The sequence below is a fragment of the Lynx canadensis genome, chromosome F1 (genome assembly GCF_007474595.2).
Source record: "Lynx canadensis isolate LIC74 chromosome F1, mLynCan4.pri.v2, whole genome shotgun sequence".
In the NCBI taxonomy this organism is placed as follows: Eukaryota; Metazoa; Chordata; class Mammalia; order Carnivora; family Felidae; genus Lynx; species Lynx canadensis.
This window is the reverse complement of record NC_044319.2, coordinates 35,665,399-36,723,425: the sequence shown is the minus strand read 5'-3', so window position 1 is coordinate 36,723,425 and position 1,058,027 is coordinate 35,665,399. Positions and strand designations below refer to the sequence as shown.

At 37.6% G+C, this 1,058,027-nt stretch overlaps 8 protein-coding genes, 1 long non-coding RNA gene and 1 pseudogene across 14 annotated transcripts; 7 read left to right on the top strand and 3 right to left on the bottom strand.

Annotated features, from left to right (window-relative positions):
• Positions 1 to 6,595: 6,595 nt before the first annotated feature.
• Positions 6,596 to 13,867, bottom strand: CF1H1orf53 (chromosome F1 C1orf53 homolog). 2 transcript variants are annotated; one of them, XM_030301762.1, is made up of 3 exons: positions 13,602 to 13,867; positions 10,587 to 10,688; positions 6,596 to 7,388 (listed from the first exon to the last, which is right to left on the bottom strand). In XM_030301762.1, the coding sequence occupies exons 1-3, from the start codon at positions 13,863 to 13,865 to the stop codon at positions 7,257 to 7,259; spliced, it is 498 nt and encodes a 165-aa protein (XP_030157622.1). In that variant the 5' UTR covers positions 13,866 to 13,867; the 3' UTR covers positions 6,596 to 7,256. The 2 variants fall into 2 exon arrangements, with proteins under 2 accessions (XP_030157622.1, XP_030157624.1); XM_030301764.1 differs by lacking the exon at positions 6,596 to 7,388 and adding an exon at positions 8,777 to 8,878.
• A 98,936-nt stretch (positions 13,868 to 112,803) lies between these two features.
• DENND1B (DENN domain containing 1B) lies at positions 112,804 to 380,425 on the top strand. Of its 2 annotated transcripts, XM_030301760.1 has the most exons (23): positions 112,804 to 112,994; positions 115,133 to 115,197; positions 192,054 to 192,097; positions 222,997 to 223,046; positions 225,019 to 225,138; positions 242,523 to 242,592; positions 251,911 to 251,991; positions 255,080 to 255,139; positions 256,396 to 256,449; positions 258,633 to 258,743; positions 276,680 to 276,780; positions 283,889 to 283,934; positions 288,675 to 288,776; positions 300,722 to 300,847; positions 313,639 to 313,740; positions 337,718 to 337,808; positions 344,912 to 344,952; positions 345,891 to 345,959; positions 350,688 to 350,744; positions 351,568 to 351,675; positions 375,903 to 375,976; positions 376,923 to 377,139; positions 378,180 to 380,425. In XM_030301760.1, the coding sequence occupies exons 1-23, from the start codon at positions 112,978 to 112,980 to the stop codon at positions 378,714 to 378,716; spliced, it is 2,343 nt and encodes a 780-aa protein (XP_030157620.1). In that variant the 5' UTR covers positions 112,804 to 112,977; the 3' UTR covers positions 378,717 to 380,425. The 2 variants fall into 2 exon arrangements, with proteins under 2 accessions (XP_030157620.1, XP_032447762.1); XM_032591871.1 differs by lacking the exon at positions 255,080 to 255,139 and having other exon boundaries at positions 112,805 to 112,994.
• Positions 380,426 to 395,524: 15,099 nt separating this feature from the next.
• CRB1 (crumbs cell polarity complex component 1) lies at positions 395,525 to 627,674 on the bottom strand. The gene is made up of 13 exons (XM_030302046.1): positions 627,462 to 627,674; positions 616,245 to 616,431; positions 539,900 to 540,481; positions 519,377 to 519,572; positions 515,898 to 516,037; positions 508,439 to 508,621; positions 449,108 to 450,064; positions 444,716 to 445,263; positions 443,125 to 443,290; positions 436,662 to 437,568; positions 433,931 to 434,059; positions 429,481 to 429,607; positions 395,525 to 395,740 (listed from the first exon to the last, which is right to left on the bottom strand). The coding sequence occupies exons 1-13, from the start codon at positions 627,672 to 627,674 to the stop codon at positions 395,525 to 395,527; spliced, it is 4,551 nt and encodes a 1,516-aa protein (XP_030157906.1).
• Positions 627,675 to 692,304: 64,630 nt separating this feature from the next.
• ZBTB41 (zinc finger and BTB domain containing 41) lies at positions 692,305 to 742,084 on the top strand. 2 transcript variants are annotated; one of them, XM_030302364.1, is made up of 11 exons: positions 692,305 to 692,386; positions 693,029 to 694,282; positions 702,521 to 702,728; positions 703,450 to 703,519; positions 705,584 to 705,731; positions 709,236 to 709,365; positions 713,537 to 713,632; positions 715,236 to 715,342; positions 717,023 to 717,128; positions 723,334 to 723,422; positions 735,786 to 742,084. In XM_030302364.1, exons 2-11 carry the CDS (start codon positions 693,160 to 693,162, stop codon positions 736,439 to 736,441), a joined length of 2,733 nt encoding a protein of 910 aa, XP_030158224.1. In that variant the 5' UTR covers positions 692,305 to 692,386; positions 693,029 to 693,159; the 3' UTR covers positions 736,442 to 742,084. The 2 variants fall into 2 exon arrangements, with proteins under 2 accessions (XP_030158224.1, XP_030158225.1); XM_030302365.1 differs by lacking the exon at positions 692,305 to 692,386 and adding an exon at positions 692,548 to 692,809.
• Positions 742,085 to 743,744: 1,660 nt separating this feature from the next.
• Positions 743,745 to 797,232, top strand: ASPM (assembly factor for spindle microtubules). The gene is given in 29 exon segments (XM_030302661.1): positions 743,745 to 745,041; positions 746,765 to 746,908; positions 747,085 to 748,567; positions 755,562 to 755,666; positions 756,313 to 756,459; positions 757,808 to 758,053; positions 758,328 to 758,395; positions 760,643 to 760,784; positions 761,372 to 761,502; positions 762,485 to 762,660; positions 765,142 to 765,287; positions 765,376 to 765,461; positions 765,888 to 766,109; positions 767,417 to 767,624; positions 767,722 to 767,864; positions 767,974 to 768,102; positions 773,593 to 773,784; positions 775,884 to 777,930; positions 777,933 to 780,637; positions 783,409 to 783,575; positions 784,851 to 784,947; positions 786,076 to 786,285; positions 787,276 to 787,425; positions 788,280 to 788,471; positions 788,932 to 789,124; positions 789,274 to 789,428; positions 790,913 to 791,089; positions 792,340 to 792,509; positions 797,073 to 797,232. Coding segments are annotated over 29 exon segments (10,428 nt in total). The 5' UTR covers positions 743,745 to 744,747; the 3' UTR covers positions 797,176 to 797,232.
• Positions 797,233 to 812,319: 15,087 nt separating this feature from the next.
• On the top strand, positions 812,320 to 850,151 carry F13B (coagulation factor XIII B chain). 2 transcript variants are annotated; one of them, XM_030303134.1, is made up of 12 exons: positions 812,320 to 812,596; positions 815,889 to 816,089; positions 817,396 to 817,581; positions 819,600 to 819,776; positions 820,251 to 820,427; positions 822,983 to 823,162; positions 823,251 to 823,436; positions 824,502 to 824,684; positions 833,006 to 833,206; positions 839,908 to 840,090; positions 846,021 to 846,234; positions 849,473 to 850,151. In XM_030303134.1, the coding sequence occupies exons 1-12, from the start codon at positions 812,533 to 812,535 to the stop codon at positions 849,504 to 849,506; spliced, it is 1,986 nt and encodes a 661-aa protein (XP_030158994.1). In that variant the 5' UTR covers positions 812,320 to 812,532; the 3' UTR covers positions 849,507 to 850,151. The 2 variants fall into 2 exon arrangements, with proteins under 2 accessions (XP_030158994.1, XP_030158995.1); XM_030303135.1 differs by lacking the exon at positions 824,502 to 824,684.
• Positions 850,152 to 867,601: 17,450 nt separating this feature from the next.
• On the bottom strand, positions 867,602 to 900,668 carry CFHR5 (complement factor H related 5). Its single transcript, XM_030303219.1, has 10 exons — positions 900,505 to 900,668; positions 896,940 to 897,131; positions 895,610 to 895,786; positions 886,537 to 886,713; positions 885,269 to 885,451; positions 884,947 to 885,126; positions 880,023 to 880,199; positions 872,225 to 872,407; positions 869,523 to 869,705; positions 867,602 to 868,200 (listed from the first exon to the last, which is right to left on the bottom strand). Exons 1-10 carry the CDS (start codon positions 900,560 to 900,562, stop codon positions 868,004 to 868,006), a joined length of 1,707 nt encoding a protein of 568 aa, XP_030159079.1. The 5' UTR covers positions 900,563 to 900,668; the 3' UTR covers positions 867,602 to 868,003.
• A 58,485-nt stretch (positions 900,669 to 959,153) lies between these two features.
• Positions 959,154 to 971,421, top strand: LOC115504837 (annotated as a pseudogene).
• A 63,681-nt stretch (positions 971,422 to 1,035,102) lies between these two features.
• DYRK3 (dual specificity tyrosine phosphorylation regulated kinase 3) lies at positions 1,035,103 to 1,045,207 on the top strand. 2 transcript variants are annotated; one of them, XM_030303478.1, is made up of 3 exons: positions 1,035,103 to 1,035,315; positions 1,037,359 to 1,037,470; positions 1,043,369 to 1,045,207. In XM_030303478.1, exons 1-3 carry the CDS (start codon positions 1,035,239 to 1,035,241, stop codon positions 1,044,941 to 1,044,943), a joined length of 1,764 nt encoding a protein of 587 aa, XP_030159338.1. In that variant the 5' UTR covers positions 1,035,103 to 1,035,238; the 3' UTR covers positions 1,044,944 to 1,045,207. The 2 variants fall into 2 exon arrangements, with proteins under 2 accessions (XP_030159338.1, XP_030159339.1); XM_030303479.1 differs by lacking the exon at positions 1,035,103 to 1,035,315 and adding an exon at positions 1,035,464 to 1,035,592.
• A 720-nt stretch (positions 1,045,208 to 1,045,927) lies between these two features.
• Positions 1,045,928 to 1,050,793, top strand: LOC115505723. The gene is made up of 3 exons (XR_003966099.1): positions 1,045,928 to 1,047,155; positions 1,047,752 to 1,047,777; positions 1,048,591 to 1,050,793. It is a non-coding gene; the product is annotated as an uncharacterized LOC115505723 (long non-coding RNA).
• Positions 1,050,794 to 1,058,027: the final 7,234 nt, after the last annotated feature.

Genomic DNA, 1,058,027 nt, shown 5'->3' with positions numbered 1-1,058,027 from the left:
AGGGATGGAAGAAATGAGAGAGAGAATGAAAATGAGAGGGAGAGGAAGGAAGGAAGGAAAGAAGGAAGGAAGGAAGGAAAAAAAGGCAGGCAGGCAGGCAGACAAGAATGGAGGGAGGAAGGGAGCTACTCTCTGCAGCAGTCTGACTTCCTGTCCCAAAGCTTCGCCTTCTGAAGCTGCTGGAGTCACCTCTTCCATGAAACCCAAGACTCTACTGCTTCCCCTTGCTCTTTTCTCAGGGTCAAAAATAATGTTATTCGCAGACTGGACGCTGTTACAGTCCTCCGGGTGCCAGAATACAGCTCATAAAACACAATTTCACACAAAAATGAAGCCAATCAAGTGAACTAAGCTGGAGACCTCCCCCCCCCCTACTTTGGCAGCCCTACTGGACAGCAGGGCTGCTATTTACTGTAAGTAATGTAATTAGCCCCTTTGGATGGAAATCAATGAGCTTTTCAAACCCACGTGCACAAATGAAGGGCCCCAAGGAGGGGCTGGGACCAGCAACCCTTTCAGAGACAGCAGGTCCTCTCACAAAGGGGCAGATTGCCTTCCCACAAGTCAACAGCTAAATGGACTCAGACCCCAAGGAGGAGGAGGAGAAGAAGAAAGAGGAGGGGTTTCTGAGAAGAAAGTCGGTTAGTTAACCCAAGGAAGCTCCAAGGAAAAAGTAAATTTGGGACCTCAATCCAGGGACTGACTTTGTCTAGTTTCTGGACTAAACTGCCGCTCTCACCATCACCCCCATCACCGCTTGCCCCCATCACCACCTACCAAATGGGGGTGTTTGGAATTTGGCTTGGCTGTTATTGGATTTTGGTCCGGGTCAACAAAAACAAAGAACCCAAGAATACCACCCTATTCTTGCAAGAGATGAAACTTTAGAGACTCTATGAAGGGAAAGTTTAACAAACAACTGCAAGAAAAAGCCAGAGCTCGGTGAAGTCTCCAAGGAAGCCAATCACAGAAATGATGTAAACCATCCACACATCCACCCATCCATCCACCCATCCATTCATTCTTCTTTTCCACAAGTATTTGTTAATCATCTATCAGGTACTGGCAGGGCAGACCCCCTTCTACAATAGTCTTTGGGGCTGGATCCCAGCTATGCCTGCTTTTTCTTATAAACTCAGGTTATAAGTTCCTACACCCGGTGGGAGTTGCTACTTCCCATAAAGAAGCCAACTGCCAGGAGTCTTCGTTCGCAGCCAATGTAGGAAGTTTTTAGAAAGCTAGGGGTGGGGCAGGGGGTGCTGCTGGAGTTTGGGAGGTCCTTTTTAATCCTGCAGAAATTACTCCCCACCCACCCAGCTCTGCCTCCTCTCACATTTCCTTGAAGAAGAAGCCCATGGTGGGGGGGGGGTGGGGAATGCTCCAAGAACTGGGTGTATCCTTTTTGTCTTGGAGCCCTTGAAAGATACCTAAGAGGGCCCCCCTTACTACCCCTTATTCACAAAAGACAGCAAGCACTTTAAGGAGAGCATCTTTGTAGCTCAGACTTCTTTCACCTACGGTGAGGAGGGACTGGAGCCAGTCTTCCCTCAGAATAGCCCGAGAGTGCTCCATAAAAGTCGGAGTGTTCCCTGGTTCATTTCCTGGGGCTCCGCCTATCTAAATGGGACAGGTGCAGTGGGCTCCCCCCACCTGGGGCCCATAATAGGATGTCAACTCTCCTCTCTGAACTCAAAGCTGTATTTGGAGCAGTGGGGCAGAACCCTGGCCAGGTGCAGCCCTCCTCACAATTGGGCACACGCAGTTCACTCTTTTCAGTGCTCCAGGATCCATCCATCTGGCTACTGTTGCAGCTTTCAGAAGAGCGGGCGGTTGGTCTCTAGCAGGGCAGAGGAGTAGGGACGAAGGGTTCAGGGTCCTGGAATCTCCATGAAAGTGGCAACTTAGTCCCAGACACCTGCCCAGAAAAACTCCTCAGAGAGCAAGAGACAGGAAATAAAGGAAATGCATTGCTCTGCCCTGGGAGCAACCAGAGAGGGAAAACCCCAGCAGACCCATCTCTTGATAAGATAGGCAACTCAAGTTCTCTTTCTATCTGAACCTTGGAGGCCAAGATCCTGTGCCCTGGGTTTGCCCTTAAAAAGGCAGAGGTCACCTTTCCTCCTGACCCAGTTGAACTGTTTGAGGAGCCCCCTTCGTCTGAAAGGTGCAGCTCTGGAAGCAGTGTCTGGCTTTTGGCACTGTTGAGAACGTCCCAGGGCCCGGGGAAATCAACATCGTCTGGGGTTAGGCACCGCTCACTCAGTGGTGTCACCCTGGCTGCGCTGGGCGGAGGGTCAGCGGATGTTCCCGAGCCACCGGGCCTTTTCTAGTCGGTGCGCATAGGGAATCTCTACGTTCAAACAGGTCCAGACGGGCGCTGCAGCACGGGAGCATCTCTGACTCAGTCCTGCTAGGAGGGCCTCCCTCCAGACAGATGGGAGTGGGCTGAGCGGAGCTGGGCCGGGGGGAGTCCTCCTGCGCCGAGGGGAGACCCAGGGCCGCGCCCCAGCTACGCGCCGTTAGAGCCCCACAGCCCTGCCCCTCTGCGCTCTCTGAACCACGCACCTCGTCGGCACCCTCAAAGCCACCTGCCCATCGTTCGCTCAGTTCAAATCTCCTTCCTCCGTGGCCCCTGGCTTCTTTTCCGGGGGGGGGGGGGTGGACGGATGCCACCTCCGAAATCTGAAGCCCTTTTACCTGACATTTGCCGCGCCGCTGGCCCTCAGCCGCCCGAGGAATAAAGGGAGATGTCCCGCACCACGGCCTCTGAGGTCGCGCGCCGGAACTGGTGCGCGGGTTTGCATTGAACAAAAAAATGTCCGGGAAGCCAGTTTCCAGTTAAGCTTTACACAGGTGAGCAGCGGTGTCAGCCCTGCCCCCCCCATCCCTTCCGGTGGGGAGACGCCCCCAGCAGCATCGGGGAGGGTCGAGGGCGCATCCCTCTCGCCGCCACGGATAACTCGCGGCTCAGCACCACCGTGACCTCCACGTCCCCCTCTCCATCCTCAAAAAAGTCAGACATTCAAAAAAAAAAAAAGGCAAAAGGAGGGAAACGCAGCTTTCAGGAATCTTGGCAGGAGACTGAACGAGACTACATTTTAGAGCCTTCTAAACGTGGTTTAATTTCTAACACACACACACACACACACACACACACACACCTCTTTCTTCCACCCAGTGAAGTCACACGCGTGTGCGCGCACACAACACACACACTCACCGATGTGTACAGCAGCCCAAGAGAAAGGGCAGAGGACACGAGAAGGAAACTGGTGTATAACTCACCTGCCTCTAGAGTGGTGCCGTTCAGCATTCTTAGAGCCAAAGGAGTTGATCACGCTGTAATGGTGGCTGCATTGGCAGAGAAAAGCCGCGCGTCAGCCGGGCGGTGCGGCCCGGGGCCCCGGGCGCAGTCTACCACCCCGCTGGGATGGTGCGTGGGAACCGCTCCTCCCGCCGCGACCTCGGGCGTCGGGCGGCTACGAGTGAAGCCCGGCCTGCCTCCGCTAGTGCTCGGGACGCTCCTGCGGCGCCCGGCCGTCCGGGCGCACACCCAGGCCGGAGAACTGCTCCTAGGAGACAACCCCCGTGGGGATCTTACCTTGAGGTCCAGACGTTTCCCCCCAAGAACCTGATCCTCGGCGAGGGAGGGCGGGAGGCTGCGGCCAGAGGTGCGGGCTGGTCCCCAGGTCTTGGCAGAGGGTTCCTCTGCTAATCCAAATAAATAACCCGTTGGTGGAAATCAAGCTCGCTCTCGCTGTCTGTCTGTCTCTCTCGGAATTGACCCGAATCCCTCACCTCTGACCCGCAGCTCCTTCCACCTGTCTTATATTTTCAGTTTATGCTTCCAAATCGGGAGGAGGAGGAAGGGGTGGGCAGAGGGCAAAGACGCGGGCTGGTGCGCGGAGACGCGCTCTGAGGCTGCGTTCAGCCCTTCCAGCCTCTCAATAATCAGGGGAGGTGTTAATGGAGGACTCGGCAGTAACTGAACCTCATAAAGCCCAGAGCATCTTGAGGCTTGGGCGCAGCGGGGGTGCTGGGGTCCCGCGGCGCGCCCTGGGCTCCCGGCCCCCCAGCAGGCCTTTGCCTTCCTGGAGCTCGTACCTAAAAGATGCTGCCGCCAGCTGGTGCCTGCATAGACCGTGAATGGGCGGTAGCTCCTGCGGGAAGCCGGGCTAAGCCATTGATTGCTCCCCCGCCGCATCCCCGCCTTCCCCTCCCGGTCCTTCTTCACTCTCGGCGCTCCCGGGCTGGGCGCCGGGGACCCAGCACTTTGAGGTGCACTCGGCGCACTACAGCGGCATTCCCAGTCGGGTCAGCGCGGGGGCTGGAGGTGTCTCTCCCACCGGCCCCGGCTAGGAGGTGCGGATGGCGATTAACCGGGAGAAAACCGACTCAAACCTTGGGGGATGAGCATTCTCGGGGTCACAGACAGACTCCCAGACCCGGGACGGGGCGGGGGCCAGGTTACCTGGTGTCAGGTTCCCGAGGGGGCTGCGTCGCCGCAGCGGCCCCGGGCGCAGTCGGGCCTCGGGGAAGCAGAGCAAGAACCGGGAAGCCGGGCCTCTGGCCAATTATTTACTCACTCCCCCACCCAGTGCGCTCCTCGCAGTCGGCGACGGGGGGGCGGGGGGCTGCTGGGAGGCTCCTGCGCGGGTGCGGGAAGGGCGTGCGAGCAGCGAGATTGGCGGCTCGGGGCTGCGGGGTCCGGGTGCCCGAGCGGCCCCCCCTCCCCGCCCCTCCCCGCCCCTCCCCGCGGTGCCACCCGCGCGGCTCCTGCGCGGTGCGTGGGCTGAGGGCGCCGAGGGCCGGGGCGCCCGCGCTCGCATCAGCCGCCTGAGAAACTAGTGTGGGATGGGGGCGCCTGAGGCTGTGCGGGGCGGGAGGGGGGACCACCTCTTCACCAGACCCGAAAGCTCCGCCACACGGCTTAGGGGTGCTAAGGGATCCAGCTGGAGGCACGAATCCAAGCCCGCTGGCTTTCCCTTTCCGTCCCAAATCCCGGAATGTGGCGCAGAGCACCCAGGACAGAGACCCTGGTTCCACTCGAACACTTGGCTTCGGGGGCCAGTCCCACCGGCGACTAGTTCCACTACTTTACCTTTAAGTTCCCCTCGCCCGCGACGTTTCCCTTCCCATCTTGGTCCCCTTGGCTCTCTCTCTCTCTCTCTCTCTCCTCCAGACCCCCACCCCCACCCCCCGCCTTATTTCGGTGCGTTTTCTCAGCCAGGGAGGAGACGAGCCTCTCAAGTTTAGCTTCTATGCTCCCGGCGAGGCCAGCGAATGGATGGATGGTTGGCAATACCGACCAGAAACGCTCAGGTGCTTTCATTCATTCCTGTTCAAAGCAGAGGATTTTTATCCTCTTTGGGGTCACGAACCGTTTTAGATATTTGGGGGGGGGCATTCATTCTACAAACACACACACCACTAGGTGCGCGCTCAGTGAAGCGCACACCGGAGCTCACGCTTTGGTACAAATCTTGAGTGGGAAGATGTGGGTCGTCATGAATCTCCCAATCCCTCGAGAGCCCATGTTTCCCAGGTTTACACTCTGTTTTACACCTTTAGTCTCAAAAAAGGAGGGTCGTGTGTCTGGAGATTTTGCGTCATGAACCCAATCTTGAAACCGTTTGTAGGGAGGAGGGTCAGTTCAGCGCTGGGGTGCCCACACACAGCAGGGCCCCCGGGGTCCCGGGTAGGCTGGGCGTCCAGGAACGACTTAACCCCTAAGTAAAGACAGCTGAGGGCTCCTCTCCAACCTTTTCTCAGAAACCAAGTTCTCCACAGAGGTGTGCAAGAGGGTGTTGACAATCCCCTCCCCACTACACGCACGCACGCGCACACACACTTAAACATCTCACTTTTTTTTTTTTTGAGGGCAGAGGAGAGTTTTGGCACCCGGAAGTACCTTTTAATTGTTGCAGGGTAGTGAAAAATAGCACCGACTTTTAAATCCTCCCCCGCGAGCAGACGTCCAGAAACTCAAGCCTTTGGTGGAAGATACAGAGGATGAAATAGCAGGTGTTGGTATGGAGTGGAGAGGGAGGTTCCTTCTGGGCTGGCCACAGATTGTGAGGTCTCTAAGTGCTCAGAGGAAGGCAGCATACTAAATGCCATTCGCCTGGTAGTGAGCCGGCTTCCCTAGCTTTGTCTGGAGATTAATTTAAACCCGGCTGCTTTCTGGCAGTGGAAAAGCGCATGCCGGAACAGACTTTGCAAATGCCTTGGATAAAGGGCATTGCGGTGGAACAAAGATCGGCCCAGGGCCCAGCAGCATCTATCTCCCCTTCTGGTGGACTCTTCTTTTCCAAACACACCAGGTGTGGGAACCCCAAGTTTCATTTGAAAAAAAAGGGGGGGGCATTCTCTTCCTTGCCCTGCAAAATCAAACGGGCTAGCCCATTTGAAGTATGCATTGCATACTGAAGAGAGCGAAGTATGCACTGCAATTCACCTGCAGTGAAAACTACCAGGACAGGGCCCTTCTCCTAGAGAAAGGAGGTCCCCCTGCTTCAGTGAATTTATGCCCATCCTCCACCAAGGTAAATCCCACAAGAAGATTCCCCAGTTCCCTGGGTTCCAGCGGGTCTTTCTATGTTGGAAACAATCTAGAAATTAATTCCCCTTGACTTATGGTGACTTATGATAGGAGTCTCCAGAAACCATGAAAGTGGAGCAGTGCCAGGGTTGACTTAAACTGGGAAGTTTCTATTTCTCAGCATCCACATGTGTTTGTATACACACACCCAATAAGAAACCTGAATTTTTACTTTACAATGTGTGAATACAATATAGCTTGGAGCTCTTGCAGTGAGGCCCATTTATGTGGCCATATTGTGTTTAATGTGGGAGCAGCGCCCGCCGCCACCCCTGACGTGTGGTTCACAAGCATCTCCTTAGAACCACAGCGGAGAACTTCAGACCTTGGCTACCCGGCCCCAGATGCTGGAGAGAGTAAGAGCGCCCCCCATCCCCAACGGCTACTCCTTCCTGGTTGCCCACAAGCTTGAAGTTCTGCCAGGAAGAGTCCCACATGACAATCATCCCTGAGGGACATCGGAGTCCTTTTTCTTGGGCCAGTTTCCTACGGTAGGAAGAACACGGGGAGGAGGAAAGAGCTGCCTCTAGGAAGGAGACATCCCATAAGTTATTTCCGTCTGTCAAGGGGCTTTCTCAAAACACTGCCTTACACGGTGCTTTTCAAAATGAACTTCCTTTCCTCTTTCTCTTGTTTCTTCAGAAAGATGACCTTTTCAGGCTCCATTTCTTTCTCTTCTCCCTCTGGGGACTGCTGAAGACAGCACCATCCAGCTCCCACCCAGAAGGTGGACTTGGTAATCTTCAAATCTAGTGGAAAACATTGAGCTATCCGGTTGCTTCTTGACCTGAGAACAGAAAGGAAATTGGCTCCCAGGAGTCCATAAACCTGTCCGGAAAGCCTGACTGCCTCCACAATCGTAATGCTTACCTCCTTCTCCTATTCCCCTCCTCAAAATGATTTCTAGAGAGGACAACACCAGGCCACAGAGACTGACTTTTTACATCCCAAGAGGCTGCCAACACCTCACAAGGCCCACAGGCAGGGTTACTTAGGGCACCACAGTGGGGGCAATAGCAAAACTGGGGCACTAAAATGCCAACGTTTTGGGAAAACAGCTTAATATGTGACGTAAAAATAACAGCATAAATCACAATCAAGGGGGGAAACCAGAACTTTACTGGGCTTCCTTTTCACTTATTTTACAGTTTGGAATGTCTTTTACTTTGACTCGAAGATGTGAGAAGGCACCAGAATCTCTTGGTTGCTCCAGATCTCTAAAACTCGTATTCAGGCCATAGGCAGAGCCTAAGAAAGACCCCTGAGATGCCCGAGAGCCTTTTGGATTCTGTTGGGAGAAGAGGCTGAGGGCCAGCTCTGGGCAGAACCAGTCTTCCGATGCTCAGCAGCCTCATTTTACTGAACAGCTTCCACTGGCAAGGAAAAGGCTTTCTGGGACCATTGTCCTCAGAGGGAAGCAGGGAAGAGAGTGTAGAAACAATAGTTCCTGCAAGCTCCTGACCCAGGTTGGGTCCTGATACCCCAAGCTGTCACTGCAGTGAATGGAATGGGCATAAAGCTAATACAATGTCCTAAGACAGATTTGCCTGGGAAGTGCCATGAGACATGGAGGAGGGAACTGTGGGGGGAGAGAAGAAAGAATGGTCTAATCAGAGGCATCTTAAGCAGCCCTGACCCTCAAGTCAGAATGATTTAGAGTTTTTATTGAGAGAACAGATGGAAGATGAGAGCATTTCCTGATGCAGAATGGCACTTCTTGGGCACTCATATGCTGCACAATATAGCATTATATCAATCTTCTTATAGCTCGAGATATAAATAAAATGAAGACGGTATTCAAACCCTTCTATTTGCCAGCAACCTCCCTTGGGTTGCTAACACTGAGGAGAAAACAGTAGGAGAACGGAGGCTATAAGAAAAATCGAGAGCTACTAAGGTGACCCGATTGCTACTATTTATTTAATGGAACAGTCATTATTTTCTTTCTTCAACATATGTGTCTGATAATGAAGCAAAAAGAAAGGAAAATAACTATCAATGTGCCACTTCAGAAACACACAAACATTTGCTAGCTTTTTCATTTTATTGATGTTCTTTTAATATATGTATTTATGATTAACTAGTGCTCAAAGACTAACAGCACAGATAGCAATTCCGGATTAGAGTTGTTTTTTTTTGTTTTGTTTTTTTGTTTTTTTTCTAAATACAGGCTCAATAAGATGGAGAACAGAGAAGAAATTGTTGTCAAACATAAAAATATGAATTGAATTTCTTCCTTTTCAATGGATCCTTAACATTGACTTGACCATATGGACACTGCAGAAGAAATAAAACAAACTATTATTGAATTATTTAACAAGCTTCTTGAAAAAGTGTAACACTTCTCATAGTGAAAAAAAGAGGCTGCTAATAATGTTATATAGATCATTTGATCTATTGGGTCCTGCCGACTAAGAGGAGAATAATGGCAACCTCTGGCAAATGGTCCTAATTAGGGTCCAAGAATCACTTCCTAAAGGCATCCTTCCAACTTTAAGAATTTTACTGTCAAAAACTCACTCTTAGAAAATTCTCAGGTCCTCAATTTATGAAAGGCTCTTATGCATTTAATTAGAAACAGCTAATGGCACAGGTAGAAACACACATAAATGGGAAGGCTTAATTTTTCATTACTGGCTATAGTTAATACATGCATTTAATGTTTATTCCTTCATTGTAAAGTTGGTTAAAGGAAATAATACCTCCTTACCCCAAAACATACAGTCAAAATGGTCTGTAAATAGAGGTTGTTATCTGTTTATAATCTTAATGCTATAACAATTTACCTTACTAATATGCTTTTTAAAATTTTTTAAAATTTTTTTAAATATTTATTTATTTTTGAGACACAGAGTGAGACAGAGTACAAGCAGGGGAGGGGCAGAGAAAGAAGGAGACACAGAATCTGAAGCAGGCTCCAGGCTCCAAGCAAGCGTTCAGTACAGAGCCTGATGTGGGGCTCAAACCTATGAACTGTGAGATCATGACCTGAGCCGAAGTCAGTCACTTAACCGACTGAGCCACCCAGGCGCCCCTTAAAATTTTTTAAAAATATTTCTTTGAAAGAGAGAGAGAGACAGAGACAGAGAGAGTGACAGTGGGGGAGGAGGCAGAGAGAAAGGGAGACACAGAATCCGAAGCAGACTCCAGGCTCTGAGCTGTCAGCACAGTGCCCCAAGCAGGGCTCGAACTCACAAACTGTGAGATCATGACCTGAGCAGAAGTTGGACGCTTAACTGACTGAGCCACCCAGGTGCCCCAATTACTAACATGCTTTTTAAAAGTTATGGTGACACACACAATCCCATTTATATTTTTGCTCAACATAGGGAAGGATTAGTTAGTTCACCTTAATCAGTGAGCACAGAGATATATTCACTGAAATATACGTCTTAGGAGATACACAGCACTAAGTTTGGGAGAGCTATCTTCATGGTTATGAAAATAGAGTAGAAAACAGCCACAGAAAGAATGGGAGAGGGAGAGAAGGAAATGAAGAAGAATAAAAGAAAGAAAGGGAAGGAGGGAAGGAAGAAAGGAAACCACCCTCATTGAAAGGAAACCCACTTCACAATGCTGATCAGATTTCTATTTATTCAGCTAATAATGAAGACAAAAATGTTGTCTGGGATCTAGTTTGTAATATTCTGGATTTCTTTTCCTGCCCTCCTTGCCCTTGCCTAGTGAATATGACTTATTTGAAACCTCATGAAAAGTTTCCTTGTAATAACGAACTCCCATGAATCTCAAATCACAGCATCTCAAGGAACTGATGCTCACAATGAAAAGTTACAAAATTCCATTAACTTTAAAGGTCCTATGTCGGTCCTAAGGATTTCGTTGTCCTTGGCTAAAGCTGCTTGTGAAAAGTGCCCTCCAGGTCTATTAGGCTTTTTTCACTTGACTTGTTTTTCAAATACTAGGTATTTACGAAGTTACAGAAGCACCGAAAACTGCTGGTGTAATGCGAGAATTTGCTACTCACGTGTCTGCAGGCAGACCCGCAGCATTTGCCTCTCTGCAAGTGGGCAAGCCGTGTAAGCACCAGATAGCCAGTGGCTGGATCCGTGTAGTTTAGCTGGCCAGCCTGAAGAATAATGCAATGAAACAATTCATTAATCTCAATATTCACCATATCTCCTCACCATAATTTCTACTCATAAAATACTGCAAGATTTTCTTTAAACAATATTAAACTTCTTCCCAGCAATTCTGGTGGCACTTGCAATTAAAGACTGAATGCATTCCAACATTACATACAATCCAACTTTATGTGACATAAGGAGAAAATATACAGTTTGAGAAAAATGAGAAGTTGATGGAAAAACAAGAACTCCTCTATACCCAATAACTATGTAGCCACTGCTCAGGTATTTTTCATTCAGTTTCTAGGTAACAAGTTTAATAACAGGTGATTTAGATGACTTTAAGAGCTTAAGAGGCTGAAAATGAACTTTCACTCAGAAGTTGCAGTTACAATTTTAGTACTTAAAATATGTGGATAATGATTTAAACTTACAGAAGAGGTGCTAATCAAAACCAACAGTCCTTACAGAAAAGTATTACCTTGCTATTATTGGACACTTTTCTTTACCTTCATGATGTGTTACTCCATTGCACATTTTATACTATTTTCTGTTTTGGGAGTGTTGTTAGTTCTGTTTTTAAGTGAAAAAGGTATTGTTTTAACATATTAACACGCACTGCTTTCACAAGGTTGATCAAAAGCAACTTTTACTACACCACTTCAGACGTCAAGGAAGCATACTCTACTGACATTCGAACTCAGTTTTTAAAAAGTGTCCCAAGTACATGGTATGAAGGCAAAGGACATAATGTGGCCTATCCTGTGAATCTGGGCCATGGAGGTGATATTATTTATCCTTGAGATTTTGTAGAGGAACCTTCTCTTGGGCTGTTTATAATAACCCATTTAACCACAAAGTAACACTGCATCATTCATGTATAGAACCTTTTCATTAAACTATGCATGACACCTGAATGTCTTCTAACATACTTTTGTATGTGCCACAAGTTACTTCTTCTGAGTGTCTTCCTTAATGACTAAATAGTTAATCTGGCTGAGAATTTAACCAACTGTGCTTCAAAGATAAGGCATAGAGCAAAAAGACATAGGGTTCAAGTCTAAGTCTACTCTAAGGCATTCCAGCAAAGCCAGACCAGGACCAAAGAAACCAGCAAGCAAGTCTCAAAGCCAGTCTACAGGGCCTCTCAAATCTCTTGGGACCACTGAGGCAGATTACACGAAACCAGGAGCAGTAAACTACTTTAGAACGATCAATTGTCAAGACCTCACTTCTTTATGAAACCTGGGTTTGAAGACTTGGAAGAAAAGCCAAAAAACGCCAGGAATTCTGTCAGCAGCCTTCTTTCCACTTCTCATAGTTTCTGGGAGTCTTCTGAGGGCAATCACCTAGCAACCCAGAAGCGTACCAGATTGCTCCTGCATTTGCGCCCACTCTCCTGATTTCCCTATTGATTGAGGAACTGTGAGCTTATTGGCTGCCCCCACAAACTTGATTTGTCCTCAGTAGATAAGCCTCAGGTAATGGTGGCAACAAGGATATGACAAGAATGCTGACAGTTTACAAGATGTTCCGTGATACAGATCAGCACAGGGAGAAAGAGACCCATCCGCCTTGAGGTGTGGGAAAAGGACCATGGTCGGGGGGGGGGGGGGGGGGGGGGGGTGGGGGGGTAGGGCTCTGATTTGTTGAAAAAGAAAAACAAACCTGTTATTGTATTTACTTCTGGTCTCCTTGACATTCATTTCACTTGTGCTCCTGACACTGATGAAACAAATGTGGATTTCCTAAGTGGGAAGAATTTTTCCTTTCCCAGGCTGACTGAACCTGTCTTTACATGCCACTGCTGTTTGCGCTAAAAAAGATGAAACTTTTGCTTATATTTACCATATTTATATGGTGATGTATGGCAACAAATTACATATGTTATTTTCAATACAGTATAAACAAGAACACTCAAAAGCTGTCATTTCCTGATGAATCTTTATGCAGAAGTTTCAACACCTGAATGAGCCAAACAGTGGATTCCCAGGGCCTACTGTCAGCAGGGGGAGAAAAGTCAATTTTAGAAAATCTCCAAGGTTTTCTTCTCTACTTCTTTGGTACAAGCAACACCAGATATTAAGGACTGGTCACACACAGTGTGTGTGACCTACTTAATAGGTTACTTTTACATCGCGTTTGTATCTTCATGATAGAGTGCATGTGCTCTCTCAAGATAATAAAAACATAAATATGTTCCCTTTACACTTATGTGGTCTGAGGTGTTAGAAACCGTGGGCGGAAATGGTAAATTGTGATATTGGTACTAATAAGGGATTGTCAAATCCCCAAACAGAGAAAAACATAGCTCAAGATTGTCTAGGAAGAATGTAAACACCTGATTATAGTTTCTCTTACAATTGTGCTGTTAGGGTGCAGAGAAAAGACGAAAGGAGAGCAAAAATTAAATTAAAAATAAGTTTGGTTCACTTATGCATTACTAATATCATTGGATAGCGAAGTGTTTAACTGATGATGCAGATAAACACACAACCTATTTTTTCCTCTGACTTCTCAGCTGCTCTACCTCTTGCATCAATTCCTAACAACCCGCCCCCAACACACACACGCGCGCGCGCACAGAAGCATGATGGGTTCCAAAATGCGACCAGAGTTTAGCTCGGACGCTGGTCAGAAAGGACCCACACTTAGCACAGATATACATTAACTCTGCTCGGAATAGCAAACTGCACAGTTTTCCAGCGAAAAGGTCGGAGCAGGAAGCGCGCGTACTCGTCAGACGCCAGAGGCTGGACTGCGCGGGCTTCCAGGAACCTCTCCCTCTGCTCGGGGCGCGCAGGCGCACCGATCCCGGGCTCCCGCTGGGCCTGGGTGCGGCGGGGCGGGGTGCGGCGGGGTGGGGTGGGGTGGGGTGGAGTGGGGTGGGGCGGGGCGGGCAGGAGGGGCCTCACCGCGCACGCGGCGGCGTGCAGGTCTGCAATCCGCCTCTCGGCCGCCGTTAACTCTTCACTCTCCCGACTGCTCGCCGCTCCCTCTAGTCCGCCTTGCGAGCAGCGCCCGGAGCGTCCGCGGTCTTCTTTAGAAGCGGAGCAGAGGGTTAAGCAGAGGTGCCGTCGGAACCCTCCCCGGACCCAGAGAAGTTTCGGAGGCAGAGCTGCTTGCGGTTGCGTCCTGAGCGCGGCGCGTGCCCACGCCGGGATCTGTCTGGCCGCCATGGCCGCCGTCGGCCCGGAAAGGCGGGGCGCCCCGCGCTGGGGCCCGGCGGGACGGCCACGCGGGTCCGGGCTACGCGCTGGGAGGCCGGCCTCGGGCTTCGGGCCTCGGACCTCGGACCTCGGACCCGCGCCGCGAGGACCCAGCTTTCGGCCTCCGCTGCTGGGTCCTGCTGCGGAAATAAAAATGGACTTTTTAGGCGGCCGATGAAGTTCCAGCACGATGCGGGGACGGGGAAGAATGGGCCATTTCTAATCTTGGGGCCTAAATTCTAAGCGGACATTTTTTTCTCATGTCACATTAAACTTGAGATCATTCAGCATAATCGCCACACCTGTTAAGATGCAAGAAAGGGATCAAAATACCCGAGGTTTGTTTATAACCAGCTAGGGTCTGTTCAGAAAAGGCTGGGCATTTACAGGTAACATGCACTATGAATAAAGCTGGCCTCGCCTAAAAAGACCAAAAGTGCAATCGCACACTGAATAAGAAAAGGCAATATTTTCATGTTGTTAAATACTTGCAAAATCCAGACAAAATCCTATCCTTTCTGAAACGTAAAAGTTATCGAGATACCCCCACAAAATTGAATTTTGAGAACATTAGCACAAGCCCAGGAGGCAATTTCAGGTGTTAGAATTAAATTAACACCGCTCCTACCCCTCTCGCTCCACCCCCCCACCCCCACCCCCTCAGCCTGCGTTTCTGCAAAGGAGGGTTGAAGAGTAGCCGTTTTGTAAGTGTTCTTCGGTTTTCAAGAATTGAGGGCAGGAATCCATCCCCGAGGGCAAGATTAGATCGTTGAGTTGCACAGAAGTTTGACCAAGCCACCATAGGCCATCACTACTTTTTTTTTTTTTTTTTTCTCGTATCTGCATTTACCATGTCTGGAATTTACTTAGTAGGTGCTGATTGAACCGACCCTATTGGCCCATTAAAAATTTCATAGCGAATTAGTATTTTTGGCAACTGTTTCCTTTGTGTTGGAATCATCAATTAGTTATTAGTTTAAAACCAGGAAGGCTAAAGAGGGACCTAAAGAAAAAACCAGTGCAAAGGTGGGACAAAACTTGAGAAGGGACTCCATCCACCACAAGTCAGGTGTGTTTGTGTGCTTTTTCCCTAACCAAATTCTGGAATAAGGAAATAAGTCTAGAAGTTCAGATTGATTGCGTTGTTTTTTTTAAATTGAGGATAAGGACCTATTAATAATTGGTCATGGCATTAATTCAAAGGGTGGGAACAACATTTTGCAGAGATGAAATAGTCTAGACCATGTTCAAATAGAAAATACATACTCTTACAACAGGGTTAAGTATTTTTACATGAAGCTTTTGTTCTGGTGGATGGGGGGGGCGGGAGATCTTTGTGTTAATAAAATAGTTCTGTATTCTGATCATGATGGTCACACAAGTCTACACGTGATAAGATATAGACCTCTATACACCTTCTTCCCATATAACATTCTTCGTTTTGGTATTGTACTATAAGTATGTAAGATGTAACCATTGGGGAAACCTGGGTAAAGGGAATCTATCTATCTTTGCAACTTCTTGTGAAACCGTAATTATTTCCAAATCTAAGAACAATAGTTTTTTTTTTTTAAAAAAGATGTAAAAATGGTTTCCAAATTACTTGTTAAGGTAGATCACTGAATTAGCCAGAAACTTTCTACATCTTCTCCATTCCCAGGTTTAAAAATCAGCCTTTTTGGTTAAGGCCCTTTGGGCGTTTAGGCTGAGAAAGCTGTTTTGTACTACTAACATGTTACTTGGGTGTGCATTCTTACAGATATTTATTTTTTAAATATAATAACAGCTAGAAATCTGTGTGATTAAGAGTTTAATAAAGTATATTATTACAAATAATTTCCAAACATTTGATAATTATCATTTAGACACTGAATAAATTATCTGCCTCCTTCAATTTTCATTTGATTTTCATACTTTAGGGGCGCCTGGGTGGCGCAGTTGGTTAAGCGTCCGACTTCAGCCAGGTCATGATCTCACGGTCCGTGGATTCGAGCCCTGCGTCGGGCTCTGGGCTGATGGCTCAGAGCCTGGAGCCTGTTTCCGATTCTGTGTCTCCCTCTCTCTCTGCCCCTCCCCCGTTCATGCTCTGTCTCTCTCTGTCCCAAAAATAAATAAAAAACGTTGAAAAAAAATTGATTTTCATACTTTAGAGTCAGTGTCATTTCACATCCAGTAAATTTCATTCATTGTGTCTCTTGTTTTAAAAAGCCTCCTCAGGGCTTGACCTTTACCTTATTCTAGCGTGTCTTCATTTCTTTTTCAATTCTCCACACTCACAGTGGACAAAACTGTATGAACGTGGGGGCACAGCGTCCTACCTTAGAATGGTAAAGTAAGTCCTCACTTTATTTGCAAAGCATTTACATCCAGATATGCTTTAGGAAGAGTTATTTTGTGTCACATCTCTGCATGTAACATGAGATTGGATATATTTTATACTTCTTCCCATCATTTGAGATGATTATGTTGATAATGAACATGATTGTTATTTTGGAGAGGAGGAGGAGAGGAGTTCAAAGAAATGCATTCCTCTAGGTTTCATCTATATTAATTTTTAAATAGATATGGTAGGCGTCTCTAGGTTTCAAGATACAGATCACACAACTTAATCTGGTTACAATAAAAGGAATTTGCTCATTTAACTATAAAGCATGACCTGATTCAGGGCTCAACAATATTATCAGGGCTCAGTCTTTCCATCTTCAGCTATGCCTCTTCACTGTTAATTCCCTTTTGAGTCAGGTTCTTTTCTCATTGGTGAAATATGGCTGCAAACGGCTCCCAGGGCTTCATCCTTTCTCACCCTTGTCCATTTAAAATGAGAATCTTGTTATGAAGCTTCTAGACAAGAAGAAGCCTTTTTGCCCCCCAAAGTCCTAACAGTATCTCTCTTCACCGTGTGTCCATTCCTGGACCAATCTTTACAAGTACATGTTATCCATCAGCCAACTAGGCCCCATCTCTGCAACCGCCTATGTGCAACCCCATCTAAACCCCTGGCTGCGAAGGGCCTGTATTGATGCTGGGGGCACAGTTAACAAGTGTCCACTATAGTCCACTATAGTGTGACTTGCAAAGGCAAAATAAATTCTACCAACCCACCCAGTTCTTTTAGGATTTCGTATTTAATTGTCATTTAAAACATTCTGTCACGTTTCCTCTGGTTCTCCTCTAGATGTCCTTCTTTTGATCTCCCACAATTATCTACCTCATTTTAGCTTTCTATATGATTCTTTTTTGCATTGTTTTCCCAACAGATCATAAACAAGACAGTAATGTGTCATGTTCATCTTTATTTCTCCACAGCCCATTTTACAGTACCATGACACTTAGTGAATAATAAATAATGAATTTTTGGATGGATAAATGAGTCAGTGGTTCTTCATTCTCAAATACATATTCCTAACTACTGGGCAAAATTTCCATATGAAATTTTAAAATTAACATTCTATACATTTGCAGATTTGGAAATATTTACATTATTGGTTGCAAATAAATACTTTTAAAAACTAGATGGTAAAGATACTAACTGAAATCTTATTAAATTGTATTTATTAAAGAAGATAGGGTCACTTTACTGACAAACAGCACACATGCATACATTATCAAATTATGTAAGCCCCTGAAATGCTGTCTCTAAATGATTTTAAATGCTATCTTTTAATAAACTGCCCTATTAGTATTTCATAAATTGCCCTATTAATAAATTGCCCTATATGTCCCTATTAGTGGACAAATTGGTGCTGGAGTCACAGAGCTACCCACAGATTTCTTGTCCATATACTGCCTGTTTTGCACAGTTCTTTTTGCACACTGATTTATGTATTTGATGTTTTTCAAACAGCTGAATGGTGTGTTATGACATGTCATGTTCCATGTATAGTGCATTTTCACTATCAATTCTTATGATTGAGAGCAAATGTTACATGCCCCTAAGGTTGCCTATAGGGAATCTTTGTTTCATTTAATGGGACATCCAATAGCACACTTTGTTTCACAGAGCTGGTCTTAGAAAATTCTTTGGGGAATTATAAACACTTTTGTTTGCAAGCCCAGCGAATCTCTGCTGACTCCACCACAGATGCTCCCCCACCAATGCTGCATGCCCAGAGCACTACTGCACTTGGCTCTTATGTTCCTATTTTGTTTTTGTTTTCTTCGATGAGCTGTAGAAGGGCTATACAATATGAAGTAATCTAGCCATTTACCTCTTCTTTCATCCTCTCTGTCATTCTTTAATGAATAGTAGTCTACCCCAATTGCCAACTTAGTGTCAAGGATAACTTGATGGTTAAATCCAGTGTATGTAGACAGTACTTACCTGACTAAAACTGCATGCTGCTTTCACAGCAGTCCATCATCTCCCCTTCTTCAGTAGTCTTCAGCCCTTCTCACTACGAAATACTTCCCTGAGGGGGGCACCTGGGTGGCTCAGTTGGTGGAGCATCTGACTCTTGGTTTTGGCTCAGGTCATCGTGATCTCACGATTCATGAGACTGAGCCCCATGCCAGGCTCCGTGTTGACAGCATGGAGCCTGCTTGGGATTCTCTCTCTCTCCCTCTCCCTGACCCTCCCCCACTCATTTCACACACTCTCTCTCAAAATAAATAAATAAACATTAAAAAAAAAAACACTTCCCTGAGTTTATCCATGCTTATGTTTTTAATCTATTACATATTTGCTAACAGTCCAATCTCTGCTTCAGAATCAATGCTTATGAGAGCGACACACCTATCTATCCATCCACCTGCTGGACACCAGCACTTAGAAGATACCCCAAACTCATCATATTCGAGATGAACTTAATCATCATTCCCTTTGAAATCATTCCTGTTTATTGTCTTTTTTTTCCCAAATGTTTATTTACTTTGAGAGGGAGGGAGAGAGAGAGAGAGAGAGAGAGCGAGCACATGAGTGGGGGAAGGGCAGAGAGAGAGAATCCCAAGCAGGCCCAGCGCTATCAATGCGGAGCCCAACATGGGGCTAGATCTCAGGAACCATGAGATCATGGTGTGAGCCAAAATCAAAAGTTGGATGCTTAACTGACTGAGCCACCCAGGCACCCCTGTTGTCTATTTTAAAGGCACAGCCATCCAACAATTCATCTAATTCAGAGATCTTGGAGTGATCCTTAACTCTTTCCACATCTTCCCATCCAATCACCCACAACCTACCAGTTTCAGGTTTGCTTATCTGCGTCTCAAACTGGTCCTCCTTTGCCTCAATCACTGTTCTAGTTCAGGTCATTATCATTTCTTTCCCCATGACTACAGCTAGAGCAGAATGGTTCATTGATGTAAATAATAAATAATGAGGGCATATTCTGTATCAGGGCCTTCTGCTGAATGCTGGAGACTTATTGTTCATATGTTGTGTGTGCTATTTATTCTGATAAAAAAAAATGACCCTTATCTTTTTGGAGTGGTGAAGTTACACCTGTCCTTAAAGCCTCAGCCCATATGTTGTCCCCTCCAGCAAACTTTCCCTGACCATTCACTTTTCTGTTACGCCAGCTCCTCTGCAGGCTGGGCTGGGCACACCACCTCAATGCTCCCAGTGTATCCAAACCCTACACTGTACTTTCTTGTCGTGTAGTTTTATGTTTATGAGGGCTTTTTAATTGGCAGATTGTGAGACCTTTAAGGGTAAAGACTGTCTTATCTTTGTAATTATCTAGTAGCACAAGTACATAGGAAAGGCTAAAAAAGAAATGCTTGTTGAAATGTGTGGATGAATGAACAATGGGAGCAAAACCCCACATCTGAGTCACACAGCAAAGAAATGATACAAATGCCTTCCCGCTCATATTCACGGTTAAGAATCAGTATTGGGTTTTATCAACATATCAGTTGTTCTCAGGATATTGTTCTGAGACACAATATACCAAGATCACAAGGTAACTATGATTTTATTTGGCAATCTACTTATTAAGTTCCCCCCAAACGGTCATTGAATTAATGGTAAGTGCAGTGTATGGGCTGCATTTCAAATGAAGTTAAGTTTATGTTGACAGTGAAGTCCAGCCTTGTTAACCCTGAACAATCATTCCAATTATAAACTACATGCACACAATTACTGTCACATAAAATATCAAGACTAATTACTTCTAGCCCTTTTGTTATGCAAGTATTAAAAATGAAACCTACTCTTAGGTATATTCAATATTAACAACGCAATCCCCACCAAGAATATTACTTTAAAAATCCAGCAAGAATTTAGTTCCATTTTTTACCTTATCACACACAAAAAATGGGTTAGTATCCTGCTTTTAAAATGATATGGGCAGCCACTGTTGTATAGGATTTCCCACATACCAACACAGTTGTAAAGAGATCTTGGTTAAGGCCATAAATACAACATACAAATCAGAGCATTGTTCTCTGCACTCTTGTTGCTGCCTGAGGGAGCAAAGCCTGTCCACTGTTCCATGACTGGAATGAAAGGCACACTGAGTTTCAGGTCAAATATCCATGACATTGACGTGTATGACTAGTCTACTGAGTATGATACATGTTAATATCTTCCCAGTGGTGGTGTGAGTGATATGCCTCAGTGATCAACACAGCACGCACGACCCCTTTAGTCTCTCTACAGGTGTAAAATTGATGCATCTCTGAAATCGTGTGGAATGTGAATCTTTCACGTGCAGTTAAACGGTAATATTGCTGTGTGAATTGTCATATTTGTATAGTTCTGTAAGGATGGCATCAACACCAGTTGCTCTATCTGATGATATTTTTTGATGGCACATTCCGGATGACATTGTTGTGAGCTAAACCTGTTTGTACCACATCATGGGACCAGTAATAAAACAAAAATCAAAGCATCACGGCTGACTGAGCACAGTGACAGTGCTCTGGCCATACTGTGATTTTTTTTGAAATGGTGGTACATTTGGAACACAATTGGGTAATTCATCTGCCAGTCTAAATTCCATGATAGTAGTAACATATATATTCTGCCTGCCATTTTATTCTGCTAAGAACAGAATAAAACCTACTCTTATGTCTAATTCTGTCCCATAATTCTGCGGATGAATAATCCTTGAATGGTAGCATGTGGAAATAGTGTTGTCTTTGAAGTCCTTGAGTTGAATCTTAATCTGTCTGCTTCCTAGTCCGGTGACATTGAGATTATTTGACTTCTCCAAGCCTGGGTTTCCTCCTCTGTAGAATGTGAAAATTATCTCAGAGCTGAATTACCATAAACACTAAATGAGATAGTGTATATAGAACATCTGACATGGTGTCAGGCTCACGAGTTCACTATTGCTACCATTGAACCAGGAAACTACTTCTGTGTTTTCAGTCTTTCTGTATGTTAGCTCCTAGGTGCTCAGTAGTTCCGTTGCTATTTTACTATCCATCCTTTATGGCATGAGATTTAGCTTCCTTGAACAATTAATTACTTTTTACTCATAAATGATAAAAACTTGCTAGATGTTTGCATAACTAAACAGTTTTCAATTACTTAAAAGAAAAATCTACACCACACTAAAAATCTTCTGTACAGAAAAGGAAACAACAAAATGAAAAGGCAATCTACTGAATGGGAGAAAATATTTGCAAACCATATATTGATAAGGCATTAGTATCCAAAATATGTAAAAAACTCATATGACTCCATAGTAAAAAACCCAAAGACCCCATTATGAAATGGCAAAGGACCTAAATAGACATTTTTACAAATAAGACATAAAAATGGCCAACGGGTATATGAAAAGGTGCTCAACATCGCTAATCATCACAGAAATCACAATGAGATATTACCTCACACCTTTCAGGATGAATATTACCCAAAAAAACAAAACAAAAAAAATAACAAGTGTTGGCGAGGGTGTGGAGGAAAGGGAAAACTTGTACACTGTTAGTGGGAATGTAAATTGACACAGCCATTATAGAAAACAGTACTGAGGTTCCTCAAGTTCAATTAAAAATGGAACTAACATATGATCCACCAATCCCACTTCTTGGTATATATCCAAAGGAAATGAAATCACTATCACGAAGATATGTCTGCGCTCCAATTTTCATTGCATGTTTATTTACCAAAGCCAAAATATGGAAATAACCATTATCAGTTATGTATGTGTTAGTCTGGTTGCCTCTTTTTAAAAACAACAGCATTACAGAGATATTGAGGTATAACTGGTATACAATAAACTACACATATTTAATGGGCACAGTTTAATAAGATATGCCCATTAAATCATCACAACAATCAAGATCATGAACATATTTATCATCTCATATTTTTCTTATGCCCTTTTGTAATCCCTTCCTCCCAACCCTCCTTTTACCATATACTTGAAGAGCATGTGTATTCTGCTGTTAGGTGAAATGGTCTATAAATATCAATTAGGCCAAGCTATTAGTCAAGTCTTCTATGTCCTTGATAATTTTCTACTTATTTATCAATTCTTAAGAGCATTTAAATATCTGACATTAAGCTTGGATTTGTCTATTCCTGCAATTTTGTCAGCTTTTGCTTTATGTGTCTTGAAGCTCTGTTATTAGATGCATAAATGTACAGGATTATTTCCTCTTGATGAATTGAGCCCATTATCATTATATTATGCCCTTCTTCATTTATGCTATTTTTCTTTGTTCTGAAATCTGTTTTGTCTGATACTAATATAACCATTCCAGCTTTCTTTTGATAAGTGTTGGTATGGTGCATCTTTTCTTATCCTTTTACTTTTAAGTTACTTTTTTTTAACTTAAAGTGTGTTTCTTATAGGCATTATATACTTGGGTCTTTTTTAAAATTCACAGTCCCTGCCTTTTAATTGATATTTAGACCAGTAGTGGGCCAATGGTGGCTCTCCAAAATATATGTCCATGTTCTAATCCCTGGAATCTCTAAATGTTACCTTTTTTGAGAGACAAAAAAAGGTATTTTTCAAATGTAATTAAGCCAAGGATTTTAAGATGAGGAGATCATCCTGGATTATCAGGGGTTTGGGGTTCAAGAAGAGTCTAAATCGAATGATAAATGTCTTTATAACAGACATTCAGAAGAAAAGACTACGTCAAGGTGGAGGCAGAGATTATGGTGATGCAGGGATTGACGTGATGCAGCCATAAACTCAGGAACAGTGGGACAGCCATGAGAGGACGGAAGAGGCAAGGACTGTATTTTCCCTTAGAGCCCCCAGAGGGAGTTCAGTCCTCCTGGATTTTGAACTTTTAGTCTTCCAAACTGAGAGAGAGCAAATTGTTGTTTTAAGCCTGATAAAATATTTTTGTGTCATTCAAGTTCCAATAGTCCCATTTCTCCCTTCAAAAGTTTTGCATATATATACACAATGTGATCTCTCAATCTTTGTGACGCCTTGTTTGTAAAATTGACCTCAATAATTCTCCTCATCCACATGTTCTTATTCCCTCACGTTGTGATTTTTGCATCTCCTCCCACTAAGGGGTGGGTTAATCTTTCCCACTTGAATTGGAACTTGGTTATACTACTGGCCAATGTGACTTTAGCAAATGTGACACAAGCAGCTGCTTGAAAAGCACTTGTGCACTGAAGCTCCCCCTCTTTTAGTTGGAAGCATGAGATCATGATGCAAACAAGCCCATGCTAGGCTTTTGCAGAGGTCTTGAGAAGAAAAATCGGAGCACCCTTGCTGACATCCAGCATCAATTGGCAGACATGTGAGTAAGGCCATCTTAGACAATCCAGCCCCAGGCAATCTGTCACATGAAGAGGGCCTCATGAGTGATTTCTAGAGAGGAGAGAAGGACTGCTCATCTGGACCTGCCCAAATTGCTGCCCACAGAGTCATGACCAATTTAAATGGCTCTTGGTTTCAGACACTAAGTATTGAGGTAATTTGTATTACATCAATGGTTAACTGCAACACTCTCTTAAACTCCTTGTTCTAGTCAAAGGAGGCTAATTGCAATAACAGACAGTACCAAGATCTAAGTGGATTTTACACAGTGAAAGTTTATTTCTTACATAAAACCCACTGAGGATGTTTCTGGTCAGTCAGCTCTCCTCATCAGCCCTCCTTCAAGTAGCGATCTAGGAATTATGTCTTCCTTAATCACTTGGTGTGCTATTATCTAACGTATCACCTCTCAGTTCACTGAAAGGACCATCTCAGCCTGGAAGTGACTTCATTCACTAGCCATATTGTCTTACCAAGATGTAAAGATGTAAAGTAGATAGGAAACGTATCCTGACTATGTATTTGCCATCTCTGATTTATCCACATAGCCCTTTGTTATTCATACTTTCTTAGGACATGAACAAGTATGTGTCCCTTCTTCCCACACGAACTGTAACCTTAAAAATAGAGTCCTATCTACTGGTTTCTCTTGCAGTACCCAATCTAAATCCTTGTATATGGTAGAGATGCCCTAGTAAAGATTTATAGTCTTATATAATTTTCAATGTACATTAAGAAACTCTATTTTATTTAATTCTCAGCAAAATTTAAGATAGTAAATATATAATTATCTCCATTTTTACAAATAACAGAGCTGATGATCAAGATTGTAAGTAATTTGTTCAAAGTTACTACCTAGGAAATGGCAGAGCTGGAACTGAAACCGAATAACCTGAACTCTAAGTCTTTATCATACTACCAGATACATTTATTTAAGTAAACTAAATCTTTGCCTTTTTCCCCTAATTTATCCTATATCCAATTCAGTCACTGAATTCTGTTCATTCTTCTCTCATAACATATTTCCTTTCTTTTGAATTCTTATTGCAATTTTACCTGGTTTAGGTCATTGTCACTGTATGCCTAAGTTACTGTAAAAGCCTCCTAAATTGTACCTACTGCCTCTAGTCTCCTCCTTCTCTAATTAATTCTTAATGCTGTTGTCAAAATAACAGTACTCAACACACCATTTCAATAGTCATTTTCTGGTTCAAAAAGCCTCAATGTCACAACTCTACATGTAGGAAAAAATATGGACTCATTAGCTAGGCATTTATGGTACTCCCATACTTTGACCCCTGAAATACCTTTCTAGTCTTATGTCTTGTTACACTGTAGGTCACTCTGTACTAGTCAGACTAATCTACCCAATCTCCCCTAAATTATCCATGTTGTAGGCATGTTATTTTGTCTCCACATCAGTTATTTCTTCCCTATGCCCCCAATTTTTTTTTCACTGTCCATTCCTCCCCCATGGGTCCCTGAGAATAATTCTGACTAGTCTAAGTCAATCTTGGAAATCCCATTCTTCCTGCAGTTATTGATTTACGCAAATTCCTGGCCAATGAGACATGGGGGAATTTCTGCAGAGAGGCTTCTGGGAATGGTTTTCTTACTCTTATAAGACAAAAAGCACTTTGGTTTCCAGGCATATGGCATGGAAGATATGCTTAAAAACACCCCTTACAAAAAGTTTAATTGCAAACATTTTTAAAATGTATTTTTGTATTTAAATGTACAATGTATTGTACATATGTATAATTGTACATATTGTACAATGTAACATGTATTTTGTATTTAAAATGTATTTTTGTATTTAAATACAGTTAAACCTGAAAAAGTAGGGGAAAAGTCCAGGCAGCAAAACCCCAAAACTGAACTTAACATTAAAGTGGTAATTCATCTCTAGCACTATTGTTGCCCTGGAGAACTTTGTTAGTCTGGGTAACTATGATGCTTGAGTGTTAGTGGATGAGTGAAGTCAGGAGATATGGCCTTGGCCTGCGCCAAATGAGTAGTTTCAGCCAAGATCCTGTTATACAGTTTAGGTATTCGAAAGCTATACTCTTAGTCAGGGCCAGGACTGAGGTGAAATCAGAAAGGCACTTAATTCACCCTATTCACAGCCCTGCCCTTAGTGAATGGGTAGACTGTAAAACAAATCTACCTCCCAGGAGTTAGAGTAGGAAGGGAACTTGTCTGTCTCTGCCTGGACTCCACTAAAAATTTGTAAAGAGAGGTTTGCCCACCCATGAGTTAGAGATGAAAAGTTTCACTTCCTACTGTATTAACCTGCTAGAGTTGCAATAACAAAATTCCCCAGACTAGATTGCTTAACCAGCAGAAATTTATTTTCTCACAGTCTGGAAGCTAGAAATCCAAGACTAAGATATCTTTAGGTGTGGTTTTTTCTGAGGCCTCTCTCCTTGGCTTGCAAATCACTGTTTTTTCCCTTTGTCTTCACATGGTCTTCCTTTGTGCATATGCATCCCTGGTGTCTCTTCCTTTTCTTACAAGGACACTAGTTCTATTGGATTAGGGCCTCACCATTACTACCTCACTTAAACCTAATACTTCTTTAAAGGCCCTAACTACAAATATAATCATATTGGGGGCTAGGATTCAACATATGAATTTGGGAGAAGTACACAATTCAGTTCATTATACCTACTTGGTCCATTAAAATCCAGGTCAAGATAAGAACAAGAATTTGTCCTGGGGTGCCTGGGTGGCTCAGTCAGTTAAGCAACAACTCTATTTTGGCTCAGCTCATAAACTCATAGTTCATGAGTTGGAGCCCCTATTTGGGCTCTGTGTTGACAGCATGGAGCCTGCTTGGGATTCTCTCTCTCCCTCTCTCTCTGCTTGCACTCACACATTCTCTCTCTCTCAAAATAAATAAATAAACTTAAAAAAAAAAAGAATTTGTCCTAAGTTAGTAGAACCCCTGGCTGCCTGATAAAGCAAAATGAGAGAATAAATTCTCTCTACAGAGATAAAACTTCAATCCTGGCCCCATAAGATTTCTACAGAGAAAGTCCTGCTGATAGGATTCCACAACACACAATTACAAAGGACATGAGGAATCAAGGTATCATGAACCAACAGCAAACATAAATAACAAATAGTATACTTTAACAACCAAAACCAATAATTAAATTATCAGTTATAGATTATGAAATAATGGTCTAAAATGTTTAGAGAAATAAACATTGGAATTGCAAACATGAGACGGAAACAACATAAAAGATTTTAAAAGCCAGATATATTGTAATGACAACGAATTGGAAATTCACAAATGAAAAACAGAATAATTAACGTTAAAAACTCAGTAGGGGGGAAGGTGCGAGATGGTAGCATAGGAGGATCCTAAACTCACGTCCTCCCATGGACACACCAAATCTACAACTACAGAGGCACCTGGCTGACTTGTTGGTAGAGCATACAACTTGTGATCATGGTGTTGTGAGTTCAAGCCCCACTTTAGGGGTAAAGATTACTTAAAAATAAAACCTTTAAAAATTAAAATAAAAACTTAACAAAAAAATCTACAGCTACATATTGATGATATCCCTCTGGGGGAAAAAATCTGAAAACAGAATGAACTGTTTTTCATAACAAAAGATAAAAGGACTACACTGACATGGGTAGTAGAGGCAGAGACATTGTCTCACACAAAATCACCCATGTGCACCAACACACAATTGAGAGACCTTATCAGACAGGTGCTCCTCCTGCAGGAGCAAGGGGTTGGTGCCCTACATTAGGTATCCTGGCCCCTGGGATCTGCACCAGAATGATGAGTTCCCAGAATGTCTGGCTTGGAGAACCAATGGTGCTGACATGGAGTGGGGGGGAGGGGGGGGCCAAAGTGCTGTAAAAAAACTGAGATTCTCTTCTGGGATAGCTTTAGTATAGTCTCACCAGCTCTCAGACCCAGAGGAAAAATAGCAATTTGAAAAGTACTATGTGAGGGAGATTCATTTGCTGATCGGGGGTATCAGTGGGAGGGGTGTGGTACAGTAGAGATGTTTCCCAGGAGACAGAGGAACTGGCAGATGCTATTGTACTTTCCCCATAATCTGCTAGCCCAGACAGACAAACTCGGGGGAAGCACCATCCCATTACCTTGCTGGGATGAGTGGGGAGTAGGGAGAAGTCTTGGTACCTGCTGAGACCACAGAGCACAAGAGATTGCAATGGTCTCCAGCTGCCTGGCTGTGTTGGAGAAGCATAAGCATTGTAAGCATTTTCCTGCTTCCTAGCTAAAATCTGTGAGTGTAGGTAGTTGAGACATTCTCCTGCCCCATGGCTGGGGCTGGTGAGCAGGAGTGGTAGCAACATTCTCCCTCTCACAGCCTAAAGCTGGTGTGCATGCTCTAGCAAGGCACTATCCCACTGACTTGCTAAAGCCAGTGGATGCAGGCAGTCAATCCATTTTCCCACTGCTTATCTGAATGCATTAAGTGTCCCCTGCTTCTTACACACTCCAGCTGCCTTGCTGAAGACAGTGGGCACATGTAATCCACATAGGGGATACCCCTTGATCACTTGGCCCCGGTGGCCAAAAGGGCTGGCATTCCAGAGCTTCATGGGGCTCCAAACACCAGAAAGAGCTTTTGGAGGCTGCCACTCCCAGGGCACAGCAAATACAGCAGACTGAAACACAACCCTAGTCTTTCTGTGGACAGAGCCTATTCACTTAGCCTGAAGCTTCAGCCTGAGGGACAGGCTTCAGTTTCCTACACATTAGGAGACTAATGAGGTGCTCCCAGGGAATGTAAGCAGGGAGACATTGTCCTTGTGTTCCCCCTTGACATTGCTACAGCTTGACAAGACTTCCCAGAAAGGAGCTTATACACTTGTCTGGAGCCCAAATTTTTGCAACTATCATCCAGGGGACACCTGCATATCTCCTGGTCTGGAGGCCAGCAGCAATTACAATTGCAGCTTGATAGTCCATATATATCTGCATACTTTAAAAGCTGTTGCCTGAGTGTCTGGCTTCTAATCAGCCTGAAGTTGAATGCTAAATGAGATCCCTGCATCACTTACAGGTCTTGGTACAACCTCAACAATGGGGACATATCAATAATAAATCAGGCAGTTTAAACAATCACAAGGATTCCAGAGACAACCAGAGCTAGGGCAAGGTTAAATCAGAAGGGTCATCACCTACACAATACCACTCTTTCAAGACAGAGAGATAGCTGGTTTGCGTAATACATAGAAACAAATACAGAGAAGCAAGCAAAATGAGGAAACAGAGAAAAATGTTCCAAATGAAAGAACAAGATAAAACTTTAGAAAAAAAACTTTGATGATATGGAGATAAGTAACCTATATGATAAAAAATTCAAAGTAGTGGTCATAAAGATGCTCACTGAACTAAAAAAAAAAAAAAGAATGGATGAATTCAGTGAAAAAAATTTAAAAAAGAGAAATAAAACATAAGAAAGTACCACACACAAGCAATAGAGCTAAAGAACACAATAACTGAACTAAAAAGTACACTAGAGGGGTTCAATAGCAGACTGGATGAAACAGAAGAATGGATCAATGAACTGGAAGATAAATCAATAAAACTCACCCAGACACAGCAGCAAAAAGAAAAAAGAATTAAAAATAATAAAGATAACTTAAGGGACCTCTAGGACAGTATCAAGCATTACATTTGCATTACAGGGCTCCAAGAAAAGAAAAGAGAGAGAGAAGCAGAAATTATTTGGAGAAATAATGTCTAAAACATATCCTAGTCTACCAAAGAAAACAGTTATTGAGGTTCAGGAATCCCGAAGACTTCCATATAAGATGAACCCAAAGAGAATCACACCAAGACACATAATAGTTAAACTGTCAAAAGTTAAAAAGTAAAGAGAGAATCTTAAAAGCAGTAGGAGAAAAACAAATCGTTACATGCAAGGGAAATACCATAAGGCTTTCAGCAGATTTCTCAGCAGAAACTTTATAACACAGAAGAAAGTGGCATGACATACTCAAAGTAATGAAAGGAAAAAAAAAAAACACCTTCCAATCAAGGATCCTGTAGCTGACAAGATTATCATTCAGTTTTAAAGCAGAGATAAAGAGTTTTCCAGACAAGCAAAGGCTAAAGAAGTTTATCACTACTACACTAACTTACAGTAAGAAATATTAGTGACTTCTTTAAGCAAAAATACCTGGCACTAATTAAAAACAAGAAAACATAAAAAGAAAATTTTCAACTGGAAAAGGTAAATATATAGTGAAGGTAGTGGATTAAGTTACTAAAAAGGTTGAAAGACAAAAGGAATACTATTACCTATAACTACAATAATTAGTTAAGGGATACATAACATTTTAAAAAAAGTGACATCAAAACATGAAACATTATGTGAGGAGTGAAAATATAGGTTTTTAGAATGTATCCAAATTTAAGTTGTTGTCAAATAAAAATAGACTATTATACACACAGGTTGAGATATGTGAACTTCATGGTAACCATGAGCAAAATTTTAAAGTAAGCACACAAGAAGAAAATGAGAAAGGAATCTAAACATAACACACACACACACACACACATCATCATCATCATCATCATCATCATCAACATCATCATCATCAAACCATAGGGGAAGAGAGAAAGAGAAGAAAAGGAACAGACAGAAACTATAAAAATAGCCAGAAAACTTTTAACAGAATGTCAACAACACATACCTATCAATAATTACTTAAAGTGCAAATGGACTGAATTCTTCAACCAAAAGACTGTGGCTGAATGAATAAAAAAAGAAAGACACATATATATACTGCCTATAAAAGACTCCCTTCAGAAGGACCCACACAGACTGAAAGTGAAGGGATGGAAACAGATATTCCATGCAGATGGAAACAAAAAGAAACCTGGTGTAGCTGTATTTATATCAGAGAAAAAAAATAAACTTTAAAACAAAGACTTATATTAGACAAAGAGGGGCACTACATAATGATAAAGGGGTCAATTCAGCAAGAAGATATAACATTTACTAATATATATGCACCCAACATAGGACGACAAAATACATAAAGCAAAAATTAGTAGACCCAAAGGAAGAAATTGATAGCAATAGATAACAGTAGGGAACTTTAACACCCCATATACATAACCCAGACAGAAAATCAATAAGGAAACATCAGCCTTTAATTACAAATTAGGCCAAATGGACTTAATAGATACATGTAGAACATTCCATACAAAAGTAGTAGAATACACATTCTTTTAAAAGGCACATGGAATATTCTCCAGGATAAATCACATGCTAGGTCACCAAAAAAAAAGTCTCAACAAATTTAAGAAGATTGAAATTATATCAGGCATCTTTTATAAATATAATGGTATGAAACTAGGAATCAATTACAAGAAAAAAACTGGAAAAACTACAAATACGTGATAAACAAAAATGCTACTGAACAACTATTGAGTCATAGAAAAAATCAAAGGGTAAATAAATAAACAAATATCTAGGGACACATGAAAACAGAAATACAACATACAAAAATCTATGGTATGCAGCAAAAGTGGCTCTAAGTGGGAAGTTCATCGCAATACAGGCCTATCTCAAAGAAACAAGAGAAATATCAAATAAACAATTTAACATTACCCCTAAAGGAACTAGAAAAAGAAGCCCAAAGTTACCAGAAGGAAGAAAATAATGAATATTAGAGCAGAAATAAATGAAACAGTGGAAAAGATCAATGAAACTAAGAGAAACAAACTGACAAGCCTTTAGCTGGACTCACAGGGGAAAAAAACCGGGGGTTCAAATTAAAAAAATCAGAAATCAAAGAGAAGCTACAACTGATACCACATAAATACAAAAGATCCTAAGAGACTACTATGAACAATCATACACCAACAAACTGAGCAAAAGAAATGGACAAATTCCTAGAAATTTACAATCTTCCAAGACTGAATTATGTACAAATAGAAAATCTGAAAAGATCTATTCCTGGTAAGAAGACTGAATCAGTATAAAAAATCTCCCAAAAAACAAAAGATGGATTCACAGGTGAATTCTGTTGAACATTCAAGGTAGATTTTATACTTATCCTTCTCAACTCTTCCAAAAAACCGGTAAGAGGGAAGGCTTCCCAACTTATTTTTACAAGGCCAGCACTATCCTGGTATCAAAACCAGACAAGGTCTCCACACAGGCAAATATCTGTGATGAACATGGAAACAAAAAAATCCTCAAAAATATTAGCAAACCAAATTCAGCATTATATTCAAAGTTTGATACACCATGTTCAAGTGGGATTTACTCCTGTGATACAAAGATGGTTCAACATCTGCCAATCAATCAACATGATAGACCACATTAGCAAAATGAAAGATAAAAATCATATTATCATCTCAATAAAGGTAGAAAAAGCATTTGACAAAATTCAACATCCATTTATGATAAAAAGTTTCAACAAAGTGGGTACAGAGGAAATGTACTTTAACATAATAAAAGCCCTATATGACAAACCCACAACTAATATTATATCCAACAGTGGAAAGCTGAAAGCTTTTCTTCCAAGATCAGGAACAATCGAGGATATCCAATATCCCCAGTTTTATTCAACATAGTATCGGAAGTTGTGGCCACAGTATTAGGCAAGAAAAAGAAATAAAAGGCATACAAATTGGAAAAGAAGAGGTAAAATGTCTTATATTCAGATGACATGATTTCTATATAAAGAAATCCCTGAAGATTCCACCAAAAAGTTGTTGCAACTGATAAATGAATTCAATAAAGTTGCAGGATGCAAAGTTAATATACAAAAATCTGTGAGTTTCTACACTAATAGCAAACTATCAGAAAGGGAAATCAAGAAAACAGTTCCATTTACAATTGCATGAAAAAGAATAAAATGCCTAGGAATAAGTTTTACTAAGGAGGTGAAATACAGGTACACTAAAAACTATAAGACACTGATGAAAGAAATTGAAGAAGTTACAAATAAATGGAAAAAATATTCCATGTTCATAGATTGGAAGAATTAATATTGTTAAAATATCCATACTAACCAAAGCAATTTCTAGATTCAATGCCATTCCTATCAAAATTCCAATGAAATTTTTCACAAAACTGAAATAAATTCTAAAATTTGGATAGAACCATAGAAGGCCTCCAATACCCAGACCAATCTTGAGAAAGAAGAACAAAGGCAGAAGTACCATGCTCCCTGATTTCAAACTATGCTATAAAGCTATAATAATCAAAACACTATGGTAGTGGCATATAAAACAGACATGTAGATCAATGGAACAGATTAGAGAGCTCAGAAATAAACCCACAAGTATATGGTCAACTAATCCATGACAAAATAGGCAAGAATAGACAATGAAGAAAGGACAGTCTCTTCAATAAATGGTGCTAGGAAAACTAGATAGCTATATGCAAAAGAATGACACTGGACCACTGTCTTACACCACATACAAATATTAACTCAAAATTGATTAAAGACCTGATTGTAATACCTGTAACCATAAAACTCCTAGAAGAAAACATACACAATAAACTCCTTGACATTGGAGGCAAGGAAAATAAAACAAAAATAAAACAAATGTGACTACATCAAACTAAAAAGCTGCTGCACAGTGAAGGAGATCACCAACAAACAGAAATGCAACATACTGAATAGGAGAAGATATTTGAAAATCATACATCTAATAAGGGGTTAATATCCAAAACATACAAAGTACTTTTACAACTCAGTAACAAAAAAAACCCAAAGGATCCGAACAGACATTTTTCCAGAGAAGGCATACAAATCCAACAGGTACGTGAAAATCTGCTTAACCTCACTAATCATCAGGGACATGCAAAAAACCACAATGAGATATCGCTTCATCCTTGCCAGAATGGCTATTATCAAGAAATAACGAGTATTAGTGAGTATGTAAAGAAAGGGAACCTTCTTACACTGTTAGTAGGAATGTAAATTGGTGCATCCACCATGGAAAACAGTTTAGAGGTTACCCAAAAAATTCAAAATAGAACTACAGCAATTCTGCTATTGGGTATCTATATAAAGAAAATGAAAACACTAATTCTAAAGGTTGGTACACCCCTATGTTCATAGCAACATTATAATTGCCAAGATATGGTAACAACTTAAGTGTCCATCAACAGATAAATGGATAATAAAGATATGATATACGATACTACTGAGTCATGAAAGAATAATAAAATCTTGCCATTTATGACAACATGTATAAACCTTGAGGGTATTATGTTAAGTGAAATAAGTCAGATAGAAAAAGACAAAAAACACATGATTTTACTTACATGTGGAATCTAAAAATTAACAAACAAAACAAAACAAAGCCCAGACTCTCAGATACAGAGAACAGATTGGTGATGGCCAGAGGGGTGAGACTGGAGGGGAGAGGTAGTGAGATGTGTGAGGGGAATTAAGAAGTACAAACTTCCAATTATAAAATAAATAAATCATGAGGATGTGATATACAGCATAGGGAATAATCAATAATATTGAATTAACTTTGTACAGTGACAAATGGTAACTAGATATACTGTGGTGACCATTATACCATGTACATAAATGGCAAATTACTATATCGTACATCTGAAACTAATATAATATTATATGTCAATTATAATTCAATTAAAAAAAGAAATAACGTAAGCAAAATTCCTTAAAAATATAAATACTGAGTGAATGAATTAAAGAGCCGATATAAGCACAACTGAGGTGAGACTTAGCTAACTAGATCGAGAATTGTCTAAATTGAAGTACAGAAAGACCAAGAGATAGGAGATTTGTAATAAGGGTAAAAAGACATAGAAGATAGAAGGAAGATAGAATTAGAACATCTAACATGTACCTCACTGGAGTTCCAGAAGTCGATAATAGAGACAATGAAAAAGATTCTATAACTGATTGAAGACACAATCTGATTCTCAGATTCAGAAAGTACAATGAATACCAAGAGAATAAGTGAAAAAGCACTAACGAATATCATGGTTAATGTGCAGAACACTAAAACAAAGAAAATATTTTTAAAATAGCCAAAGAGAAAAAGGCAAGAATGTCTACTCGGGAATTACAATTAGACTTGAAGTCAGCAACGACGCAAACCAGCAGCCAGTAGCATAACAGCTTTAAAATGCTATGATGAAATCCCTGTCAACCTAGAATTGTATATCAAAGCAAGCTACTCTGTGAGAATAAGGGGAAAACAAATATGTTTTCAAACAAATATTTAAAATATTTACCATCAGTAGAAACCTAGTAAAGGAATTCCTTGATAATGTACTGCAGAAAGAACAGACGTGAGAAGGTAAGATAAGCAATAAAAATGAGAAAATGTGAGAAAAGCGAAACAAAGACTGATTATTTGAAATTACACTAATGTCTTAGTAACAAGATTTAAACAACACTATTAAATAAAGCTAAACCAATGGTGAAAAGTAAGTTGTAAGCCAAGAGAGGAATAAACAGAATGAAGGAATACAATAATCTTGTATTGTTTGGGAGGAAGAAAAAACTACAGAATAAACCTTAGATCTAGTTAAATGTGCTTACTAAATTTCAAAGACAACCACAAAGAGTAAAAAATAGAGCACATAATTTTGAAAACAAAAAAAAAGTGGCATAAGGAAAAAAATCAAACCCAAATATGGCAGTAAGAGAGAGAAAAAGAAAAAAAGGGGGATGAGTAAGAATAAAATTATAAAAACAAACTCAACTATATCAGTCATCATAAATAATGAACTCACTTCCTTATTAAAAAATGAAAATTAATAGAAAGCATTTTAAAATATATATGCTGTTTAAAAGAAACACACCTACAATACGAGTACAAAAAAGTTGAAAAAGAAAAGGCGAAAAGGTATCTTGGCAAATTCTAACCAAGATAAAGCTGCCACAGTCACATTAATATCAGACAAAATAAACCCTAAGGAAAAAAATATATAATGCAAAGTCACACTACGTAATGATAAAAAGTTTCTAAGGTAATATGCACTTGGGATTATAAAATAACTTCCTAAAAGTGTTTACGTGTGACTGTAGAAATCTACAGCAAGCATCCTAAATGATGAAACTTTCAAAGAATTTCCTTTAGAACATGACATAAGACGAAGATAACTATTATCACTTCTGTTCAACAACGTGCTGAAAGCCTTCCTGAGCATGAAGACAAGATGGAAAAGTAAAAATTGTAAACCTTAGAAAGACAAAAATAAAACATTAAAAAATTGTCACAGAGAACCACAAAAAAGTTTAGTTATATTATTAGAACTAATAAGAGAATTTAACAGTGTTACTCTTTAAAAGGAGATCAGAATCAATGTTAAAAGATCAACTTGACCGTATGCATGTTACAAATCACTAGAAGATACAGTTTTAAGAGACAGACTTACAATGCATGAAAAAGATAAAGCTATTAACAAGAACTGTGCTAAGCCATACTGGAGAAAGTTTTAAAACATCATGGGAAGATATAAAAGATGACAAAGGCATTGAAGAAATACCAGGAATAGAGACTCCATATGATAGCAATATTGATACTTCAATTGATCCCTATAGTCAATGCATTTCCCATCATAAAAACCAACAGCGGTTTCCAATGAACATGAAAAGCAGATCTTAAGATGGAATCATTTTTTAAAAAGGAAGTATTTTTAGTGGAATTATTTTATATGGAAAAGAAACAGACTACACAGGAAATTTCAAAAAGGAATAACAAGAGATCGGAGAGCGACTGTCATATCATTTCCAGATCGTAAAAATAATGCAATTAGAACAGTGTGGAGTTGGAAAAGTGATTGACTATAGTCATTGGGAGAGAGCAGACATAACATAAGTGGATTTGCACATATAAAGAAATGATACAGTGCAGAGATAGCATGGAAGAGCAGTGGGGAATATGTGAAGGATTCAATAAATAGTCCTAGGACATTTAGGTAAGCACGGGATTTCTATCTCACACTATATGCAAAAGTCAATTTCTGATAAATAAAATCCTTCAAAGTAAAAAGCAAAACTTTACAGTTTTCTAAATTTTTTAAATGTTCATTTATTATTTTTTGAGAGACAGAGTGAGAGGGGGAGTGGCAGAGAGAGAGGGGGACACAGAATCTGAAGCAGGCTCCAGGCTCTGAGCTGTCAGCACAAAGCCCGACATGGGGCTCAAACCCACAAACTGGGAGATCATGACGACCCGACACTCAACCAACTGAGCCACCCAGGTGCCCCAAAACTTTACAGTTTTCTAAGGCAATATGAGGGATTACTTGATGAACTTTGAATTAGGATAATGTCTTTTTTCTTTTTTTAAAGCAAGCTCTATGGAATTTATCCAAAGGATACAGGAGTGCTGATTCATAGGGGCACATGTACCCCGATATTTATAACAGCACTTTCAACAATAGCCAAATTATGGAAAGAGCCTAAATGCCCATCAACTGATGAACGGATAAAGAAGATGTGGTTTATTTATACAATGGAATACTACTTGGCAATGAGAAAGAATGAAATCCTGCCATTTGCAGCAACGTGGATGGAACTGAAGGGTATTATGCTAAGTGAAACAAGTCAGTCAGAGAAAGACAGGTATCATATGTTTTCACTCATATGTGGAACTTGAGAAACTTCACAGAAGACCATGGGGAAAGGGAAGGGGAAAAAATAGTTACAAACAGAGAGGGAGGGAAGCAAACCATAAAAGACTCTTAAATACAGAGAACAATATGAGGGTTGATGGGGGAGGGGTGGAGAAGAGGGGGAAATGGGTCGTGGGCATCGAGGAGAGAGCACTTGTTGGGATGAGCCCTGGGTGTTGTATGTAAGCTCCGAATCCTGGGAATCTACCCTCAGACCAAGACCACACTGTATATATACACTGTATTTTAGCCAACTTGACAATAAATTATATTTAAAAAATAATAATAAACAAAATCATTGTCCATATGAAAAAAGAATAATTAATTAAGCTGTATGCTCAAAATGGAGCTTCAATTCATCAAGAATCATCAAGAGTGAGATCAAGAGTCACATGCTCTACAGACTGAGCCAGCCAGGTGTCGTCTAGGAATATTTTCTTAAACAATATATAAAAAGCACAAAATATAAAGAAATTGATGGATAAATTTGGCTACATTAAAACTAAACCTCTGTCCTTCAAAATCTACTACTGAAAGGAAAAAGACAAGTCAGACACTGGAAGAAAATACCTGTGATATGGACAACTGACGAAAGGTTATTGCTCAGAAAATATAATAAACTTGTACGAATCAATAAAAAACAACAGAAAATAATAAAAATTTCAAAACACATGAATAATTATTTCAAGAAGAGGAAGCAAATCGCTAAGGGAAAAAAATAAAAGACGTTCAACCTAAATTCCTCAGAAGAATCCAAATTAATACCACAATTTACAATTTGGTACTATTTTATAACGAAACAGATTGTAATAAAAATGTTTAAATATGACAACATGAAGTATGTCTAGGAACTGGAACAAAGGAAATAGTTATATTCTGTGGGTGGGACTGTAAGTTGATACAACTGCTTTCAAAAACAATTTAGCACTCTGATAAACTTGGAGATATGCATGTCTCACAGCCAATAATTTCACTTTTGGCAGCGTATCTGATATGTTTTTCTGTAGCCTTGCAAAAGAATGTTCCTAACGTCAGTTTGCAATAGCAAAAACCTGGAAACTATGCAAATATCTGTTGTCAAGAGAAAAAAAATATATCGATATGGTCTAGCAACGGGATACTGCACAGCAGTTAGAACAAATGAACTGCAGCTATACAAAGCAACAGGGAAGGTTCTCACAAATCTAACACTGATGAAAAACAGCTGAATATATAGACGTAAAGCTATTTTTTTAATGTTTTATTTATTTTTGAGACAGAGAGAGACAGCACAAGGGGGGAGGGGCAGAGAGAGAGCGAGACACAGAATCTGAAGCAGGCTCCAGGCCCTGAGCTCTGCCCCTAGAGGTAAAGCTATTTAAATAAAGTTTAAAAACATGCAACATCAACAATATATTATATGCAAACAGCAACAACATATATTTCAAAAACTATAAAGAAAAACATACATTTATGGTATGAGAATGTTCAGCTAAAATTCAGCATACCCCGGTGCACCTGGGTGGCTCAGTTGGTTAAGTGGCCGACTTCAGCTCAGGTCATGATCTCATGGTTCGTGAGTTCGAGCCTGGTGTCAGGCTCTGTGCTGACAGCTCAGAGCCTGGAGCCTGCTTTGGATTCTGTGTCTCCCTCTCTCTCTGCCCCTCCCCCACTCGTGCTCTGTGTCTCTTGAAAATAAATAAATGTTTAAAAAAAAATTCAGTATACCCCATTACTGGTGTTTAAAGAACTGGTAAGATGGGGCCCCTGGGTGGCTCAGTCGGTTATGCGTCTGACTTCGGCTCAGGTCATGATCTCTTGATTTGTGAGGTCGAGCCCCGACTGTGCTGAGGTCTGAGCCCAGAGCCTGCTTCAGATTCTGTGTCTCCCTCTCTCTGTGCCCCTCCGGTGCTCATGCTCTGTCTCTCTCTATCTCTCAAAAATAAATAAATGTTAAAAAATATTTTTTTAGATAACTGGTAAGATGCAACATGGAATGATTCTACAACTGTTCTTCATTTAAGCATTTCTAAAGCCAGTGTCTCTAATTTTTAGGGTTTTTATTTTATTTATTTATTTTAAAAAATTTTTTATGTATATTTGTTTTTGAAAGACAGAGACAGAGCACAAGCAGGGGTGGTGCAGAGAGAGAGGGGGACACAGAATCTGAAGCAGGCTTGAGGCTCTGAGCTGTCAGCACAGAGCCTGACGCGAGGCTTGAACTCACGAACCAAGAGATCATGACCTGAGCCAAAGTTGGTTGCTCAACCGACTGAGCCACCCAGGTGCCCCAAGATTTTTATATTTTAAAACTTCTCTGGCTTATTTTGACCAATTGTTCCAGTTTGCTGATTCTATTATGAAAATTAAGACAGAACCTAAGTTTATGACAACAGAGAACAAGATGGAATACCCTAACTGTCCAACAATTTCTGGATTACGGACATTTTGGCAGGTTTTAAAATGGTATATGTAGTCTGGCCCCATTTTTAAATAAAATAACACACACATGCGTATACACACATGAACATAAATACATAGAAAAAGATCTGAAGGGGTGCTTGGTGGCTCAGTGGGTTAAGCGTCCGACTTCGGCTCAGGTCATGATCCAACGGTCCATGGGTTCAAGCTCCATGTCGGGCTCTGTGCTGACAGCTTGGAGCCTGGAGCCTGCTTCAGATTCTGTGCCTCCCTCTCTCTCTGCCCCTCCCCTGCTCACGTTCTCTCTCTCTCTCAAAAAATAAATAAACATTAAAAAAAGAATGAAAAAGATCTGAAGGTATTAAGTTTTTTCAGGGTGGATGGATTATATGAATTCATTATGTTGTTCTTCTGATAAACTTTTCTGATAATGCCTTTGTAATAATAAAAATGGTCAAAGAAATTAGAAGAGAAGATCATTGCTGAGCATTAAGTTGTTCCAGCTAAATAAGTATGCATTGCTAGCCCATAGCATTTAGCCATTATATTCCATTACTTAACTATTGATGAAAGGATTTTTCCAACCAATCCTTCTTTGGATATGTGAATTTATTTTCCTTTTCAGTTAGGGATACTTTGGTGGAATAATTTGAAAAGCACTGCCTTCTGACGTGCTTCAGATAGTTACATATTAGTACACATATTGTTAAATCTCATTTTTAGCTATGTTCACCCGCACTTGCATAAGTAAAAGATCTGATCAGTTCACTGTCATTGATTTTTAAATTTTAACAGATGAAAACTCTTTTAAGTAATCTCATTAATTCTAGATTTTTTAAATTTCAAGCCTTCAATAAGATACACTTGACATATATGTCTTCAGAATATTTGGTCAGCAAATACTTAGCTCTCTCACTTAAACTGATGGTTAGAGATATACTCAAGTTCAGTTGCTTCAGATGCTTCGTATCTTCCTATCCAATCTCAATCTTGTTCCCCAAAGAAAAAGGGGATAATTAAGAGCAGTTCTTAGTTGGATAGACATTCATTAGTACTGTTTTTTACCTTTAAATTTTTCAAGTGCATCCTTTTTTTCCCCAAAATGTTTATTCATTTATTTTGAGAGAGAGAGAGAAAGAGTACATGCACGCAAGCAGGGGAAGGGCAGAGAGAGGGGGAGACAGAGAATCTCAAGCAGGCTCCCTGCTGTCAGCACAGAGCTGGATGTGGGGCTTGATCTCACGGTTCATGAGATCATGACCTGATCTGAAATCAAGAGTGGGGCGCTTAACAGACTTAGCCATCCGGGCACCCCTCAAGTGCATCTTTAAGTGAAGTGTTATTTTTGAGTCTCTGAAAACTCTTATGCATTAGATATAATAGATGTTAAATAATTCTCATTTGATAGATCAGAGAACTGAATTATTACAGAGAACCTAAATCAAAGTGGTAATTTTTGTTATCAATATATTCTATTATATTTCTATATATATCATATAAAAGAACTCTCCCTGATTAATTAATGTAGGGGCCATAAAAATCTGCTGTTCAACTCTCCAGGGAGCACGAGTGACTGACAGAGAGCTCCTGCCACTGCTCCTTCTTGATCCATATGGAAACCAAGGCAATGATTGAGCACCACAGGAATAGGTCCATTTTGGCAAGATGTAGAACTCTTATTGGTCCTGCCTAAACTCTTCTTAGAACTGCACTGTATGAAATTTTTCCTACCCAATCTTTTCCCCTTTCCTCTCTCCTTCCATAGGTATCAGACCTGCAGTGGTCTTAAAGCTGTCCCTGCTTTCTCCTGCTGTCTCTTCCAATAAATATCTTGCCCATCTAATCCTGTCATGGCATTTACTTCTCAGAAGATCCAAACTAAATAGTGGTACTAACAGTGATCTGAGAAAACATATGATAAGGTGGGGATGTGTGACTGACTTGCTCACTCACTACCACAGAGCAAAGAGGTAGGTAGGTGGGTGGTGCACAGGTAGTCCTTGGCACAAGATGGTAGCCTAATTGCTAAATATTTCACCAGTAGTGACCCAGGAAAACATCCCGGTGAAGGAGAATGCCCTTGCAGGTGTAATGATTCAGGTACTTGAAAGATATTGGGGGAAATGCTTACAGACAGCAGAATCGGTTGGTTACAACTAAACTGAATTGGTGCTCTGCAGAGGGAAAATGAGAAACTGAGAGCCATTAATAGTCAGTTAAAGAAGTGCAGACACAGGTGAGCAACAGATTGTAGGTCTACTGGGATCCATTTGTATGCTCAGCCTATACAGGTCTGGTATATTAATGTCATTACTCTGGCTGGGAAAATCTGGAACTTTGAAACATGGGGTGGAGATATCTAAATGGGTGTCCCTGGTATTCTCTGCAGAGTGACTTGAAGCCTCAGACTCTTTAGTAAGAGCTGGCAATTCTCTTGTGCTGAAAGATGCCTTAGAAGCTTCTCTTCTACAAGGCCTTCCTCACAGCTGCCTGTGCTTCCTTTCTTGGCTGGCAGGTTAATATCTAGAGTTAAATTTTAGCATAACCCAGCTAAGGACAGCCTGATAAGTGAGGAAATAGACTATCCATCAAGGAGGTATAAGAATTGTTAATAATACGTGCCTGGAGGAGACAGTGAGCATCTCTGGGATTGCATTTTCATGGCCAAAAAGTAAGACTAAATAAATAAGAACATTTGACTTGAAGGATCACTCTTGGAACTTAACATCCTCTCAATGATCCGAGGATGTGGCCAATTCATTGCTGCGGTGGTTTTTAGAAGCCTGGAAAAAAGTTAAGAGCAATGAATGAAGTAGAAATGCTCAATATGGCCTAGGAGAAGGAAGAAGGAATAAAAATGCTAAGGGAAGTGAATATGTTGGGAATGGACATATTTTGTGAGAAACTCTACAAGAAGAATATGTTCAATGGGATGACCCAGCAGAGATACTATTCACTGAGCCGACTGAGAATGCACTGGTGAGACAGTTTACCAAATAATCATTGATGTGTCTCCTCTATAAGCCAGGGAGATGGAAAGAATCATGGTACTGGGTTTGCCGAAACCCATGGACATGATGGAGCTTTGATGTAACAGAGAACAGGTGTGATGATATGTAAGTACCAGAAGCCAGAATTCAGAACTATCATAATGTCTGGCTAGGTTGGAGGAACAGCCAAGAGAATCTGAACTGCAGGAAGTTATGGAGATAGCATCCTGAGGAACAGGGAGCCAACAAAACTGCTTCTTAACATGTACAAACAACAAAAAATGGTAAGAGTGGAAAAACAATGCTCAGGATGGTCGCCCCAATAAAATGTCCAATCAATTGCTCAGCTCCTGGATCTGATGTAACTTTTGGATCCAGAACCCATTAATGAAGAGGTTGCCAGGTTCCTAGGAAGAAGAACCACGCAACACCATGACAAGTGCATAGTGTAATAAGTCCCTTGGTTCTTCCCTAATGGGACCATTTCCCTGAGTGAGAGTACACTGGATAGAGGTGAATATTTAGACATTTTGAGGGTCTATTGGATGCAGAGTCTGAGCTGACTTTAAAACTTGAATTGAAGCACTATAGTAGCTGTCACTGGAGAGAATAACTGGCTGATGGACCCAGCTGCTAAGCCCTACTATCACCATATTTATGCTGAGGCCATGCTTTCCCCGGGTTCTTCCAGCCAATGACTAGGCATGGCAGAAATACTAAGGCAGGACCATCCCTAGGAGATGCAGGACTCCCCTGACAGGCAACTTTTGCATTGAGGATCCCCAGACAGCCTTGTAATCTTTGCTTAGAACTGCAATGTTGATACTTCACCCAACCTTCCTGCCCTCTCTCCTTCACTTGGGGTCAGAACTACATCCTGATCTGTTGGTTCCTCCAGCCTGTTTTGGCTCCCTTTCCATTTGTTCTCACAAGTTCTTCCCCTAAATACATTTCTAGCTTACAGTGAGTCTGACCCACTGTGGACACAATGGATCTGTAGATCCATCCAGTAGTCATTTCCCCAAGCCCTGAATGTGTTATCAATACTGATCTACTTGGCAATCGGAGTAACCCCAACATAGAGACCTAAGCCTACGGGGTAAAAGCTATCACAGTGATGAAGACCAAGTGGAAAACTGTGCAATAACTCCCCATCCACCAAAATAGTTAACCAAAACCATTATTGATCCCAGAGTTCATTGTAGAGGTTAATGCCACCATTAAAGGCCTAACGAATGCAGGGGTGACTTTCCATGTCATGTCATGTCATGTCATGTCATGTCATGTCATGCCATATCAGCAGTCTGGCTCCTATAGAAATGGAAGAATAACTACAGAATACTGTAAACTTAACAGGCCTCAACTGTGCCACTACACCAGATGTGGTACCAAGGCTAGAATAGATTAATAAGTCACAGGTAAATGATATGTAGCACTTGAAGTAGTGCACGCACTCTTTCCTATTCTGATTAGAAAAAAGGAGGCTGTGCATCAAATCTGGTCAGCTCTCTGCTTTATAAATAAAGTTTTACTGGAAAACAGTCATGTTTACTCGTTTATCTATTGTTTGACATTGTAGCTGCAGAGTTGAGTAGTTATAGCAGAGGCCAAATGGCCTGCAAAGCCTAAAATATTTACTTTCTCTTTGTAGACAATTTTGCTGACCCCTGGAAAAGAAGACCAGACTCAATTTAAATTGACATGGGATGAACAATAATTATAATTTGCAGTTTTGCATCAAGGCTATTTAGCCCCTTCGCTTCCCATTATAATATAGTCCAAAGAGATTTAGACTCCCTGAACATCCTAGATATCATTCTAATCCATTACAGGGATTATTTCATGCTGATTGAACAAAATAAACAGGAGACAGTTGAGAAATCTGGAGGCCTTGGTAAGACACATATACTCCAAGAAGTGGGACACAAATCTTATGCAAATTCAGAGACTTGCCACTTCAGTGATGTTGCTAGAAGTCCAGTAATCAGGAAAATGTTGGGATACCCCCTCCTAAATAAATCAAATACAAATTGCCACGTTTTGCATCCCCTACCACAGAGCAGGGAGCACGATAGCTGATAGATCTCTTGGGTTTCTGGAGGCAATATATTCCACATCTAAGGACAGTTATCCAGGGATATGTTAGGTGACCTGGAAGACTACTTGATTTGAATGGGGCTCAGAGCATGAGTGTTCCCTAGCAGATCCAGGCTACAGTGCAAGCAGCAGTTCTACCACTTGGGCCAGCAAAACTTATGGTATTGCAGGTGTCAGTAGTGGGAAAAAGCCATGTCGTACTAATGACAAGCCCCGGGGGAGAATCACAACATAGGTGTCTGGGATTCTGGAACAAGGCAACATCTGCAGCAGAGCATGACATGCTTTCAAAAAATAGCTTCGTACATATTACTGGACTCTGATAGAGAAGTAATATTTGAACACAGGGCACTAAGTAGACTTGTCTACTAAGTAGACAAAATGATTTACCCAGTTAATGGAGTTGATATGATGGACACATAAATGACATGTTGGCAGAGTCCCTCAGGGAGGCTATACACATAGGCCTAACAGGATAGACTCCTACTTACAAGACTAATCTAGCTATTGCTGCTTCTGAATGTCCATTCAGAAGAGACCAGTATGGAGTTCCTGATGTGGCGCTACACCTCAAAGAGACCAACCAGCCACTTGGTGGCCAGTCAACTCCACTAGGACCTTTCCATGCTGGAAGGTTCAGTGGTTTATCTTCACAGGGACACACACACACACACACACACACACACACACACACACACACACCTATTCTAGGTAGGAGCTTGCCTTCCTTCCCTCAGAGCCTGGGCCAGGAGGCCCAGGGGTTTATAGAATGCCAGATCCATAGGCATGAAATCCCATACAATATAGCATCCAATCTAGGGATCCACTTCACAGTGAAGGAAGTATGGAAGTAGGACCATGACCAGAAGACCTACTAGAATGCACACTGCAAAGTGAACTGTGGGCCACCAGCTGTGGCCGATAGACCAACCAACTACAACAGTGGCAGGTATAATTTGTCCCCCCTACCCTCCCTTAACTGAGTTTGCCCTCAGGAAAAGAAGCCTCCAGAAATGCTAGAATAGCTAGCTGTTTCCTAAACTTGCCTGGAGTGGTAGATGTTTGAAGCACAAAGGTGAATTGTTGCAGTCATGGAAATATGCTCCTGGGATCTCCCGCTACAAGGAGCAAAACTTGACTGATGGCCCAAGTTGATGTTCCACTGGGTCCAACCCTGTGTTTTTGTAGATGCTACATTGTCCCACAAGCATCTCCTAACCAATGGCTAAGCACAATGAGGATACTAAAGCAGGTCCATTCCAGTGAGATAAGGAGCTCTTCCAACAGGTGACTTCAGGCAAGGACACTGCATCTGTCTGGCTGCACTTTTCCTGGAACTGAGCTGTATGTAGTCTGAGACTCTTCCCACCCATTCCCCCTTCTTTCTCTCTCCTTCCACTCAGGTCAAACCAGCATCTGCCCCTTCCCCCAATAAATCTCTTGCATGTCTAATCCTGTCTTGGCAGCTGCTTCTAGGAGCAACCTGAACTATTATGCTTGCATGCTTACAAAATACCTTAAAGTTTATGTTATCACAATGTAGATGCAGATGAAGACCTGAGTTTTAAACAGATTAGATGACTTGACTGGTATCAGTCAAGCCCCAATGTACCTCGGACCTCTTTCCAACATTCTTAGTTGACATTTAAAAGAGAGGCTGTGTCGTAATACGATGAAAATACTTCTTCCTTGGGTTGTTTCTGAAAAATGGGATTCTTCCACCCCGAATATGTCAGTAATTGGAAGTCTTTTGAAATGAGAACCATGGACTTGTTCCCTTCTGTGTCTTCCAGTTCCAAGAGCTTATGATTTTTCCCTGTAGATGAAGATTATTTATTTATTTATTTATTTATTTAATTTATTTAGCTATTTAGCTATTTGAAGAAATGGGTCTCAGTGCTACAGACTAAAACCCTAGAATGATCCAGAAAAAGGAAGGTTCCATTTGCAATACGTTTACATGATCTGGGGATCTGAAACTTGCCAAGCTTTCCTATCCTTTCTCTTCTTTGCTTCTTTTTGGCTACACAGATTAGTTTTCTTGCTCTTCTGACTCAAGAGGCCCTTATTTTCCAAAGTGGTTATACCAATTTATACTCCCTCTCTCAATTTATTAGAGTACAAGGGGGAAAATAACTCATGAAAATGTCTAAGGCAAATATGAACTTTGTGTGTGTGTGGGGGGTGTGTGAGGAAGACAAGAGAAGAGGGGTGAGTGAAGGAGACAGTGGTAGTAATAGTGATAAGAGAGCCAGGCAGGCAGGATGGAGATCCTGAAGGGCTTTGTAGATCTGGGTAAGAGGATTGGGGTTCAATACTGAGATGGGAAGGCATTGAGGGGTTTTATATAAGAACATAATCTTCTTCACATTTTAAAATGAATGGAAAGTAGAAACAATCCAATTCAAAAATGGGTATAAGAGGATGATTCTGGGAAGATGGTGGAGTAGGGAACACCAGAAATCTCTTCCCTACACAGACAAGAATTTGCATTGGCAGAATCTGTCTGATAGAACTATTTTGGAACTCTATAGTCTACTGAAGCTTGAAACTTCCAGAGGGGAGTCTTGAAGACTAAACTGCAGTTAATTTTGCTCCATTTCAGATCTTAGCACAGTAGCAGCTACCCATCTCCAGCTACCCATCTCCCACTCCTCAGCACTGTGGCAGGCAGCTGTGCATGTGTTTTGGGTGCTGACTGCAGGAGCCAGGGTGGGTGAAAGAACCTTGTCTTCCAAATATTGGGGATCTGTGCTCTGATTTCTGATGGCTGCTTCTGATCACAGAAAGGCAGGCAAAGAAGCAATGGTCATTGTTGCACCTTCCCCACTTGCTGTGAGCCCCTCCCACTTTGGCTGAAGTGGTTTCCAGGGCATTTAAAGGGCTGATGTCCTTCTCCCTTACCTCTTTCATTTTTATTTTTCTCCTTTTAGGAGCTAGACGTTGAAGACTATATTATTCAAAAGCAAATGTGTACACAGGGGAATTTAGAAAGGGAATTTAGAAAGTAACCATGCATGCCCAGGGGAAGGTGTAGTCTCACATACATCCTTGGCACGATAAAACCAAAACCAAAAATGAAAACAAAACCCAGTAAACACTGGGGAAGGAAGAGAATCTAATATCTAGTTACCATATTATGAGATTCAAATGTCCAGTTTCCAACAACAACAACAAAATCACAAGAGATACAAAGGAAATAAGAAAGCATGCCTCATTCAAGGAAAAACAAAATAAGCCAACAGAAGTTGTCCTTGAAAGACTTGATGGTAGATGTACTAGATGATGACTTTAAAATAACTTCCTTAAAGACGCTCAAAGAACTAAAGGAAAACATAGAGAAAGTTAAGACAAAGATGTATGAACAAACTAGAAATAGCAATAAAGACATAGAAAACCTACCAGGAAACAAAAAAAAATTTTGGAGCTGAAAAGTTCAATAATTGAAACGAAAAAGTCACTAGAGGGATTCAAAGATTTGAACAGGCAGAAAAAAAGAATTCTCAAACTTAAAGATGGGACAATGGAAATTATTGAATACGAAGAACAGAAAGAAAAAAAGATTGAAGAAAAATATCTTAGGGATATATGTGGGATACCATGAAACAGAACAACATATGCATTGTGGGAGTCTCAGATGGAGACAAAAGAATATTTAAAGAAATAATGGCAGAAAACTTTCCAGATGTGAAAAAAGGACTATAAATGTCTGAGAAACTCAGTGAAATCCTAGTAGGATGAATTCGAAGACGCCCATACTAAGACACATTATAACCAAACGTCAAAAGGGAAAGACAAAGAATTTTGAAAGCTGCAAGAGAGAAACAATTTATCACATACAAGGGGTCCTCGATAATTGTCAGAAGATTTGTCATCAGAAATTTTAGAGATCAGAAGGCCAATATACTCAAAGTACTGAAAGAACAAAATGTCAACCCCAAATCCTGTATCTGTAAAAACTATCCCTCAGAAGTGAGGGAGAAATTAAGACATTCCCAGATAAACCAAAGCTGAGGGTTGGCATTACCACTTGACTTGCCCTGCAAGATAGCAACTCGAAGCTATATGAAGAAATAAAGATTTCACGGAAGGTAAATACATGAGTAATTATAAAGTTAATATTATTGTAACAATGGTGTTTACCTCCACTTTTTGTTTACTACATGATTTAAGAGACTAATACATTTTTTAATAAAAAAATTTTTTTAAGTTTATTTATTTATTTTGAGAGAGAGAGACACAGAGAGAACGAGACGGGGAAGGGTAGAGAGGGAAGAAGAGAGAGAATCCCAAGCAGGGGCTTGAACCCATGGACTGTGTATTCATGATTTGAGTTGAAACCAAGAGCCAGATGCTGAACCGACTGAGCCACTCAGGCGCCCCCAAGACTAATACATTTAAAAAAAATTATTGGCCTAAAAGCTAATATTACTGTAACTTTGGTTTATAACTGCCATTTTGTTGCTTGTTTGTTCTTACATAATTTAAGAGACTTATGCATTATAAATTATTAGTTTATGTTTTGGGACACACAGTGTATGAAGATGTAATTTGTGACATCAACAACTGAAAGAGGTGAGGACAGAAGTGTTCAAGGAGCATAGTTTTTGTACATTATTGAAGTTGAGCTAATATAAATTCAAAGTGCTACAATGTTAAGATGTTAAATTTTGTCCTCAGGTAACCACAAAAAAATAGCTAAAGAATACACACAAAAGAAAATGATAAAGGAATTCAAACAGTTCACTATGATGAATTTAAATACAAAAGAAGAAAGGAAATGAGGGACAAAAAAGCTATAAGACATATGAAAACTAAGTAGGAAAATTACAGAGGTCTCTTCTTACCAGTAATTACTTTAAATGTAAATGAATTGGGGCGCCTGGGTGGCGCAGTCGGTTAAGCGTCCGACTTCAGCCAGGTCACGATCTCGCGGTCCGTGAGTTCGAGCCCCGCGTCAGGCTCTGGGCTGATGGCTCAGAGCCTGGAGCCTGTTTCCGATTCTGTGTCTCCCTCTCTCTCTCTGCCCCTCCCCCATTCATGCTCTGTCTCTCTCTGTCCCAAAAATAAATAAACGTTGGAAAAAAAAATTTTAAATGTAAATGAATTAATCTCCAATCAAAATACAGGATGGCAGGATGGATAAAAAAATGATCCAACTGTATATTGTCTATAAGAGACTCATTTTATTTTTTTAATATTTACTTATTTATTTTGAGAGAGAGAGAGAGAGAGAGAGAGAGAGTGCACATGCACATGCGAGCAGGGGAGGGGCACAGAAGGAGGAAGAGAGAGAATCCCAGGCAGGTTCCACACTGTCAATGCAGAGCCCGACACAGGGCTTGAGCCCATGAACCATGAGATCATTACCCTAGCCAAAATCAACAGTTGGATGCTTAACTGACTGAGCCACCCTAGCACCCCAAGAGACTCATTTTATTTTATTTTATTTTATTTTTTTTTATTAAATTTTTTTTTCAACGTTTTTTATTTATTTTTGGGACAGAGAGAGACAGAGCATGAACGGGGGAGGGGCAGAGAGAGAGGGAGACACAGAATCGGAAACAGGCTCCAGGCTCCGAGCCATCAGCCCAGAGCCTGACGCGGGGCTCGAACTCACGGACCGCGAGATCGTGACCTGGCTGAAGTCGGACGCTTAACCGACTGCGCCACCCAGGCGCCCCCAAGAGACTCATTTTAGATCCAAAGATACAAACAGGTTGAAAGTTAAAGTATGGAAAAGGATATATTATGAAAATAGTAACCAAAGGAGAACAAGGATGGCTGTAGTAATATCAGGCAAAACAGATTTTAATTCAAGAAAGCTTATAAGGGACAAAGAAGGACATTATCCGTTAATGATATATTAAGTATATAACAATAAAGTTTCAATACAGCAATAAGATATGGCAGTTATAAATATTTATGCACCTAATAACATTATAAAATATATGAAACCAAAATTGACAGAATTAAAGGAAGCAATAGAACTAATAATAGTTGGAGACCTAGTACTTCATGCTCAATAATGGGTAGAACAACTAGATGAAAGATAAGTCAGGAAATCGAGGACTTAACACCATAAACCACTAGATCTAACATGTACAAAACACTCTATACTCAACAATAATAGAACATACATTTTCTTATGTGTATATGGGGAATTTTCCGAGACTAGACTAAATATGTTAGGCCACAAATTAAGTTTCTCAACATATTAAAAGACAAATACCACATAAAGTCTCTTCTCTGGCCACAACGGGATGAAGTTAGAAATCAATACAGAGAGAAAACTGGAGAATTCACAAATTTGTGAAAAATTACCAACATAGGGCAAAATATGATCCCATAATTCCACTTCTGGGTATTTATTTGAAGGAAATGAAATCACTGTCTTGAAAAGATACCTGCATCCACATGTTCATTTCAACGCTATTTACAATAGTCAAGACATAAAAACAACCTTCAGTGTCCAGTGATGGATGAATGAATAAAAAAAATGTGTTGTGCATGTAGAATGCATTTGTGTGTGTATATATATATACATACATATATATATATATATATATATATATATATATATATATATAACAGAATATCATTATAAAAATGAAGGAAATCCTGCCATTTGTGACAACATGGGAGGACCTTGAGGGCACTATGCTAGAGGAATATGTCAGGCAGAGAAAGACAAATACTATATGACTTCACTCAAATGTGGAATCTAAAACAAACAGGCAAACACCAAATTCATAGCAACAGAAAATAGATTGATGGTTGCCTCAGGTGGGGGTTGGGGGATTGGTAAAATGGGTGAAGGTAGTCAAAAGGTACGAACTTACAGTCATAAGATAAATACGTGCTGGAATGCAGTACACAGCATGGTGTAATTAGTAACACTGTATTGTATGTTTAAAAAAAAGTTTTTTTAAGTTTATTTATTTACTTTGAAAGAGAGTGTGTGCATGTGTGTGTGTATGACATGAGCGGGAGAGGGACAGAGAGAGAGAGAGAGAGAGAGAGAGAGAGAGAGAATGAATCACAAGTAGGCTCTGCCCTGTCAGCGTAGAGCCTGAGGTGGACTTGATCTCACAAACCATGAGCTCATGACCTGAGCTGAAATCAAGAGGCGGATACTCAACCAACTGAGCCACTCAGGCACCCCTCCTGTATTATATATTTGAAAGTAGCTAAGACAGTTGATCTTCAAAGTTCTCATCACAAGAAACAATTTGTACCAATATCTGGTGATGGATGTTAACTAAACTTATTGTGGTAATCATTTTGCAAAAATACATATATCAAATCATTATGTTGTGTACATAGAACTAATACAATGTTAGATGTTAATTATATATCAATTAAAGAAATGTCCAAAGCTAGCCAATCCCCTGTATATATTCTAGAGGAATATTTGATAGAAAAAATCAAATAACTAGGTGCCCTAAGGATTATATATTTATCTATAGCATGGTGGTTCAAAAGTTTAAAATATGTTAACTAATTTTCATTAAAGTAAAATCCACATTTTATTATTATTATTTTAATTCCAGTATAGTCACCATACAATGTTATGTTAGTTTCAGGTGTATGATGTAGTGGTTCAACAATTCTATACATTATTCAGTGCTTGTCAAGATAAGTGTATTCTCAACCTCCTTCACCTATTTCACCCATCCCCCACTCCCCTCCCCTCTGGTAACCATCAGTTTGTTCTTAAAGTCCACAATTTTATTTTATTTTTTTACTTTTTAATTTTTTTTTAAAGTCCACAATTTTAAAAAGCCCATCCTCCTCACTTAAATTTCAAAAACTGAATATTAAGTCTCCAAAGTATTAATAACTGGGGGAATTATCTTCAATCATTCAATTAATAATTAATGATCTAGTTCAAAGCTAACCAACAACAGGGATATTCAGATTGATTTAATAATAATCTTAACAGTTCATCACTTTAAAAAATGTAGAAAATACTTATATAAGATTCCTTACAATTTGCAAATAAGAAATGGAATAAGCAAAAACCCCATAATCACCCAATGAAGCTACATTTTCTTTATTAAGTTTTATTTTTACTGTTTGGGTGGAGTGTTTAGTGTTGGGTTCTCCATTATTTCAATGCAAGATGACACTACAGAGGTTGGTATCTTGAGTTTAAAGAAGTGGTGATGAATGCAGTGGGAAATAATCAGGGAGACAATGTCGGGGAGTCATCAGCGATAAAGGTCCATGAGCTCTTGACATCACATGTGTGTGAATGAGTTAGCAAAACAGAAGAGCTATAATGCTAATATGGCCTGGATTTCAAGAAAACAACTAATTCTATTGCCCTTTTGAAAGTGCAAAGGATAGAGAAAAAATGAGAAAAGATAATCTTCTGATACAAGAGATTATAAATGGAAATTACAAAGTAATTTACAAAGAATCATAGGTTTTCTAATCAATAAAAGGAATATAATTGAAGACCTTATATTAATACAGCCTTGTTTAACCTTTGATTGACATACCAGATATTCATCATGGGCATATTTTACTTTTATGGTACCATCTGATTTTGTTTCTATTTGAATTTTCTTAGTTTTTAGTTAACATATTTTAAACTATTTCCTAGAAAGAATTACAGTTGGCTTGATGTGAGGTCAGTCAAATGCCATGGACACTACCATCTTCTCACTGCTGCCACTGGGTAAGTGCTGTGAGCTGATCTTAAGCTTCCATTAAATACACTCTGGTTTCTAGAACTAAAGATGAATAGAGAAAAGGACTTCATGGCTACTTTCAGTTATCTGTAGTATTTTCATATGCAAAAGATTTTAGGAGGATTCAAGGACATAAGAGGAGTAGAAGTAGGAGGTGTGAAACAAAAGTGCAAGAAGAAATCTTTAGGTCTGTAAAGGAAAAGGGTTGGCATTCACAGTTTTACAAGCCTGCCTCTGGGAGGCAGTAGGGTGCAGAGGTTGACTTCAAATCAACTACAATCGTTTCCTAGCTGTGTGATCTGTGCCTTGGTTTAGTCTGTGAAATAGGTATAATAGTAACGCCTCCCCATAGGGTTTTTGTAAGAATTAAATGAGATGCTTCCTGCCGGGCACTTTCAATTGTGTCCGGTACAGAGTAAGCGTTCAGTAAAAGTTAGCTTTCTTATTATGGAATAGGCTGTCTGCTTTTGTAGATTCCCTATCAGAGGAATTTAAGCGGAGATGGAATAATAAATTGGTAGGGGTCTTATAGATTAAGATTTAAGCATTGGGTAGCCCCTTCAACCCCTGAGATTTTCTGTTTCTATCATTTTGTTTCCAGTGAATACCAAGGTATCTTTCATATATGACAAAGGTAGGATTAACCTGTATGTCATGCTTTTTTCCCGGTAGTACAATTTGAATCGTACAATCTCCTGTAGGTAATCTATGACCACAGAGGAGGGCAAAGAACGTCATCACTTCAGTCTGGTCTACATGCTGACTTCATGGAGCAAACCAACTATAGATGCCAGAAACCTAAGCAAATCTACTGAATTCAATTCAGGGAAAACAGTAAGAAATGGCTCTTTGGATAATTTAGAATCTTGCTTATTTGATGGGAAAATTAAAAAGGGTCATGACATTTGTTGTTGATAAGACATAAATGGGAAAATGGACACAGTAATATATTGTTAGTTGCCACTAACAATAGAAACATAATCATCATTTTTCAAGGTCACATCAAACATTGTAGCATTGGTTGTGATGCCAAAAAAAAAAAAAAAAGAATACATTCTTATTGTCTATCAACAGGGCAATAACTAAATACAGTACATTTTTACTATGGAATATTATAGAATTATTTCTATATCTATTGACTTGAGATGTCCATGATATATTGTTAAGTGAGTAAAGTGAGTTCCAGCACAGTATGTACAGCATTATCTAATATTTGGAACAGCAAACAAACAAGTAAAAAACTTCCAAATGCCTTTTGAATGTTTTTGTATATAAGGGGAGAGGTAAGGATGGTCACATGCCAGACAGATGACATTGGTTACCTTGGGACTATGGCTAGGGGGAATCAGATGTTTTCTATATATGTTAATGCATTGTTACATAATACATATTGCTTTTGGAATAAAAAAAACTTTTTAAAAAGTGTTTTAATTAAAGAAGAACTTCAGGGCGCCTGGGTGGCTCAGTTGGTTAAGCATCTAACTCTTGATTTTGGCTCAGGTCATGATTTCACAGTTTTGTGAGTTCAAGCCCTACATCAGGTTCTGTGCTGATAGCGCAGAGCCTACTTGAGATTCTCCCTCTCTCTCTCTGACCCTTCCCTGCTCACAATCTTTCTGTCTTCCTCAAAAATAAATAATAAACAAAAAACTTAAAAAAATAAAAATAATTAAAAAAGAACTTAATAATTACAAAAATGTACCTACAATGCAAATTTCTGAGGAAAAATACTCCTACTCTCCCTTCCTATCCTTATTTTTTGTTCATTTTTTTTCTTCTTTCCCCTGACCCCCCACTTTCTTTCTCATCCCTTTTCATCCTCCACTTCTGCTCAAAAAACAAAGATATTTTTGTGGAAATGGAAATATATTATAAGTCAAGTGTTTTATCAGACTGGAAGCTTATATAAAGAGGCAGTTCATTTTTCCCCCTTTTCCTCTCAAGCACAAAGTATATATCACAAAACTTTTTAAGCAGAATAGACTCTCCCTTGCCCCCTTCCCCCTATAAATGGAGTTCTGCCATCTACAGTGAAATGGAATTTCCTGAGATTATGCTGTGTAGAGAGAACACAAAAACAACATGCCTAAAAATATACATATTTCAAAAATATATAAAAAGATGTATATCATAAACATATAATATATACAATGTGTAATAATATATATATGAAGTGAAGCTTGCAGGATTTCCTCTTACGGTAAGAAATAGTGGCCAGTGCTCTGAAAGAAAAGTCAAATCTTTTGACCCTGACTTTATGCGAACAAGGGCAAAAAAGAATAAAATACATGAATTAGTCAAAATAAAGGGACAAAATAAAGCTAAGATTTCAAGGTCTTTCAAGGTCTACAATGTCTGGACCCATATATTTTATGCCCACCTGAATAATAGGATGTCACTGGGTACGCCTAACACTGTGACCAGCAAGTCGAGTAACTCTCAGTTTATAACAATAATGGCAACATGTCACCTGATGTTCCAAAGCCGGACTTCCATTCTCCATCAGGGATAGATCAAATCAAGAGCAATTCCTCAAAGAAGATTGTTATTGCTAAAAATATGTGGTTTGCTCCAAGACCTTAGAAGCCAACCTTTGAATTTTTTCCCCTGTGTTTGACAAAAGTATCATAACTGATCATAGGCTCTGGAGTACAATAAAAGCTTCTAAATAGTAAGGACCCTTGCATTACATTTTTGTTAAGTTTTCATTTGCTCTGTGACCTATTAAAAGTATTAAGTCTTTTGGTAAATCTGCTAAATGGATGGGAACAGTATGCTTAAATGTGATATATGATCCTTCCAAAATCAAAAGATGTTTATTTAGCAGTGTGTCTCCTTCTTTATGGTAGACAGTGAAAAAGTATAGGAACTTCCTTTTCCCTTTGGAGAGGGTATATAGACATGCTCAGTTTCACTGGCTCCCCAGAAATTTTACTGAAGCAGCAAATCTCTGCATTTTACTGGAACTAATATCCTATCCCTTGGCATACATATATTTTATCAGGACATCTTGCACAACAGCCACTATATGCTCTCTAGACCCTATCAGCATGTTGTCATCAATGGAGGGGACCGTATGAACTCCTGTGGGATGATGAGACAATAAATATCTCTGTGGACTCAATGGTGGTCCAGAATGAGTAAGTTGTCACCACTGTGGAGGAAGACAGCAAAGTGTCCTGCTGTCCTGCCAGGTGAATGTAAACTACTTCTATGCTTTCTGATTGTCAGCACAGAGCAAAATATTTACCAGCTCAATAGCTTTGGCGTACCATGTGTCGGTGTTATCAATTTGTTCCAGGAAAAAGACACATCTCTAGCAGCTGCTATAATTGAAGGCACAAATGAATGAAAACAATGCTTTGTGTATTATATAAAACATCTCCATGTGATAGGAATTTTAGACAATTGGATACTTACATTTTTATTTCTTGACTAGTTTTTTTTTTTCTCTGATGCATGTGTTAATTAATTGGAAAGTTTTAAGAGTAAATCACATTTGATACAAATTAATAGCAATGGACTTTAACATACAGAAGATAAATACAATCTAGGGCACTTTTATGTCCTCTGGTTCATATTCCTGTGTGACCCTACAAGGTCATTATGAATGCCTTTTTTCGATACCCATTTTGATACGATAAACTTAATGTGTGTAAAGAAATGGGACAGCATATAAATTAAATGGTCGTTTTTTGCTTTTAGTCATTTTCTGATTTATTTTTTAAACATGAAATTGAAACATGAAATTAAAATGCTTTAGTTATATCAAGGAGATAACGAACTTTATCAATTTTAAGAAATTAGGATAGGGGCGGCTGGGTGGCTCAGTCGGTTGAGCGTCCGACTTCGGCTCAGGTCATGATTTCACGGTCCGTGAGGTCGAGCCCCGCGTCGGGCTCTGTGCTGACAGCTCAGAGCCTGGAGCCTGTTTCAGATTCTGTGTTTCCCTCTCTCTCTGACCCTCCCCCGTTCATGCTCTGTCTCTCTCTGTCTCAAAAATGAATAACACGTTAAAAAAATTAAAAAAAAAAGAAATTAGGATAGAGGTCATTTGTTTGTGTTGAATTATAAAAAAATCTGGTTGTTCTTTCTCTAGACATTTAACATAAAGCAATTCCATACAGATTTCTCCCCATGAAAGGTGAATGCAGTCATTTACTTGTGCAGTTTTTTTATGAAAATATACTTTAATCTGGTAACATTTTGTTATCTGATGTTATGAATGCTTCTAGTTTATTAAGAGGGCTTCTAACTAGACACAGTTGGATTATTAAATAATAATAATCATCTCACATTTTCTCTGTTTCCAGTTCCCTTGTTTTCAATTACAACCTCAGGTCATAAAAATGCAAATTTAATATACAAATTATATTCACTTAAAAATATATTCACAGCAGCTTTAGGTGAAAACACAACTGCCTTTCACATAATTCAAAAATGAAAATCATGACATTTTCCTAAAACGAATATCTATAATGTTTTTTTAGAAGAAGTATATATTCACAAATGAGTAACTCTTTGCCTGGAGATTCTGATATCTGTGAACAAAAAGGGTTCTGCATTGAAAATTTAGATGAATCACACTATAAAACTCGTGGCTTTAGTGCATCTTTGTACAGAAATGGTATTGAGCTATGCAAGGATTAAGCAATGGCTGAACAACATTATAAAATACCTAGAACACAAAACTCTTACAAAAATGCCAAATATGTAGGCTCTGAAGCATGTCAAAAATGTCAATCATGGCTATACTGATTTTTTTTATGGCTATACTAATTTAACAAATATTTGTTGAATGCCTACTAGGTGCTGAACTATGTTAGATGCTGGAGATTCAAGGATGAAAAAGTCAAACAGCTTACTTATCTACTTAGCAAACCATATAACAAACAGTTTGATGCCAACATGTGGCAATAGAGTGTTTAAATATTTATGGCCTTTAGAAAAGAGATAGACAGATTTGCATGAAGAAGTTGGAAAGGCTCCATAGAGGATGTGGATTTTGAGCATTAAGAGATATAAAAATACCGTAAATATACCACATGTTAGTATTCAGAAAGTTGTTTATTAGAGATGTACACATGAAGTGTATGCATTACCTATTGCTCTGTAACAAATTACATAAAAGTCAGTGGCTTAAAACAAAAATCATTTGTTATTATAGCTAATGTATCCATAAAGACTGGATGAATTTCCACAGAAAGGCAATTACTTTATTTTCTATTCCATGTGAAAGCCTTACACCAGGGGCGCCTGGGTGGCTCAGTCGGCTGAGTGTCCGACTTCAGCTCAGGTCATGATCTCACGGTCTGTGAGTTCGAGGCCCACATTGGGCTCTGTGCTGACAGCTCAGAGCCTGGAGCCTGCTTCGGATTCTGTGTCTCCCTCTCTCGCTGCCCCTTCCCCGCTTATGCTCTATGTCTCTCTCTCTGTCAAAAATAAATAAACATTAAAAAAAATTTTTTTTAAAAGAAAGCCTTACACCAGAGTTAGTTGTTTTTGTTTCTTTAGACAAGAGCTCAGCAAACTGGTCCACAAGACAAATTTGGTCAGCTGCCTGTTTTTGTAAATAAAGGTTTATTAGAACACTACCATGTCCATTTGGTTACTCATTGTCTACGGCTGCTTTTTTTTTTTTTTTAAATTTTTTTTTTCAACGTTTATTTATTTTTGGGACAGAGAGAGACAGAGCATGAACGGGCGAGGGGCAGAGAGAGAGGGAGACACAGAATCGGAAACAGGCTCCAGGCTCCGAGCCATCAGCCCAGAGCCTGACGCGGGGCTCGAACTCATGGACCGCGAGATCGTGACCTGGCTGAAGTCGGACGCTTAACAGGCTGCGCCACCCAGGCGCCCCTACGGCTGCTTTTATATGACAAGAGCAGAGACTATGATACAAAGCTGAAAACCCCTACTGGAGACTAGATGATGGGAATGTGGCTATAGTGCACTTGAAATGTAGTGCTGTTCCTGAGCAACTGCATTTTAAATTTTCTTTAATTTTAATTAATTTAAATTTAAGTAGCTACATGTACTTAGTGGCTACAATTGGGACACCCCATTTTAAGTTCCCTGAGGCCAGTGACAATTTTTGATTACCTTTTTTACCCCAATATGTCCTATCATTCTTAGAATACTGCTCTATACTTAGCAGACTCAATAAATGTCTCAACAAATATTTATTGAAGTAAATATGTCATGGCTGTTTTCCCTTATTTTAGGCAAACTTTAAGCAAGACAAAAGGCTCAAATATTTTTCCCAGGATAATTATTGTTGAGCTCCCCTCAAATGCACAAAAGCTTCTCTAAAAATCTCCAAATGTTCTAGTCTACTGGAATTTTTCTTTTTGAAAGAGCAGCTATTTTTGAGGGTCTAGTCCTCAGCATGAAGAATCCAACCAAAACTCTGGCCACTATCTTAGATGCTGGGGTAAGGCCCTTTGTCTCCAGGTCATTCCTTCTTGGAGGTGTTGGATGCAAATTGTTCTTTTTTTTAATATATCGAAGGGAAGGACAGCTTTACCAAACCAAACAAAGATTCTGTTATACTTTCCTCAAGGCAGGGGCCTTTTTACAGTACATTTGCATAACTAAATCACTCAAAGGACATAAGGGTAAAGTAGTTCAAGGCAACTTTTTTTTTTTTTTTTTTTGGCCTATATTATAGATGCTTTAAGGAGTGAAACTTAACTGCTTTTTATACTCAAGAAAAGGGATAGACTGATAGAAAGGAGTAAAAAAAGAAGGAAAGAAAGAAGAAAGGAAAGGAAAAAAGAAAAAAATTACAAATGCTTTGCTAGGCATGTTTATATATTTTTCCCACTTTGTGGATGTACTCAATTGGTTTACTCAAATTCTTAATTGATGGCCCTTGACTTCTAGCCCCAAACCCCATTTTCACGACTACAAATAACTACAATTCTACATATATCTTTGTGTACTTGATAGGGTTTTTCTGTAGGATACTGTTGAAAAGAAAATCACAGGTCCAAAATGGCATTACTTGGGCCAGTCCAAGTTACCAAACCAGGGCTTAATACCTAACCTAACTGCAGTTTCAATCTCCTCCAGAAATACGTCTCAACCTGTCAATCAGGAATTTTTCGATAAGCACCACTGAAGTAATCTGTTGTATGGGCCCTCTCCAACCTCCAAGGGAAGGTGAGGTAATCTGCCCAATAAGACTCCCCACCTCCTGTCCTTCCCCCTAACATACGTAAGGTGATCCTGCTTGCAACAATCCTTTCTTTTCTTCTGTTTACAACTTTCTTGCCCCACCCTCCTATAAAAAACCTACCATTTTGTACAACATCTCAGAGCACCCATCTACTTGTGAGATGGGATGCTGCCTGATTTTGTGAATCATTTAATAAAGCCAATCAGACTTCAAATTTACTTGGTTGAAATTTTTTGTTTTGTTTTTTGTTTTGTTTTGTTTTGAGAGAGAGAGAGAAAGAAAGAGTCCCAAGCAGGCTCCATGATGTCAGTGCAGAGCCCAACACATGGCTCTATCTCATGGTTTGTGAGATCATGACCTGAGCTGAAATCAAGAGTTGGATGCTTAACCAAGTGAGCCACTCAGGTGTCCCTGAATTTTGTTTTTTAACAATACATTAAGAGTATAAATATTTTATAATGTGATAGAGTGCCAAATTGCCTTCCTATTGCCACATGAAAAAAAATCTATATTTTGGTTTTCTCCTGGAAAATTGGAAGTCTGGCCATTCTGGGCCTATGTTCCAACCACAGTTCAATGAACTGCAATTGGACAAAAGCTTCAGGCTTTAGACTGGAGTCTCTGTGGTCCAGTTCATCACGGTCCCCATGTCCCCACTGCCTGTTTCTTTAATTTGAGATACCAACACAGCTTTTGACACTGTGTTGAGATACTAACACAGCAGTTTGAGACTGCTGCCTTAGCACATAGGTAGGAAGTAAAGAGTTTAAAATAAATAACTATATTCAGAATAAATAGAGAAAAAAAGGGGGGGATATTCTACTCCTTTCCTGCCTATACTGTAGTTTTAGAAGCTTGGAGAAATGTATAGAAGATTTTAAAAATACATCTTGATTTTGATTTTTTTTATGTTTATTTATTTTTGAGAGAGAGACAGAGTATGAGCAGGGGAGGGGCAGAAAGAGAGGGAGACACAGAATCCAAAGCAGGCTCTAGGCTCTGAGCTGTCAGCACAGAGCCTGATGCGGGGCTTAAGTCCATGAACTGCGAGATCATGACCCGAGCCAAAGTCAGATGCTTAACCGAGTTACCCAGAACCCTGAAAAATACATGTTGATTTTGAAAGCCAGACTATTAATCTGTAGTAGGTTACGGGGACTCTGATTTGGGCATTTTGAGATGATCTACTCTGCCACCAATTTACCACTGTGTAAATAGTGAAGTGAGGATCTCTTCTCTGATATGGTCTGAGGAATGGAGGGAGCAGAGCAGGACTGACTCATTTGCCTTATGAAGTAAAACACTTTAGTAATTAGTTCAAAGTTAGAGCTCTCCTTTTGTAAAAAAAAATGTTTTTGAGTACAGTTGACACACAGTGTTATTAGTTTCAGGTGCACAACATGGTGACTCAACATCTCTATACGTTACGCGATGCTCACCACGAGTATAGCTATCTGTCACCGTAAACACTATTGCAATACCGCTAACTATATTCCTGATGCTGTACCTTTTATCCCCTTGACTTATTCTTTCTCTAACTGGTCAGCTGGATCTCCCACCCACCTTCACCCATTCTGCCCATTTCCCACCTCCCTCCCCTCTGGCAACCTTCAGTTTGTTCTCTGTATTTACAGGTCTGATGCTGCTTTCTGTTCGTTTATTCATTTGCTTTGTTTTTTAGATTCCACATATGAGAGAAATACATGGTATTTGTCCTTCTGAGCCTATTAGTTCAAAGTTGGAGCTCTTCTTTAAAAACTGGAAAGCTAATTCAATTTATGTGGAAATGTATTTTGGCGATGATGCCAACAAATACATGTGAAAAAAGAAATGAGATAGTGTGGGAAATAGGAAGTATTTTTCCTCCCTACTTTGCCAGTGTGCTGGTACAAAATTGTCACATGTTAGTAGCTTGGACTACATCTTTACCAAAAGAACAATGTTAGACCATCTAGCAAAATACTTTTAACCCCTAAGTAGTTCATTGTGGTACTGCTTCTGATTCTTAAGAGCCTATCTGGCTTCAATTCTTCTCAACATGTTTAGGACTGAGAGAGCATGGGAATGGGAGGGGCTGGGAGAGTCCCATCGTGGGATCTCTCTAGCAGACAGATGGCAATATTTGCAGAAGGCTGAGAGGAGTGAAAACATTGAGGTGGGTCTGGAAAGGGGATGCAAGAAAGGGAGAGGTGTGGGATCAACACTGCAGTAGTCTGGGTAGGAGAACTGTAAGTTTTTTGTATGAGCAGTGGTCATGCTCTGCTCATATCTGTCTTTGAGAAAACAGGCAATTCAGATAAAGGGAGTGCTGTTAACTGTCAGCCTCCAGTTATGGAGTCTTCAGGATATACCTCAGGGGTTGGGTTGGGGCCATGCTCTTCCTGGGGAGCATCTAGTTAGTAGCTGAGCACTAAGTGGGTATAAGGCCTTTCCATGTCTACCCAACACAGGGCTCCTCTAGCAAGCAAATATTTTCTCCAAGCTCCCCATTAGGCTGGCCAAGACTGTTTTGAGGTTCTCCTTGCCAAATCTGCCTGCTGTTTTGAGGTTCTCCTTGCCAAATTTCCATTCCTTTCCCCCCAAACCATTCACAGGTATCAGATCAGCATCATATTCTGAAAGCTGTCCTTGCTCAATTCTGTGTCCTTCTCCTTTATTTTTCACTAGTATTATTCCCCAGTAAACTCCTTGCTTTCTTATCTCCATATCAGCATCTGCTTCCCGGAGGACCCAAGAGACATAGTAATTATCAGTTGTTTATAAAATCAGTATTGTTAAGAAAATCAGTATTGTTAAGATATATATATATATATATATATATATATATATATATATATAAGCATTCACTAAGTAAATCTGATGCAAATGCTATGAGGTGTAAGAGTGTAAATTAACTGTATGCAAATGCTATGAGAATTTCTTTCAGAATTAATCATATACTTCTAATCTACATAACATTGCTTAATTTCTTTTAATGGAAGAAAAAAATAAGCATGTATTTTCCAGCCTTTTTATTGTCATTTCAGAATAACCATTTACATAATGTTTTCTTCATATTATTTCTTAACAGAATACTCTATATGTTGATGATGATCTTAAATTGTGCAGGACATTTACATGCACCTGATCTTGCTTGAGATTGCAATATTTACTAAGATGAAGGTTGTATAGATTTTAGATTCATATTCTGCTATCCTTTAACATTCATAAACCCAACATCTCCATCCTTATCATTGGATTTGAATTCTTAGGGCACTTGTTTAAAATTTTTTCCCCTCTTGTTATTATGAATTTTCTAGTTATTATTGAAAATCTTAGCCATAGTCTATCACTGGCTCATTGATACACACGCACCTAAATAATTGATTTGATGAAACCACAATAAGATATCACCTCACATCTGTTAAAATGGCTTTAATCAAAAAGGTAACAAATATTGGTGAGGAGGTGGAGTAAAAGGAACTCTTGTTCACTGCTGGTGGGAATGTAAATTGGTGCAATCACTATGAAAAACAGTATGGAAATTCCTCAAAAAAATTAAAAACAGAACTACCATATGATCTAGCAATTCTACTTCTGGATATTTATCTGAAGAAAATGAAATCACTGTTTCAAAAAGATATCTGTACCCCCATATTCATTGCAGCGTTGTTTACAATAGCCAAGGCATGGAAACAACCTAACAACCTAAATGACATTGACTGATGGATAAGGAAAATGTATACATGAAATGGTGCATGGTATATCATGGAATATTGGGAATACATGGAATGGTATAATGGTATATAAGGGAATATTATTCAGACATAGACAGACCTTGAGGCATTATACTAAATGAAATGTCAAATACAAATACTGCACGATCTCACTTACATGTGGAGTCTAAAAACAAAACAAAACAAAAAACTTATATAGACAACAGGTTGGTGTTTGCCAGAGGTAGGGGTTGAGGGCAGGTGGGTAAAATGGATGAAGGTAGTCAAAAGGTACAAATTCCCAGTTATAAGATAATGTATGTAATATATACATTACATGGGGAGGTATAATGTACAGCATGGTGATTAGAGTTAAAATAGTGTATTATATATTTGAAAGTTGCTAAGAGAGTAGATCTCAGAAGTGTTCATCAGAAGATAAAAAAAATATAATTATTTGTGCTGATGGATGCTAGCTAAACTTATTGCAGTACTCATTTTGCAATATATACATGTATCAAACCCCTATGTTGTACACATAAAACTGGTACAGTATTATTGGTCAATTATATCTCAATAAAAATAATTTTTTAAGGGGCACCTGGGTGGCTCAGGGGGTTGAGCATCTGACTCTTGATTTTGGCTCAGGTCATGATCCCAGGTTTGTGGGATTGAACCCTGTTTCAGGCTCCATGCTGAGCGTGGAACCCAAGATTCTCTCTCCCTACCTCTGCCCCTCTCCCCCACTCACACGTTCTCTCTCTAAAATGAAAAATAAAAAAAATTAAAAAATAATAATAATAAAATAATTATCTTGGGGGAGACTGGGTGGCTCAGTTGGTTAAGCGTCCAACTCTTGATTTAGGCTCTGGTCATGATCTCACAATCATGAAATCAAGCCCCAGGATGGGCTCAGCGGGAGCGTGGAGGCTGTGAGGAGCACAGAGCCTGCTTGGGATTCTGTATCTCCCTCCTCCCCTCCCCTGCTCATGCTCGCTCTCTCTCTCTCTCTCTCTCTCTCTCTCAAAATAAATAAATAAACTTAAAAAAATACTGTTTTTTAAAAAGAATTATTTTGGGGTCTCTGGGGGTGGCTCAGTCGGTTAAGCGCCGACTTTCCCATTATCTCGCGTTTCGTGGGTTCGAGCCCCGCGTCGGGCTCTGTGCTGACAGTTCGGAACCTGGAGCCTGCTTTAGATTCAGTGTCTCCCTCTCTCTGCCCCTCCCCCACTTGACTCTGTCTATCTCTCTCTCAAAAATAAACAAACATTAAAAAAAATTAAAAAGAATTATTTTGGTGCAAAACAGTGTACATATAAAAGCAAGACTGAAAGCAAATCTCAGAAATACGTATTTTGTTTACTACATTTGTTTTCCACATTTATGTTCACTGCAATAGCCATATGCATATGTAAGTGAGGTATTAAGAAAACAAATGATTTATGTATTTATATTTAAAGAAGCTCTGGGTATAGCTTAGGTTCAGTGGGTACAGGAAGCAAATTATGGATCTAATGGGTCTATGATGCCTCTAAAGGACACATAGTATATCTTATTTTTTTTCTTTTTGCCCCAAGGCAACAAAATGTCAACAATCTAGCAAATGATTTATTAAATGATTTAAGATAATGCTCAATACACAATTTGATACAATCTTCCCTCTTAGGGTCCAAGTTATTCTTTCAATGTTTATTTATTTATGCTTTCATAATTTTTTAAAGTAGAGGTATGTAAAGCTTATGTTTTAAAAGGCATCCTTTACAGAAGTTGTAAATATATATATATGTATATATATTACATATATTATATGTACGTAATATATATTATATGTATTACATATATACATGTATGTGTATATATATATATACACTATATATATATATATATATATACACACACACACACACACACACAATGGAATCTTATTCAGCCATAAAAATTGAGGAAATCCTGCCATTTGCAACAACATAGATAAGCCTTGAAGGTATTATGCTAAGTGAAATAAACCAGACCGAAAAATACAAATACTGTATGATCTCACATGTGAAATCTAAAGACAAAACAAAAAATTCAAACTCATAAAGAAAGAGACCAGTTTGTGGTTACCAGAGGTGGTGGAAGGGGGGGAATTAAAGGGACGTGGTCTAAAGGTATAAACCTCCAGTTACCAGGTAAATAAATACTAAGATGCAATGTACAACATGATGACTATAGCCAACACTGCTGTATGACATACAGGAAAGTTAGGAGAGTAAATCCTAAGAGTTCTTATTACTAGAGACATTATTTTTTCTTTCTTCGCTTTCTCTTTTCATTGTATCTATATGAGGTGATGGATCCTACGTAAACTTATTGTGGTCATCACTTCACAATACACATAGGTGAAACAATCATGTTGTACATCTTACACTTACAGAGTGATGTGTGCTAGTGATACCTCAAGAAAATGGGGAAAAAAAGACACCCCCAAGTAGTTGAATACTTTCTCTCAGCAGGTTTTTTGGTCTCTAAAAAAAGTGTTGTGCCTTTGATTCCTCTCAGCATGTTTTACTTACTTGGTAAGTGGTGCGTGTTTAATACGTTAAACGCCAAATCATACTTTCTGTCATCTCTTTGCTCTTCCTGCACAATTTTATATTTGTGTGTGCATTTGTGCGTTTTAAACTATTTTGACTTCACTTCAAATGGAAACAGCTATAAACAATGTGCTAAAGAAGCATACTGTCTGCACAGAAATGTTTCTGTTAAAATCATTGATCACTTATGGATGTGGTCGTTGAACGAACCCAAACGTGTGTATTTGTTTCCTATGGAGGCTCAAACAAGGTGCCACAGACTGGATGGCTTAAAACCACAGAAACATATCTGTTCACAGTTCTGGAGGTTAGACGTACAAAACCCAGATGTCAGCCAGGTTGGTTCCTTTTGAAGGTTCTGAGGGAGAGTCTGATCCATGCTTATAGCCTGTTTTTGTGAAAACCTTGGCATTCCCTGGCTCATAGATGCATCACTCCAGTTTCAGCCTGTTGTCACAGGGCGTTTTCCTCTGTGTCCATCTCTGTGACTCTTCTCTTTTTATAAGGACGTTAGTCATATTGGACTTAGGATTCACCCCAATTCAGTTCAATGTCATTTAAAATTGATTACATAGGCAAAGATCCTATTTCCAAATAAGATCACATTCACAGGTATCCAGGGTGAGGACTTCTTTTTGGAAGATACGATTCAACCCCATAGCAATATGTAAAACTGCATTTTTGTTATTCCTTTAAGTTTATAGATGGATTTAGCAGGTATTTTCTCATTTGATTTCAAGTTTGTTACCTCCTTCACAATATATCTTCCTTCTCATGACTTGAAAGTAATTATTATGACTCATAATTGTTTCATGTTTAAGCCTGGAACCAGTAATACTTATTGTCAGCATATGAGATACCACTGCTTAACTCATTAAAACAATACAACATGAACTAGTTTAACTATCCCGAGCATTTACATCAAGATGTCAATCATCTGATACTCTGATCTAACCTTCCAAACTTCTCCAGTATCTGACTGAAATCTCTCAATATGGGAATCTGCAAATTATATCTTACCATTTTTCAATTTCCTTACTCTGAAATATCCCTAAGTTACAAAGGTTTTAGGTTAAATTTCATGTCCTACTATAAACACGGCTTTCTTATCAACACAGGAGGTTGGTATGTCTCAGCAGCACATTAAAGACGGGGCGTGTGGTGCAAAGAACACAGGCTTTGGACAAAATCCGATTGACCCCCCTGTTCTGCTGCTATGAACTTTCTAAGGTTGAACACGTCATTTACCCTCATCTGCAAAATGGTGTTAATCGTTTGGAGGATTAAATGACAATGGCTAAATGACGAGTGTTAATAGCTCCAGTAGCACTTATTATAGGCCAAGCATGTTCTAGGTGCTTTACAGATATTAACTTACGTAAGTTTTACACGACATACATATGAGGTAAGTACTATTATTACCCCCATTTTAAAGAAGGGAAACTGAGACACAAGAAGGTTTAGTAGCTTTCCCAAGGTCAAGTAGCTAGTAATGATACAGCTAGAATTTGAACACAAGCAATCTGTTTTTGAAGTCCACACTTTTTTTTTCTTAATTTTTTTTAACGATTATTCATTTTAGAAACACAGAGAGACAGAGCATGAATGGGGGAAGGTCAGAGAGGGAGGGAGACACAGAATCTGAAACAGGCTCCAGGCTCTGAGCTGTCAGCACAGAGCCCGATGCGGGGCTCGAACTCACGGACCGCGAGATCATGACCTGAGCCGAAGTCAGACGCTCAACGGACTGAGCCACCCAGGCGCCCCTTGAAGTCCACACTCTTAATAACACCATATTGCCTTTCTAGTAAGACATTTATTGGAGAGCCTGATCCAATGGTCTGTGCCTTTTGGCATTCATGTGGAAATGCATTCAGATATCTTTTTGTATCTGTGGATTGATGGAAATTCTGTTTTACTGGAAAACTAGAACTCAAAAGGCACTGAAGATTCTGAGGTCAGAAAAAAGATTTACATGTAGAAAATATATCAAGCATGTCTTTGAAAGAATGTGGGAACTATTCTCTCCCTCTGACAGTATTGTTTTATTTTTTAGTTAATTTAATTTTGAAGATGCCCAACTTCTCCCGTGTTTGTGAGTCGCCACCAGGAGACTACCTTTACAGGCTTTAACTTCATGAATGTGTGTATGTGTGTGTGTGCGCATACGTGTGCATGCACGTGTGAGCAGTGGGGAGAACATACAATTAGTATGGACAGTATTTATACCATTCTCAAGATTTTGAAACTGTTCGGCAACACTTAAGTAGCCTGATAACATTATAAACAAAACAGGTCATGAAAGTAGCCTCCTGACCTACATAAGAAAAAGGCATGTTGAACTCTAGAAATCAAACACTGTCTTTGATGAACTAATCTTGTAACTTCAACATTCACCAAGGAACAAAGTGTAAATAATTGGAAAGGAAATTTACCTAGATGTGACAGTCTAGACTCATACAGTGTGCAACAGTAGAACTCAGGCTTGTTTGCTTGAGTGGACATGAAGAGTTAATTTCTGGCTCATGGCACTAGATAGTGGTGGTCCACTATCTGAAGAGGGGCCGAGGGAATCTGGTAGGAGGGTAAATCAAAAGTGTCTGGCACGTAAGAGCAGCAGGCTCTGGGAAGCCCCAGTCTCACTGCTGATAACTTATCTCTCTCCTTCCATTGAAGCTGGATCGTGGTATTTAAAATACAGTCAGAGTATATTTTATGTTTGTGGTACTAAGGAGGTATTTATACGAACTCAAACCTTTTAAAAATTTAAACCATGTCATATTTTAAACCTACCAAAATATACAGAAAACAAAATGACACCCAGCTGAATGTTAAGCCACCCACTTAATAGGGTTTTTTTTTCGTTTGCTTCCGTTTTTTCCTTCCTTCTCCCCTTCTCTACTTATATAAAATTTCAAACACATAACAGCAATCTCGTTTGTTATACCTCTGCCCACTTCCTCCAGCTCCCCAGATTATTTAGAAGCACATCTTAGCCATCACATTATTTCATCCACACTTCTTCATAGCATTAATATCTAAAACATACAGATTATTTAGATATATTCACAATAGGATTGTCTCACCTAAATAATAGTAATTCCTTATTACCCTCGAGTATTCATTTAGTATTCAATTTTTTTGTTTTTTCCATACTTTTTAATAGTTTATATGTTCTAAACAGAGCCAAAGCAAGCCTATACACATTGCAATTGATGGATAGATCTCTTAACTCTCTTTTAGTCTGTAGATTCCTCACATCTCTATTTTCTTCCTTGCAATTCATTTGTTGAAGAGACATACACTCCAGATTTTGTTGATTTCAGACCACTGGCTTGACTTAATATTTTTCTTTGCCCCTCGTTTTTCCACAAATTGGAAATTGGGTGTAGAATTTTAAGCTGATATAAGTTCTCTTTTTTAGCAAGAATGTTTCATAGGTATATTGTGTATGCCTATCAGGGGCATATAATGTTGGAATGTCTCTCCTATGATTATTGCTCAGATTATCATTTTTCTCTTTAAAGAAATAGAGTGTTAGAGATACACTTAAAGTTCCACCCCACACTCCTTTCCTTCCCCAGATGTAACTACTATCCTAAACTTTGTGTGCTTCATTTTCATAAATATTTTTATGCCTTAATTATATAGGCATATTTTTATAAACTAGATTTATAATGTGTTTGTATGCTTTAAAGTTTTACATAATTAGTATCACACTGCATGAAGGTACTCGCAGCTTTTTTGGGGAATTGATCTATGTTGATACATGAGAATCTAATTCATTTTATTTAGTACTACATTTAGAATTGCATCATACTAGGGGCACTGGGGTGGCTCAGTTGGTTAAAGGTCTGGCTCTTGACTTTAACTCAGATCATGAGCTCACGGTTCATAAGTTTGAGCCCTGCATCAGCCTCTCTTCGGATCCTCTGTCCCCCTCTCTCTGCCCCTCCCCTGCTTGCACTCTCTCTCTCAAAAATAAATTTAAAATATTTTTTAAAAATTATAAAAAACATTGCATCATAGCAAATCCCAGTTTATTATCAATTTATCTACTTATGGACAGGTATGTCATTTTAATTTTTCCCTATCACAAACACAAGTGCAATACATATTCTTATACCTACATCATTGAGCATATATACTCAAATTTCTCCAGGGAAGGAACCCAAAAGGGAAATTTCTAGTTTGTATTGATAAAATGGAGCTGGTTTGTGCCAGCTCACGAGAGTCTGTTAGATTTCCAAAAGTTCTGTGAACTGGTTTTTAAACACAGACATTATTAAAAATTAAATGATATAAACTTACAATTAAGTACATTATATCAAAACCAAAAGCAATAAATCCGCCAAGTTCATCACTTACTAATTATTGTACCATAATTTACTACACTTTTAAACATACTGCAATGATCTATGCTCTTGAGGGTATTTATATCTATTTTATGTGTATGGAGGAAATACTACCTAATAGTGTGATACTGGTTAACTCTTTCCAACTCTGCTCTGAGTGGCACCACATTGGTAGCGTGAAATCAGCCATGGTGGGAGTAGTCCCACCATAGAAATTGGACATGACTACAAATCAGGGCTTGATTTATTATTTTGTTGACCGTCTACTTAAGAAAGGAGATGGAAAAAGTTAACAAGGCAGATTAATCTTCATACACTGTGTAGACACAGTCCTTATGTTGTGCATAGCCCAAAGAATGCGGAAACACTCTGAAATATTTAAAAAATTATCCAGTAACACATTCAATGTCACATTAAATGGTAACATTAAAATTCTTAGAGAAGTGATGGACTATTCAGTGAATGATTACAGCAATTTAGAGGCCCAACTCACACTGTACTTGAAAATAAATTCCTCATAAATCGAAGATCTCTTTTTTTTTTCAATATATGAAATTTATTGTCAAATTGGTCTCAAAACACAGCATCTTTCTTTTGAAAGAAAACATAAGAGAATCTCTTTGTGGCCAACAAGAAAAAGCACCACCCAGATCCATTTTCAAGAAAGGTCTCATTGACTAGCTACAAACATGTGGATAAGTGTCAGCCTTTGGCTGTCAGCTTTGTCTGCATCTACCTCAGCTTTCAGGCCAAATTCATACTGTTGTTGAGGCAGCTGCTAGCAAATGACTGAGCAAGGTGGTTATTCAAGGTTCAAGCCATTTCCACCCAATGAAGAACTGCTTGGATGGGCAATCTTAGCTCTGGGGCTCCCATTGGGCTGGTGAAGACTGTCCAATATGCAATGTGGTTTGACAGTCCCTTGCCCAATCCTGCTTTCTCTCTTTTTTCTTTTTTTCTTTTTTATGTGTTGCCCCTAATAAGACTTTCACATACTTGACTTCATCTTGGGGTCTGCTTCTTTTTAGGGAAGCCACCTGCAACACTCTTTATGACTTTGAATTAGAAAAGGATTTTTTCCTTTACTACCTGAAGTGTTCTACAATGTGAGTCCAACATATTTGTGTTTGGAATTACTGACTGTATTATGGTAAGGCTTGGATACAATTCCATGGAGTTTGGAATTCTTACACTGAATTCAGACTGGGTGCTGAAATGTTAAGAGTACTCTTTGTCTGGTGGGATTAAACAAACACTTATTGAGAAAAATACAAGTTGCCAGGCATTGTTATGAAACAGTAGAAGAGTCAAATACAAGTAAGGTTGTCCTTGTTCCCAAGGATCATAGAAACAAGAACAAGGCAGGAGACACTTTGTAGGGATGTTCTGGCCAATGAATCATATACTATCTTAATTTGTTCTGGTCAAATTAACATTGAGAAACTTTGGATGTTTCAGTTTCAGGTGGTAGCATCATTACATCTAGAAAACCACCCTAGATTTACTTAAAGGAAGAAATCATTCTTTTTTTGGTGACAGAGTCTTTCTTATCTTATATCAAAAGGGCACTAGGATGTAACTATTGTGTAAGTGGAAAAATTTCTTACACTACTTAGCTAGTTAGCTGGCACCACCAAATGTACATCAGCCATGTCTCCATCAGATGGGGGAAGCTTATAAATGTTGTAACTATAAACAGAAAGGCTGTACAAACATGCAAGGAGTGTTCTCCTTCTACCACATATGGTCCTGTTCTGAGATCTCCATCTTGATCTCTGATGGGTTGGCCCTTTCCTCCCAACAGTGGCCAGAAGATGAGCGCCATATGCTTAGAAATAGGAGTAGGAATGAACCCTGCAGCATCACTTGGCAATAAAATAACATACAATTTTTAAAAAGTTATTTAGACTGATATCGAGTGAAAAATGTGTAGGAATGATAAGGAAACAGTTGTGTTCTAAGACTTTGAAAGAAGCAGGCCAACAATCCCTTATGACAGAGAGAAATATGTGTCTGATGAGGCCAGTGGCACTAGACTAAACTGAGTGATAGTGATGATTTAGAATCTGGCATTGCAAAGTTTTTCGTTCTGTGTGTAAATTGTAACACCCCCACATCCACTGGACCTGAAATAGAAAAGATACTCTAACTCATCTCACTCAACCTTCAAAGCAAAGCTAATCAGAAGAGGAGCCGGGGGAGAGGAGAGAGGGTGAGTTTTATGTGTAACCTGTCAGGGAAGTAGTCTCTGAATTTAGTCTTTCCAAACAGAAGAGATTGCTTATTGTTTTCCTTGTAGACCTATCACACATTTGGCAATGTCCCAAAAACTCAATTTATTCTCTAGGGTCTTAGAACCAGAAAAAAAGACAAAGGAGAGATTTTTCTCATGGTCACTCAGAGGAAATGGAATGAAAACCTTGAGCAGCTGTAGTTAAAATGGAAAAGCCTTGAAGACCAAGAAAACTTCTATGCAAGTTCTGTGTTTGGGCTATTTTTAAAGTTAGAGTGAAGAGGCCTGAGAAAAGGCCATCATAAAAATATTTCATAGGCAATCTAGTTTAAGTGTAGCTGAATTTTGTTGAAATACTTATGGCTAGATATTTGAGGAAGATGGAGGAAAATAGGCAAAGTCATGAGTCACTAGTAGTCTTCTTTAGTGCTTATGGAAATTGAAATGATCTACTCTCACACACCCAGGCTTGAAGTCTAAGAATTCAGCCCCTGAAACCCCCAGCAAGCCAATGGGGCTGCCTTTATATACTTTTTCACCCTGTCTCTGCCTCGCAGACCAGGGAGCCTCCATGGGAGATGAGCTATTTTGTGATCCCTCACTCAGCAAAACTAGTATTTTTCATCTATTTAATACACGTTTTTCCCCACATCTTTATTTGAAAATCAAATATGTTGTATCTTGATAGCCCATTATTATGTAATTGGCAGTATTTCTTTATTTCTTGGTGGTAAATAAAATAATGGCATGTTTTATTTTTTTAATTTTGTTTAATATGAAATTTATTGTCAAATTGGTTTCCATACAACACCAGTGCTCATCCCAGCATGTGCCCTCCTCAATGCCCATCATCCAATTCCCCTTCCCTCCCACCAGCCAATCAACCCTCAGTTTATTCTCAGTTTTTAAGAGTCTCTTATGGTTTGCCTCCCTCCCTCTCTAACTTGTTTTTTCCCCTTCCCCTCCCCCATGGTCTTCTGTTAAGTTTCTCAGGATCCACATAAGAGTGAAAACATATGGTATCTGTCTTTCTCTGTATGGCTTATTTCACTTAGCGTAACATTCTCCAGTTCCATCCACATTGCTACAAAAGGCCATATTTCATTCTTTCTCATTGCCAAGTAGTATTCCATTGAATATATAAACCACATCTTCTTTATCCATTCATCAGTTGATGGACATTTAGGCTCTTTCCATAATTTGGCTATTGTTGAAAGTGCTGCTATAAACATTGGGGTACAAGTGCCCCTATGCATCAGCACTCCTGTATCCCTTGGGTAAATTCCTAGCAGTGCTATTGCTGGGTCATAGGGTAGATCTATTTTTAATTTTTTGAGGAAACTCCACACTGTTTTCCAGAGTGGCTGCACCAGTTTGCATTCCCACCAACAGTGCGAGAGGGTTCCCATTTCTCCACATCCTCGCCAGCATCTATAGTCTCCTGATTTGTTCATTTTAGCCACTCTGACTGGTGTCAGGTGATATCTCAAGTGTGGAAGTGTGGTTTTGATTTGTATTTCCCTGATGAGGAGTGACATTGAGCATCTTTTCATGTGAATGATGGCCTGTTTTAAAATACATTAAGTGAAATGTAATAACGGTAATATCAGCTCCATTTTTTAAAGCCTTTCTTTGTATTAGTCCCAGTGCTAAGTGAACTACAATTAGTATTTTATTTACTATAACCCTCACAAAAATGTAAGAGGATCAGTTTCATCTTATGTATTAAAAAACAGACTGGGAAATCTTACCTTGAAAGAAGGAAGACCGTCCAGAATGCAGGTCTATCTGAATCCAAACTCTATGCTCTTTCCACTATGCTACATTGCCTCTCAAGATAGCAACAGCTGCCTATTCTCGCCCAGCTCTATGAATAACAACAGCATAATGGGGGAGCTTGGTTGACACAGTTGGCTGAGCATCCGACTCTTGATTTTGGCTCAGGTCATGATCCCAGGGTCGTGGGATCGAGCCTTGTGTCAGGCTCCACACTGACAGTGTGGATCCTGCTTGGGATTCTCGCTCTGCTCCTTCCCCTTTTCTCTCTCTCAAAATGAATAAAATTTAAAAAATTTTTAAAAAATTAGTTATAAGCAAAATATTTAATTAAAAAAAAACACGCCAGCATAATGATACTAGCAGCAAACACTTATATGGCATTTATACACTGTGTGTGTGTATATATTCATTTAATACAACATAGCTATAAAGTAGGTACCATTTACCATTATTATCATCCTTATTTCATGGAATAGGAAACCGAACCACAGAGGCACTGCCCAAGGGCACACAACTAGTCTGTGGCAGAGCCAGTGTTGATCCAGGCAGTGTGTCTCCAGAGACTTAACTAACCCACCTTGCTCCCACACTAGGATTAGCAATCAACATTAGGGAGCTGTCCTCTCAGTGAGAGCTCACAGCTGAGTGTCCACAGGATTTGAACACAATTCATTCATCTGTTTTCATGGAGTACAGCCATTTACATTCTAGGTGCTTGTCTTTTTCCTTCAGGTCCTATATGCCTCGATAGAGAACAGGATTTTGTAAGTTGCAAAAGAAATGTATATTCCTTCAGGGGATTTTATTGAATTATCAGGGCTTAGCCACATGAACACATTGAAGTAAATTATAGGGCAAGAGAGAACGGAATGAACATATTTTATACTTAATATGAACTAAGTATTTTGCTTATGTGACACATATTATTCTCGTAACAATCTATTATTGTTCTCCTGTACAGATGAAGATGCTGAGTAAAGGTGAGACACGTGAGATAACGTGAACAAAGTCACATCAATAGTGACAGAACAGCAGGAACCTGGGTGGCTCAGTTGGTTAAGCTTCCAACTTTGGCTCAGGTCATGATCTCACAGTTCATGAGTTCAAGCCCTGTATTGTGCTCTCTGCTGTCAGCACAGAGCCCACTTTGGATCCTCTGCTTCCCTCCCTCCCTGCCCCTCCCCTGCTCACTCTCTCTGTCTCTCTCTCTCTCAAAAAAAAAAAAAAAAAAAAATTAGTGACAGAACAGGTCTGTCTGTAGCCAAAGGCAATACACAATTACTGGTCAAAATACAAGAAGTCCATAAAGAGAAGGACAGGAAGAGAGAAAAACATGATTTGGAACAAAATATGGGCCCTAGTGGTGGCATTTCCTTTGGTCTAGAGGGCAGAGAGGGCATTCTAGAAAGCTGTAGAAATTCCATGAGAAAAGCATGAGAGTAGGAGTAACCTGCCATGTTGAGGACAGTGGCTCTGAAAGGAGTGAAGATAATTTGCAAGAGAGGGAGGAAAGCTTAGCTAACATTTTACTTCATAATACTCAGCTTTAAAAGACCATATGGAAAGTCTGAACCTGATCAGGAGCCAATGGGAGGCCATTATAAGTCCCCAAGAAACGTCCAAAGGACAATATCATAATTAATTAAATGAAATGATTATTTAGTGAACATGAGAGAGCACATCCATTAAACTACAGCTGAGATTAATGGAAATTCTAAATTAAAATTAAAAATCTGGCAAATGATATAGAAAATTCAGCCAAGCTTTTACCACAAATCTGCTGCTATAAAAAAAAATAGCCCAAGATCTTCAAAATAATGCCCAGGCAATTGAAAAAGCCAGCGTGTGATTTATAATATGCCACTGATTTTGAAGAGCATTGGAAGGAGGTTTACTTAAACCTCATGAAGACAATGATTTAGAGCATGGAATGGAGCCACTAGTGTGGGCAGAAGTGAAAAAGGTTATTGCAAAAACAGCCTGTCTTCTCTTGTGTAGAAAAAAACCAGAAGTGGGGAGGATCTGCAGTCAATCAGCATGTCTAACGACAATATCACCCTAAAAAATGCAGGTCAACACCAGGCTTTTCAAAATTAAGGTGGATTTCACCTCCCCCCCTCCTCCTTCCTCCACCCCCTCAATACCCCGCATCACCATCTTTTGTAATCACTACAGGATACAATCAGCAATGAGCTGGAACTGAGATTTGGAACAGAGCTCTGTCAAATCAATACACCAGCTGGAGCAGAAAGTCCAAGAAACATAAATTTCTTGGAAAATGACCCTGTATTTTGGCAATTATAACTGTGAATGAGAAAACTTCAGAATCTCAACCCTGAACAAAGTAGCAGGATCTTTTCCTCCCAACTCCTCTACAGTATGTTTTACTCATGTGTTTATCCCTGAGTCACAATTGTAGGAAAGCTTTCATAACGTTTATTCCTGAATGACTTTGAAGGATTCTGTGCTATAAAACAACACCAGATTTTATTGTACACTGTCTATTGAAATTGCCTACTAAAAGTTTTTGTCTCACCATGACGATTTTTCTTTCAGAGAAAGAATACTGAAAACCTATTTCTGTGGAATGCTTTAAAAATGAGAAATACAATAAACTTAGAATCTACTAATGTTTACAGTTTAAACCTTTCCATTTTTAAGTATAGAATCAGTATGCTAAGTCAGCCTGACTTGGAAGCTCCTGTAATCAGAATCCCACAGAGTGGAAAAGAGAGACAAATGATAAGCAAAATTCTTTTGAAATTTTGCTGAGTTTTTCCTTTAGGCAGTATACAGTAGGGAACCTGAATAATTTCACCTTATTCTACAGTAAATAGATTATGCAAGTGCTAGGGTGTTTCTCCTGCAGAAATTAGTGTTCCTCAGTAAAACTCTAGAAACGATTTGACTGTGACCTGGAGTTTACGCAATCAGACAGAATCAAGGACCCATTTCACATTTTTTCAATGTAGGGATTTCATTTTTTGCCTCCGTGTATTCTCGCATTCTTTCATTTGAGCTCTGAAAAGAAATGGTGTATACAGGTCCAAACTTGAAAACAGAAACTCCTCTCGGAATTAGGACCTGACTTATTTAACAGTCTGGTCCTGGACAACCTTGACCTCTGAGCCTCAGGTGTTTGTTTTTTGTTAACTCACTTATTCAAGCTATATTTACTGTGTATCTGCTGTTGTGCTAGGCCCTGGGTTAGACACTGGGGTTACACAAATGAACACTGTATTCACAAACTCTGTCCTCATGAAGCTTACAGCTCATGGAAAGAAACAGATATTAAACAAGACAAAACAAAAATACACATTAATAATTAGTTGATTTTTACCACAAATCTGCTGTTGTTAAAAAAAAATAGCTCAAGATTTTCAAAATAATGCCCAGGCAATTGAAAAAGCCTGTTAAAAAAAAGAAAAACACAGGACCAGAATGGCATCACTTAGGTTAAAGCCCCAAATCTTACTTATACCAAGACTTACTACCTAACCTGACTGCAGCTGAGATAGGGAAACTGAAGGGCTCCATAAAAATCTGCTTTTTGCTCCTTTTCTTTTTTCCATTCTTGCTAGGACCTACACCCCCACCCCACTTTACACAGACCTCATAATGTAAATACTGTAAGTCCTTGTAGGACATGGAGTTAATGATTTCTTTAGAATAGAGGACATCTAAGAAGGACCAGGTGAGAAGGACTGGAGGAAGCAGAGCATATTCCAGAACACAGGAACTAGACACCAAGGACCCGGGGCTTCAAGGAATAGCGCTTGGGGGTCTTTGCCTTGGTTCTGACTGGTCCCTGGCTGCCTGAGAAGACACATACACCCGACTACCAACCTCAGTAAAAACCCCAGACCCCAAACATAGATGGGGGTCCTTTCTGAGTCTCTCTGAACTCTGTACCTGCACTCTCTCTAAACCTTCAATAAGCCTTGCTTTCATCTCCTCTGGCTCATGTTTGATTTCTATCCTGAGTGCATCCAGGGACCCTCTTGGCTGGTCCTACAGGATCCCCTTAGGGTCCCTGGACCTCGACTGCCTGCTGACATCCCAGTTTCAACCCCACAGAAATGTAAGCTTTAACCAGAAACATGGGAACTTCCTGGTCAGCACTAAGAAATTGACTGATAGACCCCTCCGTTCCCCTTAGGAGGGTGACCTTGCCTACAACAATGGATCCTTTGCTAATTATTTTCCACTCCTTTTGTACCTTTAAAAACCTTTCTTTTTCTGTAGCCCTTTGGATATCCCTTCTACTTGCTAGACAGGACGCTGTCTAATTCATGAATAAAGCCAAGTAGATCATTAAAACACACTCAGTTGAATTTTGGTTATTTAACAGATTTCCTAAGTGTTAAGAAAGTACAGTAAGTATAGATTGATACCTCATAACGGCGGTTCCTAGTCTTACTTTTGTGGATCCTAAATAATAAATTGTCACTGACACATAAAAAGCTCAATAAATGGTAGCTGAATCTGAAAACATGTGCCGTTTGGCTAATGTAGACACTGGGGGAAAAGCAGGATCAAAGTTATCTGATTCCTATTTTAGTTCTGTTGCCTATCAGAAAACTGATAGCAGGGGCTCCTGGGTGGCTCAGTCGGTTGAGCATTTGGACTTTTGGTTTCGTCTTAGGTCATGATCTCTCAGTTCATGAGTTCTAGCCCCACATCGGGCTCTGTGCTGATAGCGTGGAACCTGCTTGGGATTCTCTCTCTCTCTCTCTCTCTCTCTCTCTCTGCCTCTCCCCTGCTTGCACTATCTCTCTTTCTCAAAAAATAAACATTAAAAAAAAAAAAAAAGAAAAGAAAACTGATAGCAATCTTCTTACCGGGAGTCTGGCAGAGGGAAAAGAGAGAATTTCCTGCAACAAATGCCTTAACTTGAGGAGAGAGAAAACATTTTAAGGAGTCAAATCTAGTATGTCTAAAGAGACATACCTTAAAGGAGTCATTCATCTTTTTTCTTTTCCTTTTCTTTCTTCTTTTTTTTTTTTTTCATACTGCTTTGGTTTCTTTCTCAAAACTTAAATCCTTTAGGGGCGCCTGGGTGGCGCAGTCGGTTAAGCGTCCGACTTCAGCCAGGTCACGATCTCGCGGTCCATGAGTTCGAGCCCCGCGTCAGGCTCTGGGCTGATGGCTCAGAGCCTGGAGCCTGTTTCCGATTCTGTGTCTCCCTCTCTCTCTGCCCCTCCCCCATTCATGCTCTGTCTCTCTCTGTCCCAAAAATAAATAAACGTTGAAAAAAAAATTTTTTTAAAAAAAACTTAAATCCTTTAACAAGAGTTTTTGTTTGTTTGTTTGTTTGTTTTTAAGAAAAAAAGCTTAGAACATGAAACAACAGTTCAAGTGCCGGTGGGTAAGGGATTTAACTGAAATGAATCTAATTCAATTTTGTGCAATTCACCACATTTTGATGCAGAAAAAAATAAAAGGAATCTGCCTTGCTAACTGAGGGGAGGCTTGTTCTGACCCCATTCATCACATTCAAGGACTACTCTGCTCCAAGCCAAAATAAAAATGTAATATTACACATCCCAGAGGCAGCTTAGGAAGCTTTGCAATGGCTTACCTGCCCAACTCAATGTATGAGGAAAAATATTGTTTTGTGTGTGATGATTCTGTTTTGCATGTCATTACTTGAGATATTTAGGATATCTAGTGTTTCCTGTGGCCATCTTTAAGATCAAGAAACCAAAATGAAGGAGGAAGTTACTTCCTCGGGGAAATGGTATTAGTCATGAGTAAAGCCAGAAATACTGTTGTCTGACTCACTCTGGTTGGATTCAGCTTCAGGGGACAGTGGTACAATGAAGGAAACTGGTAAAATGAACAGAGGGGGGAAGGGAAGAAAAAAAGAAGATATAAAAGAGAGAGGGGAAAAATAGAAAGAGAAGTTAAAGAAAAAAAATTTTTTAATGTTTATTCAGTTTTGAGAGACAGAGACAGCGTGCAAGCAGGGGAGGGACAGAGGGAGAGGGAGACACAGAATCTGAAACAGGATCCAGGCTCCGAGCTGTCAGCACAGAGCTGGACGTGGGGCTTGAACCCATGATGGGAGCCAAAGTCGGCAGCGTTAATTAACTGACTAAGCCACCCAGGTGCCCCGAAAGAAAAGTTTTAAAAGGAGTGATTCTTCCATGTTAACTTAGAGTGGCTGACAATACCTCTGTAGAAATGTCAATGAAAAAAAGAAGTCCATGCAACGTCTTAGGTTACAGGTTTAAATTTGGTTCCTCTGTCATTTTGTTCTCTTAAAATTACACTATATTCTAATTGCTCATTTACTTTGTTGCTGTGGCTCAGCCTACAACTTTAGTTCAATTCAACTAATGTTAAGTTAGCCCCTATCATTCACAAAGATCTGCCCAAAGACATTCAAGAGGAAAATGTGAATAAGACATATTTTCAGCTTTTAAGTGGCTTACATACATGAAGTGATCAATTATCCCACTTTGTGGTTGTTGGGTTTTTTTTTTAATTTTTATTTTAGTATGTTTTGGACTTATGGAAAAATTAGAAAGATAGGACAAAGAGTTCCCAGGCACTTTATACCTAGTTTCCCCATCCCCATTATGAACATTTTAAATTAAGTGTGGTACATTTGTCACAATTGATGAACCACTATTGGTACGTTATTAACTTAAACGCATACTCTTCTCAAGCTTCCTAGACCTTTGCTGTTCTAGGATTCAGTCGGGGATACCACATTATATTCAGTATTCATCTCTCCTTGGGCCCTTCTTGTCTGCCACAGTTTCTCAGAGTTTCTTTGTATTTGACGACTTTGAGAGTTAAAAAGAGTGCAGGTCAGGGGCGCCTGGGTGGCTCAGCCTGTTAAGCATCTGACTTCAGCTCAGGTCATGATCTCATGGCTCATGAGTTCGAGCCCCAAGTGGGGCTCTGTGCTGACAGCTCAGAGCCTGGAGCCTGCTTTGGATTCTGTGTCTCCTTCTCTCTCTGCCCCTCCCTGCTCACTCATATGAAGATACTATCAATATGACTTACTACTATTGATACGGACTTTGATCACCTGGCTGAGGTAGTGTTTGTCAGGTTTCTCCACTATAGCTACTTTCCCCCTCCCCTTTCCATATTATTCTCTTTGGAAGGAAGTCACCACACACAAGCCACACTTAAGGAGCAGGGAGTTAAACTACACAAATTATTTGGAATTGAGTCTTTTTACAAATTATTTGGAATTGAGTACACACATTATTTGAAATTCTTTTTTTAAAAAAAATATTTTATTTTTCAGTAATTTCTACACCCAATGTGGGGCTCAAACTTAAAACCCTGAGATCAAGAGTCACATGCTCCACTGAATGAGCCAGCCAGGCACTCTTGAAATTCTATTGCAGGGAAATTTACCTATTCTTCCTCATTTATTTATTCAGTCATTTATTACATTGATTTGACTCATGAATATTTATTTTACTTTATTTTATTCTTCGGGTTGCAACTCAATACTACTTCATTTTGTTGCTTAAATTGCTCCAGCTATGGCCACTGGGAGCTCTTTCAGCTGGCTTTTGAATTCCTTTGACATAGCCCCATCCTGTGAGTGTGTGCGTGTGTGCGCGCGCGCGCGTGTGTGTGTGTGTGTGTGTGTGTGTGTTTTAAGGTATTTCTTTACTTTCTGATACTAATATGCTCCAGGCTTATCTTGTATATTTTCTGATCCACTTCTAGAATCTGCCATTTCTCCGAAGAGTCCTGGTTCCTTTGGTTGAAGAATGGTATGAGAAACTAAGATGTGAGCGTAGGTGTTCTTGTTACTACTAGGGAGTTGTTGCTTCTGGCCCTTCTCAGCTGGTAGAGCAAGGAAATACATGTGTGCATGTGAACCTGTGTATATACACAGTGACTATAAACATATCTATATGTAACCATCTGAATTTTAGGTTGAAGTTGAGTTCATGCTGTTATCTCCAACTCAACTCTGCTACCACATAGCTCATTCCAACCTTCATCTCTTCCTTATTTGTAAACTCCCACTTCAACAGTGAGGAACCTGGGTCCCGCGCACTTACTGAAGACTTCAATTGCAGTACACGTTTGTATAGTGGTTTCAGAGTTGTTAGCTTGTATCCCTGTGGGAAACAGCGTCATCAACTAGAATACAGCTAATACTTCCTCTTGACTTTAATCCTGCAGACTCTACTCATTCACAGCCCTTTTAGTGAAGTTGTTTTATACATTTATTTTGCAGTTAGTTTTTTTCAGTCACCTGTGCATTCCCTCCTGGTTCTCCTGAACGCCTAAATGTTGTTTTTTGTTGTTGTTGTTTTGTTTCTGTTTTTTAGAGAGAGAGAGGACAAGCTGGGGGGGGGGAGAGAAAAGAGAGAGAGAGAGAGAGAGAGAGAGAGAGAGAATCCCAAGCAAGCTCCATGCCCAGTACAGAGCCCAACATGGGGCTCAATCTCACGACCCTGGGATCATGACCTGAGCCAAAACCAAGAGTCAGATGCTCAACCAAGTCATCCAGGTGACTCTTTGAAAAAAACTTTAAATGCATTAAAGTTTGTTCTTTGTGCTGTAAAATTCTATCATTTTTGACAAATGCATAGAATCACGTATTCCACTACAGTATCATACATAATATTTTACCACCTAAAAAAAATCTCTTGGGTTTCACCTACTAAACTCCCTCCCACGACCCCCAACAACCACTGATCTATTTATTGTTGTGTCTTTTCCAGAATGTCATATAAATAGAATCAAACAGTATACAGCCTTTTCAGCTGGCTTCTTTCACTTAGACATATGCATTTAAGATTTAGGCCCATTATTTGGTGACTTGACAGAACTTGCCATCACTTCCTGGTTATCACTTGTGCGTTTACCGGGCGGGCTTACCCATGATGTTATAACTTTTATGAGGATAAAGACTCATCTTTCTTGTTCTTCATTTTATCACCAGTGCCCAGCACAGTGCCTAGTAAATAAAAAAGATCAATAGCTATTTGCTGAATAAGTAAATCCAATCAAGTCCTTTTAGATATTGTTGTGTAAAAGCTCTTTACTCTGTTCTATTGCACAAATATTAATATTATAATAGTTCTTTGTTTTGTTTTTTAAATATTTTTAAAAAGTTTATTTCATTTTGAGAGAGAGAGAGAGAAAGAGAGAGAGAGGATGTGCAGAAGCGGGGGAGAGGCAGAGAGAGAGAGGAGGACACAGAATCCAAAGCAGGCTCTGGGCTCTGAGTTATCAGCGCAGATCCTGGTGTGGGGCTTGAACCCATGAACCATGAGATCATGACCTGAGCCGAAGTCAGACACTTAACTTACTGAGCTGCCCAGGAGCCCCTATAATTGTTAATATCTGGATTAGAACAAGAGAATTTGCTGTCCAATTTTATTTGCTAATTACTAAAAAAATTTTAGAATTCCGACAAATTTCATTTTAACATAGTATTTCAGCTGTAACCTTATCTGTGACAAATATGAAACTGCAATAGATAACTGGTTTATTTCTCTTAGGATAATGTATATAAGTTGAACACATAAAATTAGCACTGAAAAGATCCCAAATACTAACTGTTGGCATTAATTTTTACAACCTGAGAGAGGTCTCTATTTTTACTTACTTATATTTTAACAAAAAAGAGAATATTACTTTTTAAATTATATAAACTCTTAAATCAAAATAGAAAGCACATACAGAATAACGCATACATCAAAATGGTAGAGCACAGTGGATTTTCCAGAGTGAACATATTCAGGTAATCTTCACCCAGATCAAGAAATAGGATGTTGCCAGAACCTCAAAAGTTCCTGTCATGTCCCCTTTTAGTCACTACCTCCTATTTAAGTTACTCACTCTTCTGACTAATTTTGTCTGTTTTTGAACTTTATATTACTGAGTCATACATTACATATGTTTTTTTTTAAATGTTTGGCTTCTTTTGTCCAACATTGTGCTTATGAGATTTATCCATTTTTTTTTGTAGATTTAGATTTTTTTCATTGCTAGATAATCTTCCTTGTATGAATACACCACTACTTATTCATTCAATTTTTGGTGGGAATTTAGGTATTTTCTAGTTTGGGGTTATTATGAATAACGCTATTATAAACATTTAAGTATATGGTTTTGGTGAACATAACATGAAATGTATTGACTATATACCTAAAGGCGGAATGGTTGGATCATAGAGTATGTGTAATATTATGATATGGCCGATCTTTAAAACTATGTCAGGATTTTACTGATTGTCCTAGAAAGCTAAAGTTGAATGTTTTTAAGTTCATAGTATTTAATAAAATCACAGCGTATTGTATTTCATTTGAGAATATGAATATAAATGTAGTGGGCAAAATCATGAGCCCCCTGCCCCATTCCCAAAGATTCAAATTCTAATCCCTGGGATCTGTTTAATACGTTACCTTACATAGCAGAAGGAATTTTGAAGATATGGTTAAGTTAAAGATCTTGCGATGGGGAGATTAGCCTGGATTATCCAGATGGAGCTAATATAATCACAAGGGTCTTTGAGAGAGGAAGTAGGAAGGTCTGAGTCAGGAAGGAGGTATGTTGGCAGGAAAGAAGAGATCAGAGACAGAGAGATTTAAATATGTTGCACTACTGGCTTTGAATGTGGAGGAAAAGGACCATGAGCCAAGGAATGCAGAGGACCTCTAGACAGGGAAAGAAAAGGGGACACATCCTCCACAGAAGAGTCATCAGCAAAGGAATGGGTTCTCCCTTTGAGCCTCCAGAAAGAACACAAACTTGTCAACAGTGATGTTAACTTAGATGACCCATTTCAGACTTCTGACCTGTAGAACTGTAATAGATTTGTTTTCCTTTAAGCCATTGAGTTTCTAATTTGTTACAGCAGCAGTAGGACTAATGTAATACTGAATGTGGTCTTTTATTTCTTTCTTTCAACAGATAAATGGATAAAGGCAAGATATGTGTATCTAGATAGATAGACAGACAGACAGACAGACAATATATTCTTCAGTCATGAATAGGAAGGAAATCTTGTCATATGCCATAACATGGATGAACCTTGAAGGCATTAAGCTAAGTGAGATAAGTCAGAGAAAGACAAATACTGTATGATCTCATATGTGAAATCTAAAAAATCCAAACTTATAGAAATAGAGTAAAAATGTTGGCAAAGAAGGACTGGGAATTGGTGGAAATGGGAGATGTTGGTCAAAGGGTGCAAACTTCCAGTTATAATATGAAAATGTTCTGGGGATGTAATGTATGGCATGGTGAGTGTATATAGTTCATAATGCTGTATCATGTACTTGAGAGTTGCTAAGAGTAGATCTTAAATGTTCTTCCTACAAAAAAAGAAATGTTAATTATGTAACATGATGAAGGTGTTAGCTAAGGCTATGGTGATAATCATTTTGCAATATATAAGAGTATCAAATCAACACACTGTACACCTTAATCTTATGCAATGTAAGATGGCAATTCTTTCTCAATAAAACTGGAAAAAAACAACAAGATACAAGCAAATGAGGGAAATAGTAATTAGAAGCAGAGCAATGCATAGTTTAGAAGCAGAGCAATGCTACATGTTGGGAGAAAGTCTTGGTAGAGGAGTCAGTCTGTGAGAGGGTGGTATTGCAGACAAAAGATGAAATCATAAAGGAAAGAATTCAAGTTATGGATCAAAAGTAAAATGAAGCCACATACTCAAGTGCCTCTGGGATATCGGAGACTTTGGCTAAGTGGTGTTGATAATAAATCTTTGGGTTCAGTATGCATACATCTTGCCTGGTCTGGTTATCTGTATTGTTTCTTGGAAGTAACCTTGGTCTGGAAAGTTATAGAAGCTCATTTTCTTGGAAACCTCAGCAACTTGGCTAAGGACTTCAGAAATAGTCTCAGCCTGGCTAGATTTGTTCTATCAGGCCAATGTGATTGCTGTAAGAATTGTAACAACCCAGCATGGGAATAGGAGGGGAGTCAATGCTCTTCACCATTCACTGCCCTCTCCTCCACAGGCTGGAGTGAGTTTAATCCTTAAGGTAAACAATTTCAAAAAAGATACCTCTTTGAACCCTAACTGACTGCTCTGGAAATACTCTCTCATTGTCCCCCTACCTCCTACTTCATGCTTCTGTTTTGTATGAATTAAAGCTAGGCTTACAAATGGAAAACAAATTGTGTGTGTACTATGATTCAGCTTCTTATGAATGAAATCATACAGAATATATTCTTTTGTGTCTGCCTTCTTTTGCTTAACGTTATATCTATAAGAGTGATCCATGTTGCATGTAACGATGATTTATTCTTTATATTGCTGAGTAGTACTCTGTTATATGAATATACCAAAACTGATTTATATACAGTCGTATTGATTGACATTTGGATTGTTACCAGGTTTTGGCTCTAATGGATAAAGTTGCTATGAACATTCTTGTACATGTCTTTTGGTGGACATGTAAACTAATTTTTCCTAGGTATATACCTAAAAGTGGAATTTCTATGTCATGGGGTTATTTTGCATGTTATACTTTAGTAGGTACTTCCAAAGAGTTTTCCAAAGTGGTTTTAGCAAGTTACATTCCCATTAACAATGTATGAGAGGTCTAGTTGTTCCAAATCCTTTCCAACACTTGGTATTATCAATCTTTTTATAATTTTAGCCTTATGATAGTTATATTGCAAAATCTTTGTGGTACTAGTTTTCATTTCCTTGAAAACTAATAGCATTGAACACCTTTTCATGTGCTTATTATCCGTTTGGATACCTTCTTTTAGTGAAGTGACTATTTAAGCCTTTTGTCCATTTTTTTTGGATTGTTTGCTTTTAAAAAATGATTAATGGGTGATTTTAAAACATTTTCAGTATGTTTCAATTCTCAGATACAGATATACATGTATATGTCAGATACTGATTATACAACTGTCAGATATTGATGGTACATATGTCAGATATAAATGTATATATCCCTTAGGTTGGCCTGTAAGGCAATGCACCAGAATGAGCTTGAAAGGACACACTATAATCATTTTGCTTCATTTCTACAGTGTGTATAAGTTTTCTTAACACAGAAAACATTTCTGCTTTGTTTAATAAAATTAACATCACTATCATAGCTCTTCAGAAGGTACCTTTCTTTCCACCTAATGGCACATCTTAAGGATAATATTAAGAATAGCACCCCCCCCAATTGCTTTCATTCAAATACAAGAAATGTCAAAATTATAGAACAAAAATGTCACCACTTCCACCACTCACTCTTTCATATATTTCAATTCATAATAACACAACATGGTCCCAAATACTGTCTTCACGTTAACAGAAATAAGTGGAGGAAAGGAAAACATACATCTAGAGCTGTATGAGGCCTTTGTCATAATGGAAAGTAAAACACTCTTTTAAGATTTTGGATAGATGAGGTGCAGCTCTTTTCTTTGAAAAGCGAGAGGCTCATTCTCAAGCTGAAAGCTTGAGAAATGGGTACAATTTCAGTGAAAATTGAAAACCTAGAATTGATGGTCTTATGATCATGGCTCCCTGTATACCCCTTGGAAAGCATTCACATTTGGAGACACATACCTCAGTTAGAGAAACTCTGTATTAAGACTTGTGTTAATCATTCACAATTGAAGCTGTTTAATAAGTTCTGTTACCAGAATTCTGAATTGCATTAGGGTGTGCTGGACGCCTTCTGTTGGCCCCTTCATATCTCTCATCACCTTTCATCACCCTACTCGCTACTCTGGACAGCTGGGCTTTCATGGATTAACTCAACAAGCACCTCTTCCTTCTGGCTTCCAGTGGGGTTTGGACAATGGGAATTCCTGACAGGAGACCAGAGAATGAGACAGGGTGTGGTTAACCTTGACTCTTCCTCTGTGAAATTGCCTTGAGCCTACCGCATTCCTCTTCTGAAGGTCATTACTCTTTTGAGTCTCTCTCCCAGTTTCCATAACCCTTTGTCTTCATTCTTTTGGCCTTAGAGATGGAAGAGTTCTGCTGCTGGGAGCATGGTTTCCTGCACCACGCTTTGTAGCTTCCCAACATTGCCACGCCTCTGCAGTTAGTCCTTTTGTAAATAAACCCTTCTTAAACTTTATCCTAATTTGGAAGTGCCATCTGCTTCCTGTTCAGACCTTAACTGATACTCAATTTAGAGATTACTGGCTTTGCCCGAGTTCCCTTGGGAGAATAGTTCCAACTATGTTTGGAGCCAAAGGAGCTCAAGTTGGATATGGATAGGATATTCTGAGGTCTGAGAGGTGCAGACGCACAGAGCCATTCTGTTGGTTTTTCTATTACGTTGTCCCCTGCTATACTAGAATGAAGCAAGCATAAGAATGATCTAAACCTGGAAGACTTGGCTATTTTGGAGGCCTTGCTGGGTGGGTAGGCAGCAAAGTACCTCTGAAGGTCACAGCAGACTGCAGTGATGATAGAGATCCCAGAGGAATCCATCAGCCTACAAAAAGCCTCCTAACAATAAAATGGACATTTACTGAAGATTAGGGAAAATAAGAGTTATAATAGCATAGGAAGGAAAAAACTTTAAAACTATTCCTTAGAAATAACTGCTTCCATGTTCAAGGGACCAAATATTCAAACACCATTTCCCATGTTCAAATACCAAGTTGATCAGCTTATCTAGAGTTTCCTTGAGGATGCTCAGAGTTCCTAACTTAAGTGTTTTATGTCCCTGTCCCCTGCCATTTTATTTATTTTAAATTCCTATAAAACCTCTACCTACCTTGTGAGAACCCCTAATCTTATACTTATCAGAGTTTATTATCCCAGGATCCAGAATCTTTTGTCTTGTAGTTAATATCCCTAAACCTGGGTATTCAGTTTTAGAATAACCTCAGCAGGCCAGTCCAAGGTAGGCCCTCCAAATCTCACCAAAAAGCCGGAGTGGAGAAGAGCACTCACAATAGTGTCTAGCCTTCACCTGAATGAGTATGGAAGGGTGCCCCCCAAAGGGAAACCATTAAAGCAAGGCAAATGTTAGCTCTGAAAGAGGATAGCCTCCTAAGGCTTTCTCCTTAAGGAGAAAGGGAATTACTTTCCAAACTGCCTCTTCCTTTGCAAAGCTATCTGTGTTAGTCTTCCGCATCATTGTGCAGAATGCTTTAAATAACTCATTTTCCTCCTTTCGCCAACTCTACCCTTTCCACATTGTTACCTCTAGTCCTAATAGTATTAAGAACCACAGTCTTTACAGAGTGAAAAACATCTCAATGTATACTTCCTTAGCCACACACACATACACGCACACACACAATCGAAGACCTTAAAAACTTTTCACTCCTGGCACCTGGGTGGCTCAGTCAGTTAAGCATCCAACTCTTGATTTCTGCTCAGGTCATGAGCTCACGGTTCATGGGACAGAGCCGTGAGTGGGGTTCTTCGCTGACAGTGCAGAGCCTGCCTGGGATTCTCTCTCTTCCTCTCTCTCTGCCCTCCCCCATGTTCTCTCTCTCTAAATATAAATAAACATTTTAAAAAAAGCTTTTCATTTCAGTGTCCTGTAGTACTTCTAGCCTTATAATGAAAAATAGCAGCACCTGCCCAGGACTCCCCACTCCCTGCTCCCATCCTTTTAAGCGCCTCTTTTTTTTTTAACTTGTATATTTACCTATATCTAAAAATTATGCTTATTTGGAAATTCTGGGTTTTTCTTTTCTGATATTGCTGACTGTAAATACTGTGATGAGCTGTTCCTTTAGGAAGGAAGCAGCTGTGATGGATACTGTTGGCACACAACCCTCAGCTGTCAGCTGTCTTCAGGGGTCCCTTCTGTGCCAACATGAGGGAAGCCCACATTGTGTGAGTCATATACACAGCATATAAATTTCCAGCCCCCTCAGGGTGCCTGGGGGGCTCAGTTGATTAAGTGTCCAACTCTTGGTTTTGCCCCGGGTCACGATCTCACGTTTTTGTGAGTTCAAGCCCTGCATCAGGCTCTGCGCGGGCAGCCAGGAGCCTGCTTAAGATTCTCTCTCTCCCTCTCTCTCTCTGCCCCTCCCTCACTCATACTCCCTCTCTCTGTTTCAAAATAAATAAAATAAAACTTAAAAAAAATGTTTAAGAAAAATCACCAGCCCCCTCATCCTGACTTGGGCCAAACAAACTTTGAAGAGCTATGTAGTGTCAGAGCTTCCAGGAGGGTTGGCTGAGGCCTTCCTTGAGACTCCATTATAGCCCAGCCTCTGCTCACTCTTCCTTCTTTTCCTTCCCTTTTGAAGAATGTTCCCTAGTAAACTTCCAGCTGTCGAGCCTCCTCCCTCTCAGAGGAGGCTTCTGGTGAATCGCCTGGGGTATTACCACAGTGACCGCCTGCTACAGGACATGAGGCCTTTTCTATCCTGGACAGCACTCCACTACCCTTTGCCTTGTCACAGTTTCCTTTCATTTCACTTTCTTTGTTGTTGCATTATCGTTTTTAGGTAAATTGAAACAGACATGCTAACAAACACTTGGCTTTTCTCCCCTAAAGAAACTCTGGTTGACCTGATTGATTTAATGAGTCTGTTTTGCAGAAGTTGACCAACTACTGATAAGATCAGCCAAGACTGGAGCAAACTGGAAATTGTTGCTGGTGTGAAGAAGGAACCAACAGTGAATGAGAGTAACCTCTGTAACAACACACACCCCTGGATCTGCCCCCCACTTGTCATGCTTATGCTGCCATTTGTAATGAACACCTGTCCCACGAAGACATGTGATTCTGGAATACGCATGCTAAGAAAGGAGGGCATCTCCCTTTTCCCTATACCCAAACAGCATTTTCCATCCAACCTGCATACCTGGTGACATCCTGGCCCCTTGTCCTTAAATACACCCAACCCCAATCCTCCAGGGAGGAGGCAGATTTGAGGCTCCCTCTCCTGTCTCCTCGTTTGGTTGCCTCTCTAACAAACCCTTTGTTTGCTGCATCCCAGATGTCTCAGTGGTTGGCTTTGCTGTGCATCTGGCATATGAACTTGGAATCAGTTACAAAGTCAGAATGTAGTATAATGGCAAGATAGGTATTATTCACAGCTGGGTCACATCCTTTATTCTGACTATATTTTATTTCATGGACTTTTTCTTTCTCTCTTGGCTCATATTTTTACTTCCTCAGTTTTTGTACCAATTATCTCCTCATTCCAATTTTAAAACAAATTCTCCTTGGAAGATGGTCACAAATATTAGCTATTCAATGAGTCTTATATTATTCTTAGAGACCTTGCTCTTGGAGGCCTCTATTCTGTTCTAATCTGGTTGTTCTCTATGCCTGATGAAGACTGTTGTCTTGGTACTTTTGTTCACCATCATTCTGCGAATCCCTTTCACTTATCTCCCGGTTGAATTCCTTGTTCCCTGGATCCCATTTCTTCCTCTTTCTTGGTTTACTGCCTCATTGCACTCAGGGCACATTCTCTAGTAGTTTTCTGGAAAGAGGTTTATGGCAGGTAAACTTTTAAGATCTTGCCTTTCTGAAATTGCAATTCTGAAATCTTTATTTTCTCCTCACACTTAGCCAATAGTTTCACTGAGAATAAAATTTTAGATTAGGAAGCATTTTCTCAGAATCATGAAGTCTTTGTCTTCTAACTTCCTCAGATGCTTGTGGGAGGATCCTGTCCTTTCTTTGTGATTTTTGTTTGCTGATTCCTGAAAGCTTTGACATCTTCACAGAAACCCTGGTGTTCTGAATCTTTATGACACTACGACATATGTCTCTTTGTAGTCAATGATCTGGGAGTGAGCCCTTTCAGTTTTGAACCTCATGGTCTTTAGTTCTAGGAAAATCTCTTTCACTATTCCTTTGATAATATCTTCTCCCCATTTTTTGGTTCTCTCTTTCAAGTGTTGGACCTCCTGGCTTGATAGTCTAGTTTTCTCTCTCTCTCTCTCTTTTTTTTTTTTTTTTGCTTTCTCTTTCCATTTGATTTTTTATGCTAATTAGGGAAAGTTTCTTAACTTTTTCTTCCAATCTTTCTGATGATTACCTTTCTACTTTATTTTTGCTAGTTTACTCCCAAAAGCAGGAGCTTTGTCCCTCCTCCTCCTCCTCCCTTCCTCCTCCTCCTCCTTCTTCATTGATATCTGCTTTTTACTTCAGAGACTCAATAACTTGTCTGATTATAGTAATTATAGGTTTTTTAAAAAGATTTCCCCCTCATTTCTTTCCTCCTTTCTTTTATTTATATTTTCTCTGCCTTTTATATTAGAAGTTTTTTCAGATGACAGTGACACTCTGCTATCAAATTATTATTTTCATTTTAAGTGTCAGACGCTGAAAAGCTGATTAGAAGCTCTGTGTGCTCCGATGGAGCTTGTCTTCTGGTGGACTTTACCATTAGGTCATTGTGTGGGGCTCAAAAGAGTCAGTATCTGCAGCTCTTTTCTCTATTAAGCCTGAAGTCTCTCCTTCTATTCTCTTCCCCACCTCATCAGCTATGCTGATGTACTTGAGGCTTAGAGCCCTTCCGGTTCAACTGCTATAGACAGTAAATGCATCTTCTGTTTGAGAAGGCGTATTTGCTTTGTTGCATGGGTAGGGGAGACCAGGGTTAAAATCCTACTTTTTAAAAGATTTTTAAATACATCTCTTCAGCCTCACCCACAACCCTGTTTCCCAAGATACTCATTGCCTCTGATCCCTTCATCTTTCCACAAATCTGTCAGGAGAGTTGATTTACATCTTTTGGACTTAGATGCTTAGATTTTAGCTTTCTCTAAACTGCTAAGTCAGTTCTCTTTTTTGTCTCCAAGATTTCTTCTTTTGTATGAGGGCATATATTTTTCTAGTTGTGTGTGTGTGTGTGTGTGTGTGTGTGTGTGTGTGTGTGAGAGAGAGAGAGAGAGAGAGAGAGAGAGAGAGAGATTTTTCTCTTTGTGAACATTGCTGTGGGGTTTTGGAAGGGAGTGGAAATATGTTTTTATTTTTTTTCTTGTATGATGAAGGCAATCTCCCGTATGTCTCCCCTTTTGTTCCATGTTTAAATGACAGTCTGAGGAGAGTGAGAAAGAGTCTTACTCTTTCAGCTACCTTCACAAGAACATTATAGAGTATCATTTCATTGAAAAGATATGAGCACAGAGTTAGTGACCAGCCTCGTGCATAGTATACAATGTTGCTAATTGTTACCTAAGAAGGCCCAGAGGTGAGAAAATATAAGATAGATTGGAGGACAGCATGGCATTTGACATTCTTTGGGTGATTCAAATTAAGTATGTGGGACATGAAGATACAGAAATAGGAAAGGCAAGTCTCACACTCACCAGTCTGAGGACTTGAAGAAACACAATATGAATGAGCATGTCAAGAAGACTTTTTACTTTTTATTTATTTTTTCCCTGAACATCAACCTTTATGCTGGGTGAAAAAGAAGATAAAGTTAAGTAAGACAATGTGTTGCTCCTACTTTGGTATACTTCAATGTAGAATTTAGGACTTACAACTTGTCTACTTCAAAAGGATAAGAGATGGTTTACTGTATCTATAAATACAGAATGGACAATGGGTTGAATATCTTCTGTCTGCCCTTCCAGATCACGTCTCCACCTGTCACTCTGCTATATGTCTCGGGAGGCTGACTTGAACAGGTTACATCAACTCAGCTCTTGTGTCATCTGCCTTTTGGTTGGATCCCACCAGAGGGAAGCTGCAACAGGAGATCTAGGGAAAGAAGGAGAATGAACTAAGGGTATTTCTTTCCCTGACACCTTCCTTGTATTATCTTTCTTCTCCAGCTTCCTCACCAGAGGTGACTACTCTAGTCAAGGCACCACCTCTATATGACTCTCTCCCTACTGTCTACTCTTTTCTCATCATGCAGCTGATAACCCCTCTTACTCTGTAATTTTGGTGGGAAGTGCTGCTATAAGTATACCTGAACTTCCAAATGATGCAAAATGTTGAACCTGAATACTTTTAAACAACTTGAGCTAAGTGCTCAACAGGGTGGTAAGGGGAGTGGGTTTCCCCCCTCCCCCACCCTCAGGCTTTTTGTTGCCTGAGGTACATGGGTACGTGACTGAAGGGTCTAAGTTGCCAATAAGTGAATTTGGCGAATGTATTTTAATGACTCTTCTTTTATACCCTCATACTTACCAACTAAACTAAATGGATATGCTTCTAGTTTGCTGGCTAAGTACTTACTATTTTGCAGAGTATTATAACTGATTGATGTGGCAGGACTAAAAGAAGAAAAACAGGTGTTTATTCTGAAAGATGTGTCATAGTCCAATAAGGAAGTCTTTCCACCTATTTCTGTATTCGCCACTTTCTTAGAGGCTTAGAGGGGAGGTTGAATCAACATTGATCCACACGAACTATGTTGTACAGCCTGAGATTTTCACATGATGACAGCAAAACAAATACATCTGTGAAGTGGTCTTTAGGCAAAGGCTTGGTGTAAATGTGATATTAGAACAGAGGGTCATGGAAAGGTAAGGTACAAGGTAGCTTGAAATAGATCAGAGTTAAGATTTTTATGGACTCATAAATTATTTAAATCAATTTCCAAAGTTAGCCTGTGCCTTAAATACTACTTCATGTTCTCTTTCATCTAGAAAGACTATTGAATATCATAGCTGTTTTTAAAAAATGTTTAACATTTATCAATTTTTGAGAAACAGAGCGTGAGTGGGGGAGGGACAGAGAGAGAGGGAGACATAGAATCGGAAGCAGGCTCCAGGCTCTTAGCTCCCAGCTTTCAGCACAGAGCACACTGCTGGGCTTGAACTCATGACCTGAGCTGAGGTCAGCTGCTTTACCAACTAAGTCACCCAGGTGCCCCATCATAGCTGGTTTTTAAAGAGCATTAATTTGTAAAAAATTTCCATGAAAATGTTTGATAATTATTAAATTCTAACAACAAACATCATTCAGGGGGAAAAAGAGTCTTAAAACTGGCAATTTTCAGGGGCTCCTGGCTGGCTCAGTCAGTAGAGTATGTGTGACTCTTAATCTCAGGGTTATGAGTTCAAGCCCCACGGTGGGCATGGGAGCCTATAACAAAGAAAAAACTGATAATTCATTCTAAAAACATTGAATTTAAGCACTGATAGAAATATTGCCTTTTTAGGGGTGATGGCTAAAAGAAACACTGAAAGGAATATACCAGGAGCCCGTTGTATTGTTTTGCAAGATTAACTTATATGCTAATAAGAGATTGTATTCATCTTGTTGATATGTGAATATAAAACTCCACGGACCAGTTACATAGAAGCTGTCCAAGGGTTTTGAATTCAGATACCAAGCACCATAGGTAACAGGTGTGTTGGAAATGTGTTAATCGACAGACCTGCTTGTGTAAAAGCATGGTGAGAGATCATGATTACTGTACCCTTCATGTGCTGCAAAGGGAATAACAGCTTAAATGCCCCTGCAAAGGGAGGGAAAGATCTTCTGTAGTAAAATGCTGGAGAAAGTAATCTTTTGGTCCACTAGTTAGCAAGAAAAGGATAGCTTTTTTCTTCCTAAAGAACAGAGTGCTATCTATATCTATCTATGTGGTTGGTCATAGTGGCCAAACTTCCGTTGAGGAATGTATCATTCACCTGAAGTCTTAAATGTCAGAGCTTAGCTAGTCTCTCCATAAACTCATGATTATCCATGAGAAACCGTAAGGGAGAAGACGCTGCAGGTTCAGAAGACCATGTGACGGGAGACTAAATTTCATTAACAACACCCTGAGAGGAGCCAGTCAGCCGAAGGGAACAGCAGGGGGAATCCCCACCTCTTAACACAGAAAATGCTCGTACCAGCTCTGCCTCTACTTTTGCCACACCTGCTGCACAATCATTCATCAGGCTGAAAGCTGTAGGTGTGACTGAGGGGCAGTACCAAGGATGATCCACAATTGTGAGGGGCTTCCAATTTGTTCACTGGTGTATGGAAATGCAGAAAACACGTTTTTCAAACTACATGCAATTGTTCTCAAAAACAGACGCTAAGTCTTGTCAATATTGTCTTTCAACGCCTACAAGCTAGAAAAAGAAGTACTCAAAATATTGTTGAATAGATGAATGAATAAAATAGTAACTAGGTTTAGTAAAATGTGAGGGAGAGGAGAAGCAGGAGAGTCTGGGAGGTACCGAGTCTTGTATTAGATAAGGTTAGATTAAATCTGATACCTCTGAGGGAAAATCTATTACTTGCTGAGGGGAGCGCCTCTTTTTTCCTTCCCTCCTTCATGTTATTAGAGTAATAAAAGTATCAAGCACTTATAATCAAAGTCATTTAAACCTTTTACAGAAAGGGGCACCTGGGTGGCTCAGGCAGTTAAGTGTCCGACTTCAGCTCAGGTCATGACTTCAAGGTTCCTGAGTTTGAGTCCCACATAGGCTCACTGCTGTCAGTGAAGAGCTTCAAATCCTCTGTCCCCCTCTCTCTGCCCCTCCCCGCATGTGCACACACACACACACACACACACACACTCTCTCTCAAAAATGAATGAACATTAAAAAAAAAGAATCAACTTTTTACAGAAGATTCTTATTCAGTTAATATTAATGTTAGATATAGTTTTTCATTTCCTCTTTTATCTTTTTTATTCTTTTAAGCATAATTTTATATATTGAACCAACTGTCTTTTTGTACTCAAAATCTTAGGGAAACAATAAAGTTTTAGAGATGGATGCATCCTGAAAGTAGTAAAATCCAAAGTCTTAAGACTTCCAGAATAACAATAATATGCTATACAATATGCTATATATTATAACAATAATATTCTTTTCTTCTTTACATGGTGGTAACTCCATCATTGCATTAATCAATCAGTAAATACTTATTAAATACCAAATGGCCCCCAAATAATGTGGGATATTACAGAGGGGATGCACACATACACACACACACAAACACACACAGCAGAAATGATAGTTTCTGCTTTAAAGTATTTACAATTGGAAGAACTTAAATTATGTATGTGTTTAAAGCAAAGAGCAGTCAAACATCAAACAGCTGGAAATTGTCTAAAAGTGCCTTGGAAACACAAAGGGGAAATGTTATTATGAACCAAAACCAGCAAAAGGAGTTTTTAGGAAGGAGGCAGGACCTGGACTAGACCTTGAGGGACAGTTAGCAGGGAGACAAAGTGTCTTCCAGATGGGATGGATACACTGGCATAAAAGCTGGAAGGAAAAGGAGGCTGACACTTCTTACACCCCACGTTAGAAGCCAAAGTAAGGTGTGACTCTCACAGCAAGTGACAGGCTGTAAGTACCAGGCTGATATTACGGGAGGAGAAATGTTGCTTTGGGACAGTGACAGATGGCACTATTGTTTGGGAATTAATTTGAGTCTCAATGTTTTGTGCCTGCAACAGGTGTGCTGTGGATACTTTTAAAGAAGCTAATGGGGAATAGCTGAGCTGCTGGGTGTTCTGTTTAAAACATGGTTATGAAATGTAGAGTGGTGATTAGTTGGTTTTTAATTTTCATTTGAGCATAATTGACACACAATGTTACATTGGTTTCAGGTGTACAACATAGTGATTCAACCTCTCTATACCATATGCTATGCTCACCACAAGTATAGCTACCATCTGTCACCATACATCACTATTACAATATCTTTGACTATGTTGTTTGTGCCTTTTATTCCTACAACTTATTCATTCTGTTGCTGGAAGCCTGTATCTCCCATTTCCCTTCACCCATTTTGCCTGTCCCTGCACAGTCCCCCTCCTCCGTCAACCATCAGTTTGTTCCCTGTATTTATAAGTCTGATACTGCTTTTTGTTTATTGATTTCCACATATGATATTTGTCTTTCTCAGCCTGCCATATTTCACTTAGCATCATACCCTCTGGTTCCATCCATGTTGTTGAAAACGGCAAGATCTCATCCTTTTTATGGCTGAGTAATACTCCATTGTGTGTGTATGTGTGTGTGTGTGTGTGTGTGTGTGTGTACACATCTTCTTTATTCATTCATCTGTTGAGGGACATTTGGGTTGCTTCCATATCTTCGCAATTATAAATGTTGCAATAAACATAGGGGTGCATATATCTTTTTGAATTAGTGTTTTCATTTTCTTTAGGTAAATATCCAGGAGTGGAATTACTGGATCATATAGTATTTCTATTTTTAACGTTGTGAAGAACCTCTATACTGTTTTTCATAGTGTTTTTACAATTTACATTCCCACTAACAGTGTATGAAGGCTCCTGTTTCTCCACATCCTCGCCAACACTTGTTATTTCTTGTCTTTTTGATTTTAGCTATTCTGACAGGTGTAGGGTAATATTTCATTGTGGTTTTGATTTGCATTTCCCTGATGATTAGTGATGGTGAGCATCTTTTCATGTGTCTGTGGGCCATCTGTAAGTCTTCTTTGGAAAAATGTCTATTCAAGTCCTCTGCCCATTACTTAATCAGATTTTTTTTTTTTAGTGTTGAGTTGTATAAGATTTTTATACATTTTGGATACTAACCCCTAATCAAGTGTATCATTTGTAACAATTTTCTCTCAATTAATAGGTTGCCTTTTTGTTTTGTTGATGTTTTCCTTTGCTGTGCAAAAGCTTCTTATTTTGTTGTAGTCTCCATAGTTTATTTTTGCTTTTATTTCTCTTGCCTCAGAAGACCTATCTAGAAAATGTTTTCTAGACTTAGAAAATGTTTCTATGTCTGGTGTTAGAGAAATTGCTGCCTGTGTTCTTTGCTAGAATTTTTATGGGTTCGGGTCTCACATTTAGGTCTCTTATCCATTTTGAGTTTATTTTTGAGTTATGGTGTTAGACAGTGGTCCAGTTTCATTCTTTTGCATGTAGCTCTCCAGTTTTCCCAGCAGCATTTATTGAAGAGACTGTCATTTCTCCATTGTAAATTCTTGCTTCCTTTGTTGTAGATTAATTGACCGTATAAGTATGGGTTTATTTCTGGACTTTCTATTCTGTTCTATTGATCTATGTGTCTATTTTTGTGGCCGTACCATGCTGTTTTGATTACTACAGCTTTGTGGTATATCGTTGCTTTTTGTATATATATCATAGGTTTTGGGTTTGTGGTTACCATGACAGGAGGTTCATATATAATACATATATATAGCAGTCTATGTTAATTTGACAGTCATTTAAGTTGAAACATATTCTTTTAAAAAAAATCTTTCTTTTTTGTATTCCCTCTCCCACATTTCATGAATATTCTGTCATATTTTACATCTTTTTAGTCATAATTTTCTTATGTCTAATTATGACTATTTCTATTCCACTTAAAGAAGTCCCATTAACATTTTTTGTAAGGTTGGTTTAGTGATGATAAACTGCTTTAACTTCTGATTGTCTGGGAAACTCTTTATCTCTCCTTTTAAAAAAAATTTTTTTTTAAATATTTATTTCTTTTTGAGAGAGATAGTGTGAGCAGGGGAGGGGCAGAGATAGAGAGGGACAGAGGATCCCAAGTGAGCTCTGTGCTGACAGCAGAGTCTGGTGAGAGGCTTGAACTCAGGAACCATGAGATCATGACCTCAGCCAAAGTCATCTATTCAACCAACTGAGCCACCCAGGTGCCCCTCCTTATCTCTCCTTTAAATCTGAATGATAATCTTGCTGGGTAGAGAATTCTTGGTTGTAGGGTTTTTCCTTTCAGAACTTTGAATATATCATACCACTGCCTTCTGGCCTGAAAAGTTTCTGCTGAAAAATGAGCTGACAGCCTTATAGGGTTTCCCTTATAGGTAACTTTTTGCTTCTCTCTTCCTGCTTTTAAAATTCTGTCTTTATCTTTAGCCTTTGACATTTTAATTATGCGTCATGGTGTAGACCTCCTTGGGTTTACCTTGTGTGAAACTCTATGCTTCCTGAACCTGGATGTATATTTTGTTCCCTAAGTTAGGAAAGTTTTCAGCTATCATTTTTTCACAAAAGTTGTCTGCCCCTTTCTGTCTTTCTTCCTCTCCCTCTCCTTGTTGTTTTCATCTTCCTCTTCTCCTCCTCTCCTCTTCTTCTTGCCCTATAACATCAAAGTTTGTTCACTTGATGTTGTCCAAGAGAGCCCTTAACCTATCCTCATTTAAAAAATTCTTTTCTTTTTGTTGTTCAGCTTGAGTGCTTTCCATTACCCTGTCTTCCAGATCACTGATCCATTCCTCTGCATTTGCTAATCTGTTGATTCCTTCTAGTGTATTTTTTATTTCAATTATTGTATCCTTCAATTCTGATTGGTTATTTTTTTCTACCTCTTTATCGAAGGTCTTACTGAGTTCTTCCACTTTTCTTTCTAGCCACGTGAGATTACGGTCATTACTTTAAATTCTTTCTCAGGCATATTGGTTATCTTCATTTCCTTTAGTTCTTTTTCTGAACTTTTGTCTTTTCTTTCTTTTGGAACATATTCCTTTGTCTCCCCATTTTGCTTGACTTTCTGTGTTTGTTTCTATGAATTATGTGGAACAACTACTTCTAAACTTGAAGACATGGTCTTGCATATGATCATCTCTTATGTAGACTATATATAACTGGTGACTTTTGCTGGCTGTTTGGAGTTGTGGCTGTGTGGGCTAGGAGTCCTATGGCTCTCTACATAGCAGGCATCCTGGCAGGACAGCTCATAGAGAGCTGGTTAGTTTTGAGGAATGTAAATAATTTGTTTCTTAATTTTTACTACCATCCGACTTGCTTATTTAGTCTAACTATGCTTCACCTAGTAACATCCTGTGCTTTAATGGCTGAAGATCTAGGAGACTTGGGTTTGAAGCCTACTTATATAACTTTGGGAGAGTTTTCTTTCTAAGTCTTATCTGTAAGAGAGGGAGAAACACTTGGCCTCCCTCAGTGATTGTGAGGATGAATTGAAAAATGTATTCAAATATGTAATAAATCTCTTGACACATATTTCCCTCTTTCCTTTTTTTCTTTCTCAGTTCTCAAATAATAGGCAACTATACTCAAGAAGACCACAAAACTTATCATATCATATAAAACTTGTGACAGTTTTTGGACTAAAAAGGAGCATTGCTGAAAATTATACTAGGGCACAGTAGTAAATTAAAACTGACCCTTACTATATTTCTTTATGAAAAGAGAAGAAAAAATAAATGGGAAAAAAAATTAAACCCCCATCAACCATTGAATAAAACACTTGTATCACAAGAGATGTTCTTGTATTTCTCTACAAGGATCTCGAAATCAAAATCAAAATCTTATTGCAATGTGCTTGGCAGTTCTCACTAAAAGTAGCAGTGAGCACAATATTAACTGTAAACTGCTACTCTTGCTCCCTCATGGCATCATATTCTTTCATATTCTTTCTTCTCAAACTTTCTGGCTGATACATTCTGGCTGGTCTGGGAAATCAGGGACACCAGTAATTGGGGCCTAGAAAGACCAGATTTATATATATTTAGATTCCAGCATGATTAAGTTTGGGAGAGAAAATTGAATTTATATCATGGCCTTTCCTGAGAGGGATTTCAAGGAGGCACTGCAGCATAATGTGGAGGTGAGGTGTGTGGGAATAGTTTAACTTGTTATTAGAGACTTTTTGACATTTCACCATTTTATTTTTATGCTTTGAATTCCCTCACTAAAAGGTGGGAACAGAGATATTGCCATTGCCATTGAAATATTGCTGCCTTCTTTCATAAGTGACTTGAGTCTTATGTAACGTGCCTTAATATTTGGTAGCAATTAATACTGTGTGTATAAACTTACCACTTAAACTTGATTCTATGCTTGCCAAGCAAACTAAATAGAGAATCTTAGTCTAAGAAGCTTCAGTCCTAATACATTAATTAGCACATGTGTGAGTCTAGGACATTATGAGTAAGTCAACGGAAACTGAGCTCTAATCTACTCTGGGTTTCTTGCAGGAATTGTTTGTAACCAGGTGCATCCATTACAGTGAGGGGACTTTTAACCATATGTTCACAGGACTTCAGGTTTGATTTCAGGACATGTTGGGGTGCTCTTAAAAGTCACTTCAGTGAATCTGTGGATCCTTTTCTGGCCTCATTAGGCTGCCAGGATCCTCCTTTGGGCCCCTGAATCAGTGTCACAGATTGTGAGGTAACCAGAGAGCATCTTAATACCTTCTTGGTGACAGCAAGCATCTGGCTCTCTTCTTTTCTTGGATGAATTTTTGCATGCTTTTTCTTACTACGTGTTTTAGACTTTTTGGTACATATTACCAAAATAATAGGACTCTATAAAAATGAGAGGAAAAACCCTTGCTTAGGGACTTCTGGGGCAATGCAGCATTAAAGCAAGCCCAGAGAAGACAATGCAGCTGATAACCTGAGTCAGAAAAGTTTAACCTATCACTGGGCTCCCAGCATGCCAGTAATCTCTATTTATAGGTGGGATGAAAACATACCCCCAGAAGTGGAGTGTCTTCCTGAATATTATGATGGTAATAGTGAAGGTTCACAGGATAGGAGTTTTTGGGCAAAGAAACGGAACCTCTCCAAAGAGTAGTAAGTACTAGTTTTTATAAATAGCTAGAGGATATGTATCAGGTACTCCAACTAAGTCAGTTTGGGAGCCAAGACCCAGTTTTCTGGAAATGTGGGAAAAGTATAAGCTTGAAGCAAAAGGAAAGCATCTTTGGAGGCCTTGTGCATTGAAAGGAAGAGGGCTAGATCTGGACAGGGCAATGGCAACTATACAGCAGAAGACAGCATCTCTCGGAGCCAGAGGAGGCACAATGGGTACACAAAAGATGATAAGATTTAAACACCGGTTCAAGGGCAAGTGATTGAACCCATCATAAGGTAATTGCTAATTCAGATCTACCCAGGCAGCTGTTTCTAGCATCCATTTCTTATAACGTGCAGCTTGATGATGTAGACAGTTTATGTTCATTGGTCTCTTTTTTTTTCTAGGCCCCCATTTGCATAGAAAATTCCTACCACATATTTTTTCCCTAATATGTAATTTTAATGTAATAGGTTAAAAATTCTAAGTCGAATGGAGATTAACTTCGCAAATATATGGCATAAGATAACAAGAATCATAAAATATCTATCTTTATGAATATTCATAGAGAATTATACTTTAGTTTGGCTTTTTCATCTTTGAGAACCAGAAAATCCGATTTCCAGACTGTCTTTCCCCAAAGATAGTTTGTCTATGGACTAATTATGTTAAAGTTTTTTTCAACTTTAGCTTTCATTATTTGTAAAATGAAGAACAATATTTTTCTAGTTTCTTTTAGTTTTATATAACAAACTGTTTTAGTTTGTTACATAAATGCTTTTATATATCCTACAACTTGTACAAAGGACTTTTCAAAAAAGATATGACTTCTAAAGCATTGGGTAAAGATATCAATGAGGGAGATGCCACATGATAATACGTTTGAATTGAAATATAAACCTAGTTTTATTTTGCAAGTGAGTGAGTGAGAGAGAGCGAGAGAGAAAAGAGATAGACATGTGCTTTATGAAGAAAATGGCTTTTAAAAATGGCTCAGTAGTATTTTGCAGGCCAACTTTATTTCCTGGTGCCTTTGGCAAACAGGGGAAAGTGCATTCTTCCACACAGGCGTTCTTGGAATAAAATGTCTCTAGGGAGTTCACTTCCTGCTTCATCATGCATCATACCTGTTTTACCTACTAATCTATACCTCACAGGACTATTGAGAGCCCTAGCTAATAAAAAGCGATCATAAACCACTTGGCAAAACCACAACAACTATAAAAGGATACATGCAAATGTGGTAAGGCTTGCCTTTCTGGTATGTACATGAAGTCCTTGCGCATGAAATAGTGCAGTGACTCAAATGTTAAGAAATTTTTTTCTCTTTCACAAACTGGAAGTAGTTTTGCCAGCTGGCTTGCTGGAGTGAATTGCTTTGAACTCAATAGTAGGCCACTTGATTGAAAACCTTCCTCCTGATTCTAATATTAGACCTCTCCTCATGAATTTGTGCATGTATTACTTAAGAATTCATACCTGCTTATTTAAAGGGGAAGAGCAACATGTTTGTGTTAGAAAAATGTACAGAAATAAATGGGTTGCATGGTAATCAATGGTCTCGTGTCATCACTGAATAGGAATTAGTAGCACTTACTTGGTAGTCTTCTAAAGCAACCACTGTGAGAACACATTGTAATTACCATGCACAGTGCACACACTAATGTTGTATGTTCCTGATCCACAATTCAACCTGGCAGGAAGTAAAGACCCAGGGAGTGGCCGTATAGTAGATAGAAAGAGTGGTCAGTCCATCCTGATGTGAGGATTCCACTCAGTCACAAACAGACTATCAGGCTGAGTCATGAGTCCAGATGCCGCCATCCCACTCCAGCCAAGTGCAGCTATCCTGACTGCCAGGAGAAGACTCCTGGAATTACACATAGTGAATGAAGAATGGCAGGTGAGACTGAGTCCTTGTTACAAAGGAAGCAAATCCCCAACAAACTAAGAAGACCTTTATCAGTTTCATTCTGCTCCTCCTTCTCTCTCAGAAAAGATTACAAGCAGAGGTCTTCTTCAGAAATACTTGCCTATGTCTTGGGTGTGACATCAGAGACAACAGCAGAGAGAAAAGATGACATCCATACTTTTGAAGCCCAGGAGACTTCTCAGTCCCTGTTTATTTTTATTTTGGCTTTGCTTGAAACAATAAAAAAGGGGAGGTGGTCAAATATTTTGAAGTTTTGAACCTCTGTTTATCACTCTAAGGATCTTCTGCTGTGGAACTGTATGATTTTACCTGGTATTTGAGTTCAATGCTGGCATGTAGTGTTTTTCTTTTTCCCCCTAGAAGTGACCAGATTTAAGTGCATGTAATATTTACTTTGTTATTTTCTTATATTTTATGAAAGTGGAACTTGGCATATAGGAATTTTTTTATTACAGGAATTTATTTTGATCATTTCTTTATTTATATCAGAATTAGAGTTGCTTATAGGGGTTATTAATTTTGTTGGACTATTAATGTCATATTGGATGCCCCTATATGTTTCCTTCCACGAAATTCTAATGTCGTGGCTCATTGGTGTGATTATGCATTCTCCTGAGAGTATTAAATGGGTGTGAGTGGAATAGCCATATGATAAAGATGTTTTTATTTATGTGGAGTGTCTGGTAGGTGGAGTTAGGAGATTCTTTCCCAGGCATTGCCACAGCGTTACACAAACATTGCTCTGTTTCTTGTAACCCAAATGAGGCTCCTCAAAGAGTCCATGAAAAAAATCTGTCTTCTCTGATCACAGTCTGGTGGTGATACTCTGCTTCAAATATTCCTTTTTCTTAACTCCAAAGACTGTTTTAAGTTTTCCAATGTCTGGCAGATGCCAAGATAAAGATAAGGATGAACTAGCAAGAGCTGGTCAGAGGTAAGAAAATTTGATTCTATAATTTTGGGCAAATCACCTGAAATATGGAGGGAAGAGAGTATCTTTGCTGTGTCATTTTTGAGAATTTTACTATCTTTTTCACTAATAGTTTAGCAGCAAAAGAAACAAATATCATTCCCCACTTGCATTTTGTAAATATTTGGATATGTTCAGATTTGGTAATAAAGATGTTAAGAATAATCTGAGCCTTTTTGTCTCCAAAACTGGAAAATAACATTTTTTTTCTTAGAGTTGGCTTTCAAATGAACACTGAACACTAACTTTACAGGCCATGAGTTGTGAAAGCAACAGGGGAAGCATACTTCCTGGAAATCCCAAATCTTCTCTTCTACTGTCTCTCTGTTTTAAAAGTAGTATATGTCATTTTGAAAGAGAACTTCACTTTCAGATTCAAATTCATGATGTTGCTAAGTATAAAAAGAGTAATATACTTGGAGAATGTTCTTCTTAACATTATCTCAGTTGATATAAAAAAGCAGTTTCTGCTAAAATATTTTCAAGATGATTTTCTAAGGACTTCAAGAAATTTGACTTTCTAAATACTTTATATAAAGGACTTGTATCCCATAATAAATGCAGATGGTGATACTATTAACAAATTTCACCTAAGACCAATAATAGGAGGCAACACAGAGTTAGAGTGTACGGAGTGTCTGACTTGGATACATGCTGATTATAACTCATGAGAGGATTGTGTCTAAAAGTTCATTTGTAAGTTAATTGTTTGGAACTCAAAACCTTGATATAAATTGGTAAAGCTCACAGTCTGCATAAGTCTAGTTAAGTTATACTGAAGTTGAAGTTCTTTAACAGTATTATATCAAAAATACCATTCTAGAGTTTACAACATTGTTTCTCTTTCCATACTCCAAAAGGTAAGGAGCTGTCAGAGTAGAATGCAATGATCAAATGCATTCAAGAATAGTCAAGGAAGTAAGGAATACTTGGTAGTGGTGGTGGGGGGTGCAGGTTGGTAATGTGTAAAAGTAGCCACCAGAGCCACTGTTCATCTTGAAGGTATTTGTTAAGCTAGATGAGCTTTGAGCACTTGTTATAGCCTCATGGAGCTTGAGTACCTTCCTAACGTGGGGAGTCCAATAGGATACCCCTCATAACCTGGCATTCCAAAGGAATTCAAGGGAAACTGATTGTCTCAAACACTGGAGCAGATGTGGAGGTAGGGTGGGGCAGAAATCCTCCTTAAAGATTCATAAATATAAGCCAGATCTCCCATGGTGGTCTGAAAAATTTCAAGTTGAGAATTTAGTATGAAAGGGTCCTGAATGGATAGTAACCCCCCAGATATATACCCAAAGATAAACAAATATTCTTTCCAGAGAACTCTTCTTTTCAGATCTCACTACATTTCCACATATAAAACTCCAAGGATCAGGTAGCATAAAAATAAATCATCACACATAGAAAAAACAAGACACCATAAGTATCGGCTAGAAGAAAATCAGATAGTAGAATCAGACTCACAAGTGCTTCAGCAATTGGAATTATCAGAAATAGAATCTAAAATATGTATGCTAAATATATTTTAAGAAATTAAGCAAAGGCTTAAAATATGAATGAAGAGAAAGCAGATTTAAAATAACCAAGCAGAACTTTAGAAATGAAAGTAAGATACACTAAAAACTAAAAAGCTTTAACAGAAGATGAGACAAAGCCAGAGAAAGAATTAATGAACAGTAGGATGTCTGCAAAATTATCCAGAACTTGGCTTAGAAAGATAAGAAAAAAGAAACTATGAAAGAAATGTTAAGAGATATAGAGAGCAAATGAGAATGTGTATACAGAGTCCCAGAAGGAAAGGGGAGAAAGAATGGAGTTCAGAATTTTCCATCACTGATGAAAGTCAGTTTTAAGGATCTTTTAAAGGTCCTTGTAGTATCTGGCAGAAGGTAGATGGATATAAACTCAGAATTTAATGAGTTAAAATTTACCTGTTAAAAATTAGGATAACCACTAAGTGAACAGGAATAGAGTACATAACTTCCAAACTAGAATCTAGGAAGAGAAGTAGAAGCATAAACAAAACCAAAAAACAATCAATAATCTCAAAGAAGGCAATGGTGAAAAAAATATATAGGTCAGAAAAATATAAATGGGGAGCACATTAGATGGCAAAAGTAAATTTCAATATATCAGCAATTATAAAGCATGGAATGGTTTAAATGCTTGGTCTAAGATTCAATCATTATTAGAGTAGACTAAAAGTCAAAATTAACATGAATTAGATAAATCTGAAACATAATGACTTAGAAAGTTTTAATATAATATGATGAAAAGAGTTATAATAATACTAGGCAAATACTAATCAGAAGAAAGCGATTTAGGGGTGTCTGGGTGGCTCAGTCAGGTAAGCATCTGACTCTTGTTTTCGGCTCAGGTTGTGATCTCATGGTTTGTAGGATCAAGCCCCGTGTCGGGTTCTGCACTGACAGCGTGGAATCTGCCTGGGATTCTCTCTCTCCATCTCTCTCTCTCTGCCCTTCCCCTGCTCATGCATGTATGTGCATGTACTCCCTCAATATAAAAACTAAAAAATAAATTTTTTTTAAAAAAGAAAGCCATTTAAATGCTAAGGCAAAAGCATTACTAAAATTAAAGAAGGTCACAACGTAATGGTAAATTTACCAGGCAAATAAAATAATTATAAACCGGTTTGCATATTATAACACCCTCCCCAACTATATAAAGCAAAAATTGACAGAATTATAAGCTGAGACAGACAAACCTACCAACATACTAGGAAATTTTAACTCATCTCTTCCATGAATGAATTATCGAGCAGATGCAAATATAGTAACAGAAGATACCAACAACACAATCATGGTAATAGAAGAGATCAATAATACGACCATAATACTTGATCGAGGCCTTTTGTTTGTTGGTTGGTTGGTGCTTTTTTGTTTTATTTTTTAGGAGCTGCAGCCTTCTAATTTAATTTTGAGAGAAACAAATAAGTTTGGGGAGATTGAAAATTCCCCAAAATGAAGTTCCAAATTTCTTTTGGTTAAGTTGATCCATTTAGTCTAGAAATGCATATGAGGAAGGATCATAGTTTTTAAACATAAAACCACCAGAGTCCTAGTAGTGGGGGGAACCGCTACTGTCAAAGCATTTTGATGACAGCGATCCCATTTCTTAGAGGTTTTTTTTCCTAGAGCTAAGAGAAAAATTCCTAAACAGCACAGTTTCAACAGGAACGTCCTGGTTCCAGAAGGAATCAGACCAAAGGCCAGAACAGTTCCACTACCAACAGTCTGGTTCTGAAAAGGAATTGGATTGAAGGCCAAAACGCTTCCAACAGGCACAGTTCCACTAGAAACAACCTGCTTCTAAGAAGGAGTCAGACCAAAGAACAGACAAGTACTCCCAGGAAGGACAGGCCTTCAAAACAGAACCCGAGTAAAGTCGGGAGAGCCGAAACACAAAGACAGTAGAGCTCTAAATGCAGGAAAAAAACTTACCCTCAAACTCCAGGGTTGGCAACTAAGCGGCGAACTCCATTGGCTCTGTAGCATCTGTTTGCTCACCCGCCTGAGAGTTGCTGGGGGTCTTCTCCGGATCCCACTTCTGATCACAAAGTAATATTCACCTTAAAAATAAAACTGTCAGATTTTTACCAGCAAAAATAAGTTTATTTGGGAATAACAGATATTGCAATTTGGGATAGGCAAGCTATGGCAAAACCATAGGCGAGATCTGATCAAGGAGGCACATTTTTGAAATACCTTGCCCAAGAACTGCTGAATATATACTTCTTATAAACACAGGCAAACAATTTAAAATAAGCTTAAAATATTAAAAAAGACTAATAGTTTATAGACTGTGTTCTCTGGCACCAATATAGACAATGTTCTTTGACAACTGTGGTCCTGAAAAACGTTAATATCAGTTGCTAAGTAGGAAATATTATCGCTGAAATATGATCTTGTGAAGATATATCACCTTGACTCTGTCATATCAGAAGTTCCATATGAAATGAGTATTACTAAAATTATACAACTGGCTTCAATAAACATATCACCAAAATAAGTGTATAAAACTTTTCCTTTTACTATAATTTTTAACAAATTGTGCAAATTGTGTCCATCTGTGTTTCTATGCTTTTACCTCAGTAATATCAGAATAGATAAATCGCCTCATCATGGTCAGCCTAAAAGCTGGTTTAAAAAGATTTGCTTTGTGTGTGCATATGCAGTGTCTTCCCTTCATAAATACTTAAGATAAATTGAAAAAAAATAGCAATTTTATATTATGCAGGGGTACGACTGTCACTTAAATCCCAATAAATGGATAGGGAAAACAATTGTATTAATATTTCCTTACCACTAATTAAAAACTCCTGATGTAGGCATTCCAGGTAGGGTTTGTTTGTTTGTTTGTTTGGGAAAAGAATGAATTATAATGAAAGAAGAAGTTTGAGAAATTTGGTAACATTTGGAGCATAAGTGGTTTTCAGCTTGCAGAATTTTTTTTCAAGGCTTTGGACTATGGTAACTTTTTTAGGTAGGAAAAAGCTTCATTTGGGAAAAAAATATGTGGTATAGATAGACTGTCTAATTTTGAAACTGAAATCCACAGAATAATTTCTTAAAAGATCACACAAATGTGTAATGCTTTTTAACTTGAATATCACGTTGTTTATGTGATATACAAGTAATAATTCCCATTTTACAAATGTAGGAACCGAGAAACTGAAGTGTCTCACCCCAAGTCAAGCTATGATGGTACCTCATGTTTAAATCTATTTTTTTTTGTTTCCCTTTTATGTCCTGACCTTATTTTTGACTATTAGGTCTGTGGCTATGAAATATATTTCACTTTGTTGACCAAGTAACACATATTTTGGCAAGAACATTTAAGATCTGAGTAACTGTGTTTAATGTTAGGTTTTGGCTTCCGAATTAATTCCCAAAACTCATTGTATGACTTTTATGTCTCATGACTCACACCCTATTCATACCACACTTGATTTCCTCTCATCATCTTACCTTTTGCATGAATAAAGTCTGAAACAACCCCCATTTGGTTGAAAAACACTGTGGCCACGTGTAAGGTGGTAACGTTAATGGAAGAAGCCTTCTCCAGAAGATCTGTGTGGGAGTCCAATCCTGTACACTCTTTTAAGTGTGCATAAGAAAACTTTTTCTAGATCTCTTCCCAGTTGATTCTAGATATAAGGCAGAAGAACACAGAGAGCCAGTACATGGTAGCAGTAAATATCAGCATCAAGTAGACCTGTTCTGAAATCCAGCTTTGCCATTGCCCACTGGATTAGCTTGGCCTGTTTATCAACCTGCAAAATGCTGATGCAAGTTACCTATCACACAGAGTTCTGGCAAGTACTGTGGCGATGCATATAACCTGCTTAACAGGTACTTCGGTGCCCTGTAAATCTTAGTTTTTTATGTATCAGCCCCTCTCACCCTCAGTTGGGCCCTCTCTGAGCTTCCTAGACTGCAGTTCTGTGAGGCCTGCCGCTTGGAGAATGTGTCCAAAGTCAATCCTTTGGTATGCTGCAGTCCTGTGGCATAAGAACGTCTGGCTTCCATATGTGCAGGCGAGTGGAGCACTACCATTTTGCTACTTGACAAGGCTATTTAGCAGGTGCACATGTCTGAACATTCCTGAATCAGGAGGGGGGCGGCTCTGGATTTCAGAGAGCAGTAACGGGACACAGCTGGAGTGAGGCAGGAGCCAGGAGCATCAACTCGAGCTCCGAATGTGCAGCCTGAAACGAAATGAAACGGCCTAAAACGACGAAGGTTCTAACAAACAATACCCATTAATTAGTGATCCAATTCCGTGTGCATGCGGTGTGGAAAATACTGCAAAATCGAGGTACTTTTTCGGTTACTTTGCTTTTGAGGTGGGCTGTAGCCCTGAAGCCTGGACTGGACCCAGAAAGGAAGTCGGCTGCTCCGGGGCTGAGGACACAGGGGACACCTTGCGTTTCTGGCTCGGTTACAGAGCGGTACGTGGGTCATCCGGGCAGACACTTGCGCTCCCCTCGACCCTCCGGCCCCTCGGGGCGCGGGGGGACCCCGCCCCGTGTCTTCCTCAGGCTCCGGCCCGCGGGCCGCGCGGCCCAGGTGAGGCCGCCCCCGCGCGCGCCCCTTCCCCCTCCCGGCGACTTCCTGGTTTGCAGAAGGTGCTGGAGCCGCTGCGGGCGGCCCCGGTCGCAGGAACTGTGAGGCCCCAGCCTCGGAGGCGGCGGGGGCGGCGGCCGGCGGAGACGGGGGCGGCGGCCGCGCCACCGCTGCCGCTGCTGCTGTCACAAAAAGGCTCCGGGGGGTGGGGTGGGAGGCGGGGAAGCGCCGGGGGCGCCGCCGACATGGGCCCGCCGCCGCCGCCGCCGCTGTGAGTTGCCTGCTTCCCCGCGGGGCGGCCGGCGTGGGCGGGGGCGGCGCGACCCTCCGAGCGCCGGGCAGGGGGCTTCCAGGCCGGCGCGGGGGCGGGACGGACAGCCCCACACCGACATGTAACCATGGACTGCAGGACCAAGTGAGTGGGGGTCGCGGGCGGGCGGGGGGCGCCCCGCGGCGGCCGGCCCCCCAGACGGCGACGTCGGCCCGGCCCCCGCGCGCGCGCGCGCGCGGCCGGCCGGCGGGACAGCGCTAGGCCGCAAAGCCTGCCCGGCCCCGCGCCCCCGGCCCGGCGGGGTCGGCGGGGTTCCTCCGTGAGCGGCCCGCAGCGCCGGGGCGACGCCCGCGTCTCTAGGTGCTGGAGGAGGCCTGGCGGCTCCTGCCGCCACCCGCTGTGGGTTTCTTGTTCCTCCCGGAGTGTGGCAGACGTGACTGTCGGTTGTCTGGTGTCCGGGAGGGCGTCAGCCTTGAGGTTAAGCGATTCATATTCAAACCATTTTCCTAAGGCGAAGATAACCGTTTCATTTTTAAGTGCAGTTGTCAGTTGATCTGAGAGGTTTTCCTCCGGTTTTTCTTATTCAGTTGGCCTCTAATATTTGTTTACGTAGGCACTAGGTGTATGCACGATACTTGCAAAATGGTATCCAATTAGATAGTATTTTTATGTGCATGCTAAAGTATACATCAGTGGATGTTTTTCATCTGGACACTGATTATGTAAAAAAGCAATTTGAGTAAGTGTGGTGATTTGTTTTGGGTCTTAGAGGTATGAGTTTTAGGTTTTTTGTTTTTCCTCCTAAAGTTACTTTGCAAAGATTTTCTTCCTTCTTTACTCCCTGTTCACACCCCTCCCCCCCCCAATTTAAAATAATGAGTACTGTTTATATTTGTATTAGTGTGGAAGGCTTGTAAAATTTCACAGTATAATTGAATCAATATTTACTTTTTTGCACCTAAGAGAGATTGTAAAAAATATTAAGAAAAGGGGAAAATTATGTGATTTAAAGTTATTTTCTTCAGTGTTTGATATGGGTGGGGGCAGCATAAGTGATTTAAAAGGTATACTTCATGACATTAATTGGATTATGAGGGAGGAGGTCACCTAAGTATTATTTCCATTGAAACAAGTTAATAGTGGGAGGGCTAGTTAATAGTGGGAGGGCTGAGGATATGTATATTTCCAAATTAATTTATATAGCTTGTCACTTCCTGTGATTTTAGATTCTTGTAATAAGTTTAGAAAAGTTCTTGTTTATTTAGAAGCCAAAACTGGCATCACTTTATTGAATGAAGTGCATATTAAAAACAGCCAATGTGCAAAGACACTAAGGTCTCCTTAGCAGGAATAGCAGATAGATTAACACTTCGGTCACGTGGACATTGTGGTCTCAGATTTTGCCTAATCTTTTATCTTCTAGCAGAAAGACATTAAAACAGAACTATGTTAGAAAATGTGTCTCACTAGATGTAAACTTGCTTTTTGAAATTAAACTAATGAATAGGTTGAGTGTATGAAAAGTTAGTAAAGAAGTGGATAACTTCAGAATGAAGCAACCTTTTGTTCCTTGGAAAATCTAATATTGAGGCAGATGTGTGATTTCTCCAAAGATAATCGACATAAAGCAAGGTTTTTGTTGTTAGCCTTGCAGTTTACGTATGGTTTGCTACTTTAAACATGGTTGGCAGTAATTACATCTCAAGAGGAGCATATGCAAAGTGTCACATTTAAGGAGCATTATTTAAGGAGCATTATTACTGTTCTGTGGTGGTCTAGAATGTGGCAGGTGGAACCAGGTATTCATCATTTGCATTTATATTGAAAGTCTTTTTAAAAAAGCCTGAGAACCTGCTGGCCAGCTTTGTTGGCAGGAAAAGGTAGAGATACTTAGGAGCGTACTGGCTTTCCAGTTTTGATTCAATGAGATAAAGTCAGTGCTTTACATTTATACAGCACTGAATACTTTATAAAGTACTTCCATATATATATTAGTTGATATATAATCCTCACAATTATTCTTCGAAGTGAACAAGGCACTTTATAGGTGAGAAAACAGGCTGAGGTTAAATGTTTGCTGCAGGTCTCAGAACTCCTAAGCCTCTAACATTACTGAATTGGGAAAAAACTTTGGTATTTTCTACATTGTGCTCATATAGCTTAATGGAACATATTGCAACAAGACCAAGATTAGTTTTTTGAGTTAAGAAAATATAAACTCTGCAGAGATGCTTAGTTATTTGTCATAGGAAATAAATACCACAAATTTCTTTTTCTTTTAGGGAAAATCCAGAGAGAACCTTTGACTTGGTATTGAAAGTGAAATGTCATGCCTCTGAAAATGAAGGTATGTGTGCTTTGTTAATTCTTAAAATAGTTGAGTCTATCAAAACAAGCGTTAGTGTGGTAGCCTACCAGAACATAATAGTATCAGGATAATGGTGGCACTAACTGTATGTTCTGAATGTAGCATCTCAAACTGCTGTTAATAAAATAGATGGCTAGGTCTTTGCCATGAGATTGTAGGAATCGTGAATGTTATCTGTACAGCTTAATTTTCAGGTGTACCTTAAGGCCATAGAACTCAGCTTTACCATTTGTTGGTAGAATGATGGTTAGTTTTGGCGGGAAGGCACGCTTGTCGTTTTCTTTCATTTGTCTTTTAAAAGTTAGCTCCTATTGTAAACATTAGTGGAAATTCTCCTACCAGAGCAATGGGAGCCACACCAGTTCCCTTCTAATGTTTCCAGAATGCAGAGTGCAGACTGAGTAGCCCCTTCTGTGGGATTTACCCCAGGAGCAAAGCACTTTCCGAGGGAGGTAAATAATAGTGTGACATTACTTGGAATGGTTTCAGCTGTCACTTCTAAATAATTTTGTCAGTTTTTTTCCCCAATTTGTCATATGTGATATGTGTGCATCAGGGGGAGGTGTGGTATAAAAGAGGAAGGGCTCTCTCTTCCTTTTTGACGTGCCCTTGTGTGATATGTTTTCATGGATATCTCCAGTGTGTGATTTCACGTACAGTGTACTTAGATTGTAGATAAATCATGATGATTAAGTGTGGGATCCTGTGGACTGCTTGCCCACTCTAAAGACTTGGTGGCAGGTCTGCTGACACTCTTAGCTCCAGAATCTGGCCAGCAATTATATGCTCTTAAGCAATTTGGAGCTGCACACCTTAAAATAGAGGAGCCCAACCCAGCTTGTGGTGAAATGGACCTGGCTAATTTTAGGTATGAAGTCACACATGTTCCTGACTCCACCAGCCCTGTCTGCTATACTTCTGGCCTGTTTGAACTATAGCTGTGATCAGGTTTGTCCCCAGGCGAGGAGTGAGCCTACATAGGTTGTAGGAAGCTTTTTCAAATTAAAAAGGTTATCTTTTGCTTTCCTACGTGTATTAAAGTTGATCTATTTACGTTCTTTCTGGGCACAGCTAAGTTCCCTTTGAAGACTGAAATGGATGCATTATTTTTTCAGCTCCAATTTAAATCTGTTCTTTAGTGTATTTATGGTATGAATAAGTCTTCAGAACACCTATACCGTAACATTAGCTAAGGTGGGTGATGCTCACCTGATGTGTTTGTAAAACAGGCTGAATTCCTTTGTAAAACATGAGTACTCTATAATTTTAGATGCATGCTAAAGTGATTTTGTTACAAGGATCAATCTGCCTTATATAACATCCGATCTGTATCATGTGCCGGAGACATTGTGACCTTTCCATAAGGACTTCTGAGTGTCTTCTCCTTCCTTCCTCCCTTTGCTCTTTGCCATTTTTAGGAACTAGTTATTCCAGTTTTTATCTTCTACTTCTGCCCTTCTTTTATTCCTTTCTTGCCTTTTTACTGTTGTTATTGTTTAAGTCACTACTCATTAGAAACCTCTTCATTTGTATTTTAATAGTTTCTGCAGCCCAGTGAAGTTGGGGATATAACAAATGGCTAAAATGAACACTTTAGCCTCTCTGTAGGTTGCGATTAATCCATTCTACCCATGTATGCCATTAAGATGACTCACGGGCAGCAAATTCTAAAGATTTTAAGAAAATTTTTTTAACACTTTAAAAACGTTATTTAAGTACTATTTAAAAACAGAGAGAGCATGAGTGGGGAGGGGGAGAGAGAGAGAGAGAGAGAGAAAGAGAGGAGACACAGAATCTGAAGCAGGCTCCAGGCTCTGAGCTGTCAGCACAGAGCCCTACACGGGGCTCCACCTCATGAACTGTGAGATCATGACCTGAGCTGAAGTCAGTATGCTTAACTGACTGAGCCACCCAGGCGCCCCTCTACAGATTTTTAATAAAGCTGAAGCCAACTATATTAAAGGTATAAGTAACTGTCTTTATTTTAATTGTGGCTTAAATAGTATGAATATGACGAATATTTTTGGTTCTAACAAGTTACACTTTTTGTGCTTTAAAAAGTAATGCTACTATATAACTAAAATTTTATGTCAGATTGATGTTTCTAAATGTTTTGATTAACTTTCTACTTTATTGATAAATAGTAAAGGGAAAATGCCCAGAAATTATTAGAGAGAGTTATTGGAATATTCCTATGTAACTGTCAATAAAATCTATTTATTTTAATGAATCTGATAGGTGCATCAGTTTGTTTAAAATAGGGTAGTTTTTGTTGTTGTTTTGTTTTTTTGCTAGTCTTCTGGTGAACATGGATGACATTCTTACACAGTAAAAAGCCTGAAAAACAAAATGTGTGAATTAGGATGTTTTGGGGCACAAATATAAAACCAATTTAAGCAATGAGTGAACTTGATAGTTCATTTAAGAGGAAGTCTGGAAGTAGGTCATCAACGATCCAGGTTCTTTCTCCATCTCAGCTCTGCCTCTCATAGTAACTGGTATCATTGGAAGATTTAAATTCCTCGTTGTAGGGTGGCTGTCGAGAGAAGTTGGAATCCTCCTTTCTCTTTTATGACCTTGGGGGGTGACAGACACTGGCTTTTCATGGCACTCTGTTTAGAGCCAGAACATTTCTTTCCCAGAAACTTCCAAAACATTGGATCCCATTGGCCTAAGTTGGCACGGGCCCAACCATTCGGAAAATAATCATTGGTGGGGGTAGTGGTAGAGGGATGAGTGGCAAGATTATCATGATTGATTATTACTAAACAACTGGCAAGGAGTAGATGTTGGGAAATCCATTAAATTGCTCTCTGCACTTCTCAGAATATTAGTTTATTTTTTGAAGATTATCTGTTGATCCAATAGAAAATACTATGCTCAGGGTAAACTTGTTTTATGCTAAGATTGGTAATATTACATATAGATAGTTGGCATGTTTCTCTTGTTCACTTTCTAATAGAGAGGTTTTAAATTCTCTCTTTTGTTTACTTCACAAATATCTTCAGAGACAAATTACTACTTAAGTTTTAGTTGGTTACTCGAAATGGTACTAGTTGTTGAAATATAACTTAATATAGCTAGTTCTGATAAAAGGGTGATCTTCATCTGATCTATTGCTATTTGGACTTGTTTCAAAGACATGACATTGATTTTTTGACAACAACACATTTAAAACACTGGGAAATAGTGTCATATGGAGGCCCCACCAATTAAAAAATTGTCACGAGAGTAGTTGGTGGTGTTTCTCTGTTGTGTCCCCTTGTGTTAGTAGAATTGGTTCTGATGGTATCTTGTGGACTGGTTGGCCCATATTTTCATGGATGTTTCCCTGGTGGGACAATTTCCCTAGTAACTTCTGTGGCAACTATCCAAGAGTGAAATGCCAAAATTTAGATCTTAATACTCTTCCTGGTAGATTTCCTAGGGAATTGCTATTGTCACCCCTCTCTTTGCTGTCTTTCATGTTTCCCAGCAGCCAGCAAAGTACAGCCAGCAGTGATGGCCTCTCCTTAATTCTAATAGCAGAATTTGTTGTTACCACACTGCCCCTGCATTCCCCAAAGTGGTTCAGGACTTCAGGGAACCGAAGAGTAACCCTTCCTCAATACAGAGTTGAAGATGCCTCCTCTTAGGGTTTTTCTTCCAGGCAATGGCCTTGGTACTCTAGCTTTCTCTTTTACATTTTGTTGAGAGCTCCACCTCCAGTGGTAGCAGCAACAGCAGCAGCAAGACTGCTAACACTTACATAGCACTCTGTGCTGGGCTCAATTCTGACTGTTCTGCGTGTGCTAACTGTTTAAATCTCATGAACATCCTATGGGAGGGAAATGCTTATCTTCATTTTGCACACGGGGAAACCGAGGCACAGAGAAGTGAAGAAACTTGCCCAAAGTAGTCTGGCTCCAGAGTGTGTATTTTAATCTGCTTTTTAATAGATTTAAGCTAACTTTAAAAATCTGCTCTATTGCCTCTCATTGGGTAGTAACCTCAAATCAGGTCGGGAGAGGCTTCATTGTTACCATTCAAGGAAATATTAGGGTATAATCTATATATGGTGCAGATATATATATATATATATTTGAAACAGGAATACAGTGTCCTCCCTGAAATTAATGAATCCAGGGTAATTCCACATAAAAAAAAATACCGAGCTCTTCCTTTGTGGTTATTGATGCTGGCTCAGGATATCCCCCTCCCCCAGAGATTTATGTCTCTGTGTTTAGTGAATCTTTTTTTTTTTTTTTAACGTTTAGTTTACTTTTGAGAAACAGAAAGAGACAGAGCATGAGTGGGGGAGGGGCAGAGAGCCAGGGAGATACAGAATCCTAAAGAGGCTCCAGGGTCTGAGCTATCAGCATAGAGCCAGACATAGAGCTCGAAACCACGAACTGTGAGATCATGGCCTGAGCCAAAGTGGGATGCTTAACCAGCTGAGCCACCCAGCCGCCCCAGTGAATCTTTGATGTAACAGCTGTAGCTATTTATTAGTAGTTTTCACACATTTCTTTAGCAAATCTTGTTTTCTTTATTCCTTTCTCCTTTGCTACAGTAATTTCTGTTAGGAACAAATCTCCCTTTGCTAACTGACTTTCTATTTATAGACCCATCCAACCCAGTATCAAGTTATCCACCTTTCTGATCTCTAGCTGTGTTAACAGCTTAACTGCCTCCTACTCTGTTCTTAAATGAGAACCTTAGGCCAGAGAATCCTAACTTACTAACCCCCATGCCCTGCACAAGAAAGGGTATTTCTAAGCTTGCTTTTGCATTTGATAAATTTTGTCTATAGGGATGCTGTTTCCACAGAATCCATAGCATTTTGCTTCTGCCTGTATTTTAGCACTTACTGTTCTTCAGATATGTCTGATATAGTAGTATATAGACATACAGTTGGGTCTGAGTGTCTGTTTGCTCTGCTTAAAATAAGTTGTTTAAGAACCGGGCCATCACTTACTAATTTGTATCCGTAGAGAAAAGCCTAGCGCAGTATCTGGCATGTTAAGTGAATATTTGCAGAATGAATAGAAGAAATTGGACCTAGCATGGTACCTGGCCATTGGTCAAATAGATGTGGATCAGATTAATTCACCGAGAGCTGCTTGTTGTAGAAGTGATCTTAAGTGTGTGCTGGTATGACAGAAGCAGGGACAATAGGAATATATGACCATGTATATCTTGGACCAGTGGGCTTATTTTGGCATACTCTGTGCTTAAGCTCTTTCCATTCAGGACCCACATCTGCTTGCTCTCTTCTCCCATCACAAGATTTACTGGGACAGTTGCTATATACGTGTGCTTTGGAGTCTACCTTAAAGCCCCTTTATTCCCCATCCCACCTACCAATGGGGATCCCCACACCTAGCATGGGGATCATTTAGAGTCATCGTGACTCGAAGTATCATTACCTTTACGTCGTAGATTGTTGAAGGAAAAGTGTTTTCTCATAGTTACTAACCAGGGACAAAATTTAATGTGGTTCTTTAGAACTACATCTTTGAGGTATGCCATTTTTTGTTTTATTATAGAAAATTTAAGAATAGCTGTACTTTTATACTTGGCTTTGGAGCGTTACGTGCTTCCTGGCATCGCCTCCTGCAAGTGTAAAAAGCACATCGGCTTTCTGCGTTCAGTATTTGTTGCTTGATACCTTGATGGGGTGCTGCAGAGTTTGATTTTAATGGTTTGATTGTGACATATCTCATTAGGTACTTTGATATGTTCACATATTCTTTAGTTTGGCTGCTTCAATCCAAGGTCACTTCTTGGTTTTTAATGTTGACTTCCCACTGTTCTCTGTGGGGGATGGTGGCCCTCTCCTTCACAGGGGTGTGCCGTGGGACTGTTGCTTGGGCACTGCTCTGTTGCCACAGCCCCACAGGTTTGTTCAGGGTTTTTTCCTTGGAACAGTCTTGTTTCCTTGACCTGATATGTTCCTCATATTCTCTTGATACTCTCTCATTTGGAGGGTTTTCTTATGCTCAAATAATATCCCCTTTTCTTTGCCACCAAATCTTTATGTTTGATTTGCAAGGTATTGCAAGGCAATAATTTACCTTTTAAAATATACATTTAGCAGTAGGCATTTTTGGGGTACTTTAAGCAGACAGCCAGAGTATTATTTTAAATAACAATGAAAATCAAAGGCATTGAGTGTGAAGTATGTTCTCAATCAGTTCCAAAAGAATGTTTCTTCCCTGGAAATACTTCTTAATATTTAACATTCAGAATTTTTTCCCCCATTTTAAAGCTCTCAGGGTTATGCTCAAGTAACATTAGAGAAACTAGGAGAGATTCTTTTTAAAGATATTTTTACTTGAGCCAGAAAGCATTAAAGATAGCTTTGAGAAACCGCTGAAACACTCTGGTGTTCCTATATTGTTAAGTTGAATGGTTTTCTTTTTGTATTTATTTTGGGTGTAGTTAGACTCTTAGTTTATATAAATCAAGGATAAGTTGATTTATTCCAGGTAGTGATTTAATTTTCTCTGTAGAAAAGGGTGTCTTGTTTCATGGTTCTGTGGTGGTTCAGTCATTTTTGCTTTGTGGGAATTTGCCACAGGTTCTTGTCAATTGATTTTGTTTTGTTTTGTTTTTTTAGAAGTATTTAGGAAGTTGGTGCTACTTGGGGTCTTAGGGCATATTGCAGAAGAGAACAGTGGAATAATAACACTGGAAGTTTCCTTATAGAGCACCTCATACCACCTAGTAGAGGAGAGTTGGCTTTGATGGTCCTTAAAATTCCCCTGCTGTCATCTTGCGGGTGCCATTGTCATCATGCTGTCCAGTGACTGCATAAAGATGCTCACTATGAGCATTAAACAGGCCTACTCCATGCCAAGCACACTAGTTTTAAAGCTACCCCTCTTCTCACTACTCTTCGAATAACAATTTCTTTAAGTAGCTGGTGTTACTTTATGTATTTATCTGATTAAAGTAATTCACAGTGAGGTGTGAACAACTGATAGCCCTCAAGGGAGCATTTTAATTTTAAAGAAAGCCTTATAAAGTCGAATTAATTAAAAAGATGCAGTTTGCTTATGGTGGAAAGATCTCTGAACTAAAGATCGAATGTACTTCTGTCGGTTTCTAGTTAGGTTTTACCGTCTCTTCCTCCATCTATGTTGACGCTCCATTTGTAATTTGTGATTAACAGCTTTGATAAGTGTGTAAGTAGATTTACGTCTTTGTTCAGTGAATTCCATTAAGATATTTTTTTGTTTATAAATTTTCAGGTAATAAAATAAAGCTGTATGTAGCATATGATTATAAAGCCTTATTTATTGATTTATTTTTTCTGATTAGGCTTCCATTTAAATGTTTCATAGAAATAGTAATAAAAATTACAATTTAGTGTTTATGTCAGTAAATGTGCTTAGAGCCTACATTTCTAGCTTATCTTCATGGTGACCATATGAGGTAGGGACTGTAAACCTTTTCATAAAGATGAGGAAATGGAAGGTGAGATAGCTTGCCAAGGTCACACAGTTCTAAGAGGTGGGGTTAGTATTTGAACCTGGTTTTTTTTTTTTTTATTCTAGAACTTGAGTCAACAATGATATTGCGCTGCCTTTCAAATACAATAGCCATCTTTTCAAAATAGCATTGAAATTTTCCTCAGCAATTTTGAAAAGCCACCCTTTTAGGAAATCCCCAACTAATTCTGGCTTGACCAGAGTTGTTGAGATATTAATTTTTAATAGACATCAAAAGATGACGATGAGAAGAAGAGCATAAACACCATATTACTATTAGACATTCAGCCCTCTTTTGTTCATTCATTGAATGTTTCTGAGCGTCCAGCACAGGTGAAGAGCAGTTAAAAAGATGACATTCGCGAAGTTTCAAATCCGTGATTGTAATAGTATAGGAAGGCCTGTTTGAGAGGTTGCACGGTGTAGAGGAGTGAGCCTGAAGAGGGCACCCATCTCAGCTCTGTGTGGGGTGTGTGGGGGGACAGTGGGATAGAGGAGACAGGGGTGAGTCAAGGATAGTCCTGAGGTGATGGAGGGAGAGACAGAATCTATCTTGTCAGCTCTCAGTTGGGTACCAGACTTTTTCTGAAGTTGGTTGTAGTTTTACTTCGTATGTGAAATCTGAAGTGCATAACTAAGAATAAGGAATATATTGCTTTTGGTATAAACATTTATATCTAATGAACATGACCAAGAAGCACTCTCTGTTAAGCGTAATCTGCCTTGGCAGGGGGTCGTCCAGGTTTAGTTTTGTTAACTCAGCCTAAAACAGGTCTGACCCAAGGCGTGCGTTCAGTGAATATTTGTTGAATTGTTGAAGCACTGTTTTCAAGGTACTGAAATGGCTTTTAAAGAAAAGGAATGGAAATTGTAAAAGGTATTGGGAATTTAATAATTATTGTTAAATTCATTTCTTCTCTAAAAGTATAACAACTTTGAACTGACGAAATGTGTAAAAGTGAAGCTTCAGGAGTCAAAGATATAAAAAGAAGTTGCTGAGTAATAATCCCTTTGATACCGGTCTTGTGTCAGTTATATTGTCTCGAACTTGATCTTTATCACCCTGCCTTATGCCAACCACTGGATTTTAGGTTTTTGAACATAAAGACCTCTTTGGATCTCTTGTGAATTTGCAGAAAAAGTGTCTCCTGTGTGGATGATATCCAATAATTGTGAAGTTATACTCCGCTGTTAACATGAAATTAGTAAATGGTGGTGCTGTATTTTCAACCTATTTTAGATTTCTTAAACCTTAAAAAAAACTTTAATGTAAAAGAACTTTGAAAGACTGTAGATTTTTACATCACAAGCCATATATGCTGTATTTAAAAGTTGGGGGTTTTTTTTGATAGAACTGTGTTGATAAACCACAAACTCTGTGACTTAGTAGCAGAACTGGTGAACATCAGATAGAGCCTTTTCCTCTTTCAGTTCCTTCTTATTTATCATTTGAATCTGAAAATAAAGTGTAGAGCTATCAGTTTAGTGCATCTGATGGTCTTCTGCAAATGTGTAAGTGTCCAGAAATTAGTCATTCCAAAAATAACATGTGTTGGTTTGGTAGCAGAAATGCACCAAGCATAAGGCTGTGTGTGGTATCCAAATTTATCATTCATTAAAATTAAGCTGTCCTTTAAAATTTTGTCAGCTGGGAGATTGTAAAATCTAGCCTTCTTACTAATTTGATCCGAGATTATTTGAAATCATTTAGGAATGTGTGTAGGAAACATTGGTTGAAGTGAAATCCAAATGAGTCCAGGTGTGTTTGAATACACTGGCACACGGTATGTCCTCAGGGTCTGTGCGGTCAAAGTACAGTTGCTATGAGATAAACTTGTGTGGAAGCCGTTCAGAAAGGATTCTGAAATGGTTTTTTTGTTTTGAGATTCCAGTGTATTTTGGATATGATGTTTTGGAAGAGGAAGTTGTACATGTGGGTTTTTTTTTTTTTTTTTTTGAAGAGGAAGTTGTTTAATATTTGGGGAATTTTTTTTCAAGGTCTTGGTCACTGTTACTCTTTTATACAAATTAAAATAGTATTTTCTGTTTAATACTTATAAGTGATTAATGAGGTTAATTATTTGATTTTCAGAGAATGATGTGTTACTTCTTTTTATTTTGTTTCTTATTACTACAGGGAATGTGAGAACTCAATTTTGAGATGGTAGTTTTGCTACAAAAAGTGTGATTTTCGTAATGAGTATCTACAGAATAATTATTGACGATAAGGGCATTATAGTTGCATCAAGATTATGTGTTGTGTTCACTGTGTATAGGTTTAAATGTGTTATTGAAGCAATAGTAAGCTGAGAATTTTTATGTACAAAAATAATAGTTTCCAAGTTCTTAGTGGTTACTATTGTGTTTGTGACAGTGTTTAGTCTAAAAAGTGGAAATATTAAAATTGAACACTAGTTGAAGCTCAGAATCGTAATTTGTAAATATTTACTTCATTTTTAGCTTAATAGTTGAAAACAAATGAATCTTCAATACTTTATATGTGTTATGGTCCTAAATTTGGCCTTTGAGGCTGATGTACCTATCCAAAATTTTTCTTTTTTTTTTTTATAACTGTTTATTCATTTTTGTGTGTGGGGGGGGGGGGGCAGAGAGAGAGAGAATCCCAACCAAGCTCTGCACTGCCAGTCCTAAATTCTTTATAAAGCTATTATGAAATCCATTTACTTATAGTTTACTTGATTTGGGAATTTATAAAACCTTTTGGCAATTTTTTTGACTCATTTCCCTCAGGTATTATCTAGGCAACAGTCTTTTTTTTTAATAGATAGATATGGAAAGAAGAGGGATGGCCCTCATATCAAATTTTCTACTTTAAAGCTTATATACTACTACTTTCTTACTTGTAAAATGGTGTTCAAAGTATTGAAAATGAAATTATTGAACACTTCTGAATTGCCTTCTAAATCGTTACAGTAAGACTAAATTCTATTTAGCATGATTTATAGTTTATATTTTTATGGTATGTTCATTCTTTGAAAATATATGATTTCTATTATGTTTAATATATATGGCAGATTTAACATACACAATTTATATTTACTTTAAAACATAATTTGGGGTGCGTGGGTGGCTCAGTCGGTTAAGCGTTCGACTTCAGCTCAGGTCATGATCTCACAGTCTGAGTTTAAGCCCCGCGTTGGGCTCTGTGCTGACAGCTCAGAGCCTGGAGCCTGCTTCGGATTCTGTGTCTCCCTCTCTCTCTCTGCCCCTCTGTTGCTCACGCTCTGTCTGTCTCTGTCTCAAAAATAAATAAAAACATTAAAAACACCCATACTTTTAAATATGACTAGAATTTACCTTTTTAGATATGGCTGAATTTCATTTTATCAGAACACAAAAAATATTTATATATTGTTAATAAGGGACTTGATAATACTTATTCTGAGTTAAAACTCTACATTTAAAAGCTAGGGGTGAAGAGAATAGATGATGGGTGGCTTTTGCTTGATTTATAGGTTGGAAGGGATGACTAAACAAGAGCTCAGTGCTCTTTAAGAGGTACCTTCCTCCCACACAGATATTTTTAACCCAGAAGGACAAGAGTGTTGCATCTTCTGCAACTAAGGGAATGACTGAAGACTCCATTTTCTACTTCTAGCATCTGTAATCAACAAATTGGCCAAATGGAGGCCTGCTATCTGTATGCAACACCTCATGCCATCTGCATGGAGGTGTTAAATTTTGGAATTTGTATTTTTTGCCTGTTTCACTTTTACTTTTTGGTGTGTTTGGTGTTTACTCTTCTTTCATTAGACGTTTAATGTTTTTATATTTTTGTAACTGTTTTAGCTTATTCTTTTACTTTTAACCACACTTTGCTTTTTTTCTTATTATTTTTACATTATTTCTTTTGTTTGGTTTTAAAAAATCTTTATTGTTTAAAAATGTTTAAGGAAATATTTCTTTGGAAAAAGTTATTATTCTGATATAGAGTGTCCTTTGAACTTTTTTTCATGTTCTTCCAAGATTTCATTTAAATTCAAGTTAGTTAACATACAGTGTAGTATTGGTTTCAGGAGTAGAATTTAGTAATTCATCATTTACATGCAAGACCCAGTGCTCATCACAACAAATGCCCTCCTTAATGCCCATCACCCATTTAGCCCATCCTCCCATCCACCTCCCCTGAACCTTTTTTGTTTTTCTAATGAAGAGGGAAGGCAAGCCAGAAGAGGAGGGTGAATACAGCATACCTCAGAGATAATGTGGGTTCTGGTTACACCACCATAAAAAAGCAACTATCAATAAAGTAAGTCAGATGAAATTTTTGGCTTCCCAGTGGATGCAAAAGTTATGTTTACCCTGGGCTGTATTCTGGTATGTGTGAAATAGCATTATGTCCAAAACACCAATGTATATGGCTTAAGTAAAAAATGTCAAAACTTGCTAACCACCATTTGAGGTTTCAGGAGTCATGCTCTTTTTGCTGGTGGACAGTCTTGCTTAGATGGCTGCTGACTGATCAGAGTGGTGGTTGCTGAAGGTTGGGGTGGCTGTGGCAATTTCTTAAAGTAAAGTGAGTGACAATTGCTGCACTGATTGACTCTTCCTTTCACCAGCAATTTCTCCGTAGCCTGTGATGCTGTTTGATAGCACTTTACCTACAGTAGAACTTCTTTCAAAATTGGAGCGAATCCTCTTGTCACTGCTTTATCAACTAAGTTACATAATGTCCTTTGTTGTCCTGATAACGTAATGTCCTAATATCCTAAATCCTCTGTTGTGATTTCAACAATCTTCACAGCATCTTTACCAGGAGTAGTTTCTACATCTCAAGAAGTCACTTTCTTTGTGATCCGTAACAAGCAGCTCCTTGCCCATTAAAGTTTGATCATGAGATCGCAGCAGTTCAGTCCTATCTTTAATTCCAGTTCTCTTGCTGTTTCCACCACATCTGCAGTTACTTCCTCCACTGAAGTCTTGACCTCCTCAGTGTCATCCATGAGAGTTAGAATCACCTTCTTCCAGACTCCGGCTAATGTTGATATTTTGATCTCTTTTCGTGAATCATGAATGTCCTTAATGGCAACTGGAATGGTGAATCTGTTCCAGAAGATTTCCACTTTGCCCAGGTCAGAGGAATCCCTGTATGTGACATCTATAAGCCTTGTGAAATATATTTCTTAAATAATAAAACTTGAAAGTCAAAATTACTTTTTTGATCCATGCGCTGCAGAATGGATGGTGTGTTTGCAGGCATGAAAACAACACTAATCTTGTTGTACATCTTTGTCAGAGCTCTTGGGTGGCCAGGTGCATTGTCAGAGAACAGTAGTATTTTGGAAGGAATCTTTTTTTTTTTTTTTTTTTTTTTTCCGGGCAGTGGGGCTCAACAGTGGCTTAAAGTATTCAGCAAGCTGTGTTATAAACAGATGTGCTGTCATCCAGGCTTTGTTGTTCCATTTCTAGAGCACAGGCAGAGTAGGTTTAGAATTGTTCCTAAGGGCCATAGGATTTTTGGAATGATGAATTCTGTTGGCTTCAACTTAAAGTCACCAGCTGTATTAGCCCCTAATAAGAGAGTCAGTCTGTCTTGTGAAGTTTTGAAGGTAGACATTGATGTCTCTTCTCCAGCTATTCAAGGTATCTTTTTTCAGTATATGGTGGTTTTGTCCACATAGAAAATCTGTTGTTTAATGTAGCCACCCTCATTAATTACCTTAGCTGGATCTTCTGGATCACTTGCTGCAGCTTCTATATCAGCACTGGCTGCTTCGCCTTGCACTCTTATGTTGTGGAGATGGCTTCTTTCCTTAAGCCTTATGAACCAGCCTCTGCTAGCTTCAGACTTTTCTTCTATAGCTTCTCACCTCTCTCAGCCTTCGTAGAATTAAAGCAAGTTAGGGCCTTGCTCTGGATTAGGCTTTTGCTTCTGGGAATGTTGTGGCTGGTTTGATCTAAAATTTTCTCTCTGTCAGCAATAAGGCTGTATTGCTTTGTCATTTGTGTGTTCACTGGAGTAGCATCTTTAATTTCCTTTAAGAACTTTTCTTTTGCAAAAAAAACAAAAAAACAAAAAACTTCTCTTTTGCATTCACTACTTGCTGTTTGTCTCGAGAGGCCTAGCTTTCAGCCTCTCTTGGCTTTAGACATGCCTCTTCACTCAGTTTAATCATTTCTAGCTGTTGATTTAAAGTGAGAGACGTGTGACCCTCCCTTTCATTAAAAAAACACTTAGAGGCCACTCTGGGGTTATTGATTGACCTGATTTCAATATTGTGTCTTAGGGAATTGGGAGGCCTAAGGATAAGGAGAGAAATGGGGGAACAGCTGGTTGGCAGATCAGTCAGAACATACTCAGCATTTCTCAGTTGAGTTTGCTGTCTTATATGGCTGAGGTTTGTGGAGCCCCAACATGACGACTATGGTAACATCAAAGATCACTGATCACAGATTGCCGTAAAAAAATATGACAGGAATGGAAAAGTTTGAAATACTATGAGAATTTCCAAAATGTGACACAAAGATATAAAGTTGTTGGAAAAAGGGCACAAATACACTTGTTTGGCACAGGGTTGCCACAGACCTTCACTTTGTAAAAACTCAGTATCTGTGAGTGCAGTAAAGCGAAGCACGATAAAACAAGGTATGCCTGTTATTACGAAAGGTAATTGTGGGGACTCTCAAAACAGACAAATGCTTACTGTTTGATTGAATGTGAATAGGTAACTCTCTCTTTCCAAGTGAACAGAAATAAATGGGTTTGATGACATGATTTTCTAAAAGCCTAAACTCTGGAATCACCTTATGGATAAAACAGTATCTACCTTCTAAACCTCCTGGTGGAATGGAAAGATACTGGACTAAGAGTTGAAACATGGCTTTCGGTCCTGGCTTTGCTGCTTATTACTTGTGTTAACTTGGTCGTTTAACTTCTATTAATTTTACTTTTCACAGTTGTAAAATTTTGCAATGCATAGCTCAAGAATTGTTATTAAAGTCAGATACAAAATGACACGAAATGTTTTATAAATTTTACCATAAAACACTATATAGATATAAACTTCTATTTGGTTTCTATATGGTGGTGGCGTTTAAAATAAACACCCAGTCACTTCAACAGAAATTAAGTGTTAGTAATGAAATTTCCTTCCGTTCTATTGTATGTGATCAGTCTGCAAGAAATGAATGCTAAAGGAAGGATACATAGTAACTTCCAAGTCCCCCATTCAGTGTTGCAGAAGTGCCAGAAACAAGGAGGATGGAAGAGGCCAATGCATTTTGGGCTGATAAGTTAAGTTAGTTTCACTTTGAAAAGGATGTGTAGCAGAGAATAAGAATTTGTAGCACTAAATCTGATGGTACTCAGTTAAAGGTTTGGTGGCATCTGGAGGGATTAAGCAGGATTTGCAAATTGCAATGGGACTTTTCTTTGCACTGATTTCTTCCAAATTGTTCACATGCAAAAACTTCAGCTGGGAAGTAGGAATTGCATATATGTGTGAAATTTTAAACTTTTAAGAGTTCATATTGACAAGCTAGAAGGTAATTAGAATGGAAATAAACTAAGGGTTCACATGTCTGGCAGGGTGTTGGTGAGATGAGATTAAGGGTAATGTTACATAAGTGAAGGGTTCTCAATGGAAATGTTACCAGTTGTGAAGCATGTTGCAATTGGTTATGAGTTCTGTATAAACTAATAGTAAGTATTGTAATGTGTGAATGATTAAACATTATAACAATTTAAGGCCATCTCGTAGTGACATCACTCTTACTCATTTGTATTCCTGTCTCTCTTAAGTGAGTGCTAAGGGAATAGTGTAGCTGTAGCTAGCACTAGAAATTGTATGCAGACCTTGGGCTATCTTTCACTGCTACAGAACAGAATAAGCCACTGATAGGATAAATAACTGATGATTAAAAGTTACTCCAGTGTTAATTACTTGAAAAATTTATTTAGGTTTTGACAAACTCTGGATTAAGTGCATTGTGAATATGAATGTTATCTTTTATATGACTGGTAATTGATAAAACTTGAGAACCACTGCACCATACTCTGAATTGCCATCAGTGGTTAACCTTGAAGCAAGATTCTGCTATATCATCGATGTAACCTTTTTTAGTAGATAATTTTATAGTTTATGAACTTCATGTTTTCTTTAAGTTTATTTGTTTTGAGAGAGAGAGAATATGTGCGCACCATGAGCAGAGGAGTGGCAGAAAGAGAGGGAGAGAGAGAGAGAATATTCTCAAGCAGGAGGCTGATGCAGGGTCCCATCTCACAAACCACAAGATCATGATCTGAGCCAAAATCAAGAGTCAGACGCTTAACTGACTGAGCCACCCAGGTACCCCTGAAGTTTACATTAAAAAAATTATTTAAGACCATCCTATGTATTCCTGAGTTCTCAGTGGCAGTGTTTCTCAACTTTGTTTGTGTCACAACACAGAGAAATTGACAGTGTATGGACATCTGGGCAAATGGACTTCATGCAATGATAAGTGGGTAACTGGCCTGGGGGCTCCTAGGCTTGAGGGGATTCTTATATTCTGACCCTTCTTAACTATTAAAGGGACACAGACTAGGTTGTTCTCTTTATGATTTCTTTGGTAAGAAGAAAATTGCTTTTTTATTCACTGTTTTTCTTCACTGCTGTTTGATGCTAACTAGGATGGCAGAACTCTAATGTTAGGCTGAATTTAGAAGAATTTGGTTGGAGTTCTAGCTTTATGTTTTTGTGTTTTTTTAATTTTTTAATGTTTGTTTATTTTTGAGGGGGGTGGAGGGGCAGAGAGAGAGGGAAACACAGAATCTGAAGCAGGCTCCAGGCTCTAAGCTGTCAGCACAGAGCCTGACGTAGGGCTCAAACTCATGAAACGCGAGATCATAACCTGAACCGAAGTTGGATGCTTAACTGACTGAGCCACCTAGGAGCCCCAATGTTTTGTTTTTTTAAAGTTTATTTATTTATTTTGAGGGAGGCAGAGATAGTGCTAGTGGGAGAGGGGCAGAGAGAGGGAGAGAGAGCTAGCTTTATGTTTTGAGTCTAACCTCTTTGAGCCTCAGTTTGTCTTTAAAATGAGAACATTAGCAACCTTTCTCTTTCTACCATAAAGCTGTGATAATCTATAGAGAGAATAAAATATATGCATATGCTTTTAAACAATGTTTATTATAATTTAAGCAAACTGTAAGTACCTCCCTTTCACAACTCACAGAGGAAGTAATTGGATGCTTTTGATACGTATGTAGTGTGTGTGTGTATGTATGCATATATATGTGTATATATGTGTGTATATATATATATATATATATATATATATAACCTGTAATGATATAAAGTTTGTCAGTGAGGGATTTTGACTCCAAAGCTAGGAGAATAAATTGCAGGATTTAATGCTTCTAATAATTGTGTATTAATGAGGGGTATATTACATTTATCTAAGTACTTCTTTGCATTTCAGGCTAATGCCTAGCCTGTTCTTTTCATAATTAGTTCTAATTGTGGATTCTGATAAATATTATGAAAAACTGTCATATTCTTCTATTCTAATGATTTTTTTAAATAAGAAAGATAATGAATAAGATTCAGTATTAGTAATTCACACTTACTGAAAGTCTAGATATTCATAACATTTTTTTCCTGAATAATAGTCACCACTACATTTCTAATGTCAGCATATTCTAATTGCTGGGAAAACACATAGGAATAAATAGCTTCTGGTGTTGCAGACTAAAACCACAAGAGTAGTGGATGAGTAAGTTAATTCTGTGCATCACAAATGACTAAGCAAAATATTATTCTCAATCATGTTAGACTCTATGATTAGGATCATTCTGGGCACATTTTTTTTAAGGTTTATGTAACTTCTTTCTTTTTACATTTTTTAGAAGTTTATTCATTTTGAGAGAGAGAGAGAGCATGAGCAGGGGAGACGCAGAGAGAGGGAGAGAGAGAATCCCAAGCAGGCTCCACACTGTCAGTGCAAAGCCCGATGTGAGGCTCGAGCTCACTAACAGTGAGATCATGACCTGAGCCAAAACCAAGAGTCAGACGTTAACTGACTGAGCCACTCAGGCACCCCCATTTTTTGGCACTTTTATTGAAGAACTAGGCTGATACCATGGATGAAAATGAGGTTTTCGGTTTTTACCATACGTCTGTAATGTCCTTTATGGAACCTTAACAGAGCCTCACACTGTTGCTAGAGTGGGGCTGGCCATTCTGATCCTGTGACCAGTGTATGTGGCAGTCTGTGCCTTGCCAAGGAGCTTTCAATCTGTTGTTAACTGCAGTTTTTCTCAAACTGGGGCCTCTGAAACACATTCTTACGTTTGAGAGACTCTGATCTCCAGAATAAGGTCTACATTTCGGTCTAACTCTTTAGGCCATCCATGGCCTGGGCTCACATGACCGTTTGAGACTTGATTTTATTGGTCCACGTCACTCATGCTCAAACAAATCTTACGTGATCTTATATTGTTTGCTTTATGTCTAGAGTGCCATTACCTTACATTTCTACGTGGTCTACCTGTACTGAGAGTTAAAGATCGGCTTACACATGAATCTGCCTTCATGATCATTATATCAGTCACCTCTAAATGCATGTCGGTGTATTAAACCTACTATAACCAGGTTATACATTTGTTATAATCCAAGTTCTTTAAAATTTGTGTTTGTCTTAATGGCAGTTATTTAAAACACCTTTCGGTAACAGTCTTTTAAATCAGAAAATAATAAACACAAATGATAAAATTTCTACTATCATTATGCAAAGGGGAATACAAAAAAAAGTAAGTCTGCCCCCATGTCAAATTCAAAGTCTCTTAGCACCCCTTCCTATAGAATACATCGTTAACCATTTCTTCTACATCTTTTTTGGAAAATGTCAGTGCATTTGCCAGCATATTTATATAAATGTTCCCTTGGATGCATTCCATGCAAACTGTTTTCTCTTTTGCTTTATTTAATTTAGTTTGCAGATTCTTCTAATTGAGCACACAGAGCCTTAGCTAACTGCAGTATCATATGTTCTCTTGGTGACTGTACTGTGGGCTGGTTTAGCTTTCTAATTTCTTTCCTGAGGTTTTCTGTATATTGCTTTTCCAACTTTAAGTTAATTTAGATATAAGTCATCTTGAAGCCTTTATTTTTACTTTTTCTCATTTGTTATTAATGCTTTCAGTTCTATAAAGTGGAAGTAGTTAGCTTGCTTTGAGAAATAGAAAATTTCACTTGCCTATCTGTTGTATAAAGGATATCTTTTCACCTTGGAATATGTACATATCGTAAAGACCTTTTTCCCCTAAAATTACAATTTGAAAATATTCTTTCATTGATGGGTTTAGTTTATTATAAAATTTGGAAAATCTGGTATTAAAATCCATTTGTATTGTCTACTGTATATGATTTTGGGCAAATAGCTTATCTTGTTTTATGTCTCTCTTTTCTCATCTGTAATATGGTTTAATAAAAATCCATTTCATATTATGGGAGAATGTATATGTGAAAAAATGACAAATTGTAAAATGCTATACAAATTTTATAAGAAATTAAAATCAATTTACAGCTATATAAGCTTTTTCTCAACCTCTAACTGAAACAAGTAAAAAATATTTGTCATCAAATTTTTTCTTTTTGTTTTCAAATTGTGTACAATTATTTATTTTTTACCTTCATGGCTAACATAGCTCTTAATGTTTCTCTTTTGTGATGTGTCTTAGAATTCAGTTGATAAGGTTGTTTGTACTATACTGTGTTTAACTTTTTAATAATGTCAGTTCCCTTTTGCATTTGGGAACATAACATTCTATTTTTATTGAGAGACCCATTATTAAATCCCTAAAGTAAGATTTTTAAAAAAGCTTATCTTTTGCCCTGAAGAGGCACAAGACCACCAATTCTGTTTAGGTTTCTCAGTATTGCTCTATTTGCTTTTAATGTCTCTTGTTTTCTCTGTCTGTTTCCTCCATTAATTTGCTTTTCTTTTGTTAGCTTTTCCACCTGGCCTTTGTATTATTTCCCAGTGCTCTTTTTCTTCCCGCTTTTTTGCTGCAGAGGCTATGTTGTAGTGATCCCCCCTTCCTTATCCCTTCTAGTCACCTTCACATTCTGTGTCATTTCTACATTCTCAGTCTGTCTTTAATAACCAGTTAGTTTCACAAATATTCGAAGTATTCTGCTCAAGCTTTAGTCTCTGTGGCACACATCTTTTGTTCCATGGCTTCTTTGTCCACCTGTCCATTTATCCATCCAAATGTATAGAAAGTCAGTCTTGATGCTTAAAGGAATGTAGAGTTGATACTAGTCCCAGCCATTAAGGAATTCATAATCTGGTAAGAGAAAGATATATTTAGGATTGATTAAATTTGTTAAATTTTGGGCTCTTTCCAAGCCCCATCTGTAACTGCTACTCTCAGTAAAACACTGAGTGCTTGAGAGTCCACTAATTATAGCCAGATTTAATAAAGTTTTACTTTGGTCTTTGGTTTTACTAAGCTTTTTTTCATTTTTATTATTGATTGATTGATTGATTGATTGGATTGACTGACTGATTGACTTCCTATTTTGGGAAAGCTTTCCAGGTCATTAAAACATTACTCCTCCTCCTCCTCCTCCTCCTCTTCCTTCTTCTTCTTCTTCTTCTTCTTCTTCTTCTTCTTCTTCTTCTTCTTCTTCTTCTGTTTAATAAATTAATGCATGGGTGAACTCAGTGTCAAGCTGATAGAGACAGCCATTATTTCCTGCTGGTTTCCTCTTCCTGTCAGCTTTGGCAGCATTTCAGTAGGAATCCAGCTTTGACCAGGTGGTGTACTGAATGACAACTTATTTCATGTTTAATGTATTATTACCAGTGAAGTAATGCCTGTAAGTAATTCCAGTTGCCTGGCCCAATCATGCCCAGAACAGGAGGGACTCCGCTCCATTTCTGTGTCGCATCAAGTTGTTCTTGGTGCTGATGCAGCTTAGATACAGGTGTGATCACTCAGCATCTCTTTTATTCCTGGGTTGTAATTCCGTTCTTCTATCCTTTGGCCTGTGTGTCCCAGTTCTTATAATTGAGTTTATGTTTGTGTTGGTACTACAGATCCTTCCTCAAATAAATGGTAAGTTTTTCAAAAGCAAGGAATAATCTCGCATATACCTTTGAATTTCATATGCCTAGCATAGTGCTCTGTGGTTAGTAGGCATTTAAATGAATGTATACTAACAAATGATGATAATGTTTGCTTATATTTTATAAAGTAGCAGTAAGATCCTTTGATGGCCGGGGCCAAGTAGTCATTAAAAGTGTAAAAGATATGTTTTTAGGGGCACCTGGGTGGCTCAGTCTGTTGAGTGTCCCACTTCGGCTCAGGTCATGATCTCGTGGTCTGTGAGTTTGAGCCCTGTGTCAGGCTCTGTGCTGACAGCTTGGAGCCTGGAGCCTGTGTCTCTCTCTCTCTGCCCCTCCCCAACTCACCGTCTGTCTCTCTCTCTGTCAAAAATAAATAAACATTAAAAAAATTTTTTTAAAAGAAGATAAGTTTTTAGGGAACTTATATTTCAAATACTTTAGGTATTAACGTGTGAATTATGATCAAAGTTTTTCTACATTTGGCCAAGTTATTATTTTTTACACTTATTATTATTTTTACTTACTATTTTTCTTTGAGGCAGTCTAGTCATTTTTCAAAAATGGAAATTCTTATTAGTTTAAGCTCATTTTATTTCTTCAGTATCTATGTATATTTATTTATATATTTTCCTTTTACTAATTTTCTTGCCATTTTTAAAGCTCTGATTTTTTTTTCTCTCTTTTGATTGTTTTGCTGCCCTGTACCATTATATGTATTTTTGTTTTACAATATACTACAGCTACCAATATTCATTATTTGTTAAGTATTTTAGAATACTTGAGTTATCTGTTTGACCCTCTTACCAATCCAGTGTCCAGTCATTGAGTGGATACTAATATTGTCATTGTACCTTTGAGGAAACCAAAGCACAGAAAAGTGAAGTGGTCAGGTTCAGATAATTGGTAGACTGGAACCAAGATTTCAACTCTAATACCCACTCTGTCCAGTACAGTTTGATTTTGTATCAGATAAGTAGAGTAAATTGAGGAACTTGCCCCAAATCACAGAATCAAGTGAATTGTTTCTTTAGGTAGAATGAACTTTGTCCTTGCTAGAATAAATTGGAAGTTACCAATACTACAGAGTAGCCAGATACTGTCAGTGTGTTGTGTCTATGTATGTTTGTGAGTATAAATAAATACCTTTATGTTTTAGGAAAAGAGATCCAGACCTGTTGTGAAAAGCTCAAGTAAAAGAAGAAAATCATATAAAGAGACTAAAAAACTTGAAATCTCATCACCCAGAGAATATCACGATCAATTTTGTGTTGAACAGCCTATTATATATCTCTGTATGAATACATGTGTGTTAATATTCAGTACATATTCCTAAACTGGCTCATCTGTCCATAATATCCTATAATCTGACCTTTACCAATTGACAGTTTTTCATGAACATCTTGTGTGTAAAAATAGCAGTCTACTTCATTGGATTTAATAGCTTACCTAGAATTCCACTGTATGGGCCTATTGTGCATACATCTCATTACACTTCTATTTTTATCTACTTTGGACAAATTCTTAGAGTGTCAATGTTGGACTTTTGATATGTATTGGCATATTGTCATACCAAAAGGTATGTATTCTAATCACTAACCACTTGTGGACCACAGTTTTCAGCAAAACCAGGTATTCTTTTTTTAAAACATACTAACAATATATTGTATTTAACTCCACACATCCCAAACGTCATTATTACAGTATGGAGTCACTATTAGAACATTATTAAAATAATTCACATTTTTTCCAAGTTAGTTAGTCTTTGAGTCTTATATGTATTTTTTTAAAAAATAGACTGCTTTTTAGAGCAGTTTTAGGTTCATAGCAAAATTGAGTGGAAACTACAGAGTTCCCATATCCCCCCTACTTCCGCTTTCAGCCTCCCTCACTGTCACATTACTCCCAGTGTGGTACATTAGAATTGATGAGCTTATATTGACATATCACTGCCATCCAGAGTCTATGGTTTACATTAGGGTTCTCTTCTAGGTTTGAAAATTCCATGGGTTTTGACAAATGTACAATGACATATATCTACTATTATAGTATTATAAAGAATGCTTTCAAAATCCTAAAAATCCTTCATGCTTGTTCATTCCGTCTTCCCTCCAACTGATCTTTTTATTGTTTCTACAGTTTTGCTTTTTCCAGAGATATCTCTTCTCCTAAATTTTCGAGAACGTTTTTGCTTATCATTCTTAAATTTATATTTCTTTTGATTGATTAGGAAAATTGGCCATTATTTCATGTTGGTATTATTATTTCTTTCAGGCAGTTCTTATTTTTGTCTTTTGTACATTTGATAAAGACTTTCATTTTATCCATATCAACCAATTATTAAAATCTTGACATTTTTCAATTTAACATTTACTTTTATTTATTTTTATTTTTATTTTTTTCAACATATGAAATTTATTGTCAAATTGGTTTCCATACAACACCCAGTGCTCATCCCAAAAGGTGCCCTCCTCAATACCCATCACCCACCCTCCCCTCCCTCCCACCCCCCATCAACCCTCAGTTTGTTCTCAGTTTTTAAGAGTCTCTTATGCTTTGGCTCTCTCCCACTCTAACCTCTTTTTTTTTTTTTTTTTTTCCTTCCGCTCCCCCATGGGTTCCTGTTAAGTTTCTCAGGATCCACATAAGAGTGAAACCATATGGTATCAGTCTTTCTCTGTATGGCTTATTTCACTTAGCATCACACTCTCCAGTTCCATCCACGTTGCTACAAAAGGCCATATTTCATTCTTTCTCATTGCCACATAGTATTCCATTGTGTATATAAACCACAGTTTCTTTATCCATTCATCAGTTGATGGACATTTAGGCTCTTTCCACAATTTGGCTATTGTTGAGAGTGCTGCTATAAACATTGGGGTACAAGTGCCCCTATACTTTTTAATTTGTTTATGCTGTTCTTCATTCATAACTTTAACATTTTTCCTAGTCAGATTAGTCTGTTTTTAATGGTTCTGTTTTGGGTATTTTTGCCAAAGATCTGAATCCAAGGAAGAAATTAGGAGGTAGTGTCTTAACATATTTCTGGTACAGGTCAGCTTTATTACAATTACATTCTTACTAGTATACAGAGAAAATCAAGTTAATTGAATTACACTGATACTATTCTCTTAAATGTTTGATAAGAATTTACTGGTGAAGTCACTTGGGCCTGGAATTTTCTTTTTTTTTTTTTCTTTTTTTTAATTTTTTTTAACCTTTATTTATTTTTGAGACAGAGAAAGACAGAGCATGAACGGGGGAGGGTCAGAGAAAGGGAGACACAGAATCTGAAACAGGCTCCAGGCTCCGAGCTGTCAGCACAGAGCCCGACGCGGGGCTCGAACTCACGGACCGTGAGATCATGACCTGAGCCGAAGTCAGCTGCTTAACCGACTGAGCCACCCAGGCGCCCTGGGCCTGGAATTTTCTATGTGGGAAAAATTTTAATTGTGAATTCAATTTCTTTAACAGGTAAATGGCTACTGAAGGTTTTTTGTTTTGTTTTGTTTTGTTTTTCTGGTGTTAGTCTTGGTAATTTTCATCTCTAAGGAATTTTCCTGTTCCATCTAATTGTAAAATAATTTGCACAAAACTGTTCATGATATTTTTCATCATCTTTTAAATTTCTATAAGATCTGTGGTAATAAGCCCCTGTTTCATCTAGTGTTGGTAATTTGTCTATTCTCTCTTGTTTTTCTGCATCATTCTAGTTAGGGGGTTACTAGTTTTATTGACATTTTCAAAGAACCAGTTTGAGATTTTGTTGGTTTCTCCATTATTTGTTCATTATCTTGTATCATTATACTGATTTCTGCTATTTGTTATTTTCTTCCTTCTGCTTATGTTGGATTTAATTTTTTCTAGCTTCTTAATGTGGAAAGTTAGAACACTGATTTTTACACCTTTCTTTTCTTCCTAATCATAGATGTATAAATTTACCTTTAAGCATTGTTTTAGTTGTGTCTCACAAATTTTGACATATCATGTTTTCATTATTAGGTAGTGGACAATATTTTCTAATTTTCTTCTGATGTCTTTCTTGGTCCACAGTTTATTTTATATTTTTGTTTTCTAAATTTTTTTTTTAAATTTATTTTTGAGACAGAGAGAGAGTGAGAGTGGGGGAGGGGCAGAGAGAGAGAGGGAGACACAGAATCCAAAGCAGGATCCAGGCTGTGAGCTGTCAGCACAGAGCCGAACGTGGGGCTTGAACCCATGAACCACGAGATCATGACCTGAGCCGAAGTCGGATGCTTAACCAACTGAGCCGCCCAGGTCCACAGTTTATTTAGAGATGTAGTGCTTAATTTCTATATATTTGAGATTCTTTCTGATACATTGTTATTGATTTTTTTAAAGTAGCACCTTTAATGATCATTGTTTTTGTTCTCAATTATACTGAGAATTCATTTAGAGCAGGGACTTTAAACTTCGTTTTGCCATTCCTCTCTGTGTTAGTTTTGAATGATTTTAAACTAAATCCCAGTCCCATCCTTGACTAACACTCCGAAACAACCTTGTTCACTTCTAATTCTGTGCCTCTCAAATACCTTATAATGCAGCTGTGTTGTAGCCAGTGGCCCTTGGACTTGGGACTCAGAAATTTTGACATCTAGACTGAATTCTGTAACTTCAGTCTGGACTCTTATAAAATGAGAAAAATCCTATCATTCTCTCAGGTTTGTGGTGAAGCCAAATGAGATACCAGTAAAAGAACGTATCACAATCCCTGGCACATTGTGAAGTAAAGGCCAGTTATGTTGAGTTCAAACAGCACTTGAACATGAAGTGTGAGCAGGGGATTCCTTCCTCTAGTACTAGTATTATTTGTGGTTACAATCAGTTTTAGACCCAACAGATGCTACCCAGCTCACTTCCCTTCTAGTGTTGCTTCCAGTTCTGAATGCAGTTACACAGCTGCTGCCTTGTTGAAGCCTAGATGCTGACTGAGCACTGTACTGCACCCAGCTCCTAAAAGTGCAAACTCTACCGATTTTTAATTTATTTTAATTTAGGTCAGAGAACATACTCTGTATGACTTTGGTATTTGAAAATACAAGGGTATTTAAAAAAATTTTTTTAAGTTTCTTGATTTATTTGGGGGGGGGGGGAGAGAGAACAGCAGGGAAGAGGCAGAGAGAGAGGGAGAGAGAGAATCCCAAGTAGGCTCACACTGTCAGTGCAGAGCCAGACGTGGGGCTCAATCTCCTGAACTTTGAGATCATGACCTGACCCGAAATCAAGAGTCGAACGCTTGAGATCTGACTGAGTCCAATCGAGCCACCCAGGTGCCCCATAGGTTTTTTTTTTTTTAATGGCCCATAATATGGTCTATATTTGGTGAATATTCACTGTGTGCTTGAACAGAGTATATATTCTGCACTTATTGGATTTATTGTATAAATGCCAGTTAGATAAAGTTGATTGATAATGCTTTTCACATCTTTCTTATCCTTATTGAATTTTTTGAGTCTATTTCTTTTAGTTCCTAGGAGAAGAATTTTAACATCTCCAACTATAATTATGGATTTGTTGATTTCCCCCTTTAGTTTGGCTAGTTTTAGCTTTATGTATTTTGAAGCTCTGTTGTGAGATGCATGCATGTTTTTGATTATGTCTTCTTTATTAACTAACCTAATGTATAGAATTTCTTTCTTCGTCTCTGGTAATGCCGTATAAGTTTACTTTGTCTAAGGCATAGAACTGCTGTAATTTTCCTATGATTAGTGTTTGCATGAAATTTTTTTTCATTCTTTTTTCTAAACTGTGTCTAATATATATATATATATATATATATATATATATATATATTTGGATATTCCTTTTCTATCCAGTCTGACAATTGCTGTCTTTCTTAGAGTGTTTAGTACCTTTACATTGAATGTAATTATTGGTATGTTTCAGTTTAAATCTGTCATCTTGCTATTTGTTTTCTAGTTATAAGGATTAAAATTTTTTTCTTTTTCTTTTCTATATTTTTCTGTATTAATGAGTTTCTAAAAAGTATTTTTATACCTTCCTCTTCTATTGGCTTTGTTTTTAGTGGCTCTACATTAGACATTCAATGATTGGTCTACCATAAATTGAAAGTATACCATGTAAGAACCTTCCAACAGTAAATTATATTTACTCCGTCCCATCTTTTGTGCTATTACTGTCATACATTTGATTTCTACATAGGTTATAATCCCCACAATAAATTGTTATTATTGTTGTTTAAACAATCAATTACTTTTTAAAGAAATTAGAAAATATAAAAAGTAGCCTTTTGTATTTACTTACATATTGATTATCTCTGGCACTCTTCCTTTGTATAGATCTGAATGTGTATCTCATATTTCTTTTAGTCTGAAAAACTTGTTTGAATAATCATCATTGGTCAGGTCTGCTAGTGAAATGTTTTCTGAGCTTTTGTTTATCTCAAAATGTCATTATTATTTTGAAGGATACTTTTTTTTGGAAATAGACTTCCAGTTTGATAATTTTTTTTCAGCATTTAAAAAATGTTGTTCTGGGGGCGCCTGGGTGGCGCAGTCGGTTAAGCGTCCGACTTCAGCCAGGTCACGATCTCGCGGTCCGTGAGTTCGAGCCCCGCGTCGGGCTCTGGGCTGATGGCTCAGAGCCTGGAGCCTGTTTCCGATTCTGTGTCTCCCTCTCTCTCTGCCCCTCCCCCGTTCATGCTCTGTCTCTCTCTGTCCCAAAAATAAAATAAAAACGTTGAAAAAAAAAAAATTAAAAAATGTTGTTCTGTTGTCTTCTGGCTTGCAAAGTTTTTGCTGTAATCTCAGCAGAATTTTTAATCATTATCCCTCTGTATGGTAATGCATTTTTTTCCCTCTAGCTTCTTTTGAGATTTTTTTCTTTTTCTTTTGGTTTTCAGAAAAATAATTATTATGTGCTTAGATTTAGTTTTCTTTACATTTACCCTCCTGGGGGCTTTGTTGAGCTCCTTGGATGTGTGTGTGTGTGTGTGTGTGTGTGTGTGTGTGTGCATGTGTATTCAGATTCAGAAATTATTGTCCATTATGTTTTTCAAACTTTTTCTGATCACCTTCCCCTCCACTCTTTTCCCCTTAGTATTACAATTTATGTATGTTAGATTGCTTCACTAATCACACAAACTTGCTTTTAGTTTCTCAGTGTATTCTCTCTCTGTGCTTAGTTTATATAAGTTTAATTATTCTGTAATAGCCAATCTGTTAAGCCCATATAGTGAAATTTTTGTTTCAAATAATATATTTTTTGGTTCTAGATTATCTATTTGGTTCTTTGTAGTAGTTTCTATTTTTCCACTGAGATTTTTCCTTCTGGTCACTCATTCTGTTTTTTCCTTTGAGTCCTTACGCCTATTTTTAATAACTTGTAATAATTTCTTTTTGCTGCTATATCAAATTAACCACAAACATAGTGGCTTGAAACCTCACAAATTTATTCTCTTACAGTTTCTGAAATTCAGAAGTCTGAAATGGGTCTCACTGAGCTACAATCAAGATCTCAGCAGGGCTGTTTCCTTCTGGAGGCCCTAGCAGATAATGTTTTCTTGCTTTTTTTGTAGAGGCTACCTGCATTCCTTGGTTCATGGCCCCCTTTCATCTTCAATGCTGGCAATGACCAGTGAGTCTTTCTCACATTTATCTCACTGAGGCTGACACTTAGGCTTCTCTCTTTCACATTTAAAAATCCTTGTGATTACCCTGATGAATATGGATGCAAAAATTCTCAATAAGATACTAGCAAATCGAATTCAACAGCATATAAAAAGAATTATTCACCATGATCAAGTGGGATTCATTCCTGGGATGCAGGGCTGGTTCAACATTCGCAAATCAATCAACGTGATACATCACATTAACAAAAAAAAAGAGAAGAACCATATGATCCTGTCAATCGATGCAGAAAAGGCCTTTGACAAAATCCAGCACCTTTTCTTAATAAAAACCCTTGAGAAAGTCGGCATAGAAGGAACATACTTAAAGATCATCAAAGCCATTTATGAAAAGCCCACAGCTAACATCATCCTCAACGGGGAAAAACTGAGAGCTTTTTCCCTGAGATCAGGAACACGACAGGGATGCCCACTCTCACCGCTGTTGTTCAACATAGTGCTGGAAGTTCTAGCATCAGCAATCAGACAACAAAAGGAAATCAAAGGCATCAAAATTGGCAAAGATGAAGTCAAGCTTTCGCTTTTTGCAGACGACATGATATTATACATGGAAAATCCGATAGACTCCACCAAAAGTCTGCTAGAACTGATACATGAATTCAGCAAAGTTGCAGGATACAAAATCAATGTCCAGAAATCAGTTGCATTCTTATACACTAACAATGAAGCAACAGAAAGACAAATAAAGAAACTGATCCCATTCACAATTGCACCAAGAAGCATAAAATACCTAGGAATAAATCTAACCAAAGATGTAAAGGATCTGTATGCTGAAAACTATAGAAAGCTTATGAAGGTAATTGAAGAAGATTTAAAGAAATGGAAAGATATTCCCTGCTCATGGATTGGAAAAATAAATATTGTCAAAATGTCAATACTACCCAAAGCTATCTACACATTCAATGCAATCCCAATCAAAATTGCACCAGCATTCTTCTCGAAACTAGAACAAGCAATCCTAAAATTCATATGGAACCACAAAAGGCCCCGAATAGCCAAAGGAATTTTGAAGAAGAAGACCAAAGCAGGAGGCATCACAATCCCAGACTTTAGCCTCTACTACAAAGCTGTCATCATCAAGACAGCATGGTATTGGCACAAAAACAGACACACAGACCAATGGAATAGAATAGAAACCCCAGAACTAGACCCACAAACGTATGGCCAACTCATCTTTGACAAAGCAGGAAAGAACATCCAATGGAAAAAAGACAGTCCCTTTAACAAATGGTGCTGGGAGAACTGGACAGCAACATGCAGAAGGTTGAAACTAGACCACTTTCTCACACCATTTACAAAAATAAACTCAAAATGGATAAAGGACCTAAATGTGAGACAGGAAACCATCAAAACCTTAGAGGAGAGAGCAGGAAAAGACCTCTCTGACCTCAGCCGTAGCAATCTCTTACTCGACACATCCCCAAAGGCAAGGGAATTAAAAGCAAAAGTGAATTACTGGGACCTTATGAAGATAAAAAGCTTCTGCACAGCGAAGGAAACAACCAACAAAACTAAAAGGCAACCAACGGAATGGGAAAAGATATTTGCAAATGACATATCGGACAAAGGGCTAGTATCTAAAATCTATAAAGAGCTCACCAAACTCCACACCCGAAAAACAAATAACCCAGTGAAGAAATGGGCAGAAAACATGAATAGACACTTCTCTAAAGAAGACATCCAGATGGCCAACAGGCACATGAAAAGATGTTCAGCATCGCTCCTTATCAGGGAAATACAAATCAAAACCACACTCAGGTATCACCTCACGCCAGTCAGAGTGGCCAAAATGAACAAATCAGGAGACTATAGATGCTGGAGAGGATGTGGAGAAACGGGAACCCTCTTGCACTGTTGGTGGGAATGCAAATTGGTGCAGCCGCTCTGGAAAGCAGTGTGGAGGTTCCTCAGAAAATTAAAAATAGACCTACCCTATGACCCAGCAATAGCACTGCTAGGAATTTATCCAAGGGATACAGGAGTACTGATGCATAGGGGCACTTGTACCCCAATGTTTATAGCAGCACTCTCAACAATAGCCAAATTGTGGAAAGAGCCTAAATGTCCATCAACTGATGAATGGATAAAGAAATTGTGGTTTATATACACAATGGAATACTACGTGGCAATGAGAAAGAATGAAATATGGCCTTTTGTAGCAACGTGGATGGAACTGGAGAGTGTAATGCTAAGTGAAATAAGCCATACAGAGAAAGACAGATACCATATGGTTTCACTCTTATGTGGATCCTGAGAAACTTAACAGGAACCCATGGGGGAGGGGAAGGGAAAAAAAAAAAAAAGAGGTTAGAGTGGGAGAGAGCCAAAGCATAAGAGACTGTTAAAAACTGAGAACAAACTGAGGGTTGATGGGGGGTGGGAGGGAGGGGAGGGTGGGTGATGGGTATTGAGGAGGGCACCTTTTGGGATGAGCACTGGGTGTTGTATGGAAACCAATTTGTCAATAAATTTCATATATATATAAAACAAAAACAAAAACAAAAACAAAATAAAAAAAATAAAAATCCTTGTGATTACACTGGAACAACCTGGATAATCCAGGATCCTCTCCCTATGTTAAGGTCCACTGATTAGCACACTGAATTCCATCTGCACCATTATTTCCCCTTTGCCATATTACCTAGCAGATTGACAAATTCTGGGGATTAGGACATGAATATCTCTGAAGAGTCATCTGCCTCCTGTATAACTCTTTTAAAATTATTATCTTCTAATTCTAATACCTGGTTCATTTTGGCATTTATTTCTACACACTACCTTCTCCCCACCTGATTATGGGCTACATTTTATTCAATCTGCGCATATCTCATAGCTTTTGATTATATGGTAAATATTGTGGATATCATATCATTGGCAGTTTGAAATTTATTACTTTTAGTAAATGTTTTTTGTTTATCTGGGCAGCTTTTTTTTAGTGGACCAGCTTGATCCTTTTAAGATTTGTTTTTAATCTTTGGGTGGTTTAGAATCTCTTACTTCCAAGGCATATGTTCAGAACTGTACAGGGTCTGAGATTTTACCACATTTAAGTAATAATTAGTTAGCTTATTACAGTTTCATGGATGCTGTCAGATGACATGAGTTTCCTGGAACAGAAAGAATTTTATTGTGCATGGCACATCCAGCAACATGAATGTCAGCTGACTTGCCTCAATTTTCCTTGCCCCTAAATTACATGGAGGTGGTGTGGATAGGCCTAGATGGATACCTGCAAATGCAGTTGGTCACATTATAGGAGAGGAACTCTGAGCTTAGGACATCCAAATAGTATGTAGTGTGCATCCAAATAGTATGCAATAGTAAGCATGTCTGCACTTTGCTCCTGGAGGGGGATCCTCTGTCTTCCAAGGCTGTAAATTAATGTGCACTTTGCTCTAGTTGGAGACAGCCTCTGTCTTCCAAGGCTTTTGCGTCAATCACTTTATTTCATGTTAATAGTTTAAAACTTTTAAATTAAAACAAATTCTTTTTTTTTTTTTTAACATTTATTCACTTTTTGAGAGACAGAGACAGAGTATGAGCAGGGGAGGGGCAGAGAGAGAAGGAGACACAGAATCCAAAGCAGGCTCCAGGCTCTGAGCTGTCGGCACAGAGGCCGGATGTGGGGCTCGAACTCACAAACCATGAGATCATGATCTGAGCCGGTCGGCTGCTTAACTGATTGAGCCACCCAGGTGCCCTCCCCCCATTTTTTTTAATGTTTATTTATTTTTGAAGGATAGAGAGACAGAGCATGAATGGGGGAGGGACAGAGAGAGAAGGAAACACAGAATCCAAAGCAGGCTGACAGCTCAGAGCCCGATGCAGGGCTTGAATCCATGAGCCATGAGATCATGACCTGAGGCGAAGTCGGCCACCTAACCAGTTGAGTCACTCAGGTGCCCCAGTAGTTTAAAACTTTTAATGATTATATGCCTTATTAATCAAACATCCTGGAAAAGAGTCTAGTACAAAACCTGTTCAATGCCTCTGCTCTCAAAAAGTTGAGGGACCCATAGCATTATCTCCCATAAGTGTGAGCTTTTTGGGGTAGTCTCAATTGAATTTCCTGGGTGTTCAGTGTGGTTTTATCTATGTGCTATGTCTCTCAGTATTACGTGACCTCCAGAATCTCCATTCTGCTATTCATGGCCAGGTTTTGTAGATTGTCCCTCTGGGCACATATAACCTAGTGCTTGGCAAGAGACTTAATATGACCCTCATGTATATTTCTGAAGCTTTTTGCATTTGGTATTCTATCCCCCAAATTCTACCGCATCCCCCAACTTTATTCTTTCTTCTCTGCTGAGCAAAACTGCTGTTCTTTGCTTGGGTGCTATAGTCTTGAAAATGCCTCCAGACAGAAGGACAGGGAGAAGTTCATGTAGTGTTCATTTCATACAGTTTTTTCCTTAGGGATCATAATCCTGTTTTGCCTGTTGCCCAACATCTAAAACCATTTGTTTCAAATATTTTTTTATAGTTTTATTTTATATCGTTTATGGTGGGCTTGCTAGTTTTTTCCTGTTACTGCCTCATGGCCAAAAGTGGAAGTCTCCATATCACTTTAACTGAAATATTCGTGTGTGTGTGTGTGTGTGTGTGTGTGTGTGTGTGTGTAATTATGGTATCCAGACTGGTAAGTCATGGATCTTCTTTTTTCTTTTTTTTATTCTTCAGACTGTTATATAAGTAGGTACTCAATGTGTCGTGTTCCACAAAACATATAGTAGAAATATGAGACTGAAGTACAAAGTTTATTCTGAAGCACAAAAATGCTGTCCCTTGATGTTGTTATGATAATGATGGGAATGAGGATGTTACATGACAGACTGGTTTATAGCTGTGTACCTCTGTGTAAGCATATGCCTAACGTTGGTAACATTAAACTTTTTATGAACTGTTGCTGAGTTTTTTGAAAGGAAAAGAAATCACTAGGGAAATTAGTAAAAATTAGACTGCTGTGTTTGTACTTCTTTTTACTGAGACTTGAAATAGTGCCATTGTATTATATTTAATATTTCTCTATATAATTTTAATTTTTTTTAAAGTTTATTTCTGAGAGAGGGAGAGAGACAGAGTGTGAGCAGGGGAGGGGCAGACAGAGAGGGAGACAAAGAATTCAAAGCAGGCTGACAGCACAGACCCTGACCTGGGGCTCGAACTCACAAACTGTGAGTTCATGACCTGAGCCCAAGTCAGACACTTAAACTGACTGAGCCACCCAGGTGCTTCTCTATGTAATATAAATTTATATAGTAATTTACAGGTCAAAAAGGAATTTTACACACATTACTTTAGTTACTTTTGAATTTCTCACCAACTGTCTATGTTAGGTTCAATAGCTGTCTGCATTTTACTGATGAGGAAGTGAAAGCTCATTGAAATGTTCATACTAAAGGTTCCAAAGCTGTGAAGTCACAGACCTGGCACTGAAAATTGGGTGTTTGAATAAAGCTTAGTGCTCTTTCTGCACACCATATCTGTGGGTCTCTAATTTCAATTTATTTCTTTATTTTGTGAGTGTGTGCAGTTTATGTGCATTTGATGTACTTTGATTTATTTCTACATGAGATCATGGAACTGAAAATTTAAATTCTTAATCTGGTGAGATTGTGTCAGCACTAAAGTGTAAACTTTTTCTGTGTGACGGCTAAGTATTCGAAACTACTCTAAGAGGTTTTTGTTAATAGTAAGCTCTTTAGTAAAGGCATAAGGAGTATTTTTTAGTGTGTGTATTATTTCAGTTCATAGTTATTTATTTTAAATTGCCAATTTGATAATTAGGTTTAAGCTTGTGTAAAAATTTGTCAAGGATTGTATACTGATACATTCTCATATTAGACTTGTTCTACTGTAGATATTAGTATTCTAACATTAGAATCTACTTTAAATCATGTTAACAGTGTAAAGCTTCTTTAGTGATTATTTACTTTATTAATACCTATAAATAAGGATGGCACCATTGTAATCAACTTATATACTTGGATAATATGTTCTTAGTTGTATTGCATTGGAAATGTTGACTATTTGGAATATATTCTTGAGTTACATTGGTTACTCTATCTCAGAGTATTTCAGAAGTACTACTACTTTAGTGAGAGGGCTTTTTGGCACGACATGTTATTTTCCACCAGCCAGTGAAATTTGTACTTGATTTGAGAAGAGGCTGGCTCTATCAACACATAGGATAATGATTTACTCGCCTTATTCTTTTTCTTTGTAGCCTTGAGAAATTCCAGGAAACAAAGTCTCTTTGTTAGAGGGAAAATACAGTCTTTATATGAAAAGCTTTGAATGCTTTTTTTTTTTTTTGATCAGAATACAGAAAGCTCTTTATCTTTTGATCCGTTGGATTTACTTATCAACATAGATATCAGCTTTGCTCTTCACTCCTTCCCTCAGTATTGTAGGGCAAATCTTTCGGGCAGGCTGAGGAGCTGGTTTCTTTGGAAATTGTAACAGCAAGTGGATGTGACAAATGTTTATCTGGTTTGCAAAAGTGGTTTAGAAGTGTAGTCTTTTCTTCAGCTCATCCTTCATACCATTGCTTTGCTTGACTTTGAATCTAAGGGAACTTATTTTTAGTTCTACTTGAACCAATGACAATACAACCTTGCATAAATCATTTCCACTTTCTTGGCTCAAATTCCTTTGGTTAAACAAAAGCTATAGACTATCCTAAAGCTCGTTGCAATTTAACCATTCTATTATTTTAAGTGTATTTGTAGTAATCTAGATTATCAACTCACCAAAGACAAGGATTTTATCTTACTTTTGGGAGTTTTCACAATATATAGCATGACACATCATTTATAGTAATAGAAATTTGTTCACAGCCTCAATTTCTAAACCTCAGCTTTTCAAGAATCAGTTTTCCCTTTGTGGTGTCCTGCTCATTGTTCTCTTTTCTCCATCCCTGACTTTTCAAATCATTCAAATAAAAATGAAAAACTTTCCAGGGATCTACCATAGCCCTATCTAATCTGGTTCAAATCCCCTCTTTTTATGTTTGTAACATCCTCTACCATTCATTGCTCTTGCTCCCTCAACTATAGCCAGACTGGCCTTTTCTGTACCAGGAACACATCAAAAATGCTCTTTAAGCCTTTGCACTTTTTGTTTACTCTGCCTCTACTGCCCTTCCCTAAGATACCTGCCTGACTACTTACTTTCTTCAACTTTTTGCTCATTCTCGGTGAGACCCGCCTTGGCCAACTTCATGAAAATTACACACTTTTTTCTCCGGCACTCATGATTAAGTTATGTGCCCAGCCCTGAATCAAACACAAATTCAGTTGAATGGAACTATCTACCACTACCTTAGCACTTTACACATTGTAATTTAGAAGTAAAAGTCTGATTTCCTAGAAATTGGTAGAAGCATTTGTAGACTCATTTATGTTCTAGTGGAATGGGAACTCCATTCCTGGAATTGGGAGTGATGTTAATTTCCTTGGGACCACATAGTTCTCCAATGGAGATCAGAATCTTTGGAAAAAATACAGAGTCTGATGAAGGGACTGTATATGTCCTCATATATCCACATATATATGATGGTTAAGGTATGCTCTTTCAGTTATGAAGTTGGATTAAATTTGAGATGCTGTTTACCTGATAATGCTATGTGTGTGTGTGTGTGTGTGTGTGTGTGTGTCCATGTATGTACATGTATACTTATATAAATATTCCTTGAGTTGTTCATATAAAATGAAATTCGATAGTACAGATTCCTTTGGGTAATTTAATGGAATTATTAACATTATCATAGCACATTACACATTCTCATTTTCAGATAAAAGTATGATATCTTAGAAATTAGTGGAAGCATTTTGGAGACTCAGTTATGTTCTGTTAGAATAAATTCATGTGCTTCTTCTTCATCTGTTTATCTTCTTTGGTGAAAGTTCTTTTCAGATCTTTTGCTTATGGAGTTTTTCTTTATATAACATGCACACACACACATACAGGATATGGCTACTTTGTTGGATTTGCAAGTTTTTTTTTCCCCAATTGTGTCTTGTCTTTTCTGTTTCTGAATTTAGTAGTTTCTTTTTACAGAGAAGGGTTCTTAGTTTGTTTTTTTCCCATTTATTTTTTGTAGTTTCAGGTTTTTATTTAAATTCCAGTTAGTTAACCTATAGTGTAATATTAGTTTCAGGAGTAGAATTCAGTGATTCATCTCTTACATATAACACCCAGGGCTCATCAAAGCAAGTATACTTCTTAATACCCACCACCCATTGAGTTCTTAGTTTTGATCAAGTTCAGTTTATCAGTTTTCATATTTATTTAGTTCAGTTTGTATCTAGCTTGCCTTTTGATTTCTTCTTTGACCCATCAGTTATTTAGAAAAGTATTATTTCAGTTCCAGATATTTGGGGGATTTTCTAGGGATCTTTCTATTATATTTGATAATATAACTCCAGAGATTATACAGTGTATGATTTGGATCCTTTAAAATCTATTGAGACTTGCCTTATGACCCAGAATATGGTCACTCCTCTTAAATATTATGAATGCATTTTTATGTCCTGCTTCTTTTGGGTGATCCTTTCTCCAGCCTCATGTAGTTTCCTTATATGTATCTACCGATCCACAGTCCGCTGAAGACTTGGGCAGGATAGAGAGGTTGGAGAGCGGGTGGCCTGCTGCAGATGTCTAGAGCTCTGTTCTGTGCAGTTTTCTCTTCTCCAGTACTCTTTTCTGTGCATTCTAGCTACCTTGGCCTCTCAATTTCCAAAATTCATCTCCTCACCTCAGGGAGATCACTAGGTTCTGACTGGGTTTTCTCTTCTTGTGCTGCATGCTGGAAACTGTCCCAGACAGTAAGCTGGGAGCAATTGCAAGGCTTACTTACTTGTTTTCTGTCTGTCAGGGATCACTGTCCTGCCCCGACTGATGTCTGAGAATTGTTTCATACTTTTTTTTTTCCAGATTCTCATTTATTAAAGATGGAGAGTCAATCCAGCCCTTGTTACTTTCTCTTGGCTAGAAGCAGATGTTGAGTTTATAGATTGTAAAAGTACTGTGTTAAATATTCCATAGCTTTGGTTAGAGGAAAAGACATGGTGACTTACATATGTGGGACAAATAATTTTTGGAAATATATTTAGCACAGTAGTTCTGAAGATCTTGTGCCCTGTCTCTGCCAAAAAAGGGATTCTGCATCAGCATTTCCCATTTCGTGTGCTTTGTGACTTCTCGCGCTAAATTCATCTATGAAAGAGAGCCTGGCCCAGATTAGGTCATGTGTTGGCTCATTCAGTTCTGGCCTGGGGTCAGATCTACCACGTATGGATGTGACTACTGGGTCCTCACTCTGGGTAAGGGTTGCTGCTGCCAGTAAAGAGGGAACTGTTGTGACCTGGGTTGTCACTCCCTTTGTAGATTCAATGTTGTTGTTTTCGGTTTTGAAAGGAAAAGTTTTATTATTAAGTCCAAATGAGAAAAACGCACCTTAAACTCAGAATTCAACATTGTTTCAAAAATAATTTGTCATGAAAGCTCCTTCTCCAATTGTAACTATATGAGACACTCCTCTTTTTCCTGTCACAAAACAGTGGGTACTCATGCTTGCTAATTCATACTAGATCAGAGAAAAGAGAAATGTAATAAACAGGCATCAGAGAAGTTAGTATAAGAGCAGTTGAAGGGCAATGTAGAGAAAATAAATTATAGGGAAATCATCAGATCCTGCTGGAAGAGAGTGGGCTGGATTAGGTAATTTTCAGGTAAGTGTCCATATATCATTTCTTTCCCTTCTAATGGTATTTCAGCAGAATACTGGGACTTTTGCCATTAGAGCTAAGTAATGCTTTATTTCTTCAAAGACTAGGTAATTGGAAAACTCAACTGTACCTAGACTAAAGGGAGATGTGTAACAGAAGGAAGCAAGACCTTTTTTTAAAGCTGAGTTTTAGATCCTTATTTTGAAATTTACTAATTTTTATATAATTGGAATCTTGAGGCTTTGCAACCTTTAGTAAACTAGATTCTTACTACCTCTATGAATGTCTTTGTTGTCTAGCTAAGGAAAGGTCTCCAAACCCATAAGGATCATGGCTGTACTCTCGTTGTAGTAACTAAGTAGAATATCCTGTAATACTTGATAGTAGGTAGAGGCAAACATATCTAACAGTAGAATGCAAACATCTCCATTTTGAGGAGATTCTGGAGTTCTGTCATGCTTCCCAGGTGGAATGTTGCTACATGGAAATCCACAAAAGTTTTAAAGTTTATTTATTTTGAGAGAGACAGAGACACTGTGAGTGAGGGAGGGGCAGAGAGAATCCCCATCAGACTCTGCACAGCCCATGCAGAGCCTTTCCTGGGGCTGAACTCACGAAACCACGAGACCATGACCCAAGCTGAAACTAAGAGTCAGATACTTAACTGACTGAGCCACCCAGGAGCCCCAAGTCCACAAATTTTTAAGAGCTGCTATTCCATGTTTGTCTGTATGTTTTTTGGAGCTACTGAATGGTTGATTGAGAAATCAGGTTCCTGGAGCACACTTTAGGTAATTTTTATGGGAAGAGGGAAGTAGGAGTGGAATCTCCAGTTTTCAAAAAAAAAAAAAAAAAAAAAAGCTTCCCAAGTTATTGTTATGTATCTGAAAGTATGAAGTAATTGTCATAAGGAGTAGGGCTACGGTGGTGCAGAGATCCAGCTACTTGAACATGGGGAAGTTGACTGAGTCTGAATCCCACTATTTTATGGGAGAGGTTGTGGATATATTCATATGCTGCCTGATAGATGTTTGCAGGAGAGTGGTAGTGTCTCTTATTAGGCCCCTATTGGAACAGCTGGAACATGGTTGGGTTGGGCAAGGGCTGGGAGTATGTAATAGTATCATACAACAAAAAAGACTAAGGATGATTTGGACTGATAATAGGCCTTTCAATGTGTAAGTAGACAGTCTTGGTTGGTTATCAAGAGAGGTGGCAACAGATTTTTTTTGATGTCTAGCATGAATGTTAGTATTGACAAATCTCATTTATGAAATAAATATCAAAGAGACAGTGAAAGGAATAGTGGCTTGGGTGTATACTGAATGGTTACAAAAAAGAGGAAGCTGTTTTCAGAATGAGTGGTACAACAAAAATATGGAAAACAGTCAGAAAAGTGTACAAAATCAGTAGAGTGTTGAAGCTAATGAATAGCCATCCCAGTGCGACAGGCATGGAGTCTGGGCTTTTGTAGAGAAGGCTTACACTATCAAATTTGTCATCAGTCATCTTAGGGATAATTTCTATGACATATATAGAATTTATCACTTCAGCTTAAAATACAAGAATTGGGCAAGCCATTTAATCTCCTTGAGTCTTAAAACGAGTGGATTAGATTACATAATACCTTTGGTTCCCTCTAACTCACAATATTCACTGTTTACATTCAATAAAAGTACTAATCTGTAGCTATGAACTCTAGAAGAGGGTTGTTTTACAGTTATTCCAATCTATATTTTCTAATCATATTTTTGGTAATTAATAAAAGTCTAAATACTCATTGTACATTGATAATGAGAATAAATACACTTCTTTTGTTAAACTTGTTGGTCATGACTTCTTGAAATTGTCAGGCTAATAATCATCCTCATAGGTTTCAAAAAACTCACATTTGTATGTCTCCTAAAATTTGGGAAATCAGTTTATATTGCTGTATGGGCTATTTAACAAAAATGATTTATTCCTTAGTTTTTTTATATGGTGTTTACACACCTGTCTCACATTAGTTGCTATCCATTAGTATTCTGCAGTTTCTTCCGTTTTTTAAATTATCAATGTAGTGTGTTATGGGAAATTTTGAAAAAAATAAAAAGATTATTTTTTCATACCATTAACATAAAAACATCTATTTTTGTGCATTCCCTTTCAGATTTCAATATGAGCTTACTTAATGAGGTTTTAATCATATATAATATAGTCTGAATAATTTTCAATATTGGTTGCTGTCATGGATGTGAATTATAAGATTATGTATATTTTAAAAACTGCAATCCTCTCCACAGCCATCGTAAATATTCATGAACTCACCCATAGCTTAACGTGCTTGAGAGAATTCTTCTTTTATTGCTATGATATGATAAAATATAAATTTGTCTGATGTACTTTATATTTACAGGTTTAAAAATATCCACAAATAGTTTTTATAAATATGGTCTGGTTCATGTACCATTGTACTTCCATTTTTAAGTTTTAATCAAATACATGCTTTGTGTTTTACTTTGTCCTTTCAATATTTAAAAGTTGCACAATAGATAAATATTATGAAATATGAAAAAATATGAGTTTCTTTCAACTTCTGCATTTTGATCAGTTCCTTCAGTGATAAATACAGTAGTAAAATTTCTAATGAGAACTAGTGAGCGTAAAAATAATAAAATAAAAACAATAAAAAGATAAAAAATAATCTATTGTAATATTTTGAATGTATCTTTTAGCTAGGCAGATTTTTAAATGCAAAAGATTAGACTGTCATAAATAAGCCTGTGTATTATTTTAAGAGAGCGTATAGAGGAAGGGGTTGTATGTTAGTAAATACATTTACTGACCCATGTGTGAATTAGTGACCAAGATTGTTAAGGCATTGAGTTCCAAAAGTTTTTCTCTTATCTTTATGTTAAACAATGGAAAGTTTTACCGTATGGTCAAATAACATCTTCATCAGGTTCTCAACAGGATACCTTAGTGAATTTTCAGCTGAGTGCCTGACAGGATTTTCTCTTCAGCTAGCTGGTTGGATGAGAGTCTAGATGCTGAGAGGCCAGGCTTTCGTGGGCCTCACAATATTGTTATTGTGCATGGGGAGTAGGAGCAGCTTCCTCTGATGTAGGGGCTCCGTGCCCACACCACGAAGACAAAGACATAGCTTTTGTTCTGGAGGAGAGGGGCTAATCCGACTGCTGCACACGGTGAAAAACCTTTTATGAGAGAGGGAAAAAAAACTTTCCTGGAAGGTGAAGGGTTAGCAGTTTAACCTCTGACCATAAAATAAAAAGCCAGTAAGGAGGAGAAAGTGTTGGGAGGGGGATAAGGTAGAAGAAAAAGAGAAGAAACAATCATCGAGGTCTGTATGTAGTGTTTATAAAAACAGGTTAAGCAGAGGTCTGTCAGAGATGGATGCTTGAGTTCTAGTAGTACGTGCCTGTTTCCAAATACATCTTTGATCTTATATTCCTAAACATAGGTGTTTAACTTTATTCGAAGTTTGAATCATGCAGACCACAGTATAAATCAGGAAGCAATAGAAGTGTAATATTTTTCTTTTGCTTTTCCTCCCTAAATCAAGAAGCTCCATTACAAACTTCTGCCCAATTCAGGATATTCATTTTCTTTCTATATGAGTGTTAAGAGCCTGTTCATTCTTTTTTCTTGTTTTCCCCTAGTTTCCTTATTTAATATGAGCGTCTATCTTTACAGACAATAGAGAAGGATAGTGCACATCTCTGGTAAATAGTAAGACTCCCTTTCATTTGAGCTGTGGCATTTTGGCACCTATTGTGCTAATACACAGGTCTTTGGGGGTCAGTGTTATTATACACCTCCAGGGAGGAGCTAGGTGCAATCCTGATGTAAAAAGAATCTGGAGACTTCTGTCTCCCAGTATTATCAATACGGGGAATTTAGTTATAATCCAATTAGAATTGATGGAAGTTAACTTGTTAATCATTGAGTCATCTGCCCTCTTAGATCAACCAGTCTGGCTATTTGCTTCCTCTTCTCTTATCAACCCAGTACCAGTCTTCAGTAATAATTAAGGTCTTAAGCATCTGGGCTCACTGCTTGGCTGTACTAACGTATGTAACTTAGTCTTGAAAGTAACCATGTGTAGGGGCGCCTGGGTGGCGCAGTCGGTTAAGCGTCCGACTTCAGCCAGGTCACGATCTCGCGGTCCGTGAGTTCGAGCCCCGCGTCGGGCTCTGGGCTGATGGCTCAGAGCCTGGAGCCTGTTTCCGATTCTGTGTCTCCCTCTCTCTCTGCCCCTCCCCCATTCATGCTCTGTCTCTCTCTGTCCCAAAAATAAATAAACGTTGAAAAAAAAAATTCAGGGGCCCCTGGGTGGCGCAGTCGGTTAAGCGTCCGACTTCAGCCAGGTCATGATCTCGCGGTCCGTGAGTTCGAGCCCCGCGTCGGGCTCTGGGCGGATGGCTCGGAGCCTGGAGCCTGTTTCCGATTCTGTGTCTCCCTCTCTCTCTGCCCCTCCCCCGTTCATGCTCTGTCTCTCTCTGTCCCAAAAATAAATAAACGTTGAAAAAAAAAAAAAAAAAGAAAGTAACCATGTGTAAATGTGGGTAAACAGCAGCTTAGATTCTGTTATGTGACACGTAATCTAAAGCTGAGTCTGTCATGGTGTCATCTTTTAACTAACTTAGTATGTCTTCTGTTATTTGGATTTTCTTTGGTAACAAAAGATACGTCTTCATAGAATTACCCAGTTTCACTTTTACCCTGACAGAAAAAGAGAAAAGAGCTAGGGTGAGAAAAAGGGGAGGGGAAGAGAGTGTGTGTTGGCTAGACAGTGATGATGAGGCAAGGGAGAAGAGAGAGGGATAGAAAGTAGAAGTTGAGAGTTGAGGGAAGGGGGATGGAGGTGAAACATAGAAAATGGATAAGTTAGGTAGGAATAGGTGTCAAACTATAGTACAGTGTTACGAGTTTTCAACTAATACACAGTCAAAGGTCATAAATATGGAAATTTGATAGGAATTACCCCTTAAGACTAAAGTATGGAAGGAGGTAGGTAATATTATAAAACAAGTAACCGGACTTGGAAAGGTCCTGAATGAGGAGAGGTAGATTTATATGAAAGGAAAGAAATAGCTAAAAATAACATGTGGTTTGGGCTAATGCATCATCTGCATTCTCCAAAGCTACATTTCTACATCCCATATGTCCATGTTTGTCCCTCTTGCCTTAAAATAATGAGTACTAATGATATGTGGTATTGATCTAAGGCCTCCATTGTGTTAAACACTGTTGAAAGCAGCGTGCCTATGTATGCATGCATGCATATAATCCCCACTTACTGTAACAGCATGCCACAAGGTGCGTACTATTATTGCCACTGCTTTCCAAGGAGACTGAGGCGCATTGTGTTAAGTATCTTGAGAAAGGTCACTCGTAACTAGTGAGTGGCAGTGCATGGCATGTCTGTGTGCAGTCTAACTCCAGAGCTTAAACACCTAGCCTCTTTTTTTTTTAATGTTTATTTATTTATTTTTGAGAGAGAGCATAAGCAGGGGAGGGGCAGAGAGAGAGAGAGAGAGAGAGAGAGAATCTGAAGCAGCTCCAGGCTCTGAGCTGTCAGTGTAGAGCCCAATGCAGGGATTGAACCCATGAGCCATGAGATCATGACCTGACCTGAAGTCAGATGCTTAACTGACTGAACCACCTGGGTGCCCCCAAACACCTAGGCTCTTAACTACTATGCTGTGCTTCTCTAAAAATTCACTGAAGGTATAATTATATACTACCTAAAGTTTTAATATTCGGACAACGGTCCCCCAACTCTTTTATTGTTTTACTTTCTTAGTACTTCTTGAACAATAACCTAAACAGAAATCAATTGCTTACTTTCTGAGAGGAGAACGTGGTCTTAAAGTACACAAATATAAGGATTTTTTTTATCTGTATCTCATGGATTTCAGGCTCATTTTTTTTTTCTTCTTGTCTTTTCTTCCTAATACAGTTTCTTATTTTTCTAAGTGTCATTCTGTTTGTTCTTCCAGTGACATACTTCTTCTCTTTCTGATTCCTCTATTAGTCTGTTTTCATCCATTGGCTGTCTGCTTTTGTCATTAGTTCTTCCAAGTTATGACATGAATACTCTCGAGAAGTTACCAGGATAAAGTAGCATCTGCTATTCTTCAAAACTCTGCAATGGCTCACATCCGTTGAGATTTCGACTGTCCTTTACGTTGCATTATGGAGTTGTCATGTGATAATCTCAACATTTGTGAGCTTTAGTGAGCTACTTTTTAGAGTGGTAGACTCTATTCTGAGACTGTGTTTTCTTTGATAGTATGCTATAAAATTCAGACATCCTGAAAATGTTGAAGTTTCTATAATGTATATTTATACCAATTATGATTAAACAACCTATATCTGGCTTGTTTAAAAAAAGAAAAAAAAGTGTGGTTCTTAAGTTCAAGGCAACTGGTTTGTTAATACTATCCATTTTCGTTTATTTTAAAAAGTTACCTTAGATTCATCAGAATTAGGGGATTCTGCTGCATTTAAGTGACACGCTTAATGAACTTAGCTAAACAAGAACATCTTGATCCTAAAAGCCACCAGAACAGATAACAAAATTTCCAAGAAATTGTTACTTTAAACATATGATCAACGTTCAAGAACTTTTTCCTTTTCTAATTTGTACTTCCTATAATAATACAGAGGTTAAAAAGTAATGGCTCCCTGACATACATTTGGCTCATATGGTATTTATGAAATGTTCAATTATTTATCCCAATTTAAAAATGAGGTAATTTTTCAGGCACCTGAGTGGCTCAGTCGTTTAAGTGTCTGACTTTGGCTCAGGTCATGATCTGACAGTTCATGAGTTCGAGCCCCGCATCAGGCTCTGTACTGACAGCTGAGAGCCTGGAGCCTCCTTTGGATTCTGTGTCTCCCTCTCTCTCTGCCCCTGCCCTGCTCTCTCTCTTTCTCTCTCTCTCTCAAAAATAATAAAATAATTTTAAAGATTAATTTTTCTTCATGAAAAATCTGACTTTTCTTGACAAAAATAAGAATATCTGTCAACCCTGAGTCTACATTCCACATGGCTGGAGCTAAATGACAGCTGCCTTCTAGAGAAGGAACATGGGGTCTGTCTTTTAGTACACACCCCTCCATTTTCTAAATCTCCTGTAGGCTCACTCCACTCATTTGCTTTACCTGCATATCTCTTGGAGGCATTTAACCTTGAAATACCGTTTTTCTCTCTGTAAAGAGGGAATATATTTGTGTAATGAATACATAACCGTACTTTGACTTTCTTCAGATTTTAAGGAAAATTTTAGATTTTTTTGGCTTTATGCTACATTGTTTGGCACAGATATTTGATTCATTCTATTATTACCTTTCGGTAGAATTAATCAGACTTACGTTGGATTTTGGCTCTCGTCAAAATAAGCAAATTCATGAAATTTACTCTAGGAATTGATATGAGAGCCAATAATCATATGTGCATTATATGTGTTCATTGAATGGAGAGAATGAAAAATTCAGTAAAAAGCTGAAAAAGCTACTTTTATACAGTACACATTAAGAATAGAACATATGATTTTTGCCTTCAGGAGCTTTATTTAAAGGAAGAGATGCCTGAGAACAAACAGGGTTGATGGGGAGTGGGAGGGAGGGGAGGGTGGATGATGGATATTGAGGAGGGCAGCTGTTGGGATGAGCACTGGGTGTTGTATGGAAACCAATTTGACAATAAATTTCATATTTAAAAAAAAATAAAAAAATAAAGGAAGAGACGCAAATAAGATAGTTAAGTAGTAGTATAAAGCCGTGTATTTCAGAATAACTGGTTCAAATGAGATGTGTTGCGTGGAAGATGGGATGTCTGTGTGGTTGCAGTGTTTTGGGAAGGCCTCAGAGCCTGGGTCCAGGCTAATACATAGAATTTGGAAAGATGGAGAAAAGAGAACATAGGATTTCAAGAAACGAATATAGTGTAAATGAGTAAATGTTTGGATTTGGAAATCAACTTTATATGAAAGACAGGAGGTCCAGAATGAGTAGAAAATTTGTACTTGAGTATGGTGCAAAATTCCCTAGGTTAGGTAGGATGTAATTGGATATGAAGTGCAGAATTTTGCTACACTGACTAGTCTTAATATATGGACTTATTTATTGTGTTAAAGTTGGGATATTTTACTTGGGGACTAAAATACATAGTGTAAAGACTTGAGTTTTAGTGTAAGCAGTGGGGAGTCACTGAACATTTTTCTGTGAAGAGAGACATAATAAAGCACTCTTTTAAGAAGATGAATTTAGTGGCCACATGTTGAGAAGGGCAGAGTGGCAGGAAGACTGATTAGGTGTTAAGAGTGGATATGGAAGAAGAGGATGGGTGAACGCTACATTTGAAAGCAAGAACTAACATGATAGGAAGTTGATTAGCTAAAGAGAATGAAGAAGGCACATTAGGCTGGTTCTGAGATTTTGAAAAAGCTTCAGTGCCTGGATTCTGTTAATAGAACAAGAGGGATAGCATGCAGTTTCAGGAGTTGGTGTAATTGAGTCATTGGAAAAATTGGGCATGAGATACAGAATTTTACTTTATTGATGCTTCTGAGCACCTATGTTTTATATATGGCATTATACAATATGTTCTAAGTCCAGTGTTTGACACAGTATTTGAAACTTGAAAAAGTCTGAAAGTTTTTAAGAAGTTTAGGGAAAAAAATAATTTCTTGACAGAAAACTTTGGGCAGTGATTCTCAGCCCCTGCCGTACATTAGAATCACCTGAGGAATTTTAAAAACTTGCAGACATCCAGGATAGTCTGGGATGTGGCCAAAGGGGTCATTTTTTTTGAGGGGGAGTTGATATCCCTTAGGTATTGAGCAGAAAGGATTAAGAATCACTCTATATTTATATAGAGGAAATAATTTGTGATGAATGGAAAATACAGTTTCAGTAACAAATTTTGAAGTTTTGTTTTCAATTATGAATGGGAATGATCAACTTTTCCCCCAACTTTTCAACAAGAGAGAAAAGATTTAAGTTCTCTTATGAGAGATTTAGTCGGATATTAGGAAGAACTTTCAAACATTAGGTTTATTAGACCCTTCAGGAGGGGAACTAGGAGATTTGGAGTAGTTCTTGTGTATGTGCAGAATATGTATAGATAGATACCTGTTTTAGTGAACGTAGAGGGGCCTGACATTCAGAGACAGGAGTCGGGGCCTCTTGAGACCACTCTAACCTACTCTATAATATGTGGTATTTTTCATCTGTCATAAATAGCTGCATCTTCTGTATACATTTATCTGTAATCTCACGTGACAATTACCCTTGTGAAATTGCTTGCTCCTATAGTCCATTTAGAAACCAACTCGGGGTGCCTGGGTGGCTCAGTTGGTTGGGTGACCGACTTCGGCTCCGGTCATGATCTTGCAGTTTGTGGGTTCGAGCCCCGCGTCGGGGTCTGTGCTGACGGCTCAGAGCCTGCAGCCTGCTTCGGATTCTACCTCTCTCTACCCCTCCCCTGCTCACGCTCTGTGTCTCTCTGTCTCTCAATAATAAATAAACATTAAAAAAAAAAAAAAGAAACCAACCCAATAGGCTCCCAAACTAGATTACTGTTTTCTATTCAAAATACATAACAAAATCTTTTTAATTGTATGTTTTAAGAAAAATGGGTGAAAATTACTCTAGGACTTAATTATTTGCAAGCAAGTTCTGGCTAATAGCTTTCTTCCCCTTCCAGGAAATGGCCCTTGTTGCCAGTGTCAGTGTTACATTTACCGATCATAATACTGACTTCAGAGGTTAATGATATATACCCATTATTAAGGAAATTCAAGAAACTTCTGGATACCATCAGAGAAGACTTTAGAAATAAAATACCATCATTCAGTTACAAACAGGAAGAAATGTCTATTCACATCTCTACTTTCATTTGTTCTTTTATGTATAGCAACATAGACCTAAAATTTATCTCTTGTAATTGACAACAGAAATGCGGTATCTAGGTTATGCCCATTTTGTTCATCATTATGGTTTTTGTTAACAATTTTGTTAATTTTTACTGTGGGCATTTTATTTTTATTAAAAAAAAATTTTAATGTTTATTCATTTTTGAGAGAGAGAGCACAAGCAGGGGTGGGGTGGAGAGAGAGGGGGAAACAGAATCTGAAACACGCTCCAGGCTTTGAGCTGTCAACACAGCCTGACGCGGGGCTCAAACTCACAGACCGCGAGATCATGACCTGAGCCGAAGTTGGACACTCAACCGTCTGAGCCACCCAGGCACCGTTTACTGTGGACATTTTAAAGGTGTTACCTGGAAGTTTTTAGATCCTTAGGCTTCTTTAGCTTCAGGGTACAGATGGCATCACATTAATATTTAGACTCAAATGTTGACTGCTTGATAACCCTTAACTAGAGTACCTTCTAGATCTCTGTCCCATTTTGAAGTATTCATTCTTTTTTAATATTTCTGTAGATCCCCCAGAATTGTGTCACAGGTATTGAGGAATTGCTTGCCTACCTCACATGCTATGCTTCATGCCTTTGCTCTTAATGCCTCACTGTAGTGATGCAGGAATTTCTCTAGACCTTCTTTTAGTGCTCCACCTGGGATGATGCACGTGACACTGATGGATGCTGACTGTCTCAGCCTGGCCTGCACATTTCATTATTGTTGCTTTTGGCCTCAGGACTGCCACTCATGATGATGCAGCCAGTCATAGCTCTTTAGACTTTAAATGTCACTTGATTCATCACAGTGTGGATTGCAGGTCTGCAAGGTGGTTAAGGAGGTGGCTCCTCATCATCTATGTTAAAGGAAATCTGCAAAACTAGAGCACATTCAGTTTTTACAAAATACTGTTTTTTCCTTCCCAGAATGCCCACATGACATCAAGGTCACTGAATCATGTCAGTTGGGATCTTTTGGGAGACTTTCCCTTTGACTCTTAGGCCCTATTACCAGGAATGGGAGGATCATTTTGTAAGTTTAATTTTATCTGCTTCCTTCCCTTCTATTTTCAAATTGTCCATGTATGTCTGAATCCAATCCCAATATTATGTATGATCTCTAAGTTCTTTTACCAGGAGGTAAATTTTATATTTTATCTGTGTTCTTGCAGTAGCCTTATAACTAGCTTCATTACTTTGTCATCTTTCAGTTTATACTCAGCACAGCAGCCAGGTGATCCTGATAAAATACATCAGGGCATTTTATTTCTGCAGTCAAAACTCTTGTGTGGTTGGTTCTCTTTCCTAGAATAAAAGCCAAGTTCCTTTTTATGACTTACAAAGGCCTTGTGTTCTGCCAGCTACCCCTGTCTTTCTGACCTCTTCTTGTGTACTTGTTTTTCTTTAGCACTGTGTTTCAGAGATTAAAAAAATTTTTTTTAACATGTATTCATTTTTGAGAGAGCAAGAAAGAGAGAGCGTGTGCGTGCGAGTGGGGGAGGAGCAGAGAGAGAGGGGGACACAGAATCTGAAGCAGGCTCCAGGCTCTGAGCTGTCAGCACAGAGCCCAGGGCAGGGCTTGAACCCGTGAACCGCAAGATCATGACCTGAGCCGAAGTTGGACACTTAACCCACTGAGCCACCTAGGTGACCCGAGATTTTCTTTTTCCTCCCTCTTTTTTTTTTTTTTTTTTTTTGTATGAAGAAATAACAGTTTTTTCTCAAGGCTTTATTAGTGTTTTTTTCAAGGCTGTATAGTATTTCATAGAATAATTATGATATAACCATTTCCATACTAATGAGCATATATGTTATTTCCAAGAATTTGTTAGTTGCACAAAGTGCTTCAGTAAATATTGTTGTATGTATAGATATGTCAGGGTACATGAAACATCATATCTTGCATTGTATATATATATTTTTTGAGAATAATCCTTTCTTCCCAATACTATAGTCTTTAGATGTTCCTTTAACAAGACTATTTTTGATAAATCTGTTTTGTATTTCTAAAAATATCTTTATTTTCACAATTCCTATGTATACAGTCCTTAGAAGACTACTTTTTCAAAAGTTTCAAATATATTATTCCACTGTCTTCTGGATTCCATTGCTGCTAATGAGAAGTCTGCTGTCAGTATAATTTTTGATAGATTGATTTTTGGAGTTATCTCTTTTTCTCTAGGATTCTTTTATAGATATTTATATCATTTTGTATTCTGTAACTTCATTATAATGCCTCTAGATGTTTCTTTCTTGAGATCTTAAGTTTGTTGCAGTTTCTAATTCTGAAGATTTATGTCTTTCACTGCTTTAGGAAAATTTAGTGATTATTTCTTCTGATACTGTGTCCATCCTTGCCTTGTTTTGTACACCTCTGTTTCTTAGGTCTGGTTTTTTAGAACTCTGAGTAGACTTATCATTCTAGTCTTCAATTTTCTGTATCTCTTTTATATTTCTCATTTTGGTCTCTCTGTGCCTCATTCTGTTTAATGTCTTTTGTGTTCGATTAAGTTCACTATATCTCTTCATTTGTATGTAATCTGTTTATTCTATCTATTGAGCTTTTATTTAAATAGATTACTTATTTTATTTCTTAAAGTTCTAGTTGTTTTCAAAATTTGCCTTTTTAAAAAAGTTTTTTATTTATTTTGAGAGATAGAGAGTAAGTGGGGAAGGGGCAGAGAGAGAGGGAGACAGAATCCCAAGCAGGCTCTACAGAGCCCCAGCAGAGCCCGATGTGGGGCTCAGACTCACAAACTGCGAGACCATGACCTGAGCTGAAATCAAGAGTCAGATGCTTAACCGACTGAGCCACCCAGCCACCCCAAAATTTGCATTTTTTTGAAAAAAAAAAAAAGATGTTTCATTGCTTGCTCATGTATTAAATATTTATTCTATAATCCTTTTAAACATTCTTATTATATATGCTGTTTCAGATAATTTTAATATCTTAAGTCTTTGAGGGAGACAGGGGACTTAATTCTGTTGTTTGCTCCTGATGCTTTATTGATTTTCTATAGTACTGAATTGCAAACTCATCTTTGGCAAGACCTGGGTTCACTTTCTCTTCTTGAGGGAAGATCTGCTTGCCTGCATATCTCTCTGGTATCATAGAATTCATTTTTAGGCTCTGGAGATACAAAGATAAACATGATAAGGAGTTATAGTAAACCCCATAGTGAATTTATTTGTTTGAGTCTTAAATTTCTTCTCTATTTAGTTTGATCCTACCTTGAAAGTTATTTTGTAAAAAAAGTAGATGACATGGTTTAACGTGGTTCTTTGATATTGTTTTGTAAATTTTATTTTTCATTTTCAAATTATTTTAAAAATGTTTTTAGTAGTTATTCTTAATATAGCTCACACTGATTTTCATTTTAGCAAGTTTTGAGTCATTTTTATAGCTAGTGTAGTCATTATCTTTGGCTTTTTTCCAAAGGATTCAAATTGTGTCTGTTATATCCATGAGTGCCAGGAATCGACTCTCTATCAAGCAAGAGAAGCTTTGACCCGGTTTGCACTTCCGTTTATAATTATTTTTTGGTGTAATATACAAATTATTTTAAATGTGATAAATACAGTGAAACTGCTTTATGAAGGTCAATTAATTTTACACTTCTGAGGTTTCATGTAAATGCTATATTTCTTAAAAATCTATTTTAGTTTGAAGAGTTAAATATGAGTACTGGAAACAGTCTCAAATGCTTGTCTGAGAGCTAACAAAATATGGTCTCTTGTCTGCTTTCCTCTTTAAGGGAATCATAATGAAAGCTATTGCTTTGGGATATGATTAACATCTCAGCTGTCTATAAGGTATTTGAGATTCTGTATGAAAGATTATCTTTCTATAATCAACCTATTAACTCTCCTCCTACCCCATGTTCTTATAAAAACTTTCGTGTTGGCTTTAAATGATCGGTATCTGAAAAACGTCAAAACATTGATTCTCAGTTTTAAGTTCCTTGTCATAGATTAATCAAGATTGAACATCTGTGGTACAGCATTTCTTTCCCTTTTTGTTGTTGATTTTTTTTTTTTTTTAACTCTCATGAAGGGCCCTTGGGACAGATGGCCCCTCACTGTTGATGGTTCGATTACTATGATCACCCACAGCTTCAGAGGAGTGCGAAGAAAAGAAATTGCTTTCTTTGTCAAGGTGTTTTCAATTCAATTCTCACCCATTAGCCCTGTTTGGTTAAGTTTGGAATTACTCTATCAGGTGATTGATGAGGGTTTTCATTTTATTATAATAGATCTTATTTAAAAGAAATGGAAGTAGCAAAATGATATATCTAACCTGCCATGGATTATATTTTCTTAAGGTCTTTAAAGCTCCATTTTCATTATTTTAGCTAGAATTTGCTTATGTATGAATAATTAGAGCTTCATTGTTTGCAGTTGTGATGCTAATTTTAGATCATTCTGGGAAGAAACATTTGGAAAGGCTGTAATTGTCAATTAAATGGCTTCTATGAGTTTCAAAAGCACCGAAATAATTTTACAGGAGGAATTGCTTGATTATCCAGATAATTCTTCAGAGTGATGATAAACACAGTGGGATCATTAGATTAGATGTATTTTTGCACCACTGCTTATATAAATTTTTAAGAGGGTGCACATACAAATTTCCTAAACTGGGTACTTTTAAATGTGTACATTATGTAAGGCCACGGAAAGAAGTGTGATCTATGCTATTTTTATAACTGGTTATAAAATAAAACATATTCAAATAATTTCACTTCCTTGGGTTTTTTATATATGTAAATCAAACTCAAATGATTTCAGTGAAGAATGATTTTAGTTCTAGAATGAGAGTGTATTGATTTGGATCTATTAGTAATGTCCTTTTCTAAGTTTCTTCACACACATTTCTAAGTATTGTTCAGAGGAAATCAGTAAGGTTTAGGACATTACTTTACAAAAAAAGTATTTAGTTTGCTGATAATATCTTCCTATAGATAGTAAGGAAATTTTCTTTCTTTTTAAAAAATTTTTAATGTTTATTTTTGAGAGAGAGCAAGCATGCATGAGAGGGGGAGGGGTAGAAAGAGAGGGAGATACAGAATCCAAAGCAGGCTCCAGGCTCTGAGCTGTTAGTACAGATCCCGACGTGGGGCTGGAACCCAAGAACCCACGAACCATGAGATCACAACCTGAGCTGAAGTCAGATGCTTAACCGACTGAGCCACCCAGGCGCCCCAGTAAGGACATTTTCTAAACTTGTGAATATGCCTTAAACTGATGTCCATTCAATGAACAATCAAATTAAAGATCAACAAAGTAGAAAAAAATCGGCTTATTTATAGTGTGCTTTTATATGCAGCAGCATATTTTAGAAAGGATGTCATATTAGAAACAAGGATATCTGGATTCTAGTCTTGGCTTCAATATACTAGCTTCAGACATGGGATACAATAGAACTTCCTGAGTATAGAGTGATAAAAAAGAATCATTAGGGTCCTCTCCCATTCAGAAAACTCTATCATTCTATTCATACACAATGAACCTTTTTTTTTTTTTTGGAAACTCCAAAAGGGGAGGAAAAAACAAAACAGAGACCTTAAATTAGTTTTTGCATTCACAGATACTGGCATTCATTCTTTCTGTTATTCAAGTTGGAACTAATTGCTTAAATTCTATGAAAGAAAGTATTGTAAGAAAGCACAACAAAAAGTATTTTCTCACAGATATCTTAGATAATAAGGTACAAAAAGACATATATCTTATTTAGATATGGACTACCAGTGTTTATGTGTATGGCATGTAGTGATAAAAGGAATAATGGACAATACATCTTCATGTGAATATAACCATAGCTCCCCATCATTGTTCCGTAAATCATATGGTTCCAATGTCATAAAGCACTTAACTTTGAAATGAAATGATTTTCATTGTTCTATAGAAGTAGAATTATAGGATTAGTAATTATCAGCACAGGAATGGTTTTTTAGACAAAATTGTTTTTTTAAGATTTAGTAACACTTTTCTTGCAAATATTACCTCTTGCTATAACTGTTATGGTTGATATTTCTTCCTAGCCCTCTGAAGATATACCTTTTGCCAAACAAAATATATATGTAATAAAGGAAATTCTGAATTATTCATTGCCGTATTTTAAAGAATATTTCCAGTCAAGAAATATTAAATTCTTTAAAAAAATTTTTTTAATGCATATTTATTTTTAGAGAGGTAGGGTACACTCATATGAGTGGGGGCAGGACAGAGAGAGAGGGAGAGAGGGAATCCCAAGCAGGCTCCATGCTGTCAGCACAGAGCCCAGTGTGGGGCTTGCTCTCATGAACCATGAGATCCTGACCTGAGCCAATATCAGGAGTCACTGATGTCAAAAGTCAAGAGTTGGATGCTTAACCAGCTGAGCCAACAGGCATCACTCCCTATATTCTTTAACATATGATACATAATGCTATACATGGTCTATGCTATTAGTTCTTTTTTTTTCAATATATGAAATTTATTGTCAAATTGGTTTCCATACAACACCCAGTGCTCATCCCAAAAGGTGCCCTCCTCAATACCCATCACCCACCCTCCCCTCCCTCCCACCCCCATCAACCCTCAGTTTGTTCTCAGTTTTTAAGAATCTCTTATGCTTTGGCTCTCTCCCACTCTAACCTCTTTTTTTTTTCCTTCCCCTCCCCCATGGGTTTCTGTTAAGTTTCTCAGGATCCACATAAGAGTGAAACCATATGGTATCTGTCTTTCTCTGTATGGCTTATTTCACTTAGCATCACACTCTCCAGTTCCATCCATGTTGCTACAAAGGGCCATATTTCATTCTTTCTCATTGCCACGTAGTACTCCATTGTGTATATAAACCACAATTTCTTTATCCATTCATCAGTTGATGGACATTTAGGCACTTTCCATAATTTGGCTATTGTTGAGAGTGCTGCTATAAACGTTGGGGTACAAGTGCCCCTATGCATCAGTACTCCTGTATACCCTGGGATTTCCTAGCAGTGCTATTGCTGGGTCATAGGGTAGATCTATTTTTAATTTTTTGAGGAACCTCCACACTGTTTTCCAGAGTGGCTGCACCAATTTTATGCTATTAGTTCTTAAGGTCAGTAGCATTGGTATCACTAGGGAACTTGTGAGAAATGCATTTTCTCAGACACAACTTTGACTATTGACTTAGAAGTTCTGGAAATGGGACCCAGAGAGCTATGTCTTAACAAGCTGTCTACACATTTTGTGTTGCATGCTAACGTTTGAGAACTACTGAAGTAGACCTTTAAGAAGTTGCTAAAATTCTGTTAATCATCTGTATGTTAACTTTAAAATAATTTGTAAAAATACCTTACTATGTATATTTTATTAAGATTAAATGTAGCCTGAATTTGACATTTTTCAGCAATGAATTGGTTTTTACATTTTTAAAAAAATATTTTTAACATTTATTTATTTTTGAGACAGCATGAATGGGGGAGGGTCAGAGAGAGAGGGAGACACAGAATCTGAAACAGGCTCCAGGCTCTGAGCTGTCAGCACAGAGCCCGATATGGGGCTTGAACTCATGGACCGCGAGATCGTGACCTGAACCAAAGTTGGACGCTTAACCGACTGAGCCACCCAGGCGCCCCTGTTTTTACTTTTACTATTGCTAGTAGTCTTAAAGTTTATAAAGTTATGCAATCTATGATTACTGGTTTTTTTTTTTTTTTTTTTTGTGGTCGATCAGTAGAGGTGATAAGATATCTAAGGAAGTGAGATCTTTACACTGGAGTGTGTACCAAGGAAAAATGGTAGGATATTGGTTTTCTGGATCTATGGCTTTACCAAGGTCATCCGTGGCCCTCAATGAGGCAATGAGTTGCTTTTTAAAATACTTTTATTATGGTCAGACTAGATATAACATTACAGTAATTGAATTTGCAAACTATTTTGGTAGAGGTAGTGAAAATTAAATTTTTAGGGGTGCGACATCAGCACAAGATGGCACAATCAGGGACCCCAGCCTCCATTCCCCAATAATGAGTAACAATTAGACAGCTGTCACAAAAGAAAAACAGTTCTCTGAGAGACCTGGAGTCCACTTAAGAAATTAGCAACACAGTGTAACAGAAAACTTGAGAATAGCTACACTGGAGACAGAAAAACAGCTTTATTATGCCTGCATCACCTCATTCCCAAGCTGACATTGCTCAGTGCCAAGAGGGAACTTTCCATCTAGAAAGAGTTTCCATTCCAAGGAGGGGATAGTGGGTGAATTTCCCCACTTTTGGGGCACCACATTAAGGTCCTGGTTCAGTTTTACTCCATGCAAAGACTAGCAAAGCTGGTATATATAGTGATGGCTAGGAATGAGAGAGAAAAGCATGCTATCAATAGTAGTCACACAGTGGGAATAACTGTGTTTCCCAGTTGACCTGCTCTGTGAATTTTATTGGTTTTCACCCCACAGATATTTGTGTTCACTGATGCCAGCTGCCTGAGTTCTTTCTGCTCCTCCCACCCACCTTTCCCCTGTTTTGAGCCTAGGAACTACACTGGCAGCAGGCCAGGCCTCTACAGCTATATGGATGCAAGACACCATCCTAGACACCTCCATGGGTGACCCCCACAACTGTGCAAACACTCAGGGTTAGGTTTTCCAGCTGTGTACTTGCATAGTACCAGTCTGACACCTATTACCAGTCTCCACTGCTATGTGCATGCCTGGGGGAGGACTGTGTGGCCACAGGAGAGCCAGGGCCCCACAGATGCTTGTAGGCCTGGATTATGCCACTGGCCTGCACCATTGTGCTCAACTGGAGCTAGCCCTTCCAGCTGTGCCCCCGGCTGGATCCCCATCGTTAGCCTCCACTGCCATGCACTCACGGTGAGACACATGAGCAGCCACTAGTAGTTCAAGATAATACATGCTGAGAGCACATCTCTAGCACTGGCTATTACTGCTGCTTGTTCTAGTCCCTAGCCAGTGGACCTGGAGGCACTGTTGAGGACCCTCACGGTCCTTGTAGCCTCAGTGGATGCCCTGCAGTATTTGCGAGGGATTGTGTGGTTGGAAATGCTGTGGACCTCAATGGCCTGAGCTGAATGGGCCACCACATAGCCCCAGACTTGATGCCACTACACATCTCTGCACTTGGTGCCTGACACCACTAGTTGTGGAGTCACAGCACACTCCATTATGCCCCAACTTGCAGGTGAAAGTCAAATGTGTAGACACCTATGTAAGGCTACAGAGATCATGAAGAATCAGTGAAATATGACTCCATCAAAGGAGTACAGTGAATCTTCAGTAACTAGCCCCAAAGAAATGGAAATCTGGGTATTTCTTGATAAAGAATTGATAATAATTGTTTTAATGATGCTTAAGTGCTATAAGAGAACACAGATAAACAATTTAAATATATCAGGAAAACAGTATAAGAACAAATGTGAAGTGCAACAAATATAGAAAACCTTAAAAAAAATTTAATGTTTATTTTTGAGAGAGAGAGCATGAGCAGGGGAGGGGCAGAGAGAGAGGGAGACACAAAATCTGAAGCAGGATCGAGGCTCTGAGCTGTCAGCACAGAGCCTGACGCAGGGCTCGAACTCACAAACTGTGAAATAATGACCTTAGCTGAAGTCCGATGCCTAACCGACTGAGCCACCCAGCCTCCCTGAAAACCTTAAAAAGAACCAAATAGAAATTTTGGAACTGAAGAATGTAGTGACTGAATCAAGGAACGCAATGGAGAGCTTCAGCTGCAAGCTAGACCAAGCAGAAGAAAGAATCCATGAGCTTGAAGACAATATGAAATTAACCACTCAGAGGAGCAAAAAAGAAAAAAGAAAAAGAATGAAAGCCTTATAAGACACAATTAAGACAAACAGTCTACATACAATTGGAGTTTCAGAAGGAGAAGAGAGGCAGAAATGAGTAGAAACTTTATTTAAAGAAATACCAGCTAAGAGCTTTTCAAACCTGAGGATAGATTTGGACATCCAGCTTATGAAGTTGATAAGTCATTCCCAAATTTCAATCAAAATGGTCTTCTCTAATAATACATTTTAGAATACAACTGTCCATAGTGAAAGATAAAGAGAGAATTTTATTTAAAAAAATTTTTTTGGGGCGCCTGGGTGGCGCAGTCGGTTGAGCGTCCGACTTCAGCCAGGTCACGATCTCGCGGTCCGGGAGTTCGAGCCCCGCGTCAGGCTCTGGGCTGATGGCTCAGAGCCTGGAGCCTGTTTCCGATTCTGTGTCTCCCTCTCTCTCTGCCCCTCCCCCGTTCATGCTCTGTCTCTCTCTGTCCCAAAAATAAATAAACGTTGAAAAAAAAAATTAAAAAAAAATTTTTTTTAACGTTTATTTATTTTTGGGACAGAGAGAGACAGAGCATGAATGCGGGAGGGTCAGAGAGAGAGAGGGAGACACAGAATCTGAAACAGGCTCCAGGATCTGCACTGTCAGCACAGAGCCTGACGTGGGGCTCGAACTCACGGACGTGAGATCATGACCTGGGCCAAAGTCGGACGCTTAACCGACTGAGCCACCCAGGCACCCCAAAGAGAGAATTTTAAGAAGCAGCAAGAGAAAAATATTTCTCATGAAGGGTAGGAGCAGATTTTTCAACAGAGACCTTGCAGGCCAGGAGAGAGTAGAATGGTCTATTCAGAATGCTGGAAGAAAAAGACTGCCAACCAACAATACTTTATCCAGCAAAGTTGTCCTTCAGAAGTGAAGGTTGGAATAAAGACTTTTTGAAAGAAATACAAGCTGAGGTAGTTCATCAACACTATAGCTGCCTTACAAAAAATGTTGAAAGAACTTATTCAAGTTGAAGTGAAAGGACATGAACCGTGAAAACATGAAAAAAAATGACCCACTGGTAAAGGCAATTATGTTGCCAACTTCAGAATGCTTTAATACTATAATAGGTGGTATGTTAACCAGTTTACTCCAGTATCAAGGTTGGAGGACAGGGGCACCTGGGTGGCTCTGTTGGTTAAATGTCCAACTTTGGCTCAGTCCATGAATGATCTCACGGTTCGTGAATTCAAGCCCTGCATTGGGCTCTCTGCTGTCAGCACAGAGCTCGTTCTGGATCCTCTGTCTCCCTCTCTCCACCCCTCCCCCACTCACATGCATGTACATACGCTCTCTCTTTAAAAAGTAACAGTTAAAAAAAAAAGGTTGAAGGACATAAGTATTACAAATAGCTATAGCTATGATAATTTGTTAATGGATGTGCAATATGAAAAAGATGTCAAGTATGACATCAAAAACATAAAATGTGTTTATGTCGGGAACTAAAGGGAGGAGTTTTTGAGTGTGATTGTAAAGTTTTCCAAGTAGGCCTCAGTGAGCAGAAAACAAAATCTATAGTAGATACAAGATAAAGAGAGGAAAGATACCACTATGGAAAGTCACAAAGACAGAAGAAAGGAAGAAAGGAACTACCAAACAGCCAGAAAATAATTAACAAGATGATAATAGTATATCCTTATCTATAAATAATTTCTTTAAATATAAGTGGACTAAATTGTTCAATCAAAGGCATACAGTGGCTGAGGAGTAAGAAAACAACACCCAGCTATATGCTTTAAGAGACTAACTTAAGGCTCAAAGAGAAGTGATGGAAAAAAGTGAGCAGAGATAACTATTTGCATTACACAAAATAGACTAAGTCAAAAGTTGTAACAAGAGACAAAGTCCTGATATGATGATAAAGGGGTCAGTTTGTGAAGATTGTACAATTGTAAATACATATGCATCCTACATCAGAATACCTAAAGATATCAAGGAAATACCAACAGATCTGAAGGGAGTAATAGATATCAGTGTGATAGTAGAGGACTTTAATACCCTGCTTTCAACAATGGATAAATCATCCAGGCAGAAAATCAATAAGGAAACATTGACTTGAACCATACTTTACATCAAATGGCTTTAGCAGACCTATACAGAATGCTCTGTCCAATAACAGGAGAACACACATTCTTCTCAAGAACACAGGGAAACTGTCTCTAGGTAGACTATATATTAGTTCACAAAATAAGTCTCAGTGAATTTATTTATTTATTTATTCAATATATGAAATTTATTGTCAAATTGGTTTCCATACAACACCCAGTACTCATCCCAAAAGGTACCCTCCTCCATACCCATCACCCACCCTCCCCTCCCTCCCACCCCCCATCAACCCTCAGTTTGTTCTCAGTTTTTAAGAGTTTCTTATGCTTTGGCTCTCTCCCACTCTAACCTCTTTTTTTTTTTCCTTCCCCTCCCCCATGGGTTTCTGTTAAGTTTCTCAGGATCCACATAAGAGTGAAAATGTATGGTATCTGTCTTTCTCTGTATGGCTTATTTCACTTAGCATCACACTCTCCAGTTCCATCCACGTTGCTACAAAGGGCCATATTTCATTCTTTCTCATTGCCACGTAGTACTCCATTGTGTATATAAACCACAATTTCTTTATCCATTCATCAGTTGATGGACATTTAGGCACTTTCCATAATTTGGCTGTTGTTGAGTGTGCTGCTATAAACGTTGGGGTACAAGTGCCCCTATGCATCAGTACTTCTGTATCTCTTGGGTAAAATCCTAGCAGTGTAACTGCTGGATCATAGGGTAGGTCTATTTTTAATTTTTTGAGGAACCTCCACACTGTTTTCCAGAGCAGCTGCACCAGTTTGCATTCCCACCAAAAGTGCAAGGGAGTTCCCGTTTTTCCACAACCTTGCCAGCATCTATAGTCTCCTGATTTGTTCATTTTGGCCACTCTGACTGGCTAAAATGAGGTGGTATCTGAGTGTGGTTTTGATGTGTATTTCCTTGATGAGGAGCGATATTGAGCATCTTTTCATGTGCCTGTTGGCTATCTGGATGTCTTCTTTAGAGAAGTGTCTATTCATGTTTTCTGCCCATTTCTTCACTGGATTATTTGTTTTTCGGGTGTGGAGTTTGGTGAGCTCTTTATAGATTTTGGATACTAGCCCTTTGTTCGATATTTCATTTGCAAATATCTTTTCCCATTCCGTTGGTTGCCTTTTAGTTTTGTTGTTTCCTTTGCTGTGCAAGTCTCAGTGAATTTAAAAGGATCGAATTATTTTTTTCCAACCATAATGGTATCAAACTAGAAATAAATAACAAGAGGAAAAGTGGAAAATTAAAAAAATATGTGGAAAGTATTAACATACTGCTGAGCCATTAATGCATTAAAGATTACATCAAAAGAGATGTAAAAATATACTAAAACAAAAATGGAAGCATAACATAACAAAACTCATGGCATGGAGTAAGAGCAGTACAAAGGGGAAGTTTATAGCAATAAATGCCTACATTAGAGAAAAAGAAATAAGCAACTTCACACCTCAAAGAACTAGAAAAATAACAAATGAAGCTAAAAATTGGCAGAAGGTAGGAGACAAAGATTAGAGCAGATATAAATGGAGAATAGAGAAGTAATAGAAAAGATCTTCAAAACTAAGAGTTGTATTTTTTTAATAACCTTTTTAAATATTTATTTTTGAGAGAGAGAGAGCAAGGGAGGGGCAGAGACAGAGAGGGAGACACAGAATCTGAAACAGGCTCTAGGCTCTGAGTTGTCAGCATAGAGCCTGATGCAGGGCTCTAACTCACAAACGCTGAGATCATGACTGAGCCACCCAGGCATCCCTAAGAATTGTTTTTTTTTTAAGTTAAATAAAATTCACAAAACTTTAGTTGGATTTACCAGGTAAAAAAGGAAGGACTCAAATAAATAAAATTATAAACGAAAAAGGAGATATTACAAGTGATACCATAGAAATACAAAGTATCTTAAAAATAAGACTGCCATGAACAACTGTAGGTCAACAGTTAGACGACCTAGAAAAATGGATACATTCAGCCATTCAAACACATGACCTACCATGTCTGAATCAGGAAGAAATAGAAAATCTGAACAGACCAATGATAAATAAGGAGATTTAATCATTAGTTAAAAACTTCCCATTAAAGAAAAGCCTAACGCCAAATGGCTTTGTGGGTGAATTTGCCAAACATTTAAGAAGAATAAATGCCAGTTATTATTCTCTTCCAAAAAATTGAAAAGGAGAGAACATTCCCAAACTCATTTTATAAGGCCAGTATTACACTGACACCAAAAGCAAGATAAGGATAATAAAAGAAAAGAAAATTATAGGCCAATATTCCTGATGAATATAGATGCAAAAACTTTCAATGAAATGGTAGCAAACCCAAATCAGTGGCACATTAAAAGGATCATTTACCGGGGACTTCCCCTCTACTTGCTAGATGGTGTGCTGCCTAATTTATGAATCACTTAATAAAGCCAGTTAGATCTTGAAACAAACAAACAAAAAGATAAAAAACCAGGAGCAAATGAGATTTATTTCTGGGATTCAAAGATGGTTCAACATGTGAAAATCCATAAATGTGATATACCACATTAATAGAAGGAAAGATAAAAGTCGTATCATCTCAACAGATCAGGAAAAGTGTTTGATAAGTTTGATCTTTCATGATTAAAACTCTCAACAAATTAGGGGCACCTGGGTGGCTCAGTCGGTTGAGCATCTGACTTTTGGTTTCGGCTCGGGTCATGATCTCACGGTATGTGGGTTTGAATCCCACATCGGGCTCCGTGCTGACAGTATGGGGCCTGCTTGGGATTCTCTCTCTCCCTCTTTCTCTGCCCCTCCCCCATTCACTCTCTCTGTCTCTCTCTCAAAAATAAACTTAAAAAATTTTTTAAAAATTAAAAAAGCAAACCTCTCAACAAATTAGATATAGAAAGAACATACCACAACATAATAAAGTATACTTGTGACAGCCCTACAGCTAACATTATACTTAGTGGTAAAAGGTGGAAACTTACCCTCTGAGATCACGAACAAGACAAGGAGGCCCACTCTTACCACTCTTACTTAACATAGTACTAGAAGTCTTAGCTAGAGCAGTTAGACAAGAAAAGAAATACAAGGCATCCAAATGGGAAAGAAAGAAGCAAATTTTTTGCTGATGACATGATCTTGATATAGGAAATCCTAAAGACTCCACCAAAAAATTTTTAGAACTCATAAACAAATTTAGAAACATTTCAGGATGCAGAATCAGCATACAAAAATGAGTTGCATTCCTCTACACTAACAGTGAACTATCTGAAAAAGAAATAACACAGTCCGTATATACGAGTATCAAAGACAGTAAAATACTTAGAAATGAGTGTAATCAAATGAAAGATAAAAACACTGAAAACTATAAGACACTGAAGAAAGAAATTGAAGACACAAATAAATGGAAAGATATTTCATGATCATAGATTGTAAGAATTAATATTGTTAACATTTTGTTCATATTAACCAAATCCATCTATAGAGTCATAGATGATTTTTATTTTGATATAAATACAATATCAGAATCCTGATGGAATTTTTTTCATAGAACTTGAAGAACAATCCTAAAATTTATAGGGAACCACAAAAGACCCCAAATATCAAAAAACCAAAGCCAAAAACAAAAAAAAAATATTGAGAAAGAACAAAACTAGAGGCATCACACTTCCAAATTTCAAATTGTGTTACAAACTATAATAATAAAAACAGTATGGTACTGGCATAAAAACAGACATGTGGACCAATGGAACAGAATACAGAGCCCTGAAATAAATCCACATGTACTTGGTCAACAAATACTTCACAAGGGAGCCAAGAGTACTCAGTGTGGAAAGGATAGTCTCTTTCAATAAATGGTGTTGGGAAAACTGGATATCCACATGCAAATGGATGAAGTTAGATCTCTGTTTTACATCAGTCACAAAAACTTGAATGGATTTTGAGGACTTAAACATGAGATCTGAACCCATTAATCTCCTAGAAGAGGGGTGCCTAAGTGGCTCAGTTCATTAAGCATCCAACTCTTGGTTTCAGCTCAAGTCATGAACTTAGTTTCATGAGGTTGAGCCCCACATTGGGCTCTGCACTGACAGTACAGAGACTGCTTGGGATTCTCTCTCTCTGTCTCTTTCTCTGCCCCTTCCCTGTTTGCATGTGCTCTTTCTCAAAATAAATAAACATTAAAAAAATAGATGATAAGTTCCTTGACATCAATCTTATCAATGATGTTTTGGATATGACACCAGAAGCACAAGCAACAAAAGCAGAAATCATTAAATGAGACTACCTCAAACTAAAAAGCTTCTGTATGTCAAAAGAAACAATCAAGAAAATGAAAAGGCAACCTACAGAATGGGAGAAAATTATTTGCAAACTATATATATATGTGTGTTTAGATTCCACATATGAGTGAGATCATACAGTTTTTGGCTTATATATCTGGTAAGGGGTTAATATCCAAAATATAAATGGAACACAGAACTCGTACAATAACAAACCCCAAATAATTTCATTTAAAAAATGGGCAGAGGAGGGGCACCTGGGTGGCTCAGTCGGTTGAGTGTCTGACTCTTGATTTCAGCTCAGGTCATGATCTCCCAGTTGTGGGATCAAGCCCTGCTTAAGATTCTCTCTCCTCTCTCTCTCTCTCTTCCTCTGCTTCTCTTCTCAGCTCATGTTCTCTCTCTCTCTCTCTCTCAAAAATTTATATATACACATACATACATACATACACACACACACACACACACACACACACCACTTCTGGGTATATATCTGAAGAAGATGAAATCACTATCTTGAAGAGATACTTGTACTCCCATGTTCATTGCAACATTATTCCCAACAGTCAAGATATGAAAACAACCTAAATGTCCATCAATGGATGGATGGTTAAAGAAAATGTGATGTATATGTGTGTGTATGTGTGAGGTGAAATATTATATATACCTGCATGTATATAATGAAATATATTCAGCCCTAAATAAAAAGAACATCTTGCCATTTGCAGCAACATAGATTGATCTTGAGGGTGTTATTCTAAGTGAAATAAGTCAGAGAAAGACATATACTCTATGATCTCACTCATATGGGACTCTAAAAACATGGAACTCAAAGAAAGAGAGAGTAGAATGGTGGTTGCCAGGAGCTGAGGGAGAGATGTTGGTCAAAGGGTACAAACTTACAATAACTTACAATAACATGAATAAGTTCCAGGGATCTAATGTATAGCATAAGGACTATAGTTAACAATACCATATTGTATTATTGAAAATTGCTCTGAGGGTAGAACTTTAATGTTCTCACTATAACAACAACAAAAACAATAAATTAGTAATTATTCAAGCATGTGTGTTATGTTAATTAGCCTTATAAAACATTTCACATAAGTGTTTATTGAATCAAATTGCACACCTTAATGTTATGTGTCAATTATCAATAAAGCTGGAGAAAGTAGTTTTCACTGTCTTTACCTAATTCCATGCCTTTCAGTCTTTTTTTTTTTTACATAATAGCATATGTAGAAAATGATACTTACATGATAAACTTGGGAGGGAAGGAGTAGGAGTTAGGGAGGAGAGGAGGGAAATTGATTTTATCTTTTTCAATACCTGCCTCTGATCAGAGACCGAAAGCATTTTTATTCATTAGTGTAAGACCAGAAGTTCAGCCACCTGATTTCATAATTACAAATGCCCCACATATTGATTTTACCTTATTTTTCAGTCCAATTTTCTTCAGATATATGTAGCAGATTTTTTTTTACTGAAAGTATACTGTTTTAAAATGCATTAGCGTGACTTGGTATAACATTTAGTAATAATGGACTTTACAGAAAAAAGAAAACCTCACTTCCCTTTTTATTGGCTTTAAATCAGCAATTCATATCTATAACTACTCTTCTGTTTAAATTTTCTTTCCATCACTCATGACTGACAGAAACCTCAACCCTGACTGAATCTACCAATTATCTCCTCTGCCTAAACTGTTGGATGATGATGGGGAAATAGCACATTGTTGCCATTAAACACTAGGTTGGATGCCTACCAAATTGAGTGCTCAACTATGCCTGAAACAGTTATTTCACACTTCCTCCTTAAACCGCCAACAACTTCTCTCTTAAGCAGAGAGCTTTGCTCCTACTTTACAGAAAATAATTGGCAATTTTTACACAAAACTTTTGCTTTTGCACCACAGATTCTAAAATCTTGTGTTCATATCTTCTCTTTTCTTATAATAATGGAAAACATTTCCAGCTTCCCTCCAAGACTCATCTCACTATCATGATCAGGATCCCGTTCTTCCTGCCTTCTCAGAGATATCATCTCTTTTCTTTTTGGCTCTCTGCTGGCTCATTAATTCCTATCATCATTTAAACATGTTCAAGTCTGCACCATTCTAAAAGAAAACAACGAGACAAATCTATCTAGCTTCATCTCGCCCTCTCTCCTCCTACTGTTACTTTCATCTTCCTTGTACAGTCTTTGTTAAATAAGTTGTCTCCATACACTGTCTTCCTTATTCATACTCACTGCATAATCTTCCTGAATCTGCCTTCTCCTTCCTATCCTTCCATTGAATCTCATTTTATTATGGCTTTATGCTTTACATATAGTTACCATTTTTTAGTTGTCACCTTGCTTACTGTTTTGCCACATTTGTTTGAGAATTTTTTAGATATAACTTCTTCCCTTGATTTTCATAACAGCACATGCTCTTGCTGTATTCTTTATTTATGTCTAGTTGCTACTTCTGATTTTGGTTTATGTCATCATCTGCTTTAATGGCTTTCCATGATACCCAGCATACATTGTAAACTCTGTAGTCTGGCCCTAACCTCTCCAGCTTCATCCCTTGACATTCTCTTCCTTCCACTCTGCATTCTAGATAGTTAACTTGTTTTTTGTTCCAGTTTCTAGAGTGCATTGTTCTTTCTCTTAACTTCCAAGACTTCCTGCATATTGTTTCTCCAGTCTGAAATGTTGTCCCCTGCCCACTTTAGAACCCAAATCATCCTTTACTTGCTTGACATTGATTTACATGTACTTTCCTTCCTAAGTAGCTTAGTGACTCTAAATTAGATTAGATTTCCATATGTTGTCCTGTAGTATCCTGTCCTTTTAGTATAATACTCATTAAATTTTATTGCATTATATATATTAGATGCTTTATTTTCTATAAGTTGTAGAGACCCGATTTTGTTTAGTTCACCATTATATCTTTATCAGTGGAAGAATAAAATTACATGTTTTCTTTAATGAGTCTTGCTCATTTACATTCAAGAGACATCACCATTTCTTCATTAAGAATTTTTTTTTCAATTATTAAGCCAGTGAATTTTCAAGTTCAGTCCAAATGTTTCTACAGGATACCTTCTTTAAAACAATAGTTTGGGGATTCTGGGAAGATGGCGGCGTAGGAGGACGCTGGGCTCACCGCGCGTCCTGTTGATCACTTAGATTCCACCTACACCTGCCTAAATAACCCAGAAAACCGCCAGAGGATTAGCAGAACGGAGTCACCGGACCCAAGTGCAGACGAGAGGCCCACGGAAGAGGGTAGGAAGGGTGGCGAGGCGGTGCGCGCTCCACGGACTGGCGGGAGGGAGCCGGGGCGGAAGGGCGGCTCGCCAGCCAAGCAGAGCCCCCGAGTCCGGCTTGCAAAAGCGGAGGGGCCTGACGGACTGTGTTCAGACAGCAAGCGCGACTTAGCGTCTGGGAGGTCATAAGTTAACAGCTCTGCTCGGAAAGCGGGAAGGCTGGAGGACAAAGGGAGGGTGAGCTGCGGAGCCCCCGGACGACAGAGCTCAGTTTGGCGGGGAACAAAGGCGCTCGCCAGCGCCATCTCCCCCGCCCATCCCCCAGCCAAAATCCCAAAGGGAACCGGTTCCGGCCAGGGAAATTGCTCGCTCCGCGCAAACACCCAACTCTGTGCTTCTGCGGAGCCAAACCTCCGGCAGCGGATCTGACTCCCTCCGGCTGCCACAAGGCCCCTCCTGAAGTGGATCACCTAAGGAGAAGCGAGCTAAGCCTGCCCCCCCTGCCGCCGTGCACCTTGCCTTCCCACCCCAGCTAATACGCCAGATCCCCAGCATCACAAGCCTGGCAGTGTGCAAGTAGCCCAGACGGGCCACACCACCCCACAGTGAATCCCGCCCCTAGGAGAGGGGAAGAGAAGGCACACACCAGTCTGACTGTGGCCCCAGCGGTGGGCTGGGGGCAGACATCAGGACTGACTGTGGCCCCGCCCACCAACTCCAGTTATACACCACAGCACAGGGGAAGTGCCCTGCAGGTCCTCACCACACCAGGGACTATCCAAAATGACCAAGCTGAAGAATTCCCCTCAGAAGAATCTCCAGGAAATAACAACAGCTAATGAGCTGATCAAAAAGGATTTAAATAATATAACAGAAAGTGAATTTAGAATAATAGTCATAAAATTAATCGCTGGGCTTGAAAACAGTATACAGGACAGCAGAGAATCTCTTGCTACAGAGATCAAGGGACTAAGGAACAGTCACGAGGAGCTGAAAAACGCTTTAAAGGAAATGCAAAACAAAATGCAAACCACCACGGCTCGGATGGAAGAGGCAGAGGAGAGAATAGGTGAACTAGAAGATAAAGTTATGGAAAAAGAGGAAGCTGAGAAAAAGAGAGATAAAAAAATCCAGGAGTATGAGGGGAAAATTAGAGAACTAAGTGATACACTAAAAAGAAATAATATACGCATAATTGGTATCCCAGAGGAGGAAGAGAGAGGGAAAGGTGCTGAAGGGGTACTTGAAGAAATCATAGCTGAGAACTTCCCTGAACTGGGGAAGGAAAAAGGCATTGAAATCCAAGAGGCACAGAGAACTCCCTTCAGACGTAACTTGAATCGATCTTCTGCACGACATATCATAGTGAAACTGGCAAAATACAAGGATAAAGAGAAAATTCTGAAAGCAGCAAGGGGTAAACGTGCCCTCACATATAAAGGGAGACCTATAAGACTCGTGACTGATCTCTCTTTTGAAACTTGGCAGGCCAGAAAGAATTGGCACGAGATTTTCAGGGTGCTAGACAGCAAAAATATGCAGCCGAGAATCCTTTATCCAGCAAGTCTGTCATTTAGAATAGAAGGAGAGATAAAGGTCTTCCCAAACAAACAAAAACTGAAGGAATTTGTCACCACTAAACCAGCCCTACAAGAGATCCTAAGGGGGACCCTGTGAGACAAAGTACCAGAGACATCACTACAAGCATAAAACATACAGACATCACAATGACTCTAAACCCGTATCTTTCTATAATAACACTGAATGTAAACGGATTAAATGCGCCAACCAAAAGACATAGGGTATCAGAATGGATAAAAAAACAAGACCCATCTATTTGCTGTCTACAAGAGACTCATTTTAGACCTGAGGACACCTTTAGATTCAGAGTGAGGGGATGGAGAACTATTTATCATGCTACTGGAAGCCAAAAGAAAGCTGGAGTAGCCATACTTATATCAGACAAACTAGACTTTAAATTAAAGGCTGTAACAAGAGATGAAGAAGGACATCATATAATAGTTACAGGGTCTATCCATCAGGAAGAGCTAACAATTATAAATGTCTATGCGCCGAATACCGGAGCCCCCAAATATATAAAACAATTACTCATAAACAGAAGCAACCTTATTGATAAGAATGTGGTAATTGCAGGGGACTTTAACACCCCACTTACAGAAAAGGATAGATCATCTAGACACACGGTCAGTAAAGAAACAAGGGCCCTGAATGAGACATTGGATCAGATGGACTTGATAGATATATTTAGAACTCTGCATCCCAAAGCAACAGAATATACTTTCTTCTCGAGTGCACATGGAACATTCTCCAAGATAGATCATATACTGGGTCACAAAACAGCCCTTCATAACTTTACAAGAATTGAAATTATACCATGCATACTTTCAGACCACAATGCTGTGAAGCTTGAAATCAACCACAGGAAAAAGTCTGGAAAGCCTCCAGAAGCATGGAGGTTAAAGAACACCCTACTAACGAATGAGTGGGTCAACCAGGCAATTAGAGAAGAAATCAAAAAATATATGGAAACAAACGAAAATGAAAATACAACAATCCAAACGCTTTGGGACGCAGCGAAGGCAGTCCTGAGAGGGAAATACATTGCAATCCAGGCCTATCTCAAGAAACAAGAAAAATCCCAAATACAAAATCTAACAGCACACCTAAAGGAAATAGAAGCAGAACAGCAAAGGCAGCCTAAACCCAGCAGAAGAAGAGAAATAATAAAGATCAGAGCAGAAATAAACAATATAGAATCTAAAAAAACTGTAGAGCAGATCAACGAAACCAAGAGTTGGTTTTTTGAAAAAATAAACAAAATTGACAAACCTCTAGCCAGGCTTCTCAAAAAGAAAAGGGAGATGACCCAAATAGATAAAATCATGAATGAAAATGGAATTATTACAACCAATCCCTCAGAGATACAAACAACTATCAGGGAATACTATGAAAAATTATACGCCAACAAATTGGACAACCTGGAAGAAATGGACAAATTCCTGAACACCCACACTCTTCCAAAACTCAATCAGGAGGAAATAGAAAGCTTGAACAGACCCATAACCAGCGAAGAAATTGAATCGGTTATCAAAAATCTCCCAACAAATAAGAGTCCAGGACCAGATGGCTTCCCAGGGGAGTTCTACCAGACGTTTAAAGCAGAGATAATACCTATCCTTCTCAAGCTATTCCAAGAAATAGAAAGGGAAGGAAAACTTCCAGACTCATTCTATGAAGCCAGTATTACTTTGATTCCTAAACCAGACAGAAACCCAGTAAAAAAAGAGAACTACAGGCCAATATCCCTGATGAATATGGATGCAAAAATTCTCAATAAGATACTAGCAAATCGAATTCAACAGCATATAAAAAGAATTATTCACCATGATCAAGTGGGATTCATTCCTGGGATGCAGGGCTGGTTCAACATTCGCAAATCAATCAACGTGATACATCACATTAACAAAAAAAAAGAGAAGAACCATATGATCCTGTCAATCGATGCAGAAAAGGCCTTTGACAAAATCCAGCACCCTTTCTTAATAAAAACCCTTGAGAAAGTCGGCATAGAAGGAACATACTTAAAGATCATAAAAGCCATATATGAAAAGCCCACAGCTAACATCATCCTCAACGGGGAAAAACTGAGAGCTTTTTCCCTGAGATCAGGAACACGACAGGGATGCCCACTCTCACCGCTGTTGTTTAACATAGTGCTGGAAGTTCTAGCATCAGCAATCAGACAACAAAAGGAAATCAAAGGCATCAAAATTGGCAAAGATGAAGTCAAGCTTTCGCTTTTTGCAGACGACATGATATTATACATGGAAAATCCGATAGACTCCACCAAAAGTCTGCTAGAACTGATACATGAATTCAGCAAAGTTGCAGGATACAAAATCAATGTCCAGAAATCAGTTGCATTCTTATACACTAACAATGAAGCAACAGAAAGACAAATAAAGAAAATGATCCCATTCACAATTGCACCAAGAAGCATAAAATACCTAGGAATAAATCTAACCAAAGATGTAAAGGATCTGTATGCTGAAAACTATAGAAAGCTTATGAAGGTAATTGAAGAAGACTTAAAGAAATGGAAAGACATTCCCTGCTCATGGATTGGAAAAATAAATATTGTCAAAATGTCAATACTACCCAAAGCTATCTACACATTCAATGCAATCCCAATCAAAATTGCACCAGCATTCTTCTCGAAATTAGAACAAGCAATCCTAAAATTCATATGGAACCACAAAAGGCCCCGAATAGCCAAAGGAATTTTGAAGAAGAAGACCAAAGCAGGAGGCATCACAATCCCAGACTTTAGCCTCTACTACAAAGCTGTAATCATCAAGACAGCATGGTATTGGCACAAAAACAGACACACAGACCAATGGAATAGAATAGAAACCCCAGAACTAGACCCACAAACGTATGGCCAACTCATCTTTGACAAAGCAGGAAAGAACATCCAATGGAAAAAAGACAGCCTCTTTAACAAATGGTGCTGGGAGAACTGGACAGCAACATGCAGAAGGTTGAAACTAGACCACTTTCTCACACCATTTACAAAAATAAACTCAAAATGGATAAAGGACCTAAATGTGAGACAGGAAACCATCAGAACCTTAGAGGAGAAAGCAGGAAAAGACCTCTCTGACCTCAGCCGTAGCAATCTCTTACTCGACACATCCCCAAAGGCAAGGGAATTAAAAGCAAAAGTGAATTACTGGGACCTTATGAAGATAAAAAGCTTCTGCACAGCAAAGGAAACAACCAACAAAACTAAAAGGCAACCAACGGAATGGGAAAAGATATTTGCAAATGACATATCGGACAAAGGGCTAGTATCTAAAATCTATAAAGAGCTCACCAAACTCCACACCCGAAAAACAAATAACCCAGTGAAGAAATGGGCAGAAAACATGAATAGACACTTCTCTAAAGAAGACATCCAGATGGCCAACAGGCACATGAAAAGATGTTCAGCGTCGCTCCTTATCAGGGAAATACAAATCAAAACCACACTCAGGTATCACCTCACGCCAGTCAGAGTGGCCAAAATGAACAAATCAGGAGACTATAGATGCTGGAGAGGATGTGGAGACATGGGAACCCTGTTGCACTGTTGGTGGCAATGCAAATTGGTGCAGCCGCTCTGGAAAGCAGTGTGGAGGTTCCTCAGAAAATTAAAAATAGACCTACCCTATGACCCAGCAATAGCACTGCTAGGAATTTATCCAAGGGATACAGGAGTACTGATGCATAGGGGCACTTGTACCCCAGTGTTCATAGCAGCACTCTCAACAATAGCCAAATTATGGAAAGAGCCTAAATGTCCATCAACTGATGAATGGATAAAGAAATTGTGGTATATATACACAATGGAATACTACGTGGCAATGAGAAAAAATGAAATATGGCCTTTTGTAGCAACGTGGATGGAACTGGAGAGTGTAATGCTAAGTGAAATAAGCCATACAGAGAAAGACAGATACCATATGGTTTCACTCTTATGTGGATCCTGAGAAACTTAACAGGAACCCATGGGGGAGGGGAAGGAAAAAAAAAAAAAAAAGCTTAGAGTGGGAGAGAGCCAAAGCATAAGAGACTGTTAAAAACTGAGAACAAACTGAGGGTTGATGGGGGGTGGGAGGGAGGGGAGGGTGGGTGATGGGTATTGAGGAGGGCACCTTTTGGGATGAGCACTGGGTGTTGTATGGAAACCAATTTGTCAATAAATTTCATATTAAAAAAAAAATAAAACAATAGTTTGCACAAAAACTGGAGAGTTCCAGGTGTGCTATAGGACTTTGGAGGGCAGGGACTTTTCCTCTTTCTTTAGCACTGCATAGATTTTTGAATGGAATAAATTGAACTTAAACGGGACAGAGAAATGTATTGATTCTAGAAATTACTTAAAAGTGCTGCTTTTTATATCTCAACTAAGAAGGTTCTAGTCTCTCACATTGACTAGCTTTATAACTATGACTCCTTGTTTTGGCCTCAGTTTCCTCATTCATAAAATTCTGATTCTGCAAGGTAGGTTAGTCAAACACTGAAAGCTATACTCCATCAAGTTACTTACTAATATTATATATTCTACCTTTCAAAAGTATTTGGTCTCTGAACTGTGATTTTATAAATACATATTTTTAAAGATACTCATCTCTGAATGCCACAAAATTATGTAAATGCTATTCATTTATGCAAATTAAAAAGTTTTCTTTGCATGTTTTAATTTCATAGTTTTATTACCCTGGTATTTTAAATTATTTTAGTTATTGTTTTCAGTTAGGGGCCAGAAAATGTGAAAGACCTGATTAAAAAGGAAAAAAAAATTTGCTGAATTTATCTCACCTTACATTAAAAAAACAAAATTGTTATTTAGTGTTTATTTAGTTTTGAAGAGAGACAGAATGTAAGCAGGGGAGGGGCAGAGAGAGAGAGAGAGGAAGACAGAATCCGAAGCAGGCTCCAAGCTCTGAGCTGTTGGTACAGAGTCCAACACAGGTCTCGAACCTACAAACTGTAAGATCATGACTTGAGTCAAAGTCAGATGCTTAACTGACTGAGCCACCCAGGTGCCCCTTACCCTACATTTAAAAAAAGCCTTAGTCATGAATTTGGAATATTTGTGATGGTTTTGCACAAATAATATTTTAAATACTCTTATTCCAAATTTACAGATTTCATACAAATGTTATATTTTCCTTACTACAGTGTAAAATCTCTTATTAAAATAAAATGTTGGGGCACCTGGGTAGTTCAGTTGGTTAAGTGTCTGACTCTTGATTTTGGTTCAGGTCATGATCTCATGGTCCGTGAGTTCAATCCCCATGTCTGGCTTTGGGCATGAGCAGAGTCTGCTTGGTGTTCTCTTTCCTCCCTTTCTCTTTGCCCTTCCCCTGCTCACACACACACACACACACACACACACACACTCTCTCTCTCTCTCTCTCTCTCTCTCTCTCTCAAAAATAAATAAATAAATAAATTAATTAATTAAAAGATTAACTACATTTATGTACAAATCAAGTATTCTTCCTTTCATATTTATTTGTTTTCTAGATTGTAGGTAGCAAAGGTTGTTTTCACGTTAAGGTACAGAGTCTCCCTTGAATTGCTGGCAGACGTGGGTAAGGAGAACAGCACAGTGTATATCGGTTCTCACCAGCAGTGGTGATTTCTGCCAACAGTTCTCATCCTTTCACCCATAAAATAAGCATAAAATTGACCTAACATTGCCAGATCGGATCTGGTATCTGGAAAGTAATCCTCAGGGAATAGAAAATTTCAGTCTTTGTGCATTAATTTAAGATAGGTTATAATAGTTTTTATCAGAGCCATTTTTTTTCTTCCTTTGCAGTACTCGTGAAAAGTTGTTACAGAGATGTGTCAGATATGGCATAAATCTAACAACACAGGCAGTATCTAAATTAATCCATTTCAAAATATGGATTTATGTTACAATAAATTTTTGAGTGCTGATGTGTAAATTTAATTTAATGAAAAGAGGATATTTTCAAATGAATAAACAAGTAGATGCTGTTTTCATGAATTCACTTGTTCATTCTCTCTGTGAAAGAACAGATGATACAGAAAGAAAGCAGTATAATGGGGGATGAGAAAAAGGGAGTTAGTAAAATATACTTGGGTAAATGCTGTGAACAGGGGCAAACCATTATCTGTACAAGATAAATGTTCTAGTTTTAAGACATAAATGTGAAAAATTTATCAAACACATTTCCATAAATGACAGCTATAAAATTGAGATTGTTTGAAGGGATATTGTAAATACTCACATTGAAACTCTTTAACTCTGTTAATTATAAGAAAGAACTATTTTACATTTCTGTATAATTGATTTGCTTATATGGCCATTAGTGTATTACATTTATCAAAGTAATAACTTTATATTTCATGAAGATTCCATCATATCACTTTCATTTTATGAGATTCAAATCTTAATAACTACCATTTTGGTAAAACTAACTCACACGTGTATATTTTCCAATGTAACACTTACACATAAGTATTTTCCAACATAATCTTCCATGTCTTGAGTATTTGTAGGTGTCCTATAATGCATGTCACGTTCATTTTAGAAATGTATACACTTTGTTTTACATGAAGGCATGATCATTTAATATTACCTTTGTGAATTTATAATGCATTATTTTTATATAAGATGATTAAATCTTGATGATTTTAAATGATTTCTTATTTATATTGACTTATGTAGAAACCTTTTATTCTTTAGTAAGTAAAAGGTTAATTATAGAAAGTATGCTTTCTTTTTAATTTAAAACAATTGAAAAAAATTCTTTTGAACTTAGTAAGTAATACAGCAAGAGGAGGTAGCTCATGCTAAAAATATTGCTAGGTAATTATTGAGTTTTAGAATTAAAATCTTGAAATTATATATTCTATAATATATAGAAATATAATATATAGAAATTCTATATAATACAGAAATTTGGACTATATTTTTATAAAAGCAACATGAAATAGTGGAAAAAATGGAATAGAACTGTAATTTTTTACTCTGAGAGCATAAAGTGATATCTTTGGTCTACTGAGTCTTTTTGCTTGGAGTGAAGTTCAAATCCTGTTGTGTCAGTGGTACATGTTATTTACATTATCTTGAGCTTGCAAAGGCTTTTTCAGAAGTAATATTATCCATTGTACACTGTCCTTGGAAAGCACATCTATAGGTATTCAGAAGTTTTTTTTTTTTGACAGAATTAAAAAGCACATGACCAAAATGTTTATTAGTGCTAATTAAAAGGGCTTATTTTTAATATACTAAGTAGAAAAGAAATATTGAGAGAAACAATGAAAATGAAAAGCCAGTGGGAATATTTATCAAATAACATTGGTTTTTATATATGAATAAGTATATAAAATATATTGGAAAAACTTCTCTAAAAGCCCTGCAGATATCAATTATATTTTAAGTAAGCTTGATACCTACCAATTTATATCTATTATTTTAAAAAAGGCTTTATAGAGTTGCAAATATGGAATCTTAAAAGTGAATTTTGATATAAAGCATTAATAGGTGTTCTTAAATATTTAAGCATTGATATAATGCATTAATAGGTGTTCTTAAATATTTAGGATTTTAAATGGAAATTTAAGGTGATATATCTTGGTCTAATTTCTAAGAACTATAATATATTTGATTACATATTTAACACATTTATATTTTTCTTTTCAAATTAAAGGTAATGTGTCCAGTGTAGTTAAATCTGAAAATTCATATTTCAGAATCTTTAAAGTATATAAATAAAAAAGTGAGTTATGGAAATGGTTTTTAATAATCTAAGTTACCAATTTTATTTGTTCCTGTTCCTAAAGGTCATTTAAAGATCAAAATACTTTATTTTTAACCTCATCAACTGTAATATGTAAAGAAAAATTAAAAAATCACTTTAAAAGTAGCTTTGACAATTTTAAGATAGTTTTATAAGAATGTTGGTGTAAATGTGTTCTCTGGCCTCTGTTTAATGATGTGTGTCAATTATTTACAGATCCGGTGGTATTGTGGAAATTCCCAGAGGACTTTGGCGACCAGGTTGGAACCACATAATTGTTTAAAACCGTTTAAAATTGGAGTACTATGATTATTACTACTGTTAATGCAACAACTACTCTAGCATATGAATTACTATAAGTATTTTCTCTTGACCAACTGTAAGAAAAAGAAGCCATGTGTTCAGAATGTATATGGAAAATCTTTTTTTTTTTTTTTATGAAATTTATTGTCAAATTGGTTTGGAAAATCTTTTAAAGTTACCAAGTAGATGGGTGATGAAGAAGCCCTTGTATTAAAACTAATAGGAACTGAATGTTTATAATTTCAACATATTTTTACACTCTTTTGATTTCTCTATGGAATATATTTGGAAACATTTAAAATTTTTTTCCGTTAAAAAAAACCTGACAATACCATACTTTGTTGAATACCCTTCTATTATTTCTGTCTACTTGAAGTAAGTAGTAACAGGTATAAATCCGTGATTTAGTTCTCTGCTTGTTACAGTAATGTCTGAATCATTTACGTATATAAGTTAAATTCTTATTTTTTACTTTTACATAACTCTTATCTTTCTTAATAAAAATGACTCTTAAAAGAAAATGAGAGAATTCAGAATGAATTTAATTCATTTGTACTTAAAAATTTTTTTTAATGTTTATTTTTGAGAGAGAGAGAGAGAGAGAGCGAGCGAGCATGAGTGGGGGGAGGGACAGAGAGAGAAGAAAACACAGAATCTGAAGCAGGCTCCAGGCTCTGAGCTGTCAGCACAGAGCCTGACATGGGGCTGGAACTCACAAACTGTGAGATCATGACTTGAGCTGAAGTCGGACACTTTAACCAACTGAGCCACTCAGATGCCCCTATTCCATTTTTATTTTAAATTACAGTCTTTTATAGTTCCTTAAGTATTTAGTCTGACCAAAATTATGCATTATTTTGACATGATCTATGTAAATAGAAATTTTTTAAAATTTATATTATAGATTTATCATTTTGAAATGAATTATATAATACATGGTTAAATACCAATTTTTTTTAATTTTTTTTTTTTTAACATTTATTTATTTTTGAGACAGAGACAGAGCATGAACTGAACAGGGGAGGGTCAGAGAGAGAGGGAGACACAGAATCCGAAACAGGCTCCAGGCTCTGAGCTGTCAGCACAGAGCCCGACGTGGGGCTCGAACTCACAGACCGCGAGATCATGACCTGAGCTGAAGTCGGACGCTTAACCGACTGAGCCACCCAGGCGCCCCCCAATTTTAACTTTTATAGAAATCGGCACTTTTCTGGAACTCTGCTCAGCAGATTCATTTATTTATTTTTTTTTGTCTGCAGAACAGTGGGATAAAACGATCTCATCACTTAAAATTATAAAATGGTATTAGTATGAGCTTACTCATAAGTTCACAGATATGATTCTTACAGCTCTCATAATTTATAAAAATGAAAGCTGATAAAAATATTGTTTAAAGCAATTCATCCAGAAATAAGTATACAGAAAAATATTTGTTTAGAGAAGTTTATTCAGAAATAAGTATATAGAAAGGTGATTTTGATATGTGGAAGGATAGCTTTCTGCATGTGAAAATCTTTGGGTAAGACTAGGAAATTACACTGAAAAAAATCAGTAAATGGGCATGTTAATATTAATTCAATAATGCAGCTCTTGACTATTTTCCACATAAAAAGAGGGGTATGCTCTCTTAATTTGATTTAGCTCTTTAGAGAAAGAATAGATTTATAAATATCTTAAGTATGCAGAAGTCCCGATAGTGAAGACATGATCTGGACATATGACATATAATTGGGTTTGTTCCCAAGTAATGTATAGTTAGATTAGAGCCTTCCTGACTCAGTTTAGCATTTTGAAATACTGTTCTTTTGGTCTTCTTGATTCTTTCTTGTCCACTGACCCAAGAACAGACCTCCTGTTCAGGTCACATCTTGTTTTGTTTTTTATTTTCTCCCTCTTAAACTGCCCCTGAGAATTCCTAGGAGACCTGAAGACTCCTCACCTTGGGTTCACATGAAGGCAGTCATGTATTTGTCTAGTTCAGCTGCAGTAAGTTGTTCAGTGAGAGCAACTGTTGCTGTCCCTCTTTGTGACTGGCTGGTGGTTAGGAATTTTTTACTTGGGGTTTAAATGTTACTTTGTTCCCCAAGTCTGTGAGGTTAGTGGAACATTAGTAAGCGCTTGCACACTTCAAAAGCAGTTAACCAGGTAATGGTGATGAACATCCAGAATTCCAATTCACAGCAGTTACACGCTTTTTTGAAGGTTAGATCTGAAAGGAGCTTTAGATACCATTTTGTTTAACCACTTTATATCCAAAGGAACCAAACTTTATGTAGGAATCTAGCCAAGGACCTTGAAGAGTGGTTTTGTTATATGCTTTTTGGTGGATATTCTGAATACTACAGATGGTTGAGGTACTCTATGTATATTTCTCATTCTTACTACTTACTATTGTCATATACTGTCTGCTTCTTGCTAAATAGCCTTTTCACTGGATCTGAGATATGTTTCAGTAGTAATAATAATTAAAAAGCTCTTTATTTAGCTCTTAATATGTATTGGGCAGTATACGGTGTGCCTTAGGTACATAATTCATTTTATCTTCAAATTCACCTAGTACTGCTAGGAGATAGTAATCATCCTCCAAATTGAGGCTTAAGAAACTTGCTTGAGATCACGCTGTTTATCAGAGGCAGAGCTAAGATTTGAAGGCAAGTTTGTCTGATTCAAAATTATGTGCTGTTAGCAATTAAACTATATTCTTTCTGTTTGGAATGCTGACCCAAATCCTACCCACCTATTTTATTTTAACTCTTTTGAAAATACTTGCGGCACAGTCGGTTAAGCCTCCGACTCTTAATCTCGGCTCAGGTCATGATCTCACGGTTCACGAGTTAAAACCCCACATCTGGCTCTGCACTGATGGTGCGGAGCCTGCTTGGGATTCTGATTCTGCTTCTCTCTGCTCCTACCCGACTTGTGCTCTCTCGCTCTCTCTCTCTCTCTCAAAATAAAATTAAAAAATAATTTATCATAACAGTTTCCCCCCCTCAGTATCATTATAATTTCAAATCAGGGTGTTATTGAATCTAAAGAAATAATATCAATTCATTATCCTTTGGTTCTTCTACATAGAGTTGTTGGTTCGTCAGAGGTATTGGTTTATTACCTGCTCCTCAAGTGTATTTTCCTTCTTTAGTTGGTGGAGGAGCCAGTGGGACCTCAAAATTACATTTCAGGAGTTTTGATTTTTTTGTGGTGGGAGGTACAGTGCAGAATTTTGTAGAGGGAAGTAGGAGATGAAACTGTAAATGTGAATGGGGCTGGGTTTCGGTAACATTAATGGCCTTGTTAAAGAGTTGCTCCTTGAGAGGAACTTGAGGAGAGTGTAACATAACAAAATAAGTAGGTTAGGAAGATTAGTCTGGAAGAGGTTTCTGAGTGGATTGGTTGTGGGAGAAACCAGAAACAGGGAAATTAGTTTAGCTATTGTAGTAGTTCAGCTGAGGGCATCTGAGGGATCTGAAAGAGTTGGTTACATTAGGAGTGAACATGAAGATGAGTGTAAGGGGGGAGAGTGAGGCTTCATGCAGGGGTGTACTGGGGGGCATGGGGTAGAGAGGAACAGTGATGAGAGGACGAAACTTGACTTTTGACACTCCAGGAAATGTTGAATTACCTCTAGTCTGAGTGATGGAAGGGGAGTTTGGGGATTGGAGAAGAATGGAGAAGTGTTTACAGCCAGGGGAAGTACGAAGCTGTGACCAGTTTGAGGATTGCTAAACAGATTGAACTGATGTCCAGTTTGTGTTTTGCAAATACATTGAGGGCTCTGGCTGAGAAGATGAATGCAGAAGACGCCCATCCATGCCACTGGTACTTGCAGTATCTCTTCATACATCTGGGAGAGGTTCAGGCTTCTGTATAAAAGGAGTAATTTTGTTTCTTTTTGCTGCTATCAAGATACTCTCTCCTTTGCCCTTAGTTCTCTGTTGTTCACTTTTATGCCTAATGGCTTGAGGCTGTTTTGCAGAATACTTAATCCCCCCTACTCTCTGCTTGTCGTTTTATTTTCAGGGTGCACATTTCTATAGCTCATACCATGCCCTCTTTGGACCATTGTTAGTCTATGTTTCTTGTAGGAGAGGAGTCAGTCTTTGTGAGAAAAATACACTTTTAGGGGAGAGTCAGAAATAAAATCTTATAAATCCTGAAATCAAACAGGTTTGTGTTTAAATAGTGGCTCTATATTTATAGATTGTGAGAAGTGTTGCTTTGGGCAGGGACTTAATCTCTCTTAATTGCTCATTTGCAAAATGGGACTGATTTTACTGATCTGACAGAATTATGATAAGAATGAAATGATCTGAAGTCTGTAAAGGACTCAGCATCATGCCTGGCATGTAGAAAACACTCCGTAAGTGTGAACTAATAGTTTTGTTAAAATACTGCAAAGCCACAAATGTTTATTAATTTATGATGAGGCATAGATAAAACTGCTTTATGTAGACTGTCATTTAAAATTTTTTTTAACATTTATTTATTTTTAAGAGACAGAGACAGAGCGCGAGCCGGGGAGGGGCAGAGAGAGAGAGAGACAGAGAGGGAGACACAGAATCCAAAGCAGGCTCCAGTCTCTGAGCTGTCGGCACAGAGTCCTAAGTGGGGCTTGAACTCCCGAGCTGTGAGATCATGACCTGAGCTGAAGTGGAATGCTTAACTGACTGAGCCACCCAGGCGCTCCTGTAGACTGTGATTTTTATAGGTGAATAACAAGTTCGAGAATTTCACTGCTTTATAGACCTTCAGGAAGATTTATAATTTAATAGCATAAAAGATACTAATATTTAAAAATTCTTCTCTGATGTGTGCTTTCTGACTTTCTGAAATTTCTGTGCCATTAGTTGATGACCACAGTGGGTATTTGCTGTTTAACTGGCAAAAGTTTTTTACCCTTTAGTTATTTTTATGAAAATCTTAAACTCTGTTTAAGATTTCCTTTTTTTTTTTTCAGGGTGGCTATCAGCAGAAGTCATAGGACCACGGAGCCATGATCTTTTAATAATGGCCAAGGCATCAGAAATCATTAAGACCTTTTGCTCAGTCTTTAGATAGGAAAGAAGATTAGGAAGAGTTGACCCTAGGGTCATACTTCTTATTTACCTTCAGTCTTGCAGTACTTTTCCTATTTTCACACAAACTGCAGGTCATTATGCTCCTGGGCCATTTCACATGCCTCAGATGACCTTTTCCTGTTTCTCTGATGTACCTTTTCCATAATGCAACTGAAGTGTTTTATCTTCTGTGATATTTTGTGGCATTCCTCTTTTTGTGTTCTCGACTCAGTTTTGTATTACTGTGCCTGCTGTGTTACCTGAGTAACGTGAGTTACCTGGAGTACTTGTTTTTGTAGGTCTTATTTCAGTGAATGCTCTCACTTAAGTTTCTTTCCCAGGCCAAAGACTTTATGTATTAATTTTTTACTTCTCTTTCCCTCACCCAATTTCTGTTGCCAATCTGTCATCAAATCCTATTGTTTGTGGCTCGTTTATGTCTCCTAAATCTCTCCACTTCTCTTTATTTCTAGGGTCCTGTCCTTAATTCCCATATTCCTAACTCTTCTTTCTGTTCTTGTCCCTATTTAATTTATTCCCCACAGTGAAGCTAGAATGATCTAAAAGACAGTGGAATGATATCTCTAAAAAACAAATACTCTACTCCTTTCGCTGTCATTGGTTCCTTACAATGTGCCAGGCAGTTTCTAGGTACTTTGCCTGTATTTGCTCATTTAATCCGAATAATGCCCCTGTGAAGTGAAGGGACTACTATAATTCCCATTTTACAGATGAAGAAACGGAACTACAAAATACTTAATTTACCCAGTGAAAGCCACACAACTCTTAAGTAGTAGAGCCATTATTTCAAGCCAGACACTGATGCCAGAGCCGACTCCCCTTTGACATCTTCAAGATAAGGTTCAACTTAACACCATCAAGTTTTCTTGTTTCCAGTCCTTTGTTTACATCTTTAGCCTCCTATGTTTCTGTCTCCCTTTCCATTATCTATTTAAAAAGTGGTCTGTATTTTATATTGGACATTAGTTTCCCTTCTGTACCATTTATTTGTATTCTTTGAACATGTGAGTCTGTCTGAAATGCTAATCTCCTACTTGTACTCTCTTTTGCCCATCTTTCTGGTCTTGGCTTAGAGGTCATTTCCTTCAAGAAGGCTTTTCTTTATGTCACAGGTCTGGATTGAATGTACCTCTTGGGACTTCCCTTGGCATTTTATGCTTTCCATATTATAGCACTTATTATATCTGTCGTCTTCCTTACTTTCTACTTACCCATTAGACTAAATGTATTTGAGACTACTGTTAAAGAATAATTTTTAAAAGAAAATATAATCATGACTCTAATACAGATTTAACATTTTATTTTGAAGTTTTTTAAAACTCATTAATTGATTGAAGGTATGAACAAAATGCTGTATATTATTCAGTAGGATATAGACAAATTAGGAATGCTGTAATAAATGTACAAATAGACATAAAAGTGGCTTTATCCACATGGGGAAAGGTGAGGGAGGAGGGAAATCAGTTGTCCTTCTGTGAGACATGTCTGTGGTTAAATATTATTCTATGAGACATGTCTGTGGATAAATATTATTTGTATTGCTATCATTTATTTACAATTTAGAGTTGTAAAATAGCTTCAAGACAATGAAAGACCCAGAGCCCCTAGAAGAGTGTGTCAGGCAATGGCTTGTTTCCCATTGAAAGCAACCAGTAATCTTTTGGTCCATTTCAATTTTTCACAAATTTTTCCTATAGTCTTACTCTTCCTCTTGCAAGCATAATAATTTCAAAGAAAGATTATTCTACATAACAAAATAAATCATGTCCCTAAAGGTTTGGCCTGATTATTTGCATGAGTGCAGCAAGAGTGTTAATTTAGGCTACAGGCCTCCGTGAACTTACATACTTCAAACTGTGCAGTGTAGAACAATTGCTGAGTCTACAAAGTTAACCTTTTTCCTAAAGTTTTCATACAAGATTTCAGATCAGACTTTTAAAAGCCCCTGTTACTTGCTATCCCAAAGCTAGGGAAACTAAGTCCAAGCAAATATCTTTCCCAGATTTTACATGTACTCCCTAAAAATTTGGTAAATTCTTCTCTTCTCAAGATTCACAAAATTTGTTAAGGTTCCTGGTGTATGAGGAAGGGACTTTCTTTAACACCTGTCAATTTGGATCCGGTAGCCAGGCATTAGGACACTTTTTCTCGGAGGACTTGGTAGGCTCCATAAGTACAGGTAATCTTTGTTCCTTCAGAATGCCTTTGCATGGCTGATTAAACAAGCATCTTTCTCAAAAATGACACTTTTAAGGTCTTGGTAGTGCAATCAATGTTCCAGTAATATACTGGTAGAAAGAAAGATTTATTGAATTTATGAAAGAAAACAACACTGCTGTGGAAAAATGAAGGAACTTAGTAAGAAATTCTGAACTTGGGGAGGGAGAGAATCAGTGAGAATAAGATGTAACTTAAACATATTTCAGTTTGTAGTAGCAGAGTTTACTAAATTTTTGTAGGTTATAGACTGTAGGAAGAGGAGGAAGGGCTTCCTTAAGTGTCCAGAAAATAGATCATTAAACAGCATTCGTAATATTTTAAACAATAAAATTGCCCTCGTTATTATTCAGTACAATTCAATTAATTATTGTTTTGCTGGATTTTGCCTAAACAGTCTCATGGAAGTTTCTGCTTCTTGACTAAAGCAAGTCTTGGAAGTCCTGCTCCAGTCCACTGGAATAGTCTGAAAGTTACCTAATGATGTCAGCTCAAAGACCTGTATATCAGAGACTATTCTTTGAAGTGTCAGTAGTTTGAAATACCTGATACAACCTTTTTCCAAGGCTCTGAGACTGACCTATTTGTTAAAAACACAAACTCTTGGGGCGCCTGGGTGGCGCAGTCGGTTAAGCGTCCGACTTCAGCCAGGTCACGATCTCGCGGTCCGTGAGTTCGAGCCCCGCGTCAGGCTCTGGGCTGATGGCTCGGAGCCTGGAGCCTGTTTCAGATTCTGTGTCTCCCTCTCTCTCTGCCCCTCCCTCGTTCATTCTCTGTCTCTCTCTGTCCCAAAAATAAATAAAACGTTGAAAAAAAAGAAAAAAAAATTAAAAAAAAAACAACACAAACTCTAGCCTGTAGCTTATAGCAGAGCCTTAAGACAAGCAACAGAAGTAAAACTAAACTATCTGTAAATGATAGAGGGTTAATCATAATGTATTACTGATAATTTTCGAATGTAAAAGGTTGTGGTGATGGGCATAAGATAGACAAGATAAAAAGTACAGCATAGGGAATATAGTTCATGATATTGTCATAATGTTGTATGGTGACACCTGCTAATTGCACTGATCATGGTGAGCAGTGCATAATATATCGAACTGTTAATTCACTGTGTTGTATACCTGAAACTAATATAACATTGTATGTCAACTATACTTTGATTTAAAAAAAAACCCAAAACAAATGTGAAAGGTCTGGTGAGATTTCATAATAAAAATAAAATATGGAAAAGAAAATTTGGTTGTTTCTATTATATGAAAATTGAAGATAATAAAGCCAATCAAAAAGGTTTTAGAGAAAATGAAAGAAGAAATTAGCCTGTTTTCAAAGGAGTTAAAGTTATATCTGATGTATAAAGGTAGCTGAACAAAATTTGTGTAGAGAAAAAATCTTGAGATACAGCATACAATAATCCTGAGACATAATATAGCAAGAATGTACCAAGAATATCAAGTAAAGAGATTTAGGATGTCTGAAGTAGGGCCTAGAAAAATGTATTTTTGTAAAACTTCATGGGTAAGTCTGATGTGCGTACCTAGTTGAGGACTACTGGCCTAGAAGATGCCAGTATATAGAATAAAGAAGTAAAAGTTATGGCCAAGTAAGTGTTTAAAATAATAACTGAAATTATAACTGGCAATATTATATTATTGTCTAATATATTTGAGCAAAGTATTGCCAGAACTCTAATAAGTATAGGAAAGCCTAACAGAGCTATTTCATAAGAGATTTGATTGTTGTTTTTCTGGAGAGGAAAACACATTATGGATAGCAAGGACATTGGTGTATCTTTAGGGACTTCCCATAAAGCATATGATTTCTCAGATATTCATATTCATAAAATTTACATATGCAAGTTCAACATAGTGCAGGCTAAGCATCTCTTCTGATTTTCCAGTGTTTTTTTGTGCAACCCTTATTGTAACCAAATTATTTCTAGCATCTCATTTTATAATATAAAAGAAAAGATCTCTGTGGTTTTCAAAGAACCTCTAGGAAGTCTCCAGATAGTTTTAGTTATAAATTTTTTTTTTCAACGTTTTTTATTTATTTTTGGGACAGAGAGAGACAGAGCATGAACGGGGGAGGGGCAGAGAGAGAGGGAGACACAGAATCGGAAACAGGCTCCAGGCTCCGAGCCATCAGCCCAGAGCCCGACGCGGGGCTCGAACTCACGGACCGCGAGATCGTGACCTGGCTGAAGTCGGACGCTTAACCGACTGCGCCACCCAGGCGCCCCGGTTTAGTTATAAAAACATATCCTGGAAATTTTAAAATTTTTTTCATATTCAGAGTCTGAGTTTGGGAAGGCAAAATTTAAAAAGCTGTTAGAAGATTGAATGTTTGAATAAGATGGGATCCAAGAAGCTACACTTGGTTATTTGTTAAATCAAAGTGACAGTAAAATATCTAAAATAAATATGGTCAGGAATACTATTGAATAGCTATTTCATAAATGAACTTTTGAACTTTTTCTCCCCTTAACTAATAAAAGACATAGTAAACTCAGTATTAAGTGCAGAAAGTATTCTGTTACAACACAGAATTTTGGCTATCTTGGAGGCACAAAGAGGTGAGAATAACCTTTTACGTTGTAGGCAAAGACATTAGTAATCCAAGGAAGCAAACCCATCAAGGTTGAGTGGATTTTAATAATTATCATAACTTCTTTTCAGAGTCAGGTGTTATCAAACAAGACAGACAAAAGTCACATTTTGAGTTTTATGTAATTGTGGCCTCTCATGTTTCAGAACAACTGACACTTTAAGACATATCTCAGAGATCTGCAAGGCCAAACTAATTTCATCATCATCATGACCATTATTTTTATGTTGTTTTAACATGTAGCGCATCTCAGATTGCTGTCCTCAAATCAATTCCTATATCTGTTAAAAATTTATCCGCTTTAGTTTCTAATGTGGTTTCAGTATTCAATATTCAGTAATATATTATTATGTAATAATATATAATAAATATTATATAGAGTAGCTCTTTACCATCCTTAATAAGTTCCAAGAATATAGGAGGTAAAAAAGCCCAAGAAGTGCTGTTTCAGGACAAAACTATTTTTGAAAACAAAAGCATATACACAGCTGTATTTATCGGACACTGTTGTTCCTAGTGTAGTCTCTTTTTTTGTTGTTAATGTTTATTTTTGAGAGAGAGAGAGAGAGAGAGAGAGAGAGAGGGAGAGAGAGAGAGACAGAACATGAGTGGGGGAGGGGCAGAGAGAGAGAGGGAGACACAGAATCCAAAGCAGACTCCAGGCTCTGAGCTGTCAGCATAGAACCTGACTTGGGGCTCGAACCCACGAACAGTGAGGTCCTGACATGAGCTGAAATGGGACACTCAACTGACTGAGCCACCCAGGCACTCCTCTTGTGTAGTCTTAAATACTCATTAATGATAACTTTTAACCTAAGTAATTCCTATTTCACAGAAAAAGAAAAACTCTGAGGGGTGGATAACTGAGAACTTTATGGCATACACAAACATGTTAGCAGACTACCAGATCTCATGAATACCCATAATACAACTTTCTGAAACCACACACATTCCATGTACATCTTTGTAAAGTGGGGAAAATGAGCACATTTGTTAACATGGCCCAAAGCATAACTATTTTATAGCATACAAAAATGAGAAAATTATAGACTTAAATTATGCTTAGTAATCCAATATTTTTATACTCTTTCTTAGGAATTATCTGGGCATCCAATAATTATACATTAATTAACTCAATAGCAGTTTAATATTTTGGTAACCTAAAGATTTGGGATATTCTGTTTAAGCAGATATATAACAAAATATAATTAGTGTTGAAATAAGTTTACCAAAATAATGATTCAATGTAGTCGAATAGAAATTTGCATTTTTTATAATAGAAATTTGCATGTCTATAACCTTAAACATTATATCATGTTAGCTTATTTGTTCAGTACACCTGCATGAGTTTAGGGAAGAAAAGCCCAGGGAGAATAAATGTATGCTTGTATTATATTTAACATTGATAAATAAAAGACAGCTATATATATTAAACCAAATGATAAACCTAGATAAGTGTGCTAAAGATTGACCTTACTCATGTGAATTTGAATTCTTTAAGAATTTGTTTTGACAGCTAGCCCACTTGAAGTTTTAGAAGTTCAGTTTTCTTATTTTATAGGACTTTTGGGGGTATTCACTTTATATACATATCTCTATAAACCATTCAGAACAGAGATCCTTTATTAAAAACTTTTTTAAAAGACTTTATTTTTGAGAGGAGATTATGATTCACAACAAAATTGAGAGGAAGATACAGCAATTTCCCATATGCCTCCTGCTCCCCCACATGTATAGCCTCTTCCATTATCAGCATCACTCACCAGATTGATGCCTTCTATGCCATACCAAGGATGGACATACATAGAATTATCATAATGACCCAAAGTCTGTAGTTTTCCTTAGGGTCCACTCTTGGTGTCGTACATTCTGTGGGTTTGAACAAATGTCTAATGACATGTATTCATCATTATAATATCATACAGCTATTGTCACTACCCAAAAAATTCTCTGTGCTCTGACTGTTCATCTCTCCCTGCCATCCCCACCCCTAGCGACCACTCATCTTTTTATTTTTTCCATAGTTTTGCATTTCCCAGAATGTCATATAGTTGGAGTCATAAAATATGTAACCTTTTCAGATTGGCTTCTTTCACTTAGTAATTTGCATTTAAACTTCCTCCATGTCTTTTTATTGCTTGATAGCTCATTTCTTTCAAGTGTTGAATAATTTTCCATTGTCTGTATGTACCACAGTTTTCCATTCACCTACTGCAGGACATCTTGGTTGTTTCCAAGTTTTGACAATGATGAATAAAACTGCAACAAACACCTGTGCAGGAGTTTCTTTAATTTATGAGACTTTGTAATCTAGTTTATTGAAACTCCCTAGAGATAAGGGTATGATTCAGTAACTTAATAAGAGGAAAGCCTTTCTGAATTATAGGCATAATAGATTCACAAACACCAAAAATTTGGGTTTTTTTTTTTTTAGGTATACTATATATAGTGAACAGATAATAGAGATATGTAGGAAGTTGAAGGTGAAAAGTAATGCTATATTTTGCAAGGCCTTTTTAGTTGTTTTTGGGTCTACTCTTAAAAGAAATGAAAAATTTTGCCAAATACTGAATAAATGAACGTAACCTAGGCGATTAACATGTAGCAAAAGCTGTCTTGAAGTTATCTATTTAATACATTTTTGTTTGTTTTGCAAGGTACTGGTCTGGCAGCATAAGGTTGTAAACAAAAGATGTATAGTCCTTACCTTCCAGGAAGCTTTCCTTCCAGGGAAAGGAAGATCAGGCTAAGAGTCAAAAGTGAACTATCATTCTGTCTTCTACTAGACAGTAGAAGACTGACTTAAATGTATGACTTGAAGGAAATAATTCTTTCTCTCTGAATTTCAGTTTTTCCCTGCATTCATGGGGATGCAGTAGCAAATCGTTGTTTGTTGTTTTTACAGTATTCACTTCTACATATAATTGAAACAGAAGGCTAGGTGTAATAAATGCCCTGAAAATTACTAACAATGTAATGTAGAAAGTCTGTGAAGGAAGACATTACACACTTAAAGAAGCCAAGAGTTTAGTGGTTAGTAAGGAAGAGGAGATAGTAAGTTTAGACTAATTCTCCCAGTGGTGGCAATATGTAGTATACTTTTTGTAGCTTTTGATTAAAAGGCTTGAGGAGGGAAGAGCATGTTTACATAAAATAGCAAGAAGCCATTTTAAAAGGAAAGATTAAAGATAGAAGCTAGGAGTTGATTGTTTTTATAGCAAGAATTAGCAGAGATGGCAAGATGACAGATACTACTTGTGTATACACTATGCGTTATTTTTTTCTAATACTAGACGAATAAGGATAACTATAAGAAGTTCCCAGCTCAGAAAGACCTCACAGTCCAGTAGGGGAGACAAAATTAAATTGATCATGAAACATACTGTATGTGCTAGGATACTAATACACAGGCTGTAAGTATGAGAATGCATCACAACTCCAAGTGGAAAGTTTAGCTTTGGGCAGTGGTGGTAAAGTGTGCTTTCCTCTTTAAAAAAGGTGGAAAAAATGAAGGACAGATGGCAGGGGCTGGTTTGGAAAAATACAATATTCTAGGAATACTCAGTGTCAGGAATGTTGAAAGCACCTTTGTTTCTTATATCTTCTTTACTGTCGTTCCTACACTGATATGACTTGGAGGAAAAAGGAGTAATGGGATGCGAGAAAGGGAAATTTATCCTGTATATTTTGCGTAGGTCCTGTCTAAAATATTGCCTTTTGCTTTACCAAGATTTATTGTTAGCTGGAACATATAGAACAATGACAGTTAAACTGGTATGCTGGAAGAGTGTGAATTTTCATTGATTATTTTTGGGATTGAAGATTGTCAGAGACCAGCTTTTAGGGTACCACTGAAGGGAAGGCAGTTTACAGGTCTCTAAGCTGGCAGTAGAAGGATGTTTAGGAAGAGAATATAGTTGTGGCATCAGTTTCATGTTCTGATTGTATTCTGAGATTCCTTTCGAGATGCTGATAGTTAGGAGGAGTGCATGGTGGGTGATCTTTAAGCCTTATTCCTTGACCACTGAGTATTTTCCTTAATGTGGTCATCTTTTAAAGGATGACTGGAAGACACTACTATATACATATATATGTGTGTGTGTATGTGTGTGTGTGTGTATACATGTGTGTGTGTATGTATATATGTATAGTTAGGGTAACTGAGTATGGCACCCTAGTATACTGGAAGACACAATAATGAATGTCATGATTTGATATTGGAGTAGAGTGATAGCATGAGACTTTAGAATTTTATTTCTTGCGTTAAATTAGAAGACTTGTATATACATTTTTATGGTATAGATTGGAGTTTGAATTTTGTCAGTTCTATGCCTTGTTCCATGAAACAAGTATCCTCTGCAATGAATGACATGATAGTTACTTCACAGGGTTCAGTGCAGGGTTTAAGGTCTGTATGAAGCCCTTGGGTGGGCATTTAGCAAATGAGAGGACATGATCAAATTTTCTTCATACCATGTCCCTGGCTTTTCCCAGGTCCCATTTCTTATTTTTGCGTGTGGCAGTTCTGTTTTTACTGCCCATTTCCATTCTTTTTTTTTCTTTCATTGTGTCCAATTTTACTTACTCTTAAATTTTAGCTTGAAAATTAATTCTTCTTTGAAGGCTCTCATGACCTCCAAAGCAGCCTGTCCGCACATCCATAGCTTCTTGGGTATACCTCTATATTCTACAGTTATATTTCCTTTTTGAATGTGTCTATCTCCGTGTGTGTGTGTGTGTGTGTGTGTGTGTGTGTGTGTGTGTGTGTGTATTTTAAGTTTCAAGGGGCAGAATCTTCTCATTTTTCAATTCTAACATCTGGCACAGTGGCTGGTTCATAATATGAGTGAATGGCTTTTGAATGACTAGATAAATGAGTGATAGACCAAGGGAAGTTGAATAATCTCATGATAGGTTATCTTAACCTTAGAAAAATAGGAACAAGATAATCTAAGAGAAATGGATTTAAGAATAGTATGGAATATTAAATTTAGACAGATTTCACACTGATGTTATATAACAGATTCATCAAAATATGAATGGAAAGATGTGGCTTAGCAGAGGGGTTAGTCATGAAAATTTAGCAGCTCCATGACGATTTGTTCATGATGAATACCTGACTTGTGTGCTCCTTCTCTCTCTTTTTTAACCTCTCTATGTTAAAAAAAATTAACCTTTCTAGGTTAAAAAAATTAAAATTCAAAAAAAAATTGAAATTCAGCATATGTTGACAACATAGTATGTGCTCCCATGCTAGATGATAAAAATGCATTTAGAAATGCTTTGAGAAAAGTGCACATATTACATGATAATTCTAAATTACAACAGTAATAAAAATTCCATAAAGCAAATCTTGGGAGGAATTGTCTGGAAACAGTTTGAATGACAGTTCTAAGAGTGAAGAGTAATGAGAAACTATATATTATACAATAACAGAAAAACATGTTAAATTATAACCCTCCAGCTGTATTTTCATAGGTCTTTTACAACTGCAGGTAGCCAGCCAGTGAGCAGGTCCCAAAACAAATATACTCAGCACCATATACAATTTTCTTTTCATGTTCAGTGATGTCTCATTTTTAGTCTGCATGGTTTAGGAAGAATGCCTGTTCTTTATTAAAAAATTTTTTTACACATCTATCAAAGAAGAAACACAGCTGACCCTTGAACAACATGGGTTTGAATGCACAGGTCCATTTATATGCAAATTATTTTCAGTAAGGTTCAGTACTGTAAATGTATTTTCTCTTTCTTCTGTTTTTTATAACATTTTCTTTTCTCTAGCTTATGTTATTGTAATATACAGTATGTACATCATAAGTAATATATGGTAATGTACATCATACACTATAAGTATAGTATATACACATATATATTACAAGTAATATAAAGTATATAATGCATATGACATGCAAAATATGTGTTAACTGACTGTTTATGTTGTCAGTAAGTCTTCCAGTCAATAATAGGTTATTAGTAGTTAAGTTTTGGGGGAGTAAAAAGTTATATGTGGATTTTCTACTACATGGGAGTTCAGTGCCCCTGACCCCTGAATTGTTCAAGGGTCAACTGTATTTCTTCTTTTAATGATTTTAAAAGGATTTGGTCAGAACAAATAAAGTCTTTTATGATTTGAAATTGAAGTAGATTGGTAGCTGGACATTCTATAATTTTGTTTCTTGCATCAGTTTTAAAGAAGATGTAAATTATTTTAAAATAATCTATTAGATCTGAGTATATTCACAATAAATGTTTAAATGCAGATATTTAAAAATTAGAAATTTTTTTTGCTTGTTTGGACTTGATTATGTCATTTTTAACTATTCAGTTGATCACATCAGACACACAAGGAATAATTGCATTCTATACCAACTATTGTTTTTCTAAATGGGAAGGATGAAATGTCTTATACCAATTTTTGATGTGTGATGGCTAATTTTTAACTGCCCTTATAAGTGTATGTTTTATATATGGACACATATTTCTAAGGTAAATTGATTCCTTAATTTTTAATTAAGTAAAATTTTGGAAAGAGATATGATTGATATAAAAGGATTATATAATGCTTGCATACTTTGTTTCATAGTTCAGTATTTTATCAGTGATCTAACTAACCCTGAAGTACCAATTACTTCTTATTTAATTTGTGTTTTAGATACAGCATTAGCTTTTTTGTACATTCTTTTGTCTAAAGAAGAAGCAGAATAAAACATTATAAATAACTGGCAAGCATGGAGGAAGTACCTAAAATTAAATTTAAGAAACTCACCATAATTATGTCTTTCTCTCTATCCATCTTTCTTTATATACACATGATTGTTTCTTTTGTAGATGCAGTGTTAGAATGCTTGAGGCCAAATGAGATCACATTCTTACTTTACCTGCATGTTATCTTCTATTTTCCACTGTTAAAGTTTTAAAATTTTATTGCAAACAGAGAAACTAATTTGGACAAATGCAAGCGATATTTTAGAAATTTGCTTACTAGCTGAAGTATTTATTAGCAAACGGCAAGCTAGCAAGCTTGCAAAGCTAGCAAACTCCTATTGAAAAGAGTATTTCTGCATACATTTTAGATAATAACATTTGAGCCCCTGAAAAAAATGACTTTATTTTTCTGCTTAAAGGTGCATAAGTTTTATTTTAATGAGCTTTAAAATTTAGAGGTGAGGTTTTTATATTTATTTTTATGGCAGTGTTAATTATTATATTCTAATTATGCAAATGATTCAGACCCATTTTGGCACATCAGGCATTACTGGGCAGCCTACAGAAATGAAAAAATAATAGATGATGCAGATTGAAAAAGGTAAATGTGGTTTCACAGAAAATTACTTTTTATTGTGGCAAAAGTAAATCTGGAATTAGTTCTATAAGGGGTCTTGAATCTTTGAGAGAACAGTTGAGAAATAATTTTTTCAAAGTGACATAACATAGGCTGAGGAATTAGAAGAATTCTTCCAAAGTCAGGAGAGGAAAACAATATTTAAATATTAGATAATATCTAAATATAAAATAATTTTATTTATTATAGAAATAAATAGAAATTTATTATAGAAATAAATCATATAGAAATATAATAATATTTAAATATAAGATACAAGAAACATGAAAGTCTGCCAGTTCAAAATGTTACATTTCAAATTTTCTTAATTTTTAATTGAAAAAGAAGTTAAGATTAGTTAACTGTGAAACAAAAGATGGAAACAAAAGTAACATAGTTTCAGATGTTACTTGAGGGAAAAATTAAAATTTTTCAAAATTGACATAAAGTCAATATTAATTCACATGGAATATGTTACTTTGAAATAATCTTGCTTTTTATAACTGTATACTGCTTTAAAAAATAGCTTTGGGGAAATTTCTTTTTTAGGAATTGGCGTAAGTTGAGTGAGGCTTGTAGGTTACAAGAATCCGTAACAAACCATAAGTTGCCACCTTACCTTTTTGTTCGGTTATTTCCATTTTCCCTCCCCATTTCAGTACATTATTAACAGATGATAAGCTCTTTTAAAGTAGTATTCCCAGGTTGTTTACTAATGTTTAAAATTTAAGCCTAAAATACGATTCTAAGTAGATATAAAAAGCATTTTACTACTAAAATTTTGAAGTTTAAGACATATTCTCTACTAGCTGAAAGTGTTGAACTTGATCAACATATGGTACTGGCTAGCCTCATCCCCACCCGTTCTTTTGTTATCTTGTTATTGTTGTAAGGCTTAATGACAGTTGTAAGCCATAGTTGTGGATGTGGGGGTTAGTCCACCCTGGGGAGAAGAGGAGGAAACAGCAGTGTGGATTATGGAAATATGGATTGATCTAAAAAGAGACCTCTTGTAAAAGAATGGGCTCAAAGAAAAGCTAGGAAAAACTGATGAAAAGATGATGGAATATGATGTGAAAATGATCATTTGAAATCTTTCCTTTCATTCCCAGCTGCTATGTTTGGGAGAAAAGGAATGCATTTGTATGTTAAGGGAGAGCTAAAAGAGGCCAGATGAATAGTATTATTTATTAGATATATTTTCATTTTGGGTAAGATAAATTATGTGCATTTTAATAGACTTTGCATATGTTAGGCTTTTTAAATCTTAAAGACATAATGTTAGGTATAATATTTCATAGAAATGTTTCAAGTAGTACACAACACTTGTTTAATGTTTGGTTTTTTAAATAGATCTAATTTCAAAAATTAACTTGATGGTTGTTAAAAATTGAATATTTTAACCAATTGTGATATCCTATTTAAATATTCTATTTAAAATATTAACTATTTTTTCTTACTATTATAAATTATTATTCAAATATATAGTTACATGTTAATTCATGTACATTTTGTCTAGATAAGTGATAACATTGCAACTTATCATATAGTAAGCTAGTACTAAGTGATAACACATATTGTTACCCTTAGCCTATTTGACCAGAAAAGACAACAATGCAGTCTAGTGGTCATTTTGGTGAATGCAGACACGAGGTCCGTGTGGTTTTAACTAGTTTCTGATGTGCTTGTGTATAGTGAATGAAAACTTGTTGCCTGATTCTAAAGTTTGGAAAAAGTTAGATTGAGAAAAAGCCTGAAAGCATAGAAATAAGGCATTAGGAGGAGGAGGAGCATATTTTGAAGGAAGGATGGGGTTTTCAATTTTGGATATGTCCCGTATTCTGGTAGGGATGTCTTCTAAGTAGCAGGAAACCTCTGACTGGAGTTTAGGAAAGGATGATGACATGGTTCTACACAGCTGTTAAGTAGATGACCTGGGTTTTGAACCTCTCATTCTGGCTAGAGAGCCCAGACTTTCATCCACTGTGTTTAGCAGTAAGGTTAGATTCCCTATCGAGACGTGAAGCCTAAAGACAGAAGAACTCTGGAGACCACCGATGGAGAAGGCTTATGGAGAAGGAGTCATGAAGCAGCTCTAAAAGAAATGGTACTCGTGGGAGGAGATCTAGATAAAGTGGAAAAAGACATCTCAGGAAGAGACTTGTAAGCAAGAGTGGTTATGGAGAAACCTGGGCTTCCTTAGGTCAAGGGGAAGATCACTTTCATTTTATAATCCCAAGTGTTTTTTTTGCTTGGTAGATACTGAGTAAATGCACGTTACATGAATAAATGAAATGTGACACATTGCAGAAAAGTCAAATTTGATAAATACTGGGAAAAAGGTTATTAGATGAAGAAATTAGAGATCGCTAATTTCTTAGCGGCTGAGAAGAATCAACGATAAGAAGTGATGGAGGGGCGCCTGGGTGGCTCAGTCGGTTAAGCGTCTGACTTTAGCTCAGGTCATGATCTCACAGTTCGTGGGTTTGAGCCCCGCGTGGGGCTCTCTGCTGGCAGCTCAGAGCCTGGAGCCTGCTTTGGATTCTGTGTCTCCCTCCCTCTCTGCCCCTCCCCTGCTCATGCTCTATCTCTGTCTCTTAAAAAATGAATAAGTGTAAAATAATTTTTAAAATGATTAAAAAAGTGATGGAGACTTGCTGAAAAGACATCACACTTTTAAGAAAATTTTCAGTGAAAGAGAGAATTATTCTAGGTGTACTTTTGAGCTGACCAAAGGTTGAATCTAACTTCACAGAATTTATTTTAGTCTGGCTTACAAATAAGCCACTCCTGTTTTTATAATTACTCTTGGTTTCCATATATTCCAATACAATAACACGTTGTAAGGAATATATAGAAGGTATGAGATAATTTATTCAAGAGAATTATTTCTTCTTAACTGAGAAAGTTTATCAAATGACTATATGTAGTGTCTGGTTTATTGAGGCAAATCCTTTACAAGAGATTCAGGAAATTGTGTTTTCTCTTTAAGGTCATTTATGCCAAAGTGGACTAGACTAGGAGTGATCAAAACTCATTGCTATTTGGTGAGGCCTGTTTGGTGGCTTTCTGTGTGTGAAAAGAACCAGTGTTCACAGTTCAATTTCTCATAGAAAGAATTTTCTGCATTACAAGAACTAAAACCAAAATTGGCACCTTTACTTGTAATCTCAGCAAGAGGCCAAAGATTACGTCAGCAGGGAGTGTGAACTACATTTTTATTCCAAGAGGTGGATGTTCTGTAATGGGTGGGGTGGAATAAGTTTGCAGAATAATAATAGCTCATAATATTTTTGTTTAGAATTTTGAGAAATATTCATTCAAAAAAAACTCCACCATGACTTCAAGTTTAATTGTAGTTTGACATATTACAGATTATGGGCATGTACATTTTTTATAAAAGAAAAATCTTGGATAATTTAAGATAACCTAAAATATATGGTCAGAGCTCCAGGGGTCTTGATTTATAGTCCTGCCTATTGACTGTATCTGAATAAAGTTTTATTTTAATTATTAAGTACTTAGTTCTTGCTTTAGATTGAAAGGGATAAAAATGTCTAGCAAACTTTATTGAACAGAATTCTTAAAAGATACAACCGAATCCTGGGTGTTTATTCTCTGAGCTACAGGTTTCCTTGTCCATCTGACCATATACAGACAGCTTTGACCTATCTACCCATTTTCATACTTGAGCCCAAGATAAATACTGTCTCAACACTGACTCCCTCTGTTACAATTAACTTTGTTTAACTTCATGTTGCTCTTGTTACTCTAGTATTATTTATTTATTCTGGTATGACCCTTGTTCTGATATTTGACAGTGATTTTGTTTCAGATTTTAAATAATAGGATTCAAATTTAATTACTTTGTATTTTACTCCTCTGGAAGGAAAAAAAAATCAACTTAAGCCCTTATTTATAAGTCTTTTATTTGAAAGGAGTTAGATGTATGCTTTTACTGTAAATCTGGTATTCTCAGTAGTAATAAACAAGCGTAGGTAGAAACAGCATTTTCTTTTCTTTCTTTTTTTTCTCTTTTTTTCTCTTTTTTGCCTCAGAACTTAATTTCAAGGGCCTAGAACAACATAGGGCAGGAAAGACTCACATTTGTAATTACATATTATCTCATTTTCATTTCTCCCCATGATTCCTTCATGTCCTGGCCCCCTTTATTTTTCCATACACCAGGTTGAACTTTGTTTCTGAAATATTAATTGTATAATCTTAATTCTTTATAAATATGGGAAATATCCACCATACAGAGACCAAGTGGGCATCAAATTTAGGCATCTGCAGATTATATGTTGGAACCTCCATGAAAACAAAGTGGAAAAAAAATACATATGATGGAGAATACTGGTTAGAAGCTTTAGCCTGTGAGATCAAGTCCTGACTCTAGCATTTGCTAGCCACGTGGGTTTGGACAAGTTACTCCGTCTCTTGGACTTCTTCTTTTGTTTGTTTGTTTTTACCCCACATATAAAAGGAAACAAAACAGAAGTTGTTGTAGGGATGAAATGAGGTAATATATGTAAAGTGCTTAGGTCAGAACCTGGCACAGAGTAAGCAATTATTTTATTATATTTTAATTTAGAAAAAGAATCAAATAAAACACGCAGACTCTTAACTCACATTTCCTTGAACTGTCTGCCAAGGCAAATTTATTCTGATGATGCTAAAACAGTGTTACTTAACAGGAGTTCAACAAGTTTTTTTTTTCAGATCATGAGTGGCGTGCCAGGCTCTGATTAGGCATGAGAGGAGCTCCAAGGTTGAATAAGCCCCCAAAGATTTTAGAGATTCTTTTATTTCCATTGATCATGGTAATTGTAACTACTAGAACTTTCTGGTTTGCTACTGTCTTCATTTATCTCTGGTTACTGATGAGTGACATACGGTGATTATAATATTAGAAGTGGTTAAACACTCTATAACCTATATCTTGAAATAAATCTTTAGGAAAATAAAGACATGATGTGTTTTCATCATTGTATGAGAAAATTTACCTCGTGGATGGCCTGGGGATATTATATTTTAGAGTATTTGTTGAGAGGAGCATAAAAATATGAAGAATCATGTTGATCCTTCATAATGTTGGAAAAGAGAACAGTCACTCCTATCTCTTACCCATATGTTTTAACCAGCGCCATTTCCTTTCTTGGTCTTTATGTAGGCTAGATGCTATCTCTAAAGCACCAGACAGTTTATCCAGTCCCCTTTTGATGTCTCCATCTCTACTCCCGTATGTATCTTAATTTTGTGCCCTTGTCTGCATTGCTGCTATAACTGTCTTATTTCAGGCTGCCACCACTCACCTTGATTATTGCAGAAGTCTTCTGATTTCCTAGTCTTCAGTTTTATCCTTTTAAAATTTATTCTACACAGTGTACCAGTGATCTCTCTAAAATTCAAGCCCAGTTGTGTCTCTCCCTTATTTTAAACCATTCAAGCTTCCCTATTTTTCTTAGAGAGAGTGAACCATGATTTACTGTCCAAACTGAGATACTTATTTATTAGGTGTTTTTGACCAATGATTTTTATGTGGCATGATGCAGATCTTAAGTGTACAATGAAATGAGTTTTGGCAGATGCATACACCTGTGTAACCCACATTCCTTTAAAGATAGAGACTTCTTAGCACTCTAGGAAGTTCCTTGCCACCTTCTGGTTACTCATTGTATCCCCTACCACCCCCCCACCCCATAGCCCCAGGCTACCACTTTTCTGATTTCTATTAAAATAAATTATAACTTGGATACCTTTGAGAGTAAAAGGGGATGCTATTGATAATTTTCTGAGAAGATATATGTGAAGTTGTTCTGGGCAAACCAGGAGGAATGGTTTCCCTACTCTTTGCCTTAAGTCCATACTTCTTAGTTTGCCTAAAAGCATTATAAATTCAGTCCCCTGCTTATTTCTCAAGCTACATCCTCTTACTATTTGTCTAAACTTTGTCCTTGCTGTTTTCTAATTTTTAGACTTTTGTTTTGTACATATTCTTTCCTATGAGGGAAGACCATTTTTACCTCTTTTCTGCCTCCCTCTTCTCATTCTATAGCCTGGCCAGTTTCTCCTTCTACCTTCGTTTCTCTACTTAGATAGGATTTTTTCCCTTGGGACTTTAACCACACTTCTCCAGAAGCACCACTCTCAGTTTGGTTTATATGTCTCTCTTCTAGACTTCCTGGTATTTTTCACTTTTCCTGCCAGTGCTCTTAGTACATTATAATGTGATTGTCTGTGATTCCCATTCACACATTAAATACTTGGTAAATGAACATATATAAACATATTGGTAATTCATATAAATAAATTCACATGGAGTTTGCCAGTATGTGAGTACTGCTTAGACTATACCCTTTTAAGTAAATGGTCTTCATAGAACAGTTTATATTTTATAATTGTGTAACTCTAATTTAATTCTTCCAAACAAAGCCTCCAAATAGCTAAATAGACAATTAATTATGATTTTTCCAAACTTTTAAAATATACCATGATTCACATTTCTGCTAGGTGATTTTACAGACTCTACGGACTTTCAAGGGAAAAAGAAATAATAAATATACCATTGCTCCCAGGATATAATACCCATCTAGAGGTATATTTTTCAAACATCTCAAAGTGTACGGTCCCTGATATATGCTTTAAACTAAAGATTCTGTTCTTTCTTAAAGAATCAGACAAATGACAAGATTCCCATCTGGTGTGTCACAAGATTCGCTGTCTAGGGAACATTAGCAGTTCAGGCATAATTCTGAACTAGGTTTAAGGCAGGACCAGGAAAAAAAAGGTAATTAAAATTTACTGCTCTGGAATATATCCTTTTTCTGGTTGTCCTCTGTAATATAAAAATCAGTTCTCTAATGTGGGACCCTCACAGTGAATAGAGAAGATGTCATGAACATCATGACAGGAGGATTATCTGCACACGGCCTAGGTATGAAGAACCACAGAAATAATATGAATCAAGAGTCTTGCCGGACTGAAGAAAAATATACAATCAAGATTAACAAAGAACAAAGAGAGATAGCACTTTTATTAAAGGGTGGTGACGGAAAGAGAGGATGTATTTTCTGAGGGTACCCTTAACAAAATCTTTGCCAGAAACAAACAAACAAAAACACAACACGGTGTCTTTGCCAGGGAAAGGCCTAATCTGAGGTTGTAGAAGAAAGCCAGAGATAGTTTTATTCCTCAAGTTGGTCAGTTCCTTACCTAGAATTGTTAATTAATCTTTATTATGTGGATTGATAAATAAGTACATGAAACAGGAATTTTATTAGTAAATCCTCCTTAAATGAAAAATGTCTGTTGGCATGATTCTCTGAAGATAGTTTTAATTCAAAACAAGTATCAATGTGGCAGCCCAAAGTAGGCTCTTATAACATGTTAAAATCATCAGATGTGCACGTGGTATGACTTTGCAGGGTTAACAGAGTCTGCTGTTATTGTGGCTGGTTGTATAGAAATAGTAGAATATATTCAAGTCTATATCTACATATATATACCTATCCGCATGAACCTATATTAAATACATTAAAATTTTTCAAAGGAGGCAGATCAATTATTCAGTATAATATTTGTCATCATTTTAGGTCTCAGTATGCTAATGTTTTGGCACAGGTCATTGAACACAGGACCTTAATGTTGCAGTTACTCGGTAAATATTTGTTGGAATTCATATGATGTGTAAGAGTTCTTAAAACAAGTAACTAATTAATAAAAGAGCTAAGAGTTGTTAGGAGGTTTTTATATGTCTGTCATTGTCTAATCATTTATGTGGATTTCTGTTTAATCCTCACAGAATCCTCCTATAAATCCCCAAATAAATCCTCAGTCCTACAAGATAGATAACTTCTGCCCATTTTCCAGATGAGGTAAATGGAGCACATAGCCAATATCTTGTGGAGCCAGACTTTCAATATTAACTACTTGACTCTACAGGACGGCACCCTTGACTGTGATTTCCATCTTACGTGCGTGCCTGCGTGCCTATGTGTGCCTGTTTTGTAATGATCTAATCTTAAGTCTCCCTACTTCTGAAATTCAGGAATCCTATTTCCTTTACCCTACACAACATCTAGCTGTGGATTGAAGTCATGGTAGCTTATAGGTTGACTGACATAAAACTTGTTTCTTCCTAAAGATTGAAGTCCTTTCCTGCTCCTCTTAATTCTACTTATCTTGATTTAAATGACTGCTTGATATTCACTTTTAAGGCTTTAGTATCTGTAAATGCAGGTAAATATTATAGGCAATGTTCTATTTTATGTATTTCCTTTGGTCTAGAAAATGTTACTAGTTAAAATAGGGGTGAATGAACAAAGAGGTATTTGTCGGAAAGGGGTGAGCGTTATATGGTTATTAGAAAAGAAAGGGAGTCTTCCTAAATGTTTTATTCTTAGCGGTGTATAATTGTTATTCAAGTCCTTGATTAAAAGGTAGAGTTAACCTAGGGATAAAAATTTGAAGGCGATTTTTAGTAGTATTTTTGACAAAGAAACTTTGGAAACCCATTTTCATATATCTAAATGTACGGTTTTCTTTCACAGCTTTTAAATGCTTCTCTTAAATTAATGAGGGAAATATATTATACTTTTTATTTGCCAGGAAAACTACCTTTCTCATTGTAAATATACATATTTTTATAACATCTCTCTGTCCCGCTTCGAATCTTGGCTTTTTCATTGGCATTGGGTTAAAACTAACATGATTGCAGACTACAGAGGTCTCTTCATCCTTCAAACACTGATTGTGTTTCCACGGCACAGTTATGTTTATAGCAAAATGTATTTCCTCCTTGGCAGTTACTTAAATCTTCCAACAATAAAAATTCATTTTTAATTTTTGAAAGTGAAAAATAACTTGACCTGAGTTCCCAGCCTACGTAATTTTAGTGTCAGAATTCACAGACATACTGTGCTTTCCCTAATTTAAGGAGGAATTATGAAAGAGAAATTTATTTCTAATTGAAATACTACATAAAAGTAAATACCAAGAGAAAAATTCCACAGTGGGTTCATTTATTCTGATGGTTATTCCTTGGCTTAAAGTTTAAAATACATTCTCTAAATTTAAACAAACTTCTTTAAAAACACGAGAAGATGGTGTCTAAAGAGGCTATATGTATAACTTAACCATGTTAATATAATTTTACCTTGTAATAAAACGCAATCTGGCTTGACCACCTTGTTAGTATAGCTGTATTTCCCTTGAAATGTAAGGCATCTTGTGGTGCCCCCATGAGTTTTGCTGCGGGGCCCTGAGACATCTTCTGCGCACAGTGTGGGAATCTCTGTTTCTGCTCTATGCAGCCTGCTTGTGACTGAACAGCTTAGTGCATGCTTCTTTTGGGAAAAAAGTTGATTTCCCCCCCATGTAAAGCACAGATTGAATTCATAGTATTAATTAATTTTCACTTATTTGGGGAAATAATATTCAAAATTAAGTAATCACCTTTTTAGAATTCTATGGCCTTGGTGAAAAATTAGAATTGACAGATAGCCCCCCTTGTTGCTACAGAATGATTTTGAAAGTGTTACTGAAATGAATAAAATTATGGATATTTGAAAACTGTTCTATATAATATTGTGTTATATTTTTTCCTGAGAGCTTTGTTATAAATTTAATTACTTGATTAAAATTTTTGTAAGGAGTCTTACGAAAGAAAATATGATACTCCAGCTTCTTTATATTAAATGACATGCCTCGTGGTTAGCAGAAAATGAGTAAGTCTGAATTTTGATTTTTTCTAACTACTCCCAAGGCTTAAGCTAAGCATAGACCACCATTTCCCTTGCCAGTGATTAGTTTAGGAGCGGCTCTGACCTTCTGGCTAATTAAATATAATGGGAAAGTCAGCCTGTGGGGCTTCTGGGAAAGGTTTCCTCTGATAAGAAGAGGAAAACAGAAAGAAATGCTTCTTTCCCTGGACACTGCTGTGTCTCATGTGGGTGCTGAACTCTGGCAGCTTATTTCGTGACCATGAGTAGAGGTAGCTGAGGACAAAACCAACAAACTCAGGACAACAAAGCAGGACAGCAGATTCCTGGGTCCTCAAAGAGGATGTTGAATTAACCTGTCCTGAACAAATCTACCTTGTCATTATTGCAGTGAAAGAATAACTATTCCTTATATATTAAGCACCCTACATTGATACAGTTAGTCTTATTTCTTAAATTATGGTGGTATTCAAACTAAGTTAAAGAGTCAGACCCTTATGGCGCTAGAGTGTGGGTGATCAAATGATTTTGAAGGACCTTCCCGTTTGATTCTTAACCACCTTATCTTCTATTCTTACTGCCCTCCCATTGAGGACTCTGGAAGAAGATAGTTTGAAATTCCATTAAGAGGACTTGAAGAATGACTGATTTTATTTGGGGAATCAGGAAAGGGAAGGGGTCTAGACAACACCTGTTTTGGTTTGGGTAACTGGGTAGGTGTTGCGCTCTTCTAGGTGATAAGGACTACAACTAAAAGAATTACTTCAGTTTTGCATATTCTGAATTTGAGGTGTCAGAAATTGGTACTGCAGAGTAGTTAAATATATAAATCCTGAGTCAGAAATATCTAACTGCAAGACGATGAGATTTGGTAGTTGTACTGGACCATGGGTGAAAACGAAATTGTCTTGGCAGATATACCTTATTGGTGTGGAAGAGAGGAGGTGTAGAACTTTGGAGGCAGGGGAAGAAGTAGTGGAGAAAGAAGAAAACAATTAGTGATGTCAGCAATGACATGACTCATTTCATCTTAGATTCTTCTCTGAGAAATTCCAAGACATTTGTAATTATTGAACTTTCATCAGGAGGTAGACTCTACATATTTTAGTTTTTCAAAAGTAGATTCTAAGTGCTTTTTCCCCCTTTTATTTGATTAATTGTAATGTTGAACAGTAGCGTTGTGGGATAAAGAGTTAATAAACCCCTCTAACACTAGCAGTTTACTCTCTTCTCCTTTATTTGACTGCACAGCTTATTAATACAGATGTGGGATATAGTACCAAAAACACCCACCCCAATGTATAAATTTTCATCAGTCCTTATTTCCAGTCATTTATAGGACAGCAGATGTGTTGTTTTTAGGGCATATGCATATATATGTGTTATGCCCTTTGTATTTTGCTCTTCATAATTGTATATTCTACTTCATTCTTTTTGTTATTACTATTTTTTAACACTTAACATTTTAGTCAATGTGTTCTTTTTATATAAAATATATTTGAGAGATTTAAGATAATCCGGAAAACTCAAATAATTTTTCTTGGCCAAGGGAATCAGGTATTGCCTGAAAACAAAGCCTGTAGAGAACAGAGAAACAAAACTTTTGAAGAGTATGATCTTAAATCTTTTACATAATCTGTGGATCCCAATTCAGAACTGTGCGTGTGTGTTTGATATCAAAATCACCTTATGATGGAAATATCAGACTTTATGAACACTTCCAATGCATATAAAAGTATAATTTCCAATTAACATTATTGCTGAAAGGATCCTCCCAAAAAACCCATTTGCATGTATCTTATTCCTCCTTCAACTCTCTCTCACTCTCTCTGTCTCTCTGTCTTTTCTTTTTTAACTTCAGTTTGAATAGCACCTGTAATTAAGGAAGAAAACCGAGCCCTGGGAGCTAGGTAGGACTTTCAGCTATTGATCTGTGTAAACCCAGCTTATACTGTCAGGGGAGAAACAGTCAACTGCTGAGTTGCTTTGTCACTGACATAAGCTGAGAGAGGATTTTTTTGTCTATACTGTTTATACACTAGTCTATAGACCTGCTGGCTGGTTGAATTTTAAAGAGTGCGGAGGTTTAAAGACTTGTCCCCTGAGGGATGCTTCTGCCAGTTGGGAAGCGAGCTGAGGCTGTTTTGCAGAAGTGTGTGCCTGTGTGTTGCGTGTAGAAGGAGGGAGGGGGAGGGTGTGAAAGATTGAGCAACTAAACCGGGAAACATTCTTCTTAATTTGAGTCTTAAAAATTGATAGGAAATATATTACTACTTTGGGGTATTTAGAAGTAGACAATGAGCTTGAAATATCTATATTGTTATAGAAATTATATGAACTTTGTAGGGGGGATATCAAAATAGTGTTCATAGGCGTAGTGAATACGATAAATGGCTTCACTTTTTGTAGCAAGGATTAGCAATGGTCAAGTGAACTGTTTTCAGTTTCAGTAATTTAAATTATTTCAAGTTTAGCAGCTCTTTTAATTACATGTAACAGAATGCTTTCAATAGTAAAACAGCTTTTTCTAAATATGGGGTCTGTGCTCATATTTTTAAAGGTATGTATGTGTTCATAAGCAAACCAGGGTACCCTGCCCTAAAGGTAGAAGGTTGCTTTTTTACATGATGCTTTTCTTTCTGCTTTAGCGTCATAAGGCTCTTGAAGCTTTCATAGGTATTGCCATTGGAATTTTGCAATGTGATGTTATTAATTAATACCTCATTGTAGTCTACAGGTTAAAAGACTTAATAGATTCTACTTTAAAACACTCAGTATTATGTTTCTGCAGAGGATTTAAATATTCAGATATTAATATTTTCTCTGGACGCAAATTTTATTGGTAAAGAGCTGGTAGTTTTGATGGGGGTGACTACTGCCTGAAGATATTTGCTCTTTTTTTCTTTTTGATAGGAAACATTCTCCTAAATCTCTGCTTTGTCTTGTAAAGTTACCTGGCTTTGAACTTATATGATGTGATCTTCAATTCTAAAGTTTAAGTTTAGAATCAGAGTTAATTTTTAGTTGTTTTTCATATATAACAAAATAGATCTTTCTCAGTTTTTTTCCAAGCGTCCGTTATTTGTATTTTATTATGACTGTTAACGAGTATGACTTCCAAAAGCTTTTAAAATTATTTTATAATGACTATAAAATCACTGCAGGTTTCAAAATCAATAGGTTATTTTCTGTGCTCAGTTAAAACATTGATTTTCATATGAGGCAATTCATAAACAAAAATGCATAGAATAGAAGGTATGTTGTTTTAAATTTAAGGGCTTATTTTTAGATACGCATTCTTTTAAAGAATGTTATTTGAGATAAACTTGATGTTACTCTTGTTGAATTTACTGAGAGAAACATATAAATGTGTTTCTTTAGCCATAGAACGTCTTTTTTTTTTTTTTTTTAACCATTTTACTATGGGACATGTAGCGTTGTTTTACCTCTCAGTAATTCATTCTGCTGCCAACTTCATTCCCTTTTCTCTGCCTGCATTTTAATTGAAACAACATTTATATTTTTGAGCCAGGATCTGTCAGAAGTCCCTGTGGCTAGTCTGTGGTACAAGTAGCAGCAGACGTAGCTTACCCATATGGTGCGGTGCTTCTTGTAAAATCCATATGGCCTTGTTGAAGGGAATCCCAGCGGGGATGTGAAGGGTGTTAATACCCTTCAGGCCAGGCCTTTCCCTCCTGGGGCTTCCGTGGCATTGTCAGTGCAATCTGCCAAAGCACCAACTTAATTCCTTTTTAATAATCAATTATTTTAGTCTAGGAACCTGTGCTATTTTTCCTAAGGAAAAAAAAAAAAAACAAACTTTTTTCCTCCCTAGAAAATGTCTCAAGAAAAGTTTTAACTGCATCTTTTAAAATATTCTAAAGCTTTTTTTTTTTAATTTGCATTTGCAGGAAGTACTACAGAGCGTGCCCAAGTTCTGTTTCCCCTTTGACATTGAAAGGTACGGTATAAGGGTATATAAGGCATCATTCAAAGTAACTTCAACTCCTCTTAGTGAGCACTTTAAAATGATGATATGTGTTTTTTAGTACAAAGAAATGTCTTTCTCTTCACCGCTTCTAACAACAACAAAAAAATTAAATAATATTTGGAGAGAAGTAGCCTTTTTACATCACTATATCTTTTGTTTTCTCCACTATGGCCAGTTAGAAGTCTTAAGGATCCTTTCTTCCTTTTGTTCTTCAGGTACATATTGTAAGCACCTGCAGAAAAAAATATCACTGTGTCCTTAATCAGAGCCTTAGAATTGTGTCTTTTAAAATGAGATGTATATATCCTGGTTTCTATCTCACTTCACCCTAATTGAAAAGACCATCTGTGTGATATTGTAAAACCCATGACTAGTTGTCTCCCAAGAATAGCTGTATAGAAATAGTGCAATATTATGGAAGGCTGCAGGGAAACCCTCCCAGCAGTTTTGAAAATCTCATTATGTTTGTATTTTACTGAACAAATACTGAATGAATAGAGTATTACCTGTGTGTAGTTGGAATTTCACAGAATATATGGGCCTTTGAGCGTAAAAACAGGTCACTTGTTTCTCATGTGATTTTCACACCCTATTATCAGTTTTTTAAGAGTATGATATGAGGGGTTTTAAAAGAAAATTTATTTTCAGAAAATATTTTGCTAAAGTAAAGATGAGTAAAAATCTGAAATTTACAATATTTAAGATCATGCCTTGTGAATGATGGGCTAATTGATACTAATAAGTATCGATACCCCTTGTTTTATTTACCTCCTTTCTGGAGAGTAAATTGTGCTTGTTAAACTTGCAATTTTCAAACTAATAGCAAAGATAAAATAAATGAAGAAAAGCTCTCGAAAGTATATTGTGAACATTGAGCACTAGAGGGCACAGCAGGCACTAGAGGTTGTTTTTGAAGTTTGTGAAATTGTTTTCAAAACTGTCCACTTCAAAGTGTGTTTGGTAAATGTTCAGCACTTGAAATACAGGATTTCCTGACAATTGAAGGCAATTTGTAGTATTGGAATGCTATAGTAGTAAAGTAACTTACTTCTTTTTACCTAATTCCTGTGGCTGTTTCAAAACCAAAATTTTCGGTGCGATGGATATCTTACCTTGGGACAAGGAAGCAGATGTTCAGTTATGGTTGTCTAAGGGCAAGATTATAGCCAGTAACAGGAAATGTATTTCTATAGTTCAAATGCTGATAAAGATTCAGTGTAATAATTTACATTGCACCTTACACTGCAGTGTGACACAGAGTATGTGTGATAGCCTGATACTCAGGTCACGGTTCACTTCAATTCTTCATAGTAAGCTTTTTCTGTAGAAATTGCACTCTTGTTTTGCGATTGGAAATCTACTCAGTGTATGGGTAGCTCTAGAAGAGAATGCTAAAAAAAGTGCCAATAGTAATTTTTATGGTACTTTACTGGGTGAGAATGTCAGCAGAAGAAGCAATTAAACAGAGTTGGTAGGGGCTGCCATTGGATTCTAAAGCAACCTGATTTGCTGTCTAAGCAATTTTAAAATAAAATCATGAAAATAGAGGCAGGAGTTGAGCAGAATCAGTCATCGTGTCTTGGTTCTCACTTCCATGGTCTCAGTAAGAGTATTTTCAGATTTATGAAATATTTTGTAAGTACTTTCAGACATGTGCCAGCTTACGGTGAAATACCTTATGATTCCCTACTAAGGGGTTAGTCTGTATATGTTTAATTGCTCAGCCTGTAAGATGTTACAACTTTCTGTGATATTCAGCTCATGATTTCGCTTGCACATTTCACACTCATTTTAGTTTTAGAACCTAGTTCTAGATTTGAGAACCAACTGATTGGGAAGGTGAAACCAGTGCCTCATGTACATATATTCTTGTTTCGTTTTTCTTTAAGAAAATTCTCACGCAAAAGACGCATTAAAGTTTTGTAATATTGCTGTGTTTTAGAGTATCCCAGAATCAAGTTGGACAGCACTTTACCTTTGTACTGACAGACATTGAAAGTAAACAGAGATTTGGATTCTGCAGACTCACATCAGGAGGCAAAATTTGCTTGTGCATTCTCAGGTGAGTATTTGTAGTAAAACCAAACCAAAACAAAACTGGATGTATTAATCATTAACTGTGCCTTTCTTTGGTACTTTGTTGTGCTTAGGATGCTTAAAAATAATGTGTATAATATTTTTTTGCTTATATGTTTTCTCTAGATCTAAGTAAGTTGAAAAATAATTTTATTTTCTATATATAGTATCAATTAGGCTTAAAGATTTACCAGTAACAGTAAAATTTTTCTTGGAAGAATTGACTCTTTTACGATTCGTTTTTGTGGGTTTGTGTTTTGGAAAATTAAATATTTAGATGTGAGTTCAAATAATATATATGTCATCTGTTAAATAAGATGCAAAAAAAGTCAATGACAGTATGCATGCCCTTTTCTACCACTGATCCAGAACTTGTATTTTTGAAAGTTAAGTTACTGCTTTAGGGCAACGGTTATAAACTGGTGATTCTGGGTCAGAAATGTTCAGAGATGTTTTATTGGTCCTGTGATGTTTTAAACATTTTGAAGATGTTTCTAACTTTATACATTGTAGTAAAATTTTGCCTAAAATTCAAGTTTCTGATTTCTTTTGCCAAATGGGAATGACTGCTAATTCTGGTCTTGCACTTCCCAGTAGCAGCAATAAGCTGGAACTAAGCAGCAGGTTTGTAGTTGTGCCATGAGTTTGCTAGTTTGTCACCAGTCCTGCCTGTCCTGCTTCAGTCGCTTACATCATCTGCTTGCCTCAATATGTAGTTAAGAATGTGTCTCCTTGGGGCGCCTGGGTGGCGCAGTCGGTTAAGCGTCCGACTTCAGCCAGGTCACGATCTCGCGGTCCGTGGGTTCGAGCCCCGCGTCGGGCTCTGGGCTGATGGCTCAGAGCCTGGAGCCTGTTTCGGATTCTGTGTCTCCCTCTCTCTCTGCCCCTCCCCCGTTCATGCTCTGTCTCTCTCTGTCCCAAAAATAAATAAATGTTGAAAAAAAAAATTAAAAAAAAAAAAAAAAAAAAAAGAATGTGTCTCCTTGCCAAAGCATAAGAGACTGTTAAAAACTGAGAACAAACTGAGGGTTGATGGGGGGTGGGAGGGAGGGGAGGGTGGGTGATGGGTATTGAGGAGGGCACCTTTTGGGATGAGCACTGGGTGTTGTATGGAAACCAATTTGTCAATAAATTTCATATATATATAATAATAAAAAAAAAAAAAAAAAAGAATGTGTCTCCTTTTTGTAGACCTAGGGTTCTGAGATGCTGGCTGTTGACAAGGAAGGGACCTAAAAATTAGCTTCCCTTTAGTATGTCTTGATGAATCTGAAATCCAGATGTATTCCACAAAAATAAGATTCTATACTGTGGTTATAATATGGATATTGGTCAAGCTAGATTCTATAGAAATGCTTGTAGGAAAAGAAATAACATTTAATAGTAAAATATTGCAAAGAAAGCTTTGGTGTAAATTTGATGTTCGTTTGCTGTTTAGCTACATTCATAGCATTCTTTGTGCTTTAGGTTCTAAATTTACTCAGAACATTTGTTAGAGTTGGAGAATTTTCTTCAATCTTTATTTGAAAGTAAATGCTTAACTGTTTTGCAAGTAATTATGTTTTATCTGGACGAGTATTATGCTTCAAACTATAGGTTGTGATTCTTACAATTTAAAGCTGGTTGGTTGTGCATTGAGAGTGGGGGTGACAGTGTGGAAAATGGGTTGGAAAAGCTCCTTTTATCATTGTTTTCATGCTGAAGTTTCCAAAGGGGGGTATAACCTTATCTACTCTGTCCAAGACAGGTTTGTCCTCAGAGAAAGACCAAAAGCTGTATGTCCTTCTAATTTTTCTCTGACAATCTTAAGATTTTTCGTTAAAATGTCAAATTTACAGAAGAATTTCAAGAATACTACAGTGAACTCTTGTATATACATCAACCAGATTCACAATTGTTAACATGCTTCTCTCTCTCCTTCCTCCATGTCCCTCTCAGTACACATACACCCACAAGCAAATTCTTTTTCTCTCTCTTTCTCTTATGGTTGTTTTTGCTGACCCACTTGAGAGTAAATTACAGACATCATTTTTCTGTAATATTTGAACCTGCATTTTTACAACTTACCTCATTGCCTCTGAAATGAGTTCCTGATATTGATAATTAAAGATTATGAACCTTTGTCTTCATGTTGAACTGTTAAAATATTTTGAATACACTGAACCTATTCATAATTAGCAAACCGTTCTTAAATATTCAGAATAGTCCCTACAAATGTGCTTATAGAATAAACATTCTTGGAAATTTCTGCTTAAGTTTAGGAAAGCCAATATTACTTCAGAATATTTACACAAAAAAGGACTATAGCTATTTGTTAAATTCGTGAATGACTGGTATAGTGTTCATGTCTCCAAACCAGGGGTCATTAATTTGGAGAAAACAGAATCTAAAAAAGTTACAGTAATCAAGTTATTGTTGTCAAACTTGTATATGTAGAAGAACATCTGAGTGTTGTAGTACTTTTTGGATTAGGAATAGTTTGACCCGCAGAAAATAAAGTTATATTACATACATTAATGAAAGAGTAAAATCATACATGCCAATAAAGAAAACCTTTCACGATCTGCATTACTGGGTTATTTTATGTTTAAAAAATATTCCTTTTTCATCTGTATCTGTTCATTTATTTTTGTCATGTGACAGTGCTTTCTGGTAGATAAGAAATAGGTATCAAGGCTTTATGAAAAAAAAAAAATAGGGGAGAGTCTTTAATTGACAAGTTTCTATTCTCCAGCTTAGTTTTTCCTAGGAAATTTAAAAAAGACTGCCATCTCAAGATTTTAATGGCATAACAGAATCTTTGTCCTGAAAGGCAATGTGCTCTGTTGAGAATAGCCAGATTAGAGAATAGCCAGTAAATTAGAGAGCTATTTACTTTTAATTGTGAAAGAGAATTAAAACTTAGTGGAATTCAGCAGCGTATTCAGAAAGTTGTTGGGGTGCCTGGGTGGCTCAGTTGGTTGAGTGTCCAACTTTAGCTAAGGTCATGATCTCATGGCTCATGGGTTCCAGCCCTGCATCGGGCTCTGTGCTGACAGCTCAGAGCCTGGAGCTACTTCAGATTCTGTGTCTCCTTCTCTCTTGACCCCTTCCCCACTTGTGCTCTGTCTCTGTCTCTCTTTCTCTCTCAAAAATAAATAAACATTAAAAATTGTTATAGGTAAATACCTATTTTAAGCTATTAAAATAGCTTAATAGTAATTAATGTATGTCTGTGAAAATAATTTTAACAAATCTCTTAAATGCTATAGTAAGGAGAATAATGGTGTTCTGGGTCCTGGTTTGCCTATGAATTAGAGCAGGTCTCCCCCCAGTTTAGATTTAACTTTATAATTATTGAAAGGAAGGATAAAACTTTAAATGTACTAGAAGAAAATATTGTTGGTTTTTAAAAATTACTGTAGTTATGAGTGCTTTTATATCCATCCCTGCTATTGAATCTTGAGACCAAAAAGATTGGCATCTTTGTATGATGATGGAAGCTTTTGTTAGATGACAACAATAATAAGGGAATTAAAAATACCAATAATGAGTGGCACCTGGGTGGCTCAGTTGTTTAAGCATCTGACTCTTGATCTCAGCTCAGGTCTTGATTTCAGGGTCATGAGTTCAAGCCCTGCTTTGGGCTCTGCACTGAGTGTGAAGCCTACTTAAAAAAAAAAAACCCAAACCAAAAAACAATAATGAAGTGATAAGAATATATTTACAATCACTGTAACAGAGTTAATAGCCATGATACATAATAAATACCTACAAGTTAATGACACAGAGCCCAATAGAAGAATAAGTAAATCCTCAAAAAACTAGAAATAGAACTACCCTCCGTCCCAGCAATTGCACTACTAGGCATTTATCCAAGGGATACAGGTGTGCTGTTCGAAGGGACACATGCACCCCCATGTTTATAGCAGCACTATCAACAAGAGCCAAAGTATGGAAAGAGCCCAAATGTTCATTGATGGATGAATGGATAAAGATGTGGTATATATGTATATGTGTATATATACACATATAATACACACAATGGAGTATTACTCGGCGATCAAAAAGAATGAAATCTTGTCGTTTGCAACTACATGGATGGAACTGGAGGGCATTATGCTAAGTGAAATTAGTCAGAGAAAGACAAAAATCCTATGACTTCACTCATATGAGGACTTTAAGAGACAAAACAGATGAACATAAGGGAAGGGAAACAAAAATAATATAAAAACAGGGAGGGGGACAAAACAGAAGAGACTCATACATATGGAGAACAAACTGAGGGTTACTGGAGGGGTTGTGGGAAGGGGGATGGGCTAAATGGGTAAGGGGCATTAAGGAATCTACTCCTGAAATCATTGTTCACTATATGCTAACTAGGGATGTAAATTTTAAAAAATTTTAAAAAAAATTAAAAAAAAAACCTTATATGACTTTACCACCCCCCCCAAAAAAAGAATAAGTAAAGTATCTGAATAACATATTCACACAGGAAATTTAAATAGCATATACACCTATGAATGATGCTCGGCCTTACTGAAGGTGATAGAACTGAGCACATTAAGATTGACAGAAGTGGAATAAAAAAAACAACATGAGGGGAAACAGACATGTCATGTACTGTTTATGGGACTATAAAATGACATAACCTCAATTTAATAATACCTATCAGATTTGTAAAATCTCATGCTCCTTAACTTAATTATAGGTCCACAATTTTAAATCTCAGGAATATTGCCCGTAGTCATCAGTAAAGTGTGAGCAAAGTTACTACAGCATGGTTTATAAGCAAAAAAATGGGACATAAATATCCCTCAGTAGGAGTCGATTAAGTATGTTATGGTACATTCCCCAGTCTCCCCTGGTAACCAACCCCCCCTTACCTGCTAGAATGTTCTCTGTGTTTTTCACTGGTGTGTTACTCTCCCAGTGCCTACAATAGTGCCTGGCACATAGTGAATTCTTAATAGTTATTTGTTGAATAATTAAATTAATGTATAAATGACAGGATGGATATTATTTATTCTATTAGGGAAAATTATATATACATACAGATTCTGACTCAGAGAAATGTTTATGATATATTGTGAAATGAAAAGTTTCTTTCATGGTACGTTCTTATATTATTAAAGAACAATTTATATGTGTATATAAATTCATGTATTTTAAGAAGTAGTTAACAATGAGAAAGAGCATATATTAACATATCATTGTATATATTTATAAAAAAGACTTAGAAGGGTAGATCTCTAATTTTGTTTTACTTTACACATTTCAGCATTTATCCATTTTTTTGTGTGATGAATGAGGCATTTTAACCAGCTTTTCCTTGTTCTAAAATCTAGATATTAGAACTATAAATAGCATACGAAAATCAGTAGGAATTTAACCAGATCATCTTTTGTCAGTTAAAATATGTAGTCTCTTTGCAAGATAAGAGATTATTTTACTAGTGTGTTTTATTAAAGGCCCTTCAAAGGGAGTCACTTGATCATTGTGGTATAGCACAATTAAGAATGGAAAGGGTCGTTTCATTCTGTGCCCTTGCCTTTGAAATTTGGAGTCACAGTGTGTGAAAGAATGACCTTTGGAAGAGAAAAAAATATGGCTTGTGAAATGACTTTCCCATCCCCATCACGGAACCTGAGATTAGTGTTTTTCTATAATTTCAATTACGAGGTGGTTGGAGAAATGCTGCTATGTCTATAATTTATTTCCTATTGTTTGTTTCCCTTCCAACACTGCTCATTTAATTTCATTGTATCCTTAAGATGTAGAAGAACGTTTGTTTGTTTCAATATGAAACCAAGACTCAGAATTTAGTAATTTTCTGAGGTGAGTGGGGAAGGAAGGTAGAATTATCTAATAAACTATTCACAGGATTAGTTAGGGCGATCAGGCCTATTCATCTGAAGACCAGGATTTTTTTGTATGTGGGTTTTTGTTGTTGTTGTTGTTTTTGTTTTGTTTTAAATTATGGAACGTGGTGCTTGCAGGGTTGTATGAGAGAATCACCTATGCTGGTATTCTGAGTTTTAACTTGGGAGTAATGTTTGATTCTGTTTTGTGGGAGTGTCCTAGTTTTCTTAGAATCCCACCTTAGTTCTAAGGCTTCTTAGAGTTTAGCCTTTAATAGGGCTAAAATTTTAGAAATATGACAAAATACTTGCATAAGCAAGAGACAGACATATATGTCTTTAACCATGTTTTTCTGATAACAAAAATAATATATTTTACTAGGGAAAATGAGGAAGATCCAGAGAAGTGTAAAAAAGAAAATAAAGGCACTTGTATGTGCAACACTTACTTAAATTTTTGTATTTCATTCTTGCCTCATTTCTGTAAGACTTGTTAAAATACATTTACAAATCTTCCTGTCAGATAGCAAACTAAATAATGAACTTAGTCTTTAGTCAAAATTTTTAAAATGAATGCATGCAAGTACAGCAGTTTATAAATTGGGAAAGTTGCAGTGGCTTTCACAGTATCCCCTGTAAGTGCTAAGAGGTTTGCACATGCTCAATCGACAGTTTTTTCTTTCCTTAAAAGTTGAGATTTAACACAAAGATGATTTCCTTTCTGATTATAGTTCTTTAAATTTTTAGTTACATGTATCTTTACCTGGAATATATTATGACTTTCAAATATGAAAACTTTTCATACCTTGTCCATGAACCTGTTGTGCAGAATCAGCCATTTATATTGAAACATACACCATTCTTAGGTATTCCTCTATGAGATAATACTGGTTTTATTATTTAGGGGTTATTCTCAATATTAAATGATTTAATATCCTTAGATAGAAATTAATATTTTTCTGTTGCCTTTGTAATATTCTGCTAAACACTTTAAATTTTCTCTATTGTGATTAAATATATATTCACAAAAAAATCTTTTCATTTGTATTGCCTTCTAGTGGTTGTATTTTAACGATCTAAGTTTTAAAAGAAAAATATAAATGTCTCTTGAGTTTGTTGATATTTAACAGTTTAAAATATTTTAGGTCCTTAAAGATAGTCATAATGAGGATGAAATACATTTAAAGGTGGTTAAGATTTTTAATATGAAGTAAAATTAAGTATAAAAGTTGATGTTTACTTTTGAATTTTCAACCATGGTTGTATACTTTAGCTCTTTCTATGGCATATCTATCCTAGCTTAACAAGATTTCCAAAATGTTCTGAGATATTACTAATTTAAATCTTGCCGTTGTTTGTATTTAGAATTGCTTTCACATGCTAACAAAAATGCAAGAAATAACTTTTTCTCCCCCTAATTTGATTAACATAATTTTAGAACGATAAAAGTGTTGCCAAGGGTTCCAAATGAAATGCCCTAATAAGGAAGACAGATTGATGTTTAGTGTTTAGGGCCTTTGTAGTCCCCTCCTGTGCCTCCCCCTGCACTTTAACTCATACCAAACTTGAAGCTTTCACACTCTTCCTCTGGGCAAATCCCTGAGAAGCAGAATGTTTCAATTTTACACATTTTGTGTCAATTTTCCAGACAGAAAAACAGCCTCTAGACATGAGACGTTTTTCTACGGAAAGGCAGTTTCCTTAGTTTTATTTGATTACTCTAAGTTAGGTTCCTGCTGATCACTTAGACTGTTAGTGGTTACCTGACTATTTGACAAAAAACATTTCCTTTCCTTTATTTAACCTTTGACTTTTGGATGTAAAAGTTTTATCAGCTCTATAGTGGAAGCACAAGTGTGGGGGAAGTCTTCTTACTGCCACAAAATGGATTCATGACTTTATACTTACTGTGTTTTGCCTTATGTCTTCACAAAAAATAAATAAATAAGAAAATCTCATGACTAAACTTGAAGAATCTCTTGCCTTTTAAGCAAATAATTGGTCTAAATGTATTTATTTTACATTTATATATGTTTGCAAGACTATGAGAGTCACAGTTATTCTTTGTTAGAGAAGTTACATTTTTGGTTTTATAAGACTCAAGTAAAATATTGTCGTTATAGTATGTTGAGTACATTTTTTTTTTAGCTTTCTAGGATTTTTGTGGTTGGTTGTAAGAAAGCAGATTTTGACTGTCTTTGGGACTATAAAATTTAGTGAAAAAATATTTTAACTTACAATTCATCAGTTTAAGGGCTTGTATATTAGTTAGAAATGGCTTTCAACATGTATTGTTTGAAAATTATCTTAAAAGCCACAAAAGTAAAAAACATGAGAATAACATTTCTTACCCAGCATCTTAAGCTTATATAATTTACAATGTTTTATAAGTTTGTAACTTTTATAATATATGTGTTATTTTTACTATACACATTTTGTCTGTAAAGTTTGCAATGGAATCCTGTTAAAATATTTGAATTACTGATGACTTTGTACTCCAGAGCATTTTCTTTGTCATATGAAAGAATGAGCAGGACTTCCTGTTGAGTAGTTGCTTCATAACAAGGATTGTGAATTCAGTTACCTACAGGGACCAGGAACAGGATTCAAATGAGATACACAGGTTAAGTGTCTGACAATTAGAAGTCGGGATTAGTGGGTCCAAATAGCACACACCATATCCAAAGACTGGAGTCATTACACAGCTCTAGGTACTTGTTACAGAGTGAAAAATGCATGCCTGGTATTGCCAGTTCTTTTGATTTCTAAGAGGAGCAAGAAGTCCAGATTTTTAAGTGAATTATCTCAGGTTTAGAAGGTGGCAACTTATTTAAGCAACAAAGGTGGGTTGATCACACAGAATATGCCCATTGGGCTGGAGATGGTTAGTCTGCAGGTCGCCAGTCTGTATCCTCTACTCTAGATACTATTGTTTATTAGCAACAGAAAATGCCCAAGCTTCCCTGATGTTTCTAGGAGCATGACTGGTTGTAGAATAGCTCCACTTTGATGTGTGATGTTTTTATTAAAATGTGAATGATATTTAGTCTTTAAAAAGGAGCTATTATCACCAAGAATCAGTACAGTTCACAAGTGCATGTTATGTGTAACTAATCACCATGCTTTAGATGGCGACACTGGTGTATCAGGAAGTGCTGTAGAAATTCAAGTCTATTTCTCTATCTCCTATGAACAAATTATATACAGAAAAAGATACTGACTACACAATAGAGATTGAAGTTATAAGTCCTCCTATTGGTTAAAACATCATACTTAGATTGTTGGTAAGTAGACTTTTATTACTTTGAGAGGGATGTTGTTCCATGTTGCAGGCCATGTCCTTTCAAAATTTTCAAAATTTTCAAAATTTATATTGGAAGGAATTCCAATTGCTAGATGACAAGAATTAAACAGATCTTTATCTGCTGAGATATTTGTCTATATGAACAAAATGTAATTTAAAAGGCTCTGGACAGTAGTTAGATAACAAATTTTGGAAGATAGAATTTGCTTAAGCAGATAGAAATTATTAATAGACTGATTTAGGTTTAAACTGAAATATATGTTTGTCATGGTTTATTTAGCTACCTGAAAATGTCGGTCATTGGACTTGTTTTATTCAAAGGTTGGATATTATCAAACTCCATGCCTGCATTGGGTGTGGGCATCTACCGTGGACCCTGAGCAAGTATTGCTGTCAGATTGATCAGTGTTCTAAATCCTGGTCTTGCCATTTGGTAACTTTGTGACGTGGATAATTTGCTTTTAATTTAGTTTCGTCATTATACACTATGGCATTATTTTAATAATTAAAGGAGATAACACATACAAAAGTATGTAGCATGTTTACATACATATAGTTAGTGCTTAAGAAGTTTTATTCCTGTTCTTCCAATTATTTGACATAGAGAGTCTCATTCGTAGATCTGCTCTGTATTCTCTAGATGGGCATAGAACTAATAAGTCATGTTCCCCAAACAGAAATAAACAGAGCATGATGGACCCTTACACATGACTATGAGAATATCCCAAATGTAAACTTTGTTAGAGTGTTTTTTAAAAAATAGTGTTAGCCTGATTTACAGATGAAATCATATTAGAGGTAGTTATAAAACATCACTGTGTCTAGCAGTGCTGTGAACATAATTAAGTTGAGTGTTGAATTTGATAATTAAGACACTGAACATGAGAACAAAATCCAGCATATCATGTATCAAGAACAAACATAGCTTGGTACCAGGATGAAATTCAGTAAGAGTTAGTATTCTTGGAGATCATAAAAAATAGCAGTAATTATATAGATACCAAAATACCTAACGCAAATGAAACTGATAAATCTTGAGAAGTAACCTAAATGTTAATCAGTTATTTAATTCAATTTGTTTTATTTTCAAAAACAGTCAAATAATCTTACAGATAAATTATATAAATTAGCTTCTAATGAAAAGTAGGGTTTTAGTTCATCTCCACATTTGGAAAGAAAATTGAAAGAGGAAGATAGCCAATGAAAACTAATAATGTAAAGATGAGAAATCCAGAACATTGAAAAGCATATTTGCACTGTTGGTGGGAAAAACAGTATGGGGATTCCTCAAAAGTTAAAAATAAAACTACTTATGATCCAGCAGTTGCACTACTGGGTATTTACCCAAAGAATACAAGAACACTACTAATTCAAAGGGATATATGAACCCCTGTGTTTATAGCAGCATTACTTACAATAGTCAAGATATGGAAGCAGTTCAAGTGTCCATTAATTGACTAACAAATAAAGAAGATGTAATATAAATATGTGTATATGGATGTTTATTCAGCCATAAAGAGGGATGAAATCTTGCCATTTACAATGCATGGAAGGAACTAGAGAGTATATAATTGCTAGTGAAATGAGTCAGAGAAAGACTAATACCACATGATTTCACTTATATGTGGAATTATAGAGACAGACAGAGACAAAGCAAATTAGGAGAACAATCTGATATTATGAGAGGGGAGGGTGGGGTGGTGATGGGTTGAATAAGTGATGGGGGATTAAGGAGTGCACTTGTGATGAGCCAGGGTGATGTATGGAACTGGTGACTTAACTATATTGTATACCTGAAACTAATAGAATGCTCTATGTTAACTAACTGGAATTAAAATAAAAACTAAAAAAAAGCATGCAAGATGAAAAGAGCGTTAATGTATTTTGTCTAGAAAAAGATTATCTTATTTTGTAATAACTTACTATATATTTATTATAATTTTTATTTTTATAATGGACCAAGAAAGAAGAATTCGGGTTAAAATGGTTTCACATTATTTAAGTAAGGTGGAAATGACAATATAAGGATTAACAGGTAGACATGCAACCATCTAAAATCAATAAATTTTGCTTTATCTAAAAATTCTTGAGAGCAAGATAGAAACAGAACAGCATGCTCCTTGAATAGATTAGGTCTCATCTTATGTGAACATACAGATCTGAACTACATGACATATTGAAATTTTCCTGAGGTGACACTTTCTTCAGGCCATTAAAAGTTGAAATATGAATATGAAATGCTTGCAAATGAAAGAAATGGCACTTGTATCCAAGGAGCTGTGGAAGGACATTCTCCATGAAAATTATTTCATTTGAGTTATAAAGAGTGTAGAAAACATGATGTGGTAATTTGCATGGTATTGAGTTGATAATTTAAAAATAGTGTTAGTAATCTTTTTCTTTCTTTCTTCTTTTGTGAGAGATACAGTAGAATAGCCATCTGAGCACTAGAGTTAAAGAGTTGAATAATTTAAATAAGAAAGTTGAGAATACCTATACTAACTTCTGATTTTCAGGTTTCCCGAAGGCTGTAGACTGGTTGTTCTTTAGGCCTTTGTAGTTTATTCTTCTATTTAACTGTTCTTAGTGGGATTAGATTTTTTGTCTCCTATATCCTGGTGTTCCTTTTTTTTGCTTCACTGTCTCAGTTTGTTAAAGCCATCCTTTGGTAGTCTCCCAAAAATAGTGCAAAGGAGGTAAATTTCTGAGTCGGAGCATGACTGAAAATGGTATCAGTCTAGCCCCACCTGTGATTGGTAGTTTCTCTGGGCAGAGAACTATAGTCAGGGAGATAGACACGCCCCCCCCCCCCCCCCACCAGGTGGCACAGACCCTGGGCCTTGCCACCTGCTCCCTCCTCATTGGCTCTCTGACCTGTGTCAAAGTAAATTCCAGATCCTAGGAGAGAAAGTCCCTGGGAATGCAAGCACATGGGGTGGGGTGGGGAGGACTCCATGATGTCCCCGCCATTTCTGAAGAAAGCTGCCTTGCATTTTGAAGGCATTATCTTCTTACTTTCTGGAATTGCCTGTTTGAGAGGCTCAGTGGCATTTTGAATTTAATTCCTTTGTATGTTACGTGTTTTGTCCTTTTGGAAATTCTTAGGTGCTTTCTGTCCCCTGTTGTGGAATTTTTCACTGTGATATTCTGGTTTGGCTCATTGATTTTACAGTTTGCTCAGTGGCTCTCTCATTCTGAACACTCATATCTAGGAGTTTTTCCAGTTAACTTTTAAAAAAGAAATTTTTATTGCTGTTTTCCCTTTTTTCTTCTTTTGGAACTACTGTTTAGTCAACTACATGATTGAGTCAGGTACATGACTGGTGCCCTGATATTTTAATGTTTACTCTCCTATTATCTCTTCATTCTAGTTGCTAAGAGATATTCTTGATTTACTTTCTAACCTTTCTATTGATTTTAAGTATTTCAGATTTCGTATTTTGAACATCTAAGAGTTTTTTCTGTTTTTTAAAAAATTTCTTCACTTCTTTTTTAGATTTCATTCTAAGAGCATTCTGTTCTTTATTCAGCTCCTAAGATATTAGTGATAACTTTTAGAGTTCTCATCTGTTGTTTGTATTGTCTGTGTTTACTTGAATTCCTTTTATGTTTGTATTGATGTCTGTATTTCCTCAAATGTCTGGTGGTCGGACTGTTAATTTATATTTAAGATAGAGTCACTAAACTGCATTAGAAAACTTTGTCCATGCAGTGGTGGGTTTCATTCCAAGAAAATAGGACCTCTGAGGTTTTTTTTTTTGTTTTTGTTTTTTTCTTTGAAAGATTCCTGGATCAGTGTTTCAGGATCCTGGGTTGGGGGGAAGTGTGCAGATATACTCGCTACTGGTCATTTTCCCTTCTGTTGGCACCTAGATTTGGTGTTCTTTCTTTGCTAGAGTCAGTTATCATTCTTCATTTCCTTTTTGTCTTCACAAAACCATTCACCTGTGTTGATGTCTGTTACTTTTTTCTCCATTCTCTTGTCCGCATTAATTTATACCCTTTTTACCTCATTTACCTATCATTTAGTGCCATTTCCAAAGGGCACAGAGATAAATGTATGTATTCAATGTGCTAGATTTAACTATAAGTTGGTAGATATTTTAAAATATAGGCATATTTTATATTATTAGTTAGTATTTACAATCATTATTTTAAAGAACTCTATAACAATTCTGCTGATAAAGATACTATTTTAACTGTTCTTCTGTTATGACTTTAGGTTACTCTTGAATGAAAAAGCATCTTTCATAGCCATTAATGAATCAGACATTATATGAAAAATACAGATAGAAAGTTGTTTTTCTAAGCCTTGTTCATTGATTTTTAAATTTTAAATTTGTTTATATATATAATATATATATATATATATATATATATATAGTGTGTGTGTGTGTGAATGTATACACACACACACAGACAACTCTTGTCAGGATACAATTATGTAGTAAGAGCATCACACTGTTTCTCTTAGAAAGTCGTCTATTGTAGTAATTCTTTACAAAAAAAAGAATATTTGTTAATTGATACTTTACTGGTGTTTTGTGGTTTACTATTCTTCTATGTGAAAAGCATACATTTTAATAAATAGAGCTTTGAACACATTTTATATCTGCTAGTGTCTTAATTTGTTAATAAGTGCAGCTTTTTTGTGCACAACTGAATTTTGGACTTAGCATATTTTGCTTTCATAAAAATTAATTATATGTGTATCTAGTAAAATGAATTAAAATGAATTTTCGATTATACGTGTTTTTGGTATCTAAAAAGCTTTTTTTTTAAGTTAAATTTTGTTTTTATTTTTTATTTTTTATTTTTTTTAATATATGAAATTATTGTCAAATTGGTTTTCATACAACACCCAGTGCTCATCCCAAAGATGCCCTCTTCAATACCCATCACCTACCCTCCCCCCCCCCCCCCCCCCATCAACCCTCAGTTTGTTCTCAGTTTTAAGAGTCTCTTATGCTTTGGCTCTCTCCCACTCTAACCTCTTTTTTTTTTTTTCCTTCCCCTCCCCCCATGGGTTTCTGTTAAGTTCCTCAGGATCCACATAAGAGTGAACACATATGGTATCTGTCTTTCTCTGTATGGCTTATTTCACTTAGCATCACACTCTCCAGTTCCCTCCACATTGCTACAAAGGGCCATATTTCGTTCTTTCTCATTGCCATGTACTACTCCATTGTGTATATAAACCACAACTTCTTTATCCATTCATCAGTTGATGGACATTTAGGCTCTTTCCATAATTTGGCTATTGTTGAGAGTGCTGCTATAAACGTTGGGGTACAAGTGCCCCTATGCATCAGCACTCCTGTACCCCTTGGGCAAGTTCCTAGCAGTGCTATTGCTGGGTCATAGGGTAGGTCTATTTTTAATTTTTTGAGGAACCTCCACACTGTTTTCCAGAGCAGCTGCACCAGTTTGCATTCCCACCAACAGTGCAACAGGGTTCCCATGTCTCCACATCCTCTCCAGCATCTATAGTCTCCTGATTTGTTCATTTTGGCCACTCTGACTGGCATGAGGTGATATCTGAGCGTGGTTTTGATATGTATTTCCCTGATGAGGAGCGATGTTGAGCACATCTTTTCATGGGCCTGTTGGCCATCCGGATGTCTTCTTTAGAGAAGTGTCTATTCATGTTTTCTGCCCATTTCTTCACTGGATTATTTGTTTTTTGGGTATGGAGTTTGGTGAGCTCTTTATAGATTTTGGATACTAGCCCTTTGTCCAATATGTCATTTGCAAATATCTTTTCCCATTCCGTTGGTTGCCTTTTAGTTTTGTTGATTGTTTCCTTTGCTGTGCGGAAGTTTTTATCTTCATGAGATCCCAATAGTTCATTTTTGCTTTTAATTCCCTTGCCTTTGGGGATGTGTCAAGTAAGAAATTGCTGCGGCTTAGGTCAGAGAGGTCTTTTCCTGCTTTCTCCTGTAGTGTTTTGATGGTTTCGTGTCTCACATTCAGGTCCTTTATCCATTTTGAGTTTATTTTTGTGAATGGTGTGAGAAAGTGGTCTAGTTTCATTCTTCCGCATGGTGCTGTCCAGTTCTCACAGCACCATTTGTTAAAGAGACTGTCTTCTTTCCATTGGATATTCTTTCCTGCTTTGTCAAAGATGAGTTGGCCATACTTTTGTGGGTCTAGTTCTAGGGTTTCTATTCTATTCCATTGGTCTATGTGTCTGTTTTTGTGCCAATGCCATGCTGTCTTGATGATTACAGCTTTGTAGTAGAGGCTAAAGTCTGGGATTGTGATGCCTCCTGCTTTGGTCTTCTTCTTCAAAATTACTTTGGCTATTAGGGGTCTTTTGTGGTTCCATATGAATTTTAGGATTGCTTGTTCTAGCTTCGAGAAGAATGCTGGTGCAATTTTGATTGGGATTGCATTGAATGTGTAGATAGCTTTGGGTAGTATTGACCTTTTAACAATATTTATTCTTCCAATCATGAGCCCGGAATGTTTTTCCATTTCTTTATATCTTCTTCAATTTTCTTCATAAGCTTTCTATAGTTTTCAGCATACAGATCTTGCACATCTTTGGTTAGATTTATTCCTAGGTATTTTATGGTTCTTGGTGCAGTTGTGAATGGGATCAGTTTCTTTATTTGTCTTTGTGTTGCTTCATTATTAGTGTATAAGAATGCAACTGATTTCTGTACATTGATTTTGTATCCTGCGACTTTGCTGAATTCATGTATCAGTTCTAGCAGACTTTTGGTGGAGTCTGTCGGATTTTCCATGTATAATATCATGTCGTCTGCAAAAAGCGAAAGCTTGACTTCATCTTTGCCAGTTTTGATGCCTTTGATTTCTTTTTGTTGTCTGATTGCTGATGCTAGCACTTCAATACTATGTTAAACAACAGCGGTGAGAGTGGACATCCCTGTCGTGTTCCTGATCTCAGGGGGAAAGCTCTCAGTTTTTCCCCATTGAGGATGATATTAGCTGTGGGCTTTTCATAAATGGCTTTTATGATGTTTAAGTATGTTCCTTCTATCCCGACTTTCTCTAGGGTTTTTATTAAGAAAGAATTTTGTCAAATGCTTTTTCTGCATCGATTGACAGGATCATATGGTTCTTATCTTTTCTTTTATTAATGTGATGTATCACGTTGATTGATTTGCGAATGTTGAACCAGCCCTGCATCCCAGGAATGAATCCCACTTGATCATGGTGAATAATTCTTTTTATAAGCTGTTGAATTCGATTTGCTAGAATCTTATTGAGAATTTTTACATCCATATACGTCAGGGATATTGGCCTGTAGTTCTCTTTTTTTACTGGGTTTCTGTCTGGTTTAGGAATCAAAGTAATACTGGCTTCATAGAATGAGTCTGGAAGTTTTCCTTCCCTTTCTATTTTTTGGAATAGCTTGAGAAGGATAGGTATTATCTCTGCTTTAAATGTCTGGTAGAATTCCCCAAGGAAGCCATCTGGTCCTGGACTCTTATTTGTTGGGAGATTTTTGATACCTGATTCAATTTCTTCGCTGGTTATGGGTCTGTTCAAGCTTTCTATTTCCTCCTGTTTGAGTTTTGGAAGTGTGTGGGTGTTTAGGAATTTGTCCATTTCTTCCAGGTTGTCCAGTTTGTTGGCATATAATTTTTCATAGTATTCCCTGATAATTGCTTGTATTCTGAGGGATTGGTTGTAATAACTAAAAGCTTTTTTATAATTTTTAAAATAGGCTTCCTGTTATTTGTATTGCTGTTATTTTGAAATTTACCATCCTAATTGAACATCAGTTTCAAAGTAATTGATTAATTAAGTACATAATCCTATTGTATTATGTATTCACTTCAGTAATCATTAAGAAATGATTGTATGTTTTGAAGGCTTTTGAAAATTAGTTTTCTTTTGCATTATGTTTTATTACAGTGGTTAAGTTTCATCCTATGAGTACTTTTGACACACTCATACCATGCATAGCATGCTATAGGATTAAATAATTTTACTGTAGAGTTAAAATAGAAGCGTGTAATGAATAACTTTTATAATAGTACTTTGGGTTATTATTATTTTATACAGACTAGTAATAGATAACAGGTAGAATTTTACTGCTACCAGTAAGGAGAACATGTGTATAGTTTTTTGTCTGCCCACCAGGACTAAGCTGTTTGAAATAATGCATATTTAATGTTTGTCATCTCTCTTTTCTTGATTCTAGATGATACATCCATATACATTTTTAAAGTTTTTTTTTTTTTTTTATTACAGTTACCTGCCATGGTTTGAAGTATATTACAAGCTTCTAAATACTCTGGCAGATTACTTGGCTAAGGAACTGGTAAGCTATGTTTTTTCCTTACTTTTTTTTTTAATGTGGTTAAATATACATAACATAAAGTTTACCATTTTAGCCATCTTTAAGTGTACGGTTCTGTGTCATTAAGCACATTCACATTATTCTGTGCAGCCATCAGCATCATCATCTCTAGAACTTTTCTGTCTTCCCAAACTGAAACTCTGCCCCATTGAACAATAACTTTCCTTTCTCTGCCCCTGAGTCCCTGGCAGCAATCATTGTATTTTCTGTCTGCATGAATTTGACTGTGTACCTCATGCAAGTAGAATCATACAGTATTTTTTCTTCTGTGACTGGCTTACTGGACTCAGCATGTTTTCTAGGTTTATCCATATTGTAGCATGTGTCAGAATTTCTTGCCTTTTTGTGGCTGAATAATATTTCATTATATGTACACACCACATTTTTTGATCTGTTCATCTGGAGATGAACACTTGGGTTGCTTCCACCTTCTGGCTCTTGTGAACAGTGCCCTTAGGAACATGAGTATACAAATATCTGTGTGAGTGGCTGTATTCAGTTCTTTTGAATATATACCCAGAAGTAGAATGGCTGAATAATATGGTTATCCTATGTTTAATTTTTGAAGGACTGTCAAAACACTTTTCACATGGTGTTACCATTTTACATTCCCACCAGCAATGCACAAGGTTCTAATTTTCCTACATTCTCCCAACACTTGCTGTTTTCTGTTTTGTTTTTGTTTTATTGGAATATCATTTACACACAACCTTTTATTTCAGGTGTACATAATGAGTTTACGTTTATGTACATTGTGAAATAGAATCACAATAACTCTACCATCTGTTACTATACTGAGTTATAGATGTGTGTGTGTGTGTGTGTGTGTGTGTGTGTGTGTGTGTGTCTGTGATGGGAACTTTAAGATTTACTTTATTAGCATCTTTCAGATTTGCAGTACAATATTATTGATTATGATTACCATGCTATACATTATATGCCCTTGACTTATTTATTTTGTAAGTGGGAGTTTGTATCTATTATTCTCTTCACCCATTTCACCCATCCCACCAACACTTTCCCCTCTAGCAACCATCAATTGAATTTGTTCTCTGTATCTATGAGTTTTATTTTTTTGTCTCTTTGCTTTGTTTCTTAGATTCTGAATATGTCAAATCATATGGTATCTGTCTTTCACTGTCAGATTAGTTTCACTTAGCATAAGTGTCCTCAAGGTCCATTTATGTTGTCACAAATGGAGAGATTTTGTTCTTTTTTATGGCTGAATAGTATTCCATTGTGTGAGAGTGTGTGCGTGTGTGTGTGTGTGTGTGTGCCTCTTTATCCATTTATCCACTGATGGACACTTAAGTTGTTTCCATATCTTGGCTATTGTAAATAATACTGCAATGAACATAGGAGTGCATATATCTTTTCAAATTAGTGTTCTTGTGTTCCTCAGATAAATACCCAGAAATGGAGTTGCTGGATCACAGTTCTATTTTTAATTTTTTTGAGGAACCTCCAAACTGTTTTCCATAGTGGTTGCACCAGTTTACATTTCTATCAGTAGTGCACGAGGGTTCCCTTTTCTCCACATCCTTACCTATGCTTGTTATTTCTTGTCCTTTTTGCAATAACTGTTATGACAGGTGTGAGGTGATAACTCATTGTGCCTTTTATTTGCATTTCCCTGATGATTGGTGATGTTGAGCATCTTTTCATGTACCTGTTGGCCATGTGTATGTATTCTTTGGAAAAATGTCTATTCAGATCTTCTGCCCATTTTTAAAATCATTGCTTATTTTTTTTTTTGTTATTGAGTTGTATGAGTTCTTTATATATTCTGGATATAAATCTTTATTGGATACATGATTTGCAAATATCTTCTATTCAGTATATTGCCTTTTTATTTTGTTGACGGTTTCCTTCACTGTGCTTCTAAGTTTGATGTAGTCTCATTTATTTTCTTCCTTCCTTCCTTCCTTCCTTCCTTCCTTCCTTCCTTCCTTCCTTCTTTCTTTCATTGCCACTGACTTTGGAGTCAGATCTGAAAAAATATCGTCAAAACCAATGTCAAAGAGCTTACCGTGTTTGTTTTCTTCTAGGAGTTTTATAGTTTCTGCTCTTACATTCAAGTCTTTAACCAATTGTGAATTAATTTTTGTGTATGGTATAAGATAGTGGTCTAGTTTCATTCTTTTGCATATGACTGTCCACTTTTGCCAACACCATCTATTGAAGAGATTGTCCTTTATCATATTCTTGCCTTCTTTGTCATAAATTAGTTGACTATGTATGTGTGGGCTCTCTGTTGTGTTCCCCTGATTTTTGTGTCTAGTTTTTGGCCAGTAGCATACTGTTTTGATTACTATATCTTGGTAATATAGTTTGAAATCTGAGGGCATGATACCTTTAGCTGCGTTGTTTTTTCTCAAGATTCCTTTGGCTATTTGGGATCTTTGTGTTCCATACAAATTTTAGGATTGTTTGTCTAATTCTGTGAAAAATGCCATTAGAATTTTGATAGAGATTATATTGACTCTTTAGATTGCTTGGGGGTAAAATGGACATTTTAGTAGTGTTCTTTCAAACCACAAGACCAGACTATTCATTTGTGTCCTTTTCAGTTTCTTTCATCAGTGCCTTATAGTTTTTAATGTATAGATCTTACACCTCCTTGATTAAATTTATTCCTAGGTATTTTATTCTTTTGATGCAATTGTATATGGGATTGTTTCCTGATTTCTCTTTCTGATAGTTAATTGTTAGTATAGAAACACAACAGATTTTTGTATATTGATTTTGTATCCTGCAACTTTACTGAACTTGTTTATCACTTCTAAGAGCTTTTGTGGTAGCATCGTTAGCGTTTTTTATGTATGTATGTATATGTCAAATCATGTCACCTATAAGTAGTGACAGTTTTACTTTTTCCAGATTAGATGTCTTTTATTTCTTTTTTCTGCCTTGTTGCTCTAGCTAGGACTTTGAATACTTAGTTGAATAAAACTGGTGAAAGTGGGGATTCCTGTTTGTTCCTGATCTTGAAGGAAAAGCTTTCAGCTTTTCACTGTTGAGTATGATGTTACTTGTGGGTTTGTCATATATGGCCTCCATTATATTAAGGTACATTGTGTCTATACCCCTTTTGTTGAAAGTTTTTGTCACAAATGGGTGTTGAATTTTGTCAAATTGCTTTTGTCTATCTGTTGAGATGATCACATGATTTTTATCCTTCATTTTGTTAATGTGGTCTATCACATTGCTTGATTTGCAGATGTTAAATCATCCTTGCATCCATAGAATAAATCCCACTTGATTATGGTGGATAGTCCCTTTAATGTACTGTTGAATTTTACTTATGTTTCGTTGAAGATTTTTGCATCTCTGTTTATCAAGGATGTTGCCTTGTAATTTTCTTTTTTGTGTTGTTTTTGACTGGTTTTAGCATCAGGGTAATGTTGATCTCATAAAACGAGTTTGGGAGCATTCCCTCCTTTTCAGTTACTTGGAAGAGTTTGAGGAGGATTGATATTAAATCCTCTTTGAATGTTTGGTGGAATTCACAAGTGCAACCATCTGGTCTTGGACTTATGTTCGTTGAGAATTTTTTGATTACTGATTCAGTCTGCTTACTAGTAATCAGTCTATTTAGATTTTCTATTTCTTCATGATTCAGTCTTGGAAGATTGTAACTTTCTAGGAATTTATCCATCTCTTCTAAGTTGTAAAATTTGTTGCATATAATTATTTATAGTAGTCTCTTGTAATCATTTGTATATTTCTTTGTTATCAGTTTTATCTTCTTTGATATCTGATTTTATTTATTTGAGAACTCTCTTTTTTTTCCTTGTTAGTCTAGCTAAAGGTTTGTCAAATTTGTTTCTATTTTTAAAGAATCAATTCTTTGATCTTTTCCTTTGCCATTTTAGCCCCTAATTTATTTATTTGTGCTCTGATCTTTATTAATTCCTTCCTTTTACTAAACTGGGTTTTCATTTTTTCTTGTTTTTTTTTAGGTTTTTTTTTTTTTTTTTTTTTTTTTTTAGATTTTGTACTTGATGTTTTTCATGTTTCTTGAAGTAGGCCTACATCACTATAAATTTTAGAACTATTTTGCTGTATCCTATAAATTTTGGTGTGTTGTATTTTCATTTGTCTTAAGGTATTTTTTTATTCTTTTTTTGATATCTTTGTTGAGCCATTGGTTGTTCAGTAGCATGTTGTTTAATCTCCACATATTTGTGATTTTTCCAGTTTTCTTCTTATAATTGATATCTAGCTTCTTACAATTGTGGTTGGAAAATATGTTCGATACAATTTCCATTTTCTTGAATTTATTGAGACTTGTTTTATAGCTTAACATATGATGTATCCTGGAGATTGTTTCACGTACATTTGAAAAGAATGTATATTCTGCTGTGTTGGGATGGAATGTTCTTTATATATACATATATAGTCCATCTTCCTGCTTGGATGATCTATTCTTTGAGGTAACTGGAGTATTAACATCTCCTGCTATTATTGTATTGCTATCAATTTCTCCCTTTACAAATGTTATATCTTCTTGCTGGATTGACCCCTTTGTCAGTGCATAATGCCCATCTTTATCTTTTATTAGATTCTTTGTTTAAGAGTCTATTTTGTTTGACATAAGTATAGCTACCACTTTCTCTTGGTTTCCTTTGCATGACATATCTTTTTCTATTCCTTCACTTCTAGTCCAGTCTGTGTATGTTCTTACATATGATGTGAGTCTCTTGTAGGCATCACATAGATGGGCTAGTTTGTTTTTTAAATTATTTAGCCACTTTATATCTCTTGAGTGGATTAGTTAGTCCATTTACATTTAATTATATATACTTATGAACTTGTTGCCATTTTATTTAATTATTTTATGGCTCTCTTATGGTTCTTTTCTTTTTCTATCTTCTCTTGCTTTCTTCCTTTTTGGTTTGATGGATTTATATAGCTGCGTGCTTTGATTCCTTTCTCATTTTCTTTTGTGAATCTACTATAGGGTTTTGCTTTGCAGTTACCATGAGGCTTACATATAACAGCTTATATACATAATAGTCTAAGTTGACAGCAACTTAAGTTTGAATGCATTTTTACCCTCTCCCCATAAAAATATGTTTTATATATTTTTTTTTTAATTTTTTTTTCAACGTTTATTTATTTTTGGGACAGAGAGAGACAGAGCATGAACGGGGGAGGGGCAGAGAGAGAGGGAGACACAGAATCGGAAACAGGCTCCAGGCTCCGAGCCATCAGCCCAGAGCCTGACGCGGGGCTCGAACTCACGGACTGCGAGATCGTGACCTGGCTGAAGTCAGACACTTAACCGACTGCGCCACCCAGGCGCCCCTGTTTTATATTTTTCATATCAAGTTTAAATCTTTTTATTTTGTATATCCCGTAACTAATTATTGCAGTTACAGTTATTTCTACTACTTTTGCCTTTTAACCTTCATACTAGCTTTAGAAGTATTTAACTACTACTTTTACTGTGTATTTAATTTACCAATCAGATTTTTATTCATATTTTTTCTTATTAGTTATTACCCTTTCTATTCAACTTAAAGAAATCTCTTCAACATTTCTTATAGGGCCGTTGAGTGCTGATGAATTCCTTTAGCTTTTGTTTGTGTGGAAAGCTCTTTATCTCTCCTTCAATTTTGAATGATAAACTTGCAAGGTAAAGTATTTTTGGTTGCAAGTTTTTGTTTTTGTTTTTGCTTTTCCCCAGCACTTTGAATGTATCATGCCATCCCCTTTGGCCTGCAGAGTTTCTGCTGAGAAATCTGCTAATAGCGTTGTGGGGGTTCCTTTGCAACAAGTTGTTTTTCTCTTGCTGCTTTTAAGAATCTCTAACTCTTGATGTTTTAATTATGTTTATATCTCTTTAGGTTCATCTTGTTTGGAAGTCTCTGGGCTTCCTGGATCTGGATATCTGTTTTCTTTTGCAGGTTAGGGACATTTTCAGCTCTATTTTTTCAAATAAGTTTTCTGCCCCCTTTTGTCTTTCTGGAACTCCTATAATGTGGATGTTATTCTGCTTGATATTGTCCATAGAACTTGTAAGTCCTGGTCTTGTAATGTACAGCTATCTTTACTTTTTAAAATTAGTTTTTCTTTTTGCTGATTTGTTTAGGTGAGTTCTACTGCCCTGTCTTCTAGATCACTGATTTCATCTGCTGTTGAACCCCACCAGGGCATTTTTCAGTTCAGTTATTGTATCTGTGATTTCTATTTGGCACTTTCTTGTTTCCATCTTGTTAAAGTTCTTGCTGTGTTCATCCATTCTTCTCCCAATTTCAGTGAGCGTCTTTATGACCATTACTTTGAAGTCTTTATCAGGTAAATTACTCATTGCCATTTCTTGTCAGTTTCTTTCTGATGTTTTATCTTGTTCTTTCATTTGGAGTATATTCTTTTCTCCTCATTTTGTTCAGCTTTCTATGTTAGTTTCTATCATATAGCATTAGGTTTAACAGCTATCTCTCTCAGGCTAGAAAGAGTGACCTTGTGTAGATGAACCTTATCATTTAACCTTGCCCTAGCTCTTGGTTGTCTCTAGAACCTTTGTGATTGTCTAAGCAGCCTGATGTAGTATTGATAGGTCCTAGTTGTTGAGATAGTGCCACATTCTCTGAATATTCAAGAGAGAGAGATCTAATAGCTCCTAGTTTCAGGCTGATTGGAAGCTAGACCCTCAGGCAGCAGCTTTAAAGGTATGTAAATATATAATTTTGAGGGACAACAGTCAGAAAGCCTGCTTGTCTCCAGGGCCGTCAATCTGGTGGTGTACCCTTGGCGACAAGTGGCAAAAAGTGTTTCACACAAGTGTGTGGACTCCTTTCTGTGCGGTATCAGTGAGCTGCAGCAAGTCCAAGGGAGATTGCAAAGATGATGTCCCCTGGTCTATGTTCACTGAGAGTCCCATAGCCTGTAGATGTGTGGTAATCCTGGAGTGTGCCCTGAGTTGAAGCGCCGGGATAAGTAGATAGGAAGACTGGGAGTGTGTTTCCCTCTGCTGTGTATACAGTGCCCTGGGGGTGGTAGCCTACCAAGAACCATCTCTTCTATGGTTTCAGACCTGTGGTGCCCAGAAACACAATTCTTCCTGGCCAGGTGCTCAAGGGGCATCCTCTATGTAGGCTGTGCTTTCCCACTGGCTCTGGTGGGGCTTCAAGGATGGGGAAGGGCAGGAGGTGCCCACCAGCACGAGAAAGATAGAGGGAGAATGCAAAAATGACACCCACCAGCACCTCCATCCCAGCAGAGAGTTTGAATATGCTCCTCCCCCTCTGGCAGATGCTTTAAGATTAGCAAATGAATCTCCTTCATGTATGTCTAGGTGCTCTTTATACTGCTACTTTTATGCTTGGTCCTGAGGCAGATGAATCTGTGCACAAGTTCTTTAAGAGTAGAATCTCCATGGGCACCTGGGTGGCTCAAGTCTCTGACTCTTGATTTCAGTTCAGGTCATGATCTCACCTTCAGTGAGTTTGAGCCCCTTATAGGGGCTCGGAGTCTCTTGGGATTCTCAATCCCAACCCCCCCCCCCACCCCACACACACACTCACTCACTCACTCTTTCTCAAAATAAATAAATAAACATAAAAAGAAAGTAGAATCTCCATTCTCTACAACTTTTTTTTTTAGTATCATTTATTCAAGTTGGCTAACATACAGTGTACATGATTTGCTCTTGGTTTTGGGGGTAGATTCCCATGATTCATTGCTCCTACAACTTTTTTTTAACATTTATTTATTTTTGAGAGAGAGAGAGAATGTGTGAATGGGGAGGGGCAGAGAGAGAGGGAGACACAGAATCCGAAGCAGGCTCCAGGCTCCGAGCTGCAGCACAGAGCCCGATGTGGGGCTCGAACCCCAAAACTGTGACATCATGACCTGAGCCAAAGTTGGACGCTTAACCAACTGAATAATTTACTTTTAGAAACTCTTACTGTTAAATTGATACTTATGTACCTATAATATGCCCTTCTTTATGAGACCTTTGGTAAAACTGGAATATATAAAAGAAAATATTGTGAACAAATTCATATAATTTTAATGTTCTGAGAAGAGGGAATAGGAGAGACTGTATCTGTATTCCTTAATAGAGGAAAATACATTGTAGGTTCACAGAAGTAAAGCAGAAGTAAATCTATAACTGTTGTATTTTTTCTTTTTCTTTTTAACCCAATGCCACAGGCTTTGTAGGTTGATATTTAGATTTTATAATTGAAGTTACCCTTACCTGATCAACATCAGGCAAGTTTAAAGTAATTTTGAAAGCTAGACTTTAAAAAAACTTCATTAGCCATAGGAATTTTGTTTAGACAGGGATTAATATTATCCAGAATATTTTGTAGGTATATTTCATTGTTTAAATGGTCAAGAGATAAATTCTATAGTCTCTTCTCTTAAAGTCATTCTAAAGAGAATTCTAATAGGCAGTTTTGTATGCACACTTTACAAACACAGAAATCAGAATTATTAAGTTTTGGTAGTTATATGATAAATTGTGTGAAGCTATGTGTCTCATATCCAAATTCCTTAAAATTAATTATTACCTATTTTGAATAATTGCCATTTCCTTTGGTATATTGCCCCCACGTACACATTTTAAGAGAGAATAAAAAACATGTATATAAAAACTACCTTCATATATGTATTATATGTATTCCTGGGTTTATATGTATAATGCAGAAAAAGCGAATGTGCATATCAAAGTGCATTGTTATTGTATACATCCTATAGGGTGGATGTGTCATATATATATATTTTTAATCCCATTTATTATGAGTCAAGTAGTGACTGACTGGTAGCTGTTCAGAAAAGACCTATTTAGAGTAACCTGTACATTGTATCTTAGTACAGTGATCATGCTAAATTGGATCTATTCCTTAAAAATTAGGTTTAAGATTTTAAAATTAAAATGGAAAATGGAAGCATTCAGTAATCTGATAAAAAGTTATATTGCCATTTTTATTCAATCCCATTTTGCTTGGATTTAATGATTTAAATGATTTCCTCTATAGATAGCATCAGTATATTTTATAAATAATGAAGTTTTGCCAAATACAGATTTATACTAATTAGAGATATTGCTAGTATTCTTTATGGATAAATATATTTGGTTATCTTTTCTATATTTATTAATTTAAATATTTAAATTTCAGTTATTTGAAACATTCTTGTGGAAAGCAGTTGTGTAAAACATGTCTAATATGAGAAGGCACAGTGCATGATTTTTTCCAGTAGTTTTAATTATATTTGCTTAGTATGTATTTCACTTATAAATTGTACTTTTTAATTTTACTCTAGGAGAATGATTTGAATGAAACTCTCAAATCACTCTATAACCACCCAGTACCAAAGGCAAACACTCCTGTCAATTTGAGTGTGGTAAGTATTTAGCTATTAATTGATTTTTTTGAGTCCTAGCAGGTTCATTTAGGAACACATGTGCCTTTAAGAAACTCTGCTACCTGGGAACTTTAATTGTAGTAATGACATTACTATGGTGATATTGGGACTTTTCGATATGTTCCAGCTATCATAACATATGTTGGATGTGTATTTTTGTAGTTGTTAAATCACAGATATTTAAAAATTATACACTAAAAGTAATCTGTGAGGAACATTGATTTTTGGGTGAAATCTATCCATAATAGGAAATACACACACACACACACACACACACACACACACACATATTCACAATACCCCGCATAAAATGAAAACGGTATATAAATGAGTATTGCCACTATGCTCTATAACTAACCCTATGATAAAAATACTGGGTGAAGAGTTTCTTCTTATTTCCCTACACTGCAACCCATCTTCTAGTATAATCAGCAAACACTGAAAATGTGATTGAAGTTTGTCAAACAGGAAGCCAGTGGTGGTATAGAGTATTTACTACTGAAACTTTTAATGATCACACTAGTATTTGGGGAGATTTTGTAAATGGTCAAAGTTAATTATCACAAATGTGGATATTTTCATTAATATTTGGGATCCAAATAAAGTGTTAAAATTAATTTATATTCCTTTTAGTTCTTCCAATATGATAAACAGTGTGATTTTTAAGGAAGAAAAAAATACATAATGATGCAAGAAAAATTGAAAGAAAAAGTAAATTGAAGTATGTATAAACAAATTCATAGGTCATGTGCTTTTTTGCACAATAAAGAAACTGTTATTTTCATTATATTCCTTATTTGGTCATAACTTTCTTCTTGACTAAATTTTTCCTGTAATTTTGTTTAATAGTAGTATTCTCTGACATTATTCTGTTCTATTTTTACTGTCACCACTATAGTTCAGATGCTTGGTACTTTAAATACTTCTTAGTCTAGAGTCTCTCTTTCTAGTCCTTTGTACAAAAGTCTGTCAGATTAAACTTCCTTCAGCTATATAAAGTTTCCTGCTGAAAACCTAAAAGCCTCCCATTTTCTATAGAATTTGTCCAAACTTCTGCCAGGTTGTCAGGACCACCCACTTCTTGGCCTCAGTCTACCTTTTCATTTTTGTCTTACTTTTTGTTTTTTTTGTTTTTTGTTTTTTTTTCTAAATCGATTTTCTTCTCTGGTCACATTGTTCTGTTCATCTTCTCAAATGAACCTCGTGATTTCTCACTTGTACACCTTCCTTTTTTACTAAAGCCTCTTTGTAGATTATCCATCTTTAGTCTAGAACTAGCCACTTCCCACCTTTGTGAAACTTTCCTTTGCTGTTAACAGCTGAAAGTATTCTTTTTCCCCTGTGATCTCCACACCTTTATGTCTGCACCCTCTTTCCTCGCTCACCGCCAAAGTGGAATTGTTTAGTAGTCATTTGGAGATTGGGGGCTGGAAAGCTAAGGATAACCTGGAATTTTTAACCCAGATATGAGAGTCAGGTGCAGAGATAGTTGTAGAAATGCTTGGGCTATTCAAAGGATGGACTATAGAGAGAATAGAGCACAGGCTAAGGTCTAATTGCCCAAATAGACTGTATGGAAGAAGAAAGCAGATTGAGTGAAAGAACGAGAGAAAGCTAAGGAGAAACACAGATCTGTAGGTCACTGAAGCCAAAGGAATACAAGATGTATGGCTAGTGGGAATGAAGTAGAAAGGCCAAAGAAAAATACCAAGAAAAAAGAAAAGCTCTGAATTATCAAAAATAAGTGTCATTATTTGAAGGAGTTATATTTATAAAATGATTCCAACACTTTGTTAAGGGGTTAAGGAAATGTAGGTTCTAAGATAATAGAGGCAGCTATTTTAGAGCATTAATGAGAGATTTTAAAAATGAACTCTTTAAATTTGAGTATCATTTGTTTAGGAGTAAATATCTTATGAAAATACATTTCAAAAATACTGGATATCGAAACACTTCACCTTTATTGGTAAGAATCGTAAATCCAAAAACTACTAGGCCTCTGAAACCTAAGAATAGAAGATACTGGTTTAAGTCCTGGTTACTAAATGTATGATGTTAAGCAAAAAAGTTGAAACTTTTTGAGGATTCTTTTTCTTCATTTGAGAAATCAAATGAGTCCATTTTTGAGAAAGTTGTTTGGGGATTTACATGAAATGACATATCTAGATACCATGAAAAGCTATACAAATATTAGTTATTAGTGAATTGAAGTTTTATTTCATATGGAGAAGATATTTTGTACTGTAGCTGAAATAATCTTTTTAGGGAACTTGAGTGTGTCCTATTCTATGTATGACAGTTATTTCTGTGATTTAAGCCTTCTTGTAAGCTTTTGAGTCAGTAGTCTAGGGTAGCTTTAAAATCTTGTATACCTTTTCTCAATACAATATCTAAAGAACTGCAAAATCAGCTGGTTGATAGAATATTGCCTCAAATTCGGGTAAAGTCCATTTAGTAATTTCATTTGATTTCAACAACAGATTACTGAAGTACCAGGTCCAGTGAGTGCTATGCTCTTAATCAGTGGCAAAATTGGGGTTAAAAACACTTGTCTTCAGCTACTAGTAGAGGTTTTTGTTTTATGATGCCCGATTAAAATTGATCATCCTGAGAATTTTTGTTCCTCCACAAAGTAGAGAGAAAATTTTGTTTGTTTGTACAATTTCTGACAGAAAAATGTGAAAAGTCTTGGGAAACTGCTATACTTTCTTACAATTTCATGTTTCGTGAATGCTCCAACACATGAATTTTTCAAGACTTGACACTGTAACCCCTAGAAAATCACTGAGATTGAAGGAAAAGTTAATACTTAATGTAAATTTTTATTTTTATGTTTCAAAATAACTAAATATCTACAGGATTTTCTACTCTCAGTTGAGAATGAAAATACTTCTTTAAGATTTTTCTAGCATAAAATGAGCAAAGCAGCATTTAAAATAACATTTATAATTAGTGTTACTTTCAGTGGATAGTGTGGCTACATGGGTTTGTCTCAAATACACAGCAAATTGTGTAAACTTCCCCCCATGAAAGTAAAATATTCATTTTTTCTCTCATATATTATAAGAACCAAGAGATATTTATTGCCAGTGAGCAAGTTCTGAAAGATCAGCCCTTCCTAGTACCGGTGAGTTAAAAGGACAATGGGTTCTAAAAATCACTATTAAATTGAGACAATAATGACTTCTTTCACTGTGTTTTTAAGATGCACTCCAGTCCTTTGAGAAATGGTTAATTTGACTCATTTAAGAAAATTAATCATTTGGAGCATATTTTCTGTTTATACTATCTTTTAAAGCATAGTTTTATGAAATGCAGAACTATTAAAAAGCCTTCTAAATAAAAGTAGTTTATAATAAAGACCAAATGTATGCATATTCTCCATTGTCAGTAGTAGTAATGTTACAGTGCATTCACAGCATGAGATTTCTGTCACAGTTTTGTCACAAGGTCTCAGGAGACCTTGTGATTTATCTCATATTGTTCTTCTACCCTGGAAAATTATACATTATGACTATGCTAACTAGCCTGTTCTGACTAGTTCAACTGTGCCCAATAATGGCCAGAATGTTTCTTTTCCAATCTTTAATTATAAAATGGCATTAAATATGTCCTTATATGATTAACATAGTAAAACAGTTTTGGAGATTAATATGAACAGAAAATAAAACAACTTTGGTGATTCAGTTGTGCTGATTTTGGGTGGTAAAATTTGGGAACATTCTGGGGAACATGAAGAAATATACAATATGCTTTTCATATAAGTCGATCTATGAACTGTTGTATTGCTTTATTACAGAAGCTAATTACTGTTTGTTTAGTAGGTGTATGAGGCTCATATTTTGAGATAATCACATTAAAATTTTTTAATGTTTAAAAATTATGTTCTATTACTGCTTTCTAATTCTATTACTGCTTTCTAAATAAGGTAGTATTTCTAAATAATATAGTAGCTGTAATATAGTAGCTGATATGTATGAGAGAAATTTGTTGTGATTTATCATAGAAACTCAGCAATCTTAATAGATTTTGATTTATTCTTGTGTAAGCAAACCTCATTATTTTCCACTCTCTCTAAATGTGTGTGTGTGTGTGTGTGTGTGTGTGTGTACATTTTTGTCTTGATAAATTTTTTCCAGGTTTATTTCAATTTTGAAATTAAATAATTTTAATGAACACTTAATTCTTTGTATGAGAAAGTTACTGCTCAGTCTCATAGACCTGCTGTCTTATTTAAGAATCTCTCAAATTCAGTAAATCCTGAATGTTAATCCTCGATGTTTATTAATTTAGTTGATATTTTTTGTTATTTTTTCTTAAATTATATGTAATGCTACCGAATTTTAATTCTGCTTTTCTTATGTGATTATTTCTGTTTATTAGCATTCCTACTTCATTGCCCCAGATGTAACTGGACTCCCAACAATTCCTGAGAGTGTAAGTTTTCTGTTTTCTATGTTTTTTATGCTACTCATATTATGAATTTTATTTTGGCCTCGCCGTTTAAGAATTTCTGTATAGAGAAAATAATATGTTGTAACTCTCCATTTTTTATTAGAAATAATGAAGGAATAAGGAATAATGGTGTTATCTCTGTTTTATCTTTATTGTGTCTGCTACTTTACTTCCTAAATATTTGGTTGTAGGTAAGGAAATTTTTATCAGAAAAACTGTTTCTACCATTGAGATAGTTTGGTAGGATCATATGTAATCAGTGAGGTCCTGAGACCACCCCCCGCCCCGCCCTGGATCATGTAGAAGAAATTTCTCAGATGACCTTACTTGGGTGGAGGGGGATGAATACTGGCAATGGGAAATATTTTCACACACATGGTTTCTTTAGTGACCTGACTGTAGCATTTTAGATTACTTGTATGATTCTATGAAAATCTTATTGTCCTGGGCTTGGTTTCTTGATTTTAATTTAAGTGATACATATTTTTAGGTCTTGAGGGGTACTACAAGAAATTATTGCTAAATTTTACATTTTTAATTAGAGTCCTAATTGTAGCCATGTTAGAAATACTTCCAGTGTTTTAGTAGTTATTACAAATTAATCTTCTGTAGAAAGATTTACATGGCAGGTAGAAGTGACAAAGAGGCTTTGGTTGCTGTGTGAAAAGGAAATTTTCTCTTATGTAATTTTTTTCAACTTCCCTTGGAAAGATACAGTGAATCAGTGGAAATAATTCTATGAACAGTAAAAGATACATCAAAAACAGGAAAAAACATTCCAGAAATACTTATTATTTTTTTTTAGAACTCTGTTGTTCTTCCCAAGATGTTTTCAGACCTACTAAGTGTTTGGTTTCCAAAAGTACATGGGTTATGAGTGAGTGGAATCTAGGAAGACAGTTGTGAATTTTCCAATATCAAACCGAGACTGTCAGTGGTATTTTTAGTACAGATGCGTCCAGATAAGTCCTGTGAAAAGATTAGATGAAGCTGTTTGGAATGTGGGCCTGAAATAGATTATCAACACAGCATTCTGTGTTGAGAAATATTTTTCCATCTAGAAATTACATTCTTTGATATTATAGGAAAAATACTAATGTTAAATGCCATAAAAGTAATTTTGTATATGAAGAGTTGAATTGGAAGGTAAGGTAGTCTTCAAATACACAACACAAGAAATGAATTTCTCCCCACTAAATTCAGCATCACTCACTGATATTATAGTTTTTGTTAGGTACCCTGCCATTACTAGTTGGTCCTGGTAGAATTTCTGCCTTTTGGAAATTGAAGAAAATTAGATTTCTTGTTTCCTTGCCCAACTAAAAAATTTTAGGCTTTCTAAGTCATAGTCTACCTGGTACTACGGTTTCAGTTGATTATCATATCTTAGTCTCTTCATTACTTTATAACTTTCTGATATGCTTAAGTTTGAGTACAGAAAGTTAAAAATAAGAAAGAGTGGATCTGAATGTCAAAGTTAATGTAGATTAGCCCAATTTTGTTTGTATGTGGGGGAAATAATATGTAGTGTTATATCAAGGAATCAAATTAGGCTAACCCCCAAATTAATTTGGTTATGGTGGAATAGAGCAGGTCTGACATGGGATATAAAGGGATTTTCCTTAATAAAGGACCAAAGATCTGCTTTATGAATCCATCTCATCCTCTGGGTTCCTTGTACGTAGTACATAGTATCAGGCAATGATGCCGTCTGCTGAGTGATTGGCAAACATAAAAAGACTCAAATGTATTTTCTGGAACAGCAGTTCTCAAAGTTCAGTGTATATAAGAACTATCAGGAATACCTTTTTAAAAAACAGATTCTTGGATCCATACTCTGAAGATTAAAATTCAGCAGGTTTACAATTGGAGCCCAGGAAATGGGCTTCTTTTATAAGTACTTGGGGAGGGAGAGTGGAAAATGTGTGATCCTCTGATTGCCCTCTGAGAAACATTTTCCTGGGGTAGGATTATGTTTCAAATAATAATAGAATGTTACGTGCTTCGTGTGGCAGCAGGATAGTATCACATTTAATTATTTTAATGAATACCATTTTTAATAACAACCTCCTTTGAACCTTAAGACTTGTTGGTAAATGTATAAAATATTTTCCTTCATAATCACCATGAGCTATAACTTACACAATCACTCTTCACTTGTACAGAGAAATCTTACAGAATATTTTGTTGCCGTGGATGTGAATAATATGCTGCAACTATACGCCAGCATGTTGCATGAGAGGCGCGTCATTATTACCTCTAGCAAATTAAGCACTGTAAGTACTTCACACTTCTCCTTTTAAGTGGAACGTGTTGAGCATTTCACAAAAAGACCTACGAACCTCTGCAGACTTAGAAATGTTCTATGTGTATTAACAAGACAATATCTACATACTTTTTTGATATATGGTTTTAATCTGGCTCTTGAAGTACAAAAGTCTGATTTATAGAAGGCCTTCTCAGATGCATTAAGTCAGGTTAATTATTTTTTCTTATCAGGAGATGAGAGTTTTTTTTTTTTTCTTTTTAACTCTCCAGAGTTCATTTTAGTGCCTTCTACCATATAAAGAATTCTTAAGAGCTATTATGAGATCTTTATTATTCACTTGTGGCTTTTTCCATTGGAACTACTTGAAAGAAATCAAGGGGCCATGATAATAGCTGCTATCCTAACCTGGTAATAGGTAGATTCATCTTTGTTGCCAAGTAGTGGTTTGGGAGTAGATTCTATAATAGTTCTGATTTGGAGGAGCTCTTCAGGCTGATAATAACTTAAAAGTCAGAGTACCATTCTGTTTTTTTTAATCACAGGTTTTATGCTACTCACTGAAATGTTCTTTTGGAAGGTCTTCACTATTGTGGTAAAGGCAGTGAGAATAAGAGTTTTCTTGGGTCAGAGTAGAATATTCAAAAGTATTTTGCTAGGTGTCCTAACTTTTTTCTACAAAGTATTAAAATTGTAATATTTTTACTAAAAATTTTTAATGTAAATATAATTTTGAGTAATGAACAAGATACTAATTAAAAACATTTAGTGTTGCATGACTTTGCTTCCTTACAAATTTGGTTAATTGATAAGAATAAGATAATGTTTTTATGTTTTGCTCTCCCATCGTAAAAATAAAAAACTTCATTCTGTAAAGTTTTAGTACGTTGGAAGCAGTTTTAGGAGTTCTCTAAGATATCTATGTAGTATTCAACAATGAAAAGATGTATGTTTAGAGAGACTAAATGGTCATGTGAAGGCCAAATAGCTAATTAGAGACACGTAGGGTGAAGCTGAGTGTCCTGGTCTGGTTTATTTCCATTACTCGTTATTTGAAAAAATACAATTTTGAGATTTTGAATTACAATGTTGATATACCCACTTTTCCAAAAAAATTGAAAATACGTTATTTTACATATTGAAAAACACATTGTGTACATTTAAAGGCGTAAGTATGGAGACATGATGTAGTACAGCCAGAGAACAAGCACAAGTCCTGACAGGTCATTTGCATTTTCTTAAAATGATATTGAGAAATGTAATCTGAATCATTTGGGACTTTTTATATATTTGCTTTTCTATTTTTAATTTACCATTGAGGGAAAACCATTCTTCCTTCTCCCTGTTCTCTTCCTCCTTATTTTTTAAACATGATTTTTTCAAGGTTATAAATAATATTTCTATATGGATATTGTCCTGAAGATTACAAAGATTGTACAAACTGTCTCAGAGGCCTAGGAACTGATTCTTATCATGAAACCTACTATATGGTAGGCACTTTGTAGGCACTAAGGATTCAGTAGTAAGCAAAGTCCAAACACTCTTGGAACGTATATTGAACAGATGAAACAGAATTGAATGAAAATAGCTGTTGTGTCTTATTATGGTGAATACCAAGGGATAAATGATAAGGAGAGTGTGTGTACAGGTTGAAAGGTGAGGGGCAGGCCTCAGTTTTATATAGGGTGGTCATGGAAAGCTTCTTAATGAAGTAATATTGAGCAGAGATCTAAATGAAGTGCAGGAGTGAGCTATGCGTATGAACATATACGCTTCCCTATTTACAAAAACATTTGAAATAGATCTGAGTATATGATTACTATACAATAGTGGTGTTACTCTTTATTGCAATTTATAAACACATCTTACTAACTGGATAACTTCTCTGTGACTATTTCTTCACATGTTAACTGGGAGAATGGTAGTAATAGTTATAATCTCATAGGGTTGTTGTAAAGATTGAGATATCTCTATCTCTGTATAGCTATATAAACACATATGTATATATACACACGTGTATATATACATATATGTGTAATGCTGAGAATTGTATTTGCATAACATTCAATGTTGATTCAATGATTATTAGCTATAATTTTATAACGGACTAGTTCTGCAGTTTAGAGTAAAAATTAACATGCCTACCCTTTCACTTTATTTGAATTAAATAATAAAATTGTTTTAATAAAGACTTGGTATTATTCAGGGAGTTGTTTCTTATGTCTGAGGTAAACTTTTACCAATTGTTTATGACAATTCATGAAAACTCGATGGTGATGTCACTTCTAAGTTACCAGCTTCGTTTTAATTCATTCTCTGGGGCAGTAGTACTGATAAAAGAAACATAATTCACGCTTGCTTTCATGACCTCCTTACCCTTCTTGTGTGGGGGAAGCTGTTTACTTAAATCTATCTTGAAAAATTCATATATCTATTTCTAGATCTTCTGTAAATTCCATGCATAGTAACATTTAAGGTCAAAGACTGGTACTATAACATAAATTAGAAATAAACTATATTTTAGGAAGAATTTAGTGAAATCTCTGAAACACCCAAGGAAGGAATAGTTAAGTATGAATGAATTGACTGACTTTTAACCTTTTTACATTCTCATTCTATATGCCTTGAAGACTACACTGTATTTAGTATTAATGCAACAAATTGTGTTTTACTCATTTTTCACTGTTTAAGTCTACAGCCAAAATTTTAACTATTGGAAGAGCACATGTAACTTAAGGCGTCTTTGGATCTATAATTTTGTGTATAGTTTTAGGAATTTTGTTTGTTTGGGTTTACTCTTTAATAAAACTTCTATTTTATTAGAACCATATTTGTCAACCTTATAGTTACTGGGTGTTTTAGTGAAGATACACTGGGAGAGAATCAGCTTACTTAAAGGTCTTTTCTTAGGTGCTGTTTGTAGTTAAAATTATAATTTGTAATATATAGACATTAACTTTAAAAAAAGTTAATTTTGAAATATGTTAGCAAAAGTATCAAGAGTCGTATGTTTTCACACTTTTAATGAGTCCCCCTCCCCCATTAAAGTGTTGTATTTTTTGTTTGTTTTGTTTTTTCAAGTTTTTATTTAAATTCCACTTAGTTAACATACTGTGTAATATTAACTTCAGGTGTAGACTTTAATGATTCAGCACTGAAATACAACGCCCAGTGCTCATCACAAGTGCCCTCCTTAATCCCCATCATCCATGGATCCCATCTCCCTGCCCACTAAAGTGTGGTACTTTCTCAGGACCCATTATTACATTTTTCTGTGTTTAAGTTTTATGAATTGGGACATAAACAATTTAGTCTTTAATCTATTGGTATATACATTATCAACTATACACAGAAGTGTTCCTGGTAATCCTGAACAAGAACATTGATTTTATACATGCTGTAGGCAGGCCCTAGATGTTTAAGCCCCAAGAGAATCTCGAGTAGACTAGCAGAACATCATACCAAAGTCTCATGTATTCAAAGCAAAGGAATAAATCATGATATTACAAGAGTATATCAGTTGACTTATTGCTGTTTTGTGACCAGAGGTAGAGAATATTGCTGTTTAAAGTCATGTCATTGGTTCTCAAATCAGTCAGGCATGAAGTCTTGTCATATGCCTCTATAATTGTACCTCACCAGACTTTCTTTAACTAGTCAGCTGGGGCTGTGTATTTTGTCTCAAACACCCGGCTGGCCGGCGTCTGACAGGAGCTTTCTCATCATCCTGTCAGTAATATGTTAACTAGAGTGTATCTTTGTGGCCTGTAGAAGCAGGTGGAAGAAATGCTTCTCTTTAAAGCAGATGTCTAAATGTTAGCTACTATTTTGACCAATGTTTAGCTGGTAAATATCACCCTCTTAAAGGCTATAAGCACATTAGTTACAGAGATTGGATTGTATAATGCATATTCTTTCTGGAATATTGAGAGCAAGCAATATGCTGTGAGTATTGAAATTGTGTTAATAAACTGTAATATCTTCCTTTGTTCTATCTAGTTGCCCCCAGGCATTTAAGCATATGCTTTTCTCTCTTTCTCTCATTAATTCCATCAAGGGCATATGCAAAAATAAATCTTGTGGTCTCTGGAAAATCAACTATTAAAATAGATTTTAAAACTGTAGATTTTATAGGGTCAGACTGAAGGGGAATCCGGGGGATTTTAACCTCTCCATCTAGAGTTTACATATTGATTTGTCTCTTAATGGTACCACCTGTATCAGCATTTAATCTGAAATCTGAAGTTCAGGGAATCTTTCTGGAGATTAAGAATTGGACAGTTGATGGGAGAACAAAGATCATCCAGGTCTAGTTCCTAGTTAAGACTGTTGAAGTGTATTTTTTCACCCCCTGTGTTTTTAAAGCTGCAGCAGAATGGTGCTTTGTTATCAAGACCTTTCAGGGAGAGATATTCTAGGAACAATTTTTAGATTTTTAATTCTTCCCAAAGCCCTTAGCAACCAATTATGTCAGCTGAAACTGTAGGTTAAGAATTCTACTTACCAATGTATTGTTTGATGTGTATACTACTCCTCTGAACATCGTATTTTCACTCAGTGCTAAGTAAATGTGACCTGAGTATGGAAATAGGACCATTGTGGTAGCCCTGTAACACTCTGTTGGAAGATATGTGTGGAGGTCAGTCAGAGGAAACTTCTAAGACAGGAAAACTGGAGGTATTTGTATTGTGCAACTCTTGTGGCGATAGTTCTGTTCTTCACGGAAATGCGCACATATTTCTGTTTTCTGGTTTAGTCCATTTGTTCCCTTTAAAAGTAAACAATTGACGTTTAATGTAAAAATCAATTGTTTTAAATAACAGTTGTGTCAGTAGCTAAGGGGCATATTGTCAATCGCTCGGTTCTGTGAGTTTTGTTCCTACCACTACTCCCATCTCCCCACAAGCAACCTCAGAAGATTTCAGTTTACTGTAGTATTTTCAATCTGGAATGACTGAATTTTGTGCTGTTCATGATTCTCAATCTTAAATATAAGAAAAATTATATATGTATTGTTCGTTTCCTTAGTAAAACTACTATCGAGATCAATTGGTTTATTTTTAAATGTACCTTTTATATTTATATAAATATAAGTGTAACTCACTGTGGCTACCTCACTCAGCATTTCCTGGATGGACTGCATCCCATAATCATCTTATCCTGCTAAGGGGCTGAGGGAGGGGATCCGCCCCCCTGTCTCATCTTCCTCCCCCACCTAAGTTCTGTAGATCCTTCCTCCTCAATCCTTTCTTCTGGGACCCCTGTGCTCCATTCCAACTGCCCATTGTCTTAATTCAGGCTGTTGTCATTTCCCACAAACATTGTTTTCAGATGTCTATACTGCATGTTAGCATTATCTGCATTTACATAAAATGATGGTGATGATTAGAGGAGTAGTTCTAGCCAGGAATTACATAGTGCACACTGTGAACTGCTTGCTCTCTAACTTCATCGTCACTTCCTAAAAACTCGAGGCAGGGACCTTCCTCCGTCCAGGCACTACAGTAACTACCAGTCACTACCTACCTCTTAGGGCAGTGCTGATACATAGTAGGTTTCTAGCAATAATTTTTTGAGTCAGTGCTTGAAACTGCACTTTTTTGGGTCTTCTTCAGATGTGTTTTGAATGCTTCTGTCTTCATCCCTCTGAATGTTTTCCAAAATCTGGCTTGCTCTTCAGAGGCAGAGTTTCTGTCAGTAACCGCCATTATATTCTTTCAATCTGAACTACCGTAGTACTTATCATACACTTTCTCTCAAGTTAGAATTACTAGTGAGTTTGTGGAAGTCTTGTATTAGATATTTATCTCTTTGCAGGTTAGAACCATGGTGTGTGTGTATATGTGTGTGCGTGTATTTAAAACTAATTTTTTAAATTGTGGATATCAGAGAAAAGTTTTTAAAATAAAATTTTTATTAATTGTATTATGAAGTAGGGAGTGTCCATTTGATACTGAAAATGCCAGAGTAGAAATCTTTTTGACAAGTAAAAATGTGTCTGTTTGATTGTCCCTTTGACACTTGCCTCTTTAAATAATAGTAGTAATAATAATAACAATACAGATTTCACAACTTCTGAAGTTTATAAGTTTATAAAGAATTTAAAGCTAAGACAAGGGACTGGAGTAACAAGGGATGGGCTAGCAAGCAGTGAAGAGAATGCCAAAGAATATAGGCATAGCATATATAAAGCAGCTACTAACCTTAGAATTAGGACTGAAATAGAATACCCAAGGAAGGAGCCCCACCTGGGTCTGAGATCTAGATCCTGTTGAAGAGGCCAGAGCTGTGGCTCATTAGATGGCTTATTAGAAGTTGTTGTGGTGCGACACTGGCAGAATTTGTTGGAAACCTGCCCTTGGGATGACAGACATCATCCTTTCAAACTTGCTAGAAAAAGCCACCTTAGGAGTGCTGAGGAATCTCTTCGCAGAGAGATACCTCACTGGCAACACACTACTGTGAGCCCACCTGAGGGGAAGCTATTTATCAGGGTTGTCTCACTGGAGACACTCGCCCGAAATAGCATTGGAGTGGAGGGTGTTGCCAAGAGAAGCTGCTGGCTGCTCAGTACTGCTGACAGTTGTACCCTGCAGTAACCATATGCAGAAGCTTCCTGCATTATAGCAGCTAAGATCTGGAAAGGCTGCAAGCATTGCAGGAGCCAGAGGCACTACTGCTACAAAACTGCGTACAGTGGGGAGTGCTGGGAGAAACCTCTGGCCACTATCATCTATAGGGGTCAGGTGCTACAGGAGCTGCCTATTACATGGGGGCCTGGTAGCCACCTGAGCTACAGGACCTGGGCCCTGAGGAAGCCAGGCCCTTGACAAGCTGTAAGCTCTGCGGTAGCCTGCTGAATGAGTATCCTGGAACCAGGAAACAAAACCCTTTCTTCCTGAAATGTCTCTTCAGTGACCTTTCCTGACAAAGCTTAATATCATGCCAGCAGTTAAAAGGAATAAATGCCAAGGGGCACAGATCCATTTTCATAGATCAGACAGTAAGGAGGTAAATTAGGCAGTAAATTGATAACAGGTACAGTCCACCCCTTTAGATACTCATCTTCCATTTACACCCTTCTGTACACATTTGTCCTTCCTACGCAACAACAGATCAAATCTATATATCTTCCTTTAAGATATAGCTATCCTTTTCACCAATGTAGACATTTCCCTAAATCAGGAAAAGCACAGTCCTAAGAGCCATTGTAATTATTCAGTTGCGATCACATTTAAATTTCTGTTAATCACCAACAACCTATATGTAAAATAAAAATGAGAAGTAGAAGAAAAAAATGGTAAGCAGATAAAAATGAACACGTGCATGTGAAAGGCAAATAAAAAACATGCGAAGTGACTATATCCCTTATTTGTGTAACTGATCATGAGACAGTATCGATATTTATGGCCTCCTTATTTCAGTACCCATTCTGTATTTCCCTCACCCTTAGCCAGAACCTCAGATGGTTGGGTTCTTTAGCTGGTGTACTGATATGAACTTTCACTCCCAAAAGGTCTGAATCCACAACTGTTCTGCTTTTTTTAAATGTTTATTTAAAATAATTTTTTTAACATTTGTTTATTTTTGAGAGACAGAGAGAGGCAGAGCATGAGCAGGGGAGGGGGAGAGAGAGAGAGAGATAGAATCTGAAGCAGGCTCCAGGCTCTGAGCTGTTTGTTAGCACAGAGCCCAACGCGGGGCTTGAACTCACGAATTGCAAAACCATGACCTGAGCTGTAGTCAGACGCTCAACTGACTGAGCCACCCAGGCACCCCAATGTTTATTTACTTTTGAGGGAGAAAGCATGAGTGGGGGAGGGGCAGACAGAGGGGGACAGAGGATCCAAGGTGCACTCTGCGCTGACAGCAGCAAGCCTGATGTGGGACTCAAACTCATGAACCAAACTGTGAGATCATGACCTGACCTGAAGCCAGACGCTCAACTGACTGAGCCACCCAGGGGTCCCCCTGCATTTTGTTTTTTGTGATTGCTGTAGTTTTCCATTAACCTTTATTATTAGGCATAGAAATACTAAGAGGTACTCCAGAGAATCTCCTGGTTCCACACATGGTCTTTTTTGCCTCTTTTGTGCAGAAACAAGTCAATTTCCCTTTGGTTATTGAAATCAATCACTCCAGCTGGTAGGTTAACCCCGATTTTTAGCCTGTTGGTTCCGTGATATGAGGGATCCCAAATGGTGAGGTGGCAATCTCATCTTCCAATGCACAGGGAAGCCTTTATCTATTGGGAGGTAAGATCTCCAGACCAGAAGAGCTCTTTATAAACTGCTAGGACCAGAGCTAGAACTTAGACACATGGGTTATTAAGCGTAATAATGAGACAGTCATTCTCACTTCCACCCTTTGATTCCTACTCCCATGTATTCTGGCTATTGGGGAAACAGCACCATAAAATGCTTTCTGATTTAAAGCATATCCTGCATCGTGTCAAATAGAATCCTACCCTTTCAGGATATCATTTCCCAACTGGCATCATGACTGAGTCTTCAGGAAGCTGTTCTACTATTCAATTAGGCCAGTTGGTTCTAGGTTATAAGTATGGGTAAGACTGGTTAACTTAATAGGCATGCGCCCATAGCTTTACTTTGCTATTAAATGAATACCTTGATGAGTATTCATCAGTGCTGTGCAGAATGCCATGCTGATGGACATGTTATTCTATGCATCTAATGATTTTGGTTACTGGCGGAGACATTATAGTCAGAGAAGACCTTATCCAGATTATTTATTCCAATGAGGATGGACTTCTGCCTCTTCCATGATGGAAGAGTTTCAATGTAATTAACCTGCCACCAGGTTACTAGCTGATTGCCATGGGGAGATATCTCCCAGAAGCATTCTGCTACAAAACCTTCTGAAGAAGCTACCAGGTATTACTGGTGGGCATTACTGACTACGGTGTACTGCCAGGGCCAAGCCCTGGAGAAGCACAGGCCATGTAGGATCCTGCCTGAGAGCACACTGGAACAGGAAGCAAAAATACTTTCCTCCTACAGTGTATCTCCAGTGCCCTGTACTGACAAAGTTCTACTTCATCTTCTACTGACTTTAGGCTATCTGGAAAAGAAGAAGTCATCAAGGGCACAGATCCATTACCACGCAGGTAAAAAAGAGTGAATTTGGAGTTAATGGGTAATATTTTAAAGGCACAGCTTCCATGAATCAGATATTTTTTGTGATTTCCTACAATGATAAAAATAGTGTTATGAAAAGAGTAAATAATAGTTAACGATCTGAGAAGAAAAGAAAGACCTTTATTTTGAAGGAAATATTTAACATTGGTAAAGTTTTCCAAAGATCAATTAAAACAGTATCGATTTATTCATTTGTACATTGATGCATATTTTTATTTGCCAGGTATTACATATTGGAAATTTTATAGTTATTAATTAGAATCATAAATGTAAATAAATACAAATTAAAAAATAAATCCTATGGTGTCAAGTGAACCAAGGCCAGCCAACGTGATAAGAATTCTAATATGCAAAATGTAAAAGGGAGAGTAGTATGTTAAAGAGTGGACTTCAGTATGACACTGGTTCTTGAAAGGAATTTATGTCTTCTTGTGTAGGAAATATTTACTTGTTAGTGTGTGTGTGTGTGTGTGTGTGTGTGTGTGTGTGTGTGTGGAGAGAGAGAGAGAGAGAGAGAGAGAGAGAGAGAGAAATGTCATGCTATATAATGTAGTTGGAGAGATAAACAGTAGCCAGATTGTGAAGAAACATGTTTGCTAAATTAAGGGGCTTAGATTTTATCCCACAGATTGTAGGGAGGCAGATGAGGTATATAATATGATCAGTTTTGTTTGGGGGAAGAGGACACTGGGGGCATTATAGAAGAAAAAAAATGGGGTAGAGAAATTCCTACTAACAGGAGTCTAGTTTTAAAAAAGCAAGGAATGACTAGCTCCTGAACTAGAACAGTGACCATAGAGGAAGATGAAATTGAGTTCATCTCATGAGTTTTAGGAACACTGTTAAGAAGGGGCTCCTGGGTGGCTCAGGTCATGATCTCGCAGTTCATGGGTTCAAGCCCCATGTCGGGCTCTGTGCTGACAGCTCAGAGCCTGGAGCCTGCTTCAGATTCTGTGTCTCCTCTCTTCCTACCCCTCCCCTGCTCGCACTCTCTCTCTCTCCCTCTCAAAAATAAGTAAACATTAAAAAATTTAAAAAAAAGAAACACTTTTTTTTTTTTAATTTTTTTTTTTCAACGTTTATTTATTTTTGGGACAGAGAGAGACAGAGCATGAACGGGGGAGGGGCAGAGAGAGAGGGAGACACAGAATCAGAAACAGGCTCCAGGCTCTGAGCCATCAGCCCAGAGCCTGACGCGGGGCTCGAACTCATGGACCGCGAGATCGTGACCTGGCTGAAGTCGGACGCTTAACCGACTGCGCCACCCAGGCGCCCCAAAAAGAAACACTTTTAAGGAAACTTTTGTTACATATAGAGGCCTGTTTGAAAGTAGGTAAGGAAGAGGAAATATAGAATGACCCACAAAGGACAAATCTCTTTACCAGGTATTTATTTATTTACTTGCTATATAATGGCCATGGGCTTAATGTCATTTAGTTACCAGTACATTGTAACTTAATAAGTGTGTGTGTGCCTATAAATATTCACATGCCTGTAGATGTTTATACATTAGTTCATGTATAGATACATATATTTGCATATATTTGATTTGCATGCTAAATATACATATATGTGTGTTAAGTATATATGGGAATATTATATACATTTTTAATATTAGAATATACAATATATGTATAATTATTCATTCTCATTTAGTTGTATATGATTTACAAGTTAAGAGTTATTAATATCTGACTTACAAAGATTTAGAACTTTGTGATTGCTTTGCAATGGCAATTTTCTCTTTAATAATTGTTGATGGCTTGCAACCAGTTTTATTTTGTTCCTAGTAACATATCTTGAAGTATGATTTTCAAAGATGTCTAACAGTTAAAAAAATAGCATCAACCAATTGGATTTATTTATTGGTTATTTAAAACATTATCCCCGGATACAGTTGCCGTGCAGTTATATTAGTGACATCTTCTAAATTAGAGATTTGTACTTTAGCCCTGACTACTTAAACAAAAAATTAGATTACTTTATATAAGCCATTTAACTTTTATCCTGAAGTTTCTTGTCTAAAAGCTGAGAGAATTGAACAAGAACAATCTCTAAGGTTCTTTCCAACTGCTAAATGCAGTGATTCTTTAATTGTACTGTTTATTTCCTAAATAATTGCCTAAATTATGTAGTTTTATATAATTCACATGAATATCTTAACCCATAGTCCTTTAGAATCCAGTGTCTACAAGTTTTTGAGGAGAGAAGATAGATATGTTTGAGCCATGTTGTGGTATTAGACTTAAATTTTGGTGGGAAGGTAGGTGGGCCTTCTCCAGGAAAAGCAAAACTGCTGTTGAATTGACTCTGAGAGTGAGAAGTAGAAAGCAGGAAATTTGGGAATAGGAGAAGATCATGTAGGGAAGGAAATTTGTTTGAAGCCACTGATATTAATGTTTATGTGACAGTTACAGAGAATCAGAGTTGAGGAGAGGTTAGTATGACAGTAATGGTGATTTACACAGGGTAACTAGAAGGCAGACTCCTTAAAGGCAGGAATATTTTTGTCTCTTTTGTTCATTACTATAACCCCAGTGCCGGGGCGCCTGGGTGGCGCAGTCGGTTAAGCGTCCGACTTCAGCCAGGTCACGATCTCGCGGTCCGTGAGTTCGAGCCCCGCGTCGGGCTCTGGGCTGATGGCTCAGAGCCTGGAGCCTGTTTCCGATTCTGTGTCTCCCTCTCTCTCTACCCCTCCCCCGTTCATGCTCTGTCTCTCTCTGTCCCAAAAATAAATAAAACGTTGAAAAAAAAATTTACTATAACCCCAGTGCCAATAATAATGCCTGGCACATGTTTGGTGTCCCACTTAGTAGTTGTGTGATCTTGAGCAATTGGTTTAACTTTGCTTCAGTTTCCATATCTGTAAAATCATTAAAAGAATGCATACATAAAAGAACCAAGGAAGCAAGAAAAATTTAGAATTGTTTGGCTAGGAAAAGCTAATAAACCAGTGATCATTGATGAGATGATTAGAACTTTCCAAAGGACTTGGGTGTGATGGAAAGAAGTTCGTCTAGATTGATTTTCTTAGTAATTAAGTAGCAGAATTTGCCATCCTAATAGGATGAAGAAAGAGAATGAAATATAAAGTAATATTTTAGTATAAAAAAGCATTAAAAGTGTATACTCTTTTTTTATTATAAAAATTGCTATTTTTCCAAATGTTTTCTTAAAGCTATCACTTGATCTGAATTTTAGAATTTTGCTTAAGTAAGAATATTTTATAGTTGGGATAACTTCATAGTTTTCAGATACCTGCTGCTACTCCTTTTGGTCTAAACTCTTAAATGGGAATGTAAATTAAACGTGTTTAAACAGATGGTTTCTTTATGCTTTCCACTGTTTTGTTTTTTTTCATTCCATGAGGAATTTATCACGTTCCCATCTGCAGCAATTTATTCTGTATACCTATAGTTATTTATAGTGCATAAATTTCTGAATTAAATATTGATTCAGTTAAAAATCAAATGAAGTCTCTAATCTATATTTCTTGGTTTTTGTGCATGAATACATTCTTAGGGGATATAAATCTGCCCCTCAATAATTCATATAGAACTTCAGCTGAAGTGAATAGGACTTATCCATAAGGATGAGGCACAATCTAAGAGATGTGTGAGTGGTGTTGTGTCCATATGAGATCTTTATTTACAAAGTGTGTTGAATTAAAATTATGCTGTTTTCATTGTGGTCACACACTAGATGACTTGTTTACCTGTGGTCTCCTTGCAAATCTGATAATGTGGCTTTCTCCTTAAAATATGTGTCTATTTAATTCTTAACACATTGCTTAGTTTTAAAAGGGAAAGAACTTTAGTTTGGCTTCCAACTAAATGTTCTTGCAGATGCAAAATGAGATGATAACTGGTAGAATTTTTATCAATTGTCTTTTTAACATCTGAGAGAATCTGTTGCATTGGTTTCTTGCTGAAGTTGCCCACTGTGATGCCTGAGGAAAGTTTTGTAAATTGGGTCTCTGTCACAGACCCCAAGTTTTTCTTATAAAGGTTAGCTGTTCTTGATTGTTTAGTGCAGAGACTCATTCTCCACTGTGTAATTAAGATAGAATATTTTCAACCAGTAGATGTTATTCAAAACCCCATAATGTTGGGAATCCTAAATGCTTGTATGTCAAAAGGTAGTTGAAAATAATGGCTGTTGCCCTCAGGAGCCTACTTGGGTTGGTATCGTGGCTTTTATACATTCTAGGTATGTGATCTTGGGCAGTTGGCCTAACTTTGCTGCAGTGTCCTGACCAGTAAAATGGGGATAATGACGACAGAACCTATTTCATAAGGTTGTTTTGAGGATTAAATCTGAGTACGTCAAGTACTCAGAACAGTGTGTGGCACATGGTAAGCATTATGTTAACACCTGCTATTATTATTATCAATGACAGTATCTACATTAGACCTGGTAGCCTGGGGCTGCAAGTTCCAAGTGCCTTTATTCTCTAAGTGCACTATTATCCACTTTTATTGTCAAGTTTCTCCCCTTGATTTTATAGGCCTTATCAGTTCTTTTCTGTTCATATGGTTTCCATGCATGCTTATTTTATAATTGTAGTGTATGGGAGATACGTGTTCCTAATGATTTTATTGTGCATTAGTCAGTACTGTGGGACTGTATCCAGTCAATGTATTGAGTATGCTTTGTGAAATATGTGCATTTAAATATTCATATGCCACTTAACAAAGATAATAAGGATTTAAAAAAAATTTTTTTAATGTTTTTATTTATTTTTGAGACAGGGAGAGACAGAGCATGAGCAGGGGAGGGGCAGAGAGAGAGGGAGACACAGAATCCAAAGCAGGCTCCAGGCTCTGAGCTGTCAGCACAGAGCCCGACGTGGAGCTCGAACCCACAGACCGTGAGATTATGACCTGAGCGAAGTTGGACGCTTAACCGACTGAGCCACCCAGGCGCCCCAAGGGTTTTTTTCTTAAATCTTTATTTGGCAAATTTGTTTTTCTTTGAAAGTTATAGCCTAATATATATATTATTCCTTATCTATTATTTCTTTAGTTTCTAGAGCATAATGGCTGGGATATGTTCTCACTCAAACAACTGAAACTTCTTTTCCCACCCTCTTTGCTTTCATGAAGAACAACTAGGGTATTAAAGAAACAGCTGACAGAATATTAGAAAAGCAGTGTCAAGTTCTAGTTCTATCACGAAGCAGATGTAGATAGGGTCTTAGGTAATTCTAGTCCAAGGAACTATGATTGTCATTTTCCTGTGTGCTTAAAGAATCAATATATTTATGATAATTAATAACTTACAAGTCAAAAGATTCTTTTTAGTTGGCTTATAAATTGATCTCATTTCTTTATAGTACTTTATTCTGCAAACCAGATTTCTGAAATACATAGTTTATTTTCCTTAATTTGCATGGGTGTCAGAATGTTCTAGGTAAATAACTGGTTGCGACAGTTCACTCTCTCTTCAGAGGTATGATCCCAGAAGGCCGTCCAGTTTTGACCCTGCTTGCCTCTCTGACCTCGCCTCCTGCCATTCTCCCACTTAGTTCAATCTAATCATGTGGACCTCCCTACTCCTCTGCGAAGATGCCTAGTCTGTTCCCACCTCAGGACTTTTGAATGCATTGTTTCATCTGCCTGGAATGTGCTTCTCCCCTGAGCTGTAACAGTTGGCTCCCTTGTATCAGTCAGGTCTCAGTTCAGATGTCACCACATGAGAGTATATCCCTAACCCTCCTGTCTAAAACAGCCCCTCTGTCACTCTCAACCCTCTTACCCTGCTGTAGGTTTCCTCATAGAACTTACCTCTGACATAATATATACTTCGTTTTATTGTTTGCTTTCCCTACTAATATGTTAAGTTCCATATTCAGTACTGTTCAGTACTGTGTCCCTACGGCTTGGTAGAGATTTATGATAGCACATAGCAGGCACTCAAAAAGTTTTTTGAATTAAGCAAGTAACTTATTATGGTATTTCCAATTGCTCAGTTACTTCATGTACTTCAAAGGTTGTAGAGATGATCTTTGGATGTATTTTGAAGGTGGGTCTGATGTATAGTCTGGTTGTATTAACCACCTATATGGAACAAAATTGTTAATTATTACAAAGAATATGTCATGTTAGAATTGATCTGATCTAAGAATAAATACATCTCTCAGAGATAATGCTTACAGATCACCTAGCATATACTTCTTATTTTGAAGATTAGGAAACAACTCTGCTTATAATTGCAGATATGCCAGATGTTACACAAACTTCTTAGTGGCAGAACCCTAATTTTGTCTATGATATACTTCATTCTTATTGTTTTGTACAGCTTACATATATATATAATCTGTGTTTCATTTCCTAGTAAATTTATTTCTTCTTCGTTGTGTTTTTTCACCTACTACTTTATTATCTCTTCCACAAAGTATGTGTTGCAATAGTGTTTTCTCACATAGCTATTACATGCTGCTAGGGGAGTATGGGGGGTCTTTGGCATGCCTCTGCCTCCTTTGGAAATCTCCACTTGGATATCTCACAGTTAACAGAATCAATATTTGCAAAAACAAATGCCTTATAGTTCCACCTGAACCTAACACTTTTGCTGTATTACTTGAAATAATTCATCCTAGTTGCTTAGGATAGAAACCGTGGTTATGGAGAGGTAGTATTTTTACCTCTCCCTGTCACCTATCCCCTATATCCAAAAAGTTGCCAAACCCTGTAGAACTTCCTTCTTTCCTGGAGGACCTTGGTTAGCAGAGATGACCCTTTGCCACATGCTGGCCATTGCAGGTGTTTGGCAACTCTGTTGTCACATAAAGGAATCACTCTCTATGAGGCCAAATTCATCAGATGATATTATAGTGCCTGACTAACGAATAGTTCATAACTTCATTTAAGATGAGCATTAAGGACATAGGGAAAGTGTCTGGATAGCATTGAATAGAGTGCTTTGGACTCTGGGTGTACTCAGTAAAATAAGTTACCCTTAGTCCTCATTTTGAGAATGTACTTTTCTTCTTGTTACACTGTTATTTTCTTAACAATAAAACAGGAACGTTTTCCTTTTAACTTTTAAATGAGCTGTTTTAAAAGTCATCTGTGTACAAATGGAGAAATTGAGTAAAGTAGCCACCTTTCAAAGCCTTTGGCCCATTGGGTTACACCGAAGGGATGGAAAGAGTTGGTACAGCCTTAAAGATGCCTAATTTACAAGGAGGGAGTACCTGAGAGAATTTGACTAAGTTACATCAACCCCATTTCATCTCCCTCTATGAGGGTTCAAATAAGACAAACCCATGGTCTGTCATTGTTAAGTGAAAGTATTTGAATGCCTCCTAGTGGCATATTCTGTGTTCTAATTAAGGAATTTTTAAAAATAATAGGTATTGAAGGAATACTGTAGATAAAGTATTAAAACTTGTAGGTGCAAAGTACTAATACAATCCTTTAATGATAGCATAGTAAATAAAAACAAAAAAAATTGTTTGCCATATAAAATTAATTAAAAATCTAACTGGAAAAATACATATGATGAAGAGGAATATATTTTAATCAAAATTTTTATGTTTTTGGTTCAGATTAGATTTCTTTAATTTTTTTTTAAGTGGGACAATTTTGCACTTAAATATAGACACATGTCTCTATTAAGATTGAATTGTTTTAATACATTTATCCTTCTAAATTAATTTGATTACTGCGTATAAATTTTAATTTATTTGTATAATAAAACAGGAATAATGGTTAGAGAAAGTCTTTGGTTCATTTTCAGACGGTAGTATTTTTAAATTCCGATTTTCAAGTTGAACCAAATGATTTAATTAGTAAGCTTGAAATGCTGACTTGAGCAAAACTTTAAAATGAAGAATGCTGACTTAATTATTGCTTTAAACATTAAAAAAGGATCAGCACTTACAGAAATGTAATTTAAAATGGAAAACAAAAAGTCCCATAGAAAGAATTCTGATGAGGGTCAGTAGGAGGGAGGGAAGATAAAGTGATATCCTTTTGTTAGGCATTTAAAAATATTTAATTAACTGCTTGCCCAAACAAAACAATTAGAATGGCAATTACCTTTAAAATAGCATCGATGTATTTGCAGCTGTTGTGATATAAGGCTAGGAAACAAAATGTTAATCTGAAATGAACAGTTTAAATATGGAATTATGATATACTTGGCTTCCTGTAGCACAGCTGTCAAGCTCGGGCAGCTCGCTGGTCAATAGTGACATTCTGTGTGTCAGTGAACAGCGTCTCTTGATACCGTAACCCGCAGTTCACACATTACTGAAGCTCCAACTGTCGAGCATTCAGGTCCCCTGGTATTAGCGCAGCTTCCAGACTCTCCTGACTGGCTCATGTTTCATTCTTTGGCAATTTGCCCTAATGATATCCCTCAGGAGCTTTCAGCCTCCCTTCCTCTCCATATTTAATCGTGGTATATTAATCCGAGCGAGGCGCGAAGAGTGCTGCACACGTTGTAATTTCCTACAATTTCTCCTAAGCTGCTCACCCAGTTTTTCAGTCTTACTTTTATTTACGTTCTAAGCTTTGACCCCAAATGCTATCTTTTCAGGTAGTTATCACTGTCTCCGTAAGATGCCCAGGAAGCTGCTTTTGCTGAAAGTATTCTTCAGAGGGGCTTTGGCAACATCAGATCGGTTTTTGTTCTGGCAGATTTGGTACAGACAATGCGATTTAGGTCACTAAACAAATTGTTTTCTGTTTGTCATTCATCTTGGATGACTTGAGCATGTCTTTTTGTTTGGAGGATCGGCGTCTACTTACCGTTGTTATTATCCTTTTGCAAATTTTAGTTAACTGCCTGTCTCCATGGATCAGTTGCCCTGCTATACCCAATGTACTGGCAGCACATATACATCCCAGTGCTTCCGCCGCACCTGCTGGACTACTGCTGGTAAGATGACTTTTGCCAGACTCCTTTAAATCCAGGCTGTATGATTAGAAAAAAATCCGTTTATGTGTAGATTAGCGAAGGTTGGTGTATGTATAGACCAACGAAATCCCTGAAACTCGGCCTCGAGATTAGTAACCAAATTAAAAGCTGCTTTTATGAGGGCAGAGTAGTTCTGTTCAAAGCTGGCCAAAAAAAAAAAAAAAAATGTGTGTTTGGCAAACATAAAGTTCTTTAGATTTTGTGAGTTACTTCTGCAGTCGTGTAGACAATTGCATAAAAAGAAGCGAATACAGCCTTAGTTGTGGTTAAGAAAACCGTACAGAAGTTATAGTATCAGTCCAAGAACTCCATATCCCAGGTGTCAGAATTTGTCTGCAGAGCCTGTCAGAAACCACATTGCCTCTGTTGGGGCACACTTTCATTACCTTTACCTCAGGACACACTTTGCTTCACCCCTCTTCCCTCAGTAGCACACTGAATACCAAATACCAGCAAAGGGGTTGCCTCTAATTCAGGGATTCCCTGAGTTTCTGGTTTAAATCAAAGTCTCAGCCCTAAGCCACCATGGAAAAAAGCAATGTTGAAAAGTGTTGGGACTAATTTTGAAATGCTTCCTGGCATTAGAAATAACTCCCGATGATCTCACCCAATGTGAATTCAGCAACACCCCTGGAACTCTTCTGTTCTCTTCCTCTGGAAGAGTGTGTATATTCTCAGGCTGGACAAGGGTTAGACTCTGAAACGGCAGCCTTGGGATCTTCTTCTGGACTGTAGGATAAAATGTTCTCTTCGTGCATAATCATCTTCTGCAGGCATAGCTTACTTCTAAAGAATTCAGTTTTGTTTCCTCTAAACCATGCATGTGCACATACACGCATAGAGAGAAGGAAATAATTTTGACTATAATAAATTTGTTTATATTATTAAAAACAAAGCTCTTTCAGAAGCAAAGTATTTAACTTTTTTGCTTCATGGAAAGCAGTTCACCTAAAGTATTTAAGGATTAGAGAGAGCCATTTAAATTCATACCTAGAGGTTTTCTGTTCCAATTTATGACTAGCTCTCTTCAGATCAAGTGATTGTAATGATACCACATATATTTGGCCCCATATTGATGATACTAACATATTGTGTGTTTCCACAGCATGGTAATAGTATTGATAATGCTTTGAAGTAAGTTCCCAATGATCTACCGCTGCCATTCAGTCCTTTGAGTACTGGAAAGGAGAAAGTTTGGCGGCAGATTGTAGCTTAATTAAATTGTGGAGTGTCACACACACAAGTCTGAGAGTTAAGCTAGATCTATAAATAGGTTTTTAGGTATTCATTTTAGAGTGTTTTTCTGTGATCAACATAACTAGTATATATTAGCAGCCTTGAAGGCAGAAATGGCACTTGATTCACATTGACAATGCCATAGGTCTTGGCACATGGTGTTCAGTAATTGAAATTTATTCGTTTCATATAATTTTTACAAAAGTATTGGAAAACATAGTGATTTTAATTTATTATTATTGTTATTGTTATTATTATTTTAAAGTTTATTTATCTTGAGGGAAAGTGAGAGAACACGCGTGTGTACCCGTGAGCAGGGGGAAGGGCAGAGAGAGAGAGGGAGGCAGTGAATCCCAAGGAGACTCAGTGCTGTCAGCACACAGCCCACGTGGGGCTCTATCTCATGAACTGTGAGATCGTGACCTGAGCCAAAACCAAGAGTTGGACGCTTAGCCAACTGAGCCACCCAAATGCCCCAATACATGATTTTTAAAAATACATGTCAAGTTAGTGGTTCAAGAACTAGCATTTCTAACGATGAAGCTTAGAATTATATTTTATCATATATAATGTTAAGCTATTTGCATTTTTCTATTAAAGTGTTCTGACCTCTGGGGTGCCTGATGGCTCAGTTGGTTGAGTGTCTGACTTTGGCTCAGGTCATGATCTCATGGTTTCTGTGTTTGTGCCCCATGTTGGGCTGTGTACTGACAGCTCAGAGCCTGGAGCCTGCTTTGGATTCTGTGTTTCCCTCTTTCTCTGCCCCTTCCCTGCTCGCACTCTGTCTCTCTCTCTCTCTCAAAAACAAAATTTTTTTAAAAATTTAAAAAAATGTTCTGACCTCTTAGGAGGTAACTTGCCTTTAAGTTCAGTTGTCTGTAATGACTATACATTTAAGACTTTCTAAAATACTGCTATTTAGAAGCTATTCTGTGGTGTAGTTAGTTCTGTGCTATTCTTCCCAGAGATGTCTTCCCGATACTTTCTAACCCTGCATGAAGGTCTTCTGCTGCTTCCACTATGATGAAGGAAGCTTGGTCCCTGGAATTTTCTTACTAGTTTCTAACCTTGAAATAGCCTTTAGGATAAGTTCTAACAGCCTCCGTGCCAGACAGTTCCCTGTTCCAGAGAGTACAGCAGTTATTGATAATCAAGGAGTTATCTGAAACTTCCTAAGCGTTAAGGTCACAATGATAGGCTCAGCTTCTATCATAGAAACTGCGTGTTGTGATTTCTTTTTCTTCTCTTCTCTTTTCTTTTGTCTTTTCTTCTTTCTTTCTTTCTTTCTTTCTTTCAAATAGCTGCCTAAGACTCTAGCTCTCTTCTGTCAAAAAATGTTATGGACTAAACTATTTCTTGGGGAATATGGTTTTCTTCCCCTTGCATCTTTGCAAATGATCTAGAATCATGCTGATTTGTATGCAAAAAGGGAGAAAAATATTAGAGCTTATCCCTCCAATCTCATGGTTTCTGAATAAAGACATTTTTATATTTCACTTCAAAAATAGCACCAGGAAAATTTGATGGAATAGATGTATATTTGCCACTTCTTTAAGGTGATTGGAACTTTCTGAATCCTGAGATAACCCTTTCTCCTGGAAGTCTTTTTGTTTTCCCACCTGGTATCTCTGGTGTTGACAGACTGTGGAGAGCCATAATGCCATCTTGTGACCATGCAGGTTTATAGCATGTTGGTCTACTGATGGAGCCTTGCTAACCTGTTTGTTCATTCCTTCATTTATCCATCCATTTGTACATCAAATATATAGAGAACACCTGTTTGCCTAGCAGTGCATATAGTAAGGTAATGAGTAAAACTTCATTTCTGCCCTTGCAGTATCCACACGTAGGAAAAACTTCACCCATATGTGCATGGAGCACATACACACAAGCACATGCACACACAAGAGGAACACAGAGTAATACTGTAGTACTGTAAGGCTTACATCAGAGGCATGTAAAAGAAACATGATTGGGGGCACCTGAGTAACTCAGTTGGTTAAGCATCCGACTCTTGATTTCAGCTCAGGTCATGATCTCACAATTTGTGGGTTTGAGCCTCGCATTGGGCTCTGTGCTGGTAGTGCAGAGCCTACTTGGGATTTTCTCTCTCTTCCTCTCTCTCTGCTCCTCCCCCGCTTGCACACACTCTCTCTTTCTCTCAAAGTAAATAAATAAAATGAAAAAAGAAACATAGATGAGGAGACACCTAGGAAGAAATGGCCCACACTGCTTGGTAGGGTAGGGAAGGAGACTGGGAGGAAATGACACCATCTACGTTTTTTCTGTTAATCTGTCAGTATAAGGGGAAAATGGGAGTTTCTATTGAACAGGTATAAGATTTCACTTATACAAGATGGTTAAGTTGTAGAGATCTGCTGCACAACATTGTGCTTAGAGTTAACAATACTGTATTACAGAATTAAAAATTTCTTAAGGGTGCAGATCTCATGGTACGTATTCTTACTATGTGAGATAGAGACAGAACTTTAATGTGGCAAGTTCATGATGTTGCCACACACTCTTAACCGTTCTGAGTCCTTAAACACCTAGGAGGTAGTATGACCCTAGTATCAGTAAAATTATAATCATTCATTATTTGTTCAAGAGTGGCTGAGTCACCTTTTTATTTTGGGAACCTATCTGACTCTTCTTTCCATGAAAGAGAATTGTTTCTTAAAAAATAAATGGAAAATCATGGTGTTTGGACTACCTAAGTTAATAGGCGGCTATTACAGTCTACCCATGGGTGGTCTCTGTAAGAAAACCAAAAAAGAAACAAAAAACGGTTAGAGGGTGATTACTTTTGACTAAAGATTAATTGCTACCCAACAGAAGAAGCATTCCTAATAGAGCCTTCTGTATGCTATCTTTGCAAAATGACTTCGTTGACAGAAAGATGTAGGACAGTTTTGCATGTGGATGATAAAACATCAGTGTCGCCAAGGATCTCTTCCTGAGTTATTAACACCCAAATCTAATTAGGAGATTTCAGCTAAGGGTTGCAGAATTACTTTTCATGAGATTTGGCTGATTAAATCTTAGGATGCACACAATCCAGTTTTCGTGAGAAAGAAACTATTCAGTAGAATGTGTATTTTATAAAACATAAAATCTGTCTATAAAATATGTTCTATAAAATCTATATGCAAAACATCATAATCATTTTAATAAATTATGCTCTAGATTAATAATTTTTACAGTTTTGACATCTCTATGTTTTTTATTTTGTTAGGTGTTAGTGAGATAAAAACACCTAGAGGTACCCAGTAATCTCACAGAAAAAGCTAGAAGTTACTTTATTACTAAGTTCTACATAGGAACCCTTTATTGAATTTTTATTCCAGCTTAATAATTGCAAACATTTATTTTTCATATTTTAAGAAATAACTAACTTTCAAGAAATTTAAAAAATGTTACCTTAGATGTATTTCATAGGACTTCAATAGGTTAGCTGCTACTTTGGGCTCTGATTTTTTTTGTGTGTGTATTTATTTATTTATTTTTAACATTTATTTATTTTTGAGACAGAGAGAGACAGAGCATGAACAGGGGAGGGGCAGAGAGAGAGGGAGACACAGAATCTGAAGCAGCCTCCAGGCTCTGAACAGTCAGCACAGTGGGCTCTGATTTTTTGAAATCTGATCCACTCAAGTGTTCCTCTAACAACTAAAATGGAAATAATAATTGTTAATTTTAGGAGGCTTACATATTTTTTGATTAACACTCATTATATTATTATTATTTTTCCCCCCAAGAGAGAGCATGTGCTCATGTGTGTGCATAGGAGGGAGGGGCAGAGGGAGTAAAGAGAGAGAATCCCAAGCAGGCTCCAAGCCCAACATGGAGCCCGACTCGTCCTTGGTCTCAGGACCGTGAGATCATGACTTGAGCTGAAATCAAGAGTCGGATGCTTAACTGACTGAGCCACCCAGGTGCCCCAACACTCATTATATTAAAATGTACTTAGAAATTTGAGATACCACAGACTTACTATGTTGTAAATTTTGTGGGTAGGATAACCTAACCTGGGGTAAATTGGAAGTTTGCACAGTAACTTGAATAATTTCCTACTATTTTGGATGTGGGGACAGCTTGACATATTTAAGATCTTGGGATTTGCCTATCCTGTTTTGTGAAAATGTTCTGAACCCAGTGTGGGAGCCCAGAACAGTTAGTGACATATATTTTATGTCTTCTGTGGAGTCCCAGAAGGGATTCCAGAGATGAGAACTTGAGCTAGGGAAGTAATCAGCCTTCCTTTATTTAAGCAAAAGTGGAACAGTCCACATTTTTCCTCCTGTTTCCTTTTGAAGGCAGAAAATCTGTTAGGTCTTAAGGATATCAAGGCCTGTAAATAGTTCTTAACTTTCAGTCAAATGATCCAAAATATCAGATCAATTCCAGATGGTCTGTTATATTTAATATATATATATATGAAGGAAGAAAGCTACAAAAGAAAATTAGAATCTAGTACAATAAGAAGTAATGAACAGGATAATGAGGAGTCAAATAAAAACTTTAACCATCCTTATTTTTTTGTGAGTTCTGGATATATGTTAGTGGTTAGCCAGCTTCAAATAAATCTGGAGCTGTTTGAGGTTCGTTTGAAAAACTGGGTCTGTCAAGGTGCCTGTTAGCTTTATCTATTACTGGTCCTCAGTAGCAAAATGGATACACAGGAGTTTGGACTGATAGTGAAAGTGATGTTTGGAAAATTATGAAAATTCTTTTAAAAAGGTTGTTTTCATTAACATAGAAAATGTTTGCCTTAAATATAACGCAAAGATGTCTATAAAAAGAAATGTCAAAGATTGTTTTAGCTATTTATTTGCATATCTTCTATCACCTTTGTAGACATCTGTCCATTCTCACATTTTCTTGTTAAATAATATTTTGATTTTGAAATGTCAAGTTGGATAATTCCCTTCGTGTATTTCATGAGAAATGTTTTTGAAGTTACTAAGTAAGCCCGATTTTATGTCACAAAGATTATTTAATGTCTGTATGCTCTGCTGGAGTATAAGATCTGCAAAGGAATCTATTCTATTTATATCACTTATTATTGTACCTAGCTAGACCCTAGCCCAGGTCCTACTGCCTGGTATGCTCCAGATTTTATCTGTAGAATTAATTAATTCAGTATCATGCTTAAACATATTTGAATATTTTTTAATTCATTAAAATTACTTTATTAATAAAAGCAAAAGTGAGATAAATAGGAATGTACGACATTTAAATGAAAGACAAGGTACATGAGCAGAAAGATAGTATGGAAAGAGAATGATAACAGTAGAGGAAGAACTTCTAGTTTCCAAACAGTGCCTGGCACATAGTAGGTCTTAATAAATATTTGGTAACTGATTCAAAAAATTTTGGTGGTGTAGTAGGTATGAAGCAATGATGATTTTTTAAGAGAATCGTAGAAATAAGAATCTAATTGAATATAAAAGGTATATAAAAGAAATGTGAAAAAATTTGCTAATTATTTAGGATATGTTTTATATGAAATATATGGAAGATTTAACTCAGGACTATGACTTAGGCTCTAATATTCTTCCTAACTAAAAAAGCTTTTTTAGGTGTTACTACTCTTTATTTAATTGTAAATGCTTTTGTGAGTTTTATGCCAAGCAACCTTAATTTGAATATATTAATGACCTCTCAGATTAAATTTGACTTTTATATATTGAATAATTTTAATTATCTGTAGTGGGCTCTATTAGAACTGCACATTTAATTAATTTAATTTTTTAAACCTTCTGAATTACTTATATTGTTTCTGTGTTAATGAACTTCATGAATATATATACATTATATATTTCCAATTTAGTGCTCCGATGCCATACCTGATTGGAATACACTCCAGCCTCATAGAGGTAAGTATCTTTCAGACATGAGATACGTGTGTGATAAATTAATGAATATAAATAATAGTTAAAACAGTTGTATTTTGAAAGAGAATCAATTGAATAGTACAAAGTAATGATAAGTTTCATATTTAGGGTATACTTACATGATCATTTTCAGAAATACTGTATTGGAATAATTTCATTTTAGTTAGTATACTGAATGACCATTTTCAATGGCATGAAACCCATGAAAATATGGTAAATTTGGTCAAGATCATATGGTAAATTTTAAGTACTAAAAACTTAGTCCTTGATGAACCACTTTCTATATGGCACTTGGGATCTTTTATATGTTTCTTTTTCACACCTTATTTTGAAGGTCAGAATTTGTGTAGTTATGATTCATAAAGGGAAAATGTTTTTATTTTTCAAACTCCATTTTGATACATTTTGTCAGTGTGCTTTTTCAAAATGTGGTTGGAATACACTAATCATGAAGTTTTAAATGAAAATATAGACTTAAAATATTTTTTAGTTTTCAGTCCTGTTGGGGATTTAGAATGCAGTAAGTTTTTTGCAATGTTATCACTTCATTCCAAAATGACTTTTGTGACTTATTATCACTACAGTGAAAAATGTTGAACTTTAAACACCTTGAACTTGGAATCAGTGAGATTTCAAGGGAAGACTTCTTAGAAAATTAGAAAAAAATAAAAGATTTGGATCTGAACAAAAGACTTGGGTCAATTGCATGGCATTATTATGCTATCTGATTTTCAGTTTTATATATATATATATTGTGTGTGTGTTTGTGTGCATATTGTACTTTAAGCCAGTTTCTAATCAAGAATCTAAATAAGTTAGATTTGGTTTTCTTATTAGTTGTTGTCACTGTATACACCATCAATCCTCTGCTGATCAAGGAAGATCCACCACTTATATAGGAGTGGTGAGGATCATGTCTGGAGAAATCATGTTCGGATGGTAGTCATGAATTATAGAATTCTGCATGTACTCTGGTTCTGGTCACTTTCTCCTTTTGCAAAATGCAAGGGAAACATTTTTATTTGTTTAATCATTAATGATATTGGATATATTTTAATGAACTTCTTTAGTAGACTTGTTTTAAGTTTGAAGTCTAAGTTGAATAACATTATGAGCCTTTATGTTTGTTAATTTTTAGACAACTTGTTTTACATGCCAAGGTACTTTCAGTGAAAGGTCACATTGTGTATGAATAAGTATTTAATCTGTTATCTGATTGTAGAATATATAACTGGTATTTTCTTCATCAGTATTTTGACTGTAAAAAATCTAACTGCAGTTGGTTGGTATGGTTTCAAAGAAGTCATCATATCTGATTTTGATATTAATGCACATGTCTCTTCTATTTAATGTATCTAATAGAATACATAATTTTTATAGTATGTTTACTTGTACAGATGAAAACTATTTAAAGTTGTTTATTGTACCTGGTGATGTTCTGTATTTTTTTTACATAATGGTTCTATACCAACTTTTAAAACTAATGATTCAGCTTTTCCAAAATATTATAGAAATGGGTACATGTTTTAAAAATTCAGTCATATTTAATTGCATATTTATTAGACACGTATAGAGAAAATCATCATTTTTTTAAAGGAGCAAATTTAAGAATTTTTTACTTCTTACAGTATTGTCCTGGAGAAATAGTCCATTCTAATTTTAAATTGAGTCAGCACCAAATGAGAAGGTTTACAGCCATGATTAGATTGGCTAACATCTCTGTACCTTTTATACGCTGGACTTACTGAACTGTCTTTTTAGTCAATTGTATTTAGTTTATTGGGTTTAATAGTCAATGAGAAGGGGTAATAGGAACTTCAAGAATGTCTTTAAACCAGTTGGGTACCATTTAGTAACTTTCTCCTTAATCTATTACAAGATACACATCCTGCCATTCCATTCTTATTATGTCATTATCAGGCAGATATTTTTAAGCAAAATTTGATCTTTCTTATTTTATATTAATGGCATTATAGTTCAAATGTGGATATATCTATTTACAAATTTTATGTGAGACTGAACTGAGTAATTTTTTATATTTTGTTTGGTTGCAATTACAATGAATTTTTTTTTTTGGAAGAATCAACATATTCCCTATTCTCTCTCTTTGTCAAGACAGTTTTGACATACGTTTTAGAAAGACTTCTAAACATAATTGTTCAAAGATGTGAAACTAATATCCTTTAAATCTTTCTTTTAATTATTTTTATGTAGTCATGACTGTAAGATGGCTGGAAATCTCTTTTTTAAAATGTAAATTTGCTTCCAAAATAAAGGATAAGGACATTTTGTTCTCCCTGAAAATTAGACTTTAGGGTTGAACTCAAAGGTCTGTAAATGATGGAGGAGCAAGTCAGTAGAGGCTCCAAGTGTGAGCGTTGCATTATGTGTTTTAATATACACAAAAGATTCTAAATAAAATGTTGGCTCCATTTTGCAGGAACATGTGATTGCTGACACCGGGTCATTTCCTTGCATTATCGTACACGATACAATAGTCACATTTGTAGTCACATTGCATGGAAGGCTTATATAGAGAGGATGTGAGAGAAAGACTTAACCAACCTTAATACCTTACTCTTGTCCTTAATAACACTTTCAGTCTCTGTCCTAATATTATTTTCTTATTTTTGAAGAAAAAGTCATTTTCCTTTTTCTCTTTCCTGAGCCAAGCAAGCTTACGAACATTATGAGATATAATAATCTGAGACAGAGAAAATGTTATCATTTTATATGCTGTATGAATTTTTATTCCTATTTAGAAAATAGTTAAAGCCTGACTTGGAAGGAAACAAAGATAAAAAAGTGACATTAATCCAAATAAAAAAATTTTAATTACATACTATTTTTCCCTCTTTGCTAATGTAGAATTGTTCTCATTTTAGTGCATCTCAGTGTATTGATTTATTGAAATTAATACATTTTCCATTCTTATTGAATGGTCCCTTGGACAGAATTTAATATTCAGCTATTATCAGACATTTTTAAACGAAGGGCAAGTTGGAAAAAAGTATACATTTCATGCAGAATTTAGCATTAGTGTCATAGCAAAACATTTAGGTGTCACATAACCATTATTCCAGGCTATTTAGAGAAACTCATTTCATCCTTTAACAAATACACTAGGTTTCTGGATTAACTTTATAGTTTCTGTTAAAGGGAACAACTTAGAATTGAAGGTGAAAATCAAAATTATGACATACTTTTTCCACTCGAACACCATTGATATAAATGTATTGTTGCTTATAAAATAGGCTATTTTTGTAGTTATGCTGTAGTTAATTTATAAATAACTACATATTTATGTATGTGAGCCTTTTTTACATTTATGTATACATATGGAAAGGAAAAGAAATGAGTTTATTTATAAATGTTTTGGTGAGAGTGTCACTATTGTAGGTGGTTCTCTGTTAATTTCCAAGAAACAGCCATCCTCGGACTCTTATTTTGGAATAATTACAATGTCTTTTACAAGATAGATTTTTGCTATCATATATCCCCCTGAGAATCCATATTCTACACAGACATTATTGCTTTCTTAACACATACAAATTCCCTACTCTAGACTACCATTTCCCTAGCAAATTTAACATTCTACCTACTATGCAGAGGTTTGAAGTTCTAAATGGATCAGAGAAATTTCATTCTTGAATAACTTAAAACAAAAAAAAATTGGGTTGGCCAATTTAAAATGTAAGGTATTTAATAATTCTCAAAAATAGCTCTTATTCTATAATGTCATTTAAAAAATACTACACTGAAATTAATTGACTTATCTCTAGTTGACCTATACAATTATGGAATTCTGAGGTGATATATTTCATTAATGAGCACCTAATTTTTTTGCATCAAAAAATAATGCTATATTTGCTATCATTTAAATAAGGCGAATAGAATTATATGATTTGTTTAGGTATACATAGTAGTCTAAATAGGGAAAATAAACCTTAAGTATTTCCTTTCTTTAAGGATGAAAAATTTGATGAAATTCTAATTTACTGTCATTAGTCCACATATTGAGATAATTTGACCATTTAACTAAGCTGTCAAACAGATAAGACAAGTCAAATAATCTGATAGGCTATTAAATTTCATCTTTTATATTAAATTCATGTATAAATAATGCAACAATTCCTTATTACCGCTCTCTTTATCATTTTTCTTATTCAACTTACAGTCCTCATAAACAGCTTATACTGAATTGGTATGGAAGTACGGAGAAAATGTTTATTAATTTAAAATTTAGTTTACGGTAGTCATGATTTTTGGCTTATGTTAGCCCTATAATGTGATTTTTGCTAAAAATAGGTGTAGAACTGGCCACAAGTTCCTGTATCATTGGACAGAAATTCAGTTGATAAGTTTTTAAAGGATGTAAGTTTTTCTGGTTTAATATAGCTGTTCCGATTTTGTGAGTTTTTGTTACAATATCTCTTTGGTAGTTAAATTACATTTAATATCTCCAAACTAAATCAATGTGTTTAGATGACCAAACATTCTGTTCTAAGGATTTTTTTATCCAATCTTTTTGAATGGTTGTAGACAAACTTTCTTTCTTATAAGGCAAAGTTTTTTTATATGTTCTTATAATATAGGATTTTTCTTTTTTATCCCCCAAGGCTAATTGTCATCAAGATAATTTTGTCTACATTTCTAAGTTCATTATAGTTTTGGAAGGAAAATATACTAAGATGTTTATTTGTACTTGTGTTTTTTAAACAGAGAGTGAAAAATAAATCATTGGAGGATGTGGTTATGTTAAATGTTGACACAAACACTTTAGAATCACCATTTAATGACTTGAACAACCTACCAAGTGATGTGGTAAGTCTGAAGGTTATTTTGTGGTGAACACATTATCTGTCTGTCTATCTATCTATCTATCTATCTATCTATCTATCTATTTTCTCCTGGACCCTTGAATTACAAAGAGTTATTTTTCCCAGGTTTTTTTTTTTTTTATCTGAAATAAAAGGACTGCGTATGTGCATGGGTGTGAGAGGAATCAGTGTAGATTCTATATTTAATATTTTTACCTTTTGGCAGTTGAGGAGATGTTGAATGGAACATCATATTCCTATTGTAAAAGTAGGATCATAATTAAAAAGCTAGATGCATTCATTAGGCAGAGTTTCTTTAAACGTAAGTCTCTTCATCTCATCTTAATCATTATATTACAAAGTAGGCATTTCTGTCTGCCTAGTGGCATGTCTTGCAAAAGAATGAGAGAGTTTTTGAAGGCAAGAAGAAGAAGGGGGCCAATTATCGGCTTTTGCTTCCCTGCCACCTGCCAGTGCTTTTCCTTTTAATTAATGATCTGATGGCACTGGTCAATATAATAAGAAATGCTTGTACAGTTGGGGTCAGAAAATTCTGGCTTTGATCTCCCTCAACTTTCTGAAACATTTATTTGTTTTCTCTAAATTATTTCAGTTTTATTTTAATCTTTTCTATCCTGCTGAGGGCCGCAAGAATGAAAACCTACACTGTTTGTCATTTGCTTTGGCAGAGCAAAGACTGCTTACTTAGAATTCTATTTGTAAATTAAACTGCAAACCCAGTTTGTCATAAAAGACATCTGATCCTTTTGAAATGACGAAAACTGTCTTTTGTCTGTAAAGGCTGATAAATTAAGTGCCAGTTCTCTTCTGCTCTTTGATCTTGCAGAGGGTTTGTGTGTGTGTGCATGTGTGTGTCTGCAGCTTATAATAGGATATACTCTGTATTTCATGTTAAATAGTCTCCAAAAGTGCATTTTTGGCCTGCATATTCCTTAGAACAGGGCAAAATGCAGGCTAGTGCTGTTTCTGTGTATATTTTAATGGCTATTTAAAAATATCTTTATAACATAGTTCTAAGTTAAAAATAACTCTCCTTTTTAAAAAAATCCAGTTTTTTCAGGAATATTAAAATCCATAAATAAAAAAACCTTCATCATATATTTTTCTGCAGTATTGCAAGTACTTTGAAATCATTATTAGGGAGTTTGAAAAAGTGAATTTAAAAATTTCAAACTCAAAAAATACAGTAATACTAGCTTTGATTGTTTTTATGGCTAGTGATAGGAAAAATGTGATTTTAAAGTTAAAATCAGATTATCTATACCCATAAATAACCTAAAATACTTGCTGACCTTGAAGCAAATTAAATTGAACTACTTTATCTTACTGTAGTAAAATTTATGCTATGTATGAACAAATCCAAACCCAGGCCAGTAAAGAATTATATTATCTTTTTAGCTCATTATAACTAGATTGCCTCATTATAAAAATTTTGCAGAAGCTGCTAGAAATGATTAGAGTTATTCATTTAGAAATCCATCAAAGAATTCTTCATTGGATAGAAAACTAATTATGATATAAAGCCCCAACTTTTATAAATATTTTCTTTATGTGCAATGCATTTCCACTGTTAATTCCCTAAGTAGAAAGGATTGTTTATAAAAAAAAAGAAGAAAAAGAAAAATGAGAAAGAAATCAGCTTTTTTTGTGTCATAAAAATTGTTATAGTCAGTTTCAGTGGTAGCTAATTTCATCTCTTTGAGAAAAGCAATTTTTAATAGTAATTTTTTTTGGTGGGTGGTTCTTTTTTAATTGAGAAGTGCTACTTTCCCAGTAGAATTAGTTTGATACCAAGACATTTATTTTAAAATATGACGAAGTTTAACAGTTCCACAAAATATAAAAGCCTAAATATGTGAAATGACAGGAGGGACCATCTCATTGCTCGTTTATAAGGAACAGTTAACTGTACGTAACTGAAGTAAAAAAAATCTTAAAAAAGAACTCTGCAAAGTGATGTAGATATAACTATACGTATACTTGAGATTAAGGGCCCGAGACTTACAGACAGGTTTGAACAACGAATAAGTGGATACAGCTCTGGGGTGGAACCAGGGCCATCTACTGAAAGTATGAGTTATTTTAAAGTTATAGTCATTTTCTACAAATACTTTAGGTGGTTGTTTGTTTAACCCCTCTAATAAATTTAGCTCTTTCTATCCATTTTCAAAAAGCTGTCTCTTGTAGTTTTACAGGAAATATGATAAAGTATCACATCATACTTTCTATAATTGTCAGTGTTTTAAATGAGATGTGTTAGAGTCACAAATGATCTTACTGAATTTTTTGTGTTGTGATCTGAATTAAGAGAAAATATTCTTGAATCCTGAAAAATACCCTGAAAAAATCCTGGTACTGTTTGATTATTTAATAAATTAACTCATATTTAAAAGGGGACCTTTTAAAATCATTCACCAAAGCATTTAAATTATACTTACAGGCTAGAGGACTTTCTATGCATGTGCACTCTATTATTGTGTCAGCCTGACCAGTGGTCTTGGCTGTTCAAAGGTCAGTGGTCACAGTTGTCCTGAATTACTAGTTCTTTTTTCCTGTGGACCCTCTGCTGTGTTGCATGCTGTAATCTTCTTAATGGCTTCATTCCAATATTCACACATAATATTTTAGATTTATTGACTGTTAGAAATACTACCATGCCAGTAGCAGTTCCGCTACTCTTAAGGTATTTAAAATTGGAAAAATAAATCAGGGCAAAGCTTTCAGGAATCCTTTGTTTTCCTTAAGGGAAGGGAAAAAACTCTCTTCCTGTCTTCTGACAAGAACACTTGTTTTTCGATTTCATCATTTCACTATAGATTTGGATCATTAAAAGAAAAAAAAACACAAACTTTATTGAGAGTGATTTTAACGATATTGATTATTACATGGAATATCTTAAAAGCAGTAGACCCATTAAAATATACTTTTGTAGTTTTCTGTCTGAATACATTGTGATTTTACTTTTAGTGGCTATGTCAACTGTAGATACCTTCAAACGTGTAGGTTGAGTGTCTTGAAATAAAAAATAAATTTGAGGGCTGTGTAATAATATCAATTGAATTTAGTGTTATCATGTTATGTTTTTAACTGTGGGGAAAATGAAACAGTTGAATTAAATACAACATTTGAAATTTCAAGTGATGAATTCTTTTTAATTTTAGAAAATTTACCATTGAGACTCCTTCATTCCAAATATATACACAAATTTTGTTTCAATCACGTAGTAGTTTGAAATGCTGTATTCTATGGTATTACTGCTCATTTTAATTTTTATCATCATTAATATTTTTAAAAGTAATTTGGGGAATTCTTAACTATTTCAAAAATAAATAGGACAACTCACTTCTTAGAAAATTAAGCTAATTAGAATTATAATGAGATTTAGGAGATCTCTTTGTGAAAAAATTAAATTAAAACAATTACAAACTCTTATAGATGAAAGCAGGTTAGAACTGACATCTGAAAAAGTTACATGCACTGAAATACCCATTACTAGGAAGTGAATTTTTATCTTTGTTGCTTTATTGTCTTTAAATAATTTTAACTGATTAGGTTTTAAATACTATACTCTCAGGTCAGTATACTTATCCCTATTTTAGATAAGAAAATGAAGACACAAAGTATACTGTTAACAGTATTTCTACAGCGTTAGTTCATATTATAGGTTCATCCTCTCACACTTAGACCATGGTCCCTTTCGTATAAACATTCATCCTCTCAAATACTAGACCGTGGTCCTTTCGTATAAACATGATATACAGCATAATGAGTAACTTCTGGAATTTACTGTAGAATCTTATTCTCTGTTCTAATCTTGCTTATGAAGTATCAGTGTGATCTATTTGATTTAAATCAGGGTTGTTAACACTTTAAAAAACTTACTTTCATCTTATATGGAACACTACTGGAAAATTATTTTTTTATTTTCTATTATGAGAGTATATAGGAAATATACACTTCAGCATTATTGTACAATTCACCATAGACCCTGGTATGTTACAGGATAGCAACATTTAGTATAAAGCGTATTTAATTACTAAAATTTTGAAAATACTTTATTATAAAATGGAGTCATCTAAAATACTGTGCATCTTATAGTGACGCTTTCAAGTATCATGTGAAGGAATAGGTTAATGGTTTTATTGTGCAATGAAAAGACACAAATTGCTCTGAATCGCCAAAAATCATTAAAAGCCTAAACTTAAGGAAATACCCCAAAACTCCAACTTTAAGAAAACATTTAAGATATCTACATTTGAGTGAGTTAATTTAGGAAAAATTTGGAAAAGAATTGGCTATTTCAGAGAATTTTTAAAATCAGCCTTTTTAAAAAAAATGAAAGTATAGAAATCAATTTAACTCTTGCAACTGTGTGAATAGCTAATAGATACGTTTAATTTGTTGGATATTTCCTCTAACCTAACATGAAGGTTTAATATGTTGAATTGTCATAATATATGTTAAAAAGAAAAGACCCCAGAGAATATTATATTAGTTCCAGGTTTGCCACAGCTCTGCTGTAATTCTTATCATGTTTAACAGTAAATAAATTCCCCAGCAAAATTCTAGAGTGGCAAGGTTAGAAAGATAACCCGATTTCATTCAGGTTCTAGAGTAACTTAGACAACGTTTTTGTTGTTGTTGTTGTTTTGTTTTGTTTTTGTTTTTGTTTCTTTTTTTTAGTTTAATAGAGTAGACTTCCAGAGACAAATACTGCTTTCAGTTTCCCCCTGGAGAAATGCAGTCATACTCCCCTCAGTCTTCAGCTGTTAGAATTCAGGCACCTAGATGTGCATTGCCCCCACCACACAGCCTAGTGCAGAGCTTTGTAAATAGTAGGCATTTGGTAAATGATGGGTGAAGGGAACCATAATTGCTTTTCTTTCATCTTTTGTTATAAAAGTTGCTTTTAAAATCCCTGTTTAGAGTTACGCAGAACATTTTACAAGGATATTTTCATCTGACTTTCATAGTAATGAGAAGAAGAAACGTGGGTGTGTGTTTAATATACACTTCTGTGGCTATGAGCGTGAGTCAGTTTGGCTCCCGGGAAAGGGGGACCGTGTGGTGATGGCGGTCACTGTACCTGACTTTGGGTGTCGGTGGAAACTTACTATTCCTTTAAATAATTATTTTCAGAGACATGATTTTTTTTATACCAAGTTTTTTGTTGCTGTTGTTTGTAAGTAAACTACAGATTTTGCGATTTTTCCTACTGTTTTCTTGGTGTATATTTTTTTAAATCTAAAATGTAAATATGAAAGCAAAACAAAATGAAAAATAAAACTCAAAACCTTAATTAACTACGCTTCTAAACTTGTAAAAGGTCTTTGTTGTTTTCTCCCAGCTGAGTAAGAGCATCTGTCCCTCCCACTGCAGTGATCCAGGCTTTAGCAGCTCCCTCCTTGTGTCTCTGTACTTTTGCCATTTTAAAGTTGATTTATAGTTTGTTACTCTTAGTGATTTTAAGTGCTCATGAAGTTCCTTGGCTTTCTCATGGGTTTTCATTTCCATCTAAATTACCTAGCCTTTCTCCAAATGTCTTTTTTTTTTCTGTATCATCTTAATAGCATGCTTCTCTCTCTTCCTACTGCTAAGGCGTAAATACATACATCATACATATACATATATATGTATATACACATATGTATGTATTTAAATGTAAAGGCCTTGATTTTGGCTTTAAAAATAATTTCCAATTTGTTTCTAGTTCTTTAAGTTCTTGACTTTTCCGTATACAAGACTTTTCATGTATATGATATTGTGAGTACTGTTACAAAAGTGATTCTGAAATCTTGCTGATATCATAATGACTTGGTGAACTTTTAAATGAATTATGTTCCTGGACCCCATCACAGTTCTTCTGATCCTGTTAACTAGAGATATTAATGTATAAGTGTGACAGGTGGCTAATGTATTTATTCATTCATTCAGTTAGTCATTCATTCAGATATTTATCGAGCACCTACCATATGCCTGTATTATGCTAGGAGCTGAGTGAACAGGAAGACATAATACACGGCTCTCATGGAACTTGCATTCCATTCATCAGAACCCAACCATGTGGCCACACGAAGTCAGGAGGGATGTTGGAAAGTAGCTGGGTCAACATAGCTAGGTTGAGCTAGCTAGCACCAGTCGAAATTTAGGATTTCTCTTACCAAAGAAGGAGACAGTGGCTGTTGGTGGACTGACCATCATCTCCACCATAAGTACACTGAACAAACTGATTTTAGCCTGAGACTTCATTCTTACCAGTCTAAACACTCAGATCAGCTGTTTGTGGTGCAGTCAAGCTCAACATGCCAAAACATCAGTTTCCAGAATTGGCCTCAATGAGGAGTATGAGTAAGCCATGCAAAGTAGGAGGAGGAAGAATAGCATGTACAAAGGCTCTGCTGTGAGGACGAGGTTGGCAAACCCAAGAAATGGAAAGAAGTCTTGTGTAGCTGTAATGAGATGAGCAAAAAAAGAGAATGAGGTGAGGTTGTGGAGATAGGAAGTGTGATCCTAAAAGATCTGTAGTTCTTGTTAAGGACACTTGGACATTATTAGAAATTCATTGGAGATCTTTAGCAGAGGAATAGTGTGATCTGCTTCGACTTCTGAAGATATCATCTTGGGTTCTGGGGTCCTGAAGATTAATGAAACAGGAAGATCAGTTGAGGGGCCTTTTGCAGTAGTCTAGATAGAGATGCTAGTTTCTTGAACTTGATAGTGGCAGGGATTTCGAGAAAAGTGGACGGATTTGAAGTCTCCATCAGTGGTCTAACAGGGCTTGGTGATGCATTGCATGTGGGAGATGAGAAAGGGTGAAGTGTTGAGGACGTGCAAGATTCCTTTTTGGGTAACTAGATGAGTGGAAATGGCATTGATATTAGAGACACTGGCGTGACATTGGGCTTGATGGGGGGATAAGAGCAGTTTGTCTTACTATTGTCTTACGATTGTCTTACTTACTTACATTGTCTTACTATTATAATGGCCTCTGAAAGGAAAATAGTTCTAGCTACCCCTTTATTAACTAGGTTTTGAGAGGTAATTTCAGCATACACAGAGACAATGTAATGATACACTCTGCAAGTGTATCCTATGCTTTTCATTTGATCAATGTTAAAAGTGACCATTTTAATCCTCGAGTAGAAGCTTGCTAGAAAATTATATTAAGAGGGTAGGTTTCGTTTTGTTTCTAAAAAAAAAAAACCCTGCACATTAGAAAGATGAAGGAAGTGTGGGGATTTAATATCTGATTCATATGATAACCATAACATGTTTTAAGGGAGAATAAAACATTTTATCTTTGTAGCTTTTTTCTAAAGCAGGTAACTACTGGAAGCTCTAACTTTTCTAAATGTGTGTGGATTCTCGAGTGCAGCATAGTTACATAAAAGGAGGTATTTAAAAACATCAGAGGCACATTTCAGAGCTGTGGAGGTTATCTAAATATTATTTCCAGACATTTGTATTTACCTTCTGTTGTTCTTTACCCTGATGTTTATCTTTGTGATCCTAAAAGGCAAAATTAAAATTTCTAGGTGTAGGGGTTAATTTCTGTTTTTTGAAAGGACACATCTAAAAGTCAAGAGAAAAATCTGTCACTTCTCTGAAAACTCAGCTCCTTTAATATGCTCTCCCTTCCTAACTCCCGGTTGGCATAATTACTTCATTACTCAGACTGTGTGCACGTGTCCTGCACTCTTTTAATTTATACCTGTTTGTTATGTTTACTCATGTAATTCCTTCCTTTTATTCATAGTCACTTTAGTGTTAAGAGGGTAAAAGTGGAGAATTGGTGGTAATATTATTCATGTGGCAGTGAACTCCCACTGTGCCAAACCCAGGTTATAATTCCTCCCGTGGATGGCTGCTTAGAAGTCTGAATTCTCACTGTATGAAAGGAATCTAAACATTTGATAAGAGCAATGAGATGCTGTTTATTCCTGAAGCTCTTTTCACTGCTTAACTTTTTTTTTTTTTTGGCCTAATATAATACCTAATTAGACTTACAAAGATAATTTATTTACAGATTGAAGAATGTCATAAGAAAATCAGATGTCAGTTTTGAAGTAGTCTTTAGCCTTTGGAGGCTTGCTTACTCTCTTAAGAATATAAAGGGAAAATAATTGATACTTTTTCCATGTCACATAATGGGATTGTGTGATACTAGCCATGTGACTAAAGTTCTAAATGCTCTCCTGAGGTCAGAGTTCTATATGAGTATAAACTTTAGGATTTTAGGGGGAAAATGTACATTTATTTCCCAACTAAACTTAGAAGCTTGGAAGTTAAAGCAGAAAACGTTGTTTCCCAGACCAAATATTGAAAAAGTACAGAAGAGACATCACCGTTTTTATAGATAAAAACTGCTAAAAGCTACTTAGCACTGCAGAGGGCACTGGTAACTGGTGATAATTTACTCCAGTGATCTAAAGGACAGGGAAACAGCAAGGTTGGCACAGTCATCTCATATTAGAGTCATATCTTTCTGTCTAAAACTGACTTGAAAAAGTATTTCATTTTTACAGGCTATTTTTGAGCATTTATTTGTGCATCCAGAAACCCTTAACTCACCTGCCCTCTTGGTCTCTGAAAACCAGGAACAACTTCAGATCTACTTACTGATAGACCCCTCTGAGAGCAGGTCAAGAAAAACCTCCTTATGCAGTTTGTAAAGGTTGAAATAGTGTAGAAATAGGCAAAGGAACAATGTAGTCATATTTCTGGCCAGGTAACTAGTCTCATGTGTCTATGAAATTAGATAGTATGCCCATGTAGAATAGCACTTTTCAATAGAAATGTGAGCCATATGCACAATTTTCACTTTTCTGGTAGCCATGTTAAAAAGTAAAAAAAAAAAAAAAGAAAAAGAAAAAGTGAAATTAATTTTAATGTATTTTATTTAGCCAAATATTCAAAATATTGTTTCATTCTGTAGTCAATATGAAAATTATTAATGGGGTATTTTACATTTGGGGGAATAATAAATCTTCAAAGTTAAGTTTATATTTTACACTCATAGCAAATCCCAATTTGGACTAGTCACATTTCAAGTGCTTATGTGTCTAAAAGGCTGCTATATTGGACAGAGCATTTCTAGAACAAGTGTTTCTTTTTTCTTTCCTATTTTCTTTTTTTAATGTTTATTTATTTTTGAGACAGAGAGAGACAGAGCATGAACGGGGGGAGGGGTAGAGAGAGAGGGAGACACAGAATCGGAAGCAGGCTCCAGGCTCTGAGCCATCAGCCCAGAGCCTGACGCGGGGCTCGAACTCACGGACTGCGAGATCGTGACCTGAGCTGAAGTCGGACACTTAACCGACTGAGCCACCCAGGCGCCCCTCTTTCCTATTTTCTACATAGCTCCTGAGGGGGCTCAGAAAGTACACTGACTGATTTTGGAGGTGAAGACCACATAATTATGGTTTGGTTAGGAAGGGCTTGTGGCAATGTGACAGATATTCTAACCAGCTTAAGCAGTACTGAAACAGTCAAGGACTTGGGGTCATGAAGGCTAAGTTATGGTTTGACTTGCCTCCGTTCTCTGTAAGCATACATTATGATTGTCCTAAGAATACTGAATTTGTGGAGAACTGAAATGTCAATTTCATGTTTTGTAGAAAAATACACTCTGAGGATTTTTTTTGTAAAGATATAAGTAAGGCATGACATGTTAAAATGTTTTTTTTTTTTTATTTTTGAAAGCAGAATTTTATTTAAGTATTTATTTATTTATTTATTTTGAGAGAGAGAAAGAGAGTATGCACAGGGGAGGGGCAGAGAGAGAAAGAGAGAGAATCCCAAGCAGGCTCCATGCTGTCAGTGTGGAGCCCAGTGCGTGGCTCGGACCCATGAACAATGAGATCATGACCAGAGATGAAATCAAGAGTTGGACACTTAACCAACTGAGCCACCCAGGCGCCCCTTGAAAGCAAAATTTAAAAGCAACCCAACCATTTACTTTTTATAAAACATGGAAAGACATATTCCTTCCATCATAAGCCTTTGGGGGGGGCAATTATTAAATACACGTATTTGCTAGTCATTCTCATTGGTTTTCTTTAAGGCATTTGAAGCTTAAAAAACTTACTACAAACTTTAGACAAAAGACATTAAGTCATAAGATTTGTTTTTGCATTGTTTAGCTATATTTATTGTTTGACTATGTGGGTTACCTAAAAGTGTGCATTTACTGAGTTTGGATTTTAATAATAAAAACTTCCTGATTTATGCACTTTGTGGGCTAAATGAATTAGGCTCCAAACTTTTATCTGAATCTATGGAGCTTGGATATAAATTGAGAAGATCACAGCTATGGGGAGAAGACCTATCCAGCAAAGGCCTTTCTGCATAGATTATGAACATCATAACTCAATAATTTTTTCAAAACTGTGGTTATAATTGGACCCAATGGGGGTCTCTTTCTTTGATCAGATCACAGTAACTGTGACTTTACACTGGAAAATGTCACTACTGTGAAGGTTTATCACCTGTAGAGCTGGTCTTTCCTCTGATGCTGTGTTCATTTCTCATTAGCATTATTCAAAGTTTAGTTGTTAATTAGGTTGACACTTCAATTACAGTCATCATCTACAGGAGTAGTCAGGGCTGCTTGCATAAAGAAAGAAAAAATACCCTTCCTTGCATGTGTATGTAAAGGGGAAATGACATTATTTTGTTGTCTGTTAGTTTCATAAGGGTAAGAATATGCTCTGTTAAGGGAACAATCCAACCACAATGTGTCCCATCGGTTGTTTTCTTAAGAAAACAAGAGTTTTCACATGATTTCATGTTCCCATGTAAGGCATCGATGAGGAATATATGGGCACCAATATTGTTTATGTGTAGAGAATATAGTTTTCTAGGATGTGTGAAAGGAATTGGTTGAGTCAGATGCACAGGAACATCAAATCACTTCCCCTTAAAAAAATAAGAGTGTACATCGGGATTATGATTACACTTCTAAAATATTCATCTAAGTAAGGGCCGTTCGTAAATAGTATGTATTCTGTAAAATACACAGAACCCGAAATTAAAAGATGCAAATGTATGAACAATCATAACAAATTTAAGTGCCTTGAAAACTTAGCAAACTCCCACGTAATAAATTTTCCTTTGACTTAAAAACATTATTTTAATCCAATTACTGGTTCATAAGCCAATGACATTGGACTCAAACCCAGCATGTTGTGGTGGGAAAAACTGGACAGAACTGGGTTGAAGGCTCAGTTTTGCCATGTATTAGCCACGTATTAACTGTCTAGTGAGGGCAAACTGATTCCCATCTCTGAGTCCCTGTTTCTACTATTCACAAATGATAGTACATGTGCCTTTCTTAGAAGACTGGGAGGATTAGATGAGATGGCAGATAACATTTGCAGAACCTAATTCTCTACTCATGGAGGTTCTCAATAACTTCAATTTCTCTCCCCTCTTTTTGTCTAATAATGGTGGAAACTATTCAACAAATGAGTAGGAAATTACATATGAAAATGAGGCTTCCAAAAATAAAATTAAATGGTAGGTGATCCTGGAGGACCTGTAACAAATAACCTTACATGGCAGAAATGAACGATACCCAACCGGCTTCATCTCAAAACAAGTAGACACATGTTGTAATTGCTAAAAATCTGCAGAAAAGTGGCTCACGAGCAGTTTACTGTAAAATAATTAAAGCTTATTTATGTCAAGAGGCCTTGGGAAAAAAAGAGAGCATAAACCAATTTGCATTAGCACGTTACTATCGGCCCCTGCTTTCGTTTCAATTAACAGACCAGCAGGTGCTCTCTGCAGTTAAAAAGATAAGCTATCAGGGAGGAGGATGAGTTTTTGGCTGACCTGCAGACACTGTGGTTTGCCTGCTGATTGGGTTCGTACCTCGCTGTACCAATTTCTGAGGTGTTAATTTAACTGTTCCTCTCTGTCATGCAGGTCTCGGCCCTGAAAAATAAACTGAAGAAGCAGTCTACAGCTACAGGGGATGGAGTAGCTAGGGCCTTTCTTAGGGCACAGGCTGCTTTGTTTGGATCCTACAGAGATGCACTGAGATACAAACCTGTAAGCGTTTTATTTCATCACTATTTTCATTTGCTTTTTTTATGTTTCTTCGGAGTGGGGCAGGAAAAAGAAACATTTTAATATCACACATGAAAAACGCATCATAAAGGTCTTTTAAAATCCAGAATGATGTGCTTTAAGACATTATGTTCTGTCTCCAATTCCTTGACTTTTTGGTTTTAGTTCTTTTAGTAACCTTTAGTTACTATTTCCCACGTTTTGCATATTATCTTATGTATTGTTTTAAAATTGGAATACTTAACCTCTTAATGAATTGTGTTCATGCGTTTCAATGGAACTACCTGATGTGAGGATTAAGAAATTAACCAGGCAGTTGGGTTTTATAGATCAATGCATGTAGAGGTGACAGTACAACGTGCAAGTTTAAAAATATTAGAACTTGCAAATTTTGCACTATTCGGAAATTTATTGTCTTCCTATTCCATAACACTTTTCTAAGTGGGCTTATCTGTTTAACATGTGCTAGCTCATTCTGCCATTTCTTTTCTCGTTTTAATACCCTAAAAATGATTACTATGTAGAATTGTAGCCAGCCAAGGTTTCAGGTGGTCCAAAAGGTATAAATCAAAATATATTTGTTTCTCTTTCTGAATTACTGGTTAAATATGTGAGTCTGATTTTATGAAAATAATTACACTGCCCTTCCACGACCAGATAAATAAGTTGTAATGGATAAAAAACGTTGAGTTAGTAATAAGTAGTGGACTTGCTATCTAATAGGAATTCGACCGTTAATTAAGTTGTGTAACCTTGACCCATTTCCTTGGTCTCTATAGACTTTGATCTTCTTATTTGGAAAATGAGAATTCTTGTACTTTCCCTGCCTACTTTTCAGAATTGGTGTGCAAACCCTGTTGTAAACTGTGAAACTAAACACATGTGAATGAGTTATATCCCTTCTAATTGTACCTATATCTAATTTGCATGCTAATGTGTATATTTTTTAAAGCATTGTATAAGTCCTAGCACTGAATATGGTATACATGTGGGGGAATCACATGAGGGAGACTTCAAAAATTATTGACAGTTACATGGTCTCATTCTTTAAAAGATTGTACACCCATCATCTGTACTAATAAAAGTTTAAAATCATCTGGTTGTCAAATTTTTTAAAACAGGTTGATTTCGAGTTTACGGTACCAACAGGGATATTTAAGTATTACTTTGCTTAAATTTTGCCACCTTTAAATAATTATTAATCTTTGTATGTTACATTTTTCTTTTCCTTTTTAAGTTCGTGAAGGACTTCAGATTTGAGGAAAGCAAATTGAAGAGAAAATTTTCTTAAATGATTTAAATTATCAATTGAGCAGACAGGGGTACAAGATTTCAATAATGACTTTTCTTTTTTAAATCTTTAAAGCCAGATTCCCAGTATCTGTGGGAAAATATATAATTTCATCATAGAACATCTTTCCTGTTTATTGATCACATCTAATTATAAATTTGTTAAATTATCTACCTTTTTCCTTTTTATATTTGATGTTTTCTTTCTTTTTTAGTGCTAATTCTTTCTGGGAGTCAAAGGACAGTATTTTCCTTCTGTGTGTTTTTACATTTCTTTTGACTCCATCTTGAATGAAAGCATAATTTTTAAAGTATACTGAATATATTTAGACAGTGTTTTTTATTTTCAATAGAAATAGTTATTAAGGCAAATGACTTCTTTCTTTGTTGTGTATAAAATATTTTTGTTGCTGTTTAGGCATTGTCTTTACAAATGCCCTATATTCTAAGTTATTAAACGTACATTTACTTTTTATTTTGTGAACTCTTTTGGACATTTATATAATAGGTGTATGTCTTTTATATATTTTCTGATATATGTAAAAAAAAAAGGGCCAAGTTCAGAAGTTACAATTATTTCATGGTTTTGTCTCTATTTAGAAGTATAGTTCAATACTACCCTCTAGCTAGTAGAGCACAACTGGAAAAATTTACTAAGTAACCTTAAATGGATATGAATTCTTTAACCAGGTACTACTTTTTAAAATGTCATGATTTTTTATACACATATAAAAGCAAACCATTATTATTGTTATTCCCCTTATGTTGACAAAATTAAACCTATAGATTAGACCTAGGAGTGTCATTCAGGGCCTTCACAATGGGCAAGTAGTCTGTGTCTGTCTTTACTTTTTTCCTAAACTTCGACCTCAATTCAGAGAATTCTGCCTGTGGCTCCAAATGTCCCAAGCTTCTCTGGCTTCCAAACTGTTATTTATAATGTTCTTTTTTCCTGGTAGTGCTTTTATCTTTCTTGCTTTTTTTTTTAAATTTTTTTTTTTTTTCAAACGTTTATTTATTTTTGGGACAGAGAGAGACAGAGCATGAATGGGGGAGGGGCAGAGAGACAGGGAGACACAGAACCGGAAACAGGCTCCAGGCTCTGAGCCATCAGCCCAGAGCCCGACGCGGGGCTCGAACTCACGGACCGCGAGATCGTGACCTGGCTGAAGTCGGACGCTTAACCGACTGCGCCACCCAGGCGCCCCTATCTTTCTTGCTTTTAATGGCCATCTAGTTCCTTCCTGATCCCTTGAAGCTATAGTTTCTACCGCCCCTTTTTTCTGTGAATTGATTACACTTATTTTCTTTAATACATTTCTTCTCCCTCTTTTATATGTTACTTATTATAATTCTTTTGTTATTTTTACTGAGATTCATAATTTATTAGTTGGTATTAAAATGATAATTGACCTTTAAGTACCCGTTGGGTACCAGGCATTAATAGACCTTTTAGATAGGCTATTTATTTAATCTTGATTAAGCCTTCAAATATTACCCTTTTCATTTAAAAATTTTTTTAACATTCACTTCTGAGAGAGACAGAGTGTGAGTCAGGGAAGGGCAGAGAGAGAAGGAGACACAGAATCTGAAGCAGGCTCCAGGCTCTGAGCTGTCAGCACAGAACCCAATGGAGGGCTCCAACCCACGAACCATGAGATCGTGACCTAAGCTGAAGTTGGCGGCTTAACCAACTGAGCCACCCAGGCGCCCCGTAACCTTTTCATTTTAAAGATGAGGAAAATGATATTCATGGAGTGTAAATAACCTCACTAAGGCTCTCCAGCTAATACATAGTGGGGCCTACATTTGAATCTATTCTTTTCACAGTCCTTCTCTTGCTTCAGTGTGACAGGTTTCTGCTCTCTGGCCTCCATTCTTGTATCATACTCTCCTTGAGATCAATTTCCTGAACTTAACATTTCTTCTAAATGCAGGTACATGGAAAGGCATTCAGTACATACTTAAAGAGAGACAGAACAAACGAGACAGTCTTAGGACTTTCCTGAAAAGGAGCACATGCCCATAGGCATACCATGGTGTGTATATAAATTGGGGGAATAATTTGTTATTTGTGCTACATATTCCCATTTGTGATTTTATCAACCTAAAGTAACTGCCCCTTCCTCCTCCCTCCAGTCTTCTGCAGCCTGGCTGGGGAACCAGTTAGGGGAAGCCCCCAGGATGATTTAAATGTCCATTTTCAAATGCAAATACCTGAATACATTCGCTACATGCCGCCAAAGAGGAACTCATATTTATGAATTACACTTAGAATGTCTGAGTGACAGTTCTAAATATGTTGTTACTTTTCTCATAGTTCCTTCTTATTTATACCTTCTAAATGACACCCTAGCACAATTGACAAATAAATTGTGCCGGCTCTTATTACAGAGAGAAATATGCAACTCTGTAAAGTTGTTGGAAAGTGATTTAAATAAACAATGGCTATTTTGCTTTCTTTGGATTTTAACCAGTAAGTTAGCTACTTTTTAAGATTTAAAAAACATGAGATCAAAGTAATGTGCTGAATAAGTTGAAGAAAAGTGATAACACACTTTTATAATTCTTCTTGGGTTGTTTAGAGGATAAAATGAGTTCATAAATGTAGGTTACCTAGAACAGTGTCTCACATAAAATCAGTGCTATTATTACTAAAAATGACATTTTAGAAGTAGTAAATTTGGGGAGGAAAATCCCTTTAACAAAACTAAAATAAAGTACCCTCCTCTGATTCCCCAAAAGAAAAACACTGTTATAAACATCAGAATGCTTTTAAGAGATTGAATTAAATAACTAATAAAGGGTCATCAGTTGTACCTGTTTTATTTGTGTCACAGGCTATTAAAAATAAAAGGTTAAGTTTTGACCAACAGCTAATGCTAAGGAAATGTTTGCCTGAGTTAAAATATTGCTTAATACATTCAAAGGCATATACTTGATTATCCTGTCCAAGAGCATAGAAGTAACACTCAGATCTAGTCCTTTGAATAGTTAGGGCGCTGTCCTTTGTTTCAATCACTCAAGCTTTTCTGGGCAGCTGTGAACCTTGCTAATGGATAAAAAGTAAATTCCTTTTAAAATAAAGATTGGTTAGTAATCTGGCCCTCTGTTTGGCAAGTTGAAAGATTTGTCCTTCAGACATTTTTTGGATTATATTCCTTTAAACATTATCAGCAAATACGTTATATTTTGTGATTAAACTTTAACAATTTAAGCACAGGATTGGCATCCATAATTTAAGTGGCCATTCACTAAATCTTTGCCTTCCAGTTTCCATTTAACACATTTGTAACTGTCAACTTGTTAGAGATTTAAAAATCTGAGTTGAAAAGTACACTTGCTCACCCCCCTTGGTTTTATGGTTACTAAAACATTTTAGACCTCCATTCGTCTCATTACCCAAGTTTGAGTCTGGACCTTTGGCTTTAAAGATGGTTGCAACCAAATAAATATTTGTTGTATATTTGGCTTTCTGATAGAATATGGTTGCTTTTATGATACTTTCTTTCTGTTCTATTATTATTATTATTATTATTATTATTAACAGAGAAGGTGTTTTGCTTATCTGCTTTAGCAAAACGATAAAAATTCTGTACCACCACTATGGGATGGGTAGAGCTAGGGACTCTGATAGTAAGGGTTCATTTTTATATCCCTGATAATGTGTTTCATGAGAATAGAGAGTGTTTTTCTTTAAATAGTGGGAAAGAAAATATATATTGTTCATAGCATGTATAAAATTAATACGTAGCTCTATTAATCTTTTTTAGTGTTCAAATTTAACTAGAGTGCTAGAAACAACTGTATCTGATTTAGAAAAATGAATTTCTTTTCCCATCTTAACTTGCTGAATCAAAGGCAAATGGAACATTGATAGCTATTTTTATTCTAGACAGATCTAATAACTTTAGGGCAAGCTCATATGTACTCATATGTACAGAAAGAAGCTTTAGCTGTAAATAATGATTACAGTTTATGATTTAAATATAAGGATTTTTTTTCACCAATAATTTTCAGTAATAGAAAAAGTATTGTTTTCCTGGTTAAAAAACTCTGAGAGTAGACTGTGGTCCCTTACATAATAATAACATTGGGACACTTGGAAGAAGAATGTTGTATCACCTGAAAAATCTTTTAAAATTATTTTCTGTCAGAACCTGAATATATTTGACTATTACCTTGGAAAACTGGTAACAGAGTGTTTAAGAGTTTTAAAATTTTAAATAAACTATCGTTATGCAGACATTTTTGCTTGTTTATATTTGTTATATAACAGTGACTTTACATATTAAGCCCAAGTGTATTAGGGAACTGAATAAGCATTATGTGGATGCTTTGATTATATTTCATATCTTTACACAGTATCATTCTTTCTGACACCTTTATTCCTTTCAATATGAATTGTTACCAAGTTTTATATATATATATATATATATGTGTATATATATATATATATATATATATATATATATATCTGCAAAACATAAACAGAGATCTAGTCTATGTTTTAAGTATTTTCTTGTTCTTGCCAAGTTTCCTACTCCAGAAGACAACATAGAACTGGAAAGATGCCCATCCTGAAAAACACACTAAGCAAAAATATTGTATTAATTCAGTGATGATAATCCCTTTGAAACTGAACATACAGTAGGGTAGGAAAAACAGCCCCATCTCTTCCATATCTTATCTGTGCCTTAATTATCCTGTAAAAATACTTCAGATATTAGCTAGTGGATATTTACTGAACACTCAAAGTGCAAAGTACTAAGTTGAGTATTATAATAGGGAATGTAGAAATGTATAAGGATATAGTCCCAGACCTCAAAAATACACAAATAAAATGTATAAAAATAATCTTTAATTCAACTTAGAAAATCAGTGCTAAAAGAAAGATACATGTTTTTAAGGCTCTGGGTTTCAGAGGAGGGAGAATTTACTTCTTTATGTTGAAGATGGAATCTAAGACTTGGCAAGGAGGGGCGCCTGGGTGGCTTGGTCGGTTAAGCGTCCGACTTCGGCTCAGGTCATGATCTCGCGGTCCGGGAGTTCGAGCCCCGCGTCGGGCTCTGGGCTGACAGCTCAGAGCCTGGAGCCTGTTTCAAATTCTGTGTCTCCCTCTCTCTCTGCCCCTCCCCTGTTCATGCTCTGTCTCTCTCTGTCTCAAAAATAAATAAACATTAAAAAAAAATAAAATGGTTAAGACTTGGCAAGGTAAATCATGTGTTCCATAAGGGCCAGATTTATGGCACTGGAGGGCATTTCTTCCGCCATTTCTTAATCCATTTTTCTGCCACAACTAATTGATGGGTCTTATTTAAATACCATCAGGTACAAACAACATGTAGCTTCTAGCACACTGGTTTTAATGGTACCTCTTCCCATTATACAAGGGACTGAATGTGACGTTTGTTATTTTGTGGACAATTTGAACTTGACTCTGCTCTGATTTATATGTTTTAACAGGTAAATCAAGTATGAACTTTGGTATTTTTACTATTTATTAATAACAAACTATCTAGCAAACCTCATCATAGAATGCTGAGTATGTTGTTGATTCATTCTTAGTCTATATTTGTTGACTGACATAGTACTTTAATGGTAAATAATGTTGGTGGTTCCTTTCTGGAAAGTCTGGTTCTCCTCTCTGTAATAAGAACTTCACTGCCAGCCTAGTATTGAATGGTAGTTTTTCTTTACCTCTTTTCATGCTCCTTTGTGTGACATTTTATCGAAATGATTTCAATTTTGGTTCCTTCCTGTTGCCTCATCACTGTTCCATGAAGCAAAAGATTCAGTTGCTTTAGCATCACATCAGATTTTTTCCATGGATAGTTTTTCATTTCCCCATTTATATGTTTCTACACAATTAATTCTGTGTCTCCACAGAGCTATATACTTCCTTACTTTTTCTGTCAATGAACAATATAACGTTTAAAAAATAAATTGGATTATAGGTAGGTATTTTTCAGTTATATCAATCTTTTTCCCTAAGTAGAGTGATCAGCTTAATTTTAATGCTTAGTTCTGTGCAGATAATTCCTAAATATACATTAAACAACAAGTTTTCCAAACCTGAGTCTCTAGCTATGTGTTACCCTACGTCCATGCATCTTCAGAAACCTTACTTGCTGCCTTTACCATGCCTTAATGGACTTTACTGGTGCCCTGACCAGTCCCCTCTACTGGCTGGCACCCTTTTCAGAGAAAAATTGCCCTTGGCTAAGTAGGAAGTGCCTCCTTAGGCACCTCCATTCTTCCCCCCCCCCCCCCCCCCCCGCAGGGAAGGCCTCATTGGCTTGACTGGCTGATAAAGGGTTTATACTGCCCTTGCTTCAAGATGGGAATAACTCTGCCAGTACATTTAGTGTTTTCCATAGGTTTAGGCTGAGGCTGATTTTCAACGTTTATTTATTTTTGGGACAGAGAGAGACAGAGCATGAACGGGGGAGGGGCAGAGAGAGAGGGAGACACAGAATTGGAAACAGGCTCCAGGCTCTGAGCCATCAGCCCAGAGCCCGACGCGGGGCTCGAACTCATGGACTGCGAGATCGTGACCTGGCTGAAGTCGGACGCTTAACTGACTGTGCCACCCAGGCGCCCCTGAGGCTGATTTTCAACTGAAAACACATTGTTGCTTGGCTTTTTTCTTCTGCCCTATTTTGTTTCCCATATTTCCTAGTTCCTGAGAGTTCTCCATCAACAAGTCATTTAAACAAGAATCCTTGTCTCAGGCTCATCTTGGAATCTGACCAAAAACATGTGCAAGAATTGATTTTATCACCTTCTTAAATCTGTTTTTTTTTTTTTTTCTGTAATTCTCTTCTTTAGTAAATGGTATCATCTTTTGATCCTCAAGCTTGAAATCTGGAAGTCATCTTTGACCCCTCCTTGTCCTGTTTCTGTATATTAGTGGTTCTTAAACCCTTTGTTGCTGAATGTCTTCATACTCTAAAAAAATTATCAAGAGCTTTAAAGAACTTTTGTTTCTGTGGGGTATATTTTTTACTATTATCATATTAGAAATTAAAACTGAAAATATTTTTTTTTTTAAAAGTTGAATTTTTTTTTTCAACGTTTTTTATTTATTTTTGGGACAGAGAGAGACAGAGCATGAACAGGGGAGGGGCAGAGAGAGAGGGAGACACAGAATCGGAAACAGGCTCCAGGCTCTGAGCCATCAGCCCAGAGCCCGACGCGGGGCTCGAACTCACGGACCGCGAGATCGTGACCTGGCTGAAGTCGGACGCTTAACCGACTGCGCCACCCAGGCGCCCCAAAACTGAAAATATTTTAAATATTATTTAAAAATAATACAATACTATAGATAAACATAAAACATATTTTTATGAGAAATAATTGTTTCTAAACAAAAAAACAATAGAAGAATGCCTTGTTGTACAGTTTTTCAAAAGTACGGGGCTTAAGGGAAGTTAGCTGGATTCTCTTATTTGGTTCTGCTTTTGCTCTGTTGCAATATCACCAGTCGTGTAACCTCTGATCAACTCCATTGGATCCCATGAGAAAATAAAAGTGGAAGGGGCAAATAATGTTTCAGCATTGTTACAAAAATAGTTTTGATGTTGCAGAACCCGTGAAAGGTCTGAATCCCTGGACCATTCTTTGAGAACCACTGCTGTATATCAGTTGATATACAGCCCAGTTGATTTTGCGATGAAATTGTACTTTTACAGATTGCATGATATGGAATAAATAAAACATTCCACATAGTCTTGATTGCCCATAACTGGGATAATTTGAAAGCATAGACTGAGTCTGAATCCAGCTCCTACCACTTACATGCTGTGTGATCTTGAGCAAGTTGCTTAACCGTTCCCCATATTTTAGTTTACTCGTATATGAAGTAAGACAACAGTAAATTTGAGGTTTATGTGAGTTAATATGTATGAAGTGCTTACAACAGTACCTGGCCCATAATAAGCATTACGTAAACATTAGCTATTATTATTACTCTTGGTAATAGTAAATAAGTCTCCTATACGTGTTAGCTAATGGTTGTCATCACTTTTCCTTTCTGCTGCCTTGTTTGTCTTTTCTTGGCTGATTTATATCACACTGTTAATTGGTCTGCCTGTTTCCATTATTTCCTCTTGCCTATTAACTTTATTTTTTAAAACATACAGTCTTGTCACTTTATTGAGTAGATACTTTTGTGAGCTTCTTGATGTCTTTAAGAAAATAGCTTCAGAATATATCATAGACCTTTTTCAATATGGCTTAATCTACCTTTTATTTCTGTCTGGTACTTTGTGTAGTTCATATCCATTAGCCACTATGCCTCAACCAGTCATTTATTATCATCATCTGGTACTGTCTCTAATTCACACCCATCCCAAACACACTACCCCTTTTTGTCCGCCTCTCTCAAGACTATATTTTGCATCTTTGTTTCATAAAGCGTCCATTAGTTTTCCAAACCAGCTCAGATTTCCTCTGGGAAGCCACAGGAACTTCTAAATTAAATCTCTTATACTTCAGTAAACTGGGAATTAACTGGGCAAAACCAGACATAGTCACTCTACTTAGAACAAGAAAGGTTTTAAAAAAACACTCAATCCTAATCCTGATTTTTAATCAGATAAAAAATAAATCAGAAGATCCTAAGCAGAGTTCCTTATCATGCCACCACTCAACCTGACCTGGATTTAAAAGAACTCCTACTGGGGAGTTATTTATAATCTGTTTGATAGCATACATCCCAGTATGACAATAATTGAGACTCCTGTGTATTAATATTGCAAAAATTTAGAGCATTGTTAATCAAGACTTATTTTTCTTTCTCCTGAGAGAAAATTCTAATATGCATCAGGGCTTTTCTTCTTTGTTGTTATCAGAGATTCTTAGTGAACAGGCTGTGTTCATCATTTGAAGGTTAAGTTCAAAGCTTTTACCATGAGTGGTGTTATCAAAAATGGATGGACAGCACATCTGAACTTTCTCTTGAAAGATTGAAAGCAGTTGCTAGAAGATTAATAAGGACAGGGTTCTTCCCAAATAATTCACGTTGGCTAAAGACCATGTTATGCCCAATTCTTGAGAAAGCACAGGTAGACTTTGCTCACATCCATTTTCCCTTACCTTGAGATTCTCCATCCCCCTGCCCTCCATTCTTTCCAATCAAAAAAAATGCTTGATTGTAACATCGGAAGTCTAAACTGTTCAGTTAGAGATAGAATTTTATTTTTAAATTGACAAGTATTTCAATTGAAGATAGACCTTTGTATTTGAATTGAAGACTGTTCTGCAGTGTTAATGACAACTTTTGGACGCATTGTAGATACTAATAAAATATAGCTCACATGTTTGGGGGGGAATCTGTGCAATAAAAACTAACGTTATCAATAGTACTGATCACTTTGTAATAATAGTGCTGTAGTTAGCATTGCCATTAAGAAATGATTTGATTTTTTGTAATTTGTATTTACTTTTGAAAAGAAAATAAGTCCTATGGAGCAAGGTTTAGCTCGCTTGCTATTTTGTTTATTGACTTATAGAAACATTTATTTGGCTCCCAGTGTAACTAGATACGATACTGATACCAGGGAAGCAAAAACAATAGACCTTTATCTTTAACAGGATTGCCTGTTTGTTGTTTTCCCCCCTCTGTTAGATTCTAAGTGGTGAGTTCTGTGATAGTGGCAAAAACAGTGATTTTTGATTATCCAAAGTATATTTATATAAGTTAATCAAGTTTTTAAAATATGTAATTTAAAATCTTCCCGTAGCACTTAAGACTGGCAGTAGTCAGTATCAAAATGCATAATTGCAGTTTTATTATGAGGTGTTGGCTGGCAACTGATGGTGGATGACAACAATTAATAGAGTATTAAATTGCCTTCTTTAATAATTTGTTTGAATTTTATATATTTTCTTCTGTAGCAGTGCTGTGTCAGAAGACTTTTTGTGATCGGTGTTCTGTATTTGTGCTACCTAAGAGGATCCACAGAACACTTGTGACAGTTGAACATTTCAGATGTGGCTAGTGTGATTGAGGAACTGAATTTTTAGTTTTGCTTAATTTTAGTAATTTAAATTTAAATAGCTACATGTGACTAGTGGCTAGTGTATTGAACAGTGCCAATCTATAGTGTCATTAGTTTCCATCAGACAGTGGTAACAGTTGAATTACTGTTAGATTATTAGTTTCATTATTTTGTTCATACAGGAGCCAATTTTCAGAATTTTACTTACAGATACCTATAATCAAGGCATTGAGTTGTCCTTAAAGTTAAATTATAATTAATCTTTTTTCCAAGGTCTGTTAGAAGGTGAACAGGCTCACTTTTTTCCCCCCTTTTAATTGCAACATAGAGATTGCTACAGGATTCATTATAATGAGTGGATCATTGTATTAACATTGATAATGGGTTATCTCTGTTTTCATTTGGGTCATATAATTTAGCCACTTATCTTCACATGTATTGAACTGGCAAGAAGACCGTTCAGGCTACTGAGGAAGTAGCAGGTGGTAGGGATCAGCCATTAAGTGACAGTTTTCGAGGTCATGCATGGGAATAGATGGAATGAGTGGAATCTGTATTGAGAATTTAAGTTCTTGATAATTTGGAGGAGGAGCAGCTGATGGAGCATAAGCTACCACAAGACACTTGCAAAGTTACGATTACTTAAAAAAATAGGGTAAATTGAGGCAGGTACAAAGTGAGACTTATTCTAGAAAGTATTCAATCAGAATTGTGTTTGTAATCACGAAGAGAATGTTACTGTAAGAACTTGTGATTAATTTAAAAAGAAATTAATGATCAAATATAAATGGCAAAAATCATGCAGTAATTTTTATAGCAAGAGTGTTTTCTTTTTCTCTTTTTTTCCATGTTTATTTATTTTAGAGACTGAGAGAGAGAGAGAGAGAGAGAGAGAGAGAGAGAGAGAGAGACCGAGACCATGAGTTGGGGAGGGGCAGAGAGAGAGAGGGAGACACAGAATCTGAAACAGACTCCAGGCTCTAAGCTGTCAGCACACAGCCTCATGCGGGGCTCGAACTCAAGAACTGTGAGATCATGACCTGAGCCAAAATTGGACGCTTAACTGACTGAGCCACCGAGGCCCCCCGAAGGTGTTTTCTAATAATAAAATTGCAATTGCATACTCTTTTCAGCTACACATGCTATTTTTAATACTCATAATTCAATCTAATAATATTAAACCTTTGTTTTTAGGTGATTCATTCTTACTCTGAGGAAGTGAAACTGAGCAATTTTAAGACCCCAGGGATCCTTGATTAGGAAGCTCTTGTAGAAGCTTATCAGTAGAGGAATATTTTTATGAGGCTGAAATTCAGCTATTATGTCTAAGGGTCTGTTTGACTCCCTTTAGACTTTCAGCACCTTGAGGTTGATTCTGTGTCTTACATTTCCTCTGTGACTCTCCATGTACCTCTTTAGAGAGACTGGTTCTCTCTGCTGACTTTCTTTTGACACCAAAAAATCTTTATTTCTTTGTAGGGGGAGCCCATCACTTTCTGTGAGGAGAGTTTTGTAAAGCATCGTTCAAGTCTGATGAAACAGTTCTTGGAAACTGCAGTTAACCTCCAACTTTTCAAGCAGGTAAGAGTGGGCCTCCATATTTCCTTCTGTAACAGAAGATTACAGAAATGTAACAAATGCATGGCACGTTTTTATCACTTTTATCAAAAGTTTGTCAAAACTTTGAATAATATGAATAATACTGTTCTAGAATTACAAGAAATTTTTCTTTCTTTTGTTAACTCTACAGTTACCTATGGCATGGCACTCTAGAAAATTAAGTAATAGTAACTTTGTTATTAAAAAAAATCTCATCTAAAGTACTGATCTGATGGTCTGTGAAAGAGTATTCATTCACAGTTACAAAACCAGCATGACTAGTTTCATGTGAGCATCTAGGAGTTGGTTTGGTATGGTACATTGATGATGGTAAGCAAACTATTTTTTGTAGGACAGTCCTTATGTAACTCAGCTTAGAAAAACAGACTTCATAATTATAAATTCAAAAATTCAGAAAAAAAGGTCATCATCATACTATGTATCCCGATTTTTGGCTCAGAAAGTGTAGTCACAATTTCAAAAAGCAGTAGCTTAACATCAGAATTGAGAATGTTTAGATGTACTCATTCTTTCATTCCTGTGTGTGATCATAGCAAGTCTCTCAATTGAGGCTCCTCTCAATTTCTGTTTACATAATTTAAATTAAGTTCTAAACACTTTATTTTCTTATTCCACATGATAATTTAAATGTAAAGGTACCTGTGTGAATTCATCGTTTAATGAAGACCAATAAAGTGCCATAAACTGCTCAGGACCAGGATACAAGCATGAGTAAAAATTCAATAGCTGAAACTGAAAATCTAATAGAATCCTTTGGACTGTTAAGAGAAAAGATCCCATGTAATTTGAGATAAGCTTTAAATTAAATAAGTGATTTAATTTAATGGTGATAAAACCAATACTATTATCCATATTCTGAGGAAGTTTTAAAAAATAATTAGAAAATACCCCGGGGGGGCGGGGGCGGGGGCTATAACTATCTTCTCATATGTGAAGGTTTACCTTAAAGAAAGGGTTACGTTTACCCAATACCTAGAAGAGGCAGAAGCAGCTTTGATAGCTTTTAGGATCAAAGATGTCTTACGAATTTCTGAAGATGGAGTGGGTTACTTTTGGTGCTCTGTCACTAGAGGGTTCCAATATAGATTGAATTACTTCCCAAAGTTGTAGAAGGATCAAGTGATGGTCTTTCTAAATGCTGAAGTGTACAGCACAATGCTGTCCTAAACCAGTCATCCAGTGCGTGTTTGTGGAGTTAAATAGTGATACCCTTTTTGTAGTTTTATCTGTCAAGGAGAGATAGTACTACTTCCCATTGTCAACTCTGAATTGTGAAGATCAATTCATATGGGGGTCAAGAATTGAACTACCGGGTAGATAGAATATCTAACTTATGACGTAACCTTTGGCCATAAGACTGTAACCAAAATCTTTTCATTAGTTATAATTCAGATAGAGTAATTTTTGTATACTTACAATAAGCTCATATTTTTAGGAATCAGGTAGAGTTGGGTTAAATCTTGGCTTTCTCATGTAATAGCTCTTTGCTCATAAGTATCTGTCTCTTTTTTTTTTTAAATAGAAATACCCCGTATCTCACAGGGTTGTGGTAAAGTTTATGTGAACGGATACATGTATACTCCCAGCACAGTGCACAACACTTTGTAGAAGCTTATTAAATCTTAGTGTCTGCCTCATTTTAGAGCCATTACATTAATAAAGTATAAATCTGTGCAGGATTATTTTTAAATATAACTTGGTCAAAAAGGCTAAATGTAGAATACTAAAGTGGTCAATTAAAATAGAACCCATTATATAGACAACTTAGATAGTTTACATGCAGCAATTGACCATGTTCTCAAACTTGATACCCTTTTATGACCCTTGAGAAAATGATACTTGAAGTTTGGGGATTTAAAAGATTCCTATTGACAGTTTCACAAACTTCTAAAGATGAATAAGTTCCAGAGATTCACTGTACAACATAGTGCCTAATTCTAGTCTATTAAAATTCTATCTCATGTTAGTGTTCTTACACACACACACACACACACACACACACACACCCCCAAAGGAACGCAAGGAAACTTTCGGAACTGTTGGATATTTTTATTACCTTGATTGTGGTGATTGTAGCAAAGTGTATACATATGTCCAAACTTAACACATTGTCTCCATTAGTTATGTTCAGTTTTTTTATTACAATTACACTTTACTAAAACTTGGGGGGAAAGAAAAGAAACAAAAATAGGAATCAATTGGTAAAAAATTACCAACATAGATGAAGCCACAAAGAGACTATTGCTCTTTTCGAAAGAATATAAAAATATTCATTAGGTATAAATGATTGCTATTCATTATTATGAATTTGTGATCCATCATAGGTCAAGGACTCCTCCGGCTCTCTATTTAGCAGTGCTTATGCATCAAAATTGAGAGAACATGGGTCCAGGAGAGCAGCATATAATTTTAAGTTAAGAGTTAAAGTAGACTATTATTTCAGATAATACGGCCGGGAAGGATTCGGAGGTAACTTACGTACCGAAACAATTTTAAATGCAGTATTTAAAAAACTGTTTTGTGGTGTGGAACAGGAGACAAAGCCTACTGCTTACTTCCCAAGTTGAAAAGTGTAATAGGAGACCCTACTCCCACAAATCTGGGATGACTTAGTGTAAAAGTAAACAAGAAATCAAACTGCTCCTTCCCTTTATTCATTTCCTGGTGATTGTACCTCCAAAGCACTGGTACTGAGTGGAGGGGAGGAAAAGGTGCTGCTGAAAAGTAAACACACCAGCCTGTACAGAAATTTGAAGTCTGAATTAATAATTTCTGATTTGGTCTGATACAACTCAAGCCAAGTTTACAGTGATCCTAAATTGTTAGCACTGTCAGGCCCTAGGCAGAAGCAAACACACATCTTCTCTTGAGGAACCCAGGTATCAAAGAATTCTCCCAGCTAAAATTCCAAAGATAAATTTCACCGTTAGAAATTATAAACATACAAGGAAAAAAAATCATGAGCAAGAACTAGCAGAAACAGAGGACCAAAATTGACTTACAAAGATTTTAAATATTGGAATTATCAAAATTAGAATATAAAATAACTATACTTAAAATGTTCAAAGGAATTAGGGGTGCCTTGGTGGGTCAGTTGGTTAAGTGTCTGATTTTGGCTCAGGTCATGATCTTGTGGTACATGAGTTTGAGCCCCACGTTGGGCTCTGTGCTGACAGCTCAGAGCCTGGAGTCTGCTTTGGATTCTCTGTCTCCCTCTTTCTCTGTCCCTCCCCCACTCATGCTCTTTCTCTCAAAATAAATAAATAAACAAACAAACAAACAAACATTAAAAAAGTAAAAAAAAAATAAGATGTTCAGAGGAATAGAAGACAAGCTTAGAAATGTTCAGTATATAGGGGCTCATGGGTGATTCAGTTAAGCAACCGACTTTGGCTCAGGTCATGATCTCATGGTTCATGAGTTCAAGCCCCATGTCAGGCTCTGTGCTGACAGCTCAGAGCCTCGAGCCTGCTTTGGATTCTGTGTTTCTGTTTCTCTCTGCCCCTCCAGCACTCATGCTCTGTCTCTCTCTCTCTCTCAAAAATAAATAAACACTAAAAAAATGTTCAGGATATAAAAATATTAATGTGAAGCCAGTTTTTAAGACTGTAGCTTATAGGGGAGCCTGGGTGGCTCAGTTGGTTAAGCATCTGACTTCAGCTCAGGTCAGTATCTCACAGTCTGTGAGTTTGAGCTCTGCATCGGGCTCTGTGCTGACAGCTCAGATCCTGGAGCCTGCTTTGTATTCTGTATCTCCCTCTCTCTCTGCCCCTCCCCTGCTCATGCTCTGTCTCTCTCTGTCCCTCAAAAATAAAATAAAAACATAAAAAAGACTGTAGCTAATAAAATTCTGGTAGGAAGTATGTAACTGAAATTGGTGGAAATTGATGGGTTGAACAGCAGATCAGATCTAACTGAAGAGAGATTTACTAAACTGGAAGATATATCTGAAAAAGAAATTATCCAGAAGATAACGCAGAAGAATGAAGAAATAGAAAACATGAGAGGTTAATAGGCATGAAGGGTAGAATGAACGTGTCTAAAAGCCATTAGAATAAACTCTAAAAGGAGAGGACAGAAAATGGAGGAGAGCGAGTAGTTCAAAGGACAATGCCCATACCAATAAAATATACCGTTGTATAAATTTAAGAAGTCTAACATATCCAAACTGAATAAATAAAAAGAAATCTATAACTACACCATATATTCAGCTCTAAAACATTAAGTAAAAATGGAAAATTTTTAAAATAACAAGATGGGCAAGATAGATTACCTTCAGGGAGCAACATAGTGACAGCTGAGTTCACATTAGTAATCCAGAAGATACTACCGTATCTTCAGCATGTGGAGAAAAAATACCTAGAATCCTGTGCTGACTAAAATACATCTTGGGGCACCTGGGTGGCTCAGTCGGTTAAGCGTCCGACTTCGGCCCAGGTCATGATCTCACGGTTCATGGGTTCGAGCCCGGCATCAGACTCTGTGCTAATAGCTCAGAGCCTGGAGCCTGCTTCTGATTCTGTGTCTCCCTGTCTCTCTCTTCCCGTCCCCTGCTCACACTGTCTCTCTCTGTCTCTCAAAAATAAATAAATGTTAAAAAAAATTTAAAAAACTACATCTTAATTATAAGAGTGATATAAAAACATTCCCCACCCCACCTGACCCTGCCCCTCCCCCCCAAAAACCCGAGTTTGCTCCTTGTGTTGACTTTATTGATGTGTCTTCTTTGTTCCGCTAAAATCCCCAGTTACTTAATCAAATGCAAATGCCCATCTTGGTGTTGCCGTGAAGATATATATATATATATACATATACATATACACACACACACACACACACACACACACATATATATACATGTATATATATATACACACACACACATATATAAATATGTATATATATGTATATAATTAAAACTCCTTATCATTTGACTTTAAGGAAGATTATTCTAGATAATTTAGGTAGGTCTGTCTGAATCAATTGGAAGACCTTAAACTCAGAACTGAGGTTTCCCTGGGACAGAGAAGAAATCCTATCTCTGGATGAGAGCTTTGGCTTCTATGGGTTTAGCCTGCTCATGATTTTTCCTTCCTGATGCTTTTCTTATGAATTTCAGACTTGCTTAGCTAGCCCCTATTATCATGTAAACCAATGCCTGGTAATAAATCTCACCTGTGTATGTGTGTTTGTGTTTGTCTATTTATCATTATATCTCCTATATATCTCCTACTGGTTCTGCTTCTCTGATTGAACCCTGACTGCTATACCAGACAGCAGAAAGAAATCTTTAAGGGAATACTTTAAGAAAGTACTTCAGGGAGAAAGAAAGTTTTCTCAGATCCAAGATGGAAGGTCTGAGAAGCAAGAAGAAAGGAAGAACAAAATAAATGGTAAATATGTGGATTAAATTGAAAAAATGTTAACTGTATAACACAGGCAAATTCTTCCACATGTTCAAGAATCAAATGGTTTCAATTCAGACTCCAAAAATTTCCCATTTTGATTATGGAAAAAGGGAGATTCTCTTCAATTTATTTTGTGTGGCTAAGATCATCTTGATTCCAGATCCTAAAACAGCATGAGAAAAGAACCTTATAGGTGAGCCTCACTCACAATCACAAATGGAAAGATTTAAACAAAATATTTGTAGCCAATTCTAGCAACGTATTAAAAGGATACTACTTTATGAGCAGCTTTCATTTATTCCAGAAATTAAACGGCCATTGCAAATTAGGAAATCTATGAATGTAATTTCCTACATTAGCCTATTATTAGAAAAATCATTAGATCATCTCAACAGATGCAGAAATTTTTCATAAAATTCCTGATAAAAACTAAAAAAGAAGCATGATTGAAAGCAATTTCAACAAACTTCATACTTAATATTAAATACTACCTCTGAAAAAGGTGTTAGCTATTACCTTTGGAATCCCTAGCATATATAATTTAGCCAAAAAAAAAAAAAAGATTTAGAAGACACTAAACTGACATTACTTTTATTTCTTTGAAGAGAGAGACAGGTTTCTTAAGACATGAAGGAATAGCTTAATAAGTTTGACTTTATCAAAATGAAAAACTTTGATTACCAAAAGACACCTTATTTGTAATAAATACAAACCACACAAGGACATAGAATCTAGAATTCAAGACAAAACAAAATAAGCAGGAACAGACATATTCATCCAATAGAGTTGTACAGAAGACTTGAGTTAGCACATGCAAATGGAGAAACCTGAATAGCCTGAATGGCCGATAAAAGTGCGCAAGGTATTCAGCCTCATTTGGGGTCAGAGAACATCACATAAAAAAACACAATGAAATTTCACCATATACTCACCAGATTGGCCAAATTAAAAAAAAACAAAAAACAAAAACAGAATCTCAAAATTTGGCAAAGGCACAGAGCAAGGGACCAAGTTTTAACTGTTCATGGGGGTGTAAATTTGCGCAAATAACTTAGAAAACACTGTGGCACTACCATTTAAAGTTAAACGTGCAAAGTTCTTAGAAATTTCACTCTAAGTTGTGCACCGGAAATCATTTACTGACATTGCTTGTAAAAAGCAAAATACTGGCAGTAATCTCAGATGTTCATCAGTGTTAAAATGAACAAATCGTTATATTCATACAATAAAACATTGTACAGTAGGAAAATTAAGCTGCAGCAAAACTGAAAATGAATTAAATGAAAAAAAATCATTAAAGAATTACTATGATGAGTCTTTTTGTGTAATATTTAACAGGAAGAAAAATTATATAGTATATTATTTAGGGAGACATTTGTGTGGTAAAACTATAAAGGCAGACAAGGAGAGGACAACCTGAAGCAATTGTGGTCTTTCCTGTGGAGAGAGAGGGGCACTCAAGGAAGGACCTTCTAAGGAAGGGAATGTTCTGGTAGTTTGCTTTATTATTATTTAAACTTAATTATTTAAGGCACTATTATTTGAATTATCTAAGTACTATATAAAAACATTTATATATATATACACACACACATATATATACGTATATATATATATACGTATATATATGTATATATATACGTGTGTGTGTGTGTGTGTGTGTGTGTGTATTTGTTTCAAGATCAGCTTGTTTCTATTGGGCTGTTTTCATTGACAGTTGACTTCTTAACCTTTTGAGACCTCAGTTTCTGCATCTGTAAGATGAGTTAGAGTAAAAGGTCACTAAGTTTGAGATACCTTTCGACTCTAACATTCCTTGATATTATGAAATAAACATAGCTTAGACGGATGATAGTAGGTTCCATTTGGATAAATTCCTCTTTAGATAATGGATTTGGAAGGAATCCCAGAAACAGTTTCTTAAATCCACCATTCTGACATCACCATGTTTCTGTAGCTAACAGCTTTACCGAGATTTAAGCCATTATTTTTAGGACTCTTACCTTTATCTCATATTATACTAACACAGTAAAGGAAATTATTTTCTTGTGTATATTGCTCGTTATTAAGGTCACTGGAACTAAAGTTTTTTCTGCTCATTTTATTATACACTTTTCCTGGCTAAGGACCATGACTGAATTTGGTGTGTTGACCCAAGAGCCTAGTATACAGCCACAGACTTATGGGATCTCCGTGATATAGGCCCTTTTTTAGATGGCAACCTATATTTCTGTTAAGAAATGTATATAATAAGTAAGGAGCTCAAGCATAGATATATTTTTTTGCCTAAAATAATCTTGCTTGCTTATATTCTACCTTTATCAGAGAGGAAAATGATAGGAAAGATTCAAATTGGAAAAGGCTCTTTTGGTGTTCTTCCAAAACCCTTTCCTGCCTTTCATAGGACAATACAAATGTGTCTTTTTTAAACTTTTCCATACAACAAAGTGCCCCTTGTGGTAGAAGAGAACACATGTTTTTGAAAAGAATAGGAATGTGACTATCAGAGACCATTGAAAAAGCACATTTAATAAAGCCATTTTGTATTTTTCAGAGATGTTTATATACATCGTGCATTCTATACCACAGTATAGCTGTGTTTATTTTATTTTTTTTTCAACGTTTTTTTATTTATTTTTGGGACAGAGAGAGACAGAGCATGAACGGGGGAGGGGTAGAGAGAGAGGGAGACACAGAATCGGAAACAGGCTCCAGGCTCCGAGCCATCAGCCCAGAGCCTGACGCGGGGCTCGAACTCACGGATCGCGAGATCGTGACCTGGCTGAAGTCGGACGCTTAACCGACTGCGCCACCCAGGCGCCCCAGCTGTGTTTATTTTAAAGTGAAAATGTTTTAAATAAATTACTGGTTAAAGTACCCTTCTCCTCCCTTCATCTTCAATTAAACTCAAGTTTTCAGGTAAATACATTGCATTCATTCTTTGGCTCTGAGTTCCTGGTCTCACCACCATGTGTAATGACATGCCTATCCCATTGTTAATAGCATTGGCTCTGGAATGCTCTGGAATGCAGTAGATCTGGGTTTGTACCCTGGTGTGCCACTTTCTCAGAGTATCACACATTGTAAGGTGCTTGGTCTCTCTCTAAGCTTTAAATCCTTCCCCAGTTTCTTATACTAATGGACTATCCAAATACCTTGAATATCCCTTCAAATACACCTTTCATGAAGTAAGGTTTTGTATATGCTGTACCATACAGCCAGTATTAATCCATTGTCATTCTTCCATAGTCTTCTCAAACATCAGCCCTTATCCAAATCAACATTTACCCTTACATCCGTTCTGTTCCCTTAGAGCTTTTGTTCATACCAGAGTTACAGCATTTAGTCTATGTTACTGTAATTTCCCTCTGACTGTGTTTTCCTTCACCTCTTTAAAGCTTTCCCTGATTTTCCTCCAGCTCACTAGGTCTGCACTCCTTTCTCTGTGCCTGTATTACTTTGAAAACATTTTGTTTGTTTATTCACTTTAACAGTTAAGTACTGAGCATCTTTTGTTGTTGTTGTTGTTGTTGTTGTTGTTGTTGTTGGGTCCTGCTCCTCCAAGCACTTGAGATTCAGAGCTGTGTAACCCGCTTTCATGGAGTTGTGATTTCTAGTGAAGGGAATGGGTTAACATACAACAAATAAAAAGGAAAAATGTCGGCAAGTGGTAAGTTTAGAGGGTATGAGATATTGATTGGGTGCCTAATTTTAGACCAGAGGTTCAGAAAAGGCTTTACTGAAAAGGTGATACTTAAGAGAAATCTGAAGAAGGGAGTTAGTTTTGAGAATATCAAAAGAGGAACATCATTTCGGGTAGAGGAAACTGCTATTGCAAAGACCCCAGGGAGGGAAAAGAACTCGGCATTTCCTAGGATCATAATTAAATCAACTGTGGGCAAGAAAGAAAGTTGCATCAGCTTAGGTTAGAAGAGCAGAAAGGGGACACAGATCTTGTAGGACTTTAAAGGCATGAATTACATTATATTCTTTAAAAAAATTTTTTTTAGTGTTTATTCTTTTTTAAGAGAGACATAGCCTGAGTGGGGGAGGAGCAGAGAGAGAGAGAGAGAGAATCTGAAGCAGGCTCCAGGCTCTGAGCTGTCAGCACAGAGCCTGACAGGGGGTTCAAACCCACAAATGGTGAGATCATGACCTGAGCTGAAGTCAGAACGTCCAACTGACTAAGCCACCTAGGCATCCCTTGTTACATTATATTCTAAACAAAGCAATATGCTATTGGAAAGCTTTAGCTGGGGTGTGACTGGATCTGATTTCTATTTTATAAAGATTGCCCAGATTATGCTGTAATGGATTAGAGGAGAGAGAGGTGGGTCTCTACATGGGTCTGTTGCAATTGTTCAGGAGAGAAGTGATGGTGGATTGGATGAGGAAGGTAGTAGAAAAGACAAAGCAAAACAGAGCAGGGTTTGGTTATGTTTGGGAGGTGGAATTGCCAGTTCTTGCTGATGGGCTGACAAGAGTAGAGGGAAATGCAAAATCAAAGATAATACTTGTATGTGTATTTTTATATTGGCATTTCTAATAATTCTCTTTTTAGTTTACATATCAATTTTCTGTATAGATTGTGAGCTACTCCAGTACTAGGACCATATGTGACTCAATTCTGTATGTGTAGTTGCTTGCATAGGATCTTGTTAATGCTGGTGCTAAATAAATATTAATAAAATTTCTCTGTACAGTGTTTCAAAGTTACTACTTATAGAAAGTGATTTTGAAGACTAAGATATTTACATACTACAGTGATTAACAGCCATACATTATATATAAGGACTCTAAGATTAGGGAGATGGATTTCTGCTTCATGAAAGTAAACTTTTCCTTATGACCAAAGAATACAATAACAAGTGTATATTTAATATATAAATAATAACATTAGTGTAAAAATCCTCAAGATCAATCCATTTCTGATGAAATCACTATTTCATGTCATTTATAACCTATTTCATGTTATTGGTAAACATGTCAACCAATTCCATCAAATTTTCCTTATATAAGGAACATACTTTTGTGGGTATAAGTAGAAAATTCTCATACCAGTTCATTAAGAGAATACTTATCAGAAAATTAAATTAAAATTCATTTAAAAAGTTTTTGATGGACCTTGAACAACTGTAGGGTCTAACACATCTATCGTAGTGAGGGAAAAGCTGAAAATTTATGATTTGATAAAATATATCCTTTGTAGTTGGGATGGGGGAGGGGGTTCGTGCTCAACTAATCTTGAGAAGTACTGTGAAGATGTACTACCATGATACATAAGGAAAATTCAGTACCTATTATATAGCTTGATATTTATTTTTCTAAAAGCACCTGACAAAGTGCTACTTCAAAGATTGATAAGTAGATTACAGTGTTGGAATATGAGGTAAAATAAGATGATGTTTGAAGAGCTGATTTGGGCCCATAAAAATAACTTTCTGTATACTCAGTACTTAATTTCAGATACTAATTTATAACACGTATTTCAAAATTCATTGTGTAATAATTCTAAAAATTTAAATTAGAAATTTATCGTGTAATGGCAAAACACTAGATGGTTATGTAGTTATTTATTTATTCAACCAGCATTTATTTGGTAAGTACTATTTGAAAGTCCACTTGCCATGTGATGGTTAGTTTTTTCATATTTGTTATAGATTTTAAAACAATTGACACATTTCCCTAAGGTATTATTGTACACAGAAAAATTGTAACTTTATGGTGGAGAAGCCCAGCAGACCCCACCTTAACCAGATGATCAAGGTTAATGTCACCAGCAGTAGTAACATAAATTGACATTATGAACTCCCTGATGAGAGTCACTGTGGATACAATCATCCCTATGGTATTCTTGCCAAAATATATAACCTCCATCTTATAATAAGTGTACATCAGACAAGCCCACATTGAGGAGCATTCTACAGTATGATTGGGCAGTACTCTCCAAAAGTGTCTAGATCCAAAGAAAGACTGATGAACCACAACTGGAAAAGACTGGATTAGATCCTGGAATAAAAAGAAGACCGTTGTAGAAAAACCAGTGTAACCTAAGTATAGTCTGTAGATTATTTAGTAGTATTATAACTACTGTAACTATGTCAATTTCTTGCTTTTGATAAATGTGCCATGGTTATGTAAGATGTTATCGTTAGGGGAAGTTGGGTGAAGTTTATGTGGGAACTCTCCATTCTGTTTTTGCATTCCTGTAAACCTAAAACTATTTCAAAGTAAAAATTTTAAACAGATTCTTAAAAAAAATGCCAATAGGACACTCACATTAAGGTATCTTAATATTCTCTTAACAGAGTCTCTTTCATGTCACTATTATTATCCTTTGTGTTACAGTTTCTCCTGAAAGGATAGCTTTTGTTACAGGTATAATGAAATGAATCCTTGCTCTATTCCTCTTTAATGTACCTTTCTTGTATACGTATTTTTGTATTTGTGATATATTTTCTATTTTTTCCCTCCTTTTTTTCTAGGCTATTTCTTCAGTGTCCTTTAGAGTCACAGTTATCTTCCACCTCTCCCCTAATGTTATAGTCCCCTCTTTATCCTTAGACGTCTCAGATATCTCCCTGGGGGTTCTTATGTAAGACCACACTGCATTAATTACCTTTATGTGATAAGTCCCCAGCACATCTTTATCACAGAGTCACTGTGTGTAGTCACATAAATGTAAATGTATGTGTGTGTTTGCATAGTATATATTTTTGTGATTATGTGTATATACATATACATACTCACACCCATACATACACATACCTCACCCATATACATACATGGATCTGTACACGTACACACATACATGTCCCTCCTGCATCCTTTCTTTTGGGAACTAGTGCTACCGTGTTGCCTAAACCAGATAATGAGGAGTCTTCTTTTCCCATGTGTTCATTGCTGACCTTTCTTGCATCCAGTTTCCAGTTGTTTACTATGTTCCATTGATTGATCTTTCTAAATATTGCTTAGGTTGTTTTATTCTCTCTCATTTCAATGTCAATGACTTATGTTGGATAACTGATAACTGTTTTTAGCCACCATAAGCTATCCTCCATTCTATATTAACAATTGTTCTTTCTGAAAAGCAAATCTTGTATTTTTCCTATTATATTTAGGATAAAGTTCAAACCCCTAGCCCAGCATGCAAAATCCTTCTTCCCCTTTTGTCTGGAATACCTGTCCAGATGCCTTTGCTACAGCCATTCTAAGTGATTTACTATTAGGTCTCTGAAAACGATTTCATGTCTTCATGAACAGCCCACATTGAGGGGCATTCTACAATACGATTGAGCAGTACTCTCCAGAAGTGTATAGATCACCAGCGGCAAGGAAAGACTGATGAGTTACAAATGGAAAAGATAAGATTAGAGCCTGGGAATAAAACAAGACATTAGTAGAAAAACCAGTGTAACCTGAATACAGTCTGCAGATTATTTAATAGCACTATATCTATGTTAATTTCTTACTTATGAAAAAAAATAACTTGGATTGTAATAGATGCTTAACAAAGAGCGAGAGAGTAAAGGACAGTAATTATGAAGAAATGAAAATAACATTTGTTGAACCTGATCTATGAACTTAGATTGTAATCCAGGTTAATTTGTTTGGCTTTCTCGAGTTGTAAGCTCTGTAAAGACAAGGATCATTGTTTTCTATCCTAATATTTAATACATGATAGACATTAATATTGTCAAATAAATAAAAACTGTTGAGTGACTCCTTGTTATAAGGAATAGATATGAAAATGTCTTGACAGTTTTGATGGAAGAGCTTATAAAATTGATTATAATGACGCTAATTTAGGGATAATACAAAACTTGTAGGAGTCAAGTGTTACTGTCAAATAACTGTCAAGTTACTGTCAAGTGTTACTGAATGGTGTCTGTAACTTAAACGTGGAGTCACATAACGGTGTAGGGTGTAGAAATGAAAATTCAGTGACATCCAGTGTACTCTGTATACTTTGTGTTATGGCCCCCTTTCTCTGACTTATAAGATATTGAATAAAAGGAGTGAGTCACAGGGTGCCTGGGTGCTCAGTGGGTTAAGCGTCTGACTTTGGCTCAGGTCATGATCTCATGGTTTGTGAGTTCGAGCCCCGCGTCGGGCTCTGTGCTGACAGCTCAGAGCCTGGAGCCTGCTTCGGATTGTGTGTCTCCCTCCCTCTCTCTGCCTCTCCCCCACTCACATTCTGTCTCTCACTCTCTCAAAAATAAATAAACATTAAAAAATTTTTAAAAAGGAGTGAGTCAAAAGCCATGTCTTCCTTTTATGTCCACTAGCGATTTTGGAAGATTTTAGAAAGCTTTTAACGTAAGTAATAGAATCCTATGAATTTCTACATCCTTAAAGGAAGCATGAAGGTACTTATGTATGGTATGTAATCTATAGCTAAGATCGACATATGCATTACTACTAAAGATTCAATAGGTTTGGAGTATTTGGAAACATTTGATATGTGAATTGTTGGGAGATGGTAATTGTATGATGCACTTATTTCATAACATGAAAAAATAATAAAACAATGTGGCATAGGAAAGATATGGAGACTTACTGTCAGGAGGAAGGAATACACAAGGGGAGATAGCTTATCAGGACAAGGTATGTATGTATGTGTATATATATATATATATATATATATATATATATATATATAGCATCCTTTGCTAACTTATTTCAATTAGTATTTTAAAAAGTGTTTCTCTAGGGGTGCCTGGGTGGCGGAGTCGGTTAAGCGTCCGACTTCAGCTAGGTCACGATCTCGCGGTCTGTGAGTTCGAGCCCCGCGTTGGGCTCTGGGCTGATGGCTCAGAGCCTGGAGCCTGTTTCCAATTCTGTGTCTCCCTCTCTCTCTGCCCCTCCCCCGTTCATGCTCTGTCCCTCTCTGTCCCAAAAATAAATAAAAAAACGTTGAAAAAAAATTAAAAGAAAAAAGTGTTTCTCTAAATGGGGTCTCAAATGATCAGCATCAGTTTACCAATAAAAATGGATATTCTTGAGTCTCATCTTCAAAATGTCTGATTCAAGATGCCTGGATTAAAACCCAGGAATCTGCATTATTAATGAGGTGCCATAACAATATATACACTAAAGTTTTGGGAACAGTCATCTAATTATTCTGTATTCTCTCAAGTCAGCAGTATAACTTGAGTGTCTAGTATATTTGAGGTAGTGTTCTGGGTGTTAAGATATATTGGAGAACAAGGAAAAATAGAATTATCTGACTTTGTGAATCTTTTATTTTTAGTAGGTAGAGGACAGACAATAGATAAATTATGTGGAGTGTTCAAAGATTAAGTACTATGGAAAAGTAAATAGAATAGGAAGGGGGGTCCTATTGGGGGTTAGGGTGGAATTTAAAATAGTGTAGATTTTCATGGAATATGTGGCATTTGAACAACTACCTGAAAGGTGGTCAAAGATAGAAGCAGAGAGCAAGATTTGGAAAGCTGTTGCTGTAATCTTGGTGAGAAGTGATGGCATTTAAGAACTGGCTCAGGAAAGAGGATAACAGCTGAAGTCAGATTATGGATCCACTTTGAAGATAAAGTCAGTGGATATTCTGAAAGATTTAATATGAAATGCGAGAAAGAAGACTCACAGGTGTTTCCATGATTTCTTGTCTAAGAAACTGGTAGAATAGCTGTCATTCTACTGAAATGGGGAAGATTATGGGCAGGAAATATTTTGGTTAGGAGAATGAGTTCAGTTTGGGCCATATTAGGCTTGGGATGTCTATTAGACATCCAACTAGGATATTGGTTAGCAAGTGGATAAGTAAGGCAGAGGAGAAAATTATACTAGAGATAGAAATTTGGGCGTCATCAGCATGGAGAGAACTTAAAGTCATTAGACTGGAGACCAAGTGAAATTATCAAAGGAGTGGCTCTAAAGAGAAATGGCAAGAGGCCCATGGACTGGAAAATAGCAGAAGGCAATGGTGAAGGAGGCCAAGGGAGAGTGAGTGATTAGTGATGTAGGAGAGAATTCAGAGCAGTAGAGAAAGAATACCAAAGAAGAAGGGATCAACATTGTCAAAGTCTTGTGACAAGTGAATAAAAATAAGGATCTGGAATTGACCAGTGAATTCAGTAATGTGGAGACCTGATGACCTCAGCAAGCGCAAGTTTGCTGAAATGGTGAGGCAGAAATTGTGGCTGAAGCATGGGAGAAGAAGTGAAAATAAAAATACTCACAGCTCTTTTGAGATTTACTGTAAAGCGCAATGCAGAAATGGGCATGGCTAGAGAAGTAAATGGGGTCAAGAGGAGAAATAACATGTGTGTGGAGCCTGGTGGGATGATCTGGTAGATACAGAAAGCTATATTCAGGAAAACGGAAAAATTGTTAGTGGAGTTGGTCGTTGTGAGGAGCAGTTACTTCATGCACAACAGGACAGAAGGCACAGACGGGGAGAGGACGAGGCGAAGCGGCTGGGCACATGTGCTGCTTGGAGCTTGCAGAATTTCTCTCTTAATGGCTTCAGTTTGTTTGTTTGTTTGTTTGTTTTTCTTACATGTAATTAGGAAGCACGATCAGCTGAGAGGGAATGGGAGAAGTGGTTGGGTATTTAAGGAGGGAGAAAATACGAAGTCAGAGAGTGAATGGACTCGAGAAAAAACAGAATTGTCTGGCATCATTCAGAGCACGTTGGAAATGGCAGGTTATGACTTTAAAGTGAGAGTGGTCATCATGGTTGTCTGGGTTTTCTCTCAATACCCAGAGCTTCCTACAGACCTACTGATTACATGCGTGCTCCTGCACCAGGGCGTTATTTATGCCGGTGGCTCCCTTTTCCTGGGATCGTCTTCTCCCATAAACTATGTGGCCTACTTCCTCACCGCTTTGAAGTCTTGACTCACATGTCACCTTCATCATAATATCTGCCCTGACCACACTGTTTAAAATTGGAAGTTCCTTGCCCCAAACTCCCCAACCTTCCTTATGCAATTCTATCTTACTGTCCAACATTCATCACCTTCTAACACGCTACGTAATGTATTACCTTTTTTTATTTCATGCTTTCACTCCCCTTCTCCCCCACTAAATATTTAAGCATCACAAAAGATTTTTTTGTTATTGAATTATAATTGACATACAATATTAGTTGCAGATGTACAAGATAGAGATTCAGTATTTTTATATATTATGAAATGATAATGATAGGTCTAGTCCCCATCTGTCCCCATACAGAGTCATTACAATACTATTGACTATATTCTCTATGCTGTTCTTTACATCCTTGTGACTTATTTATTTGATTACTGGAAGTTTGTACTGAATCCCTTTACCTCTCACACCCATGCTCCCACCCCCTTTTCCTCTGGCAGCAAGCAGTTTGTTCTCTGTATCTGTGAGTCTGTGTCTGTTTTGTTTTGTTTTGTTCATCTGTTTTGCTTTTTTAGATTCCGCATCTAAGTGAAATCATACAGCACTTGTCTTTCTCTTATTTCACCTAGCACAATACCCTCTAGGTCTATCCATATCGCAACAAATAGCCATATTTCATACATTTTATGGCTGAGTAATATCCTGTTGTATATATACACACCACATCTTCTTTATCCATTCATCTATCATTGGACACCTAGGTCACTTTCATATCTTGGCTGTTGTCATAATGAATATAGGGGTACATACATCTTTTTGAATTAGTGTTTTCATTTTCTTTGAATAAATACCCAAAAATATTTCTTTCAGTAAATATCCAGAATTGCTGGACAGTGTGGTAGTTCTGTTGTTAATTTTTTTGAGGAACCTCCATACTGTTAGCGTCTGCACCAATTTATATTCCCACCCACAGAGCACAAGGGTTTCCTTTCATCCACATCCTCACTGACACTTCTTGTTTCTTGGTTTTTTTTTTTTTTTTTGATAATAGACATTTTGACAGTTTTGAAATACCTTGTTTTGATCTTCATTTCCCTGATGATTCATAATAATGAGCATCTTTTCAAATACCTATTGTCCATCTGTGTGTCTTCTTTGTAAAAATGTCTATTCCGGTCCTCTGCCCATTTTAAAAAACATTTTTTTTTTGTTATTGAGTTGTATGAGATCTTTATATAATTTGGGTATCAGTCTTTTATCTGTTAATATCATATGCTAATATCTTCTTAGGTTGTCTTTCAATTTGTTGATGGTTTCCTTCACTGTGCAAAAGATTCTTGGTTTGACACAGTCCTGTTTGTTGATTTTTGTTTTTATTGCCCTTGCCTGAGGAGACATACAGGTCTATCTCAAGAAACCAGAAAGTCTCAAATTAAACAATCTAAGTTTAAAGGAACTAGAAAAAAAAACAAAGTCCAAAGTTAGTAGAGGGAAGGAAATAATAAAGATCAGAGAGGAAATAAATGAAAATAAAGACTTTAAAAAAAAACATTAGAAAAGATCAATGAAACTAAGACCTGGTTCTTTGAAAAGATAAATGAAATACTAACCTTTAGTAGGCTCATCAAGAAAAAAAGAGAGCTGACGAGGGCTTGAATTTTTGTCTTTTTTTTTTTTTTCATTTCTGTATTTCAGGCATCTAGAAAAGTACCTGGCCTGTAGTAAACATTGAATTATATTGAATTAATGATTGAATTAATTAATGGTATTGAATGATACTGAATTAATTATATTGAATTGAATGATTAATTCTATGGTCTGGTGGTCATGAAGTTTGAGTTCATTTTGTTGCAAATTATTTAAAGCCTATCTGTTGATATATCCTGGAGGATACTGTTGTTGCATTAATGTTGTTTTAAATTATCAGTTCTAATAATAAATTGCACTGAATGGGTTTTTTATACTCTTCAAAGTGTTTTCCTGTTCATTATACCATGGTAGTGTAATTTAGTATTTTTACAGTTTTATTTACCTAATATTTGAAATGGAATAAAAATAACAGTTTATTTCTGTTTCCTCATGTGCTTAATTCTCTTGGTTTAGCTCTAAACTGACCCACCTTATTCCCATTTGTTGTCGCAGTTTGTGTTTATATATAGCTACTAACCAAATGCCTTGCATCTAGCAGGTGTCTATAGATATCTGTTGACTTAATTTATTGTAACACTTTAGTGTAGTTTTCACTAACCTGTCAAGGTTTACTGAGCATTTATAAGAAGAAATATTTAAATTAGACTACTTATTCTTTTTTAGCCCTAAAGCATTATATAGAAGAGAGATTTTAAAGATCCGCTAGAAATTAATGTATTTTTGAAGCATAATTTTTTACTGTATGTAAATGTTTTCTCCAAATTGCTAAAGATTTCTGACTCATTAAAAATGTATTTTTCTTGGGGCGCCTGGGTGGCGCAGTCGGTTGGGCGTCCGACTTCAGCCAGGTCACGATCTCGCGGTCCGTGGGTTCGAGCCCCGCGTCAGGCTCTGGGCTGATGGCTCAGAGCCTGGAGCCTGTTTCCGATTCTGTGTCTCCCTCTCTCTCTGACCCTCCCCCGTTCATGCTCTGTCTCTCTCTGTCCCAAAAATAAATAAAAACGTTGAAAAAAAAATTTAAAAAAAATGTATTTTTCTCTAGCTCTCAAGCCATTATTCTACTGGTTATCTTACATTTGTGCCCAAGAAGAGTTTCTAATATGAGATAAATTTTGAAATATGTTAATTTTTCCTCCAGGCTGAAAAAGGAACTGGGGAGTATAGATTTGTTTACTGGGATGCTCCAGTGCCTCTGTTGCCTTGCTTCAGTGACAAGACTGTCACGTTAGCACAAAAGACAGCACTTGACTCCCACTTCCCCAGCTTGGTAAAGAATTGCACCACCAACCCTCTGTCCCCAGAACAGTGGTTTTTTTTTTGAGCTCCTTTAAAGTCAAAATCTTTAAAAATCATATAAGAATATTAAAATGTAATTATTGTCATCCTCAGAGTGTTGATGGATTGATGGCAATTAAATATTTATGTAACATATGTCTAGACCACTAAAGGCATTTAGAACACTGACCGATTAATAGCATAACTTGTTTTGGATTTTTAGATTAAATGCCAGAAATGCACGGACTGGTGAAGAATTAAAGACCTGTGAAAAGCACACAATTTGTCTCATAGAGGAAAGATACATTGTCTACTGGCCATATATTTAAGTTTACTCTGTGAATCTGATCAGAACATATTCTTTATATATACATCAGATTCACAGACTATATATATAGTTATATATATATTTGTATATACAAACATATATATATATATATATATATATTTGTAAAGAAGCTTACCACTAAGTCTACTGTTTATATTTTGTTGCATTTTTTTTAACGTTTATTTATTTTTGAGACAGAGAGAGACAGAGCACGAACGGGGGAAGGGCAGAGAGAGAGGGAGACACAGAATCAGAAGCAGGCTCCAGGCTCTGAGCCATTAGCCCCCAGAGCCCGACGCGGGGCTCGAACTCACGGACTGCGAGATTGCGACCTGAGCTGAAGGCAGATGCTTAACCGACTGAGCCACCCAGGGGCCCCTATTTTGTTGCATTTTTAAAACCTTTATTTTATATTGAATTATATTTTAAAAATCAATGTGGTGAATGTCCATTTTCATTTAACAATATTATTCACTGAAGCCTACTTAAAACAATAGATAATTTCTTTAAATGGACTTGGATTTCATATTAAGATGGTTATTTGAAGGTCAGAACACTTTGAAAAAGCTTAGCAATTACAGTATCACAAAGAGTAGCAGGAAGTAGTTTTGCTACTTAAAACATTTATCTTATAACCTGTCACACTACTTTAAGATTGGGTCATAAGGGGACACCGGGTGGTTCAGTCAGTTAAGTGTCGGACTCTTGATTCGGCTCAGGTCATGATCTGAGTTGAGCCCCACATTGGGCTCTCTGCTGTCAGCATGGAACCTGCTTCGGATCCTTTCTGTCTCTCACTCTGCCCTTTCCCTGATCTCTCTCTCTCTCTCTCTCTCTCTCTCTCTCTCTCTCTCTCTCAAAAATAAACATTAAAGGGGCGCCTGGGTGGCGCAGTCGGTTAAGCGTCCGACTTCAGCCAGGTCACGATCTCGCGGTCCGTGAGTTCGAGCCCCGCGTCAGGCTCTGGGCTGATGGCTCAGAGCCTGGAGCCTGTTTCCAATTCTGTGTCTCCCTCTCTCTCTGCCCCTCCCCCGTTCATGCTCTGTCTCTCTCTGTCCCAAAAATAAATAAACGTTGGAAAAAAAAAATTAAAAAAAAAAAATAAATAAATAAATTAAAAAAAATAAACATTAAAAAAAAAAAGATTGTGTCCTAAGGACTAATAAAATTCTTGCAATTATTGATGATTTGGAGGGAATATTATTACTGATCTTGATAATTATGTATATCCTTATTTTAATAAATTTTATCTACTTATAATTTATAAGAAAATTGTGGAATCTGTGCTATGGAATTATGTCTATGATTTTTTTGAGATTTCCAATTATGTTATTTATGATTTGGTGTGATTATTTAGCATGTTTAGTTTCAGGTTTTAATTTTCACTTTTGGAATGAAAAACAAAATATTAAGATTTATGTAAAAAGCATCATCTTAATGCAAACTCTTAAATTCCTTTAAAAATCTACTTGCAACCTAATGTTGTTTTATCTGTGGCACTTTCATTGTTATTAACAGTGTTACTTGTCATTACTTGCAATTCCAAACCAATTCTTCCAAAACTAACAATTACAAAGATACGTGTTTACTATTATATGGGTAACTATTAGCCAAGCGACAGTTTACAGCACATTATAGAGTCATAACTTTCCAACAGATAATATTTTTAGTTCAAAATTGCTTCTCTGCAAAAGTAGCTAAAAATGCTCTTATCGTTTTTTACTTACTATGAAATCCTCCAAAGTTACTAGAACGGAGTGACCATGGACCCATCTACTTGAGAAAAAAGAAAAAAGGTGTTATTGGTTGTTGAATTAAAAATAGAAAAAGGAATTTAGAGAACTGTTGCCTTCAGCATTTTTCTCCATTAATACCACTTCTCAGCTTACTCCTCGGTGTCTGTATTTGGGTGTACATATATAGAATATATACGTACAAAATCCATCTTTTATTTTAAAAACAAACATTTTCATGAAAGATAAGTGTCTGTCACTGACAGGATTGTTTGCAGAGTCAGTGATAACACGTGGCATTTTACCAAGTGATTAATTTTTATTGGCTCGATTCACGAGTTCAGTAACACGAAGTAGTTACTCATGCTCGAAAATGCATAATCAGTAAATAGTTTGGGGATTTATCTCTTTTTAGATGTTGAACTGTTCCACTCAAACGAAAATGGATGGATTATTTCTGGTAAACATAAAAATGAAAACCTTTTAAAAAGTCTTGTAGTCTTAATCTTTTAAAGCAAATTAAGTCCCTTAAAAGGATGTCTTACTTTGTGCCATTCATCAGTAATGTATTACTTAAAATTTATCATTTTGCTTCACCTTACTTTTTTCACAACGATACTTAGTCCATCAAATTAGACCACTATAGTTTGATTTATAATGTTATGTTGAAAATCTGTGAAAGTCAAATTTTGCAAGCATTTTAAACTACTTTATTTTCAAATTAACCATTTATTATATGTAGCCGTACATTGTTACCACGTTTTATCTCAAGATAGAATGAAATGCATAATTCTATATGTTGTAATTAGTTACCTTTAAAATCGTGTAAATATAGGACTGTTCACAATGTTTCGGTATACTTCAGTCTTTCAGCAGACATTCATTTCAAACTATATGTTAAGCATTTGCCAGATATTAAAGATAACCACAGTGATCCTGTAAACTCGGAAATTAATAGTGATTGAAAGGTGATGGTGGTCGTGGGAAAAATGGATTTTAGTATTTAACATTTATTCTGTGCCTGCAGTCAGGGTACTTCGTATTGTTTCATTTAACCCTTACAAAACACTAGAAGATATTTATTATTATTCCCATTTTATAGAGGGGAAACAGAGACTCAGAGACAAGTTTCCCAAGATCATAAAGCTAGTAAGTGGCAGAGATGTGATGTAAGCCTTTCATTCTCCAAACTCCATGTTCATATTTGTTTATACTATCGGAAATTTTTTGAACGCCAAGCATAACGAGACTAAAAATGGGTAATCTGTGGTACCTAGCTCTCAAAATTTTCTAATTTTTATGAAAGCAATTTATACTAAAAAAAAAAAAAAGCTATGACTATATATCCTTTTAGGCTATGTCTATTTAAACCCATCTTGCCACCTCTTGGGTCAAAATTAATCTGTAATAATATAAAAGTAGTTAAACCACATTTTGAACTGGAAACTGTTGATTCATTTGTGTCTTAATTTTGGTCTGTAAGAGATTTCTGTTCCAAAGTCTTTTAACTGGTGTAACTTACTGCTATTAAATGGTTAAACCATTAAATGTTAAATTGCTGCCTGAGGAAAACTGTATTGCTCTGTAGAACTCAATTAGTTTTGTTCATTTAAATAGAAATCTGTAGGGGCGCCTGGGTGGCGCAGTCGGTTAAGCGTCCGACTTCAGCCAGGTCACGATCTCGCGGTCCGGGAGTTCGAGCCCCGCGTCAGGCTCTGGGCTGATGGCTCAGAGCCTGGAGCCTGTTTCCGATTCTGTGTCTCCCTCTCTCTCTGCCCCTCCCCCGTTCATGCTCTGTCTCTCTCTGTCCCAAAAATAAATAAACGTTGAAAAAAAAAATTTTAAAAACAAAAAAAAAAGAAAACTATTTTTTTTAAAACTAGAACAGAGTGTGAGAATTTTTTAAAAGTCAAGGTACTTTATTTTAATTTGACTAAATTTAAAATTTCCAGGATAGGGGCGCCTGGGTGGCGCAGTCGGTTAAGCGTCCGACTTCAGCCAGGTCACGATCTCGCGGTCCGGGAGTTCGAGCCCCGCGTCAGGCTCTGGGCTGATGGCTCAGAGCCTGGAGCCTGTTTCTGATTCTGTGTCTCCCTCTCTCTCTACCCCTCCCCCGTTCATGCTCTGTCTCTCTCTGTCCCAAAAATAAATAAACGTTGAAAAAAAAAAAATTTTAAATTTCCAGGATAAAAAAAAATTGTAGCCAGGATTAATTCCAGCATGAAAATGAACATTTTATATTAGTCTCCAAATCTTCAAGTCTACGCTTCAGACATCATTTAAATCTTTCTTATGGTTACCCATTGTCTCTTATGCAAGGGAGGCTTAAAGATACTTTACCTTCATTATGAATGGAGAAACCTCAAAACATTTGTAATATTTTTTTATAATCCAAGAAAGAGAAATTTCAGATGCCATAGATCAACAAAATAGAAAGTAACCAAATGCCAGTAAATAGTACATTCTTTTTCTTATTAATGAAGTAAGAGTCTGTACTGTACATTTTTTATTTAATAAATTAGCTGTTATTTATTGAGTGCCTGCTATTTCAATGTTTGAGAGTTTTCTTGTCATGTACATGTAGATGTGTGTATACATGTACATATATGTGCATATTTTATATTTATGAGTGTCTGATATGAATCTTTTGATATAAGTAAAAGTTTAAGAAAGTGAAAATTAACGTATTTGACACTTTTTAATTTCAGTTTATTGATGGTCGACTGGCAAAATTAAATGCAGGACGGGGTTTCTCTGATGTATTTGAAGAGGAAATCACTTCAGGTGGCTTTTGTGGAGGTAAAGACTAGTTTCAATATGATTATCCATTTTCTGAGTAGCGATTGCCTTGATTTTTGCTCCTGTATCTGATACAATCTACTTCATAAACAGTTGTATTTTCTTAAACATACAGTGTTTTAGATACATTTTTTTTTCATCTTATAAGAGCTGTGGTATTAACTTATTTTATTATTCAAGGTGTTAAGATGGTCTCATGAATTAGTAGTTGTTTTCTTGGATAATCTCCTAATAGTAATAGAACTAAATGTCACTGAAATGCAATTAGTTTATATCTTCCTTTAGTATTCTCCGCTAAAAAACCCACAGTGCTGGCTAATACTAAGTAAGAATTAAAGAACTGAGATTATAGTTGAAATATTAGATTGTAATATAATATAAAACAAAAGATTTGAATACCACAGCTGCTTTTACATTTTAAGTGAGTGTGTTGTTATAGAAGCCTTTACCTTTTTTTTGCTTTGCAGAACACTGCAGCATGAGGAAAAGACTTTTCAGTTTACCATCCCATGTGCTTACACTTGTCACTGTAAAAAGTGCTCACTAACAAATGGAAGGCGTCGTATTATTTTGTATGTGTGAAACATAAGTTAGGTGATATTGCATTTTTATTTAATATAATGAAAATTAATATAATTAGTTACACTATTTGATATGTAAGTATTCAAACAACGTTGTAATTTCTAGGCGGTTAATGACTTACAAACTGGTACTTTGTACGTGATTGCTCCAGTATATAGTCCTGACTCTGGCAGAGAATTTTGCTGGAGTCCTTGAAATGTCATATGCATTCATTCAGCCAGTATTTGTACTAAGTATTTACTATGTGCTAGGCACTGTTCTAGAGAACAGGGTGAACCAAACAAACAACAGTCTCTGGTGTGTTCATTTTCAGCTGGCATAATAGTAATTTTTTCTATTTATTTGTAGGTTTAATTTGGGAAGAAAATGTCTTTATGTGTGAATAAATAGTTGCTAGAATTGAGAAATAAAACATGAAAAGACGTAGTAATAAGTACTCATCTACACATTTGCCAAAATGTGATTTTATTCTCAAATAAGATTTATTTTTGCTCCATAAAAATATACAAAACATTGAGATAACTTGTTCGTGAAGAGAGGTCCAAATGAACTAAGCATATGGATCTTCCTCTGGTGTAAGTACAGCATTTCATTGAAAGCATTTAGCTTTGGGAAAAACTTAGTTTACTTGACTCAGCAAGTCAACCAAGTGTGGAATCATTCAGCTCCTTGCTTTCCTCAGCTCATGGGTAAAAATTTAGCTTCAATGGAACTTTTGTGTTAAAATAAGGCTTTTTTACTTTTCAACTCAGACAAGCAAAATATTGTCAGCTCATGGACAAATTGCTTGAGGCATCTATTCAGTATTTATATAACTGCTGTCTCATTATTTTTATGACCCGTGGGGCTAGTATCTTCTATGGAATTGAAGATGACATCTTGTGACAGTAATGGGTAGAACTATGATCGTTTTGTATAGTTAAATTCTGTAGTCTTAACCATTGGTCCAGATTCCTCTTTAATAGAATAGAATAGAAGGTAGATGGGTTTTCTGGTGTGAGAGGGGTTACTAACATTGTTCAATAAAGGTCTTATGGTTTAAAAAGAATGGAACATTGATCGCCAGCTGGCATCTGACTTGGAGACTGCTATATTTTCAGTACAATTTCATGCCAACCACTTTATTGTCCCTCCTTAAAATTAAAAAGGTTTTGAACACTTATTTTAGTTTGGTGGGAGGGTGGGCAATACTGATTCAAAAGGAAAGCGTAGTTCAACAAATATTAATTTCAATGTGTACAGCAAGAAAGTATATTAAAAATTGTGCCTAGCTATTAACTATTATTTTTAATTATTATATTTTAGGTTATTATTTTAGAGACACAGAGAGCTTATTCTTAGTATAAAATAAAGCACAATTTATTAGGACTTGAAATAAAAATGTGAATAATCTAATAAAAATTAGTAATGTTCTTATAAACGATGATATACATATGAAAGAACATTAGGCATTTGTCATGTAGACTGCATTTGTAAGAAATAAGATGTCTTTATCATGATATTGAACTATTTTTCAAAGAAGTAAATGGTTATAACTGCCGCTTCTCTCATAGTAATAATTATAATTGTTCCTACTTATTGAATATTAATATGTGACAGAATCTCTTACAAGAGCTCTACAAACTTGATCTCATTTAATCCTCACAGCACCTACGAAATAGTTTGATTACCTATCCCTGTTTTTATGAGGGCACTTATCTCAGTAATTTGCTCAAGGTCACACAGCTAGTAGTGCTAGAATCTGAACTCAACATGTATCTGTCTGGCTTCCAAGCTCTTGCTTTAATAACTATAATATATTGCTTTCTTATGATAAGAGATCTTCTTAATTAGAAGACATTCAGTAAACAAGAGTAGTAGTCAAGCCTTCTCTACTGTGATTGGATAAAAGTAAAATTCCTGTCTCTTGATTATCTGTTGAAGATTTTTGAAACATAAAGCCCTAAGAAAGATCACCGTAAGAGAAATCGACATTCATTAAAGCTGAAGAAAAAATTATGTTCCTTTAAGCAAAAATAGTTAGGGAATTTCAGAGAAGCATCTAATTTCTCCCCTGTGTCATCTAATTTCTGTGTCATTGCAACGGCTAGTTGCATGCTAGTATATGTGGTTGTGATAAAGTTAATATGAGCGTGGTGGAACCGTGTAATTATTGAATTACACATTCAATCTAGATTCACATTGAATCTAGAACTATGGTTAAAGACTGAAATGCATACAGGTTTCCAAAATCTGTTTGCTATCCTGTGAGTCCCTGTGGTCAGGACTGTGAAGAAATCCCTGTTACTCCCAAATGTTTTTCATGAGACCTTTGTAGAACATTCAACCTTAAGAGGAAAGTAATGTAAATATCAGGAAGTATGTAAAGGGAAGAGTATCCATGGAGGCTAAAAGGTAATTAAAAGGGACATAAGTAGAGCAGAGGATGCAGTAAACACAGATATTGGTCTATGAAAAAGTAGCTAAGGAATACTGAGTAGTTAAGAACATGGAGGTGGTTTTTTGTATTTTTTTTCATTTAAAATAAGACTAGTTTTTAAATCCCCTTCCAATTATTTAAACATAAAAAAATAGAAATATTTTCAGATTGATTTTATATAGAAGCATGTAGTTATTCTTCATTAGTAGCATTTGTCTCTTAATTACTTTCTGATATATTTCTGATCAGTCTTTTATTTATATAGTAGTATTTTTCTTTTCTTTTCTTTTCCTTTTCTTTCCTTTTTTTTATTTTTTTTTTATTTTTTTTTAAATTTTTTTTTTTCAACATTTATTTATTTTTGGGACAGAGAGAGACAGAGCATGAACGGGGGAGGAGCAGAGAGAGGGAGACACAGAATCGGAAACAGGCTCCAGGCTCTGAGCCATCAGCCCAGAGCCCGACGCGGGGCTCGAACTCACGGACCGCGAGATCGTGACCTGGCTGAAGTCGGACGCTTAACCGACTGCGCCACCCAGGCGCCCCTTTCCTTTTCTTTTCTTTCCTTTTCTTTTCTTTTTTTTTTTTTTTTTTTTTTTTTTTACTGCCTAAGGCATCAGAGGAATTTGAAGAGATGGTAGGTGATCTTCAGTTTTAGTGACATTTTCCAGGCTTCACTGAACAATTTAGGTCAATTTATATACTTTTTGAACAGTAACTACAAATTACTGGAATTCAAACAAATACATTTGAAGATGAAGTCTTTGCACAAGGGGGAAACAAAAATATTTTGTCCTTGAGTGTGAGAAAATCACTGGTATGATGAATGAGAACAATGTTAAGAATTTCCTCAATAACACTTATTATTTCCATAATCCATTTACTTTAATGGAAAGACTCAGAGAGTTTTCTGGCATTCACATTAATTTTTTTGAGAAGAAAAACAGCCTCAAAAACATTTTTAAAGAATAATGTGCCTGTCTCATAAATTTTGTAGAAATAGAAGCTTTCAATCTGAAAGACACTAAATTTAAAGAAACAAATATCATAATTTTTTTAATGTTTTATTTATTTATTTTTGGGAGAGAGGGCAACAGACACGCAAGAAAGGGTGGAGTAGAGAGAGAATCCAAAGCAGCCTCCAGGTTCTGAGAAGAGTCCAACATCAGGCTTGAACTCATGAGATCATGACGCGAGCTGAAGTCAGACACTTAAGTGAGCCACCCAGGTGCCCCTCTTTTTAAAAATTTTAAATAGGAATACCTAAATTGTACCACATGTTTCCCTACCATTTTAAGTAGTTTATTTGGGGACTTCCTGTTTTCCCCGTGCATATAATTCTGGATTATTATTGGTGATTCTGTCAACTGTTTCTTCTCAAAGTATCAGCTTTGAGCAGCCCCTTTTCCTTTCTAGTGTAATTACTTTGAACTGATACAGAAGAAATCTCTATATATCTTAAGTTTTATCATATTTTATTTAGCAGTCTAAGAGATAGAATTTCTGGGCTGAAGGACTATTTAACCAGGAATTCAAATACCCGGATTCTTAATATTCCTCAGTTGCTATCTTTGTGACCTAGGGCCACTTCAGAACCTTCAGTTTCCTCATTTGGCGAGTTATTGCAATAAAACTTGTATGTGTGGTGTGTCTGTGATATGCTAGGTACTATACTAAGTAACATTGTAGCAACCAGGTTAAGGACTGGTCCCAAATAGCATAGTTTACAAAGATACAGTGGACTTGAGTCCCCTGATCTATTGGACTCCTCATTGAACTGTGCTTGGAATGTGCTGCTTAAGACACTACCTGCTTTGCCTATTTTAGAGTACAAAAACACAGCTCAAATAAGGTAATGTACGTAAAAACATTTAGTGGCCTGTGAAGAGCTGAATATGAGCTATTTTTATTCCTCACAACTCTAAATAAGCTACTCTTCTCTAACTGTGCTGAAGTTTTCTGCTAGCTATTTTCTTTGTAGTTTGGAGCCTTTAAAAAATTGTTTTCTGGATGACAAGTATTCCAAAATGCTAAATAGTTATCACATAGAAGTTAGTGTTTCTCTTTCCACTTTCTTAAATTCATTTTGGGAAGAGAATGAAAATAAAACTCTTCCCAGTATACTATAAGTGATAACCAGCCCTTAAATGTGTGATTTCTACCCAACCATCTATAGTAGAGAAATTAAAAATATATGAACTGATGAGAACTTTGAATAGGTAAGCGTATATGAACAATCTGGATATAGTTATATTGTTTACTTTTTTGGTTAATAAAATCTCCTTAGAAATAAATACAATACAAATACAATAACTTGAATTTTTGTCATTTTGCAAGTGAAATATGATTTCAAAAAAATTGTTCAGGCCAAATACCACCTGGAACTCATAGGTTTTGAACAGTGCACATTTCACTTACACAGGCTATTTTAAGTAGACACTTTTTGCTATAATCATTTCACAAAATTAGAAAAAAATATTATTTTGCCATATATTTTCTTCCAGTTAAGTGCCGTGCTGAGTCGTAAGCGATGTTTTTAGCAATTGGGGGTTGTTTCTTGATTTTTTTTTTTAAAGTAGAGAAAGATTTTAATTACAGGAGTAATTTTAGAGCTGAACACATTTTGCCTGATGTTGGTTAGGAGTGCAAAGAGAACAGCTGGAAATAAATTCTTGGGCTGGAATCATTCTGCCTCTGTTTTATGACAGCAAGGTAATGAATTTTTTAAAAGGACACAACTATACATAAGTGGAGAACATGTATGGTGACAGATTTAACTAGATTAATTGTGGTGATCATTTCCCAATGTATCGAATCATTATGCTCTATATCTGAAGCTGATATAATGTTATATCTAAGTTATACCTCCATTAAAAAAAGAAGAGACCTTAATCTGTTTTAGGGATTCTTTGTACCAGATAGTCTTTGAATAGCCATGTTTTTTAAGCATTTAAATGAAGAAGGTACATGAAATCTAAGTCAGTTGATATAAAACATTACTTGAGATCGTGTTCTTTTTTTTGCCTTGTAATACCATTTTATTGATTAAATTACCATACTTGGAACCAAATATATGATGACTAGGTTTTTAGAACTGGTTTTAAGGAGTCCACCTGTGATGAGCACCAAGTGTTGTACAGAAGTGTTGAATCACTATATTGTACACCTGAAACTACTATTATGCTGTATGTTAACTAACTGGAATTTGAATAAAAATTTTAAAAAAAAGAATTGGTCAGCATTTGGACTTTCTAATAACCACAATGCCCTGTAGACTAAAACCTTCGTTTGTTTTATATTTCCTTGGGTACTATATTTTCAACCTTGGATTTGCAACTACAGAGTATCTACAGAACTATGACTGTAGTTTAATTGCATTAAAGTAAAATTTGCTATCAATTAATGTTGATATTTAAAAACTGTAGAATATTTTGTCTTCAAGGTTCTTTGCATTTTTTAAAACAATGTTTATTTATTTATTCTGAGAGACAAAGAGAGGGAGAAAGATTAAGAATCCCAAGCAGGCTCTGTGCTGTCAGCACAGAGCTCAACATGGGGCTTGAACTCCTGAACCATGAGATCATGACCTGAGCTGAAACCAAGAGTTGGATGCTTAACCAACTGAGCCACCCAGTCGCCCCTGGTTTTTTGCATTTTTTAATCCCTTTTTAGTTTTTTTCTTTCTCTGTGCACTTGCAATATTATTTTTAAGTGAACCTAATTGCATAAAAGAGGCAAACTTTTTAAAGACAACATAGACATAAAACACAAAATATGGTATAAAAGACATAGGAACCTTGGATTTTAAAAGAGACAGCATATTTTTCCTCTCTGAATACAATATTAAAACAAAAGAAGATAGAGTGTTTTGACATATTACCTTCATATGTGACTAAAGAAAACCGTGTCTATTCTTGGAAATGCTAATTACCGTGTTTCTAAGAATTAGAGCAGTTTATTCTACAATACTATTGCCTTTTTCACAACATTGCAGATAAACAAAATTTGTTAAAATCCTGGAAGTATTAGTTCTTGATGAATTTTAGTTGATGGATATATTTTTGATCAAATAGTCCTGACATCTTATTTTTATATATTCCAGGGAACCCGAGGTCGTATCAACAGTGGGTGCATACAGTCAAGGTAATGATAACCCTTCACCACTTCTTCCTCCTTCACTCAAAATATATGGAGAAATGTTCACTAAAAGGATGCTGCTTATACTTATGCTATTTATTAGCAATATTTAAAATGTTTGTATATTTTGTCACATTTTAAATATTTTTATTTTATGCTATTATAGTTTGATATTCATAATTTTAAAATGGAAAGCTTTTGTTCAGAGATAAATGGCTTGTTTTGAAAATCAAGATGTTTTTGTCACCTTATATCCTAGAACAAAGGAATTAGAAGGAGAAATAGGATTTGAGAGGAATTTTATCATTTCTGGTAATGTGTTTTGTTAATACGATTTTATTAAATGTAAAACTCACCTCCAGAGATTTAGACTGTATCGCCCAACCTTAAAACAGTTGATAAACAGTTTGAGTGTATTTCTTTTTTTTTTTTAATGTTTATTTATTCTTGATGGAGAGAGACAGATAGACAGACAGACAGAATCTGAATCAGGCTCCAGGCTCCGAGCTGTCAGCACAAAGCCTGATGTGCTCGAACTCATGAACCGCGAGATCATGACCTGAACCAAAGTTGGATGCTTAACAGACTGAGCCACCCCGGTGCCCAGATTATATTTCTTTCTTATCAAGTTTTAACTACATACCTATGATGGGTCCTATTGCTCTAGTCTGCCTAAACTGCAAAGATGAAATGATTTTTAAATCATGTATTATACCAACTAAAGGAACGGAGTAGAGGGTTTACATTTTATCTGAAATGACCATACATAGTATATGAAAGCTTGAAAAGACTAAATCTGAAGTAACTTCTATAGGTCTTTGTTTAATTTGTAAGTAAACCTCTTTTTCTGTGCTATTAATAATGCTTTGTTTTCAGGTTAATCTGGTTTTAAAAATTTTGGAAATACGTCTTTTTGGTTTGTTTGTTTGTTTGTTTGTTTGCAGAGAGGAGGTGCACTGTTTAACACAGCAATGACCAAAGCAACTCCAGCTGTACGGACAGCATATAAATTTGTAAGTTTTCTTATTGATAAAATTTTACATTTTCCTAGCTAACAAACATGTAAATCTAGAATACCTCCCATTTTTTTCTTTCTTTAAAAAAAATGTTTTTTTTAATGTTTATTTGATTTTGAGAGAGAGAGAGAGACAGAGCAGGAGTGGGGGCAGGAGGAGGGCAGAGATATTGGGAGACACAGAATCCAAAGCAGGTTCCAGGCTCTGAGCAGTCAGCCCAGAGCCTGATGCAGGGCTCAAACCCACAAACTGTGAAATCATGACCTGAGCCGAAGTCAGACACTTAACCAACTGAGCCACTGAGGGACCCCCCATTTTTTCTCTAAAAAAAACTTTTTAAAAAATTTGTGGAGTTAATATTGATCAAAGTGAATTCAGTTATTGAAATTATTATGTAGAAAGGATATTCCTTTCATGTAATTTAAAACCAATTCTTCATTTTATTTCAAAGCAATCAGGAAAATTGTGCACTCAAATTGCAACAGTCCCTTATGAAGTGCCATTTTTAGAGATTTGACTTTTTAATTTATTGACATATTTTAAATTCTCATTGTATACTGAGGTTCAAATAGGAAAAAAAAACAGAAAATTAGGGTAAGTTCTTTTCCCTCAAAGATGCTTGACTCTCCATAATTAAAATTCTTCAGTGATTCTCCATGGCTTATAATAAAATAAAAACAGCTGTTCAATAGCAATAACAATAAACAATTAATAAAATTAAAATCTCTTTAATATGTTAACTAATACCCTCAAGACCTAACCCCTTTTGTGTCCTGTTTCAATTCACCCCAATTCCACGAGCTTACCCTCTCTCTCCAGATCCTGAGTGCTCCTCATGAATGCAAGATTTTCTCTTCTGCCTCTGTTCTTACACAATCCATTTCCACTACTTGGGACATTTATTTCTGGGTTTTGTCCACCGAGTAAACACTAATTCATCCTATAAGACTTAGTTTAGGCATTAGTTGTTTCCCTGAGAAAACATTTTCCAACCCCACATTCACAGGGTTTATATACCTCCCAGGTCCTCATAAGACCTTCAGACATACCTGTGTTTCAGCACAGGTTTTCCTGTGGGCATCTTCATCTCTAATATTAGACTAGAGCTACTTGAGGTAGGAGCTAGTAGATTGGTATTCAATGAAGTAATTTTTTAAATGCCACAGGTCATGTATATTTCATATTTCTAAAAAATATTCAGGGCAGTAGTTTTGATTTTATAAGAATTTATCTTCAAATGCTTTCTCAGTAAAGGAAATGATACGATTGAATTAGTAATGGAATAATGTATTTTAATAAGCATAGAACTTATATTCTTGCTGTGGTGTACAATTATGACAAATATGTGTAGCCACCATTATTGTTTAAAAAAAGTCAATTTCAAAGATTACATTTTATAGTAGCACAGCTAATCTACAGAGTTGATTCAAAAATATGGTGCCAAAATTCTGAACTATTTGAAGACTTATCATAAAAATAAAAGTACGAAGGTTTCATCATTTTGCCTTGGAAACATCAGCCTCTGCCTTTTGGTTGATTGTTTCATGGCTTTTCTGGAAAACCTCTCTGTGTATATCACTCTATTTCACTATAATACTGGTGGTTTGATTTATATACAGTTTTGAAGAGATTTTAATTTTTACAATGAAGTAGCACTTGGCTGCCATGTGAAACATCAGACTAGCCTTGTTTTTCACATTCATTTAAGATTCTAAAAAAGGTTTCCCAGTCAAGTGCCCTTCATTTAATTCCTTGAGCAAACACTTGAAGTTTTTCCTCAGGCTCAGAGAAAATGTATTGTATTATTTTGCTAAGTATGTGTTTCTCTCCCTAATTTCACTCATATTTTCCCACAAAAACCCAGAAATAAAGCAAACATATTTAAAACTTCATTCATTATTCATATTTCTATCTTTCTAATGAGTATTTTATTTTTTTGCTGAGAACGCTCTTCTGCAGAAGAGTCAAATGTTTCCAGATTAAAAATTGTGCTCTCTGAAAGATTATTCCCTAAATTGATTTCAGGCAATTTAAGGTCTTCAGAATATACCTAATCACTTTCCTTTATTTATCTTATGATCTTGTGATCATGTTGTACATGAATCAAGAAGTCAAAGAGATTTGGGACAAGAAAGTCAATTTGTGACTTTCATAGTTGTATCTAAAACTCATCTTTCCAGGCTGCTCATATTCTGAAATATGAACTCTTGAAATTCCTCCTTTGACCACAAATTACTATGAACAAAACTCCCAGTCTCTCTTGTGTGGGTTTAACAGAATTTATTTACTTGTGTTTCTATAGATAGTAAAGTTTTAAAAAAAGAACCATGTTTTAAACTTTCATTCATTCAGTAAATTGTTTGAGTACCTCCCATGAAGAAGGCCTTATGCTGGTTATCTGAGTTAGAGCAGTGAGTGTGGCAGGTACTGGGAGGGGGAGAGGTACTGTCCCTGCTAATTTCATGTTTGTATCACCGTTACTTTGCTCTGTACTTTGCATGTACTACAAAGGAGCTGAATATGTTTTGTTGAAGGAGATAATGACTTTGTCCTATACTTAGAACAGTTTTTCTGTACTTGAAACATTTTTTTCTATGCGTTTTATACTTCTATTTTTCTGTGCTTAGAGGGGCCATAAAGAAAACTAGAATTAACAGATACACTTTCTTAGAAATCTAAAAAATAACAGTAAAGTGAATACATAATTGATTTGGCTAAAAGCGTTTCTGAGTCAACTTTCTTGTTAGGTTTTTGTATTTTAAATTATTAGCCAAAGCCATTTGCTGGGTGCTTCTCTGTAAAGAATACTTGTTTATTGGTAAGTTTCAACTTGGTAGATTGAAAAGGATAGAGCCTGTACCCCATCTTCCAGATCATCTGAAAGAGGTCAGTGGAGGAGGGTAGGACAAGAGATGCATAAGGGAATCAGTCCATGAATTACAGAACCATGACTGACACTAGATTCAACTCTGTATACTGAAGAGCTTCTGAAAAGATTAGTGTGAATCAAGTGGATTTTGAAAGGTTAGAGAATATTTAGGTAAATTAGAATATGACAAAATGTGAGCAAATATGGATAAAAATTCTAGAAGATAGAGACAGGCACATTTTCTTGGTAATTTTTCATTTTTACCTAATGAGAATGTAGGGATTAATACAGGACCCTTTAAATAGATTCAGAGGCTTTAACAATAAAACAATGTGAAAATGCTTTATTAATTCCAAAGAACCATGGGAGTATAATTTAGTGTTATTTGGCATTTTAGGTCATCTTTTACTATGTGTAGCATGTTTTGATTTTGCCTCATATACAATGAAGAAATAATTGTTTAGTTGAGTTCAAGACATCTCTTTTTTTTTTTTAATTTTTTTTTCAATGTTTATTTATTTTTGGGACAGAGAGAGACAGAGCATGAACGGGGGAGGGGCAGAGAGAGAGGGAGACACAGAATCGGAAACAGGCTCTAGGCTCTGAGCCATCAGCCCAGAGCGTGACGCGGGGCTCGAACTCACGGACCGCGAGATCGTGACCTGGCTGAAGTCGGACGCTTAACCGACTGCGCCACCCAGGCGCCCCTCAAGACATTTCTTGAGCAGTTACTATATGCCAAATATTATATTAGGTACTACAGATATTATCCGGAAAGAAATGAGAGCCTTCCCCTAAATGAACTTGGGAAGACATGTATTCACTCTTCCTAGAAGTAATTCAGGAAGCAGGATGATTTGGTAGGAGCAAGAATATTGGAATTGGAAAGTCTTTAGTCTGTATGACCTCAGTTTCCATGTCTGTAGAAAGAGACTTGTAATGCCTTTTCTTGCGTGAGGCTTAGATTCAGTAGATATATTTTAAAAACTTTAGTTCTTCCTTCTCCTTTCTGATGGGGAGAAGTTGGACTCAGGAATTAAATAGACCCAGATCTGGAATGAGGCTATGCAGACCGATCTCTGAGTCACTTTCCTTATCTGTAAAAATGTCATAATAATTGTCCTAACTTCATAGATTTGTAATGATTAAATGAGCACCCAGCACATGATCAAATACTGAGCAAACACAACATAATGTGAATTTCCTTTCTTTTCGTCCGTGGCCACTCTGGGAATTTCCAATGGAACAAAGGCCAAGGCCAGTTGTCTTTAGTTAAATTATATCCCACAGGAATCACATCAGGACCTGAGACGCTCAAATAGTGGAGCCAGATTCCCTATGGAACATGAAGATAGCATCTTTTGTTAAGTGGCTTTTAATTTATGCCGGAAAAACTGTACATGAAATAGCCATAACTTTAAAATATCTGAGCTAATAAAAACGTGTGTCTGCCTGTAAAAGCACTTCAGTAAAGCTTTGTAAAGTTGCCCGTTTCTTTAAAGTCCAAACATTTGCCCAAATAACCTGCTGCTGTGCTTTCTCCTTTCACCACCAGTTAATCACAATTGCAAATTAAGACTGGGCTGTGTTTTCTATAGCTTAGGAGGCAAAATAGGCTAAATGTTAGCCTTTGTATGGTACTAGTATGCAAATAGAGACTAATCGCGTTTTCACTAATTTAGATATAATAGTAAGTGGTGTGGTTTCGCTGAAGAATTAAGAGTTTTAGATTATAATTTGTTCTTTTTCTAAATAATATGAAGTTAGCAAGTTTCATGGAGTGTGATCTCATCTACTAACTCTTTAAGTGGTAATAGAACCATGCTGAGCCAGACACTTGCGTTACCTTTTTCTAGGCAAAAAATCATGCAAAGCAGGGAATAAAGGAAGTGAAGAGTAAGCTAAAACATAAGGTACGTCATATTCTTTTCATTCTTCCTTGATTCTTGCATTAGTTTGAAGCTCATACTTTACAAATCACATGAGATTTATGTTTTTAATGATGTTTGAAATATGCTTAGCCCTTTGTTCAAGAATGTATTTTTCATAACAAGCCCTCTGGCAACTATCTGCCATTCTGTATGCATCCACTGAATAATCTCTTTATTGTTTGCATATTTTATCACAGAACAACGGAGATCTTCAAAGATGCTTTAACAGGATGTATGTTTTCATAAAGTTGATTGCCTTGATATCACAATTGAAATTCTTGCTTCAAGCTGAGAATTTCTTTAAAAAGATGATCTTTGGTGCAGAATCAAGCCAGGAATGCCATCATTTGGCTTTATAGGAACTTTCTAACTGTAGCTACTTTAATTTGAAGCATGTTCTTAATTTATAAAAGATTGTGTTTGAAGATATGTATTTGAATCTATGAATATTGCATGTATATGAATATTTATGTGTATGTATATGTGTTTTCAATTTGATTACATATTATATCTTTACAGATTTTGTCAGTTGTTTTGAATATCTACCTTTGAAGAACAAATACTACTTGAAACTTCCATTTTTGTGATGGAGAGTAAATAATAGCTTTTATTCATGTTATTCAAAAGAGATTAATTTAGAAATCATTAATGCATAATATATAAAAGTGCATTTTCTTCTGAAATAGAGTTTTTAAACTTACATTTGAAGCATTATTTTGGTATTTGCATCTATATCGGATAGTTTGTCTAAAAGTAATAAAAGGAGCATTTTAAAATAATTCCTTGTATATTTCTTCATGTGTAGGAAAATGAAGAAGATTATGGGACCTGTTCTGGTTCTGTACAATATACACCAGTTTACACATTACACAATGAAAAGGGAGGAAATCTAGAAAAGCGTAAGCTTGCCCAGGTAAGGTTATTTACCCTTATGTCTCCAAATTCTAAAAGTATGTAATTCTGATTCATTCTTTAAGAACGATTTTGGACCCATTAATTTTTTTTTTATCATATGATATGAAAACCTGCATTTACAGTCAAGATGAGTAGGTGGCATCTGGGCAGGCTGCAAGAGTGTTAGGAATCAGTTGTTCCAGATACCAGTCTCTACCTACTTTATTATGTTCTCGTAGAGCTCTCCAGTAAGGGGACAGAGGCAAGCATGTGATTGTCTTAGAAGTGTGAACAGTTTGATGAGGAGGAGGAAATCACAGATTCCTACTAAAGAAGTAAAATGAAACTCATACATGGGGATTTTACCATTAAAATAATCTATATAAATTAGAACATAAAGTAATGTGTCTGGTTTTTCTAAAGTCAGATAATTTGTTTGCTATAAATATTTAAAGCTTCTGCTTATATGCTGATATTATGTACAGTACAGTCCTGAAGAGGGAAAGTGTTCAGAATTAAAGCTATGCGTGTCTCTGATTTTGCCTCATAAGTATGTTTCTGAAGGTTTAAATGATACAAAATTTGTATACACCAAATCATATTTTAAGTGGCCTTAGAAAACTAGCTTTTAAAAAGAATCCTCAACTGGATTATAGTTCATTTATTCCGGTCACTGAAGTTTACAGACAAGAGAGCTGATAGCCAGAATGGTCACGTCACTTACCCTAAGACTCATAACAAGTTAGTGGCAGAGTGCGATGAGAACCCATCTTCAGTAGTCACTTAGCTTTCCTGGATCTGCGGACGCTGCAGGAGTAGAGATGGCCTTAAAGTGCTTCTACGTGTCATTAGGGATGGAGAAACAGTCAGTGAAGCTGTGTGGAAACTTTCGCCTTTGTAAAGAAAACTTATCCGTCTGATCATTCAGCACCTACTGTGTACCAGTCACTATTCTAGGTGTTCTAGGAGAAACAAAACACATCTCTGCCTTTGTGGGTCCTTTTTTATACCATTCTAAGTGCCTTCTCTATGCTGTATCCATTTATAAGCTTATGTTTTTATATATCAGTATTGCTTAATTACAGCGTATTGATAGTAAATGCTGATCATATGACTTAAAATAAGCCCTTCAATGAAGTAATAATTCCACAAGCATGGAGACCTTCTCTGGCTACTACTGTTAACTGGAAAACATGTATTGACCCGTAAACTAATGATAGATTTGCAATCAGTAGCTCTATTTTTCTTCCATCACTAGTATGTTCAATCCCTATTGGTTCTCAAGCTTCAGCATCTTAAAAACTTCTGCAAAATGTTTATTGCCTTAACATTGGAGCATTTAGCTTATATTTACTATGGTGGATAGATTTTTGTGTGAAAACCAGTGGGATCTTTGTTACTTATAGGATGCTTTACGATAGAAAGAAAACACTTGAATTAGAGAAACGTCTGTCCTAAATGTTAGTTTTAAGTTAGGAAAACTATCTGTAGCTCCTCATTAAAAATTTTAAATCTTCCTTTCTTTAACATGGCAGCATATTTCTATGATAATTAAATTATAAAATATATTACATATGTATGGTTTTCTGTGTTTTCTGTTAATTCCTAGACAGACAATTTCTGATAGAGAAAACTGTATTAAGGAAGCCTTACAGGATAATAGGTTACATTCATCGCATACTTATCCTGAATTGTCATAGCCATCATTTATTATAAAATCATTAACTCAACTATCTGTATTCATCAATAAGCATTTTGTGGTTTTCAGGTGAATATGCTAAATGATGACTCTAACAGGAATTAAGAGAAGTAGGGCTTATTGTTTTAAGAATTATAATACACTTTTCTTACTTGGTTAACAGAAATTTGTTAAACCAAAATGTTTAGATGGATTATGCAGGTGCTGCTAATGTCTGAATAACAATCTTTACTTTTCAAGTGGTCTGAGTTTTAGTCAGTGTGTATTCTCCATATATATGCATGTGTTCCTTTATATAAATAGGTGTATATATCCGTGTATATATATTTTAGCAGCCGAATTTATTAAGAGTCCATACTCCCAATCATTTGTACCCAGTAATACTTATCATAATTTAATGTTTTGTCTTTGCTTGTATCCAGGTATAGGAATGTATGTAGCCCTCTGGTAGGACTGGAGCTAGAAAATGGAAAAATCAAGGAAGAATATCAGCCCTCCCTACCCTTTACCTCCTAACCTGCTTCTCTCTATCTCTCCCTGGCTTGTTCTCCTCTCTGCATAGCTGTTCTTTGTGCATTCTGTAAATTGTCTTTCTCAGCTCCTCCATGAGCCTGACATTGAGCTTGCAAGGCCCTTGGTTCAAACAGCTGCTAGGAATGGGCCACAATGCCCACAGCCAATTCCTTTTGGAAGACTGTCAACAGCCCTCTTGGATCCAGCATTAATCCTTGGTTCAGTAACCTTTTGTCGGAAAAGCAAGGAGAATACCATGTTACCAAGGACAGTGGCGAGTAGTAGGGGCAAACAGGAAAAGCAGTTCTCAGAGAAGGGTTTTAAGGACTGTGACAAAATCTCAGAAGAGTTTTCCTATCTCTAGTTGCCGTGTCATCATTTGCCCAAGAGTCCTCTTTGCAAAAAAAGAAATAAAATCTATACTTTTAAGTATCTAGAGGCTGGATCTTTGTATCATAAACCTGCAGCTTAGTAAGTTTAAGGTCAGCCTATGCTAGTGGGTTGCTGTTGCCTCAGCTCTCACATGAGAGCCGAGCTACTTACACAAATGAAAAGACTACAGAGAAAATGAGCTTAGAATAATACATTGTTTGCATTTGGGGCAAGGAAGTCAGTAGGGACCAGGCATAGTCTACCGCCTTTTCTTTGTGGTCTGATACCACAGAAGGTTCCTTAGTTTACTTTTCAGTAGTAATCCAGTCTCATTGATTTAATAGAAGATATGATCTAGTATATTGTGCAAGAGATAGAAGCTGATACTACAACCATGAAGATACTGTTTTATGATGATTTCCAAATCAGTAAGTAGTCTTAACTCCTGTCTCTCCAAGCACAGTAATATTAGGATCTGAGCACATTGAGATTTTCAATTAAATACGTAAGCATTTCTAAGAATAGTCAAATATGGTTAAAGGCAGAATCTAGGTATCAATCAATACATCAGAGACATTATGTTTATTTATGTTCTACTTATTTCCAAAAATAAATGGACATTTTACCAAGAATCCTAAAAGATTAAAATTGTTTAACTTATTTTAAATTTTTTTTAATGTTTATTTTTGAGAGAGAGTCTGATCGAGAGTGGGGAAGGGACAGAGAGAGAGAGGGAGACACAGAATCTGAAGCAGGCTCCAGGCTCCCAGCTGTCAGCACAAAGCCCAATGTGGGGCTCGAACTCACAGACCAGACTGTGAGATCATGACCTGAGCCAAAGTCGGATGCTGGACCGACTGAGCCACCCAGGTGCCCCTAAAATATATTTAATTTAGGTAAGACTCGAGGCAGAGAGAAAGTTAGTGCAGTAAGAAGCTAAGTCCCATTCCCTTGCTTAGCAGCCAAAATGAAGAGACAAACACACCTACCATGATTCATAATGTACAAGGATTAAAAAAAAAAATTGTTCAGGAGGTATGCAGCCGTTCCAGGAAATGGGACTAGATACTGCAGGTCCACAGATGAAGTCAGTGTCCCAAGAGCTCGCATCCAGTGGATGTACCCAGGAGAGGTACGTAGGGACAGAAATCTAGTTTTCTTTCTTTGTTCTCTTCTGTCCAGTGTCTATCATTTGTAATACTCAGGCTTAGTAATACCTCTCTCAAAGACAGCTTGGTTTCCTAAGAAAATATTTTTAAAAATAAAGGCTACGAGTAGAAATAAACTTAGAATGCACTTTTTTTCTTCTTTCTCTCAGGCTCACTGAGCTAGAAGAGTAGCGTCCCTTTCTCATGTTGGAAGTGGCCTCTCACTGAAGAACCGGTGTCTCTGGGCCCCATCTTACCTTTGATTATTCAAATTACCATCCTCTCTTAAAAGACTTGCCATGTGGTGAATTCAGTTACCTACAGAAATGTGATTCAGTAGGACTTCTGGGGTTTGGTGATCTAGATAGCTCTGAGGTCCTTCCTACTGTTTTCCAAACTTCAGTTTTTAGAGTTGAGTAACACCAAAGCACACTAGAGCAGACTTGGAAAACATGAGGAAGAGACAGATCCTTGATGAACAGTGAGGCCATCTGCATGTTTGTGTGAATGATGTGATTACTTTAAAACTCCCAACAATCCAAGCACACTGGGAACTGTTAACCCCATTTTTCAGATTTAGTAACAGCAAAGGGATCAAGACGTGGCCAAAGTTCTACCAGGTAATAAAGAGCAGAGTAGGGATTGAAAAGCAGACAGACTGATTCTGGAATTTAAGTACCTAACCACTACAGGCCTGCCTTTGTGTTGGGTGGAATGTTTGTGGAGGAGGGGCCCTTAGAGACAAAGGTATGGTGTTGAGAGCCAGAGAGACTTGACTTTGAAACAACTACTAGCATTTAGCTTTGAGCAAAACACAGTGTCCCTAAGCCTTACTTTCTACATTTGTGCAATAGTAATAACGATACATGTCATTTTGCTAGAATGCTATAGGCATTATTATAGATAATATATATAAAATACCTGCCACATAACAGGCACTTAATAATTGGCCTCTACCCATTCATGTATATACATATATCTTGAACATCAGGTCTCTTACCGCAATGGCACTGACTTTCTTCTCTCTTGGTAGTAACTGTCCAAAGTCACTAACAATCCTCTAGTTCACTAAAGTAGTGGGGACCCTAAATTTGTCTGTCTTCATTCTAAGTAGGGATAACTTCAGATCCTGGTTTATGATTTGAGAAGAAATATACAGCTTATTTTATTGAGAAATCTCTTGATTTCTAAGTTTATAAGACCTCAAGTATCTCATTTTCTTGTCAGTAAAATTATCAAAATAAAGAATGTGAGCTTTATTTATCCTATTCCTTATCTTTTTGAGAAGTTGATCTCAGCTATGTAAAGAACTTTACATTTCCAGTTTCCAGCTGGACGTGTATAAATGACACACTTTATTTTCATCTGTTTTTCAAAAGATGAAAATGAGATTATGGTCATTTAAATTCAAGAATGTATTTAAATAAGTGAAAAAATAACGTTTCATAATTTGGGTACTATAGAAAAGAACAAAATCAAAATGTATGTTGTTTTAAGCCTATATGCCATTACTTAGCTTAGATTATGAATCTGCATCTACACCCCAACAAATAGTAATTTGTGTGCTGGTCTGCTAATTAGTACGGTTACTTCCTGTTTTGTTGATGAGGCTTAAATAAATGTCAAGGGTACAGCCATGAAGATCTCCCAATTAGGCTTCACATTTGTAAAACCCAACCCTTTTCCCTTTTGTGTGAACATGACAGTTCCAACAGCAGCCCCAGCCTAACAGGACTCCAGGGAAAGGATCCTCCTCGGGTTTTATTGAAAACAGGGCCAGTTGGGTCCATGGAGAATACTGCCACCGGTCATGGTGCAGAACAGTTTTCATCTTGACTGCACACTTACCTTCTTTCATCAATTCTATTTTAGAACAAATACTGTACTCTTAGTGAACAACATTTAGACTAATTCTGTCACTGAAAATTATGTTTTAAAACACTTATTTGTAAAAATGTACTGGAATTTTCTAAGAATGAGAAATTCCTTTAATGTGCAAAATTTATATGAATCTAAGATACTGCTCCATTTTTAATAATATTAGCCATTCTTAACTTACTCTGACAATTGTAATGTGTACGTATCTGAGTGTCTGTATAGGACACACACATGCGTGCCCGTGCGTGCGCGCACACACACACACACACACACACACACACATACACACCAACCAACTAGACTAGTGTACTGCAAGCAGGAGCTTAGCTATATTACAAGTCAACATTAACAGATGGATGGCCCTAAGCAAGCAAAACCACGGCAACAAAATCTAGTGAAAGTGGAGGATTGAAGCTTTTTGTTGTTAAGCCCTATTAAAACCCTGGCACACATACCACTCTTAACTATTTCAGGTCTGAGACAAATAGCAGTGCACTCAGATTTATTTTCAACCTGTCCAGTTAACTGTGTAAAAGCAGCGTGAGGAAATATGAATGGAAAATTACTTTTTTCAGTTGTAATATAATGTAAAGTAGTGTGCCTGTTGGTAAATACTCACAACGTGGAACATAGTCAACACTTGAACCTAAATATAGTGATTAGAAATAGAGTTATGTTTAATAGTCATAATTTCTACTAAGACCAAGTACTATTAAACTAGTGATCATTTATTCTGTGTTTAAAATATATTCACATACAGACCAATAGTTTATGGTATGAAGAGCTACCTTTGGAATGCATAAATAAGGAAGATATTTACACATAAAATGTGCTCTATGTGATTTTCCATTTTACCCATTATAGAAGGTGATAATGCACACTTCAAAAGAAACCATGCGATCATTTTGAGTCCTTAGGTATTTAATGGTTTATCAATCATCCTAATGGATTTATGGAATATAGCATGACTGCCATGAGTTCATTTTATAATTACAAGTAATACACATTTATATTTAAGGAATGTACATAGAAGTTGTATGTACCTTTTTGGCATGTGGAGACTTGCAAGTAAGATATTTCAAAACCACATTTTGGTTGAATGGGGACTTAAAAGAAATTCTAGTATATAAGCATGTTTTAAAATATGAGCAATCAGGTGGTTTACACTTTACAGATAATTCCATATTTTAAAATGTTGCAGATGAAATTAAAGTTGCTGTGAAATTTATAAGATTAAAAACTCAGATTCTCTAAATTATTTAGTTCCTAAGCATAATAAATGATGGGATCGTCATACCTAGTAGGATGTGGTGTATAGTATTGTGTTTCTGACACTCTTTTCTTCATTGGAATTCGGTGGATTCTGGGAATAAAATGAATGTAATTAAAGATAGCATTTGTTGCTCAGGTGACATAATAGATTGCAGAAAATGGCACACTTGTTGGGATCTTTGGAAAAATACAGTCCATTCAGAGCTTTGCTTTATTGGTCAAGAAAGAAATGGCATAGTCATTGTTTGCAGAGGAAAGACACCACTTGCTTCTTCTGACCAAGAAAAAGGTGATTGCAAATCACAGTGAGAAAGATAATTGTGACCTGGGGGGACAGAGAAGAAATGGGTATATGAAGGAGGAGGCCCAAATAATTGGAAAGAATATTTAATGTAAATTTTAAAAAATAATAAAAGTAAGCTTAACCAAATTGTGATAAGCAGAAACCCCTTATTTATTTATTTTTTTTAGCATTTTCTGTGATTTAGCTCAGGATTGAGCATATTATGATGATCAAACTAAATTGTTGAATTAAAGTGATTAGGGAAATCTATTAGAAAGTTCCAAATGGCAAAAATATTTTGAAATAAGTAAATGTGTTTCTATTAAAATATGCCCACCAAAAATACTGCCTAAATGAAAACACATTCTCGTAGTCTGTCCCAAAGTCACTCTGACATAGCATGTATTTAGTCTAAGCTATACTAATATCACTAATATATATAAATATATATATATTATATATAATATATATATTATAAAATTAATCTTTTAAGTCAAGTTGGAAAAATAAGGGTACTATATCTTTAATTTTAAATAAAGTTATTTTTTTCCTCTGTTGTTTTCTGTTGAAATAATGTTAATTTCCAACATATCCAATTTGATTATAGTTTAAAATCTGTACCCCACCTCCACCCCCCCCCCATTCAGTTATGGATTACAAGAATGCCCTCTAGTGGGCATTATATAATACTTTGATATGTATAATGATAGTTATAGACAAAAAATTTATAAAATTTGCCTTTCAGAATACTCTCTTTTAGAAACACAATAGAATACACATTGACACACTTGTATTGTCATAAAATTGTTTGAGAACATTATTTTTTCAAAGAAATAATCCAAAGCCAGTTCCTTTCAGTAACTGGCTAGGACTTCATTTTTTAAACATTTAGCACTGCTGAATAATATCAAGTATATTAAAAAGAAGTAGTGGAAGATAATTTCACTTATGTGAATATGTTCAGTATGTATTATGAGGTAATCCTAGATTGAAATGTACCTTTTTAATATTATAATTTTACTCTTCAAATTTATTGCCACAATTGACTATGTCATTTATTAGAAAGTCTTGAAATAAAAACAAAACTACTTGGTTTTCCCTTTAGTAAATATAATGAATATTACCATTTTAGACTTTACATCAACAATCATGTCACTAATATTTTTCCTCCCTATTTTCTGTTCTATTTAACTTAGAGTTCCCCCCCCCCCATTACTTCTTTAATTGTTTTATGGGCTTTTGGTAAAAATAACAATAGCTCTCTATTCCAAAAGTACCCCATTTTTAATGGACTAATTCTTATGTTCTCCCAGATACTCTGGGATAAAGAAATGATGATGTTCTTCCTGTTTTATATCTAGAACTGCTTTTAAGGTTGGTCAGAGATCAATGTTAGTGTTGATGAAAAGGGAAGCCAGTCTTTTCTTTGTAGGGGTTACTGCTGCTGCCTATTAATGTCCCTCAAGAGAGAAAAATTTCCAGGAATGTCAGCAGATTATAACTACCAGAGTATAATAGACTCTTATTATAATTTGAACTGGATTTGTGTCTACTACACATTATTATATTTCCTGATACAGAACACAAAATATTAGAGCAATACATAAATATCTTAACAAGTTAGCCTGTGCCCTCATGCCAGTTTCAAAATAAGACTACTGTGTTGGACCCTTCTCTGGAAGTTCTTTATGGTGTTTCTAATGTTTGAGAATAAGACTGCCATTTCACAGAAGCCTGTTCCCTCTTTGTGTTTATTGATGTCTTTGATATTTGTAAGATAATGCTTTTGAAACCGAAATACATATAGAGTAATTACAATTTCTGTTAAGATTCTTGCTTCTTGCTGCATTCACACAGAAATGTTGTTTCTGTGTTAAGACTCTCTCCATACATTTGCATATTTATGCTTATGACATAGTGATGTGATAATCTGAAAAACAAAATCAGCTGTAATCATTTTACAATAAAATATTTTAATCTTCGTTACGTACTTTTTACAAACATAGTTTATCGAAGTGGTTGGAAATAATATTATTTTGTTAGTCATTACTGACTTTTTAATTGTTTATGCCAGCTAGAAAAATCATCTGCACATCATTTAGCGAAAGTAACCAAATTCTGTTTTACCGAAAATACAGTGGACTTGTCATGCATTAAGAAACCTTTTTAAATGTTGAAATATTGAAACCCTGTCAGCAAAAGTGAAATTACAAATAGTTTGCCATTTATCAAAAATTTATTTATCTGTTTTGCTTTGGGAATAATTTTTAATAGCTGTATACAACTTGTATTTATGCCGATCAACAGTTTCTCAGTACTGAAAAGTTACTGCAAGAGCTTTGTTAAATTTTGCATTTGCAAATATTAAAGAACAGGAAAAATAATAAAACAACATTTTAAATATTTACAGTTAACATAATTACTTTGCATATGTACTGTCCTAAAAAATTGGCTTAAAAGTATTAACAATTCACAATCGTATTGCTTGTAACCACAGATGAGTAATGAGTACTGGTCTTCTTTCCTTCTTTCCATTCATTAACATACTTCAATGAGAGAGAGAGCCTTTTAGAATAGCTGGTACAATGCTGCCATTGGGTAGGTTGTATATAATCTCTAACAATTGAGAAATGATTTCTAAAGTACTGTGTTTCTAGGATGATTTTGATCCAGCATTTTGCCAAACTAAACTAAAAGAAGTCAAAACCTCCTGAAACTCCCTAACGTCAGTAAAATGAGTCTGTAAAGGATCAGTTCTGATTTCAAATATTCTATCTCTAAGATCTAATATGGAGATTTCTAGTTGAATTCTAGAATAGTCCCTAACTTAATATTAATTCAAATAAGCTTCCACTAATGTAATTAATGGTGCAATATGAACCCAATGGACAATACCATAATGGAAAGACAATCTACCTCAATTCAACAAAAACTACCTACATATCTGCTGTGTGCTAGTTTACAGTTTTCAAGGTCATGTACCTCCTCTGAACATTACTAGGTGCAAGGACTACTTTCAAGATCATTTACCTTGTCTTACTGAATTTACAAACTCAGACTTTCCTTCATTGACCTTTGTATCTATTCTTCCTTTTCACTTAACATCACATTCATGACTAGGTAGAAAGACCCCATGTGGAAGGAAAGATCTTGGGCTTTGGAGTTTAACAAACCCGGACCAGAATACCAGCTCTGCTACTTGCTTGGTATTGGAACTTGAGCAACTTGCCTAACCTCTCTAATCCTCTTAACCTTCAAATCTATAAAATGATGATAACTATGTCCACTCCCATAGAGTTACTGTGGAGATTGGAGTTAGTGATAGAATTTGTTTTTCCAACACTCACTAGAAGTTTAATAAATATTAGGTAATATTGTTTCTATTCTGTCTACAACAAGAACTTTCACAAAAATTTAATGAACACCTATTTCAAAAATGTAATGAACACTATTCTTTTTGTGTTGGGAACAGAAAGAATTAGACCCATGGATAGTATTCCTTAGCTCTTGGATGCCCTATTCTGGTTTTTCTTGTGGTTGTTGTTGCTGCTGCCACTGTTGTCGTTTTCTTGTTCTCTTTTTCTCTTTGTGTTTCAGTTTGGATACTTATTTTAAGTTTGGTAAATGTATAGTGAAATATTTAGCACAGTAAAATTAGTTAACATTTTTCATCTTACAGAATTACCATTTACTTGTTTTTCTCTAGCAACTTGCAACTATTCACTACAATGTTGCTAACTATAGTCACCATGCTGTTCATCACATTTCCAGAAATTATTCATCTCAAAACTGGCAGTTTGTACCTTTTTGACCAACATCTCATTTCCCCCACTTCCAGCCCTTGGCAACTGCCCCATCCACTTTCTGTTTCTATGAGCTTGGCTTTTTGAGGTTACACAGATAAGTGACAGAGTATGTATCTTTCTTTGTCTGACTTATTTCACTTAGCTTAATGTTCTCAAGGTTTATCAGTGTCACAAATAGCAGGTTTTCCTTTTTACTTATGACTCAATAATATCCTATTGTACACATGCCACATTTTCTTTATGCATTTATCCATCGATAGACATTTAGGTTGTTTCCATGTCTTGGCTATTGTGAATAATGCTGCAGTGACCATTGAGACCAGATATCTGAATGAGACAGTGATTTCATTTCGTCCTGATAAATAACCAGAAATGGGATTGCTAAACATGGTAGTTTTATTTTTAATTTCTTGAGGGATCTTCATATGGTTTTCCATAATGATTACGTCGATTTACAGCCTCACCAACAGTGCACAACATTCTCCACATCCTTGCCAACATTTATTATCTCTTGTCTTTTTCATAATAGCCATTCTAACAGGTGTGAGGTGGTATTTCATTGTGGTTTTGATTTGTATTTCCCTGATGATTAGTGATATTGAGCACATGTTCATGTACTTGATGGCTATCTTTATGTCTTCTTTGTAAAAATGTCTATTCAAGTTTCTGTTCATTTTAATTGGATTATTTGTGGTGTTTCTTTGACTACTGTAGGAATTGCATGAGTTCCTTATGTATTATGCATATTAACCCCTTATCAGATATATGATTTGCAAATGTTTTGTCACATTCCATGAGAATGGAAGAAATTTTCATTTTGTTGATTGTTCTCATTTTGCTGATTGTTTCTTTTGCTGTGCAGAAGCTTTTTAGTTTGATGTAGGTCCACTTGATTTTTGTTTTTGTTGCACATTTTCTGTGCTTTTGATGTCCTATCTAAAAAGTCATTACCAAGACTAATGTTACGGAGCTTTTTCTTGTAGGAGGTTTATGATTTCAGGTCTTATATTTAAGTCCTTAATTCATTTTGAGTTAATTTTTGTTTAAGATGAAATTTTTTCCGTTTTATTATTTTGCTGTGAATATCCGATTTTCCCAGCACCCGTTATTGAAGAGACCATCCTTCCACCATTCAGTGTTCTTACCATCCTTATCAAAAATAGTTGACTATATGTGTATGGGTTTATTTCTGGACTCTTGATTCTGTTTCATTAGCCTTTATGTCTGCTTTTATACCAGTGCCATACTGGGTTTTTTTAGAGAGTTCACTGTTAGCATATAGAAATGCCAGATTGGTCAATAGAATTGACCTGTTTTAAAGTTCATTCATTTTATTTTCTTCAGTCTGCTGATGAGCTGATCAAAAGAATTTCTCTCTTATGTTTTTTTTTTCTGTCATTTCAATTTGACTCTTTTATATGGATTTCATCTTTCTACTGTCATCTCATCTGTTTATGCATCCATCTTTTTTTCCCCTTACCTTTTATGTCTGGTAGTTCTTGAGTACTGGACCCCATGTGTGCATCACAAATTGAACTGCCTTGGATTTTGTTGTTGATGTCATTACCTGCAGTTGGCTGCTATTATCTTGTGCTTAGAGTGGACTACTACCAGTGAAGTTTCTGGCAGGTTTTTCTTGGTGTTTCTCCATCACCCTTAGCTATATTAGAGCCCCATAGGGGATCTCTCTCAATGTTTTTGCCCCTCCTCCAGCAATTAACTTCTGTTGCTGGTTACTTAGTCCTAGCCTTATGGGTTTTATGTGCTCTGGTCCAGCTTCAGCCTTAGCAGGTCTTGTGCCACTGTGCCTCTCAACATCCCTCCGCTTCCTTTCATGGCAGATAAACTTTCTTATTTCTGCGACTGGTCTTGGGCAGTTTGAGGGCTGCCTGCCCCTCCCCACTGGTGGTAGATTTCCACTTGTTAACAGAGTAGAGTCCTGTGCCTCAGAGTGTTTCTTGCTCTTCCCTAAAGGAGTTTCTGTTTTTTTCCTTCCCCCAGAATTTTGGGATTGAGTTTGCTGACTGTATGCCATGACTGTATGACTTTTCTTATACATAAATGAATGTTCTTATAAAGTAAGTAGGGCTTCATACATGCCTCCCTGCAGCAGCTTATCACCTCCTGCTTGCCTGTACCCCCAAGGGGAGCTCTTTTCAGTCTCCCGTCTTGCCCCTAGCCTTTCCCTGTAGCACCAGGTAATAGGGTTGCCTGATTTAGCAAATACACGATTTTATCTGTGGAAGAGGGCTTGCGAGTACAATCTCCCCTTGCCTTTGAGACTCCTAACTATTCCAAACTGACATCTTAGCTCATACTTGGTCTTTAAGGCTATTATCTTAGCAGATTTCTTCTCCCCTGCTTATATGCCAGCTACCTCTCTCCTCGTGCTTTGCCTGGAGGAAATAGGTCTTGTGTCTCATCTCTCCTCAGAAGGGCTTGTAACCCTTTGGAATTTGGTTTGCTTGGTTGCCTTACAATTCAGCTCTCTGATAGGTCCAAGAAGAATTAGGATTTGTGGGATTTTTTTTTTAAATAACCCAGCTTTTTCTCATTGTTAGGATGGGAGTTGACATTCTTTTGCTATTCTTTACATTCTAGATGGAAGTGGAATTAGAGGCAAAATGAATTAAAGGGTATGATTCTTGGTTTCAAGGATTTAGTAAGACAGGAATGTACTTAAAATGAAATATTACTTTTATAAGAGATCATCTGTCAGGTGATACCTGAATCGTAGAGAATTAAGTGAATAAAGCTAACCAAAAAGACCAGATCATGGCGAACTGGAAGAACTGGTAAAGGGCTCTTGGATGTGTCTGGACCACTTTAAAAAAATTTTTTTTAATGTTTCTATTTATTTTTGAGAGAGAGAGAGAGAGAGAGAGAGAGAGAGAGACTGAGCACGAGCAGGGGAGGGACAGAGAGAGAGAGGGAGACACAGAACCCGAAGCAGGCTCCAGGCTCTGAGCTGTCAGCACAGAGCCCGATGCGGGGCTTGAACTCATAAACCACAAGATCATGACCTGAGCCGAAGTTGGATGCTTAACCAACTGAGCCACCCAGGGGCCCCATGGACCACTTCAAAGTCATCCTCCTCAACTAGTCTCACATAGCACTCAACTGCTCAGAAATGTAATTTTAATGCTTCTATAAAATCTTATTTTCTTAATCTAATAACAGCCCTCATCAGCTGAATTCATCAGACTTCACCAAATACATATCTTGTTAATCCTTCCAATGTACTCTTTTGCCCTGACAGGAATATGTCTTCAGTGTCTTTGGAAAAGTGTATTAATCTTTTGTCTCTTCACCGTGCCATTTCACCTACCAAGAATATTAAGACTCATGGTCATTCTGTAACTGTCCGCTTTAAAAATGAGGTTAAAACTTGCCATTTTAAGAAAGTCTTTCTCGGGTTAATTCTCAGACAGTTATTTCTTCTGAGTCTCTGAGAACTTATGTATCTAATGTAATTTTAACAAAAGGAGTTCTGTTCAGGGAACCGGAACACCTGGGTTGGAATCTTAGGTTTGTCACTAGTCTAATCTTCCCCAAGACACTTCACTTTGTTAAGCTTTTGGTTCCCTAATTTGTAAAAACAGAAAATATTGACCAAAATTTGTGATAAATTAGGTATTTAATGAAAAACAGTACAGTATGTAAAATATCAAACACACTGAAGCAAATCAGTCATAGATAAGTTAATTCACTCTGCTTTAGCCACTACCAATAAATTGCAATATGTGTTTTAAAACCCTTCAGTAAAATACCATGAATTCTTAAGGTATTGCCATTATAATTATGTATGGTAGAGTTTCGTTTTTTTCATATTATTTCATGCATGTATTGTATAGTTAATTTTTATTTATTTATTTTGTCTTAAGGTTGGGGGTTTGCTATGGACTTTGGGTAAGCAAGGTAACACTTCTGGACCTCAGTTACTTCAACCCTAAAATGGGGACAGTAACACAGAGAGTACCAATTTTTTAAAAAATTCATATATTAAAAGCATCTTAATTTTATGAAGCCTAAAAAAGTGTGTTTTCCCATTCATTTACATATATCCCTTACTTTTCCCCCTTCTCCCAACCCCCCATAAATTTAGACTTACTCAGCATTTTGCCTTATTAGGATCTGTCTGCCATCTAGTGACAAAAATGGTAACTGCAAGATCACCTGGTCATCGTGCACCAGGGGAATGTTTCTCACCACTCAAACTGTCAGAAGTGCTATCCGGAAACCATTGTGGTGAAAAGAAAGGAAACATTGATCTTGCTTATTGTAGCTGAACCAAACTTATTTCTTGAAGTCTCTTTCAAAGTTAAGTTTGATGGTTTCATGACTTGGGCCCTCTGCCTCTGTCACTTTCTGTGTACATTTGCTTGTGGTTTTTCCTTCATAAGAAATGCTTTTCCTCCTTGTTTTTACCAGTCCATTTTTTTGTTTTGTTTTGTTTTATTCAATGTCTAGCTAGAGATTGAACTTCTCTAGTAAGATATCTTCTTGAATAAATTTTATACCATGCTGAAAACTTCCCTTTTGCTTTAGTGTAGTATTTTCTCACATGCTTAATAAGCATCCCTTGCTATACAAGTGTTTACTTCCAAATTTTTATGAATCTTTATGCTAGATGTGAATTTTACACTTCACATCTCCATGTGAGCAAATTTTTCTTTTCCAATTGTATGTGGTAGAACCTAGTTGGAGTCTGATGGAGGACCTATGATATCCAGTGCCCCATCTTATTTTTAATTCCTCGTGCTAGAATGATGTCAAATTCTCCAAAACTCTACTTATTTTGTTTCTTCTGATGTCTTTTTGCATTCAAAGATGTACCTTCTTCTCATGTAGTACTGGCTCCCACAAAAGCTGCAAATGCTAAGTTACTTGCCAATTTGTACAGCCTGTGAGTGCAGTTGTGAAACAGTGAAATGACCATTGCATTGTGAAATGACCATACAGCAACTTTGAAACCTCTTTATTTGATCCCAGAATTTGCCATTATTTATAGTATGTAATTACAGTCCTATATTGTTACTGTTGTTAGTATGTTGACTGAACCTACTTATTGTAAATATTATAATTTGACATAAATCATGACTGGTATTAATGGTCATTTAAATAAGTTTTCATCTATGATCAAAAAGTTTGAGTTCAGTTATATTCCTACAATGAAGGATAGTTCGTATTTATAACTACTGTATTATATTCAATAATTTTGCATTTTTACCACATATTTATTGAAAATCTTGAAAGGAGGGGTATCTTTTTATTTTGTATGCCTCACAGCATGGAAGACAGTAGTGTGGGTAACAGGTGTTTAATGGATCTTTGTGGAAGGAAGAAATGCTAAGAATTTTTGAAAACTGAGATGTGGTTACTACCTCATTTTAAGGAATGCACAATAGCAGCTTTCAGTAGGTTCTCAAATATTTGTTGAAAGAAAATAAAACAATAACTGGCTTTCTGTTACTGTCCGTTATCAGATCTTGCAAGTTTGGGGTGTGTCGTTTGCCTGTGCCCCCACCCCAACCAATTTTTCATCTCCCACTTTTTCTTGCTAGATTTTCTGATCTCCCCCACTTCCTTAAAACCCTCCATAAATTTAAATTTAGTCAGCTTTTTGCCGCCTTAGTATATCTCTGCCATCTAGTGATCAAAAAGCTAATTGCAAAATAATGCACCCTTAAAGAACCCTGTGCACAGGCACAGGTTATAGCCCCCTCTGATAGCGGTCTTTCATTCCATTATATATTCTGTGATCATCCCACCACAGGACCTTTGCACATCTTGTTCTGTCTTATCATCGTCTACTTAACACCTACTGACCTTTCAAGGCTCAATCCAAACATCATTTATATTTTATATTTATTTTATGATTATTCAATTTATGTCCAACTTATTAGAATTTAATTTACATGAGGGCAGGGAGCCTTGTTCTCAGTCATCATTGTACCCTAACCTAGCCCATTGAAGGCATTTCTGTGATCTTTGTTGAGTGAACAAATGAATATAGTGCTTTTCTGTACCTCCTGGACACTGAAAATGCTTATGTCACATAAACAATTAAGATAGCATTTACTTCTTTACGTCACATAGTTTATCAGTTTTTGAATTCATTTAAATACTCAACAGAAACGACCTATTGTGTATGGAGGTATTCATTTATTCAGGAAACATTAAATGCCTACTTTAAGGAATAATTTTATACAACTCCATTGTTTTATTTTTTTCATTAACTAATGAGGGAAATACTAAAATGTTAAAACTGATACAACAGATAATCCAAAGAACAGATACTTAAGACAGGAATACTGAAGCATATATGTTAACAGATACCAAAACCACCAAAATCCACACCATAATAATTATATCTATGCTGGACGCAATTCATCTCTATGGACACAAAACTTTTGTATTGCCACCAGACCTCCATAGGTTGACTTCTGTCCCTGTAGGGTTGCAAATAGTCAGAGACTATGAATGGTACGAACCTCTATAGTATCAGAGAATCCTGGAAAGAAATGCTAGACAATTCCCAACAGTCCTTTGACAGGACACAAGTAGTTGTTTGCCCATTTCAAAATCTTTTACAGTTTTTCCTGTAATAATAATCTCAAAGGTTATTTGTGATCAAAAAAAGAAGAAGAAGGCTATTGTCATTAGGTTTGTCCTGATTATTTATATTGGAACACCAAGAATGATAATTAACTAGCCATAAAAGTCTTCTTGACTTTTCTTGATAAATCTCGAGCCATGCAGTATTGACCAGCACAAGGCCACAGAATTTACTTCTTTCTGGAAGTTTTCATAAGAAATCTTGGTTTGGGCTTATAAAAGTCTGTTCTTTCCTATCTTGAGGCTAGGAAACTAAGCCAAGACATCTTCTAAGTTCTACCTAAAATACCTATAAACTAGGGCGAATTTCTCTTGAAAAGTTCTCCCAATTTGCTGGTCCCTGTCCTGATGGAAGGGTACCTGTAAGGTTAGACTCTGTCAAGCAGGCACCAGGCAGGTTTTCCTGGGAAGGCATTGTTGCCATTGGCTCCACAAATATCGCCAGCCTTTGTTCCATAATAACTACTACTTGGTTGTTGGATTGCGTCCAGTTGTGTCCTTGCAAGGTAGATAAGGCAATGAAAGATGCAGAGTACAGTAATCAGATAACCCCACAAGGCTTCTAAACACCATCCAGAATTCCACTGATAGGACACTGCATACTCTTGTTCCTTTCAAAGTCTTTTACAGTTTTTCTGACACAACAGGTGCTTGGTTCTGAGGGTATGAGAGGTAAATTAGCAAGATACCTGCCATCAAGAATCTACCGCTGTACAGTGGGAGAGAGAGAATTTAACCATGACCACAGTACAGTGGGATGGACAAGTCCCATGAGAAATACATGTACAGGTATTCTAGGAACACACAAGATGACTGAGAAAGTATTTCCTGAAAGGGGAACTCGTTGAGCCAGGGCACGAAGGATAATTAAAAAAGAGGGGAAACACCACGGAGAGGGACGTTCTGGAAGACACATCAACACGTGTGTCAGAGGCAGAAGAACACGGGAAAACCTACAAGCAAGGAAGAGGGTGTGGTGGTAATGGAGCAGGCGTCTGTATGGCAAGTGAAGGCTTCAGAGGCTAATTGAGCCAGATCCCTCTAGGCGAAGGTAAGAGGTACAATATTTATTCTGAAAACGGTAAGGAACCACTGGAGGATTTACTAAAGAGGAGTGTAGCATTGTTAAGTTTAAAAAGATCTCTCTGTTAGCAGGGTTAGAGGCCGTAGCATTCTACAGGGCGGAGACTTAGATTTTCAAATGAGAATCGATGGCTACAGACAGAGATAGTGGGGAAGGGAAGGGGAATAAATGTAGAGAAGAGCTGTTCAGGAAGGCATCAGCAGATGCAAAGGCCCTTAGTGGAATAAGTCAAGGCAACCATAAGGGACTGAAAGAAGGCCGTGGTGATGCCTTGTGAGTTAGAACAAAGTGACTAAAGTGGGCAGGGCAGGCAGAGCCTGGTCTTTCGAGACCTGACAGATGAAGAACAACACAAAGGCATTTATCTTTTCTGTTTGTTTCCTTCAACAAATATTTACTGAAAACCGACTAAAAGCTGCTTCTCTGCACTCCTTAAAAATAAGGCAGCAGCTGCATTTCATTTTCCTCTGACTTGTTGGCATCTCTTTATCCCACTGACATCCAGGAAGCACCTATTATATATGTACTAGTGTTTTCCGTGCTGAGAAGGCATACAAAAGAGCTCAGAGGTCACAAAGAACATGAGGTGGATCACACTTCTCGAGAGCTCAGAGTACAGCCACGCAGGCGGCCACGCAAACAAGTGACGCAGTGCAATTGATACATTGGCCAGACGTTTGGCCAGTACGTGGCTACACAGAGGGCAGGTGAAGAGAAGGCTTTGTAGCATAAGTAGGAGTTTTTCCAGTAAAGACGAAGAGAGGGTTTTTTTTTTCTTTCCTTCATTTTTTTTTTGTACCATGTCATCTCTTAATCACTTTATAATCATTCTTAAAAAAAAAATCTGTTCCCAGCTATAGGCCATATTATAAGTGTCTTGGTGCTTATTTCAGGAACTTGTAGATAATAATTTATGATGAAAGTGTTTATTGACCCTTGGAAACTTTCCTCTTATGCACTTCTTACTGTGAGATTTCTATCCAGGTCGGAAATAGATGTTTTTCTATGAATCCATCTAATACACAAAATTCATTCCACCAGCATTTGCATCTGCTTATTATCATTCTAGTTAGAAAAATAAACATGCATACCTCTTCCCAAAAGTCAGTTGTATTAAGAAAAAGAGCATAGGGGCGCCTGGGTGGTTCTGTCGGTTAAGCGTTCGACTTCAGCTCAGATCACGATCTCAGGGTCCGTGGGTTCGAGCCCCACGTCGGGCTCTGTGCTGACAGCTCAGAGCCTGGAGCCTGTTTCAGATTCTGTGTCTCCCTCTCTCTCTGCCCCTCCCCTGTTCACGCTCTGTCTCTGTCTCAAGAATAAATAAACATTAGAAAAAAAATTAAAAAAAGACAAACAATTTGTAAGAAAGTGTACTCAGAATATGTGCAGTACAAAGCTTAACACTCACAGGAAAGAAAACATTAATCAGTTGTAATTCTGATTTTAACTAACACTGTTGTGAAAATTCATCACAAGATACACCATTTAACGGCATCCCTATGTAGAAATTGATAGAACTGTCACCTAGCTAGGACATATAAAACCAAATTCAAACGTATGAGTTTCACAATATGTGAAGTAGCTTCATAAAAAAAAAAAAAGTTGTCATTAACAAAACAAAAACAAAAACCGAGAATCTAGGCAGACGTAGATAGAATATAAAAGTAACTTGTGGGAGAAAATGAACAAGGGATTGGCAACACAGGAGAGAAAGACATCCTGTTCTCGATAAGTTGTATGAGCTTGGGCAAATTATGGAGCTTCTGTGGCGTACTTCTGAATTTATCATGGGTTTTATTAGACTCTGAGCTACTCAATGACAGAGACTCAGCCTAACTCAGCTCTGTATTCCCAGAACCTAGCCCCACTGTGTGTGTATATGAGAGTGCTTTGCAATGTACTCTACGAACGTAAATATTAAGCTATGTATTTATCTTATTTTGTAATAGTTCTTTCTCTTAGTTTTTTTTTAGTTTACTTTTGAGAGAGCGAGAGTGAGCAGAGGAGAGGGAGAGAGGGCGGGGAGGCGGGGGGAGAGAATCCCAAACAGGCTCCACACTTGTCAATGCAGAGTCCCGAAGCGGGGCTCAGACTCACAAACTGTGAGATCATGACCTCAGCCAAAAGCAAGAATTGGACACCTTAACCAACTGAGCCACCCAGGTGCCCCATTTGTATTAGTTCTTAAATAGTCATATTTTTTTATTTTTAAATAGCAGCATGAAGTCTCAGCTCCCTCATAGTTTCGTTTGGTTTTAGTTCTGATTTGTTTTTCAGAGAGAATTGAATGCAAGGCCCCTAGCTGGCATAATGTTAAGCCTATACAGAGGTCAGTGTTATAACGATGACTGATTTTTAGAAACAAAGATTATATTATATTTTGTGAGTTTTGGAGGGAGGGGAAAGAAATGCATTTTCCTACAGAATAATATTGTAAGTGGTAGTTGTGTTCCTAGGGCCATTCCTCAATTACTTTTCCTCATATACTTTAAACTTGTAGTCATAAAATGATATTATAGTTATAGGCCCCAAATACATAGCTAGTAACCAAACTTGTGGAGAAGCTCACTACACATTCTGAGCAGGGGCTACAAGAACATATTTCTCTATACATTCTTTCCTTTCTACTACTCTCAGTACTGGCATAGAGGAGGGAGACGAGTAGGGATCCACTCCTGAATTATGAATTCCAGAAATTTGCTTACTCTTTATGGCTGCAACAGAAGAAAACAGCTATCATGGGTGCCTGGGTGGCTTAGTCAGTTGAGCATCTGACTCTTGATTTTGGCTCCGTTTGTGATCCAGGGTTATGGGATCGAGCCCCACATCCACTCTGCGCTGAGCATGGAGCCACTTGAGATTTTCTCTCTCTCTTGCCTCTCCTCTGGCCTCTCTCCCCTGCTTGTGCTGTCTCTGGCTCTGTCTCTCAAATTAGAAGGAAAAGAAGAAAACAATTATCTAGATTGGGAGATCAGAATTGGAAGACAGAAACTTCTCTGGTGATGTCATGGTTAAAGTCTCCGAATTTCAGTTTTGCTGCCATCCGTTCAAAAGGATGCTTTGCAGCCATGGACACCTCTAGCACTCAGACTCTGGCCATTTCCTGGGGTGCCTGCATGGCTCAGTCAGTTTAGCATCCAACTTTGGCTCAGGTCATGATTTCATGGTTCATGGGTTCGAGCTCCACGTCGGGCTCTGCTGACGGCCCAGAGCCTGGAGCCTGCTTCAGATTCTCTGTCTCCCTCTCTCTCTACTTCTCCCCTACTTATTCTCTCTCTCTCTCTCTCTCTCTCAAAATTAAACATTAAAAAAAAACTTCTTTAAAAAAAATTAAATAAATAAATATATGCCATTTCCTACTTACAGAAACCAAAACTCTTACAGGAAGTGACTGATTCCAGGTCTGATGCAGAAAATGTATAAGTTGAAATGAGACATTATGTTGGGCCAAAAGCAAGAAGCTTACTAAAGAACCTCTGAGGTCACTTGTGTTTAAAGGACACAAGAGCCAACCTGAGTGAACTAACACTGGATCAAAGATAGGACCATTTAAAAAAAAACTTAAATTATTTCATTGTGGAAAGAACACTTAACATAATTCAAACATGTTAAAGTAAAGAAAAGCTTAGAAGAATTCTTGGATACCCTTCATACAGCTTCAACAATTATCAACGTGTGGTCAATCTTATTTCAGTGCCAGCTCCCCCCATGATCCGTCTCCACCACTGGATTATTGTGAAGTAAATACCCAATAGCACATCACACGTCATTTAACCTGCAAGTATTCAAGCTATATCTCTAAACGTTAAGAGCCATTTTTAAAATGTAATCATGGTATAGTTTAATAATGGGACATCAAACATCAAGAAGAATCTACTGTGATAGGCTGAGCCATATGAGATATGTACAAATGATGATGCCTTTTTAAAAACCCTCACAGCTCGCTTTTAGAGATCATTAGGTATAAACTCATTACTCTGGAAATTGTTAAGCAAAAGAAAGAATCAAGGATTTATCCTACCTCTCCTGTACACATTGAATTTCAAAATAGTTAATAGGACAAAATTCTTGGTAGAATGCCAACAAGTAAAGATAGAAGAAATGCTTTTGAAAAGCATAATTTTGAAGCCCCTAATGCATAATTAACTTACCCAAGGATTATCACGGGATGCTAAAACCATCAAGTGAACAAAAATTCATAGTGGATGGTATGAGCCAACCTGAATCCTGGAGCCATTAATCAATCTTAGTGCCACTGAAAGTGAGACATCTTAACATTATGTGCCTCCTGGTCTGAATGATCTGCTGCAGTAAAAAAACACATCAACACCTATAACATGTTCTTGCCCAAGACAGAAAAACAAAAACCCAGCAACTGAATCTATCCAAGCTTCCAGATGTAACTGCCAGTTTACAGGAAGAGGATCAAATCACATGTCTAGGGACACAAATGGCATAAAGGGTGGAGAAAGTGGAACTGATAGTCTCTGAAGGAGACTTGACAGACACATCAACCAAATACAGTGTTAACCTTGTTGAGATTCTGGTCCAGATAAACAAACTAAAATATTTTGGGGGTGATAAGGGAATACGAAAACGGCCTGAGACTAGAGGATGTTAAAGAATAATTGTTAATTTGTATGGTATGATAATGATATTTTGGGTGTGTTTAAAGAGCACTTATCTAAAGATACACAATGAAGTGTTTCCAGGTGAAATGATGGGTTGTCCAGCTTGGGTTCAAAGCCTTGCTATTCAGCAAATAACGTGCAGATCAGGCAGCACTAACTTCATCGGAGAGCCTATTAGAAATGCAGAAACTCCGGCCTCATCCTAAGAACCACTGTAGAGTCAGAATCTACGTTTTCACCATGATCTCCAAGAGATTTATATGCATACTCAGTTTGGAGGAGCACGGCTTTAAAATAATTGGAGAGATGGGATAAAAGAAAGAAGATTGGCAAATATTGAAGCTTATTGAAACTGGGGGATAAGTACATGGGGATATGATTGATTATAAGTCAAGTAGTTTTAAACCAGGGACTGACAGACCGGATCAGTGTGTGTGTGTGTGTGTGTGTGTGTCCAATCCAGTGATTTGTTCTTGTTTACTAGTTTGAGCTGTAAATGTTGACATAAATATTGCCTGATTCCCTCCCCTTATAACTGAACAGCTTGTCAAGTTGTTGGGTAATATTCAAAAACCTTTAATGCGTATTTCTTTTGAAAGTGTTCTTGTCATGGGGCACCTGGATGCCTCAGTCAGTTAAGCGGCGGACTTCGGCTCAGGTCATGATCTTACATCTCATGGGTTTGAGCCCCGCACCAGGCTCTGTGTTGACAGCTCAGAGCCTGGAGCTTGCTTTGGATTCTGTGTCTCCCTCTCTCTGTGCCTCCCCCGCTCGCACTCTCTCTCTTTCTCTCAAAAAAATAAATAAACATTAAAAATAAAATTAAAAAAAAAAGTCATACAATAAAAGTGTTCCTTGCCAAATAAAATTCTTCCTCTAAAATTTATGAAGAAGACTTATTTAAACTACTAACGCCACTTTATTGTCAATTCCCCTCTCTAGGGACGCTTGAAAAGACCTCTTAAGAGCCTTGATAGTGCTCTGTATGATGACGACCATGACGAGAGAGCAAGCAAGTAAGTCGTGATGGATTTTAGAATCCTACTAAGTGTTGTGGCCGAAAGGCAGGAGTTCTAGGATTTCAAAAGATAGTTGAAAGAATGTACAGTCCTAGAGATCAGATTTTGCTGCCTTACGGTGTTCTTCAGCAAAAAGAGCCAGTGCTCAGTGGAGTCTCATGGGGGATGAATCTTGAGATGGGAAGAAAGATAGACTTGAAATATCTTATTCTTGGAAAACAATGATGCCTACAGAAATATCTGGAATAGTGTTAAAGGAGAGATAGAAGCCCACCCAAGTTAGGCTCCTACCCACCTAGTAAAGAGGGGCAGGTTAAATGGCAGGAACAGTGATAATAGTCAATTGAGTCACGGGGATAGGAGGGGTTTAAGTCCATGGTGATATCAGAAGGTGAAATTCTAATACAAAATGTTAAAAATAATTTTACTATAAATAAGGAAAATAATAATAGTAGGTGTTTAATTTTTTTAAACAAGTTTGACATAGGGAATGACTCTTTTTTCTCTGTTAAGTGTATCTTTGTCTATATAAAGGAATATGCATTCTTCTCTAAAATAAAGAGAAAACCTCATACCAATATTGAGAGTTAACTTGGCTATAGCGAATCCTCCAAGTGTTCCGTCTACTATTTCTAAGGCTAATGTCCCAAATCCCACAGAATTAGACTGTGTGAAAAGCCCTGCTTCTGCTCCCAGATTAAGGACCCATAGCTATTTGTTTGTTTTTTCTTTGTGCATGTACTCAAAATTTCCCATATTTGAATTGGTATATACACATCTATATGAAGAATTTGACCATGAACCAGTTAGCCATTTTGCTGTTGTTCCACTGAAAAGTACTTTGGTTTTAAGACTCTCTCACTGCTTGAATGTAACCAGGGGAAGGTTCTCATATGCCGTGTGTGTGACTGTAACTACTAGGATGTGCTTCATTTTCCTCCAGGTTATCCTCTGAAGATGGAGAAGAAGCTTCTGCTGATTTTTATGAAAGCGATGACTCCGTTGAAGCAAGAGTAAAGACTCCTTACTCAGGTGAAATGGACCTACTAGGAGAGATCTTAGATACACTGAGCACACACAGCTCTGACCAAGGAAAGCTGGCAGCAGCGAAGAGCTTGGATTTCTTCAGATCAATGGATGATATTGATTACAAACCTACGGTTAGTTGATTTTTCAGCCTTAAAATTAAATGAAAACATACTTACCCTTTGCTATGAATTGCTTCATGTTATATATAGTCCTAGTTGGTCAAAGCATTTAACCTCAAACAGGTAAGTAGTCAAATCTTCAAAAATATAAAATTTAACCACGAAAAATTCCAGTATTTTCCAATTTTGCGTCCGATTCTAGTGGTTATTGTCATTAATTGAAAAAAAATTTTATTTTGGGGTGCCTGGTGGCTCAGTAGGTTAAGTGTCAAACTTTGGCTCAGATCATGATCTCACAGTTTGTGAGTTCAAGCCCCACATCAGGCTGTGTGCTGACAGCTCAGAGCTTGGAGCCTGCTTCGGATTCTGTGTCTCCCTCTCTCTCTGCCCCTCCTCTGCTCACACTCTGTCTGTCTCTTTCTCTCTCAAAAATAAATAAACATCAAAGAATTTAAAAAGAAAAATCAAAAAAAGAAAAAATGTTCTTTTATCAAGCATAATAGTCTCTTACGATCTGATTTTATAGTTGTCTTTTTTGGGCACTTTTTTAGATCTGAAATGTTTCTACTTTTTTTTTCTATATTTCTTGGATCTTCAAAAAAGTGTTTAATAAATGTATCAATTCAAGTAATTTTTTTATTATATTACTTTAAAAATGAGCAGTGTTTTAAACAAATTGAACTGAATGTTTTAAAAAACAAGAGATGGAAGTATGAATGATGGCAACCATGTTGTGACTGTAAGTAATTCCAGAACTTGGCATTGACTATACGAGGTAGCTGGTCTGTTTGGGTTCTTTGGCGGGAGGGGACTTGGCAAGTTCTTTTTATTTAATTTTTCATCTTTATTGACATATATTTACATATTTTCTTGTTAATAGAGCCATTTGCAGGTGTTCAGAATTCACTATTGATGCTATATTTCTTCTGCGAGGAACTTCAAGTTCCCAGCCATGAAAGATACTAATATTTATTTCAAACTGGAAAATAATTTGCTGAAGTAATACTATAGACTCATTAAAATTTTTCTGAATTTGTGGTTTCTGCTTTCAGAATAAATCCAATGCACCTAGTGAGAATAATCTGACCCTACTTTGCAGTGGTTCTGGTGACCAAGTAGAGTGGCATCTCGGGCAAGATGATAGTGCCCTTCATGGCAAACACCTTCCTCCATCTCCCCGGAAGCGAGTTCCCTCTAGTGGTTGGACAGATTCTCTGTTTATCCTGAAAGAGGAAAACAATGAAAAACACCTCAGTGTTGACAATGTGAGGGGGCCCGCGGTCACAGAAAAGGCAGCTTCTGCTTCAGAACTGGATTTCCAGTTAGCTTCGCCTGAAGTTTCCGAAGATGAAAAGTGTAAAACAGAAAGGAAGGAAACACTAAGCCAGATTTCAGATGATCTGCTTATACCCAGCCTTGGGCGACATTCATCTACTTTTGTCCCTTGGGAGAAAGAAGGGAAAGAAGCCAAAGAGACTTCAGAAGATAGTGGGCTGCTTCATGAAGTGGTGTCGTTATGTCACATAACATCTGCCTTCCAGCAAGACTTAAACATTTCAGAGGAAAACACAAGTGGAAACCAAACTTAAATCAACAGTTAAGAGTCATGTGCATCTAAGCTTCTATGGAGACATTTTAGGATTCCATGTAATCTCTATAGTAAACAGAATTATATGTAGGAATGACAGTTGTTGGACTGTCTAAAAATTATTGTTCATTTGGAGCATACATTTTTCCCACTCATTCATCTCGTGAGTGTGATTATATATTGATTGATTTTTTTTTAAATGTAAAGCTAATTCTCCTACTGTGCTCTTAAATCAGGTACTAGTTTGTATGTATGTTGGAAGTATATGTTGAACATATGATTTCCCAGTATTTGGTGCTTAATGCCATTCATTTATTTAAACTAAGTATGCGTATATAACCCTTGCACATAACCAGTAGCTAGTATTCTAATCTGGTTGAGCATGAACTGATCAGGATATCAAAACTTCTCAAAACTAGCCTGAAACTACTGAAACTGTTGACCCACTAACTGCCTTAATCTTAAGCCTATATTTAGCATACTTTAATAATTTATGGAATTACCTGTAAATTTTGAAGAATAAGTTATAAGTGTTCTGCAGAGCAATAATGCCTTTTTCTATTCATTGAATCAAGGACAAAATTAATTTTTCAAAGTTAAAAAGCTCTCTTGTGGACACTGCAGCCATGTTTTCCAAAACGTATAAAGGTACACATTTACCTTTCACTCAGTGAAATATATGAAGTGCTGAATTACAATGTGAAATTGATGACTTCTGTTTACAAATGAGACACTTTAAATTTTTTTCCCAGTCTCTCTGTATGCCTTTGCTATCTAGGAATCCAGTCCCAGAAAGCCAAACATAACATGAACTATCCTGATAAAGAAATATTCCTATCTTTTTTTTTCTTAACTAATAATTCTACATCAAATATTTTTATCATCTCAAATTTACTTTTTAAAATAATCGACTTTATAGCTTAGAAGTTTTTGATTTATAGACAAATTATGAAGAAAGTACAGAGAGTTCCCATACAACCCTATACACAATATCCCCTATTATTAATATCTTACATTGGTATGGTACATTTGCCACAATCAGTGAACCAATATCGATAGTCCATGCTTTATTCAGATTTCCTTAGTTTTTCCCTAATGTCTTTTTTGTGTTCTAGAATCCCATCCAAGATACCACATTACATTTGGTTGTCAGGTGTCTTTAGATGCCTCTTGGCTGTGACATTTTCTCCAACTTTCCTTGTTGCTGATGACCTTGACAGTTTTGAAGAGTACTGATCTGGTCCGATAAATTGTAAAATGTCCCTCTAATAGAATTTGTCTGCTATTTTCCTCATGACTACACTGTGATTATGGGTTTGGGGGAGGAAGATTCCAGAAGTGAAGTGTCACTTTCATTACATCATATACAAGGTACATAATGTCAGCATGATTTATCGTGAATGTTCATGTTGACTTTGATAGCCTCACTTAGGTGGCGTGTGTTAGATTTCTCCACTACACTTTCTCCCCTCCCTTCCTATATGGTAGTGTTTGTTTGGAAGGAAGTTACTGTGTATAGCCCACTCTTAAGGAGTAGAGCTTATGCTTCCTCTCCCAGAGGGTGGAGTAGCTACATAAATTATTTGGAATTCTTCTGCATAGGAGATTCGTCTCTTCTCCCTCAAATTCACTGTTAAATGTTGAAATTCATCTCACAAGGAATCATGCATTGACTGCTTCATGATAAGCTAGTTTGTCAGGAAAAAAAAATCAGGAAAAAAACCCAGTGATGTTATGGTTAATTTGGTATTTGTGTATACAAAAAGTATACACTCTGTACATCCCCAATCATGATTAGTTTTAAAAAATTGTCACTTTAGAAAAGATGTTTGAGAAACCATTCAAGAACCTCATCAGGACTGTACCCTAGAACATTTGCTGAAAGAATTTACTTGCGAGTTAAAAAAGGAATCTTGGAAGGGGTGTTGTTAAAAACATTGCTTAAAAATATTTATTCAGGTCAGTCTTTAAATAATTTAAAGAATTGACCAAGTTTTTTTCTTTTTACAACTACATCCCAAAATCTTAAGTGGATATGTTTTACTGAGGACAATTATTCATTCATGTTTATAAAGGAAGACAAGTCTTATTTTCCTTATAAGGGTGGACTCAGTATACATTAAGGAAAAAAGTGTTTAATCCTTATTAAGACAAAAGCAAGACTCAAGGTTCTTGTCAAATTTTGCCTTTATATACTCATTACAAAATTCCGTTTTACTTTGTTGAAGCGTATAGTAAAAGAAGTCAACTTATCAGAAGAGCTATTTTAAATGAGAAGGAAAAAAAGGTCATTCTGGTTGTGAATCTGCTTGGCAAATATTTCTTCATAATTTTTGAAAAGAAAAAGCCTTTTTTAACACGACTGTTCAAATGAGGCATGGGAATGGGAATATTGTGAGTGTTAGCATAGGTAAAGCTGGGGTTTTAGTCCATTTGCTTAATAGACATCATGGCTTCAGAAATGTAAGTTCTTCTGTCATCCAGTCCCCTCATGAGATGTTTGACTACAAAACTGTGTTGTGGGGGTATTTAGCTACTCACAAGCAAGTTTGCATGAAGGTATTTTAAACTGGATTTGTGCCTTATTTTAACATGCAAAGTCAGCTTTTATATTCTGTGTTAAAAAAAAAAAAACCAACAACAGCAAAAACAAAATCTGTACATGTTGTTCTTGGAAAGAATCCAAAAGACTAGTATCCAAGAGACTACTAATCTGAAAGTATTAGTATTTCAAATCACTAATATTTTGAGTATTCAAAGTCTTCTCTTAAACTAGACTTCCCAGTGCTGCGGTGGATGTAGGGAGAGTGAAGTGAAGTGAAGATGAATTCTGAAATAAACAAAAGTATTATCTTATTTTCTGCTATGCTTATATTTTCTATTATAACTAAATGAAATATTTGTGAACTCCCCTGCTATTTGAATTTTTTTTTTCCGAGAAGCTACATCTGTTCCACAACAGAGTTGTATAAATGAATAGGACGTTTGGCTTTGGTAAATAGTCTTTCATATGGCCTCTAAACCATCATAATTCTCCCTGAATCCCACCATGGCTTTTATCCTCTTTGCCCTTAAATATTGCATTTGTGGTGTTTCAGGAGGGGATGGAAGAGTAGTGTGTGAATTTAGAAGCTGTCGTTTTGTTAAGTCAGTATGTTGTTAAGTGGCAGATTTTGATGGTTACCCACTTTAGCATATTTTAGAAAGGCACCAAAATATAGCAGGATTATTTTCCTGATTAAAAATGGATAACTCATCACTTAGGAAGTATTTATTGACTTTTATCAGTCATATGCAAGGTACAGTATCTGAGGATTTTAGGAAATAAAATAATTAACCTAGTCTCTGCTCTGAAGGAACCAATTAAAACATTTGAATTTAAAAGGAAAAGAAATTATAAATCTCATTAATAATAATAATAATAATAATATATTTTGCTTAGAAGTTATTAGCCCAAGAGTCTAACATCAAAAAAAGTCTTTTAACGCTGCTTAATCAGAAAGTGCTCTAAGTACAGAACCACAGTACTATTTCCAATTTCATTAACTTTATTATTATAATGAAGTATAATAATGCTGCTATTTTAAGATATCTATTTCTAAAGGACAGACTTAGAGGCTCTTAGAAACTAAATGTCCTTGTTTATCTGATTGTCTGTCACCACTATGCTCAATCCTTTCACCAGGCAGCACAGGGCTCTATAATGAATGCTTCTTTGCAATACTGAGGGCCACTTTACTTACCTTAGGGCTAACTGAGGGTGTGGGTGCATGTTGATGGAAACTAATTTTTACTGTCTTTATCTTGATAATAGCATTCTCTAGAAACGGTCTCTGCTGTCCCTGCCTCTTAAATTAAAACTGTGTCAGTGCTGTTGTTAGGATTCTGTGCTAAGATCCTGATGGTAGAATTCAGGAATGTTCATGAATTAGTTGTTTCTTAAATAGCGTGAAGTAGACTCATGATCAAGAGGAGAAAACTGTGAATGTTCTCATAATCAGCACTAGATCTCCCTTCTCATGCAGAAAATCTGGATTTTCAGGAAAAGATTATTTTCATGAATAAATTTTCTAATGCAAATGCCATTTTGTTTAGCGGAACAGACCCTGATTCTGGGTAGATATTTGTAAATGAGAATGTAAGTTTCAGAAAGTAAAACAAATACCCAAATCTCATCCCCCAAAGCTCTTCTTATAAGGAAATAGCTTTCACAGAGTCTCTGTCAGTACTCACATCTTTCCTGTGTCGCGCCCAGTACTTTGTTCGTGTCTGTTTCTTAAAGCTTACTTAAGAGGCAGAATTGTTTTTGAGCAAACCGCTTCGCATTTTCATTTGGTCATGATAGGGAATTATGTGTATTTAGAAAGATGCACATTTTATTTTGAAAATAATAGGATTTTGTGCAATATTTTTCCTGCATAATTTAGTTTATATAAATATGCACATCTGCTTTTCTAGCAGATGCCTTAAGGTCATGTTTTTCAGTATTTGTGTAAAATTGTATGTAGCAATGTTCTATGTGATTTTAGAAAAAAAATCCTTTATATTGTTGGCAGGAGAAATGTCTTTGTTTATTTAAAGTAATTATGGATATTGCATTATTGTATCATAACTAACTGCCTCAGCAACAATAAATATGCAATAAGGAAATCCTGAACCTTAGGTTAGTATTGACAATACTATTACTTTAAAAGAAATGTATATAGTGCAAAATGCTGATTTTACATGTGTACATGTAACAGATATTCAGTTCTACCACATAAATCTAAATGGCATTTGTATGGTGATGACCACATATGTAGATTGTAATATCCTTTGTGATGAATCTTTGGTAAGATTTATAAAGGGCATTGCCAATACTCCTTGACTGTCTATAAATTAAGTTAATTTTTGTATGATGTACAGTTTGTTTAACCTTAGAGCTTCTATAGATTTCTACTTTTATTATACTTGAACGAGGCAGAAAAGCACTGTGGAATATCTGTAGCTCTGGATGCGATCTGCAAACATACCAAAAAATTAAACAAGGTACTGAACAGCAATATTAGCTGGATGCTTTCTATCCAGAAAGCTGTGGTTTTTTTTTTTCAAACCATCCTTTAATTAAGTAATTTAAAACATGCAATCTTTTATCTTAAAAGATTGCAAAGTCACAAATGATTACCTCTTTGATATGATAAATGTCCAGGTCTCTTTTGTCTCTGTGTTATTTCACTTCTCAGATGAGAGCCTTAATGAGGTACCTTAACAAATCCACCCTCTGGTTGGTTATGTGATGTTTAGGAAAGGACAGAATTAGAACCCTGTGCATGCTAAATGCACCACAGGCATCAAGTATAACTTCCATGTGGTAATTTTGAGAACCATCTAATGATCATATACCAAAAACAAGACTTCTTGACTCTGTTACGATTTAGTACTTACAGCAATGCCTAAAACAGCAAGCAAGTATGAACTGCATGAAGTCCACAACTTAATATGCATAAAGGTTTTTTTTCTATAAAAGGTACATGAGGGGTTCAAAATGGAACTTTTCCAAAGGTTATTTCTTTTGCTTTAAATGACTGTTTAAAAGTACTGAACATCTTGAGCTTTCTTGCTAGACATGGTGACAGATATCTGTAAAAACCTACCCAGCATTGAGATTTGTTTCAGTGTTCTTGCATCCTTGAGGCTACAGTATAAATCATCTCTAAAGTTGACTACTATTGGGAGGACATTGTGCATAAAAGTGTTGTTTGGGGATTTTTAAAAAAATATGCAAACACAAATATTGGATGAACTACATACTACCATAAAGTGCCCAACAATGCAGTTATGAAATAAAATTGGTCATAATTAAACTTTTGCATGGTGGTGACTCTTCTTTTATAATTAGCCAGTTATTCCCTCGGTGTTCTAGGTGACCTGCTGTCGGACCCAACTGTCTTCATCCCTGAGCTTTGTAACTGTTGCAGTGTAAATTCAAGCCTGAATCTTTCTGACAGGTCTGTTCGAGAGGTATCCATTCCTTCATGTATGGTCAACTAATTATATTCAGTTCTAAAATCATAGAATAGGTAAGTAGAATGTCACCAAATGTACCAGAGCAGGACCATCCAAGCCAAACGACTGTATTTATTGACTTTCGTTTACAAGTCAAGGACAGAGGTGAAATACAGTAAAGTATATGAACAATGCTCTAGAGACTGGAAGGGTGAATGTCTCATCCAAGAGCTATGATAGTTGCACCTAGGGCAAAAGTCAAATTCCTACTGAAATGAACATGAAATTTCCCTTCAGTTGCAGAATTTTGGGGGGTAATATGCTGAGATTGTCTTGTTTCCATAGAAGCAGCTATGGTCTGACAACAAGAAAAGAGATATTATCCTTGTACACGTAAAGTTTAGCTAACTTTTATTGATTTAAAAAAAGTTAACTTTTTTTTTAAATCAAAGTATAGTTGACATGCAATGTTATATTAGTTTCAGGTATATATTGATTTGGATTTTTTACATTTTGCCTACCACGTTCACAAGGGTTAGTTTCAATACCTCTCAGTGTCTGTGTATGAGAGATGGTCATATCTTTATTTTATTAATGCAGAAACAAAAAACACAATTGGATTTCCTTATGTATAAGTGAAAGAAAATATCCTCTTTGGAGTATTATTATGTAGTGAGTCTGAGAATCTTCTTGCCTAGAAGTAACAGAATGAGTTACAGCACACATAAAAAATTTGCACATACATGAAAAATGTAGCATGAATAGCATAAAAATAAATAGTGTACTGTGTGTTTCCAGGTGAATTAAAACCTTCCCCCAAGTTCTGCCATTGATTTGAGTCTGTTACTTAATTTCCCTGAAGCTTTCCATCTCTTTATTTAAAATAGAAGTTATCTGTTCTTAGAATGAATTATTACTGAGAAACTGTTGTGTAGATGTTTGAACTCATGGTATTTTGGAGTATGAAACTGATTTATAAAGCACATGAATCTTATATTTATCTAATCCGGTAGCTCTCAAACCTAGCTTTTTATTAGAACTAGCTGCACAACTTTAAAAAGAAGAAAAAAAGAAAGCACCTAGACCGTGCCCTTAAGAGTTGCTGGAGTAGATACTGTAATTACTCCCATGTAGACCTGAAGAAACTGAGGAATAAAATAGATTGGTAATATACTTAATGCCCCATACCAACAAATGACCAAGCTGGGGTATGAACCTGACAGTTTGGTTTCAGCTTCCATTCTGTTAGGCAGAAATGCAGGACAGAAATTAAATGGCATGCCCAACGTGGATTCCCCGTATGATTTTCTTTTCTATCGACTTTCCCCTTTATTGGACAAGACTTTTTTTTTTTTTCACAAAATGTACTATGCAAGATTTTAATTTTTTGAGTACAGAATTTCCTGATAACATTTGGTAAGATTGTGTTAATGTACAGATTCTTCATTTCTCTCTTTTTTTCCCCCATACTCTCCAGCTCAGTTAATTCAATCCCACCTAACCTTTGTATTATATATACATGTTCTCTGTAGTATCTCTTCCCTTTCTTTCATCCCTTTTAATTTTAGGTGCAGTTGTTGGATAGCAGGTCAGGGAGCCCCATTTTGACTATGCATGGTAACTGTAAGAGAATGCTTGGTGAGACCAATTTTGAGAAAAAGGAAAGGTATAACTTAAGAATTTTTAATGTGGAGCCACTGTTACACAAAGCTGTTCAGAGCACCTGAACACCCTTTCAACATCTTCACAGATGTTATCTACAACGTTTTTATTTTTCTCCTGTTCAAGAAGCAGCATTGGTGACAAACGTCTTACTCTTCAGTTTGGTTTTGTTACTTTAGAATCACACTTATTCTTTTTTAATGTTTATTACTTTTGAGAGAGAGAGAGAGACAGCATGAGTGGGGGATGGGCAGAGAGAGAGGGAGACACAGAATTCGAAGCAGGCTCCTGGCTCTGAGCTGATACCCCCCCAACACGAGGCTCGAACCCATGAACGGCAAGATCATGACCTGAGCTGAAGTTGGACACCTAACCTACTGAGCCACCCAAATGTCCCTGAATCAAACTTACTTCAAATATGGAGACTGTTTCTTGTTGATGGTGTTTTCTAGTAACTGGCTTTAATTTTAAAGAATGTATTGAAAATGCACAAATTCCTTTTTATAACTCCAGTTTCTAATTTGAGGTCTCACTTTGAGATACCGAAATAAACTGATGGTATTCGTTTAGAATTTAACTCAATTTTCTCCCACATGTAAACTTAAAAAGGCATATTGAAGCAATAGCTAAGTTTTCAGAGATTTGATAAATGTCCGAATTAGATACAACCCATTAGGCAAAAATCCCAACTTGTGAGACCGACGTGAGGAGGAAATGCTCTGTTTTATATTATTGGCTCCTTATATATTGGATATGCTTATTGACAGACTGTTAGAAAGCCTCTTGAGTTTCTAAACAAATGACAGTTGAGAGGCACTTGAAATTAGTCTTTTCAAAACTTCCTGCTAGAAAAATGTAAGCAATGATTTCTCATCAAAATTATATTTAAAAACCGGGTGATCACATTATAGCAAAGTAACATTCTGTACAACTACCAAGGAATACTATTGGGGGGGATTGTTGCAGAGTTTTGGTACTGATATGTATTTGATATTGATATGTATTGATATTGACATTGATATGTATTGATACAACCTGCCATTGTAAGGCGAACTAAAAGTCTCTGGAGATTTTGATTTCAAGATTTTAAAAGGATTTTCAAGTGGCTTTGCTAACACTATTTTATTACAAGGTGTAGGTTAGTCTAGGGTAACGGTGTTAACAGTAGAGACCATTACGTGTTTTTTAACGTTTAAAGTGAATAACGTATACAACAAGCAACTGACATTCAGTTTGTTCCAGTGATTTCTCTACACGTTTGTTTAATGATTTTGAAAATGTTAGCATAGCAGGGAAGAATTTAGAGGTCATTTAAGACTTATTTGTATTTAAATTATTTGATAGAATCTGCATCACATTCGACCCTTGGCACATTGTAAAGCAGGTCATGATCTCCTTTTGACATCACGGGTATTTTGAATGACATACTCAGCAATGTGGAAATTTCAGCCTAATTAGCTGCCTCTTATTCTGTGATTTGTCTTGGGTATCCTTGCTTATGGGTTGAACTTTTTTTTTTTTTAACCTTTCTCATCCTATTACATTTTAAATGTCACCAGACCAGTGTTTATATAGTTGGCTTCTCCCTTCCCTCTCTTTTCTATCCATTACTACCTCTTCCGCATAGGAGCATTTCTTTCGGAGCTCTGCTACTTTTTCTGCCCTGGACAGCAAAACAACCTCCTTTCAGGATAATTGACTCCTTTCAGAAATTTCTTGGCTGTTTTGTGCAATCTTTTCTACCACCACTGTTTCTCATCCCAGGTAAGATTTCAGAAAGTATGTTTGATTTCAATTAATTATGTTGTACTTGGCACCAAATGCAAGACATTTGGTGATTTTTTTTCATTATGTGAATGAACTGGATCATTTCTCTATCAAATGTGAGAGAAGTATTAATACATGTACTGGTTTTAAAATCAGATTTGTATGTTCCAGATATGTTTGAATAATTCAAAACATGCATTCTGATAACCTCACGTGGGCTGGGAAGTTCTGGAAGCCCTAGAGGTCTGGGCATCTGTGAAACTGTCAGCAAAAGAATGAGTTGGGGAGTTGAGGCAGGAGGAGGGGACCCTCAGATCCCTGGGCTCTGAGAGAGCTCAGATCCCTGGATTTAATTAACTTCAGTGTTCTGACACCCAGAAGGTGAGAGTTGCAGAAATGTAGGGAGATGCCCAGGAGTCACCAGCTAGCTCAGTTTGCTCCCTTGTCTTAGATGGAAGAGGTAGCAGAAATTGATTAAGGGGTAGACTTTAAATCAGAATAGAATAATCTGTGCTGAAAAGTAAATAGTATTGAACAAAGTTAGATTTCCTTCCATGAGTCATAAAGGGCGATTATGCTGATACACAAGAAAGTTTAGTGGGTCACAACACTGATGGGGGAAAAATAGCTAAATCTATTTTACACTCACATGGCAGTTTGTTGCTATAATTATTAGATTGTCCTCACTTCTCTTCAGTTTGAGACACTTAAGTCTTATTACTACAGATTCAATATTTGAACTACATTAGTACTTGGCCATAGAGGGATGTTGGATTGAAATCCACGTACTATTCTGATCACCAGTCAAGACGACCTCCTGGCTTCCCTTCTGTCTATCAGAAAATGAAATACCAATGCGTTAGAGAAGTAACAAAGACTTTTAGGAGAATTTGATCCTGGGTTCCTGTGAATGTCTGTATTCTGGACCTCAGGGACCTAGTAATTTTAAGATCTCCATAACAGAAACCTTAAGAGTAAGGCTTGGGGCGCCTGGGTGGCGCAGTCGGTTAAGCGTCCGACTTCAGCCAGGTCACGATCTCACGGTCCGTGGGTTCGAGCCCCGCGTCGGGCTCTGGGCTGATGATGGCCCAGAGCCTGGAGCCTGCTTCCGATTCTGTGTCTCCCTCTCTCTCTGCCCCTCCCCCGTTCATGCTCTGTCTCTCTCTGTCCCAAAAATAAATAAACGTTGAGAAAAAAAAAAAAAAAGAGTAAGGCTTAACTGAAGGCTTTTCTGTATAACAAAATGTTTTCAAATTAAACCTACTCTTGGTGGTTAGTGTTTAGTTGTTTATCCTTTTGCAAAATTAAGCATTCCCAAATTGTTCAAATGGAGAGCATTTTTTTTTTTTTTTTTTTTTTTTTTTTTTTTTTCAGAAAAGCAGGGCTGAGCTGGTAAAGTAAGTTTTCTGAATTACCTCTGTTATGGGGAAACTAACCCAGAAGTTACCTTGTGGATAACTGCCCCAAGCAGAAAAAGGTTTTTGGATGCTGAGCAGGCTACTGAACGAATTGACCTATGAATTGACATATTCAAACCCATGACAGAAAGGGCTGAGTCACAAAAGGGTTCTCGAGCACCTATACTCTGGGGACTTTTAACAACATACACTTGTTTCCATTCAGGGTTTGCTTTGTTTCAGCCCCGAATGAGATCTGATTTTGAGGCCTCAGCCTGCAAACCATGAGTACCTCCAAGAGGTGCTCCACTTAGAGCTGGACGATGGATTTGGGAGCAGTTTTCAAGGGGATGTTGTCACCTTGTCACCTACCGTATCGGAAGGCTCTGGGACTGGTTCTTAAAGCAGCTTTCCTTAGGCCAGTGCTGCCAAATATATTTGATGGATGTTGTTCCCAGGTTTCTGGAACCATGTAAAGTGAAGCCTGGGGACCAAATCACAGAAGAATGGGCCTAAATTGGAAACATGAATTTTTTCAGCGCTATTCGATGCAATGCACAATAGTAAAGTTGCACTTTTGCTGGAAGCAGATTGAAATGTGAAAGGTCATATTCACTCCAGAATTAAGGAAAGTTTCATGGTTTGAATCATAACCCCATAGAGCATAAAACCAGGTGAAGCTGGCTAGCTAATCATCATTAAAAGGATGATTTACATCAAAATACATGGGTCAATCTTTCTTGCTCTTGATGTTCTCGATGATTGTGATTTCTTAACAAAAGAGGCTTAAGAAGTAATCCCTCAAAGCCTGGGGGGGAAAATCATGTCTGTTAAAGCAAAACTTTTTAAAAAAAATTATTCTTGGGGCGCCTGGGTGGCGCAGTCGGTTAAGCCTCCGACTTCAGCCAGGTCACGATCTCGCGGTCCGTGAGTTGGAGCCCCGCGTCAGGCTCTGGGCTGATGGCTCAGAGCCTGGAGCCTGTTTCCGATTCTGTGTCTCCCTCTCTCTCTGCCCCTCCCCCGTTCATGCTCTGTCTCTCTCTGTCCCAAAAATAATAAACGTTGAAAAAAAAAAATTATTCTTATCGTCAGTTGTTTGGGGGACTGAGAAACCTGAGACCTTTTGATTTATTTTCTGACATTTTATTGAGAGCCTATAAGTAGTATGTACAATTCATGTCAGTCTTAACAGACGAAGTGATTTCTTTGGGAGAGCCATCACGGGGCCATTGTGACTTATGGGAATGATGTGAAAAAATAATCTCTCTCTGCACAAAACCTGCTTATTTTACAAATACATCACAGGGTGATGTTAAGGAGGGGAAGAAGAGTGGTTACTCGCATGGTTTGCTTAGCAGATAGAGTGGAAGGTGGAAGAAACTGTTACCTGTGCTAGCCACTAGCCCTCCTGACATCTTATCTGAATGCTAATAATGAATGCTACACATTGTGTGCTTACAGCTAAGTGTTCGACACTAATAAGCATTATAATATGCCTAGGAGAGACAGAAGTATTTTGTTCCCATTTTCCGGGCAGTTCACATCACTTGGATGGGGCAGATCAGAAACTCAAACCTTTGTCTCTAGAGGCTCTTAAAAGGAGGACGAAAGTTTCTCTTTCAAAGAGCTGTCGTAAGGTTTTCAATGAGACACGCTGCATGTAGTGCAGCAAGGGAAATACAGCCTGGGCCCTTAGCTGGAGCTCCCTCTAGGATCCCTCATTATCATTCTAATAATCAAAATTATCATTATAATGATGTCTTCTCGTTCTACCTCTACAATTACCGCCACTAATACTAATTGGTAACAGTAAGGGGCGAGAGGACCTGTGAGGCGGTGATTATTTTAGGAAGTAAAAGAGGGGCAGGTTTGACAGCTGATTTAAGTTACGATCATTTGTCACTTCCTGCTTCTCTTTGCACTCACTGTGACTACACGAGCCCTGTGAGAGGCCGCTTGAAGGAGCCTTCCCATCACTCCTCGTAAACACACACCAGATGTGCTTTATCCATTGGCTGCCTTCCGCCAGCGTTCACCCAGGGCAGGAAGTAGGACGACTGTGTCCACTTTCCACCCCTGTCCCAAGCCTGTGAGCAGCTGCCCTGGAAGGACCGTGACCCTTAGCGCCACCCAGAGCTGTGTTTGCATTTAATGGATCCTCACCTAACTTTTCCACTCTGAGAGAAATCAGGCATACATTTGTCATATTTTATTAATAATGTACTAATTATTATTATGCAGATGAATACTGCATAGTCTACTCGTTCGTTCCTAGGGCAACAGTTTTGGAACCAAAGAAATGAGAATCAGAGAAGTGCGGCCTATTGCCATATTCCTTAGTTGACCTCCTTGGTGTGAATAATTGTATCTCTGGAACCAGTTGCTGTATAACAAACCACCCTAAACCCTTGTGGCTTCAAACGATGACTTATTATTTCTCTTTGTGGATTGATTGGGGTTTTGTGGTTCTTTGTTTTTTTTCTGGTCTCACGTGGGTCACTATGTGGCTGCATCCAGCAGGCATGGTGGCCGAAAGCGGGCTCTGCCGGGAAGGCTGGCACAGCTGGGCCTCTCTCTCCACGTGGTTTTTTCATTCTATCCAGGAGTGGAGGGAAAAAAGCTGCAAGCCTTTTGCACCTGGCACCATTTCCATGACGTTCTCTTGGTCATTCCAGCCCTGATGCAGGTGGAAGTCAAACAGACTCCACCTCCTGATGGGAGGGCTGGCAATGTCGCAGTGCGAAAGAGCCTGAGTGCTAGAGAAACGGTTTCGGCCATCTTTGAAAACAAGTTAACACAAATTGTAAAAATATGTATCAGGGGCGCCTGGGTGGCGCAGTCGGTTAAGCGTCCGACTTCAGCCAGGTCATGATCTCGCGGTCCGTGAGTTCGAGCCCCGCGTCGGGCTCTGGGCTGATGGCTCAGAGCCTGGAGCCTGTTTCCGATTCTGTGTCTCCCTCTCTCTCTGCCCCTCCCCCGTTCATGCTCTGTCTCTCTCTGTCCCAAAAATAAATAAACGTTGAAAAAAAAAAATTAAAAAAAAAAAAAAATATGTATCAAGCGAAAGTTGCACCAACCCTGGTGATGCTGGATTTTTCTACTAAAGGTGAGGTTTATCTTGTTAAAGATACTTCAGAATAAATACTCCTTGGGGCTAATTTTGAAGCATTCCTGCATAAACTTGTTCAAAGATGTAGAGATCTGGCTTGCAGGGCCAGCCTGTAAATTACCTCCTGTGTTTGGATCATCCACATGGAACAATTCACTTATTCATGCCTGCATGCATTCATTCATGCATATATTTGAATGTGTTTTCCTGCCCAAATCCCTAAACTGGACACGGTAAGAGGGTGAATAGCCAGATAAACTAGACGTCTTTTTTAAACTTAAAATATTACCATTGACTGTGATCTTTTTCTTACCTGTGTTAATCCCAATAGGACCCACTTCTACTCTGATTTTTTTTTTTGGTAGTTTTTTAAACTCAACTACTTTTTTTCCTTTAAGCAAGAACTCTTTTTATCCTTCCCATGTAAACCTCTATTAAGAAGTTGTTAAATTGTTTTTAATGTTTATTTATTTTCGAGAGAGACAGAGACAGAATGTGAGTGGGTTAGGGACAGAGAGAGAGGGAGACACAGAATCCGAAGCAGATTCCAGGCTCCGAGCTGTCAGAGCCCGATGCGGGCTTGAACTCATGAGCTGTGAGATCATGACCTGAGCCAAAGTCAGATGCTCAACCGACTGAGCCACTCTGGGATTTTCTGGTACCAGGTACAAATTTGTACACCAGTCATTCATTATTTGTTCATTTATGCAGAAAATATTTATGGTGTTGTAGGCCTGTTCTAGGTAGAATATGCTGCAGTGAAATTAAAAAAAAAAAAACAACAACACTTCTTGTCATGTAATTTAAATTCTAGTCAGGGGAAATAGCAAAAAAATATGTGATTTGTTGTGATAAAGCAGAGGTCAGGGAGATGAGGGGAAATGATCAAAAAGACAGAGAGGGGTGCCTGGGTGGCTCCTTCGGTTAAGTGCCTGACTCTTGATTTTAGCTCAGATCATGATCTCACGGTCATGAGATCGAGTCCTGCATCAAGCCCCATATCAGGCTCTGCACTGGATGTCAAGCCTGCCTAAGATTCTCTCTCTCCCTCTCCCTCTTCCCCTTCCCTGCTTAAGAGCAGACACATGCTCTCTCTCTCTCTAAGAAAGAAAGAAAGAAAGAAAGGAGAAAGAAAGAAAGAAAGAGAGAGAAAGAAAGAAAGAAAAGAAAAAAGACAGAGAAAAGCTGGACAGTGAGGTAAGAGGAAAATCAAGAAGAAATGGTGTCTTGTTGGGTGGAAAGTACTTGAAGACAATGGCAATTGTTTCAAAGGCTGCTGAGAGCTCAGGTTAGCGAGGACTAAGGAGGGACCACCGTATTTGGTGATGTGGCCGTCATCAGCGACCCCCCTGACATGAACTATTTCATGGAGGGGGCTGCAGACAAAAGCCAAATTAGTCTGAGTTCAAGAGAGAATGAGGTGAAAGGAAGGAGAGGCAGAGAGTCTAGAAAACTACTTTGGGGATATTTTGCTAAAAGAAATGGGGAGGAATAGGATGGTAACTGAAGTGGGCTGCAGGAGAGAATTTTATATAATAGGAAATATGACAGCATGTTTGGTGCTCCAGGAATGATCCAGCTCGGTGGAAAAACATGACGTGGAAGAGAGAGGGGCAATTTCTGGAATGATGTCCTTTAGTAGCTGAGAAGGATGGATTGCTCTAGAGCAGATTTTAAATATTCATGTTATCAAATTTTTTGAGCATATACCCCAGATATATATATATATCCATATATATATGGAAATAACATGTTTATTATAACTTTTATTTATATGCTATTTTACTACATACAAACTGTTCTCTATATGCTACTTTAATGTTTTAATTTCAAAACATACATAAAATTCTAACCAAATCGTCGGGGAAAAATATAGAGAGAAATAAAAGGCCTAGTATTTTCCCTCCATACCCCACAGATAGTCTTACACACGTACCCCTTAAAGTGCATACACCTCCCTTTGGGGTTCTTTCTTACCTGTAGACAATGTCACTATTTGACGCTGACTCTGACTTATCAAAGAACAGTTGGAAGGAAAAAGCTTGATCTTTTAGGTTTGAGAATTCGTGTTTTCCTCTTATCTTGTTTTCTGTCTAGGGAAGTGTGTTGACCTTCAGCTATCCCTTATAGAGAGCCATGACTTCAAAAGTAATGCTTGATATGATCTAGTTAAAAGATCTAATTCACAAAAGGATTCTTCAAATGCACCTTGAGGCTACTTTGTGTCACATGTAGTATCACAAAATGCAAAAAAACAAAAAAAAAAACAAAAAAAAACCCCAAAAAAAAAACAACAAAAAAATCAGAAAGGAGATTAGTCACATTTCCATTTTTATTAGCTGACATTGGGTCACTTTTTAAACATAGGTTATTCCCATGGCTTTCTTGAACCCATGATTAAAGGGGAAAAGTATACATCTCATCGTAGGTATATATACAACTAAAATCTTTCACCATAGGATAGGAAGATTGAGAAATGTATTTTGTAGTTTTCGTGTTAAAAAAAAATGCGGTTTCCAGCTAATGAGCAAACTAAGGAAGGTGTCCCCAGGATGTAAGGGGTAAAAAGTTTAAGTGATAGGCACTTAACTATCCAGACACTAAGTGACTGGAGCTTTTCCCAGAAGACACTGCTCTGGAAGATACTTTTGCTAATTATGAGGCTGAGATCACTGGCACGAAAGCATTGCTCTGTCACTGGCTAATATAATAAAACGATGTCACGTTGAGCCACCATGAAAGTCTTTAAGGTGGCCAGAGGAATCTTTCCCACTGTTTCAGTGAGACCCCAGTTGTAAATTGATATGTTCAGGTATGTCGGAAAGACGCTCAGATACAGTCATCACGTTCACGAGTGTGTAGATCTCTTTCTCGAGGAGACAGATGCTCCTAAATCAGCCTCTCCACTGCAGGGGGTGGCATCATGCTCCACATTTCCACTCGAGAGCCTTCCTTTTCCTGACGGCTGGGGCTGTAGGTTCCCTGAGTTGCCCTTTTGTTGGAGGCAATAACGGAAGCGACCACCGCCAGAAAGAGGATCAACAACAAGGCTGACGTCACTGAGCCGACGGCGGTGAAAATGTCCGAGACCAGGTCATCTGCCAACTGGAAGGATTGAAATCATTGTGATGTGAATGATAGAGAAGAGGTAAGTGTTCAAAGTGATGGAACCACCCTGGAATGAAAACCAACCAGAATGCTGGTGCCACCCAGTTCTGTAAAAAGACGAAGGTACTAAAGGGAAGTCAGGTTTTCTTATTCCCAGGTCCTGTGAAAATGACTATATAGGTAACACCTAAGGTCTAGAGTCAGAAAGTGTGGCATGAAATACCTCCTCTATTTATTTTGCTTCTTAATGTCTGTGACTGAGATCATTCGTAGGACATCAAAGGCAAAAGACACCCACACGTATATCTGTAGTCATTCTATAGCTATACAAACATTCATAGTATCTTCCCTTCCTTGCCAGAAGCTCTGGTTTTGGATCGAAGGAATAGTTGTTTCACAGCCTTTTTGGGGAAAAGAAGCAAATTAAATCAGTTGGGTCTCATGGGAAAGACCCCGAGACAGAGGAGGAACTGCAATGTGCTAGTCTTGCAGGCAGTTACCAGTCGTCACTTTGATTTGGATTCGATGTGACAATTGAATGGTTGTAAAAACACATGAGCTCGATGTGGAACCAAACACCTAGAAACAGAAAACTGCGCGTAGAGCCCTGTCAGGAGGCGCTGGATCCGGGGCTCTCGGGGGTGTTACTTGTACACAGGGGTGTGTTTAATGTTCATTCCACTGTGTTTGCCAAACACTTTTTAGCAGTCGGTAACCCGAGGCTGCGATTTAGTTGCAGAGCAATATGACGGGTAGGAAGCAGTCACTATATGAATTTTTTAACTGATTTTCAAAGAAATATGCCTGTCAGTAAAAGCAGCGTTACACAAGTTTAGCTTTTCATTTAGCTTTCTCTGTGACCCACCGCCCCCCACCCCCCACCCCGTTACCAGACCAAGCTACTGTTATATATGGAGCCTTTGTTTATTTGAACCTCCTAGGGAATTTTAAATATCTTCAGTCTTCTTAGCCTTTTTTGGTTCACTGTGCCTGAGTTTCAACTATCATACAATGAATATAATATTGTACATCTTCACAGTGTTGTCTTAGCTGTACTGAATGTCATTCCTGCTCAAATGGGGTTCACTAGCTCGTTTGTTCATTCAACAATATTTATGGACCATCTACTGTGAACCTTTTATTGAGCTAGGAACTAAAAATACAAAGAGAATTCGAAGTTTGGGATCTGGAGCTCAGGTTCTGGTGATGGGAGAAGGCAAGGGGACACACACACACACACACATATGCACAAATGCTCAACAAATGCTCATAATACAATATAAATACAGATTATGATAGTGTCATAAATGAACTCTATTGGGGTGTAGTTGGAGGAATATTGGAATGAAGCATGTGATTATGCTTTGAAAGGTGAGAAGGCATTCAAATATTTGAAGCAGGAAATTCTGCTTGGACAAAACAATTTGAAATAAGAAGGGCAAAGGGACATAAAAGTCCTTAGAGTTTGGGGCAAGGGTAAGAAATCCAATGTGACCAAAGATATTGTCCAAGAATGTGTGTTTGAATTGGGAAAAGATTTTAAAGTTGGTAAGAGATAGAACTATAAAGTAGGTTAATCTTACAAGAAACAAGTTTCTTGTCAGTGGGGGGTGGGGGGCACCGAAGGAGTTTAAGCAGTAGAATGATGTGATCCGATCCGTGTTTTATTAATCTGGTTCTGGTTACAGGGTGATGGATGGTCATGGTGATGGTGGGGGAGAAGATGGAGATAGATAAAATAGGAGTGTATAAGTCATGACAAGCCATGACCTAGGTCTAGATTTACCAACGGAATGAGAATTGAAGGAGAAGAATGGTTGAGGGAGACTTTCAAGGTAGAGTGGCTCCCTCTTAGATTGTGCAAGGCTGGGCAGCAGCAGAGGAGTGATAAGGATGGCTGGTGATTCCACATTAGATGGTTGCGTGGATGGGAGATCCTCAACTGTGATGGGGTACACAGGAGGAGAGAACAGTTTTGTGCAGGAAGACTATGAGTTCAGTTTGAAAAAGCTAGTTTTGGTGCCTGGCAAACATTCAGGCATGTGGTGCTAACAGATACAAATAATTCGTCTCCTCCTTCCACTTTTCACATTGCTCCAAAAAAAACTCTGGGTTATAAGAGCTTAGGAGTAAAGTCTATAGAGAATTCAAAACCACAGAAGTCTAGTTTTGTTGTGGTTGTTTTTAAATTTTTTTTTAACATTTATTTATTTTTGAGAGACAGAGTGTGAGCGGGGGAGGGGCAGAGAGAGAGGGAGACACAGAATCCAAAGCAGGCTTCAGGCTCCAGGCTCCAGGCTCCAGGCTCAGGCTCCGAGTTGTCAGCACAGAGCCCGACATGGGGCATAGAACCCACAAACTGGGAGATCACGACCTGAGCCGATGTGATGCTTAACTGACGGAGCCACCCAAGCACCCCCAGAAGCCTAGTTTTTGAGCAAAATAGTTTACCTCCACTACAGGGCAAGTTCTCCTGCCATACTGTGTGGCCATCCTTTTGTGAGTCCTTACAGCTTTTGTCTGCAAAGATAACCATGTGCTGGGAAACATGACTAGAGCCATAGACTTGGCCTTGAAAGGTCAAAAGTCTGAGAAAGACAGAACCCAACCAGCAAAACCCCTTGGTATTATGTAGGGAACTTGAGATAATGTACACTCTTGTTCCTAGATGTTGGCTTAATCTTAATCTGTCCAGTAAATTGTGTCATCTTCAGGAGGAAATGAGTGAGTTGGGAGTGTCTACACCCAAGCAGAGAAGAGACAAGGCTTTTGGTTTGCTTCTCTTGTATGAACTTTTCTGGGCCCGTCTCATTCACCCCAAGTCTGATTACACTGGGGAAGCGAAAGCAACCGAGATCCTCTCATCTGCTGCCTTGCAGGGAAAGAGGGGGAGGGAATTATGGGGCATAGCCTGAGGCCTTGTGAGAACCACAGTTCTGGCTGAACCAGAGGGCTGATCTACCTCACATACCTTGTGACCCACAAGGAAGCAAAGACCCTTGTCCACAGTGGCTTCACTGTTCTCAGAAATGTAAGAACGCAAGTACAAATTCAAGGCTTGAGATGCCTGTCACCACCTGCTATGGGACGCATGGTTAAGGCTCCAGCTTAGAGAGGCATGTCCCGCGCTTAAGGCTCAGTGTGTGTGAACACTCGCCAGTCACTTCGCCTCTCAGAGACTCATCTGCACCACCTATAAAATTGGAGATTATATGTCAAAGGGTGGGAATTAGGAAAGAAACTGAATGCAAAAGACACAAAGCATGGCCTATGGTAAGTTCTCAACACATAAAAATAAGAGTGGCCTTTCCCATGTCATTTATCAACCTCGCCGGTTCTATGTACTTGTCAAAGGTAAACCAGCACTCCGCAGTACCTTGCAGTATGGCCAAAGGAGCCAACCTACAAACCTAATATTGCAATTCCAAGCTCCGGATAAAGGTTTTGATGAAACAGTTCGCCTAACTATATCAAATAGAGCATGTCATTAAGCTTTGGAATAAAGCTGAATGAGTAGGGTTTTGAAATCGCCTCTTGAGGGCCCTTTGCTTTTGAATTCCCATGGTTGAAAGGCCCTTTTTTGCCCAGCTATTCTTCAACTGTGCTTAAAATATACAGCACTGCAATGGGTCTTTTGATAACTGAGGCTGCTGTGACTGACACACGAGCTGACGGGGGCCTCCAGGTGCCGGACTGTCCTGAAAAGCAGCACGGATGTCAGGCCAGACCTGCCCCGATGGGCTGTGCGCTCACACTGCACCTGTGAAAAACCTTGTTCTGAAAAGACCTACCCCTAATTAATTACACATTTCATGGAAGGTTCTTTGGTTAATGACATGATGCAATCTGTATTCAGTGATCATGTTAATATCCTTTTTAAATGCATATTTTATATGTGATAATTTAAACTGGAATTACTTTATATTCTGTATTTGCAGAATAAAATAAATAAGTGTTCTTTTTTTCTTTTTCTTTTTCTTCCCCCAGAGAGGATTCATTCTGAAACACTGACTGGTTGTGGCCTACATATGACCCAAGGCAAGGTGACACTCTGGAATTCTAAGGTGAAACTGTCAAACCTTATTTTGATTCTTCCCACTTGAGAGTATGCTGGAATATGCTGGAACCATACGTTTTTGGCTTGTGTGTTGAAAAGGAATCTAATACTGTGTTTCTTCTGAAGTAAGACCAGACACAACAGGAACTTGCTAACAAACCAAAATGGGTTTAAATGCAGTGTGGCCACTGGTGTGGCATACATCTATATGCTAAGTGTCCCCACCTGTAGAGTGGGGACAGGAATTACCAGGTCTCCGAATTGTTCTGTACTGTAGCATTCAGGCACGCAGAGAGCTGCTCACAGGGCGTGGACGCAGAAGGAGAACTCATTCTTTGTGGGGAATCTTGTTTATTTATTACTATCCAGAGTGACCCTTCCCAGGCTGGTTTCCCTGGTCCTGCTCAGGTTTCAGGACTCCTCCCGTCCACAAACCGTTGTGAAATGTCAGCACCCAGGCCAAGCTCCGGGGTGCTGACGGGGAGCCGGCAGAAGGCTGTGCAATCTGGCCCATCGGGCTCCACTGGGCCCTCACTGATTGACTGCTGAACAGCTCACCTAATTTTGAAAACACAAAATGAGCTGGCCTGCCTGGAAAGAGCAAGAAATGAGACCATTTCTGTCCTCAGCCTCAGGATCTGCCTGTCGCAATATTTAGGGCTGGTGAGAGCATTTGGAAGAATGTGAGAACAATACACACATTGGAAGGAGCCTGGGAAAAAGATGAAGCATTCTAGAATTTCCCAGGGAAACTCAACCTCACATTTCCAAGCGAAAACATTAAAGCTTTGACTTCAAGTGAGGACAGTCAAGGACCGATGTGACAGTTACCACCTGTTCGAACTTCTTTCTCTCAGGCCTGGGTTCCATAAAAATCAGCAAAAGTAGGTTTGTGGTTAAACAGTGGTGATGCTTGCGGCTTAAAACTGGCTCCTGGAAAACACTATAGGGGTGTGAACTGCTTCAGATCCTTCCTGGAACTCGATTATATAGATTATGTAAACATACATGGAGGCAATTTAAGATGGGAAATTAAAATGTTTGAATGTGCCTGTTGGATCATGGGTTACATTCCAGCTTCAATATGTGAGTTTTTGAAACTGGTTTGTGGTGTGTGTTTTGTGTTACATGAGTAGCCAAGTAAGACCATTATGTACTATTATGAGAATCTGTGATTAATGTAAAAATTACTTTAAAGATGTGGTTTTTTTAAAGCCAGTTATAATAGTTATCTCCTATCTATATAGCCAAAGCAAAGTGAGGACATGTCTTTAACTCTCATCCCACAAATTCACACACACAGAGAGAAGAGAGGAGAGAGAGAGAAGAACATTCCATACGTAAGACTGAGGAGAGCAGTTCCTATTAAATTTATTGCAACAAGTAGGTCTTCAATTTGGTGGATGTGAGAAACCTCCCACACAGACTTGAGTCCTTGAACTTTATCGCTTATCAGGGAAATGCTAGAAACAGTCATTTCCATAGTAATATTGAATATATGCCAGAACTCTGTTTTTAAAATTAAACTCGCTACAGCAGCCAATTTTCAACCATAAATACACGCACTGTCCACTTTACAGTTGTAAGGGGGGAAATAGGGTCCTGGAAAAGCCAAGAGAGGACTTAGAAAGTGTCCTGGAACAATGAGGGGGTGATTCAGTCAGACGCTCCTTTCCCTGAATAAAAAAGGCTTAGTGATTGAAGAAAGTGTAGACATCACAGAGTGACTGACCTTTCCCTCAAAGGGGCAGGCAGGCAGGTGGCAGGGCACCGAGGAGGGGCAGAGTGTCCAAACTGCAAGCCGAGTAGCATTTCTCCCCTTGGCATTGCCCTGTCTCTGCTCTGCTGCTCCCAGAAACACTCATGTTCTCCCTGGGATTGCTGGGGACAGAACAATGGTGAGCCCCAGCTCCCTCCAAGGACTGTGGAAGATTGCCCTTGGCGTGTGAAGCCCCTCACTAGAGAAAGGAATCCTGTATAAGGTCTTTCTCATTAATTCTCAGCAAGTAATCACACTCCTTTTGGACCATACTGATTGGAGTTGTCACCAGAGTCTGCGGATGGAAAAACCAGGCTGAGAGGAGAGTTCAGCCAACTACAGCACTGGAAGGTGCTATCCTGGCAACCTTCCCAAGTGATTTCCATACCCCGTCCGTTGAAAAGTCTGGAGTAGCTAATGTGGAAATTTGGTGTGGATACATGGGAGATAAATGAGAAACCGGAACTGGATCCAGCATAAGGCTGCACGTTTGATGTTCTAGCTCTACTTGAAAGCACCAACGTCTTTTATGCCTTAGCCCAAGCACGGCACGGGTCCTCCTGTGGACCTTCAGAGAAAGAGCTCAATTTTTCTGAGCTGTGAAATGCGCTGTGACATTGATCACAAAAGGACACATTTATTCCTGCATTCAACAAATAATTATCAAGCACGTACTCTGTACAAACACAATGCTGGTGAGAAATACACTAGGTGGATGAAACTCTGGCCTTGCTGGTTGAGGCACGGGGTCTCTAATTCTTGCTCTGATGTCTCAAACCTCTTTCTTGCTTAAGACGTCAGATTTTAGGCAGGGGCAGAGAGGCAGTTGTAAGTTTGGAGACATTGCTTTCATATTTTTCTCTCCTTAGGCGAGTGGTATAAGTAATAGAATTGTTTTTCTAGGAACACAGGCTTTAAGAATAACACTTCTCGGGGCGCCTGGGTGGCGCAGTCGGTTAAGCGTCCGACTTCAGCCAGGTCACGATCTCGCGGTCCGGGAGTTCGAGCCCCGCGTCAGGCTCTGGGCTGATGGCTCAGAGCCTGGAGCCTGTTTCCGATTCTGTGTCTCCCTCTCTCTCTGCCCCTCCCCCGTTCATGCTCTGTCTCTCTCTGTCCCAAAATAAATAAACGTTGAAAAAAAAAAAAATTAAAAAAAAAAAAAAAAAAGAATAACACTTCTCTCTCCCTCCCTCTCTCTCTCTCCCTCTCTGTCTCATACAAGACCTAAATCCCAACAGCCCAAAGTCAAGGTTTTATTGTGTTTTTTGTAAGTTTATAGTTTAAAGATAATAGCTACCATTTCTGCCGGCCCTGGGTCAGGGGTTTACCAGATGTTGTGCACACAGAAACCATTTTAATTCTCTTAACAACCCAACTTGTGTGTGTGGGGGGTGGGGAGATGATCATTTCCCGTCACTTTCTCAGGGAGGCCTTCCCCATCACCCTCTATTTGCAATCGGCTTTATTTCTCTCCATCACATAATGCCTTGTGACATCTAGGTAGTTCATGTGTGTCTCCCTCACTAGAGTGGAAGCTCCATCAAGGTGCACGTGCTTGTCTTTTTGCTCCCATCTGTCTCCCTAGTGCCTGGAACAGAGTGTGTCCCACAGAGACACTGCAATGAGTGCCATTTGACAGAAGGGAGTTAAAAGCTGAAGAGCTTGTTCAGCTGCACACAGTGAGCTGGAGATTTCGTCTGCACAGAACTTCTCCCTCTTGAGGTTCTTGCCAAATGCAAACCTTAGCATGTGTCTGACCGAGGAACTGAAGGGGCCCGCTCTCACACTCCCGCTAGAGGGTAGGTACCATCCCTGGGGTGCTACTGGCCAACACTGGTGGGGCAGATAAGGAACGACAGAACCCAGGAGCCAGGTGGGCATGAAGCCAGATATTGGACACCATTCCTTTTTGTGAAATTAGCCACAAATAATCTGTTTTTACCTTTTCCTGCCTCTTAGAGCCAGGATGAAATTATCATCCGGGGGCACAAGCAGGGGCCGTTACAGAGGATTTAAAATAAAAAATCCAACCAGCAGCCAGTTATCTTTTTGGACACATGAAACGTTCTTTTTGTCTCTGTCACGTGAACCACTGGACTTTATCCTGGCCTATTTTTGGTCTCAGTCAAACTGAGTGGACAGTCACATTCACCTTCCCTTTTTCTTCTGTTTCTTTCTTCATTCCAGAAAGCAGTGGCTGTTAACTACGGACTCAGCATGTAAATCACACAGTGTCATGAGCGGCTAACATTTACAGTTTTTCAGTCCCGATGCACTTGAGTGCTGCGTCAGTCCACACCCAGACCTGCTCAGAACCAAGTCCCCTACTGCTCTATTTCTCTTTTCTGCATCCCCAGGCACAGCCTGGTTAATAACCTAATTTTCTTTTACCTGGGCAATTAAACTGTCCTCTAGCCATGGCGTCCCCCCCCCCCCACCTACAATCTACATCATCCAGCCAGCCCTATAAACAATAAATAATCAATCAATCAATCACCTTGCTTAGCTGCCTTGGAACCCGATGGAAGTTTACTGCAGCAAACCTAGCCAGTGTCAAACCTAAGTGGCTAAGTTTTAAGTCAAAGTCCTTTATTAACGTCCCCTGTCTCCTCGTGAAGGACAGCATCAGTTACAGCCTAACTAGCACCCTGCATTCTGCCCAGCAACGCTCTCTACCTCTTCGCAGCTAGGAATCATCTGCTCCTGCCAATGCCACATCTTCATGTTGAGACGTGCCATCTATCCAATCCCACTTCTCCTCTTTTTATTTTATTCACTTATTTTCAAAGTTTACTTATTTATTTTGAGAAAGAGAGAGTGAGAGAGCGAGCGGGTGCACGAGCGGGGGAGGGGCAGAGAGAGGGGGAGAATTCCAAACGGGGTCCAAGCTGTCAGCGAGGAGCCCGAGGCTGGGCTCGATCTCAAGAACCACACAGTGAGATTGTGACCTGAGCCACAATCAAGAGTTGGATGCTCAACTGACTGAGCCACCCTGGTGCCCCCTACTTCTCTTTTTAGAACACCACTGGAACTTTCTCTGCGACTTGCAAAGCCTCCCCAGGAAGCCCATGTGTCTCTACTCCCAGAGTCTCTTACATAGCAACGCCCAGGGCTCACCATACATGTGAGGAGAGCTGTACCTGGGCCCACACGGCATGTAGCATGCACTTGAATGTGCTATCGCTCGTGGTGGGTTAGGCCACATTCCACACCTCCCCTTAGGACTGTAAAGGAATGAGTATCTATTTCCTCTGCAACTTTTCAATAATACAAAGTACAATGCTTTGCACAAAGGGGCTGATCAATTGTTACTGACTCCCACACTTGTAATGCTTATTGCTCTGTTTAACGCATTATTAAATTCTTTTCAGTCAGTCATAGGAAGAGTTCTATATAACAGCCCAGAAAGTTTACTGGTAGTGAAATTCATTCCCTCATTTTTTTATGCATTCATTCACTCAAATAAGTTTTACTGAATGCTTTCAAAGTTTCAGGACCTTAGGTCCTGGACATAAGGGATTCAAAGGCGTAGTTATTGTCTTTAAAAACCCACTATTTAGTGGTAGTGCCTGGGGGTTGGGGTAGCTATATAAGCAACCACAGTTCCATAAGAGAGGTGTTATGTTACAGGTGAGTACAGGGAAAAGAAAACGGGGAAGGAAGTAGACTCCATGATGCCCCTCAAGTTTCTCAAAGGAAGTCAACGAGAGAATAAGGTAAAGAAAGTGTTTAAGGTAGAAGGAAACGCCATGATCCAGTGGTAGGGAGAGCAAGAAGCATGGCTGGGGAGCTAGGACATTTTCTGCTTCCCTGGGGAGATTTAGGGAGGGCTAAGTGCTTATGCAGAGCCACACATGGGAGCAAAATAGAATGAGGAGTAGCAGCTCATTTGTCAGGAAAGTCTTTACCCAACCTGGGCATGGAACCCCCCCTACATGCCATTCCACGAAACTGTATTTCCTCTCCCTCAGTGGAGTTAGGAGCCAGAATCACATTAGCAGTGTCATGTATTTTCTCTGCTGGTTCTTCCCTAGCACATATGACCTGTACCCCCTTATTAAAACTGTATCAGCTTCGGGGCACCTGGGTGGCTCAGTTGGTTGAGTGACCAACTTCGGCTCAAGGCATGATCTCACGGTTGGTGAGTTCAAAACCCACAATCAGGCTCGCTGCTGTCTGCCTGTCAGTGCAAAGCCCACTTCCGATCCTCTGTCCCCCTCTCTCTGCCCCTCTCCCACTTGCGCTCTCCCAAAAATACATACATATTTTTAAAAACTATCAGCTTCAAATGTCTAATTCTCTATTTTTATGCCAAGAGACCTTTACCAACCTGGGGTTTGTAAGGCAGAAAAATATTTCAGTTTCTTTATACCCCATCTCTGCCATCGTGCAGTTTTTATTTATTTATTTATTTTTAATTTTTTAACATTTATTTATTATTGAGAGACAGAGAGAGACAGAGCAGGTCGTGCATAGTTTTTAGAAGGTGATCGATATATATGCTAATTGATTTTATACGTCATTTCAAAAGCAAGAGAATAGCAAATGAGTTAAATGGCAGATGGACTTTTGAGACTAAAAGATACTAAAAAGACATGATAACTAGCAACTAAAGGCAATTGTTTGCATCCTGAATTAAAAAAAAAAAAAAAGTCTATAGAAGACTTTATTGAGACAATTGGAGAAACCTGAACATGGGATGATAACTTTCTTGAATGTGATACCAGGATTGTGGTTGTAGAAGGAAGTCTTTTTCTTTGGAGAGAGTTGCCGAAATATTTAGTGATAGTGTATTACAACCTATCTTTCTAAAGTCTGCAACCTACTTTCTAAATAGACAGAAAAAAAAATGTGTGTGTATATACAGAGAGGTAAAGATAGCCAAATGTTAAAAAAAAAAAACAAAACTGGTGAAGCTGGGTGAAGGGTATACATGTGCTCATTATACTATTTTTTTTTCTGATTTTCTTTAGGTTTCAACTTCTCCTACCCCCCCCCCCCCAAAAAAAAACCCCTCTTGGAACAAGAATATTTTAAAGTCATTCCTCCAAACCCCAAATTTGTAGATCTTGCTTCTTCCACTGTCCCTTCTTCTCCTGTTCCAGATCTTGTTGATCTCTCTCTTCTCTATGCGTTTATTACCCAGTAAATCTTGCTCCCAGTGATGGTCTTATCTCCCCTACTAGACACTAAGATATTCATGGATTGCATCAAATGTTAGTTTCCTCATACATCTGGCCCTAGCCCTGCTTCCAGTACCTCGCACAGTGCCAGGCACACGGTGGGTGTTCATGGACCTCCCCACGACCCCCTGGCATCCTCATTCCTGACCTAAAAGCTGTACTTTGGCTCTTTTCTCTATCAGAGTTCTTCCTTCTTTCCAACTGTCTTCAGTTGGTCAGAAAGCTGCTACTAATTCACTCACATTCACATTATGCAGGAAAAAGAGTGCCGAATCCCTGACATCCTTCTGGCTTATCACATCCCCTGTTGGCAAAGGTAATCGAGTCCGTGTCATCGTATTTATAGCCCCCAAATCAAAACCAGTTGCCAAAGTAATGAAGGCCTATTGGTTTGTGTTGACTTAATCCATGTCATAGGAGCTGTAGGAGCATATAAGGATAATTTGACCAGCAAAGGGAAAGCCATAAAAATGATCAAAAAGCCAACAGATATGCTGAGAACACCAAGCTTATTTTACTGAGGATTTATGGCCAACTTATCAGAAAATTATTTGGTCCAAGTCTACATTCAAGTAAGTCCCTCAGTAATTCAGCAAAGATTCCAGCCTCAGGAAAAAAAAATCGCCTCCTATAATGAGATGCCCCAGTCACCCCTAACTGGCAGCACATGTAGTTTAATTTTCAACAGTTGTGAGACTGCAGTAAATCCAGCTTTGGAATACCTAGTTCCACTTAAACCTCGGACCTGCACCGAATTAGCAGAGCAGGAAGGCCCGGCTGCACCATCCCTCCTGACATACCTGCACGAGTGTTTATTAGTCAAATAGAACCGAAACGTCGGACATCCCCCAGATGGGCAGCCGGGCCAGCTCCTGCTGTGTCCCGGCAGAAGTGGATGCCAAATCACCAGGCTCTGCCACACTGTCAGCTGTGTCCCAGGCCTGACTCTGGAGGTTGTATTTTATTGACCAAACTAAAATTGGCTTCCCCTCGTGTAGGTGATAAAGTGTGGCTTGAAGTCACCCATGGAAAATATATTACTTTAACTTGGACAGCTTGTCATTGAGGTCCTTGTTTATATAATCTATTGTGCCATTTACTCTATTCTTATTTTAAAAAGCAAACGCAGAAATAAAAACCTTTTCTTCCAGTGTTTCATTGATGGATGTCTACACCCTGCACCTTCTCTTAAATAATCTCAGAAGTAGCAATTTCGATTGTCATTGTCTGTTTACATCAAATGATTGGACTTTCAGTTTCAAAGTCTGTCTTGTGTAAGATGAAAAACACAGAGCATGCTTTAATGGGAGTCCTTTCACTGCACGGCCTTCTCTGTCCAAAATAGTTTGAGACTTGGTATGTCTAAATAGAGACAGATCCTGCAACACCGAGATTGGTCAGATCCCAAGTGAACATTACTAAAATTTATGAGCTGGTGGCAACTTAAAACACCAAGGTATCTTACAACCAGCAAAGATACGAATCTTCACAGTGTGAGGATGTATGTTAAAACAGTTATTTAGTTTCAGAAATAGAGAATCCTTTCAGGAGTCAGGCTTTCAAATTCCAAATAAGCCATTTGGTAAAAGTCTATAGGTTTTTAAATTGGCAAGATTAAAACACATACACACACACACACACACACACACACACACAGAAAAACCTTATGTTTGACTTTGTTAACAGTTCACCTAAATGTCCAAGAATACAACTGGGGAAAAGGATATGTTTACATTAGTATGAGGAATATAAAGCAATCTTTTTTGGAGGGACAGAAATAAGGTCTAACGCCATTTTCCTATTAGTTTAAGAATATCGCCAAACTAAAATTACCCTATCTCCAGGTGTAAATTTAGCACAGAATTTAACAGCTTATTATAAAATTAGATCAGACAATGTAGCTGAGATGGTTATATTATGTCTTTGGATCTCTAGGTATATACATAATTATAATATTAAAAATGTCTGCATTATCTTTTGAAATAATAGTTTAGGAGATCCTTGCCGAGAAAAGACAGGACTTAGAAGTATTCTGTTCCTTTCCTACAAAAGGTTCAAACGACAAATCACATGAAGATTCTTCTCCTTTTGCCACTGACTGATTTTCAGTGATTTTTTTAGTATTTTAGTAAAAAAAGATCAGATTTTCTGTGTCCTACCCAGTTCATAGGCCTCTTTAAGAAGAAATGACATAACCATAACCCAGTTAAAGCGTTTGATTATATTTTACTTCCATAATTTGCTATTAATATTCTAAAACTGTAAAGGTTTTTTTTTCCAGGATAATCTTTGCAGATTACTGCATTTTTCTCATATTCTGTGACATATGGACACTGGAATTACATACATTTTTCTCCCTGGGTTGTGAAGTAATTGCTAAAAGAATATTTCTCTTATTAACTCAAATAATCTGAATCAAAGGGAAATTTTGTTTTCTAAACTCCCAAAGAGACTTAGAACTGAGAATTCAAACTATAAATGAAGCTTCTTCAACCTTGTGATGCAGTACATCTCTTTCTTCTTTTTCCCATACCCCAGAATAGGACTTCTCTCCCCCTTTACAAAAAAAAAAAATATTTCCCTTGGGTCTGTAACTTTTGTATTCAATCCACCATTTAGATTAGTTGTCCTCAGGGATATGACTGTGTGAAGAGCCTCAGGAAGAAAACCGTGATTAGTCACTAGGCTTGAAGAACCCTCCCCAATTCTGTTTACAAGGACGGATGCCAATTCTCCAAACGTGCTCAGTACTCATGCTCTTTTCTGGGTCATTCTGCTTGCACAGCACAGATTAAACACACAGCCTCGGTATTTTCAGTGTTGTAAGGAGACGCATTTACATTCCACTGACAGCGCCCGGTGTAAAAGGAAGCCATCTGCTGCGACTTAACAACACGAGGAGGAGCAGCTACAAGTTGGGGAAGAGAAAAGGAGTCACAACATAGCTCCACTCAGCAAGCACTCCTCCTCGTGTGGGAGACCCGAAGACAAACCACCTCCATGTTAGAAGGTGTCTTTATTCTTAAGTGGGTCATAGAAGTCGGTCCTCTATCAGATGGTTTCATTGTTATCTTTTACTGACATTTGTTTGCTACTATTTTTTAGGGCTCTTTTCCTAGTTCCAGGAACCTAGAATAAATACATAATTCTACCGCGTGGATAACAACCAGGTCTTGGATTATTTGTGCGTTCCACCCGAGCAATCGATCTTCTCGATACCTAGTTCATTTTCCACAATGGGATTACCTATAAAATACTTGGGATCTAGAATGTGGTACATGGTGGGGGGGGAGGGTGAGGGGGAAGGAAAAGTAATTAAAATCAGAGGATTTAATATGTTCCTGGCATTTTACATGCATCTCATCTTAAATCTTCACAGAAATCTAACAATGCCGAGATGATTTCCCTTATTTAAATTTTTTAATGTTTATTTCTGAGAGAGAGAGAGAGACAACGCATGAGCAGGGGAGGGGCAGAGAGAGAGGGAGACGCAGAATCTGAAGCAGGCTCCAGGCTCTGAGCTGTCAGCACAGAGCCCGATGTGGGGCTCAAACTCACGAACCATGGGATCATGACCTGAACCGAAGCCGGACACTCAACCGACTGAGCCACCCAGGTGCCCTGATGATTTCCCTCATTCAAAAGATGATTTAAGCAATTTGTCCAAAGTCACACAGCTAGCAAGCAGCAGACCTGGCATCCAAACTGTCAGACCTTGTTCAGGGATGCACAGATGCATCCTAGGTCGAGTGCTGTACAGATGCAACCTCCAATCTACCCTCAATTTCCACTGTGGTACATTTAGTTGACATATTTACACACAGAGAGTAGAATAATAATGGTTATTTTATCTTCCAGGTCTCTTACTATGTATAATGCATATATAACCAGCCATGCGCCCCTGCTTTTCAAAGTTTAATTTTGTTTTTCTTTGAAGACTTTGCATGTGAAAATAAGCCCCAACAGGTGGAGGACTTTGTTTGCGAGCTCTAGGAAGGTGCCTAGCACACAGTAGGTGTCTGGGAGGTAAGCTGTATCTATAAACAGTGCCTGCACAGACCCTGAAAAAATCAGCAGGAGAACAAAGAAAAGGACCCATAATTCACAACTCTCAGTCCTATGCTTTTAACACCCCAGCATGTCTATGAAGAAGTAAACTAACGAAACAATACAGAATATCTCCCAGGGTTGCAGCTTGTATAAAACAGCCATGTGCTACCCTCCAGTTCCAACACAATGTTATCAGGCGATGATTAAGAAGGTAGCTGTTTCAGTGCTTCACAGGGTCAGGAATCAAGGTATCAAGCCAACAACTCCCTTTTAGGGGCAGCACTTAGATTGCAGCCATGTATTGCTTCCAACTGTAAATATTAACGGTTGGGAAAAGAAAAAGATCTTCATTGGCTCTGAGCTGCCTGAGCTCAGCATATTACACGGCATTATCTGCTGAGATGTAGATAATTGTACTTCTTGTTAACAAGTTTCCATGTATTTTCAACTCCATCAGCAGGTTCTTGAATCAATGCCTAGATTAGGTTTGACTAACATCAGCACAATTTGACTTTGATAGAAAGTTTGAAATTTATGCATAATTAAAAATTATACATCCATTTGCTAACTTCCAAGTAAAAGCAGCTAATCCTTTTGGATGCCACATTTATACTTGGTTCTCAAAACACGTTGGTCCCCTTGCTTCTGACTGAATGAAGGAGTCCATAATGTTTTTAAGACGCTGCAGAACATTTAGCAGCAAAGTAAGGGAACCTTTCACATTTCACCCATTGCCTAAGGATTTAAGGTTCCCACAAGCATGGGAGAACTGGAGAGTTGTTTTTACACTGCTTCTGAGACGCTAAGTTTCAAAACGATTTTATGGGAGTTCTTATTTTTTGTAGATATAAAAATGGCCTCAACATTATTTATATGAAAACATGCCCACATATTTCACTATATATAAAGCATTATTTATAGTCCCTGAATTCAATAAATGCCAGTTGATGAAGATGGTGAAACACTAGTCCCTGAAATGCACTTAAGCTGCCTCATTGCAATGGCAACATTACCACCCATATAAAAAGTCTGATGCAAAAAGGTTATCCAACACCATCACTAGAAAATCAAGGAAGACAGAGTTGTATATGTATAAAATGTTACAAAATCTAACTACTTTTATTTGTAAGAACACACTTTTATTTTGGATAGAAAAATTCTAATTGGCATTTTCTCTGCCATGGATGTCTACAATTCATGGCATACTACACTTCTGCTTTAACGTATAATTTCAAGATCAATACCGTTCTATATTTGGAAAAGTATATGCAAACAGAATATATTGTCTTTCTCTCCTCTGTCAACTTCAAGGGCCATGACATACCATACGTGCTCAAATTTTTTTGAGCCAACCTGATAAATTAAATGGTATAAAATAAATAAATGTGACACGAATGCAAAACAAACGCAAAAACAGACCCCTCAACACAAACGATGAGCGGCTCGTGATCTATCCAGGTGATAATCGGTATATTCGCCAGGCAGAGAGGAAAACTCTATCTAGATCCGTGCATTAAGCCCAATCTGGCTCACGCTTGGAACTAAAACGGTAGTAGCAACTTGTGATTCTGATTCCAATCTGTGTTCCCAGGAATGAATAAATCAGTGAACAAATCCTTAAAAGAGAATTGAACCAAGGCTGGTGTCCTTGGGATGTCCTGCTCTGGTCAACTGCGTTCTGTAAATCAGTATGCAACACACAGCCTACGCTTTTCTCACAGAGTATTTTCTCCTAACAGGTAGCCACTTAGACGTTTTGCCCTCATGTATATGCACCTTCATGGTTCTCATAATGCATCCGGGCTCTTCACATGGCAGAATGCCTCTTTACAAAGGTGCACATTTTCTCGCTCCAAGGAGCAGTGGCCTGTAGTCCCCAGCCATGGCAGGGATTCTGTGAAATACACCACCATTTCTGTCTCAAGGCAGAAGACAAATTAGACGCAGTTCTACAGAACCTGTACCTCTTCAGCTCACCCCACCAAGTTGAATGTGAAGCTCTCTGCTATTACTTAAGGTTTGCAAATAAATATTTAATTCAAGGTGCTTATGTTGGTTTCTGTAATTCAAGAGCATTTATAATGGTGATTAAGTGGCAATGGAGCTATATCGGCCCAAATGCACACAACCTTTCACCTCAAGAAGCAGCAAATTAGTATAATTTACATACTGCCAGCTGTTAATATCTTTAGCATCCACAGGACTTAATGGCAAAAATAAATAGATACCGGATCCTACTGGGGGCACAGAGCACATTTACAGTCTCTTTCCTCATTTGCTCCCCAAGAACTATTCTTCAAAAGATTCCACAGAGTTCCCTGGGTATAACTGGTTTCATGAAAAACTTGTGTGTTTGTAAATCATTTGTAATGGTCCTTATTTTAACACTCATTTTATGATTAAGAAATATTAGCATTTCTAAAATTTTCAGGTAGGGCAGTCTGCTCGAAAACAGTCTCTTAAGTGTTTAGATTTTATAGATTAGGAAAGGAAATAAGATTGTGTATCAGAGAGAAAGATGAGGCTTTGGGTTTAGGAAACTGCATGACTCCTCTTTACTTAATGATTCATTAATTTGTTTAGGCCTTAGTTTTTGTATCTGTGAATTGGAAATTACACCACTACCAGGGGTTAGGATTAAATGAGGCATTGCGTGCTGGATACTTTTGGTCACTCTGAGAGAAGGCACAACAGGTAGCAGAAGAATCCTGGTCACCTGAGGCCTGAGCAGGGGGGTTTCCTGTGCACTCGGCTGCTGACTCCCCGTGGGCAGTGAATGGGTCACTTCCAGTCTTCCGGCTTCCTTAGCTTTAAAAATGGATTGCCTTAATCACAAAAATGTTCAGTCCAGCTACTGCTAGATATAGCATGCATCTTCTGTGGATCTGCTCACTGAGGCAGTGCTTTAGGTGAGTAAATGTATTTCTTGATTTTATATACTTAAAGACAGTGAAAAAAAATAACAGCATCAATATCTTGCCCCAAAGACTCCTTTTCAGTGCTGTTGGACTAGGGAATCTGCTCCATTTTCAGTGAAGGGAGACTTAATCTGATTATACTTGAACCTCCTCAGACCAAAACATCACAGGCCTGAAAATCCTCAATTAATGAATAAGAACTTTAGAAAGATTCAAATGAAGTTGGGGGGGAAAAAAAAGGCGCTTTAAAGCAAGACTTAGGAACAAAACTATGCCTACAGAAAACTTTTAATAAGCAGAAACACAAAATTGGGCTAAAGCATATCTGTCTTTTTATAAACTAGTTTAAAAAAACAACCTCTACCACTGCCCCCCCAAAATCTGCTCAAGGAAAACTCCCTGTCTGTACAGCATTATAAAGAAAAAAGAATTTCTAGAACAAGGAATAATTCGTATCCAATAGGGAAGAGTAAGTCTAAGAGTATCTTTGGGGAGCTTTCATTAATTAAATAAAACCATCACTGAAGAAAGCTGCTTTTTCTTATGGTGTAAGGTCCCTTCTGGTGAGAAGGTGAGTGCCGATTCACATGCAATCCCAAATGATAGGAAATAGCTCAGAGGAAACCATGGTGCAGGCCGAACTCACAGAATTGTGGGATGACTCTTCCTTTTCCGGCTGGATTTTAGCAGACACCTGGGCGATTTAGCCTACAATCTAGCCCTACCCTTCATTCATCCAGTTTTATATCCCATTATTTCCCAGCACTGTCTCCCTGTTCTAGGCAGGCCTCTCTACTCTCTGCACTTCATGTAATCCAAGCTTTTCCCCACTAGCACATCTTTACTCATGACCTTTGTCTCTCTTGAATGCTCTCCCATTTTCTGTCCTCCAAATAATCTGTCCCATATTTCATGGGCTCTCTTCATTCCCGTATGTTCCAGGAAAACTTCCCCTCTTATAACAGCTCATAGTGACCAAAATTATGTGAATTCATACTGTGCTCTTCACTCAGGAACGACATTAGGGATTAATGGTCTCCAGTATGTCTTATTTTTCCCTCTGAAACTAGATTGTAGTTTCCTTGAAATGATTACAGTTGGGATTATATATTACATTGACCTGATTCCCTGCTCTGGCCCTCTCTCCCTGTGTCCTACCCATTGTCAGACACGTTGTTGAAACAAATGTGTGGGCGGAGTGGTTACTTTGGGAAGATATTCTCCTTCTTACAGTTGCGGGGATGAGTGGAAGGCATTGACTCAGGCAGCTCTAGGCACCACCATGGGACTTGTGAAGACCGAACACTGCATTTCCTGTGGAGAGGCCCAGAACGTGGGCTCATCCCACAGGACAGTTAGTGCAGGGAAGGTGGCTTAGCAGGAGGATGAATTGGCAAGGAGGAGGTGGGAGTGGACAGCACAAATCCTTCAGGCTCGGTTGAATTTCGAAAAGGGAGAACATTTGGAGACGTCTTTGTAAGGCTTTCCTGACAAGTGGTTTTATAAAAAAAAAAAAAAAAAAAAGGTAAGTTTTGGTCTCATTGATGGTGCTCTTGGGGAAAATACCATTTAATTCTGTCTACCTCCCTATGCTCCTATGGCTGCTGCAGGGCTCTTTCTACTTATAAACTCTTCTAGCTCTTTCCTGGATCCTCCTTTTTCTCCTGGCACCACCTATTTTTCCTAGGCATATTTTCGTCTCTCATTGCTTAGGGCCTCTTCAACAATCTGGGTGATGTTGATTATCTTTTTGGGGCCAGTGCCATAAATTTCCTCCCATCTCTCCTGTCTCCAAGCCTTGCTCACTGGTCCCTATGGAAGTGTATGTCCTGACAGTGGTTTTCCAGGTTTCCTTTTCAAATATAAAAACTCAGTTGTGTAAAGAACGAATAATCAACCAAAGCAGTGGACAATTATATACGTAGTGTGGTATTTATAGTAGGAATAAGAACCTGGGCATTCGGAGCTCTCTTTGCTAACAGGCACACAACTTTATCTGTGACTTAATTTCTTCAGTGAAAATCAATATAATTAACAATTTGGTAACAAACAATCAAACAAAACAAAACACAACAAAAACACATCAAGGGAAAATTGTGTTTTGTTTTGCCAAGAAAATTGCTGCTTATTCTTTAAGACTTGGATCATGTATACTTTTTTAATGTTTATTTTTTATTTGGGGGGGGGAACGAACAGGAAAGGGGCAGAAAGAGAGAGAGAAGGAGAGAGAGAATCCCAAGCAAGCTCCACGCTGAGCCTGGCTCAGGGCTGGATCTCACGAGAGCAAGATCACATCCTGTGATGATATCAAGAGTTGGAGGCTTAACTGACTGAGCCACCCAGGAGCCCCTGATGATCATATATCTTCTGTGTGAACTTCTTCTCCCCACCTCTGGCAACACCAGAGTTTCTCTGTTTGTGCACACTACATACCGTTCATCCATCCATTTACTCCTTCAGTAAATACTGAAGCATCTGCTCTATCAGGCACTGAAATTACAAAGTTAAACGAGACATTCTGTCCACCTTTCTGCAGCTCCCAGGATGGAGGACAAGGTGACAAGTAAATAAAGACTTTTGCCGTATTGCTTACTGGTCAGAGGTACACATACCCCACCAATGTGAATTCGTGTCCTTCAACTTCTGAACTGGATATTCTTGGGAAACGTGCTTGACCGCTCCCTGACTCTGTGCTCTCATCAGTAACATGGAAAATACGATTTCCTAAGTCTTGGGACTTTTGTGAATGATAAAGAAGACAATGTGTGTAATGAATGACCTTAGCATAATGCCTGGCTCAGAGTGAGCCCTCCACAAGTATGAAGCATTATGATAGAGGTGTACTTAGGATGGTGAAGAAACATGAAGGCACTCCCAGCACTGACTGGGTAGGGGAGAGAAGCAAGGAATGCTTCCCTGGCGAGTTTTCAGAACATATACATTTGACCAGGCAAAGAGGAATGAAATAAGGATTTAAGGCTCCGAAAGAAATGAGCAACATATCCTTTAAAATGTCTTTCTTTCGGGGCTTCTGAATGGCTCAGTCGGTGAAGCATTTGACTCTGGATTTCAGCTCAGGTCACGATCTCATGGGTATGTGAGTTTGAGCCCCACATCAGGCTTCATGTTGACAGTGCTGAGCCTGCTTACTTAGGATTCTCTCTCTCTTCCTCTCTCCTTGCGTCCCCCTCCTCTTCTACTCTCTCTTAATAAACTTAAGGAAAATAAATAAAATGTCATTTTTTCAAAATTTCAACAGTGGTGGGCTCTTACTTGATTTAGAGAAGATGAATTAACAGGACATGATTTTAATAATTCAACCGTATCCATCTTTGAAGAGAAATGATGCTTCTCTTCTCAGTCACTTAGATCTTGAGGGGCTCTGTCCATCTGATAGAATGTAATGCTTTTCTAAATGCAAAAAGGAAGTCAAATTAAATATATCCCTGCGGGCTGCTCTGAGAGCGTCCTTGGGTGTCCAGAAGATTATGTTACAGGTGTGAGCCCATGTCTTTATGGATCTAAACTTCCTTGGGGCGCCTGGGTGGCTCAGTCGGTTGAGCGGCCGACTTCAGCTCAGGTCATGATCTCGCGGTCTGTGAGTTCGAGTCCTGCGTCGGGCTCTGTGCTGGCAGCTCAGAGCCTGGAGCCTGTTTCAGATTCTGTGTCTCCCTCTCTCTGACCCTCACCCATACATGCTCTGTCTCTCTCTGTCTCAAAAATAAATAAATGTTAAAAAAAAAATTAAAAAAAAAACTTCCTCTGGGATTGGCTCAGGAAAGAGCCGATCTGTATCAAATTCCACTTCAGCATAAATAATAGGGCTTCTGCGCATTTGATTCTTGGATGGAAATGTTCCCCTAATGGAGAGTGTGGCTCACTTATCCTTAAGATGATCTCATTACCAAAGATCTTACTAATGACCAAGACTTGCCTTTTTCATTTTGCAAAATTGGTTGGAAAAAATGGGCCAACTTTCTGTATGTACCATGTACTATCACTTTCATTAATTTCAGTAACTATGGGACAGGTTGAATATATACCCAAACACACAATTCTCTAAGTGAGAAATTGCCACTTTGAACTTACCTCAAAAGCACTTTGCTCATTATATCGGTAAGTTAGTGAATATTTATTTAGTATCTATTATATACGTAACATGATGCTGGCTGTTAAAAAATTCAAAGCAACATTTTAGTTTTAAAACGTAACTTTTGGGGCACTTGGGTGGCTCAGTTGGTTAAGCATCTGACTTTGGCTCAGGTCATGATTTCCCAGTTCATGGGTTTGGGCCCCACATCGGGGTCTGTGCTGACAGCTCAGAGCCTGGAGCCTGCTTTGAGTTCTGTGTCTCCCTCTCTTTCTGTCCCTCCCTCGCTCACGCTCTGTCTCTCTCTCTCAAAATAAACATTAAAATTTTTTTTTAATTAAAAAAATGTAATTTTTCCTGTTAGATATCAACTAGTGATTTCAGTCATTTATCAGGCATTAAGATGTATTTTGCAACTTTGAATAACAAATATACTGGTGCCTCAGTTTTCTTTTACAACATAATCTTGCTATCTGCATAGGATTATCAAAGAAATATTACAGGAAATGGGTGTAAGGAATATATATTCAGAGCCACATGTGGAACTAAATTACACTCAGGGAGACAATGAGACAATCATGAATGTGCTTTCCAAATGATCAAATATACTTTACCGTAAATAGCCTATTTGTTTTTGGATGAGTTGTATTTAATATATTGCTTCTTTTCTGTATATGATTAGTTTCTGATAGATTTCTACAGTTTACATGAAACACTCTGTGATTCAGAAATTATCACTGTGAGTAAAAGATAACTTTATGCCCTTTAGAAATAAAGAATTCTTCTTGTCTTCATGAAAATTAAGAAAATAATCTGCATATATCCATAAATATATATTATGAGTCATGAAAGTTTTAAGTAGAAATAATATATTAAAAAATTACTAATTTTAAGTCAGTTATCTTGATATTTAAATTTCTTCATATATTAAATTCCCCAGAGTGTACCTAGTTTTCTACAAGTCATTCCATTTAGTCTTACAAAAAAGATCAGCAATGGATTCAATGAGCCGAAGTCTCATTTCCTAATGACAATATAAGTCATTCAAGAAGAAAAGCCATATTATATAATATACACGCCCCATTAATGAAAATGAAAAAATAGGTAAAATTAAATTTGTGCCACGTTCAACTAGACAACAGCATGGTATTCAATTGCATACCAGAAATTTTCAGTTTGGTTGATCACTACTCTTTTCTTTTTTTTTTTTTTAACTTTTTTTAATGTTTATTTATTTTTGAGACAGAGCGTGAGCTGGGAGGGGCAGAGAGAGGGAGACACAGAATCCGTTGCAGGTTCTGAGCTGTCAGCACAGAGCCCGACACAGGGCTGAAACTTACAAACCACGAGATCATGATCTGAGCCAAGGACGCTCAACTGACTGAGCCACCCAGGCGCCCCATTCTTTTCTTAATATATCGAGCCAATGCCAGAGTTCTTCTTGAGTATAGAACAATGGAGAATATTCAAGAAAATGATAGCTAACAAGATGCAATTGACTTCATTGTTTGCTTTGAGTCACTTGGCCAACTAATTGGTTGTATCATGTACACGTAATTTCTGAAATTACCTATCATAAATTTCAACTGCATTTTGAAGAGAATGGAAATGTATCCAGTGAAACATAATGCATTCCCCATTGGGCAATAACTAGGATATAACTCAGTTTGCACAGAACAATATCAGTTTAGGTTGTTGTCCCAGCATGATTATTAATAGTTCTTGCTTTCACTCTCATAATACTCCAGTCAAATAATAAATAATGCAGTCACCCTTGTCATAACCAACATACATCATTAAAGGAACATGTCGAGTATCTTCATGATCTACAAAATTATAAAACTATATGGGCGGAGCTACACACGGAAGTCAGTTCTCCTGCCTAAGCTCTTGGAGAGCAAGACCACAACTTTTGTGTACATTTTGGTTGCTCCCCATGCTCGGCTCAGAGCCTTGCCTAGAGCAGACTCTTGATAAATAGTGGACAAATGGATAAATAAATATTTTAAACACCAATTTCCACAAAGTCCAGTATTATAGCAATGCAGTGATCCCATCAGGGAGATTTAAAAGATGATGAGATTAATTTGACAGGTACCTAAAAAAGCTGTTTGATTTGGTTAGCTAGTCAATTCAGTGACAAACTTCAGCCTGGTTGTTTCTCACAGTTGTCTGTGGCTTAACACCAACCAATCCAGTTGTACCTCTCATCCCGGAGCCCCACTCTCCACCTGTTTCTGTTTTATTTAGGACACATGAAGAAATGTGCGTTGAAGGTGAAAGTCTATGTTACATGAATTCTGTGAAGCTGGTGGTGATGACCTCACATTAAGAAACGAAGAGCATTAATTATACTTGGTGAAGCAGAAGTCTTAATAATGTGTGAAAAGATGAAAGGAAAACAGATTAGTGAACTGAATCAGACCTGATTTCAGTGATTGAAATACATCAAAATAACATTCCAGAACCGTTTTTTATGTTAATGCTATATTTACTCCTTCCTGAATGCTAATTAGTGGAAACTCAGCGATAAGTGACAGTGCTTTTTAAAATAATAATTTGTAGAGAATGTCGTTCTGGGTACCTCTTTCCTAAAGGCCAAATTGAGAGCACAAAGAAACTGCTAGAGAGAGGAAGCCTCCTGTGCCACTGGCCAGTGCTCTGTTCTTACAGAAGCCTGAGGATGTGGGCCAGTTGGCATCATCCTTGACATCAGCCTTTATGATCAAGCACGGCTCTCACCCTCTCAGAAACCATCTGTGACTCTGTCATTCACAAATGACTCCAAATCCCTGCTGAGTTTATTTTTACTTTCTGCTTTCCTCTCTTAGTTTAATGAGTTCTATAAATTTTGTAGTGTGAAGGGGAATTTCCTATTACTTGCTAGACTTACAAGGTCTCAATGAATGCTTCCCATCCCAGAATTCTGGGACTTTTTGAACAGGTTCCTTCAATCAGGCCCTCCATCAGTTTGCACGTATGTTCAGACCCTTCACTTAGCCGAGATAAAGAGTAACTTTAACGATTAGACATGTCTGCTCGCTCCTCAAATCTTCTCTCTGTGGGTATTCTAGCTATTCTCGCTATCGTCTATTTGTGACAGTTCCTTCGAGAGATGTGGCAACAAGCTATAGGCACCAAAAATTTAGGGTTGTAATGGAAAGGAGTTGTTACTTGGTTTTCCAAACCATTCTTGACGACGGCTAACATATTTTTTTGACCAGTTTGGACCACAATAACAGGGAAATTCCTGCTAATTGCCACAACATCCCTTTCTTGGCTCCTCACTCAGAGACCTCAAGCCTTTCTTTAGCATTAGACTTGGAAACAAATGGTGTGGATACACCCCAGTTCTGATGCTTCTCGGATACTTGGTCCAGACAAAGTCAGGTGACCACTTTAAATCTCTATTCATGTATCTTAAAAAAATTTTTTTTTCAACGTTTATTTATTTTTGGGACAGAGAGAGACAGAGCATGAACGGGGGAGGGGCAGAGAGAGAGGGAGACACAGAATCGGAAACAGGCTCCAGGCTCTGAGTCATCAGCCCAGAGCCTGACGTGGGGCTCGAACTCACGGACTGCGAGATCGTGACCTGGCTGAAGTCAGACGCTTAACCGACTGCGCCACCCAGGCGCCCCTATTCATTTATCTTTAAAATAAAGATAATAATGCCTCTCAGAGTTATCATGAGGGGGAAAAACTGGACTTACAAATATGAGAGCCTCTAAAATTGAAAGCTGTGCAAGTGCGTCTCATTATTAACAATTTCAACAGTATCATCTATTCCTTTTCTACCTTTCACAACAATTATTGGGGTGGTAGAAATGTGGTAACTTAACTTCCCAACAAAGAAAGCCCAGGACCAGATGGCCTCCCTGGTAAATTCTATCAAACATTTTTTTTTAATATGAAATTTATTGTCAAACTGGTTTCCATACAACACCCAGTGCTCATCCCAACAGGAGCCCTCCTCAATGCCAATCACCCACTTTCCTCTCCCTCTCACCCCCCATCAACCCTCAGTTTATTCTCAGTTTTTAAGAGTCTCTTATGGTTTGGCTCCCTCCCTCTCTAACTTTTTTCTTCCTTCCCCTCCCCCATGGTCTTCTGTTAGGTTTCTCAGGATCCACATAAGAGGGAAAACATATGTATTCTAACAAACGTTTAAAGAAAAATTAACTGCAATCCTTCTCAAACGTTTCAAAAAAAAGTGAAGTGGAGACAAATATCCAAACTCGTTTTATAAGGTCAACATTACCCTGACACAAAAGCCAAAGACATCCCAAGAAAAGAGAACCATAGGCCAATATCCTTGATGAACATAGATGCAAAAATCTTAGAAAAATACTAGAAAAGAAAATTAATCGCATACTGAGAGGATTATATACCACGATCCAGCGGGACTTACCCTTGGGATGCAAGGACAGTTCAACATATAAAAATTAATCAATGTAGGATGTATGGACGCCTGGGTGGCTCAGTCATTTTAAGTGTCCAACTCTTGATTTCGGCTTAGATCATGATTTCATGATTGGTGAGATCAAGCATGAACTGGGCTCTCTAAATGAATAACCGGTGTAATACATCACATTAGCAGACTGAAAGATAAAGGCACTCAATTGATTGTTTCTTTTGCTGTGCAGAAAATATGAAGTTTGAGGTAGTTCTAGATATCTATTCTTGCTTTTGTTATCTGTACTTTTGGTGTCATACCCATGAAATCATTGCCAAGACCAATATCATAAAACTCTTTCCTTATGTTTACTTCTAGGGGTTTACAACATACAAAAAGCAGCTGTGCTTCTATATACCAACAACAAACTATCTGAAATTAACAAATAATCCTATTTACAATAATATCAAAAGTAATAAAACACTTAGGGATAAATTTAACCAAGGAGGTAAAAGACCTGTACACTAAACACTATGAAATATGAATGAAAGAAAGCGAAGAAGATACAAATAATGGGAAGATATTCTGTGCTCATGAATTGGAAGAATTTATTTTGTTCAAATGTCAAGCCTAAAGCAATCTACAGATTCAATGCAATCCTTATCAAAATTTCAATGGCATTTTTCGTAGAAATAAACAAACAATCCTAAAGTTTATATGGAACCACAAAAGACCCTGAACAGCCAAAGCAATCTTGAGAAGAGAGAACAAAAAGCTGGAGGCGGCATACTTCCTGATGTCAAACACGATGGGCTTGGCATAAAAACAGAGACATAGACACATGAAAAAGAATCCAGGGCCCAGAAATAAATCCACCCTTCTATGGCCAATTAATTTCTGACAAAGAAGCCAAAAATAAGGATTATTTTTTCAATAAATGGTGTCGGGAAAACTGGATAGCCACACACCAAAGTATAAAACTGGATTCCTTTCACACACCATATAGAAAAATCAACTCAAAATGGATCAAGACTTGAGTGTAAGACCTGACACTGTGAAATTCCTTGACAAAAACCTATGGTATAAGTTCCTTGATATTGGTCTTGGCAATGATTTTTTTGGATTTGATACCAAAAGTAAAGGCAATAAAAGCAAAAGTATTCAAGTGGGACTACATGAAGCTAAAAAGCTTCCACACAGCAAAGGAAACCACCCATGAAATGAAAGTCAACCTATGGAATGGAAGAGAATACTTGCAAATCATATCTGACTGGGGGTTAATATCCAAAATGTATAAAGAACTCATACAACTCAATGGCAAAATAGCCCTGATCTGAGTTAAAAATGGGCAGAGAAACAGAATGGACATTTTCCCAAAGAAGACACATCAATGGCTAACAGGCACATGAAAAGGTGTTCAACATCACTAATCATCATGGAACTATAAATCAAAACTATAGTGACAATGTCACCCGTCACAATGGCTGTCATCAAAAAGACAAGACATAACAAGTGTTGGGGAGGAGGTAGAGAAAGGGTGACCCTGATGCATGCTGGTGGGAATGTACATTGGTGCAGACACTATGGAAACTAGTATGGAGATTCTTTAAAAAATTAAAAATAGAACTACTGTATGATTCAGCTATTCCATTTCTGGGTATATATATCCAAAGGAAATGAAACCCTTATCTCAAAGACATAGCTGCACTCCCATGTTTATTGCAGAATTATTTGCAATAGCCAAGGTATGAAAACAACCTATATGTTTACTAACAGATGAATGAATAAAGAAGATCTGGTATGTAAGTGTAATAGAACACTATTCCACACAAGAAATAATTAAATCCTGCCATTTGGATCTTGAGGGTATTGGGCTAAGTGAAATAAGTCAGACAAAAAATAAAAAGTACTGTATGATCCCACTAGTATGTACAATCTAAAAACACCGAACAAAACACAGAAGCAGAGAGTAGAATGGTGGCTAGGTGCTGAGGGTGAGGAATGGGGAGATGCTGGTCAAAGGGTACAAACTTTCAGTTATACGATGAGTGACTTCTGGGAATCTAATATTCAGCATGGCATCTAATAGTGCATAATACTACTGTACTGCATACTTAAAAGTTGCTAAGAGGGGCATCTGGGTGGCTCTGTCAGTTAAGTGTCCGACTCTTGATTTTGGCTCAGGTCATAGTCTCATGGTTTGTGGGATCCAGTCCCTCATGGGGCTCTGTGCTGACAGCGCAGAGCCTGTTTGGGACTTTCTCTCTCTCTCTCTCTCTCTCTCTCTCTCTCTCCCCCTTTCTCTCTGTCCCTTCCCTGCTCACACATAAGCTCTCTCTCTCAAAATACATAAATAAACTTTAAAAAGTTGCTAATAGATGGTAAATGTTCTCACCACACACACACACAAACACACAAAAGAAAAAAATGGTAATTATGTGATGAGATGGAAGTGTTAGCAAAGTCTATGGTGGTAGTCATTTTGCAACATGTAAGCGTGTCAAATCGGCAACTTGCACATTCTAAACTTACACATGTTCTATGTCATTTATATCTCAGTAAAACTGGAAAAAATACTAAGAAAAAAATGCAAGTGCATTATAGATATGGAGAATGGAATACAAAAGGTCAACAGATCTATAATATGACTCCCAAATTTATACACCCAACTCAGCTATATCTCTTGAACTCCAGACTGGAATATTCACACTGATTAATAACTGTACTTGGATATCCCACTGAACCTTATACATATTCATTTATTAAATTAACAAATATTTTTACCTTTTTATTTTTTTAAAAAGTGTATTTATTTTTGAGACAGAGAGACAGAGTGTAAGTGGGGGAGGGGCAGAGAGGGAAGGACACAGAATCCGAAGCAGGCTCCAGGCTCTGCGCTGTCAGCACAGAGCCCGATGTGGGGCTCGAATCACGAACCATGAGATCATAACCTGGGCAAAGACAGGACCTAACTGACTGAGCCACTTCCAGGGGTCCCTTAAGTCAACAAATATTTTTAATAATATTCACAAAATTTAACTGGAGTATACCCTCAGAACTACACCTTCTCCGAACAATCATGAGGTAGGTCTTATAGATTCAAATTTTCTTAATCTACCCCTCTTCTACATTGCCTTTGTGTTTACTGCAACAGCCTCCTAAATGTGTCTTTTTGGGCCCAGTCTTGCATTCTTTTAACTCATCTACACAGAAGCCAGGCTGATGTTCTAAAGTGCAAGTATGATCATGCTACTTTTCTGATCAAACCCCATTAAGGACTCCCCATTAATTTTAGAGAAATGCCACGGTGAGTGATTTGACTTCAAGGACTCACTTCTCTATAGCCTCGGTTTTACTGTGTTCCCACTGCACTTCAGGCTCCAGCCACCCTACGCCCTCTGCAGCCCCTTCTGCCAGAAACAAGTCTCTACTGTTCCATCCTTCCTGCCACACCTTGACACTTGTTTACCTTTGAATCCCAGCTTAGGTTTTAGGCTTTCCTTTGACCTTCCACATCCACCTGTTAGACTGGGCAAAAAAAGTCCCTCCTAAGTGCTCCTTTACAGCTGGTGCTTAGTTTCATCCCAACGCTGATGCAGGAAACTCTCCTTCACTGTTTGTCCACAAGCTCAACCAGACCTTCAATTTGTTGTGAGCAAGCACTCTGTCTAATTTACATGTATATTCTCAGTACCTAATCCAGAGCATCACACATGGGAGGTATTCGTTAAGTTATTGTTGCATCGATTAAAAAATAGAGAAGTGAAAATAGTCCATATTAGTAATAATTTTGGTAGTTGAACAACACAGATTTCTTTTCTTCACTGGTTTCCCACCTACATCACTAAACTCAAGTTTTAGTCTCACCATTTCCAAAAAGACTCCATTTTTGTTCTGCAAAATTAAGCTGAATAACTTCTATTTTAAAACTCAGAAATGGCAAAAGGATCTTTAAACACAATTTGGTGAAGATTTTGGAAGGTGGGAGATTTTGATTGTCTTCAGTGTTACCCGAATTTAATTATTTCTTCGTGTTGCCAAAATGCTAATTTCTGCAAACCTTCCTATTTTCCCTACTTCCCTACTCCCTAAAAAGGAGGGTAATAAAAACCAGTCTTCAGGCACACACACACAAAGAAGGAAGAGGCACGGCCAAAAACAGAGACAGAGCCTTGTTTAGTTCCGATATCAAATCTTAAAAATAAGCAAAAAGAAATTATCTGTTATTCAACTAAATACAGGTTTTGTTTCAGAAACTTGTTGTAGAGGAGTCTGTGTGAATTTCTATCATTTAGGTGAGATAGCCCCTCCTGGGACCCAGGTTCAACCAAGTCTACTATGGGGGCAAAGTAAACCAATAGTAAAAATAAGTAGGGATATGATCAATTCTAGAATGTCAACTAGAGGAATACTAACCAGACAGGGAAAGTACATGGAACCTTGATTTTGATGGCTGAAGGTATTTACTTGCAGGGACACGTGTGGGGGAGGAAACCTCAATTCTGTGTTCATTATGTGATGTGTGTGTGTGTGTGTGTGTGTGCATGCATGTGTGCACGTGTGCACGCACAAACACACATATGCGCATGCCTGGCTTGTGGACATCTTTCCATGCAAGACACAGTCAAGGAAAATGAAGACAGTTGTCAGAGGATGAGAAGTAGAGATACAGGAACCAGTTTTATTTTTCTGTGTAAATATGTAAAAGCCATAATCACACACAATGCAATTAAAAACAAAAGAATAACAAGAAAAAGGAAGGTATTTTTGTTTTTAAGTCAGAAATCTCATGACAAGACATTTGGAAAATAGAAAAGCAATTGACAGTTACAGTGACAACAGAGATCAGAATTTTACAGAGAAAGAGTTTGTGAATGACTCAAATATACTTGGAAGGTAACAAATCACATTGTAATGGCCTGTAAGTACATCCTTACAGGAATGTCTAAAAGGAGTCAATGTGAAAACTGTATGTATGGGTTTTGGCCATAATCTACTTTATGTTTACTTCAAATATTTGGGAATGCAAATATTGATGAAGGTTTTCCCCAAGTCTCTTGTCACAAAGTCTAACTTTGGAACAGACCCATCTGAGACAGCAGTCTGCATGCTGCCTGAATGTGAGGGAAAGGCATAGGGATTAAGGAAAGACTTCAAAATCAGTTGCTTCTAGTTTGAAATGACTGCCAGTATTCTACAGGATAGGAATTTTCTGCATAAAACGTTCTATTGCTATTGAAAGATAAAATTGAACACATCTCATTTGCTTTCAGAGTATACCATTTTGTCTTTTTGTTTTGATTGTTTTGAGTAGTATATTTAGGTTTTCCTTGGTCATTTCCACAGAAAAACAACTTTAAAAAAAAAAAAAAAAAACAACAATTGGGAATAAATGAGTATTGGCTATCACCCGATGGCTAAATTACCCTCATGTTTTCAAACCAGGGCAGCTCCTAAAGACATAGACACATTTACACAATTATATTTATCCGGTCACTGTTACTGTAGTCGCTTTCTAAATTAATTCATAGGGTCAAACCACTTTCCCTTTAAATGAACACAATGTCTCCTTTGGAGGGGACACCAATACAAAGATATTTAGCAGAAATGCTAACATGCCAGTGGAAGCAATTAAAAATATCAAATAAAGCATTTTCTAAATTACTATTTTATTTACTCTATGAAAGCTAATAAATAAATAATTTTTGCATATCTCATTAGTTAATTTACTAACTTTGTAGACTTAGTAGATCCATCATTTCAGGTATATATTTACAAAACATAATGCCAAATATATTCTAATTATGGAAGGTACTTTCCACACCTTCCATATGCTTTTATTATTTTTTCAGAAAGATACTCAAAGATGACACATTTACTTGTAAATTTTAGAAAAACATGCCTCCAAGAAATCAAGTTTTATAATATATATTTTTGGTGTATGGATATACAATAGTACTTTTTAAAATTAAATATGCCTGGAAAAACAATTCGAGTCAGTCCATTTGATAGAAATGTCAGCAAGCTCATAGATTTATAAGCAATTAGCAGAAAGTTACTCTATTTGAATAGAAAGTATTGTAGGAAAAAGAAGTTATGCGTCATTCTATTGGAGGAGAGGTTTTGAGGAATCAGAAATCAGACTGGTGAGCTATCACTTGATATCAAGTGAGATATCACTTGAGTTTTGATACCAATTATACCAGAAAATTTTATTTCTATATTTTAGGGATTTCATGTGATATCCTTCTTTCTCTTATAATATATATATATATACACACACACACACACACACACACATATATATATATATATTTTTTTTTAACATTACCAGAGGGTTGCAACATTTCATTAAAAAAATTTTTTTCATGTTTATTATTTTTCAGAGGGAGAGAGGCAGGGAGTGAGTGGGGGAGGGGGCAGAGAGAGAGAGGGGGAGACACAGCATCCGAAGCAGTATTTGAATAACAACATATTAAACATAGACGGGTATGAAAAACAGCTTAATCGGTAATTTAAAAACTGTCAGGTCATGAATAATAGATGGAATGAAAGAATATAATGACTTAGGATCAGGGTGAATGAGGCAACTAACATTACAGAAGTCCACACAGCAGTGGAATGGGGGAGAAAATGTGGTCTTAGCGTAGTGGTCATTCACATATGGAAGCACTCAGAATGATAACGTATCTTACTGAGTACACTCAATGATGAGATGTTTCTGGTCATGTTAAGAACAATATTTTTGGGGCGCCTGGGTGGCCCAGTCAGTTAAGAGCCCAACTCTTGGTTTTGGCTCAGGTCATGATCTCACAATTTGTGGGTTCAAGCCCTGAATTAGGCTCTACACTGACAGCGCAGAGCCTGCTTGGGATTCTCTCTCTCCCTTTCTCTCTGCCCCTCCCTTCCCAACACTCTCTCTCTCTCTCTCAAAATGAATAAAATAAACTTTAAAAAAAGAAAAATTTTTACATGTATAGCTGAAATAGGTAAATACTTGCTATTCTCATATTATGCTCGTGATCGCTTAATTAGCCCTTGAATTTATTTTGATTTTCAAGGTAGTTAGTTTTTTATTTTCTTTTTCAGAATCTAAAATGAGTCAAGGCATTTCTTCAAATTCAACGGCTTTTAAGTTTGGGAATGTCCAAATGAATGTTAATAATCTTCTGGTTCACCCCACTCAATAACTGCCTCATCATTCATGCGCAGAATGAGGTAAGAGAGAAGCTGAAAGAGATTCTGCCAGAGTAAGAGAGAGACATAAAAGGAGAGTCCGCTCACATCTACCTCACAGCGTTCACCAGCAAAGGCGACATCACAGAGGCACTGGAACTTGTTGACCAGGTCCTGGCACAGACCTCCATTGAAGCAGGGATCAGAGGCACACTCATCGATGTCCTTTTCACACCTTGAAAACAAACAGAACCAGCAGAAGCCTTGGTCTTTGTTGAGCAAACTGGCTGTGAAATGGGGAAAGGAGAAAACTCGCCTCACTTACTTGGAACAGTGCAGTCTCATTTACCAGTCGCCATGCAACTTACATATTCCTAATAATGGGGGAGATATTCCTTAAAATTCCCGTAACAAATTTTGTTTTTAAGGGAAACGATTTGTAGACACACACACACACACACACACACACACACACACAATTAGAATGAGAAAACAGGTGCAAATATTTAGAAACCAAGAAAAAACTGAAGAAACCAGTTTGTTCCTGAAGAGCATTAGGGTCTTTGCCACTTGTGGGTCAGTTTATTGGGGGCACCCATAGGAAGCATGGGTGAGGCTGAATTTGCCAACCTGGAGGATACAGAGCAGGCCCAGGCTCCGGCTGCCAGGATGCTAATGAATCCAGGCCTTCAGGCTGTGGGGGGAAAGAAAGTCCTTCAAAAATAGGGGGGAAATTGGTTTATTCTGGGAGATTTTGGATTATTTTCCTTTGGAATCCCATTGTTTTTTTTAACAAAAAGCAAAAGTAGATATTTAGAAAATTTCAGTTGCTAATAAATATGTTTCATAGCTAAGTGTCATTTTTAAATAGTCAGAATGACTTTCAAAAGCCAAGTTTTCCCAAACAAGTGATATAGCCACTCTAAAAAGTGTATTGAAATTTTCCTCTTCCCTGGGATGCTGTCATCTTTCACCTACTCTTGTTATTTATGGAACAACTTGTTCTTCCGTATATTCACCGATTAATTCGCCAGCCACTCACGCAGTCATTCAGTAGATATGTATTTAGCATTTGCCATTGCCAAACACGCTGTTAGGCCTCAGGATAGAGCAGTAACTAAGGCATCTCTTTTACGTTGGGAAATTCATATCAAATGTTAGCGTCAAGGATCCCTAAAGAGAAGCTTACAATGTCAAAGTGTAATGTCAACAATTTTTCATTCCCCGCCTCCCAAAAGGTACCACTTGCATGCATGAATCATCAGCTAATCACTAGGCTTAAAATGAAGAGAAATGAAGGGGTGAGTAGGGAGGCCCAACCCAAGGTATAAAGGAAAAAAGAAAAAGAATTCTTCCCAGAAAAACAGCTCCTTATCCCGTTGGATACCAAGCATAGCTGAGACATTCTGTTTTCCCTTTTTGGCTCTGGCTTCTGGCCTGGAAGGAGACTTCCCCGATTAGATCTGAACAAAAGCTGACAACTTGCAAGAGCCTGCCAAGCACTCCGTCCTGGGTGGACCAGAGTGTCCACACCATTCATCATTTACAACCTGCCAGGATGACACTGTAAAGTTGGGGGTTTAGCCAGGCAGAAGAGGAGGCAATTTGCAGGAAGACAGCTTTTCAATATCTTTTGGCATTATGGAAGTCACATTCCCCTAGGCCTTCAGAGATTATCTAGTATTTTCCAGGCCTCTTCCAGCTACTCTTTCTCCATTTCTTATCTATTTATCTTTGGAACTAAACGGTGTATCACGCATGCACATTCCTTATAAACATTATTGGAGCTTTCATTAGAAGTTAATTAATACATGGAAAATCAAAATAAATAAATCCATTAACATGCAACAAATTAACTAACTATGCCTAAGTACTTTGAAAAGTACAGAAGCTATTGAGCACGTGTTCACTCTTTTAGAAATCCATTTGCCACAGAGAAGTTTATCCAGATGAAAGAGTCTCGGGAGAGGAAGCAAAACTTGGAGCTTCCTTTTCTTACCACATTTTAAACAAATACTTTGCATTTATTTATTTATTTACAGAGACAGTGTGCACATGTGTGTGTGTGAGCAGGAGAGGGGCAGAGGGAGAGGGAGAGAGAGAGTCTTGGATAGCCCAACACAGAGTTTGATCTCATGACCATGAGACATGACCAGAGCCGAAATCAAGAATTGGATGCTGAACCGACTGAGCCACCCAGGCACCCCAATAATTTGCATTTAAATGCAAGATTTTTTTTAAAAATTTTCTAATGTTTATTTTTAAGAGAGAGAGACAGAGCATGATCAGGGGAGGGGGAGGGGTAGAGAGAGAAGGAGACACAGAATCTGAAGCAGGCTCCAGGCTCTGAGCTGTCAGCACAGAGCCGGATGTGGGGTTCAAACCCACAAATTGTGAGACCATGACCTGAGCCGAAGTCAGATGCTTAACCGACTGAGTCACCCAGGTGCCCCATTATTATTTTTTAATGTTTATTTATTTATTTTGAGAGAGAGAGCATGAGTAGGGGAGGGGCAGAGACAGAGGAGAGAGAGAATCCCAAGCAGGCTCCGTGCTGTCAGTGCAGAGTTCAATGTGGGGCTGGATCCCACATCCCTGGGATCATGACCTGAGCCAAAATCAAGACTTGGATACTTAGCTGACTGAGCCACTCAGGTGTTCTCTCCCCACCCCATTTTTAAAGATTATTCTTTTAAACAAATGTGGGAGGAAAAGGAAATGTTTGTTGTAAATAGGCATAATGTGTGAATAGCAGAGGAACATCATCCAAGGCTTTGGATGAGTCTATGCATTGTGCCATTGAACATTAATGTGACATTAAGTTGTGACACTGAGGCAGGGAATAACCAGCACTTAAATATAGTGAAAGAATTCTTCAAAATTTAGGATAAGGAAATATTTGCACTATTTCAGAGGTGTATGGAATTGGAGGCCAATTGAATGGTCTCTGTGTTAGCAATATGTGGCATGGTAAAAATTGGTGCCATAAAGGGTAGAATATGATCCAAGGTTATGTCTTTCAATGCACATATATGCTTGGACTGCCCGTGCCATCTAAAGCCAACCACTGGAAACAGACTGTAAAGGCAGGAACTCGATTTGTCATTGAACGTTGAAAGGGCAAAATGTAAGTATATCCTAGACTGCCTGCTGTTTTGTAAAAAGTCAAAAGAGCTGAATCTGTGTACTGCCCAAAGAGCCAGCTGGAAAAGAGAAAATTCAAAACTGTAATTGTCACGGAGCACAAATATATCTATTATTTTATTAACTACTCTTTTGAGAAAAATTAATCAGTCAAAATCTCATTGTCAAGTGCTTTGTATTCTAATTTATGCAATCTGTTCAATGCAGGAATTCTGGTCAGAAATTACTATCTTATCCTGAATGGCATATGAGATGAAGGAGCACTTTTTCCATTTTCTGTTAATTGTTGCAAACATAGATTTATTCATTTAGGTGAGCACATTCAAAAGATGAGCACAGGCTTTGAAGGCAGCTCAACCCTTCTGCAGCATATACCTGGATACGCCTGACCTGTAACTTCATCTCTCAGCCTCAGTTTATGTAAAGGAAAAGTGGAAATAATAACACCTAGAGATAGAAGTGCTTAGGTGGCTCAGTCAGTTGAGCATCTGACTCTTGATTTCGGCTAAGGTCATGATCCCAGGGTCGTGGGATTGAGTCCTGCATTGGGCTCTGTGCTGTGCATGGAGGCTGCTTAAGATTCTCTCTCTCTCTCTCTCTCTCTCTCTCTCTCTCTGCCCCTCTACCCCACTCACGTGCTCTCTCTCTCTCTCTCTAAAATAAAAATAAATAAATAACAAGTAGGGATAACACTTATAAGATGCACGACTTAGTGCTCAACAAATGGTTAATTATTATCTGCTTCTATAGAGGTCTGCATCTATATCCTATAGAACCCTGGTTTATAATCATTTTGGGGACACTGATCCTTTTGAGAATCTGATAAAAGCTGTGAAGTATGTCCCTTTTTCTTATCTTTGACCTCATCTTCAGCTAGTCAAACACATATCTAAATTTGCCTACATTTTCAGCCAGCTACAGACTGTCTAAAGCCATTGTCCAACTCCGTATCACCAATCCTTGTATTATGTGAAGAACTGTTGAAGGGTTTCTCTGGGAAAGACAGACTCTTATGGGTAAGGTATATATACTTGTAGGGTTCCAGGTAATTCTATGAGGCAATCTTTCAGGTATATTTTTACTTTACTTCAACAACAACTATATTTGCATCATGTATGAGAGGTAGTGGGAAAGAAACATGAATCCAGAAGTACTTATCAGAAAGAAAAATACCACATTTTTTCAAAGACATATTTTCCTATTTGAAGTCGTGGCTAATAAAGTGTTCTTTACTTTGACCTAAACTGTAATTTTTCTTTTTTTTTTTTTTTAATTATTTGACTCTGGTGGGACCCATATTTCAGCATGGATTTTCCTATGGGAACTGAGATGAAAAATTAGAGAAATCAACTTTGAATAATCCCCCTGTTCTTCAGCCCAGAATTTTCTTCTATGAAGTTCTAATGTGACTCACCATTCCCCAGTAAAACCTGGCGGGCACAGACATTTTAATTCACCCTGGAACTCTGAGCAGTTGCCTCCGCTGTAGCAAGTGAGATTTGTCTTCTCATTCCCACAGACTGTTGAGGGTAATCTGGTGTGTCTAGAGAGATAAAAGTAACAGCCACAGCTGTTCATCTTGTTCATTTCATTCAAGAAAACTTTTTGGAAAAGTTCATATATGGAGTCAATGCCAAACTAATTAAGTGCTCAGGCTGGCTGAGCTACAGATGCTTAATGGTGCTACATTATACCCAAATCTCTTTCTTTTAGTAAACAGCTCCTGCTGGAGGGTGCTAGAACAAGCATAGCTATATATCTTCCATTTCTACACAGTTTTCATTGGTGAGATAAGATCTGTGCTGTGGGGTGGCAATAAATTTAGGGGTGGGAAGAAACTTGCTCTAGCTTGTTTTGCTGCTGCTTTGCTAATAAATCAACACAGGCCAAAGGAAAACTGCATCTCTGTAAAGGCCAGGAAAGCCAGGACAGCAGTCTGGTACCCACGCACTCATGCGATTTCTCTGTAGGCTTTCAGAGCTGAACTCCTGTTGCCCTGCCAACACTTGCTGTTCCCTATATAATGATTCATAGCTTAGTGGAACGCAAGCCAAATCCATCTGGGAGGATTGTGTATGGCACTCAGTGGCAACTACATGCGAATGCAGAGTGTGGCTCTTTTGTGTAACCGCAAAGCTGTACCTGTTAAGGAATCCTTATGAAAGGCAGAACAAATTGTTAGAAGCTAAGCAGAACTTGACTGCAAGGCACAAGATCCACAGATGTGAAGGGATTGATTAAAAAGATTTTAAGGGTATTGTGCTGGTCCTTTGACCCACTGTGCATGGTATCTGATACATAATTAATGTTCAGGAGATATAAGATGAATTTAATTTTGTCGTGTTGTGTGTGCTGCAGCTAATATGGAGAAATCAGCCTGTATGACGGTAAGTGTGTCTCTTCCCATAAGAGCTAATCAATTCGACTTTAAAAAGAAAATATCATAAGGACTTTTCAAAAGAACCAAAAATGTCAACCAGCTTTGAAAGAGGTCAATTAGCAATGCAAATGTGAAGCTTTGTATACATCTTACGTTTAATAAACAAGGTTTGAATTTCATTAGAAGGTACTTTTGAGAACTTTAATCTTTGAGAACTTGACTTTGATAAATTAGGCAGGAAAAACGTACTGGAGAACTAGTTACTGGGGCATATATGTTTACTTTACTTATCCGAAGTCACTGTGGCAATACTGTTAATTTTTTACCTGAATGTCTTTTGCTTTTAAGCAGGCAGTTTGCCTGTTGGCAAATGAGTCCTTGTTAACTCATGGGAAGTGACATATAACTGGAATGTCAACACTTCACACCTAATACGGTGCCTTGCCTTCACAGGTTCTGAACAACAATAAATGTTGTGGAGATAGATACATTTTCTTACAGGTACGGCTACGTGTTCTGTCTGCTAGGAGATTCATCCCATTAGGGTACCACCTCTGAGTTAGTGTAATGCCTACAGGCTGCCAATCCACTCCAGGTGTTCTTGCCAAAGTCTGGGAATGTATTACTTGTTATTAACAACCTTCTCACCTCCCCATAATGACTCAATTGTTTAGTGAATTTAAAAGCAGTATGAGTTAGAAAAACAATAATGAAGTCTACTTACGTGGAAATATTGAAGCAATGTGACTTAGCTGGAAAATATTGATTTTTATTTCTATTTATGTAACATGAAATGGAGGTAGTTACTAGAATTAAAACACCGCTTTTGTAGTTTTAGAAAAAATTGTGAAATACATCGAAATGGGCAAAAGATATTACTGAGTATTCTTTCAGTGGAGTGTTGGGCGTTATAGAAAGGGCCCTCTAACTTTCTTTGATTTTATAGTCTGTATGTCTTACATTTTCTTTACTAAACTATTTTACAGCTCTGTAAGCTGCAGAAAATGACATTAGTACAAATGGATCTTGGTCATTGAAATGCAAATGAATTTGTCTGTAGTGCTACAATTGTCACAATATAGAAAAGATAGTTTCAAATATTAATTGTATTGCCCTATAGGAGATTAAATAGTTTTGCATTTATTAGTAACTTCATTTCCTCCTCTCTATTTATATACATATTTATGTTTATGTGGATTATAATAATATATATAATTATTATATATGTAAATAATTAGGTTGTCATTTGACCCGGTTTTTATATCTTACTGGTTTTCCTTATTAATTAATGACTCAAAAACACGAAGACATGTTCATTTACATTTGAGAGTCATGATTTCACCTTCTCGAAATGATAATTTAGCATAGTCTTTTCAAGATCACACAAGGTTTTCCTGCCTGAAACAGCCAAGGGCATTGTTTCAGGGGTAGGAGTCTTGCTTCCTCAAAAAATACTAAAACTGAACTTTTGGATTTATTGTAAAAAATATTTGCTCCTTGAGGCTTTAAGGCAGCCAAACTCTGAGGCTGCAGTTCATGAAACATATTCTAACAAAGATGTCTGGTCAAAACACTACCATTCTTCCTCGTAGAACATCCCAGCATGTGAGATCCTGTCTACATGACCAAATTGTGATGGAAAGGACTCATGTCACTCCTCAGCACAGCCTACATATGCACAGCTGAGGAGAGAGCTTTCCAATTTGACGAGGAAAATGTAGAGCATAGCTCCGAAGGCCAAGCCTTATATGAACTTCATGCTCACCTGCAAAATTTTCCTGTGAAGTTTCCAAAACAACGGCAAGAATAGCCATTGGTGTCGCTGATGCAGGTGGCCCCATTTGCACACTGGTGACTCTGGCAATTGTCTATATCCATTTCACAGTTCACACCGGTGAATCCAGGCTCACACCTGCAGTGATAGGCTGCCACTCTGTCGGAGCAGTTGCCATGGATACAGGGGTTTGAAAAGCATTCATCGATGTTGAGTTCACAGCGTGTCCCTGACCATCCCAAGGGACATAAGCAGTGATAAGAGCTATAGATGTCTTCACAATTTCCTCCATGCAAACAGGGGTTGGAGTTGCAGGCATTTAACTGCAAACAGCCAGTAACCACTGAATTCATAGAGATTTTGAGAAACTGCTCTTCTTGGGGTTTATTAGTGAAACCATGAACATTTTCAAAGTAAGAGAGATAAATGCCACTGATTTCTATTGTACTGAGACACCCTTTCAGGCCCTGTGTATTGCCAACAGCTCGGTCACCCACATAAATGTCTGTATCATCCTTCAGGAAGTTGAGGCTTCCAGTAGCAACTGCACTGATCACAAAAGGTGCTTGGTTATCCACTTGCATTTGCCACCTGGAGGCCTGGGCCAGTGGGTCTGTCATGGAAAGAGTCACTTGGTGCCATATGCCATCATTCACAGACTGCACACTTGTAAGACTCAACATATAAAAACTGTTGTCACTTTGCAATTGAAATAACAATCTGGAATCTTGAATGCTAATATTAAGAAATCCAGGCTCCTTCTCTGCGTGCAATATGACCACATTTGCATCCCTTGTTCTGAAACCAAATGTGATATTGGTGAGTTCTCTGGTAATATTCCCATTGCTCCTGAATAATATTTCACTGCTTTGTGCATTAAAAACAGCATTTGCAATACCTAAAGAGAGAAGGCAACACCAATCAGCAACTTTATAAAATCTGTCACGTTGGCTTCATCACCTTTATTAATATTAATGATCATCCTGTTACTACCATCATGTATTGATTGCTTGATATGTGCTAGGCACTGTGCTGGTTCTTTTTATATTATTTCTAATACAGAATTCTGGAGCAAAAGTTTATCATTATTATCATCATCATCATCATCATCACCCTCATTTTATAAAAGGAGATATTGAGACTCATAGAAGTTAAATAATCTTTTCATAGTCATGTGGCTAATAAATAAGAAGACCAGAACGCCAGAACTGGATGGTTTGATACCCAAACCCAAAACTACATTTCTTTTCCATCGAAAAGAGGCTACATGTTGAAACAATGTCTAAGAAAGGTGACAATGAGTGGGACCCAATGCGCAACGAGAAGTGGACCTTGGATGGGGTGTTGGAAAAACCTACCCTTGTTCACTTGAGTAGAGAAAACCCAGTTCTCCACCTCCTGGGTGGTCTCCTTTCCTCTCACATGACCTCCACATTCACAGCACTTCTGACATCAGATGTGTGGGGCTTTCCCCCCACCAAGAGATTCTGTGCCTCATCATTTTCCCTCCCTTTTGGTTGTTTCCCATCAGCATGGAAATACACTGTAACTGCTCCAATCTTACAAAATAAAAAATTATGCAAGACCCAAAAGCACTACTCACCTCCCCCTCACCCCACTGTTTCTTTAATTCCCTATCCCTTTCCCAGAACATCTTCTCCAAATAGTTCTATATTCTCATTGTCTCCATTTTCTCATCTCCCGTTTTCTTTTTAGTTACATGCCACTTGGCTTTTGGTGCCAGTCACTTCACTGAAGCCACTCTTGTCAAAGTCACAATGACCTCTGGGTTACTCAATGTAGTGGTCAATTCTTGATTCTCACTTTCTGGCACTCTTTGGTAAAGATTGACCTTAAAATGCTGTCTTTGCCTCAATTGTGGGGCACCACAGCCAACTGCCAACTTTTTTGATATAGACTATTCCTTTTGTTTGTTTGTTTGTTTGTTTGTTTATTGAGACAGAGAGAGAGGGAGAGAGAGAAACCTTGAGCGAAAAATGGGCCTCGATCTTGATCTCACAAACTGTGAGATTATGACCTGAAACAAAGTCTAGAGTTGGATGCTTAATCGACTGAGCCATCCAGGAACCCCAGATTTAGGCTATTCGAATTACTTCTCTGTGTCTCTGCTTCTATCATTCTGCAGATCAATAGAGCAATCGCTCCTTAGCTCAAGACCTCCTTTGGTTACCATCGCATCTAGAAAGACATCCTAAATCCTAAACGTGGCCTGCAAGAGTGTCTGCGATCTGACTCTTGATTAACTATTCAATTCCATTTGCTAGCACCCTCTTCCTTATTCATATGCTACAGCCACAAAAACTTCTTGCCATTCTTTGAAGACATCAAACTTGTTCCCAAATCAGGCTTTTTACTTGCTGTTACATATACTTGGAGTATTCCTTCCCCAGATCTTCCCACACATGGCTTTTCCTCAACATATGTGCTCAAATTTCACCTCCTCTGGGAAGCTTTCCCTGACTGTCTACCTTAAAATAGCTCCTTCCCTGTAGTCACTCTGTTCCATTAACTCCTACTTTATTTTCTTCACAGCATTTATAACTATTTGAAATTATGTTGTTCATTTGCCTACTTGTTCTTTGACTTTCTTTCGGAACTGGAACATGAGCTTTATGAGATCAGGGACCTTCTCTGTTTAGATTATCACTAAATCTCAATGCCTAGAACATCGCCAGATATGTAGTAGGTAAATTTTACCAAATAAATAATCTGTAAAAATAATTCCTTCATCCCCCATTCTGTAAAGTGAGATAATGATTAGAAATGACTGCAGGAGAAAATTCAAGTGTTGCCATTCAAGTGTACAATTCAAATGTATTATTTGGATTAAAATTTCACTTGGTTTTATAACTTTTGACTGTTGTGTTTTTCCCACCAACCAAGTTTGGGGTTGGGATTAGGGAGTAAAGGAGCAACGAGTGTCTTATTCCATGTTTTTAAATAAATATTAAAATAACAAATCTCATTAGCTCTCCAACTCCTACAGGATGAATACTGTCTACAATGCTAAAGAAATTCATTTTACTAACACTGTGGAGCACACTGAAATCACTCCTCATCTGGGTGAAATCACAATACACATAACAATATTTGTATTTCACGTTTTCTTTTTGGGAACTTTATCATAAGAACACACACCTGTATAAAAGATGGGTTGTAAATTTTTAAGTCTTGGTTTTCTGATAGGATGCCCTACAGGCAAACTCAGGGTGATGCATGAGCTATGCACTCCAGAGTATGTTATTCTATTAGGCCTAATCTTCTCAATATATCTTACTTGAAAGAAAATACAATAGGGTCATAAGATCACATAAAATTAAAATTACATAAAGTAGCAGAAGCATGTTCTAGGGTTCACACCTGTCAATTAGTAAAAACTCACCCCTCCTATTGATTTACATTTTCTTCCTTCATTAAGATAAGTCATGCTTTTATTTAATTTTTTTTTTAATTTTTTTTTTTCAACGTTTATTTATTTTTGGGACAGAGAGAGACAGAGCATGAACGGGGGAGGGGCAGAGAGAGAGGGAGACACAGAATCCGAAACAGGCTCCAGGCTCCGAGCCATCAGCCCAGAGCCCGACACGGGGCTCGAACTCACGGACCGCGAGATCGTGACCTGGCTGAAGTCGGACGCTTAACCGACTATGCCACCCAGGCGCCCCAGATAAGTCATGCTTTTAAAACATGTTGAGACTTTTTGGGAGATCAGAGGCAAACTTTCTACTCTTTCTGTAGTGGGCATGCAGTAGCAATGAAGATTCACTTCACTCCTTTCTGATGCAGCGTGTCCAAATCCTAAACTGCTTTACATCAAAACGAAGACAATATACACCAGGGGTATGGTTCTTGGTCTGCACTGTTTTTAGCAATCCTATTCTTTTTTCCCTGTGAAAATACTCCAAATGATTCAAACCCTTTTGTAGAACATAACTGGGTCCAAGACCTTTAATATTTCTATCAAACAATTAACAATAAAATTCATAATACATTATTTTAAATAAGCAGTTCAGAGATAGAACAATGGAAAGGTTGCATTTAAACTTTGGTGTCATGGGTTGCCTGGGTGGCTCAGTCAGTTGAGCGTCCGACTTCGGCTCAGGTCATGATCTCACGGTTTGTGGGTTCAAGCCCCGCGTCGGGCTCTGTGCCAACAGCCTGGAGCCTGCTTCGGATTCTGTGTCTCCCTGTCTCTCTGCCCCTCCCCTGCTCATGCTCTGTATCTCTCTGTCTCAAAAATAAATAAAACATTAAAAAAATTAAAAAGAAATAAATAAACTTTGGTGTCATATTAGAAACCAAATAGCATTCTTTATGCCAACTCATCATACTTTATATAGCATATATATCTGCCTTACTATACCATAATTCAGTTATGTATATTTAAAATATGAAACATGTAACTATATTTATTCTAGAAAACTTTCCCAAGTATCTACACATAGTATAACACATTTCATATATTCTTTAAATATGTCTTGACAATACAGAAACAGGGGCGCCTGGGTGGCTCAGTTGGCTGAGCGTTGGGCTCTTGACTTTGGCTCAGGTCGTGATCCCATGGTTGTGGGATAAACCCCGTGTTGGGACTAAAGGTTCTCTCTCTCTCCCCCTGCTCCTCTCCCCTGCTCACGCGCTCTCTCTCTCTAAAATAAAAAATAATGATAAAAAAAGAAAGAAAGAAAATACAGAGACAGAAAAGTAAACATATTCTCTTTTCCTCAGTCGCTGCAGCTCAGTCTAAACAGACTGTTGTTGGGGCGCCTGGGTGGCGCAGTCGGTTAAGCGTCCGACTTCAGCCAGGTCACGATTTCGCGGTCCGGGAGTTCGAGCCCCGCGTCAGGCTCTGTGCTGACTGCTCAGAGCCTGGAGCCTGTTTCGGATTCTGTGTCTCCCTCTCTCTCTGCCCCTCCCCCGTTCATGCTCTGTCTCTCTCTGTCCCAAAATAAATAAACGTTGAAAAAAAAAATTTTTTTAAACAGACTGTTGTTGAAATAAATTTGAGGTCAAACTATTCTCTGGTTCCATTCCATTATTTTAGTGCAATGTTTTCTAAGGTGATATATATCACTTAAAGTCTGGAGCATTTAAGTGAAATACTGAGTCCACTTGAAGAAAAATAATGTCCTTTTATTCATTTAGCAAATACTTATTGACAACATCCTATATGTTTGGCACTCTTCTAAGTGCTGAGAATAATGTGAGAAGCCAGATAGGAAATTTCCTTCCCTTTTGAAATGTATATTCCAGTGAGGAAAGGGATGATGAACAAGTAAACAAGTACATATACAACAGAACATGAAAGAATCATAAGAGATATGAAGAAAAATAAAGCCAGATAGGAGGACATTTGGGTTGGAACCTAACTGAAATGATGAAGACCACCTGCCCAAGCTCTGAGTTGAGCGAGTTCAAGGCACGGGTAGGGTGTGATGGCCCCTGATGGAATGGGGTAGAAGAATAAACGGGGTAAGACATCAGAGGCAGATTGAGGACAACTCTTTCAAGAGTTTATCATGTTATAAAAGGAAGCAAAAAATGGGATGGTAGCTGGTGGCGATAGAGGGTGGCCAAGGGAAATTTGTTGTAATGAGGAAATTTGGCAGTGTGTTTATACACTGACAGAGATGTTAATGGTGCTGAAGAGCAAGGGAAAAATTCCAGAAGCAAAATCTTCAGATAAAGGGAAGAGACTAGAATTCAGTGCAAACACGAAGATTTGCTGTTATTGATTAGACCGCATTATTTGATGTAGGAAAGGAGAGAAAATATAAATAATAGTGTGGTGAGTATGTAGAAATGTCAAAATCATGAATATAGTATTCAAATTTGCTAACATTTGGAAAACCATGGTCTTTAGTACTGAAGATGGTCAAGAAAACATTTCAGATTGAGGAAAATACTCAGAAAACAATAGAATGCCTACTGTGTTTCATTGTTTATACTTAAGGTTAAAAATCATCACATACACACACACACACACACACACACACACAAATTTTTAGATGTTTTATCCCCATTTTACTGAGAAAGCTTTAGATTAGGGAGATAGGGTCAACTGCCTGAGGCCTCATAGTTAACAAAAGTCCATAGCTTGCACTAGGACTTTATTCTGTATTCCCAATAAGGAAAGGAGAGCCAAATATTACTTGGTTAATTTCTTCAGAAATTAGCCTCAAATCATCAAGTACCTAGGTTTGGTGTTGCTCTGACCTCCATTTACTCCCCACCCCTCCCCTCCCTGCCCTCAGGGGCAGGATGGGGCATGAAGCCAATCTGGATATTATTATTATATTAGGTTTATTGTACTACTCAAGTCAGGGAGAAAGAGCCACAGGTTTCCTTGAGAAGCAGGTTCTGTATTCTTTTCCTGGGTTGCCTCGTGGAAGTGAAATACCCAATTGGATGGATGATAACTTTAAGCTCCACCTACATTCAAATCCTCGAGGCACCAACTGGCACTGGGCTTTGGAAGGACACGGGCTGAGCTGACACCACTGAACTTCCTCGCAGGCTTTCCCAGCTGTGTTCGCAGGGCAGGAACATGAGAAGTCATCCCACAGGGAATAGCAAACACCTCCATTGTGACAGGGGTTGGACTGAGGAGACAAAAAATCAAAGGTATAAAAAGCTCTGGCAACTAAATATGGAAACGGTAAAGGCAAGACCCCATAGCTGTTATTTTTACATCTTCACATCGTGAATTTTTTATATTCATTGGATTATCAAATGGAATAAAACTTACTGCTACCATTGCCAACTCTTTTCTGAAAGAGAAATGGGGAGAGAAAGAAACAGAAGGAGATGAAATGAGAACTAGAAACGACATGGCACTGGTTTTCTACAACACAAAGAGGATTTTAAAAGGTATAATAACATTCTATGGAATTTCCAAATTACCAGGCATTTTCAATCACACCAATTACCATTTGAGGTAGAGGTTATTACTTCTCTTTTTACTAATGAGGAAAACACCTTCCTGTTACTCAAGATTTTAGTAAGAAGTGAAACTTGGTACCTAGATCCTCTGGGTCCAGATACAGTGACCTCTTCAGTTGCCCTGCCTCTCAATCAAAAACATACTATTATTATTTGAGTTCTTAAACGATTTCTCATAAAATACTCAAAGTTAAAGTATTTAAGAGAGAATTTCTAAGAGCTGAGACTATATTTATCCCATTCCCACTGTTAAGATGTGATTTCGGCTAGTTACATAGGCTATCTAAACTTCAGTTTCCTTATCTGTAAATAACATAAATGGGGCTAACACAGCAGTCCTTCCACAGAATTAAGTGGGTTCATCTATGTAAAATAGTACCTGGGATTTTGGAAGTGCTCGTCTAGTAATGTTAAGATGATTCATTTTTTTACATTTAGAAGTAAGCCCAGTGCATGGCAATAGTCAAGCTCAATAAATGTTCAACAGATATAAATGTGTTTCCTTCTTTTTCTTTGAAAGGTCATGTAGAGCTGACAAGTTCATATATTTAAATAGCTTTTGGAAGAGCATACAAAATACAAAGGAAGTAAAACATAGGTTCTGGGAAAATAGATTTCAGAGAATTTCAAATCCAACTACCAGAAGGAAACTACCTATCACTCAGGGTTTCTGTTGTTGTTGCTGTTGACTTAATAGTAGTTCCAAACAATGTTTGTTGGGCATTTAATATAAAGTTAATGATCTCTTCCACAATGAGTTAATCCAGTTAAACTTCTGGGATGCCGTTAAGAGTTTGGGAATTAAAATACTGTTATCCTTAGGTAGTTTTGTTGTTGTGGTAGTAGAAGCACGTGTCTAGAGTTATCTTGGATGATTAAATAGACCATGATGCCAACAAGGTCAAGGTGATTTTTTTAATGGCTCAATATAAATCCCCCAGTCTTGCTGAAAAAATATTTATGAAGTTTTATTCTGTGGCTGGTGAGTCAGTAACATTATCTTCACATGCAAAGAATGGTTATAATAAATTATTTAATGAAACAATTTAGCACACAATATACATAGTTGGTTTGAATAATCCTACCTTGCACATGTTGTCTCCAGGACAGCCTTGGGTCACATTGACAAGAACTGGATTGTGGGATGCATTGTTTGTTGAATTTGGGAAGAATTCAAGATTTTGGTTGTTTAATCTTATATCTTGGATACAGCCTTTGAAGAAACCACCTTTAGCTTCAGTCTCTTGTATGTCAGGCAGGCCACCAATGTAGATGACATCTCCTTTTTGGATTTTCCATGTAGGGGCAGAAATAAATCCTAGGTTTCGTGAAGACTGGTATAGTTCAATTTTATTTGGCTTGATTTTCAAAGATATCAAGTGGGCATTTCCATCACTAAGAACAAATTTTACTACTAATTTGGAAGAACCTGGATGTAGCATTGCTAGTCTGCCATGCTCTAGCCAAACACGGATGTATTGATAAGTCCTGTTTTCCAAAGCTAGAAGTAAGCCCGATGGTCGATGTGTTCGAACAAACATGGAGATGGTGAAGTTGTCTCCATAACTCTTGTCAAGATTAAAAACAGCATATCCAGTGGAATCATCCTGGCCAAATCTGCCTGCTACATACTCTTCAGTGTCAAAATAGAGGAGGAGAAACAAAGAAGAAACATTTTAAGACTCACAAGTAAGAAGGGCCAGAAGATGAAAATACACACACACACAAACACATACATATTTTTTACAATTTGACCCCTTTTCTGGAAACTTCCAAGTTTACTGAAATTTACTCAGTTTACTGAGTTTTCTAAAAACAACTACATTTTGGCTTGGAGTTTATAGCCAAGGCCCATTGATTACAGAAGAGAAAGATCTCTGTGCCAATAAACTTAAGAACCTCTCCTTTACTGCCTTAAAATGTTGGGGCTTAATGGTAGAATTTCAGATACTACTATCTTCCAACTTGGTGGAAGAAATTCGGAGAAAACGAGCTCTTCCTGTAACATCTCTAAGCAGACTGTTCAGGAGGCTATCATCTTTGCTATTTGAGGACATACTGAAGCGAATGTCATTAAATCAAATCAATCTTTCTAAAGAAAGAAATCAAGAATTAGATTCACAAATCCTCTTTGGGGATCATACTCCAAATAATAATAAAAGGCAAAGGAGTTGAACAGAGAAGTCTTCCTTCTATGGTCCTGGTTGGGAGAGGCATGGGAGATAGACAAGTAGGGGGCAAAGCTGAGCACTGAACTCACCAAGAATTTCATGTGGTCAAAGAAGTTAGTAATGCACGAATGTGTCAATATTATTGGTGTACATCAAATGAAGCAAACTCTTGAGATGTATAAAAATGAACCCTTACCTTCCAAAATATTGATATTTAGGCACTAAAGTCCCTGTCTTCTTAAAGCCTAGTTGGCAATTGCAGACCAGACACAGATAAAGAAACAAACTATATGGTATGTCAGGTAAATAAATAAATATAAATCAGGTAAGGACAGGGAATAGGGAGTGCTGGGGTAGGAGCAGAATTGGAATTTTTTAATAGAGTAGTCAGAGAAGTACTCTCTTAGAAGATAACATTTGAACAAAACCTCCAAGAATGTAGAGATATTTTTGCAGAAATTCAAGAGAGAATTAATGGTGGCTTGGGTCAGTGGTAATGGTGAAGGTGATGAGAAGTAGTCGGATTTTGGAAATATTTTGAAGGTAGAATCAACCTGATTTTCTAAGGCAAGTTCATCTCCAAGGTTTTTTTCCCTAACCAACTAGAAGCATTAAATTTCCATTCGCGCAATGAAAAGAAAACAAGAGGAGGGCACCTGTATGGCTTAGTTGAGTGGCCAACTCTTGATTTCGGCTCAGGTCATGATCCCAGGGTCGTGGGACTGAGCCCTGCATCAGACTCTGTGTGGAGTATGGAGCCTGCTTAAGTTTCTCTCTGTCTTTCTCTCTCCCTCTACCCCTCTCCCCAGCTCATGCTCTCTCTTTCTCAAATAAAATTTTTTAAAAAAAAGGAAAAAAAGAAAACAGGAAGAACATATTTGGGAGGAGAGTGGGAGTCTATATTAAATTTGAGATGTCCTATTGATATCCAGGTGAAAATGTCTACTAAGCAGTTAGATATAGAGGTGCAAGGGAGACATTCTGGGGTAACTATAATATTTTTTGGATTTGTCAGTGTAATTAATGCTATTTTAAACCACAGGACTAGATGAGATCACCAAGAAACAGTAAGAAACAACTTGGGGCAGTTTCTGGCAAGATGGAGTAAATGAGTTCTTCATTCCTAAACATGTGTAAGCAGGAGTTAGACCACTACCCTTGGCAGACACAAGAATTTAAAATATAGTCACTGAATAAAGTCCCTTCTATATCTAAGAAATTTCAATTCTAACAGGAGAAGATATTCAAAGTCCAGATGTATGGCTGAAGACACAACATATGTACATTGCCTCTACAAATCAAATATTCTGTAGAAGGCAAGAGGCCTTCATTCCGAACAATATCTTGGAAGCTCCATGTTCTTATACACAGCCAGCACAAGATATGCTGAGGCAACCTTCTAGACAGTTCTGAGAACTAAGCTTTGAGAAACCCTTTCCAGAACTTCCCTTAGTGAGACATTTAATTATTTTTAAAAGATCAATATGAAAATATTGGAAATCTCCATGTCATTCATGTTTAGTCAGCCGATTAAATCTATCCATTTCTGCTTGTTCATTGCAATGTGTACCATGATTGGGAAACATGGAAACAAGATCACGAACTGAATGAAGTTTGCCTTTGTAATTTTTAGTACCTCTCCTCCCTCTTGTACATATATGCACGATGATAGAAAGACTTGTAAGCCTCTTTTGTAACAAGAATAAGCTCCCCAGCAAATATCACAGATAACAGCAAATACAGAATATTTTAGTTTTATGACTGAGGTGATATGAAAAATATAACTTTTCTTAAACTTATACCAAGAATCTTCAGAAAGAGAAGATTTTACAGAATTCCCTCCTTACGAAGACAATTTTTGAAGCCAAGCATTTTCATGAGGGTTAAACAGTTTCAAATAATGTAGGGGAATCAGGAAGCTGGGGGAGGTGGGGCAGGTAACCAATTCAGGAATTTGGTTTAAAAACATCATAACTTTCCAAGTTGGAAAAAATAAACTAAAGAAAACCAGAACCCACTGGCTTGGCATCCCTTGAAACTATTTACCAGGACAGTTAGCATCACCATGGTCAGTATTAACCTCATGGGTCGCTGCATTTGGAAGCCAGTCAAAACGAGTCAGCATCTGTTTGTTATTTTGTATATGTAGTAAAAATATTGCCTTGGGTCAATTAATTTTTTCTTCAAAAAGTGAACATTGCCTCAGCATAATATCTCTTTTTCTCCTTAAAAAAATCACAAAACAACTTGCCATTCTACTTAAAATATTACATCGAGCTAGTAGATGCCATACCTCATTGTCAAACAGGTCCATGATTTGTAATGAATATTGTGGTTAGGGGGGAGACCCATGAATAGTTTCTAATAACTCTTAGCCATTCATACATGGAATAGGGTAGAGGCTAAGACTGGTTTTAATTTTACTTCATATAAAGCAGAGAAGACTATTTACCAGATGTTGTCCTATTTCAAGCTGCTCTACAATCTTAGGGTAAATTACAGCTAAACTTCAAAGCAGTCTGTTGCAATTACCTCTCAGACATTTTCAAGGCATGATAATAATAATAAAAAGAAACAGGTATATATTGATCACTATCAACAGCAGTCTTTGGAACGATGTTGGAAGTTAAGGAGTTTGAAATAATTTCAAGGTGTGATTTGGTAGAAAATTTAGATCAATTAGTGTATGGTCTCTCTAAAATTTCACTGTTGTTACCATCCACATCCACATTTTTTCCCCTTAGGATGCCTAGGCAGAATATCAGTTTTCTCCAATGCAGCCTTGGAAAATATACCTCTGAAAAAAACTGGTGGTCTATAAAAATGCTAAGTGGTAGCATTATTTTGAAGCAAGTGTGAATCGAACAGAAAGGATAGTAAGGGAGTAAATATTTCCTAAGAGTCTACTATGCACAAGACATTGACTAGTTCCATGTCTAATGGTTTTTTCCCCCAAAAAGATTATTTCTCTTTCAAATAGGTTTATAATAAATTTCTGACATGTAGCAAATGGTAAAATTGTAATAGCACTTTGTAAACTCATCAAGATGAAAACTCATTTACATAGGCGCTCTCAGCTTATTTTTTTTTTTTACTTCTCTGCATGAGTGCCCTGGCATCTAAAGAATTCACTCAAAATTAATTAATGCACATTACTAGCCTCTTCTTTTTTCTCATCAGTAGGCAACCAGAAGCAGAAGTACTGAGGGGTCATTATGTTTCCTAACAGGAGAAGCAGGCTGGGTATTTTCGTTACTGCTCTGCTCTCAGGCATATAGCATTCCTGGGTGCCCAGCCATATCTCACCTCTCAGGCAATTCAGGCCTTTGTAGGGCCGGTAGCAATCACATTGGTAATTAAGCCACAAGTTGATGCAGCGTCCTCTATTTTGACAAGGTTGTCTTTCACACCAATCCTTTCTCACGCAGCCTGCCTTGACATTTAATGATGAGCCAGATGAAATGTTCCCTGGAGTAATATGATTTGAATCAATTTTAATGTCTTGGAGACAGCCTACAAATGAAGGTGTGGATGGTATATTATAGATGTTAAGCAGAGCAAGGCCATTGCTGCTCGTTTCCACCGGTAAACCACCCAAAAAGGAGTTTTGAAAAGCACATGTTGATTGATCGTTTTCAAATGGAGAAGGAGCTTTACTGATGCACTTCTCCTTACAAGAGTTGTCAAGTAAAGTAAGGGTCACAGCCTCTGCAAACATCACCTCCACTGAGTGCCATTCTCCATCACTGGTGTTATGGGAAATGTACAGGAGCACCTTTGACTGATTATTGGCTTGAATTGACAAGTGAACGTAGCCACTTAGCAACTCCAGCATTATAAACATGTCCCCGTTGCCTCGGAAAAGTAGAAGTGCCATTGGCTGAACAGTCTGAAACTTGAGGGCTATGTTACAAACGAAGCCCTTGGCTGTAACTGGGCCACTTGTGATCCACAGGAAGCCATTGCCCTCGAAAGAAAGTGTGGTGACAATTTCACACAGCGATCCGGTAAAGCCAGAAGGACATAGGCAGCTGAATCCATGCTGGCCATTTTGGAAGTGAGGGATACATATTCCATTATTTAGACATTGGTGATGGGTACAGCCCAGGAAAAGATCAGAACAGTTCCTTCCTCCATAAAATGTTCCCAACTGGTTATCATACGGGCAATGGCAAGTATAATCGCCAGGCAAATTCTCACAAGTACCACCATTTTGGCAAGGGTTTGAAGAGCATTCATCAATGTCTTCTTCACAGTGGATTCCTGTTAAATAACAAAGAATACGTTGAAATTCCATATATTCAGATCAGAAATAGAAGTTTCACATAATGTTCATGTATAATCTCTGAAGTGGAGAGCTAGTTTAGGCTTTTGACGTTAATGGAATAAAATGTGAATAGTTTTTGAGGAAGCTAAAATTGATTATATCGTTCTGTGTACATTGTGCAGAGAAGTGCAGTCATGGGAGACCTTGAATTCTTCCTCCAGAAATAAGTTATTTGCCAAGTATAGTGGTTGACTCAAACCATTATTGTCAGACATTTTTGTGGAACTCAATATGATAAAAATGATAAAAGAGGAAAAGGTTGTTCTTGGCAGTGATGCTTGGTTCATACTATTTATTTGGGGACTCTATTCTCTGATATTGTTTATCCTGTCCTAGGCTGCTGATTTTACTCTATTGTACTTGAAATTGGTGATTTTGCCTTTTGTCTTGTTTTTACCTCTTCATAATCCCTAAAACCAAAGTTTGCCAGATATACAGAAAGTCTAGACAACTCTCACCATGGATAGTTTCTAAGGTGAACAGAAGCCCCTGTTTCCTCCTTTCCATAAGTCTAGTATAAACCATGAAATACTTCCCATAACACTCTGTCTCATAGTTTTAACTTCACTTTCTTTTACTTTTTTCTGATTCCAAGTCAAAGAAAGATAATTAGAGAATTCTTAGAATTCATGTAATCAAAGTAACAAGAAGAAATACACCTTTCAAGAGTGATGGCTATTGCTTTTCCTGTGAGGTTCAAATGAACAAATAGGTTAACAAAAATTGACGTGTGTGTATAGCACAGTATGGTTTCCCCAACACCTTCATCCACATAACGTATCTGTGCCTACCACGGTCTTCTGAGGTTTTCAGTGCAGATATTCTTAGCTCTCTTTCACAGAGGATACTGAGGCTTAGAAAGACTGAAGTCTAAACTCCAAAGCACTCCCAAATCTGGTTTCTGGGTTTTTAAAATCTAATCTGACACACTCCATTCTTTCACTGATAATTTAGTGTATTCTCATTTACTGTTATTACTAATGTGTGTTCTTATTTTCCCATTTAATTCCATGCCTAAATGTATGTGTTAAGAGTACAAAAATGTAAGATAACTTAAAATATTAAATATTAAAATTAAATTATAAAAATTTAATCAAAGACTCCTATATTGACAGGGTTAAAGATCTGAATCCCAGCTATGCTGTGAACAGGTTACATTTACTTTTGTGTCTCCATTTTCTCATCTACAAAATGGTGCTAATAGTAGTGCTTACCTCAGAGGGCTTTTAAATGATTGAATTAATCTCACATCATATAGGATGATCATATAACATGATCATAAGATGATCATAATATCGCTTGATATATAAGATGATCATAACATTCCTTGATATATAATACATTCTCAATAAGTGTTGGTTGGTATTAGAAAGTAATAAACAAAAGAAATACCCTCTAATGACAAAATTCAAAGAGTACTATGGCACATTGGAAGGTGTGGGTATACGGAGTGACCCACAAATTGCATAACTTTCCATAATGAGCATATTAGGCTAGAATCTCATTATATTGTGTTCTTCACAAAGGAAGGGATAATGTCTGTTTTATTCACCAAAATACATCTAAACCACAGCATAGTGCCTTGCTCACATTCAATACCTGGTACTTAATTTTTGAATTATTTAATTAATGATGACCTTTGTAGGGTGATAAAAGTATTTATAATGCATTTAATCTAATCCAATCCAAAACCTAAGGTGTTTTTTTTTGGGGGGGGGCATATTTTCAGATGAATATATCCAATGTTTATCTTTGCCCACCGCCATTATGTATGCAATTTAGACTCTTGAAAGGGTCCTGTTGTACTTACATTTTACACTACTTGGATTGCTTTCACACAATCTTTGTTAATCCAAATATATTTCAAGCTCCATAAAAAGAGTGAACGTCTTATAAACTCAATTAGAACCAGCCACTGCACTTTACAATGCTGAGCACATATGCGTTATGAAAAGCTTGATGAGCAGAAAAAATAAAACCAAATTGAACTGATTTGTTATGTCCTCATCCTTAGAGGTAAAAAAAAAACTGATATAGGAGATACATCCTAAAAGAGTGTTCTGATGCAAATTTAATTTAACTGAATTTATGAAGAGTCTAAACTTTTATATTAGAAGATATTTGACTTAAATTTGATTTTCACAGGATTTTGAGAACAAAAAAAAATTCATCAGTAATCATTAATTAAAGAGACTATTGAACAAGTCATGGGTCATAATCAAAGCAAAATACTTTGTTTTTTTTCCCCCACAGTGCCTTTAAACATTTAATTAAGGGAAGACTTTTCCTCCTTTGCTCTGTTCCTCCACCTGACGCACCAGAGACTCTGGGGGAAGCAGGCATTACCTCTCCTTTGACCAGCAGCTCCCACACTGCCGGTCCCCAACCCCGTCACTCTTGGTTTACTGAGACTCACTCCTTTACCAACTCTCTCCGTTGGGGTTCCTTCCCCTTCTGACAGAAGCCTATAGGACAGGATCTCTTTCACACTGACCACTGACTGATATTCCTACCATGATTTCCATGTGGGCCTTACAATTTGTGTGCCTTTGACTGGTTGGAGGCAGGCACATTTACTTTCCAGTACAACAGGGCAGCACTTCTTTCTTTCTCTTTCCTGCTGCCTTAGGTGAAGAGTCACACCCTTTCTTCTGTAGATTCCTCAGAGAGCTGGAGAATCCAGTCTAAGTTGACCATGCTTGTGACCCCTTCTCCACATTTAGGTGAGACCAGATTTCTTCTTGAAGCGCCTCACTCTGCTTGGGGTTAAAATATAGCTTCCAACCCCCAAAACTGAGTGGTGGGGTACAAGTCACAGCACAGCAGCAAGACTCTCCAAAAAAGTCTCTTCACAGACTCATTCCTTTAAACTACCTCTCAAGAACTTTCACATATGCTTAAAATGCATAAACATTTCAAAGCCTGAAGCCTAGTATTTATTTTGACATTCTGCATTAGAGTCTTTCTCATAATTCACTTCGGTACCTCACAGAGACCGTATCTTGACCTCTTATTTGAAACTTCAATTTGTTGTTTTGTCAAATTTACAAATATCTACTCCGTGCCCTATCCTCACATAGGACTGCAAAGTAGAGGAGACAGACATGGCCTCGATATGCCTACAATGATAATATTACATTATAATTACATTATAATAGCAGTACATATTTATGAAAATACATTGCACATAGTAGGTTCCCAATGAATGGTTAACATGTGAGGCTCAAATTCAGGCGACAGCAGAGAAGATCTATAAAGTTTTAGGGGAAATGCATTGAATCAGAAATAATCATAAGTCTTTAGCTATGAAAACTCAACATTGAACATAGTGATTACATATCTACCATATGTAAAATACTGTAGATAACATGAGGTAGTAACTGGTCCCTGTCCTCAATGAGTTTACTGACGAAAACTTTGTAAAAAATGAAATGATAGTGTAAGACAATACTGAAGGGATTTCACTAAACAGTATATGATGAATTCCAAGTGAATTGTGTAAGCAGTAACTTAACAGTGATGAATCTCCCGAGGGAGATTTCTTCTCAGGCTAGGCTGGGCTAGCCAGGCTTGAAGGAGAAAGGATTTAATACAAGTTTTCAAGTATGGATCAGACTGACAAAAAGGTATGTGGAAATAACTGAAAAAACAATAATTTATCATTGGAAAAGTATAAGACATTTAGAGGTGATGGTGGATTTGTCAATCTAGTTGGCATGGAGAATTTATGTATAAAAAATTAAGTCAGAAAGATTAAAGATAGACTAGAGAAGCCCTGGGGATATATCATTTTTATTGTTTTGCTTTATTTATTTATGTGCTTGTTCATTTATTTTCTAAATGCAGTGCAGAAAAATGGGGAATTATTGAATGAAACACCAACACGGTTTCTCAACAAGAAGAAACCAGATACAAGAAGACACATAGTTACTAAATTTGTCCACACCTAAGATTATTAGTGTCTGCTACAAGACATTTCAGTTCTTACAATTTACCATATTACCTCTTCATTTATCCTTGGTTAGCAAGTAAGTACAAATGTTAGTCCTTTCTTTTGTTGCTTATTGTACTTCTTTTTATGAGTCCTAAAGTTTACACATTTGATCTTCCGTACAATAACTACCAATAACATTTTTTCCTTAAATACAAGCAGAGAAGCTAGTTTCACATTTTACTATCATGAAAAATCCCCAAAAACAAGATAGGAGAGGAAACTTGTGTTAAGGTCAATAGTCTAAAGAAAATAAACAGAATTAGATATTAAAAGCAGAATAATGAGCAGTAGTCTATGCTTTTTGCCCTGTTTAAAATCCGTTCTATTAACATCTCCAATGTAAAATAAGATCGGGCATATTTATTGGATGAGCCCAACACAGTGAAAGTGGAAAAAAGATGGAAGCTTCTTTTATTGGCTACTGGACCACTGGCAAAGAACAAGATCTGCTGTCAGTCAAGATAAAAGGATTAGGGATTACCTGTGTCATTCAGTCTTCCTAATTGGGTTTTAGTTGACAATGAATTGGTTATTTATGTCCATGTATTTATAGTATGAGGTGGTTTGCTTGAAGTTTACTGTTATTTTGTTTTGTGAAGGCAGTTTATTTAATTAACTAAAACCTGTCACTTCATTTTATTTTTCTAAAGTCCTTTTAGTTTAGTGTCTAGTTCTATGATAAGACTGTATTTCAATGATATTCATGATAGGGAAACTTTTTACTACCTGGTATATCCCATATTTTCATCAGAACATATAATATTAATGGATCAAAGAGACACAGAGTTTGTTTAAGAAAAATATCTTTGACTATTAAAATGACTTTCGCTTTCATTCCCCTTTATTGAAAGTCACAGATAACGAAATATCTAATGAAAAATTATTTCTACAAAAAGTATAGACAAATAAGTAAGTTTCATCTTTCTCTATTGTAATTGACTTAGATTTTTTTAATTTTAATAAATAGAAATCCAAGAAAAAATTAAGTATAAAGACAAAGGGCTCAGTGCATAAACATTTCCTTTACTCATTGTTTTAAGTAACTTTCTCTTACTCAAAAGTTCTAATTTTCATTGGATAGTAATATCTGTTATAGCATTAACATAAGTTTTTAAATAAACACCTTAAAGACTCTAACAATGACACCAATTAGCTCATACAAGTAACAAGAAAAGAGGGGGTTACCTATGAGCATCGCCATTAAAATGTGAAAGCCTTGTGTCTTGGATCCAAACATTTTTCTGGACCAAAAGAGAGATCCATCCAAACACCTACTGGGTTGACAAAGCCAGTTCCTGAAGATCTCATAGCATTTGCAAAAGTGGGGGCTTGTGTTTCAATGTCACCTTCTTTCTCTCAGGTGGAGTGTGAGGACTTAATCTTGACTCATTTCCTCCCCAAGCTGGATCAGTGGGGCTTAGTGTAAGACCCATTTGTGCTGCTTACCAAGTAGATTTGTTGTATTTTTAGAGATTCTTTCTACTCAACACATGGTACCTCCCCTTTTTAAGTCACATTAGTGAATGTTAATATGTTCCTCCACTGAATATTGACACTATTATCATGGAAAAATTAGTTTTGGGGAATCTAAATACAGATGGGTGTTTTTGGTAACTTATTATTATGGAAACTTAGAGCTTGATTTCAGTTTTCTTTACAACAATGGAAATGCTGGTGGGTTTTGGTTTTGTTTTTTTTTTTTTTAAGTTTTTCCTCTCGCGCTTTTAAATGAGTAGTTAAGAAATTCATGGCAACTTCAAATCTATTGAATATCTATGCAGGGAATGGAAAAGACAAATTAAGAAAACAGCAGGAGTTTTCAGTAGACTTCACTGATATTGTGCCATGAGTTATTTGTGTGGTGCTCTCCAACTTAAATTCCACCCCCTATGAAAGAATAACTAGTTTCTATTAGTCTTAAATATAATGGTATTCGATTTTAATAAAGCAGGATAATTTGAATAGGTAAGGTGTTTGGGACATAGTTAGAGTAATTGGTTGTTGACTTTTTTTATTTTTTTTTTATTTTTATTTTTTACATTTTCTGAGAGGGGAACCTGAGGACTGCCAGAAGTTTCACCTGGGCAGTATAGGCTGAGAGGTCACTGAGTCCCACAGACTACCACAGTGCCTGAACTTTTTACCATTAGAGCAATTTCTTTAGGTTGAGACCTCATCTTTCAAAAGCCTTAGAAAAGATGCAAGTACTACCTGAGAGGGGTGGTGACTATATCAAGAGGCAGTTGGGGCGCCTGGGTGGCGCAGTCGGTTGAGCGTCCGACTTCAGCCAGGTCACGATCTCGCGGTCCGGGAGTTCGAGCCCCGCGTCGGGCTCTGGGCTGATGGCTCAGAGCCTGGAGCCTGCTTCCGATTCTGTGTCTCCCTCTCTCCCGGCCCCTCCCCCGTTCATGCTCTGTCTCTCTCTGTCCCAAAAATAAATAAAAATGTTGAAAAGAAAAAAAATTTAAAAACAAAAAAATTAAAAAAAAAAAAAAGAGGCAGTCACTGGTGCTTTATCATGGAGTAGCATCTCAGCTTAAACATCTGCCCTGCAACTGAGGTCAGGTAAGTTGTGATGGAAACCAGATGATAAGGCAGGAAAGATGTAAAGCAGAAGGCACCGCGACAGTGTGTTTCTTCATTCATGTATTATTCATCCTTTTAACAGGTGCTGGAGCTGCAGATAGGATGGGGAGTGAAACTACACATAGTCCCGCTTCATGTGGCCTGCAGTTTTGCAAGTGTACGGTCATAGGGGATCTTGGGCAAACAGGGACCTTGGGGACTGAAGGAGGAAGTTAATCCACGGGGAGGCCAGCTGTTGAGGGTGGGGTAGGGAGGAGAGGAAACATATTCAGAGCTCTTATTAATAGATCATCTTGCAGAGAGTTTCTAGTAGTTCTCAGGAAGCCAGAATGATGTAGAATAAACATGGACCAAGGGTCACACACACAAAATAATGTGTTTCAAATCCCAGCTTTAATGCTCACAAGGCTATGAGAATTTGGGCAAATAGCTTTCTTTAAGCTGCAGTTTCTTCATCTATGAAGTGGACATAATAAAGCACATTTTTTTAGCGTGTATTTAGTTTTGAAACAGAAAGAGAGAGAGAGAAAGAGAGAGCATGAGCAGGGGAGGTGCAGAGAGAGAGAGGGAGACAGACAATCTGAAGCAGGCTCTGCACTGTCAGTGCAAAGCCCGACATGGAGCTCAAACCCACAAACCGTGAGATCATGGCCTAAGCCTAAGTAGGACACTCAACTGACTGAGCTACCTAGGTGCTCCAAAAGCACATTAAACAGTTATTTTTATGTAAATGTATTTTGTGGAATGCTTGGAGCATAGTAGTCACTCCAAATAATTTCAACAGTTTGTTTGGGAGTGAGCGTGAATACAAACTATTTGGATTAAAATATAAAAGGCTTGCTTACCAAATTTGTAGGCAACATGAACTTGTTAAAGATCATGACTACCCTGAAGCAGAAATCATGGTTACCTACCCAGCAGTCTTTTCCCCAACCCATCCTACCTCCCTTCCTTATGGGCAGAACATGCCTCCTACTACAAAGGGTGAAAATGACAAATGTGTTTTCATAACCTCCTTTACCAGCTGGGCCAGGGGCAAGTGATTCAGTTCTGGTCAATAGGATCCTAGAGGAGTTCTGTTAGGGGAGTCTGGGAAAAGCTTTATTCCTAATATAAAAAAGATATGCACTTTTAGCCTGATATTGTCTTGTACAGATGTGTTCTTGGAACTGCATTAGCTATGCTACAGCCCTAGAGGTATAAGTTTAAAAATCATGCAAGATACTGAGAATGGGATCTTTGTTAAGTAAGATAATAGATTTTCCTACTATGTAAGCTAGTTTCAGGTGTGGATTTTCTTTGTGATCCAGAAGCACCCTAACTGATGATGTTATGGTTATCAGGATCAAGAAAGGTCTTTATAGGCTTAAATGATGCACTCTTAAAGGAATTTTATCAAAGAAAACATTTAAATTTGTACATTTTGTCCTTAAATTTTATTAGAATTTAAACAAACTTGGAGAGAGTACATAAAAATTGGGTAGGACATGAGGGCATGGATTAAAAAAAAAAAAGGTAGGATGTACAACCTGGAAATGTATACTGCAATTAGAAACAGACATGGGCACCTGGGTGGCTCATTCGGTTGAGCATCTGACTTCAGCTCAGGTCAGGATCTCATGGCTTGTGGTTTTGAGACCCGCATTAGGCTCTGTGCTGACAGCTCAAAGCCTGGAGCCTGCTTCAGATTCCGTGCCTCCCTCTCTCTCTGCCCCTCCCCCACTCACGCTCTGTCTCTGTCTCTCAAAAATAATAAATAAACATTAAAAAAATAAAAAAGCTAAAGAAAAAAACAAACAGATGTATACCCAGCACCATGGATAGAGCTAAATAACATGATGCCAAATGAAAAACAGAAGAAAATGAGAACTTTAACACAATACATATGTATTAACAACACAATAATTTATATGAATACATGCATATTGAAGTATATATATTTAATATATTATTGAGGTTTCCAAAAAGAGGAGAAAATATGAATGGGGGATTAAGGAAATGAATATAATAGAATAGAAATAAACAGGTAAGCCAAAATTCTCACTTGAACTAAACAAGACAGTTTTCCATAACCTGAGAAGACTTAATGTTTTTCACTTGAGATGAAGCAACCACAAAACTGGATGGAGGAGACAGTTTATCAGTTAAAGGCACATGAGTTTCAATTGACAATAAACTTAATTAACAACCAATAATAATTAGCATTAACATTTGTAGAATGTATTAGTTTATAGGTTACTTTCATGTCTATTATCCCAATTTACCTTTGAAGTGTGGATCCATGTTGATGTGGCTTCCAGAATTTTACGCGGCTCTGGGGCTGTCATGGGGAATAATGGCATCAAGGGTAAAGGAAATGATAATCCCTCTGTTACTCTAGTCTTGATCTCAAGATATTCTTATTAAGTTTTGAGTCCTTTAAGAGGACAAGATGCACACTCCAATAAGGAAAGCTAATATTATACTAACCTTCCTGAAATCATGTCATTAGAGAAATTCTTGAAGAAAATGAAGAGGTTTAACCTGGAGAAAAGCAAATACCGGAGCACATCAGAGGGGTCTTCACGTAGCTGAAAGCCCATCCCATGACATCTCATGTTTTATTTGGTCCCGCCAGGGAAAACAAGCATCAATGGTAAGATGCCATAGGATTTATATTTATGCTCACTTGGCAGAATCTTCTCTTAATTGATGCTGATCAAGCATAGAATCAGGTGTCTTGGGAGACAGGAAGTTTCTTGCCATTGAAGATGTGCAAATTCAGAAAGGATGTTACAGATGACATTTAAGAAAGGGTGGGTTGTAGAGTTCAATGGCCTCTACTGATTCTTGCAGTCCTGAGATTCGGTCATCATTTCTAAGTAAAGATATGCTGTATGCATTATTTCTAAGTAGATAATAGAAGCAGAGACTTTCTAAGTGGAGAATATGCAGAATATAATAAGCTCCACCATCTTCCTAACTTTGTCACAGTTTTAGAAATCTATGAAAAGGGGAAGGCACTAAGCTCCTCCAAGGACTGCTGTAAGGTTTCAATGAGAAGACTGTTCAAAGCATGTAGTTTCGGGTCTCTGTAAATGCTTATGAAACACCACCTATCTTGCCATAATTTCCTACCTCCATTTTTAATTGCTTAAGAGGACAGTTAGGTTTCATGACACTCCTAAAGTTTCTCCATGTTGGTTACAGTTAAATTTCACTTTTTTCCAGAGGTCAATGTTGGTGATCTCAACTATCCAGAACATAATCAAGAATAAAGATAAATCCTAAAAGTTTCTGTGTTTAAAAATAGAAATTGCAGGGCGCCTGGGTAGCTCAGTCAGTTAAGCTTTGGACTTGGGCTCAGGTCATGATCTCGTGGTTCATGAACTCGAGCCCCATGTTGGGCTCTGTGTTGACATCTCAGAGCCTGGAGCCTGCTTTGGATTCTGTGTCTCTGTCTCTCTCTGCTCCTCCCCTGCTCACACTCTGTCTCTCTGTCTCTCAAAAATAAATAAACCTTAAAAAATTAGAGATTGCAAAATCTATTAACTACTTCTTCAGGCCCTAGTTCATCATTTGTTATTATTTTAGACACAACTAATATAAGCTTGATTACCAAATATCAGAGCTTGCAATGAAATAGAACCAGTAAAGGAAAGGGAAAAGGGGGAGCGACCATGTATATTTTCAAGCAACAGGAAATGATGGTTGAAAGATAGTTGAAAGTGAATGTGAGTAGATGGAACTGACACTTACTGAGTCCTAAATCTGTGTCGAGCACTATGTTGAGGACTTCATCCTTAAGTGGTCATTTAATCACTTCAATAAATGATAAAGAGTATGTTGCTACCTTCATTTCACAGATGATGAAACTGAGCCAAGTTGCAATCGGTGCCCCAGTCTATTAACTCCTGCGATGAGCCATTGTATTTTTCCTACAACACACTGTCTCCAAGGGAAACAATAGCAGGCATAAAATAATATTAGAAAGTATAACAGTTTGGAGATATTGACAAGAGAAGCAAATCAATGTCTATCTTACAGCCCCATTGCAAAACAACATAGGACAACGACATAAGTTAATAATGTAAGTCATCAATTAAATACAAATTGCATGTAATATTTTTTAATCCAGAAATGCAAGAAAATTTGTGACATATTTCTGAAGTATTTTAATACAAAATTATTAAAAGAAAACAAATTTTCCCACAAGAATTATAAAAATGTACTCTTTCAAAAGCTCTTTTATGTGGGCCACTCCCAACCTGAATGATATCAGAAAAATGTGGTATGATTGGTGATTTGTTTTGTTTATTAAGATTGTGTATGTGTGCAGCATAAGCAAGAGATTGTTTCTTCCATATCCAGTCTTTTGTTCTATTTTGTTATTACACTATTTTAAAGTTATGATTCCAGAGACACACACACACACTCTCCAGACCTGACATTTGTTCAGAACCATATGGTAGCTCAGATAAAAAATTCTGAGCCCAGAGGAAGATTTGATTCAGTCTATTGTGTGAAAAGTATTCTGAGATCTTCAAACGAAAGACAAAATAGCTGCAACAAAGCTTTGCATTTCAGTTCTACGTTGTACTTGATTTTGCACTTCAAAAGTCACACTTTGAAGCTCAGTGTATATAGGTAAGTGATTTTTAGCTTTTTTTTTTTTTTTTTTTTTTTTTCCGCACTCACAAGTAGAAAATACAGCACGGCACAGGCTCACTCTTGTTGTCTTTACTTTGAAAAGTAATTTCAGAGAAACTCAATCCAGTTCAACCAGAGCTATCCTAATTGGCTTTGATCAGTAAATCATCAGAAACGGCTCTGCTCTTGCTTGGTCCTTTTTTTCCCTCTTCTTGTCAAAAGTGAATGATTAAACACTGGAGTTATGGTGAATTACAAAAACCTGCTTTGTATTGGGTTGGATGTGTTGCTGTTCCACGCAATGTTTGCTTTCTCTCTGCCACGGTAAGAACTGGCTTTACATTCTTTAGCAGAACTGACTGTCATTTCTCACAAATTTATTAATATTTTTGCTCTGCACAGCCACAAAAATAACGTCAAAGGCCAAGTAAATTACTGACCTGGTAAGACCTGACGTTCAAGGCTCTCTACAATCTGGCTTTTATTTATTCCCCTTCCCCACCCCGCTCCCGGCCCCTACCAGCACTATTTTCCCCACTGTTCACTACATAAATGGTCTGTATTAAAATATTTTTAGAAAAGTAAAAATTAAAGCACTTTCAAAGTTCTCTCCCTCTCTTGACTTATTCAAAACCCAACTTTCTTTCAGGGTTCAGCGTGGTTGGCACTTAACTCTGTGGAATGCCTTCCCTGATAACTGTCAGACACGCTCTGTCCTCAAACATCTGAGGCTTGTCCAAATGGAACTCAGCAGAGACTACATTGTATTGCTATTTATTGTTTAATATTTGTGATGTGCTTTTCTTTAACAGTATGATAAGGTTTGTAAGTGTAAATGCCTCTTTCTAGCTTTACTTTCTAATATACTTATTATTGAATACAACACTGCATACTATAAGCTGTACTGTAGAATAGTACAATGTGTATATGTTTGAAGTGTAGGCAATACTGTCATGGGTTTCCAAAATTCAAGCAAATATGCATCCAGTCTCCTCCTGCACAGAAGTAGAGTCTAAGGCATTAGAAGACAATTCTAGTTTGAGTAAGGGTTTTGGACCTGACATTCATAGATGTCGAAAGCATCCACAAATGGACATTACAGATCTATTAATCCCTTGAAAATATATGAAATATTTTGTGATTTGTTGTTACTGTATTTTCCATATTTTCTGGGTAGAGAATTTATAGTAGTGACTCTCTAATAAGAAATGCTTAGTGGAGATATGTTAAAAAATGTGGATTCCTAAACTACATCTCCAGAAACTGATTCTATAAATTGGGATTAAGCCTATGTGATAAATCACCCGATATGTGAATTATCAGGTAATTCTGATAACGATGCTCCTCAGACATGGTCTAAAATTCCAACAAAATTTCAAAGGGATATTTTATCCCCAAAAGGCCCAAGAAACTCTGTTTGAAAGAAACAAATTGTATCTACCCATTAAAATGTATCAATTTGGGTAAACTGGCTTTGAGTTGACATTTTATTTATTTATTTATTTATTTATTTATTTACTTACTTACTTATTGGGGGGTTGACATTTTAAACTGTCCTTAACCAATGACAGTGATTTTCAGAACAAATAAGTTGATAAAGGTTTCTTGTTAAAAAATCTGGAACTACTTCTTTAATATTTCTTTAAAATTACTATTTAGCCAAAATATTTCTTTAAAATTACTATTTAGCCAAAACTCAAAGTCTTTAACATTCCATGGACCATCCATATGCTGCTTGTTAACTGATTACACCTCATTACATCCTTCATACGATAAACAGGACATATTCAATATGCACCAGGGCATTTCCCTCCACATTTTGTCTTTTTCCTCTAATCCTTTTTCCATTTCATCCTTAGGACATTCTTAAAATTAAAAAAAAAAAAGTTTTTGTCAAAAAAGCTATTCCTACAAGCGGACATAATTTCTTAACTGTTTTACATATATTAATGACTAGACTATTCAGCAAATAAAGAAGAGGAAGGAGGTGTTTGGGGTCAAGTGTTTTAGTAATGGCTCTATTTAATGTGCATTCTACAGGAGATCATTTAGTTGCTTTGAGTCTCAGCTTTGTCAATAGCAAAGGGGAAGTGAGCTCATTGTACTGCTTACCTCTCATTGTTGTGAGAATCAAATGAGCAACTAATACGTAAATATTTTGGAAAATATAAAGTACCATACAACTGCAGGGTAACATGTTTCTCTAAATGCTTTAAATTTGTTGCTTGGTTAAAAAAACAGAAATCCCATTTTTTTAATGGTTTTTTTTTTTTGTTTTGTTTTTGAAGGAGAGAGAGAGAGATAGAGCGTGAGTGGGGGAGGGGCAGAGAGAGAGGGAGACACAGAATCTGAAGCAGGTTCCAGGCTCTGAGTTGTTAGCACAAAGCCTGACGCGGGGCTGGAACTCACAAGCCATGAGATCACGACCTGAGCTGAAGTTTTGGATGCTTAACCGACTGATCCGCCCAGGCGCCCCAGAAATCTCATTATTTTAAAAATTAAACTAACAAAATAACTATTTGAAATGTTAAACGTATGTTAGAAATAGGTTTTATAAATATAAATTCTAAAAGCTATTTAATTAAAATATGCAGAATACTGAACACACTATTAGCAATGCCTACTATACTATGTTCAGATCATTGTGCTCAGTGTTTAAAGATTACTTATTTATAAGAAAAAAACACTGGCTATTTCTCACAACCTCATAGTGAGATAAGTATTATGAAGCTGCATAAACTGCATATGAAACTGAGCTTATACATTTTTCAAGATCAATGAATTAGCAAGGGGCAGAGCCAGAATTTAAAGTCAGATCTGGCAGTGTCCAAAGACCATCTCATTAACTAAGATGTAATTTTGTCTCTCAAAGTTTTCTTTCTTTACGCTTTCCATATATCTGTCATACATTTAACTGTATATTGATCGCAAGAAATTAGTTTTAAAACTGTAAACACCCGTGACAGTAATCAACAATTATAGCAATATGGCGTTTTTTAGCAGGTGTACCATCTGTATATATCATCTATCTAATAGCTCCTATCCATGTCCCACTAAAATATATATGAAGACATGAAAAATATGGGGACTAACAAATTACTAAAAAATAAAATTAAAAGATAACCTACTGTCTGAACTGGGAAGAATTCCTAACTAAAAACAAAGGAGTGGAATTCAACAAGGCCAATATAATATATAAATATAAAACAAAACAGAAAAGTAGCAACCGAACTGATAACTGACCTTATTTCATAAACTCCATCACCCGAAGGGACAGTGAGAAGACACAGTTCTCCTCTGTGGTCTGTCCTAATGAGAAAACCAGGCAAACGCCACCCAGCTGCTTTTTCGAGGTAGCCGGAGGACTATTTCCCTCTTCCAGTCTTATATTTTGTCTTCCTATGTGCCGTCAGAAATTACAACTTGCAGAGAAGATAAGGCAACAGTAAAGACAGACAACCATACTTTATGTATGCCTCCCACAAGCGCCATTGGTATGCCCGCCTGAGAGAGAAAAACTCTGGCTGGAATTGGAACTTTGCCTATATTCCACTGGTCTAAAGGATCTCTGTCAGGTACGTAAAAATCCCTCTTCAGCAGTCTCGCAAGAGAGGAGTACCAGCTACCTGAAATTGAGCAGGATCTGTCTTCCTACTGCCATCTGAGGTGGAGCTTTGACTGTTACCCAAGGTAGTCAATGAACATGTGCCATGATGGCTCACAAATGTATTCTGTAGGCAAGCACTGGGTATAGCTGTTGCTAGCCCTTGTTATCTATCCTTGCTAAGGAGAGAGGAGGGGAGAGGAGGGGGAGTGGAGGTAGGTGGGGAAACCACTACCAATGTCATATTGAGGTCATGTATAGTTAGGATGATCTGGCATCAAACAGTATAAAACCTAAATGAAACTTGCTTAAATAATGTTTGTTAGCTCATGAAAGAGGAAGTGCAAGAAAAGACATCATCGTGGTTGCTTGACCCCAAAACTCAACAAAGTTAGGGATTCAGTTATCTACCAGCTCTGTACTACGCTGGGTGAAGGTTCAGCTTCATCCCAGAGCTATTCTCAGTTATAGGATGGATGAAGGGGCACTCTATCTACATGCTTCCTCATTCACATCTTTCCCATAGCTCTTCCTTAAGAACAAATAAGAACTCTCCTAGAAACCATCAGTAAATCCTGACTCATACCCATTACTAAAGGAATCAGTGGCAGGTAGGGAGAGGAAATAGGATTATCCTTTGGAACTGAGAGTGGAGTCAGCTTCCCTGAGATAGCTAGCTGCTAGGAAAAGAGGGCTATTAAATAAATTAATGCTCTTTTAGGAAGGAGTAAAGAAAAAAAGAATGCCTGGTGCTCAGGATATATCATATATCCATCACATATCCCTCGTGCTCCACAAAAGAAAGAAAACATCACTCTAAAAAGTCAAATAACTTCTCTTTTTAAATTTTGATTTATAAAGGGATATGAAGAAAATTTTAGGAGATTGCACTATTTTTGTGATAATATGCATGAGAACTGGTTGCTATGTGTGACATAATAAGAAAGATGTATTTGGTCTCTAACCCCAGTTTCTACACAGAGCTCCTAAAACCCTTGTAATTTCCTGAGTGAAATTGGAGATAGTAGCGTCCTACACAGAGCTCCTAAATCCCTTGGAATTTCCTGGGTGATAAGAAGGTCTTTTGTTCTGAGGCAACTTTGGTGGGCTCCTGGATGGCTTCCAGAAGGGAGCTGGTCACCTGTGAGACCAAGCCAACCTTGGAAGTTTGGAACTTTCGTCCCCACCCCACATCCTTCAGGAAGGGGAGAGAGGGTGGAAATTGTCAGTAGTTAATCATATCTATGTGATAAAGCTTCCATAACAATCCCCAAACCATGGGGGTGCAGAGAACTTGTAGGCTGGTGAATATATCAAAGTTCAGGTAGAGTGGCGTGTGTTCAGAGAGGGGAGGGAAGGTCCACATGCCACCACCTTGCCTTATCCTCTCTTCCATTTTGCTGTTCCTGAGCTGTGTTCTTTATATATATATATATATATATATATATATATATATATGTATGTATAAATGAAAATGAAATGTATATATAAATGAAAATGAAAATACAACAAAATACAACATATATATATATATATAAATGAAAATGAAATATATATATGAAAATGAAAATACAACAAAACACAACATATATATATAAATGAAAATGAAATGTGTATATATATATACACATATGTACACATATATACACATATATATACACATTTCATTTTCATTTATATATATATATATGTTGTGTTTTGTTGTATTTTCATTTTCATATATATATTTGAATACATATATTTGAAATATATGAATATATGAAATACATATATTTCATATACATATTTTCATATGTGTATATATATGTGTATATATATATATATACATACATATATAAATGAAAATACAACATTCCAAAACTTATGGGATCAGCAAAAGCAAGATTAAGAGGGTAGTTTACAGTGATAAATGCCTACATAAAAGTTAGAAGAAAGATTTCAAGTAAATAACCTAACACTTCAAGAAACTGGAAAACAAACACACTAAGCACAAAGTTAGCAGAAGGAAGGAAATTACAAAGATTAGAGTAGAAGTACATATAATGGAGAATAAAAACAAAAAAAATTATGAAACTAAGAGTTGGTTTCTTAAAAAGATAAATAAAACTGACAAACTCTTAGCTAGACTAGCTAAGGGAAAACACAGAAGACTCAAATAAATAAAATTGCAAATGAAAGAGAAGCCATTACACTCAATGCCACAGCCTTAAGGGAGAAGGAAATCCTATACCAAATGGGACAACTCGGATGAACCTGGAGGACATGATGCTAAGTGCTAAGTGAAATAAGCCAGAAAGAGAAGGACAAATACTGCATGATCTCATTTGTATGTGGAATCTAAAATAGTCAAACTCACTGAAGCAGAGAAAAAAATGGTTGCTGGCAGGGGCAGGGGTGAGGGAGAAACGGGAATATGGCAGTCAAAAGGTACAAAATTTCAATTATGAAAACCGAGTATGTCCTAGAGAGCTACTCTAGAGCATTATGCCCATAGTCTATAATACTATATTCTACTTAAAAATTTGCTAACAGGGTACATCTTAGGTTAAGTGTTATTAACACACACACACACACACACACACACAGTAAATAGTAAAATATGTGAAAACATTTAAAATAGTTAAACCTGTTTTCAAAAGCAAGTCATAAACACATAATAAAAATAACTACTGTTCTAATTTTAAGCTTTGGAAACAGAAAATAATAAAAACATCAGCCTAAGTGGTAAATCATATAAGGGCAGAGATCAATGAAGGAGAAAGCAGAATATGCAGTGGAATTGAAAGATTCAAGAGCTATAGGTTTGTATTTCCATGGAGGGAAAATGATAGACATAAAAATAAACAACATATAAATACACAAATAAGTAAATAACATAAATTTTCTCAAGAAAAAAATTTTAAATCAAGAAGAACAAATACAAATTTCTTGTAAAATCAGATACAAAGGAAATGGAAATATATGGAGAAATACAATTTGGAATTTGGAGTCAGATATTTAAAATCTGAAAATACTGTAAAGAGAGTATATGAGTGATATAATAGCTAGGAGAAATATTGCAAGAGGTTTCTATCAACAAAAGTTTCAGGCACTAAACAGTTTTTATAAATTAATAATAATGCCCACGCTCGATAGTCTCTTTGGGAAACAGACAGAAAGGTATTCAGTGCACTATAAACCTAGCATACAGCCAGCATCTAAACATAGTTTTACCCAAAAGAAGATTATAAACCAATCATATTTATGTATACTGATCAAAAGTACTAAACGAGATATTAACAAACTAAATTAGAGGTGCATTTTTAAAAATCCTGGCAAACATTATCTTTAGGACACAACCTTTAAGATATGTGATCAAGGTTAACATCAGCTTGATAGGTTCTATTGATAGCATGTTCCCTTGACATGATGTGATGAAATGGCACTTTACCTCTGTGGTCTTCATTCCAAAAGGAAGGAAGTTTAATTAAGAGAATAGCATCGGCCAAATCCTAATTGAGGGACATCCTACAAAATACCTGAGCAGTACTCTGCAAAACATCAAGGTCATCAGAAACAAAGAGTCTGAGAAACTGTCACAGCCAAGAAGAGCCTAAGGAGGCATGCCAACTAAATGTAATATGGTATCTTAGATAGAGTTCTGCAACAGAAAAAATACAACAGGGAAAACTAAGGAAATATGAAGCAAATATGGACTTTAGTTAATAATAATACTGTATTAATATTGGGTCATTAATTGTGAAAGTAGCGAGCTAGTGTAAAAGGTCAGTAATAGGGGAAATGGGGTGTATGATATAAGGGAACTCTGTACTGTCTTTGAAATAATTCTGAAAATATAACACTATTCCAAATAAAAAGTTTATTTAAAATGCATTAAAGGAAATGTAAATAAAAACCATGTGACATAACACCCATTAAGATGGCTATTACCAAAAAAAAAAAAAAAAAACATACCCCATAAAATAGCAAGTGTTGGGGCACTTGGGTGGCTCAGTCAGTTGAGCATCTGACTCTTAATTTCAGCTCAGGTAATGATCTCAGGGTCATGGGATGGAACCCTGCATCAGGCTCTGTGCTAAGCGTGGAGCCTGCTTGGGATTCTCTCTCTCTCTCTCTCTCTCTCTCTCTCTCTCTCTCTCTCTCTCTCCCCCTCTTCCCCTCTCCCCTGCTTTCTCTCTCTTTCTCTCTCAAATAAAAAAAAAAAAAAAAAAAAAAAAAAAAAAAAAAAAAAAAAAAAAATAAAATAAAAAAGTAGCAAGGTTGGTGAAGATGTGGAAAAATTGGAACGCTTGTCACCATTGGTGAGAATGTACAGTGGTGCAACCACTATGAAAAAGGTGGTTCCTCAAAAGCTTAAAAACAGAATTACCATATGATCCAACAATCCCACATTGGGTGTATACCAGAAAGACCTAAAATCAGGGCCTCAAAAAGATATTTGTGCATCCATAACATAGCAGCATTATTTATAATAGCTAAATTAAGGAAGCAAACCAAGTGTTTGCCTTTGGGTGACTGGATAAACAAAATGTAATATATATACACAATGGAATATTATTTAACCTTCAAAAAGAAGGAAATTTGGACACATGCTACAACATGGCTGAAATGTGATATATGCTAAGTGAAATAAGCCAGTCAGAAGAAAAATACTGTATGATTCCACTTATGTGAGTTGCCAAGAAGAGTCAAATTGATACAAAGTAGAATGCTGGTTGCCAGGGGCTGGGCAGAAGGGGGAAATGGGGAGTTGTTTCATGGGTACAGAGTTTCAGTTCTGCAAGATGAAAAGAGTTCTGGAGAATGCACAATAATACGAGTGTACTTAACACTATTGAAGGGTCTATTTAAAAATGGTGAGGAAGGAAAGTTTTTTGTGTGTATTTTATCATAATGAAAAATGTAAAAAATGAGAGTAAGAAAATGTTTTTTTAAAAAAACACATTATAGGAAGCAATTCAAAATTATGATCATTCCAGAAATACAGATACTGCTTAAAACTGGAAAATTTGTCAGTGGCATACATCAATATGTATAATAACAAAAACATGATACTTTCAATAGGTACTAAAAGTCAATAGCATACAAACCCATATCTAGAAAATACCATTCTGCTGGAATAGTGAAATGGAAGGAAGCAAGATCGACATGATAAAGTGCATCCTTTACCAAATGCGCAAATAATGGTAACTGAATAAAGTAAAATTATGAATCTAATGAGTTAATATTTAATTAACTTAATTATAATCAGTTACACATTAATCTGAACGCATAATTACATTTAAATATACCTTCTGAGATTTGTCATCAGGTTTGGTCATCTTAGTAAGAGATAAAACAAAAATTGTAGCTATTGGAAAGAAACTATTTGCAAACAAAATATAATACATTTCATGCAATATTTAAAATTGAGGCACAGGGCACCAGGGTGGCTTAGTCATTAAGCCTCTGACTCTTGATTTCAGCTCAGGGAATGATCTCACAGTTTGTGAGTTCAAGCCCTGTGTCGGGCTCTGTGCTGACAGAGCCTGCTTGAGATTCTCTGTCTCTGTCTCTCTGCCCCTCCCCTGCTTGCATTCTCTCTGTCTCTTTCTCTCTCTCTCTCTCTCTCAAAATAAATATATAAACTTCAAAAAAAATTAAAAAAAATAAAACTGAGACCTGTACTAGGTCCCGAACATTAGCTCATTTTATCCTTTTAATAACTCTAGAAAATAGACATATTCACATATTTGGAAACTTGAGTCTTAAAAAGGTTAAGTTCACACAAATAGCAACTGGACCCAGTTCTCACTTAAATCTCTGTCCATCAAATCCTAAAGGCCACTTTCTTTTCCTTCCTCGTGCTTTTTCATTTAAATTTTAGCTCTGATTTACAAAACCAGAGATTTTTCTACAGAGCTACAACAGAGTTTACCAAAATTACAGTTTTAGAAAATATTCCAGAGGACAGAGACAGAGAGGAAGGCAGAAGAAACACACAAAAATATTTTTGGGTGAGATTAGAATTATTTTTAATTTTCCTTATTCTTTTTTGGATTTTCCCAGTTTTCTACAATGATCATATTTTACTTTGATTTAGAAAAATGTAATAGACATTATATCTGAAAACAGACCCACAAAAGCTTCCAAGTCTCTGAAAGCCCAAGTAAATGAAAGCCCAAGCCCAGTGAAAATTTAAAGCAGGGCTGGATGAGTATCTGAATGAGAAATCTATCAAAATGAAGCTGAATGGGATTTTTGTTTATTTTGTTTGCATCGTTTATGGTTTACTCTAGAAGAAAAAGGCATGATAGGTTTTGGAAGAGCACTAGAGATTCAAGAGTCTTCATTAGGTGTTTAACATCTCTGTTTTAAAAATGTATCTTTGTTGATTTCATTGTTTGTAAATGTCCTTTTACTTCTGGTTCCGCTGTTGGCTCCTGCCCTCAAAATCGCTGACCCCACTTTAATGACACAATGCTACGAAGGTTGTACCACCATCTAGTGGTGACTCAGGCTAACTGCAGAACCATTCATTCATTCATTAGTTCCATTTGTCTGTGAGATAAAAACAGCTGCTTGTGAGGGGGCGCCTGGGTGGCTCAGTCGGTTAAGCGTCCGACTTTCAGCTCAGGTCACGATCTCGCGGTCTGTGAGTTCGAGCCCCGCGTCGGGCTCTGGGCTGATGGCTCAGAGCCTAGATCCTGCTTCTGACTCTGTGTCTCCCTCTCTCTCTGCCCCTCCCCCACTCATGCTCTGTCTCTCTCTGTGTCTCAAAAATAAATAAATGTTAAGAAAAAAAATTAAAAAAAAGAACAGCTGCTTGTGTACTTGCTATGTATTAGACATTTTGCTAATAGACATTTTGCTAAACCTTTTGGTTTTATTGATTCAGCATTCACACATGGTAGGCAGACTTCTAATATGGCCCCCAATGATCCCCATCTCCTGGTATCTATACTCTTGTGTAATCCCCTCTAATTGGTTCTGGAGTGGAACTAGTAATTTGCTTCTAAAAAAACCCCCAAAATATGGCAAAGGTGATGGGGTGTCACTTCTGTGATTATGTTAAATAGATTCTGACTTCCATCTTGCCAGATGGCTCTTTTGATGACTTTGATCAAATTATCATTGTTAGAGGGTCCATCGCCATCAAGGAACTGAGGCTCTCTGTCCAACCACCCTCATGGAATTGAATCCCACCAACAAGTACATGAGTGAACTTGGAAGTGAATTACTTCTCAACTGAACCTTCAGCTGAGACCCAAACTCTGGCTGGCACCTTGATTGCAACCACAGGAGAGACTCTGAATTAGAGGGCCCAGCTAAAGATATCACACATAAGCCATGAAGTAATAAATGGGTGTTATTTTAAGCTGCAGAGTTTTGGAGACGACTTGTTAAGCAGTAGTAGATAATTAACACGTCACAATAAGTCTCTGAGGGAAGTAGCAGTACAATCCTTGTTTATAGGAACTTAAATCTCAAAAGAGATTAAATAATTTAACCAAGCATGCATACTAGTAGATACAACATGTGGAGTTCAAAATAAGATGTTTGATTTACTAAACCATGTTCTTACCAAGTCTTTAATACTGCCATCCTGTTTAAACATTTCCCACAAGCCAGGCACTGTACAAGGGACTGGGGACGCAGAGAGGAAAGATATCAAGAAGCTCACAATCTTACTGTGGAAAAGTGACAACTAAAGTAATCAACACTTGGATTAGAGTAACTTAAATGTTACACCCATTAGAGTGTTTAAATGTGAAATTATAATGCACAAAAGATGTGCATCTGACTGCATGAGAAGGGGATGAAAGTGTACCTTAAGGCATGAGGTAAATCAAGGAAAGTTTCTTCAAGATGACACCTGAATTAATAATCATGGAGGATGAATTAGAAATAACGTTGCAAATGGAAAAAAAAATGTATGTGGAACTACATAGATAATTGAATATTTCCTGACTCCTGGAAAAAAAGACATATTTTTATTGTATATATGCACATATATGTTATACATAGTGCATATATATGTCTGTATTTTATAGGAATGTATGTATATACTATATATATTACACATATAATATATATGTAATGACTTGATTCCTTTCCTAAAATGTAGACCTATTTTTTTAAGTACCTTTTCTCCACTTACTTGCTTTCATATGTTTGTCTAAAATGAATTGATCATATATCTGTGTTTTTATTTCTGGACTCCATTTTGTTCCATTTACCTATGTTTATCCTTTATCAATAGTACAATGTCTTGATTCTTGTGCTTCTACAGTAGATCTTGAAGTCAGATACTATGACTTCTTCAACTTTGTTCTATTCCAAATTTGTTTTGGGTATTCTATTTCCTTTGGTTTTCTATTAAATTTCAGACTCTCTTTGTCAATTTGTACCAAAAAAAATCCTCCTGGCATTTTGATTTGTATTACATTATATGCATACATCAAATTTCAGAAAATAGATATCTAACCAGTATTGAGTTTTCCAATCAATGAACATTTCATGTGCATTTATTTGGGTGTCTATGATTTCTTGCATTTGTGTTTTATAGGTTTCAACATGCTAATCTTGCAAATGTTGTGTTAGATTAATACCTAAGTATTTCATTATTTTTGTGCTATTGTAAATGATACTTTAAAAAAATGTTTCCATTTCAAATTCATATTCAATACTAGTATATAGGAACACAATTACTTTTGTATATTTACTTTGTATTCTGCAACCGTATTAAACTCATTAGTTCTAGCTTCTTTGTGGCAAATTCTTTGAGATTTTCTACTTAAATAATCACTTTTCTATTAATAGAAAGGATTTTTCATTATTTTTTCCAAGCAGTATAACTGGGCTTTTGTTTTGTTTTATCATATAGCACTGGCCAAGGCCAGCAATACAATATAGAATAGAAATGGTTGAGAGTGGACACCTGTGTTATTCTCCATCTTAGAAAATATTCAGTCTTCCAAAATTACATGATGCTAGTAGCTAGCTCTAGGTTTTTTGTAGATGGCCATTATCAGATTGAAGAAGTTTCCTTTATTCCCACTTTGCTGAAAGTCTTTATTTTTATTTATTTTTTTAATGTTTATTTTTGAGAAAGAGAGAGAAAGAGAGAGAGAGAGGTAGGGACAGAGAGAGAGGAAGACACAGAATTAGAAGCAGGTTCTAGACTCTGGGCTGTCAGCACAGAGCTGGACATGGGGCTCAAACTACAAACTGCGAGATCATGACTTGAGCCAAAGTCAGACGCTTAACCGACTGAGCCACCCAGGTGCCCCTGAAAGCTTTTATAATGAATGAATGTTGAATCTTATTAAATATGTTTTCTGAACTTATTGGAGTGATCACGTGAATTTTCACCCTCATTTTGTTATAGTCAATTATCTTAATTGAATTTTGAATTCTGAGTGAACCTTACATTCCCAGACTAATTTGACTTGGTCTTAATGTATTATCCTTTATAAATATTGCTGGATTTGAATTATTCATATTTTGTGTAGACATTTTATGTCTGTGTACATGAGGGATATTGCTTGATAGTTGGGTGGTTTTTTGTTTTTTTTTTTTTCCATGTACTGTCTTTATTTGATTTGGGTATCAGGCTAATGCCAGAATTATAAAATTAGTTAGAAAAGGGGCCCCTGGGTGGCTTAGTTGGTTAAGCGTCTGACTTTGGCTCAGGTCATGATCTCACAGTTCATTGAGTTCGAGCCCCGTGTCAGGCTCTGTGCTGACAGTTCAGAGCCTGGAGCTTTCTTCAGATTCTGTGTCTCCTTCTCTCTTCTCCTCCCCCACTCATACTCTATCTCTCTCTCAAAAATAAATAAAAACATTTAAAAAGTTAGAAAAAATTCCCTCTCTTCTAATGTCTATAAGTTTGTATAGAATTGGTATTAATTCTTCCGTAAATAATTTATAGATATCACCTGCGAAGTAATCCCAGCCTTGGATTTCTTTATTGGCAGAGTCTAACAATGAATTTGGTTTCTTTAATGAATATTCAAATTATCTATTTCTTCTGGAAAATTTTGACATTTATGTTTTTCAAGGAATTTGTGCATTTCATCCTGGTTGTCCTAAATATGCTTTTTATTACGCTTTTTTCTTTTTTTTAATTTTTTTTAACGTTTATTTATTTTTGAGACAGAGAGAGACAGAGCATGAATGGGGGAGGGTCAGAGAGAGAGAGGGAGACACAGAATCGGAAACAGGCTCCAGGCTCTGAGCGGTCAGCACAGAGCCCGACGCGGGGCTTGAACTCACGGACCGCGAGATCATGACCTGAGCTGAAGTTGGCTGCTTAACCGACTGAGCCACCCAGGCGCCCCTATTACACTTTTAATGTCTGTAGAATTTATAGTGTTTTCTCCTCTTTCATTCCTGATACCGGTAATTTGTGTCTTCTCTTTTTCTTGATCAATTTGGTGTGATATTTATCAATTTTATTTTTCTTTTCAAAAAGCATCGTTTGGTTTCATTTGGTTTTCCTCCTATTGATTTTCTGATATCAAATTCATTGAGTTTCATTTTATTACACATGATCTTATTACGTCCTTCTTTCTGCTTGCTTTGGGTTTAATTTGCTCTTCTTTTTCTAGTATCTTACAGTAGGAGCTTAGTTTATTAATTTGGAATCTTTTCACCTTTCTTTTTTTTTAATTTTTTTTAATGTTTATTTATTTTTGAGACAGAGAGAGACAGAGCATGAATGGGGGAAGGTCAGAGAAAGGGAGACACAATCTGAAACAGGCTCCAGGCTCTGAGCTGTCAGCACAGAGCCTGACACGGGGCTCGAACTCAGACCGCGAGATCACGACCTGAGCCGAAGACGGACACTTAACCGACTGAGCCACCCAGGTGCCCCTCTTTTTACCTTTCTAATATAAGCATTTACTTGGATAAATTAGGGATCGCTAAACTTTTTCTGTAAGGGCCTGACAGTAAACATTTTAGGCTTTGTGATCCATGTGGCCTCGTGGTGTGAAAGCAGCTATAGACAATAAATGAATAGGTATGTTCCAGGAGAACTTTATTTACGAAAATAAACAGTGGTATGAATTTGACCAGTGCGCTACAGTTCACCAATCCCTGCTATAAATTTTTGAGATTAGGTTATAAAAAGACAGTGGCTTCTATCTTGGGTACACTGTGTTGCTCTCTCTCGGACTGCCTGCTGTAGGGAACCAGCTGCCATGGGATGAAGCAGTCCTGTGGAGAGGCTCACATAAATGACATTGGTAGCAGATCACTGCAGACTTGCCAAAGGCCATGTGAGTGAGTTTGGATTCTCACCCATTGGAGCCTTGAGATAATTGTAGTCCTATCGAATACGTTGATTGAAGCCTAAGGAGAGACTCTGAGCCAAAAAAACTCAGATCAGTTGAGCTTTGATTCATGGCTCACAGAAAACATCAAATTAAAAAAAAATTATTGGTATAAGCTGCTAAACGTTGGGTTGTTACATAGCAAATTAAATAACTGATACAAATGGATAGCGTAACTACCTAACATGCTTCTAATTGCCCCCTCCTTTGTGCCGTTATTATGCATTTTACTTTTATGTATGTTATAGTATCCCCATATATCATTACCATATTAGCTTTAAGCAATTAGTTGTCTTTTAGAACGGTTAGAATTACGAACAAAGTGTCTTTTACACTTACCTTGCTTGAATCTACATTTTTAATGCCATTTGTCAAGATCTTCATTTCCTTGTATTGATCCAAATTTCTCTCTGGTATTCTATTCCTTCCACATGAAAGACTTCACATAATAGTTAGGCTACTGGTAGTGCATTCTCTTAGCCTTTGTTGTCTAAAAATAGTCTTTGTTTTGCCTTCATTTTTGAAAGACATTTTCACTGGGCATAAAATCTCTGAGCTGACTTTCTTTTAAAGTATTTTAAAGATGTCACATTGACATAGTGCCTGTTAGTCTGCTAAAATTCCTATCTTTTCTCCTCTATATGTAATATATCTCTCTTCTTTGGCTACTGGTAATATGTTTTTCCAAAAATAATGATACAAATGATGTATCAAGGAGTGTGTGTGTGTGTGTGTGTGTGTGTGTGTGTGCATGTGTGTGTGCGAATTTCTTCTTAGGGTTCTCTGAGATTCCTTAGTTTGGGATACAATGTCTTTCATTATCATTACTTTTAGAGAATTTTTAGCTATTTCTCTTTGTCTATTTTATTTGTTTCATCTCCTTTCTTGCTGCTACTTCAATTACAGATATGTTAAGTTGATAATATCCCAGAGCTCTTGGATGAGTTTTTTTTTTCCCTCTTCATTTTCAGTTTGGTTAATTTCTATTTACTTACCTTCAAGTTCACTGACTCTTTCCTCAGTTGAAGTTGAAATAATTCTTCATTTCTGATACTGTATTTTTTAAATATTTCATTTCAGTTACATTTGACACTTACTGGAATTTTTATCTCATTGTTGGAATTAACAATCTATGTATGTATATTGTCTCTTTTTTTCTCTAGGTATTTTGACATATTGATCATAGTTATTTTAAAGATCTTGTCCACTAGCCCCAACATCTGGAACATCTCTGGGCCTTAGTTTTTACCTGTTCCTGTATGCCTGCAGCACAGAAGTCATTTCTCTGTTTGTTCTTGTGGTGGTAAACTATTCTTTGTCATTAGGTGCTTGCTAGGGTGGTGGTAAGGGGCAAGTGTATTCTCTGTTGTGCTGGTAAACCTCAGTTTTAAGTAGGCTTCATGTGCTTAGCTCTTGGAATTGGAACTTTTCAGCACTCCTGTCCCTCTTCCCCATGGCAGCCCAATTCTGGCTTGTGTCTGCAGCTGATCTTGTGCAGAAAAGAGTTTCTGATCTCTCTTCCAGTGATGGAAGCCTCCAATGGTGTAGGAAACTGAATACAGGGTTCTTTTCTGCCTCTCCCACAAGAAAGAAGGTTTTCTTCTATTCTTCTTCCAGGAGCAATGGGTCTTTCCTGTGCTCTGAAAGTGACAAAGTCTGCTGTCTCTTCCCCACTGGCTTAAGATTTTTGCTCCCTATGAGAGAAGGGTCTGAGTAGCCGGGTAGGTTTTTTTCCTTCTCTGCAGTGGTTGCCGATCACTTCCTGCAGGCCTGAAACAAGAAGGCAGTTCTCTCTGGTCTGCAGCCCTGCTTCCTCCAGTCTTTCTAGGGAGTTCTTATTGAAGGTCTGTGGAAAGGGACTGCAAATGAGTGCAAATTCCCACTGGGTCACTTCTATATTGTCCCAGAAGCCTACACTTGGCCATTAGTGACTTAACAAATTTGACTCCTTCTTACTCTTTTGCATGATGACTGGTGTCTCTTCCTTCCATGCCCTGCCACAGTTGAGCCATAGTTGAGCCAATACGGGTGATCCTCCTTAACCTGTCCCTCCTTTGAACTCAATCTGTTTGGTTGTCTTTTACCTCAATTCTGTGATGAGTCCAAGAAGAGTTATGATTTTATATTTTCTTCGTGTTTGTCTTATAGATTGGGTAAAAGTGATATTCTTTCCAGAATTCTACATTCTAGACAAAAGCACAGCCACTTTTAACTTATGAAATTCCTATTATATTATAAAATGAAGAACTACAAAAACAGAGCTGAAGAACTGGATTATGAATTAAGTGTTTATATTAATCAAATTAACAGTTTAAGACCAACCAATACACGCAGGAGACTCTTGGTGGTAACTTTAAAAATCTAAATTTAAAGCTTTCTTGAAAGTGAGGCCAGGTCTCAGCTGTGATGTCACCAGAAACCCAAAATGTGGGAAATTGGAAAGGACAGAAAGAGGGAGAGTAGCCAGGAGAACTGCACACTTGATAAAGTTTTGTTTGTAAGGTTGTTGCTTTGCAGCATGAGAGATGGGAAAAAGAGAGGAAGTGAATGATAATGAGACTTTTGGAGAAGAAACTATAATCAAAGCCCTTGTGGAAATTAGAGAAGAAAGGCAGATTTTTCAAATGCTGGTCTATGAATGAGTGGCTAACACTTATTTTTTCTTTCCTTTATCACAGGTCCTCCCTCATTACCCCAGTATAAGGTAACATTTCATGCCCCAGAACACTTCTCTTGTAGCATACCACATATTACCACTGGCTGTGCATGGCTAGCATTTTGTTTACATGAGCCTTATTATTTTAATTAGAATAAAGGTTTTATGAGAGGAGAAGACAAGTCCCATTATTATTTATATACTCCTTAGAACTTAGCATAGTATGATTATACTAAGTAAATTTTTAATTGACAAAAGGCAATTGATTTTCTCTTCAGGGATATTAACCATTTATTTAGTTTGTCTAGGTATATCATGATACTGGTCTCTTGATGTACTCTGACCAAACTCTATCAGGGACTCTGATAGAAATGGATGAGCCCAGAAAACACCGTTGTCTCTGAAGTTTTCTTGAGACCACAGAAATTCTGCTTATAGGCTAAGGGGGCAGGAGACATAGATGTTCCTAAGACACACCTCTGGTCCCACGTTATCTATTTATTCACCCATCTACCTGTATATAACTTCATAGTTTATCATTACGAGTTTCAGAAATTGCTCTTTTCCATTTGTTTGAAATAATCTTTTTGTGTCTCTCAAATTTTTGTCTGATTTGGTTTTCTTTCTGGAATTTCCTTACATGGCAAGCTACCTTTGGGTTGTTGACTACATGTCAAAAACTGGTAACATCTCCTTCAGATCCCTGAACTAGAACATAAAGGCAAACAACATCCATGGTCTTTTGTCTCCTGTTCAGTTCTGCATTTCCCAGTGAGGAGGAAGCAGGCACACAGGATCCTTTTACCTAGTCTTTGGACCATCAGCAATATCCTGTTTTACTCCACGCAGTTATCTGGCATCAATCAAAGAACACAAAATTCACACAAGCTGTGAGTGTGTGCCTGTGTGTGTGTGTGTGTGTGTGTATGTGTGTACAGCATGGAGGGTTGATGCCAACAGAGAGAGGGTGCTAGGTAGAGGGGGTAAGGAAGGAGGATCAGAATACAGGGAAGATCTAGGGGTTCTATAAGGATGAAAAAAGAGGGGGGGTGTAGAAACAGAACCTGATTTATTTTACACAGAATTTCTCTCATGTTCCAACTTGGGGCTTTATTCGAGGTAGTCATTTTTGTTTTTACAGTTCTTTAGTGAATATTATGCAATCTCCTAAGCAACTCACCAAAGGCGTGCACCTAAGGTGGGAAAATATTTCTGGCTTATGAATAAGTGTTTCTTGTTTCCATTTACAGAAAATTTCAGAGTGTCAAATAGTTTCAGCTATAATGTATCTTTGTTAAGGTCAGAAGAAGCCTTTTTAGAAAGTGATTTCATTCAACTATCACCCTAAATAATGTTGGATTGTAACAAAGTTATTAGATCATTTTCATTTATGAAGTAGGAATAGTTATTTCTTTTTAATAATTTTTTTCAATGTTTTTATTTTACTTTTGAGAGACAGAGCATGAGCAGAGAAGGGGCAGAGAAAGGAGAGACACAGAATCTGAAGCAGGCTCCAGGCTTTGAGCTGTCAGCACAGAGTCTGACACAGGGCTTGAACCCCCAAACTGTGACATCATGACCTGAGCCAAAGTCAGACACTTAACTGAATGAGCCACCCAGGTGTCCCAGGAATAGTTATTTCTTTTAAATATTCTGCTGCATAAGCTCTGGAGACATCCATTAGTATAGTTCTCTTCAAATTCTAGCTTTTCATGGAAACTCTAACCTCAAGAAAGTCACTAAACCACTGAGGCCCAAATTTTCTTCTCTCTACAAGGCTGATAATAATAAACACACTCCAGGTTTCATATGAAAACAAAATGGTGTAAACAATGTTCCTTGATAACTTGGAGATACTCCGTTCTCATCTGACCACAACCTAATATAGATGCTTTTCTGGTATAAAATAGGGATTCTGTGAATGGTTTAGATAACCCACTGAATAAACCTGTTGTTACCAAATCTATAGAAATAATGACAGCTACTCCTATCACTGACCAGAACGACGACCCTGCATTAAAAGTGACTTTAATAAAACTGAAATAAGAAAGATTCCTTGAAAGGAAATAGCAAAAAGCAAATTGAAGATTAAGGTTATTAGGATTTTTTAATTACCTAAATTATAATTTATAATTATAATAAATTAATAAATATAATTATAATTTGTTTTAATTAGTATGAAGTAAGTACTTTTATATTATCTACATTATATAGATATTAGATATAATACCACTCAAAACTTCATAAATTTTGTAGGAAATTTTTTAAAGGATGCATGAACACTCTTCATATGTAGTTAAGATTTTAAAATTGGTCTTAAGACCTTAATTGTAGTTTTGAAAGAAAACTATTTTAACAGAAGCACCTTTTATTACCATATATTCACCTTCCTTTATTCTGTTTTCCAAAGTACATTTTTTAGAAGTAAGTAGTTTGGAAAAAAAAATAAAGTGAAAAAACACACCAATGTGATTTAATCTTCATAAAAATTCCATTCTTGCTAATGGAAGTAGAGTTTATAAAGGGCTATGATTAGAATAATATGTCATAACCCAAACATTTTAAATTCCATTGGGTGAAACATGATCTGTAGTACTAGTCTGAACTGTTTGGGCAATACTTTTTTGTAAGAGTTTGATTACTAAAATCCCTAAATCCTTAGACATGTTTAAAGTAAAATAATACTATTTTTCCCATTCATTTCACCTTTTAAATAACGAATTTTTATCCTTTGAAAAAAAATGAGCACTTTTTAAGCAATTAGTAGTGCTGAGGGTACCTGGTACATTCATCTAGATTTGCACAAGAAAATTGAAAACAGCCCAGCTATTTAACTGAGAATATTAGCTACTGAGCAATGTTAGCCACTCCTTCTCTTGCTATGCTATTGCTAGGGTCCCATGCTCTTTACTATGGATTCTCTACCTAGCACATTGCAGAAGTTGAGATCCTATTAATTTAGCAACAGCAAGCCTAGCTTTTAAGAAACAATGGTTTCTATTAGTTCCCATGACTCCTTCTAGAAAGGATGATAAAATGTTGAGAAAGCAATTCTATTTGGGGTGGGGGGAGGGGGTCTTGTGTTCAGTCCTGTGCTTCTTTTGCATGTATTTTCAAATTTTAATCTGTTTTTTAATTGTATTTGTAATGCTTTGAAAGAACTTTAACTTGATTTACAGTCTTAATTGTATTTATGTTGTAATAATTAATTAGCTGTTGTATGTTGGATACTACTACACAGCATTTATGCATATATTGTCTGAGATACAAGAAGTACCTTCTCCCTGTGCCTTTTTCATCTGGTGCCAAGTTTAAAGACTACCTGCATTTGTAACTCGATTCCCTACTTGGCTACTGTGGTGGCAGCTCCAGAAAATGAAATTTCCAAATATGCAGTTGCACTTTCTCATTTCTAACAGGACCTAATTTCCTTGTGAGAGCAATTTCCCTGGTCCACTGAAGATCTGTCGAATTTCTATCCAGTTGCACATCTTATAGCTGATCCACAGCACTTTTTAAAGTTAAATTTTATTACAAGCATTCTGTAGTCATATTGATTCATTTAAGCGAGGATTTCGAGCTCTGCTGTTCCACATTTTATGAAGCAGTAGTTGCACTGGAAACAGTTCATCCTATTTCTCTCTCCCCTTTTAGTTCCTTTGGTCCTTTCTTGGCATTCAACAATATTGCTAGCAGAGTTTGGAAAATGAACATCTACTAATAGTACCAGGAGAAATCATTAGTATAACGAAGAGAAGCTAACAGTCCAAATATCAGTGTGAAGTGTATTTTTGCCGATTGGGACTATTTTCCAAATAAGAAAAAAAAAACTATACGTATATATGTGTGTGTGTGTGTGTGTGTATATACACACACACACACACACACACACACATATACATATATACACTTTTCAATCTGGCCAACTCCCAAGTTGGTATTATTTTTACATTGTGCTTAAACAAATAATTCTGTATATTTTCTATATAATCTATTTCTTTACTGCCTAGAGTCTGTTCAAGTGGAAAGTCTGAAATATGGAAATTGTGAAAGCAATTTATTTGAACCATCTTCATAGCTTCATTCCCTATCCAACCCAAGCCTTCTTCCGACTGTCTGTAATTAGGATCCTGTTAACCTGTAGGGCTCCTCACCCAGCTATGCAGTCTCTGTGGTCTTACCTAGAGCAAGATATTAGGTGCTATCTTCCTCACTTGCAAGTGGGAAACCTATATACGTATAATATATAAATTGAAATATACAACCTCAAAATATATCTTATATTAAACTTTATATTAAATTTAAATACATGTAATTGTATGCATGTATTTTTGGTTTCTTGCCTTGTCATCAGAGAGAAAAATTAGAACCACAGGTGTAGAGTAAGAGTAGAGGAAGGCCCTCAGGTGTTGGTCACACCATCCTGGTACCATCCTGGTTAATTGAATGTGATGAAGTGCCAGCAGGATTCTTGAGTTCCTTACTCCCTGGGATTTGGGCACTACAAGATGCCATACCATGTACTAGCCTTGGAAGCCCTCCCCTGGCTCATCCCTAACTTCTTGAATACACTCCTCAGAATAAATTGTGCCTTTGCACGGGGACTCCCAAATTTCAGCAGCAAACTCTATAAGCAGAGGCCCCGGCATACACAGACTTGGACTCTCTCAGATACTACTCTATCCAAGACTTGAACTTGACTTATCACCCTGCTAGGAAGGAGGGTCTACTGCTTCCTTCTTCACATTTTTCATAATTCTCGTTTTTGTCATCCACAATCGGACTCAGCAGCACCTCATGGAAAAACCTCCATTATGGCAATACACTTCTGGGAACTGGTTAAGTTCAACTGTAATAAACAAGAAGTCAGCCACTCAGATGTGCAAAACCCAAGAGTGGAATTTATTATAAAGTTTCAGGATGCAACGATCAGAAGTAAAGATACTTGCTAGTCTGTGGAGTTACATATGATGCTCACTTCGCTTGTTAACAGGAAACTACAAGGCAACTACAAACATTCTTTACCATTTGAACTTCCTCTGATGTAATCATCCTCCATTACAGTGACAACTTCACAGCAGAAACTTGGTGTGCTTTTTTATTCTCTTCGAAATGATATCATTAAACCACTCTTCTGAAGGGATCAGAAGAAACTACAAGAAATTTATGAGACTCTGTCCGGCTGTAGACCCTTTGCCCCTCTATCAAAGTTGGGTGAAATTAGCCTATGGGATCAATAGTTATTATAGGAGGTGGACAGGCCAACAAGGCAGATGATTTTCTAAGGTTTCTTTCCTGAGGATACCACACTAAAAACAAATTTGTTTTCACTCCAACAACCTCTGAAGGGGATTTCAGAACGTTAGCTGTTTGATGAATGCTACTATTGAGACAGATTGGGATGTTTCTAATATGCCATAAAAGGGATTGTGTTTCTGGTCTCTAGGTGAATTCTCTTGCTCCTTCTAATTGCAATTGGCATGTAATCCCTTGTGCTGTCTACCACAGAACTGTTTCTGCCTTCAACTCTTGCCTGGGGAAATAGTTTCTTGGGAAAGTATTTCAACAATTTCTAGGGTTTTTTTTTTTTTCTAATTTCACTCTAAAATATATGAATCTGCAATGGATAAATGACTATGTTTGCATAACCTTATTATTAAATCCTATCACAGAATATTCTTAAAGGCCTCAGGCTAGAAAATGATGGTTTTAACAGGAAATGTCTGTCTAAAAAGACATGTGATCACTGAGAATCATGAAGAGACACTCCTGGGTTGTCTTTTTCATGAGAGAAAAAAAAAAAAGGAAACTTAAATATTTTAATTAGCTTTTTTTCTTTTTTTTTCCAGCTTTACTGAGATATAAAGAACATATAACTTTGTATAAGTTTAGGGTATAAAACATGATGGTTTGATACACGAATATATAGTGAAATGATTACCACAAGAAGGTTAGTTAACACATCCAGCTCCTCACATAGTCACTTTTCTGTGGCGAGAACTTTTAATATCTACTCTCTCAGAAACCTTCAAGTATTCAATCCACTATTGTTAAGCACAGTCACCATGCTGTACATTAGATGGTCAGAACTTATTCATCTTATAACTGAAAGTTTGTGCCCTTTGACCACTTTCACCCAATACAAGAGAATTAAAAGTTGCCTAAAAATTATAATAGAATAATAAAACTAATGGTATCACTGGTTATAATAGCATATAATTAATAATTAACATTATACTTAATAATGTTATAATTAATTAATATAATCGATATAATTAATGCCATGAATTAATGTTAACAAATATTAATACTAATATGTTATGTAGAGAATATATATATTATTACAGTATAATACCTTCTCATACATGATTGCTATCACTATTATAAATAACCTGTTGAACTTGACACCGTGAAGAGTTGGGGTGATATGAGGAAAAAAAACTAAAGAAAGGAGAGGAACCTGAAAACTTACTTCCTATTTCCCAATTTTATCTCCTACGTTATAGTCATATACCTTCTTGAGAGAATATCAAAGAGAATAACAAAGATCAGTTTCAAGAAATGCCTCCTTTATCTACCTGCAATTAAAAAAAACATTATTTTGGGAAAAACAATTCTCAATTGCTTTTTTATTTAAATTACAATTTGGGAATCAGGAACACGATTTTAACAAATGATAAAGTACAATTGTACAACTAACTCAACTAATTAACAACAGTGGTTTGTCTCAGGGGCTGGAAGTTGTGATATAGAGAGAGGGAAAAAAAAGGTCCGCAATAGCAGCATTTCAGAGGAAAATTCCCTTTTTAGAAACAAGTTACCTGAATTAATGAGCTTAGCTGACTCGCTGACTAAATCATATCCTTTCCTCCCTGGAAACTCCTCAGACAGAAAATCCTTCAAAGGTTTCTGCTTATCCTCTGAAGTGCAGAGCAAGTCCCATTTTATTAAAAGTCTCTCCACCTTTAATGAAGGAGATTAGTTTCACTTTCACTTTTTTCCATCCAAGAATCTTTACCACAGAGAAAAGATAACTGACAGAGAACAGGTGGTATACAAATCCTTCTAAAGCAGTGACTACTGCAAACAGGGCAAATGAGCAATATAAATATGCAAATGTGGTCATTCATGTCCTTATTATCCATAAATGCGAAACAATTAAGTGTGAAATGCTTTGGGGAATAATTGAGGTGAAATGGCTTGTATGTGCTGTGCGACGGTGAAGTGTATTTTGGTTCTCAGTTGCCCACTTCGTTGTCATCCTTGAGGGTTTCACAGAAAGCTCTCCAGGCCTGTGGGACTCATGAATGTTAATTAACCCCGAGCAAAGACGACACCTACGAATGTAGAAAATGCATTTAAGATGCAGCTCCCCTCTCAAGCCTATATGCTCTAAACTTAGAATTAAGGCAAGGGTCATAAAACTAAAATGCCTACAAACACCAGGGGATCATCTGAAGAGGCAAGGCTGTTTTCAGTTCTGGCTACTGATGCCAGGTCGTCAAGTGGGAACGTGGGTCCAGGCCTTTGGATCTCTCTTTTCAGGTAACATATCTGGGAGGGTTTGGAGCCTGGTGGTCCGTGTTCAGGTCCCAGCTGGGCTGTTAGCTGTTGTGATCCTACTGAATCTCTCTGTGCCTTAATTTCTTCATTTGTGAAATTTAGATAATAATATCAGTAGTATTTCAGAGGACTTTTTAGAAGATTAAATATTAGAACAGCATCTGGCACAGACAGAATGTAATTACTGTAAGCCATTAGTATCATTTAAGACAAGTCAGAAATCCAATTTTGCATTTGGGAGTCTTCTAACTCTTAAATGCTAGTGACTTGTTTTTCTTTTAAAAATTATTGGGTCTGCTATAAATCAACCCCATCCAAAGTGAAAATCTGGACCAAGGCCCTCAGTTTGTGACTTCTGCATTAAACATTTGAGCCCGTTGAAAAGCTCTTATGAATTTCTGCTGGTTTTAAGGCTTCATGGCCATTGTTAGGAATTATTTATTTGCTTGTATATTCTCTTTCCATTTGCAAAAGAACTTATACTTTTGATAGCTTACATTAAAAGCCACAGTCTCAACTATCCTGGTTGTCAGTAAAGCAAAAAATACACAGGTCATTTTAATAGCATGAAAATGTAGAAGGAGGAGAATAAGTGTCCTAGACAACTAAAGTTTGGAAACCTTATTGACACTGAAGAGAAAATGAACCCTGAGCTTCATGACAGCCAACACAAAAAGGGAAGCATCATGAGTTTGTAGCGATCACATGATCCAACAGAAGGAGATAGCATATCACGCTGTCAAAAGAGATTTCTTTCAACTCTGAACTCTAAAATTTCTTAAAAGGGTCTTTGTAAAAGGAACATTGGGCAATTTAGCAAAGAGTGACTTAAGTAGCAGTTGTATTGAAGAAGTAGAGAATTTCTGTATGTAGTAGCTCCTTAAGCCAGCCCTCTGGGCATGCTTATTCATAGCCATGTAAAACTATTTCCAAGAGGCAGAAAGAGAGGATAACCTGCCCAGATATATCTGGACCACACAGAAATGAAGCTTAGAAAATTTTGAGGTAAAAGTTGTTAATATGATCCCTATTTTTTAGCTTTCCCAAGTATCAACAATTTTAGTGTGGGTCCATATGGAAATGTTATAGCAATATAGACATTTATGTGTTGACTAAAAGAAGATCCATTTACTCCACAAGCCAGGGATTTGTATGGATTGGGGGGAGGGGTAAGCAAGTAGGAGTGGAGAATCGCACAGAAGGGCCAGGAATTCTCAAACTGTAACTGTGGGCCCATTCAAGTCCTTGAAGGATTCTGGAATAGAGCTCCAGAATTCTGCAGCAAAAACAGCAGGCAAATAACCTCAGCCTAGGAGATTTTTGAGAGCAGTTACCAATTTTCTACTTCTATTATAGAAGAACTTTAGAAGAACTTTAATCTAACTCCTGTAGAATGGCTGGTGTGGAACAGGCCTGCATCCTGACAGGTCAGCAAGGTTTAAAAAAGCAGCAAAACAGACTCTGAAAATGAGTTCTAGTAAACGCACCTTTATTGTCTTTTCTCCCTCCCGAGAATATAAGCTACGTGATGGCAGAGATCATCATCTGTTTAGTATTTTCTAGGCATGCAACGATGCCTGGTACAAAATCTGCTCTTAATAAATACTGGTTGAGTGTATGATCAGAGTTGTTTGTTAGTGTACGTTCAGAAACATACATGCATGATTTTTTTTAATGACGATATTCGCTTTGGCAGATTTTCTACTTCATAGCTTCTGCTGGATACAACTGAGAAACAGGATCATTTGCAACTGAAAATAGTCTGCTTTATAACACAGAGCGTTCTTTATAAAATGTTTTACCATCCTAGAATGATCATTGTAGTATCTTCTCTGAGATTTACTTTCTTATACTAATACGTACATAAAGTATTTGACTAGATTAACAAATTTGAAATGTCTATATATCCTTAAAAGAAGTAAGACTTTTTCAATTCATTCATCCATTCTTTCACCAGTCACTTATCACATACTTTTGGTGGTCATTAAGTCTGCACCAGGCATGGTGCAAGGTATTGGAAAGAAAATTGTGAGCCCACAAACCCCTGGGCTCAAGGGGGATACGTCATGATGGAAAATACTTATATTGGGCTTTCGGTACACTAGAGGCTGTTCTAGGCTTTTTGTTTATATTATCATTTATTCCTTACAACCACTCTGTAAATTAGGTTACTATTATTATCTATATTTTGTGAGGAAATAGAAGGACACAGAGAATAGTCTTCCTTTACACCAAGGAAGTCTGGCTCCACAGCCCATGCTGCCAACCATGGTCACAGTTCACTTCATCTTGCCCAATAAGGAATGCCTAGCATAGTGCCAGGCACACCGTGTGTATCTGAACATGGCATATTGAATCAAACCTCTTATGGTCTAAAGGAGGAAAGCTTGTTTGGAAAGCATCAAACACATCCGAAGAAAAGAGTTTACTCCTCAAAGTCCATCAGTTATTTGGCTCCCTCACAACAGAGAGCGCAGAACATTTTTAAGAAGTTCATCTATTCCAGTGGTTGGTATGTATTTGACTTTCCTAATCGGTATGTAAATTTCTAAAATTTTTCATATGAATTAAGTGGCTGTGGAAAGTTTTTTCTGTTAATTTCAGACAGTGACAATGCTCATTATTACTATTGCAATGAGTTGTACTATCATCTGAAAAATCAAAGGCTCTAGGCACAACCTCTTGTGGCTTTAATCATTTTCTATGGGTTCTTGGTTTGACCAAATCAATTTAATACATGACAGCTAGAGGATTTATGACAAAGGACAAAATATAATTATGCTCATTAGTTGCACATATACAAATTAAATTTATGTCTAAATTTTCCATAGAGAAAATCTTTGGAAGACATCACTGTATTTCCTAAAGAAAATAATTACAGTTCACCCTTGAACAACATAGTTCTGAACTGTACAGGTCCATTTTTCAACAAATAAAACACAGCACTGTAAATGTAATTTCTCTTCCTTGTAGTATCCTTAATAATGTTTTCTTTTCTCTAGCTTACTTTATTGTAAGAAGACGGTATGTAATACATATAACATAGAAAATATGTGTTAATCAACTATTTATGTTATAGATAAGGCTTCTAGTCAATAGTAGGCTATTTAGTAGTTAAGCTTTGGGAGTGGGAGGACTTAAAAATTTTATACAGGTTTTCAACTGCATGTGGGGTTGGTGCTCAGCCCTACAGTATGGAAGGGTTTTAACTGTATTTATTTTGTGCAGCTGAAAGAATACTGTATTTTTATTTTTCTCAGCATGCTTTCTGCAATCTACACTTGCCTGTGAAATATGGATTAAATGGGGATTATGCAGTCTAAGTGACTCAAGCATAATCATAGTCTAAGATCCTCTCATTTCTCTATTACAATATAGTCTTTAAAATCACTGAAAAATCCACTGCTTTCTCCAATGTACATTGCTTAAATAGGCTAAAATATTAAAAGAGGGAGAATGACAATAGACCAGAACAAGGAACCACTTAATGGAAATTGACTAAAGGTCCTAGTAAGGCATTGCTTAGATGAAGACTCATAAAGCTGATATTAATTAATGATCTTTCAGGATCTAAGAGTAATAATTCACACAGGAATGGTTCTCAGATGAGACAGTGGGGTCATGAAAGGAAATATATCCTTCACTAGAAATAGGGAGGAGCCGAGGAATCTCTTCCTTTTTCCTACTGCTTTTAGGTGCATGATTTGCATGCTAAAAATCCTCACCAACGAGGACAGTTCAACTAGGAGAGATGCGCCAGACGCGCACTTGCGCTGGCTCCTGGGCCTTGTCAGTCCTGCTGGGCTGCTTTGTGTAACTTGGCATGGTGATGTGTTCAGACAGGATGGATCAAAGCGCCCAAGAGCCAACTGTGAGAATTCAAAGGCAAAAGGCTTCAGATGATCTGGAATGTATCTTGGTGTAAAGCTTCCCGGTGTTTTAATTTCTTGTAACATTTTACCTTTTGGGGCTTTGCAGAATTTAACTATGGTTGAAGTTAAGTGCTCAGCTGGGTGCCTGCTTCTATCATTTTTCCTAATGAATGCACTATGAGCAATTGGATTATCTTACTTGGATTTTCTTACCTATTTGTCTAAGCTGTTCAAATCTTTTCACTGGAACAAATTCACTGAGCTTCTTCCTGCTTCTGTGGGGGAATGTGAGATACAAGGATGCCCTTAACTGCTAGATAAATCTAGCTACTTAAGTGAAAAACCACAGCTGGATGGCTGCTCTAAGCAATATTATGAAAGTGGGTTAAGACAAGAAATATAGGGCCTTATTAAAATTTCAAGGTCGATTGAGACAGGCAAGATATAATGAATGGTATTGGAGTTCGGCCAGGTCAATGGTGTTAAAACTCACTCAAAGACATAGATAAATTTGAGGCCCAGGCCTTTGTTTAACCTCCCATCCAAAAAATGATTCTTCTTTGCCAAAACTTTTGACGATATTCCAGAATATTTGTTTAATAGGTGACTTAAAAGCAATGCTGCTTTCAATTTAATCACCTTGGGCTCTGCAGAACCCAGGTGTTAAGAAGAAAATCAGTCAATTCTTATCTTTTTTTTTTTTTTTCAACGTTTATTTATTTTTGGGACAGAGAGAGACAGAGCATGAACGGGGGAGGGGCAGAGAGAGAGGGAGACACAGAATCGGAAACAGGCTCCAGGCTCTGAGCCATCAGCCCAGAGCCCGATGCGGGGCTCGAACTCACGGACCGCGAGATCGTGACCTGGCTGAAGTCGGACGCTTAACCGACTGCGCCACCCAGGCGCCCCTCAATTCTTATCTTTATTTCCCTCTTTTCCTGTTTATTAAATCATTGAAACAAAATAACATATTAAAACATTTAAAACACAAAATGAAATGGTCACATACAGAAGAATATTAAAGAAACAAATGTCTTCATCATGGAAAAGTACACAAGAATGAAATCTTAATTCTATTGTTGAATTTGGGATGCATAGTTACGAAAAAGTTTTATAGTCATCACCTAGGTACCATCTTTGTGTTAAAATTATGTTAGCTTTAATAAGAAGAGACACACAAATTTCACTATTGGTCAAAATTCACCCAGAAAACAGGATTAGATATACATCTCCCACCTTATGAAACTTACACTAACCTTTAGCCCCAGATCTCATTGTTAGTATTCTTCTTTTAAGTTTATTTTTACTTATTTTTGAGAGAGAGATAGAGAGAGTTTAAGTTTATTTTTACTTATTTTGAGAGAGAGATAGAGTTTAAGTTTATTTTTACTTATTTTGAGAGAGAGATAGAGAGAAAGCAGGGGAGAGGCAGAGAGAGGGGGCAGAGAGAGAATCCCAAGCAGGCTCTACACCACCAGCACAGAGCCCAATGCGGTGCTCAAACTCACAAACCATGAGATCATGACCTGAGCCAAAACCAAGAGTCGGACGCTTAACCAACTGAGCTACCTAAGTGCCCCCATTGTTAGTATTCTTAGCTTACAATAAAATATTCTATGAATATGGAAAAAAAAAACCCATCCCACTATTCTTTCAATGAACTTACTAAATGGGACTTAAAAAGTCATTTTTAAGGATCTTCTAACTATCATCTTCAATGATACTTAGAAACTAGAATTTCATTATGAATATTTACAATTGCCTTGATGCTACTTACTTCTAGGACACTGATCTTCAGTTTGTTTTTATATACATTCTTAGAGTTGGAAAGAATCAAAGAGGTCATCTAGTCCTTTCTATCACAGTCCGTGGAAGACCTCATCTTTCCTACTCGTGAAAAAAAATTCCAATCACGTGTAACCTTGCTTCCTTACAAGGATGCCTGTCCATTTGTAGATAGCTTTAGTTATTTGAAAGCCATTCCTTTTATTGAGCTGAACTTTGTGTCTGTTATGACCTACACAGGTTTTAGTTGCCTTCTTCAGAAGAAGGTAGCTAACAAATTTCTTGAGCTATGAATGGATGAAGCATACACTTTTCTGCCTGTGTGTTATACTTCAATAGATTATTTACATGAACCAAATAAGGGAGGTGAAATCACCATAACTGAATTATCATGGTTTTTCAATAGAAGGTAAACCACAATTTTGAGAGAGATGCTTTTAAAGAAAACCCATTGAGGAAAGAAAAGAACAGAGATAGCTTTTAACAGTTGAGTATCTGTGACACTTTTAATAAATGTTTCATTCAGATCTTCCTTTTTGGAGCCAGACTACCATCAGAGAAGTTAAAAACAAGTCTTAAACTTACATAGGTGCATCTCCAATGCATCAAAAGTGAGTCTAGTTCCTCTTTTCTCAAGAAGTTGTGACAGAGTTTTGGATTGAGGAATCCTTCATATAAAATTTTAGTGAATTTATTAAGAGCCATCATAAATGAGAGAAAGAGAGAAATGTGAGGAAGAATGAGCAAGAGACAGAAAGACAGATTAAGAATGGAGAAAGATGACAGTAAAACAGGCTAATCTCTATCTACAAAATAGCTATATAATAACTACCTGGAAAAGTTCAAATAATAAAGCTATCTTGATCTACACTGTGAATCCAATTTAAACAAAAATTTACTTCTTTGTAGAGAGCAGACTATTTTGCTTGGTTAGATTTTTAAACTCTTAAACAGTTGGCTAGCACCTACATCATTGTGTGATACTTGGAAAGTACTAGAAGTTTCATATGTGCCAAAAAGGGCCTATCCACACACAGCCTTATCATATCGTTCCCCCACCCACACACACACGCTATGAGAAATAAACCAGGGAAGTCAAAATGGAAAAAAAGAATCCAAAAACATTGTTATATGTGAACAAAACCTTGTGCTCCTCCCTTGAGAAGCCAACTCAACCAGAGTAGCTATATGATAACATCTAACCAGTGAAGTTACTTTTGTCATAAACCAATGAACTAAAAATACTCATTTCACCCAATGATAATGCCAAGGGAAACAGAAGGCACAGAGATAGAGCAACCTTGCCTTAAGCTATGAAGTGCTTATAATCACATTTCCAATAACTCGTACAGAATTGGCATGATCCATTAAAAAAAGAGATCATGAAATCATAAAAAAATAATTTAAATTTTAAAAGATTTAATTTTTATTTTTTTGATTTTATTTTTGATTTTATTTTATTTTTGAGAGAGAGAGAGAGAGCGCACATGCACATGAGTGGGAGAGGAGCAGAAGGAGAGGGAGACAGGATCCGAAGCAGGCTCCATACCCAGTGCAGAACCCCAAGTGGGGCTTGATCTCACAACCTTGAGATCATGACCTGAGATGAAATCAAGACTCAGACGCTTAACTGGGCCACCCAGGTGCCCCAAGACTTCATTTTTAATAAAAGTATTTCTCACTAAAGTACAAACTCTTATAACACATTTGAGTTTTTATTTTTTTTTAATTTTTTTTTAACATTTATTTATTTTTGAGACAGAGAGAGACAGAGCATGAACAGGGGAGGGGCAGAGAGAGAGGGAGACACAGAATCTGAAACAGGCTCCAGGCTCTGAGCAGTCAGCACAGAGCCCGACGCGGGGCTTGAACTCACGGACCGTGAGATTATGACCTGAGCCGAAGTCAGACGCTTAACCCACCGAGCCACTCAGGCGCCCCGACATTTGAGTTTTTCTTTGCAAATCTTTAAATTCCTGATACGAAGAAAGTTGGAACTGTGAAACTTAATGATGTTAGATGCTTCTAAAATTGAAGATCAATCAGAAATCTACAGAACACATTTTTCAAATTATGATATATCGACTTGCATGGAAAACTTAATTTATCAAAATTGGCATAGACCATAATTGGGGCAAGAATTCTGAACCTCAACTAATTATATTTGGTTAAGGAGAATGAAGGAATCCTCCTAGGATTCCTTAATGTTTTTAGCTGCTGAGAACAAAACTTTAACTGATAGGTGGACTGATGAGCAATACTTGCTGCTGGGAGTCCTGCGATTTGACTGAAGCTTCCACTGAATGGTGTTAGCTTTTATATTCGACAGACATTTGTTGGGCCTCCTATTATGGGTTAGGCACTGGACTAGGTCCTGGAGCTATATAATCAGCAAGACATTCAAAGCCTCTTTTATGGTGGACAATTCCAGTCAGGGCTGGGAGGGGAGAGCTAAAAAATAAACAGGTGTGTGTGTGCGTGTGTGTGTGTGTGTGTGTGTGTCTTTGTGCGTGTGTGTGCGCGCATGCGCGCGCGCACGCACATGCACACACATGTATGTGTGCATTAATCATGTAGTAATTAATAATAAGAAGAAGTTAATGAAGGTAAGGAAATAGAGTATGTATATGTATATGGTGGGGGTCTAGAGTCAGGGCATTTTATTTACTGAAATCCAAAAAGACCTCTCTGGAGAAGTGGCATTTGAACTAATAGCTAAAAGAGTAAATGAGGCGTGCCTGGGTGACTCAGTCGGTTGAGCGTCCGACTTTGGCTCAGGTCGTGATCTCGCGGTCTGTGAGTTCGAGCCCCGCGTCGGGCTCTGTGCTGACAGTGCAGAGCCTGGAGCCTGTTTCCGATTCTGTGTCTCCCTCTCTCTCTCTGACCCTCCCCCCATTCATGCTCTGTCTCTCTCTGTCTCAAAAATAAATAAACGTTAAAAAAAAATAAAAATAAAAGAGTAAATGAAACACCATTATGGTGTCCTGGAATCTTCGAAGAAGAGAGGCAAAACCTAGAAACAGAATGGCAGTGAGTAGGAAGAAAAGGAGACAGATGTAAAATAAAGAAATTAGACCCAGAAGGTGGGAGAGAACACTGGTAAAATGGTACCGAGAGGTCAAGTAACATGAGGACTGAAAGCTAAGCTTTGAATTGGCACAATGGGAATTATTGACAAGAAAGTTTTCACTGAAGCTATGGGAGCAGCTTGACATTAGAGGGTTAGGGAGGGTAAGAAAGTAGAATAAGTATAGACATCTCTCTGGAAGAGGTTGGCCTAGAGAAGTGGGGTGACACCTGGAGATGCATTCTGAGACCATTTTTATTTCAGATGGGAGACAGCCAAGTTGATGAGAGTGATTTAGAATACAGTGGAAATCAATGATGCAAGATACAGAAGAAATGATTGGTAAATGAAATTCCTTGAGTCACTGAGGGCCCAATGCATGAGGGGAGGGCCTTGGGTGAGAGTGTAATATGGAAGGTAGTCCAAACCTGGGCAGGTACTGGGATGTGGTGAGTAATGAAAAACAGGTAAATTGGCAGGTGTCAGAGTGTCAGTCTGCCTTGAACATTCAGGATCCCGGCAAATTCTTGCTGGTTGTGCCAAGAATGCAAGACCTGACCATTCTTTACCTGAGCCAATATTCGGGATTTTTTCTTTTCCACCAAGCAACTTTGAGGTGACATCTCTCTCTGGGACCAAAAGCAGACTGACTTACTGCTTGCTATAAAAACAGCTCTTAGGCTATGGATAATGACCTAGGCATCTGGTCTGTCACTTGGGAGACAACAGACTACAGATTAAAGATCCCTCTTTTTTTTAATGTTTATTTATTTATTTTGAGAGAGAGAGAGAGAGCACACAAGCAAGGGAGGGGCTGAGAGAGAGAGAGAGAAAGAAAGAATCCCAAGCAGGCTCCACGCTGCCGGCACAGAGCCCAACACAGGGCTCCATCTCACGAAGTGTGAGATCATGACCTGAGTTGCAATCAAGAGTCAGGAGCTTAACTGACTGAGCTACCCAGGCACCCCTAAAGATATCCCTCTTTAGGACCTCGAACTATGGAAGCAAATTTCAACTGTCAGTCGGACAGTCTGGTTCAATCACACAGATGACTATAGTAAGAACCCATTGTCTAATGAGACTGACTAGAATCAAGCTGCTCATCAAACTTAAACCACCCAGATCACTGCTATTACCACCATCACTGCTGGATTCCATTCTCATACTGGACAAAACAATACATTCACCATCATGGGCGATAGCAAAAAACTGTATGTTTGTGATCTAGAAGCCACCAATGCCTGTGACTCCTGCCAAAATTGGTCTAACTGTCTTTCAGTGAAGGGGGCCACATTCCATGGAGCATTTCCTCTGCCTTATATTTTTTCTAGAAAATTGAGTACATTGGATCTCTGAGAGTCTCTTTCAATCTCTCTTTTTTTTAATATGAAATTTATCGTTAAATTGGTTTCCATACAACACCCAGTGCTCCTCCCAACAGGTGCCCTCCTCAATGCCCATCACCCACCCCGCCTCCCTCCCACCCCCCATCAACCCTCAGTTTGTTGTCAGCTTTTAAGAGTCTCTTATGGTTTGGCTCTCTCCCTCTCTAACTTTTTTTTTCCCTCTCCCTCCCCCATGGTCTTCTGTTAAGTTTCTCAGTTTCCACATAAGAGTGAGAACATATGGTATCTGTCTTTCTCTGTATGACTTATTTCACTTAGCATAACACTCTCTAGTTCCATCCACGTTGCTACAAAGGGCCATATTTCATTCTTTCTCATGGCCACGTAGTACTCCCTTGTGTATATAAACCACAATTTCTTTATCCATTCATCAGTTGATGGACATTTAGGCTCTTTCCATAATTTGACTATTGTTGAAAGTGCTGCTATAAACATTGGGGTACAGGTGCCCCTATGCATCAGCACTCCTGTATCCATTGGGTAAATTCCTAGCAGTGCTGTTGCTGGGTCATAGGGTATGCAAACTGGTGCAGCCACTCTGGAAAACAGTGTGGAGTTTCCTCAAAAAATTAAAAATAGATCTATCCTATGAGAGTCTCTCTCTTAAGCACATGCATGACTAACATTGGTATTTTGCCACTATAGACATATTTTAAGGTTATATTGTTGCTGTTCCAGTGTGATCAGCTGACTCTTATTTTCAGTTTTCCAGGCTATCTACAACCAGACAAGAGTGTGTTGTTTTTCTCATAAAGGCCAACCAACAATTGGCAGATATCCAAGAAATTCAACAGCTATTCCATATCTGCTTATCATTCATTCTCTGGTAAGACTTCTGGCACCACTGAGATGTGAGGCAGGCTTTTGGAAAATCAAGCCCAGAAGATTTTTGACTATATCTCCTTTACCTCTTCCTGGTCCACATACTTTATTGAGGCAGGCCACAAAACACAGCCATCACCAGAAAAGAATTATCTCGTGTAGGCCACCTCCTAGGCAATGATCAGAATGAAAAGGATGGAAAATATAGATTACTTTGAAAATTCATGATTCTGCCCCTACCATTAATAACCAGGCCACCTTGGTTTGTATATACTCTGAGTGGCAGCTCACCTAAAGGGGAGACTAAGGAATTGAGACTTTGATTCAGCTACCTGGATTCTTTTATTGAACTAACATGGTCCTAGATCATAAAGAGAATGACCACTTGGTTGAAAATACTGGCCAGCAATTTTTACAGTGGCCCACTTGGACCAATTTGAAAAATATAATGTACCACTGCAAATTTTTTAAATGACCTTTTCATATTTATACTTGACTCCTTTCACTGAAAGGTACTGGTTCAAGCAGATATTTGGAGAAAAGGTAGTGATATAGCTGCAAGGATGGAACACATCAGTTACATAGCCATGGAAGGGAGAACAACAATCAGCACTTGAGGGTAGGACACTTTAGACTCTAGGTGGTTCAGGGGAAGGTGGAAATTTATACTCTCCTTGTCCCTTAGACCCAGCATTGCCGACTGGAAAACAATAATATGGTCTAACTGAATCCAGCGGCATCTGTAGTTGACAATTTATTTCACTACTGGATTTGTCGACATGCTATAAAAACTCTGTAGTCCTGGAGATCCTAAACTACTCTGCCATGCCTGACACCACCGATGGCATTCCTAAACCTGTCCCCTTCTCAACCTTGGATGTGTACAAACAGATGGACACCTATAATATTGTATCAATCCTAATAATGCAAATTTATATGCTCCTCCTGATGCCCAAGCAGCTTTGAGTTGTCATACATAGTAACCAAGGCTGCAACTACTCAGTGACACTGCCCAATGTACCACATTAACCAAACCAACATAACCATGATCTAAATCAAGTTTAGCAACAATTTCCAAACTGGAGTGAAGTGTGTTCCTCTGTATTATATATTTGTATGTGAAAGAATGCCTTTCCTTTGAGGGTGAGGGTTACTCATCTGTTACCCCAGAGATTATTAGTAATGACGTCAAAGAATTGCCAGGTGGGTCTAAACACCCTTGCATAAGTCACAGACTGGCTTTAGACTATATCTTGGCTATCTGAAATAATGGTTTCCCTGGGATTTACTCCGTTTGCTGAGTTCAGGACCTTGGGGAGTAGAATTGAAGTCAATATTACATGCTGACCTTATCCTATTGCTTAGAGTCTTGTTGACAGTATCCTTTTTTAAAAAAAAATTTTTTTAATGTTTTATTTATTTTTGAGACAGAGAGAGAGACAGAGCATGAGCAGGGGAGGGGCAGAGAGAGAGGGAGGCACAGAACTGGAAGCAGGCTCCAGGCTCTGAGCTGTCAGCACAGAGCCCAACGCGGGGCTCGAACTCACGAACTGTGAGATCATGACCTGAGCCGAAGTCGGATGCTCAACCAACTGAGCCACCCAGGCGCCCCAACAGCATCCGTTGTATGAGGCAAATAAAACAGACTTGGTCCCAATCTCTGACAGTCCGATTAATCAGGGTGGCTAATAGAGTGGCATATTCATATGAAAAATCAAGTTTAGCCAAGAACGCGTATGGCAATGGGATGGTTTGCTGGAAGAAGCAATCCATCATGGGCTTGTGTATCCTTGCAGGCTCTTGCTAAGAATGCCAAGAATGCATGGCCCTGACTGCATGGCCCCAGGTCATTCCTTGGGGTTGGTTTGACTGCAAGTTAATGTGAAGGATGAAGTAATGTCTCGCTCTCAAAGAGTAGGCTCCATACTGCTTTCTATAAAAACAGTGGATTCCCCATCTCAGTGTTCTTCAGTTGTGCCTCTGTCATACTCGTCTGGTCCATATATATAGTGTCAACTCTGTGGGACTTGTGTGCAAGAGCAATTGAGGTAAATCTGATGCTCATGCTATTTGTTGTGTGGGCCTTTTTTTTGTGACTCAAAAGTCTTATGTCTTCTGCCAGCATCCATGAAGCATTCACATACTAAGTTACAAGCTTGTAATTAGGATGAAATCAAATCTCAGATCCAACAATAGGTTTAGTAGAGAGAAGATCAGGTAGTTCTTCTTTGACTGAAATCAGAAATCTGAAAATCAACTTAGAGTAACAAAGAAGGGAGTATTGGAAGTTTGAAGGAAAAGAAAGTATAAAAGGTCATCTTGGGAAGTGGAACTCCCAAAGGATTGTTTTCTAGTGCTAAGGGCCTCCTTGAGATGTGGGTCATAAATTTAAAGTGATACTCATCAGTGCAGTGGGTGACTTGTGAGATTTTCTCCAGCCACATTCAAATTGCTTGTAGATGTGGAGAAGGTCGAGTGTTAGGTCTAATCATAAGAGTACTTTTGCCAGGTAAGTGCAATGGAGAGAGACAGGGTCAGGGTTGCTGACAGTATATGCAAGGGAATAATTATAGGATTAGACTATGAAATCCAAGCTGGGATAAGGAATGAGGTAATTAGTAAAGAAAAAAATATTAGAACAATTGACTAGGAACAATGAAAAAAGTCTTGGAGTTAAGAGAACTGGAAAAAATAGAGGTTATGGTTAGAGAATAGAATGATTGAAAGTGAGGTTTTTGTTTGCTTGTTTGTTTGTTTGTTTAGTGAGGTTACTGGTGATGAAAAAACTGTGATCATAGGGTAAGTAGAAGTTGTGGGGTGGCAGTCATGGTGTTTAGAAATAAGTAGGCCAATGGGACATAATGGGTGCATGGACTTTCTGCATGGGTGTTGAAGCCTCTGAGAATGATAAAAGTACAATACTAAGATCTTCAGTGATGGAGGGCAAGGTACCAGGAGGAAGGAAGAAGGTTGCAGTGAGGACAGGAAGTAGGTGGCATCATCCAAAGACGCAGGCTTTAAAATAAGTTGAGCGTTTGAATGAAGAGAGAGGAACGACTGCCTAGAAGAAACAATGAAATGACAGGGACATGTAGCTTATTTTCAGGACCAGTTAACTGGGATTTGGGAGAACAGAAAACGGCCTCCATGTGAGAGGGCTGCAGAAGAAATAGTATCCTGAGAAGATAGCTGGATTTCAGCTAAAGCAAGTAGGTGAAAGAAATGTTTGGACAAGAGCTTAAGGTTATTGGTAACTGAGCTTAATAATAACGCTTGGGATCTTTAGCACATAGTGGGCAGTCCAGAAAAGGGTGGGAAATTGGGTGAAATTAGGCAATGCACAGAGCATTTTGGCATAAGAGACCGAGGCTCAGTGGACCTGGCATGAAGGGACTTGGGTGCTGGGGCATCTAGAGGGGACTGAGGTATGTTCGCCTGTAGGTCATGGTGAGATTACTTCTAAGAGACTTTAGAGGAAGTTATAGTCAATTATGATTACATACTTTTCAGGAATTCTTATGTAACATCTAGGAGGAGGTGAATAGGATCACTACAGAAGTAGGAGTGGTTTTTACCAAGAGCAGGTATAATAATCTCTTTTGGGTAAAAAGAGATCCGACTCTTCTGTAAGAGATTTGGTTGATCTAAGGTTTTGAATACTTTCCCTAGGACTGGGACCTGAGCTGCTCAGGGCTCAAGTAAAATTCCAGGTGAATGTAATTTGAAGATGGTTGGGGAGAAGGAAGCGGGGGTGGGGGAGAAAGGTCTTTCTTAAGTGTCTTCTGCGTTACTGTCAGAAGGCAGACTCTAAACAACTACAGCAGTGAACTTCGGTATAAGGGTTGTAACCATTGATTAGGTCAGGTGAAGGTCACTAATATTGTTCTTCCCAATGATTACCATGCTTAAAGAAACTTTGGGGGATCTTGGGCAGCTAGAAAATGACATGTGGTGTCAATATGGCCACCCTCACAGGAAGCAAACATGCAGTTGATGACATCATATGAGGGTTTGCATATGATGGTCCACTGCAAGCACATATCCTAGCATCTTCACCCTCTTCTCTGAACATTTTGTTCAATTTCTTGCACTAACAAACACCTTTATATGATTAGAACATGTTACTGCCCTTACAGCTTTTTTAAATGGTGGTAGCCCATACCTCTCACAGGAAAATAGGATTTCAACATGAAAATGTACCATTCAGGTCCTTGAAGTTGCAAGGACAGCACCTATAACCTATAACAATGTGAATTATTGAGAATTGAATTACGAATTTCCTAGTGAAGAATTTATAATATTCCTTTGTTTTAGAAAATTAATCTTTTTCTAATACATGGCCAGAATATTTGATTTGGAGAGTTGGCATCTGTCTACTGATTATTCATTTGAGAGCTTTTCCTTAGGTCATTTGACTTCAAGTCAACAAAATGATGCTTACCTGTAAAGTAGCCAAGACCCTTGATGGCATGGTTATCTATCTCTGTCATTAGGGTACCACAGATATGCCCATTCTCTGTATTTGCTCTAAATTTGGTTTACCAAATCATAGCCGTTACATTTTCCTACTAGCTATAATATCTTAGTAGAGCGCGGGTAGTAAGTACAAAAACATGATTTTCAAAATTAATCTATGTACAAGGAGGTGGCACACTTTTCCTAATTATTGTAGTTACCATAGCAAAACCAAAAGTAGTTCAAGCAAAAATGTGCTCATACACAATACAAACAGTTTTTCTGTATAGAGGTTAATATGCATAACAAAGGCAGAGGAAGTGAATTAGATGAATCTATTGGAAATATTAATACACATTTTATTAAGTAAGTAAAAACTGAAGCAACACTTGATCTTTTAGAATAATAGTCTTATATGTGTATCATATATATTTAAGTTATTTAGGACCTGAACTCTCAAAATTAAAATTGTAAGTAAGAAAAACAATGAATCTCTCAGAACAACAAGAAGCCTAAAACATAAAGTCAGCAAATGAACAAATCCTATTGAAAAATCTCTCTTTAGACAGGAGATATCAACTGTCCCATATACCTCAATACTTCATGAATACGTGACACTTTCAATGCTACATGTTTGGCTCTATATGCCGATTTCAGTTGGATTTAGGTAAAGTGACAGGTTTTAATTTTTAAGGAAAAGTGAATGCTTCATTTTTAGTAACATTGTGCTTGAAGCAGATGAACCTGAGAATTGAGAGCTCCTGTAGACAGTCACTTTGCCAGGTGGCTCTCATCGGGGTGTTTATTGTTAAAAACCCCGCTATTTCTGCCTGAGGTTTGAAGCCAGGACTTCACAAGATCCCCTGCTGCACTCCTCAATTCTTTCCACGCAGAGAGCAGATGGGTGAAGCAGAATAAATCCCAGCCTCAGAGGCAATAATGTAGCATTCCAGAGACCAGTGATGGTGTTGCTTTTAGTTGGAGTAAATGCTAATTGGAGTTGGGAGTGAAATTTAGAATGGAAAATTGGACCTGCTTTATGAGACAGTTGGGAAACTTGTTAAGGGTATTATCACTACCATATTTTGATAAACAGAAACAAAATGTTAACATTACAAACTTTAGTCAATTGTTTCCAATTTAGCTTGGTTGGTTAGAACAGGATGCTTCAAGGATAAGCACACAGGTCGTGGGATCCTGTCTTAATCTTTAAACTAACATGGTCCTTTGTATTAAAAAATGCTAACTTACCAAATCATTTGGATTCTTGTAACTTCTAATAAATTGTATGTCACAAAAATAGCATAAATAGGTCATCTCTTCTGATCTGTCTGTATCTTTTTATGGTTTCGCTGAGGCAGTTATGGCACTGCCTTGTATTTTTGTGCATCTTTTTCATCATGGTTTTTCCGCTTTGGGGGGGAAGAGATCATGTATTTTCATTATTATATCCCTAGAACTGAGTCCATTGCCCCAAACTGGAAAGCTAAAACATAATAGAAAGAAGCAGCCAACATTCCTTCCAGTAACGGTCAAGGATGGTCATACAAAATAAAGTTAATTTACTGATTTTGGAATGGACTGAACAGTGTTATGCAACGACAGGCTTTCTTTGATTATAGGTTTATTTAACTTACCACTAAAATTATGTGACTATGTGGGTTTAAATAAACGCATCGACCTGTAAATCAAGTGTTTATGAGCCATTATTATTTCAATTTGAGTGCTGCAGCTATGGGGACAAAACAGTCATGACAGTATGTGAAGATATTTTGCCAAGGAAATTTTATTTAATGATTTTGGGGAATTAGAGGATAGTAACCACTATTGCAACCAGACCCATGAGTTTCCAAGTCATTAAAATACCTAAATGGATCTTCATATTTTTCTCAATTATAACATTGAATGAGACTTTTGGTCTCTCTGGGCCATGATAACTTGCTGTACTTGTTGGAATTCCCAGAGAAGCCACGGATAAAAGATAGTCTTCCTTCAGAGGGGCTTGGATCTTGTCACCAGAATTCTCTGCCTCCTTGTTTTCACTATTTCTCACTTTCCATAACCGCAAGCTCTCTTTATTTCTATCTCCCTGCATATTGTCTTCTGGGGCTCTGAGTTAATTTCTACTCTAGTATATTTCACTTTTTAATTATAAAAAAGTTAGAAAATTACATTGCATATGCAACCATAACCATTTTCAACACAGAAGGTAACTCTATACATAGTGAAGAGTAACAAACACATCCTTAATTATAATAAAAAAGAATAGTTTGTAGCTATATTTAACAACTCCAGTGGTTTCTTTGAATGGTGATCTGTCACTAAATGTATTATAAAGAGTTGCATTTTTTACCATGATAGAAAAAAATGTTTTAATCTAATAAGTGATAGAACTGTAAACTTTTACAGCTGTATAAAAAATAAATTTGTGTCATTTATATCCTTAGCAGAGGCCAGTGGGAGCCCTGTGGTACCACATGAACAAAATAGACCAAAATAATAACAATGTAACAGCTCTGAAATTTAACTTATCATTGGGCCCATAGCCCACCAAAGTAGGTCAGGACTATTTTCCAAAACTAAGCAGATCACTGCCTGCTACTTTTTTTTTTTTTTAATTCTGATAGGACTCAGAATCTCCTAACGTAACATCCAAAATGTCAAGGATTCAACTGAAAATCATCCATCATTCCAAGAACCAGAAAAACCACTAACTGAATGAGAAAAGAAAATAAACTGGCATCAACACTGAGTTGCATCAGATGTTGAAATTATCTGACAAGGATTTTAAATAAATCATCACACAATGATTTAATAAGCAATTAAAAATTCTCTTGAAATAAAGACTTCCTAAATTTGGCAAAAGATATAAATCCACAGATTTGAAAAGCTGAATGAAACCCAAATAGAACAAACTCAAATAAACTGACACCAACACATCATAAATAAAATTCGGAAAGCTAAGGACAAAGTTGAAGGTATTATCACTACCATGTGTTTTCTCTTCAAGCATCCAGAGAAATGATGCACTACCTATATGGCAACACCAATTTCAGTGACACCAGATTTCTGATTTTAAACCATGGTGTGTAGAATGAAATGGTGTATATTTTTTCAAGTGCTGAAAGAAAAGAACTGTCAATTCTCTTCACGAGTTTTCTAAATTATATATAGTGATTAAAACAAGAACTATAATACCATCTGATCTTCAAGACAATGATATTCTGAAATGGGAAAGATAAAGAAATCCAAATGGAAATAAAGTCCCTCTATTTCAGTCAAAGTGTTAATGTTAATACCAATAGGCTGTAATACCCAGAACCACCACCATGAAACTACACAAAACAATATACCCCAAAGTGCTATAAATAAATCAAGATGAAATCCTGAAAAATGGTCAAGTAACCCACAGGAAGGCAAGGAAAGAAAAACAAGGGAATCCAGAAGAAAACAAAATAAGAAAATGAGATAGTTCAACATGAACATATCAATGATTACTTACACTAATTAAAAAGGCAGAAATTGACAGGATAATTTTTTTAAAAAGCTGACCCTACAATATGTGTTTAATATACTGTTTATAAGAAATTCATTTCAAAATCAATTACAAGTATAGGTTGAAAGTATAAGGATGGAATAAGATATACCATGCAAACATGAATTTTTTAAAAGGCAGGAGCAGTAAATTTCATATTTAAAAAAAAAGAAAATCTGAAAGAACTGACAAAAAAAAATTCCTAGAACTAACAAGCCCATATAGCAAAGTTGCAGGGGATAAGGTTAATATACAAAAGTTGACTGCTTTCCTGTATAACAGCAATGAACAAGTGGAATTCAAAATTAACAACACATTTACATTAGCACCTCAAAAATGGAATACTTAGGTATAAATCTAACAAAATATGTACCAAATCTATATGAGGAAAATGACAAATCTCTGATACAGGATATCAAAAAAGAAATAAATTAAGTGGAGAAATGTCCCATGTTCATGGATACAAAGATTAAATATTTTCAAGATTATTAGTTCACCCCAACTTGATGCAATCCCAACCAAAATTCCAGCATATAACCTCATAAATGTGAACAAACTGATTCTGAAGTTTATGTGAATGGGCAAAGGACCCAGAATAGCAACACACAATACTGAAAGAGAAAAATATTGGAGAACTGATGTTACCCAAGTTCAAGACTTCCAGACAGTAATCACATGTGGTATTGGCAAAATATACATAAATAAATAAATAGAACAGAGCAGATAGCCTGCAAATAAACGTATGTAAATACAGTCGATTGATCATATACAAAGAACAAAGCAATAGTCTTTTCAGTGCATGGAGGAACAAAAGATAGTCTTTTCAATACATGGCAGGGGAACAACTGGACATTTACATACGGAAAAGTGAATTTAGATAAAAACCTTACACCCTTCACAAATATTAACTCAAAATGGACTGCAAACCTAAATCTAAAATGCAAAACTATAAAATGTCTGGAAGATAACATGGGAGAAAACCTAGATACCCTTAGGTAAGTTGATGACTTTCTAGATACAATACTAAAGACATGATCCATGAAAGAAATAACTGATAAACTGAATCTTATTAAAATGTAAAACTTCTGCTTTAGGAAAGGCATTATCAAGAGAATGAGAAGACAGAGTGGATAATTCCTCACGAAATCTCTCTTCTCTTTAAGTACACAACAAAACTAGATTTTTTCAGTCTGTGCTGTAGTTAAATGTGGTCATATCACTAAATCTGACCAATGAAATATGAATAGAAGAGATAGCCACTACATTTGGTATTGGTCCATAAAAACCTAGATGCCATGCTCCATTTTCTTTCCTCCTGTAGTGGCTTGCTGCAGAAGAGCATGAGAAACTTGGAAACCATTTTTGAAGATGGAAAAAAAGAGAGAAGAGCTTGTGACCCTGAATCACCATTTAGAGGACAACTGATCATGAGAACCCATTTTTGGAATTTACATCCGTGAAAAATAACTGATTTCATTAAGCCATAGAGATTTGGGACAGACTTCTTTATTCATATAGTCATTCTTGGCAGCTTGTCAAAAATTGAGGCCAACACACTTTTCCAGAACATTCAAGTGCCTCTCCTGTTTGGATCTGCAGATTCATTGGTCAATTATGTCCTTTTGTCTAATGAGGCAATATTTACAATGGCCTCTAACTTCGATATAATTTCCTCTTTATAGCCCTAAATGTAACATTTAAAAAATGTATAACTCCCCTAACCTGTTTCAAGAAGGATTTAAAATAGCTGACAAAAATACATATACTATACCAAGATCAAATATTTTTTTTAAAAATAAGAAAAAAAAGACATCTATAAGAAATAGGAAACTTAAATAATCCCAGGTAAGGTAAATGCATAAATATATTCCAGAAAAAAAACTGTATGCTTATAGAACTCACATTAGCTGATAAGATTTCTAGCAGACTGTATGATCGGCAAATATGATGCATTCCACAATTTATTTCATGCTTTTTATCATTTATCAAGATTTTTTTTTGCATGCTTTTTACTAAGGGAAAAAGCATGCAAGCTAGAAGTTGTTCAGGAAAAATATTACTTCTCCTGACATTGACACTGGGGAGATTTTTCTCCTATGTGTTCTCATAGAGGGGACAGTGATTAAGGAAATGTCTTCTATAGCAAACTTAAGTGCCATGAATCAAAGATCATTAAACTTCGCAACTGAAACTCTAAAAGGGAACAGTAAGTGAAAATAATAAGTGAAAATTTTCCCCTGTTTTCTTATTCCTTATTTACTTTTTTCAGAAATCTTCAATAACAACCTAAATGTTTTCCTCAGGTATCAATTAATCTATTGAAAAAGGAGTAAGATGGAAAAGTTAGATTGTAATTAGTTTTCTCAGTGGTGTCTATGCAGTAGTAGGTCAGCCGCTACTCATTACCAAATATGGGGACTGCCTCCAAACTTCTGAAAATGTTCAGAACACGGAAGCAGACACAAGTGCTCATTGGGAAACACACACGCAAACCTCCTCTGGGTTTCAGCGTAAGAATGTTCCGCATTAAGAGAAAGATAAAATCGTTTACATTTGACATACATGAACAACGTTAGCTATAAAGTAGGGGAGGAATATTCCTTGAGACTAGATAATTGTTCTCAGTGTAAATATAAATAAGTGCATTAACTTTTTATAGGCAAATATGAATAACACAAAAAGTTAGCATCATTATAAAATTTAGCAACATAAAAATTTCAACATTTTCTGTTTACAAAGTAAAGGATTTGAGTCAGGCTCCGATTCCCAGTATAATGCATAAAAAATATTTCCCCTTTATACACCTCTTTTATCCTTATTTTTAACATTTTCCTCATGATTTGAAGAATTATGATTTATGAAATACGCTGTTTTTCATGCCCACAAGGGGGACCCTTTGCACCATAGCAGCAGAGTTTATACAGCACAGATCTTACTGCTATTACACCATTTGGTTGAATGCATGATCTGCCATAAAGTGCTAAAAAGCCAAGGCATCTTCCCTCCCCTTGTCCTCACCTGTGAGTCCAGGGGGACAGATACAAACATAACCTGAGGCTTCAGGGTAGCTGAATGAAGAAGGCAGCTGAGCAATGTGTCCGTATTGTTTCTCTGAGGACAGCTCCACACACGCCCCACCAGAGTGGCAGGGGTTACTGTTGCATTCATTGATGTGAGTCTCACACTGGGTACCTGTGTATCCTGCAGGATCAAAGTTCAGAGAAGCTGCTAAGTCAAAGATCCTCAACTGTAGAATTTAATGCCTGAAAGGAGGCCGATCACTGTGCTGCCACCAATTCACAAGACAACATGCTGCTCTCAAGGAGCTAGCAAGAACAAAATGGTAAAGGAAGGCTTCCTTTTTTTTTAATTTTGCAAGTCCAATTTTTAAAATTTTATTTATGTATTTTTTAACATAATTTATTGTCAAGTTTGCTAACATACAATATATACAGTGTACTCTTGGCTTCAGGAGTAGATTCCCGTGGTTCATCACTTACATCAACACCCCATGCTCATCCCAGCAAGTGTCCTCCTTAATGCCCATCACTCATGTTTCCTGCTCCCAGCCCCCCACCCCCATCAACCCTCAGTTTGTTCTCTGTGTTTAAGAGTCTCTTACGGTTTGCCTCCCTCTCTGTTTGAACTATTTTTTTTCCTTCTTTTCCCCTACGGTCTTCTGTTAAGTTTCTCAAATTCCATATATGAATGAAAACATGATATCTGTCTTTCTCTGACTTATTTCACTTAGCATAATACCCACCAGTTCCATCCACGTTATTGCAAATGGCAACATTTCATTCTTTTTCATCACCAAGTAGTATTCCATTGTGTGTGTGTGTGTGTGTGTGTATATATATATATATATATATATATATATATATATATATATACCACATCTTCTTTATTCATCAGTTGATGGACATTTGGGCTCTTTCCATAATTTAGCTATTGTTGATAGCACTGTTATAAACATTGGGGGTGCATGTGCCTCTATGAATCAGCGCTCCTGTATCCCTTGGATAAATTCCTAGTAGTGTTATTGCTGGGCCACAGGGTAGTTCTATTTTCATTTTTTGAGGAACCTCCACACTGTTTTCCAGAGTGGCTGCACAAGTTTGCATTCCCACCAACAGTGCAAGAGGGTTCCCATTTATCCACATTCTTGCCAACATCTGTTGTTGCCTGAGTTGTTAATTTTAGCCCCTCTGACTGGTGTGAGGTGGTATCTCAATGCGGTTTTGATTTGTATTTCTCTGATAATGAACAATGTTGAACATCTTGTCATGTGTCTGTTAGCCATCTGGATGTCTTCTTTGGGAAAAGTGGTTACTCATACCTTCTGACCGTTTCTCCACTGGATTATTTGTTTTTAGGGTGTTGAGTTTGTTAAGTTCTTTATAGAGTTTGGATACTAACCCTTTACCCGATATGTCATTTGCAAATATCTTTTCCCATTCTGTTGGTTGCCTTTTAGTTTCGTTGATTGTTTCCTTTGCTCTGTAGAAGCTTTTTATCTTGATGAGGTTCCAATAGTTCATTTTTGCTTTTATTTCCCTTGCCTTTGGAGATGTGTACAGTAAGAAGTTGCTGTGGCTGAGGTCAAAGAGGTTGGTTAAGGCCTCTTTGAAAATAGCAGTAGCAAAGGAATCACTTGTATAATAGTGATGAATATTTTTTAAAAGACTTGATTAATAAGGCTTGAAATAAAAATAGGACTTCAGGATAACCCTGATTTCCCAATTATCTTAAAGACTCCAATTCCTCAAATACTGAATTTTTAGCAAGAAAAAAATATGTAAGAAAATAGCCAAAAAGTCAGCAGTATGCACATAGCCAACCCTAAATTCTTTTCCTAAAACTCAAAGTACAGGTAAATGATTAGTTCTGCACACTGAGTAAGACAGAACAAAAAATTATTTTGTATTTGAATGGATTTAGCTGACTCATTTTATTACAGACAAGAATAAAAACAATAGAACATTAATTATTTAGTACTTTATAAAAATATTATATATAATATATATATATTAAATATTATATATAAAAGACAGTTCATGCCAGAACTCTTTCTTTGGTTTTACATACATGTGCACCTGTTTAAAAAAACTACATATATTCACATACATAAATATACATATACATATACATATACATATACATATAAATATAATTTGTGTGTGTGTGTGTTGACATAAGTGCAATTCCACTATATACCTGCTTCTGGAGCTTACTTTTTTCACTCCTTTGAACAATCTATCCATGTGAGTAATATATATCTAACATAATTTTTAACTATTGCCAAGTATTCTGTAACATCAAAGTACCATAATTTAAACATGCACTTAGTGGACTGATACATGTTTTGCTAGTACAAACAATGTTGCAGTGGATACTATCATTATATATTCATGCTTGAGCAAATATCTGAGTATAACACTGGGGTCTATGCCTAGAGGTGGAATTTCTGGGTTATAGGTTATATACATTTATTTTAATAGATACGGATAAAAACCTGGAGTAGTTTTACCATCTATGTACTTACTAGCACTGGAAGACTGTGCATATAGCTCCAAGTCCTTGCCAACATTTGCTATTACCAAATAAAATTTTTTAACAGTTGGTTAGATAAAAAAATAATACTTCATTGCTACTTGGGTTTACATTTTCCCCAGTTACTACTGAATTTAACTTTTCTGCAAATTAAAAAAAAATCATTTCATGACTTTTTCTTGTTTTTCCCATTAGACTGTCTTTCCTATTGATTTATAAGATTATTTATATAGCACTATACATATATAAGCTGATATACGAAGTTCTTAAAGGAACATAATTTGATCTATAATACAAGTGACTTCGCAGTCAACTAAAGATCTTTGTAATGTCACTTAACTCCTCTGAGAAATATGTTTTTAAATTTACAATCCAAAATTATAAAACTTATAAATCTGATCATGGTATTTCTTTATTTTAAAATCATCCAATGGCTTCTGCTTTCACACAAAATAAAATTCAAAATCCCTAACCTAAAATGCCTTTTATTATCTGGCCTCCATCCCATCTCTAAATTCCTTCCCTAGAATGTCTTCTCCCCCAGGGCCTTTATGACACGGTTCCCTCTACTAGAATATCCTCCTCCAAGACCATGGTTGGCTAATGCTTAGTTTTGAGATTTAATCTTGTATGACTTTTCTCAGAATGACTTTTCCTCATGAACGGATCTAAGTATGATCCCTTCGTTTTTCTCTCATATCACCCCGTTATTTCTTTCATTGCTCATATAATAATTTTTATTATTTTTGTTATTTTTATGTATAGTTGCTTCCCTCAATAGACTTTAAGCTCCACAAAAGCAGGGACTGCTTTTTATTTATTCACCCTTCCAATACTGAGCAATGCATAAATAGTAGACTTGCAATCAACGACTGAATGAGAGTCAAATAGCAATAACTATTTAAATTATAATTCTAGTTTTTCAAGTAAATTAGAGAATTGACTATTAATAAGTAAATAATCAAAACATGATATAATTGCTCATTTTGTAATTTTAATAAAAAACCTGAATGGGTTCATATGTCAGATCATAACCACAACATAAATTCTGTTGCTCAACAGTATAATACATATGTCACATATGACCCTTGGGGTCTGTCTCAGTCATCTGAAGAAGACACTTAGATGAAAAAGGAAACTAAAAGCACATGTCAGATCACAATCCTTTGTGGTGACCTCCCCCCAAGAACCCTATGTCTCTTAAACCTGAATATCTACTTTTTTACAAGTTTTTGTAAACTGGTATTTGTTGTGCTACAGTGAACTTATTGAAGAACGTTCCAACTATTTTCAATTTTCTTCTCGGAGTAAGTCTCAAGACTCATGTGCAGGCCAGGTTAGGAAGTAATTTAAAGCCTTCATAAATCCTTTTTTGCTTTCTGACTCATATATTATCCTATTCCTACAGTGAACATTAGGAAGGTTCTGATTTACGGTCTTCCCAGCCCTGTCCCCACCACTGGGGCCCTGTGGGAATTCTGTCTGCTGCTCCCTTTAACTATGTATATAAATAGATTCCTTCAGCCAAGGCTATATTCAATAGTTTTAACAAGTTTCTCCATAAACTTTGTATGAAGAAACAATATGATATTGAGTCAAGTCCCCAGGGTTCTTATGTTTTTCTTTTTTTAAACAAATCCGATCTTACCTGGGTAACATGAAAACTTTTAAGATAAGCGTTTAAAATGAATGACACTTCTTGTAATTAATTACTTTTGACATGAGGACCCCAGGCAATTACAGTGGTGGGTTCTTGCCATTGCCTTCAGTCGTGGTGGTCTTGTTTCTTAGATACAGGGTAGCTTGTAGCATGAAATCTTCTCTTTATATGTAACAGTAAGAATAGGGTATAAGGAAATTCTGAATTTTCTATCTGGGCAAAATCACCATTGTTCCACTCACCCAAGAAAGAAACTCAGAAGCAGACCTGCCCTAAGTCTGTGCCCCTTTCTTAATTTCCACATCATGTCTCTCTTGACATGAAGTTGTAGTTCTGGCAAATAGCCTTATCTCTTGTTTAAAATAGTGCACAACATTTTTTAAGCTAGACTCCCTGCCTTTCATTTTATTTCTCTCAATCATCTTCCACTAAAGTTCCAAAGAGTTCTTTTTAAATCAACAGGTCAGGTTATGGTATCTCTCTGCCCCACAGTGTGCAGGGCAGACAAACAGTAAGTGATCTGGCTTGAGCCCTGTCTTGTCCCCCAGCCCCAGCTCTCTACCACCAGCCAACCCTATGTAGTCCAGCATTTTGGAACAATCATTTAAAGTTCTACAATTGGATATGCTCCTTTCCATGTGTGCCTGCAGCCCTTTCTTCCTTCTGTCCTCCTTTTCCTTCTTCTCTTCTTTTCCTAGACAAATAATGGGCTGCTATGTGCTAGCCATGGGGGTCTAGAACACTCAGTCTCCTAATTTTGGTACCTAGTTGACATTTACTGAGTGCTTACTATGGTCTAGGCTGAGCTAGGAACTTTATATATATTACTGGATTTATCTCTAAAGCAACTCTGTGAAGTGGATGTCATTATCATCTTTGCTTTGCAGATGGGGAAACTGAAGCTCAGAGAAGTAAAGTTTCTTGTCCAATATCACACAGCCAGTGAGTACATTTCTGGAATATGCTTAGTGATCTTTCAAATTTTCTAAAATGCTGCCTATTGGGTCAGGCCGTCTCTGTACCTCTCCCTTTATTCCCTGTTACAGAATTTATTATAGCTTTTTATTGTACCAAAAATCATACTATACACATTTTTTCACACTGTCTCCCAACTAGAATTTAAATTCCTTGGAAGAAGGGACCATGTCTTTTTGATTCCAGACCCCTGATATATATAAATTATACTGAACTCCATGTGGTTTAAATGATTGAATCCATGAATGAGTGGAACACATATTGATTTGTCTTTTTTAAGGTAGGTCTTCTTAACTGCCTGACTTCATTACAAACCCTCTAGAGAACAGAAAATATATGTAATTCCTACCTCCTGTTGTAGAACCTGGTACGTAATAATAGTTCCTTTTTTTTTTTCTGAGTACCTAATATGTTCCAGGTTCTACTTTTATAATTTTATTCTTCTTAATACTACAAGTCATTTTTCATCCCTCATTTACAGATGAGGAGCTGAAGAATGAAGAGGTGACCAACTAGGTCACTCAGTTAAGAAGTGATGGATTTGTTCTATTCCCAAACTGTCCACTCTACCTCTGCTTCCAGATAGAGATCCTTTACAGGGCGTTGTGTGAATGTTGAGTGCTGATTGATGACAAGAATGTGAAAAACACATTTTGGAATATTTTCAGTATGTAAATCAAGCCAATGACCAAAGGATAACAAAACACGCCCCGTTCATTACCTGGAAGTGGGCAGACACAACCTACAAAAATTTCCGAGCCACCGAATTCCAAACTTCCTTTTACACTTTCACGTTTACTTGTTTGTTTGTTTTACCTACGAAATACATTTAGCCAAAGCATATTAAATGTGAGATGCCTTTCGATAGGAAGCTACCAACAACTTGACCCCAGTCTCCATGCTTCCTCCCCAACCACAGGATTACTTTTTCCTTAGACAGTAAAATGAAAGGCAGAAGGGGATAGATGATTAGTAAGCTTGTAACAACAAGATTTTAAATAATCATATGTTTATCATTATTTTCTTGATCCAGTGGATCAAGAAAGAAGACATGAAATGCTCTCTTATTTCTATCAGTGAAATCCCAGTGAGAATTAGGTTAAAAATATGTTAGGGGCGCCTGGGTGGCGCAGTCGGTTAAGCGTCCGACTTCAGCCAGGTCACGATCTCGCGGTCCGTGAGTTCGAGCCCCGCGTCGGGCTCTGGGCTGATGGCTCAGAGCCTGGAGCCTGTTTCCGATTCTGTGTCTCCCTCTCTCTCTGCCCCTCCCCTGTTCATGCTCTGTCTCTCTCTGTCCCAAAAATAAATAAAAAACGTTGAAAAAAAAATTAAAAAAAAATATGTTAAGCAGTTTTTTTTGATAAAACTAACAGCAATATTTACAGGTGACTTGTTGGCTCAAGTGTTATATAATGTTTTCTACTGATTCTGGTATTACCTCTACATTCTAGCCTAATTACCCTTTATGTATAATTTTTAGTTATGGTTTATGTATATTAAACTAATAATTTCAATTATATTATAAATTCTGAGGAGAATACACCTATTTCTGGAATAATCATTCCATACCCTCTATGGGACCATTGTAATTATATTGACTATGAAATATAATACAGTCTCCTAGGGTTTTAATATTGTTTCATGGGTTTCAATATATTCTAGGTATCAGTGAAAATATCTTGGAAGAAAAGGAAGCATCTTCAAGTGAATTTTTCTCCATGAAGACCATGCTAAAATTGATTCTTCTATTCATTTTCTCCTCTCTGTTTCCTCTAGATGGTTCTAATGATTAGGCACATGGTAACCTACTTTAGACAATGCATCGTGTAGCAGTAGGTATGTGTGAGCAATGAAGAATTCAGTTGAACAATGATAACTAGTGGGGTGCCTGGGTGGCTCACTCGGTTAAGTGTCCGACTTCAGCTCAGGTCATGATCTCGTGGCCCGTGGGTTTGAGCCCCACATTGGGCTCTGTGCTGACAGCTCAGAGCTTGGAGCCTGCTTCAGATTCTGGAGCCTGCTTCAGATTCTGGAGCCTGCTTCAGATTCTGTGTCTCCCTCTCTCTCTCTCTCTCTCTCTCTCTCTGCCCCTCCCCTGTTTCTCTCTCTCAAAAATAAATAAACAATAAAAAATAACTTAATAAAAAACAGAATCTAGAAGAAAGAGTTGGTTTTAAACCTTTAACAGTAAGATTTTTTTAGTTTACATTTGCCATAAGTGGTTTGTTTCTACTCTAAGCAAAAAAAAAAAAAAAAAAAAAAGTTGGTGGAAGATATTTTGTCACTTACCAGGCCAGCAGTGACAAGTGTAATTGTCATCACTGTCCTCACATGTAGCATTATTGTGACAGGGTTTTGACCAACATAGAGGCATCAGGGTCTCACAATGTGTCCCTGTGAATCCACTATCCATGCAGTTACAGCTATAGCTGGAGAGTAAAATGAAATTTTCACATCAACTCTTGGTCATATTGAGATCAAGTACCTTTATCCTGTCTCTTCCCCTGTCCATCAGTCTGAGACCCCGGGCATGGCTTTAACACTTGTCTCAAAAACTCTGGGGAATTATCTCTACGAACCTGAACACGTTATGTATTTCCATACTGGTACCTGATTATCTTTTAAAATTTATGATAATCTTTAAAAATTTCATGCAAAATTATTTGGAAACCATGATTCTTTGCTTCAGTTTCCTCATCCATAAATTGAAGACAATAGTACCTATGTCACAGGGTTATTGTGATAATTGAATGTGCACAGAAAGAATAGACATGGTATCTGAAACATCAGAAAACACGGAATAAATTATTACTAAGTAGTACTAAATAAAGTTGTTAATATTTGTGAAGGCAGTAGAGAATGATTTATACCACTGTGGTGCTCTTTTATATTTACAGCCCATTAATAAGGTCCCTTATGAAAAATGAAACAATAAATTATTTAAAAAAACAGGAAAAGCCCTCATTATATAAATTGTGACTTACGTTCTCTTATTTTTAGATTACAGGAATATTTTAGTCTTGCTATTTCTATCCATTCATTGGTTGAGTGAGATTATCTGAGAGACTCAAAACACAAATCTGATGGGGATACTTGTCGACTTTATCGAGAGGAGCTTTTAATTTATATGGGATCTCCTCAAGGATTTAGTATTATAAAAACATGGGGTTGCACACTCGGCTTTGATGAAATGAAGGTCTAGGGGAAAGAACACCTATGAACTTATAAAGACTTAGAGTTCTGTTCACTATGGCTTGTGTGAATGTTTACCACCAAACACAGATAAGAAGATTTCACTAAGGAAACTGAAATATTAGTAAATGTAATAAGTCACTATAATTTGTATATGTATTGCTAGTGAGAAATCCTCTTACTAATTAAAATACTTACTAAAAATCTACTATATATAAGACATTAGAGACAAGAGCCCTGTACTAGAGGCTGGCTAGTGGGCCCCAATTCCTGGAAACTCTATTTGCATATCCCTTTGGTCTACAAGAAACTTGTTTGTTTTTTGTTTCTTTGGTGTATAGTTTCTGACCTTCCCATAAACCTCATAGAAAATGTGTTCATTTTTGTTGTGGGAAACTAAAGTCAGGTTGTATTTGTTGACCTTCTACTCATCTTCCCAAAATTTAGGCACTAAGATAGAGAAGGGTAAAACAGAAAAATTATCCACGGCACATTACACAAAGAATTGAAAGGTGGCAAGGTTCAGTAGCCTTGTTTTGTTTGCATCTCCATAGGAAGCAAAAGCTTTGTGTATTTTCTGTCCTGATGTTTTCTGGAGGCAGTAAAGCATGGATGAGGGGACCTCCTGCTCTTCCTCGGCAGTACATGTGTGGAAACTTCCATTCTGGTCAGTCTACATGTTGGTCAGTAATCTGCCTTGAGGAATATAGATTCTTGTCACTGGAGAATGATTTGGGTAAAATTGAAAGTCAGAGTCAAGACGTGAAATGTGATTAAAAGTTATACTTTAGAGTTTACAAAAGAAACATACAACTACATTGTCCTATTTAAAAAAAATTTTTTTTAATGTCTATTAATTTTTGAGACAGAGAGAGACAGAGCATGAACGGGGGAGGGTCACAGAGAGAGGGAGACACAGAATCTGAAACAGGCTCCAGGCTCTGAGCTGTCAGCACAGAGCCTGACGCAGGGCTCGAACCCACCGACCGCGAGATCGTGACCTGAGCCGAAGTCGGACGCTTAACCGACCAAGCCACCCAGGCGCCCCTGTCCTATTTAAAATCACATTATTTTGCTGGATATATTTGAAGTACGTGTGCCTTTTACTCCTCCCCTTTCGAGTCCGATTCTCTTTGAAACTTAGATTTGGGATAAATTGGATCTTACTTATTAAATAAAGAAGAATTGGATTCTAGTCTTTCTTCTACAAAAAATTAACTGTGTGAACTTGTGGGAGTCACCTAACTTCCCTGAACTTTGGACATCTAATGTAATGTGAGAATATGAATGCTCAGCTTGCCTTCCACTGAGCTGCTGAAGGATCCAACAAAACATTAAGTACTAATGTTGTTCAAATTGCCATGCATTTGATAATTCGGTATTCGTGGTTTAAATAGGTATCAGAAAGTTCTTTTTAAACTATTTTCTATAGGGGCACCTGAGTGACTCAGTCGGTTAAGATTCTGACTTTGGCTCAGGTCATGATCTCATGGTTTCTAAGTTCAAGCCCTGCATCAGACTCTGTGCTGACAGCTCAGAGCCTAGAGCCTGCTTCAGATTCTGTGTCTCCCTCTCTTTCTGCCCCTCCCCACTAGTTGTCTCTGTCTCTGTCTCTCTCTCTTTCTCTCCCTCTCCCTCTCCTTCAAAAATAAACATTTAAAAAAAATAAAATATTTTATATATAATCAATTACCATCACCTACATTTATTATATATATTGTATTAAGGTTTATTTATTTATTATTTTAAATAATAAATAAAAAGCCAATGATAGAATCGGCTGAAAAGCCAATGATAGAATCAACTTCGGAGCAGATTCACATAGCTACTTCTCGCCAGTCTACTCTCTCAAAAGTATTCACCCAAGTCTCCAAACACCTGGACATTCAAGATACAATCAATTTGATATCACTGTCTTTTCCAACATTGTTTATATACAATTTCTAAAGGACTTATTTTTCATCACTTGATTTATATGCTTGTAATTATGTAAATACCACCTTATATTCACATATAGAATAATCTATAGCTTTGTTTTTGCACTTTCCCTATCTATAACAAGTTTAGTGGAATTGAAAAGTTGGCATTTTTTTTGTAATATAAACAGTCCTAGATGATTACCAGAGTGACTTGGAAAATTCTCACTCTTGGGACAAATGACCTCTAAAGGATGAATTTTTGAGTAAAATCTGAATGTTACAACTTTTTGTCATTTAAAGTGCAAAGCAGGGATTCCTGGGTGGCTCAGTTGGTTCTGACTTCGGCCCAGGCCATGATCTCACAGTTCATGGGTTTGAGCCCCCTATCGGGCCCTGTGCTGACAGCTCAGAGCCTGGAGGCTGCTTCAGATTCTGTGTCTCCCTCTCTCTCTGCCCCTCCCCTGCTCACATTCTGTCTCTTTCTCTCTCTCAAAAATAAACATTAAAAAATAAAAATAAAAAAATAAAGTGGAAAGCAGTGTGAACATCTTCAGCTGAGGACATGAGCTCTCCAAAATCCCCAGAGAGGTACAGTAGTGGTTGGTTGGTCAGTGAGTTCTCTCTAAGCCAATCGCCCAAACACAGGAGAAAACGTACCTATTGTGTCCATCTATGCACAGCCCTCCATGGAGACACGGCTGACTGGCACATTCATCAGTACTGAGTTCGCAGTGATCACCAAGGAATCCAGTGGGACAGTCACAGAAATAAGCCCCCAGAGCATCATGACAGGTTGCACCATTTAGGCAGGGCTGGGACCAACAGTCATCAACTTCCATTTCACAGTTCACACCTTTTAAGAAAGTCGGCACAGAAAAAAGGAAAAGTTTTAGCACAGCGTTAATATTTTAGCTCTTTGCCAGTGCTTTATTTACCAAGGCTTTTTGTCAAATGTTATATTACCCAAAATACTTTTCCTCTTTAATTGTAATTGATATTAACTTTCTGGCATGCTTGTGGGAAGTTGCACAATGCAGAGCAGCTGTTACTTACAAAGAACTATTGGATACAACAGCTTGTGGCTTTTTAATCTGTTGGAACAAGTCATTTTTAGAATAAAGTTATTGTTAACTGTACTTTTGTTGGAAGCTTTATAGGGACCGGTCAATTTTCTTCATTATTTTTAAGCAGTTAGTTAGGCTTAAGGGGAGTGGGTGCAAGCTCAGACTCCAAAGCCAAATGACCCAGTGTGGAATCCTGGCACAGCCACTTATTGGCTGTGTGATCTTTGGCAATTCCTTAATCTTTCCATATCTCAGTCTCTGCACCTGAAAAATGGGACCACTACTTGTAATTACCTCATAGGATTATTATTACAATTACAATGTGTTCTGAAATGCTTATGATAGTAGGTGGTACTAAATGCTGCTAGAGGGAAAAAAACAATACTTGGTCCTTCTATATTTATTGTACAAATATGATGTGCAATTATTTCCTTAAGTACTCCTTCTGCATAAACATATTTTAAAATTTCCATAGTGTTGTAAAATACTACTTTTAAATAGGAAATCAGTTTGTGACATAATATAATTAGTATAAGCTACTTCATTTTGGGGCACCTGGTTGGCTCAGTCAGTTAAGCGTCCGACCTCAGCTCAGGTAGTGATCTCACAGTTGGTGAGTTCGAGTCCCGCATCGGGCTTTGTGCTGACAGCTCAGAGCCTAGAGCCTGCTTCAGATTCTGTGTCTCCCTCTCTCTCTGCCCTTCCCCTGCTCGCACTCTGTCTCTATCTCAAAAATAATAAACAAACATTAAAAAAAATTTTAAAAGAAGCTACTTCATTTTAAGGTAATTTACATGAAAAATCTCTATTCTCCCCAAAATTGTAAACGAATATTTACTATGCAAAATATGTTTAAGACTTACAAAAGTAGTCACATGGAGATAACAAACCACCTTACTGACTCTATCAAAATAATATTTGATATACCATAATCAAATTTGCATACATGTTTTAAAAGACACAAAAGGGCAAATATCTATATTTACCTATCTTTATTTCTATTCCTACAACCCAGGATAATAGATTATGTATTAAAATGATATTGAGGGATTTTCAAATGACTCAGAAGTTGCTAGTAGTCTGAGAATGTGCCCTCTTTCCTGACAGAAAAAAGCAGTAGCATATCCTAACACTGCTGACCATTTACAACTGTGACTAGATTCTATAAATACCTAAGTTGAAAGGGATCCCAGCATATTAAATTTGATTGTTTTTTGAGAAGAAAAAAACTTAAAAATTAAATTTTATATTGATAAAAATATAAAGCTGTGGAACAGTATTTGTTGCTAGGTAAACGGCCTGCCATTTGAGGCCAGGCTGTTTCTTACCCAATCTGGGATTGAGATCAATCATAACTATTTTACTTGGCATAACTAAGGTCAAGGGAACGAACACTGAACTGGCCAGTGGAACACGTGTATTTTCATTCTCATTCTCTCTCTGAAATGGCTTTTCAGCAATGTTTTAGCATCTTCATTTCTGCCATGTAAAATAATACAATAACATCTCTGTTTTCCAAGATGTAAGACAAAAATACATTTGTTAAAATATTTTTTCTTACAATTATTTTTTAGACATATATAGCAACTAAAATGATAATGGGTTAGTCCTCAGTAACTACAAGGCACAAAATTACCTCCCCTGAAATGACAACGATCAATCATAACCTTTTTAAAAAAATTGTTTTTTAATTTATTTTTGAAAGAGAGACAGTGTGAGCAGGGGAGGAGCAGAGAGAGAGGGAGACAAAGAATCCGAAACAGGCTCCAGACTCCAAGCTGTCCACACCGAATCAATCATAACTTTAAGCAAAGTGAACTATGCCCACCCAGGAACGTTTGGTCGATGTGGATTTCCATAGTGCTCTGTGAGCAGAGGGCAACTGCTATTTACTCGACACCTGCCATATGCGGTGTCAAGGCAAGGTGATTTTACGTACATTCTTGTGTTTCATTCGAACTCCTTTAAGGTACATTGACTTGACTGTGTCCCATAGCTCTTCAATGACTGTGCTTCTTCGATTCCTATCACCACCTATTCCCGTCCTTTTGTCAATCCACTTTTCCATAGTGCCTTTGCCTATATGACATTAGACTAATACCTTTGGTATCTTAGTCATCTATATTTGCTGCAAAGGATTAACATACAAAGCCAAACCAGTGGTTTAAAACTTGCTAAAACTTTTCCAAATTTTATTTCATAACTCCAATCAAATTCATATATTCATCTGCAATACACCCGGATCACTTCCTCATGCTTAAGAAATACATTATAAGCCATTATTTTAAATTCTGAAGCTCCTCTTATAAACTGTAGCCCAAATAAAGAAATCGCGATGTACATACAAGAATGTGTTTCAATAGTTTAGATATAATTTCAAATTCAACTAGTGACTTTAGGGTGATTTATTTGTATTACCTTAATATAACTTAACAACATAATTTTTATTGCAGTTTATCACTGCTCCTGATATAGACAAACATGATTTGGTCTATGTCTGCATGATGCCAAAGTAGTCGGGTGAAATGTGGTAAATACAGCCAGTCATCCAGATGTTTTTGTATTTCCAGATGCTGGCTTCATAGATAAAACATCTGGATAACTATGATTTTGATTTTTCACTTGGATGCTTACTGTCACATGCTTATAGCCTTTCAATATACAATTAATCAACATTCAAAACATACCTGTACTTGTAGTCCATTCCACCTGAAAACATTCATTTTATGCCTAGTGTTTTTAAGTAGTGCACCATGTTATTATAACTATATGTAGCAACAGCAATTGAATACAGTTACAGTGAGTAGCACTTCTATGGCTGATTGTCTAAGAAATAGAAAATTCATAATTCTAAAATTCTTTCACAAAAATTCATCCAGGAACCAAACCAATGGTTGCAGTTCATTAATAGTTAGTAATATGAAACATAAGAAAATAGAAAGGGTATGAAAAAAAAAAAAAACAGGGTAAGGAGAACTCGCACCCAAAGAAGAAAAAGTATAAGACAGGAAAAAAAAAATCCCCTGATGTCATTAGCTTTGGTGACTCACCAAAACTAATACTGTGCTAAAATCCAGAGGCTTCCCTACATAAATACAGGTGACCTAAGGTGTCATTAATTCCTGACAGTCAGGGACAGTTTCACTCTGAACTACTCAATCTGCACAAACTGTCAAAAGTTCAGAAAAACCAAGTATTTAACTAATATTGGCAACAACAGCAGTATCTGTTTTCAAATAAGATCACATTCTGAGGTACTTCAACATAGGGTGTAGAACTTCAACAGACGAATTTGTGTGTTGGGAGAGGTCACAATTCAAACCTAACAGACTCCTTCTTGGTTTGCTTTTCTGTCACCATCTCGAAGTTCTTAATGACTTTTGAACTAGAGGCCCCACATTTTTATTTTACAGCAGAACCCAAGAACTATGTAGCCTTTCTGCATATAAGCCCTTAATTCCCATTTAAACTTTTTATAACTGATATACATAGAATGAGTTTTTTTTCCTGACCAAAACCCAATTGATATACATACCCGAGAGAGGAAAGATTTGAGTAGAATATTCAAACAAGCAGACTGTTCAGTTTTGGGTCCAGCCCTCAGGCACATAGTTAAAGATATAGCAAAAATGGGGGCGCCTGGGTGGCTCAGTCAGTTGAGCGTCCAACTTCGGCTCAGTTCATGACCTTACTGTAAGTGAGTGCGAACCCCACATCAGGTTCTGTGCTGACAGCTCAGAGCCTGGAGCCTGCTTTGGATTCTATGTCTCCCTCTCTCTCTGCCCCTCCCCCACTCTCTCTCTCTCTCTCTCTCTCTCAAAAATAAAATAAAAACATTAAAAAAAAGATGTAGCAAAAATGAAGCTGGTGCAGAAGTTCCACACTCTTCAGTCTTGCCGTAGGCAAGCTGGGAATTTGATATCACCCCAGATAGATGTTGGGATCCCAGGAGAGAAGCTGTCTCCACTTCCCTTATAGAACTTTGGAAAGACATCAGGACACACGTAATTCCCAAGCCACTGTTGTACAGGATGGTAGAACAGAGAAAACTACACAGGACCTGGGTAGATGGAAATTAAATGGCTTTAAAGAGAATACTTATTGAAGCAAGCAAGGCAGCCAAATGCGCTCTCCAGTTAGTCCAACACACACTCTTTGTATCATGTTGAGTTAGGGAATTATAAAAATTGTACCTGCTATTATTACTTCCCTTCTTCCTCTTTTTCTTTGCCATTCATCATGGAAGAGTAGAAAGAACATAGATTTTGTAGACAGACCACTTAGGACTAAGCTCTGCTCTGCCACGGCTAATACCAAGGTTGGATTATAGTAAATGCTCAATGAATGGTAGGTATTACCTATAATCTATTTGTTCTTTCCTATTACTTCTTCAATTCCTCTGGGTAGACAGAATTGTGAACGTTTTGAAGTCTTTGGAAACAAACATATCCCTGGAAGGGAATTTGGAATAGCTTCAGACTCAGTTAAAACAAATACAGATGGCATACTGAGAGTATAGGAGCCAGAGATGCACAAATTTGGAGCCGTCACTATACTAAATATGATTTTAAAAGGGGTGGGGGGTACAATGGACATATAAGTAGCTAGTGAGCAATAGTAAATATATAGCCCAAATTTGGTAGTAAATATTGGGATGGATCAATAGAGTTTAAATTAGGACAAAAGAAAGTAGGCAATAGGGGGCTTTTCCGGGACTGGAAAACTGCAACATAACAATTGCAGGTCAAGCACGAGAAGGTTTAGAGAACAATACAGGCACATCAGTAGAAGAGCTCTCCACAAAGTCTAGGCCTGTAAGGAGATACCGAGATAGAGAAGGAGATTTTGGACAGGAGGAGTATGGAGAAGCCAGATGGCTAATACTCTGCTAAAGATGAGGTAAGAATCCAACCAAAGCAAAGACATCAGAAGCGCAGGTTGTAGTGAGAACTCTGGTGGTAAAGTAGTTTTGGATGATGAGAGGGACTAACTTGAAGCTGCATCGGCATGTAGCTGTGGCAGAATAGATGGAGGTCACTGAAAACAGGAAGCTCAAGAAATTCTAAAAGCATATGGGCCATCAAATACTCCAGTAGCTCCTAACTGGATTTGGATAAATTGAAAACTTCTCATCGTGGCATCAAAAAATCTTTGTAATACTTACAGTTTCATTTCCTATCACGAATCTGTCATCACTCTATGTGCCAGTCTTATCAGATCATTTTCTTTTTCTCAAACCCACCATATCCCCCTACCCTCTAAGAGTTTGACATACTGATCCTTTCTCTCTCTCTCTCTCTTTCTCTCTCTCCCTCTCCTCCTCTCTCTCTTAGGTTCTTTTTTATTTGTCCATCTGATGAAGTCATCCTTTAAGACTTATGTGAAATGTCCCACCTTCAGTGAAGTCTCCCCTGATTTCCTTACTGGTTCCACCCTCTTGTGTTTTCACAGCACTTACAGCATTATATTTTATTATTTGTTACTTTCTTATCTCCAACAACTGCTTTAAAGACAAGGATCCTTGCTTTGATATTCATAGTAATAACTGACATTTTTTGAGAGCTTATTTCACACCAGGTACTGTGCTCAGCATTTTATGTACCTTATTTTATTTTGTGTGATCTTCAAAAAATTATCCATGAGGTACTACCATTATGCTCATTTTCTTCAGGATGAAACCGAGGCACAGAGAAGTTAAGAAACTGATGCAGACCAACAGGCTAGAGAGTGGTAGGGCCAGGATGAGATTACAGGCAGTCTGAATTCAGAGCCTGTGCTATTGGCCATGAGGCTACGCCACAGCCCCGTACATTACGTTCTTCAAGGATGTACATCCTCGGTGTGTAGAAACACCTGCCCCGTGACAGGTGTTTAGCACAGTTTGCTGAATTGAACTGAATGTGAAGAAGTTGTCTGGGAAAGAGAAGTCACTGAGAATACTGAGAGTGTCCTGGAGGAGGTAATAGCTTACAAAGAAAAGAAAAGAGAAGCGCAAGTGGTAAGTGAATGATGCACCAGTGGTCTTTCAGAAGCAGGGGGTTAGTGAGAAAGCCAACCCTTCCTTCCTTGAGAATCAAGGAGAAGAAAAGTCCTTTAATAAGGGTCGCATAGAAAGTGGTTTCATCAGATAAATGCCAAGTTCAAGTAAAGGCCAAGGAATTAAAGACACATTGGGAAAAAAAAATAAAATGTTGTGTTTACTTGTGTTTAAGAAAAGACTATGGATGCAGCGCCTGGGTGGCTCAGCTGGTTGAACGCCTGACTTCGGCTCAGGTCATGATCTCATAGTTTGTGAGTTCAAACTCCACATCGGGCTCTGTGCGGACAGCTCAGATCCTGGAGCCTGCTTTGGATTCTGTATCTCCCTCTCTCTGCCCCTCCCCTGCTCATGCTCTGTTTCTCTCTCTCTCCCAAAAGTAAATAAACATTAAAAATAATAATAATAATAATAAAGACTATGGAAGCAGGGGCCATTCTAATGAATTTCAGGAAGCTTTTCCTGTGACATTTTCACATAAACTATACATTAGCAGTCTAACCCTAGGCCAGATTGCTCTTCTGAACCCAACTATCTATAGGTTGTCTTCTCCACGTATCCCAACAGACATCATTCTACAATTCCAAATACAAACTCTCTCTCCTCAATCCACCCTCTCTCATCCCTGCCAAACTTCTTCTCTCAGTGAATGATATTATCTCCAAATAACCCAAGCCAGATTTATAGGAGTTACCATTATCTTGGTATTATTTCCCACATTAGTCACCAAATCCTGTCATTTCTCCCTGGGAAACAGATCTAAAAGGCCATTGCTATTGCTACAACCTTATTCAGACCCTCAACATCTCTCTTCTTATCTTATTGCTTACTGGCCTCTCTCTTTCCAGGCATTCTCTACATTTCTGAGAGTGGTCATTATAAAATACAAATCTGATTATATCATTGCCTGTGCAAAGTTGGTAAATAGCTCCTCTTGTCTCCAGGATAAAGCCTTGGAATGTGGCAGAAGATTCAAAAAGATGAGGACTCTCTTCATTCAAAAAGATGAGGTACCACCTACAATGACTCTCTTGCAGCTCCACTGTCTCATGTCTTTAGGCTGCACATAGGTGCCCCCCTTGCTTAAAATGCCCCATTCCTCATTCCTACTTCCTCCAGCTAATTCTAATTAGTTCTGAAAAACTGAATTTGAGCATCATGATGCCAGAAACTATACTTAACCACTTACATCTGCCTTGGGTGCCACTCCACAGTTCTTTCATAATTCCCTGTTACATAAAAGTATGTATTATATATTTGACTGCAAATGCTTATTTGTTTATATTATCTACAAAACTGCCAAAGTGATTTTTTTGTCTTTTAACACTAAGATCTATAGCACATAGCACATACTCTTGAATATAGAAAATGCTCAATGAATTTTAAATGAATCATCCAGTCCTAGGTATAGATTAATTCACCCTCTCTCCCGAAAGGCAATCTGGTCTGCCAGGACAGGGGTCCTCAATGCTTCTGCAAGCCTGAGCCCACTCTCAATCAAAAACCGTAAAGGCAAATTCATGGCTTTGGCAAGCGTTTAAAACAAAACGTTGTTTCTGAATGACTGTGCCCTAAACTTCTGATCAGTGTTTAGAGACTGTGCCCCTCAATATGCATCTTTCAGCAATTACAAATCAATGTTAACATTCTGTGCCACGAGATAACGCACATCGTATGTTATCAGCCTGGAGCAGGTCTTGTCACTGATGTTGTCCTCGTCACTTATTACAGTGGGGAGAGAGTGCACAACATGTGCCGTGTGGCCCTGATAGACTGCTCTGAACACCTTTCTCATTATCTTCAGAGCCCAGGCTTCAGAAATAATTGTACTCTCATTTTTGGTTAGCATGCTAAGTTTCAAAGTCTCCTGAATATATTTAATATCTAACAGGCCTCTATGCATATTTCCTTTTGAATAAGAATTATGTACACTGCACCTGAGTCCTTAAAGAATGATGCATTCTTACAGTTGTATCAATTACAACAATGATCAGTGCAAAGAGGCGCACTAACATTAGTTTCTATTACACGTATAGATTTATGCTACACTTTTCTCCTGTATATCACATTCACATATTTAACATCCTAAAGCAAAGAATGGAGGCCAAAGACTTCATTCTCTGATTAACAGTGTCAAACAAGCATTATATTGATTAGCAAGATGCTAATCAATGGGAAATTAAAGGCAGATTTCTTATTTTCAGTGGGAACATCTTTGGGGTTTTATCCAGTAAGATTCCTGGCTTGTGCATTTAGATAGACCTTTTCTAAGGAAACCAAAAAGTACCAAATACTTTTCACAAGACACTCACTTGAAGTAGACTTTACAAGCCTAGGATTTGCCTCTGAAAGACACCTGAATTTTTTCAATTTGAGGACTGCTCTTTTCTCCATCATAAATTTACCATCTAGGAATTATGATGCACTTTATAATCAAGAATGTCTTGGTGTTGTACCATATTTTAGTTGCAGAAGTTTTCTTTCTTGGCCTACATGAAATCAGTGTAATTATCAGTGATTAATTCTGATGAAATATGAAAACAGTTTCGTATTCTTACATTATTGTTTTACAATATTTATTGACTATATCTATTTTATTACTATTATTTATAAATATTATTAATAATTTATTATTACCAAAAGAGTCTCCTCCAGCGTCCTGGCCTCCCTCTACCCAGGGACCAGGGCTCCCTGGTCTCTCACTGAAGGATCCCCCACACCGGCCCACCCACCTGGCCAAGGCAAGGCAGTCATATTCCCAACAGATGTGCCTTCAGGGGAACAGACGCTTATAGCTAGGTTAGGGATGGAATCCCATGCTTTGTTCCCTAAAGAGCCCACTCCGAGGAACTGGCATCTCTCCACGGTGGTCTTTCTGCAATTCTCTGGCTACCCAGAACTGCACTGCACCAGTATGTGTAACATGGCCTTCTCTCCAGGCCTTGGGCACCTGGAGGCCTTCAGGCCTGAGGTCTATGGCCCAGTCTCACATCTGGATAGCCTCGTGCGTGGAGGGGGACTCTCCTCCCACAAGACAATCTGATACTATGGCTACAGAGAAGAAATAGTCATTCCCCATTTGGAAGTGCTGCCCTATAGGGACCCAGGCCTCTCCAGGTATGAGGGATCCCAGATATCTCTCATTCCAGGGCACCAAGGCTTCAGAATTCCCGATGTGTCTGACTTCGGGGTGATAGGGTTCCTTTGTGAAGGTGCAGCCTTGGACGTTGGCAGACGCCTGGTTTTTCCCATAGAACACCATAGGGATCCAGCCTCTCCTGAACCTGGTCCTGGTAGGGTTCTGACCAGGGCTGGACGGGATTCCTGCTTGCTCCAGACAGCTGAAGTGGACCAATGTGCCCGATTAGCTCTCTGGCACCAAAGCCCCAGCAGCCAGGCCTATCCAGGTAGTAGGACCTCCTAGTATCTCTTGCTGGAGGACCAAGTATTAGTGCAATGAGGTGCACTAGCACTAGTTTCTATTACAGCTATAGATTTACGCTATATTTATGTCTCTTGTTGGAGGACCCCCAAGCAAGCTTGCCCTGCCTGGTCCTGGCAAGGCAGTCGAATTCCCCCAGATCTGCCTTCAAGGCGAACAGTCATCATTAGGTTGTTTAGGACGCGGAATTAGGCAGATGTCTATTTCCTACAAGAACCCGCTGTGGTGACCTGGCCTCTCCAGACCCAGGATGGCTTTCAGATCCCTGACCTCCCTGAACCGCACCCTTGGCAAGCCCAGTACATACCCTTTCAGCAAGTCTTGAACAGCCAGGACCCTCCACGCCTGTGCAGCTAGGGCCTGGCGCCAACCACCTGCACATCCCCGGGGGGCACGGTTGCCCAAACCCTGTGAGTCACTCTGAGGCGGGGAGCTGCATATTGGCGACAGTCCTCATTGAGACGTGATAGGGACCCAGGCCTTTCCAAGAACCAAGGATCCCAGACGTCTTTCATCCCAGGGTATACTGGTGCCACCAAGCACGGCTTCAGAGCTCGCGACATAACTGGCTTTTGGATGTCAGGGTTCTTTCTGAAGGTGCAGGCTTGAACACGGGCAGATGCCTGGCTTTCCCCCAACATCCCAGGGCAGGGACTCTGCCTCTCCTGATCCGGGTCCTGGCCCAGCACGGAAACCGGGATGGGCGGGATTCCCGCTTGCCCGGAGCGCGGAGCAGGTCCCGCATGCGCAGTTGGCTCTCTTCCGGAGACCCCAGCGGCCACGCCGGCAGCCCTCGCTTCCGGGATCTACTTGGGGGGATCCCCAGGCCTGCGCGTCCCGCCCGGCAAGGCAGTGGGGTCCCCCCACGTTTGCCTTTGGGGAAATAGGGCACCACTGTGGATGGCGGGGCTTGCAACTGGGCAGTTGCCTTGTGTCTCCACGACCCTCGAACTCTGTGGGCGCTGGTAATGGCAAGACACCCAGGTGCATTGTATGTAGTGTTTCTTTATGAATTAGTTTTATTCACTTGCCGTTAGAGACCTGGAAATCAATCACTTCCGTTTCTACGGGCTTTACTTTCCCAGAGACACCTCCCTGGAATAACCTCTGCCTTCAATCTTGACTTGTTTTTTGCTGCTTTTCTTAATTCCTGTCTTATTTGCCCTCTTGTCTGCTTCTATCAGCCGTGCAAGTTGAAGAATGTTCTTGGCACCATTTTAGCATTCCGATCTTTCTAGAAAAATCTTAGAGGCTAGAACTAGTTCTAGGACTAGAAAGACTGGCTCTTGTCTGTCAGCCCTAAGAGCAGAGAGTGGGGAGTGCATTCTTGTGCTTTTTGGTAGCAGTGATAATTTCAGGGGTAAGGTTGTCTGCGGAAATACTCTGCTTCCCCATGCCTGCCGCTTCTCCCAGTACTAACTCACCCTTTCTTCTTCTCCACACATTTTTTTTTTCTAAATCCACCTGGATGCTCTTCCTCCCACTTTACTCCTATCATAAATCTCAGAACATGTCAAAAGACATCATTTTATTTTAAAACACATCCCTGGGGTGCCTGGGTGGCTCAGTCGGTTGGGTATCCTACTTAGGGTCTCACGGTTCATGAGTTGGGGCCCCATATGGGTGAACCTGAGCCCTGCCCAGGATTCTCTCGGTCTCCCTCTCTCTCTGCCCCTCATGTGATTCTCTCTCTTTCTGCCCCTCGCTCACTGGCGCGCGCTCTCTCTCTCTCAAAAGTAAATAAATAAATAAAATATATTCCTAGTTAATATGCATGACTTCCTCAATAGTAGCCTATATTTAATATGTATGTATCTGTGTATTTTTAGTATGTAACATTGGTAAGATATATATAAAGCTTAATTCAGAGTAACTCATTTCAAAGTCTCCAAGATGCTATGTTTGAAAAACACTCTTACTTTTATAAATGGTTTCTATCTTGCTTAATTTTGAAGTTCCTTGGGATCATAATAGGAAAATCGTAATAGTTGCATTTTGTGCTAACTATGCCAATGTTCTACATTTCACACTTCTGTCATTATAATGTTTTAATCATAACAAATATCTTTCTTGTGCTTTTGTTTATTAGGATAATTGTCATTCCTGAATATTTGAAATGTTATAGTATTAATACATTCTTAACTTCTTGGTTTTATGATATGGTGGCTTCAGAAATTAAATCCTTGCCTACACATATGGCAACTTTCCCATTTAAACATGTAAATAGAGCACAGAGATTATGATCTCAGTTAATCTGTTACTGAGTATGGTTCTAATATATTCCAAAAAGAAAGCAATTCAGTATAAGAAAAGGATACCTATAAAAAGTATAGGTAAAGATTGTTAAACACTAGCATTTATACTAGCAGCAATATTTGAAGATACTAAAATAGTGACAGCCCGCATTTTCATGGCTTCATAGTTTATGGGAAAACTTTCAGTAAATCATTTCATTGCCACCGTGACCCTGAGAGTTAGTTGATATTATGCCTGTATGTTAGAGTGAGGACCCAGAAGCTCAGAACTATTTATCAATATCAAAGCACTTTCTTAGAAACCACTAGAACACATCAAAGCTGGGACTGGGAGCCCTGTCTTCTGCTCTCAAATTCCACAGCCTTTCCACTACACCCATTCTTCATATTACTACATATATTTTGGCTCATCCCCTCCTCACTCAGACCCGCACACCCACCCTGCTGATGGCTAGGAAATCACTAAGAGCAGTAGTCAGACAGAGGGGGTTTAAAATGGAGCACGCCATTCACTGTACTCGCTAAACCACAAACCAGCCGTCAAAGCAAAGATGACAGAAGAGACATTCACCCCTCGTAAACCCTCTGCAGTCCTTCTCCCTTGCTCTTCAGCTCGTTCTTATTCATACAATAAAAGTACTAATAAATGTAGTCAGAGGGCCGAAGTTTCAGTTGAACATCCTGAACGAAATGCATTGCTGCTCTGCTCTGCTCGTAGGCCACCTTTTCTGTGAAGATTTTCCTGATCCGAAGCAGCGTCATTGGCTCCTTTCTTTGTGCTGCGTCAGCATTCTGGTCAGAGAGCGATTGTAAGTTTTGTTTGCCTGCCTTCTCCCAGGGTAAACTGTGAGTATTTCGTCAGGGATAAATTTTGTCCTCGTCATTTTTATGTCTCCGTGGTCTGGCACAATGTCCAGTGCCAAGGAAGCATGTCCTGAATATTTGCTGAGTGAATAGTATTTGTTACTTTGTGCGCTCATTCAACAAACGCTTGTCAAAGCCAGAAACTTCATTTCTTCATAAAACTGTTTCAGATGGCTCTAGTTCTGAGCAAAAGCCAGAATACGTGTGAATTTTCTTTTATATGACACTACAGAAATGATCAGTTTCATCATTAAGAGCATATAGAAGAACAGTCATTTTCCTTTGATAACATGAAGATACAACCCATGAAATCCAAATGTTTTCTTTTGCCTGCTACCCATTATTTGCCTTTTGGGTGTGAAAGATATTTGTTATGAATATATATATTATGTGGTGAGTAAAATGTGAGGTATTTAGATAGATGCTCACAGAAACAATATTTAAGTGTCCTTTAAACTCATGTCTTACAGCGGGGGAGCCTGGGTAGCTCAGCTGGTTAAGTGTCCGACTTCGGTTCAGGTCATGATCTCATGGTCTGTGAGTTTGAGCCCCGTGTCGGGCTCTGTGTTGACAGCTCAGAGCCTGGAGCCTGCTTTGGATTCTGTGTCTCCCTCTTTCTGCCCCTCCCTGGCTTGCTCTCTGTCTCTTTCTTTCTCTCTCAAAAATAAACATTAAAAAGATTTTAAAAAATTCATGTCTTACATATTGTATATCTTTATATAAATATGGACTGTTAATAATTATTCCCAATAAATTGACTTAAGTTCATCAAATGGTTTATTTGTTAACTTTGTAATCAGCAAAAACTTTCAATAATAATGGTAATCATAATGATAATAACAATTTTTCTCTTGAAAAAGCTTATATTTTATGATACACAATACTTTTATTTCCCCCAAATTATTTTCATCACCATTAAGTTATCTATATGAATTGTCATAGAAAAATGGTATTAAAAAAGTATTTAATTGATCAAAAATATATTTAGAGAAGATAGAACATTAAGCCTAGATTCAAATCTCCTCATTGCCTGAAATTCAAATTGTGCTTTTGATAAATGCTACTGTAATGGCAGGGTTAGTGCCAATGACTGTCAGAGTTAGTGACATCATACCTGTTAGTCTGTCAGAACGGATGAGGAATATTGGAGAAGGCACAGAGAAGAATATAAAAAGCTGGGACTGGGAGCCTTTAATAGAAGAAGGTCTGATAGGAAATTATAAATGAGTAATTTATATGTAATTCAAAGGCGTAGAATAAGTTTCAAGTGTGCCTGTGAAAGACTGTATGAAAATATGGTTGATACAAACTACTGAGGAACACTGTTGTTGGAACTATTCTGAATAGACCTGTCCTAATAATCTAGACCTCCCACCAGAGGGCAATAGAGAGCAGGTCAGGGAAGGTATGCTCACGTTTTCTTTGCATGATCATGATCCTTCTGTGTTCATTCCCATCTTAATTAAATGTTAAAGGGGGGAAAGGTGTTAACACTTGATACTTTTATTTTGTTCTTTCCCATGTAATAATAGTCCATTCACTTGGACTATTGTATTATTGGGCGCTCTGATGCTACCCTAACAACCCCCTTCAGTATATACTCAACATAACAAGGAGAGTGATTTTCTTAAAATGTAAGTCAAATCATTCCAGTCCTCTGCTCAAAACTATCCAACAACTTCCCATCTTATTAAGAACAAGAGAGAAAGTCCTTCCAGCCGCCCACAAGCCCCAATAGTCTGACCCTATTATGTCTTCTCCTTGCTCGCTCCATTCCTGTCACATCAGCTTCATTGCTGCTTCTCAGACTTTCCAGTACTCTTTACCTAAGGGCCTTCACATCTGCTGTTCCTCTGCCTGGATGCTATTCCAGAAGACATTGGCTAACTCCCTTCCTTACCTATCTAGAATTTTATTCATGTGTAACCTTTTTAGTAGAGCCTTCCCTGGTCATTGTACCTGAAGTTCAGTTCCTAATTCCCCTTATTTGTTTTACTTTTCTCCACTGTGCTTATCACCACCTAACCTACTATGTATTTTATTTATTACTATTTTATACATGTCTGTCTCTTCCCTCTAAGATGGAAGAGGACTTTTTCATCACCTCTTTATTCTTATATTTACAGAGCCTATAACAATGCTTGGCACGTTGCAGGAACTCAATCTATATACACACCTGAGTGTATACGGGTGTCTGTGTGTTTTGACAACATTAATGGCTGGGTGAATTCAACAGATACTTATTTATTTTTTATTCTTTTAATATTTATTTATTTTTGAGAGGGAGAGAGACAGAGTGTAAGCCAGGGAGGGGCAGAGAGAGAGGGAGACACAGAATCCGAAGCAGACTCCAGGCTCTGAGCCCAAAGCAGGGCTCGAAAACACGAACTGTGAGATCATGACCTGAGCCGAAGTCAGATGCTCAACCTATAAGCCGCCCAAGCGCCCCTCAACAGATACTTATTTTTATCCATATCATCTATCCAGGACTGTTACTAGCAAAAAATACTGCACACATACACACACACACAGACACCTTTGTGTTGTCACATGAAAATGCACATAATTGTCTACATCAGTGGTTTCTCAAAGTGTGGTCCCCAAACCAGCAGAAGATCAGCATCAGTATTGCATGGGAACTTGTTAAAAATGCACGGACCCCACCACAAATCTACTGAATCAGAAACTGTATTTTTAAACTTTATCTATTTATTTTTGATGGGGGTGGGCAGTGAGAGGGGCAGAGAGAAAGGGAGAGAGAATCCCAAGAAGGCTCTACACTGTCAGCCTGGTGTGGGGCTCAATCCCAAGAACTGTGAGACCATGACCTGAGTTGAAATCAAGAGTCAGACGCTTAACTGACTGAACCACCCAGGTGCCCCAGAACCTGTATTATAATAAGCTCTCTGGGTGAGTCTGATGCATGCTAAAAGTTTGAGAACCACTGATAGAAATAAGTTCATTGAGCTGGAATAGGCAATTGGACTTTTAATGCATTCTTATTTTTCATGTTAGAGATTTCAAGTTTTGCTTGGATAAAATAAGCTTGGAAATATTCTGGCTTTAATAAATGCCAAGTGAGCCGTCTTCTTAGTGAGCCCTACACCTACCTTCCCATTCATCCTGCAGTCACTCTTCCTGGCCAGGTCCTAATGTCTTATCCCTGGTCTGGATGGGTTTCTAACTGAGTAGTCTCTCCATGTGCTAACTAGTCTTCTAACTAGTCTCCATACACTAACACATTTTCGTGAATATAAAATGAATTTTGCGTATGTTGTCATCCTTGAAATAAAGATGCATCTTGCAATCAATAAGTAAATTTAATGGTGTTTTCTTATTTTCCAAAAGATTATTTTTGTGCCAAAGACCTATTTTTTAATGAAGGAAATAAGATATTTTCCCACACTGTTTTGCTTCATCATGCATCAGATTGGCCTGGTCCTGCCCTCTTGTAGCCCCATTTTTCTCATGCTTCAGGCACCTTAACATGAAAACTGTTCATTTGTCAATCTGCTAATTTTAAGAAAGCCCTCAGTGAAAGAACGGTACACTGCATAAACTTGAACTAAAAGCAGCTACGAGCTCATGTATTCTTTCCATTCAAAAAGTCTGCAGCTGCTTCCTTTCTGCTTAAGTTGGAGTTTTTGCTTATGCCTGGCATTTTCTCACCAGCTCTGCCTCTCTCTGAGCCTATTTCTGCAGTTCATGAATCACCACGTAGGAAGCACAGTGGCGTGCACAGAGAAGGATTCCCGCAGTGTGAACCCCCTCTCCGCGGGCTACTGCTCTTTTCCCTCTTCTCCCTCTCTCTGTCTTTTAAAATTTATTATGTTTTCTTACTTTGCTGCACTGAGGAGCACAGGCTTTTTCCTGTAAGCCAGGTTCTTTATGATCCTCTAAATTTGGATGTAGCACACGGCAGCTGGGTTATTATAGTAGTTTCCAGGATTCATTGGGAGGTCTGGGTTCAGGCAGAGCATCTATGCATCCATGCTGATTACTAATAGTCTTCTTCCCTTCCCAACTCCAGCTTTTCCCTTGGTCCTAGAGACCTTCTTTGGGTTTCTCATTAATTGGCCTTGGTCCTATAGACCTTCTTTGGGTTCCTCATTCATTACCACAAACACTGGTCGCCATGGGATAGCGCTGAAGCAAAGCAAGCCTCCTTGTGGGTCTAAATGATGGGATATTGCAAGAAAAGTTTCTAAATTAAGTTCACATAAACCAAACTCCTGGCTCCCAGCCCTACCTATACATTAGAATCGTCAATAAAATTTGACTCTCTGAAGGTGGAATCTGAGCATCTTTGTTTCAGATCTCCCTGGGTAATGGCTAATGCCTAGTCAGGGCTGGGAACCACTGATGAGCTCCCAGAATGCAGGCTATTTTACTTGTGGAGATTGGTGATCAAGACGAAAATCACACCTTTGTGTCCGAATAAGCCTAACCAGCTAATATCAGACATAATTCTTACTGCCTGATGAGTCTGTCACTTAAACTCTGCAAGCAAGTTATATTTATGTCAACAGAGCTAAAATAATAAAAGTTAGTTGACTTCTTAGAGGGCAAGAGAAAAACGTAGTCAAATAGGGAACAACTCTATTATACCAGGGTTTGGACAAGGGAGGTGACCTCATTGTGGGCTTTGAGCTAACGTTATGGTGAGAAAAAGGCATTCATTTTCATGGGGCCCAGCAGGGATACGATTTATCCACAGTATAAATTAATTCGTTGTAGAGTAAAATGTCTTATAATGGAATTTTACTATATTTCCCATTTGGAATATACTCTTGACATCTTTTATGCCTAAATTTATGCCACTGAAAGGATTCATTACAATCCAATTAATTGAAATGTAAAAAATAAAAACATACCTTGTAAAACATCATTTCTCAAGCTGTGTTTTGCCATTATGAGACTATTTAAGAACACTGTAGCTAAAATGGCTGAAACATTTCTTTGATCTCATGTCTGCTTCTTTCAGTCATTCGCAATATTGTACTAGCAGCAGGAAATAGAAGATACACTCTTAATTAAACCATAGTGGGTTTTAAATGTGTCCATTATAAACAAAAGCAATCCCACACCAGCCCCACAAAAGTTTATTTTTTTTTAATCAAAATTTTTAAACATTGAAATTCAATTGCTGTAACTCAGTTTTAAAAAAATAGACATGATGACGTGGCATATAGATAAGGAGCTTTTCACGTATGAGTACTGTCTTATAACCCCCTTTACTGTTCCTCATAACTTTTAGCTTAGTACTGTAATTAAAGGCAATCAATAAAATAATTTTCCACTTACACAGCATTCTACCAACACAAAGCATAGAGAAAGTAAACTCTTAATATGTTTACCTCAGTTTCATTACCACACAGGGTGTCCAGAAATATATGGAAAAATTTAGAAAATTAAAACAATTCAGTAACAGGGGCGCCTGGGTGGCGCAGTCGGTTAAGCGTCCGACTTCAGCCAGGTCACGATCTCGCGGTCTGGGAGTTCGAGCCCCGCGTCAGGCTCTGGGCTGATGGGTCAGAGCCTGGAGCCTGTTTCCGATTCTGTGTCTCCCTCTCTCTCTGCCCCTCCCCCGTTCATGCTCTGTCTCTCTCTGTCCCAAAAATAAATAAACGTTAAAAAAAAAAATTTAAAACAATTCAGTAACAGTTTATTAAGCAGCCATTATTGGCTATGCTGGGCACTTTGGGAATAGTGCCTTCTCTTAATACAATGACTGACATATAATAAATACCCAAAAAGGACTGATGAGTTAAAGCATAAACATAATACATGACTTCTGTCCTTTAGGAAGTAATACTTCAGTGGGACGAGACAAAAACACAGATCTCTGAAGAACAGGACAAAGTTCACGAATAGAGGCGCAAACCACTACGGAAGTGATAAATAATTACTATTGAAGTTAAAAGTGTTATTTCAGCAGATGGTAAATCAGAAATGCTTCTTGAGTTAGGCGAGAGTTGAATGAAGTACTGAAAGTACAGAACGTCACAGAGTAGACACTGAATTGAGGGAGGGAGGGAGGGAAACCATTTGAACAGAAGATGAAGACAATTCAGGAAATGGAATGCTCTGGTGGAAGGAGGTGTGGAGATACGATTACAATGTAAGGGACAAATTGTGGAGGGTTTTTAATGAGACGTGAAAATTATTCTCGTGTGGTGGGAAGCTCTCAGGTTTCTTCAGAAGGGAATGGCACACTCGGATCTATTGTAGAAGGATGATTTCAGAGGCACTGTTCAGAACAACCTGGAGAAGGCAGAGGCTGGAAATAGAATCTAGGAGGTTGTATAGTAAGTATACACAAGATAATGAGGACATGAGCCAAGGTACTGGTAACAGAGTGGATAAGCTCAATTTGGAAGACATGTTGGATGTCCAGATAGATTTTGAACATTCGTTTTAGGTGAGGATTGAGGGAAAGGGAGCAAATTTCACGTCAGAGCAACTAGGGAAATGGCTATTTTATAAGAGATGTTTCCAGAATGTGTAATATTAGAAAAATGACATACTGGTATACATTTTGAAGAGAAATACTTTACAAATAATTATATTACTTAACATACATGGAAAAAGAATGACAAGAAAAAGAAGTAAGCGTGAAAGCGTTGAGAGAAGGCAAGTTGAAATTCAAGTACCATGGGAGGTTATAAAAGTGGCAAGCGATAAGGGAAATGTGGCATTAAAATGTGAAAAATGTCACAACGAGGTGAGTCAGGAAGCACAGGAAAGTGGCGAGCAGAAGTCAGAATGAATGAATGGGAGAAAGCATGGATTAGTGTAGAGAATCCAGAGAGTGAAACAGTGCATCAGAGATGGTCACCATGAAGAAATGACCTAAATGGGTAACTGGTTCTGGAGGACAGGGAGCAGAGAAGGTAATAAATAACATGTAACCTTTTAGGGAATGAATGGTCAACTCGTTACTCTGTACTGAAATACCACCTCAACAGAAACTTGGTGAATAGCTATGAGGTACTATTATTTACTGTTTCCAAGAAATTAAACAAGAAGTGACTTCTTTATTAATAAAATTGTGGTTTAACTCATTTACCATATTACATCAGCCTTGCCATCACTGATCTGTTGATCACACCTTAGAACCCACTAACATGTATCCGTCCATGGCCTGCTTTCCCGGTTGGCTGCAATGTCAGGCTTTGGACATTAGCTGATAGGCACACTTTAGCTAAGACAAAAGGAATCTTCTCTTGACGAAACTTGAAGTGCCCTGACCTGGAAAGCTAGGCCTCATAGGGCCCACTAAATCTAGACTGAACTTCAGATTTAAATAATGTAAGGGCTCTATTTAAAACGACAACAGTGACATCTGGCAAATGGTTAAGCCCAGTGGACTTTTAGTAGTCTAGGATGCTTTCTAATTCCTGCCAAGACCATATTCATAAACAAGCGGCTAAGACAAAAAGTCACCTCTGCTTCTGTCATATTAAAGAAAGGGAAAGCTGATTACGTCCTCTGGTATTCAAACGTGATAGCACTTACCAGAATAATCATGGGGGCAGATACAAGTGTATCTTCCTATCTCATTGAGGCATGTAGCTTCATTCTTGCAGGGATCTGAGACACATTCATCCACTTCCAGCTCACAGTGCCTGCCCTGATACCCTGGGACACAGAAGCAGGAATAGCCATCCATCCCATCCTGGCACACGGCTCCGTTGTGGCAAGGGCTGGAAGCACACGGATCATGACCCTTTTCACAGAATCTTCCAGCATATCCTTCTGGGCAGATGCAGACGGGGTGAACAGGGTCCTGATGGCAAACACCTCCGTGTTGGCAGGAGCTTGTGCCACAGAAAACAATGGCAGTTTCACAGGTTGTCCCACTAAAACCAGGAGGACATTTGCAGAGAAAGCTCCTTTCTCCTGGGGTATTCACACATGTGGCATTTCCTTGACAGGGATTGGAGAAGCATGGGTCTTTCGTGTTGTCACAGTCTTTGTCCAAATCAATCGCTGTGTCCGAACAGTGGCAACTGTTGTCCTTTGAAGTATTACTGCATGTAGAATTGTTTCGGCAAGAACTTGCAAGGCACCTGGTGTCATTTTTATTGCCAGAGGAATCTAGAAGGAAATAAAAGATGTCAAGATGTTTACAAATAAATGGCTGAGGGTAAAAATAAAGATCTTCTTTCTGCTTCCACGCATCTCAAAGAAACTCATTAATGAAATACAGTTGGCTGCATTCTAATGATGAGTTTTAGCAAATGATGTCCAATGATGAGGTCTTTCATTAATGATGGTTTGTCATATAGTTGGTAATGAGAAATAAAAGTAGCTGGTTTCAGATTCTTTGCTTTTCCTCCACCTCCCTTTCTTGGGGCCAAGGGAGCAATGGAATGCATTGAAGCAACTGTTAAGTTGTCTCACACACACACATTTTTGAAATTCACATTCTCCCGTGGAGCATCCTGGAATATACTGGGAAATGACGTACAAAATTGTCTCTGAATATATTGCCTAACTAAAACTAATATTCAAATGAATGACTCAGTTTATGACTGCTTTGTCACAGTTACCCTTTGTATTCTAAAAAGAAAAGCATAGGAAGATGAAAATACTAAAAGAGGATAGAAGGCCAACTATTTATTGAAGGCTTGCCAGGTATTTCACATATATTATTCTAACCCTCATAGCAACACAGTGTTACTATGTACAGTTTACAGATGACAGATTAAATAAATCCCTCTGCAAGGAAACAGATGTAGTCAAGTTCATGCACTTTTATTTTCCTATGGACTTGTGTTTTTATATGCGTCTCTGTTCTAGGGATACATTTTTTTGAAATTCTAATCGGAATAATAACCAACAGAAAAACAATAATTCTTTAATTTGTTGACAAACTCATTAGCTATGTATATGCATATAGGTTGTCCCCAAATATGCATAGATTATGATCATAGCATAGTTATTTTCTCAATCGTGTATACTGAGAAGACTTATGATTTCTCAACTCAATTGTATTTTCCCATGAAACACTGTCTTGCATGTGGATTCATCTACTATATCATTCTCTTATTTTTACTTTCTTTCTCTCAGTATTGCTCGCAAATATAAGAGTGGCAACAGTACAGGCTTGTAATAAAAAAAAGTTACAAAACGGGGAGTTTGCTCTTAGGATATGAGACATAAATCAACTGTTGTTGGGAGAAAATAGTGTGCAAACTTTGAGAAATATGTAATGACAAATCTTTTCCCTCTCTTCCTGCAAAAGAAGAGGTGATTCTTGTAACCTGGTGTGGCCACAAGCAGGGTGATGAGAAGATACTTAAAAGAAATGATGGACTGGTGTGTCGTACAAGATTGAGAATATTTTCATAATTATCTTCTCTGGAGTCTTTCTGGCAGCCAACAATTTTCCTCCAGTGCCTACACATAGAAAGTTAACATATGCTTATAAGGGCACCTGGGTGGCTCAGTCAGTTGAGCGTCTGACTTCGGCTCAGGTCATGATCTCACCGTTGGTGAGTTTGAGCCCCACATTGGGCTCTGTGCAGACAGTTCAGAGCCTGGGGGCTTACTTCACATTCTGTGTCTCCCTGTCTCTCTGCCCTCCCCTGCTCTCACTCTGTCTCCCTCTCTCTCTCAAAAATAAATAAACAGTGAAGAAGAAGAAGAAGAAGAAGAAGAAGAAGAAGAAGAAGAAGAAGAAGAAAAGAAAGAAAGAAAGAGAAATTAACATATGCTTATATATTATCAGGAGGGTTGATCAGAGAGCCAACATTTTCTACTCCCTATGAGAAAACTCAACTAATCATCCTTTTACTTTAGTTTTAGTCTTTTTGTTTTTTTCAGATGCTGGCTTTCCTATCACATCTTCAAATGCCATGTCTTAGCTGCAGTGTCACTTCCTGAGAGCTTTCTCTGAACTCCTTTTCTAAATTTTGTTGTTTTATTTGCTATGTTACATATGCTGTTATTTTTTTCTGTATATGTTTGTTTTCTGTTTTCTTCATTGGAATGTTAGTTCTTTGGAGGAAAGGAGGAAACCTTGTCTGTATTTCCTGGGTCTGCAATATTACTCATCACGTAACATGTGTCCATACATATTGGAAGGAAGGGGGAACATGTCACAACCGAAACATGGAAGGGTGCTGTGAAATCACATGTGTCAGGGAAAGCATACCAGGAAAAGCCTCACTGAAGAAAAGGTACTTGAGATTTTTTTTTTTTTTTTTTTTTTTTTATGAATGCAAGGGGAGGAAAGATATTATTTGCACACAAAAGAACTAACGCATGAGGGGTATTGGCATTCTTGGCAATACTAAGAAAATTGTGAGAGGGTGTGGGGCAGGAAATGGGGAGGGATATGAAGAAATATTTAATAAGTTCAAACTTTTGGAAGCATTTAAAGTTCTTGTGTCCAAGCTGAAAAAACTCAGTTGAATACTGTCCAAGCTGTCCTCTTAACTGCACCAGCAAGGGAAGGCATTGATGAAATTTGGTTTTCCATTTATTTTTGTTTTGTTTATTTTGTTAGTGGTGATGGTGATGCTGATGGTTGTTTCCTTCATTAATCATCAAGCATTATCACTGAAGCCATGAAATAAAGAATTAGTGTGGGAAGACAGAGAAGGAAATTGGCATTTATACCCAATGCCTTTCCAATGCAACTTTTAAAATAGATTTCTAACAATATTTGTGTAAAGCGTTTTACAGATGGAAAGCTAAGCTTTGTAAGGACTAAGTCATTTGGATGGTGTCAAAGAGAGGAAGGATTTGAATCTCTGATTTGTTTGGTTCTAAAGTCCATTTCTTTTTGCTGTATTGTTTTGGAAGTTAGGATACTTACTGGGTAGGGTTTCTGATGTAAACATGATGCTATTTGCATTAAGTGTTTTATTCTGTTCCTTTCCAAAATTCATGAAAGACATGAAGGGATAACAAATAAGCACATTGAAAAATACTCAACATTATTTGCCATCAGGGAAACAGAAATTAAAAACAGTATCACTACTTACCCACTAGAAAGAGCAAGTGACAAAAATTGGCATTACTAGGTGCTCACAGGGTGTGGAAAAAATGGAAGTCTTATTCAAGTCCTCTCTGTCTCTCTGTCTCTGTCTCTGTCTCTGTCTCTCAGTAACTAATCATTCTTGCCTGTGTGTTACCAGTTATATTAGTGTTTTCAAATATTGGCCTTTGACTTTGTATAGTTTCTCCAGAAGATCTTGTTTTCTGTCCTAGATTTCTGCTTTTACATTTTTATTTTCTTAATTCTACTAAGAATTAAGCAGTTTAGCTTGTTATTTACTTTTTCAGGCATTCTTTCTAATTTATTGATTTAAGACAAAATTTCTGTGTAAGCACCGCTTTACTGCATTTCGTGTGATTTCTTTTCAATGTTATTCAAATAAAAATATTTTCCGATTTTCATGGTGATTTCTTTCTTCTTTGAACTATGGAAAATCTGTAAAACTCAATTATATCAAATTGCTAACTGTGTTATTCAGAACTTCTATAACGTTGGGGCTTTTTCTGCTTCTCTTCGTTGAGACTGATGCATTGAAATCTCTGACAGTGAATATGAATTTTTCTATTTCTCATTTTAGTTCTGACAGTTTTCACTTCTATATTCTGAAACTATATTCCTGTGTCATAGAAATTTAACATGGTTACATTGTCCTGCTGGCTTGACCCTCATAGGCATAAAATATCCTTTTTATCTTTAGTAATGCATCATACCTTAAAAGACTATTTTTACTGTTGTTGTACTGCTCTATCAGTCACATATCTCATATGTGGCTGGAGGGAATACAAAACGGCATAGCCACTTTGGAAAAAAGTTTCAACGTGTCTTATTAATTTAAACATACACTTATTCAGGAATCCCACACCTAGATATTTCCCCCAAGAAAATGAACACATAATATCCACACAAAACCTTGCTTGCAAAACTCATAGCAGCTTTATTCATAATGGCTGACACTGGAAAAACCCCAAATGTTCATCAGTTGGTAAGTAAATTTTAATATATCACACATTGGACTACTACTCAGGAATAAAATGGGCAAATTACTGGCCCAGTGAACAACATGGAGGAATCTCTAAAGTATTACGTTAATTAAGAGAAACCAGACACAAAGACTATCTGCTGGATGATTCAATTTTATGAGACATGTAGACATTTTAGAGAAGGCAAAGTTACAAGGATGGAAAGCAGCTCAGTGGTCACCAGGGAATGGAGGTGGGTGAAGGGAACTAATTGTAAAGAGTTTCTGTGGAAACATTCTATATCATGATTGTAGTAATAGCTATTGACCATATGTGTTTGCCACTGAAATTGGGTGAATTTTATTGTATGTAAATTATACCTCAATAAATAACACATAGAAACAGTCCTAGGGGCAAAAAAAAAAAAGGACAAGAAGGAATGAAATCGTCATACTCACAAGATCCAGAAGGAAGGTTGAGGGGACAGCAATAAATACACATATACATACACTCATACATGTAAGTGGAAGCTCGTCTGTAGATGGATGAGTTGGAATAGACTTAGTATACCAGAATAAGCAAATCCCAGGTGAGAGAATCCCAGAAGCAAGCCAGTTGATGCTGCGGAACCCCAGAAAGTTTCAGGAATTAGGGGTTCCAAGTACTCAAGTGGTGCTGAAAATGGGAAGGTTGTTTGGAAAACTTACCAAAAGTACAGTTAGATTCCCGTGTTCCATCTTTCATCCCAGGAAACTACATGACTGCCCTTCCCCCATGAAGGCGATTCAAAGCCAAAGGCACAAGTGCTGGTGATGTGGGAGTGGCTGGCTCTGGTCTGATAAAAAGGGGGGGAAGTGAATATCTACATACAGAATTGTGAGACCCTCCCCATCCTCATTTCTAATTCAGTTCTAAAAATGCCAGCAGCCAGATTTACTCCCTAAGCAGGAAATAATTATTTCTCTTGATGAGCCCAAAAGAAAATACTTACAGATATTGGTATTGGGTGTCCCCATTGAAATGACCCAGGCCAATCACTCTAGAATAAATTTAGTAAGCTAGAAAGTCCTGTAACATGAAATAAAAGAACTTTCCAATAGCTCTTTTTAAACAAATACATATATGAGTATATGTAAAGTGTATATATGCATATAGGGAATTGCTATCCTTTAATTATACTTTAAATGTTATTACAATTATACTTTAAATAATGATAAACAAACATCCTTGTATCCACTAATCAGCTTAAGAAACAGTAGTACCTCTTTATTTAATATAAACATATTTTTATGAGATTACCAGATGGAGAAAACCCTTTAAGATAAAACACTAAGAACAGAACACACACACAAAAAAATATTTTTTAAGTAAATTGGATGAGACAAAGACAATTTAGGGAGTGGACAAAAAATTATGAAACTTTGAGGTTTAACATATTCAAAGAGTTAAGTGAGGATATTGCGGCAATGAAATAAGTATAGGAAGTTATTAGAGTAAACTTCTAGATAACAAAAGAGGTCTTTACAATTAAAAATACAGTAGTAGAAATGAAAAATCCAGTTGAGTTACTTGAAAGGTAATTTTGAGGAAAATCTACCAGATGCTAGAAAAAAAATACTTACAGATTGGAAAGGGGAGGTAGAAGCAACAGGGAACCAGAGAGCGACTCAAGGAGGAGTTTCAAAATAAGAGAACAGGGGTGCCTGGGTGGCTCAGTCGGCTGAGCATCCGACTTCGGCACAGGCCATGATCTCACAGTTCGTGGGTTCGAGCTCAGAGCCTGGAGCCTGCTTCAGAGTCTGTCTCCCTCTCTCTCTGCCTTCCCCTGCTTGTGCCTTATCTCTCTATCTCTCAAAAATAAACATTAAAAATATTAAAAAAGAAAAACAAAATAAGAGAAGAAAGGAAATGGGGTGGGAGGGGGAAGGAGGCAAGGAGAGGAGGGAGAAGGAATTTAAAATTATGACAGAAATACAGAAATTGTTGCCATAATTAAAAACAGGTGTATAGATTTAAAGTTTCTACTAAGTGCTGTAGGAAAATAATTTTTAAAAAATCCACAGCAAACCTCATCATTTTTCTGAGGTGGAACAGAGAATAACTCATTTACAAAGCATCAGAAATCAGAATAACATCTGATTTATCAGCAGAAACATTGGAAGCCAGGGGACATTAGAAACATGCCTTAAAAATCCTGAAAGAAAATAATTTCTAAATTAGAATTCTATGCCCAGCTAAACTGTCAACCAAATGTTAAGGGAGAAGAAAAATATTTACAGAGATTCAGAAATTCAAATTTTCACCTCACACACTCGCTTTTCAGGAAGATTCTAGAAGATAGGTTCCGTGAAAGTGGGAGTGTAAATCAAGAAAGAGACATGGAATCTAGCATACAAGCGTTCTAATAAAGAAACAGAACATTTTACTGAAAATTGCCTGCTGTACTACAGGTATGCTACCAGCGTAGAGATTAACCAGTGCTGAAAGAGAAAGCAGAGCTCCAAGAAGGAAAATGCAGAGTACCATATAGAGAAGTAATGGAAAACTAAACTTTTTAAAAATATTCCTAGTATTAATTCTAGGGAAAAGGTTGCGCAAAATGGGAAATGAAATCATAATATACTGTGTAACTGCAGAGAGTTCTTTGTGATACCAATAATGATAATAATACATGATTTAACCAAAGCAGCGGAGCTGTGGTGTGTGTGTGTGTGTGTGTGTGTGTGTGTGTGTGTGTAGTTGAAAACTACGGGAAAATTAAATCTACTTTTAGCATAGTAGGATTCTAATAGATTATGCCAGTATCAAAAGCAAGGGAAAATCTCAGCCTAGTATTTACAAGTATATAAATAAAAACCGTAAGAAAGAACTGAAAGAGTTTTAAGTAGTTGCTTCTGGAGAATGCACATTAGGAGTAAGAAGCAGGAATGGGGATGGCAAAAAGTGGACTAGTGTTTCCCTTACAACGCTTAGAGACTTTTAAAGTATTACAGAATACATTTGCTAAAGATATTTTTAAAAGCAAAAATGGATATTTATAATTTGGTCATGCACACTGACCCCCCATCGCTTTGTTCACACATACACCTTGAATTATGTTTTCAGTACTCGTTCTGGACAAGATCATCTATCAAGCACATGCTTTTCCTGGGTCTCATCCAGGATGAATGGGAATATTGGCACCGTTTGCACACTTGCTTCCTGGGTTTATGGTGTGTCCGTAGGTAAGATGCTAATGGGACCTCTTGGAAATGCCCCCTATGACCTAGGCGTTATTAACTGACACTTGAGCGGACTGTAGTAAACAAGCAAAGACAACTGCCTCTCAAAAAGAAAATTATAACTTTTCAAACTTACAAAGGACTTGCAATTTACTGCCTTATTAAAAATACCTAAATAGCCAATTAAAGAAATAAAAATAAACTATGCATAGCCCAATGAAGTCATGAAGTAAGGGTTATAATTATTCCAGTTTTGTGCACCTAATTGAAAAAATCTGTCATCTATATATATTATTGTATTGTGCCTAGTATATTGTGCGAACACTTAGTCAACAATGAAGTAATTTTCGTTGTAATAATACCTTAAGAACAAAACTTATAAAAATACTTAAAACTATAATTGGAGGAGTTTAATTCCCAGGGAAATGGCCATTGAGAATTTTGTTCCCCACTTTCATATAAAATTTAAATCCAGAGCAAGAAACTACTGGATATGAAGTGCAATTGGTATTTTCAGACCAATTTAGATAGTCTGCCAAACTGTTTCCTTGCAGTAAAGTTTGCCATCTACTGGCTGTTATAAGAAATTCTAGAATTGTGGGTTTCAGACTTTTCTTTCTGTAAGCACAGCAGTACTCTTTCAAGGAAAATATGAGTAATCCCAGTATACAAAATCGTAATGTGGACCAGCTCAGGTTGAAGGAGACCTTGTGGCCCAGTCACATAGCCTCCTGCCCTTTCTAAAGACAACTCCAAGGAGCCCTAGGGGCTGAGAATAGCAATTTGAAAATCTCTGTTCAGGAGAAAACAAGAAAATTTGTATGGTTACCATAATTCTTATTGTATTTGCTATTTTGGTATTGTGTATATCTATACATATATATGTGTGTATATACTTATATATATATATATATATTACACTCTATTATTATATATAAATTTACATGTTTATATACATGTAAATATTTTTCAGAGAAGTAAAAACTAATTTGACCAGTTTCAAAGGAGATGAATGCCCAAGCATTAAATGTATTGTGTATGTGTGTGTGTATGTGTGGGTGTATTTTCTAATAATTCAATATACTTGGAAAGCAGCCATTTTGGTAAGTTAGCTTAATTATAGGGAAGAATATATTTATTCAGAACAAAGAAACACTACAAGGTGATTTCGGGGAAGAGCATTTTAGTTTCCCAGAGATTACTATAAATAATATTTGTTCCTTTGTTTTTGATGATTTTAATGCACTTACCTATGAAACAGGCAAGTGTTTCTCTAATTTAAAAATCATCATCAAGAATCTGAAATTTTTGTCAAGTGTTTGTTTTTTTTTTATCAATATGTTTGGCAACTTTTGTATTAGCCAACCATAGGAGATTTGTCACAAAGAGGACAGTGTAGTGCTGAGGAACAAAGTCCCTGAAGTAAAACACACCTACACTAAGTCTAGCTCACGGCCTGTTTCCTCAGCTGCAAAAAAAAAAAAAAAAAAAAAAAAAAAAAAAGGAGAAAAGAGTAAAATTTACTTCTTAAAGTTTTTGTTTTCGTGAGGATTCACTAGCTTAAATGGTTGATGGACATATCATAAGTGCTCAATAAATGTTAGCTCTTATTGTTATGTTTAGAGATAGTTTTGCATTCCTAATAGAAAATTCACTAGATTAGTACAAAATATAGCAATAGCAATAACAAAAAAAAAAAGGCGGGGGGGGAGGTGGGGAGTATCATCCACAAACATATTTTCACTGCAGGAATTTTATTTTGGAAAACAAACAAACCCAAGCATATCCTTATAGGGAGAGCTTGTCGATGAACTAATTCAACATGCCAGAGACATTTTTTCCCATAAAGTACGCAGACTTGCTTAGGATCAAATGAAGATAAACATCAGTTAGACTTAGAAAAGATCTTTTCTCCAGGGTTTGGTTTTCACAAGAAGATATTTAACATCTCCCTATATATTTTGAGTACCACAAAATTTTGGCTCAGGGAAATACCTCGCAAAGTAAGCATTGCACAAGGCTTTCCCTGTTCATAAGACCTGCTCTCCTCAGTGCCTGTTTATGCACAACAAATGCTCAATGGATATTTCTTGGGGATTAATTGTCAAAGCCAAATCCTTACCTTAAAGATTTCCCTTGCTGTGTAAACTTTGTGTATGTATATGTACACACACACACACACACACACACACACAGAGGCATGCATGAGTAATGACTGACATTTTTTTCCTTTTTTTTAAAATTTAAATACCTTCTTATCACAACTATACTTAGTCTTTTCTTAGGATTTACTAACATAATTTTCCCTATTTGCTCTGTAACCACCTCTGTCTCTAGTTCTCATTTTTACTGATACTAACTTTAAAGTCAATGTCAGCAGAAGGGAAGGAACAATTGTTAATGCTGAAATCGGATTAAAATGGCAATTTTTAATATGCCTCACATGAGTCAGATCAAAACACTCCCCAATGTACTCCCAACAGTACAAAAACAGCTGCTTGCTCTCATTGCTCTGGGGCGTATATTTTACTGTATTTTCCCCTGAAACTACTGAGAGATGGGCAGGGATTTGGGGAAGCAGAAGCCTGGGATGGGGAAAAGGATATGCTAGCTGTGGTACAGAATGATGTTTCAAACATACAAAGTCATAGGGTTTTTCTATTTTAATTCTGATTTTTTAAGTTTATTTATTTATTTTGAGGGAGAGAGAGAGAAAGTGAGCAGGAGAGGGGCAGGGAGAGGGAGAGAGAGGATCCCAAGCAGTCTCCGCACTGTCAGCACAGAGCCGGACATGGGGCTTGAACTCACAAACTGCAAGATCATGACCTGAGGAAAAACCAAGAGTTGGATGCCTAACCGACTGAGCCACCCAGGTGCCCCTATTTTAATTCTATTTTTAATATATGTTTAACCTGATTTCATTTAAAAATGAGACAGGAAAAGAGGAGTTGTAAACATAAAATTTGATATTTCCAGCAGCAACTACTGAGTGGTTTCTGATATCGTTCCATATAAAAGATCTTTTCCTACAGATGAATTAGTAAACATTTGGTAATGAGTTATTTTATTGTATTTTGTATTCACTTTGGATTTGCTTTTATTAAAACAACAACAAACTCATGCCTTTACATAGGATTTTGTTTATATCCTCAGTATTTTTAGAAAACAGTTTTTTATATTTTATGAAGCTACCTTTCAAATGCCACAGTTGATTTCTGTAAATTGAAACACCATTGACTTAATAAAGAGGACTTAATGAAGCTGTCAAAGAAAAATTTATTCTTTGTTCAAAGTTTACTGTATCCTCAATTCCATTCAAAAATTTGACAGATTGCATGGCTCTTAACATTTTGGTGAACCACCTAACATTTTCAATCATAGTTTAGATTTTAAACAGCAGATATTTGGGGTGTGCCAAGTTTTATTTTATTTTTTTGTGTGTGTTATTCATTTATTCTTTAATTCTTTTTTGTTTCTTCTTTATTTTCCTAGTACCTTATTTTAAAGGAAGAAATCTGATGTTCAAAGACAAGCCTTTTCCAAAAGCTTCATCTTTCTTCCTTTTCTATTTTTTCATGAATCAAAAATTTATTTACATCCATAATGACTTGCTAAGGCAGAGGGTGTAAACGATGCTACTGGCGATAGAATAGAAATTTCCACATCTGAGAATTTCAATTTCTAAGAGGAAAGTGGCCTGTTGAATTTTCTTTAGCCAGGCTTTCTGCAGAGAACAATATTTCATTCCAGGGATGGGGCCAGATCGCAGGAGAAGTGAGTGCAGGAGACATACATCTTTATTCAGGGTGTAACCAAAATGGCTTACACATGGTGGGTAGTCAATAAAACTCGTTGAATAATGAATGAGTGAGCAAGAAAACCTGAATTTTCATTTAAGCCTTGCTGTGAAGTTCTTACTTTGACCCCTTTTGATAAAATCAAGCAAATCTTTGGGTAAATCACTGACTTTGATGTACGGTGTGATAGGATCCACGTGGAACAGCTAAAATAGGAAGTAGATGAACTCTATAAGGCCATTCCTTTTCTTTGCTTTCCTATGGCCTCAAAAACTAGGCAATCATTGTTTTATACGTGGTCTTCAACACCAAACTAAGGCCAATTTTATGTAATGTCAAGAGTATAATTTTATGGTCGCATAGATAGAGGTTTAAATTTTAGTTCTGCTATTTGCCATATCTGTGGTTTTAGCAGAATCAGTGTCGCTGAGCCTCAGTGTTCTCATTTCAGGAGATGCATGGTGCTTAAGAGCATGAACTTTGGAGGGAGGTTTAAATCTAGGCTCTGCCACTTTCTAACTCTATGGATTTTATTAAGATACTTAACATTTCTGTGCCTTAGTTTCCATTTCTGTAAAAATTATAACCACCCCAAGGTTTACTCTGGAGATTAAATCAGTTAATGTACATAACATGCCTAATAGTGCTTGGCACAAAGTGCATATTAGCAGCCACTACTATTGTGATCATTATTGTTATTATAGTGAGGGGTAAACAATATATATAACATACATAAATTTCCCTTGTAAAAATCTGCAATAAAGGAATTATTTAGTCAATATTATTTCCTTTCAATGCAAAGTCCAAAGTGTATGTAGCTTGGGACCATCCTCTTGACGAGCAAAGTACCATGTACATAGTTGGTGCTTTGTAAAAGCATGTCTAATAAAGGAATAAATCCAAGAGAAGGGAGACTATACAATATTGTAAAGACAGTCTCTAGTTTTTGTAGTTCCAGGAAGTACAAGTTTATTGTCAGCACACATTCTCTGAGAATCTTGTGTCATAATCCTGGTAGGAACCCAATATTGCCAACTATGTATTTACCACAATTAACTCACATGCAAAGGCTGAAACACGCCTTCCCTGTTCTGGTTGAGAAGACCATGGCCAAATCTCATTGGTGTCACCTGTATCTCAACAGGTGTCACCTGTATCTCAACATCCTTCACTATTATCTCCTCTACAGAGTCCATGGAATCAGTGAGAAACTTTTCCACAAAGATATTTTAAATGCACTGTACATGACTGACATTCGGCTGGGTGCTTTTACATAAAACTTTTGATCATCAATATCATCACTGATGAAATCAGGGGGCTGCTTCTCTAAAGATTTCTTTTACTCTCAACACTTTCTCATGAGAATCAAACCTTCTGGGTCCTCATCTACACAGCCCACATACCTAAGCACAGGGTCTAGACTGGATCTGGTCTCCGCCCTTAGGGTTAGAGTGCTGGACCAAATGCACACTGCAGTCACACACAACTCAGAGAAGATGCCCTGCCCTTTGTCATCCTTACAACATAACTAAACAATGCAAACCGTGAAGGTCATTTTTACTGAACGTCAATCATTGAAAATGTTAATGAGGATCTAATCATGTTCCTTTGATTTAAACTCATTTAAAACTAATCAGGCCTAGACTCTTTATTATAATCCATGTATACTGTAATAATGACTGGATTTTCAATGACCTCTTCTACTTATGGAATAGACTTAAATTTTACTAGTTCCTTTGCCTCTAGCAAATTGACAATCCCACAGTAGAGTTAAAAGTATTCTTTTAAAAAAATTCTTTTTAATGTTTATTTTTGACAGAGAGAGAGAGAGAGAGAGAGCAGAGCACAGCGGGGGAGGGTCAGAGAAAGAGGGAGACACAAAATCCGAAGGAGGCTCCAGGCTCCCAGCTGTCAGCCCAGAGCCCCACGCGGGGCTCGAACTCACGAACCATGAGATCATGACCTGAGCTGAAGTTGGACGCTTAACCGATGGAGCCATCCAGGCACACCAGAGTTAAAAATATTCTAAATAAAAAGATTTTTCCCACTTTATAAAGCCATCACTTTTTTCAGTGCTCAATGATTAACAAATATAATAATTTCAACATTAATTATAAAACCAGTCAGGATAATTTAGCTATGTCACATTTTAATTCTAAAAAGTCAGCCTGAAAGTTCTAATATTTTCCTTTAGATTTGTACCAGAACATTAAGTAAGTATATTATACACAGTTAGGGTTAAAGAAAAAAAACCACACAAAATTGGCAAAATAAATGAAAACAGCCCTTCAATCTTTAGCCCATTGCACAGTGTACCAAAATATAAGAAAGAAAAAAATTGAATAATTTTTCAATTTTATTATTGATAGTATACAAATGTCTCCAATTTATTGGTTCCTAGGGATAAATGTATCACCCTTGGTGTCTCATTTAACCCCTATAGAAAAATTGTGGGGCTGGAGGTATCACATCCATTTTATAAAAATTGAGGTTCAGGAATGTTAAATAACTTCCCTAGGTTATGCAGTTAATATATGGTAGATTAGTGTGCCAAAAAGACTTCAAAACACCTATTTGAAAAAATAAAATAAAAAAAAAAATAGAATCCAGAAAAAGAAACACCTTAAAAGTATCTAGATCAGCACTTCCTAAACTCTATCATTCATAAGAACCACTGAGGATCTCATTAAATTGCCGATTCTGATTCAGCAGGTCTGGGATGGAGGCCTGAGATTAGGTATTTCCAATAAGCTCCCGGGGGATGTTGATGCTGCTGCTGTTGTTCATAGGCTACATTTTAAATAGCAAGTTCTGTCTAATAGAAATGTAATGTGCGTGTAATGTTAGGTATTAACACCTATATTGTTAAGTCTTCTAGTAAAAAAGTATAATGAAAAATTACATTAAAAAGTAAAGATAAACAGGTAAAATTAACTTGAATAATCTAGTTTTAACTAAACATGACTAAAACAGTATCATTTCAGTATGTAATTCATGTTAAAAATTCATGAGACATTTACTTTTTTTTCATACTAAGTCTTTGAAATCCTGTGTGTGTTTTACCCTTGTAGCACATCTCATTTCCAACTATTCACATTTCAAATACTTAAAGCCACACAGGATGGTGGCTACTGTATCGGACAATGTAGATCTCAACAGTTTTTTTTTTTTTTCATATTTTTGTGCAGGAAACTGAAGCCTAGAAAAACAATGTGTGGTTACAACTATGAGTAAGACATTAGTCTTGAGGATTTAAATTACCTTCTTTTATGACATGATTATAGTAATAGCCACAAATAAAGACATTTCAAAGTACTTTACAAGAGTTTATTAATTATGATGTATATTCGAATTGTGATATCCTTGGAAGTCTACTTTTTCCATGAATCTTTTCCATAACTTTGTATTCTTTGGATCTCTTGGCCTGAGATACAACTTTATGTTTAGCTGTGTACCTCCTTAATTTTTCTCTGTTAGCAAATGAACTCTTTAAGTACAGGAACTGTAATATACGCTTCTTTAGTATGTCTGCATATACAGCTCTGTATATTGGGTCTCGATCCCACTTTCAATACTAGCTCCTGAGTGGTGTAATAAATACGTTCTGATTGTTTGCTGATTAATTGGTTTTACCCCAACGAAATTTATTCTGCTCACTTTATGGCTCACTACACTTGAACAGAGAGGGAATGATTTATTTCTGCCAGGTCACTCTACGTTGTGGACTAGATTTGGGGAAAACCCAGGTTACTGTGGTTACTGGATAACTTGGAAGACATTGTGAATATATTTCATTTTCTTTTTATTCAGCTAAAAACCCCGTGGTACTGAGCGCAGCAAGTACAATGCCGCTGTGCCTTTGGTCTGGATAAGATTTCGAAGAGTTTATGAATGGCTCCCTGCCCAGTATGTTCTGGCACATGCTGTACTGAGCAGGGCCTTGGTGTATATAGACGTGCCCCAGCTCATCTGCACAGCCCCATGACACGCATGGAGAATGGGTCTTGATCTCCCAGGGACCTATTTGGCAGACTCTACCCAAGAAGGCTATGGCAAGTGCATATGTAATGAATTCTGAGGCTTCATTACTGAGCACAGAACACCGGGGAAATGAGAATACCGCAGCATTGTTTGAAAACTCAGAGGGAGACGCACGGTTGCTGACATCTTTCTGAGAGTTGAAATAGAATATGTCATATTTGGAGTTGGTAGCCTAACTAAATAGAAAATAATAAAAGTGTAAGGATAGCTCTATTGTAGAAAGTGCATGCAAGTATCATCCCTTAGATGAAATCACCCTTGCTCATATATGCCAATAGTCGTCTCGTTCAGGAAGGCACGGATATGCCTTTGCACTTAAAATATTTGGGGGTAAGTGGGGAAAGAAGAAAGATGAATCCAAGCAAATAATTCATTAATTTCAAATCAATAAATTTAAAAAGTCAATCAATATCTTGTTTAATAATACAAAGTGTCTTTACTTGATATGATAGTTTAGTTTTAAACAAAAATACCATATTTATTCATCATTATGTATACCTTCAGTGTCCAGCTTAGAGGAGATCATCAATAATTCATTACTGAACTGAACCAAGCAAGTTTAATCCCCATATCCCTAAACTTAACTGATTGTGTGACTAAATTTAAAGCTTCCATATTTTCAGGGGCGCCTGGGTGGCGCAGTCGGTTAAGCGTCCGACTTCAGCCAGGTCACGATCTCGTGGTCCGGGAGTTCGAGCGGTCCGGGAGTTCGAGCCCCGCGTCAGGCTCTGGGCTGATGGCTCAGAGCCTGGAGCCTGTTTCTGATTCTGTGTCTCCCTCTCTCCCTGCCCCTCCCCCGTTCATGCTCTGTCTCTCTCTGTCCCAAAAATAAATAAATGTTGAAAAAAAATTAAAAAATAAATAAATAAAGCTTCCATATTTTTTCTCTTAAAACGTTAAATCCAGCCTTCCACCATTCCTTTTTGGATGGTGTGTTTGTCATACATCCCCAGTAATCTTTCACTAACAAAGGGCTCCTGAATGACATTTATGTATGAAATGTGGGTCTTCATTTTTTCCATGTTATATTTTACTATGTTAAAAGTTAATAAACTCAGAAAAATTCCATAACCTTCCTGTTATAATACTTAGTGAATTATAAGTTAGAGAGGAAAAATGTCTAATGTGAAGTACACTAGATAGCATAACAAAGGAGTAATCGGGCTCCATTTGTTAGAGCAGAAAGATCACCACCAATCAGGGACCCTAACAGGTATAATAATAGTGTATACAAGATTTCGCTAAAACAAGAGGCTGCAGATAATCTGTGAGAGAATGAATACATGTTATAATGAGGAATATTTACCGCTTTCCACATTTTAGGTCAATAAAATGAAAGAAATAGCTTTAAGATTGTTTCAATGTCATCATGTAGAAATAAAGTAAGAATGCTATCAATTATTTTCTGAAACGAAGGAGCCTAAGATCCTATCAGCTAAAGCCAGGTCTTTAAAAAAAATGTAAATGTTTAATCTTTACAAAATAAAAGCAGTATTTTTAAGGCCTCCATCAAATAAGCCAACTAATATTTATCCTTCAAGGGGATGCTAATCTTATGGAATAAAAGGGGTTAAGAGACCCTTAAAGAATCTATTTACCTCAGGACTATTTCTAAAGCACCCTATCATGTTGTTATAGAAACCACTTGCAGCTGAAAATCTCCCATCATGATTATTGCTATAGTAACCACCAAAGACAAGACGCTAGTTTTTCATCCATTTGCTATCATCCCCCTCCCCAAGATAGTTTTGCTTTTAGATGCTCCTATGTTGCTAGAAACAAAGCAGAAAAAAAAAAGGAGTAAATAAATTTATGGGGGAAGAAAAAGAGAAACAGAGACAGAGACAGAGGGAGAGAGAGAAATGAGGGCAACAGTCCAAGCAATAAAGAGATCCAAGTTATTTCATTTATACTTTATAGAAAAAAGATACTATTAATTAGACAACCAAATCAACCTTTAAACTGGTGACCAAACCTCTCTATTTTCATCTTTTGAAACTCAAAGTAATGAAAACTAGATGCAAAATATTGGTGTTCTCAATATTTTAAAGCCATCATTGAGAATTTCCCGATTGAATATATGCCTTTGCCTAGTGTTGTCTCTCTTAATATAAATCAAATTAAATATATAAAATAAACTTCTTGTAATAGTTTCTTATATTATTAGTTTCTAATATGCTATATCATGTTTAAAAAGTCATGTTTTGGGGCGCCTGGGTGGCGCAGTCGGTTAAGCGTCCGACTTCAGCCAGGTCACGATCTCGCGGTCCGTGAGTTCGAGCCCCGCGTCAGGCTCTGGGCGGATGGCTCAGAGCCTGGAGCCTGTTTCGATTCTGTGTCTCCCTCTCTCTCTGCCCCTCCCCCGTTCATGCTCTGTCTCTCTCTGTCCCAAAAATAAATAAAAACGTTGAAAAAAAAATTAAAAAAAAAAAAATAAAAAGTCATGTTTTGGTAACAATAATTAATCTCTTATTCCCCAAGCGTGAAATGAATTTTAAAATTCTAAGGTGATACTATCTTTTGGCATGGTTTTATGAAAAACTGCTCTAAATAAATAAAACCAAACTAAAGGATTTCTTTACTTTCTTGCCTCAGACTTCATCTTATCATATTGAATTGCCTTGTCTGCTAATAAGTAGCAAATCTCAGTTGGATTTTATGGTTTATAGTTTTTAAAATTCTAGCAGACACATACATAAAACTGACTTTGAAATAGTTTGAAATCAGAGTTTTTTGGAACAAAACTGTGTTGAGAAAGTGACACAACGATGGCGATAATGTTTAAAATCTGTCACCCCAGTGAAGGTCTTAGAAATTAGTATCCCTTGGGGCGCCTGGGTGGCTCAGTCGGTTGAGCGGTCGACTTCGACTCAGGTCATGATCTCACGGTCCGTGAGTTCGAGCCCCATGTCGGGCTCTGTTCTGACAGCTCAGAGCCTGGAGCCTGTTTCGGATTCTGTGTCTCCTTCTCTCTGACCCTCCCCAGTTCATGCTCTGTCTCTCTCTGTCTCAAAAATAAATAAACGTTAAAAAAGAAAAGAAAAGAAAAGAAATTAGTATCCCTGGGGCACCTGGGTGGCTCAGTTGGTTAAGCAGCCGACTCTTGATCTTGGCCCAGGTCATGATCTCACAGTTTGTGAGTTCAAGCCCCGCATCGGGCTCTACACTGACAGTGCGGAGCCTGCTTGGGATTCTCTCTCCTTCTCTCTTTGGCCCTCCCCTGCTCATGCTCCCCCACCCTGTCTCTGTCTCAAAATAAATAATAAACTTAAAAAAAGAGAGAGAAATTAGCATTCCTTCTGAGACCAAAACCCGAAGCAATGATGTATTCAGTAGGAAATGATGGTTGCCAAATTCGAGTACATGAAGTGACATGAAGTCAGGATAAACATTGTATACTATTAAATCAATGTACTGCTATTAACCTCAATCCATAATCTAAGATTATCCGTTTAGAATGTCTAGTACAAGAAACAATTGCTATCATTTTCTAAACATTTTATATGGAAATGAATAATTTCAATCATTCAAAGGAGTGTTGGCCATCTTCACTCTATCAGAGTATACATATAACACACATAAAACTGCATCTAATTAATCTCTCAGATAAGAGCAAGGTACTTTGTACAAACCAAACAACTTAACTCATTGTACTGAGAGTTGATTCAAATGTGTCATTGATTCAGCTGGTTGTCTTTGTTTGGGTATTCATGAAGTATAATTGAACTCTTAGAGAGTCCATATGAATGGAAAAAAATAAATGTCACTTATGATACTTTTCTTCAGACTTGCATATTTTTGTAACCCTCAGCAGTATTTGTTTCACATCTGTTTATTTTAGCATTGTTCAGGCATAGCCTTGGAGACGAAAGGAGAAAATTCTCTGAAACCCTGTCTGGCTGAGTTGTGTTGACATGGTACTTAAAATCAACTCCAGGCTTTTTCCAAAGTAGTTACAATATGATAATCAACAGTGTATATGTGTCAAATAATAGGTAACACACAGACACACAGGAAACATTTAATACCACTTTGTGTATGATCAAAGACTACTTTAACCATTTTGATTGAGTCAGTTAGGTACCAAATGCTTTTCTAGGATTATTCAAACTGACTTAAAAAATCATACCCACTGTGATCATAGATAGTGCATATATCTTTCTTATCTGGTCTTGAATTACATTCTTATTACACCTGAACATATCATTAAACCAATTAGGTTTTGTTGTTGTTGTTGTTGTTGTTGTTGTTGTTGTTGATTAAGCTGCTATGGAATATCTAATAATTTCAAGAAATAGCTGCCTTTCACCAACATCCACTTCTTCCCAACACAGAGTAGCTGGTATATGACCTATCCTCCCAGTATGAACAACTAAAAAAAGGGAGAAATATATGAGCTAACTATTTTCAGGCACTGAGCACAGTGTAAAACCATAATTTTTGTTAGAAATGAAATAAAGTTACCTATGATCACCTGGGATTTATATTTAGAATCACTTTAATGCTGGGGCAGGAGTATAATCAGACAAGGAGCAGGGTTTCTGAGCTGTGGAGGATGAGATCAGAGTCATGGGCTGTAGAAGCAATTAGAGTTTGCAGGTCAGAGCACCAGAGAACAAAAGGACACTCGTGATGAGCCAAAAGATTCATTAATCATCACAGGTTTTTGGGAGACTTACCAGAAATCGTCTGCTGAGAGACTGAGATAAATTGAAACACCAAAAATTGTGCGGTTGGAGTTCCATTCCAGCCAGAGTACAAATATTTCACTGAATATCTCAAGCATTGAGAAACCAGAAAGCCCTTGCTTTAGGTGTAAGGACTATACCATGAGGGAAGAAGATGTTATAGGATAAGGCAGCTATTCAGAACCAAAATAGAGCCACAAAGAATAAAAGCAGGATTTATAAGAAAAACCCCTTTTTAACTGCCTGCCAGAACAAAATTCCAAATCGTTCAGAGGAAGCTCACATAATCAGGAATCCCTACACTTATTATGTGAATATCCAGCATCTGATAAAAAAAAATTAGCAGACATGTGAAAAACAGGAAAATGTGACCTATAATCATGAAAAAGTAATCATTAGAAATAGATGTTGAGATGACTCAAATGTGAAAATTCATAGACAATAACTTAATATTTTCAAGGGCTTACAGAAAAGGGTGAATGTGAGTAAACAAATAAGAATATCAGCAGAGAAAGAAAACTATGAAAGCCAAATGGAACTTCTTCTTTATTATTTTTTAAAACTTTTTAAAAATGTTTATTTATTTTTGAGAGAGAGAGAGAGAGAGAGAGACAGAGGGCGAGCAGAGAGGAGGGGCATAATGTAATTAACAGAATCTGAAGCAGGCTCCAGGCTCTGAGCTGTCAGCACAGAGCCCCACATGGGGCTCGAACCCATGAACTGCGAGATTATGACCTGAGCTGAAGTCTGACGCTCAACAGACTAAGCCACCCAGGCCCCCCCCAATGGAATTTCTAAACTGAGAAGTGTATTATCTGAAGTGATGAATATTATTGATGGTCTGAACAGCATCCTGGGCCAGAGAAGGAAGGATCCATGAATCTGAAGATAATTAACAGAAGTTATACAATCTGGAAAATAGAAAAAAATATTTTTAAAAATGAACAGAGTTGCAGAAAACTATGAGGTAAGTCCAACAGGCTCTCATATATGTGGTTGGAGTCCCAGAGGGACAAGAAAAAGAATAGGGAAAAATATCTGAATTAATAATAAGCAAAATTTCCCCATATTTGGTGGAAAAAAAACTACTTAGAGATCCAAGAATTTTAGCAAACCCTAATCAAAGTAAATACAAGGAAAATCATGACTAAGCACATTATATTAAAACTACTTAGAAGAATATAAAGTGAAAACTCTTACAAGATGCCTAAGGATTGAGGAGAGGAGAACTACATTGCATGCAGATGAATGGGTTGATGACTAATTTCTCATTAGAAACATACGGAGGTCAGCAGGCGATGGAATGGAATTTTTGACATTAAAGAAAAAGAACTGTCAAGCTAGATTTCTATACTAGTGAAAATATCCTTTAAAAGGGAGGATGAAGTAAAAACACTTTCAGGTAAGCAAAAGCTGAAAGAATTCATCAGTCACCAGTGTATCTCATTCCTCAGGCTGAGGAACTGACATCAGAAGAAAACTTGCATCTACAGGAAGGAATGAAGAGACTGGAATTCAAATACATTTCAGTAAATGCAAAAGGTTTCATATGCTTTTCTCTTGATTTTTTGGAAACAAAATTTACTGTTTAAAACAAAATTGATTAAACTGTGTTGTGGGGTTGACACATACATAAATGTAAAATGCATGTCAGAAATAGTGCAAAAGACAGAGAAGGCAAATAGAATTTTACTGTTGTAAAGTTATCACATTTTGTGTGAAGTGGAACAATATTAACTCTTAAGTTGAGAGGGATAAGTTAAGGACACATGCTGTTATTATGAGAGCAGCAGTTCTCAAAGTGTGGTATATGGACCTCTGAGGTCTTGAAATCTTTTTTAGGGAATTTGCGAAGTAAAAATTATTTTCACAATGTAATTAACATGTTAATTTCCTTTTGCCCTGCATTATTATTTGTCCTGAAAGTTTACAACCAGACAAAACTGATCAGAACAATGATCACCTTTGGATGTAGGGACTGACTAGAAGGTGGTATATGGGATATTTTTGGAGTGATAGAAACATCTATTTTCTTTGTTGTGTTGTTGCTTATCTAAAGGTATATAGTTGTAAAAATTCATCAAGTTATACACTTAAAATTTGGGTTTTTCACTGTAAGTAAATTTTATCTTACTAAAAGAAGATGAATATTTAAATACATCTAAATATAGACCAAGGAATACAGAAGTAATTTTTTAAATGCTATTAATTTACTGTATTTCTGCTTAACATTCAATAGTAAGTTAAAATACAACATTGTCTTTTCTAAATGATTTCATGTTCTCAGTTTAAGCTATAGTTGACAAATAGCTTCCAGAGTCTATAAAAGAATGGTCTCAATGTTAGTGGGCATTTTTAAAAAAATACTTAGTGTTTTAGAGTCAAGTAAGATCTCAATTTCAAGACCTTTTTCATACAATATGATTCTTTTATTTTTATGCAAACATTTTTATAGTAATGGAGATGAAAGCAAATATAAAATTTAGGGTTTTATTTTCGTATAATATTTGATATAAAAATAATAATATGCACAGGGGCGCCTGGGTGGCTCAGTCGGGTAAGGGTCCGACTTTGGCTCAGGTCAGGATCTCGCAGTTTGTGGGTGCAAGCCTCGCGTCCAGCCCTGTGCTGACAGCTCAGAGCCTGGAGCCTGCTTCGGATTCTGTGTCTCCCTCTCTCTCTGCCCCTCCCCCGCTTGTGCTCTGTCTCTCTCTGTCTCAAAACTAAATAAAAAATTTAAAAAATAATAATAATATGCATATAGGATATATAAATATGATGCTAAAACATTTGTGTCCCTATTCTCATTTTAAGAAATAAGAGTTTTGGTCCGAGATGGTGACATAAGAGGCTCCTGAACAGCCCTCCTCCAATGGACTCGCTAAGTGTACAGGTGCACATGAGGCAATTCCTTGATTCCATTAATATATTAAAGAAAATGAAAAATACAAGAATGTTAAATATGGCTGTGTGTAATTTTTGAAGAAGTCCAGTATAAAAGCACTTTCTTTTCTTTTATTTGAATGGATAATGACCCCTATTTTGTAGCCATACTGTGTTTTTCCCACCCGCATAGTGTATCATTAATGACAAAGGTTACATACTTTGTTTGGTGTCTGTAGAGGTTTTTTGTGTTTTCTTGAACAGTAACTAATAAACAGTATGTAGTTATCCTTCCATCCTAAAGTTTATTTTTATCATTTTGTAGTTTTTTTCAGGGAAGTTAAATTTTTTTTCATCTTATCAAATCTGAAGCAACATGCCTAAGTTATATTGTTTATGGGAATGCTAGGACATGATCATTCAACTACCTTTAATTATCTGTAATTGCAGATGATAACTATTAATTAATAATTATTCTTATAATTAATTGATGATAATTCTTATTAATTAATTAGAATCAATAATTATATAACTGCTATAAAGAAGAGCAGCCAGTATGAGAAAATCCTTAGCTTTTACTCAGACTTGCATTGAACATCACTACATAAATAAATTTAAACTGATTTTTTAAAACTTTCAGTGGGAAAGCACTTACAATATCTGACAGAATTAACGCCAACAACAAAATACCTCTAAAGCTTAAAACATATAGGGGCGCTTCCACCCGGGCGCCCCTATATAATCTTATTTAATGGAAGTCATTAAAGCTTCCATTCATCTAAAATAATCATGCCCTGAGCCAAAGTCTGACACTTAACTAACTGAGCCACCCTGGTGCCCTGTCTCATAACTATTTTAAAAGAAGGAAAGACACATTTGTTCCTTATCTGAAATTAGCCAAGGCAGTACACTGGATATCATATGAATTATTTCATAGATGTTTGCTTAGTTGAACAGCCAATAATCAAATGCTAGATTGCATAGGAAAGACATAGTCTAGGGAGTTAAGAGAGATCTGCATTTGAACCCCTATCTCTGCACATGGCCCTGACATGTGACCCCTGAGCCTTCCCATTTGTGGATGAGAAAGTTTTAAGTTACTTAATTAAGTAGATTGCCCAAGGTCTTATTGCCAGCAGTCAGTTCATAATTTCCTCCTCCCAAGCGTGTTGTTCTACCACTACAACCAACAGATCCCTTGGCCTCTCACTCCATTTTAGCCATGACAGCAACAGGGATGTATTGCCCTCTAACATATGGACTCTCCACACAGTGCTCTGCATATGACATGAACTCCAAATACTAAATGCTGCTATATTTCTCCCAACCTTAGTGGTTTTTTTTTTTTTTATTGTCTAAGCCTTTAAAATCAAACTTCTGGAATTTATGAAATTTTGCTGAATTAGCACTTGCCAGAGGAAATGTGTAAGCCATAGATTCAGGGAAATATTTTAACAAAGCTAACAATTTTGTCAAACATTAAAATGAATGTGTGAATCTAAACAACAATAATGATAATTCATTCAACAAATGTAACAAGGAATAGCTTTCACTTATTGAATATTCCTGGTTTGATAGGCACTGGACTAAACACTTCCCGTACGTTCACTCTTTCAAACTTTCCAAAAATCCTTGGAGATCAATGCAGTTATAATTTTCACTCTACAGGTGGAGAAACTGGATGAAAGCTGGAATTGGTAGAGCGAGGACTCAAAAGGGCCACCTGACTTAGAAATGTGATTATTTCCTCAAGCCACAGCGCTTCTTACGGTCTGGATTTTGCTGATTACCCCTGGGTAGTGTCATTTAGTATGTTCTCTGTTCCTTCTAATTCTGAAATTACTGTTAAGCTAACAATTAAGTAAATAGTTAACCAAAGTAACTGTTCTGTCAAACTGAGAAAACTCATTTGATACAGGTTTGATTTTGAGGGGGTGGCAAGGCCACTTCGTAAGTGGTATTTTATACTTTCGATAGGAGACACATCATTACTGGCGGCCGCTCTTTTCATGTTGTTGTTTCATGTTTCATGTCATGTTGTTAGCAGCCATTCATTCCTTGGAAGTTGCATAATCTTGCTACTCCAGTCCCACCGCTTCTTTCTTATTTATTGGTTGGAATGCACATATACAGAGAAACTTTCCTCGTTATCTATTATTGGCTACCCTGAAGTACACCTTGCATAAAAAAGAAGACATGCTTTGTTTTTTCCTTTATTCGCCCCTTTTCGAAATGAATGGATTCCCTAGTATCCGCCATATTTGGCCAACATAGCGTTTGTTTCTTTTCGTAGGAATTTCCCTAATTACCAAATGCTTATCTCTTTCTTATTGGTCTGTAGGAACTCTTTACCTGTTGTAGATGCTGCCCTCTTTTGCTTGGTTTTCAATTTCTGAATGATGTCTCTTTTTTTCTACAGAAGTCCTTACACTAACATAGTCGAAACTTGCTGTTATTTTGACTGCTCACAACTGCTCTGGAAGCCTCATTCCTTTTTTTTCTATATAATCGTATTTAAAATTTTTTTTAACATTTATTTATTTATTTTTATTTTTATTTTTTTTTAATTTTTTTTTCCAACGTTTATTTATTTTTGAGACAGAGACAGAGCATGAACGGGGGAGGGGCAGAGAGAGAGGGAGACACAGAATCGGAAACAGGCTCCAGGCTCTGAGCAGTCAGCACAGAGCCCGACGCCGGGCTCGAACTCACGAACCGCGAGATCGTGACCTGAGCCAAAGTTGGACGCTTAACTGACTGAGCCACCCAGGCGCCCCTATATAATCTTATTTAATAAGTATTGGTCCTGGTCCAAAGGACAATTACATGACTACTGCCTAGCTAGTGTACCACGCACCCAGAGAGTGCAGAAAGGAATACATACCCCGTGCAGACCGATCACAGACCTCTTGAAAAGAAATTTGCATTTAATACCCCCTACTGCAGTTGAGAGTGATAAGGACCCCAAGTCTTTAAGAACAAGTAGCTCCCCTTGCTGCCAGGTGGAGGATGCCAACCATCACTGTTCTGTCCATTTCAACAAAGGCCCACTATGCCGTTCAAATATCTTCACAGAAATCCAAACTATTCTAACGAATGAACAACAAAATGTGAATACCAATGGGAACAGAATAATCTGTCCTGTTTATCTCTGTGATATTATGAACATCAGTGAGTATGCATCTGTACATTATAACATAAATATAACATATTTATTTATACATATTTACATATTTTCAGATTTATTATATATAAAAACATTTGGTGTATTATGAAATGCTAAAGAGATGTGGGGAATTATTTCTCTTAATAATCACTATCATCACAACAGCTCACATTTATTGAGAACCTATCATATCGAGCACTTTGAAGTTTCATCTTTATAACACCAGTAAGAGGTAAATCTTACCATTCTCCCTATTTTATAAACAAATATGCCAAAGATATCATCACCATTAAAGATAGCATTAGCAAGGCTAAATAACTTTTATTGAGCCCTAACTATTTGCCAATATTTTTTAAAGCAGTTTACATAGATTATCTCATTTAAACTTAGAAATAATCTTATGATGTAGAATCTGTTGTTATTCTCATTTTATAGATAAGAAATAGCAGAATGGAGAGTTTAAGTGAATTGCTCAAGATTATGTAGCTGGTCAATGGAAGGGGCCAGGTAAAGAGGATCAGAAATATTCCCCAGGCCATGTAGTTAAGGGAGGATAGGCCAGGGCCTGACATAAAGCTGGGGGCTCTTGCCTGCTGCACCATAAAGCTTATAGTACTATTAGATTAATGAATAACCTGGGGCACCTGGGTGTCTCAGTCAGTTAAGCATCTGGATCAGGTCACTATCTCACGGTTCATGGGTTTGAGCCCCACATCGAACTCTGCTCTGGCAGTGCGGAGCCTGTTTGGGATTCTCTCTCTCTGTCCCTCTCTGCCTGCCCCTTCCCTGCTCACATGCTCTCTCTCTCTCAAAATAAATAAATTAACTTTTAAAAAATAGATTCATGAGTAACCCATCATCTATTAGCGTAAACCAACTACCCATCATCAGTGATCATTTTTGGATATTTCTATTTATTGTTTTTAAATTGTAAAACAAGTTTTACAAACAAAAAAGAATCAGCATGTATTGAGCACCAACTGTGGTCTAGGTATGGGCATTATTTAGTCACCCTCATGCAAGTCTTCTCCTCTCTGCCCTCGTAATTCCTGCTGCTTTCTCTAATGTTATTGAGGTATATTGGTCTCCTTCAGACTCAAGATCTCAGTGAAAGAAATCACAGTTTATTCTCCTTAGTACTCCCAGGGACTTGCATGCTGTTTGGTACACTTTATTTTGTTAATAAACATTCATTAAACTGAGCTGCACATATAAAACCCTTTTATCCTATCAATTTTGTAAAACTGCTTTCATAATCCTCAAGTAGCATTGTGAGCACCAGTGACTGGGGAAATAATTTGCTTGAGGTTTCTGCCACTTAGAAATAGGTCCGAAACTTGAACCCTCAATTCTGACAGTGAGTCTAAAACTCACTACTACTCAGTTCTATGAGCACTTGCTGAGTTCTATGAAGACTTCTGCATTAAATATTGTATGTAAAGTCCAAGGCAAATAAAAAGTGCTTAATAAATACTAGTTATTTTTCTGGCCTCTGGGTACCACATGGATTCAAAAGAAATTTGAACCAAACAAATAAAATCAAGGTAAGTGGTCCTTCATTTTTACATTTCACAGTTACAGGGAAAAAATAGGCTGCACAAATCAAGTTTCTTTTGTTAGTGTAATGCTAGGGAGCAAAACTGACAACATGATGTGTCTAGAATACAGAACATTCTATTGAGTTGTAATGGTTAATTCCATTTGCCCTGCTTTAGAAATGATCATCTGTGAGCTTTGGTGAGCAGTGCAAATGACTGCGGATGGCAAGAAAACATAGAATAGGATCTCTATCTACTTGACTTTGGGTGTTTACATCCTTTTGGTGTCAGGGAATTTTCAGCCATGGACCCATTTCTTTCTTCCTTGACCCTGTGCCTTGAGACTTCGTGCCCAAGCCCTGCTCTCAGCACAGAACTCTCTTCCTGCAATCTGAATGCCCCACATAACACCCCATCAAAACTTTCACTTGCCACCCACTGAATGTGCCAGCCCCTTTGCCTCGAGACATATATTCAGTTTCTCAGCAGAGGGCTTTCAATTTTCTGGTTAGCCTGGACTGTCTACTATGGGATACGTTCTTCCCTAGGCTTTAGAAAAACCCTAAATCTCAGACAGCAAATCTACCTTAATTGTCAACATAATTCTCTTTCCTGACACTTCAAGTATGCTCTCTGCTGTCTCCTAGTTTCTCCTGATTATTGGTTGGAATTTTTTCACAACTTCCCTTCTTTGACCATCTAATTTCCCTCAGGCAACCCGGGACCTAAATGTATTGTCCTACATTTTGAATTCTACACCAATTTGAACCTCCTTGTTTTGGAGCATCCTGGCCAAATGCTTCCTCTGAAACACGTTCTTGCACATACCCAACCCAGTTGTTTTCCTGGGTCTGACCTAGTCCTCTGCTTACATTCCCAGATGCTGTTCATTTTCAGACACTCTTTATTAATATTGAGACTGAATTCTGTTCTTTTTCTTTTTTGCCCCTAACCATCTTTGGTTTCATTCCCCATAATTCAGTAACAAAAATATTCCCAGAATTGAGCCAAAGACTTGCTCAGTTTTTGTTTTGTTTACTTGATTAGATCCCAAAGATCAGTTTCTAAAATGAATGATTCATCACCTGCATTATGTAGATCTTAAAATTTTAAAATATAAACCTTGCAACTTAGAGGAAATATTCAGAAAGATTGACAGTATTTGAGTGTTTTTAAGCTCAAGAAGAATGTAAAGTGTTCAGGTACTGATTATCAAAGACATTAAGAAGCTGGTTGCAAAAGGCAAATAATTCTTCAGGTGCCATGATAGTTAATCCAAGGTAAAAAGTTGTAAAAGGACCCTGGTGAAAATTTGCAGATTATTAGCAGACATTTATGTAATCATTATTTCTCTTCTCTCTCTCTCTGTATACACACACACGCACACACACACACACACAGATTTTAATAAATATTTTGTATTTATATATACATATATATAATTTGTTTACATATAGATATAAATATTTTATATGTATTTATATATGTGTATATATATAAATATTGTCATTATTGTAACCACCAAATTTGTTTTACAAAAACACTGACTTACATATTTTAAAATCTGCTTCAGACATTTTAACCGACTGTAGTATAACGCACAAATTTTTTTTCAAATACATGCCTACACTTTTTATTTTCAATTACACCCCATAGTTACCCACTCTCTTTACTTTAAAGGCTATTGATTCATTACCAAACAGCTTTATACATTTGACTCCCATATACTCAAAACCAACAATTACATTACAGATAGACTCCACACAGAGAGAAACGGAAATGATTTAAGAAACTTACCAAAAAATTTTAGAGACTGTGTGTCAGAAACATGAGGAAAGTGAAGATAATAGACTCAAAGAACCTTAGAGCACAAAGAAAATTTAGATATTGCATCAGGGTTCAGTAGAAGATACAAAAATCTGCTCTGAATATCTTTAGTACAAATAGGTTTAATATAGAGGATTAGAAGCAAACATCGTTGGAAGGAGTCCAGAGTGGGCTCCAGCTGGGCTTCCAGGAACATCTTCCAGAACACTAGAGAACTACCGTTGAGCCTGCCACTGGAATTGGAATTGTTGAGTTTAAAATGCCGGGCCATGACTATGATCTAGGGATTAGGATGGCTTGGTTGTCACTCTCACCACTGTCATGGTTTTCGGACAGCCAAAAAGCAGGTGGAGAAACACTAGATGTGGAGGGTTGTCACTGCTTTGCCACAACTGTCTCTCGACATCGAAGCAGCTGGAGCGTGAACGATGGAATGCTATTGCCAAAATCCCTATGTCTTCATGGCTGCGTAAGCCTAAGACATAGCCAAAAAAGGGAAGATGGCTTTCACTTCACTTCTGCCTTCCAAGTGCTTTTAGCTGGTGGAATCTAATTCACCTGTAGAACCCCACCGGCATGGAAACTGAGAAATGTAGATTTTTTTAGCTTCCCAGCCTCTGCAATACAGAAAGACACATAGAAGGAGGATAATATAAAGGATGAGCAGGTCAAGACACAGTATCCACCACAGAGGTCACCTATATGAACTACCTAATTTATAAGCAGTGAATATGAGAATTATAGAAGTTAAGCAAGAATATGGCTCGGCCAAGACATAAATTTGCCTTTAATGACTAAACCCAATATTCTTTTTCACTACACCCCACTGTCACTTGCACAGATCAGTCTCTCCCAAATGTTTAAACATTTAATGCCATTTGAAATTAATACCAATTTTTTTTTCAACATTTATTTATTTTTGGGACAGAGAGAGAGAGACAGAGCATGAACGGGGGAGGGGCAGAGAGAGGGAGACACAGAATCGGAAACAGGCTCCAGGCTCCGAGCCATCAGCCCAGAGCCTGACGCGGGGCTCGAACTCACGGACCGCGAGATCGTGACCTGGCTGAAGTCGGACGCTTAACCGACTGCGCCACCCAGGCGCCCCTAATACCAATATTTTTAATATGGCCACTAGAAAAGCAAAGGCCAAATCAAACTTGAATTTTAAAAGTTAGATAAAATTACTGTAGATCATATTATATTCCATTTTTGAGAGCTGTGCTTTGAGAATTTTAGGACAGGATTGTCTTAGTTGGTACTACTATATATCAGAAACTGGAGTTCCTAGTATTTCCTAATCCACCAATAGCACTAACACATATCAACACATAACATCTAGTTTTTAAAGGCATGCTGAAGATTTGCTGAAAGATCTCTAGACTACTGCCTTTCTCTTCTTCTAAACCACAATGTCTAATTTTAAATATTTTTAAACAGTGTTTTCCCGAAATATATGATGTTCCTTTTTTAATGTTACAATAAAAATAAATTTACCTATTAGATAAAGGTAAATAGACATGGGAAATTTAAAGTGACTTATTTAGATTTTATCCAAGGAGGGTATGAATCAAAAGGTCTAAATTTTAGTTTGGTTGCTATCATTAACCTCACCAGGAAAAGTCACTTATTTTCTCAGGGTCTGAATTTCTTCAGTTTCAACCTTGGGATGATTTGCCAGTTAGTAGAGGGGTTGAGAAAATACAGCTAGCGAATAGCTACTTTTAAACCACATCCAGAGCTATATATAAGTATAAGATGGCACTCTTATTCGTGAGGAGTCATAATTCTTTTACTTCAGAGTAAAAAGAAACAGAAAAAAATGAGCAAGTTTTTTTCTTCGTTAGGAATAATTGACCTAGACATTTGGATTTGGGATTCATTTTAGCGAATAACTGATAATGAGAAAGTAGGAGGCTGGAGACCAAGTTAATAACATACAAAATGCTTGTATTTAGTGCAGCCTCATTAAAGATGAGAAATTTAGAAAATGTGCATGATTTAGGTATGCCTTGAGAATGTATCTTTAGCCATTAAGAACTTCACACACCTTCCTACTTTGCTCATGTTGCTCAGAGGGGCACTTAATTTCACTAACACATTCGATGCTTCTGATTTTAATTTGATGTGGTTTCTAACACTGACAGGTTTTAGTTCAAGCTGACCTGAAGAGGCTTCTATGCCCCAAGTTCATATCCTTCACTTTCTATCATGAGATCTTGTCTTAGACATTTTTACTGTGGCCTATGACATGTGTAACCTTCTCTGACTTCTCCTGGATTTTAATTTTTCTGTCAATTATTCAGAGACAGACCAGCAGACTCAGACTTTGCTCTTGACGTTTAACTCAACGTTGGCCACTTCTGTCCTCAACTTGTGTACTTCAGACCCTTCTTAGTCCTTTATTTTGCTTACTTTTTTGGTTAATTTTGAGCTTTCTAACTGTATCATCTTATAGTTATTGGCATCATGCTTCTTGTATTCAATTTGAGATTTAAAAAAAATTTTTTTTAACATTTATTCATTTTTGAGACAGAGAGAGACAGAGCATGAATGGGGGGAGGGGTAGAGAGAGAGGGAGACACAGACTTGGAAGCAGGCTCCAGGCTCTGAGCAGTCAGCACAGAGCCCGACGTGGGGCTCGAACTCAGGGACCGTGAGATCGTGACCTGAGCTGAAGTCGGACGCTCAACCGACTGAGCCACCCAGGCGCCCCCAATTTGAGATTTTTAAAATTCATGCAGGTAGTTGCCTGTGGTGTTCATTCACTTTCAATATTACTTAATCAGTTATATAAATATGTCATAGTTTATTATTTCTCTTCCAGTCAACACATTTTCTTTTCAAGATCTTTGCTATGAGGAACAACACTGCATGAACATTTTTACACACATTTCCCATTACACATACACATGGAAGATTTTTCCTTTGGCCTGTGTTCCTAGTAGTGGAATTACTAGACCATAGACTATATTATGTTCAAATTTGTAAACTAATGTCACACTGCTTTCCAGAAAGGTAGTTTTTCACTTCACAAAGAAGTAAAATATGTAATAAAACCCTCTTAATCTATCTTCATTTCCCCATAGCTACTACAGTATGTCTGTCCCTCAACCTCTCAAAAACAGTTGTCTATGCTCACCATCAATTCTTACTCAGCTTTTACTTGGTACTCAGTCAACTGCCATCTGTCTACTGTCTTCACCACTCCATGAACCTACTGAAGTCAGTGTCACAGGTAATGCACTTGGAGTCATGTTCTTACTTGAATTCTTGGCATTTGAATTCTCTGGCCTCTCCTTCTTGAAAGTTCCCCCTCAAGTATTTTGTAATTCCACACTTGTCTGACTTCTCTCTTAACCCCTATAAACACTGAAGGCTCTTTTGCAAAATTTTCCCCCTCGATCTACCACTTAAAATGAATATTTCTCGATGGTCCTCTTCTCTTCTCCCACACACTCATTCTGCCTATGCAATCCTGAACCATCATGACTTTACTTGTTAAGTATAGTTTGATGTCTCCCAAATCTGAATCTCCAGGGCACCTGTCCTTCTTCAGCTTGAGGCTTTTGGATCTAACATCCTATTCAGTTTACAAACATGAGAACACCCCTCACCATTATTTCTCCCTGCACTTCCCACCCAACACTTCTCCTGCTATAATCCAAGATCTCAGTTACCAAGTTGATGGAAGCACTGACCGCACAATTGACTAAGCCAGATCTTGAGTGCCATGTTTGACTCTCCTCTCTTTTACCAACACATTCCATTAATCATCAAATCTTGCAGACTCTAACTCCCCAAGACGTCTCATACCCCAATCAGTATTCTCTTAGTCTAGGAAGGGACACAGGATCAGATGGTAAACATTAAGGAAATAATTTAAAAGAGAAAAAGGACACTTTGAAGAGCAGGACTGTTGGGCAAGGTCCAAATAAAGAACATAGTTGAGATCATTGTAACTGGTGATGTTTCAAATGGTCCAAGTGCTCATGGTAGAGAATCATGCCGCAAGATTCGGTGATCCAATCACAGAGAAACTCGATATTAAAATGAGAAAATCCTGATGCTGGGGAGACCAAGTTAATGGAATTAAACTCATCTATCGGGAGTGAAGAACAAAGAGTATAAATCAATCAATGGGGAGAGTCTGGCTTACTGGGAGAAACCAGGTCCTGAAAGCCCGGGGTTCCAATGTCAGCTAAATGGGGTCTCAGTAGTAAATCATTTGGATTACTAAGTGCCAGGCACTGTTCAGCACTGTCGGAAATCACTTACTCTAATGATGTCAATTAAACTTTATAAAAACAGGTTAGTGTAAGTATAATTATTATTCCTATTTTACAGATGAAGAAGCTGAGGCTTAGAAGGGTAATTTTCTCAAGCCAAATGTCTGATAAGGGGTGGAGCCAGGACTCAGCCCCAGCAACCTGGCTCCAAAGACTCTGCTCATATCTTCTATGAAAAAAATATTTCTTTTTATTACAGGTATGGGCATTACTTACACCTCTATTTTGCATAGGGAAAAACAATCCCAGAAGATTAAGCAATTTGTATTTTATAGTTTAGACAGTTCTAGAACTTAGATCTCCGAGTCTGATGTTCATAATTGTCATAAAATGCATTCACGAAGGAATATATTTTGTCTTGTCTGAAGGGAAAACCAAAAATCTCAAAAGGGTTTAGATGCCACTTCTCTTAGAGCCAGCAGGCAGAAACAAAAGAAGCTCCCTTCCAGCTACATGATGCCACACTTTATGATATGCCTGGCTTTTGTCTTTATGAAGACACAGTATGTTATTAGGGTCATCTTAGGTACACCAGGTCTCAGACAGAAATGAGATTAGTCCCTCAGCCATGTGTCACACTTAAAAGAAAATCTAATTCACAGTCTTATACGGTCCGACAAATACCTCCATTAACAAATCTTAATCATGTGGGTAGAAGAGGGAGGGTGACTAAAATAAAGCTACTGAAATACATAGCAAGTAGTAGATGTAGCTGTGCCACAGATATGAAGGCTTGAGATTGAGCCATTCCATTATCACTGAAATGCAACCTACGAAATGTAACATGATGAGACACAAACCCAATGAGATAGTAAAGTCCTTGAGTGACTGGTGCCAGGCTTTGGCTCAAAAAATCTGTATCCTTGGACATCTGTGTCCTATAACAAGACACTCCCTCCAGCCCCAAGTGACTTCTCCAGGTTTAGCTGCTCTAACCTGGATATCCCAAGCTGCTCTCAGTTGTCCCTACTTTTACATCCGACCCATGTTCTTACCTGCCTTTTGGGATTTAATACATTACTTTGACATACAGCTTTGGTCCTATAGTACTGAGATATTCAGTACCCAGATGACACCGTCCAGTGCCACATTCACGCAAACCTTGGACCGACTGGAAGCTAGAGGGCAAGAGAACAGCATCTAGAGACCACTGAAAAAGATTACAATCAAGGATCCTATACCTGCCAATAGGCTGAAAGATGTTTGTAGTTTTGTAAGAATTAAGAGGATGTCTCTCATATCATTTACGAAAAATTACTCCCCTCCCAAATACTCAAAATAATCTGAGGTCTTGATCTAGCACGCACCTCCCAGGAGAAGATAGATTAGAAAGAAAAGAGTGATACATAATGAAACTTGCAATATTACATACGCATACATGTATTTATATTTGTATGAATTAAATATAATATCTATATAATGTAATATACGTAATCTAAAATGTAAATGAATAAAGACCAGCTGTCTGGGAATTTAGCACTGAAGAATCTGGGAATAGGAAAGACCAATAAATGAGCCCTCTTGAAATGGATATAAAATCTCTGGTTAATTCAGTTTTTACTATACAAATATAACAGCATGAACTAATATCCAACAATGTTGCATATTTTTAATAATTGAACTGATATAAAATCAATTCAATGGGATTTTACCATATAACTTGAGGTTATTTTGAGTGTGGGATGTTTGCAATAACCAAGAACATTAATTAAAAAACAACATAAAATCAAGTATTGCAAAAATAAGGTAGTAGCATAATATTAAATTCTCTAATATAATGAAAAGCTACAGTAAACTACTTGGAAAGTGTCTTATGATCATTAGCCCATAGTGAAAGAAAAGTAAAACTCATTTCATTAGAATGGAAGAAAAAGACATACATGTCCGTTCTCTTACATATTTTAATTTTTTTAGTAATAACCCCATTAAAATGGAGTTTTAAACAGTATGTTGTTCAAGAAATGAATTATCTTGCACAGATACTTAAATATTAAAGATTAACATCTAAGATGTTAAGTGATTCTAGTTCTTGAATGACTACCTTTACTCAGAACCTAAGTGCAAACATACGGAAGTAGCCAATTTTGAGATTGGCACATGTGAAAAAATAGACATGGTTAATGTTCATGGTGTATTTAGTTTCATCTCTTCTTTTGAAAGGTATTTATTTTTAAATGCCTTCTTTCTTTTTTTGTTTAAATGTTTATTTATTTATTTAGAGAGAGATGGAGAGTGAGCAGGGGAGGGGCAGAGAGAGACGGAGAGAGAGAATCCCAAGCAGATTCCGCACTGTCAGTGCAGAGCTGGTTGCGGGTCTTGAACCCACAAACTGAGATCATGACCTGAGCCGACATCAAGAGTCAGACGCTTAACTGACTAAGCCACCCAGGAGCCCCAAAAAGCCTTCTTTCTTGGTAAGAGTCCATTACAATTAAAAATGCATTTACAGGGGCGCCTGGGTGGCTCGGTCGGTTAAGCATCCAACTTCGGCTCAGGTCATGTTCTCACAGTTTGTGAGTTCAAGCCCCGCGTCGGGCTCTGTGCTGACAGCTCAGAGCCTGAAGTCTGCTTCAGATTCTGTGTCTCAATCTCTCTCCCCCCTCCCCCACTCGCACTCTGTGTCTCTCTCTCTCTCTCTCTCTCTCTAAATAAATACAATAAACATTTAAAATAAAAAAAAAATGCATTTACATCTACTACTAGGAGCCCAGCACAAGAAACAGTTCCCTGTAACAGCCTGCCATTTCAACAGATACTTGTACATTTTTTTTCAAGTTTATTTATTTATTTTGAGAGAGAGAGAGAGAGAGAGAGAGAGCAAGAGAAGGGCAGAGAGAGAAGGAGAGAGAGAATCCCAAGCAGGATCCACACTGTCAGCACAGAGCCTGATGCCGAGCTCAAGCTCACAAACCGTGAGATCATGACCTGAGTTGAAACCAAGAGTCGGACACTTAGCCACCCAGGTGCCCCAGATATTTTTACTCTAATAAATGGATAATTAGCATTTATTTTTAGCAGGATGGCAATGAATATAAACTTAATATTCTCCCACTACAAATACTCAGGAAAACCAAAGCAAATAAAACAAATGTGTAGGTGAAGGAAAGAGAGATCACCGGGTTACCCAAAGAAAGAGTTGAAAATCAGCAGGATAATTATGTATAGCAACTTTGTGTGGGTGTTCATCAACAGGGGGGAGAAGTGAAGAGGGGAGTATTGATCTTGTGTATCAGGAGCTTGTTTTTTAATACCCATGGAAAGCAACTGGGGGATGTGCAACCCAGCGTTCAGTGAAAAGAAGGCCTAACAAATAATCTTCCCACTATTGAGGGTTTGAGGGGGCAACAGTGAAGATAATGACTGTCTAGCCTTTGCACATCAGATCTCCAAGGAATCGAGACTCTGAGATTTTGCGTCTATTCCATTTACAGTATGCATTTGACCTGATGTCACCCTCCCCTAAGTGTGTGTGTGTGGGGGGGGCAGTTGATGCACATACACACAAACACTAGAAAGGGAACATGGAAACTGTTCCTGAATCAATGGCACACTTGGCCTCTTGGCAAAAGCAAATAAAAAAGTATTCAGAGGGAAGCTCCCATAATTCTGATCACAAAATGTTCTTATAGAATAAATAAAAAATAGTTTTTAAAGTAACCTCTCAAAGAAAGTATCACAATAAAAAATCATAAGTCATGGAAGAAAACAAAAAGCAATGAGTTAACAGAAGCAATAAACAGGAGACTAGGGGTACCTGGGTGGCTCGGTCGGTTAAGCAACTGACTCCAGCTCAGGTCATGATCTCACAGACTGTGAGTTGGGGCGCTGCACTGAGCTCTGTGCTCACAGCTCAGAGCCTGGAGCCTGTTTCAGATTTTGTGTCTCTGTCTCTTTCTGCCCCTCCAACCCCCCCTCAAAAATAAATAAACATTTTTTAAAAACCTGAATATTAAACAGGAAACTAAACCACAATCCTTGAGATAACAGACTGACAAATATGACTTTTATATAACTGGATAAAAATAATTATATATATAGCCATTTAAAGTTCAATGAATTAGGGATGCCTGGGTGGCTCAGTCAGTTAAGCATCCAGCTTCAGCTCAGGTCTTGATCTCATAGTTCATGAGTTTGAGTCCAGCATCAGGCTCTGTGCTGACAGCTCATAGACTGGAGCTTGCTTCATATTCTGAGTCTCCCTCACTCTCTGCCCCTCCCCCACTCATGCTCTGTCTCTCTCTGTCTCTCTCTCAAAAATAAACATTAAAAAATTTAAAAATAAATAAATAAAACTGGATGAATTAAACACAGCTGAAAAGAGAAAGAGAAAATATGTTAGCAAGGTTAACAGATAAGAATAGAAGAAAAAGTTCCCTAATCATGTAAAAAGGTTACACAGACAGAATAGAAACAATGGGAAAGAGATAGTACCCATAAAAGGCTCGATTCCTCAAAACCCATGAGAGTTGTGAAGCTTCAGATTCAAAAAGCTCAAAAAGTCTTGAGTGTGCTAAACAAAATGAAATAAAATAAAATAAATAAAAATAAATAAATTCCCAACCAAGGCACATCACAGCCTACAGAGGATGAAGAGAATGTGTTAAGCAACCAGAGTGAAAATAGAGACACCAACAAAGGAACCAAAATTAGGGTAAGATCACAAGTCTCTACAGAAATAATAGTGACCTGAAGACAAAGACATAATACCTTCAAAGATAAGATAGCATTCAAAAATTAAGGAGAAAATAATGATTTTTCAGAAGGACGTTTCCCACCGATTGACAGTACTATGGAATACTAACATATATACTTAAGAACGAGAAAAACAAATTGGATAGAAAAGATAATATGTTAAAAGCTTACAGTCAAAGAAATTATTAATATATAAACACTAACTGGATAAAAATAAATTTATGTGTATAAAACAAGGAGACACAAGGAAAATACACAGCACAATAAATATATTTCAAATGAAATATAAAAACAAAATTTAGCTATAGTTCATGTGCAAGAAATTACCCTAAAACATGATGATACAGAAAGGATGAAATGAAACAATAAAAACATCACTCTAGGAAAATTATAAACCAAAATAAAACTGATATACCTAACTTAATACCAACCATCCTTTATAGAAAAAAAAATGTTACTAGGAGTAAAAAGGAATAATTTCAAGTGGGACAATTTACCAAACAGATACAATAGTCACGAACTCGTATGCACATAAAATAAAGCTTAGAAACCCAAAAGTAGATGAAATTACAAAGATAATTTTCTTTATTCTTTGCCAACCCATGTGAAAGATTTTTAGCTCAGTAATCTCATAAACTGATAGGTAAGGTATTTTAAAAATCTCTAATAATTAATATGATGTGTTACTGGTACGGGGGTAGACAAAAGACGAGTGGAACCAGAGAACTTAGAACCACGTATATATGCAGAAGTATAACGACAAGTCACTGGGAAAATAATGGACCATTCAATAAATTATAATCTCTCAGAAAAATGATTTTAGTTGCCAACCACAGAATCCTCTCTGTGTTAAATATAAAAGAATTTTATGAAAGAACTTTGGATAGCCCAGAGCCTCTCTTGAAAGTCAAACATCTTGGCTCTGAAGGGTGCAGTCAAGAAAAATGGCAGCCCTACCACAAGGATTTCTCTAAGGGAAACTCCGTTGCTACTGCATCTTGGCCTCAGTATTTTTCAGTACCAGATGCCAGAATTCCACCAACTTGCCTTTGAAGGAAAACAAACAGTTCTATCATCATGCTTGCCGAATATTGTTATGCCAAGGTCTACCGGGCAGAGCTGTCACTTCATCTGCCTACTTCAAAGTCCAAGTGTCATGCATGTCTATCTGATTGACGGAATGTAGGTCTCATACCTGTGTTCTAGCTATCAAGGAGTCTGACTTTTACCCTGAGAAGATAATACAAAATGGGAAATTGTGTAACTATAAAAACGGTTTTCAAAAATTGTTGAGTAGAAAAATCATGTATTTCTGTGCATGCCTACTAGTCATCAACATGCACCGTTGTTCCATATGTAAACTTCAAAAATAAAACAATAGACTCCCACCTAATATAATAAAACTCTTCATCTTCAAAAAGAAAACACCAGGACCCTTTCTCCTCATATGCTCATTATTATAGATGTTAAATACAAAATGGAGGCCAGACTTGGAAATTCCCTGACTGAGAAAACCACACAAGTGAAACTTAATTTAACTCATTCTGCAAAACAAGTGAAACTTAGGTTATTTCTTGTAAATGTCTCTGATAATCATACAAGAAAATTAAGTCATCTTCCTAAATATCGTGCAAGATAATAATTTTTAACCAATCCCCTGCAATCTGGAAACCCCCACTGAAATAATCAGTCATTGTCAAGGTTAAACAACGTGCTCATTTTCACTTTATAAGCCTTCCTGTAAGCCTTGAGATTCATATCAGTATTTAAATTTAAAAGCTTCCAGTCCATGAGCTTTCCTATGTGTACCATAAACTCTTACTAAATACTATTTATTGATTTGGCGCTTTTAATTTTTCTATTTCAGAATTTTTGACACATCATTCTCCAACTCTAGGATCTCTGAATGTAGTAGTTATCTATTGTCATATAATAAATCACCTTCCAAACTTAGTAGCTTAAAACAACAAACATTTATTAACATGTAGTTTCTGTGTCAGTAATCTAGGCACAGTTTAACTGGAAATTTCTGTCTCAAGGTCCTTCATGTGGTCAGTCATCCTGTTGGCTCGGGTTGCACTGCAGTCTCATCTGGAGGCTTAACAAGGGGACAATCTGCTTCCAAAGTCACCGGTGTAGTTTTGGACAGGTTAGTTCCCTGCATCTTTGGATTGAAGGCCTCAGTTCAGCACTGGCTGTTAGCCTTAGGCAACTCTTTGCCATAAGACCCCTCCATAGGGAAGATCACAATATGACAGCTGGCTTCCCTCAGAGCAAGCAAACAAGTGAACAAGAGTAAGCACGCCAGGTGGAAGCTACTGTTTTTTATAATCTAATATCAAAAGTGACATCCCATTGCTTTTATATTATTTATAATAGGAACTAGGTTCAGCCATAGTCAAAGAGAAGCGGTTTCACAAGGGCATGAATACCATGGGTGGGGTAGGGGAGATCATTGTGGACCATCTTAAGGATGCCTACTACACTGGGCATTTCTTTCCACATCTAGTCAAAATTTTATCCTGACATTTTATACCCTATGAAATAACTATAAAATTAAACATCAATAACAGTCCCAATATAAGATTGGATAGCAATAAGAAAAACCAGAAACAATTTTGTATGGAGTAACATGGTATGATTATAGCATTTAGTAGTGTATGGATTGTGTTGTCTTGATAACTATGGTGGGTAGGAGAAACAAATCCAAATGTAGAACAATTGTCCAATTCACTTGGAATACATCACATCCCCTGCATATTAAAAGTGGTATAATATAATCAACCTGCCACGAGATGCCTCGCTAGTTATGTATTTACCCAAGGGGAAATGCTCTCATTCTTGTCATTGTTCCTCTGTATGTCATATGTCTTTTTTTTCCTCTGGCTGCCTTTAAGATTGTCTCTGTACCATTTATTTTGAGCAATTTGATTATGATGTGTTTTGGGGTAGTTTTCTTTATGCTTGGCATATGTTTTTGGTGTTTTGTTTTGTTTTTGTTTTTGCAAAGGAGAAGAAGGCTTGGGGTGCTTTGAAGGTTGTTTTTTTGTTGTTGTTCTCTGTTTTGTTTTCCTTTGTTTGATTTGTGGGTTTGTAGATTTTATCCCCTTGGGAAGTTTGCCCGTTATTCCTTCAAATATCTTTTCTCCACATCCCCTTGTTCAAGGACTCCAATTGCATGTATACTAGACCTCTTGAAGTTGTTCCACATCTCACTATTGCTCTGTTTTTAGGTGTGTTTTTTTGCTTGTTTGTTTTACTTTGTTTTGTTTTTAATCCTCACTTCTCTGTGTAGTTTAAGTTTTGGATAGTCTCTATTGCTACATGTTCATTTCGCCCATCTTTCCTTCAACGTCTAATTTCTCATTAATCCCATACAATGTACTTTTCATTTAGTATATTGTTGTTTTCATCTAAGTTTGATTTGAATCTTTTGTTTTATATCAACTGTGTGCCTATTTAACTTTTTAAAACATCTGTAATACAGTTATAATAATTGTTTTAATGTTCTTATCTGATAATTGTAATTTCTGTGTCAGTTTGTGATCACTTTTGACAGACTGATTTTTATCCTCATGTGGGTCTTATTTTCCTATTTCTTTGCATGCCTTTTCCATTTGATTATGAATTTTACATTCTTAGGTGCTGGTTATTTTTATATTCCTATAAATATTCTTAAAGTTTGTTCTGGGATGCAGCTAAGTTATTTGGAAATATTTGATCTCTTTCATATTTGCTTTTAAGATTTGTTAAGTAACACAAGAGTAGGCTGAGTCTAGAGCTGGTTATTCACCAATACTGAGAAAGACCCTCTGTTTACTCTATCCAACGTCCTGTAAATTATGAGGTTATCTAGTCTGGCCAGTGGAAATAGGTACTGCTGTCAGCCCTCTGTGAGTGCTGGCCACTACAATCTCTAATCATTTCAGGTCATATCCTTTCCCAGGCCTTGGGTAGTTTCATCACATGTATGAGCTGATCAGCACTCAGCTTAATACTCAAAGGAAGTTTCTGCAGATCTCTGGTATTCTGTCTCTGTGCAGAAATCTCCTCCAGTACTCTGTACTGTGAATTCTTTGGATCTCCTCAAAATTCGACTTTGCCCCTTCAAGTCAGTGATTTACTGAGCTCAACCCAGGTGCATCCTTCCTATGCTGTTACCTGGAAACTTTCTCAACATAGTAAACTCAGACAATTGTAAGGCTCACTTTGTTTGTTTCCCAGTACTTGGGGATAACTGTCCTTCATTACCTAGTGGTCCACATCTTGAAAACCATCATTTCATATATTTTGTCAATTTTTTTTTATGCTTCAGACTGGAGAGTCATTCCAGTCCTTGTTATTCCATTTGCTCAAGGAAGTGGAAGTGTCCTTCAGAATATGACCTTTAAGTGCAATGGATTACTTTTCATTTTTACCTAAATTTTTTTTTTTATGAAATTTATTGACAAATTGGTTTCCATACAACACCCAGTGCTCATCCCAAAAGGTGCCCTCCTCAATACCCATCACCCACCCTCCCCTCCCTCCCACCCCCCATCAACCCTCAGTTTGTTCTCAGTTTTTAACAGTCTCTTATGCTTTGGCTCTCTCCCACTCTAACCTCTTTTTTTTTTTTTTCCTTCCCCTCCCCCATGGGTTCCTGTTAAGTTTCTCAGGATCCACATAAGAGTGAAACCATATGGTATCTGTCTTTCTCTGTATGGCTTATTTCACTTAGCATTACACTCTCCAGTTCCATCCACGTTGCTACAAAGGGCCATATTTCATTTTTTCTCATTGCCACATAGTATTCCATTGTGTATATAAACCACAATTTCTTTATCCATTCATCAGTTGATGGACATTTAGGCTCTTTCCATAATTTGGCTATTGTTGAGAGTGCTGCTATGAACATTGGGGTACAAGTGCCCCTATGCATCAGTACTCCTGTATCCCTTGGATAAATTCCTAGCAGTGCTATTGCTGGCTCATAGGGTAGGTCTATTTTTAATTTTCTGAGGAACCTCCACACTGCTTTCCAGAGCGGCTGCACCAATTTGCATTCCCACCAACAGTGCAAGAGGGTTCCCGTTTCTCCACATCCTCTCCAGCATCTATAGTCTCCTGATTTGTTCATTTTGGCCACTCTGACTGGCGTGAGGTGATACCTGAGTGTGGTTTTGATTTGTATTTCCCTGATAAGGAGCGACGCTGAACATCTTTTCATGTGCCTGTTGGCCATCTGGATGTCTTCTTTAGAGAAGTGTCTATTCATGTTTTCTGCCCATTTCTTCACTGGGTTATTTGTTTTTCGGGTGTGGAGTTTGGTGAGCTCTTTATAGATTTTAGATACTAGCCCTTTGTCCGATATGTCATTTGCAAATATCTTTTCCCATTCCGTTGGTTGCCTTTTCGTTTTGTTGGTTGTTTCCTTTGCTGTGCAGAAGCTTTTTATCTTCATAAGGTCCCAGTAATTCACTTTTGCTTTTAATTCCCTTGCCTTTGGGGATGTGTCGAGTAAGAGATTGCTACGGCTGAGGTCAGAGAGGTCTTTTCCTGCTTTCTCCTCTAAGGTTTTGATGGTTTCCTGTCTCACATTTAGGTCCTTTATCCATTTTGAGTTTATTTTTGTAAATGGTGTGAGAAAGTGGTCTAGTTTCAACCTTCTGCATGTTGCTGTCCAGTTCTCCCAGCACCATTTGTTAAAGAGGCTGTCTTTTTTCCATTGGATGTTCTTTCCTGCTTTGTCAAAGATGAGTTGGCCATACGTTTGTGGGTCTAGTTCTGGGGTTTCTATTCTATTCCATTGGTCTGTGTGTCTGTTTTTGTGCCAATACCATGCTGTCTTGATGATTACAGCTTTGTAGTAGAGGCTAAAGTCTGGGATTGTGATGCCTCCTGCTTTGGTCTTCTTCTTCAAAATTCCTTTGGCTATTCGGGGCCTTTTGTGGTTCCATATGAATTTTAGGATTGCTTGTTCTAATTTCGAGAAGAATGCTGGTGCAATTTTGATTGGGATTGCATTGAATGTGTAGATAGCTTTGGGTAATATTGACATTTTGACAATATTTATTTTTCCAATCCATGAGCAGGGAATGTCTTTCCATTTCTTTAAGTCTTCTTCAATTACCTTCATAAGCTTTCTATAGTTTTCAGCATACAGATCCTTTACATCTTTGGTTAGATTTATTCCTAGGTATTTTATGCTTCTTGGTGCAATTGTGAATGGGATCAGTTTCTTTATTTGTCTTTCTGTTGCTTCATTGTTAGTGTATAAGAATGCAACTGATTTCTGGACATTGATTTTGTATCCTGCAACTTTGCTGAATTCATGTATCAGTTCTAGCAGACTTTTGGTGGAGTCTATCGGATTTTCCATGTATAATATCATGTCATCTGCAAAAAGCGAAAGCTTGACTTCATCTTTGCCAATTTTGATGCCTTTGATTTCCTTTTGTTGTCTGATTGCTGATGCTAGAACTTCCAGCACTATGTTAAACAACAACGGTGAGAGTGGGCATCCCTGTCGTGTTCCTGATCTCAGGGAAAAAGCTCTCAGTTTTTCCCCGTTGAGGATGATGTTAGCTGTGGGCTTTTCATAAATGGCTTTGATGATCTTTAAGTATGTTCCTTCTATCCCGACTTTCTCAAGGGTTTTTATTAAGAAAGGGTGCTGGATTTTGTCAAAGGCCTTTTCTGCATCGATTGACAGGATCATATGGTTCTTCTCTTTTTTTTTGTTAATGTGATGTATCACGTTGATTGATTTGCGAATGTTGAACCAGCCCTGCATCCCAGGAATGAATCCCACTTGATCATGGTGAATAATTCTTTTTATATGCTGTTGAATTCGATTTGCTAGTATCTTATTGAGAATTTTTGCATCCATATTCATCAGGGATATTGGCCTGTAGTTCTCTTTTTTTACTGGGTCTCTGTCTGGTTTAGGAATCAAAGTAATACTGGCTTCATAGAATGAGTCTGGAAGTTTTCCTTCCCTTTCTATTTCTTGGAATAGCTTGAGAAGGATAGGTATTATCTCTGCTTTAAATGTCTGGTAGAACTCCCCTGGGAAGCCATCTGGTCCTGGACTCTTATTTGTTGGGAGATTTTTGATAACCGATTCAATTTCTTCGCTGGTTATGGGTCTGTTCAAGCTTTCTATTTCCTCCTGATTGAGTTTTGGAAGAGTGTGGGTGTTCAGGAATGTGTCCATTTCTTCCAGGTTGTCCAATTTGTTGGCATATAATTTTTCATAGTATTCCCTGATAATTGTTTGTATCTCTGAGGGATTGGTTGTAATAATTCCATTTTCATTCATGATTTTATCTATTTGGGTCATCTCCCTTTTCTTTTTGAGAAGCCTGGCTAGAGGTTTGTCAATTTTGTTTATTTTTTCAAAAAACCAACTCTTGGTTTCGTTGATCTGCTCTACAGTTTTTTTAGATTCTATATTGTTTATTTCTGCTCTGATGTTTATTATTTCTCTTCTTCTGCTGGGTTTAGGCTGCCTTTGCTGTTCTGCTTCTATTTCCTTTAGGTGTGCTGTTAGATTTTGTATTTGGGATTTTTCTTGTTTCTTGAGATAGGCCTGGATTGCAATGTATTTTCCTCTCAGGACTGCCTTCGCTGCGTCCCAAAGCGTTTGGATTGTTGTATTTTCATTTTCGTTTGTTTCCATATATTTTTTGATTTCTTCTCTAATTGCCTGGTTGACCCACTCATTCGTTAGTAGGGTGTTCTTTAACCTCCATGCTTTTGGAGGTTTTCCAGACTTTTTCCTGTGGTTGATTTCAAGCTTCATAGCATTGTGGTCTGAAAGTATGCATGGTATAATTTCAATTCTTGTAAACTTATGAAGGGCTGTTTTGTGACCCAGTATATGATCTATCTTGGAGAATGTTCCATGTGCACTCGAGAAGAAAGTATATTCTGTTGCTTTGGGATGCAGAGTTCTAAATATATCTGTCAAGTCCATCTGATCCAATGTCTCATTCAGGGCCCTTGTTTCTTTATTGACCGTGTGTCTAGATGATCTATCCATTTCTGTAAGTGGGGTGTTAAAGTCCCCTGCAATTACCACATTCTTATCAATAAGGTTGCTTCTGTTTATGAGTAATTGTTTTATATATTTGGGGGCTCCGGTATTCGGCGCATAGACATTTACAATTGTTAGCTCTTCCTGATGGATAGACCCTGTAACTATTATATAATGTCCTTCTTCATCTCTTGTTACAGCCTTTAATTTAAAGTCTAGTTTGTCTGATATAAGTATGGCTACTCCAGCTTTCTTTTGGCTTCCAGTAGCATGATAAATAGTTCTCCATCCCCTCACTCTGAATCTAAAGGTGTCCTCAGGTCTAAAATGAGTCTCTTGTAGACAGCAAATAGATGGGTCTTGTTTTTTTATCCATTCTGATACCCTATGTCTTTTGGTTGGCGCATTTAATCCGTTTACATTCAGTGTTATTATAGAAAGATACGGGTTTAGAGTCATTGTGATGTCTGTATGTTTTATGCTTGTAGTGATGTCTCTGGTACTTTGTCTCACAGGGTCCCCCTTAGGATCTCTTGTAGGGCTGGTTTAGTGGTGACAAATTCCTTCAGTTTTTGTTTGTTTGGGAAGACCTTTATCTCTCCTTCTATTCTAAATGACAGACTTGCTGGATAAAGGATTCTCGGCTGCATATTTTTGCTGTCTAGCACGCTGAAAATCTCGTGCCAATTCTTTCTGGCCTGCCAAGTTTCAAAAGAGAGATCAGTCACGAGTCTTATAGGTCTCCCTTTATATGTGAGGGCACGTTTACCCCTTGCTGCTTTCAGAATTTTCTCTTTATCCTTGTATTTTGCCAGTTTCACTATGATATGTCGTGCAGAAGATCGATTCAAGTTACGTCTGAAGGGAGTTCTCTGTGCCTCTTGGATTTCAATGCCTTTTTCCTTCCCCAGTTCAGGGAAGTTCTCAGCTATTATTTCTTCAAGTACCCCTTCAGCACCTTTCCCTCTCTCTTCCTCCTCTGGAATACCAATTATGCGTATATTATTTCTTTTTAGTGTATCACTTAGTTCTCTAATTTTCCCCTCATACTCCTGGATTTTTTTATCTCTCTTTTTCTCAGCTTCCTCTTTTTCCATAACTTTATCGTCTAGTTCACCTATTCTCTCCTCTGCCTCTTCCATCCGAGCTGTGGTGGTTTGCATTTTGTTTTGCATTTCCTTTAAAGCGTTTTTCAGCTCCTCGTGACTGTTCCTTAGTCCCTTGATCTCTGTAGCAAGAGATTCTCTGCTGTCCTGTATACTGTTTTCCAGCCCAGCGATTAATTTTATGACTATTATTCTAAATTCACTTTCTGTTATATTATTTAAATCCTTTTTGATCAGCTCATTAGCTGTTGTTATTTCCTGGAGATTCTTCTGAGGGGAATTCTTCCGCTTGGTCATTTTGGATAGTCCCTGGTGTGGTGAGGACCTGCAGGGCACTTCCCCTGTGCTGTGGTGTATAACTGGAGTTGGTGGGCGGGGCCGCAGTCAGTCCTGATGTCTGCCCCCAGCCCACCGCTGGGGCCACAGTCAGACTGGTGTGTGCCTTCTCTTCCCCTCTCCTAGGGGCGGGATTCACTGTGGGGTGGCGTGGCCCGTCTGGGCTACTTGCACACTGCCAGGCTTGTGATGCTGGGGATCTGGCGTATTAGCTGGGGTGGGAAGGCAAGGTGCACGGCGGGAGGGGGGGCAGGCTTAGCTCGCTTCTCCTTAGGTGATCCACTTCAGGAGGGGCCCTGTGGCAGCCGGAGGGAGTCAGATCCGCTGCCGGAGGTTTGGCTCCGCAGAAGCACAGAGTTGGGTGTTTGCGCGGAGCGAGCAATTTCCCTGGCCGGAACCGGTTCCCTTTGGGATTTTGGCTGGGGGATGGGCGGGGGAGATGGCGCTGGCGAGCGCCTTTGTTCCCCGCCAAACTGAGCTCTGTCGTCCGGGGGCTCCGCAGCTCACCCTCCCTTTGTCCTCCAGCCTTCCCGCTTTCCGAGCAGAGCTGTTAACTTATGACCTCCCAGACGCTAAGTCGCGCTTGCTGTCGGAACACAGTCCGTCAGGCCCCTCCGCTTTTGCAAGCCGGACTCGGGGGCTCTGCTTGGCTGGTGAGCCGCCCCTCCGCCCCGGCTCCCTCCCGCCAGTCCTTGGAGCGCGCACCGCCTCGCCGCCCTTCCTACCCTCTTCCGTGGGCCTCTCGTCTGCACTTGGGTCCGGTGACTCCGTTCTGCTAATCCTCTGGCGGTTTTCTGGGTTATTTAGGCAGGTGTAGGTGGAATCTAAGTGATCAGCAGGACGTGCGGTGAGCCCAGCGTCCTCCTACGCCGCCATCTTCCTGCGCCTCTCTTTTACCTAAATTTACATAGCTAAGAAGGAAGGCAATTCCAGGGAGATAATTTGATTAGTTAGTTGTATTCCTTCTTCCTTCTTGAGAAGAATGATTCTTTCTTTTTCTTTTTCTTTCTTTTTCTTTTTTTTTTCCAGGTAAGCCATAGGTAAACTGAGCATGAGTGAATGTTGCATTGTTACTACCTCCAACAGCTTTCTTCAATACTCTGTCCTTACGGTAAGAAGTCAGTGTACCCATTCTGCATTAGGGTCAGTGAGAATCCCCATCACAGGGTCCACTATAACCAGTTTTGCATGCTTAAAATGTTTTCCAAACTCTTCCACAGTTGATCTATTTAGGTCTTCTTGCTTCAAGTGTCTAAATTAGTGAACTGAAAGTAAATCTATGTTGATGAGTTGATGGATTAATGTAGAATTTTCTTTTAATAAGTGAGCCTTCTGTACAGTCTTAACTAACAAAAGCAACAAACTCTGAAGAGAAATTTTAGGTACTGCTGTAGACTATTTGGATTTATTAGTCTAGTTACAGTAGCATGAAGGTATTCAGTAGTTCAAAGGGCTAGAACCACCTATGTTATGTCCTCCCAATTTAGGGTTTATCAAATTCAGTCTATTTATTATCAATTTATGCCTTTCTGCTTCTAAAATAGAACTACTTTATATTTAATTATATTTTAATTATGTTTCTTAATTAATTCCTACTTATTTGGACTATATTCCAGAAATTCATTTTACCCCTCCTGTGACCTATAAATGTGTGAATACAATGCAACACTATGTGAATTTTTGGAATTCCAGAAGCACATAAATATTACATAATAAACTAATCTACCAACCTAAGTTTACTTTGAGAATTCTCTGATATTTATGAATTTTTATTCATAAATGTCCAATGATCCATGAAGAAGACAATTAATAGAATTCAAAGTAGTGTTCCTTTACCCCTGAACCAGAAACAAAATGATCCAAATGTTTAAATAACCAAAGCAAATTTTAATTATTCCTGTTGACCATATGGCTTTGCTTGAAATTACAGATACAAACAATGTGTTTATAAAATTATAATGCAAAAAATGAGAACTGTGTCAGTAATTTCTTTTTTTAATTTTTTTAATGTTTTTATTTATTTTTGAGAATGAGAGAGACAGAACGCAAGCAGAGGAGGGGCAGAGAGAGAGGGAGACACATAATCCAAAGCAGGTTCCAGGTCTGAGCTGTCAGACCAGACCCCAAAGCAAGACTCGAACTCACAAACTGTGAGATCATGATTTGAGCCAAAATCAGAGGCTTAACCTACTGAGCCATCCAGGTGCCCCAAGTGATTTCTTCTTAAAGCTGGATGGTGCATTAGGAGGTCATCCAAGATATCCAGTGGTCTTCAGGCGCAAATAACCTGTGATAACACTGAAGATTAACTGTAACAAACAATGACTTTACAGTGCTGGCTAAGAAGTCCAAGAAGTACACATAGACCCAAGAAAACGTGTGTGTGTGTGTGTGTGTGTGTGTGTGTGTGTGTGTAATATTCTCCTCTAACTCAGAAAATAAGCAAAACTAAATTGGTAAGAAAAATGATAATTTATTGAAAAAGTTTCAGTTCTATCTAGATGATTCTTCTCATTACTTAATCAGCATGTGTCTCTCCCCTGGCATAGGAGGAAATTTGGGGTGCCTGGGTGGCTCAGTCGGTTAAGCGTCTGATTCTTGGTTTCGGCTCAGGTGATGATCTCACAGTTCCTGGGTTTGAGCCCCACATCTAGCTCTGTACTGACTGTGTGGATCCTGCTTGGGATCCTCTCTCTGTATCTCTCTCTCTGCCCCTCCCATGCATGCACACTCTCTCTCTCTCTCTCAAAATAAATAAGTAAACTTAAAAAAAAAGAAAGAAAGAAAATGGGAGGAGCTTTGTCTCCTGAGTCACGCACCTGTGCTCCACCTCCGCACAGAATGTTTCACCACACCAAGGGCTACTTCTCATTTTGCTGTCAGTCACCACCTCGACTTCTAGACTGTGATCTCTCAGAAATCTCCTGTGCCCATCACATTGGCCTCAGCAGAGAGGCAAACTTGAGTCACACTATATCTACGTAGAGCTCAAGTTCACCATTATTCACCATTCCACTCCCCAAGGCTATAAAAGTAATAAAATCTCACAGAAGTTTTGGAGAAACAGAGAGACTTTAAAATATAGTAATACAGATGAGTTAAAGTTGAGAATTTGACATTTTTGTCTAGTCCTTTGTACATCCCTCAGCGAGGAATGTTTCACTGGTGATTTTCTCTGGAGGTATCAACTTTTTGCCAAGTTGACCAATCTCTTCCCTCACCCTCTTATTTCCCACGGTCTCTTTATTTACTCTCTGACCCCCCAAATTCATGGTCATTTATTATTAAAAGTAATTTAGCTATCATTTTCTTGCACAATCTCCTTAGAAGCCATGCCCTTGGGGGACAAGGAGCTTTGCCTTTTCACTCCCTCCAAACAATTATCCCAACTACCATCTAGTAACTTCCTACTCCAGGGGGACTTCAGTGTGGATAGGAACAATCCTTCACAGTTTAATGACTACCTCACACTTCAATAGCCTTCATCTCCAACCTATTTCAATAACCAGCTCTCAAGACCACAATTTGTCACCATCCCTCAATCCCTGACACTTTTAGTCTCCTATGATAATCATTAACCTGCATCACAATATGATTTGGAGGGCAGAATAGGCTTAAATTTTATTATATGTGAAAGCATTGAGACGGAGACATAGTGAAAACCACTGATTTTAGCAATGATCATTTCAAAAAGTTGTCAATGAGGAAAAGATTCCAACCAAGCAGCAGATCCCCTTGTTCTCTTTCTAAAACAATTATAATATTATAATGAACACTTGATCTCTCAGCTTTTAAAAGACAAGTGCAACGATTGTAAGATTTTTATTTGTTTACTATGTGTCTCAGCCTTTTACATACTGGAAAAGAAGGGTTAACTCCTGTTTCTTTCATCTTTTCTCTAGAGTCAGGCATGCCTGAAGATTTGACCTTTAGTCTTGCAGCAGCAACTCAGGAATAGTTATAAATTACCCCTGTCAGATACAAGATAAATGAAAGGCCTGTGTACTGGACTAAGCACGAAACTCATTGTCAAGTTTGTTTAATGAGTGATTGGAAACTAATGAAATGGAGCTGCCCTGGAAAGTGGGGGTTAGTCACATAGACCTGAGGAGATTAGACTAAACAGTTATGTTCATATGGCTTGATATAAAAGCTGAAGGGACCTCAGCAACTTCCCTAAGCTGAAGTTGTTTGTATCCAGTCAACTTTGTTCCTCGTGACTACACACACCCAGTGTGCAGAATGATTGGGACATCCAAAGCTGTACTTAGGGATCATGAGACCACTGCTATGTTGTTGTTATTTGTGCCATGATGCTTGACCTGTAAACTTTCTTAAAGATGACCAACCTTAGCGCTTGATGAAGCCTACTGTGAATCCTGAGTTTGACTGTCAATCTGAAATTAAGGCCACAATTTTTGGTAAAGCAGAGAGGATATCCACATACATTATTTTATTTAATCCTCACAATACTCCAAAGAAGTTAGAAATATTCACCATTTCCATTTTGCAGATGAGAAAATACAGAGTTTGAGTGAAATGGGTCAGGGTCATATAGCTTACAATTGAAATGAACTATTTCTCATTTCTTACATATTTTCAAAACTGATTTCTCTCTAAGAAGCATATATTTTCAGCATCTTAGAAACAGAAAATATTTACTTAATATTTTTGCCAATAAATAGCTCCTTCTCTTAGCAGGAGATCTGTGACTTAAAATTTGTTAGAATCACCTATATTATTTTTATTTTTTTTTTAATTTTTTTTTCAACGTTTATTTATTTTTGGGACAGAGAGAGACAGAGCATGAACGGGGGAGGGGCAGAGAGAGAGGGAGACACAGAATCGGAAACAGGCTCCAGGCTCTGAGCCATCAGCCCAGAGCCTGACGCGGGGCTCGAACTCCCGGACCGCGAGATCGTGACCTGGCTGAAGTTGGACGCTTAACCGACTGCGCCACCCAGGCGCCCCCCTATATTATTTTTAAATAAAATTTAGTATCAATAATATTCTATTTTATGATTATTAAAGATTTTTGCCTACTTTTTTTTCTACATCACATATATGTTATACCTGACATACAATTTGACATTCTGTATGGTTTTTTTTTTTCACTTATATTTTGGGGGAGACAAAATTTAACTTTTTTTTGAGAAAGAGAGAGAGTGTGTGTGCACACGTGTGCACGTGCAAACCAGAGAGGGGCGGAGAAGAAGGGAGACAAAGAGTCCCAAGCAGACTCTATGCCCAGTGTGAGCCGGTTGCCAGGGCTTCAGGACCTCAAGATTGTGACCTGAGCCAAAATCAAGAGTCAGACACATAACCGACTGAGCCACACAGGCACCCCAAAAGTTACTTTTTGAATAAGTTGTTGACATCCTTTCCCCCTTTCCTTGCCATCTAGAGTAAATTTGGTTTTATTTGCTCATCTCTCCTACTCCTCCCCCAACCTCTGTGACTCGTTTTATCCATTCCAGCTTTATTCCTGGGTTTTTCTGATGCAAAATTAATATAATGGGGAAAGAGAGAAATGAGATTTGAGAATCCAAGACAGGAGACTTTTATTGAGATTTTTTTCAAAGAGGAAGAAAAGGGAGGAAACTATGAGGCTTTTAGGAGGAAGGATATTTGGGAAGGCTGAGAGATTGGACCTGGGGAAGTGGGGAGAGATGGTGAAACATAAACATGGAGAAAGAGGTTTTTTGAAGTTTTTTCTATGCGTTATATTCTGTATTTCTATGTGTTTCTTAAGAGGCACCACAAAATATTTAAATTGCTTTAATTTTGGTTACTGGATTGTGTTTCTATCTTTGAAAGTGACCCTAGATACTGGAGCGTAAAGCAAAACAATTTATGTTTCAAATATTTTCTTAGTACAAATGCTGAAATACAAATGTATCCATGTGTTTGATTGATTTCATTAGTACAATTAGGACAAATGCTGAAGTACAAATGTACCCGTATTTTTTATTGATTTCGTTAAGGCTATTTCTAATTTCTCAGTATATACAAATGTTATTTATGGCTACTTTGGCATGTTAATCTTTGCCCTCGTTTTCAGTTATTATTTTCCTAGTAGAGTTACTGAGTCATTAGGTATGTACATTCATATTTAAGGCTTTGATCCATAAGGTAAAAATTTTTTATAGACTTTCTCTCTAGACTTTTTCTGTTTCCTGTTCCTATCATAGTAAATAGTAAGTAGTCCACAGTAAATAGTCCATAGTATGGGCTCAGTGATAGTTATTAGCAAGTGAGAACTCAACTCTTCCTCTCCTAATTGGGTGTTTCCCTTGAACTTTGGAAGGGTATCTCCAACTGCCTCATGGACATCTTCACCTGAATGTCCCCCTTATATTTCAAAATCAAAATTTCAATTTCTAAGTATTCATCCTGCATCCTTTACTGCATTTACTATTTGAGATGATGTCATACCATGTAAGATTTAGAAACCTAGAAATCATCATCCACTATACACCCTTTCCCTCTCACTCATTTCTTATCAAATGCTAATCTGATTTTCCCCTAAATATTCTATGTCCACCCCTGTTTCTTCCTGTTTACTCTGGCCACAATGTTTCAGGTCCCCATCACTTTATATGAAGTCTTTCTACCTACAGCCTTGCCCCTACTTAGTACATCCTCATTGTGGCCAAGGCTGAACATTCAGTGCTCCTTTTTAAAGTCCTTCAGTGTCTTCCCATCATCTTCAGTGGCACTCCCCAGTATGTGTGCAGAGAGTAGGTTATAGGACTTCCAGGGCTGCAGGAGGCATCACATGGTCATCTTTGGTTGTCAACCATCCTGACAATGTGAGCAAGTGTGGCAGTCATGTATTATCCTTTCTCTGTGGGCCATGATGGGAAAACACCTGGACAACTCTAACAAGAGGATGACTTTTCATGATCACATTTAAAGCCTTTTCTTACATGGACCCCACCCATACCCCCTCATCTCACATCAATTCCCCACTGGTGCATTTTTCTGTTAATGGGTCCCAAATGCACTGTGCCTTGGTGGCTTCTTGCTTTTTCTTACCCGTCACTCCCCTACTCTCCTCACTTCTTCCCTCACAACACTCTTTGCCATACTTTGAGAAGCAATAATCTTCCAACTCCTGTTTTGTTAAACTATGGATTAGCTATTCCTGGGGGGGGGGACCCGGGAATAACTGAATCATAACATTTGGACTTGGAACCCATAAAAAATCCACCACTTAAATCACCCCCATGTGTTTATTTTACACATTGTATAAAACATTACCGTACACAAAACCTCACTGATTGATGTAGTTTGCAAAACATGGCTAATATGTGCCATAAAATAGCAAAATCAAATAGAGTTAAATAAAAACTTCATTAAAATATTTGCAAGAAAAAGAACAAGAAAGCTACTCTTCATTTAAAAAAATAAACAGCTATGTTGATGGTAGGGATTATAATTGACCCTAAGAATTAATGAGATGTATCTTTGTGATAACCTGTACTGTAAGCAATTCCAATTTTAGAGTAAAAAATGATTACATTTTAGATTACCTATTAGAGTAAATAAAAATGCCTTAGAGACAATGAGAAAGAAGGAAATCATGCCATTTGCAGCAACATGGATGGAACTGGAAGGTATTATACTGAGTGAAATAAGTCAGTCAGAGAAGGACAGATATCATATGTTTTCACTCATATGTGGAACTTGAGAAATTTAACAGACCATGGGGAAGGGAAGGGGAAAAAATGGTTACAAACAGAGAGGGAGGGAAGCAAACCATAAGAGACTCTTAAATATGGAGAACAAACTGAGGGTGGATGGGGGGGTGGGGGAGAGAGGAAAATGGGTGAAAGGCATTGATGGGTGTTGTATGCAAGCCAATTTGACAATAAGTTATACTTAAAAAAATGCCTTAGAGAAATGGGCCTGATAGCATACATGGTCAATATGATATTTGGATTTTGTAAAGCCAGTTTATTCCTCAAGTTTATGGTTCCTTGAAATTCTATCATCATCTCACAACAAATTCCCTTTGAAGATATACAATATATTGATATTTGAAATTATACTTGTAGCACATGCTCTGGTGATGAATGATGTGGAGAACAAAGGCAAAAGAAATGTAGAAAAAACATTAAATTTCCTTACAACTTACAGCCTATTGACAAGTCCTCGAGATAGGCAGGATGACCTTCCTTCAGGAACTCAACTTCCTCATTGTTAATATTTTGCTAAAGGCAAAAGACAACCTTAGCTTGACATTAGCTCGACCTCCAGGATCCTGTGAGTCTTCTTTAACATATAAAAATCCCTTCGGAAACTTCCTTTATCTCTATCCCCCAAGATATATGTTAGCAATCATCCTCTAAACATATGGCCCTCTGATACACATCTGAAGGGTCTCATGACTAAAGTTTTATAAGACAGCAGAAAATGTCCCTTCAAGGTCCTGGAACCTTGCTTCCAAATTCCTTAGAGACTTGCACTATCCCTAACCCCCTCCCAACTTGAAAGTATGTAATCAATCGCTCCTCACAAACCCAGTGCAGCTCTTTCTGTCCATGGGTTCTGTCCCCATGCTTTAATAAAACTGCTTTTTTTGCAAAGACATCTCAAGAATTCTTTCTTGACTATTCATTCCCAGACCCCAACATTTTACATCAATGGATACATGATATATAATTTTTATTTAATACCTTTTTAAAAAAATTTTAATGTTTATTTATTTGAGAGAGAGAGAGACAAAGTGTGAGCAGGGGAGGGGCAGAGAGAGAGAGAGAGAGAGACAGAATCTGAAGCAAGCTCCAGGCTCTGGGCTGTCAGCACAGAGCCCGATGTGGGGCTTGAACCCATATTTGCATTAATGTTTTCCTTCACAAAGCCAAAAGTCTGGATGCAGAGCTCTCATGCTATATCTATATAAAGGCTATGTAATTCTGGGAGGACCAAAATTTTTAAATTGCCCAATGTTGAAAAGGTCTCATGAATACTGGAGTCAGTATTTCCAAATTCTGACTGTGTGATGTGGTATATTGAAAAGTACATTAAACAAACAAACAAACAAAATAGATGTTTGAGTGAGCTATTCAGTGAGTGGCTTTACTTTTCCTCTCTAAGCCTTAGATTTCTATGCAAAATGGAATAATTGTCTTTTTTGCAAGCTCTTTTGCAAGTATTAAATGAGATAAACTGTGTAAACTACTCAGTGTAAGGCCTGACAAAGAGAAGATCCGTAACTAAGTTTAGTTGTACCTGACATCCAAGGAAAGTAGGATTCATAGAATCCCGTGATTTAAAAATAAGTAAGATTCTAGAGATTTATTCGATCCAAACATAAGCAATAGGACAATAAACGGGTAGGACTTAATGGGTTCCTTCTGCTTTTGACACTGAGTCCCTCAATACGGACATGTTTGCATCTCTTTTTTTTTTTTCTTCCAAGCCTAGAGAAACAGCAAGTTCATGCAAACTTGCCTTAGTTGGAGGGCTTAGTTCAACACTTCAAGTGGTCCCAGCAGCTAGTTAGCTGGCTCCTGCAGCTGAGCAGAAAATTAAATAGCGCGTACATGCCCTGGTTTCAGTGCTCCATAGAGGATTGCATAAAGGGAGCCAGAAGACAAAATAAATTAGATATAATGAGGCTAGTTAGGAGAAGAAAATTTCTACTTATTCCTACAATTATTTAGGTTAACAAACAGGGAAAATAATTCTTTAATTATTTTACAATTATCTTAGGAGAAAATGTAGAGATATAGTCCGTAATGTAATAGGCAGATTGCAGCAGCTTCTCTTAAGGCTTTTCATCCATAAAATAATTAATTAAACATGAAGGCCCCTGCTGAGGTAGCCCAATGCCTTAGCAAGCCTCCATAAGCAAACCAAAACCTACATCTGTAACGCCTCAAAGTTAAGAAATCAAAACCTGGGTGGCTCAGTCGCTTAAGCACCGATTTCAGTTTAGGTCGTGATCTCGCAGTTCATGAGTTCAAGCCCCACATCCTGCTCTCTGCTGTCAGCATGGAGCCTCCTTTGGATTCTCTGTCTCCCTCTTTCTCTGACTGTTCCACCATGTTCTCTCTCTCTCTTTCTCTCTCAAAAATAAATAAACCTTAAAAAAAGAGAGAGAAATCAAAACCTGAGGACCACCAATCACAGTCAACTGGGTTTTCCCAAATAAAGGCAACAGCTTAAAGTATTAGCCAATCAAACAATTTCCTTACTTTGCTTCCACCTGCTGTCTATAAAAGTCCTTCCCCTAGCTCTCGTCAGGGAAATGCTCCTGTTTCCCATTTGGCACGGCCTGGTTCAAATGGATTTTCCTAAAATAAAATGTTTATTTGTCTCAGTTCTTCTTTTAACAACACTTCTTATAATAGTGTGTTTGTTGCAGTTTTTAGGCATTGATACCTAAAATGTAAAGCCTTGCATTTTTCTCTTCTCTTTTGTTACCCAACCTCTGGTAGAGATGTGTGATTTTGTGATATGCCTTTGTCCATAGTTCCCGGCACATAGCTCCTAAAACTCTTGTAATTTCCCAAGAGGCATCGGAGCATTGTTTTTACAATATTTGGGTTTTTGTCCTTGGTTCCCGAAATCGTTTCAAAGCAATAAAGTTGAAAGGAGTGGCTTGTTAAATCATAGTAAGCCCTCTAAACACACCAGTGGTTGTTAAGTAGGTGATTTTTGGAAAATGCCTAGATAACCACAGGATGGGGGCTGGTTGCCTGGGGAACCAACTGTGTAATTAGGTGGTTGGAACTTTCAGCCCCATCACCTGATCCCTGGGGAAGGGAAAAGACCTGGAGGTTGATTTAATCAGCAATGGTCAATGATTTAATTGTCATGACTATACAATGAAGCCTCAATAAAAAACCCTAACTGGAGGAGTTTGGAGAGCTTCCGGGTTACTAAACACGTGGAGGTTCCTGGAGAGGGCACAAAACCTCTGCATCCTTTTCCACCTTCCATGTCTTGCCCTGGGCCTCTCTTCCATCTGTGCCAGAGTTGTATCCTTGTAGAGTAAATCAGAATCTGGTAAGTAAACTGTTTTGTTTTTGGGTTTTTTTTCCTGAGTTCCGTAAGCCACTCTAGCAAATTACCAAACCTGAGGAAGTAGACGTGGTAACTTCTGATTCATAGCCAGTCTGTCAGAAGCACAAGTGACAACCTGGACTTGCAATTGGTGTGTGAAGTGGGGGTGGGGAGGGTGGGCTTGGGAGACGGAGACCTTAACCTGTGCAGTTGGCACCGATCGCAGGTACATAGTATCAGAATTGAACTGAATTATGGGACGCCCAGCTGGTATCCACAGAGAATCGGAGAATCACTTGGTGAGGGAAAACACACACAATTTGTGGACAGAAGGGTTGAAGTATTGGGTGTGAGTAAAGTAGTGAGTACAGGGAGAAACAGCTTTTCCTTTCAAGGTTCTAGTGATAAATCAAGATGAAGACACATAGGAATTTATAACATACAAACTGGGTGTGCCATTCCCCAAATTTGAATTGAAATTAACATCAAACCATAATTTTACTAGGGCCAATTATTTCAGAGCAAGCTGGATTGTATTCTCTTTCAGAAAACATTTCTTTATATCACAAGACTAGTTTGACCTTTTGACCTAAATTTTCTCTCTCTACATCTGGAAAGAATGCCCAGATCAATGCTTAGACATCTGACAATATCTCAAAGTGTGATTATTCTCTTAGACCACAATGTGTACCTTTATACCTCTGTCCACTCCACTGTAGTATGGATATTCTTGGAGAATAAAGGTCTTTTCTATAGTCAATACCTAACTCATATTTAATTGCTTAAAAAAATATTTGTTGAAATGTTTGTCAATGTCATTTAAATCGTATGATTCATTATTCATTCACTTTAAATAATCATCCCCAATGGTTATTTAAATAAAGTTGTTTAGAAATATCTTCCTGCAACCACTGGGTGGCTCAGTTGGTTGAGTGCCTGACTCGGTTTCTGCTCCGTTCATGATTTCATGGTTCATGAGCTTGAGCTCAGCATCAGGCTCTGCGCTGACAGTGTGGAGCTTGCTTAGGATTCTCTCTCCTCTTTCTCTACCTCACCCCTACTCACATGCACATGCTCTCTCTCTTTCTCTCAAAATAAATAAATTAATTAAAAATATATGTATTAAAAAAAAAAGAAAAGAAATATTTTCCTGGAAGTTGGAAACAAGAGAAAAATGAAGTAGACTATATTATTTGCTTCAAATATTTTCTGCCATAATACATCCCTGGTCCAATGACATCAGGCTTAGCCACACAACCTGCTTTGGACAGTGAAATGTGAGCCAAAGTGATGTAAGCCACCTACAAGCTAAAGATTTGAGATACTTTACATGGTTCTACCATTGCTGTTTTCCCTCTGCCATGAAAACGCCATTTTCTGGAAAGGAATTTCCCCTTCCACTTGTGTGCCCAGATGAAAAAGACACATGAGGTTGCAATCAAACTGTACCGTGGAAACAAAATATAAATCTCTTTTGTTGTAAACCACTGAAATGTTGGGTCTGTTTGTTACTGTAGTGTAACCTAGCGAAAGCTAGTTCATAGGGGATGAGATTACTAAAAATACTCTTCTAAAACTCTAAGATTCAACCATTTAAAATAATCGTGGAATCATCAAATGTAGATCTCAAAGAAAACTTGGTCATTATATAACCTACCCCCCCTCACTTTACAAATGAGCAATTAGAGACCTGTCGGCCTCAATGATGCATTCACGGACAGGCAACTAACTGTTGGACCAGGGCCTGAATCTGAATGTTCTGACCCTCCTTATTTAAAAATTGATGCTGACTGTAAATAATTACCCTTCAACTACATTTACGAGGAAGGATAACTAAAATTATAGAGATAGATGAAATCACAATGATTCATTGACTGTATGAAAAAGTTATTGCCGCTAACTCACAGTTGATTTTTCCAACAATGATACTTGATTTGCTAAGAACTATTTTCATTCTTTCTCCTTGTGCTCAACACTACAAATCTGAGGCCAGCTGACCAGGCCATTACTTGTTGAATAGACTTGGTCTCTGTGTGACGCAGACTGACCTGTACTGAGACTGAACCATAAACGCAACCTCATTAGCCGCCTGCTCTCACCAATTTGCCTAAAGTACACTTATTTTAAAGGGTCACAGAATTTTGAATTTAGAGAAAAGAATTATTCAATAGGAATTATCAGGACAATTATGTAAAGTACCAAAAAGACTCCAGTGAGATTAACCTAGGTTACGTAGGAGCAATTCCCGCCTCTACAGAAATTAGTCACAAGAGTGGGATAGCAGTTGAAACTGTAAACATGTTTAATTTGGAAAAGCTTTAAAGGTGAAATGGATACTTAGTTATCTAGGAATAATTAAAAAAAAATAAAAAGCTTCTGACTTGTAACATTTGCCAAAATCCCTGTGATGCGATTACTTCCGCCATTACTCATTGTCGGCTAGAGTGGTTTAGTAGAGGACTTGCAAAATCCTAAACGTTTGTTTACCTTGTGGCTATTGTGAGCTAGGGTGAGTAATAGAACCTGAAAGACCTGAGTTTAAATCTTTGTTTATCACCTCATAACTGTGTTTTAAATATTTCACATAAGCTTTCTTGGCCTTCAGTGTCCTAATTGGCTTAATAATAACTTACTGTGTAGGGTCACTGTAAGAACAGACGCAGATAAAAAACTGCTGACGCCTCTCCTGGTACTTTGCTCTATTTTGCTTAATCCACTCCAGCGGTGTTGAACACTTTGCAATAGCTCAGACACTATAGGCACATTCCTGCCTCAGGACCTTTGTACTCGGCTGTTTCTTTGCCAAAATATTATTCACCTACATATCCTTATGGCTTGCCTGCTCTCTGTCTCTCATCCTTTGCCTTTCTCCAAAGCACTTACCGCTAGCTCACAATGACACATTGTGCTTGTTTATTTGGTTTTCGTCTCTCTTATTCCATTAAAATATAAACTTTACAATAGCATGGATTTTGGTCTCTTTGTTAACTACTGCATCCTCAGAGCCTAAAACAGTATCAGCCATATAGACTTAAAAATATTTGTTGAATAAATGAAGTCATTGGATTAAAAAAAAACCTTTTCATATTTATTAATTATCCTATCTTGAGGCTAGGGACAACTAATCTTACCTTGATTTCCCTCTAGAACCAGTAAACTTGCTGTTGCACCCAGCCAAAACCATTCAGTTCTAGTCATGCCCATTCCTACCACAGTGTCCTTTCTCATTCTGTGCCTCTTTTATTGTTATTATTGGCTTGAATTTTCCATTTAATAGAGAACAAAGGAAAAGCTAGGGAGTATATGAAAACCTACCTAACACATTGCTGTAAAACTTTGGAGAAGTTGCTGCATTTTATTAAATTGGGAAAGAAATTCTAGAAGATTGATTTAAAAGCATTAACATTGTCAACAAATAGGATCTAGGGGCACCTGGGTGGCTCTGTCGGTTAAACGTCTGGCTCTTGGTTTCGGCTCAGGTAATGGTCTCACAGTTTTGTGGGTTTGAGCCTTGTGTCGGGCTCTGCACTGATAGTGTGAAGTCTGTTTGGGATTCTCTCTCCCCCCCTCTCTCTCTGCCCCTTCCCCACTTGCACTGTCTCTGTCTCAAAATAAATAAACTTAAAAACAATAGGATCTAGAGCTAGATGACTGAGTTGCTTTCCTTCTCTAATTTCACTGTTATGCAGAAACATAAGAGGAAAATAAAGAAAGGCATGTTCATAAACACAACAAATAATGTGTGCAGAGTAAAGTAATGTATAACCAGTGTTTTAAACCAATAATGGTAATATTTTGGTGCCCCAAATAACAAATACAGTTTCTGAAAGAGAAGCAGGTTAAAGTAACAAACATTTATTTAGGTAAAAGAGCTAGGCTATTTGTCTCAAGAAAATATGGAAACACATTTATGCCCAATCCTAGTGCCACTCTCTATATTAGTCAGACTCTAACTTAATTTCATAGGGCAAATCCATGTAGGAGAAAATTTCTTTTTTTTTTCTTTTTTTAAACTGTTTGTTTATGAGAGAGAGCGAGTGAGAGAGAGAGACAGAGTGCAAGCAGGGGAGGGGCAGAGAAAGAGGGAGACACAGAATATGAAGCAGGCTCCAGGCTTTGAGCCATCAGCACAGAGCCTGACTCGGGGATTGAAATCACGAACCGTGAGATCATGACCTGAGCCGGTCAGAGGCTTAACTGACTGAGCCACCCAGGCGCCCCCTGTGGGAGGAAATTTCTGAGCACTCAAGTCAAACCAAAAAGTTGACCATGTAGAAGGTGGGGATAGTGTCAAGAAAGATGAAAAAAAGAGCAAAATATGACCATACTGTATTGACCACTTGCCATGTTTTAAAAATCCTTTTATAACTCAATTCACATATATGAAGTTACTTTCACCCAATAAAAGTTGAATTAATCAAGCAAGTTCATCATATATCAGAGTTTTACTCATAGTAGATACTATGGGATGAATTGTGTCTCCTGAGAAGGTATGTTGAAGCCGTAACTCATAGGACCTGTAGTTGTGACTTTATTTGTAAATAAGGTCTTTGTAGATATAATCAAGGTAATGGTATTAGGATGGGTCCTGATCCAATATGACTGATGCCATTATAAGAAGAATAAAAGAGACACATTTAGACAAAGGGAGAACAGCAAGTACTTAGAGATTGGAGTGATCAGCTGTAAAACCAAGGGATGCCGAGGACTAAAGACCACCACCAGATGCTAGGAAGAGGCAAGGAAGGATTTTACACAAGAGCCTGGGAGGAAGCATGGCCCTGCTGACACCTTGATTTCAGACTTCTGGCCTCCAAAACCATGAGAAAATACATTTCTGTTGGTTAAGCCACCAGGCTTATGGTACTTTGCTACAGCTGCCCAAGGAAATGAATACCCTAGCCCAAAACTGGAAGAACCCAAGATAACTTTCACTAGGTGGCTGAATAAACAAACTGGTACATCTATACAATGATAAAAAAAAAAAAAAAAAGAAAGAAAGAAATGAGTCGAGTCACAAAAAGACATGCAGGGCCTTAACTGAATATTGCAACTTGAAAGAAGCTAGTCTGAGTTTATGATTCCAGTTATATGGCATCCTGTAAAAGACAAAACTACAGACAATAAAATAATCAGTAGTTGCCTGGGGGTTAGGGCAGGAAGGAAGGGTCAAAAAAAGTAAAGCACGGGGAAGTTTTAGAGTAGTAAAACTATTTGTATAACACTGTAATGAATTGTCAAAACCTACAGAACTTAAGAGCACAATGGGAGAACCTTATTGCATGCAAATTTTAGAAATCATTTGGAAGGTCAGGGGATTCCAGGAAGGAATGTAGAGTGTGACATAACAATCTAGCTGCACTACAAATGTATGAAACAATCACACAGAAGGAGGTGAGGGAAAGGGCGCTGACGTAAATAGCATTGGAAACAAGTAGAGTGTTAAGATTAAAGACAAAAGGAAATGTACATAAGTACTGTACTCAAATTGATAGTTATTTCTACAGGATTGTGGGTTAAGAATCTGATGCTGCTATATACTTTATATACTTCTTAAACTGTATTTCCTGAATTTAAAAAAAAATTTTTTTTCAACGTTTATTTATTTTTGGGACAGAGAGAGACAGAGCATGAACGGGGGAGGGGCAGAGAGAGAGGGAGACACAGAATCGGAAACAGGCCCCAGGCTCTGAGCCATCAGCCCAGAGCCCGACGCGGGGCTCGAACTCACAGACCGCGAGATCGTGACCTGGCTGAAGTCAGACGCTTAACCGACTGCGCCACCCAGGCGCCCCTATATTTCCTGAATTTAAATAAGTAAATGGATGGCAGATGGTAGAAACCAAATTTCTCACTGTTAGAGTGGGAATTTACAGATAAGCAAGGTGAGGAAGCTAGAATAATCCATGTGATAATAAAGTTAGAGGCATTAGTATTAACTCGTATCTAACTTATTATGTACCAATGTACATAAAAGTATATTTATAAATAAATTGTATATAAATATATACGCAAATGTGTATATATGTGTATACATCTGTACACATGTGTTAATATATACACATTTACTTCTATGCTCTGTCAGCTAAGGTGGTCTAAACAAATGATACCCCAGTGGCAACAAGCATACCTTACATTTAGGTCTTGGTTTGTATTGTCATTCTCTAGTACAAAGGAACCAGGGCCTGTTGGAATAAGGGCTTAGGCTAGGGCTGCCACAGGAAATATATAAGATAAGTCTGGAACATCCTGTAGAGCCAGAAAAGTAAGGTAGTTTTCAAAAAGCATATCGACAGAGGTTAAGTTAAAAGAGGACAGGAACCGATGGAAAGAACTTTGAGTGGACAAAGCTGGGACATTTCAATAACAAAGTAGTATCAGATTATAGCCCAGAATATGTAGTTAATAACCATGAGACCATGCTGATATCAATAAATCTTTGAGGGGCACTTGGGTGGCTCAGTCAGTTGAGTGTCCGACTTTTGGTTTCAGCTCAGGTCGTGATCTCATGGTTTGTGAGTTCAAGTCCCGTGTTGGAATTCACACTGGTGGTGGCATAGAACCTGCTTGGGATTCTCTCTCTCTCCTTCTTTCTCTGCCCATCCCCTGCTCTCTCTCTCAAAATAAATAAATTTAAAAATAAATATTTGAATAAATGTTTGGATAAATAAATGGAGAAAAAGAATCAAATCTCCCATGCAAAGGAATCCCAAATAATTTATGTCGATATTCTCTCCTCCAAGATGGGGAGCAGAATTCCCCACTCATTAGGTGTGGGCTCTGCATAGTGATGTCCTTCCTAAGAGTACGGACAAATACCACCTCCCAGGTGATGAAGGTCAATATCGACAGTCAGAAATTATGTTGATTGTACATATCCTTGATATGATGTAATGAGAATGATGCTTTAACTCTGTGGTCTTCCTCTCAATGACCAATAATTCCAGTCTTACCATGAGAAAAACATCAAGTAAATTCCAATACTGGAGGATCCTATAAAATACCTAATGCCTTAAGAATTGTCAAGGTCATCAGAAATAAGTAAGGCCCAAGGAACTGCCGCTGCCTGGAGGAACCTAAGGATACAGGACAACTAAATGAAACTAGTATTTTGGATGGGATACCAGAATAAAAACAAAAGATATCAGATAAAATCTAAGGAAATCTGAATCAACCATGGACTTTAGTTAATAATATGAATACTGGTTTATTAATTGCTGCAAATCAACCATACAGAAGTAAGAAGTTAAGGAGAGTTTGGGAAACTAGGTGTGGGATACAGGGGACCCCTCTGTATCATTCCTTCAATATTTCTGTGAACTTAAAATTATCCTAAAATAATAGAATCAAAAAAATAATAAAGTCTATTATAAAAAAGTTAAACAATGTAAGAATTTTAAAAACCAGGCAAAAGTGTCACGAAAACGGAAGCTATTCAACTCTTATAGCAAATGTTATAAAAATTCCATCATTAACTTATTTATTTAATGACTATTCCATGAGTGACTACCCTGAGTTAACTCAGTTGCCTCCCACTGATTTAGGATATACAGTTTGCAAAACACCCATGATTCCTAGAGTCATGTATTACAATCTCATAACTAAAAAAGAAATAAATCAACACAAAAATGATAATTCCAAACTTTGATACCATACAAGATAAATACAAACTTCAATGTAAGAACAGATCACAAAGCTTAAGCGAGTATGAGCAAAGATGGTGTGAATGGGGAAGAGTTACACTCTTAATTTCATTTTCTAAAAGGAGAAAATTGGGCTTCTTGGATTTCCTATAAATTAGCAGTGAAATTTAAAGGAGACCTAAGAACTGGGGCACCTGGGTGGCTCAGTCGGTTGGGTGCCGACTTCAGCTCAGGTCATGATCTCCCGGTTCCTGAGCCCATGAATTCCAGCCCCGGATCGGGCTCTGTGCTGACAGCTCAGGGCCTGGAGCCTGCTTCAAGTTCTGTGTCTCCCTCTCTCTCTGCACCTCCCCCACTCACACTCTGTCTCTCTCTCTCTCAAAAATAAACACACATTTTAGGAGTGCCTGGGTGGCTTGGTCGGTTAAGCGTTGGACTTCGGCTCAGGTCATGATCTCACGGTCCGTGAGTTCAAGCCCCGCATCGGGCTCTGTGCTGACAGCTCAGAGCCTGGAGCCTGTTTCAGATTCTGTGCCTCCCTCTCTCTCTGCCCCTCCCCTGTTCATGCTCTGTCTCTCTCTGTCTCAAAAATAAATAAACGTTAAAAAAATTTTAAAAAAATAAAGGAGGACTAAGAACTGATTTTTCTTGTCCACTTGAATTTCAAAATATGATATTGTAATACCATTAATAATTTTTGAAAATCACCAAAAATGAAAAAAGAATACAATTCTCCCCAGAAATATGATTCCCCTAGAAGCTAAAATTAATTCTGCTGTATTATTTAGGGAACAGTGAGTAATCTTCACGAAGTATTGACTATTTTATTATAAGCTGACAAGATAATAAGTTTATGAAGAAGAAGATATATCTTTTTCTCTAATAATTATGTAGGCAATTTATAACATGTTGTTGCAAAGCTGTTAACTAGCACAGTGAATACCAAACTTAAATGTCTCTACACGTGCAGAATTTAAAGAAGAGTAGGCAATTACTCCCTAATGCATAATACCAACCTCTGACCTCAAGTATTTCCTGATAATGACATTAAGATTGGATAAATCAGACCATATCTTTATAGATTCTATTTGTTCTTTATACTTGAGATAGATTGAAAGGAAAATATTCTTTAAAATAACTCTATTCAGAGGTGCCTGGGTGGCTTAGTCAGTTAAGCGTCTAGCTGCAGCTCATGTCTGATCTTGCAGTTCATGAGTTCAAGCCCCGCAACGGGCTCTGTGCTGACAGCTCAGTTTTGGATTCTGTCTCCCTCTCTCTCTCTGCTCCTCCCCACTCACGCTCTGTCTTTCTCTCCTTCAAAAATAAATAAACATTAAAATAACTCTATTCAAATTCAGTTACTTAATAATTGCTGAGGGTTTCTAGAAGACTGGATAGCACCCCCAAAGTCATTGAAGTTATTTAAAAAGCTTTAATAATAGTTCTGTCACACCACATTTTATTTACATTCTTGACCGCGCTTTGAAGTTGGGTTAAAACAATTACTTTTAAATTAATCTAAATATGGCATTTGCATAGGAAATATTCAATTTGACTCAAAATATATAAAAGATTAGTGAAATATTGCTACAAATGACTTTTCTGATTCATAGTTGCTTCATTGTAGTAGTTTCTTTAAAGCCCTTCATAACAGATTCATATATCAAGGTTGCACAGAGAATTATTACAAGGTGCTCTCATTATTTAAAGCAACCCCCAATAATGGACTATAGAAAAGTCTCCCTCCAATAAAATTCTCTCTTGACACATCAGAAGCAAAAAATAATAGCTCTTTGTAAATTATTATAATTCATTTGATTCCATACATGAGAACCAGTTTTGCAAATTGTGGAACATATAAGAAAACAACCAGGAGAATAATAGGAAATTCATTGCAACTCCATGGACAGGGGAATATCTACATGCTCAGGAAGAGGAGGTGAATGTCACTTCTGGAACTCTGCACTAATACTCTTCATGTCCCACTTGCTCCTCCAGAAGGAGATAAAGAGCATTGGACACTGGACAAACAATATAAATGGCATGCCCCTGGTAGGCAAGCAAGGTACCACTTTTATAAATATACATATATATAATATAACATATTATATTATATATAAATATATATAATATATCATATTATATTATATATAAATATATATATAATATAATATAATATAATATAATATAATATATATGTATATGTATATGTATATATATGTGTGTGTGTGTGTGTGTATGTATATACACACACACATATATATAGTTTGGAGCCAAAGGTGACTTTTCTCTCAAACTCAAGAGAATATATTTCAAAACTCAAAAGGAGGAATCATTGATTCATTCAACAAATATGAACCTAATAACTAAGATTTTCTGTGTGCTTGTTATATTGTGGGTGTTAAGCCTCTTCCACATTATCCTTTCAAGGGAATCCCTAAATTTAAGCTAAGAGCACAGAAGGCAGAGCCAGACCATTGGATTCTAGTCCAATGTTCTCCATTCACTAGCACTCGCCTTGGGCAAGTAAATAAACTTGAATGTGCCTCAGGTGCTTCAGCTATGAAAAGGAATCAATGACATATTCTACTTGATAGCTAGGTTAAGTACGTCAAATGGGAATAATTCTTGGAAGGCTTATATTGCTCACCTTCTCTCCTAAAGAATCCCTTTGAGGAGAGAGAGATGTTTATATTTTTACAATTTTAAGGATTCCTAGCATCATGATGTTCTCAGTAAAGTTTTCAAGAAAGATTTGTTGGGTCGTGCAGAACTGGTGAACACCTGGATTTGAAATAAGGAGCTTGATCAATTACAGGCTCCTAGGATCCACCCAGACATACTAAATGTCTGGGGCTGTTCTCGAGACTGCATCTTCAACAAACATTTCAGCTCTCTGATGTGCACCAAAGGCTGAGATATACTGATATAGCCATCTGAGGCTTGCTCTCTTATTCTATAAAATGTGGATGATTATAATAGTATCTATTTGTATAGTTGTAAGAAATAAATGGAATATAGCACATATAAAATGCCAGCACATTAGACAACTTCTAGTAGAAGGTAGTGTTTTGTTCATTTGGCTGAAATAGTTTCAAGAGTACCAAGAGATGCTATAAAATGTACTGTAAACTCACTTCACCTTGCATTTTATGTCTTATTTCTTTTGCTCCCTTTCTTCTCCCACCTGTACATCTCACCATACCATTCCTCTTCCTCACTTCCTATTGTATGGAGCCCATTTGAAGTTTCAAGAAGGATGAATAACTATTTAAATAACAACTCTTTTCAACAAATACATTGCCAAAAAACAAAAACAAAAACAATCCGTGTGTGTGTGTGTGTGTGTGTGTGTGCGCGCGCGCCCACACGTGTGTGCTGTGTATTGCAATCAGGTAAATTTTACTGTTTATTTATTTAAAGTTTGACTTGAATTTTCTGTAATTACCCTCAGCTACCTACCTATAGAATCTACTCCTACTTTCACCCAACCTCTCATACATGCTCAGATGGAAACAGTGTAAGTAACAATCTCACGGGCGCAGCTACGGAAGGTGACCCAGATTACACAACGCTGGGCATTAATGCCAAGTCGTCTTGTTCAGTGGCAGCTGCTCTATGCTTTGCCTTATTGATATTCAGATTCAACAGACACAAATCACACAGCCCTTTTGACAAGCACACACTCTGCCTGTCTTCATTTGAAATGTATTCAATAGCTACTGTCCTCCATAAACACACAGCTGAGGCCATTCAGTCTCCTTTGATTTGCCATACTGTGATACATCTGACAAGATTACCCCAGAAACATTACTTCTGTTTTTATTTGGGGAATGTCTGTGGAATATAATATCTTCATTTATAGAACAGAAGCACACACAATAGAAAGGAAGCCCATTTCTCTCTGGCAAGAGATGCTTTGAACCATTATCCTTTGGGAAAAATTGAGATGATCCCCTTGATTAGGAGAGCAAATGTGTCAATACAAAGTTCTTTAAAAGGGAACATAAATACAGAGTATCGGGAATGAACTGCAATATAGCTTATGATGAACTTCGTTTTAAAGTATATCAATCATAAAGTGCCAAATCTATTTTGTAAAAGGTGTAACCACAACAAAATATCTTCTTTGCTGTGTAGCCATTTCAGCCCCCTGCTCGCCACCACTCAAAGGGTTAACTCAAAGGGTTAAAAAAGAACATTTTCTATATCTAGTTATTAGAAATCATAGAATCGGAATATTACTCACACTGGTACCAATGACTTGTTTAACACAGGACACCTGCTTACGTCAAATTCTTTGTGCTTCTTTTTAAGTGTTGAATTCTGTAGAATATGCAACATTAACAACTATTTGCTAGAGATATTTAAGAGTCAGGAAAAGTGCCAAAAGTTTGATAAATGGAAAAGTCTTACTTTTTATGTAGGTGAGCAGTGAGAAACTGAGGTAGAAGATGAGCAGGTAGTTAATTTTCTTAAGTGCCATGGTCTTATTCAGAGGTCATGCTCTGATGTGTTGCTGGTGATCTGTCCGAGTCCGCTGGTGACCCCTGTTTGACTCAGAAAGGAGCGGGTGCCCCAGAGTCTCCTGATGCCATCCCTGCCTCTGCCTCTCTTACAGCTACTTCCCGGGAAACACAGTGACTTCAATTCAAAAAGCTGTTGTGCTTCTAAGCATCTTACACTGGAGGATGGGGTGAGATTTCAAACCTGGTGCAGATTTTTTTCATGCTGGACTGGATTCATCTACCCCTCAGGTCTTTTCTCATGGTTTTCTTCCATTGTTTTTGTTTTGGAAGATTGCTTTAGACCATTCTAGAGTATAGTTTGATAGATATACAGATGATAGATGACAGACACATGTAAAAATTATTTTTCTTCTCATTTTCTTTCTTTTTAAATAATGATATCATACTGTGTATATCATCACACAGCTTGCTTTTCTCACTCAGCAATATGTCTCAGATGTTTTGACACATTATAAAATCTATTTAGTTCACACTTTTTAATGCCACATGGCATTCCATACTATGGATGTACCAAACCATAGTTGTTGTTTTTTTCTTAACATATATTGGACCACAGCTTATTTATCCTTTTACGGGCATCAGTGATGTTTCCAATTTTCTTCATACAAATAATAGTTCAATAAGAATCATTTTACACACTTGCTTGTACAAATGCAGAAGAGTTTAAAAAAAAAGAATTTCTCTAGAGTAAATGCCAAAAAAGTAGAAATTGGTGGTTTTACATTATGTTCATTTTTTAGTTTAGCAGATACTTCACAAAATTTCAACTCTTCTCAGCTGTCTGTGCAGGAAGCTATTTCTCCATACTTTCCTCAACATTTGGTAATAGCAAAGGGCAAAAGATATGTCTAAATTTCAATGGAAAGGGGAGCACATATATAGACAAGATCGGCCATTTGTTAATCATTTTTGAAGCTGGCTATTGGGTACGTAGAGGTTCATCATACTATTTATTCTGCTTTTGTACAGATTTTTAGAATTAATAGTAAAAATTGGCATTTTTAATTTGCATATTTTTCATATTAGAAAGATTGAGCATCTTTTTGACATTTGTATTTTCAGTGACTTGCAACTCATGTTGTTCACTTTCCTATTAGTTTTGTTTTTCATTTTATTGATATAGTTGTAGCATTTCTTTATAAATGTTGGATGTTGATTCTTGGTCAGCAGTAAGGATGGAAAATACTTGCTCCCAATAGGTTCATTGTCTTTTGAATTTTTTATAGGTTTTCTTCATAAAGTTTTAACTTTTTATTTAAAAATGTAGTGTCTTATACACATTTGCTTATTTTATGACTGTGCTTTTTATCTTATTGAAGAAAGCTTTTCTGCTGAAGACTTGCTAACATAGGATCTGGTGTTTTATTCCAAGTTATCTTAATTTTTAAAGTAAGTTTATTAAAAAATTTTTAAGCTTTGTAACTTTAATCCATATGGGGCATACTTTTATGAATTGTGTAACTTGTGGGTCTAAATTTATTTCCAAATGGATAGCCAGTGGTCAAAAACAATTCCCTGTGGATTTCAAATTTGAAATCTTGTATAAAATTCCCAGCTATATATGAATCTATTTTGGTTCATTAATTTTTTTTTTGTATATTTCTTTGCAAGTGAATGTAGTTGACGTTTAAGTTGGGTATCTGGTATGGTAAGCCTAATTGAATCTTCCTTTTTCAAGTTTTGCCTTCTCTTACACAGTTTCTCTTCCAGATTAACTTTATAAGCAATTTGTCAATCTCCACTGAATAACTCCTATTTGGATTTTAATGAGGATTGCATTCATTATATAACTTAATATGGGGATAACATATTTACAATGTTGAATCTTCCCATACCTGAATAATCACACAATATGTAATACATATTGAGTCACCATTCTAGGTCAGACCCTTTCTAAGGCCTTTGTATACATTCTCTCATTTAATCTCCACCATAACACTATGAGGTAGGTTCTGATTTTTTCTAGTATGCAGATGATAAAAACACAAACATTCAGTAATTTGTCTCAGATGTCAGAGCCTGATGAAGGGTGTCCCTTTGCAAGAGAAGAGAATAAAATAAGAAAGGTAGAAAATCAACAGCCACACTCTAGAGAACACCAATACTCCAGTACTTAATGGTAAGAGGATAATAAGTCAGAGGTTGAAGAGGAAGAATGAGAAGAATGTGTTATAATGGTAACAAAGAGAGGACAGTGGCGGGGGGGGGGTGGTTTGTGCACCTTGGTGGTTCAGTTAAGTGTCCAACTCTTTGGCTTGGGTCTTGATCTCACAGTTAGTGAGTTTGAGCCCCTCATCAGGCTCTGTGCTGACAGCTCAGAGCCTGGAGCCTTCTTTGGATTCTGTGTGTGTCTTTCTCTCTCTCTCTGCCCCCTGCACCCCGCTCACACTCTCTTTCTCTCAAAAATAAGTAAACTAAAAAAATAATAAAAAAAAAAAAAAGAGAGGACAGAGGATCAGGAAGGAGAGTCATAGACAATGAAAATGCTGCTGGAAAGTTGTTTGACAAGTGTCAAAAATTGTTAGTTGGATTTGGCAGTAAGATTTGTGAGAAGACTGTCAATGAAGCATTGGAACAGAATTCAAATTTCAGGGGCACCTGGGTGGCTCAGTCAGTTAAGCATGTGACACTTGACTCAGCTCCAGTCATGATCTCATGGTTTGTGAGTTTGGGCCCCACATTGGGCTCTGTGCTGACAGCACGGTACCTGCTTGGGATTCTCTGTCTCCCTTTCTCTCTGCCCCTCCCCCATTTGCGCATGCTCTCTCTCTCTCTCTCTTTCAAAATAAACAGATAAAAAATAAAAAGCTTAAAAAGGGGATTCAAATTTCAGTTATTTTTATGAATGCTTTGAAGGTTAGAAAATAGACACAGTGAATGCAAACTACACTTTCCAAAAAACTTAGTTGTGAGGAAAACATAGGGTGGGAGAGGCAAAGTTAAAAACAGATGCACATATGGCAAAAGTTTTTTTCTTTTTAATACTGAAATGCATGAGAAATATGGGAAGAACCAGTGAAGTTAAAGATATGGAAAAGATGAGGGATACTTAATGGAGCAAGCTTCCTGAGGAGGTGGGGAAAAGAGATTTCAAATGAGAGTAGTAAGCCTCAAACAGAAGAAAATACGACATTAAGTACTTAAGGAGTAAGAATTGAAGACTCCCTGAAAATAGAAAGGCAGTAAGTCATCTACCAGGTATAATAACAGCAGCAAGGGAAGCGTGTCACTGAATTGCAGTCTCATTCATTGGTAATGCTGCTAATAAATGCACGGGCATGATCTTCCCAGCAGAAAAAGGAGTGCCAGTGTAGAAGCATCGCTGGCCAACCATGGGATTACCCTAGGGATAGGAGTTTTCAGAGTGGAAGGGTAAGTGAGGGAGGGACTCACAAGTGGTTGTGAGAGACAATGGGTACTGAACTGTGTAATGAGGAAAGTGATTAACAGACAGGAAGGAAATAAGGTCCCATTGGATTGGTGGTGTTGATATGATAGAGGAACAGATGATACGGAACTTGAGGTTGAATTTAGGCAACGGGACATTGACGTCTGTAAATATAAAACAGAATGCTGATCAGACTTGATCTAGGTTATATTGGAAACAATTGGTAGAAATTATAAGAAAATAGGTTTGGGGTTAGCCTAAGAAAACTGTAAAACAATCAGCTGTTTAATAAAGTTCACCTTGACACGCAGGTATTCAAGCAGCTTATGACCAATTGGGAGGGGAACCAAGTACAGCTTTCTCCACAAAGACTTCCGACATGCCTCCCAAATCTTTTTAATTCTATTTCTGTGACCTGTGAGGAAGTAAAATAGAGAGAGTGAGAAAAGTAGTTTTCTCTTGCTTAGAGAAAATAAAAAATTATATATTAAAAATTTCCTCAGGGCGCCTGGGTTGCTCAGTCAGTTACACGTCTGACTCTTAATTTTGGCTCAGGTTATGATCTCATGGTTCATGAGTTCCAGCCCTGCATCAGGCTCTGTGCTGACAGTGCAGAGCCTGCTTAGGATTCTCTCTCCTCCTCTCCCTCTGCTCCTCCCCCACTTAAAATAAATAAACATTAAAAAAAAAATTCCTCAAAAGCACTACAATCTCTTTCTAGTTAGCTTTACACTACCGGAGCACTTTTGCTTCTAGATTTCATTTGTATATCCTTAACAAAATATAACAATTCTTAAATTTTGGAATCAATGGACATTTCCTGGTACATATATTTCTGCTATGTATGAATTCCCTTTTCCTGGATCTGATAAGATCTTGTCATTTGAAAATAACGTTGAATATAGGTCTCAACTAACATAAATACTTTTAAATGGCCAATTTCTTCCAGATGGTTGATAAATATGCCAAATGGCCTAGGACAATTTTAGATGTAATATCTAATTCTATAAATAATTTTAATGTCATAAATTGTAAAAAGATAAATAGAGTTTGATGATTATCTTAACACTGGGTTTTGATAAAATACCGACAGGAGATTTTTGTACTCGCTTCATTTTAACCCTATTGTTATTATTCTATTTTGGATTCCTACAATCTAATATTTTCACTTGCATTCTTTTTGTTTATGCAAATGATCTCTGTTATATTTGGGTTGATGAAGATTTCAGTAATATTCTTCCCAAAAAATCAATTATTTTCGTAAGTGAAGGTTATTGGTAAACATCATCCAAAAATAAATTTCAACCAAGAGCTTAAAATCTGTTTATTCAAAGAGCTGGAGCTACATTTTAATCCAGAGAAAGCTTTTAACCTTGACTCTTCCATTCATTTTATTTTCTGATTATATACTACCGATGTTTATAATGTCATTTTCCAATAGTGTTGACTTAGTTAAAGACTGTTCCATTTGTTTTTAAACTTTGTTTCAGATTTGGAAAAGTTGTAGACCATAAAAACAAAAAAGAAAGCTAGATTTCATGAACATATTTTAGTTGCTGGTTCATTTTCTTCTTCAACTAAATAAAATAAGCATTAATTTAATATAGGCATTATCTGTAGTCCATATAAGTAGATATCTGTTTCTTACAAGTATAAGAGAAATAATATAAAGGGAAATGAGACACTCTATTATAAATACTGAACCAGGAGTACCTGGTACAAATGCTAGGGCTTTCTCTTTTACACTATCATAACCCCACAGGGAGTCAAGGACCCCCACCCTCTGTTTGGGGAAACCTTCCAAGCAACCTGGTCTTTTAACAACAAGGATTTGAGGATACATGGGGCAATTAGGACAAGTGTAGACCAGGCCTGCATCAGGGCCTGTGATCCACAGTCCCTAAGCAATTGTAAGAGAAAGGTCTTCTATAATAACCAGGAAAAACAGCTGGCCACTTCTTTCACACAATTGATGATATATGTTCAGAAAAATGGAGAAGGATGATTTCAGGCATTGGTTCAACATCCCAGATCTCTCTGGTGCTTAGCCATAGTCTTCCCAAGCCAACTCATCTATTTCTAATCTACCCCCACCTCTCCCACCCTCAACCAGGTCCAACTTACTCTTTTGTCTCCTGTCACTGACTTCTCCAGAGTCAAGCTCTATTACCCTCTCTCTATTACTCCAGATCAGTTGACCCTCATCTAATAATCCCCTAAGGTGGATGCTGAGTCCCATATTTTACAAAGCCAAACATACTACAAATACAAAAAAATATATATTGATCAAGGAAAGGAACAAAAAGCACAAATAACAAAATTATAAATGAAAAGAGAGATTTAATGATTAAAAGAGAGGAAAGGTGTTAAATTGTAAGAGATTGCTTTTTTATAATTCTATATAAATAAATATGGAAATCTAGATTCAGTGCATAATTTTGTAGAAAGATACATATTACCAAGTCTGAACCCAACACAACAAACACAACAAAATAACTGAACAAAATACTGAACACAACAAAATAATGCTTTTAGTGTGTGACTTAGGAAGCAAGGGACAATTAAGGAAAATACCACTTTATATATTCTCCCATCCTTTTCTGTCTCTCATGTACCTCTTTCCTCGCTTCTTCTGCTCTGGGATTAAACCTGCAAAAAAACATTGGCACTTAAGCCTTGCGTCATTGTAGGAAATCCAAGCAAAGACACACAAACACATAACATGTTTAAAAGACACTGTTTTAAAATGTAAGTTTTATTATTATTCAGGTATGACGCGGCCAAAAGATTAGTAGATAATTGCCCCTGAAAAGATAGTTTGTTATTCACAGTGCCCAAGAGGAAGGGAATACCAGGCTATGCAGAGACACATGGGGAAACACCATGGTCAGTCAAGAGGCAGAAGGAGAGGGAGGAAAATGTGGGCAAAAGCCTTTATTGTGATTTCTGCAGGAAGGAATAGGTGAGAAGAGTGTTAATGTGAATAATTTTTGCAGGCTCTAAGCTTTAGAGGCTGTCTCTAGTCTGATACCTAGCCCAGGTTGTCTGATACCTGATACCTGATTTGGGCAAAAGAATAGTGGTCTGGAGTATGAGTCTGATAAAGGAAGTGGTGGGGGTGTGTGCTCTGAATTAATTAGTTCACATGGGAGAGGCATGCTTGCAGGGGAGTCTCATGTCTCTAGGAATTGGATAGTCCTGGGAAGGATAGTCTCTCAGTCTCCCCAAGGTCAGAAAAAGGTCCCAGACGTCAAAGCATTGGATATACAGAAAATAAAAAAGTGTGATTAATTGAGGCACTCAGTAACATCCAAAATACTGGACAAAGTTGAAATTTCAAAATTTCATGTAGAATGTTTATAAAGAATATATTTCCTGTAGAATATATAACCATAATTTAAATAATAGTTATAGTTGATAGGTGATAGATAGATAGATAGATAGATAGATAGATAGATAGATGATAGATAGATAGATAGATAGATAGAAGATAGCAATTCAGCTTCTATGCTTTAAAAATACCATTATGAACTTTTATGAACTTCAAGAATGCACTGCATCAATACACTAGTTATCACAATCACACGTTAAATATGGAAGACAAATGGTTCATGCAATAGTTTGGGAAGAGTAAATGCCTTTAGTTCATCCTAGTTACAATCTCGTCTTTAGTTCATGATGAAGTCTTTGTTTGCACTGACATTAATCTGGACTTGATTTATACAAAACAGTCTCCTTATTACTAACCTGATCCTTTTCACTAATCCAACAGATTTGCTTAAAAAAAAAAAATTGAACATTGACTACCTGGCTCAAAATTACTGCTCTCATAGAAGTAGGAAAAAATAATAAAAATAAATAAATACATGATAAATATATTTCAGGTGGTAAGCCCTACTAGAAAAAAATTAACTGGGATATGAGGAACAGCATGTGCTAGGGAGGTAGAGGATTACTATTTTATGGAAAGTGATCAAAGAAAACCTGCTGATAGGTGGGATGAGCAGAAACCTAAGGAAATAGAGGAATAAGCCATAAGGCTTGCTTTGGGAAGTAATCCTATCCCTAACCCTAATGCTTTAGGAGGTAGGGATATCAACAAGGGCATCTGAGTTGAGAGCATGCTTGATGGGTTTGAGGAACAGCAAGGAGGTCACTTGGTTGCTGAATGAGCAAGGAGAATGGTTGAAGATGTCGGAAAGGGAAGAAGAAACTGGTTCTTGGAAGACGTTTAAGCCATGGTAAATGTTTGTCTTTGACTCTGAGTGAAATGTGGAGTTGTTTCAGGGTTTTGAACAAAACAGTAGTAACAGGATCAGACATTTAATTTAAAAGATTACTCTGGCAGCCATGTGGATAACAGACGATAGGGCAGGATGGACGCTGGGAGACCAGTTAGTGAGTTATTGAATAACCCAGGCAAGAACTGGTGGTGGTGACCAAGGTGGTGACCAAGGTGATAATGGTGGAGGTGAAAACTGGTCAGATTCTGAATATACTTTGAAGGCAATGCCAATATGATTTTTTTGATGAATACAATGTGGTATGAGAGAAAGAGTGAATAAACATAACTCAAAGATGTTTGGCTTGTGTAACTTAAAGATGAAGTTATCTTCTTTTTTTTTTTTTTTTTTTGAGGTGGAGGAGGATATAAAAAATGAGAATTTGATGAGGAGGAAGAAGCAAGGATACAGACTTAGGCATGTTAATTTTTGAGAAGTCTGTTAGACATACAAATAGGTATGTCAAATGTATACTTACATAGGTAAGTCTGGAGCCCATGAGAGAAGTCTGCATAATGATGGCTCTGACGCTAGTTGGAGAGATGATGACACTTAGGGAGTAAAGAGTAAACTACAAGACAAGTGACTAGGACTAACCCATCAGGCTCACCTATATTGGTGGATCTGGAAGAAGACCAAAAAGAACCAGCCCCAGTGGGTAGAAGAAGAATCCAGAGAAGATGGTTTCTAAGAAGGCCAATAAACTATTTTGCCAAAAACAGAGTGATTAATTGGGTAATCTACTACTGATAAGTGAAATGAAAGGACAACTGAAAGCTGTTAGTTTAGTGACATGCAAGTCATCGATAACTTCAACATGAGAAATTGCAGTGCATTCAAGAGAAAATGCAAGGAGAGAAAATGCAAATGGTTTTGTTGGGAGGGAGAACAAAAAATTGATGTATAGCTGTGGTGTAAGAGATAGATGCATCCATATACACTCATACAATACACACATATTACTGAGTATATATGAACACTAAGGGAATGATCCAGTAGACTGTGAAATTGCTGACATCTTCCCACTCTCCTTCTACTACCCAGAACAACTGAAGAAAAGGAGATTTTTCATGATCTGTATTTTTAGGGCTTAGTCCAAACCTGTGCTAGATACTCATGCAGTATTAGACTGAATCACCCAGTAAACCTGCTTTATCAACTCCATTCCAATCTTTCAGATGTGGGTGTGGCTTTGTTTTGAAAGGGAAAGTATGCATTAAGTACAGACCTCTCCATTTGCTTTGTACACTTGGGAGGTTCTGCCCTGTGTATAGAATCCTTCCTGGCTTTTTAATTCTTTTAAGCACAAATGGTTTAATAGTTAATATTCTACGCTAATATGCTTGGAGGTCTCTGGACAGAAAGGTTTATTGAAACCAAATACCATTACAGGGACAGCATTAAGCTCTTTGCCACATGCTCATAGCGCTTTTGATGTTTGCCATATTTTGGCTTTTCTATAAAATTGTTATTTTAGTGTTCAGTATTTCAAACAATAACATATAATACCAAACAAAATAGAAATGAAAATGAGATTGTCTTTTATACATTGACAGTAACTGAATTAAAGGAATGTTGATTTTAGGCAGTTAATGATGACAATTTATCAAATGCTTATTAAGTTCGTGCTTACTATATGGCAGATTTTGTGCTACCTGAAAGATTCAAAGATTAATTTTAAAAATAGCCTCTGCCTTTGTTTAGTGAGAAAGATGAGTAAACAAAAGCATTTAATACAATAACTTTAACTTATTGGTTACTTCATAAGTTCCAGTGACTATTGTAAATGTGTTCAAGAATTTATTTAATCTTTACAATAACCTTAAAGTAGAGGTACAATTGGTACTTTTATTTAATCAAGGATAAAAATGAAACACTGAGAGTTTAGGGACACCTGGGTGGCCCAGTCAGTTGAGCCACCAACTTTTGATTTTGGCTCATGTCACGATCTCACCTTTGAGAGATCTCACTGTTGAGAGATTGAGCACCTAGTCAGCTTCACACTGGGTGTGGAGCCTGCTTAAGGTTCTCTCTCTCCCTCTTCCTCTGCCCCTCCCCCACTCGTGTGTGTGTGTGTGTGTGTGTGTGTGTGTGTGTGTGTCCGTGTGCGCGCATGCACTCTCTCAAAAAATAAAATAAAACATAGTTTAAATAACTGGCACAAGTCCACACAACTCACAAGGGGTGGAGCTCTTACTCCCGTTAAAGAGGCAGGTATAGCCTTGTGGCCCATGCTGCCTCCAGTATAATGTGTTACATATCAAATAAAAGAGGTACAGAAGAACACAGTAGGTATAGAGAAAATGCCCCTAAGCTCGCTTGGGAAACGGCCCCTATGATAAATCTTAAAGTATGAACCACAATTACTGATCTGAATGAGGAAGTGGAAGAGAGGTGGGGATGTCCTAGATCAAGAAAATATAACGCGAGATGTAGTGTTCTAATGAGTGTAGCAATCTACAGTTAACCTTATTGTAGAATGAAAGTGGGAGGATGAGAGGGAATAAAGCTGAGCCGGAATATAGTAGTCAAGTCTCAAAAAGCTAAGTTAATCAGGTTGGACACCACGAAATGGAGCAGCTATCTCCAACTGGCTGTTCTGTATTAGGTTTTCTGGGGTAGGGCCAGGAATCTGGCCCTAATAGATTCTGATGCAACCCATTTACTTCAGGGAGTCTCAAGATCTAAGAATTTTTCAAGCAGGGAGCCAAATATTGTGTATAAATTGGTCACTGCTTAGGAGGAGGATAGCTTTGCAAGGGGACAACTGAAGGCAGAAAGTCAAGGTACGAGGCCAGCACATTTTTTTCTGTCTGAGATACCAGGGTCTGAACTGGGGTACTAGGCACTCTCAAAGAGGAAAAGTCAATTCAAGAAATACTGGCAGGACTTAGTTATTCATGGAGAGTGAAGAGTATGGGAGAAGGAGGCACCAAGGACGATGCCCAGGCTTCAGGCCTTGCAAACTGGGGTATTTAATGAAGACAGTAAAGCCAAAGAAATATGGAATTATTTTGAGTCTCAATGCTAGGCAATGTGAATGTGAAATAATCTAAAAATATAAATTGAGGGGCGCCTGGGTGGCTCAGTCGGTTAAGCGTCCGACTTCAACCAGGTCACGATCTCGCGGTCCGTGAGTTCGAGCCCCGCGTCGGGCTCTGGGCTGATGGCTCAGAGCCTGGAGCCTGCTTCCGATTCTGTATCTCCCTCTCTCTCTGCCCCTCCCCTGTTCATGCTCTGTCTCTCTCTGTCTCAAAAATAAATAAACGTTAAAAAAAATAAAATAAAATAAAAATAAAAATATAAATTGATTGTCATATACATAAAAATATTTTGCTACAGAAAGCATAGGCACATGCACATCTAAAGGGAGGGAATGGATTGGATACAAATAAAATACATAGCAGAGCATATGTTCCCACAGACTTATGTGGTGGATTGCATGGTGCAACCGCAGTGCTAAATAAAAAAATCATGCCCAGAGTCAGGCGGTTTCAAGTTGGTCCATTTAGAACAGAAGTACAGCCAGCGGTCAAGCTCTAAGGCACTGGTCTAGATAATGGTGGAGAGAATATAGACATGATGTACTTAGAGTATTCAGGACTCCAGGCCCATGGGCTGTATTCATAACAGAGACTCAGGCCCGGAGGGAGAAAGATAAACAGATCAGCAAGCTCAGGCAGAAATTCAAGTGTGCTGAAAAAAGTATGATGTGAATTAAAGTGCAAGAGCAGTTTCGTAATCACGTGAGAGAATGTTCCAAGGACAAACCAGACTAATTCCAGTTCTAATGCTAATTCCCGCGTCTAATGCTTTGACAAAAATGTCAGCAGCTCTATAAGGCTCGGTCTACAGTCTGAAGTTCCCCTGTGACTATAGCTGAGCAAACTGGAATAAAGCAATTAATGGACAGGTACGAGAGTCTTTGTTTCTCCAAAACAGGCATATGTGACAGTAACTGAAATACATTCAATTTATAGGCTTTTTCTTACAGTTACTAATGCTCGTTTCTGACCAGGATGTGAACCATTGAAAGGTATTGACTCCTTAAATATTTTCCTTGGCTAGATTCATATCTAAGAAAGAGTTCTTAGATTATGAGTAACAGGTTACCTTAAGAAACAAAGAATTTATTAGCAGAGTACTTAATGCCCCATAGGAAAGATATTTTCTGAGCCTGGGTGGCTCCTGAGTTCAAGCCCCACATTGGGCTCTGTGCTGACAGCTTGGAGCCGGGAGCCCATTTCAGATTTTGTCTCCCTCTCTCTCTGCCCCTCCCCCTACTCACTTTCTGTCTCTCTCTCTCAAAAATAAATAAACATTAAAAAAAGTAAAAAGAAAAGATAAGAACTCAAGAGAACAGTTTTGGGTAGAGTGGAGCCATGGTAGTGTAGAATCGAGACAATAAAAACCACATAATTTTATCAGGGTACTGTCACTCAAATGGATGAATTTCATTTTCTAGTCTGTCAAAGTCCAGGGAGAGAGAATCAGAGTAGCGTCCCTAAGGTAGGTCAGTGCACATTGATTCTCTGTGAAGTACCACCAAACTACACCAAATGGAAGGGGTAAGTCATCCAAAGGAATTTAGAATGTTGCTATCGAAAGAAGAGAAAGTAGGGGTGCCTGGGTGGCTCAGTTGACTTGGGCTCAGGTCATGATCTCCTGGTTAGTAGGTTCCGGCCCTGCATCTGACCCTCTGCTGCCAGTGTGGAACCAGCTTTGGATCCTCTGTCCTGCTCTCTCTCTGCACCTCCACCGCTTGCTCGCTCTCTCTCTCTCTCTCTCTCTCTCTCAAAAATAAATAAACATTAAAAAAAAAAAAAAAAAGGAACTGGATGCAGGCAGCCAAAAGGAGCAAATGCCCATTATGAGCCTAAAGAGAAAAATTAATTAAGAATCCGTGACAAGCTTGAGTATCCTTAAGAGGCTTTTAAATTTGAACAACGAAATCCCAATGAACAAATCATTGTACGTTACGACATGTAAAAAAATCCGTCCAGATTGAAGAAAATTCTCACTGCAAATGTATTGGAGATTTTTAAAATGTACTTATTTGTGTTACTCAGAGTTCTGCAAAAGTTTAATTGAGAGACATTTTTTAGAATTGTAGGGAGAGCACAAATATTATAAATTTGAAAAGTCACATAATAAGAAAAAGCAATCATTTGATTAATTTATCGGCTATATGAACTTACCTTTGAAAAACTCTATCATTGCCTTTGGAAATTATTATATTTCATTTAAAGATATGTGAAGACACATTTTTAAAAACTGATTTACTGAGTTCAGGTGGCGTTCCTGGTTCTAGTTAATCTATGTCCCTACTCAGAAATTAAAACAGATGAGGCCTTTTTGTTCTCTCTCTTCATTCAATTATCACCACTACAGAGGAGCAGAAATAGCAACAGAGCCTGGGACTCAGGTAGGAAAGATAAAACAGAAAAAAAAAATTCTGTTCACATCATAAATCATCATGACATGATTAAGAATATGAGCAGCTCTGAGTAGCTGTCCTTAATGATTAAATATTAATTTCTAAAATCCTTATGGGCTGAAAACTTGAGCACCCTATAGTAATTTTTTTCGTCTATCTTGATATGAATAATGATTGCATAGAGTTTTGTGTGCATTGCTCAGGACAAAGGGAGGCAAAGGGATACAGAGGGATTCATGCGCTGATCCTGGTCTCTGAGGACCCTGGGTTGCCATCCTGGGTGAATAATCACAAGGTGTGTGAGCTGCAGAATCTCCAGGAAGCTTTTTACCAAACGTGTGTGTTGTGGCTTTCTTCCCTTGAATGATGCTTATATCTATAAATAAACTTATCTAGCCTCTTTGCGGAGGAGAAGAGGGGATGTATGAATTGAAAGCTGAAGAGAGTAGAAAGGAGGCTCAGAATTTGGATCAATAGCCACCTGAAGCTTTTTCATCATCAGTAGCCCTAGGACATTTGGGATGAGCTCTGAGATTTTTCTGGGCCCAAGGACTTATTACTAAAAAAACTCCCCAAATTTCAGATTTCAAAGTTTGATCTCACCAGGTTTCCCTAAAAGTGGTAGGAGAAGCCATCAGCACAAACAGCTGTTATTTCTTTAAAACCTTGATTATTTTAGCAAATGAAAGTATAGCCTTAAAGATTCAAACACACTAAGAAAAAATTCAAAAACAACGCCCAAATTTTAGAGTGAATTTAATTTACCATGTGATTCTTTGCTTTGCAAAATGACAAACCCATATGGTACTTTCCTTCCAAAATGTTCTGTGTATCTTTATGTTTCTTCGCTATAAAATGAATTTTGTGTGAAGTATGATAGATGTGGACATTCACATCTAATTCTTTTGTGGTAGCATTCAAAGTCATTCATCAAGTGCCAAATATATACCAGGTTTAGAGAAAATAAAAATTAATTAATCTCTTACATTAAGAGCTCGTACTAAAATTGTTATAGGTAACCATGACTGCAATGCATTATAACCGAATGAGATAAATGTTTTAAAACATGTTCAAAGTGCTATGAAAGCATGAATGCAAAAGTGATTAATTCTGCCTGAATATTTATTTTTTTTGTCTTTTTAAATGTTTATTTATTTTTGAGACAGAGAGAGAGAGAGAGAAAGAGAGACAAAGGATAAGTAGGGGAGGGGCAGAGAGAGAGGGAGACACAGAATCCAAAGCAGGCTCCAGGCTCTGAGCTGTCAGCACAGAACCCGACGCAGGGCTCAAACTTGTGAATCGTCAGATCATAACCTGAGCCAAGTCAGATGCTTAACTGACTGAGCCATGCTGGCACCCCATGCCTAAATATTTAGAAACAACTTCATGAAAGAGATGCCATTTTATTTATTTATTTATTTATTTGTTTGTTTATTTATTTATTTATTTAATTTTTGAAATGCCATTTTAAATAGACTTTTAAAGAATAAGTAAAAATATGCCAAGTAGCAAAGTGTGATAAAGGTATTCAAAGCTCAGGAGAGAGTAGAATATCTTCACGTGTTTGTGGAATTGGCAAATAACTGGGATGGGCTTGTCCAAGCGATGCTAAGAGGAAAACATTAAGATATGTCTAAAAGAAGTAGACTAACAGCAGATTTTGTGACCTGGAGTGCCGTGCCAAGGACTCTGCAGAATCAATTCCTTATGATACTTTGAAGTACCATAAAGAAGGAAATGACTAGTATTTTAAACTGGTATCATGGATAAAGTGAGCTCATCCAGATGATAGGAGTTGTAGTCATCTAGGGCAGGAGGACGAGTACAAACCATGGTCTGTAGACCAACTCTAAAGTGCTGCCTGTTTTTATGTAAACTGCAAGCTAAGAACGGGTTTTCATATTTTTAAATAGCTAAAAATTTTTTGAATAGAATAATGTTTCATGATGTGTAAAATGCAGAAGTTATATGAAATTCAAATTTCTGTGTCCATAAATAAAGTTTTATTAGAGCTCAGCCATGTTCATTTACATTCCGTATAGTCTACAGCTATGTTCACATTACAATGACAGAGTTGAGTATTTTGTGACGGAGACCATATGATCCACAAAGCCTAAAATATTTCTTACCTAGCCATTTACCAGAAAAGTTTGCGGACCCTTGATCTAGGATATAAACAAACTGGATGGCTAAGTCCAATATGATTTACATTCAGAGAGATTCTACCACAATTGGTAAAATAGCGGCATCACCTAAAAATATTAATTGCTCTAAATATTAACGTAGTTCAAGTTCTGGTAGCTGATAAAAATCTCGAATAGAGAAAAATATTACTACAGTAGAATATTGAGAAACTGGTAACAAGCAGATAACCTCACTCTCCTTTTTCTTTTTAATACCACAACACCAACTGAAATGATTTTTTAGAAAAGAACATTAAAATATTGGAAAATCCCATATTGCACTGAAAACTTGAGGAGGAAGCTAGCTCTATGGGACACACATTTGGAGGAATTTCTGACAGAATGTTTTGCGAACAAGACTAAAGGAAGCCAGAGAGAGTCATCGTGCAACAGCTTTGGGAGAAAGTAATATTCATTGGCGGGAAGTAAGTAGGAGAGACCTTTCGAGGAATAACGATTAAAGGCACAAGCTTTGATGTCAGCTGCATCTTCACAATATACCTCTATCTCTGTAACTTCACTCATTAAATATAGATGTATGTATTTATATATGTGTGTGTGTGTGTGTATATATATATGTATACATATATACACCAACTGTATACCAGGCTATTACATATTTTACAAGCTTAACATCCCTGAGCCTGTTTAAACCAGTACCCTATACTATAAAAATCAAATAACTACCACCACCACTCTGCAAACAGAAAAATAGACGCTTCACTGCCACACAGTGCTTGCTTTGTGCTTAACATCTTTCTAAGCACCTTGTGTAAAGTTGTCTCCTCTTATCTGCAGGAGATACGTTCTAGTGGATGCCTGAAACCACAGAGAGTACCTAACCCTATATATCCTATGTTCTTTCGTGTACATACATACCCATGCTAAAGTTTAAGTTATAAATTAGGCACAGGAAGAGATTAACAACCACAATAATAAGTAGAACAATTATAACACTATGCTGTAATCAAAGTTATGCATATGTGGTCTCTCTCTATCTTAAAATATCTTACTGTATTATACTCACTGTCCTTGTGATGATGCAAGATGATAAAATGCCTTCACCCTGAGATGAAATGAGGTAAATGATGTAGGCACTGTGATGCAATGTTAGGCTACTGCTGACCTTCTGATGATTCACTAGAAAGCGGATCCTCTGCTTCCAGACTGTGGTTGACCCCAGGGAAAGAGAAGCCATGGATAAGGGAGGACTGCTGTACGGATTCATTTCAACCTTCATGACATCATTTTATGGATGAGAAGATCAAAGAACAGAGAGGTTAAACAAATTGCACAAGTGTCCACAGCTTGTGACTGCAGAGCTGTGGCCAGAAATCAGTCTGTCTACAGTCCTGCTCTTAACTACTTCACTGTACTATTTCTCCAAATAAAATAAAATATGTAAAGCAGCATGATGTCTATGTTTTGTTTGTTCAGTAAATGGTGGCTATAACTATAGTCTCTGGAAATCATCTCAATATAGAAGTTATACATAACATATATATTATAATACATAATAACTATTACATTGCTGAATTGATATAATTTACCTCAAACAACGCTCCAAAGTAAAATCTGAAAGGGGTAATTAACACAACGTAGGTGGACAGTAAGGGAACCTGAACAGAACGTAACCATGGAGCCTTTTGGAGAATACTGGTCTGCATATTCAAAAATGAAGAAAGAGGAGAAAAGAGCCTTGTATCATCTTTGAAATTAAAGAAAACATTTACTTTATTAAATAAGAGCTAACAGATTAGAGGAATTGACGGAATAAAGGGGACAGCGTAAGAAAATGCCACAGGAGAATTGAAAATACTTTTCAAAAGATTTTTTCCTGTTTAACACTATGCATCAAGATAAATTTCTAATGGAAGAGTGATTTAAGTGAAAAAGGTAAAACAATAAATAATGCATAATAGAATATTCATGCAACAACATCATTTTGGAATGGGGAAAACTTTCTGTAACTAATACCAAAACAAACACTATAAAGAAACATTTTATATTTGAACCAACTGAAAAACAAATGAAAACCTGAGAAAAATAATGGTAATCTATATGGAAAAAGATAAGTCACATAGGCTGCTTTCTACCACAGGTCCTTTGCATATGCTGTTCTCTCTGCTTGTCACTGCTTCTTTATATCATCCTTTAATCCTTAGCTGAATTTTCCACCATTTATTTTAACATCAGTTTCAGAAAACTTCCAATGTAAGATAATGATAATTTTATTAGTATATGAAATAGAGGCTTTTAAAGGCCCAGCCCCAGTCTTGACTCCAGTAGGCCCATATTTCTCATCTCATTGATCTCTTTTTTTCTCTTTTGGTGTTTTTCTGTACAGACACACCTTGGAGATATTGCACGTTTAATTTCAGACCACTGCAGTAAAGTGAATATCACAATAAAGTGAGTCACAATAATTTTTTGGTATCTCAGTGTACATAAAAGTTATGTATACACAGTACTGTAGCCTATCAAGTGCACAGTAGGAATATGTCTTTAAAAAACAATGCACATACCTTCATTTTTAAAATGCTTTATTGCTAAAAAATGCTAATCATCATCTGAGCCTTCAGCAAGTCATAGCCTTTTTGCTGGTAGAGATCTTGACTCAATGCTGACGGCTGCTGACTGATCAGGGTGGTGGTTGCTGAAGGCTGGAGTGGCTCTGGCAATTTCTTAAAATTAGACAACAATGAAGTTTGCCACATCAATGGACTCCTCTCATGAATGATTTCTCTGTAGCATGCAACATTGGATGGCATTTTACCCACGGAAGAACTTCTTTCAAATTGGAGTCAACCTACCCAAACCCTGCTGCTGCTTTATCAACAAAGTTTGTGTGATATTTAAAATCTTTCTTGTCATTTCAACAATCTTCATAGCATCTTCACCAGGAGGAGTTTCCATCTCAAGAAACTGCTTTCTTCACTCATCCATAGCAAGCAACTCCTCATCTGTTAAATTGTTATCATGAGAATGCACCAATTCAGTCACACCTTTGGGCTCTACTCCCAGTTCTCTTGCTATTTCTACATCTGCAGTGACTTCCTCCACTGCAGCCTTGAACGCCTCAAAGTCATCCATGAGGGTCAGGATTCAATGTTTCCAAAACGCCTGCTCATGTTGACATTTGGACCCCTTCTCATGAATCACAGATGTTCTTAACAGCATCTAGAATGGTGAATTCTTTCCAGAAAATTTTCACTATACTACTCTGCCCAGATCCATTAGAAGAATCACTATCTATAACAGCTATAGCCTTGTGAAATGTATTTCTTAAATAATAGGACTTAAAAGTCAACATTTTACTCCTTGATCCATGGGTTGCAGACTGGATGTTGTGCCAGCAGGCATGAAAACAGCGTTAATTTCATTGTACATCTCCAGCACAGCTTTTGGGTGACCGGATGCAGTCATTGTCCATGAGCAGTGATCTTTTAAAAGAAATTTTTTTCTGAGCAGCCCGTCTCAATGGTGGGCCTAACATATTCAGTAATTCATTAGAGTAGATTAGGCATAATTCTTAAGGGTCCCAGGAATTTTCAGAATGGTAAATGAGCATTGGCTTCAACTTAAAGTTACCAGCTGCATTATCCCTAACAAGAGAAAAGCCAGGCATTTCTCTAACCATGAAAGTTCTAGATGGTGTCTTCTTCCAAAATAAAACTGTTTGTTCTGCATTGAAAATCTGTCGCTTAGGGTAGTGACTTTCATTGACTTTCTTATCTAGAACTTCTGTATCACCTCCTGCAGCTTCTACCTTAGCACTGGCTGCTTCACCTTGCACCTTTATGTTATGGAGATGGCTTCTTTCCTTAAACCTCATGACCCTACCTCTGTTAGCTTCCAACTTTTCTTCTGAAGCTTCTTCAACTCTTTCAGCCATCACAGATTTGAAGAGAGGTAGGAGCTTGCTCTGTACCGGGCTTTGGCTGAAGACAATGCGTAACTGGTTGGATCCTCTACCCGGACCACTAAAACTTTGTCCATATCAGCGGTAATACTGTTTCCCTTTCTTGCCATTCATGTGTTTGCTGAAGCAGCACTTTTAATTTCCTTCAAGAACTTTTCCTTTTTCACTTACAACTGAATCCGTTTTCTGCAAGAGACCTAGCTTTCAGCCTATCTCCGCTTTTGACATGGCTTCCTCACTAAGCTTAATTATACTGAGCTTGTGATTTAAAGTGAAAGATGTGTGACTCTCCTTTTCACTTGAACACTTAGAGACCTTTGTAGGGTTATTAATTGACCTAATTCAATTTTGTTATGTCTCAGGGGAATAGGGATGCCTGAGGAGAGGGGAAGAAATGGAGAAATACCAGTGGAGAAGTCAGAACACACACATTTGTTAAGTTCACCATCTTATATGGGTGTGATTTGTGATACCCTAAAATAATTCTAGTAGTAACATTAAAGATCACTAATCCCAGGGACGCCTGGGTGGCTCATTTGGTTGAGCGTCCAACTTCAGCCCAGATCATGATCACACAGTTAGTGAGTTTGAGCCCCGTGTCAGGATCTGTGCTGACAGCTTGGAGCCTGCTTCAGATTCTGTGTCTCCCTCTCTCTCTGCCCCTCTCCAGCTCATGCTCGCACTCTATTAAAATATATTAAAATATATATATATTAAAAATACATATATTAAAAAAAAATCACTAATCCCAGACCAAAGCAGGGCTGCCACAAACCTTCAATTAAAAAAAAATGTAATAAAGCACAATAAAGTGAAATAAAATGAGGCATGTCTATGTTTGAAATACTTACTACATTATTTGGAGTTCGTTACAGTCATTACCATTTACCTAACATATGTTCCAACCCTGTATGTTAGGTAATAATGTCTCATTTTACAGATAAGGAAACTGAGGCCCAGAGGAGTCAGGTAATTATAAAAGGTTCAAAAGCACCAGAGCTTGGGTACTTCCCACTCAGTTATATTTTGTTTTGTATAATTTCTAGTTAGTTCATCTGCTAATTTTATGACAAATTAGGAGTGAGCCCTTGTAGATGGAAATATTAGCAGCGCTCAGTTTTGTCCTTCATAGCACCAAGCACAGCTGTGAGAACTTAATTATTCATAAAATGCTCTTACATGGTAAGGACATATTTTGTTGAAAGTTTGACATTTGGGAAAGGAGCCACTAAATATACATTTATAATTAAAATATGAAAATATACTTTCAGGCTTAAAATATGCAATTTTGATTGATATTAGCGTAGTAATCTTTCTGGTGTCACAATACTTTAAAGGGGAAATATTTACAAGAGTTTATAACATGTATCATTACTGCAGAGTTAAATGCAGAGTATACTCCTGTGCTTATAGATTTAATATTGACTGAAGTACCTACTCGTGGTCAATTAGATTATCTAAGGTACAGATTCATGGGATGGTTGTTTGTCCAGAGTTCCAAAGTTCAAACTGTTTTTCTTTAAGATGCAAACTTCCCCTGAGCACTTTGCATTTTACAGACCAAACAAACCGACTCAGATAAGATGTTGGCTGCTCTCTAGGGAGTTCCTGAAAGCAATGGTGTGTGATACAGCTCTGCTTACTTTTGATGAATTCCTCCACGAAGAACATGCTTTCTCCGCCTTGCCTGTGGCTGATACCACCAGGGAGCAATTCCACTGTCACTGATGAATGCTAGCTAGGTCAGACCTTGTCAGTGCAGATGAAAGTCTTGTGATTAGTATTCTGTACCTTCTTACTAATGAACCTTCTAATCATGAAATCTGTCTGTACTTATAATGTTCTCCTAACTGCTAAGTGCCCTTGAAAGGTTAAATAAGTGGGAAATAGTACCATTGTTTTTCTTTACTTCCAAATTAGTTTTGGACTTACTGTTTATGACTCGTAGGGTAAGAACTGGTCATTGCTATGACAGTGGTTATACAATTACAGCATGAAAACAGAAGTTACAAATACACAAAAACATGTGCAATCATAATTAAAAAAATATTTTTGGAAACATCCACGCTTCTTGGAGAACATTTTGACAGTAGAAAAAATATAGAAGAATATTGTGCCAGACTTTGCTAGAAAAGCATTTAATTGGGAAAATATATAGGTGAAAAATGTTTTGCACCGACAAGAATTTAAAAAGTGACTTCGAGGTCAACGTTTAAGGAAAAATCATTCAATATAACCTGAGTAGCTTTTGCCTTAAACTCAAAAAGGTATATATTCTTTTTTTTTTTAACGTTTATTTATTTTTGAGACAGAGAGAGACAGAGCATGAACGGGGGAGGGTCAGAGAGAGGGAGACACAGAATCGAAACAGGCTCCAGGCTCAGAGCTGTCAGCACAGAGCCCGACGCGGGGCTCGAACCCACGGACCGTGAGATCAAGACCTGAGCCGAAGTCGGCCGCCCAACCGACTGAGCCACCCAGGAGCCCCAAAAAGGTATATATTCTTAACTGCACAAGGATTTATTTGTAACTGCTGGAGATCATTTGCATACTTCAGTAAATCTAAGACATCATCAATTGTAAGGTATATCATTATTTTATACATGACTAAGAAAGAAAAAAGAGTGCCAATTAAAATATGACAAGATACTGATTGTAAGTCACATCAGAGATGTTCAAATGTAAGAAAAAAAATACTTCTTAGAATTGATGAAATGAGAATAACTGGAAAAAAAAAAAAAAACATGGATACGAGATGGTGCAGGAAACCTTCTATGGTGGTATCATCTTTCCTGACCAACATTTCAACCAAAACTTGTACATCCAAGGCATAAAACTGAGTAGAGTCTATCTGAATTTCCACATCCTTGTTTCTACTAGTTTTGTTTGAGGAGTTACTCTACTCAGTTCTGTTAATAAAATGCTAGTAATTCATTCCATTAGGTGATTCAAGGGTCTGGAAATTTCTATAAAAAAATCAGATGGTAAATATTTTATGGTTTGTGAACCACACAGTCTCTGATGCAACTACCCATATTTAGCCAGTGTAGCACAAGAGCAGCCATAGACCATTATTTACAGGGGCGCCTGGGTGGCTCAGTCGGTTGAGCGTCTGACCTCAGCTCAGGTCATGATTTCACAGTTCATGGGTTCGAGCTCTGCATCAGACTCTGTGCTGACTGCTTGCTCAGAGCCTGGAGCCTCCTTCTCTCTCTGCCCCTCCCCTGCTCACGCATTGTCTCACTCTGTTTCTCAAAAATAAATAAATGTAAAAAAAAAAAATTAAAAAAAATCTTTATTTACAGACATTAAAATTTCAATTTCATATAAGTCTTGTATCAAAAAAAATTTATTCTTCTATTATTTTTAAAAAATCTCTTAAAAATATAAAAATATTCCTGGGACCTCTTTTGGGAAAATGGAGGAGATGTACTTTCCCCTATTCCTTCTGCTGCTAATTACAACTTAAAACCTTGGGCACTGTATGTAAAGCAAACATAAAGTGACTCTGAAAGATAGAGGGAAGAAAGCAGACTGACAAGCTTACTCAAGCCTTAAGAAATGACACAATGATTAAGTTTCTTGGGTACTTTTGTTTTGTTCTGTTTTGTTTGGCATGATATATCCCAGACTTGGAACTGAAAAAGCCAGCAACTCAGAAATGCCAATGGATGCAAAAAACCTGTGGTCCCACTTCTATCTGTTCCAGCAAAGGGCAAATGGGAGCCTCGCCTTCCATTCCATCAGGCTGTAACCAATCACCCCAACTCTTCTGCTGCAGTTGTCAGAGAAGGCTAAACAGGGAAAGAGGGTGTATACCCACTGCATGGTAACAGACCCTTCCCCATATTGCCAATGGAGACTGTGTGGGGAGCTTGGATTTCCAACCACATTCAGCAGTTATGAAGCATCCCTCCCCACTGGGGTGGTATCATACGAACCTTACAGAAAAGTTAGAACACTTGCCACTGCCCAGAAGTAATGAGACCACTCCCACTGCTCTAGTGTTAGTGAAGGCCACATGAGAGCAATAAGACATTTCTTCCTCTCTCAGCCAAAAAGGTACAACACTCTTGGATGTCAACGGAGACTGAATGAGTAACCTAGACTTCTACCCACCTGACATTAATTACAGTATACCCAACCCTTTCCCATGCAGTAGTGTTAGAGGAAGTCAGCTAGCACAGGTTTGTTTGTTTTTTTAAGTTTATTTGTTTATTTTGAGAAAGAGAGTGTGAGCTGGGGAGGGGCAGAGAGAGAGAGAGAGAGAGAGAGGGAGAGAGAGAGAACCCCAAACAGGCTCAGTGCTGTTTACGCAGGGCCTGACATGGGGCTCCATCTCACAAACTGTGTGATCATGACCTGAGCCTAAATCAAGAGTCAGATGCTTAACTGACTGAGCCACCCAGGCATCCCACTCACACAGAAGTTTTAAGTAAGACCCAGAATCTTTTAATTTTTTTTAAATTTAAAAATAAATGAATAAGACCCAGAATCTCTTAACATAATGTGCAAATTTTGGGGTTTTGATAAAAAAAAAATTACTCACTATAGTGGGAACCAGAAAGATCTCAAACTGAATGAAATAATAATAATAATCTGTGAATGCCAACACCAAGATGAAAGAAATGTTAGAATTACCTGACAAATAGGTTAAAGTAGTCATCATAGCAATGCTTCATTGAGTAATTACAAATATGCTTGAAGCAAATAAAAGAATAAAAGTCCTCAGGAAAGAAATAAAAAGTCTTAGTAAAGAAATAGAAAATATAAAGAAGAACTGAATAGAAATTTTAGAACTAAATATACCATAACCGAACAAAAACACTACAGGTAAATCAAAATGGAATTACAAAAAGTGACCTACACCAAGACAGAAAAAAAAGGAAAAAGAGAAATAACAAACAGAAAACAAAAAGTATAATGGCAAATCCTAATGTATCAATGATTATATTAAATATAAATAGGCAAAATACACCAACTAAAAGACAGGAATTCACAAAATGAATCTAAAATCATGACTTAATTATATGCTCTCTCTCTATAACAATACAGGCAGATTGAAAGCAAAAGATATAAAATGATATATAATGCAAGCATTACTTAAAGGAAAGCAGAAATGACTATATTAATTTTATTTAAAATTGACTTCACTGGGACACTTGGGTAGCTCCGTTGGGCAAGCATCCGACTTCAGCTCAGGTTATGATCTCATAGTTTGTGAGTTCAAGCTTTGCGTTGGGCTCTATGCTGAGAGGCCAGAGCCTGGAGCCTGCTTCAGATTCTATATCTCCTTCTCTCTCTGCCCTTCCCCCCACTTGTTCTCTCCTTCTCTCTCTCTCTCTTTCTCTCAAATAAATAAATATTAAAATAAAAGTAAGATTGACTTCAAAGCAAATTACCTGAAAGAGGAACATTATATATACCAAAAATAAAAATACAGGCAATCCTAAATGTATATATACCAAAAATCAGAGTTGCAAAATATGTAAAGCAAAAACTGATAAAGCTGAAAAGACAAATAAACAAATGTATAATTATAGTTGGGGACTTCAACACCCCTTTATTAAAAATTGTTACAAAAATATACACAGAAAATCAACAAAGATACAGAAAAACTCAACAACATCATAAACCAGCGTGATCTAAGTTACAGATTTACAGAACACTTCACTGAACAGCCGAACACACATTCTTCTCAAGCTCACATGGAATACATATCAAGATAGACCATAATGTAGGCCATCAACAACATCAATAAATTGAAAATAATTAATATCATATACCTTATTCTCTAACCATAAACCAAAAAAAAAAAAAATCAAACTCAAAAAAAAAATCAGTAACAGAAAGTAACAACAAAGTCTCTATACTTGGACACCGTAAAACATCTAATGTTGCCGTCTTGCCAACTGGTTGGTTTCCTCATAGCATGTTTCAGTGTCGTTCTCCATTGCTGTCAGTTGGGACTTGCATGAGTGGCAGTAACTGGAGAGAGAAACTTTGGTGAATGGGAGCTCGTGTTGTTGGGACGGTGAATTGCTTTCATCCCTGTACCCAAGGCTTCCCTATTCCTGCAACCATTTTACTAGCGCTGGCGAGGCTGATGACAGAGGCTGACTGATGACAAGTGGGTTGTCATTTTATCTATTCAGTGTTTCTTCAGTAGTGGATCCTTTTAGATCGTGATTTACAAATATATTGATAACCTATTGCTATGTCACGAAGTCCTTTAATACTTAGCAGCTTGACACAACACACATTAATTGTCTTGCCTCATCTTATGTTTGGAAATCCAAAAGCAACTGCTTCTGGTTAAGTGTCCCTCAAGAGATTGCAGGAAATTTGTTGCCTAGGGTTGCAGTCTGGGTACTACATTCACATGGCTGTTGGCAGAAAGCCATTTTTCCTTACCACATGGACTTTCCACTGTTTCCTGTTTCTTCATGATAAGGCATCTGGCTTCCTCCAGAGAGAGTGGTACAAGACAGAAGAAGCAGAAATCTTTAGTGCCTTTTATAAACTAGTCTCCAAAGTTTTACATCATGACTTTTCCTTTTTTCTATTCATTTCTTCTATTCATTTCAAGTGAATCCAGCCCAAACTCAAGGACAGGAGAACAAGGTTCTACTTCTTGAAAGAGAAGAATCAAAGAATTTTTGGATACTTGAAACCACTCTCACAAGTGGTACAAAGATCTTTTTATCATGAGCCCACTTTCATAGGCGCTCATTCTCTAACCTACCCTACCTCTTTGTTCAAGTCTTTCAGGTTCTCTGGGAAGCAGACGCAAAGCTGGAGTTAGGAGGGAAAAAAAATGTTGAGGGAGGAGAGATAACATCTGGGAAAGACAAAAGGGAAAGACAAAATTTGGCAGAGACAAAAATCATGATGCAGGACTGACAAATTGCCAACTCAATGAGGAGTTCTGGAACAAAAAACTCATTAAAAGAACCCATAAGAGTGATCTTACTTGGGCAGAAATGGCCAGATCTATTTTATTCAGTCATTAGCTTCCCTGAGAAGAGCGTAACTTTGGCTCAAAAGTTGAGGCAGAGGGGCATCTGGGTAGCCCGGTCAGTTAGGCGTCTGACTCTTGATTTTGTCAGGTCATGATCCTAGGGTTGTGGGATTGGGCCCCGTGTCAGCTTCCATGCTTAGTGTGCAGATTCTCTCTCTCTCTCTCTCTCTCTCTCTCTCTCTCTCTCTCTCTCCCTCTGTCCCCCTCTCTCATATATATATATATATATATATATATATATATATATATATATTGAGGCAGAGATTGAATAAGTAAGCAGCTATAGATCATCAGCTAACCATATCCTAGTAGCATCAGGAGGAACATGTTTTACTCCCACCTGGGTGGCTCTTGATAATACCTTGACCTATCTTGATGGTTAATGGGCAAGTGTAACAGCTATGCCCTAAGAAGGGCATGGTGAGCCAAGGGCTCAGAGCCTTTATAGATGAGGATCTGGGTCTTACCAGCATTAATCCATCTAGAAGAGCTGAGGGTGAGGGTCATCTAAAATTCATAGTAGAGGAGAGAAATTATGAAGATCGGCTCTATCCCTGTGATTAGCTGTAGTGGAAAGTGTTCTGGTTAGTGCCACTCTTTTCTCCTTAAAGATTCCTCCAGAAGAGGCCCCCTAGGATCCTGGAGAAGCTGTTCCTGGAACTTATATAAAGATGTGGATCATACCATCCCCAATGCTACGAAAGATGAATTATAAATGACATGGGGTATCTGTGCCCTCTGGCCCTGCTTGTATCTAATCCACAAGGTAACATTTCCGTTTCAAAAGTACTGCTGCCCCCCCAGACCTTGTAAGTTGGTGTTTCTGATGGAATCTTGTTCATGATGAGTGGCCCTGGAAGCATGATCATTTAATGATTCACAGCCAGATACTCCCTCTCTATCAGGCCCAGTAGCCCATCAGGATTTATTTTCCAGGAGTTGTGTAATTCTCCACTGCAGATGGCCTGGCCTTGCTCCAGAACTCCAAAGGCTTGCATTGTGATTCTTTTTCTTCCTTTTCTTCCTCCCTTCCTTTTCCTTTCCTTTCCTTTCCTTTCCTTTCCTTTCCTTTCCTTTCCTTTCCTTTTTTCTTCTTTCTTTCACTTTCTTTCCTTCCTCCCTCCCTCCCTCCCTCTCTTTCTTTCTTGATTTTTTTAATGTTTATTTTTGAGAGAGAGAGAAAGAGAGCAGGGCAGGGACAGAGAGAGACAGGGAGACAGAGGATCCAAAGCAGGCCCTGTGCTGATAGCAGAGATCCCCACGTGGGGCTCAAACTCACAAACAGTGAAATCATGACCTGAGCTGAAGTCAGATGCTTAACCAACAGAGTGGCCCAAACACCCCTGTGATGCTTAAACCGGAATTTGGCCAGAGAGTCTTTTCCCCATTGTGTATCCCACAGATACATCCAAAATAACATGCTTTGCTGAATTGTCTGGCCCAAGCTGCAGAGTTAGTTGCATCATTTCCTCGGCTTGCTTCAGAACACCTTTCTGCTCTGGGCCCCACTCAGAAGTGTCAGTCTTTTACGACACTTAATATATAGGCTGGAGCCATATTCCCATTTGTCAAATAGTCTGTCCTCAGAAGCCGGGGAGATCTCCCATGCATTGTACTTTATTCTTCATAATGGAAGATACAAGATGCAGGAATTTGTTCCTTACCGTGGAGAGGATATATTGACATGCCTCAGATGACTGGAACTCTAAAAATATTACTTATGTAGCAGATCCCTTAAATCTCGTAGCATTTATCTACCTCTTAAGTAAATGTATCTTATCAACGCATCTAAAGTACTGGCCATTTCTTGCTCATCCAATATGATTAGACTAGTGTCCTCTATTTAGTGTACCAGTGTGTTGACACAGTTCAGATCTTTTGGGATTTAAATTATGATAGATGATAAGAGAGTTAATATAGTCCTCAGTCAAAATTGTTAATGCATACTTTTGTCCATTCCAAGTGAATATCTGATCCACTTTTCTTTTTTTTAAAATTTTTTAATGTTTATTTATTTTTGAGAGCAAGACAGAGTGTGAGTGGGGGAGGAGCAGAGAGAGAGGGAGGCACAGAATCCTAAGCAGGCTCCAGGCTCTGAGCTGTCAGCCCAGAGCCCATTGTGGGGCTCGAACTCACGAACCGCGAGATCATGACCTGAGCTGATGTCGGACGCTTAACTGACTGAGCCACCCAGGCGCCCCTGATCCACTTTTCTACTAAGGATGCAAAAAAATTTGTTTGTCTAATAAATCTACCTAAGTTCTTTTTTTCTCCTGTCAAACATTTTTTTTTAATTTCTTTTCTATTATCATGTTTTATTTCATGTATAGTGTACAGTTAACATACATACAGTGTTATATTAGTTTCAGGTGTACAATATAATGATTCAACACTTGTAACAGTCCTTAGTACTCATCACAAGTGTACTTTTAATCCCCTTTATCTATTTTACTCATTCCCACCCCCAGCCCCCAATCTCACCTCACTAGTTTGTTCTCTGTATTTAAGTTTCAGAATTTTTTGTCTCTTTTTTTTTCTTTGTTCGTTTGTCTTGTTTCTTAAAGTGCACATATGCGTGAAATCATATGGTATTTGTCTTTCTCTGGTTGACTTATTTCACTTAGCATTATAACCTCTAGATCCATCCATGTTGTTGCAAATGACAAGATTTCATTCCTTTTTATGGCTAACTACTCTTCTTTATCTTCTTCTTTATCCATTCATCTCTCACTCAATGGACATTTCATATCGTGGTTGAAATAAACACGGAGTGCATATATGTTATTGAATTAGTGTTTTTCTTTCTTGTGATAAAAACCCAGAAGTGGAATTACCACATCATATCGTATTTCTATTTTTAAATTTTTGAGGACAATACTCCATACTGTCTTCCGCAGAGGCTACACCAAGTTGAACTCCTACCAACAGTGCATGAGAGTTCCTTTTTGTCTACATCCTTACCAGCATTTATTATTTCTTGTGTTTTTGAATATAGCCATTCTGACAGGTGTGAAGTGATATTTCACTATGGTTTTGATTTGCATTTTCCTGATGATGAGTGATGTTGGGCATCTTTTTATGTGTCAATTGTCCATCTGGATTTCTTCTTTAAAACAATGTCTAGGGGCGCCTGGGTGGCGCAGTCGGTTAAGCGTCCGACTTCAGCCAGGTCACGATCTCGCGGTCCGTGAGTTCGAGCCCCGCATCAGGCTCTGGGCTGATGGCTCGGAGCCTGGAGCCTGTTTCCAATTCTGTGTCTCCCTCTCTCTCTGCCCCTCCCCCGTTCATGTTCTGTCTCTCTCTGTCCCAAAAATAAATAAAAACGTTGAAAAAAAAATTTTTAAAACAATGTCTAGTCATGTGTCCTGCCCATTTTTCAAATTGGACCATTTGGTTTTCTGGTGTTGAGTTATAGAAGTTCTTTATATATTTTGGATACTAGCCCCTTATCACATATGTCATTGGCAAATATCTTCTTCCACTGCATAGTTGTCTTTTTGTTTTGTTAATGGTTTCTTTCATGCACAAAAGCTTTTTATTTTGGTGTACTACCTCTAGTTTAATTTTTATTTCCTTTGCCAAGGGAGACATATCTTGAAAAATATTGTTATGGCTAATGTCAGAGATATTATGGTCTGTGCTCTCTTCTTGGAATTTTATGGTTTCAGGTCCTACATTTAGGTCTCTAATCCATTTTGACTTTATTTTTGTGTATGATGTAAGAAAGTGGTCGAGTTTCATTCTTTTTCATGTACATACCCAGTTTTGCAAGCACCATTTCCAGTTACCCATTGTATATTCTTGTCTTCTTTGTCATAGATTAATTGATCATAACAGAATGCGTTTGTTTCTAGGCTCTTTAGTCAGTTCTATTGATCTATGTGTCTATTTTTGTGCCAGTATCATACTCTTGATTACTATAGTTTTGTAGTATATCCTAAAATCTGGGATTGTGATCCTCCAGTTTGGTTCTTTTTCAAGATCGCTTTGGCTATTCAAGGTCTTTTTTGGTTCCATACAAACTTTAGGATTATTTGTTCTAATTCCATGAAAAATGCTCTTGGTATTTTGATACAGACTGTATTAAATCTGTAAATTGCTTTGGTTAGTATGGCCATTTTAGCAATATTTGTTCTCCCAGTCAATAAGCATGGAATGTCCTTCCATATGTTTGTGTCATCTTCAATTTATTCCATCATTATTTTCTAGTTTTCAGAGCACAGATCTTTCACCTCTTTGGTTAGGTTTAATCCTAGGTATCTTGTTATTTTTGGTGCAATTATAAATGACATTGTTTTCTTCATTTCTCTTTCTGGTACTTTATTGTTAGTGAATAGAAAAGTAACAGATTTCTGTATATTGGTTTTGTATCCTACAACATTATTGAACTAATTTGTCAGTTCTAGTAGTTTTGTGGTGGAGTCTTTAGGTGGAGACATAGTATCATGTCATCTGCAAATAGTGAAAGTTTTACTTCTTCTTTACCAATTTAGGCGCCTTCTGTTTCTTTTTCTTATCTAATTGCTGTGCCTCAGACTTCCAGTACTATAGTGAATAAAAGTGATGAGAGTGGATATCCTTGTCTCGTTCCTGATATTAGGGGGAAAGCTCTTAGGTTTTCACCGTTGGGGATAACATTAGCTGTGGGTTTTTCATATGTTATATGTTATGTTATATCCTTATGTTAAGATATTCTCCCTCTAAACCTACTTTGTTGAGGGTTTTTATCATAAATGGATGTTATACTTTGTCATATGCTTTTTCAGCATCTATTCAAATCATCATGTGGTTTTTACCCTTTCTCTTGATGTGATGTGGCATGTTATTTGATTTGTGAATATTGAACCACCCTGCATCCCAGGACTAAACCCTACTTGATCAAGGTGAATGATTTTTTTAATGTATTGTGGTATGTGGTTTGCTAATATTTTGTTGAGGATCTTTACATCTATGTTCATGAGAGACACTGATCTGTAGTGTGTGTGTGTGTGGTATCTTTCTTTGCTTTTGGTGTTAGAGTAATTCTGTCCTCATAGAATGAATTTGGAAGCTTACTTTCCTCTTCTATTTTATTTGAATATTTTGAGAAGGATAGATATTAACCCTTCTTAAATTGTTTGGTAGAATTTACCTGTGAAGTCATCTTGCCCTGGACTTTTTGTTGTTTTCCCAAACAACAGTTTTGGGATTACTGATTCAATTTGAAAGCTAGTAGTACATCTGCTCAAATTCTTTATTCTTCCTGATTCAGTTTTGGAGGATTACTTGTCTCTAGAAATTTATACATTTCTTCTAGATTGTTCAATTCGTTGGCTTAAAATTTTTCATAATATTCTCTTATAATCCTTTGTATTTATATGGTGTTAATTGTTATTTCTCCTATTTCTGATTTTATTTGAGTTATATCTATCATCTATCTATCTATCTATCTATCTATCATCTATCTACCTATCTTTGTGTGTATGTGTGTGAGTCTAGCTAAAAGTTTATTAATCTTGTTCATCTTTTCAAAGAACCAGCTGGTGGTTTCATTGATTTGTCCTATTTTTTAAATGTCTATTTCATTATTTCCTCACCAATTTTTATTATTTCCTTTTACCTACTGGCTTTGTGCTTTATTTGTTCTTCTTTTTCTAGCTCCTTTAGGAATAATGTTAGGTTGTTTATTTGAATTTGGTTTTTGTTTTGTTTTGTTTTACTTCTTAAGGTAGGCCTATATTGATATGATCTTCCTTCTTAGAACAGCTTTTGCTGCATCCCAAAGATTTTGGTTCATTGTGTTTTCATTTTCATTTTTCTCCATATTTTTTAATTTTCTCTTTGATTTCTTGGTCAACCCATTCATTGTTTAGTAGCATGTTATTTAACCTGAATGTATCTGTGTTCTTTCCAGATTTTTTTCCTGAGGTTCATTTCTAGTTTCATATCATTGTAGTAAGAAAAGATGCATAAGATGATTTCAATCTGTCTCAGTTTGTTGAGATTTATTTTGTGGTCTAATATGTGATCTATGCTAGAGAATGTTCCATGTGCACCATGTGTTTTGGTGTTTTTGGATAGAATGCTCTGAATGTATCTGTTAGATCCATCTGGTCCAATGTGTCATTCAAGCTACTGTTCCCTTGCTGATTTTCTGTTTGGATGATCTATCCATTGATGTAAGTGGGGTGTTAAAGTGCCTTACTAATATTGTATTACTGTCAATTTATTCCTCTGTGTCTGTTAATAGTTGCTTTATGTTTGGGTCCTCCCATGTTGGGTGCATAAATATTTACAATTGTTATATCTTCTTGTTGGAATATTCCCTTTATCATTATGTACCTTCTTCTTAGTCTCTTATTACAGTCTTTAATTTTTTTTGCAGTCTTTGTTTTAAAGTCTAATTTGTTCAATATAGGTATTACTACCCCAATGTTCTTTTCATTTCCATTTGCATGATACATGTTTTTCCATCCCCTCATTTTCAATCTCCATGTGTCTTTAGGTCTGAAGTGTGTCTCTTGTAGGTAGCCTATAGATGTATCTTGCTTTTCTATCCATTCAGTCACCCTATGTCTTCTTATTGGAGCATTTAGTTCATTTGTACTCAATTAATTATTTATGGGTATGTATTTATTGCCATATTGTTGCTTGTTTTATTGTTGTTTTTGTAGTTCTATGTTCCTTTTTTCTCCTGCTCTCTTCCCTTAGTGATATGCTTGGATTCCTTTCTCTTTATTTCTGCATATTTATTACAGGTTTTTGACTTGTGGGTTCCATATAGTTTATATATAACATTCTATGCATATAGTAGTCCATATTAAGATGATTGTGGCTTAAGTTTGAATGCATTCTAAAAGCATTCAATTTTAACTCCACCCACCACACACATTTTGTGTATATAATGCCATACTTTACATTCTTTAATTTTGTCAATCCCTCAACTGATCTTTGAAGATCAGTGGATTTTACTGCATTTGTGCTTTAATCTCTTTATTGGTTTTGTAACTGATTAGTCTGCTTTTATTATGTTTGTATTTACTTGTGTTTCTTTTTCCTTTCCTAATTTTCTTACTCTTTGTTATGACGTTTTCCTTCCATTCAAAGAATTCCTGTTAACAATTCTTGTAAGGTTGACTTAGTGGTGATAAGCTTCTTCAACTTTTATTTGTCTGGGAAGCTCTTTCTCTCTCCTATTCTGAATGACAGTCTTGCTGGATAGAGTATTTTTCTTTGCAGGTTGTTTTCTTTCAGTACTTTTAGTATATCATGCCACTCTCTTCTGGTTTACAAAGCTTCTGCTGAAAAACCAGCTGATAGCCTTACATTGTTTCCTTTGTATGTAACTATATCTTTTTCTCTTGCTTCTTTTAAAATTCTCTCTTAATCACCATTTTTCACCATTTTAATTATTAGGTATCTTGACATCAACTTCCTTGGGCTGATTTTGTTAGGGGCTCTCTGTGCCTCTTAGAACTGGATTTCTGTTTCCTTCCCCAGATTTTAGAAGTTGTCAGCTATTATTTGCTCAAATAAATTTTATGCTCCTCTTTCTCTCTTCTTCTGGAATTCCTATAACATGAATGTTATTACATTTGATGATATCACAGAGTTTCCTTAACCTATTCTCACTTCTTATTATCCTTTTTTTTCTTTTTGCTGTTCAGCTTGAGTGATTTCTATTACTTTCTTCCAGCTCACTGATCCATTCTTCTGCTTCCTTCAGTCTACTATTCATTCCCTCTAGTACATTTTTAATTTCAGTTATTGAGTTCTTCATCTCTGCTTTATTCTTTTTTTACATATTCCATCTCTTTGTTGAAGCTCTCACCAAGATCTTCCACTCTTGTCAAGTCCAATAAGTACATTTATAACCAGTATTTTAAATTCTCTATCAAGCATATTTCTTACCTGTGTTTCATTTAGCTCTTTTACTCTTTTGCTGTGATTTGTCTTGTTACCTCATTTGGACATATTCTCGTCTGCTCATTTTGTCTAACTCTTCGTGTTTGTTTCTCTATATTAGGAAAGTCAACTATGTCTCCTGATCTGGAAAGTAGTAGCCTTATGAGGAGGAGGTCCTATAGTGTTCTGTAGTGCAATGTCCCCTGTTCACCAGAATCTGGTACTTCAGGGGTATGTCCTATGTGTGTTGTGTGCACCCTACTGTTGTGTTTGAGCTGAATTTGCCTTCATTCCAGTCTAGTAGCCTGCAATGGCCCCTATTTTCCTGTTATGGACAGGGTTTGGTCCTTTTAAGGAGCCTGTCTGGGCTGCCTTGGGCTTGTAGTTGGGTCAGACCTGATTCTTGCACTAAGGCCATTTGCTGGGGCTACTGTCAACTGCATGGCACTCTCCCTGAGAAGCTTTGGGATGTTCCCTGGATCATATCAGATGTCTGCCTCCATTCCATTTGCTTGGGTTGCAGTGATCCTGACCTACTGGGATGTCTCTTTGAGCTGCCATCTGTGAAGTGTTTATTGGTAGGTCAGGCCAGCATCAGTTCATATGTCTGCCCCCAGCCTGCTGCTAAGGCTGCTGTCAAACTGGGGTGTATTTACCTTCCTCTCTTTCGATGGCAGGAGTCACTTGGGGTGGTGCTGGCCACTGTTGGAGCTACTGAGGAATGAGATTCATCAGGCACTGCTTTGGAGAGACTCTTGCTGAGTGGGTGGGTTGGATGGGGCAAATCTGCAGGAAAAGGCAGGGCAGAGTGCAAGGTGTTAGCAAGCTATGTGGAAAGTGTTCATGGTGGTTCCCACAGATATCTAGTTATCTAGGTTTGGAGAAGGTGTAGAGAAATAGTGCCTACCAGCCCTTTTGTTCTTGGAGATGTCACATAAAGATCCCTGACCCCCAGCACATATTTTAAGATCAGCAAATAAATCCTAATGTGTACCCCAGGCACTTTTCGAGTGGGTGACTCTATGCTGTGTCTTGGTAGGGTTGTTTGTTATGCTGTCCCTTTAAATGCAGGTACTAGTTTCTCTCACCTTCCAGCTGTCCCAGAGCTGAGACTGCTTGCTGATTTATAAAGTACCTGGAGTTAAGCCCCACTGATTATAAAAACTCAAGAAGTTAAACTCCTGGTTTTCAAAACCAAATGTTATGGGGACTCATCTTCCCAGTGTAGGTCTCCCATGACTGAAGTGTCTAGTGTGAGGTCTGTTCCTCCCCCTTTTCTGTGTTTATGTGTCCATCCCACTTTTGGTTAGTCTCCCCAGGAGTTTGGTTACCAGAGGGTCTCTTCCCCTCCTACCCTCCTACTCTTTTTGATGGGGCCTCCTCTCTACAATTAACTGTGTAAAGTCTGTTCCACTAGTCTTTGGGTCATTTTCTGGGTTAGGTGCACTGATGTGACTGGTATCTAGGTGTATCCATGGAGGAGGTAAGCTTAAGGTCCTCCTACTCCACCATTTTCCCAGGTTCCTCCACCTAAGTTTTTTTTTTTTTTAATTGGCTCAAGAAAAGGCATGTTATATCACATGGAAACTACAATTGGGGCAACTACTTCACAGAATTTGTAGTATCTCCTGGAACTCTTCAGGTACCATCTCTCCTTTATAGAAATCAAACTGGTAGATTAAATGAAAACAGGGGGAAACACCACCTCTGTATCCCTTAAGGAAGGTACTAATTTCTGCCATTCCTCCTGACATGGAATTTTGTTTTTTTATTTACTATCTTGGTTATGGGGACGCAGTTTCAAAATCTTCCACTTAGCTTTCCTCATTATGATTATTTACTCACCTGCCCACCCCACGCCAAAGAATCAAACTGAGGGTTGTGGTAATTATCAAGTATGTTCATTTCAATTATACTTTCAAGGACTAAGGTAATAAACAGTAGGTATATCTGTGGAACTAGTGGACCCCCTATGAACTGGATCTGAGCCAGGATTCTTTATTGCTTGGTCTTCATATGTCCTCAATATAGTACGGGTGCTGTGGCAAGATTTGGGGCTTCTGAGTAACAATGTCAATTCATATTCTGAGTTTAAGAAATACTTAAAATGTTTGGTTATTCACCTTTGCCTAGAGTATGGTCACACAAATAGTTGGCCATAGGTCCTATTATGGTAGTAACAAAGAAATTATTCCCATATACACTTTTCAAGAGTTTTCCTATTGGTGATTTGACCTCTCCTTTAGGCAATAGGTTTAAAAAGTAACTTAAATCCAAAAATTGCACACAGAATTATGAATAATTATTGAAGCATCCAGCTTCAACCTTCTGGTCATCCATCCTTGATTTCTTTTCATTTTATAAACTGAATAGTATCCCAGTGGGTTACCCATCTATCTTGCCACTAAAAAAGACCATGTTCTAGGAGCCACAGGCTCTCTATGAGTCAGGTATCGACTGCCACCCAAACCTTGTTCTTTTTTAGCATAACTTCACCCACCTGACTCTTTACTGTTAAGCATGGCCATTAGCCTCCATAGTATTAGGGTCAATTGTCCCAGTTCTTTAGAAGTGTGGTAGTTTCCTATTGCTGTTGTAACAAATTACCAAAAATGATGGCTTAACATTATGCACATTTATTTTCTTGCAGATCTGGAAGTCAAAGTCCAAAATATGTCTCACTAGGCTAAAATCAAAGTGTTGGCTCAGCTGTATTCCTTCTGGAGACTCGAGGGTATAATCCATTTGCTTGCTTTTTCCAGCTTCTATAGACTGCCTACATTCCAAGGATGTGGCTCATGGTCACAACATTTCAAGGCTGCTTCCAAAGTCACCTTCCTTTCTGTCTCTGACCCTCCTGCTTTTCTCCTTTAAGGACCTCAGTAATTACAGTAGACTTATTTGCATAATATAGGATAATCTGCTCATATCAAAATCCTTAACTTAATCAAACCAGTAAAATAATTTTTGCCATGAAGGTTACATATTCTCAGGTTCTGGGAACTAATACATGGACATTTTGGGGAGGTCATTATTCTGCCTACCACAAATAATAACTCTAACTATCTGGCCTATACAGAAGAGCTACTACTGTGATTCTTTCTGATGCTGGCGCCTCTCTTACCAACTCACTCCTCACTGTACCATAAATCATCTAGGCCTTCCATGGAACTTAAGCATTAGGTTAACTTTTCAGTCTTACATGGTATACCCATCCTAGCAGGCTCACTTTGCCTAGTCTTTTAGTCCCTTCTTTCATCATCTGAGATGCCAATTCTGACATTTCTACCTTGTTTATCATGGCTTACTTTCTCTATGTTATTTTTTAAACATGCTTGCATTGTTTTTCAGGGTTCTTTCCAGGGTATTAAATTCTATATCCTCAGAGAGTGCTCCCATACTGAAGTTTGTCCGATGTTATGGTACATCCCTTGATTCCAGCACCCTTGGAATTCAGTCCCATGCCTTCTCTCCTGGCAACAGGCAAGTGGAATGCTGCATAAGAGAGGTCTGGCAGCAGACAAATGGCAGACATTCTTAAATTTGAAATGCAGATTATGAAAAACATTGGAAATGAGATGGGGCATTGGGCAAGAGCAATGTCTTCCTTGACGTAAAGCTCTAAAAGGCATTCATGTTTTACTTTAAATTTTTTTAAGGCTCTGATTTCTGTTAAAGCCTATCCCAAAGTGCTGTTATTCAGGTAAGACCTCCAACTGAATACATAAAGCATATCTAGTGCTTCATTTATTTTATGGTTGTATTTATGTTTATGTTTATATGTGTAAACTCTGTTAAATCTTCTTAACAAGTATATAAGAAAGTTCCCCTGAACTTTCTTGAGTACTTGTAAGTATCTTTAACACCCCTTCTTATTAAGTGCATGTTTTTCTACTTTCCATACAAAATGTCCCATCCATTCCCTTCTTCATTCTTATTTTTAAATCTTGACTATAAAACAATTTTCCCATCAAATTCATTTCATTTTAAATGTGGCTACACTAGAACTAGTTTCTTATTGCCCATTCTAATTTATTTAAGTCCTGCATTGTAGGCGACACAGACTCACTTATCATGAGAGTCAGGTTGCTGAGAAATGAGGACAAAAGCCAAGGAGGAGAAAATTCATCTTTCCTACCTTTATTTCACACATAAATTTTTAATATTCATTCCCAGTATGTTTTTACCTAAGCATCTTCAATACTTGTTAGGCCTCTCACCTTTTCTGGATCTATCGATTCTCCTCACAGTTTAGGCCATTTTGAAAGGAGTTGATCTGAGAAGATGGGAGAGAAGGGCAGAAGAGCAGACTGGAGGCTCTTTTTTTTTTATTTCTCTCTTGGGGACAACACTGCAAATAGGCTGAACTCTTGTGGTAAGAGATGAAGTGAGGGAGGATGTCGGAAATGAAAACAGAGACCCTGAACTCATCTTCCCTTTGATGTGAGGCTGGCTGCTTTGGGCCCTGGAGAATTTGACTGATAAAATATTCAGAGCTCTTAAGCTTTGTGGTGAAGGATTTCCCCTTCTCACAGAATAAAAGCAGGGTCTACCGTGGCACATGAATATATATTTATAGGTATTATATATAACTTAGTGACTTTGCTTTAGATGTGAGTAATACTTGAACACTGTGGTCACAGCACTGCCTAGAAAGACTAGATCTCATATTTATTTTGTAGTTAGCTCACAGGAGTGTTAAATATAATATTCGTATTGTTTTATACCTAAGAAATCTATTTCAGAGATAAATATCTGAAAGAAGGTCGAAGATTTTTCTGCCAATGAATTTACATCGTAGTCTCTCATCTGCTAGTATGGAAGTGGTATTGTCTCTTTTCGTTTCCCGAAAGCTATTAAAGAATTTAAAAACCGAGATTGGATTTATAGATTAAAATTTTTTAATTAGAAATCATAATTTCACTAAAAATATTTGGAAAGACTTTCTGTGAAAAATCCTTTTGTCATTTTATTAGAAGACTAAAACAAGATAACCATAAAAATGTTTTTATGAGATTATATAAAAATGATAAACCAGGAATTTAATCTAATTATTATTTGAGGTAATGTCTAAATCTTTGTTCTTGAAATTTTGTGTTTTATTCCAGTTGCAAGTCTTTTTTTTTTTAATTTTAATTCCAGTATAATTAACATACATTCGTTTTAGGTGGAGAATATAGTGATTCAGCAGTTCTCTACATTACTTAGTCTTCATCCAAATAAATGTGCTCCTAATCCCCTTCACCTGTTTCACCCATTCCCCCCACCACACTCCTCCCCTCTGGTAACTATCACTTTTTTCTCTATAGTTAAGAGTTTGTTTTTTGGTCTTGTCTCTTTCTTTCTTTGTTCATTTGTTTAGTTTCTTAAATTCCACATATGAGTGAAATCATATGGTATTTGTCTTTCTCTGACTTATGTCACTTAGCATTATACCCTCTAGATTCATCCATATTGTTGCAAATGGCAAGATTTCATGATTTTTTATGGCTGAGTAGTATCCCATTGTATATACATACCATTCTTCTTTACCCATTCACCTATAGATGGACACAAGCTGCTTCCAAAATTAGGGAGCTGTAAATAATGCTTCAATAAACATAGCGGTGTGTGTTTAGGAATTGATGTTTTCATTTTCTTGGGGATAAATACCCAGTAATGGAATTATTGGATCATAAGATATTTCCATTTTTTTTTTTTTTTTGAGGAACCTTTATACTGTTTTCGATGGTGGCTGCACCAGCTTGAACTCCTACCAAAAATATACAAGGCTTCCTTTGTCTCCTCATCCTTGCCAACACTTGTTGTTTCTTGTGTTTTGACGTTAGTCATTCTGAGGAGTGTGAAGTGATATCTCATTGTACTTTTGATTTGCATTTCCCTGATGATGAGTGATGTTGAACATTTTTTCATGTGTCTGTTGGCCATCTGGATATCGTCTTTGGAGAAATGTCTGTACTTATGTTCTTCCCATTTTTTAAATTAGATTATTTGGGTTTTTGGTGTTGAGTTGTGTAAGTTCTTTATAAATTTTGGGTATTAACCCTTTCTTGGAATTGTCACTTGCAAATAGCTTCTTCCGTTTGTAGGTTGTCTTTTAGTTTTGTTCATTGTTTCCTTTGCTGTGCAGAAGCTTTTTATTTTGATTCAGTCTGAATATTTTTGCTTTTGTTTCCCTTGCCTCAGGAGGCATATCTAGAAAAATGTTGCTATAGCCAATGTCAGAGAAATTACTGCCTATGTACTCTTCTATGATTTTTATGGTTTCATGTCTTACATTTAGGTCCTTACTCCATTTTGAGTTTAATTTGTGTATGATGTAAGAAAGTAGTCTAATTTCATTCTTTTTACATGTAGTGCTCCAATTTTTCCAGCAGCATTTTTTTTTTTTTTGCCATTAAGTATTCTTCCCTGCTTTGTTGAAGAGTAATTGGTTATATATTTATGGGTTTATTTCTAGGCTCTCCATTCTGTTCTATTGATCTATGTGTCGTGTGTGTGTGTGTGTGTGTGTGTGTGCCAATATTATACTGTTTTGATTACTGCAGTTTTGTAGTATCTCTTAAAATCTGGAATTGCAATACCTCCAGTTTTGTTCTTCTTTTTCAAGACTGCTGTGGCTATTCAAGGTTGTAGTGATTCCATACAAATTTTAGGATTATTTGTTCTAGTTCTGTGAAAAGTATTGTATTTTGATAGGGATTGCATTAAATCTGTAGATTGCTTTGGATAGTATGGGCATTTTAACAATATTTGTTCTCCCAGTCAATAAGTATGGAATACATTTCCATTTCTTTATGCCTTCATCAATTTCTTCCATCAATATTTTATAGTTTTTAGAGCACAGGTCATTCACTTCCTTTGCTAAGTTTATGCCTAGGTATTTTATTCTTTTTGATGCAATTGCAAATGGGATTATTTTCTTCATTTCTCTCTCTGCTATGTGGGAAATAAATTTAAGAATTCTGTATACTTGCATCAAAGGGTTAACAAGGCTTAGGGCGGAAAGCTGCTGCCTGGCGAAAGCACCCAAGGTTAGATTATAAGTAAAACAAGGCTTAAGGTGGAAAGCTGCCTCCACAGGACGAAAGCATCTGAGAACAGTTAGAGGCGGAAAGCTGCTATGGGGCAAAAGCGCCCAAGGTTAGCTAGTGAAAAGGGTGCCTTGTTGGCCTTGGGGCAGCATGCGCCAGCAATCTTAAATTTTGGTGATAACAGCTACTTAACTGTATTGCCCGCAGAAAAATACTGTCCATCTGGTGTCTGGCACCAATATATCATTGTGCTTTAATCTCAACTTCTAATGCCACTCGCCCCCCCCCCCCGCCAAACCCTTTACTTCTTACACACACACACTAATGGTAACTATCTTATTGTTTTCTTCTGCACATTCAGCACATACGTAAAATTTTGAGAGCTCAAGAAATACAGAGACAAAACCCCTGTTCAGGGTTCTTGTCTCCTCCCGGACTAACCTCTCTTGTATTCAATTCTGTGTCTGCTCTCCTGCTGGACAAAAGAGAACTCCAGACTCAAAGTCTGCAACACTGTGACTTCATTATTAGTGTACAGAAATACAACTGATTTCTGTATATTAATTTTGTATCCTGCAACTTTATTGAATTCATTTATCAATTCTGGTAGTGTTTTGCTGGAGTCTTTAAGGTTTTCTATACATAGTGTTACGTCATCTGCAAACAGTGAAAGTTTTACTTCTTCCTTATCAATTTAGATGCTTTTTATTTCTTTCTCTTATCTAATTGCTGTGCCTCAGACTTCCAGTACTATGTTGAACAAAAGCGGTGAGGGTGGATATCTTTGCCTTGTTCCTGATCTTAGTGGGAAAGCTGTTTTTCACCATTGAGGATAACATTAGCTGTGAGTTTTTCATCTATGGCCTCTATTATGTTGAGATATGCTCCCCTCTAAATATACTTTGTTGTAGGTTTTTATCATGAATGGATGTTTGACTTTGTCATATGATTTTTCTGCATCTATTCAAACCATCATATAGTTTTCATCCTTTCTCTTTTTGATGTGATGAAGCACTCTGATTGATTTGTGAAAATTGAACAACCCTTGCATCCCAGGAATAAATCCCACTTGATTAAGGTGATTGATTTTTTAATGTATTGTGGTATGTGGTTTGCTAATATTTGTTGAAGATCTTTGCATCTATCTTCATCAGAGACACTGATCTGTAGTTTTCTTTTTTTGTAGTGTCTTTATCTGCTTTTGTTATCAGGGTAATGTTGGCTTCATAGAATGAATTTGGAAGCTGACTTTCCTCTTCTATTTTTTTTTAATAGTTTGAGAAAAATAAGTTTTAAGTCTTCTTTAAATGTTTGGTAGAATTTACCTATGAAGCCATCTGGTCCTGGACTTGTTGTTTGACAATTTTTTTGATTAGCAGTTCAATTTCAAAGCTAATAATCAGTCTGTTCAAGTTTTCTATTTTTTTATTCAGTTTTGGAAGGTTATTTGTTTCTAGGAATTTATCTATTTCTCCGATGTTGTCCATTTTGTTAACTTATAATTTTTCATAATATTCTCTTATAATCCTTTGTATTTCTGTGGAGTTGGTTTTTATTTCTCTTCTTCCATTTCTCATTTTATTTATTTGAGTCTTCTCTCTCTCTTTTTTTAATGAGTCTGACTAAAGGTTTGTAAATTTGGGTGATATTTTCAAAAAAACCAGTCTTCTGGTTTCACTGACCTGTTCTATTGTTTTTTTGGTTTGTTTGTTTTTTTTTTAACTTTTTTTAGTGTTTATTTATTTCTGAGAGAGACAGAGACAGAATGTGAGTGGGTTAGGGGCAGAGAGAGAGAAGGAAACACAGAATCCGAAGCAGGCTCCAGACTCTGAGCTGTCAGCACAGAGCCCAACTCACAGCTCGAACCCACGAACTGTGAGATCATGACCTGAGCCGAAGTCAGACGCTCAACCGACTGAGCCACCCAGGCGCCCCTATTTTTTGGTTTGTTTTTTTCTTTCTATTTCACTTACTTCTGCTCTAATCTTTATTATTTCCTGCCTTCTGTTGGTTTGGAGTTTGTTTGTTCTTCTTTGTCTAGTTCCTTTAGCTATAAGATTAGTTTGCTTATTTGATATTTTTCTTGTTTTGTGATGTATGCTTGTATTGCTATAAACTTCCCTCTTAGAATAGCTTTTGCTGCATCTCAAAGATTTTGGACCATTGTGTATTCATTTCATTCATCTCCATATATTTTTCTTAATTTCCTCTTTGACTTCTTGGTTGAGTTCTAGTTTCATTAGCATTTAGTAGCATTTTATTTAACCTACATGTATTTGTGTTCTTTCCAGATTTTTCCTGTGGTTGATTACTATGTTCATACCATTGTGGTCAGAAAGGAAACAAGTTATGACTTCAATCATTTGGAATTTGTGGAGACTTGTTTTATGGCCTAATAAGTGACCTATGCTGGAGAATATTCTATGTGCACTTTTAAAAAAAGGTATATTCTACTCTTTTGGGATGGAATGTTCTGAATATATCTGTTAGATTCATCTGGTCCAATGTTTCATTCAAAACCATTGTTATATCTTCTTGTTAGATTGTTCCCTTTATAATGTCCCTTTTGTGTCTTGTTACAGTCTTTGTTTTAAAGTCTATTTTGTTCAGTATAAGTATTGCTACCCCGCCTTTTTTTTCACTTCCATTTGCATGATAAATACTTTTCCATTCTTTCACTTTTTTTCACTTTCACTTTTAATCTGCATTTGTCTTTAGGTGTGAAATGAGTCTCTTGTAGGCAGTATGTCAATTGGTCTTGCTTTTTTATCCATTCCATCACCCTAAGTCTTTTGATTGGAGCATTTAGTACATTTACATTCATTTATGGATAGGTATGTACTTATTCCCGTTTTGTTATTTGTTTTGTGGGGTTTTTGTAGTTTTTTTTTTCTGTTCCTTTCTTCTCTTGCTCTCTACTCTCATAGTTTTCTGGCTTTAGTGACATACTTAGATTTCTCGCTGTTTATTTTTTGCATATTTGTTACTGGTCTTTGATTTGTGTTGCCATTAGGTTTATATATAACATCCTATGTATATGACAGTCTATATTAAGTTGATGATTGTTTAAATTTGAACCCTTTATTTACTCCTCACCCCTCCACAACACTTTACGTATCATACTTTACATGGTGTCATATTTTATGACCTTTTATTGTGTGAATTCCTTGACTGATTTTGAGAGATGTCCTTATTTTTTACAACTTTTGTTCTTCCTTCTTTTCGTATTCCAACACATATTCTTTTTTTTCCACTCAAAAAGCCCCCTTTAACATTTCTTGTAGGGCTTATTTAGTGGTCATGAATTCCTTTCACTTTTGTTTGTCTGGGAGACTCTTTATCTCCCATTCCATTCTGAATGATAGCCTTGCTGGATTGAGTATTCTAGGCTGCAGACTTTTTTTTCTCTCAGCACTTTGAATATATTCTGCCACTCCCTCTAGCCTATAAGTTTTTGCTGAAAAAAATCAGCTGATAGCCTTGTTTTCTTTTCCCTTGTGTTTTTAAAATTCTCTCTTTATCACGACTTTCGCCATTTTAATTATTATGTGTCTTGACCTCCTTGGGTTCATTTTGTTTGGCAGTCTCTCGGCCTCTTGGATCTAGATTTCTGTTTCCTTCTTAAGATTTTGTAAGTGTTCAGCTATTATTTATTCAAATAAATTTCTTCCTCCTTTTCTGTCTTCTTCTGGGATCCCTATAATGTAAATGCTATCATGCTTGAGGGTGTCACTAAATTCCCCAAGTGTATTTTCATTTTTTATTTTTTTCTCTCTCATGTTCAGCTTGATTGCTTTCCAATACTCTGTCCTCCAGGTCTCTGAACTTTCTTCTGCTTCCTCTAGTCTACTATCTATTCCATCAAGTGCATTTGTTTTGAGTCCTTCATCTCTGGTTCTTTTTTATGTTTACTATCTCTTTATTAAGGGTCTCATTGAAGTCCTCCATTCTTTTCTCAAGTCCATTGAGTAAGTTGATGACAATTAATCTAAGTCTCTATGAGGCATATTACTTATTTTAGTTTTATTTACTCTCTTGCTGTGATTCTGTCCTGTTCTTTTATTTGGGACATATTCCTCTGTCTCCTCATTTGATTTAACTCTCTGGGTCTGTTTCTATGTGTTAGGAAAGTCAGTATGTCTCCTGCTCTTGAAAGTAGTGGCCTATGCTCTGGAAAGCAGTGTGGAGGTTCCTCAGAAAATTAAAAATAGACCTACCCTATGACCCAGCAATAGCACTGCTAGGAATTTATCCAAGGGATACAGGAGTACTGATACATGGGGCACTTGTACCCCAATGTTTATAGCAGCACTCTCAACAATAGCCAAATTATGGAAAGAGCCTAAATGTCCATCAACTGATGAATGGATAAAGAAATTGTGGTTTATATACACAATGGAATACTACGTGGCAATGAGAAAGAATGAAATATGGCCTTTTGTAGCAACGTGGATGGAACTGGAGAGTGTGATGCTAAGTGAAATAAGCCATACAGAGAAAGACAGATACCATATGGTTTCACTCTTATGTGGATCCTAAGAAACTTAACAGAAACCCATGGGGGAAGGGAAGGAAAAAAAAAAAAAAAGAGGATAGAGTGGGAGAGAGCCAAAACATAAGAGACTGTTAAAAACTGAGAACAAACTGAGGGTTGATGGGGGGTGGGAGGGAGGGGAGGGTGGGTAATGGGCATTGAGGAGGGCACCTTTTGGGATGAGCACTGGGTGTTGTATGGAAACCAATTTGACAATAAATTTCATATATTAAAAAAAAATAAAAAAAAAATAAACCTCGGTATTCTTCAAAAAAAAAAAGAAAAAGAAAAAAGAAAGTAGTGGCCTAATGAAGAAGAGGTCCTATGGTGCGCTACAGTGCAGTGTCCCCTGTTCACCAGAACCTGGCACTTCAGGAGTGTCTCCTATGTGTGTTGTGTGCATTCTACTGTTGTGGCTGAGCCACTTCTGCCTTCAGTCTAGTCATTCGCAATGGCTCTCTTTGCCCATTGTGGACAGAGTTTGGTCCCTGTGTTAGTGGGCTAGTCTGTAACTACCTTGGGCTTGAGTTGAGTCAAACCAAACTGAAAAAGTCAAACATTTTCCAGTTATTCAGTAGCACTGAAGTGCCATTTACTTTCCCTATGTTGTCCCCTGAGAAGCTTTTGTTGGTGGGCAGGATCTGAAGTCATACCAGATGTCTGCCTCTAGCCCACTGCTGGGGAAGCAGTGGAACTAGTGTATATGTGGTTATCTTCCCCTCTCCCCAAGGCAGGAGTCACTTTGGAGTAGTGCTGGCCCTTGTATGGGCTGCTTGCACACTGCCAGGCTTCTGGTAGCTCTTTGGATGGGCTCTGTCCAAAGGTGTATTGGAGAGGGTAAATCCACAGGAGAACACAGGGTCAAGGGGTGTGATATTAGCTAAGTTTGAGCAGGTCTCTCTCTGTGGGATGGGTTCTGGAGCTGCTTTAGAAACTCCTTCATCAAGGCTAGAGGGGACAAGTCTACAGAAAAGCATGGTGGGCAGGCAGTACCAACAAGCTTAGTACAGATCTGCTGTGGGAAGGGACATGCTGCTGCCCAAACTCCTGCCAAGGCCAGCTAGGTTGGAGGGGGTGTAAACCCAGAATAGTGCTGGGGGTGAGGTGTTAGCAAGGTTTGTGTGAGTATGCTGTTGGAGAATAACTAGATGTGAGGCCTGGCTGGAGGTACATGTCCATAGGGAACACAGGGGTGGGGGCAGGGTACACTGTTAGCAATCTAGGTAGAGAATGTTGCCATCATGCTCATTTCTGCAGGTATCTGTGTGTCTAGGCTGGGGGTGAAGGGGGGAAATGGTACCCACCAGCTCCTTTGTTCCTGGAGAAGCCTCCGAATAATACCTGCCCCTGCTGCACATACTCTGGTATTAGTAAACAAATCACTCTCTGTATCTCCCCGGATGTTTTAAAATTACTGCTTCTATGCTGTATCCCCACAGGGCTGTTTGTTGTGCTGTGTCTTCAAGGGCATGGACTCAGTTTCCTCTTTTCCTTCTAGCTGTCCCAGAGTTGAGCCTGCTGATTTTTAAATTTCCAGATGTTGAAACCCACCAATTGTAAGAATTTGTGAAATTATACTTCTTTGGTTTTGAAAGTCAAATGTTCTGAGGATTTGTCTTCCTGTGTGGGTCCCCTGTGTCTGGGGTGCCTGTTGCAGGGTCTGGTCCTTTCCCCTCTGAATGTCTGAAGTGTCCCTCCCTCAGACAGTCCTGTGAGTCCATTTAGCTCCAGATTGTGTCTCCATCCTTCCTGTCCTCTTCAATGTAGCCTCCTGTCTACATTTAGCTGTGAAGAGTCTGTTCTGCTAGTCTTCTGGTCACTTCCTGGGTTATTTATACTGATGTGGGTGTTATCTAGTTGTACCCATGAGACAAGGTGAGCATAGGGTATTTCTACTCTGCCCTACTCTACTCTAATGTCTAAAACTTTTACAAAGTGTTTATAACAGTTAGTAGTTTGCAAAACACTGTCATTTATATCTTATCATTTGACCTCATGACAGCTTTATAGATGATATTATCATTAGCTAATTCCACTAGTTAAAAACTTGATCCCTCCCAGAAGTTCAGCAACATGTCCAAGTTTTCTTGATTAATGAATTGCAGAACCAAGATTTGACCTATATCTCCTGAAACTAGAGTGTGTGCTCTTTATATGCTATTTACATTTGCTACCTTTTGCTTGAGTAAATTATCTTGATCAAGTTTTTTGATGAGTCTGGATCTTATTTCCCTCTACAAAATACACGAACTATTTTATTTATTTTAAAGGATTTTTCCAGCTCTACATATCATTTCCTTTTGTATATTCTTAGTAGACATGAAAGATAATTTTTTTTTAATTTTTTTTTCAACGTTTATTTATTTTTGGGACAGAGAGAGACAGAGCATGAACGGGGGAGGGGCAGAGAGAGAGGGAGACATGGAATCGGAAACAGGCTCCAGGCTCTGAGCCATCAGCCCAGAGCCCGACACGGGGCCGGAACCCACGGACCGCGAGATCGTGACCTGGCTGAAGTCGGACGCTCAACCGACTGCGCCACCCAGGCGCCCCGAAAGATAATTTTATTTACCTACTGAGCCAACTATAAGGAAAGAGAACCAGACATAATCAACACCTTATAAAACTGAGTAATTTGCCACCTGATGATTCTTTCCCAAGACTGAATGTAAACCTGAGTTATAACATTTATCCTAATACCTATATATGGTGAGGTCATAAAAAATAGAAAAAAATATGAAGAATTTTTTTTATTTTTTTATTTTATTTTTTTTTATATATATGAAATTTATTGACAAATTGGTTTCCATACAACACCCAGTGCTCATCCCAAAAGGTGCCTTCCTCAATACCCATCACCCACCCTCCCCTCCCTCCCACCCCCCATCAACCCTCAGTTTGTTCTCAGTTTTTAACAGTCTCTTATGCTTTGGCTCTCTCCCACTCTAACCTCTTTTTTTTTTTTTCCTTCCCCTCCCCCATGGGTTCCTGTTAAGTTTCTCAGGATCCACATAAGAGTGAAACCATATGGTATCTGTCTTTCTCTGTATGGCTTATTTCACTTAGCATCACACTCTCCAGTTCCATCCACGTTGCTACAAAGGGCCATATTTCGTTTTTTCTCATTGCCACGTAGTATTCCATTGTGTATATAAACCACAATTTCTTTATCCATTCATCAGTTGATGGACATTTAGGCTCTTTCCATAATTTGGCTATTGTTGAGAGTGCTGCTATGAACATTGGGGTACAAGTGCCCCTATGCATCAGTACTCCTGTATCCCTTGGATAAATTCCTAGCAGTGCTATTGCTGGGTCATAGGGTAGGTCTATTTTTAATTTTCTGAGGAACCTCCACACTGCTTTCCAGAGCGGCTGCACCAATTTGCATTCCCACCAACAGTGCAAGAGGGTTCCCGTTCTCCACATCCTCTCCAGCATCTATAGTCTCCTGATTTGTTCATTTTGGCCACTCTGACTGGCGTGAGGTGATACCTGAGTGTGGTTTTGATTTGTATTTCCCTGATGAGGAGCGACGCTGAACATCTTTTCATGTGCCTGTTGGCCATCTGGATGTCTTCTTTAGAGAAGTGTCTATTCATGTTTTCTGCCCATTTCTTCACTGGGTTATTTGTTTTTCGGGTGTGGAGTTTGGTGAGCTCTTTATAGATTTTAGATACTAGCCCTTTGTCCGATATGTCATTTGCAAATATCTTTTCCCATTCCATTGGTTGCCTTTTAGTTTTGTTGGTTGTTTCCTTTGCTGTGCAGAAGCTTTTTATCTTCATAAGGTCCCAGTAATTCACTTTTGCTTTTAATTCTCTTGGCTTTGGGGATGTGTCGAGTAAGAGATTGCTACGGCTGAGGTCAGAGAGGTCTTTTCCTGCTTTCTCCTCTAAGGTTTTGATGGTTTCCTGTCTCACATTTAGGTCCTTTATCCATTTTGAGTTTATTTTTGTAAATGGTGTGAGAAAGTGGTCTAGTTTCAACCTTCTGCATGTTGCTGTCCAGTTCTCCCAGCACCATTTGTTAAAGAGGCTGTCTTTTTTCCATTGGATGTTCTTTCCTGCTTTGTCAAAGATGAGTTGGCCATACGTTTGTGGGTCTAGTTCTGGGGTTTCTATTCTATTCCATTGGTCTGTGTGTCTGTTTTTGTGCCAAAAAATATGAAGAATTTAAATGAATGCTATAACTGCTTCCTTTGGAAATTATTTAATTTAGTAAAAAAATAAATTAACAATCTTAAATTATTAATGTAATAGATATTCAAAAGGTGATGTATGTAAATTTACATTTCAGTACCAAGAACGAGGATCTGAAAAGCCTAGATCATGAAACTATATTTAATATAGTTTTTATATTTCTCTAATTGTATTTTTGATTTAGCTAATTTAATACAATAATTATAACAATTCTCTGAATGTATTAATACTTTATAATAATATTGCAAGGTCAAAAAGCATGGGTTCAAGTCTCGATATTTTCATCTTAGCTGAGTCACTTTGAGCAAATTATTTAAAATCATTTTGATTCAGTTCCCTCGGATATAAAATATTAGTACCTCTATTAGATATTGTGAAGATTGACATTCCATACAAATCACTTAGTACTGTGCCAAATACATAAGTGATACATAAGTATAAGGTGGTATTATTAACAAGCACACTATACTGCCACTGTAATTGTTGCATGTGGCAAAATCTTACAACTGTATGATCTTCTTAACTCCCATAGACCTTTGGTCATCGAATCTAGAGTGAAGTTTATGTGTTTTTCCCCCCAGACTTTGATTAAACCACAAGGAAAGGGTCTTAAGACAAACCTCATTATTCTTTTCCCATAAGATAAGAGACAGGCAACAAGTTTAAGGAGAGGACAGCAGGGGCTCCTGGGTGGCTCAGTCTGACTTTGGCTCAGGTCATGACCTCAGAGTTTGTGAGTTCGAGCCGGCATTGGGCTCTGTGCTGACAGCTCAGAGCTTGGAGCCTGCTTCAGATTCTGTGTCTCCCTCTCTCTCCACCCACCCCCCCCAACCCCCGTCCTCTACTCGCACTCTGTCTGTCTTTCTCTCTCTCAAAAATAAATAAACATTAAAATAATAATAACAATAATAAATAAAGGGAGGATAGCAGAATCTAGGCTTGTGTCTAAGCAAAGAGGAAATGCCAAGATGAAGTTTATGCGTTCCATTATAGAAAATGACTATGTCATACTTATTCTTTATTGCCAAACCAGGTTACTGATCTCAAAGAATACTTATTATTTGACCTCAAGAAAAGTACACCATAGTATTCTTCCTGGTGACAGAAAGGAAAATATATTATAATTATAATATAATATATATTAAAATATTTGAGATGAGCAACAACTTAAAAGCAAGTCACAAACTGTTAACCTGAGTAGAACAATTTTTATAATTAATTTTTAACTACAGGTAGAAATGGTCCTTAAGAAAATAATGGTATAAAAATAAAATAAGTAAACCTATAATACTAGTTTACTAACATATGAAAAATTGATGTAGCATGAAGAGATAGTTGATCACTTCATGGTAGAGTCTCATCTAATGAGTAGGTCAGGGGTCTGGTGTTGACAAGATGAAAAGATACATAAAATGGGCTCTTAAATCATATCAAAATCTGTAACTGTTAATACAATTAAATACACCTGCATATAACAGAAAAATTCAAAATAGAGGCTCAAAGAATTCCTTCCCTCTTCTGTCATCCTGTTGTTCATCTTGCCTCAATGTCCAAAATGGCTGCTTAAGCTCTAGCTGCTCTTCATGCTGGTGCTGCAGACACTGGGAAAGAGTAAGGAGGAGTATTGTAGGACTCAGACCTCATTTTTCAAGGAGACTCCCCGGAAATCCTACACAACACTTATACAACATGTCATTGCACACTTAATTATGCAGCCATGCATCTCTGACACTGTGTGAGATTAGACAACACGGCCTTTGACTCTAAGTGACATGCACCAACAAAATATTGCTCTTCTGTTAACTGACAGGGGAGATGGGCTGCTGAGGTAGGCAGTTAAGAGTCTGTACCACAAGATCAATTATCTAAATCAGAATTAGAACTGGAGTTCTAACAGTTGAGGCCAAGCAAAAAAATACAATATTTGGTGGATATTTTTGAGACGTTAACCCCACAGTGGGAAGTGCCTATCTGCGAGTGTCTAAAATAAAATCAAAACATTACTGAGTAGCAGTGGTTGACATCAACAGGTTTAACATAGTTATTAAACAGTGATTAAGTCTGAGCCACTGCTCCAAGTCACCTATGTTTAGTCCTGGTATTAATTGTATCAGCTTGGGCAAGTTGCTTGATACCTTAGGTTCCTCATCTATGAAATGGGGGAAACGGTACCTATTTCTTATAAGAATTAAGTGAATCAAAAATGGAAACTTAGGGGTGCTTGGGTGGTTTGGTCAGTTAGGTATACACCCTTGATTTTGGCTCAGGTCATGATCTCACGGTTTGTGAGGCTGAGCCCCGTGTTGGGCTCTGGGCTGGCAGGGTGGAACCTGCTTGGGATTCTCTCTCTCTTTCTCTCTCTTCCCCTCCCCCCCACTCTCTCTCTCAAACAAATAAATAAACATTACAAAAAATAATAAAAACTGAAACTTAATAGAGAGCTCTATCTGACACCTAGCTGGTATTCAATAAATATTGGCTATTATTATTTTCATACTTTATTAACATCATATCTAAGGCATACATTATCTAGCAACCTTCATACTATGTGAGATATACAATAAAAATAAAAATATTTTCAATTAAATGTATATGTTAGTATCGTGCTTATTAAATTTACATCTAATTTTAGACCACACATTATTACTGTGTGTAAAATCTAAAAATGGGAAAGTGATTTATATTTTATAGAGAATTTTAATGAATATGTAGACTTCTGGGGACAACAACTGCAGAACTTTGCAATAATATTGGTAGGATTATATTTTTCTTCATTATGAATTATTAACATACATTTTTCCAATATTAATAATAAGAAAGTCACATATAGTATCCAGAAAAGAGAATAAAAGAATAAAATACACTCAGCTTATAAACCATTTGATTCTAGTTAAATCATAAGTATGTTGTAGAATAGAGTTCAGATTCGTATTAGTGGCATTCATTTTATTTAAAGTTATGAAATCTACTCAGCATTCTACATTAGTTCTTGGAAATAATCAGCTCTCCAATATTATTTGTAAAGTACACTCATTTAAGAAACTGCAGAAATCTTGATACACTGACAAATTGCACCCTCCAGTGGAAAAAAAAAATGTTTTATCCATTAAAATTGAGTGTGTTTCTGCATTGCGGGTTTGTATATTCAAATGTGTTTGTGCCTAAAAATTTTTCATGCAATTATGTTTTATGATCTGCAATAATGTATATCAACCACTATTCGTTTTCTCTGCATCCCCAGGAAGTTGCTCTGAGTTTCAGAGTCTGTTATGTAAATAGTACATTAAATGTTGGGAAAGCAAAAAAGCTTTGAAAGACAAATTTTAAAAGAAAAGTAAAAGATAAAATTGGGCCATATATTAAATATCTTCTAGAAGAATATTTTTGACTGTTTATTTAAAACAGTACTACTTTATGGGGCGCCTGGGTGGCGCAGTCGGTTAAGCGTCCGACTTCAGTCAGGTCACGATCTCGCGGTCCGTGAGTTCGAGCCCCGCGTCAGGCTCTGGGCTGATGGCTCAGAGCCTGGAGCCTGCTTCCGATTCTGTGTCTCCCTCTCTCTCTGCCCCTCCCCCGTTCATGCTCTGTCTCTCTCTGTCCCAAAAATAAATAAACGTTGAAAAAAAATTTTTTTTTAAAATAAAAAAAAAAAAAAAACAAAAAAAAACAGTACTACTTTAGATATACCTTATCATCAGGTAAATCTTTCTTTCTATGTCAAAATGTATATTATTTTGTCAATGTAGAAAATGTAAAATACTGTTAGTAAAATTATTAGTATTTGGAAAGAACTAAAAGACTGATCATATCTGTATGTTTTTCACTCTAGTCTAGGAAGCATAAAAGCTGACACTAACAGGATGTGACAAGAAGCATGTTTTCAACACAGATCAGTTTGACTCCAAGACTAAACTCATTCCACTATATTCTATGCCGATTCTATGGTTATCGTCCTCTTGTGTTTCCTTCGGTTGCTTATGAATTGGTGGCATATGATCAAAATCAGCCATAGGTATCACCTAAAATTGAGGTTCTTTTCTTAACTGTCATCTCTCCTTGAAATCCCTTCCCTCTTCAGGGTGAGTGGGTGGGGGGTGGGCAAAATGGGAGAAGGGGAGTGGGAGATACAGGCTTCCAGTTATTGGAATGAATAAGTCATAGGGACAAAAGGCATAGCATAGGGAATATAGTCAATGGTATTGTAATAGGGTACTGTGACAGATGGTAGCTACACTTGTGAGCATAGCATAACTTATAAACTTATCCAATCACCATGTTGTACACCTGAAACTAATGTAACATTGTGTGTCAACTGTACTTCAATTAAAAAACAATTCCTCCCTCGTTGGCTTTCCTCTGTACTGCGACATGGCCTCTGAAAATCTCTTCTATTTCCATAATTCTTCTTTAGCTTTCGTCTTACACACTCCAAGCAAAACAAAAGCCTGATAATCCAGGTGTGGCTACTTTTAACCTCGACATGCTCTTTAGAGGATTTACAGATCTCTTTCTTGGAGAGAAGTATGCTAAGAAATAACATTTTCCTTCGGTGTTACCACTTTGCCAAACATTTGGTGTCCTTCACAAATCAACTTAAATCTTTCTCTGAAAAGAAAGCAAACACAATATTTATCTCTGTTACCCAACACTCTTACAGCCTCTGGACTAATTCTGACCCCTCCCCTTCTTCTTTCTTCTCCTTTGATCTCGTCTCATCTCCGAAGTCCCTGTTTGGAACCAACCTAGGCATTACCTGTCAGAGAAGGTTCGCTCTCACTCCTCTTGAACACCTTCCTTATCCTAATTCCATGTTTTGATGTTACTTGCTCCAGGTCTTATTTCCACTTTTTCTAAGTCCTTTATTTACTTCACTGTTCTACCTATTTATAAATGTATCCACTTTATTATACTTAGATCTCACTTTTTGTTCATCTATTTTAAAAAGGTACCCCCTACTTCCTAAACTTTTGTCTTACTGATTTTATTCTTTAACCTATTACTATCTCCCTTTTTCTCTTTTCTATTCTTTACCCATTCCAATTCAGGGTTTTTTTTCCCTTTTCTTTTCTTTCCTTTTCTTTTTTTCCTATCAACCCCTCCATGTTAGATAGCAGGGTAGGACCACAGTGGAGAACAAAGAAAGAAGACAGTCTCTTATGTCTAGAGGAGGAACCTATTGATCAAAAAACACACAAATAAACTTAAAATTACAGCTGTGTTAAATGCTACACAGGAGAGGTATGTGGTTTTATGAGAGTATATGACTAGGTTATATATGTGTAAGACAGTGAGTGCCACAGACAGGTGGCAGGACAAAAACCCAGCAAGGGGAGAGAACATGCAAGTTGATTTGCAAGAAGTAAAACAAGGCTGTGTTGACTGGAGCACAGACAGAGTGAAGCATGATATGAGATTTAAACACAAGTGGGTTTGAATTATTACAGGTGTTGTTCAGAATTTTGGTGTGTATCTTAAAACCAAAGGGATGGCATTCAAATATTTTAGCAGAGATCAGAGGAGTGGTGTGAAGAGATTCCACGTGAAATCTTATGTCTTACGTATTTGCCACGCGACATGATTTGGGGCAAGTTTCTCAACTTCTTCTAGCCCCATCTTTGAAATGGCAATAAAAGGGGCCTTACAGTAGCAGTAGCATAAACAGCAGTAATGGTAATGATGGTTCAGCTTTATGGAGCATCCACCTTGCACTAGACGCCATTCTCAGTGTCAAAGGCATTGATCCTTTAGGTCCTATTACTACCATCCCTGTTTTTCAAATGAGGAAAGGGAGGTACAGAAACGAAGTGGAACAAAACAGCTAGTAAATGGTGGATTACCTACGTCATGGGATTTTGAGAAGATTGAAAGAATTGATATATTTCAAGCTGTGGCCACAGGATCCAGTACATGGTAAGCATTTGGCAACTATTAAACCTTGTATTGGAGATCCAGTTTCAAATTAAAATGAACAAGCTTTTTAAAACGCTAGGTTGAAGTCTAGTCAATGACAGTCTCTCTCTTTTTCTGGCTGCTTTTGCCATACTTACTTTTAATACTTTTCTCTTTTTTAAAATTTTTTAACGTTTATTTATTTTTGAGAGAGAGAGACACAAAGCGCGAGCAGAGGAGGGTCAGAGAAAGAGAGAGAGACAGAATCGGAAGCAGGCTCCAGGCTCTGAGATGTCAGCACAGAGCCCAACGCAGGGCTCAAACTCACGAACCATGAGATCATGACCTGAGCCGAAGCCGGATGCTTAACCGACTGAGCCACTAAGGTGCCCCAATACTTTTCAAAACCTTTATTTTTCCCTTTTCTCCACTAGGACTTTCAGCTCGCTTGGACCTCTGTAGTGTCATTAGCTACATGGATTTTAATCTTCTTATTGTCTATGTCAACTACACTGTACTACTCTGCATATCAAAACTTTCCACTGGGCTTTCCCCTACGTAAATACGTTTCTCTAACTTCTTCACTGAATACTCCCTCCAACTTCTTTTGTTGTTATTGTTGAAGTGTATTTGGTGTACAACATTATTAGTCTCAGGTTTACAACATAGTGAGCCAACATTTATAAACATTATCAATTGATCACCATAATAAATCTGGCTACCATCTCTCACCACACAAAATTGTTACAATATTATTAACTATATTTCATACGCTGTACATTATATCCCTGTGACTTATTTATTTCACAACTAGAAGTTTGTACTTTAACCCCTTCTCCGGTTTCACCTCTTTCCCTGTTCTTCTCCCCTCTGGCTTCTCTGTATCTATGCATCTGTTTCTGTTTTGTTCACTTGTTTTGTTTTTAAGATTCCACATATAAGTGAAATCACATGGTATTTGTCTGACTGACTCTATCTGACTTATTTTACTTAGCATAATACTCATGTCGTATTATAATATGACATAATATTCATGTCGTTCCAAGAGAGGACATCATCCTTTTTATAGCTGAGTAATATTCCATTATATATATCCCACGTCTTCTTTATTCATTCATCTTTTGATGGGCACTTAAGTTACTTCTATATGTTGGCTACTATAAATAAGGTTACAAAGAGCATAGGAGTACACATATCTTTTCAAATTAGTGTTTTCATTTACTCCTATTCAAAAGCGGAATTGCTAGATTGTATGGTATTTCTATTTTCAATTTTTCAAAGAAACCCCATAGTGTTTTACATATGGCTCCACCAATTTACGTTCCCACGAACAGTGCACAAGGATGCCCTTTTTTACACGTGTTCATCAATACTTGTTATTTTTTTCCTTTTTGGTAATAGCCATTCTGACTAGTGTGAGGTGTATCTCATTGTAGTTTGGCTTTGCATTTCTCTGATGATTACAGATGTTGAGCATCTTTTTGTGTGTCTGTTGTTCATCTGCATGTCTTCTTTGGAGAAATATCTATTCATGTCCTCTGATTATTATTGTTTTGTAAATTTTCTCTCTTTAATACCCATCATCCACTTAGCCCACCCCCACCCACTTCCCTTCCAAATCTTCCATTTGTTCTCTGTAGTTGAGTCTGTTTTATGGTTTGCCTCCTCTCTCTTCTTTTCCCTTTACGTTAATCTGTTTTGTTTCTTAAATTCCACATATAAACAGAATCGTATGGCATTTGTCTTCCTCTGACAGACTTACATCACTTAGCATAATATACTTTAGCTCCATCCATGTCATTGCAAATGGCAAGATTTCATTCTTTTTGATGGCTGAGTAATATTCCATCTTGTGTGTGTGTGTGTGTGTGTGTGTGTGTGTGTGTACAACTTCTCTTTACATTTATCAGTCAATGGAAATTTCGGCTCTTTACATAATTTGGCTAGTGCTGCTGTAAACATTGGGGTGCATGTGCCCCTTCAAATCAGTATTTTTGTATACTTTGGGTAAATACCTAGTAGTGCAATTGCTGGGATGTACAGTAGTTGCATTTGTAACTTTTTGAGGAAACTCCATACTGTTTTCCAGAGTGGCTGCACCAGTTTGCATTCCCACCACCAGTATAAGAGGGTTCCTCTTTCTCTACATGCTGCCCAACATCTGTTGTTTCCTGTGTTATTAATTTTAGCCATTCTGACAGGTGTGAGGTAATATCTCATAGGAATTTTGATTTGCATTTCCATGATGAGTGATACTGAGCAAATTTCCATGTGTCTATTAACCATCTGGATGTCTCCTTTGGAAAATGCCCACTCATGTCTTTTGCCCATTTCTTAACTAGATTTCTTGTTTGGGGGTGTTAAATTGGATAAATTCCTTATAGATTTTGGATACTAACCCTTTATCAGATATATCATTTGCAAATGTCTTCTCCATTCCATAAGCTGTCTTTTAGTTTTGATGATGGTTTTCTTCAGCATGCAGAAGTTTTTTATCTTGATGAAGTCCCAAAGTTCATGTTTGCTTTTGTTTCCTTTGCCTTCGGCAATGTGTCAAGAAGTTGTTCTGGCCAAAATCAAAGAGATTGCTGCCTGTGTTCTCCTCTAGGATTTTGATGGTTTCCTGTCTCACATTTAGGTCTTTCATCCATTTTGAATTTATTTTTGTGTATGATGTAAGAAATTGGTCCAGGTTCATTCTTCTGCATGTCACTCTCCAGTTTTCCCAGCATCATTTGTTGAAGAGACTGGTTTTTTTTCCCCCCACTGGATATTCTTTTGTGCTTTGTTAAAGATTAATTGACCATATAGTTGTGGGTTCATTTCTGGGTTTTCTATTCTGTTCCATTGATCTATGTGTCTGTTTTTGTACCAGTATCATATTGTCTTGATGACTTCAACTTTGTAATACAGCTTGTCTAGAATTGTGATGCTTCCAGATTTGCTTTTCTAAGATTGCTTTGGCTATTCAGGGTCTTTTGTGGTTCCATACAAATTTTAGATTGTTAATTCTAGCTCTGTGAAAAATGATGGTGGTATTTCATGAAGATTGAATTAAATGTGTAAATAGCTTTGGGTAGTATAGACATTTTAACAATATTCTTCCAATCCATTAATATGGAATGTTTTTCAATTTCTTTGTGTCATCTTTAATTTCTTTCATAAGTATTTTATAGTTGCCAGAGTACAAATATTTTAACCCTTTGGTTAGGTTTATTCCTAGGTGTCTTATGGGTTTTAGTGCCTTTATAAATGGTATCAATTCCTTGATTTCTCTTTCTGCTTCTTCATTACTGATGTATAGAAATACAACAGATTTATGTACATTGATTTTTTATCTTGTGATTTAACTGAATTTGTGTATCAGTTCTAGCAATTTTTTGGTGAAGTCTTTTGGGTTTTCTACATAGAGTATCATGTTGTCTGCAAATTGTAAAAGCTTGACTTCCTCTTTGCCTATTTCTTTTTGTTTCTGATTGCTGAGGGCAAGACTTCAAGTACTATGTTAAATAATGATAGTAAGAGTAAACATCCTTGTCTTGTTCCTGACCATAGAGGAATATCTCTTTTTTTCCCCATTGAAGATGATATTAACTGTGCATCTTTCATATATGGCCTTTATGGAATCACTGAGTTCCTTAAGTCTACATTATGCTTCAACATTTTTCCCCTCTTCTATTCAGCTTCACTATTTGCCATACTTTAATCTTCTATAGTACTTATTTGTTGCTCTGTTTCTTCTATCCTTGTGGTCATTACATCCAGTGGGTTTTGCATCTCAGTTATAGCATTTTTTATTTTGGCCCGACTAGTTTTTTTGTCTTTTATCTCTACAGTAAGGGATTCCCTGATGTCTTCTGTGCTTTTCTCAAGCCCAGCTAGTATCCTTGTGATTGTTGTTTTAAATTCAGGATCAGGCGTAGTACTTATATCTGTTTCAATTAGATCCCTGGCCATGACCTTTTCTTGTTCTTTTTTTGGGATAAATTCCTCCAACTTGGAATTTTGTCTAGGTCTCTGTCTTCTCTGTGTTAGGAAAGCCTGTTATATTTTCTGCTCCTGAAAGTAATGGCTTTATTAAGAAGAGGTCATATATTGTCCAGGGCCTGGTGCTTCCAGAAATGTTTCTGGTGTATGCTGTGTGTACTTTACTGTTGTGTCTTGGCTGCTCTTTCCCTTAGGTCAGTCCTCTGCAGAGTTTCTCCTGCAGTGGGAAGTGTTTGGACTTTATCCAGATTGTGACAATTTTAACTAGGTGTGCCCTGGTTTGCTTGTTAAAAGAGTCCTGATGTCACGATCTCGCGGTCCGGGAGTTCGAGCCCCGCGTCGGGCTCTGGGCTGATGGCTCGGAGCCTGGAGCCTGTTTCCGATTCTGTGTCTCCCTCTCTCTCTGCCCCTCCCCCGTTCATGCTCTGTCTCTCTCTGTCCCAAAAATAAATAAAACGTTGAAAAAAAAATTTTTTTTAAAAGAGTCCTGATGGTATTTCCACTAAGAGTTGAAGTTTTGCAGCATTCTATGGTCAGTGGACTTGGTGTGTGTGAGGGGTTTGTGCTGGTCTTCTGAAGGAGGGGTCTGCTGCTCTGGTTCTCAGGTACATTTGCCCTAATAAAGAAGCACCCATAGAGTACAAGTGACCAGACTTGGTGTCAGTGGCCCAGGCCTCTGCTATTCATGCTCTGCTGCTCACTGAAGTCAGTCGATGATGATGAATGGGAGAGAAAACTGGTGCCAGCCCTCTCCCTTGTCCTTAGAGAGGGGAGTTTGCACCTGCTGCTATTTGGGAAGCCCTCACAGAAGAGCTAATAATCTCCTCTGTTGTGTCCCAGGTATCCCTCAGATCCCTGACTTCATCCTGGGTCCAGGCCATCTGCCCACACAGAAGCATAGCGCACCTGTGTTCTATCCCAGACAGGCTGCCAAACTCTAGGGACCCAGATCCATGCTGGTTGTCTGGAGTAGGGTCTCACTGTGCTGAGGCTGGTGTAGGTTTGTCTGAGAAGGGCAGTCACACCAACGTGCAGAAGCTTGGAGTTTAGAATAAAGCACAGAAAAAAAAAGACCTCTGATTATTTTTTAAAAGGATTTTTAATATTGACTTGTCTGAGTTCTTTACATATTTTAGATATTTTACCCCTATTGGTTATATCATTTGCAAATATCTTCTCCATTAAGTAGGTTGACTTTTTGTCTTATTGATGATTTCCTTTGCTGTGCAAAAGCTTTTTAGTATGATGTAGTTCCATTTATTTATTTTTGCTTTGGTTGTCATTGCCTGCGGAGCAGATTCAAAAAAATATTGCTATGATTGATACCAAAGGGCTTATTGCTTATGTTTTCTTCTAGGAGTTTTATGTTTTCCAGTCTTACATTTAAGTCTTTAATCCATTTCCACTTTATTTTTGTATATGGGGTAAGATAATAGTCCTGTTTTATTCTTTTGCATGTAAATATCCAGGTTTCCCAGTACCATTTATCAGGGAGACTGTCTTTTCCCCCATTGTATATTCTTGTATCCTTTGTCGAAGATTGACCATAAAGATGTGGGTTTATTTCTGGACTTCCTATACTGTTCTATTATTTTCTGTGTCTGTTTTCATACCACACCCATAATGTTTTGATTACTATAGCTTTGTAGTATAATTTGAAATCAGGGAGTGTGATACCTCCAGCTTTGTTCTTCTTTCTCATGATTTCTTTGGCTATTCTGTGTCTTTGTGGTTCCGTACAAATGTTAGGATTATTTGTTCTAGTTCTGTGAAAAATGCCATTGGTATTTTTTATAGGAATTGCATAGAATTTGTAAATATTTTTGGAGATTATGCAACTTTAAACAATATTAATTCTTTCAGTCCATGAGCACAGTATATCTTTCTATTTATTTGTGTCAACACCAGTTTCTTTCACCAATGTCTATAGTTTTCAATGTCTAGGTCTTTCACTTTGTTGGTTAAATATATTTCTAGGTATTTTATTCTTTTTCATGCAACTGTAAATGGGATTGCTTCCTTCAGTGCTCTTTTTGATTGTTTATTATTACTGTATAGAAATGCAACAGATGTTTGTATATTAATTTTGTATCTGACAACCTTACTGAATTTATTTATTAGTTCCAATAGTTTTTTGGTGGAATCATTAGGGTTTTCTATGTATAATATTGTGTCACCTGGAAATGGGAAGAATTTTACTTCTTTTTTTCCAATTTGGATGGCTTTAATGTATGTATGTATGTATGTATGTATGTACAATTTTGGTCTTTTTGCGATGACTAGAACTTCCAATACCGTGTTGAACCAAAGTGGTGAGAGTGAGCATTCATGTCTTTTTCCTGATCATACAGAAAAAGCTTTAGGCTTTTTACTGTTGAGTATGATATTAGTTAGGGGTTTGTTCTATATAACCTTTATTATGTTAACATACTTTCCTCTACTCCCACTTTTTGAGAGTTTTTAACATAAATGGATGTTGAATTTTATTGAGTGCTTTTTCTTCATCTACTGAGGTGATCTTTTGATTTTTATCCTTTTTGCTAGTGTGATGTATCACATCGATTTGTGGATATTGAACCAAACTTGCATACCTAGAATAAATATCACTTGATTGTGATATATGATTCTTTTAATGTGCTGTTAAATTAGGTTTGCCAATATTTTGTTGAGGATTTTTGCATCATCTATATTCATCAAGGATATTGGCCTGTATTTTCTTTTTTGTGGTGTCTTTATCTGGTTTTGGTATCAGGGTAATGCCAGCTACAAAGAAATGAGTTTGAAAATATTCCTTCCTCTTCAATTTTTTAATAGCTTGAGAAGTATAAGTATTAATTCTTATTTAACTATTTGGTATATTTTACCTGTGAAGCCATTTGGTCCTGGGCTTTTGTTTATGGGTAATTTTTTGATTGCTGATTCAATTTCATTACTAGTAATCAATTTAATTACTAGTAACAAAACTGTTCATATTTTCTACTTCTTCCTTTCTCAGTCTTGGAAGAGTGTATGTTTCTAGGAATTTATCGTTTTTTTTTCTAGATTGCGCCATTTGTCGACACATAATTATCTGTAGTAGCCTCTTACGGTACTTTGTATTTCTGTGGTATTGCTTGTCATTTCTGATTTTATTTGGGCCCTCTCTCCTTTTTTACTTGATGTGTCTTGCCAAAGATTTCTCAATTTTGTTTCTCTTTTCAAAGTACTGGCTCTTTGAAGTTCCATTGATCTTTGTTTTTTTGTATATGTGTGGTTGGTTTTTTTTTTTTAATTTTTATTTTTTTAGTGTTCATTTTTGAGAGACCAGTGCAAGCAGGGAAGGGGCAGAGAGAGGGAGACACAGAATCCGAAGTAGGCTCCAGGCTCTGAGCTGTCAGCACAGAGCCCAATGCAGGGCTTGAACCCACAAACTGCAAGATCATGACCTGAGCCAAAGTCGGACACTCAACCCACTTAGCCACCCTGGCGCTCCTGTGTATGTGTTTTTTAAGGCTCCAGTTCATTTATTTCCACTCTGATGTTTCATATTCTCTTCCTTCTACTATATTTGGGCTCTGTAGCTCTTTTTCTTGTTCCTTTAGATCTAAAGTTACATTGTTTATTTGAGATTTGTTTGTTCGTTTTATGAAGTAGGCCGACATTGCTATAAATTCTTCTCAAACAACTGCTTTTGCTACATCCCATAGATTTTGGAATATTGCATTCTCATTTTCATTTGTCTCGGGTATTTTTAAAATTTCTCTTTAATTTCTTTGTTGACTTATTGGTCATTTAGCAACATGTTTAGCCTCCCTGTGTTTGTGGGTTTTACTTTTATTTTTTTCAATTTTTTCCTTGTAATTGATTTCTAGTTTCATACTGTGGTAATTGGAAAAGATGCTTGATATGAGTTCAGTCTTCTTAAATTTATTGAGTCTTGTTTTGTTGAATCTATCCTGGAGAATGTTCCACGTGTACTAGAGAAGAATGTGTATTCTGCTGTTGGACAGACTGTTCTGTATTTATCTGTTAGGCTCATCTGATTTAATATATAGTTTAAGTCTAATGTTTCCCTAATCAACTCAGATGCAAAAATTCTCAACAACATATTGGAAAACTAAATTCAACAGTGCATTAAGCGGGCCATACACCACGATCCAGTGGGGTGTATTCCAGGAATATAAGGGTAGTTGAACATCTGCAAATCAGTAAATGTGAAATATCACATTAACAAAATGAAGGTTAAAAATCATATGACCACTTCAATAAATGAAGAAAGGCACTTGAAAAAATTTGATATCCTTTCGTGAATATAACTCTCAACAAACTAGGTATATAGGGAATGTACCTCAACATAATAAGGAAAGACCGCATCTAACATGACAAACCCACAGCTAACATAGTTAATGTGAAAAGCCAAAGCTTTTCCTCTAAGGCCAGGAACAAGACAAGAATGTTCCACTCTCACCACTTTCAGTACGGGAGGATTTAGAGTAATTAGGCAAGTAAAAGAAGTGAAAGGCAACCAAATCAGAAAGACAAGTAAAATTGTCTTTATTTGCAAATGTCATGTCATTAAATACAGAAAATCTTAAAGCCTCCGCCAAAAAACTTTTAGAACCTAATAAACTAAGTCAGTAAATTATAGGATACAAAATCAACATACAAAAATCAGTTGCACTTCTATGCACCAACAATAAACTATCAAAAGAAATAAATTATTGAAACAATTTGATTTATAATAGCATCAAAAGAATAAAATACTTAAACATAAATTTAACCAAGTAGGGGAAATATCTATGCATTGAAGATTATAAGACTTTGATGAAAGAAATTAAAGAGTATACAAATAAATGGAAATATATTCTGTGTTCATGGGCTGGAAAAATTAATATTGTTAAAATATTCATGCTATGCAAAGCAATAGATCGTATCAGCAGTATAATAGCATTCTCCATAGAAATTTTTTTTTAAAAAGTCCTAAAATTTGTGTGGAGCCACCAAAACCCCAAGTAGCCAAAGCAATCTTGAGAAAAAAAACAAAGCTGGAAGCATCAAACTTACTGATTTCAAGCTATGTTACAAACCTATAGCAATCAAAATAGTATAGCATTGGCATAAAAACAGACACAATGCCAAATGGAACAGAATAGAAAACCCAGAAATAAACCCATGCATATATGGTCAGTTAATTTTTTACAAAGAAGCTAAGTATATACAATGCAGAAAAAATTGTCCCTTCAATAATGATTTTGGGAAAACTGGACAACCACATGCAAAAGAATGAAACTGGACCCTGATATTCCACTATACACAAAAAACTAACTCAAATTGGATTAAAGATTTGAATGTAAGACCTGAAACCATAAAACTTCTAGAAGAAAACAGAGAGTAAGCTCTTTAACATTGGTCATGGCGATGACTTTTTTGCATTTGACAACAAAAATAAAAATTAACAAGTGGGACTACATCAAACTAGAAAACTTCTACACAGCAAACATTCAGCAAAAATGAAAAGCAATCTTCAAAGGGAGAAAATATTTGCAAACCACATATCCAAAAAGGAGTTCATATCCAAAATATTCAAGAAACGAATACAACTCAATAGCAAAAACAAACAAACAAACCCTCCAAATAACCCAATTTAAAAATGGACAAAAGATCTAAATATACATTTTTCCAAAGAAGACATACAAATAGCCAATGAGTACATGAAAACGTGTTCAAAATCACTCATCCTCAGGGAAATGCATACCAAATTTATGAGATATTACCTCATACTTGTTAGGATGTTTATTATCAAAAGACAAGAGATAAATGCTGGTGAGGATATGCGCAGTGGTGGTGGAAATGAATATAGCTACTATAGAAAACAGTATGGAGGTTCCTCAAGAAATTCACAACAGAACTATCATATGATCGAACAATCCCAATTCTGGGAATATATCCAAAGGAAATAAACCTATTGTTTCAAAAAAATATATGCACTCCCATGTTTATTACAGCATTATTCACAATAGCAAATGTTTGAAAACAACTTGATGAATATAGACACATGAAAGGGTAAAGAACATTTTATATGTTATGTATATATTGATATATATGATATATAATGCATTTATATAATATTAACATATTATATATAAATAATATCTATTATATATAAAATATATACATAATGTATATGTTATATATATTATGTGTATATATGATATATATACATTTTATATATGTGTGTATATATATATACATATATATATATACACACACACACATATATATATATAATAGAACATTACTCAGCCTAAAAAAAAGAAAGTCCTGTCCTTTGCAAAACCGTGGAGGACATTATGCTAAATGAAATAAGTCAGAAAAAGACAAATACTGCATGGTATCACTTACATGTGGAATCTGAAAACCAAACAAATAAGCAAACAAAACCCTTGAAGTCATAGAAACAGAGAGTAGTAAAGTGGTTGCCAGGGACTCAGAAGTAGGGGAAATAGGGAGAGATTAGTAAAAGGCACAAACTTTCAGTTAACAGATCAATATGGTCTGAGAATCTAATATATAGCATGGTGACGATAGCTGGTAACTCTGTACTATGTAACTGACATTTCCTTAAAGGATAGAACTTAAATATTCTTACAAAAAAAATAAAAGTAAGTAAATACATGAAGTGATGTATGTGTTTATTAACTCAATGGTTGGAATCCTTCCACAATATATGTGTGTATCAAATCATCATGTTGTACACTAAATCTTACAATTTAATTGTCAATTATACCTCGATAAAGTTGGACACGAAAATGTTTTCCCTCCAGTTAGCAGAGGAATCCCTAAGACCACTTGAAGTTCTTATAGTCATGATGTTTTCATAATAAGGTGACAAACCTTTCTTATTCCTTGCCCAGCATATGTGACAAAGCTCTGACTTTGGAGTCCATAGTCTATATGAGCCTGCAAGTACTATGACCTTATCTGACACTTTTTCTTTATGGTATTTTTTAAATTTATTTTTTGTTATAAAAATCCATGTTTATAATAGAAAAGTTGACATTTTTTTAATTAAAAGAAAGAAAATCTTACATCACCCTACCACCTAGAGAGAATTTCTGTTAATATTTTGGTGCAGGGCCTTCTAGTCTTCATTCAGTAAATTTTTTTTCTACACACGTGACCTTACTATACAAATAACAATTATTCTTTTTTACACATAAAAATTATTACATGCTATTACAATTACAAACGTGAGTATATCATTTTTATTGAAATATAATTCATATACCATAAAGTTTACCCTTTTAGAGTATACAGTTCAATGGGTCTCAGGATATTTGTACAGCTGTACAACAATTACTGCAATCTAGTTTTAGAAGAGTTTCATCAGCCCCAAAAGAAACCTGTACCTATTAGCGGTCACTCCCCATTTGCCCCTCTCCCTAGCACCTAACAAGTAACTAATCATTGTCTTTGTGAATTCCCCTATATAATTCATAGAAACAGAATCATAGAATATGTGGTCGTCTGTGTTTCACTTCTTACACTTAGCATCATTTTTCAATGTTTAGGCATGCTGTAGCATGTGTGAGTTATTCCTTTCTATAGCAGAATAATATTTAATGCATGAATATACCACATTTTGTTTATCCATTCATCAGATGATGGACATTGGGTGTTTACCACTTTTTGACTGTTATGAATAATGCTTCTATGAATATTCATGCACAAGTTTTTATGTGAACATGAGCTTTCAGTTCTCCTATGTGTGGAACTGTTGAGTCACCTGGTAACTTCATGATTAACTTTTTGAGGAACCGACCTTTGAGAATGTTTTCCAAAGTGGGTGCCCCATTTTATGTTTCCACCAGCAATGTTTGAGTGTTCGAACTTTTCCACATCCGTGCCAATGTTGTTGTTATCAGTCTTTTTTAATTAAGACCAGCCTGGTGGATGTGAAGTGGTAGGTAGCTAATTGTGGCTTTGATTTGCATTTCCATAAAGACTATGATGTTGATCATCTTTTTATGTTTCTTGGCCTTTATATATCTTCCTTATAGAAATGTCTATCCAAATCCAATGTTCATTTTTAAACTTGAGTTATGTTTTATTTTTGATTCATAAGTTTTATAAAATATATTCTGTATACTAGATCCTTATCAAATTTATGATATAAAATATTCTCTTCTAGGGAGTGGCCTTTTTACTTTCTTGAGAGTGTCCTTTGGAGGGCTTGAATGTCACTTTCCAACTCTGCTTTTCTTATATCCTCTAAATCTCATCTATTGTTTTCTATTGGTAGAGACTAAAGGGAGCCCCAGCATCACAATGCAGAGTATTGAAGGGTGGACTTGAAGTCAGTAGACAATAGCTTAATAAATAGCACGGAAGAAAGTCAATCTTCCTGTGGGGTTAGCAATTGTACGATATTTTGTTGTTCACAAAAAACCCCACAAGCTTTTAATATTGTTGAGCCTTCCTTTTAAATGGTTGTTTTCCATTTCATTGATATCTGTGCTTTGGTGTTTCCAATCTTATAATTTCTTTGAAATTTGTGTGGGGGGTTTCTTTTTGTACTTTCTTGAAATAAATGCATAAGTCAAGAATTTTCCATTTTTTTATTTCTAGTGTATGCATTTAAAATGAAAATAGCAAAACAAAAAAAGTTAAAATTGCCCGCTAAATATGATTTTAGCTGTATCTCACTTGTTTTGATATGTATTTTTTTATTATTATTCAGTTCAAAATATTTTCTAATATTCATTTTGATTATTTTCTTTTATCTATGACCTTTTCACCCGTGGGCTACCCATGTATTAATGCATTTCTTTTTTTTTTTTTTTTTTTTTTAACGTTTATTTATTTTTGGGACAGAGAGAGACAGAGCATGAACGGGGGAGGGGCAGAGAGAGAGGGAGACACAGAATCGGAAACAGGCTCCAGGCTCTGAGCCATCAGCCCAGAGCCTGACGTGGGGCTCGAACTCACGGACCGCGAGATTGTGACCTGACTGAAGTCGGACGCTTAACCAACTGCGCCACCCAGGCGCCCCTAATGCATTTCCAAATATTTGGGGTTTTTAAGTTTCCTTTTTGCCATTAATACATTTATAATGTTATATATAATAATATATAAAATATTATATGAGTATACTTATCTTTTTATGTCAGTATATATGAAGTAATTATATATACACATGAGGATAGAGAAATAAAAATGAATGAATATGTAAAATATATAGATAATTTCATACAGGCATACATATTTGGAATTGCTATGTCTTCTCTGTGGATTGCAAATTGTATGATTATGAAATGTCCTGTCTCAAGTAACTCATCTTGTGTTAAAGTTTACTCTGTCTGATATTAATATTTTATATTAATATAGTATATTAATATATGTACATTTAATATGTCAGTCTGTCTTGGTTAGTAGTTTCATACATAACAAAATTTTCATTTTCCAAATATTTATTTTTAACTTTTCTTTAAATTTATATTTAAATTTGTCTCTAGTAATCATCATGTAGCAAGGTTTGGTCTTTTTAAATTCAGTCTGTCAATCATTGTCTTTTTAAATATGATGATTTGGTCATTACACAGTTAAATAATTAATTATTACATTTGGTTTGAAATCTATCACCTTACTATATTTCTCTATTTTTCCACATGCTCTGTTTCTTTTTCTCTCCTTTCTTTTCTTCTTCTGGATTCTTTTTTCAGTGTTCAATTTCCCTCCTCTATTAGCTTGTTTATCAAATATTCTTTTAATTTTGATTTTAGTAGTTACCCCACAGATTACAACAAACATCCTTGAGTTATTAAAGTTGTATATAAATTAGAACTTTTAATATATGCTGGACAACTCAGAACTTGAGAAACTCTTAATTTCATTCAATGTATCTTGCCTTTTATGTTATTATTTTGTTAATCCCAAATTATTATTATTGTCATTATTGTTTTCAGAGTCAATATTAATTTACATTTACTCATGTTGTTCTTTATTCTTTCTTTCATTACATTGTCTCCTCTGTTATCATTGTTTTCTTTGCCTAAAAGTCTCCATTTGGTATTTCTGTAACTGTAAGTGTGCAACTAACAAATTCAAGATTGGTGTACTCCAGCCAGTTTTTGGTTCACTTCTTATACGAAGGATTTGTTCACTGGATATCTAATTCTAACTTGACAGTTATTTCATTTTAGCATCATTAAGATATTATGAAGATGTCTTTTGGATTCTAAGGTTTCCATTGAGAAGTCAGCTCTTGGTCTAATTTTGTTCCTATAATGCCAACATCTTTTTTCGTGGTCGTTCTGGATGCTCTCAAGATTTTTTTTCTTCTTCCTGATTTTCAGCATTTTTAGTGTGACACATCCAATTTGATTTTTTTTTACTCCTGCATGAATCCAAGTGTTACTTGAATCTCTAGCTTGATCTCTTCCATCAGTGGGAAATTCTCAGCCATTATCTTTTAATGCCTCTTCTTCATTCTTACTTTCCTCTCCTTCTGCAGTTCTATTCAGATTTACATTAGTCTTTTCATGTGTTTCACTTTCTTTTCTCTTTTCTGTATTATTCATTCTTGGTGTCTGTGTTTTATTTTGGAGATTTCTTCTGATTTATCTTTTAGTTCAGTGGTTTCTCTTTAGCTCTTTCTATCTCAGGTTAAATCCATCCATTGTTTTTAATTTCATCACTTGTATTTTCCTATTTTAGAATTTCTAGTTAATTTCCTTCTCTTTGTTGAAATCTTCAACATTCTCTACCAATTTCTTGAACATATTACTCATAGTTTCTTTGTTGTTGTTGTCTTTCCAATAAGTCCATTTTCTTGATCTCTTGTGGAACTGTTTTGTCTACTTGTCTGTTTTGTCTCTCCCTTTTTTGGAAACATCCTTTTGTGTGTATGTGTTTGATTTGATGCTGGATATTGTGTATTAAAAATTGACAAGTTAAGAGTCTGGATGATGTCATCTCAACTGAAATAGAATTTAGTTTTGCTTCTGGCCAACAGCTAAGCTGAGAGAAGAAGAAATTCCAGATTGCCTTTCTTAAATAAGGAATTTAAAAATATTAAGGTCTTTAGTCCTGTGATTTAGTCTATCTCTGGTACAGTTTTACTCCTAGGTTGGGCCTTTTAGGGGCCCAGTTGAAAACCTGGGGTGTTTACTAGGGCACTTGCTTTTGTAGTGATCCTTAAATTTCAATTTTTATCCCTTGCTTCATGAGTCTGTCAAGTTCTGCTCAGCATATCAACTTTTCAGTCAGTAACTGCTTTGAGGGAGAAGCTCCCACAAACGACAGGATCATCTCTTTGAGCTTTTTCTGCAGATCGTGACCTCACAGTTCCTCACACACAACTTTGATAGTTATCCCATGCATTCAAAACAGAAGCTTTGGTAAAAACTGTTTTGTCCTAGCTGTTCATGGTGAGAGAATTGGTTTGAGCTACTTAATACACCATTAGTAATACTAGAACAACTCCATTCAATTTTTTTAAAGTTTACATAGTTTATTTAAAAGTTTTATCCCTGAATTGCTTCTGAATTCTGATTCATGGTTAGAGTGACCTTCCCCATTTTACTGTTAATAGAAGTTTATGTGTGTTTTGTTATGGTATTTTTATGGTTTCAATCTTTATGTTGAAAATTTTTATCTGTTTGGAATTTATCTTGATCTGCTGAGAGGCTTATGTACAACGTACTTTTAGTTTTGATGCTCATCTCTTTACCTATTCTAATTTACTAAACAGTCTATCTTTTTTCACAGACTTGAATTTTATTTTTCTACATACTAAATTCATCTGTGAATTGAATCCCTGGGCTTTCTGTTTTCCTGTTGTTTATGTGTATGTCTCTATTCATGTGTCTGTGTGACATTTTTTTTTAATGACTTTATTTTGGATTAACTATCATGTAATATCCTGCATGCATTTAAAGTGTATAATTTGATTAGTTATAACATATGTATCCACTAGTGAAACCATCACTACAATCAAAAGAATGAACAAAAGTTTTCTTTCGTGTCCTATTTTAATCTATCATAAACTGACCCCCACCTGCTGTAACCAAGCAACAAACCGATTGGCTTTCTGTCTTTATAATGTGCATTTTATAGGATTTTGATAAAAGAATTAGTTAGAATATACTCATTTTGTCTTTTATTCAGTATAATTGTTTTCAGACTCATCTATATTATTGCCTTTATCATTAGTTTGTTCTTTTTTATTGTCAAGTAATAGTATTCTATATTTTGATTTACAATTTGTTTATGAAGTCACCTGTTGTTGGACCTTTGGGTTAATTCCAGTTTTTAAAAAAATTTTTAATTCCACATATAGTGTTAACATATAGTGTTATATTAGTTTTAGGTAATTCAACAATTATATGTACTACTCCGTGCCCATCATAAGTATACTCTTAATCTCCTTCATGTATTTCACCCCACTTCCCGCCCACCTCCCTTCTGGTAACCATCAGTTTAAGATGGTTCTTTTATTTGTTTGTCTCTTTTTTCTTTGTACATTTGTTTCTTAAATTCCACCTATGAGTGAAATCAGTCTTTCTCTGATTGACTTATTTCACTTAGCATTATACTTTCTAGATCCACCCATGTTTTTGTGAATAGCAAGATCTCATTCTTTTTATGGTTGAAAAATATTCCATTGTATATACACACCATTCTTCTTTATCCATTCATCTATTGATGGGTATTTGGGCTGCTTCCATAATTTGGCAATTGTAAATAATACTGCAATAAACTTAGAGGGCATATATCTTGTGGAATTAATGTTTTCACTTTCTTGGGGTAAATACCTAGTAGTAGAATTACTAGATCATATGGTAGTTCTATTTTTAATTTTTTGAGAAACATTCATACTGTTTTCCACAGTGGCTGCATCAGTTTACATTCCCACCAACAGCATATGAGGGTTCCTTTTTCTCCACATCCTCATCAACACTTGCTGTTTCTTGTGTTTTTGATTTTAGCCATTCTGACTGGTGAGGTGATATCTCATTATGGCTTTGATTTGTATTTCCCTGATGATGAGTGATATTGAGCATTTTTTTCATGGGTCTGTTGGCCCTCTGGATGCTTCTTTGGAGAAATGTCTGTACATATGCTCTGCTCATTTTTTAAAATTGGATTTATTTGGTTTTCCTGGTGTTGAGTTGTAGACGTTCTTTCTATATTTTGGGTATTAATCCTTATTGGATATGTCATTTGCAAATATCTTCTCCCATTCAGTAGGCTGTCTTTTATTTTTGTTCATTGTTTCCTTTGCTGTTCAGAAGCTTTTTACTTTGATGCAGTCTGAATAGTTTATTTTTGCTTTTGTTTCCCTTGCCTCAGGAGACATTTCTAGAAAAAGGTTGCTACAGCCAGTGTCAGAGAAATGACTGCCTATATTCTCTTCTATTATTTTTATGGTTTCATGTCTCACATTTACGTCCTTAATCTATTTTGAGTTTAATTTTGTGTATGACGTAAGAAAGTGGTCCAGTTTCATTCTTTTGCATTCAGCTGTCCAATTTTTCCAGCACCATTTGTTGAAGAGACTTTTTCCATTGCATATTCTCGCCTTCTTTGCAAAGATTTATTGACTGTATAAGTGAGGATTTATTTCTGTGTGCTCTATTCTGTTCTATTGATCTAGGTGTCTTTTTTGTGTGCCAGTATCATACTGTTTTGATGACTATAGCTTTGCACTGTGTCTTGATACCTGGGATCCTGATCCTCCAGTTTTGTTCTTTTTCAAGATTGTTTTAGCTGTTCAAGGTCTTTTTTGGTTCCATACAAATTTTAGGATTATTTGTTCTGATTTTGTGAAAAGCGCTGTTGGTATTTTAATAGGGATTGCATTGAATATGTAAATTGTTTTTGGTAGTATGGCCATTTTAACAATATTTGTTCTTTCAATCCATGAGTGTGAAATGTTTTTCCATTTCTTTGTGTCATCTTCAATTTCTTTCATCAATGTTTTATAGTTTTCAGAGTACATATCTTTCACCTCTTTGATTAAGTTTATTCCTAGATATTTCTTTATTTTGGGTGTAATTGTAAATGAGATTCTTTACTTAATTTCTCTTCCTTCTACTTCATTTTTTTTTGTGTATAGAGATGTAACAGATTTCTGTATGTTGATTTTGTTTCCTGTGACCTTACTAAATTCTTTTATCAATTCTAGCAGTTTTTTCATGGAGTCTTTAGGGTTTTTCATATATAGTATCATGTCATCTGCAAATAGTGAAAGTTTTACTTCTTCCTTACCAATTTCGATCCTTTATTTCTTTTTCTTGTCTGATTGTTGTGGTTACGAGTTCCAGTACTATGTTAAATAAAAGTGGTGAGACTGGACATCCTTGTCTTGTTTCTGATCTTTGGCAAAAATCTCTGTTTTTCCCCATTGAGTATGATGTTCCTGTGGATTTTTCACATATGACCTTTATTATGTGGAGGTATGTTCCCTTGAAACCTACTTTGTTTAGGGTTTTATCTTGAATGGATGTTATACTATGTCCATTGCTTTTTATGCATCTATTGAAATGATCATGTGGGTTTTATCCTTTTTCTCATTGATATAATCTATCACATTGATTGATTTGCGAATATTGAACCACCCTTGCTTCTCACAAATAAATCCCACTTGATAGTGGTGAATGATTTTTTTAAATGTATTGTTGGGTAAGTCCCATTTTTACTATTATAAAGTTGCCATGAAATTTTGTATATTAGACTTTGTGGATATAACGCTTTGTTTCCCTTGGATAAAGATGGAATGGTCAGCTTCTATGGTGTGTGTAAGTTTAACATTTTTTGAGATTGCTCAACAGTTTTCCAGAAGTGTAGGATATTTCTGGTTGAGCCATATCATAACCAACACTTGATATCATTAGTCTTTATAAGGTTAGTTATTCTAATGGATATATAGTGGGATTTCACTGTGATTTTAATTAGTTCTTCTTTGAGATGCAATATAAATATAAGAAAGATCTTTCATGTGCATATTTTCTTTCATGAAGTGTCCAAATGTTTTGCTCACTTGCTCATTTTATGTATATTTTTCCTTCTCATTGGTTATAGAAGTTATTTTTATATTTTGGATAGAAGTCTTAGCCAGGTGTATGTTTTTAAATATCTTCCCCTAATCTTTGAATTGCCTTTTTACTTTCTTATCTTTTGAAAAAAAAAAGCATTTAATATTAATGGAAACCAGTTTAATGATGTCTTTAAATCTATAGATCAATTTTTGGACAATTGATATCTTTACAATATTGATCCTTCCAATCTATGGATAAGACATCTTTCTTCAATTATTAGGTTTTTAACTTCTCTGAGGTGTGTTTTAGGAGAAGGGATCAGAAAACAATGGCCAATAGGTTAAAACCAGCCCATGGCTTGTTTTTGTACATCCATGAGATAAGATTAAATTTTACATTTTATTTTATTTTATTTTATTTTATTTTATTTTAATTTTATTTTATTTTATTAAGTTTATTTATTTATTTTGAGAGAGAAAAAGCATGAGCAAGCAGGGGAGGGACAGAGAGAGAAAGAGAGAGAATCACAAGGAGGCTTCGTGCTATCAGCGCAGAGCCTGATGCAGGGCTCGATCCATGAACTGTGAGATCATGACCTGAGCTGAAATAAAAAATTGGACGCTTAACCAACTGAGCCACCTAGGCACCCCTACATTTTACATTTTAAAGTGTTGTCAATAAAATGGAGACTGAAATGGGATAGAGACTATCTGTAGCTCAGAAGCCTAAAATATTTAGTATGTGGCCTATACAGAAGAAAGTGTGTCAGCCCTGTTGTAGAGAATTGTGTATAAAGGTCTTGAACATCTCATTAGATTAGTTCACAGGTGTTTTATATTTTTTTAATTAATTTATTTATTTCAAGAGAAAAAGAGAGAGAGCAAGCAGGGGAAGGACAGAGAGAGAGGGGGAGAGACAGAGAATCCCAAGCAGGCTGCACACTGTCAGTGCAGAGCCTGACATGGAGCTCAATCTCATGAACCATGAGATCATGGCCTGAGCTGAGATCAAGAGTCATATACTTAACTGACTGAACCACCCAGGTGCCCCAATATTTTACATTCTTAATGCTGTTGAAAAACTTATTTTTATGATTAAGTTTATTTAAAATGTTACATTCTTGGTACATATTCGTTGTTCAATGGATATTCAATGAATAAATGAAGAACAACACATTCACTTTCTCAAAAAATTTGTGAAACAGTCTGCTAAAGGATGTTGATTTAAGACCATGACAGATCAGCAAAAGGAAAACACCGGAAAGAGATTCTGGAGAGGGTAGGTTTCATTTCTTCTGTGGCTTTCTGTCTCTGCTCTTTCCTCATGGGCCCTTGCCCCACCAGATACTTCCTCTGGCAAAAACTTCTGACATCTTGGAGAGATGGCAGTTGATGCTATATAAGTGAGGAAATTTAAAAGGCATTATTTTTAATTTTTTAATCCCTTATTGTTCATTGCTGGTATATTAGTCAGAGTCCTCCAGAGAAACAGAACCAGTAAGATGGACAGATAGAAATATAGATGTTTTAAGAAATTGGTTTACATGTTTGATTGCGGGGGCTGGTAAGTCTGAAATCCATAGGGCAGGCCTGTAGACTAGAAAGTCAGGTAATAGTTGATGTTCCAGTCTTGAGTCCAAATACCTCAGGGCAGTAGGCTGGAAAATCAGGCAGAGTTTCTATGTTGAAGTCTTAGGGAGAATTGCTTCTTTAGGAAAGCCCAGTCTGTGCCTAAGGCCTTCAACTGATTACATGAGGTCTAACAAAGATTCCCTTTTTGACCAAACTTTAATCGGACCCCTCGAAGCTCTTTCTCAACTACGTCCTGACTTTTAAGCTTCTGTGTCTGTCTTCTCTTTGTTCAATTTTAACAAGAACAAGTTTAGCCAGAATCTCCCACCCTTACTATCTAATATCTTGTTCCACATCCTTCATCAAACCCTAGACAATGACTAAACATGATGGCTTGCCTTTAGCAAGAATCCTATTAGGTCAGGTTAGCCAGAATCCCCCACTTAACCCTGATGTTTCCTTTTAATAATTTCCCATCTACTGACACGCCTCCTCCCCTAGTCTGCTCCTGGGCTATAAATTCCCACTTTTCCTTGTATTTGGAATTGAGGACAATCCCTCTCCCTACCACAAAACCTCTTTGTGGTAGACACCCTGAATACAGTCAGCCTTACCATTCTTTAACAAATGTGAGGAATAACTTTTCTTTGACAGTTTCATCCATATTATGGAGGATATTTAGTTTACTTAAAGACTACAGATATGAATGTTAATCACATCTAAAAAATACCCGCACAGCAACATCTAGAGGGTTGATCAACATTTGACCATGTTGACAGATACAATCATCCATCACAATGGTGTAGTATTTTATTTTGCATGTTAACTTTGTGTTCTACAATCTTATTGTATGAACTAACAGTGTATCCATAGTTTTTTCCCGTAAATGTCTAATCATGTCTTCAGCAAACAATGATTTTATTCTTCCATTCCAAGCCTTATACCTTTTATTTTTTATCCATGATAATGGTCTCCGTTAACATAGCAAGTTAAAGTAATGACAAGTGGCGTTCTTCATGCATTCTCAATCCCCGTGGAAATCTTCAGCAGTTTTTGGTCAAGTACGGTATTTGCTGTTTGTTTGGGTTTTTTTTTTTGTGTGTTTTTTGTGTTTTGGTTTTTTTTGTAGATTCCCTTTATCTAAGAAGATATTTTCATTCTCAGTTTAAGAGTTTTTATTTTTTTGTTAGTATTAGTATTAGTATTAGTATTAGTATTAGTATTAGTACTATACATATTTTTTTAGGGGAATGGGGCAGAGAGGGAAAGAGAGAATCCCAAGCAGGCTCTGTGCCCACAACCCAGGGCTCAATCCCAGGACCATGAGATCATGACTTAGCTGAAATTAAGAGTTAGATGCTTAACTGACTAAGCCATCCAGGCACCCCAAGATTTTTTTTAGGTCATGACTATGTGTTAAATTTATCAAATATATTTCTGCAGCTATTGAGATGGCCAATAGTTTTTATCTTTTATTATTAACAAGAATTACATTAGTTCATTTCCAAAATTAAACAGTTCTTGCATTCCTGTATTAAATCCAATTTGGTTGCATTATAACCCTTTCTCCCTCCCTCACTCTCACAACACACATACAACACACATATACACACAACACACATACACAACACTTGGATTTGGTTTTAAGATATTTGCACCTAAGTTTTTGAGTGAATTTGACCTGTAATTATCATTTCCTGCAATGTCATTCTCAGGTTTTGATATTATGATCATGCTGGCCTCATAATATAAGGTAGAAATTATTCCTTTCCTCTTTTTAAATACATTTTTTGGAAGAATTGTATAAAATTGGTAATTTTTCTTCCTTAAATGATGGAATTCACTATCTAGGTTCTTATCTGTAGGAAGACTTTTTAAATGAATTTACTAAGAATAAGACTGTTAAACCTTTTATTCAATTGTGATAATTTATGTTTTCCTAGGAATTTGTCTATTTTATGTCAATTTTGAAATTTATTGTTATAATTGCTTATAGTACCTTCTTCTTATCTTTTTAGTGTGACTAGAAGAATCTGTAATAATATCTTTCTTTATACCTCATGTTATTTGTTCCTTCCTTTGTTGTTTATATTCTTGCTGGTGACATATCAATTTCATTTCTGTTAAAATGATAAGTTTTGGTTTTTGAATAGTTTGTCCATTTTATATTATTGGATTTATTGGAATAAGATTGTCCTATTAACTTTTAATAATTGTAGAATGTGTAATGGCTTCCTTCTTTTTGATATAGGTCTATATTTTTTCTTAGTCATTTTTGCTACAGGCTTATCAATGTTGTTTTTTCTCTGAAAGAACCAACATTTGGCTTTGCTGATCTGTAAATATGTTTCTTTTCTATTTCATTAATTCCTATCTTACCCTTTTTCTTGCTTTTCTTTATTTTCAATATACTCTTCTAACTTCTTGAGAACTTAGATGCTCATTCATTTTTAGCTTTTTTTTTTTTTTTGGTATCATGTGAACTTAAAGATATAAACTACCCTTAATACATGTCTTGAGATATATATATCTCACAATTTTGCTATGCTGCATTTTTAATATCATTCAGTTCAAATTATGTGGTAATTTCCATTGTGATTCCTTCTTTGAACCATAGGTTACTTGGAATTTATATTAGTTTCCACCATATGGAAAATTTTAAATTATTATTATTGTTGCTATTCACCGATAGTCTTGTTACATTTCTTTGAAATACGTTGATATTGCTTTATGGTATAATATCTGATCAACTTTTTTAACCTGATCAATTTTTTTTAACCTGATCAATTTTTATAAGTGCTCCATATGTATACTGTAGCTGTTAGATGCACTATTTCATGTGGGTCATTTATGTCAATTTTTAAAGAAATGGTATACTTCTGAGTAACTATCTTCTGATCTAATCAGCTACTGTAAGTTACTATGTGAATCTAGATTTGTCTTTCTCATTTCAGTTTTGTCAATTTTTAAAGTGCAGGTTTGTATTATTTTGTTAGAAGATTATATCCATCCTTTTAATCACTACAGCATTCAGTTATATTCTCTACATTTCTAAGATTTGACAGTCCATCAGACAGATTTACTTACCGCTCATTCAATTAAGCATGCAGGGAAGACTAGCAAATTCCATTAGAACAACTAAACTGTTTTGTGTATACAGACATTATTAATGGTGGAACGTTTTTGGAAGTTTTTAAGGTAAATTCTAAAGAACTCATCTGAATGTCACTCTGTTAACAGTAACAGCTTATGCATTCAACAGGATTTAGAAAACTGTTAAGAAAATAAACTCTTGGGTTTATATTTGCATTTTCTCTTTTTGTTGCCAGAAATTTCTCAACTTTTGAAGTATTCTAATATACAGATTTTTGCTCTATTGTTTCTCTTACATTTCACTTTTCTTTTTCCATTTCTTTGGATATATTCATTTTCTATCTTGTTTTAACCTTTCTTCTGTTTTAATAAAAGAATTCATATCTATACATTTCAATCTATATTCAGGGTACTAAGTACTAATATAATGATAACTTTCATCTCTAAATTACTAATCTGCTTGGGTATTTTTAATAATTTCTTGTTTTTTCATTTTCCTTTCAATTCTTTCATTTAAAAAGTATTTTTAATATATTTATTTTATTTTCTGTTTTTGGGGAATCCCATATCTTCAGGCTTCGTGCATCCAAAGCCTACAGATACTGTTTTTATAGTTCTTTTACTCTTTTATAGTTTACTCTTTATAGTTCTTTTACTCATTTTAGGTGACTGGTTTTTGTGGGATGAGTCACCCAGGTGATAGGAATCCTTATCCATAATTCATGTGTGTTTTTGCTAGGAATTTTCATTAAAAGTTTTAACTATTTTCAAATCACAAGACAATTTGAGTCGGTCGGTTTCCTCACAGTTTCTGTCTTTTCGTAGGAGAAACTCCCCTCCACTTCCCTCAGTTCTTCCACTGACAGCGGTGGCCCTTCTAGGTTCCAGCTATGCTTTGTGGTGAGGTGATAGGTAGAGTGGGGTCACCAATCTGGTTATCCCACTTAGCCTCAGCCTCTGTCCGCCTTATTTTCCTTGCGTCTGTAAAATCACATGATCTAGGACTTTGCTACTAAAAATGTGGCCCTCCGACCACAAATATCAGCATCACTCTGTTAGAAATGCAAAATCTTAGGTACTGGTTTCAAAAAGTTAAGTATTTTTCTATTTTGGCTTCGTTGCCTGCCCTAACAGTGTACACTTATATGTACATTTTTTCAATGCTTTCTGTGTTCATTAAGAAGTTGCATAATAATTTTAGGATCAACAGCGTTAGCTGTTTAAAGCAGAAAAAAAAAACCCCACGAAATCGCAACGTCTGTTCTTTAGTGTGTTTGCTAAGACTAGCTTCTCTCCGTTGCTGCGTGAGTGATCGCACACTATTAAAGCTATTAGCGAAGATTTGTGCTATGGTGCCTCTGCCAATTTCTACTAAACTCATCAGTGTCCCCCCCCCACACCCCCTACTCCCCAGCGAGGCTTCCCGCAAAGCTTCGACTGGTTCAATCACAGTAGGCCACCAAACCACCGCGAAAACCCGGAGTAACGGATTTGGGGCGTAGCTAGGGTCCTCCGGCGAGCAAGGAGCATTTACGGAGCCTGCGCAAAGACGGGAGCGCGCACATGCGCAGTGGTGGGTGCTGGGCCGCGCGCCGGTCGCTCCGGGAGGCTTGGAGGCTGCGCGCGCGGTTGACGTGTTCCGTGGCTGCGGAGGCGGCGAGGCTCTGGGAGGGGAAGGAGCGGAGGGAGGGAGGGTGAGGTGGGGGCTGAACCCGGAAGTGGGTAGGCGCTGGAGCGAGCGCGCCGAGAGTGGAGCTCAGCGGCTGGGAGCCAGCGGGGGAGCCCTGGGTTCCCGGTAATGGATCTGTGGGGATTTTGCCCAGGGAAACTGGGGTGGGAAGGGTAGCGGGTTCGCCGTCGGCGAGCGCAGTCCCCTCCTGGGCAGGGCCTGGGAAGGCTCTTCTGTTTCCTTTAGTCGTCCCTCTGGTTGACCCTACTCCTCCTGCTCTGCGCCCCTCCTGGGGCCGTCTCCTGCCGGGTGATTTTGGCCGCGGGACGCTGTCTGTCCCCGAGGAGGTGTGCCTTGCCCGCCCTGGGAAAAGGCATGTTAATGGAGAGACCTGGATTTCGCGGCCGCGACGGCCTTATTGTCACCAACCCAGCGTCCCTAAAACCATGAATGTAGCGCGCCTCAACCTGCACCCTCAGTGTTCTTGGAAGGATCGTTCCCTTTTCGCCCTCCTTGTCTCCACCCTGTTCGTGAATTTAGGCACGAAAGGTGTGCTCTGGCTTCCTTTAAAATTATTCTTTTGTTGGCTGTCTTTTATAACCCGGCCCTCCTTGTTCTCCACCCTAAAACCTTAGCCACGAATGAGTGGAAGCTGTGACTTTATCATAATTTAGTTCTGATTTGGAAACGATTAGTAGACGAATGCCTTGAATGATTTGGGATTGCTTTGCCATAGAGTTATTTTACGTGGTTCTTACTCTTTTGCAGACCATGAAACCCTCGGGCACGCCCCTCCAGAAGCTGTTAACCAAGACAATCTAGTTGTTTGTTTTTTTTTTTTTTTAATAAATCCCTTAAGACACTTATGAAGTTTCTTGTTCTGAAATTGTTGTACTGCAATGAAGAAAAGGAGAAAGGTTACTTCAAATCTTGACGAGAAGATCCACCTAGGCTACCATAAAGATTCTTCAGAAGGAGATGTTGCAGTGGAGTGTGACGAAGTAACCTACACTCATTCCACAGAAAGACCGACTCCTGAAGCTCTTCACTGTTACCAGGAACTTCCTCCCTCGCCAGATCAGAGAAAACTTCTGAGTTCTTTGCAGTATAACAAGAATTTGCTGAAGTATTTAAATGATGACAGGCAGAAGCAACCATCTTTCTGTGACTTACTTATCATAGTAGAAGGAAAAGAATTTAGTGCACATAAAGTTGTTGTTGCTGTTGGCAGTAGTTACTTTCATGCGTGTTTGAGCAAAAATCCAAGCACTGATGTTGTCACCCTGGATCACGTAACACACTCAGTTTTTCAGCATTTGCTTGAATTTCTTTACACATCAGAATTTTTTGTGTACAAATACGAAATACCTCTTGTTTTAGAGGCAGCAAAATTTCTGGACATTATAGATGCAGTTAAATTGCTAAATAATGAAAATGTTGCCACTTTTCAGTCTGAGCTGTCTGAAAAGTCCTCACCAGAAGAAACACTAAGTGAATTAACTGGAAGACTATCAAATAATCATCAGTGTAAATTCTGTAGTAGACATTTTTGTTACAAAAAGTCTTTAGAGAATCATTTGGCTAAAACCCATAGGTCCCTTTTATTAGGGAAAAAACATGGGTTAAAAATGCTGGAGAGAAGTTTTTCCACGAGAAGATCAAAAAGGAATCGGAAGTGTCCTGTTAAGTTTGATGACACCAGTGACGATGAACAAGAAAGTGGCGATGGGTCAGACAATTTGAATCCAGAACATTTTGATAAGGAAAAGTCAGATAGAAATGATTCTGAGGACCCTGGAAGTGAATATAATGCTGAAGAAGATGAGCTAGAGGAGGAAATGTCAGATGAATACTCTGACATTGAAGAACACAGTGAAAAAGATCAGAATGATGCAGAAGAGGAACCTGAGGCTGGTGATTCTGTAGGAAATATTCATGAGGGGTTAACTCCTGTAGTCATTCAGAACAGTAACAAAAAAATACTGCAGTGTCCTAAATGTGATAAGACATTTGACCGCATAGGTAAGAAAACTTTTTTCTGTCTCTAATTACTTACTTTTCTGGATATTTTAAAGCTGATAGTTAAAAATAAACTTTGAAGGTAACTTTTAAAAGGAATATTTAATGAAGATGGGTATTTGATAGGCATTATATATTTTATCCTGTTTTAAATTTCTTTCGATTCAGGAATTTAAGGTTTTGGGGGTTTTTGTGGGTTTTTTTGAAGGAATTTAAGTCTTTTTAGCCTTTATTTTCTCTTCCTCATGCCCCACTAAAAGGTGACAGATCATTAGTTCAAGTATTTGGTATGGAAAAACCACAGAGTATTAATAATTATGAATGTGGTGCTTTGATTTATATGTTAATTTCATAGCTAAGTGCTGTTTTCAAGTCATAGAAAATTGAATTAGATTATATTAGATTAAATTTAGTATTTGTATACTATTTCCCCTTGAACATGGCAATATCTGAATTAGAAATGTAGTCCCTTCTCAGTGTAGGCTTATAGTTAAGAATAAAACTGAACTGGATATAATTTAATTCTGTTGGGAGAGACTTTTGGAAATGTCTTGATTAGTAGTGGTCTTTGGTTATTACAATAACAAATCAACTTTTCCTTTATTAGAAAAGTATATGCAGGAAATGTGATCTCTAACCTTAAGTTAAAAATATGTCCGTGAACATTTAATTTCAAGAGGTCTAATATTTGGAGATATCGTACAGGAACTGTTCAAATGTGAACTTTTAAAGTGCAACAATTATTTCTATATAAATCATAGTTATGAAATTGTGAAATATATTCCACCACATACAATGATAAAAGGAACATTTAAGTTCAGTTTGACCTTGTAAAATTACTTCTACGGTTTAGTATATCCCCATGTATCTTGCAGTTTTGAGTACTTATGTTATTGGGTCAGGTGGAAATTGATTTTATGAGGTATTAGTAATCATTTGCTCTCAAAATATGGGACAGTACACACTGTGGCATAAGTGGTAACCTTTTTTGGCTTTTTATTATGCCATTGAAGCTCCAAATCGGAATATTTTTGACAATCCAGTTTAATAATTAGTTATTACTGTTTTTACTGTGTTTGAGGCTCTGTATAAAGGTGGATAAAATAACTTTTCTTGGGTAACTCTATTGGAAGAGCATAGGAATATAAGGAACTTGCTAAACTCAGCCTGGATAAATGTTCCCTTAGGGTTATAAACAAGTGCTATGAGGAGTATAGAGAAGAGAATAATTTTTGATTGGGACACCTAAGAACATGTTATCTTTTCAATGGATTCTACTTCTTGGACTTTGTATTCTTAGTGCATGCCTCCCTCTGTTCTGCCTTAATTTGACCTGATTTGACTTGAGATGAGTAAGCAGGGGTCAGTTCCCAAATGGCATTGTAGGCCCAATACTTACATCTCAAACACAGCACTGTGAGATTCTTTAAGGGAGAGGAGTTCTATGTTCAAGTAAGATTGAAAAAAACTATATTGTATAATTCATGGTCAGTATTAACTCTGTCAAATTCTCTGGTAAAGAAACTTGGTAATTTTATTTAGCCTGGCATTTCCTCAAATTTTATTGTAAGACACTTTTGTGGTACTTCTTGTAATTTCCAAAAAACAAACAAACAACAAGAAAAAAACCTACAGTTCTTTGCACACGGTTTGGGAAAACACTGCTCAGGATTAAGTTGCTGATGTACTAAGAGGAGGATGTTTTGCAGCTTTTTTTTTTACCAAGGGCAGCCTAGATAACTGTGAGAATCAATAGGTCACATTGTAGACTTACTTGTAGCCTACTTTTCTGAACGTATTGGACATTATACTCCTCTTTTATCCACGCTTCTCTTTTGCTTAAGCCTCCTTGGGGCTGCTTGCCTTTCCCCAAGATTAAGAGAGAGAGAAAGATTGGGATTGAAATTCTATCATACTAGTTAAAAAAGCAGGAATTATACGGATGTCAAACTGCCTGCACTTTTGAGTCCAGGTCTTGGGCAAGTTACTTAACCTGTCTGCATTCTTGTTTCCTCATAGTGGAGTGAGATGGTGCTAATATAATGCAAATAGTACCTTCTCGTGGAGATTATTATGAGGATTAAATGAGATAGTCTTGAATCATTCAGAATACTGTGTGAAATTTAGGTGTTCAAGGAATACTAGCTACTCTTATTGTTCATTAGTTTAATATAGTTATCGAGTATCTCTAATGTGCCTACTACTGCTAGACAGCTATGAAATGATGTACTCTGTGTTCTCAAGAAGGTTAAAGTAATGAATACATGCAAAAACACAGTCATACTGTAGTGAAGATAATCTCATCAGGAAAAATTCAGAAGACTAAAGGAAACAGGGAAGATTTCATAGAGCAGGTGGCATTTGAGCTGAGAACTAGAGAATAGGGAAGGATTTATAGGGCAGAAGGACCAACATATGTGAATACATTGAGGTATATTGTGTTCTGGAAATTGCTGAAGGGTGGGTGATCTCACGGTGGGTGAGGAGGCATATTGTAAATGACAAGAGATGAAGATTGGCACATAAGCAGAGGTTAAATTTTGCATGGTTTTTATGCTGTAACAGAAGAGTTTAGATTTTATCCAGTGAGTGACCAAAACTTGAAAAAACTTTGACAAAGGAAATGAGAGCCTGTTGAAGTTTTAGGAAGGTCTTGCTGGCTTCAGTACAGGGAATGAAATTTGAAAGGACCAGAAGTATATTGTGGGCTTGGACTAGGGAGATGAGTAGCGTTGAGAATGGGCTGTTGGATGAGGGTAGATCAGAGAGTTGCACTGAAAATAGATTAAGTGGACTGGGTGATGGATAGAATTCAATTGTGAATTAGGAGAAGATTTGTGTTTCTTAAATGTCCTCCCTCCATTCTCATGTCCACCAGAAATCCTGTTTATTCTTAAAAACAAAAACAAAAAGAAAAAAACAGTTCAAGGACTGTTGAAGCCTGGTGTCATCCACATTCCTATCATAAGATTTAAAGATGTCTGCCTCGATTTTTGGTTGTTATTTATTTCTCATGAGATTTTAAGCCTGAAATTTTTGTATCTTTTGGTTATTGCCCTTTCTTGATACCCAGGGTCGTTTCAAATAACAAGTTTTCAGTAAGCTCCTATTTAGCTGAACTAAATTGAAAGGTGAGTGTCTGACCTAACTTTGGACTTGGAAGAAGTCAGTTGGGCTTCTTTATAAGGTTCTGACTTTGCTGTCTTGGAGTGGGTTATGATAATTAATGAATAAGCTGTGGGACCTGCTGGAACCATTAGCTCCACAATATGTAGTCCACTAATTTGATTCCATTACTTTGGATCTTTTATCCTTTCTGATGCATTTAATAGTTGCTTGGAGTGGGACTTCTGATCCAGTTATATTTTTCCTTAGGCTACCAGCTGTCTTCCTCAGTCTATTCTCATGCAAATAAGAGTCCTTTGACCTTTCCCCCTTAAGGTTAAAGTGAGTGAAAAAACCTAGTGGGTGAAAAGGCAAAAATAGGGAAAAGATGACAGATGGGATGAGAGAGAAAATTTGGATAATTTATCTTTTTTATTGTTCCTAGTGGGAACTAAAATCTTTCCTTGGATTAAATTTACAATCTCTTCTAGAGGTAAAAAATGTTTTATAGCTTTTTAAAAAATGTGACTCTCTAGACCATCCTGACAGAGATTCCAATTTGTTCTTAATAGAGAAGAGTTATAACAGTGACACAGTACTTTAAGGTTAAATATCTTAGTTATGTATTCTTTAGAGTACACCATATGAATAAATTCAAAGAATAATAGAAGATTTAGCAATATCAGATATATAATGAGCTAATTTGGCGATGTTTCTCTTTGTAAAAACTGCTCACAAAACCTGACAAAGGTAATTTTGCATGACCTATATGGGGGAATAATAAATTCTTAAGCACAAGGTCAAGTTTTTCATGTGAAAATTTCTTTAGAAGTGTCTTTTCTTTCAGAAAAAATTCTGTGGATGAAATTTGTTAATGTTATGTGTTTTGGTAATCAAGAATGGTCGACATAGTAGATTATTCTCTGAAGGAATACAATGTTTTATTGAAAATTTATTTGAAATGCACACTTTGATTTATTGTTGAATTTTCCCCACCCCATAAAAAAAGAAGTGGATATAGATGACTATATTTATGCTGAGTGCCTCCCACACTGCTACCAGTTTTCTTAAATATGCAATTTAATATCTAATTAAAATTTTTCCCCACTGGCCCCTGGAGATCTACCTGACTCTCATGGGGTCAGTGTTTCCTCAGAAGTTATGTCTTTCCATTGTTCAGAAATGCAAATCATAGAGATAACTGGCCTTGCAATGCCAATATGCATAAAATTGAATTAATAACTTAACAAAAAAGTTTTTTCACTTCAGATATTCTTAATGTCATAATGAATCATTCAAATTTATATATTTTCATTGGTCTCCTTGGACTCATGAATTTATTTAAGTGAATTTTTTAAAATTTTGGCTCTTTTGGTTTAAATTTTTTTTTCTTGGTTAAATCTTAATTCTGGTCTGTAGAAAAATGGAAGCTTAATAGTTAAAGGTGCTTTTGATTTTTAAGTTAACTGTCATTTTGATGGTTTTAATATTCAACTACATGTAACTTAATCATTAAATTAATCGTTTAAAAATTACACAGTATACTCCTGATTTGTTTACATTTTTTCCATAAGTATGTGTGATTTATATAATTTTAAAAAGCAAGTTTAATAAAAATGAATTTCCTTCATAGTCAAGGAAAACTTTTTAATTCCATGCAATGACCTCAATCTTTTCAAAATTAAAATTGTGGGATTTTAGTACATATTGATAATGTTTGGATTCTGTACTTTTTATCTAATTGATGTGTAATAAAGGTTAAGGATCTAATCATGCATGCCATATTATGATAGAAAAAGAATAAGATCAACTCAGAAGACATTTTCCCAAAGATATTATAGCAGTAATGGTCTGATTATACCCTGCAAAAAACAATATAAATCTGTGTTTGGGATAGTTCAAGGTCAGAGATACATATATTATTATACAATATGCATATTTACACATGTGCTTATACATAAATTGAAGCAAAAAAAAATGCACAAAACTAGTATTAGTACACTCTGATATTTTCTACTCTATTCCTTTTTCTCCCCCCTGCTAGTCACGACTCAAGTAATTTATTTCATGAACACTAATGAACTTTAGTTTGTAAAACACTGACTTAAACCATAACATAGTTCAACTCTTGTTCTATAAAACCTACTTATCTGTAACATTTATCAAAAGTCATTTCAGATTTCACCTTGTGGCACACAAGAACATTTCCCCCAGTAAATTCCAGTATTAAATCTCATCCCTTGAACACAGCAGAAGTTTTCGTGGTAGAGTGTGTATATGCATGTGTAAATGGAGAGTACATCCTAGAGGTGGCAGACAGAGAACAGAGGTGATAGGCCATTTTAACAATGGCAAGGGGAAAAAGTCAAGTTCTTCCAGTGTTCTCAGAGAGCTGAAACCCCAGTTTGATCTGTTATAATGTATATTCATATGTCAGCTCTATCCGTATTTATATTTGAGGTATAACTACATGTCTGCACTGTGACTAGTAATCCATATAATAATAGTAATAAATGACGGATTTTTATTAGTGCTCACTATGTGCAGGAATGTTTTAAGCATTGTGTCTATATTAACTCATGTACTTCTCAGAGCCCTATGCAGTTTTAATAAACACAGGTACAGAGAAGTTAAATATTAGCCTAATTAAGATCACACAGCTAATTTAGCAGATGACCAAACACTAAATTTTCTAACTACGTATATGTAAAAAATGCATCAACCATTATCTATATGGTCTATATATAAATACCTAATGGATTTTTCATCATACTTTTGTTTTTCTTGGCCCATAATTGTCAGCCTTCCCCCTCAACCTTGAGGAAAATACTTTGGTTCCCTTTCCTGGGTATTTTTATGTAAGTGCAATGTAATTAATTTTTAGGTAATATACTATGTGTTTATTAAACTTAATCATACATAAATATATATAATTGGTGAACTCATTTATTTTATTAAGTAGAAAAATAATTATGATTGGGGTGCCTGGGTGGCTCAATCTGTTAAGTCCGCCTTCGGCTCAGGTCATGATCTTGCGGTTCATGAGTTTGAGCCCTGCATCCGGCTCTCTGCTGTCAGCATAGAGCCCACTTCAGCTCCTCTGTCCACCTGTCTCTCTCTGCCCCTCCTCTGCTCTCTCTCTCTCAAAAATAAATAAACTTAAAAAAAATAATAATTATGATTATCTTTTTTCCTCAGTGACATAGAATATTTTGGGTTGTTTCTAATTTCCGTGATCTACATAGAATATTTTTTAAGTATATGACTGAAATACCATACTTTTACCTTAGCTTTGGCCTGAAGAAAAATTTACACATTTATTTTGCAGGGCAAAGCAAAGCTAGCTTTTAACTGAAAACTGCTTCTCTTACCAATAGTATTTTTTCTTATTTTTATTGCTTTTTGCTCAAAAGAATCCTTGAAATTTCTATTTTAAGCTACTAGATGTGCACATTCACAACTTCTATTACAGAATAATAATAGCCAACGTTAATTGATAACTTAGACACCATTAGAAGTGCTTTAATGTGTATTCATTTATACCTATGACAGTCCTTTGAGGTAAATACTTTCATTCCATTTTTTTCAGCTGAGCAAGATTTGAGGCATAGAGACGTTATTTGTTCAAGGTCACATAGTCTGCTATTTAAAGAGCCAGCATTCATATCTAGGTACATGTATCCAGGATCTGTGCCCTTACCTGTGATGCTGTTCCATCTCTGGACTTTAGAAATTTCTGTTCTAAATAACGATGTGAAAAAATTTTAGTCTAAGTAGGAATATAAATAAAAATTAAGCCAAAAAATATCTTTGTATTTCATTTTTTATTGTAACTTTTTCTCCTGGAAAGTCTATGTTAAAATTTCTTGATTTTTTTTTTTTTCCCTCTTCGAGAAACCTATAACATTGTACAGAATTTAGGTGTGTATTCAGATAATACAAATCTCACATTAGTATGATTCCTGGTATCTGTGCATTGATACCAGTTTATTTTTTCCTTTTCCTGCTTTCCCTGATACTGCCCATATATGTTGGCTTCAGCACTTTAGCGTTACGCATGCATCGAAGTACAGGTGATTTACTTGTTTTCTCATATCTTAGGAGTTGGAGAGTATTATATGAATATGTTGTAGTGAAGTAGAGATTTTGTTGAGAATTCTAGATTTGTCATACCCTTTCCAGATTACCTTCTGTGGGAAGAGAGATAAAACTATCATATATTATAAGATATATAAGCATATTATTTTTCCTTTTTAATATGTTTTTAAAAGGACTATCAAATCTGAAAATTTCAGTTCATGGATATACATAGTAAAAGTAAAATATAAACACAAGTGTTAAATGAAGAATAGATCTTTGCTGAAGGTCAATTTTAAATTAAAAAAATATGTATATTTTAGGGCCGCCTGGGTGGCTTGGTTGGTTAAGGGTCCGACTCTTGGTTTTGACTCAGTTCATGATCTCACAGTTCACGAGATCGAGACCTGCACTGGGCTCTGCTCTGGCAGTGTGGAGTCTGCTTGGGATTCTCTCTCTCCCTCTCTCTGCCCCTCCCCTGCTCATGCTCACTCTCCCTCTCTTTCAAAATAAATAACATTTAAAATATATCTATATATTTTAAAGTTTTAAGTTCCGACAGTTTGCCTACAGAATGTTCAGCAAATTTACCCAAAGTCTTGTTTTTTAAAATGTGTAGACACGAGGGGCGCCTGAGTAGCTCAGTCGGTTGAGCATCCGACTTTGGCTCAGGTCATGATCTCATGTTCCAGCCCAGCGTCGGGCTCTGTGTTGACAATTCAGAGCCTGGAGCCTGCTTCGGATTCTGTCTCCCTCTCTCTGCCCCTCCCCTGCTCACGCTGTGTGTGTGTGTGTCTCTCTCTCAAAAATAAATAAGCATTAAAAAAATGTAAACATGAACAATTTTTTCTAATGACCCAAGTTTTCAAGGAAGGCAGTGAGGTCAAAGTAATAAGTCTTGAGGTTTATCAGAGATATATACCATATTTTAGGTATAAACTTGTGTGTAGGTATGTGTGTATTAAATGTTACTAGTCATGAGATTTTATTGCACTGTCAAATTTCAGTTACTTCGTACCAAATACAATGAATTTAATTTTAGTTTCTCTCTTTTTATAGGGAAATATGAGAGCCACACACGTGTTCACACAGGTGAGAAGCCCTTTGAGTGTGATATTTGTCACCAGCGCTATTCGACAAAGTCTAATCTAACTGTTCACAGAAAGAAGCACAGTAATGAAACAGAATTTCATAAGAAGGAGCACAAGTGCCCTTATTGTAATAAACTTCATGCAAGCAAGAAGACTTTAGCCAAGCATGTTAAGAGGCAAGTATTATCTTGCTTCCATAATATACTTTATTGTGCCTTCTAATTTAAATATGGAGTAAGCTAAAAACATTTATGGAGTGCTTGTCTCCAATTCTTTCGTTGCTTAGTATTTTGCAAACATTTTTGATTGCAAATATATTTGATTACAGATATATTAAGAGCAGCAAATGTTTATATTTTTTATTGATGCTATTGAGATGAAGTTTTTTAATGTTGAAACAAGAACTATAGAAGTTTAAGATAGCATTTTGGTCATCCTGTTTTTTATTTTGGGTTTTGGCAAGTATATTTTCAAAATCTATGTTTTTAGACCTAGGAAACTTATTCCTCATGCTCAACTTTGTCTTTAGTGTATAAAAATTTGTGAGAGAAAGCATGTTTAGTCAGTGTTCCATATTTAACTTTAAGAAAGGAAATTTACTGAAATTTGGACTAAAAAAAACAAGTGAATTACCTTGAAGATTATCTGTGAATAGCTAGGTTTCTGAATGTATTTAAAATATGATTACATTGTCTTTGACTATTTCTGCATAAATTTAGGCATATACATTCATTTATTAAATGTTAATGATACCTATATTCTTAAGGTATTTACATGTGTCTGTCTCTTAATGAAAGAAATCAGTGCCTGATTCTTACAGTCACTGTTGACAGATCATATGGAATACTGACTTAACTAGTGTAATCTTTTCCTAACAGTCTTTTTTTTTCCTTATAGATTTCATCCTGAAAATGCACAAGAATTTATCTCCATTAAGAAGACTAAGAGTGAAAGTTGGAAATGTGATGTAAGACCTTTTAATTTGTAGTAAAAAACCAAAATAAATATAATGTTACCTTTGGGGAAAGTAATTAGATGTTAAAAAAATATAAACTTAGCTTATCTCACTTTTAGAATCTTTCACAAAGTTATCTTAATATTTATAAAATAAACCCCATAAGGGTTAGTGTTTAGATGGTGGACCTGATGGAAATCTTAGTTTTTATTTCTTATTTAAAAAAAAATTTTTTTTTCTTATTTATTTTGAGAGAGTGATAGAGGGAGAGAGAGCAGGGGAGGGGCAGAGAGAGCAGGGGAAAGAGAATCCCAAGCAGGCTCTGCACTGTCAGCATGGAGCCCTGTGCAGGGCTCCAACTCATGAACTGTGAGATCATGACCTGAGCCAAAACCAAGAGTCAAACGGCTCAACCGACTGAGCCCCCCGGCAGCCCCAGTTTTTTAGTGTAACTACCATACCGTGTACTTATGTTGTGTATATAAACTGACATTATTATACTAACAGGAGTGTAAAGTGTTTAGAATTTTCCCTCCATTTCTAGTTATCTGTCTCAAAACTCAGGGGCCTTTAACAACTGTCTTATTATATCCCACCATTTTGTGGGTCAGTCATCTAAATTTGGAGAACAGCTTGCTAGGTAATTCGGTTCCACATGTTGTCATCTGAAGTCACTCAGTTGTTTTCAGCTGACACAGATGGTCTGGTGTGTTTTGGGGCCACTCATGGCTGGAACTTGATGTTGGCTGACAGCGAGGAGCTTAGCAAGGACAGTTGGCTGGGGACCTTGGTTCTTTTCCCCTTTGGTCTTTTCATGAGGCTACTTGATCTTTTTTCTAGCATGGCAGGTAAACTCTAAGAAGCCTAGGTAAAAATGATAGGAGTTTTTAAGGCCTAGGCCTCAGAAGTCACTGAGCATCACTTTTAACACATTCTGTTGGTCAAACAAGTCCCTACAGTCAGGTCAGATTTAAGGGGAAGGGAATTCGTTTCTGTTTTTCCAGTAGTAGCAAAGAATTTTTAGATACCTGTTGCACCACATTCACTAACATCTTTTTCATTATTTAGGTAAATATTGTTTAAAGGAGTCACAAGCTGTCATTTGTCTTCCTTATTTTCAGGCTTCAATGTATTTCTACAGCAAAATTTTCACTGTCTCTCTGATTTCAGCTTGTAGGAATTGAAGTTAGTTATTATTTGGGTCTACATAAGTTGGTTTCTTTTCCTTAATAAACTTCATTATACTCAGCTGTAAAATGGTGATAATAATTATATCTACCTCGTAGGATTATTGTGAGAATTAAGTAAAATAAACCATGAATTATTTAGCATGTGCCTGGTATATAGTACATGCTATATTATTATTGTTGTTGTTACTGTTGTCATTGTTAACAGCCCCCGCCTTTTTTAATAAAAGAAAATTGAGACTTTATTTTTCAGAGCGGTTTAAGTTTTACAATATAATTGAGAGGAAAGTATATTGATTTCCCATACCCCACTGCCCCCACAAATGCCTGCTCTCCCCCATTAACAGCATTCCCCTGAAGTGGTATATCTGTTACAGTGATGAACCTTCATTGACCTCCCCCTTTTTAAATCTTGTGTCTGCCAGATTTCTCTAAAAAGCTGTATCTCTTCCTTTTGACTACTTTAAGAGATAAATTCTAAAATTATTTTTCTGCAGTTTCTTGCTCCTATTCCTAATTAAGTATATGGCAACAATAATAAAACCTATTTATGATATATAAGTGATTTAAAAATATAAATTTAATGGATTTTAGAAATCTTGGCTAGAATTAAGGTATTAACGTTACTGTGTAATCCTAGAAATTAGCCTATTAGAAATGTAAGGAGTGGAAATTCATCAACCTTTAGTATGAATTTAAAATAATTCCTTACTATAATTCCTCCAAGGCTTTTTTCTGCATGATTAAAATTTGATTCTATTTTGGGTAACTTTTCTGTTGGGAGAAATTTTCCTTTAACTGCTTGAATTCATGAGTTTATTTCTCATCATGAGCTTTGTATTTTATTTTTAATTCAGGTTTCCTTATGTTTTGCATACATTTCTCTTAGATTTGTAAGAAATCTTTTACTCGAAGACCACACTTGGAGGAACATATGATTCTGCATTCTCAAGATAAACCTTTTAAGTGTACCTATTGCGAAGAACATTTCAAATCACGATTTGCACGGTTAAAGCATCAAGAAAAGTTCCATCTGGGTAAGCAAATTACTTTTTCTAAAAGCAGTCATAGTAATTATTGATTATCACATCATGCTAGAGGAGCCTGCTGCTGTTGAACCACTTAGGGGAAGGAAGTCAGATAAATTGGGAGGAATACTGGATTTGCTGCTGTTCCTAGAGATGAGTAAATATGTTTATGTTTTGTTTTGGTGGCAGATGTGTCTGTAGTCATAAACAGCATTTATTCATAGTTAATTGGTAGATAGATCTGTGAGTGCTTGAATAAGGCATTTTTGTTGGAAAAAACTTTTTTTAAGGGAATAAAATTAACTTAAGTATATGTGGAATTTAGCATTGTATTTGACAAATCCTCTGTCTAATGCTTACGGCCAAGGTGGAAACCTGTGTGCCAGATGGTAGTACAGTTAGGTACATTTATGACAGTCAATACTGCTAGGGAATTGTCGTCATCCATAGTAGAGGCTGTTTGCTGCGCAGCATTGGTGGTGTAGTGGTGAGTATGGCTGCCTTCCAAATTATAGGCGTGTGTAGCTAATACACCAGAAAATAAAGATTAAAAAAAAAAATCTTTGTGCTATACAAAAGGTTAAAATAAATGAAGTTAAAAGTAATTGAGAGTAAATACAAAGTCATAAACATGGGAATAATCTGACCTTTGGTCATTGGGGATTACAGAACTATAAAATGGTATAGAATCCAAACTCCTTTATTTATAGATGGGCTTAAAAGCAGAAGCTTTTTAGGCACAGTCTGAACAGTAATGTCATATGACTGACAAAAACTACTGTAGTTTTAAACTGTGTTAATAAAAATCTATTGGTCAGAATCAGGGAGGTAATTATCTCACTGATTTTAAATTCATCTGGAATACTGAATTCATTTCTGGATACTGCATTCAAGATAGATATTGACAAGTACATTCTCAAGAGGTGGGTAATTATGGTGACATAAGGTCTTAAAATTATGTCATGTGAAACACTTTTGAAGGACCTTGAAATTTTGTTTGGGAAAGGTAGAGCACCTATCTTCGAAAACTTTTGAGACTTTATTGTTCAGTAAGGAACACTTAAATCTTTATAATTGTATATAAGACTAGTGTATGCTGGAAGATTATTTTTTAGCTTAGTCCTTTTTTGAATTGTCCTTAGTAAGTTGGTCTATCATAGGATTTCATCTTGGCATTTCTAAGATACCATCATATGAAGCAAGTTTTATAATTATCAGAAATATAGTTGGAGACACGTTCATGATTGCATGTTGCATGTGAGAAGTTTCTTTATACATTAGTTCCAGGAGAAAGAGTTTCTCTTGGGGAATTGGTGGGCTTCTTCCTTTTTGAGGTGAAAATCATAGGCAATCCCTTTTTGTCCCATGTTATAGAAACATCATAGCAAAATATAATAATTTTTATAGTGAACATATTTGTTTCCACTTCCTTTTTCTGTTCCTGATTTTCTATTTCAGCTTTTGTTAAGTATATCATTTAGTAAATAAATAGGCATTCTAAGAACATTGAGTGGAAATCCTAAGGTATAGATTTAGTTTCAATTTAGAAATCTTTTAAAGTATTGGAACTTATACATTGAAGTAAGTTGTCTTGCACAATAGTTATTTTCCTATCAGTAAAAGTATACAAGCAGATTCTTGAACTGATAATAGAGTTGTTAAAGAAAGCATTCTTGAAAAGATGGTTGAATTAGAACCATGTGTGCATATGTTTTATATATGTACATGTATATATTGCATATGTAAATATATATGACATATGTATGTTTTGTATACACACACACACAAATTCTTTTGCATCCCATCTCTGTTTCTGTTTACTTGAATCACTGTATGTTAGGTTAGTGGTTCAGGTCTGAGGTGTGGCCCAAGAATTTGTATTTCTAACGAGTTCCTAGGTGATGCTGATGCTGATGGTCCAGATACCACACACATGAGTATTACTGCTTTAGGCTATTCTGGGTCATATTCACACCGCCTACATTAGGATTATATATTCTGTAAATCAGAGGGAGTGATATCTAAGAAATACAATCTGAACAGTTAGGGCAGAAGAATTTTTTTAATGTGTATTTATTTATTTTCGAGAGAAGATGGAAGCAGGAGAGGGACAGAGAGACAGGGAGGTAGAGAATCCCAAGCAGGCTCTGCCCTGCCAGCACAGAGCACGACATGGAGCTCAGTCTCACGAACTGCCAGATCATGACCTGAGCCGAAATAAAGAGTCAGAAGCTTAACCGAGTGAGCCACCCAGGTGCCCCAGGGTAGAAGAATTTTTAATGTATCTCCATGTGTAAGTGTAAAAGTTACAGTGGGCTTTAAAGTCAAATCTTCTAATTTTATCCTATGTAGAGAGTTGGAATGAAAATCTGCTTTACTAACTTCCCAGCATAGCTTCATAAATAGAAGTTCAAGTAAGTTTAACTGTATGCAAAACTGGATATCTAATAGAGGGGAAAGAATGTAGGTATTTCATTTGAAAAACTCTGATAAGTAACTGAGCATGAAAGAGAAAGCTGCTTTCTTTCTTCCCCCAACTGGAGCCTTCAGTAGCACATAAAGTTATTTCACTCTCTGCCTAACTTACTCTTGCTGTAATCTGCTCATCTTAGCACTTTATTTACTTCATTTCTTTATCTTTGTGTTTATGCTGAATCTTTTTATCCCACCTTCTTGGAGCCTTTTTTGGTGAAGAGGGATGTAAGAGGAGGCGGAGATTTTCCATAGCACTGCTTTGCTTAACCCAGTGCTAAATATGAATTAAGAATCAATAAATACTTGTTGAATGAGTTAATAAATGAATGAAAGACTCAGATCTCATGGAAGATGAAACAAAAATATGTTGAAGATACTTAATACATTTTGAGGTCATCTCTCAAAAACGTGTTGAAATTCCCCCCAAAACTACTGTGGCTACTGAACTGTTTTGCTTATAGATGTTTCTGAATTCCAGTGTCCAAATGCCATTTTCTTTCCATTGTTCTGCCATGATTAATTTCTCATTAGAGTTCACAATAGAGTCCACAGTATTTTCAGTCTAGGCAACGTCGTTAAAAATGTGTGGTTTTGAGGAACGACAATATATTTCCAGATTATGAACTCTTTGAAGTCCTTTGTTTATTCTACCAGAGTTTCTCAGTACCCCTTCTCCCCAGAAATCTGGTGTATAACATTTTTTACTTTATTCTAGTCTGATTTCAAACTAGGAATTGGCCATTTCAATTTATTAACCCATTACATTATTCAACATTTATTATATTAGATGCCACACCCTAAACTCAGCTCTAACCATATAGAGGTGATTGTAAGTTGCCTTCTAGGAATGAACAGTCCAGAAGAGAAGAGAAAACTATAAATAAATAACTTTATTGTATTATTTATGTACTTACAATGGTAGGTATACATAATTGTGTATGTACTTACAGTGGTAGGTATACATTGACAACATGCCCATTAAATTTAACTTAGTATCGATTCTTTAAACTTTAAATGTACACTTTCTTTCCTCTGTAGGTCCTTTTCCATGTGATATATGCGGTCGCCAGTTTAATGACACTGGAAATTTGAAACGCCATATAGAATGTACCCATGGTGGAAAGAGAAAATGGACTTGCTTTATCTGTGGAAAATCAGTACGAGAAAGGTGAGGAATTATCTACACACCCAGAAAAATCCTGGTACTGTTATATACAAATAATTAACAAATATAGTTTAGAAGGATTAGGGTAATGCCAGATGTGAGATACTTGAATTATGCTTTAATTTGAAATTTAAGGATATGCGAAGAAATTATATAAAATGTTATAGAAGATGATATGAAATCAGGATTTTCAGGTTTAGATAGTGAATTTAACACAGGTAACATTTCTTTCTGGAACTCTAATAAAACTACATTAAAAGTTATTGATTGACTGATTTAAAAGATAGTAAGCTACAGAGACAGGGAGAACAGAAAGATGACAAGAACAACACAGATTTGGAAACTGGAAAGCAGATGAATCAGTGGTAACTGACTTAGCAGGTCTAAGAAACACAAATCCCAAGGTGGTGATGGAGAAATTGAGAACATAGTTTACATCAGAGAATCCACAGAAGGAATAGGAGTAGGCAGTATCAGATGCCTCTGGAACTAGAGTGAAGGGGAGGCAGAACAAGGAGCACTGGAGTAAAAACTTCTTTAGAAGTTCTATTCTTTGGATTTTCTTCTTCTTTTTTTTTTTTTAATTTTTTTTTAACGTTTATTTATTTTTGAGACAGAGAGAGACAGAGCATGAACGGGGGAGGGTCAGAGAGAGGGAGACACAGAATCTGAAACAGGCTCCAGGCTCTGAGCTGTCAGCACAGAGCCCGACGCGGGGCTCGAACTCACGGACTGCGAGATCATGACCTGAGCTGAAGTCGGCCGCTTAACCGACTGAGCCACCCAGGCGCCCCTCTTTGGATTTTCTTCTGACACCCACACAGGTCATTGCTGGTGGGCACCGACCCCTCTCCCAATTCAGCAGATATCTGTACTGGACTATACCATGTTGTCATATGATGAATGCTTTCTGAATTCTGGAAGCAGTGAGCCCCAGGCCTTATCCCTACTGACCTCTTGAGTTTTAGATTTTATTCCCCCAGCAGTAGTTAGAAAACAATTCTCTGAAAATCTGAACAACGAAAGTGCAAATATATTCCCTAACAAATAGTACACCTAGATCACCTACTCTGAAGTCATCAGGGCCCCCTCATGCTCTTTGACCATCCCATCTACTTTTTAGTCTATCACACTTAATCATGGACAGATAGAAGAATTAAAAAACAGAGAAAGAAAACCTTTAATGTGAAAGCTAGACTCCAACACAATCAGGAAGGGGAAAAAAAAACTTGAAGGAAACAGATTATCCAGAAAGATGAAAACTTCCAAAAAAAAGAAGATAAACAACTGTTATGGATATTCCATTGAAGATAAAGTTGAAGGTAAAGAATCCATTACACAAGAACAGGATGCTATATAAAAGAGTCACATAACAAATCACATTCAAAGTATGATAGACAAAGTAAACAGCCTAATGGAAGGATTGAAGAATGAAGTTGAGGGAATCTCCCAAAAGGTAGAGCAAAAAGATACAGAAATGTAAAATAAGGATTAGAGCATTAGGGAACCAGTCAAGAGGTCTAGAAAGAAAGAACGAATAGCGAAAATAGCAAGGGAAAAAAAATCATCACTGAATAATTCAAAATAATTTCCCAGAACTGAAGCACATGAGTTGCCAGACTGAAATTACTCATCAAATGCTTAGGACATTAGATGAAAATAAACCTACTCCAAGATATATTGCTGTGATATTTCAGAACACTGGGGATGAAGAGAAGCTTCTATATGCTTCTAATTTTCAGGGAAAAAAAGTTACATATGCTGAATTACGAATTAGAAGTACTTGGACATCTCTCTGAACGGCAACACTAGAAATAAGATGATGCAGTTGTACTTTCAAAATTCTGAAAGAAAAGTATTTCCAGCTTAGAATTCAGTTCTTAGTTAAACTAACAATCAGACCTAAGGATCATAAAGACATTTTTCATGGTACCGAAAAGGTAGTCTTTGATGTACTCTTTCTCATGAAGCAACTAAAAGGCATGCTTCACCAGAATGAGAAGGTAAACTGGTGAAGAGGAAGATGAGGGCTACGGGAAATAGGAATTCTAATACTGGGGGGAGGCAACAGGAATTCATAGGAGGATGGTGAATGAGGTTTCCAAGTTGTCAGTTGTGCAACATGTGTGTGCAATGGGTAGTTAGCCCACACTAGTAGTAGTAGTGACCCATGACACGTTGGGGCTTGTCATTGCTGAGATCCCTGCTAGCATGTTTCCTCTTTTAAGAACTGGGAGTCAGAATGCTAGAGCAGGTCCGACCCAAAATATTTTTCTTTTAATTTAATGTGGTAAGAACTTTTAATATGAGATCTACCCTCTTAATAAGTGTTTAAGTGCATGATACAGTATTGTTAACTGTAGGCACGATGTTGTGCAGCAGACCTCTAGAATTTACTCATCTTGCATAACTGAAACTTCATACCTATTGAGTAGCAACTCCCCATTTCCTTCTCCCTGATCCTGATTCAAATTCTTATCTATGCTCTGCCACTGTATGGCACGTGTATGCCAGTGAAGTTCCTATGATTATATTTATGCCTTGCTGCTTGATTTGACTGAGGATATTTGTTTGATTTCACAGAAATGTTTTTTGACCTGTCCATGGGAATTAGAGATAGTTCATAGTAAGTTTGGAAGCAAAGTATATACAATAGCCTATTTACTTTGACTGTATGTATTTCTGTCAGACTTCTCGTACTTGATCCACTCTAGATTGTCAGATGCTCTGATTGTGGTGACCTTATGTTTTCCGGTATTTATTCATGACTTTCCCCACTGACATGCTGGAAAGGGCTTTTGCTAGTGCTCAAGCAAGCTACAGCCAGACTTTGATACAGAGACCCTATTCATTTTATCTTGTGGGCCCTTTAACTAATAGTGGTAATGTTACTAGATTTGTACTTGCTACTCAGTTTTTCAAAAATATACAGTATATTGTTTAGTGATATATACTACTAGGTAGTAAAACAAAGAAGAGGGGGAATGGTTGACATACGTGGTTATCCCTGAGAGAACAGAGTAACGTGGAGGCATTCTAAGGTATAGCAATATTCTATGTCTTACTCTGCATGTAAATGTAATAATACTGTTCTTTAAACACTATTCATATTTTATATCCTTCAGCATATAAAAGTTCCATAATTTAAAAACATTAGAAATGCCACTTTCTTAAAATAACAAACTGATATCATGGTAAAATACGAAAATCAGTATGCTATATTTATATGAAAACTTATATTTATAGACTGGTAAATTATACTTTATTTTATGCCTTATAAATTATTTTTATCTTAAAGGTCTTTCTATAAAAACAAAAAGCAGACAAACCAAAAACTAAAACAACCTTCCATCTTTTTACTTTTAATTACTTAATACATAGGGGTGCGAGGATAGTTTTAGGAATGTTTTCCCCAAAGCTGTGTACACCTGCAAGCGCCGTGGTCAAGTGTTGCTGGGCCTTGTAGAAGAGCACCATCTACTGGCATAGATGAGGCATTAACAAATGAGCCAGGTCAAGTTATCCTTGCAAAATAAGCTACATTAGGCTTTGTTTTTATGACTAAACTAATATTGTCTGCTCAGGGAATTTTCAAGGCTGGTCTCTGTTTTTTATTTTAACAAACCCATATCGTGTCAGTAGGGCTGGAGGCTTTAGAAATGGCAATAATTGTATTCTTTATATTATTTCCCTTCTTCACATTGGCATCTAGAAGTCACAAACACCTGTAAAGATTTCCTTGGCTTAAAACATTCTTTTAATAGATACTGAGCACAATTTGAAAGGAATAGTACTGATAAACTGGATTCCTTCTATATTATTAAATTCTCTCCACTAAAATTCACATCAGTTTTACTTAATTTAGTAGTGACAGTAGAGCATTTTCCATTCTACTTCTTGAAAGTTGCTTAAGCTATATAGTTAAATCTTTGAGCAAACCAATGGCAAAGGAAGGCAAAGTTAATTTCTTTTTTAAAGAAGAGAAACAAAACAAGCATGATTATGTGTTCGTGAGACTAATTCAATAAAAAGCAAAAATACTGTTGGAGAAAGGGAGAATTGCCATAATATCTTTAGCTTGAACACCTTTCTAGTAAGCTTTCTAGAAATCTATGTTTAATATAAATATTGGTATTAAAAAAACTTAAGATAAATGTGTATTTTTAAAATACAGGACTACTTTGAAAGAACATTTGAGAATCCATAGTGGAGAAAAACCTCATCTTTGTAGTATTTGTGGACAAAGTTTTCGTCATGGAAGTTCATACAGGTAAGTCAAGCCATTTTTTTCTCTGTATTAAGTAAGATAAATTATGTCTCTTTTAATTCTCTATTTTCTTATCATTGCATTAGTTCATTGGTGAATTAAAACATTTTCTAGTACTCGTGGTAAACAAAATTATGCAAAAAACTGTACTTACAAACTTTTCCCTCTACATTACAGCTTTTAATATTGTTTTCATTCTGTAGTGCAAAATATTAAATAATTTCTTCATCACCAAGTTTGCTAGATGCTTTACTGTCTGAGTCGCTGTCATTTAAATGTTTATTTCATTACTTAATCTTTGAATTAAATTCATTAAAGCTCTGATGTTCTAATCTCAATGCATTTTGTCACTCTTGGCTATCAAAGAAATGGTGTGAAATATGGCAAAATTGAAAACTGTAGGATTATCAGTTTTGGAAAGTCTTTTGTGTATTATTTGTAACCTGTGTAATTGTTTTTATAGCTGAATTCCTGACCACATTTGCAGTTTGTGAAAAGTTGGCTTTTTCCTGAATAAATAATAGGTGACTACCTACTGTGAGATATATGTACATTTTAAATTTTTATTAATGCTCCTAAGATTTTTAATCATAAGGCTTTAATTTTTATACTTCCATTTATTATTTACCTCTTTTTCATTTTAAACAGAATGTGCCCCCTTTAGATGTAGTTCAGTCAATTTCGCTGGTTATAGTTATGGAATAAACACCTGTTTTGGCAACTTGAGAGCTTGTTTGGAGGTTCTAGAAGGGGAGCGCAGCTACTTGTATACCCTTGACCGAAGAACGGTCCTCCTCTATCGGGGAAGGTCGTCCTCTTCAACCGATCGTGCAGCTTCGGGAGAGACGCACATGGAGCGGTGAGGGAGGAAGGGGACACCCGCCTAGCCAGGCAGATCAGCCAAATCAACCCTGGCGATCAATGGGGTGACAGATGTCGCAGCCAGATCGCCCTCACTTCGTGTTTCGGCAACTTGAATGGGAAAGCTATTCATTTCACTAGGGTATATATAGATGGAGGATTATGGGGATATGAATAATTCAAGTTAAATGAATTTGAATAGTTTAAACCTTTATAATCTGTCTTTGGGTGACTATAAAACGAACCGGACTTTGGTTAGTGTGAAGAAAAGTAGCAAATGTAACTGTCAGCAAGTTGATTACTTATAAAATTTACTTAATTCTCTTACATCAATTTAGAAGTGGTATCCATCGTCCAGGATAGGATTCTTAATTATTTGCTGTATCATATGTTTAAGTCACTTACCTTATTTGTCTAATTCCTTCTGACTCATGCCTACTTTTGCTATCTCTGAAACTCCACCAGCAGACAGATAACAACCCTAGATATTTAGTACATTCTAAAAAGTCAGGAAGGAATGCCATCCAGACATAGTGTATATGCACACGTTGAAGTGCTTTTGTGAAAGAGGTGAGTAGCAACCCTGGAGTAAGGTAGTGAAAAGAGTGGGAAAGATGGAACGTCGTAGATGTAGAGCACATAATGTATGAGGGTGGCTGAGTAAACAGCCCAATTTCCCTTACTTAATCAGGATTTTCCCTTTGGTGGCACCAGTTTTTATGCTCTTCAATTTTTTTCTTTATAGACTTCATTTACGAGTACATCATGATGATAAACGATATGAGTGTGACGAATGTGGGAAAACATTTATTCGTCATGACCACCTTACAAAGCACAAAAAAATACATTCGGGTAAGGTGTATTTTGTAATGATGGTTACAAAATCCTTTAAAAAAGCACCTGAATAGAACATACTACATCACGTTTATGTTGGCTATAATTTTAATAGTTTTAGTAATATATATGCTGGTCACCCCATCAATAATGCTGGTTCTGAAAACTTTCTTTTAAAACATCTGAAAGGGACATAACTTTATGACATGTTTTTGTTCACTGCAATTTTAATAATCCGGTTGCCTTTTATGCCTACAGACTATATTTTGAAATTTGTTTTAATCAAGTTCTCAAAATTTGCACTATGCATATTATGTGGATATGTGCAATAATTGGTATTGGCATTTCTATAAAGAGAGATGCCAAGATAACATTTTTCATTTTTATTGGATTTGAAAGAAGTTAGCAAAACAGATGTTTGAAGAGAAATTATTATAATTAGGTGTTAACATTAATGTAATAGTGAATTTTTGAAACCCTGTTTTTGGAAAAGAGTACCTTAATAGTCCTGATCAATTTCAGATCTTTATACTGTATTTATAATTTTTATATTCTGGGGCTTTCTTTCATATTTTCTTCTCTGATTGATGTTCAGAAAGAGCTAAGAGAGCCAACTCTGTGAGTACAATAATTGGAAAGAGCCATCTCTATAAGCACAGTAGAAGAGGTGCTTATTATTATTTTAAACAATCTAAATATGAAGTATGCAACACATGTAATTACTTTCTTAAATGATCCCAATGAGGGGTGCCTGGGTGGCTCGGTCTGTTAAACGTCTGACTTCGGCTCAGGTCATGATCTACTGCTCATGAGTTCGAGCCCTGCGTCGGGCTCTGTGCTGACAGCTCAGAGCCTGGAGCCTGCTTCCGATTCTGTGTCTCCCTCTGTCTCTGATCCTCCCCCATTCATGCTCTGTCTCTCTCTGTCTCAAAAATAAACGTTAAAAAAAAAATTTTTTTTTAAAATATCCCAATGAGGTTACAAGTTGCAGTTATCAACTGTTATCAACTTTTAAGAGATGCTAATGGTCTGATGACTTTTTCACTGGAATTATGCATTTTCATTTTTAGGAGGAAGATTCTAACTCCTAATTCTAGAGATCACATGCCTTAATTGCATACTGGATTAAGTTAAGAGTGATTTTTAAAGCGCAAGCCTTTATAACTGAATATTAGAGATGAGAAATGGGACTCATCTAGAATTTTCCTTCATATTTGTGTTTTAGCTTATTGCAAATGTGTGAAATCCCCACAGATGAAAAATATTTTTTTAAAAAAGTACAAAAATCTGAAAATGTTCAGGTCCTTTTTATAAACAGTAAAACAGCCTTATCTTGATTCAGTGTGTTTTCATTTGAAGTGTTTGACATCTAGACTTACATATTCCTAAAAAATTCCTGAGTTTTGAAGTCATTTCATTTATCTTGCTCTGTTACATTGAGAGGTAAGATTTGAAGTCTTCAGCAAAAAGGCTATTCATTCCTTCTCCAGGTCGGGAAAAGGGTTCACATCCGTGAAAAAAAGCATAGATTCATTGAAGAAAGGTACTTTAGTAAGGAATATAAAGCAGATAGCCCAGAATAAAGGGTGGCTTTACTTTTCTGGTTGATTTCCTATCATATTATCCTGTTGTTTGATCATCTGTTTCTGGGGGGAACACTGAAGTGCATATTATAATCAAACTATTTGGGTCTTTAAGGTGAGAAGGCTCATCAGTGTGAAGAATGTGGAAAATGTTTTGGTCGTAGGGATCATCTCACTGTTCATTACAAAAGTGTACACCTGGGAGAGAAAGTGTGGCAAAAGTAAGTGAAAAAGCAATTTCTCATAATTACTGCATTGGATAAGTGTAGTTTGGGAGAGAGTTATAACTGGTCTCATAGTTTATTTTGTTTAATTGAGGATAGGTTAACTAGCTCTTTTTTTCTAGCTTCTGTAGCTTCTCTGTTGACCCAAAGAAATTGAAGGAAATATTGTTGTTTACTTGTTTTCAGTTGACTCAAGGCTAGGAGGTAGTAGATATTGAAGTTAATAACTAATACAGTCTTGGCATTCTTTGGGCGTTTCATTTATCTTTGGTTGCTGTGGCTCTTAGCAAAAAATATAAATGTGCTGCCTATATACTATACGTAAAAAGAGTTACTGCTGGAAATGTTTCTAGTCAGAATTTAGATTTCTAATCACACTAAGCAGTTAAAATGGTATTTTCTTTGGGGGGGTGCCTGGGTGGCTCAGTCAGTTGAACTTCCGACTCTAGGTTTTGGCTCAGGTCATGATTTCACGGTTCGTGGGATTGAGCCCTGTGTTGGACTCTGTGCTGGCTGTGTGAAGTCTGCTTGGGATTCTCTCTCTCCTTCTCTCTACCTGTCCCCCTTCTCTCAAAATAAAGAAATTTTAAAAATAAATAAATTAAATTAAATGGTATTTTATTTGAAGGAGGCATGTGCTGTCCTGAACACCAACTTTTAAAAAAAAATTTCAATAGGGGCGCCTGGGTGGCGCAGTCGGTTAAGCGTCCGACTTCAGCCAGGTCACGATCTCGCGGTCCGTGAGTTCGAGCCCCGCGTCAGGCTCTGGGCTGATGGCTCGGAGCCTGGAGCCTGTTTCCGATTCTGTGTCTCCCTCTCTCTCTGCCCCTCCCCCGTTCATGCTCTGTCTCTCTCTGTCCCAAAAAAAATAAATAAATGTTGAAAAAAAAATTAAAAAAAAAAATTTCAATATACTTAACATACAGTATTATAGTAGTTTCAGATGTATTCAATAATTCTGTACATTGCTCAATGCTCATCACGATAACTGTACTCTTAAATCCCTTCATCTATTTTACCTACCCCCTGCCCACTTCTCTCAGGTAACTTAGTTTATTTCCTAAAAGTCTTTTTTCGCTTGTCTCCTTTTTTCTTTAGAACACCAGCTTTTTAAGCAATTTAGATATTCAGGGTTAACTGAGATTAGTTGTTGAGTGTATTATGTTCAGAGAATCCATGTTCTTGGACTAGGTGTTTTGACACAAATGCTAAATAATGCACATGGTCTAAGGTGCCAAGAAACTGTAGTTGTAGTTTAATAGTACTGATCATGATCAACAAAATATATATAGTACCTTTAAATGTAGTAAGTAACAGAACACTTTGAAGAAAAGTAGGAAGTGTTGATTTCTGTCCATTTTCTTACATTTTCATATACTTGTTTATTGTTTCACTGATTTTGTTCAGTGATTCACTCACTGAATCAATGTATTCATGGTAGTCATTGAATTCTTGTATTCATTAGATAATAGGAATGCTGCCAAGGGTTGGGATAGAAAGATATACATGATTCTGTATAGAAAAGAAAATAAGAATTTCAACATATTGTTTGAATAGGTAGAAAATAGACTGAATTGCATACTCACTTGCTCCAGAAATTCTGTTAACTTTTTCTCAACCCCTTTATACCCTTAAAAATTATTCAGTATCTCAGGAGCTCTTGTTATAGAAATAATAATATAAAAAATTATTATTGTTTAAGTAAACTCTACAAATCATATCAGAAATTCAGTTGATAAAAATGAAGACCTTGTTCATTAATTCACTTGAAAATAGTAATATACCCATCACATGCTCACATAAAAAGCAATTTTGTGAAAAATAGCAACTTTACAAAACAAATTAAAAATATTAAAGGAGGGGCATGTTTGGCATTTTTGTGTATCTCTCTAATGCTTTAATAGAAGATAGCTGGAGTATTGTATCTGCTGCCATGTGTTATTTTGTTTGAAGTAAATGAAAAAAAATCTAGCCTCACTCTATACGTCGTTGGTAAAAGGAGGAGTACTGTGATAGCAGTAATCTTAGATAAGTGGATATTAGTCTTTGCTACTATACCCAAACTAAGCAAGTGGTAGTTTCTTAAAGGTAGTTGCAAGGTGAAATCTGAAACAAAATTAATGAAGTTTTTGTACTCTGTTACACTCAGCCTGTTGGTCTTGTACTTGAATGATTTTTTTGTACCTATGCACAAATTGTAATACGATGCATTTGTCCTTTGGAAAACATGGGTTCACTAAATTATGGCAATTTTCTAAATGTAAGCACATTTCACAGTACAGGATCAACAAATCACATGTGTTAATATTGCCTCCAGTCTCTCAGAAAGGAGTACTGGGAAGCTGTCAAGATCACAAGGGCAGGTGCAAGTTTTCCAAAATTTTTATACTAGCTTGAAAGCTCAGACTTTATCATTGCTGACAAATATTGTCATTTTTTTCCCTTGATGTGACAGGTTTCCTTCCTTTAATTTTCATGAAAATATCTGGCAAAAACTCAAGTCTGTAACTGTGGTTTGTCTTTCATTCTTTCAAGTAAAATGGTATTTCATGAAGAAAGTGGTTACTTCAGCTCACAACTCAGATTCACAAGTGCTTTGCTTTGAGACAACCATTATGCTTTGGTATGCCGTAGAAGTGCTTCTTGTGTCCTTCCCATTTCATCACAAAAAACATTCAAAAGGCCACACTCGGAAAGGTTGAAAGTTAGTAAAATTATAATTTAGCCCCTTTCCCACTTTTTTTTTTCCTGTGATCGCATGGTGGTAAAGAGCACAATGACTGTTAGTACATTTTGGTACCACTCCCTTGTTTGGAACTGAGGTACCAGCACTTTTATCCACCATTTCTTTTGTATGTGTCATTAGTGTAAATGTCTACATAATGAGAAAGGAACATAAATGTTAAGGTATTATTTTGAAAATAACTTTGATCTTATAAACCCTATGAAAGAGTTTTGGGATTCCCTCCCTGCCACAAGAGCCTGCGGACCTGTCTGCTGGCCTAGATAATTATGGAACCAGAACCTGTAGGCTCCACTTTCTGCGAGGGCTGGCTAATGGTGGATCTAGAATACGGAGCCTTACATATCATTTTGTGGAACCAATACTTATTCCTATGTGATAAAAAGCCATTGAAAATTTTAAATGAGGAGCACCTGGGAGGCTCAGTCGATTGAGTGTTCGACGTCAACTCAGGTCATGATCTCATGGTTCATGGGTTCAAGCCCTACCTCGGGCTCTGTGCTGACAGCTCAGAGCCTGGAGCCTGCTTTGGAGTCTGTGTCTCCCTCTCTCTCTCTGACCCTCCACTGCTCGTGCTCTGTTTCTCCCTCTCTCTCTCAAAAATAAATACACATTAAAAAAAAAACTTTTTTAAATAAAGGAAAATTTTAAACAAGAAGGTGACACAGTTGGATTTCTTTTGGGGTAGATTACTCTTATTGATGGGTGGAGGCTGGATTTGTGGTGGATAAATTAAGACAAGTAAATCAGCCAGTTAGAAGGCTGTTAGAATTTAGGAAAAAGATGGTGAGGGCCTAAACTAGGGAATAGAATTAGTAATGAACAGTAGCAGATACTTATTTGAAAAATACTTAGTTTTTTTAATTGAAAGAATGGTAGCAGTCATGGATAATTCCTGTTTTCAAAGAATTCCTGTTTTCAAGTGGGTGGTTGATAAACCAGCCATTGAGATAGAGAATACAGAAGTTGGACTAAATTTACAGAAGGAGACAATGAATTGTTTGGTGTGTATTGAGTTTGAGATGCCTAATAGAAACTCAAACATAAAATGTGACAGGTAAATAGAAGTCTAAATCTCAGAAGTGAAGTCTGAGCGTTTATCAAGATTTATATGTGAATATGTAAAAGCAGATTATCCAAGGAAAGAATGTGGGGAGTGATGAAGGTTAGCACCCCTCCTCCCACCCATTATTTTATAATGTTTCTTCTTCCCTTTTATAGATCTAAATTTCTTAGCCACAACACTATAGGCATTTGGGGCCAGATAATTATCTTTCTTGGGGAGCTGCCCTGTGTAGTGTAGGTTTATTTATCAGTATTCCTGGCTTCTATCCACTAGATGGCAGTAGCACCGACTTACCTCCAGTTGTGAAAAAACGAAAATGTCTTCAGACATTACTAAATGCCCCACGGGGACAAAATTGCCCCAAGTTGGGTACCACTGCTTCTTTCTGTATGTGCCTGTGGTGACCCTGTTTATATCTCTATTTGTATTTACCAGGGATATGAATGGAATAGGACAAACCAAGTATGTTGGTTACAGGTCTTTTGCTAAGTTTATCAGTGACACTCCCGTTATCTTTAAAAAAAAAATTTTTTTTTAAACTTTTTGTGTTGTTTTGTTTTTGTTTTTTGGGACACACAGAGAGACAAAGTGCGAGCAGGGGTGGGGGCAGAGAGAGAGGGAGACACAGAATCCAAAGCAGGCTCCAGGCTCTGAGCTGTCAGCACAGAGCCCAGTGCAGGGCTCGAACCCATGAATGCGAGATCGTGACCTGAGCCAAAGTTGGATGTTCAACTGACTAAGCCACCCAGGCACCCCTCCCATTATCTTTCTAAATGTTTGTTTCATCAGGTAGAAGTAAGTTTCTAGAAGACAGGACCTTGCATAGAGTTTTTGTAGCCACTCTTTAAATGTTGAGTTGAATGAATTGAAAAGTGTGAATAGCATTTGAAATGTTAGGCATACTGTTGCTATTGAATATTGTAACAATATGCTAAATATTCCAGTAAAACCCAGATGTTAAGAGCAAACTGTCTTACAGAACATCATAGTAGCCTCTGTTTGAGTTAATTATTTTGCCATGTGTTCAATTAGATATAAATTACTTCCAGGGTGAGATGATAGACTTTTAATAACTATAACTTAAATGCTAATCATTTTACACATATCTTAATCCTCACAATTAAATTGGAGTCTAAGATTGTTTAACTCACAAAGCGTATTCTTAGGCACTACACTTTACTGCCTGATAAGTTAGGTTTTGAGTAATTTGCAGCTTTTTATGTCTATTAATTCGTAATAAAAATAAAAGGACTGGTATCTCATTCTTTTTTGATTTAGGTATAAAATTTATTTATTTATTTATTTTTTTTTTAATTTTTTTTTCCAACGTTTATTTATTTTTAAGACAGAGAGAGATAGAGCATGAACGGGGGAGGGGCAGAGAGAGAGGGAGACACAGAATCGGAAACAGGCTCCAGGCTCTGAGCCATCAGCCCAGAGCCTGACGCGGGGCTCGAACTCCCGGACCGCGAGATCATGACCTGGCTGAAGTCGGACGCTTAACCGACTGCGCCACCCAGGCGCCCCTAAAATTTATTTTTAAGTTCAAGTTTATGATACTTATTATATTTGTTATAAAGTGAACCAGTTTAGAGCAGTGTCACCTTTTTGATGAATGCACATTTTTGAGAGTACTGCAGTTTTTTTTCAGTCAGACTTAGCGTCTATTTTTTAAATTAAGGCATGCTTTACAGACAGAAAAATGGTTTTTTTTAGTCTGTAGTTTTGTACATTTTGATAAATGCATGCAGTCATGTAATCATTACCACAATCAAGATATGGAATAGTTCTGTCACCCCTAAATTACCACTACACCGCTTTGTTCAACTCCTTTTTTCTTCCTTTAGCTCATCATTGATCTGTTTCTGTCCTAGTAATTTTTCCTTTGATATTTTTAATAGCAAATAATAATAATACAGAAGTTCAGTGATTTAAATCTTAAAAGAAAGGGGTTTAAAGTTAAAAGTCTAAGGACCTCTTTGTATAGATTCGTTCACTGAATATAACTGGAGGAGGAAGAACCAGAGGTAAGGTTGGTACATTTTTTTTTAATTTAATGTTAATGTTTACTTATTTTTGAGAAAGAGAAAATGAACGAGTGGGGAGGGGCAGAGAAAGAGGGAGACAGGATCTGAAGCAGGCTCTGCACTGACCGCACGGAGCCCAATGTGGGTCCCAAACTCACGAACCCTGAGATTATGACCTGAGCCGAAGTCAGACGCTTAACCAACTGAGCCACCAGTTTGGTACTTTAAAAGTAATTCCACATTCCTTTGGAGTTCTATGCTTTATTAATGTGAGAATTCTATGTATAATTTTTGTACATGATGTAACATATTTTTATTGTGTTATTAAAGTTATATTGAAAACTCAACCCTTTTTACTTTTCTCAGATATAAAGCAACGTTTCATCAATGTGATGTTTGTAAGAAAATTTTTAAAGGCAAATCAAGTCTGGAAATGCATTTTCGGACGCATTCAGGTAAAAGTTAATAGGTACTTTACATATATCTTTGTGTAATTATTCAGGATAAAATATGGACATTTAAATTTTGTTGTTCTTGGTTAAATTTTTTGCCTTTTCCCCGTATGATTTTTATTTATTATGTTAAAGGTGATGTCATGAATGAACAATATTCTGCACTTTGATTCTCTGTAAGCTTCAGTACTTTTGAATATTATTTTGTAGAATTTGGGAAAATTTTTTCCCATAGGGAATTTACTCAACTTCTAGCTCTAATTTTCCCCTTTTCTGGAGGTTTTTAGTTCTTCTATATCTGTGTAACTCTCTGAAGACATTTCTTTTTTTTTTTTGTCTTTTAAAACAATAAATCAGTATGATTTGATTGTCTTGCTTACCAACTTACTGTTGTATACTTTCCTTTTCACTTAGTGAGTTGTGATTTATAGGTAGTTATAGTAGAATGATTTGCTTCAGCTGCTTCCCAGAAGATATCATTTCCTAAATCTTTTTTCCCCCTTGGTAATGCTACCATATTTTGAAATACAGACTATGTTGGATTCTTTCTTATACGTTGTCTTAGTCCTTGTTTGACTTCCCACATAAATTGATACTTTTTAAAGCTTTCCTTTTTAAAAAAGGAACTTATGCATTTATGGCTGCTTTGTTTTATATTTATTTGGATTTTGTCAAGCTACTGTGGTAGAAGAGAAAACTGATTTCATAAATATCAGAATGAGAAATAACAATTTGGGCAATTTCAATAGCAAAGAATTGCAGTAAAGAATTTATTACTTATGAAGTGCTGCTGTTAAAAAAATTTACGGCTCCCTACAAAAGAAAAAGTCACAATTTGGAGATACCTAAGTAGGACAAAATGAGGAAACTATACTAATGATATCTTCCATATTAGTTATAAATAACAAACTTAATAAACTCATGATTTAAAAGAAATGATGAACTTACAGAAAGTTAATTCAACCATTGATGATTTAAGAATTGTAAAACTGCAGGAATTATTTTAGAGGAGAAACTTATATAATAAGGACTGGCTTCATAATTGCATGAAGTTTTTTGAAAACATTCACTTATAGTAATTAGTCGATGACCAATGATAATGTAGAATTTCCATTTCTGAATATCTTGGTTGGAATTTGGGACAAGTTGTTCTCACGTTGAAAACTGAGGACGTGGGGTGCCTGGGTGGCGCAGTCGGTTAAGCGTCCAACTTCAGCCAGGTCACGATCTCGCAGTCCGTGAGTTCGAGCCCCGCGTCAGGCTCTGGGCTGATGGCTCAGAGCCTGGAGCCTGTTTCTGATTCTGTGTCTTCCTCTCTCTCTGCCCCTCCCCCATTCATGCTCTGTCTCTCTCTGTCCCAAAAAAAAATAAATAAACGTTGAAAAAAAAAAATTAAAAAAAAAAAAAAAGAAAACTGAGGACGTGAGGGGCGCCTGGGTGGTTCAGTGGGTTAAGCGTCAATTTCGCCTCAGGTCATGATCTCACAGTTTTGTGAGTTTGAGCCCCGCGTCCCGCGTGGGGCTCTGTGCTGACAGCTCACAGCCTGGAGCCTGTTTCGGAGTCTGTGTCTGCCTCTGTCTCTCTGCCCCTACTCCGCTCGTGCTGTCTCTCTTTCAAAAATAGTATGAAGACTGCTAGGGATTTTCACTTTTTAAATAGAGTATGAGCTCTATTATAGAATAAGATGAAGATTATGGCAGTTATGAAATGAGAATGAGAAATCACCTAAAGCAGAGGTCAGCAAACTTTTTTGGTAGAGGGCTAGATAATAAATATTTAAGGCTTTGTGGGCCAGACAGTCTCTCTCATAACCACTCAACTGTGCTTTTTTGCATGGAAGCAACTATAGCCATGTAGGTTCAAATTAACATGACCGCATTCCAATAAAATTTTATTTGCAGAAACAGGCAAGAGGCTGTGTTTGGCTTTTGGGCTGTAGTTTGCCAGCTCTTAATCTAAAGTGATCAGAAGGCTACCCAGACAGGACTTCACAGTGTGGCTCTTCCATGAACTGGTTGCCATGTTCCCAAGTCCATTCCTGAGATTTATAGGTCCAGAAAATCATTTTTACATCTGTACACAAAGATTATAAGTATTCTTAGGAGTTCTTCATAATTACCATTGGAAATAGATTCACCAGAATGTCAGCTTATTTTTCACCCTGTAGAAAATGAAGAGTGTACTAGCCAAGGTATCCTTTTTCTCTAATCAAGGAAGTAGAGTTGCTAAATTTGTTGATTAGAAAAACTGCTAAATGTAGTTCTAGACTAAGGTAGTAACTTTATGGAATAGTTTCTCAAGGAAATGGTGAGGAATACTGAGTCATCTTTACCCATGTAAAGATGGGTATCTCTTTTGGGACCAGAATAATTTTGCTCCCCAGATTATTTTTCCCTAGCCGGGATGCCTTTAGTACATTATCTAAATTGCTAAATTCTTATTTTTTAAATCCCCTTAACTAGACTCCATGTAGACATTTTTGTATTAGTATATTCTTTCTCTAGACAAGGTGTAACTAATGGATTGGTTCCAGTTTTCGACAGGTCAGTACACTTAATTGGTTCAAATGAGTAGATATGATTAGTGCCTATTCCCAAACTTGCAAATAGTAGATGCTTAATAAATATTTGTTGAATGAATTAGAGAAATTGGTTGGAATACAGATGTAAGATTTTCTTCTGTAAAGGGCTTATTCTTATCCATTATGTGTTTTGTTTGTTATAATTCTCAGAGTAGTGATAACATCTGTTCTTTAGCAGTAGTCTTGTTGAAATGTAGTGCATTTATTTTAAACAGGCATTAAGGCTGATAAATTTAGGACTTGACTTTAGAGTTGGCAGAACTTTTTTTTTTAATGTTCATTTTTGAGAGAGAGAGTGTGAACATGGGAGGGACAGAGGTGGGGGGGGGGATACAGAATCTGAAGCAGGCTCCAGACTCCAGCTGTCAGCACAAAGCCCAACACGGGGCTTGAGCCCATGAACCGTGAGATCAGGACCTGAGCCAAAGTTGGACGCTTAACCGACTGAGCCACCCAGGTGCCCCTAGACTTGGCAGAATTGTTTACGCTGTATGTAAAGTATCCAAAATTTAATGAGCTGCTCAATGAATTTTTCTAAATGAATACATCCACATAACCACCACTCAGATTGGTATATAGGACAGTACCAGAATTGCAGAAGTATCCTCTCTGGCTGCAAGGAGTAACCTCCTTGCAAAATAATCATTATTGTGACTTATATCACCACTAATTAGTTTTGCCTGTTTGAACTTCATATGAATGGAATCATATAGTATATACTCTTTTTTGTCTGGTTTATTTCACTCAGTATGATGTCCATGAGATTCATCCATGGAAGTGGTTTGTTTCTTTTCATTTTCATATGAATATACCACACAATTTATTTATCCCTTGAACTTTAATGGACATTTGGTTTGTATTTACTTGGATCTATTATGAATAAAGCTGCTTTGGAAATTCCTGTTCATGATTTTTCATACAAAATGCATTTATTTCTCTTGTGTATATGCCCGGCCATGGGATTGTTAGCCGATAGGATGCATATGTTCTACTTAGTAGACATTACCGAACAGTTTTCCAAGGTAATTGTGCCAATTTGCAGTCCTACCAGTAAGTATATGGCTTATGAGAATTCCAGTTGCTCCAGGTTTTCACCAACACTTGATACTGCCTTTTTTTAAAAGTTATTCTGATGAATATGTAGCACTATCTCAATGTGGCTTTAATTTAATTTGCATCTTTGTGGTAAGTAATGATATTGAGCACCTTCCCATATACTTATTGGTCATTTGAATATCCTCTTTCATGGAGCACCTGATTAATTATTTTGCTGATTTTCTTAAACTGGATTGTCTGTCTTTTTTTTTTAATGTTTGTTTATTTTTGAGAGAGAGACACAGAGCGTGAGCAGGGAAGGAGCAGAGAGAGAGGGAGTTACAGAATCTGAAGCAGGCTCCAGTCTCTGAGCTGTCAGCACAGAGCCCGACACAGGGCTTGAACTCACAAACTGTGAGATCATGACCTGAGACAAAGTCGGACATTTAACTGACTGAGCCATCCAGGCGCTCCTGTCTTTTTCTAATTGATTTATTATAAGAGTTCTAGCTATATTCTGGAGATGAGTCCATTGTTGGATATCTAAATTTCAGATATATTACGCTCTGTGACTTGCATCTGAGCTCTAGTAATGGTGTCTTTCAGTGACTGAAAGACACATATCAGGTTGATATGAAAGTCACATATCAGGTTGTTGTTGGTTTTTGGTTTTTGGTTTTTTTTTTTCCTTCTAGTTAGGTTCTTGCTATATCCTCTTTAAGAAACTTTTGCCTATTCCAAGGTCGTTAATATTTCTGTTGCCTTCTATTTTAACTTACATATTTAGATTATGAACCTTCTCTAATTTACTTGTTTCTTCTTAGGTTGTTAGGTAAAGATCAAAGTTCTTTTTTCACTTGTTTTCCTTTTATTTATTTTTTTCTTTTTACATGTGGCTTTCTATACCCAAGAACCATTTATTGGAAAGATTATCCATTCTTTATAGCATTTCATTGGCATATTTGTTTTAAATTAAATGAAGCTGTGTGTGTGGTTTGTCTCTGGGCTCTGTTCTTTATACTGCACTGTCTGTATATCCTTGCTCCATTGTTGCTGTACCACTTAAATTGTTATGGCTTTTGATATCTGGTGATGTAACTTACCCAACTTTGTTCTGTTTTGGTGTCTTTGTTATTCTTGTTCCTTTATGTTTTTAGATAGATTTTGAAACAACTTACTAATTTCTAAACATAAAAATCTGCTGGGAATTTTATTGGAATGTCAGTGAATACATAGTCAATTTTTTCCTAATTGATTATCTCTATTATATTGAATCATCAATCCATGAACAATCCCTACCCTAACTTAAGTCCTTTTACTTTTCTTGATATTGTAGTTTTGGGGGGTACCTGGCTGGCTCAGCCGGTGGAGCATACAACTCTTGATCTCGGGGTCATGACTTCAAGCCCCACATTGAGCGTGGAGCCTACTTAAAAAAAAAAAAAAAAAAAAAAAAAGATGTTACAGTTTTTAATGCAGATATCTTAAACATCTTCATGAGATTTATATATAGATGTTTGATGTTTTTGTACAAAATTATAAATTGTATTTATTTGTATTTGTTTTTGATGTATAGAAATGAGTTGAGTTGGTATATTGACTTTTTATGCAATGACTTTGCTATAGTTTAAGTTCTTTGGATTTTCCAAGGATACAAGCTGGCCATCTGTGAATAGTGACAATTTAATTTCTCCCTTTCTAAATCCTTTTCTCTCCCTCTCTGCCTTATTGCTTTGGTTGACATCATCAGTGGTGTATGAATAGAAATACTGATAGTGGACGTCCTTGTCTTATTCTCAATCTCCAGGGAAAAGCTTTCAGTATTTCATAATTAAATATGATGTTTTCTGTATATTTTATAGATACTGTTTAACAGGTAAACAAATTACCATCTATCCACAGGCACCAGGGTGGCTCAGTCGGTTGAAGGTCCAACTGGCTCAGGTCATGATCTTGGGGTTCATGAGTTTGAGCCCCACATTGGGCTCACTGCTGTCAGCCTGTCAGTGCAGAGCCCACTTTGGATCCACTGTCCCCTTCTCTGTGCCTGTCCCCTGTGTAGGCTTTCCCCCAAATAAATAAACGTTAAAAAAAGAAATTACCATCTATTCCTGATTTATTTACAGTGTTATGGATAGGTGTTAGATTTTTTTCCTATATTTATTGAGGTGATCAGATCTTTTTCCTTTGTTAATGTGACAAATTACATTGATTTTTTTAATATTAAATCTTACATTCCTGAAATAAACACAGATTGGTCGTGTATTATCCTGTTACTATATAGTTGAATTTAATTTGCTTATATTTTGTTTCTTTTTTTCTTTTTGGCTATGTTGTTTAGACATACTCCTTTTTTTCCCCTCGTAATATCGCTGACAGGTTTCGTTATCATGACTCTGCTGGCATCAAAAAATAATTTGAGAAATAATACATCTTTTTAAATGAAGTGGATGAGTTTATGTAAAGTTGGCATTATTTCCTCATTAGTATTTGGAGGAATTCACTGATAAATCCCTCTGAACTTATTTTCTATGAAGAGATTTAAGTCAGAGATTCTTGGGGTGCGTGGGTGGCTCAGTTGGTTAAGCGTTTGACTCTTGATTTCAGCTCAGATCATGATCTCATGATTCGTGAGATCAAGTCCGCATCGGGCTCCACACTGATGGTATGAAGCCTGCTTGGGATTTTCTCTCTCCCTCTTTCTCTGCCCCTCCCCTGCTCTCACTCTGTCTCTTAAAATAAATAAAACTAAAAAAAAAAAAAAAAAAAAGATTCTTTAATAGTTACAGAGCTGTCATTTTTTGTTTTGTTTATTTTTTTTTTAAGTATTTTTTTTTCAACGTTTTTATTTATTTTTGGGACAGAGAGAGACAGAGCATGAATTGGGGAGGGGCAGAGAGAGAGACACAGAATCGGAAACAGGCTCCAGGCTCTGAGCCATCAGCCCAGAGCCTGACACGGGGCTCGAACTCACGGACCGCGAGATCGTGACCTGGCTGAAGTCGGACGCTTAACCGACTGCGCCACCCAGGCGCCCCTGTTTTGTTTATTTTTAAAGAACTCTATTTAATCTAAAATATGAAATCTATCCACAGAATTCAAGGTATCATATTATGTATCTTTTCAATGACTATAGGATTTTTTGATATTTCCTTTGTTTAGACATGTTTTTTATTTCATTTCTGCTTTTTTTGTTTTTCTATTTTATTTGGGTTAAATTGCTGTCTTTCCCTAGCTTTTTTATATCGATGCCTAACTTAATAAATTTTAGCATTTCTTTTTTTTATTTATGTATTTTAATGTCCTAAGTTGCCTTTCAAACATTGCTTTCAGTCCCACACTTTATGTTTCATGTTTCCATTATAAATAAGTTAAAAATATTTCCTAATGTCTGTTCAGATTAATTCTCTCATTTATGGCTTATTTAGAATTGTATTGCTGAATTCCTAAATATTCGAGGATTTTCTATTTGTATGTTACTCATGTCTAGCTTAATTCTACTTTTGCCAGAGAATATGTTTTATTATTCGAATATTCTACATTCTTACTGATACTTTTTTTGTGTGCTTATTCTATAAGTTACTGAGAGATCTATGTTAAAATCTATTAACCTATTGATTGAAAATTATACTTTTTCATCTTGAGTTCTTTAATTTTTTGCTGTATATATTTTGAGGCTGTGTTATTAGATATGTACGGATTGTCGTATCTTTCTGTCCCGTGGTCAAAATATTCCTCTTTATATTGGGATAAAGATTTACCAGGTCTCTTTTGGATAATGTTTATATATGTTTTTTCTATCTTTTTACTTTCAGTCCTTCCGTGGACTTGTATTTAAGATGTATGTCTTTGGAGCATCATTTTATCATCTATTATGATAATCTCTTTTAACTGAGATACTTAGTCATTTAAATTTTACATGATATCTCATTTATTTGGATTTAAATCTGTCATCACGCTATTCGTCCCATCTCTTCCTTGATGCTTTCTTTCTCTTGTCTTCAATTCCTTGAAATCACAAAGGATTTTTATTACACATTTTCACCTCGGTGCTTGTCAGTTGTATGTTCTTTCATTGTTCATTAGTAATCACCCTAAAGATTGCTATGTGTATCCATAAATTATTAGTCTACCTTAAGTTAATTCTTTATCAATTTCTAGACAACGCAAAAAAAAACCTTACAACACCCTTACCTCTCACCTTTTATGCATTGTATGTATTTTAATTTTACATATACTTTAAACCACATAAGACATTATTTTTTGGTTTGTTTTAAATAACCCATATTATTTATTTTTAACCATATATGTGCCCTTTACTGTTTACTGCTTCCTGCATTCACATTATTCCTCCTGGAATCATTTTCCTTCCACATGCGGACTCCTTTCGAGCGTATCTGCAGGCACCAGGTTCTCTTAGGTTTCGACTGTCTGAAAATGTTTTTATTTTACTTTATGGAGAATATTTTTCCTGACTATATAATTTATATTAGCAGCTAATTTTCTTTCAACATTGTAAATATGTGATTTTTTTCCTCCTTGAACCTCTTTTGTTGTTGAAAAGTATACTGTTAGTCTTCTTGTTGTTCATTTAAATGAAATGTCTCTTTTTAATTGGTTGCTTTTTTCTCTTTAACTTTTAGTAGGTTTATTATAGTGTGCACAGATGTGTGGTTTTTTTGCTTTGTTTTTTTTGTATTTTGTGAGGTTTGTAGAACTTACTGGGTCTGTGACTTGAGATGTCTTTTCTTTTGTATAGGGTAAATCTTCTTAAACAAAACTCTCCTCTTTCTAGGATTCCAGTTTATTTATGTTAGATATGTTACTTTGTCATATATATATGTGTCTGTGTGTATATATACATATGAATATCATGCTTTTTGTATATTTTCAATCTATTTCTCTTTGTGCTTCCACATAGATAATTCCTATTAATCTATTTTCCATTATACTAATTATTTCTTCTGTGGTGTCTAATATGCTATTAAATCAATCTACTGAATTATTCAGTTATCTGTTCCAGAATTTTCTTTTTCCCATAGTTCCAATTCTGTGGTGAAATTCTCTTTTCCTGTGTTTTCTTGAATATATTAATCATATTCATCTTAATATTTCAGTCTTATGTAATTTCTCTTCACCTTTAGGGCTATCTATTATCTTTTTTCCCCCCATCTCTCAACATTTGGTCATTTGGTTCTGTTTCTTGACATGCCTGATCGTTTTGAAATGAACCTTCGATTTTGTGAATGAAAAATTGTAGAGGTTCTTGAAGTTGTATTCTTTCTCAGATGTATTTAATTTTCTTCTCACAAGCAGATAGAATGAGATGGCATGGGTCACTTCTTATCTATTTCTGATCTACCTTTCTGCTAGTTCATCATTATTGTGGTGAGACTTAAACTCTAATCTTCATCTCCCCAGGACCCTTGGGTTTGCTAAAATATCTTTTCATCCCTTCAGTATCCAGCCTCTGGTTTCTAGCTGTCTTATCCAGCAGATGTTCATCTTGAGAGCTGGCAAATGTCAGTATTTTTGTTCATTTCTCTGTTGTTCTTTCCTTTCCAGGCTCTTGACCCCTTAAATCCTGGGTAGTCCCAAACTCTAGCTTTTATCTTCCCATTCCAGTGGAATGCCATCAGGCCCTCGGCTGCCACTTGACCTCTTATTTCCCCTACCCAGGGAATTTATTTTATTTATTTTTCCCCATACCCAGAGAATTTATTTATTTATTAATTGTCACTAAATCTGAAAGTACACTGAGGAAAGAACACATGTCCATACCTTCCTGTGCCTCCAGAATCTTGGCCCCTTATGTCCTGGCTGCCTTGTTTGTGCTTCAGTGCCTCCAAAGAGTAGATTCTTTGAATTTTAAAAAATCTTTTATCTTTTCCTCTTCACTAGCAAGAGACATAGTTGTGATATAAACTACTCCATCAAATTTGAACGCAAGTTCTCGTTATATTTTCATATACTAATTTTTAATATCTAACTATAACTCATCTATTGGAAGACATTTTTTAATTCTAAAGACTCATAGGTTACTATGATTTTAGCTGAGAAAGAGATTACATTTCTTTGAGCATTGTTTTATCTATTTCCACTCTTAAAAAATAGACTCCTTTCTGTGCATCTTGCAGGAGACCTTTCCTTTGTTTCCTTAGGTCTCTGATTTGTGATCCTGAGATTCACCCAACTTGAGTTCATTGTTATCAAATAGATAATTTTGCTACAGAAAGCCTTGCCTTGCTGTAGAATGTTTCTTCAATAAGTATTCCTTTTTTCATTAAGTCCACAGTATTGACCCTTCTCACTGTGTATCTATAAGCACTCCATATTTACTTTTTAAATATAATAATATCAACATTTCCTTTGTGGATCTTTGTCTTATAAACATAAATTGATTTTTTCTGTGGAAAATGAAATTTGTTTAAAATGATCATAGAAACTTCTCAAAGAAATATGCCTGAGTCCCAGCTTCCTAACAGTATTTGTGGGACACTGGAACTGATTGACTATGACTTTACATAATCTATAAAAGCTTTTAAGAATGTGCTTAAGAAAGGGGCGCCTGGGTGGCGCAGTCGGTTGAGCGTCCAACTTCAGCCAGGTCACGATCTCGCGGTCCGTGAGTTCGAGCCCCGCGTCAGGCTCTGGGCTGATGGCTCAGAGCCTGGAGCCTGTTTCCGATTCTGTGTCTCCCTCTCTCTCTGCCCCTCCCCCGTTCATGCTCTGTCTCTCTCTGTCCCAAAAATAAATAAACGTTGAAAAAAAAAAAATGTGCTTAAGAAACTATCAAGGCTAATACTGTGCCAAAGGAGAATACTTAAAACCAATACTTTTATCTTTAAAACTAAATTCTGTGCTTGGTGGTGGTGTTTGTAATGCTATGCTAGAGTTTCTTTCTTTTTTTTTTTTTTTTTTTTAATTATAGAACACTCCTGGCATGACTGGTTTTAATGCCAGGAATTATAGAAAGTTCTTGCATTTTAGAAGTGTAATTTTTTTTTTCAGAACATTCTTTTATAACCTTTTTCATATTGTCCCTGATTGTAGGCATTTCAGGTGAAATCAAATGTTGGATACAGTGTGTTCTACACACAGTTGCAAATACTATCTTTTCAAGAATTTTAACCCTTTATAAATGTTCTACTTCATGTTTTACTTCCTCTTTAGTGACATCAGTCATGATACTAGTTCAAAAACAAGTAGAAATTTAATAGTCCAGGAACCAGCATTGCAGCCTGTATACATTTTCTGTACTGGGATTTGAAAGTTCCTGTGGGCCACAAAATAACAATTAATAATATTTAATGAATAATTAATTGTTTGGTATTAGTGGCTCAACTTGAAGGTGCAATTCTCTTAATTTTCTAGGAGAACTGTCTTTCTTTTAAATGGAAAGATAAAACAGTGATATCAACAAACCCATGTAACAATTAATATAAAATCTTTCCATTTAGTTTTAAAATATATGCCTTGTGTTTGTTGTGCAATTGTATGTCTGGGTTTGTTTTCTCTTGCTGCTGTAGTAAATTACCATAACCTTAGTGGCTTAAGTAATACAATTGTGTATGATCTTAGATCTCTGTTTGTGAGAAATCTGACATGGGCTAAAATCTAGATGTTGGTAGGGCTGCATTTCTTTCTGGAGGTTCTAGAGAAGAATCTCTTTCCTGCTCAGTTGGGTTATGATAAGACTGTCTTTGAGCTGTAGGACCAGGACCCAGGTTCTAGTTTTATTACTTGTGGTAAGCTGAGAGCCTTTCCCAGCTTCTAGAGGCCACCACATTTCTTGGGTCCTGGCCCCTTTTCCCATTTTCAAAGCCAACAGTGAAGGGGTTGAGTTCTCCTCTTGTTGCATCTCTCTGATGCATTCTTCTTCCATTATCTTCTGCTTTTGAAGACTCCTGTGTTTAAATTGGGCCATGCTGGATAATCCAGCTAATCTCCCCATTTCTAGGTCTTTAATCTGCAAAGTCCCTGTTGCTACGGAAAGTAACATATTTACAGCTTCCTAGATTTCCTCTTTGGGAGGTCATTATTCTGCCTACCACACTGGCTAACCTAGGAATTTATAATGTTTCATATTAAAAACAAAAAGGAAAACAACAAAACTACAGCGTAGAAACCTGACTCAGGAGGGACTGAAAACTAGTTCGGTTTCCTTGTTCTTTATCCTGATCGACTCTCCTTACGTTGACCTCAGGCCAGACATTAAGTATCACTACTTGTTAGTTTGATTCTAAGAACTCAGTTAATCAGAGTTGCTGTTTTAATTTTAATCCTTCTTGGGTGGGAGGAAATCGGATGTTTCTGGTTTACACCTTTTTTAGGGCCTATAGTGGGAATAAAAACAAGCAATAATAATAGTCTGTGAGTCCATCATGTACTTATTTTATGCCAGCTACAGTTCTCAGCACTGTTTGTTTTCTTGTTCAATCCATTCACCATCTCTGAGGTAGGCACTATTGTTGTTGCATATTACTGGTGAAGAAACTATGCTTAGAAGTTGGGTATCTTGCTCAGGGTTTGGCTGGTAAGTGGTACAGCTAGAATTCAAACCTGGATCTTTTTAATGTTTGAGCCCATTGTCTTTACTGGCTTACTGTACTGTCTCCATTTTGTGATAGCATATAATATCACTGCTTTTGTTAAGTTCTTGTAAGTATTCATGTGGAAAATTTGCTACTTTAAATCATTGTCTTCCCAACTGAATGCATTTTACCTTAATTTCATTTTTGTTCATACAGGTGAAAAACCATACAAGTGTCAAATTTGCAATCAATCTTTTAGAATTAAGAAAACTTTAACAAAACACCTGGTTATCCATTCTGATGCCCGACCTTTCAACTGTCAGCACTGTAATGCAACATTTAAGCGGAAAGACAAGCTGAAATACCACATTGACCATGTTCATGGCATAAAATCTCCAGACGATCCTCTAAGTACTTCTGAGGAAAAACTTGTATCCTTGCCAGTAGAGTACTCATCTGATGATAAAATCTTTCAAACAGAAACAAAACAATATATGGACCAGCCCAAAGTTTATCAGTCAGAAGCCAAGACTATGTTACAGAATGTGTCTGCTGAAGTGTGTGTTCCAGTAACATTGGTTCCAGTTCAGATGCCTGACACTCAGAGTGATCTGGTGCGTCATACAACCACGCTTCCACCATCTTCTCATGAGATCTTGTCACCACAGCCACAATCAACTGATTATCCCCGAGCAGCTGATTTAGCTTTTCTGGAAAAATATACTCTTACTCCTCAACCTGCAAATATAGTTCATCCAGTACGACCTGAACAAATGCTAGACCCTAGAGAACAGTCTTATCTTGGAACACTACTAGGCCTTGATAATGCTACTGCTGTACAAAGTATTTCTAATAATGAGCATCATTCATGAGTAAATCTAAACATTCCACAGACTTTCTTGATTGTTATGTGCTAATGGTAGCCTAGACTGATGGCTTTTAAATTAGTAAGGCTGCTATTTTTTTCATTTTCTCTAGTTTCTCAAGTCCTCAGAACCATTTCAAATCAAGAAAAATATGTATTTCTGTTTACTGAACATACGAATATTTGGACACATTTTGAGGTATAATATTTGAAATGAACATTTTTGTGATTTTTAAAGATAACTTAGTGCTTAATTTTTAATGGTTCCTCAAACTTTTCAATATTACTAGCTGTTGACTTTATGGTTTTGTTTTTGTTTTTGTTTTTAATCATCAGTGGACATTTTTATTCTTCTTTAGTTTCAATCCTCTTTTCTCCCTTCCACATCTTCCAGAGAAGCTTAAGGACCATGTAGCCTTTCAGAAAGACTATAAGAATACACTGATAATTGCAACTCTTCTTGTCCTAACTTAAGATTCATTATCATTTCTTCTGCATTTTTAAAATTTGAAGTTAGATCTAAATTTGTAGGGAAATCTTGGATATTTTTGTGTTGTTTTTTTATCTGGCCATAATTTCAGGTTATTATTAATCCTTTGGTCTTTTGATAAACTCAAAGCCAGAAAGCTAACTTAATGTAAGATTAGCTTATTAAATGAAATGCAGAATTGAAATAATTATTCAAAGGATTGGTTTTTGCCAGTGCTTTAGTTACCATGAATACAAAATGCAAACATATGTGCAGGTGTTAAATTATACAAAGTTGAAAAGGTATTGAAAGCGCAAATTATGACCGTTTTAACTAGATAACTTTCAAGGTAAGTTCACCTTTTATATTTTGTCATTTATTTAGAAACAATAACAGCACATAATAGCATATATCTTCATTTCACTAAAGGAGGGGCAATTATATCTAATCAGTGAAATTTAATTTATAAGCTACTTTTGGTCTCATTTACTTTGGCTAAGTGAAATTCTGGGAAACAGAACCTATGTATTACGTATGTAACTGTTAGGAAAGGTGCCAAATTATAAAATTTATGTCCAACTAAACTCCATGTTTACTTTAATTAAAGGGAACCACTACTTGTATACAGATTTACATGTAATCTAGATCTTTATTTTGCTTTTCAATAAGCCTAAGGCCTGTAATTATCCTTGATTTTTATTTTTGTAGGAGACAAAAGTTGAGGACTTGGTGAGAGGAAATAGCAGTTAGAGCAAAAACCTCACTGATAAAAATTGAGGAAAAAGTCAGTCAAAATTACAAAATACCTTTCAAGATGTGCACTTTCCATATTTTCAAGTCCATTTAAACTTAAACTAGGATGATATTTCCTAGGAGCTGCTTGAAGGATTAGAATAGGCAGGGTTGATTTATTATTAGCATGTCATTTGTATGTAAACTACTGGAAAATAGCAATTTTAAGATTTTTCTATTTCAGTTTTGTTTACACTCCTAATTGCTTTAAGCACTTTTTTTGTGTAAACTGTAAAGTCTGGCCCAGCCCTTGTGAAAAAAATCACAAATAAAATAATGAAGTTTTAATGAATAAAATTTAACCACTTACTAATGGGGAAACTTGTTTGCTGAAGCACTTAAGAAATGAAGGTACTTTACAGGAACATTCACATCATATTAGTGGAAATAAAAGAAAAAAAATGTTGAGATTGAGGCAGTTAACCAAAGTAGCTCATATAAGTAACAAAACCAACCCGAGTTTTGCCTCAGTTATCAAGGTTTGGTTGTAATTAGTCTAGGACCAGTAGATATAATTAATGTATTCTTTTCAAAACACTTTTACTTTTGTGTGAAAATGTTATATCTGGGGTACTTATGTGATAAAACTTGACTGTATAAGGTACTATTAGTCTGTTAGTCTTTCAAATTGACTTTTAAAAATATGTCTTTATGTTTTTTGATTCCTCTCATGAAAACAAGACCTTCAACTCAAAAACTTACTATAATGAAATGAAGTAATACCTAAAAGTATACCCTGCCTTACATATAAGCCGTTGTAGAAAAGTTTGGACTTCTAAAAAGGCAATGGTATATATGTGTCTGTGTATGGTATATTATATGCTTGGTAGCAAGAAAGAAATAGGGTGTTGCATTTTCACATTGAAAAGAATACTTTGCTTTTTTGAAGGTATTTAGGATTCTTTTAATAATAATTTCCTAATTCTATAAGTACATAATTTGATCATAGGAGTTGGTTTACAGAACGAAACTTTTCTGGAATACATCTCTTACATAAAGTGAAATAGAACTATATTTAGTTATTATTGTAGATAAACTTGAATACTGGTTTACTCTTTTATAAAATACTTTCACAGTTCTCTTGTTTAACCTCATAACCAAATCTGAAAGAGAAAAGACATGCTGTATTCCCATTTTAGAGATAAAGAATCCGAGGTTAAGATAAAGGACTCACTTAAGCTCTCAGCATTAAAAATGGCAGAGCTACTAATAGGGAAAGAAAGCTAGCATTAATAAATGCTTACTGTGTGCCAGGCACTACATTTTCTCATGTAATTTTAAACAGTCTGAGAAGTAGATAGTATGATTCTTGTGAAGAAATTATCTCAGTGGGTGGACAAACAAATCTGCTGCCTCTAATTTCCAAAATTAGAATATAGAACATTTTAAATTGTGAAAACCTCATGGATTTGGGCAAACTGAATGTATATAAGTTGTTGAAGTTGGCACAAAAAATATGAAATGAGGCCTACTCTTTTCAGTTAAACTTTTGTAATATTTAATTTGGAGTATTTGGACAAGTGTTCCATTAACTCTAAAATCCATTAATTTTGTAACTGTACTTAAATTTTTGAATCTTGCAACTAAGTTTAGCCTCATTCAGAATTTTTTATTTTATGAGCATAATTTATTGTTTTAAATTAATTTTTTAGCTGATAGCAGTTAGCACTTAATATGTAAATTGAATAATTTATCAAGTGTAGAAATGTGTTAACCTAATCAGTTTTTCCTTAAATGCACCAAAGATTTTTAGTAGGTATTAAAATAGTTTAAAAGAATTAAAATTCTTTGTTGTTCGAATAAATATTTGTCCAAAGAAGCACAGTTGAAGTCCTAGGATTATGGATTTAAAAAGAAAAATCATTAGTTTGAATACTAAGATTAAGTGTTTGTGTTTATATGTATAAAAATAAAAACAGAAGAAAATACTCTGGGAATAGTCATACTGACAAACCAATTACAAGTAAGAATACTCAGTTTTCCTCAGTTCAGTTAATTGAATGTTATCTTTTAAGTGGACACTATTAAATGCTAAATAATAAGCTTATTTTTTACACTACACTATTAAAATAATTTTGCCTTAGAATTTTTTTTTAAGACAAGTTGAAGTTATTTTTATAAGAAACCCCACCTATTTTTTGCAGCCTAAAATACCATTTAAGGTTAGGGTTTGTTCTTCATGCCAGCAAGATTTAACCAACAAACTGTAAAGGTAATGATCTTTGCATACTTTTAAGTAATTTAGTCGTTTTTGCTGGGAGAAAAGGAGTAGCAAAAATAGGGTTTTAAACTGGTGCTTTATTAAGTGACTTCCTTTTAAGTGATTGTAGGTCATGATATAGGTACACTAATTTCTGTCAACTTTAAAAGTGTCAAACATCTTTGCAGAGTGACTGTAAACTGTTAAGGGCTAATAAGTAATTAAATATCATTCATTGCTTTTCAGTCTTTAATCGCAAACAAAACCACAGTTAAACTGGTATGTTTATAAGTTTGAGTTCTCTTCCTACCAGATCATTCTAACATATCGTTGATGAAAAGTCAGATTTAAAGCTTAGCTCTTCGACAGTGTCCTTTTTATACCCAATCTTTTCTGAATTGAATACTTTGTGCCTTTTCAATGTGTTGTAGTTGCTTAAAATTGATTCTGCTGGCTAGATTGTACTGGTTAATAAATGATTTTGATTTTGTTGTTGTTGTTGTTGTTGTTGTTATGGGTTTTATGTTTGTGCTGCCTGCTGGTCAGGCAATACTTTTTTTAGATTACTTTATGATTAGGAAAATGGCACTAAGTAATAGTGTGAACATTTATTTTTGTTTTTTTGTTTTTTTGTTTTTAACTCTTTTGTGGCCTTTATAGTTACTGTGAAGCCACTCCAGGGCCTGTCTCTAGATGCTTATTAGAGGAATCTGACAAATAAAATAAAATGAGTAGTGTGTCTGCCTCTCTGTCTTCTCCTCCCCCCCCCCCACCTTCCTTTTTAAAAATAATCAGTTCCCCGTATCCACACAGCTCTACATTGAATGGCTTCTCATTTCAGTTTGCCTAAAACTGAACTAGAGGTGATGGTTCGAGATGAGTTTCTCATTAGGAGCAGCAACATCCCAGCCAACATATAATTTGAGTTGATGAACTCAGGAAAACTTAGGACTTTTAAAGTCATACTTGTATAATTCTAAGATTCAGTGTCAAATTTAAAATGACTAAAAATACATTCTTTAATAAGGAACAGGTAACATTTCTAAAACTTTAGTATTATGGTAAATATTACTTGCGATTAGGGTGAATAATGGATAATGTGAGAACAGTTTTCTAAATAATTTCTAGGAACTATAGGCACTTCTTCCTTAGATTTCCGCCCTCCCTTTCTTTCTCACATTCCTCTCTTCGTAAAGTCTGTAGTGTTCTTTTGGGGGGATCACCCCTTTGTTTCCTCTAATGTTATTTCAACTTAAAGATACTTTTATCTAGAATATTAGCATGCTTTCTGCTCTTCTGTTTGGAAGTAGCATTAATAAGATAGAAGAAATAGGATTAGGTTGTGTGGAAGATGAGAGAAAGAAGGTCTTGGTAGAGAGAGTGACTATGTTTTGTTTCCTCTTCATGTTTCATTCAACTTGCTATGTATTGATCTTAAATCTATGACTATTAAAAAATCCCAAGAGAGTTTAAATTTAGTCTCTGCAGCCATTTATATAAAAAGAAATTAAGAATTATATCAGAATAGAGGTTCTACAAAGACGGACATATCTTTTTTTAATTCTTAAGTACAAAAGTAATTTAGTGCTTGCATTGTTGGAGATTCTAAAACATTTCTTGAATGAAGAGCATGTACACTTTTCATTGTTATTTCGCCTCTTTGCTTGGTATTCCTGCTTGCGTTAAAGTTGGACAGTGTACTGTGGTGTAATACAGAATTTTTTGTTTCTTCCAACAATTGGACTTTTCTTATCCCTATAGACACAACTGTATTACAATTGATGAGTGTGGCTGCCAAAAATAATAATAATAATGAGTACAGAGGTGGGCATTTAGCTGCTCCATGTTGTGTAGTAAATATTCTGATTAAGGGGATTTATGATGTACATTAAAGTGGAAATGCTTTTGAACTTAGTCTTCAGTTTCAAATCATAAGTTTTGTTTTTAATCATTAAAGGACACTTAAAAGCAATTACAAAGGAAAATCTAAAATATCAAAATTCATTATTTTGTCAACTGTGTGTGAAGTATCTTGTGAGTTACATATTTTAGCTGTCTCATGTTTCATAAATACAAATGTCTATAGAAAAATTCAGTTCTCTGTGAAGACTAGGAAGTGTATTGTATATTGAACTAGTTTGTTGTGTTATTTTGATATTTAAAATAAATATAAAGTTCTTTGGTCCTACCTAATACAGCATATCTAGGTTTTATTGAACATATTTTAACAGCATGGGAATGCAGAACATATTCTGCATGTCTCCTTAAAAAATTGAATGCAAAGACCATAGACAAATAGAACAAATAGAACAAATAGAACATCTGGCTTACCATACAGTTCCAACCATAACCAGGCTTTTTCTTCCTATATGAAACGGTCACAAGGAAATTTGCAATTTTCCCAAGTTGTAGATTGAGACAGAGGCTGCAAAAGACAGTTGACCCTTGAACAATGTGGGTGTTGGGGGAACTGACCCCTGGCGCAGTTGAAAGTCTGTATAACTTTTTGACTCCCCAAAGGCTTACTGCTAATAGCCTATTGACTGGAAGTCTTACCAGTAACATAAACATTAACATTTTCTCATGTAATTTTAAACAGTCTGAGAAGTAGATAGTATAATTCTTGTGAAGAAATTATCTCGGTGGACAAATAAATCTGCTGCCTCTCATTTCCAAAATTAGAATATAGGACATTTTAAATTGTGAAAACCTCAGGAACACATTTTAGCTGTCTCATGTTTCATTTGCATGTTATATGTATTATATGCTGTGTTCCTAACAATATAGTAAGCTAGAGAAAATGTTACAAAGAAAATCATAAGAGGAAAATACACTTACAGTACTGTAACAAGTCCTGTATGTGAACTAGTGCAGTTCAAACCTATGTTGTTCTAGGGTCAGCTGTATTTGCAAAGATGAATGTAGGGTAACAAGCAATAATGCAATACTCTGGAACTATTAACAACTGTGATACTCCCACCCCCAGATCTAAAGGGATGAGGGGAGAACACCCATGTTGAGAGGCCACGTGTTCAACTACGAGTTGCTTTTAGTGTTGAGATGTAGTGAGTCCAAGGCAGGAGAGGAGTGGAGGAAGTAAGTACCTTTAGTGACCTCCCTCTTTGAAGCAAAACAGAAGCCATGGAGTAAGAAAAACTATTAATGTAGCATATATAGAATGCAGATCAGAATCCCACAGCAAAGAGCAGCCTGGAAAACAGTGGAGAGTGGAAATGGAGAGGCGAATAAAAAACATCCAGTACAGTTCATTCTGCTTTTTTAAAAAAATTGTGAGTTAACAGCATTTATGAAAAACCGTGAAGGAAGAACACATATAAACAAAATGTGCTATCAACATGTTAAAAAAAGGTGAATCAAACCTTTCAGTGACTTAAGCTTTAGAGGGCTTGTATGTTCAATGTTAATTTGATGAATAACATTTACAATATGAAATAAGTGCAATTGAAAATGCAATTCATATTAACATTTTTTTGCTTAAAAAAACTAGTAGTGTTCTCATTGTGCATCAGTCCTAAAGGATTCTGCAAACAAACAAACAAACAAACAAAAACAATATTCTTTAAAAATTGTTAACAGGATTCAACTTTAGGTCCTGTTGAGTGTCAGTGAATATAATTTAGTATAAACCTCACCTTTTTCCTTTTGTTTTCTACTCAGAGACTTTGCTTTGTGTCCCCATACACACATCCCCATACACACATCCATATATTATTTTTTAATTTCTTACTATCTTTAGAGGCAGTATGGTATAGCGGGTAAGAGCAAGAATATGGACCAACTGCCTGTGTACATATCCTAGCTTTGCAAGCTTGCTGTCTTGTATAGTCTATTGCTCATCTGTAAAATACAAATAGTAGCTATCTCACAGGGTTGAAGTAAAAGTTGAGATAAACGTGTAAAGGACCTTAATCCCTGGCATATAGTAACAGTAATATGCAAGCCATAATCATTATTATGAGATACCTACAATTAAGATAAAAACCAAGAAGTTATTTGTCGCGGGCACTGTCTGTCAAAACCATTACTTATAAATTATTGGGAACCTCGGTTCTCTTTTGTTTATCTAGTTTTGCTACCAGTATCCCGGGGTAAGAACCAGCACGTAACAGAATTACTGAGCACCTGTTATGGTCAGTGACTGAAATGAGCACGTTGATACAATTATAAATTTAATTTTCTTCATTTTTCTCCCTTTCGTCCCCAGGAAACCGCAAAAGAAGAGCTAATGAATATAGTGCTGGGTGGGGCATATTAGATGAATGATTTAAACTAATTTTTTGCCTACCTAACGGTTTTACAAAGGTGGACCTCTGGGCACCCGCAATGATTGCTACATTTAATGTGGAAATGCTGTTACTCTCTTCCCTTTAACCCAACCTGTTTTCAAATAAAAAGGCGAATTTCAATTCTAACCCATAGTTTCAGGGTGTGCCCAAGACTCCGCCACGGTTTTCGCCCCCTCCTAGGAGACACGTTGCGGCCGAGACGATTATTTAAATAAGGCGCTGCCGTCTCATTGGCTAGGGGCTGCTGCTCATTGATTGGCCTTGTGAGGAGGTGGGCGGTCTCCGGGCGCGCCCATTGGTGGAGGCGAGAAGTTTAAACCGAGGCTAGGGCCACAGTTGTTTTGCTCCTCTTTGGAGTTTGCGAATTTGTGGCGTTTGTTTCTTTTTTTCTGGCGTGTCGGCTACTGGAAACGAAAGGGGTGGGGGGGCGGATTCGCTCTCACGACCTCCACAGCCGCCTCCGAGGGGACGCGGTCGGGGTCCCCGCTCCGGAGCAGCCCTGTGGACTAGGCGCCAGAATTTCCGGACGGCGTCTCGAAGCTGCCATGGCGACCCGGCGTGCGGGGCGAAGCTGGGAGGTGAGCCCCACGGAACGGAGGCCGTCGGCCAGGCCGCGGAACTCCGCGGCCGAGGAGGCGGCAGCTTCCCCGCCGGTCCTGTCTCTCAGCCACTTCTGCAGGTCGCCTTTCCTCTGCTTCGGAGATGTGCGGCTGGGAGCCTCGCGGACGCTGCCCCTGGCCCTGGACAACCCTAACGAGGAGGTGGCTGAAGTGAAGATCGCCCACTTCCCAGCCGCCGAGCAGGGGTTCAGCATCTCGCCGCGATCGTTTGAGCTACAGGTAGGTGGTGGGCTGGGCGTGCCCCGGCCCGCGCCCCCTCGGCGGGCTCTCACGCACCCTCCCTAGGAGGGGCGCGGCTTGGAAAAGAAACCCACAAATGAAAGACCCGTAGATCCTTTTCGCTGACTCTGGGCTGGTCCTTGTCCCACCGGCTCTATGGAAGGCTTGGGTGGGCGGTAACTTGGGCGGTGACCGCATACCACCGCGTGTGCACGGAGCATCCTTAGAAGCGTTCTAATAGACCTCTATTAAAATAGCTTTTTAGTAGACCTAAGGCGTTGCCAAAGACTTGAAGTTCTAGAGTTAATACTCTTATCTATCCATCTGTTTTTAAGATTGCCAGAAAGAGCAGCTTTTAAAAATGTTTTGCTTCCTATCAGTCATCTTCGCATGCATTTTAGTGTCCATATGTCTCAGGGAAACTGACTCCAAATAGAGTCAGGGTAACTATGCAGGTGCAATAGTGGGCTTTGTTTTGGCTGAAGGTGTCTACAGCAAAAAAATGAAAGCACCTGTTCAGGGTTTGTTTGTGCTTTTTGTGTTTTTTTTTTTGTTTTTTTTTTTTTTTTGTATGCACGCTTTAATATTTTAATCCTTTTTTCCCTTTGCTGTAGTGTACTTTTAATGGGGAATCCAATTTAATTTTATGACTTGTTTCAAGAACAACCTGGGTACCTTTAATGCATTGCGTTGACCATGATAATGTTCCCATCCCTCTTACCAACTAGAAAATTTATGTTCTTATTTTGATTGCTGTGGCCTTTGCATTGAGTAGAGCCTCTGAAAGTGTGAAAATAAGCCCCACTTTGAATGCGGAGTGGCTGATGCGGAGTCTGACCAGTTGTCTAAGCAACTGCTTCATAAGGTAGTGGGAAGAGGTTCTCATCTGAGGTCCATAGACGTGTGTGTAAGCAGTGGTTCATTTACACTTAAGAACCTTTGTCTCCCCTCTTTTCTGTGGATAGATTTTTTTTCCCCGTCTATGTAATACTTTTTTATTTCTTTTTGTTATGTGGACTAAAGTTGTTTTATGGTTTTTAATTTTGTATTGTTAGAATATGCCGTCTTAACAGAGTAAAAGTTCACTTTTTTTAAGTTACATTTTTATTTCACTTTCTTAATGTTTATTGATATATTTTTGCGAGAGGAGAGGAAGAGAGCAGAGGAGGGGCAGAGAGAGAGAATCCCAAGCAGGCTCCACACTGTCAGCTCAGAGCCTGTTGCAGGGCTTGAGTTCAGGAACCATGAGATCATTACCTGAGCCCAAATGAAGAGTCCGCCGCTTAACCGACTGAACTACCCAGGCAGTCCTCACTTTTTTAAAGTGTTATAATTTAAAACTAGCTGTTTATGATATTTTATGATTTCTACCCTAAAACAAAACTTGTCTTTTCTCCTCTGAAAAACAACGGACACAATTTGTTTTGTCATTGTCGGAGTTTTGTATTCGACAAATTCCTGCCGGGCTATGGGCTATAGATGCAATTAAGATTTTATTATAATTTTATTTTCTTGTTGAATCTTGTTATTAGTGGCTTCTTTCCTTATCATGACTTGAGATAGGGTAGGAAGATATATTTGACCTGTTAGATGTTATTATGGTGTAGAGTATTGGTGACCAATAATTATTAATCCTCTACTATGTCTAAATTGTACATAATATGTTTTGGTTATTATACATCACTACTTCTATAGTCATTCAAAATGTGTTCTTTGATTACAGCCTAAAGAAAAAATTATTATTTCTGTTAACTGGACACCATTAAAAGAAGGCCGAGTAAGAGAGATTGTGACATTTCTTGTAAATGATATTCTGAAACACCAAGCTATATTACTAGGAAATGCAGAAGAAAAGAAAAAGAAAAAGGTAATAAGTTTTAATCATTCTGTGATTTACTCTAAGAAAACAATAACATATAAGAATCATTTTATATTTATATTTATATTTTGATAAGTCTAAAAGTAACATGTCTGATATTGCTAATTTAAAGGTAATTTTCAGTAGCTGTCAACCTAATCTGTATGTTTTGCTTATTTTTGCAGAGGAGTCTTTGGGATACAATTAATAAGAAGAAAATGTCAACTTCTTCAAGTGATAAGAGGAATTCCTATATTCAAAATGTTAATACAACATTTTGTGTTTCCCAAAAAGCTGACAGAGTTCGGAGCCCACTACAAGCCTGTGAAAATTTGGCTATGAAAGAAGGCTGTTTCCTAACAGAAAACAATTCTTTAAGCCTTGAAGAAAATAAAATACCAATATCACCTATTAGTCCCATTTTCAAAGAATGCCATGGTGAGACGTCCTTGCCTCTTTCTGTACGTCGATCTACTACATACACATCTCTTCACGCGTGTGAAAATGGCGAATTGTTGAAAGTAGAAGGTGCCGATGGCTCGGAAGATTTTAATTTTAATGAGAAAGTGACAAGTGAAACTTCCTTTAGCTCCATACATAATATGAGTGGCCAAATTGAAGAGAATAGTAAGCTTATTCTTACCCCGACCTGTTGTTCAACTTTGAACATTACACAAAGCCAAGGAAATTTTCTAAGTCCAGATTCCTTTGTAAATAACAGCCATGCAGCTAATAATGAACCAGAGGTAGCTACATGTCTTTCATCAGATACGTTTAGGAAAGATAATTCAAGTCCTGTGCATTTGGAATCAAAAACTGTACATAAAACTTACCGGACAATTTTAAGTCCAGATTCTTTCATAAATGACAATTATGGACTAAACCAGGATCTAGAACCAGAGTCAATTAACCCAATTCTGTCCCCAAATCAATTTGTAAAAGATAATATGGCATATATATGTATATCTCAGCAAACATGTAAATTATCATCATCAAATAAAAATTCTCAGGTCTCACAGTTTCCTCAAGATCAGAGAACAAATGGAGTTTTACCTTGTTTTCGTGAATGTCAGGGTTCACAATCTCCTGAAGCTATTTTTGAAGAGTCCAAAACTTTAGAAATGAAGTCAGATTGCTACAGTTTTACAAAAAATCAGCCTAAATTTTCTGTAATTCAGAATATTTCTAGTTGCAGCCATGATAAACGTACAAGACGCCCAATACTTTCTGCCACTGTTACTAAAAGCAAATCCATTTGTAGCAGAGAAAACCAAACTGAGGCTAATAAACCAAAGGCAAAAAGATGTCTCAACAGTGTTGCAGGTGAATTTGAAAAACCAACAGATACTCAAAAAGAGAAAAGTAGTTTTCAGTCTTGTCTTCCAGTTATAGATCCAGTGTTCAGTAAATCTAAGAGTTATAAAAATGCAGTAATTCCTTCCTCAAAGACTGCTTTAGTTGCTCGCAAAAGAAAGAGTGAGGGAAACAAGGAAGATGCAAATGTGAGAGTCACAGTTACAGAACATACAGAAGTACGAGAAATCAAAAGAATCCATTTTTCTCCCGTGGAATCTAAAATGGCAACTGTTAAAAAAACAAAAAAGATGATAACACCCATCTCAAAACATATTAGCTACAGAGAGAAATCAAACCTGAGGAAGAAAACGGGTGAGTCTTGTTTGTAAAATCTTTAATGAAAGCATACGTATAAGGAGCATATTTTCTGTTTCTTTTGGTTTAGTAAATGTCCTGTTGATAAGCTTGCATTAAGTTGTACTTTTCGTTTACCAGTTTGCTTCGTACAAGATGGAAAAGGGTGGGGCTGAATTCTAAAATCCTTTTGATTTTGTTCTTACTTAAACTTTGATATTTTGTTCATTATGATGTTTTTGCCTTAATTTTAATGTAAAAAAAAAAAATACCGCATTAAAATATTTACCTTGATTACCCCAGTTACTTGGTACCCACCTCAAGTTTTACACCCAGGGGAAAGTACTTCACTTGCCTCACCTTAGTCCAGGCCCTGACTGGAAGAGCTAGTGGTGTCCCTGGATCCCATATTACCATCTGAGAAAATGCAGAAGTTGTCTTTACATACTCTGTGTACCTCATGACATTATTCTCCCTCAGCCTTTACTTAGCCATTAATTAGCAACATAGATAGAGCCCCAGAGCTCTATCTACATTCCTTTGGGAAAAATGTCATTGTTCCTTCCCCAGTACAACTGGGCCACCAAGACTACCTCAAAAACAGGACTAATTCCATCATGCCCTTTTAACCCAAATTACCTCATGGTAGTTAAGGTCCAGGAAGAGAAACAAACCACTCTACTTATTTAACAGATAATTTAAAAGAATCCTAGAGCTCCTAGGAAGTATCACACATCTGTATTATCTCATTTCTCTTTGAACGTCCTTTCCTTAATTTGAACCGTTTTCTATATCTCTCCAGCTCTTTCAAGTGTCTGTGCCCTCTGGACTTACTCTCTTTCATTAGCATTATCTTTTCTAAACATTCCCTCAGTTTCTTACCTTGCTGAAACCTGGCTCTCCCCTGAAAACACTGTTTTCATTGCCACCTTCTCAAGTTATGTCTGTTTTCTTCTGTATTCCTCTGACCTTGGGCCTCTTAATGGAATAGTGGACCACCTTCCTTCTCACATCTACTATTGTTTCTCCTTTCTTCCTTGAAAAACAAACAAAAAACAAACAGCAACAAAACAGCTTGAAGCTCATTTTTCATTCTCTTCTACCCATGTTCTTCCTTGTTACAGTAAAAGATTACTCTCAAGATTTTTACATTTGGCTTCTCCAAAACTACCGTCATTATCCTTTATGATTTCAAAATCCTTGTAGTGTATCCTTTCAATATTCTGGCCTTTTGATTCCAACGTACCTAGGCCACACTCTCCTAAAAGTCTCCAAACTCCAATCTCCAATCACCATCTCTGTGATTTTAGCATTTTCTCTTGAAACCCAGCTCCAACATTTTTTCTCCTCTTCATACACACACAATCCTTTAATCTATCATGGTTTCCACAGTCCTCACTCTGACATGTCCTTACTTTCCTACTTATACAGCTTGGATTCCATAACTCAGCATCATCATTTAATTCATCGCTCTTCTCCCTCGTTGTATTTGCCTAGGAAATTCCATCCCAATCCAACCCTCTCTGCTCTGTGCTTGAACCTTGCTGGTTGGTCTTTAATGACCACTAATTTCAAGCAAGCCCTTAACTCTTTTTGGCTACATCTTTTTGGATTTATTGGCTTATATCGATTTACTGTAGACTATCTTATCCCTCCGTTCTTTTCTCCTGAAACTTCTAACACCTCTCATTCCTCCTCTCTCATCGTTGATAATAGGAGGTAATATTTACTGAGCATGTGTTCTGTCAGACCCAGTTGTAAGTGCTGTACTATTACCTCATTTAATACTCATAACAATTACACCAAATAATTATAATCAATACAGTATTTTTTTTTTTAAATTTTTTTTTTCAACGTTTATTTATTTTTGGGACAGAGAGAGAGAGAGAGAGAGAGCATGAACAGGGGAGGGGCAGAGAGAGAGGGAGACACAGAATCGGAAACAGGCTCCAGGCTCCGAGCCATCAGCCCAGAGCCCGACGCGGGGCTCGAACTCACGGACCGCGAGATCGTGACCTGGCTGAAGTCGGACGCTTAACCGACTGCGCCACCCAGGCGCCCCTCAATACAGTATTTTTTAATGTTTATTTTTGAGAGAGTGGAGGGAAGGGGCAGAGAAAGAGAGGGACAGAATCCCAAGCAGGCCCTGTGCTGACACAGATCCTGTGCACACAGCAGATTCTGTGCCCTTCTACCCAAGGACGTTGCTTTAGCAATTGTCTTCTCTGTCTCATATCTTAATTTTTTACTCTCTAATGGGTCATTTCTGATACAAATATGCTGTTATTACTTCCATCTCTTAAAACAAAAACAAAAACAAAAACACCTCTTATTGATACCACTTATCCCTCCTGCAGCCCCTGCTCCATTCTTCTGCTTTCCTTTGAGCAAAACTCCTTGCAAGTACCTAAGTATTCACTTTGTGATAGTTCGCTGACATATGGACACTTTTTTGTGTAAACATGAATTAAAAGGTGCTTTTTAATGCAAAAAAGCCACTTAGAAAGTTGCTTGTATTAGCTGTTTCCAATTCCTCTCCTATTTTTTGAATGCACTTCAATGAGCTTTTGACGACTTCACTGAAACCTTTCTTATCAAGGTCCTCGATACCTCCCTACTGTTAAATCCAGTAGATATTTCTCAATCTTCATCTTGAACTCTTAGCAAACTCTTGGATGCTTTGAGCCTCTGCCTTCTTGGAACGCTTTATTCTGCCATCCCCTCTCTCTCCTGGTTCTCTTCCTATTTCGCTGGCTGCTTCTTGGTTTTCCTTGTTCAGTGCTTTTATCATCCCGGCCTCTAAATCCTGGAGTAAGTGAAGGCTTAGTCATTGAACCTTTTTCATACTTTTACTCATTCTGTTAGTGATCTCATTCCATCTCCTAGCTTTCAGTGCTGTCCATACATGGCAGCCTCCCAATTTTGTATCTTTAGGATGGACTTCTAATCTGTAGACTCATTTATCCAACATGTAACGTTTTTGCTTCACTGTCTAGTGAGCATCTTTAATTTGTCCAAAGCCAAACCTTTACTGTCCCCTCTTCCATGATACACATACCTGGCATGTTGCTTCCATCACAACACTTGCTACTGTGACCTCTCATCTCAGGCCCAAACCTTGTAAATGTCCTTAAGTGTCTTTCTCTCCCAGCTTTTCTTTATAAATTCAGACGGTCTGTCTGATTCCAAATTCAGTCCATCAACAAATTCTTTTCTTTTTTTTAAGTTCATTTATTGGAACTCCTGCATGGCTCATTCGGTTAAGCAGCCTACTTTGGTTCAAGTCATGATCTCATGGTTCATGAGTTCGAGCCTGTCATCGGGTCCTGTGCTGACAGCTCAAAACCTGGAGCTGCTTCAGATTCTGTGTGTCTCTCTCTCTGCCCCTCCCCTGCTCACTCGCTCGCTCTATCTCTCAAAAAATATGAATACATGTTAAAAAAAAATTTTAAGTTTATTTATTTTGAGAGAGAGACAGCCAGAGGGGTAGAGAGAGGGAGAATCCCAGGTAGCGCAGAGCCCGATGTGGAGCTAGAACTCCGGAACCGTGAGATCATGACCTGAGCCGAAACCAAGAGGCTGATGCTTAACCAACTGAGCCACCCAGGTACTCCAAACAACAAATAGTATCTTCTCTTTCTTCCAATACGGAATTTGGTCACTTCTCACCATTTCCAGTGGCACCTGATTTAGTCTGTGTCATTGCAGAGCCTACTAACAGACGTTGTTTTCACCTTTGGCTTCTCTATAGTCTTATTTTCCAGTAGCAACGAGGGCAGTACTTTGAAATCTCGGAGTGTTGTGCCTTCAGCTTTGTTCTTCTTTCTCAAGCTTGCTTTAGCTATTTCGGGGCTTTTGTGGTTCCATGGAAATTTTAAGATTGTTCTATTCCGGTGAAAAATGCCTTTGGAATTTTGGTAGGAATTTCATTGAGTCTGTAGATTACTTTGGATAATATGAACATTCTAACAATGTTGATTCTTTAAATCCATGAGCCTGGAATGTCTTTCTGTTTAATTTTGTCTTCAGTTTCTTTCATCAGTGTCTTACAGTTTTCAGTGTACAGGATTTCACCTCCTTGGTTAAATTTATTCTTAGACATTTTATTCTTTTGATGCAATAGTAAATGGAATTGTTTCTTAATTTCTCTTTCTGATTGTTGTTAGCGTATAGAAATGCAACAGATTTTCATATATCGATTTTGTATCCTGCATCTTTCCTGCGTTCGTTTATTCCAACAGTTTTATGTTGGAGTCTTTAGGGTTTTCTGTATTTAATATTTCATCTGCAAATAGTGACAGTTTTACCTCTCTCTTTCTAAATTGAATAACTGTTATTTCTTTTTCTTGCCCAATTATACTATGTTGAATAAAAGTGGCAAGAGTGGGCATCCTTGTCTTGTTTCTGACCACGTGTCTTCTTCCATTCTTACCTGTTTTTTTCCTCAGTAATTCAAATCTTTCATTTATTTCAAGTACTATAATCAACTTTTATTAACTCTACTCCCTGATGAATTTGCCGCTAGGTACCTTCCCTAAGCAAATTTGAATTCAGCGTATATGACATCTTGTATGTACCTGTAAACTCTGTTTCTTTGCCTATGTTGTTTTCTTGTTTCCTATAGATATTATCTGACCAGGTAACAAGTTCCTTGAGAATAAGGAACGTACATATATACCTTTTTTATTTTCTACAAGGTGTACAATAAGTGATGAATGAATGACTTACTAAATAAGCCACTGAAGTGTTGACATTTGAACCTATAGTTTCTTTAAGGTGGCCACCTAGTTGAGCCTCTTTGCAGGGTTTAGAAAGAATTAGACACGCTGAGTATCTGATTTATGAGCCTATATGAGAGCATGGTAAGTCACTAAGAATGACTGACTCTTCTTTCTATTCTGATGAACCTAGGAGAGCAGAGAAAGAAGACAGTTTTCCTAGATGCATTTATTCAGTATTTATAAAGTGCCTGCTGTGTGCTATGCATCGTTCTAGGCTTTATGGATATGAAGGAGAAAAGGTAGAGTTTCTGTGTTCAAGTTGTCTCAGTCCTCTGACTGAGCTATGCACAGGGAATCACGAAAGCACAGAAATGGAGGCACTTTACTTGGCTTTTGTGAATGGCGAGGAGCTGTGAGATGGTTCCAGGAAAGGCTGCTCACAGGATAAAATGACTCCAGGCAGAGGGACTAGCTTCCGCAATGTTTCAGAATGAGGATTTTTTTTCCTCTTAATGTTTAAAAGGTTCAAACACAAAGAAACTCAGAACCTAATAACTATCATGTCACAATTGACTGTGTTATTTTCACAATTGGCGAAGATTTGCAATCCTTCTAAATCAAAACTCAGCAAACTTTTCCTCTAAAGATCCAGATAATAAAAATTTAGGTTTTGCAGGCCAAATGATCTCTATTGCAACTACCAGACCTCCACTATTGTAGAAGGAGACAGAGTCATAGACAATGTGTAAGTGAATAAGTGCAGCTGTGTTCCAATAAAATTTTATTTATGTACACTGAAATTTGCATTTCATGTAATTTTCAAGTGTCGTGAAATACAGTCATTTTGATTTTTTTCTCAACTTTTTACAAATGTAAAAACTATTCTTGGATTGTCGACTGTACAAAAGTGGCTGGATTTTGCCTGTGGGGCATAGTTTGCCCTCTGCTGTTTTTTATTAGCTCTTCATATTTAGCAGGTGTATAATCTTATGAAACTTGCTTTTGAGGAAGTGAACTGCTATCCTGATATAACCTATATCAACCTAGAAACGATATCACTTTGCCACTGTGACTCTTATTATACTTTTCTTTGTAGGTACCACCTACTGTCTCCCTCAGTCCCCTGGGTTAGATAACCTGGACATCATCTGCAGTTCTCATTCTTCTATCACCTGCCTAGCCAGTGGTTGTTAAGGCTCGTAGGTTCTATTAGAATAACTCTTTCTAATTTGTCTCTACTGCTTCTGTTTTAATTTAAATTCTCATAATAGCTAACTTGCGCTACTATAATAGCTTCCTCTTAGCTTTCTATCTCTAGTCTTGATCCCTTTTATTCCGTTGGCCACTGTTTTCTAAAATGTAAATGGTGGCGTCACCTCCTAGATTTGAGTCTTTCATTGGCATACCAGGTACTTCCAACTGACTAATAGTGCAGGCTCTGGGACTAGAGTGCCCAGCTCCGCCACTTACTAGCTTGTGTGACTTTGACCTACTTGCTTAATTGTTCTAAGCTCCAGTATCCTAATTATATAAAACGAAAACCTATTTTTATAGAAAACCTATAGTAACAATAATACACTTCTTATAGGTTTTCTGGGATAATTGCATGAGGTATTCTATATTAAAAGACTATGCTAGTGCCTGCAGCAAAGCGTTCAAACATTAGCTGCCACTATTATTTTTACTATGAAGTCTTTTCTACTTCTTTCAACCTCTTCTTGTATTGTTTTTGTGATATGTACTTTTTATTCAGGCACATTGCAGTTCTGTCAACAGGCCACATCCCTCATGCCTAGCTTCCACTTTAAGAGTCCGCTCAAGTGTATTCCCATTTAGGAAGGCTGTCCTGCCCTTTTAAGTGAAGTTAGCTGTCCCTTCTCCTTGTTCTCATTGCTGCTTAAATGCTGTATTTTTCCTCTATGTATTGTATTGTAATTCCTTTTAAACTTCTGTACTAGACTGAGAACTTCCTAAGGGGTGGGGCCGTATCTCAATTCTGCATTCTCAGTACCTAGCATAGAATCTGCAATATATACATAAAATAAATTGTGATTGAATGTGACTCCTAGCTTCTATAGGCACACAAGATAAAGTGTAACTTCTGGTGCAGAACTTCCAGATGTAGGTTTTATTGACCACCAAGTTCATAGCGTAGTACAGGGTACATAGTAGTTATTCAGTATTTGCTAAATGGATGTGATACTGAAGAACCAAATTTAACTTTAAGACAGTTCATTCATGGAACTTATTTCATTTTTAATGCTATTATTCTACTTTCTAACTTATTTTAGATTCATTAGTATATAGAACTCCTCATTCTAAAACAAACAAAAGGACAAAACCCGTTGTTGCTGTGGCACAATCTACTCTGACCTTCATAAAACCATTAAAAACAGGTAAGTGTTTACTATCTTTAAAGTCACTGAAAAACTGCCATGGAACGAAGCATGAATGGCATTTGAAATGGAAATGAATTGATACTTTTTTGTTGCATTAAAGCCTCGAGGCATTTTAAAATGTGTATTCAAATAACAATTAGGATATTTTCTCAGACTTCGGTGAAATTGACTCAGGTAACTTAGGATTTTTAAATAACCAGGAGATGGGGCGCCTGGGTGGCTCAGTCGGTTAAGCAGCTGACTTCGGCTCAGGTCATGATCTCGTGTTCCGTGAGTTCAAGCCCCACGTTGGGCTCTGTGCTGACAGCTCAGAGCCTGGAACCTGTTTCAGATTCTCTGTCTCCCTCTCTCTGACCCTCCCCTGTTCATGCTCTGTCTGTGTCTCAAAAATAAATAAACGTTAAAAAAAATTTTTTTTAAATAAATAAATAAATAACCAGGAGGTACAGCTCTACTTTTTCCCTTTAAACTTTGATTATATTTTGTACCTAAAACGCTTTCAACTGTTTGCACCAAATAGTGGAAAAGCGAATATTGTTCAGTGTTTTAAAGGTGGTTTTGCTAGGAAAAATGGTCTTTTGCTATATATTGCATAATAATGTAAAAGAGAACTTCTCATGCAATAAACCAATTGTATTCGTAGATATTCCTAGACACCCAATGCCGTTTGCTGCAAAGAACATGTTTTATGATGAACGCTGGAAGGAAAAGCAGGAGCAGGGCTTCACTTGGTGGCTAAATTTTATATTAACTCCTGATGACTTCACTGTAAAAACAAATATTTCTGAAGGTAAACATTAAATTAATGTTTAAGTTAAATAATACTGTTTTAACAGATAGTTTTTAACATGAATTTTCATTTTTTTAATTATACATATATATTATAGTTAATGGCATAGCTCACTAATTCATTGACATGAATGCTAAAGATTCATATAAGTGAGAATTTTTAGGGAATTCTGTACTGGAAGTACTAAACTTTTTTTTTTTTCTTTTTGCTTACCATTCTTGTTCATCAGCCAATTCAATTCCAGCCTTTCAGGGGAATGAGTTTTATTTTAATGCAAGTTCAGTCTGAATTAACAGTGAAACATGACTACTAAGAAATCCAATTCAATCTTAACCACATTAATAAAGTGTAATGTCCTGGTGAATAAATCTAATAGCCTTACATGACCTGATCCTTTCAGGCATATTGTCTTCCCTTTTTTTTCTTTTTTTGTCTCCACTTTCACATACCTTAGTTTGAGATGTGTGTAGGAAGACTACAGAATTTTGAGGAATCTTAAAACCAGTTGATATGGAGGAACATCTCAGTGTTTGTTCTGGAAAAGGGAAAGCTCAGATGTAGAGCAAGATGGAAACATGCTGTCCTTCAAACATTTGAAGGCTTTTTTCCTGAGAGGAAGGGAAACTTAACTTGTGCTACTCTTGCATAGAAATGATAGGGATCAGTTCAACTCAAGATAAGGAAGAATCTTTGTAAACATTTAAATTGCCAAACCATCGCATAGGCTGTCTTTAAGATGATGGTTTCTCCACTGTTACAGTGTTCAGGGAGAGGCCAGTCTATATTTGTTAAAGAACAATATATAGGATTTTCCCATTAAAAGCCCTTTGACTAGATGATCTCTAAGGCTGCTTTTCTTTTTCTCCAGAAGTAAATACAGCCTGATACTTAGTTCTCTTGGGAGAAAATGTGTTTTATAAAATTTCAAATTGCATTTCAAAATTTAATTGAGTTTTTTAAAGTCATGTTCTTTAAGAGACTTTTTTTTGCTTTTAATTTATGCAGAGGATGGAAACAGAGAAACCAGTTAGGAGACTATTTTAGTCCAGGTTAGAGTTGATTGATAGTGTTTGAACTTGGATAATAGTGGTGGGTAGCGCTAGAAGTAACTCTCACGTTAGACTTGGGATCCATTTTGCAGGTAGAGCTCCAGGTTGCGATGATAGAATGACCCACGGTATTGAGTGAAGAGTGACACTCATATTTTGAGATAGGAAAGAGAAGAGCAAGCTTGTAAGGAGCAGAGAAGAAATCCTATTTTGGCCATCTTAAATTGCATGTATTGCTGGATTTAAGGATATGGATCTATAGTTTCACCGGAAACATTCTTCCTTTTGTTTTTACCCAGTAAATGCTGCTACTCTTCTTTTGGGAGTGGAGAGTCAACATAAAATCAGTGTTGCTAGAGCTCCTACAAAAGATGAAATGTCTCTCAGAGCTTACACTGCTCGGTGCCGGCTGAATCGATTACGTCGAGCAGCATGTCGTTTATTTACTTCTGAAAACATGGTCAAAGCTATTAAGAAGCTTGAAATTGAAATTGAAGCTAGGCGGTTGATTGTTCGAAAAGATAGACACCTCTGGAAAGATGTGGGTAAGAAGATATAGAAATCTTGAGATTAGTTCGTTGAAAACACTTGAGATTTTGTATTTTAGAGTCAGATTTGTACATGATTTCGCTTTGCTGCCCACCATCTTATACACTTTAATATGATCAATATACATTTAAGAATGGATATATATTTAAATGAATTGATTTCATGTATGTAATTATATCTTTTTTCCACTGATTTCTCTCCATAAAATTTTATTTATTGTCTCTATTTGATTAGTGGTCTGAGCTTACTTGCTTTTCACATGCATTTCAGGAGAACGGCAGAAAGTCCTGAATTGGCTGTTATCATATAATCCTTTGTGGCTACGTATCGGCCTAGAGGTGAGTATATACACTTCAGTTTTTGAAATGATATACTTTAAAAAAAGCATACTGTAAATTTTTTAAATTATTTTTAAAACTTTTTATTATATACTTTTATTGTGTACTTTTTTATTATATATTCTTTTAGTAGACTTTTTATTATATATTTTTAATAGATTCTTTAATAAAATGTAGTTTCACTTATAAAGTCATTTGGTTAGTTTAATTGATCTTTGAGTATAAAATTTAAGGTCCTTTAATAAATACTCATTAGGTAATTAGATCATGCCATTATGTATTATTGCCATGTCATCACAAAAGAACTTTCCTGGTAGTTTTCTTAAATATCAATAGTTTGGTATTTGATATAATAACAGGTATACTAAACTCTTTTTTGAGCTTTTACAAATGATCATACTGGGCCATTTTAAATATATTTCAAATAATTGAAGCCTCTTTAAAACCCAGTGAGGTGTGTATTACTATTTCCATTTCACTGACAAAACTGAACCTTAGATTTTAAGTAACATGCCAGATGCCAACTAGTAGTCAGGATTTGAGACTATGCCAGTCTGATGCCAGAGTCCAAACTTGCAGCCATGTTGATGTAACACTTCCCATAAAAACGCTGAATTTGAGTTTTTCACTTGGTGCATAGCTCAATAATACTTAGGGTTTTAAAACTGAATGGAAAGGACCTTAGTGGTTGTAAATTAAAAATATGATTTTATTTAAAACATCCTCTCTGTGTTTATAGATTTCTTTCGTCTTTTACTGGTACACTTTTACATTTTCTTTAGGCTTTTTGCCATTGTCATGTGAGATATTCTGTTCTTCAGCTTATTCCAGGTGTTGGAATAGAATGATCTTTGGGACTGAAAGGAATCGTTAGCAATAATTTGGCTCTTATTTATCAAGAAGCTGTGGCACAAAGAGAACAAATGATAAGCTTACCGTGGTCATACGGCTGGATAGTGTCATTGCTAAGATTTCTTATTTCAGTTTAGTATACTTCATTAATCGGAAAATTACGTATCAACCAGCTCTGCTTCACAAGTCAAATAATTCTAGAACCTTAACTGGAGTATAATCCCTCTATTTGGGACACAGCATTTTGTGCCAAAGGTAAAAAGCATGAGGTTTAGGTGGAAACTTAATGCCTTTTAAAACTTCTGCTTGTATAAAACGCACATATTCCACTGGCCAGAGCACATTATTTGGCCAAACACAAATGAACTAGGACAGCAAGTCCATGGCAGTTGGTGGGGATGTACAATCCTTTTAGAGGGAAGGGAGGGATGAGTCCTTGTGAACAAAATATTTTACCTCACCGCCACACCTTCAGGTTCTGGTAGTGGGCATAACCTTTGAGGATTTTAAGAAAACATCAAAGGCAAAAAACATAAATAAATAAAAATGCAGTTTTTCTATTTTGGCATATCCTTCCTATGCTTTTATCTCTATATTTTGTTAACGTAAGGTTATAGGGTATAATTTGATATGTTTTTAGTTTTTTCTAATCACTTTAAAAATCATTAAACTAGGCATGTTGATGTTAAACTAATTTCGTATTTAAATCATTAATTATAAATGGATCTGAACTTCCCAAATTGTTATCTTAGATTATTTGCAGATGGGTTTCCACGTGTTGACTATTAGAAAATTTTGAATATTTTCGTTTCTGTTGTACCTTCATGATATACTTAGTGCGACAATTCTAATTGAATTTGAACAATGTGCCTACGTTTGGTAGTTTTTGGGTTTTTTTAAATGTTTGTTTCTTTTTGAGAGAGCGTGAACAGGGGAGGGGCAGAGAGAGACAGGGAGACATAGTACGAAGCAGGCTCCAGGGTCTGAGCTATCAGCCCAGAGCCCAATGCAGGGCTTGAACTCATAAACTATGAGATCATGACCTGAGCTGAAATCAGTCACTTAATCAACTGAGCCACCCAGGCACCCCATACATTTGATAGTTCTTTAAAGGAAAACATTAAAATGTAAATATCACTTGTCAGATACTTAAGAATTTATCTTAGCCTTGAGCTTTTGCCTTTTTTCATCATACACCATATGCACTAAAAACTGCACAAAACATATACACAGTTTAAAGAAGTTATTTGGCAAATATCCATGTTATTTACATACTATTTAGAAAATAGAACATTAGAAGATCCTTAGAAGATCATAGTCTGCCCTCCCCCTCTTGTATCCCTTTGCTTCTTAAAGGTAACATAGTCTTGACTTTAGCTTTTAATTTCTTTTCAGACAATTTATGGAGAACTCATATCTTTGGAAGATAACAGTGATGTCACAGGGTTGGCTGTGTTTATTCTGAATCGCTTACTTTGGAATCCTGATATAGCCGCTGAGTATAGACACCCCAGTGTTCCTCATCTCTATAGAGATGGTAAGTAGTTCTGCCACCACCGCGTCCTCTCCACACTCTGCATAAATGTTGTCTTCTTATTCTTCCTGTCTCTATTTAAATTTTATCTTCTTAGAGCTGCCAATATGAATAGTCAGTTCCTCTCTCTACCCTCCTCCCTTTCTTTACCCTCATCATTCCCCATCATTTCCTCCATCACTATAATTATTTTTACCTTTTTATTGTCTCTACTCACCCTGTCCCCAGAACTAGGCAGTAAGGCCTGCGGAGATCATAGTAGTTTTAGTTTGCTACCACATATGGCACCCAGGATGCTACCTGCATAGTAGGTGCTCATTAAATATTTGTTGCATGAGATAGACTAAATCACTTGATATCTCTGTGCCTCTGTTTCCTCCTCTATGAACTGGAAATATTAAATGATACCTGCCTCATAGAGTTACTATGAGTAGTACATGAATTCATATATATAAAACACTGAGAAAGGCACATAGGGTTCTATTTATGCTTACTATTACTTTTCTTTATTACCACGTTGTTATCATATTTTCAGGTGAAACTTGTCTTTCACAGATTAACTTGCTGTGCTTTTTTGTACTTCATTGAAGGTCATGAAGAAGCTTTGTCTAAGTTTACATTGAAAAAGTTGTTGTTGTTGGTTTGTTTCCTTGATTACGCCAAAATCTCCAGACTTATTGATCATGATCCTTGTCTCTTCTGTAAAGATGCTGAATTCAAGGTATAGTTTTCATTTCTTTTATATCTCACATTTAAGACTTTTGCTTGTTTCTGTTGTGTATTTTCTCCTTAAAAACTTTGAAGTTTCCCAAAGAACAATACTCTGGAGTGGAATAGGAATGCCTGTGTAGTCCGTCTTACTAGTAGTTCTAACCCCACCTAACTTAATGGTTGACCTTTCACCGGCACACCCTATTAACTTTGATTTGAGAATCAATGAAACTATACTTCTGAGGAATTAACTTTGGATTGGGGAGAGATTTCACTCCTAATTTAGCATATTATCAAATTAATACTGGGGCGCCTGGGTGGCTCAGTCAGTTGAGTGTCTGACTTTGGCTCAGGTCATGATCTCACAGTCAATGAGTTCGAGGCCCACATCAGGCTCTGTGCTGACAGCTCCAAGCCTGGAGCCTGCTTCGGATTCTGGGTCTCTCTCTCTCTCTGCCCCTCCCCCGTTCATGCTCTGTCTCTCTCTGTCTCAAAAATAAATAAACATTAAAAAAAAATTAATACTAATTTTTGGAGTCTATTATTATGAGTAATTTTTTCCAAGGCCTTAAATTGGAAATAGATGTTCATTATTACTGTATGATATAAAACCGACATTTTTTTTTTCTTTAAATGTTTATTTGTTTATTTTGGGAGAGAGAGAGAGAACACATGCAGGAATAGTGGAAGAGCAGAGAGAGAGAGAGAGAGAGAGAGAGAGAGAGAGAGAGAGAGAATCCCAAGCAGGCCCCGCACTGTCATCACAGGGCCTGATGTGGGGCTCAATCTCATGAACTCTGAGATCATGACCTGAACTGAAACCAAGAGTCAGACGCTTAACCAACTAAGCCACCCAGGCACGCCCTGACTTTTTTTTTATACTACCATTAATTTTACTTTATTTCTATATGCTCAGAATCTTAAGAATTTGTTATTATTGTAAACAAAATTATAATCTTGGAATATAATACCTGCAACTTGTTTCTCCATAGACTAGTAAAGAAATTCTTCTGGCTTTTTCACGAGACTTCCTAAGCGGTGAAGGTGACCTTTCCCGTCACCTTAGCTTTTTGGGATTACCTGTTAATCATGTGCAGACACCATTTGATGAATTTGATTTTGCTGTTACAAATCTTGCCGTAGACTTGCAATGTGGAGTGCGTCTTGTGTAAGTATAAGAAATAGAATTATTTTCCTTAATGGAATAGACTAAAATTTTCTAGAAAACACTTTTCTGTATTTACACAGTCTTTCCTGCTCTTTCATATAATGCAATAAATTTCAGGATTAAAAAACTTGGGGTAAATATCTCCAACACTTTGGTAAAATGTGTCAATTTTAAACCATGTCTCCTGTCCACATTTTTTTTCCATGCTGGCAGTGACTAGGGTCACTGTGAGTAGGAACTATTGATGCCCCAGAATAGGAGTTGGGACAAGCATGGAACTAATTAAAATATCAAACATTTAAGTATCACGTGTATCATCAATGATTTCATGAGTACTCCATCACTTGGGACCAATTCTAGCAGTGTTAATAACCTTGTTTTACATATGAGGAAAAGTAAGATGAAGTGACAGGCCTTGCCCAAGTTTTGTATCATGATATTGAGACATAAACTCAGGATGTCTGGCTTCAAAGCACACAGCATCTGTCAGTAACAAACTAGAATCTTCAACATTGGCTGTTATGTGAATTCAGTGTGCTGTTCCTGCTTTGGAAGGAGTGGTCGTGAGCATGGTACTATACTTGACCACTTTAAGATGTACACATTGGAGACATTTGTCTTATTTCTAGGAAACTCTCCAAATTTATGTTACATTTGACATTTGTGAGGAAGGGGTCTCTGGAAAAATCCCCACTTCTTCAAAAGCAACATACATGTCACATGCTTCCTTCTAAATTAAATTTCCATGAACATTCTTTTCTGATCATATGTTCTCACAGCTATGTTCTCATAGCTTTTGAACTTTATTGTAGTTTTCTCTTACTTGAGCAGTTTCCATAGAGGCTAGCGCATTGGCTGAAAATGTTTCACATGTTATTTTTGTATTTAATTTGTTCATTTCATAAATCCAAGCCACCACATCTGTTTTCTGGCCAATAAGAATTCACATTTTTAGACTTTTTCCACTTTCCAGGAGGGGCAGTGATTGGTTTCATGTTTGGTGCTATTTTCCACAATGAAAGACATTTTTTATGTTTTTACAAGAGTTACTGAGGACTTAGCAGTATTGAACATTGATGCTTTTTATTTGATCAGAACCTCTCACTAGTTAAGAGACTTGGCCATGCATACCAGATTTCTACTTTCTTCAGCGTCAGCAAAATGACCATAGATCTTTGAAGTTATTTGAGAATGCTTGACAATGGTTGATGTACTAATGCCATAGGTGATGAGGTGGTCTACTGTTGCAGAAATGCTTCATATGTTGATTGGGCAGTTGACCTGGAATGATCTTAAGTTGCTTTCTAACCTTTAGAAATTATGGTTCTATAAACAATTCTGCCAAATTTTAGCTATATATAATAATCCATTGAAGCTTGCTTTTTCTATAGAAACACTGATTATTGTCTAGTAGATAAAATACTAGTGACCTAGATGATATTAGGGGTTTGAATTTAAATTGGAGTATATGTGTCTTTTTGAGATAGGTGTTCGTATTTTTACAATAATCTGGTGTATATAACAGGATGGCTTTGGAATTTGATAAAACTGAGTTTGAGTTCTGATCTCAGTTCTGTCATTATTAGCTGTGACCACAAGCAATTTACTTAATTTGTCTGGGCTTTGGTTCCTTCATCTGCAAAAAAGTGGGATAATAATGCCTGATTGTGGGATTTGCTATGAGGACTAAGAAAAGACAGCACGTCCTTGATTTGTAGAATACAGTAGCCCCTCCATAAATACACTTTCTCCTTTCCTTTCCCTGTAGAACTCTGTTATTTTGTTCATGTGTTCATTTATGTGTGTCTCATCTGTTTTTTTTTTTGTTTTTTTTTTTTACATTCTGTTCATAGACCTCAAACCCCAGGCTTAAAATGAGAATGACTCTTATTTGCTAACTATGAAGCAACAGTTTTCAGATAGTTTTTTGGGATCTTTCTAACCTAAAATTCTTTAAATGTTGGAAATTTATGTGGGTGATAACTATATTTAAATAAATTTCATCTTACGTATATATTTTATTTTTGTTTTGTTTTTGTTTCTATATGTGTGTGGGGGGGGGGTTAAGTTTATTTGTATTTATTTTGAGAGAGAGAGGGAGAGAGAGAGAGAGAGAGCACAAGCCAGGGAGGGGCAGAGAAAGAGGGAGAGAGAAAATCCCAAGCAGATCCCATGCTATTAGCATGGAGCCCGACACGGGGCTCAATCTCACAAACTGTGAGAATATGACTAGAACTTCACCAACTGAGCCACCCAAGCACCCCTGTTTTTTTTTGTTTTTTAAAGCAAAGTTAAGTTTATTTTTTCCTGTGATAAGGACAATCATACACTGACAGATTCTTAGCATCTCAGTGTGGGGAAGGTAAGGACAGGATATTTATGACATTTTGGGATATGGTTTGAGGCCCATCTTTTGATGCAGGGGGCTTTTCCTATATATTTTTATATGACAGTGTCATCTGAAAATTCCTTTATTGTTAGGCGAATCATGGAACTTCTCACACGGGACTGGAATCTCTCAAAGAAACTCAGGATCCCTGCAATAAGTCGTCTTCAGAAGATGCACAATGTCGACATTGTTCTTCAAATTCTTAGATCACGAGGAATTCAATTAAATGATGAACGTGGTAAAAATTGAGTAAAGATAAAAATTTTTCTTCTCACCAAAAATTGATATATACATAGATTGTGCTAACAAACTGATTTCATTTACAGGAAATGCAATCCTATCTAAGGATATTGTGGATAGGCACAGAGAAAAAACTCTTGTGTTACTTTGGAAAATAGCATTTGCTTTTCAGGTATTGTACATTTTGTAAATTTTGCACTTTTTGTCAATTTTCAGTACTGATTTATAGAAGCATTTTGCATCAGATAAGGACTAGCAAAATTACTAGGGTTTATTCTGTCCCAGGAACTGTGGTAATTGCTTTATATATATTCCAATTTAATCTTCACAACATCCGTGTAAGGTAGGTGTTGTCATTACCTCATAGGTAAGAAAACCAAAGCTAAAAGTTACCTTATTGATAGGAAGCAGAGACGAGACTAGAACCCAGGATCGTGTGGTCCTAAATCTTCTGTGTGATTCACATGACACACATTAACCACTATGCATCCCACTGCTTCATAAACTATGTTTACCGTAAGGAAAAAGACTAACTTTTGTGGGTTACAAATGACACATGAAAAACATAAAGAGACTTATCTTTTTTTGTGTGTTTCAGGTGGATATTTCCCTTAATTTAGACCAGTTGAAAGAAGAAATTGACTTTTTAAAACAGACACAGAGTCTGAAGAAAACAACGTCTGCACTGTCATGCCATTCTGATGCTATTATCAATAAGGAAAAAGACAAAAGGAATAGTGGTTCCTTTGAACGATATAGTGAGAGCATAAAGCTGTTGATGGATTGGGTAAATGCTGTTTGTGCTTTCTATAATAAAAAGGTAAGTTTCTTTGTTTTGTTTTGTTTTACTTCAGTGTCTTTAAATACATTTTGGTTAAAGTCAGACTTCAATTCCTAAAATATTTCATTGCATTTCTTAAATAATTTAGTTTATATATGAGCAAACTTGTCCTCAAATGAGTGAGGATATTTTCACTTACTGTATTTAATCTGTCACCAATTGTGTAATACACGATTACTAAGAAAAATTGTTCTAGTCAGGAGTTTTAATAGGAGACACTTGTATAAAACTGGGACACCTAAGGATCACACCCTTTTTATAAAGGTAAATTCAAATAAACCCATCATGCAGGAAGGATCAATAGAGAACCTGACCGCTGAGTACAAGGAGGAGGAAAAAATCTAAGTTGAGTGTTTTATTAGACTGATACTATATTTCTGTGTGAACTATACCTTTAATTGTAAATATTTAAAAATGAATAAAATATCTGGTAGGGAATATGAAGCCAGAAAAATGATACAGAATACATGTAACTGAATATAGTAAAGTATTATACCTTGAACGACTCTGGTTATAAAAAAAAAGTCAGATAGATGGATCATCTTCTACGTTTTAACTAAATATTAGAGAGCCACTAAAGATTGGCGGAGAGTGTGTTCCAAACCTTTCTCTTAACTTCTGGTGTTGCTGGCAATCCTTGGCATTCCTTCACTTACAGATACATTATTCCAATCTCCACCTCTGTTCTCACATAGCATCTTCCTGTGTCTGCCTCTGTGTCTCTCTCCATATAAGGATACCAGACATACTGATACTGAGAACCCACACTACTGCAGTATGACCTCATCTCAACAAATTAAATCTGCAGTGAGTCTATATCTGAATAATGTGACATTCTCAGGTCCTAGGAAGGACGCGAATTTTTTAGGGATCCTCTTTCTCCCAGCACAATAATCAAAAAATTTTTTTCATGTTTATTTATTTTTGAGAGAGAGACAGAGCATGAACAGGGGAGGGGAAGAGAGAGGGAGGGAGACCCAGACACGAAGCAGGCTTCAGGCTCTGAGCTGTTAGCACAGAGCCCAACTCAGGGCTCGAACTCATGAAATCTGGAGATCATGACCTGAGCCGAAGTTGGACATTCAACCAACCGAGCCACTCAAATTTTGTTTTTGAAATAGAATTTTATAATTGAGAATTTGGCTATAAATAGAATATTCTTCTAGGTCCTATTAACACCTAATGTGATATTCTCAACTATTAAAAGGAGATATGGACCATAAAACCACTAATAACCTATATTACTATATAATCCCAGTTAATTATGTTTCTGGTATTTCCATCAGGTGGAGAATTTTACAGTGTCTTTCTCAGATGGGCGTGTGTTGTGTTACCTGATCCATCACTACCATCCTTACTATGTGCCTTTTGATGCTATATGTCAGCGCACTACTCAGACCGTAGAATGCACCCAGACTGGTTCAGTGGTGTTAAATTCATCCTCTGAATCCGATGGAAGTTCTCTGGATTTGTCTCTTAAAGCACTTGATCATGGTTAGTCCCTTTTGGCTGATGAACGTTTCAAGTTTTTTCTTTGCCGTGTGAGATTTTTGACTGGACCTGTCTAATCTCTTTTTTATTTGCATAGTAGAAAACACTTCAGAACTATACAAAGAACTGCTAGAAAATGAGAAGAAAAATTTTCAGTTGGTTAGGTCTGCAGTTAGAGACCTTGGTGGAATACCTGCTATGATTCATCATTCAGATATGTCCAATACGATTCCTGACGAAAAGGTAAGCAAAAGAAGAGTTTCTAACTAAGAATAAGAGTCTCAGAAGGTGACAGTAAAAGTTGCACAATCTCTGTTAAACATCTGCTTTCATCTCTTCTGTTGTCTCTTAGGTGGTTATTACCTATTTGTCATTTCTTTGTGCAAGACTTTTGGATCTTTGTAAAGAAACAAGAGCTGCTCGGCTTATACAGACAACTTGGAGAAAATACAAACGAAAAACAGACCTAAAACGTCATCAGGTACTACTAAAAAATGAAAACACTGTAATGTGAATTGTACTTCGCAAAATGCCAGTTGGTTGATTCCTGATAGGATTTTTACGTTTTATTGATGTGTGAAACTATGGACATAATTTTAGTAATTGTGTGTGTTTTGAGTTAGGGATGGATATTTCTTCCTAACTCCTGATGTTTGCTTCAGTGGATGTGTCTTCCAGCCGCTTTCCCCAAGTTTGCTCCGGGGGAAGTAGAATAACTTACTTCCTTTGTAAATTTGTAAAAGTAAACTCAGGAGACCTGACTCAGCATTTGCTTCTTCTTGGAATCTAACGTATCTCCAGGGAACAGGAGCTTTCCATGAAGTTTTCATGCTGTGTTCGGGGAGGCTTGATCTTGGTGCTGGAGTGGCCCTTGGGTCTAGGCGTCTAGTGTCTGGTTTTGCAGTTCAGTTAGCCAGTTCATTCTGTCTGTCATGAAACTGTTTTCCAGTGTTTTCTTTATTAGTTTATTTTTTTTTAATGTTTATTTATTTTTGAGAGAGAGTGGGGGAGAGAGAGAGAGAGAGACATGGAGCATGAGTGGGGGAAGGGCAGACAGAGAGGGAGACACAGAATCTGAAACAGGCTCTCGGCTCTGAGCTGTCAGCACAGAGCCTGAGGCGGAGCTCGAACCCACTAACTGTGAGATCATGACCTGAGCCCAAGTCAGATGCTTAACTGACTGAGCCACCCAGGCTTCCCTCTTTATTAGTTTATAAGTGGTACTTTGGTTTCTGTTGTTTTATTTCTCAAGATACTTAGGACCTGGGCATAGGGATAGGAATGTTACTTATTATTTCCCTTTGTGACCCTAATACTATACAACTTTGTATTAACATAAGTGATTTTTTGAGTTTCGAGAAAAATGTGATTTTTAACCATCTGTTAAGTGGTGTTGATCAAGTTGAACAAACTATTTTAGTCCTTTTTTCTACCTACTCCTTCCACTAATAATCCTATATTCACTTATTTGGAAAATCAAACAAAATAAAATGAGCAACCATGCTTGATACATTTATCAGGTATTTCAGAAATACATTCCACCCGATACTGCTCCTCAATTTTGAGTTACTGTGCATTTAGGATAGAGTCCTTAATAACTCTATAAAAACAGTTACATTTTGGCAACTCTTACACACACCATGTATTTTGTCATAGTTTATCAGACTCAGAAATAACATTAATTGAAATTTGCTTTCACCCTACTCAAACTCTTGGTAGTAACTTTTGGGAGCTAGGCAGTGGCTTATACTCACAAATGGTCTTTTCTGCTGTCATATCTTCTTTGTGCCTTCTTTTGCCCTCCATCTTCTCAGTATCTGCCTCCTTGCCCACATATCCCTTCAAGGATAACTTTTGTACTTTTGGAAGCTTGTAGGAGAATTGCTTTAGGAGAGTTTTCAGCGAAGACTCTTTCCTGGCTAGTTCTCAAATTATTTCATTAATTCTGTTTATATGATATTAAATAAGATATTTAAAATCCCAAGAAACAGATATTTTTATCAGAATTTGTGGGGGGTCGGTGAGTGGCAAATGAAATCTTCATTTTCCTGCTCGAGATGATCTTGTTTTAAGAAGCTATAAACTGCAAAGATTTCTTAGCTCTTTGCTGGTGAGATCTCTTTTCCTGATTTATTTCTTTGATGTAAGTAGTAGAAATTTCCCTATTTTTTAGAGACCACTGCTTTTCTCCTTTCTCAAGTGACCATGTTCCCTCTCTTATACAATTATGCTAACACCCAATTATATCTTTTCATTTGCTATTTGGAACATTAAACAGTAGGTTCCCTGTATATTCTCATAGAAATAGTATAAGCTAATAAACCTATAAATACCAACTTGAGATAGCTGATTTTTCAGGTGTTAAATTTACTTTCATGTCACTGTTGTAATTTGTATAAACTATCCATTGAGAATAGAATGGCTCAAGTTCTTGCAGAGACAAGTGAAAATTGACTAATGGCCCAATTACCTGATGAATGAAGCAGGATTGTCCAAGGGTCCCCTGACCCGTTCTACCGTTTAGTTCTTCCCATCAAAGTGTCGGCACAAACTGCAAAGCAAAGTAAATCCCTGTGTTTGGCTCATATGCAAGGTAAAATAAAACAAGCCTGTAACAGGTTGGCTGTTGGCTGTCCAACAGCGTAGGATTTAAAATGATGACGTGGTCTAATTTAGAAAACAGTCAGTGACTGCCAGCATTGGAACTTTCACCATCAGTTTGTATAAGTTTTCAAAGTTGCTAATTTCATCACATGTTCACCTCCTTGAATTTGTCTCCTTTCCATCTGTAGCTTCCCTAATGTCACATAAAATTGTTCCATTTACTTTGCTTGAGATTGAGATAGCCTTCAAACAGGAAAGTGTCAACTTACCTTAGCCTACTGTATCTAAGAATGCCCCTTGCTCTTAGAACTTTTGACTCAAATGCAACTTTTGACTCCATTTTTTTAAGCTAATAGGGAATGCTTTTTTAAACCCAGTTTTTAAAAATTATGGTGAAGTGGGGCGCGTGGGTGGCACAGTCAGTTAAGTGTCCGACTTCAGCCAGGTCACGATCTCACGGTCCGTGGGTTCGAGCCCCGCGTCGGGCTCTGGGCTGATGGCTCAGAGCCTGGAGCCTGTTTCCGATTCTGTGTCTCCCTCTCTCTCTGCCCCTCCCCCGTTCATGCTCTGTCTCTCTCTGTCCCAAAAATAAATAAACGTTGAAAAAAAAAAATTTTTAAATTGTGGTGAAGAACACATATCATAAAACTTACTGTCTTAACTTTTTTTCAGCGTACAGTTCAATAGTGTTAAGCATGTTTACATTGCTATGAAACAGAGCTCCAGAATTTGTTTAACTTGCACAACTGAAATTGTGTGCATGAAATAACTCCCGTTTCCCTCTCCCCCAGCCCTGGAAATCATCGTGCTACTTTCTATTTCTATGAAGGGTGACTATTTTAGATGCTTCATATATGTGAAGTCATGCGATATTTGCCCTTTTGTCAGTGGATCATTTCACCTAGTGTATGTCCTCAAGGGTCATCCATGTTGTAGCTTGTGGAAGAATTTCCTTCATTTGAAGGCTGCATAATATTCCATTGTGTGTATATACCACATTTGGTTTATACATTCATCTTTCACTGGGCATTTGGGTTATTCCCACCTATGGGTTCTTGTGAATAATACCTCTGAACATGGGTGTGTCTCTTTGAGACTGTACTTTCAGTTTTTTGGAATATGTACCCAGAAGTGGGATTGCTGGGTTATATGGTAGTTTCACTTTTAAACTTTTTTTGAAGAACTGCCATACTATTTCATTGCATTTTACAATCCCACCAATAGTGCATGAGGATTGCAACTTCTCCACATCCCTGCCAATACTCGTTAATAGTACAGAGATATCTCATTGTGGTTTTGATTTGTGTTTCTCTGATAATTGGTGTTGTTGAGCATCTTTTCATTTGTGTGTTAGCCATTTGTATGTCAGGCTATCGGATATTTCTGTTGTTGAGTTATAGGAATTCTTTATATATTCTAGGTACAAGTACCTTATTACATATATGATTTGCAAGTATTTTTTTTTCTCATTCTGTAGATGGTTTTTCTCTCTGTTGATTGTGTCCTTCGCAGAAAATAATTTTTTTGTTTGATGTAACCGCATTTGTCTACTCTTTGTTTTTGTTGCTTGTGCTTTTGGTGTCATCCTATAAATCATTGCTAAATCCAATGTTAATCAAATTTTTCTCTATGTTTTCTATAAGTAGTTTTATAGTTTTAGGTCCTACATTTAGGACTTTAGTCCATTGGGAGTTAATTTATATGGCATAAGAAAAGGGTCTAACTTCTTTCTTTTGTATATGGCTATCTAGTTTTTCCAGCATCGTTTACTAAAGAGACTATTCTTTTCCCATAGATCATTCTTGCTACCCTTGTCAAGGATCATTTATCCACATATATGAGAGTGTATTTGTGGGCTCTCTATTCTGTGCCATTGGTCTATATGCCTGTCTTTCTGCTAGGACCACACTGTTTGATTATTGTAGCTCTGAAATATGTTTTGAAATTGTGGCAGGGGGGATGCTTTTAATTTGGCTATCTGTAGCCTTAAAGTCCATATGCTTCACATGGGACTTACTGACAGTGATATTAGATGGCTTACTGAGTTTGTTGGACATAATTCCGCAGCCCAGTTTTAGAATTGTCTAGTCTTTTCTCACTCAGAAGTGATCTAATATATGACTCTCACCATTTGTTAGTATTTGTTTCAATCCATTAACTACATTTTTCCTTTCTTAGAGTGGCAGTTTGATCCCTTCCGTAAGTGAATGTGTTCCCATACTGTGCAGTTTCCACTCAACAACTGATTAGGATTAATTAATAACTAGAATCTATAGCTAATATCTGTGTAGAGCCCACCCTTGGATGGTGAGCTGTCCCATTTAGCTACAAAGAGGTTGTCACACGTGCTATAAATTGTTCTTGTCATAAGAGGGAATGACTTATATTCTAGTTTCCAGTTCAGGTAACTGAAATGATAAATCTAGCCTTGAAGAGTTTGGCAAAGTGATTGCCTAGTTCAAACCCTGGTTATCTTACCAGTGGACTGACAATCTACTTGACTGCTCTGTCTCAGTTTCCTCATAGTCATAAAATTAGTACCTGTTCATCTGCTCTTACAGTTGTGTGAGATTTAGATGAACCATTCATGAAGTGTTTAGAATGGTGCCTAGTGCCTAGTAAGTATTTAACCTATGTTGTTTTTCTTAGTAATGCATTATTAGGAGCCACGGATCTAGAGACATGTAGGCTACTAGCCTATAGTGCTCCCAGGGTAGGTGGCTCCTCTTTGAGCACCTATGCTGTCGGGCATAGGTCCTGATACCACTTCTCATAATCCAATATTCTTATCTTTTGAGTGTCTATGCTGTAAAACCGTTGTAGCCTGTGCTAAAAGTGGTATTTTGCTGCTTCTCTCTTTTTGTTAATTCTTTTGTTCAAGTTGTAACAAAACAATACTATATTCTATTGCAAGGCATTTTGTTTATTTTAGGGTCTCTTCCCCAACACCCCCCCATAGTCCCCCTCTTTTTAAAAAATCAAGCATGAATCTGGGCCATAATCTGATAAACATACCGTATTTAAATTGCCTTTACATTTATTATTGACAATCTGTGGTATACTAAACATGTGTATGATCTTTATTTTAGACTTATATTTACTAGGAATTTTTGTTTCATCCTATAAATATATATGCAAATCCACCTATTGGACCATTCATCATTCCCAGAATTATCTTTACTCCAAAGATGAGCCTATCTTAAGTCTGAGGAATGTTTTATTTTCAGGATCAATTTGATTAATATTTAACAAATTATTTTCTTACAAATAATGGTTTAGGGTCTTAAGTAATTAAGTTTTTGATTCATATTTGCTTGTTTTTGTTTTTTGTCTTTTTTTTTTTTTTTTTTTTTTTTTTTTTTATGAGAGAGACAAAGCTGCAAGAATCATTCAATCAGCTGTAATCAGTTTTCTATCTAAACAACGATTGAAAAAGGAGATTAATGCAGCATTGGCCATTCAGAAACATTGGCGAAGACTCTTAGCACAAAGAAAGTTATTAATGTTAAAAAAGGAAAAACTAGAAAAAGTTCAAAATAAATCAGCATCAGTTATTCAGGTATAGCATCCTGGTATTTTGAATTTAAAAAGTTTTAATGACATTTTTAAGAAAGAAAGTAAAATATAAAGTTTTAAAGTATCTCTTAGGCTTTCGTGTTTTTCTCGTACTTTAACAAATATTTAATACTTTCCTACTACCTACTACTATGATCAGCATAAGGCTCAAACAAATCAAAATGCTTCCTTTGCTTTGAAGGAGCGAATAGTCTTAATTCTTTACCCCTTCTGTCTTTGTTTTATATTAGAGGTTTGCAGTCTTCTCCATGGAACATGCTGACCCACTGTACCATTTTACTTTGTATGTCCACAAACTCTACCATGCTCTTTTTTTAATCTTTACTATGAGTCCTGGAAACTTTTTTTGGGATAAATGTGTGCATTTTCCTCTGTAGCCCACTTAGTTGGTATATAATGAAATATTACTTATAATCTATATATAGAATGCCTATGTTAGTTTCCTGCTTAGAAAAAATTTTTAACATATCTACTTTACATAATAGACATATTCCATTCCACATATCTTCGTGTGAGGTTTTGATATTAGATTCTATTTTGATAACATCAGAGAGGTGTACTATTTAAATTTGCCCTATGTAAATGTCATTGAAGCTTCACCCCATAATTTTATATTTTATAAATTCGGAAATTTTTGTGTCTGACTACTACTGTTGATAAGTGAAGGATTCTGATTTAACAAATTATCTTTTTGGAACCATTTTTAAATGTGAAATATTACTCATAGAAAATTGCACAAAACACAAATGTAGAGCCTGATAGTTTTTCACAAAGTGAATACCCATGTAACCACCACCTAGGTCAAGAAATAGAATATTGTCAGTTTCTCAGAAGCCATTTCTCAGTCCATTAGCTTCCTCACCCCAGCCCAAAGTAACCATTATTCTAATATATGCTAATCATGCCTTTTTTCTACACATCTTTAAACACTATCATTTTGTCTTGCCTGTTTTTTTTTTTTAATTTTATCTAGATGGGTCCAAACAATGTAAATTCTTTTATTCTACATTATTAAATTTGTGATATTCATTAGTGTTGAGTTTAACTGTGGTTTAACTTTCAGTCTCTAATATTCTGTAATTTACTTATAATGTTTTAATTATTTATGCATCTCTTTATAGTAAGAGAAATAATGTGCTGTACACATTATTTCTCATCAGACTGAAGAGTAGAAACAGAACCACAATTGACACATAGTAAAGGAATAAGGCAATATCTGTTGAAAAATCTTAGAGGGTCCCTAACTCTCCTCACCCATGGGTGGGTGTCCTTGGACCAAGCACAGGTGCATAACAATGGGCAGTGCTAATGGAGACAGAGGTACCTCGCCCCTAAAATGTTTTCCTTATGTGTAAGGAAAATTCATCTGCAGTAGGGAATTCTTCCCCAACCCTCACCCTGACGAAGGAATTAGGGACTGTGGGTGGTATGAGAAGGAAGCAACCTTGGCTATTCAAGAGATAAACAGTTTGTCATTTCTCAGATCTTTTCAGAATACTACTTTCTGACCGTGAGTCTATAATTCCAAAATTTGGGAAGAAGCAATTTTATTTTTAATGAGAAAAATGAGAGTGATCTGGCTCACTTGTTTCTCAAATTCCTGTGTTTAAACTATTAGACCTGAACAGGGTCCATCATGTAAACAGTTTCCAATCATTACCAGATAGCTTAGCAGTCTTGATATTAAGGAGAAAATACAAAATCTAAAGGTATATTTATAGGAAATTACTTAGAATCAATAGATAGCAGAATGTCACTATAATTTTATTTTGACTGTTTCTTATATGTTATTCTAATAGAACATAAACTTGCTTATATTTCTTATGTTTCTGAAATACAGATGCAATATAAATACCATTAAGATTGAGATCACGATTTCTGAATTGGCTACAGCTGTGTCAATATAGAAACTACATAACTACAAACATAAACAAAAACAAGAGACAAGTAATTTCCAAAAATATATTGTTTTTTTAATTTAACTTGTTTATTTTTAAGCAAAATGTTAGGAAAAATACTTGCAGAGGTGTTAAGTATAGAAAGTTATGTCTGTTTTACTTTGTGTCCTTTCTTACATTTCAGAGGTATTGGAGAAGATATTCCACTAGAAAACAATTTCTGAAATTGAAGTATTATTCAGTCATCCTGCAATCTAGGATAAGAATGATAATAGCAGTTACTTCTTACAAACGATATCTTTGGGCTACAGTTACAATTCAGAGACATTGGCTTGCTTATTTAAGAAGGAAACATGATCAACAGAGATATGAGTTGCTAAAATCATCATCTCTTATAATCCAGTCTGTGTTCAGAAGATGGAAGCAACATAAAATGCGATTACAAATAAAAGCTACAATAATATTGCAAAGAGCTTTTAGAGAATGGCATGTCAGGAAACGAGCTAAAGAAGAAAAATCTGCTGTTGTCATACAGTCATGGTATAGAATGCACAAAGAATTACGGAAATATATTCACCTTAGATCTTGTGTTGTTATCATTCAGGCAAGGTTTCGGTGCCTTCAAGCCCAAAAGTCATATAAAAAAAGAAAAGAGGCTATACTGACTATCCAAAAGTTCTACAGAGCACATCTGAAAGGAAAGACTGAGCGCGCCAACTATTTGCAGAAACGGGCTGCAGCCATTCAACTACAGGCTGCTTTCAGAGGGATGAAAGCTCGTAATTTACACAGACAAATTAGAGCTACTTGTGTTTTTCAGTCATACTGGAGAATGAGACGAGACAGATTTCGATTTCTCAACCTTAAGAAAACTACTATCAAATTGCAGGCACAAGTAAGAATGCATCAGCAATTACAGAAATATAAGAAGATAAAGAAAGCTGCCCTTATAATTCAGATTCATCTTCGAGCTTCTGTTTTAGCCAAGAGAGCTCTAGCATCTTACCAGAAAACCCGTTCTGCTGTCATTGTTCTACAGTCTGCATATAGAGGGATGCAAGCCAGGAGAAAGTTTATTCACATCCTCACATCCATTATAAAAATTCAATCATATTATAGAGCTTATATTTCCAGAAAAAAATTTCTGAGACTGAAACATGCTACAGTAAAGTTACAGTCAATTGTCAAGATGAAACAGACTCGTAAACAGTATTTACATCTGAGAGCAGCCACACTATTTATCCAGCAATGGTACCGGTCCATAAAAGTGGCTGCACTGAAGAGAGAAGAATACGTCCAGATGCAGGAATCTTGTATCAAACTGCAAGCTTTTGTTAGAGGTCACCTGGTTCGAAAGCAGATGAGGTCACAGAGAAAAGCTGCTGTTTCACTACAATCTTATTTCAGAATGAGAAAGATGCGGCAGCACTACCTGGAAATGTATAAAGCAGCTGTTGTCATTCAGAATTACTATCGTGCTTACAAAGCACAGGTCAGTCAGAGGAAGAACTTCCTGCAAGTTAAAAGAGCAGTTACTTGTGTGCAGGCAGCTTACAGAGGTTATAAAGTACGCCAGCTAATCAAACAGCAATCTATAGCTGCTCTTAAAATTCAAACTGCTTTTAGAGGCTATAGTAAAAGGAAGAAATATCAGTATGTGCTTCAGTCTACTATCAAGATTCAGAGATGGTACAGGACATACAGGACTGTTCGTGATGTAAGAATGCAATTTTTAAAAACAAAGGCAGCTGTGATTTCTCTCCAATCTGCTTATCGTGGCTGGAAAGTTCGAACGCAGATCAGAAGGGAACTTCAAGCTGCGGTGAGGATTCAGTCTGCTTTTAGAATGGCCCAAACCCAGAAACAGTTCAGATTGTTCAAAACAGCAGCATTAGTCATCCAGCAACATCTGAGAGCATGGAGCGCGGGAAAGAAGCAACGTATGGAATACACTGAACTCCGTAACGCAGCACTGATGCTTCAGTCTACATGGAAGGGAAAAATAGTGAGAAGGCAGATTCGAAAGCAGCACAAATGTGCTGTCATCATACAGTCATACTACAGAATGCATGTGCAGCAAAAGAAGTGGGACATCATGAAAAAAGCTGCTCGTCTGATTCAAATGTATTATAGGGCGTACAGGATTGGAAGGAGACAGCATCAGTTGTATCTGAAAACCAAAGCAGCCATAGTCATCATACAGTCTGCTTACCGAAGTATGAGAGTAAGAAAAAAATAAAGGAGTACAACAAAGCGGCAGTCGCTATACAGTCTACATATAGAGCTTACAAAGCCAAAAAAAACTATGCAACCTACAGAGCTTCTGCTGTTCTAATTCAGAGATGGTATCGAAATATCAAAATTGCAAACCATCAACGTAAGGAATATCTTAATTTAAAGAAGACAGCAGTTAAAATTCAAGCTGTTTTTAGAGGTATTAGAGTGAGAAGACGTATTCAACACATGCACACGGCAGCCACTTTCATTAAAGCCATGTTTAAAATGCATCAAGCAAAAGTAAGATACCACAAAATGAGAACAGCAGCTGTCCTCATTCAGGTAAGGTACAGAGCATATTGTCAAGGTAAAATTCAGCGTGCAAAGTACCTGACAATTTTGAAAGCTGTTACTGTTCTTCAGGCAAGTTTTAGAGGAGTAAGAGTTAGACAGACTCTCAGGAAGATGCAGAATGCAGCAATACGCATTCAGTCCTGTTATAGAAAATACAGACAGCAAACGTATTTTAATAAGTTAAAGAAGGTAACACAAACAGTACAGCAGAGGTACCGGGCAGTGAAGGAGAGAAATGTACAATTTCAAAGGTATAACAAATTAAGGCATTCCGCCATATGCATTCAGGCTGGTTTTAGGGGGATGAAAGCTAGAAGACATTTAAGAATGATGCATTTAGCTGCAACTCTGATTCAGAGGAGATTTAGAACTCTGAAGATGAGAAGAATATTTCTGTCTCTCAGGAAAACCACTCTTTGGGTTCAGAGAAAATACCGTGCAACTGTTTGTGCAAAGCATCACTTACAACAATTCCTGCGGTTACAAAAGGCGGTCATTACACTCCAGTCATCATACAGAGGATGGGTGGTAAGGAAGAAGATGCAAGGGATGCACAGGGCTGCCACTGTCATCCAGGCAGCTTTCAGAATGCATAGAGCACACGTGAGGTACCAGGCCGTGAGACAAGCCTCCATTGTAATCCAGCAGCGACACCAAGCGAACAGGGCTGCCAAATTGCAGAGACAACGTTATCTCCGACAAAGACATTCTGCCCTGATCCTTCAGGCTGCATTTAGGGGTATGAAAGCGAGAAGGTATTTGAAAATGATGCATTCCTCTGCCGTGCTTATTCAGAGCAGGTTTAGGGGTTTAGTGGTAAGGAAAAGATTTGTTTCCCTCAAAAAAGCTGCTGTTTTTGTGCAGAGGAGATATCGGGCCACCACGTGTGCCAGGCGTCACTTGCATCAATTCTTGAAAGTACAAAGGGCGGTCATTACAATCCAGTCATCTTACCGAAGACTGATGGCAAAGAAGAAGGTTCAGGCGATGCACAGGGCCGCAGCTCTCATCCAGGCCACTTACAGAATGCACAGGACGTATGTTACCTTTCAGGCTTGGAAACATGCCTCAATTCTAATTCAGCAACATTACCGAATATACAGAGCTGCACAACTGCAAAGAGAAAATTATGTCCGACAAAGACATTCTGCTTTGGTCATTCAGGCTGCATATAAGGGAATGAAAGCAAGACAGCTGTTAAGAGAAAAACACAGAGCTGCTATCATAATACAAAGCACATATCGAATGTATAGACAGTATCTTTTTTACCGAAAGATTCAGTGGGCCACAAAAGTAATCCAAAAAATATATAGAGCAAAGAAGAGGAAAGCACTTCAACACGATGCACTTAGGAAAGTAGCGGCCTGTGTTCAGGCAGATTTCCAGGACATGATCATAAGGAAACAGATTCAGGAGCAGCATCAGGCCGCCACTGTTCTTCAGAAGCATCTTAAGGCCTCCAAAGTAAGGAAGCATTATCTGCACTTCAGAGCAAAAGTAGTCTTTGTTCAGAGGAGATACAGAGCACTAACTGCAGTGCGTACCCAAGCGGTCATTTGTATACAGTCTTCCTACAGAGGCTTTAAGGTCCGAAAGGATATCCAGCGTATGCACCTGGCTGCCACCCTAATTCAGTCACTCTACCGAATGCATAGGGCCAAACTTGATTATCAGGCAAAGAAAACTGCCGTTGTTCTTATACAGTATTATTATAGGTCATATGTCAGGGTAAAAACGGAAAGAAAAAATTTCTTAGCACTCCAGAAATCTGTACGAATTATTCAGGCTGCTTTTAGAGGCATGAAAGTTAGACAGAAATTGAAAAACCTATCTGAGGCAAAGATGGCAGCCATTGAGAAGCGATCTGCGTTCTGCCGCCACAGAACTGAAACTCCGAATGAAGCTGTGCAAAGCTCAGCACTTAGGATTCAGAAGTGGCATAGAGCTTCTCTAGTTGCTTGTTCCCAGGAGGCAGAGTGTCATTCCCAGGGCAGGGCTGCAGTAACGATTCAAAAAGCTTTTTGTAAAACGGCCACAGAAATATTGGAAACACAGAAGCATGCTGCCCTACGAATTCAGTCCTTCCTTCAGATGGCTGTGTATCGGAGAAGATTTGTCCAGCAGAAAAGAGCTGCTGTAACCCTACAGCAGTATTTCAGGACATGGCAAGCAAGAAAGCAGTTTTTATTGTATAGGAAAGCAGCATCGGTTTTACAAAATCACCACAGAGGCTTTTTGTCTGCAAAACCTCAAAGAGAAGCATATTTACACGTTAGGAGCAGTGTTATCATTATTCAAGCTAGAACAAGAGGATTTATACAGAAACGAAAGTTTCAGAAAATTAAGGATAGCACCATAAAAATCCAGGTACTTGTACATTTAAATGTAACGCTTGCATTCTTTCCTTAACCAATATTTGTTAGATTTATAAAATGAGTTTAAGCAGATCATAAAACATAATACTTAGTTTACATGACCATTTCACTTTTCTTCCAAAATGGAACGTTTTTGAGAGTGGGAAAAGGGAACTACTAATTCAGCTAAGACAGTGCAGAACTAGAATTCCTCTGGACATGATCGCTCTATGCTTGTTGCATTTCAGTGGGTGTTAATTTTGAGAATATAGTTTGATTATAGTTTTACTCTTTTGAGTAAAATTATTTTTTAAGTGAGAAATTTAAGCTAAGGTAAAGTGATATTTGGCCAAGTTTAGGCCAAATGGTATAATTTTATCCCTCTAACAATCTGCTAATAAGACCTACTTAAGCTAGATAGGCCTGTGTAGTTTATTCAGAGCATTTAGCACTTCTGGTTTCCAAAGCAATTTTATATTATTTTTTTCATTCTATATCACCACATAAATACCACGTCTGGTATTTAATAATAATAATAATAATTATTATTGCATATAACATATATATACACATTATATTAATATGTATATGTATAATATAATATATACATATTAGCATGCATATGTATAATATATTAAATTATACATATATTAAGTTGAGATGTTATGCTCAAGAATGAATTGGAAAGAGCCCACTAAAATATATCCAAGGAACATTCTAGTTGTAGGAGATAACAGGGAGTTCAAAAACTAGAGCGAGAGTGTGTGTAGTGCTGTGAAAAAGAGTGATTGGAGACCAGGATGGCAATAGAGGGAGTGAGATTGTGGATAGCTTTGTAAGACATAGAAGGGTAGTCTTTTTCCATCAGATTAAAAGAAGTTCTAGAAGAGTTTAAAAAGAAGACCAGAATCATATTTTTATTTTGAAAATAATTGCTCTGACAATAATGTGGAAGAGGGACTGGAAGGGGAGCAAGACTAGAAGCAGAGAGACCAGCCAGGAGGCTGTTGGCAGTAGGTCAGGTGAAAGATAGTTTAGTGGTGGCAATGGGATTGCAAGGATTCGTTTGAGTGGAGGGCGTAGTACTTGCATCACATAGACCCTAAACGAGCTTTTAAGCCACGTGCGCGACTTAAGTAACAGCAGATGCTACCATTTGCTGACAGAGGCAGCAGAGAGGAGCAGACTGGAAGATTGATGAGGTGTGTAGTTTGAGGTACATGATGAAGTTTAAGTGTCTAGCAAGGCAGCTGGCTGTGTTTGGAGAGTAGTACAGATTTCGGAATTTGACTTCTACATTATTGGCATACATAGCATCGTTGAAGTCATGGAGTGATGGGATCACGTAGGAGTAATGTGGAAAATGGGTAAAAGGAGAGAGCCTGCTGGGGACTCCAACACTGAAGAACGTCAACATGTGAGAACATTGAGAGGAGAAGCCAACACATGGTAGTAAGAGGGAACAAGAAAACTGAAAGATTTATAGTATCAAGAAACCAAGGATTGAGGGAAGAAGAAACGAATGCTCAAATTCCAAATGCTGCCAAGAAGTTAAGGGTTGAAATGTGTTAACTAGATGTGTTAGTTAGGGTTATATTCAGTTGAAATGACAGAAAAGCCACAGTAACAATCTTAGGAAATTTTGACTATTTTTCTCATACATGATTACGTTTAAAAATTATACTTTACACGTCTGGTTTTTAACATATCCTTCATGGTCTCAAACTTTAGTGCACATTGAAATCACTTAGAATTTTTAGAAATACTGATGCCTGGCTCCTACTGTGAATACCAATATGTTGGTGTTCAGGTTTGTTTACATAAAAGCCATATATAATATGCTCTGAGTAAGTTAAGGACATCACAAGAGTAATTCTTGCTTGTCAGCTGAATTTGGAGCTTGATCCCCATGTAGATTGTGGCTGCAGTATTTGTTTGGAGTCAAGACTTGGGTTCAGATCTTGACTCCGTCGCTTACTGGCCTTGTGGTGTAACAAGTCTCTTCTTCGTCGACGTTGATTTCTGTTTTGTCAAATAGAGATCTTAATAATCATCTCACAAGATATTTGTAAAGAATAAAGGTACTTCTTCCACTTATTACCTGCACATCAACAAGTTACTCAATTTCTTTGGGCCTTGTTTACTCGTCTCTAGATTAAATATTATCTACCTATGTTATTATAAGGTTTTAATAGTGCTTAGTGCGAAGGGCTTAATAGGTTATAGCTGTCACTTATACATGTAGTCAGCTGCAAGGTTGCAGAAATTGGAAAAACTGATAGTCCTCAGACAGATAGTTGCTCTCAGGATTTTGCTGCAGCCTGGACACAAAACCCGGGATACATGTGAGGGAGGTGGGTGGGAGGTAGGAGAGATTCCTGTTCCTTCCCAATAAGTAGTCAGTGTGTTCCTTTGCTTTCTTTTCTTCCAAACGGATTGAGATAGTAAGGACAATGCACGCATCTGGCTTTTCAGACATTATACATATATTAAAATTTAGGAATATTTGTTAAGGTTATATTAGGCTTAGCTGTCAGCCAGCCAGGGTACGTGTGATAAAGCATATAATAGGTGTTCACTGTGGTAAGCCGCACTGTTTCAGGGGGCTCATCTATGTCAGGAATGAATGAGCCTAATAGAAGAGTCATCATATGACTGTATTTCTGCAATTGATTTTTGTCTACTTAGCATTACATTAGCTATCTTTAATACTGATTTTTTTCAATTAACAACAATAAAAAAATACATCTCCTTGCATATTTTTTATATTTATGTATTTAATAGGCTGCGTGGAGGAGCTATAAAGCCAGGAAGTATTTATGTAAAGTGAAAGCTGCTTGCAAGATTCAAGCCTGGTATAGGTCTTGGAAAGCACGTAAAGAATACCTAGCTATATTAAAAGCTGTTAAAGTCATTCAAGGTTGTTTCTATACCAAACTGGAGAGAACACGGTAATGTATCATAGCTGTGTTAGGGGAGTATGAGGGTCTGTGTGTGTGGTAGCTAAGTCTTTATATAAAATAATACTGCTTATTTCTTTGTCTTTTAAATATTTGCTACGCCTAGCTTGTATGGTTTCTTTTGTTAGTGTTATCTCCACTGATGAAACAAAATAAGACTCTTATTTTTTGAGATAGAGCCTTGATACAATCATTTTTCTTTTTTCTTTTTCTTTTTCTCTTTTTACTTTATATTAGCCCCCCTATTTTACTTTAATGAAGACCTAATTACCAACTTATTTTTTGTTCATTGTATTTTCCTGTTCCTAGTTCATTTCTTTGAAACACATTTTCTGAAGCTCTTATCAGATTATCTATATTATTTTTTTATTTCACAGTGTAAGAATTTTCCCCCAGTTACCAGAATTGATGAATTATTATATCAGTGATAGTTTTAAAGATTGTTTTAGGAGAGACTCTAATGTTAGAAGAGTTTCTTGATAAATTCCACGGGTGGAAGCTCAGTGCCTACCATATAAAGATATAGTTGCTGCTATCAGCTGTTAAGGACCAGTAGTACCTAAGTTTCCTGTACCAAAATCTTGAATTTTTCTCATTGGCGCTCAGCTTTATTTTCTAAGAAATGTGGCAACATGATGTAAGTTAAATCCATTCTCAATTTTTATGTGTTACTGCTATGTTGGCCCCTAATGTTTAATCTCTGGCCCTTAGTTTTTAAGTTTTTCTCTAGTTCTCCTTACAGAACATTTCTTTTCAGATATTTGTACGATACCTGGCTTCCCTTTCAAACAAATTTCCATTTCTCATTTGCCTGATGCTGTTCTAATCTCCCAAGTTCTTTTTGTGACCCGCTCCTATCTGCTCAAAGACTCACTTGCAATATGGACCCAGATTTTAGACTCTGCCGTTACTTCTGTCAGCATCCCTTTATCTAGGCTTTGTGTAGGTCTGGATAATTGTACTTTCTTTTCATCCTGGTTTGAGTTCTTTCTCATTCTAGAAATTCATATTTCTTGCTACGAACATTGCCAATTGCAAAACTTCTTTTTCATTGTGTCAGTTCGTGTGTGTGTGTGTGTGTGTGTGTGTGTGTGGAATTCTGATTGCTAGAATTAAAGTATAAATTGTTCTTTTCCACTTTCTTTTTTCTTTCATTGCCTTTCTTATTTTTTCTTCCTCTAGTATTAAGTAGTCGGGGGGGGGCAATAAATACTTACTGAGTAAATTAAAGAAATTTGTAATTGCTTTCCAATACCTACTTTTTAGGTTTTTGAATATGAGAGCATCAACAATTATCATTCAGAGAAAATGGAGAGCTATGCTTTCTGGAAGAATAGCTCATGAGCACTTCTTAATGATAAAAGTAGGTAAAGAAAGGAAAAAAGAAAGCTCATTTGCAAAGAGCCATTTTAGGAAAGAAAACAAAAGGAATTGGTTTTTTTTGTTAGCTATACATTTATTTTAAACACGTCATTGCAGTCAATTAAAAATTATATTCACCCTTAAAAATACGTTTTATGAATATATTAATTTGTATATTTATATTTAAAAACTATTCTGAAACCCAAGTTTGAAGTAAATTTTAGAGTAAATAATTTATTTGGAGAGAGTCATAATAGATGTAGCATATTTTGTCTACTATAAGTTAAACAATAAAAATTTTTTAAACTACAATTGGTGGCCTATTCAAAATATTTAACATCAAAGTTTTAGAAGAGCTGCAGTACCTATAGTCTTTTATTAAAGAAAGCAAAATTAAAATTTTATTTGTAAATTTCAATGTAATATTCACTATTATTATATAGCTATTATTATTATGCCTACTAGTGTATATTTACTAATTTGACCCTCATAAAAACCCTCTGGTGTAGTGATTATTAATTGAAGTAGTTAATATTCTTATTTTACAAATGAGGAAACTGAGGTCTAGAGAGGTAAAGTGACTTGCCCAACGTCATCCGGCTAGTTGGTGGGGAATCTATGTTGTAAAACAGAACGAGTGCCCATTTTAATTTATATACTTCTTTAGGTTTCTGAGAATTGGTTGTCAAGATGTTATATAATCGAAGAGTCTAAGATGTGCTGGTTCTGAGATGTAGTCTTTGGTTCTTAAAGCAACAGACAGCTTCCCTGGTAGTTGTTTATAATGCCCATTCTGTTCTTTATATTGCTAGCACTTTTATTAAATGTATTTGTCCTTTGGTAATATTAGTCCTTTTCTCCCTCACAATGAGAAGTATCAGGAAGATGAGAGGGAAAGAACACCAGATATCTATTGACCTTAGCTTGCACCTTCATAAAAACCTAATTTTTAGCTGTAGAAATTACATACAGTCACCTTATATATGAAATATGACATTCTTAAGCTAAAAATGTAAAAAAAAAAATCGTAATTACACCATCTCATTTTTCATTGAGAAATTCAAAAGCCTCCAGTGGGTTGAAATTATTATTCCTTTCTGTTAAGTCACTCACAAATTTTTCCTTGTAGAGACATCAAGCTGCTTGTTTGATTCAAGCGAATTTTAGAAGATACAAAGGAAGGCAGGTCTTTCTTCGGCAGAAGTCTGCCGCTTTGACCATACAGAGATATATACGAGCCAGGAAGGCCGGGAAGTGTGAAAGGATAAAATATGTTGAATTAAAAAAATCTACAGTTGTTCTACAAGCACTAGTGCGCGGTTGGTTAGTAAGGAAAAGGGTAAGTATTTTTAAGTAGAATACCTCAGTCTTAAGAAATGAAGGTATGTGGTGTTAAATTGTGTTAAGAAATTTTAGATTTTGGAGAATAATTTCAGAACTAATAATATAACCAGTATAACCTCTCAGCTTCTGCAGAGGCCTATAACAAGATCACTGGTTGCTATAGATTTTTGTTTTATGAGCCTGTTTCTCATAGATGCTCACCAAAAATGCAAACTAATTTTTTTCTTGTAATGAATCTTAACAAAGGAACTGAAAGAAGGATGAGGGAGGAGCTCCAAATGTGAAGGAGGTTGTCATTCAAGTAGCCTTTTGCTACCACCCAGCAACTCTGAGGTGTTGTTAGCTACTGTTCCTGTGATAACTTCCACATCTTCAGCAAGAAAGAATCCCTCCCGGGGAGGTCACGTTTTTGGCATCAATATGCAAAGTGCTGTCAAAGACAAAATACTTAAATTAAAAAGGAGAAATCTCTTCTACTGTGTTCATTAAATACAAATTAGAGGTCTAAAGGCCACTATAGAGAGGTTTTGCTGCAAAGAGTCTTGTGCTAGATTTGTGCTAGACTGTCTAATAACCGGAGAAATCCACTCAGATAATTTTGTCTTACTATCACCGTCTCCCAACAGTTCTCCCAACATTTTTGTGAGTATTGTAATCATAGACTTCTCATATTATAGTTAGTACATTGAAAGCTTTATTTACTGTTATTGTGTAGTCCAGTTAAATTAAATGCTGTTCTTTAGTAAAGTGCCCAAAATATAATTTTGCTTTTTTATACTCTGAGTTAGGGGGTACACATTTGGAAATATTGTATAGTAAAAGATTATAATCACTTTGAGTTCCATCAATGTAAATAATTTCAGTAATTAAAAGTTAATTTGTTATTGCTAATTTATATAATTCAGTATGGAGGATATACAAAAATAAACACTGATCGATTGTCTTAAGAGTCAAATGTGTGGTTAATTTTTTATTTCTCTTTTAGATTTCAGAACAGAGAACCAAAATTAGGCTTCTTCACTTCACAGCAGCTGCATATTGTCACCTGTCTGCTCTTAGAATTCAAAGAGCATATAAACTTCACATGGTTATGAAGAATGCTAAGAAGCAGGTTAATTCAGTCATCTGTGTTCAGGTTGGCTTTTCCTTTGCAGTAAAACTATGTGGTAAAATTTTTATGAATTTTTTATTTTAATAAATAATTTCAAAATACCTTATGCTAAGATCATATAATATTTAGCCTTTTGCTTTAGGATGACATATTTAGGATGGCTTGATGGGCTAGAAATAGGTTGATGTTTTATGATACAGGAATAAAGCTATGAATTATTTTCTGAAATAATTGTACTCATTTATACTTGTAGCAAAGTCTGAGAGTACCTGTTTTTCTTCATTCTTGCCAACACACAGCATTAAAAGACTCTGGGTTTTGCTGTTTTGATGAATGGCAAATTGTATCTCACTTTTGCTTTGGATTTCCTTTGATTGCAAGCAGTTCTAAAAAATCTTTCGTGTGTTGACTATTCAAATTATTATCTGTGTATTGTGTGCTTTTTCTTAATGTATGTATATATGGGCTGTTTTTTCCATATACTTTGCCCATTTCTCTTTTACAGCTTCTTTTTTCTTATGATTTGTAGGTTTTTATGTATTCTGGGTAAGAACTCTGTATACATTAACATATACTTACATATAAAATACTGAGTTAGAAAACAAATTGCAGAAGAACACAAACAGCTTGATAGAATTTATATAAATTATGAAATGAAGGCCATGTTGTACAGGGTTAAATTCACACCCTCCCCCCACTCAGTGAGTGCTAGAGGATTTGTACCAGTTGGAGTGGAGAAGTAATGCCACTGGGGAGGATTGAAAGATATCAATCTAATGTTCTATTTATTTCATTTATGTATGCATGTGTATGTATGTATTTATTTATTTTAAAAACCTGAAGTAAAAAAAAAACAAAGCCTCTAATGTTTTAAACAGAGATGGTTTCGAACAAGATTACAGCAAAAGAGGTTTGCTCAGAAATGTCATAGTGTCATAAAAAGTCAGCGTGAACTTCAAGAACATATGAGCCAGCAAAATAGAGCTGCATCAGTAATACAGAAAGCAGTACGCCGTTTTCTCCTCCGTAAAAAAAAAGAAAAAATTAATAATGGAATCACTAAAATTCAGGTAACTGACAACATTACGATGTTAGTTCCAGACTCTGGTTTATAATTCACCTACGTGAGACATCTAACGTGTTAAAAACACAGCCACATATATTTTAAAAAGCTGAGGTTCACCAATAAAATAACTCGTAAATGCTATGTCATTGCTAAGCCCTTTATTTTCAGATTTCCCTAGAGACATTTATGATGAAGACATGAAAAAATACCTTAGCATTTAAAATAGACTTAGATATCTTTGGTCAGTGAATGATGCTTCAGGTTATATACAGGAATATGATATATATTTTTCTTTCCAGAAAAATTGATTTTGCTATTTATTAGAACCTGACTTGAGATTTTATTTGCAAAGTGTCTGGTTACATCATATGAATTTACTGAAAATACTTGTTTTGTAGAAATAGATATAAATTCAAAACATCATGGATTGTAATCTTACAATCACTGTGTTTTGTCTCTTTAAGGCATTATGGAGAGGATACTCTTGGAGGAAGAAAAATGATGGTACAAAAATTAAAGCTATACGACTAAGTCTTCAACTTGTTAATAGGGAGATTCGAGAAGAAAACAAACTCTACAAAAGAACTGCTCTTGCACTTCATTATCTTTTGACATATAAGCACCTTTCTGCTATTCTTGAGGCTCTAAAGCACCTAGGTTAGTTTGTTTTAACAATATCTTGTATGAGGTTAGAAATGCATTTTTACCGTTGAGTGTGCAAAGAGTGTTATAATACAATATTAGCTAAAACTTCATTTTGTTGCTGTGAATTTATTTCTCTCTCTTTTTTTTTCTCCTCCTTTCAGAGGTAGTTACTAGATTGTCTCCACTTTGCTGTGAGAACATGGCCCAGAGTGGAGCAGTTTCTAAAATATTTGTTTTGATCCGAAGTTGCAATCGTAGTGTTCCTTGTATGGAAGTCATCAGATACTCTGTGCAAGTCTTGCTTAATGTCGCTAAGGTAGTAATGTTTTGATAATGAGTTGTTCATTGGTCAAGAAATCTGATCCAGCAAATTAAGTTCGTGCTTGCTCACCACTGGAATTTAGATCGCCAAGTTAGAATTAATTTGTGTGCAAGAGTCTTAGGTGGGGGAAATGTTTAATGCATTAACATAATTATACATAGAAACACTAATTTCTTATAATTTTATTTCTTGTCTTTATGATATTAATAATAATGATTACTAACATTTATCGAGTACTTACGATGCGCTAGCGTTTTTCATGCATCATTTAATTTAGTTCTTAACAATATCCTCTGAGGCAGTTCATGTTATTCTTGTTTAATAGAGAAGGAATAGTAATCCTTATAGAAATTAAGGCTCCTGCCTCAGCACTCGAATGTGATAAGTGGTAGGGCTGAATTTGGATACATTTTTTGTCCACCTCTGGAACTGGTGTTCTTATTCACTGCATTGTATCAAAGCAGTAGAACCTCTTATAATCATGTCTGGCAAAACATGATTAAGATACTGCTTCAACTTAGTTACCCTGTATGTCATACTCTGTATAGGTATTAGAATTTACGTTTTTGGCGTTGGACTGGTGGCAGATATCTGTACTAAACTATAAATGCATGTAATCAAAAGTATTGAGATGACAAATTTATTTTCCCCAACCAACCCTTCAGCCACAACTTAGAGCACTTTATCCAGTATTTTCTTTCTGAGAAGGAGTGGTTAAGAACACCAGTGTTCAGATCATAGCTCTGCAGCTTACTTTAGGTTACTTAGCCCCTTTGTGCTTCATGTTCTTTAACTGTAAAATGGGTAAAGTAATAGTATCTACCTCATAATGTTATTGTGAGGATAAAGTGAGTCAATATATATAATGTGCTTCATACATAGACGTGCCAAATAAATGTTAACTGCTAATATTGTTTTGTTGTTATTTTTGTCTTGGTATCCTTCACATGATTTGTTCCCAGGCAAATTTCAATATGAATCTAGTGATACAAGGAGATAATTGAGGCAGGAAAAATATCTCCTAAATTTACTAGTTTCAAATTTATTTTATTTTAAAGCAAGTGCATCTTCCTCTCAAGAAGCATGCAGTAGGGTAACTAATTAAATCTTAGCCTTTATCAGTATTTTACCCTATGATTAACTATCACAGATAAGTTCTGTTTTTCCTGAGAGATTCTCACTAAAATTGCCCTGTTTTTGAGTTTGTTTTTATTTATTTCAAGGTGTTCATGTTCAGGGATTCTAGATTTGATTCACATTTTATGGCACTTTAAAGTAGGTGGGAAGAGAAAAATTACAATGCAGATATGCATATAAAATGGATTCAGAAATGATAGTACTATCAAAAATTCCTTTTATGAAGTCCCTTGCACTGGCTGTAGATAGTCCAAAAAGTTGGTCCTAAGCTTTCTTTCTGCTTGGGCTCTAAGAGCATATGCATTTATTATAACTTTTGCTTTCTTTCTGTTCTCTTCAAGTATGAGAAAACCACTGCAGCAGTTTACCATGTAGAAAACTGCATAGACACACTACTGGACCTTTTACAGATGTACCGAGAAAAGCCCGGTGACAAAGTTGCAGACAAGGGTGGAAGCATTTTTACAAAAACTTGTTGTTTGTTAGCTATTTTATTGAAGACAACAAATCAAGCCTCTGTAAGTATTAATTATCTTTCTTTCAGGTATCTTTGTAGGTTTTCAGGTCTAAGACTTTTACACTTTTCCTTCAGTAATTATCACAATTTTTTAATTAAGTTCATTTATTTATTTTGAGAGGGAGAGAGAAATAGAGAGCAAGTGTGGGAGGGGCAGAGAGAGAGAGAATCCCAGGCAGGCTCTGCACCATCGGTACAGAACCCAACACGGGGTTCAAGCTCATGAACTATGAGATCATGACCTGAGCCGAAGTCAGATACTTAACTGACTGAGCCACCCAGACACCCCAGTAATTATCACAATTTAAATAGGGTTTTGTATATGTTCAAACCTGCCTTTTTTGTTGATATAAGAGGCGTTTCTAACATATTAAAGAAACTGAATTTCAAAAATAAAATGTACTATGGCTATAGAAATAGCCATTTCCCTTTTACTTGAGGAAAGAAACAAATGATCCTATCCAGGTAGAAAACCACATATATGTGGCTCCACATCCTCTTGTTGTAACCTTAAGTACATTTCAAGTTTTTCCATGGTGAGACCTCTCTAGGTGTTACAGTCGGCAGAGAGTTGACCGTAGGCTGTAACAGGATTCTGGCCTTCACTGTGAGAACAAAACCACTAAAGGATTTACGTAAGAGAGTATGCTCCAGTTTGGGTTCTAACATGACTTCGGCTACTGATTAAAGAATAGATTTGGGAAAGTGTGGATGTATGAAGACCGTTCAGTGTGGATATAGGGAAACCAGGAAGGAGGGAAATATAAATAGAGATAGAGATAGAGATAGAGATAGAGATAGAGATAGAGATAGGGATAGAGATAGAGATAGATTTATAGATATAAATATTAATATAAATATAAATGTAGATACAGTGGTCTGGGTAAGAAATTGTACTTGACCTAGGGTTGTATTATAAGAGATAAGTGGATAACGTTGGAAACTAGGAAGAGAGAAAATTCACAGGCTTTGGTAACTCCATATAATACATATATTGACTATAATATTTACCTAATTATTCAGTATGGAGTTAAGTGTACAATTTTTAAATATTTGCCTTTTTTATAATTGTCTTACAAATTAGTTTATATAATGTTAACCAATCTAACTGCTAAATTTGGAAAGACTGGCTTTTGATTTTGTTAAAAGCTCATAAGTTTACACTATAGTGGTTCTTATTGTTGCTTTTACTAGCATAGAAGGGCTACAAAATTGTTACTAGTTTTAATAAATGTACATTTTCTTTTTTAGGATGTTCGAAGTAGGTCCAAAGTTGTTGACCGTATTTATAGTCTCTACAAACTTACAGCTCGTAAACATAAAATGAATACTGAAAGAATACTTTATACCCAAAAGAAGAATTCTTCTATAAGTATTGCATTTATTCCAGAAACACCCATAAGAACCAGAATAGTTTCAAGGTAAGCAGTAAATGTACTCTATAGTTTTGTGCCACTATCCATTCATTCATTCATTCATTCATTCAGCAAACATTACTGAGTATGTACTATAAAGCAAGGTACTGTGCTGGACAGTGGAGAAACAACATATGAGTAAGAATAGAATCCTTGGTAACTCTAAAGTAGACAATCTCAGTAAATAATGAAGCAATAACACTGTAGCTTTGGGTATTTAATAGTCATTCAATAAATTCATTGTATTAAATAGTTAAGTGCTAAGTCTGAAAATTAGCTTTTTATAAGCTTTGGCATATAAACTTTTTTTTCCTGCATGTAGGACAAACTATACTGCTTGGAAGCTGCCAAAAATCCCTCGTGGCCAAAATATCAACTTCCAACTCCTCCCATAATCCTCCTGGTACTTGAAATTTCTCCTTCTAGAGAAGTTCTTTATGAGACCTTGCATGAGTTTCCTAGAACTGCTGTAAAAAATAACCACAGACTCATTTATGCTCTGAACATTCTTGAAACCAGAAGTTCAAAACCAGGGTGTCAGTAAGGCCTCACTCTCTCTGAGGGTTCTGTGGCAGACTCTGTCTTTGACTTGCAGTTTCTGTGGCTCTAGGTGTTTTTTGCTTGTTGCTGTATAACTCCATTCTCTGGCTCTGTCTTCACATGGGCCTCTCCTCCTTCTCCCTCCTCTGTGTCTCTTAAAAGGACATATGTTGGATTTAGGGCCAGTTCCAATAATACAGGATGATCTTATCCTAAGATCCTTTAGTTATGTTTATCTGTGGAGACCCCCTTTCAGAATAAGGTAACATTAACAGATGCTAAGGATTTGGATGTGGATGTATCGTTTTGGTGTGGGGGCCACCATTCAGCCAACAGCCAACCTTGTAGAGATAATAGTAGCTTAACTAGTTTAAGACATGTAACTTTAGAAGTTTAAAAAAAAAAAATGGGTGTTAGCTTACCTGGTTAACCAAGTAGACACCTCCACCAGTGTCAGAGAGTAAGAATGGTATAGAGCTGAACTCTGTGCTTTAAGGCGCTGGACTTGTGATTATTGTACAGCATGGAATTACATAGTTCAGGAGAATGACCATAAATAAGCAAATAAAGTAACAAAGATTGTGGTTGCTATTAGGATAGAGTATCACTCAGAGGGCCTGCTAAAATTGCTGTGACTAGGAAATTGTCTCTGGGATATAATTACAAGAAGTAAAAGTAAGGAAGGACAGAAGATAGAGTGGGAAGGGACGTTGAAGCGTGGGTTTTGTTTTGGGTAAGTCTGAGGTGCCTATGAGAAATTAGAGGAAGAGACAAACAAGCCATTAGAAAATCAGGGCTGTGGTTCTGGCCAAAAGAATCAGTCTAGAGGTTTAAATTAGGTAATCATTAGATTCAGGAATCATTAGGTAGCATTCAAGACCATCACAATGAACGTGATCACCTCAGGGGAAGAGAATACCTAGAAAAGAAAGCCCCAAACGGAACCTCAGAGTAACCCCAATTTCTCCAGAATTGAGACAAGAGAAAGAACCAGCCAACAGCTCTGGACAGGAATTGCTGACTGGATAGACGCTGTTCCAGACTGGCGGCACATCAGCCCTTCAGCTTGCTGCTAAGAGGCTGTTAGATGAGGTGTGAAACTTGCCCCTTGGACTCAACAAGATGGAAGCCGGTGGTGAGGCAGTGACACAGAAGCACGAGGACTGCAAACAAGTGCAACACATCAGATGAAAAATTGATGAGTCTATAATGATACTAAAGAAAAAACTCATTGCTTACCCTTGAAGGATGCTAGAGAAACCACTCATGATACTTACTACGGGTAAAAGGAAGGAGTCAAGTCTTTCCCATTTTTTTTTTTATACATACTATATCTTAGGTAACCAAATGGTTGTTGTAGAAAAGTTTTCTATAAAAAAAATTCTGTTTAATAAATGCAGAAGGTATATGAAACTATTATTATTTTGTAGCCCCTCATGAAATAATAGGTGTGCTCTGGGCCATGAACATGCATGTTTGATAAAAGCTTTAGATGAATTAAATCGATGTTTGTGGCAGTAGTCAAATCCATTGATGAATCTCAACATCACAAAAAGATAAGACCACCCAATATTGTGTCTCCTGGTACACAAGACCATCCAAATATGATTCTTGTCACTAAAGCAAACCTGAATCACCTCACACCTTTTTGTGCTACTCTAATAAGTGTGACCCCCAGACCAGTGCCAGGCTGCAAAGTCCGTTACTGCTCTGTGTTGCTAAAAGTTCAGGAGCATAGAATCAGCATTTAGAAACTTAGGTAGTAATTTAACCATGCTACTACATAGTTTGTAAAGTCAGGTTTATTGGGATACAGTTTACATACAGTAAAATTCATTCTTTTTAAGTGTGATATTTGTTGAATTTTTTATGACAAAATTTGGTCTTCTGTTACAGAGAACTGTAGGAACATTCTTCTGTTAGAAGGTCTAAATTGGAATTATAATACTGATTTAAGGGACAAGTTTGTTATTATTTATGAATTTATTTATGACCCAGAATTTATAACATTAGAACTTCAGCTATGACTTTTACATTTTATTGAAGCAACATTAAAATTTTATTTTAAAATAAGCAAGTTAGCATTTTCTGAGTTTACCTTATTAATAAAAGATTTAATTGGTTTTGATGAACTAAATTAACTCATGATGTTTTATTTCCTTCCTTCCTTCCTTCCTTCCTTCCTTCCTTCCTTCCTTCCTTTTCTGCCTGTCTCCATTTCTGTGACTCAGCACTTCTCTGCCAGGCATAAATCCTACAGTGTTGACAATGCACTATTTTTTGACCTGGGTTAACATTAGCAGTTTGCTTTATAATTACTCATTATAACAAACTGTGTAATAGTTGCAAATTGGAATTTTGATTGCATATTTCACAATATAACATATAAATAGCACTTGCTTGAAACTTATTAATGAGGACCATTTCTATATATGATTTCTACTTAAGGAATTGGTAAATTTTAATACTAATTATGTTTTTAAAACTATAATTAACATGAATGAATAACTAGCTTCCCCTTTTTTTCAATATAGTCACTTTTTTTAGGTAGAATTTACCAGCAGTGTATACATGCACCCTTTATATATGTATGCAATTCAGTGACTTTTGACAAACATGTACAGTTGTGAAACCACTACCAACTGAGATAAAATATTTCCATCACACCAAAGTTACCTTGTGCCTCTTTGTAATCAGTTGTCTCCTTTTAGCCCCTAGATTCAGGCAACTACTAATCTTATTTGAGTACTTTTAGTTTTGCCTTTTTTCTATGGTTACACAGATGGAATCATACAGTATATAGCTTTTTGTGACTGGATTCTTTTTTTAGCTTACTGTTTTTGAGGTTTACTTATGTTGATGCATAAATTAAAATTTCATTTCCTTTTATCACAGAGTACTATTCCATTGTATGGCTATACCACACTTTGACCACTTAACAATTGATAGATATTTGGATTTTTAACAGGAAAGAATAAGAAGATGGAAATGCATATCATAGTAGGGATTTATGTGAGAAAGATGTATGACCTCCCCTCTGACGAATGCTATTTTCTTAATGAAGTATGAGATTATAAACATTAGCTCAAAAGCAGACCAGGGAGGGTATGTATGGAAGGGACATTTGAAAAGAAGAAAGGAATAAAATGGTTATCTTGGAAAAAGAGGAAGCATACTCGGCAATCTCAAGCACCCATTTAACTTTGTAATTATTGACATAAAATCAGTCAGCCTGCTTCTGCAATTTTTCTTTTCTTCCTATTCAGCTGTACAGGAATGGAGAAGGCAGATATTTGAATTCAATTTGGAATCCAAATAGAACCTTCTATTTGAATTTAATAGAGAACAATAGCGTTAATGAAATTTGCTAAGGGGATTATATTGATGGCCCTAAGCTAGACAAGGAGGGAAGTGAGATCAGCATTCGGATGGATGGATGGATGGATGGATGGATGGATGGATGATGGGTGCATGTTGAGGTCAGTGAATCAGAGATCTTAGGGTGGAAGAATATGTGCAGTGAACGTATTAAATCAAAAGACATGGATAGATCAGAAGTGGTGGGAGAATGGCAGCCTCAAATTGAGATGTCAGTGCTGGGGTACTTTCTGGGGATGACAAAGGCTCTTATGTGATCTCGTGGAAAAGGGTTGGTTAATGTAGAACAGAAGGAAAGGGGGCAAAAACTGACAGACGAGGTTGTTGGCTTTTGGGCTGCATGAATGTTGAAGTTACTAAGAATGGTGGCAAAAGTTGAGAGAAGATCAAGAACCAGGTTTACAAAGAACAAAACACCGGAGGTTGACAGATGACCCAGAGGCAGTGGTGAGCTAAACAGCATAAACTTCAAAGGAAGAAGGATGACAAGAAATGCCTGAAAACAGTAAACAGTAATAATATGAAGCCCTCTCACCTGTTAAAAGGGAAGCAATGTGCTCAGGAGTAGCCACATTTTAGTTCAGACAAAACAGTGAGGGTAACCCCTTGAAGAGAAGAACTTTGTTAATGCAAGATTTTTATTCTTTTCAGACTTAAACCAGATTGGGTTTTGAGAAGAGATAACATGGAAGAAATCACAAATCCCCTACAAGCTATTCAAATGGTGATGGACACGCTTGGCATTCCTTACTAGTAAATGTAAACATTTTCAGTATGTACAGTAAAAAGAACTATTAAAGCTAATCATGCATGTGTAGAGTGTTTTTGGCTTTCTTTTGTACAACTTCTAAAATCCAATTTTGGGGGCGCCTGGGTGGCGCAGTCGGTTAAGCGTCCGACTTCAGCCAGGTCACGATCTCGCGGTCCGGGAGTTCGAGCCCCGCATCGGGCTCTGGGCTGATGGCTCAGAGCCTGGAGCCTGTTTCCGATTCTGTGTCTCCCTCTCTCTCTGCCCCTCCCCTGTTCATGCTCTGTCTCTCTCTGTCCCAAAAATAAATAAACGTTGAAAAAAAAAATTTTTTTTTAAAAAATAAAATAAATAAAAAATAAAAAAATAAAATAAAATCCAATTTTGTATTAAAATTAAAATGTATATATATATATATATGTGTGTGTGTGTGTATATATACACATATATATATATATAACAATAACTAAACTGTTGTTTCTTTTGTTATTTTATGGCTTTCTGATTGTGAGAAACCACTATCTCATGAAATGATTATAACACTTATTCATGTCTGTTACCTTAAAATATTATATTAGTCTGAATATAATCATATTCCAGAAGGGAAAAGAATAGCTTTATTACTCTCATTTTATAGATTAATTGAAGCATTTTTCTAAAACAAGTTTTGAAAATACGAGATTCTGCCAACACACTTAGAAGTGACAAGGGGATAAAATAATCTCACAAATGCCCCCAGACAACATCTCCATTTGTTTCATTGACTGACTGGACCATCCAGACAGGCAGGGGAGCTCCTCTAGGGAAATTAAACTCCACCTGCCCTTGTATATACTAAAAACCCTTACCTTTGAACTGATGGGAGTTCTAATTTGACCTGGAAAGAGTATGATGTTGCTTACAAGAGAAACTTGTCACCTAGTCATATACATAGACCTGATAATGATTAGGTGTTAAAACCTAATTTGGCATTTTCAACAGTTTTGGGTCACTATTACCAATACTAACCCAGTGTGGTTTCAGGGCCACCAAAGCCTAATTCCAGTGGCTGTTTGAAATCTGATAGTGTCCCAAAATGTGTCCATATATGGAAGCCATAAAAGTTTTTAACTTTAAAATGAATCAGTAGTAGCTAAAAATGCAGAGACCACTTAACTACTTAGTTTTCTAATTTGTTAGAATAAGGATTACACCTAATTAATCTGAAATTGGCTGAGATTTGGTTAGGATAGCTCTGAAGACCGTTGTGGTATATCAAAGAATATATTGAAGTTAACTCTAGAATTTGTGATATTTCTTTGCTATTTTTTTTTCTCCCAATAAAGTGTTCTAGGAATTCTTAGTACTCAGTGTTTTTCAAACATGATTTTTGTTGACTCTCCCAAATGCTCTCGGTTTTTTTCTTTCATTTAAAGGGATTGTAGTATAAGAAATCTATTTTTTTTTAACGTTTTTACTTATTTTTGAGACAGAGAGAGACAGAGCATGAGCAGGAGAGGGGCAGAGAGAGAGAGGGAGACACAGAATCTGCATCAGGCTCCAGGCTCTGAGCTGTCAGCACAAAGTCCGACGCGGCGCTCAATTCACAGACTGAGATCATGACCCCAGCTGAAGTCAGACGCTCAACAAACTGAGCCACCCAGGCACCCCAGAAATCTATTTACCTTAGTAAATTAGGCTAGGATACAATGTTTATTGGTATTAATTTCCTTTAAGATGGTTTTAACCAAAAAGTATTTGCACCAGAAATATTTCTATGAAGTTAATACATGTAAGATGACTTCCACGTGTTAAAAATTTTTCCGTTGTTGAAATTCAAACTAATCTTTTAAAATTTTATGTAATATCCTATATTTATATTAAGAGCATTTCTCCCAAATTTATGTGATAAATCCATATCATGATTCTAAGACCTAAAAGCTAAAAGGCCTGCATGTCTGTGTTGTATGTCATTGTATATTGGTTGGGAGGACTGGTTGAGAAGAAATGAAGCCTATTACTTCAGAAGTAGCTCTTTTCTCCAGAGCTAGTACATTATATTAAAGAAGGAAAATAAATGTATTCACTGCAATCTAATTTTAGTTCACATGAGTTTATTATTAATGGTGAAGTTAGGTGAATTTCAAATTAACCTTCCTGTTAACCGTAATTAACCCAAATGTCCAGTAGATGTCATTATAACCATACTGTGTCATTTTTTAAATTTAGTTTTAAATGATAGATAAATATATTGTTACATAGCAATGATTTTTACAAATAAAATCCGTGCTTTAGATCCTTGGAAATTTTATCTACATATTCCTAGCACAGCTTGTTATTCCTATTATACTTCGGCTTCATGCTTAAGAGGAAGAAATTCACAGTATGCATTCTGTATTCAGAATTGTTGAATTTTTCTCAATAGGTAGGTGACTTTTTTCCACATTTATTATCTTTAGAGCTTCTAATTTTTGCTTATAGCAATGAAAGCCTAGTACGTTTAAAAATCTTTACTGATTAAGAAAATACTATCTTTTGGATTGCTTGTTGCTAGTAGCTACATTTTGCTAATAGTCTTGCTTGCTTGCTTGTTTATTTATTAAAAAAAAATTTTTTTAATGTTTATTTACCGTTGAGAAAGAGAGAGAGAGAGCACCTGGGAGGGGCAGAGAGAGAGAGGGAGACACAGAATCTGAAACAGGCTCCAGGCTCTGAGATGTCAGCACAGAGCCAAATGAGGGGCTGGAACTAACTAACTGTGAGATCATGACCAGTGCCGAAGTTGGACGCTTAACCAATTGAGCTATTCAGGCATCCCCTATTTATTTTTTTAAGTAAACTCTACCCTCAACATGGGTAGAGGGGCCTAAACTCACGACTCCAAGATCAAGAGTGGTATGCTCTACCAACTGAGTCAGCCAAGTGCCCATCTAATAGGCTTGGTTTTTAATTTGTGTATTGTTCAAATAGCCATTGATTCTTGGTGTAAAGAAAGAGTGATAATCTGTCTTTCTGTTTTCAATAAAGAGGGAGAATTCCAATGAAAAAACTTTGCTTATAACTTGCCAGAATTAAAAATAGTGGAGAGAAATATTTATTTCCAACTAATATTTGACAGCATGTTTGTTTTTGAATGTGTGTACAAACTTCCAACCCATGTAAAGGAAGAAGGAAATATTCTAAAAACTTATTTTACGAAATGTTTATGGAGGATCACTTAAAGTAGCTTCTGAAGCTTATATAAATTAAGGACTTTTTTACCTAAAAAAAATTATAGATTTCAGAAACAGGTTTTAGGCCATAGTTTTAGTCTATGAATAATATTCTATTATTACTGCAGATAACTTGTTTGTGAAAGTGGTATTTTGTTTTAATTATGATCTAAATGAGTACAAAATGAAATTTGATCTAAACTTTGCCCTTGCTTTGCCAAAGCATCATTGTTTCATACCTGCTGAACATTTTTTGAATATTTAGAATAAATTCTTCTTGCTGTCAATCTTCGCAATTGATCTTTATCAAGGTGCATTAAAAGAGTATCCAATAACATATTTACTTCCACGGTGTTACTGACGAATTGTTCACAGTGCTGTTCAGTGTCTTCCTTCTATTGGTACTTTCTCTTCGAGGCTATCTAAATTCCAGGGATGCCTGGTGGTTCATTCTGTTAAGTGTCCAACTCTTGATTTTGGCTCAGGTCATGATCTCACAGTTCATGAGTTCAAGTCCCACGTGGCTTTGTGCTAACAGAACAGAGCCTGCTTGGGATTCTCTCTCCTTGCCTTTCTCTGCTCCGCCTTTGCTCGTTATCTCTCTCTTTCTCTCAAAAATAAACATTTAAAAATAAATAAATTCCATTGCCATTTTCATAAAAGGACTTTTCATTACATTTGTGTTCACATTTGCTCTAAGGTAAATGCTGAGTTACTGGTAAGTTGTAGCAATCTGCTCCCCATCATACCCAGGTAGCTTTCTCAGGGAAAACTCATCTTGATTCATAGTCTCACTATGAACACGCAGATGTTTGCTCTTTAACAACTTCCATATTGTGCAAGTTGGGGATACTCTTAACTTCAGGTTACCTGAAAACCAATCAAGGAAATTTGACCACAAATGGTAAGCCAAAAGGTGGCTCCAGACAGATACTGGTATTCAAATCACTGAGAGTATTGCATCACATCGCTAGTTTACCCAAGTGGAGACTGGGCAGACTCCTAAATCAGTTTGAGTCCAGTTTTTCCTCTCTGGGAAAAGAGTCAAGTGTATTCTAGCCTTAGCCATTAGCACTGGAGCTGAGAGAGGCAGCTAAGAGTATTATTTTCAGGTCAAACCCTCTATTTGCCGTATCTCCTGTTTCTTTTATTGCAGACTGTTTAACCCATTCTTTCCTCCCCTGGCTCAGCTTTACTAATTACTCCTAAAGCAAACAGTAACATCAGTCTTACCATGGCCTACCCTTTGCCCTATTCCCAGGGATGTGTGTTAGATTTGACAAAGAATTATAGGACTGTCCTTGCTGCTTAGTAATGGGACTGCATATACCCCTCATTTGGCCACATAAAGCTGTGATGGCTCTGACATTCCCTTAGGAGCATGTACTGTCAAAATTAATGGTATGAATGTTGTGTCTTGTGCACTGATATTGTGCTGTACTGGTACACAGCAGTACAGGGCCAGTCTTGAGGCAACTGGGTCAGTCAAGATAGAAGAAAATTTTGTGAGGAGCAAAAAACAAAAAGTGGTGTAACTCCATCCATTACTTTTCATTCTCATTTTCACCTCCTGGTCATAGAGGCCTTTCCAGTAGAGTCTTCTCTTTGCTCTTTATATCATATTGAATGTGTGAACAAGTTCACTTTGTTGACTTAGCCAGCCTTTCAAATCTTTTCCCTTCCTGGTTTATTTGTCCATTATAAGTTTCAATGAGACCCCTGCTCTAAGAGTGTGAATCAATATGGTGTGTCTACCCAATATGTTTCTTTGCATATTTATACATTGGTAACATCCTCAAGAATACTTGTTATGGTCAAACATAATCTTAAAATTTCTGTATAGATGAGTAGTATTATATCATTGTGTTTACATTTCTCTAATACTAATGATGTTAAACATCTTTTCAAGTGTTCTTTTCCCATCCATATGTCTGATGACAAGCCTGTTCAAGTCTTTGTCAATTTTTAAAAACTGGGTTGTTTTCTTAGTAAGTTTTGAGAATTCTTTAAATATTCTGGATAGTAGTCCTTTATCAGATAAGTGACTTGCAAATATTTTCTCCTTGTCTGTTACTTGTCTTTTCGTTCTCATAACCGTGCCTTTTGAAAAGCAGAACTTCTTATTTGATGAAACCTAACTTACCAATTTTTTTCTTTCATTCATTATACTCACAGTATTGCATCTAAAAACTCATTACTCAACCCAAGGTTACAAAGATTTTCTATTATGCTTTTCTTCTAGAACTTGTGTCATTTTAGTTTGTTGTATATTTTTTGAGCCATTTCAAATTAATTTGTATATGTTACAAAGTATGGATCAAAGCTTATTTTTTTACATATGGACAACCAGTTGTTCCAGGCTGACTTCTAGAAAAGACTATGCTTTCTCCACGGAATTGCTTTTGCACGTTTGTCAAAAATCAGTTGACCATATAAGTATTGGTCTCTTTCTGAAATCTCTTCTTTTCCACCAATCTGTTAAATTTTTATGCCAGTATCATGCTGTATTGATTACTGTAGCTTTATAATAAAGCTTGAAATCAAGCAGTGTACGTCCTCCAACTTTGTTCTTTTTCAAAGTTGATTTCACTATTCTAGGTTCTTCCCATCTTCATATGAAATTTAGATCATTTATTAATTCATTTCTTTTGTTTACTTGGAATTTCATTTGGTCTTCATTTTCTAATTCTCAAAGTATATGCTAAGTCATTTTGAAATCCTTTTTTTTCTAATAGGTAGGCATTGCTATAGATTTACCTCTAAGTATTGCTTTAGCTGCATCCCACAAGTTTTGGTATATTTTTCATTTTCATTTAGTTCAAAATGCTTTCTCTTTTGATCTCTTGTTTGACCCATGGATTATTTACATATGTGTTTAGACAGCAAATTCTTGCAGATTTTCTAGATGTCATTGTAACTTAATCCAACTCTAGTATTTTTTATGATTTGGCTTCCGTTAGGTTGATTGAGACTTGTTTTATGGCCCAGAATATGGTCTGTTTCACAAATATTTCATGTTCACGTGAATAAATGTCCTGCTATCATGTAGAGTGTGCCACAAATATCAGGTAAGTCAAATTAGGTGATAGTGTTGTTCAAGGCTTTTGTATACTTACTGTTTTTCTGTCTACTTGTGTCAGTTATTGAGAGTTGGCTATTAAAACCTTGGACCTTTAAATGTGGATTTTTCTATTTCCCCTTGAATCAAAAACCAAAACTGATTAAATTACATGTATTTCAAGCTCGTTATCAATTGAGGAGATCTTTAGGATTATGTTGTCTTGATAAATTGATCACTCTATAATTGTAGAATGAACTTCTTTATTCTCAGTAATATTCTTTGTTCTAAAATCCATTTTATTTGACTTAATACAGCAATTCCTGTTCTCTCTCTCTCTCTCTCTCTTTTACATGTTACAAATATTTAATTATGGTAAAATACACATAAAATTTACCATTTTAACCATTTTAAATTTATTGGCATTAATTATCTTTACATTGTTCCATACTCCAGTTCTCTTTTGATCATTGTTAACATGTGTATTGATTTCATAATTCTGTAACAATTCACACAAACTTGTTGAATTAAAACAACAACAATGTATTCTTTCACAGTTTGGGAGACCATTCATCTGAAACCAAGGTGTTGGCAAGGCTGTGCTCTCTCTTGAGGGTTCTGGGAGAAAATCTGTTCCTTGCTTCTTCCACTTTCTGTTGGCCCCAGATATTCCTTGGCTTCTGACCCCATCATTGTAATCTCTGCCTTTGTGGTTACATGGCCTTCTCTTCTGTGTAATTTCCCTCTGCCTCACTCTTATAAGGACATTTGTCCTTGGATTTAGGGCCTCTGTGATGATCCAGAATGATCTCAAGACTCTTCAATTTAATTACATCTGCAGAGACCCTTTTTTGGAAAAAAAGACTCCAGAGATTACAATATAGACACATCTTTTCCGGGCCACCATAAACCCTCTACATATTGTATATCTATCCATATTTACTCTTTAACCTATTTGGATATTTGTGTAGGATGGGTTTCTTGTTGAGTTCATATAGTTGGGTCATTGTATTTTAATCTAATCTGCCAATCTCTACCTTTTACTTGAGATGTTTAGACTTTTTACAGTTAATGTGATTATCGATATGGCTGAGTTTAAATCTATCCTCTTCCTGTTTATTCATCCTATCTGCTTTCCCCACTAAAACCTTTTTCTTATTTTCTGACCTGTTTTGGATTAAATACTTGCTTTTTTGTTTTTTATATTTTGTTTTGTTTTTTATGATTCCAACTTAGCTACCTTGTTGGCTGTTACCTATAACTCTTTGTTATGTTACTTTCAGGTTTCTAGTAAATCACAGTCCATTTGTAAGTGGTATTTACATCACAGTCCATTTGTAAGTGGTATTATAACACTTCACATATAGTATAAAGATCTTCTAATATATTATATTTCTGCCTTCCCAACCTTTGTGCTATTGTCAATATTTTACTCTTAGCATGTTATAAACCCATAATAAAGTATAATTTTCATCACTTTTGCTTTTAACCATCATATATCTCTTAAAAGATTTAGATAATCTAAAAATCTTTAAAGTTACTCACATAGGTGCTATTTTGAAGTGCTCTTCAGTCTTTATGTAGACTGAATACCACATTTCCATCTGGTATCATTTTATTTAATCTGAAGGAATTCCTTTAATATGGTTCATAGTACAGGTCTGTTAGTGAAAATTTCTGCTAATATATATATCTGAAAAAGTCTTTATTTTTGGCTCTCATTTTTAAAAAGTATTTTACTACGTATAGAGTTCTAGGATGCAGGTTTTCTTTCTTCTAATTTTTGTATACTTTAAAAATGTTGCTTCCATTGTTTTCTGGCTTGCAATGTTCCTGACAAAAAGTCTGCTCTCTTCTTGTTTTTGTTCCTCTGGGCTGTTTTTTCTTTTCTGAGCGCTTTAAAATTTTTCTATCACTAGGTTTAAGCAATTTCATTATATTGTGCCTTACTGTGATTTTATTTATGTTTATTGTTCTTAGTATTTGACTATCTTTGATCTATGATCTTTTATAGTTTCCACCAAATATGGAAGATGTTCAGCTATTATTTATTCAAATAGTGTTTTCTTTCCTCCCCATCCTCTCCTTTGGGGACATTATGAATTTTACCTATTTTCATGATGGATAATTCTGTACTCCTATAAATACTTTTGAGCTTGTTCTGGAATTCAGTTACTTTACTTGAAAACTAATCCTTTCTGGTCTTGCTATAAGCTTTGTTAGACAGGAACAGTTTTTCTCTACTACTGAGGTAAAAACCCGAGAACACTATGAATGCCTTGTAAATCATGAAGTGTTCCACTCTGACTCATGAGAGCAGGAATTATCCCCAACCCCCAAGTGGATTCCAGGAATTCCTCCCTTTAAGCTTCTCAGGTGGTACCTTCCTTGGCCTCTCATGTTTTTCTCTCAGATGTTCTAGTCAGTACTCAGCTAAAAACCTAAAGTGGCCCCTCTGCAGATCTCTGTCTATGCAGCTCTCTTCTCTCCTGTACTTTGCACTCTGACCCCCTACCTGCTTTGGTTTCATAACTCACAATTCCATCTCCTCACCTTGGGAAGACCACCGTACTCTACAGTGTGGCAAGAAACTCTCAGGCTGTGGGATGTTTTTTGGGTTCATCTCATTGCCTAATCTCTAATGTCTTAAAAACTATCGTTTCTTAAATTTTATCTTTTTTTTTTTTTTTACGTTGTTTCAGGTGGAGGGTGTATCCAGTTCCTGTTGCTCCATCGTGGCCATAAGCTGAAATCTGACCAACCAATTTTTGTTCCTTCCTTTTTACTTCCTTGTCTTTATTTATGACAATCATGTGTAACTTTTTGTGATTACTTTAACCCTTTAATTTATTAGTTGCACATTTTTAAAACATCATTCTTTGGGGCGCCTGGGTGGCTCAGTCAGTTGAGTGTCCAACTTCAGCTCAGGTCGTGATCTCACAGTTTGTGGGTTCGAGCCCCGCATCGGGATCTGTGCTGACAGCTCAGAGCCTGGAGCCTGCTTCGGATTCTGTGTCTCCCTCTTTCTCTGTTCCTCCCCCACTCCTGCTCTGTCTCTCAAAATAAACAAAAACATTAAAAAAATTTTTTTTAACCATTATTCTTTAACCTAGAATTAAAAAAAATTGTTTAATGTTTATTTATTTTTGAGAGAGAGAGAGAGAGAGAGAGAGAGAGACAGCTCAAGTGGGGGAGGGGCAGAAAGAGAGGGAGACACAGAATCCAAAACAGGCTTCTGGTGTCAAGTTGTCAGCACAGAGCCCAACACTGGGCTTGAACTCCTGAACTGCCAGATCATGGCCTAAGCCGAAGTTGGACACTTAACCGACTGAGCCATCCAGGTACCCCAAACCTTGAAATTTTAATCCTGAACCTTGACTAATGATAATTAAGTAGGCATATTACTTCAGCAACTTTCTTGAAAGTCCTAAAAACATACAACACGCCTGGAGTTCATTTCTTCACTCCTGGCTTTGCATTATTGATGCCATGCATTTGAATTCATGTTTCATTTTCCTTTAGTCTACAGCACTCCATTTAGCAGTTCTTTGGTAGAGTTCTACTGCTGACTTACTCTTTACGTTTTAATTTATTTGAATACTTCTTTTATTTTTAAAAATATTTTTAGTAGTTAGAGCATTCTAGGTTGGCAGTTATTTTCTTTTCTTTTTCTTTTTAATGTTTATTTATTTTTTGAGAGGGAAAGTGAGTGTGAGTCGGGGAGGGGCAGAGAGAAGAGAGGGAGACACAGAATCCGAAGCAGGCTCCAGGCTCTGAGCTGTCAGCACAGAACCCGATGCAGGGCTCGAACCCACAAGCCATGAGACCATGACCTGAGCCGAAGTCAGACGCTTTGACTGAGCCACCCAGCCGCCCCAGTTATTTTCATTTATGGCAGTTATTTTCATTTAACATATTAAAGATTGTTATTCTGCTTTCCCCTTGTTTTTTTCATTTCAACAGTCCTATTATTGCTTGTTTCGAAGTAACGTGTTTTTTTTGTTTTTTTTCTCTTAATGAGATTTTCCCCTTTCCTTTAATTTCCATCAGTTTTATGCTGAAACTCCAATTAGAAAGAAGTATGATAGACTTTTTGATGATGTCTATATGCTCCTACTACTCCTAGTAGCACACAACAAAACTGGCCTGGGCATGTGCTGTTTTGGTCATGATCTTGAAGTTGAATCAGGAAGACACCAGCACAATGCTGAGGTCAGGACCATACCACATTTACTGTCATTGCTGTCAACAGTAAATACTCCATAACCTGTCCCTTGACATTATGAAGTTAGAAACAAGAGTTTCTGATTCTTCTGCAGCAGTTCAGTAAAGCTTGTGCTTCCAGGATTGTTCAAACCAGGCAAAATGGCAGAATCGACATAAATGTGGCTTCTGCTTTATGACACTCGCTGTTCACATCTATTTTTTTCTGAGCATGTATCTACTGGGTAAAATCTAGGTCGGTACAAGAGCCATAGTGTCCTAAAGGTTTGGAAGTGTACTTTGGCATGCATTAAACAAACTTTACAGGAGATACAAATAAGAGAAGTGAGTCAAACTTTTCATTGTTTATCCCTAAAGTGCCAACTTTGAAAAAATGTTGAGTGGAAATGATATTTTGTCAAGCAAGTATATAGCCCATAGAATATACTCAGTTATGTAATTAAAAAGGAACTGTTTGTTATATTCAAAACCTATAGGAAGTAGATTTTAGATTTTTATTATTGATGGATAAGGTTTAGAGATAATGAAGGAAGAAAGAAGGAAAGAGAATTAGAATGACATATTTATAATTTCATCTTTTATTATCTTTTGATATTTCCACTAAAGGCATTATTACTCTTTTTTCTCCCCCAGAATTGGGATATACTTCATTGGACTGTATTTATGAAATTTGACTTAGGATTTTGGTTTTTTTCTTTTTAATTTTTTTTAATGTTTATTTTTGAGAAAGAGAGAGACAGAGTGTGAGGGACAGGGAGAGAGGGAGACAGAGAATCCAAAGCAAGCTCCAGGCTCAAAGCTGTCAGCCCAGAGCCTGACGTGGGGCTCGAATCCACAAACCTTGAGATCATGACCTGAGCCAAAGTTGGTCGCTTAACTGACTGAGCCACCCAGGCATCCCAAGATTTTGTTTCTAAGACAATGTTTAATGCAACTTTTTTTAGGATCAGCAAACTGTGGAGTACTAAATTATTCTCAGCAGAATTTCCACAACATGCTTGGGATAGCTACTATTTTTACCATTATTTTAGAAATGTAGAAATGTAGGGGTGAATGAGTTCTCATTTTCCAAAGCCACAATCTGGATATTGAGATTATAAATCAGAGCTGAGTGACTCCAAAGTCTTCACTCCAAACCTGTAGTACATCAACAGTAAATAAGCAAGCAAAACTAGACAGGAAATTTCTGAAAAGGGAAACTTAAGTGTGAGGCCTACATTAATTATTAAACGTTCACATATATTTTATAGCTAGGGTAGCTAATGGGATAGGACTAAAAAACATGGCTAGTTTAAATGCCGAAACATATAAGATTATTTAGCATATGAGAAAGGTGGAAATGCAGATCGGAGGCAAAATACATGAATTATTTGATAAATAATTGGATAGCATGGCAACTATCTGGGAAAAAATAAGGTTGACATATTCATGAAGATTTATTTTATATTCATTGATTAAAAATTAAACAAGGGAGGGCACCTGGGTGGCTGAGTAGGTTAAGCTTCTGATTCTTTATTTTGGCTCAGGTCATGTTCTCACAGTTCATGAGATCAAGCCTCGCATCAGGCTCTGCTCTGAAAGCACAGAGCCTGCTTGGGATTCTCTCTCTCCCTCTCTCTCTCTCTCTACCCCTCCCCCATTCTCTCTCTCTCACTCTCAAAATGAATACATAAACATTAAAAAAAAGTTAGCCAAAGGAGTATTGTAAGATACTAGAGCAATAATAAAAAAAAGTTGTAGTAATTCTAACAATAACACAAATCCTGTAATCTTCAAGGAAAAGATTAATTTGCAAAATCCACTGTAACAATTTAAAAGATAAATAGTACATCAAGGAGAAAAATGTATAACTCAAAATCACAGACTAAATCCATTTTTTCAAATATATAAAAAGTGCATACAAGTCCACAGCAAAAAGACCAACACTTCAATAGAAAAATGAGCCAAGCTGGGGACATGTGACACGTGTAGTACTAAACATTGCAGAAATTCTAGCAATGATGAAACATGGTAGACAACTTCATTATCCAATAATAATTTAATTTATACATCCATATACTAGAAAATTGATCTAAAAACAAATAAGGAAATCACTTGGGCATTGCTATGGAGTGATCTCCAATATATACTAAGTGAAAAAGTAATGAGCTAGAAGGTATATATTTGCTTGTTTACACCGAAGATAACTCCAGAAAAATGCAAAAGGTATTGAGGGCATTATTTACCTTCTACAGAGGAGAAGTGGGTGACTGAGGAACAAGTGTGGGATGGAGAGTTTTCACTTTGTACCCTTTGAAGTTAGCACCATGTAAATATATTATTTCAGAACATAAGACCTTTAAAATTATGTTGTTTAGCTTTGTTCTTACTTGGGATGAAAGAGATTCTTCCAGACTTTTAATTTTTGAAACACTAAATATACTCCCTCATTTAGTTTAATTTTTAGATGTAATACACTTACTACATTTACTGAAATTAGTAGATGCTGGCAACTTTTAATTGATTAGAAATTTAGATACTTAATTTCGATAACATACATTTTACTTTTTTAAAAAGAACTTCGAAGCCTGGATCTATCACTAGCTTTGTGTCTTGACAAACCAACTTCAATACTTTCTATGAGAGTATTCTTTTATGAAATTGAGCCATAAAAAAGGATGAAATGCTGGTACCCACAACCACATGGATAAATGCCAAACATTATGCTGAATGAAAGAAGCCTTACAGAAAAAGAGTCCTTGTGTTTTCCATGGATATGAGGTTCTAGAACAGACAAGTAATACAATTGATGCAAAGATCAGAACAGTGGTTACCTATAACAGGAGTGGAGGTGAGGACTACCTGGAAAGGAGTCTGAGGGAATTTTCTGGGTGATGGTGATTGACAGTGGTCTGAGGTATACAGGTGAATGCACTGTTCAAGACCCACAGAGGTTACTTTTAACAGTTTCACATTTCTTTATAAATTTCATATGAAAAGAATAATCTGTAAAAAATACTGAGCTTGAGTTAATGATATATTTGCTTAAGTAGAGGGGCATGCACAGATATCTGCAATTTGCTTTGAAATGAATTAAAAAATGGATGAATAGGTGAATAAATATGTGATTTTGGAAGTGTAATATAATGTTAATGGTAGATCCAGGTGAGAATGTTTGAAAATTTTCAAATTAAAAAAAAAGAAAAAACTTTGAAAATAAGCAGAGGTATATCCCTAAACTAAAAGTCACTCAAAATGCCCATGAACGGTAGAATGGATAGATAATTTGTGGCATATTAACAGAATGGAATACTATACAGAGAAGGAACTATCTACAGCACAAGATGAATCTCACAAGCAAAATATTAAACAAAAGAAGCTAGACATTAAAAAAACAAACACTCCATGATTCCATTTATGTAGTGTAAAACCAGGCAAAACTGATCTACACTGGTAAAAGTCAAAATAGTGTTTCAAATAGTTACAGAAAGAGAGGGAGGGAGGCCAACCATAAGAGACTGTTAAGTACAGAGAACAATCTGAGGGTTGATGGGGGGTGGCAGAGAGGGGAAAATGGGTGATGGGCATCGAGGAGACCACTTGTTGGGAGCACTGGGTGTTATATATAAGCAAAGAACCATGGGTATCTACCCCCAAACCAAGAGCACGCTTTACACACTGTATGTTAGCCAATTTGACAATAAATTATATTAAATAAACAAACAATGTGATTTCTTAAAAAAAAAGTAGTGTTTCACATCGGGGTGGGCATATTTAGTGACTTCTGAGGTGCTGGTATATTCTATTTCTTATTTTGAAGTGGGTTCAGTTGGTGAGAATTCATGTTCTGTGCTCTGATGATTTGTGTGCCTTTTCCCTTAATATATTTTAATAAAAAGTTACATAAATTAAAATAATAACAGCTCTTATCTCCCCATCTTACTTTCTTATTTAGATTAAAACCCATTAAAATATGGGGCGCCTGGGTGGCGCAGTCGGTTGAGCGTCCGACTTCAGCCAGGTCACGATCTCCCAGTCTGGGAGTTCGAGCCCCGCGTCAGGCTCTGGGCTGATGGCTCGGAGCCTGGAGCCTGTTTCCGATTCTTTGTCTCCCTCTCTCTCTGCCCCTCCCCCGTTCATGCTCTGTCTCTCTCTGTCCCAAAAATAAAAATAAAAAACGTTGAAAAAAAATTAAAAAAATAAATAAATAAATAAAATAAAATGTAAACTCCATGAAGACTATAATTTTAATCTTTTTTTTTTTCACTGCTGTATACCCAAGATTAGAACATGACCTGCACATAGTGGTCACACCAAACATTTTTCATCAATGAATGATAATATAGCGCAGTGCTTATTCCATCACCTGCCACAGAATACAAACACTCTAAACATTAGATCTTACTATAATATTATGATATCATTGCTTGACACAATTAAGGTCATTTTTCTCTTCCAGCAGTGCAACCTAGACAGCACTGTATTTTTACATCAGGTATCCATTATCTCATGTTTCTAAGTTCATGTCTGCTTTTGATCAATGGTGGTAGAGAAATCAATGGCCACAGGTGAACTTTAGTCCATGGACTTACAATAGGGAGTTGAAGTTGAAAATTTACCCTGTTTTTTTATGCAGTCGGAGTTAATTATTTATGCTGCCGCTCTTGTTGCCCTTATAGGTGATCATGCCCTTATTGGACTGTGGCACCCAAAATTCTGTCAATTAACATAGTTGTGTTATTTTAACATTATTCCAAAAATGGTTTAAATGAAAGATATGTCTTGTCACAAAGAGACTTAGACAGATGTTGTAAATAATTAACTTTTTCTTCCGGCAAAGTATTGTGTACTTAATGAGGAGTCCCTAGTGCTTTACAATTGTTACAATCTTTCTGGGGCACACCGCTGAAGATGAGGTCGAAAGACTTGGCTTTTATCATCGTATTAATCATCTCAGGAGAACTCTATGCAGAAGGTAAATTGAATTTTTAATACTCTTTATTCCCTAAAAACCATAAAGGGAAATTCTAACATCCATTTAACTTGAACTTTTAATATAGTCTTTCATTTTTGTGTATCAACTTTATAAAAGCACAGTTCTTATAAATAGAATTTGTTATAGTTAGGCAGATTTATTTTTCCTTTGGGCATAACTAGTAAGTATTTTTGTAGTATTTAGTATTTTGTAGTATTTAGAAAAACAAAACAAGACAAAACAAAATCCTGCTTTGTATCTCTAGGTTTTAGGGCATAGGAGATTAGGATCTAAATACCTCAAAGGGTTTTCAGGCTAACAGTACTGCCATTTAGAAGTCTTTGTTAATCTTAATTCTAACTTCATAATGGAATTGGTTCATAACACTGCAAAGCTTGTACAAATTTAATTCTCTGTTCATAAAGTGAGATGTTAGTGTGGGAAATTTGAAAAGAAAAAATAGCCATAAATCATCAAGATTTTTGACTCTTCACCCTTTGATTTTTACCCTAATTTATTTATTGGCTTCAATCTTTAAGTTGTGATCAGGAGGACCATGTAATTGATTACACAGACAAGGATACTTTTGAGAGTGAGAGGGAACTCTATTAATAATTATGTGGGACAACGGTTGCAAATCAAGAGTGTCCAGACAAACCAATATCTGTTGACTCCCTGACTCAGAAATCTTCATCGCCAGACTTTCCAGCATGTGAATTAGTGAATGTGAGGTAGGCAGTGTACAAGTGTGGATTATTTAGAAATAATTAAGCTGTAGGGATAAGAAACCAGACAGGTCATTAGGTGTCAGCAGAGTGAATATACAAAATGGGAAACCACAGCAATAAGGCTTTTCTAAAATAAACACCTTAGGGAATTTGTTGAAATAAAATATCCCATAGATTATAATTGCCTTTTAGGTGAAGAGTTTACTACAAATTGTGTACCCCAAAAAAGTCTGCTATTAAAACAGCAAAAGTGGAATAAATAGAATCCATCTTATTTGATACATTTAATTCTACAATAAAATTATTTTTTAGGAATAGTTTCCTTTGGTTTTATTTTCCTGTCTAAATAGAGAAAAACCAGCTGATACAGTTCTCTATTATCTCTATCATGAAGACATTGCATTTTCTAGATAATTTCCTAATTTTTACATGGTCATAATCTTCTTTCTCCCAAGCAAACAGAAAAACAACCTACCTGAAGACAGGGACCACAGTCTCATGGTCACCCCCACTGGAAACCTAACAGGCAATAACTGATTTCATAGCATGCAATCATCATTGGCCTATGAAAGGTGCCACTTTTGCTCTATTTATGTATTTCTTCCCTTTATCCCTGATCCCAAACTCCATTTCCCCTAGCATCAAACTGAGCCACTATAATCTGTTTGATATATTCTTAAATATGTAACCATCTTTCTGAACTATGTCTGCTTTTGTGTATGTGCTTGACATTCACATAAAAGCTTGCCATAGATTTTCTCTCCTTACTGGTTTGTTTTACTTGCTATCATTTAAACATATTTCCATGTTGCTCAATCTATTTTGTTGCTACTGCTACATAGTGTTTCATAAATTTTACTTATCCATCTTCCTAGTGATGGACACATAGTTACCTCTAATTTGCTTCTAACTACAAATAACTCTGAAATGAATGCTGTCCATATAATCACCCTATTTCTTTGTTATAATTTCTCTGGCATATATATATATTCACATGTGTGTTAATAATATTATATTGTATATTTTAAAGTTGCTAAGAGAGTAGATCTTAAAAGTGCTCATCACAAGGGAAAGAATTTGTACCTGTGTGGTGATGGATGTTAACTATATTTATTGTGAGATCATTTTGCAATATATACAAATATATATGTGTAATCATTATACTGTATGCCAAAAACTAATATGTTGTATATCAATTATACCTCGATAAAAATATTATGTAAGTACATATAATATTTACTTATGTGTGACAGGCATCTGTCACTCAATAATATGTTTGTGAGAGTCACCATTCAGAATTCACCACTTGTATTGCTATATACAATTTCATTGAATGCATAGTCTAAAATATGTTTAACTTTTCCACCATGAATGGGCATTTGGATTGTTTCCAGTTTGGGACTACACCAATAATGCTGCTACGAACATTCTCTAAAATGTCTTTGGGTGCACAGATACTTTTTTTCTTTCTTCTTTCATGTTGTTGATGTGGTGTATTACATTGATGGATTTTTGTATGTTGAACGATCCTTGCATTCCAGGAATAAAGCCCACGTGCTCATTGGTCCTTTTAATACGCTGCTGAATTCTCTTTGCTGCTATTTTGTTGAGAATGTTTGCGTCAATGTTCATAAGGGATGAATGCTTTTTAAATATGGTATGTGCATATTTTGCTTTAATATCGCCGAAGATAGTTGAGTACTTTTTACTAGGTCTGTGACCATTTACATATCCTGTTTTGTAAATCTCTTGCTCAAGTCTTTTATTTATTTTTAATGGGTTGTCTTTTTCTTTCTAAACAAAAAAAAAGCCATTCATTTAAAAATTCTGTACGTTTGCAAATCCTAAGCAGAACTTCACCTGTTTTAGAACTCTGCTGTCCAGTATAGTGACTACTAGCCACATACAGCTATTGAAATGTGGTGAGTCCACACTGGGATGTGCTGTAAGTGTAAATACGCACTGGAGTTCAGACTTAGTAAGAAAAAAATAATGAAAAATAATTTTAATATTTGAAGGGGTCAAATAATACCTATTATTAAAATTAACTTCAATTGTTCCATTTATTAACGTGACTACTAGAGATTTTGAAATTACATATGTGGCTTGCATCATATTTCTGTTAGTGAGTGTTGTTTTACAAAGTTAGGGAAAGCTTCCCTGAGGAAGTGGCCTGACCAATTTTCTTCTTACTGTTGGGTATTGGGATTACAAGCAGATTAATTCTGATTGAAAAATTGTCACAGAAGTGCCTTAAAATTTTAGTTAATAAAAAGAAGTACTAATTAAAGTGGCTGTAAACATTTCGAATTTAGAAATGTTGGGGTGCCTGGGTGGCTCCATCAGTCAAGCGTCTGACTCTTGATTTCGGCTCAGGTCATGATCTCATGGTTGTGGGATGGAGCCCCGCACCTGAACGTGGAGCCCGCTTAGGATTCTCTCCCTCTGTCCCTCCCCTCCTCCTCCTCCTCAAAAAAAAAAAAAAAAAGTATTGCCATTTGGTCACACATTTCATGGTTTTAGGTATGTTTTTCAGTTTTCATCTTGATATTTACTCATTTCAGAGAAACCCTGTGGCTTTCCTAGTGTGGAAAATGGAAGGATTGCCCAATATTACTATCCTTTTAAAAGCTATTACTTTCCAATGAGAATAAATGAAAAATTGTCATTTTCCTGCTTGGCTGGTTATTCAACGGCAACTGGAAAACAAGAGGAGCGAATCACATGTACCCAAGAGGGCTGGTCTCCAGAACCACGATGCTTCAGTGAGTTGGTGGCCCGTGTCCACAAAATATGTATAATATGCGAAGAGAGTAGTCTGTAAGGGTCCAATAAAACCTGGCTGGTGGTGAAAAGTTTTGGTAGATTAAGAACAAAATTACTGGTCCAGGGTCTCTGTTACAAAATGAAGGCATATTCTGAAATTCTATAAATAATGTTTCTTATTAAAATGCTATTGTCTTTATTTTCAGTAATACCCTGTGAAAAGAATAAAAACATTTATTGAAATTGGTGTTATCATACTGACAGAAACAGAGATACAAATAAGTTACTTTAAGGAGTGAGGAACTTATACAGATAATGTGCATAGGAAGCCAGAAAAAAATGCTTGTCACTGGCCATAGGAAGAAGAGTAAGATTGTTACTGTAGTGTTTTATCCTTTGAAAGACTCATCTCTCCTTTGTGCGCCAACTTCTGCTCCCATAATATCCATTAAAAAATGTGTTTTCTGAATTTTGAGTTCAAATTTAGGAAAAATAAATCTGATGGATCTGTCTCATTATTTAATGCCAGGCTACTCTATAGTCAAACTATTAATTAGCTTCCATCAGAACAGGTGACCTCTCCCAAACAAAGAATTCTCTAAGCTCTGTTTTGCAGAGTAGAGGTTTTAGATGAATCTGTTTCATTTAGAAAGTCGGTATGTGCTTTTGTTACACAGTGTTGAAAATTGTCAAACACAGTGGACTTAAAAATATTAGGAAGTAAATTCAAATGAAATTGCTTCTACTTGCCATTAATGACAATTAGTGGAAGAGCGCTGTTAAATTTTCTAAAAGTAGATGTGATAGGTGTAGGTGTCACTATAAAAACTGAAGTTAATAAATACAAAGAATGTCAGTATGAAGTTGAATCGATTTTTGAAGTTTGTTACAGAACATGCAGGATATTTCCAAAATTAAGGAATTTGGGAGTGAAATTTGTTCTTCATTCTTTAAATTCCAAGAATAATAGGGGCACCTGAGTGGCTCAGTTGGTTAAGCATCTGACTTGGCTCAGGTTATGATCTGACGATTCACAAGTTTGAGCCCTGCGTCGGGTTCTGTGCTGACAGCTCAGAGCCTGGAGCCTGCTTTGGATTCTGTGTCTCCCTCTCTCTCTGCCCCTCCCGTGCTCACACTCTTTCTGTCTGTCTCCCTCTAAAAAATACATAAACATTAAAATAATAATAATAATAATAATAATAAATAAATTCCAAGAATAATATTAAACTTTTGCCTTATTTTTACAACAAAGTAAAAGACAAACTTAAGTTCACCAAGTTAAACAAAGAATTTTTTTCCCCATAGAAAAATGCACTAAGCCCGAGCTGACAAATGGTTACATCTCTGATGTAAAATTATGGTACAAAATTCAAGAGAACATGCGTTATAGTTGTAATTCAGGATATAAAACTACTGGAGGGAAGGATGAAGAAGTGGTTCAATGTCTTGCTGATGGATGGTCTTCTCAACCTACCTGCAGGAAGGAACATGGTATGTGTTTAAGAACCATTTCCTAAAACCAAAGAAAAGGGACAGTGAGGCTAGTACTTTCTTATATTGATAGGCATTTTTATTTAATAGAATTTATTTTTCATCATGTCTGCAAATGCAAGAAGTTGGTATTATATTGTTTTTCTTAAGTGCTAGGTGTTTCCCTAACCCAGGGGTTCTCAACTCCTAAAACACACCTACTCCAGTAGCTCCTACTTATTTGTTTTGATATTAATAGACTTTTATTTTTAGAGCAGTTTTAGATTTGCAGAAATATTGATCAGCTAGTACAGAGAGTTCCCATATACCCCTTCCTGCCCTTGGCCACATACAGTTTCCCCTATTATTAACATCTTGCATTGAGTAAGGCGTATCTGTTGCAATCGATGAGCCAATGTATAACCAAATTCATACTTTACATTAGGGTTCATTCTTCATGTTACACATGCTATGGGTTTTGTCCAGTGTCTAAGGATACGTATCCACCAGTAAGGTGTCATGAAGAATAGTTTCAGTGCCTAAGAGCCCCCTGTTTTCCACCTATTCATCCATTTTTTCTTCCCTCAAACCGTTGGCAGCCCTCATCTTGTTTTTTAGTTGTGGCAAAATACGCATCACATGAACTTTACAATTTCAACTGTTTTTAAGTGTACAATTCAGTAGCATTACGTACATTCACAATGTTGTCATCACTATCACCGCTGTTTCCAAAACGTTTTCATCAAGCCGAAGAGAAACTCTCTACCTTTAATAATCCCCTACACCCCCCCCCCACCATACCCCAGTACCTGGTAACTTCTATTTTCTGTCTCCATATATTTCCTTATTTTAGAAACTTTGTATAAGAGGAGCCATGCAATACTGTTCTTTTGTGTCTGGCTTATTTCACTTAGCACAATGTATTCAAGGTTCATTTATGTTTTAGCATGTATCAGAGTTAATTTCTTTTTATGATGGAAAAATATTCTGTTATATATATATGTATATATGTATATATATAACATTCTAATATTATATATATATATATATATATATATATATATAGCATTTTGTTTGTCCATTTATCCACTGATGGACACGTGGATTGGTGACAATTCCTCTAAAAGTTAAACATAGAATTATCATACGATCCAGTAATTCCACTTCTAGGTATATACCCAAAGGAATTGAAAGCAGGAACTCAGTCTACACCAATGTTTGTTCCCAGCAGCGGTTTTTCACAACAGCCAAAAAGCGGAAGCAGTTCCTACTTTATACTAATAAAGAAAAGAATGAAATGGAATAAAATAAAAAAAACCTTAAACCTGTTCCTTGCAACATATGTAAATTACTATTTCTTTTATTAAAGAAGAATTCAGGATAATGCCCATGATTTTTATTGGCAGACCCATACAGGATACACTTAAAATAATCCAGTAACTTGAATAGACATACTTTGTTAATGTGTTGTTAGTTGCTTAAACTGTACAAATCCTCAGACGGCACATAATCAACAAATTGTTACTGAACAAGCCTTTAGTTGAATTGTGGCCTTTTTTCAACTACACTAGAGTAGAATTTTAAGAATAGAGGGGGTGCCTGGGTGGCTCAGTTGGTTAAGCAACCAGCTCTTGCTTTTGGCTCAGGTCATGATCTCATGGTTGGTGAGATTGAGCCCCGCATCAGGCTCTGTGCTGATGGCACAGAATGTGCTTAGGATTCTCTCTGTGTCTCTCTCTCTGTCTCTGTCTCTCTGCCCCTCCTGTGCTTGTGCAGATCTGTCTCTCTCTCTCAAAATAATTTTTTTTTTTTTTTTAGAAAAAAGAGTATAAGACTGGTGCATTAACACACAAGGTGTATTTTTAAAAAAAGGGAATAGAGAGACAAAGGCAAACTGGCTGTTTTTCAATTTTACCAAAGATGATTCCACCAAATATGCTCCAGATTTTGTGAAAATACATTTTGAGATTTCTTTTTAATATTATTGTTTTAATGATAAAATTCATAAAATAAATAACATTGATTTTTTTTTTTTTTAGAAACATGTTTGGTCCCTGAATTACATCATGGAAATTATTCCACAACGCAGAAAACATTCCAGGTGAAGGACAGAGTACAATACGAATGTACTGCGGGCTACTATACAGCTGGAGGAAGGCAGGCAGAGGAGGTAGAATGCCGCACATATGGATGGTCTCTCACACCAAGATGTACCAGTACGTTCTCATTTGAAAGATGATCTGGTCTCATTTAAATACTTTCTCTTATATGGAAATGTATATAAATTGTCACCCTAATTATGTTTCATTTTTCATACTTTTTTTGCTTCTGGTTTTAATTATGTCGATCATAGGCTTTGATCAGTTAAAGCTCTCAGGGGTTTCATACGTATCTCCCTCGCTGAGGTCTGTTGGAAGCCTCCACACAGGAAAAAAAAAAAAATTAAAAAAAAAATTAAAAAATAAATATAAAGCTCTCAAATAGCAGAATTTGTTTTAGCTCAGATAATTAAATTAACATAAGCCTAATGATATTTCATAAATATAGGAATTGACAAGCTTTTATATGTATTACAAAATATGGCAAATTTACTAATTTCTATTCCAGATATGATATATAAATAGATGAATTTTGTTCAACAGAAAAAATGACACTTTCTTTTGTATTTTATGTCGTTCTTTCATTTTTAGAATTAAAGTGCTCTTCTTTAAGACTAATAGAAAATGGTTATTTTCATCCTATAAAGCAAACTTATGAAGAAGGAGACGTAGTTCAGTTTTTCTGTCATGAAAATTATTATCTAAGTGGATCTGATTTAATTCAGTGCTATAACTTTGGTTGGTATCCAGAATCTCCTGTATGTGAAGGTAATTTTAAAAATTTCACACTCATACAAATAAAATATCATGCCTTAATCAGCTTTAATTTTTATGAAAAAAAATGTTTCTGATGATATCTAATCCTTGTCCTGAGTGCTATCTTTTAAGATAAATATGGTCTTTTAAATCAGTGCTATTTTCACCAATATTTAATACATTTAAATTTGAAGAAATCTTAAATTTTGCATTAGTTTGTAGAGTGGTTATAACTTTTAAACTCTCTTATTATAAATTTAAATCTCTTATAACAATGAATAAATTTTCTTTTTGAGAATTACTAGATTCAATTATTCCAAGCTGGCAGCTTTGTGAGGGTTTCTTTCTTACCTGGCTACATATTTCCTGATATGAAAATACAGTCTTCAGAATACTGGGGGTAAAGAATAGAAAAATCAACAGAATATTAACCAGAGTAAAAATGAAAAATATGATCTTCTAGTAAGAGCTATTGTAAAATGTAATCCATGGGGTAAATTTCTATCACTGGACATGTCCAAGAAGATAGTATGATCACCTGTTGGAAGGCAACAATTCAACAGTCATTTAAATGTACCTACAATGAGATATGAAAGAGATCCTAGCCTAGCAGAGGGAACAGATTTGAAAATTGTTCATTTGAAAATGAACACATTGATGCAATGTGACAAATATAATAAAGTCAGGTATAAAGTATTTGAACAAACATTGAAGATTTTGAGGTATGGGGTGCGATAGCATTTTTGGAGGTGTTGGATAGTATTGGAACTGAAAGGTAAGTAGGAATTTCAGGATTGGGAGAGATGGGGAGAAGTAAAGGTCTTGATAGCCTCTATTTTCTCTGTAATATAGAAAATAATGCCATTATTGACAGGTAGGAGGAAGACAGGAAAGTGGAACTTGGAAGAGGGGGTGAAGCTAGAAAGAGTGAAAGGGGGAGATGACCAGAGGTATGAGATGGGACTGCCCAGAAGGATCCTAATTCTTTAAATGCACCAAATGATAACTTCAATGTTTTTGTTTTTAATTTTCCAGTCCTGCTCAAGAGCCTTGGTCTAACAGTAGAGAGGAAGATTGTTAGCAAATTACCTGCCGCATGTTATTTGAGAAATAAATGGCAAACCTACATTATGCCTACCCCCCTCCCCCCATCCAAATTAGTCAGCTTGCCAGTATGCCATGTTCTTTTCTCTAGTAAATAGTCATTAGATGTTAGGTAGGCAGTGCAGTTGGCTGAATAATAATAAATTATATCCTAATCTCTGGAGCCAGTGAATGTTACCTCATTTATAAAAAGGGACTTTGCACATGTGATAAAATTAAGGATCTTGAGGTAGGAATAATTTCTGGGATTATCCATGTGGGCCCTAAATGTAATCCCAAGAGGGAGGCAGAGGGAAATTTGACTACAGAAGAGGAATAGAGATGTGACAGTGGAAGCAAGAAGTTGGAGTAATAGGAGGAAAGATCGTGTGCCTAGGAATGCGTGCAGCCTACAGAAGTTTAAAAAGGCAAAGAAGCTGATTCTCTCCTAAAGTTTCTAGAAGGAATGCAGCTTTCTTGATGTTTTGATTTTAGACCGGTGAAACTGGTTCTGGGCTTTGCCTTCCAAAACTGTAAAGAATAAACTTGTGCTATTTTAAGCCACTTAAGTGTGATAATTTGTCCCAACAGCAATAGGAAATTAATACAGTCTGCATTTTAGAATAGTTAAGAAGATTTTATTTAATTCATATAGACATGGTACAAGAACAGATCCACCAGTTAATAGTTAATATACTTACTTCAGAAGCTTTAGTTTATCTATATGAGAGAAATAATTGTCCCTGCTTAATAAAGTTACTTTAGGAATAAAGGAGATAATGAATGCTGTTTTAATTTACTTGCTTTTATAGTTTTCTATTGGTGTATAACACCGCTATTACAAATTTAGCAGCTTAAAACAACACATTTGTATTATTTCATAATTTCTGTAGGTCAGGAGTCTGGGAATAGCTTATCTGGATCCTCTGCATCTTTGTCTAACAAAACTGCTATTAAAGTGTCAGCTGGGGCTTCGGTCTCATCTGAGGCTTGACTGGAGAAGAATCTGCTTTCAAACTCATTGTGGTTGTTGACAGCATTGTGTGCTTTTCATACTGCTGAGCTGAGCCTCAATTTCTTCCCAGCTGCCTGCTGGAGTCAGCCTTCTGCTCCTGGCCTTGTTGTCTCCCCATTTGGAAGCTCACAATGTGGGACTGTGCTTTTTATCAAAATCAGCAGGGAGAGAGTCTCTCGACAAGAATGGCCTTACAGTATTATGTTGCATATTATACATACATAATCACATACATCCCCTCGTCTTTGCCACGTTCTATTGGTCAGAAGGAAGTCACAGTTCCTGCTCAGTGGGGAGGGGTATCACACAGGGAAGTGAACAACAAACACATCAAAAGTGGAGATCAAGGGGGTGACCTAGGGTCAGTCTTCAATACTTCCTATGGTACTTGGCTCAATGAATGTGTTTATTAAATCTACCTATTATTTTCGTAACTATATGACTAAATATGGTGATTTTTTTTTATAAGGAAGAAGAAACCGATGTCCTCCACCACCTCTGCCACTAAACTCCAAAATCCAAACACATTCAACAACTTATCGTCATGGAGAAGTAGTCCATGTAGAATGTGAAATTAATTTTGAGATACAGGGATCAGAAGAAATACGTTGTGAAAATGGAAAATGGACAGAACCTCCAAAATGCATTGGTTAGCAACACCTTGAATAAGCTTTCCCTAAAATGAGGTTTGCATGTGTAGCTAAACGGTCTCTTTCCTCTCATTTGTTTCTTTGCAGAACAAAAGGAGAAGATAGCCTGTGAGGACCCACCTTTCATTGAGAATGGCACGGCAAACCCACACTCTACGATTTACTACAATGGGGATACAGTGGCGTATGAATGTAAAAGCGGGTATCATCTCCGTGGATCAAAAGAAATAACTTGTAAACGTGGAAACTGGACACGTCCTCCTGAGTGTGTTGGTATGTATGCTATATTTACCATCAACAGCTAAGCCAATTCCGTACAATTTTTCACTCTCCTTATTTAATCCACACACTTATAGCAAGACACTACTGCCTACTACTGCACCTACTCTACTACCGTTTTCGTGTGTGTGCAGCCATCCATAGAATTTGACCCAGTATAAAGAATTGGGAAACTAAAAAAGATTTTTGAATGTCCATTAGTGCTAAGCACTGTTATCTGACCTATTTTATACCATGATTTCTGAGCTTTATATGAAATTACATAAGTAACAGTGTGCTTCATTAGAGAAGTAAATAAGGGCATGTTGGATTGGGTGACTGGCCATGATCATGATCTACTTCCTCTCCCTTTATGTCCTGCAAAGTTATATTAGAGCACTCTGTTACTGACTTTGAGTCAGTCCTTCTGATATTACTTATGCATCTGGCCAGTCTGAGCCCTACATCCTTCTGAGACATGTCTCAGGTCTTTTGCTGATACGCACAAGCAAGCTATACTGTCACTCCTAGGTGCTATCCTTCCTGTCATCCTTCTCATTTCTCGAGCTCTCCTAGAAAGATCTCCACAAACATGTTTATTTAAGATATTTATTGCATAAGAGAAAAGCTATGAAGGATGGTAAAGAAATCAGCAGATAAGAAAAAAACTAAAGGGAGAGAAAAAGTAGAAAATCTCATCCATGGATTGACTGAGATCTGAGATGAAGGGAATGAGAATAAAAAAAAATAAACGATAAAAAAAACTGACGATAATATTTGGGTTATTGTTTACCTCTCCATACATTTTAAGAATATCTCTATTATGATTCATTCATAAGCAAAAAAAAGTGACAAATATGCATATGTGTTCTTAGGTGAAACATTTGCTGTTTATTCTTACATAGTAAATTTTTAAAATATTTGAGTTGAATAGAATTTTTCTCATTTCTGAAGAATTTAGAAATCAATTGTCCTGAATCAATTTGTCCTAAATATTGAAGAACTAGAGTATGGGTAACTATATGATATCATTATGTTGTTATAAGTTCATATTAATTTTAAAATAACCACTTTCCTTAGAAAATAATGAGAATTGTAAGACTCCACCTGCTGTAATAAATGGGGCTGTTGTTGATGGATTACTAGCAAGCTACACAACAGGATCCTCTGTGGAATATAGATGCAATGAATACTACTTATTGAGTGGGGCAAAAATATCTCGTTGTGAACAAGGAAGATGGTCACCCCCACCCGTTTGCTTAGGTAAGATAGAGAACACATTGTGGTTTTTTTTAAATAAAGAGATGTAACTGACATATAACATTGTGTAAATTTAAGGTGAACAATGCAGTGAGTTGATACACATATGTATTTTGAAATGTTTACCACAATAAGGTTAGTTAACATTTCCTTTACCTCACATAATCACCATTTTTTGTCATTCTTGTCATTATGAAGATATACTCTCCTGGCAACATTCCAGTATCAAAACAATACTATTGACTATAGTCACCATTATGTACATTAGATCCCTGGAACTTACTCCGTTTATAACAGAACACGTTGAATTTCTTTTATGATTATGTCTACTTTTATGTGATTTTTACACGTTTTATGGCATGGAAAAGATGAATTTTGTATAAACTTTTTCCCAAATGTTTTCTTTCCCTTCTCTCTCTCTTTTTTTAGGAGGTTTTTATTTTATTTTTTTAAATATGACTTATTGTCAAACTGGCTTCCGTACAACACCCAATGCTGATCCCAATATCCCTTCGCTTTTCTGTAAGCAGAAAATCTAATATCACAGGGTCTAAAACTCCACTAGTTCTCACCTATTACTTTTTAAAAATTGTGGTAAAATATGAACAATAAAACTTTACCATCTTAGGCATTTGTAAATGTGCATTTCAGTGGCATTAAATATATTCACATTTTTGTGACTGGTTACATTTCGTGTCATCTTTCTCTGAACTGAAATTTTCCCTTACTAGGATCATCAGCATCTCTCCTATATTGTCCCCAGAATGTCATTTGGAGAGGATAATCAATCCAGTTCCTTTCTTGCTAGAGCATATTGTTAATAGCTTTCTTGGCTATCAATTCCTCACTTGAATGATCACCTTTTATTTTGCTGAGCAAATAAAGACATGCTTGTAATTACTTTAAATATATTTTGCATTAAGACATGGTATATAGTTAACAATGTGTCAAATGGAGAATTAAGGCAGCTATCTACATAATTATGTAAATTGAGATAACTTTCAGAAAATAATATTCACCTTTCATTTCAAGTCTATATATTTGCCTCATTTTTGACATTGCTAGTCAAAATTATATTTAAAGGAGTATAATTGGTCACTACAGTTGCAATGAACTTCTTACATTGTGACTTCTACAAATAGGTAATGGTATCATAAACTTTCTATAAGTTAAAATAAAATAGTAATTTAATTAAAAATGTTAGCCTTTCAAACTATAAATGTAAATCATTGTTATTTACTAAAAAAAAATAAGTATATAGAAGCAACTAGAAGAAAACAGAAAATATCAGTAACTTAGGAGGAAACAAAAGCTGTTAATTACTTAGATAATGGTTTTCTAAACCTTTTCATACACACACACACACACACACACACACACACACACGCAACGCATATTTATAAAAAATATATGCTATCATGAGAGGCTATGTAACTTGTTTTTTCCCCACAAACTATATTATGAATGTGGTTTGATATATTTGTACAATATACATTTTAATTGATGCATAGTATTATATAATGCAGATATGCCATAATTAAATTAATCACTTTTAATGGAAGTTTAGTGTGGTTTCAACATTTTTATATTCCAAACAGTACATTTTTTTGTACTAAATGTTTGCATGCTGAAAAAACACTTTAGTTTTTGATTTTTAGAATTAAGTATGTTTCTTTCACATGTCTTATTTTGTTTTAGCTTTTTTTTTTTCAGATTTTCTGAAGGAGAACTTTGGATGAAAGAAATTTGGAATTTTAATTATTTTTCTGTAAATTGTCAAATTGTCCTTGAGAAAGTTAATCTGATTTATGACCCTACCATCAGTGAATCAAAGTAGCACTTTTCTTACACTTTAATCTTCACAAATTGTTAATCCAACAATTAAAATTATTTTAATTTGGTTTATTTAAGTATTAATAAATTGAGTTTATTTATTTGATTTGGTTATTTAAGTATTACTCAATTGAGCATTTGTCAATTTTCTAGTGGCTGACCACAGGTTGTTTTTTTTTTTTTTTTCCAATGACCTTGATTTTTTTATACTTGTAATAAAAGTTTTATTAGTATAAATGATATTATTCACTTGACAATGATACAAGATATAACAATGTATATTGCAACCATTTTTATTTTCTTTTTCTTTATACTGTTTTCATATATAGAAGTTTAAATTTTAAATCGTAAGCTCTTTCCACATCTCCTTTGTGGTTTCTCTATTCCAAATCATTCTTAAGCTACTGTTCTCATGCAAATTCAGATATGTCTACCTATGGCTTTTCTTTTTTATAATTTTTTAAATGTTTTAAATGTTTTTTATTTATTTTTGAGAGAGAGAGAGACAGAGCATGAGTGGGGTGGTGGGGAGGGGGAGACACAGAATCCAAAGCAGGCTCCAGGCTCCGAGCTGTCAGCACAGAGCCTGATGCGGGGCTTGAACCCAGGAGATCATGACCTGAGCCGAAGCTGTACACTTAACCGACTGAGCCACCCAGGCACCCCTACCTGTAGCTTTTCTATTGCTTTCCTATTTTTATAAAAGTTTTTGATATTAAGGCTTTGATGATGTGATTGATAATGCATTGAATGGAAGTACAGTCATCTCTGAGGATGGAGACTAAATGGAAATAGCAATGGAAAAGCTAGTAATGAAACAACCTCATAAGGAATAACAAGGTTTAAGGAAATCTGTCATTCCGTCTGGAACAATCGTCTCGAGACACATAGACTTGGTGCTCATAAGTCAAAGCAGATACGGAATGAAGATCATTTATTGTCATCAGGGTAAGAGGGCAGAGTTCTGTACATCTTATTTGTGCTCAGAAACTGCAAGTACTCTCACTACAAATGGGGAAAATGGTGTAAGGAGCAGAATCTTCCATCTGTGAATTATTGTTCCAGTCATTATGAACCTCTTCAACCTCCCGCTGATCTTCCCTGTCTCATTCTACTCCAGCCACTCTGGTTTCCTTGCTCTTCCTCACACAAGACAAGTGTGCTCTTACCTCAGGGCTGTTTCCTCTTTCTGGAACACCCTTCCCTCAGAAAAAGCTATGGTTCACTCCTTGACCTTCTTCAAGTCTGTGCCGATACTACTTCTTACTTAGGCTTATCACAACCATTTGACTTAAAAATTACTTACTTCCCTTACCCCATCCCTCTGATAGCCCCTCCTCTCCCTCCGCTACTAATTCCCCATCTAATTTATTATATGTGGTTTTAAGATGGCCACAAATTATAAAATCCATGTATTTATTTTAATTACTGCTAGTTCATTTGTGTTTCTCCCATTTAGAAGGTAAGGTCCATGAGGGTGGAGATCTTTGTTTTGTTCTTTGATATATCTCAAGCGGTAGGTGTCCCACAAATATTATACAGTAAATATGTTTGCTATGTCATGATTTTTATTTTAGAGGGAGGAAATCATGCTTAACCTAAGTGATTATTATATATATATATATATATGTTTTTTTTTCTTTTTACTGAAGTATAGTTGGCACAAAATGTTACATTATTTGAGGGATACAACATGGTGATTCCACAAGTCTATAAGTTATGTTACACTCACCACCAATGTAGCCAATATCAGTCACCTTACAACACTATTACAATACCATTGACTACATTCCCTCTGCTGTACTTTTTATCTTCATGATTTATTAATTCCATAACGGAAGACTGTATCTCCCACAATGTGTGAAGGGTCACACATTTTGCCAGTCCCCATACCCCACTCCTTTCTGGCAGCCATCAATTTGTTTTCTGTATATATGGCTCTGTTGCTGCTTTTTGTTTGTTTATGCATTTGCTTTACGTTTTGGATTCCATATATAAGTAAGTCATATGGTATTTATCTTTCTCTGGCTTATTTCACTTAGCTTAATACCCTGTAGGTCCATCCATATTGTTGCAAATGGCATGATTTCAACCTTTTATTTTTTTAAAAAAATTTAAACATTTATTTATTATTGAGAGACACAGAGCATGAGCATGGGAGGGGCAGAGAGAGGGGAAGACACAGAACCTGAAGCAGGCTCCAGGCTCTGAGCTTTTAGCACAGAGCCTGACATGGGGCTCAAGAGACCATGACCTGAGCTGAAGTTGGACACTCAACTGACTGAGCCACTCAGGTGCCCCATGATTTCATCCTTTTTATGGCTGAGTAATATTCCATTATATGGACACTTGTGTTGCTTCCATATCTTATCTATTGTATATAATGCAGCAATAAACATAGGGGTACATATATCTTTTTGAGTTTGTGTTTTCATTTTCTTTGGGTAAATATGCAGAAGTGGAATTATGGGATCATATAGTATTTTAATTTTTAATTTTTTGAGGAACCTCCACAATGTTCACCACAGTGGCTATACAAATGTACATTCGATCAAGAGGGCACGAGGTGATTTTTTTTTCCCCCTTCTACATCCTCACCAACATTTGTTACCTCTCTTTTTGATTCTAGCCATTCTGACAAGTGTGAGGTGATATCTCATCGTGTGTTTTTTTATTTAAAAAAATTTTTTTTAACATTTATTTATTTTTGATAGAGACAGAGCACAAGTGGGGGAGGGGCAGAGAGAGAGGGAGACACAGAATCCAAAGCAGGCTCCAGGCTCTGAGCTGTCAGCACAGAGCCCCATTTGGGGCTCAAACTCACAAACCATGAGATTGTGACCTGAGCCGAAGTCAGATGCTTAACCGACTGAGCCACCTAGGGTCCCCTATCTCATTGTGGTTTTGATTTGCATTTCCCTGATGATGAGTGATGTTGAGCATCTTTTTATGTATCTGTTGACAATTTATATGTCTTCTTTGGAAAAATATCTATTCAAGTTCTCTACCCATTTTTTAATTGGATTATTTGGTGTGTGTGTGTGTGTGTGTGTGTGTGTGTCTGTGTGTGTGTGTTGAGTTGTATAACTTATTCATATATTTTGGATATTAACCCATTATCATATATATCCTTTGCAAATATCTTCCCCAATTCAGTGAGTCGCCTTTTTGTGTTGTTTATGGTTTCCATTGCTGCACAAAAGCTTTTTATTTTGATGTAATCCCCATAGTTTATTTTCACTTGTGTATCCCTTGCCTCAGGAGACATATTTAGAAAAATGTTACTAAGGCCAGAGTCAAGATTACTGCCTATGTTTTCTTCTAGGAGCTTTAAGGTTTCAGGTCTCACATTTAGATCTTTCATCCATTTTGAGTTAATTTTTGTATGTGGTATAAGAAAGTGGTCCAGTTTCATTCTTTTGCATGTAGCTGTCCAGTTTTCCCAGCACCACTTATTGAAAAGACTTTTTCCCATTGTAATATTCTTGCCTCCTTTGCCATAGATTAATTGACCATATGAGCATTTCTGCACTCTCTATTCTGTTCTACAGACCTATGTGTCTATTTTTGTCCCATGCCATGCTGTTTTGATTACTTCAGCTTTGTAGTATATCTTGAAATCTGGGATTGTGATCCCACCAATTTGGTTCTTCTTTCTCAAGATTGCTTTTGCTTTTGTGGTTCCATACAAATTTAAGGATTATTTGTTCTGGTTCTCTGGAAAATGCTGTTGGTATTTTGATAGTAATTGCATTGAATCTATAAATTGCTTTGGTTGGTATGGACATTTTAACAATCTTAATTCTTCCAACCCATGAGCATGGAATTTCTTTCCATTTCTTTGTGTAATCTTCAATTTCTTTCATTAGAGTTTTATAGTTTTCAGAGTAAAGGTTTAATCTCCTTGGTTAAGTATATTCCTAGGTATTTTGTTCTTTTGGACATATTTATAAATAAAATTAAAATTATTTTCTTAGTTTCTCTTTTTGCTGCTTTGTTATTAGTGTGTACAAATGCTTTTGAATTCTGTGTATTAATTTTGTATTCTACAATTTTACTGAATTCATTTTTAATTTTAAATAGTTTTTTGGTGGGGTCTTTAGGGTTTTTTGTGTATAGTATTATGTCATCTGCAAATAGTTAAACTTTTTCCTTATCCATTTGGATGCCTTTTATTTCCTTTTTTTATCCAATTGCTGTGGCCAGAGTGTTCAAGTGGTATGTTGAATAACAGTGGCAAGAGTGGGCATCGTTGTCTTCTTGTTCTTGGTCTGAGAGGAAAAACTCTGTTTTTCACCACTGAGTATGATGTTAACTGTGGGTTGACATTTGTCATATGCTTTTTCTTCATCTATTGAGATGATGATATGGTTTTTTTTCTTTGTTTTCTTGATGTGGTGGATCATATTGATTGATTTATGAATATTGAACCATCCTTGCATCTCCAGAATAAATTCCACTTGATCATGGTGAATGATTCTTTTAATGTATTGTTGAATGCAGTTTGTTAATAATTTGTTGAGGATTTTTTCATCCATGTTCATCAGGGATATTAGCTGTAGTTCTCTTTTTTTGTAGTGTCTGTCTGGTTCAGGTATCATGGTGATGCTGGCCTAATTGAATGTATTTGGAAGCTTTCCTTCTTCTCTTATGTTTTGGAATAGTTGAGGAAAATAAGTTTTAACTCTTCTTTAAATGTTCAGTAGACTTCACCTGTGAAGCCATCTGGTCCTGGCCTTTTGTTTTTTGGGGATTTTTAAAATTACCAATTCAATTTTGTTACTAGTAATTGGTCTGCTCAGATTTTCTATTTCTTCCAGATTCGGTTTTAGATTATGTTTCTAGAAATTTATCTATTTCTTCTAGATTGTCCAATTTTCTGGCATATAATTTTTTGTAGTATTCTTTTATAATCATTTGCATTTCTGTGGTGTAAGTTTTTACTTCTCTTTTGTTTCTAATTTTATTTTTGTTGTCTCTTTTTTTCTTGAGAGTCTGGCTAAAGACTAATCAATTTGGTTTATCTTTTCAAAGAAACAGCCCCTAGTTTCACTGATCTTTTCTATTTTTTTTTTTAGTCTCTATATTATTTATTTCTGCTGTCTTTATTATTTCCTTCTTTCTACTAACCTTGGGCTCTTTTTGGTTCCTTTGGATGTAAGGTTATACTGTTCATTCGATTTTTTTGTTTCTTGAGGTAAACCTCTGTTGCTATAAATTTCCCTCTTAGAACTGCTTTGCTGCATCCCAAATATTTTGGATCACTGTGTTTTTGTTTTCATTTATATCCATGTTTAAAAAAATTTTCTTCTTTAATTTCTTCATTGATCCATTGGATGTGTGGTAGCATGTTGTTTAGCCTCCACCTGTTTGTGGGTTTTTCCCCATTTTTTTCTTTGTTATTGACATCTAGTTTCTTACTGTTGTTGTAAGAAAAGATGTGTGATATAATTTTAATGTTTTTTAATTTATTGATACTGTTTTGTGGCTTAACATGTGATCTATCCTGGGAACGTTCCATGTGCACTTGAAAAGAATGTGTATTGTGTTGTTTCTGGATGAAATGTGTTAGGGATATGTGTTATGACCCTCTGGTCTAAAAGTTCATTCAAAGACACTGTTTTCTTATTGATGTTATACCTGGATGATGTATCCATTAATGTAGTGGGATGTTAACGTCCCCTACTACTAATGTATTATTGTCAATTTTTTCCTTTATGTCTGTTAATATTTGCTGTATGCATTTAGGAACTCCAATTTTGGGGTGCATAGATATTTATAAGTGTTATATGTTCTCATTGGAATAATTTCCTTATCATTATGTAATGCTTCTTGGTCCCTTGTTATAGTCTGTTTTAAAGTCTCTTTTGTCCAGGGCGCCTGGGTGGCTCTGTTGGTTGAGCGTCCAACTTCGGCTCAGGTCATGATCTCACAGTTCGTGGGTTCGAGCCCAGCATCAGGCTCTGTGCTGACATCTCAGAGCCTGGAGCCTGCTTTAGATTCTGTGTCTCCCTCTCTCTCTGCCCCTCCCCCACTCATGCTCTGTCTCCCTCTGTCTCAAAAATAAATAAACATTAAAAAAAAATTAAAAAAAAAATAAAGTCTCTTTTGTCCAATGTAAGTATTGCTACCCTGGCTTTTTTTTTTTTTTACTTCTATTTGTATCGTATTTCTTTTTGTATCATTTCACTTTTAGTCTCTATGTACCTTTAAGTCTTAAGTGCATCTTTTGTAGCTTAAACAATATTTTTAACGTTCAAATTAAGTGGTTTAAATTTATAATATAATGATAATAATAAGAAATGTATAAATTCATTTGATAGCAATATAATGTATATTTTATTATGTATATGTTTGAAGGGTTTTAATAATGTAAATGTTAAATATAAAACATTGCTTCTGATACCTATCAAGATTTTTATTTTAAAAATATATTAAGCTTCATACTTGTCAAATGAGTAAATAATTGAAAAGAACATTTTTTCTTACAGAGCCATGTACTATTAATGTGGATTACATGAAAAGAAATAACATAGAGATGAAGTGGAAGTATGAAGGAAAGGTCTTACATGGAGATTTAATAGATTTTGTATGTAAACAAGGATATGACTTATCTCCATCAACCCCATTGTCTGAATTATCTGTACAGTGCAATAGAGGAGAAGTGAGATATCCTTTATGTATTATAAAAGGTAAAATAATAGTGTTTTCTGACAATTTCTCAGGTGATTAATATCACTACTTGGGTTCAAAGTATAAGAAAGACCCTACACAACTCACTATCATCATCTTCTAATATACAACATTGGTAATGATCTGATTAATTTCCAGTAAGCACAAATACTTAAAAAAAGATGACTATGCTGACATCTTTTAATTCCAATAAGTCAATTTTATGAAGGGAGAAATTACTAGGTCTTATAAATATCCCCAGACTATCAGGGGACTGATCACCCTAATGTGAGCAATCAACAACTCTGGAAAACATTGCCCTTCTTGGGGTTTGCTGAGTTTGTATTGTCTCAGAAAAGATCTTGATACAGACTGGGAGATTCTTTGTGCTCCTTGGACATGGAACTATTACTTTTAATAAAAAAAAAATGTAAGAAGATACATACAGAAAGCCTGGCTTCAATGGGGTTTCATACATTTTCACTTTTGGCTACATAAAAAGGGAAAAATAAAATCATGATTGTTAATTCTTTGCCAGTTTTAAATGTGTATTTCAATTTTATAATAAGATTCTAATTCTTGCAATAATCAATTTTATGATATTAAGTTATTACAGAATGCTCTCAATATTTGAAATTTGACAGCTATTTTAAAAATGCTTTTACATGAAATGTGCCATTTTATTTTATTTTATTATTTTTTTTTTTTATGAAATTTATTGACAAATTGGTTTCCATACAACACCCAGTGCTCATCCCAAAAGGTGCCCTCCTCAATACCCATCACCCACCCTCCCCTCCCTCCCACCCCCCATCAACCCTCAGTTTGTTCTCAGTTTTTAACAGTCTCTTATGCTTTGGCTCTCTCCCACTCTAACCTCTTTTTTTTTTTTTTCCTTCCCCTCCCCCATGGGTTCCTGTTAAGTTTCTCAGGATCCACATAAGAGTGAAACCATATGGTATCTGTCTTTCTCTGTATGGCTTATTTCACTTAGCATCACACTCTCCAGTTCCATCCACGTTGCTACAAAGGGCCATATTTCATTTTTTCTCATTGCCACGTAGTACTCCATTGTGTATATATACCACAATTTCTTTATCCATTCATCAGTTGATGGACATTTAGGCTCTTTCCATAATTTGGCTATTGTTGAGAGTGCTGCTATGAACATTGGGGTACAAGTGCCCCTATGCATCAGTACTCCTGTATCCCTTGGATAAATTCCTAGCAGTGCTATTGCTGGGTCATAGGGTAGGTCTATTTTTAATTTTCTGAGGAACCTCCACACTGCTTTCCAGAGCGGCTGCACCAATTTGCATTCCCACCAACAGTGCAAGAGGGTTCCCGTTTCTCCACATCCTCTCCAGCATCTATAGTCTCCTGATTTGTTCATTTTGGCCACTCTGACTGGCGTGAGGTGATACCTGAGTGTGGTTTTGATTTGTATTTCCCTGATAAGGAGCGACGCTGAACATCTTTTCATGTGCCTGTTGGCCATCTGGATGTCTTCTTTAGAGAAGTGTCTATTCATGTTTTCTGCCCATTTCTTCACTGGGTTATTTGTTTTTCAGGTGTGGAGTTTGGTGAGCTCTTTATAGATTTTAGATACTAGCCCTTTGTCCGATATGTCATTTGCAAATATCTTTTCCCATTCCGTTGGTTGCCTTTTAGTTTTGTTGGTTGTTTCCTTTGCTGTGCAGAAGCTTTTTATCTTCATAAGGTCCCAGTAATTCACTTTTGCTTTTAATTCCCTTGCCTTTGGGGATGTGTCGAGGAAGAGATTGCTACGGCTGAGGTCAGAGAGATCTTTTCCTGCTTTCTCCTCTAAGGTTTTGATGGTTTCCTGTCTCACATTTAGGTCCTTTATCCATTTTGAGTTTATTTTTGTAAATGGTGTGAGAAAGTGGTCTAGTTTCAACCTTCTGCATGTTGCTGTCCAGTTCTCCCAGCACCATTTGTTAAAGAGGCTGTCTTTTTTCCATTGGATGTTCTTTCCTGCTTTGTCAAAGATGAGTTGGCCATACGTTTGTGGGTCTAGTTCTGGGGTTTCTATTCTATTCCATTGGTCTGTGTGTCTGTTTTTATGCCAATACCATGCTGTCTTGATGATTACAGCTTTGTAGTAGAGGCTAAAGTCTGGGATTGTGATGCCTCCTGCTTTGGTCTTCTTCTTCAAAATTCCTTTGGCTATTCGGGGCCTTTTGTGGTTCCATATGAATTTTAGGATTGCTTGTTCTAATTTCGAGAAGAATGCTGGTGCAATTTTGATTGGGATTGCATTGAATGTGTAGATAGCTTTGGGTAGTATTGACATTTTGACAATATTTATTTTTCCAATCCATGAGCAGGGAATGTCTTTCCATTTCTTTAAGTCTTCTTCAATTACCTTCATAAGCTTTCTATAGTTTTCAGCATACAGATCCTTTACATCTTTGGTTAGATTTATTCCTAGGTATTTTATGCTTCTTGGTGCAATTGTGAATGGGATCATTTTCTTTATTTGTCTTTCTGTTGCTTCATTGTTAGTGTATAAGAATGCAACTGATTTCTGGACATTGATTTTGTATCCTGCAACTTTGCTGAATTCATGTATCAGTTCTAGCAGACTTTTGGTGGAGTCTATCGGATTTTCCATGTATAATATCATGTCATCTGCAAAAAGCGAAAGCTTGACTTCATCTTTGCCAATTTGGATGCCTTTGATTTCCTTTTGTTGTCTGATTGCTGATGCTAGAACTTCCAGCACTATGTTAAACAACAACGGTGAGAGTGGGCATCCCTGTCGTGTTCCTGATCTCAGGGAAAAAGCTCTCAGTTTTTCCCCGTTGAGGATGATGTTAGCTGTGGGCTTTTCATAAATGGCTTTTATGATCTTTAAGTATGTTCCTTCTATCCCAACTTTCTCAAGGGTTTTTATTAAGAAAGGGTGCTGGATTTTGTCAAAGGCCTTTTCTGCATCGATTGACAGGATCATATGGTTCTTCTCTTTTTTTTTGTTAATGTGATGTATCACGTTGATTGATTTGCGAATGTTGAACCAGCCCTGCATCCCAGGGATGAATCCCACTTGATCATGGTGAATAATTCTTTTTATATGCTGTTGAATTCGATTTGCTAGTATCTTATTGAGAATTTTTGCATCCATATTCATCAGGGATATTGGCCTGTAGTTCTCTTTTTTTACTGGGTCTCTGTCTGGTTTAGGAATCAAAGTAATACTGGCTTCATAGAATGAGTCTGGAAGTTTTCCTTCCCTTTCTATTTCTTGGAATAGCTTGAGAAGGATAGGTATTATCTCTGCTTTAAATGTCTGGTAGAACTCCCCTGGGAAGCCATCTGGTCCTGGACTCTTATTTGTTGGGAGATTTTTGATAACCGATTCAATTTCTTCGCTGGTTATGGGTCTGTTCAAGCTTTCTATTTCCTCCTGATTGAGTTTTGGAAGAGTGTGGGTGTTCAGGAATGTGTCCATTTCTTCCAGGTTGTCCAATTTGTTGGCGTATAATTTTTCATAGTATTCCCTGATAATTGTTTGTATCTCTGAGGGATTGGTTGTAATAATTCCATTTTCATTCATGATTTTATCTATTTGGGTCTTCTCCCTTTTCTTTTTGAGAAGCCTGGCTAGAGGTTTGTCAATTTTGTTTATTTTTTCAAAAAACCAACTCTTGGTTTCGTTGATCTGCTCTACAGTTTTTTTAGATTCTATATTGTTTATTTCTGCTCTGATCTTTATTATTTCTCTTCTTCTGCTGGGTTTAGGCTGCCTTTGCTGTTCTGCTTCTATTTCCTTTAGGTGTGCTGTTAGATTTTGTATTTGGGATTTTTCTTGTTTCTTGAGATAGGCCTGGATTGCAATGTATTTTCCTCTCAGGACTGCCTTCGCTGCGTCCCAAAGCGTTTGGATTGTTGTATTTTCATTTTCGTTTGTTTCCATATATTTTTTGATTTCTTCTCTAATTGCCTGGTTGACCCACTCATTCTTTAGTAGGGTGTTCTTTAACCTCCACGTTTTTGGAGGTTTTCCAGACTTTTTCCTGTGGTTGATTTCAAGCTTCATAGCATTGTGGTCTGAAAGTATGCATGGTATAATTTCAATTCTTGTAAACTTATGAAGGGCTGTTTTGTGACCCAGTATATGATCTATCTTGGAGAATGTTCCATGTGCACTCGAGAAGAAAGTATATTCTGTTGCTTTGGGATGCAGAGTTCTAAATATATCTGTCAAGTCCATCTGATCCAATGTCTCATTCAGGGCCCTTGTTTCTTTATTGACTGTGTGTCTAGATGATCTATCCATTTCTGTAAGTGGGGTGTTAAAGTCCCCTGCAATTACCACACTCTTATCAATAAGGTTGCTTCTGTTTATGAGTAATTGTTTTATATACTTGGGGGCTCCGGTATTCGGCGCATAGACATTTATAATTGTTAGCTCTTCCTGATGGATAGACCCTGTAACTATTATATAATGTCCTTCTTCATCTCTTGTTACAGCCTTTAATTTAAAGTCTAGTTTGTCTGATATAAGTATGGCTACTCCAGCTTTCTTTTGGCTTCCAGTAGCATGATAAATAGTTCTCCATCCCCTCACTCTGAATCTAAAGGTGTCCTCAGGTCTAAAATGAGTCTCTTGTAGACAGCAAATAGATGGGTCTTGTTTTTTTATCCATTCTGATACCCTATGTCTTTTGGTTGGCGCATTTAATCCGTTTACATTCAGTGTTATTATAGAAAGATACGGGTTTAGAGTCATTGTGATGTCTGTATGTTTTATGCTTGTAGTGATGTCTCTGGTACTTTGTCTCACAGGGTCCCCCTTAGGATCTCTTGTAGGGCTGGTTTAGTGGTGACAAATTCCTTCAGTTTTTGTTTGTTTGGGAAGACCTTTATCTCTCCTTCTATTCTAAATGACAGACTTGCTGGATAAAGGATTCTCGGCTGCATATTTTTGCTGTCTAGCACCCTGAAAATCTCGTGCCAATTCTTTCTGGCCTGCCAAGTTTCAAAAGAGAGATCAGTCACGAGTCTTATAGGTCTCCCTTTATATGTGAGGGCACGTTTACCCCTTGCTGCTTTCAGAATTTTCTCTTTATCCTTGTATTTTGCCAGTTTCACTATGATATGTCGTGCAGAAGATCGATTCAAGTTACGTCTGAAGGGAGTTCTCTGTGCCTCTTGGATTTCAATGCCTTTTTCCTTCCCCAGTTCAGGGAAGTTCTCAGCTATGATTTCTTCAAGTACCCCTTCAGCACCTTTCCCTCTCTCTTCCTCCTCTGGAATACCAATTATGCGTATATTATTTCTTTTTAGTGTATCACTTAGTTCTCTAATTTTCCCCTCATACTCCTGGATTTTTTTATCTCTCTTTTTCTCAGCTTCCTCTTTTTCCATAACTTTATCTTCTAGTTCACCTATTCTCTCCTCTGCCTCTTCCATCCGAGCTGTGGTGGTTTGCATTTTGTTTTGCATTTCCTTTAAAGCGTTTTTCAGCTCCTCGTGACTGTTCCTTAGTCCCTTGATCTCTGTAGCAAGAGATTCTCTGCTGTCCTGTATACTGTTTTCCAGCCCAGCGATTAATTTTATGACTATTATTCTAAATTCACTTTCTGTTATATTATTTAAATCCTTTTTGATCAGCTCATTAGCTGTTGTTATTTCCTGGAGATTCTTCTGAGGGGAATTCTTCCGCTTGGTCATTTTGGATAGTCCCTGGTGTGGTGAGGGCCTGCAGGGCACTTCCCCTGTGCTGTGGTGTATAACTGGAGTTGGTGGGCGGAGCCGCAGTCAGACCTGATGTCTGCCCCCAGCCCACCGCTGGGGCCACAGTCAGACTGGTGTGTGCCTTCTCTTCCCCTCTCCTAGGGGCGGGATTCACTGTGGGGTGGCGTGGCCCGTCTGGGCTACTTGCACACTGCCAGGCTTGTGATGCTGGGGATCTGGCGTATTAGCTGGGGTGGGAAGGCAAGGTGCACGGCGGGAGGGGGGGCAGGCTTAGCTCGCTTCTCCTTAGGTGATCCACTTCAGGAGGGGCCCTGTGGCAGCCGGAGGGAGTCAGATCCGCTGCCGGAGGTTTGGCTCCGCAGAAGCACAGAGTTGGGTGTTTGCGCGGAGCGAGCAATTTCCCTGGCCGGAACCGGTTCCCTTTGGGATTTTGGCTGGGGGATGGGCGGGGGAGATGGCGCTGGCGAGCGCCTTTGTTCCCCGCCAAACTGAGCTCTGTCGTCCGGGGGCTCCGCAGCTCACCCTCCCTTTGTCCTCCAGCCTTCCCGCTTTCTGAGCAGAGCTGTTAACTTATGACCTCCCAGACGCTAAGTCGCGCTTGCTGTCGGAACACAGTCCGTCAGGCCCCTCCGCTTTTGCAAGCCGGACTCGGGGGCTCTGCTTGGCTGGCGAGCCGCCCCTCCGCCCCGGCTCCCTCCCGCCAGTCCGTGGAGCGCGTACCGCCTCGCCGCCCTTCCTACCCTCTTCCGTGGGCCTCTCATCTGCACTTGGGTCCGGTGACTCCGTTCTGCTAATCCTCTGGCGGTTTTCTGGGTTATTTAGGCAGGTGTAGGTGGAATCTAAGTGATCAGCAGGACGCGCGGTGAGCCCAGCGTCCTCCTACGCCGCCATCTTCCTGCGCCTCCTCGAAATGTGCCATTTTATTTCCATAGCAATTATTAAAGTATTGGATGTTTACTATATGGAAATTCATTATATCCTTCTAAAATTATTTTTGCAGAATCTAAAGGAATGTGTGCATATCCTCCACTTATTAAAAATGGAGTAATGATTAGTTCAGCATTAGGCATCTATGAAAATGGTTCTTCAGTAGAATACAGATGTTTTGATCACCATTTCCTTCAAGGGTCTAGGGAGTCCTATTGCTTAGATGGAGTGTGGACTACACCACCATCATGCTTAGGTATGTACTACTAAATATCCCACTATTTAATAAAATAAAAACCATATTTTTTCACTTTCTATTCTCTTTTAGTTGATATAACACTATTATAATGCTTAATTTGCTATATTTGTGCTTAAGTGTACCTATTCAATCATTAGTTCCTCTTCTTTCCTTTAGATCATAAATAACTATTGTCCAGATGGTTCTAACAAGTGTTATTATATACAAATATACACCAGATACTGGTGTTGTATGGGGCTATACAGTGGCTAAGTCATAGTGGTGTGGGTAAACGTGTTAACAATTATCATTCAGTGTGATTGGTACTATAATAGGAAACATGAGTGCAATGGGGAAACAAAGATAGAAAGTTGAAGCAAGTTAATGCCTTATTAGTGAAGTATCTGAGTAGAGGTAACAATATCTACCAAGATTCTCAGAAGTCAAAAAAAAAAAGCATATCTGTAAATAAAAAGAAAAATTTTTTGTGTCCATATTTGACTTATTTGGTATTTTATTTCACCAGCTTGGACTTGAGTACAATGCTGAGTAGAAGAAGTAGTGGATATCTTGTTTCCCAAACTCATAAGCAAAACTTTCAATAATTCATCTTTATTTACAGTGTTATAAAGTCTTTAAAAATCGAATTAAAATATAGAAAGCTCTAATTTCTATTTTTCTAATTTTTTTTTAATCTTCAGGGAGTGTTTAACAATACCTATTGAAATGACTATATGAGTACTTTTCCCCCCTAGAATTATAATTGCTTCTTTTTGATTGTTAAAAGCGGGATTATATTCCTCTAATAAATCACACTTGGTTGTGATGAATCATGATTTTTTTGTTGTTGGGTTTTATTTGCTTATATTTTACTTAGAAGATTTGCATCTATTTTCATGAGAGAGATCAGTCTGTTATTTTCCTTTTGGGTTTGGTATGAACTTTCTACTTATTTCATATGGTGAATTGGTATGTTCCTTCTTTTTGAATTCTCTGGAATTTGTGTAAGATTGGTACTATTTCTTCCTTAGTAATTGTAAGAATCCATCAAACATGCCATTTGGGCATCAAGTTTTCTTTGAGGACAGATAATGACAGCTGTCAGTTTTGGTAGGGTGGTTTCTAGGAATTTGTCTATCTAAATTGTCAAATTTGTTGACATAATGTTCACAACATCTTTTTACATTCTTTTTAATGCCTTTAGTGGTGAGTCTTTTGCTTTACTGCTATTAATATGTATCTCTTTCTTTGTTGGCATGTCTTACTAAGGGTCTACAACTTTTACTAGGCCTCTCAACTAATATTTGCATTACATCAAATGTTGCTTACGATTTTATTAATTTATATTCTTATCCTTATTTCCTCTCTTCTCATTTCTTGAGTCTATTTTATAGATCTTATTTTTATTTTTTATTTTTTTATTGTTTTAACATTTATTTATTTTTGAGAGACAGAGAGAGACAGAATGTAAGCAGGGGAGGGGCAGAGAAAGGGAGACAGAATCCAAAGAATCAGCACAGAGCCCGAGGCAGGGCTCGAACCCTCGAACAGTTAGATCATGGCCTGAGCCTAAGTCAGAGGCTTAACCGACTAAACTACCCAGGTGCCCCTGTAGATCTTCTTTTAGCTTTTTAGATAGATACTTAAATTACTGATTTTCAGCCTTTGTTTTCTTTCTAATATATGAATTTAAGGATATAAATTTCCTACTGAGCACAACTTTAACTTTATCCCACACGTTTTTACATTTTGGAATTTTATTATCATTCAGTCATTCAGTTTAAAAATATATGATATCGTGGGGTTCCTGGATGGCTCAGGTCATGATCTTGTGGTCATGACCTCACAGTCATGAGATTGAGCCCTGCTCAAGACCTGCACTGACAATAAAGAACCTACTTGGGATTCTCTCTCTCCCTCTCTCTCCCTCTGCCCCTCCCCCAGCTAGTGCTCTCCGTCTCCCTCTCTCTCTCTCAAAAAAGAAAATATATATATATATATTTTATTTTGATTCATTTTGATCCATATCCATTTTGATATCTTGTACGCACTCTGAGGTTTTTAGGTTTTGAACATTGGAGGATTTTCTTTTGTTACTGATTTCTAATGTAAATCCCTTGAGACATTTTTTTTTATAAGACTTGGGTTTGTTTTTTTTTTTAGTTTTTAAAGGTTTTTTTGTTTTTTTTTATATTTCAGATATTTAATTAAATTTTAGGTAGTTAACATATAGTGTAATATTAGTTTCAGGAGTACAATTTAGTCATGCGTCACTTACATAGAACACCAGTGAGATGTACTTTGAATTATATCAATCCTTTGAGTTTCATTTGATACTTACTTTATTACTGTATTTGTGGTAGGTACATGTGTTTTGAAATAAATGAATAAATAATCGTCAGTGTTGGATTCACTGTTGCTGCACATGTCAGTTGAATATTGCTTTCCATGTTAAGTTCATTCATATCTGTGCTGATTTGTGTTTGTTTGTTTTTCTATCAGTTGTCAAAGGAAGTATGTTAAAGTCTCTCCCGCTGTGCATTTAAAAACATTTCTTATTTTAGTTCTGTCAATTTTTGCTTTTGTGTTTTCACGCTGTTCTTCTAGGTACACACAAATTGAAGCATATTAAATCTTGGTGTATTGGCCCTGCCAAACTTTAAGAGAGTCTTCCTTTGTCTATGCCATGCTTTGTTTTCTCTTGTTTTGCCTGAAGTCTACTTAAGCTGTCCTAGCACACTTTTGACAAGCATTTACAAGGCATACATTTTTATCATCCTTCAACTTTCAATTTTTTGGTTTCTTACTTTCAATATGTATGTCTTATAAGCAATATATAGTTAATTTTAAAAGCATACTTTTTCAGTCTGACAATCTTTCTCTTTATAGTATTTAGTCTATTTATATATTAATATAAGTACTGATATATTGGGGTTTATAGCTACCATCTTACTGTACTAGATATATATCCTATGTTCTGTATTCTTTACTCTCTCTTTTTTTTTTTCTTTCTTTTTTTTTTTTTTTTTTTCTTTCTTTTGGGTAAATCAATTCTTTTCATATCATTTTACTCTCTACTAGCTTGTTGGTTATAATTTCCTCTTGGCTTCCTTTAAGTGTTATCATAGATATTACATAATTCAACCTGGACTTAATACAATTGCATACAAATTAGTACTCTTACCACTTCTCCAGGACCCAGAACACCTTGACTTGATTTACCCTTCCCACTTTTTGTACTACCGTGTCACCCATTTCATTCTCCTTACAGTTTAAGTCTCAATGATACTGTGAATATTATGTTGTTCAAAAATACTCTTTAAGATTTGTTTATGTTTTTTCAGTGATTTGTTTCTCATCTTCTCCTGCTTCTCTCTGTTTCTGATTGGGATCATTTTCCATACACCTGAAAAATATTATTTTTTTTATTATTTTCTCAGTGTTTGTTTGTCTGCAAATTTCTTTATTTTCCTTCACTTTTGAAGAGTTATTTTTGCCAAAGATAGAAGTCTAGTTTGGTCCTCATTTTTCTTTTAGTGCTGTAAAAGATGTCTTTTTATCCTTTTTTGCCTTTTGTAGTTTTTGTTTGTTAATGTTATTCATAATTGTACTTCTTTGAAACTAAGTTTCTTTTTGTCCTCTGCTGGTCCTGAGATTCTTTTCCCCTTTATCTTCAGTGGGTTATTTATGCTGGGCCTGATGTGGGTTTCTTTGAGCATTTCATTCTTCAAGTTGGTAGCACTTCTTGAATCTGTGGCTTGATATTTTTCATAGGTTTTGGAGGTATCTTTTATCTTTTTTTTTGTTTCCATTTGGCTATTTTCTACTGATATATCTTCCAATTCATTAACCCTTTCTTTAGATGTGTCCAGTGTGCTTTAAATTCATCTACTAAGCTCTCAATATCTTTGCATTTCTAAAATGTCCACTTTATGCTTTTGTGTGTGGGTAGATTTGATTTCTCTGATGAAAGTCTTTACCGTAACCTCCATTTCTTCACCATGTTAATCCCACTTATTTCAAGTTCTTGTCTGAAAATTCCATTATCTGGATCATCTGTAGGCCTATTTCTATTTCTAGCCTAATTTCTTGCTATTTTTATTAACAGTTGATTGAATATCAAATATTATTCATGGAAGTTTCTAGAAGCTTGGAGCAACAGTGCCATCTTGTTCCAGAGAATACTCATCTCATCTTCTGGATAATAGTGTAGGGGAAATTGGTCTCAATCTAATTAGAAGTGAAGTTTTTTTCAGGCTTATTTTCAATCCTTTGTTTGCCTCTACTCATAGAATGTAACCCTGCAAGGTTCTTCGCTAAGAATTTTGGTGTTCATACTAAGGTTCCTCCTTCTTGACTGGCTATCATATTACTGGAAGACTACCAACAGTTTAATATAGCTTTCCATACACTTTCTGCTTGGCCCTTTATGCTCTCACTTCACACAAGTCAAGAATAGGCAAATGCTTCAAGGGAAAAACCCATGCCAAGTATCACGTTCATTCTCTGCACCTCCCATTACTCTGGGTCTTGACCCTTTAAGTCCTGGCTGTCATGGCTGACCTAAACTTCCATTTTTTCTATCCTCAACAACACTAGATTCCCAAAAGATCCGCTAGCTCTATGTTTGTTGTTGATCATTCTCGACACAGTCTCTCAGCTCATGCTGAGAATCACTAAATCTCCAAGAGGAAAATGCCCCTAGAATGTTGGATTCTTCTGAATGAGCTTTTACCAGAATCGTAGCACCATGAGTACTGACTGGCTTGGGAATTCTCTAATTCCTTGAAATTCTTGCTTTATGTCTGTTTTCAGATTTTCCATGTTTTAGTATAAGTGCTGGTCTGATATAGGTTATTCTGTCATAGCTGAGAACAGAAGGTCCATGAATTAATTTTTAACTTGTTTTAATTAAAATTTCATATTTTGAGAACAACATTTTAAATTATAGTGCCATTTGACCTCATTTTCAAAGCTGTTTTTCAGTGACTACAAAGACTTAGAGTCTTTCTGATTATCTTTATTCATTTTTATTCTGTCTGTAGAACTTCTAGCATAACAGCAGATACATAGGGATTCAACAAATATTGAAAATCTTGAATAAAGAAGTTTGTTAATGTATTATATGATTCATATGCTCTATTAACAATTCTGGACCTTTAACCTATCTCAGAATCTACTGTTTAGTGCTAGGTCATTCAAGAGGCAAATAAGACACAAATAACTTCATTTTCTAAAATAACTTGACATTTTTAAAATATCAATATTTTTATTAAGGAAAAAAATCAAAGAAATTTATCAGATCTTCTAATAACTTTTTTAAGTTTTTGTTTTGTTTTGTTTTAATGCATTTGTGGAAGGACACAATAATATTTTCAATGCTTAGAATTTAAAGCACCTTAATCCAATATTGATATTCCTTAATAACTGGAAATTTAAAAGAGAGAAAACTGTCAACCACTCTGGATGCCATCAGGTGATAGAGTTTGAGTCATTGTTGAGAATCCAGCTTCTTTCTACATTTCAATAATATCTTATCTATCCAACAATCAAACAAATACTTTGTCTCGTGGGGATTTTATTTGAGCTTTCTGAGGAAAAAAAAAATAAGAAAAGGAAGCTTACTTGAATAATTGTTAGTAACTCTCAATGCTCTTTATTAAAAAACACCTTTATTTATTTGCTATCTTTGAAAATCTTAATGACATAAAGCTAAGTGACTGGCAGGATATACACTTTTTTCTTTGCCAAATCCAGGACCACAGAGATAAATGGCAGACTGTTTTCTGTGAGCTTTGAACATATTTTCCAACTCAAATATTAATTCTAACTAACTTAGTTGCCACTCAAATGCCTGGGAATTTTAAGGTCATCATGAGTAGGAAGCCACAATGCTTCCTGTTAGTGCCAAGATGTGTCAAGATAATTTTCTTCTTTTTATTTTTCAGAGCCTTGTACGTTATCTTTTGTTGAAATGGAAAATAATAATTTACTCCTGAAATGGAGTTTTGACAACAGACCATATATTTTCCATGGCGAGTATATTGAATTTCTTTGTAGGAGAGATACATATATAGATGAGTCCTCTTTTATAGGATCTGAACTCAGAGTGCAATGTGACAGAGGGCAGTTAAAATATCCAACATGTGTTCCAAAAGAAAGGTAAGAAGAAACTTGTGCCTACAATTAATTATTTTCTTCATGTTGTTATCCAAGAGATTTTTTTTTTGTTATAAATTTCAGAAATATTAGGTTCTATGACACTCCTACTTTATGGTCATTATAAAGGAAAAAATAATTTTATTTTTTTAAGCCAGGCAAACTCCTAGAAATATTAATTAATTCAACAAACTTTCTGAGTTGTCTGAAGTCAAAGTGTTGTTTGTATTTCATATTTGTGACAATTGGCAACTTGGCAAATCAATTTATATGGGCAATATTTAAATGTGGAAAAATTAACCTATATGTTGGATGGAAAATCACATTTTCTCCCACCTCTCAGTATAGGTCCAAGTATGAGTAATAAAGATGGGGGAAATAAGAGGCGCCTGGGTGATTCAGTTGGTTAAGCATCCAGTTCTTGATTTCTGCACTGACAGTATGAAGCCTGGTTGGGATTCTCTCTCTCTTTCTCTGCCCTTCCCCACTCACATGCCCACTCTCTCTCTCTCAAAATAAATAAACTTAAGAAAATATGAGAAACAAAACTGTACAAATCTTTCTCCTGATAGAAGAGCATATTAATAACAATGATTAAAATTATGTTATTTTCAGGAACACATTTCTGTGTAAGAGCTTGGAAACACTAAAGTGTTTCCTCATAGGACAACTTAAAAATATATATTTTATACCTTTTTGTTTGTTTTTTTCCTCATTCTTTTCTGGTTTTTATTTGAGTATAGTTGACACACATATAGTTGTAAAATTCTGTGTTTTGGGGATACAACATAATGATTCAGCAACTCTATTGTTATGCTATGCTCACCACAAGTATAGCTACAATCTGTTACCATGAAATGCTATTATAATACCATTGACTATATAACCTATGCTGTACCTTTTATTACCATAACTTACTTAAACTGGAAGTCTGTATCTCTCGCTCACTCCCCTTCTCCCATTTTGTCCATGCCTCCATCCCCTTCCTCTCCAGTGACCGTTTGTTCTCTTTATTTATAGACCTGTTTCTGCTTTTTGTTTTTTTGTTTTTTAGATTCCACATATAAGTGAAATTATAAGGTATTTGTCTTTCTCTGTCTGACTTATTTAAAGACCCTGAATAGCCAAAGCAATCTTGATAAAGAAGAACAAAAATAGAGGTATCACAATTCTAGATTTCAAAATAAACTACAAAGCTATAGTAATCAAAATAGTATTGTACTGGCACAAAAATAGACATACATAAATGGAACAAGATAGAGAGCCATACTTACATTGTCAATTAATCTATGACAACGGGGGCAAGGATATACAGTGGGGAAAAGAAGTCTTTCAATAAATGGTGCTAGAAAAACTGGACAGCTACCTGCAAAATAATGAAACTAGGCCACTTTCTTACATGATACACACACACACATACACAACTCAAAATGAGTGAAAGACCTACATGTGAGACCTGAAACCATAAAGCTCCTAAAAGAAGGAATAGGTAGTAATCTTGTCTTTGGCCTTAACAACATTTTTCTAGGTATGTTTCCTGAGGCAAGAAAAATAAAAGCAAAAATAAACTATCGGGACTACATCAAAATGAAAACCTTCTGTATAGCAAAGGAAACCATCAACAAAACAAAAAGGCAACCCACTGAAAGGGAGAAAATATTTGCAAATGATATATCAGACAATGGGTTAATATCCAAAATATATGAAGAATTTATACAACTCAACACACACACACACAAAATCCCCCAAATATTCCAATTAAAAAATGGACAGAGGACATTTTTCCAAAGAAGACATACGGATGGCCAACAGACACATGAAAAGACAAAAAACACTCAACATCACTCATCATCAGGGAAAATGCAAATCAAAACTATGAGATATCATCTTCCACTCGTCAGAGTGACTAAAAACAAAAAAGACAAGAAATAACAAGTGTTGCCAAGGATGCGGAGAAAAAGGAACCCTAGGGCCCTGTTGGTGGAAACGTAAATTGATACAGCAACTATAGAAAACAATGTGGAGGTTCCTGAAAAAATTTAAAAATCAAAATACAATATGATCCAATAATTCCACTTCTGGGTATTTACCCAAAGAAAACAAAAGAAAACAAAAACACTAATTCAAAAAGATATAGGCAACCCTTTGTTTATTGAACCATTATTTACAATAGTCAATATAGGAAAGCAGTCCAAGTGTCCACTGGTAAATGAATGGATAAAGAAGATGTGGAATATTATATATATAATAGAGTATTACTCAGCCATAAAAAAGGATAAGATCTTGCCATTTGTGACAACATAAGTAGACCTAGAGAGTATTATGCTAAATGAAATAAGTCAGAGAAAAACAATAACCATATTTTATACTTCTTGATGAATGAAAAATAATTCTGCTTTTAGAAAAATATGTTACAATAATACAATGAAATGATGTAAATGCAAACAATTTTATAGGATCAGGATTTTGACCTTTTAGATGATCCAGTATAAAATGGAAATTATACTTTATGTTCAATTAAGAATATTATAAAAATAACTTATGGCAAAGTGTATGTGTTACTGTCCTAGTCATTGTAAACAATGAACTATATGAACAACATTAGGACAACTTTTTAGATACTTTGAACACTCTATTAAAAAAACATTCATAAGACACACATGGGTGGAAAACTTTAAAAATAATTTTTAACTATGGTAAAATCAGCGGAGGAAAATTTTATATGTATTTAAGTGTTTTGGATTTCTCATTTCCAAGAGAAAAAGAGGTAAATAACTTAGAAAAAATGTTCAAAATATGGTATTATTGTATCAAATGACATCGAGTTTTTAAAAAGGAATTAATTGCTGGTATGATTTACCAAGTTGGGCAACTTGCTTTCAACAATAGTTAGTTAAAACAGTGACTAATTAGGGGCGCCTGGGTGGCGCAGTCGGTTAAGCGTCCGACTTCAGCCAGGTCACGATCTCTCAGTCCGGGAGTTCGAGCCCCGCGTCAGGCTCTGGGCTGATGGCTCAGAGCCTGGAGCCTGTTTCCGATTCTGTGTCTCCCTCTCTCTCTGCTCCTCCCCCGTTCATGCTCTGTCTCTCTCTGTCCCAAAAATAAATAAACGTTGAAAAAAAAATTTTTAAAACAGTGACTAATTATATGAAATGTTGAAGGGCTAAGAATGTAATAAATACTTGACCAGAAATGGTGCTTATTTCAAAAATCTCTCTCCTTTTCTGTCTTTCTCATCAAGGATGCTGTCTTATCAAGAACGCTTAAGGACATAAAAATGCACGGCAGAGAGAAGAATAGTATATCAACACATCATAAAATCTTTTATAAAACATGATTTTTAGAAGAAAATACAAATCTCTAAGTTTTTACTTGCTTGAGGATTTGAATCTAAATTGTCTATGTTGAACATTTTTTTATTTATAAATAAGCCAGAACATGTTGTTTCCTTTCTAGTTTGAATGATTTGACATGTAACTTAACCTTTATTGAATATTTTCCATCTATTAAAAAGATTGATCTACATGCAAAAATGTTTTTGATACCTATTATCCATTCATTGTGCTATACTGTTGCCTTCAATATATGTGAAAAAATTCACATTTGTCTTTATCATATTCATTAATATTAGGGTTTTCTGTTACTTTTAATTCAATCTTTATGTCAATATTAAGGAACCAAACACACTAGAGATAAGAAACTATACATCACATTAGAGGATTTACTTTCTTAAATACAGGAGAGACTACCCTTCAGATTTCCTAAATGTAAAGAATTTTAACAATTAACTATAATATTAGCTACAAGATTAATAATCAAATTGTGAGGTGGTGATCTATCCACATCTTAAAATGTTGCCCAAGGAACATGGCTTAAAAAAGAATAACCCTCTCCATTTTTTTAGTATAATTTATTGTTAAGTTGGCTAACATATAGTGTATATGGTGTGCTCTTGGTTTTGGGGGTAGATTCCCGTGATTCATCACTTACATACAATATCCAGTGCTCATCCCAACAAGAACCTTTCCATTTTTATATTTTACATTTTCAATTAATATTTTTAAGTTATGTAATTGTTGGAAGCATGCAGATTATGAAATAAAAAGTCAGTCCTGCAAGCAACAAAGCCTGAGAGTGTAGTATTACCAACATCTTTTGAAGTATTCAAATAGCCACATTGTCACCTTTCTGTTTGAAGGACAGTTATACTTCCAATGGTTATTACAGTTCATTCAGAAGCACATGTAATCACACTACCCCTGTCAGGACTCGTTGTTGTTACGAGAACAGCACATTTTCTTACCTAGAAGATATTCGGTTCATCTAACTCAAGACCTTCTCAATATGATGACATTCTTTAAACCCTCAAGTTACAATTTTCTACTGGTGTGCTAAGAGATACCTTCTTGTGGTGAAGCCACACTGGACCCAACTCTGTGGATTAAATAAGACTTTGTTCAGTGTTGAACATGTATATTTCAGAACTGTCCTTGAGTCCATAATCATGATTTTAATATCCTGTAGTTGTTTTCCACAGTGGATCCCATAAAATTGAAATTTGATTGAAATTAAATATCAACAGCAAAGTGTTAATCATTTTCAATTAATGCATCAATCAATCCATTAATCAACAATATTGAGCACATGTTATATCCTAGAAAATAGAAGATTTGCTCAAGGCGGGTAACTCTCTTGGGAATATGTATTCAGTATTGCCATATCTTCTGATTTTTTAATGGTGAGATCTCCTCTGATTTTGATATGTGGAGGGGGATCTAAAAATATCTTGTGAGCAATGTGGCTCATAAGCTGCCAATTTGTCAACTCCAAATGCTAAATAAATGAACATGTGAAAGTACAACACTGGAAGCATGTATAAAATAAAGTGGTGGCATGGAGGAGGTGGTAATTAACTTTTTGATGGGTGTATAAAGCTTCCTGGGAAAAGCCCAAGGTCTGCAAGGCTAGAGAAGACATCCCAAGTAGAGGAAATGGCACAAAGTCAAATATCAAACACATACCATATGTGAGGCATCATGCTGAGCCCTGGAGATAAAACAGTGAATATGATACGTTGTTTCTACTGATATGGAGCATTGTGCTTTGATGGGAAAGGAAGGTATTAACCAAATCCTTACATGATGACATGTGCCAAGAAAGACATGTCCGTGAACACGAGGAGATGCAGCCTAGTCCCAGATGCTCAAGAAAGGCTTCTTTGAGGAAGTGATACATCAGCTGAGACTTGAAGGGAGAAAAGAAATATTTTGGGTAAGGGATGATCATGCAGAAAACATGTGCAGAGAATACGATATTTCCAAGAAGATAGTAAATATCCAGTATGGATTGAGTGGAAGGAGTGAAGGAGAGAGGGGAACAAGGTAAACCTGGAGAAACTGGAGTCCCATGATGAAGGCCTTTGTAGGCCAAATCAAAGATTTTGGAAGTCACTGATTGAAATGAGATGTTTCTAGTAATTGCTAAAAAGACACCACTGACTGCCATAAGAAGAGAATGGTCTGAAGGAGGAAAAATGTAGGCATAAGGACAGCCACTTTTAGGGAAAGAATGCCATCATCCACACAAATTATGATAGTAATTTACTGGAGGTTGTTGGGGAAGGTCATCAAAAAGACGAGGCAACCAGTTGACCTGTGAGCTGTGTCCCAGCTCCTAATCCCTTCCTCTGTCCTTGGAATATGGTTCTATTTGCCTTTCCTGCTCCCAGAGGCTACTCCAACGGCATAGACTTGAGAGAGTCTTGTGGTATTAAGAACACCTGCATGGCACACATGACTGAACCTAGTTAAGGCCTCTATATAAACTTTAAGATCTGATGAGCAGGTGCAGAGATCTAGCCCTCTTCCTGCTGCCCAAGGCAAACTTCATATGTAAGTTCACTTTGCTTACTAAAACTGCCACCTACCAATCTGGAGTGGGCTGCCTCTTTTTTCAAACTCTGCCCACCCTCTGAGTACGGGGGCCAATTTCAGATTATATGTGGGAGGCACCCAGGAGGGTTGCAAATCAACAGAGGCAGCAGCATGGATGGTACAAGCTAGACTGGAGCAAGAGATGCTTACGATGTGAAGTCACTATGATGGTGACTGATTAGATGCGGGTGGGGGTGAAGCAGAGAAAAGGTTCAGGAGGACACCTTGGTTTCTGGCTTAAGTGGATGCTAGCCATCTAAGTGTGATCAGAGGAATCAGAGCAAAAAGCAGTGCAAGGGAGTGGGGATTAGCATGAAAAGTTTAGTGTCAAAAATGTAATTTCTGAGGTATTTGTTGGGTAGCCAAGAAGAAATATGAAGGAAACAGTTGATTCTTACAGTCAATGCTGTAGTGAATGACCCAGATTCAGAAACAAAAGACTTATTCTCTCAGCTGCTGGAAGTTCTCAATTACCAGCTTCCTAAGTCAGTTGCTTCAGCTGAAGAAAATCCTTCCTCCCAAGGTCATAACTCCTTCCAAGGGTGACCTGCCATTGACCAATGACTGGTCAACAGGCATTCTTAAGAAAAGACCCTTCATTCCAACTCAGGACACTTTGAAAGGGACATTCCAGCTTCAGATCTACCCCTAGAGTTGGCAGATATCACTGCTTCCTTCCTTTCCCTTCCATGGGTATGGATCCTAAGAGTATTCCCTAAAAATGCCCTTGGCTGTTAATTTCCATCTCCTAGCCTGGGAACCCAATCTGTGAGAGTTATATAAGCCTGATTATCAGAACAGAGCTCTGGGCATAATTTCCAGTTGTCAGTTAGCAGATGTCTGTTAAAACTAAGTTAATAGATGAGTTTTTCAGGGTTAGGTTAGAAGTCGGCCTAGTTTAAGGCTTTGAGGATACCTAAAGCTTAGTGACTTCCTATAGGAAAAGGTATAATGAAGGAAACTGATAAGGAATGGCTGAACTGTTCCAATGAAAACCAGAAGAGTTGAGGACCGAAAATAGTGTTCGGATATTATTGGTTACCTTGAAAGAAACAGTACCATTAAGTGTGAAATGGAGATAGGAACAGGCTGAGGGATAAATCTAAGGTACAAAAAACAGAGATGTGACTGTAGTGAGCTGGGCAGTAAGGATGACAGTGAAGGGGAGAGAGGTAGGTTGGCCTGGAGGGGGAGGGAGGGATAAAGAAGGGTTTGTTTTTTTAATGGAATGGAAGAAACCAGAGCATGTTTTCATTAAATGGGAATGGGTCAGTAAAGAAGGACAGGTTGGAAAATACTGAGAAAATATTGCATAACAAATTGCAGAGGATTCTTGCAAAAGTGAGAAGAGATGGGACCCAAGACACAAGTGGAGGGTGACTCTTGGCTGGGAGGTGATTCATGTCACATAATTTCTTTCTCCTCTGTGAAGGAAGGGAAGTCACTGCTGGGCATGTGGAAGGGATATGTGGGCAGAGAAGTTGAAGGATGGAGGAGACCAGAGAAACTCGGAACAAGTCAGAGGGTGAGGGGATAAGCAAGCACAATCCAACAAGGTGATCTGGCAAGCTGTAACCGTTTCAATGAATGATCACTTCAATGCGATGTGATGTGTGATGTGCTGAGAATAATGTTACCATAATGACCAGTTTGCTTTTTAGAGAGCTTCATGTTGCAAGATTATCTTTAGCATAATGAATATGAAAGCAAACAGTGTTTACATGATTTCCACCCCTGCAATATAGGACAGATGAGTCAACGATCAAAGAGTCCCTAACAAGGTGATTGCCCTAGGGTAGCCCACAGTTTAAAAGGGCACTACCTGGTTGTGCAGAGAGAAACTAATTTTTCAAAGGGAGAAGTTCATAGATATCACTGTTTCTTCATAATGAGAGATCGAAACCCTAGAGAACATCACACATTAAAACTGAATTCAAGGGAGGGGCTCCTGGGTGGCTCAGTTGGTGAAGCGTCTAACTCTTGATTTTGGCTCAGGTCGTGAACTCACGTGCAGATCAGGCTCTGCACGGACAGTGTGGAACCTCTTTGGGATTCTCTCTCTCTCCCTCTCTCTCTGCCCCTCTCATGCTCTCTCCATCTCTCTCTCTCAAAATAAATAAACTTAAATAAATGAATTCAGGGAAACTCAGCATGATTCCTTTGGAGGAAAAATGGAGAGCATGAGAAATGTAAAAAGTCTAACCGAAACTGAAAAATGGTTTGCCTAATATACTTCTCAAACGTAAACTGATGACTAATCATTAGACAACATGCAAGGTTTCAACCAACAAGAATTTTAATTTGTTTTTATATACTTGATTTTTATTTTCTCATGAACTGTTTTACTCTTTAGATGCACACCACGTTGTGTTTTATATACTTTAGTCTTTAAATGCACCTTATAAGGCCCGCAGAAGGGAACCCATGGTAGGGCAGTAGCACAGTGAGAGACCTCCCGTCACGATTTGGTCCTCGTTCCTGTTACTCCTGGAGGCCAGAAGCCCCGCAAGCATTGAGAACCAGGCACCCCGCAGACCCCCCTGTGCTATGCCACAGCTGTGACAGCCTATTCAGAACTTACCCATCTCAGGTTCCTTAGTGCAGGAGCGCACCCGTGTTTGGTGATATGGGTGCTCATTGGAGGACCCAGTAGCACTCCCCAGAGGCCCAACACTGATGTGACGAGTCTCCTGTCTTTTTTCCTTCCACCTCCAACACGAAGCATTCAAAAAAACAAAAAAAAAAAAAACAAAAAAAAAGGAAAAAGGAGAAAATAAAGACTTGTTTTTTCTATATGCCATTTATTGTAAGAAAACTTCAAATCATTTCTTAAAGAGTTTATTTATTTATTTTGAGAGAGAGAGAGAGAGAGAGAGAGAAAGAGAATCCCAAGCAGACCCTACACTGTCAGCACAGAGTCGGACACCGGGGCTCATACTCACAAACCGTGAGATCGTGACCTGAGCCAAAGTCAAGAGTCCGGTGCTCAACCAGCTGAGCCACTCATGCGCCCCCTAAGACTTTCATTTTTGCTTGGTATATGATAGACCTATCCCCATATCAACACACATGGATTGATCTCATTTGTTATAAGATCTAAATAGTATTTCAAGAGCTGGAGGTAACATAATTTATTTAATTAATCTCTGATTAATGGACTTTTCAATTGTTTTTATCTTCCTCACTTCCTTTCTACCTTCCTTCTGTTTTTTTCTTCCTTAATTCCTTCCTTCATAGGTTACAGGTGGAAATCAAATAATATAATTTAAAGCAGAAGTGAAATAGAATTCTAAATATATTTAGAAGAACAAATATAAATGCCAAGAAAGATCTTAACATGAAATAAAATCAGGTGATGGAGGAGAAGGAGGGAAGAAGCGGAAAGGAAAAGGTTTAAGCTAATTTTATTGTTTCTCACAATAGAGACCAATAGACATTGTCTGAAGCTTGTGGGAGTAACTAGAAGCAGGAAGTATGTCAGACAGGCAGTAAGAAGGCAAGGAAGTAAATTTTTTAGCTTAAAATACTTCAAGTGAACAAAATATAAGTAACGAATATAGAACACTCTAACAAGCAGTCAATAAGGTATATCTTATAAATTTATGTTAATTTTGTACCTAAATAACAGTGAATATGAAGCAGTCATGAATACTGGTCATATACATTAGTCCATAAAAAATTCTAATTAAATTCCAAATAGACTAATATAAGCAAAATTCTCTGGTTATATGCAATACATTTACAACTTAAGCAAAATAAAAGGGCCTGTTCTCCTAAGGATGTACAAACTTTCTATTCGACAAGTTGGGTTTAAATGGAAATATGAACTAAAACTGCCGAATTTCTAGAAAACATGAAAACATTACCTATCAGACTTTATGGGCTATAGATAAAACAGTGCTCAGAGAAAATATCAGCTTAAATATATATATCAATTAATGTTTTTAAAAATGGACTAAACAGCCAAATCTAAAAGCTGGAGGAAGAACAATAAATAAAATTTAAAAAAGAAGAAATTAACACAAGTAAATACAAACCTTAATAAAATAGGAAACATACAGACAATAAGTAAATAAAAATTGACCTTTTGAAAAAAGTAGCCAAAGAGAAAAATGAATAGAGAGATAATAAAGCACAAATATAAATAACAAGAAATGACATGGAGTAAATAATGCCACAACTCACTGCAAATCAACTTCTTACCCCATTATTCAGTTTATTCTAATCTGGAAAATTCAGGGAACATATGTACATCTCAGCCTTAATTTTTTTTTAATTGACTCATAGCAGACATACAGTGTTACATTAGTTTGAGCTATACAACACAGTGATTGGAAAAATCTATACATTATGCTATGCCCGCCACAAATATAGCTCCCATCTGTCACCGTAACAACGCTATTACAACACCATTGACTATATTACCTATGCTATACCTTTTATCCCCATGATTTATTCATTCCATGACTGGAAGCCTATACCTCCCACTCCCCTCCACCCATTTTGCCCATCTCCCCACCATCCTCCCCTCTGGCAACTGTTTGTTCTCTGTATTTGAAGGTCTGTTTCTGCCTTTTGTTTCTTTGTGTTTTAGATTCCACATGTAAATGAAATCATATGGTGTTTGCCTTTCTCTGTCTGACTTACTTCACTTAACATAATACCATCTAGACCCTAGAACTATATAAGACACATATACATATACCACATCTTGTTTATCCATTCATCGATCAATGGACACTTGGGTTCCTTCCATATTCCTTATCTTGGGTATTGAAAATGATACTGCAATAAACATAAGGATGTAAATATCTTTTCCAATTAGGGTTCCTGTTTGGGCAAATATCCAGAATTGGAACTACTGGATCATATGGTATTCCTATTTTTAATTTTTTGGGTAAACTGCATATTGTTTTCTACAGTGGCACCGTTAAGTATGATGTTAGCTATGGGTTTTTCATATATAGCCCTTATTATTTTGAGATAGATTCATCTAAGTCCACTTTGTTGAGAGTTTTTATCATAAACAGATGTAGAATTGTATCAAATGCTTAGTCTTTATCTATTGAGATAAACATGATTTTTATCCTTTGTGTTGTTGATATGGTATATCAGGTTGATTTGCCAATATTTAACCATCCTTACATCCCCAGAATAAATCCCACCTGATTGTGCTGAATGATTTGTTGATGTATTGTTCAAAGTGATTTACTAATATTTTGGTGAGGATTTTGCATCTATGTTTATCAGGGATATTGACCTGTAATTTTCTCCTTTTTTAGTGTCCTTGACTTTGGTATCAGGGTAATGCTGGCCTCATAGAATGTAGTTGGAAGCTTTTTTCCTCTTCTGTTGTGGAATACTCTGAAGAGAATAGGTATTAACTCTTTTGTAGAATTTGAGTATGAATCTATATGGTCCTGGGCTTTTGTTTGTTGGGAGCTTTTTGATTGCTGATTCAATTGCATTACTAATAATTGATTTTTTATTTCTTCTGATTCACTTGGGAAGATTGTATGATTCTGGGAATTTATCCATTTCTTCAAGGTTGTCCAATGTGCTGGCATATAATTCCCCATAATAGTCTCTTAAAATCCTTTGTGGTGTCAGTTGTTACTTTTCTCCTTTTGTTTCTGATTTTATTTATTTTTTTCCTCTTTTTTTTTCTTGATGTGTATGGCTAAGGCTTATCAATTTTGTTTATCTTTTCAAAGAACTGGCTCCCTGGTTTCACTGATCTTATCTCTTCTTTCTTTCTTTCTTCCTCTTTCTTTCTTTAGTCTTCTTTTTTCTTGTCTTATTTTGCTGGCGTGTGCTTTCTTAGTGATGCGCTTGCGTGGCGGGATGGTTCTGGATGGTTCGAGGGATTCGTGATTTATGGGTTGTGGTTTTGATCTTGATTGGGGTTGCGGTGCTGAGTCCGGTAGTTTCTGTTTTTCCTTCTTCTTGCCTCTTTCTTTCGCTTCCTCTTTATTTCTTCTTTCTTTTTCTCTTTCTTTCTTGTTCTTTCTTCCTCTTTCTTCTTTCTTTCTTCTTTCTTTCTTCTTTCTTCTTTTCTTTCTTTTTTCTTTCTTTCTTTCTTCCTCTTTCTTTCTTCCTCTTTTTTTCTTCCTCTTTCTTTCTTTTTTTCTTTCTTTCTTTCCTATTTCATTTGTTTCTACTTTTGTCTTTATTATTTCCTTCCTTCTGCTAACCTTGGGCTTTGTTTGTTGTTCTTTTTCTAGTTCCTTTAGGTGTAAGTTTAAGTTGTTTATTAGATTTTTCTTGTTTCTTGAGGTAAGTCTATATCACTAAAGATTTCCCTTTCAGAACTGCTTTTGTTGCATCCCAAACATTTTAGACTGTTGTGTGTTCATTTTCATTGGTCTCTGTGTATTTTTTTTTATTTCCTCTTTGATTTCTTCATTGACTTATTGGCTGTTTAGTAGCATGGTGTTTAGCTTCCATGTGTTTGTATTTTTTTCCAGCTTTTTCCTTGTGATTCATTTCTTGTTCTACATCATTGTGGTGAGAAAAGATACATGATATGATTTTCATCCTCTTAAGTTTATTGAGACTTGTTTTGTTGCTTAACATCTGATCTGTCTTTGAGATGGCTCCATGTGCACTTGAAAAGACTGTATATTGTGTTGTTTTTAGATGGATGTTCTGTATATGTGTTAAGTCCCTCTGGTCTAATGTGCTGTTCAAAGACACAGTTTCCTGATTGATTTTCTGCCTGGATTATCTATCCATTGATGTAGTGGGGTGTTGAAGTCCCAGATTACAGCCATATTGTCAATTTCTCCCTTTATTTCTGTTAATATTTGCATTATGTATTTAGATGCTGCAATGTTGGATGTATAGATATTTGTAATTGTTATATCCTTTTGTGGATTGACCCCTTTATCATTATGTACTGCTTTTCTTTGTCTCTTATTATAACCTATGTTTTAAAGTCTCTTGTCTAATATAAGTATTGCTACCATGGCTTTTTTTTCCCTTCTATTTGCCTAGTGTATCTTTTTCTATCCTTTCACTTTTACTCTGTGTGTTTTTAGGTCTGAAGTGAGTCTCTCACAGCAGCACAGAGATGGCTCTTGTTTACCTGTTCCATCACCCTATGTCTTTGATTGGAATATTCAGAGCATTTACATTTAAAGTAATTCTTGATAGGTATTGGGGCACCTGGGTGGCTCAGTTGGTTGAGTGTCTGACTTCAGGTCAAGTCATGACCTCACAGCTCTTGAGTTCAAGCCCCATATCCAGCTCTGTGCTGACAACTCAGAGTTTAGAGCCTGCTTCAGATTCTGTGTCTCCCTCTCTCTGCCCCTCTACTGGTCATGCTCTGTCTCTCTCAAAAATAAATAAACATCAATAAAGTAAATATTGATAGGTATGTACTTATTTTCATTTTCTTAACTATTTTCTGGTTGCCTTTGTAGTTCTCTGTTCTTTTCTTCTTCTCCTTCCACTTCCCCTTGCCCCTTCCACTCCTCCTCCTCTTCCTCCTCCTCCTTCTCCTCCTCTTCTTCCTCTTCCTCCCCCTCTTCCTTCCCCCCTTCTGTTTCTCTTTCTTTCTTTCTTTCTTTCTCTCTTTCTTTTTTCTCTTTTTCCTCATGAGTGATGACTTTCTGTGTTGTTATCCTTGACTTTATTTGTCTTTATATTTTGTGTATCTATTATAGGTTTGGGGTTTGTGTTGGTCATGAGGGTCAAATATATGATCCTAGGTATGTAACAGTCTGTTACATACTTATATACTGTTAAGTTGATAGTTTAGTTTGAACTCATTCTAAAAGAACTTCTTTTTTACTCTCTCCTCCATGTTTTATATAAGTGTAGTTATATTTTATATAATTTTAAAGTAATTCTCTTACCTCTGATTATGGCCTTTACGTTTGCACTTAAGGAGGTCCTTTTAACATTTCTGGTAGAAAAAGTTTAGTGGCGATTAAATCCTTTCACTTTGGTTTCTCTGGGAAGCTCTGTTTCTCCTTCAATTCTGAGTGATAGCCTTGCTGGGTAGCATATTCTTGGTTGTAATTTTTTCCCTTTCACCTCTTTGAATATGTCATGCCTCTCCTTTCTGACCTACAAAGGTTTTATGCTAAAAAATCGGCTGATATCTTATGGGGCTTCTCTTGTATGTGATTTTTTTGCTTCTATTTCGCTGTTTTCAAAATTCTCTTTTTATTGTTAACCTGTGACATTTTAATTATTATGTGTTGTGGTGTGGACCTCCTGGGGTTCATCTTGTTTTGAATTCCCTGTGCCTCCTAAACTTAGATGTCTGTTTCCTTCCCCAGGTTAGGAAAGTTTTCAGCTAGTATTTCTTCAAATGAATTTTCTGCCTCCTTTACTCTCCCTCTTCTCTTTCTGGGACTCTTGCAACACAAATGTTTGTCCACTTGATGTTGTCCAAGAGATCCTTTAACATAACTCCATTTTCTGAAATTCTTTTCTTTTTGTTATTCAGATTGAGTGCTTTCTATTACCCTGTCTTCTAGATTGTTGATACGTTCTTCTGCATTTGCTCCTCTGCTATTGATTCTCTCCAGTGTGTTTTTCAATTGTTGCATTTTTCAACTCTGATTAATTCTTTTTTATCTCTCTGCTGAAGGCCTCACTAAGATCTTGCAGTCTTTTCTCCAGGCTGGTGAGCATCTTTACAATCATTACTTTAAAATCCTTGTCAGGCATACTGCTTATCTCTGTTTTGCTTAGCTCTTTTTCCAGGTTTTTGTCTTGTTCTTTTGTTGGGAGCATATTCCTCTATCTCCCCATTTTACCTGACTTTCTGTTTTTGAATCTATGAATTAGATGGAACAGCTACTTCTCCTAAACTTGAAGGAATGGTCTTGTGTATGGTACTCCCCCATGCAGACTGTGTCTTTGGTGACTTTGCTGGTTGGCTGGAGCTGTGTCTGGTGTGGGCTGGGGATTCTGGGGCACTCTGTGCTGAGACTTCCTTGGTGCAATGGCCTGAGCTGAAGTGTATGTGGGCCTGGGTGGTCCTGGGGCTCTTTGAGCACAGGGAACCCTGGTAGGACATAAAGCTGAAGTGGGCATGGGCCAGGGTGGTCCTTGGATTCTCAGCACAGAGGGTACCCTTGCAGGATAGCTGAAGCTGAACTGGGTACAAACTGGGGTATTCTGGGGCTCGCCATGCAGAGGGCACCCTGGCAAAGTGGCTAGAGCCAAGGCAGGGCATGGGCCAGGGAATCTGCGGCAATCCACATGAAAGGCATCCAATGGGATACCTGGAGTTGAGTTGGGTCATGGGATAGGCAATCCTGAGGTGCCCCATGCAGGGGACATCCTGGCTATAGCTAAAGTGGGCATGGGCTGAGGTATTCCTGGGGCTTTCTACTCAGAGGGCACATGCAGAGGACAGCTGAAACTGAAGTGCATGCAAGCTGGGGTGACAAGGGTACTCAATACAGGGATCATCCTGGCAGGGCAGTTGAAGCCAAAGCAGGGTACAGGTCGGGGTTCCAAAGTGCTCCAAACAGGATGCAACCAAGGCAAGCACAGGCTGGGGTGTTCCTGGGTGCTCTGTGCAAGGAGTACCTTGGCAGGGTGGCTAGAGCCAAAGCGGGCATGAGCCGGGAGGTACAGCAGTGCTCTGCACTGAGGGGTGCCTTTGCAAGCCATCTGGACCCAAAGTGATGTGGGCCTGGAGTGTTCTGGGATGCTTTGTATCTGTGTCATTTTGGTGTGATGGCTAGAGCTGTAGCGAGCTCCGACCGGGGGTGTCCCGATGTGTGCCTTGCGGGGCTGCTTTGGTAGGATGCTAGGGCCAGTGTGGGCTAAGAGCCAGGGGCTCACTGAGACAGTAGGTTTGCTGTGGTGCTTGGATCTTACCTGAACCATGATGGCAAGGTGGACAGGGAACACAGACTGTGGCACTGGGCAGCTCCTCCTGTACGCAGAGAGTTCCAGTAGCTCCCCTGCCATTTGGTGGATTTCTAGGGCTAGATCCCTTACGTTCTACTTGCTATTTGAAACCAAGGATTTTTTTCCTATGTACCAGAGTGTCTGGGCCTGGGGTGCATCCCCCCAGTTCTTCTTCAGGAGGAATTGCTCTCTCAGTAGGTAGTGATTTCGTGTGGAGAAGATGAGTTCAGGCTCTTCCAACATCAGATCAGACCAAAACTCCAAACTTTGTTTTATTAACATAATTTTACCGTTATTATGAGTAGTACCTTTTCTTTTCACACATTCAGAGCTCTATCCTAGTCAAAGAATGTAATAAGTTTCTAATCACTATTTAAACCATTCAACTACATACATCTTTAAGTGTACTTGTTTATGTTGCCAGCGACATTATTTTAGTTCAAAATTGTGGAAGTCCCTGCTCTATCATATTCTTATTTTTCAATGTACACAAACACACAAAAAGAAAGCAAAGAGGCTGGAGTGTTAAGACCTGGTAATGAGACAGTCATGTGACACGTCCGGTAATTTTGTCAAGGGTGCAAAGCCTTAATCCAAACGAGAGTGGAGGGTATTAGGCAGACAAAAATAAAATAGAATGGGATTATTTAGCAGTGGTAAAACATAATGATCATGAATTTTGAAAGATACCCATCTGCCTATTTAGTTTTCTCCACAACGCTTGGCTGCTTAAGTACTGGGATAGAGAAGACTGATGGATAAGTTTCTTCATTATGGAAATTTGTTAGACTAGACCTTCAAAAGAAGAGAGAGGCAAGAGATTTGAGGTTGGTTGCGAAAGAGTTTGGGCATAATAAGACTTTTAAGGGGAGGTATGAAGAAAGGAAGTAAATACTGGAGGGCATTTTAAGATAGGGGGAAAACGGGGCAGCTGAGTGGCTCAGTCAGGTAAGTGTTCGACTTCGGCTCAGGTCATAATCTCATGGTTCATGAGTTTGAGCCCTGCTTCAGGCTTTGTGCTGACAGCTCAGAGCCTGGAGCCTGCTTTGGATTCTGTGTCTCCCCCTCTCTTTGTCCCTGCCCCCCACTCGCACTTGGTCTGTCTCTCTCTCTCTCTCACTCACTCAAAAATGAACATTAAAAAATATTGTTTATAATAAAAAAAATTTTTAAAGATGGGGGAAAGTATTAGTTCATTAAGTTTAGAAATGTCAAGAAGGCTTTTCAGGTTAGAAGAGTTTTGCTCACTCCCAGAGGGAAGTCTGGTTAAGAAAACCACTTAGACTTAATTTAGTTGTATATCACTTCTTTGTTCTTTGACATTATTTTTCAAGTAGAATGCACTTCAAGTGAGAAGAACCTACAGTTAGTAATAGAATAGGGGGGTTTGGAGACACCTGAGAGGAGTTTCTGGTTTGCAAGAGTAGCTCATGTTTTCTTTCTCAAACCAGGTGACTGAAGGTTGGTTACGAGGGAAAAACCCTGAGAAGGAAGAGAATGTACCTGAGAATTCATGTCAGATGCACACCTATTTCTTCTTTTTTTTTTTTAATGTTTATTTTTGAAGGAGAGAGAGAGAGTGTGTGAGCAGGGGAGGGGCAGAAAGAAAGGGAGACACAGAATCCAAAGCAGGCTCCAGGCTCTGAACTGTCAGCACAGAGCCTGACTCGGGGCTCGAACCCACAACAGTGAGATCATGACCTGAGCTGAAGTCAGGCGCCCAGCTGACTGAGCCACCCAGGCTCCCAGATACACAGCTATTTCTGATAGTGTAGGTCTCCTGGCAATGACTTTTCCTAGTTAATTATTTTCATTTTCTTTTGTTCTAAAAATGTGCCAATTTTGCTTTTCTTCTTGAAGGAATTTTTCACTAGACATAATATTTTGAGTTCAGAATGTTTGATTTTAGTACTGAAAAACTGTTTTCCATTATCTTCCAGCCTCCATATCTGCCAATAAGAAACCAGCCTTCATTGAAATTATTTTTCCCCTGTATGTAATGCATCATTAGTTAATGGTTGTTTTCAAGAGTCTCTCATTATCGTTAGTTTTTGGTAGTTTGTATTTAATATATTTTCTTTTTATTTTTCTTGCACTGACTTTATTAATTTTTTAGATCCCATATAGTTATGCCAGTCATCTAATTTGAGGAACTGATGATCTGGCTTCTTCAAATATTTCTTCTTACATATTCCTTCTTTCTCTATTCCTTATTAGCCTCCATTACACATTTCATTTTTATATTGTCCAACCAACCGTTCCCACACTCAGTTTATAATTATTTTTCTTTTTTCTTTAGATTGGATTATTTCCATTGTTTATTTCCATTATGTCCATCTATTTTTATGCTCACTCTCTTTTGTCAATTCCATCTATTTTAAGTCTCCCGCATGAAGTTTTTCTTCAGATGTTGAATTATAAGTTCTAGAATTTCTTTCTCTTTTATAGTTTCTATTTTTCCACTAATGTCTTATGTTTTTACTCATCGAGAGCATATTTTTTTTATTATTTCCTTTAGAATGGCTATAATTCTTGTTTAAAATACTTCTCTATTCCAATATCTGGATCATCTTATAGTCAATATCAGTTACCTGTCTTTTCCCTTGAGAATGGGTTTAGCTCACATTCTTCTAGTTATTTGTATATCACATAATTTACTCATCTGACAACTGTCTATAAAGGAATGCTTTCTGGAATTGCCAGTCTTATACTCCTTTTGTATTTTTTTTTTTAATTTCTTCACGTCTTGGAGGAGAGGAGTAAGCTAAGAATAGCACATCTTATCAAGTACTATACTACCACTCAAGCAACTTCCTTAGAATTATGTGCCACAAAATAGTTTGAGAAAGAAATTCTCAGAAACTGAGAAAGAATATCTAAGTTTAAAATACTGCTATGTATTGTGCTCTAAATAAAATATTTTTATAAAGATTTTTATTTTTATTCTTGCGAGAGACAGCGCAAGCAGGGAAGAGGCTGAGAGAGAGGGCGGGGTGGGGGGACAGAAGATCCAAAGCGGGTTCTTCACTAACAGCAGCAAGCCCAATGCAGGGCTCAAACCCATGAATCAATCACAAGATCATGACCAGCGCCAAAGTTGGAATCTCAACCAACTGAGCCACCCACGTGCCCCTAAGTAAAATATTGTGTATGTATTTTATCATTCTAAACATTTTAAGTTAGCAGTTTCCTTTTAAGATTTCCTCCTCAAACTGGAAGAGGAAAAATAAAACTTCTGCCTGCCTTTCTCCTATCCAAGAGGTCAGCTGTTTTAATAGATAACCACCGTGGGTTACAAGTTTTTACTTTTTTATTCAACCCCATCAATCTTTGAGTTAGTATAAATTCACTACAGGGGTGCCTGGTTGACTTGGGTGTCTGACTTTGGCTCCGGTCATGATCTTGAGGTTGGTAAGTTCGAGCCCCAGGTTGGTCTCTGTGCTGACAGCTCAGAACCTGGAGCCTGCTTCCAGTTCTGTGTCTCCCTCTTTCTCTGCCCCTTTACTACTTGCACTCTGTTTTTCTCTCTCTCAAAAATAAATAAACATTAAAAAACTTATAAATAAATAAATAAATAAATAAATTCATTATAAATTCTGATATGGTCTTAATTTTTTATTTTTTAATTACCAGTGTTTGTCCTGATTTTGAAATGTTGGCCACAGTTTTTAGAACACTTTATTGAGATATAATTCACACATCATACAATTCACCCATTTAAAATGTATATTCAATGTTTTGTTGTATAATCACAGAGTTGTACACTCATCACCACAATCAATTTTAGAACATTGTCACTGTTAACTATCAGCCCCTGCCTCCCTACTCCAGCCCTAAGCAACCATCGATCTATCTTCTGTCCCCTCTTCACCTGTCTATTCTGGACATACCCTACAAATGGAATCACATAATACGTCATCTTTGTGACTGGCTTTTCTCACTTAACATAAAGATTCTGAGGTTCATCCATGCTGTGGCATTTGATAGCACTTTATTCCTTTGTTATAACCAAATAATAGTATGTAAGATGCATGTTTTGTGTATAGTGACAAGCATCTGGGTTGTTTCTATTTGGGGGCTATTATGAATAATTCTGCTAAGACATTCATGTTACAGTGCTTGTGTGATATATGTTTGTCTTTCTTTTGGGATATATCTAGGAGTAGACTACTGAGTCTATGATAACTCTATTTCAACCTTTCAAAGAACTTCCAAATTATTTTCCAAATTGGGCGTATCGCTTTACATTCCCATCAGTAGTGTATATGTGTTCTAATTTGTCCACATTCTTAACAATAGTTGTTACCATCTGACTGATTATAGCCATCCTAGTGGGTGGGAAGTACTATCTCATGGAGATTTTGATTTAGTTACTTAATGATTGATGGTGTTAGGTATCTTTTCATGTGTTTTTTGGCCATTCGTACATCTTTTTTGGAGAAATGTCTGTTCAGATCTTTTGCTCATTTTAAAATCAGGTTCTTTCTATTTTCACTCGTAAGAGTTCTTTAATTCTGGATACGAGTCCCTTATCAGATATATAATTTGCAGCTATTTTTTTCTGATTATATCTGCATGCTTTCATTTTCTTATTAGCATTGTTTAAAGAATGAGGGTTTTTAGTCTTGATAAAGTCCAATTTCTCTATTTCTTGATTGTTTGTTTTGATGTCTTATCTAAAAATCTATTGCTGTATCTCTAGTCATGAAGATTTTAAGAAATTGTCACCATTTTCATAGATACTTAAAAAAAACTTGCTGGCCAAAAAAATGTTTTAACTATACTATGCTACCTAAAATATAGGAACATGCAAAGGACATTTCTAAAAGTTCCTGTTCAGTATTTCCCCAAACTATGGTACATCAAAAAATAATGGAGCTTTGGTATGAAGTCAGCCTCCTGGCCCACAGCACAGAGTCGTTATACTCTCAATCTTCTACTTTCTTGATCTCTAATCACAGTTCTTGATAACTCTCATCTAACTGTAAAAGTAATATAATTCAAAATGAAAAATTATAAAATGTAGGAATATAAAAATTTACAAGTATTCTAATTTCTGAAACCACAGACCACATAGAATTATTACAGCCAAACTTTGTGTTTACTCCCAATCTTTTTTAAGTATGTATGCATATCTAGATAATCCTATAGATGCACTATTGTAACCTAATAATATCACTTATGGTTACCTTTTTGTATGCATGAATCACATCTTGACTATAATAGAAGTTCTGCACTAGGATTTGTAAAAATTTTAGTGTGGAAGATGGTGCATTTAGTATTTGATGAGTAATCAGCCTCCCATTAGAGGACTTTTTAATATTTACTAATGCTTGCTACAAGCATAAAAGGTGACAGTTTTTGTATTTAGGAAACTTTTTTTAATGTTTATTTATTTTTTAGAAAGAGGGAGACAGAGAGTGAGCAGGGGAGGGGCAGAGAGAGGGGGAGACACAGAATCCAAAGCAGGCTTCAGGCTCTGAGCTGTCAGCACAGAGCTCCACGCGGGGCTCAAACTTAATGAAATGTGAGATCATGACCTGAGCCAAAGTCGGATGTTTAACGGACTGAGCCACCCAGGCACCCTACAGTTTTTATATTTTATGATGTGATAGAAAGATAGAAAGCCTTGAAGTTATACATTTTAGACAATTAGAAGAGGTTAGATGGGACAAAGTACTGAATTGAGGCATATGCTCACTTTCTGTGGGTAATATATGAACAGGAGACCCAGCACTATGATTTGACCCAGGTATAATATGGTCCACCTAATAAGTGAAGCGTTGCTCTTGGTTTATAAATTTGTGAATCTCTGAAAATTCAGAGTTCAAAATAAAACTGAGATAAGCAACACTCAAAAGAATAAATACATTAATTATAGAATTGCCTATATAATGCATACTTACAACATACATATAGCATTACTTTAAAATTTATATTTAGGGAAATTAATGCTTGTTTCATTCACATCTGGGATATTCAACTTCCCCTTCCTGACAGATTGCCCGAAATGACTGTATTGACGTGTTTGCTCTATGTGGCCATTTACATTCAAATTCAACAAAATCCCCTGTTTTTACATAAAGTTTTTTGGTGTCTTTTCCTCTTAACTGTACGTTATATTTGTTCATGTTATCTTCAGATATTATACATGCATCTGAAAGAATTAAAAAAATACATCATTAATAATATACCTTTCCCTTTCCAAGAGTAGTGACATTTCTTTTAAGAATATTTTGGAATTAAATAAAATTTATGAAAGGATATTAAAAGCTAATATTTATTGAGTTTTGCCCAGTACTGTTCTTAGTACTTTGCCTTATCTCTAAACACTGTGCATCATTTCCCTGAGCTACATAACAGGAGATGGGGGCTCAGAAAGACTGAGTAATTTCTCCAAGGTCACATAACTGAATGAGTATTTTGACCCAGAATATGGACCCTGGCAGTTTGACTTCAGAGTCTGTGCTCTCAATTACTGTGCTTTACATGCCTAAAAACCACATGCCATATAGGATTAAATTAAAATGTTCTGTTAGGGTCAGTGTTATTCACCCTCCTTTCCCAACTCAGGATTCTCTTTTACATTGTTTCCAAAATGTGCATAGTGTGAGCATACGGATGTATTAACATCTTACTAAATATTACAGTAAAAATAAGTTTACTTCTGTCTATCAGATATACGGTGCAGAAAGTGGACTGAAGAAGGCACAATATATATAAAAACCAACCATCTCTTAAAATATTCACTTAGCATATTCTTGAAGGTAATTATTTATCAATAAGACCAAAAACTCTACTAGCTATTATATTAGCTATTATATTTCTTATTTAGAGCTCCTTTTCCACAAAGTAATTATCAGTGGGTTGTCACTTTTATGCAACATTGATTTCTGTAGGAAAGCAGTATTACCTTCCCCCCATGATCAGAGTCCCCTCATTCATTTTTAAATTTAGCATTTTGAGAGGTAACATTCCCCTGAGTAAATAGCACGCCCAGCAGTACTAAGCAGCATGTTCTCTATAGCCCATCATCTCTGATATAGGAATTGTTCTGAGTTTTAAAAATAAGCACATGGTTAAATTTGAGGAGCCATCCTAGGCAGTGGTGACCATAAGGAACTTCTTTTCGTACCTAGATTTGTCCATGTCCAGGATTCTAAGGTACATTACCAAGTATTTTCCTGATGACATATGATAGATCAGTCCTTTTACTGTTAGAGTGAGGTTGATCTTTTTTCTCCCTCACTTTTTTGTAGACAGGAGAGGCCACCATAGCCTCAGGCTTAAATACATGAAATTTGGAACCAGATTGCTGTGTCTGATTCCTAGCTCCACCAAATACTCGCTAAGTGGCTTGAATCCATGTCAGATAGGTTTTCAGCTGAACTGAAGTAAAAATCATCCTATGAAATTAGTCCATGAGAGCTTTACTATGAATATCAAATCTCAGACTCTAGGAGAATATGACAAACTCACCTATGCATTTTGGTGGTTCTGACCACTGTCCATTTCTGCACGTTACATCTATGGAGCCCCGAAGTTCATAGAAAGACTGGCAATGGTACTGGACTTTTGATCCTGGAGGATATACTGTTAATGGGAATGAGGTGATATCTCCATTGCTAATAGGTGGAGGGGAACCACAATATTGTGTAGACTCTGGAAAATAACATTTATGTGTTGAGAGAAAACCGATATGTAGTTTAAGTAAATTAGTATAAATATATTTCTTTATATTATATGTTCGATGTTTAATATGATGTCTGCGAGCTCCAATAACTCATTATATAATTTTTACAATATAACCTGATAACCAAAAATTATAGTGCTTCCCTTCACCCATAAGTCAAATATACTTAAGTATTGAGTACATATATCTTATAAGAGCACATATTATAAGGGCACCCATAAGTCAAATAAACTTAGGTATTGAGTACATATGTATTATAAGGGCATGCAACTAGGAATAGTTTTTATTTAATGTGTGATGAACAGATAAGTAAATCTTATCTGGTCTACTGTCCACCTCCTTCATAAATTTTTTTATTTAAAGAGGAAAGGTAAAAATAAATAACTCCCTTCCCATTTCTATTCTCTGGGACAACTGTTACTTTCTGCAAGTAGCATGTACCTGTGAAATGAATTATTGACATACTGCCTTCCATTTATTTTCCAATTCCAAATAATAGCATAGGCATCTTTCTCTGTCAATAAAAATTTCAACTTCATGTTAAGAATGGCTAGGATACATTCCATTGTACTGATTTATCTTCCTACATATCACCAAGGATATAGATATGAAATGGCCAAATAAATAATCTTATCCTGAATAACTTCCTCTACTTATTGTTTCATTGAGTGACTCTTCCTGTATTTTTCTCGGACGAACTCTTTCACGTGGGCACTAGATTCTTTCTCCATTAAACTCAGCAAAGACCATGAATCATCCCTTTTGGCTGTATTAACAATTTGTCCTTCTCTACCAAATCATTCATCGACATACAAACGTGCTGAAAATGTCACAATGTAAGGTAAAATTTCCCTTTATCCACACCCCATATCCAGCTACTGCCTCATTTCTCTCGTCCCTTTAGAGCAAACCTACTTGTTTCCTATCATCCCTGATCTTACTTTATCAGCCCACATTCTCTCTAGAACACACTGCAATTAGGTATTTCCCAGTGCTGAAATACCTCTAAGCAGAGCTACCAATAACTTTAGGTACTTAAATCCATTGTTCAATTATCAGTCATCTCGTCCAGTTCTAAGTAGTCTTTGACATGCTTGCCCACCTTTTGAATGACATTGTGTAACATGTCCTTCTGAAGTATGTCCTTGATATTGCTTCTGGGATACCAGCTCTGATAATGTGATTTATGATAAATATTTGGTATTATTCCCCATTCCTGGCACAGAGATCCTAAAACTCTTGGAATTTCACAAATTATGAGAGAAGTAAATGTGTCTTCTGTTATGTTCGTGAGATGACTTTTATAAGACCCATAGGTAACCAGAGGATAACCTGGTTGCCAGGAGGGCTAACCATGTGATGAGGGGGTTGGAACTTTCATTCCCATCCTGATCTACGGGGGAAGAGATAAGGGCTGGAGGTTGAATCAATCACCAATGGCTAATGGCTTAATCAATCATGCCTATGTGATGAAGCCTCCATAAAACCCCAAAAGGACGAGGTTGTGAGAGTTTCTGGGTTGGTAAATACATGGAGATGTGGGAAAAGTGGTGGCTGGAAAGGGCATGGAAGTTTTGTGCCCTTTCCCCATACCTTGTCCTATACATCTCTTCCGTCTGGCTGTTCCTGAGTTATATACTTTTTTAATAAACCCATAATCTAGTAAGTAAATGTTTCTCTGAGTTCTGCAAACTGCTCTAGCAAATTAATCAAACACAAGGAGGGGGGTTGTGGGAACCTCCAAGCTATAGCCAGTCAGTCAGAAACACACAGATGGCAACCTAGATGTGCGACTGGCATCTGAAGTGGATACAAGAAGCAGTCTTCTAAGACTGAGTTCTTAACCTGTAGAAATCTGATGCTATCCCTGCATAGTGTCAGAATTGAGTTGAATTGTAGGACACCCAGCAGGTGTCTAAGAGTTGCTTGTTGGATGTGGGGGAATCCCGCCTCCCCCAACACACACAATGTAATTGTGTCCTAGAATCATTTTATCAGCCTTCCCTAGTTTTTCTGGGTACTATCTGGCTACTCCTCATTTCCCAGATCTCTAATAATGGAGAGTCTCCAAGGCTGTCCCTTCGACCTCCTCTCTTTGTTAGCCATTTGAACTCTCCATGTGATCCCATCCAGTCCTGTAGCTTTAGATATCATCTATATACTAGCAGTTACCAAGTTTACATCCTAGCTCTCTGACCACTCCCAATTGCCCATTCTATATCTTAAGCTGCATACCAAGTAAATACACTTAATAAAAGTGGATATCCAGTAAAGACCTCAAACTTCTTTCTTATATGGTCACTGTTGTAAATACCTCATAAAGAAACAGTTTTTAAAAGTGACAGAATTGAGTAACTAGATGACAATTTAATGCTTCAAAATACGGTGCAACACATAAATCATAAATTCTTTTTCCTTTTCTTTAGATAAAGCAAAGAAGATTAGTAAATACTTTTTAAATAACATTATTTAGAAATAAACTACTAACCAATACACTGTGGTAATGACTGCCATTTTCCACTTTTACACACAATTTCTCTTGCTCCGTGAAGTAGATAATTTTCTTTGCAAAGAACAGCTACTTTTTCTCCATCCTGATAATTCACTGTGGTTAGCATATCCTGAGCATTAGGTATCTGAGGTGGAGGTGGGCAGAGTTGTGTCTCTTTTCCTAAAAAATATTGGAATTAACTTATTTGATTAATAAAATCTAAAGAAAACAGCTCAACAAGATAATATTTCAGTATAACAATTGTGTGTGTATGTATATTTTTATGTATATACATGATGCTATAGTGACAAATGTACTTTATGTTAACATAGTTTAAGGTTTAACAAGCACTTTTGGGGTACAACCATCAGATTAAAATTTCTCTGGTGTTCCTTCTATTTCCTATTCATTATTCTGTCTCTCGTACAAATTAACCCTTTTAGTTTTTTCTAGCTAATTTATATGATTCAAATAAGTTATGTACATGTTATTCAAACAAGTGAACACAAAAAAATTAAATTGGTAATAGTAATGAGAGAACCAATTAAGACTTCCCTTAATAACCTAACCCTTGATCTCAATAAAAGCTTTCGTGATTTGCCTTTTGTTCTAAACATGACAATGGTGATCAATGTAATTAGAATGCTTCTGTTTGAGTAGAAATTAACTTACTTTTGGTTGCTTGGTTTGTTCTAAGGGATAAATTTTAAATGGCCAATTTGGATGTCAAAACATCATTAACTGAGCCACAGTCCCACCTCCTGACCTGAAGTCATACAGTGTTCTCCTTCAGTTCATTCCCCACCCCCCACCCCAGGACAGAAGCTACTAAAGTGGTACTTCCCTTCAAAATTATTACAAAGAAATTAATACATATTTTTTACCTCCTACTATACTACTTTCTTTTAAAACCAATATAGAAGAGTGAGCTTATCTCTCCTGGTTTCACTACGTTTAAAAATATACTAATAATTTGTAGTAAACATTTCCAAAATTATGTGAATAGAACCTAAGTTCAGTATAATTTCAGTGAAAACACACATACTACCTGGAACCTGAATTTTACATTGGGTTTATTTTTTCAAGGAAAGGAAGGCACATTAGAATTCTATACTTCAAATCCTATAAACAAAACCTATTTCTGTGAAAACCCAGAGGGTTCTCTGAGAGGTGGGACCACTCATGCATATTTCTATGCTCTATAGGACTTGCCCTATTTGTTTATTGGTTGAAGAAATATATGGCATAAAAGAATTTCATTCCAGTGTCATCATTATTCTAGTCAACCTTTAACAGGGTCAGTCTTTAATTATCTGTTTTAGCTCAACTAACTCTGCAAAAGAAGATAAAGAATAGCCTGATATTACTGTTATTGCACATTTTCTGTTGGTGAAGTCTGGCTCATAGGCCAGAGGACAAGCTATGAAAAGTACATGAAAAGAAGATAAGACACATTCAATAGATAGATGGGGCAGTTTGCTCTGTTACGTAGACGTTTTCCTACTTTGGGTGTCCCATTTCCCCTTTGTTGAAGAATTTTGTAGTGTCATTTATTCATTTCTGTTTAGGTGTGCAAATATTTTTATTTAAATACAAAGTCACAAGGATGAATACTTGTTGAATTTCATCAAGACTCTTGACTGAGCGAGCATCAAGGTGTGTGATGCCAATCTTGGGAATCAGCAACCATGTGCTGTTTATCTCCTAGAAGTCCCAATATAGGGAAATAGGAAGGTTGACATTGTCTGTAATCTCAAACATATAAATAATAATTTTAAAAATGTAAACCAAGTCCCAACTAACCAAGTTAAATATTCAAATATCATTGTTATTATATTTTAGGTAAAAATATTATGCATGATTATGCCAGTTGTCCAACTTACTTTCCTTACAGAAGTATGGACATTGTCTTTAGAAATTTCAACCTACTATAGATATAGTGTAGTTGAAACAGCACTAATATAAGAACCAAGAAATGAGTTCCAGTCTTGATTTTGGCTAAGTGACTTCTTGGGGTCTTGTATTCCTGGTCTGTAAAATGAAGGACTTTGTTGTGTTTCTTAAGAGTAAGTCTGGCGGGCGCCTGGGTGGCTCAGTCAGTTGAGCGTCCAACTCTTGATTTCGATTCAGGTCGTGATCGCAGGGTCGTGGGATTGAGCCCCACATTGGGCTCTGCACTGAGTGTGGAGCCTCCTTAAAATTCTCTTTCTCTCTCTCTCTCTCCCCTTCTGTCCCTCTCCCCCACTCACGCTTGCTCTCATTCTCTCTCTGTAAAATAAAAAAAAGAAAAAATAAGTCTGGCAATTTGAGTGACAAATATTTGCCACTTGATAATATCCTCACCTAATCTCCACCTGCCACCTACCACCATTTCTCGAAATTATTAAACTCCTCTTTCAGCTTTCAGTAAAGCTTCCTCCTCAGGTTTCTACCTCACTCTGGAAATATAATTTTATTATCTATAAGTACAACCTTTAAGAAAATCAAGTTGATACAATAAATCAAATGTTTATGATTTTTATCTAGCTCATATCGAATATTTGGGGATTTTAAATACCATTGTTAATGTGTTCTGTGTATTTTATAGAATTTGTATTTTATTATTTTTTTTTCAACGTTTATTTATTTTTTGGGGGACAGAGAGAGACAGAGCATGAACAGGGGAGGGGCAGAGAGAGAGGGAGACACAGAATCGGAAACAGGCTCCAGGCTCTGAGCCATCAGCCCAGAGCCTGACGCGGGACTCGAACTCCCGGACGGCGAGATCGTGACCTGGCTGAAGTCGGACGCTTAACCGACTGCACCACCCAGGCACCCCAGAATTTTTAGTATTAAAACTATCAGTAATCTGACAACAAGCAATGGAGGAATGGTACATTATATACAGCCTTATCTAATACACAAACATATTAGGTTCTGATGTGAAATCAACAATACAGAATAGATATTAATGTGTATGATATGATAATAGGATTAATAATGAAGTACCATTAAGGTGTAATATTTTTAATGCTGCTGCTTCTCCATATAGGCAGATATGTTTTATTCCAGAGTCACTTGAGTGGCTCTCTCAGACAAACATAAAGCATCATGGGGAATGAGAGCGGCAGGATGTCTTGTTTTTGTCATTTGGCCCAAACTACATTTTTTCCCCAAATGGAGTTAAGGGTATGAGTAGACTGGAAAGGAGAAGGGGGGTTGTCAGGAAGTGAAAAAATTTACACAAAAAAACTTCTGGGATTTAAGCAGCAATAAAGCAATAATCCCATTTTCTTTTCCCCAAGATTTTTTGTGTCGATCTTGCCAAGATGAAGAACTGACCAGGAAATATAATATGGAAATGGAACTCAGGACTCCAAAGGAAACTCCAAGAAAAGAGAGGTGAGCATTCTGAAATCATCTCAACATTGAGGATCAGAGGGAGACAGATTTCCCAGATGCTTTCCTTTTATTTTCTAACCCTAACATCAGACTTTAGCAGGGCACTTGGAAAAGGTTGACAGATGTTTTGGTTGTTTGTTTCAGGACTCTGGAAATTTTAACAGTTGTGCTAGCCTTCATACCACTTGTAAATTTTCTTTTAAAACTCTGCTATTTTGTGGCGCCTGGGTCGCTCAGTTGGTCAAGCGTCCAGTTTCGGCTCAGGTCATGATCTTACGGTTCGTGGGTTTGAGCCCTGCAACGGGCTCTGTGCTGACAGCTCAGAGCCTGGAGCCTGCTTCAGATTGTCTCCCTCTCTCTCTCTCTGCCCCTTTCCCACTAGTGCTCTCTCTCTCCCTCTTTCTCTCTCTCTCTCTCCCAAAAGTAAATAAATGTTAAAAAAAAAACCCACAAAAAACCTCTGCTATTTTATTTATGTTTATGTTTCTGGTGGCTTTCTCATCCTTTCACTGTTCCAGGAAGGATAAAAGCAGCAATGTGACTTGTTTTTTCCTTGGAGGGGCATATTATATTCTGGAATTTCATTCGTTGGTTTCTTAGCTCTCTGATAAGACTGTTAAAAAGAAAAAAAAAAACTATAATTTTAGAGGTGCTTAGGTGGCTCAGTCACTCTTGATTTGGGTTCAGGTCATGATCCCAGGGTCATAGGATCAAGCCCTGCATTGGGCTCTGCGCTGAGCACCCAGGCTGATTAAGACTCTCTCTCTCTTCTCTCTCTCTCTCTCTCTCTCCCTGTCTTTCTCTCTTTCTCTCTTTCTCTCTCTCTCTACCCCCTCCCCCGGCCCCTCTGCCCACTCACACATGCTTTCTTTCTCTCTCTCTCAAATGAAAAAAAAAACTATAATTTCATAGTTTATCTTGATTTTTCTTGTTTTACGGGTATAAGTAACATTGTCTTCTTCCTTTTCTTAATAAAAGAAACTAGGTTCTACAGCTATAGTAAAGTTCCTCTTGTGGATATTAAATGTGGATTCACATGTATGTGTTTAGAGAAAATAAAAACTAGAAATTACACATACGTGATTAAGTAGAAGGAAAAATGAGGAAACCGGCGAGGCCACAAGAGGAACTTTATTACAGCTGCAGAATCTAGTTTCTTTTATTAAGAAAAGGAAGAAGACAATGTTACTGATATCTGGAAAACAAGAAAAATTCGTGTCTGTGAATTCATTTATTTTTTAGCATTTATAAGGGCTATACTATAGCATATCGTAAGGCAAATTGCTTTTTTCATGAACTATGATGTTTTGAGACCCATACATGTTTGTATATGCTACACAAAGCTTTAAAATAAGAATATTCTTCTTTCCTTTGCCTGGTCTTCCAAATTCAATGATACCAAGATTTAAAATGAGATGATAAAAAACTTTTTTTTTTTTTTTTTTTTTTTTTTTTTTTTAGAAACAGAGCATGCAAGCAGGGGAGGGGCAGAGAGAGAGAAGCCTAAGCAGGCTCCATGCTTTCAGCACAGGGCCTGACGTGGGGCTCAGTCTCACAAGCCATGAGATCATGACCTGAGATGAAATCATGAGTGGGATGCTCAGTTGACTGAGTCACCCAGACACCCCAATAAAAAACTTTTTAAAGACATGCCAAGAGATTATAAATTATGCTCTGCTCCCATTAAACTGGTATTGCACGCATGAGGGGCTAAAAGGATGAGTTTTAAAGAGCCAGTAGTAAAGGTTTCCTTAAAGGGTGCTGTCTGCATGTTATAACATGGGAGAGAGAAGGGTAAAATCACATTCCGCTTAGGCCAAGTGAAAGTAGGAAGCTTCTATACAACTGCTTTTCCCAGGGAATTAATGGCACAAAGAACAGTTTCTGACTCACACTTGAAATTTGAGAATAACTGTCTGGTAACACCTAAAGGCATGCCTGCACTGGTGATATTTTCCATTTCCAAATCTCAGTGGCTAGGATGGAAACCACAGGTAAAGGCTAGCTGTGGGTTGTCTTAAAAGGGCTTTCCATGAAAAGTCAACTGTGGGGAGTGAAATAACTCCAATGGAAAAATGGACTTGAAATCCAGGATTGCTAGAACTTTGTCAAGACAACTACCCTAGGTTAAGGGAAATCTCCAGAAACAGCATTCTCCTAAGATCTGTAAATGCCCTTTTCATGGTATTTTCCTTTTCAATTAATGTTTTTAACTCCTTCATTTTCAAAACTGTATTCTTATATTATTTTTCTTATATTTGTATATTCATCTAATTTTGGCTTATAGAAATGTTTATTTGGACCTACCCACCATTCTTCTTGACTAGAGTAGAATTGATTAGCTAGGTCTGCTCATTAACCTTTATAAAATTATTGTTATTTCCCAGATCAGCTGTAAGTAAAATATTCTATTTCATTCATATCTTCTTTCACATTTATTATTTTGCCTCCTAATATCTGGAGTTTACTTTTCCTAGCCTAGGGGAGATAGATAATAGATGAAAGATAGATGATAGATAGATAGATAGATAGATGATAGATACTAGATCCAAACTTATTATTTTAAGGCTATACATTTCACTCTAAATTTTGGTTAGGTTGCCTCTAAGGGGTTTTACTATATGCTCTGAGAATTATAGTTCTTAGTAGCGTAAACACTATGTTATTAGGTTATTTGGAAGTGAATTATTTCACAAAATGAAGGGTAAGGAAGTAGATAGATATTATTATTACTTTTAAATATTATTTCTTGGTGGTTATAAAAAGTAATCTATAGGGTATTAATATTTGAAACTTATGAGAATTATTTAATGCACAATAACAGATTAATTTAAACATTACATGGGCACAGAAAAGGCTTTAAAATGGTTGAAACACTCAGAGCAATACTTCACTTCCTTACATAAAAATAAAAATATATTGAATAAAGAAATTTAACAAAAATAAAAACATTTTAGTTATTTTAAACAAAATATAGTTACCCTAGCTTCTTGAAATTATTACTTCTTTAAATTTATTTATTTTTTTTTTAATTTTTTTTTCAATGTTTATTTATTTTTGGGACAGAGAGAGAGACAGAGCATGAACGGGGGAGGGCCAGAGAGAGAGGGAGACACAGAATGGGAAACAGGCTCCAGGCTCTGAGCCATCAGCCCAGAGCCTGACGCGGGGCTCGAACTCACGGACCGCGAGATCGTGACCTGGCTGAAGTCGGACGCTTAACCGACTGCGCCACCCAGGCGCCCCGACTTCTTTAAATTTAATATATTTTACTTTTTACCCTCACAATTTCTGATAATACCACATTCTTTTGTTAAGAATTAATATTTCATCTTGCCGATATATATTTTATATGATTTATTTCAAAGGATGATTTTGAGTGGTAAATTCCCTTCATCTTTCCTGTGTTTAAACTTGTATTTATTTTTTAATCATCAATAAATACTTTGGGTATGGAAAACACTGGTTGCCAATTACTTTTTCTTTTTTTTTTTTTTTTTACATTTTTTTTAACGTTTATTTATTTTTGAGATAGAGAGAGACAGAGCATGAACGGGGGAGGGTCAGAGAGACAGAGAGACACAGAATCTGAAACAGGCTCCCGGCTCTGAGCAGTCAGCACAGAGCCCGACGCGGGGCTCGAACTCATGGACAGTGAGATCGTGACCTGAGCCAAAGTCGGATGCTTAACCAACTGAGCCACCCAGGCGCCCCACCAATTACTTTTTCTAAGAACTTTGAAGATATTGCTCCATTTTATCCTGGCTTCTTATATTATTGCTGGTGAGAAGTCTGAAGTCTACTCTGTTTTCTCTATCTTGTTATTTCTCTGTAAGCATTATATCTTTTCTATGCCTGGTTTATTTTAATTTAATATGGTGCCCACTTTATAATTGTTTGTAATTTATAATCCTGTTGCTCAAATTAAATAATTTGAAAACAAGCCTTTGAGGAATGTGAGATTTAATATTAGGAAAATAATTCCTTGATCATTTTTCTTCCCAGACTAATTTCTACTTTTGGTCCAGACTTTGTCATGTCTGTTAGTTTAACCTTCACAGTGTGTCATTTGGGTTTTAGTTGTTTCCCAATATCATTGAAGATTGAGTTTTTGTTCTGTTTTTACCATTCTTTTTTTTTTTTTCTTTTATCATTCAGGAGATTGTAATAGAGTAAAAATGGGTTTACTTCATCACCTTTACCAGAAGTCAAGGGCTCTTAAGTGACAGTATTTGAAAATAGTGTTGTGAGTAGTTTCTATCTTCACCATCAACTTAAAAATTTATGTGATGCAACAATTTAATTTAAAAACATGCTAATTACAAGAGAAATTTTCTGATAAAGATGAAATAAGTCCTACAAAATCTGTTTTTTTTTTTTTCTCTTACAAAAATATCTCTAAAACAAATCTTACCTCTGCAGTTTGGTTCAGGATACCAGTTTCCATTTATGCAGGATATTTGCATCTGTGCACTCTTCCCCAAACATCTGTAATTTATTCTGGCATTATGATTATATTCAGGCATCCACGGACTTATCAGTTTTCTTCGATAAAAATTTGGTATTTTGCAACTCTTAAGTTGGTCGGTTGCTATTCAAAAGGAAAATATGGATACATGAGCAGAATATTGAACAGAAACTAGCAATTATTTCAGTAAAATATCTGAAATATTAGCGGTATGATGAAATCATGTTTGATGCCTTTAGGCCATATCACATAAAACTCTTAATTTCATTGCGTAGGCTATACTGGCTGTTGAAAAAATGAGAAAGAAAATGAAAAGCTGTGTTCCATTTTGAATGACAGAAAAATATGTCAAAGTTGCTCAGGAAATGGGAATGCAAGATGGATTAGTCTGGTCCAGGGTTTTGACTGGAGAACAGTCCTTATGAAACTTCAGCCTAGTTTTTAAAGGCCATGAAAAGATAGTTGTATCTGATTGTTTCCCACTAAATAACCACATATCTGTGGGAAGTACAGTACTAGGAGAGATAAGTCTGGATTTCCCTCGAGGTTCAATTACTCCCACATTTCAGAAGCTCAGTAAAGACCCTGACCCAAGAACTCAGAGTGTGCTCACAGGAAGAACCCCCTGATAACAACACTATTGAGCCTTAGAACATGCATTCACAATGGGCCACATGCTTGTCTACATAGTTTTTATTGTTACGATTCTTCCCTTTTGTCCATAAATATGTAGCTCATCACGGAATCTTTCCTTAGCGTGTTCAAGGATGGCATAATGAGACGTGAATTGCTCTGCTACTGCTTTTCTTCCAAGTGTTTTTTAATCCCTGTTCTAAATCTCCCCTATGTGATGCTAGGGATTGGGTATCTGTATTTCCCTCATATAATAATTGTTGACCATGAGCACATACAATTTACGCCTTTTTATAACAGAGCCCAGTCTCTCGGGGCTGGAAAACATTCCCTCCCTGTAGGTCACCATGAATTGCCAGTGCCCAAGGTGTCTGCCAGGCTTAAAGAAGCACAACAGCGACAGTTTTCATCACCAGAAGTGGGTAGGTCAGTTGACAATCCAAAAGTCTAGGAAATGAGGGAAGAGAGTGGGTCTGGGTTTTCCACTTTAGAATCTTGAAGAACAGCAACAGAGAGTGCCAGTTGTTAAAGCTCAGAATGAAAGGCTTTCGTATTTTGAGATTGCTGGAGACAGGACGAAGGAGAACAGTATCTGAGGGTATCAGGACAAAACTTGCACATACTTCTACATTACGGCTGAGAGCCCAAGACTGCTTAAACGCAATTGAGAGAGCACAGCACACAGCCTGATGGATTGATAGAAAAACCTGAAATAGATTTCACTACTTCTGCGGAAGAAAATGGACAAGCTGATCAGAAAATCTGGAATAGAGTTAAAAGATTTAGAGGCATAGGAAGAGTAAGAATCAGGCCTAGTTCCTAGGTCCTGCCTTCAACTCTTTCTCTAAAAGGAGAATCCAAATATCCCAGACATAAATAGAACTCAGGCTACATGGTTGTTATTTTGGTGGTTGTTTCTGGACCATGTAGAGATAGTTTCATGAACTAAAGAAATAAAATAAAAGAGATTAAGTTGTGATTATTTATAAAAATAAAATATCCAAATTCATTATTAGAACTAATATGGGACTTTAGCAAGATTGCTGGAAACAAAACCAATATACAAAATAAAATATAATCCTGTATATAGAAAGTATAACTCTTCAAATATATAAATTAATAAAAGATCTCATTTATTTTATCAGTAGAATCCCAAAGAACTTAGGGAAAAAGCTTATTTAGAAATAATTTTAATGAGAAATGTATATTATTACATATAAAATTTTAATATAAGACCTGACTAAATAGATTGATGCATTATATTCATGGGAGGAAGAATCAATAATAAATAAAATTGCAATTCTGGCCAAATTTACAAATTTCATGTAATCCCAAACAAAATCGAATCAGAATTATCAAGGAATTTAGTTTTAAAATACAGATGGAGGGGTGCCTGGGTGGCTCAGTCAGTTGAGCGTCTGACTTCAGCTCAGGTCATGATCTTATGGTTTGTGAGTTTGAGCCCCGCATCAGACTCTGTGCTGACAGCCCAGAGCCTGGAGCCTGCTTCGGATTCTGTGTCTCCCCCTTTCTCTGCCCCTCCCCTGCTCATACTGTCTCTCTCTCTCTCTCTCTCTCTTTCTCAAAAATAAACATTAAAAAATTAAAAATAAAATAAAACACAGATTCGGGCATTTTAAAGAATGGTTGCAATGATTATAATAAGCAAAAAAGATTGCTGTAATAATAATGATTTTTTCCATATTACTGTAAAAATAGACAAACAGGTTAAGGGAACAGAATAAATAATCTAGAAATAGATATAAATAGGGTACTAGTAAATGGCATAGGGGAAATAAATATTAGTAGAAAATGGAACAGACAATTCACTTAGTATTGACATAGTTTTCCACATCGACACAAACAAAAGTACTCTAATACAACATAAATATAACAAATAAATTTAAAAAATAAATCTTAGTAATGAGATTTTAATCCTTAGAATATATTTATGCACCTAAATATATGCACCTAGAATATATTTATGCACCTAAAAAATGAGGGATTCCTAAACAAGATACACACAAACATGCAAACAATCAAAATAAAGATTGACAGTTGAGTTTAAGCAAAACCCTCCAATGAAAAAGGCATCATAGAGAAAATAAAGCAAAAAAAAACTTTAAAACTTTAAAACGTTTGCAATATAGTTAGAATATTTAATGCAGAACTCAAATCTTAAAAGGAGAAAGAAAACACAAAGTTAAAGAAAAATGTTCATTGCACGTAAGAGAAAATCTAGCTACTGACAAATACTTGAATTTACACTCAATATTACTATCAGTCAAACAAATGAAATTAAATGCGAGAAATGATTTTGACCCACCATCTTGGTGCCAGTTCAAAAATATTAAAATATCAAGTGAGGGCAAGAGGAGTAAGGTCTCCGTATACATCTGGCAGTACCTTGTAAAATCAAAAGGATCTACAATCCAATACCATCAATTCCACTTGCAGATGTATGTTTTAGGAAACACTGAAGCATGTCTTTTATACCAGGACAAAAAAAAAAAACAAAAAACAAAACAATTTCCATTGCCAATAGGGTAATGAAGTGATAAAGCAAGGTACGTTCTCAAGGTAGATTACAACACAGTTAAATTACAATGTTGAAGAAAAAAGCACTTTGCAGGTAGACAATAATTTTGCATAAGCTTAGGGGGAAAAACACAAAAATTTCCTCCAACACACACACACACACATATATATATATATATCAAAAAGTAGAATGGAAAGTACAAATTCTACTTTCTGCTTGATTGGAATTTCCCTTGGGAGGATGATAGGATAATGGATACTTGCGTTTTTCTTTCATGTTTTCATTTCAATGATTTATTCTATTACAAAATATTTAAAGCAAATAATGCCAAAAATATCAATTGTGACTAGTGTAACACAGATGTTTTACAGCATTCTTTTTTTCCCCATTTTTTTCAACTTTAACCAAAAATTGAATCAAAGTACCTTGGCTATGCCTTCTCATCTAGAACCCCTCTGGGACTACAACACGTTTAGGCTGGGGAAGAGAGATGAGGACAAGTTTTGAGACATTAATCCAATTAAAATGTCAAGCAGCGTCTATATAGACTTCCTATGTGTATGACAAAGTCTAGACCAACAGAAGGTAGAGTGCGGGTATGTGAGACAAAAAAGAGAGCTGATACCAAGTGCACCGTGCCCCAGAGGAGGAGCTTGTGGGATAACAACCAAAAATAATTATGAAATGAGTTACTGACATAGAATCTTAACACTTTATGCGAATAAAGTAATAAAGTATTGCATAAAATACTTTATGCAAACCTAAGCGAATGATAACTCAGGCAGTGAATTAGAGATTGGGTCCATACAGATGAGCCCTGATATTCTGGCACTTTATAATCTAAACGGAAGACAAGTATCTATTAGGTACATGACAATGATAAATGTACAGACAGACAACACAGTGGAGAGGCTATATCATTCTACTAGAATTTTGCGATGAGCATATGGGTACTGGAAAATAAACCAGGAGAGGTTACAGAGGTGAGTGAATTTTGAGTTGACTCTTAAAGGTGAATAGTTTTGCATATGATGACAGCAGAGAAAGACATTTCAGGAAGAGAGCAAAGGCACGAATGAGGAAAGGCACAGAGATTTTTTTTTAAATTTTTTTTTCAACGTTTATTTTTATTTTTGGGACAGAGAGAGACAGAGCATGAACGGGGGAGGGGCAGAGAGAGAGGGAGACACAGAATCGGAAACAGGCTCCAGGCTCTGAGCCATCAGCCCAGAGCCCGACGCAGGGCTCGAACTCATGGACCGCGAGATCGTGACCTGGCTGAAGTCGGACGCTTAACCGACTGCGCCACCCAGGCACCCCGGAAAGGCACAGAGATTTAAAAGAACATGGCTTATCCAGAAGCTAAGGAAAATCCATTTTGCAAAGCTCCATCACATGGTGAAGGTAGGATCCAGCAGTAGATACCTAGAAAAGCAATCTGATGCTACTCCGAAGCAGAAGTCCCAAACTCTCCTGGTTCACAGAGCTCTTAGCATCTCAGTAATTTTTCACAGTGTTCATAGGTCAAAGAAAATCTTTCCAAATTCACTTTCTTAAGTAATTAGGAGCAAACAACTTAGTAAGTATCTTATATCCTGTTTAATACCTGATGGGCACCAGCATGTGCTGGTGTGACTATATTTATTGACTTAAAATATTATAAACAATCAAATACAAACTTAAGAAATGTATTCTCACCAACACACTTGGGAAGTTCAGTCCACATTCCATCAATACAAGTAATTACATTATTTCCAACCATTGTATATGCATTTCTGCAGTGCAGTTCCACAGAAACACCAGGTCGATAGGGAGGGACTGAGGGCTGGGCATAGCCATTCTTGAGGTGAGGTACATATCCACATGTTTTCACGTGTTCTAAGAAAATGTAATAAAAGATCTGCTTACTTTTAAAATATTTCAAATATATACATGTAAATATATATATATATATATATATATATATATATGAAAAATGCAAAGTTTAAACTGTTGTGTTTAAACACTAACATCTATTTACCAAAACAAGTAGGCAGATTTGTCCATTCTCCATCGATGCACTGTACGTTCTTAGGCCCCATCATTAGAAAAGCGGGATTGCAATCATACTCCACCATTTCACCGTGTTCATATTCTTCTTTCCTTATCTGTTTTGTTTTACCATTGGGGAGTTGAGGGGGTTGACCACATGACTGTACTTGCTCTATCATAAAGAAATTGTTTAAATAATGCTTAAATAGTCTTATAAATCTGGCAAAACGTGGAGTTACTATTTTGGTTGACCTAGAACTAAATTACATTTGTGCTACATTCCTATTTTCTTCAGGTTTGCTTTTTATAGTGTACATAGTGTATTGTGTAAAGTCTATTCTTTTTCTCAAATATTGATGCCTTTTTTATAAATAATTCTGAGCAAAGAAAGATGCACAATGAACACATATACCGATCACCTAGATATATATGAATGTTACATTTTGCCCAATTAATTTTTTTGTGAAGTAATTTAAAGTAAATGACAGACGTAGTAAGATTTGACTTCTAAATTCTTCAGAATACCTAAGAAATAAGAACACTGACCAGCATATACAAAACATCTTATTGCATTTCTTTAAGTTAACAATTTTTAGGGCAATCTTATCTTCTTTCTATATGCAAATATCCTGATTGCGCCTGCCCCCCCCATATTGTGCAGGTTATTATAACCAAGATATTAATTGTACCCTTGAAGATTTTAAAGTAGTTCAATGATCTGGATATCATATAAAAGTAAGTAGTTGTCAAATATGTGATATGATATACATATGCAATTATAGTTTTTATTAATTAATATCTTTAAATATATAAAATAACTATCAAAAATTTTGAAAAAGTAATGTCATCTGAAGCAAGTAAAAAATCATAATTCTTTTATATTGAATAATCCATATGTTTATTTGATGGCTTCTTAATTACTTAATAAAATATAACAAGGCCCACACAATATTTTTTAAAGTATTCTTTTTTTAAATTGAGTTTGGGGAAAAATCCCTAACACTTCTCAGTCCCAGTGACTATATTTTGATCTATAAAACTCCATTACATATTTCAAAGCATAGAGGTAGAATTACCCCTTGATAAAGGAAACATAACTAATCTATGACCCAGCATCCCTCCTTCTTCTCAATTAAAATACTACTTTTGCCATTTTTTTGCAGTTTGTCAGATTATAGATAAAAGATCCGATAAAATACATAGACATTAATATAAAATTTTATAAGTTGTTTCATCAGCTCTAAAATAAATATTGACCTTTACATGTTGGAAAATTAGGTGACCATCCAAAATGATAGCATTGAACTGAATCTGGTCCAACTCTTACAAGTCCTTGTCTGCAGGAAAATTGCAACACATCTCCAGGTGTGTATTTTTCTTGTTTTGGATAAACATGTATGTTAGCTTCTAAAATTGGAACAAGACATTCTATATCTAAAAAAAATAAAAGTAAATAAATATGTGTGAAATAATCATTGTGAAATTAAATTTAATATGTGCAATACAAAAATAAGATTAGGGGGACTTCATATGCAGAGATGCTTATATTCTTACCTTCAAAAAATAAGCTAATTATTTACACCCAATAAATATGTGTAAGCCCCTTTTAAGAAATTAACATTTTGAACAGCAAAGTAAAATTTTGTATGACAATCTCCTCAGGACCATAATAAATACGGTTTGAGCAGTTACTTATAAATTATTTCACTTATTGAATTAAAGATAATTTTAATAACTTTTATTATTTGTCTATAAAATAGCATATGAATGTTTTTCACACTCAGATCTCATGAAAATCATTCTTTCAAGTAATAAAAATTAAAATGCAGCATATTTAACTAAATGATACATATGTTTAAAAAGTTAATAACTGGAATGGCCCAAAGAAGACACGTCTAGTACATTTTAAGTAGGAGGGAACATTAAAAAACAAAAACATTCCTGATTTTACGAATGGGGAGCTGTATGTAGTATATGAACTTTTTGAAAAAAATGGCTAAGCAACATGGCTAAGTTGCTTCTAGGTGTTCTGAATCTTTCCATTATACCCAACCACATCTCTAATATCTTTCTAAACCACATCTATAATAACTTTCTAAATACCAATGCATTATGAATGCCTTCTGGTTCAGGTAAAAATGGATATATATATGAATATGTATGTGTATTTTTCTCTTCTAATCTGCATTCATGGTTCATTTATAAAATTAGATATTGAAATTCACATGTAAAAATACAAATGACGTGCAAGACAAATACTCTCAAATCAAGCACAAAAATATGATGAAAAATTTTCTAATTAAATCTCAGAAATACTATTTAAACTAGCCAGTTTTATACATTGTTATCGTCAATTTAATAGTTTAATAACAGTTTGTACAAACCCCCTGGAATGTGACTCACTCAGCTTTAGTAAAATTTGTACCCATGCATCTCTGTGTTTTATTCCAATAATTTTGCATGACAGTTCTTTACTTACTGGTTGTTTACATTCCCTTTCTTATCCAATTGCAAAAAAAAAAAAAAAAAGCTATTGAAAATAATTTATCTTGGCTGATGTAGGATTTTCTAGCTGCTTTATTTAAGTGTAATTATCACACAGTGTTGTAGACAGAATAATGGCCTCCCCAAAATGTCCACGTCCTAATCCCTGAAACTTGCAAATATGTTACCTTTCCTTGGAAAAACAGACTTTACAGAAATGATTAAATTAAAGGACTTGAGATGGAGAGCTTATTTTGAATTATCTGTGTGGTAGTGGACCCAATGTAATCACAAGGATTCTTACAAAAGGGAGCAGAGGTGTCAGAATCAAAGTAGGCAATATGACAACAGAAGCAGAGGTTGAAGTGATATGACGAAGGGCCATGAGCCAAGAAACGCAAAGGGCTTCTAGAAGCTGTAAAAGGCAAAGAGATTGATCCTTTCCTAGGACTTCCGGAAGGAAACATGATTCAGTATCTTGATTTCAGGACTTTTCACCTCTAGAAATGTAAGATAATAAGTCTGTATTGTTTTAAGTAATTACGTTTATGGTAATTTGTTACAGCAGCAGTAGAAAACTAATACATATGGGAAAAAATGTACAACCATATTTAAAAGGTGCATGATTTGGCATGACCTGAGGCATTCTGGGCTGCATTTGAATCAAAGACTTTGTGCAACACCAAGAATGAACTATAATGTAAGCTATGGACTTTGGGTAATTGTGATGTGTCAATTGTCAATAGCACCCTGGCCTGTCAAGTTGAAAATGGGACAGATTATCTTGCATGTGTGGCACAAGTAGTATAGAGAAATCTGTATACCTCCCCCTCAATTTTGTCATGAAACCCAAAACTGCTCTAAAATAAACAAAAACACCAAGTCTCTGGCTATAAACTATGAGTTAATAATCCAATGACACGGAAGAGGATGAAAGTCAAGGAATAAAGTATCTAAAGTGGCTGCAGCATGTATAACCAACTATAAATTTGGTAATGTTTGCTTAGTTTTGAATTATGAGGCCGTTTTAATTCAAGGTACCTTGAAAATAGCTTTAATTTTGGTCATAAATATTATAATGTACATGGCATATAAACAATCTTATTTTGGATGGGCTAAGTGCTTTTCAAAGATCTGTTATTATATCAACATTTAATGTTGGTCTTTTAAAGCTATATGGAGACACCTTAAATTTAGATTATTGTCCATTAGGAAATATCTTTCAAAAGAGTCTAGTGAAAAGAAATATATTCAGAATTGCTTCTATTTCCTGGATAAAAAAGTACTTACGATAGCATGTGGGCAAATGACAACAGACATATTCACTACATACCATGAAATCTATGGTGCTTCCAATCTGTTTTTATTTTCTAAGTTTATTTATTTATTTTAAGAGCGAGAGAGAGAAAGAGAGCAAAAGAGAGAGCATGAGTCGGAGAGGGGCAGAGGGACAGGGAGAGAGAGAATCCCAAACAAGCACTCCACCATTAGCACAGAACCCAATGTGGAGCTCAAACTCCAGAACCATGAGATCATGACCTGACCCAAGAACAAAAGTCAGATGCGTAGCCAACTGAGTCACCCAGGGACCATGAAGAAATGTTTAATATATATATTTTTTCCTCTAAGCAAAAAAATAAATAAATTTTTATAAAAATGGATAAGCATATTCTGATTCAGACAAAAACCACTGTCAACTACAATATCTGATTTTAAATATTTTTATGAAAAAAACCACACTGAAAATATCAGTGTTTGTTTAGTAAATATTGTCATAAGTTAATAAATATGGCCATTAGGAGAAAAAAAATAAGGGTTATGCCAGGGAAACTACAACCTAGAATTATTCTTTCAGTCCACACTTTTAGTTTATTAAAAATAACTGTGGGCGCCTGGGTGACTCAGTTGGTTGAGCACCGAACTCTTGGTTTCTCAGGTCATGATCCCAGGGCTGTGGGATTCAGACCCACATAGGGCTCCACACTGAACATGGAGTCTGCTTAAGATTTTCTCTCTTTCTCCCTCTGTCTCTCTCCCCTGTTCATGCTCTCTCTTCCTCTAAAATAAAAAAATAAAATAAAATAAAAATAAATTAGCCATAAATCCTCAAATAAAACATTCTAGGAAACAATGTAAAGTATATTAAGTTTTATATACAATAAGGTAGATTATAAATAGATGTATTGTTTTAAAAAAAAAAAAACGAGAGCAAAGAATTCTTGTCAGTAGAGTTTTGGCATGCCCAAGAGAAATCCAATTCAGTAATCTAATAATTTCCTATAAAGTGTTATGGGTGATTTGCAATAAATCACACCCCTGCATTAGGTTTCACACTGGTTTGGGGTTACTGGTAGGCAGAATTCATTTAACTTGGGAGTATCAGACCAGGTCCTGCATCAGACCAAAAATGGCACGGAATTCATAACTGGAAAACCAAATAGTAAATAATAAATAGTAAAACAATTGGCTCTAGAGGATTGGGATATGGAAACAGTGCAATGAGAGTACAAAAAGGAGTCCATGTATAACTCATGTGAGGTCAGAGGTTTTTGGGCAGACTGTTTATTCCTTTAGTTGTTCAGTAGTAGTGTTCCATGAATCGATATGCTCCTTGTTTTTACTGTAAATGACTGTGGTGGGCTAAATAATACCCCCTCAAAGATGTCCACGTTCTAATCCGCAGAACCTGTGAATGTTACCTCACATGGCAAAAGAATTTTTGCCAATGTGGTCAAGTTAAGGATCTGGAGATGGGGAGATTAGCCTGGATTATCCAGGTGTGCCTGATTTGATCAGAGTGATCCTTATAAAAGGCATGCAGGAAAAGTCGAAGTCAGGCAGAAAACGATGGGACCACAAAAGGAGAGGAACAGGGAGAAAACTATTTTTTTTTTATTTTTTATTTTTTTTTAGTGGTTAGGAAACAATGTTTATTTATTTTTTTTTATATATGAAATTTATTGACAAATTGGTTTCCATTCAACACCCAGTGCTCATCCCAAAAGGTGCCCTACTCAATACCCATCACCCACCCTCCCCTCCCTCCCACCCCCCATCAACCCTCAGTTTGTTCTCAGTTTTTAACAGTCTCTTATGCTTTGGCTCTCTCCCACTCTAACGTCCTTTTTTTTTTTTTTTTTTTTTTTCCTTCCCCTCCCCCATGGGTTCCTGTTAAGTTTCTCAGGATCCACATAAGAGTGAAACCATATGGTATCTGTCTTTCTCTGTATGGCTTATTTCACTTAGCATCACACTCTCCAGTTCCATCCACGTTGCTACAAAAGGCCATATTTCATTTTTTCTCATTGCCACGTAGTACTCACGCCAGTCAGAGTGGCCAAAATGAACAAATCAGGAGACTATAGATGCTGGAGAGGATGTGGAGAAACGGGAACCCTCTTGCACTGTTGGTGGGAATGCAAATTGGTGCAGCCGCTCTGGAAAGCAGTGTGGAGGTTCCTCAGAAAATTAAAAATAGACCTACCCTATGACCCAGCAATAGCACTGCTAGGAATTTACCCAAGGGATACAGGAGTACTGATGCATAGGGGCACTTGTACCCCAATGTTCATAGCAGCACTCTCAACAATAGCCAAATTATGGAAAGAGCCTAAATGTCCATCAACTGATGAATGGATAAAGAAATTGTCGTTTATATACACAAGGGAGAAAACTATTTAAAGGAGCCAAACTGCTGGCTTTGTTGGGGGAGGAAGGGGCCCCAAACCAAGGGGCCTCTGGCAGCTGGAAAAAGTATGTAAACAGTTTCCTTGCTAGAGCACCGGAAGGAATCAGCCCGGCCTACACTTTGGATTTAACCTAGAGAAACTGATTTTGGATGTCTTAGCCTCCAGAACTGAAAGAGAACAGACCTGTGTTGTTTAAGCCATCATGTTCGTGCCAGTTTGTTACAGCAGTCACAGGAACCTTATAGCATGACACACTGAAGCACCAATTTCTGGCAGTTCTGTTAAATAAATTGGCTTTCAAGTTTGCCTTTACTCTATCAGCTGAACTGTAGCCTATAAGTGTATTATCACATATGTGCACAAATGACCTCTGACCTAGAGTGTGGTAGCCATGCTAAAAATCATTTTGATCCCTGAAGCCTATAGGACTTTCACTAGAATAGCAGGAACTTCAGAATTTTAGACCTTATTCATTTTTGAAAGGTTTTTCCCAAATACATTTTTTAATTAAATATAGTCGTGTATCAAAAAATAAAAAAGAAGTATATGAGTGGCTGGTAGAGCAGATACAGTGCTCTCTCCATCTTTAATAACTGAGAATCAAAGCATAATGTTTAAAGCTTATAGCATACTTCTGAGCCGTTTATGTACAGTTAAAATTCAAAAAACGGCCAAAACAAAACTGTTCAAACATAGTATTGAGATCTGATGATAAAAACAAGCATCAACAATTTGTTTTATCAAGTAATATAATAAATTATAGTCAAAAGAGGATGCAACAAAGTATAGAAAATCTTAAATGTAATCCTGTTAATGTGAATTTACTACTTGGTAACATTGATATGTATATTAGAAACAATTCATAAAATAATTTTTGTTTGCCTGAACCTATAAAAGTCACTGTAAGAGAGAAATCAATGTCTCTCTCTATATTATATATATGTAGATATGTATGTATATGGTAACATATGTAAATAGGCAGATAGATAATAGAGGTAGATAGATGATGATGATAGATGATAGGTAGATAGATAGATAGATATAAATAAATAGATGGTTTATTGTATCAGGACTGCAATAAGGTTTTGTACATATTTTGATCTATACAACTTTAGGGGATATCATTTATGCAACTTAAGGAACTGTATGCAGACACCTATATTGGAACACAGGCTAATACTGTTTTGTGTTGACTACCTGTCCTGGTGGAGACCTTGCTATGCTAGGAAAATAAAATCACAGTTTGCTCCTGTAAGAAAATCATGGTGGTACTTGAAAGGAGTTTGATATAAGACAGACTTCCCTGAAAATTTACTTGCTATATTTAAGAAAATATTAGTGAGGGCGCCTGGGTGGCACAGTTAGTTAAGCAACCGACTCTTGATTTCAGCCCAGGTTATGATCTCTCAGTTGTGAGATTAAGCCCCTCATCTGGCTCTGTGCTGGGCATGGTGCCTGCTTAAGATTCTGTCTCCCTCTGCCCCTACCCCTTTTGCATGTGCGTACACGCTCCCTCTCTTTCTTTCATTCTCTCTCTCTCTCAAAAAAAACAAAAAACAAAAACAAACAAAAAAACAAAAACAAAAACAAAACCTTTTTAAGACTGTAGCATTAAGAGTAAAGCCAATATATCTTTAAAGCATATGATTTACAATGTTAGTAACATTGGATACGAAATTTAAATGCACATGCATATCATGATTGATTTACGAAACGATTAATGATTTTATCAGCATTTCCACAGCTTCTTTGGGGAAACAAAAAGTGTGCATGCTCCAGAGAAAGTTTAGAACTCTTGTTCTAGATATTTATTTTTCTCTATTCTTTTCCTGCATTCCTCTTATCTATTTTTTCATCTTTTTGTATTTCTTTCCACCATTTCATTATCCATTCTTTATTTCTCCCCTTGCTACTCTAATTCTTTTTAAAAGCCATTCCTCACTAAATATTTGTCAACAAATTAACATAGTTGGTAGAAAATAAGAGCTTCCACCACGGTGGAAATAATTTAGGGATTTAAAGAAAAATCATTAATCATTGTTACCTAGATAGTTCAGCATACTCACTTTGTAGATCAGTAATCTCAGCTCAAATAGGTAATCATTTACTCATGGACCCAGAGGTAATTTTTCTCAGAACCCATGCTGGAGTCCAGTTGTTCTGAAACATTGTTGACTCTCCACGGTGTTCTCTCTCTTTTTTTTTTTTTTTCATGTTTATTTATTTTTTGAGGGAGACAGAGAGGGGAGCAGAGGATCCGAAGCAGGCTCTGTGCTGACAGCACAAATGGTGGTATCGTGACCTGAGCCAAAGTCAGTTGCTTAACCAACTGAGCCACCCAGCTGCCCCTGACTTTCTCCACGGTGTTCTTGATCCAACACCCTACCTTGGATACAGAATTTTTCAAAGGCTAACGGAGTCTCACAAAATGTACACAGCAACCAGCTTGAGTGGGTTACTACTGAGTTGAGTTGTCAGATTGAGTTGTCAGGCTTCTAAAATACAATTGCTGGGCTGATGATTGCCATCATCTCACAAAAAGGAAGAGAGCTGGTGCTCGAGATGAGATGACAATGAAGTATTTATACCATAACTGAAGCCTTCTAAGTTATGAGCCCTGTTCAACCACTGGACACTTCAGGTAGGAAGTCAATAAATGTGTTCTTTTGTTATTTTTTTGCAAATATTAGTCATGTGCAAGCCCCTCATAATTGAAAGAGGTCGTGGCCTAACTTACAATACGTAACCGAGTGAGTATTGTAATTCAAGCCGCTTTAAAAAGACTCTATTTTCTAGAAGAATTTAAATATTGAAGTTGCAGAATCACATTAAAAAAAAAAAGCCAATCAGAAGACTTCATTTCCTGATAAGATGGAGTAGCTGATGTCAGCATAGCCTCCAACTGGGAAAACATTAGAAAACTGTATAAAACCTCTCTCTAAAAAACTGGAAACTGGATGGTGCAAGTCCGTGATAATCAAGAAAAGGGGGACAAAAAACCACCCAAACCCCAAAGTTTGATCTGTGGTTGTTTCAGCTTTCTGGTAGCACTTTCCAGACTGTGTTGCAGGGAAGGAGAAGCTATACAGAGTCCACCAGGAAGAGCAAGATCACAGTTTCGGAGACCATGGTGGCTAGAATTTACAGGGCAGAGGAACAGAGAGAGCGTATTATGATGAGAAAGAGCCAGAGACGTTTTCTTAAGAGTGTTCTTGAGTCTTTGGTTGTGTACTAAGCTGTGCAAACAGGATAGAATTCCATGAGCTGGCTTAAGAGTGATTGCCAGGGACTCTTAAAGATGAAGAATTACAAGCGTTCACCCAAATCTGGGAGATCCCATCATATTATAGTTTCCCAAGGAATTGTTTCCCAAATTCCAAGCCACTCGTAAATAAACCTAACGCTTACAGGTGCAAAATATTTTAAACATGAAAATTGACAGTTTATTGAATTCAGCATAGGAGTTTAGTATACACACAGAAAATAACTATAAAAATCTATCTTAGTCATAGGACATTTTTAACTAGTATTGGACATATTTTCACTTAAATACTCTCTTTTCAGCTTAATACTCAAGTTTTTTTTTAATTATTTTTAATGTTTATTTATTTTTGAAGGACAGAGGTAGAACCTGAGCAGGGGAGGGGCAGAGAGAGAGGGAGACACAGAATCTGAAGAAAGCTCCAGGCTCTGGACTGTCAGCACGGAGCCCGACGCGGGGCTCGAACTCACAAGCTGTGAGATCATGATCTGAGCCGAAGTCGGATGCCCAACCGACTTAGCCACCCAGGCGCCCCAATACTCGAGTTTTAAATTAAGTTCATTTTCAACTAATGTGATAATTTTCATGGAAACAATAAAAGGGTGTTACTTTAACCTAAAGGTACAGCCTTCAAAGTGTTTGTGTTGTCTAATAATTTTACTTATTGCATGCATTAGATTTGTGTAGGCAGGCAAACTTTGCTATCTGTACATCTATCAGACACAGTTGGAACTGAAAAACAAATGCATAATGATAAAAGCAAAAGGTGAAATCTACATTTAGCTTCTGACAATAGATATATTTATTTTATTTATTTATTATTTATTCTTTGGATATATTTCTTTTAAAAAATCGCATCACATGTCAGGGTGTGAAACGACAGTATTTTACTTACTGGTGGAACTGCATTTGGGGGGAGAAGACCATCCATCTTCCAAACATGTAATGATGTCAGTATTACCAGGAAGGCTGTAGCCGATGTCACAGACAATTTGTACAGTGTCCCCTTCCAAATGTGTTTGTCCTGAAGATGCAGAATGACCATTTTCCACAAAAGGAAAGAAACACAGTCCTAAGGACCAAAAAATTGTTTAATGTACAAGGTGGAAGTGTTAAAAAAAAAAAGAGCAAACTAAATTTGTGTTTTGCAATGTTTTAAAAAGAATGTCAAACTTTCAAAACTGAAATCACATATAAAAACAAAATTTCAAAAGAATTTAGATCATACTACTATATATATGATGTTTACTATATGAAATATAGTCATATATTCCATATTTGGAAATAAATTAACATTTCATTTTGTTCTGTGGTTTTTATTTAAAAATATTTTGTTTTTATACACTTTTCCAGGTACAAAACAAGATTTTAATATACCCATTTCTCTCTCAATTTTCCTAAATGTTTCTTATAGAAGGAGAAAGACCATTACTGTCTCCTTTGTTGGTTCATATGTTCTGCCTCCCATTGTTCTTTGCTTAATATATCTATTCTCTCCAGAGTCTGCTCTTCACGTTCATTGAAAGATATCATTGTAAGAACAAAAGAAGGGATTTATGGAAAATATAAAAGTGAAAATATTTACACTTACGCAATCTTTGCATTGCAGGAATAGTAAGTTTCAAATTGTTGCAAATAGTAAGTTTCAAAACAGAATGAGTATGTAGAAAGACGTCTTAAAAATTTTTTTTAACGTTTATTCATTTTTTTGATAGAGAGAGACAGAATGTGAGTGGGGGAGGGGCAGAGAGAGAGGGAGACACAGAATCTGAAGCAGGCTCCAGGCTCTGAGCTGTCAGCACAGAGCTCGATGCAGGGCTTGAACCCATGAACCGTGGGATCATGACCTAAGCTGAAGTCGGACAAACAACTGAGCCACCCAGGCGCCCCTAGAAAGACTTGTTTTAAAGGAAAAGTATGACCAGGCTGATACCAAATATTAGGAACTGCATATTAGTAGTTAAACATATAAATCATCAGTTTTTAAAATTAAAATGTGTAAAGCACTTCTAGGTAATATAAGGAAGTTCACACATTTATTCTTCATTTGGTTTTCATAAAAGGCTTTTCAAGAAAGGGCTACATTTCTTATCTTCACTGGCTTCTCTAGTCCTGATCCCCGTGATTGTCCACCAAGAGCCCCAAGAGCCCAACATCCCTTCCGGAATATCTTCTCTATTGACTGAATGACACATTCGCATCTACTGATCAGGGCATTTACTCACTGAGGCACCTGGGTGTTGGCGACCATCCTTCCTCCCTGCATGTTATGCGATTCCAAAAGGATTTTGAAGGAGACACAAAACTATATTCACAAGAATAATAAAAAGTTTTCCCAACAGGAACTGAGGAAAAGGGCGGATCTTTCTTATCATAAAGAATTCCATGGTTGATTCTTGGAAAATCACAATGTCCCACTGGGAAAAACAAAACAAAACTGAAGAATTAACCTACATCAGTGAATCATTAAGTCATATTTTAATCATCTCATTGATTTTTTTTTTCTTTCTTCTAGCTCAAATTCCTTTACCTTATGTGCCTTCCAGTGTACTAATTAGTTGAGAACAAAAAATGATCCCTAATTAAGAGTACAAGAGTATTTGAAAAGGCCATTGTCAATGCAGTTTATGTTTTGGAGTCAGGGGGAATAAAATCTCTTTTGCAGTAACTTCTAGAAGCAAATCCCCCACGGTTTAGGAACACGGCAGAGGGGGGGTCAGCAGCAGTTGTGACCTGTCCCCACAAGGTGCTAGTGGTCTGGGGGCTCAGCCATCCATTCCTTTCTCTACACTGATGATACCCAGGGGAATCTCTGCCTGAAGTCTCTGTGTCCTCTGGTTTTCCCTGGTGCTTGAGGATGAAGCAGTTTTGTTTTCCCCTTATGCAAAAAAAGGAAACAACTTCCAGAAATTCTGCTCCCAAACCAGTAAATTGGGAAAATTCCTTTTTGGCATTTATCTGGGGTGGCTTTCCCTGTCACACGATATTTCACACGGGGGATGCCTGTGGCCTTTAGCCTGCAAAACCTGGAGTTTCTTATCTGACGGTTTACAATTGGACATTTGTCATTCTCTGGTAGTTTGGGAAAAGATATGGAGGAAGAGACACCCCCACTCTGCCCCATAACACTGACATCCGTACCTTCCAGAATTCTTTTTCAGATCTGCTTTGCCCTCCCCTCAAATTACAGCATTTGATTTCCATGCATTTCTACCTACATATACTTTGCCATCCAGAGGGACTTGACTTTCATCTTCCAATTGTCCCTATTCTATCTACCCTTCAACGCTCATTCTACATTAAGAAAATACTCTTTGTGCACACAGCGATGTGCTAGCTCTGAAAGTTAACTTCTCCTGGCAGGCCTCCCTTATCCAGTCACCAAAAGTAGGAGATAATATCTCTTGTCTAAGCTTTCGGATAAAAGCTTATGATGTTTCCTATGAAATACACTCCCTTATATATATACATACACATATCACATATATATATATTGCATATATATATATATATATATATATACATACACACACACACACACACACACACACACACACACATAGTTTTGCTCTCTGTTTACTTATTTGTGTGTTTTGCTTTCCTCTGAGCACACTGGAAGGTGTAGACAGGCACGGACCGTTCATTTTCTTTGGAGCTTTACCGCAGCCTGCAGCATAATATATTGCTCGGTAAATATTTCACTATTGAAAGCATGCAGAGTTTTTATAAAAGTGTTACCTTGATATGGTGCCTTTGCTTTGGGGCCAGTTTCTCAACAGGCACCTAAACGTAAATGCAATACAAACTGACAGGTCATTTAACATCTACACAGCTTTGGGATAGAGCTTCCCTGAAGGTTCTCTGGAAGACTAGACTGAAGATGAAGATCTTTTTCTGGGTTAGGGGTTGTAAAAATTCTACATATTAGTCTCACATTTTATACTTATTTTCCTCTGCTTTTTCCCCATTTAGAAATCCCTCTTAATGTCATATCTAACAGATGTTTAAAACAATATATACCAGACACATCTGGTATATATTGTGTATATATATATGTATATATACATATATATATGTATATGTATATATACATATACATATACATATATACACATGTATATATGTATATATATGCACATATATACATATGTATATACATATACACATATACATGTATACACATATACACATATACATATATATGTACATGTGTATATATATATATATATGCAGAGGCTGCTGCATAGTCTAAACAGAGAATTTGTATTTTTAAAATCTTTTGTTATTATTTGTAATGTTTATTTTTGAGAGAGCATAAGCAGGGGAGGGGGGAGAGAAAAGGGGGACAGAGGATCCCAAGTGGACTCCATGCTGACAGCAGAAAGCCCGAAGTTGGCCTAGAACCCATGAACCGGGAGATCATGACCTAAGCCTAAGTCAGACAACCGAGCCACCCAGGTGCACAGGGAATTTGGTATTTTTAGTTGAGACTAAGCAACTAAGACTGCTATTGAAGAAAACGTACTTTTACCCCCATCAGCTAACTGTTCTCCTGTGAGTACATCTCAATGCTAAATGCAGTAACAAATAAAAGTTTCAAATCCATAGAAATAGGGTTTTATAACTTTTATGAAGGTGGATCTCTTTTTTTATGTTTATTTATTTTTGAAAGAGATTGAGAGTGCGCACATGGGGGAAGAGCAGAGAGACAGGGAGACAGGACCTAGAGAATCCCAAGTAGACGCCATGCTGTCAGGGCAGAGCTGGACTCAGGGCTTGATCCCATGAACTGTGAGATCATGACCTGAGCCAAGATCAAAAGATGGACGCTTACCCAACTGAGTCACCCAGGCACCCCAAGAAGGTGCATCTTCAAAGTAAAGCATTTTTACTGTTTCTATTTTTCTCTTATGTGAGGACTAAAGAGAAACTTCCCCAAAGAACTTCCATTGTATGCAAAATTTAGCAAGCAACAAAATAGCAAAAGAAAGCCCTGCTGGAAATCAAACAAGACACAGGATTGAAACTCCACTTCCACACATGGTCTAATCAGCTGTCCTGGGCATTGTTAGAGGTTTCGTTTGCAGTTATTCGGATACGATGGTTTTTATTTCAGCGTGAAATAAGATGAGACAGCTTTCAACATATTTTAAGATGTGGTTTATAGTTTTAATAAAAAACGATGCACAATTTCCTTTCACTTTCAAATTTGCTAAAGAGCTCAGAAAAAGCAAAGAACTCATGGACATTTCACCAGCTTATTACACACAAAAATTAGGATATACTGTACTGTTTTACTAAAAAAGATTTTTCTTTATTGATGATAATTAGATTGAAAAAGGAAGTTCCTGATCTAATGATTTTTAAATCTTAAATTAACAAATCTGTGAATATGCAAACATTTTGAAGGTGTCCAATTTTTCTGGGGATGCTTTCTCTAGTCAGTGGCATTGCAGAGTTTATGGAGAATTACACTGATATGTGACCTTTTCAACTTCATTACCTGCAGCTTTTTCATCATAGAATTCTTCCCCAAATGTTGTATTTGGTAGCTATTCACACTTTGGAGCTTCGAGAACAGAGAAGATTCATTTCATTTGATTTTTTTTCTTAATTTCATGTTAGAAAATATTGATGAAATAGATTCAAATATGATCCTTTATTCAAAATGTTCTTACATAATTATTCATTTTAAAACATACACACACACACGCGCACGCACACACACACAACACACACATTTGAGACAAGAACAAAATATTTAGATCTGTTTTCATGTTTTCAACTTACCTTGCCCCTCAACAGTAGAAATCCATAAGATTAGAATGGGATTAATTAAAAGCAGCATGCTAGGTTAGCCCAATCACATATATTTAGAAACGGTCCTGCAATGGTGGTATCACTCCAAATCCCGCTTTCATTTGTGGTTATAGGCAAACTTCTAATTTCAGTGCACTGCCGGGAAGCCAGGGCAGTGAAATACTTTCAGTAAATATCAAAGTTCGCAGAGGGTGGTGTGAGATAACTAATGTTTTCACATTAATACTTTAAAGTCAACACTTGATATTTATCTGAGCACAATAATAGCTGTGCAACTTCCTTCTTGCGGTTCCTAATTTTCTAAGTTTGAAGCATTCAGACATGGACCACTGAGGAGGAAAAGTAAAGCCCTTTCTTATCTTCTTTCTGGCCAGGAGGTCAGCCGTTTCAGAAAGCGACCAAGTGTAGGTCATCTGTCCTCATTTTAATACCATGTCAATCTTCAGTTATTATGAATTCTTCTTCACACTGGCATTAAGAATTAGGTTCCCTCTTAGTATTTTTTCAGGGTAGTCAAGAATAATTTTGCCAAATAATGCTTCCTGAGATTTTTGGGCAAAGTATATTTCAAACTCATTTAGGTGGGACTTCAAGAATGGCTATGACACAAGTTTGGTAGACTCCGTCTCCAAAAGGCAGAAATAAAACTGGGCAAAATTATGTACAAAAAATAACCATGCACAGTTTCTGTAAATTGGCTAAAGAGCACACTGTTGAGAAATACTGATTAAAGAAAATCTCTGTAAATCTCACTAAAATAGAGTGGCTGCTCCCATCCTTCTCTGATTCCTGCCCAATTCTGTGGCTCAGAAGTATGACCTGGGATGGGCAAGGCAGGCATTGTGAACTGGCTGCTATGCTGCCCTGTTAGGGCGGAATGACTTTATGGCAGACCTTGGAAAAAAATCCACATGCAATGACACTGTTGAATACAATAGAGATTACAGTGGGAAACAATCTAGGAAGGCTGATATCTCCCCATGATACTGTTGTGTCTGTTACAACAGTAACAGATACTGTTGGGGCAAGAAACAAAATGGCAGGCCAGCCAGAAATTTAACAGAAATTTTGCTTTGGAAGCAAAAGACAGCCAAAAAGGGCTACACTAAGATGACACTTATTGCTGGTGGTCCAGAAATCACTGGACATGTAACGACTGTGCCCGATCAGACAAACCAGAGAGAGCCCTGCGAGCTACTAGTCACTGGTTAAATGTGGAGCCGACTTTTATACTCCCTGAACTTTGAAAACATTTCCCAAACCACACACAGTTTCAGAGACAAAAGGTAGGATGTTTAGTGGGCCAGTGTGTTTAAGCATAACTTCCGACCAATGATAGGTTGATTTAATTAAGTTATGCTGACTCAGAAATGACTCCTAGGAAGTCAGACTAAAAAATAAGAAGAAATAAAACCTGAGCAATGACATCAAAATCTGTACGCTGCAAATCAAGCTCCACAGAATTAGTCTGGGCTACTTAACAAATAAACAAGTTAGCAATAGCAACAGTCCTTGGTTGGAGAGGATTCAGAATTCTACAATATGTTATCTAAAATATCCAGTTTTTAACAACAACAATATGAAGAGACATGGAAGGAGATCGGGAAGTGTATCCTGAACACAAGAGGGAAAAGGGCAATAGAAACTTTCTTCGAGTGGGTCTAGATTTTGGAATAAGCAGATGAAGATGTCAAACAGCCATTATCAATATGTTCAAAGAACTAAAGGAACCATGTCTAAGAAATTAAACACAAGTATTATGATAATGACTTATTGAATGAAAAATATGCAGGCCTCTTAGGTCAAGGTAGCCAGGGACCTGGAAACATCAGGAGAGGTCAGGTCACGGAAACTCTTGGGGTTACAAGGCATTGCCCAATTCCATGCCCTAACCTACACAAATGTACTATATTTTCACTAAAGGCGGAGCTGGAGGAATCTGGACCGCCTTTCCAGGGATGGGTCTGGCGGGCTGGCTGGGTTATCTTCCTTTTTTTTTTTTTTTTTAATTTTTTTTTAACGTTTATTTATTTTTGAGAGAGAGAGAGAGACAGAGCATGAACGGGGGAGGGGCAGAGAGAGAGGGAGACACAGAATCCGAAGCAGGCTCCAGGCTCTGAGCCATCAGCCCAGAGCCCGACGCGGGGCTCGAACTCACGGACCGCGAGATCATGACCTGAGTCGAAGTCGGACGCTTAACCGACTGAGCCACTCAGGCGCCCCTGGGTTATCTTCTAATAAGAGACATCTAGGAAGTGCGATAGCTGCTAAAGCTAGGGACAACAGCAGATAATAAATATACGTGGGGACTATCATCCATTTTAACGGACCCCTCAGGACAATTTTCAAGGGGTGGGGTTTCTCCACCCTTGAGGTTATGCAGGTGGTCAGGGATGGACCTTAGTCACACAGGCTTGGGACTGGGGGGACCAAGGACAGCTGCCCAAGGGTGGGTTTTGAAGTACATACTGCCCATACTTAAGCCTTGCAGGTCAATGTAGCCAGGACCTGGAATAAGCCAAATATTGGGAGAGTCTGGGTCACAGAACAGCCTATGGGGGGAACCTCGCATCTGCATAATTCCAAAGCTTTAACCTATACAAATGCACATACTCCTACAGAAGACAGAACTGGAAGAATCTGGACTGCCTTGCCAGGACAAGGCCTGGTGGGATGGCCAGGGTGTCCTCCAATAAGAGATAACTGAGAGCCTTGATTGCTGGAAAAGTCCAGAACCCCACTAGGCAACCAGTCCAAATGGGGATTGACAGTCGCCAGTTTAAAGCTGCTGCCTCAGAAGATAATCAGGAGGGACTGGGAGGGCTTGCCAGGGTCTCCACTAATAAGAGACATTAGGGAAACTTGGTTGCTGGAGAATCTCCTGGTATCTCATCAGGCAGTAGGTCTGCGTGGGGACTGACTGTTGTCCATTTGTCGGTGTCTGCTTGAAGCAATTTTCCAAAGGTAGGTTTCTCCATGTCAAAGCCTAACCAGGTGGTTGGGGTGTAGCTGAAGCAACAGAAGCCTGGGACCCCTTAAGGCAGCCAGTCCTCATGGGGCCTGTCACCCATATATATCAGTGGCTGCCTCAGAGGGAATTTCACAGGGCTAGAAACCTCCTCTTTTGAGGTTGTTGGGGATAAACCCTAGCTCCACAGGCCTGGAGAGCCTCAGTCACCCAAGGGCAGAATTCAGGGTATGTACTGCACCTGTAGGAGCTATATAGTCCAGGGAAGCCAGGGACCTGGGACAGGCAGTGATGGCATAAGCCGTCTATAGAGGAAGCTACTGGGGTTACGAAGCGTCTGCCTAATTCCAAGGCTTAATCTACACAAATATGCATATTCCCATTAGGGGCAGAACCGGAGGAATCTGGGTTGCATTGGCAGAGTGGGGCTAGGAGTGCTGACCATGGTACCTCCAATAAGAGACACCTGGGGGCCCCCTGATTACTGATGAACATCAGGGCTCCGTCGGGCAGCCAGTCCAAATGAGGGCACTGTTGCCAGATTAAATCTGTTGCCTCAGAAAGACTTTCTAGGAGTGGGCTCCTTCTACTCAGGGGACATTCAGGTAGCTGGGGTCACCCAGAGCGCCACAGGCCTGGAGTGCCCCTGCAGCCCAAGGCCAGGTGACAGGATACAGAGAACACATGAGCAGGCGTGGCAGTTCAGGCTAGCCAGAAACCTGAAACAGGGCAATGTTGGGGGAGGCTCATCACAGGAGAGGGCTATTAGGTGTACAAGGTATCAACCTAATGAGCAAAGCCTACCTGCACATTATGGAATATTCCTCCCCCTCCCCCCCAAAACAGAACTGGAGGTTTATCAACTGCCTTACTAGGAAGTGACCTGCCTGGCAGGACAGGGTATCTGCCATATGGAGGCACAGGGAGTCCTGATTCCTAGAGAAGCCCTGGAGCCCAGCAGGTGGCAAATCTACCTGGTAACTGACTGTCACCCTTTTGCACCTATTGGCTCAGAGCAATTTTCAGAAGGTGGGCTCCTTCCACACCAGAGGCTATGCTGATGGTTGAGGCCTGGTCTGAATTTCACAGCCTGGAGAGCAGGGTCTGCCCAAAGCCAGACTTTGGGGTGCATACTGCCCATATGCAGGTGTCCCAGGTAAGGGGTAGCCAGGGACCTAGAAAAGAGGTCAAGCATCCAGAGATATCAGGTCCCAGAAGCATGCTCTTGGGGTATAAGGAATCTGCCTAATTCTAAGCCTCCAACCTACATAAATGTAAATATTCCCTCGGAGGTCATAGCTAAAGTAATCTGGATTGCCTTGCCCTGAATGGATCATATAGATGCCATGTGTCCTCCAGTAACAGATTCATGGAATCCCTGATTGCTGGAGAAACCAATAACCCTATCAGGTACCAGTCCAAATGGGGAATGCCTCTAGTTTAAGCTGAAGCCTCAGAATGATTTTAGTGGGGGTGGGCTCTCTCCACCCTACAGGTCAGCAGGTATTTGGGGACCAGCTTGACCTTCACAGGCATAGAGGGTCCAACAGCCAGGAACCAGTTGACAGAGTATGGACAAGTCAAGCATAGGCCCTATTAGTCAAAGTAGCTACAGTAACCAGGGACCTGGAACTGGACAATGTTGGCTAAGGTTGGGTCACAAAAGGGAGCATTTGGGATACCTGCCATCTGCCTAATTCCAAGGCTTAGCATACAAAAAGACACACATTCCTGCTAAAGGCAGAGCTAGAAGAATCTGGACTGCCTTGCCTCAGTGAGGCAAAAAGAGATGGCTGAGAAACCCTGTAATAAGCAACACTTGGGATCCTTGATTGCTGGAGAAGCCTGAAATCCCATTGGGTAGCCACTCCAAATGGGGGCTGACAGTCAGTAGTTTAAGCTGAAGCCTCAGAAGGAGGCTTCAGGCTCTCTCCACCCTACAAGCTAGAAGGTGTTTGAGGACAGGCTTGAGCTCCACAGGCCTGGAGGGCCCCAAAAGCCAAGGGCCAGCTGACAAGGTATGGACCATACACATACAGGCCATGCAGGTCAAGATGGTCAGAAGGAGGCTATTAGGGTACATGGCACCTGCCTAATTCCAAGACTTAACCTCCACAGATGCATATACTCCCGCTGAAGACAGAGCTGCAAAAGTAAAGTTGGGCTTGACCGGGCAGGGCTGGGCTAGATGGCTGGAGTTCCCTCCAGTAAGAGACACCTGAGAGCCCTGATGACGAGAGAAGCCTGATATCCCATCAAGAAGTCAATGCAAATGGGGACAGATTGTCTTCAGTTTTAAGCTGCTGCCTCAGAAAGATTTTTTCAGGGGGTGGAGCTTACTCCCCGCTGATTGTCATTCAGGTGGTTGGGGTCAGGCTGGAGTTCCGCAAGCCTGGAGTGCCCCCTGCAGCCCAGGACCAGCTGGTCGTGTGCAGACAGCGCATGCGTGGGTCTCCCAGGTTAAATTGGCCTGGGATCTGGAATAGGGCGGACTTGGAGGTTTTTCAACTGCCTTGCTAGCCAAGGGTCAGGCCCACAGGAGAGGGTATCTGACATGTGGAGACACCGAGGGGTCCTGGTTCCTACAGAAGCTCAAGACCCCATCAAGAAGCAAGTCCACATGGAGACTCTCCTAGTAGAAGCTGTCAAATAGGAGCAATTTTTATAAGGTGGGCCCCCTCTCGCTGGCAGCTACGAAGGTGGTTGGGGTCTAGTCAGTGTTTCACAGGCTCTGAGGGCTCGGTCTGCCCAAGACTGGCTTACAGGGAATGTATGTACCTGCATGGGTGGTGTAGGTCTGGGGAGCCAGGGTATCTGGAAGAGGGCAAGCATATGGAGATGCAGGCTCTTGGAGTTACAAAGTATCTGCCTACTTCCACGCCCTAACCTACATAATTGTGCATATTCTCACTGAAGAAAGTCCTTGAGTAATCTGGAGTATCCCCCAATAACAGACACCTGGGAACTGTGATTGATCCAGAGGCCCAGACCTGAGGAGACACTATGTCTTCATGGGGATTGATTGTTGCTCATTGCCACAGTCAAACGGCAGTGATAGAGTACGTATTGTGCATGCACAGGTCAGGGCAGTCAGGGATCTGGAACAGTGCAAGTGCCCTGTGGGGCTGGGTCACAAGAGCAGGCTATTGGAAGTACCTGGCATCTGACTCTTCCCATACTTTAACCCACACAAATGTGCATACTCCCCCTGAAGGCAGAGCTGGAGAAATCTGGATGGCCTTGCCAGGGAGGGGCCAAGCAGGATGGCCAGGTACCCTCCAGTAAGAGACACCTGGCTGGGAACAATCGTGGGTGAAGCCTGGGACCACCTCCGGCAGCAAGTCCACACAGGGACGTCTGTCAGCCTTTTGTAGCTATTAGCTCAGTGCAGTGTTTGAAAGCTGGGCTCCCTCCACACCAGAGGCTACAGAAATGGTTGGGGTCTGGCTGGATTTCACAGGCTTGGAGTATCAAGTGTGCCAGAGGCCAGCTTAAAGATTGTGTACTGAGCATGTATGAGCTGTGCACATCAAGGTAGCCAGAGACCTGAAACAGACCAAGCTTCATGAGAGGTAGGGTTCACAGGAAAAGACTCTTGGGGCTAAAAATAATCTGGCTAAGTCCAAGCCCCAGCCTACATAATTGTGATTGATATACAAAGGTGCATATTCCCTGTGAAGGCAGACTTGAAGTGGTCCGGACTCCCCTTGCCAGGACTAGATCAATGGGATGACAGCAGTATCCTGCAGTAAGAGACTCCTGGGAACCTTGATTGACGCAGAAGCTCAGGACTTCAGCACACAGTAAGTCAACCTGTGAAATGACTGTTGCCCATTTCTACAGCTGTCTCAGGGCAATTTTCAGGAGGTGGGATTAGTCCCCCCCACCCACTGTTGAGGCACCAAAGCAGTCTATTGGAAGTAGCTGGTGTGTTCCTGTTTCCAAGATTTTAACCTACACAAATGTGCACATTCCCCTGGAAGACAGAACTGGAGAAATCTGGTTGGCCTTGCCTGGACTGGGCCTGATGGCCAGTATACGCTCCAACAAGAGATATTTAAGAGCCTTGATTGTTGGAGAAGCCAGATACCCCATCAGGCAGCCAGTCCAAATGGGGGCCATGACCAATCTAAAAACTGTTGCTTTAGACAGATTTTCAGGGATATGCTCCTTTGTCCTGGAGGCTATGCAGATGGTTGGATACTGGTCCCAGCTTCAGAGGCCCAGAGGGCGTGTGGTGCCTCCAAACTGAGGGCATACTGCACATGCTCAAGTCACACAAATCAGGGAAGCCAGGGACCTGCAACAGGGCAAGTGCTCAAGAGGCCTGGTTTCAAGAGTGAGCTCTTGGGTGTCCCTGTCACCTGCCTAATTCCAAGCCCTACCTTACACAAATGTGCATATTCCCCCTGAAGATAAATCTGAAGGATACTGCCCTCCTTTGTTAGGGCAGGCTGAGCAGACCAGCTTGGGTATCTATCCTCTAATAAGAGACACCTGGGAGTCCTGGTTGATGGCAAACCCTGGGATCCCTACAGGCAGCAAGTTTAAGTCAAGACTGATAGTGGTCAATTTGCAGCTTCTGCCTCCATGTGATGTTGGGGCTGAGCCCTCTCCACCAGCCTGGAGCCCCCCCCCCCCCCCCCGCTGCCTCAGGCCAGCCGAAGGGACATAAGCCACCCATGCATGGTCAAAGAGGTTCGAGGTAACCAGGAACTTGGAAGAGGGTATAGATCCAGGTAGACCATGTCAAGGAATAGGATGGTGTGGACAAAAGGCATCTGCCTCAGTTCAAACTGTAACCTATGCAAATACGCATTTCCTTTGCAGGTAACTGGTCTGCCTTGACTGGGCAGGGCTAGGCTTTCTCACTGGGGTATTTAATAAAAGGCACCTGGGAATCCTGGTTGTGAAGAAGCCCACAACCCCTTCAGGCAAGATGTCTAAATGGAGACTGATAATGGCCAATTTGCAGCTGCAGCCCCTGTACCTCCCCCCCACCACCAGTGATATTTGGTGGTGGACACGCCCCACATCCTAGCCTATGTAGGTACTGGTGTCTGACACCACGACCACTCCTTCGAGGTTCCCAGCTGTCTCAGGGGGATGAACTGCACAGGTGGCACAGTTCGGGGTAGCCAGGGACCTAGAACAGGGCACTGGTCTTGGGAGGTTGGAATAGAAGAGTGGTTCTTAGGGACAAGATGCATGAGTACTTGCAATACCTGTCTCACCCAAGGGGCAATATCCCCTCTGAATTGGAGCTCAAGGCCACTGGACTGCCATGGCAATACCTATCCATTATATTCCCCCTCAAGACAGAACTGGAAGTTTCTCAACTGCTTTACCATGGAGGGGCAGGGTGTACAGGACAAGGTATCTTCCATTAGGAGACACCTGGGAGTCTTGATTCCTAAAGCAGACCTGGGCCCCATCAGGCAACAAGTCCACATGGGGACTGACAGGTGCCCATTTGCCAACTTCAGAACATTTTTCAAAAGGTGGGCTCTCTCCATGCCAGAGGCTATGCAGGTGGTTGTTGGCCTGGCTAGAGTTCCACAGGCTTGGAGGGCCAGGTCTGCCCAAGGCCAGCTTAAAGGTATGTTCTGTGCATGCGCAGTATGCACAGGCCAGGGTAGCCAAAGATCTGTTACAGAATCAGGCTCTTGGGGTTACAAGTCCTCTGCCTTATTTCAAGCCTTAACCTATACAAATGCACTCATTTCCCCTGAAGGCAGATCAGGAGGAAGCTGGACTGCCTTGCCAGGGTGTTGCTGGGCAGGCTGGCAGGACTATCCTTTAATAAGAGAGACTTGGCAGTCTTAGTGGCTACAGAAGTCCAGGACCCACCAGGCAGGTGGTCAAATGGGTACCATTTCAAGTTTAAAGGTGACACCTAAAAAGATTTCAGGACTGGGCTCCATTTACCCTGGAGGCTCTGCCAGTAGATGTGTATCAGCCCAACTTCACATGCCTGAAGGTCCTTGGCTGCCAAAAATCAGATATTGGGGTACATACTGCGCATTTCTTGGCCATGTAGATTTGGAGCGCCAGAAACCTAGAATCTGCAATGTGTGGAGAATCCAAGTCTCAAGAGCAGTCTCTTGGCCTTCCATGGCATCTTTTTTTATTCCAAGCCCTAACCAACCCAAATGCACATATGGGAGCCAAGGCATGCCACCCAAAATGGGCCACTTAGGCATATTAACAATTTTGAATTAAAGTTATATAAGCAACAGTACAAGGAAAGCACTTAGACTTCCCCCCTCCCTTGTCTCCTGAAAGCAGGGAAAATATCTCGTAAATACAGAGGAGACATCTTGTACCAGGAGGTAAAGAGGCATCCGATCACCAGAGTTCAGGAACTCAGAGTCAAGAAGGCTGTATAAACAAGCATTTTACTTTTACCAATTTACTACCACTGCCCAAATTCTGTTTAAAATCCCTTACTAACTGAAGCTCTCAAACAAGTTTTCTTTGTCCTGTCAATTCCTCACAGATTTATCGCTTCTTTTTCTAAAAAATATAACTGCTGCCTGCCTTAGTCATTTGACTCTCAATTTTAATATTGGGCCTCTGTGCACATGAAATTAAACTTGGCTTTTTTTCTTCTATTAATCTATCTCATGTCAGTTTAACTCTTAAGCCAACTAGAAGAATCTTGAAGAGTACAGGAATATTTTGCCTCCACAACACTTGGTGAAATCGGTAGGATAAACTTCCCTGGCTGAACACAACTGCAGCTGAGAGATCCTGAGACACCCAACAAACACTGGAAGTAGGTAGGAATTTTTGCCACATCGGCCCCTGGCTCTCTGCTTGGGGGGGGGGGGGGGAGCTAATGTATTTGAAACAAGTTAGAGGCCTTTTTCTCTCTTTCTACATTTAGATTAACTCTAGAAAATATTTGTGGAACTGGTTGCTTGGACTTGGTAACTCTAGTAATTTTGATAGAATAGTCTTCTCCTCGGACTCATGTCTGTTTGGACAAACTTTGCTGTGGGTTTTCTTTGTAACAACCAGATGAAGTTTTGCCTTTCATCCTGTGCTATGTCCAAGGAACTCAGCTTCATGACCCACAAGAATATTCTCTTTGTCTCTACCTTCCCGAGGGTGCATTTACTTGGATGTACCTTGGTGGTCAGTCTAATGGACTGGGGCTCTGGAACACAAGGTTATAAGCAGGACTCTCTGTCTGGCAAAGCCAGCTTTTAGGGGAGTTTGTCACAGAATGTTACAGCCCATAAGGGACCTTCATCATCCTACCCTTTGTTGCTTCTTATCCCTGGAAAAGTTCCATTCCAGTAGTACCTGCCTGGTGACATAGATGAGGGGGTCTGAGACTGGAGACCTCTTACATTTTCGTGGGAGACCAGAGACACTGTCTTCACCACACCATCATTGCTATTATTGGACAAGGAGCCATTACCCAATGCACAACAAGCCAAATACTGATGCTGGTTTTGTGACAGAGAAAAAGGTTTCATTGCAGGATTCCAAGCAAGGAAATAGGGAAAAAAATTCTCAAATATGCCTCCCTGAAGGGTTACAGTCGAATGTATTTAAGGATAAGGGGTCAGGATGTCACAGGGTTTGTAGGTTGAATGGAATATGCTGATTGGTTATAGGGGAAATGGGAGATGTCTTCCTTTCTGAGATGGGAATTCAGGAATCATGTCTTTTCATGGGACGTATGTTCCTTAAATGGCAGGATAAGCATGACAAGTGAGAGAGATCTCAGAGTGTGTCATCAAAGAGGTTACTTTCATTTACTCTTGGTCTCTTCTGTGTAACTGCAAGAATTCCTCCTGGTTTGCTCCAGTCTCAGCTAGTCTTGCTGGTGGTCAGTCAACTTCTGAAAAACAAGCTCATAAATCAATCAGGTTAATCAGTGTGTCCCTGGAGTGGAAGAGCCAAGCATTTTTTAACTCAGCATATTGGTTTTAGTCTTCTCTATCATTTGATCATTCCACAGTCTTGAGGGATGACAAGGATGATGATCACTCTGGCTACTTCCTGCTGATTTTAGAGGCACAGTTTGGGGTTTGAGGAATGAAATTCTTTTGTACCTAGTTGGAAGTATTTTCTTGTTTCCAGCTTTGTATGTACATTTTGCATGACCAGGATATGAGTTCCTTCTTTGACCATCTTAGAGTAATACTGTGCACACATTTTGTCATTCCAAATCTAGTAATTAGTATGATGAATATGGACATGTCCATTTTTATTAGTCCTTATACTATTAATCAATGCCTTGGAGGATCCATGAAAATAAACCTGAAAACCAGTCTGATCCCAGAATATCTTCTGAAATCTCTTGAAGCCAGGCAGCCTGTTGTCTAATTTTGTTTAGGTGAGCCTCTACTTTATAGGGAGTATTAGTATAGACACAGAGACATGTTTGCCACCATACAGATTCCCTCCTGCCCAGCCAAAATATAATCTAAAACTATTCTTTTGTCCAAGACTACTTCTGCTAAAGAGTCCAGATACTTCTGTTGAGCTGCTATAACTAAAGCAGTTTTATTGGCTAACATTTCCAAATTATAGATGGGTTTCTAGTCATATGTTCACAGGTTGCCACTTCTCCACGATAGTAAAGTTCTTCCAAAGAAATAGCCTGTTCCATCTTCCTGATACTCTGATAGGTAACCTTGCACTTTTCCGAAAATTGAGTGAGTCACTGTCTAATATGGACCTACCCTCTAGTTCTAGTTCTGGAAAATGTTTTTTAAAGAATTGTTACAATGCTGAGCATCACTGGAATCATGAAATTTATACTATATGCCTATAAAGGGGAAGGGATTCTGTTAAGGTATGCATTATTTTATAACTTTTAATTTGCACATAGGAGAAAAGAAGAATATAATTAGTACACCTCTGCTGAACTAAAGAGAGAGATACTGGGCCCGAAAAATGTAAATTTGTGTTAAATAGACCATTAGTTACCACCTGTCTGTTAGCAAATGTCTGGTTTTTATGACCATGGGTTCCAGTGCCCTTGCATGAGCTACTAACGGTCATTATAGGAGGATCTCTAGGAGGAGTTAAAAAGAAACAGGGGACATATGACCCTCTGTTAACTATTCTGACCCAAGAGGTTAAGTCCATAGGGTTCTCTCCATAGAATGCCATGAAGTTAGGCACATTTCAGAAATTGGTTATGAGCATAACTATGGGGTCAGCATGATCATTTATGGAGAAGGGCTTCAGGTGACATATCCAGCAATCAGACAAGTTACCAGGAGAAGCTTAAGTCTGTAAAATTCTAACCATGGAATTATCTTTCCAAGCAAGAGATGATAACTACAGAGAAAAACCAACAATTGGCAGTAGTCATATTCCTGTTAGTCTGATTGTCTGCTGAATAACAACTTATAATCTGTCAAGGCTCCCAAGAATAGTTGGCAAATTCCCGTTCTGAAAGTGACTGAGTGAAGTCTGTGCTTGGGAAGTGCCACCATCCAAGGTTAGGGCCATCCTGGCTTTTATGCTTTTGACTTGAAAAATTCCTGTCTCCAGTCTTGTTCTGATAAGTAAGTCACAGTGATTGGATTGGCTGTTTTGGTACCAGCTTCACACAGGAATGATGAATCCATAGCTTGACACCTTTTAACTTGATAGGAGAGTGAGTAACCAATAAGACCTCATATGGTCCCACCCACCATGGCTTAAGCTATTCTTCAGGGTGTTTGTTTTTCTAGGATTTGAACAGCAACCAGTCACCAGGACTCAAATGGTACAATGGCACATCTGTAGGGTACATCCTTCCCTGGAAGCAAACATGAAATGGTGTGAAATTTGCACCGAGAGATTGCACATATTCTACAGTGTCAAGTTCTCTTATCCCAGTTCCCTCCAGATCTCCTAAATGATATTCAGAACAGAGGAAAGGTCTAGGTCTCCTATACATTATTCCATAAGGGCTCAATGGGAGCCTGCTTCTAGGAGCCACCCTTATCCTAAGCAGAGCCACCAATAAGGCTTTGTCCCAAGTCAGATTAGTTTCCTGAGAGATTTTTGCTAATGTTTTTTTTTCTTCCAAAGGTATGGTTTATTGTTTTTAGTCTTTCAGTTGTGATCTCAAAGAAGCATATGATCTCCAGTGAATACCTAGAGGCCCAGAGACTTCTTGAGTAACTTTGGCCACAAAGGCTCCTCTGTTATCAATCTGGAAGGAAAAAGGCAACTCAAACCTTAGAATAATTTCTTTTTATAAGGCTTTAACTACTTCTGAGACTTTTTTGAATGGCAAGGAAAAGCTTTTACTCATCCAGTAAAAGTATCTATAAATAGGGGAGGGTGGGTGATGGGTACTGAGGAGGGCACCTGTTGGGATGAGCACTGGGTGTTGTATGGAAACCAGTTTGACAATAAATTTCATATATTAAAAAAAAGTATCTATAAATACTAAGTATTTAAAGTTACTGGTAGTCTTTGGTTATCACCTTAAAGTCTATTTGCCAGTTTCTCCAGCCCTGTTCCCTTGAGTTTGAACTCCCTAAGTCCAGATGGGGGCTAGTCTTTGTTTTGTTTGTTTGTTTGTTTGTTTGTTTTGCATAAATCCTTTATTTTTGTATTACTTTCTGAATAATCCTTTGTATATTGCATCCTAGAGTGTACCTTTCTATCCAATGGAAGTTAGCATCGCTTCCATAATGGGTACCCTAAAGAATGTGGCTAATAACGTCTTCAATAAAGGGTCACCTGGGTGGCTCAGTCGGTAAAGCATCTGACTTTGGCTCAGGTCATGATCTTGCGGTTCATGAGTTCAAGCCCCACGTTGGGCTCTGTGCTGACAGCTCAGAGCCTGGAACCTGCTTTGGATTCTGTGTCTCCCTCTATCTGCCCCTGACTCACGCTCTTTTATACATAAATAAATGTTAAAAAAATAAATTATTTATTCTATAAGGTGTTTGGGGCTCAGCACAATTCCTTGTTTGTTGTAAATCCAGTCTTCTTTGGTGTATTTGTAGTCAATACCCTGAAAAAAAAAATGCAGATCCCCAATTAGATCCCTATTCATTAGGTCTGTCAAGAACTTCAGGGGGAATATTTGAGATAACTGTGTGTTGCATCCATGTCCAGAATGAAGGTTATTTGAGACATTGGAGTTTTAATTCTCACTGCTAAGTTGGCAGCCTGATCTGCCTGATTATTTCCTTGTGCAATCAAGCACTCTGATTTTTTGCACCTTGAACAAGGGACTATATAACTATTTCTTTGGGTTCATTACTGCCTCAAGTAAATCCAAAATTTCCTTAGGATGTCCCTGCCCCTCCCCAAGGTGAAAAGTCCCCTTTCCTTCCAAATATTCCCATGAGCATGTACTGTGGAAAAGGCATATTTAGAATCACTATGTACAATCAATCTGTTCTTTTTTCCTAGATATAAAGCTTGGATGAGGATATTAAATCCTTTTGCATGAAGGTACCTGGCAAAAAGGCTTTGGCTTCCAAGGTTTGTTGATGGGTTAGCCTTCTGCTTACTGTGGTCCATAAAGTTAATCCTGGAAATGATCAATGTTTCCAAGTTTGGATCCTTAAGAGGTATATCTGTCAAATCAGGGGGGCTAGAATAAACTTGCTCAATTACTTGAATACAGGTGTGTATGTGTTCATCATTACTGGTTGGAAGTAACATGGCTGGATTTAAAGTTGAGACAGATTTTAGAATAACATTAGGATTGTCCAATAATATTGCTTGTATTTGCCCAATCTACCAGACATGAGCCAATATCCTTTTTGTTCCAGCAAAGGAAGAACACAGTGGGAAGTATGTACTGTGGTAGATTGTCTCAGGGTAAATTTTTCTGCTTCCTGGAAAAGATCACAAGTTGCTGCCACAGCTCATACATATGCCAACCCCACTGTCACTATAGGCAACTGGTCTTCTCATGTTACCAAGAGTCTGTGTTAACACTCCAAGACTCACCTCTATCTTTCATGAATGGACAAGTCTAAAGGCTTTCTTATATCTGGAAGTCCCAGTGCTGGTGCCATGAACAACTTTTTTAATGACTTGGAATGGCTGGTGACATTCTCCTGTCCAATTATGGAGTTCATTGTCTCCTCAGTTGAGGGCTTCATTGAAAGGCTTAGCTCTGAATCCAAAGTTGGGAATCTAGATACGGCAGAATTCTGCCATACCTAAAAATCTCCACAGTTGCCTCCAGGTAGTCAGCATGGCAACCCTGATTAATGCCTCTTCCCTATCAGGGAGCAAAGTTCTGTGCCCCTGAAGCCATTCAAGAAGAAAATATTTTACTTGTTGAGAAACTCGTCCTCTTTCTTGGACATCTTATCCTCAGTCAGCCAGAAAGTTCTGAGTCGAAATAGTCTTTAGTCTCTGGTCTTACCAGCTATCAAAATGTTTTCCACATATTAAAGCAAGGCACCCTCTGTGAGCTGAAGTTCTCATAGATCTTTAGCTAGAACCTTACCAATAATGGTGAGGACCTTCTTAAATCCTTGGGGGAGTACCATCCAGGAACATTGCTCCTTAATCTTAGTGTCCAAATCTTCCCATTCAAAGGCAAATAGATCTCGAGATTCTGGACTTAGAGGCACATAGAAAAACCCATCCTTGAGCATGGTGAACCAGTGAAAATCTTCAGACAAGGTGATAAGCAAGGTTGAAGGATTAGGTACCACCAAGTGGCTATATTCCATTATTTGTCTAGTTGCTCTGAGGTCTTAAACAAAGCGATATTCTTTTGTGCGGGCTTCTGAACCAGCAAGATTGGAGTGTTAGGAGGTGAGTGACAGGGCTGAATTAGTCTTATTCCAAAAGGCAATCACCAGAGGCTAAAAACCTCATTTAGAACGTTCCCTTAGGGAACACTGTTTTAGGTTTGGAATCTTTGCCTTAGGGCAAAGCCTCACCTGGATAGGTGTTAAGATTTTTGCCCAGGGGCCTCTGGGTGGCTCAGTAGGTTAAGCACCCAACTTTGGCTCAGGTCATGATCTCACAGTTTGTGGGTTCGAGCCCCATGTTGGGCTCTGTGCTGACAGCTTGGAGCCTGGAGTCTGCTTTGGATTCTGCGTCTTCCTCTCTCTCTGCCCCTCCCCTGCTCACACTCTGTCTCTCTCTCTCTCAAAAATAAATAAATGTAAAAAAAAAAAAAAAAAGATTTTTGCCCATCCGGTCCTCCCATCTGCCCAAATGTTGGGGTTTACCTCTTGTAGAATCTCTTCTGACATATCCATAGGCTGTTACTCTCCTCATTGTAATATTGCCTGGAATTCGCAAGCTGCTCTGCTGGTACTTTAATATCTATTCACCCAGACAAAAAAGTGACTTGAGCATTGAGCTTATTCAGCAAGTCCCTTCTGAATAGTGGAGAGGGGCACTCAGGCACATACAAAAAACTATATTTCAAATAAGTTTTTTCAATCTGACAACCTAGGGGTTGAAAGAAGAGTCTTTACAAAGCCTCTCCTGATACTCCCATTACTTTCATAAAGCATAATTTTATTAAGTGAGTATTTAATACAGAATAGGTGGTGTCTGTGTTAATCATCCATTTTCTCACTTTCATTTGTGCCCAGGGATCCTTGTGAGAAAGGTTAATGGAGCCTGTGGATTGTAATAGAGTGTGAGCTTTGTCACTCTTGATCAGTCTTAGTAAGCTGGGATATTTCAAGAGTAATGAGATCCCCCAGTAGTTTATTTAATCTAGGGACAATTCTTTTCCAATGGTTTTCTTGTTTACAATAGGCATACTTCCAAGGCTCTACTGTGAAGCGTCCTTTCTGATTCTGATTGTCAGGAATTCTTACCTTGGCTTCCTTACCTTTTCTTTGTCTATCCTGCCTGAGGGCAGTAGCAAGCAAGGTCACTTGTTCCATCTTGCACTGTTACTTTTTCTCCTGTTCTTGATCTTTGCTGTTAAAGACCATAAAGGCAATTTCAACCAATTGTGACATAGACATTTCTATGGCCCCTTCCAACCTCTTAGTTTCTTTTGAATACCTATGACACTGGCATAATTCCCCCTATCATTTGCATCTCAGTTGGGGTCAGCAGCCAGCACCACCATGGTAACTGCAGCCCTTATGGGATTGGCTAGAGCCTCAGCATGAAGCTTATCAGCTTCTTTTAACATCATTCTCCACTCTTCTGGCATAAGGAGAAATGATCAGTAAACTATGTACATTTGCACAGATGAGGTTATGGGTGGCAAAATTGGGAGAACAAGTTTTTCATTCTTTTTGGGTCATCTTTATGTGTCGGCATATTATTTTTCCAATTAAACAAGTTGAAATTAGAAAAAGGGAATGTGCCCAAATCATTTCACCAAGTTGGTCACCATTATTTATTTCCCCAGTGGACACTTGCCTTAAAGGGAATTGCCCTGCCTAAATTTGAATGGTTCCCTGGCCAAATTTTGCTCCCTGCCCTGCTGGGTATGAGAAGGAGAGACTATTCCTTTTTGTTCTGACTCCTCATGAGCCTGGGACCCTAAGAGCCCATGGCTCTGAGGCTTGTGTAGCTGGAGCCCCTGCTGTACCTCCATATGGAGGTAGAACTGGAGCCTTTGGTGAATTCAGCTGTATTAGTTGAGAGGTGATCCTCTTGATCATTAGACTCTGATAAAACAACGCCCTTTGGGGGTTGGTTGTTCCATAATCTTGTATTTCTTCTGTACCAGCTTGTTCTCATACAACAGCATGAAAGATTGTACATACAGAATTTCATCCATCTCACTTATCCTCTCTCTTACATAACGATTCTAACTGGAGTATAGTTTTATAATTCAAAAACCCATTTCCAGGCCACCTTTCTCCTGAGTCCAGGGAGCCTTGTGGCCAAGCAGTATTACAGAAAAATATCACCACCTTTTTCATGGGATAACTACAAGTTGCCCAGTTTCTAAAATATTTTTTTAATATTTATTTATGTTTGATACTGAGAGAGACACAGCATGAGTGGGGGAATGGCAAAGAGAGAAGGAGACACAGAATCCTTAGCAGACTCCAGGCCCTGAGCTGTCAGCACAGGGTCCAATGCAGGGCTCAAACCCATGAACCGTGGGATCATGACCTGATCACAACCTGAGCCAAAGTCGGATGCTTAACCGACTGAGCCGCCCAGGTGCCCCTGCCCAGTTTTTAAGTATGCATGCCAAAGGACTGCATGAAGGGATCAAATTACTATTACCCGTGCTTGGGTTTTTTTTTTTTTTTAATTTTTTTTTTCAACGTTTATTTATTTTTGGGACAGAGAGAGACAGAGCATGAATGGGCGAGGGGCAGAGAGAGAGGGAGACACAGACTCGGAAACAGGCTCCAGGCTCCGAGCCATCAGCCCAGAACCCGACGCAGGGCTCGAACTCACGGACCGCGAGATCGTGACCTGGCTGAAGTCGGATGCTTACCCGACTGCGCCACCCAGGCCCCCCCCCCCCCCGTGCTTGGGTTTTAATTTACTTCCTTTATCCTAACCAAGATATTGCCCATACAATGATAGCAAAGCTAGATACGCATGATCAAGAATTCAAGAAACAAGGAAACAAGAACTTCTTTGGGTGGGATCCTTAACTCTTCCTTAGTGTCAGGATTTCCCCCAACCAAGGCTTCCTTTCAGAAGTCAAAGCTTCCTTGTGGAAGTCTATCAAGGCCCCTAAATAAGGATCAAGGAGAAGAGAGGAAAAACTTGTGCTGTCACACATAAAGTATTCAACAACAGACTTTTTCCAAATCAAGTCCTGTTTTCCCACCTCAAAAATGAAACTAAAGTGCTGAAGGCTGGCATCATCCCACCGTGGGGGAATCCCTAGATATCTAAGCAGCTGCTAGGCCCCTTCAGAGAATCCCAGGCAAGCAAGAGGTGGCAAACCACAGGCAGGTGTCCAGAGAGGACTGAGAGTCCCTTCATGATCACCAATTTTGTTACCAGACAAGAGCCCATTGCCCAGTGCTCAGCAGGTCAAACACTGTTGTTGGTTTTGTGGTAGAGAAAAAGGGTTTTATTGCAGGGCACCAAGCAAGGAGATGGGAGAAATTTTCTCGAATCTGCCTCCCCAAAGGATTGCAATTGGATGTATTTCAGAATAAGGGGTCAGGATATCACAAGGTATATTGTGTGGATGGAATGTGCTGATCAGATATAGGGAAAAAGGGAAGGGAGGTGTCCTCCTTTCTGAGTATGGAAATTCAGGAATCCTGTACTTTCATGGGACACATGTTCATTAAATGGTGGGGTAAGGGTAATGATGGGGGAGATCTGAGGTTATTTTCACTCATTCTTGGTCCATTTTGTGCAACTGCAAGAATTCTTCCTGGTTTGCTCCAGTCTCAGCTAGTCTTGCTGGTGGTCAGTCAACTTCTGCAAAACAAGCTCATAAATCAATAAGGCTAACTAGAGTTTCCTTAGAGAATAACAGTCAAGCACTTGTTAATTCAATGTTTTGGTCTCACTGCCTGTGGAATGAAGATCTTTGCTTTCTTAGCCTATTTCTGGGAGTAAACTTTTGGATCATGGGTGCCGTATTATCTGTGCCCTCTCTGGGGACGTTTCTTGTGTCCATGGTCTAAACCTGGAGAGTGGCCCCAGTCTTTTTTAATTAATTAGTTAAAATTTTAATTCCAGTGTAGGTATACAATGTTATATTAGTTTCAGGTGTATAATATAGTGATTTAACAATTCCATATATTACTCAGTGCCCATCAAGAGATGTGTGTACTCTTAACCTACTTCACCTTTTTCGCCCATTTCACCCACCCACTTCCCTTCTGGTAACCATCAGTTCTCAATAGTTATGAGTCTGTTTTTGGTTTCTCTCTCTCTCTTTGCTCATTTGTTTTGTTTCTTAAATTCCACATATGAGTGAAATCATATGATATTCGTCTTCCTCTGACTTATTTCGCATAGCATTTTACTACCTAGACCCATCCATGTTGCAAATAGCAAGATTTCATCATTTTTATGGCTGAGTAATAATCCACTGTGTGTGTGTACCACAGCTTCTTTATCCATTCATCTATTGATGGATACGTGGGTTCCTTCCATATCTTGGCTACTGTAAAGAATGCTGCAGTAAAATAGGGATGCATATGTCCCTTCAAATTAGTATTTTCATAATCTTTGGGTAAATACCCAGCAGTGAGATTACTGGACCTTAGGGCAGTTCTATTTTTAAATTTTCAAGGAACTTCCATACTCTTCCACAGCAGCTACACCAGTTTGCATTCCCACCAACAGTACACGAGGGTTTCTTTTTCTCTGCATCCTTGCCAACATTTGTTGTTTCTTGTGTTTGCAATTTTAGCCATTCTGACAGGTATGAGGTGATATCTCATTGTAGTTTGGATTTGCATTTCCCTGATGATGACTGATGTTGAGCATCTTCTCACATGTCTGTTGGCCATCTGGATGTCTTCTTTGGAGATATATCTGTACATGTTTTCTGCCCATTATTAATTGGATTCTTTTTTTTTTTTTTTTTTTTTTGGTGTTGAGTTGTATTAGTTCTTTATATATTTTGGATACCCTTTATTAGATATGTCATTAGCAAGCATCTTGTTACATTCAGTATGTTGTCTTTTAGTTTTGTTGATTGTCTCCTTTATTGTCCAGAAGCCTTTTTATTTTGATGTACTCCCAGTAGTTTATTTTTCCTTTTATGCCCCTTGCCTCAAGGGACATATCTAGAAACCTGTTGCTATGACCAATGTCAGAGAAATCACTGCCTAGGATTTTTATCTAGAATTTTTATGGTTTCAGGTCTCACATTTAGGTCCTTACTCCATTTTGAGTTTGTCTGTGTGTGGTGTTAGTGGTCCAGTTTCATTCTTTTGCTTGTAGTTGCCCAGCTTTACTAACACCATTTTTTTTTTTTTTAATTTTTTTTTTTCAACGTTTATTTATTTTTGGGACAGAGAGAGACAGAGCATGAACAGGGGAGGGGCAGAGAGAGAGGGAGACACAGAATCGGAAACAGGCTCCAGGCTCCGAGCCATCAGCCCAGAGCCTGACGCGGGGCTCGAACTCACGGACCGCGAGATCGTGACCTGGCTGAAGTCGGACGCTTAACCGACTGCGCCACCCAGGCGCCCCATACTAACACCATTTTTGAAGATAATTTTTCCTATTGCATATTTTTGCCTCTTTTGACAAAGATTAATTGACCATACAATTGTGAATTTATTTCAGGGCTTTCTATTCTGTTCTATTGACCTATGTGTATTTTTGTGCCAATAGCATACTGTTTTGACTACTACAATTTTACAATACAACTTGAAATCTGGATCAAGATTGCTTCAGCTATTTGAGTCTTTTGTGGTTCTATATCAATTTTAGAATTGTTTGCTCCTAACTCTGTGAAAAATGCTGTTGGTAGTTTGATAGGAATTACACTGAATGTGTATATTGCCTTAGGTAGTATAGACATTTTAACAATACTTGTCCTTCAAATCCATAAGCATGGAATATTGTTCCATTTCTTTGTGTCATCTTCAATTTCCTTCATCAGTGCTTTATAGTTTTGAGTATAGGTCTTTCACCTCCTTGGTTAAGTTTATTCCTATGTATTTCATTATTTTTGGTGCAATTGTAAATGGGACTTTTTTCTTAATTTCTTTTTCTGCTGTTTTATTATTAATGTATAGACATGAATTTGCTTCAGTTTTTCCATAAAAAGGCTTTTTGGTTTGAGTCACTATTAAGATGATCCTAATCATCAGTGGCCAGATAATGAATCCTTTAAGTTGGTTATGATTGAAAGGAAACAAATTCTTTGTAGGGAGTTCTCAATTGTCTTATTTGTCTCAATTGTCTCAATTGTCTTAGTGTAACAGCTAGCTTTAGGAACACCCTTTGAGAAGATGAAAGAACAGAAAGTAGACTTAAGACAAAGGTTCATGGCCACATCCAGCTAATTCCCCTTATCAAAATCTGGCCGCATAGGCCTGTTTTAACTTTCCTTTCCCTACATGACTTACAGAAAGCACTCTGGCCTAGTCTCTTGGTTCAAAGTGTACAGGTTACTCATGTAAATGCTGAAAGCTAGGAAATGAATTTAACACAAGCTCCCAAAGCTAGCAGTAAGCCTCACTTTACTCCTACTTTATAGGACTTTGTAATCGGGCCCTACCAGCTTCAGGCATTCTTACGCAATGTCCTTTGTAGATGTATCCTAGACCCTTCACCAAAAAGAAATTTATATCCTCTTATCAGAAACATATGTTTTTTCAGCTATAAAGTCCTTTTATCTCCACTTTCAGAACATCAGACCAAATTCAGAAAGGAATTAGAAAGATTAGTGGCCATTCACAAAACGCCCTTCACAGAGAAAACAGCTGAACAGATCTCTATGTTCATCTATATGTATGTGTATTATGTATATTATAGATAAGGTTTTTTTGACCTTCAGATGGTATTGCCAAAATTAATTTGAAAAGAGCTCTATTTAATTGGCTAAACAGAATTAAGCATTTATGTAAATTTGCTTTCTAAAATTCTCAAAAATAACATAAACACTAATCCAAATGAATTTCAGGCTCATGTGATCTGGGAAAATATTCAGTAATGGTAACTTTAAAAACAAGTTTTCACTCTTATGTGGATCCTGAGAAACTTAACAGAAGACCATGGGGGAGGGGAAGGAAAAAAAAAGTTCGAGAGGGAGGGAGCCAAACCATAAGAGACTCTCAAAAACTGAGAAAAATCTGAGGGTTGATGGGGGATGGGAGGGAGAGGGGGGTGGGTGATGAGTATTGAGGAGGGCACCCGTTGGGATGAGCACTGGGTGTTGTATGGAAACCAATTTGACAATAAATTTCGTATTAAAAAATAAATACATAAAAATAAAAATAATACCTTAAAAAATAAAAATAAAAAAATAAAAACAAAACTAACAGTTATTTTACCAGCAAAAGATGGGTTTATTTGGGAATAGCAGAGAATTGCAATCCAGGACAAGCAAGCTACTGCAAAACCATAGATAAGTCTGGTGAACAATGGAGAAGTGTACCCTTTATAGAAGAAAGGAAAAGCTGAGAAGGCTGTTAGAAGCAAAATTCCATTATAGTAAACTGGAAGTTTGAAGCCTAGTGTCTTCTCATTGGCTGAATTATGACTAACTCTTATCGGCTGGGCTGTCGCCAGAGGAGGAGGAAATTCTTTCTTCCTCTTCCCAGGGTAGTAAAATATATCCATGTGCAAGGTCCATCTCTTCTCATTGGATTTGCAATTGACAAGGAGCGATAGGCCTGAGAGCTCCTCCTAGCTCCATTTTAGTAAGGCTTCCCTTTACTAATTTTTACATTTCCCCCTTCTAACCAAGATCTTTCTTCCAAAGTCTCACTGATGAAGAGTCAGGTTCTTCATAGATAGTGGTTTTGTCCTTTAGTGTCAGGAAGGACCTTTCCTGGTTGTCATGACATTGGAGAAGAAGGGCATAGCCGTTGGAAACCACTGAAGGCCACATTTGAGTAACAAGGAGGGTTAGGGGAATCTCTCAGGCACTTCCCATCTGAAGTCTATATCTTCTCAAGGTTGTAAGCTTTGCAGATCATATTTTTTTATTTTTCTTTTTTTTTTAATTTAGATTAAAATACACTTAGATGTATGGTGTAGTATTGATTTCAGGAGTAGAATTTAGTGATTCAGGAAACAACAGATGTTGGCAAGGATGTGGAGAAAGGGGAACCCTTTTGTACTGTTGGAGGAAATGCAGACTGGTGCAGCCACTTTGGAAAACAGTATGGAGGTTCCTCAAAAAGTTAAAAATGGAACTATCCTGTGACCCAGCAATTGAATTGGAGATCATCTTGAAGCACTAAGCCAGCATCACCTTAGTGGATACATCTTAAAAATTGATAAACAACAACGACAGAATCAAAAGTATCAGGACAATTCCAAACTGTATGTTGGTTCTAAATCAAGACCATAGGTCTAATAGTAACCAACTAAAAATATTTATTGGCACTTATTCCAACTTAGGAAAGAAAAATTCTTCCCACAGACACAAACCTAGAGTCATATATGTCTCCTAGAAGTCCCTTTTAAAAGTGGCTATGAAGCAAAAGAGTGAAAGAAATAACCAGGTACATTTGAAAAGATGCATTGCAGGTATAAACAAAGCAATAGTTAATTAACTTTTTGCAAGAACAGTCAGCAAAGCTTCAGACATATTAAAAATATTGTCCTCTCCAAGAGCTGTGGGTTTTTTTAACTTTATTTTTGATGATGAGAGAGAGATAGTGTGATCTTCATTTTTGAGAGAGAGAGAGACTGAGACCCCCGACCCCGACCCCGTGTGAGCAGGGAAAGAACAGAGAGGGAGACACAGAATTTGAAGCAGGCTCCAGGCTCTGAGCTGTCAGCACAGACCCTGATGCAGGGCTCAAACTCACAAACCTTGAGATCATGACCTGAGCTGAAGTCAGACACTTAACCAACTGAGCCACCCAGGAGCCCGTCAAAAGAGCCGTTGTGAAAACAAATATTATCCAGTAATGCAGTCTGTAAAGTTATAAATTTGGAAACCATGAATTTGGATTAGAATACAACATAATAGTTTACATGAAAGAAAGACTTTTAGGAATTCTGAACCTTCTAACCCTTCAGAAAAGTTCATAATGAGATGATAATGAGGCTGTTCTCAAAAAGACCATAATCAAAAGAGATTTTCCCCCTTTTATAAAAGATTGGTAAGTGCAGATAAGGGCATTTTCTTTCCACAAAGGGATGGAAGAAGCAACAGCAGGAAAAGGAAAAAAAATGTATACAGACCTGGTCCAGGCATCTCGAGAAAGCTGTCTCATCAAATGTCATCTGCTTCAATTCCAGGAAATCTTAGTCACCAGATGGTTTTGCAGATCCAGCCAGGGTTTGGTGCTTTCTTTAGATGAGTCACATGAATAAATGAGTATATTCCCTGGACTTTGGCAATATAAAGGTTGTTTAGTAGTACCTGATAAGGGCCCTTCCACTCAGGCTGAAGAGAGTTTTTCTAGAAGTGTCTTTTCCAATAGACAAAATCTCCAGGTTGCAAGGTATGATGCTTAAGATCTTCATCTTCCTGGAGTGCATGGTGAAAAGATTGTCCTACCAAAGCATAATTGTTTTTAATAGAAGCAACTAGGCCTTTACAATATTGAAGTATATTTCCTTTTATCAGCTGTGGGTCAAAGGTGGCAGAGGCCAAATGCATTGGATGCCCTGTGATTATCTCAAAGGATAAAAGTCAAAGGGAGTAGATTTGAGTTAGAAAAACCAACATCAGTGCTTTTAGCCAAAAGATTTGGAGGGTCTCTACAAATTTTGTCAATTTAGTCTTTTTTCTTCCTAAGTTTTTTTTTTAATTTGAATTCCAATACAGTTAACATACAGTACAATATTAGTTTCAGGTGTACAATATAATGATTCAAAAATACCATACATCAGTCTGTGCTCATCATGATAAGTATATTCTTTGTTTCTTAAATTCCACAAATGAGTGAAATCATATGGTATTTGTCTTTCTCTGACTGATGTATTTCACCTAATATTATAATCTCTAGATCCATCCATGTTATTGCAAATGGCAAACTTTCATCCTTTTTTATGGCTGAATAATATTCCAGTGTGTGTGTGTGTGTGTGTGTGTGTGTGTGTGTGTACGTACACCTTTTCTTTATCCATGTATCTATTGTTGGACACTTGGGCTACTTCCAGAATTCGGCTACTGTAAATAATGCTGCAATAAAATAGGGGTGCATGTATCTTTTTAAATTGGTGTTTTGTATTATTTGGGTAAATACCCAGAAGTGCAATTATTGGATCATATGATAAGTTCTATTTTTAACTTTTTGAAAAAACTAAACAGTTTTACCCAGTGACTGTACCAGTTTGCATTCCCACCAACAGGGCACAAGTGTTCTTTTTTCTCCACATCCTTGCCAACACTTGTTGTTCTCTGTGTTTTTTATCATAGCCATTCTGGCAGGTATGAAGTGATATCTCATTGTAGTTTTGATCAGCATTTCCCTGATGATGAGTAATATTGAGCATCTTTGCATGTGTCTGTGGGCCATCTGGATGTCTTCTTTGGAGAAATGTCCATTCGTGTCTTCTGTCCGTGTCCATGACTTCTTTATATATTTGGAATATTAACCCTTTATAGATATGTCATTTGTAAATATCTTGTCCCATTCAGTAAGTTATCTTTTAGTTTTGTTGATTGTTTCCTTTGCTCTCTAGAAGCTTTTTTATTTTGATGTAGTGCCAGTGGTTTATTTTTGCTTTTGTTTCCTTTGCCTCCGGGGACATATCTAGAAATATGTCGTTTTGACCAGTGCCAGAGAAATTACTGCCTGTGCTTTCTTCTAGGATTTTTATGGTTTCAGGTCTCACATTTAGGTCCTTAACCCATTTTAAGATTATCTTTGTGTATGGTGTAAGAAAGTGGTTCAGTTTCATTCTTCTGCTTGTAGATGTCCAGTTTTTCCAACACCATTTGTTGAAGAGACTTTTTCCCATTGCATATTCTTGCCTCCTTTGTCAAAGATTAATATATATTTGTATATTTATTTATGGATTTTCTATCCTGCTCCATTGATCTGTGTTTCTATTTTTATGCCAGTACCATATTGGTTGATTACTATAGCTTTGTAATATAACATGAAGTCTGGAATTATGATATCTCCAGCTTTGCTTTTCTTTTTCAAAATTACTTTGGCTATTCAGGGTCTTTTTTGGTTCCATACAAATTTTAGGATTGTTTACTCTGGTTCTGTGAAAAATGCTGTTGGTATTTTGATAAGGATTGTATTGAATGTGTAGATTGCTTTGGGGAGTATAGACATTTTAACAATATTTATTCTTCCAATCCATGAAAATGGAATATTTTTACATTTCTTTGTGTCATCTTAATTTCATCACTGTTTTATAGTTAGGAGCACAGGTCTTTTTATTTTTGGTTAGGTTTATTCCTAGGTACAAGATTATTTTTGGTACAATTGTAAATGAGATTTTTTTTTCTTAATTTCTCCTTATGCTGCTTCATTAGTAGTGTATAGAAACACAACAGATTTCTGCACACTGATTTTTGTATCCTACAACTTTATGGGATTCATTTATTCTAGTCGTTTTTTGATAAAATCTTTTGGCTTTTCTATATACAGTATCTTGTCATCTGCAAATAGTGAGAGTTTTACTTCTTCCTTACCAATTTAGATGACTTTTATTTCTTGTTTAATTGCTGTAACTAGGATTTCCAGTAGTATGTTGAATAAAAATGGTGAGACCATCCTTGTTCCTGACCTTCAGAGGAAAGCTCTCAATTTTTCCCCATTAAGTATGTTCACTGTGGGTTTTTCATAGATGACCGTTATTATGTTGAGGTATGTTCCCTCTAAACCCACTTTGTCAAGGGCTTTTATAATGAATGGATAGTGTACTTTGTCGAATGATTTTTCTGCATATTGAGATGACCATATGGGTTTTTATTCTTTCTCTTATTGATGTGATGTATCATGTTGATTTGCAAATATTTTTTTCAATTTTTTAGATTTGTTTGTTTATTTTGAGAGAGAAAGAGCAGGGGAGGGCAGAGAGAGAGAGAGGGTCCCAAGCAGGCTCTGAGTTGTCAGTGTGGAGCCTGATGCAGGGTTCCAAATCATAAACTGTGAGATCATAAACTGCGCTAAAACCAAGAGTCAGATGCTCAACTGACTAAGCCAACCAGGCACCCCTACTGTCTTGCAAATATTAAACCATCCTGCATCCGGGAATAAATCCCACTTTATTGTTGTGAATGATTTTTTAAATGTATTGTTGGATTCTGTTTGCTAGTATTTTTTTAATGTTTATTTATTTATGAGAGAGAGGGAAAAGAGAGAGAGAGAATGAGAATATGTGCAGGGGAGAGGCAGAGAGAGAGAGAGAGAGAGAGAGAATCCAAAGCAGGCTCTGAACTATCAGTGCAGAGCCTGATGCGGAGCTTGAACACAAGAACCATGAGATCATGATCTGAGCTGAAGTCAGACACTTAACCAACTTAACCACCACTTAACCACTTAACCACCTTAGCAACCCAGGTGCCCCTGTTTGCTAGTATTTTGTTAGGATTTTTGCATATAAGTTCATCAGAGATCTTGGCCTATAGTTTTCCTTTTTTGTGGTGTCTTGATCTGGTTTTGGTATCAGGGTAATGCTGACCTCAGAATGAATTTTGAAGTTTCCTTCTGTTTTGGGGAATAGTTTGAGTAGAACAGGTATTAAGTCTTCCTTATATGTTTTGTAGGATTCACCTGTGAAACCATCTGGTCCTGGACTTTTGTTTGTTGGAAGTTGTTTGGTTACTGATTCAATCTCCTTGCTGATAATCAGTCTATCCAAATGTTTTATATTTTCCTACTTCAATTTTTGTAATTCATGTTTCTAGGAATTTACCCATTTCTTCTAGGATGTCTAATTTGTTGGCATATAGTTTTTCATAATATTTTTTGACAATTGTATTTCTGTGATGTTGGTTGTTATTTCTCCTCTTTCATTGGTGATTTTGTTTATTCAAGTCCTTTTCTTTTCTTTTGAGTCTTGGCTATAGATTTATCCATTTTGTTGGTGTTTTCAACAAAATTTGAGTTAGAAACCAACTCCTGGTTTCATTAACTTTTTCTGGGTTTTTAGTTTCTATTTTGTTTATTTCTGCTCTGATCTTTATTATTTCCTTTCTCCTGCTGATTTTAGGATTCTTATTGTTGTTGTTGTTCTTTTTCTAGCTCCTTTAGGTATAAAGTTTGGTTTTTTATTTGAGATTTTTCTTGATTTGATGTAGGCCTGTTATTGCTATAAACTTCCCTCTTAGAACTGCTTTTGCTGCATCCCCAAATTTTGGACCACTGTGTTTTAATTTTCATTTGTATCCATGTATTTTTTGATCTCCACTTTGATTTCTTGGTTGACCTATTCATTGTTTAGTAGCATGTTATTTAATCTCCAGGTATTTTCATTCTTTCCAGATTTTTTCTTGTGGTTGATTTCTTTTTGTTTTTTCTAATGTTTGTTTATTTTTGAGAAAGAGAGGTGGGGGCAGGAGCAGAGACAGAGTGAGACACAGAATCCAAATCAGTCTCCAGGTTCTGAGGTGTTGGCACAGAGCTTGAACTCATGAACCTCAAGATCTGAGCTGAGGTCTGATGCTTAACTGACTGAGCCACCCAGGCATCCCACTTGTGATTGATTTCTAATTTCATAGTGTTGTGGTCAGAAAAGATGCATGGTATGACTTCGATATTTTTGAATTTGTTGAGAATTGTTTTGTGCCCTATTATGTGATCTGTTCTAGAGAATGTTCCATGTACACTTGAAAAGAATGTGTATGCTGCTCTTCTAGTATTGGATATTCTGAATATATGTTAGATCTATCTTGTCCAATATGTCACTCAAAGCCACTATTTCCTTGTTGATTTTCAGTCTAGATGATGTGTCCATTGATATAAGTGAGGCGTTAAAATCCCCTACTATTGTTGTATTACTATCAATTAATTCCTTTGTTAGTAGCTGCTTTATGTATTTGGGTGCTCCCATGTTGGCTGCATAAATATTTGCAATTGTTGTGTTTTCTTGTTGGATTGTTCCTTTTATGATTATATAGTGTCATTCTTTGTTTCTTGTTACATTCTTTGTTTTAAAGTCTTTTTATTTTTATTTTTTTGGTCCAATTCAGTCTTAATAAATAGTATTGCCAGTGCATTCAACTAACCCTGGGGATTGAGGATGCTAGTCGCAGTGAAAGTGTTGTAAAACCAGCGAAATAGCATAGATGTGTCAAAACATCTGACCAATAAAATGAGTTCCTCAATCACTATGAGGTTTAAAAGGGGTATCCCAAGTAGGGATAATCTTTTCTAACATAATTTTAGCCACAGAAGAGGCATTGGCCTATCTGCAGTGGAAAGTTGCAGTCCAGTAAGAAAACATACAAACCATGACTAAAACATACTTTATCCATAATATGGAGGGAGCTGTATGAAACTCATTTGCCAAGACTTAAATTGTTCGTTTGGCAATTTAACATGCCCAAGGCTGGTATGGACAGGTTTCTCAGTATTGTAATTTGGACAAGAGGGACAACCAAGGTAGGCACTTTTTGTGGTCTTGTTGATATTTTCCCACCAATATTGGTTCATGAACACTACCATTTTATCAATAGAACAGTGGTTTGATGCATATACATTTGTAAGTAGTGGGAATTTTAGAATTTCTGGTAGAGCTAGATAGGTATTTGGTCCAAACCAGAGTTCTTTTTATCAAACCAACAATTATTAGATTTCTAATAGTGTTTCTTCTCTTCTGGAGCCAATTTTTGGGCATTGCTAATCACTTTTTCTCAGTTGTCATTTGGGAGAATATCCCTTGAAACATGACAGAGGTCTAACTATTGGTCTCCATGAGAACTGCATATTTGGTGGAAATATCAGCAAGGTAGTTTCCTTTGGCAACCTAGAAGTGGAGTCTGAAATGTCTAAGAATCTTAATAGCTAGAGCTACTGGCAAAAAGTATGGTATCTAATAAATTTTGGACATAGGAGCTATTTTTTAGTAACTATTTATTAATTTACATCCAAGTTAGCATACAGTGCAACAATGATTTCAGGAATAGATTCCTTAATGCCTTACCCATTTAGCCCATCCCTCCTCCCACAACCCCTCCAGCAGCCCTCTGTTTGTTCTGTATATTTAAGAGTCTCTTATGTTTTGTCCCCCTCCCTGTTTTTATATATTTTTTGCTTCCCTTCCATTATGTTCATCTGTTTTGTATCTTAAAGTCCTCATATGAGTAAAGTCATATGATATTTGTCTTTCTCTGACTAATTTTGCTTAGCATAATACCCTCTAGTTCCATCTGCGTAGTTGTAAATGGCAAGATTTCATTCTTTTTGATTGCCGAGTAATACTCCATTGTATATATACCACATCTTCTTTATCCATTCATCCATCAATGGACATTTGGGTGATAGGAGCCATTTTTAAATGTCTTCCCATTGGAGATAAGGAGATATCATTGTTTCCATACCATTCCAAAATTATGAGCTACCCTAAAGTCATCAGTATAAATGTTTGTAGTTTTATCCTTAGCTAAAATACACACTTAAGTAAGGGCATATAACAGCCTGTTGAGTAAAGGTAAAGGTAAAGTTGCTGCCTCAATGACTTCAAAAGGAGTTCCAACAGAATTCCTGGCATGATATTTACCATTTTTACCCTTTAATTAGTAACCATCAGTAAACTATGAAAAATCTGCATTGGTTAGAAGGGTTTCCTATAAATTGTCACAGGAAGTCAAAAGGTGATCTGTCAATGTTAAACAGTTGTGAGAGCTTTTGTCTGCAAAGGAGGGGAGAAGGATAATAGGGTTGAGATTATTGCAATGAGAAAAAGCTACTGGAGGAGCGGTTAATGGGAAGATTTCATAGGAGGTGAGGTGACCTGTGGAAAGGTGTTGAAGGTGATGAAAATTCAGCAGGGCATTTACTGCATGAGGCTTAAGGATGGTTAAAGGGGACCCTATGACTATTTCTTCAGTGGCCTTAACTTAAAAAGGCAGTGGAGGGAATGGCTCTGAGGCAAGGGGGATATCCCTGTGCCACAGGGTCTAGTTGTTGGCTGTAATACCCTATGGTATTACATGGTAATGGTCTCCTTGATTTGGGGTGAGCACTCCAAGGGCATTCCCATTCTTCTCACATACAAAAAGGGAAAAGGAAAATTTGTAATTAGGGTGTCCAAGGGCAGAGGGTTTTATTATGCTTTTCTTTAGACTCTCAAATGCTGTTTCACCATGTTGCCAAATAATAAGACTAAGTTTGTCTTTTCCTACTAAGGCATATAGAGGTTAAGCCTTAAGAGAGAGGTTTGGAATCCAATTTCAACAGTAGCCAGCCAATCCAAGAAAGTCCTTTAATTGGAGTTTAAAGTTTTGGGAAATTCAGGATGCCTTGAAGTCTACCTAGATACAAATGTAGTCCTTGTTTTGAGACCAAGTTCCCTAAATATTGAAACTGAGGTTTAGCAAACTTTTCTTTTGAGACTTTATGTCCCTTTGAAGCCAGAAGTTTTAACATGTGCATGCTGTCTTCCTGTGAAGACGTTTGAGAATGGAAGCAGAAAAGCAAATCATCTGTGTGTTGTAAAAGTATAGGGCCTACAGAAAACTTTATATCATCCATATAAGCTTTTAAGGTTTGTGAAAAATAAGGACTCTCTGTGTAACCCTGGGGCATTGCTGTCCAGGTGGCTTTCCATTCTTCCCAAGTGAAAGCAAGAAGATATAGACTTCTTTTTCAAGTGGAGTAATTAAAAATGCACTGCATATGTCAATCACAGTGAACAAATTGCTTTCAGTGGCAATAGATGTCAGTAGCATATGAGAGTTGGAAACATGAGAGTACAGAGGGATAACAATGTTAGTTGTTGCACAGAGGTCCTGAACAAAATCTCCATCTTTGGCCACCAGGTTTTTTCACAGGTAAAATTGGAATATTACAGGGACTACTGTAGCAGATAATGAGACCCTGAACCTTGGAGATCCTGTAATGGGCTTGATGCCTTGAAGGGCTTCTTTATTTATAGGGTATTAGTTCTAGGGAGAGGTTTTGAGTGATCTTTTTGAATCTTGATGGGAGGTACACTATGGACTCTGCACATATCAGTTGAATATTTTGCCCATAAAGAGGAGGGTAGATGATCTCATAGGAACAAATGATCAGTGTCCTCAGACTCAGCTATAGTACCATCAGAGACGGAGTACAGAAAAATGCCAAAGCATCACTTATTTTCCCTGGTTGGCTATTTTAGTTACTGCTGTCAAATTCTAGAATTATTTTCCCCTTTCAGGAGAAAGAAATTTTTGCATGATATTTTTCTAAGAAATCTTGAAGTAAATAGGATGGGGGAACTAAAGAGAAAATAGTGTGTGTGTGTCTCAAAGAGCTTAGACAAAAGGGAATAGGTTCAGAGACAGGAATTTGTTGGGATTTATTAGAGACCCCCACTCTATAAACTGTTTAGTACTCCAAGGCAGAGGCTGCTTTACAGCAATGGAGTTAAGCACCAAGAATGTAGCTCTGGTGTCAGTAGGACCAAAGATTCATTCCCAATCTGAAGAGTGGTTTCTCTGATATGATCAAGACAAATGATTGGGAAGAGCTTCTGTAGCTCCTTGGACCCCCATCACTGGAAATTAGGAAGACATTAGAATGGTCAGCCAGGGGGCTGAAGGCACCTAAAGCGCTTAAATTTCTAACAATTTCTTTTCCAATGTCCTAGCTCTTTGAAATAATAGCAAAAAATTAGGTTTCCTGTTTTGCTTAGAAGTCTTCACTCGCTAGAGTTGAACATTGAAAAATTTAGTGCTATTTCCTTTAAATAACTCATCAAGGCTGCAAGCGAGCTGCTTTGTCAAATTAAACCTGGAGTGGATATAATTTCCTATTCCATCATGGTCTTTGTAACTGAAAGGGAAAGATTTCAGATAAGCCCATTAATAAACATCGTGCTAAATGCTACCCAAGGGGATTCAACATCTAACAGAAGACCAGAATTTTTTTTTAAGACAGTTTGGAGTCAAGTGTAATAATCATGAACACATTCATCAGGCTTTTGTGTTTGAGCTTGATCTACCATCTTGCCAAAAGTTAGGGGTCTGTTTCTCTAAATCCCTTTCAAGATGATCCTATCAGACTAGTTTCATTCAACGTTTGGACTGGTCCTCATCAACAAGCATGTGGACTAATTAATATAAATCTGAGAAATTGGGTTGGCAAGTTTTGAAAACCATGTTAAATCCTTCAGCAAACATATGAAGGTCTTCAGTCACTTTAGGAATCTCTTTATGGCTCACAATTCAACCTTAGCCCAAGAACATAAGAAACTTGGGATTTGTTTAGATCCTCAGAAGACTTAACTTTAAAGGGGCAGGTTTTAATAGGTTTAGGAGAGGAGAGGGTGGAGAAAGTTTTGAGGGCAGAAATTCAGCAAACATATTAGAATGAGGGATCAGGGGGAATAGAGGAAATGGGGAAGGTGCAGAGAGAATAGAAGATGATACCAGAAGTGGGGCCCGAGAGTAAGGCAGCTGTCACCTGTCTGTAGACAAAGATGGGGAAGGGAAAAAGAGGCCTCAGAGCCTCTTTTCCTTTTTTTAATTAATTAATTTTTTTTTTTTGGTCTCAGTTAATAGACTTTGTTTTGCGGAGGCAATTTTATATTCCTGATGATGTTTGGAAGCTTCAAAATACCAATTAAAATAGGAAGCTCATTCAGTTTTGTCAATTTTAGATCATAGCTGTCCAATTCAGTTTGAGAAAATTAAGTTTGAGGAGACCGGAAGTTCCCCATAATGGCTGCTGAAGTCTAAATTACTTTTGGGTAAGTCAGTCCATTTAGTTATAAATGTGCATGCAGAGGAACGATTGATTGTAAACATAATGCTGGCCAGAGTCCCAGAAGGTGGAGTGGGCACTTCAAAGCATTTTGATGACTGTGTTCCCATTTCTTAGTTTTTTTTTTCTTTAGAGCAAAATTAAATTTCTACACAGCACTACTTAGATAGGAATAGCCTGGTTCCAGAAGGAGTCAGACGAAAGGCCAGCAGAGTTCCATCAGGAACAGTCCAATCTGAAAAGAGTTGGACCACAGGCCAGAAGACTACTCTTAGAGATTTTTTTTTTTTAAAGAAGAGTGGGCTTAAAACATATCCCAAAAAAAACCTGGAGAGACGGAACACACATCTGTCTGCTCACTAGCCTTGGAGTTCCTGGGAGTCTTCTCTGGATCCCACTTCTAGTCACCAAATAATGTTAAACTTAAAAAGAAAACTGCTAGTCATTTTGCAAATAAAATATGGATTTATTTAGAAATAGCAAAGAATTGCAATCCAGGACAAGCAAGCGATGGCAAAACCATAGACAAGTGTAGAGAACAAAGGAGGGGTATAGTTTTTTAATAGAGGAAAGGGGAAATTGGGAAGGCCATTATAAACCAAAAGTCCATTGGTGCAAACTGGGAGTTTGGAGTATAGTGGCTTCTCATTGACTAAGTTGTGACTGTCTCTCATTGGCTGGGTTGTTGCTGGGGGAGGAGGAAAGGCTTTCTTCCTCCTGCTGGAGTAGTAAAATGGTATCCATGTGTGGGGCGCCTGGATGGCTCAGTCGGTTAAGCGTCTGACTTCAGCTCAGGTCACGATCTCACGGTCCGTGAGTTCGAGCCCCGTGTCGGGCTCTGGGCTGATGGCTCAGAGCCTGGAGCCTGCTTCCGATTCTGTGTCTCCCTGTCTCTATGCCTCTCCCCCGTTCCATGCTCTGTCTCTGTCTCAAAAATTAATAAACGTTAAAAAAAAATGGTATCCATGTGCAAGGTCCATCTTGTCCTGTTGGATTTGCAATTTATAAGAAGTGGCAGGGCATAAGAGCTTCCCCTGCTAAACCTCCCAATTCCATTTTAGTGAGATTTAATACATAGTATTAAAGCTAATTTAAGGTTGTTGGTTTAATTAAAATAGACACATCTTTAGAGTTATCAGCATTCAATATAATACTTTTATCCTACATGTGTTCACTAATCAAATAACTTCATGATAACCCTGTTACAAAATTCATCAACAAAAATAACTTAGAATGATAACTGACATTTGTCTAATGTCTCATGAAGTGTTCATGGGTAATCTGAACGCAACTGTTGGGAGCAAATGATTTACTTATATGTAAATTGAGTAAGTTTATACATAAATAAACTTTTTAGCAACAATTAAATTTTATGCATGCATACTTAAGAATAACTTCCAAAAAAATGTTTTTGGTAACCTGAAACTCTAAAGTTTTCTTAGGTGATAAATTAAGTTAAATTCATTGAATATCTAGATCATTTCCAAATAGGATAAAATAGTGAAACATTAATAGCTGGACATAGGTTTATTTACTTTGGGCTTCCCTATTACAAAGGTCTGTAATTCTGGTCTGTTAATAAACATGTTTTGTGCTTTATTGAAAGATGGCACTATGAAGAAGCATGTTTATAGAAATTATAAAAAGTGTTCATAAATGTGCCAATATAAACAAAAATGCTAGTGTAACAGTTCACAATTGCTTACTAGATTTCACTAGAAATTTAAATTTCTATGGGTTAATAATTCTAATATATGTGGTTAAAGCTACTAGAAATAAGAACGTAAACATCTTCATATGCAAAGTAGAATGTATGCCTTCAATAAAAGAGGGTATGAGGAACAGAAATGCATTTTTGTGTGTGTGGGAAAAGAAAGTAATTTTGTCCTAAAGAAGGATTGGAAAAAAGGAAACACATTGGACAAAATCTGAATGTAAAAAAAAAAAAAAAAAAAAAAGTAAAGGTTTATGGAAAAGCAATCTTTTAAAAGGAATTGTATGGGAGTCAGGACTGGCTAAGATTCAAATAAATTAAGTAAATAAATTACATAAATGAGCTTTATCAATCACACTGGTACAAAATTAAAATTACGTGTGTACTTTAGTAAACAAAGTTTTCTTAAACTATTGTTTTCTTTTTGATAAGATATTATAAAAGATCTTTTAGCTTTTAAAGTTACCTGCTTAGAAAAGGGAATTATTTTATGTTTTATCAAAAGAATCTGTTTTATATCTTCATCATTAGATCTTTGATTACTTAAGAAAACAAACTTCTTAATATTAAGTTTTGCTCACAACTATGTGACCTTCACTTGCCTTTGAAATCTTTTATTGTCATTTTGTTTAAAAAGATAAGTATTGTTTCATAATGATTTGTGATCTTATTTAACCAAATGTTCAATCCTTTTTATATTCTTTGACAAACTTCCCAATATCAAACTCTAAAATGGAAGTCTTTTGACCACAAACGAAGTTTGAAGTATTCCAGAGGGTTCCTGGAACATTTGAAAGGGTTTGTTCTTCTACTATAAGAGAGAAATTAATTAGGCTTTTTTGGTATGATAGATAGCATGAGAAGCATTGTCAAATAAGTGATACTAACCTTTTTTTGATTATATTTGTGTAGATCTGTTGCTAAAATAAGTGTTTGAGAAACTGTATGAAATGTCTAAAAATCTGATATGTCCTTGGCAATGAGAAAGAATGAAATATGGCCCTTTGTAGCAACGTGGATGGAACTGGAGAGTGTGATGCTAAGTGAAATAAGCCATACAGAGAAAGACAGATACCATAAGTTTTCACTCTTATGTGGATCCTGAGAAACTTAACAGAAACCCATGGAGGAGGGGAAGAAAAAAAAAAAAAAGAGGTTAGAGTGGGAGAGAGCCAAAGCATAAGAGACTCTTAAAAACTGAGAACAGGGGCGCCTGGGTGGCGCAGTCGGTTAAGCGTCCGACTTCAGCCAGGTCACGATCTCGCGGTCCGGGAGTTCGAGCCCCGCGTCAGGCTCTGGGCTGATGGCTCAGAGCCTGGAGCCTGTTTCCGATTCTGTGTCTCTCTCTCTCTCTGCCCCTCCCCCGTTCATGCTCTGTCTCTCTCTGTCCCAAAAATAAATAAACGTTGAAAAAAAAAATTAAAAAAAAAACAAAACTGAGAACAAACTGAGGGTTGATGGGGGTGGGAGGGAGGGGAGGGGAGGGGAGGGGAGGGTGGGTGATGGGTATTGAGGAGGGCACCTTTTGGGATGAGCACTGGGTGTTGTATGGAAACCAGTTTGACAATAAATTTCATATATTGAAAAAAAAATCTGATATGTCGTTATCAGTTGCAATTCTAGTTGTTATCTTGAAATGTGTGTCACAGTAATAACCAAATATCCTCTTGACTGCATTGTAATAAACCCTAATCAGATCTTTAACCACTGATAGTGTTAAGTCTTTTATCATTTACAATTTTACTTTCCCTCAAATGCTTTTATAAAAGTGTTCCTGTAAAAATTCTTCCTCAATAAGATTCATAAAAATGACTCCAGAATACAGGTTTCTTATAACTTTAAGACCAAAAGTTAAACTGGGTAAGCAATTTCCAGGACTAATGGAAAAACTAGTAGATTTAAGCAAACCAAGAATTAATTACATGGTACTGAATACTGAGGAAGATGATTATTATTTTATGACTTTTTATTAGAAATACTGCTGATTTTTTATTTATTTTTTTTTAATTTTTTTTTTGTTTTCAACGTTTATTTATTTTTGGGACAGAGAGAGACAGAGCATGAACGGGGGAGGGGCAGAGAGAGAGGGAGACACAGAATCGGAAACAGGCTCCAGGCTCTGAGCCATCAGCCCAGAGCCTGACGCGGGGCTCGAACTCCCGGACCGCGAGATCGTGACCTGGCTGAAGTCGGACGCTTAACCGACTGCGCCACCCAGGCGCCCCTACTGCTGATTTTTTAAATATTTCTTTCCAGATTTAAGGAAACTTTTTTCTTTTAAGGTAACTAATTTACAGCAATTGTGAAATTACACCTTTATAAGCAGAATTGAAATATTTATCTTTTTCTCTCTACCTGATCCCACCGGAATTGAGAAACACTCAGTAAGCATTCTTGTATTTTCTTGGCAATGTATTTATTTGCATTAAGTTCACTAAGAATTTGTTCTCTTTATAACAGGACACAATTGGAAATATTGGTAATATTACCAAGGCTTTGACTGGAATGTCATATTTGAGAGAAAAATGAATAGATGCAGATAAAACCAAACACCTTTAAGGAACTAAGATTGATTTTATAGAGCCAATCAAGCCTCTTGGAAAATCAGCCTGATATCTTACTTACAGGGTTACCAAAAGCCTTATCAGGTAAGTAAAGAAGGTCACTTTCTGGCAGGTGAAAGAATCTCAGGATATTTTGAGGACCCTGAGAAGAGAGAAAGTAACCCAATCTACAGGTATTACAGGCAAAGTCTGATGGCAAGTATTTGGCTTGGCTTTTTAGGCTTAAGAATGTGTTAAAAATTCAGTCTGGGGGTTCCCTATAAAAAGTTCCAGCAAAGCAGATTTTTAAAAGCCTATATGATTAATCACTATTCTTGCTACATTTATGTCAATAATCAAGCCAAATTTATTAAAACTAAACTTATTTTACAAACAAATTAGTCCTAACTTGGCTAACTTTGAAAATGAGGGTAACTTCAGAGAAAAAAAATGGTTTCAGTAACACACCTGTATGGATATCATATTCTACTTCTGCTCATTGTTTTTGATATTTTGTTTTCTACCTACAAAGTAGACTAACTCCTGAATTCTTCTACTTCCCTCCAAAGTCTGGCTACAAATCTCCAAAATTACATGTCCAATTTTCTCCATCTATCTGACTTGGAATCGCTGAGAACTAAAATGCCCTTTTTCCTGAACCTACTAACTAAATATGACTAATTTGATGTAAGCTTCAGAGAAATCATTATAATAGCTCATATATAGACACTCTCCATACCTGTTTCTCTATGGGCCACTCAAAAAGATCACTAGAGACAGCTACAAACCAGGAAAATCAGTCTGATTGCCACTGCCTGCTCCCACTCTTTGAAGATGCTTTGAGGCTAACATTCATGCAGGTGATTGTGCACAGACTTGAGTTCTACAGTCCTGGAGGGCTCCAGCTCTCCAAGACTGGAAAATGGGGTATATACTGCACATGCATGGGCCATACAGGTCAGGCTAGGCAGAGACCTGGAACAGGGCAAATGTCAGGAGAAACTGAGTCGTGGGAACAGGGTCTTGAAGGTCCATGGTCTAATTAATTCCTACCTACACAATGTGTAAAATTTATCCATGTGCAACAGGTGGTATTCACTATTACGCAAATGCCTTTTTGTTCAGTGAGTAGATAATCAAGAGCTACACAATTATCCAATGAATTAAGCGATCATTGTTGGGCTAGTATTATTTAGATTGTGGATCTGGCTAGTTCTCGTAACATTAGGGAGAGATTTTTCATCGTGTGTTGGTTTTTTTTTCAATATATGAAATTTATTGTCAAATTGGTTTCCATACAACACACAGTGCTCATCCCAAAAGGTGCCCTCCTCAATACCCATCACCCACCATCCCCTCCCTCCCACCCCCCATCAACCCTCAGTTCTCGGTTTTTAAGAGTCTCTTATGTTTTCGCTCTCTCCCACTCTAACCTCTTTTTTTTTCCTGCCCCTCCCCCATGGGTTTCTGTTAAGTTTCTCAGGATCCACATAAGAGTGAAAACATATGCTATCTGTATTTCTCTGTATGACTTATTTCACTTAGCCTAACACTCTCTAGTTCCATCCACGTTGCTACAAAGGGCCAGATTTCATTCTTTCTCGTTGCCACGTAGTACTCCATTGTGTATATAAACCACAATTTCTTTATCCATTCATCAGTTGATGGACATTTAGGCTCTTTCCATAATTTGGCTATTGTTGAGAGTGCTGCTATAAACATTGGGGTACAAGTGCCCCTATGCATCAGTACTCCTGTATCCCTTGGGTAAATTCCTAGCAGTGCTATTGCTGGGTCATAGGGTAGGTCTATTTTTAATTTTTTGAGAAACCTCCACACTGTTTTCCAGAGTGGCTGCACCAGTTTGCATTCCCACCAACAGTGCAAGAGGGTTCCCGTTTCTCCATATCCTCTCCAGCATCTATAGACTCCTGATTTGTTCATTTTGGCCACTCTGACTGGCGTGAGGTGATATCTGAGTGTGGTTTTGATTTGTATTTCCCTGATAAGGAGCGACGTTGAGCATCTTTTCATGTGCCTGTTGGCCATCCGGATGTCTTCTTTAGAGAAGTGTCTATTCATGTTTTCTGCCCATTTCTTCACTGGGTTATTTGTTTTTTGGGTGTGGAGTTTGGTGAGCTCTTTATAGATTTTGGATACTAGCCCTTTGTCCGATATGTCATCTGCAAATATCTTTTCCCATTCCGTTGGTTGCCTTTTAGTTTTGTTGGTTGTTTCCTTTGCTGTGCAGAAGCTTTTTATCTTCATAAGGTCCCCAGTAGTTCATTTTTTCTTTTAATTCCCTTGCCTCTGGGGATGTGTCAAGTAAGAAATTGCTACGACTGAGGTCAGAGAGTTCTTTTCCTGCTCTCTTCTCTAGGGTTTTGATGGTTTCCTGTCTCACATTCAGGTCCTTTATCCATTTTGAGTTTATTTTTGTGAATGGTATGAGAAAGTGGTCTAGTTTCAATCTTCTGCATGTTGCTGTCCAGTTCTCCCAGCACCATGTGTTAAAGAGACTGTCTTTTTTCCATTGGATGTTCTTTCCTGCTTTGTCAAAGATGAGTTGGCCATACGTTTGTGGGTCTAGTACTGGGGTTTCTATTCTATTCCATTGGTCTATGTGCCTGTTTTTGTGCCAATACCATGCTGTCTTGATGATTACAGCTTTGTACTAGAGGCTAAAGTCTGGGATTGTGATGCCTCCTGCTTTCGTCTTCTTCAAAATTACTTTGGCTATTCGGGGTCTTTTCTGGTTCCATATGAATTTTAGGATTGCTTGTTCTAATTTCGAGAAGAATGCTGGTGCAATTTTGATTGGGATTGCATTGAATGTGTAGATAGCTTTGGGTAGTATTGACATTTTGACAATATTTATTCTTCCAACCCATGAGCACGGAATGTTTTTCCATTTCTTTATATCTTCTTCAATTTCCTTCATAAGCTTTCTATAGTTTTCAGCATACAGATCTTTTACATCTTTGGTTAGATTTATCCCTAGGTATTTTATGGTGCTTGGTGCAATTGTGAATGGGATCAGTTTCTTTATTTGTCTTTCTGTTGCTTCTTTATTAGTGTATAAGAATGCAACTGATTTCTGTACATTGATTTTGTATCCTGCAACTTTGCTAAATTCATGTATCAGTTCTAGCAGACTTTTGGTGGAGTCTATCGGATTATCCATGTATAATATCATGTCATCTGCAAAAAGTGAAAGCATAACTTCATCTTTGCCAATTTTGATGCCTTTGATTTCCTTTTGTTGTCTGATTGCTGATGCTAGAACTTCCAACACTATGTTAAACAACAGCGGTGAGAGTGGGCATCCCTGTCGTGTTCCTGATCTCAGGGAAAAAGCTCTCAGTTTTTCCCTGTTGAGGATGATGTTAGCTGTGGGCTTTTCATAAATGGCTTTATGATCTTTAAGTATGTTCCTCCTATCCCGACTTTCTCGAGGGTTTTCATTAAGAAAGTTGCTGAATTTTGTCAAATGCCTTTTCTGCATCAATTGACAGGATCATATGGTTCTTATCTTTTCTTTTATTAATGTGATGTATCACGTTGATTGATTTGTGAAGGTTGAACCAGCCCTGCATCCCAGGAGTGAATCCCACTTGATCATGGTGAATAATTCTTTTTATATGCTGTTGAATTCGATTTGCTGGTATCTTATTGAGAATTTTTGCATCCATATTCATCAGGGATATTGGCCTGTATTCTTTTTTTACTGGGTCTCTGTCTGGTTTAGGAATCAAAGTAATACTGGCTTCATAGAATGAGTCTGGAAGTTTTCCTTCCCTTTCTATTTTTTGGAATAGCTTGAGAAGGATAGGTATTATCTCTGCTTTAAACGTCTGGTAGAACTCCCCTGGGAAGCCATCTGGTCCTGGACTCTTATTTGTTGGGAGATTTTTGATAACTGATTCAATTTCTTCACTGGTTATGGGTCTGTTCAAGCTTTCTATTTCCTCCTGATTGAGTTTTGGAAGCGTGTGAGTGTTTAGAAATTTGTCCATTTCTTCCAGGTTTCCAGTTTGTTGGCATATAATTTTTCATAGTATTCCCTGATAATTGCTTGTATTTCTGAGGGATTGGTTGTAATAATTCCACTTTCATTCATGATTTTCTCTATTTGTGTCATCTCCCTTTTCTTTTTGAGAAGCCTGGCTAGAGGTTTATCAATTTTGTTTATTTTTTCAAAAAAACAACTCTTGGTTTCATTGATCTGCTCTACAGTTCTTTTAGATTCTATATTGTTTATTTCTGCTCTGATCTTTATTATTTCTCTTCTTCTGCTGGGTTTAGGCTGTCTTTGCTGTTATGCTTCTATTTCCTTTAGGTGGGCTGTTAGATTTTGTATTTGGGATTTTTCTTGTTTCTGGAGATAGGTGTGGATTGCAATGTATTTTCCTCTCAGGACTGCCTTCGCTGCATCCCAATGCGTTTGGATTGTTGTATTTTCATTTTCATTTGTTTCCACATATTGTTAAATTTCTTCTCTAATTGCCTGGTTGACCCACTCATTCTTTAGTAGGGTGTTCTTTAACCTCCATGCTTTTGGAGGTTTTCCAGACGTTTTCCTGTGGTTTCTTTCAAGCTTCATAGCATTGTGGTCTGAAAGTATGAATGGTATGATCTCAATTCTTGTATACTTATGAAGGGCTGTTTTGTGACCCAGTATGTGATCTATCTTGGAGAATGTTCCATGTGCACTTGAGAAGAAAGTATATTCTGTTGCTTTGGGATGCAGAGTTGTAAATATATCTGTCAAGTCCATCTGATCCAATGTATCATTCAGGGCCCTTGTTTCTTTATTGACCATGTGTCTAGATGATCTATCTATTTCTGTAAGTGGAGTGTTAAAGTCCCCTGCAATTACCACATTCTTATCAATAAGTTTGCTTATGTTTGTGAGTAATTGTTTTATATATTTGGGGGTTCCTGTATTCGGCGCATAGACATTTATAATTGTTAGCTCTTCCTGATGGATAGACCCTGTGATTATTATATAATGCCCTTTTTCATCTGTTACAGCCTTTAATTTAAAGTCTAGTTTGTCTGATATAAGAATGGCTACTCCAGCTTTCTTTGACTTCCAGTGGCATGATAAATAGTTCTCCATCCCCTCACTCTCAATCTGAAGGTGTCCTCAGGTCTAAATGAGTCTCTTGTAGACAGCAAATAGACGGGTCTTGTTTTTTTATCCATTCTGATACCCTATGTCTTTTGGTTGGCGCATTTAGTCCATTTACATTCAGTGTTATTATAGAAAGATATGGGTTTAGAGTCATTATGATGTCCATAGGTTTCATTCTTCTAGCGATGTCTCTGGTACTTTGTCTCACAGGATTCCCCTTAGGATCTCTTGTAGGGCTGGTTTAGTGGTGACGAATTCCTTCAGTTGTTGTTTGTTTGGGAAGACCTTTATCTCTCCTTCTATTCTAAATGACAGACTTACTGGATAAAGGATTCTTGGCTGCATATTTTTCTGTTCATCACATTGAAGATTTCCTGCCAGTCCTTTCTGGCCTGCCAAATTTCAGTAGAGAGATCGGTCACGAGTCTTATAGGTCTCCCTTTATATGCTAGAGCACGTTTATCCCTAGGTGCTTTCAGAATTTTCTCTTTATCCTTGTATTTGCCAGTTTCACTATGATATGTCGTGCAGAAGATCGATTCAAGTTACGTCTGAAGGGAGTTCTCTGTGCCTCTTGGATTTCAATGCCTTTTTCCTTCCCCAGATCAGGGAAGTTCTCAGCTATTATTTCTTCAAGTACCCCTTCAGCACCTTTCCCTCTCTCTTCCTCCTCTGGAATACCAATTATGTGTAGATTATTTCTCTTTAGTGCATCACTTGATTCTCTAATTTTCCCCTCATACTCCTGGATTTTTTTATCTCTTTTTCTCAGCTTCTTCTTTTTCCATAATTTTATATTCTAGTTCACCTATTCTCTCCTCTGCCTCTTCAGTCTGAGCCGTGGTAGTCTCCATTTTATTTTGCAGCTCATTAATGGCATTTTTTAGCTCCTCCTGGCTGTTCCTTAGTCCCTTGATCTCTGTAGCAATAGATTCTCTGCTGTCCTTTATACTGTTTTCAAGCCCAGCAATTAATTTTATGACTATCATTCTAAATGCACTTTCTGTTATATTGTTTAAATTATTTTTGATCAGTTCGTTAGCTGTTATTTCCTGGACGTTTTTCTGAGGGGAATTCCTCCGTTTCGTCATTTTGGATAATCCCTGGAGTGGTGCGGGACTGCGGGGCACTTCCCCTGTGCTGTCTTAAATAACTTGCGTTGGTGGGCGGGGCTGCAGTCAGACCTGATGTCTGCCCCCAGCCCACCGCTGCGGCCACAGACTGGTGTGTGCCTTCTCTTCCCCTCTCCTAGGGGCCGGATTCACTGTGGGGTGGCGTGGCCCGTCTGGGCTACTTGCACACTGCCAGGCTTGTGATGCTGGGGATCTGGCGTATTAGCTGGGGTGGATCAGCAAGGTGCACGGGGGCGGGAGGGGCAGGCTCAGCTCACTTTTCCTTCTGAGATCCACTTCGGGAGGGGCCCTTCGGCACCGGGAGGGAGTCAGACCTGCCAGAGGGATGGATCCACAGAAGCACAGCGTTGGGTGTTTGCGCGGTGCAAGCAAGTTCCCTGACAGGAACTGGTTCCCTTTGGGATTTTGGTTGGGGGATGGGCGAGGGAGATGGCACTGGCGAGCGCCTTTGTTCCCCGCCAAGCTAGCTCTGTCGTTCGGGCTCCGCAACTCTCCCTCCCGTTGTCCTCCAGCCTTCCCGCTCTCTGAGCAGAGCTGTTAACTTATAACCTTCCAGATGTCAAGTCCCACTTGCTGTCCGAACACACTCCGTCCGGCCCCTCCACTTTTGCCAGACAGACTTGGGGGCTCTGCTTGGCTGGCGGGCCGCCCCTCCGCCCCGGCTCCCTCCCGCCAGTCCGTGGAGCGCTCACCGCCTCTCCGCCCTTCCTACCCTCTTCGGTGGGCCTCTCGTCTCCGCTTGGCTCCGGACACTCCGTTCTGCTAGTCTTCTGGCGGTTTTCTGGGTTATTTAGGAAGGTGTAGGTGGAATCTAAGGGATCAGCAGGACACGGTGAGCCCAGCATCCTCCTACGCCACCATCTTCCTAATCTCTTTCATCATGTGTTTATTGGCATTTATTTTAATCCATGGAGAAAGTCTCTCCTTATGGGGACAAATTCAGAATCATGTATGCCCCTGGGAATTTCCATTTATGGCAGCAATGGAGGACCAATGGAATGTACCAGTGGGAGGCTTATGATTTTTTATGGATTTTTAACAGGAATAGTTAAATGTCCCAATAAGCACTGACTGATTCACAAGTTTTCTAAACATTTATTTGCCCATGGGAAATGCTGTCCATCTCAAAGAAAAATGAAACTAGGCAGAGTGTAGAGGACTCCAGCTAAGGTATGGTTATCGATAGATTTACTAGCTGATATTTTCATTGACCCTTTCAAGCCAGGAGTCAGAGGAGTTTGAGTGACATTATATGAGAGGCTATCCCTTCTTAAAGGAGTCTTTTCTAAAATCGTCACAAACAGGTATAAACTCTTTTGGGTGCAGAGAAACAGGTGGTATTCAGGTAAGGAAAAGAACACGTAGGAGCCAGCGTTGTATAATTGACAAAGGTGGAGATGTTTAGTTGAATAATATGGTTATTACTGGGGAAAGGTTGAGGTAAGGTATAAGAACACCTGGCCATAACAACTTAGCTCAAAAGGTAATATCCACAGGGTGGCAGGTATAAGTGACAGCAGAATTGGGGACCAAAGAGAAGTTAGGTCCCAGTAAGGCCAAAGAGTCTCCAATATAGAGAACAGATCAGAGTTTCTGGTGTCATATCCAACACAGAGAGGTTCCCCCTTTTGCAATAGGCTGAAGAATGCAAATAAGAGTATTGTTTCTCTAACTGAAAGAGGAAGAGAAGTAAGCAAGGTAAGAGGCAGCAGTGAGAAAAGTGTATTCAGGCCTAGTCTGGTCATCTTGGCAAAGCAGTCTCCTTCCACTGTTGCCTGCTTCGATTCTTGGATATCTTTAAGGTCACCAGTTGAGGTGCAGATCCAGTCAAGGTTTGATGCTTTCTTTAGCTGTGACAAGTGAATCTAAGAGTCTATGCCTCGGAGTTGGCAGCACAAGGGTTGATTAACAGTACTTGGTTTGGGTCTTTCTAATGGGGTTGAAGAGAGTCCTTCCAGAGATGCCTTTTTTCAATAGATGAATTCCCCAGATTGTGAGGTGTGATGTTTAAGGTCTTCATCTCCTGGGAGTGTATTGTGAAAAGATTGCTATACAAAGCATGCTTATTTTTAATAAGGCAATTAGTCCTTTACAATATTAAAGTATATCTCCTTTTATAAGCTATGAGTCAAAAAAGCAGGAGTTAAGTATATACAGTGTCCTGATACAAAAAGAACAGATTTTTAGTGAATTTATGTAAACACAGATTGTCATGAAAACTAAGAACATTTCATAAGAGTTTCATAATTCTGGAGGGATCAGATAGAAAAGGATAAATGCTTTAACCTTTGTTGTAAAGATATACTATACCAAATTGCCGTAAGTAATAGCTTAGAGAAAAAGGAGTTGATTAAATCTGGAAAACAAAATGTTAACACAATCAGTTTTCTATTAGAGTTTTAGAAATTCTACCAAGTTCAGTGTTAGGATCTTATGTTTATCAAAACCTGTGTTCTAAAGTATTTGTCAAATCTTTTATGAATCTCTTTGAAGATGAAATACTTAAATAATAACTGTCCATAAATGACAAAGACATAAAAATAGAAATGATTAGAGATCTTATGAGAATTCATTGTGATGTAACTGATAAGGAATTGGGTCATTTTGTAACATTCAAGATAATAACATACCAGGACAAATCACGTTTCTAAGATTTCTAAGATTTCATACAATTTTTAGAACACTCATTTAACAACATATATCTACACAAATCAAAGAAATCTTAGCATCACTTATTTGACAATGCTTCCTATATAATTTAACATACCAAATAGTGTAATTCTCCCTTTTTACAAGGAGAGGAAACAAACCTGAGAAGTTCCAGAGACCATCTGGAAATTCTCAGTTACTTTTAGGTAACTTCAGCTTTATGCGAAAAAGGATCTAGCTTCCTTGGGGTTTTGTTTGTTTGGGGGTTTTTGTTGTTGTTGTTTCTGTTTTTGTTTTGCTTTCTTGGATACAAAAAGGAGCAAAATTTTTAAATTAAATTTTATTTTCAATTTTTATTTTTTAACCTTTTTAAATTTCTTTTATTTATTTACTTATGTGTTTATTTTTATAATTTATTGTCAAGTTAACTAACATACAGTGTATACAGTGTAGTCTTGGCTTCGGGAGTAGATTCCCATGATTCATGACTTACATACCCAGTGCTCATCCCAACAAGTGCCCTTCTCAATGCCCATCACCCATCTTCCCCACCTCCCAACCCACCTTCTCCATCAGCCCTCAGTTTGTCCTCTGTATTTAAGAGTGCTTACAGTTTGCCTCCCTCTGTTTCTAACTTATTTTTCCTTCTCTTCCCCTATGGTCTTCTGTCAAGTTTCTCAAATTCCACATAGGAGTGAAATCATATGATCTCTCTCTTTCTCTGACTTATTTCACTTTGCATAATCCCTCCAGTTCCAGTTCCTCCAGTTGTTGCAAATGGCAAGATTTCCTTCTTTTGTATTGTTGAGTAGTAGTATTACATTGTGTGTATATATATATATATACACACACACACCATATCTTCTTTTTTAAATTTTTTAATGTTTATTTATATTTGAGAGAGAAAGAGAGCACGAGTAGGGAAAGAGCAGAGAGACAGAGACAGAATCTGAAGCAGGCTCCAGGCTCTGAGCTGCAAGCTGTCAGCACAGAGTCTGACCAGGAGCTTGAACTCACAAGCAGTGAGATCATGACCAGAGCCAAAGTCAGACGCTTAACCAATTGAGCCACCAGGTGCCCCTATATACCATATCTTCTTTATCCATTAATAAGTTGATGGACATTTGGGCTCTTTCCATACTTTGGCTATTGTTCATAGCACTGCTATAAACATTGGGGTTCGTGTGCCTCTATGAATAAGCACTCCTATATCCTTTGGATAAATACCTAGTAGTGCTATTGCTAGGTCATAGGGTAATTCTATTTTTAATTTTTAAGGAACCTCCACATTGTTTTCCAGAGTTGCTGCACCAGTTTGCATTCCCATCAACAATGCAAGAGGGTTCCCCTTTCTCCACATCCTTGACATCTGTTGCCTGAGTTGTTAATTCTGTCATTCTGACAGGTATGAGGTGGTATCTCAATGTGGTTTTGATTTGTATTTCCCTGATGATGAGTGATGTTAAGCATCTTTTCATGTGTCAGTTAGCCATCTGGATGTCTTCTTTGAAAAAGTGTGTCTATTCATTTCTTCTGCCTATTTCTTCACTGGTTTGTTTTTCAGATGTTGAGTTTGGTAAGTTCTTTATAGATTTTGGATACTAACCCTTTATCTGATATGTCATTTGCAAATGTTTTCTCCCATTCCATTGGTTGCTTTCAGTTTTGCTGACTGTTTCCTTCACCATGCAGAAGCTTTTTATCTTGATGAGATCCCAATAGCTTTTTTGCTTTGCTTTCCCTTGACTTCAGAGACATGTCGAGTAAGAAGTTGCTGCAGCTGAGGTCAAAGAGGTTGTTGCCTGCTTTCTCCTCTCGGGTTTTGATGATTTCCTGTCTCACATTTAGGTCTTTAATCCATTTTGAGTTTATTTTTGTGTATATTGTTAAGAAAGTGGTCCAGTTTAATCCCTCTTCAGGTTGCTGTCCATTTTTCCCAGCACCATTTGCTGAAGAGACTGTCTTTTTTCCATTGGATAATTTTTTCTGCTTTGTAAATTAGTTGGCCATAGATTTGTGGGTCCATTTCTGGATTCTCTATTCCATTTGTCTATGTGTCTGTTTTTGTGCCAATATCATACTGTCTTGATGATTACACTTTGTAGTACAGGCTAAAGTCGAGGATTCTGATGCCCCCAGCTTTGCTTTTCTTTTTCAACATTACTTTGGCTATTTGGGGTCTTTTGTGGTTCCAAACAAATTTTAGGATGTGTTGTTCTAGCTCTGTGATGAATGCTGGTGTTATTTTGATTGGGATTGCATTGAATGTGTGGATTGCTTTGAGTAGCATTGACATTTTAACAATATTTGTTCTTCCAACCCATGAGCACGAACTGTTTTTCCATTTCTTTGTGTCTTCTTCAATTTCTTTCATAAGCTTTCTATAGTTTTCAGTGTATAGATTTTTCACCCCTTTGGTTAGGTTTATTCCTAGGTATTTTATGGTTCTTGGTGCAGTTGTAAATGGGATCAATTCCTTGATTTCTCTTTCTGTTGCTTCATTATTGGTGTATAGAAATGCAACCGATTACTGTACATTCATTTTACATCCTACAACTTTGCTGAATTCATGTATGAGTTCTAGCAGTTTTTTGGTGGAGTCTTTCAGCTTTTCCATGTAGTGCATCATGTCATCAGCAAAAAGTGAAACTTCGACTTCTTCTTTGATGATTTGGATGATTTTTATTTCATTTTGTTGTCTGATGACTGAGGCTAGGACTTCCAACGCTATGTTAAAAAATCGTGGTGAGAGTGGGCATCCCTGTTCACTATTCTATCTTAACTACATAAAATTTATTTCTTAATATTCCTCTTCCATAAGCCTTCTACAACATTCAAGATCCATTTAGGCTTTGTCATTTTTAAAAGATTCAGGAACAATATGGGGCACCTGCTTGGCTCAGTCAGTTGAGCATCTGACTCTTGATTTCAGCTCAGGGTTCATGATATGGAGCCCCACACTGGGCTCCATGCTGGGTGTGGAGCCTGCTTAAGATTCTCTCTCTCCCTGTCTCTCTGCCCTTCCCCCACTCATTCTCTTCTTCACTCTAAAATTTAAAAAAACACAGGAAAAATAATTTTGCTTTAGAACAAAATCCTTTTTCTTACAAAAAAGTTCATCATACCTTTCCCTATCAAAAAAAAGTTTTTTAACCTATTATTCATATATAGTCATTTTCTTTCACTCTGTTTCTAGTAGTTGTGTAAAAAAAATGCCAACAATTTCAACCTTATCAGTTCAATGCCATTTTTTTCAATTTCAAAAACATATAAAGCTTTTCTAGAAAAGAAATGATACAGGACTGTTACAGAATAATTGCATATTTACTCTTAGAAGATAGCATAATAGCTTATGCATTACATTAAAAGAATGTAAAAGAATATAAACATGTTTTATATAATTATAATAAACTGAATCCTGTTGGAAATTACAATGTGATATTCACTCATGTTTTTAGGCTTATATTGACATTACTTTGTTAGACTAAGAAAGATAGAACAGGCAGGGGCAATGAGATCCCCAAATTATTGTTGAAGACGGTTGAGATAAGTTGAGTAGGCAGAATATTTTTTAAAATGGGAAAATGATGGCAGAGCTATAAATATCTGAAAGCCACCAGAATTCCCAGCTTTCCAAATTGTTATAAGAAATGGGGAAAGTTCTTTTAAATAAAGATTGTTTCATTGAGTTCAGCACAGGACTATTCTATATGTTTCTACACTTACATTTGAAAGAAGATTGATGACAGAATGATTAGATACAGTGTATTTGCAATGAGTTAAGCACAGGGCTTTCCCCTTATGCTTCTACACATAAGTTTACATCTTAATAAATAAAAGATGTTACTTAAAAGATGGCATATACTGTATAATCATCTTTCAAGTATCAATTTCTTTCATTAAGATAGAAGTGTTTGTAAACGTCTATGTAGAAGCATATGGGAAGAGCCCTATGCTTAACACATTGACACTAAATTATGTATAAATTGTCGTTCAAGTAACATCATTTTTCATTAAAATATAAGCGTTTATTAAATAGGTGATGGGAATTAAGGTGTGCACTTGTGATGAGCACCAGGTATTGTATGAAAATGTTCAATCACTACATTGCACATCTGAAACTAATATTACACTGTATGTTAACTAACTGAAATTTGAATAAAACATAAAAATCAGTAAAAATAAACAAATAAATAAACATTATATTTATGTATTGTTGCCTGACTGCAATTCTAAAAAGACAGGGCAACAAAGCATGAGCCTGTCAAAGAACAAGTGAAGTTTGGCCTTGAGGAGTTATTATTGTGTATGTACAGGACAGAAAGGGTGGTCATTCTTGTACTGGTCTTTTCAGCTGGCTGCACAGCCCCTTTTGCTCAATTGACTGTGGTATAAGAGCAATGACTTTCAAACATATGGGTCATTCCACAGCAAGAAATATGTGCATGACATGGCCAAGCATATTCCTATGTATATAAAACCACACAAGTAGCTGAAATAAAAGTTTAATAAGTTAACATGTATTTCCTATTTTGCATTTTATGGAATTATTCTGTTTTGTTTATCTATAGGCAATAAATGAATTGATATAATAGCCATTTACTATAGATAAAATTGAAGATATATATTATTCATTTATCTGTATAGATAGCTATAGATAATGTATTTTCTACTTAAACAAATGTTAACAATAATTCATCAATGGTCACTGACCATAGTTTGAAAAATAAGAGGGTACAGTAAATCCTTCTATAGTAGGAGAAAGCTCTCATGAGAGTTTGACTGTTTCTCCTTTTACAAAAATATCACTGCTGCTTTGCCTGTATTCTTTCAGCATTAAAGCACACAGTTTGTGCAGAGTTAATTTATGCTTATTACTCTTAAGTGTTCTGATGATTTTTTTGGTTTTGTATTCTCAGATCTTCCAATTTCTAAAACTATTTGTAATCTTTGTTTTCCAGTGAAAACTATAAAGCAGACAATTATAAACTTCCCAACATATACTAGTATACTACAGCAAACTTATAAACACATTTCAAATTTTTAGAAATATATTCTCTTACAGTAAATTTTTCTCAATGTAGCATAAAGCATGTTTATTAATAGATTCAAATGTTTTTTATCTCTCTGTAAAAGTTAAAAAGCCAAAAGTAGATTAACTTATGTTTGGCATTTAATGTTTATCTTTGGAAATAATTAACATATTCATGAATATGCATTACTCAGTTTAATTTATTACAAAATTTGATCCTGTTTACATCTATTTAAATTATTTGCTTTTAACAATTATACTTGGACTGGATATTAAGCAGCTAACCATCATCTTATTTCTTTTGTTGACAAAGATTATAATATAAAGTTGGCATGAGCTTATTTGATTAATAAAACCAGGTAGAACATACCGGGACACAAATCAGCCGTCAGCAAGTACAAAAAGATTGAGATCATACGGTGCATGTTTTCAGACCACAATGCTATGAAACTCAAAATCAACCACAAGAAAAAATTTGGAAAGGTAACAAATACTTGGAGACTGAAGAACATCCTACCACAGAATGAATGGACTAACCAAGAAGTTAAAGAGGAAATTAAAAAGTATATGGAAGCCAATGAAAATGATAACACCAAACCCAAAACCTCTGGGACACAGCAAAGGTGGTCATAAGAGGAAAGTATACAGCAGTCCAGGCCTTCCTAAAGAGAAGAAAGATCTCAGATACACAACCTAACCTTACGCCTTAAAGAGCTGGGAAAAGAACAGCAAATAAAACCCAAAACAAGCAGAAGACTGGAAATAATAAAGATTAGAGCAGCAATTAATGCTATTGAAACACCCCCCCCCAAAAAAACCCAGTAGAACAGATCAATGAAACCAGAAGCTGGTTCTTTGAAAGAATTAACAAAATTGATAAACCACTAGCCAGTTTGATCAAAAAGAAAAAGGAAAGGACCCAAATAAATAAAATCAAGAATGAAAGAGGAGAGATCACAACCAACACAGCAGAAATAAAAACAATAATGAGAATATTATGAGCAATTATATGCCAATAAAATGGGCAATCTGGAAGAAATGGACAAATTCCTAGAAACATACACTACCAAAACTGAAAAAGGAAGAAATAGAAAATTTGAACAGACCCATAACTAGTAAGAAAATCGAATTAGTAATCAAAATCTCCCAAAAAAACAAGAGTCCAGGGCCAGATGGCTTTCCAGGGGAATTCTACCAAACATTTAAGGAAGAGTTAACACCTATTCTTTTGAAGCTTTTCCAAAAAATAGAAGTGGAAGGAAAACTTCCAAAATCTTTCTATGAAGCCAGCATTACCTTGATTCCAAAACCAGAGACCCCACTAAAAAGGAGAACTATAGACCAATTTCCTGATGAACATGGATGCAAAAATCTTCAACAAGATACTACCCACCCAGATCCAACAATACATTAAAAAAATTATTCACCATGACCGAATAGGATTTATACCTGGGTTGCAGGGCTGGTTCAATATCTGCAAAACAATTAATGTGATTCATCACATCAATAAAAGAAAGGACAAGAACCATATGATCCTCTCAATAGATGCAGAGAAAGCATCTGACAAAATACAGCATCCTTTCTTGATAAAAACCCTCAGGAAAGTAGGGATAGAAGGAGAATACCTCAAGATCATAAAAGCCATATATGAACAACCCAACGCTAATATCATCCTCAATGAGGAAAGACTGAAGGCTTTCCCCCTACGGTCAGGAACAAGACAAGGATGTCCACTCTCGCCAGTTATTCAACATAGTATTGGAAGTCAGCCTCTGCAATCAGACAACACAAAGAAATAAAAGGCATCCAAATTGGCCAGGAGGAGGTCAAACTTTCAGTCTTCACAGATGACCTGATACACTATAGGGAAAACCCTAAAGATCCCACCAAAAAACTGCTAGAATTGATTTATGAATTCAGCAAAGTTGCAGGATATAAAATCAATGCACAGAAATCAGTTGCATTCCTATACACCAACAATGAAGTGACAGAGAAATCAAGGAATCAATCCTGTATACAGTTGCACCAAAAACCATAAAATACCTAGGAATAAATCTAACCAAAGAGGTGAAAAATCTATACACTGAAAACTATAGAAAGCTTATGAAAGAAATTGGAGAAGACACACAAAAAAAAAAAAATGGAAAAAGATTCCATGCTCCTGGATAGGAAGAACAAACATTGTTAAAATGTCAATACTACTCAAAACAATCTACATATTCAATGCAATACCTATCAAAATAACACCAGCATTCTTCACAGAGCTAGAACAAACAATCCTAAAATTTGTATGGAATCAGAAAAGACCCCAAATAGCCAAAGCAATCTTGAAAAAGAAAACCAAAGCAGGAGGCATCACAATCCCAGACTTCAAGCTATACTACAAAGCTGTAATCATCAAGACATTATGGTACTGGCACGAGAAGAGACACTCAGATCAATGGAACAGAACAGAGAACCCAGAAATGGACCCGCAAACATATGGCAAACTAATCTTTGACAAAGCAGGAAAGGATATTCAATGGAATAAGGACAGTCTCTTCAGCAAGTGGTGCTGGGAAAACTGGATGGCAACCTGCAGAAGAATGAACCTGGACCACTTTCTCACACCATACACAAAAATAAACTCAAAATGGATGAAAGACCTAAATGTAAGACAGGAAGCCATCAAAATCCTCGAGGAGAAAGCAGGCAAAAACCTCTTTGATCTTGGCCACAGCCACTTCTTACTATACACATCTCTGGAGGCAAAGGAAACAAAAGTAAAAATGAACTAGTGGGACCTCATCAAAATAAAAAGCTTCTGCACAGCAAAGGAGACAATCAACAAAACTAAAAGGCAACCGACAGAATAGGAGAAGATATTTGCAAATGACATATCAGATAAAGGGTTGGTATCCAAAATCTATAAAGAACTTATCAAACTCAACACCCAAAAAATAATCCAGGAAGAAATGGGCAAAAGACATGAATAGACACTTCTCCAAAGACATCCAGATGGCCGATCCACACATGAAGAAATGCTCAACATCACTCATCATCAGGGAAATACAAATCAAAACCACAATGAGATTCCACCTTACACCTTTCAGAATGACTAACGTTAACACCTCAGGCAAAAACAGATGTTGGTGAGGATGCGGAGAAAGAGGATCTCTTTTGCATTGCTGGTGGGAACGCAAGCTGGTGCAGCCACTCTGGAAAACAGTATGGAGGTTCCTCAAAAAATTAAAAATAAAACTACCCTAGGACCCAGCAATTGCACTACTAGGTATTTATCCAAGGGATACAGGTGTGCTGTTTCGAAGGGACACATGAACCCCCATGTTTATAGCAGCACTACCGACAATAGCCAAAGTATGGAAAGAGCCCAAATGTCCATCAATGGATGAATGGATAAAGAAAATGTGGTGTATATATACATACAATGGAGTATTTGTTGGCAATCAAAAAGAATGAAATCTTTCCATTTGCAACTACATGGATGGAACTGGAGGGTATTATGCTAAGTGAAATTAGTCAGAGAAAGACAAATATCATATGACTTCACTCATATGAGGACTTTAAGAAAGAAAACAAATGAACATAAGGGAAGGAAAGCAAAAATAATATAAAAACAGGGAGGGGGACAAAGCATAAGAGACTCATAAATATGGAGAACAAACAGAGGGTTACTGGAGAGGGTGTGGGAGGGGGGATGGGCTAAATGGGTAAGGGGCATTAAGGAATCTACTCCTGAATACATTGTTGCACTATATGCTAACTAATTTGGGTGGAAATTAAAAAATATATATAATTATTATGTTGAAAAATAAATAAATAATAAATAAAACCAGGTAGAATAAATTGTTAATCTGCATTATATTTAATTCAGATACACCGAAGACATACCTGTTCTTATTAAACCAACAAACTTACATGTGTTTATCGAAGATTATTTCAGATCCTGTGACCTGAAAAACATTTGCATTGGTTTCTATATTTCTGTAATATATATTTATATAAATTTATATATTTATATATAAATTATATTTATGTAAATAAAGTATATTTATATAAATGCTTAATTCTCTCTAGGATAATTAAAGAAATTTACAAAGGAATTTTGGCCATACCATCCAGAGGTAAAAAAAAAAAATTACATATCTATAACATATATAACATAGACCTACAGAGCACATAAATAAACATAGAGATCTTACAGCTTTTGTTCAGAAATGTTAGCCATGTCTCAGGTTTAAAAGAAAATAAATAGTTGGATCCAAATTATGTTTCTGGTAGGTAGACTAAGTTAAGATTATGAGTTCTGATGGCCAATATCTTTTACTAATGTGTGTGTGTGTGTTTTAATGTTCTAATGATTTTTTAGAACTATTTTTCAAGTCGTTTTGTCTTTTAGAAGATTCTACATATCAAACCAAAGAACGCATTCCACGGTCTCCAAAAGTTTCAGAATTTTCTCTTACAACCATACCCCTTAAGGTAGACTTATCTAACATAAGTGTCACTCAGAATGGCCATTACAATTTCTAAGTGTCCAAAAGTTCACCCACTTTTCTAGAAAGGAACAAAATCCTGCCCCAAGGACCTTGTGGAACCTATCTGCTTTTGGATTCCCTAAAATGTCTTAATTATGAAGGGCTCACTTTTCTGACAGCTGTGCTAAAACACTGGGAATTATGTTATCCCCTGCTTTGAACAGGATGGGTGACTTACCAGGGAACTTTGACAACAAGGTCCTCCTCTCTGGAGGAAAGGAGATGCATTCATGAAAAACCCTGAATAAAGCCTGAGCGCTCAAAACATAGAGAGGAGCTCAAAGTCCACAAGAGACTTACCCTCAAACTCCAGAGTCACCAAGAAAGCAATGAGCTGAATACACTGTGAGTACTGGCCATGTTTGCTCAACAACCTTGGAATTGTTGGGGGTCTTCTCTGGATTTCATTTCTCTGATACCATGTAATATCAACCTTAAAATAGCCAGTTACTTTGCTAGCAAAATGAGTTTATTTGTAAATAGCAGAGGAATTGCTATTTGGGACAAGCAAACTACAACAAGCCATAGGCAAATATGAAGAGACAAAGGGACGGTCAGTTTTTATTCAGTTTTTGGAGGAAATTGAGAAGGTTTTTATTTTTTAAAGTTCTCTGGAAAAGGACAAGTGTTCCAGGTTACAGAAGTTTCTCCTTGGCTGCAGGTGGTGGTTGGTGCATTGTTGTTGGGGCAGGCATGGATCTTTGTTCTTTTTCTTAAAAGTAGGAGAAGAAAATCCTATGTGAAAAGTTATCCTTTTCATAATCCTATGTGATGGTTATCCTGGCTGCAATGGTTATCCTGGCTGCAATGAGTAATATGAGCATTAGGAGCTCCCCTCCAGGGCTTCTGACTCCATTTTCGGTGAGGGAGGTTTCCTTTACTCATTTTTGCTGGAGTATCTAGCATCTCCCATATCCAAGCCCTCACCTATACTAATGCATGTATCCACAGTGAAGACAGAGCTGGAGTCATCTGGACTGCCTTGCTAGGACTGGACCAGGCAGGCTGGCCAGGGTATCCTCCAATAAAAGATACTTGGAAGCCTCAATTACAGCAGAAACTGAGAACCCCGGCTGACAGCAAGTCCCCATGGGCACAGACTATTGCCCATACAACTGACGTCTCATAGTGATGTTCACAGTTTAGGCTCCCTCTACTCTTGAGGCAACGCAGGTTGTTGTGGATGGCCTAAGCTTCCAAAGGCCTGGAGGGACCCAGCTGCCTAAAAGCAACTGGAAGAGTATATACAGCATATGCATGGGCTGCCCAAGTCAGGGTAGTGAGGGACCTACAGCAGGTCAATGTCCAGTGAGGCTGGCTCACAGGGGAGGGGCACTGTGTATCTGGCATCTGACTAATTTGAAACGCTAACCTATGCATAATCCATATTCCCCTAGAAGGCAGAGCTGGCAGATCTCCACTGCCTTTCCATGACTGGATCAAGCAGGGTGGCCAAGGTGTCTGCCGACAAAAGACAGCTGGGAGCCTTGATTGCTGCAGAAGCCTGAAACCCCAGCAAACAGTAAGTACACATGGGACTGAATGTCAACTATTTCGATGGCTGCCTCACAGTGATTTTTGGAGGAAGGGTTCCCTACACCTATGAGGTAATGTAGGTTATTGGGGACAAGAACTAGGTCCACAGGCCCGGAGAGCTCAGACTAGCCAAAGATGACTGACAGGGTGCAGGAGGCGCAGATCAGGCAATGTCAGGCAAGTCCAGGTCAGGCTGTTGGGGGTGCCCGGCCTCTGCCTAATTCTAAGCCTTAACCTACACAATTGTGCATAATCCCTCTGAAAGCTGTGTTGTTTGGAAGGCAAATAATACTCAAAGGCTGACTTTGTCTTTGTCAACAATTCACTGTGCAAATTTCACAAGCCAATAGAATACAAGAGAATGTCTTTTCATTAGCCACTACGGAAATAACATACTCCAAACCAAGGTTGGATTAGTCATACTATTGTTCTAGGCAAGGGGAGATGAAATGTATAAAGTTCAAGTTTAGTTGAGGCGTAATTTTATAGGAGGTGGTACCCAGAAGACAGGTTAGCCAACTTGGAGCTGAAGTCCAGATGCCAGCGCTAAAGTCTCGTGGAGCTAGAACATGTTGCTAGAGCAAGAGCACTGGTGTTGATGGGCAAGATCCCTTCTTTGAAGGGATACCACATGCCTTTCACCACTGTCAGTAGAAGAGCCGTCTCAACCATGGCAGGAGCTATTTGCCCCTAGGTCTTCAAGAGTCATTTTAGATCAGCAAAGTGTAGCCTTGCCCAGACCAAACACTCTACGATAGTTCTCACAAATTCTCAGTATTTATAGTCTAATGTTCCTTTGCCATAGTTGCTTTGCTTCTTCATATATTTTTATTGATAAACCTGTGACCAGGGCCCACAGCAGCTAAGCTACTAAGTTATGAGTGAGAACAGATGAGATGACGACATCCTGACACAACTCCATTGTTACATCAAAACAACTTCACTTCTAAGAACAACTTTTTTTGTCTTTGTCATAAATAAGTGGATTTAAAATCATGTCAAACCAATACACAACAGTCGATCCTGTGATTTCAAATCACTCTAAAGCTAATTAATACAAATGTCCTGTACAAACCTAAATTCACAAAGATATCAATCCACCCTGTGGTCCTACAACACTTACAGTATTCATCACAGGTACTAAGTCATATTTGTGCAATATTTCTCCTTTGGCAAACATTCTCTTATATTATAGTTTAATGACCAGTTTAAGCAACCATATTCCTAATGTTATCAATATAAATATAACAAAGCTCTTTAGCATGGTACCATGTTTAATTATAAAGCAACCAAAAGTTAAGCTTCTTAAATGACACAGTTAAATTTCCATACAATTACATTTCTAAGTAAAGATCATTTTTATAAAGTTCCAGGGGGTGCACGCTTGCACAGCACTATCAAACATGTGTTCAACTGCCATAACACTAGACCTCAAAACTGCCATTATTTTTATAAATGCACATTTTTGTTCTTTTAAATTCCTGCAAAGGTAGTTTGATTTTATTAATCTCACCTTCCAAATATACCTTCACTTTTCTTAAGTTTTCTGATGTGAGATTTACATTATTAATTTTGGAGGCTTGATGTGAAACATGTCTCTGGTTATTTTAATGGTTCCTTTATCTTCTGCTGAACTTAATTAACATCTTTTTCCTTGTATTGTCATATTCTTTACCTGTTGTAGTTTTACACAGGTAATGTTCTGTTCCTTATTTTTTCCTTGACTCCAATAGATAAGAGTGAGGTCTGGCTTAGAGCATACTAGCTCTATGTTATATATAACTGGTTGGGGAGGCATCAAAGCCATAGTCATAAGTACTTATACTATAGATATCTTCAAAGATCTAGCAATAATAAAGGTACTTTGGATTCATTCCAACAATGTATCCTTAGGAACATGTTTTCCTTTTATCATAAGGGGTCTTTCCATAGCCAGTGGGCTCACCTCTCTCTTTTGACATTGGGAAACTGCAAAGTGTGGTAACCTGACAAGTTTCCTTACTTAAGTGCCAATATTCTAATTTCATACTTGTCCAAGGAATAACAGTCATTAGAATGTATTATATCTACTTCTGGTTGGGCTGTTATCTCAGACAATCAGTATTGACCCAAGATTATAGCTGTCCTAAGAGTACTCCACATATCAGCCATCCCTAACTGTACATTGACAGTGTACATAAAACATATTTGGGGGTTTTTTTAGTGTTGCTATTTTTTAGCATTTTCTCCGGCTGCTTTGTTTTTTATGCCATGTGAAATTTATGTTTTGTAACATAAGGCTAATTGTATCCATCTGTATACCCAATGATGACAAAACTGCCACCGCATGTGTGTCAAATTGAGAGCAAAGTTTAAGAATTTAATGTGATTTGATTTGGAATTGAGAAAAAGTGGCTCCCATTGTTCCTCCACTTAAGCCTCCTACCAGTCCAACAAGGAACCATAAGGCTTTCCTTCCTTTGAGCTATCTGTTTTTGGCATATGTTGTAAGTTGGATATAAAGGAGCTGGATAAACCCAAGCACAACTTGGGGATTTGTATTTGCCTAGAAAGTCCTACATCTTAAATTTTAATGTATATACTATGATTATAAATTGCAATATGACTGGTATGGATTTATTAACAATGATTTCTACACCCTTGGGGTAGAGATCTGTGATAGGAGATAGTAGCTTGATTATATTACAGAAGATAATGATATGTGTTATGTGCTAAGTTTCCTGGGTGTTCTCTATACACCACATAATGTCCCTGGTTCTTTTAAAGTCTGGGCATAATGTCCATAGATCTATTATTCACTTTCTAGTAGGTGAATATGGGTTAAACAGTGTAAATCAGGAGTGTAGTAGATGATCAGTTTTTGGCCTATTTATATTTAAAGATATAATTCCTATTCTGTGTATTCACCAGCTGCTCTTTTACGCTAAAATGCTCACACACAAATCAGGAACTAAATCCAGGTTATTTTTAGGGTCTCTGTGATGTGTCCAATGCTGCCTCAATTTAGTAGGATAAAAGTACAGAGATGCCTGTACTGATGACTCAGTCAGTTGAGCATCTGACTCTTAATTTTGGCTGAGGTCATGTCAGGGTTCATGGGATCGAGCCCCTCATGGGACTCTGCACTGCCAGTGCAGAGCTTGCTTGGGATTCTCTGTGTCCCTTCTCTCTGCCCCTTCCTCTCTCTCTTTCAAAAACAGATATTTTTTAAAAAAAGTAAAAAATTCAGAACCTGGTTGACGAAATATATGTGCTGGGTTATGATACCAAAGCCAGTTAGTAGTTCAGGCCAGTCTTCATCCTCCAAGTCAATGTCTAATAGAGTTGTTGTTCAGAATCCTTGATGGTTCTTGTGGAGATTAAAATGGAGGTCGCCACTGCTTCATCAGCTTCCCTAAGTATTTGGTGTCTCTACTGATTGAAGCTTTCCCGGTGAGTAGATAGTGCTGACAGCGAAGGATGGGGTGCAGAGGCTGGGTTGGTTGATGCCGGTGATGTTGATGAGTCCTCCGCTGCAATAAGGTGACTAGACTAGTGATCTCTGGAGAATGCGGAGGATGTCACAGACAGTGGAGTTGTGCCGGACCAGAAAGTGGCATTCCAGTTCAGAACACTGGCACAGCTCCTATGCTGGAGCCATCAGAGGAGTATCCATAGCCGTAATGACTATGGTATCCAACAGGGAGCGATAGGCAACGGAGTATGGGCAGCAGGCAGCATGCTGCACTGACCCGTTAGTCATCTTGGTAGGGTTCAAGATGCATCCTGGATTCATGCCTGCAAAATAAAGAGAGTTTCCTTGGCGTTTTTAATTCCTTCTCGTTGTTCTTGCCACCCAAGGATATCTACCATTATGACGTCCGTTGTTGCCTATATTCCCTCTAGCATAGTCGCCCTCCATCCTGCGAGGCTAAATATCAGGCGTCTGGTGTCAATACAATAAAGATGGTGTTCTCATGCCTGCCATTTTCAGAGTCATCATATTATTTTCTTTAATGTGATGTAATGTAGTTTTTTCTTCAGTCATCCAGTAGGTTGTATTGATGGCAGGTACCATAATTTTCCTAGTACTCTATATATATACCATTATGTTTTTTTTAAATGTTTTCCTTCTAGTTTAGATTCTGGAGTTTGTTAGTGGTCTCATCTGTAGAGGTGCTTGCAATATTAATGCGATAAGAGTTTTTCCATTCTTTCCATATTTATGGTTTAGAGATCTTGCCCCTCCCAGATTGGTTTCGTCCAAGCTTTTATATCAGGCTTATCAGTCAGCTTCTGCTTGAGTAAGCCATTACACCTTTCATTTGACCCAGACATGGTTGGGCTTGTAGGTGTAAGTCCTTTGTATCTTACTATGCTTTGTTCTTAGCCCATTCTTGTACTTGCTTTCCTTTGCAGTGGGGCCCCTGATTTAATTGGGATACCATAGCAAGCAATCCTGATTTCTAATGCTCTGATGGTAGATTTCTGATCATTTTTCCTGCAAGGATAGAGTAATCCTATTCCTGACCATGTGTCTACTAAGTGCATGCATAATTTGTTCTCTGGTACAGATAAGGATCCTATACAATCATTTGTATAATCTGGAAGGGTCTGTCTGCTTCTTTGAACTTACAGAGTATTCATTAGTGACCTTCACACTTTAAACTTTCAGCAATTCCCACATTTCTTAATTTGAAAGTGGAGGTATTTGGTAGGTATATACATGTTTATTTTCCTAATCATGTCCTAGTGCTTTGTGTCCCAGCATGATTTGTTTGGTGATATGTGCCCATGCAATGACCCGATCACTTGGCATATTTGTGTGCTCAAGTTTTATGTTCCATTGTTCTGCTTGTTTATATATGGTTGTGTTTTGAATTGGTTTCCTCCTTAGTCGTGAATCATTGTATTTTTGTTAAATTTGGGGAATTTGGGCCTCTTAGTTTTCCTAGTGAGTTTGTCTATCTGGTCATTAAGTTTTGGTACTTGAGCCTTGTCTTTCTGATATGCCGAGACACGTGTGATGAACATGAAGACGTCAGCCAGTGCTATTTTCTGCCATATCCTTACTCCATATGTTCATATTTCCTATGTTCCAGTCATTTCCCCACCACGTTCCTGACCAAAGAGCTACTCCAACAGCTATTTCCCATGGGTCTGAGAAAGATATAGGTCATTCTGATTTTCTTTAACAGATTGTTCATCAGTTAGTTTTATGGCCATTAATTCAGCATATTGTGCTGATTTTCTCAAGCCTGAATCTGTCAGGGTTAGACCATCATGAGTCCTCAAGGCCGCTGGCTGCCAGCATTCTCCAGATGGTGTCATGGAGGCTGATCCGTGTATGAACCAGGCATTACTGGGTGCCAGGGACCAGGGCAGTCCCCATTGCCCAACTGCTGGAGCGTGGATAGGCTTGACCTCAGGAATTCTGGCAAGTCCACTATTGGCATAGTGGAGATTTTCTCAGTTCACACAAAGCTGACCCGCAATCTGTTTGTCCTGCTTGGAAATATACCATTTCCATGTTAGGACTTTATGGTCAGGGGTCTGCTTTACCCATTCCAGAATAGGCTGTTGTAGCTTAGGTGTAATTAGTTTACTTTCTGTCAGTGGTTCTGAATTTTGTAGGGCTCATAGAGTACCTGGGTGAGCCCTTAATTGGTTGGTGCCTGTTGTTGGACCACAGGAACTTCTTAGTCCAAAATACAGTTGGGTAATATTTGGGGGTCCTGTGGTGTTTTAGTCCATAGTGGTGTTTTAGTCCAAACCCTTGTGAGTATAGGCACTCTGGTTTATATCCAGAGCCCTCATGAGATGGTATTATAAGTTCTGACAGCATTTTTGAAATAAAGACTGCCTCATGGGTCTCCATCTAAATTCCCTACTCTTCCTATTTATTTCAAAAATGTGTTTTAATATCTTCAGATGTGGTATGTGCTATTTCCAATATCCAAAAAGTCCTATCAGTTTCTGAGCTGCTGATTTTGTGGTACAAATGAAGTGCAATCTAGCTTGTCTGTGACTGGGTCTCATATATTCTGCCTTCAGAAGACCTAGAAATTTTAGTGTAGTGTCCCTGTATGTTACTTTGGTCAGTTGTCCATCCTGTGAGTGTAAAGATTTCAATTAATTCTATAGTGACTCTAGTCTGTTCTTCCAAGTTATCACCACAAGTAAATGTGTCATCAATATAGGAAATTCTGGTTTGTGTGTGTGGTTTTCCTGAAAAACCTGGATGTTTTGTGTTAGAAAGTTGTGGGCTATTACTGGTCTCTTGTGTTAATCTTGTGGTAACCTAGTAAACTGATATTGTCTGCCTTCCCAATGAATGCAGTCATGGACTGGCTCTCCTCATCGATTAGAATAGCAAAGAACATGTCAGATAAGTCTATCACCATGTAATAAGTTCCCAATCCAGTGATGATACTGATTAGGATAATGCCTAAATCTAGGAGTACTTCCTCAATTTTGAGAGAGTATTTGTTTAACTTCTTCTAATCTACTGTAAGTCTATATGATCCATCTGGCTTTTTAACAGGCCAGATTGGATTGTTAATTGCAAAATATAGGGATGATAATTTGTTCCTTTAGGGGTTCCTGAATGTTTCTCTTAATTTTTATATGTCCTATTACATCTAGTCCAAGAATGTTTTCTAAATCGGGACCAATAAGGCATTTATCCATAATGAGTGATCTATCACATTGTTAGGAATCTATGTACCATTGTCCCTGGGGTTAATTTTCACCTTAATCCTTCAACTAATTCCTTTTTATTGTTAAAGTTTTCTAAATTAGTAGGATAGCCTAGTATAATGGTACTTAGAACCCTATATCTAACAACATAGTGATATATGTAGCATTTTTACTTATGAAGTGGTTTCTGTTGAAATGGCCAGTATAACTTGAGTGACTGTCACCAGCTTGGGCCAAGAGACAGAGACTGCCCAGACTCTAGGGGGTTTGCTCTCCTCTGGCTACCAATGGCTTGTCTATTAATAGAATTAAGTTTTTTAAATGGGGTAACTATTCACAATAAATGGGTCAGTGGGTCTATATGTAGGTTTATTTTTCTTAGGTCTATTTACTCTAAAAGGTGGTTGTTTCCATTTCTCTGACACTGCACATGCATATTTTCTGGGGTTTCTCTTTGGGTTTCTATCTTCATAATTTGTTATAAAGAGTGGTAGTCTAAATGGCTTAGGTGGCCAAATGGGTCTTGCATATTTAGTTCTAAATGACCTATTTTGATTGCATCTATGTACATTAGGTGTAGGCCTGTTTTGTTGATAAACATGAGTGTTAAAGCCTTTATTTTGACTTAGTTCCTCAGCTGTTCTTGTCAAATCAATCAGTTATCCTTTGTTTCTGGAACCTGCAAATACTATAATGCTTTTCTGTCCTATGGGGGCTCAGCTTTTAAACTGATCTTTTCAATTTTTTCTGTTGCTTCCACATATATTGGTGAGAGTGTCCCCTATCATGAATCACAGTTAATAATCCTAATTTTATTATTATATTAGGTTCTCCTGCTGTTCTCAATGAATATGCTTTTAGGGATAAATATATTAGGTAGAGGCCATCTTAATCTCCAGGTTGCTGCTAATCACAGATCTTTGTAAAACAGTATTTTTTCTCCAAATATTCAAAGGTGTCAAGTGGTAATGGGTCCAAGTTGCATAATATCTGCTCCTGTGAGAATAAAGTTTTGTCTTCTTTTGGGCCATGAATCTAATATTCACTGGGTTTCTGTGTCCAAATCAGTTTGTTGGAACTGCATTCCAATTTTTGTCATTTTTTTTTTTTTTTTTTTTTGTCTAGTAAAGCTCTCTTCAGTGACTCTGATTCATCCCATATTATCATTTGTTTTAGTTTTGTGTATTTTCATGGGCCTAGCTTCTAGTAGGTTAAGTGACCAGGGTCAAATGGGTTAAAATCATCATCACTCCTGGGTATGAATTGTTGCCCTTAGGAGCAAAGGGGTCTGGGTTTCTTCCTACCCTGGATATTACTTTTCGTGCCAGTACTTTTCCTTTCTGCCTATTGCCATCTATTTACTTAATGCTTCTAAGAACACTGGAATGTTTTCCTTAGTTGCTGTTTCTTTCTTTCTTTTTTTCTTATTCTTTTTTTTTTTTTTTTTGGTGTTTCTTGTGCCTTATTTTAGAAATCCTTCCCTACCTTGAAATAAGATAGTTTTTTTATATTAAATTTAATAATGAAAATAAACTTCCGTGCAACAGTGAACACTATAATAAAATATAAACTGTCAGATACAGGCTTTGTAAAAACCTTTTTCAAAAGATCAAAAAGATCAGAGTCCAAATCTTTTTACATGTCAGTTACACTCATTATCAGAGAATCTATGCTTTTTCCCTTGTGTGGAATACAACCTTCATATTTCCAGGTTCTATGTTTGTGTGGATCTATGACTGGGTCTCTGTGTTGCTGCATAACACTGCTTATTGTGATTCTTCTTCAAAGTTAATTCTAGTAAGACAGTTTACCATTGACCGAGGTATGTACAAAGTGAGGAGACGTTCCCTAGCATGTATTGTAAAGCTATATAATGGTTTTGGCTATTCTTGGCTCTCTACTCTTCCACGTGAATTTTATTTTTTTTATTTTAATTCCAGTATAGTTAATATACAGTGTTACATTAGTTTCGGGTGTACAATATAGTCAGTCAACCAAATCCATACATCACCAATGCTCATCATGACAAGTGCACTCCTTAATCCCCATCACTTATTTCACCCATCCCCCACACCAACCTCTGTTCTCAACAGTTAAGAGTATGTTTCTTGGCTTGCCTCTTTTTCACCCCTTTGTTTTGTTTCTTAAATTCCACATATGAGTGAAATCATATGGTATTTGTCTTTCTCTGACTTATTTCGTTTAGCATTACACTGTCTAGCTCCACCCATGTCATTGCAAATGGCAAAAATTTCATTCTTTTTTATGACTAAATAATATCCCACTGTACACACACACACACACACACACACACACACACACCACATTGTCTTTATCAATTCATCAGTCAGTAGATACTTGGGCTGCTTCCACAGTTTGGCTATTGTAAATAATGCTGCTATAAACATATGTCTCTGAATTAGTGTTTTCATATTCTTTAGGTACTCAGTAGTGTGATTACTGGATCATAGGATAGTTCTATTTTTGATGAAAATCCATACAGTTTTCCACATTGGCTAGACCAGTTTGCATTACCATCAACAGTGCAAGAGTGTTTCTTTTTTTCCACATCTTTGCCAACACTTGCTGTGTGTTTTATTTTAGCCATTCTGACAGGTGTGAGGTGACATCTCAATGTAGTTTTGATTTTGCATTTTCCTGATGATGAATGATGTTGAGCATCTTTTCATGTGTCTGTTGGCCTTCTGCATGTCTTCTTTGGAGAAATGCCTGTTCATTCCTTCTGCCCAGTTTTTATTGGATTGTTTTTTGGGTATTCAGTTATATAAATTCTTTATATATTTTGGATACTAACCCTTTATTAGATGTGTCATTTGCAAATATCTTCTCCTTTTCAGTAGGTTGCCCTTTAATTTTATTGTTTCCTGTACTGTGTAGAAGCTTATTTTGATGTAGTGAATAGTTTATTTTTGCTTTTATGTCCCTTACCTCAAGAGACATAGCTAGAAAAATGTTGCCATGGCCAGTATCAAGACATTGTTGCCTGTGCTCTCTCCTAGTATTTTTATGGTTTCAGGTCTCACATTTAGGTCTTTAATCCATTTTGAGTTTGTTTTTGTGGTATGGTATAAGAAAATGGTCCAGTTTCCCTAACATCATTTGCTAAGGAGACTGTCTTTTTACCATTCCATATTCTTTCCTGCATTTTTGAAGACCAAATGATCATACAATTGTGGGTTTATTTCTGGGTTTTCTTTCTTGTTCTATTGATCTATGGATCTATTTTTGTGCCAGTATCATACTGGTTTGATCACTATAGCTTTGCAATATAACTTGAAGTATGAAATTGTGATACTTCCAGCTTTCTTTTTCAAAATTGCTTTGGCTATTTGGGGTCTCTGTGGTTCCATGTAAATTTTAGGACCATTTGTTCTAGTTCTGTGAACAATGCTTTTAGTATTTTGATAGAGATTGCATTAAATCTGTAGATTGCTTTGGATAGTATAGACATTTCAACAGTATTTGTTCTTCCAATCCATGAGCATGGGATGGTTTTCCATTTCTTTGTGTCATCTTCAATTTCTTTCATCAATGTTTTATATTTTTTCAAAGTACAGGTCTTTTACCTCTTTGGTTAGATTTATTCCTATTTTATTATTTTTGGTGCAATTGTAAATGGAATTTTTTTCTTAATTTCTCTTCTTCATTATTGCATAGTAATGCAACAGATTTCTGCACTTGGATTTTGTATCCTGCAACTTTACAAAATTCATCTATCAGTTACAGTAGTTCTTTTGTGAAGTCTTTTGGATTTTCTATATCTAGTATTAGGTTATCTGTAAATAACGAAGTTTGGATTCTTCCTTGCACCCACCTTTTATTTCTTTTAATCTGATTACTGTGGCTAGGACACCCAGTACTATGTTGAATAAAAGTGATGAAAGTAGACATCCTTGTCTTGTTCCTGACCTTAAGGGGCAAGTTTTCCATTTTTCCCCCATTGAGTATGATGTTCACTGTGTGTTTTTTATATATGCTGAGCATGGAGCCTGCTTAAGATCTTCTCTCTTTTTCTGCCCCTCTCCCCCATTCATGCTCTCTCTTTAAACAAAAAAATTAAAACTAAAATTTTAAAAAAGCATATAAAATCTACTTATCTAAGTATTACTACTTCAGCTTTCTTTTGACATCATTTGCATGATAAATGTCTCTCGATCCCCTCACTTTCAGTATGCAGGGGTCTTTAGGTCTAAAATGAGTTTTCTAAAGGCAGTATATAATTGGGTCTCTTTCTTTTTTTATCCACCTGTCACCCTGTCTTTTGGAGTGTTTAGTCCATTTACATTGAAAGTAATGATTGATAGGGTGCACCGTGTCTAAGGGTTTGTGAGTGTTGCATTGACTAGTAGCTCCACCACAGTGGACCTGCCCTCTGCTCTCACCAGCTGAGCCATGGTCAGGCCCAGGCAGCTCTGCAAGGTGGTAGCCAGTGGAAGTCATAGGGACAATACACGCCTGGAGATGGGAGCCTCTTCCAGCTAATGGACCTGATTTGGAGCAGTAGGACACAAGCTGAACTTCTTGAAGCTGAACCTGAAGCTAAACAGGAAATCCTTGAAAACAAAGATGTGGTTGTTTAACACCTTCATTTTGATAGACTTGGAAGAACTAAAGATGATGTCATCATATGTGAAATTGGAGGCCTTTTAAGGTAAAAACCTTATTGAGGTGATGTGGAAATCTCACAAAGCCTGTGAAAAATTGCTTCACCTAGGAATATTTAGGCAAGTGAATGTTTTGATTAGTATATGACAAAGTGATGATGCACTTCCAAATGCACTAGACATTACCTTTGAAATAAGCCAGATTAAGGAGATTAATGGAAGATTAATGGAAGACCAGTCACACCATCAAGTGGGAGGGCATGTGGTGAGAGCTGGGCTGCTTCAGGAGGATGGTACCCTACTGTCAGGAAGGAAAGTGGACACTCACTGAAGTCATGAAGCAATGGTCATCAACTGTTGGAACTCCTCCATCTTGCCAAGAGGAGGTACTTTGCTGAAAGTTCACCAGGAACTGGCAGGCTACACCACAGGGGACATAAGCTTCATAAAAGAAGATTTCAAGCTTCAGTTGAATAGACAATTCATATTCGATTCAGTTTTTTCAGAATCTCTTTGGGTGGGATGTTGGTGCCCATTGGCAATAAACCACCAAGTATTGCTGACACGTTTTACCTTGGAGGACCAACAAGTGTATGTGGGTTCAGCATGCACAGCATTGGGTCAGAGTGAAGGAGAATACGGAGTGGAGAAGCATACTAGGCCAGCAACCTACACCTGTATACCCCATTATTTTTCCAGCCAGGCCAGCATGGTTTCAGAGAACTACAGACTACACTTCTTTCTCGATGTGGGAACCTCTGCCACCTCAACTACAGGGAGGGTCCCAAGACTCATATTCATAAGCTGGCTGAGTGCATTTGCTAGTGTCATGGTGCCAGGATTGTCCCCAGGCTTGGCAACAACTTGGCTGGCACTTAATTACTGTGTCCCCATGGGTATGCAGAAGGGTGACAGGATATGTGATGGCATCTAATTAGAAGCCGGGATAAGTTTCCTGTAGCTGACACGTGTCCTTTACACCCTACAGGAAGAGCTCTGGAACTTGGGCAGCAGTGAGTCACTCAGTGCCACACAGTTTCTAAGTAAACACATCTGAGTCATTCTTCGCAGTCCTTATGGTAAACCATGTCAATAAATGTTAAAGACAAAACAAAAAATAACTATTGATAGATATGTATTTATTGCCATTTTATCCCTTGTTTTGTGATTGTTTCTGAAGTTTTTCTTTCATCCTTTCTTTCTCTCTTTCACAGTTTGCTTGTTCAGTGATATATTTGGATTTCTTTCTATTTATTCTTTGCATATCTATTAGAGGTTATTTGTGGCTGCCATTAGGTTTGTATATAACATCTTATGCATATAGCAGTCTATAATTTGATGGTCATATAAGTTTGAAACCATTCTTTACTCCTCTCCTCCCCAAATATTATGTATATGATGCCATGATTTACATCTTTTTATTTTGTGAGTTCCTTAGCTGATTTTTACAGAAATATTAATTTTCTACTTTTGCGTTTCCTACTTTAACATTGTCACTTTGAAGAAAACACCAAAACAGTCCTCTTTAGTATCTCTTGCAGGACTGGTTTAGTGGTCATGAACTCCTTTGGGTTTTGTTTTTCTGAGACTCTTTATCTCCCCTATTCCAAATGATAGCCTTGCTGGATAGAGTTTTCTTGGCTGCAGGTTTTTCCTATTTGGCATGTTGAATATATCATGCCACTCCCTTCTAGCTTGCAAAGTTTCTGCTGAAAAATTCACTGATAGCCTTATGGAGTTTCCCTTGTATGCAACGGTCTTCCTTAGTCTTGCTGCTTTTATTTTTTTATCACTATATTTTGCCACTATAATTACAATATGTCTTGGTGCGGATCTGCTTTTGATTTTGTTGGGGGTTCTCTGTGCCTCCTGGATCTGGATATCTGTTTCCTTCCCCAGATGAAGGAAGTTTTCAGCTATTATTTCTTTAAATATATTTTCTTCCCCCTTTTCTCTTGCTGCTTCTTCTGAGATCCCTATAATACAAATGTTATTATATTTGATGGAGTCACTGAATTCCCTATGTCTATTCTTGTTTTGTGTAGTTCTTTTTTTCCTCTTTTGCTCAGCTTGATTACTTTCCATCACTCTGTATTTTAGGTCATTAATTTGTTCCTCTGCTTCTTCTAGGCTGCTGTTCATTCCATTGAGCATGTTTCTCATTTTTATTGAAACTTTATCTCTATTTTTTTTTAATTTAAATCCAAGTTAGTTAACATGCAGTGCAATAATTTCAGGAACAGAATTTAGTGATTCATCACTTACCTATAAAACCCAGTGCTGATCCCAACAAGTGTCCTCCTTATTGCCCCTCATCCCTTTAGCCCTTCCCTCCACCCAACAACCCACCAGCAATCCTCCCTCTGTTTTTATATTATTTTTGCTTCCATTCCCTTATGTTCATCTGTTTCATATTTTAAATTCCACATATGAATGAAATAATTGATATTTGTCTTTCTCTGGCTTTATTTGCTTAGCATAATACACTCTAGTTCCATCCGCGTAGTTGCAAATGGCAAGATTTCATTCTGTTTGATCACTGAGTAATATTGCATTCTGTATATACATCTTATGCATATATCTTTATCCGTTCATCAATGGACATTTGGGTTTTTTCCATACTTTGGCTGTTGTTGATAGCACTGCTATAAACATTGGGGTATATATGCCCCTTCAAATCCGCACTCCGTATCCTTTGGATAATTACCTAGTAGTGCAATTGCTGGGTCATAGGATAGTTCTATTTCAATTTTTTAGGAACCTCCATACTGTTTTCCAGAGTGGCCTGCACCAGCTTGAATTCCACCAGCAGTGCAAAAGAGTTCCTTCTTTCTGCCGCATTCCTGCAAATATCTGTTATTGCCTGAGTTGTTAATTTTAGCCATTCTGACATGTGTGAGATGGTATCTCAGTGTGGCTTTAATTTGCATTTCCCTGATGGTGAATGATGTTGAGCATTTTTTCATGTGTCTGTTAGCCATCTGGATGTCTTCTTTGGAAAAGTGTGTCTATTCATGTCTTCTGCCTATTTCTTCACTGGATTATTTGTATTTTAGGTGTTGAGTTTGATAAGTGCTTTATAGATTTGGATACTAACCTTTATCTGATATGTCATTTACAAATATATTTTCCCATTCTGTCAGTTGCCTTTTAGTTTTGCTGATTGTTTCCTTTGCCGTGCAGAAGTTTATCTTGATGAGGTCCAATAGTTCATTTTTGCTTTTGTTTCTCTTATCTCGGGAGACATGTCAAGTAAGAAGTTGCTGCAGCTAAGGTCAAAGAGATTGTTGCCACTTTTCTCCTCTGGGATTTTGGCTTCCTCTCTTATGTTTAGGTCTTTCATCCATTTTGAGTTTGTGTATCATGTAAGAAGGCAATTCAGGTTCATTCTTCTGTATGTTGCTTTCCAGTTTTCCCAGCACCGTTCGCTAAAGAGACTATCTTTTCTCCATTGGATATTCTTTCCTGCTTTGTCAAAGATTAGTTGGCCATATGTTTGTGGGTCCATTTCTGGGTTCTCTATTCTAGAAGTTCCATTGATCTGAGTGTCTGTTCTTGTGCCAGTACCATACTGTCTTGATGATTACAGCTTTGTAAGATAGCTTGGAGTCTGGAATTGTGATGCCTCCAGTTTTGGCTTTCTTTTTCAAGATTTATTTGGCCATTCAGGGTCTTTTGTGGTTACATACAAATTTTAGGATTGTTTGTTCTAGCTCTGAAGAATGCTGGTGTTATTTTGATAGGGATTGCATTGAATATGTAGATTGTTTTGGGTAGTATTGACATTTTAACAATATTTATTCTTCCAATCCATGAGCATAGAATGTTTTTCCATTTTTTCAGTTTTTCAGTTTCTTTCATAAGCTTTCTATAGTTTGCAGTGTATAGATTTTTTACCTGTTAGACTTATTCATAGGTATTTTATGGGTTTTGGTGTAATTGTAAATGGGACCGATTCCTGGATTTCTCTTTTTGCTGCTTCATTATTGGTGTACAGAAATGCAATTGATTTCTGTACATTGATTTTATATCCTGAGACATTGCTGAATTCATGTATTAGTTCTAGCAGGTTTTTAGTGGAGTCTTTTGGATTTTCCACATAGAGTATCATGTCATCTGTGAAGAGTGAAAGTTTGTCTTCCTCCTTGTCAATCTGGATGCCTTTTGTTATTCCTTATCTCTGTTTTAAGGGTCTCACTGATGTCTTCCATTCTTTTCTCAAGTCCAATGAGTATCTTTATTATCATTTTTTTTATGTTGATTTATTTTTGAGACAGAGTGTGTGTAACCAGGAGGGCAAAGAGAGAGGGAGAGAGAGAATCCTAAGCAGGCTCCACACTGTCAGCTCAGAGCTGAACACAGGGATTGACCCTAACCATGAGATATGACCTGAGCCAAAACCAAGAGTTGGACTCTTAAACAACTGAGCCACCCAGGCACCCCAATGATCATTACTTTAAATTCTCCATCAGACATGTCACTTATATCTGTTTTCACTTAGATCTCTGGCCATGGCCTTGTTCTGTTTCATTTAGGGCAAATTCCTGTCTTATTTTGTCTAAGTTTCTGTGCCTATTTCTGTGTTAGGAAAGTCAGCTACATGTCCTGTTCTTAAATGTAATGGCCTTATGAAGAAGAGGTTGTTTAGTGCCCTACAGGGTTGTGTCCCTTGTTTCCCAGGGACTGGCACTTCAGAGAGTGTCTTGAATGTATTCTGCATGCTGCTGTTGTGTCCTGGCCACTTTATCCTTCAGGCCAGTCATCTGCAAAGGCTGTCTTCTCCTGTTGTGGGCCATGTTTGGCCCCTGGCCTGAATGTGGCAAATTTTAACTAGGTGTGCTCTAGTCTGCTTGTGAATGAGACCTGTCCTCTAGGTCTCCATCAGAATGGAGACCCTGCAAAACTCTCAGATTGGGAGATGTGGTGTTGGCAGGAGTTTATGCCATTCCTACTGAGGTAGGAGGCCCACAGCACTGAGACTGAAACAAGCATGAACTAGGAGCATGGGGGTTGGGCTTGGTGTAAGTTAGTAGCAGGTGTTGGTGGTGTGCTGGGTGTGGCACCTAGCCCCGTGCGTATGCTGAGGGGGAGGGATGGAAATGGCACTGACAGTTCCTTTGTTCCTGGAGGCATCTCTCTGTTGCCAAAGACGCCTTTGAGTTTTTGTCCTCCCCCACTAAAATAATTCAGTAGTCTACAATCTAACCAAAATAATAACTAAATAATGTTGGTCAGTGCTCTGAGATATATATCATACTACATGCCAAATTTGAAATACAGGCTGATACATTATACTAAATTTATAACTGACCAAAATCTGGTTAAGCCCGTTTTCAGATTGACAAATTTTAAACTTAATATACTATTTACATCTATAGCATCCTACTGAATTATAAACAGCCTTTGAATGGACAAAAATTGACAGCTGTTATAATTTGGTGCTACACTGGCTACGATAATTATCTTAATACTGCTTTACCATATTATACAGCCATTTGGAATTCCTGTATTAAGGTCTCTCTGATAAAATATATTTTGAACACAATTATGAAAGACAGGATGACAATAGCAAATATGACTCACTAACCCTACCAAAAATACTCAAGAGGTTGGTTTAGGGGTAAAATAGATTATATATTAACTTCTGAGGATCTCTGGAGGACCTATTGAAGACTGAGTCTAGATAAAAGTTAAAACTAAGGAAATTCCAGATGTCCTGATTATCCAACTCAGTTTGTTTTGCAGTTGCAAAATAAAATACATGTATTTAGTTGGGGTCTTAGGGATTGCAATCTGAGAGACACAGATTCAACCAAAATCAAAAGTGTACTCTGGGGGAGAAATAATGGATGTTAGAGTTTTTAAAGAAGGAATTTACTTAAGTTATTTGATGAGATGTGATTGGTGCTGGTATGAGCTACATAAGACTAATCTACATGTGATCAATTGCTAGAAAGTGTTAGATGGAAAGTCCATTTATGCCCATTTTAATATGCAGATGTTTTGACTTTTAGTGGAGTTCAGCAAGAATTCTGAGGGTTTGAGACATGAGATGTGCCTAAGCCCCACTTCCTCAGTGTCCTCCAATATCCATTTTAAATAACCCTCTCTCTTAGCAATGCTTTATTTTCTCCATTATCATTTCCCCCTTTTGACTGAGGTATTTCTATATAGTAAGCATCAATGATCAACCTTTGGTTTTGTAGTCCCATTGTGATGCTGGAGTGGCCAACAACCTGCTCCAGGTCTATCGACTCTCCAGGAGGGGAGAGTCTCATGGTTGGTCATATTTCATCATGTTTAATAAGACTGCTGTGCAAGAGTTTTAAGGGTACATCTGAAAACAAGGAGGTTTAAGGAAGTGGACCTTAGGCTATGTCAGTTCAAGTTTCACTTGTTGATTGTCACGTGGTAAGTTTGATGAATGTTTTTAAGACTTTAAGCAACCATTATTTTGAGCAAAACAATGAATAATATACAGAATAAAACGGCAGTTAATAATACAATTTGTAGACTTGAACACCAGAGTCCCAAATCCCGAGAAAAGCCAGTTAAAAATATGAGGGAATTTAGCTTGAATGTCCCTTTAAGAAATTAGCTAATTGAATAATACAGCATGAGGTTTTAGCTATTGCACAAACCCCTACGTTGTAATCTAATGCTATTCTATTATCAAGAACCACTCGGGCTAGGGAATCTAAGATTTTTCTTCAGAACTAATAGCTCAGGCCATTGAGCTAGTAATTCTATTAATTGTTCTGGTTAAATTTGGTAACATGATGTTATGTTAGAAGGTACCACCCCCCAGCCGGGAATATAAACCTCAAAGAGATAATTATGGATATCACCAGAAAGCCTGAAGATCACATCCCTGGGGCATTTCCACAGCTATTCACAAACAGAAAGATTTCATCAGGATAATTGTTATGAACAAGACCCTTATCTTCATGTGATGGGAGATTAATTGGGATCTAAGAATGGTCAGAGGGAAATAAGTAGTCCAAAAGGCATTGCCCAGTGTGGTAATATCTAAACAACCAAAATGCCTAAGGTGTGGTAATAGGTGTGCAAAGATATTCAGGGGTGCCCAGAATTCCAGATAGTGTTTGATTGTTTAAGCTTTCATTTTAGAAACCAGCCCAGTATTAGACAGCCTTGGGATTCCAATGGTTTGGTTAAACATATTATTCATAAAAGGGTAGTACTAAGTTATCAAAGGTATCAGAAGGCTTGGTGCATAATGCGTTAATGTCTCAAATGGAGACATCCAAAGGGCTTGGCCTAATGAAGATGAATAGTTGAAAAAAAAATTGTATTGGACAGGTAGAAGATATATAATTTGTATAGAGGTAATTCTAGGAAAAGAGTGGAGTAAAGGTTCCCATCTTTTGCTAATGAAAGTTCTATTAATGCAGCAGTGGACTTTAAGTTTTTAATTCCTGTTAACATACAGTGTTTTATAGTTTCAGGTGTACAGTTCAGTGATTCAAACATTCTATACATTACTCAGTGTTCATCAAGTGTCCTCTTAATCCTCATCACCTATTTCACCCATTCCCCCCAACCACCTCCCTCTGGTAACCATCAGTGTTCTTATAGATAAATCTGTTTCTTGGTTTCTTTTTTTCCCCCCTTTTTTTCTTAATTCCATATGAGTGAAACCATATGGTGTTTGTCTTTCTCTGACTTATTTCACTTAGGATTATACTCTCTAGCTACATCCATGTCATTGGCAAATGGCAAGATTTCATTCTTTTTTATGGCTGAGTATATTCCATTGTGTATATATACCAAATTTCTTTACCCATTCATCAATCCATGGACACAGGCTGCCTCCATAGTTTGGCTATTGTAAATAATGCTGCAATAAACAGAGGGGTGCATATATCCCTTTGAATTAATGTTTTTGTAATCTTTGGGTAAATACCCAGTAGTGCGATTATGGGATCATAGGTAGTTCTATTTTTAACTCTTTAAGGAACCTCCATACTGTTTTCACATTGGCTGTACCAAGTTTACATTCAAGGTTGTCTCTAATTTGGGATAATAAGCATGAAACATGGAGGCTTTCCTTGAGGCAAGAAATATCCTGACAAAATAAGTGTTAGAGGCGGTGTTTTGTAGTAACTAATGGAAATATTTGGGACCATGGAGAAAACTGTATATAGGTAACATTATGAGATCATCATTATCAGTAAGGACCCTGTAGGTAAAGTTTTCAGAAGTAGCAAGGAATTGAGACATATGAATTATAGCATTGTTTCTTCCAATTGAAAATGGTGATGAAAGGAAGAGAAATATTAATAAACTCATAGCCTCATGATAATTGGTGTAATGGACCTTGTTAACATAATAGTGGCCTGGTCCTTAGTCTTCGGAGAGCAGTCTACACAGACATCATCTTCTTTTTTCCAAGAAAGGGTTAGTTTAAGGTCTCTGGTTGGTAGCCCAGTTAGATGTTGAAGACTTTTTTTTTTTTTCAACGTTTATTTATTTTGGGACAGAGAGAGACAGAGCATGAACGGGGGAGGGGCAGAGAGAGAGGGAGACACAGAATCGGAAACAGGCTCCAGGCTCTGAGCCATCAGCCCAGAGCCTGAACGCGGGGCTCGAACTCACGGACCGCGAGATCGTGACCTGCTGAAGTCGGACGCTTAACCGACTGCACCACCCAGGCGCCCCTGAAGACTTTTTAAAAATAGGAAAACATATCCATGAGTCTATGTCTTCTAATTTAGCAGCACAAGGATTAGTCAATAATAGCTGGTATATCCTCCACATCTTGCTGGAGGGAATCTTTATGGAGGTGTCTTTTCCAATAAACCATGTCTCTGGGTTGAAGGCCATGATGTTTGAGGTCTTCATCTCCTGGAGCATGCTGCAGAAGACTGTTCTACTAATTTTCATTTCCTTATAAGGTCTGAATTAATCCTTACAGTAAGTCATATCTCACCTTTAGGTCATCTGGGTTCACATACACCTTGATCTATTCTCATGCTCTTCCAAATATTATTTCAAAGGGAGAGAGTTATGTTACCCATAGGGAATGGATCTAAGAATCATAGTCCCAAGGGAAGAGCTCTTGGCCATGGCAGGTGGAAAGATTCATAAGTTTTGCCAACTGAATTTTTATAATGCCCTTGGTACATTCTACAAGGCCGGATGATTGAGGATGATGGGCACACTCAAAATGTTGCATAAGTGGCCAAATGTGGCAAATGACCTATAAGATCTGTCCAGTGAAATGGATTCCTCAGTCACTATGGAATTCTGGGGGCATTCCCCAATTTGGAATAATCTTTTCTAATGACATTTTTCCTACTGCTAAGGCTATAGCTCTGTGGCAAGGAGAGGCTTCTACCAGTGAGAAAATATACAAACCATTACGAAAACATATTTGTATTGCTGAGATGGTGGCAGCTAGATAAGATTCCAATTGCCATAATCCCAAAGAGACCAGGAGGGAAAATGTCCTTTTGAACTATGAATATGTTTTCCAGGGTATGTTTAGGCAAATCTGACATTTTTCATAAGTTTGAGAGGATACTTTTGAAAATGGTTTCCAAAAGTAATTGCTTTCCCCCCCAAAGACCATCTTGTCAGTATTCCAATGAGTTAAATTCATAAATATAATTAAAAATTGTTTCTGGACATAATCAGAGAGGACTGGTCTATTCATTCGACCCATACCAAATATTTCATTGAGAGATTGGCAGCCTGGTCAGACCAAGTTTTTTTGATCCCTTCCTGAGGCAAATCTTGGGTGTTATAAGTATTTAAGATTTTTTGTTAAAGTCAAGTAGCAAGTGGGAATTCAAAAAATGGCTTAAATTTTTTAAAGGCAGCCTGTTTGGCAGCTGCACCAGCCAAATGATTCCCTTTTGTTTCCTTGGTGTTTGCCAGTGAATAGCCAGGATTTTCATAATAGCCAAAGACGTAGGTCCTTGAAATAGCAATATAACAGTTCTAAGACATAAGAACTATTTTTAATCTGTTGTCCAATAGAAGTTAAAACCCTCTTTGTTCCCAGAACATACCAAAACATGTGCTACACCAACAGCACAGCAACAATTGGTGTAAATGTTAATGGTCTGTCCTTCTGCCAAAAGGCAGGCTTGGATTAAGGCAAATGATTCAGCTTGTTGAGCTAAGATGACTGAGCTGATGAGCTAAGCAGACTGTGATAGGTCTGCTTCAGTGTTTTCAGTTAAGGAGACAACCTCAAAGCCAGCTTGATAGTTTTTTAAGAGCCATCAGTAAACTAGACTGTCTGCATTTTCAAATGGCATTTCCTGTAAATCTGATTGTGGTATGAGAGTCTGTTAGATACAGTCCTAGGAGTTTCAGCAGAGGGTAAAGGCAGCCGGGTAGCAGATTTAAGGAATTATAGCATGTGACAGTAACATTTGGGGGTGATAGAGAACTTTATAAGAGTTTAATCTGCTAGAAGATAAATGTTGAGTATGATAGAATTGAGAAAGGGGGACATAATGGGGAACCCTTGGGTGACTTCTTCTCCAGTAATTCAGCACCTACAGCTTGGCTTTCATGCAGGGTGGCAGTCCATTGGCTACAGGATCCAACTGTTGGCTATAATAGCCAACAGGCCTGTGTTTGTCCCCCTGTCTAACCCCCACTGGGTTAGAATGGCAAGGGCATTCCAAAACTGGTGGATTCGAGGGGCTTTTAGTTTCATGAGGACTTCTTGGCTTTCATTGTTCCACGTAAGGGCATCAGGTTGGTTGGAGTTGAGGGAATAAAGGTGGTTAGAAGCCAAGGCTGAAAAGTTGGGTTCCCAGTTTCTACAGTATCCAGCTAAGCCCCCAAACCCTGTAGTTGATATTTGGTTTTTGAGGGGGGGGGGGAAGGACAATAGTTCCCTGGACTCCAGCTGGATCAAGGAGCAACACTTGAGTTGAAATAAGGTGTCCCAAGTATTAACCCAGGGCAAAACAAAATTGTAATTATTCTTTAGACACCTTATGTCCCTTTTTAGCCAGTGATGAAGGTTGTATTTAGTATAGGCCTCTTGGGAAGGAGAACATAAGAGGACATATTGTAACAGGGGAGAGCCTTCAGAGATTTCTATGAAATGTCTACTTTTAGCATTTGAGAAAAAATAAGCAGGGCTTTCAGTTTATCCCTGTGGCAATGACAGTCCATGCATATTGTTGTCCTTCCCAGGTGAAGGTAAACAAGAATTGACTTTCAGGATCAACAGGTATGCTAAAGAAGGCACTGCAAATGTCTGTAATAGTAAAGTATTGCTATTAAAGGAGTGGCTATGAGCAAGGTGTGAGGGCTCGGTACTACCGGTGCCAAGGGATAATAATATTGATTTCTCTGAGGTCTCATACAAACCTCCATCGTCTCCCATGTGGTCTATAGACAGAGAGGATAGGGGTGTTACAGCAACTAATACAGGGGACAAATTAAGCCTTTTCGTAAGTAATCCTTAATGATAGGCTTAATTGATTGGTGCCGGTAATAGCTACAATTCCAGTAATCTATAGGTGATGGGTTGCTAGAGCTAGTATTAAGTAGGAAGTCCATTTAAACATGCAACAAATTTTGACTTTTAGCTGAGAATTGAGACCAAAGACACATAGTCGATGTCCCCCGGCTCTATTTTTAACAACCCTTTCAGTGATGCTTATTCCATCTTCTCTTAATCATACTATTCTTCCAGGCAAGGGGAGGTGAAAAGATAAACTCCAGATTTATTTAAGGTATACCTTTTGTTAAAAAAGAAAAAAAAAATGAGTGAGTAAATGTGAAGATCTATTTGGCTTATTAAGTGATTAATGAATCTGGCAACATCCCATCAAGCAAGTAGAGAGATGCCCTGAGAAGTTATACAAAAGGGAAAGTTTTTATAGGAAGGAGCATGGGGCAATGAAGCTGTTAGCAGAAATAAGAATTGTTTCAGGCCAGGACATCCTTTTTTTTTTTTTTTTTTTAGGTGTGAAGGGATGAGCAGGGTTTTTTTTAATCACGAAGATCACCTCACTACTGCTGATCAGTAGTTTGAGATTGATTTTTAAAAGGTCACATCCATGGAATAGGTTGAAACTGTAAGTCTTGTTTTGTTCATGTGAGGAGCAAAGGACTCCATTTGGGACTTGTTCCTCTGACACTTTACAGGAATTGGTACTGAGGAGAGACAGTTTAACCAACCTGGAGCTGAAGTCCAGCTGCCAGCACAAAAGTCCTGTGTCATTGCCTGGAGCATGTTGCTAGGGAACGAGGGCACTGGTGTCGAGGGACAAAGATGATCTTTGCAGAGATGCTGCAGGGCTTTTGCCACTGCCAGTGAGAGTGGTCTTTACCAGGGCAGGAGCTAAGTGCCCCAAGTTCTTCAAGAACTATTTTAGATGAGCAAATGTTGCCTTGCCCAGACCAAACACTCTCAGTTCTTGCAAACTCTTAGTATTTATGGTCAGATTTCCCCTTGCCTTAGTTGCTTCTCTATATGTCTTTAATGATAAGCCCCCAGCAGGGCCTTCAGCAGCTGAGCGACTGACTTCTTACAGGCAAGAATAGAAGAATGAAGGATGTCATCATCTTATCAAAACAACCCCTGAAAACATTTTTTTTTTGTCTTTGTCACAAGTGGCTTTGAAATCACATCAAACTAATACACAACTGTAAAGCTGAAGGAATCTGGACTGCCTTGCCAGGAAGGGACAGGCTCACTGGCCAGGGTAGCCTGGAGTCTCGGTAAACCCAGGACGCCAACAGGCAACCAGCCTAAAATGGGGACTGTTGCCAGTTTAGAAACTATTGCCACCTCAGAAAGATTTACAGGGAGTGGACTTTCTTCATTCTGGAGGCCGCACACGTGGCTAGGAACCAGTCCCAACACCACAGGCTTGGAGGGCCTCAGCTTCCCGAGGCCAGAGTTTGTTTGTTTTGTTTTGTTTTGTTTCTCTATTAATCTGTTCAATGCTAATTTAATTCTCAGGCCAGCTAGAAGAACCTTGAAGGATAAATTGAAAATTTCTCCTACCCAACAGATACAAGGTGTTTACTGAGCATGAATGAGAGGCTCCGTTCAGGGTACACAGGTAACTAGAACAGGGCAAGTTCTTGAGAGGCTAGGTTGCTGGGAAGGCCTGTTGGGGGTACAAAGTATCTGCCTAATTCCAAGGTCTAACCTACATAATGTGCACATTTTCCCTGAAGGCAGAGCTGCAGGAAACTGGATGGCCTTGTCAAGGTGAGGCCTGGCCAAAAAGAAACAACCGGGAGCCTTGATTACTGGTTTCCTGTTGGGGCAAGACAGTCTAGTTTCCTCCAGTGATGACTTCAGGGGAATATGTACTTTTGTTACACTGGGGCTTGGAATGAGGCAGATGCCATGGACCCCCCCAAGAGCCTGCTCTTGAGACCTGGATTGTCTCAACATAGTCCAGATCATTTGCTTCTCTGACCTGTATGGTGGGAGCATGTGCAGTAGGCACCCCATTAGCCAGGTGTGGGTGACTAATACAGCCTCTAGGATGAAGGAATCCACTGAAAATCTTTCTGGGGCAGCTGCTTTTAAAATGGTGACAATACCCATTTGGCCTGGCTTGCCTGATGGGGTCCTGGGTTTATCAGGGTGGGGTGGACCAGGGCCACCCAAAATGTTCCATAATAGCATATTAAGTAACTTTAATTCAAGATAATTAAGAAGGTCCAGTGCAGGAAGGACATACTGACCCTCCTTCGTCTCCAGAAAATAGTAAATAAATCTTCCGTATGAAAGATACCCTTCTTGTACCAAGAGGTAGAGAGACATCCTTGTGGTCAGAGACAAGGAATTCCAACCTGAAGAAACCTATAGTAACAAAACCTTGTTATTTTACTAATCTACTCCAGCCCAAATTCTTTGTATAAAAGCTGCATGTATTGGGGGTGGGGGGCCTCTATTTAATATTGGGTTTTTGTGCATACATAATTAAACTGCTTCAATTTAATTCTCAGGCCAGTTAGAAGGACCTTTGAAGGATAAATTAAAATTTTGCTGCCGCAAGCATAGTCCGGGGCAAATGGTACTAGCTGGACACTGCTACAGCTGAGAAATCCTGAGACATCTGACAAATAGCTGTCAGAGAGGTAGAATCTAACCACATCAACCCCCAGTCTCTGCCTACACGGTCTAATGTATGTTACATGGTGAGAGTCCTTTTTCCGTCCCTTTTCAATTTGATCACAGAGAGAAAATATTTGTGAACTATTCTCGGTGAGCTTAGTGACTCTGGAAAACTTGGCAGAGCACTCTTGTTTGACAGATTCATTTCCTCCCAGAGACGTCACTGTTTACCTTAATCTCTTTTTTTGGGTCATTTGTCTTAAAAAGGAATTACGTAGGACGTAATGAGACATAAACTCGTCTAAGCCTGCTGTCCTAGCCAGCCTCGCAGACTGGTGAGTTCCCAGTTTTTCCTCACGCTGACATCTGTTCGGACAAACTTTGCTGTAGATCCCCTATATAAAATCCAAATAAGGTTTTTTTCTTTTTGTTTCGTTCTATGTTCTTTTGATTTTATGACCAGTGAGAACCTTCTCTCATCTCTGCCATCTAGAAGGTGTACTCACCTGAGTGCACCCTGGTGTCCAACAGACTGGGGTTCCATGATCCACAGGTATGGGAAGCACTCTCCTTGTCCAGCTATGGCAGCTGTCATGGGAGGTTGTCATAACAAAAAACCCCTTATGGGCTTTTTCTTAACCTTCTTGCTTGTTAACACTGGAAAAATCCCATTCCAGTAGCACCTGCCTGGTGATACAGATCAGTGGTGCAGACCGGAGGCATGTTTCATGGGAGACCAGAGATTTGTTTTTCACTACACCATTCTTACCACCTGTAGAACAAAGGCTTTTGCCTTCTTAGACTATTTTTGGGAGTAAACGTTTGGATCATGGGGGCTACATCATCTATGCCCTCTCCAGGGGACACTTGTATCCATGGTCTAAACCTGGAAAGTTGTCCCCAGTCTTCCATAAAAAGGCTTATTGTTTTGAGTCACTATTAAGATTAAGAAGATCCTAATCATCAGAGGCCAGATAATGGATCCTTTATATTGGCTATGTTGAAAGAAAAAAAATTCCTTGTATGGAGTTCCCAGTTGTCTTACTAGTGTAACGGCTAGCCTTGGGCACTCTCTTTAGAAGATGAAAGAACAAACATTAGATTTAAGGCAAAAATTAATGTCCACCTCCAAGCTAAATTCCCCTTATCAAAATCTGGCCCCATCTGCCTGTTTTAACTTCCTTTCCTTACATGATTTACAGAAAGCACTCTGGCCTATAATCTCTTGGTTCAAAGTGTCAGGTCACTAACATAAATGCTAAAAGGCTAGAAAAGAATTTAATGCAAGTTCCCAAAACTAGCATTAAGGCTCACTTTCCTCCTACTTTATGCGGCTTTGTAATCAGGCTCTGCCAGTTTCAGGCATTCTTACACAACGTCCTTTGCAGATGTATCCTAGACCCTGCCTCCACCAAGAAAAAAAAAAGGTTTTTTTTTTGTGTTTGTTTCCTGAACAACATACCTTTTAAATTATACTGCCCTTTCATCTCCTCTTCAGAAGATTCTACCAAATTTAGAGAGGAATTAGAAAGATTGGTAGCCATGTACAACACCCCTCTCACAGAGAAAACAATGACCAAAATTTCTTCTAGGCCCTCCTACAAATGATTAGCAGAAGGCTAATGTTCAGGGACTACAGAAGCCAGCACTGAATCATGTACCAGAAAGAAGGCCTTTGTTAAAATGCTTAATAAAGGCTTTGAGAAAGTCCCTGATAAAACTTTAACTTAAAAAGCAGGTCAGTCCCTTAATATTCAGACTGTAATTCAGTTTCTTCTGGAGAATGAAAAACAATGGTCTCTGTCTTAAAATCTCTACAAAACCAGAAATGCAACTCTACAAACAAATCAAAGCCCATCTATCTTTACCAATCCCCAAACCTCACTTTTTCCCCTCAAAATGCTTATAGATAGTATAAAAGATCAGAATATTTGCCTTTTTAAAGTACGGGGACAATTTTGTCCCAATAACAATTACCCCCAAAACTCTTAGAAATAAAAACTTGTAGTCTTTCTCAGTCCCTTAAAATTATATAGCATATGGTGTCTTTGAAATGTAAACACAGCCCACAATCACCTAAGACTAAAGGGAAAAAAGAAAAAAAGAGGGAAGAGGCCTTTTTAAAACACTAAAAGAGCTCTTGTGCCCAAACTCTACTTCCAAGGACAAATATAAAGCCTTCTCTAAAAACAGTAAAAGATTTTAGCTATGTAAGCAAGTAAACTTAATTTATTCCAACTATTTTGTATGAACCAATGAGTTTCGTATTGTTTTAATATAGAAGCTGTAAGATCTCTGTGTTTGTCTATACGTATGTGAATGTATGTACATTATATAGAAAAAGACAGAGAAATACTATATCTTATCTTTATATAGTATTTTCTATTTTTCTATATGTACATGAATGTATGTACATTATAGATATAGTATTTTCTATGTTTCTTTAACAGTATTTTCTATTGTCAAAATTAATTTATAAAAGAGCTCTATTTCATTGGGCTCAAAGAAAATTAAGAGCTTATAAAAATTAAGCGTTCATAAAATTCTCAAATAGAAACTGAATTTCAAGTTCATGTGATTTGGGAAAATAACAATTGGTTTAATAAAATACACATGCTTTATAGTTATCAGCAATAAAAACTGCCTTGCTTTTCTAAAAGTCAAATAAATTCATGTTATCTATATTTCAAAATTTTTCAAGAAACAACAACAACAAAAAAATAGCTTGGGAGAATGACTGGGTTTGTCTGATATATTTAGATTACCCACAAAAACTTCATGACACAATTGTTAAGAAGAAGTAAATTAAATAGATGTAAGCAAGATAAGGGCATTTTAGGGAAACTTTTTGAAGTTTCTCCAAACTGTTTTTTGATAATCTAAAACTTTAAAGTCTTGCTAGATTAAGTGGTGAATTGTTAAATACATTGAGTATCTAGATTGTTTCCAAATAAGATAAACCTATGTCTAGAAATTAACATTTTGTTATTTTATCTACTTTTTGCTTACTTATTACAGAGAAACTAAAGATAAAATTTGGGTCTTGTAAGTAAACTTTTGTGCTTTATTGAAAGATTGCACTGTGAAAAAGCACATTTCTAGAAATTGGCAAATTTATGAATACATTTTATAATGTAAAGAATGCTAGTACAACAGTTCACGATTGCTTACTACTTGTTTTTATACCTTTAGCCACACATATTAAAACTTTTAACCCTCAAGAACTTTAAGATCCAGTGAAAAAACTGAGAAAGAAAATGTCTCCATATGCAAGAAAAATAAGATGTATGCTTTCAGTAAAAGAAGGAATGAGGAAAAAAAAGTAACTTTGTCCTACAGTGAGCCTGGTTATTTATATAGGAAAAACTTAGGACAAAAATCTGAATTTTAAAAAAAGTTACAAAAGTTTTGTGAAAAAGGAATTTTTAAAAGGAATGTGAATATGTGGTCAAGATAAAAATAAATGTATTTAAAAATGAGTTTTAATCCTGAAACCCACAGATAACACAATGACTCTAAACCCATATCTTTCAATAATAACACTGAATGTAAATGGACTAAATGCTCCAACCAAAAGACATAGGGTATCAGAATGGATAAAAAAACAACAACAACAACAAAAAAAAAAAACCACACCAAAAAAAACCCAAGACCCATCTATTTGCTGTCTACAGGAGACCCATTTTAGACCTGAGGACACCTTCAGATTGAAAGTGAGGGGATGGAGAACTATCTATCATGCTACTGGAAGTCAAAAGAAAGCTGAAGTAGCCATATTTATATCAGACAAACTAGACTTTAAAGGTTGTAACAAGAGATAAAGAAGGACATTATATAATAGTTACAGGGTATATCCATCAGAAAGAGCTTTTATAAAGCTCAATTATAAATGTCTATGCACCAAATTTGAAAGCACCCAAATATATAAAACAATTAATCACAAACATAAGCAATCTTACTGGTAAGAATGTGGTAATTTCAGGGGACTTTAATACTGCACTTACAACAATGGACAGATCATCTAGATAGAAAATCAGTAAAGAAACAATTGCCCTGAATGATACACTGGACCACATGGTCTTGACAAATGTATTTAGAACTCTACATCCTAAAGCAGCAGAATATACTTTCTTCTCGAGTGCACATGGAACATTCTCCAAGGTAGATCACATACTGGGTAACAAAACAGCCCTCAATAAATATGAAAGAATTGAGATCACACTATGCACACTTTCAGACCACAATGCTATGAAACTTGAAATCAACCACAGGAAAAAATCTGGAAAACCTCCAAAAGCATGGAGGTTAAACAATGAACGGGTCAAGCAGACAATTAGAGAAGAAATTTAAAAATATATGGAAACAAATGAAAATTAAAATGCAACAATCCAAACCCTTTGGGATGCAGCAAAGGCAGTCCTAAGTGGAAAATACATTGCAATCCAGGCCTATCTCCAGAAACAAGAAAAATCCCAAATACAAAATCTAACAGCACACCTAAAGGAACTAGAAGCAGAACAGCAAAGACACCCCAAACCAGCAGCAGAAGAGAAATAATAAAGATCAGATCAGAAATAAACAATATAGAATCCAAACAACAACAACAACAAAAAACAAACAGGAGAACAGATCAATGAAACTAAAAGTTGTTTTTTTCAAAAAATAAACAAAATTGATAAACCTCTAGTCAGGCTTCTCGAAAAGAGAGAGGACCCAAACAGACAAAATCATGAATGAAAATGGATTTATTACAACTGATGCCCTCAGAAATACAAGCAATTATCAGGGAATACTATGAAAAATTATATGCCAACAAACTGGACAATCTGGGAGAAATGGACAAATTCCTAAATCCCACATACTACTAAAATTGAAACAGGAAGAAATAGAAAATTTGAACAAACCCATAACTAGTGAAGAAATTGAATCAGTTACCAAAAATCTCCCAACAAATAAGGGTCCTGGACCAGATGGCTTTCCTGGGGCACTCTACCAGATATTTAAAGCAGAGTTAATACCTATCCTTCTCAAGCTGTTCCAAAAAATAGAAATGTAAGGAAAACTTCCAGACTCATTCTATGAAGCCAGCATTAATCTTGATTCCCAAACCAGACAGAGACTTGACAAAAAAGGGGAACTACAGGCCAATATCCTGGTGAACATGCAAAAATTCTCAACAAAATACTAGCAAATCTAATTCAATAACATATAAAAGGGATTAGTCACCATGATCAAGTGGGATTCATTCCTGGGCTGCAGGGCTGGTTCAATATTCACAAATCAACCAATGTGATACATCACATTAATAAAAGAAAGGATAAGAACCATATGATCCTGTCAATCGATGCAGAAAAAGCATTTGACAAAATAAAACATCCTTTAATAAAAATCCTCAAGAACGTCAGGATAGAAGGAACATACCTAAACATCATAAAAGCCATAATGAAAAGCCCACAGCTAAAATCATCCTCGGCAGAGATGTCCACTCTCATGACTGTTGTTTAACATAGTGTTAGAAGTCCTAGCATCAGCCATCAGACAACAAAATGAAATAAAAGATTTAAAACTGGCAAAGAAGCCAAACTTTCACCTTTCCCAGACGACATGATACTCGACATGGAAAACCTGACAGACTCCAAAAGTCTGCTAGAACTGATACATGAATTCAGCAAAGTCACAGGGTACAAAATCAATGTACAGAAAGCAGTTGCATTTTTATACACCAATAATGAAGCAACAGAAAGGGAAATAAAGAAACTGATCCCATTTACAATTGCACCAAAAACCATAAAATACCTAGGAATAAACCTAACCAAAGATGTAAAAGATCTGTATGCTGAAAACTATAGAAAGCTTATGAAGGAAATTGAAGAAGATATAAAGAAATGGAAAAACATTCCATGCTCATGGATTGGAAGAATAAATATTGCTAAAATGTTGATACTACCCAAAGCAATCTACACACTTAATGCAATCCCAATCAAAATTGCACTAGCATTCTTCTCAAAACTAGAACAAATAATCCTAAAATTTGTATGGAACCACAAAAGACCCTGAAACCAAAGTAATATTGAAAAAGAAAACCAAAGCAGGAGGTATCACAATCCCAGACTTTAGCCTCTACTACAAAGCTGTAATCATCAAGACAGTATGGGTATTGACACAAAAACAGACACACAGACCAATGGAACAGAGAACCCAGAAATGGACCCATAAATGTATGGCCAACTAATCTTTGACAAAGCAGGAAAGAGTATCCAATGGAAAAAATACTATCTCTTTAACAAATGGTGATGAGAGAACTGGACAGCAAACCTGCAGAAAAAATAAAACTAGACCACTTTATTACACCATACACAAAAATAAACTCAAAATGGATGAAAGACCTGAATGTGAGACAGGAAATCATCAAAACCCAGAGGAGAAAGCAGGCAACAACCTCTTTGACCTCAGCTGCAGCAATTTCTTACTCGACGTATCTCCAAGGAAAGGGAATTAAAAGGAAAAATGAACTATTGGGACCTCATCAAGTTAAAAAGCTTCTGCACTGCAAAGGAAGCAATCAACAAAACTAAAAGGCAACCAATGGAATGGGAAAAGATATTTGCAAATGACATATCGGACAAAGGGCTAATATCCAAAATCTATAAAGAACTCGCCAAACTCCACACCTGGAAAACAAATAATCCAGTGAAGAAATGGGCAGAAGACATGAATAGACACTTTTCCAAAGAAGACATCCAGATGGCCAACAGACACATGAAATGATGCTTAATGTCACTCATTATCAGGGAAATACAAATCAAAGCCACACTGAGATACTACCTCACACTGTCAGAGTGGCTAAAACGAAAAAATCAGGAGACTATAGATGCTGGTGAGGATGTGGAGAAAGGAGAACCCTCTTGCACTGTTGGTGGGAACACAAACTGGTGCAGCCACTCTGGAAAACAGTGTGGAGGTTCCTCAAAAAATTGAAAATAGAACTACCCTATGACCCAGCAATAGCACTGCTAGGAATTTACCCAAGGGATACAGGAGTGCTGATGCATAGGGGCACTTGTACCCCAATGTTTATAGCAGCACTTTCAACAATAGCCAAATTATGGAAAAAGCCTAAATGTCCATCAACTGATGAATGGATAAAGAAGATGCAGTCTATATACAATGGAATATTTCTTGGCAATGAGAAAGAATGAAATCTTGCCATTCGCAGCAACATGGATAGACCTGGAGGGTATTATGTTAAGTGAAATAAATCAGTCAGAGAAAGACAGATACCATATCTTTTCACTCATATGTGGATCTTGAGAAACTTAACGGAAGACCGGGGGGGGGGGGGGGGGAGTTACACAGAGGGAGAGAGAGGCAAACCATAAGAGACTCTTAAATGCAGAGAACAAGCTGAGGGTTAATGGGGGGTGGGGGAGAGGGAAAAGTGGGTGATGGACATTGAGGAGGGCACTTACTGGGATGAGCACTGAGTGTTGTGTGAAAGCCAATTTGACAATAAATTATATTTTAAAAATGAGTTTTAATGTCAAAAGTAAGGTGATGTAAAATTAAATTTTTCTGTTTCTCTCTGTTAAAACAGTTTTCTTGCATTACTGGTCTGGTTTTAACAAGAAATTATAAACAAAAGTTTTTCTTTACCTTTAGTCTACCTAGAAAAACAAAGATTCTATGTTCTGCCTTTATCAAATCTTTGATTACTTATAAAAACAAAAAAAAAAACAAAACTAATAGACCACCTAGATAATGGCAAGAGAAACAGAAACATGGTAATGAGGGGAATGTCCCCTCCCCGTGCTGCAAGCTACAGTGGGGAAGGATAGCACCGATGGACTGTGAGTAGATTTGTCTATCTGGGGACACAGGAAAAAAAAAAAAAGCAGTTGTTTAAAAGAACAAGTGAAAGAACAACTAGTTTATAAGAGAGCCAGCCCTAGAACCCCACCAAATGGTGAGGGGGTAGTGAACACTGATTACACTCCCCCTCCACTGTGACAGTGCAGATGAGAACAGAATTCCAGGCACCATAGCTCAATGATACCAAGCCTCTAGCCCATGCCAGCTCCAGACACCTTGAGGCACAGAATAAAATCCACAGGTTAAAACAGGAATTAGAGCATAAAGGAACTAGCCCTAGAACCTTTCCAAGTGGTGGGAGACTTGCTGGAACTCTCTCCAGGTCAAAGGAGTTGGTGAGCCCAATTTATGTTCCCTCTCCACCTTGATAGCAGAGACAAGACCAAGTTCCAAGGGGGCGCCTGGGTGGCGCAGTCGTTAAGCGTCCGACTTCAGCCAGGTCACGATCTCGCGGTCCGGGAGTTCGAGCCCCGCGTCAGGCTCTGGGCTGATGGCTCAGAGCCTGGAGCCTGTTTCCGATTCTGTGTCTCCCTCTCTCTCTGCCCCTCCCCCGTTCATGCTCTGTCTCTCTCTGTCCCAAAAATAAATAAACGTTGAAAAAAAAAAAAGATTAAAAAAAAAAAAAAAAAAAAAAAAGACCAAGTTCCAGGTGCTCTTGCCAGAGTACCTTGAGCTTCAGTGAGCCTCAGCCTGTAGCCCACACTAGCCCCAGAACAGTGCACACCAGGACACCTGGGGCAGTGCTCACTACAGTTCCAGCTATCACACTAAGGTGACACAGGCACAAAGCACTCCAAAACACTCCAGGCCCACAAAACTTAGGCTCCAGGTGGCCCCTAGAGCACCATTAGTGCACAGTTCCCTGGGACCTCCTGGATCATGTCTGCTTCAGCTTTAGCCACCCAACTGGGGTGTCCCTATGGAGAGTGCCCTGGGATGTGCTGGCCCGTGTTGGCTTTGGCTCCAGTCACCCTGCCAAAGTGCCCAGTGGCACCTCAGAGAAGTGAGAACCCAGTAGTACCTCAGCCCATTCCTACTTCATACAGCTATCCTTCCAGGGTACCCACTGTGTGAAGTAACCCAGAATCCCCCAGCCCATACCCACTTCAGCTATCTTACCAGGGAGCCCTTTGCAGGGAGAGCACAAGGGCCACACTGGCCTCCACCCACTTTAGTTCAGTTGTTCTGCCAGGGTACCCTTCACACACAAAGCCTTTGAACCACCCTAGACTACAGTTCCTTCAGCTCCAGCCATCCTACCAGGGCAGCCCCAGCAAGGAGTGCCCTGAACTGCAGCTCATGTCAACCACAGCCCTAGCCAGCCAGTCACCAGGCACACAAAGTCTACACAGGAGACAACCATACACAACACTATTCCTTCAAGTTTAGGAAAGTAGTTGCTCCATGTAATTCACAGGGGAAAAAAAGTCAAACAAAATGGGGAGATACAGGAACATGCTTCCAACAAAATAACAAGAAAAAAACTCAGAAACAAGAACTAAATAAAAAAGAGAAACTATAAAAAATAACCAATAAGACATAAAGAATACAATAACTGAGGCTCACCTGGGTGTCTCAGTTGAGTATCCAACTCTTAATTTCAGCCCGTGACATGATCCCCCAGGTTGTGGAATTGAGTCCCGTTTCAGGCCCCACACTGAGCATAAAGCCTGCTTGAGATTCTCTCTCCCTCTGCCCCTTTCACCTGCCCATGCTCTCAGAAAGAAAAGAAAAGAAAAAGAAAAGAAAAGAAAAGAAAAGAAAAGAAAAGAAAAGAAAAGAGAAAAGAAGGAAAGAAAAAGAAAGAAAGAAAGAAAGAAAGAAAGAAAGAAAGAAAGAAAGAAGAAAGAAAGAAAGAAGAAAGAAAGAAGAAGAAAGAAAGAAGAAGAAAGAAAGAAAGAAAGAAAGAAAGAAGAAAGAAAGAAAGAAGAAAGAAAAGATGAGGTGCCTGGGTGGCTCAGTCAGTTGAGCGTCTGACTTCAGCTTGGGTCATGGTCTTACAGTTTGTGGATTTGAGCCCCATGTCGGGCTCACTGCTGTCAGCATGGAGCCCACTTTGGATCTTGTGTCCCCCTCTCCCTCTGCCCCTCCCCCTGCTCATGCTTTATCTCAAAAATGAACATCAAATTTTTTTAAAAAGAATACAATACTTGAAATGAAAAGTGCAATAGAGGGAATCAAAAGTACATTAATAGATGCAGAAGAACAGATCAAATCTGGAAGACAAGGTATGGAAAGCATCCAAGCTGAATAGTGAAACAAAAAATTAATGAGGATAGATTAAGGGATATCTTGGACAACATCAAGTGGAAAATATTTGTATTATAGGGGTTCCAGAGGAGAAGAAAAAGAGGAAGAAAAGGTATTAGAAGAAATAACAGCTGAAAACTTTCTTAACCTGGAAAAGGAAACATACATCAAGGTCAGGAAGCACAGAGTTCCTAAAAGACGAACTCAAAGAAGTCCAACCCATGACATATAATAATTAAATATAAAGAGACCATTTAAAAAGCAGCAAGACAGAAGCAAAAAGTTACATACAAGGGAAACCCCATAAGGGTATCAGCTGATTTTACAGCAGAAACTTAACAGACCAGATGGAAATAGGAGGAAATATTCAAGGAGCTGAAAGGAAAAAAAAAAAAACCAATAACCAAGAACACTCTAAATGGAAAGGTTATAATTCACAATGAAAGGTGAGATAGTTTCCCAAATGATAGTTAAAGAAGTTCATCACCACAAAACTGGCCTTACAATAAATGTTAAATGTACTTCTTTAGGTGGAAAATAAAAGGCCATAATTAGGAGAAAATTATGAATAAAAAATGTAAAATATGATAACAGATACATAAAATGTGGAGAGGGAAAGTAAAAAATTCTTTTAGAATGTATTCAAACTTAAGTGACCATCAACGTAATATAGATTGCTATATACTTAGGAAGTTTTATATGAACCTCATGGTAACCACAAATATAAAACCTTTAATAGGTACACACACAAAGAAATAAAGCCAACAACAACACTACAGAAAGTCATCAGTCATAAGAAAGAAGGGAACAGAGAAGAACTACAAAAACAACAAGAAAACAATGAACAAAATGGAAATAAGTACATATGTATTGATAATTATATTAAATATAAGTTATTTTAATGCTTCTATCAAAAAACATAGCTTAGCAGAATGTATAAGAAAATAAGACCTATTGACCTATCTATATGCTTCCTAGAAGAGATTCATTTCAGACCTAAAGACACATACAGACTGAAAGTGAAAGAATGGAAAAAGACATTCCATGCAAATAGAAGCAGAGGGGAAAAAAAAAAAAAAACATGGTAGGAATACTTATATTAGACAAAATAGACTTTAAAACAAACGCTAAAAAAAAAAAAAGACAAAGAAGTACATTACATAATGATGAAAGGGTCCATCCAACAAGATATAACAATTGTAAATATCTATGAACTCAACATTGGAGCATCTAAATACATAAAGCGAATATTAACAGGGAGGAGGAGTTAAGATGGCAGAGGAGTAGGGAGAGCCCAGGCTTGCCTCATCCCTTGAACACAGATAGATAAATAACAAATCATTCTTAACACTCAAGAAATCGATCTGAGGACTAAAAGCAAAAGTGCACTAGAGGTGAAAAAACAAAACAAAACACCACATTGTGGAAAGCAGGAGGTGCAGAGAGTTGATTTGGTGAAGAGAAGAACTCTGTGTGCTGTGATAGAGGAGGAGCCCTGATCACAGAGAGGAGTGAGAGAGAAATAGTGAAAGCACGTGCATGGAATTGTATGAGAAAAACTCTTCCTTGGAACCATTGACTGGGAAAGGGAGGGAGGCTAAATACTATAAGATTTTATAAACAGCCAAGTGCAGACTTTGAAGTTTCAGAGGTCTGTGCCATTCACCAGGGTTGTGTCTGGTGGGCTTAGCTATGCTGCTGTGGGGAAGGAGAGCAGACACCCAGGAGCAGGCAGTGTAGTCTGAGGATCCCCTAGGTCACATGAGAAACAGTTCCCCTGCTTAGAGTGCATTTGGGAGAGGTGGCGTGGCCTCTCCAGGGCCAAAAGAACTGGTGGGTGCCATTAAGCTACTCTTTCACTAAAATAGGAATGGGGATGCTGGCTGAGGGCAGCAAGCTTTGGTGCCAGCTTTCTGCTGTGCTTTACCATAAACTCTGAACCACTGAATGGTCATGCTACAGATTTCTGGGACAAGCTGGCATTGGCCACAGTGAGCAAGACCCTCCCCCAGAGGATCAGTATGGTCCATACCACATGAATCTCTAAAATTTGGAGTTCTGAAACCCTGCCTTGCACCAGAGATAAAACACAGGAGTGCCCTCCCATGCTGCCTGACAGCAGACAGCTCAGACGCAGGCAGGGTGAAGGTGGGGATCTGGTAGAAGCTGGGGACACAAAAGAGTTGATTGATTGCTCTTTTGTGAGGGCTTCCTGAAGAGCAGTGGGTGAGATCTCCCCGCTCTAGGCACGAGAGAGCAGGGTGACACAATTTTCACCCCACCCATCAGCACCAACCAACATCAGTGAGCAAAACAGTGCCACCAAGTGGAGGCTGGAGCTGTCACACCAAGCCTTGCTCCCCATGCCCTAAAGGTGCATCTCCACTAGGGCAAGTCCACCTGAGAATCAACGCAGCATGCCTCACCACCAGAAGACCAGCATAAACGCCCCACACACACCAAATCTACTGATCATAGAGTGATACAAAGCTCAGCTCTAGGGGAAATAGAATCCAGCTTCCTTTGTTGCTGTTGTCTTTTACCCCACCCTCCCTTGGGATACAGAAAACAATTTTTTTTATTTTTGATTTTTTAAATTTTTCATATATATATATATATATATATACACACACACATATATATATATGTGTGTGTGTATATATATATATGTATATATATATATGTGTATATATATATATATATATATATATAGCTTCTTTTAACAAGCAAAACAAGACACACCTAAGATCTAGCTTCCTTTTTTGTTTTTTTTTTTTTACCTTGACAATATGAAAAGGTGGAGGAATTCACTCAAAAAGAAAGAACAGGAAGCAGTAATCGTCAGGGAATTAATCAATACAGATAAAAGTAAGATGTATGAACTAGAATTGAAAACAATTATAAGGCTGCCAGCTGGGCTAAGCATAGAAGAAACTAGGGAATCCCTTACTGCAAGATAAAAGAACTAAAATCTAGTTAGGCCAAAATTAAAAATACCATAACTGAGGTGCAAACTCAACTGGATCCCATGACAACAGGATGGATGAAGTAGAGGAATTAAATAGTGATATAGAAGATAAAATTGTGGGAAATAATGAAACTGAAAAGAAGAAGGAAACAAAAGTATTAGATCATGAATGTAGACTTAGGGAACTCAGCAACTCCTTAAAGCATAACAACATTCATATCATAGGAGTCCCAGAAGAGAAAGAGAGATAAAAACAGGAAGAAGATTTGCTTGAGGAAATTATAGCTGAAAACTTCTCTAATCTGGGAAAGGACACAGAAATCAAAATCCGAGAAGCACAGAGAACTCCCATTAAATTCAACAAAATCATGGTAAATTCACAAAATACACAGACAAGGAAAGAATCCTAGAAGTCCTTCACCTACAAGGAAAGACAGATCAGGTTTGCAGATTTGTCCACAGAAACTTGGCAGTCCAGAAGGGAATGAATGGCAGGATATATTCAACATGCTGAATGGGAAAAATATACAGCCAAGAATACTTTATTCAGCAAGACTGTTGTTCAGAACAGAAAGAGAGACAAAGAGTTTCCCAGACAAACAAAAACTAAAGGAGTTCATGACCACTAAACCAGCCCTGCAAGAAATTTTAAAGGAGACTCTCTGGGTGAAAAAAAAAAAAATCAAAAGCAACAAAGACTGGAAAAGAAGAGAGAACATCAAGAGAAACACCAACTTAACAGGTAACACAATGGCACTAAACTATATCTTTCTATAAACACCTTGAATGTAAATGGACTCAGTGATCCACTCAAAAGACATCAGGTATCAGAATGGATAAAAACAAGACCAATCTATACACTGCCTAAAGAGATTCATTTTAGACCTAAAGACATCAGCAGATTGAAAATGAGGGGATGGAGAACCACCTATCGTGCTAACGGACACTAAAAGAAAGCCAGAGTAGCCATACATATGTTAGAAAAACTAGATTTAATTTTTTTTTTAATTTTTTTTTTCAACGTTTATTTATTTTTGGGACAGAGACAGACAGAGCATGAACGGGGGAGGGGCAGAGAGAGAGGGAGACACAGAATCGGAAACAGGCTCCAGGCTCTGAGCCATCAGCCCAGAGCCCGACACGGGGCTCGAACTCACGGACCGCGAGATCGTGACCTGGCTGAAGTCGGACGCTTAACCGACTGCGCCACCCAGGCGCCCCAAGAAAAACTAGATTTTAAACCCAAGACTGTAATAGAAGAAGAATGGATTACATCATAATTAAGGGGTCCATCCCTCAAGAAAAATCTAACAATTGTAAATATTTATGCCCCAACTTGAAAGAAAACAAATATATAAATCAATTAATAACAAACATAAAGAAACTCATTGACAATAATACAATAATAGTAGTGGACTTTAACACCCCACTTACAGCCATGGACAGATCATCTAAGGAGAAAATCAACAAGGAAACAATGACTTTGAATGACACACTGGACTAGAGGGACTTAACAGATATATTCAGAACATTCCATCCTAAAACAGCAAAATACACATTCTTTTTGAGTGCACACAGAACATTCTCCAGAATAGATAACACTGTGTCACAAATCAGCCTTCAACAAGTACAGAAAGATTGAGATCATGCCATGCATATTTTCAGACCACAACACTATGATACTTGAAGTCAACCACAAGTAAAAAGATGGAAAGACCACAAACACTTGGAGGTTAAAGAACATTCTACTAAAGAATGAATGGGTTAACCAGGAAATTAAAGAGTAAATTAAAAAGTACATGGAATCAAAGAAAAATGAAAACATGACAGACCAAAACCTTTGGGATGTAGCAGAGGCAGTCTATGGAATAGATGAAGATATTTGCAAATGACATATCTGATAAAGGTTAGTACACAAAATCTATAAAGAACTTATCAAACTCAACACCCAAAACCAAATAATCCAGTGAAGAAAGGGAAGAAGACATGAAGAGACACTTTTCTTAAGGCATCCAGATGGCTGATACATGAAAAGATGCTCAACATCACTCATCATCAGAGAAATACAAATCAAAACCACAATGAGATACCACCTCACACCTGTCATAATGGTTAAAATTAACACAAAAAACAACAGATGTTGGAGAAGATGCAGAGAAAGGGGAATCTTTGTGTACTCTTGGTGGTAATGTAACTGTTGCAACCACTCTTGAGAATGGTACGGAGTTTCCTCAAAAAGTTAAAAATGGAAATACTCTATTTTTAGAGTATTGACTCAGCAATTGCACTACTAGGTATTTACCCAAAGGATACAAATATACAGATTCAAAGAGGTACATGCATATCAATGTTTATTGCAGCATTATCAACAATAGCCAAACTATGGAGAGAGCCAAAATTTTCATCAACTGATGAACAGATAAAGAAGTGGTGTGTGTGTGTGTGTGTGTGTGTGTGTGTGTGTGTGTGTGTAATGGAGTATTACTCAGCCATCGAAAGGAATGAAATCTTGCCATTTGTAAGGACATGGATGGGATGGGGCTGGAATGTATTATGCTAAGGGAAATAAGTCAGGCAGAGAAAGACAAATATCATATGATTTCACTCATATATAGAATTTAAAACAAACAGATGAACATATGGAAAGGGGGAAAAGAGAGAGGGAAACAAACTATAAGGGACTATTATGGAGAAAAAACAGAGGGTTGATGGAGGGAGGTGAGTGGGGGATGGGCTAAATGGATAAAGGGTATTAGGGAGGGCACTTGTGTTGAACACTGGGTATTATACATAAGTGAAAAATCACTAAATTCTACTACTAAAAATAATGTTACACTAGCTGTTAACTAGAATTTAAATAAAAATTTGAAAAAATATATATTAATAGATATAAAGGGAGAAATTGACAGTAATAGGAGAAAAATAGGGGATTTTAACATCCCACTTACACCAATGGACAGATCATCCAGGCAGAAAATCAATAAAGAAATGGTGTCTTTTAAGGATACATTAGACCAGATGAACTTAACAGATATATACAAAACACTCCATCCAAAAACAACAGAATACACATGCTTTTCAAGTGCACATGGACATTCTCCAGGATAGACCACATGTTAAACAACAAGTCTCAATAATTTTTAAAAGGCAGAAAGCATATCATGCATCTTTTCCAACTACAACAATATGAAACTACAAGTCAATAACAAAAAAAATTGGAAAAAAACACACAAACACCTGTAGGCTAAACAACATGCTACTAAAGAGCCAATAGGTCAATGAGGAAATCCAAGAAGAAACCAAAAAATACATGGAGACAAATGAAAATGAAAATGAAAATGGGACACAGAAAACCCAGTCTAAGAAAGAAATGTATAGCAATACAGGCCTCCCTCAAGAAACAAGAAAAGTTTCAAATAAACAATTTAACATTATACATAGGAACTAGAAAAAGAACAACAAACAAAGCCCAAGTTAGTAGAAGGAGGGAAATAATATCAGTACAAATTAAATAGAGAATAAAACACACACACACACACACACACACACACACACACACACAAAGATCAATGAAATCAAGAGCTGGTTCTTTGACTCATTACAAAATAGAGAACACAAAATCTGAAACAAAAGAACGAATACCACAGAAATACAAAGGATTAGAAAAGAATACTGTGAAAAATTATGTGCCAGCAAATTTGACAAACTAGAATAGAGAATAGGCAAATCACAAAAACATGTAATCTTCTAAAACTGAATCAAGACAAAATAGAAAATCTGAACAGACTAATTACTAGTAACAAAACTGAATTCATAATCAAAAACTCTCAACAAACAGAAGTCCAGGACCATATAGATTCACAGATGAAATCTATTAAACAATTAAAGAAGAGTTAATATCTATTCTCCTCAACCTATTTCAAAAAATAGAAGAGGAAGAAAAGCTTCCAAATACATTCTACAAGGTCAGCATTATCCTGATATCAAAACTAGACAAAAACACCACAAAAAAAGAAAACCACAAGCCAATATCCCTGATGAACAAAGATGCAAAAAACCCTCAACAAATTATTAGCAATGTATGTTCAAGAATCCATTAAAAGGATCATTCACCACAAGCAAGTAGGATTTCTTTCAGGGATGGTTCAATATTCATAAATGCAATTGATGTGATACACCACTTGACCAAAAAAAGAATAAAACACATAGGATCATATCAACAGATGCAGAAAAATCATTTGACAAAATTCAACATCATTTCATGATAAAAAACTGTTAAAGTGGGTTTAAAGGGAATATACCTGAATATGAATAAAGGCCATATATGAGAACACCACAGCCAACATCATGCTCAATGGTGATAAACAAATTGTCATCTAAGATCAGGAACAAGATAAGGATGTCAAGCTCACCAATGTTATTAAACATAGTACTAGATGTCTGAGCCACAGTAATCAGAAAAGAAATATAAAGCATCCAAATTGGGAAGAAAGATGTTATATGGTCACTACCTGCAGATGATATATATTACACATAAAAAACCCTAAAGACTCCATCAAAACCTATTAAAAGTAATAAATTCAATAAAGGTGAAAGATACAAAATTATACACAGAAATTAGTTGTTTCTATACACTTAGAAAGAAGTAGAAGGAGAAATTAAGAAAATAATTCCATTTACAAATGCACCAAAAAGAAAATACCTAGGAATAAACATAACAAAGATGGTGAAAGAACTGTATTTTGAAAACTGTAAAACAATGGTGAAAGAAATTGAAGATGAGACAAATGGAAAGATATTCTATACTCATGGACTAGAGGAAATAATATGGTCAAAATGTCCATATTACCCAAAGAAATCTACAGATTCAATGTAATCTCTATCAAAATATCAATAACATTTTTCACAGGACTAGAACAAATAATGCTAAATTGTGTATGAAACCACAAAGACCCAAAATAGCCAAAGCAATCTTGAGAAAGAAGAACTAAGCAGGAGGTATCAAAATCCCATATTTTAAGATATACTACAAAGCTGTAGTAATCAAAACAGTATAGTACTGAAACAAATAGACACAGATGACAGAGAGCCCAGAAATAAACCCACATTTATATGGTCAACTAATCTACAACAAAAGAGGCAAGAATATACAATAGGGAAAAGACAGTTTCTTTAATACATGGCGCTGGGAAAACTGGACAGCTACATGCAAAAGAATGAAACTGAACTGCTTTCTTACACCATGCACAATAATGTAAATGGATTAAAGACCTAAATGTGAGACCTGAAACCATAAAACTCCTAGAAGAAAACTTAAGAATTAATCCCGTTGTCCCCTTGACTTGGGTCTTAGCAACATTTTTTTTAGATAAGTCTTCTAAAGCAAGGGCAAAAAAAGGAAAAATAAACCCTTGGGACTACACCAAAATAAAAGGCTTTGTGCACAGCAAAAGAAACCATCAACAAAACGAAGAAGCAACCTACTGAATGGGAGAAGTTGTTTGCAAATGATATATCCGATAAGGGTTACCATCTAAAGTAAATAAAGAACTTACATAATGCCAATGAAGAGAAAAAATCTGATTTTAAAATGGGCAGCAGACCCAAATAGACGTTTTTCCAAAGACCCAAAGATCACAAACAGGTACATGAAAAGACGTTCATCATCTCTAATCATCAGGGAAATGCAAATCAAAGCCACAATGAGCTCTCACCTTCCACCTGTCAAGATGGCTAGAATCAAAAGCACAAGAAACAAGTGGTGTTGAGGATGTGGAGGAAAAGTGCACTGTTGATGGGAATGCAAATTGGTGCAGCCAATATGATAAGCAGTATGCAGTTTCCTCAAAAAATTAAAAATCATGATCTAGTAATTCCTGGGTATTTACCCAAGGAATACAAAAATACTAATTCAAAAAAATATATATGCACCCCTATGTTTACTGCAGCATTATTTGCAATAGCCAAAGATTGGAAGCAGCTCTACTATCTATGGATAGATGAATGGATAAAGGAGTGGCATATATACATACCATGGAACATTACTCAGCCATAAGAAACAATGAGATCTTGCCATTGCAGAACCATGGATGAACCTAGAGAAAATTATGCTAAGTGAAATAAGTCAAAGAAAGACAGGGGCGCCTGGGTGGCGCAGTCGGTTAAGCGTCCGACTTCAGCCAGGTCACGATCTCGCGGTCCGTGAGTTCGAGCCCCGCGTCAGGCTCTGGGCTGATGGCTCGGAGCCTGGAGCCTGTTTCCAATTCTGTGTCTCCCTCTCTCTCTGCCCCTCCCCCGTTCATGCTCTGTCTCTCTCTGTCCCAAAAATAAATAAACGTTGAAAAAAAAATTAAAAAAAAAAAAGAAAGACAAAAGCCATATGATTTCACCTATCTGTGAAATCTAAAAAACAAAGGAACAAACAAAAGCAGAAACAGACCCATAAATACAAAGAACAAACTGATGGTTGCCAGAGGAGCCCTAGGATGGGCAGCACGAGTGAAGCAGAGTGGGTTGTACAGGTTTCCAGTATTGAAACAAGTAAGTCATGGGGATAAAATTGCATAACATAGAGAAGATGAAACAAATGTGGAAGATATGGTAATAGTGTTGTATAGTGACAGATGGCAGCTACACTTGTGAGCTAGGGAGGGGCAGAGAGAGGGAGACACAGAATCTGAAACGGACTCCAGGCTCTGAGCTGTCAGCGGGCTGGAACTCACAACCGCGAGATCATGAACTGAGCCAAAGTTGGTTGCGTAACCGACTGAGCCACCCAAGCACCCCTGTAAAGCCTGTAAAGTCTTTAATTGCCACTTTGGTTAAATGGATAACTAAATATTGTTTTATAATGATCTGCAAAGCTACCTAATCAAATGTCCAAACACTTGTTTTTTTATGAACTTCCCCAAAACAGAATTTAAAATGAAATCTTTTGACCCCAAACTAAATTTTGAAATTTCTGGAAGGTCCCTGGAAAATCTCAAAGACTTTCTTCTGATAAAAGAGGGATGTTAAATATGTCAGACATATTTGTTATGTTAAATTACATGAGGAAGATTGTCAAACAAGTATTGCTATACCTTCTTAGATAATATTTGTGTAAATATACATTAAGGCAAGTGTTCTAGAAATTATACAAAACTCCTAGAAATCTGTTATGTCCTGGTATGTTATCAGTTATAATTTCAGTTGTTATCTTGAAGTGTAGTAGGTCACAGAAATAATCAAATTTCCTTGTCAACTTCATGGTAATAAACGAATTAGATCTTTAGCCACTGCCATTTTTATTTCTGTCATTGACAGACAGTTATTGTTTTACTCTGATGCTTTTGCAACAGTGTTTCATCTTCAAGGAGATGCAGGGAAAAGGCTCTGACAAGTACTCTAGAATAAAGTTCTCTATTACCTTTAACATCATACTACTGAACTAGGTAAGAATTTACAGATCTCTAAAGGAGAAACAGATATCTTCTTAAAGCAGCTTTATGAGGCTAAAATCAATAAATATTAATTATGTGGGGCTGAACAAACTAATGAATATGATTATAATTATCATGACTTTTTGTTTGAAATATTGCTGGTTCCTTAAATTTTATTTTCCAAATATTAGAAGACCTTTCCTCCTAAGCTAACTATGACTTATAGCAATTTGGTAATACCTATATAAACAGAATTGAAATGTTTATCTTTTTCTCCCTACCTGACCCCTCCAGAATTAAGAAACTCTCAGTGAGTATTCTTATGTTTTCATGGCAATATATTTATTTGCATAAGTTCATAAGAATCTGTTCTTGTAACAGGACACCACTGCAAACATTGGTTATATTACCAAGGCTTTGACTAGAATGTCATATTTGAAAGAAAAACACATAGACTCAGAAACGACCAGACACCTTTCAGGAACTAAAATTGACCCTATTGAGCCAATAAAAAGCCTTTTGGAAGCCCATGGTCCATAAGCTCACTTGAGCCATAGATGCACTGGGACACTGAAAAGAGAACTATGGTTTAAAAGGTCTAAGGAGACAGAACTTTGGAAGATGGTGACATCCAAGATGGAGGCTCACCGCGTCCTACTGATCACTTAGATTCCACCCACACCTGCCTAAATAACCCAGAAAATCACCAGAAGACTAGCAGAATGGACTCTCTGGAGCCAAGCATAGACAAGAGGCCCACGGAAGAGGGTAGGAAGGTCGGAGAGGCGGTGCGTGCTACACAGAGTGGCGGGAGGGAGCCAGGGCAGTGGGGGGGCAGCCCGCCCGGCAAGGCAGAGCCCCCGAGTCTGACTTGCAAAAGCGGAGGGGCCAGACGGAGTGAGTTCTGACAGCCAGTGGAACTTAACACGTGGAATGTTATAAGTTGACAGCTCTGCTTGGAGAGCGGGAGGGCGAGAGGACATCGGAGGAAGAGGTGTCGAGCCCCAGAAGACAGGGCTCAGCTCAGCAGGGAACAAAGGCTCTCGCCAGCATCTCCCTCTCCCATCCCCCAGCCAAAACCCCAAAGGGAACCAGTTCACCTAACTTGCTGCACCGTGCAAACACCCAATGCTGTGGTTCTGTGGATCCATCTCTCCAATGGGTCAGCCTCCCTCCCGGTGCTGCAGGGCCCCTCCCGCAGGGGGCCACCTAAGGCAAAGTGAACTGAGCCTGCCCCTCCCGCCCCTGTGCACCTTGCGGATCCACCCTGGCTAATATGTCAGATCCCATCAAAGCAGCGCCACAAGCCTGGCAGTGTGCAAGTAGCCCAGACAGGGGCCACACCACTCCACAGTGAGTCCTGCCCCTGGGAGAGGGGAAGATAAGGTACACACCAGTCTGACTGTGGCCCCAGCGGTGGGCTGGGGGGGCAGACATCAGGTCTAACTGTGGCCCCACCCACCAACACAAGTTACTCCCGACAGCACAGGGGAAGTGCCCTACAGTTCAGAGCCACCCCAGGCACTACCCAAAATGACGAAATGGAAGAATTCTCTTCAAAAGAAACTCCAGGAAGTAGAGACAGCTAACGAATTGATCAAAACTGATTTAAGCAATATAACGGAACAAGAATTTAGAATAATAGCCCTAAAATTAATCTCTGGGCTTGAAAAACGAATAGAGGACAGCAGAGAATCTATTGCTACAGAGATCAAGGGACTAAGAAATAGTCATAAGGAGCTAAAAAATGCTATAAATGAGGTGCACAATAAAATGGAGGCGACCACAGCTCAGATTGAAGAGGCAGAGGAGAGACTAGGTGAATTAGAAGATAAAATTATGGAAAAAGAGGAAGCTGAGAAAAAGAGAGATAAAAAAATCCAGGAGTATGAAGGGAGAATTAGAGAACTAAGTGATGCCATCAAATGCAACAATATCCATATAATAGGAATTCCAGAATAGGAAGAGAGAAAGGGGCTGAAGGTATCCTTGAACAAATCATAGCTGAGAACTTCCCTGATCTGGGGAAGGAAAAAGGCATTGAAATCCAAGAGGCACAGAGAACTCCCTTCAGACATAACTTGAATCGATCTTCTGCATGACATATCATAGTGAAACTGGTAAAATACAAGGATAAAGAGAAAATTCTGAAAGCACCTAGGGATAAACACGCTCTAACATATAAAGGGAGACCAATAAGACTAGGGACAGACCTATCTACTGAAACTTGGCAGGCCAGAAAGGAATGGCAGGAAATCTTCAATGTGATGAACAGAAAAAATATGCAGCCGAGAATCCTTTATCCAGCAACTCTGTCATTCAGAATAGAAGGAGAGATAAAGGTCTTCCCAAACAAACAAAAACTGAAGGAATTCATCACCACTAAACCAGCCCTACAAGAGATCCTAAGGGGGATTCTGTGAGTGAAATGTTGCAGGGACCACAAAGTAGCAGAGACATCACTACAAGCATGAAACCTACAGACATCACAATCACTCTAAACCCGTATCTTTCAATAACACTGAATGTAAATGGACTAAATGCTCCAACCAAAAGACATAAGGTATCAGAGTGGATAGAAAACAAGACCCATCTATTTGCTGTCTACAAGAGACTCATTTTAGACCTGAGGACACCTTCAGATTGAAAGTGGGGGGATGGAGAACTATCTATCATGCTACTGGAACTCAAAAGAAATCTGGAGTAGCCATTCTTTTTTTTTTTTAAGTTTTTTTTTTTTAACGTTTATTTATTTTTGAGACAGAGAGAGACAGAGCATGAACGGGGGAGGGTCAGAGAGAGGGAGACACAGAATCTGAAACAGGCTCCAGGCTCTGAGCTATCAGCACAGAGCCCGACGCGGGGCTCAAACTCACAGACCGCGAGATCATGACCTGAGCCGAAGTTGGCCGCTTAACCGACTGAGCCACCCAGGCGCCCCTGGAGTAGCCATTCTTATATCAGACAAACTAGACTTTAACTTAAAGGCTGCAACAAGAGATGAAGAAGGGCATTCTATAATAATCACAGGGTCTATCCATCAGGAAGAGCTAACAATTATAAATATCTATGTGCCGAATACAGAAGCCCCCAAATATATAAAACACTTCATCACAAACATAAGCAACCTTATTGATAAGAATGTGGTAATTGCAGGGGACTTTAATACTCCACTTACAACCATGGATAGATCATCTAGACACAGGATCAATAAAGAAACAAGGGCCCTGAGTGATACATTGGAACAGATGGACTTGACAGATATATTTACAACTCTGCATCCCAAAGCAACAGAATATACTTTCTTCTCGAGTGTACATGGAACATTCTCTAAGATAGATCACATACTGGGTCACAAAACAGCCCTTCATAAGTATAAAAGAATTGAGATCATACCATGCACACTTTCAGACCACAATGCTATGAAGCTTGAAAGCAACCACAGGAAAACGTCTGGAAAACCTTCAAAAGCATGGAGGTTAAAAAACACCCTACTAAAGAATGAATGGGTCAACCAGGCAATTAGAGAAGAAATTTAACAATATGTGGAAACAAATGAAAATGAAAATACAACAATCCAAATGCTTTGGGATGCAGCGAAGTCAGTCCTGAGAGGAAAATACATTGCAATCCAGGCCTATCTCCAAAAACAAGAAAGATCCCAAATACAAAATCTAACAGCACACCTAAAGGAAATAGAAGCAGAACAGCAAAGACACCCCAAACCCAGCCAAAGAAGGGAAACAATAAAGATCAGAGCAGAAATAAACAATATAGAATCTAAAAAAACTGTAGAGCAGATCAATGAAACCAAGAGTTGTTTTTTTGAAAAAATAAACAAAATTGATAAGCCTCTAGCCAGGCCTCTCAAAAAGAAAAGGGAGATGACCCAAATAGGTAAAATCATGAATGAAAATGGAATTATTACAACCAATCCCTCAAAATATAAGCAATTATCAGGGAATACTATGAAAAATTATATGGCAACAAACTGGACAACCTGGAAGAAAGGGACAAATTCCTAAGCACCCACACACTTCCAAAACTCAATCAGGAAAAAATAGGAAGCTTGAACAGATCCATAACCAGCAAAGAAATTGAATCAGTTATCAAAAATCTCCCAACAAATAAGTCAGGACCAGATGGCTTCCCAGGGGAATTTTACCAGACATTTAAAGCAGAGATAATACCTATCCTTCTCAAACTGTTCCAAAAAACAGAAATGTAAGGAAAACTTCCAGGCTCATTCTATGAAGCCAGCATTACTTTGATTCCTAAACCAGACAGAGACCCAGTAAAAAAAGAGAACTACAGGCCAATATCCCTGATGAATATGGATGCAAAAATTCTCAGTAAGATACTAGCAAAACGAATTCAACAGCATATAAAAAGAATTATTCACCATGATCAAGTGGGATTTAAGAAAAGATAAGAACCATAAGATCCTGTCAATTGATGCAGAAAAAGCATTTGATAAAATTCAGCATCCTTTCTTAATAAAAACCCTCGAGAAAGTCGGGATAGAAGGAACATACTTAAAGATCATAAAAGCCACTTATGAAAAGCCCACAGCTGATATCATCCTCAATGGAGAAAAACTGAGAGCTTTTTCCCTGAGATCAGGAACAAGACAGGGATGTCCACTCTCACCGCTGTTGTTTAACATAGTGTTGGAAGTGCTAGCATCAGCAATCAGACACCAAAAGGAAATCAAAGGCATCAAAATTGGCAAAGATGAAGTCAAGCTTTCACTTTTTGCAGATGACATGATATTATACATGGAAAACCTGATAGACTCCACCAAAAGTCTACTAGGACTGATACATGAATTCAGCAAAGTCACAGGATACAAAATCAATGTACAGAAATCAGTTGCATTCTTATACACTAATAATGAAGCAACAGAAAGACAAATGAAGAAACTAATCCCATTCACAATTGCACCAAGAACCATAAAATACCTAGGAATAAACCTAACCAAAGATGTAAAAGATCTGTATGCTGAAAACTATAGAAAGCTTATGAAGGAAATTGAAGAAGATATAAAGAAATGGAAAAACATTCCATGCTCATGGATTGGAAGAATAAATATTGTTAAAATGTCAATACTACCCAAAGCAATCCACACATTCAATGCAATCCCAATCAAAATTGCACCAGCATTCTTCTCGAAGTTAGAACAAACAATCCTAAAATTTGTATGGAACCAGAAAAGACCCCGAATAGCCAAAGTAATTTTGAAGAAGACCAAAGCAGGAGGCATCACAATCCCAGACTTTAGCCTCTACTACAAAGCTGTAATCATCAAGACAGCATGGTATTCGCACAAAAACAGACACATAGACCAATGGAATAGAATAGAAACCCCAGTACTAGACCCACAAACGTATGGCCAACTAATCTTTGACAAAGCAGGGAAGAATATCCAATGGAAAAAAGACAATCTCTTTAACAAATGATGCTGGGAGAACTGGACAGCAACATGCAGAAGGATGAAACTAGACCACTTTCTTACACCATTCACAAAAATAAACTCAAAATGGATAAAGGACCTGAATTGAGACAGGAAACCACCAAAACCCTAGAGGAGAAAGCAGGAAAAGGACTCTTTGACCTCAGTCGTAGCAATTTCTTACTTGACACATACCCAAAGGCAAGGGAATTAAAAGCAAACGTGAACTATTGGGACCTCATGAAGATAAAAAGCTTCTGCACAGCAAAGGACACAATCAACAAAACTAAAAGGCAACCAATGGAATGGGAAAAGATATTTGAAAATGACATATTGGACAAAGGGCTAGTATCCAAAATCTATAAAGAGCTCACCAAACTCCACACCTGAAAAACAAATAATCCAGTGAAGAAATGGGCAGAAAACATGAATAGACACTTCTCTAAAGAAAACATCCAGATGGCCAACAGGCACATGAAAAGATGCTCAACGTCGCTCCTCATCAGGGAAATACACATCAAAACCACACTCGGATACCACCTCACGCCAGTCAGAGTGGCCAAAATGAACAAATCAGGAGACTATAGATGCTGGCAAGATTGTGGAGAAATGGGAACCCCCTTGCACTTTTGGTGGGAATGCAAACTGGTGCAGCTGCTCTGGAAAACAGTGTGGAGGTTCCTCAAAAAATTAAAAATAGACCTACCCTATGACCCAGCAATAGCACTGCTAGGAATTTACCAAAGGGATACAGGAGTGCTGATGCATAGGGGCACGTGTACCCCAATGTCTGTAGCAGCACTCTCAACAATAGCCAAATTATGGAAAGAACCTAAATGTCCATCAACGGATGAATGGATAAAAAAAAATGCGGTTTATATACACAATGGAGTACTACGTGGCAATGAGAAAAAATGAAATCTGGCCTTTTGTAGCAACATGGATGGAACTGGAGAGTGTTATGCTAAGTGAAATAAGTCATACAGAGAAAGACAGATACCATATCTTTTCACTCTTATGTGGATCCTGAGAAACTTAACAGCAGACCATGGGGGAGGGGAAGGGGGAAAAAAAAGTTAGAGAGGGAGGGAGCCAAAACATAAGAGACTCTTAAAAACTGAGAACAAACTGAGGGTTGATGGGGGGTGAGAGGGAGGGAAGGGTGGGTGATGGGTATTCAGGAGGGCACCTGTTGGGATGAGCACTGGGTGTTGTATAGAAACCAATTTGAACAATAAATTTCATATTTAAAAAAAAAAAAAGCCAAACCTGAACAAGGTCCAGCTCACAGTAAGGCAAAAAATAAATAAATAAGCTGTGGTTTGGGGTTTAATTTTTACTATTTTATTTTTTTACTCTTTAAAATTTGTCTTTTTCTGTATTTTTTTTCTTTTTTGTTCTTTCTTTTCTTCCTCTTTTTCTTCTCTATTTTTCACTTTTTTTATGTAATTATTTTTTCCTCTTTATTACCTCTGTAAAAAGCCATGGTTTAAAAGAGTAACTAGCACTACAGACACAGCTCCAGCCAGCCAGCAAAAGTCACCAAGCACACACAATCTGCACAGGGGTCACCATACACAAGACCACTCCATCAACTTTAGGAGTTGTTGTTTTGTCTAATACACAGGAAAAAAAAAAAAAAAACACATAAAGTCAAGCAAAATAGGGAGACAGAAGAATATGCTCCAAAAGGAAAAAAAAAAAAAAACTCAGAAAAATAAGTAAAACAGAGATAAGCAATATGGCTGATAAAGACTTTAAAGTAATGATTATAAAGATATGCACTTTGCAAGAAAAAAGAATGGAAGTACTCAATGAGACCTTCAGTAAAGAGTTAGAAAATATTTAAAAGAACCAATCAGAGCTAAAGAATGGAATAACTGAAATCAAAAACACACTTCAGGGAATTGACAGTAGATTGGAGGATTTAAAAGAATGTATCAGTGATCTGAAAGACAGCAACAAAGAGGGAAAAGAATTTTAAACAATAAGGATAGATTAAGAGATCTCTTGGACAATATCAAGTGAACAAACATTCACATTATAGGGGTCCTAGAAGAAGAAGAGAGAGAAAGGTGCAGATAATTTGAAGAGTGGTCCCTGGGAAGGTCAGTCGGCTAAACATCTGACTCTTGATTTCAGCCCAGGTCATGATCTCATGGTTCATTAATTTGAGCCCCACTTTGTGCTCTGCACTGACAGTGCAGAGCCCACTTGGGATTCTCTCTCTCTTGCTCTCTCTCACTCTCACTCTCGCTCTCTTCCTCTCTCTTTTCCCCTTCCCTGCTTGTGCATGTGCTCCCTCTCTCTCAATATAAACTTTAAAAAAAAATTTTGAAGAATAACTGAAATCTTGACATCCAATTTCAAGAATCACAGAGTCTCAAACAAGATGAACCAAAGGATGTCCACACCACACACAGCACGTAATTAAAATGTCAAAGATAAAGAGAGAAACTTAAATACAGCAAGAGAGAGAAAAAAAGAAGTTACCTACAGGGTAAAATCTCTAAGACTATCAGCTGATTTTTTAGCACAAACATGGAAAGCCAGAAGGAAATGGCATAATATATTCAAAGTGCTGTAAGGAAAAAAAAAAACCTACAACCAAGAATACTCTACCCAGTGAGGTTATCCTCAAGATTTAAAAAGGATAGATGAAGAGTTTACCAAAGAAAAGATAAAGGAGCTCATCATCACTAAACCAGCCTTATAAGAAATATTAAAGGGACTTAAAGAGACTTCATTAAGTGGAAAAGAAATAGGTCATACAGACATTAGAAAAATATGTATAAAAATATGACAACATAAACATAAAACATGGAGAAGGGAATAAAAAGAGAAGGGTAAAAGAGGAAAAAAAGATTTTTTTCTGTTTTATTTTTTTCAGAACATTTTTGAACTTAAATGACCATCAAATTAATATGGAGAGCTATTTACTTAGGATGTTATATATGAACCTCATGGTAAGCACAACCCAGAACCTATGACAGATATATGAAAAATAAAGTGAAAGAATGCCAAACAAAACATTACAGATTCTCATGGATCACAAAGAGAACAAGAGAAGAAGAAACAAAGAGGTGCAAAAACAACCAGAAAACAAAATTTTTATATGGTAATAAGTACATATCTACAATATTTACCTTAAATATAAATGGCCTAAATGCCCCAATTAAAAGACACAAGATAGTGGAATGGATTTAAAAAAAAAAAAAAACAAAAAACAACCCACTATATGCTTCCTAAAAGATATTCACCTCAGATCTAAGGACACATACAGATGGAAAATGAAGAAATGGAAAAACATTCGCCATGCAAATGGAAGAGAAAAAAAAACCCAGGTGGCAATACTTACATCAGAAAAATAGTCTTTAAAACAAAGACTGTAATGACAGATATAAAAGAGTACTCCATAATGATAAAAGGATAAACCAAACAAGAGGATGTAAAAATTGTAAATATCCATGCACACAACACTAACGCACCTAAATACATAGAGCAAATGTTAATGGATATAAAGAGAGAAATTGATGTTAATACAATAATAGTAGGGGACCTTAACACCCCTACTTAGATTAATGGATAGATCATCCAGATAATCAATGAGGAAACAAGGTCTTTGAATGACACATTAGATCAGATGGACATAACAGATATATACACAACAGAATACACATTCTTTTAGAGTTCATGAAAATCATTCTCCAGAATAGATCACATATTAGCCCATAAAACAAGCCTCAAAAAATTGAAGAAGATTGGAATCATACATATCATGCACTTTTTACAACCACAACAGTATGAAAATAGAAATAAATCACAAGAAAAAAACGTGGAAAAACACAAACATGTGAACAACATGATACTAAACAACCAATGGGTCAATGAAACAATCAAAGAAGAAATTTAAAAATACATGGAGAAAAATAAAAATGGAAACACAATGGTCCAACATCTCTGGGACACAGCAAAAGCAGTTCTTAGAGGAAGCATATAGCAATACGGGTCTACCTCAAGAAACAAGGAAAACCTCTAACAATCTAACCTTACACCTAAAGGAAATAAAAAAAGAACAACAAAGCCCAAGGTGAGTAGAAGAAAGGAAATAATAAGTATCAGAGAAGAAATAAATGACATAGAGACTAAAAAAAAGAGAGAAAGAGAGAGAGAGAAATCAATGAAACCAAGAGCTGGTTCTTGAAAAGATAAACACAATTGACAAACCCTTAGCCAGACTCAACAAGGAAAAAAGAGAAAGGACAAACTTAAATAGAATCAGAAATGAGAGAGGAGATGTAACAACTGACAGCACAGAAATACAAAAGGATTATAAGGGAATACTACAAAAAAAATATATATATATATATGTCAACAAACTAGACAAGCTAGAATAAATTCCTAGAAACACAATCTTCCAAAACTGAACCAAGGAGAAACAGAAAATCTGAACAGACCAATTACAAGTAATGAAATTGAACTGATAATCAAAAAAACTACTCAAAAAGTCCAGGACCAGATAGATTCACAGGGGAGTTCCACCAGACATTTAAAGAACAGTTAATACCTATTCTCAAACTACTGCAAAAAATAGAAAAGGAAGGAAAGTTTCCAAATACATGCTATCAGGCCAGCATTACCCTGATACCAAAACCAGACAAAGACACCACCAAAAGAGAGAATTACAGGCCAGTATCCCTCATAAACACAGATGCAAAAATCCTCAACAAAATATTAACAAACTGCATACAACAACACACTGTAAAGATCATTCACCATGATCAAGTAGAATTTATTCTGGAGATGCAATTCCTATTAGAATACCAACATCATTTTTCACAAAATAGAACAAATAATCCTAAAATATGTAGGGAACCACAGAAGACCCCGAATAGCCAAAGCAATCCTGAGAAAGAAGAACAAAGCTGGAGGTGTCACGATTTCAAGACATACTACAAAGCTGTAGTAATCAAAATGTTATGGTGCTGACACTAAAATAGAACACAGATCAATAGTACATATAAACCCACATTTATATGGTCAATTAATCTACAACAAGGGAGGCAAGAATATACAAAGGGGAAAAGACAGTCTCTTCAATAAATGGTGCTGGGAAAATGGGACAGCTTCATGCAGAAGAATGAACTGGACCACTCTCCTACACCATACGCCAAAATACACTCAAAATTGATTAAACACCTAAACATAAAAACTGAAACCATAAAAATCCTAGAAAAGAACACGGGCAGTAATTTTTCTGACATTAGTCATAGCAACATGGTTCTAGACGTGTCTCTTGAGGCAAGGGACACAAAAGTAAAAATAAACTATTGGGACTACATCAAAACAAAAAGGTTTTGCACAGCCAAGAAACCATCAAGAAAACAGAAAGACAACCTATCGAATGGGAGAAGACATTTGCAAACAATATATTTGATAAGGGATTTATATCCAAAAACATAAAGAATTTATACAACTCAACACCAAAGGTCAAATAATCCGGTTAAAAATGGGCAGAAGATATGAATAGCTATTTATCCAAAGAAGACATATAGGTGTTCAGCAGACACTAAAAATGCTTAACACCACTCACCATCAGGGAAATACAAATGAACCACAATATCACTTTTTACCTGTTAGAATGGCTAAAATCAAAAAGAAACAAAAACTGTTTAAGAGGATATGGAGAAAAAGGAACACTTGTGCGCTGTTGCTGGGAATATAAATTGGTTCAACCACTGGAGAAAACAGTATAGAGGTTCCTTGAATATTAAAAATAGAAATACCATATGATCCAATAGTTCTGCTATTGGGTATTTACCAAAAAAACAAAAACAAAAACACTAATTTGGCTTCCTTTTGGCCATCTTCCAGTAATTTTCCAAAATGACCAACACAAAAGGAAAAAGGAGAGGCACCCGCTGTATGTTCTTTAGGCCTTTTAGAAAACATAGAGTTGTGCCTTTGACCACATACATGCAAATCTATAAGAAATGTGATATTGTAGATATAAAGGGAATGGGCAGTATTCAAAACGAATGCCCCGCAAATGTGACTGTGGCAAAACTGGAAGAGTCTACAATGTTACCCAGCATGCTGCTGGCATTGTTGTAAACAAGGTAAGGGCAAGATTCTTGCCAGGAGAATAAATGTAGGTATTGAGCATATTAAGCAAAGGTATATATAGATATAGATAGGTAGATAGATATATCATAGATAGCTAGATAATGAATATACTTAGCCACAAAAAAGAGCAAGATCTTAACCATTTTTGACAACATGAATGGACCTAGAGAATATTATACTAAGTGAAAGAAGTCAGATAGAAAAATACTGTATGATTTCACTGATATGTCCACTCTAAAAAACAAACAAAAGCAGAAATAGACTCATAAATACAGAGAACAAACTGATGGTTTCCAGAGGGGAGGAGGTGGAGGGATGCACAAAACGGATGAAGGGAAGTAGGAGGTAAAGGCTACTAGTTATGAAATGAATCAGTCATGAGGATAAAAGGGGATAAAGGGTGCAGCATAGAGAATATAGTCAGTGGTATGGTAATAGCATTGTATGGTGACAGATGGTAGCTACAGTTGTGGTGAGCAGGACATGACACATAGAGTTGTCAAATTATTGTGTTGTACACCTGAAACTAATGTAGTGTTTCAACTGTAGTTCAATTAAAAAATAAAATAAAAACAGGGGTGCCTGAGTGGCTCAGTCGGTTAAGCAACCAACTCTTGATTTTGGCTCAGATCATGATCTCACAGTTGTGAGATTGAGCCCTGGAAAATACCAGAACCAGTCACAGACAAGCTAGATTGCATTCCATTCTTACCACAAAAGCAGCAACTCAGAAACTGATAATGACTGTTTGGATATTGGAAACAGCACATATCACATATGAGAATATTAAAACACATTTATGAAATAAATAGGAAGAGTAGGGAATTTAGATGGAGACCCATGAGGCAGACTTTATTTCAAAACTGCTGTCAGAACTTATAATACCATCTCATGAGGGCTCTGGATATAAACCAGAGTGCCTATACTCACAAGGGTTTACAACACGATCTCTGTGGACTAAAACACCACAGGACCCCCAAATATTACCCAACTGTATTTTGGACTAAGAAGTTCCTGTGGTCCAACAACAGGCACCAACCAATTAAGGGCTCACCCAGGTACTCTATGAGCCCTACAAAATTCAGAACCACTGACAGAAAGTAAACTAATTACACCTAAGCTACAACAGCCTATTCTGGAATGGGTAAAGCAGACCCCTGACAAACAGAGAGAAGCTACTCCTGACCATAAAGTCCTAACATGGAAATGGTATATTTCCAAGCAGGACAAACAGATTGCGGGTCAGCTTTGTGTGAACTGAGAAAATCTCCACTATGCCAATAGTGGACTTGCCATAATTCCTGAGGGCAAGCCTATCCACGCTCCAGCAGTTGGGCAATGGGGACTGCCCTGGTCCCTGGCACCCAGTAATGCCTGGTTCATACACGGATCAGCCTCCATGACACCATCTGGAGAATGCTGGCAGCCAGCGGCCTTGAGGACTCATGACGGTCTAACCCTGACAGATTCAGGCTTGAGAAAATCAGCACAATATGCTGAATTAATGGCCATAAAACTAACTGATGAACAATCTGTTAAAGAAAATCAGAATGACCTATATCTTTCTCAGACCCATGGGAAATAGCTGTTGGAGTAGCTCTTTGGTCAGGAACGTGGTGGGGAAATGACTGGAACATAGGAAATATGAACATATGGAGTAAGGATATGGCAGAAAATAGCACTGGCTGACGTCTTCATGTTCATCACACGTGTCTCGGCATATCAGAAAGACAAGGCTCAAGTACCAAAACTTAATGACCAGATAGACAAACTCACTAGGAAAACTAAGAGGCCCAAATTCCCCAAATTTAACAAAAATACAGTGATTCACGACTAAGGAGGAAACCAATTCAAAACACAACCATATATAAACAAGCAGAACAATGGAACATAAAACTTGAGCACACAAATATGCCAAGTGATCGGGTCATTGCATGGGCACATATCACCAAACAAATCATGCTGGGACACAAAGCACTAGGACATGATTAGGAAAATAAACATGTATATACCTACCAAATACCTCCACTTTCAAATTAAGAAATGTGGGAATTGCTGAAAGTTTAAAGTGTGAAGGTCACTAATGAATACTCTGTAAGGTCAAAGAAGCAGACAGACCCTTCCAGATTATACAAATGATTGTATAGGACCCTTATCTGTACCAGAGAACAAATTATGCATGCACTTTGTAGACACATGGTCAGGAATAGGATTACTCTATCCTTGCAGGAAAAATGATCAGAAATCTACCATCAGAGCATTAGAAATCAGGATTGCTTGCTATGGTATCCCAATTAAATCAGGGGCCCCACTGCAAAGGAAAGCAAGTACAAAGAATGGGCTATAGTAAGATACAAAGGACTTAACACCTACAAGCCCAACCATGTCTGGGTCAAATGAAAGGTGTAATGGCTTACTCAAGCAGAAGCTGACTAATAAGCCTGATATAAAAGCTTGGACGAAACCAATCTGGGAGGTGGCAAGATCTCTAAACCATAAATATGGAAAGAATGGAAAAACTCTTATCGCATTAATATTGCAAGCACCTCTACAGATGAGACCACTGACAAACTCCAGAATCTAAACTAGAAGGAAAACATTTTAAAAAAACATAATGGTATATATATAGAGTACTAGGAAAATTATGGTACCTGCCATCAATACAACCTACTGGATGACTGAAGAAAAAACTACATTACATCACATTAAAGAAAATAATATGATGACTCTGAAAATGGCAGGCATGAGAACACCATCTTTATTGTATTGACACCAGACGCCTGATATTTAGCCTCGCAGGATGGAGGGCGACTATGCTAGAGGGAATATAGGCAACAACGGACGTCATAATGGTAGATATCCTTGGGTGGCAAGAACAACGAGAAGGAATTAAAAACGCCAAGGAAACTCTCTTTATTTTGCAGGCATGAATCCACGATGCATCTTGAACCCTACCAAGATGACTAACGGGTCAGTGCAGCATGCTGCCTGCTGCCCATACTCCGTTGCCTATCGCTCCCTGTTGGATACCATAGTCATTACAGCTATGGATACTCCTCTGATGGCTCCAGCAATAGGAGCTGTGCCAGTGTTCTGAACTGGAATGCCACTTTCTGGTCCGGCACAACTCCACTGTCTGTGACATCCTCCGCATTCTCCAGAGATCACTAGTCTAGTCACCTTATTGCAGCGGAGGACTCATCAACATCACCGGCATCAACCAACCCAGCCTCTGCACCCCATCCTTCGCTGTCAGCACTATCTACTCACCGGGAAAGCTTCAATCAGTAGAGACACCAAATACTTAGGGAAGCTGATGAAGCAGTGGCGACCTCCATTTTAATCTCCACAAGAACCATCAAGGATTCTGAACAACAACTCTATTAGACATTGACTTGGAGGATGAAGACTGGCCTGAACTACTAACTGGCTTTTGGTATCATAACCCAGCATACATACTAAGGCAACCGGGTACTGAATTTTTTACTTTTATCTTATTGAATTGAGGCAGCATTGGACACATCACAGAGGCTCTGAAAATAACCTGGATTTAGTTCCTGATTTGTGTGCTAGCACTTTATTGTAGAAGAGCAGCTACTGAATACACAGAATGGGTAATTATATCCTTAAGTATAAATAGGCCAAAAATTAATCATTACACTCACAACTTATACCGTTTAACCCATATTCACCTGTTAGAAAACAATAGATATGAATGAACAATGTGAACAATAGATCTGTGGATATTATGTCCAGACTTTAAAAGCGGGGCACCTGGGTGGCTCAGTCAGTCAAGCATCTGACTTGGGCTCTGGTCATGATCTCACAGTTCACGGGTTTGAGCCCCGCATCTGGCTCTGTGCTGACAGCTGGGAGCCTGGAGTCTGCTTCAGAGTCTGTCTCTTTCTCTCTGCCCCTCCCCCACTCGCGCTCTCTTTCTCTCTCTCTCAAAAATAAACATTAAAAACAAAAGCAGGGACATATAAGAAACAGAAAACTTAGCATGTAACATATATCATCACACTATGGATTTCTTTCTCACACTATGGATTCTTTCTCACACTATGGATTTCTACTCCAAGAATATAGGAATCTATGTTAATAAAACCTCTCCCAGTCACACCCTACAATAATAGCCTATACCTTGAAATTTAACATGTAGGGGTTTCGAGCCAGGTACAGATACCCTAATTGTGTTCAGTTTTATTCATCTTCATTTATGCTCAATGTGCAATGGATGCCAACAACAGATTCACTAAAAGGAAGGAAACCCATTTAGTTCCTTGTTGGAGTGGCAGGTTTAACTGAAGCAACAGTGGCAGTCACTTTTTCTCAATTCCAAATCCATCAAACCACATTAAATTTTCAATTTTTGAAATCAATCTCAAGTTAACACGCATGCAATGGCACCTTTGTCGTTATTGGGTACGTAGATGGAAACATTTGCAACGTACGACAAATAAATTTCACACAAAATAAAGCAATGGAAATTTGACATAAAGCAGCTGGAGAAAACACTAACCATAATACTAAAAAACAACATAAAACATGTTTCTCTAACTGTTAATTGTCAATGTTATAGTTAGGAATGGTTGATATATGTAGTCGTCTTCGGACAGTTATAATCTCAAGACAGTACTGGCTGCCTGAGATAACAGCCCAACCAGAAGGAAAGTAGATATCACACATCCTAATGGCTCTAATTCCTTGGGCAGCTGTCAAATTAGAATATTGGCATTTAAAGAAGGAAACATGACATTGGGTTCCCTACATTTGCTGTTTCTCAATATCAAAAGGGAGAGTGAAGGCCACAGGAAGACCCCTTATAATAGAACGAAAATGTGTTCCTAAGGATACATTATTGGAATAGAACCAAAATACCTTTATTATTGCTGGACTTCTGGATATACCTATGGCATAAGTACCATACAGGTACCTATGACTATGGCTTTGATGCCTCCCCCACCACTTATATTTAACATGGGAAATTGGACCAGGATAGCGTGCTCTAAGCCAAAGCTCACCCGAACCAAATGGGGTCAAGGGGAAACTACAACATGACGTGATATGTAAACATACAACAGGTAATGAATGTGTCAAGAGAACAAAAAAAATATTATTCGTGGTCAATAAAAGATAAAGAGCTATGAAAGTAATCAGAAAAACGTTTCACATCGAATTTCCTCAAATTAATAAATGTAAATCATACATGAGAAAACCTAAGTAAAACCAACACATACATTCCCTAAAATAATGACAGCTGGGGTTAAAATAAAATTATTATCTAGGGTTAAAATTTTAAAAACTGCTAGGGTTATGGCAGTGGAACACGTGCTTGATAGTCCTGTGCAAGCCTGTACCCCTGCAGCGTTATAAAGATGATCTTCACTTGGAAACACATTTCTCAAGGACAATAAACTGAGTGGTTCAAGAAGCTTACCTTTTAGTTGTTGGAGATTAAATATGGTAACACGTTAAAGAGTGCTTTGTTATCCTTTTTTAAAAATATTAGGAATACAGTTGTTTAAACTGCTCATGAAACTATGGTGTCAAAGAATAATACTCTCCACTTGTGACTGTGATTAATATTGTAAGTCATGTAGAATCACGGGATGGATTGATAGTTTTGTTCATTTAGATTTGTACAGGAGATTAGACACTTAGTATTAGTGTGTGAGTGATTTGAGTCACGGGGTAGACTGTTGTGTATTGGTTTGGAAGGATTTCAAATCCACTGGTTTACAACAACGACAAAAATAAGGTTGTGCTTAGAAGTGAAGTTGCTTTGATAGAACAATGAAGTTGTACTCATGAGAACTTAGTAGCTCAGCCGCTGAGGGGCCCCCAGGGGCCTTACCATGGAAAAGATATGAAGAAGCAACAAGGACAAGGGAACATTAAACTATATTTGCTGAGGGATCGTGAGGACTATCTGAGAGGGTTTGGTTTGGGCAAGGCAATAATACTTCACTGATCTAAAAGGACTCTCGAGGGGTGCCTGGGTGGCTCAGTCGGTTAAACGTCCAACTCTTGATTTCAGCTCAGGTCATAATGTCATGGTTGTGAGATCGAGCTCCATGTCTGGCTCTGCTCTGCGCTGGGCTGGGCTTAGAGCCTGCTTGAGATTCTCTCAGACATTCTCTCTCTCTCTCTCTCTCTTTCCCTCTCTGCCCCTCTCCCACATGGGCACGCTCTCTCTCATGCTCTCTAAATAACTAACTAAATGGACTCTTGGAGACCTTGGGGCACTTAGCTCCTGCCTGCATAGCTCCTGCCTCCATAAACATGACTCTTTTACAGGCAGTGGTAAAAGCCATATAGTGTCCCTACAAAAATCATATTGCCCACCAACACCTAGTCCTCATTCCCTGGCAAGGTACCCTAGCAACATGGAACTTTTACTTTAGCACCGGCAGCTGGACGTCAGCTACAGTTCGCTAAGCTGTCTCTCCTGGGTACCAATTCCTGTAAAGATACACCTGAGCCATATTTGGATTTTACTCCTTTCATCTCTCCTTACCTGGAACAATAGTGTGATTAATCTAACACTGGTTTGGAGTATGTTATTTCTGTATTATCTAATGAAAAGACGTTCTCTTGTATGCTATTGGCTTGTGAAATTCGCAGAGCGAACCATTGTTAAATACATTGTTGGCAAAGACCAAATCAGTTTCTGAGTGTTATTTGCCTCCCCAAAACAGCCTTCATGGGGAATATGTGCATTGTGTAGATTCAAGAAGGGAATTAGACGCTAGGCGCCCCCAATTGCTGTTCCTATTACCCAGCCTTGCTGACACTTCCCTGTTCTAGGTCCCTGGCTACTCTGACCTGGGCTTCCCAGCATCAACAGTCTGTCCCCTGTCAGCCAACCTTGGCTACTCAGGTCCCCCCAGGCCCGTGGAGCTAGGGCTCACACCCAACTTCCTGCATTGCCTCAAGGGTGGAAGGAAAACACCCCCCAAAATTGTTCTGAGGCAGCCATAGGAATAGGTGACAGTCCTCATGTGTACTTACTGTTTGCTGGGGTCCTAGGTTTCTGCAGCAATCAAGGATCCCAGGGATCTCTTATCGGAAGCTACCTCAGCCGGTCTGCCCCATCCAACCCTGATCAGGCATTCCAGATTCCTCCAGCTCTGCCTTCAGGGGGAATATGGATTATGTGTAGGTTAGGGCTTGGAATTAGGAATATGCCAGTTATACCCAAAAGCCTCCTCCTGTGACCCAGACTTACCCAACTTTGTCCATGTCTACCCGGGCCTGCACAGCTCACACACGTATAGTAGTACCCACCCTGTCAGCTTTAAACCGGGAAAAGACTGTCCCTGTTTGGACTGGTTGCCTAATGGAGTCTCTAGCAATCACGGCTTTGAGCTGTCACTTACTGGAGAGTACCTTAGCTATTTCACCTGCTCTGCCCTGGCAGGGCAGTCCAGATTTTTCCAGCTCTACTTTCACGGGGAATATGTACATTTGCATAGCCTAAGGTTTGGAATCAGGCAAACACCAGGTGCCTTCAATAGCCTCCACGTATGAGCCAGCCTCGCAGGTCACCTGTCGCGTTCCAGGTTCCCAGCTGCCCTGAACCGTGAAGCCTGCGCATGCGCAGTTCACACCCCTAAGCCAGTCCACCAAGCTTGTGAAATTTTGGCCGGACGCCAATCACCGGCACAGCCGCCAGCATGAAGGGAGCCCACCTTCTGAAAACTGCTCTGAGCTGAAAGCTGCAAATGGGCCATAACTAGTCACCATGTGAACTGAACCAGGACCCCCCATGTATCTAACGAAGGATATCCTGACTCCTGCCGGTCCAGCCCCTCCTGGCAAAGCGGTTGGAAAACCTCCAGCTCTGCCTTTGGAGAGAAAACTGTCAGTGCAGAGCCTGATGTGGGGCTCCAACTCACGAACCGGGAGATCGTGACCTGAGCCGAAACCAAGAGTCGGACACTTAACCCACTGCCATCACTTTTTAACATTAATAGCTCCCTCCTGAGGCTCAGCCTTGCCTGACGTCGCTTAACAGGTCCCCGGACACACTGAGCTGCAGACACTGCGCATGCGCAGACTGCACCTGTCAGCCCGTCCTGGGCTGCAGGGGGGGCACTCAGGCCTGCGGAACTCCAACCTGAACCCAACCACCTGAATGGCCTCAGTGTGGAGGGGGCCCACCCTCCCCACCTCAAAAATCTTTGAGGCAGCAGCTTTAAACTGGCAGTAGTCAGTTCCCATGTATGCTACCCTTTTGGACTTTAGCAGTAATCAAGCCTCCCAAATGTCTCTTGCCGGAGGGTACCCCACTCAGCCAGACCATCCCTTCCATCTTGCTCCAACTTTGCCTTCTGTGTGAATATACTCATTTGTATAAATTAGAGCTTGGAACAAGGTAGATACCTTGTAACCCCAAGAGCCTGCTCCAGTGACCCAGCTTCTCCAGATGCTTGCTCAGTTCTGGGTCTTGGCTACCCTGGTCTGGGAGTCCCACACATGTGTAATACACACCCTATAAGCCAACCCTAGGCAGACCCCGCCTACAAGCCCTTGGAACTCAAACCAGGCCTGAACTATGGCTAGCTTCCAATGTGGAGAGAGCCCCCCCCCCCCCCGAAAATCTTTCTGAGGTTTCTGCCTAACCTGGTAACTGCCAGTCCCCATTTAGACTGGCTTACTAATGAATTCCTGGTCTTCTCCAGGAATCAAAGCCTCCCCCCCAGGTGTCTCTTATCTGAGGGTAGTCTGGCCATCCCACCTGGCCCCATGCTGGCAGGGGAGTCCAGATTTTTCCAAACGGCCTCAGCAGGAACATACATCTTTGTATAGGTTGAGCCTGGGAATTAGGCAGATGCTAGATACCCTTAATAGCTCCAACCTGTGATGTGGCGTCTCCACACACTCGCTCTGTCTTTCCAAGTACAAACTCTTGGCTACCCTGACCTGCACGGCCCACATATGCACAGTGCACACCCCGAAAGCCACCTGTGGGTGAGCAGGGCCATCCGTCCCTATAGAGCTAGGGCCCATTCCCAATCACCTGCATAGCTTCAAGTATAGGAGTCCATTCCCCCAAAATTGATCGGAGGCAGCTGCTAAAACGGGCAACAGTCTGCCCCTGCAGACTGACTGCTGGCATTTCAGGCTTTAGTGCTCCCAGGTGTCTCTTATTGGAGGATACCCCCGCTAGCCAGCCCCTTGCATCTTACCCCAACATTGCTTTCAGCAGAAATATGCACATTTGTGTGGGTTAAGCCTTGAAATTAGGCAGATGCCACATATCCCCAACAGCCTGCTGTTTGACTCAGACTCTCCGGAAGCTTGCCCTTATTCAGATCCCTGGCTATGTTGACCCGCATGGCCCTCGCACGGGCAGTCCAAGCACCCTTCAGCTGACCCTCGGCAGATGGTGCCCTCCAGGCCTGTGGAGCCCGGGCTGTTCCCCACCCACCTGCTAGACTGCAGGGTGGAGAGAGCCCACCCCCAGATAATCAACCTGAGGCAGTAGCTATAACCTGACCACAGACCATTTGGACTGGCTGCCTGGTGGGGTCCCGGGCTTCTCCAGCAATCAGGGCCTCCAGGTGTCTCTAACAGGAAGGTACTCCAGCATTGAGCCTGCCTCACTCTGGCAAGGCAGTCTGGATTCCTCCAGCTCTGCCTTCAGCATGAATTGACACCTTTGTGCAGGCTAAGGCTTGGAATTTGGCAGACTCCAGGTACTTCCAAAAACTGCTCTGGTGACCCAGCCTCTCCAGACGCTTGCCCTGTTTCAGGTCCTTGGCAACCCTGCCATGGGCATCCCATGGGCATGCGCAATTCGAACCCCATCAGTCACACCTGGGCAGTGGGTCCCTGAGCCCTACAAAGCTAGCGCCCATCTTGAACTACCTGCATAGCCTCGAAATGGAGGGTGCCCACCCTCCGGACATGGGTCCGAGGGGGATGCCGAATGGGTGACAGCCAGTGCCCACATGCACTTACTGTTTGCTGGGGTCCAAGGCTTCAGCAACAAACTCCCAGGTGTTTCTTATTGCAGGATACTCCGACCAGCTTGCACAATCCAACCCTGAATCAGTCCAGATTCTTCCAGCTCTGCCTTCAGGGGGAGCGTGCACACTTGTGTAGGTTAAGGCTTGAAATTAGGCAAACACCAGATGCTCCCAACAGCCCTCTCCAGTCATCAGGCCTCTCCTGATACTGTCCTGCTCCAGGTGCCTGGCTCTCCTGACCTGCGCCGTTCGCACATGCGCAGCCTGCCTTGTATCAGCTGGCCTTGGCCTGCAGGGGGCACTCTAGGCCTGTAGAGCTCCTTCCGGTGAAAATCTTTCCTTTTTTTTTTTTTTTTTTTTTTTTTTTAATGTTTATTGAGAGAGAGTGAGCATGGGGGTAGGGAGGAAGAAGGGCAGAGAGAGGAAGACAGAGAGTCTGAAGCAGGCTCTGTGCTGTCAGCGCAGAAGGGGCTCCAACTCACGAACCATGAGATCATGACCTGAGGCAAAGCAGGACCCTTAACCAACTGAACCACCCAGGCACCTCCCCCATGAAAATCTTTCTAAAGTGGCAGCTTTTAACTGGTCACAGCCAGTTCCCCTAGGTACTCACCCATTCTTGGGATTCCAGGCTTCTGCAGCCATCAAAGCTCATATCGGAGGCTACCCTAGCCAGCCCACACAATCCAGCCCCAGCAAGGCAGCCCAGATGACTCCAGTTAGGCCTTCTATAGGAATATGTGCATTTGTGTGGGCTAGGTCTTGGAATTCTGCAAATGTTCTGTAACCCCAGAGCCCTCTCCCAACACTTGCCCTGATCAGATCGTTGGTTCTTCTGACGTGCCCTGCCTGTGTGTGCACAGTTCGTATCTGAAGACCCAGCAGGCCCTCCAAGCCCATGGAACTCTGGCCAGGCCCAGAGTTTAAGGCTTGAAATTAAGCAGATGCTGGGTACACCCAATGGTTCCAGGTCCCAGGCCACCCTGACCTGTGCAGCCCACACATGAGCAGTACTCATCCCAAATGTTGACCTTGGGCAGACCTAGCCTTCCAGTCTGGTGAAACTCCAGCCAGGCACTTGCATAGCCAACATTGTGGAGGGAGCCCACCTTCTGAAAAATCACCCTGAGCTGAAAGCCACAAGTGGGCAAGGGCCAGTCCCCCTATGAACTTACTGCCTTCTCCAGAAACCAGGACCCCCATGTGTCTCCAAATGGGGGAAAGCCTGTACTGCTGGCCCCATCTGCCAAGGCAGTTGAAAAGCCTCTAGCTCTGCCTTTGGGGGAAAGGTTCACAATGGGGAAAATAAAGCCTTGGTACTTTAGGCTGACACCTTATACCCCCAAAGCCTCCTCCCTGTGACCCAGCATCCCCCAACATTGCCCTGGTGCAGGTATCTAGCTATCTTGACCTGTGCCAAGCCACACACACTTGGGTCTTCGCCCAGACAGCTTCCCCAGGGGCTGCAGGGGGCACTCCCGGCCTCCAGAACTCCAGCATGAACCCAACAAGCTGAATGGCCTCGGGGTAATGGGACCCCACACCTCGAAAATCCCTCTGAGGTGGCAGCTTTGATACTGGTGACAGTCTGCCACTTTTGGACTGGCTGCCTGACCGGGTCAGGATTTCCCAGTAATTAAGGCTCACAGGTGTCTCTTATTGGAGGGTACCCCAGCCGGCCAGCCTGCCCCATCCATCTACCCCAACTCTGCCTGCAGTGGGAATATGAACATTTGCATAGGTCAAGGCTTAGAATTAGGCGGAGGCGAGGCACCCCTGTGTCGCCGCCTCCTGTGACCCACCTCACCCTGCGTTGCCCTGCTTCAGGTGTCTGACTACTCTGACCATTGCTGCTGGTGCATACCTAGCTCTTGCCCTAGCAACAGTCCTTTGGCTACCAGGGCCCTCCAGGCCTCTGGAAACTAGGCGGGGGGGGGGGGGGGGGGGGGGAGCCAACCATGGTAATCTTCTCTAGGCTAGAGGGAATCCACTACCTGAAAAATCTTTCTAAGGTGGCACTTTAAACTGGCCACAGTCCCCATGGACTGGCTGCTTAACAAAGTCCTGGGCTTCTCCAGCAATCAAGGCTCCCAGGTGTCTGCGATTGGCCCGATCTAGCAAAGTAGTCCAGATGCCTCCAAATCGGCCTTCAGCAGGAATATGTGCCTTTATGCACGTTAAGGCTTGGAACGAGGAAGATGCCAGCCAGGTACTTCCAATAACCTGTTTTTGTGACCCAGCCCCTCCCACACTTGCCCTGTTCAGGCCCCTGGCTACCCTTATCTGCTCAAGCTGCGCATACACAGTTCATATCCCTTTGGGCAGCTGGGGCCTACAGAGCCTGTGGAGCTAGGGCCCCTCTTTATCTGCATAGCCTCAAGGATAGAGGGAGCCCACCCTCCCTAAAACTGGTCTGAGTTAACCCCTAAAAAGAGCAACCATCAGTCCCCATGTAGACTTACTGGGCTCCCAGGTGTCTTTTCTTGGAAAAGACCCTGACTGGCCTGCATGATCGTGCCCTGGAAAGGCCATCCAGATACCCCAGCTCTGCCTTGAGCAGGGACATGTGCAATTGTGTAGGTTAGGGCTTGAATCAGGCAGATGCCTTGTAATCCCAATAGCCTGCTCCAGTAACCAGTCCTCTCCAAACACTTACCCTGGTCAGGTGCTTCTCCACCTTGACCTGCGCTGCCTGCACATGTGCGGTACACATCCCTAAGTCAGAATTGAGCAGGCCTGGCCCTCAAGCCTATGGAACTCTGGCCAGGCCCCAGCTACCAGCAGAGTTACTAGCCTAGTAGTAGTATAGCCCCTGGCGATGTCAGGGGAGCCTTCCTATAATTGCTCTGAAGTGGCAGCTGCTAATGGCAACAGTCAGTCCTCATGTGGACCTGGTGTCTAATAGGGTTCTGGACTTCCCTAGAGACAACGACTCCCAGGTGTCTCCTAATAAAGAATACCCTGTCCTGCCTGCCACCTGTCCCCACCCTGTCAAGGGAGTCGAAAACCTCCAGCTCTGCCTTGGGGTTGTTGCATCCACACGACTCCTGAAACAGAATGCTACGGGCACCAGTGACAGTCACAACAAAGTTTATTGCAATGAGAGGTAAGGCAAACCCATCGATCGGGACCCACACTCTTGACCAGAGTGCAGTCTCCAACAGCCGGGATACAGAGATTTTATAGCTGACCACATTGTCTTATTATCACCTGGGAACAGAACAAAGGAATAGCTCCCAGGTGGAAACAGTTGAAACAGGCCCTTGCCCCAATCCAATCAAGCGCTAATCCATCCCTTGATTGATAGGATAAAGCTGTTAATCTCTTAACCTATAGTGTTAAAACAAAGCTGTTATTTCTTAAAGATACAGGTTAGCCCTACCCTTACAGGGTGAATATTCCACAATGGAAGGTACGCCTTGAATTGGGCTGATGTGTTTTGTACCCCCTAGAGCTCGCTCCCGGCATCCAGTTTTTCCCAACACTTGCCCTGGGCCAGGTCCCTGGCAACACTGACCTGCGCGTCCTGTGCATGCACCATATGCATTCCATCAGCCGCCATCATGCAGGCAGCGCTCTCCAGGCCTGTGTAGCTAGCGCCCATCCCCAACAACCTTCAAGGTTCAAATGTGGAGGCAGCCCCACACGGAAGATTGCTCTGAAGTGGCCCCTGGAATGGGCTTCAGGTAGACTTACTTTCTGCTAGTGTTCTGGCCTTCTGCAGCAATGAAGGCTTCTAAGTATCTCTTTTTGGAGGATATTCCAGCCAGCTCACCATATCCATTGTATGAAGGACAGTCCAATTCCTCCAGGTCTGCTTTCAGGGGGAATAGGCGCCTATGTATAGGTTAGGGCTTGGAACTTGGCAGATGCTTTGTAATCACAAGACTTCACTGTCATGATCAGGCCTCTCAGGACACTTGCCCTGTTCCAGGTCCCTGTACGCCTGCACATGCTTAGTTTACACCCTGTCAGCAGGCACCACATCAGGCAGCTAGTCCAAATGGGGACACATGGGATCTTTGATTGAAACAGGGTGATATCGAAAAAAACCACCAGACGCCGAATAGAAGCGAGGCAAGATTTTATTCACGACCGGGCCAAACCTGACCTTCTGATGTTAAGGAGAAAAGCGCAGAGAACGGCCCCGAACAAAGGCAGCAGTGGGCTTATATGGATTTTAGCAAGTCAGAATACATCATTATTTGGTTAACCAATTACAATCTACAGCGTTTCATGGTAGCCAATTATATTGTGACACAAAGACGTTAGTTTTGGCGGGAACCTATAAATTTTGAAGGTCTTTGTCCTAAGAGGGTTTAAAATGACCGATCATAGTTAGACACCTGAGATGCTGTAGGGCAGTGAGTACGTGACTTTTTACATGTTGGTCTGGCCTAGGCCAGATCTTGGTAGAGAGGGTGGGGGAGCATTTTGCATCCTAAGGTATTTGTTTAGCAAGCAGGCGAGGTCACAGAAGTGAGATAGGGCGGTTAGTAATTACTGATAACCCTAATAGGGAACTACATAAGCCTTTTATCTCCACTATTCATGAAAGGTGAGTTTAAGACGAACTTATAGGGCGCCTGGGTGGGGCAGTCAGTTAAGCGTCCGACTTCAGCCAGGTCACGATCTCGAGGTCCGTGAGTTCGAGCCCCGCGTCAGGCTCTGGGCTGATGGCTCAGAGCCTGGAGCCTGTTTCCGATTCTGTGTCTCCCTCTCTCTCTGCCCCTCCCCCGTTCATGCTCTGTCTCTCTCTGTCCCAAAAATAAATAAACGTTGAAAAAAAAATTAAAAAAAAAAAAAGACGAACTTATATACAATAAGCTTTCTGATATCTTATAAGTTGACCTATTACAGATTACTGTAGATGCCCAGGACTCCAGCAGAGTGAGTCCACAAGGGGACAGACTGTTGCCAGCTTAAAGCTACTGCCTCAGAACAATTTTCAAGTGGTGGCCTCCCTCCATCCTGGAGGCTATTCAGTGGTTTGCATCTGGCCTGAGTTCCATAGTCCACCATAAGCTAAAGGCCTGCTAACGGGTGTGGTCCACATATGCGCTGGTGGCACAGGTCAGGGTAGTGAGGGATAGGGAAAAGGGCCATGTCAGGCAAGGCTGGGTCACAAGAGCAAGTTATTGGGAATACCTACATTACCTAATTTCAAGCCTTAACCTACACAATGTGCATATTCCTGCTCAAGGCAAAGCTGGAGGAATATGGACTGCCTTGCTAAGTCAGGGATGGGCAGCTTGGCCAGAGTATCTTCCAGTAACACACACTTGGGAGGCTTGATTTCAGCAGCAGCTGGGGACCCCAATAAGCAACAGGTCCATGAGAGGCCTTGGGAGTGGGCTTTCTCTTACTCTTAAGGCAATGCCACTGATTGGGGATGGGTCATTTCTCTATAGGCCTGTGGGGCCTCTACTGCCCAAGTGTGGTTTATGAGGTCTGCTGTGCTTGCATAGGCCTTGAAGGACAGGGTAGCCAGAGACCTGTTAAAGGGCAGGTATCGGGGGAGACTGTGTAGTGGGAAGAGATAGTTAAAGGTACAAGGCATTTGCCTAATTCAAAGCTCTAACCTCCACAAATGCACTTATTCACCCTGAATGCAGAGTTGGAAAAAATTGAACTGACTTTCCAGGGTCTGGTTAGGCAGACTGGTGGGGTTCCAGAAAAATAAGGCATAGTTTTAGTGTTTCAATGAGCTAGATTTCTGTATTTCTTTTTTTTTTTTAATTTTTTTAATGTTTATTTATTTTTGAGAGAGAGACAGTATAAGTGGGGAAGGGGCAGAGAGAAAGGGAGACATAGAACCATGAAGCAGGCTCCAGGCTCTGAGCTGTCAGCACAGAGCCCGACGCGGGGCTCTAACTCACGGACCGCGAGATCATGACCTGAGCCGAAGTCGGACGCTCAACCGACTGAGCCACGCAGGCGCCCCTAGATTTCTGTATTTCTGAAAAAATAGCAGGTACATGTTTCTGGAGCTTAGGTAAATTTGAGGTCAATTAGGAGGAAAGGGAGAATTTCTTTCCAAAAGATTTTTAAGAATGCATTCCAATTTTGTGATTCATGTGTCATATTATGTATTGTCATATCATGCTGTAAAGAATACTTCATAGCAATGAAACGATTTTAAATTTAACCGACAGCTATCTCATCACACAATTGAAGGTGAAGGCGGCCACAGGGAAATTTTCTTACTCTCTGCATTTGAAACTGCTGTGATCACATTCCGAATGTTCCATTGATTTCTGAAGTTCCCGGAATAGCTCCCTTTTTTTTGTCTGTTCGTTACAGTTTTCTGATTTTGCAGATTTATTAGAACTGGTTTCAAAGGTCAGGCAGGCATCTTCTATATTTGGCTAATCCATGTTAACGTTTTAAATCTGGCTTTAACTACGTGGAGAAAGATAATGGCGATGTTGAACTACTTTTGAGTGGGGCTTTGAAAGGAGAAGAAAGGACATGAATCGTCTGAAAGCTGCTCATGAACTAGAGGGCACAAGATACCAGCTCAGAGGGGGTGTGGAAGCTCCTGCTGGATCTATGACTGGACTTGAACCCAGCCCACTGTTTCACCCAGCCAGATTGTTATGAAACGGGGACTCTGAAGAAATATTGGAAAGTATTTAAACCACTAAGCTCAGAGATCCGTGAAGCTCCAACACCTCCAAGGAATCCTCTTCTCCTTGACCGTGAGAACAAATGGCTAAAGATAAAAGACGCTTCTGTTTCCCACCTCAGGAGCAGGAAGGGGAGCAGGAAGGCTTCAGGGTGGCTCACAGAGGTATGTCTGAAACTGGAGATGTGGTCCTCTCAAAGCAGTGATTCAGAATGAAGCAAAAAAACTGGTGGGAGCAAGTCCCAGTCAGATGTTCAGAGCAGTGAAGTGGTCTAGGGTGTCCACATAAGTACTAAGAACAGGGATTATTTAATAGGATTTTGCAATCTTAGAGCTGGAAGGACCTCAGCAACAATCTAGTCCAACTTTTTGTTGCTGTGGAGCCCTCTCTCTTCAAACAAAAGCTTCCACAGGAGCCCTAACACAAACTCATAGGAAAGCAGGATTGCTGGGGGTGTGGCCTGGAGGGGCAAAACCCACAAAAGCTTACTTATAAAATTAGAATAACTTTAAGAATCATCGTGCAAGAAGTTTTATTTATTTATATCAGAGAGAGGCTAAAGCAACTTTGGTCACAAAGAATCAAGTTCCCCAAACTGACACATCCTTAATTTACAAAGTGAAAAGCCTTTGGGTCCTTAAGGACATTTTTGCTTGGAGGCAAGAGAACAGGGAATATGACTTTTAGTCACACGGAAATGAGCCTTGGATGGAAATTTTCAGATTTATGGACTATGCTATGCTGGTATGGGACAATGAGCCCCCAAGTCCCACCAGGGGGCGCCCCTGTTCGACATTTTGGGAACGTTTGTTTCTCTCCTGGAGCGTCTGTCGGCCTCGTGCTTTGTAGGTTTAAGGGAAATCCGATTAGATACCACGCTCAAGGAGACACTAGGCGTTCTTCTATTTTAATCTCCTTCCCTCTCACTTTTCGTCCCAATGATCGAAATCCACTTATTATTGGGGTTACTGAGGTTTCTTCACTTTTCAGAAAAAGAATTAAAGAGCCCCCAAATATCCCCTGGAGAGAAAAACAAGAAGTGTCTTCCAAGGGGCCTGGTGCAGCCCGAGGAAGGCTGGGAATTCCAGCTACAAGATCCTGGGAAAGAACGGCTCCTCTGGCCTCAGTTTTCTCATCAATTAAAAGGCTCTTTGCGCCCTACCATCCGTAGCATCCCGTGACAGGGCAGTCTGGCAAATGTCAGCTTAAATTCTGGATCCTACTTCTATCTGTAAAAGGCGGATGCCACATAGTATGATCACGGAGATTAAATAAAACAATGTTCGTAAGCGCTGGTGCAGTGTCACTAAATGGGTTTATTATTGCTTCTTACGTTTTTATTATTGCTTTCATTACCCCTCGGTGGTGGGGGGGGGGAGAAGCCCCTCCTTGGGAAAGCCTAGGAAATTAGACTTTTCATTCACTTTTGTTCTAATTCATATTCACGGGAGGTTTTAGAAGTTCAGGCTACAACGTGCTGAAGGACAGCAGACGGTTGAGGGGCGCGCCCGTATTTCTGAGGCGGAAATCTGGGGCTAACTGCTACTTCCACAAATCCTCCCCCGGGCCTTTCTCCCTCCGGGGGCAGCGACCCCAAGCCTCACTCGCTGCCAGAGAGCACAGGCAGCGCAAGCGATGGACGCCCCGCCCCGAACCTCCCGGAGCCGGCGCCAGTGGCGGAGACCAGCGCCGCACGGTGGGGAGAGGCCTCGGGCCCCGCCCCTGGCGTCATCGCGTAACTTCGCAGAGGCGTTTCCCGGGGCGTGCCTCTGTTGCTAGGCGACCACCCCGCTCCCCCTCCCGCCCCTGGCGCTCCTCCCGCCCCTGGCGCTCCTCTCCCCACTCCCTGCCCGGCCAGTCGCAAGCAAAGGCGCGCGGAGCTGCAGTGTCTGGACGAGAGTCCCCCGGGAAGCGTCGCGGTCCCGGAGGCAGCCGCCCCGGCGCAGGTGGACCCTGCGCGTCGGACCCTCCAACCGTCGCCCCTCCCCCGGGGGCTCCCGAGCTAGCGGATGGGAGGCACGGCTCGCGGGCCCGGGCGGAAGGATGCGGGGCCGCCCGGAGCCGGACTCCCGCCCCAGCAGCGGAGGTAACGGCGGCGCAGGGTAACGGGCTGGGGGCCCCCGAGTGGGTGGCTGGCGCAGGCTGGCGAGGCCGGGGGTGGGGGGAAGTGGGGGGCGGGGAAGGCCTGATGGAGTGAACCCCCGGTAGCAGGGACGAGGGAAGGGTTCTTTCTGATCTCCTCCCGGGGACCGGCCCACCCTCCTAGTCTGCATCAACTGCCCTCCCCCACCCCCCGGCCCCCCGTGAGCGGAGGAGGAGAAGCTGGAGCGGAGCTAGGAGAAGAAGCCGTAGATCGGGGATATGTAAGGAACTCTAAGAAGCTGGGACTTTTTGTGGGGCTTTTTAACAAACCGGGGGAGGCAGAGAGCAAATACCTTTCCAAGAAGCCCTGTTGCTCAGAGCAAATAACCCAGGGCTGAACTCTTGGGGTTTGCCGTGAGGGGTGCGGTCTGACTTGGGATATGCAGGTGAAGGGTTGCGCTGAGTAGGGCTTTCTGGGGATCCTATTTTGAGAGATCTCCACCTTGCATTGTATTTTACACCTAAAAGGAGACTACGGACACCCCGCTCATTTGCATGCAGACTTCCTTTGGGTAATTTCCTCTGCCTGTTTATAAGAATACTTGCAGGTCTTCAGGGTTGTCTTTTTCTCTGTAGTTGTGGACGCCTGTCCCATTTTATTTATTACATTCATGATGTTGGCAAAGAGTCAGTCACATCCAGAATTTTTGGCTGTCAGAGAAGCAGTGTCCATTAAAGATACATAAAATTCTATCAGAATGTGAGTTTGTGTTTATAAAGAATCTTTCAAAATATCTGTAGTTGTGTTTTTAATTTTCTTTGTATTTCTATAACACACCAATTAAGAAAACTCTAGAACTAATTTTATAAAAGTTTTGAAAGGCAACTTTAAATATTGCAATTAAGAAAACAAATATTTCAGCATATTTTAAAAGATTTTTAAAAATTCTTCCCCTGCAACCTCGTGATCATCATTGTATTTGTAGTATATTATGTAAAAATGATACGATGAAAGGCTGATGTGTATGACTGGGAAATTCATGTTCGCGGTGGCAGATGAAATGCATTATCTAGGACCATCTTGTGGTTTAAATAAATCCTCTCCCTCTTTTGTGGCAGAGGCACAGCGTGAAGGAACAGAGAAATGGTCCTTAATCATTTAGCATTTAGCTTCCACCATCCAGTAGAAAATGGAGTGGATAAAGAAGTGAAATTCAGTACCTTGTATAATTTAGAGAATCTCTAGTATTTGCTGTAGTATTCACTGGACATTTCTACAAGTTGGGTAGATGTTAAGTAGGTAAGTGAATAAATCATAAAAAGAAGACATTCTAGGAAGGCTTTTTATTTCTTGCCTGTAAGACAGAGAAATGTGCAGACTGGAACTATTCTTCCCATTATAACATGTGGAAAACAGGCTCAGAAAAGAAGGTAGTACAGCCAGTGATAAAGCAGAGATTAGAATCCAAGGCTCTGACTTTTAAAATACAGTTACCTCTGCCTTTTTTTTTTTTTTTTTTTTCTTCTCTCTCTCCTTTCCTGCTCCGGTTACCTTTTAGGCTTCGGATTTAAACGAGCCTTTATTTTCATGTAGTAAGTTAAATGAGATCCTTCTCATAGTCCCTATTCTTACTTTTTAAATTTTTCTTTAAAGATTTTATTTTGAAGCAATCTCTACATCCAATGTGGGGCTCGAACTCACAACCCCAAGATCAAGAGTTGCATGTTCTCCTGATGAGCCAGCCAGGCAACCCGATAGTCCCTATTGTTAACAACATTTACACAGTAAAAGTTGTCTTAACTCTGTCAAAATACAAACCCAAAATGCTATCCTTTTTTAAAAAAGAAAAAGAAGAAAAGTTGGGTTTTCTCTATTCTTTTGCCAAATACCCTAGTTGTTTGTATTCGATGCCAAAATGCAGTGTAGACTTTTTTTGTATTAGTTATTTGTGGCAGATGTGAAGAAGTAAAGACACAAAATGTTTCGGAAATACAAGTTTATATACTTCAGATACTGACAGATTTTATCTGTAATCCTTTCAACTAGATTGGGGGATGGTGTCTATGATACCTTCATGATGATAGATGAAACCAAATGCCCACCCTGTTCGAATGTACTCTGCAATCCTTCCGAACCACCTCTACCCAGAAGACTAAATGTAAGTAAACGAAATTGTTCTTTGCTGTCTAGATGTCTGGGAAAGAAGGAAGCGCTACTTAATGCCCAAGGTCCAATTACATCTCACTGGCAACTCAGACTCTTTTGTTTCCTTTTGGTGTCTCTTGACTTTGGAATAACAATTTCTGTGGTCCAAGTTTAGCTTTACAGATGATTTTGATTTGGAGCCCCATGTATTCCTTTCAATCACTGGGATAAATTATATGGCACTAGGAAAAAAATAATGCTACTTTTATCTAGGGAAAGTTTTGTTGTTGTTGTTGTTGTTGTTGTTTTATGGGATGACATAGTGTATTATAAAGGTTCATTTTAACAAAAATGAGGAACAGATAATACCCCTGAATTCATAGATCTGCAAGTGTTTGGGTTTTTTTTCCCTGCAAGATAGAAATGCAGTCCTAGCTTATTAGTATGCTAAAGAGAATCACTTTATAGATCATAAATAAAACTTGAACAGTACAGCTTGGTTTCTGATGCATTTAATCATTCTGGAGCTTGCAGACATTTAGCTTTTGACACTGTTTTACTTAAGGTAATAAAAAAATTAATTCCTGTTCCATCAGCATACACAGGATAGTAGGGAGAACGGGGTTTGGAGGAACTCCATGACAGGGAGAAGCCATTCTGTGACTTTAAAATTTGCTGCATATGTCCCCTGATGACCAAATTGAATAACTGAATAGACTTATTTGTAATATTTCTCCTTCAGATTTCTGCATTTAAGACCTAAAATTGTTTCTGTATTCTAGTATATTTTTTATTATATGTCTATTTATTAATTTTGAGAGAGAGAGTGCACATGCACATGCGCTCTAGCTGGGGAGGGTCAGAGAGAGAGAGAGAGAGACACAGATAGAGAGAGAAAGACACAGATAGAGACGGAGAGGATCCCAAGCAAGTTCCGTTCTGTCAGCGCAGAGCCCATGGCAGGGCTCAGTACCACGAACTGTGAGATCATGACCTGAGCCGAAATCAAGGTCCCAATTAACTGACTGAGCTACCCAGACGCCCCAGTTTCTATAGTCTAAAGAAAAAAATTACTTGAATTTTTCATAGCCCTTTCCAACTTTCTGTTAGCTTTTGCTATTAAAATCAATCTTTTCACTAGTTCCAAGGCTAATAATATTACAAAGTATTGGCTAAATATATTTGGAAGGTTGGTCTCCCTATTTTTAACCTGTTCCCTGGAGTACAATAAGTTTCCTTTCCATTTTCAACAAGCTCATTTCTTTAATATGTGAAAACCTCTCAGAGTTCCAGAACCATATACTCCTCTGGTTGACCATGGGCTTTTTGGTTACTGGCTGCCAATTAGCATATCTCTGTAGGAAACTTTTTGCAGTTGGGCTGGTACATTAACATATGATTTAAAGTTCATTTTTACTTCAGTTTAGAGTTAGCCAGTGCTAATCACCTCCCAGTAGGTCAGTTAAACTGTATGTTTCAAGATTAAAATGAATTTCTTACTGTATAGCATACAGAGTAACAGTTTTTAAGAAACATGGGGTTTTAGATTCTAACCTAACGGTGTCTTTGCAAACTTTGCTGAAAGCAGTGCTCTTTGACCTCTTGTTGACATTTATAATAGTTCATTAAGACATGATTCCATCCCTAGACCCTATTGCTTTTTGTCACAAAGCCTTTAAGCTTTGTTTATCCAAGATGTTCTTGCATTCTCACTCTAAACTATAAATCGTCCGCTTGGCATTTATTGGCTTAAGCTTTGTGTTGCAGATTTAGGGTCAAGGGCTAGGGAAAGAGTAGAGTTTCATATCTGGATGAGAAGGATATTCCTTTTTTCGGAATTTCTCAACAAGATCTTCGAGACTTGACTCACACAATTGAGAATGTCAGCTTCTATTTGAAATGTCAAGAGTCCTCCAAATTAGCAGTGTATGTGAAGCATTGTTAAATAAAACATGATTAATCGGTCTCTCTGGATGTAACCACATAATTAAGAAAATAATTGGTAGAATTGATCATACATATTGTTGAGTTACTGTGATTACAACTACGGACTAGAAACATATAGTATTTTATTTATAACTATTCTGCTTTAACATGTGTGCAAACTCTAGACTCTGCTAGAACAATGGAAGGAAGATTTTATTTATAGCACAATAGTCTTGATACATAATTGATTCAGGCCAGTATTTGAGTTATTTACAGGAAAGGAAAGAGACCTGAGAAGATACCCCATCCTTGTGTGGAAAAATTCCTTCCTGGAATTCTTCAGATTCACTGGAGATTCAAACCTTGATAACCCATAGTGGACTGTACCTGAGGTACCTTGTTCTGTTCTGGGAGCCACACTCTAAGAGAACAGCCCGTGCTGAGAATGTGAATAAGGCAGTAAGCATGAGGCAGAGGATATAATGGGCATGATGGGCCCAGGGAAAAGTGGGGGGGGGGGGGGGGCAGGACAGCCCCTTTTTAGTATCTGAAGGACTTTTACATGAAATCTGGACACTTCTGTGTCTTTCCAGAGGGCAAAATAAGATGTGGTTTTCAGGGAGAGAGATTTAGGCTCACTTTAAGGAAAAACCATGGCATCCTTAATCTTCCTGTAATAGCTCTGTGGAAATGAAATTTCTGTAACATATCCATTCAAATTCATGTTCTATGCCCGAGACCCCCTCTTTATCACAGACAGAAATGAAGACTCCGGAACCCATACAGCCTTACCTGTAGGCAGGGTAGGTGAAATACCCAGGGATGGACCCTGGACCCCAAATACCTTTCCTACCAGCTTGTTACTGATGACTATGGTTCCTAGAGAGTCATTCCTTTGGGTTGAGGCATTGATCTGCTGTTAAAGTTCAAATATCTTGGAGAGGTAAATTAAATTACCTTAAATTGTATGGCAAGTCAAAAGCACGTTTTGTATCAGGGAGAAAATGGGTGAGTTGTTTCCACACCTCCTAAAAGAAGGCCTAATGTGGGTGCCACCATGCTGCAGGAGAGATATTTAGTGCCAGATGTCTGTGGAGGGAGACTGGAGATGTGGAAGGAGGTACCAGAGAGAGAAGAGATAAACTGAAAGGGGAAAAAGGGCGTATAAGAGTTTAAACCTTAATATGTTGAGAATTTTGTCTACTTATTACCAGTGTTTGTAAAATGTTTTATAGCTTGTAAGGGTCTTTCACATATATTATTCATTATAGTTTGATTTACACTTTGCATCCTGCATGTAGGTATTATGACCCACATTTTATAAATAAAGAAACCGAGGCTAAGAAACTGAGCTAAAGTTTAACAACTTGCTTAGGGACCTACAGCTTTTTTTTTTTTTTAATTTTTTTTTTAAACGTTTTATTTATTTTTGAGACAGAGAGAGACAGAGCATGAATGGGGGAGGGGCAGAGAGAGAGGGAGACACAGAATCGGAAGCAGGCTCCAGGCTCTGAGCCATCAGCCCAGAGCCCGACGCGGGGCTCGAACTCATGGACCGCGAGATCGTGACCTGAGCTGAAGTCGGACGCTTAACCGACTGAGCCACCCAGGTGCCCCGGGACCTACAGCTTTTAAGCAGTATAGCCAGGACTCTAACCCAAGCCTTTTGACATCGCTTTTCTTCAGCATGTGTCCCCAAAGCACTAGTGGTAAATCTTTAGATGCATTGAAGTTAGGTATTAAAAATTTTAAGGAAAACTAGCTGAGATGCACGCAAAGATTCATTTTTGTTACGCAAATCTACCTAAAACCAAACAATTGTAACTCCCTAGTCCAGCCAGTCTATCTCCTCACAGATTGGAGTTCCTTGAGAACACCTGTTTCTTTCCGCACTTGTAATAGTGAACAGTAAGGGTTCCTGTGAATGTCACATGGATGGATGGATAAATGGGACCCTCTTCTGTTTTTTTTTTAACCTTAAAATCACCAATAGTGGGGCACATGGGTGGCTCAGTCAGGTAAGCATCCGACTTCAGCTCAGGTCACGGATCTCGCGGTTCCTGAGTTTGAACCCCGCATCAGGCTCTGTGCTGACAGCTCAGAGCCTGGAACCTGCTTCGGATTCTGTCTCCCTCTCTCTCTGCCCCTCCTCCCTCTGTCTCTCCCTATCCCTCTCTCTCACAAGTAAATAAACATTAAAAGAAAAACCACCTAAAATGAGGAATAGTTATTTGACTTAATTACTGCTAAGAAAAACGTTGTAGTATATTTCCATCTTAGCAAGGTGTTTGGGTTCTGTCTGCAGGCTGTTGTATTTTCTGGACCAGCGATAGTTCTCCATTTTGGTATCGGAGAGATTTTTCTGGGTCCATAGGTCGTCTCTTTACTGAAACCCCACATGCCAAAGTGTGGCTACAGTTGTATTGCCAACTTCACTTTGTGTGTAATCATGTAATATCCTGTTTTTGTAACTGTGGGACTTCACAAATGTTTAAATTGATTAAATGACCTGAAAGGAGCAGGCAGGAACTAATGTCCTGCTTGCATAACTATAGCTGTATGTGAAGTTTGGCAACACTCAAATGTTTTCATCTTTTGTTTTTTGCCGCTATTTATATCTTTTATATTGTTGTTTAGGTAATAGGCCGTGTGCTGTTTTCTGGAGTTAGATTAAAATTCTTGTTTTTAAAGATTTGGCCACTTTGGATCATGATCTTTCCATCTCTTCTTTCCTTCTAGCACCCTCTTAATTTTTCTTTGTGTGTGTGTGTGTGTGTGTGTGTGTGTGTGTGTGTGCACGCGCGCGTGTGTAATTGTTTAAAGTATTTATCTTTCTTGCTTTTCCTTTCCTCCATCTAATTTCAAAGAAATTGTGTTTCCTCTTGAAGGAGTAAGTAGAGCTGTCTTCTGTGAGTTACTGTTCCTTGAAGGAGAATGTTAAGCAAATGCAAGTAAAAAAAAGTAGTATGCCATTATCACTTAGGCTCTTGCTGAGGAAGAGTGGGTGTAGGTGTAAGTGAGAGAGAGAGAGAGACTCTTGATCTCTTTGAGAGAGCTTTACAAGAACCTCCCCCACCTTACCCCCCAGGACCTTGGATTCTCACCGTTACTCATCAGATACTTAAAGAACTGGCCCAGATGATCTCAGGAGCCCTCTTTGGCTTAGAACTCTTGTGATTCAGTGCGCTGAGCTAGAAGGATTCAATCATTTTGGGGGGAACCTGGGAGTAAATAATGAGGCCTCGCTTGATTCCAAGCCACAGTCCTCGTTCAGCCCTAGTTGGAGAGGACTGCAGGCACTGGGAGAAACTGGTACCAAGTTGTGTTCATGAGAAGCGTGCTGGACTGACAGAAGACCTGGGCTCAAATCCTGCCTCTGTCCTTCAGTGGTGTTTTATTTATAGAACGCCTTTTTGTTTTTTTGTTTTTTTTTTTTAATAGAACACTATAACGTGCATATTTTGATTCTATATATGCCATTAAGATCTGGGAAGATACTTGAAACAATTAGTAAACAATATGAGACAGTGTGCATGTAATCAAGTGCCAGATTATGTGGTACGGGTTGGAAAAGCTACAGTCAGGATTCGTTAGTATGGGCTTGGAGTAGTTCTAGATAGAAGAGAGAGGGCTTGAATTGGGCCTTGAAAGAGTGTAGGATTTGAGTGGATGGGGTGAGAAGATTCTCAGTAGAAAGACATACCTACCGGAAGGAACCTAGCATGTGTAGGGCTTGGTAAGAAGACCATCTCTCTCTAACAAACCAAGGCATGTGTAGGGGGTTGAGGTGGTCATAGTATTCCGGGGGGTCCGAGATCAATATAACCCAAGTCTCTAGAGACTCCTGCTTGTCTTACCTCACTTTTGGGTCTTTGTAACGTATGTGACTGGACAGTTTTGTTGTTGTTCAGTCAGGGGGAGGGTTCTTTCATCCTTCCACTGTTTTCAGTGACTTTTCTATTACATTCATTTTTCTTTTCCATAGACCACTGCCGAGCAGGTAGCAAGAGACCACACTCAGCGCTTTCTGAATGGAGGTGAGGTGAAGGTGGAACAGCTGTTTCAGGAATTTGGCAACCGAAGATCCGATACTCTCCAGTCGGATGGCATCAGCGACTCTGAGAAATGCTCTCCTACCGTTTCTCAGGGTAAGAGTTCAGATAGCTCGAATGCGGTAAAACCCAGCAGTTCAGCCAAAGCATCCAAAGTGGTGCCACTGACTCCAGAGCAAGCGCTGAAGCAGTATAAACACCACCTCACTGCTTACGAGAAGCTGGAGATCGTCAACTATCCAGAAATTTACTTCGTGGGTCCAAATGCCAAAAAGAGACATGGAGTGATCGGTGGTCCCAATAACGGGGGGTACGATGATGCAGATGGGGCCTATATTCATGTACCTCGTGACCATCTAGCTTATCGATATGAGGTGCTGAAAATTATCGGCAAGGGGAGTTTTGGGCAAGTCGCCCGGGTCTACGATCACAAACTCCGACAGTATGTGGCCCTAAAAATGGTGCGCAATGAAAAGCGCTTCCATCGGCAGGCAGCTGAGGAGATCCGGATTTTGGAGCATCTCAAAAAGCAGGACAAAACTGGAAGCATGAACGTCATCCACATGCTGGAAAGTTTCACATTCCGGAATCATGTCTGCATGGCCTTCGAATTGCTGAGCATAGACCTTTATGAGCTAATTAAAAAAAACAAGTTTCAGGGGTTTAGCGTCCAGTTAGTTCGCAAGTTTGCTCAATCCATCTTGCAATCCTTGGATGCGCTCCACAAAAATAAGATCATTCACTGTGACCTGAAGCCAGAAAACATTCTCCTGAAACACCATGGGCGCAGTGCAACCAAGGTCATTGACTTTGGGTCCAGCTGCTTCGAATACCAGAAGCTTTACACCTATATCCAGTCTCGGTTCTACAGAGCTCCGGAGATCATCTTAGGAAGCCGCTACAGCACGCCTATAGACATATGGAGTTTTGGCTGCATCCTCGCAGAACTTTTAACAGGACAGCCTCTCTTCCCAGGAGAGGATGAGGGGGACCAGCTGGCCTGTATGATGGAGCTGCTAGGGATGCCACCACCAAAACTTCTGGAGCAGTCCAAACGTGCCAAGTACTTTATTAACTCCAAGGGCCTACCTCGCTACTGTTCTGTGACTACTCAGGCAGACGGGAGAGTCGTGCTTGTGGGGGGTCGCTCACGTAGGGGTAAAAAGCGGGGTCCGCCAGGCAGCAAGGACTGGGTGACAGCACTGAAGGGGTGTGATGACTGCTTGTTTATAGAGTTTTTGAAAAGGTGTCTCCACTGGGACCCCTCTGCCCGTTTGACCCCGGCTCAAGCACTGAGACATCCTTGGATTAGTAAGTCTGTGCCCAGACCTCTGACCATTGAAAAAGTGTCGGGTAAACGGGTGGTAAATCCTGCAAATGCTTTCCAGGGACTGGGTTCCAAGCTGCCTCCAGTTGTCGGAATAGCCAATAAGCTTAAAGCTAACTTGATGTCAGAATCCAACGGTGGTATACCTCTGTGCAGTGTATTGCCCAAACTCATTAGCTAATGGACAGTGCTGTGCTCAGAGATGCGTATGTATGTATTTTTAATTCTCTTGCAAACCTGAACGTGGCGGAAAAAAAACAAAACAAAAAAAAAAAAAAAAACACGAGCCCGTTGGTGGATATGTTTTTGTTAGACTAGATTTCTTTTTTTAACACGGCAAAACATTTTTATATGTCTGTAACAGAACTCTTCAAGGGCTAATGACCTAACCAGCCTGTGTTGGCCATCCTGGAATGTACATTAAATGACTTTTTATAGGTCAGTGTATCTTCGTTACTGTCGTCAGATGTACGTCACCTTGCGTATCCTGCTGGTTGAAATCCCTTTCTCTCCAGGTAGAAGGTATCGCAGGAAGTATATCCTGATCATTCCTCACCGTGTCTAGTCTCCCTCAGCATCTATTCCAGAGGGATGGTTTGGGACACGGCTGTGGTTCTGGATGAGAGCCAAAGCCCCTCCTGTCCCAGCAGGCCACTCTGTGGGCCCATTCCAGGTGAAAGGGCTCAGCAGAATATGGCGTAAGGGAAGGCTCCAGAAGCTGTTAGTCACTTGAAGAGGTGTCATTGCTTCTCAAATGAGTCATATCTCTTTCAATCCTGTGATTTGTGGCGATTTTATTTTATGTTGTTATTATTTCTGTGATTATTTTGCTTCTGATTTGTTTCCTAGTCAAATCATCTTACCACTTTACCAAGTGCTGGCTTGAAAACTGAGTCCTGTGTATCACTTTACCGCCCCACTCCACCCCTGGCTCCCAGCAACATAAAGCAGCTTCTTTGCCCCAGATTAATGTTAGAAGCGTAGAAGCAGGGGCGCCTGAGTGGCTCTATCAGTTAAGCATGACTTCAGCTCAGGTCATGATCTCACAGTTTGTGAGTTCAAGCCCTGCATTGGGCTCTACACTGATAGTGCAGAGTCTGCTTGGGATTCTCTCTCCCCCTCCCTCTGCCCCTCCCCCACACTTACTTTTCTGTCTGTCTGTCTCTCAAAATAAAAAAAAAAAAAAAAGGCAGAAACAGCATGCAGACTACAGTTCTCTAATTTCTGGGAACCCTGGAGACCAGCCTGCTTGCTGCATTTCCCTGGACTTTCTTCCTTATAAAATCACTATAGTTTGCTGCTTCCCCTCCTCTCTCCCCGCTCTCTGCCACCTCAGTGTGCCACAGTTTACCCTACTTTTTAGTTGCTTAAACTGAAGACTGCTCCCTAGATTCTAAGCGCACTTCGGTTACAAGAAAATCCAGAAACTTGGGGGTAACCCGTTTCCTTTCCCTTCACTTCAACATCGTTTCTTTTTCTCTGCTAAGATTTAAACAGTGAGGGCTGGCAGTAAAGCTAACTGCTAGCCAAATGTCTCTCGGAAGGCTGGAGAAGGCACAGTGCCTAAATACCTGAGTGCTACTGTTTTGTTGCCCTCTCCTGCCACTCTCCTCCAGGGGTGCGCCTGAACTCTGCCCCCAAGTGTGCTCTGTAAAGTAGACCGTTGCTTTCTTCACCACCATTCTCAGGGTGACCCAGTTCCATTTTTACTGTAGAACTTAGTCTCTTGCAAGCGCCATGAGATCAGAAGGAGATCACAAGCTTGCTGGGCAACACAGTAACCAGAAGGAAAAACATGCCAAGGGCATATCATTTAAGGAACGTTTGCCTTATCCAAAAGCACTCTGATTGCCACAGCACAGGCTGTGTAAACAGAATGAAGCAATGTCCAGAGCGTGCCCTTAGCACTCCCCCCCCCCCCCCCGCCGGCCGAGTTCAGACTGAGGCCTCCGCCTCCTAGAAAGGGGACGTGCCGGTGCTCCTGGTGCACTGTGTAAAACTTGAATGGCTTCCTTCCCTCCTGGTTTACAGAAGGCAATGGAACATGCGCCTCCATTAGGCCCCTCCAGCTCCCGCTGCACTCGCCACCTGACGGAGCAGTTGCGTAAGGATCCCCTGCGTTATCTCGGCCCAGCACGGGTTGAGGTGGTTATGCCCGTTGTTATCAGCGTGGAAGGCCTGCTCTTCTAAGCAAACAGTGTCTCGAGGACTGCCACCCCAAACACACGGGCTGCCCCTGGATTTCGGTGTTGGTGTTTCAGTGCCAGGTCTCCCGGGTCAGCCCGCGCCATCCGTGACGGGAGAGACGAGCCTGTGGCTGAGGTGGACGTGTGGTCTGTTTCTGTGCACTGAGTGGACGTTCGGGTTCCTGAAAGCAGGCCAAGTGACAGGCGGTAGGCAACCCGTGACACCGGAGACAGATTCTAGAAGGCTCTGGGAAGGTGGATGGATGCGCTCGTGCCTAAGTTTGGCAATCTAGCGAGTGACGCGGAGCAGAGTCATTCAGGCTGGCGTGCCAGTCCTCTGCAGCCGATTCACGTTTGGAGACCGTGGGCTGCTGTCAGATGTGCTGGTTGTGCCAGATGGATCTGGGGAGGTTTGAGTCGGTTTCAAGCTTCGGGGCAAGTTGTCATTTTTAGAGGCTGTTACCCTGGGCCCCCTTCTTTCGGCCCCTGTGAAATTTTTTTCTTGGATCCCTGCCCACAGCAGTGAGTGACTAAACTGGATCAGAGTTAGTGCAGAGATTCAGGCTGTCTGACTGACGGTTACTGGATGGCTCTTCAGCCATGTTCGCTCTTCTGGTCATTTCCATTAAACAGGCCAAGTCGGTTGACTTCTACTGAGTTTTAAATTGGCAAAACTCAACTCCGTTTCCAAATTGCTATTGACGCCGTGGAAAGAGTAGGGTAGGAATTTCTGTTCTATTTCATTTCCTGAAGTCTTTTTTTTTTTCTTTCAACATGGGAAATTCAACTGCTCATCGTATTAGACTCTGTCCTACCTTCTGCCCTCACGGTGAGTGATCTGTGCCTTCATCATATGCCATCATGAGCTCTCCTTTGTTGGAACGGAAGCTTCAAATGGGCAGGCCCACGTCTTCCTAATGCTCTAAATGAGCCAGTTGTAATGCTATCCGTCACGCGCAGGTGACAGAGGTCCATCTCCCTCTGTGTGCCAGGAATGTGCTCACCTCTTGTCTTTTAAGTTAACCCACACGATCTCCACTCTCCAATCTCTCCTCTTTGAGCAGGGGTAACCGGAGAAGGGTTATGCGAGGGCACCTCCTTCTGGCCCAGTATCTGACACCTTGGTAATACGTATGAAAAACGCAGCCATAACCTTAACTATGGCATAAAGATTCGGCTTCTGACCCACAGGGACTCTGAAAGAGGAGAGGGTGGGGCCTGCCTCTTCCCCAGACGACTCTGGTTTATGACTATAGTAGCATGCTTTGGTCCTAGGTGTTTTAAGAGGGTTTGGGAAAAATGGGTTAGCTGGCTAATGTCATTATAATTTTTATGACCTTTAATCTGTTACGAGTGGGGTTTATTGCACGATCAAAAAGCAACAGAAAAGATGAAATAAAAAGTTCACCCGTGAAACAGTTTGGATCTGCAGCAGCTGGTCGTGTTGAAACATTTTCTGCTTTGCTTAATTCCTAAGGAGGCATAATTACAGTCAAATGCTAAATTTTGGGTAGCAGCAGATAAATGCTTCTAAGCTTTCCTCACAATACTCCTACTGCTTTCGTGAACCATGGAAACCTTTTTCTCGTTTATTTTTAATTATGTCCCATGTATCTGTTACCTGATGTCACCAACATGGAAGTGGAAAAGTGGCAATGATTGTTCCGGACTGCCTGCGTACGCTTTTGCTCCTCTGAGAATCAAGGCTCGGTCCTTCTCTGAAGCAGGTGGGAGCCGCCAGAGCACGTGTCCCTTCGGGTCTTCAGTCGTGTCGGAGGTGACCGGTCTGTAGAGCACCATAGCTCACCACACAGAGAGCAGCCGCAGTCGTCCATGATATGAACAACCTGGAGTTTTCCAAACAAGGAGTGAGACAAGACGAGGGAATAGCACATCAGGGAAGAGTTGTCCTCTGCCAGGCATCAGCCTCCCCGTTTTAAAAAATATTTTTAACATCCTCAGTCCAGCATGTCCCGCTTTCGTCTTCAACCTGTACTTCCTACGGCCTAGGAATTTAAAAGAGCTTACTTCCAAACCTGGCCTGCAGCCATAATGTGATTAGGGGGTAATCTTTTCCAAGTGTCTGTCCAATTATGCCTGCTAATTTCAGTGAGGCAGGTTTTTAAGAGTCCCAGTGAACCCATCCATGTAGGGACTGAAAGCTCTGGCCCCTGAGATCTATAACCCCTGAGATAAGCCAGAGCTACAAATACATCGTCTAGACTTTGAAGGAGAGAATATGATTCTTAATATAGCTCACCAACCACCAAGTCGTGCCTAGACTCTCTCACAAGTTTTCTATAACAGGAGAAGCCTGCCTGCCTGTTGACTAGAAAGAGTCTCACCTCCTCTGCCACCGCACAGATAAACTAAAAAGAAAGGACTGCCCCCAAATCGGGCCAGATGGTGACCCCTGACTATTTCAGCTCAGGATGTCAGCCTCTAAAGCATCAGGTTTGAATCATCTTGGTATCACGGGATTCTATCATTGTTCATTTGAATCTGCTGACACGCTTCCTCTGGAAAGTATAGTTTGGCAAGGATGACTCAGTGGGTTTTTCTGTTTTGTTTTATTTTGTTTGGGGGTGGGGGGTGTTTATCAAAACATAAAGATGGAATGCTTTGAGAATTTTTCAGCACCTCATGATTGTTTCAAAACCAAGTCTGAGAACGTCCGCAGCTGGCCCTGCCTGCTGTACTCACCACCAGTGTGGCGACTGTGAACCAGTCGCTATGGGTTATCAGTGCTGACAATGAGAGAGAAAGAAAATGCTAGAAAAAGGAAATAAATGGACGAGGGGTAGGATGAGAGATGGCCTTAAAGAGATTCTGCTTATTCTGATAGTTCCTCAGAATCCAGGATGTACCCTGGCTTTGTGGAAAAGGGAAATGAGAAGTCATGTAGGGATGGCCATTTTCCCAGGGGGCCCTAACCGTCAGCTCTCCCATCAGGATTTCTTACATGTAGCCTCCAGGGGCCCAAGCGTAACTTCAGGATGAATCCTAACAAGCAGCTTCAAGGAATACAGTTTATTTGGGAAGTTTCAGTGTGTTTCTTAGGCCGAGGACTTGTACCACATAACAACTTAAAACCTAAGAGAACTGAGCACATGGAAGGAAAGGGAAACGAGTTCTTAGGGGCCCTTGGGCAACTCAGCTCCTGCCTGCTTCTGAGCTGGCCCCGCGCCACTCTTGCCCTGGCAACAGGAACTAAGTGGACGCCGAACTCACAGACCGCCCTCTGCCGCCCTTGAATCATCCCCTGGATTCTTGAACAGGCTTTTTGCCTTATGAGAGCCTGGCCTAAAGCTAGAAAAGGACCCTCCTGTACTCGCGTGAAAGCAGCTGTGCCTTAAGAGAAACCAGAGGCCAGGCAGAATTAGAAAAGAATATCAGCCTTCCCCATGCCGTTCAGATTTCCTCATAATCTAGTAGACACCAAGCCAGGACGGTCCCGTGGCTTTTTGGACCATTGTAAGGCCGAAACTATCAGAACTTAGAGCTTAGAGGAGGCAATGAAATGGCAATGAGAACAATAGGTGTGCCGTCCATCGCTTCTCATTACCCAGGAGGTAATTTCAGTCCAGAGGCAGAGACCTGAAGTGACCGCAGCTAGACCGTGACAATGCTCAGGTCTGGTCTTGCTTTTCTATAGCATGAGCCTGGGTACAGTTTGACCTTGTTTTACAAACGCTGCCCAGCCCTGCCTGTGCATCTGGCTGCTGACAGGCTCCCGATGCAGGAGCAGACCCAGGATACCCAATCCGATCCACTGCAGAGAATCCTTAATCATTCCCAGGGTGGAGCCCTAGCCCACACATCTCTGCCTTTCTAATGCACGTCCATACAGGCCTTTATTAGTACATTTATTCTTTCAACAGTGACTTATTGAGCTATGGCTGGTGGGGGGAGGGGGGGCCGGGGCGGGGCCGGGGCGGGTTGGGGGCACTCTAGTGGCATTTGTCAGAGACGGGAGCATCCACAGCTCTGCAGACCACACGTTCGTATGTTCTGTTGTTTAACAAAAGCCAGGCAATGGGTTTAGAGAAAACTCCTAAGTTACCTCCACTCTGCTCTGGTTTTAAATTTGTGTAAATCTGTTAAGTGAATGGGGCAGGAAGGGGAGATAGATTCAGAAGAGAATGTTCTTATGTAAGGCTTGTGTTTGAGCTGAAGGAGGAGAAAGATGTGCTATCCCAAAAGCTACTTGGCTCTCACTCCCCTCCATTTCCAACCTTGAAGATGAGATTGGGGTCACCCTTGGGGTTTCTCCGGCATGATTTCAGGTCAGGGGTTCGACTCCTGGTACTCTCTCCTCAAACATCAACTCTATCCCAAATTCACTATGCAGAGAAAGCACAGAGGAGGAGGAAGGAGCAGACACCAGACTTCCCCACCACCCTTCCCTCCCTGCCTATCTCCTTCAACAACTTGCTGGCTAGCGTTGCTGTTTTCTCCGGTTGCTAAATCGACATTGTTTATTTCTGTCCCATCATCAAACCCAGTGCCTGAGACCCAGGCGAGTGCTTGGGATAGATTCCGAAACATCCTCCCTGAGATCCTGTTCTGTGGTTTTTGAGCAGCTGTCCCACGTTGTCCTGGTTCCAGTCCCTGCCAGGAAAGCTTCATTCAAGAGCCCCTTTCTAGGGGCCCTGGGGTGGCTCCGTCAGTTGTGTCCGACTTCAGCTCAGGTTATGATCTCATGGCTGGCGGGTTCGAGCTCTGCATTGGGCTCTATCTACGCAGACAGCTCAGAGCCTGGAGCCTGCTTTGGATTCTGTGTCTCCCTCTCTCTCTGCCCCTCCCTGCTCATTCGTTTTTTCTCTCTTTCTCTCTCTCAAAAATGAATAAACATTAAGAAAAACAAAAGAGCCCTTTCTTTTCCTTGGAACCCCAAATCACCTTCTGCTTCAAGGTGCTAGAGAGACAGTCCAGGCACAGCAGCAGGAGTGAGGCGGAGAAGGCTTCTGACTCCTGTCGGGGCCAAGCGGAGGGAAGGACCACAGGTGCTTCCCCTCAATCCTGCTGAAATAACAGGGGTCAGGCGCTTCCGTGGCCGGCCTTCCTGCAGGGACAACTGTCTCCCAACTGCAGGGTCACACACGCCACCCCTCCTACCCATCTCAAACCGAACCTGGCCCCGGGCAGCTGCATTTCAAAGAGCGAGTAATCCCCCCCCCCCCCCCCGTTCTTTCTTTACTCCTGGCCCTAAATTCTACTACCTCCCAAGGAGAAAGGTGCAGCATTAGCTGGGAAAGCCTGGGTGCCGCTGGGGCTGGAGAAGGGGGCAAGGCTGGGATTTCTCAGGCCGTGGAGTCAAGGTTGGTGAAGTTAGAAACCAGGGAGAGAGCGCTGGCAGTGTCCCCATCCCAGCCCTGGGAGTGTCCCCCCTCCCCACACAGCTACGTGCTCTCCAGGGGCTCCCCCAGGGGCGCCAAGCCCCCCCCCCACCGGCAGCCCCCCTTCTCCATTCTCTCGTGTCTTCTGTGCGCTAGGCGCTGTGCTGGGCAATTCAAACATGAATTAGACACAAGTCCTTGCTCTCAAAATTTGGGGAAAGGTAAAGCTCGGGGAAAGAATTGACGTTCAAGGAGATGCGTGCGATGATGCCCTAGGTGCCCTTGGAGTGAACAAAATAAAGCGTGGGGGCGGAGGTCAGCACAGGATGTTCGTGGTGGCTGCCCCATCCCTCACCAGCCAGGATCGTGTCCCCCACGGACCACCCACTATCTACAATGCCTCCTCCTGAGACGTCATGAATGAATGGTGCCCAGGCTCTTCCTAATGGGAAAAGCGACAGACTGAGGCCCAAACTGGAGACACCAAATGCCCTTCCTTGTCCCTTTGGTTGGTAGCAGAGTCTTGGTTTGGAGCCAGACTCTCCCCTGCTGCTATTAAAAACAAAAACAAAAACAAAAACACCCTGCCCCGTTCAACCCCACCCCACCCCCCCCCACCCCATGCGGTGTTTAGAGTGCATTCTCAGCAACTCTCTTCCCCCGCCCCCACCCAGCTCCCCAAAGGTGCCAAAACGGGGGGAGGGGGGTATTTTTACCTACAGGGTTGGGAAAGGGGCAAAGGCTGAGGCTAGGGCAATTCCGTGGCGCCAGCTGAGGCTTAAATACAATGAGAAAGCCCCACCCTGCCTGCTCTGCCCAAAGAGGACCCGGTAGGAAATAAATAGTGCTGTGTGCCCTGCCTGGAGGGCTGGCCCGCATCTGTCTGCCTGGACCAAAGCCAGTCACATGAGCCGAGACTGGTTAAAAAGAGGGCTCCGGTAATCTCCCAGCTCAAGTGTCTCAATCTGGCAGGAGGAGCTATGTGGGCGAGGGTGTCAGCTCTTCTTTATGGGGCCTGGGGTAGACCGGAGGAGAGTGGGAAGGGGCAATTCAGGCCGGGGGGAGGGCAGCCAGTCCATGGGACTTTACCCCAGGCAAAACTATCAGCCCCCAGTCCTGGCACTGGGAGAGGGTGATAACCCGCAGGAGGGCAGTGTAGGCAGAGGAGTTGACGGGAGAGAGGTTGGCAAAAGTTCCACAAGTCTTAATTTGGCCAAAGCCTTTTGTAGTGGGCACACGCGTGTGCACGCACACACACATACACCCCCGATATCTTTTCTTTCCCGTTGCTTTGTCCCCCTGCATGCACTCCTGTCCCCATCTGCAACCCTCTCCGCTCAGAACATCAGCATTTGATGACCTTCAACCGCACACCTGTCCCCTCTCCCTTCCCCCACCCACCCTCTCCTGTCGCTCAGGGCAGTGGCTGTTTCTCCTCTCTAGGCCTCAGTTTCCCTTTAGGCAGCTGGTTGCGGATCTGGCTCTGAGGGCCCCCTAGGCAATCTAGGACAGCACCCGGAGAGGCTCCCAGGAGAAGAGTTTTTACTGAGGTCTCGGAACTAGGTGAAGCGATTCAGCAAGCTAAAGCCCTCTTTGTTCAGCTCTGAGCCCCTAAGTGGTTGGGGGACCTTGAGCCAGGAGGCCCATTTTGCTCCAATCCTCCTGGTAAGACAAATGCCCTGTGTATTATGGCTGAAAGCGTGTGGCCCCAAGTGTACCTGTTCATTGCAGAGGGTGTGCGGATAGTGGTCTCGGGATCATGAGGAGTCAGAAAACTTGCTCCCTGCAGGACGACACAGTGTCGTCGAATGGGGAGGCCCAGACCCCAGGAGCCCTAGGCCCTGAGAAGCCTGAACTCAAGGAGCCTGAACTTGGGGAATGGCAGTGGGGGGTGGAGGGAAGGCAGGGGCACATTCAACAGTGGTGAAGATTGTTAACCTGATGGCTGACTGTTCAGGGGAGAAATTGGGACCCCCCCCCCAAACAAAAGAAACAAAAAGCCATTCCATGTTTGTAGATCTAACTAGTTCAGAAAAACACTGAACATATCGGGAAGGAGCAGGATTATTTGTGATTTCAGGGGCTATTAGGGAACCCCAAACTCCCTGAATATTACTGCTAAGGTTGGAGACAAATGTTCATTTTCTCTGGCTGGAAAATTTAAGAAATCAGAGGGGAGTAGGTCATATGCAGAAGCATGTAAGTTCCTGGAAAGTTATCAATAATTTAAGGCCCTGCTTGGGCCAGTGTTAAGCAGTCATCTGGAGAACCCTACAGGCCTGGAGCTAGACCAGAGGGTTAAGAGGCCACCATGTCTAATCCCCACTCAAAGAGGAACACTGGGGAGAGTCTGATGAAGAGGCCGTTTACAAAACTGGGGAAGGGTGACAGGAAACTATCAGGGGACAGTGAGGTTCCCAGGAGATAGCCACAATGGCCCAGGGAAAGGGCTGGTTGGTGCAATCTCGGAGAGCGTGACTGTCAAAGAGGAGGAGGAGGCGGCCACTCCACAGAGGGCCTTTGAGGAAGACAAACACTGCCAACCTCTGGCCAGCAGGGAGGAAGCAAGTGGCTGAAAGGGCTGCCATCTCCTCTTAGTCCCACACCTCCCACTGGCCAAACCTGACCGCAAGCCAGAGGAGAAGAGTCTGGCTGGCGCAATCCTAAAAGGCCAAACTTCTGGGGTGGCACAGAGCGCCGTGGAGAATGATGGGTAGCAGATCCAGAGGGGCAGGGGCAGAGTATTACAACACAGTCTCTGTGATCCCAAGCAGGCAATTTCATCGGCACCGATGAACAATTTGGGGGCACAAAACATGCACCAGGATTGTGCCGTCCAGTGAGGACAAAACTTCAAGAATCTAGCAGCCCAGCTGGGGAACCAGGAGCAGGAATGTTTAGGGAAGGCTTCTTGGAGGAAGTGGGAATGTGAGATGGGGCTTGGGGACAGGTGAACGAAGAACTGTTGCCGCTTACTCAGGAACTGGATCCACCCAAGGACAAGTTTCAGATTTTCCACCCCTAAGATTTTACACAACAGCCACGGACAAAGACACCCACCGGACTCCACACGTGACTTCTCACTTCACCTGGGAAGGATCAATTTCTGAACTGCCTGCCCGAACTTTCTCAACTGTCTTCCCCACTAGGGACAGATTTCTTCCACCTCCAAGAGTGATGTCCTGATCGATCAAGCAATTCAATAAAAATTCACTTGGCCCCATGCTGGAGACTCGGGCTATACGGATGGATAAAACACACTCCCTGCTCAAGGAGCAAATATTTTACATAGAACAGAGACATGGTTTAAAAAAAAAAAATCACTATAATGTGTTTGGTCAGAGGTATGATGGAGCTATTATCAAAGTTCTAGAACTCACAGCAAGACAGTGACTAATTCCTAGAAGTGTTAAAAAAAAAAAAAAAGGCTTCAGAGAGGTAATACTGGACAAAAAGTCCATCAATGAGTAAAATCTGCTAGGCAGAGAAGAGAATTCCTGGCAGAGGACTTGAAATGTGTGGGAACAGCAAGAGGTGAAAAAGGATGGTGAAATACTCACGTCGTCTAGAACATGGGATGACAGGAACTGAATCTGGTGAGAAAGGTTTGGGTTGACTTAAAGGGAACATTGTAGGTCCAGTTCTGGAGTTTATCAGTCAAGCAGACAAATAAAAAGCCGAAGGGAGTTTTCACATAGGGGAGTAACATGATGAGTTTTCTTTTTGGCCAGAAAGTAATTTTCTGGGAGGAAACCGTATTTGTTCAGATGCAAGGAAAGGAACCTAAGATAGGGACCTGTACCTCTGCTCCACCCCTGCCTCCCCTCCACATCTCACCCCCTCACCCCAACTCCTGCCATCTTTCTCCAGAAAATAAGCGTTGTTCCCCCAAACTGGTGCAGTGGCTGTTCTGACTTGGCAACAAAACAAACAAACAAACAAACAAAAACCCCAAAGCCCAATAAACGAGCTTGTCTCTTCTTCTAGGATGAGTGGACAAGAACACTCAGGAGAATATTTCCCCTTCCTCCAGTTTTTACCCCACCCCCAAATCTGCTGACCCAGAGACTGGGATGGAACCTTAACTGGAGCAGACAGCCTATGGGATTCAGGACCTGCCAATCTTAGAATAACCAGCCAACTCCAGGGCTTTTCAGTCTCCCTGGGGTTCTTTCCAAACTTTGTGGCTATTCCTCTAGGTCTTAGCTGAAAAACACCAAAAATAGGCCAGCTCTTTTCAATTTAATTAGCCATTCCTCTGAGGACACCAGATGGAATGAAGCAAAGACAGATGCATTGGGGGCAAGGAGGGGTGGGAGTAGATTCTAAATGGGGTTTCTCATGAGCCCAAATTCACCCCCACAAAGGGTGCTTCTTAGAACAAGGAGCTCAAGAGGCAGACGACGGGGCTCCAGGCTTTGGGCTCACAGGCCAAGGGTCTAAGTGTCGCTCTCAGGCGTGGTGTGTGAGGTGGCCAGAAGGATGGGAGCAGGTGCCTGGGTCTCCTGGGCAGGAGGGAGGAACCACCGCTCCTTTTGCAGAGACTAAAGTACCATCACCCAGAGTCGGGGCGGGGGATGGGAGGGTTACCTACCCTTACCTGGCTCCTGTCTCACAGGCTGTGGGTAGCCAGCAGCCAACCCTGACAGCCTTGTAACAGCCGCCAAGAGAGATGCTGGAGTCTATTTCTGGAGTTCCTTAAGAGTGGAGGGAAACGGCCAGCTGCCTGGGACAAGATGATCCCTGCATGCCTCCCTCATCTAAAATTGGGTGATGTTTGCTAAGTAAATGCAGGCCACACTTGGGCAGTGGAGAGCTAAAATGACCCTTAGGACCTCAGGGGTCTCTCACCTTAGTAAGTACCTTCTCAGCCAAGCAGAGAGACCACCGATGTGGAGCAACTGCCCCCTCTGGTGGCGAACATGGGTATAAAGTTACACGGGGTCAACTTCATCTCCCACTTGAGTCCATAGCAATTTCTCCTCCAAAGCTCAAAAAAAAAAAAAAAAAAAAAGCCTGTGAATCCAGGCTTGAGTCCCTCTAGCTTCCCTCTCTTTCTCTTGACTGCAGTTACAGTCCCTAGCCAGGAGCGTCTTTCCATTTTCTGAATTGATACTTTACAGTGGAAAAAGCACTGAGAACACTGAGTGAGTCACTTTTCCTTTTGGCTCCATGGAGGAAAAGAAACCACCTGTCTGCATATCTTTATTCAAGCCTAGCTCTTTCCGTCTGTAATGTGGAGACGATAGAGGCACTGCCTGCCTCCCGGGAAGGCCACTGCCTGCCACGGTGCCGTGTGACAAGGAGTGGGAGAAGGGGGGCACTTCCTGGTCCTGGAACCCAGGTAGTCCCATCGCCGGCGTGGTCTTCCTTGTCAGGAGCTACTGTCACTGTCACTCATGCCTGGACCCGAGACACCTCCCCATGGCTCAGACCCTCGAGGCTGCTGGGCTCCTTGGTCCTGGTAGGAACGTCACCTTTTCCAGTCGTCCAGGGCTGCCTGCCAGGGAAGGTCAGAGTGACCTGATGATTGTGGCACTCGGGATGGAAAGACTTGGTCCTGAGCCTATTTTGCTGTTGTTATCGTCACTTCACAGTCTTTATGATTTATGTTTATTTTTAGGTACCTTACTGAACATTCCTTTTATGTGCACTGTGATGCTTTATGTATCAGATGCTGGGTGCTGTTGGTGGCAAACAAATCGGGACAATTGTTTGGAAACAATATGACTAGTGTTGT

What these genes read in the sequence shown, in the direction of transcription:
- CF1H1orf53 (XM_030301762.1), bottom strand. Translation starts at nt 13,865, where the DNA reads ATGGCGGCCAGACAGATCCCGGCGTGGGCACGCGCCGCGCTCAGGACG. An exon ending in TGCACGCCGCCGCGTGCGCG is followed by an intron (nt 10,689 to 13,601) that starts GTGAGGCCCCTC and finishes ATTATTCTTCAG; the next exon opens with GCTGGCCAGCTAAACTACAC. An exon ending in GCGGGTCTGCCTGCAGACAC is followed by an intron (nt 7,389 to 10,586) that starts GTGAGTAGCAAA and finishes TTCTGTTCTCAG; the next exon opens with GTCAAGAAGCAACCGGATAG.
- DENND1B (XM_030301760.1), top strand. An exon ending in CACCTGCTGGACTACTGCTG is followed by an intron (nt 276,781 to 283,888) that starts GTAAGATGACTT and finishes TTTCCAATTTAG; the next exon opens with TGCTCCGATGCCATACCTGA. An exon ending in TACGGACAGCATATAAATTT is followed by an intron (nt 345,960 to 350,687) that starts GTAAGTTTTCTT and finishes ACCTTTTTCTAG; the next exon opens with GCAAAAAATCATGCAAAGCA.
- CRB1 (XM_030302046.1), bottom strand. Translation starts at nt 627,674, where the DNA reads ATGAAGGTTGAAATGAATCCGTACAGCAGTCCTCCCTTATCCATGGCT. An exon ending in CTGGAGACAACATGTGCAAG is followed by an intron (nt 443,291 to 444,715) that starts GTAGGATTATTC and finishes TTGTCTCCTCAG; the next exon opens with TCCAACCCCTGTCACAATGG. An exon ending in CCAGGTTTTACTGGGGAATG is followed by an intron (nt 429,608 to 433,930) that starts GTGAGTCACATT and finishes TTTGTTTTCAAG; the next exon opens with GTGTGAAAAGGACATCGATG.
- ZBTB41 (XM_030302364.1), top strand. Translation starts at nt 693,160, where the DNA reads ATGAAGAAAAGGAGAAAGGTTACTTCAAATCTTGACGAGAAGATCCAC. An exon ending in TAAGACATTTGACCGCATAG is followed by an intron (nt 694,283 to 702,520) that starts GTAAGAAAACTT and finishes CTCTTTTTATAG; the next exon opens with GGAAATATGAGAGCCACACA. An exon ending in GTGAAAGTTGGAAATGTGAT is followed by an intron (nt 703,520 to 705,583) that starts GTAAGACCTTTT and finishes CATTTCTCTTAG; the next exon opens with ATTTGTAAGAAATCTTTTAC.
- F13B (XM_030303134.1), top strand. Translation starts at nt 812,533, where the DNA reads ATGAGGTCGAAAGACTTGGCTTTTATCATCGTATTAATCATCTCAGGA. An exon ending in AGGAGAACTCTATGCAGAAG is followed by an intron (nt 812,597 to 815,888) that starts GTAAATTGAATT and finishes TACTCATTTCAG; the next exon opens with AGAAACCCTGTGGCTTTCCT. An exon ending in AGAATCTCCTGTATGTGAAG is followed by an intron (nt 820,428 to 822,982) that starts GTAATTTTAAAA and finishes TTTTTTTATAAG; the next exon opens with GAAGAAGAAACCGATGTCCT.
- CFHR5 (XM_030303219.1), bottom strand. Translation starts at nt 900,562, where the DNA reads ATGCTGCTTTTAATTAATCCCATTCTAATCTTATGGATTTCTACTGTT. An exon ending in TCCTGAACCAAACTGCAGAG is followed by an intron (nt 872,408 to 880,022) that starts GTAAGATTTGTT and finishes AATATTTTTTAG; the next exon opens with GAAAAGAGACACAACTCTGC. An exon ending in GTCATTACCACAGTGTATTG is followed by an intron (nt 869,706 to 872,224) that starts GTTAGTAGTTTA and finishes GTTATTTTCCAG; the next exon opens with AGTCTACACAATATTGTGGT.
- DYRK3 (XM_030303478.1), top strand. Translation starts at nt 1,035,239, where the DNA reads ATGGGAGGCACGGCTCGCGGGCCCGGGCGGAAGGATGCGGGGCCGCCC. An exon ending in CTCCCGCCCCAGCAGCGGAG is followed by an intron (nt 1,035,316 to 1,037,358) that starts GTAACGGCGGCG and finishes CCTTTCAACTAG; the next exon opens with ATTGGGGGATGGTGTCTATG. An exon ending in CTCTACCCAGAAGACTAAAT is followed by an intron (nt 1,037,471 to 1,043,368) that starts GTAAGTAAACGA and finishes TCTTTTCCATAG; the next exon opens with ACCACTGCCGAGCAGGTAGC.